This window comes from Giraffa tippelskirchi, chromosome 2 (genome assembly GCF_054371585.1).
Source record: "Giraffa tippelskirchi isolate mGirTip1 chromosome 2, T2T-mGirTip1v1.2.pri, whole genome shotgun sequence".
In the NCBI taxonomy this organism is placed as follows: Eukaryota; Metazoa; Chordata; class Mammalia; order Artiodactyla; family Giraffidae; genus Giraffa; species Giraffa tippelskirchi.
Window position 1 is genome coordinate 187666520 of NC_137276.1, and position 819270 is coordinate 188485789.

Below are 819270 nucleotides of genomic sequence, written 5' to 3' on the forward strand. Positions count from 1 at the left end.
TTTCAGCTTCAACATCAGTCCTTCCAATGAACACCCAGGACTGATCTCTTTAGGATGGACTGGTTGGATCTCCTTGCAGTCCAAGGGACTCTCAAGAGTCTTCTCCAACACCACAGTTCAAAAGCATCAATTTTTCGGTGCTATAAAGGTCTCTATAAAGCAATAGAATATTTAAGGGGCAAAAAGACTTTCCAAGTGAAGAATTCCTTAACTGGGAATGTTCTTCACAGATTGAGAAATATTTGTGTGTTTACTCCAGTGTCTTGTATTTGTTGTTCTACTTGGGCATGCTCACACTTTGCAAAGATCCTAAGAAGAACAATCCAGAGCTGATGCATTAGGAAGGTTAACAATCTGGAGTTGATACTTTAGGGCTTCATTCCCATGGCTCATTTCCCCTTAGTACTACTTACCATCATTATTTGTACATGGTATAACCAGTGTGATCTTCTGGGTACATTCAACTGATTCCAGGTTTAGTTTCAAACTCCTTTCCTCCCTCCCTCCCTTTCTTTTTTCTTTTTACAGAAGATTAAGTGAATTGAGTTTCTCTGGTAGCCAGCTGGTAAAGAATCTGCCTGCAATGTGGGAGACCTAGGTTTGATCCCTGGGTTGGGAAGCTCCCCTGGAGAAGGGAACGGCTACCCACTTCAGTATTCTGGCCTGGAGAATTCCATGCAATGTATAGTCCATGGGGTCGCAAAGAGTGACTTTCACTTTTACTTTTTCAAATGAATTGAAGTAAAAGCTTGATCCAGATGAGCTGACACCATTTCCTTACTTTTTAAAAAAAATATGGATGGATGACTTTATTGAAGAATCAGATGTTTAAAGGGGTTTTTATTCTACACCCACACAGAGTTTAAATTTTTCTGTTTTGGAAAGTCCTCTAGTTATTTCTGTTGTCATTGTTAACCTGCTTCACAGGTTTCTTGGTCTCCCTTTGTTCCGTTTACTCTCTATCCTCCTGTCTTTTTTATTTTGCATTTTTACCTTCATCCCATAGTTTCTGTTGAAATGGGTTTAGCTGTTTCTTTGTTTCCTAGGCTCCTATAAGCCCATATCTTCAGGATGACATCAATCCCTCTAGGAAGCTCTGCAAGGTATTTTCCTAAACAAAAACAGTCTCCTCTTTAAAAGGATTTCTGATGCCAGTTTAAAAATATTATTTCATCCCTCTTATCATCTCCCCAAGGCTTCGATTATGGAACATGGCACCTGACATATGGAAGCAATATGGAAAGTGATACCCTGGTGTACTGAGATGGATTTTAAGGCCAGACTCCATAAAGTCAGTAGAATGAGGCATTTTGTGTGAGTTTTGGAATGACTTATCCTAAATGCACTTCAGTAGATCCAGATTATCTTTCTGATATTATCTGGTGGTGATGTCCTAAAGGAGGTGGGGGAAAGTCCCTGTCTAATCATTTCCTTCTTTTGTATGTTTGGAATTCTTGTAAGTTGGGGAATTTGTTACCAGTTTCTGTAACTGGACTATTTCACTAGTATGCACACTAATTACTAGTATTGTGAGACTGTTTTTCTCAAGAAAACACCTCTTGCAAGTGGTATCTTCCTTGTGGAGGAGCCCTCCTGTATAATCTCACTTCCAGTTTTAGGCATGTGAGGTGTAAGTGCTTTGTAATCCCTTACAAAGAGAACGACTGTTGATCTTAACATCTTTGATGTGCAGGTTTGTGAAAAAATGTTGTAAAAGTTACCTTTATTGAGCGGGTTTTGTCACTACTGGAATGACTTCCACTTTACTTATGGACGTTTCTAAGTATGGTTTCAAATTCAGCTTTATGTTGGGCAGTCTGCTTGGCTACATTCAAGACTCCTCCACACCAGGGGAAGGGCTGTGAAGATTCTTGACATTATGTTCAGTTCAGTTCAGTTCAGTCCAGTCGCTCAGTCGTGTCCGACTCTTTGCAACCCCATGGACTGTAGCACACCAGGCCTCCCTGTCCATCACCAACTCCCGGAGTTTATGCAAACTCACGTCCATTGAGTCGGTGATAACATCCAACCATCTAATCCTCTGTCATCCCCTTCTCCTCCTGTCTTCAGTCTTTCCCAGCATCAGGGTCTTTTCAAATGAGTCAGTTCTTCATATCAGGTGGCCAAAGTATTGGAGTTTCACCTTCAGCATCATTCCTTCCAATGAATATTCAGGACTGATTTCCTTTAGGATTGACTTGTTGGATCTCTTTGCAGAACAAGGGACTCTCAAGAGTCTTCTCCAACACCACAGTCCAAAAGCATCAATTCTTCAGTGCTCAGCTTTCTTTATGGTCCAACTCTCACATGCATACATGACTACTGGAAAAACGATAGCTTTGACTAGGTGGACCTTTGTTGGCAAAGTAATGTCTCTGCTTTTTCATATGCTGTCTAGGTTGGTCATAACTTTTCTTCCAAGGAGCAAGCGTCTTTTTAATTTCATGGCTGCAGTCACCATCTGCAGTGATTTGGGAGCCCAAAAACTAAAATCTCTCACTGTTTGCATTGTTTCACCATCTATTTGCCATGAAGTGATGGGACTAGATGCCATGATCTTAGTTTTCTGAATGTTGAGTTTTAAGCCAAAATTTTTACTGTTCTCTTTCATTTTCATCAAAAGGCTCTTTAGTTCTTCTTCGCTTTCTGCCACAAGGGTGGTGTCATCTGCATATCTGAGGTTATTGATATTTCTTCCGGCAATCTTGACTCCAGCTTTTGCCTCATCCAGCCCAGCGTTTCTCATGATGTACTCTACATATAAGTTAAATAAGCAGGGCGACAATATACAGCCTTGACGTACTCCTTTCCCTATTTGGAACCAGTCTGTTGTTCCATGTCCAGTTCTAACTGTTGCTTCCTGACCTGCATACAGATTTCTCAAGAGACTGGTCAGGTGGTCTGGTATTCCCATCTCTTTAAGAATTTTCCACAGTGTGTTGTGATCCACACAGCCAAAGGCTTTGGCATAGTCAATAAAGCAGAGGTAGATGTTTTTCTGGAACTCTTTTGCTTTTTCAATGATCCAACAGATATTGACAATTTGATCTCTGGTTCCTCTGCCTTTTCTAAATCCAGCTTGAACATCTGGAAGTTCATGGTTCACGAACTGTTGAAGCCTAGCTTTGAGACTTTTGAGCATTACTTTATAAGCATGTGCTGCTGCTGCTGCTAAGTCGCTTCTGTCGTGTCCGACTCTGTGCGAACCCATAGACGGCAGCCCACCAGGCTCCCCTGTCCCTGGGATTCTCCAGGAAGAACACTGGAGTGGGTTGCCATTTCCTTCTCCAATGCATGAAAGTGAGAAGTGAAAGAGAAGTCGCCCAGTCATGTCCGACTCTTAGCGACCCCAAGGACTGCAGCCTACCAAGCTCCTCCATCCATGGGATTTTCCAGGCAAGAGTACTGGAATGGGTTCCCATTGTGAGATGAGTGCAATTGTGTGGTAGTTTGAGCATTCTTTGGCATTGCCATTCTCTGGGATGGGAATGAAAACTGACCTTTTCCAGTCCTGTGGCCACTGCTGAGTTTTCCAAATTTGCTGGCATATTGAGTGCAGCACTTTCACAGCACCATCTTTTAGGATTTGAAATAGCTCAACTGGAATTCCATCACCTCCACTATCTTTATTCATAGTGATGCTTCCTAAGGCCTACTTGACTTCACATTCCAGGATATGTGGCTCTAGCTGAGGGATCATAACATCGTGATTATCTGGGTCGTGAAGATCTTTTTTGTATCGTTCTTCTGTGTATTCTTGCCACCTCTTCTTAATATCTTCTGCTTCTGTTAGGTCCATACCATTTCTGTCCTTTATTGAGCCCATCTTTGCATGAAATGTTCCCTTGGTTCTCTAATTTTCCTGAAGAGATCTCTAGTCTTTCCCATTCTTTTGTTTTCATCTCTTTCTTTGCATTGATCACTGAGAAAGGCTTTCTTATCTCTCCTTGCTATTCTTTGGAACTCTGCATTCAAATGGATATGTCTTTCCTTTTCTCGTTTGCTTTTCCCTTCTCTTCTTTTTACAGCTATTTGTATGGCCTCCTCAGACAAACATTTTGCCTTTTTGCATTTCTTTTCCTTGGGGATGGTCTTGATACCTGTCCCCTGTACAATGTCATGAACCTCCATCCATAGTTCTTCAGTCACTCTATCAGATCTAACCCCTTTAATCTATTTCTCACTTCCACTGTATAATCAGATGTTATGTTGGTGACTGTAAAGAGCCTACCTCTGTCAGGCTGGTCTTTCCTTCCTCTTTTAAACTCCCTTGCATATGGAAGCAGAGCACTGGAGGACCTTGCCCAGTGTGACTGTGGGCTGGTGTTTCTTAAATGATCTTCATGCAGGCTGCTCGTGTGCTCAGTCACTTCAGTCATTTCTGACTCTTTGCAACTCCATGGACTTTAGCCCACCAGGCTCCTCTGTCCGTGGAATTCTCCAGGCAAGAATACTGAAGTGGGTTGCGATTTTCTTTTCCAGGGGATCTTCCTGACCCAGGGATCGAACCCAGGTCTCCCTCATCGTAGGCAGACTCTTTATCATCTCAGCCACCAGGGAATTGTTGTGTTCTGCTCACCCTGCTGGCTTTTGTGGGCAGCACTTATGTGAGGTTCTTCCCAATTACAGTCTATGAGGTGTAATGATGGTGAAGGACTTTCCTTGTGTCATTACAAATGTTAAATTTGTTTTGCCAAGTGGCCCTGGCTAATAAACTCTGCATACAAGACCCTCTCTTAACAATGTTGTCTAGGAAAGTCTTCTCACTTTGCAAAAGTACTCTGTACCCATGTAACCCTAAATTCATGGCACAGAGGAAGAGAAACACAAAACTATAAAGCCTACTAATGATTTACCACATACATCACAGTAATAATAAGTCATAAACCTCAGCGGAATCAGTAGGTACCAGGGTGCTTACCATTTGTCTCACATTTCCTGATTTATTCTTTCAATAATAGTCAGAAAAGCATTTTTGTTGTTGTTCAGTTGTGTCCGTCTCTTTGCTATCCCACAGAGAAAAGCATATAGAAGTCTTTTTGATTATCATTGGCCAAATGTAACAGAGTGTATATAGATATTCCTGCCGGAGTAGATAATTCCTCAGTAAGGACGTGACACAGAAGCACAGCAAATGACATAAAGAATTAGAAAGTTATATGGAGATCTAGACAGATACTGTCTTAGGAAAAGCTTTTTAAAAAAATATTCTCATCACCAAAAAACTCATACACAGTTTATAGAAAAAGAATGGGCTTCAAGAATATCATAAAGAAAGAAGAAATTATTGCTGAGGAAATCAGTGCTGATGGAAAACATATGCTTTCTTGTTTTTGCAGTTTGGGTAGGTTCTGTGCTCTGGGTGCTGCACGTACTGTTTGAACCAGAGGGAAATTGTTGTTCTAAAGTTTATAAGAGTCAGATTTAGTCATGCGCAGGGGTGGGGAGTTGAGGGCTCCTGGAGCCTCACGTCTCTGGAAGATGTGAAAGAACAAGAGATTTTGCCAAGATTGGCTTTGCTTTCAGACTTTCCTTTACCACATTCCAGAGAAGAGAGTGTGTGCTGTTGGAACTGACCCCCTGGCGAGATGTTTAGGATCACATGGTGATGTGTTGTGGGTTAACAGGACTGGCAGTTCATGGACTGCTTTTATTTATATCCCATTCTGGGTTTTTAGGTGGTGTGGAGAGTTTTGGTTCTTTCCGAACACGTTTTATTTGGAGTATAAAATATGAAACTTTTTTCCTGCAATGAATGATAAGTTGAAATACTTTCTCTGATAGCCTGTGCTATTCCGTGACTGTAAGTTAAGCTCATTTGGAAGCTGTCTTATTTCTGTTGTGCCATCAGGACACTGCTCATCAAGTTTTTGTTGAGTAACCAAAAGAAAATTGATATTTTGGTAAGTACTTAGACAACCATATTAAAGGTTAATAAGTCTGAGGTCCTGAAAGATACTTCGGTTTTATCCAGAGGAGAGCTGTGGCACTAAAGGAATCAGAGTTGATACGTATGCAAACATTCTTTTCTGGTAAATAAGCAAGTCTTGTTAGTTTTGACATACCATGGCTGGACTGCATTATTATGCCTCTTGCTACTTTTAGAAATTTCTGGAACAGAAAAGGGGGAAGATGTGCATAAGGGTTTCCATGGGTATGAACTGAACTGTTGGAAAGTAGTTCAGCTGGAAAATGCGGCTGTGGAGTGTGTTCAGGAGAGCTCAGAGAGCCATGGTCTGGACGCCTGGGGAGGGGGCAGTCACATGCTGGGCATCAGGAACTTTTCCAAACTGGATACTGTGCAATTAGAGGACTTTATTCACCCAGAAAATTAAGGTCTACTGAGTGATGTTTCCAGCATAATCGCAAGAATTCTAAAACTTCCAGGACTAAATATTAACTAGACCCTTTCCTGGAGGAATTTCCATACAGATAGAAAAGCAGCTGCAAGCCCGGGTAAGGCCTAGTCCTGGGTGTCTTCATTCAACAAGTGTTTATAGAAAGCCTGCTCTATGCCAGGTGCTGGGCAAGGTGCATGGGGAGCAAATTTAGATGAGCCGTAGTCTGACCTTGAGGCACTCACAGACTAGGTAGGTGATGGATGTGTTTATAACTAATGATGGAAAACTGTGAGAAGTCCTGCACTAAGGGAATGGAGACACAGGAGAGAGAAATTTAAGTGCTGGTTAATAGCGGTAAAGAATTGTTGCTCTGGCCTTACAGGTTACTTAGTTCAACCCAATGTGAGATTCTCACCGCCTCATCCCTGGCAGATCATCTTTTACCGTGTGCTCAAGCTCCCTCCCCCCTCTAAAGGCAGCTCATTGCATTTTCAGACATCTCTGTTTAATTCATTGATGCAGACGAATATGTGAACTCTTATCAGGCATTGTGCTGATTATCTCATTTAATTTGTACCCAGGAGTAGATACTTCAGACATCCGTGTTTTCAGATGAACAACTGAGGCTCACAGAGGTTAAATAGCTTGCCTAAGTCTATACACTCAACAGTGGCTGGAACAAGGTCTTAAATCCACCATCTGACTTCAAAGCTGTCTTTGATCTACCTGATATTCTCATAGATTCCTATTCTTTCACCTGCTGAGAAAAAGAAAAGGGTAAATTCTCTTTCTTGTGACAGTTCTACAAGTATTTCCAGAGACCATGTATGTGCCCCTATGCCCCTCCCCCCACCCCACATCCAACTCTTTTTACCCGGCACCCTAGATTCTTTCAAATATTCCCCCAAAGACAAACTTTTCAGAGCTTCCACCATCCTGGTAACCTCTGCAGGCTCTCCTGTGTGTTGATGACTTTCCTAAAATGGAGTTAACAGCATTACTGTAGCATTCCAGACATAGTCTGTCTACTGTTGAGTAAGATGGGCATTACATCTCCATACCTGAGAAGGATTCATTTGGCTCAGGGTTAGTTTGTTGTCCATAAAATTCATAGGTCTATTTTTCTCTCTCTCTTTTGGCCTTAATTACATTTATTTATAATCATGCCTCATTTTTAGCTTATTTTTTAAAATGTGCTCAGGCTGTGTGATGATTGAAAAGCAATACAGTCAGAAGTATTTCATCTTCACATAGGTAGAAGTTGGACAGGTGTGCTCCAAAGAGGCAGTGGCCAAGCAGTTTGCAAGGAATACTTTGTTTTATTTTCTTGAACTTCAAAATCACTGGGGATGGTGACTGCAGCCATGAAATTAAAAGATGCTTGCTCCTTGAAAGAAAAGCTGTGACCAGCCTAGATAGCATATTAAAAAGCAGAGACATTACTTGCCAACAAAGATCCATCTAGTCAAAGCTATGGTTTTTCCAGTAGTCATGTATGGATGTAAGAGTTGGACCATAAAGAAAGCTGAGCACCAAAGAATTGATGCTTTTGAACTGTGGTGTTGGAGAAGACTCTTGAGAGTCCCTTGGACTGCAAGGAGATCCAACCAGTCCATCCTAAAGGAAATCAGTCCTGAATATTCATTGGAAGAAATGATGCTGAAGCTGAAGCTCCAATACTTTGGCCATCTGATGTGAAGAATTGACTCCTTATAAGAGACCCTGATGCTGGGAAAAACTGAAGACAGGAGGAGAAGGGGATGAGAGAGGATGAGATTGTTGGATGTCATCACTGACTCGATGGACAGGGAAGCCTGGCGTGTTGCAGTCCATGGATGCTGAAGGATTAATGCTTTCAAACTATGGTGCTGGAGAAGACTCTTGAGAATCCCTTAGACAGCAAGGAGATCAAACCGCTCAATCCTAAAGGAAGTCAACCCTGAATATTCATTGGAAGGACTAATGCTGAAGCTGAAGCTCCAATACTTTGGCCCCTGATAAGAGCACAGGAGTGGATAAAGAAGATGTGGTATATATATATACAATGGAATATTAGCCATAAAAATGAATGAAATTGTGCCATTTGCAGAGACATGAATGTATCTGGAGACTGTCATACAAACTGAAGTCAGAGAAAAACAAATATCATATTAATACATATATGTGAAATCTAGAAAAGTAGTATAAATGATTTTATCTGCAAAGAGGAAATAGAGACACAGATGTAGAGACCAAACATAGATACCAAGGTGGAAAGGAGTAGGTGGGATTAATTGGGAGATTTAGATTGGCATGTATACACTGTTTATAATATCTATGAAAGAGATAATTAGTGAACCTACTGTGTAGCACAAGGAGCTCTACTCAATGCTCTGTGGTGACCTAAATGGAAAGGAAATTGAAAAAAGAGGAGATATATGTGAACATATAGCTGATTCACTTGACTGTATAGTAGAAACTAACACAACATTATAAAGCAACTATACTCCAATAAAAAAAATGGAAGCAATATAGTTTATTTTTCCAGTAGAAAGTCACAATGGAAAATGACTGTATTTCATATCAAATGTTATGTTGCATTCACAAGTTATTTAATCAAGAATAGGAAAACCATCTTTATGAACCAGACTTTGATGCTTAGGTTTACTATTTTGAAAAATGACCTCAATAAATTTTTTTAAAGTATTTTTAGAGGGGAGATCTCAATCTGAATTCTGAAAGAACAGCCCTTGTTCATGTGTATCTTTGCATTTCTTTGTTGGAATAATCTGTTCTAGATCAGTGATTCTCAAAATGTAGTTCCTAGACCAGCAGCATTGGTACTGCCTACAAAAGTGTCAGAAATGCGGAGTATCAGATATCCTGCCCTCAGCTTGCAGACCTGCTGAAAAGGAAACTAGGAGAATGGATCACGCACTGTGTGTTTCAACAAGTCCTCCAGATAATCCTGGTGCTCCCTAAGTTGAGAACCACTGATCTATATTGTTTTAAGCTTTGTAGAATTATTCAGTATACCATGTGGCCAAATAGAACAGAATGAGAGAAGTTTCTACTTCCATTGCAATTATTATAAGTGATCAGAGACCTTGGTCCATAGAAGAGATGAGTGACTAGCAACGAGAAACCTCGCTGCTGGGTTTTTTTTCCCCTTCCTCATAAAAGAGTGAATTATTTTCCCTTTCTTCAGAAAATCAAACTAGATTTCCTGGAATGCCTAGAACTTATACTGATGGAACAGTACTTAACTCAATATTTCTGTCAAACTCACTGCCCTCAAATAAAGAGATATACCCAGAGAAAAGACTCCCAAAGATAAGGAGATTCTTAGTCATTAAAGGGCTACATGAAATAGCCTAGTGACTTAAGTCTGTGTAGCTGGATAGAGCTTGGAGAACTTGTATTTCATTGCCCTAAAAGGAATATTCTGTTCAAATAGGTAAGATTTTTCTCTGATCTTAAAAACCTTCAAAGACAAAATCACAATTAATTCTAATCATTTTGTTATTAAATTTGAAGTTAATAGCCATAAATATCAGAAAATGCATTTTTTACATTTCCTATGCAAGTAATGTTAGGAACACATGGCAACTCAAATATTGTCTAAAACCATTTTTCACAAGTTGACAGTTCTGACACATCAGTTGTCAAATTCTGTTGTTCCAAACACTCATAGCTGAGCATTGACTTGGGGACAGATAACTCTCCAGGGACTATGAAAAGGGAGAAGTGACCCTGTCCAAATCAATACAGACCCCTCTCATCCCACCCCAAATCTCTTTAATGTGAGTGGTAGAAAAGAGAAACTCCTTGGAATTGGGTCATTAGCCTGTGCGTGCATGTGTGTGTGTGCGTAAAGCTAGTGGGAATCACTCATAAAGCCTGCACGTATTTGTGACGGGGAGTAAAATGAGTAAAGTGAACTGATTTTATTATTTTACCCACTATCTCCAGACTATTCAACAAACCACTTAAGGAAGTTTGAACTTTTTCAAGATATGTAAATTTTGTTGTATTTTTATAATATTTATTTGTTTGCACAGGGTCTTAATTGTGGCATACTGGCTCTGTTTTTAGTTGCAGCAGGCAGCATCTTTATGTGCGAATTCTTAGTTATGGCATGTGGAATCTAGTTCTTTGCTTGCTTGCATGCGTTCTCAGTCAGGTCTGACTCTGTGACCTCATGGACTGTAGCCTGCCTGGCTCCTCTGCCCATGGAATTTTCCAGGCAAGATACTGGAATGGGTTGCCATTTCCTTCTCCAGGGGATCTTCCTGACCCAGGGATCGAACCTGTGTCTCTTGCCTCTCCTCCATTGGCAGGCAGACTCCTTACCACTGTGCCGCTCAAGAGGCCTTGACCAGGGGTCAAACCCAGGCCCCCTGCATTGGGAGCTTGGAGTCTTAGCCACTGGAACACCAAGGAAGTCCCTTCATATGCACTTTTAACTGAAGAATTAATACTTGTGATTGTGTATACATAAGCTGTAGTCATATGGTAAAGTAACAGTACATTTTATAATAATTGATTAAGATTTATTATTTTTTTTTTCTATCACAGAGCTCCTAAGAACGTTTTTCCCCTTTCCTATTGTTAGTTGCTATGAGTCTTTCAGTAATATAAAATGTAGGATCTGTCTGCTATCTGGGATACTGTCTAGCCAAGCTGACTGTCCTTATTTTGTTAGAAGATTCTTCCTTTTACTGAGTGGAGGCAGTTCTTATACACTATCTCTGTGATAATGGGAGACTATAATTGTGAGAGTTTTATAATGAGTCTGTGGCTCTCTGTGGAGGTAGAGAGAAGAAACTATTATTTCCATTTCATAGCCAAGGGAATATGTATGGACAAAAGCACCACCAGAGAGAGACAAGATTCAAATTGAAAAGACTTTTGATTTCCATACTAAAAGTGGACCAAGGTTTCCAAATCAGTGCCTCCTAAAGACATCACTTTTCTTTGGCTAAATCGAGAGAAAGACAAAATGTTTTCTCTAGACCAGTGCTGTCTGGTAGAAATATAATGTGGGCTATATGTATACTTTTAGATGTTCTAGCAACCACATTGGAAAGGTAAAAAGAAGCAGTGCCATTAATTTTATAATAATGTATTTTACTTAACTGAAGTTTTACAGGATACTATGATTTCACCATGTAATCATTATAAAGAATGAATAGAGTATTTTACATCTTTTTTTTGGAGTACTAAGTTTTCAAAATCAATTCAAACTGGTCACATTTTAGATGGTCAATAGCCACTTGTGGCTGGTGGCTACCGTATTAAACAACACAGCTCTGAATCTTTTTCTACCCTTTGCTGGCTGCTCCAACTCCTTTTCCCTCCCAAAATACAAAACGTATTTGTAGGTGTAAAGTTCCCTGTCCCTGGTAGTGTTTGAGCCGAGGCTGGGTGACTATCACTTGGTGGGAATACTGTGAATAAAGACCATCAGATGGATTTTTGCACAAGAAAAGCCTTAAAATCCTTTGCAACTCCAAAGTTCTTATACTGAGAAATAAGTCATGAAATTATGAGTTTGGAAAGAACTTCCTTCTGTATTAGCCATGCTATTTTCTGCCATTATCTCATGATTTGTCTTTTACCTCTTGTCTACTTTTAATATGAATAAAATCATCATTTGTAGAGTACTAGGTAGTTTATAAACCACTCTCATAAGCACTAATGGCAATTAATATTCTTCACTGATTCAGTAACAGCTTATTGAATCCCTACAATATGTTAGTCTCTGTGCTGGAGTGGAGTGCATTAACCACAGTGGGTTGGGAGCACCTGACCCCTGTGCTCACCGAGTCTTCAAGCTGTCCATACCATTCCTTTTCTTACCATTCCTTATCCCTGGTTTCTGCAATCCCTCTGCTCCTCGTTTGGCTTGAGTCACCAGGAGCCACAAATGTACTGATATGAATATAGTGGTCTGACTTTGTTTTCTGTTATGAGTGTGAATCCATTCCCAAAGGACAGTTTTCAGTGATAAGAAAACTGAAGTTGGATTCTCTGCTTCTCTGATGTGACTGAGGCGTTAGAAATAAGATATCTTTTTTTTCAGCATTAAGGAGTAGAATCTGCTGTCATTTAGCTATATGTCACCTGGAATTGTAATTTACATTGAAAACTGCTTCGCTGGCAGCCAACTGCCAGGCAGACACTTAATCTCCTTTGATTCTCTGCTGTACTTTTTTGTGCCCTCTCCAAAAATTTTGAAAGAATTAAAGCTTCTTCTGAGCCATCAATTATGATGCTCCTACTTTAGAGTAAGTAAAAAATACGGAACCTTCTGGTATCAGAAAAACTAGTGCTTGTCCCAGTAGAAAAAAATGAGGATTTAAGACCAAGGAAAATACTGTATTCTATAAAAAGTATTTTAGGGATTTGGTTAAAATTCTGCCTAGTAAGGCTGAAAATTCTCCATCTCACTCATTGAGTTCTTTAATTGTCCTAAAGTATTTGATAAATTCAGTTTCTAAGTTCTACTATACTAACTTGACTGGAGTGTCTTCTAACAGTTTCATGTTACCACCAGAGAGCAGCAGAGATTTGTAGGTAATTAATGAACACCCTAAATACCAAAAAAAGCAGAAGCTTGGCCACTTGATTTGATCTCATTAATTAAATGACTAGGAGCAAAAAGAAGCAGCTGATTAATAATCAGAACTTTCATTCATTGGCCTGTATTCCCACTCTTCACTTTTTCTTTCTTTGAGGTGTGTTTGTAGGTATGTGATTTTAATAATTTATGACATTGATTGGGGAGAGTTTTTTGACTTTTCTAGAGGCTTTTGGGATACAGATCAAAAGGCAACTCTTGTTCTGCGCTCACACATACATAGACTGAACAATGAATCTGAAGACAGTGAATCCAGAGTTTAAGGAAGTGCCGTGCAGTTCCTCTAGAGCAAGGGTCATCAAACTGCTGCTCACAGGCTAAATCCAGCCCACTGCCTGCTGTTGTAAATAAAGTTTTATTGGGACAGAGTTCAGTTCAGTTCAGTTCAGTCGCTCAGTCGTGTCCGACTCTCTGCGACCCCATGAATTGCAGCACGCCAGGCCTCTCTGTCCATCACCAGCTCCCGGAGTCCACCCAAACCCATGTCCATCGAGTCAGTGATGCCATCCAACCATCTCATCCTCTGTCGTCCCCTTCTCCTCCTGCCCCCAATCCTACCCAGCATTAGGGTCTTTTCCAATGAATCAACTCTTTGCATGAGGTGGCCAAAGTATTGGGGTTTCAGCTTCAACATCAGTCCTTCCAATGAACACCCAGGACTGATCTCCTTTAGGATGGACTGGTTGGATCTCCTTGCAGTCCAAGGGACTCTCAAGAGTCTTCTCCAACACCACAGTTCAAAAGCATCAATTCTTCGGCACTCAGCTTTCTTCACCATCCAACTCTCACATCCATACATGACCACTGGAAAAACCATAGCCTTGACTAGACGGACTTTTGTTGGCAAAGTAATGTCTCTGCTTTTAAATATGTTATCTAGGTTGGCCATAACCTTCCTTCCAAGGACACAAACATAACATTTATTTATATTTTGTCTGTAGTGGCTATCATGCTACAGTGGCAGAGTTGAGTGACCGTAGTAGAACATATGGTCTACAAAGCTTAAATAATTTACTATCTAGCCCTTTACAGAAAAAGTTTGCTGACCTTACTCTTCACCATATTTGTATCTTAAATTAAATTATGGAAAGTATGGGGAAGCTGAAAGAGTCCTGGATCGGGACATTCAACAATTATTTTTCTATTCCTAATGTTGCTACTTGGGTGAGTCCCTCACCATTTCTAGCCCTAGAGTCCCCATCTGTAAGTAGAGGTGGGAGTGGGGAAAGGTTGAACTTGGTAGCATCTAAGATCATTTCCAGATCCAAAATTCTATGATTTCTTGGTTGTCTTTGTTCTGAAATGAGCATAGTATAGAGTGAACAAGTTGTTTTATGGGGGCATCATTTTTCTTGGTGTATGTTTCTCGGGCTCCACTTTTAATCCCATAGGATTTGTCAGATGACCGGGCCACCTTGCATTCCACATTAGGGAAGTCTGGTGTCACACCTAAATATTCTTAGAAATTATGTTAATTTCACTTAAGAGAACAAGGGAAAAGGTAAGGTCAGTGCTTAGATTCCTAATTCTAGCTAAGCAGGACTATAGTTTTCTTTTTTTGAAGTTTCCATTTTTACCACATTCCTTAATTTGCCCTTTTTGACAAGCTCTTCTTTTTTAGAGAAGAGTTTTTAGATGTACTAAACATTAGCTCAACAATGTCCACAATTTTGCCTTTTAATGTCTTGTTGGAATGTATAGCAATCTGAATTAGTATTGACTGCCAAAATTTAAAAGTGAAGAGAAGTATGTGAAGTAAAAATTTAATATTGTAGACAATTTGACTCCACATTTTAGTTTATTATTCTATTTTAGATTGATTTATTGATTCATTAAGTCAACAATATCCATTTAGTGATCTAATTAGTGTTGTAAATACAACAATGATAAAGCAGATAATTAAGTAAAAGATGCTCATGCTCACTGAAAAAAATTGGAAAGCAAAGCAACATGTAAAACAGAACCTAATTTAGTTTAAGTATTGGTACCTATGCATGCTTTTTTCAAAGTGTAAATATTTATGTGGGCTTCCCTGGTGGCTCAGATGGTAGAGAATCTGCCTGTAATACAGGAGACCCGGGCTTGATCCCTGGGTTGGGAAGATCCCCTTGTAGCTAACATGCTTTAATATCAAGCCAATGTTTGTGTTTCCTAATTTATTTACCTTTAAACTTTAGAATGTTTATTAGCAAGATGCCTTGTTAGGCATCTGAAAACCACTGATCAGGTTTTTCTGCACCACATTTCTGATGTCTAGGAGGTTCAACAGTGTGATTGTTTATAAATCTGTTATTGCCTGTATTACCTGAAGGGCCTGTAAGTCTGTGTTAAGATGCTAGTCAGATTCTCTGTCAAAGAGGGAAGGAGTTTACTTTAAAAGGTAGACGTTATCATCTAATCATGTGGTTCTTCATATGTGGAAATGAAGCTGTTGACACTCTTGGCCACTAAGATCCCTGTTGGAACAATTGGCTGGATGAGTCACCTTACAGGAACACTCCCTTCTTATTTATTCCTAGGAGTTAAACTAGTTGAGTTCAGATCTCTGCTCTGCTACTTCCTAACTGGGTAATTTTGGTTGAATCACTTAACTCTCTCTCCTTTGTCCTCATCTATAGAGTAGAAGTAAACCATCCTGCCTATCTTGCAGGGTTGCTGTGAAGACAAAAAGACAAAGTGAGGGTTTAAATAAAAGCATGCTATTAAATCCTAATATCCAACGCAAATACAAGCTCAGGCTGGGGTTAAAATGAAGCCCAGTAGTCAGCGTGTTGCTGTAGCTCATAAGGATGGATAATTGACCTTCATGCCCTCAGACCAATTTAGTCAGTTGGACTAACTAACTTTGCCAGTTGAAGTTTGCATATTCTCTAAATGAACTATCGAGTTCTTTCATTGGTCAAGTCAACAAATACATGTTTGGTATTAACTATGTGTATACCACTGGGCTTGAGTTGTGGAAGATATAAAAACGCTCTCTGCCTATAAGAGCTTACTGTTTAGAAAGCAAGAATATCAATCAAATGTACAGAAAACAGAAGTCACTTTGAGCTTTCAACAAAGAGGTTTATTTGTTTTTTACTTTGAATCAACCATAAACTTTCATGATCTTGTCACATTTGAAGATTCTAGGCCATTTATTATTTTTTAATTAATTTATTTTAATTGGAGGCTAATTACTTTACAATATTGTAGTGGCTTTTGCCGTACATTGACATGAATCAGCCATGAGTGTACATGTGTTCCCCATCTTGAAACCCCCTCCCACCTCCTTCCCCATCCCATCCCTCTGGGTCATCCCAGTGCACCACCCCCGAGCACCCTGTATCATGCATCGAACCTGGACTGGCGATTCATTTCACATATGATAATATACATGTTTCAATGCTATTTTCTCAAATCATCCCACCCTCCCCTTCTTCCACAGAGTCCAAAAGTCTGTTCTTTACATCTGTGTCTCTTTTGCTGCCTCGCATATAGGGTCATCGTTACCATCTTTCTAAATTCCATATATATATGCATTAATATACTGTATTGGTGTTTTTCTTTCTGACTTACTTCACTCTGTATAATAGGCTCCAATTTCATCTACATCATTAGAACTGATTCAAATGCATTCTTAATAGCTGATTAATATTCCATTGTGTATATGTACCACAGCTTTCTTATCCATTCCTCTGGCGATGGACATCTAGGTTACTTTCATGTCCTAGCTATTGTAAACAGTGCTGCAATGAACATTGGGGTATGCGTGTCTCTTTCAATTCTGGTTTCCTCAGTGTGTATGCCCAGCAGTGGGATGCTGAGTCATATGGCAGTTCTATTTCCAGTTTTTTAAGGAATCTCCACACTGTTCTCCATAGTGGCTGTACTAGTTTGCATTCCCACCAACAGTGTAAGAGAATTCTCTTTTCTCTGCACCCTCTCCAGCATTTATTGTTTGTAGACTTTTTTGATAGCAACCATTCTGACTGGCCTGAGATGGTACCTCATTGTGGTTTTGATTTGCATTTCTCTGATAATGAGTGATGTTGAGCATCTTTTCATGTGTTTGTTAGCCATCTGTATGTCTTCTTTGGAGAAATGTCTGTTTAGTTCTTTGTAGGCCATTTATTTGGTAGAATATCTTCCAGTTTGACTTTGCTATTTCCTCTTGATTTGATTCAGGTTACACAGGAGTGATGCTGTGTTCTGAATGCATCCTGTCAGGTAGCACACACTTTTGGTTTGTCGTGTTCATGGATTCATCCTGAATCATGTTTCCTTTAATCACGTTCTTGTAAGTCTATCAGACTTCTCTACCATAAAGCTAATCTTTCCCCCTTTATAGCTACTAAGTATATGATGAGATAGTTTACTTTCAGACTATGTAAATATCCTATTTGTCATCAAAATTTAGTAATTAATCAATCCATTCATATCAGTACAAAATCTTGGTTTCATAATTTGTTGAATAATTATAATATTACTATCATTATTTTGATGTTCAAATTGTCTGTATGTTGGGAGCCCCTCATGCTGGCTTCCTCATCTAATTCTTTCCCTGACATAGCCCTAAAACCAGCCATGTCTCTAAATACCTCTGACTCCTTATAGTGGAGAATGACATATGGAGACACAGACCTGGCTCTAAATGTGCTTATTGCTTTGGGGGTATTGCTACTTTCAGACTCTGACAGAAGGGATTTAATTCAGGGAACTGATTAAACTGGTCATGGAAAATCTAGAGCTAAATAAGGGTCAGTGAGGCAACCCAGAGAATCCACCAACACCCTGGAGAGTCAAGAAGGAGGTGTAGTGTGCTTAGGAGGTCAGGTCATCTGGAAGAAGTGTGAGAAACACTGGAGTGTCCAGAGAAATCCTGAGTCTGGAGGAGGTGCAGCTGCTACAAGCCATGTGAGGAGGAGAGGTTCTCCCTTCCTCCTGTACTCAAATCTATTCTCAGTACCTTGCACTGGCTTGCCCTGGCCAGAATCCACCTGTCCCAGGATCCTGGGAAACAAAGCCTGCACTGTCAGCCCCCTGAGATGGATCTCAAGGGAGCGAAAAGGATAAGGGTGGAACTGAGGGTAAAAGGGCCAAGGCAGGAACAAAAATATATACATCCTTGCATCTTGGCTATTGCCATTTGAACAAAACAGACTGCAGGTGTTTTCATGACTTAAGATGGGTAACATCATCTCTGATGTGGCCGCTTAAGTTGAATGTGCTTCCAAGAAACCTCACCCTGCCTGTTAGAACCCAGACATTGATTGGGTCACATGCTACTGCTAGAGGACAGGTAACAGCACCTCAATGTGTGCTCTGATTCACCCTCCCCTTCCTGTGTCCAGGCAGTCTCTATTTTATGAGAAGGGAGTATTTACGCTCTAAGCTGAGTCACAGAGTCCAGTTCAACTTTTTACTAGAGATGTTTTTATCATGCATGTTTTTGGATGAACCATGTCCCCTCCTAAAATGTGTTGAAATCCTGACACCTGAATATGTGACTTTATTTAGGAATAGGAAATTTGCAGATGATCAAATTAAAATGGTATCAGTAGGATGGGTCCTAATCTAATACAACTGGTGTCCTTATATCCTTATTGGACAGCTAGGAAATCAAACTAGTCAATCCTAAAGGGAACCAACCCTGAATATTCACTGGGAGGACTGATGCTGAAGCTCCAGTACTTGGATCACCTGATGCAAAGAGCCAGCTCATTGGAAAAGACCCTGATGCTGGGAAAGATTAAGCGTAGGAGAAGAAGGGGGAAACAGAGAATGAAATGGTTGAGTGGCATCATCAACTCAATGGACATGCGTTTGAGCAAACTCTGGGAGATGGTGAAGGACAGGGAAGCCTGACATGCTGCAGTCCTTGGGGTCAGTAAGAGTCAGACACGATTGAATGACTGAACAACAATAACAACACAGAGACATAAAAGGAGGATACCGTGTGAACGTTATGGCAGCGATCAGAATGATGCATCTGTAAGCCAAGAAATGCCAACCACCAGAGCAAGCATCAGAGTCCAGGGGAGAGACCTGGAGCAGAGTCCCTCTCACAGTCCTCAGGCAGAACCAACTCTGTCAGCACCTTGGTCTCGGACGTCTAGGCTTCAAAACTGTGAGACAATAACTTTCTGTTGCTTAAGTTACTCAGTTTCTATTACTCAGCTGTGACAGCCCTAGCAAACTAATATACTCTATTAAAAGTGGATGTCAGGTATTCAGTTTGATCAGGTGCTACTTGGTCTCCAGCAGTGGAAAGTGGTGTAATGAAGGGGCTGGAAGGAGTGATGATGTGACCTGAAGACCTGCTCTTTTGTTTTTACCTCTGCCTGGGTACTACTTGGTCAGTATTGAGTTTGTCACTCCCTGTTCCTCCTCTGTATGCCCTGGTGGCAAGCCTGCCTTTGCCCATTGCTGATGATGGCACCGGTGGTAGGTCCAAGTCAACAGCCAGTTTTCTTTGTGATGGTGTTCAGGCCTGGCCTCTGCAGTCAGCTGGTCAAAGGCTGAGAGCAGGGATTCCACAGGTCATTTTACTCTCCTCCTGTGTGAGCAAGCTTGGCCTCTTGCTGTAGGCCTCAGGTTTAGGTAGGTCTGGCTTTGGCTCAGTACTTAGAAGGAGGAGCAAAACCATATGTAAACAATATGTTGCTACCCTCTGTTCATGGGACAATGTTCCTGCACTCTTGAATATAGAAAAAGAAAAAAAAAAATGTTGTCCTGGTTTAATTGGTTTATTTGATTATTTTGTTTATAGAATGTCACCTGCTAAAGCCAAGTAAAAGTCAGGCTTTAGGTGTCAGTTTTTATTGTCCAAATTTCTCACATAGGATTAATTATATATATTTCAGAAGGTTACTCATCAAATACTGGAGACGACACATAACTAAAAGTATGCAGCGTTGTATCGTGTGGCAGACACAGAGAGTTGATCCAGAAATCTCCAGGGAATCTTAATGGAATTTGGACTCAATATTAAATATATTACTGATATATGCTTTGTGTTATTTCATGCTTGTAATTATATGTAATTTGCAATACAATGTTTTGTTGCTGTTAACTCCACAAGTTTTGGCTTATGGGGATTTGAGATGACGTGGAACTTTTATCTCCAAGTACTTAGATGTGAAACATGTCACTGATGTTAGGAAAGGTGATAGGACAAAGGCTTAAGGGTCTTGAACTATGAAATAGGAAGTGAGGCCTAGAGCTTTAAAAAAAAATTTTACTTTCATGACCATTTACGTAAGCCAATTAATAGGCTCCTTGTAATTGATAATGACTATTCCTTGTTATTTTCTCTGTGAAATTAGGAAGTGATTTTCAAATGCTTTCAATCTGTGTATTTATTATTCCAGTGAAAATATTTATCTTTTTCTTTTTGCCTAGAGTATCCTGGAGAAGGAAATGGCAACCCACTCCAATCTTCTTGCCTGGAGAATCCCAGGGACGGAGGAACCTGGTGGGCTGCCGTCTGTGGGGTCACACAGAGTCGGACACGACTGAAGCGACTTAGCAGCAGAGTATCCTAGCCCTTCTTTCTTTCTTGAACCCTCCACACCCTTGTTCTTAGAGACACATGCAGGATGGACAGAAGAGAACACCATAACAGCATCTGCTTTCTGAGTTCACAGGTTTCGTCATCAGGTATGTGTGTGTGTGGATGCACATGCAGTCATGTTTGACTCTTTGTGACCCCATGGACTGTAGCCCACCAGGCTCCTCTGTCCATGGAATTTTCCAGGCAAGAATACTGGAGTGGGTTGCCATTTCCTTCTCCAGAGGAACTTCTCGACCCAGGGATCGAACTGTGTCTCCGGCGTCTCCTGCACTGGCAGGCACGTCCTTTACCAGCTGAGGCACCGGGCAAGCCCCATCATCAGGTGTACGTAGAGCAAAATCAAATGTCCTGGTGCTGTGTCTCTCACACTCTACCTGAACTCCAGGAGGAATACTGAGCCTCAGAGTAAATATGTCGTCTCCTATTGGAGCATCAACTGTACTAAGATGTTTGGGAAATAGAATTTTTATATGAAAACACTCAGGTATCTTATAGAGTAGAATAAGTAATCTACATGACTCAAACCCCTAGTACACAATGGTGCCTGACTGCTTTTTTCAAGATAAAAGCCATAAAATGTGATATATTTAGAGTAGAAATTCTGGATTCATATGAACCACTCAAAGCCTTGCTAAACCTGGGGCAAGATACTTAACCTCTTTGCATCTCAGTTTTCTTCTCTGTAAAATGGGGCTAATAGTCATATGTAACTTACAGAGTAGGTAGAACATTAAAGGTGCTTAGCTTAATGTCTGGCACATAGTAAACACGGAAATTATAGCTGTGCTGCTGCTGTTGGGGCTAAAACTTGATGCTTCTCAATCACTAGGGGTGGATATGCAGCACTGCTCTGGAGAAATTAAGCCCAGTTCTGCCACCTCCTTTTTGGGTCTGGGCATTCATAACACCCTGAGAAATTAGCCCTCAGCACAACTAGGAAGGGACAATTGTTGCTCTTGAATTCAGAGCCAGTGGTGCTTGATGGATGATAGACAGTCTCTGGACAACTGGGAGTTAAATATTATCACAAAAACAGATACTTGGACCAGATGGCTGGGTTGGTCAGTAAGTGGGGCAAGAATGAAGAGTCAAGAGTCTTTAGTTTGATGGTCTACAAATGGTACTGCTTCCCTCCAGAACAGCATAAAGGGCTGAAGTCAAAGGAGTAGATAAGGATAAGAAATATGAGGCGTGGATCCTTCTACTCTCCCCTCCTGTGGCCTTACAGACCTTACTAATGGATTACCACACTTTTTTGAATGGAGCTCAGGTATGACTTGAGAATCCTTCTTAATATGATGCTCCAGGTGGATACCAGTAAGTGATTATCACTTGAGAAGTTTCTTTCCTAGCTCTTGAAAAGTTCTAGGAGTTTTGGACACTATTAGTAAGAAAAGTTAGCAACAGTAGTGGCTTCAGAGACTCATCTGGTTGAATGAGAGGTCTTCCACAGCTTACCATATTTTAATCTATTTTCTCCCAAACAACTCTTTTAATTCAGGATAAAAATCAGTCAGATAAAACTAATGCATCTGGAAGCTGGAATGATAGATACCAGTGTCCTAACTTTCCCACTATATTTGCATTATAGGAAGAGGTTAATAAAAATGAGAGGATGTTATGCTGGAATTCTATCCCATGTGTTTTTTCATTCTGTCTAGTTGGTATTTTCTGTTCTCAGATGGGGAGGGGTATGTACAGGCTAGACCAATGCACAATCACTCTCACAAGTGCCAAGAGAGGCTCGGGGAGGAAAGTTCAGGTCATGGGTAAGAAGGGTAAGGCCATGTCCCCATAGTCCGTGGGTGGAGCATGAGCATGAAATATTTTTACTTTTTGCGCGTTATTTCCACCAGTTTCATTGAATTGAATCTCCCTTCCCTGCCGTGTAGTAAAGAATTTAACTTTGCTTGGAGAAAGATCTGGCCTTTGCCCTTAACTCGTGGGAGGTAATCTCTAAGCCTTTGAAGTATTCAACCTGATAAAAGTGTCTTTGTTTATCTGGGGACCTTGGGAAACACCAGATAGTCTAACCATGTGGTCTGTGGTGGGGAGTTTGGGTCATGTGGTGTCAAATCACTCTCAAGAGGGGCTGGAGGTGGTGAGCCATGTGATCCTGAGTAGACTCTGGATACCAACATTTGGGTGAACTTGCCTGTTGGTAATACTCTTATTAATACTCTTATTAATGGGAAAATTAATGCTGTCCATGAATGCATTGAAAGAGGCAAATGGAAGCTCTGTGTGTGGAACTTTCTGGGACTCTGCCCCATGCATCTCTTCCCTTGGCTTTTTTAATCTGCATTGTTTTACTGTGATGAAACGAAACCATGTGTACAACAGCTTTCAGTGAGTTTGATGTATCCTTCTAGTGAATTATTGAATCTGAATTAGTATTGGTGTCGACTAAAAAAGATGCACAACTTGAGAGTTGCGAGTTAAGTTTTATTTGGGGCAAAATGAGGACTGCAGCCTGAGAGGCAGCACCTCAGATACCTCTGAAGACTGCTCCAAAGAGGTAGTGGGGGAAGTTCAATGTATAAGGTTTTGGTGAATGGGGAGTTCAGTACAATCAAGCACTTACTTTACAAGAGGTTTTCTCTTAGTCACGAGGATCTGATTTTACCATGAACAGATTTAGTGCTTTTCTAGATATGAGGAGATGAAGGTTTGGGAGGCAGGTAAGGTGGTCTGATATTCCCATCTCTTTAAGAATTTTTCAGTTTGTTGCGACCCACACAGTCTAAGGCTTTGACGTAGTCAATAAAGCAGAAGTAGATGTTTTTCTGGAACTCTCTTGCTTTTTCAATGATCCAACAGATATTGACAATTTGATCTCTGGTTCCTCTGCCTTTTCTAAATCCAGCTTGAACATTCAGAAGGTCTCGGTTCACATGCTGTTGAAGCCTCGCTTAGAGAATTTTGAGCATGACTTTGCTAGCATGTGAGATGAGTGCAATTGTGAGTAGTTTGAACATTCTTTAGCATTGCCTTTCTTTGGGATTGGAATGAAAACTGACTTTTGCCAGTACTGTGGCCACTGCTGAGTTTTCCAAATTTGCTGGCATATTGAGTGCAGCACTTTAACAGCATCATCTTTTGGGATTTGAAATAGCTCCACTAGAATTCAATACCTCCACTATCTTTGTTCATAGTGATGCTTCCAAAGACCCACTTGACTTTGTATTCCAGGATGTCTGGCCCCAGGTGAGTAATCACACCATCGTGGTTATGTGGGTCATAAAGATCTTTATTGTATCATTCTTCTGTGTATTCTTGCCACCTCTTCTTAGTATCTTCTGCTTCTGTTAGGTCCATACCATTTCTGTCCTTTATTGTACCCATCTTTGCATAAAATGTTCCCTTGGTATCTCTGATTTTCTTGAAGAGATCTCTAGTCTTTCTCATTCTTTTGTTTTCCTCTATTTCTTTGCATTGATCACCAAGGAAGGCTTTCTTCTCTTTCCTTGCTTTTCTTTGGAACTTTCCATTCTTACCTGCCTCCTGAGAAATCTGTATGCAGGTCAAATGGTTAGAACCAGACATGGAACAATGGACTGGTTCCAAATTGGGAAAGGAGTACATCAAGGCTGTAAATTGTCACCCTGCTTATTTAACTTACATGCAGAGTACATCATGAGAAATGCTGGACTGAATGAAGCACAGGCTGGAATCAAGATAGCTGGGAGAAATATCAATAACCTCAGATATGCAGATGATACCACCCTCGTGGCAGAAAGTGAAGAAGAACTAAAGAGCCTCTTGATGAAAGTGAAAGAGGAGAGTGAAAAAGCTGGCTTAAAACTCAACATTCAAATAACAAACATCATGATATCTGGTCCCAATACTTCATGGCAAATAGATGGGGAAACAATGAAAACAATGAGAGACTTTATTTTGTGGGGCTCAAAAATCACTGCAGATGGTGACTGCAGCCATGAAATTAAAAGACGCTTGCTCCTTGGAAGAGAAGTTATGACCAACCTAGACAGCATATTAAGAAGCAGAGATATTACTTTGCCAACAAAGGTCCATCTAGTCAAAGCTATGGTTTTTCCAGTAGTCATGTATGGATATGAGAGTTGACTATAAAGAAAGCTGAGCACCGAAGAATTGATGCTTTTGAAATGTGGTGTTGGGGAAGACTCTTGAGAGTCCCTTGGACTGCAAGAAGATCCAACCAGTCCATCCTAAAGGAAATCAGTCCTGAATATTCATTGGAAGGACTGATGCTGAAGCTGAAACTCCAATACTTTGGCTACCTGATGTGAAGAACTGACTCATTAGAAAAGACCCTGATGCTGGGAAAGATTGAAGATGGCAGGAGAATGGGACAACAGAGGATGAGATGGTTGGATAACATCACTGACTCAATGGACATGAGTCTGAGTAAGCTCCGGGAGTTGGTGATGGACAGGGAGGCCTGGTATGCTGCATTCCATGGGGTCGCAAAGAGTCAGACACGACTGAGCGACGGAACTGAACTGAGGGATTGGGATCATATAATCTGTACCTAAAAATATCCAGCTGTCTAAAGACCTTTCCCACCAGATTCGCTGGAGGACAGAATGCCTCACTCTGCCCTGAACTCCCTCAGGGGGTGTTGAAGGTCAACAGCTGCAGCAGCACGGGGTTCAATCTTCACAGAAGAAGATGGTAAATACCCTTGTTGCTATTGTTGTTTAGTCATTGGCAAATGCTCTTGGCAAGAGCCAATTTGTAGTTGACATCAGGGATCCATGAACTTGTAATTGGTTCCTGAAGTGACAATAGTCTTGGGGATGCTTGAACTCTGCTGCTGGCATCAGAAGTGAGGGTGCTCTTGGGGCTGTCTCCTAACTGCTCACCCACTAACAGATTCCTTCATGACATGTCGGATAGGTGCATTAACCTCCAGACCCTTTGGTTACTGAGAATCTGTCACATGCAAAGCTCTAATTTTAAAGTTTCCATCTCTTCTGTTACTGGTGGGGTTGTGTCTGGAGGAACTTGCCAGTGGGGTGGGTCTGGGTCTTCTCTTCTAGTCCTGCACCCTTCTCATTTTCATGGTGTGTGGTCTTCTTCTGGGATTCTCCCTCTTCTCCTTCTCATTCTCTGGCTCTCAGGTGGGTTGACACTCGGATGAAAGAGAAGGAAAGGGACAGATATCACACGGTGTAATTTGCCTTTGCCTGTCCAGCTAACTCTGGACCAAGGCTGATGCCTTCTGTGTGGCAAGTGTCAAGATGCTGGTGCCCATGTGGGGAACACGACTGCCTTCTCCCAGAATTTGGTGGGGGTAGGGGAATGCTTACTGCAAAGTGTCTACCTCTTCAACCCCCTTTAGCTGCCCTTGTGCTTGGCTGCCCTCTCCCTGAGGCCAGGGCATTGAGAAGATGGTGCAGGCTGCATTTCTCAGGGTCACTTGAAATCATTATTAGAGTGGCACCGCTCTACCCTACTCTTCACTTCCGTTTGCTACTCTGGAAGGCTTAGGGTAGGTGAGTGGTTGTCAAGTGGTGTCGAGACCACTTTATTCTCTTAAAATTATTGAGGACTCTGAGTGTCTTTTGTTTATGTGAATTAGAGCTCTTAGTATTTACCATGCTAGAAAATGCAACTGAGAAATTGAAAAATATTTATTAATTCATTGGAAAATAACAATGATAAACACATTACATATGAACATAATCAATTGTTTTTAATGAAACAAGCAACTATATTTTCCCAAACAAATATCAGTAAGAAGAGTGGCATTGTTTTCCGTTTTTGCAAATATTTAATGCCTGGCTTAATAGATGATACCTGGATTCTAATATCTCATTCTGCATTCAGTTTTTAATGTAGTGATCTTTTAAAAATTGAGATATACAACAAAAAAATATCTGGCATGACACAGATACACAGGTGGAAAGGGAGGAATATTTTGATAGCATCTTCAGGTAATTGTGAGTAGCCTTCTTTAATACTATATCAAAATTTGAAAGTTATAGTCTCTTAGAGGTTGGTCGCAATGGGGAATTTAAAACCATATCAACAAACTACTCCGTCACATTAAAATCCATTGATGCCTCTTACACATTGAATATTTGTTTACCCATGCATGATTTCATAATATCATACAGTAAATCTTTGAAAAATGTTGGTTCATTTGGTTCAGGTCTTCCAAATGTGGACGTATTTTATTATTCATTATCCAAAATATCACACTGCCAGCCTCATTAGAAAAGTCCTTAAGTATTGGGAAGTTGTCAAGTTCATTGTGGTAGACACAGGTTTTCTTAAATTTTAATTTTCACTTGAGAACTTGATTTTTGGTAGTAAGTACCATAGACTGTTTTCCTAGAAGTGACAGGCTTGTTTTGTTGATTTTGAGAAAGTATCTGCCAAATATCCAAATCTGAATAATCTGAATAATAGTTTGGCTATTATTCAGTCTTTCAAATGAAAATAATGTTTGTGGAAAGCAGAATAATACCCCCCCAAAGATGTCTGTGATTAATCCTTGGAATCTGTGAATATGTTACTTTTGCTGGCCAAAGAGACATTGAAGACGTGATTCAGGTAAGGATTTGAAGATAGAGACACTGTCCTGGATGACGAGGCTGGGCCTAGTGTAACACAAGGATCTTTATAAGTGAAAGAGGGAGGCAGGGGATTGGGAGATGCTATCCTGTTGGTTTTGAATTTAGAGAAAGAAGCCATGAGCTGTAGAATGCAGATAGACTCCACACTGGAAAAAGGGGGGAAGAAAAGAGGGATTTTTTTTCCCCTATAGCTTCTAGAAGGAATTTACTGCTGACACTTTGAGCTCAGTGAGATCTGCATCAGACTACTGACCTACAGAAATGTAAGCTTGTAACTTTGTGTTGTTCTCAGATACCAAGTTCGCAGCATTTTGTTATGGCAGCAATAGAAAATTAATGAAGTACTGCCCGAAAAAAGCAGCTACCTCAGCTCATAACTAAGAGAAGGAAATAACCCACTCCAGTATTCTTGCTTAGAGAATCCCATGGACAGAGGAGCCTGGCAGGCTACAGTCCATGGGGTCTCAAACAGTTGGACATGACTGAGCAACTAAACAAACAACAGCTCACAACTTCACATAACACTTTTCCTGAAGACAACAGGGTCCTTCAGTATGCAGCTGAAGTGCTTTATGTGCATCTCATTTTCTCACAGGATATTAAAAACACTTGTAGCAAGTGATAGGATATAATAAAATGAATAACTTTTACTACTTCATCAAGGACATCTTTGTGGTATCATCTTCTCCCTTCTTACTATGAGTGTTGGAGGTAAAGGATACAGTGATTAAATTTGGTGCCACTGCCTTGATTCTTGCTAAAGAACCAGTGGTTTTACTCTCCATTGCTTTTGCACTATCTGTGCAAAAATCAAAACAGTGAGAAGCCAAGCGATATCTTAGGATTCTTATGAAATGAATTTTGACCTTGTGAACCACCCAAAAATGTTTAGGAGACAGCCAGGGGCCCACAGTGTGAAAACTGCTGAGATAAATCCTCATATTATAAGACATTCACTTTTAGCAATACTGTTCCTCTCAAGGAAGGGTGGTAGAAGCCAAAATACTCTACACAGACTTCTAGAAAATCCCACTCCTTCCCAATAGTCTCTTTATACCTACAAGGAGGAGGGTGGTACTGGATTGGTGGCTGAAAGTAGCAGGATTGGCTGTGGGGAGGGTATTTGTGCCCCAAGGGTACCGAGTATCTTTTTCTTCAAGTTTGAAGTCACTCAATAGTAAGTGCAAATGGCTCCAGATTTTGCACTGGGGCTTAAGTTACAAGTGACAGTTCTGTTTTCAAGAGAATTCCCAGTTCTGCTTTGCTGTTGTTATTGTTCAGTTGCTAAATCATGCCTCAGTCTTTGCGACCCCATGGACTGTAGCACACCAGGCTTCCCTGTCCTTCACCATCTCCTGGAGCTTGCTCAAACTCATGTCCATTGAGTCAGTGATGCCATCCAATCATCTCATCCTCTGTCGTCCCCTTCTCCTCCTGCCTTCAATCTTTTACAACATCAGGGTCTTTTCTAATGAGTCGGCTCTTCACATCAGGTAGCCAGAGTATTAGAGCTTCAGCTTCAGCATCAGTCCTTCCAATGAATATTCAGGATTTATTTCCTTTAGGATTGACTGGTTTCATCTCCTGCAGTCCAAGTTCTGCTTTTAGTATGAGTAAAATATTGTCCCAACACATGTTGTGCTTTAGAAACTGAATACAAATCAGGAAGTAATTTGGAAAAAGCTTTTTTGTAACCCAGTATTACCTCTATTCAGAAGGCCAGATGTGCTCCTGCAGAAAAAGCCAAGGGATACAAATGAAAAGCACTCTCAGCATCCTGAGCTCCTGTGAGAGTAATTGTGGGCCTTTGTTTTAGTTCCTGTATTTGGCCTTCTGAACACAGTGGGTGCCAAGTAAATGTCACTAACTGACTGATGGAAGAACGAGGAGAGAAATTGGAGCTATCTGATGGTGGCAAATTTTTAAGTAGGAAAAGCTGATCCAGCCCACTTGACCCTTCAGGGAGGCAGTAGGTTGTGTACCAATAGTGTAGTTTGTGTCTGGCTCTTGTACTTCTTTGCTGTGTAATTTTTGGACAGTTAACTATTTTTTAAAAATAGTTTTATTTATTTTTGGTTTCACTGGATCTTTGTTGCTGTGCAAGGGCTTTCTCTTATTGCAGAGAGTGGGGGCTACTCTCTAGTTGTGATGCTCAGGCTTCTCTTGTTGCAGAGCTCAGGCTCTGAAGTGTGGGCTCAGTAGTTGTGGCACCCAGGCTTAGTTGCTTCAAGGCGTGTGGAATGTTCCCGGACCAGGAATCGAACCTGTGTCCCCTGCATTGGCCGGCAGTTTCTTTTCCACTGAGATATCAGGGAGGTCCCAGTAGTTAACTAATTTGAATGTTATTTCAATCTCCTGTGAAATGAAGATACTAAAATTATCTGATACTTATTAAGGGAGCCTAGTAAGCTAGTGGTGTATGTTGATGTATATTTGGCAGTGTGCCATTCAAATTTTAATTCTAGTGTAATTTTCACTTCGATGGTTTTCAGGGCGAGTGCAAGGGCAGCCTGACGGTGGGAAGAAGAGCAGAGGAGGCCCAAGGACAATGAAACCTTCCTTATCCCCTGTCAGTCCCCAGATCCTAAGCTGAGACTCTGCTGGTTGTATTTTTTGTGACTCTGGGGCTGGTTTCAATATCTTTTCATAGTGCATTCTGGACACCACTTCCAACAGAATCACCTGGGTTGAGTTAAATATATAGGTTATACCCTCCTTTGGGCAGATCTCTAGTCCTCCCCTCCAGACCCACAGCAACAATCTCTGATGCTGGAGCTGACACATCCCAGGAGATTCTGACACACATTCAGTCTGAGAGTTGCTGTCTTAAACTCTTTGTGAGTCAAGGTCCTCATCTATCATTATCATCTATAGATAATGTCAGGTCTCCTGCATAGCACCAGAAGAATCCATTTCACTTATTTTTTCATGATTTCAGAGCTGTCATACTTTTATATTTTGGTTAAGGATATCAGCTTATTTACTATAAAAATTAAATGTGTAAGTCCATGGTAGAGAGTAAGCAATGAATGGAAATAATGCTTAATTTTGGTAATGATTTTTTAAAGAAATGGAAATATTCTCTATTTTTGCTCTGGCCAGAATGTTCATCTGCTGATGGATTAATTTGAGATGCAAAGCACAAGATTTAACTAACAGAATTGCAAACATGCAGAAAACTCCATCTCATGGCTAGGTCTGTTGGAAAGAGACCTCAGACATCCACGGAGCAGCACAAGTGTGCTTAGGATGGAGAGGAGCACGTAGGTGCCTGCTGACGGCAGACCAGGGACTGTCTGAATGCAGTCGAAGGAAACTGGATCCCAGCACAGGCTTTGCTTCAGCCTGTGGAATCCTTCTTTTCTCATTATCGTCACCAGATGAGAGTTAGGTCTTCCTTGGCACACGAGGCCGGGCTGGACCTTGCACTCACAGAGTGATCAATTTTCCGGAGGTAAATTCCTCTGCTGCCAGAAACAAGGGACAGTTTCCAAAGGACTGCTGCTCTCTCCTCTCCGAAGCCCAGTTTTCCTCGTGTGATGACCATATGTCCTGGATTTTCTTGCCGAGATGCAATTTCATGTAATTTTATTCTTTTCAGTAAAATGATTAAACCTCTAATTAAACCTGACAGATCATTTATAACACTTTAAATATATATTTAGAGATATATTACACAGATAAATTCACAAATCAGAAAAAAAAGGACTCTGGTCATATCAGACTTTCTAGATTTGTTTCAGACATCATGGTCATCTAAAAAGTCAAGCAAAAGCCAAAAATACTCGGTGGTGTGAAAATGGTAGCACCACTTAACAATGAGCATATCAAATGAATACAGGCCAGTCCTGTCTACAAAGACAGCATCAGTTTGTACAAGCATGTATGTCTGTTTTTGGTCGATGTTCCTCTAAAAGTGGTTTTGTTAGCAGAGTACATATTTTACAGCTGTGGAGCCACTCATGGTTAAGGTAATATTGGCAGGTAAATTTAAAAGAAACTGCAAGACATGCCCAGCTACCCTTGGAATCCTTTCCACAGATCTTTCTTTGCTTCCCATCTATTGCTTTCTCCTGCCGGATTAATTTTTTGTGGGCAAGACTTGACCAGCTCTTGTTGGTCTGAGTTCCTTTTATGCTCTTATATCCTGGACATGCCAAGTACTTTTTGTTTCTCCTTTAGATCTGAACTGAACAGTTGATAAAAGTCAAATCATTGGTTCCAGGTTTCAGCTCTAATTCAATTTTAGTTCCTGTCCTTTTTGATGCTCTTAGAACCATTGAATAATTTTCTCTTTTGCTGAATTTTTTTGGTGACTGTGATCTCTGAACCCAAAATTGAAATGTGTGATCTGACAAACGATGTATTTTTCTGATTAATGCATTTATTTTTTGAATATCTTACAAATGGGGACACATTATGTCAGAGTTAGTTATTGGTTTAATGAATCACATTTCTTGTTGCTGTGTGTTGGGTAAGAGGCCCATTCAAGTCTTGGCTTTTATGGGTCTCTGTTGAGGTGCCCCCTTGCCCATCCACATGGCCCTGGGCCCTCTGCTGATGCTGAGCCACACCTGGGGCAGAAATATCTGTGAGGCTGTCCATGGTCTTTTCTGCTGAGTTTTTCCCTTGCTGACCCTATCCAACCCAAGCAGCTCTACCAGGAATCAGAAAGTAAGCTCCCTTTTTCGTTTTCTTCCATCCCAAGGAAAGAATCCTTTTTGAGGATGAGGCTCTGCCTCCAAATTTTTGCCCAAGGTATTGTGGCAAAATCTTCTCACTCTGGAATATAAAACTCAGAGAGGCTCACTCTCTACTGCTGTTTTCTGTGTTGCCGAAAAGCTTCCCTGAGGCAGTCAACTGGCTGGATACTGGGACAACCATATCAGTATTTCAGAAATACTGCACTGAAGTGCTGTGCATGTAAGCTCTCTGCTCATATCCAAATTCCCCTTGTGTCATTTTTCACAAGTGTCTTCCCTGCCTCTGATACATACTATGGAAACTGAGAACAGATCTGTAGTCCTGACTGAGGATTTCCTGAGGAATCCCTTGGCATATAGAGCTTATTTACTGCTGACTGATGTAAACCCTTCCAGATACCATTTTCTTCATTTTGGTCCCTTTGCAGAATTTAAATTTTTGGAAGAAAAATTTAAAAGAAGAGTGTAAACTTTTATAGGTTGAATCATTTCCCTCCCAAATGTATTATATGTGTGCATGTTTAATCACTTTTAATCGACTCTTTGTGACCCTATGGACTGTGTATCCTGCCAGGCTCCTCTATCCATGGGATTCTCCAGGCAAGAATACTGAAGAAGGTTGGCATGCCCACCTCCAGGGGATCTTCCCAACCCAGAAATCGAACCCTTGTCTCTGGTATTGCAAGCAGATTGTAGGTAGATTCTTTACCCACTGAGCCACCTGGGAAGCCCTCCAAAATGTATACTGAAGTTCTAACTCTCAGTACCTCAGAATGTGACCTGATTTGAAGATGGGGCTGTTGCAAATGTAATTAACTGAGGTCAGATGGGAAGAGTGGGCCCCTAATTCAGTATGACTGGTGTCCTTTTAAGAATTTACATCCATGTGATGACAGAGACACAGCGAGAACACCTTATGAAGACAGAGGCTTGGCATGATACATCTGTAAGTCATGCAATGGCAGAGATTTCCAGCCAACCACTAGATGCTAGGAAGAGGCAAGGGAGGAGTCTACCCTACAGGTTTTAGAAGGAACCTGCCCCTGCTGAAGTCTTGTTTTCAACTAGTGGCTTCCAGGACAGTGAGAGAATAAATTTCTGTTGTGTCAAGCTGCCCAGTTTGTGATGCTTTCTTGTGGCAGCCCTAGGAAACAAATATGTAGACCATTGATTTAGAATTTAGATTTTTTTTTTGGAGTTAAAAAAATCAAAGTACAACATACTACGTAAAATACATAAAGTAAAAGTGCACAAAATTTAAATGTATTGTTTAATTGTTTTTAAGTGCATTTCTTTTTTTTCCTTTTTTAAAATTTAAATTGGAGGATAATTACAGTATTTTTGAGTTTTTTATAGTTGCCTTTGAAAAAATTTTTATAGTTGCTTTATAATGTTGTTTCTGTTGTACAGCAAAATGAATCAGCTATTCGTATACACATATCCCCTCTTTTTTGGATTTCCTTCCCATTTAGGTCACCACAGAGCATTGAGTAGAGTTCCCTATGCTATGCAGTACGTTCTCATTAGTCATCTATTTTATACACAGTATCGGCAGCGTGTAAATGTCAGACCCAGTCTCCCAGTTCCTTGTGTGTGTTCTTTTCAATAGTTTCTTCCATATGCCTGTGCAACTGTCAGCCAGACCAATAGATAAAATATCTCCAAGAAGGCTCCCTTGGGCTGCTTCCCACTCAGTTCCAAGAGATGACCACTATTTTGATTTCCTTCCCTATTAGTTCTGCTTATTCTTGAACTTTACATAAACAGACTTATAAATGCATGCTCTTTTGTGTCTAGCTTATTCTGCTTAGCACAATGCCTATGTGATTTGTTCATGTTGATGTGTCTACTGGTGGTTCACTGACTTCAGATTTAACAATAATATAGTTCTCTATACTACTTTGGACAGAAATACACTTCTTAGCTTTACAAGGTTTAGCTGCTTTCATGAATTGATTTAATTTTGTAATACACTGTAATGAACTGGAAATGACTGGAGCTGTCAGCATAGGAAAGTTGCAATAACTCTGATTTTTTTTAAAAAAATTAAATAGACATGTGTTTAACATCTGCCACTTGGTACAATGAAATTAGAAACTATTAATGAATTATGCAAGAAGAAATATGCATGTGAGCTTCATACATCATCAGAATGTCCCATGTGGAAATCTTGCTTAATTCTAGAAAAATTCAGGAGAAAAGCAGAAACATTTGGTTCAGAAAGCATAGTAAATTTCCTTTGACCCAGCCATTACACTTCTAGGAATTTATCTCAAGGAAATTACTAGATGTGTGATAAGCTTAGCTACAAGGATGTGATATTTATTATTGCTAATGGGGAGAGAAGAGAGTGTGAGCAAGAGCGAGGGAACTGGTGGTGGAGAATAAATAAGAATTGGTTAAGTAAATTAAGGCACATGTGCAAGACAAAACCAATTTATTGCTCTGTTCTCATCTTTCCTCAAATTTAGTGCATTTTCACTTAAGGTCAACATGAGCTCTTTTATAGTACTTGGTTAACATATACACTGGAGAAGGAAATGGCAAGCCACTCCAGTATTCTAGAGAATTCTGTGGACAGAGGAGCCTGGTGGTCTGCTGTCCATAGGGTCTCACAGAGTCAGACGACTGAAGCGACCTAGCATGCATGCATGCATTGGAGAAGGAAATGGCAACTCAGTCCTGTATTCTTGCCTGGAGAATCTCAGGGGCGGAGGAGCCTGATGGGCTACTGTCTATGGGGTCACACAGTGTTGAACACAACTGAAGCAACTTAGCAGCAGCAGCAGCAACATATACACACTGCTACTAAGTCACTTCAGTCGTGTCTCACTGAACACTATTATATGTATAAAATGTATATATGTATATACACACTATTATATGTATAAAAAAGATCAACCACGAGGATCTCCTTGTTATGCTCCTATGCTATAGTATAGCACAGGGAACTATACTCAATGACTTGTAATAACCTGTGATGGAAGAGAATCTGAAAAAGAATGTGTGCTGTGTTTAGTCTCTCAGTCGTGTCTGACTCTTTGCAACCCCCATGGACTGCAGCCCCCCAGGCTCCTCAGTCCATGGGGATTCTCCAGGCAAGAATACTGGAGTGGGTTGCCATTTCCTTCTCCAGGGGATCTTCCCAACCCTGGAATCCAACACAGGACTCCCACATTGCAGGTGGTTCTTTACTGTCTGAGCCACCAGTCAAAAAGAATAGATACACGTATATGTATAACTGAATCACTGCTGTATGTGTGTGTGTGTGTCAGTTGCAAAGTCATGTCTGACTCTTTGCAACCCTACAGGCTCCTCTGTCCATGTGATTTTTTTCAGGCAAGAATGCTGGAGTGAGTTGCCACTGTCCTCCTTGGATCTTCCTGACCCAAGAATCGAACCTGAGTCACCTCTGTCTCCTGCATTGCAGGATTCTTTACCTGCTGAACTGTCAGGGAAGCCCCCACTTTTCTGTAAACCTGAAGCTAACATGACATTTTAAGTCAGCTCTACTTCAATTTAAAAAATTACCTACAGGTTTTAAAAGAATATTTAATGATGCAAGCATGTTGCCTGAATATATATTTATGGGTAAAGTTGTTGTTCAGTTGCTCAGTCATATCCAACACTTTGCAACCCCATGGACTGCAGCACCTCAGGTTTCACCATCTCCCAGAGCTTGCTCAAACTCATGTCCATTGAGTCAGTGATGCCATCCAACCATCTCATCCTCTGTCATCCCCTTTTCCTCCTACCTTCAGTCTTTCTCAGCATCAGGGTCTTTTCTAATGAGTCTGCTCTTTGCATCAGGTGGCCAAAATATTCGAGCTTTAGCTTCAGCATGAGCCCTTCCAGTGAATATTCATGACTGATATCCTTTAGGATTGGCTGGTTGGATCTCTTTGCAGCCCAAGGGATTCTCAAGAGTCTTCTCCAACACCACAGTTCAAAAGCATCAATTCTTCAGTACTAAGCCTTCTTTATGGTCCAACTCTCACATCCATGCATGACTACTGGAGAAACCGTAGAGATCATCCTGTGTTTATTGTTTAGTAACAACTTTACCTAAAAGATGCTGCTGCTAAAGTGCTGCACCACCCTGCTTATTTAACTTCTATGCAGAGTACATTATGCAAAATGCCAGGCTGGATGAAGCACAAGCTGGAATCAAGATTGCCAGGAGAAATATCAATAACCTCAGACATGCAGATGACACCACCCCTATGATGGTGGTGTTGACTATTTGGACCTTTTTTGGCAAAATAATATCTCTCCTTTTTAATAAGCTGTCTAGGTTTGTCATAGCTTTTCTTCCAACATGCAAGTATCTTTTAATTTCAAGGCTGCAGTCACCATCTGCAGTGATTCTGGAGCCCCCCAAAATAAAGTCTGCCACTGTTTCCATTGTGTCCCCATCTATTTGCCACGAAGTGATGAGAATGGATGCCATGATCTTTGTTTTTTGAATGTTGAATTTTAAGCCAGCTTTTTCACTCTCCTCTTTCACCTTCATCAAGAGGCTCTTTATTTCCTCTTTGCTTCTGCCATAAGGGTGGTGTCATCTGCATGTCTGAGGTTATTGTTACTTCTCCTGGCAATCTTGATTCCAGCTTGTGCTTCATCCAGCCTGGCATTTTGCATGATGTACTCTGCATAGAAGTTAAATAAGCAGGGTGGTGCAGCACTTTAACAGCAGCATCTTTTAGGTAAAGTTGCTACTAAACAATAAACACAGGATGATCTCATTTTTATAATAACTATGTAAATATAGAACAAAGACTAGGACGGTGAATACTAACATGTAAATTAATAGTGGTTACTTCCAAGTGGTAGGATTATGGGTGATTTAAATTTTCTTCTCTGTTCTTTTGGTTTCCCAAACTTTTTTTTCATAGACACCAATAAATATTTTTTTTCTTACAGTTTTATTGAGATGTAATTGACACAGCACTGTGTAAGTTTAAAACGTACAGCATAATGATTTGGCATAGATGCATCATGAAATGATTATTGCAGTAAGTTTAGCGAACATCCATCATATCATTCAGATATAAAAGTAAAGAAATAGAAACAAATTTTTTTCCTAGTGATGGAATACTTAGGAGTCACTCTCTTAACTTTCATATATAACATACAGCAGTGTTAATTACACTTATCAGCGTTGTACGTTACATCCCTATTGCTTATTTATCTTTTTAAATTTTTAATTAGAAGATACTTACTTAACAATATCATGATGGTTTTTGCCATACATTGACATGAATCGGCCATAGGTGTACATATGTCCCCTCCCTCTTGACTCTCCCGCTCCGCCCACATCCCTCCCCATCCTACCCCTCTAGGCTGTCACAGAGCACTGGCTTTAGGTTCCTTGCATCTTGCGTCATATTTCCACCGGCTATCTGTTTTACATATGGTGATGTATATGTTTCAATGCTATTCTCTCAAATTATCCCACCCTCTCCTTCCCTCACTGTGTCCAAAAGTCTGTTCTTTATGTCTGTCTCTCCTTTGCTGCCCTGCTAATAGGATCATCAGTACCATCTTTATAGAGTCCACATATATGCATTAATATACACTATTTGTCTTTCTCTTTCTGACTGACTTCCCTGTGTATAATAGGCTCTATGTTCATTCAGCTTATTAGAACTAATTCAAATGTATTCAATATTGTTTTTGAAATAGAAAACTATTTCTTAAAAAAAGAAAGGATAGGAATTAAACACCTGTTTTAAGACTGTGATTACTTTGCAATAGATGACTTGATCTGAAAGCACCATTTCTTTTAATTCTTAATTTTATATTGGACTATAGTTGTCCTAGTACAGTATACCTATTTTTTTTTTCAGATTCTTTTCCCATATAGGTTATTACAGACTATTACATAGAAATTTTTCTGCTATACAGTATATCCCTGTTGATTATCTATTCTATATCTAGTAGTGTGTATATGTTAATCCTAAACTCCTGATTTATCCCTCCTCCCAACTGAAAACATGATTTCTAACGAAGCTTTGGCTCATTAGACCATCCATCCAAGGTAATTTTTAACATGACTGACTTCTATTGTATATTACTTCAGACAAGCAAAGCTTAACTTTCCTTTTTTATTACTATGTTTTTTTAATGTCTTCCCAAAATTTCTATGCTTTAATTATAAAAAATGTATATTCAAGTCTAGAGTATCATATGAACCTCTTGAGTGAAAACTACTTTTTATTTTAACTTGATGTAAAGAACTGGGTGGGAAGATCAATCTACATGGTTCACTTGTTGCTCTGACTGCTTCAGGCAAGAGAGGCTATCTCCATGCTGGAACTTGGAACAAGTATACTTAGGTTTGCTTCCTTTGTGGCTCAGCTGGTAAAGAATCTGCCTGCAATGCAGGAGACCTGGGTTCTATCCCTGGGTTGGGAAGACCCTGGAGAAGGGAAAGGCTACCCACTCCAGTATTCTGGCCTGGAGAGTTTCATGGACTACATAGTCCATGGGGTCTCAAAGAGTCAGACACGACTGAGGGACTTTCACTTTCATTTTCATACTTAGGTTTAGGGCTTCCCTGGTAGCTCAGCTGATTGTGTACCTGATGAACAGTGAAGCCAAACAAGCCGAAATATAGAAAAATCCAAGTCTGAAGCAGAGAATGGTTTATCGCAGGGCTATGTAAGGAGATGGGTGGCCCATGCCTTAAAACACCCTGAGCTTCCCAAAGAGTTTTGACAAAGCCTTTTTAAAAAGTCTGGTTAGGGAGTGGGGTTGCAGGATATGTGTTCAGTTGGTACACAATTCTCTGACTGGGTAATAGTGAGGGAACAGGGTGGTGTCACAGGGGTTAACTCTATCAGTCCTTAAGTTCCTAGAACCCTGGGGTATGTGCTCATGGTCATCAAGTAGTTCACACCTTCCATTTGGTGGGGGGTTTCCATATCTGCAAAACAACTCAGGAAATGTGCATCAAATACTGTCATCTATTCAATGTCTTCCCTGGTGGCTCAGATGGTAAAGAGTCTGCCTGCAATGCAAGAGACCTGGGTTCAATTCCTGGGTTGGGAAGATCCCCTGGTGAAGGGATAGGCTGCCCACTCCATATTCTTGGACTTCCCTGGTGGCTCAAATTGTAAAGAATCCTCCGGCAATGCAGGAGACCTGGTTCGATCCCTGGGTTGGGAAGATCCCCTGGAGGAGGACATGACAACCCACTCCAGTATTCTTGCCTGAAAGAACCAAGAATCCCATGAACAGAGGAGCCTGGCGGGCTACAGTCCATGGGGTCGCAAAGAGTTGGACATGACTGAGTCCAACAGTCCTCACAGTCATGTGAGGCAGGATGGCTTGAAGGGGGTAAGCAATTGGAAGACAGATTTCTAAGTATTTCAGCTTTGAATAGTTTAAATCTGGGCACTAGACCATAATTTCAGATTGGGATTGAATACTGAATATAAAGAACTGAAACTACCATGTCCTGGGGAAGCTCTGGGGTCTGGGCCAGAAGCCTGGGGGTAAGGTGTATATGGACAGAGCACCATGCGGGTACCTCTCAGTTTGAAATCTGGGACTGTACCTGTGCACTTTGTCATCTCTAATGCTTCATTTTTTGTATCCTTTAAAAATATTTTGTACCTCTGTCTTGTCTCAGAGATAAAAGCAGATGTCTAGTTTGGTAAGACTATCAACATCTGGTGTTCACTACAGTCTTATGAAATTTATTGGTTTTGTTCTCATCTGTCTTCAAGCTTAGTATATTTCCACTTAAGGTCAACAATTTATTCAAGCTGCAACAGAATAAAAATATTCTTTCTTCAGTCTTTCTCTCATGTCCGTCCGATTACTCAAGACCTCTCTGTCTCTGTCACATACACACACACACGCACATACCCCTAAAGCCAGTCCAATGGAGACCTTAAAAACTCAGATTTGCTATGTCTATCTATGAAAAATTATGCCTTCACTTCTTCCCGTTTAATTTCTTCATCAAACACTACTGTTATTCAGATAGAAACTAAGAAAGCAGAAAACCTTTTTTGCTATTTTATTCCTGATCTGTTTTGTTTCCTGCTGCCTTAAACTTTTCTCCTTCCAGTTGATATGCTGATTCTCATCCGTTTCTTTCTAGAGGTAGTGCCTGTGTATTGGGACTGTACCATGAGACATGGGCACAAGGCTGTGTTATAATGAGCAGCCGGAAGACAAATACACATGCATTTAAATGTGCTTTCATCCAACAGAATTCTTGAGAAGCATGATACGCTTACTGCCTTGGCTGTGTGTGACCAGGAGTCCAAGGATGGCTGACCCTGCTGTTTGATGACTGTGTTTGTCTCTTTTCTGTTGGCATCAGGTTCATTGGCTGGGCTGACAACTGCTAGTGAGCTGGGGACTCGGTCTTAGGGGTCCTTCCTCTGCAGTCCTCTCTTATAAAGTGCTTCTGGCAAAGAATCCTCTATACACTATTGTAAGGCCTTCTTCATGGGTTTTAGTTGTTTAGAATTCAGACAAGAAAATTTGCTTGACCTACTGTAATCCTTTTTTCTGTGAGTTGCATGTTTTTTATGTTTTTACCATTGATGTCTGCTTTTGTAATCTTATCTCTTCTTTTTCCAGTTGATTTTCCAGCAAATGTGACCAAGTTTGTGGTCACTTTCATGATCTACAGTTGCCAGATTTAGCAAATAAAAATACAGTACAGCCAGGTAAATTTGTATTCCAGATAAACAGCAAATAATTTTTAGTATAAGTATATGTCATACAATATTTGAGACATTTGTACTAAAAATAACTGTTTTTAAATACTATATGTTACATATATATACACAAATATTTATAATCTGAAATTCAGATTTGTTTTTTAATTTTTTGGATGTGAACAATTTTTTAAATCTTTTTTTGAATTTGTTACAATATTGCTTCTGTTTTATTTTTTTATTTTTTATTTTTGGCTGCAAGGCATGTGGGATCTTAGTTCCCCACCCAGGGATTAAACCAGTACCCCCTGCACTGGAAGGTGAAGTCTCAACTACTGGATTGCCGGGGAAGTCCCTGAAATTCAGATTTAACTGGATTCTGTAGTTTCTCTGGCAACTCTGCTTCCATCTGTCTATAGAGCCTGTTCCTACTTAATTAACACCTTCTCAAAGAAAAACTCAGGAGAGCAAGCCCAATCAGTTGTTTTGTCCCCTTTCTGATGACAAGTTATTGGTGTAGAAAGGTCAAACTTCAGGTGGAAGTAAGTCTTATGGATTGTCTTTGGAATTTGAAATGTTCTACCTAACCTCTAAGACTTTATGCATGATGCTCTTTATCTCTGGAGTTGCACCTTCCTCATCCCACCTCCCAACACTCTCTCTCTCTCTCTCTCTCTGAGCTCTGGATCTTTCTCTGCTTTGCCTGCCAAGCTCCTACTTATTCTTTTATTAAATAGTTTCTATTCTGAGGCCATTTCTTTCCTCTGAGAACCGTTCCTTGCCTACGCACATATGAAGAATTGCCCATCCTCTAAGAGCTCACAGCATCCCCAACTTCCCCACTAGCCAGTTTGCTCATGGCACTCAGTCTTCAAGGAAAGGGCTGTACCTGTCCAGGTCATTGTTATTCACAACAATGTCTAACTTTTGAATGGATGAATGAATAATTTGGAGGACTAGGGGTGGGGAGGGATAAATAAGTAAACTGAAGCATCTCAATAAAAAATTTCATTGGAGAAAATGAAGACATAAAAGCTTTATTCTGGAAGAATGGTGCACAGCCAGAGGGAAGGGATGATTTTAAATAGAGCAAATGCCTTTTGTCCATATTGTTCTCCAGCTTAGACTCCATGGAGTCATACTTAAGTCCCAAGGTAAGGTTACCCTAAGAAGGAGCCAAAAGAGAAACAGCCCTTCTGCTAGAACCTCCACAGGTGTTGACTGCATCAGGCAGCATCGTCTGGGTAATAGCAGCCACTCCAAGGATAAAGGTGATGATGGTGTAGCTCTCAATTCTCGTGCTCTCCAAGATATGCGCTTTAGCTTTACTGAGTTTGAGCAGGACAGAGGGAAAGGGCAGACATCCATAGCAAATACAAGCATTAGCTCCTGTAGCCCCTGAAAACTCCCAGAATTCTTTGAGCATTATCTTGAGAGGATGAGAGTTTGGGCAGAGTAGATGGAGAACAAAATCAACAATTCCTGTTTATAACATATGGTGACCCTATTTTTACCCCCAGTTGGTGTGGCCTGGAAGACATTGACTGTGTCCATATTTGCTAGCTTCTTTGTTTAGAATACTCATAAATAAAGATGATGGCTAATTCTTCCACAAGCACTCTGCAGGGTCGTTTATTGTTTCTCTCTGCAATTAAATTGCAGGCTCTGAAAAGAGTGGAGAATTTAATGAAACAGAGGAAAATCTGATAAATTGGCCTTGTCCTCCCTTGGAGCAGGGTTATGACCATGTGTCACATATGGCTGTTATTTACTAATATTTTTAGGAGAAGTAATTTGCTTCCTGTAATAGAATAAGACTCTTCGGATAATTATCTATGCTTGCTTCTAGTTAAAATAGGCTATAGTTGCACAAAATAGGAAAATTATGACCCCTTTTCTGGCCTTGAATTTACAGAAAAATGAGTGAATAGAAGACATGATTACATTATCAATACATTCTAATGTCCCTTGAAATGCTATCTTTTTACTGTAATAATGCAATGACAACAATTATAACTTCCTACTGAGACAGTAGCTGGAAGGAGAAACAATGTTGTTTACAACAAAATTTTTTATATTTGCTTTTGACTGTAAGTGAAAAGGAAATAGCTGTAATTGGTGGGCAGAGAGAGTTAAGATACTTATGGTGAGAGGAGTTGGCATCTCACTCTCCTCCCAAATCTATTTGCAAATACGAATTTACATAGAGACTGTGGGCCTTTGGAAAAAAGAGGCTGGAACTCTGACCTGCCCTCCCCAGTGCACACCTCCCCTGCCACCCCGCTCCAGGTTTACTTGACCTGGACTGTATGTCATAGCCTCCTGAAGACTAATCCACTGATCCTAGAAAACCATTCCCAGTCAGTCAAACCAGAATCCCTAGAATGGGCAGGCATCACCTTTTAAATAAAACTTCTCAAGTGATTCTAATGTGCACCCACGTTGAGAACCACTATTCTAAAAGGCACAGAATAATCTGTCGACCTGGAGTGTTGATGATTTACTGTAAAGGCCTAAAGGCCCCGCACCATGGTGGCTGGTGGCTTTTGCGCCCATCAGCTATCTGGCCAGCTCTGTGTGTGTGTGTGTGTGTGTGTGCTGTAGCCACAGACAGAGAAAAGAGGGCCATGCATATCGTAATCATTGACACACAAAGGGGTCAATGCTTTTTTCCCAGTGTCTTGTAAAAGTTTTTTTTTTCTTTTTTTTAATGTTTGGTAAACTATTGAATGAATGTAAATTATGAAAAAAGGAAAAATATGCCAAACCAAGCCTCTCTAATGTATACATGCACATGAGGGTGGGGGAAAGGAGACAGAGGGAGAAAGGGAGAAATTGTGAGAGTCTCTTGAGACTCAGTTTTCCTGGGAATTTGTGCTGACCAAGTATAAAGTAGGAGAAAGGGTAAACTCTCCTTGCTGTGGCAGTTCTACAACTCCAGTGGCTGTGGGCGGCATGTGGTGGGCAGGCCAGTGGGAGAGGGTTAATGAGCTGTGGAGTTCTCTATTGGACTCATGGACACTGATGTGAAATCTTTGCTCAGCTAGTCTTGTGATAAGTGAAAGAGTTATATCACCAGGATCTAGTAGCCATTCCCCTTTGGATTCTGGGATAATTTAGAGGAGACAATGACTTCTTGGCTTGGAGAATCCCTAAGATTTTTTTGATCACGTGGATTCTACTATATGATGTGAGGCAGGCAATATCCTGGCTCAGGTCTGACACAGAGAGGGAAACTTCCATGAAGATTTGATGTCTTGGTAATGTAACTTCTGGAGAAGGAAATGGCAACCCACTCCAATGCTCTTGCCTGGAAAATCCTATGGACAGAGGAGCCTGGTAGGCTACAGTCCGTGGGAGTTGCGAAGAGTCAGACACGACTGAGCGACTTCACTTTCACTTTTCACTTTCACGCATTGGAGAAGGAAATGGCAACCCACTCCAGTGTTCTTGCCTGGAGAATCCCAGGGATGGAGGAGCCTGGTGGGCTGCCGTCTATGGGGTTGCACAGAGTTGGACACGACTGACGTGACTTAGCAGCAGCAGCAGCAATGTAACTTCCCAGTTCTGCTCACTTAGTACCATTATAACTCACATTGTACTAACAAGAGAGGCCAGAGGGGGAAGTGTCTTGTGTGTATCTTGTCCTAACAGCATCTCTAACACTTGGTCCATAACTCCGTTCTAGGTTCTTCCCTGCAGCATGTTAGCTTTGCACTTGAATACCTCAGGTTACCTACATTTTACTAAGAGTTGAGTCAAGGATTCTTACCTGAGACTCCTGAAAATAGGTACAGAAGGAATGCAGCTAACAGAGTTCATCTAAAGTCATTGGTTGAGACCAAAGAAACAAGAAAGGAAAGATAATTTGCAAATATCCATTCAAGGCCATTCCAATAAGAGAAAATATTTCCTTCATGCTTGGATCACAAAGGAAGATTGGAAGATTTTTCTTTTACTATGAATCTTCTTTTTGATCAATATTGAGCTCAGCAGCCTCAGACCTCTGCAACCTAAATGCATCAAAGATCTTCAATATCACTATTACTATAATGCTGTAGAAATTCTAGCTTTGCTATAGTAACTTCTCATAGGTCCCCTTTTTATTTCACAAAGCAATGACAAGGTGACTGTAATAGCGCTGGGGGTGGAAGTTTAGCCTTGAGCAGCACCACAGGGAATGACTTGCTCGCATTCATTCTATTCTAATTGGGCTATATAAGTTCAACCTGTGAGGTATGGAATCTGAGGAGGAGTCTGCAGTAATGTCACTGAGATTTGTTTTTTTTAATTATTTTTAAATTGAAATATAGCTGATTTACAATATTGTGCAAATCTCTGCTGTATAGTATTGATGGTACTACAGCTGTGAGGCCCTTTCTCTATGTTTATCTGATGCTATGCAGTAATTAAATATGGTTTTGTCAAGTGCTTGCTAAATTTAAGGTTATATAGGTGGAGTATAAGAATCTGCATTCATGGAGCTTTCAATTTGTTTAGGGAAACAAGACACAGAACCTTAAGTAGGAGGGGAAGACTGTATATAATACATAGTACAATGAACAGTTAAGAACATAAGTGGATAGGAATAGCTGGAGAAGACTGATTGGAATAAGTAGGACCAAGAGAGGTCCCAGAGGCTAGGAAGGACAAGTGAAAAGGTGAAGAGTATGACATGCTGGGTGAGGGAATAGTTAAAGAAAGATGTTGAGGTGGGAAAGAGGTTGATGAATTTCAGGGACAATGAGAGGACTATTAGCTAGAGTATTCTTCTCGAGGGCTGCTGTAACAAAGTACTACAAATTTGGTGGTTTAAAACAACAGAAATGCCCTGTCTCACAGAGGCTAGATGTTTAAAATCAGGGTGTTACAGAGTGGATTCCCACTCGAGACTTTGAGGGAGAAACCATTCCATGCCTCTCTCCTAGCTCCTGGTGGTTGTCAGCAATCTGGTTCCATGGCTTGTAGGTGCATTATTCCAGTCTCTGCCTCTATCTTAAAATTCCTTCTCGTCTTTGTCTCTGTATCTTAAATTTTCTCTCCTTTTTCTTATAAGGACACCAGTCATTGCATTTAGGGCTCACCCTGAATCCAAAGTAATCTTCTCCAAAGATCGTTAACTTATTTACATCTGTAATGGATGTGAGAGTTGGACAGTGAAGAAAGCTGAGTGCCAAAGAATTGATGCTTTTGAACTGTGGTGTTGGAGAAGACTCTTGAGAGTCCCTTGGACTGCAAGAAGATCCAATCAATCCATCCTAAAGGAGATCAATCCTGGGTGTTCATTGGAAGGACTGATGTTGAAGCTGAAACTCCAATACTTTGGCCACCTCATGCGAAGAGTTGACTCACTGGAAAAGACCCTAATGCTGGGAAGGATTAGGGGCAGGAGGAGAAGGGGACGACAGAGGATGAGATGGTTGGATGATTTCACTGACTCGATGGACATGGGTTTGGGTAAACTCTGGGAGTTGGTGATGGACAGGGAGACCTGGTGTGCTGCGATTCATGGGGTCACAAAGAGTCAGACATGACTGAGTGATTGAACTGAACTGAACTGAATTACATCTGTAAAAACTATTTCCAAATAAGGTCACATTCATGGGTACCAGGGGTTAGGACTTAGACATATCTTTTGGGTGGACACAATCAACCCACTACGGAGAGTAAAGGGATCAGGTTGGAGAGATGGAAGAGGTCTGATTGTGGAGATGGAAGGGGTCTGATTGTGGCAGGTCCTGAATTTTTTTTCTTAATGTTTTAATGGGGATTCCAGTGTAAATATCTTGATTATCAGTCAAAATGGACATGTTTGGGTAAAAGATTGTGGGTGGTCATTTGCATTTAGAACTAAGGACAAATCATGAAGAAGGTACATGTGATGATTAATTTTACGTGTCAACTTGACAATACCACAGGGTGTTCAGATTAAACATTAGTTCTGGATGTGTCTTTGTGGGTGTTTCTGGATGAGATTAGCATTTAAATTGGTGACTCATTAAAGCAGTTTGCCCTTCCCAGTGAGGGTAGACATCATCATTCAATCCATTGAGGATCTGAATATAACAAAAGGTAGAAGAAATAGGAATTCACCTCTTTTTTTTTTTTTTTTTCTGCCTGCTTGCTTGAGCTGGGACATTGATCTTCTGCTCTTAGACTGGAATTTATACCACTGGCTTTCTTGGGTCTTTAGACTGCAGATAGCAGACTATGGACTTTTCAGCCTCCATAATCATGTGAGCTAATTCCTCATAATGACTCTCCTGTTGGTTCTGTTTCTCTCTGGAGAACCTTGACTAATACAGTGCATAAGCCTGGTCTAAGAACTGTAGGTCATTACCAGTGGTGATGTGTGATTTGAGTACATCATGGAGTGATTTTCTCAGATGGGCCTTTAGCTTAACCTTTTTGGACACCTACCAGGGTCTAACCTAACAGGTGTGAGGTGGTATCTCGTTGTGGGTCTGATTTTCATTTCCCTGATGATGAGTGATGCTGAACACCTTTTCATGTACCTGTTGTTTATCTGTATGTCTTCTTTGGAAAAATGTCCATTCATAGCTTCTGTCTATTTTTTAGTCAGATTGACTTTTTTGCTTTTGAGTTGTATGAGTTCTTCATATATTTTGGATAGTATTCCCTTATCAGACATTTGATTTTGAAATATTTCCTCTCATTTGGTAAGTTGCATTTTCATTTTGTTGATGATTTCCTTTGTTGTGCAAAAGCTTTCTGCTCTTTAATGATAGTATTAAACACCAAGATGTCACAATTTATGGACAAACCTTTTTCATGATAATTCTGAACGTATCCCTTTTATTGCTCCAATGTTACAATAATATAAAATTTAATTTTGAGAAGTTGTATGTAGGTTTTGGTGGTACTTGCATGAAAACATTAATTCTTAAAAAATTTTGTTATTTTTATTTTTTCCCAAGAAAATGGCTGTAACATTAAGTGAATCTAAACATTAAAGGGTCCCTGTGAAGCCTCATGCTAAGCCTCAGCTCTAGTGAACTTAAAGTCACATCTCACACATCTTCTAGCTGCTTCTGAAAAGAATGAAGACCCTTTAGTGAGTGAGTTTTGATATTCTCATTGGGTCTCACCATCATACCCTGTCTCCTGACTCCATTAGATCAACCATAGTTTATGTGGTCAGTAGTCTGCGTGTCAAAGTCACTCAGTCTTTTGCGACTCTTTGTGACCCCATGGACTGTAGCCTGCCAGATTCCTATGTCCATGAAATTCTTCAGGCAAGAATACTGGAGTGGGTTGCCATTTCCTTCTCAAGGGGATCTTCCCGATCCAGGGATCAAACCCAGGTCTCCTGCATTGCAGGCAGATTCTTTACCATCTGAGCAATTTATGCAGCAATAAAAAATCCCTACGGTGGCATGTCACTCTTCCAGTTTAGAACAAAAACTCCATCATCATCATTGGTGTGCAGAGTTGAGATGTATTCGTGTTTGTTTACAGTTCTGAAAAGAATGAGGAAACTGGTAGATAACATGCAAATTGGTAATCTGTTTCTCAGTTACTAAGTGTGTACTTTGTGTTCAACATTGTACTAAAAGGAGAGAAACCTTAAATATGATAAAGTCCTCAAGGAGATCACAACACAGTTGGGGATTTAAGATATACACACAAGAACTTTTAGGCAGGAAGCAGCAGGCATCAGATAGGGCATGGAATGGTCTCTCCTGGCTTAACATAGTGCATAGCTGCATGCCTAGGTTTTGGCCAACCTTCTCCACCAACTCTTGACTGCAGGTCCTCCGTGATCCTGAATCTCAGCTAACTGATGAGAAATCTTTTGTCCTTTTTGCTTCCAAAGCACTATACTCCACTGCTGGGTGCTCTGAAAACTGGAGAGGTCATTACTCCATCCACTCAGAATGGCTATTAGTAAGAAGACAACAAATAACAAGTATTGATGAAAATGTGAATAAAAGGGAATCCTTGTGCACTGTTGGCAGGAATGCAAATTGGTGCAGCCAATATGGAAAATGATGTGGATATTGCTCAAAAATTAAAACATGGAACCACAATATGATCCAAGAATTCCACTTCTAGTATTTATCTGAAGGAAATGAAAACACTAACTTGAAAAGATATAGGTATACCCTCATGTTCATTGTAGCATGATGGCTATTTATAATAGCCAAGATATGGAAACAACTTGTATCCATCAATGGATGAATGGATAAAGAAAATGTGATCTATATATTGTTCAGCCATAAATCTACCTGCAATGCAGGAGACCCTGGTTCGATTCCTGGGTCAGAAAATCCACTGGAGAAGGGATAGGCTACCCACTCCAGTATTCTTGGGCTTCCCTTGTAGCTCAGCTGGTAAAAAATCTGCTTGCAATGTGGGAGATCTTGGTTCGATCCCTGGTTTGGGAAGATCCCCTGGAGAAAGGAAAGGCTACCCACTCCAGTATTCTGACCTGGAGAATTCCATGGACTCTATAGTCCATGGAGTCACAAAGAGTCAGACACCACTGAGCGACTTTCACGTTTTTACTTTCAGCCATAAATATGAATGAAATATTGCCATTTGTGATAACAGAAGTGGAACTTGAGGGCATTATGCTAAGTGAAATAAGTCAGACGGAGAAAAACAGCATATAATTTCACTTACATGTGAAATCTAAAAAATAATTCAAAACTGAACTCATAGATACAGAGAACTTACTGGTGGGTGGCAGAAGCAGGAGGTAGAAGGTGTGCAAAATGAATGAAGGTGGTCAAAAGGTACAAACTTCCAGAATAAGTCCCATCAAAGTAATGTCTAGCATGGTGACTATAGTTAATAATACTATATTGTATATTTGAACATTGCTGTGAGGGTAGATCTTAAGTTCTCATCACAAGAAAAAAAGCTTTTGTAATTGTATGTGGTAATAGACATTAATTAGACATTGTGATGATCATTTAGAAATATATACAAATATTGAATCATTATGTTGTATACCTGAAACTAGTATAATGTTATATGTCTGTTACAAGAAAGAAGAAGGAAATGAATAGCTAAAAGTACACTGGAGAAGTATTTTAGCAGAAATGACTACAAGAGTGGTTCATGGTTATTTCTGCCCAATTCCTTTCTTGAGGTAAGGAGAATTTATAAGCTGTGAACTTTGTATGCTCTGCATAAACTGTTATAAAAGTTTCAGATGTGTATTGAATTTAGTTTTTGTTTTTTTTTTCACTACCAAAGAGTCCAAAGGGAGTGGAGAAATTAACCAGAAAGTTTTATTTCAAAAGCAACTTTTATTAATTAAAATGTCATTAGCAGTGGTTCAGTATATAAAGTTAATAATTTCTTTAATATAGCTATTTGTCATTTATAGATCCCCAGCTTTTAACCTGAGTAATCAACTCTGTTTTTCCTTTAGTTCCACATAGTCAGGGTTAGAGGCAAGCATGGATTCTTTTCCTCTCTGACTTGTATTTACACAATAACTCCTTTCAATCTGCTTTATGAGCATTTACACATATGAAAAGAAGTAAAAATATAGTACAGGGGCTCATATTATATATTAACTATGTGAAAAGTCAATTTTCTACTCATCAAAATATTTTCCCTTTTAATTATCAGTTAACCTCTCTTGTTCTTCTTGTACTGTACTCCTGAATTACCTTCCTACCTGCTATAAACTTCTATGAAAATTTTCATAATGTGTTAAGAAAATATTACTCTGGATCCAGATATCCAAAAGCTTTTTTAAAAAGCAATTTATTGTCAAAATTAAAAAAAAATTTTTTGTGCTTCAAAGGACACTACCAAGAAGATAATCCAAAAAGTAAAAAAATATTTGCAAATCATATATCTGATAAGGGTCTTATATCTAAATATAAAGAGCTCTTATACTCAATAAAAAAGAGGCAAAGAATCCAATTAAAAATGGGCAGAGTTCAATAGACATTTCCCCAAAGAAGATATAAGCACGAGGTGCTCAACATTATTAGACATTAGGGAAATGCAAATCAACAGTCACAAGATACCACCAGGATGGAGAGTTTCCCTGATGGCTCAGCAAGTAAAGAATCCACCTGCAATGCAGGAGACATAGGAGATTCAGGTTTGATCCCTGGGTCGGGAAGATCCCCTGGAGGAAGAAATGGCTTCCTACTTCAGTGTTCTTGCCTGGGAAATTCCATACACTGAGGAGCTGGCGGGTTATAGTCCATGGGGTCACAAAGAGTCAGACATGACTGATCACTAGTGCACACCACTAGGATGGATGGTTGTAATAAAAAAAGACAGACAATAGTGTTGGTGCTTATGAGATTGTAAAATGGTGCAGCCATTGGGAAATCAGACTGGCAGTTCCTTGAGTGGTTAAACACGGAGTCTCTATATGAACTAGCATTCCTCTCCTGGGTATATACCCAAGAGAATTGAAAAATGTGGCCACGTAAAACTTGTATACAAATGTTCATAATAGCATTATCCATAGTAGTCAAAAAGTGGAAATAACCCAAATGTCTGTCAACTAATGAGTGGATTGAAGAAATGTAGTATTATGTGTACAATGGAATATTATTGGGTCACGCTATGGAATGGATATTTCTGTCTCCCCTGCTCCACCATTGAAGCCATTACCCCCAATGTGATAATATGAAGAGGTGGAGAATTTGAGAGGTAATTAGGTTCAGATGAACTCATGAGAGTGGGGCCCCATAATAGGATTGGTATCCTCCTCACTTTCTGCCATTAGGATGGTGTCATCTTCTTATGTGAGGTTATTGATATTTCTCCCGGCAATCTTGATTCCAGCTTGTGATTCATTCAGCTCAGCATTTCACATGATGCACCATGCATATAAGTTAAATTACTAGGGTAACAATACAGCCTTGTACTCCATTCCCAATTTTTAACCAGTCAGTTGTTCCATGTGCAGTTCTAAGTGTTGCTTCTTGACTTACGTGTAAGTTTCTCAAGAAACAAGTAAGGTTGTCTGGTCTCTTGTCATCTCTTTAAGAATTTTCCAGTTTGTTGTGATTCACACAGTCAAAGGATTTAGCATTGTAAATGAAGCAGAACATTTTTCTGGAGCTCCTTTGCTTACGGCATGATCCAGTCAGTGTTGGCAATTTTATCTCTGGTTCCTCTGAGTTTTCTAAACCCAGTTTGTACCTCTGGAAGTTCTTGGTTTACATATTACTGAAGCCTGGCTTGAAGGATTTTGAGCATAACCTTGCTAGTAGATACTTGCTACAGGTAGAAAAACCTTGAAAACACTTTATTAAGTGAAAGAAGCCAGACACAAAGCCCACCAAAAAAACAAAAAGGAAAAGAGATGAAGAGAAAAGAAAAAAAGAGCAAAGAGGGAACAAATCCATTAGAATCACCTCAAATCAGCTAATAGAGGTTTAATTGGCTTTGCCAGTCTGCCTCATTTCTGCCATAGGAGAGGGGTTAGAAAATTTGTCTGAGCAGACAGCTGTTTGCACCTGCAGCAAACACTATGTGTCTGCCTCTCATGGGTTGGATCAGTGGCATCTGCTTAAGACATGAACTAGAAAAAAATTTCAGTAAATACAGGCTGAAACTAGTATGGTAATACCTGAATGTTGGAGCATCGCTTTAAAAAAAGATCCAACAGGCTGTCTTCATTCATTTTTTTTTTTTTTAACAAGAAGGAGTCCAAGGAATTAGACTTAATTAAATACACAGTTGGCTCTTGGACAATGTCAGGGTAGGGGTGTGGACCTTCTACTCAGTCAAAAGCATAAGTTATAGTGAGCCCTTCATAGTTCCTTTGTATATGTGGTTCCTCCATATATGTGATTGCATATCTACAAATTCAATCAACTACAGAATGTCTAGAACTGTAGTGTTTACCATTGAAAAAATCCATATATAAGTGGACCTGCACAGTTCAAACCCTTGTTTTTCAAAGGTCAACTGTACTAGCTTCTCAGCTCTAAAAACACTTGCAGCAAAAACCAATTTTCTTTCAGTGTGGTTGGTAGCATTTCCTAATTACTGGAATTCCTTGTCCTGTGAGTAAATAATGGCAAGTGTCATGAGGCCATTTAAAAAAAATTTCTTTTATTGTGATAACATATAACATGAAATTTACATTTTAGCCATTTTAAGTGTTCTAATCAGTGGCATTAAATTCATTCACATTGTTGTGTATGAGGCTCCTTTTTGAAATGTATCTTTTACTTGATCATTTTTTTTCCTTCACAATATAAAAGTGTCACTCAAAATTCTGCACATCCAGTTAAGTGAGGTCAGTATTCTTACTCACTTAAGAGAACTCCGACATCAATAAGATAATGCTGAATTACCTTATCTACTAGTTCCTTAGGTAGGTAAAGTCTAGATTAGCAAATTCTGGATGAAAAAAAGATTTCAGGTTCCAAGGATCTGTCATAACCAACATCAATGGAAAATTCTTTCTTTGAGATTGCCTTGATTCCAGTATACTTTGGCGTCCTCTCTGTGTCATACTTGTTAAATTCTTTTACTAAATCTGGGCAAATATAACTATATACTCCTTTACTTCCATAGCTGTTTCCAGGGATTGCTCTAGAGGAATTCCTACTTCTTGGCCTCTCAGCAATTGCTGAATAAAATACAGTACAGCTTACCTTGTGATTGGAATGTACTTATTTCAGCTGCCAATCACATGTCCTATAGCCATAGAAAGGACAGGAGTGACTCCATCTTAATACCAGTCACTATCAGTTTTCCTACTTATTTTGATGCTCAGGATGTTGTTAGTGCAAGCATAGCCTGCATGCCTCTATATGAGCTGTGAAGTATTCAAACAGTATTTCAGCAGTATATTTTATTTTCAGGAGCATTAAGTGGAGATTTAATCAGAAGAAAGTAAAGACCTTCAAGTTGTACTTTAAGTATTGAGACAATATTTTCTCCATAAACCTTTCCATTAGGTGACAGTCTTAAACTATACCATGGTGGACTGGCCACTTTATGAAGCATGTGGCTTTTTCTTTTACTTCATTCTTTTTCACCACTAATTTTGTTTATTTAGGCTCTCTTTTTTTCTTAGTAAGTCTGGCTGAAGGCTTATCAATGTTGTTTATATTTTCATAGAACCAGTTGTTAGTTTCATTGATTGTTTTTATTATGTGTTTTTGGGGGGTTTTGTTTTATTTATTTCTGCTCTGAACTGTATTTTTTCCTTCCTTCTGTTAAGTTTGGGCTTTTTTCTAAATCTGTCAGATGGAAAGTTAGGTTGTTTATTTTAGATTTTTCTTGTTTCTTGTGGTGGGCCTATATTGCTATAAACCTTCTTCTTAGAACTGCTTTTGCTGTATCCTATAGATTTTGAAAAGTTTAATTTCTATTTTCATTCATCTCAAGGTATTTTTTGATTTCCTCTTTCATTTCTTTGTTGATTCACTTTTGTAGTAACATGTTGTTTAATCTCTACATGTTTGTGGGTTTTTTTTCCATTTTTCTCCCAGTAATTGAGTTCTAGTTTTATACTGTTGTGGTTAGAAATGATATTTAATATAATTTCAATTTTTTAAATTTATCGAGACTTGTTTTGTGGCCACTATGTTATCTATCCTGGAGAAGATTCCATGTGCACTTGAAAAAAGTGTGTATTCTGGGTTTCTGTTTGTTTCATGGCATGTTCTACATTCCTGCTCAGTTACTTTAGTCATGTCTGACTCTCTGTGACCCTATCGATTGTAGCTCTCCAGGCTCCTCTGTCCATGGGATTCTCCAGGCAAGAATACTGGAGTGGGTTGCCATGCTCTCCTCCTGGGATCTTCCCAACCCAAGGATCAAACCCACATCTCTTATGTCTCCTGCATTGGCAGGCAGGTTATTGACCACAAGTGACACTTGGGAAGCTTCAGATATCTATTATGTCTATGTGGTGTAATGTGGCATATAAGGCCACTACTTTCTTATTAATATTCTGTTTAGATGGTCTGTCCATTGATCTAAGTGGTATATTCAATTATTGTATTACTATCAATTTCTTCCTTTATGTCTGCTAATATTTGCTTTATATATTTAGATGCTCTGATATTAAAGGGATTAGACCTGGTGGACAGAGTACCTAAAGAACTATGGACGGAAGTTTGTAACATTGTGCAGGAGGCAGTGACCAAAACTATCCTAAAGAAAAAGAAATGCAAGAAGGCAAAGTGGTTGTCTGAGGAGGCATTACAAATAGCTGAAAAAATAAAGAGAAGCAAAAGGCATGGGAAGAAGGGAAAGATACACCCAACTGAATGCAGAGTTCCAGAGAAAAGCAAGGAGAGATGAGAAGGCCTTCTTAAATGAACAATGCAAAGAAATAGAGGAAAACAATAAAAATGGGAAAGACTAGAGATCTCTTTAAGAAAATTAGAGATATCAAGGGAAAATTTCATGTAAGGATGGGCACCATAAAAGATAGAAACAGTAAGGACCTAACAGAAGCAGAAGAGATTAAGAAGAGATGGCAAGAATACACAGAAGAACTATACAAAAAGTGTCTTGATGACCTGGATAACCATGATGGTGTGGTCACTCATCTACAGCCACATATACTGGAGTGTGAAATCAAGGGGGCCTTAGGAAGCATCACTATGAACAAAGCTAGTGGAAGTGATGGAATTCCAACTGGAATTCCAGCTGAGCTATTTCAAATCCTAAAAGATGATGCTGTTAAAGTGCTGCCCTCAATATGTCAGCAAATTTGGAAAACTCAGCAGTGGCCATAGGACTGGAAGTTTTCATTCCGATCTCAAAGAAGGACAATGCCATAGAATGTTCAAACTGCTGTACAGTTGCACTCATTTCACATGCTAGCAAGGTTATGCTCAAAATCCTTCAAGTTAGGCTTCAGCAGTATATGAACTGAGAACTTCTAGATGTGTAAACTGGGTTTAGAAAAGGCAGAGGAACCAGAGATTAAATTGCCAACATTTGTTGGATCATGGAAAAAAACAAAGGAGTTCCAGAAAAACATCTACTTCTGCTTCATTGACTATGTAAAGACTTTGACTGTGTGGGTCACAGAAAACTGGAAAATTCTTCAAGAGATGGGAATACCAGACCACCTTACCTGTCTCCTGAGAAACCTGTATGTGGGTCAAGAAGCAGTAGTTAGAACTAGACATGGAACAACTGACTGGTTCAAATTGGGAAAGGAGTACAACACGGCTGTGTATTGTTACCCTGCTTATTTAACTTCTATGCAGAGTATGTCATGTGAAACACTGGGCTGGGTGAATCACAAGCTGGAATCAAGATTGCCAGAAGAAATATCAATAACCTCAGATATGCAGATGATACCACTCTAATGACAGAAAGTGAAAAAGAACTAAGGATCTTCTTGATGAGGGTGAAAGAGGAGAGTGAAAAAGCTGGCTTAAAACTCAACATTAAAAAACTAAGATCTTGGCATCTGATCTCATCTCTCCATGGCAAATAGAAAGGGAAAGAGTGGAAGCAGTGATAGATTTTATTTTCCTGGGCTCCAAAATTACTAAGGACAGTGACTGTAGCCATGAAATTAAAAGACCCTTGCTCTATGGCAGGAAAGCTATGACAAACCTAGACAGTGACATCAATTTGCTGACAGAGGTCCATATAGTCAAAGCTATGGTTTTTCCAGTAGTCATGTACAGATGTGAGAGTTGAACTATTAAGAAGACTGAGGGTTGAAGAATTGATGCTTTTGAATTGTGGTGCTGGAGAAGGCTCTTGACTTGGACTGAAGATTCCTTGGACTGCAAGGAGATAAAACCAGTCAATCCTAAAGAAAATCAACCTTGAATGTTCATCGGAAGGACTGATGCTGAAGCTCCAACACTTTGGCCACCTGATGTCAAGAGCCAACTCATTGGAAAGAACCTTAATGCTGGGAAAAATTGAAGGCAGAAGGAGAAGGGGTTGCAGAGGATGAGATGGTTAGATAGCGTCATTGACTCAGTGGACATGAATTTGAGCAAATTCTGGAAGATAGTGGAGGACAGAGGAGCCTAGTGTGCTACAGTCCATGGGGTAGCAAAGAGTTGGACACGACTTAGCGACTAAACAGCAACAACATATGCATATTAAATGCATATATATTTATAAATGCTATATTCTTTTCTTGTATTGACCCTTTAATCATTATATAATTCTCATGTTTGTCTTTTGTACAGAATTTTTTTTTCTGATATGAGTACTGCTATCCCAGCTGTCCTTTCATTTCCATTTGCACTGGTTATGTTTTTTCTATCCCTTTACTGTCAGTCTTCTGTTCTTCCTTAATGAGTTGATGTCTTAATTCCTTGTTCCTCCCAGTTAAAGCTAGTTCTCCTAGCCTTCATTTATACTAAGTGAAAATAATGTTGATACTTTATGGTGTTACTCTTCCAAGGGTATTTACATTTTCTAAATGGAAGGTATAATGGCTTTGTATTGTAAGTGAATAATTATTTTCACAATGAGAAAAGATTTTTCAAAAATAAATAGTTTTTGTTTTGAAATTTTTATCAACATTCAAAGTTTTGAGAAATATTATGCAGTGATTTGATATACATTAGAACTTTAGAGAGAGGATAGACTCTTGGGAGAAAAGAGAAGCTGTCTATTGGTTTACACAGGATGGCATCTAACATTCTTCTTTTCTCTTTGTTTTTTGAAGTGGCAAAAAGTGATTCCTTTTTCACTTTGGGTCTAAAGGATTTGTTGTGTGTTGGTAAGTCTTCCCCTTGCTCATAGAGGAGTTATACTAATAATAACCATAGCCTCATAGTATTAGTGTTTGATTTGATTCTGGGGAGAATTAACCAGGTCCCTTTCCACAATCAAACATCAAGCAATAGCATTTGAAGTAGTTGCCCATCTGTGAGCAAAACTGGCCATAAATTCCATCTATTCCATAGACCACCCACCCAGATAACTCTGGTGGGGCTCTTACATACACAAGGAACCACCGCTAAGAGACATGCACTCAGAATTAGGGAGATCAGGGTCATCAGCTGCTGGCAGGCTTTGACAAAAGCATCAGTTGTTGTTTCCCAGCTATGAGAGTTTGCTTTGTGTCCAGAGCCCACATCAAACACATCTCTGCAATTGAGCAGATTGTCTGCCATAGTGTTTCACTGAAACGTTTTGTTGCACTTCTCTGATGCATATAAATAGGGTGAAAATCCTGCTCTTCTTTTTTCAGAGATTGGAATGTAAAGATTATAAAGGACAGGTGTGGTCATAACAGCAGCTCTTAAAAAAAATTCTATAGCTTAAACCAAATAATTTTCTTCCCTTGAGTAAACTGCCTAGCATTGTAAGTTTCTGAAAAGCCTGTATCACAAGAGCACCAGAAACACCTGAACCCAGATGAATCCTGCCACCAAGTATGTTGAGAGATATAGATCATTATATGTCAGGGACACATATAAAACTGATGTTGGAATTTGGTCTTAAGTTAGTTGTTTGTTTTCTTATTTATTTCCCTGTTATTTATTAATGAGACAGAGTATCTTAATTCTTTCTTCTTCCCAGTTAAAGTTAATTCTTTCTTCTGTTATTTTTAACTGGAAATTGTGACACTTCCTGTTTTGCTTTCAAATGGGAAAATTGGTGAAAATATTTTGTAAACTGTGATGTGTTGTTATTTTTAAAACTTCCATGATTTATAAGGTTTTTAAAATTGTATTTGGCACTATTTACATAAAGGATTTTTTCAGTGCTTATTGACTATGTTTCTGGTAGTATTTCATCCAGAAGATGTCCCTTGTCCAGAGCATATGTCTATAAGAAGCAACTTATTCCTTCTACTTGCATTGCTGTATGCTTTGAAGAATGAGCTCTATAGCTACCAGCAGAAGTTAGAGCTCAATCTGCAATTCAAATAATGCCAAAGGCACTTCTGCTTAGATAATTATATAAAGCCAGATGGGATTAATTAGGGGCACTATATACTCAAAACCAAGGCACCAGTTTTGGCTCCATCCCTGTGGCTCCCTGGCGCCACTATTAATCTCAGAATCTTAGGTAGTGATAGTAGAGTCCAGACTCACCACCATCAGAGAGGTTTGAAGAGAGTCTGAAGAGCCTTGGTTTCTCCCTGCTACTGTTTTTCTACCCACATTTGCAAAGGAGTTGGCTCAGTGGAGGAACAGAGTTGGGGGAAGCCCTGTCCTGAAGGCTGGCAATGTGAAAGGGCCAATTTTTCTGCATGGTGATCAGTTTGGGGTGGCAGCTGCTCCTACAACCAGTTGTGATGCTTTGAGAGTTTTGCCCAGGTTTTTCCCCCAGATTTGTGGGAGGCCTAGTCCTCTGATCCAGCCTGAGGTCTTGAGAGGTGGGACCTGTATGGAATGGGCTGAAGCCAAACCAGGAATCTGGGGCAAGAAGAAATTTATTTTCTTGTTAAAGTCAAGGTTGGCCTGGGATGCAAAGAAATGTCTGAATCCCGCAGTCCAAGCAGCGAGGTGATGTAAAAGGTTAACATGAGAGAATGGGAAAGATGGAATAAGCTAAGCAGACCCCAGAAAGCCCTTATGAAGCAATAATGCATCCATCCCTTCAGTGCCTTTTGGCCTGTAAGGTGACTGATGTGAAAGCAGTGTTCCTTTTCCCTTAGGTTTTCATTGCCTGTAGCTCCTTACATCTGGATCACTGGATCTGGGACCTTGTTGAGCTATGTGAGGACTTAGAAATCCCGTCTTTTCCTTCTCATTCTCACCAGGTGATACTTGATGCACCTATCTGGGGAGTTTTCCTTACATAAAGGTATGAAATTAAAAGACTCTTGCTCCTTAGAAGAAAAGTTATGACCAACCTAGACAGCATATTAAAAAGTAGAGACATTACTTTGCCAACAAAGGTCCATCTAGTCAAGCTATGGTTTTTCCAGTAGTCATGTATGGATGTGAGAGTTGGACTATAAAGAAAGCTGAGCACTGAAGAATTGATGCTTTTGAACTGTGGTATTGGAGAAGACTCTTTGAGAGTCCCTTGGACTGCAAGGAGATCCAACCAGTCCATTCTAAAGGAAATCAGTCCTGAATACTCATTGGAAGGACTGATGCTGAGGCTGAAACTCCAATACTTTGGCCACCTGATGCAAAGAACTGACTCATTTGAAAAGACGCTGATGCTGGGAAAGATTGAAGGTGGGAGGAGAAGGGGACAAGAGAGGATGAGATGGTTGGATGGCATCACTGACTCAATGGACATGAATTTAAGTAAGCTCCGGGAGTTGGTGACGGACAGGGAAGCCTGGCATGCTACAGTCCATGGGGTCGCAGAGAGTCGGACACGACTGAGCGACTGAACTGAACTGAACTGAAAGGACTAGACATCAAGCTTTAGGAGTAGAAAACTCCCATGAAAATATCATACTAGGTTTGTACCTTAAATAATTGTTTCTAAAGACAAATGCACATATACTAGTTCACATGTGCAATCATAATAAATTAGTTAATGAGGTAGAAGAAGTTAATGTAGCTGTAACCCAGTTTGCCCCAAACTACCAAGGGGTGCTCCACTTTGGATGAGGGGAAAGAAGGCAGGTTACCCAACCTAATTGCCTAGATGATGTAATTCTGGACCTCCATCCAGGTAAATAGGCTAATGATCTATGCTAACAGGAATGCTCTTAGCAAGATATCCTTGAAAACTGATATGAAAGCTAGGGTATAAAACAGAGACGTATCATGAATAAAATTTTCCCTTACTGTGTGAGATAACCCCATATATCCTCCATTGGCAAGCTCATCTATCATTCTGGGCCAGAGAGTGAGTGCTCATCATAAGAAGAAAGAGAAACCACCTCAATATCCCCAAATCCTCTCAGCTTTGTCTGAGCCCCTGGATTACCTGACTCTTTTACATGATTATTTGAAACCTGATACTGGGTAAGATCTTGATTTTTGTGAGTCTGACCCTTTGTAATAGCTGAGGCACTAAAAAAAATAGAACAAAGAAAATGGTCCCAAGTACATGTGCCTGTCTTCTAAGATCCACTTTCTACACTTAGCTTTTGTTAATTTTAATTTATGGGGAAGAATAAAAAAGGAAATAAAAGAAAAAATTTAAATCAGATTGTTTAAGTATCCAGTGGATTATTTTTTCTATTTCTTCTTGTGATAAAAAACTTACTATGTTAATTTTAAAAATTTATTTAGTTTTAATTGAAGGATAAGTGCTTTACAATATTGGTTTCCTTTCTGCCATACATCAACATGAATTAGCCATTCTCCTCCCTTTTTAAGAATTTTAAATTTATTTATTTTTAATTGAAGCATAATTGCCTTGCAGAATTGTGTTGGTTTCTGCCAAGCATCAGCATGAATCAGCTATAAGTATACCTCTGTTTCCTCCCTTTTGAACCTCCCTCCCACCTCCCTCCCCATCCCATCTCTCTAGGTTGTTAACAGAGCCCCGGTTTGAGTTCCCTAAGTTATGCAGCAAATTTCCTTTGGCTATCTGTTTTACATATGGTAGTGCGTGTGCTTCTAACCATGTTAATTTTTAAGTGTACAATCCTGTGGCATTAAATACATTCATTCACACTGTTGTGCAACCATCATCACCATCCATTTTCAGAACTTTTTCATCACCTCTGACAGAAACTCTATTGCCATTAAGTAATTACTCCCCAACACTCCTCTCCTGGCATCTGGTAGCTCCTATTCTACGTATTGTCTCCATGAATTTACCTACTCTAGGTACCTCACGTGTGTGGAATCGTATTTGTTCTTTTGTGTCCAACTTATTTCATTCAGCATAATATTTACAAGGTTCATCCATATTATAATATGTATCAGGATTTCATTCCTTTTCTAAAGGTCAGTGATATTCCATTGTACAGATATACCTCACCTTTGTTTATCCATTAACCTGTTGACGGACATTTGGGTTGTTTCCTCATTTTGACTATTGTGAATAATGCTGCTATAAACATTAGTGTTTGAGTATCTGTTTGAGTTCTTTTGGGTATATACCTGGAAGTGGAATTGCTGGATCCTATGGTAATTCTATATTTCACTTTTTGAGGAACTGCCATACTGTTTTCCACAGTGGCTATGCCAACATGGCAAGCAACTTTCTTCATGTGATCTTTCTCTCGTGTCTCTTCGTACTCAGCTTTGACTGTTCATGCAGATGAAGAGGGATTTGACATATTTGGCCATTGTTCTGTTTGTTATTCTGTTCTTTTTGGTATGGTTTACCTTCTAGAAAATTAAAAGATATATTTGTTTAAGGAAAGTGATTCCTATTTCCTAGTATAATGATTATTTGTATTTCAAATACAATATTCAGTAAGTATCACTAAGGAGTTTATATCACTGATTGCTTAAGCCTTCATTGCCTTAAAAGTGCATGCACCATTCTGAATGTCAGAATTGTTTTCTTCATTATTGTTGTTTGTAAAAGCAGTATCTGTTCCTTTTAGATTTTTAGGGCCTGTCTGCCTCTGTTAACTGCTGAAGCCCAAACATTCAGACTTCAGCTGGCACTACAGAGAGGGAAAGCCAGGCTGGGGCCTGTTCTGCCTCGCCGTTGTTGATAAAGCTGTCAGCCAGGTTGTGGGGGCAGAATTGTGGCAAGACTAGTGTTCAGAATTTCTTAAGTTTAGCCAGCTGGCAATGGATGTCATCCAGGAGATGAATATGACACCCTAACTCCTCGTTCCATAAAAATGCACACATACATCATAATATTTCATTTTGATTTTTCTATGATATACTGTGGGCTGCAAAAATCTCTAAGTAACATCAGTTAGGAGAAGCAGAGTACAATATGACATCTGCTTAACTTTTTTCTTTTTTGGTAGAAAATCTGTTAAATTAGGCCTGTCTCTCTGGCACTTGACATGAGTTGCCAGTTTTATAAAATAAATTTGATGGAATCGGAAATAAAAATTTAGAACGCTCACTTGAAAAAGTAGGACCTTGAGTTGAAGTAAAAGTTTCTAAAGACATTGGTGATTTTAAGATTCTAAATTGGTTTGTCAGCTATTCAAAGTACCATTCAAAGTGTGGTCCAAGGACCATCAGCATCACCATCACAGAGATCTTGTTCAAAAGGAAAAACCTCTTAGGCCCCTTCCTGGACCTGCAGGAAGAAGAATCTGCATTTTAACAAGATCCCTAAATGATTTGTAAACACATTAAAATTTGAAAAGCGCTTGTCTAAGAAAGTACAGTTGACCCTGAAACAACACGGGATATTAGAGTTGCTGACCTTCCGCACAGTTGAAAAGCCCCTAAGAGGCGATTCCACCGTATCCATGGTATCCATGGTACCGTATTTGCTATTCAACCAATGGCAGATGGTGTAATATCACAGTTTTTCTATTGAAAAAAATCCAAGTATAAGTAGACCTGCTCAGTTCAAGCTCTGTTGTTCAAAGTTCAAGAAACTGTTTCTACTGAAATTTAGAGGAAGATTTTCTTTATGTCAAGTCACAGACTGTTTAAAATAAGATGTTCCTTCTCCTCTTTCTATGTAATTGAGTAAAAGAATATCCTAAGATGAATTTTAAAATACTCTGTCTTCATTAAGTGACTGTTAATTAAATTTTGGCAGTATCTTAATTAAAATACTATTTCCAAGGCCTTCACAATTTCTCTGTAATATGCTATACGTCAGTTGTAACCATAAAGTGAGTTTTCAGGGATACAATCCATTTTATGTAGGTTGGGGTGGATCATAAATGGATACACCTTTCTGGATTGTAGCCTGATTTCAGCGCTTGCACAGCCTCTGGAGAGCCTTTGAGAGCCTCTCTCTCAGGCTCTCTCTCTCACAGCCTGGAGAGAGACTGAGGAAGATTATGCAACACGTTAATAGCTTATTGTAACATCTTCCTTCTTAACTAGTTTAACAAATATAAAGATTTAGTTGCTTTTATTTAAAAATTTTAGGCTATATTATTTTTTAGGTTTTAATTTTAGATTTCCTTTATTAATTCATTTAAGCACAAAACCTAGTGAATCCTAAAGGAAATCAACCCTGAATATTCATCGGAAGGACTGATACTGAAGCAGAAGCTCCAGTACTTTGGCCACCTGATGCAAAGAGCCAGCTCACTGGAAAAGACCTTGATGCTGGGAAAGATTGAAGGCAGGAGGAAGGGCAACAGAGGATGTGATGATTGGATGGCATCACTGACCTGATGGACTTTGCTGAAACGAGTTTGAGCAAACTCCTGGCAACAGTGATAGACAAGGAAGCCTGGCATACTGCAGTCCACGTGTTTGCAGAGTTGGATGCGACTGAACGACTGAACAATACGGAACAAAATATTTATTAAGAGCTGACAGACTTCCCCCTATTCTAGAGGTGTTAGATTTCAATACAAACCCAATTTGAGTGATATAAAAACTTAGCAAATTCACTGAGAATGAAAAAATGTATTTTATTTCTCATCCTATTACTACTCAATATTGGGTTTTCTATAGAATTGCTGTATGAAACAATCATACATTAAAACACACATATCAAACAAGGTAGTTTTTAACATATCTCTTTTAAATTTGGAATGGGAGTTTGCATTTCACAATATTTAGAATTTTCACCATTAGGTACATGTACATGATTCATTGTGTTTAATATGAAACATGTTTCATTTTTATTCCACAGCTTCAGTAAATAACTCTGACATTAGAACAAAGGTTTAAGTCCACGTGTAAAGTTTGGCAATCCTGGGGCTTGACTTTTCCAACTATTTTTCCCACTAGAAGTGTCTAAGGATGTTGAGTTATTGAAATATCTTTGCTACTTCACCTTGGTAAGTGTCTCCTAGTATGCTTTGCAGAGAGCAATTGCCACGTCTTTGAAAGAGATTATTACCTTATGAGGAAAGTATAGTTCTAATATGTACAGAGTTGCTTTGATGTTTAACTAGGAGATTGAAGATAAAATTGAATACCGTATTCTATCTTTTTTTTGTAGTGATCATCACATTTGTGCAAAATTAAGAAATCTCAGATTATTTCATGTGTTGACAGTACAGTGTTGTGGCCCTGAACATGCACACATACATATGTCCTTTTTAGAAATGAGGTCAATTGTGATGAACATTCTGGTCCCAAATTATTTCAGTGTTTGCTGACACAATTCACACTAGAAAAATCATTTGGCCACCATTACAGTTGTGTGTGAGCTGCTTGTTGTTAAGAAAATATTCAGACATTAAGTTGTTACTGTTTTCAAGATATTTTCATTGTTTTGTGCATTGGACAATCCGAGTTTGATGTGATTACAGTTCTTGTGTTTATAAAAGGGATTGTTCATAAATATTCCCAAGTAGAATACTGTGGTTTTATTAGCTCTCACAACCTTCCTTAATATCTCTTTCCTGGAAAAAGTAAAGCAATCAGACAAGCATAAGTAAATTGCTCAGTTTCATGTTGTTAGACATTATAAGTTAGAAAACAAATTAAGGAGCTTGTAGTTCTTGCTATTTGTAAACTGCTTGGTATTTACAATGTTGAAAGAGCCTGGAATGTAGCTTCTTCTAACATAGCAGCGCTCAGGGTTGAGAGTGTGAGGAGGTCCCAGATATGAGGAGGCATGGAGAAAATCTGTGTCCTAGAACACACCTCGACACTTCCTGTGTCATCTCATTTTATATTTATGAGGATGAAATAAAATTCATAACCTCTTGGGTAATAATGAAATTACTGAGCACAAATTCCTTGTCTCTCCATAGTCTTGTGGTTTGCTGGGGTGGAGGTCATAACGGTGTGACAATGCGTCAAACATGAGCTACCAGTTTTCAAGTGTTGTTCATCTCCATCTTGAGGTTGTTCAGCTCTACCCCTTGGCACATAAATATTGTCACCATGCCAAATTTTTGTATAAACACCCCAAAGTTTACTTTATTGTTCATTTCTCAGCAAAGGCACAGTGTCAGCATGAGACACCTTGAGAATCAACAGGAATTTTTTTGATTGTGTTTAAAAAATGGTTTCATAAGAGGATACACATTTCTGAATATGAATTCCAGAAGTGGAAAAACAACAGTTCTGGAAATCAAACACATAAAGACAGTCAATAAGATATATTAGTATATCTTGTCCCTTTAGGAACACTGCCACTTTCCTCTCAATTCCAACTCTTTAAAGTTAATGTAGTTTAAAAATTGAATTTTGGGAAGGACTAGTTGACATTTGATAATTAAAAATATATATATATATGTGTGTGTGTGTGTGTGTGTTTGTATGTATATATATAAAGTGAAGCAGGAAAAACCCCCAAGAAGGACAATCACATTGCTTTATTTCATGGACTAACAGCTGGGATGTTCATTTACTGTCTTTTGTTAGGCTAATAAAATTTATTCTGAAACAGCCTTCCAAATACCACTATGAAAGCCAAGAATATATAATTTTTTTCTGCTAGAAATCAAATGACTTCTTGCAATAATACTTTATGGAATCTGCTGATTATTTTACCATTTGGGCATAGAGATATAGTCTCAAGAGCTGTAGAAATTCAGCCACACCAAATTAAAATCACCATTCTTATGCTGTGTGGCTGAAAACAACTAACTTTAAATACATCTTCATTTTGTTGTTCACTAAAACCAATGCACAATTATTTAGAAAGTGATCAGATGACAATTATCTGGTGTTTTGCCTGGTTCTGGGTGTTCGTCATTTGCCCATATTAAAAGCAATCAAACAATCAAACTGATTGTTTTTGAGCCCCAATATTCCCCTCATACCTCTTCATTTTTTTCCTAAAAGACTACTGGTGGAATGAAGGGAACATGCCAGGCCAACCATTTATATCATATTAATTAGCCTGTCCAGAGTTTGATGGACGATGAAAATGCTAGATAAATTAAATGTGAAAGAGCTCTCCTTGAGGGTAACATGGAAACTGATACATTAACTTTTATGAATAAAGATATTTAGAATTTTTGTAAGATGAATCTGGTAAGTACAGATCTGGATTTTATTATTTTAATTTGAATTTTCATGATTACGTGTGCAGATAGTCCCAATGAGAGTATCTATCTGTCTTGATATTGTTGATTTTGACATATGTCTTTTTATTAATTAAAACAATAACAATGATAATAGTGAAAACTAATATTTATTTAGTGTGCTTACTATCATAGTAGCCAGTAACTATCATATTTTATGTAAATAAATTGAGTAATATCCTTAAGACATTTACAATAAGGGGGATAACGATGATGGATATTATTATTATCCCCTTAGATGAGCTGAGGAAACTGAGGCAGAGATAGGTTCAGTCATTTTCCCAAGGTTACACAGCTAGTAAGGGATATAGTCAGAATTTAAATCTAGAACCTGTTCCCTTCACCATTATGTAATATAGCTATCCACTCATGGGCAGAGCATGAGGTGTTACCCCTGGCTGGTGTGAGGATTGTCCATTGGCACACTATAGAGATGTACAGTGGGCATTGGCAGGGGCATGCTAATAAGTAAAATAAATTTCCTGCATGATATTTTTGGAATGTAGGTGATAGGAAATCATCAACACGGTCACATGGTGGCCTCAGCTTCCCTTGTCCGTCACACAGGCTGTCAGTTCATGACAGGTGAGTCACAGGTAGGCGCTCTGCAACTCATGGCATGAAAAGAAACTGAATGTGTTAGTCACTCAGTCATGTCTGACTCTTTGTGACCCAATGGACTGTAGCCCTCCAGGCTCCTCTGTCCATGGGATTCTCCAGGCAAGAATAATGGAATTGGTTGCCATTCCCTTCTCTAGGGTATCTTCCCAACCCAGAGATTGAACCCGGGTCTCCTGCATTGCAGGCAGAATCCTTGCCATCTGAGCCACCACTCATGGCATGTGCATAGATAATTCTGGTCCACACTACCCTGGACAGTGCGCTAAAGATAAAGCACATGGACACCATGACACTGTGTCAGCCAGTCTTCCAACGTTTGCTTGGCAAAGTCTCAGGAGGTTAGACCAAAGATTTTGAAATAAAAATTGTGAAAAGAATAGAATTGGTTTTGTCATTAACGATTTTGGCTTAGAGATTCACTTTTCTTTTGCCCACTTAGTAATTATTGGGTAGACTATGATATACATGAATTTAGAAATTTTCAAATTAAGAATGATGACCTTTCATTTAAGAACAATATTACTCCCCCACCCCAAACCTTTTTTCTCCAGTTTGGCCTTCTCAGATTCAATTCAGCAAGTTATTGACCAAGATTCAGTAAAAGTAAAGCTCTGGGAAAATTTCATGGGTATTTTGATAAGGATTGAATTAAATCTTTAAATTTCTTTGATTCCTATGGCCATTTAAAATTATTAATTTTTTCAACCCAAAAGCATGGGATATCTTTTCATTCTAGTTTCTGCTTAAGGTCAGTTAAATATGAATATTTATTTTATGTTTACCAAGTCACATGTTTACATTTCTTTCTTGTCCAAGAAATTTATTAGTTAAGGCAAAATGACTGTTTTAGGCTTAAGTGATTTCATTGTTGAAGTATATAGACTTATTGTTTAAATAAATCAGTAAAATTTCTTTTGCACAACATAAATTACAGAATATTAAGGGTCTGAGATTTTTCACTTTTCAGTTAATGTTGATATCTTCAGTTCTGGGCTTCCTTTGTGGCTCAGCTGGTAAAGAATCTGCCTTCAATATGGGAGACCTGGGTTCGATCCCTGGGTTAGGAAGATCCCATGGAGAAGGGAAAGGCTACCCATTCCAGTAGTCTGGCCTGGAGAATTCATCTTCAATTCATGTCCTATATTATAAGTGGTATATTCTGATTATAGAGCACATGTCATAAAATGGGGTACTACCAGCAATGTCTGGATTTAGGTCTGTTTCATCTAGGAGAGTGAGTGGTCTAGAGTTCTATTTCTACATTCCTGAGAAGTGACCCTTATAGATCAGCTGGAGGAGCTGGTGTCCAAAGATGATCTCCTAGTGAGCTATATTTCCTGGTATGTGTTCATCCTGTATTAGTTTCTTATTACTTATTCAATGGCAAGTTGCCACAGATTTTGTGGCTTAAACAACACAAATTTATTATCTTACATTTCTATAGGTGATAAGCCCAACATGGGTCTCGCTGGGCTGAAATCAAAGTGTCAGCAGGACTGTGCTCCTTTTTGGAGGCTCTAGGGTGGAACCTGTTTTCTTGCCTTTTCCAGCTTCTGGAGGTCACCTTGGCTCATGGCTCTCTTCCTCCATCTGCAGGTAAGCAACGACAGGCCAAGTCCTCCTCCTACTGCCATTTCTCTGGTTCTCTGGAGGTGAGAGAGTTCCTTGAGTTTGGAATACTCACATTTTAGATTCAGCACACCTGAATAATACAGGATAATCTCCTTATGTCAAGGTCCATATCCTTAATCACATCTGCAAAGTCCCTTTTGCCATGTAAGGTAACATATTTACAGGTTCCAGGGATTAGAATATGGACACCCCTGAGGGCCATTTTCCTGCATATCCTAATGACCTTATGTAAACCCCTTCCCTGAATCTTAGCTGTCCTTGGGACTCTGTCTTAAATAGGAATGATGCTCTGTGACTTTTGAGCCCTTAACACTTCTACCTGAGCCTCTTGCAATTCTAGTTCTTGGATACTCCCTGTTGGAACTCAACCACTATGCTGTGAAAAGCTCAAACTGATGGAGATACCATGTGCATATGCTCTGGCTGACAGTCTGAGCTGAGTTCCCCTTGATACCCAGTAACAAATAGCAGGTATGTAAGTGAATCTTCTTAAACATCTAGCTCCGTCAGACCTTCATATGACTTCAGGCCCAGCTCATGTCTGGCTGCAAGGGCATGAGAGATGCCAAGTGACTCTTCCAGCTGAGCCCAGCAACTGACCGAACATTGAGAGAGAATAAAGTATTGTTTAAGGCCACTAGGTTTTGTTTTCAAAACTGCATAACCAGAAAGTCAAGCTGGGATGAGGTTTCCATCCTTTGACAAATCAACTGTGGCCAGGAGTTAAGGTCATTGTATCTGTCAGGTATCTTAACTTCAAAGAGTAGAAATTAAATCTGATTCATTATCTGTCAGGTGTCTTAACTTCAAAGAGTAGAAATTAAATCTGATTCATTTAAGCAGAGGAAACATTTCTCAGCTGCCTGCTTGGAAATTTCTGCAATTTGCTTTGGTTCCTCACTTTGGAATATTTTGACAGTTGTATTCTGATGCTTTTCAGTCTCTACTTCCAACTTAACAGCCCAATTTACAAATGAGATTGGGCGTCTTCTAGAATTGTTAATGCGGATTGGAAAACCAGGCTTGGGGTTATTGACCTAAATAAAGAGGTAAACTGGGACAAGCTCAAAATTGTCAAAAAAGATGAGTTTATTCAGGAATAGCGGGGGGAAATACAATTTGGGACAGGCAAACCATAAAAGCTATAGGTAACATACCTTGGCCTCAAAAATGAGATCCAAAGGGGATGACCTCTGAAGCAAAATGACCCTTGGTATCAGGTGAGGTGCCCACAGCAAGTCCCTCGTGTTATGGTAATGCACTCCTGTGCGTTACCATCTGCTTTTGGTTTGATAAGTCTGTTCTCAGCTTCTAAGCTCCCTTGCTTCCTCTCTCTTTTTTAAAAAACATTATTTATTTGGCTGTGTTGAGTCTTACAGCGCATGGGCTCTTTGTTGCTTTGGCACTTGGGCTTCTCTAGTTGCATCTCGTGGACTCTGGAACTTGTGGGCTTAGTTGCCCCATGGCATGTGGATCTTAGTTCCCTGACCAGGGGTCGAACCTGCATCAGAAAGTAGATTCATAACCACTAGACCACTAGGGAAGTCCCCTTGAACTCCTTTCCTTTGACTTGAGTTTTCTGACTTTACTCAGGATCTGTTTGAAGGCTTTATCCTCTTTGGTGAGTACTCATTTGTTTTCTTATTGAAGTCCACTGGAATTTCAGTATAATTCCTTGGAAATTCTTGAGAGCAGCAATTAAAAACAGTATCAGTGGGTATGAGTGGAGCAAATAAATGTTGTTAGAGCACTTTCACCTCTGTATGAGAGACAAAGACTCCTGTGAGAGGATAAGGCCAGATTGACATTAAGTTACCTCAACTATAAGACAATTTTCGTACAACAAGAGGCACATGGTCATGGATCAGACAACCAGGGCAAAGGCCATCCCCAGGAAGAAAAATCAAGGGAATCTTGGGAAAGGCACACTCTAGAACAAAATACAACTCCCAGCTCTGAAAGCACACCCATCAGGCTATTTAGGAATTTTTCTTTTGCTCTCAGGAAAACCTATGACATGTGGGATCCCACTCAATTAAATGCTCTAAGGGTGGCCGTCCTTCAGGGACCTCAGCCAGGTTTATGTTAAAGAATTGTAGCCTCTCTTCACATGCATTTTGGATTAAATGGCTCAACCTTAGTAAAGATAATTAGAAATTAAAGAGCCGTTATGAGGAATTCTTGATCTTCCCAAACTTGTTTTTCTCCAGACTTAATTAGAAGACTGTGGCAATAGAACTAAACAAACAATGAGATAGGTGTTTTAATTGGTACCTAGAGGCTTCTAAATGTATCCAGGATTTTGAAATTGCCTCTTTGCATAATACTATTTCTGAGTTAACTGAAGCAAATAAACAACTGAAAGGAGATAAAAAATCATTAGAGGTCTCTTCCACAGCACCAGTGAGGTTTCCCTTCCCAACAGCTCCACCTCCTCTGTGTTCATCTTTGCCCTCTTCTGATCGCTTTCCTTTAATCTGAACTTTCCTTCTCTAATGTTGAAGCTTTCCAACTCCCATTAAAAATTAAGTCTTCTGAGGATCCTGCTAAATCATTAATTTCTCAACATTCCATGGACCAAAGCTGAACCTCAAGCTATAATAAAAGATTTTCCTAAGGTAACTGAGGATCCTTGTAGATTTGCAGAAGAATTTAATATTGTATTTCAGACTTAACAACCTGGCTTCTCCAGGTTGCTTGTTGGAAAAGGTTAAACCCAGTATTGGATGAAAACTGCTAACTGGGAAAGCTGCAAACAATCCTTGGAATTCCAAGTAAGTCGGCCAGTGGCCCTTTTATATGACCAAGCACATGGTTTACCCGAAAGGCAGCATCTTGCCATCCCAAGCGCTTTCTCTATACCAGTGGAGTGGAACATAATTCAGACGTGTACTCCAAAGCTTGCCAAATCTGTTTATGATTACTATTGCAGACTCCAAATCACCTTTAAAGAAAGTTTTGGACTTGTTATAGATGTTGAACCCAGCAGGGTGGCCTTTAAGTCAATTTTTTATAAATGGTTTGAACAGGTCTATCTCTGTTAGTCAGGAGAACTTGCATAGAATGGGAAACAGTGCCCACCTCTAATCTTGTCAATCGATCTAATCTGTTAGCCTGCACCCTAGAAGATGATTCCAAAGGAAGGGCAACTAACATTTCCAACTTCAACAAATGGAATCTCCCAAACAAACTCTCCCTACTGGGTTCTCATTGTGAAAGAAGCTGGCCATTGGAAAAAGGACTGCTATAGATCAAAAAGGTCTAGGTGATTACAACTTTTCAAGAGCCAAGAATCAGACTCTTCCCAATGGTGGGACTCAGAGGAAACACAGGGACTGTTGCCCATTCATCATTAAATAGGCTATAGGAAACTGCTCTCTAGATTGCGGGACAAATCCCTTACAACATGTAGCTGCCCTGTCTGTTCGACAACCCTACTACATGAAACAGTCTCTTTCTTGGAGTAGTACATTTATTCAAATAGAGGTGGTCTCAAATAAACTAAAACAAGTCCCTGTTTCTAAGCTGATATCCTTTTGCTTGGCATCTTTGACAGATAATCATTCATTTTTCCTCAGTGAATCATCTCCTGTCCCCTTACTAAGATGAGATTTCCTAGAAAAATATCGTGCTACTGTTTCTTTCTCATGAAAGGAGAAATAACTGTTGAGTTCAAATCCCTTGAATCTCATCCCCAAGAAAATCCAAACCCCTTTTCTCTTATAAGTACTTTACAAACCAGGGAAGGTCAAACTTCAGACTTATCCCCATCATTAGATTTATTGTCCCCTACTTTGTGGGCAAAATCTTCCACAGATATATTCAGAACTCATAGAGTCTCCCCGCCCCCCACCCCATTTAAATCCAAATTCATTTCTTAAAACTTCTGCCCAGAATTGATACCCTGTAAACAAAGAAGTTTTACAGGGCACAAGACCTATCATAGAAGACTAATAAAGTGCAGGAACTTACTATGTCCCTTGCACCAGTCCTTGTAAAATCCCTATTTTACCTGTAAGAAAATCTGATGGTGGAGGATGGAGATTAGTTGAAGATCTCTGAGTGATAAATATTGTTATTCTTCCCCATTCCATTGTTCTTAATTCCCACATGGCATTATTAGCACCCATACCTACTGAAAGCAGATTTTCCACTTTGATATATACAGTGCATTCTTCAGTATTCCAGCGGATAAGGTTAGTCAGTATCCTTTTGCCTTTACTGGGGAAGAAAAACATTATACCTGGACAGTGATGCCCCAGAATTTTACTGAAAAGCCTTCTTACTTTTCAGAAAATTTAAAAGCTGATCTGGATGATATAAAATTTTCTGGAGGCTCCACCTTCCTACAATACATAGAATGATTTATTTTTCTGCTCATTCTCTCAAGATTCCTCATAAGAAGACAGGATTCACTTTTAAAACTCTTAGCCACTCAGGGACACAGGGTCTCAAAGCAAAAATAACAATTTGTTAAAGCTCAGGTTGAACATTTAGGACATTTAATAGAAGGAGGGTTATACCTAGATCCTGATAGGCTTCATATCATCTTGAGCTTCCCAAAACATAAAACTGAAAGTCAGTTTCAGGCTTTTCTTGGGCTAGCTGGTTATTGTCACAGTTGGTTCCAAACCTCTCCTTAATCGCTACTGTATGTCTTATTAAATACCATAAATCTTATCCCATTATTGGGAAAACCAAGATGACCTGGCCTTTAAAACCTTGAAGGAAAGCTTAACAAGTCCACCTGCTCTTGGCTATCCAAACTATTCTTCTTTCCTTTCTGAATACGAAAAAGAGGGAGATGCCCTTGGAGTACTTGCTCTAAAACACAGGGACTGTCACTGACCTCTAGGTCACAAATCCTAGATCCTATTGCCTCAGGTTAATCTCCATGCCACAGGACTGTCCCTGCACTACCCTTCTAGTAAAGGCCATTGAAGAAATAGTCAATGGATCCTCTTTGCCATCTTTCTACCTCATGAGGTCTAAGCTATCTTGGACTCACATGACACTCAACATCTTTCAGTGAGCTATCTCACTTCTTATGAAATTCTCTTGGTAACTGTCCCCGCATCACTCTTGTCCATTTTAACAATCTGAACCCTGCTACCCTTCCTCCTTCTTCCATGGACAAAACTCCTTATGACTGTTTGACTTTGATAGATCACCTAGTAACACCTAGTTACAAGAAACTCCCTTTAACAAATGTTAATTTCCCATGGAATACTTAAAAGATGAAAATGGTAAATACTCAGCTACACATGCAATATCAACTCCTTTTAAAATCATTGAGGCAAAGAACCTTAGCTCTGACAACTTTAGCCCAACACACCAAATTATATTCTTTTACTTGAGCATGTATTCTAGCTGAAGGTAAAACTGCAAATCACTAATACTGATAGTTGACATGCCTTTGGATTAGCCTATGATTTTGGAATATTATGGAAACAAGATTTCCTTACTTCCAGGGGAGACAAAATTAAAAGTGGCCCTTATGTCCCAAACTTACTAAATGCTATACTTCTGCCAGCAGCTCTGGCTATTATATAAAGTTCTTGGATATTCTAAATCTGACTCTCTGGAAAACAAAGGAAATCACCTCACTGACTGTTATTGTTGTTGTTCAGTTGCTCAGTGATGTCCGACTCTTTGATACCCATGGACTGCAACACACCAGGCTTCCCTGTCCTTCATTATCTCCCAGAGTTTGCTCAAACTCATGTCCATTATATTGATGATGCCATCCAACCATCTCATCCTCTGTTGTCCCCTTCTCCTCCTGCCTTCTATCTTTCCCAGCATCAGAATCTTTTCCAATGAGTTGGCTATTCGCAACAGCTGGCCAAAGTATTGGAGCTTTAGCTTTAGCATCAGTCCTTCCAATGAGTAGTCAGGGTTGATTTCCTTTAGGATTTACTGCTTTGATCTCCTTGTGGTCCAAGGGACTCTCAAGAATCTTCTCTAGCACTACAGTTCGAAAGCATCAATTCTTCAGCGGTCAGCCTTCTTTATGGTTCAACTCGCACATCCATACATGACTACTAGATACACCATAGCTTTGACTATACAGACCTTTGCGGGCAAAATGATGTCTCTGTTTTTTAATATGCTCTCTAGGTTTGTCATGGTTTTTCTTCCAAGGAGCAAGCATCTTTTAATTTCATGGATGCAGTCTCCATCCACAGTGATTTTAGAGCCCAAGAAAATAAAGTCTGTCACTGTTTCCATTTTTTCTCCATCTATTTGCCATGAAGTGATGGGACTGGATGCCATGATCTTAATTTTTCAAATGATGAGTTTTAGGCCAGCTTTTTCACTCTCTTCTTTCACTTTCATCAAGAGGCTGTTTAGTTCCTCTTTGCTTTCTGCCACTGGGATGGTATCATCTGCATATCTGAAGTTATTGATATTTCTCCCAGCAATCTTGATTCCAGCTTGTGCTTCATCCAGCCTGGCATTTCTCATGATGTACTCTGCATATAATTAAATAAGTAGGGTGACAATATACAGCCTTGATGTACTCCTTGGCCAATTTGGAACCAGTCTGTTTTTCCATGTCCTATTCTAACTCTTGCTTCTTGACCTGCATACAGATTTCTCAGGAGGCAGGTAAGGTGGTCTGGTATTCCCATCTCTTGAAGAATTTTCCACAGTTTGTTGTGATCCACACAGTCAAAGGCTTTAGCATAGTCCATGAAGCAGAAGTAGATGTTTTTCTGGAATTCCCTTGCTTTTTCTATGATCCAACGAAGGTTGGCAATTTGATCTCTTGTTCCTCTGCCTTTTCTAAACCCAGCTTGTACATCTGGAAGTTCTCAATTCATGTGCTACTGAAGCCTAGAATTTTGAGCATTATTTTGATGCTTTTTAAGGCCCACTAGACTTTGCACTCCAGGATGTCTGCCTCTAGGTGAGTGATCACACCATTATGGTTATCCGGGTCATTAAGATCTTTTTTGTATAGTTCTTCTGTGTATTCTTGCCACCACCTTTTCTTAATATCTTCTGCTTCTGTTAGGTCCATAGCATTTCTATCCTTTATTATGCCCATCTTTGCATGAAATATTCCCTTGGTATCTCTAATTTTCTTGAAGAGCTGTCTAGTCTTTCCCATTCTATTGTTTTACTCTACTTCTTTGCACTGACCACTGAAGAAGGCTTTCTTATCTCTCCTTGCTATTCTTTGGAACTCTGCATTCAGTTGGGTATATCTTTCCTTTTCTCCTTTGCTTTTACCTTCTCTTCTTTTTACAGCTATTTGTAAGGCCTCCTCAGAAAACCATTTTTCCTTTTTGCATTTCTTTTTCTTGGGGATGCTATGAATTATCATTTGTCACCTGATAAATTGATAATTTTATGAATCAGTGTTGGTAAGGTAATCAACATTGCAAACCTGTAAAAAGTACTTATCTTTTTTGTTCCATCTGTCCTGAATTTAACTCAAGGAAATCTGTTTGTACTGTCCCTGCATATTTTAAGTTACCATTTATTGGGCCATTTGTGGTTTGGCAAATGGATTTCATACAGTCACCCCCATCTCATGAATATAATTGTTTTAGTAATGGTTTTCATGTGTTTACATTGAACTGAAGGTTTCCCTGTAAACAACTGACTGCATCTTCTGTAGCTAAAATCCTATTCAAAAAATTATTCCCACTTGGGGAACCACCCCCTCCCAAACTTCCTAGTGATTGAGGAACCCATTTTGCTGATCAAAACTTGGCAAGTCTATGCTGTCTGTAATTCTGCAGCACTTACACTGTGCTTATCATCCTCAGTCCTTAGGATTGATCGAATGCTATAATTTTACAGCTCACTGTAAGCTTTTTGAGAACACATAGTATTAGGTATTTAATAACAGTTGAGCCTGAAGAAGAAATGATTCATTTCAATGGAAAGGTAATTTTCAAGGAGGAGATGATGTTTGGGCTGAATTGTAAAAGATGGGTAAAATTTCAATAATTGAAAAAGATAGGGAAGATAATAAGGGTGTTCTAGTCAAGGGAACAACATAATCAAAGCATGGACCTATTAAATTTCCTAACATGTTAGGATAATGGTGAGTAGCTGAATATAGCACAGCGTAGGTACCCAAAGAGACATGGGAGACTGGGGCTAAGGGAGGTTTCCGGAAGTTTGTGTGGCAATCTGACGTTGAGGCTGAGGAGTTTTCACTTTGGTTCATGAATACAGGGAAGCCCACAGAATGAGGCAGGAGGGCCCATTAAGGAGGGAATGTAAGCATATAAGACAGGTGGCTATTTTAAAGTTGGAGTGGAAAGCAAGAGTCCAAGCTGGGGCTAGTTAGGAATCTTTAGCATCATACCAAGCAAAAGATTAATACTAATAGCTGGATTAGGGCATTGGGATATTCTGGGGAAAGGAGTAGATTGGCAGATGGATGGAGAGGGGGACAAATATCACTGAAGCATAGATGAAGGGCTTTGGCAACCAAATTGGTGTGGGTTGAGGAGAATTCCTTTGACTCCGATAGTTAAGCCTGGGTGACTGTGAGGATGCTAGTGCCATTACTGAGTAAGGGACTCAGAGCAAAATCATGTTTGGTCTGTCTTCAATTTTGCAAATTGAGCTTGAAGTCCAGAGGGCACAACTAAGTGTCAACAGTCATCGGGCAGTTGAAAATTAGAGTCTGGCCCTCTGGAGCGTGATATTATGGACTGAAGCCTGAAATCTCTTCTGGTCTAAATTTGGAGTGATCAGATTATTTTTGAGTGGCAAAATTGCAAACATTACAAAGACTTTCTAAACAAGTAGTAAAATTTTAATGGGACATTATAAGACTCAGTATTTTTCTCTGAGTCTTTTTTGTCATGCCATTTTAGTCCTTTCCTTCTCTTCTTGCTGCTTCTCAAAGACCATTAACCAGGGAAAGAATGCTTTTCTTTCTGAGGCTCATTCCCAATTTGGTGAGGCCAGAGGAACAATATGTTAGGTACAGTTTGAAAAGTTTTGCTCTGTTCTTAAGCTGGATCTAAAGGTTCAGGACCACATATCTCTGAGGTATATGCCTGTCTGTCTAGTGCAGTCTGGGAGGTGTTTACTACTGTCTGATACGTTCGTTATGACTGGTGCCTCTAACCCAGGACAACCACATAGCACCGCATAGTCAACTTCTGACAAAAGTAAAATTTGAACATAAAACCCTGATTTTTAAAACATTCCTGGGCACTGTCCCTTCACTGCAGTCTCTGCCCCGAGTTGATGTCTGTCCTAATCCTGTCTGTTTGGGGGTTTTGCTGTCCATTTTTGTCTTTACTGAATATTTTTTTAATCCATCAGTATATTTAGCTTTCCTGTTTTGTTTTTCAATTGTGGTAAAGTAGATATAAAATGTAATGTAAAATTTACCTTCTTAACTATTTTTAGGGGTACCATTCAGCAGTGGTAAGTACATTCACAGTGCTGTGCAATAATTTCCAGAAATCTTTTCATCTTGCAGAACTGAAATTCTTACCCATTAAACAATAGCTCCCCATTCCCTTCATCCCCTCAAGCCCCTGACAATCTCCTCTATACTTCCTGTCTTTATGAATTTGACACCTCTAGGTACTTCATATAAGTAGAATCATATCTTTTTGTGTTGCTTTCCTAGTTTTGACCCAGGAAACTCCTTTGATCCATCTCTTGGGATATGAACTCATCTTAGGCTTTGTCACTTTGTGTAACCATTGACATGATAAAGGCCTGGACCCCAGAACTCTACTACCATTATACTGGGCCTGTGCTACTCCCCTGAGAGAAAATTCCATGTCATGAGAGAATGTTTCAGCTACAAGTAATTCCTCATATCCAGTCTGCTCTCATCCAATCATGCAACTGAAAGGAATTCAGCATTCAGACCCCTGCTTTAGGGCCAAATGTGTCCCCCACCCCCAGCTCTGCAGTCATATTAAACACTAAAGACAAGAATGCAGGATCCTGTAAACCAAAATAGTCTAAGAATGTCCACTCAAAGAGTTAGAATATAGACAATGGAAAAAAACCACACCAGGAGTTTGGTCTTTATATGGTACTTTTCCTCTGAAGACGTAACACTCTTATCAGATACTATCTTAACATCAAAGCAAGCTGTTCAGAAGACTGCACTCGGACAAATTAAACTCCTCTAATAAATGTCCCAGCGGATGGCCTTATCTGATATGGAACTGAAGCTGTCACCTTGAAAACTTGGAAAGGAGCCTCGGTTGTTGATGCCACTCTTTGGTGTCATAGGAATCTCTTTAAGCCAGTCCTGTGGTGGATCTGGGCCTGTGGGGACTTCAAAGTCATGGCTTCAATAAGAATCTAAAAGGTTAGTATGTTTACCCAGCTCAGACCCATGCTGGGCATGGGAGAGTGTATCTTATTTTTCAAGCTTTCCTGGGCAACCCCTCGTGTCTGACTGGTTCTCCCTCATATCCCCAGCTCTTGTTGCAATGCCTAACACACAGCATGGATTTGGTAAATATTTGCCAAATGATAAAAAAAGAATACATATGAGGTATCCTTCTTTATTTTTCAATCTCCAAATCTTTCATTTCTCAACCTGAAATTTGATCTCCTATTATCATTGACACTTAGGAAATTAGCTTAATGCGCTTAAATAGTATTTTCCAAGGAGATTGAAAAGGTACAAATAGTGTCTGGGACCAGTATCCGCCATCTGAGTAACTTAGGCTATTAGGTCCCTGGGATTTCTTGTGATCTCCCATCAATTAAACAGTTTGTTCCCACTGCTTAATAAGATGTCCTGTTGGAAAAGATGGTGTAAGTATTTTAGCTGTAGGAGAGACAGAAAGAGGGGGAGGGGAGGGGAGGGAAATGTGGCCTCACTTGTCTGTTTTTTCTACTTAATGGAAATACCAGGAACAGGAATTACACTGGGGATGGGTACACACTAGAGTCAAGGACCTGGTTAAGATAGTTAACAATGCCTCTGCAGAGCTAGGACCCAGTTTCACTTCCAACTATGATACTCTCAATACAATACAATCCCCCAAATGTGGGCAAAGCAATTCCCAACCAGGACTTCGAAACTCTGGAGAGAGAAGCAAAAATGTGACCTGGGGATTATGACATCCTGTAACAATGCAGTGAGGTTTTCATGCTTGGAGCAGAGGACAATAATGGAAAGTAGCCTTGGACTTTGAAAGTAGGTCAATTCATAAAAAGTCTTGGAGTCAGGCCTAGAAGTTGAGAGTCAGTGTCAAGATAGTGGGGGCTACTGTAGGTTTGGATGCAGTGTTGCATAGTTCTACTTTCAGTTGACATGATTTCCTTTTCATCACTCTTGGAAGTGTCTGAAATACGGAATAGACTATGGTATAGACACTCATCATAGATTTATGGGGCTTTTCCAATGGTTCAAGTGGTAAAGAATCCACCTGCAATGCAGGAGACGTAGGAGTCACTGGTTCAATCCTTGGGTCAGGAAGATCCCCTGGAGAAGGAAATGGCAACCCACTCCAGTATTCTTGCCTGGAAAATTCCATAGACAGAGGAATCTGGCGGGCTACAGTTCATGCGGTTTCAAAGAGTCAGACACGACTGAGCACACATGTGTGCATAAATTTATACTGATCAATCTAAGTATGACAAAATGAAATTAATTAGTGTTTCAACTAATTAAACACTGAAACTCACAAGGCCACTGTCTTTCTTGAACTGATCTTATATGAGTGATAGGCCTAGTTGATGATATTTAAATACATAAGTTAGGTGGGGGTTTCTTAATACCAAAGGCTGTTTCACTCTCAACCCTTCAGCTGTTTTGTTCTTCAAATGCATGGATCCAGGGGCTTTACTGTCATTGCAGGTAATTGCAAGGCAGTTTTGTTGGGGCCATCCTTACTTATGTTGACTGCTGTGGATCACAGGCCCCCAAGAATGTTTTCTGATCCTTCTATTGACCATATATGGTGAGCCAAGGTCTATCTGTTTCCCTTTTCTTTTTAAATTTTGAATTTTTTTATTTTGTTGAAGTATAGTTGATTTGGGCTTCCTTGGTGGTTCAAATGGTAAAGAATCTCCCTGCAATGTAGGAGATCTGGGTTTGATCCCTGGGTCAGAAAGATCCCCTGAAGTAGAAAATGGTAACCCACTCCAGTATCCTTGCCTGGAGAATTCCATGGACAGAGGAGCCTGGCAGGTTACAGTCCGTATGGTCGCAAAGAGTCAGACACAACTGATCGACTGACTTGTTGACTTTCATAGTTGATCTAAAATGTTGTGTTAATTTCCACTATTTTCCAATCAATGATTTTTTTTTTTAAACTTTGCATTGTGGAAAATTTCAAACACATAGGCTTTTCCTGGGTATTTTCATGTTGGCCTAGCCTCAGCTTTGGTCAGTATTTTGAGTTCCTGATACCTTCATAGGAAGCCTTGGCTAGGTCTCAGAGGCCTCAGATTTATTTTATAGCTACTTGGCACAGGCCTGGTTCCAGACCAGTCGAGATTTATGCCAGTCCTGACAACGAGTATTGAAAAAAAATAGAGGTTCAGCATTGGTGTGCCTCCAAGAGAATTCCTGAAAGATGACTGAAAGAGTGAAATGTTGGTCATACCTCTTTCTTAAGATACTTCTTAGAAGGCTGACTTGGTGTTCAGATTAGATTCCTCAAAGTGAAGTTAATGCCTACATCTACTCTGATACATTTGCAGTTAATTGTCATCCAGCAAAGTAGCTGGGCTTACACTAGGCCTTTCCAAGAAGGAGCTGCTGCTAAGTCGCTTCAGTCGTGTCCGACTCTGTGTGACCCCATAGACGGCAGCCCAACAGGCTCCCCCGTCCCTGGGATTCTCCAGGCAAGAACACTGGAGTGGGTTGCCATTTTCTTCTCCAATGCATGAAAGTGAAAAGTGAAAGTGAAGTTGCTCAGTTGTTTCCAACTCCTAGCGACCCCATGGACTGCAGCCTACCAGGCTCCTCCATCCATGGGATTTTCCAAGCAAGAGTATTGGAGTGGGGTGCCATTGCCTTCTCCGAAGAAGGAGCTAATACAGAGGAAAACAGTGGGAAGGGTGAAGAAGGGTTACAGAGTGTGCTCATGTCCCCTCTGTTTACAGAAGTGGTGTGATGGGGTGGCCGCTTGCCGCACAGGCCTTTCCTGCATTAACTGAAGGACTCAGCTGAGGTTGGAGATGTGAAAGGCACAGCTGGCATCATACACATCCATACCTTTTCCCACCCAGTTTGGAGACAGTGCCGAACCTTTGCTTTTAAGTGCTTCAGCTCCTGCTTCTGAGGAACACAAGTTCCTTTGCTCTTCTCAGAATCATGTTCTTAGTCCAGGCTCTTTGTGCTCTGAGAGCTTAGTCCATAGGAATCAGTGTTACGCTGGTGACATCTTTTTCCCTTTTCATCTTTCTGTAATTTAACCAAATAGAATAGACAGTATCACTTTTGAAGCAACACCAGGATAGCCTGATCTACATTTCAGGGACATGTGATCTAGCTCTCAGCCTCAACTAGACTTCAACTTTTTTCTTCTCTCCTGGTAGCTTTCTATTCCAGGAGACATTAACCATCAATCTGAATCATTTCTTATACCTGTCCTTTAGGAAATGGATTTTTTTTATGTCCTAAACCAGGGTTTCTAAAATAACACCAGCTCTTTCAAAAATAGCTGGGCAGTATGTAAACAAGTATTGGAAAAGACCCTAATGCTGGGTAGGATTGAGGGCAGGAGGAGAAGGGGATGACAGAGGATGAGATGGTTGGATGGCATCACTGACTCGATGGACATGGGCTTGGGTAGACTCCGGGGGTTGGTGATAGACAGAGAGGCCTGGCATGCTGCAATTCATGGGGTCGCAAAGAGTCGGACACGACTGAGCGACTGAACTGAACTGAATGTAAACAAGTACATTCTCTGTCCCCAGCCCAACAAAGTTACTAATTCAAAAGAGCTAGGATGAGACACTCAAGGAAGCTCTTAAGACACTCCAGAGCATCTGAAAACCTGTGCCTTCAAGGGATTTAGAACTTGGCTAAGGTCAGGTTTGTCTTCAAATGGATGATTATGGTTGCAAAACATTTCAAGGAGATGGTGAAGCAGCTCAGAAGTGGGGGATGCCTTGACCTGCTGTCATGGAGTGAGGTGAGTGATATTTACTTGTCAGCTGAGCTCCTCTTACCCAGTCATTCCCCACAGCTGAACATGCTTTCTGCGTTGCTTCATGAAGAATCAGGGAACCATTCTGAGCCCACGTGTTCCTGGCACTGTCGGAGTCATCTCTAAAAGTCCTGACATTGCCAATAACCTTGCTGGCAGAGTATATCAAAGCCAAGAAGCAGGTAAGTAACCTGCCTTCCTGTGCTGGTGAACATATATTTTGATAAAGCTATTGGCATGTTTCAGTTCTGTTCAGTTGCTCAGTCATGTCCAACTCTTTGCGACCCCATGGACTGCAGCACGCCAGGCCTCCTGGTCCATACTCTTGGACTTTACTGAAACCCAAGTCCATCAAGTCAGTGACACCATCCAACCATCTCATTCTCTGTCATCTCCTTCTCCTCCCACCTTCAATCTTTCCCAGTATCAGGGTCTTTTCAAATGAGTTGGTTCTTTGAATCAGGTGACCAAGGTATTGGAGTTTCAGCTTCAGCATCAGTCCTTCCAGTGAATATTCAGGACTGATTTCCTTTAGGATGGACTGGTTGGATCTCCTTGTAGTCCAAGGTACTCTCAAGAGTCTTCTCCAACACCACATTTCAAAAGCATCAGTTCTTCAGTGCTCAGCTTTCTTTATAGTCCAACTCTCACATCCATACATGACTATTGGAAAAACCATAGCTTTGACTAGATGGACCTATGTTGGCAAAATAATGTCTCTGCTCTTTAATATGCTGTGTAGGTTGGTCATAGCTTTTCTTCCAAGGAGCAAGCATCTTTTAATTTGATGGCTGCAGTCACCATCAGCAGTGATTTTGGAGCCCCCCAAAATAAAGTCTGTCACTGTTTCCACTGTTTCCCCATCTATTTGCCATGAAGTGATGGGACAAGTTCGTGATCTGAGCCACAGTCTGCTCCCGGTCTTGTTTTTGCTGACTGTATAGAGCTTCTCCATCTTTGGCTGCAAAGAATAGAATCAATCTGATTTTGGTGTTGACCATCTGGTGATGTCCACGTGTAGAGTCTTCTCTTGTGTTGTTGGAATAGGGTGTTTGCTATTACCAGTGTGTTCTCTTGGCAAGACTCTATTAGCCTTTGCCCCGCTTCATTCTGTACTCCAAGGCCAAATTTGCCTGTTATGCCAGGTGTTTCTTGACTTCCTACTTTTGCATTCCAGTCCCCTATAATGAAAAGGACATCTTTTTTGGGTGTTAGTTCTAGGAGGTCTTGTAGATCTTCATAGAACCGTTCAACTTCAGCTTCTTCAGTGTTACTGGTCGGGGAATAGACTTGGATTACTGTGATATTGAATGGTTTGCCTTGGAAACGAACAGAGATCATTCTATCATTTTTGAGATTGCATCCAAGTACTGCCTTTTGGACTCTTTTGTTGACCATGATGGCTACTCCATTTCTTCTAAGGGATTCTTGCCCACAGTAGTAGATATAGTGGTCATCTGAGTTAAATTCACCCATTCCAGTCCATCTTAGTTCGTTGATTCCTAGAATGTCGATGTTTACTCTTGCCATCTCCTGTTTGACCACTTCCAATATGCCTTGATTCACGAACCTAACATTCCAGGTTCCTATGCAATATTGCTCTTTACAGCATCGGACTTTGCATCTATCACCAGTCACCTCCAGATCATCGAAAGAGCAAGAGAGTCCCAGAAAAACATCTATTTCTGCTTTATTGACTATGCGAAAGCCTTTGACTGTGTGGATCACAAGAAACTGGAAAATTCTGAAAGAGATGGGAATACCAGACCATCTGACCTGTCTCTTGAGAAACCTGTGTGCAGGTCAGGAAGCAACAGTTGGAACTGGACATGGAACAACAGACTGGTTCCAAATAGGAAAAGGAGTACGTCAAGTCTGTATATTGTCACCCTGCTTATTTAACTTATATGCAGAGTACATCATGAGAAATGCTGGGCTGGAAGAAACACAAGCTGGAATCAAGATTGCCGGGAGAAATATCAATAACCTCAGATATGTGGATGACACCACCCTTATGGCAGAAAGTGAAGAAGAACCAAAGAGCCTCTTGATGAAAGTGAAAGAGGAGAGTGAAAAAGTTGGCTTAAAACTCAACGTTCAGAAAACTAAGATCATGGCATCTGGTCCCATCACTTCATGGGAAATAGATGGGGAAACAGTGGAAACAGTGTCAGACTTTTTTGGGGCGGCTCCAAAATCACTGCTGATGGTGATTGCAGCCATGAAATTAAAAGACACTTACTCCTTGGAAGGAAGGTTATGGCCAACCTAGATAGCATATTGAAAAGCAGAGACATTACTTTGCCAACAGAAGTCCGTTTAGTCAAGGCTATGGTTTTTCCAGTGGTCATATATGGATGTGAGAGTTGGACAGTGAAGAAAGCTGAGCGCCGCAAAATTGATGCTTTTGAACTGTGGTGTTGGAGAAGACTCTTGAGAGTCCTTTGGACTGCAAGGAGATCCAATCAATCCATCCTGAAAGAAATCAATCCTGGGTGTTCATTGGAAGGACTGATGTTGAAGCTGAAACTCCAACACTTTGGCCACCTCATGCGAAGAGTTGACTCATTGGAAAAGACCCTAATGCTGGGTAGGATTGGGGGCAGAAGGAGAAGGGGACGACAGAGGATGAGATGGTTGGATGGCATCACCAACTCGATGGACATGGGTTTGCGTAGACTCTGGGAGTTGGTGATGGACAGAGAGGCCTGGCGTGCTGCAATTCATGGGGTCGCAAAGAGTCGGACACGACTGAGAGACTGAACTGAACTGAACTGATGGGACCAGATGCCATGATCTTAGTTTTCTGAATGTTCAGGGTTTTTGTAAATTAATTTATTTATTTAAATTGGAGGCTAGTTGCTTTACAATATTGTAGTGGTTTTTGCCATACATTGACATGAATCAGCCATGGGTGTACATGTGTTCCCCATCCTGAACCCCCCACCCACCTCCCTCCGTATCCCATCCTTCAGGGTCTTCCCAGTGCACTGGCCCCAAGTGCCCCGTCTCATGCATCAAACCTGGACTGGTGATCTAGTTCACATATGGCAATATACATGTTTCAATGCTATCTCTCAAATCATCCCACCCTTGCCTTCTCCCACAGAGTCCAAAAGTCTGTTCTTTATATCCATGTCTCTTTTGCTATCTCACATGTAGGGTCATCACTACCATCTTTCTAAATTCCATATATATGCGTTTATATACTGTATTGGTGTTTTTCTTTCTGGCTTACTTCACTCTGTATAATAGGCTCCAGTTTCATCCACCTCATTAGAACTGATTCAAATGCATTCTTTTTAATAGCTGAGTAATATTCCATTGTGTATATGTACCACAGCTTTCTTATCCATTTGTCTGCCGATGGACATCTAGGTTGCTTTCATGTCCTAGCTATTGTAAACAGTGCTGTGATGAACATTGTGGTATGCGTATCTCTTTCAATTCTGGTTTCCTCGGTGTGTATGCCCAGCAGTGGGATTGCTAGGTCGTGTGGCAGTTCTATTTCCAGTTTTTTAAGGAATCTCCACACTGTTTTCCGTAGTAGCTGTACTAGTTTGCATTCCCACTAACAGTGTAAGAGAATTCTCTTTTCTCCTCACCCTCTCTAGCATTTATTGTTTGTAGACTTTTTTGAAAGCAGCCATTCTGACTGGCGTGAGATGGTACCTCATTGTGGTTTTGATTTGCATTTCTCTGATCATGAGTGATGTTGAGCATCTTTTCATGTGTTTGTTAGCCATCTGTATGTCTTCTTTTGAGAATGTCTGTTTACTCCTTTGGCCCATTTTTGATTGGGTCGTTTATTTTTCTGGAAATGAGATGCATGAGCTGCTTGTATATTTTTGAGATTAATTCTTTGTCCGTTGCTTCATTTGCTATTATTTTCTCCCATTCTGAAGGCTGTCTTTTCACCTTGCTTATAGTTTCCTTCACTGTGCAAAAGCTTTTAAGTTTAATTAGATCCTATTTGTTTATTTTTGCTTTTATTTCCATTACTCTGGGAGGTGGGTCATAGAGGATCCTACTGTGATTTATATCATAGAATGTTTTGCCTATGTTTTCCTATAGGAGTTTTATAGTTTCTGGTCTTACGTTTAGATTTTTAATCCATCTTGAATTTATTTTTGTGTATGGTGTTAGCAAGTGTTCTAGTTTCATTCTTTTACAAGTAGCTGACCAGTTTTCTCAGCACCACTTGTTAAAGAGGTTGTCCTTTCTCCATTGTATATTCTTGCCTCCTTTGTCAAAGATAAGATGTCCATAGGTGTGTGGACTTATCTCTGGGCTTTCTATTTTGTTCCATTGATCTATATTTCGTCTTTGTGCCACTACCATACTGTCTTGATGACTGTAGCTTTGTAGTATAGTTTGAAGTCAGGCAGGTTGATTCCTCCAGTTCCGTACTTCTTTCTCAAGATTGCTTTGGTTATTTGAGGTTTTTTTGTATTTCCATACAAATTGTGAAATTATTTGTTCTAGTTCTCTGAAAAGTATCGTTGGTAGCTTGGTAGGGATTGCATTGAATCTATAGATTGCTTTGGGTAGTATACTGATTTTCACTATATTGATTCTTCTGATCCATGAACATGGTACATTTCTCCATCTATTTGTGTCATCTTTGATTTCTTTCATCAGTGTTTTATAATTATCTATATATAGGTCTTTTGTTTCTTTAGGTAGATTTATTCCTTGGTATTTTATTCTCTTCACTGCAATGGTGAGTTTTAAACTAACTTTTTCACTCTCCTCTTTCACTTTCATCAAGAGGCTCTTTAGTTCTTCTTTACTTTCTGCCATAAGGGTAGTGTCATCTGCATAAATGAGGTTATTGATGTATCTCCCAGCAATCTTGAATCCAGCTTGTGCTTCATCCAGTCCAGCATTTCTCATGATGTACTCTGTGTATAAGTTAAATAAGCAGAGTGACAATATACAGCCTTGATGTACTCCTTTCCCTATTTGGAACCAGTCTGTTGTTCCATGTCTAGTTCTAACTGTTGCTTCCTGACCTGCATACAGATTTCTCAGGAGGCAGATCAGGTGGTCTGGTATTACCATCTCTTCCAGAATTTTCCACAGTTTGTTGTGATCCACAGAGTTAAAGGCTTTGGCATGGTCAATAAAGCAGAAGTGGATGCTTTTCTGGAACTCTCTTGCTTTTTTGATGATCCAACAGATTGGCAATTTGATCTCTGGTTCCTCTACCTTTTCTAAATCCAGCTTGAACGTCTAGAAGTTCATGGTTCACATACTGTTCGAGCCTGGCTTGGAGAATTTTGAGCATTACTCTGCTAGTGTGTGAGATGAGTGCAATTGTGCAGTAGTTCGAGCATTCTTTGGCATTGCCTTTCTTTGGGATGGGAATGAAAACTGACATTTTCCAGTCCCGTGGCCACTGCTGAGTTTTCCAAATTTGCTCGCATATTGAGTGCAGCACTTTCACAGCATCATATTTTAGTATTTGGAATAGCTCAACTGGAATTCCATCACCTCCACTAGCTTTATTCATGTGATGCTTCCTAAGGCCCACTTGACTTCACATTCCAGGATGTCTGGCTCTAGGTGAGTGATCACACCATCGTGATTATCTGGGTCATGAAGATCTTTTTGTACAGTTCTTCTGTGTATTCTTGCCACCTCTTCTTAATATTTTCTGCTTCTGTTAGGTCCATACCATTTCTGTCCTTTACTGAGCCCATCTTTGCATGAAATGTTCCCTTGGTATCTCTAATTTTCTTGAAGAGCTCTCTAGTCTTTCCCATTCTATTGTTTTCCTCTATTTTTTATGTTGATCACTGAGTATTTATGTTGATCACCGAGTAAGGCTTTCTTTTCTCTCCTTGCTGTTCTTTGGAACTCTGCATTCAAATGGGTATATCTTTCCTTTTCTCCTTTGCCTTTCACTTCTCTTCTTTTTGCAGCTCTCTGTAAGGCCTCCTCAGACAACCATTTTGCCTTTTTGCATTTCTTTTTCTTGGAGATGGTCTTGATCCCTGTCTCCTGTACAATGTCATGAACTTCCATCCATAGTTCATAAGGCACTCTATCAGATCTAGTCCTTTAAATCTATTTGTCACTTCCATTGTATAATCATAAGGGATTTGATTTAGGTCATACCTGAATGGTCTAGTGGTGTTCCTTACTTTCTTCAATATGAGTATTAATTTGATAATAAGAAGTTCATGATGTGAGCCGCAGTCAGCTCCTGGTCTTGTTTTTGCTGACTATATAGAGCTTTTCCATCTTTGGCTGCAAAGAATATAATCAATCTGATTTCAGTATTGACCATCTCGTGATGTCCATGTGTAGAGTCTTCTCTTGTATTGTTGGAAGAGGATGTTTCCGATGACCAGTGCATTCCCTTGGCAAAACTCTGTTAGTCTTTGCCCTGCTTCATTCTGTACTGCAAGGCCAAATTTGCCCGTTACTCCAGGTATTTCTTGACTTTCTACTTTTGCATTCTTAATAGAGTGTAATTAACTATTCAAACTCCATTTCACTCATTAAGACTTCAAAATTGTTTTTTGAACGGTAGAGAGATTTCTGGAGTTTTTGCTTGCCTTGAGCTTTGTTTGGGTTTTGTTTTAATAAAAGACTCCAGGAGGCAGCTATTCTAGAAGGAAATCTGTGTCGTAGGAGTTAATTCATATTTGCTTAAAATGAATTCTGTTCAGGCAATTAGATTTAAAATATGACCATAAATTTAAGAATAATCTTTTAACATCACAAGGAGCTGCTGTTTACTTAAAACTGTCAGATGTGAAGGGTATGATTTAGAATATGAAAAAATAAAACTCATTAGTATGGATAATTTAGGAAGGACTCATGCCAGACGCATAGTAGGTGCTCATAAATGATTATTGTTGAAGGAGGAGTGGGGTTTGAAGGATGAATTGAGTAACTGTTAACTGAGAAACAGCTTTTTGTTTAGTGAGAATAACAGTTAATGTTTATGATGTAAAATATTTCCTGATAGTGTTTATGCAATAAATAATGTGTGTTTATTAGCTGACCTGTTTTTAAACACTTTATATTTTGTTTTGTTTTGGTAATTGATTACAATAAACAGTATTGTTGACTGGGCAGCAGCTGTGGTTTTATTACCCAAAAGGATGCTTCGTTTAGATTGCTATCTTGTGTAGTGTCCACTGGTGCTGTTTGTGGATGACAAATACAAGCAATTCCTCTTTTAATGAGTTGGAAAGTATTATGAGTTTGAGGCTGAAGGTTCTGAGCTGTTGATTAGGCAAATTAAGCTGTTGGACTTCTTTCTAACTGTTCTGTGTGGATGGCTGATTTTCCACAGGCTGATTTTCAACAGAGATTCTGGAAGCCATGAAACTCTTGTATTTAAAAATAATAACAAATCCCTCTAATTTAAATAAACCAGTGCCCAGAGGAATGTGGTTTTAGGAAGCCAAAATGACAGACTTATCATAAATTAACTGTAGCTGTCTTTCTATAAAACTTGATAATTTCAACACAGCGAATTCTGAATGAAACAATGTTTTCTACTCACTTGAAAAAAAAACAGCAGTGTGTTCATGAGAGGAAATAGAGCTGAACATAACATTACTTCGGCTAAGCCAGAGAAGTACATATTGTCATTGAGAGGTTCTGGGACCTCTTTAGGAGGTCCTAAGAGGAGTGTGAGCAGACTGCCCCAGACTGGGCTATGACGAGGGCAGTGTTGGATCTCACAGGGCTTCTGTGCTTCTATATACCTTTGAGGACAACCTGACCTCCAGATATCCATTCTCTTAGGCTGATTTTATTGAGGTCTCAAGAACTGAGGTGCTGCCACACTCTTGTCGTGTTGCAAACCAGTTGTGGACCAAGGGAAGAAAAATAGGAGTTAGAATGAGCCCATGTGAACAAGGTGTTCTTCATTGCGCATGGGAGAAGGACACCTACAATGTGAAGGGACTAGGGAAGGGATGGGCACATGCTCTTTTAGGCTATAGTTATTATGTCGATGGATTTTTCATGTGTTGAATACCCCTTCTATTCCTGGAATAAGTTCAATATGGTCATAATGTGTCATTGTTTTCATTCATTGATGGACTCTCTTTGATAATATTTAATTTAGAAGATTGCATAAAATGGGTCAAAAATAAGTTTTTCTAAAGGAACTATGTTAGAACCTCTTTGTCACTTTTCTATGTAAACATGTAAATGTTTGAAGTTCTGCTTGCACTGGCTCTCCTTCCTACCGCCACTGGTGAAATCTCATCTCTGCCTCAAGGCTTATCTCAGGGCCATTTCATCTGTAAAGCCTTTTCTTTGTCTTGGCCCCTATTGTGTAAAAACACTTCTTATGCCAAAACTTCACAATGTGTTTTAGTGTCAAAGCATGATTTTCAAAAACTTATCATGGCACTTCTGTAAGACAGAGTGAGCACTTGTCAAAGATTTACTGAACTCATGAATGAGAGGACTGGCAGGATGATAAGCTGGTCCAATAAATTCTTTGTTTGATGAACAGAAAATTGTATAGTTTATTGGGCATGCCATGCTAAAATCAATTGGCTAAGTAGAGACAAACTAGTTCATATCCTCAAGGGCAATAAAATCATAATATTTGAGTTTTTGTTTTCTATTGAGCAGAAATGATTTGCCTCTCTTCTGGGCAAAAGTTAAGAAGTTTTTACATAATCTTGTAGAATCGTATTAAATAGCAAGTCAGAGAAAGGTATATTCTCCCAAAGAAAGAAAGAATCCTTAAGTGGGTCTGTTAGAGGATGTTCAAGGATGACATTGAAAAGATGTGCAGGCTTCCTTTTGCCAAATTTTTATGTTTTGGATTTTTTTTTTCTTAAAAGTAGTAAATTCTGCAGAAAATACGATCTACTTTGTGTTTAATTTATTTGCACATCTGACCCACACAGGCATAGTGAAGTGGAAAGCACATGGGTTTTGAATATCTCACACAACCTAAGGTTCAGCCTTGATTCCCCAAGCTCAACCCTTATTCATAAATGGCTTGTGCTGCTGGAGGAGGGGTCTGGGACAATAAAAATGGACAGAGGGCTTGGGAGCATCAGGTGAAAGGACACGTGAAACATCTCATTCTCACATGGTAACAACTCAGCATGATCACATTTCACCAGCATAGGGATACAAAGGGGAGTAAGGACACCAGTAAGCCCACTTTCTGTTTGTTCCTCCAAATGCTTATGTAGCACTTTCCACACCCTTGATAAGAAGGGACCCTCTCCCTTAATATTTCTGGGTTTCCCCAGAGGAATGCCCATTTGACCATAGATCAACATGACAGTCAGTCACCCAAACCTATTCTCCTTCTGGGCCTTGGGCTTCTCCCTTAGCAGTGTTTGCACTCCTGGTGTTCTCTGAAATCCCCCCAGGGAAGTGGAGAATGTCGAAAAATGGAGACACCGAGGGAAATTTCTTCTGAGGCCCTAAAGCCAAGAAACTATGTTTGCCACCACTTCCAGCTGCCTGTTCCCCTTTCTGCCCATAATTGAGGATCTTTTTAAAAAACTTTTATTTATTTTTAATTGGAGGATAATTACTTTACAATATTGTGTTGGTTTCTGCCATACATCACCTTGAATCAGCCATGGCTATACATGTCTCCTCTCTCTTGAGCCTTCTTCCCACCTCCCGTCCCATTCCGCCCCTCTCCATAACTGAGTATCTTAACAGGAGAGATACATCTGACAAACTGAATGTGGGCAGACTTCATTTACTCAAGGATAGTAAATGAGGGTTCGCATACATGTGAGCTCCTGCTTTAGGGTAAAGAAGATTTTAGACAACTGTTGTTCAGTGTTAACTGATGCCAGTTGTTTTAGGATAAAGATTTTCAAAAGGAATCTTTCTGGCCCTTAGGAAACAACGCAAACTAGCTGGTATAGGTACACACTAGCGGGTCAAATAATTATGCAGAACCCAAGAAACTGAGCAAAATGCTATAGGATGTAAACCCAGCCCAATGCATTTGACTTGAGGCTTTCTGCAGCAATTAGTGGAGAAGGCAATGGCAACCCACTCCAGTATTCTTGCCTGGAAAATCCCATGGACGGAGGAGACTGGTGGGCTGCAGTCCATGGGGTCGCTAAGAATCGGACACGACTGAAGTGACTTAGCGGCAGCAGCAATTAGGGATCACATTTCTTAACCAACAGGACAATGCTGAAATTGAAGGGTGTGTTTTTCACCACAGAGAGAAATTGAATAAAGTTTATTACTGAGTGTGAAGATGTTTGTGTGCTTATGTACAGAATGTTTAGGAGTTCATGCTGAAATCTCCTGTCTCCCTGGACAGGTTTTTGTTGCTGTTTTTGCTTGGCAAATATATCAACTTGGAAAAATAACTCAAGAGTTCTGGTTGTGCCAGCGTGAATGTGTGCCAAATGTCTTGTCTGATCCTGTAAGTCCTTTACATCTGTCTTCAAACATACAAATACAAAGCTTCTTTAGCGAATTCATCACTACATTGCACTCTCTCACTATAGAGAGCAGAAGATTTAAAATCACAGTGATTAACTGTAAAGTTATAGAAACGAAAAGATGTTGATGTGTGAGAGGTTTCTAGGGTACAGGGGGACTCATAATGGTAGCTTTTGAAATTATTTTTAACCAGAAACCAGATCTGTCCCAAAAGAAGATGTATCTTTTTTAAAATTTTATTTTATTTTTAATTGGAGGATAATTACTTTACAATATTGTAATGGTTTCTGCCATACAGCAATTTGAATCAGTTATAGGTATACCTATGTTCCCTCCCTCTTAACCCTTCCTCCCAACTCCCTCCCTATCCCACCCCTCTAGGTTGTCACAGAGCACTTGCTTTGGGTTCCCTGAATCATACAGCAAATTCCCACTGGCAAGCTATTTCACATATAGTAATGTATATGTTTCAATACTACTTTCTCAAGTCATCCCACCCTCTGCCTCCCCCATTGTGACCCTAAGTCTGTTTTTCATGTCTGTGTCTCCTTTGCTGCCCTGCAAATAGGATCATCAGTTCCATCTTTCTAGATTCTACATATGTGTGTTAGTATACTGTATTTATCTTTCTCTTTCTGACTTATTTCACTCTGTATAATAGGCTCTAAGTCCATCCAACTCATTAGAACTGATTCAAAGGTGTTCCCTTTTATAGCTGAGTAATATTCCATTGTGTATATGTACCACAATTTCTTTTATCCATTCATTTTTTGATGGACATCTAGTTTGCTTCCAAGTCCTAGCTGTTGTAAATAGTGTTGCAGTGAACACTGGGGTACATGTGTCTTTTAAAATTATGGTTTCCTGAGGGTATACTCCAAGTAGTGGGATGGCTGGGTCATATGATAGTTTATTCTTTGTTTTTAAAGGATTCTCCATATTGTTCTCTTTGGTGGCTGTATCAATTTGCAAGAGGGTTCCCTTTTCTCTGCACCCTCTCCAGCTGGATTCCTTTTATTTCTTTTTCGTCTCTGATTGTTGTGGCTAGGATTTCCAAAGCTACGTTGCATAATAGTGGTGAGAGTGGGCACCCTTGTCTCGTTCCTGATTTTAGAGGAAATGCTTTCAATTTTTCAGTGTTGAGTATATTTGCTGTGGGTTTGTCTGAGGTATGTTGCTTCTTGGGCTTCCCTGGTGTTTCAGATGGTAAGGCATCTGCCTGCAATGCAGGAGACCCTGGTTCAATCCCTGTGTTGGGAAGATCCCCTGGAGAAGGAAATGGCAACCCACTTCAGTACTGTTGCCTGGAAAATCCCATGGATGGAGGAGCCTGGTAGGCTATAGTCCACATGGTCGCAAAGAGTCGGACTCGACTGAGTGACTTCACTTCACATGTTGCTTCTATACCTACTTTCTGGAGACTTTTTAAAATCATAAATGGGTGTTCAATTTTGTCAAAAGGTTTCCCTGCATCTACTGAGATGATCATATGGTTAGGAGGGTGTATCTTTACTTTTAGAATTATTGAGTAAGACTGTTTAGATTAAAGACTGCATATCTTTGATGAGAGGATAACTCATTACTTTTTTAAAGGCCTTCTGTGCCACAGATTTGCTGCTGAGGAATAAATACATCCATTTTGTTTTATGACAAAAGATTATGTAACTGGAAAGCTTAAAAAAAATATAGGCTCTTGGCCTCACTTCAAGTGAATTGGATTAGAATGTCTGGGGAAGGTCCTGCTCTTCCTGTATCAAATGTTTTAAAAGCCCTTCAGGTGATTTTAATGTGTAGCAAGGGTAGAGAATTATTGCCCTACACCAACTACACCATGAATGACTCTCTGTTTACTTCATTGTTTTGGAAGTAATGAGGATGTTATGTTGCCAGCTCTTTATCACAGCATCTCATGATTGTGCAACCCAGACACTAGTCCTTTATCAGAGGTGAGTAGGAGCAAAACACCCAGCCAGGTCCACATGCAGAATTCTGATGACTATTCAATCCTCTGCTTCAAGTGATATTCTGACATGGTCAGATTCTACCTGGTGATAGAGAAGATCTAGTTTATTTGTCCCTGAGTCTCTTTCGTAAGAATGCCCCCTAATGGGCATTTGTTTATGGTAACTTTGGCTGCAAAGAAAAAAATTTCTACAGTCAAATCTCTCTTTCTGTGTGTATGTGACTTGCTTTAAGTTTCATTTTTTCCTGTCATAATTTTTTTCCTTGATTTTTTTTTTATGGTTACTGGGAAAATGAGATTTTCATTTCAGGATCTGTGTTATGAAATGCTGATGACTATACTTTCTGGCATGTGATCTGATTAAAATGCTGGTTGGACAACCTATTTTGGCTAGCTGACCAAACCATATTTTAAAAAGTTAAACATTTTAGATTCTAAAATCCATATATTCTGTCTAACTTTTCAAATTATTTAAATAGTGATACCCTCCCTTAGTGGCTTAGATGGTAAAAAATTTGCCTGCAATGCAGGAGACCTGGGTTTGATCCCTGGGTCAGGAAGATCCCCTGGAGAGGGAGTGACTACCCATTCTAGTATTCTTTCCTGCAGAATTCTATGGACAGAGGAGCCCGGAAGGCTAGCATGGGGTCATAAAGAGTCAGACCTGACTGAGCGACTAACATTTTCACTACTTTTCATTCTCCAAGTTCATGTAACACAGCAAATCTGTTTCTTACCAAACTGGGTGTGAGAGGAGGAATAAGATATTATGAGTCTCCACTGAAGAATAGCTCATAATCTCTCAGAGTGGATTTTTTAAAAAATTAATTTTTTTTTACCTGTACCTGTGTTAGTTGCTCAATTGTGTCCGACTCTTTGCGACCCCATGTACATAACCCATCAGGCTCCTATGCCAATGGAATTCTCCAGGCAAGAATACTGGAGTGGGTTGCCATTCCTTTCTCCAGGGGATCTTCTGGGCCCAGGGATTGAATCCAGGTCTCATGCATTGCAGGAAGACTCCTTACCATCTGACTCCCCAGGGAAGCCCATTTATTTTTTAATTGAAGGATAATTGCTTTACAGTATCACATTGGTTTCTACCAAACATCAATATGAATCAGCTATAGGTTTACTCATGTCTCCTCCCACCCCTCTCTCCATCCCACCCCTCTAGATTGTTACCGAGCCCTGGTTTGATTTCCCTGAGTCATACAGCAAATTCCCATTGGCTATGTATATTACATATGGTAAGGTATGTTTCCATGTTTCCAGAGTGTTTTGTTTTTTTTTTTTGTATGATTAGATGACTGAATGGGGGCATTCCTGATGAATCAGCAGTAAATAACCCGCTTGTAGTGCAGGAGACATCAAAGACACAGGTTCGATCCCTGGGTTGGGAAGATCCCCTGGAGGAGGGCATGGCAAACCACTCCAGTGTCCTTGCCTGGGAAATCCCATGGACAGAGGAGCCTGGTGGGCTACAGTCCATGGAATTGCAGAGTCGGACACAACTGAGCAACTTAGCACACATGCATGCCCATGACTGTTGAGACTAAATTTACTGCCAGATAAGAGTGAATATTGACCTATGTATTAGTTTCTTCTCACTGCTGTGACCAAGTACCATAACCCTGATAGCTTAAAGCAACACAATTTATTCTCTTACAGTTCTGGAGGCTCAGAAGCTGAAATGTTTCACTGTGCTGAAATCAAGGCGTCAGCAGGGCCACTCCCCCTCTGCACGTTCTACGTGAGAATCTGTCTCCTTGTCTTTTCCAGCTTCTGGAGCAGCCTTTCTTGCATCCCTTGTTGCTTGGCCTCTTCCTCCATTAGCAGAGCCTTCAGGAGCATAACATTTTAACTTCACGTGTCTCCTTGCTTTCTAGTTCTGGTGTGTGAGGAGTCCTTCATCTCCCTCTTTTAGGATTACCTGTAATTGCATTTAGGAGACACCTGGATAGTTCAGGTTAATCTCCTCCAGACCCTTAAATTAATCACATCTATGAAAACCCTTCTGCCCTGGAAGGTAATATTCACAGGTTTCAGGGATGTTGTTCAGTTGCTCAGTCATGTCTGACTCTTTGCCACCCCATGGACTGCAGCACATCAGGCTTCCCTGTTCTTCACTATCTCCTGGAGTTTGCTCAAACTCATTTACATTGAGTCAATGATGCCATCCAACCATCTCCTCTTCTCCTCATGCCCTCGATCTTTCCCAGAATCAGGGAAGAGAGTGTGGATATCTTTTGAGGAACCAGTTTTCAGCCTACCACAACCTATAGATGACTCTTTGGAAATTTAAAATGAAAATGAAAAAGAAACTTGTAAACATCATAGATGTCATTGAATCCTAGTTCTGTAAACAAAGTTTAAATTCAACACAGTACTCCTGTTTTAATTGTGCCAACTGCCTTGCTTTTTCTTTTCCCATTTTGTTCTTAACCATCTGCAGTTTGGCTTCTGCTCCATGCTGCTGATACAGTGCTTTCAAAAGTTTGTTGGTGACTCTCGAGCTTAATATTGGAGCATCTCTCTTTGGTTTTCATCTTCCTCATTCTCTTTGACACACTCAGCAGAGACCACTTATTAATAAATATAACTCTCTCTTATTTGAATGCCCACAACCCTCACTCATATACTGGCTCTTCTTCTTCCATCGTAATCATTGCAACTAGTCCTTCTCTCTCCTTTGATGTGTTTTATGTTCCTAACCCACAGTATTCTTTGAGGTTCTGCGCGTAGCTCTCTCGTGTCTTCTCAGACCCCAGAGGCTTCATGTGCTCTTGGGTTTAGCTGCTGTGTTGATGAGACTCACAAGTACTTACCTTTAAACCTGAATTCTAACTCTTAACTCTATGCCTGTGACAGCCATCTATTTGCTGCCCTCTTACAGGTCATGGACATATAGATAGATACCCTGTCATCTCTAATCCAGCATTTATAAAAACAAAATTTATCTCTCTCTTACACTCCTAATTGCTTTTCTTTTTATTTCCGAACAGGTCAATAACACTACCAATATGCTAGATATTTTGGTATCTTAGTCCTCACAACTAGACATTGTTATATCTTTTTGATTCTTAGTGAAAATAGTTTTTGGTTTTGTGTTTTTCCCCCATGTAGTCGAGAGCAGTGCTACTCAAAGTGTGGTCCTGGACCAACATTATCATCACCTGAAAGCCTGTTAGAAATGCAGAGCCTCAGTCCTATCCCAGACCTTTTGAATTACAGTCTGTATTTTAACTGTGGTTTAGCAAGCTCTCCAGCTGAGTCTAATGATTAGTGGTGTCAGTAATGGCAGTGACCACTGGGCCAGAGTCGAGTGCAGACAGGCATTGCACCAGGCTTAGATTCATGCCCACAGCTTCTTAATAGGTGAGTCTCCCAGTTTCCAGTCAAATATTTTATGGAGAGTTATTTTCTTTTTTAATTCCTATTCTCTTTGTCAACCTTATTTCATAGTTTACGGTGTTATGTATTTCATATGTTTGGACTATCTGGAAACTGGCTGGGAGGACATTCTCAAGGGGAACAGACGTCTAGAGTTAACTAATGCGTTTCCTGGTTTCATTCCTGTTCTTAAAAAAAATGTTTATGTATTTGGCTGCGCCAGGTCTTAGTTGCCGCATGCGGGATCTAGTTCTCTGACTAGGGATTGATCCCAGGCCCCCTGCACTGGGAGTCTTAACCACTGAACTACTAGCAAAGTCCCTTCTTTCCTGTTTTGAGTGACAGGCTGTGGCAGTTTTTTTCCCCTTTTCTTTCTTTCTTTTTTTTTAATGCTCCCAGCTAATGGGACTTACCTCCTTCCATAGAAAACTTCAAAATACAATTCTTGTTCCAGCTAAGAAAGTTGGTGATGGGAAGAATAGGAGAGGGAGAGGGAGAGAACAGCCACAAAAACTACATGTGGATTGCAAATATGAGGAGGCATTTTAGCATGGAATGAATTGCTGAGATTTGTCATGTTATTAGTCTTTTTTTTTTTTTTTTTTTTTAGGAAACCAAAATTTCTAAGCCTTGTAAGCTCCTCCTAGTTTTCTTCATGTGGCTAGAATTCATGGCGGTGGTTTATATGAAATAATATCCTTTACTATTTTTCCACATTAGTTAAGGTCAAGAACAAAAGGAGGAGGTCCTTTTTTTAGATGATTGGCATTGGGAAAGAATTTGGAGAGAAGGGAGAAAATCTTCAAATAACTTAATTACACACTTGGTATCTGCCGCATCACTCCTGACATATTGATTTAACTAAACTTTAGTATTCCACGAACAGCTGTTACTTAAAAAGAAAAAGAAACATTTGTCAGTGTTGAGATATATATTGGAAACAGTACAATGATTACAGAATATACAAGTCGTGTTGCTCACAGATTAATATGAGAGACAGACTAGTAAATGGACACTTATAATACCACTAACATCCATGTAAATGGCCCAAGCCCTCTCTGCTTTTCAGACATCAGAAAAACTCTTAACTCTGACCCACAGGGTTGAGAGGTATAGCAGTGTAAAGACTGTCCTGTGAGTGGCACGTCATCTCTGTCGCAACAGCAAGGCAATAGAGCAGGAACATGAGAAAAGCGCAGTCAAAGGTCTGTGAGATGGGTTTCAGTTACAAACTGTATTGACTTATGGTGGAAGAGAAGAAAAATAGGAGCAGGGCTCTTACCAATTCATGCCTATATAATTCCCTGTAATTGAAAGTTAAATTTAATTGTTTTAGCAGTGTATCCTAGATAAAGAAGTTGAAATGATGCTCAACTTATTCATTTATGTAATAATTAAAGAGTCTGTCTAAACCAAGAAAAAATTGTTGAAGGATATGGAGAGGTGGCTTACATGTTTGGTCGTTTTAGGTTCAAAAGCTATTTAAACTTGTGAATTTTCTTAGAGATTTCTTGATAAACTGATCATTTGTTCTTTTTCAAGAGGGTAGAGAGGGTAGTAAGTTGCGATTGTGCTAATCTTGTGTCCGACTCTTTGTGACCCCGTGGACTGTAGCCTGCCAGGCTCCTCTGTACATGGCATTTCCCAGGCAAGAATGCTAGAGTGGATTGCCATTTTCTTCTCTAGTAGATCTTCCTGACCCAGGGATTGAAACCATGTCTCTTATGTCTCCTGCATTAGCACGCGGGTTCTTTACCACTGGTGGCTCAGAGGTTAAAGCGTCTGCCTCCAATGCGGGAGACCTGGGTTCGATCCCTGGGTAGGGAAGATCCCCTGGAGAAGGAAATGGCAAACCACTCCAGTATTCTTGCCTGGAGAATCCCATGGACGGAGGAGCCTGGCAGGCTACAGTCCACGGGGTCGCAAAGAGTCGGACACGACTGAGCGACTTTCCTTTCCTTTCCTTTCTTTACCACTAGCACCACCTGGGAAGCCCAGTAAGTTAATAAGAGCCACAGAAAATCATTTATTCAGAGGTTCCATTCCTTAATGAATAAAAGTATTGATTTCACATTGTCTAACAACAAATAAGAATTTTCTAGTTTGCCATCTAGACATTATAAAACCATTGAGAGCTATAAGGAAACAAAGTTGAAGACCTATGATCTAAAGAGAGTACTAAATGCTCTTTAAATAGTGCAAAACTATTTTTTTCCCTTCCTTCCCTTCCTCCCTCTTGATTGTGAAAGTGGAGAAGCAAGGATCATCCTTTAAAAATATCTGAAAAATATAACTTGGTTAAGCACTATTCTACCTTAAATCTTTCTTGGCCACTTATAGGAAAATATGATATGGAAGTAACTTATCTCACATTTTGGCACTAATGCACTTAATCCAAGTAATAGGAATGAGGCTCCATTTTAAAAATTATTTCATGCATATACATTAGCAGAATCATATTTCAAGTGTATCTCCCATTGATTTTACTTACTATATTTATAAATCAAACTGCAACATTTATAGAAGATTGCTGAATATACGGAGCACAATATTAGGCACAGTGGACATGATTGGAGAATGGTCTTTCTCATAAATTCATAATGTTTTTGAGAAATCTAAACTGATGTGCAAAACCATAGAGAACATGCATTGCTACCTGAAAATAGAAACATTAGATGGGCATTCTACTAAATAAGTAGAAAAATGGACAAAGCTATGCTCAATTGTGAAGGCTTGAGAGTCAAGTCCTTTGCCAGTTTGCTCTGCTGAGTATCTACCAACTCTGTACAGGTTGCTAGAGTTCCAGACTGATGTTTATAGAAAGTTGTGTTTATGTGACATTTAGGAACCATGGGCATGAATCTCTTTGAAGTTCATTGTAAGCAGCATAAATCAAATAAAATTTTGTAACAAATTGTGGCAACTCTCAACTTCTGCTGGGACATTTTAAAGGCCCCACTTTTTTTTTTTTTTTTGGCTTCATGTAGAACCTTTGGAAATCAGAGGATGGTAAGTGTTAGGGTATTGTTTCTTGCTTTCAACTCTATTTAATCTCATCCTCAACCCCACTTCATATCAATAGTCTGTTTTGTCATATCCTCTTAGAATTTTTTTCAAGTACATTAATCTTTGAAAAATGACTTTTTGCTAATGTAGTGTTTTATAACCTCTTTAAATTTTGTCCTATTGTGATAAACCTTGTGTCCTTCAACATTATTTGAAATTTTAAAGTAAAATACTGTGAAAGACACTGTTAATAATGAAACATTCTTGCACATTTCTACATTTCCCAGTCTCTGCAGTTAGGGTGAGACCAATGTGACTCCTTTAGGTCACACACACACACACACAAATGGTATCTTGGTCAGGGCAGTTAATGAACAATGTGCCTTCCCCACCTCTTTCTGTCTTTTATCTGTGTAATTGGAAGTGAAGAAATCCAAGATGCTAGAGTTGCATGATTGAAGAGCTAGAGCCGTGAGTCTCTGCTTGCTCAGCTGATGTGTGCTGGATTGATATATTAATAAATAAAAAATAAACCCTTATTGTTCAACCACTTGGATTTCAGGATTTATTTGCTACTGAATCATAACCAAGAATTACTAAAATAGTACCAATATCCTAAATAAAATGTGAATCAGAGAAGTAGGATAAAAGACCATTTCATATGCCTGTTTCTCAACCACTGGTTGGGGTTTGGATTCAAAATCAGCAAGTTTCTTTTCTGGAATTGAGCTGCTGGAGTTGCTTGTAAAGTGGGCCAAAGAACTAAACAGACACTTCTCCAAAGAAGACATACAGATGGCTAACAAACACATGAAAAGATGCTCAACATCACTTATTATCAGAGAAATGCAAATCAAAACCACAATGAGGTACAGTTTCACGCCCATCAGAATGGCTGCTATCCAAAAGACTGCAAGCAATAAATGCTGGAGAGGGTGTGGAGAAAAGGGAACCCTCTTACACTGTTGGTGGGAATGCAAACTAGTACAGCCACTATGGAGAACAGTGTGGAGTTTCCTCAAAAAACTGGAAATAGAACTGCCATATGACCCAGCAATCCCACTGCTGGGCATACACACTGAGGAAACCAGAATTGAAAGAGACACATGTACCCCAGTGTTCATCGCAGCACTCTTTATAATAGCCAGGACATGGAAGCAACCTAGATGTCCATCGGCAGACAAATGGATAAGAAATCTGTGGTACATATACACAATGGAATATTACACAGCCATTAAAAACAATACATTCAAATCAGTTCTAATGAGGTGGATGAAACTGGAGCCTATTATACAGAGTGAAGTAAGCCAGAAAGGAAAACACCAATACAGTATACTAACTCATATATATGGTATTTAGTTAATCGGTAAAGATAACCCTGTATGTGAGACAGCAAAAGAGACACAGATAAATAGAACAGTATTTTGGACTCTATGGGAGAGGGCGAGGGCAGGATGATATGGGAGAATGGCATTGAAGCATGTAAATTGTCATATGTGAAACAAATCGCCAGTCCAGGTTTGATGCATAATACAGGGTGCTCAGGGCTGGAGCACTGGGATGACCCGGAGGGATGGGATGGGGAGGGAGGGGGGAGAGGGGTTCTGGAAGGGGAACACATGTACACCCATGGTGGATTCATGTCAATGTATGGCAAAACAAATACAATATTGTAAAGTTAAAAAAAGGATAAATAAACTAATTAAAAAAAATCAGTAAGTTTCTAAGCAACACTTCAGGGCTGCTTCTGACTAATGAAGTATTTTCTGCCTGGTGATAAAGACTTAAACTGCCTAAGGAAGCTAGTCCCTATTTATTTTTTAAAATATATTGGGGACCATATTATTGATGGCCAAAATGATTTGTTGTTAAAAAAAATAACTACTGGTTTAAATGACTGAAAGTTATTCTTTCCAAAGCTTTGCTTTTTATAATTTTTTCCTGGTTTTAAAAACAACATGGGCTTATTGAGGGAGAAAAATTTTAAGAAATACAAAAGATAAATTTAAAAAGTCATTCCAATCCCTCATAATCTTATACACGTATAAACAAATGCTAGTATTCAGTTCAGTTCAGTCACTCAATCGTGTCCGACTCTTTGTGACCCCATGGACTGCAGCATGCCTGGCTTCCCTGTCCATCACCAGCTCCTGGAATTTGCTCAAACTCATGCCCATCGAGTCGGTGATGACATCCAACCATCTCATTTTCTGTCATCCCCTTCTCTTCCCACCTTCAATCTTTCCCAGCAGCAGGGTCTTTTCCAGTGAGTTGGTTCTTCGCATCAGGTGGCCAAAGTATTGGAGTTTCAGCTTCAACATCAGTCCTTCCAATGAATATTCAGGACTGATTTCCTTTAGGATGGACTGGTTGGATCTCCTTGCAGTCCAAGGGACTCCCAAGAGTCGTCTCCAACATCACAGTTCAAAAGCATCAATTCTTCAGTGCTCAGCTTTCTTTATAGTCCAACTCTCACATCCATACATGACCACTGGAAAAACCATAGCTTTGACTAGACAGACCTTTGTTGGCAAAGTGATGTCTCTGCTTTTTAATATGCTGTCTAGGTTGGTCATAGCTTTTCTTTCAAGGAGCATGGCTGAAGTCACCATCTGCAGTGATTTTGAGCCCCCCAAAATAAAGGCTGTCACTGTTTCCATTGTTTCCCCATCTATTTGCCATGAAGTGATGGGACCGGATGCCACGATCTTAGTTTTCTGAATGTGGAGTTTTAAGCCAACTTTTTCACTCTCCTCTTTCACTTTCATCAAGAGGCTCTTTAGTTCTTCTTCACTTTCTGCCATAAGGATGGTGGTATCTGCATATCTGAGGTTATTGATCTATCTCCCGCAATCTTGATTCCAGCATGTGCTTCATCCAGCCTGGCATTTCTCATGATGTACTCTACATATAAGTTAAATAATCAGGATGACAATATACAGCCTTGACGTACTCCTTTCCTGATTTGAAACCAGTCTGTGTTCCATGTCCAGTTCTAACTGTTGCTTCCTGACCTGCATACAGGTTACTCAGGAGGCAGGTCAGGTGGTCTGGTATTCCCATCTCTTTAAGAATTTCCCAGAGTTTGTTGTGATCCACACAGTCAAAGGCTTTGGCGTAGTCAATAAAGCAAAAGTAGATATTTTGAATGGTAGTATTACTGGGTAATATTTCCTTCCAATCTTTTTACTTTGTGTATATAAGTAAATAGTTTTCTTCTGAAGACTTGAGGTATTATATTAGCTCCTCTTGGTTTTTCATTTAATTATGTCATTAACTCTTCGTAAACTCTTCTCCATGTTATTTATATACTTTTTGTAAATATTGTTTTATTTGTTTTTCATTTTAACCAAAATAGATTTCCTCCTGATTAAGACTTTGTGGTAACTTTCTCCATTTATTTGTAGGATTCATCTTGATAGCCACATGGAACTTCTGAGAAAAATATGTAGAATTAAGACTATGTGTGTGTGTGTGTACGTATAAGTACACACATTTATACACCAAATAGATTTTCTAACAGTTCTAGCTACCATCCATTTTTAAAAAGTTGACTTTTATTTTAGGTATAGAGTAATTTGAAAAGCAGTCACTGTTTCAACTCAAGAAAACATATTTTGAACATCAACTTATGCAGGGTACCGTAAATTAAAGATACAAAGATGATCATTCCTGCCCTGGGAGAGCATACACGCTAGATTAATTCTTAAATAAATAGATCTTGAGTACATGTCTAGTAGGTTTGAGAAAATACCAGACACTGACACTTGGATAAATTACACAAGATGCACCTATCTGAGTGATAGAGGCAAAGTTAGTAGACTTAAGTTACTTAGCAGAAATCCACAACATTTTCCCCAAAAGGCACAGATCTTTCTGTCCCATGGCAGGAAGCACCTGTGAGCACAGAGTTGCAGATGGTGATGTCTGAATGTCTGAGGGTGTATTATACTTTCTGGGAGCCTCACTCCTACCCTTGTGTTCCAGCCTTCTTTGTAACGTTGAATTAGGCTAGAGACTGTCTTACTTGGCAAGGCCAGCTTCATGGGTGTGTGGTAAGTACAGTGAGTTGCATGAGACCTATACTCAGAATGGGACTTTGCACTTGGGATTTAATGCTCTAAAGGCATCATCTTAAAATTCTTAATAATTTATTTGGAATTTGTGTTTTACAAGTAATGTCTGACAGGATGATGAAACACACACTGGGGACTTTGAGCTTTGGCTCATGTGAAGTCCCATCTTCTGGCAGCTTTCTGCCTCCCAGGGTTGGGTTCTCTGCTAGGGGTTCCCCTGATGTTGCCTTCCATCCCTGTTAGGGGTCTGGGCTTGGAAAAGGTCAATTTTGGGCACTTGTGACCACCTAGTCAGAGGGAAAGGACCGAGGCATTCATGATACCCTGCAAGTGTGTTTGTGTCCAAGGGAGAGTAACATGCAATGGCAAAATAAAAACAACAAAAATCCACCATGACAGGTCAAATTGAGAGACAGCAGAAGGAAAGAAAACGTTTTTATCCTGTTTTCTGAACAAGTGGCCCTGAATTTTCATTTTGCACTGATCCCTACAAATAGTGTTTCTGGCTCTGCAGCTTGGCCAGGGGTAGGTCATGAGTTTTGGAGTTACAGAGCATTTGATTGCCAGACTAAAAGTTTATTTAAGTTGTAACAGACACTTCACTCTGGTTTCATCTTCAAATGCACCTTTCCTTCAAAGTTTAGATTGTAACTTGAGACCTTTACCATAGTAAGCATTCTTTTCATGCTAACTCCATGATGCTCATGATTGCATGCCTGCTCTCTGGAGATCCAAGGTGAATGCTGCACAAAGTTTCTTATAAAAATAAGCAAAATGAGAATATTTCCAGTTTTTTTTTTCATAGCAGTGCTGTCTGATGTAATTCCCAAAGGCTACATCACTGGGTTTGAAAGAAAATTGGTTTTAAGCTTTTTATGATTGCATGAATTTTTTTCTCTCCAATGGTATGCTTTTGGGGCTGATCACAGTAGATAAGTAAGATTTAGAATAGACTTGGCAGAATGGTTTTTTAAAATGTGCTATTGGAAGGTTGTTGCTGACCCGTGAAAAGACACCAGGATTCTTGGCCTCTGGAGGAAAAGAATTCAATCCGGGGCCAGTGATGAAGCTTGATCGCTCAGAGCTTTTTGTTACAAAGTTTATTAAAATATAAAAGAGATAGAGAAAGCTTCTGACACAGATATCAGAAAGGGGCAGAAAGAGTGCCCCCCAGGTAGTCTTTAGCTGGATGTTATATAGCTACTAGCAAGTATACAGAAAGGAGATGTCTCAAAACTCAGAGTGGCACCAGGCCCCTCACCCACAACGTGCATTTTGAGATAACACTGGCAGCAGGTGAGTCATCCCAGGCCAGAAAACCATTGACCTGAATCTTGAAGAAAGGCAGGTTTCCAAGTAAATATATAGTTTAATTTACATAGATTAGGAGAACAATGTATGAGTAAAACATACTGGTTTGTTGAGCCCTTATTGGTTCTGAGTCCAACTGACTTGAAGAGAGTCTAGAGTAAATACATAATTTATTAACATAGCTTAAGACAAACATTTCCATAAGAAAAATGCATTGGTTAGCTCAAGAACTGAGAAAAGTTAAGCTCAGGTGGAACCAGGTGTCATCATGGCAACACAGAATTTTAAAAGAAACCTCTTTCTTAATTTGTTCACTTCAGTTCAGTCGCTCAGTCGTGTCCAACTCTTTGTGACCCCATGGACTGCAGCACGCCAGGCCTCCCTGTCCAACACCAACTCCAGGGCCTACTCAAACTCATGTCCATTGTGTCGGAGATACCATCCAACCATCACAACCTCTATCGTCCCCTTCTCCCACCTTCAATCTTTCCCAGCATTAGGGTCTTTTTCAATGAGTCAGTTCTTCACATCAGGTGGCCAAAGTATTGGAGCTTCAGCATCAGTCCTTCCAATGAATATTCAAGACTGATTTCCTTTAGGATGGACTGGCTGGATCTCCTTGCAGTCCAAGGGACTCCCAAGAGTCGTCTCCAACACAACAGTTCAAAAGCATCAGTTCTTCGGCGCTCAGCTTTCTTTATAGGCCAACTCTCACAACCATACATGACTACTGGAAAAACCATAGCTTTGACTAGACACACCTTTGTTGGTAAAGTAATGTCTCTGTTTTTTAATATGCTGTCTAAGTCTGTCATAGCTCTTCTTCCAAGGAGTAAGCGTCTTTTAATTTCATGGCTGCAGTCACCATCTGCAGTGATTTTGGAGCCCCCCAAAATAAAGGCTGTCACAGTTTCCATTGTTTCCCCATCTATTTGCCATGAAGTGATGGGACCAGATGCCAAGATCTTAGTTTTATGAATGTTGAGTTTTAAGCCAACTTTTTCACTCTCCTCTTTCACTTTCATCAAGAGGCTCTTTAGTTCTTCTTCGCTTTCTGCCATAAGGGTGGTGGTATCTGCATATCTGAGGTTATTGATGTATCTCCCGGCAATCTTGATTCCAGCTTATGCTTTATCCAACCTGGCATTTCACATGATGAACTCTGCATATAAGTTAAAGAAGCAGGGTGACAATATACAGCCTTGATGTACTCCTTGCCTGATTTGAAACCAGTCTGTTGTTCCCTGTCCAGTTCTAACTGTTGCTTCTTGATCTGCAAAAAGATTTCTCAGGAGTCAGGTCAGGTGGTCTGATATTCCTATCTCTTGAAGAATTATCCACAGTTTGTTGTGATCCACAGAGTCAAAGGCTTCAGCGTAATCAATAAAGCAAAAGTAGATGTTTTCTGGTACTCTCTTGCTTTTTTGATGATCCAATGGATGTTGGCAATTTGATCTCTGGTTCCTCTGCCTTTTCTAAATCCAGCTTGAACATCTGGAAGTTCATGGTTCACAAACTATTGAAGCCTGGCTTGGAGAATTTTGAGCATGACTTTGCTAGCATGTGAGATGACTGTAATTGTGTAGTAGTTTGAGCATTCTTTAGCATTGCTTTTCTTTGGGATGGGAATGAAAACTGACCTTTTCCAGTCCTGTGGCCACTGCTGCATTTTCCAGATTTGCTGGCATATTGAGTGCAGCACTTTCACGGCATCATCTTTTAGGATTTGAAATAGCTTAGCTGGAATTCTGTCACTTCCACCAGCTTTGTTCGTAGTGATGCTTTCTAAGGCCCACTTGACTTCACATTCCAGGATGTCTGGCTCTAGCTGAGTGATCACACTATCATGGTTATCTGCATCATGAAGATCTTTTTTGAATAGTTCTTCTGTGTATTCTTACTACCTCTTAATATTTTCTGCTTCTGTTAGGTCCATACCATTTCTGTCCTTAATTGTGCTCATCTTTGCATGAAATGCTCCCTTTGTATCTCTGATTTTCTTGAAATGATCTCTAGTCTTTCCCATTGTATTGTTTTCCTCTATTTCTTTGCATTGATTGCTGAGTAAGGCTTTCTTTTCTCTCCTTGCTATTCTTTGGAACTCTGCATTCAAATAGATACATCTTTCCTTTTCTCCTTTGCCTTTAGCTTCTCTTCTTTTCTTAGCTATTTGTAAGGCTTCCTCAGACAACCATTTTGCCTTTTTGCATTTTTTTTTCTTGGAGGTGATCTTGATCCCTGTCTCCTGTACAATGTCATGAACCTCTGTCCATAGTTCATCAGGCACTGTGTCTATCAGATCTAATCCCTTGAGTCTATTTGTCACTTCCACTGTATAATCGTAAGGGATTTGATTTGGGTCATACCTGAATGGTCTAGTGTTTTTCCCTACTTTCTTCAATTTAAGTCTGAATTTGGCAATAAGAAGTTCATGATCTGAGCCACAGTCAGCTACTGGTCTTGTTTTTGCTGACTGTATAGAGCTTCTCTATCTTTAGGTTTTCCCTGATAGTTCAGTTGGTAAAGAATCCACCTGCAATGCAGGAGGCCCTGGTTCAATTCCTGGGTGGGAAGATCCCCTGGAGAAGGGATAGGCTACCCACTCCAGTATTCTTGGGCTCCCCTTGTGACTCAGCTGGTAAAGAATCTGCCTGCAATGTGGGAGACCTGGGTTCGATTCCTGGGTTGGGAAGATCCCTTGGAGAAGGGAAAGGCTATGCACTCCAGTATTCTGGTCTGGAGAATTCCATGGAGTGTACAGTCCATGGGGTCACAAAGAGTCGGACATGACTGAGCAACTTTCACTTTCTCCATCTTTGGCTGCAAAGAATATAATCAATCTGATTTCGGTGTTGACCATCTGGTGATGTCCATTGTAGAGTCTTCTCTTGTGTTGTTGGAAGAGGGTGTTTGTTATGACTAGTGTGTTCTCTTGCAAAAACCCTGTTAGCCTTTGATCTACTTCATTTTGTAGTCCAAGTCCAAATTTGCCTGTTACTCCAGGTATCTCTTGAGTTCCTACTTTTGCATTGCAGTCCCCTATAATGAAGATGACATCTTTTTGGGGTGTTAATTCTAGAAGGTCTTGTAGGTCTTCATAGAACTGTTCAATTTCAGCTTCTTCAGCATTACTGTTTGGGGCATAGACTTGGATTACTGTGGTATTGAATGGTTTTCCTTGGAAACAAACAGAGATCATTCTGTTGTTTTTGAGATTACATCCAAGTACTGCATTTTGGACTTTTGTATTGACTATGATGGCTACTCCATTTCTTCTAAGGGATTCTTGCCCACAGTAGTAGGTATAATGGTCATCTGAGTAGACAAGGGGAAAAAAAATCTAATGTTTGTTACCTCCTGCCACTTAAGAGAGAGAGTAAAAATGTCTGACACTTGCAGCCTATTTCCTCCATTTGGAGACCCTTGGCCTTCCTGTTATCCTCTCACTATTTTGCACTTAAAATCATAAATAGCAGTGCTTTTTGAACTGTGTTGTGAGATAGCCAGTTACAAATAGCAAGGAAAGCCATGGATCAGCTTTCAATTTCCATGAGTTGAAATTGATTCATGACTTGTGAATGCCAGTGGCATCTTTGTATTTTTCAATCTTTTTTTTTTCACAATCACATGTAATTTGTTGATAAGTCAAGTAGATAAAAAAAATTGATACAGATATCAAGGTGAATAACCAGTAGAGACTATGCATTCTTCACAAACGTGAATGAAACACAAAATAATCATATACTAGAGTTTAGAAAAAGTATGTCAATTGACCTCAGATATTCAATAAAAGAAAAATCACATTCTCTGACCACAATACAAATGAATTTCACAAGTCCCAACTTTAAATCACTAGAACAGATCCCCATTCAGGATATCATATACTTGTTCATTCAATGTCCACTCGGCGTAATCACTTGAATGATAAATACACATCTCATACACAGCCTGGCTAAAAGCAAACACCTAATTTCCCCACCATAGCTACTCCATTCATAGGTTTCCCCATCTTCAGGTTCTTAGACCAAAAGACTTAGAGTCATTCTTGCCTCCTCTTTCTCTTAAACCCACATTCAATGTGTGAGGAAACCCTGAGGACTCTACTTTTTAAAAATATATTTCAGATAAGACTAGTTATCATTGCCTACACTGCAACTGCCCTTAGTGTAAGCCACCATCTTCTATCACATCACCTTCTAACTGGTCTACCCTGGTCCCAATGTGGTCTATTTTTGACACCATAGCCAACATGATCCTTTATATGGCAGGTTGAATCCTGTCACCACTTGTCAAAGCCACTTCATTTAAAAGAAAAGGGATTTTCCTGATTGTCCAGTAGTTCAGAATCTGCTTTCCAGTGCAGGATTTGATCCCTGCTCGGGGAACTGAGATCCCACATGCCATGGGGCAGCTAAGCCCATGTGCCCCAACTAGAGAGCCTGTGCTGCTCAACTAGAGAGACTGCACCCCGCAACTAAAAAGCCTATAACTGATGGATTCGGTGTTTATAATTATGGACATATTTTAGTGAAATTTTTCATTCCTTGAAACCCATTAAACTATGGCACTTCTCTATATTATTCCTCCTACACTTTCACCAGGGATGCTCTAAATTTAACTGGGATGCTTCAAAAATTCTTTTTTGTTTCCCTCTTCAAACTTTTGTTGATATCAGTTTAATTCTTACATTTATGTAAATGCCTCTCAAATTCATATTTTACTGAAAATTTTTTCCAGACACTTATTTAACTGCTTAATATATTCTTATTGCATCTCCCAGTGTCCTTATCTTCTTCCCTCAAGTCAGTTGCTAATTTCCTGTCTTGGTTTTCTGCTTCTGTGATGTCACTTCCGCAATTACTTGGGCTCAGACAGGTTTCACTCCCTTCTTCTTCACCATCAATCCAATGAGATGTGAAGCTCCCAATAACCACTTTTAAGTAAACTACTTCAAGTACATGGCACCAGAGCAATTCTTTTTTCCTATTTCAAGTGGTTGCCCTACAGTTTGAAATATACAACTAGTCCAAGTCCACTCAAATAACACTACAGAACTTAATGGATGATGTATTTTATAATAATGAAATAATGCCAATTTCTTCATTCTGTCCTTTGTGTCATTGCTATCTCTCATTTCACTTGTCTATAAGCAAACATGCAATATACACATTAACACACATGATTGAATACATTGTTACTGTTATTCTGAGAAAACTAATCTGTTTAATCAACTGAGAATAAGACAAGTAAGAGTTTTTATTTTACCTTCACTTCTTCTCTGATGCTCTTCTTTTCTTCCTTTTTCTTCTCTCTGGAGAAATTTTTTATTAAATGTTTCTTCTAAGGAGACAACACATCCCCTCAATTTTGTTTGTATGAGGAAGTCTTTATTTTTCCTTCAGTTTTGAAGGATAGTTTCACAGAGTACAGAATTCTAGGTTTTTGGTTCTTTTCTCTCAATGCTTAAAACATTTCACTCTGCTCCTTTCTTGCTAGCATGGATTCTGAGGAAAAGTCAGATGTAATTCTTATCTTTTTTTCTGCTACAGGTAAGGTGTTTTTCCCTCTGATTTCTTTTAGGATTTTTCATTTATCTTTGATTTTCTATCATTTGAATATGATATGCCTAGGTATCATTTTTTGGCATTTATCCTGCTTGGAGTCCTCTGATCTTCCTATATCTGGATTTGATATCTGACATTAATTTGGGGGAAATTCTCACTTAATTCTGTTTAAAATATTTCTTCTATTCCTTTCTTTCTTCTCCTTCTGATATTACCATTATATACATGTTATACTTTTTGTAGTTGTCCCAAAGTCCTTGAGTATTGTTTTTTTTCAGTCTTCCTTTTCTTTTTAATATTGGAAGTTTCTATTGAGATATCCTCAAGCTCAGAGATTCTTTCTTCAGCCATGTTCAGTTCACTGCTGCTGCTGCTAAGTCGCTTCAGTCGTGTCCGACTCTGTGCGACCCCATAGATGGCAGCCCACCAGGCTTCCCCGTCCCGTATACACCCATTAACGGCAATCTTCATTTCAGTTACAGTGTTCTTGATCTCTTGCATTTCCTTTTGTTTTTTCCCTTAGAATTTTCATCTCTCTACTTAAATTGACCATCTGATCTTGCATGCTGTTGACTTTATCTATTAAGGCCTTGTATTGGTGGGCCTGTAGCTGGTGTATTAAGAATGTGCAGATTATGACCTGCTGAATAAGGAGGCACAAACCACCCACATGGGGTTGGCAGGTAGCTCCCTCATCATCTGGGCTCCCACTCTGGGCAAGTGAAAACTGTAGGGACATTTTGATTGAAAGTGTAGTTTTGGTATACTCATATAAAGGGAGTAAAGTCACAAGATTTATTACTTACAAATCCCAGAAATGAGGGAGTCGATCTGTGCAATGAGCTGGGGGAAGTGTGATCCTCCATTCAGGGTCACAGGTAAGCAAGAGATAGAAGGAAGCTCCTGTTACTTATAAGGTGATTGGGGCTGAGGTCACTAATTTTTGCGGGCTCCACTCTAAGTAGCTATTTTAAAAGGTGCCCCAGAAAAAGCAAAGTAGGAACTTGTGTGGCAGGAATCCTGAGCTCAGGTCCTTGTCTAATGTCCAGACTCTGAGTGTGAGCATAGTTGTTATTCTGTCAAATGGCTACACGGCAACTCAAAACAACTGTTTTCTCATAGCAAGCTTATAACATAGTAACCATGGTTGTTTTAAGTTTCTGGTTTGATAACACTAGCATCTCTACCATGTCTGCTTCGAATGCTCTGTCCCTTCTGACTCTTTCTTGGTGTTCTAGTATGTCTTGTAATTTTTAATAGTTGCAGATACATGTACTAGATGAAAGGAACTGTTGTAAACAGGCCTTTAGTAACACGGTGACAAGGTACCCTAAAGGGAGAAGCATTCTGTAGCCCTATGGTTAGGTCTCAGTCTTTTAGTGAGTGTATCCCTCTGGACTGTGAACTTCACAAACACTTCTGTCTTCTTTTCCCTCATCCTAAGTGAAACAGTTTGACTTGGGTGGTCTGCAGAAGGCTATTTCCCTTTCCCTGCATGGAAGGCTACAAAGGGCTGGAGCTGTGTATTTCCTTTCCTCCAGGTCAGCTGAACTGTGATAAAGCTCTAGTGGGTTTAGGCTCTGGTCAAATAGTTTCCCCTGAGGGCAAACCTTTAAGAAGAACAATGTGTTCTGGTGTCTTTCAGACTGGTTTGTTTCCCTGATCCTTGCTGGAAGCATAAGGGGATTTCTCCCTGATATTTACTGTAAGAATCTGGTTGATATCTTAGAGATAAAAGCCATAAAAGAATGACTGAGACTTTCCTATGACTAGGTTTTCCTGAAGTTTTTTTTTCACTGTCAGATGGTTTCACTCTGAGCCTTCAAAAATTCATCAGTTACCTCCCTGATTTTTCTACCATAGCACTGGTTCCTGTAGAAATTTCACCTTGTGAGTTGAACCATAAGTTGTGACTATTTGAATTCACTTGTCAATCTCTCCAGTTTTGGGGGCACCAATTTGCCTCATGACTTTACTTCTTTTGTACATCTAAGAAAAATTTTTAATACTTCAATTTGTTCTACTTTTTGTTTATTGTTAGGATAGAGTGGTGACTTCTAAACTCCTGTGTTGCACCAGAAACCAGAAGTCTTGAATTCTGTTTTCTTATACTCTACCAATTACTTCATATTATTTCCCATTTCAGTTTGCCACATATTTAACTGTGACTTTTTGAAGAGATGGAGCTTTGAGATTCTTATCCTCCACTATTTTTTAAAATCGAGCTTTAACTCACACGTCATAAAATTTAACCTTTTAAAGTATGCAATTAAGTTGCTTTTAGTACAAGACATTCACAAAGTTGTGCAACCATTACCACTATCTAATTTCAGAATAATTTATTATCCTAAATAAGAAACTTGTTTAGCACTTTAGCTAAAACTGTTTAGCAATCATTCCACATTCCTCTCTACCCCAGATGCTGGCAACCATTAATTTATTTTCCATCTTTGAATTTGTCTATTTTGAACATTTCATGTAAATGGAATCATAACACTTTTTGAACTTTTGTGTCTGATTTCTTTGACTTAGCATAATGGTTTCATCCATGTTGTGACATGTTCATCCATAGTATAGCATATCAGTATTTCATTCCTTTATGTAGCTAAATAATATTCCATTCTATGGATATATTATATTTACTTATTCATTAGTTGATGGAAATTTAGATTATTTCCACTTTTTGGATACTATGAATATTGTTGCTGTGAATATTTGTATGAATTCTGGTGTGAACTTAGGTTTTAATTTCTCTTGGGAATGAAATTGCTGAGTCAAGTGATAACTCTGTGTTAAACTTTTGAGTAATTGTAACTGTTTCCAAAGCAGCTGTATCATTTTACATCGTTTTTATGAGGGTTCTGATTTCTCTACACTGTCACTAATACTTATCTTTGTTATTATTTCTCTTTTTAATTGCAGTCATCCTAGTTGGTGTGAAGTGATATCTCATGGTGGTTTTGACTGGCATTTTGCTAATGACTAATGACACTGCGTATCTTTTTGTGCACTTCTTGGACATTTGTATACCCTCTTTGGAGACACACCTGTTCAGTTTCTTTGTGTATTTTTTAATATGTTGTCTTAAGGATAAGTTACTAAGAATTTTTTTAAAAAATATTCTGAATTCTAGACTCTTATCAAATGTGTGATTTCCTATCCTATGGATTGTCTTTTCACCATCTTGATAGTGTCTTTTGAAACACAAAGTTTCTAATTTTAATGAAGTCCAATTTATCTATTTTTTTTCTTGCAGTGCTTGTGCTTTTGGTGTTGTATCATGAAATCATTTTCTAATCTAAGGTCACAGAAATTAAACCTATTTTCATCCAAGAATTGTATAGCTTTACCTCTTAGGTCTTTGATTCATTTTGAGTTAATTTTTGTATATTGTGTAAGATAAGATGTCCAACTTCATTCTTTCACATGTGAGGACATACTTGTCACACTGGATGGGCTTTGGGCTTCCCTGTTAGCTCAGATGATAAAGAGTTCACCTGCAATGCAGGAGACCTGAGTTTGATGACTTGGTTGGAAAGATCTCCTGGAGAAAGAAATGGCTACTCTCTCCAGTATTCTTGTCTGGAAAATGCCGGGGACAGAGGAGGCTGGTGGGCTATAGTCCATAGGGTTGCAAAGAGTCGGACCTGACTGACTGACTAACAGGCTTTATGAGATTTGAAGAAGATAAAACATGTTTGTGAGTGGGGTCTTCCAGGGCATGAGCAGATAAGTCAAATAATAGTGTTCTGGGGAAGAGGCACCCCAAAGAGTGGCTGCTGGTTTTCACCATGATCATGGGTTACTGCTTTTTAAGCATACTGCAAAGCTAAGGGATGAGAATTGGGCAAATTAAAATGCCACAAAACTCACTGTATTTACTGAGATTTGGTCACTTGTTTTGAACAAATGCTCCCTGGATTGCTACAAGCCTTTGGTTCATTTCCAGATTTCTAAAAAAGTTGATTTTGGCAAATTTTACCAGTGTTCTCATTGCTTTTATGAAGGAGAGGCTTTTCAGATGTCCTTATTCTTCCATTTTCACTGATGTCACCCCTGCACTATTATTTCTTTATCACATTATCACTACTTTCTGATCCCTCAGTCATATTTACTATTTTACTGAGTCCCTGCCCCTCACCCCACTTGGAGATAGAAACCTGTGTCCTCCTTAGCCAGTCTTTTGATATTCTTGATATTCTCCCTGGGCCTAAAGCATGGCTTTTGTCCTGAAAATTCTGGATTAGATTCACTGTTTTCTAGATACAGTGTCTTGTTCTGTCTTGCTTTGAATTTTTTCTGGAAAACATTTGTAAGTGATTTCTTAAGAAAGTCATACATGAAAAGCAATATTTATTCATTCTTGCATTTGTGAAATGTCTTGTTCTTGTCTTCACTCTTGATTGATAGTTTGACTAGGTATTGAATTTTAGGTTTAAAACTTTTCCCCAAATATTTGAGAGCTTTGGTCCTTTGTGTTTCTGTCTGTTATCTATTGCCACAACAGTGATGCATAACAAAATACCTTAAATGTGAAAGAGGCTCTGTCGCGTCTAACTCTTTGCAACCCCATGAACTGTGCAGTCCGTGAAATTCTCCGGGCCAGAATACTGGAGTGGGTAGCCTTTCCCTTCTCCAGGGGATCTTCCCAACCCAAGGGTCAAACCCAGGTATCCCGCATCACAGGCAGATTCTTTACCAGCTGAGCCACCAGGGAAGCCCAAGAATACTGGAATGGGTAGCCTTTCCCTTCTCCAGGGGATCTTCCCAACCCAGGAATCAAACCAGGGTCTCCTGCATTGCAGGTGGTTTTTTTACCAGCTGAGCTACCAGGGAAGCCGCTTTAAATGTAGAAGCTCAAATAAATCCAACCATTTAAAAAAAATCTATTTATTTTTAATTGATTGATAATTGCTTTACAATACGGCAGAAATCAAACCAACCGTTTATTATTGCTCCCAATTTTATGAATTGTCTGGGCAGTTATTTTAGTGTCAATTGGGACACTTACAAGTCTGTGATCTCCTGAAAACAGCTATATGACTGCTGATTTTAAATGGAATCACATATTTGGGAATTGGCTAGTTGTAGGTTGGGCTAGGATGACTTCATCTGGAGTGACTGAGCTGCTTTCCATATCACTCTTTTATTTTCCTTCCAAGTTATCCTAATATGTTCTCATGATAGTGGCAGGGATCCAAGAGAAAGACCGAACATATGCAAACTCCTTTCACATCTCTTTTGCTAAAACTCACAGGTCAATGTAAGCCATTTGGTTAAGCTAAGAGTTAGATGAGAGAAGACTACAAATTTATGAGGCAAAAAGTTTGTTACAGTGAGATTATTATTTTGAGCCAGTAATGCACTTAATTTATGACAGCATTCTAGCTTCCAATGTGGCTGATAAGAAGTTTGGTGTCAGTATTATTCTTGTTCTTTTGTTTTTGTTTAGCATTTACTCTATCCTTGACCTAAAATTTCAGAACAGTGCATCAACGCATATTTAAAAAATATTATTAAGAAATAATTTTAATGTATACTTGGTGGGTCCTTTCAATCATAAGATTTACCTCTAACTCTGAAATTATCCCCTTTGATAACTTTTTCTCTCACTGTTTTTTTTGTTTGTTTGTTTTGGTTTTTTTTGTTTTTTCTTTATAAATTTATTTATTTTAGTTGGGGGCTAATTACTTTACAATATTGTAATAGTTTTTGCCATACATTGACATGAATCAGCCATGGGTTTACATGTGTTCCCCTTCCTGGACCCCCCACCCACCTCCCTCCCCATCCCATCCCTCTGGGTCATCCCATTGCCCCGGCCCTGAGCCCTTGTCTCATGCATCGAACATGGAATGGTGTTCTGTTTCACATATGATAATATACATGTTTCAATGCTATTCTCCCAGAACGTCCCACCCTCACCTTCTCCCTCAGAGTCCATAAAATTGTTCTATGCATCTGTGTCTCTTATTCTGTCTCGCATATAGGGTTATCGTTACCATCTTTCAAATTCCATATATATGCATTAGTATACTGTATTGGTGTTTTTCTTTCTGGCTTACTTCACTCTGTATAATGGGCTCCAGTTTCATCCATCTCAGTAGAACCGATTCAAATGTATTTTTTTTAATGGCTAAGTAATATTCCATTGTGTATATGTACCACAGCTTCCTTATCCATTCGTCTGACAATGGACATCTAGGTTGCTTCCATGTCCTGGCTATTGTAAACAGTGCTGTGATGAACATTGGGGTACACGCGTCTCTTTCAATTCTGGTTTCCTCGGTGTATATGCCCAGCAGTGGGATTGCTGGGTCATATGGCAGTTCTATTGCCAGTTTTTTAAGGAATCTCCACACTGTTCTCCATAGTGGCTGTACTAGTTTGCATTCCCACCAACAGTGTAAGAGGCTTTCCTTTTCTCCACACCCTCTCCAGCATTTATTGCTTGTAGACTTTTGGATAGCAGCCATTCTGGCTGGTGTGAAATGATACCTCATTGTGGTTTTGATTTGCATTTTTCTAATAATGAGTGATGTTGAACATCTTTTCATGTGTTTGTTAGCCATCTGTATGTCTTCTTTGGAGAAATGTCTGTTTAGTTCTTTGGCCCATTTTTTGATTGGGTCGTTTATTTTTCTGGAATTCAGCTGCAGAAGTTGCTTGTATATTTTTGAGATTAATTGTTTGTCTGTTGCTTCATTTGCTATTATTTTCTCCCATTCTGAAGGCTGTCTTTTCACCTTGCTTATAGTTTCTTTTGTTGTGCAAAAGCTTTTAATTTTAATTAGGTCCCACTTGTTTATTTTTGCTTTTATTTCCAATATTCTGGGAGGTGGGTCATGGAGGATCCTGCTGTGATTTATGTCGGAGAGTGTTTTGCCTATGTTTTCCTCTAGGAGTTTTATAGTTTCTGGTCTTACGTTTAGATCTTTAATCCATTTTGAGTTTATTTTTGTGTACGGTGTTAGGAAGTGTTCTAGTTTCATTCTTTTACAAGTGGTTGACCAGTTTTCCCAGCACCACTTGTTAAAGAGATTGTCTTTTCTCCATTGTATATTCTTGCCTCCTTTGTCGAAGATAAGGTGTCCATATGTGCGTGGGTTTATCTCTGGGCTTTCTGTTTTGTTCCATTGATCTATATTTCTATCTTTGTGCCAGTACCATACTGTCTTGATGACTGTGGCTTTGTAGTAGAGCCTGAAGTCAGGCAGGTTGATTCCTCCAGTTCCATTCTTCTTCCTCAAGATTGCTTTGGCTATTCGAGGTTTCTTATATTTCCATACAAATTGTGAGATGATTTGTTCTAGTTCTGTGAAAAATACCATTGGTAGCTTGATAGGGATTGCATTGAATCCATAGATTGCTTTGGGTAGTATACTCATTTTCACTATATTAATTCTTCCAATCCATGAACACGGTATATTTCTCCATCTGTTTGTGTCCTCTTTGATTTCTTTCATCAGTGTTTTATAGTTTTCTATATATAAGTCTTTTGTTTCTTTAGGTAGATATATTCCTAAGTATTTTATTCTTTTTGTTGCAATGGTGAATGGTATTGTTTCCTTAATTTCTCTTTCTGTTTTCTCATTATTGGAGTATAGGAATGCAAGGGATTTCTGTGTGTTAATTTTATATCCTGCAACTTTACTATATTCATTGATCAACTCTAGTAATTTTCTAGTAGAGTCTTTAGGGTTTTCTATGTAGAGGATCATGTCATCTGCAAACAGTGACTCTCACTGTTTTCTTTTCAATCCTTGAAGTTCCTGTTAATTGAATTTCCTGGATTGGTTCTGTGTGTCTCTTGACTTTGATATAGTCCGTGTTTTGGTCTTCTTGTTCTGGGAGATTACTAAAATTTTGTTTTCCAGTCGTTATACCAAATATTTATCCTGGCTATTAAAAAATTCCTTAAAGTTCTTTCTTATTTTCTTCCCTTTTCATTACTTTCTGTTTTAGTGTTATGGATATAATTTCTAACTCTGAGTAAATTATAAATTTTTTTTGTCTTAAATGCTTTTTTCTTCTATACCTTGAATTGTTTCCACTAAGATCTCGAAATTGTTAGTTTTTGTTTTTTCCCTTTTGGGGGGTAGGGAGTCTTTCTCTTTTATAATGTTGGTTCTCTTCATATATATACCTGATAGTCCTTGGTTTTCCATTTAAGTTCATGATTAAAGTATAGTATAACTTGCATGGGCCTCCTTTTTTATTTTATATATAGCTTTATTTTTTAGTTAAATATCTTTTCTGAACGGACATTCTTACTGAGTCTATGTGGAGTGAGTAATTTTCGATACCTGTCTTGCTTTAATATCAGCGATAGAGTAAGGATAGTGCTGGAGGATGAAATGATGTGCTTGTCCTCAGTCATTTCTGAATCTTTTGTGACCCCATGGACTGTAACCTGCCAGGCTTCTCTGTCCATGGGATTTCCCAGCAAGGATACTGGAGTGGGTTTCCATTTCCATCTCCAGGAGGTCTTTCTGACCCAGGGATCAAACTGGTGTCTGTTGTGTCTCCTGCATTAGCAGGCAGATTCTTTACCACTGTGCCACCTGGGGAGCATTTATAACCATAGTCTCCCTATGGAGGATGGAATAACCCCTACTCAAGTGCACAGGAAACTTTATCTTTTCTGCCGCACACTGTTTTGTATATTTAAGTCTTCCTGTCTCTTAGATCTCTAACTAGGTTAAAGGGTAGCAACTCTATTATATACATAAGTTTACCTCCCCAAATTCTACTTTGCATGAAACAATTGTGTAATTAAATTGATTAATTAACTTGTTCCCAGAAGACTTTAATACTTAAGCAAGTTTCCTTTTCTTGCTGGAAAATGTTAACTGATCTGATTTGGTTTAAGAATAAAAAAATCTCACTTCTAGTTTTACTCTAAACTGTTTTTCTTACTAGAATCCCTTAATTGGTTTAGGTAGTTCCCATTCCAGTAACTAAATTTATTTTGCAACTTCAGATTTTCCTAGGATTTCCCATAGAGTCAGAGATATCTGTTTAATAATCTGGGAAAATTTTTGAAGTAGAAGTGCATGAACATCTACTGAAATTCTCATTCACAGTGCTTAGAAATTAAACTTTATCAATTACAAAATTGTTTCAAGGTGGCGCTAGTGGTAAAGAACCCACCTGCCAAAGCAGGAAACATAGACACTGTGGGTTTGATCCCTGGGTTGGAAGGGCATGGCAGCTCACTCCAGTATTCTTCTCTGGAGAATCCCATGGAAAGAGGATTACAGTCCATAGGGTTGCACAGAGTCAGACACGACTGAGGCGACTTAGCACACATCCCTGAAAATCTTCAAAATCAGTGTTTTCTAAGTTTTTATTGTTTCTCTTTGTTTGTAAAGTTTATTTTGGAGAATTTCCATAATAAAAATGTAGGGACTATTATCATTAACTCATATATCCATCATCCTGAATTATCAGCAGTTCCCAATTTCATTTCATCTACTCCCTGCTACTTTTTTTCTCCTGGAGTCATTTTAAAGCAAATTTTCGTCATCATTTAATTTCACCTGTATTTTTTCCTTCATAATTACTATGCCATTTTCGAACCAAAGAAAATTTAAATTTCTTCAGTTCAGTCACTCAGTCATGTCCGACTCTTTGCGACCCCATGAACCGCAGCACGCCAGGCCTCCCTGGCCATCACCAACTCCCGGAGTCCACCGAAATCCATATCCATCGAGTCGATGATCCCATCCAACCATCTCATCCTCTGTCGTCCCCTTCTCCTCCTGCCCTCAATCTTTCCCAGCATCAGGGACTTTTCAAATGAGTCAGCTCCTCGCATCAGGTGGCCAAAGTATTGGAGTTTCAGCTTCAACATCAGTCCTTCCAATGAACACCCAGGACTGATCTCCTTTAGGATGGACTGGTTGGATCTCCTTGCAGTCCAAGGGACTCTCAAGAGTCTTCTCCAACACCACAGTTCAAAAGCATCAATTCTTCGGCTCTCAGCCTTCTTTATAGTCCAACTCTCACATCCATACATGACCACTGGAAAAACTATAGCCTTGACTAGATGGACCTTTGTTGGCAAACTGATGTCTCTGCTTTTTAATATGTTGTTTAGGTTGGTCATAACTTTCTTTCCAAGGAGTAAGCGTCTTTTAATTTCATGGCTGCAGTCACCATCTGCAGTGGTTTTGGAGCCCAGAAAAATAAGTCAGCCACTGTTTCCACTGTTTCCCCATCTATCTGCCGTGAAGTGATGGGACCAGATACCATGATCTTAGTTTTCTGAATGTTGAGCTTTAAGCCAACTTTTTCACTCTCCTCTTTCATTTTCATCAGGAGGCTCTTTAGTTCTTCTTCGCTTTCTGCCATAAGGGTGATGTCATCTGCGTATCTGAGGTTATTGATCATCTAATACTACATAGTTGAATTTTCCTTATATCTCAAATATATATATATATTTTAGAATGAAGATTAAAACAGGACACATTCACTACATTTGTTTATTATATGTAAGTTCCTATCTGGGGCTTTTCCTGGTGGCTCAGATTGTAGAGTCTGCCTGCAATGCAGGAGACCTGGGTTTAATCCCAGGGTCAGGAAGATCCCCTGGGGAAGTGAATGGCTACCCACTCCAGTATTCTTGCCTGGAGAATTCCACAGACAGAGGAGCCTGACAGGCTACAGTCTATGGGTTCTCAAAGAGTTGGACATGATTGAGTGACTAATACTTTCCTGTCAGAGTTCTTTCTCCTTATTTTTTTTTCTTATCAGTGTTATATTAAGGCATTGGTTCTCAGTTTGTGTGAGAGCCTCAGGACTCTTTTACACGCTTAAAAATTATGGGGGACTCCAAAGAGCCTTAATTTATGTGAATTATTTATTAATTTAATTTGTTTTTAATTTATTGAGCTAATATTTAGCAATTAAAACACAAAACAAATTTAAAACATTTATCAATTAAGTATTTTAAATGAATTCTTTTCATTGAAAATAATAATAGTAAACCCATTGCATGTTAATATAAATAAAATAGTTTTATGAAAACATTTTCCAAAACAAAACAGATTTAATGAGAACTATAGCACTGTTTTATATTTCTGCTAATCTCTAATGTTTGGCTTACCAGAGGGCTGCTAGATTCCATATATGCTTCTGCATTCAAACTACTGCATTATGTTGTTTTGATTGAAGAAATATATATGACTATATATATGAAGAGGTATGTGTATATATGTATGAAGAAAATCTAGCTTTCATATGAAGTCCTGTAGCTTTTGAAGAACTCCACAGAACTCTTGTCAAACAAGAAAAGTGCGAAAAGCAAATACTATCTTAGTGTTATTTTAAAAATAATTTTAACGTGACAGATCACAGAAGCAGGTCTCAGGGACATTGGGTGGGCTTCCACTACTTACACTGAGACACTATGGCTCCCCCATAACATAGAAATAATTGTCTTACTCTAGGCCATCTAATAGCTCCAGGACTAAGGTGTTTGGGAAGAAGAGCAGGATAGAAGAGAGATCTTGAAACTTGTATGTGTATCATATGAGAGAGTAAGTAAAAGTATTGACCTTGGGAACAATGGTTCTCACTGTAAGAAAAAGAGGCAGATATAGAATTGGGAAGGTGAGTCAGAATCTTGTGTTTTAATGAATTTGAATTGGAAATATAAGTATGAACTAATCAATATGAATCTGTAACGTTTAAAAATATAGTTCTTGATTCATCCATCTCATTAGAGCTGACTGAAATGTGTTCGTTTTTTATAGCTGAGTAATATTCCACTGTATATATGTACCACAATTTCTGTATCCATTCATCTGTTGATGGACATCTAAGTTGCGTCCTTGTCCAAGCTATTGTAAAAATTGCTGCAATGAACTTGGGGTACAGGTGTCTCAACCCAGTGGTCTGTGACAACCTAGAGGGGTGGCATGAGGAGGGAGAAGGGAAGGGGGTTCAGGAGAGAGAGGACATACGTATACCTATGGCTGATTCATGTTGATGTATGGTAGAAACCAACAGAATATATTAAGACAATTATCCTCCAATAAAAAAATTATAAAAATATAGTTTCTAATTCTATTCAGTAGAAGGCTACAGAAGAAATAGCACCATAGTAACAGTGAGTTTACTTGGTGCCCAGATCTTGTCTACTGAATTCCTGCTTTGGAGAAATGTCTGATTACAGTCCTGGGAAAGGAGGCACAGGTGAGCCTTGAATACTTTGTGATACCAGCAGGCTGAGGTGTGTACAGTGACAGGTCAGAGCCCCAAAGGATAGGGACGCTGCCTGGATGGTCTTCCGCTGGACTTATACTGTCTGTTTTACTATTACTTAGTTATTTTACATTTGTACATGTATATTACATGTGTATCAAGTCCTTGCATATATGACTCTTTACACAACTATAAAAGTGAAACATTTTCAAATAAGCAAGTAATATAAAATCAAATATAATTTAATGATGTATTTTCATATGCATATTTTGCTGAAACAAAATTACCTCTTGTTAGGTATAGTATATTTACTTTCTGTGTTTGAGCTTCAGTTCTACAAATGCAGAGAATGCCTGCTTATATAAGTATTTTGAATGGCATTAGTAATTTCAAAGCTTTTTAAACTGTTCACCATAATCAGTTCACTCTTCTCCAAAACTTGACCAATGAACAATCCTAGATGCCATTGCCAATAATATATCACTTTAAAACTTCCATGTTTATTCAAGACAAGATTGCTGCTGCTGCTGCTAAGTCACTTCAGTTGTGTCTGACTCTGTGCGACCCCACAGAAGGCAGCCCACCAGGCTCTGCTGTCCCTGGGATTCTCCAGGCAAGAACACTGAAGTGGGTTGCCATTTCCTTCTCCATTGCATGAAAGTGAAAAGTGAAAGTGAAGTCACTCAGTCATGTCCGACCCTTAGCAACCCCATGGACTGCAACCTACCAGGCTCCTCCGTCCATGGGATTCTCCAGGCAAGAGTACTGGAGTGGGTTGCCATTGCCTTCTTCACAAGACAAGATTATCAATGTTCTATTATTGAATTCTATATTACAGTGGCACCTAATCAAATTACCTGAGAAGGAAAATATCTGAAGTTCTCAATTTCTGCACATGTGGAAAATAGTAATATTTTAAACACTAGCCTGCTCTCAAACCGATGTCAATCTGCAAATTCTGAAAGTGATTCAGTTCAGTCAGTTCAGTCACTCAGTCATGTCCGACTCTTTGTGACCCCATGAACCACAGCATGCCAGGCCTCCCTATCCATCACCAACTCCTGGAGCTTACCCAAACTCATATCCATCGAGTCGGTGATGCCATCCAACCATCTCATCTTCTGTCGTCCCCTTCTCCTCCTGCCTTCAATCTTTCCCAGCATCAGGGTCTTTTCAAATGAGTCAGCTCTTTGCATCAGGTAGCCAAAATATTGGAGCTTCAGCTTCAACATCAGTCCTTCCAATGTACACCCAGGATTCATCTTCTTTAGGATGGACTGGTTGGATCTCCTTGCAGTCCAAGGGACTCTCAAGAGTCTTCTCCAACACCTCAGTTCAAAAGCATCAATTCTTCGGCACTCAGCTTTCTTTTATAGCTCAGGTTTCCCTATTCCTTCTCTTAATTCCTAGGTAAAAAATTTGAACTGTTGCACACTTTTATCTGACCTTTGCTGGATATGAATACATTTAGATCTTGTTGTTCAGTCGCTAAGTTACCCCGTGAACTGCAACAGGTTTCTCTGTCTTTCACTATCTGGAGTTTGCTCAAATTCATATCCGTTGTGTCAGTGATGCCATCTGACCATCTCATACTCTGTCTTCCTCTTCTCCTCCAGCCCTGAATCTTTCTCAGCATCAGGATGTTTTCCAATGAGTCAGTTCTTCACATCAGGTGGCCAAAGTAGTGGAGCTTCAGCATCAGTCCTTCCAATGAATATTCAGGGTTGATTTCCTTTAGGATTGACTGGTTTGATCTCCTTGCAGTTCAAGGCACTCTCAGGAGTTTTCTCCAGCACCACTATTAGAAAGCATTCTTCAGCCCTCAGCCTTCTTTATAGTCCAAGTCTCACATTTGTGCATGACTACTGGAAAAACCATAGCTTTGACTATGTGGACCTTTGTCGGCAAAGTGATATCTCTGCTTTTTAATATACTGTCTAGGTTTGTCTTGGGGCAAACCCCAAGAAGACAGGGATTACAGCAGTTTTATATCTTTACTTGTATTAATCTGTACATTTTTTTTCCAGGGACCAGTGAATTTTAATTTCGTGGTTGCAGTCATAATCTGCAGTGATTTTTGGAGCCCAAGAAAAGAAAATCTATCACTGTTTCCACTTTCCCCCCATTTATTTGCCATGAAGTGATGAGACTGCATGCCACGATCTTCATTTTTCTGAATGTTGAGTTTCAAGCCAGCTTCTTCTCTCTTCTCTTTCACCCTCATCAAGAGGCTCTTTAGTTCTTCTTCCCTTTCTGTCATTAGAGTGGTATAATGTGCGTATATGAGATTGTTGATGTTTTTCTCATCAGTCTTCATTCCAGCTTGTGATTCATCCAGCCTGGTATTTAGCACCATGTAGTCTGCATATAAGTTAAATAGACAGGGTGACAATATACAGCTTTGCTGTACTCCTTTCCCAATTTGGAACCAGTCAGTTGTTCCATGTCCAGTTCTAACTGTTGCTTCTTGACCCACATACAGGTTTCTCAGGAGACAAGTAAGGTGGTCTGGTATTCCCATCTCTTTAAGAATTTTCCACTGCTTGTTGTGACCCACACAGTCAAAGGAAATGGCAACCCACTCCAGTGCTCTTGCCTGGAAAGTCCCAGGGACGGAGGAGCCTGGCGGGCTGCAGTCCATGGGAAGACTTGGACATGACTGAGCGACTTCACTTTTTACACTTTCATGCGTTGGAGAAGGAAATGGCAACCCGCTCCAGTATTCTTGCCTGGAGAATCCCAGGGACAGCAGAGCCTGGTGGGCTGCCGTCTATGGCGTCGCAGAGTCGGACATGACTGAAGTGACTTAGCAGCAGCACACAGTCAAAAGCTTTAGTGTAGTCAATGAAGAAGACTTCTGGAATTCTCTCGCTTTTTATGATCCAAAGGATGTTGGCAAATTGATCTTTGATTCCTCTGCCTTGCCTAAATCCAGCTTGTATCTCTGGAAGTTCTTGGTTCACGTACTGTTGAAGCCTAACTTGAAGGGTTTTGAGCATAACCTTGCTAGCATGTGAAATGAGTGTAGTTGTGTGGTAGTTTGATTCTTCGGCATTGCCCTTCTTTGGGATTGAAATGAAAAGTGACCTTTTCCAGTACTGTGGCCCCTGCAGAGTTTTCTAAATTTTCTGGCATATTGAGTCCAGCACTTTAACAGCATCATCTTTTAGGATTTGAAATAGCTCAGATGGAATTCCATCACCTCCACTGGCTTTGTTCCTAGTAATGCTTCCTAAGGCCCACTTGATTTCACACTCTAGAATGTCTGGCTCTAGTGAATGACTACATCATCATGGTTATCTGGGTCATTAAGACTTTTTTATATAGTTTTTCTGTGTATTCTTCTGCTTCTGTTAGATCCTTGCCATTTCTGTCTTTTATCGTGCCCATCCTTGCATCAAATATTCCCTTGGTATCTCCATTTTTTTCAAAGAGATCTCTAGTCTTTCCCATCCTATTGTTTTCCTCTATTTCTTTGCATTGTTCACTTACGAGGGCTTTCTTATCTCCTCTTGCTATTCTCTGGAACTCTGCATTCAGTTGGTTATATCCTTCTCTCTTTCCCTTGCCTTTTGCTTGCTTGTCTTTTATTTTTCTCAACTATTTGTAAGGCCTCTTCAGGCAACCACTTTGCCTTCTTGCATTTCTTTTTCTTTGGGGTAGCTTTGGTCACTGCCTCCTGTACAATGTTACAAACCTCCATCCGAAGTTCTTCAGGCACATTGTCTACCAGATCTAATCCCTTGAATCTATTTGTCACTTCCACTCTATAATCATAAGGGATTTGATTTAGGTAATACCTGAATGGCCTAGTGGATTAAGTCCATGTTTATGCTGTTTCTCATAATTTGTGACAATTAAATTAATACATTTCTTCACCAGACGATGTTGTTTTTATATCAAATTTGCTTCAGTTTTAATACCTTAAACTGAAGTCTGTTTCTATGAAAGACATGCCTTTCAACTATAGCTTCTCTTGGTAAGAGGAAAATTTTCTTTATAATTGGTAAAATTACTTCAACAACAGTACAGAACACTTAGTTTGACATTAGGTGTTACCAACTGATAGTAGTTAGCCATACTTATCCCTACATACAAAGTTACTTTCTGTTCCTTTAGGTGGTCCTTGGTGCTCCCATGATCATCATTGTTGTGGAGGCAGAATTCAGCTTTGAAGTGGCTTTCTTGGTGATGCAGAATATATTTACATGATTTTCAAAATTGTGAATTGAAAAAAAAAGCTTAAAAACATTCCCATAGCACTTATAAACTGCCCATAATATCCTCTACCTACCCTCTCCCCAGAGAAAAATAAGACTTTTAGAAACACCCAAATAATGTGGGTTTGGGATGATGTTTGGGAAAGGTGTTAATTAGACCTGTTTTCTCATGGGCATAATCCAGACCTCCAATTAAATTTGATAGAAGCACTTCCAATTGACATTGATTCACTAACTTTCTGTATTTGCTGCTGTTTTTTCCCCCTCTTAAAGGCTGTTCTAATACTGATAGCATACTGAGCCTATTCAAAGAAGCTTAGGCTACTTTCTAGCGCAACCATATACTGCTACCACCAATTAAATTGCTTGCTCTAAAATCTTTTTATTCCAATTTTAGTATTTAATTATACACTCTAATATATGTTTACTCTATTTTAATTATATAATCTAATTATACGCTATATACATCAAAGAAACAAATATTTGAAGGAGAATTATTTTTATGAAAACTAGGATAAAGGCTTTGGATGTTGATAAAAACATGGCACTGTGCTTGCTGCCTAATTAGCTGTGAATGAAAGAATTGATTTTGGAAGGAAGGATCAAACTAATCTAGAAAGCATTTTCACTGAAACTCCTTCACAAGGGACCCTGTGTTCTTTCCTGCTCTGAGATTAATTGAGAATTTGAATATAATATTGCAATAATTCCTTATATCTTAAGATTGGTAAATACATGTATATTTTCATGTTTTAGTTAAAATGCTTAAGGTAATAATCAATATTTGATTGTTCCCATCAACCAACTTTTCTTTAACCAGCCATATACTGGTCCTGAGTATAACATATAGTCCCATTACCTAAATCTTCAGTCCTAGCTGGAAAATAAACACAGATGCTTGTTACTCTATTTTCTCAGATAAACTGTCATAAGGAAGCCTGATGTGTCTTAGTGGTTGCTTTTTTTTCCTTGAAGAAAATAGCATGTATCTATTTGGTCCCTGAGATGGGAAAGAAAGAAGTTAGAAATTAGAAAAGACTACTGTGGTTATCCAAAAATGTTATATATGTCATTGTTCTTTACTTACAGTAGGTGAACAGGAAAGATTTGATTGGTTCCAAATGAATTGAGCCAACATATTTGTTTTAAAATCTCAAAATGTTTAGGAATTCTTCATAACTCTTTTTCAGGCTGGTTTTGAATATTTGTATTTCTGTCTTCTCATGTTTTCTGATTTGTGCTGAAGTGACCTGTCTGAACAGGGAATAATCTTGTTATGTGCTTATGGCTGAAAAGAGATGAAAGCTGCTCTTGAGTGAGGACTTGGACTTGAAAAGAATGACTGTGTGATGTATACAATTCCATAAGCCCACTTGTCTCTTCCCTAGGCCTGTGCCATTTTGACTAACAGCCATATAATTATTTGAAGATTATGGCTTGTTCACTTAAGTAACAGAAAGGTTTGCAGACTTATAACTAGACATTTTAATAATTCTAAAGCAATACTGGAGAGATTTTATCTCTGAAAAATAAATACTCGTCATGTGAAAATGCAAGGTACTTTTCCCTCATGTTGGAAATCAGTGGAGTTTCTCAACTCTAATTTGCTTTTCCTAGGCTATAATATCACAGTTTTGAGAATTTCCAATAAGCTGGATTATAGCACAGCTGCAGAGTTTGGAAATCAGCTGCCTAAATGGGTTGGGTCTTGTCATGATTATTTGAAAGGATACTTGTGCTTATTGACAAAATGAAGAGTTTAATCAAGGATAACACTTTTATTCTCTCTCCCTTCTCTATATGCTGTCTAATATTTTTAAATGACTTCTCTGATAATTACAAAGTCTTGGTTAATGTTAAAATAAAAATATTTTAATACTTAGTCAGACAAGTTGACTTTTTCCCCTTTCTCTCCACCATTCCTCCCATGAGAGTGGTGGAGCAGCTACGAATCTATCTTTTTGCCATCAACATAATTATTTTGCTGAGTGTATTTTCTGGTAAGCCCATGCTCACCTTTGAAAAGAGACTGAGTTAGAATTTTCTTTAAACCCCCTTTGTGTAATGTAATTTTTTATAAAAATAGACTTTCTGTTTTAGAGCAGTTTTAGATTCACAGCAAAATTGAGTGGGAAGTACAAGAGTTCCCATTTAACTTGTTCCCCTACACAAGCACTTTTTCCCCCAGTATCAATGTCCTGCGCCAGATGACTGCATTTGTTACAACCCATGAACCTATATCAACAAAAAATTAGCACCCAACTTCCATAGTCTTGGTGCTGTACATTCTATGGGTTTGGAAATTGTATAACATCACGTACCCATCATTACAGTATCATACAGTATAGTTTCACTACTAAAAATCCTAAAAACACTCTGTGCTCCATCTGGTCATCCCTCCATCCCCCTTCTTCCCAGCAACCACTGATCTTTTAACTGTCTCTGCAGTCTGTCTTTTCCAGAATGGCATATAGTTGGAATCATACAGTATGTATCCTTTTCAGATTGGCTTCTTTTTTAAAAAATTTGTTTTAATTGGAGGATACCTACTTTACAGTATTGTGATGGTTTTTGCCATACATCAGTATGAATCGCCCATAGGCATACATGTGTCTCCTCCACCCTGACCCCCCTCCTCACCCCATTCCTCCAGGTTGTTCCAATGCACTGGCTTTGGGTTTCCTGCTGCATACATCAAAATCCCACTGGCTATCAATTTTACTTATGGTAATGTACATGTTTCAGTGCTATTCTCTCAAATCAGCCCACCCTCTCCTTGTTCTACTGAGTCCAAAAGTCTGTTCTTTATGTTTGTGTCTACTTTGCTGCCCTGCACATAGGTTCATCGGTACCCATCTTTCTAGATTCCATATATATGCATTAATATACAATATTTGTCTTTTTCGGATTTACTTGTATAACAGGCTCTGGGTTCATCCATCTTGTTAGAACTGACTCAAATGCATTTCTTTTTATAGCTGAGTAATATTCCATTGTGTATATGTACCACAACTTCCTTATCCATTCATCTGCCCATGGACATCTTGGTTGCTTCCATGTTCTAGCTGTTGTAAATAGTGCTGCAGTAAACACTGGGGTACATGTGTCTTTTTTCAGTACTGTTTTCCTCAGGGTATACGCCCAGTAGTGGGATTACTGGGTATATGGTAGTTTTATTCTTAGTTTTTTTTTAAGGAATCTCCATTTTATTCTCCTTAGTGATTGTATCAGTTTGCATTCCCACCAGCAGTGTAGGAGGCTTCCCTTTTCTCCACACCCTCTCCAGCATTTATTTTTTGTAGCCTTTTTGATGATGGTCATTCAGATTGGCTTCTTTTACTTAGTAATAGGCATTTGTTTCCTCCATGTCTTTATGTAACTTGATCGCTCTATTCTGTTTTAGTGCTGTATAATAGTCTGTTGTCTGGATGTGCCTCAGTTTATTTATCCATTCACCTACTGAAGGACATGTTGGTTGCTTCCAAGTGTGGGCAAAAATGAATGAGGTAGCTATACTCATTTGTGTGCAGGCTTTTAATCTAGATATAAATTTTTAACTCCTATGGATAAATACTAAGGAGTGAGATTGCTGGATTATATAGTAAAAAAAAGTGTTTAATTTATAAGAATCTGTTGTCTTCCAGTTGTTCCAGCTGGATTTAGAAAAGGCAGATGAACCAGAGATCAAATTGCCAACACCCGCTGGATCATTGAAAAAGTGAGAAAGTTCCAGAAAAAGATCTACTTCTGTTTTATTGACTATGCCAAAGCCTTTGACTCTGTGGATCACAACAAACTAGAAAATTCTGAAAGAAATGGGAATACCAGACCACCTAACCTGTCTCTTGAGAAACCTGTATGCAAGTCAGGAAGCAACAGTTAGAACTGGACATGGAGCAACAGACTGGTTCCAAATAGGAAAAGGAGTACGTCAAGGCTGTATGTTGTTACCCTGCTTATTTAACTTATATGAAGAGTACATCATGAGAAATGCCGGACTGGATGAAGCCCAAGCTGGAATCAAGATTGCTGGGAGAAATATCAATAAACTTAGATATGTAGATGCCACCATGGCAGAAAGCAAAGAATAACTAAAGAACCTCTTGATGAAAGTGAAAGAAGAGAGTGAAAAAGTTAGCTTAAAACTCAACATTCAGAAGACTAAGATCATGGCATCCAGTCCCATTACTTCATGGCAAATAGATGGGGAAACAATGGAAACAGTTACAGACGTTATTTTTGAGGGTTCCAAAATCACTGAAGATGGTGACTGCAGCCATGAAATTAAAAAACACTTGCTCCTTGGAAGAAAAATTTTGACCAACCTGGACAGCACATTAAAAAGCAGAGACATTACGTTGCCAACAAAGGTCCATCTAGTCAAAGCTATGGTTTTTCCAGTAGTCATGTATGGATGTGAGAGTTGCACTATAAAGAAAGTTGAGCGCTGAAGAATTGATGCTTTTGAACTGTGGTGTTGGAAAAGACTCTTGAGAGTCCCTTGGACAGCAAGGAGATTCAACCAGTCCATTCTGAAGGAAATCAGTCCTGAATATTCATTGGAAGGACTGATGCTGAAGTTGAAACTGCAATACTTTGGCCACCTGAAGTGAAGAATGACTCATTTGAAAAGACCCAGATGCTGGGAAAGATTGAAGGTGGGGGAAGAAGGGGACGACAGAGGATGAGATGGTTGGATGGCATCTCCAACTCAATGGACTTTGTAAGCTCCAGGAGTTGGTGATGGGTAGGGAAGCCTGGTGTGCTGCAGTCCATGGGGTTGCAAAGAGTTGGATACAACTGAGCGACTGAACTGAACTGAACTGAACTGTTGTCTTTCAAAGTGGCTGTAGCAGTTTATATTCCCTCCAGCAATGAGTGAGAGTTAGTAATTAGAAATATTTTTAAGTATATTTATTTTAAATTTTATAACAAACTTATAAGATGGGATATTCAGTTCAGTCACTCAGTCGTGTCCGACTCTTTGTGACCCCATGAATCGCAGCATGCCAGGCCTCCCTGTCCATCACCAAATCCCAGAGTTTACCCAAATTCATGTCCATCGAGTCGGTGATGCCATCCAGCCATCTCATCCTCTGTCTTCCCCTTCTCCTTCTGCCCCTAATCCTTCCCAGCATCAGGGTCTTTTCCAATGAGTTAACTCTTCACATGAGGTGGCCAAAGTATTGGAGTTTCAGCTTCAACATCAGTCCTTCCAATGAACACCCAGGAGTGATCTCCTTTAGGATGGACTGGTTGCATCTCCTTGCTGTCCAAGGGACTCTCAAGAGTCTTCTCCAACACCACACTTCAAAAGCACCAATTCTTTGGCCCTCAGCTTTCTTCACCATCCAACTCTCACATCCATACATGACTACTGGAAAACCATAGCCTTGACTAGATGGACCTTTGTTGGCAAAGTAACGTCTCTGCTTTTTAATATGCTATCTAGGTTGGTCATAACTTTCCTTCCAAGGAGTAAGTGTCTTTTAATTTCATGGCTACAATCACCATCTGCAGTGATTTTGGAGCCCCCAAAATAAAGTCAGCCATGGTTTCCACTGTTTCCCCATCCATTTCCCATGAAGTAATGGGACCAGATGCCATGATCTTAGTTTTCTGAATGTTGAGCTTTAAGCCAACTTTTTCACTCTCCTCTTTCACTTTCATCAAGAGGCTTCTTAGTTTCTCTTCACTTTCTGCCATAAGGGTGGTGTCATCTGCATATCTGAGGTTATTGATATTTCTCCCAGCAATCTTGATTCCAGCTTGGGCTTCCTCCAGCCCAGCATTTCTCATGATGTACTCTGCATATAGGTTAAATAAGCAGGGTGACAATATACAGCCTTGATGTATTCCTTTCCTATTTGGAACCAGTCTTTTGTTTCATGTCCAGTTCTAACTGTTGCTGACCTGCAAACAGGTTTCTCAAGAGGCAGGTCAGGTGGTCTGGTATTCCCATCTCTTTCAGAATTTTCCACAGTTTATTGTGATCCATACAGTCAAAGGCTTTGGCATACAATAAAGCAGAAATAGATGTTTTTCTGGAACTCTCCTGCTTTTTTGATGATCCAGCAAATGTTGGCAATTTGATATCTGGTTCCTCTACATTTTCTAAATCCAGCTTGAACATCTGGAAGTTCACGGTTCATGTATTGCTGAAGCCTGGTTTAGAGAATTTTGAGCATTACTTTACTAGCGTGTGCGATGAGTGCAATTGTGCATTAGTTTGAGCATTCTTTGGCATTGCCTTTCTTTGGGACGGAATGAATATGACATTTTCCAGTCCTGTGGCCACTACTGAGTTTTACAAGTTTGCTGACATATTGAGTGCAGCTCTTTCACAGCATCATCTTTCAGATTTGAAATAGCTCAACTGTAATTCCATCACCTCCACTAGCTTTGCTCATTGTGATGCTTTCTAAGGCCCACTTGACTTCTCATTCCAGGATGTCTGGCTCTAGATGAGTGATTACACCATCATGATTATCTGGATCATGAAGATCTTTTTTGTATAGTTCTTCTGTGTATTCTTGCCACCTTTTCTTAATATCTTCTGCTTCTGTTAGGTCCATACCATTTCTGTCCTTTATCAAGCCCATCTTTGCATGAAATGTTCCCTTAATATCTCTAATTTTCTTGAAGAGATCTCTAGGAATCAGCAAACTAAAATGGACTGGAATGGGTGAATTTAACTCAGATGACAATTATATCTACTACTGTGGGCAGTAGTCCCTTAGAAGATATGGAGTAGCCATCAGGGTCAACAAAAGAGTCCAAAATGCAGAACTTGGATGCAATCTCAAAAATGACAGAACGATCTCTGTTCATTTCCAAGGCAAACCATTCAATATCACAGTTCCAAGCCTATGTCCCGACCAGTAATGCTGAAGAAGCTGAAGTTGAACAGTTCTATGTAGACCTACAAGACCTTTTAGAACTAACACCCAAAAAAGATGTCCTTTTCACTATAGAGGACTGGAATGCAAAAGTAGGAAGTCAAGAAACACCTGGCATAACAGGCAAATTTGGCCTTGGAGTACAGAATGAAGCAGGGCAAAGGCTGATAGAGTTCTGCCAAGAGAACGCAGTGGTCATAGCAAACACCCTCTTCCAACAACACAAGAGAAGACTCTACACATGGACATCACCAGATGGTCAACACCGAAATCAGATTGATTATATTCTTTGCAGCCAAAGATGGAGAAGCTCTATACAGTCAGCAAAAAAAAGACCGGGAGCTGACTGTGGCTCAGGTCATGAACTCCTTATTGCCAAATTCAGACTTAAATTGAAGAAAGTAGGGAAAACCACTAGACCATTCAGGTATGACCTAAATCAAATCCCTTATGATTATACAGTGGAAGTGAGAAATAGATTTAAGGGACTAGATCTGATAGACACAGTGCCTGATGATCTATGGATGGAGGTTCGTGACACTGTACAGGAGACAGGGATCAAGACCATCCCCATGGAAAAGAAATGCAAAAAAGCAAAATGGCTGTCTGAGGAAGCCTTACAAATAGCTGGGAAAAGAAGAGAAGTGAAAAGCAAAGGAGAAAAGGAAAGATATTCCCATTTGAATGCAGAGTTCCAAAGAATAGCAAGGAGAGATAAGATAGATGGATATTAATGAGGTTAATATGCAAAAGTGATCAGGCTCAAGGAAACTGACTATTCTGAGGCTAAGAAACTACCCTGTAGTCTATTCTGGTTCTAGTTTACATCACTTCTTTTGTGCGTGATTCCACTAAATATAAGCCATGAGGGACACATAAAGTATCTATAAATCCATTAAATTGAAGAATTTTAAAAAATGATCTTGAAATATTATAATCAGACATCTCATACACTGCTCTATATATGTTGAAATTGAGGACTAGTTTGCTTAAGTGATGCGATCATGGTGACACAGCTAATTAGTGATAGAGTCAGTTTTGTCCAAGGTCTCTTGACCTTGGATTGTAGCACTGGTAAAATTGATCTCAGATATTGCTTATAAGATGTCTTGCTGCATTATATTGGCTTTTATTTTTTTAAAGTTTTGTTCAATTGGAATTTTTAAAGTTTTGCTCTAAATGGTCATATATATTATTAGATTTAAAGGTAAATCCATATCTGAATAACTTGGAAAACTTGAGCATTTTAAAGTGAGAACTCACACAGAAAGGTGTATGGGTCATAAAAGCAAAGAGATTTTATTCTAATTGCCAAAATAGATTGTTTCATTTACTTAGAACTCCTCCAGTATGCTGCTGCTGCTAAGTCGCTTCAGTCGTGTCTGACTCTGTGTGACCCCACAGACAGCAGCCCACCAGGCTCCGCCATCCCTGGGATTCTCCAGGCAAGAACACTGGAGTGGGTTGCCATTTCCTTCTCCAATGCATGAAAGTGAAAAGTGAAAGTGAAGTCGCTCAGTCGTGTCCGACTCTTAGCTAGTGCTTAATTTACAACCAAACTTGTCTTCTTACTATGGCTTTTCTGCTCCTCTCTGCTCCTCACATTGAAGTTCACCCAGTATTTATTGGTCATCGACTTTGTGCCGTGTGAGTCAAAGTATATGGCACAGTGTGTATGTACTCAGCCCTTATGGCAACCTGGCACAATGGATATTAAACTCATAGGAAATAATATGGCTTCCTTTCTGTTCTTAACTATTATTCCATGAATGTTTTCCTTCTTGCTAATGGTTCAGTAGTTTCTTACCTTAATTTTCAATACTTTCTTATTTTAGTTTTCATTATTTTTTTACTTTAATTTTCATGATTTATATACTCATCTAAATATGACATCATTTTCCTCCCATAAAATGTGTCTTACCGTGATTGAGCCCTTGGTTTACTGAACTTCAGAAAGACATCTATTTCTTTCACAACTCTTAGGTTTTAGCTCTGTGTTCTCCAAGCCAGCACACTTCTACTGCATAGCATTTGATCAGCACATTAAGGTTATGAATACATTATGGAAAAGAACTTTAGTAATGATGATTTTAAGCATTACTTAAAAGTAACTTGCAGATAAAACTAAAAATAAAATGATTATTATGATATATTAAAGAATCATAAGAAAAATGATGAATTTCTTTCAAGAGCGTGAACTAGAAAAGAAAGTTTAGTGCTTATACCCACTCTATTCTCAAACCCAATGAGTTTAGTTCCCCTCTAGACTGAGTACTCAGAGAAGGCGATGGCACCCCACTCCAGTACTCTTGCCTGGAAAATCCCATGGACGGAGGGGCCTGGTAGGCTGCAGTCCATGGGGTCGCGAAGAGTCGGACATGACTGAGCGACTTCACTTTCACTTTTCACTCTCATGCATTGGAGAAGGAAATGGCAACCCACTCCAGTGTTCTTGCCTGGAGAATCCCAGGGATGGCGGAGCCTGGTGGGCTGCCGTCTATGGGGTCGCACAGAGTCAGACACGACTGAAGTGACTTAGCAGCAGTCGCAGCAGACTGAGTACTAGTTAGGAGGCAAGCAGTAGTGCTGGAAGCTCCTATCTTTTTTAACCTCAGCTCCTTCATTGATGGCTTTTTTGTATTCTCACATCAGCAGTCACGAGGAATTTTAATTTAAGGGGAAACAGAATCTGTGACCCACTTTTAAACAATTGAGACTGATTAACCTTTGTTCAAATTCATCTAATTTGAAATAAACAGCCTGGAAATAAGTTCTCAGACATTTTTTACTAGGAAGTAGAGAAAATGACGGAGAAGGCAATGGCACCCCACTCCAGTACTCTTGCCTGGAGAATCCCAGGGACAGGGAAGCCTGGTGGGGTGCCGTCTATGGGGTCGCACAGAGTCAGACACAACTGAAGCGACTTAGCAACAGCAGCAATAGCAGAGAAAGTGATCCTGTAAATACAGAAAGTGAGAAGAGATGTTGACCATGTCCATGCTGGTGTGAACTGGGGGAAGAGTTTCATTTTAAAACGTTCTCTTGGCTCATATCCCCATCTCACCTGGTTTCAGCAATGGATTATTTTTGCATGTGAAAGAAACCAAATAGAATCTTGACAAGTGTCTATATTTTACATATGTTTAACTTCACAAGGAAAATACTTGTCTCTTCTTCATGGAAATTGAAGCTCTATTTTGCCTCCTTCTCCAAACCAAGGCCAGTCAGTCAGAGTGTTAAATACAAGATCCCTGGACAGAACTGATCTGAGAGGATCTTTAACCTAACCCCCCAAATGCCTGAAATCTTACTGGGCATGGCATGAGAGTGTGTGGCATTCTTAGCAATGTTCTGGTTTGCATAGTTTGGGGCCATAGCGGTATGTAGAGAGTCCTAGATCAGGAGTCAGGAGGCTTGACTGTGTTATCAGCTAGGTGAATGGTTTGAGCAAGCGTTTTAACCTCTGTGTGCCTTAGTGTCTGTTGAAGAATAGAAGAGAGAAGGGGAACATGTCTTTCCTGAGGCAAAAACTCAGTATGAGCAAAATGTGTTTAAGTCATATATTTCTATAAACACTCAAGGAGAATTAGGACATTAATCTTGAAAAGGTTGGCTTTGGTGATGATGTTATGAATTTCCATGGCAATGCAAACATACTAAGCTTTATCTTTAAAAATTATTGTTTCTATAAACTGAATGCCTTTACAGAAAAAACAATTATACATTTTGATCATAGGCCATATGGTACTTATAATTATTTGATAAATCTCTAAACTTTTGTAGTTGTTTATTTAATACTTGCATTCTTAGTCGCTCAGTTGTGTCCGACTCTGCAACTTCATGAGTGTAACCCAGCAGGCTCCTCTGTCCATGGGGATTCTCCAGGCAAGAATACTGGAGTGGGTAGCCATTCCCTTCTCCAGGGAATCGTCCTGACCCAGAGATCAGACCCAGGTCTCTTGCATTGCAGGCAGATTTTTTAACTGTCTGAACCACTAGGGAAGCACATATTTGCAGACGCTTTACCATCTGAGCCACCAGGGAAGTAGTATTTAGTGCTTACCAAATATCAAATTAATCTATTCAATAGTTAGCATTTTATATCACTAATGTGATGGCTTTTTAGTTAGCCAAGATTAGTTTCAGTTTGGAACCAAGAACTCAGACTGTTGTATATTGACTTCTCCTTCTTCTTTTGCTTTAACTTATTTATTCTAACTTTCATGGAATGAATGTCACTTAACTGAGCCTTTTTAAGGCTTTTCTTCACAAATATTTCAAACTGTAGCTTGTTTTAAATCTACTTGAAACTGATTATCAAAGACTTTTGAAGTTTAACTCAATAATGTATAATTATTGGCAGTCTGTTGATAAAGGTACCAATAGTAGATTGATTTAATCTATTAGAGGGAAAGATGCAATTTATATAAGAGAAAGTGCCAAAGAAGAAAAAATATGGATCCCTCAGAAACAACCATTTTTTTCTTGGGCAAGATGTGGACAAGTTGATAGGGAGCAAAGAGATCTTTCTTTTCAGTTGCTCATGGATTCTCCAGAAGACCTTGAATGTTTCCCTCTAATAAGTTGCTCTGCATCCTGTCTATTAGTGCTCTTCATTAGCATCTCCTTCTTGGTTTTGCTAGGTGTGCAGATATTTTATTGAGCTTTTTTTACATCTATGTTCATAAGAAATGTTGGCCTGCAATTTTCTTTTCTTGGAGTGTCTTCACTGGTTTTGGTATCAGGGTAGTGCAGGCCTTTTGAACTGAATTCAGAAGTGTAAAACCTACGTATATTATTTTATAGTTCTGTAGGTCAGAATCTGAAATGAGTCTGCAATTCTATGTTCCTTTCTGTAAGCTCTGGAGGGGATGGGGGCTGGATTCATTTCTTTGTCCTTCCCAGGTTCTAGAGGTTGCTGCATTCTTTGGCTTAAGGCTACATCACTTTGGCCTCTGCTTCTATCATTTACAGAAGCAGAGCTTCCCTTGTGGCTCAGCTGGTAATGAATCTGCCTGCAATGAGGGAGACCTGGGTTCGATCCCTGGGTTGGGAAGATCCCCTGGAGAAGGGAAAGGCTACCCACTCCAGTATTCTGACCTGGAGAATTCCATGGAATGTAGTGGGGTTGCAAAGAAGTGGATATGACTGAGGGACTTTCACTTTTCCTTCATCGTATCTCTTTCTCTGACTCTGACACTCCTGCCTTCCTCTTATAAAGACCCTTGTGATTACACTGGGTTCACCCAGAAAATCCAAAGTAACCTTTTCATCTGAATATCTTTGACTTAATTATATCTGCAAAGTCTCTTTTGTCACATCGTGATATATTCACAGGTTTTGCAATTTACATTAAGGATATCTTTGAGAAGTTTCATTATTCTGTGTGTGTTAACAACACATGACATGATCCATGGTAGATCCAAGGAGCTACAGTTTATATAATGTGCCTAATTACCCAGGAGAGTAAAACAAAAGCTAATACTATTTTGACATGTCAGTAATTGGCAATTATGCCTTTTATGATGAATAGTTCTCAGGCCTATTGACAAAATATAAGTAGACTTTATAATACAGTTCCAAGGGGACCCATCAATGAGATCCTAATGTGCTTTTACTTTTTCAATGGAGATTCATTTATTCACATGTATATATATTTATTGGTTAATAATTAGAATTAACAAACTGTGTGTCAGGTCATGCTGTCATAGAGAATTACAATACAAGGTAGAAAATAAGTATGGATGAAGTTATTACCTTTGGTGATTGATGTGATTACAGATAGCAGTGCTAGAAATGAGGGATGTAGAGAGCTTGATGAGAGTGTAAATTGAGCTCCTCATCTGGTAGGTTTCAGAAGTCATAGAGATAAATGACCAAAATTTCTTGGAAAATAACAGGTTTACCTGTAGGCATCAGTGTTCTAGGCAATTATACCATGAGAAAATCAGCTGTAAAAACTGTTCCTCATTATTCTATCCACAAAGGGTATGTTCCATTGACAACTGTTGTTATGAGTAAATTTTTCTTGGTTTTCAATAGTCTTGTGGTGCCATTTTTAGACAATGGTCTTATGATCACAAGGAAAGGAAGAATTGCTATCACTTCAGTGAGCAACAGGTGTCTAGTGAGAGGATAGATGTAAAGTTGAAACTCTCATGTTCTCAGGTTACTGCCTCACTGATGCTAGTCACTGCCTCAACACCCCATTAAAAAACAGATACTCAGTTTGTGTTATGCCTACTTGGACTGTGCAAGAAGTTGTGGGCTTCCTGAGGCAAAGATTTCCTATGGAGTTTCACTACATTGAAAGCAGTTGTTGTCCAGCACCAGGGCACCTTCCTTAATGCCCGGGTGCTTTTGAACCTGACCAGTGCTTCTGAAGGATGTAGGCTACTCAGTACCTATTCTCTTTTATCTTATGATATTAAAATTGTCCTTGGGGGTCAAAGAATGGCATTTAACTCTGGTGTAATACAGCATATTACTTGCACATTTGTATATAAGTTCTTAAGTTCTGATTGTTACTTGGAATCCTGACTATCTCCATGGTCATGTCTTAATAAACTGTGCTGATATCATACTTCTTTAAGAGCTGTTTTTCTCAGGGTGCATCTATGACTTTATTCTGCTCATTGGGCTATAGTTCTTGAAGCTTTTTTCCCAGACTTCTGTCCTGAGACATCAATTACAGGATTATAGATTTGGTGAAACTTACCCAGGAAGTGTGACCATTTTAGAATCTATCTTAAGCAAATTTTCAGGATTATTACACGTATGGTAGATAACTTTCAGACTACTGGTTTGAAGAGATGGATGATAGATTACTAACCAGAAAGTTCCCATAAGAATCTAAGCTTGTGTATCCTGTGCTTCCTCATGAAGATTACATTTTGTGGGGAAACAGACTTTATATTCCCAAAAGTGGTTGCTGCACTGATCCTAGATGTTATTTACTTCCATATATTTTGTTTTCAAATGTTTGTTTTTATCTCTTTACTCTCTGCAGTCGCATAGAGGATTTTGATTTATATTATTCCAGAATAGATTTTTTTAAATTGAGGAAGTACTGTTAAGGCAAATCTAGGTTTCATTAAGCCTAATAACCCAGTTTTATTATAGACTATTTTACTTTTTGAGGAAAATATGGCTTCTTTATTCTTTATTTATAGTGGTACTCATAGATATATATCTCCATGAAGCTAAAACAAATAGCAATTCCATAGAGTCTAAAAGTTTCTTAAAAAAGGAGTCATTTAAGGTTTTGTAAACTTTTATACAAGTTACTTGCTATTGGATAAACATTCTAAGGGAGTATTTTTCTTAGATTATTTTGAGTTCTAACATGCTGCTTTCTGGAAATCCCTGGAGCTTATGAATTTGACATATCAGACCAAGTTATTAAGAAATTTAAAGTAGATTTACCAGCCTCAATAAGTGGGAAAGTTAAGGAATTTCTCATGCATAATGACAAACAATTTGATTGTATTCTCTATAGTTTTGACTTTCTTACAATAAAATAACTAACAAATGCAATTATAACCACAATCTTATTTAGAGTAAATACAAAGAGTTAGTTGCTAGCACCCTGTGCTTTTTCAAACTAATTATTGCTCCCACAGTTTTATTAAGGTTGACAAAGTTGTGTATATTTAAACTGTATAACATGACAATTTGAAATACATGTACATTGTGAAATGACTAACACAATCAAATTAACACATTTATCACCTCATGGTTATTTTCTTTCTTTTAATTTTAATTTTTAAAATTTATTTTTATTGAGGTAGTATTGAGTTATGACATTATATGCTTCATGTGTTCAACATTACATTTATACACCTTCCAAACATGCTCACCACCAAAAATTTAATTTCTACCATCACCAGTTAGTTCCTATTACTCTCTTCTTTGTGTGTTTATTTTTTATTGTTTGTTACTTTTTTTATATTCCACATATGAGTGAAATTATAAAGTATTTGAACTATCTGAAAGAGAAATCAGTATAACAACTCCATTAATATTAGCATCAAAAAGAATAAAATACTAAGGAATAAGTTTAACCAAGGAGGTGAAAGATCTGTACTCTGAAAACTATAAAACAGTGATAAAAAGAATTAAGGCACAAATAAATGGAAAGATGTTTCATGTTTATGAACGAGAAGTTTTGTTATTGTTAAAATGTACCTACTACCTAAAGCAATATTCAGATTCAATGCAATCTCTATCAGAATTTCAAAGGCATTTTTCACAGAAATAGAAAAAACAATTTTAAAATTCACATGGAACCAAAAAAGACCCTAATCGTCAAAGTACTCTTGATAAAGAAGAACAAAGCTGGAGGCATCATGCTTCCTGATTTAAAATTCTACTACAAAGCTATAGTAATAAAAAAAGAAAGTGTGGTATTGGCATAAAATGGACACATAGACCAATGGAAATGAATAGAGAGCCCAGAAATAAGAGAGAGTTGGACCATAAAGAAGGCCGAGCACCGAAGTATTGATGTTTTCAAACTGTGGTGATGGAGAAGACTCTTGAGAGTCCCTGGATTGCAAGATCAATCCTAAAGGAAATCCACCCTGAATATTCATTGGAAGGACTCATGCTGAAGCTGAAGCTCCAATACTTTGGCCACCTGATGAGAAGAGCCAACTCACTAGAAAAAGACCCAGATGCTGGGGCAGATAGAAGGCAGAAGGAGAAAGGGGTGACAGAGGATGAGATAGTTGGATGGCATCATGGATTCAATGGACATGACTTTGAGCAAACTCCAGGAAATGGTGAAGGACAGGGAAGCCTGGCATGCTGCAGTCCTTGGGGTTGCAAAGAGTCGGACACAAAGAGTCGGATTGTTCACAAAGTGAACAATCTTTGACAAGGCTGCTAAGGACACAAAATGAGGAAAAGAAAGTCTCTTCAATAAATGGCACTGGGAAAACTAGACAACTGTCTCATACCGTACACAAAAATTAACTAAAAATGAATTAAAGACTTTAAATGTAAGACCTGAAACCATATAACTCCTAGAAGAAAACATAGGAATAAAGCTTCCTGACACTGGTTTTGACAAAAGTTTTTCAGATATGACACCAAAAGCACAGGCAACAAAATAAACAAGTCAGACTACCTCGAACTAAAAAGCTCCTGCCCAGTAAAAGGAACAGAGTTGGAATGGGTGAAAATATTTGCAAATCAGATATCTGATAAGGGATAAATTTCCCAAATATATAAGGAATCATACAACTCAATCACTTCCAAATAATCCAATTAAGAAATGATCAAAGGACTTGAGTATACATTTTTCCAAAGAAGACATATAAATGGACAATAGGTGCATGAAGAGGTGTTCACTATCACTAGTTATCAGGGAAATGCAAATCAAAACCACAATGAGATATCACTTTATACATGTTAGGATGCCTATAATAATAAAGTTATCAAAAGTAGGTGAAGATGTGGGGAAAAGGGACCCTTATACACTGTTGTGGGATTTTAAATTGGCACAACCACTATGGAAAACATTATGGGAAACTACTACTGCAAAACCAGCTGTCAAATTGAAACCTTTGGAGTAAATGGTATCTGGGTTCCTTCTAGCTGTGAAAAAAAGATATAATCAATAAATTATACTCACCATTCCATTGCTCTGTTCTCATTGGATCAACATAGAGTTTTTAAAGTTTATTTACTTATTTATTTGGCTGCCCTGGATCTTTGTCGCTGCACACAGGCTTTCTCTAGTTGCAGCAAGTGGGGGCTACTCTGTAGTTGCGGTGCACAGGCTTCTCATTGTGGTGGCTTCTTGATTCTTTAAAAAATGTTTAAAAAATTGCCATATTGTAAAGTAATTAGCCCCCAACTAAAATAAATAAATTTATAAAAAAAAAAAAATTGCCATATTATCCAGCAATCTCATTTCTGAATGAGACAAAATCAGAATCTCAAAGAGATATCTGTATCTCCATGTTCACTGTAGCACTTTTCTCAGTAACCATGACATTGTAACAACCTAAGTGTCCACTGATGAATGAATGGATAAATAAACTGTGATGTTGATATCTATATCTATGTCTGTATATCTTTTGCTTTGATACAACATACAATAAACACTTGCCACTTTAAAGATTATTTTTTCTTTCAAATAAAAGTATATGGTTACATCCAGTTTGATTACTAGTACTGTCTCCTGGTTCTTACTTTCTAACCCTGCAATGTTAAATAAAAAGAGATTCTTGTATTGAACTTTAGAAGACAAGTATTTATGTCCCAGTAAGATTGAGAAGCAATATTCTGTTCTATCAACTAGGTTTTAGACCCTAATGACATTAAGAACAATGATTCCTTTTGGTAGTGGTTTGTTGCTTGGTTTTAACACATTGCTTAGGATACTTATCTGTACCAGGGTAAAGGAGTGATGGTGGAGAGTCTGTCAGTTAAAATCATACAGGAAATTAAGTGAATAATTTTTACAATTTGGAAGATACTTGTTTTATATAAATGTGAGAAATTGCAGCAGATAGTCTAAATCTTTAGTAAGTAAAAGTCTGATCTTTTATATGATGTTTTTTGTCATTTAATATTGATAATGAACTAAACCAAAACATTGCAGACCAAAGAAACTACTACTGCAAAACCAGCTGTCAAATTGAAACCTTTGGAGTAAACGATATCTGGGTTCCTTCTAGCTGTGAAAAAAAGATATAATCAATAAATTATACTCACCATTCCATTGCTCTGTTCTCATTGGATCAACATAGAGTTTTTAAACTTTATTTACTTATTTATTTGGCTGCCCTGGATCTTCTTTTTTTTTTTTTTTTATAAATTTATTTATTTTAGTTGGGGGCTAATTACTTTACAATATTGTAATAGTTTTTGCCATACATTGACATGAATCAGCCATGGGTTTACATGTGTTCCCCTTCCTGGACCCCCCACCCACCTCCCTCCCCATCTCATCCCTCTGGGTCATCCCATTGCCCGGCCCTGAGCCCTTGTCTCATGCATCGAACACGGAATGCTGTTCTGTTTCACATATGATAATATACATGTTTCAATGCTATTCTCCCAGAACGTCCCACCCTCACCTTCTCCCTCAGAGTCCATAAAATTGTTCTATGCATCTGTGTCTCTTATTCTGTCTCGCATATAGGGTTATCGTTACCATCTTTCAAATTCCATATATATGCATTAGTATACTGTATTGTTGTTTTTCTTTCTGGCTTACTTCACTCTGTATAATGGGCTCCAGTTTCATCCATCTCAGTAGAACCGATTCAAATGTATTTTTTTTAATGGCTGAGTAATATTCCATTGTGTATATGTACCACAGCTTCCTTATCCATTCGTCTGCTGATGGACATCTAGGTTGCTTCCATGTCCTGGCTATTGTAAACAGTGCTGCGATGAACATTGGGGTACACGTGTCTCTTTCAATTCTGGTTTCCTCAGTGTATATGCCCAGCAGTGGGATTGCTGGGTCATATGGCAGTTCTATTCCCAGTTTTTTAAGGAATCTCCACACTGTTCTCCATAGTGGCTGTACTAGTTTGCATTCCCACCAACAGTGTAAGAGGCTTCCCTTTTCTCCACACCCTCTCCAGCATTTATTGCTTGTAGACTTTTGGATAGCAGCCATTCTGACTGGTGTGAAATGATACCTCATTGTGGTTTTGATTTGCATTTCTCTAATAATGAGTGATGTTGAGCATCTTTTCATGTGTTTGTTAGCCATCTGTATGTCTTCTTTGGAGAAATGTCTGTTTAGTTCTTTGGCCCATTTTTTGATTGGGTCGTTTATTTTTCTGGAATTCAGCTGCAGGAGTTGCTTGTATATTTTTGAGATTAATTGTTTGTCTGTTGCTTCGTTTGCTATTATTTTCTCCCATTCTGAAGGCTGTCTTTTCACCTTGCTTATAGTTTCCTTTGTTGTGCAAAAGCTTTTAATTTTAATTAGGTCCCATTTGTTTATTTTTGCTTTTATTTCCAATATTCTGGGAGGTGGGTCATGGAGGATCCTGCTGTGATTTATGTCGGAGAGTGTTTTGCCTATGTTTTCCTCTAGGAGTTTTATAGTTTCTGGTCTTACGTTTAGATCTTTAATCCATTTTGAGTTTATTTTTGTGTATGGTGTTAGGAAGTGTTCTAGACAGTATGGTACTGGCACAAAGATAGAAATATAGATCAATGGAACAAAATAGAAAGCCCAGAGATAAACCCACGCACATATGGACACCTTATCTTCGACAAAGGAGGCAAGAATATACAATGGAGAAAAGACAATCTCTTTAACAAGTGGTGCTGGGAAAACTGGTCAACCACTTGTAAAAGAATGAAACTAGAACACTTCCTAACACCGTGCCCTGGATCTTTGTCGCTGCACACAGGCTTTCTCTAGTTGCAGCGAGTGGGGGCTACTCCGTAGTTGCGGTGCACAGGCTTCTCATTGTGGTGGCTTCTTTTGTTGTGGAGCACAGGTTGTAGGTAAGCGGGCTTCAGTAGTTGCAGTACACGGGCCCAGTAGTTGTGATGCATGGGCTTAGTTGCCTCAGGGCATGTAGAATATTCCCAGACCAGGCATCAAAACTGTGTCCTCTGCATTGCAGGTGGATTCTTTACCTCTGGACTGCCAGAGAAGTCCAACATAGTCTTTGAATAAGATACCAAGGCATGTTATATAGATAATTTGGTTATGTTTTTTATACCACAGAGACGTAGTTTTGAATTTTAATTTAGTAGAATGTTGCTGATAAATGACTCTAGATTTTTGCCTAAGTGATGCTAATGGAAGTAATGGGGTTCTTTTTGTTAGAATATTTAATATCATTGTCAGAATGGGTACTAATCTGAGTATAAAGTTGTACTTTTAAATAAACTATCGTATCAAGTCAGGGGTCAGGTTGTCAGCCGTCCCAGATCTACCTGATAAAATTATCTAGAAAGCACAGTGACTTTTGTTCTAGGATTTTTGGTTAAAGAAAACTTAATATATAACTCTTAATCATAGGGATTTTAACTCTTTGGGGAAAGTTTGTAATAAAACTGTAACTGCAGGAAAAAGTAAATTAGAATTTTTGCATCCAAAAATAGAATGAAAGATTTTTTTTTTTTGAGATATCTGGCATTAGTGTTTGACTCTTGTATTGGACTCTCTAATTGAAATAAGTTATAGAAATTGTATAGCATAGTAAAAGAATATAAAAAGAAACAGCAGGGATTCTTGGTTAATTCATAGTCTTTACTTTTAGATGGACTGTTGTTCAGTCACTAAGTTGTGTTCGACTCTTTGTGACCACATGGACTGCAGCACACCAGGCTTCCCTGTCTTCCACTGTCCCCTGGAGTTTGCTCAAACTCATGTCCATTGAGTCGGTGATGCCATCCAAGTATCTCATATCTCATCCTCTGCTGCCCTCTTCTCCTTTTGCCTTCAATCTTTGGAAGATACTTTTCAGTGAATCCCTGAAACATCTGAGCAGAGCCCAGGGCTGTGCCTGGATTAGTGCATGAGGCAAAGTTTTGAGTCTTGACAGATTTATTTGAGTATCAGTCATTCTAAAAGACTAGTCAGAGATTGAGTTCCAGATTCTTTCTGGAGAGTATTAAGAAATATAGGGGAAAACCTAGAGTACTGAATATGGGAGGAAGGCAGGTGGCATGGGAGACCTAGAGAGGGCTCAGGCATACTTCAAGTAGTTTCTGCTTACTTTATAAAGTGGTAGACTTTGTTTTAGGTGACTTCCCTGTCTGATAAATCTACTCACAGGTAACATTATGGCAGCTCAGAACTGATACTCACAGAAGGAGAAACTGGTCAGAGGTCTGAGCAGCGATGGAGGACTCAAAGTACGCTAGACATGGCTCTTGGGCCTGCAAAGGAAACTCTTCTGGGACTAGATCACTCAGCTTTGCTGGCCCGGCTTGTTCAATTTGGAGTTGCTGGAGCCAAGTTGGAGGCATAGATGCGGAGGTGTTCTTAAGGACAGAAGCAGCAGTGTCCTGGGAGCAGCTCCAGCACTAGGGGTGGGGGCTGGGGGAGGGGCTGTGTGTCCTCCTGGCTGGTCTGTGCTGGACTCTGGTTGTGACCACACCTGCAGAGCTTTCCTTTGCCTCTGCCTGTTCCGAATCTGATTTTTCCAGTCTCCCCCCAAATGTGAGATGCTAAGATCCTTTAGCATCATTTTTCTTTTCAGCTTACGTCAGATAGATTAGGTTTCAATTCTTTGCAACTGACTGCATAATACACAAGGGAATCACAGAAACTTCTCCCATTCAGTCCCTGAAGAAGAGAACTTGATGGTATTTAGAAAGTTGGAAATTAAATTGAGCTTTTTAAACTACAGAACCTTTTAAGGAGAAGTACCACTCTGGGGGGTGGGGAGGGGGAGGGAAGGGGAGAACATTGTTCTATGTGAAAACTCAAGAGATCCTAGAAGGGCAAAAAGCAAAGGAATCTGACTGCATAAGATTGCTTGACAGCTTCTCTTTTCTTAGGAAGCCATTGCTGTCTTCTCTTCTAGGCTTCCATTCTTGCTTCTCCAGTGTTCTGTTATAACCTCTGGTCCTAAGGTGACGCCTGGTAAAGAGTAGTTGTTGCAGGATTTAGAATCATTTTTTTTTTTTATGGTTCTGCAATTTCTTGACTCTTGGAAATAATTAACCAAAATAATTTAAGCAATAATGTATCTTTGCTTTGTTTCTTCCTGAATGCTGTGAAATTTCTCCCGAATTGGAAAATAGACTGCTATTTCTTGTGGTATCTTTAAGGAATCCCTTCATGTATCTTTTGCTTTGCAGAGAACTCTTTTCTACTGCAGACTTGTTCTTGTGGTTTTATTTTTGAGTGATTAAGTTGGGATAGGGAAACTTTTTGAAAGATTTACTTGTGAGTTTAGAACTGTAGGAGAGTCCTAGAGGAAAATAAAGCTTAGAAACTTGAGTGAAAAATGGTAAGACTTTGTTTGTTTTGTCCAGAGAGAGAGAGAGAGATCTTCATGGCGTCATAATTCTAACCCAGAGCACTTGCCCTTGATTTTGGAGGCCAGCTGGCTGATCTCTAAACATCACAGCCTAAGACAGCCTTATAATCAAAGAGAGAAATAACTGAGAAACACATTGGAAAGCCCCTAGTCTCTGTTTATGCTTGATCCTTTGCCCACCTGGTAATAAGAAAGACCTTTTACATTCTTTCCACAGTATTTGGTTTGGTCCTCTGAATGCTAACGTTCATCCTTTGGCCATACACATAATAGATAAATCTGGGAGCATAAAGAAGTTTGTAGAGGATGAGTCCAATATTTTAAACAGCCCAGTTCTTTGCTTTTAGGTAGTGACACTAAGCTATCATCCTGGGTGGGCAAGGGTGGATGGTGGTTGGCAGTTACTTCACTGATGCTATACTCCTCAGAGCAGCAAAAACATGTGACTCTTTTTCAGCTTCGCATGAATTATATTGAAGTTTGAAGCATGGAGTTAAATAATAGCTGAAATAAATATTAAGTAAAACAACTTGCTTCCTGTTTTCTTAAGATTATCTGAAATGGTCAGTTTTACATTCCAGCTACTTAGCTCAGGATATGTGCCCACTCTGAAATTTTGGACTTGGTAATGAACCATATTTTCTGAGACTAAGAAGACATATGAATTAGAAGGTCTTGAAATGTTAAATATGATGGAAAATAGGCTTACAGGTTAATATGAAAGAAATTTAAACCATATAGAGTAAATCTGCATCAAAATTAGAGATTCTCAACCTTGGGTGCACATTGGAACCACATGGGGACCTTTAAGAATCATTGACCCTTGGACCCCAACCCTAGTCTGACTTATCTGGTCTTTAGGTGTCTCCAAACTGTCAGGATTTTAAAAGCTGTAAAACTGTTTGATAGGCTGAAAAATATTAAAATCTATTGACTTTATCCAAGTGCTTTAGAGAGTCAAGTTAATAACAGATCAAATATGGTCATCAGGTGGTAAGAAGCAGTACGGGGTCTAACTCTGCTTCTTCTCTTGAATTTAATTATGGATTGCATACTTTGTTTCATGTCTATCTCACTTTCTAGACTGTATATTTTCTGAGTACAGGGAACATCCCTGTGTTATTCACTATTGTGCATACCCAAATCTCAATGGCTCTATACAGTGTTGAGCATGTGGTTGGCCCTCAGATATTGTAAAATAAATAAATACCTATATATAAGCTCTGGCTTATAAAGACTTGAAGAAGCATCAGATCATGTCGATGTGATGCCAAATTTCCCTCTATGGGTATAAACTGCTTTTAATTCTTTCAGTTCAAAGCTTTAATTCTCTAACCACTAAACTCCCCTGTAAGAAAACTTGCTAAACTATTGATTTTTCACATTTCAGTGTCCAGTTATGGATAAAAACTCTATGAGGGCAAGGACTTTGCCTTGTTCATTGGACTGTCTTCTATGCTCCCAATAATAAAATCTCAAATATTTGTGAAAAATAATGAAGTATGTATTGGTGTTTTTTAAACTGCCTTCCATAGGGATCAGGGCTCTTAGATGTACCCCAAGGTTTGGAGATGGGAGTGGTATATAAAGGAGAGAGGTTAGGCAATTGGGGCTAACCTCTGTTCCATGTTAACTGCAACTAGAGCAAGCCTTGTACTTCTTGGGGCTCCTTCTTTTATTTTTAAAAGTTTGAGTCACTAACTTGTTCTATTTCAGAAGAACATTTCCATAAAAAAATTAGTCCTTGTAAGTTTATTTTAAAGACCGAAATAAACATTTTAACTTTATACAATTCAATACATATACATCAGTTCAGTCGCTCAGTCATGTCCGACTCTTTGCAACCCCACGGACTGCAGCATGCCAGGCTTCCCTAGCAAATACACATACATAAAAGTGCACAAAACATATGTATTTATAACACAGAGAAAATACTCACATAAACACCAAGGTCAAGAAGTAGAAGGTGGCTGACATCTCAGAGCCTCTTTCCTCTCCTTCTCAAACACTGCCTCCTCCCCCACAAAAGAAACCACTAGCTTGAATTCTAACCCTCTGGTTTTGCTTCCTTTTTAAAAAATATTACTAAATGAAAAAAAAAAACCCCATGCTGTATATATCCTTTTGTGTATGCTTGTTTTTTCCTCTGTATTGTTTTTGAAATGACTCCATATGCTTTTATTTGACTCATTGTCAGTGCTGTGTATCATCCTACTGTAATGAATATAGCAGTTTATCCATTCTATTACTAACTGCTGATCATTTGGGTTGTTTCTAATTTTGATTACTATAAATAATGTTGCTACAGTGAATATCTCAAACCTATTTTTGTTGTACATGTGTACATATTTCTGTTGGGTTCCACTAGGAGTGGAATTGCTTATTATAGGATGTGGATGGGTATATAAATATATGGCTTTATATATTTTTATATATGCCAAAAAATTTTCCAAAGTGATTATTTGAATTTAAATTTTCACCAGCAATGTATGAGTATTCTTTTCCCATTATTCCCCCCACCACCTTTTTTTTTTTTTAAATACCAATACTTGGTATTTTCATTCTCTTTAATTTTAACCATCCTGTTGGATGTATAGTGATAGCTCATTATGGTTTTAATTTTCATTTTCTCGGTTACTACAAAGTACTCTATTTCAATCACCTCTTTGTGGGCATGACTTTCTTCTTTCCTATTTTACTATTGGGTTGTCTCTTTCCTGGTTTGTATAAGTTAATTGCATATTTTGGGTATAACCCCTTTATTAATTATTTGTATTACAAATATCTGTTCTCATCTGCAGCTTGCTTTTTCATTCTCTTAGTGGTGTCTCAGTGAATGGAACATTTTAGGTTTAATGTTGCCTAGTTGATCAATTTTTTCTTTAATGGTTAAGTGTTTTTGTTGTTGTGTGTGTTCTGTTTTATTCATCTTTCCACTGCTGAGATCATAAAGATACTCTTTATTATATTCTAGAGCAACATCGCCCAATCAGTTCAGTTCAGTTCAGCTGCTCAGTCGTGTCCGACTCTTTGCGACCCCATGGATCGCAGCACGCCAGGCCTCTCTGTCCATCACCAACTCCCGGAGTCTACCCAAACCCATGTTCATCAAGTCGGTGATGCCATCCAACCATCTCATCCTCTGTCGTCCCCTTCTCCTCCCACCCTCAATCCTACCCAGCATCAGGGTCTTTTCCAATGAGTCAACACTTCGCATGAGGTGGCCAAAGTATTGGAGTTTCCGCTTCAACATCAGTCCTTCCAATGAACACCCAGGATTGATCTCTTTTAGGATGGATTGATTGGATCTCCTTGCAGTCCAAGGGACTCTCAAGAGTCTTCTCCAACACCACAGTTCAAAAGCATCAATTCTTCAGCACTCAGCTTTCTTCACAGTCCAACTCTCACATCCATACATGACTACTGGAAAAACCATAGCCTTGACTAGATGGACCTTTGTTGCAAAGTAATGTCTCTGCTTTTTAATATGCTATCTAGGTTGGTCATAACTTTCCTCCTAAGGAGCAAGCATCTTTTAATTCCATGGCTACAATCACCATCTGCAGTGATTTTGGAGCCCCCAAAATAAAGTCTGGCACTGTTTTCACTGTTTCCCCATCTATTTCCCATGAAGTGATGGGACCAGATGCCATGATCCTAGTTTTCTGAATGTTGAGCTTTAAGCCAACTTTTTCACTCTCCTCTTTCACTTTCATCAAGAGGAGTTTTAGTTCCTCTTCACTTTCTGCTATAAGGGTGGTGTCATCTGCATATCTGAGATTATTGATATTTCTCCTGGCAATCTTGATTCCAGCTTGTGTTTCTTCCAGCCCAGCATTTCTCATGATGTACTCTGCATATAAGTTAAATAAGCAGGGTGACAATATACAGCCTTGACGTACTCCTTTTCCTATTTGAAACCAGTCTGTTGTTCCACGTCCGGTTCTAACCGTTGCTTCCTGATCTGCATACAGGTTTCTCAAGAGGCAGGTCAGGTGGTCTGGTATTCCCATCTCTTTCAGAATTTTCCACAGTTTATTGTGATCCACACAGTCAAAGGCTTTGGCATAGTCAATAAAGCAGAAATAGATGTTTTTCTGGAACTCTCTTGCTTTTTTGATGATCCAGCGGATGTTGGCAATTTGATCTCTGGTTCTTCTATCTTTTCTAAAACAGCTAGAATATCTGGAAGCTCACGGTTCATGTATTGCTGAAGCCTGGCTTTGAGAATTTTGAGCATTATGTTACTAGCGTGTGAGATGAGTGCAATTGTGTGGTAGTTCGAGCATTCTTTGGCATTGCCTTTCTTTGGGATTGGAACGAAAACTGAGCTTTTCCAGTCCTGTGGCCACTGCTGAGTTTTCCAAATTTGCTGGCATAATGAGTGCAGCACTTTCACAGCATCATCTTTCAGGATTTGAAATAGCTCAACTGGAATTCCATCACCTCCACTAGCTTTGTTCGTAGTGATGCTTTCTAAGGCCCACTTGACTTCACATTCCCGGATGTCTGACTCGAGGTGAGTGATCACACCATTGTGATTATCTGGGTCACGAAGATCTTTTTTATACAGTTCTTCTGTGTATTCTTGCCACCTCTTCTTAATATCTTCTTCTTCTGTAAGGTCCATACCATTTCTGTTCTTCATTGAGCCCATCTTTGCATGAAATGTTTCCTTGGTATCTCTAATTTTCTTGAAGAGATCTCTCGTCTTTCCCATTCTGTTGTTTTCCTCTATTTCTTTGCATTGATCGCTGAGGAAGGCTTTCTGATCTCTCCTTGCTATTCTTTGGAACTCTGTCTTTCCTTTTTTCCTTTGCTTTTCACTTCTCTTCTTTTCCCAGCTATTTGTAAGGCCTCCTCAGACAGCCATTTTGCTTTTTTGCATTTCTTTTCCATGGGGATGGTCTTGATCCCTGTCTCCTGTACAGTATCACAAACCTCCGCCTATAGTTCATCAGGCACTCCGTCTATCAGATCAAGTCCCTTAAATCTATTTCTCACTTCCACTGTATAATCATAAGGGATTTGATTTAGGTCATATCTGAATGGTCTAGTGGCTTTCCCTACTTTCTTCAATTAAAGTCTGAATTTGGCAATAAGCAGTTCATGATCTGAGACACAGCCCGCTCCTGGCCTTGTTTTTGCTGGCTGTATAGAGCTTCTCCATCTTTGGCTGCAAAGAATATAATCAGTCTGATTTCCGTGTTGACCATCTGGTGATGTCCATGTGTAGAGTCTTCTCTTGTGTTGTTGGAAGAGGGTGATTGCCATGACCAGTGCATTCCCTTGGCAAAGCTCTCTTAGCCTTTGCCCTGCTTCATTCTGTACTCCAAGGCCAAATTTGCCTGATACTCCAGGTATTTCTTGACTTCCTACTTTTGCATTCCAGTCCCCTATAATGAAAAGACATCTTTTTTGGGTGTTAGTTCTAAACGGTCTTATAGGTCTTCATAGATATGACTGAAATCATATCTTCTTTCATTTCCTTTCACAAGTTTTTGGCAATAACTAGTTTTGATGTGTTTATACAATTTAAGAAAGGTCAATACTTGTTTACTTTAAATATTTTTTTCTGATCATATGCTTATTGTGAAAAATGTCAAAGCATAAAGAAATAGTAAATCCTATAATCCTGCCACCCATGGAAAAAACACACATTTATTACTTTGAGATATGTCTAACTAGTCTTTTCCATACACGTACATTAAAAAATAGTATGCATTGTAAAATATTTTATTTTTCCAGCTTTATTGAAATATAATTGATATATAGCATTGTACAAATTTAAGGTATATGATATTTTGACTTGGTACATTTATATTTTGAAAAATTACCATTGTAGTGTTAGCTGACAACTCCATAATGTCCCATAACTACCATTTCTTTTTCTGGTCAAAACATTTGATCTATTCTCTTAACAACTTTCAGGTACATAGTACAATATCGTCAACTATAGTCACCATGCTGTGAAATAGATTCCAAGAACTTATTTATCTTGTAAATGAATGTTTGTACCCTTTGATTAACATCTCTCCCTTCCTCCATTCCCTTAATCCTGGCAACCACCATTCTACTTTCTGGTTCAATGAGTTAAACTATTTTAGAAGCCACATAAAATGAGATCATGTAATGTTTGTCTTTCTATGTCTGACTTATTTCACTTAGCACAGTGTCTTTCCAAGTTCATCCATGCTGTCACAAACATCAAAATTTTTTTCTTCCTTTTTATGTCTGGGAAATATTCCATTTTATACATATACTACATTTTCTTTACCCATATCTGTCTATGGGCCCTTCATTGTTGCCATAGGTTGATTTTTGTGATAATGCTACAAAGAACTTGGGAGTGCAGATATCTCTTTGATACACTGGTTTTATTTTATTTGGACATATACCCAGGAGTAGGATTGATGAGTCATATGGACATTCTCTTTTTATTTGTTGAGGAAGCTCTACTAGTTTTTGTAACGGCTACATCAATTTACATTCTCAACAACAGTATATAATACTTCTTTTCTCCTACCTCACTGGCACTTGTTATCGCTTGTCTTTTTGATAATAGCCATTCTAACAGGTGTGAGGTGGTATTTCATTGTGGTTTTGATTTACACTTCCCCAATTGTGAGTGATGTTGGGTACCTTTTCATGTACTTGATGGCTACCTGGATGTCTTCTTTGGAGAAATGCCTATTCATTTCTTCTACCTATTTTAATCAGATTATTATTATATTTTGCTATTGAGTTGTATGAATTCTGTATATATTTTAGATATTAGCTCCTTATCAGATGTCTGATTTGCAAATATTTTCTTCTGTTTAATAGGTTGCCTTTTCATTTTGCTGATGGATTTCTTTGGTTACCAGAAGCTTTTTAGTTTGATGTAGTCTTGTTTATTTTGCTTTTGTTGCCTTGTGCTTTTAGTGTCATATAATAAAATCACAGCCAAGATTAACATCATGGAGATTTCCCCCCATGTTTTCTTCCAGTGTTTTTTGATTTAGGTCTTAAAATTAAGTCTTTACTCTGTTTTTTGAGTTAATTTTTGTAAATGGTGTAAGATATGGGTTCAGTTTCATTGTTTTGTTTGTGTGGATATTTAGTTTTCCCAACACCATTTATTGAAGACATTAGCCTTTCCCCATTGTGTATTCTTGGCACACTTGTTGAAGAGTAGTTGACTGTACATGTGTGAATTTATTCTGGTCTCTGTATTCTGTTACACTGTTTTATGTGTCTGTTTTTAATGTCAATACCATAACATTTTGATTACTGTAGCTTTGTAATATAGTTTGAAATCAGACACATAATATCTCAATTTTTTTTTCTCCTCAAAATTGCTTTGGTTAGTTTGGGTCTTCAGTTGTTCCATAGAAATTTTAGAATTTTCCTATTCCTGTGAAAAGCCCCATTGGAATATTGATAGAGACTGCATTGAATCTGTAGATTGATTTGTATAGTATGGACATTTCAAACAATATTAATCCTTATAATACATAAACTTGGGATATTCTTCTATTTATTTGTGTATTCTTTAATTTCTTTCATCAATCTTTTATGGTTTACACTGTACTGATCTTTCACCTACTTGGTTAAATTTATTCCTAAGTATTTTATTCTTTTTTGATACTATTGTAAATGTTTTTCTTCTAATTAAATTCTTTTTCAGACATTTCTTTGTTAGTATTTAGAGGTGTGTGGGTGTGCTCAGTGGCTCAGTAGTGTCTGATTTCCTGTGACCATATGGACTGTAACCTGCCAGGCTCCTCTGTCCATGAAATTCTCCAGGCAAGAATACTAGAGTGGGTTGCCATTTCCTACTTCAGTTAATTTTCATGTTGACCGTGTGCCCTGCAATTTTATTGAATTAGTCTATTAGTTCTAACAGGTTTTTTTTTTTTGATGGAGTCTAATAGATTTTTCTACATATTAGGTTGTCATTTGCAGAGAGAGACAATTTCACTTCTTCCTTTCTAATTTGGATGCTTTTAATTTCTTTTCCTTGCCTAACTGGTCAGGCTAGGACTTCCAGTATGGTGCTGAATAGAAGTGATGAGAGTGGGCACCCTTGTTTTTTTCCTGATCTTAGGAAAAAGCAAAACAAACCCACGAAACACTGCATATCAAAACTTATGGAATGATGCACATGCAGCAAAAGCAGTCTAAAAGGGAAGCTTATAGCAATAAATACCTACATTAAGGGAAAAGTAATATCCCAAATAAGCAACTTACCACCTCAAGGAGCTAGAAAAAGAACAACAAACTATGATTAAGTGAGAGTCATCCTTGGGATGTAAGGATAATTCAACATACATAAATCAATAAACATGATACACCTCATTAACAGAATTAAGGATAAAAATCATATGATCAATCTTAATAGATGCAGAAAAGGCATTTTATAAAATTCAGCATCCTTTTATGATTAAAAACTCTAATCAAATTAGGTAAAGAAAAGGATACCTTAACCTAATAAAGGCCCTATATGACAAGGCCACAACTGACATCATACTGAATTGTGAAAAGAACAAATTCTTTAGTTTCATGTTGTTGTTGCTCAGTTATGTCCGACTAGGCTTCCCTGTCCTTCACCATCTCCTGGAGCTTGCTCAAACATGCCCATTGAGTTGGTGATGTCATCCAACCATCTTGTCCTCCATCATCCCCTTCTCTTCCTATCTTCAATCTTTCCCAGCATCAGGGTCTTTTCTAAAGAGTTGGCTCTTGGCATCAGGTGGTAAAAGTATTGTAGCTTCAGCTTCAGCATGAGTCCTTCCAATGAATATTCAGGATTAATTCCTTTAGGATTGACTGGTTTGATCTCCTGGTAGTCCAAAGGACTCTCTAGAGTCTTCTCGAACATGTGTTAGATATATTTGTCAGTTATATTTTTTTTTTGTAATTTCATTGCTTTCTCTTTTTATCTATCTTTGTTCTTTAAATAAATTTATATTTTTAATCTAGTTGTAATTTATAATTGAATGTTTTATTCATCTATTCTCTTCATGATTATTTTTACTAAAAGCAGTTTTATATGCTATAACCTATAGTTTTGTCCTATAGGTCACTGAATTTTATTTTGCCCGACTAATCTTTTGTTGCATATTTGAGTTTTATAATGGATATTTTAAGTTAATGGGAAATTTTAAAACATAACTTTCTTCATTGTTGTATCTCAACTGAAAAGCAAGGATATTCGCTAATTCTTCCCGCCCCCCTCCACCTCTGCCGATCTTGGTGGGTCATGAATTCCAACTTCTGTCTCTGTAGCGCTGATGAACTAGTGAAATCTTGGCTTTAGGCTTTAGTGGCTCTGCTGTATTTTTTGCTTGGTTTCTCAAGTCTCTGCTTGGGAAAGGCTTAGGAATTGGCAAATGGCTCAAGGGCGAATTACTGCCTCATTTTGGGCAATCCTCTTTGTTTTTCCTTCCTCCCTGTCATGCTTTGGCCTCTTTGGTCTATCCTCCCTGACCTGATGGAACTGCTCCAAGCTCCAGTCTACCACTTCGTGTTTAGGAATGATGGTCCAAATCACCAACACCTCTGAGGGAAAAACCAGTCATCAATGTGTGTTCAGTGCGGTCTGCCCCTCTTTTCTTTGGAACCTTTGCTCCTCAACTGCTGATTGTCTTGGTTGCTTTCTGATGCCTTCACTGGTGCTTTCAAACATTTTAAACATCTTTTATTCATCTTTCATAATTGTTTTTGGCAAGAGAATTGGTAATGAGAATACAAGATTTTCCCCTTCTTAAAATGGTCAATTCCTTTAAAATTTTAATCTTGGCTTTTATTTTAGTTGATTCTATTTTATGCTCATCCCTTGACTTACATTTGAAAAAGTCTTGTTTTCTTTAATTTATTAAAAAACACAAAGTGGATAGTTTCTAAAAATATCTTCAGTTAAAAAAATTTTTTTTACTGTTAATCAGTTTCTTACTATAAATCATTTTATGTGTATACCCGGTATCCCTAAAGGACTTTCTTGATGGTATTAATATTGCATTACCCAGTCTTGAGAGAGAAGAAATATGCCTCAGTTCTGGGTTTTAAAAGAAAAAACAAAAAACAATTCTTGTAAGTCCCCTGTACTGTTCACTTGGGTGTGGAGTAAATCTCATATCTTAAACTGAAGGGGATTGTTTTTATTGGATATCTACTAGGCTGATTTCAAAGGTCAGTGAATCATTGGTTTAGAATGATTCTGCTAGCTTTGCTCTTGTCTTTCAACTGAATTCACTGACTCAGAAGGGACTTTATTCCTGAATCATTAGAGAACCACCAGGGTAGCATTTGAGAAGTAACAATCCCAAGTGCATTGGCTTCCTTGACTCTTCCGTTATTTCACCCTTGACTTTTAAACACCTCTCATCAAAGATGCAGTATACCTCCCACTTATTAGCTCCAGTTACCTTGGGTACAGAGAGTTATATAAAATGAGAGTTTTAGAAAGATAATGCCTTAAAAGTCAATCTCGTATTGTACACGAGTGGATGCCAAGTGTGGGATAAGGAAAAGAGCAGAACTTTTATGTCACACAATCTTGGTTACTCCAATCCTCAAGCTTCTTAACAGTGAAAAGGTCATTTAAATTGTTCTCATTGTAAAACTGGTATGATAATGTACCCTCCTCAAAGGATTATTGTAAGGACAAACAACACAATCTGTACACTCTTGGGACAATTTAGAAAGTGCTCCAAATTCTAGCTATTATTATTACTTTTATTATTATTCTAATGATAATCATTAGTAACTTCATTTTGGGTACCAGACTCCTTTGTGAAATATGTATTTTGTATATTAAGCAAGGTTTTGTAACATTTCTAATTTGGTGCAATGGGGAAAGGGGTCAAGGGGAACTAGGGTGTGGCAATGAAAAAAGAAGTCTCATGGGATGTTCCTTAAGCTAATCTTTGCAACATCAGTGATCCAGCCCAGTCATTTGGGGGATGGGTCTTCTACATCAGAGCCCCAGCAAAGCCCTGTTACAGTTATCTGTGCTATTTTCCCCAACATTTTGTTTTTGCTGCCATTTCTAGACCTCATTTTACTATGAAGGCCTGCACAAGCTGACTTCAATTTAACATTCCAGTCAGAACTCCTGCCTCAGAGACTAAGTTACAACCACACAGAGCAACTGTGGTATTCTCTGAACATGGTAACACTTTTCCTCTTCCATGCGTTTTTTCAAGCCATTTACCAGCCTGATGAGCTTCGATTGTGCTTTTTCATTTGTTATTGTCAACACTAATTCTTAAATGCTTCCTCCTTCATGATTCAGCATAAGCATCTTCTCCTTTGCCATCCTCCTCCTTCTTCTTCCTCTTCTTTTTCTTTTTTAGTGGGCTGTGCAGACTAAGACAGATGTAATATTTGATGTTATCACCTGCAAATACTTGAGAAGGCTTTCTGTTCTCTTTTTAGATTTATATAACATGTCTGTGTTAATTTTTTATTATATAATTTCAGATGTGTTGTACATGTGTATTAGTTGCTCAGTTGTGTCCGACTGTTTGCAATCCAATAAACTGTAGCCCACGGGTTCCTCTGTCTATGGAATTCTCCAGGCAAGAATACCGGAGTGGGTTACCATTTCCTTCTCCAGGGTATCTTCCTAACCCAGGGATCAAACCCAGATCTCCTGTACTGCAGGCAGATTCTTTACTGTCTGAGACACCTGGAAAGCCCGAGATTCAGGTATACAATATATTAATAGTAATTTAATATTTTATTAGATTATACTGCATTTGAAATTATTATAAAATATAAAGCCTTCCCAGGTGACTCAGATGGTAAAGAATCTGCCTGCAATGCAGGAGAGCCAAGTTTGATCCCTGGGTTGGGAAAAATGCCCTAGAGAAAGGAATGGCAATCCACTCCAGTATTCTCACCTGGAGAATTCCATGGACAGAGGAGCCTGGCTGGTTACAGTCCATGGGGTTGCAAAGAGTCAGGTATGACTGAGCGACTAACACTTTAACTTTCATAAAATGAAAACTATATTCCTTGTGTTGTACAATATATACCTATAGCTTATTTATTTTATACACTGTAGTTTTACTTCTTAATCCTCCATCCCTATTTCGCTCTCTCCCCTTTCTTCTCCCTACAGGTAACCTCAGTTTGTTCTCTAAATCTGTGAGTCTGTCCTATTATATTCATTTGGTTGTTTCATAGATTCCACATAGAAGTGATAATATTGAGTATTTGTCTTTCTCTGTCTGACTGTTTCACTAAGCATAATACCCTCCAGGTCCGTCCATATTGTTGGAAATGGCAAACATTCATTCTTTTTAAAGAATGAGTAATATTTCAGTGTACATATATAGTACATCTTCTTTATGCATCTGTTGATGGACACTTGGATTGCTTCCATATTTTGGCTATTGTTAATAATGCTTCTATGAACATGGATGCATGTATCTTTTCATATTAACATTTTCATTTTTTTGGATATGTATACAGGAGTGGAATCTCTGGATCATATGATAGTTCTAGTTTTAGCTTTTTGAGGAACCTCTACATTGTTTTCTATAGTGGCTCTATCTTCTTTACCAGGAACTCTTCCCTTACTCCTCATAGCTTCTATAATATTTTATTCTGTCTAGTGGAAACTTGTACTTGCTATTATTCAGCTTCCAGGCTATAAATTTCTTTTTTAAAATTTTTATTATTAAAAAAAATTTTTATTGGAGTATGTTGATTTACATTGTTGAGTTACTTTCTGCTGTACAGCAAAGTGAATCAGTTATACATATATATATATATATATCCACTCTTTTTTAGATTCTTTTTCCATTATAAAAATTAAGCAGAGTTCTTGAACTGTTTCTTGTTTTACTTTGTATTTTATGACAATGAGGTATAATTTTTTTTAACTTTGTAGGCATTCAATAAAGGCCATTAAAAGCAGAACTCAAACAGGGAGCTCAACCCAATGTTCTATGACAACTTAGAGGTGTGGGACGGGGTGGGAAATGGGAGGGGGGTTCAGAAGGGAGGAGACATAATGTATGCCTGTGGCTGATTCTCGTTGCTGTCTGACAGAGACCAGCACAGTATTGTAAAGCAATTATACTCCAATTAAAAGCAAAAGAGGACAGTTTAAGAGACCTCTGAAAGAGAGAAAATTTAAAAAAAAACCCAGAACTCAAGTGTTTATTTAATGATAATGTTTTCCATTTAGGTGCCACTGGTGAACTAGAAAAACACTAGGCAAACTAGAAATAACTATCCTCAAAATCTATTAGTTATGATTTTGCTTGCATGTATGGTTAACTGTGAGTAGATGGTTGTTAAACTCATGTTGCCTTAGTTTCTGTGGTCCCAACTGTAATTACTGAGTCAGAGAAGGACCCTGTTATTAATTATAAGATTGAGTAGTTCGCATTGCACAGAATGCCTCCTAATTTCCTTCCTGGGGTCAAAAGGCTATTACTAGACTTTTTTGCCCTGATTCCAGAGTCCTAAAAGAAAGTTTTCATTCTCTTACTTTCAGAATTAACACTTCTTTTATTCACGATCTTGGTTAATGATTTTACTCAGTTTCCCAAGTCAGAAACCTATGTTCCCTCCACTCTCTTTTTCCCTTTATTCTGCTTTTAATCCCTGCCTAAATCTCAGTTTATTTAAGTTTAAAAATAAAATGCAGTTCTTACTTCTATTTTTTATAAATTATTATCTTTTCCTTGGAAAGAGTAGAGACCTGTTGCCTACTCATGTCCCTTGTCCTAATCTCTTTCCCACTCGAGACTGTTTTTAAAATATTTGAGTATTTAAGCAATGCCAATTAAAAAAAAATGATATACCATCTCTGCTATTTGAATATCTGTTAGAATCAGATGACTGAATTATGGACTTGAAACTCCTTAACTTTTACCTAACTTATCTTCTCAACCTCATCTCCTACTCCTCTCTGTGCAGCTCAGTTCCAGGAACACACTTGATCCTTTAGGGCTCCCTTGGGCTCTTTTGCTTACTGTTCTCTGTCCTTCTTTGCTATCAAGTTCCTATTCACTCGTCAAGATATAACAAAATATTGATCCCCAGGTAAGAAATTGCTCTCTCTATGGGGTTTCTCAGCCCTTTGTTAATGTACCTCCAGTAGTTACTGCCCTGGGTGGTATTACTGACCAGGGTTCTCAGACTTTTTAATCAATAGAAGTTGATAAGAGGCCAAAGGAGAAATTCAGGCAAGGCTGCTAAGGACTAGTTGTTCTCCTGGGCGCCTCCTGTTCTAAATCGTGACAATACTTGGTGGAGAGGCTTGTATATTGATTTGAGCAGATCTGCCATTAGTAATGTTCTGGAGCACAGTCTTAATTTATAACTTTCCATTTCCTTATCTTCTTTTCCTTTCTTTCTAACCACCCACTCATTCTGATTTAATGAACTCTATCTCAGAATGAAACATTAGAGGTTCACAGATTTAGACATGTGACCTTGGACACATAAGAGGTTCTCGCTACACATAGTCCACACAAAAGGCCTTTAATTAGACATGTGAAATGTATTAGTCACATGCTCTTGAGAAAACGAAAAAAAAAGGACCCATCCCAGGCCCAGATGTGCCCTTGGAAAGTATCGGGCCAACAACAGAGAAGGAGGGGGTGAGGGTTTCAGCCATGATTACTCCCATCTGTTGTTATTTAAAACAAAACCAAAAAAAGTTTCTCAAATGAACACTAGACATGGGAAAAATTATAAGAAGCTGATATCAGAGTTGGATTAAATATGTAGAATTAATAGCTTAATAGCCCTGAATTTTGAGATGGAATATTAGATTTCAAATTTTGTGAAAGTCTCGACTGCTTTTTGTTTCTTTTCTTCTTTGACTTTTCTTGAGTTTGATACTTCTGTGATGAGTCTAGAACATATCAAATACTATAGCAAATAAATTCACTCTATTTAACTTGGCTAGATCAGAATTTTTTCATACAAACTTTTGGACACTTACTACAATGACCCAATCAGGTATGGAGTGATACCAATTTTCCTTATGAATTTAAGGATCAGAGAATAACTGTAAGTGGCGGGGAGCTCAGCTGAAAGCATATTGATTTAACTTTACTAATTTAATAAGCCACCATTTTAACAAAGAGAGACATGTTACAATGCACAATAGATTTTATGTTATTAGCTTATTAGTCTTATTAGCTTATTAGTCTTACCTTTTGTGGACAACAGAGTTTATGGTAGTATGGATCCTCCATGACTGTTAGTATTATTAAACAAGTGAATGAACCAACTGAAGTCTCATAGATATGTTCATGATATGCTAATGTATGGAAATTATGAATGCCTGAGGTGCCAAGAATATTTTCATTCTTTGATTTAAAATTTTAATTTGTTGCTGTCCATTATAATTTGAGATCCAACTGTAAATTCATATGTCCTAAGAAGATAGTTTTATCTGTGTTTAACCTTGCTAATGTATTTTCATTCAAGGCAGTCGATGAAGTGTTTTATTTGTTTTACAAAACTGGAAAAAAGCATTAAGCTTAAAAGCAAATAATTCTCCTGAGATACTTTAAACTGCGATTAAATGTGGAATCTTTGAATACTTTTTAAATGTGGAAAATAAAGGATGTAGTATTAAAATAGCAACTAAATATTGCTTTTTTCTTCATGCAATCACATTTTAAAAAACACACCTAATACAATATGTTGCTTTCACTACTATTTCCACCAAAGAGTCAAATTGAGAGGCTTCATTCATTATAGCTATAGATAATCACAGTAAAGAGAAAAGCTATTTCATCAAGTTATGGGAAATGTGAACAATTTCAAGTGAATTAGTGGGCTCTTTCTAAAGCTGTTTTATAGGAAGAATCAGGATCGTAACTTAACCACTGAAAAAATTTTGTTTTTGTTTGTTTTTCCTTCCTATTGTGAATCTTAGGGAAATGTGACACAGGTTGGTTTTAACATGTTCAAATGTGTGCCTAGTGGATGTCTTAATCCAGGAGATAAATGTTTGTATTTCTGGGGATAAAAACTTAACACACCTGGCACCCACATAGTATGCTGATTGGATCAGTAAATGAACCAATGATTGCAGTATTTCCTGCTCTGGGGGACCAAAATACCTTTCCAAATGTCATTTTAGAGATGTTTTTAAAGTTTGACAAACTGAACTAACATGAAATGTGCCTCTTCCAGCACTCAACCATAGAATATTTGGGAAAACTTGGAAGCAAAAGCAAATTTTAAATAAATAGCTTTTATTTTTTAAAAAAAGGACATCCTCAGGGAACAAAATGAAAACACCTTCAAATGAGAGAAATAAGCAAGGCTAAACCAGAATGGTTCATGGGTGTACCCTGACTTTGTTTTATTATTGTTTAGTCTCTAAATCATGTCCAACTCTTTTGCAACTCCTTGGACTATAGCCCACCAGGCTCCTCTGTCCATGGGATTTCCCAGGCAAGAATCCTGGAGCGGGTTGCCATTTCCTTCTCCAGGGGATCTTCCTGACCCAAGGATCAAACCCACGTCTCCTGCATTGGGAGGCAGATTCTTTACTGCTGAGCTACAAGGGAAGTCCCATATCCTGCCTAGATGAACTTCTATGACTGGGGTTTGACATGGGAGCTACAGCAAGCTTTAGGTCTATAGGCACTATACGCAGAAGGAGCTAGAACTGGGTTGCCCATATAAAGAAAGGAGTCTGAGATGACTGTGTTGTCTCTAAACCTGCTTCTAGAAAAACAGGCTAGGAGACTTAGAACAAGAATGACTACTGTGGACACTGGACAGAAAGTATCATCCTGGAGAACTCAATGCATCAAGTCCATTTTGGGAATTCACCATGGCATAAGAATGAAGAGACAATAAACAACAAAGTCCTACTGCGTAGCACAGGGAACTCTTCAATATCCTGTAATAAACCATAATAGAAAAGAATATGAAAAAGAATAAATATATATATAACTGAATTACTTTTCTGTACAGCAGAAATTGACACAGTATTATAAATCAACTATGTTATTCAGTTGGTACGTTGTATCCAACTCTTTGGGACTACATGGACTGCAGCACCTCAGGCTTCCCTGTCCTTCACTATCTCTCTGAGTTTGCTCAAACTCATGTCCATTGAGTTGGTGATGCCATCTAACCATCTCATCCTCTGTCGTACCCTTCTCCTCCTGCCTTCAATCTTTCCCAGCATCAGAGTCTTTTCTAATGAATCAGCTCTTTGCATCAAGTGGCCAAAGTGTTGGAGCTTCAGCTTTAGCATCAGTCCTTCCAATGAATATTCAGGATTGATTTCCTTTAGGATTTATTTATTTATTTATCTGTTTTTTTACTTTACAATATTGTATTGGTTTTGCCATACATTGACATGAATCTGCCATGGGTGTACATGTGTTCCCCTTCCAGAACCCCCCTCCCACATCCCTCCCCATCCCATCCCTCTGGGTTATCCCAGTGCACCAGCCCTGAGCACCCTGTATCATGCATCAAACCTGGACTGGCAATTCATGTCACGTATGATAATTTACATGCTTCAATGCCATTCTCCTATATCATCCCACCCTTGCCCTCTCCCATAGAGTCCAAAATACTGTTCTATACATCCATGTCTCTTTTGCTGTCTTGCATGCAGGGTTATCTTTATTGATTTACTAAATTCCATATATATGTGTTAGTATACTGTATTGGTGTTTTTCTTTCTGGCTTACTTCACCCTGTATAATAAGCTCCAGTTTCATCCACCTCATTAGAACTGATTCAAATGTATTCTTTTTAATGGCTGAGTTATATTCCATTGTACCACAGCTTCCTTATCCATTCGTCTGATGATGGACATCTGGGTTGCTTCCATGTCCTGGCTATTATAAACAGTGCTGTGATGAACATTGGGGTATGCGTGTCTCTTTCAATTCTGGTTTCCTCGATGTGTATGCCCAGCAGTGGGATTGCTGGGTCATATGGCAGGTCTATTTCCAGTTTTTTGAGGAATCTCCACACTGTTCTCCATAGTGGCTGTACTAGTTTGCATTCCAACCAACAGTGTAGGAGGGTTCCCTTTTCTCCACACCCTCTCCAGCATTTATTGCTTGTAGTCTTTTGGATAGCAGCCATTCTGACTGGCGTGAAATGGTACCTCATTGTGGTTTTGATTTGCATTTCTCTGATAATGAGTGATGTTGAGCATCTTTTCATGTGTTTGTTAGCCATCTGTATGTCTTCTTTGGAGAAATGTCTGTTTAATTTTTTGGCCCACTTTTTGATTGGGTCGTTTCTTTTTCTGGAATTCAGCTGCAGGTGTTGATTGTATATTTTTGAGATTAATTGTTTGTCCATTGCTTCGTTTGCTATTATTTTCTCCCATTCCGAGGGCTGTCTTTTCACCTTGCTTATAGTTTCCTTTGTTGTGCAGAAGCTTTTAATTTTAATTACGTCCCATTTGTTTATTTTTGCTTTTATTTCCAATATTCTGGGAGGTGGGTCATAGAGGATCCTGCTGTGGTTTATGTTGGAGAGTGTTTTGCCTATGTTTTCCTCTAGGAGTTTTATAGTTTCTGGTCTTACGTTTAGATCTTTAATCCATTTTGAGTTTATTTTTGTGTATGGTGTTAGCAAGTGTTCTAGTTTCATTCTTTTACAAGTGGTTGACCAGTTTTCCCAGCACCACTTGTTAAAGAGATTGTCTTTTCTCCATTGTAGATTCTTGCCTCCTTTGTCAAAGATGAGGTGTCCATAGGTGTGTGGATTTATCTCTGGGCTTTCTATTTTGTTCCATTGATCTATATTTCTATCTTTGTGCCAGTACCATACTGTCTTGATGACTGTGGCTTTGTAGTAGAGCCTGAAGTCAGGCAGGTTGATTCCTCCAGTTCCATTCTTCTTTCTCAAGATTGCTTTGGCTATTTGAGATTTTTTTGTATTTCCATACAAATTGTGAAATTATTTGTTCTAGTTCTCTGAAAAATACCATTGGTAGCTTGATAGGGATTGCACTGAATCTATAGATTGCTTTAGGTAGTACACTCATTTTCACTATATTGATTCTTCCGATACATGAACACACTATATTTCTCCATCTATTTGTGTCCTCTTTGATTTCTTTCACCAGTGTTTTATAGTTTTCTATATATAGGTCTTTTGTTTCTTTAGGTAGATATATTCCTAAGTATTTTATTCTTTTTGTTGTGATGGTGAATGGAATTGATTAACTAGTTTGATCTCCTTGCAGTCCAAGTGACTCTCAAGAGTTCTGTAACACCACAGTTCAAAAGCATCAGTTTTTTGACACTCAGCCTTCTTTATGGCCCAGCTCTCACATCCATACATCACTACTGGAAAAACCATAGCTTTGAGTATACAGACCTTTGTTAGCAAAGTGATGTCTCTGCTTTTTAATACACTGTCTAGTTTTGTCATTACTTTTCTTCCAAGGAGCAAGTGTCTTTTAATTTCATGGATGCAGTCACTGTCTGCAGTGATTTTGGAGCCCAAGAAAGTGAAATCTGACCCTATTTCCACTTTTTCCCCATCTATTTGCCATCAAGTGATGGGACTGGATGCCATGATGTTAGTTTTTCTGAATGCTGAGTTTTAAGCCAGCTTTTTCACTCCCCTCTTTCACCTTCATCAAGAGGCTCTTTAGTTCCTCTTCACTTTAGGCCATTAAAGTGGTAAAGTGGTATCATCTCCATATCTGATGTTGTTGATATTTCTCCTGGGAATCTTTATTCCAGCTTGTGAATCATAGAGTCTAGCATTTTGTATGATTTGCTCTGCATATAAGTTAAATGAATAGAGTGACAGTATACAGCCTTGAAGTACTCCTTTCCCAATTTTGAACCAGTCCATTATTCCATATCCAGTTCTAACTGTTGATTCTTGTCCTGCAAACAGGCTTCTCAGGAGGTAGGTAAGGTTGTCTGGTATTCCCATCTCTTCAAGAATAAATCAAGCATACTTCAATAAAACAAATTTTTTAAAGCAGAATGAAGAGACAGTATTCAAAAAAAAAAAAAAGAAAGACAGTATTCACATCCATTTTCCTTTCTTCTCTGGAAAGGATCAGGAATTAGAATGGTATTGCATTTCTTACCAGTAGCCCTGGATCTAGAGAACAGCAGAAGGCTTGTTTGAAAGTTCAAGGGAAAAGATTGACCCTTGGAATTCTATGCCTGTACATGTGTCAAGTATCAGGATAAAATAGAAAAACCTCTAACAGTCAAGCTCTCAAATAAAATGAAAAAAAAAAAAAATGAGAAGCCCAAACACTCAGGGAAAGGAGAATCTCATAGGAGAGAAAGAAAAGGAATTCCCAAGGCAGTAACAAAAGGATTTTTCCAAGGGTTAGGTCTTCCTAAAGAGAAAACAGTCTAGTTTGGGCTAAGAGAACACAGGAATCCTGGTGGACTTTTTCCAGGAAAAACAAAATTCAGTGGACAGATCATCCAGTGTGTTGAGGGGAGTTTTATGGCTCTCATGGAATATTGGGTCTAAACTGGTAATTGACACAAGAAAACTAAAGGAGAAAAAAAAGTCACTTATTAACTCAAGTATTAACGTCCTTGAAAAAGAGTCATACAGGGAATGTGTTTCATTAAATCTTTAAGGAGTGAAGGACATCTAACTTGTACTGTCTCACAGAATGGAAAGAGAAACTGTCCCAGCTGCTTTTAAGGGTATTATATTTTTGATACCTGTAGTAGACAGAATAATCATCTCCCAAAGATATCCTAATCACAGAACCTGTGAATATGTGACATTACATGGCAATGGGCAATTATAGTAGCAGATGAAATGAAGGTTGCAAATCTGCTGAGTTCAAAATAGATTTCAAGAATTGTCCAGGTGGACCCTGTAGAATCACAAAGGTCCTGAAAAGTGGAAGAAGTCAGAAAAGAAGGTTAGAGTACTGTAATACAAGAAAGGCTCAACCAGAGATCACTAGCTTTGAAAATGGAAGAGGACCATGAGCCCAAGTATGTGGAAGGCCTCTAGAAGCTGAAAAAGGCAAGGAGCCTCCAGAAAGGAGTGCCACCCTGCTGATCCTTTGATTTGAGCCCATTGAGACCTGTTTTGGATTTTTTATCTCCAGAACTATATGAGTTAATGAATGTACATTATTTTAAGCCTCTAAATTTATTTGTTATTAAATAAATTTATTTAAACAAATAAATTTATTTGTGGTTATTTGTTACAACAGCAATAGGAAATAAATACAATGCCCAAACTGTGATATTTTACAGTGCAAAAAGTATACAGACCAATTTCATTTATGAGCATGAATATTAACATACTAAATGAAGTACTAGCCAAAAATCCATCCAGCAGTATATGTTAGGGTTTCTCCAAGAACATTCAGATAACTCTATTTCAGCATGTATTTATATAAGATATTAACAGATGAAAGCGAATGTGTAAAATATATATTGCGTAAAAATTAAATATATATAGCTTATATCTGTAACATAAAGATAGTATAAGCTATATATTATCTGAGGTGATATAGAAAAATCATTTGTGATGAATCAATACCTATCCATGACATAATCTTAGAAAACTAAAAATGATTGGAAACATCCTTATCATTCCTGTCATCTGAATCAAATGTCATGTGAATGTAAGTGGAGAAATGTTAGAAATGTTCTCTTTAATTTAATATGAAAAGGATAAGGATCCCTGTCACTGCTTCTTGTCAAAGAAATGCAATGGGGGCTGTAACAATTGGAAAGAAAAAGGCAAACTTTTATCATTTGTAACAATGTGAGTATATGCATAGAAAATCCAGTGGAAATGAACTATGAAACTGAATATTTCAGGATAGTGGCTAAATTAAAAAAATAGGATTCCTAGATTAGTAACGACCAATTTGAAAATATAAAAACCTCCATTTTCTAGAATACCTAGCAATTAAGCAACCCAAAGATGTAAAAGAAATCTTACAAAAGAAATCTTTAAATGTAAAAGCAAACTTGAATAAGTTGGGAGCTGAACCATGTAGATACATGGAAGGACTTGCTATGGTGAAAATACTTCTTCTCTCCTGAATTGACTTATAAAGTCAGTGCAATCCACTCAAAATTCCAGTAGAATTTTTCATGTAATGAGAAAATTAGCTTCTAAAACTCAAATGGAAGAAATGGTCAACTCCAAGGAACACTGTTCATTTTATTTTGAGGAGAAGTCTACTTTATCAGCACAGACAACAAAAAAATCAAGAACTTTTAAAGAAAAGCATGGTGCTTTTCTAGCACACTGCTAGATAGCATGACTATGGAACCGTGATTTGAACTGGTGCAGGGATGTACCATGGAGCAGAGGAGAGAGCCTAGAAAAGACCCATGTATATACACAACCCTTGGGATAGAGGTGGTGTTCAAATCATTTGGGAAAGAATAGACTCTTCGGTAGATGGAGATGCCAGTTGGCTCTCCATATGGAAAATTATAAACTTGGATCTCTGTCTCAAATTGCATACCAGAATGTAAAAAAAGAAACTTTAAAACATTTAGAAGTAAACATGAAGAATATCTTTGTGAACTCGGGGTAGTGAAGAATTTCTTAAAGAGATAAATACCATAAGTCATAAAATGAAAGACAGATAATCTGTCTGAATTAAAACTAATACCTTTGACAAAACATGTTACAAACACATTTGAAAGTCAAGTAATAGATGGGAAGAAGAGATATACAACATAAATAGCAAAACATTAGGGGTCAGAATACTGTATATGGTAAAATATAAGGCAATGTTTATTTCCCAAAAATGATTGCTCAGAAAAGAGGACTTATCAGAATCTTTCAAGTTTCTGAAATGTGTGAGCAAACTAAAACCACCCAGTCAGTGCTACTTGAGCATGTTTGCAGAAGACCCAGGTTGACATTGGTCAAACAATAAAACAAGCAAACAAAAGGATATCAAGAAGGTTAATGCAGATTATTTATTCCTGGAATGTGACCTCAACTTGCAAATATATTGCCATATATTGTTTTTATATTCATAAATGTAGTAAAAATATAAAAGCTTGGACTGGAAGGGATAGATGCCGTGTTCCTATCAGTGGCTGCCTCAGGGTAGGAAGGGAGGGGGAACTGGACTGGGAGAATGTCTGTAGAATAAAAGAGTACAAAGTCTGGTTGTGGAAAATAAACCTTGTAAAGATTTTTTCCACTGAATAATTTTAACTATAAAAAAAGCTTCAAAGATTATTTTTAAAATATTAAGATCAGTTAGTTTTTCAATGGGAAATTTAACTGAGACACATTCAAGTTAGGATAATTCAAAAAGGATAATAAATCAAAAGGCTAATTATAAAGGTGTGGAGGGGTGTAGGGAAGTATAAGGATCCCAGGGCTGGCAGGCTCAGAACTCTGACCACTCCTAGGTCTGCAGGGGTAACACAAGGGAAAGCAGAGGTCTGTGTATGTGGAAGGATAGAGTCAAGAAGAAGCAGGGTGCTTGAGAGGAGCAATGACCTTCTGTCCAGTGATGCAGCCAAACTAAGGCAGTCTCTCAGAGAGGGAGCCAGAGGAGTAAGTGCTCCAACCTCACTCTCTTCCTGGCTTCTCTTCCACGGCCAAGCCTCCCATCGGTGGTCTCCAGCAGGAAGCCGAGAATAAGGGATCCAGGGCATGTGGCCCCCACAGGTGAGTTTTCCAGGGCAGAAAGCAGGGTGGAAAAGGAAGTGGATTGGAAGGGCCAAATGATAATAACTGGCACAAGAAGCAACATAGTACATGATCATATTGTGAAAATCATGAATAGTAAGTGGTATTTGGTAGTTCGGAGCAAAGTCTTGAGGGTGCATTAAACACAGTTTTATAATGATTCATATTATAGAATAACATTTATATAAATCAACCCCAAAGCTAGGCCATATATTGTTTTCATATTCATAAATGTAGTAAAAGTATAAAAGCTTGGACTGGAAGGGATAGATGCCATGTTCCTCTCTGTGGCTGCCTCAGGGTAGGAGGGGAGGCGAACTGGATTGGGAGAATGTCTGTAGAATAAAAGAGTACAAAGTCTGGGCCTGAAATACCTGAATATTTGTTCGTCTACACTTGATTAGATTTAGATTCAGTTCCCTTTGTGTCCTGAAAGAATCTGAATACATTTCCAAGAATCTCAACTACAGTCAACAAGTTCTACTACTTGGAAGCCAATGTAAATTTTTTGTTTTTGTGCTTAGTCGCTCATTTGTGTCCCGATTCTTTGCGATCCCATGAACTGTAGCCTGCCAGGCCCCTCTGTCCATGGGGATGGGATTCTCCAGGCAAGAATACTGGAGTGGGGTGGCTTCTTTACCACCTGAGCCACCAGGGAAACCCTTTTTGTTTCTAGTGTTGTAATTTTCAGGCCAAGTTATAAAATTATTGATTAGTGCAATTGTAACCATTTTCTACAGTTTATCTCTTCACTAGCCTATCGTTCAGTAGGAGGACTTTTATTTTTTGTAATTAAAAATATTATCATTTATTTGGTTGTGTCAAATCTTAGTTGTGGCACACTGGATCTTTCGTTGTGACACACGGGCTTCTCTTTAGTGGTGGCACTCAGGCTTACTTGCTCTGTGGCATGTGGGACCTTAGTTCCCTGATCAAGGGTAGAACATGCATCCCCTGTATTGGAAGGCCGGATTCTTAATTACTGGACCACCAGGGAAGTCCCAGTAGGAAGACTCTTAAATGGAAGAAATTGATCTCACCTCAGGAAATAGTGGGAAGGCAAATGCAATTATGCAAATGGCCACTCGAAGAGCAGATTGTTTAAAACTGGTGAGTTGCCTTTTTACTAGTTTAAGAGGTGACATGCTCCTAAGATGGAAATAGTGTATGACAAGTGGATGAAAGACATGAACAACTTTCCAGTTCACGCTGTCAATTGTATTGTGACATCGTTTTTTAAATTAAATATTTAACTTGTTTGTCTTCAAATATAATTATCACCCATAAGCAGAAACTGAGCAAATTGATTTTAAAATGTCCACCACTGTTCATTCTGTGGGCTGCTCATTCTTGTCTCAGCTCCACATATACTTGTTTCCATCTGTTAAACTGAACTACAGTGTTCTCTCCTAGATCAGCTGGTTCTCCGAGACCTCAGCTTGAATTGAATCTTTCCATCTCTCCTTCTCCTTTATAATTGCCTGGAGCACCCACCATGTATGAATTTCTCATGCCCTACTCCACATCTTTTTAGATAGTTTTACTTTCTTATAAAGCTTTTACAAGTGAACCCCACCATCATTTCCCCCCTATTTGAATCCTTCCTGATCTCCTCCCATATAAGCTCCTGTTGTAATTGCATTGGATATAGTCTATTTATACATACTGCCTTTTCTGCATTAACTACCAAAAATTGTGGCAACTGACCAGGAATGCCTTACATTATCATAGGGACAGAATTAGTAAACCCTCTTCACTAATAGCCAACCAATTTCTATCTTCATTTCTTACTTCTCCTCTGAGGTGCTGCCTATTCAGCAGACCATATGGATGTCTCTAAGCACCTCAAACTTAACATGTTGAAGACCAACCCGATAATGTCCCCCCAGACCTGCTCATCCCACTGTGTTTTCTGTTTAGTCAACAGCACCCTCTTCCAACAGGGGCTACAAGTTGTGCTGTCATCCTTGAGACAGATCTTTCCTTATTTCTCACATCCAATCTTCTTTCAGGATACCTCAATGTTGTTTTCTGTACATCCCATAAATCTGTTTGAATTTAAGCCATGTCCATCGTTGGTCATCTGGACCATTGCAATAGACAGTTTACTCACCTCTCCGTGCTTTCTCTTTTCATCCTTTGGCATCTTCTATATACTGTTGATCCCTATTTTTTTTTTTTTCAGATTTCTCTTCCCTTGCCACTTCCTTAGAGAAGTTTTTCCTGACCTTCCTGAATTGGTCAGCTCCTTCTGTTATTAATTATCAGAGCACTCAGTCCTTCTTAGCACATAGCACATAGTTTTAATATTATATTAATTTGATTCAAGTGTTTTTCCCACTAAACCTGCACTGTTCATTACAGCAGCAACTAGCCATAAATGGCTATTTTAATTTCAAGTATAATTAAATGAAATTTAAAATTCAGTTTCCTAGTCACCTAGATATATTTCAGGTGCTCAAGAGCCACTACTTTGGGCACTGATAGCCATCATGTTGGACAATGCTGGGTAAAGAATATTTCCATCACTGCAGGAAGTTTGGTAAGATAGCACACACCAGGCTGGAAGCTCTTCAAGGGCAGACTCTGGTTCTTTTCTAGTCTTTCCTGTTGTTAAACTTTCTGTCTTTTCATTGCATTCCAAGGGCCTAGCAACATGTCTGGCCCACAGAAGGCTGTCCAAAACTGTTGTTAAGCAAATGAAAAAATGAGTTAATGAATGAGCACCTCAGAGCCTTGTGGGGATAAAGCGGAGCAGTCCAGAATGTCCCAAATTGTGACACTTTTCTCTGAGCCTGATATTTGTGAACCATTAATTTCCGAGGTCTCAGCACATCATGCTGTTCTCTTGTTCCCTCAGTGACATGCCTGCACAAAACTTTGTTTGGCTGTCTCAAAGCTAGACTTGGCAAAACTCGGTCTGGAGATCCTTCATGAACATTTTGTAAGAGAAGACTCTTTATGGAAATTAAGAAGTCCCCGGATGAGGCTGTGTATGTGCTAGCAGATGTTGATCAGTTTGATGCAGTGAATAATTGTCATGTCTTGGATGTGTTCTTTGGTCTAAAGGAATATGGCAAACGATGTGATGGATCGTGTTTCTCTCTTTATTTTAGTTTAATTTTGCTTTCAGTGGAGAGTTAGTGAAGTACAGAATAGTCTAAAAAAACAGTAAGAAGGGACTCTGGTTTCAGAAACGCATGTTAAAAGCTGGAAACATCACAAAGGTTTCTAGTGCTTTAACTGAGAGAGAAACAAATTATGATCCATGGGCCAAATCTATCATAGTGCCTGTTTTCGTGAATAAAGATTTATTGAAACGAAACCACACGCATTCATTTACTCACCCATTGCTGCTTTACCCTACAATGGCACAGTTGAGTAGTTGGGACAGAGACTGTGCAGCCTACAAAGTCTACAAAAAATATTTTCTACCTGGCCGTTTACAGAAAAAATTTGCCTGCCTCTGCTTTATTTATTTATTTATTTATTAAGATTTATCTCTATTTATTTGTCTGTTTTTGGCTGTGCTGGGTCTTTGTTGCTGTGGGTGGGCTTTCTCCAGTGGTGAGTGGGAGCTACTCTCTGTTGCAGTATGTGGCCTTCTCATCTTGGTGGCTTCTCTTGTTGTGGAGCACGAGCTCTAGGCTCGCAGGCTTAAGCAGCTGTGGCACATGGGCTTAGTTGTCCCACGGCATGTGGAATCCTCCCAGACCAGGGATCAAAACCATGCTCCCTGCATTGGCAGGTGGATTCCTAACCACTGGATCACCAGGGAAGCCTGCCTGCTTTAACTGCTACAGGATCAAATGTTACTTGGTTTGTTTGAGCACAGCTGATAAAACGGTTATTCTGGTCAGTTGCTTTACTTACTGACCACCCTCTTTCCCCCTGCCCCTAATGCCAGGGAAGCCCATCTTTTAGAGGCAGCTGGGTGAGATTCAGGCCATAGAGCCTAATTATGGACAATAGGATTGAGGTAAAATGCCCTTTGGTGGCTCAGATCATAAAGAATCTGCCTGCACACTGTTTACAATAGCTAGGACATGGAAGCAATCTAGATGTCCACTGGCACACGAATGGATAAGAAAGTTGTGGTACATATACACAATGGAATATTACTCAGCTATAAAAAAGAACACATTTGAGTCAGTTCTAATGAGGTGGATGAAACTGGAGCCTATTATACAGAGTGAAGTAAGTCAAAAAGAAAAATACCAATACAGGATATTAATGCATATATATATATGTATATATATATATATATATATATATATATGTATATATACATATATGTCAACAAAGGTCCATCTAGTCAAAGCTGTGATTTTTTCAGTAGTCATGTATGGATGTGAGAGTTGAACTATAAAGAAAGCTGAGCACCAAAGAATTGATGCTTTTGAACTGTGGTGTTGGAGAAGACTCTTGAGAGTCCCTGGGACTGCAAGAAGATTCAACCAGTCTATTGTAAAGAAAATCAGTCCTGAATATTCACTGGAAGGACTGATGCTGAAATTGAAACTCCAACACTTTGGCCACCTGATGCGAAGAACTGACTCCTTGGAAGAGACCCTGATGCTGGGAAAGATTAAAGGTGGGAGGAGAACGGGACAACAGAGGATGAGATGGTTGGATGGCATCACCGACTCAATGGACATGAGTTTGAGTAAACTTCAGGAGTTGGTGATGGACAGGGAGGCCTGGCGTGCTGCAGTACATGGGGTCACAAAGTGTCAGACACGACTGAGCAACTGAACTGAGCTGATGGAATTTAGAAAGATGGTAATAACGACCCCATATGCAAGACAGCAAAAGAGACACAGATGTAAAGAACAGACTTTTGGACTCTGTGGGAGAAGGCGAGGGTGGAATGATTTGAGAAAATAGCATTAAAACATATATTAACATATGTGAAATAGATGACAAGTCCAAGTTTGATGCATGAAACAGGGCACTCAAAGCCAGTGCACTGGGACAACCCAGAGGGATGAGATGGGGAGGGAGGTGGAGGGGAGGTTTGGGATGGGGGGACACATATACATCTGTGGCTGATTCATGTCAATGGATTGCAAAAGCCACCACAATATTGTAAAGTATTTAGCCTCCAATTAAAATAAATAAATTAAAAAGACATAGAAACAAAGGAAAAAAAAAGAATCTGCCTTCAATGCAGGAGACCCATGTTCAGTCCCTGGGTCAAGAGGATTCCCTGGAGAAGGGAATGGCAGTCCACTCCAGTATTCTTGCCTAGAGAATTCCGTGGACAGGGGAACCTGGCGGGCTGCAGTCTATGGGGTCCCAAAGAGTTGGATGTGGCTGAGTGGCTAACACTTCACTTCAAAATACTGTTTGCCATGCTGTGTGCATTGAGGACCTTCAGGTGTTCATGCCAGAAAAGAGGAAGGTTGGCCTGAGAAGAGAGAGCAGGCCAGGAAACATGTACAGACCAGAGATGAAGCCAGAGAACCAAGAGGGAAATGAGGGGCTCTGGAGGTGAGGCTGTGAAAGAACGTAGGGCCTCAAAGACACACGGACTCTGCACATACAGAAGGCCTTTAGATCAGGGGAATTGTTGAAAAACTGAACCTGACAGCTATGCCCATAGAGGGAGAAATAAGGCAGCACAACTCTATGGAGCTTCCAGGGAAACCTGGTCAGGAGGCAAGTGGTAATAAAGAGGTTGGATGTGAACTAAAACTGAGGGTCAACAGGGTTAGATGGAAGCAGAATCTCCTAGAGAGAGGGTGGCAGAGAGAGCAGAAGAGCCGCTGGCTGGAGGCTCCCAGACTTGATGTGCTCTCCAAAAGAGGTTCTGTGTAAAGTCAGTGAGTAACATTGGCAGGTGTGAAAGAGACAATGAGGTTTAAATTTTTAAAAGTTTTCCAAGTGTATGTGTGTGTTTAATATTTAGGGGCCCACAAAAAATACAAATGACAGGCCACGTAGCATAAACTCGGCAGCCAGGCTGTTTATGTTTAGGTTTTTGGCTCGGCCATGTCCTAGCTGTGTGACTTTGGGGAAGTTACTTAACCTCTCTGTGTCCTGGTCTGCTCACCTATAAAATGAAGATACTACTGCTACTACTTCTTAAGGTTGTTTTGAGGATGAAATAAGCTTACATTTGTGAAGTGCTCGCAACTGTGCCTGAGGCACAATGCGTGCTACAGAAGTTTAGTTAATACTAGTGGCCTGTTTCTTTCCCTTTGAGTTGGCCTGGCTGGAAAAACTAGACACAGACATTGGATATGACTTTAAAATGTCAGTTCATATAGAAACCTGTCTCCATTTGACTATGTAAATGCTTTGAAGAATTTGTGTCCTTTAACTAGGTGGCTTTTTGTGTCATGGGTGTGTATCCGTGTTTAAAAATTGCTTTTGTCCTTTGAACAGACTGTAAAATAGAGTGTCTGTGTAAAAGTGTTATTTCATTATTCCCAATTCCTGCCTTGCAAAAATACATAATACTGAGCAGAAAAGGAAGTGAAGGACTGTTGAAAGTGAGGAAACATGACTTAGGCAGGGGTGTTTGTTTTAAATCATAGTAAAATACATATAACATAAACATTGTCATCTTCACCATTTTAATACTACAATCCTGTAGTTATAAATACATTCACATTCATTGCCTCTATATGAGATGATGGATATTCACTAAACTTGCTGTGATAATCATTTCATGATGTATGTAAATGAAATCATTATGCTGTACAGCCTTAAACTTACACAATGTGGTATGTCAGTTATACCTCAATAAAACTGGAAGGAAAGAAAAGATCTGTTCTAAGCAAAAGAAATTGGTGAAAGCAATATTAATAATATATATGGCTTAACTCAGTATATCCAAAATATTGTCATTTTAACATGTAATAGATATAAACAGTTATTTATACAGTAGTTTGTATCCTTCTTTTTGTGTTATGGCTTTGTAATCCAGAATGCATTTTTCACTTATAACACATCTCAATTTGAATGCTATATTTTCATCAGAAATCATTGATCTGAAATTTGATTTAATAAAATGTATAGTTGAAAATGTGTGTTGCAGTCCATGGGGTCACAAAGAGTCTGACACAACTGAGCTACTGAACAACAACAAATAGTTGAAAAAGTAGATTCACATACCCAGTTTCTTCCAGACATGCTTAAAATTGTCTGGTAATTGAATCAAGTATCAACCTTAAATTTTAGTTAAAATTAGATTGAAAAGCCAGTTGCTACTCATAACCCAAGTCTAGTCATGAGCAAGTATCCAAACGACATTTTACAAAATACTTGACCAGCATTCTTCAAAACTGCCAAGGCCATCAAAAACAAGGAAAATCTGAGAAACTGTTACAGACCAAAGGAGGCTGGGGAGACTTAGCATTTCAGCGTAATGCAGTGTCCTTTTTTGGATCCTGCAACAGGAAAAGGGCATTCAAGGAAAAACTGGAAAAATGTGGATAAAGTCTAAAGTCTGGAGTTTAGTTAATGGTATTATACCAACGTCAATGTCTTAGTTTTGACAAATATAGTGATTATATTTGGCTTCCCAAGTGGTGCAGCAATAAAAGAATCTGCCAGCCAATGCAGGAGATATGGAGTTGATCCCTGAGTCAGGAAGATCCCCTGGGGAAGGGAATGGCAACCCACTCCAGTATTCTTGCCTGGAAAATTCCATGGACCGAGGAGCCTGGAAAGCTATAATCCATGGGGTAGTCGAGTCAGACACAACTGAGCACGCACACAGTGATTATGTAGGTTATATATATATATATATAGTGATTATATAGGTTAACAGTAGGGGAACTCTCTATATCATGATTTCAAGTTTTCTGTAAATATAAAGTTATTACAAAATAGAAAACTTTAAAGTTAAATACTTAAATACATTCAGGTCGTTGTACAACCAAACTCCAAAACTCTTTATATCTTGCAGAACTGGAACTCTACACTCATAGTTCAGTTCAGTTCAGTTCAAGTCACTCAGTCATGTCTGACTCTTTGCGACCCCATGAACCACAGCACACCAGGCCTCCCAGTCCATCACCAACTCCCGGAGTCCACCCAAACCCATGTCCATCGAGTCGGTGATGCCATCTAACCATCTCATCCTCCGTCGTCCCCTTCTCCTCCTGCCCCCAATCCTTCCCAGCATCGGGGTCTTTTCCAATGAGTCAGCTCTTTGCATGAGGTGGCCAAAGTATTGGAGTTTCAGCTTCAACATCAGTCCTTCCAATGAACACCCAGGACTGATCTCCTTTAGGATGGACTTGTTCGATCTCCTTGCAGTCTAAGGGACTCTCAAGAGTCTTCTCCAACACCACAGTTCAAAAGCATCAATTTTTCAGCACTCAGCTTTCTTTATAGTCCAACTCTCACATCCATACATAACCACTGGAAAAACCATAGCCTTGACTAGACGGATCTTTGTTGGCAAAGTAACGTCTCTGCTTTTTAATACACTCTCTAGGTTGGTCATAACTTTCCTTCCAAGGAGTAAGTGTCTTTTAATTTCATTGCTGCAATCACCATCTGCAGTGATTTTGGAAAATAAAGAAAAATAAAGTCAGCCACTGTTTCCCCATCTACTTGCCATGAAGTGATGGGACTGGATGCCATGATCTTAGTTTTCTGAATGTTGAGCTTTAAGCCAACTTTTTCACTCTCCTCTTTCACTTTCATCAAGAGGCTCTTTAGTTCTTCTTCACTTTCTTCCGTAAGGGTGGTGTCATCTACATATCTGAGGTTATTGATATTTCTTCCAGCAATCTTGATTCCAGCTTGTGCTTCCTCCAGCCCATAACAACTCTCCATTCTCTCCTTCCTCATCATCCTTGGCAACCACCATTCTATTGTACTTTCTTTTGCAGAGTTTCACTCCTCCAGATAGGAGCCTGGCAGGCTATAGTCCACGGGGCCACAAGAGTCAGACATGACTTGGCAACTAAACCACCACCACAGATACCTCATTCAAGTGTAATCATACAGTGTTTGTCTTATTGTGACTGGCTTATCTCTACACAATATCCTGAAGTTTCATCCATGTTGCAGCATGTGTCATGTCAGAATCACCTTTTTGTTTAAGGCTGAAAATATTCCATTGTATGTTTATACCCCATTTCATTTACCCATCCATCAGGTGATGGACGCTGAGTTGCTTCTTTCTTTAGCTGTTGTGAATATGCTGCTATAAACATGAGTGTGCAACAGGCAAATGGCTCTATGAAAGTCTATGATTTGGCTCCCTGATCTCCTTGTTCCTGGGAATATTAAGATAAGCTTGAGCTCTGAACCAAGTAGACCTGGGTTACAAGCCCGTTTTACCCCTTACCAGCTGTGCACTTTGGGATGAGTTTTTAATACTTAAGTCCTGTGATCTTGTTTAGTTCTCTGCGATGAAAGAACAGGGATACTTAAATGCAAAGTTGTTTTAGGAGTTAAATAAGACCTTGCACAATGTTGGATACATTGTAAGAATTCAATAAATTCATTTCTCCCTTGCCCTTCAAATGTACCATCTCTTCTTCCGTGATCATCTCTGTCTATCTCCTTCCTTTATTCTTGCTTTATTACCAGGAGAAACACAAGATTATTCATGAAGCCTGAGGTTGGATTATTCTAACATTAAACAAAAAATTTCCCCCAGAGTTCCAATAAGGTTGGTCGAAACTTGTTTAACTAAACAAATATTGCTCAGAGAGTCAGGGTTCTTTGAAAGGGCATTGCCATATCCAAGATGACTTATGAGCCAGTCTTTAACTTGCCTTTTTAAAGCAGGAAATAGTATTTTTTTTTTCAAAAGCAGTTTCAGATATTTGAATTCAGTTCAACACAAACTTTGAGGGAGTGCCAGTTTTGACCCACATATGTTCTGTGATACCTTACTCAATTAGGCCCACTTGCTTACCCTTAATCTGGTAAAGAAAACAGGACCTTTACTTGTTTGTGTTGGCTGCAAATATTTGATTTCGTTTCCCTTTGGGAGTGACATTGAGATAAACACCTCTTTGTGGTACATTCAAAGAATATCATAGTATAGTGCCTATACCAGTAACGGTCTGTTTATTTAAGCTCAGTTCACTGGTATAAACATTACTTTAAAATATCAGCAAAAATATATCTCTAAATATTTGGAAAAGCATACAGAGAGAATTTGTGATTTTAGATCTTGGCAAAAACCTATAAAGAAATAAGGTGCCAGATTTGTTTTATTGGAAAAATTAAGTTTAACTATTATTTTGTTTTGAGAGAAAAAAACAAGAGTGACTTGAACTTTGGGGAAGAAAAATAACATAAAGTAAAAGGAATTTTGGTAGAGGTGACATAAAAATGGGACAGGTAGAAATGATGCTTGTTCTTAAAATTCCACATGTCAAAGAGTGCAAAACAGCATTTCAGTATCATGATTCAGTCTGACGTTAGCTGGTACTGAAATGAATAGATATAAATGAGTTTATTTTCAAGTTCTGACAAATACTACATCAGAAAATAGAGTTATATTTATAAAATGTTTTGCTTTTGCAAAAACAACCCTCCTCCCCCAAATACAGGTCATGGTTATCACTGGAAATTCTTTTCCATTGTGTGTGAATATTTAGTGTACATGAGTGCAGAGCAAACTGGGGAACCCAAGAATTGTGCAGATCCTTGAGGGTTTCAGTGTCCTCTACTGAGAGAGAGGATTTCAGTCTTACTCTTAGGTTAGGAATGAAAACAGGGCAAAGTAAGTAACAGATCATCCCCAATTCACCGAGTTGTGTGTAGTGTTGAAACAAGAGGATGTTGCAGAGTCATTGAGTGTGTAGTCTCTGGAGCAGAGTCCATCACCTTGACTTAGTGGACTTTGAAACCAGGGAGTAGTTGAGGGTGTTTATCCCAGTCCTCTGATGCCGATTTTCAGAAGCCACGTTGCCAAGCGTTGGAGGTGAGACCACTAGCAGAGCACTGGCAGCACTGCAATCCCTTTGTTGTAAGGAAGTTCCAAGTATTAGATCTATACGTGTGTAGGTCCCAGACAGGATTAGAAAGTCATGCATGTGTCCCGCCAGGCTCCTCTGTCCATGGGATTCTCCAGGCAAGAATACTGGAGTGGGTTGCCATGCCCTCCTCCAGGGGATCTTCCTGACCCAGGGGTTGAAACTGGGACTCTTAAGTCACCGTGATTAAATGAAGGGACTATTACAAAGTCATTGTCCCTTCATTTACTCAAAATAAATGTTTTGAATGATTATTGTTTGCTGAGTATCATCTAAGACCTGGTTTCCAGAGATAAGTAAAGACATAATTCTTGTCCTCAAGAAACTCACCTCAGGATGATTTGCCTGTACAATGGTATGTACAATGTGTTCTCATTATTTATTTTTGCTGATGTTCAGTCACTAAGTTGTGTCCAACTCTTTGGACTATAGCCTACCAGGCTCCTCTGTCCATGGAATTTTTCAGGCAAAGTACTGAAGTGGTTTGCCATTTCCTCCTCCAGGGGATCTTCCCAACCCAGAGATCAAACCTACGTCTTGTCTCCTGCTTTGGCAGGTGGAGTCTTTACCTCTGAGCCACTATGGGCTTCCCTTCTTATTATTTATAGATAGAAACCAAAGTCAAAAGACCCACAGTTACTATGAAGTGGAAATTGAGGGGAGGATAAGGAGAAGTTCAAGTTAGTGTGGGCTGTACCATGAAGAGTGAGTCAGGATGAAGCACAGGGTAGTGAGGAGTTAGTGGAACCCCAAGGAGGAGACTTAGGAATGAAAGAGGAGGGTGTCAGTGAAGCCAGAGGAGGTCCCCAGGACAGAGCTTATAGTTAGTCTCAAGGATACAGAGTGTAACTAATCATATGGTATTGAGACAATCACACCTGTGAGAACTGAACAGAACCTGATCTGTCATCTAAGCAACTTACTCTTCTTTCAGCTCAACCAAGTGGAGCTAGAGGGGTGGCCTGATGTGCTTTAGTTAAAAACAGCAATGAAGAATGAAGCACTTTTTCTTGGTTGCAGAAATACACTTAAAACATCCATATTGTATAGAATTAAAGATAGTCCATATGCTGGTGGCCTCAGAGATCTTTCCAAGATCACGTTGTGCTAAATCCATCCCATGCTTTTCAGAGATCTTTTCTGAATGATCTCCTGAGCATTTGACTCTGGTCACTTTTTCCTATTTGAAACTTCAGGCTCCTTTGGTGACACTGATTTTTCTCCTCTTCTGGCCAGTCTTTCTCAGTCTCCTTTCCAGGTTCTCTTATTTGCTAATCTTCTACGTCCTGCTTCCTGGGGTTCTGTCCGTCCTTTCTGCTCTTACAATTGCCACGCTCTTACTGAGCAATTGAGTCTACTTTCTGTCTGGAATTTGATAATTTCTAAACATACTTCTTAAGCTAAGTTCTGCCTCCTGGATTCCAGGCCCTGATTCCTATAACCTTCTACACACGTCTACTTGAATGCTCTTTATTAGCCTCAAACTCATTCATTAAACATAAAACTGAAAGTATCCTCACAAATTTGATCCTTGTGTTGGGAAGATCCCCTGGAGAAAGGAATGGCCACCCTTCTCCAGTATTCTTGCCTGGAAAAACCCAGGGGCAGAGGAGCTACAATCTATGGGGTTGCAAAAGAGTCATATGACTTAGCGACTAAATAACAACTCTGACCAAAAAGGTTCATATTGCTAGGTGCTTGTTAGAAATGCAGAATCTAGGCCCCACCTCTGACCTAATGAAGCAACATATGCTTTCTAACAATATTCCCAGGGTATTTCTGTGCACATTTAAATTTGTGAAGCCCTGGGCTGTAAGACTTAGAGCAATGACTCTCAGGGGTGGGAGAGGAGGGGAACAGTTTTGTCTCTGAAGACACATTTGACAATATCTGGTGGAATTTGGTGGTTGCTACTGGTATTTCATGGATAGAGGCCAAGGCTGCTGCCAAACAACCTACAAGGCATGGGACAGTCTCCTAGAACAAAGAATTACCTAGCCCCAAATGTCAGAGGTTGAAAGACCTTGACATGGAGAAGAAAGTTTTTCCCAATTCCATATATGCATTGCTGGTTGCAAAAATGTTAAAAACCCACTAAATTCTGAGTAGGTATTTCTTCTGGGAAGAAAAGGAGGAGAGCGAGGTTAGGGAACATACATGTAATATCTTACCTAAAATAAGCTACAATTATAAGGCTAAATAGCTTTGCCAAATTATACCAATTAGCTAAACCTCTAGTAGTTTAAAGAAGCATAGGAATAGATAGCAAAAACTGAGACTGAAAGATTAAAAAATAAAAATGTGTTTTTGGAAGGGATAATGATCAAATAAACTCAGTGCCTTATGTAAGTGTGGGTGGGTACATAAACAATTTTTGGTTTTGGCCAATTCACAAAGACCTGCCTTGATTCTGTCTGCTATCAGAGAAGTGTTGAAAACATTGTCTCCTCTCACTTCCTGGATATGCCCTACTTTCATGGTGCCATGTAAACAAGCAAACTGGCACTTTCAAGGGGAGCTGTAATATGAAGACCGCATGTGATGGAAATTTTGTGTTCCCTTGCTAATCCGTTCCTTTTCTACCTGACCTTAACATGTTTTAGTTTGTCATGACTTAATCCTCTTAACACTTCATGTTTTTTTCCCTAAGCAACTGCCTCCATTTTCACATTCTAATCTCAAGTTTAGAGAGCTCTAGACCTCAAACAGCCAACTGCTCATTCAACATCCCACTGGAAGTCCTATGGACAATTCACTACTATGCTTAATTGCTCAGTCTTGTACGACTCTTTGCCATCCCATGCACTGTAGCCCACCAGGCTCCTCTGTCCATGGGGATTCTCCAGGCAAGAATATTGAAGTGGTTGCCGTGCCCTCCTCCGTGAGATCTTCCCAACCCAGAGATTGAACCCAGGACTCCTGCATTGCAAGTGGATTCTTTACCACCTGAGCCACCAGGGAAGCCCAAGAATACTGGAGTGGGTGGCCTATCCCTTCTCCAGGGGATCTTCCTGACCCAGGAATTGAACCAGGATCTCCTGCATTGCAGGTGGATTCTTTACCAGCTGAGGAGGGGAAATTCAGTGTCCAAGTCTAATTCATTCTCTTTCCACCCACCTCCCCCAAACATACTCCTTCTGTGTCTGGATACACAGGATACAGTAACACCATCCAGCCAACAGCCTGTATAGAAACCTGGGAGTCATTTTTGACATCTCCCTCTCCCTTATCCTTCACATCCAGTCTAGCTCTAAGTTCTATTGATTCTCCTTTACAAATATATCTCAAATATATTGGCATTTTTACAACTTTGTTACTACTCTTGTTTTGTCCTGGCCTTTGCACCCTCACCTGTCTTCTTACATATTACAGCACCCATTCCCTCTACTCCCTCATCCACATTTGATCAACTTCCACCAACTAAGCCATTTTCCATTCAATATCTGAGTGATCTCTTCAGAATGCAAATCTGCACGTATCACCTCTGGGGAAAACATTTTCTTAGTTCCCCATTGCTGTTGGTGTCCATCCTGGAATCCTCCACAAGTTCTATGGGACCTGGTCTATTTCCACCTTGGAAGCTTCATCTCATTGCAGTCATCATCTCTTTTCACTCTTCTCTAATCCAGCTTCCAACTACATTGCCACCCTTTCCACTCCTCAAATGCATCAAGCTCTTTCCCAGTTCATAGCTTTGTCACATTCTGCTCCCTTTGCTGTTAAACTGACCCCAGCCACCACTTCCCAGTTCCTCCACCTAAGGGATGCCTATTCTTTCTTTAGTTCTCAGCTCAAATATTACTTTCTTAGGAAACCACCTTAGAAGAGATTATTCCTAATACTCAACTCTGTAGTTGTTGATAGCATTTAACCAGAAAGTAGTTAAATACTTAATTGCATAATTGTCTGCTTGCCCCACTAGACTGTAAATGCCATAAGCACAGGGTAGTTCTTGCTGTTCTCTGCTGCGTTCCCGGGACTAACCCTGTGCACCCCAAGCAGTGCCTGAGTGAAAGGCTGGGCTTCCAGAGTGGCTACAGAGAAGGAGCTATAAGATACTACACAACAGTTGGAATTCAGTTATTTGTATTATTTCAGAAAACTAGGCTGGGATAATAGTTTCAAATGTTTTAAAACCTTATGTGAAATTAAATAGGTAGCTATGATCTCATTCTGTGTTTGAGTGTTTTCCTAAGCTTGAAAAGTGATCAAATCCCAGTACAGGTTAGATAATCTTCATTTTAGAGGATGTAGACTTTGTGCTTGAGAACACCTCTTTAGAGCACTTTCTAGGATGACCCCTCAAATAATCCTTAGTCAAATAGTATTAACTGTAGGCTGATGGGTCAGGAGAAGAGAAAGAACTAATGTTTCCCATGAATGGTGTGAATGTCTTGTCTTTAGTATCAAAAGAGAGTGGATTTTAAATTTAGATCTGCATCAGAATTTTAGTTCTTTCACTTAAATGTTGGCTAAATTTTTTAACTGCCTTGTACTTTAGTTTCTTCATTTATGCAATGAACGTATCACTTTTATGTGAACCTTTATGATACCATAAATTTATCGAGGTAACATTTATTAAGCTGTTATCATAGTGCTGGCTCCTAGTAGAGATTTAGTGAATTCTGGCTCTTATCATGTTTATTTCTATCTGTGTACATATAGTTCAGTTATCCTTGAATTGGGATCCAGAGCTCTAGATAATTGAAATCAGAGTTTTGACACATAAAATCCTCTCCTTCCTAGAGCTTTCTCTAAGAAACTATTTTGATAGACCAAATGAAAGATTATATGATCATAGTACACATTAGAGGAGAAGGCAATGGCACCCCACTCCAGTACTCTTGCCTGGAAAATCCCATGGACCGAGGAGCCTGGTAGGCTGCAGTCCATGGGGTCGCGAAGAGTCGGACACGACTGAGCGACTTCACTTTCACTTTTCACTTTCATGCACTGGAGAAGGAAATGGCAACCCACTCCAGTGTTCTTGCCTGGAGAATCCCAGGGACGGCGGAGCCTGGTGGGCTGCCATCTATGGGGTCGCACAGAGTCGGACACAACTGAAGCAACTTAGCAGCAGCAGCAGTGCACATTAGTCAAAGTGCCTTTATGCATTTGGACAAAACCTAAGCAGTGCGAAGAGAAGAAATCTCATACGTATAATAGAATGCTGGCAATATACTGCTGCACGGTAAGAAGGGAATGAAGCAAAGCCCATCCTGCCAGGGCCAGATGCCATTCAGTCATGACTTTCCTAGAATGTGGTAGTAGATGTGTTCTGAAGAGCAGCTGAAAGGACCAACATGTATCCTCCTGTGTTAGAGTGATTCATCCAGGCCTCAGTTCATTTGTCTCATAAAAGTTTGAGTGCTTGGGATATGTTAGGCATTGTGCCAGCAGCACCCCTCCAACAGTAAACAAGACGCAGCTCTGCTCTGGTGAAAAGTGGGGAGGAAGGGGAGGAAGAGGTAATAAGCTAATATAGATGGTGATAAGAGGATAGAGAGAGTGTGTGTTTTTGTGTTGGGGGTGTGTGGTCTTTTATACAAGGTGGTCTGCAAAAGCCTCTAAAAGACAGATTTGAGCAGAGCCCTGAATGTACAGAGGAAGCAAATCTTGTGGGTCCCCAAGGAAATGGGTTTCCAATCAGAGGTATCAGCAGGCAAGAAGGTGCAGAGCAGCAGGCCTGGTGAATCTGAAGAATGGCGAGGGAGCTGGTGCAGTAGGAGCAGGGCAGGGGAGAGGCAGAGAGATCAGAGAGGTGGTGGGGGCCAATATGCCTTTCTCAGATTTTGCCTTTGAATCTTAGACGGATGGGAAGCCACAGGGACATTTGAGCATGATCTTCTTTGTGTTTTAACAGAGTGGCTCTGGCTACTGTAGGAGAATAGACTCTCAAGGGACCTGGGCGGAATCAGAATGATTAGGCGGCTGTTACCAAAGTTAGATGAGGAATGTGTTCCCTCAGTACTAGCTGTTATGTTAATATAGTACACCTCTGTATGACAATCATTCAGGAAAAAAGCATCCTTTCTGCTATCTACTGACTACCACATTAAATCTACCCTATTTTTCTTTGCTTATTCTCTTATTTCCCTCCATCTACTACATCTCAAATGTAAATACTTAAACTAGAGTACTAACAGTGAGGTTGGTAAAAAATAGTTGAATTTTGAAAAGACTTCAAAGGTAGAGCTAATTGGATTTGCTCATGGACTAATGGTTGGATGGCATCACTGACTCAACGGACATGAGTCTGAGCAAACTTCAGGAGATAGTGAGGGACAGGGAAGCCTGGCGTGCCACAGTCCATGGGGTCGCAAAGAGTTGGGCATGACTTGGAGACTGAACAACAACAACAATGAAACAAAGAGCCGCCAAGGATAAGCCTAAGCAACTAAAAGGGTAGAAGACATGGGAAAAACTAAGAGGCAGATGCAGGGGGGTAGTCAAGGTCTTCTTCATTTGCTAAGAAGATTCTATTCCAACTCAGTATCTGGAAGGAATACTATTTTAGGCATATCAGCCATCATCTTCCTAGGGTTCAGTTGACTGCTGAAGGCTGGACTCCATATATACCAGATAATTGACTGGCATGAAAGTCATTCTATAAGGGGAGTTTGGAGGAGTGTAAAACAAAATTTGCACCTATTTGGCTGCTTAGCCAAGGGCTAGCCCTGTTTATGAAAACATTCCTGACTATCTCCCTAGAGGTCAAAGCTGGAGTAACAGCTGTAGGTGATTCCCAACTTGGAAGAGGTTGCAGTAGTCATTAAGGCTCAAAAAAATAAATCTTGAACTTTTCCAAGTTTTAGTTAGTAAAAGCATAGAGCTGGAAGAGGAAGAACTCAAAGAAGGTCATAGTTGGAAGGAACCTTGGAGTCCAAATCAAGACTCAGAGAAACACACGACTCAGCGAAGTTATAAAGCTACTGCAGAGATGTGAAGAGTAGTTTAGATAGAACTAGAACCTGGATCTCTGTCTCCCAGGGCAATGCTTTTCTGGTAGTACTAGGCTGAAGGGAAATGACAATCTCAGGTATGCAGTGACTCAAAGCAAACTGTCTTACACTCTTGGAAGGCTAGAGCTTATGAAACCTTCACTACACACTACTTTTAATCCATATTCATGGGTCCCATGACTTTACCATAAGAAGAAAACTGGACATTGGATGAGTTTCTTGGTCTAACAAGTAAAGAATAGCAATAACAGTCCTTGCTTTCCTCTGCGGATAAAATAGTACTTTCATATTCATGTAAAATTTCACATTCAGGAAATGATAGATTGTAGGTATAACGGTTGGAAAAAGACAGTGGTGTAATGAATGATGTTACTACCAGGAGTGTGGGGAAAATTTAAATTTATCTAGGACAACTACTGTAAAAATAAATTTGTAGTATTTCAATTTCTTTGCCTTATGAAACTGGCTTAGTCGCTAAATTGTGTTCAACTCTTTGCAACCCCATGAACTGTAGCCCGCCAGGCTCCTCTGTCCATGGGATTTCCCAGGCATGAATACTAGAGTGGATTGCCATTTCCTTCTCCAGGGGATCTTCCTGACACAGGGATCAAAACTGTCTCTTGCACTGGCAGGCAGATTCTTTACCACTGAGCCACCAGGGAAGCCCAACAGGCAAAATGAGTTGATTTGAATTCCAGCCATCTTTTTCAGAGCATTGAAGAAGGTGCCATGAAGTGGTAAAAGATTCAAAGTATACTGCTGGAGAGGGAAGAGATGTGATACATGTAGTCAGCCCCTGAAATATTAAAATTTGATTGCTTATTTCCACTGAGATGTTTTGAAAACCTGGTGGAAGTTTGTGAACAGGTCCACAGTGGGGTCAAGATGATTTCTAATTATTAGAGTTAGCACACCCACATGCCAACAATAGCTATTGCTCACACAAACTGCAGTCATGGCCATAGCTTCAATGTATGTATGTATGTATGTGTCTGCGAAATCAAGTAGAATGGGACAGCCCAGGCTTTTGGTGAAAGTTTGTCATTGTTTTAGTTGTTATTCAAGCATGATATTTAACCTGATTTCCAAGTTCATTGAATCTAGACCTTACTAAGATTTAGGTACTCACCCCATTCTATACTGGTTGATTGATATATGATGATTCTTTTTTTTTTTAAGGGGAAAATTGTTTTCCCAACTCCAGAATTCTTATGCTGATGTGTTCTAAAATGGAATATTTCTTTGATTTCACCTTGATTCATTGCCCTGAAGTCTTCTGTCTTTGGTTTCTGAGATACTGATCCCTAAGGATTTAGGAAGAATATATCCTTCTTCTTTGGAAGTCAAATGCTCCATCTCTGATAATTAAAGACACTGAGATATTTTTCTAGGAAGTGATGTGATGCTTTATTTTCCTCCTCCATCTGGCACCATCAATGGGGAGAGTTCAATGAGTTGCATAAAACAACTTAGCAGTTAAAATTTTAGTAATTTTCTTCCTTGTTAAATCTAGTTATACTTCATTTTTTTCTCTTTTCAGATGTTTTTACTGTGTTAATTAATCTAGCTCCTACCTTCTGTCTGAGAGTATACCCCCACCATAAGCATAGCACATTTTTCCTAACATTTCAATTTAATTCTGAGATTTGGAGGGGTGGTACTGAGATTTTACATTCCTAAAGATTTTGTAATCTACTGATGGAGGCACAATCACTGAGTCCTGCCTTCCTGCATTCCTATGGGTATATAATAGACCAAATAGGAAAAAAAAATCACTTCGATTTTTATGAAATGAAGACTGGAAAATTCTTAGTATGTGGCAGGCTGAGGCCTGGCTTCCAGTTCATTATTCTGGGCTTTTGGGTTTCTTCAGCGGACAAGTGTGAGAAGGACATTACCGTATTCTCTCAACCTCAACAACCTGTCTCCCAGATGAAGGATGCTCTGTTCCCAAATTCTAGCTGAACTACTTGTTGTTATTTGGCTCTGTTCATTTGACCTTGCTCCTTCTATCCCTTTCTCTCATGCTTTAACAGTTACATGCATTTGGTTGGGAATGAACACAATATGGATATGAAAATCATCCCCTCCATATGTAAGTGGGTGACCTGCACTACTTACTCAATCATAAAATGATTTCTTTTAATGTAGTTTTAAAATTTTCTGTATTCTAAGATCAACAGTTAGTAACCATGATGTTCAACAATTGATAAAAGCTAATATCAGTACTTTAAAAAAACTTTTTGGCTACACTGCATGGCATATGGAATCTTAGTTCCCCAACCAAGGATGGAAACTGTGCCCCCTGCAGTGGAACCATGGAGTCTTAACCACTGGACTGCCAGGGAGGTCCCCAAATATCAGTATTTTAAATTGCAATGTTCATTTCAGCAGTGTTTTCTGTTACTGATGAGGACTAAGTTTCTGGGGGAAAAAAAAAAGGCCACACCAGGAGCACACCTCTAAGATCCATAGACTGGGTGATTTCATAAATGAAATTGATCTGTGCCATACAACATGGCTCCAGGTATAGAACTTGATAAGACTGAGGGATAATCTGATAGCTGAAGCCAACCTCTGTCTCCAGATTGTACCATATCAAATCTGTGTCCATGGAAAAGCAGAGGGGAGAAGTTGCCTAGTCCAGTTATTCATCTGAAAGCAGCCTCCGTGTCAGCTCTGTAGATGGCAGTTGCCTAGGACCTGTTCCCCTTGGTCAAGTAGGTTGTTTGATGCTTAACCTAATTCCCTATCTGCACTCAATTGCAGGGAAGCTTTAGATCGTCATTCCACTAAACTCTCTGTAGGCCCTTTAATCATTATAGTCTTCTTGCCATGATGTTTGTATGGTCTCCTCAGCTCAGCTCAGGGGTGTTGGTGTCCAGAAACAGTGAACTCTGCTACCCAGACTCACACAGGACTGGCTTTCATTCCCAGAAAGTGGTGTGATTTCAGCACCCATGCAGATACACATGCATAAATGAAGAGATTGACTTTGCCTCATAGTTCTTTCACTCACCTAAGGGAATTTGGTGGAAAAGAACTATTATACTTGGAAAAAGAAGATAAAATTTCAATTAGAATGATTCTTGATGAAGGAATCTGAAGAGGATTGAGACCCTTGTGCTGAGCTAACTGATGACACATCTTTCCCTGTCCTGGAGATCCCCTCTCCCCAGCCTTCAAGGGGATTTATCTGCATTTCATTGTCAGGACAAGCATGCTGACCCAAGGTAGGTCTCCAAATTCTCCTGTTTTGATTGTGAGAATGTGAAAATTTTTTTTGCTCTTCATGACTTGCTTCTTTCTCATTTCCACCCGATGTTGTAAAAAGATCTCAAATTTGTTTCAAACACAATACAGTAGTGATTTGTATAAATATCTAAAGAAGCAACCTAATCTTATTGGTCTATAGTCTCCACACCAGGTATTATTTTTGTTGCAGTGTTGTTTAGTTGCTAAGTTGTATCCAACTCTTCTGCAACCCCAAGAATTATAGCTAGGCAGGCTCCTCTGTGCATGGGATTTCCCAGGCAAGGATACTGGAGTGGGTTGCCACTTCTCCAGAGGATCTTCCTGACCCAGGGATCCGAACCTGAGTCTCCTGCATTGGCAGGTGAATTCTTTATCACTGAGCCACCAGGGAAGCCCAGACCAGGTATTAGCTGGTGAGTATTTCAGGTGAGCCTGTTTGCTGTTATTGGTGGAAGCCATCTCATCTTTGGGCTTCACAGTGGCTCAGTGGTAGAGAATCCGCCTGCCAATTCAGGAAACATAGGCTTGATCCCTGGGTCAGGAATATCCCCTGGAGAAGGAAATGGCACCCCACTCCAGTCTTCTTGCCTGGGAAATCCCATGCGGAGAGGAGCCTAGCAGGCTGCAGTCATAGGGTCACGAAGAATTGGATGAGACTGAGCACAAGCGTGAGAATCTCGTCTTCAGCTGATTAACTTTGAGTCTGCACAAGTGTTTTCTGCTAGGCGTAAGTTCCCTGACTTCTCTGTCCGAGCTTTCCCTACATCAATGGTTTTTGCATTAAAATATTTATTATACAACACTCTATGTGTACAAAAGAATATGTAACATATATAAGTTCTGAAGCAAAATAATAATAAACATTTGTGAATGCAAATTTAGAACCAGAAGATTATGTTCCATACACGTGCATCCTTTCCCTTGCCTCCAATAAGTGGTAACCACTATCCTAAAGTTTATGCTTATTCATCCCATCCTTCTTTCTCCTCCACTTTTTGAGGCAGTTTTTGTATGTATGTAACCCTAAAAATATTTTGCTGAATTTTGTCATTTGAGCTTTATTAAAATGCTATCGTTCTGAATATAGTCTTTTTCAACTTGCTTTTGTCCTTCAATTTTGTAATTCCTGGGTTTCCCTTGTGGCTCAGTTGGTAAAGAATTCACCTGCAATGTGGGAGACCTGGGTTCAATCCCCGTGTTGGAAAGATCCCCTGGAGCAAGGAAAGGCTACCCACTCCAGTATTCTCTCCTAGAGAATTCCATGGACTGTATAGTCCATAGGGTGGCAAAGAGTTGGACATTTCTGAGCAACTTTCACTTTTGTAATTCCTCAGTGCTGTTATGTGTAATTATGAAGAGAAGTGAAGTGAAAGTCGCTCAGTTGTGTCTGACTCTTTTTGACCCCATGGACTGTAGCCTGCCAGGCTCCTCTGCTCATGGAATTCTTTAGGCAAGAATAATGGAGTGGGTAGCCATTCCCTTCTCCAGGGGATCTTCCTGACCCAGGGATCAAACCTGGGTCTCTTGCATCGCAGGCAGATTCTTTACCATCTGAGCCACAAGCAAAGCCCTATGTGATTAGAGTTAATTTGTATTCCCTGCTCTATAATATTCCTTTGTGAGACTATATAGAAGTGTATTTCCTATTGATGAATTTTTGGACTGTTCCATTTTTAAAAATTATAAGCCTAGCTACCACAAACATACAAACATTCTTATACATGCCTTTGGAGGTGAATGTGAAATTACTAGATCACAGTATATGGTAATGTTAAACTTCAGAAGATAATGTCCTTTTGTTTTCTAAAGTGACTGTGGAGTTTCCATATCCATCAGTATATATGTAGTGATTCCATTTCATCCATATTCTTGCCAATAACTTGTATTGCCAAGCTTTGAAAATTTTCCTAATCTAATAGGTATAAAATGCCATTTTATGAGTAACCAAAAAATACAAATTAAGATGCAAAGAGTAAGATGCATGAATTATTAATATTAATTATTAATTAAGATGCATTAGTCATTCGTGTATTGACTATTTCTCTTTTCTCTTTGTGAATTAAATGTGCAAGTCTATTGCCCATTTTTTAATGAGTTGTTTGTCTTTTCCTTACTGATACATGAGAGTTTTCATATCATTTTGCTACTTAGCTTCATCATTTGTATGTGTTGCAGTTAACAGCTTCTAGTTTGTGATTTGCCTTTTTATTTTATTTACTCACTTTTGGTGAATAGAAGTTCTTAATTTTAACATGGGTGAATTTATTAATCTTTTTTTCATGACTACTTCTTTTTATGTCTTAATATGACCTCCCATACCCTTCTAATACGGGAGGTTACAAAGATATTCTCCCATATTTTCTAAAAGTCTTAAAATTTTGCCACATATTATGATGTTTTTAATCCATTAGGACTTGATTTTTGTGTGTGATATGAGGTGAGAGATCCAAATTTATTTTGTTTCTCTACAGAGGAGCATTTCTCCCAATACTGTTTATTAAGTAGTTCTTCCCTTTCCCAAATGGTCTACAAAGTAACAAACAATTTCAAATATCTGTGTTTGTGTATGTCTCTCTCAGGACTCTTTCTTCCATTTTGAAAAGATGTTTAAAAACCAACAAACAAAATCTCTTGTTATGAACTGATATTGAATGTTATCAAGTTTTTTTTCCCCTGTAAATTGAGATCATATGATTTTGGCCCAATAATCTGTTAATCGGACTTGGCTTCTATCACCAGCCAGGCTTCAGCAATATGTGAACTGTGAACTTCTAGATGCTCAAGCTGGTTTTAGAAAAGGCAGAGGAACGAGAGATCAAGTTGCCAACATCCTCTGCATCATTGAAAAAGCAAGAGAGTTCCAGAAAAACATCTATTTCTGCTTTATTGACTATGCCAAAGCCTTTGACTGTGTGGATCACAATAAACTGTGGAAAATTCTGAAAGAGATGGGAATACCAGACCATCTGACCTGTCTCTTGAGAAACCTGTATGCAGGTCAGGAAGCAACAGTTAGAACAGGATATGGAACAACAGACTGGTTCCAAATAGGCAAAGGAGTACATCAAGGCTGTATATTGTCACCCTGCTTATTTAACTTATATGCAGAGTACATCATGAGAAATGCTGGGCTGGAAGAAACACAAGCTGGAATCAAGATTGCTGGGAGAAATATCAATAACCTCAGATATGCAGATGACACCACCCTTATGGCAGAAAGTGAAGAAGAACTAAAGAGCCTCTTGATGAAAGTGAAAGAGGAGAGTGAAAAAGTTGGCTTAAAGCTCAACGTTCAGAAAACTAAGATCATGGCATCTGGTCCCATCACTTCATGGGAAATAGATGGGGAAACAGGGGAAACAGTGTCAGACTTTATTTTTTTGGGCTCCCAAATCACTGCAGATGGTGATTGCAGCCATGAAATTAAAAGACGCTTACTCCTTGGAAGGAAGGTTATGACCAACCTAGATAGCATATTGAAAAGCAGAGACATTACTTTGCCAACAAAGGTCTGTCTAGTCAAGGCTATGGTTTTTCCAGTGGTCATGTATGGATGTGAGAGTTGGACGGTGAAGAAAGCTGAGTGCTGAAGAATTGATGCTTTTGAACTGTGGTGTTGGAGAAGACTCTTGAGAGTCCCTTGGACTGCAAGGAGATGCAACCAGTCCATCCTAAAGGAGATCAGTCCTGGGTATACATTGGAAGGACTGATGTTGAAGCTGAAACTCCAATACTTTGGCCACCTCATGCAAAGAGTTGACTCATTGGAAAAGACCCTACTGCTGGGAAGGATTGAGGGCAGGAGGAGAAGGGGAGGACAGAGGATGAGATGGTTAGATGGCATCACTGACTCGATGGACATGGGTTTGGGTAAACTCTGGGAGTTGGTGATGGACAGGGAGGCCTGGCGTGCTGCGATTCATGGGGTCACGAAGAGTCGGACACGACTGAGCGACTGAACTGAACTGAACTGAACTGAATCTGTTAATCTGGTAAACACATTTATATACTCTATTAAACCACCCTTGAATTCCTAGGATAATCCCAACTTAGTCATGATGTTATTTATATGTGTTTTTTTTTTTTTTAACTGCCAGGTTTAGCTTGCTAATATTTTGTTTATAATGTCTGCATCTGTGCTTCTGGGTAAATTTGTAATCTTTTTTTGTGTGGGGGATGGAGGGGCATCCTTTTCAGGTTTTGGCGTCAGTTATGTATTTGCCTCAGAATGCATTGGGGAATGTTTCTCTTATTTTCTTCTCTGGAAGTGCTAGAGATGATGTTCTTTGGAAGTTTCATAGAATTCACCTTAAAAAAAATTTTTTTTTTGACTAGAAAAGACTTTAACCTACTAGTTGAATTTCTTTGATGGTTATAGTATGTTTAGGCTTTGTATAATACTGTGAATTAGTGTACTTTTGTTAATTTATTGTTTTTTTCCTAGGAAAAGTTTGCCTTTAGGATCTCTGGCTTAATATGGAATCACATTCAGTTCCCCAGCCTTGTTATTACTCCAGGTTCTTATCTTGTATTTTCACAGCTACATCCCCCATGGGAAACATTTTTTAAAATAATTTTCACAAAGTCACTAGTTGGGTCAGCATTGTCCTTGCAGATCACACTGCTGAGACAAGCATTTGCTCTCAGGACAATCTCTCTTAGATTTTGCAAACCTTAACTCTCTTAGTTTCTTGCACACATTATTTTTCAGAGATATCTGGGAAGATCCTGATTTTTGGTTTGCCTGATTTCTGGATGTCCCCATTACAGGAGTAGCACACTCCCTACATTACCCATCCAGGGAAAATATGTCCGACATAGACAGCCAGGGAAACTCATTTCCCTCTCCTGTGCTCCCATGCTTCCCTAAGTATAAATATCTTATGATGTATGAAGCAGGGTGTGGTATGTATGTGCATATGGATACTCAGTGGTTATGAGGAACTGGTTTCTATAAACACATTAATTGGTGTTTATTATATGAAAAGAATTTATGCATTGAATTAGCATTTTGTGTACATAAAATATGTCTTTGTTGTTCAGCTGCTGCACATGTCAACAGTAGCCATAAAGGGAAACTCACACAGGCATTTCAAGTGTCACATATCTATCACAGCTTCTGCCTGATTTTCATTTTATTATTGTTGTTGTTCAGTTGCCCAGTTGTGTCCATGGGATCTGACTCTTTGTGACCCCGTGGCCTGCAGCACTCCAGGCCTCCCTGTCCCTCATCATGTCCCGGAGTTTCCCTGCAATCTGCTAAAGTTAAAGGAAGATTCATAAAACAAGTTCATGTTGTTGAGGAGCTAGATGAGACTGCCATAGACTTGATTGATTAGCTTTTTTCCTCATAATAGTCATTTGCCTCACTGATCCTAACCACCTCTTCTTACGAATTAGAATCTGCCTGCATCAAAAGGCATGACAGACTCTTTTTAGAAAATGCTGAGTAAAGACTTCTAGGGAGGAATTTTCTTACCCCACTCCACCTCTACCATCATCAACTACTCCTTCCAAGGCCTGAATTCCTCTTTTTAGTGCTATATCCCCAACAAAGCTCATTCTTGCTTTCCAGAGAAGACTAGATGGCCATTCAGTTATCCTGCATCTAAGTCTTCGGTCCTAAAACAGAAATACCATGCCAGTTGAGAAAAATATTTTCTTTCCTGTGTACAAGGCATAATTGTACACGACATATTCTGCAGTCTTAGGAGCAGGAGAACAGTAGGGGTGTTTTACAGCAGGAGTCAGCAATTTTTTTCTGTAAAAAGCCAGATAGAAAATATTTGAGTTTGTGGGTCAGATGGCCTTTGTTGCAACTATTTATCTCTGTTGCAAAAGCAGCCATAGACGAGATGACCATACATGAACAAATAGGTATGACCATGTGCCAGTACAATTTTGTTAATAAAGATAGGCAATGGGCCAGATTTGACTCATGGGCATAGTTTGCAACCCTATTTTGGAGACACTCTCTTAAAGGAACTTTTCTCAGGTTTTGTTTTTGTTTTTTTGCCATCATTCATTTATCTAAAGCAGAGTTTCTCAACAAAGGCACTATTGACATTTGAGGCTGGTTAATTCTTTGAAGTAAGGAGTTTTATGTATTTCAGGGTGTTTAGCAACATCTCTGGTCTCTATCCAGTACATACCAGTAGCATCCCATGAGTTTAGGTAACCAGCAATGTCTCCAGACATAGTCAAATGTCCCCAGGGGCCAAACTGCTCTCAGTAGAGAATCACTGTTAAAGTGATAAGGATGACGTCACAGTTGGGAGATGTCAATTGTTCAGTTGTTTGAACATAGAACAAAGGAGAGAATGTCAGGGTTTGAGGCCAAGAGGTAGTCAAGGCATAGATCATTCAGGGCCGTTGAGACTTCTTTTCGAAGGCAACTGGATACTATCTAAGGGTTTTATGAGGAGAGATGTGGTAGAATGTTTAATTTTATGTTTTAGAATGGTCATTTTTTTATTTTTGATTGTCCTGGGTCTTCATTGCTGAGTGGGATTTTCTCCAGTTGTGGCGAGTGGGGGCTCTTCTCTAGTTGCAGTGTGCAGGCTTCTCATTGCAAAGGCTTCTCTTGTTGTGGCGCATGGGCTCTAGAGCACAGGTTCAATAGTTGTGGCACATAGACTTAGTTGCTCCACAGCATGTGGGATATTCCTAGATCAGGGATTGAACCTGTGTTTCCTGCATTGGCAGGCAGATTCTTTGGCACTGAGCCACCAGGGAAGCCCTAGAATTGTCATTCTTACATCAGAGAAGAAAATGGATCAGGCAGAACAAGACTAGGGGCAGGGAGGTCAATAAGAAAACTTAGCTCCTGACATTTTGACTGGTACCTCTCGAAAAATGTTTCTCTGATTCCTGGGGATTATCAAATCCTCATAGACTTTATTTAATACTGAGGAAATATACAAGACCCATTAGTGCCATAGAGTCAATCTGTAATTTATTAAAGATGTACCTGGTCTTAAGATCAAGCTAAGTTATTTTTAGAACATTTATTTCCTTCTTGCTAGGAGAATTATCTTCGAAACAAAACCAATAAGGAATCTTTTCAGCTGTAACTATAGAGTCAGAGCAAGGATGCTAACTTATGGGATCATTATGGGTTGTGCTCAACAAGTTGTTGTAGCCAAATGATTAGGCCAACTCCATTTTAGGGATAAAGGATTGACTCGCAATTTGGAAGGAACCTGAAAGTCCAAAGTTCAGTGCATTCATTTACAACGTCATCTTCAGTTAGCTATGTTACGTCTACTTAAATAACTCTGACTGTGACTTGCCTCCCAAGAAAGCTCATGATATTTTGTGGTCTATAATTGATAGATTGCTCTTTTGTTTCTTTTTTATTTCCACAAGATATTTATTTCCACTGGATATTTGTTTCCAAAGACCTGGAATAGTTGTATTGAGAGAATGCCCTCTTCCCTGGGACAGTCTTAGGAATGCAAATTCTCATCTTCAGACTTTCCTTTGTTACATTGTGCCCTTAATTCCAGTTACTCTCATGATTGTGATAGCCACATATATTTATCAAAGGCTCAGATGGTAAAGAATCAGCCTGCAATGCAAGAGACCTGGGTTTGATCCCTGGGTAGAGAAGGTCCCCTGGAGAAGAGAATGGCAACCAACCCCACTATTCTTGCCTGGGAAATCCCATGGACAAAGGAGCTTGGCAGGCTTCAGTCCAAAGGGTCGCAAAGAATTGGATATGACAGAGCAATGAGCACTTCACTTCCCTCCACAAGGAGCTCACAGTTCCACTGGAGATGGGGGAGAGGATTCAGACATTAAAAGAAGTACAACTGATACAATTCATATAATATGATACATCCTTCATCAGTATAGAGGGAGGAACATGAGCACCACATGAACCAACTTATTGTGCAAAACTGAACTTTGAAGCAAATGATCTAATGAGGCTTTTTAATAACAAGAAGTATCCTTTGGCTCTTTTAGTCCTCTTTTTGGCTGACATTGAATTCCAACTGTATTCTCACTCAACTCCCTCTTTATTCCAACTACTTCTTAATAGCTATTCTCTTTGGCTAAGTTTATCTCTTATTGGCCAGAGTTCAAATCTGACAAAATGTACAAGTTCCTGAGAAGCTCAAGGTGTTTCATACAGGAGAGGTAACCGTCCTAACCATTAGCCACTACCAGAGAGACATCATTTTCCTGATAACTTAAATTCATGAAAACCCCTAAGTGGGGACCTCAGGGCCAAATAATTTCAGAATATACTGTTCCTATGCTAACAAACTAGGAGAAAAGCTTGAAAATTAAACAATAGCCTTGGTTGCACGTAATAGTTGAATTCCTTCTGTAAGTGATGAACGTCAGGCCCACCAGTCCCCATCACCCATAATGTGATAATTCAGTGAAGTAACAGAAACAACCTCCTTTAGCGATGCATTCATGTACATTTGCTTAAGCTCTGCTGTGTATCTTCCAGTAAAAACAGTGAATGAAGTTCTATAAACTGGAAGACAGATAAGTGTTGTTAGGGTTTTTTGTTTGTTTCTTTTCTCTCACCATCTGCCACATGCTTTGCTGCTAGTGTAATTTTTTGGATAAAATTCAGTAAATTTGGTAAACTTATAGAGATCAAGGTGAGAGCTTTTTCTTTGAAACTGCCGTATTTTTTCAGTAGTATAGAACCATTGTAACCAGTGTATAATAGAGGCATCTCTTTGCCTATAGTGGCACAGAACTATAACATTTAGTTTCATTATCTTAAGTTCTTTAGTTTTTGAAGTCTGAAAGAAGGTGTTTTTCTTGACCTTAATGAAACAGAAGGCAAAGTATACACTGGAAAAATCAGTTAGTTTTGTGCATATAAATACACTCTTCACCTCTGCACTGAAAAATAGTATTTGTTGCACTAAGAAAAAAACACCTGATAGTTTTTCCTAGTAATAATTCCAGGAAAAGCAAAAAACTTGTTAAAACACTTAATCCTTCTTTTCTGTGTGACTCATGGTTTCCTTTTAGCTCCTGACAAACATAAGTATCTTTGTATCTGTGCATTAGCTTGTGTAAGTCTTCATCTCCTTCTGTCACACCAAGATAGACCCTTAGACCATAGGGACCCTTCTAAGAGAATTCTAAGAGAATTCTAAGGAGAATGCATACACTTAAACTCCACACCTGCTAGTCCCCCATAATTTCCAAAAGGGTTTCTTACTCAGTTTTACACTGAGAGCCTTTGTGAAGGAGTCCAGAGTATTTTTGCATTTCCTGCTCCATCGGCAGCTCAGAGCCAAAAGTATAGCCCCAGCTTATTCCAAGATCTTTTATAAGCAAAGAATCATATGCTCTGCAGTCATTCTTAGCTAAAGATATCTCAGGTTTCATGCTTTGGGATAAGAAAAGAAAGTACACAGTCTCCTGACACTTCAGGTCCACGTGATACATATTTTGGAATGTTCATTTATTTTTTCACCTGGATTGTGATTTCCTGAACCCTAAATTGGGATGCCACATTAAAATGCACAAATCTTGATTTGATAAATGACATGTTACTGTAGTTGCAAGTATATATAAAACAAGTTACAAGCTAAAGGGTACAGCCCTGGCTTCTATTGCCTGTGCTATTTGTTATCTTGATGCAGCCCTCACCCGGGCTTCCAAGATGTCATCCTGATATTTTTTCTTTCCCTTTATCAAAGTGTGTTATGAAGAAAGTACTAGTTGTCCACTCAAACTGACTAAAAGTAGCTAAAAACCTGCCTTTCCCAAGTAAACTCACATTTAAACAAGACCTCAATCTAAATGCCTCTGTTTGCCAGTAGGTTGAAAAGATGACAGGGCTTTCCACTCAGGCAATGGTCTAACTCTGATCCTAATTATAGTTTTTATGGTCATCACTGGGCCACATTAAACTTATTTTCCCCTTTTGACTCCATCCTTCCTTTTATTCAAGGAATCGAAGGGGACAAAAATAATCTAAGGGAAGTTATTCTCTATTACTCTCAAAGCTTCCCTTGTAGCTCAGCTGGTAAAGAATCTGTCTGCAATGCAGGGGACATGGGTTCGATTCCTGGGTCAAGAAGATCCCCTGGAAAAGGAAATGGCAACCCACTCCAGTATTCTTGCCTGGAGAATCCCATAGACAGAGGAGCCTGGCAGGCTACAGTCCATGGGGTCGCAAGAGTCGGACATGACTTAGAGACTAAACCACCATCACCATAATTCTTGATTACTCCCAAAGCCATAAGTTACTTAAATATATCACATACCTATTATGCAAAATGAATATGCAAAAATGAATCAGTTCAGTCACTTAGTCATCTCCGACTCTTTGCGACCCCCTGGACTGCAGCACACCAGGCTTCCTTGTCCATCACCAACTCCTGGAATTTGCTCAAACTCATGTCCATTGAGTTGGCAATGCCATCCAACCATCTCATCCTCTGTCATCCCCTTCTCCTCCTGTCTTCAATCTCTCCCAGTATCAGGGTCTTTTCCAAGGAGTCAGTTCTTCCCATCAGGTGGCCAAAGTATTGGAGTTTCAGCTTCAGCATCAGTCCTTCCAGTGAATATTCAGGATTGATTTTCCTTAGGATTGACTGGTTTGATCTCCTTGCAGTCCAAGGGATTCTCAAGAGTCTTCTCCAACACCACAGTTCAAAAGCATCAATTTTTCAGCACTCGGCTTTCCTTATCTTCCAACTCTCACATCCATACATGATATTGGAAAAACCATATCTTTGACTAGACGGATCTTTGTCTGCAATGTCTCTGCTTTTTAATATGCTGTCTAGGTTGGTCATAGCTTTTCTTCCAAGGAGCAAGCATCTTTTAATTTCATGGCTGCAGTCACCATCTACAGTGACTTTGGAGTCCAAGAAAATAAAGTCTCTCACTGTTTCCCCATCTATTTGCCATGAAATATTGGGACCGGACGCCATGATCTTCATTTTTTGAATGTTGAGTTTTAAGCGGCTTTTTCACTCTCCTCTTTCACTTTCATCAAGAGCTCTTTAGTTCCTCTTCACTTTCTGCCATAACTGTGGTGTCATCTGCATATCTGAGGTTATTGATATTTCTCCTGGCAATCTTGATTCCAGCTTGTGCCTCATCCAGGCTGGCATTTCGCATGATGTACTCTGCATATAAATTAAATAAGCAGGGTGACAATGTATAGCCTTGATAGTACTTCAAAGGAGTACCCTTTGCCAATTTGCAACCAGTCTGTTGTTCTATGTCCATTTCTAACTTTGCTTCTTGACCTGCATACAGAGGCAAAATTGAATAACATTTACTTAAAAGATAAACTGAAAACAAGTAGCAGGTATTCAGTGCCAGTAGGTAGAACAGCCAGCAAGAGTCAGGTTGGGGGAGAAAACAGCAGGTAGGACTGCAGGATCTATAGGATTTTTATTGGATTCCAGGTGGCAGAGACCAGGAAATGGGCCACAATTTAGAAAACAGCTGCAGTGGTCCAGGAGTGAGGGGAGGCTTCACACACACACTCCAGAAGTTCCTATACAGGGAGAACAGTGCCTTGTCCATCTCTGTGCTCTTTTTCCATATGATATTTGAAAGTTGGGAACCACTCCTATTTCTCTGCATTTGTATTGTGGGTGACGTAGCATAACAAAGTTCTGTCTTTGTTCAAGAGATAATGATTCAGGGTCTGCAAAGGAATGGATGCTGGGCTTTTCCGGAATGACCACCATCAGCTGCTCTGTTCTGAATGAAGCCTGCTTAGGTACCACCCTTCAGCGCAGTGTCTGAAGTGGATTACTCTCACCTAAACCATGGGGCAGAACAGACTCACTGATTGTGCCTCAGCCTATGTGACTGATACAGACACCATTACCGGCTGGTGTTTGTCTTTTATCTTGCGTTGAGTGCGTGAACTCCACTACATTTTGTGATATGGCCTATATGTTGTGAATAACTCACCAGGGCGAAAAGAGTGTGGACCTTGATTATTTACTGGGTTTGCATCTAGCCCTCATGAATCCATCTACTGCTACCAGGTATTTATTGGTATAGTTAAGAATGAGAAAAAAAATATTTCTAGAACATTTTGTCATTTTGTTAGTCTATTGGTCTGCTATAACCAAATACCAAAGACTAGGTAGCTTCTCAACAACAGGAATTTATTTCTCACAGGGCTGGAGGCTGGAAGTCTGAGATCCAGGTGCCAGCATGGTTGGGTGAGGGCTTTCTTCTGGGTCATAGACTTGTTGTTTCCTCATGTGGAGGAAGGTGATCGGGCTCTCTCCAGAACATCTTTAATAACGATACTCATTTCATTTTTGAGGGCTCCACTCTCATGGCTTAAGCATCTTCCAAAGGCTTTCATCTCCTAATACCATTCTCTTTGGAGGTTAGGGTTTCAAAATATGAATTCAGACCACAGTATTCATTGCACAAGCAGTGCTTGCTTATCACAGATATGGAAAAATAGAAGAAAAATATCACCATGCTTTTACCATGTAGAGACAACTGGTTGGGATTTATATCCTTCCAGTCTTTTTATTCTATGCATATTTTGAAGATTATTGTATCCGTATAGTACACAACACTTTATAAACTGCATTTTTCTCCTCTTAGCATTTCAGATTTCTCATGTAGCCAATGCCATGTGGTTTTTAGTGATTAAATTGTTTGCTGATTAGACTGTACCTCAATGTATATAATCAACCTGCTTTTTTTTTATACCTTACGTTGTTTGGTACTGTTGTAAACCTTTACATTGTCCTAAAGATGTTTAGATGATGTTTGTGTTTCCCAATGTGAATGATTAAGTCAAAGGATATGAACACTTTTACGCTCTGATAGCTATTGGTAGAGAAGCATTAAGAACTACTTCTTCATTTAAATGAGTTGATTTCTTTGATTTAGGTGAAACCCAGTGACAAGGACATGGGAGAGGCCACCCATTCAAGAAGGGAAGAGTAATCCAGGAGAGAGATCTTAACATAGCTCATCCATTCACAATGCTAGGTTTATGCTTTGTTTCCTCAGGTAGAATCAACAAGTAATGGGTTTGAAAACAGCTCAACTAAAACTCCATGTTTATTTTCACTGCTTTGTTTTTTAACTGTTTTAACTTCTCCAGGCTAAAGTATTTATATTTAACATTCATATATTCCTTATGTTCTTTGAATCATATTGTCATAGTGATTTTCTTTTTCTTTTTTAATTTTTATTTTACACTGGAGCATAGTCGATTAACAATGATGTGTTAGTTTCAGGTGTACAGCAAATGATTCAGTTATACATACACATGTATCCATTCCTTTTCAAATTCTTTTCCCCTTTAGGTGATCACAAAATATTGAGCAGCATTCCCTGTGCTCTGTTGCAAGTCTTTGTTGGTTATTTGTTTTGAATACAGTGGTGTATATTTGTCAATCCCAAGCTACTAGAGTGATTTCAGAGAAACTTGACTTCTTTGGGAAAATTTCACAAAGACATTCACATTGTAATTCCACAATCTGTGAATATGTTTGGGAACATGGAATTAAGGCTACAGATGGAAGTTTGCATCTAAGTTTGATTAAGTTTAAGTTTTAAGATTAATCTTAATTAAGATTAAGTTTGCTAGTCAACTGATCTCAAAATAGGGATGTTACAAAACTACAATGAGGTCCCACTTTACATCAGTCAGAATGGCCATCATTAAAAAGTCTATAGATAATAAATGCTGGAGAGGGTGTGAAGAAAAGGGAACCCTCTTACACTGTTGATGGGAGGGTAAATTCATGCAACCACTATGGAAGACAGTATGGATGTCCCTCAAAAAGCTAGAAATAGAGTTGCCATATGTTTCAGAAATCCCACTCCTGGGTATGTATACAGGCAAAACTATAATTTGAAAAGATACATGCATCCCAATGTTCATAGCAGCAGTATTTACAATAGGCAATACATGAAAACAACTTAAATGTCCATTGAGAGATGACTAGATAAAGAAAATGTGGAATATATATATAATGGAATATTACTCAGCTATAAAAATGAAACAACGCCATTTACAGCACATGGCTGGACCTAGAGATTATCATACTAAGCAAAGTAAATCAGGAAAAGAAAGACAAATACCATATGATATCACATATGTGGAATCTAAAATATACAAATTAACATATCTATAAAAAAGAAACAGACTCATAGACTGATAGAGAACAGATTTGTGGTTGCCAAGGTGGGAGAGAGGGAAAGATTGGGAGTTTGGGAATAGCAGATGCAAACTATCCTGTATAGGATGAATAAACAACAAGGACCTAATGTGTAGTGCAAGGAACTATAATCAATATCCTGTGATAAGTCATAATGGAAAAGAATATGAAAAAGAGCATGTACATGTACAACTGAATCACTTTACAGCAGAAATTAACACATTGTAAATCAACTATGCTTCAATCAAATTTAAAAAATAGGAATATTTTTCTTAATTATGAGCTTCCCTTGTGGCTCAGCTGGTAAAGAATCTGCCTGCAATGCGGGAGACCTGGGTTCGATGCCTGGGTTGGGAAAATCCCCTGGAGAAGGGAAAGGCTACCCACTCCAGTACTCTGGCCTGGAGAATTCCATGGACTGTATAGTCCATGGGATCGCAAAGAGTTGGACACAACTGAGTGACTTTCACTTGTTCTTAATTATCCAGGTAGGCCCAAGATAATCGCAAAAGTACTTAAAAGTAGAAGAGGGAGACTAAGAAAAGTTAGAGAAAGAAATGTGGTGAGGGAGGTAAGGTCAGAGAGATGTTATGTCGTTGACTGAAGATGGAAGAAGGGGGTGGAGAGCCAAGGTATGCAAGCTTTGGAAGCTGGAAAATGGAAGGAAACGGATTCTTTCCTGGAACTTCCAGAAAAGCGTTCAGCCCTGTCAACACTTTGATTTTAGTCCAATGACACTCATGTCAGACTTCTAAACTCCAGAACTCCAAAATACTAGATTTGTGTTGTTTTAGCCACTAAGCTTGTGACAAAGGAACATAGTTTAACTCTATGTAAAAATGAAAACTAATTGGTTTCATTTTCTATGGTTCTAACTAGAGTTAAACTATGTTTCTTTGCCACCGAGTTTTCTGTTTTACATTATTTTCATTTCACCATCCACTTGTTGATTGATCAAATTGCCATTATGAGGAAGTAAAAGTTCTTATTTTGCTAGAGCCTGAGACCTTGCTTGTCAAGATGTGTTTCAATAGGCGAATGGTTAAATTAACTACGCTTTATGCAAACAGTGGAATATTATTCAGTGTTAAAAAATAAATGAACTATCAAGCTATGAGGACTCACAGATGAAACTTATGTGCATATTACTAAGTGAAAAAAAACTCCTGAAGAGGCTATCTACTATATGATTCCAATGGCACCCCACTCCAATACTCTTGCCTAGGAAAATCCCACGGACGGAGGAGCCTGGTAGGCTACAGTCCATGGGGTCGCTGAGAGTCGGACACGACTGAGCGACTTCACTTTCACTTTTCCCTTTCATGCACTGGAGAAGGAAATGACAACCCACTCCAGTATTCTTGCCTGGAGAATCCCAGGGATGGCGGAGCCTGGTGGGCTGCCGTCTATGGGGTCGCACAGAGTCGGACACGACTGAAGCGACTTAGCAGCAGCAGCAGCATATGATGTTATGGAAAAGGCAAAACTATAGAAATGATAAAAAGGTCAGTGATTTTTGTAACTCCCACTTGCTGTTTAAGACTGACCAGAATGAAGTCCCTTTAGGAAGCCTTTCTTGCATCCAGCAGGATAGGTAGCAATAGATGCCCTCATAGGACTTCTGCACGTTCTTACGTTCACCACTATTCATAAGACTAAGCGTATTATTTAGTAACCACTGGATTGCTTTCTTTCATTCCTCTAGGGCAGGGAATGGTCTCTTCTCTGTGGTCCCATAGAGTATCTGGCATACATTGGGCTTTTCATAAATATTAATCAAATAAATGAAACACATTAGTCTACACAATTTATTGTTAGGGTGATTTCTCTTTTTAAATTGCAAAGGATCTATATTTTATTTGTAATTATAGCTGAAGATTTCTCATTAAGACTTTTTAAGAGCAGTTTTAAAAATTATATATGTGTATATATATATGCATATTTGTTCTTTTTCATTATAGATATTACAAGATTGAGTATAGTTCCCTGTGCTATTATAGTAGGTTCCTTGTTGTTTATATATTTTTTATATAGTAGTATGTACATTTTAATACCAAACTCCTAATTTATCTTTTCCTCTGCCACTTCTATTCCCCTTGGTAACCATGTTTGTTTCCTATGTCTATGAGTCAATTTCTGTTTTGTAAATAAGCTCATTTGTATCATTTTATAGGTTCCATATTTAAGTGATATCATACGATATCTGTCTCTCTATGACTTACTTCACTCAGTATGATAATCTCTAGGTCCATCCATGTTGCTGCAAATGGCATTCTTTCATTCTTTCTATGGCTGAGTAGTATTCCACTGCATGTATATGCTTCATCTTCTTCATCTATTCTTCTGTCAATGGGTGTTTATGTTGCTTCCATATCTTGACTGTTGTAAATAGTGCTTCAGTGAACAATGAGGTGCGTGTATCCTTTCAAATCATGCTTTGGTCCACATATATGTCCAGGAGTGGCATTGCTGGCTCATCTGGTAATTGTATTTTTAGTTTTTTAAGGACCCTCCACACTATTCTCCCTAGTGGATGCCCCAACTTACATTCCCACCAACAGTGTAAGAGTTTCCTTTTTCTCCAGGAGCAGTCTTAAATGGGGGGGGGGGAGTCAGATTTCCCATATATCCCTGCCCCTATACATGCATAGGGTCCCCTATTATCAACATCCTCCACCAGAGTGGTACGTCTGTTATAACTGAAGAATGTACTTTGATACATCGTAATCACCAAAGTCTGTAGTGTACATTAGGGTTCACTCTTGGTGTTGTACATTTTATGGACTTAGTCATATGTATAATGACTTAACCATCCATCATTATGATATCAAACAGCATTTTCACTGCCCTAAAAATCCTCCATGCTCCACCTATCCCACAGAACTGATTTTATTTTTACTGTCTCCATAGTTTTGCCTTTTCTAGAATGCCATATAGTTGAAGTTACACAGTAGGTAGCCTTTTCAGATTGGTTTCTTTGACATCAGTTCAGTTCAGTCACTCAGTCATGTCCGACTGTTTGTGACCCTATAGACTGCAGCACGCCAGGCCTCCCTGTCCATCACCAACTCTTGGAGTTTACCCAAACTCATGTCCATTGAGTCAGTGATGCCATCCAGCCATCTCAACCTCTGTCGTCCCCTTCTCCTCCTGCCCTCAGTCTTTCCTAGCATCAGAGTCTTTTCAAATGAGTCAGCCCTTTGCATCATGTGGCCAAAGGATTGGAGTTTCAGCTTCAACATCAGTCCTTCCAATGAACACCCAGGACTGATCTCCTTTAGGATGGACTGGTTGGATCTCCTTGCAGTCCAAGGGACTCTCAAGAGTCTTCTCCAGCACCACAGTTCAAAACCATCAATTCTTTGGCATTCAACCTTCTTTATGGATAATATGGTAAGATTATAATTAGTTTTGTAAGAAATCACCATACTATTTTCCAAAATATCTGTACCATTTTGCATTACCACCAGCAATGAATGAAAGTTCCTTTTGCTTCATATCTTACCAGCATTTCATGGTGTAAGTGTTTTGGATTTTGACCATTCTGATAGATATGTAGAGGTATCTTGTCAGTGTTTTAATTTGCATTTCCCTGACAATATTGCATATGATTTGGCCATCTTTTCACATGCTTATTTGCTATCTGTATATCTTTTTTGGTCAGGTGTCTGTCTGTTAAGATCTTTGGGCTATTTTTAAAAATCAGATTCTTTTCTTAAGTTTTAAGAGTTCTTTGTATGTTTGGGGTAATATTCCTTTATCAGGTGTGTCTTTGATAAATATTTTCTCCCAGTCTATGATTTGTCTTTTCGTTCTCTTGGCAATGTCTTTCACAGAGCAGAAGAGTTTTAATTTTAATGAAGTTGAGCTTATTACTTCTTCCTTTTATGAATGATGCCTTTGATGTTGTATCTGAAAAGTCATCACTGTACCCAAGTCAACTAGATTTACTCTTATGTTATCTTCTAGGAGTTTTGTGAGAAGGCAATGGCACCCCACTCCAGTAGTCTTGCCTGGAAAATCCCATGGACGGAGGAGCCTGGTAGGCTGCAGTCCATGGGGTTGCTAAGAGTCAGACACGAGTGAGCGACTTCACTTTCACTTTTCATTTTCATGCACTGGAGAAGGAAATGGCAGCCCACTCCAGTGTTCTTGCCTGGAGAATCCCAGGGACGGGGGAGCCTGGTGGGCTGCCATCTATGGGGTCGCACAGAGTCGGACACGACTGAAGTGACTTAGCAGCAGCAGGAGTTTTGTAGTGTTGTGTTTTGCAGTTTGGTCATTGATCCATTTTGAATTAATTTTTGTGATGGCTGTGTGTCTAGATTCATTTTTTCACTTGTTGCTGGTAAGTATCCAGTTGTTCCAGCATTATTTATTGCACAGATTATTTTTTCTTCATTTTATTGCCTTTGCTTCTTTGTCAAAGATCAGTTGTCTATATTTGTGTGGGTCTATTTCTGGGTCATCCTGTTTTATTGATCTATTTATCTACCCTTTTGCCAATTCCAATTAATTACTGAAGCTTCCTATTAAGTCTTAGGCCAAGTAGCATCACTCCTCCAACCTTGTTTTACTGTGTTGGCTATTTTGAGTCTTTTACTTCTCCATAGACTATGTAGATCCAATTTGTCATATCCATAAAACAATTTGATGTGATTTTGATTGGGGTTGCATTGAATCTATAGATCAACTTAGGAAAGACTGACATCTTGACAACATCAGTTCTTCCTATTGTAAACATGGAATATCTCTCCACTTATTTAGTTCTTTGATTTTGTTCATCACAATTTCATAGTTTTCTTCATGCAGATCTTATACATATTTTGTTAGATTTACACCAAAATATTTCTATTTTGGGAGTAAATTGTATTGTGTTTTTAATTTCAAATTCCACTTATTTGTTGTTGATATACAGAAAAGTGCTTGACTTTTGTATATTAACCTTGTATCCTGCAACCTTGATATAATTGCTTAGTAGCCACAGGAATTTTGGGGAATTCTTAGAGATTTTCTATACAGATGATCATGGCATCTGTGAGTGAAGACAGATAGGTCTGATGTTTCCTTCCCAATATGTATATCTTTTATTTCCTTTTCTTCTTGTATTTTTAAAAATTTATTTTTATTGGAGTATAGTTGCTGTAATATGTTGTGTTAGTTTCTACTGTACAGTAAAGTGAAGCAGACATATGTATATATATTCCCTCTTCTTTGGATTTCATTCCCATTTAGGTCACCAAAGAGTATTGAGCTATACAATAGGTTCTCATTGGTTATCTATTTTATACATTGCATTAATAGTGTATATATGTAAATCCCAATCTCCCAATTCATTCCCCCCCTTCCCCGCCTTGATGTCCATATGTTTGTTCTCTACGTCTGTGTCTGTATTTCTGCCTTACAAGTAAAATCATCTATACCATTTTTCTAGATTCCACATGTATGCATTAATATACCATATTTGTTTTTCTCTTTCTGACTTACTTCACTCTCTAGACAGTCTCTAGGTTGATCCTCACCTCTATGAATGACCCAACTCCATTTCTTTTTATGGCTGAGTAATATTTTATTGTATATATGTACCACATCTTTATCTTATTGTACTGATTAGAACTTCTAATATTATACTAAAAAGGAATAGTAGAGAGGACATCTTTGTTTGTACCTGATTTTAGTGGGAAAGCTTTGAGTTTCTCAGCATTAAGAATGATGTGATCAGTGGGGAGTTTTGTAGATATTCTTTATCAAGTTGAAGAACTTCCCATCTATTTGTAATATACTGTGAATTTTATACCACGAAGGATGTTGGATTTTTGTTAAATGCTTTTTCTGCCTCTGTTGATATGATCATGTGATTTTTAAAAATTTATTGATGTGATGGATTACATTAGTTGACTTTCAAATATTGCACCAGCTTTGTATCCCTAGAATAAATCCTACTTGGTTATGGTGTATTACTAGAATTATTTTTTATACATTGTTGGATTTGATTTGCCAGTTCTGTGTTGAGGATTTTGCATCTACATAATTAGAAAGATTGGCCTGTAGCTTTTTTTTTTAATGTATTTGTCTGGTTTTAGTATTAGGGTAATGTTGGCATCATAGAAGGAGTTATAGAATGAGTTAGGAAGTATTCCCTCTGCAAGATTATAGAGAATTGGTTTAACTTCTTTTTTAAAATATTTGTTAAAATTTACTGGTGAACTCATCTTGGTCTCAAGCTTTCTGTTTTGAGAGGCTATTTATGACTGATTCAATTTCTTTAATAGGTATAGGCTTATTCATATTAATTTATTTCTTCTTATGTGAATTTTGGCAAATTCTGTATCTCAAGGAAATGGTCCATTTTACTTAGGTTATCAAATGTATAGACATAGAGTTCTTTTGAAGCATTCCTTGACTGTCCTTTTAATATCCATAGGGTTGAGTTATGTTCTTTACCTAAGAAGGACAAATCTGGATGCAAGAGAAAAACTCTAGATGGTTGGAGTCTGGTTTATGGCATTTTAGATTCTAGCCTGGTGACCAGATTTGCCTGAGAGGGTTGATTGATACAGCACACCCTTTGCTGGCAAATGAGTTGAGTCATTTGGAATGAGAAATCCCAGTCTTCTCTGAATAATTCAGAGCTCTATCAGCATCATCTCACGTGATTGGCATTCTCTAACCCAATTTAATATCTTCTCTGAGGAGTGGTGCTGGGAATAAGGCATTTCACAAATCAAAGGCCACCAATTTTCTGTTCAGGCAGTGACAGTTAATATTACATAGAGCAAGAAGTTGCTGCATTTCATCCCATGAACTCTCTGTCAGCCTGTCCCTGTTGCTTTCTCCATGTATTTTAATTTTGATCCTTGTTACTGGAATTAATGTCAGATGTTTGCAGTGAATCATATAATTTCAGGGAAGGCAATCTCTTTCACTTCAGCAAGGAGAAGCAGGGGAAAATATTATGTTCTCAGCTTTTGTCTGGAATAGTAATTGAGAATAAATTCCCTGAAGGATTCTAGTCTCTTCTTGCAGTAGACTTGAGATCCTGCTTAGTAATGAGTGTGTGGTCTGCGGCCTCAAGGAAACTGATTTCACCATGTCAAATGGGATCATGAAAAGCTGAAGCTTAGAAAGTTTGTTCTGGTCCACAAGTGGCCTTGAATTGGAGATAACTTAACCACATGGGTGGTTCCCTGTTTCTACTCTGTTCTTTTAAGTTCTGTGTTGAGGCTAGAGGAAGAATAAGAAACTGAAAGCAGGCAACACGGAATGGATAGTTAGATGATGGTTAGATTGAAAGGAGAAGGGGATGCGAACATAGGTTCTCTGTAGATTCTCACATCCATAAGGATTATCGTAGGCTTGGATTACACTCAAGTCCTTAGGATGATTGTAGTTTCAGTTTCCTGTATACCTTTCTATCTTCCTCCTACTTCTCTTAAAAGCCCAGTATTCCTGTTTTCCATTCTCCAATAAGTTCTGAATGTCCTCATGAATTCTAAGGCATAATGGTTCTTAATATACTAGCTCACAATATTACCATTCTAAGGGATATTTGCATCTTTTTTGATCTAGAAATTATTTCCGTTAGAAGTTATCATAAGATATTGACTATAGTTCCCTATGCTATACAGTAAACCTTTGTTGCCTATTGCATATATGTTTTTAATTATAAATCTAGTATTCTGTTCATACTAAGTCAGACAAATGGAATCAAAATGTCATAATTTTTTTGTTAGGCAAAAAGTCATAAGTTTTCTAAAATATATATTATACGCAAATATATGTATATAAAAGCTTTCCTACTATACTTCATAAAGGCTTGAGAGAGAACATCAAAAAAATAAGAGATGGAAAAATTGGAGAATATAAACCAAATGAAATGGGAGCACTGAATATGAAATAGAAAAAGTGAAACAAAGTAGATAAAAGTAAAAGATCATAATATAGTCCAGTTGTTTTGAAACATGACTGCTCATTAGAAACATATCTGGAACTCTGGAGAAAAGCAATACCTGAGCATTTGTATTTTTCAAAAAATTTCAAGATAATTATGATATGCATCTGGATTTTAAAAAGTGATTACAGGTTTTTCTATTGGATCCTAGTTTTGGTGATATAGAGTTCTATTATTTTTCTTTTGACCAATCATGATACAATGGTATTAAGTGAGTAATAGTTACATAATCACAATAGTAAAATATGTTTATTAATTTTCACAATCAATAGCCAGACAAAAAATAAAATACAATTACAATTGCAAGCCATAATGGTACATGAGTAATTAACAATATAAAATAATTACATGCAATTGGGGGCGAGGTTAAGCAGAGTGATGTAGTAAGTGGCAGTGCATACATGCACATGTTTTCATCCACCCAGTCTATGTTTTTTGGTTGGGGCATTTAATCCATTTACATTTAAGGTGATTATTAATATGTATGATCCTATTACTGTTTTCTTAATTGTTTGGGGTTTATTTTCTGTAGGTCTTTTCCTTCTTTTGTCTTTCCTGCCTAGAGCAGTTCCTTTAGCATTTGTTGTAAAGCTGATTTGGTAATGCTGTATTCTCTTAACTTTGCTTGTCTGGAAAGCTTTTGATTTCTCCATCAAATCTGAAGGAGAGTCTCGCTGGGTAGAGTATTCTTGGTTGTAGGTTCTTCTCTTTCATCACTTTAAATGTATCTTGCTATCCCTTTCTGGCTTGTAGAGTTTCTGTTGAGAAATCAGCTGATAGTTTGATGGGAGTTCCCTTGTATGTTATTTGTCATTTTTCCCTTGTTGCTTTTAATATTTTCTCTCTGTCTTTAATTTTTGTCAGTTTGATTACTATGTGTTTTGGTGTGTTTCTCCTTGGGTTTATTCTGCCTGGGACTTTCTGTGCTTCTTGGACTTGGTTGACTATTTCTTTTCCTGTGTTTGGGAAGTTTTCAGCTATTACCTGGAGAAGGCAATGGCACCCTACTCCAGTACTCTTGCCTGGAAAATCCCATGGATGGAGGAGCCTGGTAGGCTGCAGTCCATGGGGTTGCTAGGAGTCGTACACGACTGAGCGACTTCACTTTCACTTTTCACTTTCATGCATTGGAGAAGGAAATGGCAACCCACTCCAGTGTTCTTGCCTGGAGAATCCCAGGACAGCGGAGCCTGGTGGGCTGTCGTCTATGGGGTCGCACAGAGTCGGACACGACTGAAGCGACTTAGCAGCAGCAGCAGCAGCTATTACCTCTTTAAATATTTCTCAGATCCTTCCTTTCTTTTCCTTCTGGAACCCTTATAATGCAAATATTCATGCATTTAATGTTGTCCAGTCTCTTAGGCTGTCTTCATTTCTTTTCATTCTTTTTCTATATTCTGTTCTGTGGCAGTGATTTTCACCATTCCTGTCCTCCAGGTCATTTATCCATTCTTCTCCCTCAGTTATTCTGCTCTTGATTCCATCTAGTTTATTATTCATGTCTGTTTGTTCTTTAGTTCTTCTTGGTAAACATTTCTTGCATCTTCTCAATTTTTGCCTCTGTTCTTTTTCTGAGGCCCTGGATCATCTTCACTATCATTATTTTGAATTCTTTTTCTGGAAGGTTGCCTATCTCCACTTCATTTAGTTATTTTTCTAGGGTTTTATCTTGTCCCTTTATCTGGGACATAACTTTCTGCTTTCTCATTGTGATTAACTTTCTGTAATACAGCTTTTGTTTTAGCTACTGTAAGACTGTGCTCCTTCTTGCTTCTTCTGTCTGCCCTCTGATGAATGAGGCTAAGAGGTCTGTGTAAGCTTTTTGATGGGACGGACTGGCATGAAAAAAACTGAGTCTTGCTCTGGTGGACAGGGCCTTGCTCACTAAAGCTTTAATCCAGTTACCTGCTGATGGGTGGGGTTGCACTCCCTCCCTGGTAGTTGTTTGGCCTGAGGCAACTCAGCCCTGGGGTCTGTGGGGTCTATGGTAGGGTTAATGGTGAACTCCAAGAGGGTTTATGCCAAGGGGGACCTTCTAGTGCCCCCGTCCCTGTGGTGGGCCGCTGCTGACCCACACTTCCTCAGGAGGCCATCCAGCACTAGCAGGTAGTTTTGGTTCAGTCTCCTGTGGGATTTCTGCTCCTCTCCTCTTGATGTGCACAAAATGTTTGTGCCCTCCAAGACTGGAGTCTCTGTTTCCCTCCGTCCTCTGGAAGGCCATCATCAAATCCCACTCACCCTCAAGGCCAGATTCCCTGGCGATTCTCAGTCCCATTGTTGGATCCCTAGGCTGGGAAGCCGGACATGGGGTTCAGAAGGTTCACAACAGTGGGAGAACTTCTTTGGTATTATTGTTCTTCAGTTTGTGGGTCACCCACCCGGTGGGTATGGGATTTAACTTTATTGTGATTGTGCCCCTCCTACTGTCTCACTGCAGCTTCTTCTTTGTCTTTGGACATGGCATATCTTTTTTTGGTGGGTTCCAGTATCCTCCTGTCAATGGCTGTTCAATAGCTAGTTGCAATTTTGGTGTTCTAGCAGGAGGAGATGACCACATGTCCTTCAACTCCTCCATCTTGAACTTGAACTGGATATTTGCATTTTTATCAACCAGAAGAATTTTCTAAAATTTAATTTTGGATATAAGATAGTGATTCAGAGAAGAAATTTTGTGTTTTAAAGCCCTCTGGAGATTGTGATACACACTAAAGTTTTTAAACCACTGAGCTACACTATTGACTTGGGCAAGTCTCTTAAATTGTTTGACTTATGCCTTCTCCATCTCAAACCCTAATTTTGTTGTTAGTGGGGATCAGGCTATGAAAATAGTTGTTAATGAGGATCACACTGTGAAAATATATGGCTTTGGAAACAGTTAAAAAGTTGACTATTCTCAGGGGAAGGCTAGAGGAAAATCTAGATCATCTGGATTTTTTTTTTCTGATTGGGTTTTGTAAGTGGTGATAAGAGGGACACCACCTGTTCTACAAAACACTAAGTGGAAAAAAAATTTTTTTTAAAGTGTTGAACATTCAGTAAACAATGACTGCTATTTAACAAAATCACCATCACTACCAGTAACATCATTATCATCTTTACCTGATCATCATTATCATCAGTCTAGTTAGATAGTTAGACAGCTGTTAGGTTACCTTTCATGGTTCTACTCTGGACAACATTTTCCTGTTAGTTTCTGACTTGAATTACAACAGAAATCCTACTTATATAGTATTCACTCAATGATATCAGAATATTTTTAAAATAATCTTCAATAAATATAAAAGGATTTAAGTCATTTAAAATACTTTTATCAGCCACTATGAAATTAAATTGCAATTAATGACAGAAAGATTCCTGGAAATCCTCCCCTCTCCCCCCAACCTCCCCCCACCCCACCCCAGATATTGGAAACAGTCTTCTAAATAAACCATGAGCAAAGGAGAAACCAAAAGGGGAATTAGAAATATTTCTAACTGAATGAAAATGAAAGTGCAACATCTAAATTTTGGTTGAGCAGGGGTAGAAAAAAAAAGACAAAATCAATAAAAGAATGAGAGAGGCAAAATTATTGCAGATTTTACAGATATTAAAAGGATAATAAGAGAATTATGAACAACTTAACATCAGCACATTTGACCACTTAAATAAAAGATCAAATTCCTCAAAAGACCGAGCTGACAAATTCACTCAAGAAGAAATAGATAATCTGTGTATCTATTAAATACTGAATTTTTCATGAAACAGACAAAACAAAAAACCCCAAACTAAAAAACTGGAACCTTCCCATAGAGAAAATTCTAGGCCTAGATGGCCTCAAAGGCAAATTACTTGATTTTAAGACTTATTTTAAAGGTGTAGTATTCAATAAAATGTGTTATCAGCATTAAGAAAGGATGAATAAAGCCGTGGAACAGAATAAGGATTCCAAAATAAACATGTATAAATTTGAAAAATTGATTTTTGATGAAGATGTAAGAACAATTCTGTAGAAAAATAATAATCTTTTTAACAAATGGCACCATAGCAAATGATGCTAAAAAAGTTGTGCCCGCAATGAATCCTGATTATTTTAAGCTACCTGTGGAAATGGTTTTCCTTGCTAATATTTGATTTAGGAGTAGTCATGTGACCAGCTTTGGTCAAAGAGACATCTGGGAAAATCCACTAGGGGACTTCTAGGAAAAACTTCCCCACTTTTGACGCTTAAGTTTTCTCTTCTTCCTCTAAACAGGCACTCGCTAATATGATAGCCACTAGGCATAGGTGGATATTTAAAATTAAATTAAATTAAAATTAAGTGAAATTAAAAATTCAGTTCCTTAGTCACACTAGTTACATGTCAAGCACTCATTGTTCACCTGGGCTAGTGGTTGCCATGTGGGACAGTGTAGACAGAGAGTGTTTCCATCATTGCAGAAAGTTCTATTGGATAATGCTGTGCCTGGATATTTTCAGTTTGGATTTGATGCTGAAACAGTGGAAGCCATCTGAAAAACACTGAAAGGGGGTAGGGATTACAAGTAAAAATGGAGATAACCTGAGGTTTTGAAAGGTTCAGTTCAGTTCAGTCGCTCAGTCGTGTCTGACTCTTTGCAACCCCATGAACTGCAGCATGTCGGGCCTCCCTGTCTATTACCAGCTCCTGGAGCTTGCCCAAACTCCATAGCTTTTCTTCCAAGGAACAAGCATCTTTTAATTTCATGGCTGCAGTCACCATCTGCAGTGATTTTGGAGCCCCAAAAAATAAAGTCAGGCTGTTTCTATTGTTTCCCCATCTACTTGCCATGAAGTATTGGGACCAGATGCCATGATCTTAGTTTTTTGAATGTTGAGTTTTTAAGCCAACTTTTTCACTCTCCTCTTTCACCTTCATTAAGAGGCTCTTTAGTTCCTCTTCACTTTCTGCCATAAAGGTGGCATCATGTGCATATCTGATGTTATTGATATTTCTCCCGGCAATCTTGATTCCAGCTTGTGCTTCATCTAGCCCATGATGTACTCTGCATATAAGTTAAATAAGCAGGGTGACAATATATGACCCTGACGTACTCCTTTCCCAATTTGGAACTAGTCCGTTGTTCCATGTCCGGTTCTAACTGTTTCTTTTTGATCTGCATACAGGTTTCTCAGGAACCAAATTAAGGTGGTCTGGTATTACCATATATTTAAGAATTTTCCACAGTTTGTTGCGATCCACACAGTCAAAAGCTTTAGTGTAGTCAATGAAGCAGAAGTAGATTTTTTTTCTGGAATCCTCTTGCTTTTTCCATGATCCAATGGATGTTGACAATTTAATCTCTGGTTCCTCTGCCTTTTCTAAATCCAGCTTGAACATCTGGAAGTTCTTGGTTCATGTACTGTTGAAGCCTAGCTTGGAGAATTTTCAGCATTACTTTGCTAGCTTGTGAAATGAGTGCAATTGTGCAGTATTCTGAACATTCTTTGGCATTGGAATGAAAACTAACCTTTTCCAGTCCTGTGACCACTGCTGAGCTTTCCAAATTTGCTGGCATATTGAGTGCAGCACTTTCACAGCATCATCTTTTAGGATTTGAAATAGCTCAACTGGAATTCCATCACCTCCACTAGCTTTGTTCATACTAATGCTTCCTAAGGCCCACTTGGCTTCATATTCCAGGATGCCTGGCTCTAGGTGAGTGATCACACCATTGTGGTTATCTGGGTCATGAAGATCTTTTTTGTACAGGTCTTCTGTGTACTCTTGCCACCGCTTCTTAATATCTTCTGCTTCTGTTAGGTCCATACCGTTTTTGTCCTTTATTGTGCCCATCTTTGCCTGAAATGTTCCCTTGGTATCTCTAATTTTCATGAAGAGATCTCCAGTCTTTCCCATTCTATTGTTTTCCTCTGTTTCTTTGCATCGATCACTGAGGAAGGCTTTCTTATCTCTCTTTCCTATTCTTTGGAACTCTGCATTTAGATGGGTAAATCTTTCCTTTAGGTAAATGCCAATTAAAATACAAATGAAATTCTATTATACACCTGTTAGGCTAAAATTAAAAATTCTGACATGCAAATGTTGGCAAAGATATGGATAAACTGGAACCCTCATACACTGTTGATGTGATTATAAAATTAAATGTCTACTTTGGAAAATAGCTAGATAGTTCTGAAAAATTTAAATGAACACCTGCCATCTGATCTAGCTATTCTACTCCTAGGTATTTATCCAAGAGAAATGAAATCATGTATCCATACAAAGACATGTTCATAGCAGCAATATCTGTAAAAGCCAAAATTGGTAGTAGTACAAATGTCCATCAACAGGTGAATGGGTAAGCAAATGTGGTATATGCATTCAATAGACTACTACTCAGCAATAAAAAGGGGTGAATTATTGATGTATTTATAACATGGGTGAATCTCATTATACTTATGCTGAGTGAAAGTCATCAAAATACATACTGCGTGATTCCATGTATGTTAAACTTTAGAAACTGCGATCTAAAGTATTATAGTGGAAAGCAGATCAGTGGTTACGAGTGACTGGGTGAGAAGTGTGGAGAGAAAGGAGTGTGGGATTGAAAAGGACCACAAGAATTCTCCTAAAGGTCATGGATATGTTCTTTATCTTGACTGTGGTGAGGGCTCCCAGATGAAAACATTTGTTGAAATTCATCAAATTGGAGTAGGCTGGGGCTGGGGTTCAGAACATTGTGGCTGCAGGAACTGAGGTGGCTGCTCTGTTGCCTGAAATCTAAGCTTCTTTTGTGGCAGGCTTACACCAGGACCTGTCTATCCCAGAGCTAGAAGGAAGCTGTGGTGTAGAGTGGGTGGAGTTGAGGTAATCTCTATGGGAGATGAACTGCTGTGTACTCCTAAGAAGGTTGACAGTGGACCCACCCAGACCACACCCCAGGCACACTAGACTCTCTGTGTAGTTAGAAGAGTCCTCTCCTGGGGTCTGTCTTCTCAATAATCAATGCACGCAAATAGAAGCGGAAGAAGTGGAAGCAGTGTCAGATTTTATTTTTGGGGACTCCAGAATCACTGCAGGTGGTGACTGCAGCCATGGAATTAAAAGATGCTTGCTCCTTGGAAGGAAAGCTATGACAAACCTAAACAGCATATTAAAAAGCAGACATCACTTTGCCAACAGAGGTCCATATAGTCAAAGTTATGGTTTTATCGGTAGTCGTGTATGGATCTGATAGTTGGACCGTAAAGAAGGCTGAGCACCAAAGGATTGATGCTTTTGAACTGTGGTGCTGGAGAAGACTCTTGAGAATCCCTTGGACTGCAAGGAATTCAAACCAGTCAATCCTAAAGGAAATCAATCCTGAATATTCACTGGAAGGACTGATGCTAAAACTCCAATACTTTGGCCACCTGATGTGAAGAGGTCTTTTCATTGGAAAAATTCCTGATGCTGGGAAAGAATGAAGGCAAAAGGAGAAGAGGGCAGTAGTGGATGAGATGGTTAGATAGTATCACTGACTCAACAGATATGAATTTGTGCAAACTCCGAAAGATGATGAAGGACAGGAAAGCCTTGTGTGTTGCAGTCCACGGGGCTGCAAAGAGTCATACGTGACTTAATGACTGAACAACAACAAGCCACCCTATGCTTTTGTGGCACTGCCAGTGTGTGTGCTAACTGTGGCCTCTACAGCTCTACCCAGAGCACATCCTAGGTGTCCCCGTCTGTCTCATACAGCTAGACTGAATCTCTGCCCATAGCTCATTCCAAGATGTGCTGTGTAGTGAGCAGGGCAGGTCTGTTTGTCCCTCTGGATTGGGAAGTATGGTGAGGCCATAGATGCCAGTGCAAGGTTCTCTCTACCCTGATTGTCAGCAAAACAGTGCACACATGATCCTTGAGAGTAGAATCTAGGCTTCTCCAGCCCTGTTGTCTGTCTTGGTGGGTTTTCCAGTCAGCAGGTGGGCATATCTTTCCACACAGGACCCAAGGACTGGGATACCCAGATGGAGGCTCAACCTGCTTGCTCCCCAGGGTGAGGGCCCACCCTTGCAGACCTTCTCCTCCTTACAGAGCTTTCCCAGGGGTGCAGGTCCCAACCCAATGCCTTTTTCTCTGTCCTACCTGGTTACATGGAGATCTCTCTTGCAGCTTTGGTTGTGCAAGAGTTTTTCTGCCAATTTTTAGTTGGTTTTCCATGAGAATTGTTCCACACATCAGTGGATTTTTGATGTGTTGTGGGGGAGGTAAACTCCATGTCCTCCTACTCCACCATCTTGATTCACCTCCTCAGGTGTATTTTTCTAATTGGATTTAGAATGTGTCCTTCTCTTTAGAATACTCTTCTTTATTCCAGTGGTAGCTTTCGCCAAAAGGACCCACAGATGCCTATTCTAGAAGGGAGATGTGCCCTCAAATTGGCTTCAGAGGGTTTCTGTTTTTCATTTCCTTATTTCTGTTTATTCTCTCATTAGGACATCATTCCACAATGTAATTCTCAACCTCTATTTTTCAATATCTTTAAGCATTTAATTAACTCTGCTTGCAACCTGGTTGTCACACCCCAAAAAAAGTTGGGAATTGTCCCAAGAAATAGCATTTCCATTAAGTAATAAATTAAAAAGATCTAGACTCTGTTATTTAGGAGACTATGATCATGGCTGTCTCATCTCAGCCTTTATTTAATACACATAAGGCCTCCCATATACCACATGCAATGAAGTCTATAAGTCAGCCTGCTGGCAAAAGCTCCAATCTAGGGTATGTTCCCAGGACCACCGTGCTACTTGCCCTACCTCCTAACATTCCTCATACTCTTGACCTCCCCAAGAGCATGATTACCTACCAGGACATGATAATCTATCTACTTTCTGGTGGGACATGCCTCTGGCACTTCCTCCTGTTCAGAGTCCCTTTTCTGGTTTACTGACTTATATTTCCCACTCAGCACGTGACTCCCTCAAGTGGGAGATATTTCCTTCACTTGCACAATCCCAGCTCTGTACTCAGCACTTCCACAAAGAAAGCAGAATTTAGGCAAAATAGGGAAGACAAACTTCACAACTCAGAGGTGTACAGTTTAGGTAGGTCTTAAAGAACCATGTTTCCAGCTTAATAGAAAGAAAGAACTCTTTACAGTCTTTAATAAATGCAAGTTGCTAATTTCTTCAGAGTTATGAAGCCAAAAGTCTAGAGTTAAAATTTAGACAGATTGAAGAATGATCTGCAAATATCACTTGGCCATTGAAAGGCAGTTCTTCCCTGTGATATAAAAAACATTATAGCAAAGAACTTCATGCTCTGGTCAAATGTACCCCCACTGGAGCAGGATACTCCTCCAATTGAATCATGAGTCTCATTCAGTACAGTAATTACAGAAACATTGTCTGGGCTGAAACCATGGAACACTGGGTTTCCTGTTTCAAATATGATCAAGTAAAAATTATTTGTATTAGCATCTCCTAGAAGTCTACAGCATGTCTTTACATTTTATTAGTTGTAGATCTATACACCTTTAAAGATCTCCTAGCCTTGAGTATTATATATGGAAGACTCAAAAGTGTGAATGGATGGGTAAAATGACCTCACAGATTTTATGTGCAAGATTTGAAAGATTGATGAGTTCTAGTGGAAGTCTCATTTGAAGTAATGGAATTAATGTTGAACACTTAAAAAGCCAAACATAAAAATGCCTGAAAACTACCACACTTGTTTAGAGTAGTGTTCTGGCCATCCTACAGCCTTTTACTTACTTTCCCAAGAAGAAAATATAAATGAAGAACTGATGCTATACAATCATTGTACCAGAATTCCATCAAGGCCCACTGTTGTGTAGAAAAGGAAAGCAGAGAACACATTCCCAGATTCCCACTTCACCTATTTTGACACACCTTTTTCTTTTTACATAACTCCTGTGTGTGGAGTTTGTTTATTACCTCACCTTGTGCCAGAAAAAAATGAAAACAACTTACAAAACCACGTAAATATTCTGACTAAAATAAGCAAGTAAAAAGGGTGTGTATAAAAAAATAAAGCCAAGGATGATGCCAAAATATGAGCACTGCAAAGACCTATGTATACTTATATGGGTGGGGGACACATTTGGCTCTGGTTAACAGTCTACACAAAAAGAGAACAATGTCACAAAATAAATGCAGCTGCTCAGGAAAAAACTGCATTTTCTTGACATAAAGAATACAAGCTTTTCCCCAGGGTTTTTCTGAAGAGGGTGCTATCTGATTTAATAAGCCATGTCGGCAGCACTCTTACTATGCACAATAGTTTTATGGCTGATTCTTACTGTGAACCTGACTGAAGGTGATGGCACTATAGCAAAGATTACCTAATAAAATATGGAGTGAGTCAATGCTCAAGTCAAGACTTGGGAAGGGTTGGGATCTTACTGTAGGTGCAAGCTAACATACACAGTTCACAAAGGCTGGTAGAAGACACAAGGATGCTGGGTCAAAGACAAAGGACAACTTATTTCCTCCTAGCAATAATCGTAGACTGAATATCAGCATGTGCGCTCATTCTAGGAGCCCCAGCTCCCACAGGGCCATACAGGGAGATACAGGCATAACCTATGCATGCCAGGTTGTTTTACAAGAAAGGAATCCCAAGCTTCAGGAAACTGAGTCTTTGATGATAGCCAATGAGCATATAGTCCTTTTGCCCCAGAGGGTAACATTACCTTTATCCTATGGGTCAGTAAACAAACTTCTCTCTTCCAGAGCTCTTTGCTATACCAACGTCATTGGAAAGATGAGCCTATTGAAAAGTCTAGAGCACAGGGAAACGGTGCCTCTGCTCATAGGACATCCAGAAATGTGAGGGACTCTTGGAGAAGTACCCCCAACAACTGTATACTACATTCCAAGTCATAGTCTAACTTTCTCAGGCTTGATGCCTCTAAACTAAAGAGAAACTGATGGATTTTGCTTAGTTGGATCGTTATGCATCTTAACACGTGGCATTCTTATCAGGTTCTAGACATTGAGTACAATGCTAAACAAAATAGGTATGATCTCCTGTCTTTGTAGAACAGAGAGAAAATACAAACATAGTTTATGTGGTTTTCCAGAAGTTCTTCCTAAATGTCTGTCAAGGATTTCTTGGTGATAAACTATTTTTTAGAGCATTTTTAGGTTCACTGTAAAACTGAGCACAAGGTACTTGGATTTCCCAGATACCAACACCCAGCTTCTACACATGCAGAAACATACCACAGACCTCTGGCCTACCCATTACCAACATCCCCCCTCAGAATTTGTTACCGTTTGTTATAACTGATGAACCTCCAATAACATATTGTTCTCATTCAGAGCTCATATTTTACAGTATGGTTCATTCTTGGTGTTGTATACTCTTACAGGCTTTGAATAAATATGTAAAACAAAAATTTTCACAGGTATTGGTGATAATTGATAGTCCACATCTCACAAATAATAGATCTTCACATTTCTATATTTCCAGAAAAATACAGACACAAGGGCTCATGACACCTGGGAGACCTAATGAGTGTGTACAAATTATTCAACATTCATCATCTCCAATCTACCCACGGGCAGAAGGTAATTTTTCCTTAAAAAGTCGTCTTACATGAATAGAGAGGCAGATGTAGAGAACAAACTTGTGGACACAGCAGGGGAAGGAGAGGGTGGGACAAACAGAGAGAGTAACATTGAAACACATGTTACCATATGTAAAACAGCTAGTGGGAAGTTGTGGGGCTTCCCTGGTGGCTCAATGGTAAAGAATCCGCCTGCCAATGCAGGAGACTTGGGTTCAATCCTGGTTCGGGAAGGAAACGTCAACTAACTCCAGTGTTCTACCCTGGAAATCTCATGGACAGAGGAGCCTAGTGGGCTACAATCCATGGGGTCGAAAAAGAGTCGGACATGACTTAGCGACTAAACAACAACAAAAGTGGAAAGTTGCTGTTTAACACAGGGAGCTCAACCTGGTGCTCAGTGACAACCTAGAGGGGTGGGAAAGGCTGGGGGTGGGAGGGAGGTTCAGGAGTGAGGGAACATATGTATACTTAGGGCTAATTCACATTGTTGTATGGCAGAAACCAACACAACATTGTAATTATTCTTCAATTCAAAAAAAAGTAGCCTTAAATCCTCCAGTGGTTATATGACCACAGCCCTCATATTTTTCTCCTTGAGCATGACACTTGCAATCCTTCTGGAGTATTTGTTTACCTCATGTTTGGGTTGGGACTCTGACACGACGGAAAACTTTTTGTTTGTTGAAAAGGTAAAATGGCTTCTCTGACACGGCTGGTTTCTTCAGGACCTGCCTCCTCCCAGACTTGAGGAGAGCTCTGTACTTTCTGTGTCTTCACTGAATGTTCCTTGTCCTACTTGGTATAGTCATGCTACCAACTTTTTCTGACAAAATACTGATCGGAGACTGACCTTTGTTTAATTAGCCCCCAGTCAGTTCCAATCTGCAAATAACAATGGCTAATGTAGACCTGATTTAGCCTGCAGGCCAAGCAGATGCTGATGCTTGAATTCCATTACCTAACCCTCCAGGCCCGCCCCTTACAATGTTTTGAAGATCCAGCCTTTACAATATTTCTGCTCTTTTTCACCCCCCTCAAAAAAACCTGTCATTTCTTGCTAGTACAGTGGCCTCCCTGGCTTAACCCGATGGCAATGGATATAGAAGCAGAGTCAGCAATGCCAACTGGATGAATGTCTAAACTGGGGTTTGAGAGGGCTGCCTATTCAAGTAAAAAATTAGAGACGAAAAAGACTTGTTAAATAATCCAATCCCCCCTCCCCCTGTAGCCGGTGCCAGAGCATTCCTGTGCTGAAAGCTTAGCCCAGGCCAGCTCTAAATGATTTTAACAATGTGCCTTCTCATGCTTTATTTGGAAGATGGGGCTGTCTCTTCAATTTTTCTTTTTTCTTTCAGTAAGTGTTTTGACTAGAATTTCAATGGACCACCATTATTCCATTTTCCTTTTACTGTTTTGGTCTAGCTACAGCAAACTTGTGAAATAAGCTATTTTCAAAGGGTTGATATGAATGTACTGACAACATTTGAAGTACTTTACTAACCTGGTCACTCCAGCAATGCCTATATTTAGGGTCATGAGATGTAGAGGGAGAGGACATACCTGGGCTTTGGAGGTCGATGAACCTGGGTTAGAACCAGGGTTCTGCTTATCGGGGGATGTACTGTTGTCATTATTTTTGTTGTTTTCATTGATTATCATTTATTAAATACTTCCTGTGAACCAGGCACTGTGGTATACATGGTCCAAAAGTCCCGCTAGCAAACTTGTGAAATTGTTACTGTCATCTCCAATTTTTAATTTAATGTTTAATAATGAAGAATGGAAGCTCTGGGGTTAAATTATCTGTTTAAAATGCCAGCTCTGGGACTTTTTCAGTGGTCCAGTGGTTAAGATGCTGTGCTTCCACTGCAGAGACTGCAGGTTCAATCCCTGCTCAGGGAACTAAGATCCCCCATGCCACATGGCCAAGAAGTAAAATAAATAAATAGGGCCACGATTTAAAAAATAAAATGAAATGGCAGTTTTATTGCTTGGGTGACCTTGGGCCTTTCACTTAACCTCTCTAAGTCCAGTTTCTCTGTCTGTAAAATGGTGGTGGGTAATGGTGGTGCCTGTCTCCTGGATTATTTTGAGGAATAAATATAAGTAAATGTGAATTGATCAGATAAGTGCCGGGCACAGAGCAAGCCCATTAATGTAACCAATGTTGATGAGAAATTAAGATGGAGAAATTTGTTCGAAGGCACATATCATCCAAGTTTATACCCAGTCAGTTCCACTCCAAAGCCCATCCAAATTATTAACCATTAGAATACATGGATTTGGTCAGGATTCTTAACCTCCCTGGGGCTCAGTTTTTCTCATAGGTGAAATATAACCAGGATAATATAAGCTCTTTTGTGTAATCAGGGTAAGGATTAAAATGCAATAATGTAGGTAAAGACACTATTACAGAGTCTGCCCCAGAGCTGGGGATCAACTAATGATAGTGATTCCTCTGTATCTCTATATCTATAGACTAACCATATGTATATATCTGTGTATATATCTAGGTATGCCCGTGTGTGTTATGAATACCTGTGTAACCAATGACTTTCTCTTAAAAGTTTCTCATGATATTGGAACTTCAAAGTGGTTCAGATTGAATTTTTGAAAGTTTACTTTCATTTGAAAGAAGAATTGGGGCTTCCCTGATGGCTCATATGGTAAAAAAAAATCTGCCTGCAATGCAGGAGACCTGGGTTTGATCCTTGGGTTGGGAAGATCCCCCGGAGAAGGGAATGGCTACTCACTCCAGTATTCTTGCCTGGAGTATCCCATGGACAGAGGAGCCTGTTGGGCTATAGTCTCTGGGGTCACAAAGAGCAGGACACAGCTGAACAATTAAGACTCTTCTCTCTACACTAGATAATTAAAAACAGTTTTTTTCCTAATACAGTTATATTTTATATTTTTAACATTCCAATGGTTTTAAGGATATCTTTTTTGGATATTTAAAAAGGTTATCACATGTTTCAAAATTCCCCAAATACTTTTTCTTTCACAAATATATATTGACCATAATTCCAAGTTTTATATCATAGAGGGAAGAGAAGAGACAGACAGTTACAACCTAGCAGGAAATGTGATGATATGTTTTTTGCTGTTATGCCTTTTTCTCTCTCTTTTTTTTTTTTTTTAGTGTGTGTGTGGGAAAGGGTGTGATGTCATTTTGTCTCCACCCCCTGTGAGTAAGCCCACGGCACAGCTAAGTGCAGCCGCCCGCCTCTGTCACCAGGAGACAGTCCACTTAAATGCAGCTCCAGGGTTGCGGGACCCCCACCAGAATCACTACCCGTGTGAGGTGGCAAATGCAACATGCTCTCCAGCTTGGGGTGTCTACTTCTCTGTGGAAGTATTGCACTAGCCCTGGGAAATGCACAGAAATTGCCAAAAGGCAAGTAGCTCTGATGTTTTGTGTTTTCAGAATGATGTTTGAGATACTAGCTGTTAAATGTTGAGATTAAATGTGATCTGCTTTGCCAGATGGGGGGATTTGAGTTCTTCTCGGAGAGTCACAATTCAAATGTGTAGAGAGTAGCTTAAACTTTTGCTTTTCTTTCCCCCCCTTCTGCTATGTACTTTTCAGTTGCATCTCTTTACTGCAAAAAATGCAAACCAACTTCTTTCTGGGTTAAGCTGTGTTCACAGTAGCTTGAATGGTATAGTTTCCAATTACAGTACTTGTATATTGAATGTATTGTATAGATGGATATTGTAGTCTGTTGAAAAGACTCGTTTGGTGTTTTTATCCCTCTGCTCAAAGACTAAACCAGTGCTAGCTGAATGTTTGAAAGAAGCTAGTTGGAAACCTAGAATCATTTTGTGTAAACCTCACACATACCTGTTAGCTTGGAGGCTGAAGGATTCTAGGCAGGGCACACCAATGAAGGACGGTCACGAGCTACGGTGTAGACACTTTTTCTCTGGTGGAGTTTGGAATAGGGTTTGATCTGTTGGACATGACATCCCCCCTTTCCCTGGCTAAATTTTTCTCATTTTAGTGTTGGTATTCTGTTTACAAATGTCATCAGAAGGAAAGGAAAATGTCTTAAATAGACCCTAAAAATCACCTCTTGAGCCCATCACCACCAAAAGCAAAGGTTGCCCGTCTCCTGTCTTTGAATATGAATGTTGCTTTTTTTTGTTGTTGTTCCTTTGCCGAGGCACTTCTCTAAGCCAGCTCCAAGTCTGTGAAAACTTTTTATGGTTGCAGACTGCTGTAGTCAGCAGGGTTAGGAAAAACAGGCTGGAATTTATCATACAGTTATGATGGAAAATATCAGAGACAATGCAGCCACGGGCTTGTCAAAACCCTGCTGTGCTCAGAGTCAGAAAGAAAGGTTGTTCAGGTCAGAATATCCAAGGATCCTGCTAGGTCCTCCCTCTGGCTGGTTTGTTCCAAGATCATCTTGTCCCAAGTAAAAACCATTCTCTCTTCAGTGTGTTAAGTGAAACCTGAATCCAGAGTGTGAAGGCTGAAGGGTTTGGCTAGTTGATATTTCACATGATGATGTAAAAAGCAATAAAAAAGCCCGAGTAAACCTTCTTGACTCGAAGATAATTCTGCAAAATAAATAAATAAATAAAAGAATTAAGATGAAAATATACACTATTAGATATTTTTCTTCTATCAAGTATTTTCTTGATCATTGGAAAAGTGTTTAAATAAGTCAATCAGGAGCCTCAAGCATTCAGAATTAATTATTCCTACTACTAAGATAGTTAACAAGGACTCACCATCTGAGAAAAGTCTGGAGATTTTCTCAGGCTTAATACCTACAGATGGTTTTATTTTACCTTATATTTACTGTGTAGGGGTGATAACCATAATTTTGTGACTGCAGACTTTTGCAAATTCCAAATGCTTTAATTATCATGTTGCGATCACTAGATACAAATCTTTTGACACAATCTTCCTTTATTTGTTATGGTAAAAAGGAAATTGTTAAAAATAGCCACAAGATAAATGTCTTGTCCATTGTACTTTAATCTGAAGTATTTTCATCCAGATTTCTTTCGTAATTAAAAAAAAAAATCCATAAACTCAGTAGTTTGAAAAAACTATCAAATTAATACAAAATAAATGGCAAGTCTCCTTGTCACTAATGCTACATTTTGTCTTTATCACCGAAGCTGTTGAGGGTCTTTCTTTTAGAGGAAGTCACCTCTCTCAAACTGCCTTCCCGGAATAGGAATATTGTCCTCAGAAGGGGTTTAGGGCAGGCATCTGCTCCCCATCAGTAACATGGGGACCATTCATGCTTTTTCTGTTCTGGAGGAATCACAGCAGATTTTAGAACTTGACAGGTTCTGAAAATTTCTCAGTGAAGAAAACTGTCCCACTTTTTCAGTTGATTGTTTCCCAAACTCATTTGACTAAGAATCTTTTTTCTAGTGGAATAGATATCTTGCCAGGGGCTTAACTTTCACATTTGAGGAAGAACTGAACTAAATAAGAAAAAAGATAAGTTTTTTTTTTCTTTTCTTTTTGCCTTCCTATTTTAAAGTTAATTAAATATCATTTGTCATTTATGAAGGGGATAGAATTTTGAAGCTAGAAAAGATGATAGTGATCACCTAGGCTAGGGTTCCCAGATCTTTGGATTCATGGACCTGTAAAAATAAATATATATTTTAAATATCAGAGTTTTATTGTAGAGGGCATACTTGTAGAGGGCTAGCCATTTTTAACAGATTTATAAAACATGATTTTATACAAATAAGCCCATTGTTTTTATTTTTTTCATTTCACTACAGACTGATGAAAGCTTCATCATGGGCCAATAATTGGGAACCACTGACCAGTATAACCATTTTATAAATGAAGATACCCAAAGGCAGGGAGATTTAGTAGCTTTCCCACATTGATAGCAGAAACAGAACTGGATCGCAGGTTCCTGACTGAAAATCTATGTTTGGCTCTGTTTTGATCCAGATTTTAGGAGCTATATTCTGCAATGTAAATGTGAATGTTGTCCTTCCCTTGAATAAGAGGGTTTCTTATAAAGATTTAAAACATTATCTTAATCTTCACGTGTGTAGAACATGTCTTTTGGGTATGTGTGGGGGGGGCATATAGTTGATAAATATAGCTGGCTATTTATAGGGAAAAGAAATTATTTTTTAAATAAGAGAGCACTTGTTACATGTCTTATGCCTATTTGCATACATAACCACATACTTTGTTATAGAAAATAAGATACTGGAAGAATCTTTCTTACCTTTTGAAAACTTAGAATAAAGTTGGAGACTATTATTAATGGAGTAGGAAAATGGCAACCCACTCCAGTATTCTTGCCTGGAAAATTCTATGGGCAGAGGAGCCTGGCAGGCTATAGTCCATGGGGTTGCAAAAAGTAGGACACAGCTGAGCATACATACATACATACATAATTAGCAGACCTCTTCTCCTCTCTACCCCTTGATGACTATGTTCTTTGGAAAATCATTTATTTACCTTTGCTAAGCATGTCTTATTATCTGTAAAATGGGATTGATGATAACTATCTTATAGTATTTTAGGAATCAATGAGCTAAGAGTTGCAAAACTTTCAGTAAAGGGTCTGACATATAACAGACATTCAAAAAAATGTCTATTTGGTTGCATAAAAGTAGATCAATACTGAAAAAAATATGCACACCAAATAATATGTGATCTGTGTCCAAAGTGACACACATCTGGAAGGGTAGCAAATGTTCTTGGCAAAAGATGGGGCAAAGGAGTTGTGTTGCTCCTCAGGACAATGAGAGAAGGACTCTACTGTTTTCCAGCCTGGACTTCCTCAACCCAATGTTTGATTATCAAGTTCAAACACTGCTTTTCTCTGTGGAAAGCTGTACCTTCACCTTAGGATCAACTTTTCTGTGGGGACTGGGGAAGCCTCACATAACCTCCAGGAAATATCCTCCTGAACTTGTTTTTTAGGAGGAGGTTTAGACCATAACACCCAGGCCCTGAAGAAGAATTCCCACATTGTTTGACACCCTTGAAAGCCCCTGTGTTGCAGATACTTCTAGGATTCTTTATTCTTGGCACCATAGAACTTATTTTTCCCCTCTGGCATACAGGCAAAAATAAAAACCATGGAGAACAATATGCAGTGACGGGAGCCAAGAAAAGCTTATAATGGGACATGCGAGGCTTGACATACCTCTCTGCAGAAACTCCTATGTTTGGAAGATTGCAATCAGTCAGAAGGCAAAGACTACTATTTCTAGCTAACTTGAAAAGTGTGAGGAAAACTAGAGAGGAACATTTCAGATACACATGTGATCAGATGGTCCAAGGGTGTGAGGCCATGACTTGGGTGTGACTCTTGGCTCTTGCAAAGGGAAGAGGCAGCTCTTGGTCTCAGGTTCTTACCTGACAAGGTAGAAATCTCTGACTCCAAGGTGAAAAAAAATCAGGGCAGATGATGATAATAATAACTCTCACAGCTATCAACAACTCATCTCTGTTGTTATAGATAACATTATTTGGCTAAGTTTTTTTAATGTAGAAAACTAACTAAAAGCTTGATGTTTCCCTATAAAGCAGGTATTTTATTACTCTCAGTTTACAGAGCATAAAATTTTGCCTCAGAGTGTTTGCCCAAAGTCACTTGGCAAGCAAGTGGCAAACTGTGTCTTTAATTTCTATGTAACATCAGCTCCCTGTTCTACACAAAGATATGTTCATTTGTTCAAGTAACAAACTGTATTCCATGTATACGCAAAGCATTGAGGTGGGAAGACAGGGCTTGATACCTGTCTTCCTGATCAGTTGATGGAGAAGACAGGGATGTAAAGGAATAATTACACTACAGAGAGAGCATCTTCTGATTTGGCTGAAGCACAAAGAAACTTGAGAACAACCAGGAAGGACCCAGTCCAGACTGTAGGGGCCAAACATTATGAGAGGATAAGGCATCCAAGTAAAAGGCTGGAAGATAACATATGCTGGGGCAAGGAGGAGAGTAGTGGAGGGGTAGCTGCATGGCCAGAGCCTCAGCCACCCCCAGTGGCCACAACTCAGCCGGTATTAATACTCAGAGGGGAACCCAAGACTGAGTTGACTTAGGACACGACTGTGTTTTCCTTCCCTCTGTCTGTCTTGACTGCCCAAGATCAATTACAAAGCAGAAGTAGCAGGTTGTCTTGGGAGAAGAGGGTCTCACGTCTTACTCTAAATTTTCCCAACAACTCACTTGAGGTAACAGCTCTCACTCTCCAAGGAGCCCTCCCAACCTCACTTTGACAAAACAAGAATGTGTCACTCCAATGACTCAGTCCATTTCTGCAGAGGGTCCTTGATACTTGTAAGGACCCAGGGAGGGTCTTTTTCATCTTAGAACAGGGAATATGGGAGGAGAATAATGTGGGTAGGTAAGGAATTCTGGTGGATGGATTCTGCTTTTATCAGAGTAGTATACATTTATGTATTGGTGAGACTCTATTACAGAGTACATTGGGAAAATATAGTTCTACTGCTAGAAGAAAACAAGTTTGAAAAACACAGGGGGATTATTTTAGCATCTTCTACAACTCTGAAGTTTTTTCACAGTTGTATTGATTTGCTTGTCTAGTCAAGCACTGCGTACTAGGTAAAACAGATTGAGATCCAGCCCCTGTGATAAAAGAAACTTGTATTTAGAACGTAAAAATTGATCAAGTGTAATTTTTCTTTGATGGTAAGTGTATCATATTGAGAATCCAATGCTTAAAAATTAGGTTCCTCTCTGCTTCAGGGCTTCCCAGGTGATGCAGTGGTATGGAATCTGCCTGCCAATGCAGGATATGTGGGATCAATCCCTGAGTTGGGAAGATCCCCTGGAGGAGGAAATGGCAACCCACTCGTGTATCCTTGCTGGAGAATCCATCCCATGGACAGAGGAGCTGGGCGGGCTACAGTCCATTGGGTCCCAAAGAGTCGGACACAACTGAGCACACATGCTATGCATGCTGCTAATTACACACTCACTAGTTTGGTTTTATAGACTGCTCTATCAGGCTATAAAATACTAACTGTTAAGGAATTTTAGTCTCTGTCTCTCAAAAGTTAATGAGGTACAGGGTAGCACTTGAGAATAGACAGATTCATTAATAGCTGTATTATAGAAAAGACAGTTAAATGCTTTTAAAGTTTAATGTGAGTTGACAGAATAGTTGTCTAAGACAAAAGTGAGGTGTCTAATGAAAGGAGGGCCATTAAGAAATGTGACGAACTATTCTGCGTTGCCATCCTTAGAAAGACTTCCCTTTTGTCTGATTTGCTGAGTGTGATTTATAAAAGCAAGTATAAAAGAAAGGGAGAATATTGAAAGCAAACAGATGAATTTAATAAAAGTGATCTAAAAATAAATGTAAAATTTAAAAATTAACAGGATAATCTAATGAGATATTACTAGAATAGTAAAAAAAACAAGTATCAGCCAAAGAAAGAGCATGCTAAAACAAAAAAACAATGATTTAAATACATATTCTATTACAATCCCATTTAAAGAATATGATAACAACCGTGTTACTATGTATCAGGCATGCTGTTTAATGCTAAGTGTTTATATACACAATCTCATTTTATCCTCACACCTATGAAATATATTATCCCCATTTCACAGATTAGGAACTAAACCCAAAGAGAATGTTAGTTATTGATTATTGCACAATAAATTACTACAAACTGAGCAGCTTAAAACATGACACATTTAAAACAATTTTTATTTTTTTATTTACTTATGGCTGTGTTGGGTCTTCATTGCTGCATGGGCTTTTCTCTAGGTGTGGGGAGCAAGGGTTACTCTCAAGTTGCAGTGGGTGGGATTCTCATTGCAATGGCTTCTCTTGTTACAGAGCATGGGCTCTAGGGCACGTGGGCCTCAGTAGCTGCTGAACGTGGGCTCAGTAATTGTGGCTCCTAAGCTTCAGAGCCCAGGCTTAGTAGCTCAGCCACATATGGGATCTTCCCAGACCCGAGATTGAAGCCGTGTCTCCTGCATTGGCAGGCTGATTCTTTACCACTGAACCACCAGGAAAGCCCCCATCACACACTTTTTGTTTCACAGACTCTGTGGATTAGGAGTCTGAGTCTGGCTTAGCTGGATCGTCCCTTCAAAGTCTTTCACACAGGACTGCAACAAAGGTGTCAGCCAAGCTCAGGTCTCATCTAAAGGCTCAACTGCAAAAGGATCAACTTTCAAGTTCTTGTGGCTATTGGTAGAATTCAGTTTCTGAGGATCATTGGTTTGAGGACCTCATTTCCATACTGGCTGTTAGCCGCAGGTTACCTCTGACCTTTGCCACATGGGCTTCTCTGTAACGGCTGTTGCTTCATTAAGGTGTACAATCCCAGATGTGTCCACAGGCAGGATGTAGATTACAATCCTATGTGATCATGGAGGTAGCAGCCCATCACCTTTGCTATATTCTATTGGATAGAGGCAGCTTCCTGGTGCTGTCACACAAGATGATTACACAGTAACAGGAGATGGAAATTATTGGGGGTTACCTTAGAGTCTGCCCATCACAAAATAGCCAACGACTGCTTGAAGTCACACAGCTAGTAAATGATACAGTGGAACAATGAATATGCTCTGCTTAGTGGCTCAGTTGTGTCTGACTCTTTATGACCCCGTGGACTATAGTCCACCAGGCTCCTCTGCCGATGGGGATTCTCCAGGCAAGAATACTGGAGTGGGTTGCCATGCCCTCCTCCAGGGGATCTTCCCAACCCAGGGATAGAACCAAGATCGTCTGCATTGCAGGCAGATTCTTTACCAGCTGAGCTACCAGGGAAGCCAATGAATACAGGAAATCTAACTGCAGAAAATAACACTGGTTTGAGCATTAACACCCCATCTACTTTTCACAGAGTTCAGCCTTTAGTGGCAAATGCCCAGCAGGCAAACTGCCCATTTGTCTGCCTCCATGCTTGGAGTTGTAGGGAATCTTTGAGAACTGAGATAAATATCTTACTAGTCAAAGACTCAAGGTAACTATTCAGCACCCAATGTGGACCATGTTTTCTATATACAAGAGACCAGTCAATGCCTAGATTCCTCAAGTGTGGCCAGTCCCATGAAGAGCAGTATGCAAAGTAAATGTCCCCCAAATAGAAGCTTTGCTTTCCTTATAAGACTCAGATGCCATTGTCTCTTAAAAAGAGAAAACATAAGACAAAATGAAAATTTTCTTTGACATAATGTACAGATATTCAGCAATTAACATTTATGAAGTTGATACAGTCTCCATAAAATGTACTTCTGAAATATCACTGAGTGGCTTTTCTAGTAAATGGAGGAGTTGTTATAAGGTCGAATGAAACTTTTGTTTGGAGGATGAAAGTATACTCTGGCAGTGGATGAGATGGAGACAACTGGATAAACTAAAAGAGCTTCTTTCAGATCCTTTTTGGTATGAATAAAACAATTCTTCCATATGTGCTAGGAAACAAAACACAAAATGTAGGTTATGCAACAAAATATATTCTTAGCACGGCACCCAGAACTATGTAGAATGTTAATACTAGAATACCCCATCGAGTATTTTCCATAGTCCGCAGTCTCTTCTTGTGTTGAGATGGTCCCAAAGTCCTGGGAGGTACATGATAAGATGGGTAAACTTCAAGGTCTCAGGCTACTTTATAAGAGTTCTGTGGACAGCAGGACTGAGTCAGGACTTACTCCACTGCTCATAATTTTAGTTTAGAACCCGCCAAGAACCTTCCACAGTGAGATTTTGATGTTGTATTGTAGTTTCCCTGATCTAACAAAAGCCTGACTTACATTCTCAGTGATTTGGATAGACATTTGGGAGCCATACAGCTAGCCTGAGATTTTTGGATCTCCTCTGTATAATAAGCTATGAAATCAGCTAATGTCCCTCCTTGAAGAATTCTGAAAAGGAGGTGGGAGATGTGATGCCCTCACAGAAGTTTCTTATTGTTCTCCAATCAAGGACTATACATCTAAAGCCCATACACTAGAAAATCAGACCAAATCACCCACTCCAAGCATCTTTTGGTCGATTAGAGTTAACTGAAGGGAAAAATGAGGTCCAATTTAAGCTTCACCTATGATACAGAAACTCAGTATTTTCTTTTAAAATATATCTAGCTATTAGTATAAATATGATGGCATCTATCTTTAGCAGTTGTAAACTTGCATATTAGACTAACTGAAGGTTTTCAAAAATATCAGTATTATTCTGCTCCCCTACTCAATTATGATTTAATTGGCATGGGATGGGAGAGAGAGAAAAAAATTCTTCAGGTGATTTTAATGAAGCCAGAGTTGAGGACTACTGCTACAGGTTTTGAAAATCTGTATGTGTGAGTGATAAATCTTTCTGGGTGAGTGCAGAATAAAATTTAAAAGTTGTAAGTGAATTATTTTGTTATTTACGTTGTAACTCGAACTTAAAGGTGATTTTTATCTTATGCTACTTTGTTCCTGGATTTTGAAGCATTATTTGGAAAAATTTTAAAACTTCCTTTTCAGACCAAATAAGGAAATGTTTAAAATTAAGGTTAACATTTGTTTTCGGTGTTAGATCATAAGTTCAAATGTCTACTTTTACAAAATCTCAGGGGCTAGATCTGAGAAGCTATGGTTGATTACATTTTTCAGGACTGGACTTACATTTGTTTATTCTGTCATTCAGTTAACTTTAAAAAAATCATCACATTAGGATTATTGGCATATACACACAGTGGAATACTACTCAGCCATACAAAGGATGAAATTTTGCCATGGACCAGCTTAGAGGACATTATACTAGGTGAAATAAGTCAGACAAAGACAAACACTAGATAATATCACTTATGTGTAGAATCTGAAAAATACACCAAACTAGTGAATATCACAAAAAAGAAGCAGACTTACAAACACAGAGAACAGACTATTTACCATTAGGAAGAGGGGGAGGAGCATATTTAAATATATAAGTGAATTTTTTTTTTAAATTACATTTTAAAAAGGAAACAAAAAACAATTATCATATTAGGATTATAAGAATGATTTAGAAATTTCTTGCCTTCAGGAGTTTAAAATTAGTTCTAATTGAAACTAATATAAGTTGGCCACACAAAGGTAATTTTCTTTTATATGAACCTGTTAGTGTCTTAATTCTTTATCCTGACACAACAGCCAAACTTGCAGAAGTTAAGCTCTCCCACTGTGTTGCCATGTACTTGCTTTAAGTGATATATATGCACATAAAGAAGAAAAATGAATTCATATAATATATTAAGGATGACAAAGTACCCTATGATTCTAGTCAATGCAAAATATGAGTTAAGAAAACATTCAGTAAACTTCCTCTATGCAAAAGGTCTGGGTTACGTGAATTGCCTTTGGATATTGTTCCTTGAATTTTGCATGTAACCATGGGCTTCCCTGGTGGCTCAGACAGTAAAGAATCTACCTGCAATGCAGAAGACCCGGGTTTGATCTCTGGGATGGGAAGATCCTCTGGAGAAGGGAATAGTTACCCACTTCAGAGGAGCCTGGATGGCTGCAGTCCATGGCGTCAGACATGACTGAGCCACTAAAACTTCTACTTTTCATATACATTCCAGCTCATCTTCTTCCTGCTTTATGTTAAGGATAATTTATGAGCACATAGGATGACTTATAATCTGAAACACAAGTGTGTTACTCTGTGTTTCTAATAAAATGAGAGATCTCTCTGAGTGGAGAATGAACCCCTGCTAGCATGAAGCAGGGGGTACATCGCTTCCGACAAGATGCCAAAGTGGAATTTCAGATTCCCTTCCTCCTTAAATGACATCCTTTGATTTTTTTTTCCAATCTGTTAGCAGATAAGAAAACATTATGGTTTTCCAAGGGTCCTGCTGAGAGTCTGCTGTGCACACGTGTGTGGGTGTGCAAGCCCTAACAGGCCTTTCTTCTCTGAGAGCAGCAGATTCTGTCATTGAAGGAGGGGATTGGGGTGCCTGCCAAAGTCGTGCTGGCAGAGAGCTCTGGAATCCAGTCCTGTTACAGATATGCCGGCAAGGGATTCAGGAAAGAGTTTCCTTCTCCTTTCATTTTCCCAGATGGAGTTAAAGCATCTCGAGCCAGTAAGTTTGGGGTCAGGTATCAGATGATCTGAAGAACGGCCCCTCCCTTCCTCTCCTGGCTCGTTCTCTTCAAATACCCAACGATCCTGCTATCACAGAGTGATTTTCTAATTACTCATATTCTTACTAGAATTAGGAGGAGAGCAACCCCGGCCATGTTCTGCCTTTGAAGTTTACCCTAAACTGTAGCTTCATTAGAAACTGGGAGGATTAATATTGGGAAATAGTGATAGGGTCTAGTGGGAAAAATCCAGGAGTCACTGTGGGCCTGGTGAGTGACCTGACCTCTCTGAACATCAGAGCGGCTTCTCTGAAAAAAGGGAATAATAAAAATAACAGTTCTCTTTTTAGCTTCCACTACTAAATACTACGAGGGTGACTTTAATGGATTTTTTTGAATATTTATTCTTTATTGGAATGTAATTGCTTTACAATATTGTGTTAGTTTTTGCTGTACAACATCGTGAATCAGCCCAATGTATACATATATCCCCTCCCTCTTGAGACCCCTCCCACTACCCCATCCCACTCCTCTCGGTTGTCACAGAGTACTGAGCTGAGTTCCCTGTGCTGTAGTTTCCTGCTAGCTAGCTATTTTACACAGGGTAGTGTGTATATATCAATGCTACTTTCTCAATTCGTCTCTCCCTCTCCCTCTGAGTCCACAGTCTGTTCTCTACATCTGTACCGCTATTCCTGCCCTGCAAATAGGTTCATCAGTACCATTTTTACAGATTTTTGGTAGTAATTTTCTTAAGTAAGAGGGAATGTGGATGGCCAGCCACAATTTTGGAAACTCTTCACCTGCCCTGGCAGCCAGAGAAAGATCTAGATGCTCTCTTCTCCTGGACATTTCTTGAAAGTAGCCTGAGCTGAAAGAAGGCTTTGTTGCTGGAGGTCAGAGCCTCGTGTGTCCGCCTGTCAGGTATCAGCCTCACAGTCACGCTGGGCCTGCGGACCAGAGTCATGGCACTGTGGATTTTTAAAATACAATTCTTGCCATCAGCAGCTCCCGTTCTCTTGTTCAGCTCTCCCACAGCGGGGTAGAAGCTTTCACTCAGAAATTTACCTTTTATTGTGAAAGATTTGGGAGCACGGATCATGGTCTCTGGTCATTTTTCCCCTCCATGTACGCTTGGGATGTGTGGTTCTGTGTAATTTGACTTTCCTGTGAACACCTGGTCTGTCTGGTTGATTCTTAGGCATGGGTTGGTCTGATGTGGTGACTGATCAGTCCCCTCAAGAGACTCTCTTTTTTTTACCCTCCCCTCCCTGTTTTTGTTCCTAATCTTCCTTTCCATTCAGCCTCCTTCTCCCTCTGTTCCCTTTGGAATTTCCTCCTTTCCTCTTTCCCCTTCTCTCAACACCAGAAGAATCCTCAGAACATTCTCCTGGCTTCCACCCCCACCTTCTGCCACTGGCCGCTTTGGCCCTAGTCCTTACCTCACAGCTGACTCTTCTGTTGGAATTCAGCAGGAATCATCCCTTTGGAAGACAGTGCACACTTTTTTTTTTTTCAAGGCAGGAATAGGTGCTTTTGTGTCATACTAAATGTTCCACTTTATTGCAAAATATCATGGTTTCCTGCTCATTTATCTTGGCATCAGCAAACTTGCAAAAAGCACAAATTTACATTAATTTGATAACCTCTGTGCATGTCAGATTGGACAGACCATATCGTGTCTTAACACCATGTGCGTGTGTGCTAAGTTGCTTCAATCGTATTCAACTCTTTGTGACCCCCACGGACTGTAGCCCGCTAGGATCCTCTGTCCATGGGCTTCTCCAGGCAAGAACACTGCAGTGGGTTGCCATGGCCTTCTGCAGAGGATCTTCCTGACCCAGGGATTGAAACCAGGGTTCTTTACCACTAGCTCCTCCTGGGAAGCCCATATTAACACCATAGTTCATTCTTAAGTGGTTTTATTTATTTATTGACTGTGCTGGGTCTTTGTTGCTGTGTGGGCTTTTCTCTAGTTGCAGCAAGCAGGGGCTACTCTCCAGTTGCAATGACCAGGCTTCTCATTGGGTTGGCTTATCTTATGGCTGAGCATGGACTCTAGGGCATGCAGGCTTCAGTAGCTGTGGCTCTTGGGCTCTAGAACACAGTCTCGATAGTTGTGGCACACGGGCTTAGTTGCTCTGCAGCATATGAGATATTCCCAGCCCAGGGATCAAACTCATGTCTCCAGCACTGGCAGGCAGATTCTTTACCACCGAGCCACCAGGGAAGCCCTTAAATGGTTTTGATTATGGTATAAGTTAGTATGTCCCTTTACATGTGGCAATAACATATGCTTGATAAATGCTAGATATCATAGTGTTATTTTTTAAGGTAACTTTTTTTATTTGTTCCTGGATTTTTGTTCCAGGATAGCTGTTGGTATCTGATATTTTCAAGAACTTTGCATAGAACTTTGCCTTTTCCAGTGGGTTGAGTTTGATCTTCAGTTCAAATGCCATGTTTCTCTTCATTTGACTGGTAGCCAGTATTGCCATGAAACTGAGTTTCTGTGTCAACTGTTCCCGTGAAATAGGATCCTCTAATTGACAACTGGACTACAGTTGTGGCATTTCATATCATTTCAACATACCAGTCTCCCTCTTTGATCTCTATTTCTCTGTTTCTACTTTTCTTTGTTGTACTTAACAGATGACTTCCAAATTTTCATATCACTCTTTATAGCCCTCCTATTTTCTGCTTTCATGTCTTCTTCAATGTTCCCATCCTTGTACTTAGAAGACCTTCCATTATCTTTGCCATAGAAACTTTATATTCTCTTGGCTTTTAGACTTTTTTGGCCATGATCCACAGTAATAATGATCCACAATATAAAATTAGGTGTTGGTGCTTACACATGTATGTGCCATGCTACACTGTTGTGCCTGTTCTCCTTGTAAAACAAATCAAAAATAAATATGAAATAAGATGAAAGTCCTAGAATGTATTAAATTTGGTGTGATTCACCATTGATTTTTGATTGATTGACATATTGGTATGTATGGTTTATGGTTTTGCTCTTATGCAGAACAACCTAGTTGCAAAACTCTTTATCGACAGCATTTCACTGTTTTTACTATCCTGTTTGGGTAACAGTAACTCAAACTTAAAATGCTGATTTTACAACTGAATCACCAGAATAACTAATAAAAATATCCTTGAATCACTTAAAAAAGTAACAATATTTCATAGTCTAGTCAAAATTCTTTCTCCACATACTCTTGGCAAGAAATCCCACTTTCAAAATTTTTCACCAATGTGTCAGCACTTTCTCAAAAACTTTCAGGTGCCTTTCTTAGCTGTTTACGAAGAAGACCATTTAGTTTTAGAAGACCCTAAACTTGTCAGGTGAATTGCATTGTATAACACTTGCTCTTAATCATCCATTCAATCCAAGCATCTGTTTTCACTTATGTCAGAAAATTAAGACAACAAGTATTTACCGTAGTGTTTTCCAGAGTCATCATAACCCACGGCTCACATATCATCTGTAAGGTTTTTGTGGTATCCCAGAAACATCCATTTCAAACATTCCTTTTCATGGCCAGAGGTTCACAGGCCACAAAGGAACCACAGATATTAACATGAAGTAAACTTCCTGTAAGTTATGTTATCAAATAATTTCAATGGAATTCAGGGATAAGCATTTAGTGGAGTCAAGATCCTTTTAGGGATGTCTCTTTCTAGGGACTTTGTGATTATTTTTTTAATTAAACATTTTTTATTGTATTATTTTTGTCTGTGGTGGGTCTTCGTTGCTGCACTTGGGCCTTCTCTAGTTGTGGGGCACGGGTTTCTCACTGTGGGGGCTTCTCCTGCTGCAGAGCACAGGCTCTAGGTGCTCAGGCTCACTAGCTGTGGCCTCCGGGCTCTAAAGCAACAGCTCTAGAGCGCAGGCTTAGTTGCTCCACAGCATGTGGGATATTCCCAGACCGGGGATTAAGTCTGTGTCCCCTGCATTGGCAGATGGAGTCTTAATCTCTGGACTGCCAGGGAAGTCTGGGACTTTCTTATTTTGTGAGAGTGTTTGTTTCTTTAAGGAAGGGAGAAAGAGGTACCACAATTTATCTGCTTTTATCTAAAGTCTCTCCCACCTATCCTTCTTTCTTATGGTACTTGCTTCCTATATCCACTCACAAGGCCTGGTTGTGGAAGATGATTAGGTAGGAATAGGAAAAGAAGCCTCTAAGTTTTGTTTCATTGAGTTACAGCTGTTTGACACACCTGGAGATGATCATTCTCAAACTATATTGAGGAGCTAGGAATCACTGAGTACAGTGGTCCTTACGTTTGAGCAAGCATCAGAATCATCTTGCTAAAGCTCAGCATGCTGGGCCCATCCTGAGTTTCTAATTCTAGACCTGAGGTCGACTGGTCCAGAGAACTTGCACTTCTCACAAGCTCCCAAGTGATTTCGGTGCTATTGTTCCTGGGGCCACGTTTTGCAAACCACTGACTCAGTGAATCTGTTAAGTATGCAGAGTTCTACCTCCCCATCCCCACCCCTTGTTCCCTCCACCCTCACTATAGTCATCCCAAATTCCAATTTAGTAACCTGATAATCTGTATATTAAATACTATCACTGATGAGTCCAATGAGATTAACTGTGTAGGGAGAAATAGTACTGATTGGTTTATATAACTAGTACCAAGCACTGGGGCACTAATTCAAAGAAAGTAGTTAAGAGGAAATTGGCTACCTTCCTATAATTTTATAAATTTGAAAAACCTGTGCTTTTTATTTGTTCAGCATATAAGCGATTCTGAGTTATAACTACCTAACCTCATAAGAGATTCTGTGTTATAACTACCTAACCCAACTGTTCCCATATGATACATGACTGTACAAAATGTTTAGCTTGAGACAGTGAGAGCTCTAGTTATTGTGATGAAATTCTGTTTGCCTTTATGCTTAGAAACCATTCTTTGCATAGCTAGCTGGAGCATGAGCAGCATTCACCATTAATTAAACTTGTTTAGTGGTGAGCAGTGTTTAAATCTGGGACTGGAAAGTTTGGGTGACATTATGAGATATTAGTGAGAGTCAGTCTGTTTGTGTAAATGTATGTTAAAGTTGATGCCTAATATTAGCCTGAAGCATCTGTTAAGTGTAACCCAAAATCAAAAAGCCCACTATAATGTATGAACAGTTTACTTTACCAGGTCAATTAAGAAAAAGACAATTGTGAAACTAAAGGTGAATTTGATTCTTCATGTAAAATTCCTCTGTTATTCTGACTTACATAAACTGTTAACTTGCCAGCCTTTCAGTCAGTATTGGGCATCAGCCTTTTGTTGAACATGAGCTGTGACATTTATATTTGGCAGCCAGCTGAAAACATTGTGTACATAGCTTGCAAGTTAGAGTTCTTTTTCTTAGCTCCAGGAGTCCTTAAAAGTCTTCAAGTTGTACATACAGTAGCCCACTTGTGGATTTGGACATTTTAGAGGGAGAGGTATTAGTTTTTAAATATTGAGATTCAAAAAAATTTCTAAGAGCCAGTGAAAGTTCAGAACCATCTGTCTAGACAGATGCCTTTCACTGAGTTAGATTTAGGGTGCATCAAGTGAGTGGCTGGAAGGATCACCACTATATTGATAAAACATGCAAAAAGGTCTTTGAGATAGTCCATGAAAAATTTCAAATTTCATAACTAAAGATGTTAACATACAATTTATTTTATGTAATTGATTTTGATATGTTGTTGTCCAGTCACTAGGTCATGTCTGACTCTGCCACCCCATGAACTGCAGCACGCCAGGCTTCCCTGTCCTTCACCATCTCCCAGAGCTTGCTCAAACTCATGTCCATTGAGTCGATAATGCCATTCAACCATCTCATCCTCTATCATTTCCTTCTCTTGTCCTCAATCTTTCCCAGCATCAGGGTCATTTCCAATGAGTCAGCTCTTCGCATCAGGTGACCAAAGTATTGGAGCTTCCGCTTCAGCATCAATCCTTCCAATGAATATTCAGGGTTGATTTCCTTTAGGATTGACTGGTTTGATATGGTACAAAAAAATTTAAACATAAAAGTATAGGATCCAAGATGACCTTTACCTTCTGTATTTGCCCCTTATAGAATCCCCTCACACATGGAATCCTTGCTGGCCTGTGTATCCATAGAGTACAGAAGTGAAATCAGCATGTGTGACTTCTGAGGCTAGGTCATGAAAGACATTGTCTTTCACATCTAGCTCTTTATCTGGATCTCCAAATCTGGAGAAAGCCAGGAACCATGTCATGAGAACACTTGAGCAGTCCTCTGAAAAGGCCCACATGGTGAGGGACTGAGGAACTCTGCCCATAGCCAGCACAAACTTGCTAGCCATATGAGTGAGCCAACTCGGAAGTACATCCTCCAACCTCAGTCAAGCCTTCAGATGACTACTGCATGTGTGTGCTAAGTCATTTCAGTCATGTCCAACTCTGTGTGACCCTATGTACTGTAGCTAGCCAGGCTCCTCAGTCTGTGGGATGCTCCAGGCAAGAATACTGGAGTGGGTTGCATGCCCTCCTCCAGGGGATCTTCCTGACCAAGGGATAGAACTCGCAGCCCTAGCCAATATCATGACTGCAACCTCATAAGAGATTCTGAGTTGTAACTACCTAGCCCAGCTGTTCCCAAGTTCCTTCCTGATTCACAATAGCATCCCTTCCAAATGCTACTGTTGTTTAAGCCACAAAACTTCGGGTTAATTTATTATGCTGCTGCTGCTGCTAAGTCGCTTCAGTCGTGTCCGACTCTGTGCGACCCCATAGACGGCAGCCCGCCAGGCTCCCCCGTCCCTGGGATTCTCCAGGCAAGAATACTGGAGTGGGTTGCCATTTCCTTCCCCAGTGCATGAAAGGGAAAAGTGAAAGTGAAGTCGCTCAGTCATGTCTGACTCCTAGTGACCCCATGGGTCTGCAGCCTACCAGGCTCTTCCACCCATGGGATTTTCCAGGCAAGAGTACTGGAGTGGGGTGCCATTGCCTTCTCCAATTTATTATGCAATAATAGGTAATTAATAAAGGGAGTGTATTTGCTGCCTTTTTCATTATACTATTCAAGTAGAATTAAAAATAGAATGAGAAATACAGTCTTTATTGGCATATGACTTGGAAATGATAGTCTTGCCTATAAGCAAAAGATAAGTGGAAATAAATTATGAAAGAGAATTTTTGGATTAATTACCTTTCCAGGACCACAAAAAGCTGGCATAACTGCTGATCAAAGAGTAATTGGAAAAATATGTGAACAAATAACCTTTTAAAGTAATCATAGAAAATGTTTGGTAGTTTAGAATGGCTTAAGGACTACATTTTCTAAGGCCTTGATGGATGCCCTTGTCATTCGTTCCAGAGGACTGATTTCAGGACTGGCCTTAGGCCAAGGGTGGGTCCGTATTGGTCCTGCTATCATTTCAGAGAGTCAACCTGTATCCAAGACAGCTTAAGGAGAACCAGATCCAAGATCCACTCTGTATTAACCTATTAGGTTGGCCAAAAATTTCATTTGGGTTTTTCCATAAGATGGTATGGAAAAACTCAAATGAACTTTTTGGCCAACTCAATATATCCCTAAATTCCCCCGAGGAGCAAATGGGCCTCCTGGGACAAACCTGGATCAGGCCAAGCTCTCATTTCCTTACCTTTGATTTCATGCTGAAGTTTATGCTGTGGCATTCTTGATGTAATTATATCTTCAGATTAGGCCTTTGTGAAATTTCTTAACTCATACAGAAAAAAAATCATTTTATAAACACCTAATGTATAATAGGTGGAATAAAGATATAAAGAGAAAAATGGTTGTAGTTGTTGAATTTGTATTTTAGCAAAAGAAACAGATGAAATAAACAGGATAATACAATGTAATAAAGGCCGTAACAGAGGAATAAATACAGCTGCATTGGGGCATAGAGAAAAAGGGGATTCATTTTGCTTGGAAGAATTAGAGAGGCTTTGAACAGGTTCTTCTCTGCCATTTGAAATTTTTTTATGGCATTCCAAGAAGTGTTAATTTAAAAAAAAATACTTCATGTGGGGAATTTCTTTACATGGGCTATCTGTGGAGTATGAGCAAATTTTTCTAACCCCAAACCAGAATGCATGGTAAATATAAAGATATTTTTGAAGAAACAGATGGTATAGTCACGAACTAGGACAATCCCAGAATATTCAAGATGTTCTAACTATATTTTATCTACAGTGTACTTCATTAATGGCTGCTGTTAGGACTTTAAGGTGAATGCATTTGCTCCCTTGAAAAATACCATTGTTTATAAAATGATTACAAAGAAAAATTGCTGGCACTTGTTGCCAGTTACTAAGACCTTATTAGCAAAGCATGTAACAAAAACACAAAATTGCGTAGGCAGTTTCCATCCAGTTGGCTAATTCCTTGGCCAGTCAATATCTGGGTTACTTGGGTTACTTGGATGATACAGGTCACAAGGGACAGACTCATCCCCTGGTCCCAGAGCAAACTCCTTTCTAGATCCAGAGTCTTCTTCTAATATGTATCACCATTCAGGGAATCACAAGGTCCCATGTGATCTGCTTTCGTGCAGATTCAAGGCACCATGGACTTGACCTTCCCAGAGCATTCATCATAGCTGCCAAGGAAGGGCTGTTTTAGCAGTAAAAACAGCTCATTTCCTATAACTCCTTTATCCATTCTCAATTAACATATCTAATTAAGCAAGAAAAATATTCAGATTTTTGAAGCAAGTTCTATTTGTGGAGGATCCTGTGGGCAAAGAAAAAAGTCAAGAAAAGGCAAAAAACTGAGTTAGATCTGAAATCATCATCCAAACAGGCAGCGTCTACTAGAAAAATCATAACTGTGACTTCTATCAACCACTTCAGAATCCTTGTCCCAATTTGTCTATGAAGTGTGGGACCCCTTCATCTTTACCAGCCCTTCTCCTCCAAGGAAGCTGTGGGGCTCCCTCCTTAAGTGAGTTTGCTTCTCAGACTTAATCATTACAAGTGGGAATGTATTGATTCTAGGTTCAATTTTATCTTGTTTGCAAAAGTTTTGTTTTATTTCAGTTTAATAAAATAAGGAAGTAACTTCCAATGATGAAAGGCCTTTATCTACATTCAAATGTAAACATTTTTGACTTTCTAAATATCCTTATTTCTCTTTTTCCTTAGGCAATGTAATGGCACCAATGTTCTTTAGGAAACTTCCTATACTGTTATTAATATGCCTAGTTATTAAATAATCTTTAGATCAATACATTAAAAGTGACTAACTTATCAAACAGGAGAAATTTTTTGTCCAGACTGCAAACAAAATGCCTGTCATGTCTTACAGAGATTGGGTCTCAAACCACATTTAGGACAGGTTTGACGTTCCAGAGTACCCCTCTCTTGGGATACCTGTTATTCCACTCTGCACCCTAAAGTTAAATGTTATTGATTTTAACATTGTGTTGCATGTGGTAGTTTTCTATAGTTATAGCTTAATTTAGAGAAAAGCAGCAAATGAATTTTTTTACCTTTCTAAGTTTTAAACACAATGTTGTTTTTGTTGTTGTTTAGTTGCTAAGTCATGTCTGACTCTTTGCCACCCCATGGACTGTAGCCTGCCAGACCCCTCTGTCCTTGGGGTTTCCCAGGCAAGCATACTTAAGTGGGTAACCATTTCCTACTCCAGGGAAATTCCCAACTCCAAGGGATATTCCTAACCCAGGGATTGAACCTGCATCTCCTGCTTTGGCAGGTGTATTCTTTATCCCTGAGCCACCTGGGAAACCCTTAAACACACCATAAAAAGATGTCATTTCTGTCTCCTGTTTGTCTACCCCATTGTTTCACCCAATCCTAGAAATATTTTGTCAGTTTTAATAAAGATATAAAATATTTCCATTACCCCATAAAATTCTTTGTAGTCACTACCTTCCCCTAACCCCCAGTTCCTGGTAACCACTGATATGATACCTATAGTTTTGCCCTTTCCAAACTGTCCTATAACAGAAGCATATATTATGTGGCCTTTTTTGGTCTGGCATTTTTCATAATACTTTATGATATATCCATGTTGCTGCTGGTATTAGTAGTTTATTCTTTTTACTAGTAGGACAGTATTCTATTATATGGCTGGACCACAATTTGTTGACACACTTTCCAGTTGATGGACATTTAGGTTGTTTTTAGTTTGGGACAGTTATGAATGAAAGTGCCCTATTTACAGGGCTTTGTGTAAACTCAAGAGCCTTTTGAGTGGGCTCAAAAGGAATGAAAATGTATGTTCACACAAACCCCTGTAAGTATGGCAGCTAGTGAGGGGTGATGGAATTCCAGCTGAGCTATTTCAAATCCTGAAAGATGATGCTGGGAAAGTGCTGCACTCAATATGCCAGCAAATCTGGAAAACTCAGCAGTGGCTACAGGACTGGAAAAGGTAAGTTTTCATTGCAATCCCAAAGAAAGGCAATGCCAAAGAATACTCCAACTACTGCACAGTTGCACTCATCTCACATGCTAGTAAAGTAATGCTCAAAATTCTCCAAGGCAGGCTTCAGCAATACGTGAACCGTGAGCTTCCAGATGTTCAAGCTGGTTTTAGAAAAGGCAGAGGAACCAGAGATCAAATTGCCAACATCCTCTGGATCATCGAAAAAGCAAGAGAGTTCCAGAAAAACATCTATTTCTGCTTTATTGACTATGCCAAAGCCTTTGACTGTGTGGATCACCACAAACTGGAAAATTCTGAAAGAGATGGGAATACCAGACCATCTGACCTATCTCTTGAGAAACCTGTATGCAGGTCAGGAAGCAACAGTTAGAATTGGACATGGGACAACAGACTGGTTCCAAATAGGAAAAGGAGAACGTCAAGGGTGTATATTGTCACGCTGCTTATTTAACTTATATTGCAGAGTACATCATGAGAAACGCTGGGCTGGAAGAAGCACAAGCTGGAATCAAGATTGCTGGGAGAAATATCAATAACCTCAGATATGCAGATGACACCACCCTTGTGAGAGAAAGTGAAGAACTACAGAGCCTCTTGATGAAAGTGAAAGAGGAGAGTGAAAAAGTTGGCTTAAAGCTCAACATTCAGAAAACTAAGATCATGGCATCTGGTCCCATCACTTCATGGCAAGTAGATGGGGGAACAGTGGAAACAATGTCAGACTTTATTTTTGGGGGCTCCAAAATCACTGCAGATGGTGATTGCAGCCATGGAATTAAAAGATGCTTACTCCTTAGGAGGAAAGTTATGACCAACCTAGATAGCATATTAAAAAGCAGAGACATTACTTTGCAACAAAGGTCCGTCTAGTCAAGGCTATGGTTTTTCCAGTAGTCATGTATGGATGTGAGAGTTGGACTGTGAAGAAAGCTGAGTGCCGAAGAATTGATGCTTTTGAACTGTGGTGTTGGAAAAGACTCTTGAGAGTCCCTTGGACTGCAAGGAGATCCAACCAGTCCATCCTAAAGGAAATCAGTCCTGGGTGTTCATTGGAAGGACTGATGTTGAAGCTGAAACTCCAATACTTTGGCCACCTCATGCGAAGGGTTGACTCATTGGAAAAGACCCTAATGCTGGGTAGGATTGTGGGCAGGAGGAGAAGGGGACGACAGAGGATGAGATGGCTGGATGGCATCGCTGACTCGATGGACATGAGTTTGGGTAAACTCCGGGAGTTGGTGATGGACAGGGAGGCCTGGCGTGCTGCGATTTATGGGGTCGCAAAGAGTCGGACAAGACTGAGCAATTGAACTGAACTGAAGTATATATTTCACCTTAAAAACGCCAAACTGTTCTTAAAGTGTCTACGTTTTCAGTTACTCCACATACTTGCTGTTACATGATATTATCAGGTTTTGTTTTTAATTTTAGCTGTATACTAGGAATGGGACAGATAAGTTTTGAATCCATACCTTTACACCTTGGAGATTGACCCACACTTGATAGGTATCGTTCTTTAAAAAAATATGAGATCAATTTTCTTAGAAACCACTGTCTTTTCTAAAAGGTAAATTAGTTTATGGAAATTCATAGTAATTTCTTATAAGATAAAATTTGGAAATAGGCTACATTTGTCTGGTACATATTCAATAAGTCTTATCTCTCTCCTTTCCTCTATCTTGTATTCAAGAGTCATCATAGCCCAACCATTAAAATTATACAATCTAAATTGAATTGTCACATAGGATTTCTTTTTCTTTTTTGTTCTTTCAGCTTTGAGTCTCAGTGTAAGCCTGATTTCACACTTGAAAAGACACACCTTGGGGAGTTTTTTTGTTTGCTATAGTTTTTTAAAAACATTTATTTTATGATGGAGTTTAGTTGATTTGCAATGTTGTGTTACTTTCAGGTATATAGCAAAGTGATTCAGTTATACATATACATATGCCTATTCTTTTTAAAAAGACACTTTGAATGACAGTCCTCTCGATAGGAAAATGCTAAGTAAATCTATGCATCTCATGTAATGAAGAAATGAGATCTCTTCTCTGTGTTCATAACCAAGGTATAATTGGAGAAAGGAGGCATAAGGCAGACAGTCACTGGACTTGAAAGCAAAACACCTCAGTTTTAGTCTTTACTCTTTTCCCAATAGGATGGGTGACACTGAGGTAAATTAGTCCCGTTGGGTCTTAGTTTTCTCACCTAAAAACAGAGAGCATATTACCATCAATTTTCATCACTTGTAGTAGTAACATTCTACAAAGTTGCTGCAAATACCAAATTAACAAACACCAACCAAATCATTATTTCTAGAAGAAACACAGGGTTAGTTTCTTGCAAGTCTCTGGTCACATTTTGTTAATCAATCACTACATAATTTTGCTGTTTCTATGTTTCTGTTTAAAGACACCATATTTAATCTATGCTGTTGATTTATTTAACACCAAATCTACAGCCAACAGCACCATAGTTCATGCCTCCTGAACGGAGCTGATCTAACACACATATATTTCCTTCATAAGGTACAACACAGCCTTCTTGTGCTTGTACGATAAACAGCACTTCAGCACTACACTTGGGGGCCATTTTAAACAGTGAAATCACCTCCAAAAAAAGCACAAAAATGGGAAAAGTGTAGCACTAAATAGACTGTGCACAGTGCACTTGTTTACAGTCTGAGAGCTGAAATGAGGAAGTGGATTGTTACCCTATTTCACCTCAACCAGGGAAATGCACATTGGAGGACTCACAATTTTTGCCACTTTGTGCACGTCCACAAATGACTGTGAAAGTGCTGTGATTATCGATTTTGGAATTAGAGAGTAGGTTAATTTACAAATACAAATTCTGCTAATAATGAGGATTGGTTGACTGCATTTGCTACATGGATCGTGTGTGTTGTTTATGTGAATGGACATGACGATGTTTTTATTATTGCTTAGCATGGGTGTTTTCTCTAGCCAGGGGCTAAGAAATCTAACATTAGGAAAAAAACGAAATCTCAATACTTAAATATCTCACTCAAATACTATAAGTAGATTAGGGAATCCAGACAGCTGAATGGAACCGTTTATTTACCTTAAAAAAAAATACGTGTTACTCTATGAAGATAACATCCTGTTGAAGAGTCTTGACTGGCAAAAACAATAGCTGCATTGTTAGATTTCTTTAACGTGGGTGAGGGCTTGTTGGAACCTGACTTCTTTTATGAACACTTGCAGCTGTCTTGTAGGCTCCTTTATAAATGAAGTTGTCATTCATCACTTCTATTCTTGGCCCAGAGAGTAGTTATCACATCTCAAAGGTGCTTTATAAACATTTGCAATCATCAGTTTATTTGTAGACTCCTTTCAGTACAGATAGATTTTTTTTACATAAAAATTTGATTTTGCTTACTTTAATTTCTATAGTATAAGTTTCATTTTCTAAAATATAATACAGATGTTTTAATGGCAATGTTACCTTTATTAAATCAAGGCAACTCTGATACATCAATGCCTTGAGCTAATCAGGTTGCAGATATGATCTCATGGGAAGAATCTAATGCTTCTGGGAAGGATGAAATTCTATTCCTTGTTACCTTTTTTTCTGCCCCCTTTTTGGAAGGCACACCCTTCTCAGCCCACATTTCTTTGATTCTTTCACTGACAAAGTGCAAATTGATTTGACTGGCAAGAACCCTCACACCTCCTTTCTGTTTTAATTTTCATTAAAAAAAAATCCATTTTTAATGACCTCATTCTTGATCCATTCAGGTTTTTTTTTTGTTTGTTTGTTTTTTAAAGAAACCAGTGGTTTTGCTGGGACAAAGAAAGACAGATACCTTGATAAGTAGGTGAATGGAATTCAACTTCCACCAACATCTGTTAAACATCTATCAAGCTCTTGCAGGTTATTTTCATTTCTATAGTGTGATTCAATCTTAGGTAAGGTGTTTTTTATAATTCAGGCAGAGGGGAAATCTAGAATGTGTGGTAGGTATAAACATGAAAGTGGAAGCACATTTTATCCATGGGGTCCTCCCACATTCTCAGGGTTGTCCTCCCTGCAGCCCAGTAGCTGAAGACTTCTAATGCTTCACTCCAGACTTGCCTTCTCCTTGTAATTATCCAGATTTCCCCATAACTATTCCTTGTCAAAATCTTCCTGGTCAGTGCCCCATAACCTACTCTTTGAAAATAATCTGATAGTCTCATGCATTGTCAAGTGTTAATGGCTGATGATAGCTAAATGTCTTGTTTCTCTGAGACATCAGCATTTTATCTGAATATGCTTATACAAAGAAAATCTTAATGCAAAACAGTCAGGTCTATTTTCTCGAACAGGAAGATTTCAACCAAGTAGGTTTGGAGGAGAATTCATTTATTCAAGCATGAGAGTCCTCCTTGTGTCTCTCAAATCATGTCCAAAAAAGTGACTACCTATTCTGTTTACATGTTCAATGGGTCCTGGAAAAGTGATAAAGTAATGTCTTCACTGCAAAAAGTCCTGACTGTAAGATTCATGTTTACAGGGGACTTTGCAAGGCATGTTGGGAGAAGTTTGTATATTTAACCCAGAAAATGGTCTCAACAGCTTCCAATATTTCTTGAAGCAGTTATAATGACCAAAAAAGCAATTTCAAGAGCTCTTAGCTTGATAAATTCCTTGGAGTAACTCAGTTTAAGTGACAACTTAAAGAAAAAACTCTTGGCACGGGGCATGTGACGGGAATACCTGTGGTGGGCCACTCTCCAGTCATTACATTTGATTCTGAGATGGAGCCACAGCCTCTGTGGTCCACCTTTGCCCACTTGTGCTTCTTCTACATCCCTCATGCTTACGGGGAGGGAGAACAACCATGTGGGCATGGAGGAAAGCTTTCAGCACAAACTGAAGAGCTGCCCTTCTCAGGACACAGTTGCAAGAGGCAGAAGTAACAAGCCAAGAGCTCTTGGGCTTTCAGCCCTGATAAGGCGGAGACAGGAAGGGCAAGAATAGCACCTGGATGGCACAGAGGAGAGGCTGGGTCAGGTGAGAGTCTGGGGTCTCTCTCTGGAGAGAGTAAGAACAATTGCATTCAACACATGTTGCTGGACTCCAAGTTGTTAGGTTCTTAGGAATATTTGAGAAGGGAAAGTGAAAGTCGCTCAATTGTGTCCGACTCTTTGTGACCCCATGGCCTATATTGTCCATGGAATTCTCCAGGCCAGAATACTGGAGTGGGTAGCCTTTCCCTTCTCCAGGGGATCTTCCCAACCCAGAAATTGAACCCAGGTCTCCCACATTGCAGGTGGATTCGTTACCAGCTGAGCCACAGGGAAGCCCAAGAAGACTGGAGTGGGTAGCCTATGCTTTCTCCAGGGAATCTTCGCAACCCAGGAATTGAACCAGGGTCTCCTGCATTGCAGGCAGATTCTTTACCAACTGAGCTATCAGGGAAGCGAATACGACTCAAATCCCAGTTTGGGTGCATGTGTCTGTAAATGTGACAACACACGGCAACTGGATACCTGGGAGGCGGGCCTCATTTGCTTGGTCATCTTTTTTAGTGTGCTCACTTTGGGAGGAAGTGTAGCAACATCCTGGGCTTCCCAGTGGCTCTTGGTAAAGAATCTGCCTGCAATGCAGAAGACACAGGTTCAATCCCTAGGTCAGGAAGATTCCTGGAGGAGGGCATGGCAACCCACTCCAGTATTCTTGCCTGGAGAATTCCATGGGCAGAGGAGCCTTGCAGGCTACAGTCCATGGAGTCACCAAGAGTTGGACATGACTGAAGCGACTGAGCATGCACAGAGCAACTTCCCAGATGTCCAACTGGACACAGTATTTTGACAGAAGAAAAATCATGTTTCAAAGGTAAATTGATGCTTCTGATTTTGTCACTATTATTATAAAATAAGATGCCTAATTTCTGCTTCAAATCAATAGGATTTCATTTTAAAATATACTTATCAATTTCCTTCTATAGTTCAATACCACAGGAGAATGGGTATGGATAAAAATACCTTTTGCCTTTTTTATCACACACATCTGAACAGTTACCAAGGCTGTCAGGCATCCAGGCATGTAAGGGAATTATGGCTGCACCAAGACTTTAGGGGGATGGCCAAGATTCAGTTAGATCTGTATTTGTGTTTGTGGGAATCCATAGGAGCACTCTGTTGAAAGAAATGCTGTAACTCCTTATGTAATATGAATTGTGTAAGTAAAGATCATTTAATAATGATTTCCTGTAAAGGACAGACAGAAAAGCAAATCTGTGTCATTAAGAAGATTTTTAAAAATATTCTTTTTCTGAAAAATAAGAATGGAATTTCCTAGAATACTGGAGTGGGTTGCTATCCCCTTCTCCAGGGGATCTTCCCAACCCAGGGATTGAACCAGCATTTCTTGTGTCTCCTACAATGGCAGGTGGATTCTTTACCATTGGCACCACCTGGGAAGCCCCCTTCCTATAAAGAAATCATAGCTTTTTATTTGAGATCAACCTTACATGAGCAGGAAGAAAAGAAGCACAGAATGTGTTTTTCTTTAAATCTTAAAAAAAAAAACCCTTTCCTCTGCTGAATTATTGAGGATTTCCTCTGACTCTTGGCAGATGCATTACAAAACTGAGTTAACACCCTCAGATGTGGACTCTTCCTACCCCACCCTGACTCTATTCCAGCAAACTCCATTCTTATTTTTCAAAAAGGCATATTTTTTTAACCTTCTTGATGACACAAATTTGCTTTTCTGTTCTAAGCTATGCCTGGAGATTTGAAGATACTACAGTTTCTCTACTTGTCTTTTCAAAGGCACAGTTTGGAGACAAGATGCTGGTCTGAGTGCGACATTTATTCAATATGTGCTTAATGGAAAACTTTTTCAAGCTCATGATAAAACTCAGAGTCAAGGACCTAGTGCTGGCCATGTTTACTGGATGTATGCATCTGTTGAGCTCTTGGCTCTCTCTCTTTCTTCACTGGCAGCGTGGGGTTTGTGGAATGGGACTTATTGGTAGATAGGAGGGTCTCAATTCTGGTATTGCCACTAGTTAGCACTAGAGCTCTACAACAGTCATCTCACCTCCCTTGGCCTCAGTTACCTCTGCTTTAAATTGAAGAGCATGTTCTACAACCTCTAAACTACTTTCTGTCTCTGAGATCCAGGGTGGTGCCCTCTGGAAGTAAGAACACGTTGGGAATTGCCTTTGTAGCTGACTGAGGTTGCGTGTGTCGAAGGCTTGGCTCTCACTCAGATCTGTGATTTTCTTGCTTCATAGTTTGCATCACTTAGATCGTGTCTGTGCCACCCCGCCCTTTGTGTCAAACACTGGACCGGAATAAAATGAGGCAACGGTGACCCTGTGGGTGAACTGAAAATAAATAGCTCACTCCTCCTCTGGGTTTGGAAAAGCTCAACAAATCTCAAGGGGAATTATCTACGAATCCACGTCTGCAGGAGAGACCCACATTCAGAGGATAATCTGTGTTTGATTTAGGACTGCAAATTATATTTAAGATCTGTGAAATGTATACTTCTTAACAGGATTCTAAGATTTGAAGCTGTGGAGTGTACTATTAGAATCATAGGCTGGAAGTAACTTCAATCATATCCAGAATCTGAGTCACATTTGGCCAGATTGTTCTATAGAGTGCCCCAAGGTCACCATCCTTGCCTGTGTCCTTCAACACTACAGAGCCCTATTTTGATGCCAGTTTCAACCACCTGATAACTAGCCTCTTCCTAATCTCATTTGCTGGAGTCCAGCTCCAGCAGGTCCAGGGGTTCCCTCAGGATGGACGGCGTCGGCGATGTGAATGAGAAGACACAGTGAGTCTCGGTGTTTCCAAGTGTCTCCCACCTTTATTATTTTTAAGACAGCTTTTATATTTTTAGTGGTACATAGAAACAAATGTATAGAGTCATATCAAATCAGCTTAATGGATCAACAGTGTTGACCTTTACCGACATCGTTTGCATATCTTAGTTCATTTTGTTTACATCATCTTCTGGCCTGGGGGCCTGCCAACATCTTGTGACTCTCCTATTGATAAAGGTTGATCAGTCAGAACACTTTTGTATCAGGCACAGCAGGAAAGAATTCGTCAATAGAAAGTTTCAAGGTAAAACCTGTTTTCGGTAATTTACTCTACGCCTTGAGCTTAACAGAAAAGAATGTGGTCCCATAAAGTCATAGAACAGCAAGCTGAAGGTCAGCTCTAAGTAAGAATCTTCAGTTAAATCAACAATTGTCTCACTATTTGTATTACAGCTAAACTTCTATTTATATAAATCTTCAACTATTATGCTTTTATTATATAGGCTAAATAAGTTAAGAGTAAAAACATAGCGAGTAAATATAGACTAAGCAACAGTTTCACAAAGCAACATTTCCTATATTTCCCAACAAGCCCTTTTTCCTGCGAAGGGTTTTGTGCCCACAGGGGCCTTTCGTGTGGAGGCTCTCAATGCTGTTTTATTATTAAGGAACAGTCATGCACATTAGCTCCAAAGGCACAGGTACATTTATCAAACAAACCAATATGTTAGCAAAAGGAATTTAGATCAGCATACTCTATATCCCAGATAATTTTATTTAGGGTGCTACCGTTCAGGGGCCTTGTTGATTTGAGGTTTCAGAATGATCTATTTTAGAAGGAAATCGGGAAAGGCCTTTTGCTTAAGTCATAGAAAATAAGAAGAGGTTTTTTATAGTAAACATCAGAAAGACAGATATCTTCAAGGTGAGTGCTGAGGCAGCCTTCCGAGAATCCCTGAGGCCTGAGAAGCCGTGCTCAATCATTCCTCTTTCCCATGACTCTGTCATGGGTGGGATCTCGTGGGCTGGCTCCTGGCACTCATTTATCTTGATAGATTTCAAAAAGCTACATATTACTAACCTAGATCAGTTCAGTCCAGTCACTCAGTTGTGTCTGACTCTTCGCAACCCCAAAGGCTCTCAACCTAGATAGCTGCAGTTTTGGGGTTTTTTTGTAAATGTATATGAATGTATACTTTTAGGAAGACCAGGTTGAACTGAAAACTATTGACTAACTGCAAATTAAAATTTGAGACATTTTTATTCATAGATTAATATAATAAAAATTAAACGTCAAGCTAGTTGCAATCATTCTACCTCTTGAAGTGTGTTTGCATGGATTGAAATCAGAAAATTGCATAGAAACATGGGTACATCACCACAAGACTGGAATTAGTTACTTTTATTGCATATTTTCAGGATAAATTGTCCTTTGTTATATTGGTGCTCCAAAAGATTGAGAGACCCAACATATGAGGCAGCATTCATTTCAAATAATATTTGATTTTAGTTCAGTTCAGTCGCTCAGTCGTGTCCGACTCTTTGTGACCCCATGAATTGCAGCACGCCAGGCCTCTCTGTCCATCACCAACCCCGGGAGTCCACCCAAACCAATGTCCATCGAGTCGGTGATGCCATCCAACCATCTCATCCTATGTCGTCCCCTTCTCCTCCTGCCCCCAATCCTACCCAGCATTAGGGTCTTTCCAAATGAGTCAACACTTCGCATGAGGTGGCCAAAGTATTGGAGTTTCAGCTTCAACATTAGTCCTTCCAATCAACACCCAGGATTGATCTCCTTTAGGATGGATTGATTGGATCTCCTTACAGTCCAAGGGACTCTCAAGAGTCTTCTCCAACACCACAGTTCAAAAGCATCAACTCTGCGGCGCTCAGCTTTCTTCACCGTCCAACTCTCACATCCATACATGACCACTGGAAAAACCATAGCCTTGACTAGACGGACTTTTGTTGCCAGAGTAATGTCTCTGCTTTTAAATATGCTATCTAGGTTGGTCATAACCTTCCTTCCAAGGAGTAAGCGTCTTTTAATTTCATGGCTGCAAGGACCATCAGCAGTGATTTTGGAGCCCCAAAAAATAAAGTCTGACACTGTTTCCACTGTTTCCCCATCTATTTCCCATGAAGTGATGGGACCAGATGCCATGATCTTAGTTTTCTGAACGTTGAGCTTGAAGCCAACTTTTTCACTCTCCTCTTTCACTTTAATCAAGAGGCTCTTTAGTTCCTCTTCACTTTCTGCCATAAGGGTGGTGTCATCTGCATATCTGAGGTTATTGATATTTCTTCCAGCAATCTTGATTCCAGCTGTGTTTCTTCCAGCCCAGCGTTTCTCATGATGTACTCTGCATATAAGTTAAATAAGCAGCGTGACGATATACACCCTTGACATTCTCCTTTTCCTATTTGGAACCAGTCTGTTGTTCCATGTCCAGTTCTAACTGTTGCTTCCTGACCTGCACACAGGTTTCTCAAGAGATAGGTCAGACGGTCTGGTATTCCCATCTCTTTCAGAATTTTCCACAGTTTATTGTGATCCACACAGTCAAAGGCTTTGGCATAGTCAATAAAGCAGAAATAGATGTTTTTCTGGAACTCTCTTGCTTTTTCGATGATCCAGCGGATATTGGCAATTTGATCTCTGGTTCCTCTGCCTTTTCTAAAACCAGCTTGAACATCTGGAAGCTCACGGTTCACGTATTGCTGAAGCCTGCCTTGGAGAATTTTGAGCATTACTTTACTAGCATGTGAGATGAGTGCAATTGTGCGGTAGTTTGAGCATTCTTTGGCATTGTCTTTCTTTGGGCTTGGAACGAAAACTGCCCTTTTCCTGTCCTGTAGCCACTGCTGAGTTTTCCAGATTTGCTGGCATATCGAGTGCAGCACTTTCACAGCATCATCTTTCAGGATTTGAAATAGCTCAACTGGAATTCCATCACCTCCACTAGCTTTGTTCGTAGTGATGCTTTCTAAGGCCCACTTGACTTCACATTCCAGGATGTTTGGCTCTAGGTGAGTGATCACACCATCGTGATTATTTGGGTCGTGAAGATCTTTTTTGTACAGTTCTTCTGTGTATTCTTGCCACCTCTTCTTAATATCTTCTGCTTCTGTTAGATCCATACCATTTCTGTCCTTTATCGAGCCTATCTTTGCATGAAATGTTCCTTTGGTATCTCTAATTTTCTTGAAGAAATCTCTAGTCTGTCCCAATCTGTTGTTTTCCTCTATTTCTTTGCACTGATCACTGAGGAAGGCTTTCTTATCTCTCCTTGCTATTCTTTGGAACTCTGCATTCAGATGGGAATATCTTTCCTTTTCTCCTTTGCTTTGCACTTCTCTTCTCTTCCCAGCTATCTGTAAGACCTCCTCAGACAGCCATTTTGCTTTTTTGCATTTCTTTTCCATGGGGATGGTCTTGATCCCTGTCTCCTGTACAATGTCACGAACCTCTGTCCATCAGGCACTCTGTCTGTCAGATATAGTCCCTTAAATCTATTTGTCACTTCCAGTGTATAATGATAAAGGATTTGATTTAGGTCATACTTGAATGGTCTAGTTGTTTTGCCTATTTTCTTCAATTTGAGTCTGAATTTGGCAATAAGGAGTTCATGATCTGATCCACAGTCCACTCCCGGTCTTGTTTTTGCTGATTGTACAGAGCTTCTCCATCTTTGGCTGCAAAGAATATAATCAGTCTGATTTCGGTGTTGACCATCTGGTGATGTCCACGTGTAGAGTCTTCTCTTGTGTTGTTGGAAGAGGGTGTTTGCTATTATCAGTGCATTCTCTTGGCAAAACTCTATTAGCCTTTGCCCTGCTTCATCCTGTACCCCAAGGCGAAATTTGCCTGTTACGCCAGGTGTTTCTTGACTTCTTACTTTTGCATTCCAGTCCCCTATAATGAAAAGGACATCTTTTTTGGGTGTTAGTTCTAGAAGGTATTGTAGGTCTTCATTCTAATACAATAAAAACTTGATCTGTCCCTAGAAATTGATAGATGCCTAATGGGATTTACCTTCAGAGTTTCGAACCAAAAATCCTAGAAGGTATACAGTTCAAGCTTTTCTTTTTACAGATAATAACATTGAGGTTTGGGAATATTATACCAATTAACCATGATAACACTGCTAGTCAAGACAAAACTAGGTCTGCTAAAGTAACTTTCTGATACCTGAATAACCTTCAGTGTTAAAAGAAAAAAAGAAAAGAGAAGCTTGCAAATTTTAGAGACTTAAAATTTATTGCACATGGAACAGCATTGAGTTCCTTAACGTAAGATTCTGTGCTCATAATGGTGGCAGGTGGGGGCAACAGGAAGGCAGAGAAACAGAGCATGTGGTCTTCTGGGGAAATAACCATAGATACAAAGCCACCAAGCCTGACACTAAAAATAACAGCTAATGTCTTGAAAGAAAAAGAACAACCAGTTCTCAGACCAGTCATTTCAGTATGTGAGAAATCAAGGGAGGTATATTTGAGTCTTTATGTTTATAAAATTCCTATTGCTTAATCTGTACTATGATTTCATAGGTTTAACTAAGTAAGAAACTGTATTTAACAAGCCATCTCACTTTTCATTTGAAGCCCAACTTTGTGATAATGAAGAATCTGCTTAAGTTTTTGTTATTCCTTCGCGTCTGCCTGCAATGCGGGAGACCTGGGTTCAATACCTGGGTCAGGAAGAACCCCTGGAGAAGGAAACGGCAACCCACTGCAGTACTCTTGCCTAGAAAATTCCATGGATGGAGGAGCCTGGTAGGCTATAGTCCATGGGGTCACAAAGAGTCGGACATGACTGAGCAACTTCACTTTCACTCATTGGAGAAGGAAATGGCAACCCACTCCAGTATTCTTGCCTGGAGAATCCCAGGGACGGGGGAGCCTGGCGGGCTGCCGTCTATGGGGTCGCACAGAATCGGACACGACTGAAACGACTTAGCAGCAGCAGCAGAGCAACTTCACTTTCACTTCACTTTCATTACTAATATTTTACTTTTGAGTGGGAGTCAGCAAACTTTTTTAGTAAAAGACCAGATAGGAAATGCTTCAGACTTTGTGAGCCATACAATACTTGTTAAATTCAACTCTGCTATTTTTACAAAAACAGGTGGCAGATTGGATTTGGCCCATGAGCCACAGTTCACCCTTTAGAGCATGAATTTAAGAGATAACATTGTCCTCACCTGCTTCATTTCACCCGAGAGAGGTTGGCAAAAGTTAGGCCTATGGATAAAGGTCTTACCCAGTTTTCTAGATGATCAGGTTTGAGAGACTGGGATTATTGACAGAAGATCTCTTGCCTACATAGTCCACACATGAAATCATTGTACTCTATTTGTGATATAACAGCTGTGCCAATGGAAACAATGAGAGTTGTAAGTCCAATGTGACCACTGAAGGTTGGAGAACAGAAGCATACTCAGGATGGTGAAGTTGATCGTGCTTTCATGTCGCTTTTTGGGGATTAAATTAAGAAGAAAACTAAGCTAGCCACACAACTAAACCTGCTGCATGGCCTTCTTCTTGCCCATCTTTGGCCTTGGGCAAAGTCCTTCCTTACATGACAGATGCATGGATTTATGTTTCAGACACCTCTACAGTAATGGTAGCATTTATCACTTGTAAAGATGATTTAGAACAAGAAATTGAGCATGTTGAGGACACAGACTTTATTTTATTTCCAGCTGTGATATTTTGGTAAAATAACTAGACCAGTCTGGATCTCTGTTGCCCTCATTTGTTAGGTCCACCACTGACATGCCGTGACTCCACTCCCTAGAGCACCCAGAATAATGCCTAGTGCACAGAAGTTACTCAATAAATTATGATGCATGAACTCAGTCCTTTCCTCAAAGAGTAAAGATGTCCCATGTTTTCATGTCATTACTATAGCAAGTCTACTAGGATGTACTTTGGCCTAGCAATAATTGACCATTTTGAAAAACACTTGCTAAAACTGAACAGTTGTATTTCTTTCATGAACCCTGCTATTAAAAGAAACTGGAGGGCTTAGTTGTTGAGCTACTCATATTCTGTCACCATAACCAATAAGGTTTCTGAATTTTCTTAGGCCTCAAAGCAGAAGAGATTGGTAGAATTTGAGAAAGAACTTGAAATGAATTAGGATCAAGGATCCTTAAAGTTGATTTATCTTAGATATCTGAAGTTTGGCTTTATATTCATATTGAAAAGGGTTGGCTTGTGTGTGGAAGAGAAGGTGAGCATGAGAGACAAGCTATGAATGACCAGTGAGAAGTCTTCACACCCCAGGTTATCTGTTATCCCTGCACTCTCACTATTATAAGTTAGATAATGTGAATTGATTTCCCTTACTGATAGAATACGGGCTTTCCTGGTGGCTCAGATAGTGAAGAGTCTGTCTGCAATGCAGGGGATGTGGGTTTGATCCCTAGGTTGGGAAGATCCTTTGGAGAAGACAATGGCACCCTACTCAAGTATTCTTGCCTGGAGAATTCCAAAGACAGAGGAGCTTAGAAGGCTACAGTTCATGGGGATGCAAAGAGTTGGGCATGACTGAACAACTAACAGGCAACATGTGAGTGTGTGCACATGTGTGCACGTGCATACACACACACACACACACACACACACACACACTGAAACAAACATTTACCATGAGAATAGAAATCCTTTATTTCTTTATCAGTCTTTCCACCTAACCAGGAATTGGCTCTTTAGATCTTTTCTAGTTGACAATTAGCCAGACAGAGCTTTAAGGAAGGGAGGCCTCTACCCATGAGGGTAGAGAAGCTGACAGAAACCAGGATTTGGCATAAATGTGCTAAAACTGGAGGCAAGAAGATGCTGAAATTTTTGTCTACAGATAGTCTCAATTCAGTTCAGTTGCTCAGTTGTGTCCGACTCTTTGCGACCCCATGAATTGCAGCATGCCAGGCCTCCCTGTCCATCCATCACCAACTCCCGGAGTCTACCCAAACCCATGTCCATTGAGTTGGTGATGCCATCAAACCATCTCATCCTTTGTCGTCCCCTTCTCCTCGTGCCCCCAATCTTTCCCAGCATCAGGGTCTTATCCAGTGAGTCAACTCTTCGCATGAGGTGGCCAAAATATTGGAGTTTCACCTTCAACACCAGTCCTTCCAATGAACACCCAGGACTGATCTCCTTTAGGATGGACTGGTTGTATCTCCTTGAAGTCCAAGGGACTCTCAAGAGTCTTCTCCAACACCACGGTTCAAAAGCATCAATTCTTTGGCGCTCAGCTTTCTTCACCGTCCAACTCTCACATCCATACATGACTACTGGAAAAGCCATAGCCTTGACTAGATGGACCTTTGTTGGCAAAGTAATGTCTCTGCTTTTCAATATGCTATCTAGGTTGGTCATAACCTTCCTTCCAAGGAGTAAGTGTCTTTTAATTTCATGGCTGCAATCACCATCAGCAGTGATTTTGGAGCCCCCAAAAATAAAGTCTGACACTATTTGCACTGTTTCCCCATCTATTTCCCATGAAGTGATGGGACCAGATGCCATGATCTTAGTTTTCTGAATGTTGAGCTTTAAGCCAACTTTTTCACTCTCCTCTTTCACTTTCATCAAGAGGCTCTTTAGTTCTTCTTCACCTTCTGCCATAAGGATGGTGTCATCTGCATATCTGAGGTTATTGATATTTCTCCCAGCAATCTTGATTCCAGCTTGTGCTTCATCCAGCCCAGCGTTTCTCATGATGTACTCTGCATATAAGTTAAATAAGCAGAGTTACAATATACAGCCTTGACGTACTCCTTCTCCTATTTGGAACCAGTCTGTTGTTCCATGTCCAGTTCTAACTGTTGCTTCCTGACCTGCATACAGGTTTCTCAAGAGACAGGTCAGATGGTCTGGTATTCTCATCTCTTTCAGAATTTTCCACAGTTTATTGTGATCCACACAGTCAAAGGCTTTGGCATAGTCAATAAAGCAGAAATAGTTGTTTTTCTGAAACTCTCTTGCTTTTTCGATGATCCAGTGGATGTTGGCAATTTAATCTCTAGTTCCTCTGCCTTTTCTAAAACCAGCTTGAACATCTGGAAGTTCGTGGTTCATGTATTGCTGAAGCCTGGCTTGGAGAATTTTCAGCATTAATTTACTAGCGTGTGAGATGAGTGCAATTGTGTGGTAGTTTGAGCATTCTTTGGCATTGCCTTTCTTTGGGATTGGAATGAAAACTGCCCTTTTCCAGTCCTGTAGCCACTGCTGAGTTTCCCAGATTTGCTGGCATATTGAGTGCAGCACTTTCACAGCATCATCTTTCAGGATTTGAAATAGCTCAACTGGAATTCCATCACCTCCACTAGCTTTGTTCGTAGTGATGCTTTCTAAGGCCCACTTGACTTCACATTCCAGGATGCCTGGCTCTAGGTGAGTGATCACACCATCGTGATCATCTGGGTCATGAAGATCTTTTTTGTACAGTTCTTCTGTGTATTCTTGCCACCTCTTCTTAATATCTTCTGCTTCTGTTAGGTCCATACCATTTCTGTCCTTTATCGAGCCTATCTTTACATGAAATGTTTCCTTTGTATCTCTAGTTTTCTTGAAGAGATCTCTAGTCTTTCCCATTCTGTTGTTTTCCTCTATTTCTTCGCATTGATCGCTGAGGAAGGCTTTCTTATCTCTCCTTGCTATTCTTTGGAACTCTGCATTCAGATGGGAATATCTTTCCTTTTCTCCTTTGCTTTGCACTTCTCTTCTCTTCCTAGCTATCTTTAAGGCCTCCTCAGACAGCCATTTTGCTTTTTTGCATTTCTTTTCCATGGGGATGGTCTTGATCCCTGTCTCCTGTACAATGTCACGAACCTCTGTCCATAGTTCATCAGGCACTCTGTCTATCAGATCTAGTCCCTTAAATCTATTTCTCACTTCCACTGTATAATCATAAGGGATTTGATTTAGGTCATACCTGGATGGTCTAGTGGTTTTCCCTACTTGCTTCAATTTGAGTCTGAATTTGGCAATAAGGAGTTCATGATCTGATCCACAGTCTGCTCCTGGTCTTTTTTTCGCTGACTGTATAGAGCTTCTCCATCTTTGGCTGCAAGAATATAATCAATATGATTTTGGTGTTGACCATCTGGTGATGTCCATGTGTAGAGTCTTGTGTTGTTGGAAGAGGGTGTTTGTTATTACCAGTGAGTTCTCTTGGCAAACTATTAACCTTTGCCCTGCTTCATTCTGTACTCCAAGGCCAAATTTGCCTGTTATGCCAGGTGTTTCCTGACTTCCTACTTTTGCATTCCAGTCCCCTATAATGAAAAGGACATCTTTTTTGGGTATTAGTTTTAATAGGTCTTGTACGTCTTCATAGAACCATTCAAGTTCAGCTTCTTCAGCATTATTGGTTGGGGCATAGACTTGGATTACCATGATATTGAATGGTTTGCCTTGGAAACGAACAGAGATCATTCTTTCGTTTTTGATTGCATCCAAGTACTGCATTGTGGACTCTTTTGTTGAACATGATGGCTACTCCATTTCTTCTAAGGGATTCCTGCCCACAGTAGTAGATATAATGGTCATCTGAGTTAAATTCACCCATTCAGTCCATTTTAGTTTGCTGATTCCTAGAATGTCGACATTCACTCTTGCCATCTCCTATTTGACCACTTTCAGTTTGCCTTGATTCATGGACCTAACATTCCAGGTTCCTATGCAATACTGCTCTTTACAGCATCAGACTGCTGAAGCCTAGCTTGAATGATTTTGACCATAACCTTGTTAACATGTGAAATGATGTACTATACTGTAGGTTTAAAATTCTTTGGCCTTGCTCGTCTTTGGGATTGGAATGAAAACTGACCTTTCCTGTCCTGTGGCCACTGCTCAGTGAATATCTAGATTCATTTTTTGCCTCTGGATGTCCAGGTGTTCCAGCACTATTTGTTGAAAAGACTATTTTCCTCCATTGTATTGCCTTTGTTTCTTTGTCAAAGATCAGTTGACTTTACATGGGTCTATTTCTGGGTTCTCTATTCTGTTAGATTGATCTATTTGTCTGTTCTTTTGCTAGTACCATACTCACTTGATTACTGTAGCTTCTTAGTAAGTCTTAAAGTTGGGTAGCATTAATCTTACAAGATTGTTCTAGTTTAATCTTGTGTTGACTATTTTGGGTCTTTTGTTTCTCCATGTAAACTTTAGAATTGGTTTGTCAATATCTAAAAATAACTTGCTGTAATTTATATTTGGATCACATTGAATCTATAAATAAAGTTTGGAAGAACTGACATCTTGCCAATCTTGAGTCTTCCTCTCCGTGAACATGGATATCTCTCCTTTTATTTAGTTCTCTGATTTTATTCTTCAGAATTTTCTCATTTTTCTCATAATATACATATCATGTTAATTTATATACAAGTATTTCAATTTGCAGTTGCCAACGTAAATTATATTGTGTTTTTAAATATCACTTGTTCATTGCTTGTCTATAGGAAAGTGATTGACTTTTGCATATTAATCTTGTATCCTGCAAACTTGTTATAATTGCTTATTAGTTCTAGGAATGGTTTAGTTGATCCTTTCAGGTTTTATACCTTGACAATTATGTCATCTGCAAAGAAAGACAGTTTTATGTCTTCCTTCCCAATATGTATGCTTTTTATTTTATTTTATTTTATTTTTTGTCTTACTATATTAGCTAGGACTTCCAATATAGTGTTGAAAAGGAGTGGTGATGGGGGCCATCCTTGTCTTGTTCCTGATGTTAGTGGGGAAACTTCAAGTTTCTCACCATTAAATATGACATGAGCTGTATGTATTTTCATAGGTATTCTTTATAAAAGTTGAGGAAGTTTGTTGTTTTCTAATTTATTGAGTTTTTTAAAAATAGTAAGTGACAATCCCTCTTTTAATTGGTTAATTTAGACTATTGATGTTCAAATACTTTTTATATAGTTGGAGTTTTATCAACTGTTACTTTTTTCTGCTTCTTGCTCTTTCTCCTGGTCCCAAGTTGTCTTGAACTCTTTTCCTGCCTTTTGTAGTTGTAATTGAGTTGTAATTGTAATTTATGTGATTCCATTTTCTCTCCTTTCTTAGCATATTATTTATGCTTTTTTTACAAAATGGTTACCCTGGAGTTTGAAATATACATTTACAACTGATCTGAGCCCTGAGAGAGACCATGTCTTACTCCTCTTCTATTTCTTTTTAATATAGGTAATTTCTATCTCTAGGATTGACTCTGTGATTCAAAATTAGAAATTCAAATGTGACAGTGGGCACTGGGGGTGAGGAATATTTCATTTGGTAGAGCCTTTAAATGCCTTAAATTGGGTCCCAGATGATCCCTCCTTTGCTTCCTCGTACAAGTCGCTCAGTCGTGTCTGACTCTTTGCGACCCCATGGACTATACAGTACATGAAATTCTCCCTTCTCTCTGGAGTGGGTAGACTTTCCCTTCTCCAGGGGATCTTCCCAACCCAGGGATCAAACCCAGGTCTCCCATATTGCAGATGGATTCTTTACCAGCTGAGCCAGCAGGGAAGCCCTTTACTTCCTTATTACATTGAATAGTTGGTGCTAGAGCTGCATTTGTTAAGCCTTTCTGTTAATAAGACTGCCTTTTAGTGGACTGATGAAAAGACACTATACTAGTTTTCCATTGCTGCCATAACAAGTTACCAGAAACTTATTAGTGTAAAAGAAGGCAAATTTATTATCTTATAGCTCTGTAGGTCAGAAGTCTGGGTGGGCATATGTGGCTTCTCTGTTCCAGGTGTCAGGCGACATTAAGGTATTGGCTGAGGTGGGCTTGTTAGCTGAAGGCTCTGAGGGAGAATTTACTTCCAGGCTCATTCAGGCACTTGATGGAATTAAGTTCCATGTGGAAGCAGGACCGAGATCCATGTTTCCTCGCTGGATGTTGACTGAGTCTCTCTCAGCTTCTGGAGGACATCCATGCTTCATGTCATGTGACTCCCTTTTGTCATCTTCAAAACCATGGATTGAATCCTTCACATGCTTTGAATCTCTCTGACTTCTCCTTCTGCTTCATCTGTCCTGCTTCCAGCCAGAGAAAGTCCTCTGCTTTAAAGAGGTCATGTGATTAGATTGGGCCAACCCAGATAATCCATGACAATCTCTTTACTTTATGATCTGTAACCTTAATCACACCTGCAAAATTCCTTTTACCATTTAATATAGCATATCTTTTTTTCCTACTATATGTAATACGTCTTTTATGTCCTACTTTCCTCCCAGTTTTTGTCTTTGTCTTTGTCTTTGTTTTCAGCAATTTGATGACAATATATCCAGCTGTTTGTATTTATTCTCTTTGGTGGTTTCTGAGTTTCTTGGATTTATGGTCAATCATCCTTGATTTAGAAAAAATTAAACTGTTATTCTCTCCAAATATTTCTTCTGTTCAATTTTCTCTCCTTTTGAGTTTCCAACTGCAAGTATATTGAACTGGTTTGTATTGCACCCCTTAGATTCTCTAGATTCTCTTTTTAAAAATGTCACTTCTTTTTATTTTTGTAATATCATATTTTTCATTTCTGAAATTTCAGTTTGATTCATTCTTACTGTTTCCTCTCTCTCCTGAAATTATCATGTATCATACAAACTGCCTGACTTTTCTACTGCAGCCTTAAACATATTTATTATAGTTATAAATTCCATCATAGCTCCAATATCTGTGCCATATCAAAGTCTGGTTCTATGGATTGCTTTGTCTCTTAACAGTTTCTTTTTTAAAAACTCAACATCTCTGTAGGACAGTACAGACTGAAGAAAATAGTTTTTATGCCTAAAAATTAGCATATGTTTATTTTTTTAAGCCTTTAGGCTGAGAAAATTGCATCATGAGTTGAGCTGCATTTGTATTTCATTGTTGTCATGGTTACTGCAATGCACCACAGACTTCCAATTTCTCTTGCATTACCTTGTAAAGTGAGACTGATTTTTCAGAGGATATTTCTATTGTCTTCCCTTTGAGCCTACACCTCAGAGAAGGTTTCTCTCGATGCTCTTGATGCTCTCTTAGCATTAAACTGGTGGTGGTGTTTGTTCAATTCAATTCAGTTCAGTCACTCAGTTGTGTTGGACTCTTTGTGACCCCTTGGATTGCAGCACACTAGGCTTCCCTTGTCCTTCACCAACTCCTGGAGCTTGCTCAAAATTATGTTTGTTGAGTCGGTGATGCCGTCCAACAATCTTATCCCCTGTTGTGCCCTTCTCCTCCCACCTTCAATCTTTCCCAGCATCAAGGTCTTTTCCAATGAGTCAGTTCTTCACATCAGGTGGCCAAAGTATTGGAGTTTCAGCTTCAGCATCAGTCCTTCCAATGAATACTCAGGACCCATATCCTTTAGGATTGACTAGTTTGATTTCCTTGCAGTCCAAGGGACTCTTAAGAGTCTTCTCCAACATCACAGTTCAATTGGCTGAATCCCTTTACTGTCTACCTTAAACTATCACAACATTGTTAATTGGTTATATTCCAAAATAAAACAAAAAGTTTTAAAAAGAGAGAGAAAAAAAAAGCATCAATTCTTCAATGATCAGCTTTCTTTATAGTCCAACTCTCACATCCATAAATGACTACTGGAAAAATTATAGCTTTGACTAGACGGACCTTTGTTGGCAAAGTAATGTTCTGCTCTTTAATATGCTGTCCAGATTGGTCATAGCTTTACTTCCAAGGAGCAAGCATCTTTTAATTTCATGGCTGCAGTCACCATCTGCAGTGATTTTGGAGCCCAAGACAATAAAGTCAGGCTATTTCTATTGTTTCCCCATCTTCTTGACATGAAGTGATGGGACTGGATGCCATGACCTTAGGTTTCTGAATGTTGAATTTTAAGCCAACTTTTTCACTCTCCTCTTTCACTTTCATCAAGAGGCTCTGTAGTTCTTTGCTTTTGGCCATAAGGGTGGTGTCATCTGCATAACTGAGGTTCTTGTTATTTCTCCCACAATCTTGATTCCAGCGTGTGCTTCATCTAGCCTGGCATTTCTCATGATGTATTCTGCATATAAGTTAAATAAGCAGGGCGGCAATATACAGCCTTGACGTACTCCTTTCCCAATTTGGAACCAGTGTGTTTTTCCATATCTGGTTCTGTTGCTTCTTGACCTGCATACAGATTTCTCAGGAGGCAGATCAGGTGGTCTGGTATTCCCATCTCTTTCAGAATTTTCCACAGTTTGTTGTGATCCACACAGTCAAAGGCTTTGACATAGTCAATAAAGCAAAAGTCGATGTTTTTCTGGAACTTTCTTGCTTTTTCAGTGATATTCAGCACTTATTGGACAGTTGCTAGGAGGCTTAGGCAGGTTCCCTCTGTTGCTCTGATCTAGCCTTAGACTTAGGAAGGCACTGTGCCCCGGGTCTTAAGAATGAGGTCTGCCCCTCCCCTACCCAGGGATGAAGTATGTTTTTCTATTCCCTTCTCCCAGCTGCAGTGGCTTTTCACCTGTGCTCTAGGGCATCAAGCTCATCTTCCCTTCACCCCGAGGAAGTCAGGCTTGTGTTCCACAGGAAAGATAGAAGAGAATGACCTGGATGGTACTTTATGACTTTCTCTCAGTGACTGCTCTAACACTCCTCCTGACCCCCTACTCCCATCCCGGTCTTGCACAACAAAGGAGGTTTATTCAGGACCCTCTCACTACTTTCAATCTTTCCTGTAAGCAACCATGAAAGCCATGGAGAAGAGCCCACAAGTGGTTGCAAATTCTCCTTGTATCTGCAACTCCCAAGGGTTTTATAGTCTCTCTCTCTCTCTCTCTCTCTCTCTCTTTTTTTTTAAACTCAAGGGTTCTCTATTCTCTTGATAGCCCAGAGTAGGCCTTTAAGAATTCATTACAACTTTTAACCAAATTCTTCTTACTAGTTTCTGTGGCATCCAGTGACATTTCTCCTTGGATATGCTTGTCTTTTCTTAGATTTCACATTTCCTTACAACCTCAGCTCTTTGATTATTTTTTTGTGCCGTGTTTTGTGCTTAGTTGCTCAGTCATGTCCGACTCTTTGTGACTCCATGGACTGTAGTCCACTAGGCTCCTCTGTTCATGGGGATTCTCCAGGCAAGAATACTTGAGTGAGTTGCCACACCCTTCTCCAGGGACTCTTCCCAACCCAGAGATTGAACCCGTGTCTCCCACATTGCAGGCGGATTCCTGGTCTGAGCACCAGGGAAGCCCAAGCCTGCAAATTTGAGGATTGGGGATACTTTTTTGGTAGTCATAAGGATGGAAACAATATTTTGTACAGCTTTCTACATCCTAAGTGCGAGTCAGTGTTTTAGACAAGTTTTGAAACACTTCTATAATATGTTTCTATTTTAAAAATATAGATATGCATGCCCTTTTCAGGCTTCCCTGGTGGTTCAGACGATAATGTAGCTGCTATGTGAGAGACACGGGTTCAGTCCCTGAATTGGGAAGATCCCCTGTTAAAGGGAATGACTATCCACTCCAGTATTCTTGCCTGGACAATTCCATGGACAAAGGAGCCTGGCAGACTACAGTCTACTGGGCTTCCCTTGTAGCTCAGCTGGTAAAGAATCCAACTGCAATGCAGGAGACTCCAGTTTGATTTCTGGGTCGGGAAGATGCCCTGGAGGAGGGCATGGCAACACACTCTGGTATTCTTGCCTGTAGAATCCCCATGGACAGAGGAGCCTGGCAGGCTACAGTCCATGGGGTTGCAGAGCGACTGAGCGACTAAGCACATAATCTTTTAATTAGTTTTCCCAATTAAGTACATTAGAGAACATTTGTCATATGGCAGAATTATCCTGAATAAAAATACTGAATTTCTTGTCCCTCTGGTGAAGTATATCCTCAAAGTGTACATTCTTTCTAATGGAGTGAGTCTGCAAAGAAAATGCTAGTGCCAACTGTTGCTTTGTTCCTTTCTCTCACTCATATGATCTTATCCTTATTCTCTGTTTTATTTCTTTATTTCTGTTTGTAGTACCAGCCACATGTTTCTCAGTTTGGACTATTTTTGTGAGATATTCCACAAAAAATAATATGCAGTTATTCTGAGTCCCAGCACAATCTCCCTTTACCATGAGCTGAGCTATGAGCAGTGAGGACCAGGATCACAGTTAAGGTTTAAATCTCCTTTGGCAAATAACTAACCATCTCTGGCTTCAGTTTCTTCATCTGTCTGGTTTTCCTCCTTTCTCACTGGCTGCTCCTTAGTCTCCTTTGCTGATTCATCCTCACTTTACCAATCTCTTAAATTGGAACATCCCAAGACTGAGTCTTGAATCTCTTTTCTATCTTCTCATTCCCCTGGTTATCACATCTAATCTAGTGACTTTGAATACTATCTAAATACTAATAAGTGGAAAATTTACATCTCCATTCCTTACCCTGTGCTCCACTTCAGATCCATTTATTCAAGTCTCTACTCAATGTCTCCACTTTATTTTTAATAGACATGGAGCTTTCAGCACATCTAAAACCAAGCTCTTGAGTCCATTCTTCTGCAACTTACTTCCCTACTGCTGCTGCTGCTGCTGCTAAGTCGCTTCAGTCCTGTCCAACTCTGTGCGACCCCATAGACGGCAGCCCAACAGGCTCCGCCGTTCTTGGGATTCTCCAGGCAAGAACAGAGGAGTGGGTTGCCATTTCCTTCTCCAATGCATGAAAGTGAAAAGTGAAAGTGAAGTCGCTCAGTTGTGTCCGACTCTTCGCGACCCCATGGACTGCAGCCTACCAGGCTCCTCTGTCCATGGGATTTTCCAGGCAAGAGTACTGGAGTAGGTTGCCATTGCCTTCTCCGTACTTCCCTACAGTCTTTCTCAACTCATTTAAGGAAAACTCCATCTTTCCATTCACTCAGGTTGAAAAAAATAGAGACTTTTAAAAAATTTATTTATTTTTTTGTTGAAGGATAATTACTTTACAGAATTTTGTTGTTTTCTGTTAAACCTCAATATGAATCAGCTATAGGTATACACATATCCCCTCCCTTCTGAACCTCCCTCCCATCTCCGTTCCCATCCCATCCCTCTAGGTTGATACAGAGCCCCTGTTTGAGTTTCCTGAGACTACAGCAAATTCCCGCTGGCTCTCAATTTTACATATGGTAATGTAAGTTTCCACGCTACTCTTCCCATACATCTCACTCTCCCCTCCCCTCTCCCCATGTCCATAAGTCTATTCTCTGTCTGTTTCTCTATTGCTGCCCTAAATGAATTCTTCAGAACCATTTTTCTAGATTCCATATATATGCAGTATAATATGATATTTATCTTTTTCTTTCTGACTTACTTCACTCTGTATAATAGGTTCTAGATTTATCCACCTCATTAGAACTGACTCAAATGTGTTCATTTTTTATGACTGAGTAATATTCCTTTGTATATATGTACCACAACTTCTTTATCCATTCATCTGTCGATGGACATCTAGGTTGCTTCCATGTTCTAGCTATTGTAAACAGTGCTGCAGTGAACAATGGGATACATGTGTCTTTTTTTCAGTTTTGGTTTCCTCCAGGTATATGCCTAGGAATGGGATTGCTGGGTCATATGGTGGTTTTATTCATAGTTTTTGAAGGAATCTCCATACTGTCTTCCATAGTGGCTGTATCAATTTACATTCCCACCAACAGTGCAAGAGTGTTCCCTTTTCTCCACACTCTTTCCAGAATTTATTGTTTTAGACTTTTTGATGATGGCCATTCTGACTGGTGCAAGATGATATCTCATTGTAGTTTTGATTTGCATTTCTCTAATAATGAGCGAGAGGATAAGATGGTTGGATGGCATCACCAACTCAATGGACATGAGTTCGAGTCAACTCCGGGAGTTGTTGATGGACAGGGAGGCCTGGCATGCTGCAGTCCATGGGGTCTCAAAGAGTCGGACATGACTGAGTGACTGAACTGAACTGAATAATGAACGATGTTGAACATCTTTTCATGTGTTTGTTAGCCATCTGTATGCCTTCTTTGAGGAAATGTCTGTTTAGGTCTTTTTCCCACTTTTGGATTGGGTTGTTTGTTTTTCTGGTATTGAGTTGTATGAGCTGCTTGTATGTTTTGGAAATTAATCCTTTGTCAGCTGTTTCATTGGCTATTATTTCCTCCCATTCTGAGGGTTGTCTTTCCACCTTGCTTATCGTTTCCTTTGCTGTGCAAAAGCTTTCAAGTTTAATCAGGTCCCACTTGTTTACTTTTGTTTTTATTTTCATTTCTGTAGGAGGTGGGTCATAGAGGATCTTGTTTTGATTTATGTCATCGAGTGTTCTGCCTCTGTTTTCCTCTAAGAGTTTTATAGTTTCTGGTCTTACATTTAGGTCTTTAATCCATTTTGGGTTAATCTTTGTGTATGGTGTTAGGAAGTGTTCTAATTTCATTCTTTTACATGCAGCTGTCCAGTTTTCTGAGCACCATTTATTGAAGAGGCTGTCTTTGCCCCATTGTGTATTCTTGCCTCCTTTGTCAAAAATAAGGTACCCATAGGTGCTTGGGTTTATTTCTGGGCATTCTATCTTGTTCCACTGGTCTATATTGCTCTTTTTTTTTGCCAGTACCATACTGTCTTGATGGCTGTAGCTTTGTAGTATATTTTGAAGTCAGGAAGGTTGATTTCTCCAGCTCCATTCTTCTTTCTCAAGACTGCTTTGGCTATTCGGGGTCTTTTGTGTTTCCATATGAATTGTGAGATTTTTTGTTCTAGTTCTGTGAAAAATGTCATTGGTAATTTGTGGGGATCACACTAAATCTATAGATTGCATTTGGTAGTATACTCATTTTCACAATATTGATTCTTCCTACCCAGGAACGTGGAATATCTCTCCATCTGTTTATGTCATCTTTGATTTCTTTCATTAATGTCTTATAATTTTCTGTGTACAGTTGTTTGTCTCCTTAGGTAAGTTCATCCCTATATGTTTAATTCTTTTTGTTGCAATGGTGAATGGGATTGATTCCTTAATTTCTCTTTCTGATTTTTCATTGTTAGTATATAGAAATGCAAGTGATTTCTGTGTATTGATTTTGTATCCTGCAACTTTGCTAAATTCACTGATTAGCTCTAGTAATTTTCTGATACTATCTTTAGGGTGTTCTATGTACAGTATCATGTCATCTGCAAACAGTGAGAGCTTTACTTCTTCTTTTATGATCTGGATTCCTTTTATTTCTTTTTCTTCTCTGATTGTTGTAGCTAGGACTTCCAGAACTATGTTGAATAATAGTGGTGAAAGTGGACACCTTTGTCTTGTTCCTGATCTTAGGGGGAATGCTTTCAGTTTTTCACCATTGAGAATAATGTTTCCTATGGGCTTATCATATATGGCCTTTACTATGTTAAGGTAGGTTCTTTCTATGCCCATTTTTTGAAGAGTTTTAATTATAAATGGGTGCTGAATTTTGTCAAAGGCTTTTTCTGCATCTATTGAGATGATGATATGGTTTTTATCTTTCAATTTGTTAATAAGATGTATCACATTGATTGATTTCCATATATTGAAGAATCCTTGCATTTCTGGAATAAACCCAACTTGATCATGGTGTATGAGCCTTTTGATGTGTTGCTGAATTCTATTTGCTAAAATTTTGTTGAGGATTTTTGAATCTATATTCATCAATGATATTGGCCTGTAGTTTTCTTTTTTTGTGTTGTCTTTGTCTGGTTTTGGTATCAGGGTGATGGTGGCCTTCTAGAGTGAGTTTGGAAGTGTTCCTTCCTCTGCAATTTTTTGAAAGAGTTTGAGAAGGATAGGCATTAGCTTTTCTCTAAATGTTTGATAGAATTCTCCTGTGAAGCCATATGGTCCTGGGCTTTTGTTTTTTGGAAGGTTTTTGATCACAGTTTCAATTTCAGTGCTTGTAATCGGGTTGTTCATAATTTCTATTTCTTACTGGTTCAGTCTTGGAAGATTGAACTTTTCTAAGAATCTGTCTATTTATTCCAGGTTATCCATTTTATTGCCATATAGTTGTTCATAATAGTCTCTTATAATCTTTTTATTTATGCATTGTCTGTTGTAATCTTTCCTTTTTCATTTCTAATTTTGTTGATTTGATTCTTCTCTCTTGTTTTCTTGATGAGTCTGGCTAAAGGTTTGTCAATTTTGTTTATCTTCTCAAAGAACCAGCTTTTAGTTTTATTAATCTTTACATTGTTTGTTCGTTTCTTTTTCATTTTTTTCTGCTTGGATCTTTATGATTTCTTTCCTACTAATTTTGGGTTTTTTTGTTCTTTGAAAAAGAAGTTGTTTTAGGGGTAAAGTTAGGTTGTCTATTCAATGTTTTTCTTGTTTCTTGAGGTAGGATTGTATTGCTATAAACTTCCCTCTTAGAACTGCTTTTGCTGCATCCCATAGGTTTTGAATTGTGGTTTCATTGTCATTTGTTTCTAGAAATTTTTTGATTTCTCTTTTGATTTCTTCAGTAACCTGTTGGTTGTTTAGAAATGTGTTGTTTAATCTCCATGTGTTTGTGTTTCTTACAGTTTTTTTTCTTGTAATTGATATCTAGTCTCATAGTGTTGTTTTTGTATCCATTCAGCCAGGCTGTGTCTTTTGGTTGGAGTATTTAATCCGTTTACATTTAAAGTAATTATTGATATATATGTTCCTATTGCCATTTTCTTAACTGTTTTGCGTTGATTTGGTAGACCTTTTTTCTTCTCTTGTATTTCTTGACTGTAAAAGTCCCTTTAACATTTGTTGTAAAGCTGGTTTGGTGGTACTGAATTCTCTTAATTTTTGCTTGTCTGAAAAGCATTTGATTTCCCCATAAATCTTGAATGAGATCCTTGCTGGGTACAGTAATCTTGGTTGTATATTTTTCCCTTTCAGTACTTTAAATGTATCCTGTCATCTTCTTATCGCCATGGTAGCCACACACATCTTCCTTTCTCTCGGCCTTTGCTCTTGATGTGATGTTCTTCAGCCTGTGATGTTCTTCCCTCAGATATCTGAATGACTCACCTTCTCTTTTTCTTCAAGTCTTTATCCTTAAACAAAGCCCTCTCTGTTCTGAGTGTATTTCCTCCCCACCCTGAGCCTTCCTAACTGCCTCCCTGATTTGCTTTCTCTCATAGTGTCCATCTCCATCTATACTAGTCAGGATGGGCTAGATTATGCCTCAACAACAACAACAACACAAAAACACCCAAATCTCAATGACCTTAAAGTGACAAAAATATACCTCTGGCTCAATTTCATGTCCACTGATAATGGCCATGGCCTCTGTTCTTTGCAGTCATCCAAGGCCCAGACCCCACCTGGTTAACTGCTTCCCTGCAGCAAGGGAAGAATGGTGGAGGGTCTGGCACTAGCATTTCAACGTGTTGACCTAGAAGTGGCAAACAGTCCCCTTTGCCCACAATTTGTTGTGTGTGTTAATCACTAAGTTGTGTCCAACTCTGTGACTCCATGGACTGTAGCCTGCCAGGATCTTCTGCCCATGGAATTCTCCAGGCCAGAATACTGGAGTGGGTAGCCATTCCCTTCCCCAGGGGATCATCCTGACCCAGGGATTGAACCCGGGTCTCCCACATTGCAGGCAGATTCTTTGCCATCTGAGTCACCAGGGAAGCCCTAGTGGCTTTCTCATCAACAGCTAATTTCAAAGATATGGAAATTTCAAAGATATTTGAAATGACTAACTTCAAAGTTATGGAAACATATACTCTCTTCTTGTGCTCAGGGACAGGAACTTGTTTCTTTCTTGGGCCCTATTTGTTGTTTTCCTGGGCAGACAGCAAGACCTTTGAGTTAGAAATGTACACCAGGGATGTTCAACATCACACCTGCCATCTCTTTCTGCCTGACGACACACATGTTGATTGCTCTCTCTGTGGTTACAGAGGCTTTTGCTGAGTTTATGAGGGGAGACAGGTCCTGGTTTCCCTGCCCAGCCCTTTGCCAGACAAGCTCTATGATTCTGCAGGAAAAAAATAATAAAACCCACCAGAGTTAAAAATTGAAAGAAATTACAAATATATTTTGCTTTTGCCTGAGGCTTGGTGGAAATTCTGATAATAATGAGGGCTGCTTATAGGTGTTTCCACGTGTGCTTCTGTGTCTTATGGGTTTATGTGACACTTTATCTACAACTTTAATTAGGGCCCGGAATTGTGGAGGGTTCACCATCCCTTGAATACTAATGCAGATTAATATCTTGCCTCCTTTAAAAGGATAACATTTTCATGCTAAATTAGTGCAGATTATCTACTCAAGGCCATCTATATATAATATAAAGGACTGCGGAGCTGTTTAGAGCTTTTTTGGTCTCATGTCACATGTTATTGATGGGAGTGGCTGACAACGTAACCATGGTTCCTTACCAGTGTCAGTTTATTGCTACTCCGTTTATTTCATTGCAAAGTTTCATGTTTCAATATAACACTGAAGGACAGAGGAAAGGAATAAGAGAGAGAAATTCTCAGGAAATGATCATTCTAAAAATAAATGCCATGAAGGGAATTTAGGGAGAGCACGCAAGTGAAAATGATCCTTAAGTTGATTGAAAGTGATTCTGTGACTGATGGCCAGCCAGTTAAATTCTATCCAAAGGGCAATTCCAAGATTTCATGAATCCCAGCCTTCTTCAGCTTTTTTATGATTTTGCCAAATATCAGACCTGTTGCCTTTTTGACCTGAGGTTAATGCTTCCTGTTTGTGTTGCTGATTCCAAGTTTTGGTTTATTATGCCACATTTGAAAGTAACAGTTTTTCAAGTAATCACTTCATTATTTTTAAAATACAAGTATCTCACATATATCTGTAAATGCAATGTTTGAGAGGAAAATATTCTGATGAAAACCAGAAATTCAGTGACTAGGATTGCTGTGTCTGGCCCTTTGTTAGGCAGATTAGTGTTTTAGAGAGAAGAGGTTTCTTGGTTCATCCTAAGAACAAATCTACAGTCTGGTTCCAGTGTATCTGTCCAGTGTCATGTGAGAGAGAGAGAACCAGCACAGTTACTTTAAGGTCTCTTCCAACTCTGAGATTCCAAGTACCTCTGTGCAGGAAATTTCCATTTCAGTGAACTGGCCTATTTGCTTTCCATAACTGTATGCAGGGTTTAGAGTTCGACATAACAGTCTCCTACCATTTTCTGACTGAAATACTCTTCCAAGTCTTGCCTGTTATTTGACTCTTATTTTCAAGGCTCTGCTAAGGTCCCACTTGCCCCACAAGCCTTTCCCTGGGGAGGAATCTCTATATCCTCTAACTTCAATAATGGAAAACATTGTTTAATATACCAGTATTCTCTCCAACTATCTGGTAACTTCCATAGGGCAAAAATAGTATTACTTCCTTTGAGAAGTGTTCCTGAAAGTATCTTCCTTTCATGCCTCAAGAACTCCTTTTCTTCCTTTGTAGATGTTAATTCTCTGGGTATAGCCCTTACCATGTGGTGTTAAGAATTAAAACCTAGTGGTCAATTAACATAGAGCTAACACCTAGAGGTGAATTATGACATTAGCCTTATTTTGACCTGTATGTTGTGAACATTCAGGAGTCATCTACTTTTCTGGTGCTAGAGGTGGAAGGGGGAAGAGGTAACACAACATAACATGACACAGCAGCAGATTTAAATGATTATTAACCTGGAAATATTAAGGGGGATAGATTGGAGATGTGATAACTTTGGTGATTATAAAAATGAGGGAGAGTGAATGATCTCTTCAGGTTAAATCTATGGTTTAGACCCAGAAGACACAATGGCCCCATTCCCTGAAGAGGGATGAAGCCACCTTATCTGGGGCTATGGGAGAACTGTATTTGAAGCGTGGGGAAAAAAATGACATCAGGAGGATGCAGGGTGAGGTTGTGGAAAGAGAAATGGAAAGAGAAGAACAGAGAGAAGAAAAGTTAGAGGAAGTAAGCAGCTTAGGGGAACTAAGTAAGGTTTTCTGGAAGCAAAAGGAGAGGTAGTATGGAAAATTTATCTAGATTGTATATAAAAGAAACTAACAATTCAAGGTTGAGGTGTTCTTGTCTTTATATCCCCAGTGCGTGGTATATAGCATCCTGTTCATGAGAAACTCCCTAAAAATAATTATTATTTTTTTAATGAATTGAACTGGAAGGGGGCAATTTTGACCAAAATTTAAAGAACTAGTTTGTAGATGAAGATAAAAATGCCTTCCCTCCCCCCAGAAATCACCGTGCCAATAGGAAGAACTGGGATTTTATTCGGTAGCATACAAAGGGGGTGAATGAGAAACAATAAGCCATGATCTTACTGAAAAGGGTTAGGAAAAGGTGAAATGGAATTGCTGGGAAACACTGATTCACTTGCAACCCATTTCAAGTGATTTAAATGATATCAAACCATAATTTATATGTGGTTTGCCCTTGGGAGTCTCTTCCATTTAATAAAAGTATTGGGTGATGAAACAACCTATACTGAAGTGAGCAAGGTTAAGTATGGTGAGAAAAGAGGGAAAGTCACTTTTTCCCACAAGCTAAGCTTTTCAGAAGAGAACCACTGCTCCAAAACCCCAGCAAGACAGTGAAGCCCAGCCATAGGCATCTTTATATTTGAATTTCTCCATGTTTGATGCCAGTTTTATAGCAAGGGATAAAAGATGACTGCAAGGGTGACCCAGGTGCCTGAAACTGTGGCCAAAGTAGGCAAGGCAGAGATTAAATTGGTTTTTGAGGAAGACTGTGATGGTTGGGATTTTGCGTCATCAATGACAGTGTCAGTGCTTCAAAAAGTTGGGAAGACTGGACCTGAATATGCAGAACTAGGGGTGTAGATTTCAGAGTAAGCTAAGTATTTAGTAGTTATCAGCTAAGTTATTGTTGCATCCTGAGTGTAAAAGAGTTCCCTGAAAGAGTTAAAGACTGAATCTTAATGAATAGCCAAGCTGTGAGGGCCAGAAGAGGAGGCAAAGTAAGGGAGAAACATGGAGAAGTGTTCTTAGAAAAAACTTCTAGGATACCATTGAGTTAAGGACTAAAACCAAGGTGGGTGTGGGTGCATGTGTGGATGCACATGTGAAAATGCATGCATTAAGGTGGTCAGAGATGTTAAATGCTATGGAGAAATTATGGAGAATGGGCCCTTAAAACAAACGTGTGAAGCATGGAATTCTCCAATCTGCACCAAACTTGTCTCAGACATTCTAGAACCATTAAAGCCATTGAAATTGTTCTAATGGTAGTGTGGAAGATAATAGATTTTCAGTAGCTCTCCCCTGAACAGTAGATGAATGTTAAGAATTAGTCTACTACTGCTCATTAGTGGGTACCGAGGTATAATATTGCTAAGTAGATGGAATTGAGTATGCTGGGCCTAACATTATGGCTCCTGGCCATGCTGTCCCAGCTCCATAAAGCTGGCCATCATGTTTCCATGAACGACTAGGATGAGATACCTGGAATGGGATAAACACCATGGAAATTAAGTACGTGCATTTTTTGATGTTTGGAAACTCCTCTTAGAAAACTCCACACTCAGAAGAAAGGTTTCCGTTTGTGTATGATATCAAATGGTGTCAGATGCTTATGGTCATATATTAATTGTAAGTTAAAGAGTAGGTGGGAAGGCTTTTGAACAAGAGATTTTATTAGCACATGTCTTATACAATGTCTTGTAGGATAGATTATCCTAGGCATCACATCTACCCATCCTTACTATTCCTTGGCTTGAAATTCCCTTCTTTCTGTTCTCTGGAAAAGCCCTTTTTGACATTCAAGACCCAACTCAGATGCTTCTTATATGCCATTCTTGACCGAATCATTTCTAATTAGCCACTATTCTTTTGAATTACCTCAGCTTGTAGCTTGCTCCTTTATATAGAATTTATTATGTGTTTTGAGTAATAACTCTTACACTTCTGTACCCTCTAATATAATCCATTTTCTTTGAAGAGACTTACTTGTTTACCTGAGTATTAACTTCTACTTAATAAAAATGTAGTATGTGTTTGTTCAATCATTTAAAAACTGTTCACTGAATATTTTCTCTGTGCCAGGGGCATTGTCCTTGTGTAGCTTCCAATCACATATAAGCTGTACCTTCATTTATAGAATGAATATCTGGTGGAAATGCAGGGAACTTTAAAAATTCAAAGTACACCCAAATGGAAAGAATCCATTAATAAGGTCTTATTGATAACAACAAAATATCACTGAGCTGTACTGTTTAGAAGCTGCTTTCCAAAACTATTTCATTTAATCCTACCAGAAACTCTTAGAGGGTAGCTATGTATGACTAATCCTAATTTAGATGGAAGAATGTGACAGTCAGACTTTAAGTTAATTATTCATATAACAAGGGCAATTGTGGATTTAACTTAGGACTTGAATACAGGTTTTCTGGCTCCAAACCTCATATCTTCCCACCATTCATCCCTAATGCACCACACCTTATAGTATAGGCAGAGAGTCTCAAGGACGTGAGAATATTAGCATTTACATGGCCAAAAATGTTAGCAACAGTCTCACAAACAATATGAGTTTATCCATTTCTCATATGAATTCCATACGATAGCTCTCAAATGTAATGAAAAATTAGGCTCAAACTAACTGTACAAACTTTAAAAGATCAAGTCCTTATCTCTAAAATGGATACCAAATTTCACCAAAATAAAGTCAATTGTGAAATTGTTGAGATGATTGTTAAACTCTGTTAACTCACTGAGGTGTTATGGAATCAGTTTATCTACTATCAAAAATTACTGTGATATTGAATAGTTTGCCTTGGAAATGAACAGAGATCATTCTGTCATTTTTGAGATTGCATCCAAGTACTGCATTTCAGACTCTATTGTTGACTATGAGGGCTACTCCATTTCTTCTTGTTCCTTGGAAGAAAAGCTATGACCAACCTAGACAGCATGTTAAAAAGCAGAGACATTACTCTACCAACAAAGGTCCATATAGTCAAAGCTACGGTTTTTCCAGCAGTCATGTATGGATGTGCGAGTTGGACCATAAAGAAAGCTGAGCACCAAAGAATTGATGCTTTTGAACTGTGGTGTTGGAGAAGACTCTTGAGAGTCCCTTAGATTGCAAGGAGATCCAACCAGTCAATCCTATATATTCAGTCCTGAATATTCATTGGTAGGACTGATGCTGAAGCTGAAACTCCCATACTTTGGCCACCTGATGCGAAGAGCTGACTCATTTGAAAAAACCCTGATGCTGGGAAGCACTGAAGGTGGGAGGAAGAGGGGATGACAGAGGATGAGATGGTTGGATGGCATCACCGGCTTGACGGACATGAGTTTGAATAAGCTCCAGGAGTTGGTAATGAACAGGGAAGCCTGGCATGCTGCAGTCCATGGGGTTGCAAAGAGCTGGACACAACTGAGTGACTGAACTGACTATCAAAGAAACGTCTCCATGAGTTAGCTAAAAGATACTGCAGTCATTAAAAATGAAGATACAGATATTTATGTTAAAGAAAGTACACCTTATAAAATAGTACTTAAAACAGACTCCTCTTTTTGTGTAGTATGTATATCAAACCAGTCAATCCTAAAGGAAACCAACCCTGAATATTCATTGAAAGGACTGTTGGTGAAGCTGAAGCTCCAATACTTTGGCCACCTGATATGAAGAGCCAACCCATTGGAAATGACCCTGATGCTGGGAAACATTGAAGGCAAAAGAAGAAAGGCATGGCAGAGAATGAGATGGTATGCCATCTCATCCAAAAGAAGAAAGGTATGGCAGAGAATCGCATAACTGACTCAATAGACATGAATTTGAGCAGACTCCAGGAGATAGTGGAGGACAGAGAAGACTTTCGTGCTGCAATCCATAGGGTAGCAGAGTCAGACATGAATTAGCAATTGAACAACAACAGCAACATGTATATCATGCCCAGGAAAAAGTATCCAGAAAGACATTTCTTTACTATAGACTCCTTTGCATATTAGATAATGAATAATTTTTAAAATAAATTTTATCTCTTTTGCAACACTTTTGCAAAATTTTCATTTTTTAATTGAAATAAAGGTATATTATTTGTATTATTTTTAGTTAAAAAGTTAATGCAGGGACTGTTAGGGTGGGGTGGAAAGAAAGATGAAAATGTGCCAGGAAGGGGAATAGGAAATGTGCTAGCAGGCTGGGCGGAAAATGCAATACAAGAGTAGTTTGGGGAAGACAGAATTGTAGGACATTGTCAGCTTAACTCTCTATCTGTCCCTGTCAAGAGTCCATTGGTGTATTTTCATTTAGATTTTGGAAGGCATGGCAATACACTCCAGTATTCATCACTGGAGCATCCCCAAGGACAGAGGAGCCTGGCAGGCTATAGTCCATGGGGTCTCAAAGAGTGGGACATGACTGAGCAACTACACAGAGCACAATGCAAAAAATAAAATTAATAGCAATTGATTTTATTGACTTTTTTTTCAAGAAATAAGCCTTTATTTCCTTTTTTCACAATTAAACCTGGCTGAATTGATTGCCATAACACATCTGATGTTCACAGAAGGACCTGTATTAATTGAATTTTATCAATCTGTAATCCATTTGTAAAATATCTTTTGTATTTTTTTTAATTAAAAGACAGCATACTTTTTTATTACCAAATCTTGCTGCTTTTTGCTAACGTCATGTGAAGCAAGGTTTTTACCATGTGGATACATTTTAAAACTATACATTTATATTTTGTATTATTCATTTCTCAGAAAACTTGTGCATACATGTAGCTTAGTAGAAGAAAATAGTTTAGTTTGCCTTTAATACACTTATAGATCTTTTAAGGTGTCCTACAGGGGCCTTACTTACCCTTTGAAGCTTCATTGCATCTCCTTGCCCAATCACGTCCCAGTCATGCAGACGTTCTTTAGGGGATGTGTGTGTGTGCGTGTGTGCGTGTGTGCGTGTGCACATGCTCAGTCGTGTCCAACACTTTGCGACTCCATGGACTGTAGCCCACCAGGCTCCTCTGTCCATGGAATTCTCCAGGCAAGAATACTGGAGTGGATTTCCATGTCCTCTTCCAGGGGATCTTCCTGACCCAGGGATCGAACCCATGTCTCTTTCATCTCCTGCATTGGGAGGCAGATTCTTTACCATTTAAGCCACCTGGAAAGACCCTTAAATGCACCAATTACTTCCCTCAGCACCTTTGCTCCTGCTCTTCTGGCTGCCTGAGAATGCCATTCTGCCCTGGGTCCTCACCCACATGCATTCACACCCTGACTGATTGCTCCCCATCCTTTGAACTTGTTGCCTCCTCAGGCCATAACAGTCATGGAGTTATGGAAGGCGTGGGCACCTCAGCAGTGAACCTAGATGTTTCGTCTAGTCTTCCTTTGTGTCTGTTTCCTGCTAGCAATAAGCTACCTGGCTCTGTATTCTTTATCTTTTTTCTCAGCCTCATAGCTTCTGTTACTTAACAGTTTACTATCCCAACTTCAACTTACTTTGGTCCCTTTTTATATCTCCTCACCTCCTTTCTTCCCTTACAACTTTGATTCACCCCACACCGGGGAATGGCGTGACCAGTAGGAATTTTTATACATCTTCAGTATCTAAGGAAAAAATTTTCCATGAATAGTGCTTGGAATACTCAAAGGACAATCTCATTTCTTTATTTTATAGTTTAGAATTTGGAATAGGTAGAGGACAATTCATCAGTTCAACAGCTCCTAAATTCTAAATACAAAAAAAAGAAAAATACCTCTAATTTTGTCTCAAAGAGTTGTGAGGAAGGCTTCCTTCTTAATTCTTCAAATTTTGAGTTAAGAAGACATTTTTCCTCCCTCCAAGCAGTTCATTCAGGTAGATGTTCCTAACACTTTATAAATGTTATAAAATTCTGTTTTAAGAACCTAGTCTTAAGCTTGAGTTAAATTCACCATGCAGGCTGAGAAATTTTAATAGTGTTAGACAAGTAGGCAATGAACCAAGCTATTTTGGCTTTCTTTTCCTCACCTAGAAAAGTTCAAATGCTACATTAGTCACAAAATATCTGAGAAGTTAATAATGAGATACATACACATGAGAAATTTCAATATCCTCAATATCGAAAAATATTTTAGGCATTCAAAAATGTTTAATTCTGTTTGAATTTTAATTCATTGAAAAAGAAACAAAGACAAATATTATTAAAATAGCAGTAAGTCCCAAGTCTCTATAGATAGCTATTTGTTTTGTTTACACAGAAGAACCCAACTGAATCATTTGGCTCACAAGGCCAAAGTTTGTATCAAATTTGAGTTTAATTTAAGGTATGCTGTGTTGTGCTTAGTCGCTCAATCGTGTGTGACTCTTTGGGACCCCATGGACTGCAGCCTACCAGGCTCCTCTGTCCATGGGGATTCTCCAGGCAAGAATACTGGAGTGGTTTTCCATGCCCTCCTCCAGGGGATCTTCCCAACCCAGAGTTCAAACCCAGGTCCCCCTCATTGCAGGCAGATTCTCTACTATGTGAACCACCAAGGAAGACCAAGAATACTGGAGTGGGTAGCCTATCCCTTCTCCAGGGAAAACTCTCTATCCAGGAATTGAACTGGGGTCTTCTGCATTGCAGGTGGATTCTTTACCAGCTGAGCTACCTGGGAATCCACAATTTCAGGTGTAAGTAATAGTCAAGTTAACCTCTCCAGAACTGGCTCATTCTCTGGTGAACAAGTATTCCATAATTAGTATAGTTTAAAATATTCTGCAACCTGAAATGACTGGAGATTGAGTAGAAAACATAGTAATTTATCCTGTATCATAATCATTGCTAGGAATGTCAACGATCACTTTATTGTTTCGCAGAAAGCTCATTTTTGCATTATGGATAAATTGGAGTTCAGAAACTCAGTCATGTCTGACTCTTTGTGACCCCATGGACTGCAGCACACCAGGCTTCCCTGTCAATCACCAACTCCCGGAGCCTAATCAAACTCATGTCCATAGTGTCAGTGATGCCATCCAACCATATCATCCTCAGTTGTCCCCTTTTCCTCCCGTCTTCAATCTTTCCCAGCATCAGGGTTTTTCCAGTGAGTCAGTTCTTCACATCAGGTGGCCAAAGTATTGGAGTTTCAGCTTCAGCATCATTCCTTCCAAAGAATATTCAGGACTGATTTCTTTTAGAATTGACTGATTGGATCTCCTTGCAGTCCAAGGGACTCTCAAGAGTCTTCTCCAACACCACAGTTCAAAAGCATCAATTCTTCGGCACTCAGCTTTCTTTATAGTCCAAATCTCACATCTATACATGACTATTGGCAAAGCCATAGCTTTGACTATATGGACCTTTGTTGGTAAAGTAATGTCTCTGCTTTTTAATACGCTGTCTAGCAGATGTCCTTTTCATTATAGGGGACTGGAATGCAAAAGTAGGAAGTCAGGAAACACCTGGAGTAACAGGCAAATTTGGCCTTGGAGTACAGAATGAAGCAGGGCAAAGGCTAATAGAGTTTTGCCAAGAGAATGCACTGGTCATAGCAAACACTCTTTTCCAACAACACAAGAGAAGACTTTACACATGGACATCACCAGATGGTCAACACCAAAATCATATTGATTATATTCTTGCAGCCAAAGATGGAGAAGCTCTATACAGTCAGCAAAAACAAGACCAGGAGTGGACTGTGGCTCAGATCATGAACTCCTTATTGCCAAATTCAGACTTAAATTGAAGAAAGTAGGGAAAACCACTAAACCATTCAAGTATGACCTAAATTATATCCCTAATGATTATATAGTGGAAGTGAGAAATAGATTTAAGGGACTAGATCTGATAGACAGAATGCCTGATGAACTATAGACAGAGGTTCATGACATAGTACAGGAGACAGGGATCAAGACAATCCCCATGGAAAAGAAATGCAAAAAGCAAAAAGGCGGTCTGAGGAGGCCTTTCAAATAGCTGTAAAAAGAGGAGAAGCGAAAAGCAAAGGAGAAAAGGAAAGATATTCCCATTTGAATGCAGAGTTCCAAAGAATAGCAAGGAGAGATAAGAAAGCCTTCTTCAGCGATCAGTGCAAAGAAATAGAGGAAAACAACAGAATGGGAAAGACTAGAGATCTCTTCAACAAAATTAGAGATACCAAGGGAACATTTCATGCAAAGATGGGCTCAATAAAGGACAGAAATGGTATGAACCTAACAGAAGCAGAAGATATTAAGAAGAGGTGGCAAGAATACACAGAAGACCTGTACAAAAAAAAATCTTCACAACTCAGATAATCACGATGGTGTGATCACTCATCTAGAGCCAGACATCCTGGAATGTGAAGTCAAATGGGCCTTAGAAAGCATCACTACGAACAAAGCTAGTGGAGGTGATGGAATTCCAGTTGAGCTATTTCAAATCCTGAAAGATGATGCTGTGAAAGTGCTGCACTCAATATGCCAGCAAATCTGGGAAACTCAGCAGTGGCCACAGGACTGGAAAAGGGCAGTTTCCATTCCAATCCCAAAGAAAGGCAATGCCAAAGAATGCTCAAACTACCACACAATTGCACTCATCTCACACGCTAGTAAAGTAATGCTGAAAATTCTCAAAGCCAGGCTTCAGCAATACGTGAACCGTGAACTTCCAGAAGTTCAAACTGGTTTTAGAAAAGACAGAGGAACCAGAGATCAAATTGCCAACATATGCTGGATCATGGAAAAAGCAAGAGAGTTCCAGACAAACATCTATTTCTACTTTGTTGACTATGCCAAAGCCTTTGACTGTGTGGATCACAATAAACTGTGGAAAATTCTGAAAGAGATGGGAATACCAGACCATCTGACCTATCTCTTGAGAAACCTGTGTGCAGGTCAGGAAGCAACAGTTAGAACTGGACATGGAACAACAGACTGGTTCCAAATAGGAAAAGGAGTACATCAAGGCTGTATGTTGTCACCCTGCTTATTTAACTTATATGCAGAGTACATCGTGAGAAACGCTGGGCTGGATGAAGCACAAGCTGGAATCAAGATTGAAGGGAGAAATATCAATAACCTCAGATATGCAGATGACACCACCCTTATGGCAGAAAGCGAAGAAGATTAAAGAGTCTCTTGATGAAAGTGAAAGAAGAGAGTGAAAAAGTTGGCTTAAAGCTCAACATTCAGAAAACTAAGATCATGGCATTTGGTCCCATCACTTCATGGGAAATAGGTGGGGAAACAGTGGAAACAGTGTCAGACTTTATTTCTGGGGGCTCCAAAATCACTGCAGATGGTGATTGCAGCCATGAAATTAAAAGACGCTTACCCCTTGGAAGGAAGGTTATGATCAACCTAGATAGCATATTTAAAAGCAGAGATATTACTTTGCCAACAAAGGTCTGTCTAGCCAAGGCTACGGTTTTTCCTGTGGTCATGTATGGATGTTAGAGTTGAACTCAAGAAAGCTGAGTGCTGAAGAATTGATGCTTTTGAACTGTGGTGTTGGAAAAGACTCTTATAGTCCCTTTGACTGCAAGAAGATCCAACCAGTCCATCCTAAAGGAGATCAGTCCTGGGTGTTCATTGGAAGGACTGATGTTGAAGCTGAAACTCCAATACTTTGGCCACCTCATGTGAAGAGTTGACTCATTGGAAAAGACCCTGATGCTGGGAAGGATTGGAGGCAGGAGGAGAAGGAGATGACAGAGGATGAAATGGCTGGATGGCATCACCGACTCGATGGACATAGGTTTGGGTAAACTCTAGGAGTTGTTGATGGACAGGGAGGCCTGGCGTGCTGCGTTTCATAGGGTCGCAAAGAGTCGGACACAACTGAGTGACTGAACTGAAACTCAACTGAACTAGTTTGGTCATAGCTCTTCTTCCCAGAAGCAAGTGTCTTTTAATTTCATGGCTGAAGTCACCATCTGCAGTGATTTTAGAGCCCCCCAAAAGAAAGTCTCTCTTTGTTTCCAGTGTTTCCCATCTATTTGCCATGAACTGATGTGACCGTATGCCATGATCTTAGTTTTCTGAATGTTGAGTTTTAGCCAACTTTTTCACTCTCCTCTTTCACTTTTATCAAGAGGCTCTTTTGTTCTTCGCTTTCTGCCAAAAGGGTGGTGTCATCTGTGTATCTGATGTTATTGATATTTCTCCCAGCTATCTTGATTCCAGCTTGTGCTTCATCCAGTCCAGCATTTCGCATTATGTACTCTGCATATAAGTCAAATAAGCAGGGTGACAATATACAGCCTTGATGTACTCCTTTCCCAATTTGGAACCAGTCTGTTGTTCCATGTCCAGTTCTGACTATTGCTTCTTGACCTGCAATTCAGATTTCTCAGGAGGCAGGTCAGGTGGTCTGATATTCCCATCTCTTGAAGTATTTTCCACAGTTTGTTGTGATCTACACAGTCAAAGGCTTTAGCATAGTCAATAAGGCAAAAGTAGATATTTTTCTGGAACTCTCTTGCTCTTTTTATAACCCAACGGATGTTGGCAATTTGATCTCTGGTTCCTCTGCCTTTTCTAAGTCCAAGTTGAACATCTGGAAGTTCTCGGTTCATGTACTGTTGAAGCGTTTCTTGGAGAATTTTGAGAATTACTTTGCTAGCGTGTGAGATGAGTGCAATTGTGCGGTAGTTTGAACATTCTTTGGCATTGTCTTTCTTTGGAACTCAAATGAAAACTGCCTTTTTCCAGTCCTGTGGCCACTGCTGAGTTTTCCAAATTTGCTGGATAATAGTATTTGGAGTTACTATTTTTTAAGCTAATTATTGTAACAAAATGAGTGGTCTTCACTAATGACTAAATAAGAATCTCAGGATATAAAATTATTACTTTTATTCTTGTAGTTCAGTTGGTAAAGAATCCGCCAGCAATGCAGGAGAACTGCTTTTGATTCCTGGGTTGGAAAGATCCCCTGGAGAAGGAAATGGCAACCCACTCCAATATTTTTGCCTGGAGAATTCCATGGACAGAGGAGCCTGGTGGGCTACAGTCCATGGTGTCTCAACAAGTTTGACAAAGCTTAGTGACTAAACCACCACCAATGTATATTTAGTGTTAGTGACAAAACAGTATAGCTCATTTTCTGGATGTTTTCAGTTTGGCATTGTCCTCAAGTAAGAGTAATATTAATAATCTTGAAAATTAATATAATAATGAAAAAGAAGCAGACTCACAGATATAGAGAATAAACTGGTAGTTACCAGTGGGGAGGGGAATGCAAGGAAAGGCAATATGGGGTAGGGGATTAAGAGGTACAAATTACAATGTATAAAATAAGCTACAAGAATGTTTTGTACAGTACAGGAAATATAGCCAATATCTTATGATAATTATAAATGGAGTATAACTTAAAAATTGTGGATCATTATATTGTTCACATATAACATATAATATTTTATATCAACTGTACTTCAATTAAAAGAAAGCTGAAAAAAAAGAAAAAGTTTGGCAGTTTCTTAAATAGTTAAAGATCAAGTTACGATATTACCCAGCTATTTTACTCCTAGGTATTCTCCCAAGAAAAATAAAAACATATGTCCATACAAGGACTTGTAGCATTATTCAGAATGGCAGCATTATTCATAATAATCAAAACTGGAAACCATCCAAATATTCATCAACTGAAGAAATGAATAAATGCGATCCATAAAATGAAATTCCATCCAACAATTAAAAGGAAAGAACCAGTGATACAACACGGATGGCTGAATCTCACAAACATTATGCTGAGTGAAAGAAGCCAGACACCAAAAATCACATTTATATTCAATTACCAGAAAAGCAGAAAGCAGATCAACTGATTGCCTGGAGCAAAGGGAGGAAGCAGGAATTGACTACAAATGAATACAGGAAAATATTTTAGAGGGATGAAAATGTTCTCAGGCTTGATTGTGATAGATTCATTAAATTCCAGAAGTTTAAATATAAGTTTATAAACTGTGTTCTTATACTAGGTGAATTTCATGGTGTGTGATTATGCCTCACAAAAGCAGTTAAAAATTATATATGTTGTTTACATACATTCTTTGCAGATGCCTATGAAAATATTTATTCTCTTTTTAAAATTTGAGGTACAATTTTGGAGTTGTGAAAAGGAAATATTATCTGGAAATTATTAGGATAGCATTTTTATAAATTAGTTTATTTTCTCATTTATGTTCCTGTATTTTAATAGGAAGATGGTATCTTGTCTGGATGAGGTGTTAGAAATATCCTTGAATGTGAGATTGAGAATGGATTTGGAATTTTCCAATTCATTCTACCGTGGAGAAAAATGAGCCTTAGAGAAGAAGGTAACCTAGGTCAAATAGGCTGAAAGGCAAAGTTGATGCCAGAACCCCTTCAGTTTCTTCTACAACATATTAAAATGTGATGCCCCACTATGGTATTGTCAGTAAATTGGCCTTCCTAGAGTCTGATGACTCACTGTGCCTTAGTACATGGTACCACTGACCACACTCACATGATTTAGTCTTTTTCCTCTAGTCTATAGAAGACTTTTGATGCTGTGAGACCTGAAAATAAGCAGCAGTATATGATCAGCATTGGGTATTTATTCAGTTCAGTTCAGCTCAGTTGCTCAGTTGTGTCCACCTCTTTGTGACCCCATGGACTGCGGCACACTTCCTGTCCATCACCAGCTCCTGGAGATTGTGCAAACTCATGTCCATTGAGTCACTGGTGCCATCCAACCATCTCATCCTCTGTCATCCCCTTCTCCTCTTGCCTTCAGTCTTCCCAGCATTACGGTCTTTTCTAATGAATCAGTTCTCATCAGGTGGCCAAAGTATTGGAGCTTCAGCTTCAGCACAACAGTCCTTTCAATGAAAACTCAGGACTGATCTTCTTTAGGATTGACTGGTTGGATCTACTTGCAGTCCAAGGGACTCTCAAGAGTCTTCTCCAACACCACAGTTCAAAAGCATCAATTCTTCAGCGCTCAGCTTTCTTTATAGTCCAACTCTCACATCCATACATGACTGCTGGAAAAACCATAGCTTTGACTAGACAGACCTTTGTTGGCAAATGGTCATTGGAGAAGGCACTGGCACCCCACTCTAGTTCTCTTGCCTGGAGAATCCCATGGATGGAGGAGCCTGGTAGGCTGCAGTCCATGGGGTCGCTAAGAGTTGGGACACGACTGAGCGACTTCACTTTCACTTTCCACTTTCATGCATTGGAGAAGGCAATGGCAACCCACTCCGGTGTTCTTGCCTGGAGAATCCCAGGGACAGGGGAGCCTGGTGGGCTGCTGTCTGTGGGGTCGCACAGAGTCAGACATGGCTGGAGCGACTTAGCAGTGGTAGCAGTACGTTGGTCATAGCTTTCTTTCCAAGGAACAAGCATCATTTAATTTCATGGTTGTAGTCACCATATGCAGTAACATTTCATAAAGATTCTAAATGTCTAAACAGAGATGGAGGGTGAAACCATTTCTTCCAAGTCCACCTTATGTTTTTATTTGTGATATTTTGCATAAATCAATGAATGCCAGAAATACTTAAGAAAGTTTTGTTACTGCTTTCTGGTATTTTATGAGATGACAAAATTTTAACTTTCATGAAAACTATTTCTTATTTGCTCCCTCAAGCAATGTTTTAACTAGAGCTATATAATCTTGTGTGTGCAGTATTTCTTATAACACTGGTAGAATTATGCATTTTTTGCTTTGTCCTATAAAGAAGCACTTTGATTCCATTATTCTTCTCCTTAGTCGGTAGAATTCACTCTGTGCTCATATTGGAGTTATTGAGAAACAAAAAGAATAAGAAATGTTGGTCCTTTTGGAAAAATAGACCAAATAGAATGATATTAATTAGAATGACAGGTTTTCTATTTTTTTCTATTTTTTGGTACTCAATTATTTTGAGATTGTCAGGACAAGCACTCAGTTTTTCCTTATGACACATGTTTTAATTTATCTAGTTTCTTCTAGGTGAAAATACCCCTTAGACATAAGAAAGCCAATATTGCCAAAAGTGGCTCACTTCGCCTGGTGCTCTATACACTCCAATGAATTCTCCAGGCCAGAATACTGAAGTGGGTAGCCTTTCCCTTCTCCAGGGGATCTTCCCAACCCAGGGATCAAACCCAGTTCTCCCACATTGCAGGCAGATTCTTTACCAACTGAGCCACAAGGGAAGCCCAAGGATACTGGAGTGGCTAGCCTATCCCTTCTCCAGCAGATCTTCCCGACCTGGGAATTGAACTGGAGTCTCCTCCTGCATTGCAGGCATATTCTTTACCAACTGAGCTATCAGGGAAGCCCTAAGTCATATGATTGGGTGCCTGTTGTAAATAGGGGAATTTATAGTTTTTTTAATCTGGTAAATAGCATAATAGAAATATCTGGAAATAAAAAATATATATACATATACAAAGTTACCCTTGTTCTCAGACAAAATTGTATTACAATATAACCAACTTTTAAAAAAATCAGTATATCAAGAGAGGTTCATACTTTGTGAAGACACTAGAAGATATAAAAATATTGATTTTAATAATTATCTGAATACTACTCAGTGGAAATAACAGCAACAAAAATCACTGATGCATGAAACAAAACTGATAAATCTCCAAAATATTTAATTGAGTGTAACAAGCCTTAAATGAAAGAGTACATATTGTATGATTCTATTTAACTGAAGTCTAGAATAGGCAGAACTAATCTATGGAGTAAAAATCGAAACAATAATTGTTTCTAGGCAGATGGGGTGGAAATCGGCTGACAAGGGATATGAAGAAACTTTCTGGGTTGAAGAATATTCTAAATCTCAATACAGGTTTGGCATATATATATATATGATGGCATTTGGAAAGAAATCTTATACACAGTTTAGATTTATGTATTTCATTTGCATGTAAATTTTATCTCAAAAGAAAAATATAAATCTCAAATTGTAGTTAATGATATGTATATTGAAGTGTTTAGGAGGAAGAATATTGAAGTGATGCTTACTTTGAAATTCATTGAAAAGTTAGATGGATTGATGGATGAAAGTATGGAGAGATGGAAAAACATGTGGTAAAACAAGTACACTTGGACTTTGATCATTGACTCTTTGTGGTGGCTCTGTGGATGTGCACTGCACAATTCTTACAGTTTTTCTTATGTTTGAAATTTTTATCATAGAAGCAAAGATGAGTTAACATTTTAAGTCTCTAAATATTGGTAAAATTTAAAGACATGTAATTGATGTTTTTTCTTAACATTTAAAAGTAGTTTACCTTTTGTATATTAGAAATTATAATCCCAGAAAACTATACTTTGAAGAGTTTTCTCAAAGACCAAAATATACATGCAATTCTCATGACAGGAAATTTAACGTTGTGGGTGAGGTCCTTTTTCCTCCATACTGCACTGCATATCTGCTATCTCTTTCAAAAGACATTGAGCCCATTAACTTTAATTTTGATGTGTAGAATTTGCAAAGAATAATGAATGGTAAAGGAAATGGCAACCCACTCCCGTGTTCTTGCCTGGGAAAACCCGTGGACAGAGGAGCCTGGCAGGCTAGAGTCCATGGAGTTGCAAGAGTCGGACAAGACTAGAGACTAAACAACAACATAAACAATGGTTCTCAAACTTGAGTATGCATCAGAATTACCCAAACAGCTTGTTTAGATATGGGGTACTGCCCTGCTCCTAAGTTTCTGATTCAAGAGGTGTGCAATGGAGTCTGAGAATTCATACTCAGAACAAGTTCCCTGGTGATACTGATGCTCTAATTGAGGGGCCCCTCTTAAAGAACCCTGCCATAAAGCCTATCCTTTTTTCCATCAGACGACCTATTGTTATCACTCGCAATTTTAAATAGCAAGAAAATCACCTCCAGATTTTCATGAAAATCAAGCAGAGAAAGAACAAAAAGTAAGGAATGAGTTTTGTTAAGTCCCTTGACCTGTTCAATTTCTTTTTTTTTTAACATGTATTAAAAATAATGATTAAGATTCTACCAGTTGTTTAAAGCAGTACAGAAAACATATTACAAAATGGGTTTTGAGATTTACTTTCTTACTTGCATTTGGCATATCCTCATGGCATGAAAGATCCATATAGTCAAACCATGGTTTTTCCAGTAGTCATGTACAGATGTGAGAGCTGGACCATAAAGACGACTGAGCACTAAAGAATTGATGCTTTCAGATTGTGGTACTGGAGAAGACTCTTGAGAGTCCCTTGGACTACAAGGAGATGAAACTTGTCAATCCTCAAGGAAATCAGTCCTGAATATACATTGGAAGGACTCATGCTGAAGCAAAAGCTGCAACGCTTTGACTACTTGATGCTAAGAACCAATTCATTGGAAAAGCCCCTGATGCAGGAAAAGATTGAAGGCAAGAGAAGCGGATGACATAGGATGAGACAGTTAGATAGCATCACCAACTCAATGGATATGAGTTTGAGCAAATTCTAGGAGATAATGAAGGACAGAGGAGCCTGGTATGCTGCAGTCCATGGGGTCACAGAGAGTCAGTCACGACTTAGTAACTAAACAACAACATGGCATAAAAACTATTTTTGTAACTAGTTTAACAAAACTAAAGGAACACTTCTGTTATATATCCTCTCGGTCCACCCCTTCCAGTGTATCTAGAGCCACTGTACTATAGCTGCATTGAACAAATTGTTCTAATCATACTGTACTGAAATAGTTAATTTATTCATGTGCCTAATTTACTAGAAAGCACAATTTTTGTGATCAGACAAGTCATGTTTGAATTGGTGTCACTAGTGCCTATAACCTTGTCATAAGTGAATGGATAAAATGAAAAGCAGATGAGCAAAAATACTTATTTCCCCAGATTCCTCAAAGCAAATATTGATTTTATTTAGAATTTGTAGTTGTTTGAAATGAACCGTGTCACTGCCGCCCTTCCCTTATAGAAAATACATGGCCATTGATTGCTTATAGTTGCTACTCCCATCCACTCCCTGAAAAAAAGAAAACTCAGCATGCTTCAGACTTTAAAGAATAATTTTGGGAGACTTAGATCAAGAGATTGTGTGCAAGTGACAACTGTGTATGTCTCAGGATAAGATTTCTCCTTAAGTATGAGAGGTTCTTGAATTAGATGGTAGTCTATGAAAAGTAATTTTCCTGCTGGGTTATTGGTTGGGTTACAAAGTAGGTAATGAAATTTTTGCTCCTTTGGTAAAACTATTAGCCCTGCCAAGTGGTGCTGAAATGTCAACATTGGCAAGTTCAGTCTGTCTCATTTAGTCATCCAAAGTCACCAGACGGTGAAGTATTGGCCTGAGGAATCAGTGCACTGGGAATTCTGACCAAGGTGGAAACTGTAGTTGTTTTAGCTGAAATGGAAATCACTTACACAGACAGCTGGGCAAACAGACACAAAGTGCCCCATTAGGAAGAAAACATTTTCCCCTTCAGATTTTTGGCAAAATGGCATTTCTTTCTGAATTGAATAGTAAACATCCTCTGTATACTTGATGACCGTGCTGCTGCTAAGTCGCTTCAGTCGTGTCTGACTCTGTGCGACCCCATAGACGGCAGCCCACCAGGCTCCACCGTCCCTGGGATTCTCCAGGCAAGAATACTGGAGTGGGTTGCCGTTTCCTTCTCCAGTGCATGAAACGGAAAAGTGAAAGTGAAGTCGCTCAGTCGTGTCCGACTCTTAGCAACCCCATGAACTGTAGGCTACCAGGCTCCTCCGTCCATGGGATTTTCCAGGCAAGAGTACTGGAGTGGGTTTGATGACCGTAATGCCTAATAAAAAGTTAACTAGCTTACACCTGGGGGGGGTGTTAGCTGTCTGGGAATCCTTTGAGAATGGCTTATCAGAGGAGCTTTCCAAGTGAGCTGGACTTTTTATTTCCTGAACTCGGAGGGCACCTCTTGCCTGGGGGCACATGTCCTCCAGCCAGCAGCCTCACCCCAGCGCACAGGAGAGCAAACAGGCTGCTCTCCTAGAGATGGAGCCGAGATCATGGGATGCTCTGCTGCAGGTTTCTTGCTAACACTGATCCTGTACGTGCAAAGTCAAATCGTGAGTTTGTCTAAAGCCCCTCTGTCCCTGGCTTTGACAGCTGTCCATGTGGCTTATGGGACTTTAACCACAATTTATTTCCTGTACTTTTAAAAAAATCCCATTTTTCCTTAGATTTATAAAAATCTTGCTTTATATATACATATAAACCAGGATTTTTTTGGATGTTTTCTTATATATTCTTATACTTTTTATATATTTTATTTTTTATTGAAATACAGTTGACACATAACATTATATAACTTACAGGTGTACAATATAGTTATTCACAGCTTTCAAAGGTTATACTCCATTTATAGTTATTATACAATATTTGCTATATGCCCTGTGTTATACAATATGTCCTTGTGGCTTATTTTATATCTAATGGTTTGTACCTCTCAATTCTGTACCCATCTATTGCCCCTCCCTGCTTTCCTCCCCTCACTTGTAACCACTAATTTGTTTCCTATATCTGTGAGTCTACTGCTCTTTTGTTATATTCACTAGTTTGTTGAACTTTTAAGATTTCACATATAAGTGATATCATCTAGTATTTGTCTTTCTGACTTATTATTTAACTTAGCATAATGCACTCTGACTCTATCTATACTTCTGCAAATAGCATTATTTCATTCTTTTTTATGTCTGAGTAATATTCCAATGTGCTACATCTTTAACCATCCATCTATTGATGGACACAGGGTGCTTCCATATGTATTTTTTCTTATATTGTAAAAAACACAAGAAGGAATGCCTTCTGTTCATCTCTAAAGCTGTGTGCTATTAATTTATTGTGCTTCCCTGGTGGTTCAGAAATAATCCACTTATCAATACAGGAGACACAGGTTCGATCCCTTGGTCAGGAAGATCTGCTAGAGAAGGAATTGGTGACCTAGTCTGGTATCCTTGCCTGAGAAATCTCAGGGACAGAGGTGCCTGGTGGGCTACAGTCCATGGGGCCACAAAAAGTCAGACACAACTTAGAGACTAAACAATATTAGTTCATCATTTCCTAAATGCCCAGAATCTCTTTTCCTCTAGTGTTCTCATTTAGATCCCTGATGAATCATCTGAATTATACATATTTGGTGAACTAATTTCATTTGTAAATTAGGGAACACAATGTTCATAGTGTTCGTAGCTGAGTCCCTGTCCTCCTTACACCAGGTAACCCACTACTCAAAGCCCTTCAGAAGGCAGGGAAGATAGAAACCAAAGGCATGAAGTAAAAAGACTGAGGTGGGTGAGAGCAGCTTGATGCAAATGGGAAGAGATTAGAGAACTTCAACCTGTTACCCTTATCAAATTGCCCATTTTTGTAAATCACAATTATTTTTGCACGACCTTTGTGAATGTGGCTGCTATGAACGTGAAAGTGTTAGTCGCTCAGTCATGTCCAGCTCTTTGTGACCCTGCCAGACTCCTCTGTCTATGGAATTCTCCAGTGAGAATACTGGAGTGGGGAGCCATTTCCTTCTCCAGGGGATCTTCCAGACCCAGGGACTGATATAGGGACATAAATAATGATGATTTGAATGGTGCCATTTAGACTTTTGCAAAGCACAACTTAGACAACTGTCAATGGCATCCCTGTTTCTGGAAAACATGCTGTAGAGCCACTCTGTGTTTACTGCACACTAGCTGTTGGCAAGTTCTCAAAAAGTCTTTATTGGGCCTTGTTAAAGAGTTGGGAAGGGAGGAATAGAAAATCTGTGGGATTTTGAGGAAGAATTCCAATGTGGAGATCCAGAGACCCAGGGCACCATGAGATATATAGGGTTAATAGTAGAAAGATAAGAATCTGAAAATTTAAAAGGATTTGTCTAGTATTATTCTGTGAGTGCTTTTAATTATAATTCTGCATATACACACCACTACCACCACCATCATCACCAAAGCAATTTAATTCCTTCTACCTATCTTGCCTGGCATGCCATCATGCACTGCAGAATAAGCCTGGGTTTTCCTGATCTCCATAGCCACCTTGCACAGACTTTTTTTTTTTCTGATGTAAGGTTTTTTAAGTGTGTTGCTATTACAGTACTTGTAGAAATAGTTTTTAAAGTACCCAATATTATTTGAATAATGTACGTGTGTTCAGTCACGTTTGACTCTTTGCAACCCAATGGACTGTAGCCCACCAGGCTCCTCTGTGCATGGAATTTTCCAGGCAAGAATTCTGGAGTGGAGTGCCATTTCCTACTCAAGGGGATCTTCCTGACCCAGGGACCGAACCCTGGTCTCCTGCATTGCTGTCAGATTCTTTACCACTGCGCCACTTGGGAAGTCCATTTGATTAATAGTAACATTAATCTTCATTATCCTTAAAACATTTAACTGAAGTTGCCATGCTTTTCTTGCCAACATTTCTAGTCAGATCACTGGCTTTCAGATGGTTGTTGTTATTGGTAAGAAAAAGGCAGGTTATACACTACAGACTACTCATTTCTACGAAAGATCAGAAACAACTGAAGACAACTAATTGCCTTGGCTACTCCTTTTACCTTGTGGCTATCACAGGAAAATTAATGTAATTCCATATGGTTTTTTTTCTTCTTCTAACATCTTTCCTTGGATCATGGTACCAAGATAGAGTCATTTGAGCACCATTGTTATGTGATACCTTTTTCACTACCTAAGAATTAAAGCAAATATTCAATTATTGGGCTTCCCCAGTGACTTCAGACAGTAAAAAGTCTACCTGCAATGCGGGAGACCTGGGTTTGATCCCTGGGTCAGGAAGATCCCCTGGAGAAGAGAATGGCTACTCACTCCAGTATTCTTGCCTGGAGAATTCCATGGACAGAGGAGCCTGGTGGGCCATAGACCATGGGGTCACAAAGAGTTACGACACCAAGTCCTATGTTAAAATTATGGTTTGTATAAGTTAGCACTGTAGTTCAATTAAACACAAATTATGCCATCAGCTATGACTTGGGGGGAATCTTTTGAATGTGTTATCAGATGGTAACTTGTCCTGTTTAATACATAAACTTGAGATGTAACATCTTGATAGCTCCTTAATTAGCTGCTCTGACCATAAAGGCATTGGAATGTTTCACTTGCAAGCTAACTAAGCAGAACATTGAATACATCTGAAACTTTTAATTTTCAGTTCTTGGAACATAGCAATGCCTGAAAAGGACTTGCTGATTTTATATATGTACCATTTGTTGAATGGTGAATAATTATATTAAGCATGATTAAAAGTACTTTCATCAGTGCTGTAAATGGCAAGATGCTTGAAGGACCTCTCGTCAAGAGAGTCTGTATAAGGTGGTTACAGAGGTGAGGAAGATTTGGCTCACTCTACACTGACATAATGGTAGGCCAGAGAGATTCAACCATCTTGAAATGCTGTTCTATTGCTCAGTCATATCCTATTGTATGGATAAGCTATAACTTGTTTATCCATTCAACTGGTGATGGACATTTGGGTTGTTTCCATGTTGGTGTTGCTTTGAATATCTGCACACAAGCCTTTGCATAAACTTATATTTTCATTCCTCCTGGTAAATACCTAGGAATGAAATGGATGGGTTATTTGGTAACAAACCAAGAGCTTTCACAAGCAGTGAAACTTTATGAAATATTTAATGTTCACACTCGGAATGTTGCTCAGACAGTTCCAGTTGCTCCAAACTCTGTGTAACACTTGTAATGCGCAGTCTTCATTTTTGCCATTTTTATGTATGTGGTATATCACTGTGGTTTTAATTTGCATTTCCCTGAAGATTAAGTGTGTTGACCAGGAGTTGGTAAACTATGACCAAGGGGTCAAATCCAGCCAACTGTCTATTTTTTTACACATACAATTTAATTGGAACACAAGTATGTCTATTTGTTTCCATAACATCCATAGGTGCTCTAGTAGTACAATGGTAGAGTTGAATAGCTGCAGTAGAGAATATCTAGCCTGCAAAGCCTAAAATGTTTACTGTTTGGCCTGTTTCTGAAAACATCAGACAACCCTGATGTTACCTTTTCATGTGCTTGTTGGTTATCATATATCTCTTTTAGTGGGGGATGTATTCAAACCTTCTGCCATTTATTCTTAAATGCTCTGCTTTCTTATTGAGTAGAAAGAATTCTTCTAAATATTCTGGATACAAGTCCTTTATTAGGTAAATGTGTTGCAAATATTTTCTGCCAATCTGCAGTTAGCTTTTTATTTTTCTTGTTAGTCCTTTTAAAGTTTAAAACTAATATTTGGCCAAGTCCATTTTATCAGCTTTTTAAATCTATATGTCATATCTGAACTGATGAGAATTGACTTAGTGATTTTGATGTCTTAGAAAATTTGACTTTGTACAACAAAGTAAGTGACTGAGCAAGTATACAGGTTGGCGGTGCCAATAGAATGTGTGCAAAGAAAGAACATTCTGTGAGTAAGATATACGGATTATTCTTTTAATCCTGAAACAATTGAGTCATTATTTTGTTGACATCATTACTATAGCTATTCTTTTACTTAATATCTTGCAGAAATAAATTCTAATCTGATTGTTCCCAAACTTGTTATTTAGTGCTTTACAACATTGAGAGCTGGAGGCTGTGGCATTTATTGCTAATACACTAACAGATACTTTTTAGATGAGAAGATAACTTTCGTATTTTGAAGTTTTTCTCTTGAAATGATTTTATCAACTTGACCAATTTCATCTAAACAATTTATACCACATTCTAAAATATTTTTGAAAGTGTTAAGATAACGTGAAGAGAGAATAGACCTGAAAGAATTCCTCCTACTGAATAGGTTGTGATGGTAACTCCTTTCTAACTGATCAGTGACTGGATGTCCATGGTACTTTAGTTGGCTTACCTAAGCATGTTATGTTTGGGCTATGTTTCTTTACAGAGTTTTATTGAAATTGGCCACAGTTTAGTTCAGTCGCTCAGTTGTATCCAACTCTTTGAAACCCCATGTACAGCAGCATGCCAGATTTCCCTGTCCATCACCAACTCCTGGAGCCTACTCAAACTCATGTCCATCGCATGGGTTATGTCATCCAACCATCTCATCCTCAGTCGTCCCCTTCTCCTCCTGCCTTCAATCTTTCCCAGCATCAGGGTCTTTTCCAATGACCTTTGCATCAGGTGGCCAAAGTATTGGAGTTTCAGCTTCAGCATCAGTCCTTCCAATGAATATTCAGGACTGATTTCCTTGAGGATTGACTGGTTTGATTTCCTTGCAGTCCAAGGGACTCTCAAGAGTCGTCTCCAACACCACATTTCAAAAGTATCAATTCTTTGGTGCTCAGCTTTCTTTCTTTATAGTCATACTCTCACATCCATACGTGACTATTGGCAAAACCATAGTTTGACTATATGGACTTTTGTTGGTAAAGTAATGACTCTACTTTTTAATATGCTGTCTAGTTTGGTCATAGCTTTTCTTCCAAAGAGCAAGCGTCATTTAATTTTATGGCTGCAGTCACCATCTGCAGTGATTTTGGAGCCCCCCAAAATAAAGTCTCTCACTGTTTCCATTGTTTCCCCGTCTATTTGCCATAGAGTGATGGGACTGTATGCCATAATCTTAGTTTTCTGAATGTTGAGTTTTAAGTCAACTATTCACTCTCCTCTTTCACTTTCATCAAGAGGCTCTGTAGTTCTTCACTTTCTTTCATAAGGGTGGTGTCATCTGCATATCTGAGGTTACTGATATTTCTCCCAGCAATCTTGATTTCAGCTTGTGCTTCATCCAGCCTGGCATTTCACATGATGTACTCTGCATATAAGTTAAATAAACAGGGTGACTGTATACAGCCTTGATGTACTTCTTTCCCGATTTGGAACCAGTCTATTGTTCCATGTCCAGTTCTAACTGTTGCTTCTTGACCTGCATACAGATTTCTAGGAGTCAGGTTAGGTGGTCTGGTATTCCCGTCTCTTTCAGAATTCTCCACAGTTTGTTGTGATCCACACAGTCAACACTTTGGCACAGTCAATAAAGCAAAGTAGATGTCTTTCTGGAACTCTCTTGCTTTTTCGATATATACATATGTTGGCAATTTAACCTCTGGTTCCTCTGCCTTTTCTAAATCCAGCCTTGAACATCTGGAAGTTCACGGATCACATACTGTTGAAGCCTGGCTTGGAGAATTTTGAGCATTACTTTACTAGCGTGTGAGATGAGTGCAACTGTGTGGTAGTTTAAACATTCTTTGGCATTGCCTTTCTTTGGGATTGGAATGAAAACTGACCTTTTCCGGTCCTATGGCTGCTGTTGAGTTTTCCAGATTTGCTGGCATATTGAGTGCAGCACTTTCATAGCAGCATCTTTTAGGATTTAAAATAGCTCAACTGGAATTCCATCACCTCCCCTAGCTTTGTTTGTAGTGATGCTTCCTAAGGCCCACTTGACTTCACATTCCAGATGTCTGGCTCTAGGTGAGTAATCACACCATCATGATTATCTAGGTCATGAAGATCTGTTTTGAATAGTTCTTCTGTGTATTCTTGCCACCTCTTCTTAATATCTTCTGCTTCTGTTAGGTCCATACCATTTCTGTCCTTTATTGAGCCCATCTTTGCATGAAATGTTCCCTTGGTATCTCTAATTTTGTTGAAGAGATCTCTAGTCTTTCCCATTCTGTTGTTTTCCTCTATTTCTTTGCATTGATCACTGAGGAAAGCTTTCTTATCTCTCCTTGCTAATCTTTGGAACTCTGCATTCAAATGGATATATTTTTCCTTTTCTCCTTTGCCTTTAGCTTCTCTTCTTTTCTCAGCTATTTGTAAGGCCTCCTCAGACAACCATTTTGCCTTTTTGCATTTCTTTTTCTTGGGGATGGTTTTGATCACTGCCTCCTGTACAATGTCAGGAACCTCAGTCCATATTCACCAGACACTCTGTCTATCAGATCTAGTCCCTTAAATCTATTTCTCACATCCACTGTATAATTGTAAGGGATTTGATTTAGGACATACCTGAATGATCTAGCAGTTTTCCCTAGTTTCTTCAATTTAAGTCTGAATTTTGCAATAAGAAGTTCATGATCTGAGCCACAGTCAGCTCCTAGTCTTGTTTTTGCTGACTGTATAGAGCTTCTCCATCTTTGGCTGCAAAGAATATAATCAGTCTGATTTCGGTATTGACCATCTGGTGATGTCCATGTGCGTAAACTGGCCACAGCCACTCAGAATTCTGGGATCAACATTGAATGTCTGCTCAGCACCTGTGCCTACAGCAAGAGCAGCCCGTCTCCTCTGGTTGATACAGAGGGTTCTATGAACTTGTAGGGCTCTATCTTTTGTCTGATTTTTTCATTTCACTACCTTCCTTCCTGTTTTTAATGTCACAGGGCATGCATATCTTTTAAAAACTAAAAGGGAATTAATTCTAATTTTGTTTTGAAAGGCATTCTTTTTCTTTTAGAATTTCACAACCCCATTTGGAATACTTAGAGATACCCTAGGGTGTTGTAGAGGATTAGAAACAGCTGTCACAGATCCAAAGTTCTACTTTGCCAACATGCAATCTTTTTCTTTTCCAGCCAGTCTAGTATTGCTTTCCTGAAATGCTCACATTCTCCATTTTATCTCACTCTTAATTAGCATATGTTTTGTTTCTCATTTAAGATGCAATAAAATGTTCTTCCAGTACTCATTTCTCTGTATTCCTGGGCTTTCCTGGGCAATGTATATGCCACTTATGAATGTTTTCCTAGTTAAGCTTGTATCATGTTGTACTTTTTTTTATTACCTCTATTTAAATCATTCACCTGAGCTCTTCATGCTAACTGTTGAAAGATAAAACTTATTACATGACTAGCGTTCCAGACTTTTAAGCCAGAATTACTCAGAGTGAAGATAAATTTATCAAAGGTTAAAAATTATTATAGGATGTGCTGAGAATTACCCTAAAATACTGGGGAAATTTTTTAAGCATGTAAACTCTAATATTAGTCCAAACATTCATTTGAAGGGACACTTGAGAAACTTATTCAGATGAAAAGGACAAAATATTGCTTAACCATTTTGTTGAGCTCTGAAAGGGTCAATGGGGTCATAACTGAGTGAGAAAATGGGGTGTTTGGAGAATCCATGCTGGGTGACAATGTGAGCATAGCTGTAGGGCCAGGGTCTTATATGCATTGAAAAATATGAGAAGATTTATACTAGCCAAAGACAAATGAGAGATTTTGAGAAGTAACAGATAATAATGACCTACTCAATTCTACTCAATACACTGTAATGATGTATATGGAAAAAGAATCTAAAAAGAGTGTACATATCTATATGCATAATTGATTCACTTTGCTGTATACTTGAAACTAACACAACATTGTAAACCAACTATACTTAAATAAAAAAAAATTTTTTTAAAGAGAGTATTCATATGTAGCAAGATAATGAAGGGATTTGAGTTCCTAGTTCCTGTAAGGAACCAGGAAGAGAGTCTCAAAATATGAAGTTTGTGGTGCTGTTTTCAGAATAGATTTATTTGTGTGCTTTTTTCTCTCTCAGGAGCTTTAAAAGTTTAGCTCTAGAGCATAGTATGAGTTGGAATTTTGGAGAAAGTAGGTTAGATAAATGCCAATTAACTTAAAAAGTTACATGATGTTGATGTATTTATTGACATGAATTATTAGCAAAAGGGAGAAAGACTGGAGTTATGAAAATGCTGGGCAGAGGAAGCAATAACATTTCCACTTTTGTTAGTAATTCTGTTTACAGCCTTCTTTTTTCTCATTTGGGGCAGCCATCCTTCCCACTTCCCAAGGGGAGGAATAACATGGTACATCTGTGAGCAAAGGTGATGATGTTGTGACTCTTGGCTCTTAGCCCAACAAGAGTGCAGCCAAAGTACATAAAGATTCCTAATCGCTTCTAACAAGGTGTTGGAAACAGGCCAGCTGTTTTCTTGATTTATCATGAGACATGATAACCTTACAAGGTAGCAGAATATGTGCTTGATTTAGATTTGTTCCATTCCACTGAGCAAGATGGATAACGGTAGAGTTCATCTAGGCATATGACTAAGATGGGGAAAATTGGCTTGGCCAAAATCTGTGTTATACATGTGAGATTATCTATCTATCTATATCACCTTATCAAAATCTTGTGAAATTAGGACGAAACATTAGCAGTTAGCATCAATTTGAACATTACAGTATGGGGATTAGCTACTCTGTACTCAAATTGAGTCATGACAAAATTCTCAGCAAAAATGAGAGCATGGAAGCATACATTATTATATGTAAAATAGATAGCCATTGGGAATTTGCTGTATGACTCAGGGAACTCAAACTGGGGCTCTGTAATGACCTAGAGGGGTGGGATGGGAACGGAGGTGGGAGGGCAGTTCAAGAGGGAGGGGACATAGGTATACCTATGGTTGATTCATGTTGATATTTGGCAGAAACCAACACAATACTGTAAAGCAATTTTCCTTCAATTAAAACTAAATTAAAAAAGAAAAAAAACTGAGAGCAGAAAATCCAGCCTAGTGAGAACCTAAGATGCGGTTTTGAGCCTGCACTTGACCAGCTGAGTGACAGAGGTGTGGCCATCCTTCACTTGTGCAGTAAGAGAACTGGATGCGGTGAGCTGGGGATGAGCCTTCCTCAGACTTTTGGATAAGCCACTCAGTGTCTCTGGGTTTCAATTTTGCTGCAAATGTAGGAATAGCAATCAGAGAACCAAGAAATTATAGAAATTTTATCAAATTTTGGTGAAGTGCAAAGTACTATACACATGCCTGAATATAGTAGTACCAGCTTCTGAAGTAAGAGTGGTTCCCACAGCCTGGTCTCCAAGATGGGGCTGTTTTTATTTCTTCAAAGGCCTGGTGGAAGGCTTCTGTGTGGCTATATTGAGGTGGCCCAGGATGATTTTTGAGTGGAGTAATGTAAATTTAGTGTGATGGATTCAGGAAATCCATGGTATTTAGAGTGCTGACTGGTATACATACGAGTCTTTGATTAATGAGAAATGGACTGTGAGTTATTAGGTAAGTAAATACAGTCTTCCCAATAGGTAAAGTATTTAAAAAATGTAAAATCCCAATAAAGTAATGAAAGAAAATAATTGAGGTCCACAATCTCTTATCTAAAACTCTCAGAGTCCAGACATACTTTGGAAATCAGAAAAATCTTTGGATTTTGGAATTGTACTAGGATGCCTAGACCATGTATTAAGTAACCTCTTCAGTGGGGTCTTGATCAGCACCCTTTAATTAAGCACATTTAATTATAGGATTAAAATTTCTACAATTAGAATCTAGAAAAATAGTACAGATGAACTTATTTGCAAAGCAGAAGCAGAGACACAGATGTGGAAAACAAACATATGGTTGCCAAGAGGGAAAGGGAGGGTGTGATGAATTGGGAGATTGGAATTGATGTATACACACTACTATATATAAAATAGGTTACTAATGAGAACCTACTGTATAGCACAAGGAACTCTACTGAATGCTCTGAGGTGACCTATGTGGCGAGGGAATCTAAAAAGAGTGGGTATGTTTGTGTATAACTGATTCACATTGTGGTACAGCAGAAACTAATGCATGGTTGTAAAACAACAATGTTTGTTTTACATCACACTGACTGTACAGTGAGATTAAAGAAGGACTATGTGGGTTCATAACAGTTCAGATTGAGTTTTGTTGCCAAATTCATTTGACATGAACTTACAAAAACCTAACAAAGCCTTTCTTTGGATTTCTAAACTGTGGCTAAAGGGTGTTGGATGGACCTGATTAAGTAACCAATTATTGACCAATTACCGTGTGTGAGCTTTAAGATAGTGCCATTTGCACTAACCTTTGTCAGCAATCTGTCCAAGTAGACATCATTATCCATTATCTATAATTTACAAATCAGGAAACAAGACAAGCACAGGTTAGTGATCAGCCAGAGGCACCATGGTCAGTATGTGGCAGAAGTGGTTTGAACCCAGCTTCTTCTGGCCCCAAAGACAAAAAACAGTGCTGTTTCCTTACTGTTTGGTCAAGACTTTTGGATAGTATGACTGTCTGTCCCTGTTGCTTCATAGTTAAAAATAATAATAATACTGCCTTGAAAATACAGGGTTTCTCTCCTTACTCTGCAGTCTCTCTAGGGAAGTTCATCCAGTGATCATTTATAAACTAATGACAATCAGATGCATCTGGGCCCCCTTTCTGAGCATCACTCTTAGTCACCTTACAGTTGGACATTTCCATGTAGTTGTCTCACTGACCCAGCAATCTCCAAACAGAACTAATCATCTTTTCTCTCTACCCTGCTCCTTTTAGAAAATTTATTCCACCATCTCAGTTGCTCCTAAACCAAAACTTATGCACCTCCCTCCCTTTCCAACTCTATTAATCACTAAGTCCTATGGGGTTATGGCTGGAGACCAGCACTGAGAGGGCTGGGGGTTTCAAAGTGTGGTAATTCAATTTACCAATAAGAAATTTCAGATCCTTTTTACCAGACAGTACTTGGTATTCTGGTGGTGGTGGTTTAGTCAGTCGTGTATGACTATTGCAGCCCCATGGACTGTAGCCCGCCAGGTTCCTCTGTCCATAGGATTCTCCAGGCAAGAATACTGGAGGGGGTTGCCATTTACTCTCCAGGGGATTCTTCCCAACCCAAGGATCGAACCCTGGTCTCCTGCGTTGCAGGCAGATTCTTTACCGACTGAGCCACCAGGGAAGCCTACTTTGTATTCTAGACTGCTTTATATGTTATTGTCTGTTTATTTTGGTCTCAAAATTACCTGTATTTTAGCTATTTAGGTGGATGCACTGTCATCCTTAGCAGCTAGATATCACGCTTTCCAGTAACAAGGCCTCTCGCCGCTAACCTTTGCTCCAAATTTGTCTTGGGATGCTAAAGAGGTAAAGTAACAGCCACCAATATTTTCATTCCCATCTCTAGGTAAAAGGCCAAACCTGAAGGTCCACATCAATACCACAAGTGACTCCATCCTCTTGAAGTTCCTGCGTCCAAGTCCTAATGTAAAACTGGAAGGTTTTCTCCTGGGATATGGCAGTAACTTATCACCAAACCAGTACTTCCCTCTTCCTGCCGAAGGGAAATATACTGAGGCCATAGTCGGTAAGATGTTTGGGTTTCAGGCATAGGAAGAAGAGGTAACAGGTAATGAGTGTTACATGATACATAAATCCTGAAGCATAATTTTTTTTCTATTTCCTCAGCTGAACCTAATGCCATAAGTATAAAACATCAAAATTCTTGTAACCCATAGCACAATTCTTTACATCAAAAAGTATGTAATACTGCAGAAATAATCATTGCCATTATACCTACAATTCCTGACCATATAACTAAGCTTGCATAGGGAAAAAATAGTTATTTTACTGGGCTTAAATCTCTGTAACATAGCTTGTTTATGTGGATTAATTTCCCTTCCTTCTGTGTCTTTACTCTCTTCTGGTAGAAAATATCAACTTCAGCTTTCTGGGTGTCTCTGCATGACAAGCTACCTTTAAAAAGAAAAGACAAAGCATTAATGTTACATTAAACTTTTTAGAGTATTTCAGACAAAAGATTAAAGCTTGTGTTTGTGTTATAAAATTTTACATCTTTAAAAATATTTTAATCACATTAAATGTAATTTGAGGATGTGAGCACTGTCAAGCCTTCTCCAGAAATATTATTTTCAAATAAAATATATTTTATTTGCAAAAATTTTAAAGGATAATTTTTTTTTTTAAAAAAAGGAATCCTCAACTTAGAATGCTGTCAAAGTCTTCCCGAACAGACTAAGATTAGGTTTGTATTTTGCTCTACTGCTACTGCTGCTGCTGCTGCTGCTAATTCGCTTCAGTTGTGTCCGACTCTGTGCGACCCCATAGACGGCAGCCCACCAGGCTCCCCTGTCCCTGGGATTCTCCAGGCAAGAACACTGGAGTGGGTTGTCATAAACTTTGAAGTTGAATCCTGTAACATGAACTACTATATACTAGATCTAATATTTGTGCATATATGCAGCAAAGTTAAAGATGAATCAATTTTGCCCTACAGCTCTTTCTCATAGAGAGGTTCTCATAGATAAGTCTCTCTTGTACTTTAAAATTAGGCAAAAGAGTAACATTATTAGTTATAAATGCGTAGGCTAAATTTTACACAAGATAAGCATGTTAAAAGCAAACACATCAGTTTGTTACCCCGCCCCCCCACCAAATTTGAGAATTAGGCACTTTGACAAATGTAAAAACATGAACCTTGATCATATAGTTCAGTTCAGTTCAGTCACTCAGTCGTGTCTGACTCTTTGCGACCCCATGAATTGCAGCACGCCAGGCCTCTCTGTCCATCACCAACTCCCGGAGTCTACCTAAACCCATGTCCATCAAGTCAGTGATGCCATCCAACCATCTCATTCGCTGTCGTCCCCTTCTCCTCCTGCCCCCAATCCTACCCAGCATTAGGGTCTTTTCCAATGAGTCAACTCTTCGCATGAGGTGGCCAAAGTATTATATAAACCATAAGGAATTTGAAAATTTGTAAATATTCCTTCAATGTATCCACTCTTTACTACTAATATAAAAAGTGCCTAGGAGCTATACCTGTACCCCTATACAAACAGAAACAGATATACTGTCCCTTTATTTACTGAGCATTACAACTAACATTTTATTTATGATAATTTTTATCTTTGATTATATAGATTGAAAATTTGGTTAATAATAAACATCCTTTCCTTAGGAGGCAGAAGGCATCCTATCTTAAAGTGACAGAAGTCAGATTGCTAATGAAAAATATATGTAGAAAACTATAAAGAAAATTTCTGGCACAAATATATCAAGCTTTTATTTATTCAGTAATGAGGGATGGTCAAGTGGAATAGGTACCCTTTTATTTGTTTCAACTCTTAAAACTTCTTATTATGAAAAAATTCAAACATATAAGAAGAAAGAAACCTATAATGACTCTTGTGTATAATCTTGCAACTTGAATATTGTCACTCTTTTGCTCATCTCTTTCCATGTATTCTTCATATTTCCTCCTATGGGTATTTTAAAGCATAGCTAGATATTATATTTGTATAGTCTTTAAGCACTTCAGTATGCATCTCTAACAGATAAAAATATTTTAATAATGTCTTACTTTTATCATATTATAACAATAATCCCATTATATTGTTTTATGCCTAGTCCCTATTTAAATTTCTCTGGTCAGTCTTTAAAAATGCCCTCTTTGAGCTGTTTCATTTTTGAATCAGGACCCTATATGGTCTACATGTTAGGTTTGACTGTTACCATATCATAAGTCTCTTTTATTGTATAACAGTCCTCTCTCCCTTCTCTCTTTAAATGTCATTGATTTGCTGGAGAAATTTGATTATATATTCTAGTCCACATTCTGTATTTACCTGGCTGCTTCCATGTATTTTTGAATTGGTTCCTCTATCCTGATATTTCCTGTGAAAGCTATTTTGATTTGGAGGCTATATTAGATTTGGGTTAAGCATTTTCAGGAAAGAATACTTTATAGGCAGTATTATTTCCTAACAACTCACAAAAGAGGTATATAATGGCTGGTGTCGTACTTAGTAATGTTAATACTGTTTGCTATGTTTAGGTGACCTCAACCTGACCCTGCCATTATAAAATTCATCATCAAATTTTCACTTCATGGTTTTTAGCATCTACTGATGGTCACTGCCCAGATCCATTATTTTATACGGAGGTTGTAAAATGGCAATTTTTACATTTTAGAAAGAATCTATCATTCCTTTTGCATTTTTAAACTGAAATTCTATATTAAAGAAGAATTTTCTTTTATTTACTTTTTCATTTTCCTTATACAGTGTTTAGGAAATACAGGATAAATTCTCATTGCAATAAATTGATGCTTGGAAATCTGCAGTGGTAACCAATGATATTGTTGTCTATTTTATAATCAGTAAGAATGCATTGGTTATTTTTATTGATTTTTAAGATATTTAATGATTTTTAATCATTATATCACTTATCCATCCCTTACAATTATTCTCACTGCCATTTAAATATGGTTGACTGTTTAACCTTGGTTCACTATTAAACTGTGAACTTTTAAAGTCAAAGTTTATGTCTTTTTCTTTGGTTATTCATACTAGAATGACCTACATTGAGTAGACAGGCAATAAATATTTGTGGTGCTGAAATCTGAACAGAGTCAAGTCTGTGTCGAATATTTAGGCTGGAGGAGGCTATGAGAGACTGTCTAGTCTAGGCTCTTGTCATCAGGCTAGTATATAACTAAGCCATCCAGGTATATAAAACATCACTGTGTATCTTAAAGATCTTTAAGCACAGTGATTCCCAAACTTCTCCTGGAAGGCTATTCTAAGCAGCACAGTGATTCCCAAACTTCTCCTGCAAGGCTATTCTAAGCAGCAGTTTTAAAACTCTTAATTTATCCTTTAGATCTATATGTTCTTTTTGTTTATTTCCTTTCTCTTCTAGTATGCTGGTGGAAGATGAAAAACATTCTTCTTAGATATTTACTTTTCCATCTTTCTTTATGCCAAGGAATCTGTGTGCTTCTATTTTTATTACTTCGAAACAGACTTGCATTTCCAAATTAAATGATTTCTTAAATTGATTATCTGATTTCTTAAATTGATTATAGTCTTTTTTTTAATGATTATGGTTGTGTTAGTGGCTCATAAATGGCTAAGCATCTGCATATTAGTTTTGAACTGCCACTATAACAAATTACCACAAACTTGGGTGGCTTAAAACATCACAAATTAATTACCTTACATTTATGTAAGGTACATCTACCTGGGAGTAGTGATTTCTGATGTGAAGCACTGTTAGGAAACTCTTTAGAGATTTTTTTTTGTCTCTTTCTACAGATGGCAAATGAATTCTTTCCCAATCTAGTAGTAGTAGTGTAGTGTTAGTCATGTCCAACTCTTTGTGACCCCATGGATGTAACCTGCCAGGCTCCTCTGTCCATGGAATTCTCCAGGCAAGAATACTGGAGTGGGTTACCATTCCCTTCTCCAGGGGATCTTCTCAACCCAGGGATCGAACCTGGGTCTCCTGCATTACAAGCAGATTCTTGACCCTCTGAGTCACCAGGGAAGCCTTGTCCCACCCTAAGTTTTGCTAATTCCTCGAAGCCCTGCAATTGGCGGAAGAGGTTGCTGGCACCATCTGCCAAGTCAATGGTGGATTCATGCATTTTGTGGACAGTTAAGGAACATCTGGGCTTCCCAAGTGGCACTAGTGGTAAAGAACCCACTTGCCAAAGCAGGAGATGTAAGAGACTTGGGTTTGATCCCTGGGTTGGGAAGATCCCCTGGGGGAGGACATGGCACCCCACTCCAGTATTCTTGCCTGGAGAATCCCATGGACAGAGGAGCCTGGTGGGCTACAGTCCATGGGGTTGCAAAGAGTCAGACATGACTGAGCACGTGCACAGTTCTGTATGTGAGAAGCCCAATGTGGGTCTCTCTTGGCTAAAGTCAAGTTTGTGGCGAGGGCTGCATTCCCTTCTGGAGGCTCTGAAGGGAAAATCTGTTTCTGTTTTTGCAATTTCTAGAGGGGCCCACATTCCTTTTCTACCTTTAAATCTAAAAATATGATACAAATGAATATATAAACAAAACAGAAACAGACCCACAGATACAGAGAACAAACTAGTGGTTTGTTCCCTATTAGTGGTTACCAATAGGGAAAGGGAATGGGGAAGGGGCAAGGAATTAGGAGATACAAACTGCTATGTATAAAATAGAAAAACAACAATTATATATTATACAGCAAGGGAAGTATAACCATTATTTTATAATAACTTTTAATGGTGTATAACCTTTAAAAATACTGAATCACTGTGCTGTACACTTGAAACTAATATAATATTCTAAATCTACTACAATTTTAAAAATCCAGCAACATTGGGTCAAGCATTGCTCACACCACATTGCTCTGATCTCTTCGGCCTCCTTCCACTTTTAAGGATTCTTATGATTATATTGAGCCCACCTGGATAATCTAGGCTACTCTCCATATTTTAAATGGATCTACGTTCTTCATTGTACCTGCAACCCTAATTCTCCTTTATCATGTAACCTAAGATATTCACAGGTTCTGGAGAGGAGGATGTGAGCAATCCTGGAGAGCCATTCTTCTCCATGGCACAAACTGTATGCTTGAAATTTGTGTCTCTATTCCCTTTCTGCTACCAGTTTAGAGTATGATCATTCTCAATTCTGTTCATCTGTAAAACAGTAATGAAGTCTATTCTTCACAGATGTGCTGTGGGTGTGTTAGTAAATTCATGATCATAAAGAGATGAGTTGAAATCCCTTGGATGCAAGTTGCACGAGCAAAGAATTTTTATTTTTTTTGTGTTAGAAAAGCACCACTTACATCCCCTCTTCTTACTTTATTCTGTAAAAGGATAGTAGTATTTCTTCAGTTGCACCAAACTATACCCAAACATTGTAACTTACTTTTGTTTTCAAAACAAATATTACATGCCATTTTGTCTGCCCCATTCCACTTCTTGAAGTGTTTAAGATCCCACCACTGAAATGACAAAATGGTTGATTATTCAGAAATATTGAAGTTAATATTTAATGATATGTGGACTAAATAATCACCTTTAAGCATTTCTACCTTTATTTTAATATGTATCTAGTATTGACAGAGGTATTTTCAAAGTCATGTTCTGGTCTTGTATGTAAAACTTAAAAACATAAAAAATATTCCCTTTTGCTATTTATGAAATTTCTGTAAAGCTTTTACTTTTGTAGAATCTTCTAAGATTTTTGTAGACTAATTGGAGCAGAATAAAAAGGGGTATTTTCCCAGATGAATATTAATAACTATTACTGGCTTTGAGTCTTGCAATGATGTGATAAAACATGATTCTCATATAATAGCTCTGAGGTTCCCATATCCTTTTTTCCCACATCATCAATGCTCTCATTCTGGCTTGCATATCCAGTTTTCACTTTGTTACTTTTGTGTTCAGCTGTTGATAATCTTGCAAATGTCCAAAAATGTAAAAATGAGAATTTTTTGACGTTGAATCTTTATAGACTCATACTTTATGATGTTCTCTTGACCTCTGACAATACGTTAATCAGTGTCACCTGGCAAAGAAAAAGTTACATTCCATCAATCTTGTAGAGCAGGTTAAGGAGTTATTTTAGTATCCTTACTGCAAAAACTAAAAAGCTTAAATTGGAAAAAAAAAATCACATATTTATTACTACTAGGAATTCTGATTAAAGGATTTCTTTCAACTAGGTGTTAGGACTCCAAAGGGATTTGAGGGCAAATTTCTTAACCCCCCCATTCTCACAGCTGTTAATCCTTACATTAACTGCCCTAAAGAGAACGAGATTTTCATGCTCAGACTCACAGTCTTGCCTGTAGCCCCTCAGAGTGATTCCTGCGCCAGAGTGGATGCGCTGAGACGCTCTGCCTTGGAAGGAGCCTGCACCAAAATGCTAACATTTGCATTTAAGAAAAGATCCTCCTCTGCCTGAAGAGGCAGCATGATGTGGGGGAAGAAGAGGTATGTTTTCAGTGAGACAGACCTGGGTTCAAGCTCAACCCAGTTACTTACTATGGAGTAGTTCTGGGTAAGCCACTTAACTTGTCTCAGTCAGTTCATTTTTTTCATCTATAAAATACGTTATGAATACTTAAGAATTGTTGTGAAGATTATAAATTATTTAAGTAAGACTAACATAAAGAGGAGGTATGTTTTATAATTGTTTATAATTGTCGGTTGCTGTTATAACAAACTGAGTAGTCTTGGATAATTTACCTAACCTTTCTGAGTTTTGTGTAAGATCTCTGGGGTAGACTGCTTTAGCAGACTGTCAGTGACTTAAAAGAAGTAACCATACTCATCTGTTTAACTGCAGCTAAGTGTTTCCTTGGAAGGGATAAATCCCCAAACAGACTAAGAAATACAATAGGCAGCAAAATCTAAGACTCTGACACAGAACACTTGGAGCACACATGACTGTCTTCCATAGTCAGGTCATCTTTTAGTCATTACTGGGGGGGGGGGGGGTTCCTATTCAGTGACTTTGAGGAGAGTCTCCAGGTAACTCAATGGTTTCACAGCTGTGGCCTCTTAAGGAGAAGGTGAATCCTCACAAGATACAGTTGAAAGGATTTGGTATTCCAAGATTTCAACTTTATAATCTGTCTTACTCTAAGAAAGCAATTTTAAGCAGGAAAGTAGAAAGAATTTTGACCCGTCTTACTAAATATAGATCAAATTAAGAGCCTAACCCTGTTTCATTTACTTTAACTGATGGTAGTTTTATCTTAAGTTCAGGTCAAAATTTAATCATCAGTTCCTTATTTTGATATTTCTTTCTTGCTTTTGTTTAAATTTTTGAATAAAATTTATTTACAGTGGTTCAGATATGAATATCAACTATATGTTTATAAGTGTAAATTTATATTCCTATAGATATTAACATCCCTTACAAGTTTTACCCTTAATTTTTACATTTGTATAGAAAGCAAGAGCAAATGCACAATTTTCTGTCATCATTTCAACCCTTAGAACTTCAGTTGTTTTTTCTCTCTGTATAAAAATATTTACATGTGGTATATTCATTTTTATGGAAGTGGGATGAAATACAAAATAATAGAGATTGCTACTATTCATTATATGGAAGGATGAATACTACCTAATGACAAAAAAGAAGTGAATATTTATTGTGGAAAGTGCCACCAGAAAGTTGATGGTGGATTCACAGAAGAAAAATAGCTAGAGGTTGAAAATAACTGAAGGAACTATTTAAGGACTTAATTAAGCTGAACAATAGCTAGCGAAAGGAGCAAGGTAAACTAACAAGAGGAAAAGATACACTGTCTGTCATTGAAATCAGCTCAGTTCCTATCTTCTCTGGCAGAATCCTTACAGAATAAGCAAGAAACTTGAGCAGAGAGCATGGAATAGCAACAGCAGTGAATACAGGATAGTCCCAAAATGCAGATGAGGGATATGATAGCTGTGGAGGAGTAGGTAGTGGTATTAGTCTCCTTTTACACATAAGGCAACTTCACCTCTAAGAGTGTCAAGTAAACTTCCAAATACGTCAAAGCTGGTAAATAGCACCAGTGTTTGAACTCAGTCTGGTTTGAGAACCTGAGCTCTGAAGCACTGTAATTTTATCTGTTGTTCTACAGTGGAAAGTCTACATGAGCCCCTGATTTGTTTCTTCTATAATGCCCTTTATTTATTAGAATGTTCTTTAAACAGTAAGGGCATCCCTGGTGGCTCAGACAGTAAAGAATCTGCCTGCAATGCAGGAGATGGGGGGTTGATCCCTGAGGCAGGAAGATTCCCTGTAGAAGGAAATGGCAACCCACTCCGGTATTCTTGTCTGGAGAATTCCATGGACATGGAGAGGAACCTGGCAATCTACAGTGCATGCTGCCACAAAGAGTCGGACACGACTGAGCGACTTCACTTTCACTTTTCCCTTTCATGCACTGGAGAAGGAAATGGCAACCCACTCCAGTGTTCTTGCCTGGAGAATCCCAGGGACGGCGGAGCCTGGTGGGCTGCCGTCTATGGGGTCGCACAGAGTCGGACACGACTGAAGCGACTTAGCAGCAGCAGCAGCAGCAGCTAACACTGTAAACAGTAAGCAGAAAGGTCCTGTATCATGGAAGGAGCCATTAGACCCTTAAGGCTCATTAAGATTTAAATGAGTTAAAATCTGTGAAGTAGTTGCTATGTCCACAAAACTTGTTCTTTTCTACCCATTCCACCGCCACCATCACCATTTTTCTTTATTGTGAGTTATGCATCTGTGAAGCCCTACTGCCTCTACTCTCCACAAGGCCATAACTGCCCAAGGAAGTCAATATTTTTGTCTCTCTCTGTGAATATCCTAGAGGCTAAGCATTTTCTTTGACCGTCATTCTTAATAAACTGCTATTTGTTTTTATTCTTGGGAGTCTTGTCTATTCCCAGACTCTTACCAAATAGAAAATTCTGAAGAGGTAAGGACACTGGAAGCCTCAGATTGCTTTTTCACATCCAATGTGGTCATAATTTAGAAGCACAGTGAATGAATGAATGGGTGAGGGGAAAGGGAAAGACCCAGGAATCTGAAATAGCTGTGGGTCGCATTTAGATGGATTTTTCTCTTTTGTTTAAACTGTTTTCAAATGTCATCTAATTCTCATCTTTCTCTGGAAATGACTTTTACCATTGGGAAGTATTTGGCTTTAAATCGCCAAGATTAACCCAGATTTTTCATTAAAACAATAGGAATCTCAGAATCACTTGATTTTCCTCCAAGGTGCAAAATTTAGCAGAACTTGAGTAAGCTTCAAAGGGGAATTTTTTAAAGAGGTTGGCCTAGTGGGTACCAATTTCTTAATAAATTGTATGCCACCGCCAAAATAATTCACCATGAGTTCATACCAGAAAAGCCTTATTTGATAATAGATGCCCATTTCACCTGTTTTGATAAAGATAACATCTTTTCAAGGTTCTGTTTTTTCTATTGGATTCAGTGTTTCCATGGTCTTCCTGGCATCACCAAACCATAGATAAACTCTCTCCAAATTTATCTTTCCTTGGAAATAAAATAAAAGAAACTCAATATTCCAATATAAAGCACAATTTTTTTCCAGTGTATTGCATAATGCACTGAGACCAAAATCTAACTTTTACTTAGTTTATTCTTAATTATATCTAGAAGTGTCCTGCAAAATAGCTTATGGCCCTTTGGCATGAGTCAAAGATATGCACTGTCCCTGATTTATTGCAAAAGGCTTATTGATGAGAAGTGGATTTAATTAGAAAGACAGCTGCTAATAGGGTAAATTAGCAGGGTATCTGGAACTGATACAAGATAATATTTAGACTTCATAATTTTTCCTAAATTTCCATAGTTTCCATTATAATTTCCATCTCAAACCAAAGACTACCATCAAATCCTAATTTCCTAACTACTCCTGTTATTTCCTTAACATTTTACTTTCCCAGGACACAACACTCTCTGTCACATACCTGTCTTGTCTGAGGCGCTATGCTGTAAATACTAGGATTTAGTCACATTCAGGTCTAGGTTGTTCCATTTTCATTATTTTGCTTCTGTTTCCACTAGTCATATTTTAGCAGCAAACTAGTGAATTGCTCAAGGTGAGAGCTGACTCTCAGCATCCCCCCTGTACTCCACGATCAGGGTCAGTAGATCCGTGGGTGTAACAGCTGACTGTCTAGAGTCTGCTGGGAGTTTGCTGGGCAAGTCTCCCAGTCAACACAGTAAACTCTCTTTGCCTAGGGTAGAAATCTCTAGGAGAAAAAAGAAGTTATTCAACTGGCTTACAGTGTTGACTCTACCCTATTTCTCAGACCAGGTTATGGCTTACATCTGCTGTTGTGGCTTAATTATTAATAGTGCTCCCGTTTCTTTCAAAAGTGTCCCAGTTTAGTTGAAAAGTTATAGCTTAATACACATGTGGGTGAAAGCCTTGAATTCATAGCATCATCCCCCAGTCTTTCATTGCCTGATTCCAAGCTAATAGTTTAGCCTTTTCTCTCCCACTGGGGATGCTCCTCAAGAAGATACGCCCCCAGGCTGGCATTCATTTCATTTATAAGGCTGAGTGCACAGTAGCTGCTCACCAAAGGCTGGATTGGAAGTTCTCACCAACTCATGAGCTTATACTTTCATGTCGTTGGGGAGCTACAACGTGTTGGGCCAAGGGCTTTACAGAAAGGGTCATTGACTCCTCACCGCAGCCCCTTGATGCAGGTACTATTAGCATCCTCTTCACAATGAAGAGTAAATCCCTAAGAAGTGAAGAAAGCTCTATGTGGCAGGCTGGCTCCAGAGCCCCTGCATTTGACTACCATGCCATACTGCCTTCCCCCACGGCATTTAAGTATTCTGTGACCTTTGAACTCTGTGTACAAACTCATCTCCTCGGAATTATTCCTGACCCCTCACCCCCACATGGTGATGCTGACTGGAGCATTTGAAAAGAAAGGAGACACCTTGCTGATTTGATGGCCCTGGCTCCCATTTGATAGTGAACATGACTTAGCTTTGTTATTTGAAAGGACAACATCCAAATAAAGTTGCGATTATTCAGTCATATTTCCTGTAGAGATTATATTAGCGAAGGGATGAATTCACTGGAAAATGTGTGTGTGCGTGTGTGCAGGCTCTCCATCAGGGGCACGTCCTTGCCAAACATTAAATGAGTTCACAGACAACACCCTACACTAAATCTGTCTGTGGGGTGCACGTATAAAGCACAGGCAAGGAAAAAACTGTTGGCGGTAAAGTCAGCATGTTAATGTCTAACAGGTCTCTAAACTAGGAAAGGATGAATGCTGGCTGTGGTGGCAAATGGTACGAGAAATGGTTTAAGTATTTGTTTCCAGTGTCAGGGTGAGAATTTGTCAGAGCTTGCAAGTGAGGCAGGGTTAGCTTGGGACAGGGGCTGAATGAGCAGCTCCAGACTGAAAGCTGTGACAGCAGGAAATGCAGGACTGCCTGGTCCATCCAGGCTGTGGTGGGAATTGGGGCTGGAGGGGGAGGGTATACCTGGCTTTCCGGGCATGTGACCAGTGGATGCAGAAGAGCCCTGCATTGAAGTTTAGTGCTTTGCTGTCGTGGAAATTTTAGTAGGTTTACCTTTCGTTTTATTTTGTCAGTCAGGTGGGATGGGACGATGGAATGTGTGCTGAAGGCTTGGTGCCTGGGCTTTTCTCTTGGCCTCCCACTCCTTCCCCTAATTTGGTTCTCGGCTGCCTGGTCCTCCTGCAGCCCTGCCTCTTCCCAACTTCACTTAGCAACTACTGCTGCCTCCACCTTCTTCAGGCACTTGGGTGTGGGTGTGGGGCCTGGTGGACACCCTCTTTTGGTGACATCTGGCAGGACAGGGTGGCAACAGTCCTGGCTGGCAGTGCCATGGTGCATCAGCAGGTGCTTTCACTTCTGTCAGCTTCTTTCCCACCCCCATTCAGGTACATGTTCTGTCCTAGGACTGAGGTCACAGTCCCTTGGGGTCTGTGGGATCTGATGGCAGCCCTTTAGGAAAGGGAGATTGGCTCTCTTGCCCTGGGGACTGAGGTGGGGGGAAGTAAGGTGCTCTGATGCCGTGGCTACCTCTGGTTGGAAAGGATCCCAGGCAGTTAGGGGAGGTCAGGGTCTGCACTCCTTTGCAAAGCAACATTAAATAACCAATAAATACCATGACAGGTCGAGGCAGAGTCTATGAAAGAAAGGAAATGTTTTATATTTTGGTGTGTTTAATGTCTTTAACAGGGAGTCCTACCTTTTGATTTTGCATTGAATGGGGCCATAAAGTGTACAGTCAACACTGGGCAAAGTGTGTATTTTCAATAGCTTTGCCTCCCCAAACTCGCGGGAAAACTCTCAGAAAAATTTTCCGGGAATGTCTTCCATGTTGAAGTGTGTCTTTGAAATGCTCCTGTTTGGAAAAAGGGTGCATCTTTACATCCAGACAAAAAACTGAAGAGTGAGGGAGCATGGTGGAGCCTTTGGGGTCCACATTTCAGTGTTTAGGAAAAGCTCTCTTTCTCCGTCAAACCTCTTCCTTCCACCTACTCCTTCTCCACATCTCTCTTCCCATCAAAGCTGATCTGTCTTGTTTAGAGGCTTCACTCTGCAGCACAGAGATGAGGGACTGCTGCTATCATTTCTGAACAATTCCTCTTGTAACACACGTGTCAACATGAGCTGCCAGCTCCCTTCTATGATCTTTGACCGAACACTATAGAATCCCACCAGCGGTGGATGTTTCTAGTCGTTTTGCCTTGGCAGTTGCTCTGTGCTCTAGAGTGGCTGAGCCTTTTATGGATCACTTAACCATCACCATTGTGCCCCCTGCTTGGGTGCCAAGGCCCTCAGACTGCCTCTTCAGGGCCGAAAGAAGCCAGAACTGCCTCAGAGACCCGAGGCACAGCAGAATGTTTGGTCAAAATGGGTATTGGTTCATTTTCCAACTGATTCCCAACATTTAACAGGAGTAATGACTGAATAGTAATTAGTAGAATTTGTTTTAAAATTTGGCTTAGATTGTTTTTCAGGTGAAATAAAGATAAGGTTTATTATTACACACAAAACCATATGCTTTTTATAGCAAACAACTTCAAAGGAAAAAAGTCAGTTCTACAGATAGCTTCATCAAAGACAAATTCAGCAATTGAAGTTTACCAGCTTTTCAAAAGATGATTTGCTTTTGCTGATAGCTGTTCCCCAGACTTATAATTGCTTTTCCTTTCTTCCCCCAAAGCAGAAACTTCCATGCTTACTCTAGCCCCAGACAATAAAGGGGTAGAGAAATAGATTCACTCATTTGCTCAGAAAATGTTTGCTGTGCAATTGCTATGTTTCCAGGTACAGAAATGAACAAAGTATAAACTGAGTCTGTACCAGATCCCATGTGATCCTCAGCCCATGTCTTCTTAGAGAGGCTTTGTGGCAGTGGTGGTTTAGTCGCTGTCGTGTCTGACTCTTAACAGAGGCTTAGAAATACTCTAAAAGATGGACGACTTCTATCTGTGATGATTCATATTTCTATAGATGTTCATTTTTATGGGCTTCTCTGGTGGCTTCGATAGTAAAGAATGTGCCTGCAATGCAGGAGACACAGGTTCAATTCCTGGCTTGAGAAGATCCCCTGGAGAAGGGAATGGCAACCCACTCCAGTATTCTTGCCTGGGAAATCCCATGGACAGAGGTCCATGGGGTCCCAAAGAGTCGAACACAACTGAGCAACTAACACACACAAGGGCAAAGTGCTAGTAATCTTAGTGATTTATTAAAAATAGCTAAACTTCTGTGTTCATAATCTCAGTAAGCATAGTAAATTTAAAGCAGTACTGACATTATTTATAACTAGTGTCTTCTATGTAGATTTCTGGTTTCCATGAGGCTTTGCAAAGCTGTGACTTAGCATGTACCCGAGAAGACACCATGTTAAGTTGCTTCAGTCATGTCCGACTCTTTGCGACCCCATGGAATGTAGCCTGCCAGGCTCCTCTGTCCATGGGATTCTCTAGGGGAGAATACTGCAGTGGGTTGCCATTTCCTTCTCCAGGGGATCTTCCTGACCCTGGGATCAAACCTGAGTTTCTTTTGTCTCCTGCAGAATTTCCCCAATGTTCCAGAAAAAAATGTCCCATTAGTGTTTTTCCAGAAGGGACACTGAACTTCCTGAAACAACATCAGTGATATTCCTGAGTTGGTCAAGACTATTAATGGCCACTGCTATAGCTTGTTACCATATAATTACTTTAGGTTTACTTAATAATCACGAATGTGTTTTGTGGCCAGCTTCGTTCATACTACTCTTTGGAAGGATACATCTGTTACATCAGTGATATTTGAGCTTCTCATTTTCTAGTATCCAGGCTTCAGGATGGATATGGACTTTGGCTCACATGCAAATCATTTGTACCCCATTGCTGAAAGCAGTGTGCTGCTGTGGTGTCAATTTGCTATTGTTGTTTTGTCCCAGGAATGTGAGAATGGGTGAGGATAGAAGCAAGGTTAGTTACAGAACTGAAATTTACAACTGCTGATAGTGGCCTTATAAGCGCTGAGTAGACAAGTAGCATTTACTATCTTTTTGCCCTCTACCCCCTTACCAGACTACACCTCTTTTTCATTGAGACTGCCCTCTTCTAGCCCCGCTTCAAGGACCAATAGGTGAGGGAACAGTGTCTTCAGCACTAAGGCAGCTGAGACAGAACTACAGTGTCAGGCCCCCCCTGAAGCTCAGTTTGCTTCCTCCCAGCGTGAGCACACTTAAGATTGGTTTGTTTCAGATCTGCCTAGTGCTTGAGTGGAACTTTCTGCCTGAACTTAAAACACAGGGAGGCTTTTCAAGGGCATTTTTCAAATAGACATTACTCAATGTTGATGAAAGAAGGCATGGGAGCTGTCTGCCAAATGTTAAAAGCTAAAGGGAATACTTAAATTTGGGTTGTACCCACGCAGGTCAGATTACAGCTAAGTGTGGCATGTAGATGCTTGCAGATGTGGAGAAAAACTGATAATATTTCTTTATGAAGAGTTCCATGACTGTAGATTTTTTTCCCCCAGGTTTTGTGGATGATGTTATTCTTAATAGGAGTCTTAGGGTGTGCCACATTGATTTCTTATAAAATAGTTACTTTATTTCATCAAATTCTAAATTACTTTTAACCATAAATGATAGCACTATTTTATATAAGTTTAATAAAGAATGAAGCTGCTGATTAATGACACTGCTTTTGCATCCCTTGAGGCTTATGAAGGAGCTTCCTTTTACCCAGGATACATAAATGTTACATGATTTACTTTTTGTAAAAAGAGATGATTTTGTTTTTTAATAAAGTCTTTGTTCAGTTCCAGTTCAGTCGCTCAGTCATGTCTGACTCTTTGCGACCCCATGAATCGCAGCACGCCGGGCCTCCCTGTCCATCACCAACTCCCGGAGTCTACCCAAACCCATGCGCATCAAGTCGGTGATGCCATCCAGCCATCCATCGTCTGTCGTCCCCTTCTCCTCCTGCCCCCAATCCTTCCCAGCATTAGGGTCTTTTCCAATGAGTCAACTCTTCGCATGAGGTCTTTTTTAGAATAGCTTTAAATTTAAGAAAAGTTACAAATGTAATAGAATTTCTGTGTACTTGACATCCAGTTTCTCCTATTCTTCACATATTGTATTAGCATGGTGCATTTGTCACAACTAATCAACCAATATTGATACGTTATTAGCATAAGTCCGCACGTGATCTGATCACCTTTGTTTTAACCGAAGATCTTGCTCTGTTCCAAGGTCCCCTGCAGGGTATCATACTACATCTAGTCATGTCTCCCATAGGCTCAGTCTCCCAGGCTTTCCTTGGTTTTGATGACCTTAATGGTTTGCAGGAGTTGTGGTTAGATGTTTTGTAGAATATCTTTCAATTTAGTTTCGTCTAATGTTTTTTCTCATGTTTAGACTGGGTCTTGGGGGAGAAAGATCTATTATTAAAAAAAAAAAATTAAAAGGAAAATAAGCAAGAGAAAAGTTAAATTCCTGCTAAATGTTCTTCACCTTGGGAGTCCAGCTCTTCTGCCTCACCCTTCAACTCAGAGTTATCTGTAGCCTGGTTTTTCCACCACAGGACTCCATGCCAGCGTCAATAGTGATAAGATTGTGTTGTTGTTGTTGTTTTTTTAAATAAATTTATTTATTTTAGTTGGGGGCTAATTACTTTACAATATTGTAATAGTTTTTGCCATACATTGACATGAATCAGCCATGGGTTTACATGTGTTTTGTAAACACTTCTCCCCTGACTTTCCTTGTGAATTACTGACCCTCTTCTGCCATTTTGGAAGCTGTCACTTTCTTGACTTTCCTGGAAGGTGTCAGACAGTGACAGCAAGGACCCAACTGTCCCTGGTCAATGTCCCATGCCACTGACTGTAAAATGCATTTGAGAGATTTTTAAAAGCAGAGGAGTGGAGGAGAGGATTATGTCTTAGAATGAATGAAATACAGTATTCTGAACTTTTAATATGCCTGCAAAACCTGTTGTGTATTGAATATGATGAAATTGCCATTTGGGGTTCAGACATGACTATGTTGCTCTTACGTCTCCAAATCAAATTTAAACCGGTCAGCTCCCACCTGCTAGATTAGGAAGAAATGGAATTTATTTTCCTCAGGACTCTATTGCTGCTCCCACAGTTTTCAGAGTCCCAGGGAGCTGGTACAGTCCCACTGGTGGCCCATCCATCACCCACATGCCATGTGGCTTCATTCCATCCATGGCCCCCTGCTGGGGCTGCTCTCCTACTGGCATGTCAGGCGTCTGCTGGCCAAAACCCCCACATGGGCGGGCACAGCTGCTCAGAGGAGACCCCTCTGTGAACAGGCCTCTGGCTCGGTGCCTTGGATACTCCTTGGTGGGTTTCCAGGGCAGCAGCTCAAGGGTCTCATTCTCCAGGCAGAAGCATCCCTAAGACTCCATCTCCCTCAGGGGAGCAAGAGAAGATTTCAGCCTTCACTGGGGATGCAGAGGAAGTTGTCTCTTTCCATCTCTGGGGATGAGATGAGGATTAAACCTCAGTGTTCTTTTTAAACCTCCAAATCACATTAGAAACAAACTGCCTCTCTGATTTGCTAATCAAAAATTAAGTTAATGACAAAAGGTATTTATGGACTGTCTCTAACAGCCTCAGAGTTACTTGGAAATTCATTTTGATCTTGAAACTTCTCTCTGGGCCTTGAAGAATGCCTGAGATGATGTCTACCTTCCCTGAATGGGTCCAAAGGGATCCAGATCTTTAAAGCACAGTAGTGACAGCAACATGGTCCTAGCCCTTTCCTGCCAGAGTAAAGCCTGCTTGCCCTCCATGGATCAGGACTCTTACAGGATGCTTGCAAGCCAGCTGCCACTAGCTTAGAGAGAAGGTGGTTCTCTGTACCTTATGATTTCAGGGACAGAGGAAAGGAGTTAGTAAGGGCACTGGGCTGAAAGATTCCCCCTATTGGTTGTCGACGCCCTGTGTATATTTAGTAGAGGACATACATGGGTCTTTTATGTAATTAAAATAGAACAGGTCATGAGTGGGGGTACTGTGTTAATATGAATTCACTCATGCTAAGCTGTAAATAGTTGCTTTGTGATCCTCTCTAAGAACAAATGGAAATAAGATTGATGAGGACAAGCATATTGGCTAAAGACACTTTGAAGTGGGACATGGACATAGAAGTTTGTGTCTGGGGTCTTCATGAGCGAGTTTGTTCTAACTCACAATTCTTGTAAGGTTGGTTTTAGGTGTAAATATGCCAGTAGTCCTTCTAATCCGCTGACTTCTTTTATATATTCCTACATCACTAGAGTAAAAGAACATGAAATATAGTTGGTTACATCATTCTTCGTTTATTTACCTAACCCATGTCTCAGGTACTCAGTAAAAATACTGAAGCAGGTTATAATAAAATCATGGTGTAATACTTAAAAATATTTAGTAATAAAAGGTACAATAATGAGGGTTGAATATTCTGATAAAGCTCAGGAGAGCTAATCAACAGAAATGTATGTTTAGGGTCCTGCATATTTAAAAAATGTGGTTCAGATATTTTATTGTAATATATTTTATCATATTGAAGAGGTATTCCATTGAATCCATATTAATCAAGAATTGATGTCAAATTTTGTCAAATGTCTTTTCAGCACTTGTGGAAATTGATGCTTTTTTTCTCTTTACATTACATTTCTGGAATAAACTACACTTGGTTGTAACATATTATTGCATTATATGCTGCCAGCTTCAGCTTGTCAACATATTTTATGGGATTTTTTTGCACTGATATTTGTGAGCAAGTATTGTTAAAGAAAAACTATTCAGTGACACTTGTTAAAGATGTTAAGGAAGACTTTATTGACAGGGGAAGGGGCTCTCGTGATAGGAGTAGGGACCACCACAGTGGGGTCTTGTAGTGAGGGAGAGAGGTTGGAGTCAACTCCAAATATAACAAGGGCAGCATAGGAATTCTAGCTACGGAGCTTCCCAGGTGGGACTAGTGGTAAAGAACCTGCCTGCCAATGCAGGAGATGTAAAGAGACCTAGATTCGATCCCTGGGTCAGGAAGATCCCCTGGAAGAGGGCATGGCAATTCACTCCAGTATTATTGCCTGAAAAATTCCATGGACAGAAGGAACCTGGGGGGCTACAGTCTATCGGATAACAAAGAGTCAGACACAACTGAAGCAACTTAGTGTGTACACATTCTAGCTACTAAGCGGAGTGGGAGGAAATGGACGGAAAGTTACTAAAAGGAAGCATGAGCAGTCAGGAAGGATTCTGGCTCAACTGACCTACCAGGGTTCTTGATGAAGGCAGCCCAGGGTGACCAGATATCATCTATAAGATGGTGGAGGATGAGGAATTTGGATACCAAGTGTGATCAAGCATGGAAGATGGGACAGCCATTCTGGCTAAACTATCTCAGGATTCCTGCTCAAATTGGACAATGTAGAAATGAACGCAGAAGCCCAAAAGTCAGAGCCTAGTGGAGCAAGAGCTCACAAGAGCCTGATTAGAGTTTGGTCGAGCAAGAGAATGCTTGCCAGGATAGTGTGTAGTTTTATTTTTTGTGGAATTTTTGCATTTTAAAACTTTCACTTGTTTTAAAAAATTAGTTTTGAACTTCTTCCTTTTAAAATATGTTCTCAGGACTCTGTGGACACAAAATTCACCTTTAAAGAAATCATCATCATGATTTGTTTTTGTTTAGTCGCTAAGTTGTGTCTGACTCTTTTGTGACCCCATGGACTATAGCACGCCAGACGTCTCTGACCATGGAATTTTCCAGGCAAGAATACTGGAGTGGTTGCCATTTCCTTCTCCAGGGGATCGTCCCAGACCAGGGGTCGAACCTGTGTCTCCTGCATTGGCAGGCAGATTCTTTGCCACTGAGCCACCTGGAAAGCCCACCATCATCATAATAGCTAACATTAAATTAGGACTTTGTGTGCATAAACATAACTAAAAACCTTATGAACCCAGGTACTATGATTTTTCCCATTTTGCACATGATGAACTGGGTACACTGATGTTAAATATTTTTCTTTGTGCTAGCAACTAGCTGAGCAGGATTTGATTGCAGACTCCAGGGTCCGTGCTGTTATGCTCAAAAATTTAGTTTGTCATGAAACCAAATTGTTTACCAAAAAAACAAACACAGGGGTAAATACACTATTTTGTTCAGGTCCATTACCTGATTTCCTTTAGGATCATCCTGGTCTATTTTATGTTTCTTTTGTGGAAACTTGCATGACAGGGAAAAACTCAACTACAACAGCATTCTAAAGCAGTGTGGCTTGCAGTGCAGATGTCCCCAAATAAAAATGTGAGAATTAGGATGTTTTAAGTAGAGTGATTATGGAAGGGGTATTTGCATTACCAAAAAATCTAGGACTTTATAAAAGATTTCAATAATAGATTTCCTTAAACAGGAAGCTGTCCTTATCCTCTACCACAAGGCATTCAAAATATGAAGCAAATTAGGTTTAATTAGTCTGCAGCATGGTGTAGGCTTAAAAATCATCAGGAACGGAAAGTTTGTCAAATTAACTGCATTCTATACAAATTAAAATATCTTAATAATGTGTATTCTCTAAATAAGGAAGTAGTTGATTTGGGGCATGTGTTGCCAAAATTTGTGATCAGGGTACGGTGTATGTATTTCCAGACTGCTGCAGATCCATAAAGAACTTCATAGTGCAGAACAGAAATAGAAATCTTGTTTTCCAGTTGTTCTGTTTTTCCATGTCTGTGTTCCCAACTGAGTGCAAAGACTGCTGAAATACATGGATTTGGAAGTTTCTTATGAGCAGCGAGAGCCAGGCTATGCACCCAAGTCCCAACATCTGTTCCAGTTTGTAATTGGCTGTGACAGCCTATGCTTTATGCAGAACTACTGTGATCATAACCAAAATTACTTTTAAATTGCTCATGTAACCATATGGCTTCTCTGCGTGTTGTTTTTCTAGTATTTCAGTTATTTTTTTAAAACGACGAAGGCATAGTTGAATTAACATGTATCCAGAAAGGAAATTAAAGGGTAACTCTAACAGACTCTGCCACATTGAGAACAATTTAAGAAAAATGGGATTTAGCTTTTTTTTCCTAGAAGTGAGTTCAGAGACTTATTAAAAGGAAATTTTGTGGACAAAGTTAAGAGAGCTACATAATTTGCAGGGCCAAGTACAAAATAAAAATACAGAGTCCATGGTTCAAAAATCAGAAAAAAATATCATTAAAGGTACTAAAATATAAAGTTTTTTTCTTTCCTTCCACAGTTTCCACTTGTTATGGTGCTATTTTATTTGCTATTTCAGGTCATTTAAGTCAAAAAAAATTAAGGGTTTAAATTATTAGCCTTTCTTTGTATAATGCAAAGCTAGTCTTAAAGGCAGATATAAAAGCCTTTAGGCTTCTCAGGTGATGTTAGTGATAAGGAACCCATCTGCCAATTCAAAAGTCATAAGAGACACAAGTTCAATCCCTGGGTCAGGAAGGTCCCCTGGAGGAGGGCATGGCAACCCACTGCAATATTCTTGCCTGGAGAATCCCATGGACAGAGGAGCCTGGCAGGCTACAGTCCATGGGGTCACAAAGAGTCAGACATGACTGAAGTGACCTAGCGTTCACGCATGTGAGAACTTTTAGCTCCTAAGCAGAATCACTGAAGTGACACAATATGTATTTTGTAGTTCCTATATGCATGTGTACTTTATTCTTGCCACACTAGTGGAAATGCACAGAGCTCAACTTTTGATACATGATCATTTTACTAATACTCTCTGCCTTCCACTTACTGCTGAGTGAAGGAGAACTGAGAAGAGGAAGCAGAGGTTTCTCTAGCTTTCCCTTTCCCTCTGTGTTGTAACTTTCATTGTCAGTGTCTTGTTAATACAGGGAAGCAACATGAATAAGTAAGCACATGGTAGGATTCTTTGGTCATTTTTGTTTCTTAAAATGTCATTCCCTTCTTTCTGTATTTGAAGCAAGTTCTGATTCAAATGGACTGTGTAACCTCACAAGGCTGTGAGTGTCCCTTCCACAGTCCCTTACTGAGTCGTAGATGTAGTACGCTTACCTTATTTGGCCTTTGACTCTCAATGGACTCCCACATGTCATGGGCCCTTTGGAATGCTAATGGTCACCTAGAATGCTCTATGTGGATAGAAAGAAGTGCAGACAGGCATTAATGTTTCGTCTTCTCTGCTCATGCTCCATTATCCAATTGGATGACTTAAAAAAGATGAATTCAAAGCTAAAAGTATTAAGAATTTCAAGATGGTGAAAGCAGGATTTTAAACCAAGCATGGGACCCTTCTGAGCTGGGCTCCCTATGTGACTGTACATGTTGCCCACAAGGCTAACCCAGCCCCAGTGACCTCATCTACAAACTGGGATGAGAATGGTACTTGTTCAGTTAGCATTGCCATGAGGAGTACTTAAATTATGAATATAACAGCACATAAAAAGTATTCAATCCTCAGTAGTTTCTTAATACTCATATTGTGCACTATGGACCATAGCCTGCCAGGCTCCTCTGTTCATGGGTTTCTCCAGGCAAGAATACTGGAGTAGGTTGCCATGCCCTCCTCCAGGGGATCTTCCTGACCCAGGGATCAAACCCACGTCTCTTGTGTCTCCTGCATTGGCAGGTGGGTTCTTTACCACTAGTGGGCCTGGGAAGACCACTTATATTGCTGTATGTCACAAATAAAAATCAGGAAGTGGTTATTATATTCCTACTAGAAACCTTGACTTAGGTTGAGCTTTCTTTATATAAGTTCCACTAAGCAAGATATGCTTTCAAACACATCTGAAACCCTGCTTTATCTGTGAATGCTTGTTTATCTGTGTTGCAGTCTTTAGGCACCAATGTGATCAATGAGCAAAGCTCTGAGGTCAGTTCAAGAGGTTATCTGGTTAACCTATTTGCAGTGGTAATTACTGCAGCAGGTTATAGCAAATAAAGCCATGTGAGGTGTCCAGGAAAAGGACAAAGTCTTGAGTTATTGAATGTGATTGAATGCCAGGTTGTCTCTGGCTGAAAATGAGGTCATCCCCATAAAGTCTTGGGCAGAGAAGGCCTCTGTTCCAAACACATGGGGAGGAGATATTTGAATGAAAACAAACCAAGACATGAGCTCTGTCTGAGCAAGTAGGAGTGAACTGTGATTGACGATAGCATCCAGATAAAGTCAGTGTAGAATGCATTCCAGGATCCAAAGTTACTGAAGAACTATTGTAGATAATACCCATCAATCAATCAATTAATCCAATAGAGCTGCTTATAAAATGCTATTTTTTTTACGCCCAAAGTGTATTTGGCTTATGTATACACTGTATAAACCAACCATTCATCTTGGAAACATTAATTTAAAAAATTATTTGATAAATTTTCAGCCCTTGATTGAGTTAGCACTTATTTATTGTCTAAATATCATTTTACTTCAAACCTAATTATTTTTTTACTGTCCACATTTTTCAGTGTTTAAAAAAAATTTGTTCAAATGTAGTTGATTTACAATGTTGTGTTTAATTTCTGCTGTACAGCAAAGTGACTCAGTTATACATATACTTTTTCATATTCTTTTCCATTATGGTTTATCATAGGATATTGAATATAGTTCCCTGTACTATCTGGTAGGACCCTTTTGTTACCGTTCAATAAGTTTCAACAAATACACCTGTGTAACCTAAAATTATCATGTTACCAGCCCACAAATTTCCTGCAACGAAACCTAAATATTTTAAAGAGATTCTCTATTTTCCATCAGTATATTTATGTGGAAATTATACCAACTTAAATTGTGACTTTGTTTTAAAATTTTTCATGAAAATGATTGGATGTGATAACAGGTTGAAAAATTATACAAACAGGACAAAAAAATAGGTAGGATATTATGGAGAATATTCAGATACCTAGGAAATGATCAGTTTCAGATCATTAAACAGTTGAGACTCATGTGTCCTGTGCAAGTATGATTTTCCTTCTCTGATTTTGAAGCACCATTCTGATCCTCTGTGAGGAGTAGGATTACAGATGAGACATGATCTGATTTAAAAAAAAAAAAAAGATCTTTGCAGAGAAAAGGACTATCGAAAATGTGGCATGAAATCTGTGTCCCTAGCAAGATTCTTTTAAGACTTATCCCCCATTCCTGTCCATGAGGTTTTGAAAATCTGGATTTAATTTTCACTTTAAAAACTTAATGGCCTGAACTATCATAAGAAGTATGAACTTTCCGAATGCCTGAGCCCTCTCACCCGCCGGTTCTGTGGTTACAATGACTAAGGCTGGGGAAGACTGAGTCAGGAATGGCTGTGCTGTCATGAAGTCTGCTTGTTCACAAAGAATCTTACTGATAAATAATGTTACCTTTTCCAGATGCCGAGCCTAAATATCTGATCGTCGTACGGCCGGCTCCTCCCCCCAGTCAAAAGAAGTCATGCTCAGGTATTTTTGTTGATTCATTATTATTGTTAACTTTAAACCACGCCTTTTCATCTCTTTTCCACCCATGGAGACCACGTGTCTTGGGGATGCCTTAGGAAGGTGGATTAGAAGATGTATGATGCCCAGCAGTCCCCTGAAAACAGATAACCCTGCTTGGGAAGTAGCATAGCCTGGTTGGGAGAGGCTCCTTGGGTCTTATCCGCTCCATCACATACAAATAGCAAGGGGTTGAGGCAAATTACTGAACCTCTCTATGCCTCTGTTCTCCTGCATGGTAGGGTCTGGGCAAGGATGAGATGACTTCATGGCTACATAGGACAGACCTGGCCCAGAGTAAGCACCTATTTAGAGTTTAGCTCCTGTTGGCTCCCTCTATGTTGCAATATGTGAACTAAAGCCTGCTCTTGTGTCTTTCATATTTTTAGGGCAAAATGTGAGATCTAAACTTTGCTGAAGGAAACTTGACATTTCAAAAACATAACTCACTCACATGTGTGTTAAATGAGTTGGGACTTGGATTTTATTTATGCCTCCAAACCACTTGTATTTAGTTAGATACAGAAAATAAGACTTCTTTCATAAAACAGCAGTGTGACACCCATCTTCCCAGGGCTAGGAAGATGTAAAACAGGCAACTAGAAACCATGTGTATAAAAAAGTTGAAATATTTCTATATGACTAAGGAAGACATTGTCCCAATTTCACTGCTAAAATTTCTTTTCAGATCAAATAAGCAAGCCCTTGCTATTAGGAAGGGCTAATAAAGCTATGAATATGCTTTTAATATCTTATGTCACATCTTCCTAGTCTGTAGATTAGATCATGGTGCTTTTCTTTTTCATGTTCTAATGTGAACTGTTCTCAAAATAATTATTCCCTAATCATATTTGCCTTTTATGCTACACTGGATGCCTCACAGAAAGAAAGATCTCTCTTAAAGGGATACGCGTTGGGGGAATATACAGATATTGAGCAAATTGGGCCCTTGGCCGCTATGTAGTCTGTCTCCTCAGTGTATCAGCCATGCCTGGTCACCAAAAACTGGTTGCCGCAATCCTCTCCGCTCGAGGCTTCTGTTGGTTTCCTCTTTTTTTTTTAAGAGAAGCAATAAATGGTTAATTATTTTGAGAACTACAGATCTTTTTACTTGACCTCTTATGATATCCCAAAGCACAAGAGAAATTTCAATCAGTACTTAAAACTTACTAGTGATCATTGTCCAAGAAGCTTTCCATACACTTGCAAAGAAAAGTACTCCAGTGTTTGAAGACTCTATTTCAAAATATTTAACAATAAAGCCAGAAAACATGAGTATGGTTCTGTGGGATTCTGGCTTCATAGCCACTGAACTTTTTCTTAATATGGTGATAAAACAAATATGCAAAAATAAGTAAAAAAAGTCAAGAGAGTGATTATACCTTAATAGCAGTTTATAACTTCATTTCATTTGGGTGCTTCTGTGACACTGGCCTTAGATTATTTTTCGCTATGTGATGACCAACTCAGGAAATAGTTTCATCCTGATCAGGCTATAATACCCCACTTTTCCTTTCAGGCAATGGATATAATTTTTGTTTTTGTAATCTGCGTTGAAGAGTGATGTAATGAGTAATGGATTAGCTTCCATTAATTTTATATTTGTATCTGCCACATAATTTAAAAATGATTAAATAATTAAAATTGAAGATCCAAACAGTGAACTTAGTCATATAAACTTTAGATTCCTTGAGGAAAGAAAAATGTAGTTTTTCTAAATGGCATTACCTTCATACGTTGTGAGCTAAACCAGTGATGTAGTAAAAAGAAAACTAGATTACAATTCAGGAGACCTGGATTTGAGTCTTAACTTTGCTCTTATTGTGACCTTGGACAACCTTGAGACTACTCCAGGCCTTATTTTTCATCTATAAAATGAGACAATTATATTACATGAGTGAAAATCAACTCAGGGATAGAAAAAACAACTTATCAGAATCACATTATCTCAGATTCTAACCTGCCCTCTTTGGGGGCCAGACCTGAACCCTTTGAATCATAGTCAGATAAGGTACTATTATAGGTAAACTGGAAAAATTTATAGAGAAGTATAATTACATGTTTGCAATCAACTAAATAATAACCATCCTTGAAAATTATTTAAGATATCTTTAAAAAATTCATCTATGTCACAGGTAACAAGTACCACCACTTGGAGGTAACTTACCACCACTAGATTATGTATATTCTGGTCTCAGAGGGCTTTTCTGCCAGAATAACAATTAATACAACTCAAATCTAACAGAAGTAACAGGCACTCCTCCTTTTCACTGTCCTCCCATTCCTAAAGTTTCAAATATTTTTGAAAAAGCAAATATCTGCCCCCCACATATACTTGAAGAGAATCTAGAGTGGTTTATCAGAATCACCCTTGGCATTGCCCAAATCCAATTAGTCTTGTCGGGATAACTGCTTCCTATATTATTCCTACTCTTCCAGCAACATTAAGGATGTGTGCACTCTGTTTCAATACTTACTGTTTAAAAAAAAAAAGAGAAAGGTCATTGAAATGCTCTGACAAGAGATTTTACACTTCCAAATAGTTAAAAAAAAAAAGGATATAGCCTTCAACCTAGATGGTAAGTTTTCTAAGATGTTATTTCATACTAATTTACAGTTTCAGGGAAAAAATAAGCATACATTTTATCTTGTCTGTAAAAGAAAAGTAAGTGTATATATACCTATATGTGTATGTGTGTTTGTTTATTTCACTGGTAATAGCTAAGACCTCCATGTTCATCCTTGACCCACAAGAAAATAAAAACTAGGAATGGATATGGTTTATATACACAGACGCATACATGTAAATCTCAAAAGAGTATTTCATTTGATTCTTGCTTAAATTCATGAGCAAAGAATTATTAATATTTGTACACTATATAAAAAGAAAAGGAACTTAATGCTTTCACATTCTTCATCATCTTGCTAAATTATCTTTGTATATTTTACCCAAATCATGAAAATATGCTAAATACAAGAATTAACCTGTCTGTTCCCTTTGTAGGTAAAAAACGATCTCGCAAACCTCTCCAGCTGGTGGTTGGCACTCTGTCACCAAGCTCAGTCTTCCTGTCCTGGGGCTTCCTCATCAACCCTCACCATGATTGGACGTTGCCAAGTCAGTGTCCCAATGACAGGTAATTCACCATTATGGAAAATTTTATTTTTCATCTGAAAATTGACACTTGCTCTCAATGGTATCTGCACATGCTTTAGAAGGATGTGTAAGTATCAGGGGCATCAGTATCTGCAGATCAGCTATTTGCTGGAGGGTCTGTTCTAGGTTTGAGGAGAATGAAGACACACTCATCAGAGCCCCTATCCTTCAAGAATTACCATCTACCTGAATAGAAAACACAAGCACATATTTTTTTCTTTCCAAAGGAAAAAACCGAAGGAAAAATAAGCCAAAGAGTAAGTGGGGTTATCAGTGGTAAGGATAATAAAAACTCAGAGGATAAGATTGAAAGCAATTAGCAGAGACTGTTAAAAGTTGCAACATTTGATACTTGGTTCGAAACAGATGGATCTTTGGTCTGCCAATTGATGAAGTGCTAAAAACACTAGTTCTCTCACTTTGGTCCCTAAACCAAGCAGCATCAGCACCAGCATCATTTGGGAACTTATCAAAAATGGAAATTCTCAGATCTCCAGACTTACTGAATCAGAAACTTCAAGGGTGGGGCCAAGTAATTTGTGTTTTAACAAGCCCTCCAGTAGATTCTGGTCCCCACCTAAGTTTAGGAATTACTGGCTTAAAAAACTGGAGAGAGGGACACATGGAGAAATGTAGGTCAAGGAAAAGCACCTTTGGAAATGAAGCCACCATTGTCTTTGGTAGAACAAAATAAGAAAAACCTAAGTTTATTTTTAAATCACTGCCATTTATCCATCCAACACATAGAGTTGGCATTGTCTATATATTGGGCACTGTACTAAATGCTGAACCATGATTCTAAACTGGGTATAAGGTGATATTTGCTTGTCATAAATATTCACTACAGTAGCTTCAAAATTCAAAACTTTGCATCTGACAATCAAAGTTTTCAAGTTTCAACCAAAAGTAACATTTATTTTGAAGGGTATTTTATTTTGAATACTCAAAGTGACTAAGATTTTTTAAATTTGTTTCATCCCTTCTTTAAAATAAAAAACTTCATTATTAAAATAAAATTTAAATCCAGTAAAATGCACAGATCTCACATGTACAGTTTAGTCAGTTACAGAAAAAGTGTATAACCATGTACTGTACAATACATTAAAAATTTTTCTTTCATCACCCTAGAAAGTACTAGAGAGTTGGTCTGCTCTAAAACTCCATGTAAACAAAATCATAACTACGTTCTCTTTTTGTGTCTATCTTATTTATTCAGCATGTTTTTTGAGATTCATTCATGACATTGTAAGTAACAATAGTTCATTCCTTTTTTATTTCTGAATATTATTCCATTATGTGAGTATTTCAGAATTTTTTTAATCCATTTTTCTTGCTGGTAGACACCTGACTTGTGTCTTGCTTTTGGTTTTTTTGAAGATAAATTTTATAAACATTTTTGTATAAGATTCTTGTAGACATACCTTTTAATTTATCTTAGATAAATACCTCTGGAGAAGGAAACAGCAACCCACTCAAGTATCCTTGCCTCGAGAATCCCATGGACAGAGGAGCCTGGTGGGCTACAACCCATGGGGTTGCAAAGAGTCGGACGTGACTAAGTGACTAATACTACACTACTAACACTAGATAAATACCTAAAAGTAGAATTGCTATGTCACAGGGAAGATGTATATTTTTTTGGCCTGATTTTCCATTTAAATTCCCACAGGAAGTGTATGAGAGTTCTGGTTGCTCCACATCCTCACCAGCATTTCATGTTGTCAACATTTTTAAATTTAGATATCCTACTGTAGTTATATTTCATTGCCATTTTAATATGTGTTTTTCCCTTGTACTAAATATATTGAAAACTTTTTAATATACTTTTTGGCCAAATGCCTATTTTTTTAATGTTACTTTATTTCTTTTTATTTGTCTAAATTGGACAGAAAATAAAGAGCTTTAAAATGTTTAAGTTCTCAAAACTACCATTCATATGACTTTGATTAGGAAATCTAGACTAAGAAAGAAAGAAATTTTCTTTCACATGCCCATAGTTCTGAAGGAAGAAGTTCTTTGAAAAAAGCACGTAGAAGATAATGCCAAAGCTAAAGTTTTTGAAAAATAATTTCGAACTGTTTCGAAGAATCTGAAATATTCCTTATTTTACCCATTGCTAAACCTGAAACTTAACTTTGTTCGGAAATGGACTCCTAAAAGAACTTACTTTCTTGAGGTAACTTCAGTTTCTGATGAGTTGGTACAGGGTGCTAATGCTGAGAAAACAAACATCTGTGGGTCAGCTTCTTTTTTCCTTTTCCTTTTTTTAGTCTCTTATTAAGAAAGAAGGAAAAAAAAGAAGGATTGGGCAAGAAGAAAAGAAGAAGGGAAGAAAGATCTGATACTCTTGTAATAAAACATAGCTGATTTTAATGGTTACTCAACTTGCTTGATAAATCCATGAGGTTCAGTAAATTGCCAATTCCTAGAGCAGGATGTAATATGACTTCCTCCCTTGCCTCAAGCCTCCCTGTCTTCAATTTCACTTGGTTCTCCTGACCCCTCCACAAAACAACTTATCTGATGATTGATTCTAATTGACACATGTTGTCATGGTATGACAGCAAAAGTCGATAATAAATATGGAGAAGATAGAGGAACAGATACCCCATGGAGCTAGAATTTTTATCCAAAGTAGTTGACTTGAAGGCCCCAAGCTATTCAGATCACATGTGCACCTCACCCTCTCATTTCCTCACCCATGCACCCTGGTTCTGGTCTTCTTATCAAACAGGTAGAGTCATGCCCATCAAATCACAATATTTAAAATAAATAATTCTGCCTAGAATGAAGTTTTGTAAAAGATTCAGTAGTGACATGTCAAGATGCTTGCCAACTTTCAAACCTGAGTGGGAGGATCAAAGTATCCTTGACAGAAATAGGGAACGGTTAGGACATGACTAAGAATTAAGAGGAAAGAATTAAATGTAATGACAAAAAGAAGCATTTGGAGTACTTGTGAATTTTATTTACCCATGCCTCCTTTCTCCCTAGTTAGAACAGTTAATAAAGAGTTGACATTTTAAAGTCTTTGTAACTATTTGAGAAAAAATAATAGTCCTTATTTAAAAGCTCTGGAATTACTATACAATTATAAACACCCAAATAAATCCACCAGAACAACTCAGTTAGTGTAATTAGAAGCAGACTTGGAGAAATCCACCCTCATATGATTATGTAGATTTTTTTTTTTTTTTTAGACTTTAGACTAGTCCAGTAGGTTAAAATAAGCAATAATAGTTATAGGGAATGATTCCTTCTTGAAAATTAGATTAAGACGGGTCAAGTTTTCCTTCAAGAGTATATTCTGACAAAGCCATTGGAACTTGAATTCCCTCAGCTTGCTATAGGAACATCAACTGGTGTCATTTTAATCCACTAACTCTAATATTTGGCACCATGTGTAAAGTCTCTTGAGTTTTTAGAAACAATCATTTCACATTGATTTGTGTCACTTCATTTATCCTATGCAAGGGCAAATAATTTATCGGAAATTTTTTTTATTATACTTTGATTTTTGACTTCACATATCAAAGCTCTAGTATAATGAGTTTCCAATGAGAAAATCCCTGTTTTTTGTTTTATTTATTTTAAGCTCGGAAATATTAATGCAATGTCACTTTATTCTTGGTGGTATGTTTCCACTCCTATTCCCATTGGGTCCATTTGGTTCTCCCATATTTTTAGAGCCTTTTCTGAGTTCACATTCATTGGAAAGTAGATATGCTTAATTTATATGTTTTATTCTTAATGGGCTTTGAAAGGAAGAATCCACACATTTGTCCTTAATATATCTGAGGTCAAAAGAAAGCTTTCCAGTTGGCCCAGATGAGAAGTTAAAACCACAATTTATTTCACCATTAATAGCATATTTTTTCCTTCCCATGTTTCCAGCTTGTTAAAGTGTTTGAGATTGCCTTAGTTCTCACTCCTTTGCCAATTTGTTAAAGCTTTATGATTTGTTTAGAAATAATTTTCACATTTTCTAATGCTTTCACATTGTACTTACTTGCTCTTAATATAGAATGAAGGTCCTCCTTGTTGGCTGGTTCAGAGCTGACTCTTGCTTCTTTTTTCTTTATCCCAAGTTGTTAAGTGAATATTTTTGAGGTCTAAGAATTCTCACTTGATTGAGCCCAGTGCCTCATTACCCATTCATCTTGCCATGTAAATTTTAAGCTCAGTGAGGAGTGGGACCATAGGTATCATAACCATCATTGTTTTCCCAGTACCCAAGCCAGCATTGGGTGCATATTAGGCCTTCAGTAAAATATATGCTGAATGAATAAATAGTGAAATGTCAGCATTTTCACTTTTATGCCTTACTGTTACTTCAAAATTAGGACAAAATTGAATTCATACTTTGCTCGTGAAATATCACTTCTCTTGTCTTTTTATTTTCTGAAGTACCATAATTCTTTTACTCTCCCTAATATGAAACTCCATAAATTTAAAAATTCTTCATTTCCTATAGGTATTGGGGCTCTGAGTTACACTTGTTTTGCCTTTGAGAAATACCCACATTAGTATCTTTATCTTCTACTTTTCCATTTCTATTTCCATGTCAACAATTTCAGTCTAGGCACCTTACCGTGAATCCTGGGAATAGCATCTTGGCTACTGACTCTGACTCTCTTCATGTCCCAGTCCATCCTGGTTTCTGCAATACTGAAGAAAATTTAGGCAGTCTGCCATTGGCTCACTTTTTCTTCATCCTAGACTTACCCTTACGTCTCTTCTGTTCTTACCACGGAGCATGTTTCTGCCTTCAGACAGTGCTTATCATTCTGTTCCTTCCATATTCTTTGCTCTTCTGCATTTTCCTCTTCACTGATATTTGTGCCCTGCCTCTTGCTTATAAACATGCTCAAGATTTCCCTACCCCTAAACAACATATTTTCTGTTGACCCTGTTATAGCTTCCAGGCTACTTTTCAGTCTCTCTTCTTAATTCCAGAATTTCTCAGATTAATATGCTCTCATATTCTTGATTCCTTGACCACATTCACAGTCTTTATTCCTTTTCACTGGCTCCCACCCTCTTTCTGTTCCACTGAAACTTCTCTTGGTGATCATCAGTGATTAATTAATTGCTAGATCCCATAGATTCTTTTCTCAGTTCTTATTCTTTTAAATCTCTCTGTGGAAGTTTTGGCCATCCTCCCATTCTTGAACTCTTTCTTCCTTTGAAATTTTATTTAGATTATACTCTTGCTCCCTTTCTCTTCTCTTTTGCTTACTTGTTATCCTGGCTCTCAAATATGGAATAGAGATCTATCCTTGGATATCTCACCTATGTATCCTCCTTATCTCAGCTGTAAGCCATGTCTTTAATTATCATGTCTACATAGAACAGTGATACTCAAACTTTGATATACTTGCAAATCATGTGGTTCAGTTCAGCTCAGTCGCTCAGTCATGTCCAACTCTGTGACCCCATGGACGGCGGCACACCAGGCTTCCTTGTCCCTTCCCTTTCACCAACCCCCAGAGCTTGCTCAAACTCATGTCCATCAAGTCAGTGATGCCATCCAACCTCATCTCATCCTCTGTCGTCACTTTCTCCTCCCACCTTTAATTTTTCCCAGCATCAGGGTCTTTTCCAGTGAGTTGGTTCTTCATATCAGGTGGCCAAAGTATTGGAGTTTCAGCTTCAGCATCAGTCCTTCCAATGAATATTCAGGACTGATTTCCTTTAGGATTGACTGGTTGGATCTCCTTGCAGTCCAAGGGACTCTCAAGAGCCTTCTCCAACACCATAGTTCAAAAACATCAATTCTTCAGCCCTCAGCTTTCTTTATAGTCCAACTCTCACATCCATACAAGACTACTGGAAAAACCATAGCTTTGACTATATGACCTTAGTCGGCAAAGTCATATCTCTTGCTTTTTAATATGCTGTCTAGGTTGGTCATAGCTTTTCTTCCAAGGAGCAAGCATCTTTTAATTTCATGGCTGCAGTCACTATCTGCAGTGATTTTGGAGCCCCCCAAAATAAAGTCTGTCACTGTTTCCATTGTTTCCCCACCTATTTGCCATGAAGTGATGGGACCAGATGCCATGATCTTAGTCTTTTGAATATTGAGTTTTAAGCCAACGTTTTCACTCTCCTCTTTCACTTTCATCAAGAGGCTCTTTAGTTCTTTGCTAAGAGTGGTTTCATCTGCATATCTGAGGTTATTGATATTTCTCCCAGCTATCTTGATTCTAGCTTGTGCTTCATCCAGCCCAGCATTTAGCATGATGTACTCTGCATATAAGTTAAATAAGCAGGGTGACAATATACAGCCTTGACATACTCAATCATGTGGAAGATATTGTTAAAATGCAGATTCTGATTCCATAGACCTGAGGAAGAGCCTGAGATTGTTCATTTTCAAAAGCTCCCAGGACTCTCTGATGTTGCTATTCTACAAGGAATAGTACGAGTGGTGTAAGGATGTAAATGACCTCCAATCTGAACCTCTGATCTTGGCCCAGTTTTAAGGATGTTTTTTCATTGTCCATTGAATATTTTCATTAGGATGACCAGGTAACAGTATTCAGCACCTCAAACTCAAACTAAATTAATGTTGTCTATACTACTAAAAAAAAAATCTCCTCTTCTATCACTTTAACTTCCCTCTTCTTAAGTTCGAAAATTGAGTTTTGAATTTTATTTATACTTTCCTTGGTACCCATATCCTATAAGAAGTCTAATCTCATCAATTATTTTGTAGAAATATAACTTTGATCTGTTTCTTTCCCCTATTATATTTCTTCCATGATTCACTCCTTTGTTATCTCCTCTGCTGCTGCTAAGTCACTCAGTCGTGTCCAATTCTTTGTGACCCCATGGACTGTAGCCCACCAGGCTTCTTTGTCTATGGGATTCTCCTGCATTGGCAGGCAGATTCTTTACCACTAGTGCCACCTAGGAAGCCCAGTTATCTCATCGGGATTATAGCAAGTTGAAATTCCTCCCTCCAATTTTTCTCTAATTCTTCCACTGCTGATAAATCGAGCTTCCTTCATTACTGCTCAACTCTATTTACCTGTCGAAGAATCTCCCCCAGGTTGCCACTACCTGGTTAAAGAAAAAAAATCACAAAATTTCTCTAAGAATCTGTCTCAAGGAATCTGTGAGTCATTCTCCTGACATGAGGCTTAGATTTGATCTTGTCCTTTCCATGAATCTGGGTAGGATGTCATACTTTCAGTTTATAAGTTCAGGCTGCAGAGTGCCATACCCAACCACCCTCAGATGCTCTGCTTTTCATCCTGCCTCCTTTAGTCGTATTCAGATGTACATCTACTGCCCTCCCTATTCTGTGAGCCATATTTGAATTTATGCCTGGTGTCATATTTGTCTCCCATCACACACACAACGTAGAATCACACTTTACAGAGGTAATTCTCAACAAATGTACAAGTGAATAGGCAAGTGGAATGTCCAAAACTAGCTTTAAAAATCATCTAGCTAGTCCCTTCAGTCCCTGAACTTTCTCTGAAATCTGTAAAATGGGAGTAATAATAGTAATATCTCATAGATATGCCAGAATTAAATGCGATGACACATGTAACATATGTGGAGTGGGCCAGGGGAGGCACAGGCTGTGGGCAGGAGTCAGAGATGAAGGTCCTTGTCCACATAGAGGGTGGACTGTCCAGACATCAAGGGCGAGGACCTCAGAGAGATGAGGTTGCAAGCAGACCAAGGTGGGGGGCAGTGGGAGGGACAGGAACACAACTCTTAGAAAGATGCTCTCTGTTGGGCCACACCACAACCTACCCTAGAAGGCATGAATAGAATCAGGTAAAAATTCTTGCATAAGAGTTTGCAAAAAATGAGACTGAATTTGCTGCTAATCTTCTTGTGGTTTTTTTTTTTTTTTAGTTACCTTATATTATGTGATAATTGCCACTTCAGGTAAACTGTTCCATTTTAGATAGCACTAAAATCACTAGAGACGTCTTTCTTTTGTTGAACTTACATCAGGCAGCAGCAAGTGATAAAGAGATTTTGGAAATGGTTTCCAGTTTGAAAATTATTCCAAGAGTCCAGAGATAGTAAGAACCTGTACTAGGCCTGTAAGTGCTATTCAGAAGTAGAGACAAGATAAGTATGAGAGGTATCACTCAGGGAAACATAACTGGACTTGAAAACAGAGTGGACATTGGGAAGAAGGAACGTGAAGACAACAGGAATAGGAGCACATTTGAGAATGATGAGTAGATTTTAAGGAAGTTGTGAAGCTCACAAATGCTTAAATCATTGGATTTGATCATGACGTTTTACTACACTAACAGGTCAGACACAAGATTGCAAAGAGATTTGGGCATTATGAGCAGTAAGAGAACAGAAAAAAATAGATTACTTTGGAGAAATTTGTGTTAAAAGGTAATGACAGGAATAAGAGGTAAATATTAGTTTTAGTCTAGCTTTGATATAATGGAAAATAGTTGAACAACTTTTTGACTCAGAGAAAGTCTCTAAGAATCAGGAGAAAGGTTGCAGAGTGGATGGAATAATAAAACAGAATAAAATTACCAAGACAGTTATTTTTAGAAGGGAGAACCCTAAAATAGGAGAGGGATAAAGAGAGAGTGAAGGAGGAGAGAGAGATTTTGAAAGAAAGAGGGTGAGGGAAGATTTTATATCAGCAGTCACAGCCTAAGACTGGGAGTAAGGATATTGACAATGGGGCATCAGGACGTGTCCTTTGGTGTGAAGAGAAAGAAAAAAAAGATGATGTGTTGAATAGATGTTGTAGGAAATATAGTGATTAATCACATAGAAATAAAAGAATTGCTAAAAAAAAAAAAAAGTATAGAAAGTCCCAAAATGACCAAACATGTGCATCAATCCAGGCTGGTTTGTAAAAGGACTAGACTTACTTTGACATTATTCAATTTCTCCACTTAGTAGAACTCAGTGCCAGTTACATCATAAACTTTATTTATGATATTTCTACCTCTGGCGTTTCTAGCCTGAGTTCTGTCTCTGAATTTCATTAGAATAGAATGTTTTATTTGTAGCTAGAATAAAATCTTAGAAAGGATTCAATGATTGTCTAATCCAACCCCCATTTTTCAAAGTAGAAAATTGATGTGTAAGTGGGCAAAGAGACTCTCCTGAGGGCATGCTACTATTTTGCAGCTGAAAGAGATCCAAGCCAAGCCACTATCTGTCTTCTCCATTTCATTTGGAGGAATTTTGATATTTTTTAAGTTATAACAATGACTATTGTCAGTTTTGGACTCTTGGGGAGATCCAAGCACAGAATATTGCCAGCTGAATCAAACACCACCCTCAACAGTTCCTAGCCACTTAATTGGGATGTGAGATGTCCTTGTTTCTAATGTCCAGTTGCTGGTCAGGCTTTCCAGAGGTCTGCTCTGATGACATTCACTGGCTGCTACCTCTATCTTTAATAGACTTGTTGCCTCTCTAACCACTTGTGCCCAAATTTGATTAACCACAGAAAGAAAGTGCAGTCAACTTTTGATCCTGGATATCCTCAGACAATAATGCGAAGTCTCTGATTATATGGAAGCCTTAAGTAATGCTAAAAGAACTTCTGATTCCTTTTAATTCTCTCCCATTTGGATTCATTTTACCTTCTCTTTGCGTCTCCTTTTGCAAACCCTGCAATAGAAAGATAGTCCAATGTAGTACACATGGTGTTGGTTTATGGGCCAGGAAACAACCCTTTTCCTGGCTCTGCCACTCATTCTCAGGCTTTAGACACTTCCCAGCCTCTCTCTTTCTTCTATAATAATTCTTGATCTGCTAATTTCAGAATTTATTGTACAGAAACACGGAAATAAATTTAAAAATATCTGTAAGCCCTCTGCAAATGTACCATATAGACATTTCTTGAACTTTCCTTCCATTACACTGACTCTATGAGAATGCTGAGATCTGGTAAGTGAAGCCTTATGCAATGATATATTACAAAATACAACAATAGATATAATGGCTTAAATCAGTATTTTTTGGTGATTGAGTCATTGGCCATTTAGAGCAACTATATTCTAATTATAGAATGACCCCATGAGTACCAAAGTATCCATTCTGTTTGTTTTGCTGCATCAATTTATTTCTCTCCCTCAGTTCTTGTCTCATTGTAACGAAGATTTGGAATGACAGACTACAGCTCAAACAGGCAGGATTTCTTAGCTCCTGTCTCATCGAAGCAGGGATTCGAAACAATAGACTGGTTACAGCTCAAGCAGACAGATATTTCATTAAATAGACAGCAGACAGTACATTCCCAAGACATGAGAGTGAGTTGACCCTGAAGGAGTGGCCATGATCCCACTTGGCTTCCCTTTTTTACTCCCTCTCTTCTCCACTTGGTTCTGCTCTGTGCAAAATGCAAATGGGCATACACTCAAGGCCAATCAGGGAAGGGGGCATGTCTGGGCACATGCAAAATGGGGCTGTCACATATTCATCTACAGGAGAGTTTTGATTGGCAGTTGCAAGTTACATAACAGCAGGCTCTATTGCGCATGTCTTTCCCATAATTCTTGCCACCTCTTCTTAATACCTTCTGCGGCTGTTAGGTCCATACCATTTCTGTCCTTTATCGAGCCCATCTTTGCAGGAAATGTTCCCTTGGTATCTCTAATTTTCTTGAAGAGATCTCTAGTTTTTCCCAATCTGTTGTTTTCCTCTATTGCTTTGCATTGATCGCTGAGGAAAGCTTTCTTATCTCTGCTTGCTATTCTTTGGAACTCTGCATTCAAATGGGAATATCTTTCCTTTTCTCCTTTGCTTTGCACTTCTCTTCTCTTCCCAGCTATTCGGAAGGCCTCCTCAGTCAGCCGTTTTGCTTTTTTACATTTCTTTTCCATGGGGATTGTCTTGATCCCTGTCTCCTGTACAATGTCACAAACCTCTGTCCATAGTTCATCAGGCACTCTGTCTATCAGATCTAGTCCCTTAAATCTATCTGTCACTTCCACTGTATAATCATAAGGGATTTGATTTAGGTCATACCTGAATGGTCTAGTGGTTTTCCCTACTTTCTTCAATTTAAGTCTGAATTTGGCAATAAGGAGTTCATGATCTGAGCCACAGTCTGCTCCCAGTCTTGTTTTTGCTGACTGTATAGAGCTTCTCCATCTTTGGCTGCAAAGAATATAATCAATCTGATTTCTGTGTTGACTATCTGGTGATGTCCATGTGTAGAGTCTTCTCTTGTGTTGTTGGAAGAGGGTGTTTGTTATGACCAGTGCGTTCTCTTGGCAAAACTCTATTAGCCTTTGCCCTGCTTCATTCTGTACTCCAAGGCCAAATTTGCCTGTTATGCCAGGTGTTTCCTGACTTCCTACTTTTGCATTCCAGTCTCCTATAATGAAAAGGACATCTTTTTTGGGTGTTAGTTCTAAAAGTTCTTGTAGGTCTTCATAGAACCGTTCAAGTTCGGCTTCTTCAGCGTTACTGGTCAGGGCATAGACTTGGATTACCGTGATATTGAATGGTTTGCCTTGGAAAAGAACAGAGATCATTCTGTCGTTTTTGAGACTGCATCCAAGTCCTGCATTTCAGACTCTTTTGTTGACCATGATGGCAACTCCATTTCTTCTAAGGGATTCCTGCCCACAGTAGTAGATATAATGGTCATCTGAGTTAAATTCACCCGTTCCAGTCCATCTTAGTTTGCTGATTCCTAGAATGTCGACGTTCACTCTTGCCATCTCCTGTTTGACCACTTCCAATTTGCCTTGATTCATGGACCTAACATTCCAGGTTCCTATGCAATATTGCTCTTTACAGCATCGGACTTTGCTTCTATCACCAGTCACATCCACAGCTGGGTATAGTTTTTGCTTTGGCTCCATCCCATCATTCTTTCTGGAGTTATTTCTCCACTGATCTCCAGTAGCACATTGGGCACCTACCGACCTGGGGAGTTCATCTTTCAGTATCCTATCTTTTTGCCTTTTTATACTGTTCATGGGGTTCTCAAGGCAAAAATACTGAAGTGGTTTGCCATGCCCTTCTCCAGTGGACCACATTCTGTTAGACCTCTCCACCATGACCCATCCGTCTTGGGTGGCCCCACACGGCATGGCTGAGTTTCACTGAGATAGACAAAGCTGTGGTCCATGTGATCAGATTAGCTAGTTTTCTGTAGTTATAGTTTCAGTGTGTCTGCAAGGAGATCCAACCAGTCCATCCTAAGGGAGATCAGTCCTGGGTGTTCATTGGAAGGACTGATGTTGAAGCTGAAACTCCAATACTTTGGCCACCTCATGCAAAGTGTTGACTCACTGGAAAAGACTCTAATGCTGGGAAGGATTGGGGGCAGGAGGAGAAGGGGATGACAGAGGATGAGATGGTTGGATGGCATCACTAACTCGATGGACATGGGTTTGAGTAAACTCTGAGAGTAGGTGATGGACAGGGAGGCCTGGCGTGCTGTGATGCATGGGGTCACAAAGAGTCGGACATGACTGAACGACTGAACTGAACTGAACTGAACTTCCCATAATTCAATCTGTTATCATCAGATGTCTGTATGTATAGAATATTTATGAACCCCTGATGGGCTCCTGGCTGCCTAAGGTTACTTCAGGACACAGCTGTGCATCAAGGGGGCATGTGCCAGAGTTGGAGAAGCCCCTGTGGTTAATTTGTATCCACTGTGTGCTGTAGGGTGCATCTGCAGGAATTGGAAAAGTCTCTGTGGTTATTTTTGTAGCATATCTCTGAGCTCTCCCGGGTGTGTCTGGGGTGGGGTTTAGAGATCAGCTTGCATCCTTTTTTGCCAGGACACAGCTGGTTGTTCATGCCTAACTTCCTGCCTAACAGTTCCATGACATATATGGAGTACCTACTCTGTGCTAGGTTGTGCAGTATTTTTATCATAAGGCCTATATTTTGCTTTAAAATCAAGAAAATATGCTTCACCACTGTATAGCTAAGTACCCTTGTTTATGATCTTTTAAAATTTAGAACTTGCCTATATTATACAGTTACCAATTAAGCCAGTATTGGTGAGGGAACCTAACTGAAGCCAAGAAGAAGGCCTAGCTGCCTGCACTTTTATTTTTTCTGCCAAACTTGGTACAAGAGAGGTTATTTAGAATGCTTTGTGATCAAAATAGAAAAAAAAAATGTACAGGCTAGGTTTTTTTTTTTTAACATAATCTTAGAATATTTCTGTCTGATTTTATTCCTAGGAAGAGGATATAAAATCAAATTTACTGGGAACCCTGGAATCCCCAGATTACCTTTGGTAATTCTGTAAGCATTGCCCTCCACCTCCACCAGATCATGCAAGCAGCTGAGAAATGTGTCCAAACTAGAGATGCAAAGCTGTGGAGGCCCATCTGCTCTAATTTTAGTTTTCTCTGCACTTCTCTGAAGTCCTGTAATAGCAGGGGGAAAAAAAGCAACAGAATTTCCATATGACATACTTGTCAACAAATATGTTTCATAAATTGCTGTTGATGGTTCAACTCACAGGACGCAGAGGACTAGTATTCTATAGCATTTGTTCCCAGTAGCAGTTAGTGTTTTGGCTGGAACTGCCTCCTCCACTTGTTCTGTCTTCTTGACTTTGGAATGGGGTATGGAGTCCAGAGAGCTGCTTTTACTAGGGAGAAGCAAGCTAGTGAATGATTTCAAGCATCTCAGTAGTTTTTAACTAATAGGAAAGCAAACTGAATGTACAGATACACCCCCTCTGCGTACTTACAAAACTATACCCCCCTTGCTGACATCATGGGTGTGCAACCCATACAGTTACAGAGGTTCCCCACTTAGAAGGACCCATACTTGGTTTAATGCTCTGTTGTCACTGTCTTAAAACTCTTAATAATTCTTGAATAAGGGGCCCCATGTTTTCATTTTGCAATGAGCTCCACAAATTATGTAGATAGTCCTGGCCCTTATTTCTAGATATTCTGGGTAATTTTTTTTTTCATATTAAGAACTTGTGTCTGGTGCTTAGAGGGGATACAATAAACAATTTTAGCCTGGGTAAATAAGGGACTTTAGGGCTTTAAATAAAAGCAATTGACGTAAATCTTAGTCCATTTAATTTTGTGGGATGAGGAGTAGGGGAAAGATACTAAATTTTTGAGAGAGAATTGAAAACATGCATCATTTTGTATTTTCTTTTTCATAATCTGCTCATAAAACCTATTGGTATTGATACATGTAGCCCTTCTCATTGCTGTGTCCAAGAGCAATATACCCCCTGTCCTGATCTGTCCAGCCTCCCCACTTAGGGAGGCTGTTCAGATCAGAGCCAGAGGAGCTTTTCCTTCTTTTCTGTTTTTGCCACTGCTGCTGGTAAACATCACTGGCTAGATGACACTGGGCTGGCAAATAGATGGGGAAACAGTGGAAACAGTGGCTGACTTTATTTTTCTGGGCTCCAAAATCACTTCAGATGGTGATTGCAGCCATGAAATTAAAAGATGCTTACTCTTTGGAAGGAAAGTTATGACCAACCTAGACAGCATATTAAAAAGCAGAGACATTACTTTGCCAACAAAGGTCCGTCTAGTCATGGCTATGGTTTTTCCAGTGGTAGTGTATGGGTGTGAGAGTTGGACTGTAGAGAAAGCTGAGCACCAAAGAATTGATGCTTTTGAACTGTGGTGTTGGAGAAGACTCTTGAGAGTCCCTTGGACTGCAAGGAGATCCAACCAGTCCATCCTAAAGGAGATCAGTCCTGGGTGTTCATTGGAAGGACTGATGTTGAAGCTAAAACTCTAATATTTTGGCCACCTGATGCAAAGAGCTGACTCATTTGAAAAGACCCTGATGCTGGGAAAGATTGAGGGCAGGAGGAGAAGGGGACAACAGAGGATGAGATGGCTGGATGGCATCACCGACTCGATGGACATGGGTTTGGGTAAACTCCGGGAGTTGGTGATGGACAGGAAGGCCTGGCGTGCTGCGATTCATGGGGTCACAAAGAGTTGGACATGACTGAGCGACTGAACTGAACTGAATTGAACTGAAGTGATCTTTCTGAAACATTGTTTTCACATGGGATTAATGATTCCTACCACTTAAGATGTTTTTGTGACAACTAAATGTATCGCCTGTTGCGTCATTAAATGAGATAATATATGCAAAGCCTACTATGTGATAAAGATGCGAAAAAAAAAAAAAAACCAGTGGTGAGGATTATCATCACTTTGCCGTACATGTTTCTGAATATTATGAAGCCCAAAGCAAATATGTAACAGTGATCTTGAATTTGCATAGTTTGGTCTTTCTCACTATGTTCTTTGCTTGACTGTTGGTGTTGATTTTTTTTTTTTTTAATAATGAGAAAATTTTACCCCTGAAATGCAGTCCTGGATGCATTAGAGTCTGAGGTTCCTCTTTTACAAAACTGAACTCAATTACCTTTAACATACCTCCATGGGATTAAAAGGCTAAACCCATCCAGTTATAAAGCCATAATATTAAATATTTATAAAAATATGTCTGTATTCTTTTCTATTCATTTAGAAAAAGATGAATGCTTAGTGTTCTCAAACTTTCACTTTGCAAAGTAGCAAATAATAGAACTGTGTGTGCTATGTGCTAAGTTGCTTCAGTCTTCTCCGACTCTGTGACCCTATGGACTGGAGCCTGTCAGGCTCCTCTGTCCATTTGATTCTTCAGGCAAGAATACTGGAGTGGGTTGCCATTTCCTTCTCCAAATAGAACTGAGAGAGCTGGAATTCTGTCAGACCATGATTATGCTCCTTCCTAGTCCCTGAACTCACTATTAGAAACTAAAAGCTCAAGCATACATTGAGCAATTCTTCTCATGCTCTTTGCAAATTAAAAATCTTAACAGGAGCCAGTATTAAATTTTAAGAGTCCATGGGGGTCTGTGATATATTAAGAAACTTGAAATACATTCTGAATCTCCCTGTGGTTTTACAGCATATTTTGGTTATTTGACAGATACTACACAATTCGCTATAGAGAAAAGGATAAGGAAAAGAAATGGATTTTTCAACTCTGTCCAGCCACTGAAACAATTGTGGAAAATCTAAAGCCTGACACGGTTTATGAATTCGGAGTGAAAGACAATGTAGAAGGTGGAATTTGGAGTAAGATTTTTAATCACAAGACTATTGTTGGAAGTAAGTACTGCAACTTTTGAGCAAGCTTTCTGTACTATTTTTTCCTAATTATAAATTTTTATCTTATTAGTTGTGCAATATGAGCTAATTCTCATTTTCTGTATTAATGAAAATATAAAAGTAAACAAGTTGAGCATTAATAACTCAGTATCTACTCTAGTAGTGAGTGTTTCTTTGAAAAATGTTTAACATTTGACAGTAATAAATCATTCAAAATTTATTTGGCCATTGGTCTTGTTTTAAATCAATCTCTGAACAGTAACTGAGCCAAAAAACAATACCGTGTATGAATATTCAGTGAAACAGCTGGGCCAGTGGAAATGAACATGCAAAGACTTTATGGGGCCTGAGGCTTGTTTCCTATCAACCTTTGTTTCAAACATCATTAGGATCAGTGTTGAAATGATAAATAAAATAATATGCCCATGTTACAGCAGTAGTTGTAGTTGTCTTCATAATGACTAGTAAGAATTGATTTAGGATAAAGAAGAATGAAATGAATGTCATTTTCTTTTTGTTTTTGTCAGGTAAAAGCAAAGTAAATGGGAAAATCCAAAGTACCTATGACCAAGTCCACTCTGTGGTATGTACCACGTTATTTTCAAGCACGGTCTGTTAAAAATGTCTGTATTATACTTTTGGAGAAGGAAATGGCAACCCACTCCAGTGTTCTTGCCTGGAGAATCCCAGGGATGGGGGAGCCTGGTGGGCTGCCATCTATGGGTTGCACAGAGTCGGACACGACTGAAGCAACTTAGCAGCAGTATTATACTTTTATTTAAATAAGGAATTGGTCCTTTTATGAAATACTGAAACTGGATTACCTGCCTAGCTATCGAGTATTGGTATGTGACATTTTAGGAATTAGTTTCTTTCTCAGAAAATGGAGGTAGAAGTGTGAGACCAAATTATCTCTAATTTGTTTCAGTTCAGTCGCTCAGTCATGTCCGACTCTTTGCAACCCCATGAATCGTAGCATGCCAGGCCTCCCTGTCCCAAAGCTCTAAAATTCTGATATTCAACATAGTTAACCTAGTATTTCAGTATTCCATTTATTTTGAGGTTATTCTTATTATCTTCTGTCCCGTGGGTTGTTTTCCACCATAAAATGTTTCAAGAGTGAATTAGTAGATGCTCTCCTTACCCTGCCATTGTTCAAATCGTCTATTTTCTAACATTTCCTACTTAAAAGAGCCAACCCTTTTCAAAATGAAGAAGCAACTGGTTTGGTCTGTAACCAGACCAAACCCATGCCCAGCCTCTGTTCAGCGCAGTCAGTGTCTGTATATTTCATGTGCCTGCCATTTTCCCGTCTAGAATCCTGTTCGCATTTCTGATTTCTTCCTTAAAGTAGACATGTAGATACTTAGACCAGGAATTAGTAGTTTAGATTTTTAACAATTTTTAACCTTTCTAATATGTCTGGTCAATTTTTTTTTTTTTTTACCAATTTGCAGTCTTGCTGACAATGGATCAGAGCTATCTTGATGTAGTACCCTGATTCTCAACATTATGTATTTCCATCACTAAATTTTTGGCTAGTGTAATAAGGTAAAATGGTTTGTAAATTTCTATTTCTGATTGCTGATGAAGCAGCACTTAGTTCACTTATTTATTAGTCATTTGTATTTTCCATTTAATGATCTTTAGTTTCAGTTCTTTGTTTATTGGGCATCTTGTGGGTTTTTTATTGAATCGTTTAAAGACACTAAAGAACAAAGACTTTGTGATATCATCTAGAAACATTATTGTCACATTTGTTATCAATTTTGTTTTGGGAATTTGTGAAATAGGCAAGTCTTAATTTGCTGAATGAAGTTATTTGTCTTTCCATTGTCATATCTTCAATTGCCTGATATTTTAGTAAGTTCTTCCTTATCCAGAGATCAGATAAATCTCTTTTTTTTTTTTTTTTTAGTTTTAGTGGTTTGATTTTGTAATAATTTAAACTATGTGGGTTTTATCTTGCTGTCTTACATGCAGTAAGGTCCTGCATTGTTGAGGTTATGTACTTTTCCCAAATACTTAACTAATCAGCTTAGTACCAAGTATTGAATTCTGCCATTCAAGGGACCATTGCTAACGTTCCTTCCCTGGTGGCTCAATGGTAAAAAATCCACCTGCAATGCAGGAGACCCAGGTTCAATCCCTGGCTTGGGAAGATCCCCTGGAGAAGGGAATGGCAAACCACTCCAGTATTCTCGCCTGGGAAATCCCATGGACAGAGGAGCCTGGTGGGCTACAGTCCATGGGGTCAGAAAGAGTTGGATAAGACTGAGCGACTAACTCTTTCACTTCACTTCAAGGTCCCTTTGGCTTTCAAATCCAGTCACAAGGAATAGAGCCGCTCTTCCATTTCTCTTCTAGAACAATCCTCACTGTTGTGAATGGTTTCCTAGGAAGCACATCTTATCTCCCACCCTCTTGGCTGTCGTGCTTTAGCTTACATGTGACTCAGTGTTGTTTCTTTCATTCCTTCTTCAAAGCAATCATATCCCAATAATTTGTGTTTCTTTTGGCAAAATATTTCATTTAGGGTTAGTTACTCAGCAGGATTGGGAAAGATGATTGACATTTTATTCCCAAGAAATTTTATATCTTTTCCACATCATAAATAGCCATGACAAGAAGGTCCAGGAAGAAATTTCCTGCATCTATGACACAGAGCCAGATATTTGATCACTTCAAGCTGTGAGGCGGAGTACCCCCAACTCTAGCCAGCTCTAATGAGCTGTGGTTTGAAACTCTTGGGTATTTCCAAAGGAAAACCCAAACTAATTAAAAAGATATTTTAAGGATTCTCTGTGAGGCTTTCTTCATTGTTACAGTCTGGATAGCAGAAAAAATGTTTCACAAACTTCCCTCTGTGCCTTTGGGTAGCTCTGGAACATGGGAAAGTTGTAAAAGAACCACTTGGGATAGCCTTTGACCATCTCTTGTGACCACTTAGAATTGATTCTGAAAGTTGATTTGATACTTTATAGAGGTATATATTTTGGGGCTCCCCAGGTGGCACTAGTGGTGAAGAACCTGCCTGCCAGTGCAGAAGACGTAAGAGAGGAGGGTTCAGTCCTGGGTCGGGAAGATCCTCTGCAGGAGGGCATGACAAACCACTCCATATTCTTGCCTGGAGAATCCCATGGACAGAGCAGCCTGGAGGGGTGTAGTCCATAGGGTAGGAGAAAGTAGGCAGTATTTCAAGAGATATGAAATTGATCCCAGAGTTTTAAGACATGTTGAAAAATGTTTTTCTTCATATATGCATGCTTACACCTGAAACTTAAGCACAGCAAAAACTTCTTCACACCTTCTAAAAAGAGATTGGTAATAGAAAAAACAATTTGAACTTGAGGCTATCTGTTTTAACAGATAAGTAATATTCAGATTAAAATTTGAATATTAAATGCAGCCCCATCTTAACTTCTGCCCTTCCAGCTGTGCCCTGTGGCTTGTAGGCTCTTAGATCTCCAACCAGAGATTGAACCTGGGGCCATGCAGCGGAAGCACCATGCCCTAACTACTGTACCACCAGGGAACTCCCAAATACAGCCCCACCTTAAACATCTTGTTACATTATATACTGTAACTCATGTATCTAAGCATGTGTTCTGCAAGCAACTCTCAGTACATTTGTGCCAGAGGACACTTCGTAGGGGTCTCTTCTAATTGGTTAGTGCTTTTGTTATACTGCTTGTTAAATACTTTCAGTATCACCCCTGCCTCCATCTCTAGAAAAATGAGAGGAAAGATGTGTGCATAAACAAAGCCCTGATTCTTCCTATGTAAGTTGTATTACTTGAGATCTATGTACAAAAAACAGATGATAATTGGGCTATTTTCTTCATATTGGGAAGCAAGAACCCTGTTTTTATCAAGGTTAAATCTAATGTCTACTATCTGTCTTTTTTTAAAAAATTTTATTGGATTATTGTTGGTTTACAATGCTGTGCTATTAATAGTTTCAGGTGTACAGCAAAGTGATTCAGTTATACATATATACTCATTCATTCTTTTTCAGATTCTTTTCTCATGTAAGTTATTACAGAATATTGAATAGAGTTCCCCGTGCTATACAGTAGGACCTTGGTTATCTATATTATATACAATAGTTTGTGTGTGTTAATCCCAAGCTCCTGATTTACCCCTCCCCCTTGTGTTTCCTCTTTGGTAACTATAAGATTTTTTTTTCCATATCTGTAAGACTGTTTTGTAAATAAGTTCATTAAGCTTTATTATATAAAAAATATAAAGGAATGATGGCTAACTTTAATATATTATTAAATAAGTTTTAAAAAACTTAGTCATCTGACTAGTTCACTAACCAAACAATAAATTTCTGAAGTATATAGCATTTATTAACAGATGTTTTAAAGTTTAAGTTTAATTACTGAATTAATCCAAATCTCCTGAGAATCAAAATTCCCCTAAAATAGACATCTATTTTCACCCTTCCATTTTTTCCATTAGAGGTCCACCTGTCTTTTAAAAAGGCCATGTCTATCATTGGCAAAAAGAGAGGTAGTATCAATTTTTAAACTGTAACAGTTAGCAGATGAGTTAATAAGGAGAAATACAGTCTGATCTCTCCCCTACACATCCGAAGACTGTGTGCAGTGAATACATAGATATCCTTCCATTCTTAGCAGTCATTGACCTAAGCAGAAACTTAAAAACTTTATATCTGCACCACCAATATCACCAAAGGTGGATATCTGATTCCTCCCTAGCTGACCAGAAATACAACAATTATCACAAAAAGGATGTTAGATTCACCTTTAGTCAGCTGTTAGATTGAATCAGTATCTTTCATAACTTTCATCAGGACATCATAAAAATGAATTGAAACCAGGATGTAACAGGCCCAAATTCTTCTCATGTGGTTTAGATCTTGAGTCATTGAAATTTGATTTTGAACAACCCTTAGCCACTCCCCGGTGCCTACTGAAAAAGTTAAATCAACAGTGGATATGCCGATGTCACAAAAATACCAAATGGACAAACCTGTAAAGAGTAACTTACAAAGAATAGCATCCTGGTGTTATCATTACTTTTCTTAAATTTAATTTTTAAAAAATAATATCAGGGGAAAGGTAGTGCAATGCAGAGTGAATCTAAAGTCCCCCACAGTGTATGGTTACTGCTGCTGTGGTCATTGCTAGATTTGAGTGGGTTTTCCCTAACCAGGACTGAAAAGGAACCTGGGTGGACCATCAGGGACATTGCCTTTTACCACCTCAGCATCCTCTTTCTGTTGAATCTCACCAACTGGATACTCAGATACAATGTCCCCTGAAAAGTGGTAAAAGTGAATTTCCTTAGGGCTTTCCTGGTGTCTCAGATGGTAAAGAATCGGCCTGCAATGCAAGAGATCCACGTTCATTCCTGGGTTGGGAAAAGCCCCTGGGGAAGGGAATGTCAACCCACTCCAGTATTCTTGCCAGGAAAATTCAAGGAGCCTGGCAGGCCGCAGTCCATGGGGTTGCAAAGAGTTAGACATGACTGAGCGCACACACATGAAGTACAGTAAGCCAGACAAATACCATCTGATATGGCTTATATGTGAAATCTAAAAAAAAATGATACAAATGAAGTGATACACAAAACAGAAATAGACCTACAGACATAGAACACAAATTTATGGTTACCAAAGAGGAAAGGAGAGGGGAGAGATAAATTAGAGTTTGCCATTAACATATATGTGCCACTATACAAAACAGATAACCAACAAGAACCTGTCTAGCTCAGGGAAATATATCAATAATTCCTATTCCTCTTGCACAGGAAATATATTATATATGGTAATATATAATAATCTACAAAGAAAAAGAACCTGAAAAAGAATATATATATGTGTGTGTTTATATATATATTCTTATAGATATAATGTGAATCACTTTACTGTACACCTGAAATTAACACAACAGCACTGTAAAATTAACTATATTTCAATTTAAAAAAAAACCTTCTTATAGAGAGGGAGTTAGTACTTGCTCATTAGTCTTGGTGCATCTTCAGATTGCTAATTAGGCAAGAGAATAATTATAAGGTCTAGAAAGAATTGGATTCTGCAACTAAATGATTTCCTTATTTTCTGGCAGCACAGTTATAGGCTTGTCATCATCTTAATAGAGGACTAGTCTGTACTCAGATAAGAACCCGAACAGAAACTGTGTTCCATTATGTCAAGAATGAAATATTTTCTATCTCTTTTTGTCAAAAACTGCCTTGAAATAAATCATCCAAAGCAAAGGAAATACAAATTGGGATAATGACATCAACACAGCAACACATAGGTGTTTCTGCTATAATGTGATGTGTCCCTGAACACTTCACACTCTACAAAACATAAACGGCAAGACTCATGGGGCAAAAAGAGGACCAGCCATTCAAAAATCTTTGGAACTGTAGCCACAACTCTATCAAAAACAATTAGTAGCACCTGGAACGATACTGTGGCTCCCCTGGCAAACATCTCCCATGGAACTGGAGTTTGCCGCGGCAAGGATTTAAATGCTCAGGAATGATAGAGACTATGGATGGCAACCCTTTCACTGAAGCAGGACAGGTGGAGGTAAGGTGGACACACCAAGACAGGGTCATGGGCCTGGGGAAGAAGGGGCCTGTGGGCAAGTGCACTTATTTAATTTTCTTATGATAAAGCCAAGAGGTTCTCTGCCAGTATGACATCAAAGTTGAACTGTTTTTTTTTCTTTCCTACTGATGGCTATACTTGTATTCTTGCTGTTCCTCTCCCCTTGCTTGGGCAAAGTTGTGTATAAATTATATTTACATCATTCCTCTGTTGACCAATAGTGTATAAGCCATGCACTACAGAAGCTTAACAGACTGCTGGTTATAATAGCTTTTCCTAGTTATAAATGTAATTCACCCCTGTAAGGAACTTGGAAAATATAGAAAGGTACATAAAATAAAATATCAGATTATAAGAAATGACTACCGTCTAAAAAATGACTATGATATATTTCCTTTTGGTCTTTTGTCTATACACATATTGTTATACAATTAGGTTATAATATAAATATAAATTTGTATCCTTTACATTTATACTATACATACTTCCCACTTTGTTAAATGTCAGAAATTTTAACCATAATTTATTTAACAAAACCTCTGCTTTGGAATGATGAGATTATTTCACATTGTGGTAATAAACACTCTTACACAAAATGATGACTCTAACTTCTACTACTTCCTTAGGCTAGATTGCTAAGTAGGAAGTTACTGGATGTCTTAGTTCATCAGGGCTGCTATAACAAAAATACCACAGATTAGATGGATGGCTTAAACAATAAATTATTTCTCACAGTTAGGGGCCTGGGAAGTCACTGTTAAGGCACTGGCAGATTTAATGTCCGGGGAGAGCTCACTTCTGGCTCGCAACTATCTCACATGGCAGAAGGGTGGAGGGAGTTCTCTGGGTTCTCTTTCATAACAGCACTAATCCCATTCATCAGGGCTCCACCCACATGAGTTATTTACTTCCAAAGGCCCCACCTCCAAATGCCATCACACTGGGGATTAAGTTTCAACCTACAAATTTGCAGGGCCATGCAGGATTCGGCCTACAGCACTGGGTCCAAGTACAATGTAAGAAATACAGATGCTTCTTTTTGAAATAGTTAGTTAAGAGTAAACTTTTATTTTCTGTGTTTTTTAAATGTAAGGACTTTAATACAAGAAGAAAAATAGCCAACGGTAAGTGTGGTATTGTGGCCCTTCTTTGCTATGGGCATATTGTTTATATGGGAGCATGTTAACAAATCTTTTTTGCTCACAACTTTAAACACCTGTGTGGTTAAGTATCTCATTCACTACATCGTGGATTGTCAGCAGGTCTAGTACCAGGAATATCTATACCATGCATCCAGGTTAAACCAAGCTTCAAAAAATCAATGTCATGCTTACTTACCCCTTTACCTCAGTCTAATTCTGCTCTGTATATTTCCTGCTGTTCTTTCATCCTGTTCCATGCCTCTCTCTTGGCTGTCTTATCCTTGGCTCACTATCCCCAATGAGGACTCCTCACTGTAAGGTTAACACTGAATGTGCCCCTAGTTCAAGTCGCTCTCTCCGTGACATCCAAACTTACGTGGGACATCTGAGGGAATTTGTAAGAAGGGAGAAGTCACAGTCCTCTGAGACCTGCCCTTCCAATTTTGAGGTCCTCTGGGCATAAATACATACACAATTGTTAACACTACAGGCTTTGGAAGTAGAAATGCCTGGATCTGAGTCCCATCTCTTCCTTCCTGGGCAAGGAAGAGCTTAGCATCAGGAGTTCACAGTCGTTGTGTGTCTGAAGCAGCAGTGGGACACCCTGTAACGATGGTAGGGTTGGTTGATTGGTTTTTTAAATTTGTTTATTTGTTTAATTGGAAGATAATTACTTTACAATGTGGTGATGTTTTTTGCCATACATCAGCATGAATTGGCCGCAGGTATACCTGTGTCTCCCCCATCCTGAACCCCCACCCCATCCCTCTGGGTTGTCCCAGAGCACTGGCTTTGGATGCCCTGCTTTATGCATGGAACCTGCTCTGGTCATCCACTTTACATATGATAATATACATGTTTCAATGCTATTCTGATTGGTTTTAAAAGAATATGTAGCTTAAAAGCCTTTTTTGAGAAGGAATATAAAGACAGAATTTGACTGGTTCACTGGTTCAAATTAAGTGAAAATATACTAGAATTCAATCCAGAGGACTTCACTTCTTTCCACTGCAGTTTCTAAGTAAACTAAACTAACGGGAATTTTGAAGGAACTGCTTCTGTCCAATCTTTGGACATTTTTGGGAAAAAACAAGTGAATGCAATAAAACAGAGGCAGATATATGTACTAAAGATCTTTCCAGCAACCGTTAAACCAGTGTCATGGAGAGCTTCATGGAAGGCAAGAAAGAACTACTTCCCATTTTTAAATTATTTTTTAAGTTAACCATAACTCAAAAGCTGTATCTCTTCCTCTCTTTTCAGCCAGCATATGTCCCAAGAAAGCTAATCCCAGTAACAATCATCAAGCAAGGTAATTTGCATGTCTGCTCTGGATATATGCTTAGAACTATTTTAATATGCTTTTTAAACTGAGATAATTAAACATAGCACATATTTTTAAAAAATATTTATGCTTATTTTTTTTGAAAAATAATTGCCCTAGTAAATTAGAAGTTAAACAGATAATTTTGACTCTACAAATAGACCAAGTCTTGGCAAGGAATATTGGTTGGACATCTGGAGAAAGAACAACCCTAACAAGTATTAAATTTTAAAAAACCAATTAAATATATGTGGCTTTCTTCAGGATTAAGATCATTTAGATGTAGGAAGTCATTAATAGGATATTTTGGATTAATGAAATGATGACTATGATTTAGAGCTCACTTTAAGGACTGTAAAGAAATCCAGGTTTCAAGAGTTATGTCTTATTTCAGCATCTAGTCATTTTGTTTTGACTTTCAGTTTTTCAAGTTATTTAAAAGACTCAATTATTTCCAGAAAGTTTTGTGGTGGAAGAGATTGGGCACTTAAAATACTAATTCATTTTAAGAAAACACAGTGCCTCAAGTGTATTTTCAAAATGAGGTCAGTTAGTATTGGACTTATCCATAGAGTCTCTGCTTTAAGGATATATATTCTCTGATTCATTTTATTTACTCAGTGTGTCATTGCCTCATTTTGTGCAAGTTATTTAACTTGGGTAGGCTGCAGGGAGTGGAGCTGAGAAAGGAAATTTTAAGCTAATTAGAATGGAGCACCTTCTCTACTTAAAGGCATAGGTGTTAGGATGTGCCTTCTAGCCCTTTCTTTGGTTGTGTAGCCAGCCCAGTGAGTTCCTTTCTGTTAATTAAAAAAGGATCAGATTTCTCCAGTGCAGATGGCTTTACTTATTAGCTTCATTCTGCTTCTTGACTGTATTTTTTTTTCCATTCACACTATTATCTTTTGGTCTTTCAACAGTGATTCAGAATGTTACACACAGGGCCTCAACTAAATCTCCAGATAAGACTCCCTATGGAGGAACAATACTGGGTGAGTCTGTCTTGAAATCTACACCTACATTAAGCAAATCAGGCTCTTGTTTTGATAACAAGGCTGTTATAGAATTTTGCACTGTGTGTAGGTTTGTTAAATCGATGTTGGTTCATTTCCTTTCATTGTTTAGCATCCTGGCTTGTGTCCATTCCAGGCTAGGATCCAGTGGTGTTAGGGAAACAACTCTAGCCTGTACCTATTGGCTTCCCTCCTACCTGCCTACCTGTTGCTGTTGTGAGAGAGTCTTTGTCATATTGAATAACTCTTTTAAAAGTTATTATTAGTAACGGTGAGTTTAATCTTAAGGAGCCATTCTACAATTTTTGAGTCTGTGGATTAAGTCACAATATTTTGGTTGTTCAGTTCTGAATATGAAAAAAGATTATGTTTAAAATTTACTTTCATATTTTTTTCCCAGATTTTTAAAGTTTGGGTTGAAATTGACTAAGCAAAAGAAGCTCTAAGTGTCATGGTTCCAATGCTCTGAGCTTTGTTTCAGGATGCATTTTCTCTTATTACATCTGTTTTCTTGCAGTCCACCTTGTTATCCCAGGCCTTAATGAAACCACCGTAAAACTTCCCACTTCCATAATGTTCGAGATTTCAGAGGCAATCAAGACACAGTTAGGTAAGAGGCCAAGATTTATATGTGAACTTTGCAGTGACAATACCAGCACTGATATTTCTAGGATGTCCAAGGGATCTAGCAAATGAGCTCTTTGGAGATCTCGAAGGGAAAAGTAAGGGACAAGCATGTGCATGTGGATGGGAATAAAAGACTACAACTGCTGTGGAAAATGGTATGTGCATTCCTCAAAAAATGAAAAATAAAATTACCATGAAAGAAAGTGAAAGTGTTGCTTGCTCAGTTGTGTCTGACTCTTTGAGACCCCATGGACAGTAACCCACTAGGCTTCTCTGTCCATAGAATTCTCCAGGCAAGAATAGTGGAGTGGCTAGTCATTCCCTTCTCCAGGGGATCTTTCTGATCCAGGGATCGAACGTGAACCTGGGTCTCCCACATTGCAGGTTTTACCATCTGGGCATCAAGGATCAAACTACCTGACCCAGCAATTTCACTTCTGGTTATACAACCAAAAGGATTGGGAGCAGTCTTAAAGAGATATTTGTACATTCATATTCACAGCAGCATTATTCACAATAGCTAAAATGTGGAAACCACTCAAGTGTACATCAACAGATGAATGTATAAGCAAAATGTGGTGTGTATATGTATGTATGTGTGTGTGTATATATACACACACATATACACCATGGGTAATTATTCAGTCTTACAAGGGAAGGAAATTCTGACATTTACTATAGCATAAATGTTCCTTGAGAACATGATGCTAAGTGATAAGAAGTCACAAAAGACAAAAGACTGTTACTCCGCTTATTTGAGATACCTAGAGTAGACAGATTCATAGAGACAGAGAGTAGAATGGTGGCTTTCAGAGACTGGAGGAGGAGAAGAATGAGGAATTAATGTTTAATGGTGCAGAGTTTCAGTGTTACAAGATAAGGAGAGTTCTGGACATGGATGGTGGTGATGGTTGTACAATATTGCAAATGTATTTAATACTGTTGAACTGTATACTTGAAAAATGGTTAAGATTTTTGTTATGTATCTTTTACCATAATAAAAAAATTGGAAAAAGAAGTAAAGAGTAGACAGGATGGAGTGTTGGAGGTATTCAAATAAATTACATTCTATAGGGAAATAGTTATTTTATATTTTTGAAAGAAGAGTGAATATTGATCAAATTATTCAAAATATACACATTTATATAGTAAATTATACTTATCATACTGTACTATCAAGGGACCGCTAGATATTTTCAGTGGGAACTGAGGTAAGTCAGGTTGGTTTGAATTATTATTTACTTGAGATTGATACTGTTTCCTACTTCTAGAAAGAACCTGAGGGTTTCCCAGGTGGCACTATTGGTAAAGAACCTGCCTGTCAATGCAGGAGATGTAAAAGATGCAGGTTCGATCCCTGGGTCGGGAAGATCCCCTGGTTAAGGGCATGGCAGCTCACTCCAACGTATTTGCCTGGAGAATCCCAGGGGCAGAGGAGCCCCATAGGTGGGCTACAGTCCATAGGATTGCAAAGAGTTGGACAAAACTCATACGACTTAACACACACACACACATATAGAGAAAACCTGATATGATTTTAGTGTTTAAAAAACATAAAACAACAATTTGGGGGAAAAAAAGCAAAACTCCTTTAAAGGGCACCCAGGAAATAATTAGAGCGGCCAGTGGGCTAAGCTAGTTGCTGCATTTGAGTATCACATTGGTCTGAATTCTCTCTATAGCAAAGGATCTCAACCCTGATGAAACATGAGAAGCTCTGATGGATTTGTTACACTGCTGGAACTCACCATACTTCATCAAGGTTGAGATCCTCTGCTATAGAGAGAATTCAGACCAATGATTCAGTTGTTTCTGGGGTGACACCTGAGAATTTGCATTTCTGCCTAGTACTCAGGTGATACTGATGCTGCTCGTCTGGAAACCACAATTTGAGAACCTCTAAAGTCTCTGGAAAATGTGTTTCTGGTAAATGTCCTGGGCCACTGATAAATATGGAGGAAGATGGCATGCTGTAGTAGAAATTGAATAAGACTTTAAAATGTAGAATATTCTCCTTGAACTAGCTAAGAACTTTAGCACTTGTTATAATTGAATCTTCACGTATTACGAGTTTGAAGCAGGTCCAAGCCCCTGTTTAGCAACGTTTCTTCAGCAAATATTTAGTCAAGATTATTCGGTGCCAGAACTACAAGTGGCAGTGGAGGAGACATGATGGTAATTTACACAGATGTGGTACCTACACATGCAGGGACCTCAGACTTAATTTCTCCTCCCTCACTAGAGGTTTGACCTATTCACTTGTTTGATGTGAGGCAATCAGACTGTAACAGTTTTAAAAGGCAGACTCTTAAGTTCTCCTTAGCTATAATTTGAGAATTTCCTGGCAGAAAGAGGATCAAAGCCTTAAGTGAGTAGAGAGGATTAATCAGAGGACTATTACTCTTATAATTTTAGAAAATTTTTCAGAATTGATGCATCACCATTTTATTAAGATGTAAATATATTTGCCAATAGATGTTTGTGATTTTGTGCAGTCCTTACATTTTTACTGTAAAAATATTCATATCTGTTAGTCTTATGGTGAGTTACTTACAAGACTGTAGATGAGTGATTCTAGGCTTCCTTTCTTTAATTTGTACATCAGACTTGATCACCTCCTGATTAGCTATAAAACCTGAAACTCAACTCCACATCCTCTGAATGCTGTGCTAAAGCCAGGAGGATTCCAAAATAAATTCCTTCAGTGACCCTGTGTTTAGAACCAGAGCTCAGGACTCTTGCACTCACCAGTTCTCTGCCCAGAGCCTATGTACTTAGTTCCGTGCCTAGGAAAGATTTGTTTAGAAGGAAAAGAAAAGGAAGGAGCTGACTGATTTCTTACTGATTCAGCCCCTAATCTGTTCATCAAAATACGAAAATCAGGATTTGTGAAGGAGACTGAAAATGAACAGAATTTTTTCCCAGACTACTGCTGTCATTTTTGAACTGGGAGATGTTTTAGTTCTTAGTTTTGATAATATCTATCTCCTAATTTTTTTTGTTTTGTTTTTGCAAATTTCCACCTGCTACCTTAATATCAATTCAATCTTCTGTTTCCTCTAATTTAGAGAATTAAACATTTGATTTTTTGGCTTGCTTTGTTGTTTGCTTTTTTTATTCTGATACAAATTCACCAAAGCTTCAGGATTAAGTGTGATTTTAGTGGAGAAAATTCTATGCAAATAGAAAATGCCTTTTAAAACTTATTTATAGGGAAACACCTATCTTTAATGCATGGCAAAATTTTGACACATTTAAGAGACTGATAGGCAATATGTTTGAAAATGTCCAGTAAATCCATCAAATGTACCATCTTAGACTATGTTCACAAATAACATTTTAGATTTACTGTTTTTTATGAAGAGTGAGCATAAACATTTCTTTATACCAATGAGAGAGAAATAAACTTTCCTGAAGTTATTTATCACTGTCATTCAGAAAAGTCATACTGTGTGAGGGGCAAATCCTAAAAGTACTATCCTCATTCCAGCAGATCCCAACATGGGACATCAAGAAATTAATAGCTTTTGTTCTGAGAATACATGATGTGAATAATGAGAGAAATAAAAACTAGTGACATACATACTTCCCAGGGACATAAAAATGGTTTGCCAAAGCAAAGACTTAGCTTGCCAAGAATGGAAGGAAAAGACTCTGTTGAAAAAAGATACAGAAGAATCAGAGAGGAAAAGGAATTTCCTGGGTTTTAGGCCATGCTCTCATGGCATTTTTACTCTGCTGTTGCCAAGACTGGTTGTACATGCATAGTGTGGGTGAATACTCTTGGCTTGATAGGAGTCATAAAGAGTCTCCATTCAAGTATCTTTCCCTTCAACCAATCTCTCTTATGTCTGAAGTCCCATATTTAGAAATACAGTATTCCTAGGTGGTGCAGTGGGTAAAGAATCTACCTGCCAATGCAGTAGATGCAAGAGATGTGGGTTTGTTCCCTGGGTTTGGAAGATCCCCTGGAGGAGGAAATGGCAACTCACTCTGGTATTCTTGCCTGGAAAATTCCATGGACAGAGGAGCCTGGCGGGCTACAGTCTATGGAGTAGCAAAGAGTAGGGGATGACTGAGTACATGCACACATGCCTCTGTAAGGAATTAGTGATGTGCAGAGAATACAAATACCTCTGGGGAAGGTAGTTAACCATTTTTCTTCATTAACAGTCTAATTTTAGTTTCATGTAATTGCCCTGTAAGGGCATGCATAAAGAGCTAAAACAAAGCAGTTCAGAGCATTGCCTGAAAATCTAGGATCTGGAGGTTAAAATAAATATTTTTTTTTAATAAATAAATACGTAGTCCTAGTTAGCTAAGGAATCACCAAGGGCGTAGGATATTATATAAGAAGGAAAGGACTAGCAAAAATCATCCTGAAGGAGAAGATGACAATGAAAAAGAACATTGAAGATAAATTTTATAATCTTACATTTAAAAAAACCCTTCCTTTGTTACATGCTGAAAATAACAAAACCAGAGTTCATCAATGTTTGGACTCAAGAGGGAGGGGGGATATATGTGTAATTATAGCTGATTTGCATCATTGTACAGCAGAAAACACAACATTGTAAAGCAATTTTCCTTCAATTAAAAAATAAATTTAAAAAGTTGTAATCTGAAGGGTTTTTCCTGTGCCAACAATCACAGTGGTTCTAAATCAAAGTTCTGACTACAAGAGAAACAGAAAAGAAATGTTGATGAGATTTAGAAATCTAAAAAGGATTTATCATAAAATTATGCTGAATCTGTTCAGTTTTCTAGTTATTCCAGAAAAAGTCCCTTCTTGTTATGCCCTGCTACATTAATTGAACAATGGTATTAAACATTTCTGTTGTATAAACATGTTGTTCAGCTTCACGTGCACAGAAATAGAGAATGCACACTTGACGGATAGCAAAGGTGAGGACACTAGCACTCGTGATGCCTGTTTCTAGCAGTTTAAATCACTCCTGAAAATCATCAACTCTAGGAATCTATTGCATGCTTCCATGATACAGACTTAAAATTGATTTGCTTCCATGGTCTTTGTGAAAGGGATGACTTTATAATTGTCTTTAAGATCATCAAAAAATAAGTATTTTGTGCTCATGTTAACTGAAAAGAAGAAAATGATCTTTACGTCAGTGATGTAAACTGCAGGAGAAGTTACAAAATTTGCATCCTTAAAGAACTTTGAGAGAACAGATTAGATCAGTAGTTTTCAATAGAGGGAGATTTTATCTCCCCCTCCCCTTCTTCCCCCTCTGGGATATTTGGCAGTGTCTAGAGACATTTTGGGCTTCCCTGTGTATTAGCTGGTAAAGCGTCTGCCTGCAATGTGGGAGACCCAGGTTCGATCCCTGGATCAGGAAGATCCCCTGGAGAAGGAAATGGCAACCCACTCCAGTACTGTTGCCTGAAAAACTCCATGGACTGTCGCCTGAGGAGCATGGTAGGCGACAGTCCATGGAGTCGCAAAGGGTCGGACACGACTGAGCGAATTCACTTTCAGAGACATTTTTGGGCTTCCCGGGTAGCTCAGATAGAAAAGAATCCTCCTGCAGTGCAGGAGACCCTGGTTCGATTCCTGGGTCAGAAAATTCCCCTGGAGAAGGGGTGGACTACCCACTCCAGTATTCTTGGGCTTCCCTGGTGGCACAGATGGTAAAGAATATACCTGCAATGCAGGAGACCTGGGTTCAATCCCTGGGTTGATTTGGGAAGATTCCTTGGAGGAGGGCATGGTACCCAACTCCAGTATTCGTTGCCTAGAGAATCCCCATGGATAGAGGAGCCTGGTGGGTTACAGTCCTTGGGGTTGCAAAGAGTCAGACACTGAGTGGCTAAGCACAGTAGAGACATTTTGGTTGTCACGGCTGTGGAATCCAGTGCATAAAGCCCAGAAATACTGTTGAATACCCTACATTTCACATGAAAGGCCCCCATAATAAAAAAAAAAAAAAAGAAAGAAAATATACAGTCACAAATGTCAGTAGTGCCAAAGTTGAGAAACCCAAGGAGTTCCTTATAGCCTTAAGACTTAAAATCCCATCGTATTATAATCAGTTCAAGGTGACATGATCAGCATATCTCAAAGAAAAATGAATTCTTTAATGCTACTAGACTTTCAAAATATTGTAAGTAGGTCATTGATTCAGTGTGCCAAATAGATGAATCAAGTTAATCCTAGATGCATTTTTTGAAATGGAGAATATCTTAATCTTTGGGCAACTCTGGCACAGAAATGTACTTTCGTTGAAGAAGAATACCTGAATTTTAGAAGTTTCCTGAATAGTTGTCAAAAGATAAAAAAACACAGATTTCATTTTTTTACAATGAATTGCCACACAGACCCAAAGAAAAGATCTATGTTAATATGTGGCTCAAATAAATAACCGTTTGTAATTTTTTAACCACAAATATCTTCATATATCTTAGTTTCCTATGTACATTATTCATGTTTTTCTAAAACTTTATTGCCATAACCTATTACATTCTTACCATAAATAATAATGGATAATTTTTTTCATTGATTTTTTTTTAAAAATTAGGAGTAATTGAATATAAAATTCCAGGGAGCATCTTGCTATACAACCTATGCCTTCAAGAAACTCTGTTTATGAATCAGAATGACTTGAGAGCTAGCCAAGTACTGGGTTGTCATTTTTTTCCTTCCTTCTAGTGCCAACTTAGATCTTAAAGTATTACCTAGGGTTAATGAGAAGGAATTCTGAAGACTGTCACTACTAATACTAATCCCTGGTAGAAATGCACAGTAATTGTATTGACTGCTTGGTGGGAAGGGATATGAGCAGAATAGACTTGAAATCGTCTGTTGGTTGATTGTTTTGAAGGAATTATATTTGGACACTGTTATGAGGATGTGAGGTAAATTGTTTGTTCTCTGATGTTTTAGCTAAGAATGAAACCTTGGCATTGCCTGCTGAATCTAAAACACCAGAGGTAGAAAAAATTCCAGCACTGCCCATAACAGGTAAGGAGATCCCTATGTTTATTAACTTTGAGAAAATACATAATGTATTTTTTCAAATATTAAGTGATTGATAAGCCTGTATTTTTTTTTCAGTGAAGAGCCAGTAGGAAGTTCATTTTGATCATAAGCACACAACAATAGGAGACTCTGGGTCTCTAATGTTAGGGGAAGCAACAGATGCAAAATGAACAATGGAATTATATAACTGATCTGTAACAATAGAACCTGCATTATTCACTCCAGGTGAAAATTGTTACCTCAACATTCTGAAATATTTTTACACTAAGATGTAATACCATGGGTTTTGATGCTTTCCATTTATAAAAAGACGTGAGAGCATTTTTCTGTTCTTCACTTTCACACGTGATTGGTTTAAAAAAATACCATTATCCCTACTTTGGTATCTATGAAAGTACCCTGGAATAATTTAGTAAATGGCTCTTGAAGATTAACAACCTTCATGAAGAAACTACAAAATAGTTCATTAAAAAAATCCTTTAAAGAATAAATTCAATTTGCATTTTCCCCAGTTTATCAACCATTACTAACAAATATTCAGCATTTTTTCTGTGAACAAACTGCCCAAGTCCAGCCCATCAGGGACACATTATCCTCTGAATTACAGAGTCTTTGCCAGAGCAATACCACCTCATTCAGGACTCTGTGAAACAAATACCTAGCAAGGATTTCCCTAAAACTTCATTTAGCAAAGTAACTCCAATCTGAAGTGAGTTTTTTAATCCATAAATTTGCTGTATATTGAAAAATCAGTGATATTTACCTTGTACTAAACTCTGACTCATAACTTGTACAGAGAAGATAAAGATTGGTGGGGAAATAAAATGACCTGATTTCTATAAACCTATTCAAGTAGAAATATTTCTGACAGAATAAGAAGTATTTGGTCCTGACTGAAGGTGGGAGATGGACCTTCCATCCCCTCCCTACCTTCATAGAAACTGGAGGAAAGGTATAATCTGATGCTGGAGTAATCTATTTGAATGAAATTCCTAGGTAGTTTTCTGACTTCAGTCTAGTTGGTAAATACCAAAAAAAGGATAGGCATGACCCAGTGGAGATTCTATCGACTTTTCCCAATTATACCTCTTCTCTTGGCATAGTATATGATGAAGGCGTCTATAGATTTCTTAGTTCTCTGCCAAAACTTCCTCGGGACTTTCCACTTCAGAAATGCTTAGACAAACTTTGTAATTTATTATTCACTGTTATTGTGTTTATTTCATATCCTTACCCTACAAAATTCTGGAATTGTGTAGCTCACATTTCATGCCAGATTTCAGTGATCCTGGTTCTTATTTCTCAAAAGCTATTTACCTGAGGGTCATCTTTACCTTTGATCTAGCACTTGAAATAACTCTGTGGCTGAGCACTTGAATCCTTATAATTTCAACCCACTTCTAAGCTTTGCATGTTCACTGCAGTTTGGAAAAGAGAATTCTTATAATGTAATAGTTCTAAATAAATCTTTTTGCCCTGGGTCATTCTTTTAGCTGCCCATTTATTAACTCATTTAATAAATATTTATCATGTGCTTGCTTACTATTCTCCAGGGTTTGTGCTAAGTTCTGGAGATAAAGAGAAAAAAAGGCACACAAGAAATTATGAATAATCTGATAAGTGCTTCCATGAGGGTCAATTCCATGTGCTTTTTAAAATACCTGGAGAGTGGACAAACCCAGAAGGGAATGGTTGGAAGGAGGTGTCAGTTCAGACACTGGGCCAAGCCAGGGAGCCCTTACCATAATTAACTTGAAAAGAATTGGTCTGTATACATGTCAGTTCTAATTCTAAGGGGCAACAACAGTACCTTATGGTCCTGAGTTGTTTCATTTTATCTTAATTTGTAAAGTCGTCTTTTTTCCCTTCCAGTGACTCCTGAATCAGTTCCAAGAACCACTAAGCCCACTGTGTCTAGTGCATTAGACATTTCAGAAACAACACTGGGTAATTCTAAGAATGTTTTTTTTGTCTTTAAAAACAAAAACCACCCCAACCCTCATAGAAAAATAACCTCAATGCCTTGGCTTCCCATCCTCCCCACTTTGTTTCCTCCCTTACAGGCAGTAGTTCATCTTCCTATTTCTTGGATCAGTTCCCTTAAAGAGTTAACAACATGCCTTGATCCTGGTGACTGATATTTTAGGCAACTCTGGATGTTAGATGCTAACTGCACACCCTTTTTACCAGCCTCTTGGGAGGCATAGAAAACCAGAATGCCAGCCCTCTAATCTACAAAGCTTGGAGGGGTGAGAGTCGTGACTGTGTCTATGCTTCCCATTTCAGTTGGCTTTTCCTAGGCTTATGTGTAGTAAACTTAAGGAGACTACTCAAAAATGTAATGCTTTTTACTAAGAATTTCATGTCATGCAAGTTAGCTGTTTATTGGCCTGAGAGAATCTACGTTGCTTTATTCTCTTCTCCTAAAAAAAATTTTAAAAAGGAGCAGCATGTACATATGTTGTTCTGTCTTTGTGATGTTGATCTTCCATGTCACACCATGGTCATTCAAAGGTAGACCTTCAAATTAATACAGTTGTGTAAAAACTTTCCAGGGGAAGCCAACTATTTCCATGAAAGGTATCAGCTGCCCAATGTACCCTCCTTTACGAATATGCCTCACACGATACGGTTAAGTCACAATGGCAAATCCTGACTCAGGGTGTTTCTAACTGAATTCTTCTTTATTGCAGTTCTCAGGGGAAGGACCCCCGAAACATCGCAAACTATTTTAATACCTAGGTTTGAATTGCCACTGAGCACTCTAGGTAAAAATTATTAAACACTACAGCTTATTATTTCCTTGGAAATTTTATGCATGCCTGAAAGAAACCCTTAGGCTAACTCATTCAAATTTATCTCCTCATAGAAAAGAAGGGACACATGGCTTATAGAATAATAAATGCCTGAATGCCAAGCCCTTAGATGCTATAAATTCTTTATTTTATAATTTAGGATACTAACTACTCATTCTCTATATAAATCCTTTGGTTGTTTTCCTTGGGGGTAGTAATATTTTGATATTATGTTTGACTCTTTTAATTCAAAATCATTGTGTCACTGAATAAATTATTTTCTGTGTTTTTCCAAAATAGCTTTTTACTCAACTGTTTCTCTTGAAAGAGACGATATATATATGATATTTCTATAGACTGCTTCTTAGAATTCTTATAATTTGAATGTGATATCCAGGAAGTTGTTGGGGAAACTAAAGTATAAAGACATGTAATTACTGCAATTCTGTTTTTAAAAGCTATTGGAGGAACATTGTCTAGTTCAGATGTGCTTGATTTGAATTTAAACAAAATATATCTGAGAGCACATATATGTATAGCTGAAAAAGTTAGAACACTAGTTTAATAAAGGTGAGAAGAAGAACCCAAACTCCTTAAATTTAATGGCTTAGTTATAAAAAATAGAAAAAAGCAGCTGTCTTATATCATCCATCATTGCAACACAGGATTAAAAATATGTACTACTAACAGTCCCTTACCTTTCCTGAGTAATCTGCATTTTTGTGTTTGTTTTTTGTTTCTGCAAGCTTGAGATTTTAAAAACCTTTTCTCTTACTTGCTCTTCAAGTCATAACATCTCTTGTGTATTTTGTTGCAGCTCCGAAAAGGCTTCCAGAATTTCCTCAGGCAAAAACACCTTTCCCTTTTGAGAAACTTGGGGGCACCTTGGGTAATAACAGTACCTTAAATCTGGTGTTAAGTTGTGGGTAGTGACTGCTTAATTCTGTAGGACACGTTTACTGGATCCTAGGAAATGGCAACCCACTCCAGTATTCTTGCCTGGAGAATCCCAGGGATGGGGGAGCCTGGTGGCTGCCGTCTATGGGGTCGCACAGAGTCGGACACGACTGAAGTGACTTAGCAGCAGCAGCTGTGCAAACCTCAATGAGCTGATGATTTCAGTCTGATTCAGCCAAACAAGTGGTTGACTTGATTTAAAACATTTTTTTCTCCGATTGAGTTTTCTACAAATTCAGTAACAATTATTAGTCTGTTAATTCTAGAGAGCCAGTTTTGTTAGTTTTCTGTCCTCAGAAACATTAAAAGTATGACACCAAACTCTGGTCTCCGTCAGTCCCTATTCAAATGCTCTCTGAGTGAGTATAGTGTATTGATTGCTTCTTGGTATATAATGATGTTTAGTTGGATCAGTGTGTGTTTTTTATTTCAGGCTACTGGTAGCCATTTAACGACACGAGTAATCTATTTCTGTCTATCCTCTCAAAAAAAAAAAAATTCTCAGTGTTTCCATTTCTTTTTTTGCTATAGCTTCAAGTGAAAAGCCAGGGATTGTGCCTACAAGTAAAATATCTGAAGATTCCAAAATTCTACCACCTCAAACTGGTAATTACATTCTTTAAAAAAAAAAAAATAGATTGGAGCAACAGTATTGAATAACTTCTCTTATTTTTATTTCTATAGGTTCTTTAATTGATTATCCATATATTTGTAGTAAATTGTAAAACTATAATCTATTCTTGGTACTTTGATTAATTTCATTTTTCTCAACACAAAAGCAAAATGTTTTTGCATTTGTTCTAAAGATCAGTGTGTTAATGTCTGGATATACAGTTAGAAGTCTGGCTAGAAGATGAACTGCAAGTTGGCTCATTGAATTTCTAGAGACCTCTTTTGTGACATGAGAACAGTAACAAAAATAAGCTCTATAGTAGTCTTATTTAACAATAGGAATTTAATATTTCCCTTGCAGGTAGATATTTGCTTCTTTTTTCAATAAAATATACAGTGAACATTTGAGAGTTTACTACATGCAAGATATTATCACTGAGTCCTAAAATCTGTAAACATTGTAACTTAGAGGAGAGACTACAGGTCTTAGCACTAATACTGGACCTTAGTTCCAGTTCTGGCTTTACTACCAACCACATATTTTGGCTATTTTTCTCTACTTTTCTGGATCTTAGTTCGCTCTTTTGTAAACTATAGCAATCGGCTTTTTTCTCCTGAGAATTCTTGTGTTCTAAGACTAAAACTGAGGGAAATAGCTTTCCTTTTCAAAAAATAGATTTTTTTTTCTCAGAAAGTTTTTACCTTTACATCTTTTCTTTGATGTCTAGCAGTCAACCAAAGAAATTATTTAGCATGTGAGAATTGTAAGAAAACCTCACAAACCACTTTGTGTGATTACTTCCATGATTTTTGTTTCATTTATTTTTAATTTTGTGAACCTTCTAGTTGTGATTCTTTTAGCACATATAACTAGCATGTAATGTAGTTATACATTCATGTAATGACGTTAAACACACCACCATTCTGTGATATTCTTCAGAAAGGAGATCAGAGTATGACTGGTTTGTGAAAGGATGATCATGGGCTTATGGACACATAGATCTTAGTCAAATTACCTTTCTCTGGTGAGCGTAATGGATTCAGATCTTAGCAAAAGATACAAAGATGGCATCAAATGAACTAAGTGTGTCTGTTACAATCTCCCCTGGTTTTCTCAAGTGGGGAAACATCTGTAAGTTGGCTGTGGTTGTCAGCCAATCTAGAGAAGCCTTAAATTGGGTCTTTCTAAGCCTTACTTTCCCATATCCCTGCCCTTAAAATTCTACTGCAATTACTAATTATTGGTGCAAGACTACCTTCAGAACCTGGGTCACTTGAGTATAAAATCAGGTGGAGTTTCATACTCCACCATGGCACTGACTGTGGAACAAGGCTCATCTGTGGGCGTGTGTGCTGGTTTATCTGCTCCATTATGGCAGAGCTTACCTGACACCCCTCCAACCCCTCATCCTATGCAAGCATCTACCAAGAACTGTTAGGGCCCACTGAACTAAAATACCACTTAGGTCTCTTTTATCTCAACTTTTAGGTTATAAACATAGGGACATAGATTTTCCTGGACTTCTCTTGACCAGCCTCTAGATTTTTTGGTGTCTATGATTATTTAAAAGCAAACTGACCAAAACCTCCAGGAAACCCCTTCTGTGATTTTAATACCTAGTATATGAATTATATATAAGCCTGAATTGAAGTGAGCTTTGGGGAATAGGGAGAATATGCTGGGAGGTGAAGATTGTGAAGTCACAAAGAGGATACAGATAGATGAGACTGGAAATCCCAGTAAAAAAAAGGTTCCTTTAATTCTGGTTTTTCCCTGATGGACTATGAATAGAAGCTAAAGCAGCAGGAAGCAGTTTATTATTCAGCTGCCTCGCTCCTGCCAGCTCCACCTTAGGATGCCAGAGAACTTTCAAAAACCAGCAACTGGCAGCCGTGTCTAGATGAAGTGCGGGAGCTTGTCAGGGGCTGTAAGAGTTCAGTAGATATGGTTGCAGGCATAAGAATCAGCCGCAGAAACTCCCTAGTCTGCCCTTGGAATATTGAATTGTTATGTCTGGGCTGCTTGGTATGATGTTTGGACAGGCAGCATTGGCATCACCAGGGAACTTGTTAGAAAGGCTGAGTCTTGGGCTCTACTTCAAATCTCATGAATCAAGATCTGTTTAACAAGATCTCCAGGTGATTTGTATGAGCATTAAAGTTGAAGAAGCACTACCTTTTCACTGTAGTCTGTAATATTTCACATGGTGCAGATAAGAAGCATCAAATGTGGTCAGGACAGTGGGCCAGAGAAATCAATGTAAAGTTGATTTCTCAAAGTGGGTAATTAAGTATTTCTTGTTTCTGTTAAGGCTTTTAATGCTTACATCTACCTCTTGTTTAAGTGTTCTGTGGCATCTTCCTAACATGTTCAATTTCAGATTATAATATGTGTTATTTGTGATTTAAAAAGTTGATATATTCATACAATCCTTTCATTCATTTCAGCCTTTGTTTCTTGATTGATTTTGTGAATTTATACATGCACTAAGTTTCTATTTCCTGTTTAGTTTCAACATATATGATTATTGTATTTTCCAGTTACTCACATGGCTTCCTAATGCAATTAGTTGAGAATTAAGAAGAAAGAGTCAGAGATAGTACTTGAATGCTGGTCCATAAAAACATTTGTCTTGTTTTCAGTTGTTACATCTTTTGAAGAAATTATATATTTCAGCTGGTATTAATCATACTATTACAGTGAAATGAACACATTTTGTTTTCTATGTTGAAATACAATGCATCTGTATTTACTCTGTCAGTTACCTTCAGCTATATTTGAACAAAGTTAAGTTCATTTACTTATTGTAACAATGAGATTGTAGACCATGAGGAACTGTGGATCTCTTAGTAAGAGGATGTTGGGAAGGATGTCATGGGATTTCGTAGTCTTGTGTTAGGTAATTCTGGGGAGGGATTAAGAAAGTGAAGCTTTGCTCTGAATTGGATGTTGTCTGAAAATGGGAAGAATCTGTGATAGAAAATTTTAATAATTCTTAGTTAGAAGGCAAGAAAAGAGGAGTGAGACTATAGTTGTGATTGATAAAGATATTAGCCAGGATATGAGGACAGTAATTTTTGTGTTCTGGTATTTGTGTTCCACACAGTTACAGAATGGTCTTGTTTTTGCCTTGGTCCATCTTGGTCACCAGGTAAACTTGTCTGATATTGGTGTTCTCAACTGTGGATGTCCAGTAGGCAAACACCACAGCTAAGCTCTGAGTGCCTGGCCAGCACTTGGATGCCAGAGCTGCTTGTCTCTTCATCAACCATTAAACATTTATCAATACTGTTTGTGAAATTCACTTTGCTTCAGAATTTGCTAGATTTGTTTTCCACATTTACTTTATACTCTGTATCAAATGGTCCAAATGCATGCTCTCATAAAGATTTCTATATTACTTTTGGCTATAAAAACCTATATGGAAATTCTAACTTGCATGTTGAATATTGAAATCATTTCAATAGTTGATGGCAAGAGTGGGACAGGGTATTTGGAATTTGGAATGTCCTAGGAAATCTGAGAAGTGCAGTCATCAAACATATTCTTCCCCACTTTTAGCCTATTGGCCCCAATGCTTCATTAGCACAGCATTTTGTGGTCTCACTATTTGGAATTTTATTTTGTTTAAACCTCCTCTAAAGTATTTTTAAGTAGGGTTGATTGATTTTGACTTCTTTGGCAAATCCAACTTTTCTTAAAGTACAGAAAGGAAATTATTAGAGATCTACTCTTTCACTATACGCCAAAATGTAAACTCATGTATAAGTTCTGTATTATAAAAAAGTTGGCCACATTTTAGAAATACTTAAGTGCTTGTAACAGTCATTTAGAAAAGTCAGTCTCTCTGATGATGCAATAGAATTGGTCTTATGTTCTATTGGAAAGTGGCCAGTTGACTATGATTTCTATTACTATAGAGTGAGTTCTGGAAAAGCTCTCAGTACCTTTACCTCTTGATGAGTTGTGCATCTGCATGCATCTGTACATGCTTGTTGGATACTTCTTCACTGAAAAAATATAATTTTGTATTTGCATAGCAGTTTTATGTTAAGAGATTCAAAGGATTGTACATATACCATCATATCAATCTTCCAGAAGTCCCTGGAAGCAAAGGGAGTTTTGTTCAGTTGCTCAATCGTGTCTGACTCTTTGCAACCACATGGACTGCAGCACGCCAGGCTTCCCTGTCCTTCACCATCTCCTAGAGCTCGCTCAAACTCATGTCCACTGAGTCGGTGATGCCATCCAACCATCTTGTCCTCTGTTGTCCCCTTCTCCTCCTGCCTTCAATCTTTCCCAGCATCAAGGTCTTTTCCAGTGAGTCAGCTCTTTCTATCAGGTGGCCAAAGTAGTGGAGCTTCAGCTTCAGCATCAGTCCTTCCAGTGAATATTTAGGACTGATTTCCTTTAGGATGGACTGGCTGGATCTCCTTGCAGTCCAAGGGACTTTCAAGAGTCTTCTCCAATGCCACAGTTCAAAAACATTAATTCTTCAGCACTTAGCCATCTTTATGATCCAACTTCACCATTTTCTTTTCTTGTACTTTTCTTTCATTTTCTTTGCATTTTATTGAAGCATAGTTAATTTGCACCGTTGTGTTGGTTTCAAGTGTACAGCAAAGTGATTCAATTATACATACATATTCAGTTATATGTATGTAATATATATTCTTTTTCAGATTCTTTTCCATTATAGGTTACTGTAAGATACTGAGTGTAGCTCCCTGTGCTATACAGTAGACCCTTGTTGTTTACCTATTTTGTATACAGTAGTGTGTATCTGTTAATCCTAAACTCCCAATTTAATTAATAAAAAGAAAAGAAACAAGAGAGAATAGAAGTATACCAAATGATTCTTGCATCTTCATTTCACTTGTGTAAAAACGTCTAAGGAGAATCAGTTCAGTCGCTCGGTCGTGTTCGACTCTTTGTGGACACACGTCTAAGGAGAATAGACCTGGACATATACAGCGTACTTTGAAGAGATCCTGCAACCCCACGGAAATGGCCTGATGTCCTATTAACCCCATGGCACTTATGGTAGATATCACATGACCACACTGATCGGGTTGAGTGGGAAGCCTGAATCATAGTATTAACTGGGCTACCAGCCCCTGCCTAGGGCAGAGAGTAAAATGACACCATGACCGATGCAATATGTTTTCCATGGGCATCAGAAGTGGGAGAGATAGATAGATAGATACACAGACAGACAGACAGATAGATAGATATCTTATCCTACAGATGGAGCAGATGCATGATTTCTAAAGCCCTTATATGGTTGGAGAAGGAGGATGGAAGTCAATATTTTGTTTCTGGCTTGCTAATGATCTCAGTGTTAAGCCTCCTTAATTTATTTGGTCATCCCCTTAAAAGACCATCATTTAGGACCAGGAGGGATTTGAAACCTTAATCAAATAAAGAAAATGGCTTTTTTTATATAACCCAAGATGATCCAATGTGTTTATTTGCATCCTTAGAAAATTCTCCTGCCTGTTCTTCCCCCAACATGTCCAGACAAACTGACTTTTCCCTTTAACTGTTCTGTAACTTATTACTAAGATGACAGTTCCTTCTGGCCTAATTATTTCCCCTTGAGCAATAAACAATTATCTTTAGAGACTTCCCTTGACAGAACTGAGGATAGTCTACCTCAGTCTTCATTAGAATCCACTTTGGGAACTCCCTTTAGGAGTTTACTACTATTTTCAGTGTTTTGTTCTTTCAGTACATTATAGAGCTTTAGTAAATTGCTGTATGCAGTTGAGTTCTAAAAATTATTGAAAGACTTGAAAGCTGAAGTGATCAGCATGTTTGAGGAGTGGTATACTGGTTGGGAAGTTTGGGCCACAGGTGGTTTGCTCACAGTGGTTGAGGAGAGGCTGAACTCTACTTTTGGATCTTATTGTCTGCCTGTGAGGTGTTGATTAGCGTAAATCTTGCCCACCCAACTGGATTAAACTCTAGAGAAGAGAAAACATAGAAATAAATGCTGGTGTTGATGCTTTGTGATCAGGAAAATAAAATTTAAGTGTAGTGAATGGTTTATAGATTTACAGTGGCCTCTTAGAGATTTACAGCCAGAGCCATTGGTTTGGCTTCATGAGCATTTTCTTGTAGGCAATATTTTCACAAATTTCAAGGCCAACTAGAAAGGTATTTTATTTTTCCAAGAAATGTAAGAGAGCTTTATGTCCTTATTTAAATGGTACTCAGAACTCTGCATGTGGTGTTTATAAATGCTTTTCTCATCCAGCTATGTATTGCTGGCCTGTTGTATTTTCCCCTCGTGTCTTCATATAGATGTTTAGGGTTCTATTCCCATGGCAGGGTATGACCACACAAACATATGAAAGGTAATTGTATAGTAGAGGAAGAGATTTGTGTGCACACGTATGTATGCTCTAAAAATAAAGAATCTCTTCATTTATTCTCGTGTATCCTTACTAAAAGCATAAACTACCCAATTGTTAAACTCATTGCTGTTTGTTCACAGTAATGGAAATCTTGCAGATTAATTTCAATGAGTCTCCCTGTGTACAAGGCTCATGTAAAGAGTGTAACAAGCACAGTTTCTGTCCTAATGAGGTCGTGAAGTTTTTCATATACGAATTTATGTTTAAAAAGAAGTCTTTATATGTATACAATGGCATAGCACTCAGTCATAAAAAGAATGGAATAATGCCATTTGTGACAACATAGATGGATCTGGAGATTATCATACTAAGTGAAGTAGATCAGACAGAGAAAGACAAATATCATATGATATCCTTATATATGGACTATAAAAAATGATACAAATGAATTTATTTACAAAACATAAATAGACTCACAGAGATCAAAAAGAAACCAATGGTTACCAAAGGAGAAAGAAGGTGAGCCCATGCTAAATAGAATGAGAAATATGCAGAATTTGACCACTAACAAATGTCTTCACTCCAGTGAATCTCAATTTTAATATCTAGAAAATGGAGTTACTACCCCACTGACTATAACATGGGGTTAATGTCTACCTCACCTATTTCTCAAGGATATTAAGAGAGTTAAACAAGCTGATATCTGAGAAAGTGCTGTCAAACTATAAAGTACTATGCAAACTGTAAAGTACTATCCAGACATCATGATGGCAACTTTTACTAAATAGAAAAACTAAGCTGTAGTTTTTGTGCAAATTACTTCAGTACGACTGTTCTTCTTTGGAAATGTCTCCTAAAATTGCCATCTAACTTCATTTATTTATGTACTCTTTGAAGTTATGTGATTTAGAGCTGGCACTGCTTCATTGTAAACAAATAGCACTAAGTTTACATCACTCTAAGGGCCAGTCCTTCAGTTCAGAGCAAGAAGGACTAGAGGCCAGTCTTTTAGTGACTGCTTCAATCTTACTGACAAGACCAGTAGCCCACGGCCCAAGCTCTAGCACCTACATCAATTGTCCTCCTTCAGCCAGCATTAAAATATGTCATGAAGTCTTTTAAAATTAATCACAATTAACATCTTCTCTTTTGTTTTACCTTTTCTTTTAAAAGCCACTTACGATGTTTTCTCAAGCCCTGCAGCATCAGATGAGCCTGAAATATCAGAGCCCCACACAGGTACACCCAGCCTCTCAATTCTTTTTTTTTTTGGATGCCAGATATTCTGACAATTTTTGCAGAGTGAAAAAGTATACTCTCTAGAGCTCCACAGGAGAAACGTGGCAGTCTCTGTCAGGGAGATGAATTCTGCCCACTTCCCTCACTGAGTGATTATGTCTCCACGTCCTCCAGTAAATAAACTCTCCATATGTGGGACATGCAGAAAGATTAGGTTGCCTCTCAGGTGCACTAAACAATAGTCTAGTGCTCTAGTGATCAGAATCATTCTGAAAAGGTTTTAGAATTAGGAGTTTACTCTGGAGTAGTGGTTCTCCAGTAGGGGGTGATTTCGCTTTTTTCCCTGCTGAGGAAATATTCAGCCATGGCTAGAGGTATTTTTGTTTGTCACCAATGGGGAAGGTGTTACTGACATCTAGTGGGTAGAGTCCACGGATGCTGCTAAACCCCTGCAATGTACAGGAAAATCCCCACAATAAAGAATTATCCAACCCTAAAGGTCAATAGTGCCACGGTGATAAATCCTGCTCTAGGGCAATCACGTCACTCATTTGTCTACAGAAGTTCAGTTGGGTCTAACTTTGGCATTCACTTACTGCTCTACCTATAGTGAGTTTAACTCAATCTGATGGTTTCTTTTAGCAAGTGTTTTATTATACATTTACTAAGTTAGGTACTGCAGGAAATTCAAAGTAAATAACACAGGTCTCTGCCACACAAAGACATATGTCTGGTATTTTGGGGTGTGTGTGTAGCCATATATGGGCACCATGATAAATACAGGCAAATAATTTTAAACAGCAGCAGAAATTTTTAAAAGATGAAACAGAATGTTACGAGCAGATTCAGCTTGCAGTTAAGAAACAGGGGAAATAACCAGAAAAAACAGTTGAAAACAGTTGAATGTATGAAACACCATTTTATCATGGTTTCTAATGTTTGAAGTGTGTATGTTTTTAAACATGAGCTCATCTTCAACTCCTAATGAATCACTAGTTTTAAAATGTTGGTCAGCAATCTCTCAAGTGTTCTTGATATTTTTCCCCATTTGAAGCATAATTTATTACTCAGGAATTTGTGTTTTATTCCTGGGGACTTCTACTGCTTTTATAAATGTTGACATTTATTCCAACAGCAACAAGTGATCCACTTCTGGACTCTGTCCCACCTAAAACTTCTAGAACTCTTGAACAGCCAAGGGCAACACTGGGTAATGTTTTTAACAGAAAAATTCTACTTTGTTTTCCATCAAAAGAAAATCCATGTGAATGCCTTTCTTCCAAATGACCATTTCATTCCATCACATCTAATTATTTATTTCTTTCCTTTTTCTGAATATAATATATATTTTTCCCTATAATGCAGGCATCTTATGTTCCATTTGAGGCTCTCTGTTTCTCTCTCTCATTTTTGAACTGTAATGAATGATATTTTTTCCATCCTTAAAGTAATGAAAAGCTTTGAAAATTGCATGGACATCTTCATCATCATTTCATCCCATTTCATATGTTTGTGGCCTGTATCACCTCTCTTCCATGTGCTCAGTTTGCCTGGAGTCAGCTACTGAACAATTTCATCCTGATCTTTTCCCCACTTTAAATTATCATTTCATCCAGTAGCTTTCCAAGACAACGTGCATTTTTCATCCTTCATCATGTCCTTTTAGCATGTGCTTTGTATCACCATCTAAAAGCATGTTGAAGCTCTTAAAATACCTCATTTTAACTGGAATTGCTTGGTGGGATGGGGTGTTTGTGTTTTCAGCTCCAAGTGAAACACCATTTATTTCTCAAAAACTGGAAATCTTTACCAGTCCTGAAATGCAGCCTACAACACCTGGTAATTAATGACCTCTGTATAGTTATGTACTTTGAAAGAACAGATAAAGAGACAAAAAGCAGAAGTCATGCTGGCCTTCTCAGAATATTTTCAGTAGTAAACATTTCCCTTCATTCTCTACGATGAAACTCTTCAAAAAACTGGGTTATCTGTCATTCTTAGTTTTGTGATAATCCTTGAAGAATTTCCATAATCTTGGTATCTATTTTTTAATTGAGGTAAAATTAATATATAACATTATGTTTGTTTCAGGTGTATGATGTAACAGTTCTGTCTTTGCATAGTTTATTTTGAAGGATGACTCCCTTTCTATAGTTCTTTCAAATTTACCAACCAGAAAATAGCAGCAAAATTATAGATGATAATTATTTTAAAATATGTTCCCTTCAATTAGCATATTAGATACTGCTTGATCAGACTATTTTTCTCAAAATAGTCTAAGGAGCACCAAGTGGGCTCTACAATCCTGGATATGATGAAGAAAGATGAGTAAAAGAGAGTAAAATAGCTTTCAGTCTATAATAGAAAATTACCGAAATAATGAAGTTCGTTAACTCCTGGTGACGTTAGTAGTGAGCTGTAGAATTAAAGAGTTCTGAATGTTCCATTCTCTAAATCTCAAATATCTGTGCTTTTCCCATGCTGTTGGATAAATCATCTTTTGAGTAATTAACTGTACCTTGTGTTCTTAAATCCTTCAAGGTCCTCCCTTCCCAGTACACTTAACTGAAAAATGTATCTTCTCATACAGACATTTAATTTCTTTTGGTTCAATCAGTACTTACTTACTGAACACCTATGCTGGGCATTCTAGGGATACAAAGAAATAGAAAGCAGTTCTTGCCCTCAAGAAGTTTGTAAGTTTACAGTTACAATCTCATTGACCCCTGGGAAATATCATTTACCAGAGCTATATTAAATCTTCTTTCAGCTCCCCTGCAAACTACATCTGTCCCTTCTACACCTAAACGACGCCTCAGGCCCAAAACACCAAGAACTAAACCTGGTAAATAACTGTCTATTTAATCTTTCAGGATATTTAATTCCAAGTAGATAATGTCCATGTACTCATTATAAAGAGAAACGATTCTGTAGATTAAAGATACTCTATAAAATATGGAATTAACTGAAGATGAATAATTAATGTAAATATAACAAAAATCAAACATTTTCAGAAAGATTTTACTGAAAATTATGTGAATGATATTCTTTTTTCTGGGAAACAATCTTTTTGAATCAAAATAATACATAGAGTTTTTTTTTTAGGTACTTCAAGTCTTAGACTGAAAAAGAGGAGTCTACTGCCCACCTTTTTCTACCCCTGAGACCCATTCTCCAATTCTTTAATATGTTTCTTTTGTATTTAACTCCACATTTCTAAGTAATAATGCTTTTGCTGCTATTTCTTTTTAGATCAGTTTTAGTGAATGATGTTTTTACATGTGAATTTTGATATAAACATGGAAACAGTCATATATAGTGATTTATACTGTCACAGTGATACATAATGTCATTTATTTTCCTGGCAGGCATTTATATTTAAGTGTTTATCAGGCTGACAGTTCCCATATTTGTTGCCTACTATGTTTTCAGTTTTGCACTAGGGCAATGGCTAAGGTGCAGAGAATGTGACTCGGGCTATCTAATTGCTCATAATCTTAAAAAGATAATACATCATGAATGATGAGAGCAACATAGATGATATGACCTGCTTGTAAGACTCTATTAGAGTAGAAGCTCAGAAAAGCAGAGTAAGAGTTGAGGATATAAATACTAGAATATGTGCCGGGTGTAGGCAGAGGAAAAGGAAACGGGAACAGCATATATTATAGCACAGAGTTGGAGGTGGAGGTAATTTATCAATCTGGAGGTGCTAGTCTTCATTGTTAAAGGGTACACTCAGACTCATGCTCAATAACCGGGCTTTGATTATTCCATTGCTTATTCCAGTTTTTTTTAATAGCCTATACTATTATGACTGAATTTTAAAATTCTTTCCCCAAACTTTTACTCACTGCATACTTTGTAAACACTGACTAGATATGACAGGATTTTAAAAGGGTCATTCAGTTTCTCTTTGGAGGATTTTTTTTTATTGTTTCTAGAATATGTTAATATTTTTTTTTCCTTTCCATCACCAGAAAGAACCACAAGTCCTGGAACAATTACATCTAAATTTTCTAAAAGCCCTGAACCTAGACGGACAACAATGGGTAATGATATGTCCTTAGTATATGTGTTAGTTCATTTCACCACGGGAAGTCCAGTATGCCAGCTTTCATGTAATGTCTCAATCACTGTTCTAACTGGATCATTTCAACAGTACTCAATATCTCATAGAGTACATCAACTCCGTGACTTTCATAGTTTTGGACAGCTGGCACTGTGGTTGGTGGATGTGAACTCAGCATTTGTACCTTGGAAAGCTGTTAAATCACTGATGCTTTTCCATCTTCTACGCAATCATTGTTTTTAAAGTTGTGTCTTATATACACTTCTCCATTTTAGGAGGTAAGGCTCTCAAGTTCAATTTCAAACTTCATTTAGAAAAACAGCTTTCTGTTATGGTGTTAGTAACATTTCTTTATGCCACAGATCACAACATTATACATATCAGTAAATATTACTTTTTAAACATTTCTTTTTTCGAGCGCTTAGAAACTTAGACATGGCTGAGAAATGTGAAATGAGGTGCAAAATCATTATGCTAATTTTCATTTTTTAATCCTGGGTTAAAATCACTGTCATACTTTGTATAGTAATGGTGACTGATGGCAATGCCTTTTTTCTAGAAATGCTTGTTCAAAAAGATGAAAATTTATTAGTATATTTTTATTAAATACTGCTCTGTGAAATATTATTTTTTTAAAAGCTTATTTCTAATGAAATATTTCCAAAATCATCCAAGATGATGGGTTTATAGCACTTGAAGTCTAGGCTTTCCTTTTGTAGTTTCAGACACTGAAATGTCTAAATACTGATTTGATGATTATTTTGTTTCTTTATTTTTCCAGCTCCCAGTAAAACACAATTTATTTCTTTGAAACCTAAAATCCCTCTCAGTCCAGAAGTTACAGACAGCAAGCCTGGTAATTACCCTGAGCTTTGTTTTGATATTTCAAATGTAGGGTTGAAAAATTGTTTTATGCCACTCTTTGGAGCAAAACCTTCTGATTCACACTTTGGTATTTGATTCATCTTTCCATGAAAAGAGCAAAAATGTGATGAAATGATGTCATTAGAGCCAGCTCCTCTGATATTATTATAGCTTCTCTTTGAGCTGTGTCGTGTTTCATTATGTGCATGGCCATCACAGAGAAAGCACAGAAAGAAAGTAGTAGGAATGATTGAGAACTTCTTTGTCTAGGACTGTGAAATAGTTTCCAATACCAAAGTTGCTTGGAGTTCAGATCAGCAGCCTTTCAGCTGAGAAGTGGAGAAGTCTTTCCATCCCCTCAGAACTCTGCCTTGTTGGGGCCTTCTCAGTTCTCAGGGTGCGTGACTAGTAAGGGTTATAGTCTCCTAATGTTCCATGACTTCTTTCTAAACTGGGGCTGTTTTCTGAACACTGACTTTTGTTTACTTCTCAGGAGACATTAATTTGCTGAAGAAAAGTAGGTGTTTTGTTTTTTGTTGTTTTTTTGGCAGCGAGGGGTTATTCTATGTATATAACTAAAAACAGATAATTTCTTGCATAAGGATTGCAGGACATGTTAAATAATTAAATTTTTGTTTTTCTCTATCTATACAGAATCTATACAACAGTCTGAAATTTTGATTCATGAGATTATATAAGGGGAACTTTGTCACAACTCATTATTGTCATAAAAAAATTTAATGCCTTAGCTTTGGGAAGATGGAGAAGGCAATGGCACCCCACTCCAGTCCTCTTTTGCCTGGAAAATCCCACAGACGGAGGAGCCTGGCAGGCTTCAGTCCATGGGGTCGCTGAGAGTCGGACACGACTGAGCGACTTCACTTTCACTTTTCACTTTCATGCATTGGAGAAGGAAATGGCAACCCACTCCAGTGTTCTTGCCTGGAGAATCCCAGGGATGGGGAGCCTGGTGGGCTGCTGTCCATGGGGTCGCACAGAGTTGGAAATGACTGAAGTGACTTAGCAGCAGCAGCAGCAGCTTTGGGAAGAATATATTTCTCACTGTAATATGGATTTTTCATTAATGTGTGTTTACAGAGTAGGATTATTAAAGCAAAAGATTGCTTAAGTGGGCATGATTTGTCTTTTTGCAAAGACATGCTGCTACTGCTGCTGCTGCTAAGTCACTTCAGTCGTGTCCGACTCTGTGTGACCCCATAGACGGCAACCCACCAGGCTCCACCGTCCCTGGGATTCTCCAGGCAAGAATACTCGAGTGGGTTGCCAATTCCTTCTAAGACATGGGTAAGGAAGAAAAATGGAACTGCTCAGAAAGAGAATTCTCATGACTCCTTTAAAAGAGGCAGAGAGATTTCCAGGTGTTGTAGGCATCAGAAGGAAAGAAATTAGGGATTAGGCAAAGGGAGTATGGTTGATGCCATGACCATGAGTGAGGTTTCCAAGTCAGAGAAATTGAATGAAGTACTCTTACTAAAAGAGGTTGTTAGGAGAAAGAAGCATAGCTAATAAACTCAAGAGCTCTAGTGGTTTAACTCAAAGAACTCTGACAGCTGAGAGAAGGGTTTCCTGTACGTTTATTTAAAAATTATGCCAAGAGGACTTTAGAATAAGGTAGTAACTTACATTTAGGCTGTAATTTGAATAGGGTCCTCTCACCAGGCAGACTGAGAAATATTACATTTTGTTTGGGTCACCAACTTTAAATATTTCTCTAATTATCTCTGTTGTTAAAAGATAATATTTGAAAACATCAAAAAAATGTCTCCAAATGTTAATTATCATTTTCTCATGATAAGTTATATTATCAGTGTTAGTGGTTTCCGGAAATAAAAACGTTTCTGAGAGGAAATTCATTAATTCAAATTAGGGTGGGAGAGTGTTCTTATCACCCTAACATATTTGAACAAAAATATTTCTTAATTTGACATTTCCTTTTAAAAATGTGAGAAATTATTTGGAAGGTAGCAGGCTTATATTGCTTTGATTTCTACCTTCTAATCACCTAAGAATATTCACTCTTTTCCCCTAACAGCAAGTATCATTACTTCATAATCTGTGCCTAAACTTAAGCCAGCTCAAGTTGACTTTGAGTGGCCTGAGGCGACACAGAGTAATGACTAATTCTCCATAAACCATTGTTTGGGTGTTAGTTTTTTTAAATGTATTCATTTGATGGCAACCACCATTATAGCTCTGTTAAAGATTTCTTTTGTAGCCAAGGTTCAGGAGAGCAAACAAACCACCAAAAGCTTTTTGATTTGAGCCACTCCTTGACTTTCCCAGTCCTCTCCTCACACTTGTATTTTTCCTTTTTCACTTTCCATGAAGGCTGCTTTTCCTTTGGCTTTCCTTTATGGTTAAGCTAATGAGTAAAAACCCACATTGGTTTTGGCTTGCAAGCCAAATCCAACGCTTTCTTAAAAATCTCAGCCATCTACTATGTCCCAGTTTGTCTGCCTCATCCAATAAGAATTCTTTCCTTCATAGTTAATCATTAAGATTGTAATGACATTTGGCTCTTCAAGCTTTTAAAGATGTGAAGAAAGGGAAAGACCTCCAATCATGGGTGTTTATTGTACTCATTTCTGACATGGCGGATGGAACGTAAATGGTACTCTAGCTGCAAATCCATCAGCAACGTTTTGTTTGTTTCATGCTGAGCTGATTGGTGTGGTAATTTGCATGTCACTCAGCTTTTTTATGGAACATTTTTGTATCTTTATCCATAACACATTAAGGCTGAGATAGAGGAAATCTTATCAGAAGATAGATTTCTTAATAACCACTCACTATAATATTTTCTTATGCAGGTGAATTGGAAACTTAGTTGATGGTATGCCATACCTATTTGGCCTCAGTCTCAGGAGCTGAAAAATGCTGACTTTTCTTTATAAAATTAAAACAGCAGCATTCTTTCATCTTTGTGAAATCTAAAGATGCTAAAAGCAGCAAATCTTACTTTTTCATACTTTTAGAAGGCAACTTTGTAGAAATTAAAACATTAATTATAACCTTGAAGTTTCAAGAGAATTTTTGGTTTTTGCTATTTTCAGATGTGGATGTTTTTGTGATATTTATCATACTTGATTACTGATATTTACTATTTATTTTCCCTTTTTCCTGTAGAATCTGCAGCATTCAACTGCCACTGCCCCCTCCACACACATACTGTTTACTTTGCTTAGTGTACTTCTATCTGATACATTTCTACAGCTTTGCCATTCATCTGTTATATTCTACTTATGACAAGTTCATGAGAAATCAGAATTCTTTTTTTGGCCACAGACATTCTGATGAATGATGCTACATTTCAGTAACACCTTGTGCTATTATGCCTTGCTTTCAGATAAATGAATATTCTCTACCCAAATTGTTTATTATTATATTTTCCTTTTTAGTCACTGAAACATCACTACTTGCTTCTGCCAAACTTCCCACACCCCGTAGTCCAGAAGTATCAGAGATAATTCCTGGTTAATGTAATTTAAGAAATATCTAAGTACACAGTGATTTAAGTTCTGTTAAGTTGGTCAGTAGGGACTAGATTCATTAATTTCTTTCTGTAAGGAAAAAAATGTCAAAGAATCTTTGTTTTCTACTTCAAAAATTGATTTCCTTTTTATTTTCTTCTTGAAAGAAACGAACTCTTTTTGTTCTATAGAATAGGAAAGCTGTTGGATCATCTTCTTAAAAAAATCAAAAAACAAATAGTCTTTGTACCAAACTATATTCAGCATTTCAGTTCAGTTCAGTCGCTTAGTTGTGTCTGACTCTTTGCCACCCCATGGACTGCAGCACACCAGGCCTCCCTGTCCATCACCAACTCCCAGAGCTTACTCAAACTCATGTCCATCGAGTCGGTGATGCCATCCAACCACCTCATCCTTTGTCATCCCCTTCTCCTCCCGCCTTCAATCTTTCCCAGCATCAGGGTCTTTCCAAATGAGTCATTTCTTTGCATCAGGTGGCCAAAGTTTTGGAGTTTCAGCTTCAGCATCAGTCGTTCCAATGAATATTCAGGTCTGATCTCCTTTAGGATGGACTGGTTGGATCTCCTTGCAGTCCCAGGAACTCTCAAGAGTCTTCTCCAACACCACAGTTCAAAAGCATCATTTCTTCAGTGCTCAGCTTTCTTTATACTCAGCATTTACGTACTGCCAGTCTGAATGGCTTTGAAGAGTTTATCTGTCAGAATATTTAGATAATATTATTAATGAATTTATTCAACATTTCATGAAATGTGGAGACTGCTTTCTAACTTCTGCTGATTTGCTAATTTAAATGGAATAAGTTTCATGTGTAAATCAATTTGTTCACCAGCAATAAGTAGTAGTAAATATGATGAATACCATATGAACACCTGTGGCCATTTTTAGACTACAAGTTCAATTCCTGTTTGTTTGCTTTTTTGTGTGTGAACCAATATCAGCTCCAGTCAGGCTGAAAATGATCCAAAACTAACAGAGCTCAGACCTGTCAGGTCTGATGGATCTGTTGCCATTTCCCATCTGACTGTCCTGAAGAAAATAAAACAGCAGATGAATGACCTCTGCAAGGCTACACTGACCTCCTTTTAAAGTAATATCTCCTCGGGCACTAGGAGCTGTATTGGGGAAAATAGCTAAAGATCAACAACAAAAATTAGAATTCTCAATTCTTTCTTCTGTTGTAGTTTGTGTAGAGGCTGTGGGGTGATGGAGTTTTATTTTGTAAGCCAATAGAACCTGATGGCTTTCCACTGAGAGGACACTTGTTATGGTAAAGGACCTTTCATTTCTACCTTAGATGGTGCTGTCAGCATATCCCTTGATAATACTTGCTTTTATTGCAGCCCCAGAACCTGAGATTCTCCTACCATCACAGCTGCCAATAGGTAATGAAGTTTCCTCTAGTGAGTGAAAAAGAATTCACTTACTTTCACACTTACTATGTTCAAGTTCATCCTTAGCTTTGGATTTTTTAAAAAATTATTTCTTCATTGTCCTTCAGATCTTGCTTTCAGCTGTGTCTGCCAGAAGATAAGCTCTCTGCTGCCTTGACTAAGCAGAAGCTCTGAGACAGCCATACTGATTTTGATTTGCCACATTCCTTTTTGTCCCTTCTTATATCTGAGGACTGTGTCCTGAGCTTGTTTTAACCTGGTTATTCCCCACAGAGGACCATGGCTTCCCCAGGACATATTTATGCTTTCATTTTTAGAGGTGGTTTTTTTTTTGCTTTCAAAACTCTAACATTTGTAGATTTTCTTTAAAAGCATTATGGTCTTTTCAGCTCTCAATATCCCGATATTTCACTAGGAAATTTATTAAATAAGAGAAAGAGAAAAACTCACCCCTAATCTTTATAGCTTGTTTCTTCAAGAGAGCAAAACTGTTCTGCTGGTGCCATCTTACCCAATTACCCACATTTTCCTTCATAATATGAGCTGTTGGTTACTTTATTGCATTCACATCTTCCAAATGAGAGTCATGCTTTTTTTTTTTCCACTCCTCTTTCCAAACTTAAATGACCAGCTGCATTTTTGTTCATTTTGTCTAAAAACACAGTAATCTATTTACATAAAAAAGCAATTTCTTATATGAATAAAAGTTTCACCATTAATGTTTGCTCAACTTAGTACTTAAAAATTAAGCATTTTTCATATTTTAATAAAGTTCATCATTTTTCCTTTGATTTTGATTCCTTCTTGGTCATTTTTCATGCTGTCTTAGAACCTGGAACGCTGGAAACTAAATCTTCAACAACAACATTAGGTAATGCAGTGAGTGACCTACCTTTGTTTCCTCTCTTCCTGACTGCTGGCATCTTTATTAAACAGGCTCCCAGCAATGGATTTGTTCATTAATGTTCATTTGTGTGTGAGAGTTCCCTATTCTTTTTGGGGGAAATTTTAATTCTTGTAGTTCAAAAACTATATCTTGTCCTTAAAAACTTGCCTAACTTGAAATAATTTCTGAATTCAAATCCATTTTACACATGTTACTGATTTGCAGATTTTTAAATGCTAAGTGAAAAAGTTTTGTTTTGAATCTTAGGCCAAATAAGTTTTAGTTTTTATCCCTAGCAGCTTCTATTAATAAAACTAACTTTTCTCATATTCCTGTTGAACATAATATATCTTCGAAAATTTTATGAGACTGTCTTCTCCAAGCTGTATAAAGTTCTTAGTTTTTCAAGTCAAAATAGAAAAATAGAGAGCTCTCTTGAAGAGTTATTTATTAATATTTGGCAAAAAAAAAAAAAAGAAATCCCACAACTCCATTTTTCAAGACCTCATTCAACTGGGTAAATAATGAAAAACAGAAGGATACATGTCTGCAATAAATCAGAGGGCTTAAATATGCTTCTAAGATGCACATAGTATTGATGGTCAGTTTGTAGGGTCACTGTTCATAAATTAACCAGCTGATTTTCTTTCTTCAGCTCCACCAAAGACCAAACGGCCAGGTCGTCGTCCCCGCCCTAAAACCACACCTAGTGCAGATGTGCCCAAGTCCAAACCTGGTAAATGTGCCATTCAGAGTTCCAGTTAACACAAAAAATGGAATACGGTGGTTTCTGACATAGTAGCTACCTACCACCTAAATGGAGAAGGAAATGACAGGCTATCCCAGTATTCTTGCCTGGAGAATTCCACAGACAGAGGAGCCTGGCAGGCTATATAGTCCACGGAATATAGTCCAGGCTATAAAGTCCATGGGGTCGCAGAGTCAGACATGACTGAGCAACTGTCATTCACTCACCACCTAACTAGCTGGGCTGCAGGAATCAGTATAGTTTATTTTTGTATTTAAGCATCTGTGCTTTCTACATTCACATTTTATGAATACATTTATATTTTTATTTGTAGTTATTTGTAGTTTTTATTGAGTATACAGAGCAATAAGTTGGGCTTCTAAGTGGATCATTAAAGTAGGGCACCAGAAAAATATATGAGATGTATATTCATGGCAGATGAGGTGTGGGAAAGCAATAGGGAGAAGAGGGGCAAATGGGAGAAATAGAAAGGAAAATTACACTCAGAAAAAGTACACAGTTTAAGTAAAAATGGAAGAGTCATGTTTCCTCGAGATGCTGCTTCTTGACATAATTAGTATTTTTGGTTTTTTGCCTCTGTAGCTCTGGAACCTGCAACGGTACCTCCGGAACCCTTGGTGCCCACCATTGGTAATTTTGCTCTCCTCCAATTCCTTTCCTGGGTTGTAACTTTTGCTTTTCCTGCTCTCCACCCAGGCATGACTGAAGTTCTACACTGTGTCACAGCTGTGTTCCATGCATTCCCTCCCCTTTCCTATCTCTGGGTCTGAAGAGCCTGAAGATAGGAGACTTCTGAAAGAATTCTGTGTGCTTTTTCAGGGAAGGTCTGTGGTTTTGGTCACAACTTCCTGGTTTTCCACAAACCCTCTGTCCTTCCATCACGTGTCCTTGTGTTGAGAAAACCATCTACTCTTTCTCAGGGACTTCTGTGCTCATTCTGGACTTGACAAATGGCAATGTTTTATTCCAGTGTTGTGATTACCATTTCATTGCTTTATTCGTTCAACTTGTAAGACTTTATCCCTTTCAGAAAGCTGCATGAAATAATGGCTTTTTCAGCTTTTCTATTTCTTTGAAGAATTGTTTTGAGTATGATTTGGTAACCAAAGGCACATGCATTGTTCTTGGTCTCAGGTCCAAGATAAAAGTAGTATAGTCTTTGTAACTTGAGAATATTAGAAGTCTCAAGTTGATTTTACTGTTTTCAGTCCTAATGTTGTTTGATTATAATTATTATAATTCTCAGCATTCACAATAAATTTGTCACTGACTTACTTTAGCAAATTCCAGAAATAAATAGCCATGTAACACTGTGTATAATTTTAAGTATTTATGGATTATTTTCCTGGTTTCCTACTAAGCAAGTTTCAAATTTCTACCCTACTGTTTTTACACTGAAAAAAAAACTATCAATTAAGATACATAACTATTATACTTGTCATTTTAAAAATTACTTATACAAAAAAAGTAATTGTAGTTCTCCTTACTTTTGCTGAAAGACATATTTTGGTTTCAGAAGAATCAGTAAGAATGGACACATTTCTCACCCTTTCCACCCCAGGAATTAATTTTGTTATATAGTCACTAAGTTTATATAATTTCTTTGCTCGAGCATGTGTCCTTAATTATGACAGTTACAGTCATAAGCATTATGCTAATTTTTAATACCTTTCTCTTAAGCATCAAAATGACCCAAAATGCCTAAAACTACACGTAGACCAGATGTACCTCAGGTAATCCCTACTTCCAGTACCTTGATCTATCATTAGGAAAACAGTGTGTAAGTAACACTGATCACATTCACAGCTCTGCCATGACTCTAATTATAGCCCTTTTTTCTTCAGATTCAAAACCAGCAAAGCAATTGCTTTCTAAACCCACAGCAAAACCAGATACGCCACCACCTACATCCGGTAAACACAATTTCCAATGCTTTGACTTAAGATGCTTTTTCTTTGGGGATGTTGCTGAGAATGCTTACAATTTGTCATGTTGTAAAGCATAGAGACCTAAATACCATGATTTCTTTGTTCATTCTTCTCAAAGTAGCCACACAGATGTGGCTACTTTGTTCATTTCATATGTTAAATGAACAAATCAATGTTTGGGAAATTAGTAAATTTTATAACGGATTGTCTGGGCTTCCATGGTGACTCAGTGGTAAAGAATCCACTTGCCAAGCAAGAGACTTGGGTTCCATCCCTGGGTTGGGAAGATCCCCTGGAAAAGGAAATGGCAACCCACTCCAGTATTCTTGCCTGGGAAATCCTCTGGACAGAGGAGCCTGGCAGTCTACAGTCTATGAGTTTGCAAAAGAATAGGACTCTATGACTTAGTGACTAAACAACAGACAAAATTTTACATATGATTATCTAACAGATCCCATTTTTCTTAAAGCACTTTCAGGCTTTGTTTTCTCAGTTTGTGTTTGTAGTGAAAGCTTGTTTTTCTTTATGTGGAACATTTTCAAGAGTGGTTTCAGCAGCAACCACTAGGGAGGCTGATCTTGTGTTCTTCCTTTACAGTCACATGGAGATCGACTTTCTCTAAAATACCTTACATTTTAAATGGTACCTATTAATTGATTTTCTACCAAATAAAAAGATACTATATAACAGTTCTGAAAATTCAATTGTTTTTCAATTGAAGTTTTCTCCTAAGATTCCAGTTAGTAGAAAATTCTAATTTACTAAGAGAACATCTCCCATAATAAATAAGTCTATCAAGAAGGCAACTTATATCAACTTAGAATAAACCAGTTTCTCTATCCTATGAATTAAGCATCAGTGAGAACCTAAAAGTCTAGCCTTCCTTACTTTTGTTACTTATACCTGTTTATTTTTTTATGGTGCAGTTTTTGAGCCTGTTACATCTGAGACCAAAGCGCTGTCCACAAGCATAGGTAATGATGGATGTCTTCCCTTTTGGTCATTGTTTCTCTGAACTCACCCCTCTCATCTCTGTCACTATCTGTAGTGTCTTGTGTAAACAGTGGTCATTCATCCACATTTTCATTCATTCCCTAAAACTGTTTGCTATTTTCAACAGGAACCTTTTTCATATCATTAGGTATTCTTACATCTACAGCTCAGCTTGTTACTCCTGAATGTGAATCGTTCTTTGATCACTTTCAGAGATAGATTGCTTGCAGCACTTGATGTTGGCAAGAGTCACAGATGCTCTCTCTGTGCATCCTTCAAACCAGGACATTGTTGAAATCTCTGCTTTTGTATGTGTATAATTTATGATGTGGGAGAGAAGTAATGAAAAAGCTGCTTGGGGCTTGAAAAAGAATACGTAATCATCTCTGTGTTGCAGAAGTCCTTTCTTTTGTGATTTCACACTGTTCCATTGTAACTGGACCTTTCTCTTGATAATTTCATCTTGTGGTGTTGAATTCCAAACAAAACAGGGATTTTCCTTTTTTGTTTGAGGGCAGTCAGCTTTGAATATTGTTTTGCGTTGTAGTCCTCCCCTTCCTTCACCTCTGGATACCACCGTGCTTTCTGTTAGTTCAGAAGATGTTTTCAGATGTGGCTTAAGATTACTCTATGCTGTGTTACAGAGAGTTGGTGATAAGATATTTTTAATTTTATATTTAATTTTCTGGACTTAATTAAAAATAGAGACACTAATTTAAAACCAAGGAGTCATAAATCTAAATTTTGTTTCGATGCATAATTCAATCATTACAGAATATTATAGAATTATAGGAATCCTGTTTATTCAGATAAAAAGTTTAGATTACTTTTCAGACTTTTTTCTTAATCATCTCTGTTCCTCACTTGAATAGTTATCTCCCAAGTATCCATTTGAAATAAAAGAATAAATAAGGACAAGTTGCAAGAAAGAGTATCACCTTTATTGTGGAGAAAAGGCATAAGCTTATCTTTTGCCTGTGTGTCACAAATATCCAATAAACAGACTGATTAAGAACGTTTTTAAAAATTCTCACTGCTGCCACTATTTCTCAAAAAAAAAATTTAGTAAAGGTGGTGAAAACTGTCAAATACTAACACAAGTTTTCATAATGATTTTTAAGAGTAATTTAAAAATACGTAATTTAATTTAAAAATAAGTAATTTAAAAATTTTGTATCAGACAAAAGATTTTTTGGAGCCAAGTTTCCAGTATAGCTGTAATCATATAATTAAACCCCCCATGAAAAAACACTTTTCATTGGCCTCATAGAGAAACAAGTGCAAGGGGGTACAGCTATTTGTGAGATAAATGGGTACCAGAGTACAGCTAGTTATTACAGAAAAAATACTGTTTTTCATAAATTCTTTTTCAATATTAAAAGATTAAAAGGATTTATTTTCAAGATAATTTTCTTTCTTTTCCCATATTTCTTAAATCTCCATTGTTTATTGAATTGCTTTTGGTCAGTTCCTGCCACAGAGATTGAACCTGTAACTCTGAGAACTGAGTCTCCTCGGACAACATTAGGTAATGATCTTTTGTGTCTTTTAAGCAAGAACATTTTCTGCTCATTGTCCACTCTATTCCATTATCATCTTGATCAAAGGGTTTTCTCTTTTACAAGATTCTTTTATCATCCCTTTTTGTCACTCAACTCCATTCTTCATTTTGAATGTATTGAAGATGTTTAAAATAGGTCACTTGGTTAGAATATAAGCTGGTATGAAGCTAGTGCAAAATATCTATCACCCATATTATCCAGCTTTCCTAAAACTTTACAGAGCCTATGGTTCTGCTGGATTCCAAATACAGTTAGGAGTCTCTTCCCTATAAACATGGCTTCCCAGGTGGCTCAATGGTAAAGAATTTGCCTACCAAGGCAGGAGATGCAGGATACACGGGTTTGATCCCTGGGTCGGGAAGATCCCCTGGAGAAGGAAATGGCACCCACTCCAATATTCTTGCCTGGAGAATTCCATGGACAGAGGAGCCTGGCAGGCTTCAGTCCATGGTGTCACAAAGAATCGAACATGACTGAGCATGCATGCCTTATAAATATCAGATATAATTCTATGGCCAGCAACAGAAAGATGTTTTATGATATCATATATATGCCTAAACCAAGTAATTTCTAAGTATAATCCAAATTAATTTCTAGACCAACTAATTTCTAAATATAACACAAAGCAGGAGAGTCTGGGCCCCTCTCTAATGTGGTACAGAATGTTATACTTCTGATTTCCCTTGGATCAGGGTCCTTTTTGAAAATTTGGTACCAGCAATAATAGTAAATTAAATAATTAAAATAAGGTTATATGTTCTTTCTCAAAAGAACTGTCAGCAGACACGCCCACAAATTTTTTTGCATGTAGATGAAAAAGTTTCAAACCAGAGAGACAAATTTCTCAAGACTCAAGAAAATCTAGCACAATTTTAGAAAACCTACAGCCATGAATAATCCTTTTTCTCTGAAGTCACAAGACAGCATTAACCAGTTTCTTTTCTTCAGCTCCAAAAACATCACAAAGAGCAAGAACACGCCGTCCACGTCCACGTCCCAAACATAAAACCACGCCAAGACCCGAGACACCTCAGACCAAACTAGGTAAATATGTGGTTCCTGGTGCCTATGGACCCCTGTTAGTTGTGATACTGTGATAGGAGTGTAATTACTCGCTGCCTAGTAACCCTGTGATCCTTCAGGATGGTGCCCAAGTTACAAATGCTCTAGTCAGGATGAGTGACTTCCTCATGCTTCTTAGGACCTTCTTGGTACCTTGTATTTTATTTGCTTCTCTCACCATTCGATTACATTTTCTCTTTCACTCTGGCTCAGCAAAAACTTACCTAATTGAGTATCTAACCTATTTAGTCCAGTTATTCTCTTATTTGATGAATCACCACATTAGCATTGTGAGGCATAGTTTAGAAAAAAACAAACGACTTGGCTTCATTGAGTGCGGATGCTGCTCTTGTGTGAAATTGTTCATAAATGGATAGAAAGGAATATGGGCAAAGCAACTTACTTACTGAGTTTTACCAACTGTTAGACACATAGTTTATTCTTAGAGAAGTGAAAGATCCATGGGCTGATGAGTGTAACATGGACCTTGAAATGTGTATAGTTTGTAGATTTGTTGGAGGAATGAGGAGGAATACCATAAACAGAAGAAAGAAGATACCATATGTGTGGGTGACAGCAGAAAGATAGGACTTAAAGGAGAACTTGATTGTGAGAAAGGAGGAAAACAATGTTTACTTGGCTGGTGCTCAGAAATTGTGGACAGCGATGCTACTTTTTAGTGGGTCCATGAAGAGGCCCTTGAATGCCTGACTTCAGTGACTAGATTTGAGCTATGTAACTGCAGGATACTCTCCTATCCTCCCTGGGTCAGAGAGATGCATTGACATGTTTCTCAGACTGAATGACCTTTTGTGTCTTGCTCTTTTATAGGCCTTTGTTTGGACAGAGGTCTTGGCCTTTTTCCAAAGTGGACTCTCAATAAAAAAGAGCCTTGCCTATTTTGGTTATTCATTACCAATATATCAACAATTGTATCTATCATGACATAGATTCTAATTGTTTGTTTTCCAATATATAGTGTTTAAAATTATACTTTCACATTATTTTCCCATAATTGTTAACCATAATGTTATTAGATACCTAAAGATTTCTCTAAGCAGAGTCTTCTACTGTATTGTAAGGTACTATAAAAGCAACACTTGTAGGTAACTATATGGAGATTTCATAACATCATGTATCTTTGTACCCTCACCTCAGAACTTTAAAAATTTTGCTTTCTGGCAGTAGAACCAATGCTACCCTGGTAAATTTCATTTTCAAGAGAGCTTGGTGACTTTTCTTATGCGTTTAACATTTCTTTTTTTATTATTATTTTGATCATTTCTTGCTACAGACTTTGAACCTATTACTCCTGGGACATCTTTAGGTAATGATCCTTTATACCCTTTACGATGTGTTTTCTTTACTCATTTTCAGACTTATCTGTGGTGCTATAGAGATGATGATGTCATAATTTGTTGTCATCCTATTGCTGTATTCATCTTACAGTACAAAAGGCCTTCTTTCTAACATTAATGTGTGTAAACTTTAAGACAGCTATTGACTCCATCTCCCAGATTGTAATTGCATCATATCAATCTGAGTCTCTGTTTACACTGTGCTGTTTGTTAGAACTGGGGTCCAAATGTGATTTTCCATGTATCCTTTATTTAGACCACCAACAGAGTGTCAATTATTATACCATGAAGTTTCTTTAAGCATTTTACTTTCTATAGTTCAAGAGTTACATGACTTTTGTTTTATTTTATTAATGCTTCATCTAATTTTGTGTCATTATTCTAGTAAATTATCAAGTGGAAAACTTGCCCAAACCTAATTGTTTTAAATTATAAGAGGATAGTACAGGATGGTGTGAACTTCTTACATACCATCACAGTTAAGCATGATTTCTCATTAGAGATGGTTTCAAGGAAATGATAATTCCTCATCTTCATTTCTTAAACATAACTGTAATATAATTTTTAATCTCTAGAGAATTCTCAGTTATAAAAGAAAACCTGTTAATCTGTTAAAGGAGAAAATTTCAAACTAAAATAACAAAGTTGTCTCCACTCAAAGAAACTCTGGTAAATTTTAGAAAGCATAGAGCCTGGTTATATCATTCTATTCAGAGTTAATGGAGCCATCAGCACTATATTAATCCTAGATTTTCTTCCTTCAGTTCCAACAACAACAACAAAAAGACCCCGTGGTCCACGTCGCAAACCTAAAACCACGCCCCATCCAGAAGTACCTCAGACTAAACTGGGTAAATATGTGATTTCTGGTTTAAGGAGTCCAAACATTCCATCCCAGTTGGAACCCTGAATTCTGTGCACATAATTGGTACATGTCTTACATATCTCTTAAGAGTGGAAGCTACTCTTATTATTAATCCCTTCCACATCCCTGTAACTGTATTAGCAACTGCGAGACACATCAGAAGTAGTAATTCTGTATTATTTCCCAATTATTTTGTAAACGAAAGCTGTTTGTATATATGTAAACAAAAGCTGTTCCTGCATAAAAAGATAGAAAATAACATAAGGCAGTGTGTATACAAATGTAAAATAATTTCTCAAATAGTACAAATGCTGTATGCTGGAAATGTAAATACTTGGAACAGAATGAGATCCAGGATAATTAGGGGAAACATCAGAACAGAATTTGGATGAGTGGAAGGCTGAGAAGACAAAGGCTGAAAACAGGAAATGTACTGAATGAAGCTGGTGACCAGATAGAAGATGACTTATTCATACATTCCCTTGACTATACCCATAGAATGAACTAAAGGGGACTAGGGTGTCTACTCAAGAGCTTAAATTTGATCCAATGGGCTTCAGTGATCCCTATTTCTACACAGGACCATGCCTTTTCTGTTCTTAGAACTGAAGATACCTAATTTAATATGATATCACAAGCTGAAAGGTTGTTCCTTTGTTTATTAAATGCCACTGTTTTCATTAAGGACTTAGTCTCTTAGGGGGTATGTCTCAGTTTCTTTCTGGCTGTCTGTTCTGTGTGCGTTGGACAGACCCAGGTGTGACCCCCTACTCCACACTGCCTCCACCTCTCACCTCCCACCCCTATAATTCCTGCCTTTTATGTTAACTTTCTGTGTAATCCATCCTTTCCCTCCCTCTCCCCCCTTCAAAGCATTATTTTTACTGGTAAGATGAACTTTCTGACATTTCATGCATTCACAAAAATCTCTTTGATTTCTTTTATTACTTTTGATCAGTTCCTGCCACAATCCCTGAACAAGTCAGTCTTAGGACCGAAGCTCCAGGAACAACAGTAGGTAATGATCCACTATGTCCATCAGCATCTGCTTCTGCTCATTTGAAACCCATTTCATCACCGTCATAACCTCAGCTTCTCCTGCTTCACAAGACTCCTCTCATTCTCTATTGTCGTTCAATTATTTCTCAATATATTGGAGTCTTAAAACAACTCATTTGTTACTGAGACAGTCAAGTATTAACTTAGCTTAGTATGTATATATGCTTAAGGCAATGGGTTTGAATTTGTAGCATCTCATCCCCATGTAACCTTTTAATCACATTCTGTATTACTGAGTTTCAAACACAATCGGTGGGGTTGCAAGCGGGGTATCTCTTCTTGATCCAAGCGAGTACATTGTCACAACTGTTATGGTGTGATGTAATTCTTGCCCAGATCTAAATTTTTACATTTTTATGACCTGTGTGATTTTATGTTGTCATTTTAGGCAATGGTATGGTCTTTTTTTCAGTAAGGAGTGATATAGAAAATATGCCCAAGGCCAGTAAATTGAAATTATGTGTCCCATTGTTAGTATAAAGTCACCCTATCCCTCTCCCACCATCACCATAATACAGTAGGTTTTGGGAACTTTTTTTCATTTAGAAATCACTTTTGAGGATCTCCTTGATATATCAACTAATGTTTCTATGTGATTTTTTTTCATAATAATAATTGATAAATAGAGGCAATAATCAAAATAGTGAAAAATATTTCAAAGTCAAAAGAAAAATGTCGTGAAACTCAAGAAATTATAGCAAGTATAATCCTATCCACAGCTTCTGGAACTCAAACCACTCTATTAACCTGAAGTTTTCTTCCTTTAGCTCCCAAAGTACTTCAGAGAATTCATCCCCATCCCAAATCTAAAACCACACAGAGTCCTGAAGCACCTCAGGACTCAGGTAAATGTGTAGATCCTGGTTGAGGAATCCTGGAGCCCATCCCTGTGGAGTCTAGAGAAAGTGAAGGGGCAAGTCGGGATCAGCAGCCGCTTTCACCCCAGAGTAGGCAAGCAGAGCATAGCTGGATGGGTCTTAGGTGGTAGCTGAATCCCTTCCTCTTTGTGAATTAGAATCTTCTCTCTAAATGTCTGTTTCATTGACTTATCATTCGATGCTATTCATCCTTTATATATTGAATGTGTGTAGTGGACTGAAACACCTGTGCAACAAACATATACTTGGACAAATAGATTATTTCTTGGTAACTGTCTAGCTTGTATGATTTATAGTACACATCCAGGCAGGAGTTGGTAGTATTTTCTATAAAAAACAACTTATTAAATACTGGGGGCTTTGTGGTCCCACTAGTCTCTGATATCTATTTTCCTTTTTCTTACAACCACTTAAAAATGGAAACGGGCTGTATGAAAGCAACCTATGGGCAAGATTTGGCCTATGGGCCATAGTTTGTCAACGTGTAATTTAAAGAAACAATCAGAGTGGACCAGAGTAGTTAAGAAGGACTTGAGCATTCAAACTGTTACAGAGTTGGATGACTAGGGAGCAGGGAACGAAGAAGTTCAGAAAGGCAGGATGTGTAGAGACCAGTGAGAGGAGACAGAGGCTTCTAAGTGCTGATCAGAACATTATACTGAAGCTGCTGTTATACTAAATGGGCTCATAGGGCCAGCTGAAAGGATTTTTCACTGCTGGACTTTGGAGTTTGAGTTTCATGTAAGAATCATCAGTATGGGAGGCTTTCCCCAGGCACATGACAAAGGATACAGCTAAACCACAGACTGAATGGCTGCCCTTTATCTTCTCTTTTAAGTACTCCAGTTGGGCAAAGCTTGTGGTTTCTTTCCAAAGATCAGTTTTAGCAAGATGGGTACAGTCTACTTTGGCACCTAGACTAGGATCATCACAGAATGAGAAATTTCACAGGCACTTTTCAGGGACAGTTATCTGATTACAAAGACAATCCTTCCTGAGTGGTAAACTGGTACCTGAGTGCTGGGAAAGATTGAAGGCAGGAGAAGAAGGGGCAACAGAGGATGAGAGGTTGGATGGCATCACCGACTCGATAGACATGAGTTTGAGCAAGCCGTGGGAGTTGGTGATGGACACAGGGAAGCCTGGCGTGCTGCAGTCCATGGGATCGCAAAGAGTCGGACTCAACAGAACGACTGAACTGAACTGAGTGCAGATAAATCATATCCCTCTGAGACTGTATAAATGCTTAACATTTCTTTTTTATTGTTATTTTTGGTCAGTTCCTGCTATAGTCTTTGAACCAGTTACTCCTATAAAAGAGACTCCGAAGACAGCATTCGGTAACGCCACTTTCTGACCTTTAGCAAGAGCTTTCCCTACTCATTGTCAAACTTCTGCTCATTCCACTCTGTTGCCATTTAGTTACATTCTTTATATTGTGAGAAAAACATGCATAAAGCAAGTTACCTCTGGTTCTAAAGAGAGCCATGACTGGATCTAGTTTGGGATATCTTCCTATCCTGTAACATATTTAAATTTTTTTTCATGCCAGTGTATGTTTTTAGCTCAACCAGAGTTCTTTGTTAAGGTAAATTTCATGTATTTATTAGAGTGCCTGATCCTGATCTATGCTAACCAGGCTGTGATACGGAAGTTCCTTTATACATCCTTTGTACACCTGCCTTTTTTATCTGCCTGTTTTGTTGTTGTTGTTATTGTTTTAACATTTGTGTGATATGTTTGTAGTGAATTTTCTACCAGGTAACGTGATCAAGGCTAATAAGTTTAAATAGTAAGCCTCATCCTTAAGTTGAATCTGACTCCCCCTTACTCTCCACCATAGTTTAGAAATGACTCAATCTTTTTAATGCAGTCTAGGAGAATGTGATAAAACTACATATCTTGACTATCTGAATTATTACTTTCATTTATGTATCAGCTTTTCCCCCAAAGTATCATCAATAACAAAGGAAGATATAATCACATGGTCAGGGCAAAATTTTCACCCTAGACAGATCCATTTCTTGAAACTGAAGAAAAACTATCAAGCTTTGGAAAACTTGAAGGGTTTTTCAAAAACCTGTGATTTTCAGAAGCATAAGCTTTAAAGTAACAAGTTTATCTTTTTCTACTTCCCCAAACATCCCAATAGACACGTCATTCACAATACAAACTTAAAACTACTTCATGTCCAGATGCAGTGGAGGTTATACCAGACAAAAGTAAAACAAAAGGGTTCTTGACTTAAGGAGTGTGGTAGCCTGCCACTGGTTGAAAATGGAAACCTATTTACCTCCTAGTGAGGAAACTATGAAGAGTCCATGTGCCTTCAGAGCTGGCAAGGAGTTCTTGTTTGGAAGGTACACAATCTTCTCTCCAAGTCTGGGTAGTAAGAGACAGGTTTGCTTCTCAGTCTGCAGGCTAGTTGAGCACAAACATTTTTCCTATGTGAACATCCAAGAGAATGAGAACAGTGCAGAGTATTTTTGCAAATTCAAGATTTTTCTTAGGTACACAAACATTAAGTATAGATTTGTTATAGCGACGCTTTTTTAACGGGCAGTGTGTAATACAAAATGGGTACTTTGGATCTATAGTTCTTCCTTAGTTGTTGGTGGAGGGAACCCAAATTCTTTCATCTCATACTTGCATGGCAGATCTTTAAAAAGTTAAAAATCAATGTGGGCTTCAGTAGAGCAGAGAAGGAGTTTGGGTCTTGCTGTCACATTAGAATTGGCACAAGTGGGTAAGTGAGAGTGAACAAAGATGAAAAAAAGGATATACATAGAGGCAACCAGAGGGAGCAGAGATCCTGCTTTTTCTATGTGACAAATAAAGCATTTTGTGGGGGGATGATGCACTTGAATGACACCATGCGAGGTTGGCTAAGACTAGTATTATTCTTAATGAGCATCATGATATCTCTTCTTCCCACACTTGGATAGTTTTCCCTGTGCTGAGAGTGGACAGGTGCTTTACTGGATCCATGGACTAAGCGGCTGCCCCTTATCTAGTCTTCTTCTTTGGACAGAAGTCACAAGATCTTTCCAGAACTGAGTTCTCAGCAATATTATCAGTGCCATTTTGGGCTATTTGTGTAATGGTTGCTTGGTTATTTAGGAACTTTTTCTGCAACCATAATTTGATAACATAGTAGACAGTTTCTTTATTCAGCATCCACAAAAGTACATGTTAGTTTTTCACATGTTTTTGAGGATTGTTAGAAACATATTTACTAAATACCTAAGAATGTCCTAAAGTCTACCAGAGCAGATGGAGATAATTAGAAGCAGATAATTACTAATTACAAGAACTGTTTCCCTCTTGTGCTGCTAAACAGAGACCAAAGGTAATGGCTATCTCATGAGATGAAGAAGTCCCTAACTACAGTTTGGTCAAGTATGAGCACAACAATTGATTTCCCCTTTCTGTTAGTCTGATGGGGCTGCCATAACACAATTCCACAGACTGGGTGGCTTAGACAACAGCTCTTGAGGCTGGAAGTCTAAGGTCAAGGTATCAGCGGGTTTAATATGTCCTGGAGCCTTTCTCCTTGGCTTGTGTCTTCATACGGCCTTCTCTGTGTGTGAAAGCTTCCCTGTGTCTCTCCCTCTTCTTATAAGGACAGCAGTCCTACTGGCTTCTGGTCCCATTCTTACGACCTCATTTAAGCTTAACTGCATCTTTAAAGGCCCTAGCTCCATACATAGTCACACTGGGATTTAGGACCTCAACATATGAATTTCCAGGGGATACAATTCAGTCCATAACACCCTTCATTCAGAAATTTTAAAAAGTATTCTAGAGGTAGTATTACGCTGACAAGATTCATTTTGACATGAATGTTGTAGCTATTCATACTTTATTTAAAAAAAACAACAAACCTCTCTTTTGTTTATTACTTCAGTTCCTGTTACAGACCTTGAACCTGTTACTTTTACAACTGAGACATCTGGCAGCACACTAGGTAATGACTCTGCGCCGCTCTCCTAGGCCTTTCATTGCTCCTCGTGCAGTCCATTCAGTCTCCATCCCCATCATGGGCTTTTCTTCTTTCACAAAAAGACATCATCATCCTCTACTGCAATTCAATCACTTCCTTCATCTGAAGAGTGCTGAAGCCTCTTTAAAAAAGTGTCCTGTTGTTTTTATGAGAGCAAGCATGAGCTCAGTTCAAAAAGATTTACCTGCCATGTGGTGCATTTGAAATGATCACATGGACTTGTGCTTTGTTGAACGGTGTTCTGTGTTAAAGCTGAGGTGAAAACAAATTTGGATCTCTTTTTTCTCCAAGCTGATGAGCAATAACAACTACTCTTAAGTTCCTTTGCACATCTTCTACATGTCTAGATTTTTTTTAAAAAAACTATTTGCATGGTATGTTTGCTTCTTTGTTGATGTTTTAAGTAATGCTGTGTTTTATTACCAATTTGACAAGTAGGAAGTTTTCCAAATCTGAAATTTTAATTGTAAATCTTTTCCTGAGTGTGACCCTAACCTCCCCTTCCCTTGTACCAGAATTGAGTCTTCCTTCTCATTTTTCCCTCAGAGAGGGACTACTGTGAGTATCTGATTACAAGTGCTAATTTTCATGCCTGGAATAAGTAATTGACCCTCAATGATGCGTTGGCATAAAAAGAGTGAACATTTTAGACTACAGTTTCATAGAACTTTTAAAAATCTAACAGGTTTTGGAAAAACCTCTCCTCAGTAACCAGAGCCATAAGATTTAGAATAACATAAGTCTTTTCTTTCTTTAGCTACTACCAAAGCACCACAAAGACCTCGTCGTCCACGTCCCAGACCTAAAACCACACGAGGCCCTCAAGTACCTCAGACCAAACTGGGTAAATGTGCAATTTGTTGGTTTAAGGGTGAGCCCTGTCCCAGTGGGGACCCAAAACTCTTACTCTTTCTAAGTATGAGGTTATGAGACAGCATTAGTAATATCTCCTCTACCAAGTGTCAAGGAGAACATGACTGTGTAAGATATAGTTGGTGCCAGAATACCTAATTCTTTCTATGTGAGAGTCATCTTTGATATATATATTTAGTAAGTTTTTTACTATAAAATTCCACTCAGATCTTAAAGGTAAAACTTCTTTAGCAGAGCCAATATATTCCATTCAAGTAAATAAACAAATTGAAAGTAGCTTGCAAATTCCTGGGTCACTATTAGCAACTGTGGGTGATATGCCACCTGTGGGAGACTTATTTTACTTCTAAAACAGTAAAGTTGAGCATATGTTTTCATGAGACAAAGGAAAAAATCAAGGTAGACAGGACTTGGCCCTTGAGGTTTGGGCTCACTATGGGAATTGTGTATGTGGAGGGAAACATGAAGCAAGACAGAAGGACCAGGCATGTGCTGGTGGTGGCAGAGGTGGGGTGGGGAGTTGCCTAGAACAGACTGTCCTACTTCTTCACAGTCAAAACATGGCTACTGATGATGCTACATTAGGATGGAGCCATCCAGTCAATTGAAAGAGGATTTTGAGAACTTGATTCGGAGCTTAGATTTGAAAGATGTCAACAGTCTTTGATTTCCATTTTTTCCGGGCTTAGGCCAGAAAGATGCTCTACTGAATATTACAGACTGAGTGACCACTTTATCCTGCTCTTTTATGTATCATGATTTGAACAGAGATCTCTGACTCTTTCCATAGCTGAGCTCTTGGCAGGACCAACACCATCCACTTCCACGATTAATTTTTATATCTACTTCAAATGTATACACTATTATATCCATGTTAACCTAAATGTAGTACGTGCTCCTTTTCAGCTTCCATTGAAGAAAAGGTTGATCAGATTACTTTAAAGACAGTTTTTTTTTCTCATTGTATACTAGGTAAATGCCTGAAAATATTTTCCAGTGCAGAGTTTTCCATATTGGTTAGAATCCATTAATTAAAACCTAGGAGAATTTCATGTTGACTCAAGATAGTTCAAGGCTAAGCCTAAGACTGACCATAACTATCACTTGGCCAAAGAACAGTCATCTGCTCTTTCTCTGTTATTTTTTGTTTGTTTGTGGAAGGAATGATACACAAGCAAATCTTGTTGGGGTGCAAATGTTCTAACTTTTAATACTTTTAAATCTCTTTGCTTTACTATATTATTTTTTGGTCAGTTCCTGCTACAACCCTTGAACCTGTCACTCATAGAATGGAGGCCCCTGGAACAACATTAGGTAATGATACACTGTATTTTCAACAAGCCTTATCCTGCTTATTGTTGGACTCAGAGTTGCATCTTGCTCCATGTGACGGTAGTTTTATTCTTTGTGGCCATTTATCTACATTCTTCTTAAAATTATGAAAACTCTTAAATTATCAGTTGTTTTTAATAGAATTAGCCATAGGTGAGCCTACTTTAAGATATTTGCTGGGTAACTTGTTTGAAATTGTGTCATTCTGTGTTTTGTTCAAGCGGTGCTTGTGGTAAAAACTGATTTTCAAACACATCACAGACCTGTTTCTTGTCTAGACAGATAAAGCCATCAACAACTACACTCACAGGGCCAAGAGGATCCATTCTTTGCACATCTACATTTCTACCCTTTTTCTATTTGCATAGTATTTTTTTTTTCTATTTAGGTAGTAATGTGTTCTTATTTTAATAGTTACATAGAACATGTACCAGAGATTGAAAGATTAAATTATAAACCTCACATTTAGTTTGACTGTCCTTCATTATCTATTAAAATTTAGCAACAGTTCTTAACCTATTTGTTGCCCAACCACAATGCTCTATGAGAATTTGATTATAATTACTAATCTTTATTTCTTATATTAAAATTGATTTTTGTCTTCAAAAAATCTTCTATGATAAAAGAAGATACAAAAGGAATTTATGTATGTGACAAAAATCTCCAACTAAAAAGGTAAATATCTAATAAGATGTAGAAAATCTAGAGTCATGTTTTTGCTTCCCATAGGTTCCAGAACCCTGGGTAATGTTGCTATGTAATAACCCAAGAATTTCTTCCTTCAGCTTCTAAAACATCACAACAGACAATTCATCCACATCCCAGACCAAAAACCACACCAAGTGCTGAAGCACCTGAGTCCAAACCAGGTAAAAGTTTTCCTGGCTTAGAGTTCCAACAACCTAACCCAACAGGGTGATGAGTAATCACAGTTGTTGGGAGTAACCGGTATGCTCCCGGAGAGTAAAGATACAACTCATATTGAGTTGCAGTTCCTACTGAAGAGTTGGCGAGAAAAGCACAGTGGGGGGAGATTTGAAGGGCAGCTGAATGCCTCATACTTCCTCTGTAAAAATCTCTGTTGCTGTATACTTTATTAACTTCCACCTATCTTTTGAAAATAAACTTCTCTAGAAAAATTAGGCATATTCAGTTCAAATTGATAAACACTAAGTGCCTTCAGTAGCCTCCAAAGGTGCTGTTGTATCAGAAGTGGAAGATGTGTTTTAGTCCTAAAACCTGCAAGACAGTTAAGAACAAAAGCCTTTCCTTGGTAAATAAAATAGAAGATGGCAATATACACATCTATGAAAATATAAGATTGATATTTGGATGCTATCAACAAGATGTGCTAGGTACATAAATCTTTGGGGCAGGGAGAGATAAATTTAGAAAGAATGAAGCCTTACTTATTTGACTAAGTATGAACATATGCCAGATTTCTGATTTATATTCACTCAAAACTTTGATATAGCTCCATTTACTCTGGAATCTAGTATTACTACTAGGTTACTGCTTAAAGTCTAGAGAGCTTATTGTTTTAGTGATTTAAAGAAATTTGAGGCTTGAAACTTCTAATCCAATTCTGAGAATATAAAGAAATACTATGATACTATGTCATCATAAAAAAACAGGAAATTAATATGTGATGCAATATTATTAACTAAAGTACAGATTTTGTTCCAGTTTCACAAAATTTTATGCTAGTGTCCAGTATTTGTTTTCATACTTTATTCAACTTTCCCCATTGTATTTAGTTGCATTGAGCAGCTTCAGCTGCATGCAACAAATTCTGATAAATTCTCTTTTCCTTTTTATTCTGTTAAAATTGTTTTCTATTTTTCCTTGTCATGGCTTCTTAGATACAGCCATCATTTTTAAGTGGACATTTAATTTCCAAATAGTTGGAGTTTTTAAAAATATGTTTGATATAAATTTCTCATTTTGATATTAATTTCTTATTTAAATGCATTCTTCTCTGCAAAAAAAATAGAAAGTGATGATACTCATTGCCTTGAGCTTATCATATATTGATATATATGTATATACATTAGCAATTATTATATGTATATATTATGAAAGAAAGAAAGTGAAGTCACTCGGCCGTGTCTGACTCTTTGCAACCCCATGGACTGTAGCCCACCAAGCTCCTCCATCCATGGGATTTTCCAGGCAAGAGTACTGGACTGGGTTCCCATTTCCTTCATCAGGGGATCTTCCCGACCCAGGGATTGAACCCAGGTCTCCCACATAATATGCATATATTATAAATAATTTAAAAAAATATATATATAGTCAATGTTATAAAGTTTTTCATGTCAGTTTCTACCATTTATATTATCCATATTATATTTGTTTATATATATTATATATTATCTATAAATATTTGTTTTCTTACTGTTCTTTTTATTATGAAAATAACAAATATAGGAAAAAATGCATGAATCTTATCCATTTACTAATGATTATAAAAGTTATATGTACAATTTAATAAATAATTAAAATATAAAAAGTAAAAACAAGAGGTAACCTTTGAAAAAAGGAGGTAACCTAAGAAAACATTCATTAGAGAGGAAAAAAGAGAACAGCAGAATGGAGGGTCAAAGACAAGAAAGTAAAAAGGTACATGATGGGAAAATTCAAATGTCTATAATTACCAAGTGTATATTGTAAACGAGCAGAAAAGGACTAAAAATGAGATAGTATAGAGGAGTAGAGACTGGGGCAAACAAGAAAATTCCTTCCTCATCCACACAGTTCAACTATGACTTAGTTTTGCTAATTATTGCCATGCAGACTATTTCTAAAGCTTCCAATTTTTTTAGGGTGTTTCCAAAGTTTTAGTTTTTTCAGTAAAACATTCCAATTTTCAAACACCAAATAGGTCAGGCAAAGCACTTTTACTCATCAGATTTAGACTGTGCGCTGTTGATGTGTAACTATCTCATTCTTGTTACAAATGAAATTTAGGGACTTGTGATTGTGGAAAACAGCAATTACACTGTGAGCTGAAGGTTGAAATCTGATTGTGGGGGACTTCATATTAAAAGCCTTAACTATTTTCCTCTGCAGTTTACAGAGAGGTTAATAAAAGATTTATGTGGATTGAAAAATTATATAAAAATTTATTTTAGTTATTCCAAAATTTACCCTGGTTTTGAAAGTTTCCAAGCAGTTACTCTTTCTTCTCTATTGGACAAAGAAAAAGATTTTCTCAGTATTGCTGATTTTGTGGGATAACATGATAGTTCAGGAGCATTGACAGTGAAAGCTGGAATGTGCCCAAAATAAAGAAAGAAAGTGGAGCCTTGAAATAATCATGGGGCATAGATGTGTAGAAAGATGGAAAAGAATAAAATCAGAAAGAGTGGATATAAGTAGAGACCAACCAAAGGAGAAAGTCTAACTGTAATACAATACAAAGGGTATCTAATTTCAAGGTGGTACTCAAAGCTTTTCTAGATCTTGATTTGTCCACATCGGACTCCCAAGGTGGAGATCTTTAGGCACCTGGTGAAGCCATTGAGATTTGATCAAGTATTTATCAACAAGTTCCTCTTTGTTCATGAAGACATGCTCTTTCTTTGCTTAATATGGAGAGATACCCAATCTAATTCATCATGCTGAGGCCTCTGTCTCTTTCCAAAGATAGGTCCTTACCAATACCCAAACATCCTACTTTGGCTTATTAATTTAGAATCAGATGATAAAAGGAGGAATAAGGGAATAGGTACCTGACTTAGGTATGGCCAATTTTTAGGAAATCAATTGTTTACTCTTCTAGTTTAAGAGTTTTAAAAACTTGCAATGTTATACTAGTAAGATCCTTTTTGCAGTAAATGTTTTAAGTTTTCTTTTATTTAAAACAATCATTTGGTTTATTTTTAATACTTTTGGTCAGTTCCTACTGCAGACTTTGAACCTGTTACATTCAGAACTGATGCTTGGGTAACAACAAAAGGTAATAACACATGATCCTCAGTAAGTGCTTTTGCTTCTTATTGTTAAACTCATTCCATCAACATCACAGCTACAGGTTCTTTTGCTTCATAAAGCTATATCATCATCCTCTATTATCACTCCATCATATTCTTCATCCTAAAAGTACAGAAGACTCTGACTCTTAAAACAAGTTATCCCTTGTTTCTAAGAGAGCTATGCATGAACCTAACTCAGATCAATTGTTATACATGTAACCATCTGAAATTGTTCTTGCCATTGCATATGTTTTTTAACCAATGTTTTGTTAAAGTTGAGTTTAAAAAACAATTCTTGTAACCCTAAGAAAAGTTAGAAAAGGGGGTTCTTTGTGGATCTAAAGGTCTTTTTTTTTTTAGCTGTCTATATGATATTTGTTCTTTAACTGAAAAGTTAATGACATGATCTTATTTTAGTAAAGCATCGAAGAGTTTGTACCATCACCACCACCATATTTTAGCAATGGTTCTTGTCCTTTTTAATTCAAAAGAGAGTTCTTTGAATGATTCTTCTTTTTAAATGAATAACTTACTTTCATATATGACTTATTCCCAGTAAACTTCCACATGTAAAAAAAAAATACTATTATAATAAGGGTGAAAGCTTCAAATTAAAAAGTTTAAAAGACGCACTTCCTAAAATATGAGGAAATCTAGTAAGTTTTAGGAAATCTGGAGATGTGTGTTCTGCTACCCATAGCTGCTGAACTATGAACTCTGAAGTAACTGAAGATTTTCTTTCTTCAGCTCCTAAAACATCAAAACGGACCCGTCGTCCGCGTCCTAAACTTAAAACTACAACTCCTGAGGCACCTCAAATCAAACCGGGTAAATGTGGGTTTCTCATTAAAGGACTGAGTCCTTGCAGCTCTGGAGAGTCTGGGACTGATCCAGTAGTGGAAGGGGTAGCCCATGTGGGCCCTGTGTGGTTAAAGGCATGAAATGACCTGCTGCTGCTTCCCCCTGTTGAGTTAGCAAAGGAAAATGTGATGGGGGCCATGGGAGGGACTCGTGCGATAGCTGAATTCTCTGTGCCTTCTACATAAGGATGTACTCTTTTATGTACTATGTACTTTATTTGCATTTTCTTATTCCATTCCATTCTTCACTTAAAGACAAAATGTCTTAAACCAATCATTTTTATTTCAAGAAACAAACATGAAGTAACCTACCTGTCCACACAGCCCATCAACAGTTGTGAGGATATCAGAGAAGGCAGCGACTTCTTACTTCTTAGTCTGGAGTAGAGTCAAATTCAGAACCTGCCTCAGTGTGAAACATTAAAAGATCAAACCTAGGCAGTATGTCTGTGCAAACAGTTCTTTTATGCAGGGGTTCTAAACATCTCTCAGCTGAAAGAGAGAAAAGTCTGTGAAGGACGGAAGTAAGAAGTCTTAAAATCATGGAGACTGACAGTCAAAAAGAAAGGTGAAGAGACCAACCAGCAAGCACAGACTTCTGAGTGAAGGGAGGTTCTGCTTCTCAGTGGTAATGAAGAGTGCTATGTTTGGAAGGGTCCATAAGAGCAGTTGAAGAAAGTCCTTGAAAGTATGACTCAGAAATTTGGATCTGACCCTAGAAGTATCAGCGGTCTCTCCTGCAATGGTCTCTTCCCCCATAGGGTACAGCATTTTTGTGATTAGAACAGACCATGTTAAGTGCTCTACTGGGCATCACACACTATTTGTTCTTATATCCTGATTTATTGAGTGCTTTTGACTCAAACAAGGTCTCAGCCTACTTCCAAATAGGTGTTCTCAACAAGATCTGTATGCTTCACTTGCTTAATTCTTTTCCATGTCTATAAACACAAAATCTACTTATTGTATACATGCTTATATAGACATGCTATTTTCTTCCGATTTTATTGAGAGAAAATTGACATACAGCACTGTCTAAATTTAAGGCATACAGCATAATGATTTGACTTGCATGTGTCATGAAATGATTCCCACAGTAGCTTTAGTTGTTTAGTTTAATCCATCACCTCATATAGATGAATGAAAGCAGTAGAAAAATATTTTTCCTTGTGATGAGAACTTAGACATATTGTTTTCTTAAAGCTTCCACAGAAAAGTCAACAGTTGTCAGAACAGTTACATAAGTGTATATTTGGTAAAATGTTTAGATAATTTTCCTAGATCAGTGTTCTACAATGATTGGAATTAGGTACTTAGATACCTAGGAGAAACTCATGTTGACTTTATGAAGATATTTACCAGATTGTGTGTGCTATGACTGTCTCATAAAAGAATATCTACCTGGTTTTAGGTGACCAAATCATTAAATAACAAGTATGTGATTTCAAAAAAATTTTCAAATTGTTATGTACCTACTGAAGCAATATTATATTGGTAAGATTTAATTTGCTGACTTTTCACAAGTGTTTGTTTCATTGTTTTTGACTAGTTCCTACTACAGATCTTGAACCTGGTACTCTTAGAACTGAAGCTCCAGAAATCGTGGGTAATGAGCATGTGTGTCCTTCAAATGGTGCTCTTCCTGTTCATTGTCATACCATTATAGCCACAGGTTCTCCTGTATCTTAAAACCATTTCTAACCCCTCTGTTGTCATTCTATTACAATCTTTATCTTGCTGAGCTCTATGTCATCTATGTTAGCTCTTGAATCTAAGAGAGCTGTGTATATACTAATTTCAGGATGTCAGACTGCTGTGTATCTACTTAACGTTGTCATGTGATCATGTACATTTGCTTAAACATTGTTGACCATTAAGCTTTCTTTCGGACATGAATTCCCATTTATCTCTTATTCTTCTCACTTGCTTTTTCCTCATCAATTGTAGAAATGCCATGTTTTTTATTGTTTTACTTTTTATTGGATTAGGATCTATGTGATTGTACTGGTGAATCTATTGTTTCAAGAAATAATGCTTTTCGATAATGGTCAAATTTTTGAATGTGCCTAAATCTTAAAAGTTTAAATGATGGGCTTTTATGATAGAATAGGCTTATTCTTTCTCCTTCTTTAACAGGATTTAAGAGTTTCTTGTCTTTTACTGAATGAAGAACCACTTTGAAATTTTGATGAGCATGCCCCATTTTTTACATTGATCCTTACACTTTTGAACATGTGAATTCATTATTATACCCATGATTATTGAAATAGTGGACAAAATAGTAGACATTTATATGTTAACTTGTATAGAAGTGTAAATAGACTAATAAATGCTTTTTCCAGTAGTTAGAAAAGTCTAACATGTTTATATTCATAAACGTGTATAAAGCTGATCTAGCAAAGTCTTCCATACTAGCAAGGGTCAGATAACCAAACATCTAGAACTTCTTGTTGACCACAGTGATATTGAACAAAGTGCATAACCTGTCTTATGAGGTTAATGGATATTTGGCCATAATTTGGTCAGATCTGCAAAGAACAAGTATGTGTCTCTTTTCTCTCTGTCCTGAAGCTTAAAAGTTAGCTTCTGAAATTAGTCTTCAAGTACATTTTTAAAATCTCTTTGGTTTATTTTATTGTTTTTGGCTAGTTCTTCCTACAGTCATTGAACCTGTCACTCGTACGACCAAGGCTCCAGAAACAACATTAGGTAATGATATTCTGTGTCCCACAACATTTTTTTCCTGCTCATTATCAACTCATTCTATCATTATCATCCTCATCATCATCACATTATCAATAGCTTCTTAAGACTATCTTGTCATCCTCTGCTGTTCTGCAACTTGATTCTTCTTCTTAATGAGAGTATTGAAGACTAAAAGAAGTTGCCTACTGTTTTAAAAGATATGCATGGGATTAGGTCAGAGTATTTTTCTACTATGTAATCTTAACTGAATTTGTATCATGTACTACTTTTGTCTAAATGGGGCTCATTTTTAAAGCTGAGCTTCAAATGCAGTCAGGAATGTCTGTATCTTCTCTAGATGAACTAAAACATAACAATGTGTAGTTCCATGGCTTGGGGGAATATTTAAATTTCTTACTGTGAACTACCTATGGTTTGATGACAGTCCTTAACTTTCATAAAGTTAGAGATTTATAAGACTCTTCACTTCTTGACTTAATTTTACATGTAAGTTTTACCTCAAGACTCTTTGTGATAAAATAATGACCAAATAGGCAAAAATATTTGAATCTTAAAAATATATGCCTTACATTTCGAGGAAACGTATTTTAGACTATCTAGAACCTTATTTCCAATACCACCTTCACTAGAATAATAATAATCCAATAATAATCCAATATTTCTTCCTTCAGCTTATAAAACAACACGAGTTCATCGTCCACGTCCCAGACCTAAAACCACATCAAGCTCTGAAGCACCTCAGACCAAATTGGGTAAATGTGTTATTCCATGGTTTGAGGGGTAAACCCTAGCATTCTGTCCATGTGGGGTCCCAAAGCAGTGCCTTTGATGGAAAATAACAGACTTCATGTTCCCTAAGAGTTGAGGCATTGAAGTATGGTTAGCAGCTGCTTCTTGGATGAAGTTATTGGTCACTTTTATTTGTAGCAATGCTGACATAGTTACTCATGGTACATCTACAGTTAAACACACATGATCTATTATAGTACACAACCACAGGTTTTTTTCCAACTTCCAAGAAATGCAACAAATTCCTTTCACATATTTTTAACATATATTGCCTAAACAGATTTTCCAATGCAAGCTTCCATATTAGAATCAGAAAATCAAACACCTAGGCCAGTCTCATGTTGACTATATTAAGATTCATAGCAGAGTTCAAAGGTTGTACCTACTTTCTGCGATGAATTGCTTCTAGCCTCAGAGACTATTTGCTTTCTGTGAATTTACAGAAGTTAAAAAAAAGTTCTCATTTAAAACTAATGTTTTGAAAGAAAAATTAAGACTTTCTATGTGTGGGTTTAAACTTTCTTATGTTCCCCTTGTTGCTTTTGGTTAGTTTCTGCTACAAGATTTGAACCTGTTGTTCATAGCTCTGAAGCTCCAGAAGCAACATTAGGTAATGACTTTTGTGACCTCATTAAAAACCCACCCCATCACTATCATGGCCAGAGTTGCTCCTGCTTCCTTTGACTGTTGTTGTAATTCTGTTTCATGCTTCATCTTATAAGTAGTCAGGATTCTTAATTCAAGGGCTACCTGTTATTTGTAACAGATGTCCCTGGATCCAGGTGAGGAAATCTATCTGCCATGAAATCCCCTTTAGCATTTCATTATGTGATTCAGTGAAGAGTCTGAAGTCCAAATTGTTCCCCTTCTATTTGGTATGCAGATCTATAAAATGGTGATAATTAAGTGCCATGAAATTTCTCTGAACCACTCTCTAAGATTTTTTGTGATATTCTCATTATTCTCTTCCTATTTCAAGGAATGATTTCCCTATTACATTATTTTTAAAAGGTTGCTTCTTGGAAGAGTCAGTTCTAGTGAATGTAATTTACAGGCTTACCCATCATTAATGAACTTGACTATTCCTTATTCTCCACCACAGTTTAACATTGATACTTAATCATTTTAAGTAGGAATCTCTCTGAGTATCTAATTATACATAGTAATATCTATATCTTTAACAAAATTTGTTATTGATCTCTGAAAGATCCTCAGTGATAAGGAACAAATTGGACAGTAAAGTGAAATTTTCAAACTAAGGCAGTAAAACCAAGAATATCTAATATTTTAGAAAACATTTGTCCACATTCAATGTTGATGGTTTTTAGACCTACAAATAAATACAATAGCAACTCAACATTTTCTTCCTTTAGTTTCAAAACATGGGGCAGGGGGGAACATCCTTCTTACAAACTTTAAACTTCTCAAAGCTCCACAGTTGAAACCAAGAAAATCTATGGATTTTGGTTCAAGAAGTCCTTCCAGCCCATTGCAGTTGGGTCCCAAGAGTGACAGTGATATAGCTTGCTAACTTGCATTTCCCAACTCTGTGCCATCTAAGAGAGAAGGTAGCATTTCTACAATTGCACATTGACCAGAATGCTCATGGTTGGAGGAGATCTATATGGTAGCCAAATGCATAAGAATTGTTTCTGACAAAAGATGCATCTTATTCAATTCTCTTAGCATTCTATTTCATTAATTTCTTTTAAAAATAGCATTGCTTCTTTGTCTTAGTTAAACAACCATTTCCTTGCCCTCTGTGGTCCCAGCACCATGTTAGTAGTTGAGCAGAGTGGGGTGTGGAACAGAGATAGAGATAAAAAAGTAAGGGCATGTTTTACCTCTTAAAGTACAATATAATTGTGAAGAATTGAGTCTTGAATTTTTCTTAGATGAAAGATAATTTGCTTATACAAAAGCAGCTTGTTTGATTAAAAATATAGAAAGAAAACATTTAAAGGAATCAAGGTTCTATGCAGTCTTACAGGGAATAGCTGAGCTTTGAAATAACTAGGACTTAAATTGGTGGTTGGAATGGTGAGAATAAGAAAATAAAACATTTTGACTCATATTGATGGTACCTGAGGGGGTGGTCAAACTGGGACATAGAATAAAATGCTCCTAGATGATATTGAATATTTTGTTAATAATACTGTCTTGAAATCAGCTGTAAGAAATTCTTAGAAAGCCCTTGTGGAAATAGAGATTCAGATACAATAGTCTTTAAGACACTCACTTTTTCAAACAGGCTCTCGCTTTTTCTAGAAGGATAATTAACATCAGGGATCAGTAAATCAGTGATTTTTTTAATTTTATGTGAAGAGTTAGATAGTGAATATTTTAGGCTTTGGGGACCATTCAGTCTCTATTATAACTTCTCAATTCTGCTGTTGTAGCTTGAAGCCATTGAAGTTTTGTTGAAACACAGCCATACGAACAAACTAAGATGATTCAAGGCATATTTGTATATCACTTACATCTTGGCCTTGAGTCATTTTAGTTTGTACGTGTGGCTGTGTTTCAACAAAACTTTATTTGAATTTCATACCGTTTTTTTTAATAAATTTATTTATTTTAGTTGGGGGCTAATTACTTTACAATATTGTAATAGTTTTTGCCATACATTGACATGAATCAGCCATGGGTTTACGTGTGTTCCCCTTCCTGGACCCCTCACCCACCTCCCTCCCCATCCCATCCCTCTGGGTCATCCCATTGCCCCGGTCCTGAGCATTTGTCTCATGCATCGAACATGGAATGGTGTTCTGTTTCACATGTCATAGATACTCTTCTTTTAATTTTTTCAATCATTTAAAAATGCAAAAATCACTTAGTTCACAGGTCCGGAAGAGGGCTGGATTGGGGGGGGCATAATTTGCCAATCTCTGGTTTAAATAATGCAAACTCTGCGTGCCTATTCATAACACTGTGATTCTGGAGGTCTTTGTATTGCTACCTTTGTCTAAATTCTGTGACATAAATTATCCATAATTAGTTTGACAACTTAGACCCTCTTCTTTCAGCTCCCACTGAACTGCAAACTCTTATTTTGAAGCCAGTGACATCACCAAGCCTAGAAATGACACAAAGTCAACCTGGTAAATAGATTATTAATCTGTCTGGATACACCATTGAGCTTTAGGGAACACACCCCAAGTATTGTATTTCCAAACATTGAAAAATGCAAAAGAATATGCGTTTAACAACTCTATATATGGTATATGCTCTTTCCATGATTGCAAATAAGTTTAAATTAGTAATACATTATTTTCATATTAATTGTTATTCAACTGTATAGAAATACTTACCTTCATTTCATTGGGTTTACTCTGTATCAGAGAATAATCACATATCTGATTAAGTAGTCAACAAAACCACTTAGAAGAACTGATTCTATTCTTTACCTTTATTTTTCACTAAGTTACAAACTTGTGATTCTCTTTAGTAGTAAGCTAAATTTGTGTTCTGCTATGTGAAAAGAATGTTCATTCAGTTGTGACCATTAAGAAAGAAGAAAGTTCTCACTTCAGTGAAGATAACAAAATTTCACCTTACACAGTATGAACCTAAACATTATTGCCCTTCAAAATTAAAAACAAATTTTTAAGATTATGCTTATTAATGCTGTTGCAACCCTCTGACATTTATTTGGAAACACCAGATTTTTATTTTTTCCTAATGAGATTATAATTTCTTTTCATCCCCTTTGTATATCTCTTAATTAGCTAAATGGCATTTTGATGCTTATGTTGATGGAACAAGGTATGGTAGTTAATGATAACCTACAGTACTTATAAAATTATGAATTCAGTTATTAAGGTTTCCTTTAGTGTTAATAGTACTATTGTCATTACAGTAACAGCTCACATTGAGTACTTTAAAGGACAAGGCACATGTCTAAATACTTTGTGTGAATTTATTCAATGCTTGCAACAAGTCATCCTTGATAAATTGTACCATTTTGTGTTTTTTGCTAGTTTCTGAAGTCCTGGAATCGCTTACATTTAGCACTGAGTCATCAAAGGAAGCTATAGGTAATAATGTTCCCCAACGGGAAGTCAGGTATATGTGCTTTTCCATCACATTGCGGAAGTCATCTTGGGATGTCCTCCTGCTTTGTAACATTTCATGGCTTCTCACATCTTGCCTGTGCTCATCCAGTGAATCTTGACAATTAAATATTATATACAGCACATTGTGCTAGTGCCTGCTGTGTTGCTATGCAAGTTTCACCATTTCCTTACTTAGTTCCCTCTCACTCTGAATGCAAAATTTCATTTTTTAATATTCTGAGCACTCTTTTAATGCAAATATGCACATCCTATTTTTCGTTTTCATGTTCTTTTTAGGATTCATCCTCATGCTTTCAAAGAACTCACTCTATGTCTTTTTCTCACTGGAATCCTTAAACAAAAATATGTAAGGAAATGAAGTTATCAGCTTTGCTCCAGGTGGAAATTGCTGTAGATCCTGCTAGTTCATGGGTGCGCGTGTGTGTTCCACAATGCACACTGCCTTCATTTCTGCCCTCTTAAATTGTAGTCATCTTCATATTCTACCTAAATGTTATTTATTTGCACAAATCTATCTCCTTAGGATAATTAACCTCTATTTTCAAATTAAACAGTGTTCCATTACAGTGGGTACTATGGGCTGCCCACCGCTAAACCACCATTCGGTTTCTTTTCTAGCACCAACTGAAATAGATTATGTCTATTCCACCGCCAAAGCACCACTCAGGCCAGAGGAGCCAGAGACAGAAGGTGGTAAAGGTTTTCATGCTTTGATTCTTTTATTCAGAATATTTTAATTAGTATCTATTACTTTTCATAGAATATGAAAGTCCAGGCTGGGGTACTTGTTCTACAGTTCAATAGCTTTGAAGAGCCATAGCTTCTACAATCCTTGAATTCCTAAAATTAAAATGATAGTTGACTCTCTGAATACAGAAATAAATTTCAGTTTCTTTGTGGTATCTATGCATTGAGGCATAATAACACTTGACAGTTAATTACAGTTAAAACATAAATCTTAGTTGGAGGTTTAGGATTATAGAATAAGACATCCCTCTCAGATCGCTTTTTTCTTATCCTAAACCATTGTCCTATCTGTAAAAATGTGATGCAGATTCCCAAGAGAATGAGGTTGATATTCAAGAAAGAAATACTTGACTGCAGCTTAACATCTTACAGTTTTTAAAATTGTTCTCCTTTGTTTTGATACAGTTGTGGAATCTATTACACATGTGTCTGAACCACCTGAGACCACGCTAGGTAATGATGCACCCCGGCAGCTTTTGTCCTCATTGTCACCATCACCAGAAAACCCAGGTTCTCCTTCATTGTGAATCCATGTTGCAACATCATTCTTCCTCATCACAGTTAATTTTCTTTCTAGATGCTTCTCTTCATAACCATTGTCCAAAAAAGTGTCTTCTCTCATTCAGCTTTGTATCTAGATTTTGGCCTCTTGCTATTTCAGTCACCGAAACTGTCAAATCTAAAGCATCTTTTTCCTAAGGTTGAACATTCTGCCAGTTTGGTATTATGTTGAATAAATATTTCAGATAATATATTTTTGTACGATGATCCACTTATACCTTCTGCCCTAGCAACACACTTTTCATTAGCAGTCATTTCATCACATTGATTTTCTTGTTTGATTTTTTTCTTTGTTAAACAAAATTCAATGCTGCTGAATGGCTTATGCTTTAACAGTTTTTATTACTTTGTTTTATGGTTATTCTTGAATATATCTTTCTAGCATTATTAGGGGAGGTACTAGTGCGGAGTGATGATTTAAAAATTAAGGATATTGCTTACCTTGAAAGTATTTTATAACCTGGCATCTCTAAGCAGTTTTTAAATTAAATACATTGTTAAGAAGTAGGAGTGGTATTTACTGCAATTTTCTTTTTTTCTGTAAAATCTGCTTGTTACCATCCTTTCCGTACTAAAGGTAATGAAACACTATAGTAACCCTGGGTACGTTCCTTCAATTACTGTTGAAACATCACCGCTGCCTCCCCAAACTGTAATTCTACCCAGCCCAGATGAGCATCAGACCACACTGGGTAAATGTATTGTTTTGTATTTCATGTAGAAGGTGAATGTTCACAGAACTTGAAAGAACAGGAAGATGATAGTTGGCCACTATGACTAGCTGTTGGAAGCCATAATTGCTGCTCCCAGTCTTTGATGGGTGATCCTACCTTTCTGATGCCCCATTCCTCTTTCTATCCATAAATCTGTAGCCAGTCCCATAGCGGTGTTGTGAATATCATTTAGGATTAACTGAAACACACCTCTCAGCTACTCCGCAAGTCTTTCATATAGGAAATAGTAATATATCTGGGGAAGAACATTTATATTCTATTTTGAAACATAAATATCCCAATTTTAAATGCTGTATCACCTTACTACTTTCTTCTGCTCCTTCCTGTGGCAGCTTGGTCACTTCACTGGATACAAATAAGAGAAACTGAAATCACACCAGTTACTTGGCAAGTCATAAGGGTTTCCTTGGTGGAATTTGAAATGTAGGAAAACAAAGCATCAATGCAGATAACTAAATGTACTTCTTCTTACAAGGAAAAAAGTCTTTCAGTGTCTACAGGTGCTCTCAGAACAGCAGTTTATCATATATAAGCTCGAACTTGTATTTTGATGGCCATGAAACTATTTTATATGGCTCTATTTCCAAAGGAGATATGGATATTAATTTTATTCATTGTCCTCAGAATACCCCCATTAAACTTTGCCTATTAAACTCTACAGTTTAATTTTACCAAAATTCCACACTGACTGGATTAACTGGATCTGTGTCTATTATCTCTAACGTTTTCAAGTTTTTTTAATAGCTGTGGTTATTAATATGATTGAAATATTTAATTGCAGATACTACCAGTGATACCAATCTCATTCTGAATTATTTTTTATAAAATTGCTTCATAACACACCTTTACCTACAGATGGTCTCTTATACCGCAAGGATGCAAATAACCTATCAGTATGAACCTCAGCAAGCAAAGCAATTCAGAGTCACGATATCACAAGACTAAGAAAACCATACAAGTATAGAATTGTAGGGTTGGAAGGGTTCTTAAAAATCCTTTTACTTTTGATGAAGAACCCGAGGTTGTAGACCAAGTGATCAGCAAAGTGAGCTCTTAATCTCTGGCTCCTAAACCAGTATAATCTCCAACATATCTTGTTCCTCTTTCTACAGGCAAGAAGATTCCACTGAAACCATTGCATGCTTTGCATATTTTAATGATCAGGAAGCAGCCTCTACGGACTCAACTTCTTTTATCTAATAGCTCTTATTTTCAGCAAGCTTTTCTTAAGGGTCTGAAACGCCATGACCTTGGAAACCATCTGTTTCTTCTTGTTTCTCTTTATCTCAGACACACTTAATCCAACCAAACAGGTGTTTCCACAAGCTGTGACCTTGCATTTGATCATTATTTTCCTCCAGCAGGATAAACCTTTAATTTTTTTAGCGAAGAAATTGACTTTTACACTGAATGTCCTAGAACTCTTTTGAGAATTGCCCAGCAAAAGGATAACTTCCTTCAATAATGTATCCTTTCAATTTCTGTTCAATTTTTCCTCCCCAATATGGCCCATAAAAATTATGTTTTGTTTAACAAGATTAATTTTTTCCATAATTTTCTTATTAAGACATATTCACCTTCTAGGTATATTTGGACTGTAACGTGCTTTTTATTTAGAAGAAATTGTGTCTCTTTGTACTTAAAATATTATACTGGGATATTCTGATAATGCGATGTGAACTTATAATAAGGATGAATTATTTTATTATGAAATTTATTTTTAGCCTATTTAATAGGTATTTGAAGAAGATAATCCTAAAATTTCAACAGTTTCACTTGCCAGCTGAATATCTTAGATATTAGTTAATGTGCCTTCTTGTTTTGTTTTCTATGATAATAAAAAAATTATCTTCTTATATTCTATTGCTCCTTGCCAGCTTTAATTATGTTAATTGCTGTATATTTAGGTCTTCAGTCACTCAACAAATGCCTTTGAACTCCTAGAAGTTTAGGTACTGTTATTCTTGAGAAGCTCAAGAGCTCCGAACCTGTATCCTTTCTTTTAGCTTCCAAGCAGATATCACGAACTCCTCCCAAACCAAAAACATCTCCACGTCCAAGAATCCCACAAACACAATCAGGTAAATGTTTATTTTATATTCTGGCCTTAAAAGTTTGATGTTTGCGGAGTTACTTTGTTGAATTATAGCAAGTTAGGTTTTTAACCCTTATAAAACAAGTCTTCCTTTGAAACCTAATAAATATTTATATTTAGACTTTATCAAAAAGTATAGTATTAAAGTGGCTTATTCCAAAAAGCTTCCCTACTCTTATGTTATTTGAGAAGGGAATAGAGAAATATGGAATTTCTTTAAAAAAATAGCCTGCCTACTTCCTTTTGCTTCTCCTAGTTTGAGAAACCCTTCCATGGTCCTTGAATGTCCTTCACCCACCAGTCTCCTAATTATTTTTTGGCCTTTCAGTCAATTTTATTTAACATTAGTTCATGAAGATTTTTAATATGTATCTTCTCCTATAAAATATTTACATAATATTTCTTTGGTTGTTTTGCTATGAGTTTTTGGAAAGGAGCTAAACAAGAGTCATTATAAACTATTTTTTTTAACAGTAAGGAAGTTCTTACGTGAATGATTAACCCTGATTTCGCAACCAAGCTCTTGTTCATTTCCTCTGACTGTCTTGGCAGATCTCCATTTCAGGCTACCATAAACCTGACATACCTCAAAGAAAGCTCATATTTCCCTCCTTTTGGTTTCTCATTTATATCAGTTGCAGATTCTCAGCATTTTACATCAATTTTTGTTCTTATTCTCATCCAGCCTCTGGACCCCATCAGTTTTTCCAGACATTTCCAGCATTGACGCCTGCTCTAAGCATATACCCAGTCATGCCTAGTCTGCTGTCATTAGTCCTCCTGTCACTCTTCCCTCCTAATTTAAAATTGTGTCACCCCTTGATCCTTAAGTGGCTGATTAACTAGTTCATTTCATCAGTTAGTCACTCAACAAATACTTATTGCATGCTCACATGCTGACTAAGTGCCAGGCAATGTGCTACACACTGGGAATGTGAAACAAAATTTCGGCCTTCTGTGGTCAAGGTAGTTACAGTCAAGGCCAATCATCTATATTCAAATTTGTTTATACATGGCCCATTTCCAAAAAGTATATGAAGTGCACCTATCCAGTGTACTGGAAAGGAACCCTAACTATCACCAATGATCTGGGGAAAGAAAAATGTTAGCAGCATCAAAATTATGTTTGATCCAGGTAATAGCTCTGAATTACCACCACAGATTCTTTAATCACATCTCAGTATCCCTACTGAAAGGAAAAAAAAAAAAAAGAACTGTTAGATTTGGGAATGATCTTGAATACCTGAGAGATATTAACATTTTCGATTATATTTTTGAGAGAAATTTTGCCCATTATTTTTTCTTTAAAGGAAAACTCCTTAAAAGAAAGTCCTGAGTACCACATCTAGCTAATGATTTTCAATCTGCTTTAATGTATTTTAAAATGTGTTTTTATTTAATTAGTAAAACTTTGCTAAAAAATAATATGAGTGTGATACATAAGTATATGAAGGTATCAAAGCAACAATCATCTGAAAGAATAAGAAATTTAAAAATAACAGGAAATAAATTTGAAATATTAATATATAACAAATGCTGGGAAAAATAATTGGAATTAGTGAATAAGTAAAAATAAATAGAATAAGAATTTTAAAAGCAAGTATATTAAATTTGTGGATAGGAAACTAAAATCTAATCTTAAGAAATCAACAGATAAAGTCATGAAAGGAAGCTCTCAACCTTTTATGTGAATATAAAGAATATGCAGAGTACATCATGAGAAACGCCAGGCTGGAGGAAGCACAAGCTGGAATCAAGATTGCCGGGAGAAACATCAATAACCTCAGATATGCAGATGACACCACCCTTATGGCAGAAAGTGAAGAAGAACTAAAGAGCCTCTTGATGAAAGTGAAAGAGGAGAATGAAAAATTTGGCTTAAAGCTCAACTTTCAGAAAACTAAGATCATGGCATCCAGTCCCATCACTTCATGGCAAATAGTTGGGGAAACAGTGGCTGACTTTATTTTGGGGGGCTCCAAAATCACTACAGATGGTGATTGCAGCCATGAAATTAAAAGATGTTTACTCCTTGGAAGGTAAGTTATGACCAACCTAGACAGTATATTAAAAAGCAGAGACATTATTTTGCCAACAAAGGTCCGTCTAGTCTAGGCTATGGTTTTTCCAGTGGTCATGTATGGATGTGAGAGTTGGACGCTAAAGAAAGCTGAGTGCCAAAGAATTGATGCTTTTGAATTGTGGTGTTGGAGAAAACTCTTGAGAGTCCCTTGTATTCCAAGGAGATCCAACCAGTCCATCCTAAAGGAGATCAGTCCTGGGTGTTCATTGGAAGGCTGATGTTGAAGCTGAATCTCCAATACTTTGGCCACCTGATGTGAAGAGCTGACTCATTGGAAAAGACCCTCATGCTGGGAAAGATTGAAGGCAGGAGGAGAAGGGGACGACAGAGGATGAGATGGTTGGATGGCATCATTGACTTGATGGACATGGGTTTGGGTAAACTCTGGGAGTTGGTGATGGACAGGGAGGCCTGGCATGCTGCGGTTCATGGGGTCACAAAGAGTTGGACACGACTGAGTGACTGAACTGAACTAAATGAAAGAATATAATAAATGTAGCAGAAAAGGGAGAAATGGAAAGAAACAAGAAAGCATAAAACAATGAATGTTGGAAAGTAAGCGAAGAGATGAAAAATTAGATGTGTTGGAAGTTAAAACATTGAGACTGTAAGGCCCTGGTTAGCTACATTATAAAAAGTAAAGGAGATAAGAACTAAGAAGGAAGACATTCATAATTTTATCTTTTTGAGCTGTACTCTGTACTTACAAAAATCGATATAGTAAATCAGGACCTTACTCTAGTTTCCGATTATGACACTTTAAGTTTCAACCTTGCTTGATTTTGGTCAGGGTGGCCTAATATAAGGGGATGATTTGGAAAATTGTTCATTCTATGTATTCCTCTTAAAAGTGGGTGAAATTAGGATCTCTCTTATCCAGGAGAATATGAGCTTTACTTAATAGATCCCAGCAGTACCCTAGGTTTTTATAGTCTTTCAAGGATGTTTCATATGTAGATATGTGTATCACTCAATAGTTCAAAGACAAATGTTTAAACTATCATAGTACTTCCCCCCTTACATCTGGCTAGCTGTTGCAAAAGGCCATTTGAATGGGAGAATGTTCTGTTCATATGTGCAACACCAAATGGAAATTATTACTGTTGGGCTATAAAGCCATCATCCAACAGAGCATGTACAACCTAAAGAGCAATGCAGTTGTTTATCTATCACTGTTTTCAGAATGAAATTCTGTAATTGGGCATGCTGCCTTATTTATACTTAAATTATGTTGATAAATTAGATAGCAAAATTTAAATTTACTCTGTTTGCCATTTGAGGACATAGTGGGATCAAAAATTTGGAAGAAATCATCAAGAATATTTTATCATTAAATATAGGTTTAATTTTTAGATTCCTATGTTCATAAGTAATAGTGAACAATCCTGTTATTAATAATTTTATATCTAGAAATCTTATAACCATCAAAGTTGCTCCTAATTTTTGAGGGGGCAAACAATGTGAAAAGCAAAATATACTCAGATCTTTCAATGTCAAATTTGTAAAGTTTCTCCAAAAGTGGAAAGAAATGTTTATAGGAATGTATATTTCACATCATTTTGACATTCACACTTAATTCTCACAGTCACCCTTTGAGTTAGGACAGGTTTATTATGTCTACCTAAAAAATGAGGAGCAAGTTAAAAATGTGACCTGCAGAGCTGGGATATAGGAAACCCAAGAGTTGGGACCTAGCGATCATGTCTGGACCTTGGGATTCAGTTCAAGTCTTGGCTCTGATGCTTAATGACCATGTGACCCCAGGCAATAGTATCCAACCTTGCTTCAAAGTCAAGCTGATCATTCCTTCCTCTCAGCATTATGGTGAGAATCAAAGGGCATAATCTTTATGGAAGCATTTTTGAAGTTGTAAAATGAACTATATAAATAAAGTAGGCCTTTCTTCCCCCACTTCCCCCAGGACTAAAACAAAACAAAACAAAAATCTATTACATTAGCACCTTGTTACTCCAAAGGAACAGCTGTGGAAAGACATTTTGACTTTGTAAACATGTCATTTAAAGGTTTATTTAGAGCCTAAGAATTGCCGGAGGCACAGAATGTGAGCCCAACCATTCCGATCGTTTGCCCATTCTCTTTCTGCTGTTGCTGACCTGACTTTAAATTGCTTTCATACATGCTTTTTGCGGTCCCACTTTGACTTTACTGAACTCATTCTTCACAGAAAGGCACGAGGATTTGTTTAAGAAGTCAAGCAAACATCCAGAGAAGAAGAATACTCTTAATTTAATTGCTATCTCTTCTGAAAGATTTCCAAAATTTCTTCATCCTACCCTTATGCTTAGTCAAATTTTGCTGTTTCTCAGATTTCATTTTTCTTAAAGTATTTGAAATTCTAGCTGATTGACTAGACCTCAAGGTTTATTTTTCCATATAACTCCTATTTCAATACTTTTTTTAAAGCAATAATCGGGTTTATGCTTTGTCAGATCTTATGTGCTAAGCATGACTGGGAGATGCTGAAACCAAATGACTCATGGTCCAAGCTCTCTCTTTCAGCTCCTAAGGTATTCCAGCATGTTACTCTGAAGCCAATGACGTCACCAAGTCCAGAAGTGTCCTATACGCCACCTGGTAAATGCTTTACTTCATGTTTAAGTCAAATGCATTCTACTGTCACATTCTGCTGCAATGCAACATGAGGAAGGATGGATATGAGGTCCATATTTCATTTATGTTCTGATACCATGTTGTGTCATGCATGATATAATCATTTCAAAGTGTTCATAAGAGTTACATATGTGCTCCGTTATTTATGTAAACATTGATATAATCCAAAGGCAGAGAATTATGCCAAGGGTAGAAGACTTCTCTTTTTTTCTGACTTATAAAAAATAGCCTAGAATTAAGGGTAGAATGCTTCTTTCTTTTCTGACTTCTAAAATATAACCTACTAATGTTAACTATGCGATGCTCATGTTTCACCAAAATAAGATAAAGATTTGGGATTTTTTTCCACAAAAATGATAAAATGATGTTTTGCAAATGGAGGACATTGTATTTAGCCATTTTCTTGGGTTCAGAAATTTTACACTATTCAACACTGAGGATTTTTTTTACTTTGTTTGAGGTTTTTTGTTGTCTGTTTTTAATTCTACTTTCCCAGTTCATGGAGCAGTTGCTTAAGAAATCTGTTTCACACACACATTAAATGATTTCTTTAGCTACAGATCTATTTATTGTCTATCATTTGAGAAGGCTTTTTGCCTGTTTAGGGGGGAATTATCTTGCATTTGTCAAGATATTTGACAAGAAGAGAAGTCAAGTTGGGGACTTCAAGGACCCAGACATTTCTCTAGATCCTCAAGTGATCATAAGAAGCCGCTGTTAGCTTCACTAAGTAGTTCATTGTTGGTTCACTAATAAGCCAAGCCAAAGTTTTAGCCAGAGTATCTGAGAAATACTACAGGTTTTGCCCCTTAAAAAAAAAAAAAGTTGAATTATTATAAATTCTTAGGTGGTCCTAGAAGCTTATAGAGCATTCCTAGAACCAAAGTTTTCTGAGCTGTAGCTTGGACTGATGGCATTTTAGAGGCAAGTGAATTCACTTGCTATCATGATTTTCTGGTTATGTAAGTGGAGAATGTTTCTGCAGCCGTGAGACGATTAGGTGGCTGCAGGTGGTGATAGTCCACAAAGAGACTTTTTGCCCTGAAGTCCAGGATGTAAATTTGTACTGCTAAAAGCAAAAGTCATATTATAAACACATTATATGTTTTAATAAACATATTGTATGTTTATTATAAACATATTATAAAAAAGCTTATCTTCCCACTGGCAAAAGGTCAACTTCTTGTTTTCAACTGTGGAAAAAATATGTTAACAGAGATGGAGTCATTAGAGATAACGACAGTAAATGTGAGTGATTTTATTACTTTTCCTCTTCATTAGAAAAAGTAATACTATTGGTTCTGATATGACATAATCTCATTAAAGTAATATATCTAATAGTTAAACTTTTCTTCTTTTTAAATATCTAATATTTACCTTACTTTGATCAATGCCTTATTTTTCACAGACACTCTAACTCATAAGTTTGAGCCTTGGAACAGCAGCACAAACGCTCCCGGTGGAGCCTTCATTAGGCTTATTTTATTGACTCTCCAGTTCCAAGCGTCTCTAAACCTGAGTGTGAATTGTGTCTCTAAACCTGGTGTTGGTCCTGCCATTGTGTCCATCAGGGGACACATGTTACTCCATGGGTGTGATGCTACAGGAGGAAACATATGGCAATCATTACTACTTTTCAGTTTTCTCCCAAGTGTTTAAACAGACTGGATTCAAACAGTTTGGGGGTTGTATCTAGTCTCAGGTTTGCTTCCTAATGAGCCCATGACTTTGTTTACTGGCTCCTCAGAAAATAGGGTAAGTTACATCTAAACGTAATGTGTGCTGGTATATCCTAGAGAGACAGATGCTCTGTAAAAATGTAAAATGTGGTACTGAAATCGGGACATAGTTATGTTTTAACATGATGTTTGTCTCAGTTTATTCTAAGTGATGTCAGAAGTGACAACATTGAATTTTTAGACTTGTATCAAATAAGTCAGTCTCGGATTCTCTGTACAGCTCTTCTATCCCATAGATGCCTAAGCATAACACAGCTTTCATCCAGTTAGACCTTTGGAGAATATCCAGTCACTCAGTCAAATTAACTACAGTATTTAATGAGGAATTTAGACACACTGAGCCCACACAGCATCTCCAGAGCCAGAACAGTACTGGCTTTTCTTTTGATCTGCCTTGGAGAAACGCTTTCAAATTCAGGGCAGAGGACTTGCTCTGATGCCTTCTTTATAGATTTGTTTCTGTACCAAGGGCTATCTTAGCTAAGTGGCAACTTCTGTCACCACAGAAATATTTGGATAGACTTCAGTCATTGGAAGCAAGCCAGGCAGAAAAAAAATCTAGATTTCAGCAAGCTATCCAACCCTGCAAATGCTCTAAACTGCTCTCTTTGGCAGATTCTAATTTGCAGCATTTTTGCAGTTAGGAAAGAAGGGATGAAAGCTAAAATGTCTTTTGGAGATGGAATTGCTAGAATGTGGACAATGACTGAATAGTGTCATGGAGAGAAGGAGGACACTGTGATTTCCAGCTTAGGCAGGTGGCGGTGGTTTAGTCGCTAAGTCGTGTCTGACTCTTGGCAACCCGTGTAATGTAGACTGCCAGGCTCCTCTGTCCATGGGGATTCTCCTGGCAAGATTACTGGAGTGGGTTGCCATTTCCTTCTCCAGCGGATCTTCCCCACCCAGGAATCAAACCTGGGTCTCCTGCATTGCAGATGGATTCTTAACCAACTGATCTACCAGGGAAGCTAGCTTTCACAGGTGGTAGATGCCAATACCATTAACTAAGGCAGGGAACACAGAGGGAGGAATAAGGTGCTAGGTTTGGAAGGCCAGTTGGATTGGTGGTTGAAATGAATTTTTGGCTTTCTAAACAGAAGTCAGTATTTAGGATGTAGATTTGGGAGCCATGTGTCTATGTGTCTACTATGTACAGAAGGTTCTTAAATTTTGAGGGAATGATATCATCCAGGAGAAGGTACAGACTGAGAAAATAAGAGATCAAAGATCAAAGTCTTAGAGGACATGGTTTCATTTAAATAGTGGATAGAGGAAGGAGAAGCCAGCAGAAGTTTCTGTCAAATGATCAGAGAGTACCAGGAAAAAGGAACTCAGGAGGCCAGGCAGGGAAGGATGGCCATGAGTAACAGCGAGTAGGAGGAAGTCAGAAGAGCCGCTGGACTTGACAGTGCAGGTCTAGAAGCCTGCACCGGAAACCTGTGGGCCAGTGCTTCAGAATTCAGCAATTTGCAGACTTTGGAAAAGTTACCATAGATTACATATTCATAAGTCTGCAGTGAGAAGTATGAGCAGTCACACTACTCAGGATAAATAAAAACTGTAAATTGACTTAGATCAGTTCTAGTCAGGTTTTGCTGTCAAAGAGACTAAGCAAAAAAATAAAAAAATAAAACCTTTTTGGTCTTTAGAACATTTTGATATTCAGAACTATGGATGAGGCCTCATGGATCCATGGGTGCAGGAGATCAGTGAAATGGAAGGCCATCTACAGTGGATGGAGAAGGTGCAGTTAAGAAACCAGGAAGCAGAGGCAGAGTTCTTAGTTGAGGGGAATGAGAGCAGGAAAGGGATTGTGTGAAGGGGAAGCCATGTCAAGGAACTTGTTATTAATTTTAGGATGTTGGAACGTTTGAGTTATTTTATGGGTGGGGAGGGAATAATTCATAGATAAATGAAAATATGGATTAATGGAGAAAAATAGAAGATAATAGAAATGATAGAAAGTGAAAGGTCCCAGAGGAGACACAAGGGAAGGGGACACAAGAGCACAAGTGAAGCTCTGAAAGCGGTCTCTGAGAGGGCAGGAAACCTGCTGCCTCCCAGACTGTGCCTCCGGCTGCAAGGTTAGAATAAAGGAAGTGGGAATCTGGACAGAAGGAGGTGTGTGGTCTGTGTGTATTACTTATCTATGAGAATACCTTTGTAGGCTGTTGCAAGGGTAAACCTTACTGAAGATTTCTTAGTGCACCATCTCTATCAGAGATCGACACCTTCATTCTCCCATCTATTCTGGCAGAACACTCTGGCATGTTCATTCACATTTGTCCATATTAGACACTTCCACTCACAGTTGTCTTCTGGTAGTTGAATTTTTCTTTGAAGAGATGCCCTTCATTCAAAAAGGTAGCTAATATATATAACTGGTAAGTTAATTTGTTTGTTAATATCAATGATAATTTGGCTAATATAAATGGGTCTACAATATAATAATGGTAAATATTTTAATAAGGAAATCAAAACTGTCTTCTCAGTTAAATTGTCATGATTTACACTCATAAGTTTCCCCCAGCATGGAAGATTCAGGTTTTTAGAATCATGTTCTTATTCAATTTAATACACAGCAGAATGCCACATACGGAAAAAGAAAAAAGCTGCCATTGACCAAATAAGAGAATGATTCACATCCCTTTCCTGTGAATATTTCTAGTTCTTTCCTTTCCACTGATTTCACCTGCTTTAGAACGTCTGGTATGGCAGTTATTAAATCATCACTTCATGGTTAAAAAGTGCCAGTGGCAGCAGCAGGAATCCACATTATGCCGGTCTGAATTCCTCAGGAAACTAAGGCAGGCAGCAGGTAATGTGTTTACAATATGGTGGATTTATTGGTAGCACATTTCTTCTCAGCTTTTCCCTTCCTTAATCCCACCTCCTCTCTATGCAGTCTAGCACTGGAACCAATTAGGATGTTTATAAACTACAGGCTGCTTTGTATGGCCACGACCTTCTCAGAGCCACATCAAAGTGCCTTCTCCTTCACCCTACAGATAAACAGTTAGTTTGATTTATGGCTGGAAGTTCTTCATGTTTTACTACTTGAATCTTTAAAAAGACTACATAGCAGTGGTGAAATGTTCACCATTATGATGGGTTTTCTCTAACTTTATCCCCCACTAATCTTTTTTGAAGTTAACCTTTTTAAAACAAACAAAAATCCACATTTCAAGTTCTCCTGGTCGTTATCATTTAGCTCATAGAAGTTCTAATAGAGTCACATCTCTTTCCAATGGACCAAATTCCACAACTGTGATTTCACTGGTACTTACTCAGTGGCCTAGACTAAGAACAGATGTGACATTCACATTAAATGTAATTTCCAAAAGCCATAAAAGAAAATGAATGTCCATTTCATATGATCTTTTTTCTGCACGAATGGTAAAGTTGTGCTTGTCCACCTTGTGGTGCAAAAGTTTTTCCTTCATCTTTCTCAGAGGGAGAATTCTAGCCTGAATTCTATTTTTTTTTCCCTCCAGCACCATATAAGATGCAAGAAAGTTACACTGCATACCTAAGGGTATTTATGAATTTAGTGTGGTCGGAAAACTTTTCAGTGAGTGAGTAGGGTTGACAAGGACTTCCTTGTGGGGAAACTGAGTCAAAGAAATACATTATATTGCTCCTGAAAGGAGATTTGCCAAAGAAATCTGGTATTAACAATAGGCAAGTCAACCTGATATTTTTCCCAATGAGAGCAATTCCCAGCCTACCATTTTATTTTTCCAAAGTAGAACTGGACACAGGTATTAAAAATATACCACAGAACTGAATATGAGTAGGCTTGTAGTTTAGCATACATAGCTTGTAGTTGAGCTTTCCTGGTGGCTCAGAGGGTAAAGCATCTGCTTGCAATGCGGGAGACCTGGGTTTGATCCCTGGGTCAGGAAGACCCCCTGGAGAAGGAAATGGCAACCCACTCCAGTACTCTTGCATGGAAAATCCCATGGACAGAGAAGCCTGGTAGGCTACAGTCTGTAGGGTCGCAAAGAGTCGGACACGACTGAGGGACTTCACTTTAGCATACATTTGTCTCCCTTGTTTTCATGCTGGGAGGCCCTAATACTTATTATACTAGAAGCCACATCACTAAGAATGCCGAAAACGGCAAAATTTATCTAACATTTACTACTTAACAAGCACTCTCATCAACTTTACATGTGGTGTCTTCTAGCGAGTGGCTGATTCCTTTTGCTCTATTTTTCTCCCCATAACTATTATGCCTTTTAGAATAGCTTTGTTCTCTTTTTAGATCCTCAAGAGTTTTGCTTTTCTTGCCATTTCCCCTAATTTTCAGCCCATTTCTTTAAAATAATGTTTCCATTTCTGTTGGTGGAATTTTAGCAGGAATATCAAATGGCAGCTAACCACTTCAGACAAAAGCTGACTTCTTATTTTGAAGATAACTTAGGGAGATAATCGTCTTATGCTTAACTAAATTAGTTTTTTCTTCCTTTTTTTTCCCCTCAGTGGAATCTTCAAAATGAACCATGACCAACTTTGTTTTACTGCCACTAGAACCTTCCCTACACACTGACATTTTTCCATTTTGGAAAGACAGTCCTTTTCTTGCCTTAGTGTTTTAGCCACTGTGAAAATATCTTTACTTCATTCATGCTTCCCAGGGTTTTATGTCTGTGGGTTGAGTTTCACTGCAGGTATGGCATTTAGAATGCACAGTGTTTTATAATCTTTTTCTTTCAGTTCCAAGAGATGTGCTCCTTCCCCATAAGCCAGACTCCGAAGTCTCTCAGAGTGAACCTGGTAAATGAACTGTTTTATTCTCCCAGTTAGGAAGTATATTTTTCAAAAAATGTTCTTGAAGCAAATATATTTTTGTAATGAGGGTGATATGTAGAAGAAGCTCAGAGAAAATTTTAGATAGAAAATGTGTATATTTCTTTAGAGGAAGACTTAATCATAAAATCTGCTTGACTTATTTTCCCCATGAGGGAATAGAGTATAATTAGTTTATTTTCCCTGAAAGTGTTTTTATTGAATAGGAAATCATGCTACAGTTGTAAGATATCATTATTAACTCAGTCAACCATGTTCACCTTTTTTCAGGATGTAAATATAGCTACATCCAAATGTGGGTGTACTGTTAAATTAAAAATATGGGTGCCTACCCAAATTTTCCTCATAGTGACACTGAATGAAAACTTTAAACTTTTAGCTAAACTAAGTTCCCTGGGTGTCACCTGATATATAGAATTTTCTTATATTTATTCTGATTCTCTAAGAGAATGTTTAAATGTTAAGATGCATTGTAGAGACACAGAAACTAGGTTTACTCCACCAGGTAGTAATTTTCATAAATATATTTCTTTGGTTTGCTTTTGGCCTAGTTCTGCAACCTGTTACCTTTAGAATCCATCTGCCAGAGACAACTCTAGGTAATGGTTTTTCCATTTGACCCACTCTAATTATTTTCCTGGCTGCCATCAAGATTGCAGGTCTTTCTCAAACAATCACATTGAAACATCCTCCCTTCTCAATCCTCTTCATTGTTTCATTATTATTTTTACCCTTTTCAGACTAGAAAGGCAGTGGTTTCACTGTTGTAAAGGTTTGCTCTGAAGACCAACTTAAGACAGCTCATTACCACGTTCATCCTCACCTACCTCATTTATCTGTGTTCAAAATGATCCCACCTTACACCTGTCCATATAATTAACATTTCTGCCAGCTTAATGGTTCTCAGCTGTGGCCTTAACAACACATTAGCATGCTGTGGAAGGCTCTGACAAGTAATTATTATATAGATCAAAATACTAAAATTTGCCACTGGTTTATTTTTAAAAATAAATTTGAACGGACTCCAGATGGTTGCTACAGTGATGATATCCTCTCCTCTGGGTGATCCTGTGTGCTCTCTTGGAGGGGAGAGACACAGCTGACAGACCTAGAACCATGTCTACACCATACCCATCTTAACCAGGCATGGTCATGGAGCGTGTCAAGCACTGAATGTTGTTTATTATCTATCCTGGTGGGGGAAAAAAACAGTTAAGAACCATTATTCTGATATTCCACAGGTTCCATGCACACTTAACTTTCTTTTCCATGACCCACTTAATGTTTTCCTTTTTGTATTTCAAGTAACAGAATCTCATGTAAAATTATTTTGGCTGGTTGCTGGCTTTTGAATCTAAAGATTGACAACCTTGGTACTTACTTGTCTTTTCAGCTCCTTTAGAGACACGAGGCAGCCCCTTCATTCCTATGATTTCACCAAGTACTGGTCAAGAGGAACTACAAACCACTCTTGGTAAATTTTGCTTTGATATTCAGTCCAATGAGGACTTAACATTTTAGGAATTGCCTTTAAAGTAGCCATATGTATGTTGTGTTTATGGTATTCCAAACAATAGAGGGTCTCTTTTTATCATTGTAAAAGATATCCATTTCACTTGATTCTTTTACATTAACTGTGTATTTGTCCTTCTAATATTTATGCTGATTTCCAACACAAGATGAGAATGTTTTAAAACATCTTAACAAAATTTCAGTTACTTTTTTGGAAAAAGAATCTTCCCGATATATGTATAATTATGGCTGGTTTGCATTGTTGTATGGCAGAAACCAACACAACCTTGTAAAGCAATCTCCCTCCAATTTAAAGAATAAATTAAAAAAAAAACTTCCCAGTGTATATCAATGCTATACTTTCTTGTTGCTTTTTCCATATTTGAAACTGCATTTGGGAAGAAAAATTTTTGAAATCTGAATATCTTATAGTGTTAAGTGCAATGCTAAGCAAGGGAATCCCAAAATACAACTGCTTTAAAGGTAAGTCCTTACCTTGGAGAGATTGCCATCTAATACAAAGACAGGATTTAGCAATAACTGTGCTTGCTCTGTGCTACCCAGTGTTCTACACATATTTTTTAATTTAAGACACATTACAAGTTTGTGGTGTAGATTCTGTTGTCCCATTTTACAGATTATAAAATTGAGGCATAGAAAGATTTTTAAAACTCTGGCCAAGCTGTATAGCTAACATCAGAGCCAAACTGGAACCCACATTCTCAGTTGTCAGAGCTCCTGGAATTCACTCTCATATTATACATTACAATGAGATCATAGAGAAATGAGCGGCACACTGAACAAGCAAACTACCTAGGGGTATCAGGGAAGGCTTCACAGAGGAAGTGACGTGTATGCTAGGTCTTCCAGTTGGAATGAGAGTTAAAGGTATGAAGGGCTCTTCAGTTTAAAGAGAGATGGGGAAGAGGCACATACAGAGAATGGTAGCCAGACTCATCTGATGAACATGTGGGTGGCCTGGAGAAACACGGGTGGATGGATGAGTCAGGAAGACTGGTTGGGATGAGCTGGCCATGCTTTCGAGTTCAGCATCAATGTCTTCACTGTGTGGGAAACCCTAGTTTGCCTGCGACTTGGCTGAATGTGAACAGGAAAGCAAGAATTCCCAGCTTGTGTTTGTTGGTTCCTCTGCCCTGTCCTCACTACATCCCACATGGCTATGTTTAAATCAGTGGCTTTACTTTCCTCCCTTCATCCCCTTTCAGGTAAACCCATTCTTTGTGTGTGAAATAAAGTTACTGATTCCATTTTAAAAGGAATCCTTTTTGAAGGAAAATACTTAAAACTGAATGAGTGAATATAACCTAATTACCAAATATTCATCTATTATAGCACAGGCCCTCAAAGTCAGCATTACCCATGAGAGGAAGTCAAAAGTACTTATCAAGAACCACTGCTGAATATGTTAATTATCTAAATTCCACTCCTGGGTTTTTTGCTTTTTTTTTTTTTTTTAACTATATCTTAGTTTATTGGGCCCAGAGAAGGCAATGGCACCCCACTCCAGTACTGTTGCCTGGAGAATCCCATGGACGGAGGAGCCTGGTAGGCTGCAGACCATGGGGTCGTGAAGAGTTGGACACGACCGAGTGACTTCACTTTCAATTTTCACTTTCATGCATTGGAGAAGGAAATGGCAACCCACTCCAGCGTTCTTGCCTGGAGAATCCCAGGGACGGGGGGAGCCTGGTGGGCTGCCGTCTGTGGGATCGCGCAGAGTTGGACATGACTGAAGTGACTTAGCAGCAGCAGCAGCAGCAGTTCATTGGGCCAACTATCACAATTATCTATGAGCAGAATCTAGATTATAAGACAGGCAGAAAATAAGATGACAGCATATTATTTTCACCAAATATTTCCTTGGATCCAGTATGTGGCAAAGTGAACAGTATAATTTGCTCTGTCAGTATGATGTTGTAATTATTTCAAGATAATATAGGGGTGTTTATTTTGTTAGGAGTAATGTGTCAATAAACTTTGATTTTCATGTGAGATAAATAGAATATTTATTCTTACGTGGTGTAAATGCACATTATTTTCTATGATCTGTTTTTTCCAGCTCACCTAAATAACTTGTGAAGCTCGTGAAATAGAGGGAAACGTGAAGGCAATGATATACAAGACAGGAGGCATATCCAAGTGTATAGCCATGTCCAATATCATTAAACAGTGATCCTGAATTGAAAGCTTTTGGAGATCCTTATAATAATCATTAACATTATAGTCCAAGGAGACAGTAAATATAATAAATCAGAGTTATTAAAATGTACCAGTAACTTTAAAATAAGATGATCACTAGGCATAGTTATCAATGCAATGGACCCTTTTATCATTGCATGGGGAAGAAAAGAGGGTGGGGGTTTTTGTTGTTGGTTTTTTTTTTTCACTTGTTCATTAATGATATTTATTTAAAGCCATTCATCTTACTGTGTTTTTCCCCGGCAGAAACAGACCAGTCTACCCAAGAACTCTTCACAAAGAAGGTTCCACGAACGACTGAATTGGCAAAGACAACTCAGGGTAAAGCTATTTCCCTACCTCTGGATAGTAGCTTTTCCTTCTTTGTTTAAACAGGAAGAAAATTTTCCTTTTAGAAAGAGAATTTTCATCACAGTGAGTTAGTTTAAATTTTTTCACTTCATAGGTACAGGACATCAGCCAAGTAATAATATTTATATGATTACCAGTTGAATGTAGGAAAGACAGTCTCTTTAGTTAGAGCTTTGCTTTTGAATGCTAATGTTCTTTGCAGTTGATGATAATGACTAAAAATGTAAGCTCTTGTTGTCTTTTCCTCGCCTTACCTTCTTTCGCCTCATTTTCCAGATCTGATAAATAACAATCTGTTACCTTCCTCCTTCTCCTCCTACTTTCTCTACCTCTTTTCCTCTTTGTCCTATCTCCAAAACTTGATGAACTCTTTGATATTGCAGCCTGAGAAAGGAAACTAGTAACAAGAAAATCATTTTAAATGATGAAATAATATTAAAACATCCAGGAAGGTTTGGTCTGGGATTTCCTTATATTGTTTCTTCTTGCTGCTTTTTGGGAAGTCAACTCACCTACACAAAGCTTTTTCTCACATCTTCTGCTCTCAGACATCTTTCCTTTTTATATACTTTTTCTAACTTGGATTGTAACCAGTTGCAGATTTCCAGTATTTTCATGTTTTCTTTTCTTTTCCTTTTTTTTCCTCTTAATAGCCCTCTTTTGCCCATTTCTACCTCTAGCATGTGGAAGGAAGCCCCCCAAAATGAGAGCAAATAAATTTTAAAGAGCTGCAAGACAAATTTATTTTACTCAATTGTCAGTTATATTGGAGGGAGGGATTGGTAAAAAAAAAAACATAGCAATAAGAGGAAATGATAATAAAAGAAATCTACTTTTAAGGGATATATTTTATAATAAGTAGAGCAGCACTTATTCTAAATGAATATGACTGAGAATACTCACTATGGTATAGGGCAGTTCTTGTAACTTTTCTAAGTCTTTTGAATTTGTTTCATTTTTATAATGGCTTAAATGTTAATTTTATTATTTACTTTATTACCTTTCTGTTTATTAACTTTTATTTATTTAAAAAATATGCACAGAAGTAAGGAGCCTAGTATAATAGCAGTCTTCCCACATCCTCATTATCAGTTTCAGACATTAACAGTAGATGTTCAATCCTGTTGCTGGAAGAGGCAATGCCAACCCACTCTTGCCTGGAGAATCCCAGGGACGGGGGAGCCTGGTGGGCTGCCGTCTATGGGGTCTCACAGAGTCGGACATGATTGAAGTGACTTAGCAGCAGCAGCAATCCTATTGCATCCATATCCCATCCTGATCTTTATATGTTTATTTTTTAATGTTTTTGCAAACCTCTTTAATGTCTGGCTTAATAGAAGATAGCTAGATTCTCATAATCAAACACACTGATGTTTTTACAGCAAAATATGTATTGACAATAAGCAGGATAAATATTCTTCAGGTTGTATTGCCAAATGAGAAAAAGATTTCAGCTTTTAGAGCCTTGTAAATTTCAGAATTGAGAATAAAAGATAACAGGCATGTTCTTTTCTTGTTTTTGCTTCCTCTTACTTTAAGGGAAATATCAATATTTTTATCAAATTGCTTCTAGAACTTGGCTTTATAGATGGATTTCACAGTTGATTGGATGTATATTCAAGATCTGATACCATTCTATGAATTATCTTAACATATTTATATTACATACTGCACTTTAATCATTTTCTTATGTTCTGAGGATCCTTAGCCTAACCTATGCGGCTCTGGGATCCACACTTTTCTAGAACTTGTGCCAAGGCCCTTTAAAGGGGGCTTGCCAGGAGTGCATTTCCAACCTGGCCCAGGCCAGTAACCCTGCTTGGGGGTATAGGGTAAGCTTTAGTAACAGCACCCTCCTGTATGTCCTAGATCATCCTTCGATTCACCCCTCATAAACGCGTGCCTGAGCATTGTGGACGAGGAGGTTGATCCATTGTATTGTTTTTGGCGTGTTGTGTTTCTAACAGTAGGCATTAGATGTACAGGACGGCACACAGCAACTTGAGAGATGCTGTGAATTGTTCCTCTTGATCTTCACACTCCACCCATTTGTGTACCAGTACCTTGTGGCTTTTTGGTCTCCAGGCCCTCAGCAGTGAGGCCCCAGTGCTCCAAAGAAACTTAATGCCTAAACCCTACAGCATGAATGTGCTAGTAGGATCTCCAGCACCATCCCTCTCTACCATTGTTGCTTCTTTGTCTGCTGAGACAATTTCCTGCAGCTCTATTTGAAACCCTGACATATTCAAGCTTCTCTCCTTTACTCCTCTTATCTCAACCCACAGTAGAAATCCATTGGCCAGAGCCATCCAGGGGGCTTTTTTTTTTAATCCTTACTTTATTTGGCTGTGCTGGGTCTTAGTTGTGGCATGTGGGATCTAGTTTCTGGACCAGGGATAGAACCTGGGCCCCCTGCATTGGGATCACAAAATCCTAGCCACTGGACCACCAGGGAAGTCCCTCTGGGGGCATTTTGATTATTTATTTCAGCCCCCTGCTCTTTATGCCACCCAGAGAAATTTGTACCCTTCTTTCCCTCTCCCAATACTGGGCAAAACAAAGGTCCTTAAAGGTATTTGTCCTATAATCCCTGTTTGTCTATTTTTTTATGTTATCTTTGTCAAATATTTTTAGTATTCTTTTTAAACAATTTTATAAAACTCTTTAGATATGAAGCTATCTTTTAAAATTATTTTTATTATCAAAAATATTTTTATTAAAAATAAAATTATTTTTATTATTATTTTATTACCAAAAGCTATGTGGAGATGATATTTACAATATTACATCCTCACAATGTGTCTTCATCATTCTTTCTTTTTAATTTAAAATTGAAACCCTCAGCAGTTTTCTCAAGGCCCTGTATTATCTGGTGATGAGATATGTAATTCACAGCCTAAACTTGTTATATTTCAACTCCTTTATGAAAAGTTCTTTCAAAATATAAGTAAAGACTACAGAAAAAGAAAAAAACAAATTCTGATCCTGTGGCTTAGAAATAATGAATGCAGTACTGATTATTTCTGTGTTCTGCTCAAAGTTTCTTTTCTAAGTTTTAAAATTTATATATATTCTAGAATGATGCTAATAGAGCCATGATTCTTTATATTTCTTAAAGCAAAGACAATCTAACATTGAAGAAATTAACAAGAGAGCTGAAGTATGTTCAACTGACAGGGAATCCTACCACTCTCAAAGAAAATTGAAGAAAAACATTTGCAAGTCATCACCACATATTTTAGGGTGTGTGAGAACTGATTTTTCTGTTAATAACATCAGTTCCTCTATTCACTCTAGCTATTACATGTTGAAAGTCCCATGTTAAACCTACAGAGAATTTCAGGACATGTCTGCTGTTTTTGGCCTGAAGTTTGGCAAAATTCTGCTCATCAGTCTTCATATTGGAAGTTTATAAATGAGCTACATTATAATCTGTTTTGCAGGTATATTTTTTTAAATGTGGTAGGCAAGGCATTTGCTGATTTATGGTTACATAAATACCCACTCAAGATGTGAACAAAATCACCAAAACAGTGTAATCTACTTACAAAGTTTGCACAAAAATTTTTTCCACTCTTAGCTAAAGCATTACCAAGAAAGTTAGTGGTAGGAGGCAATGTGGCGTGTTGACGGGGGCAGAGGAGGGAAGATAAGGATAGACACATTCCAGGATGGATGCACACTTTACAAGCTTATAGAGGAGCTTCCCTGGTGGTTCAGTGGTTAAGATTCCACCCTTCCACTGCAGGGAACTAGTGTTCAATCCCTGGTTGAGGAACAAAGATCCTGCATGCTATGTGGCCAAAAATATAAAGAAAGAAGAAAGAAAGAAAAGCACACATTTACAGAGTACTGGTTTGTGTCAGAAATGGAAATAAAAAACATAATCTTTGTTTTAATAAAAAGGAAAGGAAAAAAGCTTAGGGAGCAAACATATTTCGGCTGAGTTTCTCATGAATCTGCCTGCTTACAATGGTTACTCATTTTTTAAATGTATTTGACAAGTCATCATTAATGGTTCTCACTGTGTCAGCCCTGGATAACAGGAGCAGAAAGTAACAAGGTGACATGTTGGTCCCTGCGATGTCTGAGTACTTGATCTTTTCTCACCCTCCCTTGATGAGCAGGACCCCAGAGGTCATTTTCGTTCATCCCTAAAACTTTACTGGAAAAGGAAGTAGCAACCCACTCCAGTATTCTTGCCTGGAGAATTCCATAGACAGAGGAGCCTGGCAGGCTATAGTCTCAGTTCAGTTACTCAGTTGTGTCCGACTCTTTGTGAACCCATCGACTGCAGCACGCCAGGCCTCCATGTCCATCACCAGCTCCCGGAGTTTATTCAAACTCATGTCCATCCAGTCAGTGATGCCATCCAAACATCTCATATTCTGTTATCCCCTTCTCTTCCCACCTTCAATCTTTCCCAGCATCAGGGTCTTTGCCAATGACTCAGTTCTTCGCATCAGGTGGCCAAAGTATTGCAGGTTCAGCTTCAGCATCAGTCCTTCCAATGAGTATTCAGGACCGATTTCCTTTAGGATGGACTGGTTGGATCTCCTTGCAGTCCAAGGGACTCTCAAGAGTCTTCTCCAACACCTCAGTTTAAAAGCATCAATTCTTCGGCACTCAGCTTTCTTTAGACTCCACCTCTCACATCCATACACGACTACTGGAAAAATTATAGCTTTGACTAGACAGACATTTGTTGGCAAAGTAATGTCTCTGCTTTTAAATATGCTATCTAGTTTGGTCATAGTTTTTCTTTCAAGGAGCAAGCGTCTTTTAATTTCATGGCTAGAGTCACCATCAGCAGTGATTTTGGAGCCCAAAAAAATAAAGTCTGTCACTGTTTCCTTTTATTTCCCATCTATTTGCCATGAAGTGATGGGACTGGATGTCATGATCTTAGTTTTCTGAATTTTGAGTTTTAAGCCAATTTTTTTCACTCTCCTCTATCACTTTCATCAAGAGGCTCTTTAGTTCTTCTTCGTTTTCTGCCACAAGGGTGGTGTCACCTGCATATCTGAGATTATTGATATTTCTCCCGGCAATCTTGATTCTAGATTGTGCTTCATCCGGCCCAGCATTTCTCATGATGTACTCTGCACATAAGTTAAATAAGCAGGGTGACAGTATACAGCCTTGACGTACTCCTTTCCTGATTTGGAACCAGTCTGTTGTTCCATGTCCAGTTCTAACTGTTGCTTCTTGACCTGCATACAGATTTCTCAGGAGGCAGGTAAAGTGGTCTGATATTCCCAACTCTTGAAGAATTTCCAACAGTTTATTGTGATCCACACAGTCAAAGGCTTTGGTGTAGCATATAAAGCAGAAGTAGATGTTTTTCTGGAACTCTCTTGCTTTTTCGATGATCCAACAGATGTTGGAAATTTGATCTCTGGTTCCTCTGCCTTTTCTAAATCCAGCTTGAACATCTGGAAGTTCACAGTTCACACACTATTGAAGCCTGGCTTGGAAGATTTTGAGTATTACTTTGCTAGCGTGTGAGATGAGTGCAATTGTGCGGTAGTTTGAGCATTCTCTGGCATTGCCTTTCTTTGAGATTGGAATGAAAACTGACCTTTTCCAGTCCTATGGCCACTGCTGAGTTTTCCAAATTTGCTGGCATATTGAGGCAGCACTTTCACACCATCATCTTTTAGGATTTGAAATAGCTCTACTGGGATTCTATCACCTCCACTAGCTTTGTTCATAGTGATGCTTCCTAAGGCCCACTTGACTTCACATTCCAGAATGTCTGGCTCTAGGTGAGTGATCACACCATTATGATTATCTGGGTCATGAAGATCTTTTTTGTATAGTTCTTCTGTGTATTCTTGCCACCTCTTCTTAATATCTTCTGCTTCTGTTAGGTCCATACCACTTCTGTCCTTTATTGTACCCATCTTTCCATGAAATATTCCCTTGGTATCTCTAATTTTCTTGAAGAGATCTCTAGTCTTTCCCATTCTATTGTTTTCCTCTATTTCTTTGCATTGATCACTGAGCAAGGCTCTCTTATCTCTCCTTGCTATTCTTTGGAACTCTGCATTCAAATGGGTATATCTTTCCTTTTCTCCTTTGCCTTTAGCTTCTCTTCTTTTCCCAGCTATTTGTAAGGCCTCCTTGGACAACGATTTTGCCTTTTTGCATTTCTTTTTCTTGGGGATGGTTTTGATCACTGCCTCCTGTACAATGTCACGAACCTCCATCCACAGTTCTTCAAACACTCTATCAGAGCTAGTCCCTTGAATCTATTTCTCACTTCCACTGTATAATCATAAGGGATTGGATTTAAGTCACACCTGAATGATCTAGTGGTTTTCCCTACTTTCTTCAATTTAAGTCTGAATTTCCTAGTAAGGAGTTCATGATCCGAGCCACAGTCAGCTCCTGGTCTTGTTTCTGCTGACTGTATAGAGCTTCTCCTTCTTTGGCTGCAAAGAATATAATCAGTCTGATTTTGGTGTTGACCATCTGCTGATGTCCATGTGCAGAGTCTTCTCCTGTGTTGTTGGAAAAGGGTGTTTGCTATGACCAGTGAGTTCTCTTGGCAAAACTCTATTAGCCTTTGCCCTGCTTCACTCTGTACTCCAAGGCCAAATTTGCCTTTTACTCCAGCTATTTCTTGACTTCCTACTTTTGCATTCCAATCCCCTATAATGGAAAGGACATCTTTTTTTGGTGTTAGTTCTAGCAGGTCTTATAGGTCTTCATAGAACCATTCAACTTCAGCTTCTTCAGCACTACTGGTTGGGGCATAGACTTGGATTACTGTGATACTGAATGATTTGCCTTGGAAACAAACAGAGATCATTCTGTTGTTTTTGATATTGCATCCAAGTACTGCATTTTGGACTCTTTTGGTGACTAGGATGTCTACTCCATTTCTTCTAGGGGGTTCTTGCCCACAGTACTAGATATAATGATCATCTGAGTTAAATTCACCCATCCCAGTCTATTTTAGCTCACTGATTCCTAAAATGTCACTGTTCACTCTTGTCATCTCCTTTTGACCACTTCCAATTTACCTTGATTCATGGATCTAACATTCCAGGTTCCTATGCAATATTTTCTTTATAGCATCAGACTTTACTTCCATCACCAATCACATCCACAACTGGGTGGTGGTGTTGCTTTGGCTCCATTTCTTCATTCTTTTTGGAGTTATTTCTCCACTGTTTTCCCGTAGCATATTGGGCATCTTCCAACCTGTGGAGTTCATCTTTCGGTGTCCTGTCTTTTTGCCTTTTCATGCAGCCTATGGGGTCGCAAAGAGTCAGACATGACTGAGTAACTAACACACAAAGATTTAATGAATGGCACTAAGTGAGTATTTATTCACTTCGGGGTTCATGAGCTAAGACAATTAGATAGAGACCACATGTTTCTACTCTTCTTACATACCTAAAAATATTTTTCTTTTTGCCATTATGATTACTTGTCTTTTTTGGCAAAATATTGTTCCACAATGACTCCCTGGTTGAGAAATGTGAATAGACAGATGGGTTGATGGACAGATGGACAGACACATGGATGGATGAAGGGGTAAATGATTGACTTATATGTTTACCATATTAAGCAACCATGTGGTGAAATAAATGCCCTTGAAAACATGGACTAATTGGTGACTAATCCTTAACACATGTTACCTAAGGCCTACCTTACTTTGACTATGCGCATCTTTAATTTCCAGTCATGAATATTTTCACTTGCTTTATTTTCCTTTAGCGGGATTTCCTGGTGGTTCAGACAGTAAAGAATCTGCCTGCAATGCAGGAGACCCAGATTCCATCCCTGGGTCAGGAATATCCCCTGAAGAAGGAAATGGCCACCTACTCCAGTATTTGCCTGGAGAATTCCATGGACAGAGGAGCCTGGCGGACTGTAGTCCATGGGGTCACAAAGAGTGGGACACGACTGAGCAACTAAACATGCATTTTCCTTTAGCATCAATGCTCTAATGCATACTTGAGGATTTAAAAATGTTCTTTATGCTTCCATGCAAAGCGTGTAAGTTGTTGGCCTGTAGAGTACTGAATCTCCATTTTGGGGCTTGGATGCATTGGTTATTAAATCTGATTTTTTCTCTGTTTCAGCACCACACAGATTGTATACTACTACTATGAGGCCCAGAACACCTGACAAACCACACATCAGACCTGGTAAGTTGTTTCTCTTTTTGATGATCTGAATAATCAACACACCTACGAAGATATGCTTCCCTGTTCAGATGGGAAAGAGTCTGCCTGCAATGTAGGAGACCAGGATTTGATCCCTGGGTCGCGAAGATCTGCTGGAGGAGGAAATGGCAACCTACTCCAGTAGTCTTACCTGGAAAATCCCATGGATGGAGGAACCTGTAAGGCTACAGTCCATGGGGTTGCAAAGAGTCAGACATGACTGAGTGACTAACACTTAACTGAAAAAAAGAAGATATAAAATGTATTGAGGAATTCCCTGGTGTCCAGTGGTTAGGACTCCAAGTTTCCACTGCAAGGGGTGCAGACTTGATACCTGATTAAGGCACTAGGATCCTGCATGCTGTGCAGCATGACCAAAAAAAGAATGTATTGAAACAGCCAAATGACCACATGAGGGCTATATATCCTGAAACTGAAATAAGTTACATACAGAATTCTGATCCTTGTGGGTAAGTGGAGAGGTAATCATGAATCCCTGGAAGTGACAAGACTTGACTGAAATTTTTTAAGGATAAGCAGATTCAGAGACCACTATGGAAATTTAACAATATAAAATCATCTTGAAAATAGTATTTTTGCCTAAATCACACATACCCTCTCTCCCTCCTTCAGTTTTCCATGGCAATTATAGCGATAACATTAGCAATAGCTATGATGTATTTTGTTTCAAATGTTATCTTTTAAGGAAAGATGATCTCTTCCAGTATGAAAGGCTCTTGTTCTGCAAGAATACTTTTACCTGGGTTGGGAAGGTCCCCTGGAGAAGGGAAAGGCTACCCACTCCAGTATTCTGGCCTGGAGAATTCCATGGTCTGTAGTCCATGGGGCACAAAGAGTCAGACACGTTGAGCGACTTTCACTTCATATAAAAACAAGCAAACACACATTTTACAGGTTGTATACATCAAAAGTAAAATGATAGTTAAACTGGAAAAAAACTTTTCTTTTTTGGCCACTCTGCAGTCTTGCAGAATCTTAGTTTCCCAACCAGGGATGGAACCCAGGCCCCAGCAATGAAAGTGCTGAGCCCTAACCACTGGACCGTCAGGGAGTTCCCAGAAAATGCTTTAAAATGACCAAAGTCGTCAAAAGATCTTGGCTCTCTCTCACTGAACCTTGTTAGGCAAAGTTAACTTGGGGGTTAATCTGATCCATGTAAATACTCCTAGTCTAACATGCAAGTTGGACCAGAGACTCTGATGTTTTCTGTCCTTTTTCTCGTCTGTGATTCTAAGAAGTTTTAAAGTTCTAAGTGTCAAAAATGGGTAATAAGCTACCATCCCTGATGAACATCTCTCAGGGCACATGGAAGAAATAGCAAACACATATGTATCTTTTGGTTTATGGAGGAACCCAGTTTTTTTAGTAATCCTGCAACTCCTAAAGGTAACAGGTGCAGAAATCTTTGTAAAAAAAAAAAAAAAAGTACACCTCCATGTGACTTTTGTATCATGATAACTGGTGAGAACTTAATGTGTGGTTGGTTATATTAAACCTTTCTACAAAATAAGGAAACAGTAATGTCTAATGATGAGTGGGTGCTTACCATGTGTCCTATGAGGCTAGGTTGAGGAAGCTAAGGCTTACAGAGGGCTAGAATGTGGAGTCGAAGGCAAGCAGTCTGGCTCCAGAACTCACTCTCTTAATTGCAATATACTTAGTGCTTTTCCTTAAAAACTCGCTAAATGGAGAATAAGACAGATGACTTCAGTGTTTTGGTAATATTATGACTCTCAACAGAGCAGGAGAGAAATTTCAAAAGTTTTATCGTATCATGTGTTTAATGAGACTTACACCAGCATTATGAAGGAGGATGTGTACCTAGAGACTCTTCCAAAAGGACCACCAACTTACGTGTTAGGAATTAAGGCCTTAATAATAAATACACACCAAATTTTGGGTTTTCATCGGGCATATGTAGTCTTGATCCTTCTTCAGTCCCAGTTTAGAATGTGAAAGTAGTGAAAGTTTAGTCACTCAGTTGTGTCCGACTCTTTGCAACCACATGGACTGTAGTTACCATTTGCCTCTGTCCATGGGATTCTCCAGGCAAGAATACTGGAGTGGCTCGCTATTTCCTTCTCCAGGGGTTCTTCCCAACTCAGGGATCAAACCCAGGTCTCCTGCATTGCAGGCAGATTCTTTACTGTCTGAGTCACTAGGGAAGCCCATTTTGAAATGTATCTAGTGCTTTTAAAGGAAGCAAGCTATTTCCCACTTAGACCAGGTCACCTCAGAGTATATACTCAGGTCTCAAATTCAAGTCTATGATTTTCATACCAAAATTGTGATTTCTATAGTGTGAACATTAGTTTTTGGTAAGTCATCATTTTTGTTGCCAGTTAAATGAGTTCCAATTCTCTGGGAAGCTTTATTTTCCTTGACTGCAAATGTTCAACTAAAAAAAAATGTCTCAACTGTTTATTTCCCACTTTATTATAGTTTTCAATAAGACAACTACAAGACCTAGTAGACCCAGACCCAGTGGGACACCCAGAGGGAATGGAATAGGAGCAGGTAATGATCACAAATTTATTTCCTTTTGATCCTATCAAACTCTAAATGTTTTCATCCAATGTTTTTAATTTTGTTAAATTCACATTTCAATTTCTTTTTTACTAGTTTTGGAAGTTAGTATAACTAGTTTGGGAAGTTCATAGAACTGAAAATTGTAAATCATTCCAAAATCAAAATTTCAAATGTCCCTGTAAACATTAAAAAATAGTTTTCTACTTTTCTCACCCCAGTCCACTAAATCAACTACAATATATAGTCTTAATTCTTAAAAATATCCTGATTAAGTATGCTATCCAAAAGTCTACAAGCAATAAATGCTGGAGAGGGTGTGGAGAAAAGGGAACCCTCTTACACTGTTGGTGGGAATGCAAACTAGTACAGCCACTATGGAGAACAGTGTGGAGATTCCTTAAAAAACTGGCAATAGAACTGCCATATGACCCAGCAATCCCACTGCTGGGCATACACACCGAGGAAACCAGAATTGAAAGAGACGCGTGTACCCCAATGTTCATCGCAGCACTGTTTATAATAGCCAGGACATGGAAGCAACCTAGATGTCCATCAGCAGATGAATGGATAAGGGAGCTGTGGTACATATACACAATGGAATATTACTCAGCCATTAAGAAAAATACATTTGAATCGGTTCTATTGAGATGGATGAAACTGGAGCCCATTATACAGAGTGAAGTAAGCCAGAAAGAAAAACACCAATACAGTATACTAACGCATATATATGGAATTTGAAAGATGGTAACGATAACCCTATATGCGAGACAGAATAAGAGACACAGATGCATAGAACAGTCTTATGGACACTGAGGGAGAAGGTGAGGGTGGGACGTTCTGGGAGAATAGCATTGAAACATGTATATTATCATATGTGAAACAGAACACCATTCCATGCTCGATGCATGAGGCAAATGCTCAGGGCCGGGGCAATGGGATGACCCAGAGGGATGGGATGGGGAGGGAGGTGGGTGGGAGGTCCAGGAAGGGGAACACATGTAAACCCATGGCTGATTCATGTCAATGTATGGCAAAAACTATTACAATATTGTAAAGTTATTAGCCCCCAACTAAAATAAATAAATAAATTTATTAAAAAAAAAAACTTACAATATTGTAAAGTAATTAGCCCCCAACTAAAATAAATAAATTTATTAAAAAAAATATCCTGATTCAGTATGAATTAAAATATCAAAATAGCTTTTTCCCTAATTTCAAAATTAGGGAAAACTTCAAATTTCCATATATAGGTTTGTCTTTGAGACAATTATCAACTGGTTTTCAAGTTTATAATTTCATAAGTGCCATTATAATATTTTTAAAAGATCCACATCTGTTAGCAACCTGGAATATGATATTTAAATGATAAGAGCAATTAGCAAATGATCACCCTGGTTACAAATCATGTTTCCAAATCATTCAGTTTGATTAAATGATATTACCCTGCTCCAGTCTCATCTATGGGACATCATATAGATAACTAGGACAAATAACTGATAAAAGTTCACTCAACTCACTAAGTGGATAAATGGTAGTTATTAAATGCCTTAATTTGGGATTGCACTGTTCACTTGAAATATTTTTTAAATAGTGAAGATCTTGTGCCTGCTTATGTAAATATGCATAAACATTATAGTTTGTTTAATGCATATGTATGTGTATATATAATCAATCCATAATTCATTGTTCCTTAATGAGAAATATGTGAATACTATCTGAAGACACGTATTCAGTCTAAAAATGATTTAGATTTTTTTTTTTTAGTATGTGTTTTTGTACTAGGTTATTACAATGTCTGAGGTTCTAGGAATTCACTTTCCTTCAATTAATGAGACAGATACTATAAATTCCTGATTCATGAAAAGCAAGAAAGCATTCCAATATTTATTTGTGCTCAGCTGTTCGTTTTATTCTTCCCAAGTGGGACTAGGCAGTGCATAGTGTCTCAGATTGACGTAAACAGTCTGGCTGTGAACAGAGCCACCTTCTGAATATTCAAAATAATTCCCCAGAGTTTGTCTAAGTAAAAACAGAAGAAAGCATTTATGTCAGCAGAGCAAATGAAAGAACAAGCAGCTATGATGAAACTTGAAAGCCATTAACCTTCAGTATAATCAAGCAGCGATTCTCACTGCTGCTGTTGCTGCTAAGTTGCTTCAGTCGTGTCCGACTCTGTGTGACCCCATAGACGGCAGCCCACCAGGCTCCCCTGTCCCTGGGATTCTCCAGGCAAGAACACTGGAGTGGGTTTCCATTTCCTTCTCCAATGCATGAAAGTGAAAAGTGAAAGTGAAGTCACTCAGTCGTGTCCCACCCTTAGCACCCCCATGGACTACAGACTACCAGGCTCCTCCATCCATGGGATTTTCCAGGCAAGAGTACTGGAGTGGGTTGCCATTGCCTTCTCTGAGTGATTCTCACTAGGAAAATGCTAATTGTTTTCTGGGGAGAAAACAGGGCATGATTATGCTTTAGTTTATCAGTGGTATAAAAATTTTTTCAGAGCTACTTGTGATGCAGATCGACATCTGTTACCCTCTTGTGTAGATAAAGTCAGCTTTGTAATAACTCACCTAACTTAGCTTTGAAAGGATAACCTTTTACCAGGACTTCTTCAGTTTAATTAGTTGGCTGCTGATAGAAATAGGTTGGTGGGCACAGATAAACAAAGCTGAGCCTGCTGTTTCCCCTTTCCTTGCTCCACTAACATCCCCAATCAAAATGTGTTGCACATGTTCTATGTTCTAATGTCTCTCTATTGGGATCCCCCTCAGGGAAGAAATTGCTGCCCACCTGCAAGGAGTAAGGTCAGCAGACAGCATCCCATTGTCAGCTCCTTGAGGGTCAGCCTCAGCTGAGGAGAGCCTTGATTGGAGATATGGGTGGTACATCTCTTTGTCATATAGCAACCAAATGATATTTACCTCAGGAAAGGATGTTAGTCTTAACATTCAAACAAATTGGTATAATTTCCACTTCAGTATCCTTGCCTTGAGAACCCCATGAACAGTAAGAAAAGGCAAAAAGAGAGGACACTGAAAGATGAACTCCACAGGTCAGCAGGTGCCCAATATGCTGCTGGAGATCGGTGGAGAAATAACTCCAGAAAGAATGAAGGGATGGAGCCAAAGCAAAAACAACACCCAGTTGTGGATGTGACTGGTGATGGAAGTCAAGTCTGATGTATAAAGAACAATATTGCATAGGACCTAAATTCATGTTAGGTCCATGAATCAAGGCAACAGGAGGTGGCAAGAGTGAACATCGACATTTTAGGAATCAGCGAACTAAAATGGAATGGGATGGGTGAATTTAACTCAGATGATCATTATATCTAGTACTGTGGGCAAGAATCCCTTAGAAGAAATGGAGTAGACATCCTAGTCACCAAAAGAGTCCAAAATGCAGTACATGGATGCAATATCAAAAATGACAGAATGATCTCTGTCCGTTTCCAAGGCAAAGCATTCAATATCATGGTAATCCAAGTCTATGCCCCAACCAGTAGTGCTGAAGAAGCTGAAGTTGAATGGTTCTATGAAGACCTAAAAGACCTCTTAGAACTAACACCAAAAAAAGATGTCCTTTTCATTACAGGGGACTGGAATGCAAAAGTAGGAAGTCAAGAAATAGCTGGAGTAAAAGGCAAATTTGGCCTTGGAGTACAGAGTGAAGCAGGGCAAAGGCTAATAGAGTTTTGCCAAGAGAACTCACTGGTCATAGCAAACACCCTTTTCCAACAACACAGGAGAAGACTCTGCACATGGACATCAGCAGATGGTCAACACCAAAATCAGACTGATTATATTCTTTGCAGCCAAAGAAGGAGAAGCTCTATACAGTCAGCAGAAACAAGACCAGGAGCTGACGGTGGCTCGGATCATGAACTCCTTACTAGGAAATTCAGACTTAAATTGAAGAAAGTAGGGAAAACCACTAGACCATTCAGGTATGACCTAAATCCAATCCCTTACAATTATACAATGGAAGTGAGAAATAGATTCAAGGGACTAGCTCTGATAGAGTGTTTGAAGAACTGTGGATGGAGGTTCGTGATATTGTACAGGAAGCAGGGATTAAGACATCCCCAAGAAAAAGAAATGCAAAAAGGCAAAATGGTTGTCTGAGTAGGCCTTACAAATAGCTGTGAAAAGAAGAGAAGCAGAAAAAAGAGAAAAGGAAAGATATACCCATTTGAATGCAGAGTTCCAAAGAATAGCAAGGAAAAATAAGAAAGCCTTGCTCGGTGATCAATGCAAGGAAATAGAGGAAAACAATAGAATGGGAAAGACTAGAGATCTCTTCAAGAAAATTAGAGATACCAAGGGAATATTTCATGGAAAGATGGGTACAATAAAGGACAGAAGTGGTATGGACCTAACAGAAACAGAAGATATTAAGAAGAGGTGGCAAGAATACACAGAACTATACAAAGAAGATCTTCGCGACCCAGATAACCACGATGGTGTGATTGCTCACCTAGAGCCAGACATCCTGGAATGCGAAGTCAAGTGGGTCTTAGGAAGCATCACTATGAACAAAACTAGGGGAGGTGATAGAATTTCAGTTGAGCTATTTCAAATCCTCAAAGATGATGGTGTGAAAGTGCTGCACTCAATATGCCAGCAAATTTGGGAAACTCAGCAGTGGCCACAGGACTGGAAAAGGTCAGTTTTCATTCCAATCTCAAAGAAAGGCAATGCCAGAGAATGCTCAAACTACTGCACAATTGCACTCATCTCACACTCTAACAAAGTGATGCTCAAAATTCTCCAAGCCAGGCTTGAACAGTATGTGAACCATGAACTTCCAGATGTTCAAGCTGGATTTAGAAAAGGCAGAAGGACCAGAGATCAAATTACCAACATCCATTAGATCATTGAAAAAGCAAGAGAGTTCCAGAAAAACATCTACTTCTGCTCTATTGACTATGCCAAAGCCTTTGACTGTATGTATCACAACAAACCGTGGAAAATTCTTAAAGAGATGGGAATACCAGACCACCTCATTTGCCTCTTGAGAAACCTGTATGCAGGTCAGGAAGCAACAGTTAGAACTGGACATGGAACAACAGACTGGTTCCAAATCAGGAAAGGAGTACGTCAAGCCTGTATATTGTCACCCTGCTTATTTAACTTATATGCAGAGTACATCATGAGAAAAGCTGGGTTGGAAGAAGCACAAGCTGGAATCAAGATTTCTGGGAGAAATATCAATAAACTCAGATATTCTGATGACACCAACCTTATGGCAGAAAGTGGAGAAGAACTACAGAGCCTCTTGATGAAAGTGAAATAGGAGAGTGAAAAAGTTGGCTTAAAACTTAACATTCAGAAAACTAAGATCATGGCATCTGGTCCCATCACTTCATGGGAAATAGATGGGGAAACAGTGGGTGACTTTATTTTTGGGGGGCTCCAAAATCACTGCAGATGGTGACTGCAGCCATGAAATTAAAAGACGCTTACTCCTTGGAAGGAAAGTTATGACCAACCTAGACAGCATATTTCAAAGCAAAGACATTACTTTGTCAACAAAGGTCCATCTAGTCAAGGCTATAGTTTTTCCAGTGGTCATGTATGGATGTGAGAGTTGGACTATAAAGAAAGCTGAGCGCCGAAGAATTGATGCTTTTGAAAAGTGGTGTTGGAGAAGACTCTTGAGAGTCCCTTGGACTGCAAGGAGATCCAACCAGTCCATCCTAAAGGAAATCAGTCCTGGGTGTTCACTGGAAGGACTGATGCTGAAGCTGAAATTCCAATACTTTGGCCACCTGATGCGATGAGCTGACTCATTTGAGAAGACCCTGATGCTGGGAAAGATTGAAGGCAGGAGGAGAAGGGGATGACAGAGGATGAGATGGCTGAATGGCATCAATGGACATGAGTTTGAGTAAATTCCAGAAGTTGGTGATGGACAGGGAGGCCTGGCATGCTGCAGTCCATGTGTTTGCAAATAGTCAGACACCACTGAGCAACTGTACTGAACCACATTAACAGAACAAAGGGGAAAAAATCATATGATCATCTCAATAAATAAAAAAAAATCAGCCATGAGACAATATTCAATCCATTCATGATGAAAACTCTCAGAAAACTAAAAATAGAGGGAATTTTCCCCCCTCTGATAAAGGGCATCTGAGAAAAACCTACAGCTAACATCTCATTTCCCAGTCTGAATATTTTTCTTGTAACATCAAGAATATAAGTAGGGATTGCTGCTTTTACCGCTTCCATTGAAAATGGAAGTGGAGTGTTAAGCCAGTACAGTAAGACCAGAAAGAAAGTAAATGAAATACAAATAACAGATGACATTACATAGCATATTATGAAAGGAATTTTAACAGCTTTCAAATTATTTGCCTGGGGAATAATGTTTTGAGAAATGGGTGAGAAAAAGAAGTTTTTAAGTCTGTTCTCTTCAGGTTATAGACAAGAGTCTGCCTTACTTTGTGCATGGTTTTGATCTGACTTGTTTATAGAAATGCAGATATTCACATCAGATTTCTTTTCTTCTCTGACCCAGTCCTATTGTCTCATTCACACTCACTTATAGCCTCAATTGCGTATTAATGAGAGCAACATTTTTGTGTTAACTGATTTTTCATCCAACGTTGACATCATGCCTAGAATATGTATGATTCTTATCTACCTCACATATATTTTACTATAATTTTTCTTGCTGAAATTTTCAGTACATATATTTTCCATTTTAAAAAATCAGCTGATAAAATGATGTGTTTAGGATTTATCATATTCTTCATAGTCTTAGGCATAAAAATATTTACTGTTCATCCTTTGGAAAGCTAAAACAGAAAAATTCTAAGGCCTTAAAACTATGGACCTTTGATTCTTTAGGTCTCTATACAAATCTTGCAATGACTCCATAAACCCCCAGCAATCTTTAAACTATCTTGAGCCAAGTTTCTTAATTCATAACATCATTATAGATATTTACCCTGCTTTATGCTCATTTCACATGTATATGTATAATATTTCTCCACCTTAAAGTTAGAAAGTAGCCTTCAGAGAATGAATTTTAGGTAGGTCATTTTTCCAGCAATCTGCTTTTTCAGGATTTCCAGAGATACGTCTCAGCTTAATTGATATGTTCAACATGCTTATAACCAACTTGAGATGCAAAAGCATGCCTAGACCAGGGGATTGCACAAAGTACAAATGTGTGTGTTAAGTCATGTCCGACTCTTTGCAGCCCCATGGACTGTGACCTGCCAGGCTCCTCTGTCCATGGGATTTCCCAGGCAAGAATACTAGAGTGGATTGCCATTTCCTTCTCCGGGGAATCTTCCTGATCTGGGAATCAAACCTGTAACTCTTGGGTTTCCTGCATTGGGAGGCAGATTCTTTACTACTGAACCACCAGGGAAGCCTTTTACCACCCAGTCACCAGGGAGACCCACAAAGTACAATCCCACAGACCAGATCCAGTTCACTGCCTTTTTTTGTAAACAAGGTTTTGTAGAAACTTTCACAGTACAGTGGCAGAACTGAATAGTTGTGACAGAGACAGTATGGCCCACAGAGCTGAAAATATTTACCCTCTGACCTTTGACAGAAAAAAATCACCCATCCTTTGCCAGACAATCTCTACCTTTCTCACCGTAGAAGAAAGCTGCTGAGTTGTGCAATTGTTCTTTCATTCAACTAACATTTCTTGAAGGCCCACATGTGCCAGGCAAAGTATAGTTTGGAAACCCCCTTGGCACATGTGGTTTGGCAGATATGTTAATACCTGAATCCCAGACTGCTTTCTCTGCTCCGTTCTCTCCTAATGAGGAATCCACACTTCAACTGGACCCACATGGAGTGTGCTTGACAACCAGAACCCAGATGCCTCCCAAGTGAGGAATGTGTTTGTCTGAGCTGCAGCTAAATCTTCCAGTCTGCTGGCTCTTCACCCCTGACCTTGCAGCCAGGTGCTGAGATCTTGAGACGTGGGTGAGGAGACCAATCATCCATAAACACCACTCCTTTTTGGTCACGAGGAACAGTCTCGATTACATTCGGAAATCAATTCCCAGTGTGCTGTGTTTGTTTGCAAAGTTTCTGTTACCATGGTTAAAAATACCAAAATCATTACTTCATTTCTGACAGTATATTGCTAAGGGATGAACTATGTAAATCAAGTGGTTTTTGGAGACTTTCCATATGACAATTGGGGGCTTACATTGAAGTTCAAGTCTTGGTGCTTTCGGAGCCAATGGTGCCCTTGAGAAAATAGTGGATTAATCCTGCATGAGGGAGAAAGAATTCACATTGCAGCCTGAGCCAGACTGGCTAATCAGATGTCAGTTCCTGAGGATTCTTTCTCTGCACTGTCTCTTACTGGCTTCCTCCTTTGCCCTCCCATTGCCTCTCTGCTTGCTTTGGCCTTTATTGGCTCTCCTCAATTCAGGGCCACAGAAGTTCACTGGCCTCCAGGTCCTGTGCTCACGTGCTACTGGCTGACATGCAAACCACAGCCAGGTGGAGCCAAGTCCAGAACTGGACTTCAATCTCCTGTCCCCAGTTCAATGCTTTTTCTCTGAGTCCCACAGCCGCCTCCTGCAGGGCTCTTCCCAGCATTCTCATCCACTGCTGGCTTTTCTTTGTTTCTGAAGGCTGGACAAAATCCAGTTTAGCCACTGACACTACTGACTTGGGTACTTAACCTACAAGGATCATAATAGTATGATGCTTCCATCTCTACGTATACAGAAAATGACAGAAAATGTCTGATTTCTCCCTTAATTAGAAAAGAGGCCAGGGATGTTTCCATTTTTTCTCTTATTCATAAAGTAATCCTGCAGAGTTTTAGACTCTCTCTCAGTTCTTCGTTTCACCAGCCCGTGACTTGGTGGATCTGTACATGCATGGTTGGAAAACCATGTCATACTTGCATTTCTCTCTGATTCCCACATATCAGTGGCATGACTGCATGGCACCTGCTTGCCAGCCATGGTTGTTTAGCCCTCACCCAGTGGTGGCACTTCAGACATACGAAATACAGAGTATAGGACCTGAGAACTAAAGTCAGGTAGAGTCATTGTGAGGCAAAAGAGAAGCATAAAAAAAAAAAAATCCATCCAAGTAAATTTGAAGATTTAATTGGCTTTATTGGGCTTCCCAGGTGGTGCTAGTGGTAAAGAACCTGCCTGCCAATGCCAGAGATGTTAAGAGACCAGGGTTCAATCCCTGGGTGGGGAAGATCCCCTGGAGGAGGGCAAGGCAACCCACTCCAGTATTCTTGCTTGGAGAATTCCCTGGACAGAGGAGCCTGGTGGGTTACAGTCCATAGGGTCACAAAGAGTTGAACACGATGGAAACGACTTATTACAGCATGCATTCAGCAATTTATGAATCAAGCAGCATCCTATGTAGTGACTAGAATGGCACTTCAAAGACTTGTGTGAAAGGGAAGCTTTATTTTTTTATTAGAGGACAGTTGCTTTACAATTTGTGTTTCTACTGTAAAACAAAGTGTACGTGTTTGTACACGTGTGCATGTGTGTATATATATGTGAGTGTACATATGTGGGTGTCTATATATATGTATATATATATCGCCTCCCTCTTGGACCTCCCTCTCACCCCTCATCCCACCCTTCTAGGTCATCACAGAGCACTGAGCTGAGCTCCCTGTGCTGTATAGCAGCTTCCTACTAGCTGTCTATTTTATACAAGTAGGAAGCTGCTATACTATTGCCTGGAAAATCCCATGGACAGAGGAGCTTGGTAGGCTACAGTCCATGGGGTCACTAAGAGCTGGAAACGACTGAGCAACTTCACTTTCACTTTTTTCTTTCATGCACTGGAGAAGGAAATGGCAACCCACTCCAGTATGCTTGCCTGGAGAATCCCAGGGACGGGGGAGCCTGGTGGGCTGCCGTTTATGGGGTTGCACAGAGTCGGACACAACTAAAGCGACTTAGCAACAGTGTTTGTATGTCAATCCTACTCTCTCAATTTGTCCCAGCCTCCCCTTCCCCTGCTGTAACCACCTGTACAGGAACAAGTGTAGGGCAAGGGATCTATTAACCAAAGAAAATACTACGTTGAAGTCAGGACACCTTTTTAGGTAGAAGGGATTTGCGTGGGTTTTACCATTGTAGATCACCTCTTCTTCTGGAGGATGAAGAAGGTTCCTGTGACAGATTACCTCACAGGGGCTGACCAGAAATTTCCAGACTGGTTGATTGAGATTACATTTCTGGGGAAGGTCAAAACTGCAGTTAAGTCAGGTTTTAAGTCTAGGCTTGGTAGCATGGGCTTTAGCACCAGTGATGCCACTTTCAGCCTTCTCTTTATCGGAAGAAAGATCATGACAGAAGAAGGCACCCTGTACTATCCCAATTAGTGCTCAAGAAATGGGCTTGGGAGCTGGACATACATGGGCGTGAATGCCTTCACTTTAACTGTGAGTCCCTGGACAAGTACTTAATCTCCTCTTGCCTTGGGTTTCCTCCTCTGTGAGACCCCAGGGGTATCTCCCACCCAGAAGGGGGTGTATGGATCAAATCATATCTTGAATATCTAAGGTGCTTGTGCAGTATTGGATGAACATACTTTGTTTTTCTAAGGGTGGAAAGATTTGGAAAAAGACTGTGAAGAAGGGTCTACTGAAGGCACACATAGCCTGCTAGCGTGCCAGAGGATATAATCTGATTTTACCTTCGAAAAATAGTGGTAAATCAGATATCAGCAAACCAGGGTATCCTGGTGACACAAATGAATTGCATTCCCCTAAGCCACACACAGAGTAACCACCCAAGTGAGTCATTTCTCACTCACATTGCCACTCAGAGGAGGGCACAGGAAGAAGACCCATGAGCTATTGGTTCTCACAGTGCCTGTGGGATGAGCCACAACATAGTCATTGATTGCAGAAACATTTTATTCCTACCACAGATAAAACAGCATTTGATCCCTGGCTCCATACAAACATTCACCATGATTTTATATATTATCTCTTATTCAAACAGCAGAGGGTATGGAATTGCAATATTAGGTTTCATAAATTAATTTTACTCATAATTATTATTATAGTTAATAATAATGTTAGTAATATATTAATGAGTTTCTTGGGTAGCTCAGATGCTAAAGACTCTGCCTGCAATGTGGGAGACCTGGGTTCGATCCCTGGGCTGATTAATTTTCATTATAATACAATCATGATTAATAATTTCATAAATTAATGTGAAAATGTCATCTAATTTTTGACAAGCAAGGCTTCTGTTGTATACTTAATATCTCTGCCTACATATTACATGAGGCTGAGTGTGTAATGTCCCTACAGAGTCCTGGAACAGCACTCGAAACAGGGCTGTGACTGTGTTTGTTCTTGTTAATGTACTAGCTAGTATATTGATTCAATGTTTATTCTTATTTTTAGTACATATTATAGTGAGCACACATACACATATCCTCAGAGTATGGGTTCATTTCTTAGGATGAGCCATTGTGTGTGTGTGTGTGTGTGTGTGTGTGTGTGTGTGTGTGTGTGTGTGTGTGTGTGTGTGCACATGCGCATGCGTGCATGCACCCTCAGTCATATCCACCTCTTTGCAACCCCATGGACTATAGCCCACAAGGCTCCTCTGTCCATAGTATTTTCCAGGCAAGAATATTGGAGTGGGTTGCCATTTCCTTCTCTAGGGGATCTTCCTGACCCAGGGATCGAACCCATGTCTCTTGTGTCTCCTGCACTGGCAAGCAGGTTCTTTTTTTTTTTTTTTTTTTTTGGCAAGCAGGTTCTTTACCGCTACACCACCTGGGAAGTTCAGGATGAGCCACTATATTTAAGATAATATTCACTCTTGAGATTCTAAATGTCTGTTACTATTGATTCCTTAATGGAGACTGCCAGCCATGTCAGGGAAGACTATTTCATAATGTAAAAGAATAATAATTTTTAAAATACAGGACAAAAAGTAAATTGGTTCCCTCTACCCTTAGGATCGCTACCCAAAATCCTAGCATGGGTATTTAGGTGAATGACTTAGTAATAACCAACAGATTATGTTTGAGAGACTTAGGAGATAAAATAGCATGCAGGGTAATTTTCAGATCAGTTTCTTCTAAACAGCAATTTGGAGTTCAAGGCCTGCCCAGGCCTAATTTAAAAAGAGAACAGATCCAGTCTGTGGCCTAACCAGCCTGCTAACCAAGGCTTCTCAAAAAATATTTTAAAGTCAATTCATTAGGTACAAACCCAAACATGTTGGAATTATAAGGGTTTTTATTGGGGTAGAGGAGTTAGAGAAAAATATTTTTAAAAACCACAGAATTTATGCATGATATTGGCAAAAAAATAGTCAATCACTGTAGATGAAATCCTTCTGGCAAGACAATACCACCCAGGCAGGCAGTGCAGGGTGGGCAGCATAGAAAATTAATACAAAGCCACAATCAAAAAATCAAACACTAAATCTTCAGAGGGAAAAATCACAACCGATGAATACAGTAGGGCTTTAGATATTTTTTTCTGTATGCAGACAGGAGAAGTCAACCAAAATGTCTAGGCACAAAAACACCAGTATCCTTGTTCTTAAAAAAAATGCACATTATCACTGACAATTCTATGAAGTTTCTGTGAAGAATGTTTATTGCATTTTAGCTCTCTATTTATTCTGTCATTATCTCTGCTCACAGGGGTCAAGCAAGTCCCACTGCCATCTGGTGCTGGTAGAAATGTATCAATCGATTCTTCTCACCCTACAAAAAAACCAGGTAAGGAATAAGAGGCTGACTCCCTCACTCAGTTCTGCTCTGAAACTTGTAGCTGCAAGTTATATGTGCTGCTTCAAAACAAGTAGCACGTTCACAAATGAAAAATGCTTTATGCACAAACTGAATATTAATAAGAACCTCTAATGAGGAACTGATTTAATAATTACTTCACATAATGTCCCGAGGGGCCACAGTGGATCAAATGCTGAAAAGTAACTGTGGATTCTAGTTTTCATCATATACAAGTTTTCCTCTTCTGTAGTTTATTATAATATTCTTTTGGCAGAAATGATTTATGTTTCTACTTTGAGACTGTTCTGTACATAATAGGCCAAAATTATCAAGTGGTAATATCTTTGCATTGAATAAGAGCTCTATGCTTTGTAGCAGGATGCTGTGAAACCCACTCTAATGTACTAATGTCTGGATGAGACATCTCTATTCTATCATCACGACTCACTCATCCCTACCCCCAGCATATGCACACTCATGCACACACATGCACAATTCCTAGTATCCCAGGAAGTACTTAAAGCCACAGGGCATTTTCTTGGATTGTCAATTTTGCTTCAAGATTATTAAACCAATATATTATGCAAAGAAAGAGATGAATTTTTAAGCTTATAACACAAGACTTCAAAGAAAATTTGGGTTAAGGTGGACTGCTTCAGGTAACTTTAGCCTTGTCAGTCTTTGTGCAGATTATAAAAAGATTTCTCTCCTCTCTGCCCTTCAGGCAAACCATTTAGAAAAATGTGCCTTTCCTCTGGGTTGGCGTCCTTACATGAAGGTGCGTGGGTGGGTGAGAGAGCAGAGTGGGTGTAAAATTTTGCCTCCCTCTTACAGCTCCCGGGCCAGGTGCCCTTGTGTGGTGACTCTGATCTGCATGGGCACAGGCTTATTGCTTCTGCCATTAGGGCTACTTTGTTGTAATCATTTGAAAAGTTCTAAAAGTGTTGGTTTAATTATAATTACGAAAAGCCTTTGACTGTGTGGATCACAATAAACTCTGGAAAATTCTGAAAGAGATGGGAATACCAGACCACCTGACCTGTCTCTTGAGAAACCTGTATGCAGGTCAGGAAGCAACGGTTAGAACTGGACATGGAACAACAGACTGGTTCCAAATAGGAAAAGGAGTACGTCAAGGCTGTATATTGTCACCCTGCTTATTTAACTTATATGCAGAGTACATCATGAGAAACGCTGGGCTGGAGGAAGCACAAGCTGGAATCAAGATTGCCGGGAGAAACATCAATAACCTCAGATATGCAGATGACACTACCCTTATGGCAGAAAGCGAAGAATAACTGAAGAGCCTCTTGATGAAAGGGAAAGAGGAGAGTGAAAAAGTTGGCTTAAAGCTCAACATTCAGAAAACTAAGATCATGGCATCTGGTTCCATCACTTCATGGGAAATAGATGGGGAAACAGTGGAAACAGTGGGTGACTTTATTTTTGGGGGCTCCAAAATCACTGCAGATGGTGACTGCAGCCATGAAATTAAAAGACGCTTACTCCTTGGAAGAAAAGTTATGACCAACCTAGACAGCATATTTAAAAGCAGAGACATTACTTTGCCAACAAAGGTCCATCTAGTCAAGGCTATGGTTTTTCCAGTAGTCAGGTATGGATGTGAGAGTCGGACGGTGAAGAAAGCTGAGTGCCGAAGAATTGATGTTTTGAACTGTGGTGTTGAAGAAGACTCTTGAGAGTCCCTTGGACTGCAAGAAGATCCACCCAGTCCTTCCTAAAGGAGATCAGTCCTGGGTGTTCATTGGAAGGACTGATGTTGAAGCTGAAACTCCAATACTTTGGCCACCTCATGCGAAGAGTTGACTCATTGGAAAAGATCCTAATGCTGGGAAGGATTGGGGGCAGGAGGAGAAGGGGATGACAGAGGATCAGATGGCTGATGGCATCACCGACTCGATGAGCATGGGTTTGGGTGGACTCCGGGAGTTGGTGATGGACAGGGAGCCCTGGCGTGCTGCGGTTCATGGAATCTGAAAGAGTTGGACATGACTGAGTGACTGAACTGAACTGAACTGACTGAATATAGTTGAAGGATGGAGTGGAACACCTACTAAAGGAGAAATTATATGCTTTAACAACTCAAAGCTAAAATGGTGTAAGAATTGTAGTCTGCAAAGCAAAGGCAATTGGAGACAATGAAACTGAGAAATGCTACTGTTGAATTTATATGAGAAGCAAAAGATGTTAAATTCTGTGCATTTGTACAGCCTTTCAAAGGGCAGGTTTACTGATATATTTTTATCCATGATTAGATAATATTTTCCCCATTAACTCATGTGCTTTATTATCCCTGGGTACATTACAAGCACTAATTTAGAATAACATCAGAAAGTATTACTCACAGGCTCTTTTCTGTAGAATCTATTCTCTGTTATCCAACTGCTACTTGTCAAATATTGTATTTTTTTAAAAACCTGTGATTTTGTAGAGTGAATCCTTATGACCACTTTATCTGTAATATTATCTCTTAGCCATAACCCCAGGTACTCATCGCCCACCCTTGCCACCCAGACCCATGCCCCCACGAAGAAAGCCTTTACCACCCAACAATGTCACCGGAAAGCCAGGAAGTGCAGGTATGTCAGTCACATAATTTCCTTATCCCTCCTTGATTTCAGTTTTACTGGTCAACCACCAGCCCTTCTTGGTGTGCTAGCTCGAGCAACAGACAGCCCTTGGCACGTGTGACGTGTGGCTGTGTTGGCCCCAAAGACCAGACACTGTCAGTTACAACTTTAAGGACTCTTGTCCTGATTCTGGGTGGGTGGGGTGACAGCCACCATCCTCGTCCATCTAGGTCAGTTTGCTTCTTAGATGCTGGGTGCTTGGTGCTGAGATGGAAGCTGTCACAAGCTCTCCAACAAATGGATTATTTTGGACAAGATATGTTGTGCTGCCAACTCACCAGGGGTAATGGAAAACGTCCTCCACTTAACATTCTGTCTCTTGAGATAAAATCCTTTACATCTCCTTGATAGCTCCCCTGTCCACCAGCCTTCATGCTGACCTCAGTATTATGGTTCCAGGGGAAAGACTGGAGACTGGAATATTCAGGGTGACTGAGCAGGTCTAGTCTATGCAACAAGGCAGACTGCCTCTCACCTCTAGACTGCGGCATCTGTTGTCTTCTTCCCATAGAATGACCTCTCCCAGTCACCTGGGACACTCGTACTTCATCCTTGTCTTAAAGAAGCCTCCTATAGCTCCCCAAAGTAGACTTAACACTGTTTCTCTGCCCTATTTGTCCTTGAAACCTACCTCTGTTAGAGAAAATCTCTGTTTTATACCTACTTGTTCATGTCCTTGTCTTCCCCTACTAGATCATGAGCTCTGTGATGACAGATGACACTTCCTCTGAATTCCCAGAACCAAATCCAGTCCCTACTGAGTGAATCCAGTAATCATTGAGTGAATATATGAGTGAAATTAAAAATCAGTGAGCCCAGTTCAGAGCAAAGCTTCATCTCACTCCTCTTAAAGGCTGTTCCACTGGACCTGCCAGCAGATCACACCATGTTCTCCATCTTTTCCCCCTCTTCCCTCAGGTCTATCTCCTAAATATTCTGTAGTGGGAATCAGGATAACACTGTTAAGTACAACTGTGGAAGATGAAACTGACAAGGATTTATGAGAATGGGCATGGGTGTCACTCTTTTCACAGGATGAAAGGGATGTGATGGAGAAGCTTCCATGATGTACTAGGGGACAGCGGCCTCTGGGTTTTTTTCCCATCAGCTAAAGGAGGAATCAGCCTATCATCCATGCTGGTAGTGCCTGCCTGAGTCAAGGTCTAGGGACATGGTCCCAGTGAGGAGACCAGGTTTTCTTCATTAATTGTAACCTGGGGCAGCTGAGACTTGAGCTTCTATAGCTTTCAGTTCAGACTGAAAGTGATGCTCCAGGGTCCTCCATGGAAGAGCTAGAGCAACCTCCCTCCACAGAGCTCTCCTGCGAGGCTGTGTGTCTTCAGCTGCAGCTCCATGGCCCTGATTCCTGCCATGTAAAACCTTGTTCACTCCCATCAATAAGTGTAGCTTTGGTATAACCCATCCAGCCTGTGGGATGGTATAAACACATCCCACTTCCAAGATTAACTCTGGTGCCCTCTCCACCCTTTGCTTTCCATCTCTAATTCAAAAGAAATGTCTACATTGAGGAAAGAAAGTGAAGGTGTTAGTTGCTCATTTGTGTCCTACTCTTTGCAATCCCATGGACTATAGCCGGCCAGGGTCCTCTGTCCATGGAATTCTCCAGGCAAGAATACTGGAGTGGGTTGCCATTCCCTTCTCCAGGGGATCTTCCTGACCCAGGAACTGAACCCAGGTCTCCCACATTGCAGGCAGATTCTTTACAATCTGAGCCACCATGGAAGCCCTACACTGAGGAGCCAAACACAAATGAGATCAGTTGTACACATCTGGCCTGATGACCATCACAGAAAGTGCATATGGAATTCAAGAAATTCAGTGTTCTGGGAGTTCTCTGAAAACATGCCTTCTCACACATGTGCTTCTTAGCACAGTCTTAGGTTCCCACAAGGCATCTCTACCTGTCCCCCATCTCCAGATCTACTGAGGCCTCTCAGTCCTGCTCTCCTTGCAAGGATGAAAATACCATCCCAGCATTTCCTGCTGGCTCTACCCACTCAAAAAAGCTCAAAAGATGCTGCTGGCAGCAGTGCAGCATCTCATGGTTTTCACTCATCCTCTCACTGGGGCCCACTCCCACCAGGACCAGGAGCCCATCATCCATGATTCCATGCTGAGCCACAGTCCTTACATCAGTCCTTACTCTTTGACTCTCTATCATCTGAGAACAATCCCTTTTCCCATGAAGACTATAAAAGCTAATCTAGCTTCCACTCTATGACAGAATGTAGCTCAGATGGTAGAGAATCTGCCTGCAATGTAGGAGACCTGGGTTCAATCCCTGGGTCAGGAAGATCCCCTGGAGTAGGGAATGGCTGCCCACTCCAATATTCTTGCCTGGAGAATCCCTTGGACAGAGGAGTGGTGGGCTACAGCCCATAGAGTCACAGAGAGTTGGACACAACTGAGCAACTAACACTACTACTAGCCTCCACTCTATTCTACCCATATTTGCATAGACCTTGGGATGGATCCTATTTGGGAGACCTACATGTGTTTTTAGAGCAGAGGAGACATTGTTGAATTCAGCATCTCAGAGTAACACTGGTCTGGCCACTAGGCCAGAATCACAGTCATTACCTTATAAACCTTTTTCTTCTTCCCCCTGCCATCTCCCATGCCTATCATTTAATCTATAGTCTGGCCACTCCATCCTTTTGACATCTTTCATGTAAAACCCCTTCCATCCAGTCTCACTGCTTCTTACATAGTTCTCCTCTGTCCTTGCCTACACAACTGCTTTAGTTCTTGATTTCTCTGTCTGCCACCAGCCTTGCAGCCTAACTGTTCACTCTCTCCTTATCTGATCATGTTACTTCCCTAGTGAAAAATTTTTAATGGGCCCTTGTCATCTAAAAATAATATCTAAATCTATGGTATGTAAGGCCCTCCATGAACTGCCCTTCCCTGCCTGGCCCCTACTCTGCTCTCATTGCGTCCTGGCACTCTTGGCTCTCATGCCTTCAAATTCAATGTGCCACATGACTTTATGCTTCCCTGACTGTGTTCTTCCTATAAACTACACCTGGAATACAGCTCTCATGCCTACCTACTGAACACTTTTCCTCTTTATTGGCACACCCTCTAGGAAAGCATTCCTAACTTCCCCCTAGAACCCATCATCTTTCCCCATAGACTTGTCCTCTCTGAGACCTTGTCTTATGCTTTCACAATATTTGTAAATGCTTCAGGATAATTTGGCTCACACGTATCTCCCAATAAATCAAGGACACCAGGTCTTATTTTCTCTCTAATCCTGGCATATAGTGCCAAGTCACATGGTAAGTGCTTAATAAATATTTGTTGAATAGGTAAATGGGGAACTCGGCAAGGCTCCCTACAAAACTTGACTCCTTTGGCTCTGCATTATAGGAATAATTTCATCAGGCCGAGTAACTTCCCCACCCTTGAGGGCAACACTCAAACCTACGGAAGCCCCCTTGGAGAGAATGGAGACAGATAAAAAGCAACCAACAGTTCCTGCCTCAGGAGAAGATTTTGGTGAGTATGTCAGTCAAGTCCCGCAGGATGCTTAGCCACAAAGTACCAGAGGATTTCAAATTAGGGAGAAAAGAGTCCTAGCTCTGGATCAATACATTTTACTCAATTTTATGATTGATAGGGACATTTTAATTTAAAATTACACTTATTTCTAGTGACTTACTGTGGAATGTGCTCCTTTCCTTTGCAGACATAGAAGGAAGTACCAAGATCTTTAATAAAGTCTTCCTCAAAAGATCTATATTACTCAGTGCTTATTCCTAAATCACATGTCATTCCTAATCACACATAACTTAATGTATGAATGTGTATTAGCTACTTGGTTGTAATCTTTGGTGGTGGTGGTTTGGTCACTAAGTTGTGTCTGACTCTTGCGACCCCATGGACTGTAGCCTTCCAGGCTCATCTGTCCATGGGATTCTCCAGTCAAGAATACTGGAGTTGGTTGCCATTTCCTTCTCCAGGAGATCTTCCTGACCTTGGAATCGAACCCTGGGTCTCCTACATTGTAGGCAGATTCGTTACCAGCTGACCTACAAGGGAAGCCCGGTTGTAATCTTTAAATCATTTATTACTCTGCAGAACACCTGTAGCAGGATACAGTTAAAAGCCTTGAAATGTGAATAATATGGATTATAATAATATGGAAATAAAAGTTGCAAGCAATTAACCAGGAGACATTATAAATATTTATAGCCTTTACTAATTTTTCATTGTGTCATCCATCCTCAGATAATATGACTGACTTTAGCTCAAGTCCAACAAGAGAAACCGATCCTCTTGGGAAGCCCAGATTCAAAGGTATGTATGATCGGCTCCAAATCTTACTTTTAAGAAAGCTATCTTTGGTGGGTATATTAGTCAACTGTTGCTGTGTAGTAACTACAAAATCTTAGTGGCATATTCTTTTTTTAATGTTTATTTTTTTACTTATTTATTTTTGGCTGTGTTGGGTATTCTTTGCTGCACGAGCTTTTCTCTAGTTGCAGCAAGCAGAGGCTACTCTTTAGTTGCAGTGAAAGAGCTTCTCATTGCAGTGGCTTCACTTGTTGCAGAGCATGGGCTCTAAAGGCACACAGGCTTCAGTGGTTGTGGCTCCTGGGCTCTAGCGCACAGGCTCAGTAGTTGTGGTGCATGAGCTTAGTTGCCCCGTGGCATGTGGTATCTTCCTGGATCAGGGTTTGAATCCGTGTCCCCTACATTAGCAGGCAGATTCTTTACCACTAAGCCATTGGGGAAGCCTAGTAGCATACCCTAAAAAGGATTTATTTCTCATGTGTCTACAGGTCACATGGAGGTCAGCTGATTTAGGATGTGCTTAGCTGGGTGATTCTATTTCTAGCAGCAGGTACAGCTGGGTCTCTTATGGGTTTAGGCTAAGGTCTGCTCCACATCTGTTCATTTTGGTACCCAAGATGAAAGACTAACAGTGACCCAGGAGAAGCCATTCTCCTAACAATACAAAGTAAAGAGAGAAGGAGTCCAGATATACAACAACATTTCAACCTCCTTGTGTTATACCTGCCAATATTCAATGGCAAAAGAAAGTCACAGAGCTAAGCTCAAATCAAAGATAGGGGAAATATACTCTTTCCATGAATACAGAGAATATTTTTGAACAGTAATCTAATCTACCAAAGTAAAAGACATTATATGATACACACCAGTGTTTCCTTCTGTGATCTGTTTTCCTGAAGTATAAAATTTAATAAATTTTAATATATGTATATATTCATGCAACCATCATCACAATCAAGATAATGAGTACATGCAACACCTCAAAAAGTTTCATCTTGTACCTTTACAATCCCTCCTCTTCACTTCTCCCACCTAACCTCTAGTCTCAAGGTAACTATATTATAGATTGTTGCTGTTGTTTTTCAGTCACCAAGTCATGTCCAGCTCTTTGAGACCCCATGGACTACAGCATGCCAGGCTTCCCTGTCCTTCACTGTCTCTTGGAGTTTGCTCAAACTCATGTCCATCGAGTCAGTGATGCCATCCAACCGTCTCATCCTCTGTTGTCCCCTTCTCCTCCTGCTCTCAATCTTTCCCAGCGTCAGGGTATTTTCCAGTGAGTTGGCTTTTCACATCAGGTGACCAAAATATTAGAGCTTCAGCATCAGCCCTTCTAATGAATATTCAGGGTTGATTTCCTTTAGGATTGACTCGTTTGATCTCCTTGCTGTCCAAGGAACTCTCAAAATTCTTCTCCAGCACCGTAATTTGAAAGCATCAGTTCTTTGGCCCTCAGCCTTCTTTATAGCCAATTCTCACATCCATACATGATTATTGGAAAAACCATAGCTTTAACTAGATGGACCTTTGTCAGCAAAGTAATGTCTCTGCTTTTTAATATGCTGTCTAGGTTTGTCATAACTTTTCTTCTAAGAAGCAAGCATCTGTTAATTTCATGGCTATAATCACTGTCTGCAGTGATTTTGGAGCCCAAGAAAAGAAAATCTGTCACTGTTTCCACTTTTCCCCTATCCATTTGCCACGAAGTGGTGGGGTACCCAAAGTCATGATCTTAGTTTTTTGAATGTTGAGTTTTAAGCCAGCTTTTTCACTCTCCTCTTTCACTTTCATCAAGAGGTTCTTTAGTTTCTCTTCGCTTTTTGCCATTAGAGTGGTATCATCTGTATGTCTGAGGTTGTTGATATTTCTTCCAGCAGTCTTGATGCCACCTTGTGATTCATCCAGCCTGACATTTCCCATAATGTGCTCTGCATGTGAGTTAAATAACAGAGGGACAATATATGGCCTTGATGTATTGTTTTCCCAATTTTGAACCATTCTATTGTTCCATGTCCAGTTCTAACTGTTGCTTCTTGACCTGCATACAGATTTCTCAGGAGGCAGGTAAGGTGGTTTGGTATTCCCATCTCGAAGAATTCTCCACAGTTTGTTGTGATCCACACAGTCAAACGTTTTGGTGATCAATGAAGCAGAAGTAGATATTTTTCTAGAATTTTCTTGCTTTTTCTGTGATCCAATGGATGATGGCAATTTGATCACTTGTTCCTCTTCCTTTTCTAAACCCAACTTATACATCTGGAAGTTCTTGGTTCACCTACTGTTGAAATCTAGTTTGAAGGATTTTGAGAATTACCTAGCTAGCATGTGAAATGAGCACAGTTGTATGGTAGTCTGAAAATTCTTCAGCATTGCCTTTCTTTGCGATTGAAATGAAAACTGACCTTTTCCAGTCCTGTGGCCACTGCTGAGTTTTCCAGATTTGCTGTCATATTATGTGCAGCACTTTAACTGCATCATCTTTATAGACTAGTATACATTTTTGGAATTTCACATAATAGAAAATAATATATTATGAACTTCCTTTCCGATTTCTTTTACTTACCATAACTATTTGGTGATGCATCCATGTTGGTATATGTATCAACAGTCTATTCCTTTTTATTGCTTATGAGTATTCTATTGCATAGATATATAATAATTTATTAAAACTTTATGACATTTGGGTTGTTTCCAGCATTTTTACATTACCAGTAAAGTATGCTATTCTATGACCATTCATGTACAAGTCTTTGTGTAGACATATACTTTCATTCTTTTTGGACTAATTGCTAGAAGGGGAATGGCTAGATCATATGTAAGTGTATATTTAACATTTTAAGGAACTGCCAAACTGTTTTTCACACCAGTTGTACTATTTTGCCTTTCTGTCAGCAGTGTATGATGTGTCCAATTCCTCCACATCTTTTCCAACATTTAGTATGGTCAGCCTTTTTAATTTAAACTCTTTTAAAAAGTATGTAGTAGTATCTGTGATTTTAATTTTGCATATCCCTAATGACTAAGGATGCTGAACATCTTTTCATGTCCTTATTTGCCATATGTATATCTTTTTTGATATGTCTCTTAACATTTTTTCTGTATTTTTATTGTGTTGCTTATTTTCTTATTGTTGAGTTTGAAGAGTCTTTATATTTTCTGGGTTGAAGATCTTTTTCAGGTGCATGTTTCACAAACATTTTCTCCCTGTGCGGCTTCTTCTTTAATTTTAATGAAGCTTGGTTTATTGATTTGGTTTTTTATAGATTGCATCTTTGGTGTTACATTTAAGAAATCATTGACTAACCAGAGATCACAAAGAGCTCCTCTGTTTCCTTCTAGAAATTTCTCCTCAGTTTCCTTGTAGAAGGTTTCTACTTTTACATTTAAGTCTATGATCCATTTTGAGTCAAACTGTGTATATGATACAAGATATGAATACAAGTTTATTTTCTTAAGGATATCAAATTGTTCCACCATATTTGTTGAAAAATTATTGTTCCTCCACTGAAGTTTAATTTGTACCTTTGTCAAAAATCGATTGTCCAGATATACATGGAACTATTTAGGTGTTCTCTAGTTGTTCCATTGATCTATTTAGCTACCTTTCCATCAATACTGCAGTGTCTGGATCACTATGGTTTTATGATAAGTGCTGCAATCAAGTTGGGTTAGTTCTCCAACATTGTTTTTATTTCTCTAAAGTTGTTTTGGTGGTTCTAGGTCCTTTTGTATTCCTAGCTAAATTTTAGGATGAATTTATCAATGTCTAAAGAAAAATAGCCTGCTCATATTTTTATTAGAATTTCATTGAATCTGCAAGTCAATTAGAAAGCATTAGCAGCTGTACACTATTGTCCTCCTACTTATGAACATGGTATATCTCACTATTTATTTAGGTATTATTCATTTCTCTCACCAATGATTTTTAGTTTCAGTTAAATAAAACATAAAAGTAGCATTTTAAGTTTCAGTTTCCTATTGTTCATTGCTAATATATAGAAAAACAACTGATTTTTTTTGTACAGTGATTTTATATTCTACAATCTTGCAAAACTCTGTAGATTTTTTTGTAGATATGCTGGGTTTTCTATATACAGAACTATGTCATCTAAGAGGAAGGTTTTACTTCTTCCTTTCCAGCTTGAGTACCTTTTTTCTTGCTTTTCTATCCTGGCTAGAACCTCTAGAAAAACACTGAATTGAAAGTGAGGATTGATATCTTTTTCTTATTCCTTATCTTATAGCAAAACCATTTAGTCTTTCACCATTAAGTATGTTGTTACCTGTGGTTTTTTCATAGATGTCCTTATTGGGTTGAGAAAGTTCTCTTCTATTCCTGCTCCAGTGAAAATTGTTATCAAAAATGAATGCTAGATTATGTCTAATGATTTTTCTGGCTTTATTGAGATAATTATAAGGTTTTTCTTTTTTTTTTTTTTTTTAGTGTGTTAATATGATAAAGTAATTGCTCTTGAATTGTAGACTAACTTTGCATTCCAGGGACAAATTCCCGTTGGTTATAGTGTATTCTCATTTTAATATATCACTGATTTAATTCCCTAAAATTTTGTATAGAATAGTATTCAGTGAGGGATATTGGGCTATTATTTTCTTTTCTTGTAAAATCTAGTCAAGTTTTAGTGTCAAAATAATACTGAACTTTTCAGTTTTCTGAAAGGGTTTAGAACTAGTATTGCTTCTTCCCTAAATATTTGGCAGTATTCACCAATAAAGTCATCTGAACCTCACATTCTCTTTGTGAGAAGTGTTTTACTTGTAATTCATTTTAATTGGAGAAGGAAATGGCAACCCATGCCAGTACTCTTGCCTGGAAAATTCCATGGATGGAGAAGCCTAGTAGGCTACATTCCATGGGGTTGCAAGGAGTCAGACACAAATGAGCGACTTAACTTTCTTTTCTTTAGTAGTTATAGGACTATTCAGTATACTTTCTTCCATAGTGAGCTTTCATAATTTTTGTCTTTCAAGTTATTGGTCTGTATCATCTAAGTTGTCAAATTTATTTCATTTTCTTTTGTTTTGATATCTGAATAATCTGTAATGATGTCACCTCTCTCTTTCCTGTTATTGATAATATGTGCCTTTTTTCTCTTTCGCCTAATCAGCCACACTGTTGGTTTATCAGTTCTTTCGATCTTCTAAAAAGTTCAATTTGGGGTTTCATTTATTTGGTATAATTTTTCTGTTTTCCATTTCATTTATTTTTACTTTGATCTTTATTATTTCCTTTTTCTGCTTATTTTGAGTTTAATTTGTTCTTCTAATTTCTTAAGGTTCAAGATGATTTGAGACCTCTCTTCTTTTTAAATATGAAATTCAGTACTACAGCATTTTCCCTAGGTATTATTTAAGCAGCATCTAAAAATGTTTGATATACTGTGTATTCAGTTTTACCCTATTCAAAATACTTTTAAATTGCCTTTTGCTTTCTTCTTTGGCCTATAGAAGTAGGTTACTTAATTTCCAAATATTTCAAGATTTTCAAGAGATCATTCTGTTACTGATTTTTATTAATAACTCCATTGTTGTGATATACTCTGTATTTCCTGAGTCATTTTAAATTTATTGAGACTTTTTTATGGCCCAGAATATAGTATATCTTGTTGTGTATGTTTTGTGTATACTTAAAAAGAATGTGTATCTTCCTAGTCTTAAGTGGAATATTGTATTAGTTTGCTAGGGCTGCCAAAACAAAATACTATAGACTTTGGCTTAAGCAACCTCAATTTATTCTTTCACAGTTCTGAAGGCTAGAAGCCTTATTTCAAGGTATTATCAGGTTTGATTTCTCATATTGGAAGTTAAATCTTCAATATAGGAATTTTAGGAAAACATAATTCAGTCCATAACAAGGGTTCTATAAAAATGTCAATTAAGTCAGTTTGTTTGGTTATATTGTACAATTCTTTTATATCCTTTGTGATTTTCTATCAACTTGTTCTATCAGTTAATGAGAGAATACCAACATCTCTAGCTCTAATTGTAGATTTATTTCTACTTTCTTCTTCTGTCATTTATTTATTTTATTTTTTTTCTCCAGGTATACTAAAGGTCTGTATTCAGGTATAGACCTCAATTACTTAGGATTGTAATAAACTAATGAATTGATTCTTTATCATTATAAAGTGACCTTTTTTGTTTATGGTAATATTCTTTGATGATATGGTTAGGTTTAAATCTATTATCATCTTGTTATTGTTTTTTATTTGTTCCATCTATTCTTTTTTCCCTCTTTCCTTCTTTTTCAGCCTTCTTTTGGACTGCATATTTTTATGATTCCATTTTATCTTTTTTGTTGTCCTCTTAGCTATAACTTTGTTTTGTTATTTTAGTGAATAATTTGGGGTTCATAGAATGTGTCCTTAACTTCACAGTCTACCTTCAAGTGATATTCCACAACTTCATAAACAGTTGAATGTGAAGTATAAGAACTTCATATTAGTATAGCAGCTTTTCTTTCCTGGCTGTTGGGCTATTACTTTACTTTTGCATGTTATATAGATCACACTAAATTGTGATTATTTTTGTTTAAACAATAAACTTTTAGAGAGAATTAAATAATAAGATAAATATTATGTATATTTACCTATATAGTTACCATTTCCAGTGCTCATCATTCCTTTGTGTGTAGCCATATTTCCATCTGGCATCATTTTCCTTCTGCCTAGAGGACTTCTGTGAATCTTCGTTCTAGGTTGGGTGTGCTAGTCATGAATTCTTTCAGCTTTTGTATGTCTAAAAAATATTTCGCTTGTTTATTTTTAAGATGTTTTCACTAGTTATAGAATTCTAGATGATAAGTTTTTTTCTTTTGTTTTGGTTTTTGTTCCTTAATATATAAGAGCATCTCTCTGTTGCCCTCTCACTTGCTTTCTTTACAATGAGAAATCTGCCACGATCCTTTTTTGTTGTCCTAACGTGTCTTTTCTTCTCTGCTCTATTTGAAGATCTCTAGAAATTTAATTTGGGTCTTTTTTTATATCTTCCATTTCTTAACTTTTTGACCATGTGAATTATAGTGATAATAACTGTTTTATTGTCCTTGTTTGATGATTCTAACATCTATGCAAATTCCAGTTTGACTCCAAATGATTTATTTTTCTCATTATTGGTAATATGTTCCTATAAGGAATTTATCCAGTTGGGTGCTGTATATGTTTGTTATTCCTAAAATATTGTTGGATTTTATTCTGGGGTGCAATTAAATAACTTAAAACCACTTGATCTTTCTGAGCCTGGCTTTTAAGGTTTATTGGTAGGACCATAACTATATTTTAATGTAAGGTAAATCATTCCCCACTACTGAACCAAGATCCTTTTGAGTACTCTTTCCTATACCTCATAAATTATGCAGTTTAAACCAAATTACTTTTGGATATTAATATAAGCTAAACCTATTTAGAAGATTAAATCAATAATATCATCCTTATCATGTATCCCAAAGATAGGATTCTGGATTTTCACAAATTCAAACCATCCACATCATTGCTTTCATCCATCTGCTTATAGTATTAGATCAAATATCCTCAAACAGATTGTTTTACTTATGAGTTCTCCTCCACCTTTTTTACAAGCTCAAAAAACCAAAATGTTTAATGTCCTCTCTCTCTTAGGTCCTCATGTGCGGTATATCCAAAAGCCTGACAACAGCCCCTGCTCCATCACTGACTCTGTCAAGAGATTCCCCAAAGAGGAGGCCACAGAAGGGAATGCCACCAGCCCACCACAAAACCCACCTACCAACCTCACTGTGGTCACTGTGGAAGGGTGTCCCTCCTTTGTCATCTTGGACTGGGATAAGCCACTCAATGACACTGTCACTGGTAAGAGCATGGCATGCGGACTGTTGCTACGGTGGGAAACATTGATAAGATGATGCTTTGGGAATGTGGTACCTTAAGTCAGACTGTGACTCTGGGTAATGTATCTCAGAAACAGCAAGTCCCTGCAGAGTTCTGCTGTCTCTGTGGCAGATGATTTTCAAAAGTGTCATAAGATGGGGAAGATGATCTTTGTCCTGGTTATGGTCTCTCTGTTAACCTAGCAGATCTCTTTAAGTCATGTATCTTCTTTCTCCTCTCAGAACTTTTTCTCAATGTGAAGGTATATCTAGTCTTTCCATTACCAGAAAATTACAAATAACATATGAGAAGTTGCCACTGCTAATAGTATTTAAACCAATTTTCCTTTCAACATCCCAATTTCTAGATTGACCTGGAACTTTGAAGCAGGCTAATCATTATTTCAGTCATTTTATGAGAATTCTTTTTCTTTAAATTTATTTTTAATTGGAAGATAATGACTTTACAATGTTGTGTTGATTTCTGCCATATATCAGCATGAATCAGCCACAGGTATGGTTTTTAAAAATTCTATTCCTGGTCAATTTTCTGCTCATCTCAGGGAATTTTGATTCTGCTACTCCTCATGAAAATGATAATGAAAAATAAGAAACTCAGCCATTAAAAAAAAATACATTTGAATCAGTTCTACTGAGATGGATGAAACTGGAGCCCATTATACAGAGTGAAGTAAGCCAGAAAGAAAAACAACAATACAGTATACTAATGCATATATATGGAATTTGAAAGATGGTAACGATAACCCTATATGCGAGACAGAATAAGAGACACAGATGCAAAGAACAATTTTATGGACTCTGAGGGAGAAGGTGAGGGTGGGACGTTCTGGGAGAATAGCATTGAAACATGTATATTATCATATGTGAAACAGAACACCATTCCATGTTCAATGCATGAGACAAGGGCTCAGGGCCGGGGCAATGGGATGACCCAGAGGGATGGGATGGGGAGGGAGGTGGGTGGGGGGTCCAGGAAGGGGAACACATGTAAACCCATGGCTGATTCATGTCAATGTATGGCAAAAACTATTACAATATTGTAAAGTAATTAGCCCCCAACTAAAATAAATAAATTTATAAAAAAAAAAAAAAAAAGAAACTCTGAGTCACTCTTTGAATTTGTTATGTGGGATTTTAATTTTCCATAGTGAACAAGAGAGTCAGACTAGAGAGAAGAGGGGGAGGGTGGGATGACTAACCACCCAAGTCAGCTAGAGGATGAAGCAAATAGTGTGAGTACTTGCATGTCCTGCTGCCACAGGCCCAAGGTGGGCAGATGGAACAGAGGGGCCCCCTGAGGGGCTGTTGGGGGGAGTAGAGAGCAGTACACAGGGTAATGTGAGGAGTAGGGTGATTCAGAAGCTGCCAAAAAGTTTCCTTTGAATAAAGGAGAAAACAGCAGCTATTTCTCCTCAGACAAAACCACTTAATCTGGGCAGCTTCCAGTGTAAGCAGCTTGTTGTTGTTCGGTCACTAAGTCATGTCCAGCTCTTTACAACCCCGTGGTCTACAGCACACCAGGCTTCCCTGTCCTTCACGTCTCCCGGAGTTTGCTCAAACTCAGCAGCTTATCTTTGCTTAACTGGCCTTTTTTTAAAAAAATAAAACATATTTTGTGAATTTCCTTTCTCATGCAGTTTTGACTAGTCTTCTTTACTTGGGATTATGCCAGTAGGTACTATCATCTCAATATCTAAAAATCAAGCATTGATTATCTACATGTATTAAAAGGTTTAAAATTCTCAATCCATGTGCAGTCCTAATAAGGAGTTCCTGTAATAGTCTGAGACTCAGTTCTCACAAGACCAAATGATTTATAAAAATTTCACTTCCCTTAAAGATATAGAACATCAAATTGGTATTGGTTAATCTAATATGTCTAATAATCTAATACACATTCACTTGGGTATGATTTAGCTTTTGAAAACAGCAGGATTTTCTTTTCTGTATTTTCCTTTTATCATGTAGCTTTTTAAAATGATATAAATCTGTAATCTCAAAGTATCATAAATAGGATATACTTTATCTAACCAATTAGTTTAACATTATTATTAATATTATTAAATGTTAATGAGATGTTGAGATCTTTCACTAGATACTGGACTTATGATAACAATTTTCATGGAAAAGGATCACATCTATAATAATAATATTTTATACATAGAAATAAGTCAGTATTTAGTCATTATTTACTTAGTTTATGTTTAAACATTGAACCATATGCCCTGATGATCTATTTTTTTCCATTAAATACCACTTGATTTCAAATATAATCTTTTATAAACCAGTAGCTCAGATAATACAGGGATTAATTCTCTCTAATTCTATCATTAGAAATGGTTTTCCAGGAAAGGATTAAGAAAGATAGCAAAAGAGAGGGACCATATTCTTCATTTCCCTAGTTGACTTCTGTCAGTAATCTTTCTTCTGATAGGCATGTATTCACCTCTAGTAAATACATCCAAATTCTGATGCTTCTCCATGACCCTTCTACACTAAAGTAGAAATAGGTACACCATAGAGATTGGCCATAGCCTAGATCCTTGGACAACTTAAAGTTAAGTTAGTTATAAGTTGTCATTTTGTGATATGTCAAGAGCATGCGGACATAGATTTAAATCCCAGACCAGGTGTGTTCCAGATAATGCAACTTGAATCTATAATTAGCCTCTTTGAACTTCTAGTTTTTTATTTGTAATAATAATAATTCTCATTGTTATCAATTTGTTGTGAGTGTAAAACTTAACAGAGAATTCATGCAGCATAAATTAGAAGCTGTTAAATTAACATTTGTCGGCAGCAGCAACAGTAGGACTGGGAGCAATAGTATCACCATTATTATTTTCATGCTGCACTGACCAGACTATGATGTTCCCTATATTCATAATAAACGATTATCTTCTAAGTGAATTATCTCATAAGGGGGTTAAAACCCTCTGAGGGGGGTGAAAGAGACCATGTATTCAGTGTCAGTTCTTCGTAGATTTTCTTATATCCTTACTCTTACAGAAACTATTTTTTAAATCCCCTATCTTAAAATAAGAAATATGGACACACACTTTTTTTTTGGTGGTGGTAGAGTTTTAGAATGTTGGTGCATTTATGAAAAAGCTATTATCACTTTAAAAAATTAAAAAGGAAAGATACATACATTCTAAAACAAGAATTCTGAGAATTCTAAAACAAGAATTCTGAAAAAAATTCTAAATATCTTTTTAATTATGAAGGGAACTTCTAGATCCATTTTGAAAACTCCAAAGTTTAAGGACTAAAGTCATATTAAATTAACATTTAAACATTAGGAATGACCCAAACAAAGATGTTTTTTGAAGGTGACTGCTTTCGTGGATAAACCAACTGGAATGTCATATAAACTGCTCTTTCAATGACTTATCAGCACTTGAATCTTTCAAACTGGAATCTTTCAAATTTTCAAGTTTTAAGATACAACTCAGGGATAATAAAGAATAATAAAAGACATAATAATAATAGGTACCACCTGTTGAGCAAAATACTATTAAGCACTTTTCATATGTTCCTACTTTAATCCCTATGAGCAACACTATGAAGAGACACTATGGACATTTTACAGATGGGAAAACTGAGACTGAGATACAGGCAAGTGGCTTGGTCTGTTTCTTTCCAGTAAGTCATGCAGTTTCCTTTTTTTTTTTTTAATCTGTTTTACTTCCATTCTAATTACTCCCTTCTTTTTCTAGTAAATGCCCCTTTATGGCTGAGGGAAAAGTATAATTTGAATATCTGAATTCAGGATGCTCCCTCTCCCTCTCTTTCCATGCTCTGTTAGAATAGAAAGTCAACTGAGACATAGATTGGGAGCAGAGAGTCTGAGGAAGACATACTAAATATCAGCCATTAATCTTTTGTTTTATTTTTTTTTAATAAATTTATTAATTTTAGTTGGGGGCTAATTAATTTACAATATTGTAGTGGTTTTTGCCATACATTGACATGAATCAGCCATGGGTTTACACATGTTCCCCATCGTGAAACCCCCTCCCACCTCCCTCCCCATCCCATCCCTCTGGGTCATCCCACTGCCCCAGCCCTGAGCATTTGTCTCATGCATCGAACCTGAAATGGTGTTCTGTTTCACATATGATAATATATATGTTTCAATGCTATTCTCTCAGAACGTCCCACCCTCACCTTCTCCCTCAGAGTCCATAAGACTGTTTATGCATCTGTGTCTCTTATTCTATCTCACATATAGGGTTATCGTCACCATCTTTCAAATTCCATATATATGCGTTAGTATACTGTATTGGTGTTTTTCTTTCTGGCTTACTTCACTCTGTATAATGGGCTCCAGTTTCATCCATCTCAATAGAACCGATTCAAATGTATTTTTCTTAATGGCTGAGTAATATTCCATTGTGTATATGTACCACAGCTCCCTTATCCATTCATCTGCTGATGGACATCTAGGTTGCTTCCATGTCCTGGCTATTATAAACAGTGCTGCGATGAACATTGGGGTACACGCGTCTCTTTCAATTCTGGTTTCCTCGGTGTGTATGACCAGCAGTGGGATTGCTGGGTCATATGGCAGTTCTATTGCCAGTTTTTTAAGGAATCTCCACACTGTTCTCCATAGTGGCTGTACTAGTTTGCATTCCCACCAACAGTGTAAGAGGGTTCCCTTTTCTCCACACCCTCTCCAGCATTTATTGCTTGTAGACTTTTGGATAGCAGCCATTCTGATTGGCGTGAAATGGTACCTCATTGTGGTTTTGATTTGCATTTCTCTAATAATGAGTGATGTTGAGCATCTTTCCATGTGTTTGTTAGCCATCTGTATGTCTTCTTTGGAAAAATGTCTGTTTAGTTCTTTGGCCCATTTTTTGATTGGGTCATTTATTTTTCTGGAATTCAGCTGCAGGAGTTGCTTGTATATTTTTGAGATTAATTGTCTGTTGCTTCGTTTGCTATTATTTTCTCCCATTCTGAAGGCTGTCTTTTCACCTTGCTTATGGTTTCCTTTGTTGTGCAAAAGCTTTTAATTTTAATTATGTCCCATTTGTTTATTTTTGCTTTTATTTCCAATATTCTGAGAGGTGGGTCATAGAGGATCCTGCTGTGATTTATGTTGGAGAGTGTTTTGCCTATGTTTTCCTCTAGGAGTTTTATAGTTTCTGGTCTTACATTTAGATCTTTAATCCATTTTGAGTTTATTTTTGTGTATGGTGTTAGGAAGTGTTCTAGTTTCATTCTTTTACAAGTGGTTGACCAGTTTTCCCAGCACCACTTGTTAAAGAGATTGTCTTTTCTCCATTGTATATTCTTGCCTCCTTTGTCAAAGATCAGGTGTCCATAGGTGCATGGATTTATCTCTGGGCTTTCTATTTTGTTCCATTGATCTATATTTCTATCTTTGTGCCAGTACCATACTGTCTTGATGACTGTGGCTTTGTAGCAGAGCCTGAAGTCAGGCAGGTTGTTTCCAAAACTGAACCAGGAAGAAATAGAAGATCTTAACAGACCCATCACAAGCACAGAAATCAAAACTGTAATCAGAAATCTTCAAGCCACTAGTCTTTTAAAAGCTGCATTCATGTGTCCAGATACAATGGCCATTGCCTTCTAGTCTAATTTAAAATTTTCAAAAGGATGGTTATAGGAAATTATTCTGAAAAGGTGGCCCTCCATCTTGGATGTTTTTAATTTACCGTTAAATTAAAAGTGGTGATTATAAGTCTCCAGGAGTTATTCTATAATTTCAGCTTTATTTCCAGTATTATCTCCTACCTTTGGTCTCAGCGCTAACAGCTTAAGTCCCAGTAACTCACAACCTTCCCACTTTCCCTGAAGCCCACCATTTGTGTATTTCTTCATATTGACAGAACTGTTTTTGAGTGGGCTTTTGTGGTTGTTTGTTGTTTTTTGTTTGATTTTTGTAATCCTCTTCGTGATCTCATCACATGTATTAAACTAAATCCCAACTGACAGCAGGGAAAACAAATTAGTAAATCATATTCTCTTCTTCTGAAAGTCTTTCTCTTTTGATTAGCACTGTAAGTTCATAGAAAGCTATCCTTTAGGTAAGTTTATACAGATCTCTATGCAGACTTTAAGGGCAAAGTTTCATTTTGTTTTGTTTTAATTCAAGGATAATTATCAAGGGGACATATATAAGCAGTATGTACAAGACTTACGTAACTTACATAAGAAGTACATACCAAAATCTTGTAATTCTGTAGTTCAAAATAATTGACTCTGGGAAAATATAGTTCATTATTTGGTTAAATGTTATTTGCTGCTATGGTTTTAACTGTTTACTTGCAGCAGTACCATGTCATCAGTGACCATTTCCCAGCTATGTTATAAAGCCATATGAGCAGGAAATGTGCTTCTGCTGAAGCACCACTCCTCATAGAATGTTTCTTACAAAACTACACTGGATTTTCCAGCAATGGGAGATGATCTGACTTACATATCAAAATGATAGGTTACCCATATACAGTGCTACTACAGGAATGTCATCACTTTACACAGTTACCAGGCGGCCTTTCCTGCTCTGGTAGAGAGAAAACAAAAATGGTCAATGAGCAACTCCCCAAATGCTTTGGGACCTTCACCATCAACTGATAATCTCCACCTAGAAGTTGCTAACGTGTATGATCAATAGGTCTCAGACCTGCAATCTCAGTTGCTCACTTGTATGAAAGTGGCTTTTTAGGCTGTTAGCTTCAAGAACATTCAGTTTGCCAGAGCATAAAGATAAGTGTCTGTTGGCCTTTTTGCTTTTCAGAATATGAAGTTATATCCAGAGAAAATGGGTCATTCAGTGGGAAGAACAAGTCCATTCAAACAACAAATCAAACCTTCTCCACAGTAGAAAATCTAAAACCAGACACAAGGTAAGCCACCAGTGCTATTACAGGTGAATTCTGAGAGTGTAAAAATCATAACAAAGGAGTGAAATGACATCATCCTTCTCCATCTGAAGGGAGGGTCTAGTTTGCATTTCATTCTTTGGCTTTTTGTACACAGCACTAGAGACTCCTCGAGTCATAGTTTGCAAATATGCAAACTATTTGGTGGGGATACAAGAACTGACAAGTTGGTCTTGTAAGTTAACATTAGAGCTGGGGACACTGAGAGGTAGAAGGCCATTAATATCAAACATTGATATTAAACACCAAAGTTTAGAGGAGGAAAAGTCTACAGACCAAAGAAAACTGGAGTGTGGATGGTATAAATGATTTTAAGCACAGAAAGTTGGCTGGCGTACTGGAAGAGGAGGGCAGGGAAGCAAAAGCCACGTGACAAATGTAGATAAACATTTGTAAGAGTTAATGCTTAAAATAGTTACAGACTAGTCCCAGACACAGCATTCCTTTGCTTTGGGGTCTTTTTATTATAGACCACTGAGAATAGATTTTGTTTAAATGGACATGTTAATTGTCCAATAATAACTTTTCTTGGCATCCCTTATTACACATTGATACCAGGTTGTTTATCTTGCTGTATAGTTTTGTGATTCCTTTTTAAATCTAAAATATGTAATAATTTATCAGTTTATTCTATTGTTGCAAGAAAATTAAGAGCCTTAGACATTTCTAAAAATGTAGTAGGGGAGGGGGTTTTGGTTTTGTGTTTGTTTTACATGGCCAAATCATCAAATGTATTACTCAAGCAGACTCTCAAATGGTTATAGCCAAATACTGCCTTAATAAAGGCAAAGTGCTAAATTCACTTCTGGACTAAATTTCCCTCTGTGGAAAATCAACTTCTTCCCTCAAACTCCAAAACACCATTTGATAAACTGTCCCTGCTTTCCATATAAAACAACAACAAAAAAGAAATCATGACATCTTAAGTTATAGTACACCAGGCAAACACAGGTGAATTTTTCAGATTGAGGAGTTTTTCAGGAATGAATATTTCATAACCTGATGAAGATCCTCCATGTTGAAAAAGATCAGTGAAGGTGAAACCTGAAACTTCAGCATCAGAGATTTTTTTTTTTGGTCCTATTTTATTTCTCGTATCTCTCATTGTCATCTGACTGAATTGAATTGGGTGTTAGTGTGACACCAGAAGAGCCTGTTTGGCTCTGACAGCAGGGAGACTCCTGATCTTTTCAGGGGAAAAGGAAGCATCTAATTCATTAGCGATGTTCTGCTGTATATAAACTATAGTCCTATACTGCAAGAGTAACTTCTTTCCACAAGTGTGGGGTTTTTTCCCTTAAAGTTCACTATTTTGATTCATAATATGGAAAATTGTGCAAATGTTAATTTTCTTAAAGAGATTAGGTTGGCCAAAATTAGCATGTATCTCAGTAAAAGCCCATTTGATGATCTTGGTTCTGCTTCCTTAGCCAGATTAACAGGGAGAAGGCCTATATTTACCATAATGCATTTTAAGGAAAAGAGTAAAGGTCATTTAATTTGGACTCTTTAATAGGTGGACTTGGGCATCCAATTTCTAAGTGTTCATTGTGTTCTGTTTCTGAATCAGGCTATTCTCAGGTTTCACAGCGCACCTATTAGCTCATGATCAGAGGTAGAACACAGTTATGCCAGGGACATTTGGAACATAACTTGTTTGTAAAAGGTTTGCGTCTGCATTCAGCTAACATTTACCTGGTGCCACTGATGTGGTCAGCCCTGTGCTTGGAATTGTGCCTACAAACAAGAGTAAACATCCGGCCTGCCTTTGAGGAGTTCCGGGCTAGTGGGGCAGATCGCTAGTGACCAATTATTGTACACAGAGTGGTGAGAGTCCAGGTAGAAGTCTGCACTAGAGGTGGTGGGAGCCCAAAGTGGGTGGCATGTCACAAAGTCTGGGGAATTAAAGGAAAGACAAAACTTCTTGGAGAAGGTGACACCTAGGTGGAGGGGTGATGAGTAGGCAGAAGCCAGTCAAGTGACTATGGTAAGAGAAAGAAGGTCAGAGAGAATAGCGCGTGTCGGCACAGTGGCCGGAAATGGTGTGGTTGTGCGTAGTGAAAAACAGGCTGTTTTCACCACTGTGAGGGGCAAAAAGTGGAGAGAAGTATAAGCAAAGAGAAGCAGAAGCCAAGTTAGGGGAGCCTTCCATGCCAGATCTTGGCTCAGATGGTAAAGAATCTGCCTGGAATGTGGGAGATCCAGGTTCAATCCCTGGATCTGGAAGATCCTCTGGAGAAGGGAATGGCAACTCATTCCAGTATTCTTGCCTGGAGAATTCCATGGCCAGAGGAGCCTGGCAGGCTACAGTCCATGAGATCGCAAAGAGTTGCACATGACTGAGTGACTTAACATCTTCACTTTTCTATGTCAGATCAGGGAATGTGGTCAAGTGATGGGGACACCTTGAAGCATGGTAACTGGGGAATAACTTGCTCTTTCATTTTAGCTTGCATTCTGACTTTTCTTTACTTACAATAATCAATTTTGATACTAAAGCTACTTGTAATGAGTAGTTGGTAGAACACATCTAATTAAAAGAACTTTTTGTTAATTTCTTGCGTGAGTACCATTGTGACATCTGATTGAATTGGTCAAATGGGGACATAAGAGAAAAGTGCTTTAGGGCTGAACTGGATTTCACTCTGGAATCACAGGACCTGTCAAGTCATGAAGTTCATGTCCAGTTTCCAGTTATAATTGTTGTAGGACTCGTGCTGCTTGTTCTTGGAGTTTGCCTTAGACTCAGATACAACCACTCACCTTTGTCCCACTGTTGTGTGTGTCTTGCTTGTCTCTCCTGTCCACCATCAATATGCTTTCTAAGGAGGACCCCTGCGACCTCCATGTGCACAACTTAGGTAAAATACAAGTAGCCCTCAAAGTTACTACTGATAGTGAGGCTACAGCAGGCATAACAAAAATTGCAAGCTCCCCAACTTGGGCTTGTTGGCTCTTTTGTTACAAACTTTTTTCATACTGTCTTACATTGTAAAGGCAAGGTTCCTTATCACTGTATCTTCTCTGCCCCAGTCATGACCCAAGATTAATGCAAATAAGAGGCTCCCTGTAAAAGAAAGAGGAAGTATGTACAGGATGCAGTTAATAGGTGGTTTTTATTAGCTATAAAGAATGACTTTAATCACATTTCATCCCTTGGGGAAAATTTTGAGTCAAAATATACAGTAAATTCTCCACATAGGCAACTCTGAATGATAGCTGTTAAAATTCCTCCACGAGCATCTGGAATTCCCTATTTGAAAAGCTGGAAGATAATAACTTCTGAAAGAATATCTAGAGCTTTGTTCCTATTCTAGGAGACACATGTAAAGAACTGATTTTGAGTCACCTTTTCCATCATTTATCCTGACTAAAAAACAGGAGCTCTAAAAACAGGTCATAATTACCGCCTAATTGTTAAACAGTGACATGGGTGGGGTAAAGGTTGGTGTTAGAACATTTAACCTGCATAATCAAGGCAGAGAAAAAAGATCTACAGAGCCTTTGAGGTTAAAAATTCTAAATGTTCACACACTATTCTAGAACCAAAAAGGTAAGTCAATGATGCTACCTTCTCCCGCCTGTTTTCAATGATGTAGCCAGGTTGTTATTTACTCTGGAGAAGCTTGAAAAATAACCCACAGTAAGAGACCTCAATCCTGGCATTAAAGTGGAATAGCGGTGGTAATGTCTTATAAACTGTAAATCTGATAGAACAAAGCAGGCATGCCGAATGGCCATTACGACTGTATCCATCAGCAGCTACCCTGCCACTGGTAGAGTTCAGCGGCTCACCCAGCGTGAGGTGTTTCTGTCTTTCGAACGTAGAGCTGCTCGGCTGCCTTGGGGAACCTGGTGCAGTTCCCAAGGCAGCACAGTGAAGACAGGCCCAGCCTTGCTGATGGCTGCTTGCAGCTGGTATGACAGATGTACACAGGGCAGAGGGGCTGCTTGTGGGGAGCCAGAAATGTTTAAGTCAAGTGACGGGATCTGTTAACAGAAGTGAATAGCTAGGGCACAACTCCAGCTCTTTCTCTGGAGGATCCCCTTCTTTCACCCTCCACCCCTAAAATACAAAGACAATGTAGAGATGTTAGTGTCCACTGAAACAGTACCCATCTGGCCCACTCTCCAATACTTATTTTCCCCTTATTTTTTTCCCCATGAAACTTCATTGTGTGCCTCTTCTTGAACTAAAAGTATTAAGAAGAGCCTTTCCTGTCTGTAGCCAACTACTTTGTTTGCAAAGACCACTATGATTATGTTTAGTTCCATGAACAGAAGAAATGATAAAGTATGTGACTTAAAAAATAAGTGTTGTACCACTGCTTAAAGGGACAAGAACTGTGGGCTAACTGACCTTAAAGTCTCTCCCAGATCTAAAATAACATAATCTTAATGCTATCTGAAACCATCACAGAATAAAAGGGAAATCTGGAACTGAAAATAAAACCAAAACCTGGGTCTGTCTTACAGTTAGTAGGTTTGTCCTGATAAACCATTTTTGCTTTGAATCTATGTCTGTGGTCTGCAATTTCTTTTCAGACAAGTTATTTTCAGCACACATTTTTGGTAACCCATTGATGGGCCGGGTTCTTCCTGATGAGCTAGTTGGGGAATGTGGATTTACACACAATCACTGTCCACTTACAGAGCCCTTGTATCTCAGTCTTCTCTTTGTATAAGCCCATGTCTCTCCCTGCTTGGCTAAGAAACTGAAGAATTCTCTGTGTGTGCCAGACATACATGTGGTCCAACAATTTCCTATGGAAAATGCACTCTGTCTGGTAATTAAGATAAATCAAGTTTACTTAACTGGCTCAAGCACTTCTGCTGTCGTCTGTGGCTTGGGAGGATCCTGGAGAATAGTTCTTCCTCCAAGATTAAAACCTACCAAAGTTTCCTGTAGCTGACAGCAAAGATAGTTTGGGGCTGTTATATGACTTAAATCTTGGCATTAAAAATAAACTGGAATAGAGGCAGCAACTTCTTGTAAACTGTAAATCTGATAGAACAAAGCAGGCATGTGGAATGACCATTATGACCTTATTCATCAGGTTTTTGTGAAATTCTAGTCTCTGCAGTCTGTATTAACTTTTCAGTATCTCTTCTCATTGGCTTTATAGAAAGGAATAAAATAAGCTGCCAGAGCATCAGGCTTTTTTTTTTTTTTTTTTAGTTTTACTGTAGGTCTGAGCAGCAGCAGAACAATTGCTTCCTCATTAAAGAAAGAAGAAATTGAGTTGATTGCTCGGGTTTGCAACAGCAAAGAGCATGGAACTCCACTAGTCTATAAAGAGAGCAATTCTTTTCACATCACTGCATTATTTTTATTACTTTGCACTTCAAATTCCTTAGTATCCAGGGGGAGGGTGCAAGATACTCGTAGCAACACTTCAGTATTAGAGAGCAACCCAGATCTGAAATGTGTGTGTCCCCCTACAGAAATGCGAGATAAAAGAAATGTCCTTAAGGACCTACTGTGCAGCTGGTTAATGACCCCTGCCTGATACCTGCTCCACTCTCTTCTGTCAGATTTAGGCTTATTTCATCCTTGCAGTATCCCCGCAGCTCTGCCCTTTGTTTCTCAGCTGTATTCCCAGGCAGCAGAATGCCTGCACGTGGCAGGTATCCAGAAATCCTTTCCACAATCCTGCAGTCCTTGAAGAACTGGTGGGTTTGATCACCCTTTCCCCATTCCACTGCCCTTACTCTTTTTTCCTAACCCCCCTCTTTCCTTTCTTCTGACTGAAATCCAACCTGAATGGGGCCTAGATATTTCAAAATGACACTAGGGGTCAAATCAGCTAACAAAACATTTCAAACCAGCAAAGAGCTACCGGGTGGCCTTTCTATATAAAAAGTGGTTGCTTGAGGTTTATGAGCTTTTGTTAAGTTTACCAAATAGTGAAAATTATAATTCAGCTCTGTGTTACGGGTAAAAATAGGGGAAAACCATTATAGAGAGGAGCAACGGAAGAAAAGGCAGGGAGATGACAGAAAGATGTGTCTGCCCTAACCCGACCTGGAGGTTAGCCTCAGGCTGGATCCCGAAGGGTGGAGCTTCCTCATCTCTGACAGTTTTGCCTGTAAACCACAGATGCCCTTCTTATCACCTTTACAAACACAAGTTTGTGGACATAGTTCTGCCTTGAGAGTTCTGTGGTAGGGTTTCTCAAATTCCCCAAGAATAGAAGCACCTTTTAAAAAAATTCTTTAGGGATGTAAATATAATATTAGAGAATATTTATAATGACTTACTATGTGCTTGGTACTTTAAATTTACATGCATCATTTCATTTAAGCCTCTTAAGAAACTCACAGATACTTTTATACACTTAGGAGGTTATAATTACTGTATTTAATAGTATCCTCACAAATTCCATTATGCTCATTTTTATATATGAGGCTCAGAGAGGTTAAGTTACTTACCTTGAGGTTACACATTAGTGCAGCTGTGAACCCAAGTCTTTCTGGCCCCTAAACTCATGACCTTCACCACAGTGCCATGCTGCCTCCTGATGGGCAACTGGGAAGATGGTTTTTGTTTGAATCCATAACTGGGAAAAATCAGATATGGCTTCTGCCAGGGGTGTTATTCATTTGGCTTGTCCTCCATGAGGCCCAAAATCTTGACTGCAGTTGTCACCTAGACTGTACTCCACTTAGATACTCATTTTGATGAAGCAGGACTTAGAAATACCTTTTCAAATTTAATTTTCATTTTTGTCAGAAGCAGATGTACTTGGTTTTAAAACTCAAATACTACAAAGCAGTTCATTCCTATTCCTAACTTCTATTTGCCAGAAGCAACCATTTTCAATAATTTTGTTCATTTTTCAACTTTTTTAAGGTATTATAATTGATAAAATTGTAAGATATCTAAAGTATACAACATGATGATTTGATATACATATACATTATGAAAGGATTCCCCTGAATTAGTTAATATATCTATTACCTCATATATTTACTATTTTTTTACAACTGGTAAGAACATTTAAATTATAGTCTTTTGGCAAACTTCAATTATACAATACAGTATTTGAACTATCATTATACTTTTGACCCTCAGATCCTATTCATCTTATAACTGGTTTGAACCCTTTTACCAACATTTCCCCAGACTCTACACTTACTTTTCTACTCTATTTCTATAAGTCTAACATTTTTTTTTCAAGATCCACATATAAGTGATACCGCGCATGATTTGTCTTTCTCACATGGCTTATTTCATGTAGCATAATGCCCTCCAGGTTCATTCATGTTGTTGCAAATGACAGGATTTACTTATTTTTAATGGCTGAATGATATTCCATTGTGTGCGTGTAGGTGTGTGTATACACATACATACATACAGTTCACCCTTGAACAGCATGAGTTTGAACTGCGAAGGTCCACTTATACATGGATTTTTTTCAACAAATACAGTACTTGTATTTTCACTTTACAAATCTTTAAAGTTTGTTTGATTAGAGATCACAGTATGTGGAACCAAAAGAATTAGGGTTTGAGTCCTGATTCTATGCAAACTGTTTCAGTTTTCTGCCCTTGGGTGAATCATTTATCAATTCCTTCATTTTTGAGGCAGAGATACCAATAACTCAGATTTTTACCTGATTGGGGGCTTGGCACCTGTAATCCCTCACACTGTTCAAGGGCTAGCTGTGTGTGTATATCTCACAATTTCCTTATCCATTCTTCTATCAATGGACACTTGTTTCTGCACCTTGACTAGAGTGAATAATGCTACTGTTAACATGGGAGTACAGATATATTTCGGAGAAGGCAATGGCACCCCACTCCAGTACTCTTGCCTGGAAAATCCCATGGACGGAGGAGCCTGGTAGACTACAGTCCATGGGGTCGCTAAGAGTCGGACACAACTGAGCGACTTCACTTTCACTTTTCCCTTTCATGCACTGGAGAAGGAAATGGCAATCCACTCCAGTATTCTTGCCTGGAGAATCCCAGGGATGGTGGCGCCTGTTGGGCTGCCATCTATGGGGTCGCACAGAGTTGGACACGACTGAAGCGACTTAGCAGCAGCAGTAGCACAGATATATTTTTAAGATAATGATTTCATTTCCTTGGAAATACACTCAGTGGTGAGATTACTGGATTATTCAGTTCAGTTCAGTTCAGTTCAGTTCAGTCTCTCAGTCGTGTCCAACTCTTTGTGACCCCATAGACTACAGCACATCAGGCTTCCCTGTCCATCACCAACTCCCGGAGCCTACTCAAACTCATGTCCATCACATCGGTGATGCCATCCAACCATCTCATCCTCTGTCATCCCCTTCTCCTCCTGCCTTCAATCTTTCCCAGCAATAAAGTCATTTCCAATTAGTCGGTTCTTCGCATCAGGTGGCCAAAGTATTGGAGTTTCACTTTGAGCATCAGTCCTTCCAATGAATATTCAGAACTGATTTACTTTAGGATTGACTGATTCGATCTACTTGCAGTCCAAGGAACTCTCAAGAGTCTTCTCCAACACCACAGTTCAAAAGCATCAATTCTTCAGCATTAAGCTTTCTTTATAGTCCAACTCTCACATCCATACATGACTACTGGAAAAACCATAGCCTTGACTAGATGGACCTTTGTTGGCAATGTTTCTGCTTTTTAATATGCTGTCTAGGTTGGTCATAGTTTTTCTTCCAAGGAGCAAGCATCTTTTAATTGCATGGCTGTGGTCACTATCTGCAGTGATTTTGAAGTCCAAAAACAATAGTCTCTCACTATTTCCATTGTTTCCCCATCTATTTGCCATGAAGTGATGGGACCAGATGCCATCATATTCATTTTTTGAATGTTGAGTTTTAAGCCAACTTTTTCACTCTCCTCTTTCACTTCATCAAGAGGCTCTTTAGTACTTCTTTGCTTTCTGCCATACGGGTGGTATCATCTGTGTATCTGAGGTTATTGATATTTATCCCAACAATCTTGATTCCAGCTTGTGCTTCATCCAGCCTGGCATTTTGCATGATGTACTCTGCATACAAGTTAAATAAGCAAGGTGACAATATACAGCCTTGACATATTCCTTGCCCAGTTTGGAACCAGTCTGTTGTTCCATGTCTGGTTCTAACTGTTGCTTCTTGACCTGCATACAGATTTCTCAGGAGGCAGGTAAGGTGGTCTGGTATTCTCGTTGCTTGAAGAATTTACTACAGTTTGTTGTGATCTACAGAGTCAAAGGCTTTTGGATAATCAATAAAGCAGATGTTTTTCTGGAACTCTTTTGCTTTTTCAATGATCCAACAGATGTTGGCATTTGATCTCTGGCCCCTCTGCCTTTTCTAAATCCAGCTTGAACATCTGGAAGTTCACAGTTCACGTACTGTTGAAGCCTGGCTTGGAAAATTTTGAGCATTACTTTGCGATCGTGTGAGATGAGTGCAATTGTGTGGTAGATTGAACATTCTTTGGCATTGCTTTTCTTTGGGATTGGAATAAAAACTGACTTTTCCAGTCCTGTGGCCACTGCTGAGTTTTCCAAAGTTGCTGGCATATTGAGTGCAGCACTTTAACACCATCCTTTTTAGGATTTGAAATAGCTCAACAGAAATCTATCATCTCCACTAGTTTTGTTCATAGTGATTCTTCCTAAGGCCCACTTGACTTCACATTCCAGGATGTCTGGTTCTACGTGAGTGATTATCTGAGTCACGAAGATCTTTTTTTGTATAGTTCTTCTGTGTATTCTTGCCACCTCTTCTTAATATCTTCTGCTTCTTTTAGGTCCGTCATTTCTGTGCTTTACTGAACCCATCTTTGCATGAAATGTTCCCTTGGTATCTCTAATTTTCTTGAAGAGATCTCTAGTCTTTCCCATTCTATTGTTTTCCTCTATTTCTTTGCACTGATCACTAGGAAGGCTTTCTTATCTCTCCTTGCTATTCTTTGGAACTCTGCATTCAAATGGGTGTATCTTTCCTTTTCTGCTTTGCCTTCCACTTCTCTTCTTTTCACAGCTATTGGTAAGGCCTCTTCAGACAACCATTTTGCCTTTTTGCATTTCTTTTTCTTGGGGATGGTCTTGATCACTGCCTCCTGTACAGTGTCACAAACCTCTGTCCATAGTTCTCCAGGCACTCTATCAGATCCAATTCCTTGAATCTATTTCTCACTTCCATTGTATAATTGTAAGTGATTTGATTTAGGTCATACCTGAATGGTCTAGCAGTTTCCCCTGCTTTCTTCAATTTAAGTCTGAATTTTGCAACAAGGAGTTCATGATTTGAGCCACAGTCAGCTCCCGTCTTGTTTTTGCTGACTGTATAGAACTTCTCCATCTTTGGCTGCAAAGAATATAATAAATCATATGGTACTTCTATTTTTCATTTCTTGAGGAACCTCCATACTGTTCTCCAGAATGACTGTACCAGTTTACATTCCCACCAGTAGTGCACAAGGATTCCCTTTACTCCATATCCTCACCAGCTTTTGCTATTTCTTGTCTTTTAGATGATAGACATCCTAACAGGTGTGAGGTAACATCTCATTGGGGTTTTGATTTGCATTTCTCTGATGAATAATGATGTCTTTAGCATTCTTTCATGTGCCTATTGGCTATTTGTATATCTTCTTTTGAAAGGGGTCTTTTCAGGTCCTTTGCACATTTTTCCCTTGGGTCATTGACTTTTTTGCTGTTGAGTTGTGTGAGTTTCTTATGTATTTTGGATATTAACCACTTATCAGATGTATGATTTGCATATATTTTCTTCCATTCCATAGGTTGCCTTTTCATTTGTTGATGGTTCCCTTTGCTGTACAGATTTTCAGTTTGATGTAGTCTCACTTGTTTATTTTTGCTTTTGTTGCTTTTGGTGTCAGATCCAAAAATTATTACCAAGACTAACATAAAGGAGCTTTTTGTTGCTCTCAATCACCTAGTTGTGTCTGACTCTTTGCAACCCCATGGACTGCAGCACGCCAGGCCTCCCTGTACCTCACCATCTCCCAAAGTTTGCCCAAGTTCATGTTCATTGCATCGGTGATGCTGTCCAGCCATTTCATCCTCTGATGCCCTCTTCTCCTTCTGCCTTCGATCTTTCCCAGCATCAGGGACTTTTCCAAGGAGTCAGGGGTACACATCAGATGACTAAAATACTAGAGCTTCAGCTTCAGCGTCAGTCCTTCCAGTGAATATTCAGGATTGCTCTCCCTGAAGATTGACTGGTTTGATCTCCTTGATGTCCAAGGGTCTTTCAGGAGTCTTCTCCAGCACCACAGTTCGAAGGCATCAATTCTTTGGTGTTCTGCCTTCTTTATGGTTCAGCTCTCACAACCATAAGTGACCACTAGGAAGACCATAGCCTTGACTATACAGACCTTTGTCAGCAGAGTAATGTCTCTGCTTTTCAACACACTGTCTAGGTTTGTCATCACTTTCCTGCCAAGAAGCAATTGTCTTCTGATTTCATGGCTGCAATCACCGTCCACAGTGATTTTGGAGCCCAAGAGGAGGAAATCTGTCACTGCTTCCACCCTTTCCCCTTCTATTTGCCATGCAGTAATGGGGCCGGATGCCATGATCTTAGATTTTTAATATTTATTCCTGAGTCAAATCTTTCACCCCCCTCCTTCACCCTTATTGAGGCACTTTAGTTCCTCTTCACTTTCTGCCATTAGAGTGGTATCATCTGCAAAATGAGGTTGTTGCTATTTCTCCCACCTATCTTGATTCCAACTTGTACAACTTGTAACTCATCCAGCCTGGCATCTCTCACGATGTGCTCAGCATGTAGGTTAAACAAAAAGGGTGACAGCAGCCAGCCGTGTCATACTCCTTTGTCGATCTTGAACCAATCAGTTGTTCCATACAGGGTTCTAACTGTTGCTTCTTGACCTGCAAACAGGTTTCTAAGGAGACAGGTAAGATGGTCTGGTACTCCCATCTCTGTAAGAGCTTTCCACAGTTTGTCACGATCCACGTGGTCAAAAGCTTTAGCCTAGTTGAAGAAACAGAGATAGATGTTTTTTTCTGAAATGTCCTTGCTTTCTCTATAATCCAGCAAATGTTGGCAATTTGATCTCTAGTTCCTCTTCTTTTTCTATATCCAGCTTGGACTTCTGGAAGTTTTTGGTTTGCATAATGCTGAAGCCTAGCATGCAAGATTTTAAGCATGACCTTACCAGCATGGGAGATGAGTGCAATTGTCCAATGGTTAGCATATTCTTTGGTACTACCCTTCTTGGGAACTGGGATGAGGATTAACCTTTTCCAGTCCTGTGGCCACTGCTGGGTCTTTCAGATTCGCTTATATAATGAGTGAAAAACTTTGACGGCATCCTCCTTTAGGGATTTGAATAGTTTTGAGGAGTTTTATGATTTCAGGTTTTGTGTTCAAGTCTTTAAACTATTTTGAGCTGACTTTTATGTATGGTATAAAATAAGGGATGTAGAATATCTTTCATTTTATTGGTATCTTCTTCAATATCTTTCATCAGTGTCTTAAAGTTTTCAGTGTACAGATCTTTCATCTCCTTAGATAAAATTATTCCTAAATATTTTATTATTTTTGAGGCTATGGTAAATATTGAGGCTAAATTGTTTGTAAATTGTTTCCTTAATTTCTCTCTCTGATAATTTTTGGTATATAGACAATCCAACAGATTTCTATATATTAATACAGGATCCTACAACTTTACCAAATGTATTAGTTCTAGCAGCTTTTTTGGTTGAGTGTTTAGGGTTTTCTACATATAATATCATGTCATCATCTGCAAATAGAAAAAAATTTACTTCTTCCTTTCCAATTTGGGTATTTTTTATTTCCTTCTCTTAACTGATAGCTCTACCCAGGACTTTCAGTGCTATGTTGAATAAAAGTGGTGAGAATAGGGATTCTTGTCTTGTTCCTGAGAGAGGAAAAGCTTTGAGCATTTCATCATTAAGTATGATGTTAGCTGTGGGCTTATCATACAAGCCTTTATTATCTTGAGGTATGTTCCCTGTATACCAAGTTTGTTGAGAGTTTTTATCAAGAAAGAATGTTGAATTTTGTCAAATGCTTTTTCTGCATCTATTGAGGCCATATAAATCATATAGTTTATTATATCCCTCTTTTTGTTAATATGGTATATCACATTGATTTGTGAATGTTGAACCTTCTTTGCATTCTTGGAATGAATCCCACTAGATCATGTTTATGATCATTCTAATGTATTGATGAACTTGAGTTTGCTAATATTTTGTTGAGGATTTTTGCATCTGTTTCATCAAGAATATTGGATTATAATTTTCTTTTCTTGTAGTGTCCTTGTCTGGCAGGGTAATGCTGGCCTCATAAAATGAGTTTGGGAGTTTCCCTCTCCCCTTCAATTTATTGGAAAAGTTTGAGAAAGACTGGTGTTAATTATTGAATCCACCAGTAAAAACATCTGGTCCTGGGCTCTTGTTTCTTGGGAAGTTTTTGGTTACTGACTCAATCTCCTTCCTAGTAATTAGTCTACTCAAATGATCTATTCTTTCATGCTTTAGTCTTGATAGGTTTTATGTTTCTAAGAATTTATATATTTCCTCTAGGTTATTCTATTTGTGGGTGTATAATTGTTAATAATTGTCCATTGATCTCCTACAATCCCTTGTATTTCTGTAGCACCAGTTTTAATGTCTCCTCTTATTTCTGATTTCCTGATTTTACTTGAGCTCTCCCTTTTTTTCTGTTCCTCTAGCTAAAGGTTTGTCAGTTCTGTGTATCTGGTTGAAAAGTCAGCTCTTAGTTTTACTGATCTTTTGTATGTTTTTCTGGTCCCTATTTCTTTACTTCTGCTCTGCTCTTTCTTATCTCCTTCCTTCTACTAGCTTTGGGCTTAGCTTGTTCTTTTTCTTGTTCCTTGAGGTGTAAAGTTAGGTTGTTTATTTGATATCTTTTTTTCTTAATATAGGTATTTGTTTAATTTATTTACTATAAATTTCCCTCATAGAATTGCTTTTGAGACATTCCATAGATATTGTTATGTTGTCTTTCCATTTTCCTTTGGCTCAAGATATATTTTGATTGCTCTCGAGTTTTTTCTTTGACTCATTGGTTTTTCATTCATATGTTTGTTGTTTAATCTGTGAATTTTCCAATTTCTTCTTTTAAATTGAATTATATTTTCTTATCATTCTGGTTAGAAAATATACTGTATATGATACTAATTTTCTTAAATTTATTAATACTTGTCTTGCATCGTAACATTTGACCTATCTTGAAGAATTAAAGAATTTGGTCCATTTACATTTACAGTAATTATTGTTAGATGTGGACATACCATTGCTATTTTGTTTTGTAATTCTTTTGTTCCTTTCTTCATCTCTCCTTCTCTTCCTTTGTGATCTGATGACTCTCTGTAGTGCTATGCTGTGATTCTATTCTTTTTGTGTATATATCTATTACTGGTTATTACTTTGTAGTTACCATGAGATTTACATAAAATATCATGTCTATTTCACATAAAGTCTATTTAAGTTAATGACAACTTCAAACACACACCAGCTCTATGTTTTTATACTCTTCCCTCCACGTTTTGTTTTTATGTCATAATTTACATTTTTACACTGTATATCCATTAATAAATTATTGCAATTATAATTATTGTAGTATTTTTGTTTGTTTTTTAACTCTCACATTAGAGTTATAAGTGGTTTACCCTCCACAATTTTAACATCAGAGTACTCTAAATGTAACTGCATGTTTACTTTTACCATTGAGTTTTATACTTTTATGTTTCCCTGTTACTAATTAGCATCCTTCCATTTCTATTTGAAGAACTCTCTTTAACATTCTTGTAAGGCTGATGTAGTGGTGATGAACTGTTTTGGCCTTTGTTTGTCTGGCAAACTCTATTTCCCTTCAATTCTGAAGACAAACTTCACTGATTTTTTTTTTTTTCAATTCAGCACTTTTGACTGTATCGTGCTGCTCCCTTCTGGCCTGAAAGTTTTTGCTGAAAAATCTGCTGATATTGTTACGGGACCTCCGTTATACACAACAAGTTGCTTTTCCCCTGCTACTTTTAAGATTCTTTCCTTATTTTTAACTTTTGAAAATTTAATCATCATTAATGCAGGTCTATTAAAGTTAACTTTGGGATGGAGCTCTTTGGATTCCATTGGAACTCTCTAGCTTTCCTGGGTCTGAATGTTTCTTTACTCTGGTTAGGAAAGTTTTCAGCTGTTATTTCTTTGAATAAGCTTTCTGCCCCTTTTCTTTCCCTCTCCCCACGCCCCTCTGGGACTCATATAATGCATATACTGGTCCATTTGGTGATGTCCCATACATCCCTTAAGCTCTCTTTTTTGGTGCTCCTCTGATTGGATGAACTTCCTCCTCACATCCACTCGCCCTTTCTTCCCCTTGATCCACTCTGCTGTTGAACTCCTCTGATGAAGTTTTCAGGTCAAGTGTTTAACTCGTAACTTTGTGTTTTCCAGTTCAGCGCTTTTAAATATTTTCTGTTACTTTGTTCTCCTGACCTTGGTAGGCATATTAATGACTATTACTCTGAACTCTTTATTAGGTGTTTGCTTTCTAGACATTAGATAAAACAGCCACCTCTCCCAGCCATGATAGAATGGTCTCAGGTAGGAAATAAACCTTTTGAAGCAGCCCAGCCTGAGCTCCTACTTGTTTCTCAAACCTCTGAGATTGTCCAAGCAACTTTCTTTATCTTTAGTGGCTCATAGTATTTGGGGGTGTGCCAAAACTCATTAGTGTCCCAAAAGGGAGAATCACAGTCAGCATCTAGATGCAGGCTGATTATGAGCTGAACACTAGGTAGCAGTTGGGAAATTAAGTAGTTAAGCCCTTTCTAGGGAAACACTAGGAGCCGGCTGTTTTTTGCCTGCTGAACCCAGGATATAGTTGGGGCGGGGAGTGGGGTGGGACAAGGAAGTGTGCTCTGTGTGCATTAAAAACTGGTTCTTTGTTTGCTAGCCCTGTGTATTTGGGAACACAAATTGCTTCTCAGAGCAGGCAATATGGAGACCTATCCCTTGGGCAGTAGCTGTGAAAGCTGAGACTCAGCCATTTGTACAAGTCCCTTCCAGGGAAATACTAGTGATTTACTTTTATTGTTGGAGCAGGCTGGAGGGAGAAGGCAGGGAAGGTGTCTGCCAACTTCCCTGTCTCTGGAGAAGATCACAGCCAGTCTCTAAATAAGTGCTAAAACTAGAAGCCTCACCCTCAGGTGTCAGCTTTTAAAGTATGCAGTTAAACCCCTTTCAGGGAAAAATAGGAAGATGGGCATTTTTGCCTGCTCCCTCTGTGCTGAGCCCTGGGGGACTAGCTAGTTAAAAATTGCTTCTTTGCCACAGTCCTGTGGGACTCATGAATGCAAGGCCCCATTGGCTATCAGAGTCAGATGATCCAAGGATTCATCCCTTTGGATAGAAGCTATAAACTTCGGGCACCAACATGTTACAACCTCCTTGCAGGGAGATACCAGCAACTTTCCAATGGCTTCCCTGGTCTCCAGGGAGGATCATAGCCCCCAGATACTTGCTAAATTAAAATCCTGGCCCTAAAAGAAAAAAAAAATCCTGGCCCTCAGGCATTGTCTTTTAACACTGGCAGAAAAATAAGTGATTTTGCCCTTTTGCTCTCCACTAGGGGCATAGCCATGGTGACTGCTCATGCATTGCTCATGCAAATAAGAACAGCTTATTTGCTGTATCCTTATGGTTTTCATAAACACAAGTCGTGTTGGCTTTCAGAGCCAGGTGCTTAGGGGACCCATCCCTCTGGTGAGAGTCTTAAAAGTTGGGATGTTAGATGTGGGTTATAAACTCTTTGCTCCTCAGGAAGGAGTTGGGAGTTCCCTCTTGATTATATGGTGCTGTGTCAGGGGTGGGATTTATGGCTTGCTATCCATCTTGATACGGGTATTCTCTCATTTCCCCAATGTAGAGGAGTTGCTCAGCTACTTTCTGGATCTCTTTCAGAGGGAACTGCTCTATGTGCAGATGTACATTCAATATGTCTGTGGGAGGAGGAGAGCTCGGGGCCTCCTATTACATCTTAGTACACCATCTCTCATTTTCAATTATTTTAGGTGTTTCTTCTGTTAATTAAATCCTTATGTCTAGATTATTTCTCCAAATGGTCAAATATTCGAGTCACCTGTTTGTTACATGTGTTTGTTCATGGCAACATCTCCTGGGACCCCTCACCATCATCTTTTGTCTCTCTCCTGTGTTGAGGATAATTCCTATATCCATGTCTTCTTTGTTTACTCCCTTGCTTTCTGGCATTTCTTGAGAAACACACTTTCAAGAGAGGTTATAGAAGATATTTTTGGGTCTTTATGTGTCTGAAAATATCCGTGCTTTACTCTGACACTGTTTAGCTAAACATAGATTGTAGGATAACATGAACCTTGAAAGTATTGTTACATTGTTTTTTAACTTCTGGAGTTGCTGTCACATGTCATTCTGATTCTGGATTCTTTGAATGTGACCAATTTTCTTTTCAGAAACATTTAAGATCTAGTCTTTATCCTAGTACTCTAAAATTTCGCAATTTCTATGCATTAGTCTTTTTTTTTCTTATTCCTTGGCAAGTATTAGACCTTTTAAACCTAGAAACCCATGTCTTTCAGTTCTGGGAAATTACTTAAAAACTTGTAGGGTAATTTCCTACCTTCCTGTTCCCCTCCTCTCTCTTCTAGAATCTACTAGTTTTGTATTCCCTGAAATAATCTGCTTGTTCCCATATTTTCTCATATTTTTCATCTTTTTTCTCTAATATTTGTTTATCTTCCAAATATTCTATTTTAAATTTTATTCTGTACTTTTTACTTCAAATAACTTTCTTCTCCATGCATTTTTGCATAGCTAAAATGCTATGGTTATTTCCTATGTGTAATCAATATTTTCTCTAAGATATTACTTTTAAAAAAATGTTTATTGAAGGATAATTGCTTTACAGAATTTTGTTTTCTGTCAAACCTCAACATGAATCAGCCATAGTATACATATATCCCCCTCCCTTTTGAACCTCCCTTCCATCTCCAGCCCCATCCCACCCCTCTAGATTGATACTCAGCCCCAGTTTGAGTTTCCTGAGCCATACAGCAAATTCCCCTTGGCTATCTATTTTACATATTGTAATGTAAGTTTCCACGTTACTCTTTCCATACATCTCACCCTCTCCCCATGTCCATAAGTCTATTCTCTATGTAAGACATTACTCTTATACCTCAGTGTCATAAATCTCATGACAAACTGTGCTTCTTGAGGAAAATCTTGCCTTTTAAAATATACCATTTTTATATTTTGTTTAATCGGCCAAAAATATGTGCCTTTTAGTTCCCATGCTATTAATTAAACTTAGTTTAAAATTATTTCTTTAAAACTTGTCAAGTATCATAAAATGGTGGCCAAAAAAACCCCCAAAAGTAGCTTATCAATATTTGTGGCCATACTACAAATATAGCTGAAGTGTAAATAACTGTGAAATAAAAAAGACACAGAAATAATTTCATCAGACTTGGCCAAAGCAAAGAGATTTTTGGCAATGGCCTAGAATGTGGAATGCATTGCCCACTTGAATCAAAGTCTAGATGCCTGTGATTTCTTTTTTCCATTTTCAGTTCACCATAGTGGGATGATTTTTTCTTTTTTATAAGTTCATGAGGCCTCTGAGCTAGAATTTAATCTGTGGAAAATATTCTATGCCAAAGCACCTGATGTATGTGCAATTTATTTAAATGAGTGAGATGGGTGGCTTTATATCAGCAGTCTCTTATGCAAAGGATAATGGCTCTTTGTACCAGCTGATTAGTTTACAAAAATTCTTTCAAGTGCAGTCTCTCACTATAAAAACTCTGCATATTTTAATTCCCATATCACAAAGTTTGGAAGTTTAGAAAAACAAAGACAATAAGAGTACAATGGTTAAGAGCCTGATTGTTCTTAACTGATAAATAGGATTAACACTTATTTCTTGGGGTTTGTGTGTATTATATTACTTTTTATATGTAGTGTACTTTTTGAGTACATAGGAAGCACTCAAAAAGTGGTTGACATTGTAATACTAGAATCTGTCTTCCTAATAGATTGCAGGAGTGTTTTAATGCAATGCCTCAGTAGCCAAAAATCTGACTGCTTGAGCCCCAGAAAGTTTTCCTGTTATTGCTCACTTGGTTATCCTCTGTACCAAACTGAGAGCTGTCATCCTTCTGTTTTTCATTTTTTTTATAAATTTTTGTGTGTGTTCTGCACTTAGTCAATTATAAACTTTTCAAAAAGGGGAATTATCTCCCAAAGTCTTTCAAAATTTTGAAACTCACAATTCTGTTGACTCAAGCTGGTTTTTACATTTGATACTACTTTCTTACCAAGTCTGCTACTAAAAGGAACTCTTAGTTTCAGGCAAACAGCAAATAGCTTTACTGTGAATTTAAAAGGATTTGCTCTGCTTGAGTATTCTATGGGTGAAATTTGTCAAATATTGCCTAGCAATTTAGTGCATAATTCTTAAGGACAGAAATCAAACACAATTTTAACTATGGGTTAAAACAATGGGTTGGGGATATGGGTTTGTTTTGTCTTTTGTTTTTTAGCATAAAGGGTTAAGGACCTGGTGGTCCATATGAATCTGGTTTATAGAGGGAGAAGGGGGTGTCTTTATGCCCAGGCTTATCCTGAGGTGACACTGCCATGCCATTACTCAGGATATATCATGACTTCGCATGATCCACATAAGATGCGAGTTCCAGGTGATATAATCAGCAACTTCCTGCAACATAGTATTTTCATATGCATCTGTTCCCATAGTTTATATAGTTCTCATATGTCAGTGGCCACAGGATTCACCTCAGAAACTTATTATAAATACATCTCTCTGGAAGCCCTCAAAAATTGATTCAGTAGCTACAATGGAGCAAAAAATCTGCATTTTAAATAAACTTTCTCCATTACAACTCTATCATGTGATTCTCACATAGGTAGTTCAAAACCCATGGTGAGGAACACTGACTAAGTCTAAGGCAACAACCAAAGTTGGGATTTTTGCAGTTCTTTGCTCCCAGGAAGTAGCTAATCGTTTGAAGGAAACAGACTCATTACTGGAATTAGCCTGGGTCGGCCGAATACTGCTTTCCTGCATGTTTATTAACAACCTGCTCAGCTATTTCTATTCTGTTAATTTGGAGATTTTAAAAGACAACAGTCTTTTTTTTATTAACCCCTTTCTTTTAGAAAACAGACAAGCTGTCTGAACAGTAAAGAAATTTTTCTTTTCCTGAAGCTGCTTCTAGAACATAAGTCCATTCAACATCATGATGATTTCAAAACAGAATTGGGAGGAACATTAAGTATGACCAGATGTTGTTTCCTACTTCTGAAGAATGTTGTTCTCTTTTTCTCCCCCTTCAGCTATGAATTCCAGGTGAAACCCAAAAACCCACTTGGTGAAGGGCCACCCAGCAACACAGTGGCATTCAGTACTGAATCAGGTAATTACATCAGCCGGAATTCCCAACAAGGATATAAAGGGTCACAGTGTTTGCATAGCTTGTCTGAAACTAGCTAAACGAGGTCAAGTATTTGATTTCAAAAACCTATCTATTTGAAAAATCAAACCAATGAAGGTACCTTTAAAGAAGCAACACCTGGGTTTTTCCTCATTTATTTTCATGTCAGAAAAATGCTAGGCTTATCAGTGTAAGAGAGAGGAAGTATGAGGTCAGTCTATACTCAATAGTGAATGAATGCTCCTCTCTATGCCTAGAATCAGAATGTCAGACTTAGTGAGCCAGTTGTATCCAGAAAGGGAATTCATGTGATAAGCTTTTTATGATGAACAGCTGTGAAATTTTCTGATCTGGCCTAAGTTCCAGTTCCTTAATGAGATACATCTGCACAACTGCAGTTCATGGCATCCTGGTGATTTTGTCACTAGATTTTTTATGAAGCTAAAAAGAGGAAGATTTGAAAATGGAAGTAAAATCTGGTATAGCAAAAGAGACTCCTAACTACTTAAACAACATATAAAAGACATAGCTAAGCTTCTCCAATGCAGAACCATCCCCAAAACAAAACTCACAATTTTCAAGTTTGGACATTAGTAAGCGTATGTTGTCCAAGACTCAGTAACATCTGTTAAGCACCCATCTTCAATGCCTTGTCACGGGGATACTGGGACTTAACCTAATAAACTCTGACTCTGTTTGCTATTTCTCCTCAGCTGACCCAAGAGTGAGCGAGCCAGTTTCTGGTAAGTACCTACCTCAAGAACACAACTGCATGCTTTTCTACAGTGATTCAACTAAATGGGAATGGTAGAATTTTAGTCATGATTTCACTTTAGTCCATTTAGTTATCTTCAATTAGCTGTGAATGCTTACCTATAATGTTCAGTAACACTGACAGCCTGTGATGTTTCAGGAACAAGTTGAGTATTCTGAAACCTGTTCATTCATATAACAGACCAGCTCAAATCATTTGTTTTAAGATATAGCACCCTCATTTCCACTTTTGTTTGTGACTTTAGTTTATTTTCACTGCTGTGTTATATTCCACTGTGTAGGGTTAGGGTTATTCATTCTTTTATTTTTTTATTGAAGGATAATTGCTTTACAGAATTTTGTTGTTTTCTGTCAAACTCATCTCCACTTTTAATAACAAGTCACATTAAAGCAACTGTTTACACTGTGTATCTCAGAAAAAGAAACCTAATTTTGTTCCTAAAGTGATGCTATGTTGAGCACTGCAGAAACTAATCAACTTCGACACATACTGCTCCACGATTTACCTCACTGTTGACAGAAAATTAATGGGGGGCTTACGTGTTTAAACGCCTGTATTTTTTCATTCCAATATTTAGCACTGGAGAAAACCAGGTATCAGCAGGTTGACAATGAACTTTGCAAACTGCTTGTTAAAAGCTTTTAAGATAGCTCTTCAGGACCCAAAGTTAGATACTAAACTCAAACCATGTGCTTTCTTTATGCAGCAGGAAGAGATGCCATATGGACCGAAAGACCCTTTAACTCAGACTCTTACTCAGAATGTAAGGGCAAACAGTATGTCAAAAGGACATGGTATAAGAAGTTTGTAGGGGTGCAGCTGTGCAACTCTCTCAGATACAAGATTTACCTGAGTGACTCCCTCACAGGTAAGAACAGGAAATGCTCTGTAGCATTCTGTAACTTAGCCTTTTCTATGGACTCTGCCAGACACGACAGAAATACAGGTTTTCTCTTTGAGCAAGGTGTTATTGGAATTTTAGGATCTGAGAAATGCTGTAAGAAGGTAAATAATGAAAATGCAATTTGAAACAATGCCATCATGGCAAAGTTGAATGTAGAGAAACTAGTAACATCCAAGTTCAATTATGTTACAGCCAACCCAGAATGAAAAGCTTACTGGTAGTAAAATGAGTGTATCTAACAATAATCATGGAAGGAGTATGACCTATTTAAGATTTTAAGTCTGTCAGAGACAAGAGCAAGGTTAAGACAATCAGCCAGAAGGGCTATAATCCCTTACTCCAGACTCAGTGGGTTCTTTTCTCATCTATATTCATACAGTAAAAATTTTAAACCCCAACATAGAAAGGTAGACATTTGTTCCATCATTTAACAAATAGTATCTGTTTTGTTCTGACGTTGCTGGGGACAAAGCAGGACTGTTCCTAACCCCCCTTTTGTAAGCCTGTGAATCCCCTGGCTACATATTAACACATGACTTTTACAAAGTCATTTTCTTGGCATTCCCAACCATTTGTTCCTGCTCTTTGAAGCTTACAATATAGTGGGGAGAGACAGGAAATATGTAAATAAGAATTTCATATAGCACTTTGAAGGAAAAAAGAGGGATGAAAGAAAATGGTGGAATGGAATGAAAGCTCCTTTAGTTAAAATGTTTAGGAAAAGCTTTCCTCAAAAGGAGCACTTGTGCTGAGAAGAGAACTGAGAAGGAACCAAGAAAGACCAAGGGATAGAGCAGCAGAGGTAGAGGGAAGGTAACATGAAGACCTGTAGCAGAAATGCCTCTCCAATTTACTAGCATGGCTGAGGCTCAGTACAGGGAAAATCAGGCAGGCATGCAATCATGTGGAGCTTGGAAACCGGGTAAGGACTCTGGGTTTTATTCTGAGTGTAACAAAAGACTGCTGGAGAGATTGATGGAGGCAGGTAACATTATCTGAGCTGCATATTTAAAAGATGACTAATCTGTGAGAGAAGGAGGAGAGGAAGAATAGGGTAAGGCAAGAGTAAAAGCAATGATGCAGCTGGGAGATTCTATCATTCCATTAAAGAACACTGTGACTTGAACTAGAATGAACAGGTGGGGAAGTATAAGAACATGGAAGACGGATTATTTGAAACAATTTATTTCAGAGTTGTCCCAAATCAAAGAAATACCTCATGATCCTTTTAATTTCTAGGAAAATTTTATAACATAGGCGATCAGAGAGGCCATGGGGAAGATCACTGCCAGTTCGTGGACTCATTTTTAGATGGACGCACGGGACAGCAACTCTCTTCTGACCAGTTACCCACCAAAGAAGGTAGGTTTTCTGAGCTTGCTCAAAAGCAAGAGGCTTTTACAAATGAACCCAAAAAACATTCAGGCTGAGCAAAAAGTTAAAATGTCAGCTGCTCAGTCATGTCTGACTCTCTGCGACCCCATGGACTGTAGTCCACCAAGCTCCTCTGTCCATGGGATTCTCCAAGCAAGAATACTAGAGTGGGTTGTCATTTCCTCCTTTAGGGGATCGTCCGGACCCAGGGATCAAACCCAGGTCTCCTGCATTGGCAGGTGGATTCTTTCCTGTCCAAGCCACCAGGGAAGCCCTCAGGCTGAGCAAAGCAATCACTTTAAAAATCATTCTGTAGTCTTCCTACTCTACCTGCCAAGGAAAAAAAGACTGTCTGTCTACATAAGACCTTAACATGAAGACTTTAATAGATGTTTCTCAACTTTCATCCCATTCCTTAACTCTGTTGCTTAGAGCCAATACATACACATACATTCTACTTTAAGAAAACCTGAATTTGCAAAAGCAGCTATTGAAAGAAACTTTAAGCATTTCCCAAACTTAAATCATTCATGTACTACCTTTATAATTTGTCATACTCAGCACACAGGCAGGTTTTAATTCCTTCCTAAAAAAAATTAAAGAAAGCTTTACTACTATCATGGAGAAGGACATGGCAACCCACTCCAGTATTCTTGCCTGGAGAATCCCATGGACAGAGGAATCTGGAGGGCTACAGTCCATGGGGTTGCAAAGAGTCGGACACAACTGAGCAACTCACACTTTGACTTTCCTACTATCATAAAAGGAAAAATATTACTTGTCTCATAAATAATTATATAAATACACAATTAAAATAGAAGAATTATGCTGAGAAGTGACTAACCACTGCACCTTTCTAAAGACACTTTAGCACCAAGCTGTGTAATGAGGACTGAAAAGACTGAAAATCAATCTTTGTCCAGGTAGGGTAGGAGAGGGTAAATTATATATCCATTATTACTCAGGAGCTACCAAGAGAGACTTGTTAAATACTTAAAATCATTTGGTCTTTTTAGCTACATATTTTGGTCACTGGCATTAAAAACAGCAACCATAGTAAAAGATGACTGAATAAGATCTGTGAACTCATTAACAGAAAATTGAAACTATAGCCACACAGGAACTAGACAGAAAATATAAGTTCTATTTCCATAACATTTTACATTCTCAGCAAAATTTTAAATCATTTAGTGTAGGGTCCTTGGAGGATGATTTCACCAAAGTTTAATTCTTAGACATTTAGCAATCTTAGAACTACCCCCTTTTGTTTCCTAACATTTTAGCACAACACACCTCTACCCAGGTCACTTCTTCAGACTACCTCTAGGCTATAATGTGCAGAAAGTACACTTTTACGTAGAATAGTATGTACTGAACTTGGTCAATGACACTCAAATAAACATAAAACCCTTCCAACTCCTGTCCCTTTTCATTTCAGCCTTCTGTCTCAATATCAATAGTACTAACCCATCCTAAGTGTCCCTATGTTTAGCCCACCATTACCACCTCAGGAAAGACACTGGGGCCTCTGTTGCTATCCACTGTCTAAAACACTCTGCTTCACCTAGAGTAACCTTCAAGCATTCAATGGCACCCTTCAATCTATGAGGACAAAAATATAACACAGCAGCTATTAATTTTAATTATTTCCCTCTTAGGCTATTTCAGAGCAGTTCGTCAGGAACCAGTCCAATTTGGAGAAATCGGTGGTCACACTCAAATCAATTATGTCCAGTGGTATGAATGTGGGACCACGATTCCTGGAAAATGGTAGATGCTGCAGTCACATTCAAAAGTGCCTTCTGTTTCATCGTTTCAAAAAATAATTGGAAACAGTACGGTATTTGTCACATGCATTTAAAGCTCTTTTGTTTACTATGTATAAAAGTTTAAAATCTAATAGCAATATTAGATGTTTATTAGAAAGATTGCTAAGAATATTTATCAGGTTTTACAAAGTCATTTTAAGAAAGCAAGATATTGATATTAACAGAATAACATTTTTGGGGAAGCTGGCTCCCTATTCATGGTATTTTAAGAGATCATTTGTATATTATTTATCACACTGTTGTAATGATGTTCTGAGATACTTTTATAACAAAATTAACATCAAAAAACTAATATACTTTAAAAAAATTTACATTTATTGTGTATTCTTCACTGTTAATTCTGTAAGTCTCTACTTGGCTTAACTTATTAGATCAAATTATCGTCAGCATATTATATCTGGGAGAAAAGGTCCTAATATCCACATGTTTATTTAAACTTCAACTTTTTAGCAATAGCTGAGTAACTTTTGAAGCATTTAAACAGCCATTCATGCTAATATACATTTCATTAATTATCTACAAGTTATTGCAAAGGTTGTTTGAATCAGTAAATTTCAGTTGAAAATGGAATTGAGAATTTGATATATCATTTCAAAAATACGTATTTTGTTCTTTCTCTACCCATAAATATGCTACAATGTCTGAAAGTTCTTTGTCAAACTATCCCTTTAAGCAGTTGTGTTTGTACTGTTTTTAATTCTAATCATCAAGCTGTATCCGAAGACTGTAGTGAAGTCTAAGCACAAAAGGATAATCTATGATGAGAGGCCTACCATTTTATGATATTTACTCGATTTTTACACAGATCTGTAGGGAATGAATGTATCAGAGGCTGTTTTCTTAATTCTAACAACCTGTAATGAAAATCTGACTTATTTTTATTTAAAACAGTAGTATTCGCCTTCACTGGGGAGGAAGACAGCAATGCTGCATTGGTGCCCTCATTCTTAAAGGACCTTTCTGTGCTTACCTTTCAACATGCTTCAGTTTTATCAATACTTCATTTTATATTTTTCAAAACAGTATAAACTCTACAATAAAGAGATGTAGTTTTTTTTAAGGCTGAGTTCTTCATTTCTGAATGGTTGATTTCTATAAGGAAAATCGCAGGTTGTTTAGGATCTACCAAGCCCCCTTGCATCTTTTAATATTGTACTACTGTGTTTATATATAATGCTAATCTTGATCTATTTTAAAGTTTCATCGTTTAAAACCAAAATCAGGACAAAAGGCAACAGCACTGTGCTTCTCTGAATAGAAAGGCCTAAGATGATAAAATGTCTGTATTTCAAGACCAAAACATCAATAAGGATTTTTCTCATATATATACACACATATATAGAATATCAAAGACTAAGTTACAAGACCACTAATGGATTCAATCATCTTTATTAACCTATCAATGTTACATTTTATACATAATAGCTAGTCTTCTCAAAGGGATCTACTTTAGTACATCGCGTTAATAATAAAAAGCCAAGAGGGCTGAATTTCAACCTAGCATTTTAATATCCTCGGGACAAGGCAAGCTAGAAAATCAATCACTTTGCACACATGTAAGAGTAGTGTTCCAAAATAAGTAGGAAGCTGCTATACTTTTAAGCAGGGGAGGAAAAAAAAAACTTCCATTTTGGTCTTTTTTCTTCCAGCAAATTATACTGTCAATTAACAGCAATAATGGTATCATAAAAAAATGCTCTGCTTTTTAAATTCCTGAACTTCAATACAAATTAAAACAGTAGTATTGGAGTCTTTTGGGAGGCAAACAGCTAGCAGCTACATTCATCAGTGTAACTGAGCCTCTTTATCGATAACCTGGTCCAGGCTGGGTATAGCCCTGACCAAAGGGAGGACGGCTACGTGCATATGGGTTAGGCCCACTTGGAAGAGGGGTCATAGTACTTCCAGGAGGTGGGGTGAAACCTGGTCTTGGCTGGTAGGCCCCGGGTTGGCTTGGAGCCATTCCTGGTTGTGAGGCAGGGGCCACAGTGTAATTAGTGGGCTGAGAAGTTTGGGTAGTGTACGTTTGTGGAGGGTAACTGCTCGCCTGATACTGCTGTGGAGGTTGAGCAGGCAGCTGCTGAGGCTGACCAGAAAAGGCAGGTGCTGGTGCCTGGGAAGTTGGTTGCTGGCCATATCCTGGGAACTGCTGAGGTTGTTGGGGTCCAGTCTGCTGACTATAGCCTGCTGAAAAGGCAAAACATACACCTCTTACTTTTTCTTTTGGTGAACATTTTCTAGAGAATTAGTCTTACTGTTACGGACCAAAAAAAGAAAAATGAGAAATTTAACAAACTTAATCCTAAGTATTTATGTAGCAAGTAGAGTAGTGGATTTTATATTTCAAGACCATATAGTAACAAAGAAGCATTTTCTAGACAATTTTGTAAACCCTCTAAAATGAAAACCACTATATATATTTTTCTTCTACTTCAATTCCTTCTAGACTGTATAATCCCTGAGAGTAAACTCCTGTTCTAGCATAACTCCCAGTATAGAGTATATGCTCAAATGATAAATGTGGGAATTAATGCAAAAGCTAGTCATTAACCTGGTTTTGAGGGGCCTGTTTAATAACAGTACCAAATAAAAACACAATGTAGAGAATGAAGGTTTTTAAATGAAACAGTGCTGCTACAAATACAACTTACTATGTTAGTGAGATGCCTTTTAGGCTTATTCATCCTATAAAAATTAAAACATTTAAGAATAAACATTAAGTGCCCATTTTCACAATCCTTAAAACCTTTTTAGATTTGGTATCATGGTTTTGCTTTTACAATAGCAGCAACAACATAACAGAAAGCATATCATACTGCCCCACAAAAATGAACATCTATATTCATTAGTTACTAGGATGTAAAGCTTTTTTAAAAGAAAAGGTCTGCTTCACTAAAAACTTTTATCTCTACCATGAAACACACCTGCAGCTACTTGCAATGAAACCTCTCCATTGACTGGAATCCTGTCAGCATTAAATACCAGATACATAAGAAAATTATTAAAATATGTACAACCCTGCATTAAAAAAAAATAAAAAGGATTCAATGAACTGAGTGTATTCTGAACTCACCTTGAACCTGGGTTCAAAATTTACTCATGAAAGAAAGCTTTTGACATAGTCCATGAATAAAACTGGAAAAGGTCACAGAGGAAAACTGCCAAACCAGCAGAGTGCCAAAGATAGTCCAATGTTACCACCACCACTAACAGTCTCCAAGCAGAGTATTTAGGTGACTATTTCCATATCTCCCAATTTCAAGTTAATAGGACTAGCAGGATCAGAAATACAAAGATAATACTTTGAAAAGAACTAAACTTACTCAGTGAGGATCCTAACTAAAATCTTTAAGAGCAAGCTTAATTTTTAACAAGTAAATCAAATACCTAATGCATTTTACTCACGGCAGCACCTAAATACCAAACTAAACTCATGAAAAAACATTGATGTCATACAATTTCTCCTATCCTCTACATAAAACATAAAAAATTTTTTTACTCTTTTTAGAGAAACAGAAGGTTTTACACTGAAAATGTCTATTCAATTTAAGATTGTGAGCAAAAAAAAAAAGCCGTGTTTTCATCCTGCCAATTGATATCTAAACTGGCTTTTCAACAGACTCTGGGGACAACTAAATCTTTATTTTTTTAAGAGAGAGGATAATGCCTAAGAGCCTAAGTTGCTGTTTCATTAGCAATCTACTGCCTTTGACCTTAGTATAAAATACCTCTGTATATATAAACTCTTCCTTCCACCACCATCCCTTCCCTTGAAAAACAAAATAACTTTGGTGAAAATCACCATAAATGGCAAAAAATGGAAACTGTGTGGTTGTCTGAATAAAGTAAAATTAAAGGACAAAAAGTCACGTGGTCTACAAAGCCTAAAATATTTACTATCTCGTTTTTTATGGCAGAAAAGTCTGCCAAGCTCTGGTTGGGGCTGATAGAGTGCAGAATGGTGTAGGGAAGTCATTAACTGCAAAGTCAAGTGTACCGGGTTCTGGTCTAGCTCCCCCACTAAATGGCTGCTTGTCTTTCAATGCATCACAACTCTTTGGACCCTAGTTGCCTCATTTATAAAACGAGTGGGTAAGACAAGATCAGTGGTTCCCAATTTTCACTACACTTTAGAATGACCTGCAAAACGTTTAAGATATTAATGCCTGAATCCCACGCTCGACCAAATAAAACAAGATCTCTGGGAGTAGAGCTCAGGCACCTGTGAGTTTCAATAAACACCTCTCCAGGTGATTCTGGAGCATGGTGAAGATGGAAATTGCCTGGATTAGACAATAGAGTGAAAAAAACTTATTATTTCTACAAATTGCCAATGTATAATTTGTAACAGATTTTCTCTAAAAGACTGCATTCTGAAAATAATCTTCCTCCAATATTATAGTCCAAGTTTAAATTCATTCCACCTAGTTTACATAAAAACTAGCAGCTACAGGTTAAGTATCTCTACAGCAAATCCAATCCAAATAAAAATTGCTCTTTGTGTTAAAATATGTCGAACTACAATGGTAGAATTTTATGGTCTAATTCAGGAAGTCAGCAAATGTTTTTCTGTAAAGGACCAGATAATAAATATTCTAGGCTTTGGGGACCACATGGTCTCTGAAACTTTTAACTAAAGGGGTGGCATTTTCACAATGAGTTTCAAGTAGATTAGAAAAATAAAAAATAACAGAGCGATGTATTTAAGAATAGTTGTGCCCTGTCATTTTCTATTGAAGAACATGATTTTAGACTTTTTTGAGTGGGAGTTCCTTTGGCTCACTGGCCACAGTCTACTATGTGTAGCTTTAATCTCAGACTTTTCAATGATACCTAAGTTAATATTTATATTAAATGAGAACATGTACAAACCTCCTTTTAAACTAATGCTCTAAAGTTATGCCTGGCTTCCAATGATGGTTCCTACTAGCTGTGATGTACTGACCCAAGGTAAGTTGCTTAATCTTTCTGTACCTGAAACAGGGACTGATAATGAGGCTAACTTCCCCCCATGTATTTACTGTATGTTCATAGCTCATTTTTGTATTGTAATCTAATTTTTTAAAACTACAGTTGAAATTGATACTTAAACATTTGACTATAAAACAAGAGTTGAACATAAATTCTCATATAACAAAGGTAAAAATTACCCAAATTATAATTATTTGAATTATAATATTCAAAGCTATACTGAGAGGTTTTTATGTTCTTAGTTGTCTGAATTACATTTCACACAATTCTACTTTTATGGACTGTTTTTAGTATTCCTACATACTTCTGGGAGATTTAAAAACCTACATAGCTTAATTTGGTTCTTATTTAATAAGATCACCTCTCTTTACATATGAGGGAACTGTTAAAAAGGGTTTTTTCCAGGTACTAGAGTACGCTGGGATAATGTGTTACATAAAAAAGAGGAAAAAAGTAGTGCATTTTTGTAGCTCTGCATCACCAAGCAGGTAAGTTGATCACATGAGTAGGAGATAACTTTGTATTAAAAACTTTTTTATACTACAGGTTATTACTGAATCATCTACTATGACTGTGTTTTACCTGCCCATTGGAACTGAAATGGTGATTTACAGTAAAATTTCTATGTAAAATATTTATAAATAAATGATACAAATGTTCCCCCCCCCCCAAAAAAATAAATACTTAATACTTACTATAACAAATCAAGGAATCAGGAGGAAGGAATTTTAAGGTTTCATGAATATAGACACAGCTCTCTCTGGGCACCTGCTCACCTGAATACTGAATACCGTACTGCTGCGGCGCCTGGGGGGGCGCCTGTGGCTGCTGAGTGCCATAGCCGGGCTGCTGCGAGTACTGCTGGTACATCTGACCTGGAGATGAGACGGGGCAAAGAAGCAGGTTTAATTCGGCAGAAGAGAAACATCTTTAAGGCACCTTTACTTCTCGCCCCATTCACACACATAAACACACAGAGAACTAAGACACAGAATGTGTTTGTTCCTCTTTAACTGTCTATGAAAAAGAGAACAAAGAACAATTTAACAAATGTGGCAACTCTGCTGTGGATTAACTGTGGAGAACTCTTAACTGACATCAAATAACAAGTGGTTACTTCAGAAACTCCAGAAAAACAAAGGTTTTCAAACTCAACTGCCAAAAGATATGCCAAAAGATATGTACTACCAAAGTTCAGTAAAAATCAATAAAGAAAAATGTGAAAAAAGGGACATACACAATGAATAGCTGTTGTGATTTCCAAACATGTAAGGATTTACTGGTTCACATCTTTATCCTCTCTACCACTTTACAGTTGTTCCAATGGTGGACTTAGCTAGATCTAATGCCTAGAGCAGCAATAAAACTTGCTGTAATATCTAACTAGCACCTAAATTTTTAAAAAACCTAGCTAGTATTTAAATCTTTAAAACAACTTTGTGTTGCTGATACTTTAAAAATATTCAAATTACCTGCTGTTAATCAAAAGACTACAGGTAAATAGTATACTTTCAGCAGAAAAAGATAGTGACTTAAAGTCAATGCATTATCTAGTGCCATTCAAACTGAGGTGCAGGAAATAGCTAGTTCTCACAGGCTGAAATCTCAAGATGGAACCCACTTTACTGGACTGGGTGTTCAGTCTTATGTACTGCAGCACAAAATACGTTATGCTCCTATTGACAGCTAGCTTATTTCCTAGCAAGTAGTGGTATGCTTTCATGATAGGAATAAAACTGAAAGGGTAGCACTGACAGATATACACTACCATGTGTAAAGCAGCTAGTGGGAAGCTGCTGTAAAACACAGGGAGCTCAGTTCAGTGCTCTGTGATGACCTAGAGGGCTGGGATGAGCAGGGGGGAGGTGGAGGCTTAAAAGGGAGGGGGATATACATATGCTTATAGCTGATTTACACAGTCGTACAACAGAAACTAATACAGCATTGTAAAGCAATTATCCTCCAATTAAAAATTTTTCAAAAGAAGAAAAGTTTGCTTACTTTTAAGCTATTAATCCTCTTCCCAAATACAAAAACTGACAAAAAGTTTGTTAAACACTTTCTTAACACTGCAAGATTTATAGACAACATAAAAAATACTACAGAAGTTAACCACCTTTTAGAAGATACTGCCTTAATCCTAAATTGTATCTCAAAACTAAATTTTGGAACAGAAGTGAAAGGATCTGATACAGAAATATGATAAAAGGGGGAAATACATGTAGCATTTGACAATGGGTTCTAATTCTTGGAAAATAGAAGGAGTAACTCTACAATACAAAAATGAGCAAAGAACATGCAATGAATATATGAAGGGAAAAAAGTCAACCTCATTAGCAGTCCCTATTTCAGGTACAAAAAAGAATAAGCAACTTACCTGGGGGGTCTATGCATCATAGCTAGTAAGAACCATCACCAAAACCCAGGCGTAACTCTAGATTGCTATTTAAGGAGTTTTATACACATTATCTCATTTAATACAAATATTAACTTAGGTATCATCAAAAAGTCTGAGATTAAAGCTCCATGTAGTAGACTGCTGCCAAGGAGCCCAAGAAACTCCCAACTCAAAATTTTAAGTCAAATCATTTTCCTCAATAAAAAAGGACAGGTACTACAACTCTTCTTGAAGCAAGTGCTCCATTTTTTTCTTAATTTGCTTCAAACTCCTTGTGAAAATGCCACCCCTGGGATTAAACACTATCTCAACAAAGTATTTCTCTTAAACACACTTCCTTCAAGTCCAAAATGGGACTCTCATTCTCTGTCACAGTATTCTGAAAATTAAGAAGTCTGTGTTCAGTTGTAAACGAGGAGGAACAACTTGACCTAATTGAAGGAGAGAGCTACAGGATATAGTAAGTGAAAAAGCAAGGTGCCAACATAGTTCACAGTAAGCTATGATTTGAGGGAAAAAAATATATATATAAGCTATGTTTTGTGCATTGTATTTTCAGAATCAATGGTAGAAAAAAGTAAAAGCAATAAAACATATTACCTAGGAGAAAGAGAATAGGATGAAGCAAAGAATAATGGTGAGGCTTCTGGGACTATACTTGTGACACAGATTGGTAGTCAGCCTCTGTGATGACCCTCAATGACTCCTGCACAGGTATATTATAAGATAATGGGTTGGTATCCTCGTATTTTTAGAAATTAGAAAGATTAACTCCACAATACAAAAAATTAGCAAACAACTAGCAATAAGTACATGTGTATTCATTCTCATGTGCAGTCCCCTCACAGTGATTTGGGCTGACCTATATACCATTAGTACCTGGCATGCTGAAGTCCATGGGGTCACAAAGAGTCGGACACGACTGGGCGACAGAACAACATATACCATTAGAATATAAGAAATGACGTTGACATTTCTGAGGACAAGTTGTGAAAGACAGCCATCTCCTTTTACTCAGTCTTGACCACTGGCTCTGGTGGAAGTTCCCATGTCATGAAGTCACCCAGGCAGCCCATGAAATCCATTTGGTGAGGAAATGAAGTCTCTTGCCAACAATCGCATGAAGGAGTCATCTTAAGATATGAATTCTTCAGTTCAAATTAAGCTTCAGATGACTGTAACCTCACAAGAAACCCTTAACCAAAACCTTCAAGCTAAGCTTCTCCCAGATTCTTGATTCTGAAACTGTGAGATAATAATTTTTTGCCACTTTAAGTATCTATGTTTTAGCATAAACTGTTACACAGCACGTTCACATAGTTTTGACTTTAGAAACATGTAGGGTTGACAGCTATTAAAAAAACAAGACTTAAGACACCTAATTAAATGAAAAAAGTGAACCTTGGGAGACTCTTAATTTGAAAAAGCCCCCAAACATAACAAAGTAACTATGAGACAACTACAGAAATTCAAATATGGTATGTGCTAACATTAAGAATCACTTAATCACTTAAACCATAATGAAAAAGAATATATACATGTATAACTGAGTGACTTTGCTGTACAGCAGAAATACAACATTGTAAATCAACCATACTTCAACAAAATATTTTAAAAAGAATCATAATATTGTTAGGTAAATAATGACATGGTGGTGACATTAAAAAGAAAAGATTATCATTTAGACATGCATACTGAAATAGCTGAGTGAAAAGCTGGGGGGGATGCAGGACAAGAAAGATGGAATGTTAAAATATTAAGCTGCATGATAGAAACATGAAGAGTTATCTTTACTTTTATGTTTCAAAACATACAAATTTTATAATTTAAATAATAAAAGCTACTTTTCCATTATATTGTCTTATGATTTTACAGATTTCAATTATATCTGTCATCTTTTTGCTTGTCAAACAGCAATACTTCCTAGTGTTCATTGACTTTTAAGTGCTCTTCTCTGTATCCTCACCACTTTATTGTGTTTTTGGCAACTACTCAAGTCACATCGTTTTCCAGTAACAGAAGCACTTGCTTTGTTGAAAAAGGATAATACTGTCCATTTTGTTTCTTCTCATGATGCTTAACATTTTGTTGATTCTTTTAAATGAACAATATATTAAGACTTAAATCCTTAGGAAAAAAATTTACAAATCCATGATCCCTCTTCTGGAATTTAAATAACTCAGAATTATTTATTTTAGATTATTATTTCATATTCTAAGAGATTTCTATGTTAATTATTAATAATAGATTTGTACTTCTGTTGATTATTCTGCTCAAAGCATAACCAGCAGCTGATCTAACTAAATGGTGATACCAGGAACTCATATATTTGGCATATATCAAAAGGTATTCATTAAAGTAGCCAGTCTTAACCATGATATGCTATACGTGTTGTGAAGTGTTTCAAATCAGTCACACTCCAGATTTCCAATATGTAGTATGAAAACCAGAATGTAAAACATTACTTCTTAATAATGATTACATGCTGATACACTGGATATACTAGATTAAATAAAATATATAAGAAAAATTAATTTTACCATTAAAAAATATTTTTAAATGCAGATTATAGAAAATTTTAAATCACATATAGCTTCCACAGTATTTCTTTTGGACACCAATGATGTAGAGATTCACCTCTAAAATGCTAATCTATTGACTGATGTCACATTAGTAACTATACAATTTTTTCTACTGTAAGTTTTAATGCACACTAAAAAGTAACAGCTTTAAAAAGGCATACAATTAATGCCACGATATGGTGTCAATCTGACGCCTCTGGAAAAGGGAACTTGGTTGCTGGGTGTCAGAAGTGGGAGACAGCATTTTCCAATTTCCACTGTATATCCTTTTATATTTTAAAATTTTACCTATTTGAAAATAAACTTTCAAAGGGGTTAAGATAAACCCTTGAAAGAATAATTTGAGATATTATTAGCAGATCCTTAAATCCCTTTCCTTTATAAGTGACCAGTAAACATTATTTGGTACAATTACCCTTCTAACTCCCATCCTACAACAGTATACATGGCTTAAAATGGGGTTGCTTTTTTTTTTTTTTAAGATATTAGTTCACCTGATACAGCCATTTAACTCCCATCATATCCAAACTTTGCTTTCCCCTGTTTCAGACACATCTGCTTCAATTCTAGCTGGGTCCAGTTCTGGCAGCTGCACTTTGGTACAAAAGAAAGACTAGGACTAAAGTTGGTTGAGAAGAGGCTTCAACAGTAAGAAAATTCTTCCCAAACTACTCATTTCTCAGCAAAACGCCACCTGCTGGTCCCTATTACTACCATTCATCCAATTCATCCAACGGGACAAATCTAAAAGAACCCAGAATAATTAGGACTATATTACAAAAGTGCCCCTTCATTTAAGGCTGTTTTGGGAGATTTATTTAACTTGACTGATAAACTTAGTCACTTGCTTCTGGTGCTGAAAATACATCCTATCACACTACCTGACCCCTTTATACAGATACAGCACCACCTGGTGACTTTTAAAGTAAAATATGGGGCCTTAAAAGACCTAACATGCACATATAGGCAATTCAAAGAAAGACTACCTGAACATCTAGAAGGAACCCTAAATCAGTAAGCCTGAGGGCATGTTCTGCAGCGCTCCAAGGGTTTCAGTGAGACACTTCAGTGCCTGCTGTTCTGAGCTTGCAATCTCCTTCAACAACAGCAACGACCCCTTACTTGTTTAACGACTGAGCTTTTTTTTTTACACTCTGTGTCATTTAGGACTAAAGACATTCTCTGAAAACCACTGATTCAGTCCACTTTTTACAATTTACAGTGTGGGAGAATATCAAAACCCGGAGAGATTAAACTGCTCATCTGAGGATATGACATTTAGAGAGGAAAAGTCTGATTTAAAATACACTGCTTTTTCTATAAAAGACTTATTGCTAACTGCACAAAAATACAAAGGGCTATTTATCTTTCAAAAAAAACTAAAGTTATGCTTTACCTTTGTTTTTTAAATCTTTTTAAATTACAAAAATAATACACAGTTGCAAGAGGGGAAGGGAGAAGGAAATAAAATAGAACTTAAAAATTATGTCTTATACTTTTTTAGGTTTTTTTTTCTTTTCAATATTCAGAAGCATACCTGACATTGTTCTATTCAGTTTTTTAACCCGAAAGCATACTACGTCAGTATGTCAAAAATAGACAATTGTGTTCACAGCATGAATGAACATGTAAGCTTTTCACCATTACCAAAAATGTCATAATAAACACTTCTGCACATGTGCTCTAAGCTCTATTTTACCTTCACTCTGACCTGCTTGAGTCTGAGCTCCTGTATATGGTGGCTGCTGTGGCTGAACTCCTGGTGGGTGAGCTGCGGAGGAGGAGGAAGCAATGCTGTCCGGCGTTCCTGACCGGTCTTCTGCAGGAGCACTGGGAGGCCCTGGGTGGTCATGAAAAGTCAGCTCAGTTTCTAATGTAAGATCTGTCCCCAACAAGCTCAATTAGTAAGTCTGGTTAAGAGACTAAAAGTAAAGTACTACAGAATAAGCATAACCCAAAGACAGCCTTCTAAACTGATGTGTGTATATATACTTTTCTTCCTTTACTCCAACCTCACAAGAATCCAAAGCTAAGACTGGAAATCCTTCCCTATAGAGTTGAGTGCTACATTCCTGAGTCTTAAACTCACCTCTGCGCTACAAAATATCCACTTCTGATATACAATATATTTTTAGATCAACCAAAAGTATCATTTCATCCTTCAATGGGTCTCCACTGCCCATAAATGAAGTTCAACCCTCTAGTTTGATCTTCAAGGCTCCAAACATTTCCCACAAGTCCTCTTCTCATAGGCTCCTATTCATTACCCCAAGTGATCATTAATTGCCATTCCCTCCACAGTTCCAGTTTTAGGTATCTAAAACATTCCTTAAACAGTCTTCCACACTTCTAGTGAGGCTTCTTCACTCATAAATACTTCTCTCCACTTGTGAACTGCTATCGAGTATACTTCTGTTAAGACTTGACCAACTTCCACTCTGCATTTCTAAACAGAAAAGTCTTCCCTCTTAGACTAGGAGGTTCTTTTGGTCAGGCACCTTTCTGATTCTGTCTCACAAAGTCTACCTCTTAATATATACATGGAACCACTCAAAATTCTTTTAAAATAATGAACAAGGAAGTAAATGGAGAGAATCTGCTATAGTTCTAATACTATAATGAGCAAAAAAGACATTCTGAAGACATAAATTTGCTTCTTTAAGTTCTTTTTGTTTGTACAATACAGAATAGTATGATTAGAAGCACTGGTTTTGGAGCCAGTCTGCCTAGGTTCAAATCCCAGTGCTGCCACTTAGTAGCTCTGTAAATCCAGGCTTGCTACTTGATCTCTCTCTGTGCTTCAGTTTCCTCATCTGTAACAAAAGCAATACTAATTCCTACTTCATAAGGTTACATAAGGATTATGAGTTAATAAGAGCTTATAGCAAGTCCTTATAAAAGTAATTTTATGGGGAGGGGCAAGAGGCATAGGGGAATTAAGAGGTCGAAACTACTATATATACAATAAGTAAGCTATAAGAATATATTATATATCACAGAAAATATAGCCAATATTTTATAATAACTACAAATGAAACATAACCTTTAAAAATTGTAAATCACTATGTTGAACATCTGAAACTTTATATAATATTGTAGCATCAGCTATACCTCAACAAAAATATATAAATAAACATTAAAATATTATTAAAATATATTAAATATATCAATATGGCTAATATAAAATACATTTTAAATGAAAATTTTAAAGTGATTATATAACAAGAACTTACAAAAGTGATTACCACTTAAAAAGCTCTACATAAGTACTTGTTAATAGTAGCAGACTAATTTCTCTGAAGCCAAACCTCTATCCTTTGCACTGGTCTATCCCCAAACTTACTAGCACTCTATTAGGCATACAGTTGGAAGCTGACAGTTCAGGTATTCATGAGAACCTAAACTAGGATAATGGTAATGGTAATGCAAGAGAAACTGATGAGTGCCACAGTAAAATGTATGATCACTCCTGTGCACCACCATTTCACAGATATTTATCAACATGTAGACAAATACATACACACACATCCCTAAGAAGTGTAACAGATAACACAAAGATACTATGTTATTATTCTAAAAAAATATTACTTCAATTCCTCTTTTCTCCCCTGCATGTAAGCTATTAATGTTGCTTATCCTATCATTGATACTTTATTCCTCCTTCCCATGTCTACATTCACTACTGCTCTGAGTTTTTCACATCATAACCCAAGTAACTACAAAGTATCCTGGCATTTTCTATGTGTATGGTTTTTCCTACTTCAATTCAACATACAAAGCTACCAGAAAAATGGTCTTCAAATACAATATGAATCATAGTAATCATATTATTCTGGTCTATCAGTTCAGCTCAGTTCAGTCACCCAGTCGTGTCTGACTCTCTGTAACCCCATGGATCATGGAAAAAGCAAGATAGTTCCAGAAAAACATCTATTTCTGCTTTATTGACTATGCCAAAGCCTTTAACTGTGTGGATCACAATAAACTGTGGAAAATTCTGAAAGAGATGGGAATTCTGGTCTATACTATATTCTTAATTAAACTTTTAAGCCTAATCTCATATATAACTATTTACTCCCTCTACCTGGCATATCTTGAAGTCTTAAATATTAAGAAGCTGTAATATTAACTTGTGTTTCAGTTAATCTACAAAAGTTTCTGTTTTTCAGATAGACCACTTATCTGATGTCTTCTTTTGCCAACAACATACATGATATACAAGTATTTGTCTTTTCCAGAATGTTATACAATTCTCTTTGATAAATAACCCCATAAAAGTCTCAAAGAAAAAGAAAATTAATAAAAAATCCTTATCTTTCCAGTTACTGATAATGACAAAGTAAACTATCAGGTGAAACCTCCCAAAAATAACAATTTAAAACCCTGGTCAAAAAAGAAGAAAACAACTACTTGAAATTATTGGAAGTCAGCCAAATGTTGGCAAACACCAGGAAAGAGTTTACCCTCAATGGAATTACAATGGGTAAGAACAGCAAACCATGATCTCTGCAGCATCAACTGCAGAAAACCAGTGTTAACTTCATGGTTGGCTACATAGCTAGAAATCTGAGGAAAACCCATTGAGGAAGGAATGAGAAGAAATGAGATCTAAAATCTGAATATAAGCTCCAAAGCCCCAGCTGACCATAGAATTAGGTGGGAAGAGGGTGACACCAAGAGGGTACAGAATAAAAAGCAGCATCTAGAGCTGAAAGGACTGAGCAGAGCTGTCAGCTGCTTCACTTTGGGTGAAACAAGGAGTAGTGTGAGTAAATATTAGAGCAACAATAACAAAAAATCCTCACAAGAATCTAAAACAAAAATACCTTAATAAATTGAAGAGAAATAGAATCTTAACCACCTAAGGGCTTCCTTGGTGTCTCAGATGGTAAAGATCTACCTGCAATGCAGGAGACCCAGGTTTGATCCCTGGGTCAGCAAGAGCCCCTGGAGAAGAGAATGGCTACCCAGTTCACTATTCTTGCCTGGGGAATTCCATGGACAGAGGAGCCTGGTGGGTTCGCAAAGAGTGAGATACAACTGAGCGATTAATACTAACACAATATTAATGAATGAAAAGGTAAGGAATCTTAACAGAAAAAAAATTTAAACTATAAAAACAACCAAATGGAAATTCTAGAGCTGAAAGCACAATAAATGAAACGGGAAATTCACTAGAAAGGTTTAACAGCAGATTGGCAATGGAAGGAAAAACACTAGTGAACTTGAAGAGAGATCAACAGGAATCATTCAACCAGAAGAACACAGAGAAAAAAGAGTGAAGAAAAAGGAAGCTCAGAAACCCATGGGATAATATCAAGCTCTCCAATGGATGTGTAATGGGAATCCCAAAAGAGAAAAAGCAGAAAAAATGTTGAAGAAATGATGCCCAAAATATACGAAGAAAGCACAGTAAAGACACTGTTTTTAAGGTTAAAAACATTCAAATAAAAGCACTTTCTACACTAAACTGTCCAGAACTATACATTTAAAATTACATTTCCCTAATTTAAGATCAGAAGAGAGACTAAGCCATCAAACATAATTTAAGTCCAGCAAGAAATCTGAAATAAGATTATAAAATGATTCATGTTTTTTAAAAAATAAACCCTCTGAATTCTACTTTTGATAAAATTTACTTGAACCAATCAGAGGTTATTCATTAAAGAGGAGTGTTCTACTGACTGGGAGAGGGCATGAGAAAGCTTTGCAGGGAGCTGGAAATCATCTGCATCTTGATCTTGTTGGTGTTTTACATAGGTGTATACATGTGTAAACACATACTAAAATGAACCCTTAAGATCTGAGCACTTCACCATTTGCAAGTTATCTTCTATTAAAGAAGGGGAAGAAAGGAAGGAGAGGGAGAATAAAGGATGCGAGGAAGGCACTAACTTACCTGAAACCTGATCATCTGTTAAGCCAAACGCTGACATGACATTTTTATTGATTTCATCTTGGTTTTTTAAAGGATCAAAAGCTGACATACTTGCTGCCATAACCTGAGTAGACTGTTTACCAGAAGAATCAGCAGCAGCAGGCTTTTCTTCCCTACCATCCACAGTATCTATAAAAGAAATAAGCAAAAACTTGTTTCTATTTTATCTATACTCAATAAGGCCTAAAAAATACATGATAGCAAAATATATATGTGCATAAAGCCTGGAATGGTGAGGGTATCTCTGATTACAGGATTATAATCTTCCTTTCTTCTTTGTTCCTATTTATACTTTTTTTGTAAAATTGGGGGCGAGGTCAAAAAGAAATGCAAGATAAGTAATGGCTCTTATAAAAAATTACATCTATGCACTTCCCTAAGAATTATCAGATGAGGAAAAAAAATACAAGCACCTTTACACAGAGAAACATTTTACCCTTCTTTTTGGAGTTCTGTGACATATATCCTAGTATCAGACACACATTGTGCACTAACACTTTATTTTCTAAAAGGATAAAAAGTTTTTTAACTAAAGATATGATTATCAACTTTTATGCTTTAGTCCTACTTATCTATTGGTACATGGAAACCTCAAGCCAACACATATTTTAATTTACTATGTCTTCCTTTAAAATACTTATTACAGATAAAAGATATATGTCTGAAATTTGCTCAAAATAACATGGGAGGTGTGGAAATGTGAGTACAGATGGCATGATACTGTGAGCTGGTAACTGGTGAAGTTGTGAGGGTTCATGAGATTCATTATACTATCATGCCTACTTTTGTATATATTAAAATTTTTCCATAATAAAATATTTTGAAAAGTAGAATTTTAAACATTATGAGCAGGAAAAATTTTAAACCACACACTTTTCTTCTAAGGATACTAAGGTTCTAAACATGCATTTATACTATTACCTTGTGAAAAAAGAGATTCAAGAATAACGTACATTTTGTAAACAGAAACTTGTAATATTAAAAAAGATTACAAACAAAATACTTAAGGCCAACACATTAAAAAAATATTACAAACAAAACAAACTAAACAAATAAACAAAAAGAAAACTGCTAACCATTTACTGAAGTAACTGATGTTATCAATTCCTTTCTGTTAACAACCAAGTAAATGAGCATTAGATCATCTCTGTGATCACGACCAAAACTGATCTTGTGAAAAAATGTTATGAACCAAGTAGACTATAAGCACACATGGGCTTGCAGCTCTTTTATTCTTATCATTCCTCTAGTTACATTAGTATCTCCTAAATCTAGGGAGGAAAACTTTTATAAGTACTCCTTCAAAATGTCTGCCAGTCATCCATCTTCCTCACCAGCTTCCCTCCTTCAATTCCAAGACCATATCCCAAGAGCATATCACACCAATTTTAGGATTATTTCCCTTCACACTGCTACCTTTCACCACCTATGCATCCTTCCACTTATGGCAAACTAAATTCATCAGGAAACACAATATATATCCACTAGCCTACTACGTGCTCCAGTAGCTACTGCAGAGATACTGCAACAGGTCAATCTAGTATTTAAAGTGACCTACACATCATCTGTCTCACAGAGGAAAGCAACTGTCCAACAAGTCCACTACAGAGGTAGAGCGCTGAAGGACATAGGTAGCTACATGTTTTGGGTGAGGGCAAGCCATAGGACTCACAGCTGACTGGTAGTTTTTTCTGGTGAACTAGACTTTCTGATATTTCTGAAAGTTTCTGATGCAGCTTATTTTATGTTTCTGGGGTTTTTTTTCCCCCTTGAGAAGATAATTAAATCAGAATATGTTCTAAGCTTAGAAGCTTAGAAAACTTCATAAAAGGAAGGTGGGTCAAGAGTTAAGCAATCTTTCTAAGTATAGGAGAGGAAACAAAAAATAAGCTGCAACTGTCTATAAAAATAAAACACAGAATGTAATATTCAGTTCATTAGGCAACTCAGGACACAATGTCTAGAAGAAACAATATATGATATAATTTCCAACATACAGAGGAGAAACCAATTTTTAACATCTCTTTCATTAACACAGGTGAGAGGTGAACAATAAAACATATGAACACATGGAAATAAACTCATAAAGAAAAGCAGTACGTGGCAAGCTGTAATGAACAGAAAGGCTGTTTCACCAAAACCAAAAAGCTTATAAATCTAGAGGTAATTTCTACACAGTACTGGCTCTACTTATTGAAGTTTGATCTAAGTTTCATAATACTCTACAGATGCTTCAAGCCCCTAAAATTACATGCAAGTGTTGTTATATCGACATTTATGATTTCTTCTGGGAAAATGGTCAAAGTTTTGATTTTTGTGTGGAGATACAGGTCAAGAAAAGGCAATATGCTTTAACCTGAATACAAAGGCTTTAAACAGGCTGGAAAGATCTCATTGTATCTCAGCAAACCTTTTTAATATGTTCTGAAATCAAGAGGTGGAACTAGAAATTACTAATCAATCACCAAATATTTATCAGGTCATCTACCATTAACACAATTCCATACAGCTGGAGGAAGCAGGAAATGATTGGGAAAAGCATCTTTATTTAAACTATAACTATAAATTAAACTCCAAAATTTAGAGTATTTCAGAATCTAAAGATTGCAAGAGATTATACAATGCTACTTTTCCACAAGCCCTTTACAGCCCGTTAATTCAGAATCTATAAAACACTATTTCACTATATAGACAGTTTTACACCTGTGAAACTTACATGCAAACACAAAAGTGATTTTTAAAAAGTGTATATTTTTAAAGTGCAACATCTAAGAATATTACAAGTTGAGAAGGCAAGTTTTTTAAAATCTACTTTCAAGCCATATTTAAATTTCAGTCTACATTTAACATTTGGTCCCCAAACTACTTTCAGTTCCAAATTTTTCATAACGCAATATAAATAGTATGTCATATTTATTATAACATAAATAGTACGTCATCTGTAAACTGGGAAAAAATTACTTTTTTTTGCATATTATGAACACTGTGCTTAAGATAAACATTACAACATTTGAATGCACTAATCTAAAATTACTTTTACTTGAAACTACTTCATATATCACATAAAACTCAATAAATGATTTCCATACCTAAGGTTCATTAATTAACTATAACACTGAAAAGGGTTCAAGAGTCAAAGGGATTTGAAAACTGACCTATGTCATAACCCAGGAGTCTAAGACTACCTGTAAAACAATCACCCAGAGAGCACTTGAACAACGGGATTCCCGGCCCTGCCCTCCAGGAGGTCTGTGATGAGATCCAGGAATTGGTATAATAAAATCTCTCTGTAATCTTGATCAACAAGGTTCCCCGGGTAGCTCAAACAGTAAAGAATCTGCTTGTAATGTGGGAGACCTGGGTTCGATCCCTGGGTCAGGAAGATCCCCTGGAGAAGGGCATGGCAACCCAGTCCAGTATTCTTGCCTGGAGAACTCCATGGACAAAGGAGACTGGTGAAAACAACCTGAACTTTAAATGTGCTCCCCTGCCACACACGCATTACCAGAGGACAGAAGCCAATTTCTGTCCGAACACTAGCTAACCATTCGGCTACTTAGACACAGGGATGACCCCTAGGAAGCCAGACTTAAAAAGTAAGGGTCCATGGGGTCACAAAGAGTCAGACAAAATGAGTGACTAACACAACAACAATCTTGATGAACAGGCAGGTTTGGGAAAACAGATATTGAATACAAGCACAGACATAGAAATAAGAAAGGGTGACAACGGAGGTGCCATTTTACTCCTGCTGAAGAATTTTTTTTTAAATCTGCAAAAAGTCATAAGAAGGATAAATCAGAATAAAATGACTTCATGGTCTACCGTTTTCAGGAATGTTGGAGGACGGGCCTGGTTCTCCAGGTGGTTCCAAGCTATCCAGTAAGCGATTCACTTTATTTCGAAGTTCTATCAGTTCTCGACGAAGGTATTTCACCTGACTTGATTCAAGGGGTCTTGGTTGGCCATTAACTGGAATAAAAGGATTCATTTTCTTAAACCTAGGAAATATTGCTGAATAAATATATCAGTAGAATTATATGTAACAAGGAAAAATCAAAATAACTTCTTTAAAAAGTTGAATTCAAACAAGATACCTATTGATATCATTCAAATAACTTTTTAAGGAAAGGATTTTCATTGCTAATTTATTTTTGGAAGAAGTAAATATTCATCAGTCTTTGCTGATGACCTATGGCTTATGACCTATAAGCCAAAAAAAAAAAAATTCACTAAAAGAATTCAACTACAGTGAAATAAAGTAAAATTACAGAAAGCTTTAATATATTTTAATAGAAATTATGTACTTTCAAAAGCTCATTTTACTTCACACAATTCTTTTATAGCCTTGAAATAATACAATAAACACATTATTAAAGGCATAATATGACTGTAGGTCTGTTATTCTTCTTGCCTACTTCTGACCCCCCCAAAAATTAGCTACCTAAAATAAGTGCCCTAAATAAAAAGTAACCTTTTAAAAATACGCAGAATTTACAAATTCACATCACCACTGTCCTTCAAAGTAGTTACTTTAAAAGAAGCACACAAGCCAGAAAAAGTCAGAGATTATTCAATAATCATTGGTCTTTTTTTTTTTTAAGGGTAACACTACCTCATTTAATTACCCGTTTTATCCAATGACTTTCAGCTAACTGAAAAAAAAAAGGATCCCTTCTTCCAGCAACAAAGACTGTCATCACTGAGATTATTAATTTAAAAAAAAAAGTGACACAAGGTTCTGAATGCAAACCTCAAAGTAAGAGTTCAAAAATTAAACTAAAATTTTTTATGCATTTTATATACTGACAATTTGTGTGTGTGTGTGTGTGTGTGTGTGTGTGTGTGTGTGTGTGTGTATCTTACACATTTACAAATTTCTAAGGCATCAAATTAGAAAAGGACATCTACTTGAAAATAAAGGTTCAGGGAGATTTTTTTGTAGGATATGTTTCAAACATCAAACCAATAAAAGCTTCTAAAAGCTAATCCACCAGTATTTTACATACTACCTATATATTTATGAGAAAGTTCAATATAATTTCCTATCTGTATCAATTATTGGCTTTTACTGGGTATTACTGTTTTTTCTTTAATAGCGGAAAAGAAGAAAAGCAGTTCCTGAAAGCCAAGAACTGGCCCTGTACTTTAAGACAGGCTTTTGTGTTGCTCTAAGCTGGCATGGTATTCACATGTAGGTTATTGAACATAAACAATTTCAGAACACACCAACAGTACATCAACTGCATCTCGATAAATTTTTTTTTAAAGCAAATAAAGACCACCACCAACTATCACTAAAGATCACTCTGGGACTGATGTAGCTCAAGACAAAAAAGAAAGCCAGTCCATAATCATGTGAGAACTCAGACACAAGAACATTGACCAGACCACAAAAATGATCAAACATCCCTGGCTAATTATGAGTCACGCTATTTTACCAATTGCAAGCTTTAGCTTCAATTCACTCCCATATCTTTTGGATAAGATTTAGTAAGATAAATCATTGGACTACCCCCACTTCCTGACAACAGTCAATCTAGAGCAAAGCCCCATTCCTTCAGCCTTATGCAAAACCATCTAACACAAGCTCAAGCCCTACGAAACATCCTTTCTAACACATTTTACTGACATTCTATTTTTCTCCAAGGTGCTCAATCTCCTTCACAGTAATGTATTAATATTTGAGGCTAAATTCCCTTTAATTCCTAATATTGCTTACTTGTGCCTTTTTTTAAAAAATAAAAAGTAAACTTAATAGAGGTTTGCTAGTTATATATCTTCGAAATTGCTGATCCCATCAATTCCCCCAACTTCTAGTTCATTTCTGCTTTTTATTATTTTCTTTTTTATAAGTTATCTGGACTTACACTATCCTTTTTGTATTTAGCTTTAGCATACTTGAAAAATTTTGTCATGTTAAAGTCATCACTAATTAGAAATCTAATTCCTAATATGATTTCTTCTATGGTATGTTACTTAAAAGCATATTTTTATCTGCAAAAATATGGGAGTGTGGGTCATCTTTTTTGCCCAATAGTTTCTAATGAAACCAGAGAAAATGATCTCTAATATATTCCTTCTCTGATATTTACTGAGACTCACTGGAAAACCTAGTAGATTGTCAACTTTTATAAATGTCCAAATGCACTAAAGCAAAACTGAATCCTGTCCTGTTTGCTAGATGCACACGATCAAGCCTGTATCTGTATGCTTAAACTTTGAGGCTGCCTGATTTATCAGTTTTGGAGAGAAGAATATTAACAGTTCTCTTATGATTACAATTTTTTCCTTTTTCTGTCATTTTTTCTCGAGGAAAAATCTAAGGCTATGATGTATAAGTGTTCCGAATTTACATCTTCCCAGAGAATTATTTTTAATCATGATGAAGTGACTATTACTAATAAAATTTTCACTTAATGATTAGTCAATCCTGTTAATACTACCAACTAGCTTTGAGTTTGCTTATATACAAACTTTTCTAGCCTTTTACTCTCAAACTCTGCATAGTAATCTTTTGGTATGTCTCTTATAATCAGTTCAGTTCAGTTCAGTCGCTCAGTCGTGTCCGACTCTCTGCGACCCCATGAATTGCAGCACGCCAGGCCTCCCTGTCCATCACCAACTCCCGGAGTCTACCCAAACCCATGTTCATCGAGTCGGTGATGCCATCCAACCATCTCATCTTCTGTCGTCCCCTTCTCCTCCCGCCCCCAATCCTACCCAGCATTAGGGTCTTTTCCAATGAGTCAACCCTTCGCATGAGGTGGCCAAAGTATTGGAGCTTCAGCTTCAACATCAGACCTTCCAATGAACACCCAGGATTGATCTCTTTTAGGATGGATTGATTGGATCTCCTTGCAGTCCAAGGGACTCTCAAGAGTCTTCTCCAACACCACAGTTCAAAAGCATCAATTCTGCGGCGCTCAGCTTTCTTCACCGTCCAACTCTCACATCCATACATGACCACTGGAAAAACCATAGCCTTGACTAGACGGACTTTTGTTGGCAAAGTAATGTCTCTGCTTTTAAACATGCTATCTAGGTTGGCCATAACCTTCCTTCCGAGGAGTAAGCGTCTTTTAATTTCATGGCTGCAGTCACCATCAGCAGTGATTCTGGAGCCCAAAAAAGTAAAGTCTGACACTGTTTCCACTGTTTCCCCATCTATTTCCCATGGAGTGATGGGACCAGATGCCATGATCTTAGTTTTCTGAACGTTGAGCTTTAAGCCAACTTTTTCACTCTCCTCCTTCACCTTCATCAAGAGGCTCTTTAGTTCTTCACTTTCTGCCATAAGGGTGGTGTCATCCGCATATCTGAGGTTATTGATATTTCTCCCGGCAATCTTGACTCCAGCTTGTGTTTCTTCCAGGCCAGCGTTTCTCATGATGTACTCTGCATATAAGTTAAATAAGCAGGGTGACAATATACAACCTTGGCGTACTCCTTTTCCTATTTGGAACCAGTCTGTTGTTCCATGTCCAGTTCTACCTGTTGCTTCCTGACCTGCATACAGTTTTCTCAAGAGACAGGTCAGATGGTCTGGTATTCCCATCTCTTTCAGAATTTTCCACAGTTTATTGTGATCCACACAGTCAAAGGCTTTGGCATAGTCAATAAAGCAGAAATAGATGTTTTTCTGGAACTCTCTTGCTTTTTCGATGATCCAGCGGATATTGGCAATTTGATCTCTGGTTCCTCTGCCTTTTCTAAAACCAGCTTGAACATCTGGAAGTTCACGGTTCACGTATTGCTGAAGCCTGGCTTGGAGAATTTTGAGCATTACTTTACTAGCATGTGAGATGAGTGCAATTGTGAGGTAGTTTGAGCATTCTTTGGCATTGCCTTTCTTTGGGATTGGAACGAAAACTGACCTTCTCCAGTCCTGTGGCCACTGCTGAGTTTTCCAAATTTGCTGGCATATCGAGTGCAGCACTTTCACAGCATCACCTCTGAGGATTTGAAATAGCTCAACTGGAATTCCATCACCTCCACTAGCTTTGTTTGTAGTGATGCTTTCTAAGGCCCACTTGACTTCCCATTCCAGGATGTCTGGCTCTAGGTGAGTGATCACACCATCGTGATTATGTGGGTCGTGAAGATCTTTTTTGTACAGTTCTTCTGTGTATTCTTGCCACCTCTTCTTAATATCTTCTGCTTCTGTTAGGTCCATACCATTTCTGTCCTTTATCGAGCCTATCTTTGCATGAAATGTTCCTTTGGTATCTCTAATTTTCTTGAAGAGGTCTCTAATCTTTCCCAATCTGTTGTTTTCCTCTATTTGTTTGCACTGATCGCTGAGGAAGGCTTTCTTATCTCTCCTTGCTATTCTTTGCAACTCTGCATTCAGATGAGAATATCTTTCCTTTTCTCCTTTGCTTTTCGCTTCTCTTCTCTTCCCAGCTATCTGTAAGGCCTCCTCAGACAGCCATTTTGCTTTTTTGCATTTCTTTTCCATGGGGATTTTCTTTATCTCTGTCTCCTGTACAATATCACAAACCTCTGTCCATAGTTCATCAGGCACTCTGTCTATCAGGTCTAGTCCCTTAAATCTATTTGTCACTTCCACTGTATACTCATAAGGGATTTGATCTAGGTCATACCTGAATGGTCTAGTGGTTTTCCCTACTTTCTTCAATTTAAGTCTGAATTTGGCAATAAGCAGTTCATGATCTGAGCCACAGTCTGCTCCTGGTCTTGTTTTTGCTGACTGTATAGAGCTTCTCCATCTCTTATAATCAGCATGTAACAAAATTCTGTTTAATCAATATAAGAGTCTGTCTTTTAACTTTGTTTGTCTGTTTACCTGTACTGTGGCTAGTATTTTGTGCTACTTTCTATTTACTAAATTTTCTGTTTCTTTTCCTCATTCCTCACCATTTAGCTAACCAAGTACCCTTTGTTTCCTTCTTTTCCCTTTACCAGCTATTTCCAGTCTTTCAATAATCACACTTACATTTTAGAAATGCATACTTCAATTTAAAAAACCTAATTACTATCTTCCTCCCAAATAATCCAAGTCTTTAACAATATTTTAATTCCTATCATCCTCTCCGTTCTTATATATAATTATTTCTCAGTATTTTGTCCCATCTTGTTTCTATATTCCTACAGCTATTATTTTTAAATAATCAGTGCTCATTTAAATTTATACACGCTAGCCAGTTTATTTACTCACAACTTCTTGCATCTTTCACCATTTTTCTGGACTCAATTTCATTCTTTCTGACTAACCATTTAAAAAAATTCTTTTAACAAGGATCCAAGACTGGTAAATCCTTAGTCAATGTTTGAAAATGATTGTATTTTCCCTTATTCCTTAAGTTTAACAGACCAAAGAATGCTACTTTTCGATCTATCTTTTTCTGAAGAGTGGAAGATGTTATTCTACTGTCATCTATTTTCTATTATTAGTATGAAGAAGTCTATTAACAGTCTGATAAATTTGTAGGTGATCAGTCTAATTCACACAGACTACTTTGAAGATTATCTCTCTGTCTTATATATTCTCCAGTTTCATGACAATACATCCAATGGAGATTTATTTTTACTTACCCTGCCCAGGATTCACTGTGCCTCCTGTAATTGAGGGTACCTATAATGTATATAATTCTGAAAAATTCTTCATTCGTTTCTTCTTCATATATTTCCACTCCCCTAATCTCTCCCTGTTTAGAGTCTTAATGGAAATAGGCTGCTGCTGCTGTTGCTGCTAAGTTGCTTCAGTCGTGCCCGACTCGGTGCGATCCCATAGACGGCAGCCCACCAGGCTCCTCTGTCCCTGGGCTTCTCCAGCCAAGAATACTGGAGTGGGTTGCCATTTCCTTCTCCAATGCATGCATGCATGCTAAGTCACTTCAGTCATGTCCGACTCCATGCGACCCTATGGAAAGCAGCCCACCAAGCTCCTCCATCCACAGGATTCTCTAGGCAAGAATACTGGAGTGGGTTGCCATTTCCTTCCCCAGGAAATAGGCTAGACTTTCTCAAATTCTCTCTCATTATTCTCCAACCCTGTGCTTTTGTGCTCTGTTCTGTCATTTCTTTAGACTACCTTCCAGTTTACTAAATCCCTCGTCAGCTGTGACTTATCTGTTGTTCTCTCCACTTAGTATTTAATGTCAATGATTATATTTTTCATTTCCAAAAGTTATCTTAAGTTCTTTTTTGAGGGATTTGTTTTTTGACATATAGTTGATTTACAATGTTAAGTTTCAGGTGTGCAGCAAAATGATTCAGTTATACACACACATACACACACATATGTGTGTGTATTCCTTTTTCAGATTCTTTTCCATTATAGGTTATTACAAGATATTGAATATAATTCCCTATACTAAACAATAGATTCTTGCTGTTTATCTACCTTAAGTTTTTTTTAATGTTTTCCCATAATGCCTAGTTCTTATATTCTTATTTCTTCTTTTAGATCTAATAACAATACATATTTTATTAACAATTCTCCTAAGTTCTTAGAAATCTAATTCCACTATTAGCTGTACCTACTGTTTCTTGTTTACATGGATGTTTCATGTGTCCTACAGTTTTGAACTCTAAGTTCATCAACAGGATTTTATCTGTGAGAAGCCTATGTTATTTGGATTGAGAACATATACCCTCCAGAGAAGATTTTTGCCTTTGTTTCTTGCACTTTTCATGGTGGTATCCGGGTCTGGGAGTTCCCAAAGGACCATGATTATAAATCCTTAAGAGAGCCTTCACAAACCCCTGACAGCTCAGGATATATAACAGTTTCCTTTATCAAGTTTCTTGACTTTTCCTCTACCAATGAAGAGAGATTTTTCTTCTACAATCTGCTTTTTGAGAGTATAGCCATTGAAGGTCTAGGACCCAAGACCTATACCATGTAGACACCAAGTGACAAGTCCTTAGATTATGCAGACTAAAACCTTCAGCATCACTACCAAAAGCATCCCAAGCCTCAGCTTTTGGTACTTCAGGCCCTGGTTTTAATTTCAATTATATTTTGGTCCCTGACATCTTCCTCACATTCCTGAGCAAGCTCAGGTGTGTAATTCAAAAAATATATTCAGTATTGTTTATCCAGTACATTCTCAGTGTTTCTGAGATGGAAGATTTTCAGTTTACCTAATGCTTGATAGCTGGCCAATAGTGATTAGGTATTTTAAGACTCAATATTGTAAAGAGATACCTTTTATTTTTTAAAAAAATTTAGTAGTTTTTGTTATTAGCATTTTAAAGTGATTCATATTCACCCTTCTTAGATGGAGATGAAATAAATACAAATTAAATCAACTGGTCATTGATCCTATTTCATGGAACTGTGTGAGTCAGTGCTACATAATTTTTAAAAATGCTAACCAAAACATCCAGGAAAAAAGTCCACATTTTTTTCCACATAATCATGCTACTACTTTAACTTTGCAATCATTTCTATCTTTTCCCTTAAGTGTTCTGCCTTGCAAATCTGTCATGATCTGTAAGAAAATAAAATCTATATGATTAAATTTAGTCTTATGTTTATTTTTGTTTTTTAATCAGAACTATCTCAGATCTGAAATACTCCTTAAAAAATAATGTCTAAAAAAAGTATCAGTTCAGTCACTTAGTCATGTCCGACTCTTTGCGACCCCATGGACTGCAGCACACCAAGTCTCCCTGTCCATCACCAACTCCTGGAGCTTGCTTAAACTCATGTAAGTATCAGTCCTATACATTAAACCCTGAGAATAAATAAAAACATACTACATTAGAAAACAATTATATATTCTTAAAGAAATAAATTAAATTGCAGTTTTAACCCTGAAATTATTTTCAATCCTGGAAACATTTACATAAGTTGCATACATTACTATTTAGGGTAACAGCAGATGGGTTATTTAAAATATGTTTACTTTCTATTAATCTTCAAAGAATATAGTTAAGCCTCAAAATTTATAAATTCTGATTTAGCAGAAAATATTATCACTTAATTTTGAAACTTTAAAAGGAAAAAAGCTAAAAAGTATTTCATAAAAATACAAAGAAGAGTAAATATATTAGAAAGTTTAGCACTTACCAAATAATGTCAGTTTCAGTATCCTACTACACTGAATTGCAAAGGAAAGGTCAGAACTATCAAAAATTGTTATAAGATCTCCATCTGTAACAAATAAAAATTTCAGATTTGCATCAGTAGTAAGCTAGGATATATATCAATTAAAATGCAAAATGTGGATCACAGAGCATAGAGAATCTTCTATAAAACCTTTAAGCATAAAGGATCTAGGGAAGATGTATTTATCCAAAAAGATACAAAATAAATTTTGTTTCTTTCAGGGCAAGATATTTATCTTATTCTCATAAGAAGAGCCAACACAGAGCTAAGATTAATGTAATTTTTTACTAATCACGTGGAGGAAATTACAATTTAGACTGAAATCTTTTCTATTCTAAAATATTAAAATATATTTACAGAAATCAAGGTAATAATAATTCTCAAGGTTCAAATTTTAATTCTAAGCACAGTAAAACACCACTGACACAAATGGAGGGAAAGCCATATATAACAGTAACTAAAAAGGTTGCAAAATTTTTTTTCTGCAAAATTGTTCTAATAAATGGGTAGATAATTGAGTCTTTCAGGTCCCCAATCATCTCAACACTAAGATGAAAACCATCCATTCTCCTCAGGAAAAATACTCATGTACACAAGATTCTGAAATCCCCTAGATCCCAAGGATAAAGACTACTATAATCAGCGTATCAATTGCCTGCTCAAAAGCTTTCAAAGGGCTAGGAAAAAAAAGGCTAGAGAAAGAACAGAAGAGAAGCCATTGCAAGGCATCCTCACAGACACAGCTGGGGGAGCGGGGTTGTCATGGGGAGGCTGAGAGGCTGCTCCAGCTGTGCTCTGTACACCAATTTTAACACTGATTAGGCCCGTTATTTTGGATAAAGATGGCAATAAAAGCCATAACTGAAAGTTTTATCATCTCTTTACAGCAGACCAGTGTTTTATTGTTTTTTTTTTTTTACAACACACACATCTATTGCTCAACTTTAGGGATTCTACTCATAAACATACTTTTAAGTACATACGTAAAAGAAGGAAACTTTCTATAACTGGTTTTTTCTTTTCTGATTTCCCCAACAGAAATAGAGTTATCTATGACATCAGGAATTCTTTACCTAAGTCAGCTCTCTAAACTAGTGCCCAATACAGTCTATGGAACACAAATCTGTATACTTTAAAAAAACACGATGAAAAACAAATTCAATGTGATAACCAGATGCAGAAGACAGTTTCAACAACAAGGATACCCTAAGCTAGGGAGTTACAGACTGCAATCAATGGATAAATTTTGGCTTAAAGAATTCAAACTAAGGATAGCTTTTGTATTTTTAAAAGGTTCTAGAAAAAAGGTTAGCAAGGCCTTATAGGACCCACAATTCTAAAATATTATGTGATCCTTTAAAGAAGGAGTTGGCTGACCCTTCCATAAACAAAAATGAGTTAAGAGAAAGGCAGTAAAATAGTAAAGTCAGTTTAAGATATGCCAATTCTGAGGTGAGAGCAAATCATCTCAGGTTTTGTTGTTCAGTCACTAAGCCGTGTCCAACTCTTTATAACTCCATGGACTGCAGTACACCAGTCCTCCCTGTCCCCCACTATCTCCTGGAGTTTGCCCAAGTCCATTGCCAGCTTTGAGGTAAGAGCAAATCATCTCAGGTAAAACCATTAAAAACTTGAGTTGTAAAGTCAAACAAACAAAAAAAGAACAAACTGATCACATTTATGTACACATTTGGAAGTCAAATGGGATCATCAATGTATTGTAAATAGATGAGGTTACTAGGGAAGAGAATAATAAGAAGAAAACTCTCTCCTTTTTTGTTCCTTAACATGGATGACCCTCAAAAACTAGTTTTGGGTAACATTAGATGAAGGGGCTTCCCCTGTGACTCAGCTGGTAAAGAACCTGCCTGCCAAAGCAGGAGACACAAGAGATCTGAGTTTGATTCCTGGGTCAGGAAGATCCCCTGGAGGAGGGCATAACTATCCACTCCAGTATTCTTACCTGGAGAATTCCATAAACAGAGGAGCCTGGCAGGCTACAGTCCATGGGGTTGCAAAGAGTCAGACACGACTGAGCACCTAACACTTTCACTTTTCAACATTGTATGAAATATTGAAAAAATGAAAGGCATATTATACCTCTAGTAAATAATTGGCTTAGTTGACCATCAGTGATTTATACTCCTCTTCCACAGGGTTGGAAAGTGGCTATCCAACCGGGGACAGTCCCAACCCACTAACATCTCAACACACTCACGTGACTGGGGTCTGGTCAATGTGATGTGGGCTGAAATGATATACACCACCCCAAGGCCTAGAGAGTATAATCTCCCGTGTGATCCTCTACACTCCATCTTCATGCATCTGCTTGCTGAATGCCGATGCTCAAGGGGAGCTTGTAAGCCATGTATTGAAGGTATCTGAGCTTCTGTCAACCTGGGCCCCTGAATGATTTCTTGAGTGTTAAACCACCGAGATTTTAAGATTTTTATTCTAACAGCTGACATTACTTTCAACTAACACACAGAGAGAAACAAAGAAGCTATTAGAGATAAGAAAACTGAGACAGCACAGTGTCAGAGAAATAAGAGTATTTATAAAACGATGCTGTGGATAGCAGTGCCAAGTGTTGAGATCAAGATGAAAATTCAGCAGTAATAAAGATACTGGTAACCACCTAAAGCCCAATTTCACTGGAGATGTTAACAAAGATGACAGGTTAAAAGAAAAAGAAATAAAGAGTCTACTGCGGCAGGTGTGAAACCCTGCGGACCGAACAGCAGAGAACAAACTGTAAATGTGCAAATAATGACTCTGATTACATTTCCATTATCAAGGCCAATTGTTTTTAAGAGATTTTGCCCTGATTATAGCAATAATAAACAAATACTTTATGTTTCAGAAAAAAAATTAAAAAGTCTACTAATACAATTACACTATGTCGTTGATGATATATTTGTCTGGTAAAATCCATCTCCATAAAAAGTTTTGTAGTCAAATTAGCCTGGGAACACTGCATAAACTGAGAAAGTACATTAGCATATTACGTGCTCTGAAAATTCCTGCAAAAAAACAGTTTTTCCATACTTAGCTGACCACGAATCCTTTCTCATTCAAAACGTACTAACATCCCTTTCACTGTGGGAAATATGAGTGAAACTGGTTTTAAAGCAAAAAGGAAGCCAGAATTGTACAGGCATAAAAGAAAAACAAATGGCTTGTAAAAATGTGTGACAGTATCCTATCACTTAAAACCCCCTTCTAATAATAAATCACTTGGCAAATTTTTAACTTATAAGTATAACTAACTACATGGGCATTCCCTTAAGTTAAAGAAAGTGGTACTCAAATACCATAGGAGGAAACAGAATTTTTATTCGGAGTTCAATGAAAAATGGGTAAAAGAACACATGTAATACTTAGACTTTTAAAAACTTGAGAAACACTCTTACCTTCATCTTTATATTTTATTGTAACTTCATCATTACTCAGAAGTTTTCCTCTGAAGACTCGCTGCATCATTAGCACTAATTCATCATAAGTAATATCTTCATTATGAATGGGAATTCGTCGAATATCCTCCCCAAGTTGAGCTTTGATGATTAGCTTCCCACTCAGATCCAACTGCCCATTCATGGTGGACTCCAGGATGTTCTATATATGTAACTCTAGAGAAAAACTGACAAAATGGTCTTGATGATTAAATAGCTATAAAACATATTTTAAAAGCTAAAACGCAAAGCTACTATTAGAATCTAAGAAATTCTCAGTTTCAAAGGAAATTCACTGTTCCGATGTTACCATATTTATGGTAAAATGGTCTGGAACTGGTTTTATTATGTGCATAAGAAAATAAGTTTTATTATTTTATGTCTGTTATTATTTTACCCATATATTTAACTGCTCATCTGATTTAGATTTCTTACTTAACACGTCTAGAACAAAATCCTGATCTTCCCCTCAAAATGTGCTTCTCTTGTAGTTTTCTCCATTCTCTATTAATGACAATTCTCCTAAGATATTCAAGATAAACAAACAAAAAATTAGTTCCTCTCTTTCCCGCACACCTTACATATACCAAATTGCCAATGAATCTAGTTGCCACAACTTGCAAAATATCTGTAGAGTCCAACCCTTCACCTCTATCAACTTAATCAAAGCCACCATCATCTCTTGCCTGATTACTGCAAAAGACTCCTAACTGCTTTTTCACTTTTGTTTGCTTAACAAAGGTACCCTCAACACATCAGAGTTATCCTGTTAAATAAAATCTAGTATAACTACTTTAAAATCTTCCAATAGATTCTCATCTCACTCTTGATAAAAGCCAGAACTACAAGGTCATGATCTAACCTCATTTCCCACCTCTCTCCCTGGCCACTCTGCTACACTCAGACTTTACATTCTCCTTAAGACTTGGCACTTGCTGCTTCCTTAACCTTGAGCCCTTTTCACACCCCTCACATGATTTAGATCTCTGATCAAATGTTAACTTCTCAGAGGTTTTTCCTGGCCATCTAATTTAAAATGGCTTTACTGTCACTTTCTTATTCAGCTTCATTTTCTGCAAAGCACTAATCACTACCAAACATTAAAAAAGTATTAATTTTTATTCTTTTCCACTAGAAAATAGGGAAATAAATGGTTTTGTTCACTGTTATTTCTGGAGCCTAGAACAATGCCTAGCACAGTTAATTATTCTACAGTCATTAAAGGAAGGACAATCATTAAATACTAGCTTCCAAACCCTACCAGCCTGTGTATATTAAATGCTAACCCTGAAGAGGAAAGTATGTGTGAACACTAAAACAGTCTCAAATTTTTCTCGCTAAAATAAGAAAGACCTCATGAGCATTTTCTCCAATTTTCCTATTTTCAGAACTTGAGGACAAAGAACAAATCAGTGACATCCTCCTGAGTTTTCTAACAAGACTGTCCACTATTGTTTCTCCATCTTCTGTAATGCTCCCATCCCCAAACCAGAGTATGTGTGATTAGATAGCACCCTTAAAAATAAGACAGTGTCAGAGAACTAAATACTAACTTGCTATTGAATTCTGCCTTCTTGGGTTTTATTTTAATCTTAGGTTATTCAGCGTGCTTCTCCTATAATGACTTTGCAATCCTAAATTCAAAATAATGCCTGCGGTCTCTAGTAATTTATACCATTATTGTATAATAACAGAAAATACACTTTTGCTTAATATGTTAATATCTCTTCTTCTCAAGGCCTATCTCTTCTTTCCAAGACCAAGATGTTCATGAACACATTATTTGTAACCACAGAGCATTTCCTACTGGTCACATTGGTTTCAAAACTATGTTTTTCTACTAGCAGCATTCTGCTTTCTTCTCTTAAATGTGTTATTTTATTAACATATTTAGTTTTCCTAGTTCTCTACATCTGCTTCTTTGTGTGTGTGTGAAAACACTCTACCTGGCCCCCAACACACCAACACTTCAAATATTTGAAGAAAGTGTTCATGAATCCTAATTCATTTAATCAATAGTATACATAAACGCCCTAGTATCCTCATATAAATGCCACATGTCCTTCCAATTAAGTACTTATCAAATGATTGTCTCTAGACTCCTTTGCCACCCTCTGAACAAATTAATTTTATGAATGAATCTTTAATGCCCATCTTAAAATGGTGCATTAAACACAGAATCTAACACTCTAAGGTCAGTTAAGAACAGAGTGGACTATGTTCTACCATCCAGATGCTACGCTTGTCTTAACATAAAAAGAGAATACAGTCAGTGTTTTATTTGCCAATTCTGACGATGGACTTTTCCTGAAGACTTTGATTAACTGAAACCTCCATACAACCCCTTCACCTGTGAGCCAAACCAGCCCTCTTCATTTGGCAAACACTTAAATACCTACTGCGTGCCAAGTTCTGAAGTACAATTACTTCAGTAAGATGGTAAGATTTTGCTTTGTTTGCCTTGCAGCCTGAGAGTAATAAAGAACTTCAGCAAATCAATCTATGTAATCTTCTCTTCCCTACAGGATGTGTAAACCGTCAATAATGTACTTGAAGGACCAGGGCTTAGCTTCAGCAGGACAGTACTACCTATTCTCAGTAGCTTCTAGAATAGCACCTGACACACAGTAAGTAAAGACTTTTAATACTTTTTGTTCCCTAAACAAAACATGAATGACAAGTGATAAAGTTCAGATAGAGAAATTAAGAGAAGGCAGTATTATCAGGTCAGTTCCTAAGTCAAGCCTCCACACTAGCTAGAGGTGACTCCCTACAACGGACATAACCCTAATTAGAGACATTTCCAACAATGAATATAATTGGCATAATCCTTTTGATCATAAAGGAATTGTTGCCCAGTTCCAATGAATCTGAAAATATGAGCCTCTTTTTAAATACTTGACACTTGCCATGTTTGCCTGCAAATTCACTTACTGGCTAGTGCTTCCCTTGGAGTGTCAACTATCTGAGGCCAGGAATCAGGTCTTCTTTCCTAAGGCTGTCTCCATTTTGTGCAGTCATCTCCATAAGGCATGGTATAAAACAAGTCATCACAAAAACAAAAGCACCACGAAATTTTCCTTTCCAGGGAAAATCCTATCCCCCAATTTTTTATGTAACAGTAGAATCCAAGTCCTCTTTATCTCTAGCCTCAATCACAAAGTAGAGACTGCTATGAACTACTAGTTCCCAGGGCTGCTGGTGACATCCTCACAGCTTTTTCTGCTTCCTATTTCTCCTTTCATCGTGTCTTTGCCCTACTCCCTCTGAAGTCCAGAAATGACTCGGCCACTAACTTGTGAAATCTTCCAACAGGAACCCTGTTCTCAGAACTGGAAAGTAAAGGGACATGCCCAAGGAAACATATAAAAAGCCTGCCTCTTTGAACGAGGATCCAGGTTCAGTGACCAAACCTCCACCAGCCCGGTGGTGAGGGCCCTGTTCAATGAATTTGCTTAGGCAACTCCAGAGGGTAGAAATTTTCTTTAAGAAACCCTAAGCAAAACCAACCCTCGAGTACTCTAAAGAATGCAAGGAGCCTCGAATCCTGCCTGACCAGAGCCAGCGATGATGGTAAAGATTTCTCCCACTAGCTGTGTGACCTCAGGCAAATACTTCTCCAAGTCTCACTTTCGTCAACTGCAAAATGGGAATATCTAAATTTGGAAGAATCCTTGTGACCATTAAATGAGACTGTGAATCTGAACTACTTAGCACATTGCCTAGCAAAGTAAACTCTTGAAAAGTTAGTTGTCATCACCACTACTAGACTGGGTTTGGCCTCCAGACGGCGCTTGATGCAACACTAACACAGTCAAGGAACAAGGCTTCCCCAGGTGACCCCCAATCAACTAATTCCCATAGGCGCCATTCTCCCCACTTCTCACCCTTCCATGCCCCTCTGAGGGTTAGGCACTGGACCATCCCAGATCTCCAAAAGTCCCTCTCCGCTCCCTCTGGCTGTCCGACTCCTTGGTGCCAGGCGGGATCAACACAAGTGCCCTTGCTGGCACAAACACGTCCTAAAGCCCCCCATAGGTCCGCCTCGTTGCCACGGTGGCCAGTGGCACTCCCCCACCCATCCCCTCCCCCGCCGTGGCCTCTCCTCAAGGCGAGGCCCGGCCCGGCCTCAGTCCTCGGCCTCCAGCGCCTTCCCACGACCCCTCCGACCCCACCCGCCCCACGCTCGCCGGTTCGAAAGAGGCCCTCGAAGCGTTTCCACGTCTCCCGGCCCGCCCGGACCGAGAAATCGGCCGCGCCCCCGTCTCCAGCGGCCATACCGTTTTCCCGAGGCCGCCACTGCCGCCCCTCCGCGGGTCTCCGCTGATCCGACCCGTGCGAGGCCGCCACCGTCGGGCTCTGGGGCGTTGGGGGAAGGCTGCGGTCACAGCCCACTCAGTTGCCCTCCGGGGCTGCCGCACCTCGCTGGCAGACTCGCGCGGGCCCCGGCCAATCGCACGGACCCACCAAGCCTAGCGAGAGCTCGGCCCAGTACGTGGCAGGTGGGGAACGAAGAGGGGCGGGAATAAGAAGAAAATCTGTCCTTTCGCTCCGCCTCTGAGCGAGCGGACCGATCCAGGGCGCATGCGCAACGTCGGTGGGGCGGGGACTAACGACGCCGAGGTCTGCAGGGGTCTGAGTCTTTGCTTTCTCACTGGATGACTGGATAAGTGTAGGAAGTGCACGCAAAACGGATGCACGCATGCGCGGGGCGTGACCAGGCACTTCCGGTTTTCCTGAACAGTAGGATTTCCCGTTTTTCGCCAGTGGGCGGGACGTAACCTGGTTTTCTGGACTCTGAGAGCCAAGAGTAGGCGTTTGTCCAAGTTCGTGTTTTTTTGTTCTTTTGTAGCCATTGTAGTTCTCCTAGTCCTATCTCGAAAAGACTAACCTTTTCCCCGCCTTCCTTCTACAAACTCATTCATTTATTATTGGGCGCCTACGCTTTGTCAGCACTGTGCGGGGAATGGGAATGAATCAGTTTGTGAACAAGGAGTTCCCAACAGCGCTTACGAGACAGGACAGATTTTATGGGTGTGTAAAAGGTAAAGGCTAGGAAATTAAGACTGATTAAGGATCCCAGAGCCATTTCGGAAATAAGATATTTGAGCGTGCCTTACATACTCTTTCCATTTATCTAAAGCATTTGTTTTGAATATGCGTGTTTCTATAAGAAGTATGCTGGCTTTAGACTGAAGCCTGAAATTTGGGAGGAGGAGGGAATAGGTGATGGAATCTGGGCATGGGGAGGGGAGTGCTATTTTAAAAGTTGCTGGAAACTTTTGCTTTCTAAGATAAAGACTCAGCAAAAATCAATTTGAACTTACTTGGTCCTCAGTTGTTCACCAGATAGATAAAGTGAATTTAAGGTGAGAAGTTACGTACTTTTAGTAAAGAGTGACATTTTCGCAGTTGTAAGTCTGAAAAATTATGTTTGAGAGTGAAATACATGATTTTAGAATTCTTGCCTCTGAAATGTATTTTCCAACATTCTATGTATTATTCTTTGAGCAATTGCTTGGCAGCATTTGGGGAGCAAAAGACTGTAGTAAGAATGAAAAAAGTTCCAGATTTTCTCCGAAGACTTGTTCTTCATAGCTTGTAATTTAGAACTGAGTGATGCAGATTTGGGGAAACTAACTTCTGTTGGTAATAGTATTCTGATGTCTTTGAGATGGTTTGAGATTGGATTAAACCACACAAATACAGACAGAGATAACACCACTATCAATATACCTAAAGAGAAGTCAGAGTCTGGGGAAGAGGATAAGGAGATGAACCTTAGCCTGGCATGAGGGGAACGCATTTCCTCCCTCTAGGCTCCTGAGCAAACAGCTTGCCATTGAGAAGAAATAAATTGATCCCTGCTACACTGGGGCCAGCTGGAAGCTGGTAAGAAAGGCACCCGTACATTTGCCTTCAGAGGGACTAGGGCTTGTGGACTCTGAAAGCAGCTTAAAATTCTTTATGTTGTAATTCCCTTGTGCTTCATCCTGAAGCAATCAGTGAAGACTTGTTTAATGTTAAACCTGTCACTGACTCATTTGAAAAGACCCTGATGCTGGGAAATATTGAAGGCGGGAGGAAGAGGGGCCGACAGAGGATGAGATGGTTGGATGGCATGACTGACTCAGTGGGCATGAGTTTGAGTAAACTCCAGGAGTTGGTGATGGACAGGGAGGCCTGGCGTGCTGCAGTCCATGGGGTCACAGAGAGTTGGACACGACTGAGCGACTGAACTGACTGACTAACTGACTGTCCCTAGGTACTACTGAGGAAACTGAGAGATATGGTAATGATGATTCCTCTGGTCAAAGCAGAAGCAAGAGCTGCCTGGGGCAAGAAGTGAGACATCAGATTAGTAAAGCATCATTTGGAAGCCAGATCAGAGGCTAAAGTGACCTGAGACAAGAAAGACTTCCTGCCACATTAAAGGATTTCCCCAGGATTCTCCAGAAATACACATTTTGAAATTTTCAATGAAGAACTTTGTAAAAGATTTTGCTTCTTGCTATGCAGTGGGATGTAGGCTTACAATACTGTTATTGGGCATGAAATCAAGGATATTTAGGTTTAGTAATATGTTATATGAGAGCATGAAATTATCCTGAGTTTGTCAAATTTCCCCCTTTAGGTTATAGACACCTTTATAACCAAAACCATATCCTGCCCATTTTCTTGTTTAAATTACTAAACTGTTCACAAAAACATCAGCGACCTTTTGTGTTCCTGATCCTATATAAAAATTACTTTTAAAAAATTAATTTAAGAGCCTCATGAACAGCTGGAGCTCAACACCCAACCCAAAGGTAAGAACATTACCCATAAATCATATTTCCCTTTCTGCTCCTCTCTCATGTGGCATTCAGTGAATATCTGTTGAGTCAGTGAAATAGTTATTGCTCTTCTGTAATGTGCCACAATTGCTGATGATACAGGTCTCTTTACTTAGGCTCCCAATAAATGCTGGTGATAATTGGACACAGAACAATAGACTGAATTGAGCCACTTACCACTCTTACCAAGAACATGCTTTCTCCTACTCTATGTGTAGACACTGATTTTAGTTATGCTGCCTTTCATTAGAGAAACCAGAAAAGCTAAGTTATACACTTGCCACTTCCTAAGCACTTAGGGTCACATTTATTGGAATAAGCATCAAACAAACCACCAGGAAGATTGTTCTAGAAACTCCATAAGCACACCTTTAAAGTGCTGTTAGTTAAAAATACCATCTATTTTGGTGTGTGTGGCATTTCGAAAAGTACTGACAGAATAAATTGAACTTCATGATCACCTGGTCCTCTGCCCCATGTTCAGGTGAATTTGGTTTGAAATGAACACATAGAATAACCCTGAATCAGAAATGTGAAAGGTGGAAGCATGTGAAAAAAGGAGAAACAGTATGAGGAAAGACCTTTAGCTTAGCCTATAGCAAGGAGAGAAGTGAGAACTCTACATTTGAAGGTTACTCCCCAAGTTTCACAGATATCTGAAGAAGGGTTACAGCTGTACTGTGGTTTTGAGAAATGTAGTCAACTCACTTACCTACCACCTGATCAATACACAGAAGAACTGTACAAAAAAGATCTTCATGACCCAGATAATCACGATGGTGTGATCACTCACCTAGAGCCAGACATCCTGGAATGTGAAGTCAAGTGGGCCTTAGGAAGCATCACTGCGAACAAAGCTAGTATAGGTGATGGAATTCCAGTTGAGCTATTTCAAATCCTAAAAGATGATGCTGTGAAAGTGCTGTATTCAATATGTCAGCAAATCTGGAAAACTCAGCAGTGGCCACAGGACTGGAGAAGGTCAGTTTTCATTCCAATCCCAAAGAAAGGCAATGCCAAAGAATGCTCAAACTACCGCACAATTGCACTCATCTCACACGCTAGCAAAGTAATGCTCAAAATTCTCAAAACCAGGCTTCAGCAATGCGTGAACCGGGAACTTCCAGATGTTCAAGCTGGTTTTAGAAAAGGCAGAAGAACCAGAGATCAAATTGCCAACATCCGCTGAATCATTGAAAAAGCAAGAGAGTTCCACAAAAACATCTATTTCTGCTTTATTGACTATGCCAAAGCCTTTGACTGTGTGGATCACAATAAACTGTGGAAAATTCTGAAAGAGATGGGAATACCAGACCATCTGACCTGTCTCTTGAGAAACCTGTATGCAGGTCAGGAAGCAACAGTTAGAACGGGACATGGAACAACAGGCTGGTTCCAAATAGGAAAAGGAGTACGTCAAGGTTGTATATTGTCACCCTGCTTATTTAACTTATATGCAGAGTACATCATGAGAAACGCTGGGCTGGAAGAAGCACAAGCTGGAATCAAGATTGCCAGGAGGAATATCAATAACCTCAGATATGCAGATAACACCACCCTTATGGCACAAAGTGAAGAACTAAAGAGCCTCTTGGTGAAAGTGAAAGAGGAGAGTGAAAAAGTTGGCTTAAAGCTCAACATTCAGAAAACTAAGATTATGGCATCCGGTCCCATCACTTCATGGCAGATAGATGGGGAAACAGTGGCTGACTTTATTTTTCTGGGCTCCAAAATCACTGCAGATGGTGATTGCAGCAATGAAATTAAAAGATGCTTACTCCTTGGAAGGAAAATTATGACCAACCTAGACAGCATATTAAAAAGCAGAGACATTACTTTGCCAACAAAGGTCCATCTAGTCAAGGCTATGATTTTTCCAGTGGTCATGTATGGATGTGAGAGTTGGACGGTGAAGGAAGCTGAGCGCCACAGAATTGATGCTTTTGAACTGTGGTGTTGGAGAAGACTCTTGAGAGTCCCTTGGACTGCAAGGAGATCAGTCCTGGGTATTCATTGGAAGGACTGATGTTGAACCTGAAACTCCAATACTTTGGCCACCTGATGTGAAGAGCTGACTCATTTGAAAAGACCCTGATGCTGGGAAAGATTGAGGGCAGGAGGAGAAGGGGACGACAGAGGATGAGATGGCTGGATGGCATCACCGACTCGATGGACATGGGTTTGGGTAAACTCCGGCAGGTGGTGATGAACAGGGAGGCCTGGCATGCTGCAGTTCATGGGGTCGCAAAGAGTCGGACACGACTGAGTGACTGGACTGAACTGAACTGAACTGATCTTTTTCTCCATAAGTCAGTGTGGCTCACATTCTCCCAATAGAAAAGAAAAAATCCTAAGGGTGAAAAGGAAGCTTCTTTGACTGATAGGAAGTGGGACAAAGATTAGGAGCCTTGTAAACAAGTTGGATGAAACATCTGTTTCATCATGTTCTCTTTTAGTAGTTAGTGTAAATCATTTTGAAAATTTCAGTCATCTCAGCTACCCTCAGAGGAACCAAAGAAATGACGTAAGTTCCTTCCAGGGTAAGAATTTCATAAGAGAAGTTAGATCCCTTCCTGAGAGTCAGCTCTGTGTGGCAGCAGTTGGCTAAATAAGAGAACTCCAAACAGAAGGGGAAACTCATGAGGACCAGATAGGGTCCGGTTGGTCAGGTGAGCCTCCCTACCACTGGCCAAACATAAAGATCTATTTGTGTAAACAAAGAAAGCTGCTACCCCATGTAGAAATAATAAAGGAGAAAATGATATTCTTACTGTATACCTCTGAGTTAGTCGTTCTTAGCAAAATACTTAGTCTGTCCTACCAGCTGCACATCCATTGAGACCCCCAAAATATTTTTGCCCTACCATGAGGGCTCTATGTCCACCTCTCTTTAGAGAAACTGCTCCTTGAAAGCTGTTCTGTATAGATGAAAGGGCTGGGACTTTGGCTCTATCTGGCATGCTCTATTTTCTTTTTCAAAGGAATATACTCATGTAATATGTAGGTGAAAAAATAATTTTAAAATAATTTCATCCTGTATTTAGAGTCACAAAATTCTAGAGCTGGTACAGAGTTTAGAAGTTACCTACTAGTAATAATAATGTTAATTGCTCAGTCATGTCCAACTCTTTGCAACCCCATGGACTGTAGCCCACCAAGCTCCTCTGTCCGTGGAATTCTCCAGGCAAGAATACCAGGATGGGTAGCCATTCCCTTTCTCCAGGGGATCTTCTTGACCCAGGGATCAAATCTGTGTCTCCTGAACTGCAGGGGGATTCTTTGCCATCTGAGCCACCAGTCCTGCCCATTACAAAGGTAGAGCCTAGGCTTATGCCCAGAGAGGCAAATGTCTTGCTTTAAGTCACATAACTTGTAGCTGAGACCACAACTGCCAGTCCAGAATGCTGCCCTAGTCTGCTATTACTTGGTAGGTACCATGGCAGAAAAATCAATTTTTTTGTCATTGCAAAGGTCCAGAAGGTCTCAATATGTCATGGTTTCATAGCAGATTATATCAAAGTTCAGCAAATTATCAATGTAATACTTCCACGTGTAAGGAAACTCTACTGGAAGAAGATAAGAATTGGACTATAGTTCCCTGGGAAATACAACTTTTAAGAGATAACAGCATAAGATCATACCACTCTGCTCTGCGTTTATTTTTTTCTTCTTTGTTAAAATAAAGGGCTAACATATCAAGCAATGGGATCTTTCAGAAACATGGTCAACCGCTTGCGACAAGAATTTAACGACCTTTTTCCCCTTTTTGAAACAATTCAAAAATCAGGACTTTAAATACTAATTCCCATATATTGCTACTGAGAGTATAAAATGGCAAAACTACTTTGAAAAACTGGCAGTTTCCTGCATAGTTAAATATACACTTACTCTGTGACTTAGTGTTACACTATACTAGATATTTCAAGAGAAAACATATCTACACAAAGACTTATAGAAGAATGGTTGTATCAGTTTTATTCATGGTTTTCAAAACCTAGAAATGACTAAATGTCCCTCAACTAGTGAATACATAAACAAAATGTGATCTATCCAAACTGAATTTTACTCAGCAATAAAAAGCAAGCCACTGATATATATATAACATGGATCAATCTCAAAGACCCTCTGCTGAATGAAAGAAGCCAGACTCAAAAGAGGATATGGCCCTACTTACACGGCATTCTGGAACAGGCAAAACTAACGCATGGTGGTAGAAAGCAGACAAGTGGTTGCCTGGAGCTGGGAAGGGTGAAGTCAGGTTTAACTGGGGCAGAGTAGGTTACAGGGTGAAGGAAATGTTCTTAATCTTGTTTCACAGGTGTACACATTTGTTAAAACTCATCTAATTATACACTTAAAATGGGTACATTTTATTGCATGTAAATTATATGGCAATGAAGTTAATTTAAAAAAATTTTTTAAAAAGCAAAACAAAATTAACTCCAATAACCAACATTAAGGAAAACCACTTCTATATTTTTTAAAAACCAAACAAAAATAGTCTTCAGTGACCTACTTGCGAGATTGAAGATTCCTATGGTGCACTTTGTATTGTATAACTTTTGTATTTTATGCACGTGTGCTAAGTTGTTTCTGTCATGTCTGACTCTGCAACGACATGGACTGCAGCCCTCCAGGCTCCTCTGTCCATGGAATTCTCAAGGCAAGAATACTGGAGTGGGTAGCCATTCACTTCTCCAGGGATCTTCCCAACCCAGGGATTGAACTCAGGTCTCCTGCCCTTTTCATAGCAAAAATATAAGCTCACCAGACATGTTCCTTTGGTACTGATCTTATCCTTCTCTTCTTACTTATTGCTTTTATTATTTTCTCTTCCTCCTGATTTTCTTACTCTATTTTCATCAGCTTTTGTATTTTTTTCAAATACACATTTTAATGTAAGTGAAGTAATACAGATGATGCATGTGTAACATTTGAATCTCCCTGAGGTTTTTGTGTGTGTTAACAAATAGTTGCTAACCTTCTCCAAGATTTAGTGTTTTATTTTAAGAAAGGGTAGATAGATGCAAAAAGAAAGCATGTTGGAGAGGAAAAAATAACTTTGTCATGGAACTCCACCCAGCTGTTACACGATATAATGAAGGGTGAGAGATGGCCTGTGTCTGTAATACATGATTCCTTTGGCCATGGTTGTCATATTTATACCCCTGTTATTCATTTTAGAAGTTTTTGCATAATCCCTAACCTATTCCTTAATACAAAATCATTCCTTAATTTAAAATACTCTCCCTGCATGAAGACATTTAAACTCAAGAAATGCTAAATGCTCCTATAAATCTTTTGGATATTTTGAATCGAATGCAGAGTGAGCATTTTATTATCTTATAAAGAGAGGAAACAAACTGGGGGAAAAGACTATCACTAAATGTAATAGTTAAAGGGCTAATAGCCATAATAGAAAAGAATTCATACAAATTTATGAGAAAAAATAACAGTTCAATTGATAAATGGACTACATACACATATGAATAATTTTAAAAATAGAACACCACCAAAGTAAACAGTATACAAAAAACTGTTTATGGTACTCCATAATGTTAGTCACATTTTTGTCAAGATAATAGTATATATAAGGAACTTAAATGTTCATCCCTTTGACATGTTTATCATCATCCTGAGAATTTATTTTCAGGAAATAATTTAAAATAAAGGAAAAAATATATATACCAGTTTATTAATCATATGTCACTATAATATTAAAGGTTGAAATGATCTAGACTTCATGGCGCTAGTGGTAAAGAACCTGCCTGCCAACTCAGGAGATGTAAGAGATGCAGGTTCGATCCCTGGGTTGGGAAGATCCCCAGGATGAGGAAATGGCAACCCACTCCAGTATCCTTGCCTGGAGAATCCCAAGGACATAGCAGCCTGGTGGGCTATGGTCCAAAGGGTCGGACGTGACTGAAACAATGTAGCACACAGACATTAAATAACAGAACAACTTGGTAACTTATGCTATATTATACAATTATTACAAGAAGTGGGGAACTGTAACTAAAACTCAGAATAAATTTCATTTGCTATAATTATAGCTGTTTCAATTCTTATGTATTCACACAAAGAGTAGAAGGGAACATTAAAAAAAACAGACATTATTGATAGGTCAGGGAATTACTGATTTTGCTTTTTTGAAAAAGATAATTTATAAAGATCTTCTAAAATTGCCATAATATGGTTAGCACAAGGTTTTTAAAAATGTAAACAGGAAGCTTCTTCCTCTCTTAGTAACTGGCCGCTCCCCCTCTAGCCCTATGTTTCCTGCCCCTGGGGATGGAACCAATCCTGGTGGCTCTACTTGGATCTCATCTGAGGAGCCAGGTCCTGAAGATCCCAGGATCACAGTAAGGGGATCCCACAGGGCTAGAGAGCTCCAGTGGTTGACTGGCTGGTATGATACAGTCAGCACTTCTGGCCCAGGTTTTCCAAGCATTGGCCAAGAATGCCAAGCTCTTCTGAAGGGGGCAATGACAGTGGGCTTGAGAATGATCTCCTTTTGTTGGTAACGGGGAAAAAAAAAAAAAGAGGCAACATGAACTTCAAAATGGAAAGGGTAACAGAAAAAACAATTCAGACTGACGAACAGTAATCTCTGAATTGTTAAGACCCAGGAAAGGAAACCCCAAAATCAGGATGGTTGTTCCCCTCAAGTTGGATCACTAAACTAAAAAAAGATTCCCAACCAGTGCATGAGGTAAAAAATCAATAGAATTATTTCCAAGAGGTAGAAATTCAGGGAAAGTAGGGGAACATCAATGTTCGCCTGACTTAGCCTCCACAACATGCACAGTACATGGTGCTTTCGCACATATGGTAGAGCCTTTCCAGGAATGGTATATGGAATTTCCATTTGCTGCACCTCCCAAAATGTTGGAAAAAGTACAAAGAAAACTAAAACCACCAAGGGAACACATGTTTCACCCTCAGGCTAAATGTCGCTCTTTGGTGATTTTTTTTCCACATTTAAAGTGGCCTCCACTTAAGGTTTATTTTCATCTGAATATAAACTCCAGGACATTGAGTAGGTCAACCACATCTTGTAATTTTCCCAAAGTCCGGCCCCTATCTAGGGATGTCACTATGACACCACTAAAAACACTGACCTCAGAGAATTGCTTTACTTGTTCTCTTCCTTTTACATTTTCCATTATCCTGTAAGGTCTCAATTATACTACAGATGGAGTAGGCTCTTGGCTCACCTAGAAATCCAACAGTCATTTACAACCATTTCTATAAAACACACATGTTCTTTGAGGCGTGGTGAGAATGGTATGCCACAGCTTACTTGACATTTGTTAGTCCCTTAGCTCAGTGCACTCACAGCAGGTGCCTCGTTTATGACAAAACAGAACACAGCATTTCAAAGACTCTATCTCCAAAGTCCAGTGGGAGTGCTCTCCAACCCAGTGGAGGTCATTTTTTATTTAGGAAGCCATTCATAATTCAAGTGTTTGAAACCTCATGAGCAGCTGGATCTTTTAAAAGTCATAAGGGGTGATACTGACTAACTTTTCATTTTTTGAGCCTCACTGTCATTTCATCAATAAAAGGGTAGATGTATCAAGAACTGGAAGGAAATATTCAGAGGCTTTAGCAACCAGCTCATTTTTCTATGTCTCACTTCCCAATTCTCATGGAGTCAATTCCTCTGGGCACAAAATATGCTTTTTGTTTTAACAGGAAAACAAAAACAAAAACACTTTCCAGAGGTTAAATAAATGCAAAGTTCTTGACCGGAAATAAAAGTATAAGCACATACAAATTTAAAATATTCACAGATCAGAAGTATGATACATACAAGCAACTCGTAGTGTTCACCAGAAATCATTTTGTTCTGGGGGGTAAATTTTTCTCTTCATGTCCTTTTTGGTAAATTGTAAAATAATTTGTTTTAGGTTCTGTATTTTTATCAAACTTTGTCACACAGACTTTATGATGTAGGGAGCAATGATAATCAAATTATCTTGAAAGCTGAGTCTTCACTCCATTGGGGTAAGATTCTATTGAATAATAGAAAAACTACCAAGTCCACCATTCCTGATGATAATAAACAACGAGTTTTATCTAAATCTTAACTTTAAGCAAAATATACTGAGGGAGCTTTTATGAGAAGACTGGATAATAAAGAAAGGAAATAGAAAAAGTGAGCTGAATAAATAGAGGGCCACAAAAGGTAACAGTTTTACTATCTAAATGCTTGGGTTTACTTGATCACTCTCAGACATCTCCTCGGTAAGTGTAGATGGCTCCAGCAGCCTAAAACGTTCATTTAGGGCTGGAAGTGACCTGATCATGTTATACATCCTCACATGCAGCCTCAGTGGCTTTGACGGCAGCACCTTCACTCTCCCAGCGGTGGACGACAAAGACTTCAATACTTCGGAAGCTTTACTCTGGAAGATTTTTGTTCTCACAGTGTAGAGGATAAAAATTTGCAATCCCTGGCAGACAGAATAAAAGTTTAGTATTAGTAAGTATTGAGACACAGAATCAGGGAAAAAATTGTATTTCACCCTGCCACCCCACCCTTCTTTGTGGCCGAGAACCTGAGTTTACCAGTCAGCAACTGCTACATACTTTTTTTCTATGAAGGTTGAGGCAATGTTCTTCTCATATTTGAAGAGCTGTATGTAAGTAGTAGACTTAAGAGACCTGAGTTCAGGTCCCCATTTGCCACATGTTGGCTGTGCAAAGGACAGGCTTGTTTTCCTCCTGACACCAACCAATTCTGACACCAACTGGGTGTCCTACAGTTCAATTCTGACACTAACTACTCAGAGTCCATGTCAGACCCTACAGGCAAAGGGCTCAGTCCCACACGACTGCCCTCATAATGGTGCCAGTCATGGTATCAGGTCCCCAGGCGATCCACTCTTCTGTTCGACTTGACTACTGCCTCCCCACTTCAGGTTGGATAATTTGCTAGAAGGACTCACAGAACTCACAACAGAGCTTTACTTACTATTACCTGTTTATTATAAAGGACACAAGTCAGGAACAACCAGTCGGAAGAGATTACAGGGCAAGAGCATGAGGCTTCCATGGTCTCTCTGAGTGTGTCACCCTCCCAGCACTTCAATCTGTTCACCAACTTGCAGGATCTCCAAACCCCTTCATTTCAGTCCAGTCCAGTCGCTCAGTCGTGTCCGACTCTCTGCGACCCCATGAATTGCAGCACACCAGGCCTCTCTGTCCATCACCAACTCCCGGAGTCTACCCAAACCCATGTTCATCGAGTCGGTGATGCCATCCAACCATCTCATCCTCTGTCGTCCCCTTCTCTTCCCGCCCCCAATCCTACCCAGCATTAGGGTCTTTTCCAATGAGTCAACCCTTCGCATGAGGTGGCCAAAGTATTGGAGCTTCAGCTTCAACATCAGACCTTCCAATGAACACCCAGGATTGATCTCTTTTAGGATGGATTGATTGGATCTCCTTGCAGTCCAAGGGACTCTCAAGAGTCTTCTCCAACACCACAGTTCAAAAGCATCAATTCTGCGGCGCTCAGCTTTCTTCACCGTCCAACTCTCACATCCATACATGACCACTGGAAAAACCATAGCCTTGACTAGACGGACTTTTGTTGGCAAAGTAATGTCTCTGCTTTTAAACATGCTATCTAGGTTGGCCATAACCTTCCTTCCGAGGAGTAAGCGTCTTTTAATTTCATGGCTGCAGTCACCATCAGCAGTGATTCTGGAGCCCAAAAAAGTAAAGTCTGACACTGTTTCCACTGTTTCCCCATCTATTTCCCATGGAGTGATGGGACCAGATGCCATAATCTTAGTTTTCTGAACGTTGAGCTTTAAGCCAACATTTTCACTCTCCTCCTTCACCTTCATCAAGAGGCTCTTTAGTTCTTCTTCTGCCATAAGGGTGGTGTCATCTGCATATCTAAGGTTATTGATATTTCTCCCGGCAATCTTGATTCCAGCTTGTGTTTCTTCCAGCCCAGCGTTTCTCATGATGTACTCTGCATATAAGTTAAATAAGCAGGGTGACAATATACAGCCTTGACGTACTCCTTTTCCTGTTTGGAACCAGTCTGTTGTTCCATGTCCAGTTCTAACTGTTGCTTCCTGACCTGCATACAGGTTTCTCAAGAGACAGGTCAGATGGTCTGGTATTCCCATCTCTTTCAGAATTTTCCACAGTTTATTGTGATCCACACAGTCAAAGGCTTTGGCATAGTCAATAAAACAGAAATAGATGTTTTTCTGGAACTCTCTTGCTTTTTCGATGATCCAGCGGATATTGGCAATTTGATCTCTGGTTCCTCTGCCTTTTCTAAAACCAGCTTGAACATCTGGAAGTTCACGGTTCACGTATTGCTGAAGCCTGGCTTGGAGAATTTTGAGCATTACTTTGCTAGCGTGTGAGATGAGTGCAATTGTGCGGTAGTTTGAGCATTCTTTGCCATTCCCTTTCTTTGGGATTGGAACGAAAACTGACCTTTTCCAGCCCTGTGGCCACTGCTGAGTTTTCCAAATTTGCTGGCATATCGAGTGCAGCACTTTCACAGCATCACCTTTGAGGATTTGAAATAGCTCAACTGGAATTCCATCACCTCCACTAGCTTTGTTCATAGTGATGCTTTCTAAGGCCCACTTGACTTCCCATTCCAGGATGTCTGGCTCTAGGTGAGTGATCACACCATCGTGATTATCTGGGTCGTGAAGATCTTTTTTGTACAGTTCTTCTGTGTATTCTTGCCATCTCTTCTTAATATCTTCTGCTTCTGTTAGGTCCATACCATTTCTGTCCTTTATCGAGCCTATCTTTGCATGAAATGTTCCTTTGGTATCTCTAATTTTCTTGAAGAGGTCTCTAGTCTTTCCCAATCTGTTGTTTTCCTCTATTTGTTTGCACTGATCGCTGAGGAAGGCTTTCTTATCTCTCCTTGCTATTCTTTGGAACTCTCCATCCAGATGGGAATATCTTTCCTTTTCTCCTTTGCTTTTCGCTTCTCTTCTCTTCCCAGCTATCTGTAAGGCCTCCTCAGACAGCCATTTTGCTTTTTTGCATTTCTTTTCCATGGGGATTTTCTTGATCCCTGTCTCCTGTACAATGTCACGAACCTCTGTCCATAGTTCATCAGGCACTCTGTCTATCAGGTCTAGTCCCTTAAATCTATTTGTCACTTCCACTGTATACTCATAAGGGATTTGATCTAGGTCATACCTGAATGGTCTAGTGGTTTTCCCTACTTTCTTCAATTTAAGTCTGAATTTGGCAATAAGCAGTTCATGATCTGAGCCACAGTCTGCTCCTGGTCTTGTTTTTGCTGACTGTATAGAGCTTCTCCATCTTTGGCTGCAAAGAATATAATCAATCTGATTTTGGTGTTGACCATCTGGTGATGTCCACGTGTAGAGTCTTCTCTTGTGTTGTTGGAATAGGGTGTTTGCTATTACCAGTGCGTTCTCGTGGCAAAACTCTATTAGCCTTTGCCCTGCTTCATTCTGTACTCCAAGGCCAAACTTGCCTGTTACGCCAGGTGTTTCTTGACTTCCTACTTTTGCATTCCAGTCCCCTATAATGAAAAGGACATCTTTTTTGGGTGTTAGTTCTTGAAGGTCTTGTAGGTCTTCATAGAACCGTTCAACTTCAGCTTCTTCGGCGTTACTGGTCGGGGCATAGACTTGGATTACCGTGATATTGAATGGTTTGCCTTGGAAACGAACAGAGATCATTCTGTCGTTTTTGAGATTGCATCCAAGTACTGCATTTTGGACTCTTTTGTTGACCATGATGGCTACTCCATTTCTTCTAAGGGATTCTTGCCCACAGTAGTAGATATAATGGTCATCTGAGTTAAATTCACCCATTCCAGTCCATCTTAGTTCGCTGATTCCTAGAATGTCAACGTTCACTCTTGCCATCTCCTGTTTGACCACTTCCAGTTTGCCTTGATTCATGGACCTAACATTCCAGGTTCCTATGCAATATTGCTCTTTACAGCATCGGACTTTGCGTCTATCACCAGTCACATCCACAGTTGGGTATCGTTTTTGCTTTGGCTCCATCCCATCATTCTTTCTGAAGTTATTTCTCCACTGATCTCCATTAGCATATTGGGCACCTACTGACTTGGGGAGTTCATCTTTCAGTGTTCTATCCTTTTGCCTTTTCATACTGTTCATGGGGTTCTCAAGGCAAGAATACTGAAGTGGTTTGCCATGCCCTTCTCCAGTGGACCACAATCTGTCAGACCTCTCCACCATGACCCATCCGTCTTGGGTGGCCCCATACGGCATGGCTTAGTTTCATTGAGATAGACAAGGCTGTGGTCCGTGTACCCCTTCATTTAGGGGTTTTTATAAAGGTTTCATTACACAGATGTGATCAATTAAATCATTAACTGTTGGTGAATGACTCAATATCCAACCCTTCTCCCATCCCTGGAGGTTGGGGAGTGGGCTGGAACCCCTTCATTTAGGGGTTTTTATAAAGGTTTCAATACACAGATGTGATCAATTAAATCATTAACTGTTGGTGAATGACTCAATATCCAACCCTTCTCCCATCCCTGGAGGTTGAGGAGTGGGCTGGAAGTTCCAACTTCTAATCAAGCCTTGGTCTTTCTGGTGACCAGCTTCAATCCTGAAGCTATCTGGGGACCTCAGCCACTTTTCATCTTATTAGCATGCAGAAAACACTCATCACTCAGGGAGTCCAAAGATTAAAGGACCTGTGTGCCAGGAACTGAAGACAAGGACCAAATATTAATTTTAGTATACCACAGTAACTTTGTTCTTTTTTTAATGTCTGTAATCTTCAGTTTCCTAACATGGGTAGATTGACCATGAAGAATTAGGGAATCTTCTTACAGTTCTAATATTCTATGATTCTACATTTCTTGGATTTTTGGTAAAATAACTAGAAATTTGGTACATTTAAGGACAAAAAATATTTAAGCCACTTCTATTCACTGCTTTTCTATACTTCACATAAGAAGACCAGATATGCACAAGGAGTTAAAATCACAGAAGACTGAACACTATTTCCTATACATTTTCAAAATGTATAGAACCACTTTTTGCATTCTTATTAATATCAGGCACATGCTTTTCATTCAATATTCATCATTTAATCCTTCTCATTTAGTCCTAATATCCTATAAAATAAGGTTTATTACCCTATGTTACAGATAAGGAAACTACAGTTTAGCTAAATTAAGTAACTTGCCTAAAATTAACACAACCAGTAATCAGTAGAATCTGGAACTAAACTATATGTTTGGCTCCAAAACTCCAGTATCTGATACACTACTCTGCCTCTTGCTTGTAATATAAAGGTCATATAAAGTACATTATAGCATCTAAAAGACCCCTGATAATTCCTCATTAATATCCTTTGTGGAAAAATAAATAACATCCATAGTTGAGTTGAGAGTATTGTACCAATGTTCATTTCTTGATTTTAACAATGTTATACAAGATATTAGCATTGGGAAAAGCTGGGCAAAGAGTATAGGGGAACTCTGTACTGTCTTTGCAATTTCTTGTGTAAGACTATTTCAAAATATAAAAGCTATTTTAAAAAATCTATGGATGTCTCCCAGATTGATATATACTAGGCCCCAAGCCTTAAAAAGATTATTTCTAGAATCATATCATATGAATACCATTACAGGAGACTTCTGGTGCTATGGTTAGATAATTCCGAGAGTTTGACTAATAGTATCAATACATATTGGCAAGGGATACACTAGATCTCTGGCCAAAAGCAGGAAGATTAACTTGATTGTTACCCAATGGGTGGTATCTACGCCCCTGAAGGCCTTGATGACATGAGGATGTTTTCAACAGGACATGGATTTCTGGAGGACTAAAGTGGCCACTGGTCATCCTGATTATTCAAGGGAGAGAAATTTGCTCTGGAGACATGAAGACCTGGCCCCTGGAAAAGCATCATTTTTGTGCAGTACATGATTTCACCTGGATTTTCCAGAATTCACACTCTAAGGTAAAGATAAGGCTGGATAGAATTTCTGGTTGTACAATAATTAGGAAAAGACCTAGACCATGAAGAATTCATAAAGACACCATCCTGCAGGATTCTGTGCTCCCTAAAATGCCAAAGATGTTATCTGAAAAGACAAAATGTATGGGTCAAACTAATTCTCACTAGCACAAAGATCAAACTGTACATTTTAAGTAATACTTGTAACACTCAGTAAAATATTTATTAGAATTACAGATTATTCTAAACCTAGAAGCAGCCTTCCAGGTGAACTAAGCTAGTTGTTCCTACTCCTTAGTATCCATAACAATCACTTGGGGCCCTTGTTTAGCACGAAGATTTCTAGCTCTTACCTTGCAGGTTCTGACTGAGTAGGTAAGGGGTGAGGCTCAGGAATCAGCATTCTAACACATCGTGTAAATTCTGATGTAGGCAATATTCAGGCCCACTTTGTAAAATACTGTGTTAATGTCAACAGCCCCACTTCATTCTATATTTTACATTCTATATTTTACATAAGGAAACTACAGTTTAGCTAAATTAAGTAACTTGCCTAAAATTAACACAACCAGTAATCAGTAGAATCTGGAACTAAACTATATGTTTGGCTCCAAAACTCCAGTATCTGATACACTACTCTGCCTCTTGCTTGTAATATAAAGGTCATATAAAGTACATTATAGCATCTAAAAGACCCCTGATAATTCCTCATTAATATCCTTTGTGGAAAAATAAATAACATCCATAGTTGAGTTGAGAGTATTGTACCAATGTTCATTTCTTGATTTTAACAATGTTATACAACCTTTCACTCAGAAAGGTTGTGTAACTTTCCTAAAATCATATAAATCATTAATTGTAAAGGGGGAAGATAGCTTAAATCTCCTTCTAGTTCAATGCTCTTACCAAATGACCACCTTCAATTTTACCATAAAGTATTAACATTTCGTAATGAGTCTCCATTTTATAATATGTCTCTTCTGTGCATGGAGGAGAAGATATCCTTGCCTAGACCTTCTTTTAGATTCTTTTCTAAATTCCCGGTCACTTTAGGTGACAATTCCATGATTCGACTGGCAATCCCAGACTAAGCTTACACTACTTATTGTTCTTCTGGGGAGTTTCCTTCAGGTGTTGCAACCAGTAAAGGTCTGCCTTATAGCCATTCAAATTTGGTGGCAGGCACACATCTACTGTTTTTTGTTTTTTTTTATTGAAGGCTAATTGCTTTAGAGAATTTTGTTGTTTTCTGTCAAACCTCAACATGAATCAGCCATAGGTATACATATATCCCCTCCCTTTTGAAACATCTATTGTTTAATGGAATTATTCTCAAAAAATGCCTGAGAGGACTGCCTGGGATAGAGAGCGACATCCTACAAACATTAAATGTGGTGGCAGCAATTCAGACAGCCAAGCAGCTCCCCAATACTGCACACAGCTCCCCACATTTGAAGTTTATAAGTAAATAATCTATGTGGATTGTATCAATGTCACTTTACTGGGTTTTATTATATATATTATAGTCATATAAGATGCTATCACTAGAAGAGCTGGGTAAAGGCTACATAGGAACTCTCTGTACTATTTTTATAACTTCTTATGAGTTCAAAATTATTTCAAAAAATATTCTATGGGGTGATATAAGAGTGAGAAGAACAAAAAAATTCTCACCTGTCTCAGTTTTTTTTCCACAACATAAAATCTCAGTAAAGTCTATGCAATTTAAATGAAAAAAAAAAAGATTATTGCCAAGAATTAAATGCCAAGCTAATCTGGAATCCATGTGCCATGGTACCTAAAGAAAAATTATCAGCTAGAAAAGTCCTCATTAGTATTTAGTAACTATCCATTAAACAATTACTCCAAAAACATACTATCATTAATGAGAAATTCATTAAAATTAAAAAGTCAAAATAACATGACATTCCAATATAGAAGGACTGGCAAAAGGCATTGGCGGTAATGTAAGCTGATGCAGCCACTGTGGTACACAATATGGAGGTTCCTCAAAAAAACTAAATATAGAATGACCATATGATCAAGCAGTTTCACTCCTGAGCATATAGCCAAAGAAGACAAAAACAATAATTCAAAAACATACATGCATCCGAATGTTCATTAACAACATTTACAATAGCCAAGATATGGAAACAACCTAAAAAGAAGAGTACTTTAATTATACTGAAGTATAAATTCACTCTGCCAGCTCAGAAAAGATGAAACTCCATGTACTGATGGAAAGCCCTTGTGATATATTTCATCAGAGCAAAAGGCAATGTTCACTATAGGAAGAGGCACAGAATAAGAAGCACAGAGAGAAATTCCTGATCTTAAGGTAAGTCTTTCAATAATGCCTCCTTGTTTTATTTTAAACTTTTGACATTCCCCCTATATAATACATGGGCTTCCTGGTGGCTCAGTGGTAAAGACTGCACCTGCTAATGCAGGAGATGCAGATTCAATTGCTGGGGTAGGAAGATCCCCTGGAGAAGGAAACAGCAACCTGCTCCAGTTCCAATATTCTTACCTGGGAAATCCCATGGACAGAGTAACCTGGCAGGCTACAGTCCATAGGGTAACAAAAGAGTCAGACACAACTTAGGAGCTAAACAACAATAATATATAATACACAAATATGAATGAATAAGAACACAAATGTTCTGAAGTCAAACAAAATTTTTATCTTCAGTTACCATTTGGATTCATTTATATGACTATTTTTTCGTGATGAAAATCAGAAGGTGACCATAATTCTTAATCTAAATGTTGAGCCTCTCACAGTGGATACTCCCAAAATGTTTCCAAAGAAGGAAAGAATATAAATTTTCAATTCAGATATTTTAAACAACTATGAATGAAATTTTTTAAAAGATTTATTATTTTAAATATATTCTTGAGATAAGACTCAAGAATAAGAGCATCTTCAGTCCTACATGTGACATCCTACATATGTCACAAAAACAACTTCATAAGGTTCTGTTCCTATCAAAGCAGTTATTTCCAATTATTCTTCAATAAAGTTTTTTAAAAGTTAATAATCATAAAATTTCAAAAAAGAGAGAAAGAAAAAATTCAGCCAACCCCACAGGGGTCCAGGCTCCAGGGACCAGTGCAACACTGACCATACTAACCATGGTGAGGCTCCTTGGACCTGCTGCATGGGAGAGAAGGAAAGGAGGTACTCACAAGGCTAGCTGCTTGGCAGAACCTCTTCTGCTTGGAGAAGGACTAACATGGTCCAACTCTATTGCAATTATATTCCATGAACTCCAGCTCAGGAAAGGATGTAGTAGATAAGTCATAAAAACATTTTTATTCCCCTTTCCTCAAAGTGTATTAAAAATAGAGTCACTAAAGTTAACTAAGCAGTGACCTTCAGAGAGTTTTAAGATAAAAAAAGTTTGATCCAGGGTGGTATCATCTCTGCCACTGCATGGTCTGCTACCTTCAGACTAATCCATACCATACCTGAGTTGTGTTGAAAAGACAGAATATGTAGCTGAAGATGACCCTGATGTCATCATTATCAGTTAGCATTAAGTATGCCAGAATCCAGGTAATTCCAAAGACGACTGCAACAGATAATGTGCTAAGAATCTTCTTTAGGGATGAAACCTTCTTTGTGCTAAATAAGAGAAAGCAAGAAAGAAAACAGGGTTCAATTCAGGTTCTTATTTTTTAATATCATTGTTAACCTCCTATTGAAAATACATGATCAGCTCCACATATACACTGTTCATTAAACAACATTATGCTTCAGGTAGAAAAACCTATGTCACCCTGGATAAAATATATGTATATGAAGAGAAAGAAAGAGAGAGAAAGGAAGGAAGGGAAGGAAAGAAGGAAAAAGTGATATCTGCTTAAAAGCTCAAGCATAAACACTTCCTTAAATACAGGCAAATTTCACAAAGAATCAACCTTTCCTTGGAATGAAATTTGATTTTAGTGATTATCACTACTGGATCAGTAATTCCTTTTTCGGGGATCTGGGACCTTTGCATGCTATAGGTTGATAAGCCTTTAAAGTGTAGACCTTCCTGTCAGGCTGTCTCTATTCCTGGTATCTGAGCTGGGCCTTATGACTTACTTTGATCAGTGAGACATCAGCATTTGTTCCCCAAACGGAGGCTTGAAAGCATTCTGCTCATCAGAGCATGCCTTTTCTTATTGCTCTTTGAAACCCTGAGCGTACTATATTAAGAAACCTGGACTGGTTTAATGGACAGTGAGATCACACGGAGCAGACATAAGCTTCCCTAACTAAGTAGTTCCCACTTAATACCAATCAATTACCAACATCAGCATAAAAGTGACTCATCCTAGATTATCCACCAGCATTCAAACTGGCCAAGACCAAAACAACCACCTGACCAACACTCACACATAAGACAAATAATAAACATTTGTCATTCTAAACTGTTAAATTTGGGGGTAATTTGTTATATAGCAAAACTTAACTGATACATAGAAGATAATTTGTTAAAAATTAAATTGTAACCCACTCTTCATTGTAATAAGTCAATTTAAGAACCATGGGCTGCCAGTCAAAATTTTGCAATGAATTTGTTTGATGGCTATGGCCTAAATGATACTGATCTATATAAAGGAAATTTAAGAATTCACAATTAGGCTAACAAGACTTTAACAAAGTTTTCTTCACTGCTAAAAAACAGGTTTGAATGAGTATAAGTGATAGTCTTTTCCCCACAGTTCCCCTCAATATAGGCTATCATCCATATAGGAAATATGATAATTACTCCTGACTAGGAAAGTACACATTTAAGATTACATTCATACTAATTATGATTGTTTTTCACCCATCTGTTTGTACAAAATAGACCTATTTAGTGACCAACAAAGTTCACAGATATACTTGCAGTAAGTCTGCTTGGATTAAGCAGTCTTATAGAATTAAGCCTGAATTCATAGCTTCATTAGCACTGTGTTCTAACCAGTTCATGCTGTAGGATATGGAAGTGGGAGGACGGTATGTGTTTAATAGTTTCTGTTCTTTGTCTCTCCAATCAAAGCTCTTTTTGTATATCAGTGATGACAATGAAAATGCTTATTGAGGTCATAAAGGTTACAGAGAGGAATAATTACTTCACAGGCTGTAATAAACCAGAGAGTGCACACCCTATCTGCAGGGAATGTGGGCCCAATCTTGCCAGATGTTCTAATTTTTTTCAAGAGAAAATATAATTTTGAAGTGAAATCTCTCAATTTTTATGTTTGCAATTAATTTTCAAAAATTTAAAGTCATTATGTGATTCAGGCAACACATGTAAAATATACAGTTACTAGTTTGTGAAATGAAAATACAGTCACTGGCATCTCTTCACAACCCTCTCATATTTTTAATTATTCAAATCTGATTTCATGAATATTTGGGACTGGAAGATAAAATTTTTTCCTTGATGCCTTTGGGTTTAAGTTTTCAGTTAGGCTTATATAGCACAAAAGTAACTTAAGTAATGCAGTAGACTCACATTATAGTATTGATGTTGGAAGATGAAATGATCCACTTTCTGAAACAAAGTGTAAGAAAAAATCTGTCCTGCAAACCACATATTCTTGCATTTTCCTGGAGTCTGAAAACTCTTCCAGGAGCAGTGAATGTATTACTGTGCTATATTATGTACTACATGAACCATGCCTGCCAACTTCTCATTCACTGGGGATCTTACCTTGTTAGATTCTGATTATTCTTCCACAGTACTTTGACTACAATGATAATAAATATAACAATGTTGCTGATGAGGATAAGGGTCACAGGTATAATGAATGACCACAGCAATGGACTTGCTATCAAACCACTGCTTCCTTGAGTTGCCAGCCAGCAGCTGTGGAGAGAAAAGAAATGATTTCGGCAAACTAAGAAAGGTATACATACTCTTCTCTATGCTGTTCACACTACTGACATTCACTCGACTGAAAGACCTGCTAAAAGTCAGTATCCCTCTGCCTTATATATATTAGAGATGATTTTCAAGAATTCAACTGACTAGAAAAATGAACTGCATTGATTCTGCCAAATTTCTCTGAGACTGTATGGTCTAGTGGAAAGAAAGTGGACTTCTGAGTCAGGCAGTCCTAAATTCAAATGTCCCTCTCTGTCACTTACAAGTTGTTTGATGTTAGGTAAATTATTATTTTATTTTATATTTGAATATGTAACACACTCAGATGGCTCAAAATTTTAAAGGTATAAATTATCATAGAGAGACAAGACCCTTCCTACAACTATGCCTGGTCACTTAGTTTTTATCTCTGGTGGTATTCACTGTTTCTTGTGTATTCTTCTAGAGTTAGGCTATGCATACACTGGCAAAAGTATACATTTTCCTGATTCTGAAGCAAATGATAACATATGATATTTCTAACTTTACTTAAAAACATATCTTGGAGATTATTCCATATCAGAATATAAAGATTATCCTCATGATTTTTCACAGCTGCATATTATTCCATTATTTCATTATACCATAAATTATTTAAACTGTCTCATTAATAGACATTTTTTAAAGTTTAAGGATTAAAATTATTTGATTAGTTCTTTAACCTTATTGCATCTTTTTATATATATATATTTTTTTTTTTTTTTTTTGACTGTGCTGACTGTGCTGGGTCTTGGTTGCTGTGTGGGGTTTTCTCTAGTTACAGAGAGAAGGGGCTACTCTGCAGTTGCAATATGTGGGCTTCTCATTGTGGTGGATTCTCCTGTTGCAGAGCACATACTCCAGGCACTCAGGCTTAAGTAGTTGCAGCACATGGACTCAGTAGTTGCTGCTCCCAGGCTCTGGAGCACAGGCTCTACAGTTGCGGTGCATAGGCTTAGTTGCTCTGCAGTATGTGGGATTTTCCAGACAAGGGATTGAACCCATGTCTCCTGCACTGGGAGGCAGATTCTTTACCACTGAGTCACCAGGGAAGCTCTCATTGCATCTGTTTTTGTCTTTTTGTTATTGTTAGTGGCAGTTTTGGTGGCATATTTTTCCTAATTTATGAAATACAGTAATCATCTCCTGGCATTGTTATAAGAATAAATTCATTCATTTAATAAGTATTTATAGAGTACATGCTATGTGCCACATTGTTCTAGATACCAAGATATTAACAGTGAATGAAATACCAAAATTCTTTTCTTTAGTGAAGTTATTCTGGTACAGGAAAAATAAATAAAACTAATACATTAATAAAACACATACTATATATCAGATGTTAACAAGTGCTGTGGAGAAAAATAAAACAGGTAGTGAGGATAGTTACTAACATGTATATGTGTGTCTGTGTGTGTTGCATAGGGGAATTGGGAAGGAAGAGTTTCATTTTAAATAGAGTGATCAGGAAAACTCTTATGGAAAAAAAATATTTGAGTAAAAATCTGAAGTAGATGAAGGGAAAGGATGTTTTCGGCAAAGGGAACAGCAAGTACAAAGGCTCTGAGCTGAGAGCTTAAGGAACAGCTAAGAGGCCAGTGTGGCCAGAATACAGTATGTAAGTAGATGGGATTAGTAAAAAGACACAAATTATGCCTGGGCTTTATAGGTGACTGAATGTACTCTTGGCGAGAAAGAGAAACTTGACATGATCTGTCTTTAGTTTTTAAAGTATTATTTTAGATGCAGGGATAACAGAAGAGCACATCCAAAAGGAGGAAGTTGGCTAGGAGTCTACTGCAACAGTCTGGTGACCTAGACCCAGGAAGAGGAGATGCTGAGAAGTAGTCTGATTCCAGATACGTTTAAAAGTAAAGCAAAAGGATTTATTGATAGGTTAGATAGGAGATACAGGAGAGTTACAAGTGACTCCAAAGTTTTTGGCTTGAGTACCTGGAAGATGAAGTTACCACCAACTGAGCAGGTGAAGATGATGGATGGGAAGAGCAAGTTTGGGAGGGAAAACCAGGAGATGCACCATCCACTTCGCCCAGTCATGGGAAAGTGTCAGGAAGACAATGGGGTATTAATGAAGTAATGTGAGAAGCCCTGGCATATATTAGGCAATCAATTAATTTATGTTTTCTGCAGGTAAAACACCATTATTATACATGCTAAAGTATTTCTAAGTGGTTTTGCACTGGGATGTTGCTACAATTTAAATTATTAGAAATTATTTGTTTTTTGGTTTACTTTCATTTTATTAATTTTTATTGAAGTAAGTTTATTATTTTTTATCCTTTTTTGGGGGGTATAGCTGCTTTACACAGAGAAGGAAATGGCAACCCACTCCAGTATTCCTGCCTGGAGAATCCCAGGGACAGAGGAGCCTGGTGGGCTGCCGTCTATGGGGTCGCACAGAGTCGGACACGACTGAAGTGACTTAGCAGCAGCAGCAGCAGCTGCTTTACAATGTTGTGTTGGTTCACTTACAATGAAGTGAACCAGCTAAATGTTTATATCTTCCCTTCCCTCTTGGACCTCCCTCTTGGACCTCCCTCCCACTCCCCATCCCACCCATCTAGGTTAGAAATCATATTTCTAAGAATGTCTTAAAAGGAAATTGTGATGATATTCAGATCTCTGTTATGAATTTTAAAAGTGAAAAGGAGTGCTTACAATCCATTAGTAGATAGATTAGGTCCAGCCTTAAGTAAAATGGTGAGAAAGAGCAAAATTTATCTTCAGGGTTTTTGGCTTTCCTGTCCTTTCATCTGTAACCAAAAGACAACTCCCCCTGCCATTCCTCAACCTCACAATCCCCTACACAGAAGAAATACGAGGGCACTTGGCTAAGAATTTAATAAAATCCTACTGAGAAGTACTTCAAAATCTCAAGATACTTCTTTGGTGACTAAGCAAGTGGCCATCAAAGTTTTAAATTAAGAAGATGGACAGATTTCTGACCCAGGCAGCCTAGAGAAACACAGTTTAAATGAGGACGGCAGGATAGAGAAGAAAATGAACATCCAGCTCTATTGGATAAAGACAGAGTTGCGAGTTATGAAACAAGACAAAGATTTATCTTTATCTCTTTGAGTCTTGAGTTGTTTAAACTTTGGATAACACAGTTTCTAAGAATTACTATTTGTATTTTTGTCATGTGCATGTATGAATACAAATATCTATAAGGTCCTCAGCTACCTCACACAGATTGGGAGACCTGGACGGGGAACAGGCTTGGATGTCCGTGGCCGTGAAGAGGTATGCGTGAGGAAGAGGCACCTCCTTCCCTCACCCATCTTCTGTGTTTCTTGGAGAGATAGTCATTACAGATTTGTTCTCATGAGCCTCTCTTTAGTTATTCTGAATCTAATAACTCAGATTTTGAGACTGCTGAGAAGACAGATGGATTCTACATGGAGACTAATCCTTGTAGGAATGGGATTTCTAGAATTAAGATTTGAGAGTCACAAGCTCAAAGTTGAATCTGATGAACAGCTATGAACCTGAGGTCTGAAGAGCATTATAGGTGAACCTCAGGTGAAGCATTTAACTCCTTGGTGATTTTGTCATGAAACATGAAGAAAGATAGCTGTAGCAGATAGAGCATAGCTCCCAGAAAATTTTCCCTCAAGCATTATAATTTCCCAGTGGTTACTATAATCTTTCAGGAAAGTCTGAAACAGCCTATATGGTGGGACAGAGATCTGGGGGATAGAGCATTAAACAGGAGTATGGCCTGTCCTGCAGTCACCCCTTAGTTGGGTCCTGGCAGAAGTAGCAGTACATCAAGGGAACTGGGGTAGGGGTTTCAGACATGACTGGTAGAACTGGGAGCCATGGTTGGGGGACAGGGAGTATGGTATATTGAGAAGCAATTTCTGGGAGCATAACTCAAGAAAACCCAAAAAAGTCCTTCCTCTTTCTAAATATATCCTGAAGAAATGTGAACCTTGATGCGTGTGTACAGCATGGAAAGGGGAGAATAAGGGTCCAAGATGAAGCTAATATTCATGTTACACATCGTTTCCTTTCTTCCCAACTCTTATTTTCAGTTGCCAGTGTCTTGCCTAACATCTAACACTGTACTCAGGAAAGAATCTGCTCTCAGTTCTTTACTGCTCAGTGTGAATAAATTTAAGACAGCAGGCCTCTTTCTACCAAAGACTTCTATAGGCATGGGTCTAACCCTGTGGCTCAGTTAGGGTAGGAAATTAATAATAATGCAATTTGAGGTGAATTACCTTTCCCATGAGATATGTGCATCTTACTCTTGATCTTCAGTTGTGGAATTAAAATTTTAAAACCCATCAAAAGATATTTAATCTCAATTAAACAGAAAAAAATAGTGCCTGGAGCATGTGGCTGCTAAAGTCAAGCCAGGCAGTTAGCTCCCTATTTTACACTTGGTCATGGTCAGCCCTACAAATAGGTGAGCGCCCTGACACCACAGCCTTCCTTTGTGTATACTTGCACATTTCCGAGAGTTCTGTTCTGATCTGAGTTGGTCTGAGAATTAAAGCAGAATCCAAGGATAAGAATGGTTGCATTTATAAAATAAGAAGGGAAAATAAATTAAAAAGCAGTTAGCATTTGGCAGCAGAAATACACATAGAGTTCAGCCCAGCTTTCTTCTCAATCTCCTCATACAAATACCGTCTCCTCAAGCAAATACCATGCATTCAGGTACTCCCATTGCTTTTTTTCCCCAAACTTTAAACTTTTTATGTTGTGTTGGAGTACAGTCGATTAACAATGTTGTGGTAGTTTCAGGTGAATAGCAAAGGGACTCAGCCATACATATACATGGATCCATTCTCCCCCAAACTCCCCTCCCATCCAGCCTGGCACATAACATTGAGCAGAGTTGCATGTGCAATATAATAGGTCCCTGTTGGTTATCTGTTTTAAATATAGCAATGTGTACACGCAGGTACTCCCATTATTGACAGTTAATTATTCATGCTGGAGTCACAGAGAGAATTTATGTGTGATAAATCATCATGAACTATTCATTATAATCGTATCAACACAGAATTGGTTCAAAAGCATGGAGAGTGCTCAAGTTATAAAATGTTTTCACACTTGCTTGATCCCTCACAGTAACCCCAGAGCAGGTACTACTATTATTGTTACTCCCATTTTCTAGATAAGAAACTAAGATAAGGGGTTACTAAGGATCACACTTCTTGTTTCCTGTGATTTTCAGAGGTAATGAAAGAAGACAAATTTAATATTAAAAAGTTCACATTTATAAATTTAGAAGGAAGGTAATTACTTGCTTTGTAAATGGATTTATCATAGGAAATTTTCTTGTCATCACATTTAAAATATAATGTGCTCTTTGAGAATTTGAAATACACAGTTATAATATGACAGTTATAGAGTGAGATGCATATTACAAGGACCTTTGGACTCAATGTCATTGAATAATTACACTCTTAGTTACACTAAAAAAAAAAAAACGGGCATTTAAAAAATAAAAACTTACATTTCTTCTTGCCGGTAGTCTAACTCCCACTGTGAATTATTTCCATTCTGAGAACAAATAATTCCCACTGTCACAGCTACCACTATAGCTGGGACTCCTATGTGATAAAGAGAATCGCAGAATAAATAATTTACCCAAGCCTGGGATTAATTATAAAGACTATGAATGAATTATACATCTGACCTTTTTCAGGATATATTGTTATTTCTACTATAGACAATGTACTAAGTGATCTACAGATGCAGGTCAACAGTGGACATAGTTTTTCAGTGTTTTATTTTCCCTTTCATTGTTGGCTATGTGTACCAATCCTATACCACTTCCAATCTTTTTGTAACTGTTAACACAATGTCCACTCTTAAATGGCTCAAATCCTCTTTCATTTGAATAAATTTAAATTTAGATAACACTAAAACAACTCTCCTTTGCAGGAACCCATTAAATTTTTCAAATGATTTTTCTTAAAAGAGTCCTTGCTTATTTTACTTATATGCAGAGTACATCATGAGAAATGCTGAGCTGGAAGAAACACAAGCTGGAATCAAGATTGCTGGGAGAAATATCAATAACTTCAGGTATGCAGATGACACCACCCTTATGGCAGAAAGTGAAGAAGAACTAAAGAGCCTCTTGATGAAACTGAAAGAGGAGAGTGAAAAAGTTGGCTTAAAGCTCAACATTCAGAAAACTAAGATCATGGCATCTGGCCCCATCACTTCATGGCAAATGGATTGGGAAACAGTGGAAACAGTGGCTGACTTGATTTTTCTGGGCTCCAAAACCATTGCGGATGGTGCTTGCAGCCATGAAATTAAAAGATGCTTACTCCTTGGAAGGAAAGTTATGACCAACCTAGACAGAATATTAAAAAGCAAAGACATTACTTTGTCAACAAAGGTCTGTCTAGTCAAGACTATGGTTTTTCCAGTGGTCATGTATGGATGTGAGAGTTGGACTATAAAGAAAGCTGAGCACCAAAGAATTGATGCTTTTGAACTGTGGTGTTGGAGAAGACTCTTGAGAGTTCCTTGGACTGCAAGGAGATCCAACCAGTCCATCCTAAAGGAGATCAGTCCTGGGTGTTCATTGGAAGGACTGATTTTGAAAATGAAACTCCAGTACTTCGGCCACCTGATGCAAAGAGCTGACTCATTTGAAAAGACCCTGATGCTGAGAAAGATTGAGGGCAGGAGGAGAAGGGGATGGCAGAGGATGAGATGGCTGGATGGCATCACAAACTCAATGGACATGGATTTGGGTGGACTCTGGGAGTTGGTGATGGACAGGGAGGCCTGGCATGCTGTGGTTCATGGGATCGCAAAGAGCTGGACACGACTGAGCGACTGAACTGAACTGACTGTCTTGAAGTATTTTTTTTAAAGTAGCCAGGAGGTTGATTACATGTGGTCTAAATCTCAAGTCTAATTAACAGAGATGTTAAAAGAAATGAACATTTTGAAGTTAGCTCGTGATGTGTTTAGGATAGCTGCCTTGATCATATCTGCCTTCTTCACAGAAGACACTCCTTCACTAGACAGAAGGCACTGTTAGTGATTGCTGGATTTTCCATCTCTCCTATCTGAAGACCTTGTACTACTAGGTCTTCAATAGGTGTTTATTTAAATTAAATGATTTCACAAAAATTAAATTTCTGAGAAAGTAGAGAAGCAAACACTTACCCCATCCAATTAAAGAGTTAAAAAGGATGAAATGCTGAGGCAGAGGTTTCATGGTCCTAATTAGAAGGAAACAGAGCTGGGCAGCACTGAGCCCCATCCAGACAAAGGTCGCTAACCCAAAATAGTGCAGTAAGATAGCAATTGCAGTGCACTTGGGATTCGAGATGACAACAGTGTCTTGTCTGAGCATTTCATTATTACTCAAGCCAGTATTATTGGTGTCACTATTACTTGTCTTTATGTTCTTATTGGAGTTTTCAATTCCAAACACGAAGAAGAGGTTGAAGATCAACATTGATGCACACAGACTAACCAACACCCAGGTTACTGAGGTTTTTCTGACTTTCCTGAAAATAAAAAATATAATTAAATAAACAAAACAGCTACAAAAAAGAAACCCTAGTGAAATCGTGAGGTAACAAAAGGATATTATTACACATGTAAACCTAGCTCATAGCCCAGTTGGACCAGCTGGTAGACAGACCTTCCCAACTACATCAGAGAAACATTCTCTCCTCATCTGATTCCCACAAAGAAGTGAGTTCAAGAAAACAGGTTGATACCTCCTTTCTTGAAACTGTGTTCTAATCAAAGGTGATAGCTGTTCTCCAGAAATGCCCTTTTGTGAACTCTATTTCCAAGAATTTTCAGGCCCTGTGTATCCCCCTCCAAGTGACCTGATACAACTAAAGGAATGCAGCAGATGGCCTGGCAGCCAGAACCAAATTATCCATCAGATAAAGTGGTGCTTAGTCCACAATATGTTTGTATTTCTATGGTCCACAACAAGGTCTTCTAATGTAAAACAGAGCGTCTAATGTAAAAGAGGGCTTCCCTGGTGGCTCAGACAGTAAAGAATCTGCAGTGCAGAAGACCTGTGTTCGATCCCTGGGTTGGGAAGATCTCCTGGAGGAGGGCATGGCAACCCACTCCAGTATTCTTGCCTGGTGTATCCCCATGGACAGAGGAGCCTGGCGGGCTGCAGTCCATGGGGCTGCAGAGAGTCAGATACAACTGAGCAACTAAACACAATGTAAAACATGCCTGAGGACTATTCTTTCATCTGAAGATATAATTTGAGGGTGTAAAACCAAGTACTCTTCAAAACTCATGACATATCATAGTTCTTTGTATATTATGGTACGAAAGTGAAAGTGTTAGTCGCTCTGTTGTATCCGACTCTTTGTGACCCCAGAGACTGTAGCCAGCTAGGCTCCTCTGTCCATGGAATTCTCCAGGCAAGAATACTGGTGTGGGTTGCCATTCCCTTCTCCAGGGAATCTTCCCCACCCAGGAATCAAACCCAGGTCTCTGGCACTGCAGGCAGATTCTTTACCGTCTGAGCCACCAGGGGAGCCTACAGTCCTGTATTAAAAAAAGTTATAAAATTTCCACTCACTACCATCCAGACCTTTCTGTGTTTTTCAGACTACAAGGCCTCTTGAAATAACTATTTCCCCTATTAATGTGCTTAAAGTTCTAACACCTTCAAGTACTTCTCTATTTCTAATGTCTCAGAATCTGATGAACAAATCTGTTTGCCAATTATATTAATATATGCTTTATGATTTTGCAACATTGATGACAATTAGAAGGAGTGAGATTTTAGGCAAACAAATTAATTATGCAGCTACCACAACTTATTCAGATGGGATCAAATAAATGTTGTAGTGTCTTTTCAGATGAAAGCATAGACAGAAGAGCTTTCACTTTATGTGACAGACTTGTAATTATATGGCATGTAATTTTCCTTCAAGGCACTTACCACAATTTATAATTATATATTTATTTCTGTATATATGTGTTTAATGTCTGTCTTCTCCCCAAAATGTAAATTCCAAGGGAGATGATCTGTCTTGTTCATAGTTTTATATTTACCTCCTCACATGTTGCTTAGAGCCTCACACTGTAGGACAAAGGTGACTAAAGAGACACAATTGAGGGGGATGGGAAACAGCTAAAATGGACATTACTGGAACAACTGGAGAAATGTGAATATGGATATTAACATGATAACATTATATTAATGTTAAATTCTTGAGTTAAATTTTCTGAGGATAATAATATTATGTAGGAGTGCCCTTGTACATACATGCTTGAAGAATTTAGAGATGATGGTCATGATATTCACAACTTACTTTCAAAATTTCAGGAAAAAACAGAACAAGAGAGAAAACAAAATATTAATAACTGGTGAATCCAAGTGAAGGGTATATGGGTGTTCAGTATTCTCTTTCAACTTTTCTGTAGACTTTTATTAATTTTTTTTTAATCAAACTTCAGGGAAAAAAAATGTTTAAGTAGCAATACCTTTAGAACAAAAAACCCCCTGAATCTACACATCTGAGAAAACAGTTGTGAAGGAATTTATCAGGGAGAAATAATTCTGAAAAAAAGAAGCATTGTGAGACATCTTGAGTTTGAGAAGAAACCAGGTGGGAATGCACAATCGACCCATTTATTCCACAGATACCCATGGGCCAGGTACTGTGCTCAGCCCTGGATGGACTTATAAAAACAAGACAAGAGAAAACAGCCACAACAAAAGCAAAGGAGGTCACATCCACATCAATTTTCATGTTTAATGGGAAAACAGTAGACCAATAAGCTAATAAATGAACATGCTTACATTTACAAATTGTTACCAATGTAGCATGTGACAAAAAATAACAAGTGCTGTGCAAAATTGGATCTTGAGTGAGGAGGTCAAGGTAGAAAGAAATATGTGTTTATGCTTATTTTTAAAATTAGTTTTTTTAAAAAAAAACTATGTATTTAAAAATCTTTTAAAACATTTCACCATTTGAACACTTAATATAGTTTAAAATTTACTTTTATCCTCAAAAACTTGCTAATTAGCAATGTTTCTTTTGCAAATGCAAATTGGTAGTTATGCTTCTATTCAATACTAAGGAACTATGGCATTAATGAGCTAGTGTTGTTATTTAGTCGTATCTGACTCTTTTGTGACCCCATCGACTGGAGCCCACCAGACTCCTCTGTCCATGAAATTTCCCAGGCAAGAATAGTTGCATGGTTGCCATTTCCTTCTCCAGGGGATCTTCCTTACCCAGGGATCAAATCTATGTCTCCTGCTTGGCAGGTGGATTCTATACCACTGAGCCACCAGGAAAGCCCATTAATGAGCTATAGGACCACATTAATTTTACATGATAAACATGGTATATAATTTTACTTCAAGTCACATAACATATCTTGTAGTTATATATTTACTTATGAGTATTTCTTAGCCTCTCCAGGGCTGAGTATCCTATAAAATGAGCATGATGAGCTAAATCTCATTTCCTTTCTAGTTCCAAGAGGCTGTATTCTAACGGAAATATGCTGAGAGGAAATAATATGAGGGTAACAATTTCTCTCATGAGATGAGCCTGCTTCCCTTCTTACCTGGTGCCGATCTGAAATATAATTGTGAGAGCCAGACCAGCAATGGACAGTGCACATCCAAATGTGGAAAATACATCTAGTGATTCAGGATATTTATATTCCTTTTTGAAACTCTGGAAAATAAGTTAAGACTCATTATTTTAAAATAGCTACTCTGAAATATTTACAAAAGTCAACATCACAAAGAGTTACATTGGTTAAAACAGTCAAATATATTGGTCAAAATATCCAGATATGTCTTTTTATATAAAGGTGTATTTTAAAAGGAAATAAATCAACCCCTTCATCTCTAAGCAGTATTCATGAAATAGTGGCTTGAGAACAGTTATCTAATTCAGTGGGGGAAGACATAAATACTATTCTTTAATGTCTAAAATCAAAGTTGTTTGTGTTATCTAAATTGGCTAGAGTTGTTTTATTTACCTGTTACATTATTTGTATGCACAACTGTAATCCAAGGGGAAACCTGCATATCTAAGCTCATATACTAAAAATAAAGTTGCAGAAATATTTTTCTGGATATGAAAAGATAGTCACAAGATCCTGTTCATTTTTGCTTTTGGAAAGGGGGACCTAACCGTTGCGAAATATATCTATATCTACCCCAGTATTTTAGTATATAGTCTCAGAAAAGTATGTTCCATATAAGTATGTACTCTTAGAAATGTGGAGAGGTAATAATGGTGGTCACTGGGTGAATAGAGACATATGTACAGAATTATTTTTGCCTGCCTATACTTTTTAATTTTTCAAATTGTTATTATTAGAAAAGCTGTATATGCTTATTTATAAAACATGAAAGTTAAATACAGAGATATAATTTTAAAACACCCAAGTTCCTCTTTAGTGCTATTACCCCACATCATACCCTGCCATCTCTTTTCCAGAGGTGATCTTATTTTTATTTTTGGCTCTGCCAGGTGGCTTGTGGTGTCTTAGTTCCCCAACCAGGGATCAAACCCATGCCCTCTGCAGTGGAAAAGCACACCCTAACAACTGGACCACCAGGGAATTCCCCAGAGGTGACCTTTTTTAACTTGTTTACAAATATTATCTACATCTCTTGCACAAATATACAGGGGTTTGTTAACATAATCAGATTATTTTCAAATTGCTATTTTAATGTTTAAATATCATAAACATTTTTCCATATCAGTGTATTTCTGCTTAGTAAGTAGACTTTCACTCTATATGCATTGAGTATGTATAGCTTTAGTAGGAAAAAAATAAAAAAAATAAACTTCATTTTAAAAAAATCATAAGGGCTTTCCTGGTGGCTCAGTGGTAAAGAATCTGCTTACCAATGCAAGGGACACAGGTTCGATCCCTGATCTGGGAAGATCCCACATGCCATGGAGCAACTTGGGTTATCCACCAACTATGAAGCCAAAGTACCACGACTACTGAAACCCTCGCACCCTAGAGCCTGTGCTCTTCAACAAGAGAAGCCACCACAATGAAAAGCCTGTGTAGAGAAAAGCCCATGCAGCAACAAAGACCCAGCATAGCTAAAAATAAATAAATATAAACAAAATTATGTTAAAAAATAAAAAAATTATAAGACAAAAATGTCACATTACTTCCTATGTGTAGTATACTAAGTAGATGACAAAGAATCATAGAATATATAGATCTTTAGATCTTAGAAATCATCTATTCACTCAAAGTCTATCTGCTCTTAAACTTTACCTATTAATACAATTCTAATCACCTTTTTAAACATTTTGCAACTCAAAAGTAATGATAAATATTAATATGTGGGCATTGAGGCAGATTCAGATATTAGTAAGAACAGTTGAAAGTCTGACCTCAAAACAGGAGGAAAAAAACTATGAAAGTATAACTTGTATCATTTAATATGTAAAGCAATATGAGTTTTACACAGCTATTCAGTAATACTAATGATCTTAAGATATCAAAAACGTTAAAATTTTATCTTTACTATTTTCTGATTGAGAAAGCAGATCTCTCTATAATGCAAGTTATAAAATAATCAAAATCAATTTTAAATATTTGGTAATTAAAATAAGAAAATGATAATTACTTCAAACATATTTTAAAAGCAAGACTCTATAATTTGATATTCTATGCTATACCAGTATGTTCTGATCCCCGTTGGATTCCCAAATATGGGTATTTCTTAGCTACCAGAAAATTAAAACATCCACTTCTTTGGAAGATTTATAGTGTTAAGAGCCTCTTAATAAGGGGAAGACATTCTACATCCCTCCCCATTCCACTGTAGTATAAAAACATTCCATCTAGAATAAAAAATAAATATTTTTCCTTTTGCCAGAATAATAGGTTTCTAGAAATGCAATAACGAAGCTCCTCTTCCTAAAAAGGTCAGTTCAAGAACTCTCAAGAGGTGTATAAACACCTGCATACCAGAGCTGTTCCCAGTTACTCATACAGGGTAGCACCAGAGTGAAAAGAACACATACAGAAACTATGGGACAAGTTGAATTAGAAAGCTCTTCTTCTTATACCTTCTGGCATATACACTTAGTAACTTAGATGAATATAATGGAAAAAGCTCTGGGTAACTTATTCAAACTGCCCACCCACAGCTATATACATACTGAACCATCTTTACCACTCAGCTATACAGCCTTACCTCTGGCTGGAGCAACTTCATGCTTCAGACATGCAAGTTAGTTGAATGGAGTCTGTCAGCTCCTCTTTTGCACATGGGCTCCCTTCTCATTATTAAATACACAGTACTGAATTCATCTATCTTGAGACTATTTTGCAAAAAGCTCTATTCTAATTGCCTTTACCAGTACTTCTTTTTTTCATTCTCTAACTTCATTCCTTGTTTTCCTATTTAATCTAAGTCGAGTTGAATGTCTATGTAAACTAATCCCCAAATTATCTCCAATCAGCACATATCACAATTGTGTATAAGTAAAACTCTTGTCCAGAAAGAGATTACCATGTAAACCCTTACCATCAATACGGCAAAGTTAGTAGTATGGTTGCAGTGGCAGCGTAGAAATCCATCAGTGACCCCCTCTTTGTGACAGCCATGTGTGTCCCAATCCTTCATGGAAAAATTCCAATAGACGCAGGCATAGGAATGAAGCTGGAATTCTGTTTGGTTGTACTGTGAATTAATAAGACAATGGCAACTGATCTTTTCAAAGTGCTTAATTGTATGGAAAAAATCAAACAGGCTAAGATAAGCTTGAAGTGAAAGTTTTAGCCACTCAGTCATGTCTGACTCTTTGAGACCCAATCGACTATATAGCCCACTAGACTCCTCTGTCTGTGGGATTTCCCAGGCAAGAACACTGGAGTGGGTTGCTATTCCCTTCTCCAGGAGATCTTCCCAAGCCAGGGATTGAACTCAGGTCTCCTGCACTGCAAGCAGATTCTTTACCATCTCAGCTACCCATATGAGAAATCAATCGTATGATTATGTATGATATGTACTGATACAAAGCATAGCATCTTTATTACAGATTAAGGAGAAGAAAGAGGATATAAAATTCAAAGTAGTTAATTTTGCACTTAGCTAGTGTGATAAAAATATGGATGGGGGAGAAGTTAAAGTCAGTCCTGTCATACAAACTTTCAAAGAGATGTTCTGTGGATTTCTTTTGCCCAAACTGTCCCTGCTTTTGTAATCAAGAGTGGGTGGAATTATTTCTGTTAATGGGAAAACTCACCCTTGGACTGAAGACCATTTCAACAGAAGCACTCTGATCTTCCACGTTTTCATTTGTTTTGCTTGAGACGATTTTTTGACTAAAGTCTGATTTAGTTATAAAAGTTTTTGATTGGAAAAGCTTGTTGTTTTGATACACTACAAAGCCACATGCCTTGACATTAGCTGTGAGGGGAGAAAAAGACACTAAAATCAATAAGGGAACCCTAGGGTAAGTAAGAAAGTCCCATGCCATCACTGAACTGCATGATTGCTTAACACTCGAGTGAAATACAGAAAATAATGGTCTGCTGGCTGCCTTTATTTGACTGCAGCATCTAATTAACACATACAACATATGATTAGCCATTCCACCCACATTAATTTTTTTCCTAAGATTCCTTATGTTCTAAATGGAAACCATAATTTCTGCCTAATCCACCTAAAAAAAAAACACTAAAAGGATCCCATGTATAAAGTAAACATTCTTGCTTTCTATGCAGTGAGACAGTAAACACAATGTACAGGTAGCTCAAGACCATGTTGCTTCCCCCACTGACAGTCATTGAATAAGAAACAGCAGAGAGTGATCATCAGGACAGCAGAGCCTAAAGCACTGCTCTGGGAGGTCTGGATCCTATTCAGAAGGACTGAGCAGTTTTTAGCAAGTTTATTAAATCACAGAGCCAGCAGCTCAAGTTGTGCATATCAGGGATTCTTTCAATGGAGTAAATACTTTCCATCAGCTCTTGAACTACTGGTCTCCGCTACTTCAAGACAATCACAGGCTTTTTCCCAAGGCTGGAAGATGACAGGGACACATTCCTTCAGGACACTGGAAAAAGTGGTCAGCTGTTTCTCAGAGACCCTACAAGAGCATGGCTGCAACAGGGGGTTCTGCAGTGAGGCTGCTGGCCATGGCAATGGTCAAACAGAACCACCTTTGAAATGCCTCCTGACACTTCATAGAACTCTTGGCCATATTTAAAACAACGGAAGCAACAACAGTGAATATACATTTTAGCTGAATAAATTCCCTAAACTCTGCTATCTTTTACAAGTGAAAAGCTTGCATGTATTTGTGTGTGTGTGTGTATGTGTCTCTGTGCGTATATACATACACACATATATATTATATACATTATAAGTACAAAGAAAACTAAAATAGTGGTGGTTGGACCAGCATAATCAGTCTTGTGCTTTGAGAGATAGGTAGGCAAGGCCCTGACAGCCCCCAACACATCCTCCACAGCCCCCACTTTGCTCTGTCCTCTTCTGGTAAATAAAGACATTGGCTTCTGAAGAGCTTTCACATCACATTGAGCCTGCCAAATTGTTCCTTCTTTGTCACACTAAGTGACAAAGTTAACCCTAAAAATGTAGTATAGCTGTTTTTTAATCTTATTTTTATAAAAGAATGACATGCTTGATGTAAAATCCAAATCCATATAAGTATATACATTTAAAAAATGAAATTTTCTACTCACCCCTCTCCTCATTCCTACAGTATTCTGGTTGTTTATTAGAAAATCATCTTTTCATTTAGATAATTAGATTCACTAGAATAAATTACACTTACTATTATCTTATAATTTTAAAAGAATCTCCATATTTCTAGATATAATCCTCCTTAATGTTTATTTATATTTTCTCTCTCTTTTCTTAATCAAATTTATCAGAAGCTTGCATATATTTCATTAGTCTTTCATGGAATCAATATTTTATTTTGTTGACCCATCTAACATTTGTTAATTATGTCCCATTTTTATTAATTTATGCCATTTTATTAATTCCTTTTTTTTAGATTTCCTAGCAATTTATTCTACTTTTTATGCCTCTTTAGGTGAATGATTTTTTTTTCAACAATTTCTCTTATTATCTAATAGATTTATTAAAGGAGATACACTTTCCTTTAATTACATCTTTGCCCACATTCCACAGGGTTTCATCTATGAAGTTCTCATTGCTATTAATTTTCAAGTAATCTGTAATCTGCCCTTTAATTTCCTTCCTAACAATGGTATTTTTAAATTTCTAATTGGATAAAATTTTGGCTATTCTTAATGGTACATTTCTAGTTTCATTGCTTTGTGGTCAGGAACTATGTCCTGTATAGCTTTATTTTTAATTAATTTATTTTTAATTGAAGGATAATTGCTTTACAATATTGTGTTGGTTTCTGCCATACATCAACATGAATCAGCCATAGGTAAAATGTGTAAGTTTTTCTATTTGGACTAATAGTTTTTGAAGCACTCCATAGATATTTGAAAAAAAATTTTATTATCTATTTTCTGTCTATAAAACTACATACACACACAAATGTATATAAAGGTCAAGTTTATTAACTATTTTTTGTCTACTTGATCTTCAGTTTCTGCAGTAACTTTATATTTCTCCCTATAACACAAGGTTGTTGATGTGACCCTGTATTTCCAATAATTTTTGCTTATATACTTCAATCTTGAAGTCTTTTTAAAAAACTTAATATAAAAACATGTTCCTTTCAGTCCAATCTGAGTCTTTGACTCTAGACAGTGTTACTTCAACTCATTTGACTATAATGATAGTTTATATGAAATCAAAAATTAGATCTACCTTTCAACAAACATAAACACAAATTCTAGGTTCATTAAAGACCTAAATGTAAACATAAACACTAAAAATTTTCAGAAGACAATGTAGAAGACTATAATTGTGACTTTAGTAGAGTAATGAATTTAAATACCAGTTATAGAAAAAAAGATTGATACCTTGGACTGCATTATAAAGTAAAATTTGAGTATTACAAATGTCATGAAAAGCCAAGTAAAAGATAGCTACAGACTGGAGAGAAGATATTTGCAATTTATATAACCAATAAAGAATTGGTTAGCCAATTAGAAATATATCACCAATGAGAATTATGAATTTAGTCTTTCTAAAATATGCACTTTTTGGCACTGGATTTTTCATTTGGGGAGAAAATAAAAGTAAATGTGTGCATTCAGTCTGCTTTATTGTAGTCAAATTGTCAATTTTAGACTTTGAATAGTACAGGCATGGCAAGTTAGACACGAGAATTTCTAAAAGGTTATATGCAAGACGATAAGGAGCTCATGATGGGCACCATACTAGGAGATAACCTAAAATTAGTACTGCTATATGATGACTGTGTCAATTACATAAAGAATCCCAAGGACAAGTCAATAGGATGAATTTAAGCCTGTGAGTACCAGTCCACTAGTAAACATGGGCAAAGTTTATGACTGAGTACTTTTTAAGTGTATTTTTAAGTATAAAACTGAGCCATTTGGCTACATTTTTGGTGGAAAACAGATTGTGTTCATAAGCCAGAGCATTTCAATTCTGTCACCCTCCAAGTGTTTTTGAAAAGAAAGAGAGGGGGGAAAAAATCATCTCTGTGGCCTAGAATAATAGACTTGAGATTACCAGAATTTGTCAGAGCTCAAACATACTCACACGCAAATTATTCAGTATTAAGTAAACATAATTTCTTGCTCAATGGATTTTAAATTAATTCCATGAATTTGAGTGCATTTTTCAAGCAACGTAATTTGAGACCTACTTTTCGAGGTGTTGAGCAAGATCTGAAGTTCAGCCTGTTCGTTGAGATTCAGTTTGTCTACGTCTACATTTACAAATGCGGAACCAGAAATCAGAGAATTGCTAGTTCCTATGAGAAGGAAAAAAAGCAGAATTTTATAAAAGTCTACACTTTCATGAATAGAGCATTATTGGTAGCAGAATATTCTCTGCTATTACAAGAACATAAAACAAACAACTTACCTTTCAGTACAGTGAAGAGAACACCTGTAGACCCCTCATTGCCTCCTGAAGAGAAATTAACTGACTGTATTGCTATATTAGGTTCTACCACTGACTGGTTGCCCAAAGACAGGGAATAAGTCTCCATTTGCTCAATAAGCCTGCATAGAATAAAATGTAACAACACACTATTATTGAGATTTGTTATAAAATCAGTTGTGTGTGTCCCACATTCCAGTAGAAAGGAATGCCCACAGAACTCAAGCAATCACAATATTGGCACAATCCTGTAAAAATATTGATTTTTTTTTTAAATCAGAGTCTTACTTTGTTACATGTACTTTCTTCTTCTTTTTTTAACTGATTCATGTTGATGTATGGCAGAAACCAGCACAATATTGTAAAGCAACTATCCTTCAATTAAAAATAAATTAAAAAATAAAGTTATACAGGACATGGTTCCTGACCACGATGCAATGAAACTACAAATGTACCATTAAGAATAGCCAAAATTTTTCTGGTAAACTCTCCCCACTGTAGGGTACCTTGGACATAGATGCCAGAAAGCTAGAATTCAAGAAGGACAGATTTCCCAATAGAAAGTCTTTGTTATGTTGGTCTTCTCATAAAAGGACGGCACTGCCACGCCCTCTTATTGACCAGTTACGTGATTCTTGTTTCTCCAGGGTTGCGACTCAATATCCACTTATTTAACTCTCTCCTCTCACCCAAAGCCCTCGGATTTCAAAACGTTGAAGTGTTGAGTCCTGAGGTGACAGTTCACAGGGAATTGTGGAAGAGCAGAACACTGAGCTCATTGCCTCAGCTATTAACTAAGCACTGAAGCTTTTCACAATGCTTGTTTCTACTCTGGATAAGTTCAAAGACAGATTGGATGGACAGTGGGAGGGAGTGGGGGGAATCTGTAAGTTCGGTGTTCTCCAAAGATAAATTGGCTTAGACGGTCAAGAATCTGCCTGCAATGTGGGAGCCCGGGTTCAACCCCTGTGTCTGAAAGATCCCCTAAAATAGGAAATGGCAACCTGCTCCAGTTTTCTTGCCTGGAGAATCCCATGGACAGGGGAGCCTGGTGGGCTACAGTCCATGGGGTCACAAAGAGCTAGACATGACTGAGTGACTTTGACTTTCAAAGATAAGTCATAAGATTGTTTCTTTTTCCTGTTTCCCATAAAAATATTTGCATTCTTTCTGTTCCTGACAAAACAAAATGTCTATGTCTAAGACAACTGTTCAATCTAATTTTCCCAGAAATGAAAGAATTTCATTAAAATGTAATTATTCTTCATTCTAAAACTTTATTCCTGCCATTAATATATCTTTGCCCTTCCCCAAGTGACATTAAAAAAAGAAAATTTTAAATAATTAAAGAAATTTCGTAAAGAGAATGTAGTAACCATTCATAAGGAAACAGTCAAGTAAAGTCACTATTTCAAAAGTTTTCCTTTCATAATACTATTTTCTGTAATTTTCAGCAATTCACACTATGTATTTCCCACTTAATGAATAACAATGAAACCTCAGAGCTGCTTTCAACAGGAGGAACACCTAACAAAGCTCCAATCTGCTAGGAACATAATTCATTCAACCAACAGTATCTGTTGAGCATCCACTAAAAGCTCAGTACCTGTGAAACACTGGGGATACTAAGGGAAGCTTCTTCAGGCATTGAAGGCTAACAGGGAAAATGTGCTAGATGAGTGGGAGTGTTTGCCATTTTCAAGGGTTGCTCTAGCCATGGCCACGTGTAAGGCGTTTATTCCTCACATATTATTCTTTCCTCCTCTTGTCATTATGATCGGATGATAGGTGGGTGCCGGTCAGGAGACTGGCCATCAACCTGGTACCAATGACGAGAAGAAGCAATCAGATCCCCTTTCACTCAGGAATCTTCCATTAGTGCAGCAATTATATCAGAAAAGCCTGGCTTTAACAGGGCCCAGAGAAGTCATTATGGCTGGCCCTCCTTATCTCAAGTTTCGCATCCGTGGTTGGTTGAATCTGCCAATGTGGAGCCTCCCGCTGATACAAAGAGCCAACTACACCATTTTATATAAGGGATTTGGGCATCTGGGAATTCTGGTATCTGTGGGGAGCAGGCAAGGTAAGAGAGAGGGTGGTCCTGGAACCAACCTCCCATGTATATTGGGGAAAGACAGCATATCATTGTAAGGATAAACACAAATTTAAAATGAGAGGCTTAATTCTTCCTGTTGAAAATAAGAGAAGATATTTCCCTCCCCTGGGAATGAAAGAAAGGAAAAGTCAGAGTGAGATGCACCACAAAAGCTGGTGTCTATCAGGAGAATTTGCACTCTGGTCTCAGGTCAGTGGAAGAGTTGCCTCGAGGAACAATCTCCTTCCAAGGGAGAGAGGAGAGAGAGTACCTCTGCTGGCAGGTCACCAAGATTTTTCTCCTGAGGAGAGCTAAAGGGTTGGGGACCTGATCTTTGGTCTGGAAGCTGAAGACGAAAGTCTTATCTACATGAATAAAGACCTGAGTCCACAGCAGTTTATGCAAAAGATCACCTGGGAGAGGGTAAACTGATAGCCCATCATCAGAAAAATAAGTAGACTAGAAATTCAGAATGGGAGGAAGGAGGGTCTGAGTGTGGTTATATCAATTCATATTTCAACACGTCCTATATTTAAATGTTTCATTTATTCCTTTACATACCTTCTTTGATGCCATTTGGAATTTACACATAAATCACACAGCCTTTTTTTTTCCTTCCATGCCAGAAGACAATAAAAATCTTAACTATTTATTGTTGGGACAGTGTTTTCATCTGTCTCATGACCTGTGACTTTCTCAGCCAAATCCCACAATGGCTCTTTCCTCAGCCTTCTCACCAAAACCATCCACTCTTCCCCTTTGCCTCCAGCAAGACTGCAAACACAGAGCCTCCAGCTCTGAAGGGAGTTCACTGAACATAGACTCTGGATCTCATGGCTGCAACCTTCTCCAACTTCAAAAAAAATGGGAGCATCTACACTGCCAGTGAGAAGGATCGAGACTCCTAGTGAAATCTGAAGTCATGAAATATACCAGTTCAATTGTTTACACCTCTACCACCATCTCTCAGAAGTATAATCTTGTGAATGTTCTGTTTCCTGCTTTTGTACTTTTTCCACTTTGGAGACTCAACACTAAAGAGGTACTGGTCATAATTATTAGAGAACTGAGAACTACTTATAGGAAATAATAGGTCATGCAAACAAAGATTGTGTACAAGAATGTTGATTGCTTAAAATATCAAAAGACCTGAAGCTATCTAAATGCTCAGCAGCAGAGAACTGCTTAAATAACAGTTCATATTATGCAGTAATCTAAAATATGATGTATATGCATAGGTATTTATATTAAGAAGATGTTTATAAGGTATTATAAAGTGACAAAAACAAGTTCTAAATTTGAAAAATATGTAGTAGGGACCTCCCTGGTGGTCCAGTGGTCATGATTTCACTTTCCAATTCAGGAATGTGGGTTCAATTCCTGGTCGGGAAGCTAAGATCCCACATGCCATGTGGCCAAAAACCAAAACATAAAACAGAAACAATACTGTAACAAATTCAACAAAAGACTTTGAAAAACAGTCCACATCAAAAAATCTTAAAAGAAAAAAACAGTATGTAGTAGGATATACACACACAGAGGAAAAAATCTTGACAAATATATACCAACAGGTTAAGGTGAGCTGATATTTAAATTTTCACTTCTCTACATAGTTTCTTTTTCTATAATGAGCATGCATATTTAATTAAATTTTTAGAGTTAAGAAAACTGTATAGAAGATAAAAACACATTGAATCCTAGTGAGAGACCTCTATGAATAAAGTACACAAGTTTTAGTATAAATGCACAACCAGAAGTAATCTGTGACATAGGAATCCAAAAGAGAGAAAGCAGGCAGAGTTGGATCCTCTTTTTTTTCAGTGTAGCCTTGGGAAAGCTAAAGAAAGCTTAATCAAACTACACTAGGATCTTGGGGAGAGCTAAACTAGGGTGGGGTTGGGGGTGCAGGGGAGCTAGAAATGTGTCCTGCAAAGCTATGCTGTTATTTGCAGTTCTGTGCACTGAGAAAGGAGCTGGAAGAATTATGCACACAGTGGTTCCTGAGCCATGCCAAATTAAGGCTGGGAAAACAAGTCCTAATCTGAATCATCCCAGTTACTCTACATCCCAGGCCACGGCCACCCCTGCAATGAGGAGTTAGAAAGCTACAGCTTTAGTCTGCACTCCAGAAAATTAGCAATTTAATTTAGTGTATCCACGAGAGAAATAAAGACACCTCTGTTAATGCTGTAACCTAGGAAAGTAAGCAGCACTGCATTAAGTTTTCCTTCCAAACTGGAATTGTGCTTACGTTGCAAAGGTATCATCATTATCAGCAGCAGTAGCAGCTCTTTGAAAAACATCTTCACTAGCATCTAGAAGTTGACTCACTGTTGTCACAGCAACTTTTTTCGCCTGCCAGGAAGAAGGCATTGATTATCACAGAAGACACATTGCACACCATCATCATCATTATAGTTACCATGAATTATTACAGTATCAGGTGGCACCACTGGTATGATAATCTAGAGATATTTTTCAAAACTAAAATTTTGGTTTTTAATCTACCTAAGAAGGCAGAGAGAATAAAGGCAAGGCACAGTGAAAATATAAACTGAGATAATTAGGAGGCTTAGGTCTCTGAACCTGACCTCATAGCAACCTCCACCCTCACCCCCAAGAGCACAAAAGCAGGTGCTTGGATACAGAAGCAGAAACAAAATAAGAGTACAGGGCTCTTTAAAACATTACAGTCCATAATACTTAATATAAGACCTTAATTATACTTACTCTAACTGTTAGTAACTATTAGGCTTAGTAAAATTATTTCCGGCTTTCTTAAAATTAAAAACTCAGAAGTATGTCAGACACAATGTCTCCACACCTGATTACATTTTAACTGCCTTCTTTATGGATACTGACACCATTCTGTCTTTATGGGCTGGCTAATCCTGTCATAAATTCTACGTTTGGTGGCCATTCTATTTCTTTCAATTCCATATTTATTAACTTGCAATTTGAATCCTACTTTCTTTCCAAAGGACCTAGGATAACAAAAAACATTTTTTTAAAATAAACTATTTAAAAAGAATAGAATAAAACTGATGTTTTCAGGCCATGCTGATATCCAACTAGCAGATACTGGGTCTTTCCATATTGGTGGTTTATAAACCCTGTAGGCTAGTACCTAAACTGTGCCAACTGGTGAATGCTGCCTGCAGTTCTCATTTTCAGGTACCAGAGTTTAACAGGTTATGATATCAGAAATGTAAACTAGGCTCAATTTTTTGGAAAACCAAGACTAAAATTCGAATATGCTCAACAGCAAGGGATCACAGTTTAAAACAGCATGATCCAAAGTGAGTTTCTCGGAACTCTAGTTATTTGGAATTGAATAGAGGTGAGAGGTCAAATACGATTGACAAACATATTAATAAAGTGAAATAGACTTGTTCATTCCAGGACTTTCCAGAAGATTTAACATGATAAGCATTTGTGACTATCCCAAAAGAGAATATTTGGACAAGAAGCCCTTTTTTATCGATATTCCTTTGAACATCTCTCAGAAAGAGTGCCCTGCAAAATGGTTTTGAGCAACTTAAACCCTGCCCAAGTCCATACCTTGTAGTAAGGAGTAGAGTTTGAGATGTCTTTCTTTGTTCCCCTCCCTTTTTTAAAAACCATATGAGTTTTACCTCAGATGAAGCATTTCTGGATGTGTTAAAAATCTGTCCGACCACTCTAGTAGCAGACATGATGTTCTCAGGAGTTAATTTACTGGCATTTGATGTTAAAATCTGGGCTTCGTTAGAAATATTTTGAGACTGTGTTGAGATATTGACAATCTGTTAAAAGAAAAAAAAAGCCCTAACTTTATATCTGAACACTTTGCAAGCAACACAGTTGAATAAGCTGGAACTGAATTGACTTCCAACCTCATGAACATCCCATCCACTCCATTTTTCATTTTTCATTTGCTTTTTCCCTTGCATAAAGGACACAGTACATTTAGGCCAGCCCTTACTATTTCCCAGCCCTTACTATTAATACTTGCCAGGATTAATTAACTATGCCAGATCAGGCTCCTCAAGGCATAACCCATGGACCAATGGTGGTTCACGGATTGCTACAGGGTCCATAGGGAGATAAAAACAGAAACTGAAAGTGGTCAGAAACATAACAATTCTACGCTGTTGAATCTAATAATTTGTAAAATGGATTTTTATCCTATAAGCCTTTTTTGTTTTACTTTTCCTAGTAATTCATTAGTATTTTACAAAATTATAGCCTTCAATGGGCTGGAAATTTTTTAAGCTGGCTTTGCAGCACATAGAGTCAGGGAAGTTAGGAAACCTCTCCAGGTACCAGCGAACCTCCAGGCTCTAGGTTGTGAGGCTAAACATATTAATCCGTATTATCTTTACTGGAGCCAGTGTTAATACGTGTGTCTGTGTGGCTTAGTTTTCACTAGATGGCAGCATCGTTGCAAAAATCAAACCAAGGTCACAGACTACTCTAATGGAAGAGTCAGAAACAATGTCCAGTCAGTAGAAATAAGGTTCTTATTCAATGGCCAGGTCTCTGCTATGTGTTAGGTATTTAACTAGATGTTTTATAGGTGTTATCACATTTAATATGCAAAACAATATTGCGAGTTGAGCACCCTCATTCCTGTTTAAAGGCTTGGAGAGGTTATGGAGCCCACCCAAAGTTCATGCAGCTTACAAATGACAGAAATGACCATCAAAAACTGGCTTATCAGACTCCAGCACATGAAGCCTTCCCCCCAGTTTGTGTGAAAGTGCAAGTGTTAGTCCCTCAGTCCTGTCTGACTCTGTGTGACCCCAGGGACTGTAGCCCACCAGGCTCCTCTGTCCATGGGATTCTCCAGGCAAGACTACTGGAGTGAGTTGCCATTCCATTCTCCAAGGGATCTTCCCAACCCAGGGATCAAACCTGGGTCTTCTGCATTGCAGGCAGATTCCTTACTGTCTGAGCCACACAACCTGTGTGGTTGGCAGCCATCTCCACACTCTACCCTCATCCTCACCCACTCCCTTGCCCAGCTGAGATTAGGGAGCCAGTGTGGTACAGTGTGGACTTTAAAGACCGGCTCCATCACTTTTTGGCTGTGGTTCACTGAGCAAAATAGGACACTCTCAGAGACAGTTTCTTCATCTGTATAATGAGCACATCAATGCTGATCTATATAGTTGCTTCTAAAATTAAAATAACACATACAAAATGTTCAGCACAGTATTTAGCATGCAGTTAGTACTCAATAACATGTAAGTGTGATTAGCTAGAATAATCTATAATATGAGAATGAAAATATAACTCACAGAGGTTGTATGTGTGTTAGTCGCTCAGTCATGTCCGACTCTTTGCAACCCCATGGACTGTAGCCCACCAGGCTTCTCTGCCCATGGAATTCTCCAGGCAAGAATACTGGTGTGGATTGCCATTCCCTTCTCCAGAGGAACTTCCCAACCCAGGGATCGAACCCTAGTCTCCTACATCGCAGGCAGGTTCTTTACCATTTGAGCCATAGGTTATGTAAGGACTAAATGAGATAAGACATGAGATAACATGCCTAGTGCCAAGAGGAACACATGAAAATAAATTTCTTCTTCCTCCCCTTGCTCGACCCCAGGTATTAACAATTCCTTGCATTTGCATTTGAGTATATCCTTAGTCAAAATGATCTAATTTGCATTAAAGAATAGTTAATTGTATTTCCCACTTCACCTGCTCATGGATACAGCCCTGAGACCAGCATCAGGTTCTGCACTTCCTGTTTCAAAGGGATTTTGATCATAGTTTGTTTCTCTTTATTCTGATCCAAGAGACCATAAAATACCTTCCTTTTGGTATCAAATGTTAGGTATCTATTTTCAGTCAAAACTTCAGTGGTCAAACATATGAGGCCATTTAAAAAATAGTTAAGGACTTGGGGAATGTCATGTACACACTGCTTTTTAAAATGGATTATCAACAAGGACCTATTGTATAGCACATGGAACTCTGCTCAATGTTATGTGCCAGCCTGGATGGTAACGGGGTTTGGGGGAGAATGGATACATGTATATGTATGGCTGAGTCCCTTCACAGTTGACCTGAAACTACCAAGACATTGTTAATTGGCTATACCCCAATACAAAATGCTTTTGGTGCTAAAAAATAAAATTTTATTTAAAAATGTACAATACCAAAACTAAAGTGAGAAAAGACATATTTTCATTTTCTTTATAATATATATCAAATGTAAAATGCAGCTATTTAAAATACTGAAATAGTTCTAAAAAATAAAATATGTTATAAATTATCATTTGCTGACCTTTGCCAAACCAACATGTCCAACTGTCTGTTTTCACAAATGAATATCAACTTTAAAATATAAGGATGGTTTTAGTTACTAGTCTTTGCTATTTCCAGTCTGAGAGTTTTGAAAGCATTGGTTTGGCATCAAGTATCTGAAGAACAAAGAGTATGTACAGTCTGAACTTTTTTCCCATTGCCCATCTTATGGAACATATAGCCTACCTGCTTTTCCAGGGTTTCCAGATTTTGATTACAATTTCCTATCGTCACATTTTGTAATTTTATCTCTCCATTTTCATTAAGACTGCACTGCCGAATTGCCAATGGATTGCCCGCTTTAATAAAAAGAAGCAGCAGGGAGGGATAAATTATGATTATGGGATTAACAAGTATATACTCCCATATGTAAAATAGATTTAAAAAAACACAAGTTTATTGTTTAGCACTGAAACTATATTCAATGTCTTGTAATAACCTACAATGGAAAAGAAACAAACAAAAAAGAATACACACACACATATTCTTAGTCGCTCAGTTGTGTTTGACTCTTTGCGACCCCCATGGACTGCAGCATGCAAGGCTCCTCTTGCCCATGGGGATTCTCCAGGCAAGAATACTGGAGTGGGTTGCCATGCCCTCCTCCGGGAGATCTTCCCAACCCAGGGACTGAACCCAGTTCTCCTTCATTGCAGACGGATTCTTTACCATCTGAGCCACCACAGAAGCCCCTCTCCCCACATATATATATCTGAATCACTTTGCTATATATCTGAAACTAACACAATATTGTTAATCAACTATACTTCAGTTTTAAAGAAAAGAAGAAATAAAGAGTACTTGGAAAAATGGAAGCAACCACCTGCTCCAGTACACATAACCCCTTCACAATATGATTTTACTGCTCCTCCCATCAAGAAATGAAGTCTGTTCCTCCATTTCCTGAATCTTGTTTTGACCAACAAAATGTGGTAGAAATAACATTGTTTGATTTCCAAAACCTAGATCATCAGGAAGACATGAACTTTAGGTCTTCACCCTCCTGGAACGCTGTCCTGAGACCATCATATAAGGAAGCAGGTCTAATTTACTGGAGGGTGAAAGGCCATGTGGAAGAGACCTGAAGACCTCCAGCCAAGAGGCAGCACCAAAGCCTCATGTGAGTAAGATCATCTTAAACCTTTCAGCACAATCCGGCTGCCACAGTCAACCCACAGGACTATGAGGAGCTTGTATCTTTATTGTTGTCAGCCAGTAAGTTTGGGATAGTTTGATACACAGCAAGGGAAAAGTGAATCAGACAGTCACTGCATGAATATTTCAGGCAGATACCACTTGTCTAGATTTTTAAATCTGGAATTCAAAAGGTCAACTATTTTCTTCCTTTGAAGTCTGCAAGGAAGGTTTGCCTTCCAAAAACAAGGGACATAAGGGCATTGAATTGGATCTGACAGAGAATAGTAGTCTGAGAGACCAGAAACAATGTGAAAAATTCCTCCTAGAGATTGAATTATATGGGCTTCCCTGATAGCTCAGTTGGTAATGAATCCGCCTGCAATGCAGGAGACTCCGGTTCGATTCCTGGGTTGGGAAGATCCGCTGGAGAAGGGATAGGCTACCCACTACAGTATTCTGGCCTGGAGAATTCCATGGACTGTATAGATACTGAATCCTATAGTGATCTTTCCTTCTTTACCCAAATCTGGGTAACACATGAAAGGCAAAGAGTTCTACAGTTTTTGCAGCATCTACAGAGTATGTTACTGGCTCTCAATAAATCATCAGGTTTATTTCCTAGGATTATCACCTGAGCCTCGGCATCTCAATGTCCTCCACTGGCTAGTATTTAAGAGGCTATAAATAGATAAAATCACGACCAGTTGTCATTAGTGGGACAGTTGATCAGTAGGTGAACTCTTCTCAGGACAGCTTTGGGTAGCTGCTTAAGGGGCAACAACTAGAAACACAAAAACTAGAGGCTGCTCCTACAACACTTAAAGCAGAAGGTTAAATTCACTCTTATATGATCACTCCACTTCTACTCTATGGCATAATGAAAATTTTAAACATTTGTGTAGGATGTTATTTTTTATGTGGCCGTAGTTCAAATGCATCTTTTCCTCTATATTACTTACAAGTATAAACCTATCCACTCAAAATCATTAAAAGTATTTTGGTTATTTGCAATATAAAGCCAAATTAATTAGAAGTAATTACTAATATAATACTAAAAGCAAATTTACCAATAGTTGACATCTATATCGTTTTTTAAAATTTATTTATTTTTAATTGAAGGATAATTGCTTTACAATATTTTGTCGGTTTCTGCCATACATCAGCATGAATCAGCCATAGGTATACATATGTCCCCTCCCTCTTGAACCTCCCTTCCTAGAAATCTATATCTTTAAATTATTTTATGGGCTCAATCTGAAATTCAAAGATAAGTGTAACAAACATTTTCATACTAATTACTAAAAAAAGAAAAATACATAGTCAAGTGAAAGGTGGTGATTCTCTTGTTCCAAAAATGTAATATATTTCAAGCAATTGTGATATCCCTTGATGGGTATATAACTGATATTTTTACTCTTCCCAATTCAATAGCACAGTTATTTTTGTAGCCACACCTCTTTTGTAAATTATAATGAAATATTTAAGACATAAAAAACATAAAAATTAAGACAGAATGTATCTATTGACATATCATTGGAAGTAAGTAACAATATAGTTGAAGCTCTTCTTTTACCTCTGAGCTCTTATCAAGAAGCTAGAAGGAACTATGTAAAGAACAGAATAATGAATACTTGAGAAAGTGTGATATATGTGGGCAGAGGCAATTTAGAGTCAGCAAATGGAATGCTGGTCTCAATAATCTCTTAGAATAAAGCAAAGAAAGGCATCAGAAGGAGCAGTACATGTAATTTATATAGTGCTTCAAAGAGTACTTGACACACATAGAAATAAATATCTAAATAAAATGTGAAAATTTTCTCAGGTTCATTATTGGCAGAAGTTCAATCAAACACTTGCATAAACAGGCTAGAGTTAGTTACTGAGATATCTGGTTCTGCAGGAAGTGAATGATGACTCACAGGAAGGTGTGAGAGGGAGGAGGACTGGTGAGATGAAAATCAATGCAAACTAAGAGCTGTTAAAACATCTAGGGAAATCACATGGCATAATGGGCTCTAAGCTGTCAGGAAAGGAGTCCATGAATTTAAAGGTCTGCTTTTAGAAGATATTACCTAATCTGGCATTAAAATCACATATGTCATCAAAATCCTGGATATCATCAGAAAGCATATTAGAAACAGAAAATATCATTTGCTCATTTATTCTTGAAAAGTCTTTGTGCAAAATCATTGTCACACTTCAGGAAAGGTATGCTGAAGCTAGACAATGTTCCAAGATGAAAACCTAAAATGTTCAAACAGGTGAAGGACTACTAACTGGACAGACTCAACTGCGTTTCTACATAGAAAGATGAAGTCTCAAAGTAGATATGGTGTAAATCCACAGTCTAGCTAATCTTTAAAGTTGAGATAAGTTATGTAACTGAGAGGACAGATCTCAACTTGGTCAAACTCCAGGAGGTGGAGGGGGCATCAAGAATAAATCAATTGAAGAAAAATTAAAAGGAATTTACTACTGATCTATATTTTAGTTTTTAGGAAAATCGGAATTATGTGAGTTAACACCTAAAACTCTGCACACTGGCATCATGAAAGGGAGCCAATTCTTTCAACGAAATCTTCCCTTATGCCTCTTTCAGGGATCTAAAACTAGTTGGAAAGATGATAGGTATGATTCCGCATAGCAATTCATATGCCTAGACAAAGGAGATGCTTGGGAAAGCACATACCATTTAGAGTGTTCTTGTCACATGTTTGCAAGGAAGATCCATATCTTCCCACAGGAATTCTGTTAAAAGTAAAACTCCCATAGGTACTGTTTTCACAGAAATTAACTATAATGGAAAGAAAAAATATTTTTCAATCATAAATTCATCATTATCAAAAATTTTTCATTATTAATTTTCATAATTTTTCCTTCTGATTTTCAAACCAGATTAAAGCCAAAGTTCAAAACCTATAGAGTGTAATTTTAAGGGTAACAGAAGACTTATAGGCTTCACTGACCAGCCAGCAACTACATATTTTCTTATCTGCTTAAATTACTACCATTACAGTAACTAGTACATTATATAACAGGTTCAGTTAAAATGTGCACAATATATAACTCAGTATAGGTAGGATGTGATCACTAACACATCAGAAAGAATAGTGTATTACATTAGTTGGAATCTTGAAAATCAAAGATATAGGGTCTACAGTGGCAAAGGGATCAAGGGTGGAGGTTAAAGCAAACAGCCAAAGGCATGGGTTTTTGTGGGGGTACCCTGGCTGTTCGAATGTTGGAAATTATAGGAGTGAGTTTCTAAGGCTCTGAATCCTAAGTAGGCAGCGTGAAGTGTGTAGAGTGTTGGGAAGCACACTGCAGATCAAGAAGTGCTTTTAACTTTGATTCTGAGATACCATTGAGTGAAGTCAAGCCACTGATTTAATAACATCTCTCCAAGAGAAAGGTAGAAAAAACAAAAACTTCACCTAAGTAGATATTTGGACAAATAGATGCATCTTGACTTCAGAAAAGTTAAATATATTAGAATTATGATATTTGAAATGGTGTAACATGGCATATTACCATTTGAAAGGACCTGGGAAAACCATATTACCCATTGCCCTATAGTAGACACTGCAGTCAGATAGAAAAGCAACCATTAGTTTTACAGAGAAACTTGACAGTTGGAAAAGAAAGGCATTGTACTGAACATACAGGTAAATAGCATAAGAAAACTCAGTTTTTACTCTTCAGCCAATAAACACATCTTAAATTTGTGATCATTATGCCCATTGTTACTATAGCCATTAACAGGAGCTTCGAGAAGCTTTGCTGCTGTCCTTAGAAACATAAGATTCACCTAAATCTCACACCCTAGTATTTTCCCAAGTAACTTACTGATTGTACATCTCAGTCCTTTCCACTCTTCTGGACAAATGCATCTGCCATTTTCCCAGGTTCCACCATTCTTGCAGAACTCTATAGGGGTGCTTGATGTAGGGGTAACTGCTCCTAAAGAAACAATAAATAACAGAATAGTATATGAACTGGTTGATTCATTTCTTTTTGGGGGTCTGTGGCCTTTGATTTCTATATGTAAAATCACTATTTTTGAAGACCATTGCTGAAAAATATTCTTTGTAATATGATCAAAAAAACACATACACTGAGAATTTACACAGGATATACAATGCTTACTAGATGCTATGGATACCAAAAAAAAATGTATTCCAAAGATACAACACCCTGTCCAAGGAGATTTGAATCTACTAAAGGAAAAAGGAGATTATGTCAATAGACTAGGTAGATATAGTCGAACCATGTCAATGCAGACTTACAAGTGCTATAAGAACTCAGAAGAGAGATGAAGACAGAGGCAGACCATCCAGGAAAGACTGGTAACTATTCCAGAGAAGAGGGGATGTTAGCATCAGGTTTTAAGACTAAATCTAGAAAAGTCAGATAAAATGTAGGCAGGATACAAAGAGCAAAAAATTCAAAAACATGGAAAGTTCTGATGTGTCCAAGTACAGAAAAGCCTAACACATCAGGAGTATTGGTTCTTTGTGGATCAACAGCAGAACATAAGTTGCACTGTGAGCGGCTTTATAGACCAAGCCGAAAAGATTTAATCCTGCAGGAGCCTAGGGGAGGTCTTAAAACAAGGGAGTAACATCATAAGGAATGTTTTTTAGGAAGACACCTCAAGCAGTATGGGAAGTGACTGAGGCTGGGAGGCAAAGGAGACCAGCTAAATGAGAACCTGATCTAAAACAGTGGCTCTAAGGAAGTTAGGGATCAATCAACTCAGGAACACTCCTGAGACAAGATTTGGATCTAGTGACCGGTTATTTTGAGCTGGGGACACTGGGACTCTAAACCAAAAGACAGAGTGGATGGTGAACAAATTAACCAAGCTTAAGAATACAGGAGGCAGAGTTCTGGTCCAATAATGATGGAGTAGATGGTACCATATTAATCATCCCACAGGTGACAGTTTAAAACTCTGGACAAGAATTTTAAAATAACTAATTGAGGACATTGGACAGCAATAAAAAGCAGAGAGAAACTGAAGTCTATCGCAAGTTTATACAGTTCCCCTGCTAAGGGCACTACCCAGTCTGTATAGCAGGAGCGGCTGAAACGCCAGCAGAAAGCTACAATCTTAATGGGTGAAAGTATGAAGATCTGGGGTTACAACACAACTGGAAATTGAAGGGAGATAGCCCAGAAAGGAAGGAGCTATAGAGAAGGGAGACTCAAAGTCTGGCTGTAAATTCCCCTCAAATCTGAAAGAAAACATATATTTTAAAAAATAAACAGAGTTTCTAGAACATGTGGGAAAATATCAAGAAGTCTAACCTATAAGCAAATACAGTCCTAGAAAGGGCGATGAGAAGGAATAGAGCAGATAAATATCTGAAGGAATAATGGTCGAAACTTCTTAAACTTGATCCAAGAAATTCAGTAAAGCCACAAGCAAAATAAACACGGGGGAAACCACATTTAGACACATCATGGTAAAACTGCTAAAACTCAAAAATAAGGAGAAAATCCTGAAAGCAACCAACTACCAGTCCAGACAGTTTTACTGCTGAGTTAGGGTAGCAATAATACCCATCTTATATAAACTCTTTTGGAAAATAGAGAAAGGGAAAAACTTCCCAAATGATATTATAAAGCCAGGATAACCCTGATACCAAAATCTGACAAGAACATCGTAAGGAAAGAAAAATTACAGACCAATAAACTTCATTTATACAGATGCCAAAACCTTTTTGAAAGAGTAGCAAATCAAATCCAGCAGTAAATAAAGGGGACAATCCATCATGACAAAGTGAGATTTATACCAGGAATCCAAAGTTGATTTAATGGTAGAAAATCAATTATTTAATTCACTATGTGATAGAACAGAGGGGGAAGACCATATAGTCATTTCAATAACCATAAATTCAAAAATCATTTCAATAAAGGGGGCAAAAAACACCTGACATATTTTTTCAAACTCTCAGCAAATAAGGAATAAAAGGGAACTTCTTCAAACTGATAAAAAATCATCTATAAAGAACCTACCTCTAACATCATACTTAATAGTGTAATATTAGATGCTTTTTGGACTTTTTGGGTGGACCAATGGTAAAGAATCCGCCTGGCAATGCAGGAGATGAGGGTTTGATTCCTGGGTCAGGAAGATCCTTTGGAGTAGGAAATAACAATCCACTCCAGTATTCTTGCCTGGAAAATTCCCTGGACAGAAGAGCCTGGAGGGCTACAGTCCATAGGGTCACAACATGACATAACTGAGCATGCACGCACATTGAATACTTTCACCCCTAAGATTGACAGAAAATAGTTTAATATAACTGCTATAACCACTTTTATTCAACATTGTGTTGAAGATGCTGACCAGTGATATGAGTATGAAAAAGAAATAAAAACCATAAAGAAAGGGAGAAGTAGAACTATCTTCTGTTGCAGATGACATCATCAAAGACATACAAAATCCTAAGGTGTCTCAAAAAAAACACTACTAGAATAATAAGTAAATTTAGCAAGGATTCATGATAAAAAAATAAATGAAGTTATATTTATTTCCACATGCTAGCATTAAATAATTGGAAAATAAAATTATTAAGTCATTTTCATTCAAATTAGCTTAAGTTCAGTTCAGTTCAGTTCAGTAACTCAGTCGTGTCCGACTCTTTGCAACCCCATGAATTGCAGCACACCAGGCTTCCCTGTCCATCACCAACCCCCGAAGTCTACCCAAACCCATGCCCATCGAGTCGGTGATGCCATCCAGCCATCTCATCCTCTGTCATCCCATTCTCCTCCTGCCCCCAATCCTTCCTAGCATTAGGGTCTTTTCAAATTAGCTTAAAACTCTCAAAATTTTTGGAAATAAATTTAACAAAATGTGTGCAAGACATCATTACTGAAAGAAATTTTAAAGGGTCTAAATAAGGGGCTTCCCTGGTGTCTTAATAGTAAATAATCTGTCTGTCAATGTAGGAGACATGGGTTCCACCCCTGGTCTGGGAAGATCCCACATGCTATGGAACAACTAAGCCAATGGGCCACAACTACTGAACCCACACTCTAGAGACTATGCTCAGCAACAAGAGAAGCCACCACAATGAGAAGCCCATGCATCACAACTAGAAGGTAGCCCCAGCTCACTGCAACTACAGAAAAGCTCATGCAACAACAAAGACCCAGAAAAGCCAAGAAACAAATAAATAAAATTGTATTTTAAAAATATCTAAATAAGTGGAAATATATACCATGTATGTATGAAATACTCATAGTTGTTCAAGAGTCTATTGTCCTCAAATTGATAAAGCCAAAATCTAAAACAAAAGAACTTTTTTGTAGAAATTGACAAACAGATCTCAAATGTTATGGAGGGCTTCCCTGGTGGTCCAATAGTTAAGACTCTGTACTCCCAATGCAGGGGGCCTGGGTTTGATCCCTGGTCAGAGAACTTAGATCCCACATGTAGCAACTAAGATCCAGTTCAGTTAAGTTCAGTTCAGTTGCTCAGTCGTGTCTGACTCTTTGCGACCCCATGAATCACAGCACGCCAGGCCTCCCTGTCCATCACCAACTCCTGGAGTCCACCCAAACCCATGTCCATCAAGTTGGTGATGCCATCTCACCATCTCATCTTCTGTCATCCCCTTCTCCTCCTGCCCTCAATCTTTCCCATCATCAGGGTCTTTTCCGATGAGTCAGCTCTTCGCATCAGGTGGCCAAAGTATTGGAGTTTCAGCTTCAACATCAGTCCTTCCAATGAACACCCAGGACTGATCTCCTTTAGGATGGACTGGTTGGATCTCCTTGCAATCCAAGGGTCTCTCAAGAGTCTTCTCCAACACCACAGTTCAAAAGCATCAATTCTTCAGCGCTTAGCTTTCTTTATAGTCTAACTCTCACATCCATACATGATCAGTGAAAAAACCACAGCCTTGACAAATGGACCTTTATTGGCAAAGTAATGTCTCTGCTTTTTAATATGCTGTCTAGGTTGGTCATAACTTTCCTTCCAAGGAGTAAGCGTCTTTTAATTTCATGGCTGCAATCACCATCTGCAGTGATTTTGGAGCCCAGAAAAATAAAGTCTGACACTGTTTCCCCATCTATCTGCCATGAAGTGATGGGACTGGATGCCATGATCTTAGTTTTCTGAATGTTGAGCTGCAAGCCAACTTTTCACTCTCCTCTTTCACTTTCATCAAGAGGCTCTTTACTTCTTCTTCACTTTCTGCCATAAGGGTGGTGTCATCTGCATATCTGAGGTTATTGATATTCCTCCTGGAAATCTTGATTCCAGCTTGTGCTTCCTCCAGCCCAGCATTTCTCATGATGTACTCTGCATATAAGTTAAATAAGCAGGGTGACAATATACAGCCTTGACGTACTCCTTTTCCTATGTGGAACCAGTCTGTTGTTCCATGTCCAGTTGTAACTGTTGCTTCCTGACCTGCACACAGGTTTCTCAAGAGCCAGGTCAGTTGGTCTGGTATTCCCATCTCTTTCAGGATTTTCCACAGTTTATTGTGATCCACACAGTCAAAGGCTTTGGCATAGTCAATAAAGCAGAAATAGATGTTTTTCTGGTACTCTCTTGCTTTTTTGATGATCCAGCGGATGTTGGCAATTTGATCCCTGGTTCCTCTGCCTTTTCTATAACCAGCTTGAACATCTGGAAGTTCATGGTTGCTGAAGCCGGGTTGGAGAATTTTAAGCATTACTTTACTAGCGTGTGAGATGAGTGCAATTGTGCGGTAGTTTGAGCATTCTTTGGCTCAAACTACCGCACAATTGCACTCATCCAGTGCAGTCAAATAAATTTTTTTTAATATTATGGAAATGTAAAAGACCTGGGAAAGCCAAAATAAACAGGGAACTCTACTCAATACTCTGTAATGCCTATTTGGGAAAAGAATCTTTAAAAAAAAAAAGTGGATATTTGTATATAACTGATTCACTTGGTTGTATATCTGAAAGTAACACAACACTGTAAATCAACTAAACTCCAAAAAAAAAAAAAAACCTTAAACAACAAAAACAAAGAATTGGATCAATGACATTACTAATTTTATGACTTACTATACAGCTATAGCAATCAAAACATTATGAGATCATCATAAAAACAGCCAAACACACCATTGAAATAGAATAAACAGTTTAGAAATAGATAAAATATATATAGTCTGTTGATTCTTCAAAAAGATTCCAAGGCAATTCGATTGGAAAAGGAAAAACTCTTCAACAAATAGTGCTAGACTAACTGTATAATATACCACGCTCAAAACACAGTGTCAGGGCTCCCCTGGTGGCTTGGTGGTAAAGAATTCGCCAGCCAATGCAGGAGACACAAGTTCCATCCCTAGCCAGGAAGATCCCACATGCTGCAGAGCAACTAAGCCCGTGCACCACAACTGCTGAGCTTGTTTTCTTGAGCCAGGGAGGCACAACTATTGAAGCCTGCGAGCTCTAGAACCTGTGCTCTACAATGAGAGAAGCTACCACAATGTGAAGCCCATGCACCACAACTAGAGAGCAGCCCCAGCTCGCTGCAACTAGAGAAAAGCCTGAACAGCAATGAAGATCCAGCACAGCTGAAAATAAATATAAATTAATATAAAAAAAAAAAACCACAATGAGATGGACCTAAGACACAAAAGCTAAAACTACAAAGCTTCACTGAGAAAACAGGAGATGAATATCTTTACAACTTTAGGACAAAGATTTTTATTTAAAGAGGACATAAAAAGCACTAAACATAAAAGAAAAAAAATATTGATAAACTGTACTTAAAGCAAAATACTGCTCATCAAAACACACCATTAAGATAATAAAAATAGAAGCTATAGACTGGGAGAAAATATTTGCAGTACTTCTCTGTCAAAGAAAGTGTTGCTATAACTATAAATTAGGACTGTAAATTGTAGACAGTACACATTATTAGTAACACAAACAACCCACTTTTTTAAATAGGTAAAAGGCTTGAATACATACTTCATAAAAGAAGATATACGGAAGGGCACTAATCACATGAAAGTGATCAGCATATTAGTCATCAGAGAAATGCAAGTTAAAACCGCAATGAAATATCATCTCACACCTGACTAGAATGGCTAAAATTACAAAAGGATGATGCCAAATGTTGTTAAGGATGTGAAACAACTGGAACTCTAGCAAACTGCTGCTAAGAATTCCAAATGGTATGACCATTTTGGAAAGCTGTTTGGTACTAACATAAAGTTAAATAAAGATACACATACATATGATGAGAAATTCCATGCCCACATAAATATGCAAAATAAATGGAAATATATGTTCACAAAGAGACTAGAATGTTTCTAATACCTGCAGTAAATGCAATCAATCGTATGCCACCTTTAGGACTGAAGCACTCACTCCTCCAGCTTTGAGTAAGTAAGTAAGTAAGTGTTAGTCACTCAGTCATGCCCAACTCTTTGCAACCCCATGGACTGCAGCCCACCAGGCTCCTCTGTCCATGAGATTTTCCAGGCAAGGATACCGGAGTGGGTTGCCATTTCCTTCTCTAGGTGATCTTCCCAACCTAGGGATCGAACCCAGGTCTCCTGCACCGCAGGCAGATTCTTTACTCACTGAGCTACCCCCAGCTTTGAGGGATGTTGGCAACTAAGAAAACAGCTGAATCCTTTTCTAGGAATTGCCCTCAACTGAAGATAATCAGCTCATACAAGAGCCTTGTGACACACGCCATGACTAGTCAATGATAGGGAATAAAGTCTCATTCCCCAGCCTCAGTGCCTCAAAGAAAGTATTTTCCAAAGACAGCTGTACTACATATTCCATCTCATTCACTCTTCTCGTAGTGATGACACTTCTCCATCGAGCAGGTTTATGGTCTCTTCTTGGATCCAGTGGAATTTTGTATCTGTCTTGACTAATACAGTGGGAGAAATGTGCTGTGTGACTTCCAGGTGGGATCATAAAAGGTGGTTTGGCTTCCACCTAGCTCCTTCTCACTCACAGGGAGATGCTTTAGAAGACTTGAGCCTACAGGAGACATGTAAGAAGCCTGGCTACTCTGCAGCCTCCATGCTGGAGATATCAAGCGGGGAACTATACAGAGACAGGGAAGCTGGAGGAGCTTCAGCTTTTTCAACTTTCTAAGTCTTCCCAGTCTAGGCACTGCACATGGGTGAAGAAGCATTTAGGTGACCCCAGCTCCAGCCACCATCTGAGGGCAACTTTATGAGACATCCTAATCCAGAACTACATAGGCAGGCTGCTTCCAAATTCTGAATTCTGACAGATAATAAATAATTGTGGTTTTAAGCCACTAGGTTTCAGGGTGATTTCTTCTGCAGCAAGAAAACTAATACACAGAGTGCAACTCTGAAGGGCCAGCCCAACTTCAGCTGTGTTGCAGTTCAATTTCTCCTTTCATCCAATCCTGCCTGTCATTCCCCATGAGTACTGATCCCTACAAAACCTGTTGAAATTTTTAATATAGTAAAACTAAACCCTTCAATTCAGAATTTGTTTTCCAGGGAACCCAATCTCAGAAGTTTGCAGGTTTTTAAAAATTTTTTTATTTTTTGGCCACACTGTGACTTGTAGGATTTTAGTTGCCTCACCAAGGATCAACCCAAGCCCCCATGCAGTCCTAACCACCAGACTGCTAGGGAAATCACTCAGAAGTTTTATTTATTGTAGTCAAAAGGAAAAAAAAAAAAAAGGAAACCACCATCAACAGCAGACTGAATAAATGAATTGTAGTATATCCATACAATAGACTATTAATTGTTTAGTAATAAAAAGATACACAACATCAATGAACCTTAAAAACATGTTAACGAAAGTATTCAGACATAAAAGAGTAAATCTTATATGGTTCTTTTTATGAAGTTCAAGGATAACAACTAATCTACGGTGATAAAATCAGAACAGTGTTTGCTTAAAGGGTGGGAAGTAGGGATGGGAAGACTGACTGGCAAGGAACACCTACAGCTACCATAAATAGTAAACACAGCCTCACATAAAACCTCACACTAAAGGCACCTAAATTTCTTTTACCTAATACATCATTTCTGATTCTCAGCTAAAAATTACAGGGCATGCTGATAGGCAAAAAACGACTGAAGGGACAAGTCAACCATCAGAACCAGATTTGTAGATAGCAGAGATTCTGGAATTACCAGACCAGGAATTAAAGATAATTATGATTAATAAACTAAGAGCTTTAACGAAAAAAATGAACATTCTTTAAGAACAAGGAAGTAATATAAGCAGATAAATGGAAACTCTAAGCAAGAATCGAAAAGAAATGCTGTAATCAAAAAACATTAACAGAAATGAAGAATTCCTTTGCTGGGTTCATCAGTAGACTGATAAGAATCAGTGAGCTTGAAGAATTCAGTAGAAGCTTCCCAAACTAAAAAGAGAAAAAAACAGTGAAAAATAGAATATCTAAGAACTGTGGGACAAAAGGTATAACATATACATAGTGGGAATAGGAGAAGGAGTGGTGATGGTTTAGTCACCAAGTCATGTCTGACTTTGCAACCCCACGTACTGTAGCCTGCCAGGTTGCTCTATTCATGGGATTCTCCAGGCAAGAATGCTGGAGTGGGTTGCCATTTCCTTCTCCAGGGGAATCTTCCCAACCCAACAATCAAACCCGGGTCTCCTGCATTGCAAACAGATTCTTTACCGACTGAGCTACGAGGGAAGCCCAGCAGAAGGAGAGGAAAGGGCAAAAAGAGCTGAAAAGACATTTTAAGTTTTGATGGCTGAGAATATTCCAAAATAAATGACAGACACCAAATCACAGAATCAGCAATCTCAGAGTCAGAGAACACACTAACTCAGATAAAAATTAAAAATAAAACAAACCCCTACACTTAGCCACCTCCTATTCAAACAGCAAAAAGTCAAAGACAAAAAGATCATTTCAGAAGAAGTCAAAAGGGAGAAAAATACCTATAAAGAAACAAGTATAAAAATTATCCTGGAACTCTCCTCAGAAATCATGCAAGCAAAAAAGAGTAGAGTTAAATATTTAGTGCTGAATGAAAACAACAAAGAATTCTGCATCAAAAACATTATCCTTTAAAACAAAAGTAGAAAGACATTATCAGACAGAAAAATTTAGTTTGTCACCGGAAGACTTGCCTTGCAAGAAATGTTAAAGGAAATTTATTTAGAAAGAAGGAAATGATACAGGTCAGAAACTCAGATCTACATAAGAAGAGAATTAGAGAAGGAATAAATGAAGGTAAAATAAATCTTTCAGTTTTTTTAATTCTTAATCGATCTGATAACAGTTTGTTCAAAATAATAATAATAATGATACATGAGATGATTAAAGCTTATGGATAAATGAAATGAATGACAAGAAATGTTATAAAAGAAAGGGAATGAGGAATTGGGAAGATCTGCTATAAGGTGCTGGCATTACCCATGGGACTACATATTACTACTAGAAAGTGAATTTAGATTAATCATAAATGTATATTGCAAACTTTAGGATGCTCCTAGGCATTCACCCAAATAAGTGAAAACTTGCCCCCACACAAAAAGCTGCATCTGAACATTTATAACAGTGGTATATATAATCACCTAAAGCTGGAAGCAAACTAGATGACCTTCATGAATAGATTAAAAAAAAAACACCTGTAGTATATCCATACAATGGCATATTATTCAGCCATAAAAAGAAATGATCTATGAAGCCCACAAAAGATATGGAGGAATCTTAAATATATTTAGCTAAGTGAAAGGAGCCAGTCTACATACAGTATGATTCCAAATATATCATTCTGGAAAAGGCAAAACTATAGAGACAGTAAAGAAATCAGGGGTTGGGGAAGGGAGGGAAAGATGAATAGGTGAAGTGAACTGGATTTTCAGGGCAGTGAACTATTCTGTATGATCCTGTAACAGTGACTAAATTATGTATTTATCAAAATTATTTATGTATTTATCAAAATTATGTATTTGTCAAAATCCATACAACACTACAACAGGAAGAGTGAACCATAATGTAACCTATATATTAATAATCGTGTATCAACATTGGCTTGTCCACTGTAACAAAAGCAACAGTGTAAGATATTAATAAGGGAAACTATAGAGGGGGAGGGGTGATGAGAGAGAGAGACAGTAAATGGGAATTCTCTGTACTTTCTGCTTAATTTTTCTGTAAACCTAAAACTGCCCTAAAAATAAAGTCAATTAGGTTTTTTTTTAAAGATATGGATTCTGATCTCAAACAGCTTACAATCTAGCAAGAGAAATTTAACTGTAACTGTTGTGTGACAAACTTCTCTGTGTAACCAAGGAAATGTGAAAATCTTTCTAAATTATAAAATATTTAAAATATGCAAGGTACAGAAAATAACAAGACATCTTTAACTACCATATCCTGGTTTAAAAGAGTAACTTTCTCTCAGATTTGCTTCAGACATTAGGGCTTTCCTGATAGCTCAGTTGGTAAAGAATCCACCTGCAATGCAGGAGACCCTGGTTCGATTCCTGGGTCTGGAAGATCCCCTGGAGAAGGGATAGGCTACCCACTCCAGTATTCTTGGGCTTCCCTGTGGCTCAGCTGGTAAAGAATCTGCCTGCAATGTAGGAGGCCTGGGTTTGATCTCTGGGTTGGGAAGATCCCCTGGAGAAGGGAAAGGCTACCCACTCCAGTATTCTGGCCCAGACAATTCCATGGACTGTGTATGAGCAAAGACACTTTACAGAAAGAGCTGAAACTCTTTGAATTCCTTTATATTAATATTTCTTCACCCCCATGTACACATAACACTATTCTGAAATTATCCTCCCTGTCACAGTTTATATTATAAATATATCTAAGATAGTATGTAGCATTTACATGTAGTTTCTTAATTAAAAAAAAAAACTAATAACTTTTAATGGTTATAGTTCGATTTTGGTTTTGTCTCTTTCTTCTGGAGTAAATTTTGGTCATTTACATTTCTTTAAGAAAACTTCCACTTGACCAAAGTATCCTACCAAAATAGGATAAAGTTTTCCACGGTATTTGCTTATGAGTTTCCTCACTAGTTCCTGTGTGTTTTTTTTAAATCATTGTCTTATTTTAATATATATTTTAATAGGCAATGTTTCAGAGTTGAAATATAAAAATAACACTTATCCCCATCCACAAATATACACAAGTAATAATTTCTAGTCATTTTTTCCAATCTTTCTTTTCAAAATGATAGGCAAATATGAATCTATAGTCTTATTTTTTCCCCCATTTTCTGTAGCTTGCTCTTAAACTTAATGAATGTCAAAAATCTTTTCATGTGGTTCAGAGAATTTCCACATCTTCCTTTACAGCTGCATTATATTCCATTATCTGATTGTGCCCTAATTTACTTAACCCCTTATCAATGACACTTTTGTTGTTTCCAGTTGTTGCTTCAAAATTGCATTCTATACATTTTACTTTGCCCGTTGTACAAATTCATTTGTAGAATAAATTTCCAGACATGAAATTTCTGAGCCAAAGAGTACACATTCGCATCTTGACAGTTATTACCCTTGCCACAGGTATGGTACTAATTTGTATTTTCGACAGCAACACAACCCTATGCGAGGTCTGGGACAAGGTACAATGAAGACCTACCTACCATTTATACAAAAGTAAAAGGAAAACTCATTCTAATGCCATGATAAACATACCTTCATAAGGACCTGAAAATCCAGGTCTGAATTTAGAAACCGCGTGTTCTTCAGAGCCCCACCTCAGAAGGCCAGTGGCTGGCAGCTGCCCCTTCTTGCCTCATGTCCCTCCTGCCTCACATTCAGGGGGCCTTGCGCTCACACAGGCAGACACTCCAGGCCACACCGGCAACCTCTTCTCACACCGCACTGTGAACAGCCTCCCCTCACAGTCAGGGAAGCTGGAGCAGCACAGTTGGCCCCAGAGTGAATGACGAGAAAGGGAGGCACAGTCCCAGACGCGGGGCAGGGTTTCTGAGAACCCGGAAGCTGACGGGGCGCGCAAGCGTTAGAACTGGTCTTAAGGAATCTCACGGGAAATATATCTTTTTTTTTTTTAATTATTATAATTTTTAAATTCATCTTTCCCGAAAACTAGCTTCTGGTTTTGTTGATCTCAGCTCTTGTTTCTTTGATTCCCATTCTATTAACTTGTTCTTATTTTCATTACTGCCAAACATGGTTTTAGAATTTACTCTTTTTTTAACTTCTAAAGTGAGAATGCTTATTATTTCACCATCTTGATTTTTAATATATACCTAAAGCTATGTCATTCTAGCTGTATTTTTATTTTATTGGAATATAATTGCTTTACAATGTTGTTTCTGCTGTAGAACAATGTGAATCAGCTGTATATATACATACATTCCCCTCCATTTTGAGGCTCCCTTCCATCCCTCCCCATCCTATCCCTCTAGGTCACCACAGAGCACCAAGCCCAGCTCCGAGCTCCCTGTGTTATACAGCAGCTTCCCACTAGCTATTTTACACATGGTAGTATATATGTCAATGCTACTCTCTCAATTTGTCCCATCCTCTCCTACATCTTCTGTGTCTTCATCAATCCAGTTCAGTTCAGTTGCTCAGTCGTGTCCGACTCTTTGTGACCCCATGAACCGTAGCACGCCAGGCCTCCCTGTCCATCACCAACTCCCGGAGTCTATCCAAACTCATGTCCACTGAGTCGATGGTGCCATCCAACCATCTCATCCTCTGTCGTCCCCTTCTCCTCCTGCCCTCAATCTTTCCCAGCATCAGTGTCTTTTGAAATGAGTCAACTCTTCGCATGAGGTAGCCAAAATATTGGAGTTTCAGCTTCAACATCAGCCCTTCCAATGAACACCCAGGACTGATTTCCTTTAGGATGGACTGGCTGGATCTCCTTGCAGTCCAAGGGACTCTCAAGAGTCTTCTCCAACACCACAGTTCAAAAGCATCAATTCTTCAGTGCTCAGCTTTCTTTATAGTCCAACTCTCACATCCATACATGACTACTGGAAAAACCATAGCCTTCACTAGACGGACCTTTGTTGGCAAAGTAATGTCTCTGCTTTTTAATATGCTGTCCAGTTTGGTCATAACTTTCTTTCCAAGGAGTAAGGGTCTTTTAATTTGTGTTCAATAGTCTCCCTCTCTATTCTCGCCCTGTTAACAGGTTTATCTATATCATCTTTCTAGATTGCTCACATATTAATTAATATTTAATGTTTGATTCTAACTATATTTTTAGCTGTGCACACAGTTGTTTTATAGAGTGCCTCCACTGAACTTTTGAGTTATTTTGTAATTTTCATTTGATTTCTTCTTTGAATTATTTAAAATAGTTTTTTCAACATTTATTTGAATTTTCTTGGTTAGTTTGTACGTTACCTTCTAATTGTATTGCATTGCAGTCACAGAACATAATCTATAAAATTGATTCTTTGGTACTCAGTAAGACTTTCTTCTGAAAATAATAAATTGACATTTTTTTTTTCTGGCAATTCAAATATGTAAAATCTACTGTCCAATTTGTTAGATATAGTTTTCAAATTTATGAACCTCTATTGATTTTCTCTGCTTGATCTATCAGTTTCTAACAGGAAAATATTACTTTCAACCAACCCAATTGTAAATTTATCTGAATAAGCTTGCCTGTTTTATATATTATGAGTCTGTGTTATTTGATATAGGAACAGGGTTGGCCTTCCCAGGTGGCTCAGCAATAAAGAATCCACCTGCAATGCAGGAGACGTAGGTTTGACCCCTGGTCCAGGGAAGTCCCATATACTACCAGGCAACTAAGCCCATATGTCACAATTATTGAAATTGTGCTCTAGAGCCCAGGACCCATAACTACTGAGTCCAAGTGCTGTGTCTACTGAAACCTGCGTGCCCTAGAGCCTGTGCTCCACAAGAAGAGAAGCCACTGCACTGAGAAACCCAAGCGCTGCAACTAGAGAAAAGCCCACCCAGCAATGAAGACCCTGCACAGCCAAAAATAAATAAAATTATTAAATAAAAAAGAATACTACTTAATAGTAGTATTTTTCTTTTATAATTTTCTTTTCTAACTCCAGTGAGATAATAATATTTCCTTATATTCTTTTAAATTGTAATAAGTAATACTTCCAGAAATTCTAGCCCTATTTTTAATACCTTTATTGCACATCATGGAAAATTAAATACTGGACATATGTGACACTCACATTTCATGCTGCTTGAAAAAGTAGCAAAAAATACTTAAAATTCCAAACGGAAAATATGAACTCAATTTCCTCTCCTAAACTAGACAAAATTAGAATCTATTTTGAAAAGTCTAGTTTGATTAAGTGGGGGGATAAAAATATCTTTTATTAGTCAAAGGAATTCCATCAAGAAACTCTAGTGTCTAGCTCAGAGTCTTTAGGGATTTAAAAATCCAGGGATCTGCCATTTGTCCCAGACCAGGAATTTGAAATATTTGGGTGAAGATAAAGTTTATTCTTAAATGAGAGGACAATGTTTATGAAAGCTGACTCCACAGTGGGAAAAAAAACTAAAAAACTTAAATAATATACAAAAAGTATAGCCTTTAAGGTGAAATTTGTTTAACATTAACTACTTGGTTACATATTCCAATAAACTAGTTAAATGATTGAATAAAAATTTCCTCTATGGTCTAATGAAGTATAAATACTGAAAAACAAGTGCAGGGAGATATGGCAGTTCTTAAAACCGTTTCTGTTTCTATTTTGATCTAGTTAGTTGAAATTTATGATTAAACTCACTGCAGCTCCAGCTTGATAAGCTGAGTTTCAATCCAAAGGTCCAAACTAGATCAAGGGCATCTATTCAAGGTACGTATCAGGGAGTGGAGAAAACTGCACTAAATTATCTAAAAATACATACCTGAAAAATTTGAGTGCCTACAGTGTACAAGATATCATCTTTAACTTGTAAATGTATTAACTAATCCTCATAACAGCCCTATAAGGTGGAGTTTATATGTTTATGATATTTATAATATAATTAATAGGAGAATGGAGGTAGAGAAATGTTGAAACTTGCTCCAGGTTACTTAGTAATAACCAGGCACTCTGGCTGCACAACGTTTTTCCCCCTGCTCATGTAATTTTTCCACAACTAATATGTACACACTCTTAGTCACCACCTTATACAACAGATGTTCTTCAATAATATGTGTCTTCAAAAACCCATGGGTGGGGTTAAATTCAGAACTCAAAAATCAAGGGAAAATTCACTAAACCAAGGTTCTGGTCTCTTAATTTTAAAAAGTGACTCGTAAAATGGGATCAGCAATTTAAACATCACTAATCCTGATGTTAAAATAATTCATGCCCATCAGCCAATTACATAAGAAAATTTCTTCCTCAAAAAATCCCCTCCTTTTCATAGGGATTATTTTCTTGACTTAAAAAGTGATTATATGAGGAAGCAAGAAGGGAGATTGGAAAAGGAGCAGAACAGAGGTGTTCAACAGCAGGATTAAAACTAGATGAAAGTATAGCTGCCTAAAACCCAATTTCCTCCACACTGAAAACACTTCTCTGGACTTTTTTTTTAAACCCCCAAATGCAGTCTGTCCTCTACAAATAGTCACATGAGTTTGATTCATGATCAAGTTTGCCTCTTGAGCAAATATGTACTTGAGTGAAATGAAAGCCAGGGCTTTCCAGGTAGCTCAGTGGTAAAGAATCCACCTGCCAAGCAGGAGACTCAGTTTAATCCCAGGGCTGGGAACATCCTCTAGAGAAGGAAATGGCTAACTACTCCAGTATTCTTCCCTGGGGAATTCCATGGACAGAGGAGCCTGGCAGTTTACAGTCCATGTGGTCGCAAAAGAGTTGGACATGACTTAGCAACTAAACAACAACAGCAAAATGAAAGCCAACTATCTTTAACATGGATATTAAAAAAAAAAAAAAGAACAACTGCCTCAAAGATACTTGTTAGAATTAAATGAGAGAAAGTATGTGAAGTTTTTAGCAAACTACAGTAAAAAAATTTAACTGTAAGTTTATAATAGTCAAATACATACATTTAAGTTCACTCTATAACCAAGCAACAGCAACTCCGAATTGAAATTTACTTACAGCAGAATTTAAATTTTTTTCTACTTTTTCACACAGAGGCCATTACTTTTTCATGAAAAATAAAAATGAGAGAGACATAATTGCTTAAACATTATATTAAACATAACCATGGAAACATATTCTGTTTATATTGAAAATAAATTTTGAATGTGATAAAATTAATTTACCCTAAATTGTATGTATATGTTTATTTTTTCTAGGTTAGACATTCATAGTTTTCATCACTTTCTCAGAGATATCCAAGACGTTCCCCTTAAAAAAATATGTTTAAAAACAATTCACCTTGGGATTTCCCTGGTTGTCCAGTGGTTAAGAATCCACCTTTCAATGCAGCATACATTGGTTCAATCCCTGGCCAGGCAAGTAAGATCCCACACGCTGCAGGGTAACTAAGCCTTTACATCACAATGGCGATCCAGTGCAGCCAAAAATTTAAAATAACAAAAACAACAATTCGTCTCTATACCCAGTAAAGGGACTAAAGTGAGAGCATTCAATACTTCCATGAGATGGAATGGGACAGGATAGAAAGAGGTGGCGGAGGAGTGGAAAGGAGTGAAGTGGAGGAACCAGAACTTTCTAACTAAGGCAATGTCCAAATATCGTGTACAAGGCAAAACAGTAACAGCAAACAGTACCAATTTTCAATCTTTCTCTTTAGATGATAACCCCCTTCTTTTCCGCTGGGTTTACCCAAAACTGAGGAATGTCCCTTACATAAAAAGCCACCTTAAAAAAAAAAATCTGCTAGAGCAAGGAAATGTTTGTCTTTTCTGAAGAGCTGGTATGCTTTTATTGTTAAACATGCTGCTGCCGCTAAGTCATTTCAGTCGTGTCCGACTCTGTGCGACCCCAGAGATGGCAGCCCACCAGGCTCCCTCGTCCTTGGAATTCTCCAGGCAAGAACACTGGAGTGGGTTGCCATTTCCTTCTCCAATGCATGAAAGTGAAAAGTGAAAGTGAAGTCGCTCAGTCGTGTCCGACTCTTCGCGACCCCATGGACTGCAACCTACCAGGCTCTTCCGTCCATGGGATTTTCCAGGCAAGAGTACTGGAGTGGGGTGCCATTGCCTTCTCCATGCTAAACATGGGTTCTCTGTTATTATGTTACTTGGACATATGTTACTTATTATTATTATTATTATTACTTATTATTATGCATTTTTGGTCTTAGTTCTCAGGAAACACAGGGATATGTTTTGTATTTATTTTTAGCAACTCGTTTGATTTTCATTTACTTTCTATCCCCAGTCTTGTCCTCTTCCTTGTAGTGTTTTTGTACTTTGGTCCTTGTTTTAATGGTTCTATTGTAGCGGTGGTCTTTATAAGTTACCACAAATTTCCCTTTTAAAGTAGATATCTTATAAAGGAAGAAAAGAAGGGAAGGAGGAAGGAAGGGAGGCAGCTCTTAATAGTATATCCTTTAGATAAGGTCTTATAAATTTAGTAGCCTTAATAGGGTAACACCTGTAGTTCATATTTTTTTAAAAACCTCAAATTATTTTACAAACCTTAAACAAACAAAAACAAATTTTCATCAGGTTTAAATTTTACTGTTTTTTGTTCTGATAAATTTTCTCTTGCTTGTTCTCTAAACCCTACCAATACTGTGTTCTCTAAATATGGTCTTTGGGGGAGAAACACCAAATCTATTTTCAGCTATCACTCCATAAGCAGCCAACATTCATGACTCCTTTTGCTCTCAAAAGTGGATCTTTGCAGGTATGCCCTGTGTTCGTGCTGGGTCCCCCAACCTTCTCCCTGAAATCTTCTGTCCTCACCCACCGTTTCATCAGAAACTATCTCTGTCTCTATATCTCTTTTTAAATAAAAGGGAATGCTCAGAACATCCAGCTTTGAATCCCTTTATGGAAAGGGACAAGCATTAGGATTATGGAAAGTCTCTGTTATGAGGTTATAGGGCTTTCCTTTAACATCATTCTTTGCCTTAACACTGCTGCCCTTTACCTCCCTTTCTCAGGGTCAGCTCTACCATGTACCAGGTAACTAACAAATATCTATTGACTAAACAGGAAAATTGTTTCCTAAATGACCTTAATTTTTAAGTAGCTTTCAACACCTGAAAAGTGGGAACTTTGTGTGAAAAACATGGTCATTTTATTTACAGTCCTAGTGAGAACACTCCTAAACTTTCTTCTTGAAATGAACTTTCATTCTGCATATGTTTAATTATGTGTGTATGTGTGTGTCCAAAGCTATTTTTCTTCCTTGAAAGAAAATGAAAGTGAAAAGCCACTCAGTCATGTCTGACTCTTTGCAACCCCATGGACTGTAGCCACCAGGCTCTTCTGTCCAGTGAATTCTCCAGGAAATTCTACTGGAGTGGGTAGCTGTTCCCTTCTCTAGGAGATCTTCCCAGGGATCGAACCCAGGTCACCTGCATTGCAGGCAGATTCTTTACCAGCTGAGCTAGCAGGGAATTCCATTTTCCTTCCTTGGATTTAGCTTAACAAACCTAAACGTGCTACTAATGATCTTAATTATTACTCTGCTATTCATTTAATTGGGTGTTAAAGGACCATGAAGAGGCCAATTCAACTGTGTTGTTCATTGCCTCGCGCATTTACACAAACACACATGCACTCACATATTCATGTATATACAACCGTATGGTAGCCATAAATTGACCCTTGTCTTTTATATTTCATAAATGGCAGGCAGCCTCAGCCTAGACATGGCACTTTCTAGTACTGGTATGTCAGGTGGCAGCACAGAGGCTCAATGCCTTCTCTTGCTCTAAGTTAAAAACAGCAGGACAACATTACCTCTCTGGATCCTGACCACAAGCCTCCAGATGCCCAGTCCCAAAACAACGGCAGTCAGCAGCCCACACACGACGGCCACCAGCACCCTGAGGTTACATGCGTGTCTGGAAGCCATGGGGAATCCAAACCACAAACCAACGTCTGGATGAAAGACAACTTGCTTCTTTTCTTCTTCAGCCAAGAACTTTAATAAAAAACTCTTCTAAAAAACCACAATTCTTTCTCTCAGGGTTCTGTCAGTCAGATATCCTCAATTTTTTTTAGGCAGGAAGCAGTTCGAATCACCTAATAAAAGGAACACAGTCTGCTTGCTATTTCCTCATCCTTCACCGAATGGGATCATGCAAAAAATGATTGGTGTTATGAGGAAGAAAGATAACTCAGGGCAATAAAGGAGAAAGGGAGGGGATAGCTAATAGAGTCAAAGTGCAAATGTCCTGACAAGCAAAAAGTAGGGAAGGGAAAAAAAAGAAACAGAAAAGTCAGGAAGGCAGTGGACCTGGAGGGTCACCTATACCTTAGCTTTTGCTTTTTGTTAGGAGCCTCTAGCAGAAGTTGGAGAAGGCAATAGCAACCCACTCCAGTACTCTTGCCTGAAAACTCCCATGGACGGAGGAGCCTGGTAGGCTGCAGTCCATGGGGTCACTAAGGGTCAGACACGACTGAGCGACTTCACTTTCACTTTTCACTTTCATGCATTGGAGAAGGAAATGGCAACCCACTCCAGTGTTCTTGCCTGGAGAATCCCAGGGACGGCGGAGTCTGGTGGGCTACCGTCTATAGGGTCGCACAGAGTCGGACACAACTGAAGCGACTTGGCAGCAGCAGCAGAAGTAGAACCACAAACTGGACTCAAGATTGCCAGGAGAAATACCAACAACCTCAGATAGGCAGATGATACCACTCTAATAGCAGAAAGTGAAGAGAAACTAAAGAGCCTCTTGATGAAGGTGAAAGAGGCGAGTGAAAAAGCTAACTTGAAGCTCAATATTCAAAAAACTAAAATCATGGCATCTGGTCCCATCACTTCATCACAAATCAGTTCAGTTCAGTTCAGTCGCTCAGCTCAGTTGTGTCCGACTCTTTGTGACCCCATGGACTACAGCACACCAGACTTCCCTGTCTATCACCGACTCCCAGAGCTTACTCAAACTCATGTCCATTGAGTCAGTGATGCCATCCAACCACCTCATCTTCTGTCATCCCCTTTTCCTTCCACCTTCAATCTTTCCCAGCATCAGGGTCTTTTCCAATGAGTCAGCTCTTCGTATCAGGTGGCCAAAGTATTGAAGTTTTAGCTTTAGCATCGATCCTTCCAATGAATATTCAGGACTGATTTCCCTTAGGATGGACTGGTTGGATCTCTGTGCTGTCCAAGGGACTCTCAAAAGTCTTCTCCAACACCACAGTTCAGAAGCATCAGTTCTTCAGCACTCAGCTTTCTTTATAGTCCAGCTCTCACATCCATACATGACTAATGGAAAAACCATAGCTTTGACTAGACAGACCTTTGTTGGCAAAGTAATGTCTCTGCTTTTTAATATGCTGTCTAGTTTGGTCATAACTTTTCTTCCAAGGAGTAAGCATCTCTTAATTTTATGGCTGCAGGCACCATCTGCAGTGATTTTGGAGCCCAGAAATAAAGTCTGTCACTGTTTCCATTGTTTACCATCTATTTGCCATGAAGTGATGGGACCGGATGCCATGATCTTAGTTTTCTGAATGTTGAGTTTTAAGCCAACTTTTTCATTCTTCTCTTTCACTTTCATCAAGAGGCTCTTTAGTTCTCCTTCACTTTCTGCCATAAGGGTGGTGTCATCTGCATATCTGAGGTTATTGATGTTTCTCCTGGCAATCTTGATTCCAGTTTGTGCTTCATCCAGTGCAGCATTTCTCAAGATGTACTCTGCATATAAGTTAAATAAAAGCAGGGTGACAAAATACAACCTTGACATACTCCTTTCCCAATTTGGAACCAGTGGGTTGTTCCATGTCCAGTTCTAACTGTTGCTTCTTGACCTGCATAAAGATTTCTCAGGAGGAAGGTGATGGCAAATAGAAGGGGGAAAAGTGGAAACAATATCAGATTTTATTCTTTTGGGTTCCAAAATCACTGCAGATGGTGACTGCAGCCATGAAATTAAAAGATGCTTGCTCCTTGGAAGGAAAGCTATGACAAACCTAGAAAGTGCATTAAAAAGCATAGATACCATTTGCCAGCAAAGGTCCGTATAGTAAAAGCTACGGTTTTTCCAGTAGTCATGTACAGATGTGAGAGTTTTTCCATAAAGAAGGCTGAGTGCTGGAGAATTGATGCTTTTGAATTGTGGTACTGGAGAAGACTTTCGAGAGTCCCTTGGACTGCAAGAAGATCAAACCAGTCAATCCTAAAGGAAATCAACCTTGAATATTCATTGGAAAGACTGATGCTGAAGCTAAAACTCCAGTACCTTGGCCACCTGATGTGAAGAGTTGACTCATTGGAAAAGATCCCGATGCTGGGAAAGATTGAAGGCAAAAGGAGAAAAGGGGGTGGCAGAGAATGAAATGGTTAGATAACATCATCAACTCAATGGACATCAATTTCAGCAAGCTCTGGGAGATAGTGGAGGAAAGAGGAGCCTGATGTGCTGCAATCCATAGTGTCAAAAACAGTCAGACGTGACTTAAAGACTGAACAACAACAACAAAAGCAAAGGTAGAGCAGCAGGCTCTCCAGGCTGTTTAGAGATCAAACAGTGATGCCCACACATGACTCCAGTGCTTGTGATTCTTTAAGGAGCCCACACTTTTGACAGTGACAGTTGGTGAGTGGGCATTACTGGCACAGTGTGAATTTTGAAAAGCACTGAAGCCCAGCCTTACAACCCATCTGCTATGGGCTGAATTGTATTCCTCTAAAAATTCATATATGAAGTACTAAACTCCAGTACCCCACAACGTGACCGTCATTGGAGATAGGGTCATTACAGCAGTGATCAAGTCAAAGTGAGGTCATCAGAGTATCCCTAATCCAATCTGACTGGTGTCCTTATAGGAAGAGGAAATTTGGACACAAGTATGCTTTGAGAGAAGAAGATATAAAGGGAGAAAATGGCCATCTATAAGTCAAAGAAAGAGGATGGGCACAGAACCTTCTTTCCCAGCCCTCAGAAGGAACCAATGCTGCTAATGCCTTTAATTTGACCTTTTAGTCTCCAGAACTACGAAACAAATGATTTCTGTTGTTTAGTCACAGCAGCTCGAGCAAATGAATCCACCATCTGAGTCACGGTCAGCTGGTGTCTCTGCTGCTGTTACTCTGACCCTCTCCTGCCCACGGACCCATCTTCCCTACCCTTCTCCATCCTCAACTGAAAGAATGAATGAATGCATATCCACCTCTGCGATTATAGTGGATTGCAATTAGAGTTCTGTTCCTGGTAGAGTAGGAGAGGGTTTGCAGAAGAGCACATATTTAAGCTGACTTTATCAACCCTCACACAACTATGTATTTTCCTTATTCTCTGCAACACTCACTTCATCAAACTGAAGCTTGGATGGGCAAACCTATGGCTGATTCATGTTGATGTTTGGTAGAAACCAACACAGTGTTGTTGTTGTTCAGTCGCCCAGTCATGTCCAACTCTGTAACCCCATGGACTGCAGCATGCCAGTCCTCCCCGTCCCTCATCACCTCCAGAAGTTTGCCCAAGTTCATGTCCATTGCATCGGTGATGCCGTCCAGCAATCTCATCCTCTGATATCCTTTTCTCTGTCTGCCCTCAATCTTTCCCAGCATCAGGAATTTTTCCAATGAGTTGGTTGTTCGCATCAGGTGACCAAAATACTGGAGCTTCAGCTTCAGCCTCAGTTCTTCCAATGAGTATTCAGAGTTGATTTCCCTTAATATTGACTGGTTTGATCTCCCAGCTGTCCAGGGACTCTCAGGAGTCTTCTCCAGCACCACAATTCAAAGGCATCAATTCTCTGGCTTTCTGCCTTCTTTATGGTCCAGCTCTCACAACCATTCATGACCACTGAGAAGGCCACAGCCTTGACTATATGAACATTTGTAAGCAGAGTAATGTTTCTGCTTTTCAACACACTGTCTAGGTTTGTCATAGCTTTCCTGCCAAGAAGCGATCATCTTCTGATTTCATGACTGCAGTCACCATCTGCAATGATTTTAGAGCCCAAAGAGGAGGAAATCTGTCACTACTTCCACATTTTCCCCTTCTATTTGCCATGAAGTAATGGGGCTGGATGCCATGATCTTAGTTTTTTTAATATTTAGTTTCAAGCCAGCTTTTTCACTCTCCTCCTTCACCCTCATCAAGAGGCTCTTTAGTTTCTCTTTGCTTTCTGCCATTAGAGTGGTACCACCTGCATACCTGAGGTTGTTGATGTTTCTCCTGCCTATCTTGATTCCAGCTTGTAATATCCAGCCCAACATTTTTCATGATGTGCTCAGCGGATAGGTTACATTAACAGGGTGACAGCAGACAGCCCTGTCGTTCTCCTTTCTCAATCCTGAACCAATCAATTGTTCCACACAGCGTTCTAACTATTGCTTCTTATGTTTATTGTGTTCTAACCAACACAATACCGTAAAGCAGTTACTCTTCAATTAAAAATAAATACATTTTTTAAAAAACATGAAAAAAGGGAAGCTTAGTGTAGGGGACACACAGGCACATAGTAACCTTTACCTCACCCAGGAGTTTCAGAAAAACATACTAGTATATCCCCAAATGAAAGAACATAGGGGTGAAGCTGCAGAAGCACAAAATAAAAGAAGTTGAATCCATTATTTCATTTACTGTGAATAGATTAAAAACTAGCTGTTTCTAATATGTCCACATTTACCTGCACAGAAAATGTCTGGGAATGTACATTAAAAAATTACTTGAGAATCTGAGGGATCTGATGAGAAACAATTTTTAATTTAAAATCCCTTTTATGGTTTAAAGTTTTCATCATATTCGTTTATTATTTTTTCAACTATTATAATAATAAATATATCTATTATTTCTTCAATAATAAAGGGAATAATTTTCAATAAATAAGAAATGTAAGAAAAAGAATACCAAGCATGGTGCTATGCACTTTACATATTTTATCTAATTTATAAATATGTACAACAATCTCATGGAACAAATACTTTTGCCCACTGCATGAATGAAGAAATGGGACTTGGGCAGGTACTACTCTGAACAGGAGCTCTGTGATTAAGGACATGGGTGACATTGAGTTACACAAAGGTAACAGCTTTCTTCAATTCTAGGATTTCTCAGAGTCTATAAAATGCTCACATCAGTTCAGTTCAGATGCTGAATCGTGTCCAACTCTTTGCGACCCCATGGACTGTAGCACACCAGGCCTCCCTGTCCATCACCAACTCCCAGAGTCTACCCAAACTCATGTCCATTGAGTTGGTGATGCCATCCAACCGTCTCATCCTCTGTCGTCCCCTTCTTTGCCTGCCCTCAATCTTTCCCAGAATCAGGGTCTTTTCAATGAGTCAGCTCTTTACATCAGGTGGCCAAAGTATTGGAGTTTCACCTTTAATATCAGTCCTTCCAATGAACACTCAGGACTGATCACCTTTAGGATGGACTGTTTGGATCTCCTTTCAGTTCAAGGGACTCTCAAGAGTCTTCTCCAACACCACAGTTCAAAAGCATCAATTCTTCTGCACTCAGCTTTCTTTATAGTCCAACTCTCACATCCATACATGACCACTGGAAAAAACATAGCCTTGATTAGATGAAACTTTGTTGGCAAACTAATATCTCTGCTTTTTAATATGCTGTCTAGGTTGGTCATAACTTTCCTTCCAAGGAGTAAGCGTCTTTTAATTTCATGGCTGCAGTCACCATCTGCAGTGATTCTGGAGCCCAGAAAAATAAAGTCAGCCACTGTTTCCACTGTTTCCCCATCTATTTTCTATGAAGTGATGGGACCGGATGCCATGATCTTAGTTTTCTGAATGTTAAGTTTTAAGTCAACTTTTTCACTCTCCTCTTTCACTTTCGTCAAAAGGCTCTTTAGTTCTCCTTCACTTTCTGCCATAAGGGTCATGTCATCTGCATATCTGCTGCTGCTGCTGCTGCTGCTAAGTCGCTTCAGTCGTGTCCGACTCTGTGCGACCCCATGGACTGTAGCCTACCAGGCTCCTCCATCCATGGGATTTTCCAGGCAAGAGTACTGGAGTGGGGTGCCATTGCCTTCTCCGCTGCATATCTGAGGTTATTGATATTTCTCCCGGCAATCTTGATTCCAGCTTGTGCTTCTTCCAGCCCACCATTTCTCATGATGTACTCTGCATATAAGTTAAATAAGCAGGGTGACAATATACAGCCTTGATGTACACCTTCTCCTATTTGGAACCAGTCTGTTGTTCCATGTCCAGTTCTAACTGTTGCTTCCTGACCTGCATACAGGTTTCTCAAGAAGCAGGTCAGGTGGTCCAGTATTCCTATCTCTTGAAGAAATCCCTAGGCACAGAAATTTACATGTTGACATTTCCATAAGAGCATTTATTTCTATTGGTTATTGACAAATATTAATATAAAAAGTCATTAATTTATACCATACTAAGGTGACAAAGAAGGAAAGGAAAAGAACTACACAGGGATTGATTCGTTCATTCATTGTATTCACGCAGACTTTACTCTAGGTTCTGGGGATAAAGTAGTAAACAAGAGAGGCAGGGTCCCTGCTCTCACACAGCTGACGGAGAGACCTGGATTTGTACTGACTTTGTCTCTGTTTGCTCTGTGACTAGGGACAAGCTACATTAGCTTCTGAATCTCTGTTTCTTCACACCTTTTTTTTTAAAATAAATTTTTCTCTTTATGTTTTAAAATTTATTTATTTACTTTTGGCTGTGCTGGATCTTCATTTCTGCATGCAGGCTTTCTCTCAATGCAGCCAGCAGGGGCTACTCTCCAGTTGTGATGCATGGGTTTCTCTTTGCATGGCTTCTATTGCTGCTGAGCACAGGCTCTAGACACAGGGGCTTCAGTAGTTGCAGCACATGGGCTCAGTAGTTGTGGCTGTGGGCCCTAGAGCATGAGCTCAGTACTTGTGGCACACGGGGCCACATTTTAAACAGCCTACTTGAGGCCTTTCCTTCCTGAAAATTTCTGTCCTAAAGTCATGGGGATATAAGAGGACCAGTAGCCCAGGGCAGGTGTTATAATTCAACTGAATAAGGAGGGGATTTACAACGGGGGAGGGCAAAGGATGGGGAGAGCCTGGCATGAGATGTCAGACCCCAAACAGCATGAATAAGGCATCCATGTGATGGGGAGAGGCAGCCTGGCATGAGGTATCAGAAGTAGGTGAGGAAGGTGTCCAGGTGAGAGACAGTCCCATGTGGGAAATTAAAGCTAGAACAGAGAGAGGAGAGCAGTCCTTCAGAGACCAAGAGGGTTCAGGAAGACATCTTCATGGTGGGCTGATTGATGTGGGAACTCAGACCCATGGTTAGTGAGAAGGGTATCTATGCTGAGTGGCAGCCTAGAATAGGGAGTCAGACCCCAAGCAAGAAGAAAAGGGTGTCCACACATGGGTGGAAGTGGGGATGAAAATCAAAGGTTGGTTACATACAGGATGATCAAACTGGTGAATGTTTAAGAATAATCAGAGCCAATTTCCTTACTCTAGAAGAGAGTTACAACAATGCAAAGGAAGAAAACTTGAATTCCATGAGAATTTCAAAACAAGTAATCAGAAATATGGAGGAAAAAAACAAAATTGCTTGCAATCAATTCTGAAAGAAGCAATATGCTCCAAGGAAAGTAGATGTCAGACAAACGCATAAACGCAGTCATGAACTTCTCATCCAAAAGCTGAAAACTTGTGACTACAACTAAGGCAAGTATTTCAAAGAAAGTATATGATGTTCTCTTTACATTCTCAGTTGTTTCCAACTCTTTGTAACCCCATGGACTGTAGTTCACCAGGTTCCTCTGTCTGTCTATGGAATTTTCCAGGCAAGAATGGTATTCCTTATTTCTAATACTTGAACTAAATAATTTCCATTGTGTCTTAAACAGAACTATAGCACTGAATTTGAATTGGATTGTATGTCAATACAAACTCATGATTTTTAATATATATTTTAATAATATGTTTCAATATATATTTAATAAATATATTTATATATAAATAACAGAATTAAACATAGATGTAAAGTCTGTTATGCACAAAAATGTGTATATTGCACATTTATGATATATATCACACATTTACATACATATATTCTCTAGCTCCAGCCACTCATGGGGCCTAGAAACAGTTATATCCCATTAGCAATAGGCACACCTAAAGCCCAGGTCCTGATTTCTAAACACAGTTTTCCACTAAAAGGAATACAGCTCCTTGGGAAAATGGATAATTCCAAGACTGGGGCAGGAAAAGTCCAAGATGAGCCTAGAATATCTTAGGCCAGAAAGAAAAAAGGTGTGCAAGGAATGATGGGTGCATATTAAATGGATACAAACTCCAGCATGAAGAGACTCCCCATTACCAAACTGGGGATAATTTGAGCATCAAAATGAATGATATTTATAACATATTATAATCCATTAAATAAAATAGGAAATCTACTGAATCTGAAACTCCAGGTGGGGCCCAGCAATCTGTGTTTTGACTTGTTCTCCAACTTGATGCTCACAGATATTTGGTAATCACTGTTTAGGGTGATTCTCCCAAACAGGGAATCAAAGTGCGGTAAACTAGCAAATGGAGCCTATATTTTTGTCACATGTAAAACTACCATTCTGTTTTATCTTATTCATTTATTCAACTAGATTTTTAATGAGTTGATATCCAGAAGTGGCAAGCAGTTCTGAAATCCCTTTTATTTCCTTACCATCTGGACTGTGACCTCAACGAAGAGTTAAGTACATAGAAACCTGTTTACCTTACCTCCCATGGCATTGATGACAAGAGCTAATCTCAACTTCCCCACCTGTTTTAACTTAGAGCTGAGCTTCTGAATTGTAAAATCTCCCAGTGGCATTAGCTACCCCTTAATTAGTGAAGTCTGAGCTATTGCTAACAGAGAAACCTTGAAATCACCTGTTTGTATATCTATGCAACCCTACCATCCTCTGTTTCTAACTGGTGGTCAATGGAGGACAGGGAAAAAAGGTAACAACAAAACCTTTTCTGGGCCAAGAGAAAGTTATCCAGTCACTCCTCTTGTTTCCTTTGTGCTTTCCTGTTTTTCCTTGCTCTGTCTTTATTCATCAGGTGCCTCCTAGGCTCCCCAGAACAAGGTGTCCCAGATAGGATCTCAAGGGCTGATCGCTTCATAGAGGGAACTACTTTGCTTAACGACTAGTAGAAGTTTGTTGCTTATGAGGCTAAAATGTATGTGGAAGATGCTGTACTCTGATTAACGTAACTCTGAGCTAACCTCTTTGTGCCCCAGAAGATGCAAGAAAAGTCACCCTTGAACTCTTTTTAGTTTTAAATTCACTTCTTCATCTTGCTCCACACAACCTCAATTTCTCCATCTATTCTGACCTGTTCCTTTTAAATTTCTTTCCTGTTTTCTCCTCTTTTATTTCTTCTCTTTTTCATCCCCTATGTGTGAGCTGATGCAGGTGTGTGGTCAAGATTCAAAGCAGAGAGAAATGGTCTACTATGGGTTATGTTAAGAAACAGTGTGGGAAAATAGTGTGGGAATAATTTTATTCTTTTCCTTCTAGAAACTCTGATTCAAGTGAAAGGCAAATCCAAAATTTATAGCAACTAGACAAGAGCTTCAGCCAGATAACACTAGTCCCATGTAAATGCTAGTCCTCAAAAATAATAGTTTGAATAGTATAAAGTCTTAAGCTTAGCTGAGGCAAGATGAGTTAATATTTTTAATGTCCTGTGTCAAATAGTACTATAATTTATACCTTAACAATATTCTAGATCCTAAATCTCGCCATTAGTATAATTATTTTACAGAAATCATTGGCACAAACATCAGTTGTCCGTTGTTGTGTAACTGGACATTCCAAAGTTTAGCGATTTAAAACACAACCATCATTTACTTGCTCGTAATCAGGTAATTTGGGCAGGACTCAGCAGCGGTGGCTTTGCTCCACATGATCATGCAGCCAAGTCATCTGAAAGTTTCATAGGACCTTCAAGCATCCAAGTTGACCTTTCTCACATGTCTGGGGTCTCAGCTGAAATAACCTGAAAGGCCAACTGCCCGGGCCTCTGTCTACCTCGTGGTCTGTTCTGCTCCAGGGCCTCCTCCTTGAAGATTTCCCAACAGAATAGCCTTGTCTCCTTCACATTCAGGCTGGGTTCGAAGACAGCAACAGGGTAAATTGCAAGGCCTCATAAAGTGTAAGACCATAATTTACCACATATGCTCTTACCACATTCTGTTAGTCAGAGAAAATCATAAAGCCTGTCCAGATTCAATGTTGGAGGGAGCCACAAAAAGGCAAGAATACAAGGAGACAGAATTCCCTGGTGACTATAAAAGTTTCCTTTTATGTGTGAACAAAGCTAGGTCTTGGCACCCTCTTGTTGGTCAAACATTATTCTAGATATTTCTGTGAAGGTATTTTTAGATGAGATTAATGCTTTCATCTGTCAACTTTGAGTAAAGTGGATTACCTTCATCCAAGTAGTTGAAGACCTCAATGAAAAACAGTGACTTCCACTGAAGAGAGAATTCTGCCATCAGACCACCTTTGAACTCAAACTGCATCATCATCTCTTTCAAGGTGGCCTTTCCAGCCTGCATTCTTAAAATCTTAGGAACTCAACCTGCAGATTTTGGGCTTGACAACCTTCATAATGAGTCAGTCTTTTAAAATATATAAATTATATATATACACACATGTGCACACATAAACACATATATATGGATAAATTAGGAGACTGGGATTAAAATATATACACTATTATATATAAAATAGACAACTGACAAGGACCTACTATGTAGCACAGGAATATATACTCAATATCTTGTAATAAACTATTATTAAAGACAATGTAAGAAAAGAATGTATCTATTTATATATGTATACTGAATCACTTTGCTGTATACCTGATACTAACACAACATTGTAAATAACTATATTTCAATAAAAATTTATTTAATTATACACACATATATATTATTGGTTCTGCTTCTGGGGAACTTTGGCTAATACAGAAGCATCTTGCAACAAACACCATGAATTTTCAGGATAGGGACTGTAATCCCCAGATAGCTTAATAATAGTGCATGGTACTCAAGGAGTCTGTGATCTAGTTAGACAATAGGCATATAAAAAATTAGAGAATACCAAAGGTAATAATGCAGAAGTTACTTGCTGATAAATGATTTACTCTACAAGTGTAAACTCCACATACCTGAGGAATGTTGAACAAAAAGACTGGTTAAAGAAACCTGCCAACCTGAATGAGGCCATAAAAAAAAAGCATAAATGTATAACCAAGCCAACTTGTCAGCAGTTTTCCCAATAAAGACAATGTATTTTATGGCTGGTAATAAAACGTAGATCATGTTTTCATGTCTGGGATTGCTGTATAACCTTTAGCATGCCATTTCCCAGCTCAAATGCATGTCTTATTTTGAAGTCTAAAATATTAAACTTAAAACTAATGTTAGAGTACTGGATGTATTAGTTTTCTATGGCTGCTGTAACAAAGTACCACAAATGGAGTGGCTTAACAGAAATTTGTTGTCTCACAGGTCAGGTAGCTTAGAAGTCCAAGATCAACTTATTGGTGGGGTGATGCTCCCTCTGTCTGAATGTGCTGGGAAAGAATCCATCCCAACCCTCTCTCCTTGTTTCTGGTGATTTGGTAGCATCTTCGGCAGTCCTTGACTTATGGATTTATCACCTCGGTCCATGCCTTCCTGTTCACATGGGATTCTCCCTATGTGTGTATCTTCGTCCAAATTCCTTTCTATATGGACATCAGTCTATTGGGATTGGGGGTCGCCCTACTCCAGTATGACCTCATCTTAACTAATTACATCAACAACTGTATTTCCAAATAAGGTCACATTCTGAGGTGTGGAGGTTAGGACTTCAACATATGAACTTGGAGAGATACAATTCAACCCATCATAATGGGTTAGAGTACTAATAAACTAAAATCTAAGATACTTTTAAATAACTCAAACTCTTCTAACAATGCTTGTGGTCTGACTTGTTAATTTGGTAAAGGAAGACCTCTTTTCAGATGTGAAAAATGATCTTTTGGCTTATGAGTTGTGTTTCCATGCTTTGCCACTAGAGGGAAGCATCATTGCTATTTTTTTTCTGCTGCTAAGTACTCACCATTCATTCACAGCGGGGGACAGATCAGATAAGAAGTAAATGTAGACACATTTCTCCAAAGGGTTAGGAGTAGGGAAGGTTATTAGCTGGGAAGAATAGGGTCTTCTGGTCGTCTCTGTATTGGTGATTCCTCTCCTGGATTTTTGCTATGGACTGAATGTTTGTGTACCCTCAAAATTCATGTGTTGAAACTAATCCCAGTGTGATGGTATTTGGCGGTGAAGCCTTTGGGAGGCAATTAGGTCATCAGGGTGGAGCCTTCATGATGTGATTAACGCCCTTATAAGAAAGAGACTGGAGAGAGAGGATCTCTCTCTCCCACCAGGAAGTGGGTCATTTCCAGACACCAGATCTGCTGGTACCACGATCTTGGACTTCCCAGACTCCAGAATCATGAGAAATAAACACTTGTTGTTTAAGTTACCCAGTTTATGGTGCTCTATAATAGCAACCCAAACTAAGATAATTCTGACCAGAATCAAATCACCAGCCATATTAGAACAGAAGCCAAAGTCTCTTCCCCTGAATGGACTTTTGTGTGGAAAGCAAGGCTGGGGGACAACGGGTCTTAAGAATGAAGCAGGTCCCTTGAAGAAGGAACTGAGCCATTCACTGTGCAGTCATGAAGCCTGTTCAGTGGACAGAGCCCTCTCTCCTGGGGTCAGGAGATTTAAATCCCATCATGGGCTTGGCCACTAATTGACAGCACAATCTTAGACAAACCACTAAATCTGGTCTCAGAATCTTCACCCACAGACAACCTTTGGGGACCTGTTTCCTTTAAACCATATTTTCGTTTGATTTTTCTCTCTCCTTCCTACTCTTCTAGCTCACCTTTCAATGCTACCGATTGAGAAACATTCCTTAGGTGCTACAATAGGGACCAAAAAAAAAAAAAGAGTGTGACTACCTTTAGGGAATTACAACATAGTAAAAAGAAAGCATTTTGGTTCAGAGATAATTAGAGGACTGAACAGCCTATGATCCTGTACTGCTCTGGGCTCCATAGTGAAGGAATTTATAAACAGAAAAGGGTGGTATAAAGCAGCAGAAAAGAAAAGCTCTGAACTGGGCCTTAAAGAATCCCCAGAAGTTAAGCTGCAAAGAGGAGGAGAGAATAGGCAGCAGTTGATACAACATAGACATGGAAATTAAAACAAACAAGTTTTAGGGGTCCTCAACCCCTGTTACCAGTCTATGGTCTGTTAGGAACCAGGCAGCACAGCAAGGCTTCATCTGTATTATAGCTACTCCTCATCACTCACATTACCACCTGAGCTGAGGAAAACAAGCTCAGGGCTCCCTATGATTTTGCATTTATGGTGAGCTGCATAATTATTTCATTATATATCACAACATAATAATAACAGAAATAAAGTGCACAATAAATGTAATGGCTTGAGTCATCCCCAAACCAACTCCCATTCCCTTGGGCCCTTGGAAAAACTGTGTTCCACAAAACCAGTCCCTGGTGCCAAAAAATGTTGGGGACCACTGCTATAAGGGTTGTGTCAGACAATATGAAGTTCTACAACTACGTACTGAAATAGACTCAAACTGATTTTATTTTATTTAGGTGCAATTTTAGGCTATTTAAAATTGATCTGAGAGGCCAAGGGAACCTGAGTCAGTTTCTGTGCAGATGAGAGAATTGTTCCAGCTTAAATTGCTAAGCCCCTTGGTTGCTTGGCTGAGCTTATTTCTGTGTTTTAGAGCCTATATGTATTTTGGCTTCACACACAAATTATTAGGTGGGGATTATATTGGGCTCCATCCCATAGTTTCTTACTAAAAATCTTTAATTCTCCCTTTTGGACATTTGAAAACAGGCAGAACAACTCAAGTTCATGAGAGGAACCAGGTAAGAGATTCCTCCATTTTAACCTTTTGCATTAATCATACCAATTCCTCCCAAAATTTATACAAGCACTGAACAGAGAAGGGTTGTTCTTGCTTAAAAGTATTAAAAGCTAAGAAATACTGACATCCAAGCTTAGAGCTGCTGGATTATCATTAAAAGAGGGTGACCTAGAATTCATTAGAATATCAACCTTAACACCTGTTAAAAAAAAAAATGAGTAGTCTCATCAGATAGGAAACATATGGGTTAAAAAGTGCAGGATTACATCAAGTTCAGAAATTTTTACACTTAGGAAGAAATACAGTTAATATCTTAAGAGCTAAAGAATAAGGAAATCTTGTCAAAAAACATGACAGTCTGGGGGGTGGGAGTGGTTGCAGGTTTTCATGAGTAGGCAGAAAAGACAGATAATTTTAAGTATGACTCCAGTTGGGCAAGTGCCTTCCCAGTGCTGCGCAAGTCTTGGAGACAGCCTGTGTGAAAGGCTTGATGTAAGGATTGTAAATAACAGGATTCAGCACGTGCCATTAGGGTCACTGTCAAGAATCCTGCCCCATTCAGGGCAGGATTGATCAGGTTTGATCCCTGGTTGGGGAGCTAAGATCTCACATGCCTCACAGCCAAAAACCCAAAACATAAAACAGAAGCAATATTGTACCAAATTCAATAAATACTTAAAAATTGGTCCACATCCAAAAAAAAATCTTAAAAAAAAATAAAAAGAATCCCATCTCATTCAGCATCTGGATCCTTTATCTCAACAAGCAGACTAGATGTTCCTGGTATCATCTGTCATAAACAAATCATCTCCTTAACAGTAAGTCTATTTTAACATGGAAAGAGTCAAGCTAAGTACAGAATGGAGAAGAATCATAATGTTGATATTTGTGCCTTAAGGAACTGTGCATGTGCAGCATTTTAGGTATTTATAATTTTATAAATAATTTTATCCATGCAGATTAGTCTAAGTGTAATTCATAAGTGTGCAACTGACCAACAAATTTACGCTTTTGAGTTTCGGTCACAGTCTCATTAAGTTTATACAGAATTGGAATATTTAAGAAAACAAGTTTCACCACATTAATAAGCTTAACAAATTAGATTTGTAGTCATAACAACTTGAGGATATTTGTTGGTTAATTGAAGTGCTGAAAAATATAAAAATATTTAATTCATAAATACAGTGAAGAAGTTTAAAGGGAAATCTAAGTAAGTTTAAAATTGTGCCGCAAACATTAAAGTCTTCTTAAAACTGAGTGTTAAAATTTTCTAGACTTAAAAATAGAATAATAATATTTATAAAATAAACTTAAAGGTATAAGAATGGCTTATCTTTTTTCATTTTTATTGGTTTGGTCCAGGAATCCAATCACTATTCTCTGTACATCTCTTGAAGCACCTCTCCAGACTTAAAGCAAACATCTCCCTTTATTGCCATTTATTTAGGAGAAGTTCTTTTTTATTATTTCATGCATGTCTTCTATTCTCTCAGTCTTCTCCATCTGGAAACCACATTAGATCGAATATACAATTTCTGGGTTTATTCTCCATGTACTTGAACTTCTCTTTCATGCTTTTAAATCTATTGACTCCTTGTACTGGGAGAACTTGTCATTTCTCAGCTTTTATTTTGGCTGCTCGTGCAGTCTCCCACGACTCTTGCATCACCTTCTTAATCCACATCCAAGATATGATCACTACAACCTTAACTAATGAGCCCTGAGTGACATGATGAGGAGGACACCAAGATGGTCATAACTTGACTTCCTACTTCAACAATGAGCTGGCAGTTGGTGCCATGCGAGGCTGCAGTTTCTTAAGAAAAGGCAGTTACAGGTCATAAAAATAGCTGAGGAGTTATTACCACATCCACAGCCATGTTGATATTGCACTGAGTTATTTAAAGAGTCTCTTTCCCTTGGTAATGGCATGTCAAGCACGGGATACCTATGAAGGGGTTTGGCAAAAGCTCAGGCATTGAGACTGGTTTTTTGGAAGAGTCAAGATAAAATACAAACAAAAGTAAGTGAGGATGCTCTTCTTTTACCCCTTCTTTGGTGAAGGCTCCATAAAATTATAATAATGGTGTTTAATTTATTGCTCATTGCAGGGACTAGAGGCAGATATTTCCAAACTATGAACTTAGACCTGAACTAGAAGTTTCTCCTCTGAGAACTCACCTGTGTTCTCTTTGTGCAGAAACTGTAGGAATGGACATTTTTGCTCTCTCATAAAGACTGGTAGAATAGTTATACTTACAATTTTCAAAATTTCAGCCTTAATCTCATTCATGATAATTATTCTAGAGTTCCTGCTCCAGCCATTTTCATGCAACTGCAGTTTCCAGCTTACTCTTTTGAAATAAAAATTTGCCAAAATCATAGAAACTTGCTGGGCTAGGGGAAAAAACCCAAGATATAAGACACACGTGGGGCAGAATGCCATGACCATCTGGGGACCACAGTGTGTGAGCATTTCATATGCCAGAAATGTACTAGGGTCTATTCCATTGGTCAAGATAAACCTTTAGGCACCCACATCGGCTTTTTGTTATTATTATTATTCTTTTCATTCTTTTTCTTCCTTCCTTCCTTCCTTTCTCTCTTTTCTTGCTCTTAGTTGCAGTATTCAGGATCATTGTGGCATGCAGGATCTTCATTTGCAGCATGTGAACTCCTAGTTGTGACATGCGGGATCTAGTTCCCTGACCAGGGATTGAACCCAGGCCCTGTGCATTGGGAGCATGGCATCTTAGCCACTGGACCACCAAAGAAGTCCCCAGCTCTTTTCAGCCCTTACATAAAAAAAAAGAAATATATCTAGTTCTTTGACCTAAAGAATCCACTCACCTCCTCCTTTAGTGTCATGTGATAAGACCAGACTGAGGTGGCTTTCAAGATTTGTCAGTACTTCTGGAATGCCAGGGAGCTTTGGGTTGTAATTGCCCATGTGTCACCTCTAGCTATCTGCTAGACTGCCTCTTTTCCTTCATATTCAGGTTAACCATCATGGACTCCTGCAGTGCTCCTTATCTTCTCTGTCACAGCACAGACTGGCCTTTCTGACTAATACGTACTAAATTAGCTTTGATTTTGTCTGAGAGCCTCTAGATTCATAAAATATGCCAGCTGGAAACGGACTCATCCAATTCAATTCCCTAACTTCAGAGAGTTATGGTAACTGTTAAAACCCTACAGGTTGGTGAATGGTAAAGCTAGAATGGGAAAGGATTTCTGACTCTCCACTGGGGGCGCTACTTAGTCTACCGATGAGGGAGGGGCACTGACTGTTTACCCATGTATTCCTTAAAAGGCTTCTCCTTGTTTTAACCCTTCAGTTATTTCAGCAGAGGGGATGGCGTGGTGGCCATACAAAGCCATGTGATGATTTTTTTTTCTCTGTGGATAACATCCTAACTCTCCTTTCCTAGATTTTCATGGCTTTTTCACCGTGTGCCCTTCTGTAACCGTGGATCAGCCCTTTGCTCTAAGACAGTGTGCCACAGGATGACTTCCGGCTTGCTTTTCCAGGGGAGAACACAGGTGCTACAGAAAGAGATGTCTCACGAAAAGGAATTTTGGTGTCACACAGCTTCTTCTTCATAACATAAAGGTGGGGTACAGTTGAATAACAAAAACAAATATCTAAGGTGTTTGAACCAAGGTCCATGCATTCATTTATTTCTCAAGGTAGCAAGAAGATAAAACAAGTGAAATTCCATCTATAATGAGTTACAAATGATAGTAAGCCCAGGAACCTTCAGCATATATATCTCTAAGGCAAATAAAACAAATATTTTTCAGAATGTGGGCATCACACTTTAGCTAACTTGGAGAGAGCCACTCCAAGCCCTCAATACCATGACACCAAGAATCATTCTCAATCGATTGTTTTCCAAACAAAAGGTGAAAAGGCAAAACTGTGACTAATAATAATAGAAGAAGAAAAATTTCATCCAGAAAGACTGGATGTCTATCAAAGTCACATCTCTTCTTCCGATTCTTGTTCTCGTTCAGCATTTTTCAGGAGTCCAACTTCTGAGGGGCAGAACCTCGTAAATCGAGATTTAACCAACCTGAAGAGAATGAAAATCATCTCGTATCATGCTGTTTAAAAGTAAACCCCCAAATTATCTGTATCTATAATACAACAAACTCCAAGTTATCTGTGCAAATGGAAGAGGTACCCCCCAAAAGAAAATCACTTTTATTTGTCTTTGGAGCTACCTGCGAACATTTTATGGATTAAAGCTGCATATAAGCAAACACAATAAAGCTCTAATATGTAACGATTGTTTGCATCATATTCAAAATTTATAACTTCAATAATTTCTAAAGCAAACAAGAGAATCTTTGGACTGAAGTAAGCCCAGACAAAAGAGCTCAGCTGTGTGTTAAAGAAGCCCGCTCTAAGAAGGAAGCACACAAAGGCATCTCCTTCCCCACGTCGAGCCCCATGTCAAGTCTGGGCAGTACTGCAGCCCTTACTGTGTCTTCAGAGAGCTGCTTCTATGCTGGCCCCAGGCTGCTCTATTGCATGTGATGGTCCTGGATGCATTCAGAAGTTGAAAGAAGCGACCTCTATTCTTGAACTATTTTCATAGATTAAGAGAATCTGTAGGTGTGGGCGGGAAATTATCATTTTGGCATTGGAAGATAAGAAACTTCTTGGTGGCAGAAACTCAGCAGGTTCTTGACTTCTCTGATGTAATAAAAACTAGGTAAAGCTTTTCCTGTGCAGGATTATTTGTGAAGACATTTGGCTGTGACTATGTCAATAAAACATAGCTAACTTTCAGAAATACACAATATGGAAACAAACTGATAAATAAAATCATTCTCACTTTTTGAAAAAATGTCACTAGCCTATCTGTATCTATACACTTGTTTTCTGCCTTGCTTCTCCCAGAGAAGGTCTGGCCCACCCCTCTCAATATACCTAGTTTTTACTTGTGCTCTGGATCTCACTAGAGTATGAACTTCCTAACAGCAGAGACTTCATCTTATTTACTGCCCTAAATCTTGTCAGAGTCTAGAACAATGTCTGGTACACAATAATGCCTCACCACATATTTAATGATTTAGTGGGCTTGTGGAACAATCTTCCAGGAGTTTATATCACTCATCTTGTTGTGGTTGTTCAGTCACTCAGTCGTGTCAGAGTCTTTGGGACCCCATGCACTGCAGCACGCCAGGCTTCCCTGTCCTTCACTATCTCCAGAGTTTGCTCAAACTCAGTCCATTAAGTCGATGATGCCATCCAGCCATCTCATCCTCTGCCACCCACTTCTCCTCCTGCCCTCAATCTTTCCCAGCATCAAGGTCTTTCCCAATGAAAGGCTAAAATTTCTAACTAAGGTGACAACTGGGACAGTGCGTCATTTTTAAACCCACACAGTCACCTCCATATTGCAAAACCTGAATATGTGCTAAATGAAAGGAATTAATTAGTTACTTCATTTATTAGATTTATTCCTGATGACTCCTCGAAAATAAAACAAAGAACTGTCTACTTATTACCAACTAATTGTTAACACAGAATCTAAGGACTCCTCCTGTTTCCCACATCTGCTCTCTGAGTTTATCTGTTGCTGTTGTTGTTCAGTCATAAGTCGTATCCAACTCTTTGCAACTCCATGAACTTCAGCACGCCAGGCTCCCTTGTCCTTCACTATGTTGGGGAGTTTGCTCAAACTCATATCCATTGAGTTGGTGGTGCCATCCAATCATCTCATTCTCTGTCACCCCCTTCTCCTCCTGCGCTTAATCTTTCCCAGCATCAGGGTCTTTTCCAATGAATCAGCTCTTCATATCAAGTGGCCAGTGTGTTGGAGTTTCAGCTTCAACATCAGTCCTTCCAATGAATATTCAGGACTGATCTCCTTTAGGATTGACTCGTTGGATGTCCTTGCAGTCCAAGGGACTCTCAAGAGTCTTTTCCAACACCACAGTTCAAAAGCATCAATTCTTAGGCATTCAGCTTCCTTTATGGACCATCTCTCACATCCATATATGACTACTGCAAAAACCAGAGCTTTGACTATACAGACCTTTGTTGGCAAAGTTATGTCTCTGCTTTTTAATATGCTGTCTAGGTTGGTCATAGCTTTTCTTCCAAGGAGTAAGCATCTTTTAATTTCATGGCTGCAGTCACCATCCACAGTGATTTTGGAACTCAAGAAAGTAAAATCTGCCACTTTTTCCATTTTTTCCCCATCTATTTGCCATGAAGTGATGGGACCGGTAGCCATGACTTTAGGGTTTTGAATGTTAAGTTTTAAGCCAGCTTTTTTGCTCTCCTCTTTAACCTTCATCAAAAGGCTCTTCAGTTCCTCTTCATTTTCTGCCATTAGGATGGTATCAGATTGAGGGATAGAGTAATAAAAGGAAGTGCAAATAATTGCTAGTTCCTGGAATCATGGAAGTCCAGGAAACTAAGGTCAGGGTGTGTCTGGGCTTTTGTTCCCACATGTTCTCTTCAGTTAATACAAGAGCAGAGATGAGACTCTGGGTATGCTCCCAGAGTCGATCTGGAAATCAGACTTTCAAAAGGCAAACTACAATCTGACATGAATTTGGTCATTTCTATTTTGTTCTTCAATATGGCTCACAAGAATCATTTCCTTGAAGACCAACCTGAAAATGGGTAATACTTCTCTGTCCATCCAGAGGGGCTTTTGAAATAGTTCTGTACCACAGTGGTGTTTATATATGAAATACAATAAAGATTTCATAAAGATAGGTCTGTCCTATGAGCTGTCATGAGAACAGCAGGCATGGGACTAGATGAAGCAATCCTTAAATCATTATTCTGGAAAGCTGAGAAGCACAGCTTCATTTTTCAGAGGTTTTGGAGGTAGGAGTTTCATAACCCAGTTTTGTTTCCATGGTGATCTTTGTGCTCTGTCAAATAAATTCTGATAGAATGTCCTCAAAACCCATCAGCTGTGACTGAGTTATAATCCACTTCACAGTCAAACCCTGATGAAGAGATTTTCAAAACTCTTCCTGACTACAGGAACTACATATGACCTCACTGAAAGTTAGTGTTTATTCTTCGTGATATTCATTAAGCTACTGCTTAACATTATATAAAAATATATTAGAACACAGGTTCTTGGCCTTATATTTCAAGAGCAATATGAGAGTGAAACTTAAAAGCATATAAAACATGATTTCCAAGCAAATGAACACTATTTGAGTAGTTCTGAAACAGATCTGTTAAAACAGAAATAAGTGTCTATTGAGGACCTACATAACTTTGACAGTATGACAAAAGCTGTGAGAGATATGAAAAAGGTCTTTTCCTGCAGGTGAACAATCTAGTTAGCAGATAAGACTAACATGCTGCTGCTGCTGCTAAGTTGCTTCAGTCGTGTCTGACTCTGTGCGACCCCATAGACGGCAGCCTACCAGGCTCCCCCGTCCCTGGGATTCTCCAGGCAAGAACACTGAGCAAATAGTAAATATCACAAAACAGATCACAGCTGTTAAAATGTGTATTAGAGACTAAAGTACTGTAAAACTCATAAAGGGAGATAAGCAAAGACTAAAACAATCACATAAGTTTTCATAGGAGAGATGAGCATTTAATTGGGATATGCCAGGTAGAGGTAACTATGTGGTCAATAAGTTAAAGGTGCTGGGTAAGGAGAGGCAATTGAAACAGTAATCATGGAGTTTCTGGTTTCTAGAAAAATATAGGTGGATAAGAGATTCATTAGTGGTCTGAAGGTTTTTGAAACAGGAAGAGACAATAGTCTTCTTTTGGCTCTGGATGGGAGCTGACATGGGGTAGAGAGATTGCTTGAATGCCGGCTTTATTCTTGGAGGCTGCCCAGCCCCTAAGGAGATGAGGCCCAGAAGTCAGCCTAAAACAACAGAGGAAGAAGTCAAGTTTCACTCAATGACAGAGTGAGCCTTAACCACCAGCGCATACACATGCTTTGAGGGAACTGAATAGGACTAATAGAAATCATTCAGTGAGAAGGTAGAATTTCCCAGCACCCATGGCACTTAGACCTCTGTACTATGCTGTGCTTAGTTGCTCAGTTGTGTCTGACTCTTTGAGACCCTATGGACTGTAGCCTACCAGTCTCCTCTGCCCATGGGGATTTTCCCGGCAAGAATACTGGAGTCGGTTGCCATGCCCCTCTCCAGGAGATCTTCCCAACGCAGGGATCGAACCCATGTCTCCCTCATTGCAGGCGGATTCTTTACCATGTTAGCCACCAAGGAAGCCAACTTAGACCTCAAGTAGGAGGTAACTACAGATCAAGGTAGGCTGACCCAAAATATACGAGAGACATAATGGGAGCTAGACCAGGAAAAGACTTCCTCACCCAGAGACACAATACCAAAGCTCTTTAGCAGTGAAGCTCAAAGAAGCACAGAGCAGGAGAGATAACCTGGGGAAATGTCTAGAGAAAGGACTAGAAAGCTAGTTCAGGAAGAGTCTGAGACCCCTCTGGTCTAGAATCAGCTACTGTAATTTAGGGATTTAGAAAACATGCTAGATGTGTACTATCCAATATGGTATCACTATGCATATATGAATATTTAAATTAATTAAAATTAATGTGGCACTAGGCACATGTCCACCTGCAATGCAAGAGACCTGGGTTTGATCCCTGGGTTGGGAAGATCACCTGGAGAAGGGCATGGCAACCCATTCCAATGTTCTTGCCTGGAGATTCCCCATGGACAGAGGAGCCTGGCAGGCTACAATCCATGCAAAGAGTTGGACATGACTGAGCAACTAAGCCCAGCACAGGCACATGTCAAGTGCTCAATAATCACACACAGCTCATGTCTATATGATGACCATAGATATAGAACAATTCAATCAATGCTCAACTCTGAAGGATTGGAGCCTGTATGATTTAATAGTTGGAATCAGCCAGGCCAACTGTGGTTTGGCATTAGCTACCATGCTAATAGAAATAATAATGAACCATACTCACTTCTTTCATTCCTACAATCCTTCAAGCTTCAGTTTAATTCTCAATTGTGAGGAGGCCTCCTGTGTGTTCCAATAGTGCTTTATTCTTACACTATTTCCATTTATCATACTATATTTAAACTGTCTCTCTCTCCCCATAGGGTCTATACCTTACACACTTTTTGATACAGAAGAAGAAGGAGAACAAGAACAAGAGGAACAGAATGAGACACAGATGCATAGAACAATTTTATGGACTCTGAGGGAGAAGGTGAGGGTGGGACGTTCTGAGAGAATAGCATTGAAACATGTATATTATCATATGTGAAACAGAACACCATTCCATGTTGAATGCATGAGACAAAGGCTCAGGGCCGGGGCAATGGGATGACCCAGAGGGATGGGATGGGGAGGGAGGTGGGTGGGGGGTCCAGGAAGGGGAACACATGTAAACCCATGGCTGATTCATGTCAATATATGGCAAAAACTATTACAATATTGTAAAGTAATTATCCCCCAACTAAAATAAATAAATTTATAAAAAAAATAAAAAAATAAAAAATAAAAAAAAGAACAAGAGGAATAATAACAAGAACAAGAGTGAGTGGGGGAGGTGGTTCAAGATAGCAGCCTAAGAAGGTGCTGAATTCACCTCCTCCCATGGACACAGCAAATCTACAGCTACATAAAGAACAATTCCCTATTAAAAAAAAAAGAAGAAGACCTGAAAACTAGCCAAACAGCTCCTCTACAACAAAGGACAAGGTCCACAATTAGATGGGTAAAAGAGGCAGAGACATGGTTCCACCAAAGACCCCACCCCCAGTGTGAAGAATCACAATCAAAGAGGACTCACAGATACAGAGCTTATTCCTGAGGAGCAAGAATTTGTACCCTATATCAGACACCCTAACCCTTGGGATTTGCATTGGTGAGATGAGCCCCAAAACATCTGGCATTGAAAGACCAACAGGGCTGATGTCAAGAAGAACCAAAGGGGTGTAAGGAATGGAGATTCCACTCTTAATGGGCTTGCATGCAGACTCACCCACCTGGCCACACAACATAAAAGCCACAGTTTGAAAAGTGTCTAGACCATACATGAATGGAATTCATTTCCTAACCTTAGAGCATCTACTAGCAGGGAAGAAATCTGTTAGAATTCTCTCCAGGAATGGAAGCACTGGTGGGTACCATTTTTGCTTTCTTCCCCCTAGCAGCCACCATTTTTGCACTCTTTTTCTAACTTGCTAGCACCAGTGTTAGAAACCAAAGGAGAAATTTAAAAATACCCAGAGATAAGTGTAAATGGAAATACAACATACCAAAATCTAGACAGCAAAAGCAGTTCTAAGATGGAAGTTTATTTATAGCAACACAAGTCTACCTTAAGAAATAAGAAAAATTTCAAATAAACAGCCTAAATTTTACATCTAAGGAAACTAGAAAAAAAGAGCAAAGAAAGCCCAAAGTTATTATGAGGAAGGAAATAACAAAGATCAGAGCAGAAATAAATGAAATAGAGACTAAAAAAGCAATAGAAAAGATCAATGAAACAAACCCCTGGTTCTTTGAAAAGATAAAATTGACAAACTTTTATCCTTACTCCCTAAGAAAAAAAGAGAAAGCTTAAATAAATAAAATCAGAAATATAAGAGGAAAAATTGCAACTGATACCAAAAAAGGTACAAAAGATTAAGAAAGTATTATGAACTATTAAATACCAACAGATTGAATAACCTGGAAGTAATGAATAAATTCCTAGGAACATACATCTTCCAAGACTGAATTATCATGAAATAAAATATCTGAATCAATTACTAGGAAAAAGACTGAAATAGTAATCTCAAACAAAAAACTCTCAATGAAGAAAAATCCAAGGCCAGGTGGTTTCACTGGTAAACAGTACAGATACTAAAAAAAATATTTAAATACCTATCCTTCTCAAACTCTTTCAAAGAATGTAAGAGAAGAGAATGCTCCCAAACTCATTTCACAAGGCCGACATTACCCTGATGCCAAAATCAGACAAAGATATCACACAGGAAAATAAAATTATAGGCTAATATCACTGATGAACATAGGTGCTAAAATCTTCAACAAAATATTAGCAAACTGAATTTAAGAATACATGAAAAGGATCATGTACCCTGATCAAGTGGGATTTATTCCAAGGATGCAAGGATGGTTCAATATCCACAAATCAATAATATGATACATCACATTAACAAAAAGAATAATTAAAATCATATGATTATCTCAATAGATGCATTTATGATAAAAAAAAGAAACTCTCAACAAGTGGGTATAAAGAGAACATACCTTAACCCAATAAAGGCCATATATGACATGCTCACAGGTAACATCACACTCAGTGATGAAATCATGAAGGTTTTTTCCTTTAAATCAGGACCAAGACAATGATGCTTACTCTCGCCACTTTCAGTCAAAACAGCATTGTAAGTCAGAGCATTTAGGCAAGAGGAAAAAAAGCATCCAAATTGAAAAGGAAGAAGTAAAACTGTTACGATTTGCAGATGACATGATACTATATATATATATGGTCTTGTCGGTCTTCAGACATCCTGGAATGTGAAGTCAAGTGGGCCTTAGAAAACATCATTACAAACAAAGCTAGTGGAGGTGATGGAATTCCAGTTGAGCTATTTCAAATCCTGAAAGGTGATGCTGTGAAAGTGCTGCACTCAATATGCCAGCAAATCTGGAAAACTCAGCAGTGGCTACAGGACTGGAAAAGGTCAGTTTTCATTCCAATCCCAAAGAAAGGCAATGCCAAAGAATGCTCAAACTACCGCACAATTGAACTCATCTCACACGCTAGTAAGGTAATGCTCAAAATTCTCCAAGTCAGGCTTCAGCAATATGTGAACCATGAACTTCCAGATGTTCAAACTGGATTTAGAAAAGGCAGAGAAACCAGAGATCAAATTGCCAACATCCGATGGATCACCAAAAAAGCAAGAGAGTACCAGAAAAACATCTATTTCTGCTTTATTGACTATGCCAAAGCCTTTGACTGTGTGGATCACAATAAGCTGTGGAAAATTCTGAAAGAGATGGGAATACCAGACCACCTGACCTGCCTCTTGAGAAACCTGTATGCAGGTCAGGAAGCAACAGTTAGAAATGGACACGGAAACACAGACTGGTTCCAAATAGGAAAAGGAGTATGTTAAGGCTATATATTGTCACCCTGCTTATTTAACTTATATACAGAGTACATCATGAGAAACACTGGGCTGGAAGAAGCACAAGCTGGAATCAAGATTGCCGGGAGAAATATCAATAACCTCAGATATGCAGATGACACCACCCTTATAGCAGAAAGTGAAGAGGAATTAAAAAGCTTCTTGATGAAAGTGAAAGAGGAGAGTGAAAAAGTTGGTTTACAGCTCAACATTCAGAAAACTAAGATCATGGCATCTGGTCCCATCACTTCATGGGAAATAGATGTGGAAACAGTGGCTTACTTTATTTTGGGGGGCTCCAAAATCACTGCTGATGGTGATTGCAGCCATGAAATTAAAAAACGCTTACTCCTTGGAAGGAAAGTTATGACCAACCTAGATAGCATATTAAAAAGCAGAGACATTACTTTGCCAACAAAGATCTGTCTAGTCAAGACTATGGTTTTTCCAGTAGTCATGTGTGGATGTGAGAGTTGGACAGTGAAGAAAGCTGAGTGCTGAAGAATTGATGCTTTTGAACTGTGGTGTTGGAGAAGACTCTTGAGAGTCCCTTGGACTGCAAGGAGATCCAACCAGTCCATCCTAAAGGAGATCAGTCCTGGATGTACATGGAAGGACTGATGTTGAAGCTGAAACTCCAATACTTTGGCCACCTCATGTGAAGAGTTGACTCACTGGAAAAGACCCTGGTGCTGGGAGGGATTGGGGGCAGGAGGTGAAGGGGACGACAGAGGATGAGATGGCTGGATGGCATCACCAACTCGATGGACATGGGTTTGGGTAAACTCCGGCAGGTGGTAATGGACAGGGAGGCCTGGCGTGCTGCGATTCATGGGGTTGCAAAGAGTCGGACACGACTAAGCGACTGAACTAAATATATATATATACATATGTGACTTCCCTTGTAGCTCAGTTGGTAAAGAATCTGCCTGCAATGCAGGAGACCTGAGTTCAATTCCTGGGCGTGATGATCCCCTGGCGAAGGAAATGGCAGTTTCCCACTCCAGTATTCTTGCCTAGAGAATCCCCATGGACAGAGGAGCCTGACAGGCTACAGTCTATGGTGTTGCAAGAGTTGGACACAACTTAGAGACTAAATCACCATATATATAGGTTATGTATTTAGGGTTATGTAAAACCCTAAATACTCCACCAAAAAAACAGTTAGAACCAATAAATTCAGTAAAGTTGCAGGGCAAAAAATTAGTATGCAAACTCATATTTTTATACACTAACAATGAACTATCAGAAAGAAAAATTAATAAAAAAATCCCATTTAAAATGGCATCATAAAGAATAAAATACATGTGAACAAATTTAACTAAGGAAATGAAAGATCTACACACTGAAAACTATAAGATACTGATGAAAGTAATTGAAGAAGACACAAATACGTGGAAAGATATTCCATGCTTATGGATTGAAAGAATATCATTAGAATGTCCATATTACCCAAAACAATCTACAGATCCAGTGCAATCCCTACCAAATTACCAAAGGTATTTTTCATAGAAATAGAACAAACAGTCCTAAAATTTGTATGGAATCACAAAAGATCCTGAATAGCCTTAGCACTCTTGCAAAGGAGAACAAGGCTGTAGGCATCATGCTTTCTGATTTCAGACTAAACTACAAAGCTGTAAAATCAAAACAGTATGATATTGGCATAAAAAGATCAACAGCACAGAATAGATAGCCTAAAAATAAACCCACACATAATATGGGCAGTCAATTTACAATAAAGAAGGCACAAATACAAAGTAGGGAAAGGCCAGTCTCTTCAAAAATAGTTCTGGGAAAATTGGATAGCCACATGCAAAAGAATGAAACTGGACCACTATCTTACATCATACACAAAAATTAGCTCAAATGAGATATTTATATGTTTATATTTATAATATTTTGTGTTTATATGTATGTAATAGAATATTACTCAGCCATAAAAAAGAATGGACTGGACCTTAAGGGTATTATGCTAAGTGAAATAAGACACAGAGGAAGAAAAATATCATATGATTTTAGTTATCTGTGAGATTTAAAAAGCAAATGAACAAACAAAACACATAGATACAGGGAACAGACTGGTGGTTCCCAGAATGTGTAGAGGTAGGCATAAATAGATGCAGGCTATCAGGAGGTACAAACTTCCCAGTTATAAAATAAATAAGTCTTATAGTTTTCAAAGTATAGGTCTTTTGTCTCCTTAGGTAGGTTTATTCCTAGGTATTTTATTCTTCTTAATGAGATGGTAAATGGGGTTGTTTCTTGAATTTCTCTTTCTGATCTTTCATTGTTAGTGTATAGAAATGCAACAGATTTATGTGTACTAAATTTGTGACCAGCAACTTGACCAAATTCATTGTTGAGCTCCAGTAGTTTTCTTTAGGATTTTCTATGTATAGCATCTTTAGGATTTTCTGTGTATAGTATCATGTCATCTGCAAACAATGACAGTTTCATGTCTTCTTTTTCCAATTCAGATTCTGTTTGTTTTTCTTCTCTGATTGCCATCGCTAGGACTTCCAAAACTATGTTGAATAGAAGTGGCAAGAGTGGGCGTCCTTGTCTTGTTCCTGATCTTAGAGGAAATGCCTGTACCCTTTCACTGTTTAGTATAATGTCAGCTGTAGATTTGTCATATATGACCTTTGAGGTATGTACTCAAATTATGTTGAGACATGTACTCAAATTATGTTGAGGTATGTACTCTCTATGTCCACTTTCTGAAGAGATTTTTTTTTATCATAAATAGGTGTTGAATTCTGTCAAAAGATTTTTCTGCATCTTGAAATGATCATGTCACACCAGTCAGAATGCCCATCATCAAAAAAATACACAAACAATAAATGCTGGAGAGGGTGTTGAGAGAAGGGAACCCTCCCTTCTCTCAACTGTCAGTGGGAATGTGAATTGGTGCAGCCACTATGGAGAACAGTATGAAGGTTCCTTAAGAAGCTAAAAATAGAGCTACCATATGATTCTACAATCCCACTCTTGAGCATATACCCAGAGAAAAACAGGGTCCAAAAGGATACACGTACCTCAGTGTTCACTGCAGCACTATTTATAACAACCAAGACATTTAGGAAGCAACCTAAAAGTCCATAGACAGAAGAATGGATAAAAAAGTTGTGGGTACATATATATAAAGGAATATTACTCAACCATGCAAAAGAATGAAATAATGCCTTGTGCAGCATCATGAATGAACCTAGAGACTGTCATACTGAGTGAAGTAAGTCAGAGAAAGCAATATCATATGATATTGCTTATAAGTAGAATCTGAAAAGAAATGATATAAATGAACTAATTTACAAAACAGACACAAACTCATAGACTTAGAGAAGGAACTTATGGTTATAGGGGGAGGAAAGGGGGATATTTAGAGAGTTTGGGGTTGACATGTACACACTATTATATTTAAAATGGATAACCAACAAAGACCTACTATATAGCACAGGGAACTCTGCTCAATTTTCTATAACAACCTAATGGGGAAAAGAATTTGAAAAAGAATAGATACATGTATATGTAGAACTGAATCACCTTGTTATACACCTGAGACTAACACAACCTTGTTAACCAACTGTACTCCAATATAAAATGAAAAGTTGAAACATGAAAATAAAAGAAATAAGTCATGGGAATGTTATAGATAGCATGGTGACTATAATCAATAATACTATATTGTAGATTTGAAAGTTGCTAAGGAAATAAATCTCATCACAAGAAAAAAGTGTTTGTAAATTTGTATGGTGACAAATGGTATAACTAGACTTATTGTGGTTGTCATTTTGCAATGTATATAAAAGTTGAATCATTATGTTGAACACCTGAAACTTGTATAATGTTGTGTGCCAATTGTGCTGTATTTAGTTGCTCATCGTGTTCAACTCTTTGGGACTCCATGGACTGTAGCCCATCAGGCTCCTCTGTCCATGGGGATTCTCCAGACAAGAATACTGGAGTGGGTTGCCATGCCCTCCTCCAGGGGATCCTCCCAATCCAGGGGTTGAGCCCAGGTATCCCACATTGCAGGCGGATTCTTTACCATCTAAGCCACCAGGGAATCCCCAAGAAATACTGGAGGAGGTAGTCTATGCCTTCTCCAGGGGATCTTCCTGACCTAGGAATCGAACCAGGGTATCCTGCATTGAAGGTGGATTCTTTCCCGGCTGAGCTACCAGGGAAGATCCATGTCAACTGTACTTCAATTTAAAAAGAAATCTATCACAGGAACCAGAAAAAAAAAGAACAAACACAAGAAAAAGAAGAATCTTCATTGAGTTCTTTTTTATGTTGTAAGCAGTTTAAATACATGATTTTCAGTTAGGTCTCCATTTTTTAAACAACAAAACTGATATTTAAGGTGATTAAATAATTAACCCTAAGTCATAGAGCTGACAAGCAGCAGAGCTAGAATAAGGGTTCTTAGCAATCTGTATATTGCTCCTTATACATCATGAAACATTGTATCAAAGTCCTTATAAAAACATGGGTCATTTAACTGAATCTTACTGTTAGAAGTATTGCAGTAAGTGTCAAATTAATCAGATACTCAAACTTAATGGAAGACATACATGTTTGTCAAGCATGACCACAAGCTTGGGAAATTCCATAACTGAGGTATACATGGGCAAATGGAGGGGGCTCACTGCAGGTATGGGGAGGACCATGTGGAAAAGAAAACAGCATGTACAAAGACATGGAGGCACAGAAGAGTGTGTTGAAGGGTGATGCATAGGTTAGGAGCACAGCAGAGGCACTTTTTAGCTATTCCAACTTTAAGCCAGCATTTATTCTTTTTATTGGAAATGTCTGTGCTTATAGATAATTTTCTGCTGTATTACCCTGTTTTGTGGAATGCTAAGGAGTGAAATACCTCTTTGAACTTAAATTTCAGTACTGTTGAGTCTTGATGATCATATATCACAAAATAGAACTTCCACCAAAAAAAAGCACTAACTTACCAGGTGACAAAGGCATAAATTGCTCCAACGATGGTAAGGGCTGTTGCATAATGCCAACAAAAGCATATGGAGATAAACATAACATTGTCATGATCCGTTAAATCCCATGCAGGACCTCCACTGGGAGGATAAAGGACAAACCCAATCTGTAATTTAAAACAAGAGCACACATTAAGAAGTATCAGCCATATTCCCAAAGATGGTGCAGTTCAAAATGTTTCGTTTCAAGATTAATGGTAACATAACTCTCATTATCTGAGGTGCTACAGATAAGAAACTCTACCTGTTTTACTAAAATGGACAATATCTACTAGTTAATACTTTTGGAAAAATGTTAAGGATATTTATAGATCAATTTTCATAATATGAATAGTAGTCATCTCTGGAGATTGGTGGACTTTCAGAGAATATGTTAGGATTCTAAGTTGCTCAGCTTCACTAAATTATTTCAAAATCAGAGTTTTAAAAAACAGGTTTTAAAATAAACAAAGCCCGTGGGTAACATTATATTCATACTGAAAGCTTGTCTCCTAAGACCAGGAACAAGACAGGGGTTTCTTATTTTACCGATTCTACTTAACACTGTACTAGAAATTCTAACCAGTGCAATTAGTCAAGAAAAATTAATAAAGCACATCCACATTGTAAAGGAAGAAGTAAAACTATCTATATTCACAAATGACATGATCTTATATATATATAATTATAAAGAATCCACAAAAAAAACTATCAGAGCTAATAAATAAATTTAGCACACTTGTAGGATACAAAATCAACACACAAAAGATGCAATGAACAATCCAGAAAAATTAAGTTAGGAAAACAATTCCACTAATAATAGCATTAAGAAGAATAAAATACTTAGGAATAAATTTAAGCAAGGACGCTCAAGATTTGTATCTTGCAAACTATAAAACATTGTTGAAAGAGATCAAAGAAGATCTAAATAAATGCAGTGTAGCTAGGGGTCGCAAGAGTCAGACACAACTTAGCGAATAAACCACCATTACACCATATGTAAAAATAAACTCAAAATGAATCAAAAACCTAAATATGAGAACTAAAATCATAATTCTTTGAAGAAAGCACAAGGAAAAAGCTTCATGTCCTGGGATTTGGTACTGATTTCTTAGACATGACACCAAGACACATCAAAATTTAAAACTTATGTACATCAAAGGACAGTATCAAGAAAATGAAAAGACAACCCTTAGCATAGGAGGAAGCTTTGCAAATTATATATCTGATAAGGAATTGATATCTAGAATATATTAAGAACTCCTAAATCGCAACAAAAAGCCGAACAAAATTTTAATGGGCAAAGGACTTGAAGACTCATTTCCCCAAAGAAGGTGTTTAAATGCTCAATAAGCTCAAGAAAAAATTATAAACATCATTAGTTATTAGAGAAATGCAAATCAAAACCACTATGAAATACCACTTCACACCCCCTAGAATGGTATTAATAATAGTAAGTACAAGTGTAGGTAAGGATATGGAGAAATTGGAATCCTTACATGTTGCTATTGAGAATGTAAAATGATACATGTATGTGTGCTCAGTCTTGTCTGACCCTTTGTGACCCCATAGACTGTAGCCCTCCAGGCTCCTCTCTCCATGGAATTTTCCAGGCAAGAATACTGGAATGGGTTGCCATTTCCTACTCCAGAGGATCTTTCCAACCCAGGGACCAAACCCATGTCTCTTGCATCTCCTGCATTGGCAGGCAGATTCTTTACCACCGTACCACCTGGGAAGCCCATAAAATTATACAGCCATGTAGAAAACAATTTGACAGTTTCTCAAAAAGTTAAATGTAGAATATCATTCTAGATACTATATTTACCCAAAATAATTGAAAACAGGTATCCAAACATCTACACAAATGTTCAAAGCAGCATCATTCATAAGGGCCACAGTTGAAAACATTCCAATTGTCCATCAACTGATAATGAATAAGCAAAATGTGGTATTTCCATACCACAGAATATTATTCAGCCATAAAAATGACATTAATTTATAATGCAACATGGATGAACCTTGAAAACATTATGTTAGAGAAAGAAGATAGACATAAAAGGTAATATATTGTATGGTTCTGTTTGTATGAAATAACCAGGATAGGTAAACCATAGAGAAACAAAGCAAATTAGTGGTAACCAGGGACTAGAAGGAAAATAAAAGGGAATGACTGATTAATGGATCTGGGGTTTCCTTTCAGGGTGATGAAAATGTTTTAGAACTAAATAGAGGTGAGAGTTACACAACATTGTGAATGTACTAAATGTTGCTGAATTATACACTTTAAAAAGCATAAAATGTTGCCAGAGGGGAGAGGGTTCCCGGGATGAGAGAATTGGTGAGGGAGATTAAGAGGTACAAATTTCCAATCACAGAACAAATGAGTTCCCAGCATGAAATGTACACTGTTGGAAATATAGTCAACAATTATTAATATCTTTGTGTAGTGGAGATACTAGATCCAGATACTAGATAGATATTAGACCTGAGGGATCATGTTGAAATGTATAGAAATATCAAATTACTATGTTGGGCATGAGGAACTAACATAATGCTCTAGGTCAGTTACACTTCAGAAACAAACTCATAGAAAAAGAGATTAGATTTGTGGTTACCAGAGGTGGGAGATGGGGGAAGGGGAATTGGATGAAGGCAGCCAATGGGTACAAACTTCCAGTTATAAGATAAATAAGTGATATAATGTACAATGTGATCAATATAATTAACACTGCAGTATGTTATGGGGTCGCACAGAGTCGGACACGACTGAAGCGACTTAGCAGCAGCAGCAGCATGTTATGGAAGTTAAGAGAGTAAATCCTGAGATTTCTTATCACAGGAAACAATTTTTTTCAATATCTTTCATTTTGTTTCTACATGAGATAATGGATATTCATTTAACTTATTTTGGTAATCATTTCATTATGTAAATGAAATCATTGTGCTGTACATCATAAACTCATACAGTGCTGTATGTCAATTATTCTTTAATAAAACTGAAAAAGCAAGGAAGGAAGAGAGGGAGGGAGGAATTTAATTCTGTTATGTGAATTTTACTCCTATAAGAAAAGTTAGATAAATAGATGATAGCTACATAGATAGAGGAACAGATGTCAGGTTTGAGATCTAAATGAAATACAAAACCAAGATAATTACATGGATAATTGTACAAAACTCTACCATATATTAGCTAACTATGTGTCAGTTACTGCGCTTAGGAGGTTTCTCTACTATGGCCCTTCAATAATGTATTATTATCCCAAGTTAATGTATTGTTATCCTCATTAACCAGATTGAAAAATTTGGGTGGTTTAGTAATTTGCTCCTGATCATAAATCTAATAAATGTAATCTTATTGGGGGGGAAAAAAAGCACTTTAGTTTATAATATTGAGTGAAACCATTTCTGTTGGAAATTTCCAGTAATGTGAATAAATTAGGGAAAAGTAAGAGTTGTGCCTTAATCACATGTTCCTGTTTCCCATTTGAAAGGATTCCCTTTAGGGAATTCCCTGGTGGTCCAGCAGCTAAGACTTTGTGCTCCCAATGCAGGGGGTCTGGGTTCTATCCCTGGCCACAGAACTAGATCTCATGTGTCACAGCTAAGAGTTTGCATGCTGAAACTCAAGATCCTGAATGCCCAACAAAGATCAAAGATCCTGTGTGCTGCAACTAAGATCCAGCACAGCCAAATAGATAAATATTTTAAAAAATAAAGGATTTCCTTTAGTTGGAAGGGGACTTCCCTGGTGGCTCAGATGGTAAAGCGTTTGCCTACAATGCGGGAGACCTGGGTTCAATCCCTGGGTCGGGAAGATCTCCTGGAGAAGGAAATGGCAACCCACTCCAGTACTCTTGCCTGGAAAATCCCATGGACAGAGGAGCCTGGTAGGCTACAGTCCAAGGGGTCGCAAAGAGTCGGACACGACTAAGCGACTTCACTTTCACTTTCACTTAGTTGGAAGGAGAACTGCCATTGGTACTCCCTGGAAGATGTACCGCCGTGTGTCAGGCACTGTAACGTCATTTCATACTAATTCTCATCCTCACAACCACCCCAAGAAGAGGGTGTCATCATCCCCATATCACAGAGGGTAGAACTGCAGCTCAGAGACTTCAGTCACGTCCCCAGTATTACAACATGGCTGAGTGACTACCAGGGTTCCAAACCAGGAGGGTCTGCCTCCAGAACTCCAAGTGCTCCTTCTTCTACCCAACACGCTCTTTCATCATTTAGCCTTTCTCCATGGGCAACGTGAAGGACAGTGGCTTGGACACCAGGATCCATGAGAGTCATCTCAGCAGTTTGATACAGTTTGAACAATCAGTACTGAGATAGTAGTTGGTCCCATGAAGACATGGTACTGTTTCACCCTTAAAACACAGATTATAGACTGGCAGATCCTGAGCCACATCTATATCACAGATGTGCTTTGCCTGCCCTGCACATTTTTAAAAATAATTTGAATTAATTTACAATGCTTGAAAAATTAGGGAACTTCACTCAGAAGTCCACAGTCTCAGCTTACTTCTAAAAATAGAAATATCTGGCCACACCAGACCTGTGTTTCAAAGCATGAACAGCAACCTGTGTTCTCCATTGATTCATCATTCAGGTTGGTAGCTGCCTGACCAAGTGGAGCAGTCCAGAGGCCTTCATTTTTACACTGGTGCTATGCATTTTATTTATTAACCAATGTCACAGTCATAAATTTTTCTAAAATATCAAAGCTGAAATAAGCTGGATAGTCTATAATAACTCCTACCTGCCCTTCTCTACATCCCAGGAGACAGACTCCTTTTGTTGTGTCTGTTTTACAGATAAGCAAACTAGGTAAGGTGCGAACCTGCCTCTGGTCTCCAAACAGTCACAAAGGCACTTGCATCATTGCTGCTGTGCCACACCCACCAAGAACTGGGGGCTCTGTATGAGGACAGGGCTCCTTTATAAAGGGCTGAGTAATTAACACCACTGGCAAAAGATAGATCAGTTATCAGATTGGAGATCTGAGCCTACAGTATCCATAAACTCCAGGAGGAGAATGCCACCCACCTGGTTTGCCTGCTGTTTGGACATATCTGTGTTTTGTAATACCCCTTTATATACTTCAAGAAAAGCTCACAGTGGAAACCAAAGTGACCAGAGCCCAGGTCCCTGAAGACCCTGAAAGAGAGACTTTCTAGCTCCTCTGTGCTCACTGTTTGGAAATGACAATAAGCAAACTCAAACCACGTAGTCAATTCTCAGTTTAAGGGGCCCAGCCATTTCAACTAGGGTGTCAGAACTGCTTCTCATGTTCTCCTCTCACATCAATACTTGGAGGTTGACAGAGAAATCTGTGTCAAGAAAAGGCCTTTTGGGAGGTTGAGTTTAATGACCTAGCTAGTTTAAGGACTAGCTCTCCAGTTCCCACCCATCAGTCTCACTTGTGTTCCTTCAATGCCATTCATACCACTCACCTACCCCTGCCTGGGGAGTGATCAACTCCAGCTCCCAGAGGGAAGACTTAGCAGTTGTTGTGGGTTAAATCATTCCTTCTAAAAGGGCATGTTGAAGTCCTAACCCCTGATACCTGTGAATGTGACCTCATTTGGAAATAAGGTCTTTGTAGATGACATCCAGATGAGGTCATATGGGATCAGAATTGGCCCTAAATCCAGTGATGAGTGGGGCTTCCCTGATAGCTCAGTTGGTAAAGAATCCGCCTGCAATGCAGGAGACCCTGGTTTGATTCCTGGGTTGGGAAGATCTGTTGGAGAAGGGATAGGCTACCCACTCCAGTATTCTTGGGCTTCCCTGTGGCTCAGCTGGTAAAGAATTCACCTGCAATGTGGGAGACCTAGGTTCGATCCCTGGGTTGGGAAGAAGGCTGCCCACTCCAGGATTCTGGCCTAGAGAATTCCATGAACTGTATAGTCCATGGGGTCGCAAAGAGTTGGACACAACTGAGTGACTTTCACTTTCACTTTCCAGTGATGAGTGCCTTTATAAGAGGTCCATGTAAAGACACAGGTACACAGAAATATACAGGTGTGACTCTGGAGGCAGAGATTGGAATTATGCTACCAAAAGGCCAAGGAAAGTCAAGGATTGCTGGCAACTGACAAATTCTCCCTTAAGGCCCCCAAGAAAGAACCAACCTGCTGACAACTTGATTTTTAGTTCTATCTCTCAGAACAGTGAAGCCTTTCTGCTTGTCAGAATTTGTTATTGCAGCCCTTGTACACTAATACAGGAGCTAAGGCTGAAATAAGCAGAGTATCACCTGTCCTAAAACTCAAACCTGGACACACTGGTGACTCTCACGTATCTTTCAAACTCCAACTAAAGTTCACCTTCTCCTAGAAGATTTCTCAACCCTCTTCCTATGGAATTAATAGCATCTCCTCAAGGCAGAGGCATTTTCAGGTTGGAACATTTCATTCAAGCAACAATCTCATAAGATATCATTACTATTTTTTAGTTGAGGAATCTTAAGCACACAGAACAGTTAGTCTATGGCATGTGATTAATATGGTAGATCCAGAATTCTGATCTGGGTCCGCCTGACCCAGAGGCTCACAGACTTCTCCCTTCATGCCACAGTCACAACTGTTTTCTGGAATTTCCAAAATAAAATCCCTCCCAGGTGTGTCCTCCTCTTTCCTTGATTCTCTCTGGACTGTGGTTCTCACACTGGGAATGACAAAGTGCAAAAGTGAGCTTTAGAAATCCTCATCCACACACAGACTCAGAAAACATGATTCACGGAATAAACGTGCCTGAGAGATTTTTTTAATCTTTTCTAAATTGCCTTTGATTAGGCTTTTGAGAAAAATATATTTGGCTGTAATGTGGTTCAAGAAAGAAGCCATTTTGATAGGTGGGGAGGGGAATTCCCTCCAGGTTTGTCTATTACTTAATCATTTATATATGAGCTATTTTACAAAATGGCCACTGTGGGCATTTTCCTCATCCTGTTCACCTCTCCATATTTATGGTTCCAAGAATCCAGGTGTACCTTTTCTCTAATCTGTCCATATTGTTTATTAATCACGTATGGAGAAGTAGCAAGAGAAAAAATATGCTGAAAAGCAAATCACAATGTAATAGTATTAGGCTGAGATAGAGTTTGGGGCATAAACATTCATAGTAACAAAACATGGAAGTAAAATAAATTCACCTAAGCCCCTGAAACATTTTTGTTTCAGAGGAAACTATCAGGGAGGGGGCAGGGGAGGAGACATACTATTGTTAAACCTGCCTTTCCTGACAGTGTGTATGTTTGCATTGGTATCAAATGTTCATTTTCCTTTAAGTCCCAAACGTTATTTAATCTGGCCACCTTGTAAAGAAAGATACTAATCTAGGCATAATGACAGATGGAAAGTTTTTAAATGATCTCAGAGTTATGCCCAAAGATTCTAACCTCATATCTCTTTCTTAGAAAAGCTCTTGGAGAAATATGAAAATATTATTCCTCTGCCAGAAAGAATGATATTAAGCCAACCTATGGTCAGTTATGAAAGCTCACAGCTTCCTCCTTCAGATATTTAATCAAACATTAATGATTAAAGAAACACTAAATAGTTTCATTCATTCTGAGCTTATCTTTATTATTCCTTTTTTCAACTCTGGGTTTTCCCCCTTTTCCCTTACTTTCTAACTTCTTTATTTGCATATTTAGCTCTTTCAAAACTTGATTTAGTAAATATATGGAGAATCTTCAACCCAACAAAGATGGAATATACTATCTTTTCAAATACATGGAACATTTACAACCAGTGACATTGGGCTACATTCCAAAGGCAGTCTCAACATATTTCAAAGGGAACACATACAAAGCAATAGAATTGCAAATAAATAATAAAAAAGAAAGAATATGTTGGGGAAACTGAAAAGTATGCTCCTAAATAACTCATAAATTAAAGAGGAAAGCACATAGAAAATGCAACATTCAAAATTTCCCAACAGTGAAAGCTACCATACATGAAATCTCACAGGAGGTAGCTATAGCAGTATATAGAAAAGGAATTCTATAGAAAGGTGTAGGGCTTCCCAGGCAGCTCATCAATAAAGAATCCACCTTTTGTGCAAATTCTGGGCTCAATTCCTGGGTTGGGAAGGTCTCCTGGAGGAGGGCATGGCAACCCAGTACTCTTGCCTGGAGAATCCCATGGACTGAGGAGCCTGGCAGGTTATAGTCCATAGGGTCACAAAGAATCAGACATGACTAAAGCAACTGAGCACGCGTGCAGTCCTAGATGTATTATATGTAAAAATAAGAAAATTAAATATAAGTGAACATTCAACTCAAAAAACCTAGAGAGAAGGAGAATACAAGCTCATGACATTAAAGAAAAAACTGAAAATAAGGAGAAATTGACAAATCTATAACTAATATAAAATTTTAACAGACCTCTATCAGAAAGTGACGGAGAAGGCAATGGCAACCCACTCCAGTACTCTTGCCTGGAGAATCCCATGGACGGAGAAGCCTGGTAGGCTACAGTCCATGGGGTCTCAAAGAGTTGGACACAACTGAGCGACTTCACTTTCACTTTTCACTTTCATGTATTGGAGAAGAAAATGGCAACCCACTCCAGTGTTCTTGCCTGGAGAATCCCAAGGACGGCGGAGCCTGGTGGACTGCCGTCTATGGGGTCGCACAGAGTCAGACACGACTGAAGCGACTTAGCAGCAGCAGCAGCAGAAAGTAAAAGATCAACTGAATGGAAAGTGACTAGAAATAGGGACTACATAAACATATAATTAAAAAGAGTTCCAAGAGCCTGACTTTATCTCACACTGAAAGGAATTTTTAATTTCCTTTTAGTTTCCCTGGAGCCAAAAGACCACCCATCATAGACCTGGAGTCCATTGGCCTGCAGTCCATATCTTCTCCAACTATGCATTTCTATTCTGTATGGCCCACAGGTGGTTTGCCCTAGTTTGTGTTGTTTAATTGCAAGTACATATTTTCTACCCTCTTACTTTCATTTATTTTTCTCTTTTTTAATATCTTTTTAATTTCATAGGTATTTTTGATAGTTTATGTATCATTGTTATATGTTTGAATCCGAGGAGATATGCTGAAGCATAAACCCACTTGTCATCTTGGTCAGAAGTTATCACTGTTGAACTTTTTTTAATTTATTTTTAGTTTTCATCAGCAAGACATCAATACATGCACAATATATAGTAAAATATTCCCATCAAGAGATACAGAATGCATAATTATGTTTTACATGCCATTCTATTTAGCTTCCCAACAGATGATAAATAATCTCATAATACAACTTCTGTATACCAGTTGGTTAAATTCACCGATTATAGATTTTATCACATGATAAGTTATTTGTTACTTTTTCTATATGATTTTTCCTTCAAAACAACCCTTGAACCTAGCTCTTTACTCGCCACTGCTCCAAAAGCCTTTCTACTCCCCTACAAGCTTAAATATCACATCTTTCCTAACTCTCATTTTGTCCATGATGCTTCTCTTCCCCTTGCCCACCAGGGCATTGTTATCACTCTTCAGTTCAGTTCAGTTATGTTCAGTCGCTCAGTCGTGTCCGACTCTTTGTGACCCCATGAATTGCAGCAGGCCAGGCCTCCCTGTCCATCACCAACTCCCGGAGTCTACCCAAACCCATGTGCATCGAGTCAGTGATGGCATCCAACCATCTCATCCTCTGTCGTCCCCTTCTCCTCCCGCTCCCAATCCTACCCAGCATTAGGGTCTTTTTCAATGAATCAACTCTTCGCATGAGGTGCCCAAAGGATTGGAGTTTCAGTTTCAACATCAGTCCTTCCAATGAACACCCAGGACTGATCTCCTTTAGGATGGACTGGTTGGATCTTCCTGCAGTCCAAGGGACTCTCAAGAGTCTTCTCCAACACCACAGTTCAAAAGCATCAATTCTGTGGTGCTCAGCTTTCTTCACCATCCAACTCACACATCCATACATGACCACTGGAAAAACCATAGCCTTGACTAGATGGACCTTTGTTGGCAAACTAATGTCTCTACTTTTAAATATGCTATCTAGGTTGGCCATAACCTTCCTTCCAAAGAGTAAGCGTCTTTTAATTTCATGGCTGCAATCACCATCTGCAGTGATTTTGGAGCCCAAAAAATAAAGTCTGACACTGTTTCTATTGTTTCCCCATTTATTTCTCATGAAGTGATGGGACCAGATGCCATGATCTTAGTTTTCTGAATGTTGAGCTTTAAGCCAACTTTTTCACTCTCCTCTTTCACTTTCATCAAGAGGCTTTTTAGTTCTTCTTCACTTTCTGCCATAAGGGTGGTGTCATCTGCATATCTGAGGTTATTGATATTTCTCCCGGCAATCTTGATTCCAGCTTGTGTTTCTTCCAGCCCAGCGTTTCTCATGATGTACTCTGCATATAAGTTAATAAGCAGGGTGACAATATACAGCCTTGACATACTCCTTTTCCTCTTTGGAACCAGTCTGTTGTTCCATGTCCAGTTCTAACTGTTGCTTCCTGACCTGCATACAGGTTTCTCAAGAGACAGGTCAGATGGTCTGGTATTCCCATCTCTTTCAGAACTTTCTACAGTTTATTGTGATCCACACAGTCAAAGGCTTTGGCATAGTCAATAAAGTAGAAACAGATGTTTTTCTGGAACTCTCTTGCTCTTTCCCTGATCCAGCAGATATTGGCAATTTGATCGCTGGTTCCTCTGGCTTTTCTAAAACCAGCTTGAAGATCTGGAAGTTCATGGTTCACGTATTGCTAAAGCCTGGCTTGGAGAATTTTGAGCATTACTTTACTAGCATGTGAGATGAGTGCAATTGTGCGGTAGTTTGAGCATTCTTTGGCATTCCCTTTCTTTGGGATTGGAACAAAAACTGACCCTTTCCAGTCCTGTAGCCACTGCTGAGTTTTCCAAATTTGCTGGCATATCAAGGGCAGCACTTTCACAGCATCATCTTTCAGGATTTGAAATAGCTCAACTGGAATTCCATCACCTTCACTAGCTTTGTTCGTAGTGATGCTTTCTAAGGCCCACTTGACTTCACATTCCAGGATGTCTGGCTCTAGGTGAGTGATCACACCATCGTGATTATCTGGGTCGTGAAGATCTTTTTTGTACAGTTCTTCTGTGTAATCTTGCCACCTCTTCTTAATATCTTCTGCTTCTGTTAGGTCCATACCATTTCTGCCTTTTATCGAGCCCATCTTTGCATGAAATGTTCCTTTCGTATCTCTAAGTTTCTTGAAGAGATTGCTAGTCTTTCCCAATCTGTTTTTTTCCTCTATTTCTTTGCATTGATTGCTGAGGAAGGCTTTCTGATCTCTCCTTGCTATTCTTTGGAACTCTCCATCCAGATGGGAATATCTTTCCTTTTCTCCTTTGCTTTTCGCTTCTCTTCTCTTCCCAGCTATCTGTAAGGCCTCCTCAGACAGCCATTTTGCTTTTTTGCATTTCTTTTCCATGGGGATTGTCTTGATCCCTGTCTCCTGTACAATGTCACGAACCTCTGTCCATAGTTCATCAGGCACTCTGTCTATCAGATCTAGTCCCTTAAATCTATTTGTCACTTCTACTGTATACTCATAAGGGATTTGATCTAGGTCATACCTGAATGGACTAGTGGTTTTCCCTACTTTCTTCAATTTAAGTCTGAATTTGGCAAGAAGCAGTTCATGATCCAAGCCACAGTCTGCTCCTGGTCTTGTTTTTGCTGACTGTATAGAGCTTCTCCATCTTTGGCTGCAAAGAATATAATCAGTCTGATTTCAGTGTTGACCATCTGGTGATGTCCACGTGTAGAGTCTTCTCTTATGTTGTCAGAATAGGGTGTTTGCTAGTACAAGTGCGTTCTCTTGGCAAAAATATGTTAGCCTTTGCCCTGCTTCATCCTGTACTCCAAGGCCAAATTTGCCTGTTACGCCAGGTGTTTCTTGACTTCCTACTTTTGCATTCCAGTCCCCTATAATGAAAAGGACATCTTTTTGGGGTGTTAGTTCTAGAAGGTGTTGTAGGTCTTCATAGAAACATTCAACTTCAGCTCCTTCAGTGTTGCTGGTCGGGGCATAGACTTGGATTGCTGTGATATTGAATGGTTTGCCTTGGAAATGAACAGAGATCATTCTATGGTTTTTGAGATTGCATTCATGTACTGCCTTTCGGACTCTTTTGTTGACCATGATGGCTACTCCATTTCTTCTAAGGGATTCTTGCCCACAGTTGTACATATAATGGTCATCTGAGTTAAATTCACCCATTCCAGTCCATCTTAGTTCACTGATTCCTAGAACGTGAACATTCACTCTTGCCATCTCCTGTTTGACCACTTCCAATTTGCGTTGATTCATGGACCTAACATTCCAGGTTCCTATGCAATACTGCTCTTTACAGCATCAGACTTTGCGTCTATCATCAGTCACCTCCACAGCTCTTCACTGAAATGCAAATCCCTGGAAGAACCTCATGTCCCCATATCCCATATCCTTGAACTTTAGTGACTAAAAATCTCCTTTAACAAATCTTCTGACATTAAAGCACATTCACCTTTCATCCCAGACTATATATGTATATTGGATTATGATTTATCAGTCTCTATAAAATAGTGGTCCCCATTCTTTTTGGCAACAGGGACTAAATTCGTGGAAGACAATTTTTCCATGAACCAGGGTGGAAGAAGTTTCAGTTCAGTTCAGTTCAAGTGCATTATATTTATGTGTACTTCACGTTTTTTCATATTATATCAACTCCACCACAGATCAGACATTAGATCCCAGAAGTTGGGGACCCCTGCTATATAGTATACATTCACTGATAGGAATACATGTTTTCAATAACACTCCAAGGTTAGGGAGTCAACAGTAAAATGGAAAGTGCCTGGGAATTGGAGTGAGACAGACTCATGTTTAGAACCTAGCTCCATTACTGTGTGATCCTGGGAAAGTAATTTGCTCTCTCTGAGTCTTCTTTATCAGTCAACTGGGGATGATAATATCTAACTTCCAAGTTGTCATGAGGACAAAATGAAACACAAGGATGAAATGAGAATGAAATAATGTGTATGTAAAAGTCGTGTCCAGTGGCCAGCACATACTTATTCCTCAATACATAATTCCCTCCCTTTCCTGCCTTCCATATGTTTCTCAAGCTTATTACTTATTAGTCTTTAAGTGGCTTGTGATCACTCACCTAGAGCCAGACATCATGGAATTTGAAGTCAAGTGGCCTTAGAAAGCGTCACTACGAACAAAGCTAGTGGAGGTGATGGAATTCCAGTTGAGCTATTTCAAATCCTGAAAGATGATGCTGTGAAAGTGCTGCACTCAATATGCCAGCAAATCTGGAAAACTCAGCAGTGGCCATAGGACCGGAAAAGGTCAGTTTTCATTCCAATCCCAAAGAAAGGCAATGCCAAAGAATGCTCAAACTACCGCACAATGGCACTCATCTCACACGCTAGTAAAGTAATGCTCAAAATTCTCCAAGCCGCACTTCAGAAATACGTGCACCGTGAACTTCCAGATCTTCAAGCTGGTTTTAGAAAAGGCAGAGGAACCAGAGATCAAATTGCCAATATCCGCTGGATCATCGAAAAGGCAAGAGAGTTCCACGAAAACATCTATTTCTGCTTTATTGACTATGCCAAAGCCTTTGACTGTGTGGATCACAATAAGCTGTGGAAAATTCTGAAAGAGATGGGAATACCAGACCATCTGACCTGTCTCTTGAGAAACCTGTATGCAGGTCAGGAAGCAACAGTTAGAACTGGACATGGAACAACAGACTGGTTCCAAATAGGAAAAGGAGTATGTCAAGGCTGTATATTGTTACCCTGCTTATTTAACTTATATGCAGAGTACATCATGAAAAACGCTGGGCTGGAAGAAGCACAAGCTGGAATCAAGATTGCTGGGAGAAATATCAATAACCTCAGATATGCAGATGACACCACCCTTATGGCAGAAAGTGAAGAAGAACTAAAGAGCCTCTTGATGAAAGTGAAAGAGGAGAGTGAAAAAGTTGGCTTAAAGCTCAACATTCAGAAAACTAAGATCATGGCATCTGGTCCCATCACTTCATGGGAAATAGATGGGGAAACAGTAGAAACAGTGTCAGACTTTATTTTTCTGGGCTCCAAAATCACTGCTGATGGTGATTGCAGCCATGAAATTAAAAGACGCTTACTCTTTGGAAGGAAGGTTATGGCCAACCTAGATAGCATATTTAAAAGCAGAGACATTACTTTGCCAACAAAGGTCCGTCTAGTCAAGGTTATGGTTTTTCCAGTGGTCATGTATGGATGTGAGAGTTGGACGGTGAAGAAAGCTGAGCACCGAAGAATTGATGCTTTTGAACTGTGGTGTTGGAGAAGACTCTTGAGAGTTTCTTGGACTGCAAGAAGATCCAACCAGTCCATCCTAAAGGAGATCAGTCCTGGGTGTTCATTGGAAGGACTGATGTTGAGCTGAAACTCCAATACTTTGGCCACCTCATGTGAACAGTTGACTCATTGGAAAAGACCCTGGTGCTGGGAAGGATTGGGGGCAGGTGGAGAAGGGGACAACAGAGGATGAGATGGTTGGATGGCATCACTGACTAGATGGACATGGGTTTGGGTAAACCCAGGAAGTTGGTGATGGACAGGGAGGCCTGGCCTGCTGCAGCTCATGGGGTCGCAAATAGTTGGACATGACCGTGCGACTGAACTGAACTGAACTGAACTGAACTGAACATCAGGAACTGCTTCCAGCTAAGCACCAGCTCAGAGTTCCTAAAAATGGATATTCAGGTGCATGATGAAGGTGTACATCTCCCACCTCCTTCCCTGCTGCTCTGTCACTATTCCCATCAGGGTCACTGAGCCCTTCAATTAAGCATCACCTCTCAAAGGCTCACGTTTTCACTGCCAGCAGAATATCAGAAGGAAGTCTCTGGGTTTCAGAGCACAACTCCTACAATCAAAGAGAGATGGTCATCAGTGCAGACACCGGGCACATTGACTGGAGGCCCCAACTCACCTGCCAGAACCAGCTTCCCTGAAGTAGGAAAAGGCTTGTCCGCAGAAGTTCCACAGTTATATTGCTCTGTGTGAAGAGCTCCATGAAGGCAATAAGGCCTATTGAAAAGATGACCAAGACCAGAAGCTTGTGCACAAAGATGTCCAGCATTTCCCGGCCATGAATATGATTGTAGAAAACAAAAGCTGTCAGAGGCAAAAAAAATTGTTTGTCTTTTTCAGTGAAACTATCTACTGTTTCCCTCAATACACAACTTTCATAAACACACACATTTATTTGTCCAAAATATCAGATGCCCACTGCTTCCTACAATATTGGAAACCGCTAGCATTTGGGGGACTTCCCAGGTGGCACAGTGGTAAAGAATCCACCTGCCTATGCAGGAGGTGCAGGAAATCTGGATTCAATCCTTGGGTCTGGAAGATTACCTGGAGTAGGAAATGGCAACCTACTCCAGTATTCTTGCCTGGAAAATCTCATGGACAAAGGAGCCTGGTGGGCTACAGTTCATGGGGTGGCAAAAGAGTTGGACATGACTGAGCACACAGCATTTTTGGAGTGATCACTACCTCTTTAGGATGGAATTTTTGAAATTTTCTTTCCCCTTCCCCAGCCTTTATTCTCTTCTCTAATACATCATGACATTTTCTATAACTATATTTCAAAGCCATCTTTTATGCAAAAATAAGAATAATAAGCATGAAGGGAACAGTGAAACAGGTGTTAAGGTGAACAGACAGATGAATGAGGCAAACCCTCACCTTAAGAAACTCAGTCCACTGAAGGCAGTAAATATACACACAAGTTATAAAGTGGAATTTGATGGGTATGATAAGATTCTCTGGAAGCTCCCAAGAAGTAGTAACTATATTTTTTAATCCCATGGACAGAGATGCTGGCTTCAGTTTCATCCTTTTCATTTAGATAAGGGGGAAAAGATGTTCATTGAAAATATGGTAACATCCTGAGATAAAGAGAATCATGGCATCATGGCTGGTGCCCAACCAAAGCTCTTACCTTTGGATGTGGGAGGCAAAGTGGACATTAGGAAAGACTACCTCTTGATAATGGGGAGGTTTTTCTAGTTCTACAATCAATCTATCCCTTACATATAAAATAAATGAAAACAAATCATTAAATACTTGTTTTCAGTGTTTCTGTACAGAGCAACAGGGAGGCTAACGGAACAAAGAATGTTAGGACTTCATTTTTATGTGACCGGATATTTTGGACCCTGCTTATCATGTAATTGGAGAAGGAAATGGCACCCCACTCCAGTATTCTTGCCTGGAGAATCCTGTGGATGGAAGAGCCTGGTGGGCTGTTGTCCATGGGGTCGCACAGAGTCGGACACGACTGAAGCAAATTAGCATGCATGCATGCGTATCATGTAATGGTGGAGTTTCACTATATCAATATTAAAAAGGCTACTTTGTAGATTTGGAAGCTACTCTACTGTGAGTGGTCTCCTCATTTGAGGATATTTATGCTTCACTATTCTGCTCAGCTTTATAAGTCAAAAATGGAAATAATGATCATCTCTTGGATAAATCAGAGATAAACCATGGCTGTCATTGTTGTTAATTTGTTGCTAAGCCGTAACAGACAATTTCTGCAACCCCCCTGGCTGTAGCCCACTAGGCTCCTCTGTCCATGGAATTCTCCAGGCAAGAATACTGGAGTAGGTATTTCTTTCAGACAAGTGTGAAATGTGAATAAAACACATTGAATGGCTGGGCTTGTCCAGTTGTACTAAATGAGTCAGTGTGTGTGTATTAGTATTCAGTCACGTCCACCTCTTTGTCACCCCATGGACTATAGCCCACCAGCCTCCTCTGTCCATTGAATTCTACAGGCAAGGATACTGGAGTGGTAGCCATTTTTTTCTCCAGGGGATCTTCCTGACCCAGGGATCAAACCCAGGTCTCTTGCATTGCAGGCAGATTCTTTACCAACTGAGCCACGAGGAAAGCCGAAATGAGTCAGTAGGGAAGGAAAATCTTTGGCACCCTGTTGAGGACATCTCAGTAGCTCACCATGGCCCAAACCAAACAGATGACCTTATGGGCTAAGGCTATACCAGGACACAAAAGAAATATTATTGTAAAGGGCTAGACAAATGTCCAAGAATAATGAAAGGTATATGAAAATACTCATACTTACCCTCCACAAATAAGGCATTTGATAACATTAACTTGCTAAAGGAGGCAGGAAGTGACATGATGGTAGAAGATAAGATGTTTGTCACACCCATCATCCCAAAGAAGAAGTACATGGTAAAATGCTGCCAGCTCAGGAGTTGGACCCATTGGCCTTCTTTGTAGTCATACAAGGTCAGGTGTGGTCCTCCAGGAATAAACTGTTCTCCAAGGATGCCTGCAGAGGGATATATCACACTTTAAGCCATCTTTCCACAATTTTACTGAAAAAGGAAGATGCAGAAGGACCAGCCTACTTCTTAGCCCAATATATTGTCTTTTTATGGCACTGATTCTTCTTTCTGGTCTGTTACCTAACAGCTGAGCACTGGTTCTTTAGGCTGGTTTTGAAGCTTCAAAGATTGGTTTGGATAATCACTCTTAGTCAAAGATAGTGAGTTTCATCAAACAGCTATTTCAGATCTTCAAAGCTAATGGTCTTAGTTCCACAGAGTTCCCTGATCAGTTCCTCTGATGACCTTAGTTCCTACTTTAATCTAATGACTAGACGAATCCTGAGTAATTTTAGATTTAGATTTGTGAGATTAACCCTATAGCATCTGATTACTTCTTTTTACACAGTACATCTTTGGGTAGTGAGTTGTGCTTGGTTCAGGATTAAAATGCTAGAGTTCAGCTTCTCCCCAGTTAAGGATAACTGAGAAAGCACACACAGATATAGCATACAGTCTAGCCAGTTACACAAATTCTGAAAAACTTTTTTGAAAATGTGGCTTCATTTATTAATCTATAGAATTTGGCAAAGAAATTCCTCTCTTTGAAAAATAGTTGATCCACAGTTGGATGACCATCGCAAAGACCTCTCATCATGAACAAAGCATGAAGAAATCTAAAGGAAAATTAGGATGTTTTGCCTTCAGTAAAGGAAAGGCTGAAGTGGAACTCTAAAAACACAGAACATTTTTACAGAATCATAGAACCAATGGAAAGTCCTTACAATCATCTGGCCCAACCTCCCTCTCTAATTTAGTAACCATACAAAAAGGATGAGCGCAGAAGATGAGGTTTTCTTCAGCATGAACCCTGTGGGTAGCCTATCAGCAATAATTTATTACTGATACTTTCCCATAATCACTTGATTATCTTCGTGACATTTTGAAAAATGGTTTTGGATAGAGTTAACTCTTTCAGGCCTCAGAATAACTGACATAAAATTATCTTAAAGGCTCCAACTAAATCTAAAAAGGAAATTCACCTTGAGTGGACAGGCAAGTTAATTGCTATAACTAACTCATAAGGAATAGCCCTTTGTATAATATGAAGTATAAGTTCTAATAAATTATACCAGATAGAAATTACAATTAGAATAGGTATTCAGGTATTTTTAATAAAATATTTATTTTAGCAATTTTTTAGTTTGATATTGAATTTTCTCTTTGCATGTGAAAATACCCCAAAAAGCAAACAGAACACAGAAAAGGGTCACTCACCAGTTAAAGCCATTGCAACTACTACGATTCCTTCCAACATTTCAATTCGACGGAATAATGCTTTGGAATCAAGGTAAGAAGTCCGTTTCTGCTTTTTGAAGGCATATTTCAGAATGCACTTTATAGTCCACCAAATCCCCAAGATAAAAAAGAAGGATCCAGGGAGAGCATGGCCTTTGAAATTCCCCATAACTACCAAAATAAGAACATAGAGAAGATGAAGATGTTTCATTTCTAAAACTTGGCCAAAACATGACTTATTCCTATATATTATCTTCTGATGATGGTAGATATACTGCTAAGTCAGAGGATCCAGTATAACTGTCGACAGACATAGACCAATTACAAGATCAACAATACCATCAAGTAGAAAGATAGACATTCGTTGAACACTTAATCTTGTTCTAGGCACTGTGTCTACTGGTTTACATGTGATCTCTAACCTAATTTTCACAATATACCCACGAATCAGGGGTTAAATCACATTTTCAATTGGGATACAGGTGTAGAGAAGTGAAATTACTTATCCAAACCTCATAATTATTAAAAAAAAAACTTTCACTGTTTTTAACAAGGAGCTCAAAAGATCTCTTAAAAATGATAGCATGTACTCAGCCAACAAATTTTAATCATATTTGAAAGACAGTAATAGGAAAGTTCTATCTTTATGTTTAAAACTCGAAGTGATATGAAATTGCCTACAAAAATTTTTAAGGAGGTAATTTCAGAGTATCAAACATCAAGAGTGTGGAAGAGACCATTAGTGCTCATCAAATATCTGTGTACTCTTCCACACACTTTACCCAGCCTCTTCTCCATTTTAATCAGAACCATGTTTCTAGTTCTGTCCAGCAGATTGTGGCATTTGTCACTTTCATGCTAAGTCAGTTAAGAGCTTATGTGAGTCCTTTAACTTGTTTTTCCCCTGCCTTGGCAACCTAGGCATGGCATATCTACAACATAGAAGACGGTCAACCAGATTGCATCAGATTTTTGCAGGAAACAACCCTTTATTGAGTTAAGTCATTAAAAGTTGACATTTAACAGCTTAATCCAGCAGATTCAGAGGGATATCAAGCCAAATCAAGTTGTAAATTCTGTAAACATAACTGCTACATGATCGAGCAATAAAAAACAGAAATATCCTCCTTTTTTGGTCAGCACTACAGAATACCAGGCTTGGATTGAATTGCTACATGATCAAGCAACAAAAAACAGAAATACTCTTTTTTTTTTTGGTCTTGGCCAAATATGTCTTGAATCCAGTCTTACAGAAAATCAGTCTTGAATTATATGAGTTTTTAATCACGTGAGCAGTCTTTTGTTCAAAGCTATTGTACCTTCTGCAGAATAACAAAGAGAGAACTCAGAATCATCCCTCTGGATCTGACAGTAGGTCAGTGCAGAAGAACTCGTGAAAGGAGGATTTCAGGATTCCCCCCAGCCCAGCAGGGCTGGGTGCTGGACCTCTTGGTTTGGGACAGATCCCTTTGAGTTATTTCCACACCCTCCTGACAGAACTGTGAAGTTTCAAAGATGAACTATGAAGCTGACTAAAACACTAAAAGTCTCTTAAATCTCCAGCTTAGATCCCAGATGGACATTTCGGCAGCCATTGAATCATCCATACCGTCCTAGAGACTCTACCTCAGTGTACCACATAGTGCAAAGTGCAGCTTCTTATCCAGACTCTGACTCTAATGAGTAGCATGGTCTGGATGAGGTCCCTTAAGCTCGCTGAGCCTTGGTCCTTAATTAATAAAGAAGGAGGTGGCCTACCTGACACCTGGAGTTCCTTCCTGCCCTAACAGATTCGCTGATTCATTATCCTAACCACCATCTTTATCACAGTGTTATGGAGTCCTCTTACTTGTCATAGCTTAGGCAACCAGAAGAGACTAAAAAATACTTCTACATGGGATTGAAAAGTACACCTACACTGCAAATTTTTTTAACTTTTCTGGAAAAGTATCTGATGTATTCTAAAGCAATCTTAAAGATTTTACATTCCTTGGTACAGGGAATGCGCTTCTAGGAATTTATCCTAAATATCTAACTGGAAATAGAGGCACCAAATTAGAAACAATATACATGTCTAAAATTAGGAGATAAGGGATATATTTAGTTAAAATAAATAAACGGGATTTTTTAAAAACTGAGGAAGATCTGAAGATCTAGAAAATTAGATCTGAATCCAAACTTTACCATTTACCCACTCCATGTCTTTGGGAAAGTTATTTACCCCTTCAGGGCCTCAGATTCCTCTTCTGTGGTGATCATGGGGCTCATGTGCTCAGTCGTTTTCAACTTTCTGCAACCCCCTGAACTGTAGCCTGCCAGGCTCCTCTGTCCATGGAATCCTCCAGGCAAAAATACTGGAGTGGGTTGTCATTTCCTTCTCCAGGGGATCCTTCTGACCCAGGGATTGAACTCTCATCTCTTGCGTCTTCTGCATTGGAGGCAAATTCCTTACCACTGAGCGACCTGGGAAGCTCCCCTCTTGTGTTAAATAAGACAAAGTTTCTAACTGATAAAGTTAAAGTGAGATATTTCAAAGCAAACAACCCACAGGATTATTAAACAAGCTCCTGCTATTCTCAACTCATATCAAACTATGAAAGTAAAACAAAAGTAAAACCAGATGAGAAATTCTACTTGGATACCAACTGCAGCAAAGCAAGAAGCACCTATGCAATTCACCTAGCAATCATTCATGTACGGCCTATAACATTGCTCCTGCTGCTGTCTTAGAGGGTTACTAGAATTTTCTGTGGTTATTTAACTCCTTGACTGCAATTAAAGAATAAGCCGCAAGTAGACTGAAAGCAGGAACCAATCTACTCTTCCATTCCCCACTGGACCTATGAAGTTCTAAGTTAACAAGAGTAAATAAACCCTTCTTATAACACAGGATCACATATTTATTCAACACTTCCACTGAACTAATCATCTTATTTATACTACCCACTACCAGAAAATATTTTCTCCAGTTACCACCACTCATCCACTTCAGTTCAGTTCAGTTCAGCCACTCAGTCATGTCCAACTCTTTGAGACCCCATGAACCACAGCACACCAAGCCTCCCTGTCCATCACCAACTCCCAGAATCTACCCAAACCCATGTCCATTGAGTCGGTGATGCCATCCAGCCATCTCATCCTCTGTCATCCCCTTCTCCTCCTGCCCCCAATTACTCAAGCCCCAAAATATGAAAGTCATCCTAGAGTCCATCTATGTCCCTGAAAACTAATTGGTTATTGATACTTAATACCTCTGCTTTCTTTGTCAGCCCTCTCCTGCTTCAAACTTGGTTGACTTCCCCAGCCTCTTGAATTTTATCTACTTGGAAAATCCTCCCTGATGGACAGACAGGAAAGAATCACTCTTATACCTTCTCAGAGTACTCAGTTCTTACTTTAATGAACTCTTTGTGTGATTAGTTACTGGAAATGTGCCTTCTCCGTTAACCTGTATGTTCATTACTATATTGTGAGAGCTTGTAAAGCAGGTAATTGAGGCCTCTCAGAGGTTATGAGCCTGGGTCATCCATTTTTTCTCTTTTTTTTAGGTTCCTGGTATATGGGGGATAAAAAAGAAGGAAGTTCCAAACCAGAGTTACCAAAATTGTGGTTGCTTTTAAATATTCAGGTTTGCCTAATAAATACTTTGAGTACACACATAAAATATTTTGTGTATTTTAGAAATAGCATGGAAATATCTGAATTGTAAAGCTCTAAGACAAATCAACCTCCATGACCAGCTAACAGAGTCTTGTACCCTCAAAGGCGGAACAAACCAGTATATCTCAGAACAGTCCCTGGGATGTGATAGGGAGGCAATGGGAATAGTTGAAAGATTTTGAGATGATCGAAGTGGGATAAGAAATGACTTCTTTTCCTATGTCAGTTATAGAACTTCTGTATCATTAGCCTTTTAATCTGAAACATTCTGATGGTTCCAATCTTTCTGTTTAAAAGAGCCAAACAAAATGAAGTCAAAACAGGCTTGCTATAATTGCCTGGTTAAGGGACCCAGCAGACCCAGTTGCTCCTAGAAACAAAAATGGCACTCGCTTAATTTCACTCCATTGTGGAGACAGAAAACTCACTCAGAACCTCAAACATCACTCTAGTCAACTTCTAGAACACCACCACCTGTATATCTGTCTTTTGTTCCCTGTTTTACTATTGCCTACAAGTGCAATTGCTGGTAAAAACCTAGTAATCCAGAGTTTAATTAGATCTCAATCCAAAAGCCGACATGTTGCCCTTGAAAGGATAACACAGGGCTCTCCTCCACAAGGCAGAGCACACCCGCCAGACAGCCAGCAGAAACCTGGGAGAAATCACCAGGCTAGCAAACCAGAAGGTCCTTCCTCAGCATCCTCCCTGCTTGATTGCACCACCTATAAAGGTTCAGGCAGCCCTAAAGTGGTAAGCTTCAAGATTCAATCACTGGTTTCGAGCTTCCAGTCATCCTAAAAATTTATACCCTTCCCCATCCAGAAAAAACCCTCTGCTCCTAATGACACCAAACATCATCCCCTAAGCTAAGACAAGAAACAATGCCTGAAACCCCCATTAACTGTATTTTTCTGACCAACCCCTGACATACACAAACACTCACCACCCAAAAGGGAAATATTTTAAAACTCTCACATTTGTGGGTAATATTGGGCAAATCTCAAGTGCAAAATCAGGTGTTAGGTGTTCATTCCCATTAACCAAAGCCACTTAAACAATGACCAGGCCTGTGTACGAAAAGAGGAAAGAACTCAAAACAGCTGCAAGAAACACATTCTAAAATTTACTTATTGTATTCTAAACCAAATATAAATGAATACCATGGAGAAAAACTTAAACTAAAAATTCATCTTCAGCCACCACCAAACTTTAAGTAAAAATTCATCTTGAGCTATGACCAAAATAAAATATTACTAAATCTTATTTAGTGATTCATATCAAGACATTTATAAATCCAACACAATAAACCAATTTGAGCTATTTCTTGAGCTCACTTTATCATTTGCCTTCATTCTCAAAGCAACGTGTATATAAGCATACGTAGCTTTAATTTTTTTTTGATTCTCCATCATTTCATATCAGTTCTTTCTCTCCCAAATTTCAACTGTTTTGAAAGACTTTTTTAGTTAAATTATCCTTACCTTCACACTTTCCTCAGTGTCAACTCCCATGCAATTCTCTTCTCTCGGAATAGAATTTACACTGGTCCCAGTCTCGAGAAGGCAAAGCAGACACTGACTGGCTTAAATCTAAAACTGTCCCCTCTTCCTCCTTGGAGACTAAACCAATGTGCTCATATCCTTCCAGCTTGAACTTGAGCAGATAAGGCTTCAGAATATGTCACAATGCCTGCATAAATGTAGGTCTAAGGACCACACCCGTTTGAACACTCTACCTCCAGTCCAAACGTTGTGCCATAGAGTATTTCCTAATGAGACTCACCTTGACACCCCACCCACATGACCACAGTTATGTCCCGCCTGCTGTGAAAACCAGAGCCAGGGGAACATGTCTGATCTTTGGACTCTCTCTTCCATGCCATCAAGATGGACAGGCGACAAAAGGAAAGGCCATGGAAGCAGTGACATAATAAAGCCTGATTTTAAGTCTGATAAAGACAAACCAGCTTCTAACATACAGTGCCACAAGCAAGAGATTGGCACAGTTGCTTAAGTTGGGAGTCACAGCCAAATCAAAGTTATAGGAATAAGAAAGTTCAGTTCAGTTCAGTCCCTCAGTTATGTCCAACTCTTTGTGACCCCATAGACTGCAGCACACCAGGCCTCCCTGTTCATCACCAACTCCCGGAGTTTACCCAAACTCAAACAGTGGAAACAGTGTCAGACTTTATTTTTTTGGACTCCAAAATCACTGCAGATGGTGATTGTAGGCATGAAATTAAAAGACGCTTACTCCTTGGAAGGAAAGTTATGTCCAACCTAGATAGCATATTTAAAAGCAGAGACATTACTTTGCCAACAAAGGTCCGTCTAGTCAAGGCTATGGTTTTTCCAGTGGTCATGTATGGATGTGAGAGTTGGACGGTGAAGAAAGCTGAGCGTCGAAGAATTGATGCTTTTGAACTGTGGTGTTGGAGAAGACTCTTGAGAGTCCCTTGGACTGCAAGGAGATCCAACCAGTCCATCCTAAAGGAGATCAGTCCTGGGTGTTCATTGGAAGGACTGATGTTGAAGCTGAAACTCCAATACTTTGGCCACCTCACGCGAAGAGTTGACTTATTGGAAAAGACCCTAATACTGGGAAGGATTAGAGGCAGGAGGAGAAGGGGATGACAGAGGATGAGATGGCTGGATGGCATCACCGACTCGATGCACACGAGTTTGGGTAAACTCCGGGAGTTGGTGACGGACAGGGAGGCCTGGCGTGCTGCAATTCATGGGGTCACAGAGTCGGACGCGACTGAGCGACTGAACTGAACTGATATCCATTGAGTTAGTGATGCCATCCAACCATCTCATCCTTTGTCATCCCCTTCTCTTCCCTCCTTCAATCTTTCCCAGCATCAGGGTCTTTTCAAATGAGTCAGCTCTTCGCATCCAGTGGCCCAAGTATTGGAGTTTCAGTTTCAACGTCAGTCCTTCAAATGAATATTCAGGACTGATTTCCTTTAGGATGGACTGGTTTGATCTCCTTGCAGTCCAACGGACTCTCAAAAGTCTTCTCCAACACCACAATTCAAAATAAGAGAAGATGATGGGAAAACATTTAAGTAGGTCAACAGTGAAGGTCACTTGCCCTCACAGAATACACTAACTGAGAGATAGGTGAATAAATAAGCTAGAATAAATTACTCTAAACCAATATGAGGCTTGCACAAAGTAAAATGTGAACAAGAAAGAAGCAACAGTCTGACTCTAACCTGGAGAGCCAGCAGCTGCTACCCTATCTGCATTCAAGTCTTATTTCCTCCTTCAGTGTAAACTTTTGCTGAGCAAGGGCATGTCCCCTAGAATGCTTCACACCTAGTTAGCACTCAATAAATAGCCAATGAATGATGAGCTCCTGCCTGGGACGCCACCTCCCTGAAACACTGGCCTTGGTGGCAAACAAGATCAGAAAGAGTCAGAGTGCCTAATTAAATGCAGACTGGGCTCACTTCAGATCTACTTAAGTAATCAGCAGGGAGAAGCCCAGAAGTCTGCATTTTTAAGAAGTACTCACCACTTGATCTTTAGGTACTCTTGAGTTTTGAGGACCAAAGGCTTAGAGTATGTGAGGGACAAGAAAGGTGGCACTAAGACATTCAGATGTAAATGTGGCCTCCCCATCACCATTCCCCAGAGGTATCTGTCTTCCATCAGTATCTAAGTCCTGATGTGTTTGCTCATATCAGGCTTCATATTAGGCAATGGTGTGTGGCTCAATATCTGCTCTCGAGACCAGATGATAATCTGGCTCTGTCAGATGACAATAACCATTCTAGAGTGCTGCTATTCTATTTATTTTACTCTATTTTATCATGCATTATTAAGACATCATTTTACTTTTATCTTTTTTATACCCCTGGTTCTTATTCCCATATCCTTTGCAATGTTCAGATAGCTAAAACCATCGATGTTACATGGATCATTCTTAATCAAACATCCAGAATCACAAACACAACACTCACCCCGAAACTGTGACAGGAAAAGGCAATCCAAAGACTTACATCTTGAAAAACAAAACTGACAAATAGAAAGTAAGAATAAATGCCACGTTGCATTACGTGCCTGTAGCCAACTCTTCAAATGCAGAAGCCTAGATTGTTTCTGTTAGTAGTGTTGCACCTGAGACGGGTAGGAAGCTAGCATGTACTATAAGTGCTAATAACTTTTCATGTATCTGCTTATTCTCTCTTTGAGAAAACCCAAGGAAATATTCTTTCCACCACAGTTCAGTTCAGTTCAGTCGCTCAGTCGTGTCCGACTCTTTGTGACCCATGGACTGCAGCACACCAGGCCTCCCTGTCCCTCACCAACTCCCAGAGTTTACTCAAACTCATGTCCATTGAGTCGGTGATGCCAGCTATCCATTTTATCCTCTGTCATACCCTTCTTTCCAACACAGGTATGTCTTTCCACCACAGGTATGAGGAAACTGAGACTCCAAGAGATTTACTAACCAACACTATGGCACAGAGTTATTAAAGACCAGAGCCACGATTCCAAGTTCTTTATATGTCTGATTCCAAATCCCATTCTGTCCCCCTAGATCAGGACAAAGACTAGAAAAGTTTTTTGAATAGTCCCATCAGACAGTCTTCATCAAGTATATTTGCATAGGTTAAACATGGAAGGGAAAAGAATCCTCCCTCTAGGATTATCAATAACTGAGTTGTCTGCATAAGTGTAGGAGGTGAAGCTTTGAACGTAGCCACAATATTTATTTACCACTATTGTAGTCAAGGGTGCGCAAGCATGGGCGGCTGCGACTACACACAAGCGTGGCCAAGAGGAGGTACCCCACATCTGAGGACAGGGGCGGCAGAAGAGAGGAGCTGCCCCACATTCAACGTAAGGAGCAGCGGCTGTGCTTTGCTGGAGCAGCTGTGAAGAGATACCCAACATCCAAGGTAAGAGAAACCCAAGTAAGATGGTAGGCACTGAGAGAGGGCATCAGAGGGCAGACAGACTGAAACCACAACCACAGACAACTAGCCAGTCTGATTACATGGACCACAGCCGTGTATAACTCAATGAAACTAAGCCATGCCATTTGGGGCCATCCAAAATGGACAGGTCATGGTGGAGAGGTCTGACAGAACGTGGTCCACTGGAGAAGGGAATGGCAAACCACTTCAGTATTCTTGCCTTGAGAACCCCATGAACAGTATGAAAAGGAAAAAGGACACTGAAAGATGAACTCCCCGGGTCGGAGGGGCCCAATATGCTACTAGAGATCAGTGGAGAAATAACTCCAGAAAGAAGGAAGGGATGGAACCAAAGCAAAAACAACACCCACTTGTGGATGGGACTGGTGATAGAAGCAAGGTTCAATGCTGTAAAGAGCAATATTGCATAGGAACCTGGACTGTTACGTCCATGAATCAAGGCAAATTTGAAGTCGTCAAACAGGACATGACAAAAGTGAACATCGACACTCTAGGAAACAGCGAAATAATATGGACTGGAATGGGTGAATTTAACTCAGATGACCATGTGGGCAGGAATCCCTCAGAAGAAATGGAGTAGCCATCATGGTCAACAAAAGAGTCCAGAATGCAATACCTAGATGCAATCTCAAAACGACAGAATGATCTCAGTTTGTTTCCAAGGCAAACCATTCAATATCACAGTAATCCAAGTCTATGCCCCAACCAGTAACACTGAAGAAGGTGAGGTTGAATGGTTCTATTAAGGCCTACAATATCTTCTAGAACTAACACCCCAAAAGATGTCCTTTTCATTATAGGGGACTGGAATGCAAAACTAGGAAGTAAAGAAACACCTGGAGTAACAGGCAAATTTGGCCTTGGAGTACAGAATGAAGCAGGGCAAAGGCTAATAGAGTTTTGCCAAGAGAATGCACTGGTCATAGCAAACACCCTCTTCCAACAACACAAGAGAAGACTCTACACATGGATGTCACCAGATGGTCAGCACTGTAATCAGATTGATTGTATCCTTTGCAGCCAAAGATGGAGAAGCTCAATACAGTCAGCAAAAACAAGACTGGAAGCTGACTGTGACTCACATCATGAACTGCTTATTGCCAAATTCAGACTTAAATTGAAGAAAGTGGGGAAAACCACTAGGCCATTCAGGTATGACCTAAATCAAATCCCTTATGATTATAGAGTGGAAGTGAGAAATAGATTTAAGGGACTAGATCTGATAGACAGAGTGCTTGATGAACTATGGATGGAGGTTCGTGACATTGTACAGGAGAAGGGATCAAGATCATCCCAGTGGAAAAGAAATGCAAAAAAGCAAAATGGCTGTCTGAGGAGGCCATACAAATAGCTGTGAAAAGAAGAGAAGCGAAAAGCAAAGGAAAAAAGGAAAGATATTCCCATTTGAATGCAGAGTTCCAAAGAATAGCAAGGAGAGATAAGAAAGCCTTCCTCAGCTATCAATGCAAAGAAATAGAGCAAAACAACAGAATGGGAAAAACTAGAGATCGCTTCAAGAAACTTAGAGATACCAAGGGAACATTTCATGCAAAGAAGGGCTCAATATAGGACAGAAAAGGTATGGACCTAACAGAAGCAGAAGATATTAAGAAGAGGTGGCAAGAATACACAGAAGAACTGTACAAAAAAGATCTTCATGACCCAGATAATCACGATGGTGTGATCACTCACCTAGAGCCAGACATCCTGGAATGTGAAGTCAAGGAGGCCTTAGAAAGCATCACTACGAACAAAGCTAGTGGAGGTGATGGAATTCCAGTTGAGCTATTTCAAATCCTGAAAGATGATGCTGTTAAAGTGTTGCACTCAATATGCCAGCAAATTTGGAAAACTCAGCACTGGCCACAGGATGGGAGAAGGTCAATTGTCATTCCAATCCCAAAGAAAAGCAATGCCAGAGAATGCTCAAACTTCCGCACAATTGCACTCATCTCCCACGCTAGTAAGGTAATGCTCAAAATTCTCCAAGCCAGGCTTCAGCAATACGTGAACCGTGAACTTCCAGATCTTCAAGCTGGTTTTCAAAAAGGCAGAGGAACCAGAGATCAAATTGACAACATCCGCTGGATCATCGGAAAAGCAAGAGAGTTCCAGAAAAACATCTGTTTCTGCTTTATTGACTATGCCAAAGCCTTTGACTGTGTGGATCACAAGAAACTGTAGGAAATTCTGAAAGAGATGGGAATACCAGACCACCTGACCTGTCTCTTGAGAAACCTGTATGCAGGTCAGGAAGCAACAGTTAGAACTGGACATGGAACAACAGATGGGTTCTAAATAGGAAAAGGAGTAGGTCAAGGCTGTATAGTGTCACTGTGCTTATTTAACTTCTATGTGGAGTACATCATGAGAAGCGCTGGTTTGGAAGAAGCAAACGCTGGAATCAAGATTGCCGGGAGAAATATCAATAACCTCAGACATGAGATGACACCACCCTTATGGCAGAAAGTGAAGAAGAACTAAAGAGCCTCTTGATGAAAGTGAAAGAGGAGAGTGAAAAAGTTGGCTTAAAGCTCAACATTCAGAAAACTAAGATCATGGTATCTGATCCCATCATTCATAGGAAATAGATGGGGAAACGGTGGAAAGAGTGAGAGACTTTATTTTTTGCGGCTCCAAAATCACTACAGAAGGTGAATGCAGGCATGAAATTAAAAGACGCTACTCCTTGGAAGGAAAGGTATGACCAACCTAGACAGTATATTAAAAAGCAGAGACATTACTTTGCCAACAAAGGTCTGCTAGTCAAGGCTACGGTTTTTACAGTAGTCATGTATGAATGTGAGAGTTAGACTGTGAAGAAAGCTGAGCGTCGAAGAATTGATGCTTTTGAACTGTGGTGTTGGAGAAGACTCTTGAGAGTCCCTTGGACTGCAAGGAGATCCAACCAGTCCATCCTAAAGGAGATCAGTCCTGGGTGTTCATTGGAAGGACTGATGTTGAAGCTGAAACTCCAATCCTTTAGCCACCTCATGCAAAGTGTGGACTCATTGGAAAAGACCCTGATGCTGGGAAGGATTAGGGGCAGGAGGAGAAGGGGACGACAGAGGATGAGATGGCTGGATGGCATCAGTGACTGGATGGACATGAGTTTGGGTAAACTCCGGGAGTTGGTGATGGACAGGGAGGCCCAGCAGGCTGCAATTCATGGGGTCACAATGAGTTGTACACGACTGAGCGACTGAAATGTACTGAACTGAACTGATTGTAGTCAAAGTCAGAATGCACAGGGCTGCCAACAAAAAAGAAAACCAGGCTGAGTAGTGTGCGACATCATTTGACAAAGGTCTAGACACTGAGATGAGTATCAGTGATGTGGTAAGAATCCAAAGCAGTCATCTGTAGTTCCAGGCTTCATTCAGTTCACTTCAGTCGCTCAGTCATGTCCAACTCTTTGCAACCAATGAACCGCAGCATGCCAGGCCTCCCTGTCCATCACCAACTCCAAAAGTTTACCCAAACTCATGTCCATTGAGTCGGTGATGCCATCCAACCATCTCATCCTCTGTTGTCCCCTTCTCCTCCTGCCCTCAATCTTTCCGAGCATCCAGGTCTTTCCAAATGAGCAAGCTTTTCGCATGAGGTGGCCAAAGTATTGGAGCTTCAGCTTCAAAATCATTCTTTCCAATGAACACCCAGGGTTGATCTCCTTTAGGATGGACTGGTTAGATCTCTTTGCAGTCCAAGGGACTGTCAAGAGGCTTCTCCAACATCAAAGTTCAAAAGCATCAATTCTTCGATGATCAGCTTTCTATAGAGGCCAAATCTCGCATCCATTCATGACTACTGAAAAAACCATAGCCTTGACTAGACAGACAGTTGTTGGCAAAGTAATGTCTCTGCTTTTTAATATGTTGTCTAGGTTGGGTCATAACTTTTCTTCCAAGGAGTAAGCATCATTTAATTTCATGGCTGCAATCACCATCTGCAGGAATTTTGGAGCCCCCCAAAGTAATGTCAGGCACTGTTTCCACTGTTTTCCCATCTATTTGCCATGAAGTGATGGGGCCGGATACCATGATCTTAGTTTTCTGAATGTTGAGCTTTAAGCCAACTTTTTCACTCTCCTCTTTCACTTTCATCAAAAGGATCTTTAGTTCTTCTTCACTTTCTGCCATAAGGGTGGTGTCATCTGCATACCTAAGTTTATTGATATTTCTCCCAGCATCTTGATTCCAGCTTGTGCTTCATCCAGCCCAGCGCTTCTCAAGATGTAATCTGCATATAAGTTAAAAAAGCACAGTGACAATATACAGCCTTGACCTACTCCTTTTCCTATTTGGAACCAGTCTGTTGTTCCATGTCCAGTTCTAACTGTTGCTTCCTGACCTGCATACAGGTTTCTCAAGAGACAGGTCAGGTGGTCTGGTATTCCCATCTCTTTCAGAATTTCCTACAGTTTCTTGTGATCCACACAGTCAAAGGCTTTGGCATAGTCAATAAAGCAGAAACAGATGTTTTTCTGGAACTCTCTTGCTTTTCCGATGATCCAGCAGATGTTGTCAATTTGATCTCTGGTTCCTCTGCCTTTTTGAAAACCAGCTTGAAGATCTGGAAGTTCACGGTTCACGTATTGCTGAAGCCTGGCTTGGAGAATTTTGAGCATTACCTTACTAGCGTGGGAGATGAGTGCAATTGTGTGGAAGTTTGAGCATTCTTTGGCATTGCTGTTCTTTGGGATTGGAATGAAAACTGACCTTCTCCCATCCTGTGGCCAGTGCTGAGTTTTCCAAATTTGCTGGCATATTGAGTGCAACACTTTAACAGCATCATCTTTCAGGATTTGAAATAGCTCAACTGGAATTCCATCACCTCCACTAGCTTTGTTCGTAGTGATGCTTTCTAAGGTCTACTTGACTTCACATTCCAGGATGTCTGGCTCTAGGTGAGTGATCACACCATCGTGATTATCTGGGTCATGAAGATCTTTTTTGTACAGTTCTTCTGTATGTTCTTGCCACCTCTTCTTAATATCTTCTTCTGTTAGGTCCATACCATTTCTCTCCTTTATTGAGCCCTTCTTTGCATGAAATGTTCCCTTGGTATCTCTAAGTTTCTTGAAGAAATCTCTAGTCTTTTCCATTTTGTTGTTTTCCTCTATTTCTTTGCATTGATAGCTGAGGAAGGCTTTCTTATCTCTCCTTGGTATTCTTTGGAACTCTGCATTCAAATGGGAATATCTTTTCTTTTCTCCTTTGCTTTTCGCTTCTCTTCTTTTCACAGCTATTTTTAAGGCCTCCTCAGACAGCCATTTTGCTTTTTGCATTTCTTTTCCATGGGGATGGTCTTGATCCCTGTCTCCTGTACAGTGTCACGAACCTCCATCCATAGTTAATCAGGCATTCTGTCTGTTAGATCTAGTCCCTTAAATCTATTTCTCACTTCCACTGTAGAATCATAAGGGATGTGATTTAGGTCATACCTGAATGGCCTAGCGTTTTTCTCCACTTTCTTCAATTTAAGTCTGAATTTGACCATTAGGAGTTCATGATGTGAGCCACAGTCAGCTCCCATTCTTGTTTTTGCTGACTGTATAGAGCTTCTCCATCTTTGGCTGCAAAGAATATAATCAATCTGATTACAGTGCTGACCATCTGGTGACGTCCATGTGTAGAGTCTTCTCTTGTGTTGTTGGAAGATGGTGTTTGCTATGGCCAGTGCATTCTCTTGGCAAAACTCTATTAGCCTTTGCCCTGCTTCATTCTGTACTCCAAGGCCAAATTTGCCTGTTACTCTAGGTGTTTCTTGACTTCCTGCTTTGCATTCCAGTCCCCTATAACGCAAAGGATGTCTTCTTTGGGCATTAGCTGTAAAAGGTCTTGCGGGTCTTCATAGAACTGTTCGACTTCAGCTTCTTCGGCGTTACTGGTTGGGGCATAGACTTGGATTACCGTAATGTTGAATGGTTTGCCTTGGAAACGAACAGAGATCATTCTGTCGTTTTTGAGATTGCATCCAAGTACTGCACTTTGGACTCTTGTTGACTATGATGGCTACTCCGTTTCTTCTAAGGGTTTTCTGCCCACAGTAGTAGATATAATGGTCATCTGAGTTAACTTCACCCATTTCAGTCCATCTTAGTTCACTGATTCCTAGAATGTCGACGTTCATTCTTGCTACCTCTTGTTTGACCACTTCCAATTTGCCTTGATTCATGGACCTAACAGTCCAGGTTCCTATGCAATATTGCTCTTTACAGCATCGGACCTTGCTTCTATCACCAGTTACATCCACAAGTGGGTGTTGTTTTTGCTTTGGTTCCATCCCTTCATTCTTTCTGGAGTTATTTCTCCACTGATCTCCAGTAGCATATTGGGCACCTACCCAGGCTTCATGCTGCTTCACAACTCACATCAATGGAAAAATGTCAAAAATACTTTGTCAAAAATCATAAAATTACACACTTAAAATTAAGGGTTAAATTTTATTGTATGTAAATTATACTTCACTAAAGCTAATTGAAAAGGGAGAATGAACACTTCTTCACTTCCTTCTGTCCTGGCACCCTGGAACCTGATTTTGATGGATAGAGCCTTAGCAACTATTTTAGATAATAAGGCCGATGTTAAAGAGACAGAGCAGTGAATCTGAAAGAAATTTAATCTGTACAACTTTGCTAGGATCCATCCCACTCCTGAATACTCCATTTTCATGAATATTTTATGAAATATGGAAATGAAATCTATCATGTATAAAAGCCAAAAATATTTAAATCTATTTTGTCCAGCAACAGTAACCTTAAAAACTATGTTTAATATAATAGCTAACATTTATTGATAGCTTTCTGTATACCAGTCTCCATTCAAGTAAGTGCTTTCTTTGCATTTTAACTTATTTAACCTTCATAAGAAACCTCTGAAGTAGATACCAGTGGATACTCTTGTGACTCTGATTTTGTAGACAAAGAACTTGAGGCAAAGTTAGAACTAAGATGTCCACAGTCACACAGGTGATAAGGAACAGTACTGGGCTTCATATCCAACCCTTGGTCTATACTACCTTTACCACAATGTACCATAAATACCATTAAAGAATACATGACCGAGAAGACCTTGGCAATAAATGTAACTGACAAAGGCTGAGCAGCCAGAATGTAATTTTTAACCAGGAATCAGTTAAAATGAAAAAAAAAAATTCTGTTCCCCTATACCCTTCTACCATGGGCAAGAATAAGAAGAGACAATTTAACACAAGGTAAAACCTTAATGACTGATAATCATATGAAAAGATGTTCAGTATCACTAGAAATCAAAGAAAACTAAATTTAAAGTAGAGCTATATTTTCACCTATTACTTTGTCAAAATTAAAAAGATCTATTACATCAAGTGTTGGGGAGAGTGTGAGGAAATTGGAATGCTTATACACTGCCAGAAGTGTAAATGAGATTGCTGGCCACAGTCCAGCACTTCCATTTGTACTAAGTACCCTAAAAATTCATAGACTAGACATGTTCCCTTGAATATAAAAAAAAATATTGCTGCATTGGTAGTAGTAACATGAAATTAGAAATAATCTGAATATCCATCAATAGAGAAATGGAAAAATAACATGAAGCAACATATACATAGAATACTAGAGTTAAAAAAGACTTTTTTAAAGATAAATGGACTAGATCTATATTTAGTAACATGGATAGATTTTTAAAGCATTAGGTTGAATCAAAATTGCAAGTTGCAAAACACAATTATTGTTTGATGCAACTTACATATTGTTCTTAAACATTTGAAACATAATACCACTCACTGCTCACTCACATATATGAATACAAAAATATAAAGGCAAGGATAGGCACTAGTAACAGTGGTTTCCTTTGGGGAGAGTGAAGGAGACTAGAACTGTGGGATGTCACGGGTTGCTTCATCTGTAATACGCTCTTTTATTTAAAAGAAAGAAAAACTTCAAGCAAATAATACAAAATGTCAGCTTTGCATGGTCGGAAGACTAGAGTATGCCATATTACCTTGTGCACTTTCATTATTTTTTTTAATTAATAGACATTATTTTTTAGAAACACTTTAGGCTTATAATAAATTAAGCAAAAATTACGAAGTTCCATGTTTTCCCTCCCCAACCCTCACAGTTTCCTAATTAAAAACATCATGCATTAATGTGGTACCTTTGTTACAACTGAGGAATCAATCATGATACATTGTTATTAACTGAAGTGCATAATTTACATTAGGGTTCACTCTTTGTGTTTTACAGGTCCTTGGGTTTCACAAATGCACCATGTCATATATCCATCAGTACAGTACCATACAGAATATCCCGGGAGCAGACTGTGGCTCAGATCATGAACTGCTTATTGCCAAATTCAGACTTAAATTGAAGAAAGTAGGGAAAACCACTAGTCCATTCAGGTATGACCTAGATCAAATCCCTTATGAGTATACAGTAGAAGTGACAAATAGATTTAAGGGACTAGATCTGGTAGACAGAGTGCCTGATGAACTATGGACAGAGGTTCGTGACATTGTACAGGAGACAGGGATCAAGACAATCCCCATGGAAAAGAAATGCAAAAAAGCAAAATGGCTGTCTGAGGAGGCCTTACAGATAGCTGGGAAGAGAAGAGAAGTGAAAAGCAAAGGAGAAAAGGAAAGATATTCCCATCTGAATGCAGAGTTCCAAAGAATAGCAAGGAGAGATAAGAAAGCCTTCCTCAGCGATCAGTGCAAAGAAATAGAGGAAAACAACAGATTGGGAAGAACTAGAGATCTCTTCAAGAAACTTAGAGATAGATACCAAGGGAACATTTCATGCAAAGATGGGCTCGATAAAGGACAGAAATGGTATGGACCTAACAGAAGCAGAAGATATAAGAAGAGGTGGCAAGAACACACAGAAAACTGTACAAAAAAGATCTTCACGACCCAGATAATCATGATGGTGTGATCACTCACCTAAAGCCAGACATCCTGGAATGTGAAGTCAAGTGGGCCTTAGAAAGCATCACTACAAACAAAGCTAATGGAGGTGATGGAATTCCAGTTGAGCTATTTCAAATCCTGAAAGATGATGCTGTTAAAGTGTTGCACTCAATATGCCAGCAAATTTGGAAAACTCAGCAGTGGCCACAGGACTGGAAATGGTCAGTTTCCGTTCCAATCCCAAAGAAAGGTAATGCGAAAGAATGCTCAAACTACCGCACAATTGCACTCATCTCACATGCTAGTAAAGTAATGCTCAAAATTCTCCAAGCCAGGCTTCAGCAATACGTGAACCATGAACTTCCAGATCTTCAAGCTGGTTTTCGAAAAGGCAGAGGAACCAGAGATCAAATTGACAACATCTGCTGGATCATCGAAAAATCAAGAGAGTTCCAGAAAAACATCTATTTCTGCTTTATTGACTATGCCAAAGCCTTTGACTGTGTGGATCACAATAAACTGTAGAAAGTTCTGAAAGAGATGGGAATACCAGACCATCTGACCTGTCTCTTGAGAAACCTGTATGCAGGTCAGGAAGCAACAGTTAGAACTGGACATGGAACAACAGACTGGTTCCAAATAGGAAAAGGAGTACGTCAAGGCTGTATATTGTCACCCTGCTTATTTAACTTATATGCAACGTACATCATGAGAAACGCTGAGCTGGAAGAAACACAAGCTGGAATCAAGATTGCCATGAGAAATATCAATAACCTCAGACATGCAGATGACACCACCCTTATAGTAGAAAGTGTAGAAGAACTAAAGAGCCTCTTGATGAAAGTGAAAGAGGAGAGTGAAAAAGTTGGCTTAAAGCTCAACATTCAGAAAACTAAGATCATGGCATCTGGTCCCATCACTTCATGGGAAATAGATGGGGAAACAGTGCAAACAGTGTCAGACTTTTGTTTTTTGGGGCTCCAAAATCACTGCAGATGGTGATTGCAGCCATGAAATTAAAAGACGCTTACTTCTTGGAAGGACGGTTATGACCAACCTAGAGAGCATATTTAAAAGCAGAGACATTACTTTGCCAACAAAAGTCCATCTAGTCAAGGCTATGGTTTTTCCAGTGGTCATGTATGGATATGAGAGTTGGACGGTGAAGAAAGCTGAGCACCACAGAATTGATGCCTTTGAACTGTGGTGTTGGAGAAGACTCTTGAGAGTCCCTTGGACTGCAAGGAGATCAGTCCTGGGTGTTTGTTCATTGGAAGGACTGATGTTGCAGCTGAAACTCCAATACTTTGGCCACCTCATGCGAAGAGTTGTCTCATTGGAAAAGACCCTAATGCTGGAAGGATTGGGGGCAGGAGGAGAAGGGGACGACAGAGGATGAGATGGCTGGATGGCATCACCGACTCGATGGACATGGGTTTGGGTAAACTCCAGGAGTTGGTGATGGACAGGGAGGCCTAGCGTGCTGCGATTCATGGGGTTGCAAAGAGTCGGACATGACTGAGCAACTGAACTGAACTGAACTGATTCATCCCTTCCTTCCTGCCCCTGAGACCCTGGCAACAACTAGTCTTTTTTTTTTTTTTTTGTACTATTTCGATTGTTTTGTCTTTTCTATAATGTCATATAACTGGAATCATACAACATGTAGCCTTTTCAGAATGAACCCTTTCTCTTAGCAACAGGCAATTAAATTTCCTCTGTGTCTTTTTGTGTCTTGATAGTTCATTTCTTTTTAGTGCTGAATAATATTCCTGTAGGTCAAGAAGCAACATTTAGAACCAGATATGGAAAATGGACTGGTTCAAAATTGGGAAAGGAGTATGTCAAGGCTGTACACTGTCACCCTGCCTATTTAACTTCTATGTAGTGTATATCATGCAAAATGCCAGGCTGGATGAATCACAAGCTGGAATCAAGATTTCAAGGAGAAATATCAACAACCTGAGATATGCAGATGATACACCACCTTAATGGCAGAAAGAAAATAGGAACTAAAGAGCCTCTTGATGAAGGTAAAAGAGGAGAGTGAAAAAGCTGGCTTAAAACTCAACATTCAAAAAACTAAGATCATGGCATCTAGTCCCGCCACTTCATGGCAAATAGATGGGAAAACAATGGAAACAGTGACAGACTTAATTTTCTTGGGTTCCAAAATCACTGTGGATGGTGATTGCAGTCATGAAGTTAAAAAACGTTTGTTCCATGGAAGAAATGCTATGACAAACCTAGACAGCATATTAAAAAGCAAAGACATCACTTTGCCAACAAAGGTCTATATAGTCAAACCTATGGTTTTTTCAGTAGTCATGTATGGATGTGAGAGTTGGTCCAGAAGGAAGCTGAGCACCAAAGAAATGATGCTTTCAAATTGTGGTGCTGGAGAAGACTCTTGAGAGTCCCTTGGACTGCAAGGAGATTCAACCAGTCCATCCTAAGGGAAATCAGTCCTGAATATTCATTGGAAGGACTGATGCTGAAGCTTAAACTCCAATACTTTGGCCACTTGATATGAAGAGCTGACTCATTGGAAAAGACCCTGATGCTGGGGAAGATCGAAGGCAGGAGGAGAAGGGGATGACAGAAGATGAGATGGTTGGATGGCATCACCAACTCAATGCACATGAATTTGAGTGAACTCCGGGATATGGTGAAGGACAGGGAAGCCTGACATGCTGCAGTTCATGGGGTTGCAAAGAGTCGGATATGACTTAGTGACTGAACAAAAACAACAATATTCCATTGTATGACTGTTTCACTGTTTCTTGTTTTTGTTTTTTAACCCATTCCCCTATTGAAGGACATCTTGGTTGCTTCCAGTTTAGGGTGCTTATATTATACAGTTGCTATAAACATTTATGTGCAGGTTTTTGTATGGACATCAGTTTCCAACTCATTCGAGTAAATATCCAGGAGCACAACCCTGAATCACATGGTATGAGTATGATTTGTTTTGCAAGAAGCTATCAAATTGTCTTCTAAAATAGCTGTATCATTTTACATCTCCAGGAACAAATGACAAAGAATTGCTCCATATCTATCCTCTCTAGCATTTGATGTTGTCAGTGTTCTGGATTTCAGCCATTCTAATAGGTGTACAATAGTACCTTATTGTTGTTTTCATTTGTGTATCAATGAAGACATAATTTGTCATCTGTATATTTTCTTTAATGAAGTGTCTGCTCAGATCTTTTGCTTACTTTTTAACTGGGTTATTTGTTTTCTTACTGCTGACTTTTAAGAGTTCTTTGTATATCTGGATTTCTCTCCTTTATCAGACACATGAATTGCAAGTATTTCCTCCCAATTTGTGACTTGTTTTTTCATTCTCTTAAAAGTATCTTTCACAAATTGAAAGTTTTAAGTTATAGTGTAACATACGTTTTTTCTTTCATGGATTGAACTGGCACCCCACTCCAGTACTCTTGCCTGGAAAATCCCATGGACGGAGGAGCCTGGTGGGCTGCAGTCCATGGGGTCACTAAGAGTCGGACACGACTGAGCGACTTCACTTTCACTTTTCACTTTCATGCATTGGGGAAGGAAATGGCAACCCACTCCAGTGTTCTTGCCTGGAGAATCCCAGGGGTGGGAGAGCCTGGTGGGCTGCTGTCTATGGGGTCGCACAGAGTCGGACACAACTGAAGCGACTTAGCAGCAGCAGCAGCAGCACTTGATGTTGTAGCTAAAAACTCATCATATCCAAGGTCATCTTGATCTTCTGTTATATTCTAGAAGTTTTACAGCTTTGTTTTTACATTTAGGTCTCTGATACATTCTGAATTAATTTTTGTGAAAAAATATAAGGACTATGCATAGATCTTTGTTTTTTGTGAATGTGGGTGGGTATACAGTTGTTCCAGCAGTTGTTCCAGCACCACAAAGATTATTCTCTCTGTGCACAGAATTTCAAAGATCACTTGACTATGTATTTGAGTCTGTTTATGGGCTGTCTATTATGTCTCATCTGTGTGTCTTTTCATTAACCAGTAGTACACTGTCTTGATAACTGTAGCTTTAAACTATTTCTTGAAATCGGGTAGAGTCAGTCCTCTGATTTTGTTCTTCAAGATTGTGTTGGTTATGTTGGATTTTTTGCCTTTCTATACAATGTTTAAAATTAGTTTGTCAATATCCACAAAAAAGTTTCTGGGATTTTAAGTGGTATTGCATACATAGATCAATACAACACTGAATCTAAGAACTGACAACATTGGTTCATTTCATCCATAAACATAGAATATCTTTCCATTTATGTAGATTTTTTTTATTTCTTTCATTAGAGGTTTATAGTTTTCCTCATATAAATCTTGTACATATTTTCTTAAACTTGTATTTCTTTTCTTTTTTTGGTGCTAAGGTAAATAGTGTCATGCGTTTCTTTTAATTAATCATTTTAATTGGAGAATAATTACTTTACAATATTGTGATGGCTTTTGCCATACATCAACATGAATTGGCCACAGGTATACATGTGTTCCCCCGCCATCCTGAACACCCCTCCCACCTCCCTCCTTACCCTATCCCTCTGGGTTGTCCCAGAGCACCGGCTTTGGGTGCCCTGGTTCATGCACCAAATTTGCACTGGTGATCTATTTTACATATGATAATATACATGTTTCAGTGGTATTCTCTCAAATCATCCCACCCTCACCTTCCTCTGCTGAGTTGAAAAGTCTGTTCTTTACATCTGTGTCTCCTTTGCTGCCCTGCATATAGGATCATTGATACCGGCTTTCTAAATTCCATATACATGCTTTAATATACAGTATTTGTCATTCTCTTTCCGACTTATTTCACTCTGTATAATAGGCTCCAGGTTCATCCACCTCATTAGAACTGACTCAAATGCATTCCTTTTTATAGCTGAGTAATATCCCATTGTGTATATGTACCACAACTTCCCTATCCATTCATCTGCCGATGGACATCTAGGTTGATTCTATGTCCTAGCTATTGTAAATAGTGCTGCAATGAGCATTGGGGTACATGTGTCTCTTTCAATTTTGGTTTCCTTGGGGTGTATGCCCAGCAGTGGGATTGCTGGGTCTATTCTATGCCCAGTTTTTTAAGGAATCTCCACACTGTTCTCCATAGTCATTGTACCAGTTTGCAGTTCAACCAACAGTGTAAGAGGGTTCTCCTTTCTCCATACCCTCTAGCATTTATTGTTTGTAGGCTTTTTGATGATGGCAATTCTGACCAGTATGAGATGATACCTCTTTGTGGTTTTGATTTCCGTTTCTCTAATAATGAGTAATGTTGAGCATCTTTTCTGGTGCTTATTAGCCATCTGTATGTCTTCTTGGGAGAAATGTCTGTTTAGATCTTTGGCCCAGTTTTTGACTGGGTTGGTCAATCAACCCAATTTGATTGGATTGTTCATTTTTCTGGTATTGAGCTGCATAAGCTGCTTGTTTTATTTTGGAGATTAATTCTTTATCAGTTGTTTCATTTGCTATTATTTTCTCCCATTCTGAAGGCTGTCTTTTCATGTTGCTTACAGTTTCCTTTGCAGTACAAAAGTTTTTAAGTTTAATTAGGTCCAATTTGTTTATTTTTGTTTTTATTTCCATTACTCTGAGAGATGAGTCATAGAGGATCTTGCTGTGATTTATGACAGAGAATGTTTCAAACTCCAACTGTTCATTGCTGGTATATAGGAGAGCAGTTGACTTCTATATATTAACCTTATATCTTGCAACCATAATCACTTACTAGTTTCAGGAATTTTTGGTTGTTGTTGATTCTCTGGGATTTTCTACATAGACAATCATATCATCTGCTAAACAGTTTTATTTCTTCCTTCCCAACCTGTGCACTTTGTATTTTCTAATCTGTACATTTTGTATTCCTTTTCTTATATTATTGCATTAGCTAGAACTTCCAGTATGATGTTGAAAACTGGTGGTAAAAGGGGACAACCTTGCCTTGTTCCCAATCTTAGGGAAAAAGCATCCAGTCTTTCACCATTAAATATGATGTTAACTATAGGTTTTGTGTAGATATTCTGTATCAAATTAAGGAAGTTTCCCCTTCTATATCTATGTTGCTACTTTTCAGATTTAAAACAGAAAAAAACCTAAGACAGTCTTTGTTGTTGTTATTGTTGTTCAGTCACTCAGTCATGTCCGACTCTTTGCGACCCCATGAATGCGACCCTGCAGCATGCCAGGCTTCCCTGTCCTTCACCATCTCCTGGAGCTTATTCAAACTCATAGCCATTGAGTCAGAGATGCCATCCAACCATCTCATCCTCAGTCATCTCCTCCTCCCACCTTCAACCTTTCCCAGCATCAGGGTCTTTTCTAATGAGTCAGCTCTTTGAATCAGGTAGCCAAAGTATTGGAGCTTCAGCTTCAGCATCAGTCCTTCCAATGAATATTCAGGACTGATTTCCTTCAGGATTGACTGGTTTGATCTCCTTTCAGTCCAAGGAACTCTCGAAAGTCTTTTCCAACACCACAGTTCAAAAGCATCGATTCTTCGGTGCTCAGCCTTCTCTATGGTCCAACTCTCACATCCATACACGACTATTGGCAAAAGCATAGCTTTGACTATATGAACCTTTGTCAGCAAAGAAATGGCAAAGTAAGATGGTCTTTAGAACTAGAAAATAGAGAACCTTAAGTGCCAGGTTAAGAAGTTTGAATTTTATTCCATGGACAATAAGAAGCAACTGAATGTTTCAAGTGAAAAGAAAAGGATGTGACAGAGATACACATCAGACCCCTTAAACTCTTCCACAATACAAGAATCTAATTTCTATTTACAGATGTCCAACAAACTCCTCCAACTTCCTTCAATACCCCATTCTGGTGGCATTCAAATCTCATGCTCTGTTAGCCCTGCCTCATAGCCAGCTTGAATCCCTTAGAGGTCTCAGGGAAGATGCAGAATATTCATCAGTCTTGAAAAACTGCTTCCACACAAACCTGACTTGCAAACTCAGTATTCCCTACCCACTCCCTGCCCAGAAAAGAAAGTTACGTCACTCTGGTTCAGAGCAGAGACACAGGCAACCCATGGCCCAAACTCACTTACCAAGCAATGTACAGTCAAAATACAGTGACCACACCTGAATCAACAGTGTTGACACAGTCATTTGCATCACACCTTCTAAAGAAGGAGTTGCTATTGTCAAGAGCTCTATTCATAAGGATATCTAGATGCCTGTTTACAGAGAACACCCTGTAACCCAGTTCTATCCACTGGGGACATGAGGTCAAACCAGAATCCTCATTTTAGCCAGATCCCCATGTGACTTATATACACATTAAAAACTAGAAACATTGGTCTGGTCTAGGGCAGAATTTCCCTACAGTGGCACTATTGACATTCCATGCCAAATTATTTGTTTATTGGTTCTCCTGTGATTACCAGAATGTTCAGCAACTTCCCTGGCCTCTACCTACTAGATTCTGACAGCAGTTTTCCCCTAACTGTGAAAATCAAAGATATCTACAGATATTGATAAATGTCCCCTGAGGGGCTAACTCATAGACTCTTTCCAAGTAAAAAGCACTGGTTTAGAAGACTCCTGGTTCAAACCCCTTATCATAAAAAAGATGTTTTTTTTTTCTTTTTCTTGAGAAAAAGATAAATGAAACAAGTTTAGCTGTTAACTACTGTATCAAAATATGTTCAAACAAGATTATGTGCACCTTTTTCAGAAAGATAAAGTACATGTTATTGCATCTAACAGAACAAAACATCATTTTGAAAGATAAGACTTGCAAAATTCCCATGACATTTCATATAAAAATTTTTGAAGTGCACTGTTTCATATTACTATTGAAGACAAAGGAGGACTTGGCATTAAATATGACATACATGAGGTCCAAGGACCTATCCTTTTATATCATCACTGCAAATACATTTGCCCTAGATACCATCATAAAAAGTCTATCTAGAACATCTCCCCATTTTGAAAAAGATCATCTACAAGGCTAATGATCTGTGTCCACACTTAAATAGTGTGTGTGGTGACAAAGTAGGGGAAGTCATGTTCAAAGTCAGTTTATGAGAAAACAAATAAATTGCAGAAGAAGAAGCTGATATCTGAACATTGTACAGTTTTGCTGGCATAGAGGAAGAAAAGGTTGCATAATAATTCTTTGGTCTCTTAGTCTCTTGGATTTAGGAAATTTAGGTCTCATATTTATTCTAATTAATTTTTTCACAGATACCATCTAGGAAATAATGGCTCCTGATTTGGATGAGTGTCTATGGCAAATAGAGAAACAAGACAATTTCAGCTATTGATAAACTAGCTCAGGGTATCCTAGCAGAAAGCAAAGAAGAACTAAAGAGCTTCTTGATGAAAGTGAAAGAGAAGAGTGAAAAAGTTGGCTTAAAACTCAACATTTAGAAAACGAAGATCATGGCATCTTGTCCCATCACCTCATGGCAAATAGATGGGGAAACAGTGGAAACAGTGACAGATTTTACATTTTGGGGGCTCCAAAATCACTGCAGATGGTGATTGCAGTCATGAAATTAAAAAACGCTTGCTCCTTGAAAGAAAAGCTATGACCAACCTAGACAGCATATTAAAAAGCAGAGACATTACTTTGTCAGCAAAGGTCCGTCTAGTCAAAGGTATGGTTTTTCCAGTAGTCATGTATGGATGTGACAGTTGGACTATAAAGAAAGCTGAGCACTGAAGAATTGATGCTTCTGAACCGTGGTGTTGGAGAAGACTCTTGGAAGTCCCTTGGACTGCAAGGAGACACAACCAGTCAATCCTAAAGGAAATCAGTCCTGAATATTCATTGGAAGGATTTATGCTGAAGCTGAAGCTCCAATACTTTGGCCACCTGATGCAAAGAACTGATTCATTGGAAAAGACCCTGATGCTTGGAAAGATTGAAGGCAGGAGAAGAAGGGGATGACAGAGGATGAGATGGTTGGATGGCATCACCAACTCAATGGACATGAGTTTGAGTAAACTCTGGGAGTTGGTGATGGACAGAGAGGCCTGGCGTGCTGCAGTCCATGGGGTCACAAAGAATTGGACACAACTGAGCAACAGAATTGAACTGAACTGATCCTGAGGGGAGGGTGGGGACATTGGTTCTGCTTGGAAGTGCTGAGCTGGGCTGAGCTGAGTTGAAGGAGCGAGGCCAAGGCAGGGGAAATATCTATGCAGTGGATGAAACCATTGGCCCAATACTACCCTCAAATACATATGGTCTTATTGATTCCATTACACAGAAGGGACAGCTAGGCTTAGAGACATTTGCCGCTTGCTTGAATGTCTATAGTCAGTAAGTGGTAGAGGGCAGAAAAGGAAGCCAAATCTCCCAAGTACTAGTGGACAGTGTTTTTTCTGTTAATACAACACCAAGTACCCTTGTTTTAGTTTCTTGTTGCTGCTCTAACAAATCGCCATAAATTTCAACAAAAGATTCAATATCTTACAGCTCTGGAGCTCAGAAGTCAGAAATGAGTCGCACTCAAATCTCAGCTTCTCTCTCTGACGCTGCTCCCCATTCTTCTGTTGCTACGTGTCCTTTTTCTTTCTCTGATCATCCTGCCTCCCTCTTATAAGGACCCTTATGTTTACATTGGGCTGGCCCAGATAATCCAGAGTATAATCTCCTTATCCCAGATCCTTAACTTAATCAAAGCTTCAAAATCCATTTTACCATGTGAAGGAAAGCAGAATACGTCACCCCGAAGAATGGCTCTTTGACATAAAAATTATTTTTGAGCTGAAGGCTATTAAGAATGCAGGGTAAGCTCTCTCTACCTCTCCTTTTCTACCTAAACGCAGAACACACATTCTCCTTTCACTGGAGACAGTCTTACCAGCCCAGAGATGGCCCCAGAGGAATCTGCAAACAAACATTAGCCACTAGTTCCCTGCCATATATTTTTCTCCCAGTTTGCTGCCCTCGGAAGCCTAAACTTCCTTTCTTTGTCCTGTCATTTCTCTCCACAGTTATTGTTCTTTTTTGAAGATGTTGTAGAAACTGTAGTTCTAAGCCACTTAGAAAAGTGAAAACTGACTTTTCACTGAGGTTTCTCCCATGTGCTATGCACTGCATGAGTTAATAAACTGTTTTCCTCTTGTTGATCTTTTTGTTACAGAGTCCGAGCTGAAAACCTAAGATGAGTAAAGTTGTGTCTACCCTACTTCCTGACAACTCACAGGGAACAGGTTGCGATGTCCCACTCTCTCCGGATCCTGCAGATGGAATCCTGGAACAAAAAGCCAGAGAAAGGTAAGAATTGTTGCCCAAGTCAGCTCTCTCAGGTCTCTGCAATTCCTGAGCAAGAAAGGAAGGTAAAATTTTCCCTTATCCCTTCCTCTCCAAATGTTTTTCCAGAGAATTATTTGTAAATTTTAGTTATTTAAACTGTGACTCTCGATTTGGTTTTCCGGATACCAACAGCCTCTGCGGCTTCCCAGGTGGCATGGTGGTAAAGAATCTGCCTGCCAGTGCAGGAGACACAGGAGATGAGGATTCAGTCCTTAGGTCAGGAAGATCCCCTGGAGAAGAAATAGGCTACCAACCCCAGTATTCTTGTCTGGAGAATGCCATGGACAGAGGAGTCCAGTGGGCTACAGTCCATGGGGCTGCAACGAGTCAAACATGACTGAGCAACTGAGCGCGCGCGCACGCACACACACACACACACACACACACACACACTCACACACTCACACAGAGCCTCTCAGGAATAGTCATTAGTTTCCTTGTCTCTGTCTTTTGTGGTGTTTCATAAGGAGGCCATAAAGGACCTTTGTCATCTCTCCCTTATTTGTATTATTTGCACTGGGAAATTTTTCAACATAATCCCTTGGGTACCATGCAGATTAGTGGGTCTGTGATTTAAGGTATCTCACTCTGTGAGAAACCAGAGCTTCTTCACTCCATGTAACAACAAAGGTCTTTACTTTCTTAGACAATCTTTTTTTTTTTTTTATAAATTTATTTATTTTAGTTGGGGGCTAATTACTTTACAATATTGTAATAGTTTTTGCCATACATTGACATGAATCAGCCATGGGTTTACATGTGTTCCCCTTCCTGGACCCCCCACCCACCTCCCTCCCCATCCCATCCCTCTGGGTCATCCCATTGCCCCGGCCCTGAGCCCTTGTCTCATGCATTGAACATGGAATGGTGTTCTGTTTCACATATGATAATATACATGTTTCAATGCTATTCTCCCAGAACGTCCCACCCTCACCTTCTCCCTCAGAGTCCATAAAATTGTTCTATGCATCTGTGTCTCTTATTCTGTCTCGCATATAGGGTTATTGTTACCATCTTTCAAATTCCATATATATGCATTAGTATACTGTATTGTTGTTTTTCTTTCTGGCTTACTTCACTCTGTATAATGGGCTCCAGTTTCATCCATCTCAGTAGAACCGATTCAAATGTATTTTTTTTAATGGCTGAGTAATATTCCATTGTGTATATGTACCACAGCTTCCTTATCCATTCGTCTGCTGATGGACATCTAGGTTGTTTCCATGTCCTGGCTATTGTAAACAGTGCTGCGATGAACATCGGGGTACATGTGTCTCTTTCAATTCTGGTTTCCTCGGTGTATATGCCCAGCAGTGGGATTGCTGGGTCATATGGCAGTTCTATTCCCAGTTTTTTAAGGAATCTCCACACTGTTCTCCATAGTGGCTGTACTAGTTTGCATTCCCACCAACAGTGTAAGAGGGTTCCCTTTTCTCCACACCCTCTCCAGCATTTATTGCTTGTAGACTTTTGGATAGCAGCCATTCTGACTGGTGTGAAATGATACCTCATTGTGGTTTTGATTTGCATTTCTCTAATAATGAGTGATGTTGAGCATCTTTTCATGTGTTTGTTAGCCATCTGTATGTCTTCTTTGGAGAAATGTCTGTTTAGTTCTTTGGCCCATTTTTTGATTGGGTCGTTTATTTTTCTGGAATTCAGCTGCAGGAGTTGCTTGTATATTTTTGAGATTAATTGTTTGTCTGTTGCTTCATTTGCTATTATTTTCTCCCATTCTGAAGGCTGTCCTTTCACCTTGCTTATAGTTTCCTTTGTTGTGCAAAAGCTTTTAATTTTAATTAGGTCCAATTTGTTTATTTTTGCTTTTATTTCCAATATTCTGGGAGGTGGGTCATGGAGGATCCTGCTGTGATTTATGTCGGAGAGTGTTTTGCCTATGTTTTCCTCTAGGAGTTTTATAGTTTCTGGTCTTACATTTAGATCTTTAATCCATTTTGAGTTTATTTTTGTGCATGGTGTTAGGAAGTGTTCTAGTTTCATTCTTTTACAAGTGGTTGACCACTTTTCCCAGCACCACTTGTTAAAGAGATTGTCTTTTCTCCATTGCATATTCTTGCCTCCTTTGTCGAAGATAAGGTGTCCATATGTGCGTGGGTTTATCTCTGGGCTTTCTATTTTGTTCCATTGATCTATATTTCTATCTTTGTGCCAGTACCATACTGTCTTAGACAATCTTTGAGGGAAACTTTGGATTTCAAGGGGAACTGCATCTTCTGTCAGAGAAGGTGATGGCATCCCACTCCAGTATTCTTGCCTGGAAAATTCCATGGATGGAGAAGCCTGGTAGGCTACGGTCCATGGGGTCGCTAAGAGTCAGACACGACTGAGCGACTTCACTTTCACTTTTCCCTTTCATGCATTGGAGAAGGAAATGGCAACCCACTCCAGTGTTCTTGCCTGGGGAATCCCAGGGACGGCGGAGCCTGGTGGGCTGCCATCTATGGGGTCGCGCAGAGTCGGACACGACTGAAGCAACTTAGCAGCAGCATCTTCTGTACAATCTTTGGGGATGATTCTTGTGTCCATGTTTAAGCTATAAAAGGTGCATCAGTTTCAAGTCATGCAAAGGCTTATTTGTTTAGTTACAGTCACATTAAAATAGGTATACCTTTAAAGATTTGAGCTTTTATCTTTAAAAAGATATTTGAGAGATCTCTCATTCTAAATAAATGGCCTACTGTTACCTAGAAACTAGGCCCCAAGAACACACAACAAGATTGTTTTATTGTCCCTTACTCTGTAACCAGACCTCCTCAGCTCCTGATCTTTCCATATATTGGGGCCCACCACAAAACATAAATAAATAAAACTCACAGCCTATACTACACTTAAGAAATAAATAAGAGACACAGATGCATAGAACAGTCTTATGGACTCTGAGGGAGAAGGTGAGGGTGGGACGTTCTGAGAGAATAGCATTGAAACAGGTATATTATCATATGTGAAACAGAACACCATTCCAGGTTTGATGCATGAGACAAATGCTCAGGGCTGGGGCAATGGGATGACCCAGAGGGATGGGATGGGGAGGGAGGTGGGACGGGGGTTCAGGATGGGGAACACATGTAAACCCATGGCTGATTCACATCAATGTATGGCAAAACCCACTACAATATTGTAAAGTAATTAGCCCCCAACTAGAATAAATAAATTTATTTAAAAAAAAGAAAATTCTTAAATAGTAATTGCTTTAAATTTCTCATAATAAATAAACAGGCTCCTGAATTTCTTCTTTAAAAAAAGTTTCTAATGACTTGGTTTCTGGTGATGTAAATTTTACCACATCTCTAAAAGATAAACATCAGAGGAGTTAACTAGAACACTACCTACAACCACCTGAGACTGGGTGGAAAAAAAGAGGAGAGACTTTTTTTTAAACAAATAGCTATGAAAGGTCCCTTGTTCAAAATCTATCCACAGTCTCTATGAGACTATCTGTCAAGAGCAAATTTTAAAACCTTGAAAGTTTTCTCCACAAATATTGGTAAAAATCTTTAGCCATCTAAGCAAATAACCTTAACTTGTTCCATCTGCCAGAAATGCAATTTGAATTCAACATTCTTTTATAAAGTGGTCAGTTTTATATTCCATAACTGTTTTTATTCCATAAATGGCTAAAATTTTTAAATGAAAGGTATAAGCTCTTTGTTTGCATCTGCGTGTATATTTATGTATGTCTGGGCATGTGTTATGTATATGTGGTATTTTTGTACCTTTGTATAGTATTGCCAAAAATAACATGTGAAAGAGCTTAATAAGGACGTGTATAAATTAAAATGTTCCTCAAGTGCTCAGAAATATAGAAACTAACCAAAATGCTTTTCAAGTTCATATGACTGGGTTAATCTTCAGTAAATAAAAGCTAGTTTAAGTTTTTAAATTTAATAAAACAAGAATTTCTTCAGAAATTTCAACATTAAATTTAATGCATATATACAGTTTTTCTACTTGGACTTAATAGTCAAACAAGCATATGTTATCTCTAATAGCTATTTAAGATTATAAAATTACAAATCAAATCTAAGAAAAATATACAAAAAATTGATTAATGTATATCAAGCACAACAGCAAAAAAAAGAAAAAAAGCTATGTATTTAATTTTTTAAGTGCTTTGCTTCTATGATTATTAAGAATAAGTTAATTAAATAAAAATAGGGGGGATAAGAGTTTATAAATTAACTTCTCAACAATGATTATGTTTTACTTAAAAACAGCTTCCAAAATCTTCTTGGTGAAATATGCCTTAAAGTTATTCTATGTTAAATGATAGATAGTCATTAACTATCTAGATTATTTCCAGAAGATACAATACTGAAACATTATTGCTAAACACAAGTTCACTTTTAGCTTCTTATGTTCAGTTCAGTCGCTCAGTTGTGTCTGACTCTTTGTGACTCCATGAATTGCAGCACGCCAGGCCTCTCTGTCCATCACCAACTCCCGGAGTCCACCCAAACCCATGTCCATCGAGTCAGTTATGCCATCCAACCATCTCATCCTCTGTCATCCCCTTCTCCTTCCGCCCTCAATCCTACCCAGCATTAGGGTCTTTTCCAATGAGTCAACCCTTCACATGAGGTGGCCAAAGTATTGGAGTTTCAGCTTCAACATCAGACCTTCCAATGAACACCCAGGATTGATCTCTTTTAGGATGGATTGATTGGATCTCCTTGCAGTCCAAGGGACTCTCAAGAGTCTTCTCCAACACCACAGTTCAAAAGCATCAATTCTTCGGTGCTCAGCTTTCTTCACCGTCCAACTCTCACATCCATACATGACCACTGGAAAAACCATAGCCTTGACTAGACGGACCTTTGTTGGCAAAGTAATGTCTCTACTTTTAAATATGCTATCTAGGTTGGCCATAACCTTCCTTCCAAGGAGTAAGCGTCTTTTAATTTCATGGCTGCAATCACCATCAGCAGTGATTTTGGAGCCCAAAAAAATAAAGTCTGACACTGTTTGCACTGTTTCCCCATCTATTTCCCATGAAGTGATGGGACCAGATACCATGATCTTAGTTTTCTGAACATTGAGCTTTAAGCCAACTTTTTAACTCTCCTCTTTCACTTTCATCAAGAGGCTCTTTTGTGCTTCTTCACTTTCTGCCATAAGGGTGGTGTCATCCGCATATCTGAGGTTATTGATATTTCTCCCGGCAATCTTGATTCCAGCTTGTGTTTCTTCCAGCCCAGCATTTCTCATGATGTACTCTGTATATAAGTTAATAAGCAGGGTGACAATATACAGCCTTGACGTACTCCTTTTCCTATTTGGAACCAGTCTGTTGTTCCATGTCCAGTTCTAACTGTTGCTTCCTGACCTGCATACAGGTTTCTCAAGAGACAGGTCAGATGGTCTGGTATTCCCATCTCTTTCAGAATTTTCCACAGTTTATTGTGATCCACACAGTCAAAGGCTTTGGCATAGTCAAGAAAGCAGAAATAGATGCTTTTGTGGAACTCTCTTGCTTTTTCGATGATCTAGCGGATATTGGCAATATGATCTCTGGTTCCTCTGCCTTTTTGAAAACCAGCTTGAAGATCTGGAAGTTCATGGTTCACGTATTGCTGAAGCCTGGCTTGGAGAATTTTGAGCATTACTTTACTAGCATGTGAGATGAGTGCAATTGTGCAGTAGTTTGAGCATTCTTTGGCATTCCCTTTCTTTGGGATTGGAACGAAGACTGACCATTTCCAGTCCTGTGGCCACTGCTGAGTTTTCCAAATTTGCTGGCATATCAAGTGCAGCACTTTCACAGCATCACCTTTGAGGATTTGAAATAGCTCAACTGGAATTCCATCACCTCCACTAGCTTTGTTTGTAGTGATGCTTTCTAAGGCCCACTTGACTTCACATTCCAGGATGTTTGGCTCTAGGTGAGTGATCACACCATCGTGATTATCTGGGTCGTGAAGATCTTTTTTGTACAGTTCTTCTGTGTATACTTGCCACCTCTTCTTAATATCTTCTGCTTCTGTTAGGTCCCTACCATTTCTGTCCTTTATCGAGCCTATATTTGCATGAAATGTTCCTTTGGTATCTCTAATTTTCTTGAAGAGATCTCTAGTCTTTCCCAATCTGTTGTTTTCCTTTATTTCTTTGCACTGATCGCTGAGGAAGGCTTTCTTATCTCTCCTTGCTATTCTTTGGAACTCTGCATTCAAATGGGAATATCTTTCCTTTTCTCCTTTGCTTTTCGCTTCTCGTCTCTTCCCAGCTATCTGTAAGGCCTCCTCAGACAGCTATTTTGCTTTTTTGCATTTCTTTTCCATGGGGATTTTCTTGATCCCTGTCTCCTGTACAATGTCACGAGGGACAAAGGTCATTTGGGTCTATTAATAACATGTTTTTCTTGCCATGTTAAAATTTGTACTATGAATAAAAGGCATATGCATCTAGAAATTATGAAATGGTTAATTTATAATTTGCCAATCTATAAAAAAATGTTGGTATGTGACAGTTCACAGTTGTCTGCTTCTTAATTCTCACTGAAAACTAGGATTACTAGGGATTAAAATTTTTAACAATATATGTAATTAAAATTACTAATATAATAAGAAAAAAACTGTATGTAAAGTATATAAGGAAAGTAAGATATACTTTTGGTAAGAAAAGATATGAGGTATGAAGATGCTTTTCTGTTAAGGGAAATGGGGAGTAATTTTCTCCTGGTTTAGAGGTTTTTTAAAAGTTGCTTCAGAATAATAAAGGAGAGAGGGGGAAAAAAAATAAAGGACAAAAACTAAACAGATTTAGAAAGCAGGGAATAGAGAAAAAATCTTGTGTAGTCAAGATGGCTCAAATTGAATAAATTTACCATGAGAGATTTTTTTTTAACAAGGGATTTTAAAATAAGCTTTAATATCAAAAGCGAGCGTATGTAATACTAAAATTTATTTTCCTTTCTCTGTTAAAAGAACTAAGTCTTTTCAGACTACTGATCTGCTCTTGATAAGAGATTATAAAAGATTCTGGATTTTTTTTAACCTTTTAAGAAATCTTCCTATAAAACCAAGATTTTTTTAAATTTATTTTTTATTGAAGGATAATTGCTTTACAGAATTTTGTTGTTTTCTGTCAAACCTCAACATGAATCAGCCATAGGTATACATATATCCTCTCTCTTTCGGACTTCCCTCCCATCTCCCTCCCCAATTCCACCCCTCTAGGTTGATACAGTCAAACTAGTTCCTGTTTGAGTTTCCTGAGCCACACAGCAAATTCCCTTTGCCTATCTATTTTACATATGGTAATGTAAGTTTCCATGTTACTCTTTCCAAACATCTCACCCTCTCTTACTCTCTCCCCATGTACATAAGTCTATTCGTTATATCTGTAAAACCAAGATTTTATGTCATCAAAATATTACCTGTGCTTCCTGTTGTCTTTATCAGGTGTTCAATTAATTAAGAAAAAGAGTCTTAATATTAAGTGAGCTAAGTTTTGCTTTTTTTTCCTCAGGACATGTAACTTTCTGTATTTGCCTTTGAAATCTTTTTCTTGTCACTTTGGATAAATGGATAATATATTATTTCACAGTGATCTGTGATCCTAGTAAATCAAGTGTTTCAAGCTTTCGACATTTTTTACAAACTTTTCAAAACCAAATTCTAAATGAAATCTTTTGATTTGGAACTAACTTTGAGATTTTCCAGGAGTATTCTGGAAAATCTCAAAGGATTTGTTCTCTCAAAAGAGAAATGTTAAATTAATTAAGCTTACTTGATATGTTAAATTACATGGGAATAAGAAGGATTCCCTGGTGACTCAAACACGGTAGAGTCGGCCTGTAAAGCAAGAGACCCGGGTTCAATCCCTGGGTCGGGAAGATTCCCTGGAAAAGGAAATGGCAACCCACTCCAGTATTCTTGTCTGGAAAATCCCATGAATGGAGGAGCCTGGAAGGCTACAGTCTGTGGGGTCGCAAAGAGTCAGACACAACTGAGCATCTTCACTTCTACTTCTAAGAAGTGATGCTAAATCATCTTTAGGTTATATTCGTATGGGTGTGTTAGTATTGTAAGTAGTCCAGAAATCATATAAAAACTGACATGTCCTACTATGATGTTTATAGTCATAATTCCAGCTATCATCTTAAAATGTTGTATGTCACAGATAGCCTAATTTCCTTGTCAATTAAATTATAATGAATTCTCATCAGACTTTTAACCATGGCCATGAATAAGTCTTTTGGAATTCACAGAAAGTTATCATTTTATTCTGATGCTGTCTTGAAAGCTTAATTTCTAGAACTGTAATGGAGAAACTGATTGATTTATAAAACTATTAACCTATGATCAAGCAGAACAAGAATTAATTACATAGGACTAAATGAACTGATGAGGATGATTATAATTTTTTATGATTTTTTCTTTGAAACATTACCAGTTCATTAATGCTTTGTTTTTCCAAATTTAAGGAAAACTTTTTCTCTTTTCTATCAAGCTATTCATAATTTACAGCAATTCGGTAAATTATATCTTTGTAAACAGAATTTTCTCTCTACCTGATCCATCAAGAATTCAGAAACTTATTATTGAGTATTCTTATTTTCATGGCACTATATAGTTATTTGTGTAAACTCAGTGAGAATCTGCTTTCCTTATAAAAGAACACTGTGGGCAATACTGATTATATTACCAAGACTTTGACTGGAATGTGTATTTGAGAATGACGTACATAGACTCAGACATGACCAGACAATTTTAAGAAACTAAGATTGGCTTTATGGATCCAATAAAGCCTCCCTTCAAAAAATTACCAGGTATCTTATTTATGGGGTCCCCAGCCTAACCAATGAGAATGGAAAATCATTTCCTAGCAGATCCAGAACCTCATGGCATTTGAGATCTCAAGAAGAGAAGAATGCACCTAAATCTATAGGACTTGGAAGTGAGTTCTTGGCTTGGCTTCCAGAATAATCTCATACTCTATCAAAAATTCTAGCAAAGCAGACTTAGAAGAGCTTACGTGATCAACCTGTATTCTTGCTGCATTTATGTAAATAATCAGACCAAGTTGAATGAAATTAGATTTATTTGGCAAACCAATTAGTTTTATTATGACTCTCTTTGGTAAAAATGGAGGTGACTATAGAGAGAAAAATGTTGTTTCAATGAAAAACTATAACACACCTTTGTGGAATATTAGATCCTAGCCCTGTTCACTGTCACTGAGGTTTTGTTATTTACCTGTGAACTAGAGTAGATCCCAAATTCTTTCATTTCCAACATTATCTGGTCACAACTCTCCAAATTAGCATTTCCAGCTTTTCTCCCTCCCTTCGGACTTGTCAGTTCAGTTCAGTTCAGTCACTCAGTCGTGTCCGACTCTTTGCGACCCCATGAATCGCAGCATGCCAGGCCTCTCTGTCCATCACCAACTCCCGGAGTCTAACCAAACCCATGTCCATCGAGTCAGTGATGCCATCCAACCATCTCATCCTCTGTCGTCCCCTTCTCCTCCTGCCCCCAATCCTTCCCAGCATTAGGGTCTTTTCCAATGAGTCAACTCTTCGCATGAGGTGGCCAAAGTATTGGAGTTTCAGCTTCAACATCAGTCCTTCCAATGAACACCCAGGATTGATCTCCTTTAGGATGGATTGATTGGATCTCCTTGCAGTCCAAGGGACTCTCAAGAGTCTTCTCCAACACCACAGTTCAAAAGCATCAATTCTTCGGTGCTCAGCTTTCTTCACTGTCCAACTCTCACATCCATACATGATCACTGGAAAAACCATAGCCTTGACTAGACAGACCTTTGTTGGCAAAGTAATGTCTCTGCTTTTAAAAATATGCTATCTAGGTTGGCTATAACCTTCCTTCTAAGGAGTAAGTGTCTTTTAATTTCATGACTGCAATCACCATCAGCTGTGATTTTGGAGCCCCAAAAAATAAAGTCTGACACTGTTTCCACTGTTTCTGACTTGTAATTACTAAGAAATAAAACCGCCCTTTTCCCAAAACCACTGAAGCTGAACAACTTGATATAAACAGAAATATCACCAACCACAGTTCAGGTATGGACAACCTTCATGCCTGCTGCTGTATAGGTCACTCAGAAGGTTCACTGGAACACATCTGATGACATCCTCAGAGACATTCAAACTGCAAAACATACTTTGAGCTCAGTATCTCAAAATCTATTCAGCTGACGGTCATCTGGATTCAGATGGTTTTATAGTCTACTCAGAAACTTGTTTTATAGTCAACTCCAATCCTTAAACATCCTTTTCCTTTGGCTTCTATAGAAATACCTCTTACTAAATCCCTGATTGCTCGGACCACTTAATTTAGATGGAAACTACCCACAACACCACCTTCTGAAATGGGACACAACTGTTGAACTGAACTGACCTATTCCCAAATTAAGAGAATGATTCAATAAAATACGAAACAATGTTCTTAAATCCATTCTTTTCTGCTTGTTCTTTTCTATATTCTTCTCCCCATTGGCTGATCTCTTACCTCACAACTTCTAACCCAACTCAGCTTTTAATATGTGACACTTTCTAAAACTAAAGTTTCAAATTGGGAACTAAAGGAAATCAGAATAAGTCATCCCAAAATATGCCTCTTGGAAATAAAAACAATTTTGAGCTGAAGGCAGTAGCAAGTGGAAGAAAAGCTCTCTCTACCCACCTCCTTTCTGTCTAGAGGCAGGATGTAAGTTTTTCTTTAACTGGAGACAGATTCTTATCAGCCTTAAGGTGGTAAACAAGTTGCCATTAGTTTCCTCCCCTATGTTTATCTACCCTAGTACACTGCCCTTGAAAACCTAAACTGCTTTCCTCTGTCTTATCATTTCTCTATAAATTTATTGTTTTTTGTTGAAGATGCTCTATATCCACAATTCTAAGCTGCCACTCCGAGTTATTTTTCAATGAAGTTTCTTTCACATGATATCTGCTACATGCATTGTTTTTTGCTTTTGTTTTTAAGGACTGTTATTTTTTCCTCCTGTTAATCTTTTTGTTAAAAAAACACCACCTGAAAACCTAAAATGGATAGAGGTCCAGTTTTTGCCTTCCTGATTCATGTAGAGCAATTCGTTCTCTTTCTAGAGATTAGAATTTAGCCATCTTAGGGCTTCCCTGATAGCTCAGTTGGTAAAGAATTCCGCCTGCAATGCAGGACACCCTGGTTAAATTCCTGGGTCAGGAAGATCTGCTGGAGAAGGGATAGGCTACCCACTCCAGTATTCTTGGACTTCCCTGGTGGTTCAGCTGGTAAAGAATCTGCCCACAATGCAGGAGACCTGGGTTTGATCCCTGTGTTGAGAAGATCCCCTGGAGAAGGGAAAGGCTACCCACTCCAGTATTCTGACCTGGAGAATTCCCATGGACTGTGTAGTCCATGGGGTCACAAAGAGTCAGACATGGCTGAGCGACTTTCACATACCCTCTTAGGTATATCAGTCAGATAGAGAGCCTCTGACAGTCATAAAAATAAAAACTTAAAAAATCTCCAACAGACGGTGGGGAGAGAACAGGAGTAGAAGTATTACAACAGAAATGGAAACTAGGTTTTTCTGCTACCAAGCAAGGGAAATGAAGGAATGAGTAAATGGCTATAGAAATCCCGAGAAGAAGCCTGTAAGAGTTAAGCAATCCCAGTTTTTAGTATGACTGTTTCTAATCTTTGGTGCACATAACTAGACTTGTCCTTCACAAAGTTAATTCCTTAGTCACTCTCTGACTCGAGGCATCCTGCATCTGCATTCTTTCCCTCACACACTCTTGTAACAGTCTTCAGAAAGAAAGTCACAGGCCGATAATCTTGAGGATGACCAAACCCAGTGTTGTAGCTGTTATGGAACTTTCCAGAAGAATGCAAGGCAGTCACTGCCTTGATCCTTACCACATACCTCTGAAGAAGACACCTGACTATAACACCTCTGCCTATTTCGCGGGGCGGCGGGGGAGGGGGGAGACAGTTGAGGTGCTAGCCTGTGTTTCCTCTTTGCCGGGCAAAGGAATAAAACCACCCTTTCTTTCTCCTCCATGGCTCAATATTTCTGTTCAGCATCAGTTCAGAGAGCCAAGATTTTGGCAGCAGAAGAAGGCTCGTTAGACTCTCAGTTTCTGTCATTGAAGAAAACTCAAGGGCTTCGTGATGTGTACTTCTCAATCCTGGCTGCACCAGAGAATCATCTGAAGAGCTCATAAAAAATAGCTAATGCCTGGATCTCAATTCCAAGAGATTCTACTTCAAGTCTGCTTATATATATACATCTCCTGTCTCTGCCCCTATTTTTTTGGAGTACTTTCTCAGAGGTACTAAGAGGTTGTTTTCCAGGCTATAGCCTCAGTAAGACCCTGAATAAAACTCAGACTCACAACTCTCATGTTATACAGTTTTAAACTCTCCAGATGGTTTTTGTTAACTCTCTAGATGATTCTCATTAGCTAGAGGTGAAACCGCTAAGCCCTTCTCTTATGCCTGGTATCTGAGCTCCATCAGCCTCGCTGACTGCTACACTAAATGAAGGAAGGGAAGGAAAAGAGGGGCTGACCATGGGTCCTGTCATGTGCCAACACATAATACATTTTGCATATACCAGTTAATTTAATCTTCATAATTATCATTCCCATTTTAAAGATAACGATAAAGAGAGAAATTTCATAAGGATTACAACATCAGTCACAATAAGGTTGCAACAGAACCAAGATTCAATCCCAAGCCTATATCCAAAGAGGACAAAGGAGAAATAATATTTTTTGAGTACCCACCAATCTAGGGGCTCTATAGAATCCTCCCAATTCCATGAAGCATTATTTTCCTCCATTTTAAATACATTTGATGAGTCAGTGACTTGAAAGGCTAACTAACTTGTCCAGGACAAACAGCTTGTAAACAACAAAACTTGGATGTTGATTCAAGTCTGTTCACTTCTAAAGCCCCCTCCTCTATCCCATCCTTCTCTGTGCCCTTCTCTGTGCCTCAAAAGCTAATTCTAACCACCGTAACAAGAGTCATGAACATTTATTAAGTGCTGACTTTGTATCAAAAATGGTACTCATAGCTTTGTATGTGTTATCCAAGGAAAATTCAAGTAAAATGATTACAACAGAAAAAATAGTTTTCAGTATATGAGGTACAGGCCAGTAGCATCTCTTGCAACAATATTCTCAGATAACTCATCAGCACAGTGAAGTTGGATAAGACTGCTTCAGATGGGCTTTGGTTTTGCTTCTTATCTTTTCAAAGAGTTGTTCTCGTAATACACAGTCTGGTCTAAGGTTCTCCATTTACCAGATTCCACAGGCCCCAGTGAAAGATACACAAGGAGGCAGCTGCTTCCATTCTGTGGTTGAAAATGATGTTAGAAAAAAAAAAATACAATGTTAAAATAACTTCTTCCCAGTATGGCCATTTTTCTTTGAGTGTTTCAGGGTATTGGTGTCTAGGTACACACTGTTATCTCCCAATACCCACAGCAAGAGGTCACTCCTTAATAAGACAAATTATACTGGAGGTGGGATTAGCTAATAGCCCTAGGAAAGCCAGAATGGGATAAAGCACTGTTTCTCAAACTGTCTGTAATGTGCAGACATTTTAAAAGGAAATAAATTCCTTTCAAGCCAGCATGTTGACAAATTGTTTCTTAAATATTAATAGTAAAATATATATATTTGGACAACTGTGAAAATAAAACCAATTTATAAATTAAATATAAGCAAACACTACAAAACCAACACAAATCAAACTAATGCAAATCAAAGAGACAATTATTTCTTTTAAAATAAGTGGCCTTTCACAGCTACAGCACATATTCTTTTTGGTCCAGAGATGTATATTATTGTGTTCCCCCAAACTGACTCATATCTCTATTCAAACTAAAATCCACTGTTAGGTTGCCTGGCATTTTAAGCCCACCTTCTTTATTCATCAACCCTTAATAATTAAATCAGCACTATACCCCCATATGATGACCCAAAATACAAAAATGTCAGCTTCAGCACTGAGGTCACTGGCTGAACTCTAAGAAGACACTCATCCAGGTAATGTAGAATATGCTTATATATTTCTCGGTAACTGCTGACATGAAAATGCAGTTAGATTACCATAATAGAAACTTTGCAGACCCCCTTCCTCACCCTCCAGGAACATATCAGCACACTCCTAGCAGTCTATCGACAGCAACTTCAGAAACACTAGGATAAAGAATTAGGAAGAACTATACCCAAATTCAACTCTCACCTCCATACATGACTACTGAAAAAACCATAGCTTTGACTAGATAGAACTTTGCTGGCAAAGTAATGTCTCTGCTTTTTAATATGCTGTCTTGGCTGGTCATAACATTTCTTCCAAGGAGCAAGTGTCTTTTAATTTCATGGCTGCAGTCACCATCTGCAGTGATTTTGAAGCCCCAAAAAGAAGTCTGTCACTGTTTCCATTGTTTCCCCATCTATTTGCCATGAAGTGATGGGACCAGATGCCATGATCTTAGTTTTCTGAATGCTGCGTTTTAAGCCAACTGTTTTCACTCTCCCCTTTCAGTTTCATCAAGAGGTTCTTTAAGTTCTTCTTCGCTTTCTGCCATAAGTGTGGTGTCATCTGCATATAAAGAAATATAAAGAAAGCTGAGCACCGAAGAATTGATGCTTTTGAACTATCGTGTTGGGAGAAGACTCTTGAGAGTCCCTTGGACAGCAAAGAGATCCAACCAGTCCGTCCTAAAGGAAGTCAGTCCTGAATATTCATGGGAAGGATTGATGCTGAAGCTGAAACTCCAATACTTTGGCCACCTGATGCGAAGAGCTGGCTCATTTGTAAAGACCCTGATGCTGGGAATGACTGAAGGCGGGAGGAGAAGAGGATGACAGAGGATGAGATGGTTGGATGGCATCACCGACTCAATAGACATGAGTTTGAGTAAGCTCCAGGAGTTGGCGATGGACAGGGAAGCTTGGAGTACTGCAGTCCATGGGGTCGCAAATAGTCAGACACGACTGCGTGACTGAACTGAACTATACCCAAATAGTTCATGAGAGGAAATTCCTCTTTATATAAATGTTTTAGCTAATAAATGCAGAGGAAATGATAGACTTTGGAATTTTACAAGCCAGGATGAACTAATAAATTCAGGCAGTGATAAACAAAGATGATTGGCATCCAAGAAAGACAGCCCAACAAAATGTGCCTGAGGTATTCTTGCCAAAAAAAGTGAACCTAGGTGTGATCCAGCCTCGCTATGAAATTCGTAACTTACAGCAAATATAGGGGCAGAGGATCTTGTTAAGCAACATCATATGGATGCAACCAGTAAAACCAAATGTTGCAAAATTCCACAGGACAAACTAGCTTCTTCAACAAATAAATTGCAAGAAAAACAAACAGAAGCAAAGAGAGAACTTGTGTACTAACAGAGACTTCTGAGTCTTATCTATAACAGCAATGTATAAACTTTATTTAGATGCTAATTCACACAAAGATAGTTCAACTTTTAATTTTATAGGGGTGATAATAGTATTATATTTAGGGTTTTTTCTTAATTTTTATTTTTAAAAGATATATATGAATATATTATTGACCAAATAATGTGATGACTTGTTAGTTTAGATGATTAGTTTCCAAATTGTGATGGTTAATTTTGTATGTCAAATTGCCTAAGCTCAGGCTACTTCGTTTTTTGTCAAACACCAGTCTAGATGTTGCTGTCAAGGTATTTTTCAGATATGATCAACATTTAAATCAGCAGACATGGAGAAAAGCAGATTATCCTCCATAGGGCAGGGGGGAAAGACAGGGGAGAAAGGCAGGGGGGAAAGGCAGGGGGGCAGGGGGCAGGGAGGGGGTTTACTCAGTCAGTTGAGGGCCTCAAGAGAAAAGACTGAGGTTCTCCAAGAAAGAAGCAATTCCGCTTCCAGATTTCCTTCCCAACAGAAACTGCAACGTCAACTCTTCCCTGGTTCTTTAGAATGTTGGCCTATGCTACAGATTTCAGATTTGCCAGTTTCACAATCTCAAGAATCAATTCCTTAAAACCAATCAGTCTCTTTCCCTTTCTCCATGTAGTCAAACACACACATATATCCTTTTAGTTCTTTTTCTCTGAAGAATTCCAATACCAAAATTATCTGGAAGAAACGAGAAATGAATAAGGGAATAGATAAAACAAAATTGGCTGTAATTCAACAATTACTAAATTGTTGCTAGTTGACATATTAGACTACTGTCTCTATTTTTGCGTCTTCACACATTCTACTTAAAAAATTGGGAAAGCTAAAAAGAAACAAAAAACCAAGACAAAAAAAATGCAAGACTTGTTTTGCTTTTGTTTTTTGCAGAGATCAAATCGCCAATATCTGCTGGATCATCGAAAAATCAAGAGAGTTCCAGAAAAACATCTATTTCTGCTTTATTGACTATGCCAAAGCCTTTGACTGTGTGGATCACAATAAACTGTAGAAAGTTCTGAAAGAGATGGGAATACCAGACCATCTGACCTGTCTCTTGAGAAACCTGTATGCAGGTCAGGAAGCAACAGTTAGAACTGGACATGGAACAACAGACTGGTTCCAAATAGGAAAAGGAGTATGTCAAGGCTGTATATTGTCACCCTGCTTATTTAACTTATATGCAGAGTACATCATGAGAAACGCTGGGCTGGATGAAGCACAAGCTGGAATCAAGATTGCCGGGAGAAATATCAATAACCTCAGATATGCAGATGACACCACCCTTATGGCAGAAAGTGAAGAAGAAGTAAAGAGCCTCTTGATGAAAGTGAAAGAGGAGAGTTAAAAAGTTGGCTTAAACCTCAATGTTCAGAAAACTAAGATCATGGCATCTGGTCCCATCACTTCATGGGAAATAGATGGGGAAACAGTGCAAACAGTGTCAGACTTTATTTTTTGGGCTCCAGAATCACTGCTGATGGTGATTGCAGCCATGAAATTAAAAGACGCTTACTCCTTGGAAGGAAGGTTATGACCAACCTAGAGAGCATATTTAAAAGTAGAGACATTACTTTGCCAACAAAAGTCCGTCTAGTCAAGGCTATGGTTTTTCCAGTGGTCATGTATGGATGTGAGAGTTGGACGGTGAAGAAAGCTGAGCACCGAAGAATTGATGCTTTTGAACTGTGGTGTTGGAGAAGACTCTTGAGAGTCCCTTGGACTGCAAGGAGATCCAATCAATCCATCCTAAAAGAGATCAATCCTGGGTGTTCATTGGAAGGACTGATGTTGAAGCTGAAACTCCAATACTTTGGCCACCTCATGCGAAGGGCTGACTCATTGGAAAAGACCCTAATGCTGGGTAGGATTGGGGGCGGGAGGAGAAGGGGACGACAGAGGATGAGATGGTTGTATGGCATCACCGACTCGATGGACATGGGTTTGGGTAGACTCTGGGAGTTGGTGATGGACAGAAAGGCCTGGTGTGCTGCAATTCATGTGGTCGCAAAGAGTCGGACACGACTGAGCAACTGAACTGACTGAACTGACTGATGTTCCATGGGAAATGCTCTGACTCCTGTACAGGAAAATGAGCAGTCAGAGTGAGTTGAAGTCTCCTGCCCTCCTGCCTCCTTCCCGTCCCCCAGTTTTACACTTAAAACTATTATTTCAGGGGGAAAAAAAAATCATCCATCTTTGCTTCTGCCCCCATCTCATAGAAGCTGACCAGGTATGCAAGTGCATGAAAAAAACCTCAAGGTAAATGAGCATTAACAAAGGGAATATAGAAGAATGAGCAGCTGCTGCTTGGGCTGCCTGGGTGTGAGCTGGGTCATGTGTCTGTGAAGAGTAAGGTCCCTGAGAAAACCATACACGAGCCTTCCTTTGCCAGAAATCTGAAAGGTCCCAAGAAAACATCAGTCACCAGTGTTGACAGCTTTACAAGTTTGTCACCCAGGTTTTTAGTCCCTACCCTTCAGCCCTTGGGTAGGTCTACTTGCCATATTTATCAACAACAGCAACAAAATATAGGATACCAGTAAATTTAGAATTCCAGATGAGCAATTTTTTGGCCTAAATATATCCCATATATTGCATGTATTACATGAAATTCAAATTTTGCTGGGTATCCTGTGTTTCACCCAGCAACTTATGAAGGTATTTCCACGGAGTAAAGAACATCGCAGCAGCTCAGTGTGGAGATTTCTCAAGTAATACTCATGAAGCTAGTGAAGAAACTGTCAGTGAAGTGCCACATGAAAATAAGAAGGAAAAAAAGCAAGAATATTTCTCTCTCCCTAAGAATGAAATCCATTAGCATGTTTCTCTGAGTAAGAGATCTCAGTTGACTTGGCTGTGACTTCTGAGTATATCCACATGACTATTTAAACATCCTATGCTTTTCTGAATTACACCCTGGCTATTTCTTAATCAAAAGTGTCCCTGTTTCATCCATCTCAATGGGATGACCCAGAGGGATGGGATGGGGAGGGAGTTGGGAGGGGGGTCCAGGAAGGGGAACACATGTAAACCCATGGCTGATTCATGTCAATGTATGGCAAAAACTACTACAATATTGTAAAGTAATTAGCCCCCAACTAAAATAAATAAATTTATTTAAAAAAAAAAAACTAAAAAAAAAAGTGTCCCTGTGCCTCATTTATACAGTAGCTCCATAAACGAGTTGTTGAAAACTTAACTTTTTTATTAGCTTTCATGTACTCTCACTTTATAAATACTTATGTTGCACTAATTCTGGAAAAGATACCCTCTCTTGCTGACAATCTGCTACATACTACATCTTTCAAAAAGATAAATGAAAAGGAAAATGAAGTCTCTTGTTCAGTGATTCCTCATGTGTGTGTGTGTGTGTGTATCCTTTTCAACCAACTCCTTTGGATCTACTTGGACACATGAGAGGACTTCAGGGGCTCCACACTGGATGGTCTCTTGAAGTCCATCCAGCTTCTTGACACTACTGTTCAATGTCCCCATCCCGTGTTTCCAGCCCACATCACAGCTGCACAGAAGTCAGACTACAGCCCATCACCACTTAAAAAGAGGCTGCTAACTGGCACTAGGGATACAGAAAGAAAGGAGACTCCACTGTTAATCAGCAAATACATGGCTTACCACTCATTTAAACAATATGCATGGATTAAGGACTTCCTATGGAGTAGGCACCTGCAAAATCTTACCCTCCCATCCCTTAGGGGTACAAACTACAATTAGGTTCCTGGTATTAGTAAGAGGAAACTAAGACTTAGAAAAGACAAAGCTTATTGGAAGGGTCCTCACAGCAAGTTAAATGGCAGAGCTGGGATTTGAACCTCATCTCGCTGACTCTGAAACCCATGCTCTTAATAATATGTTCCTGACCTTCCACGGAGACAATGAAACTCAGTGTGTGAAGGACAAAGAGGACTCCAGCATGCCTGGCCCAGAGGGCGAGGTGGGGCAGGAGTGGGAATTATGGAAGCTGGCTAGAGGTGAGGCTTCAAAGCTTACTTGAGGCCAGCTGCGCATCCTGCTGCAGGCCCTGCTTCTCTGGGCGCTGTCATTTGGCAGACAAGGAAAGGTAAAGGGTGAAAAGAGAGACAGAGGTGCCCACAGCTCCGGGCATGCTGCTCCTCTACCAGCATCTGGAAGCTAGTAAAAGCTTTGAAGCAGGGAAATTGCATAGTCTAAATGGTATTTCAGGGTGATTAATTTGGTAGCAATGCACAGAAAATATTAAAGGGAGCAAGAGGCTGGAGGCGAGGAAACTGGTTAAGAGGCTATTGCAGACGCTCATTTCCAAGATGAGTCTGACTCAGAACAGGGCAGTGGAACAGGGGTAAAAGAGCCGAAGTGAGTGTTCCCCGCCAAAGGAAGAACTGACAGGCTCTGGGGACTTGCAAAGCTGCAGCTGCAGGTCAATGATGGTCTGAGGCTGGGAGAGACAGAGGAGGAAAGACACTTCCAGAGCCAGTAGATGTCCCAGCCCTGAATCCTGAGGTCTGTCTCCTCTCCAGACCACAAGCTCAAAGGAGTCATGGAGCCTCCCTGCGTCTGGCAGCCCCACAGCTTTTCCCCATTGCCAACCACATGCTGGGGGTTTGGTAGACTCAGTAAATATTGACTGGCAATCTGTTTCCTCTGGCTGGAATGCTGTGTTCCCACCTTTGCCTGGAAATGCCATGGAGGAATGCCTTCCTGGAGGCCCAGCTCAAATACCTCTCCCTCAGAGAGGCCTCCGGTCAATCTAAATTAGATCCTGCAGTTTTCCTCCCAGAGAAACTTCTCTTTACATACTTCTTACAATACGTAATTTTACATTTGTTGCTTTTTTGTTTATTTTTTTATTTCCTGTTGTTGCTTTTGCTGTCAGTGGCAGTTTTCTACTTCCCCCCTAGGCATAAGCACTGCAAAGTCAGTTTGTCTTTTCATCACTGAGTCCCCAAAAGCCCACAAAATGCTATCCCATAGGAATAAAATGTAATTTTAAATTGCAAGTAGCTGCATTTTTTAAAAGTAAGAAGAAACTGGTGAAATTAATTTTGATAACATTTTTATTTAAGCACACATATCTAAAATGTTATCATTTAAACATATGATCTATAGAAAAAATTATTAATGAGATTAGCTAACATTTCCTTTTTTGCATTAAGTTTTCAACTCACTGCATATCTCAGTTGGAATTAGCCAAGCATTCTCTAAACACGTGTGGCTAGTGGCTGCTATAATGGACAATATAGATCCTTGCAGGATGCTTTACATGTACTACTTTCTTAGTACAAAGTTAATTCATGAATAAAAGGAGGGTGGGAAGGGTAGAAAGATGGAGAAAAGCAAGAGAGAAAAAGACAGGGAAGAGAAACTAACCTTTGCTGGGTATTTACTTTCACCTATCAATAAATTATGCGATTTAATTCTCATATCATCCCTGGTGAGATAGGTTGAGAACAGTCTTTATAAATGAGGACACTAACTCTGCCCACATCACATTCTCTTTTGAGCAAAAGAAACAAGATTCAGAACCAGTTTCCCTTACCCAGCTGTGCTGTGTTACTCGCACAAGCCATACCTAACAAGTCTAAACAGGCCCCACTGCTGTCTACAGCCCACTCTCTCCCTGCAGGTAAGACATCCCAGGGCTCCTATAAGGTATTATCTTGAATCTCACATACTCTCTCATTTCAAAAGTATAGTCTAACCATTGCAGGCTACTGTGGGAGTGTCTCCTTTATCCTCCAGACATATTTCAGAGGAATTCTTATCCCATTGCAGCTGTTAATTGTTGTTGTTATTCAGCCTCTCAGTTGTGTCCAACTCTTTGTGACCCCATGGACTGCAGCATGCCAGGCTTCCCTGTCCTTCACCATCTCCCAGAGCTTGCTCAAACTCATGTCCAATATACAGCCTTGACATAATGCTTTCCCAATTTGGAACCAGTCCGTTGTTCCATGTCCGGTTCTAACTGTTGCTTCTTGACCTGCATACAGGTTTCTCAGGAGGCAGGTAAGGTGGTTTTGTATTCCTACCTCTTGAAGAATTTTCCAGTTTGTTTTGATCTACACAGTCAAAGGTTTCAGCAGTCAATGAAGCAGAAGTAGATGTTTTTCTGGAATTCTCTTGCTTTCTCTATGATCAAACAGATATTGGCAATTTGATCTCTGGAAATATTTCCTACAGACATGTTTCAGAGGAATTCTTATCCCATTGCAGCTGTTCATTAGGATTCTGCTATGACCAAACAACATGATGGCATTTAAAGTTCTCCAAATACTCCAAACTCCCTAACATGCCTCCTTACCTCTATAGAGTTTTTCTGCTGCCTGGAACCCTTCCTTCCTTCAGCCAATAATACACATCCTGCATGATTCAGTTCAAGAAAAAGAGGAGGCTATTACAATATTGTAAAGTAATTAGCCCCCAACTAAAATAAATAAAAAATAAAAATAAAAATAAAAAAAAATAAAAAAAAGAAAGAAAAAGAGGAGGAAAAAAGAAAAAAAAAAACAAAAAAAACCACCTCACCAGTCATCTCATCTCAACCAAGGAATCTCCCTGATTTACTTTGCAAGTGTGAGGAACCCTATTCTGTGTTCTCAAGACACTCTCACAGAGTTTTTCCTGAATGCCATCATTACATATCTAGGATCTCCCTCACTAAACTGTGAGCTTCTGAAAAGCAAGAACTGTCTCTTATCTTTACATCCTCATTGCCCAGCATTTATTGAATGGGTTGTTAAGTAAATAAATGATGGATGGACTGTTGAGCATGCTTATAACCTTGTTTGAGTATAAGAAGCAATACCTGGTACCACATAATCTTAAAAGAGGACTAGAGTTCTCTTGCAACATCAGCATCCCAACACCAGCTGTCAGGGTATGTGTTACAGTGATAGGAGCAGACAGCCTCCACAGAGGACACAGTGATGCCCTCAACCATTTCATAAGAAGTAATGTTTTAAGCCAGCAGTCTCTAACCTTTTTGGCACCAGGGACCAGTTTCGTGGAAGACAACTTTTCCATGAACCACAGTGGGATGGGAATGGTTTGGGGATGATTCAAACACATTACATTTATTGTGCTCCTATGAGAATCTAGGAAATTCTATCTTAGGTGGCTCAGATGGTAAAGAATTTGCCTGCAATGCAGGAGACTGGGTTCAAACCCTGGGTCAGGAAGATCCCCTGGAGAAGGGAATAGCAACCCACTCCAGTATTCTTGTCTGGAGAATTCCATGGACATAGGAGCCTGAGGGGAGGGGGGCTACAGTCTATCGGGTCACAAAGAGTTAGACAAAACTGAGCAACTAACACACATGAGAATCGAATGCTGCCACCAATCTGACAGGAAGCAGAGCTCAGGCAGTAATGCAAGCAATGGGGAATGACTGTACATACAGATGAAGCTTCACTCACTCACCCACCACTCACCTCCTGCTATGAAGCCTGTTTCCTACCAGGCTAGGGACCAGGGACCCCTGTTCTAAGCTATGCAGAAGATTTAGAAAAGCTGGGACTAGCCGTTATGTTAGCCCCATGTTCAGGTCACTTCAGATGCTCAGTTGTGTCCAACTCTTAGCTACCCCATGGACCACAGCACACAAGGCCTTCCTGTCCATCACCAACTCCTGGAGTTTATGCAAACTCATCTCCATGGAGTCCGTGAGGCCAACCAACCATCTCATCCTCTGTCGTCCCCTTCTCCTCCTGCCTTCAATCCTTCCCAGCATCAGGGTCTTTTCAAATGAGTCAGCTCTTCACATCAGGTGACCAAAGTATTGGAGTTTCAGCTTCAACATCAGTCCTTCCAATGAACACCCAGGACTGATCTCCTTTAGGATGGGCTGGTTGGATCTCCTTGCAGTCCAAGGGACTCTCAAGAGTCTTCTACAACATCATAGTTCAAAAGCATCAATTCTTCGGTGCTCAACTTTGTTTATAGTCCAACTCTCACATCCATATGTGACTACCGGAAAAACCACAGCCTTGACGAATCGGACCTTTGCTGGCAAAGTAATGTCTCTGCTTTTTAATATGCTCTCTAGGTTGGTCATAACTTTCCTTCCAAGCAGTAAGCGTCTTTTAATTTCATGCCTGCAATCACCATCAGCAGTGGTTTTGGAGCCCCCCAAAATAAAGTTAGCCACTGTTTCCACTGTTTCCCCATCTATTTGCCATGAAGTGATGGGACTGGATGCCATGATCTTAGTTTTCTGAATGTTGAGCTTTAAGCCAACTTTTTCACTCTCCTCTTTCACTTTCATCAAGAAGCTCTTTAGTTCTTCACTTTCTGCCCTAAGGGTGGTGTCATCTGCATATCTGAGGTTATTGATATTTCTCATGGCAATCTTGATTCCAGCTTGTGCTTCATCCAGCCCAGCGTTTCTCATGATGTACTCTGCATATAAGTTAAATAAGCAGGGTGACAATATACAGCCTTGACGTACTCCTTTGCCAATTTTGAACCATCCCATTTTTCCATGTCTGGTTCTAACTGTTGCTCCTTCACCTGCATACAGATTTCTCAGGAGGCAGGTAAATTCCAACACATGTTCGCAATTTGATCTCTGGTTCCTCTGCCTTTTCTAAATCCAGCTTGAACATTTGGAAGTTCACAGTTCACATACTTTGAGGTCTGGCTTGGAGAATTTTAAGCATAACTTTGCTAGCATGTGAGATGAGTGCAGTTATGTGGTAGTTTGAACATTCTTTGGCGTTGCCTTTCTTTGGGACGGAATGAAAACTGACCTTTTCCAGTCCTGTGGCCACTGCTGAGTTTTCCAAATTGCTGGCATATTGAGTGCAGCACTTTAACACTGATAGATGTTAGGACACTGAAAGATGAACTCCCCAGGGCCGTAGGTGCCCAATATGCTACCGGAGATCAGTGGAGAAATAACTCCAGAAAGAATGAAGAAACATAGCCAAAGCAACACCACCACCCTGTTGTGGATGTGACTGGTGGTGGAAGTAAACTCAAATGCTGTAAATAACAATATTTCATAGGAACCTGGAATGTTAGGTCCATGAATCACGGTAAATTGGTTAAACAGGAGATGGCAAGAGTGAACATTGACATTTTAGGAATCAGTAAACTAAGATGGACTCAAATGGGTGAATTTAACTCAGATGACCATTGTATCTACTACTGTGGGCAAGAGTCCCTTAGAGGAAATGAAGTAGCCATCATAGTCAACAAAAGAGTCTGAAATGCAGTACTTGGATACAATCTCAAAACAACAGAATTATCTCTGTTCGTTTCCAAGGCAAACCATTCAATATCACAGTAATCCAAGTCCATGCCCCAACCACTCATGGTGAATAAGCTGAAGTTGAATGGTTCTATGAAGACCTACAAAACCTTCTAGAACTAACACCCAAAAAAGATGTCTATCTCATTACAGGGGACTGGAATGCAAAAATAGGAAATCAAGAGATACCTGGAGTAACAGGCAAATTTGGCCTTGGAGTACAAAATGAAGCAGGGCAAAGGCTAACCGAGTTTTGCAAAGAGAACACACTGGTCATAGCAAACACCCTCTTCCAACAACACAAGAGAAAACTCTACACATGGACATCACCAGATGGTCAATATTAAAACCAGGTGGATCATATTCTTTGCAGCTGAAGACGGAGAAACTCTATACAGTCAGCAAAAACAACACAGGGAGCTGACCGTGGCTCAGATCATAAACTCCTTATTGCCAAATTCAGACTTAAATTGAAGAAAGTAGGGAAAACCACTGGACCATTCAGGTATGATCTAAATCAAATCCCTTACCATTATAAAGTGAAAGTGACAAGTAGATTCAGGGGATTATATCTGATTGACAGAGTGCTTGAAGAACTATGGACAGAGGTTTGTGACATTGCACAGGAAGCAGTGATCAAGACCATACCCAAGAAAAGAAATCCAAAAAGGCAAAATGGCTGTCTGAGGAGACTTTACAAATAGCTGAGAAAAGAAGAGAAGCTACAGGCAAAGGAGAAAAGGAAAGCTATACCTATCTGAATGCAAAGTTCCAAAGACCATCAAGGAGAGATAAGAAAGCCTTCCTCAGTGATCAATGCAAAGAAATAGAAGAAAACAATAAAATGGAAAAGACTAGAGATCACTTTAAGAAAATTACAGATACCAAGGGAACATTTCAGGTAAAGATGAGCAAAATGAAAGACAGACATGGTATGGATCTAACAGAAGCTGAAGATATTAAGAAGAGGTGGCAACAATACACAGAACTACTACATGAAAAAGATCTTCATGACCCAGATAGCCACGATGGTGTGATCACTCACCTAGAACCAGACATCCTGGAGTGTGAATTCAAGTGGGCCTTAGAAAGCATCACTACAAACAAAGCTAGTGGTTGTGATGGAATTCCAGTGGAACTACTTCAAAACCTAAAAGATGATGCTGTTAAAGTGCTGCACTCAATATGCCAGAAAATTTGGAAGATGGAACACTAGGGTATTACACTATTAAAAAGAATTAAACAACAATAGCGCACAAGAGTAAGGCCCATGTTCTCAGCAAAGGCACATTCCTGAAAAGCAAACAAATCAAGGTGAATGACAATTTATCCCCCAAATAGCCCAATTTTCCTCATCCTGAGAAGCAGGTCAGAGTCCAGGGCAGCCTACAACCACTGTATGGCACTCATCCCCTTGCCTCCAGCATAGAGAAATTAGTCTTAGGAATCAGAAACTTTCATGGAATTTCTCATGCAAACTATCATTATAGCATCATGAACCAGCCAGGAAGTGAGGGGGAAGAGGGCTTCATTATCAGGAAGCTGGTGGCTCAGTGGTAACGAATCCACCTGCCAATGCAGAAGATGCGTGTTCGATCCCTGGGTCAGGAAGATCCCTAGAGAAGGGAATGACTACCCACTCCAGTATTCTTGCCTGGAAAATTCCAGGGACAGAGAAGCCTGGTGGGCTACAGTCCATGGGAACACAAAGAGTTGGACATGACTGAGCAACTGAGCATGCAGACACAGGTCATTACCCCATGCCCAACATTTACTCACCAGGCACTGTTTGCCTTTGCTTTTTTTTTTTTTTATTGCTCTGTTTGTGGGATCTCACTTTCCAGATTAGGGATGAACCCAGGCCACAGCAGTGAAAGCACAGGGTCCTAACCACTAGGCCACCAGGGAGCTCCCTACCTTGGTCTTCTTGTGGGCAGATCTGAACTCAGGATTGGACACTGCTGGGCAGGTATCTAACCAGAGAAACACAATGCTCCCTGAGAGAGGACTAGAGGTGTTAGCAAAGCGTGGCTTCTAATGAACTCCTACTGAACCAGAAACAATAAATAATCGACAACAAACACCTCTCCCCTCATTACTAGGCTGATCAGAAATACTCTTCATAGTCAGGGTAAACTGGCTTGGAGGTATCCTGGAGCCAGGGTGCAGGAGCCAAATGTGGCAAGGAGGCTCTGGTCACCTCCCACAGGTGTCAGAGCAGTCCCACCTGTCAGAGTGGTTCTGGCTGCCATCGCTCTACTGTGGCCTGAGTGGGCAGGAGAAGGCCAGACCCAGCTGGTACAGAGCGATAAGAGTCAATAGCCCCAGGGATCTGTGTGTACGTGCTGAAGTGAACGTGGCACTATAACAGCCCTAGCCAAGAAGTAACTAAGTAAATAAATGTATAACATAGAGGTTCATTTTAAAAAAAGAGAGAGAGAGAGAATCAGCAGCTGACATCTGAGATTCAAACAAACCCTGCCAAGGTGGGGGTGATGTCAAATAGAGGAAGTTAAAGCTAATCCCCATCACATCCATTTTCAACAAGATGGGTGGACTTTGATGGCATTATGCTAACTCAGAGAGACAAAGATCAATACTGTATGATCTCAGTACAATATAAAAAATCACAAACCCATAGAAAATGGAGAACAGATTGGTGATTGCCACAGGCTGGTGGGAGAGGAGGGATAAAATGAATAAAAGTGGTCAAAAGGTACAAATTTCCAGCTACAAGATAAATAAAGGGACGTATTATTCTGCATGGTGACTGTAGTTACTAATACAATAGTGTCTATTTGAAAGTTACATAGAGAGTGGGTCTTAAAAGTTCTCATCCTACCCCAAAAAATATGTAACTGTGTGTGATGATGGATCTGTTAACTAATCTTTTTGTGGTAATCATTTCTCAATATATATGGGTTGGCCAAAAAGTTTACTCAGAATAGCTTATGGAAAAAACTGAACAAACTTTGGTCAACCCAATACATATATCAAATCATTATCTTGTACACCTAAAATGAATACTGTGGTTGTTACTGTAGTTGCTGTTTAGTTGCTAAGTCATGTCTGATTCCTGCAACTCATAGACTGTAGCCTGCCAGACTTCTCTGTCCATGGGATTTCCCAGGCAAGAATACTGGAGCAGGTTGTCATTTCCTTCTCCAGGGGATCTTCCTGACCCAGGGATCAAAACCCTGTCACCTACATTGCAGGAGAATTCTTTATCACTGAGCCACTGGAGAAGCCCCAAACCAATACATTGTTATATGTCAATTTTATCTCAATAAAAAAGAAAGGAAAACAAAACAAACAAGCAAATTTAAAAGTGGGCAAAAGGGCTTCCCTGGTGGCTCAGTGGTAAAGAATCTGCCTGTCAATACAGGACACATGGATTCAATCCCTGGCCCAGGAATATCCCATATGCTGTGGAGTAACTAAGCCCATGCACCACAACTATTAAGTCAAAGATTTGGAGCCCAGAAGCCACAACTACTGAGCCCATGTGTGCTGTAACTGGCGAAGCCTAGACAAACTAGAAGCCATGCTCCCAACAACAGAAGCCACCAAAATGAGAAGCCTGCACACCACAACTAGGGAAAGCTGGTGCAACAGTGAAGACCCAGCATAGCCAAAATAAATAAATAAGTGAAATTATGTTTTTTAAAAAGTGAGCAAAAGACCTGAACAGACACCTCACCAAAGAAGACATACAGATGGCACATAAGCATATGAAAAGGAGCTCAATACCACGCCATTAGGGAATGATAAATTAAAACAACATTGAGGTACCACTACACATCTATTAGTATGGCCAGTCTCTGTGACACTGACATCAAAGGCTGGTGATGACATGGAGTAACAGGAACTCCTGATCATTGCTGATGGGAAAGCAATATGGTACAGATACTTTGGAAGACCATCTGGCAGCTTTTAAAAAAATTAGTCATATTCTTACCATATGATCCAGCATCAGGTTCCATGGTATTTACCCAAACAAGCTGAAAGCCTGTCTACACAAAAATCTGCACGTGGATATTTAGAACAGCTTTATTCATAATTGTCAAAACTGGGAAACAATAAAGATGTCCTTCAGTAGGTAAATGGATAATTAAGTGTAACACATCCATACACTGGGGGCTTCCCAAGTGACTCACAGGGTAAAGAATTTGCCTGCAATGCAGGAGACGCAGGAGACAGATGTGGGCTCTATCCCTGGGTCAGTAAGATGACCTAGAGGAGGGCATGGCCACCCAAATCCAGTATTCTTGCCTGGAGAATCCCATGGAGAGAGGAGCCTGGCGGGCTACAGCCCAATAGGGTCTGAAAGAGTCAGAGACAACCGAAGTGACTGAGCATGCACAGATGCATCCATACAATGGAAAACTATTCAGTGATAAAAAGAATGAACTGCTGCTGCTGCTGCTAAGTCGCTTCAGTTGTGTCCAACTCTGTGTGACCCCATAGATGGCAGCCCACCAGGCTCTGCCGTCCCTGGGATTCTCCAGGCAAGAACACTGGAGTAGGTTGCCATTTCCTTCTCCAATGCAGGAAAGTGAAAAGTGAAAGTGAAGTCGCTCAGTCGTGTCTGACTCTTCGCGACCCATGGACTGCAGCCTACCAGGCTCCTCCATCCATGGGATTTCCCAGGCAAGAGTACTGGAGTGGGGTGCCATCAACTTCTCTGTTGCTTACTACATGATTACAATTATGTGACATTCTAGAAAACCATAGAGATAGTAATAAGATCAGTGGTTACTAGGGGTAAGAAAGGTAGGAAGGTGGAACAGCAGAGCACCAAAGATGTTTAGGGCAATGAAATTATTGCATGTGATTCTATAATGGTAGACACATGTCATCATACATTTGCCGAAAGGCATAGAACGTATACCACCAAAAGTGAACCACAGTGCAAACTAAGGACTTTGAGTAATAATAATGTGTTAATGTAGGTTTGTCAAAATGTACCTCACCAGAGTGAGATGTCAATAGTGGAGAGGGCTGTGCATGTTTTGACGGAGGGGATCTATGGGAACCCACTGTACTTTCTGTTCAATTTTGCTGTGAACTTAAAACTTCTCTAAAAAATAAAATCTATTTTTCAAAAAGGCACTGCAGATAGATGCCCAAGATAAGCATGTGTGCTTAGTTACCCAGTCATGTCCAACTCTTTGCAACCACATGGACTCTAGCCCACCAGGCTGCTCTGTACACAGGATTCTCCAGGCAAGAATAGTGGAGTAGGCTATTGTGCCCTCCTCCTGACCCAGGGGATCTTCCTGACCCAGGGGTTTAACCCGGGTCTCCTGCACTGTAGGTAGATTCTTTACCATCTGAGCCACCAGGGAAGCCACATTCCCCAGGTATTTGTTTAATCACTCAGTCGTGTGCAACTCTTTGTGACCCCATGCACTGTAGCCCACCAAGCTCCTCTGTCAGTGGGGATTCTTCAGGCAGGAATACTGGAATGGGTTGCCATGCCCTCCTCCAGGGAATCTTCCCAATCCAACCAAGGGATTAAACTCAGGTCACCCACATTGCAGGCAGATTCTTTACCGTCTGAGCCACCAGGGAAGCCCAAGGTATAAGAGCACATAAACAACAGAGCAGACAGCATAATTTTCCAGAACCCATCAGGGCTCCACCAATTTGTCCTGTGTGGCATCTTCTAGCACCCTAACATGGTCCTAAAGGAAAACCAAAAAATCATATTCTGTGCTCCCAAATCACTCTTGATTTCATGAGCCAAAAGTTGTGAATCCTCACTGAAGCAACAGGAAAGAAGTGGAGGAGTCAGGAGATATTCTTGTTTACTGGGAATTGAGTCCAGTACCCTGCAGGGGAGCTCTCCTGGTACCGCAACAAAAGCCAACTATGGCCCTAGCCAGGAAAGAAGTTTCCCTCAAACACCTGCCAAATTTCACAGTCATTTTTGAAATGCAGGTCAGCCTCTGCAAGCTGAGAGGAATCTTCATACCCCCAAAGGGCAAGAGCCACAGCTGACAAGCTACCAATATGTACCGATTTTTTTTTCTTCTTTCAACACCATGTCCTTCACTCTTGTGCTCTCCTCTGAAATCCCTCTAGTTTATCCCAAATGTAAGAGTTCTATTTGCTCTTCTCTGCAACGATAATAAGACAGATGCAAAAACAGTTATTCCTGTGGCCTCACCAAGAAGCAATGAGAGCAAGCTCCAACCTGCCCCCCGCCCAACAGTCATGATCCGAATGCATCCTCCTCAAAGGGCCTGTATCATGCAGTGTGTGCAGCCATGCCTGCCCCCCCACCCCCACCCGCAGGACCAGGCAAGTGGCCACATTTCTACCACCAGACATGAAGGGAAGTAATAAGAAGCTCTGTACCCCAATAGAGGTTCCTTATTTGTGGGAACATCCTATCTTGCTGGCTTGTCAGCCCAGTCCAAAAGAATTGAAAGTTGCTTACAGAGATTAATGGAGTTGGCAAAATAAAATAAAGAAAATCACAAAAATGGGAAGTTGAGGGGCTTAGTTCTTCTGGATTGGGAGTGAGGAAGACTGGTAGCAATTTAATGGTCTCTAACTTCATTTCTCCCTACTACAACCTGTCCCTTCTTTACTGATCTTACCTGATTCTAGCTCTCTTGTCAAAGTCATCAAAGACCCCAAATTGCTACATTCAATAGCCAATTCTGTCCTCAGCTTACTTGAGCCACTAGCAGAAATTCAAAGAGTGGATCAGGGCCTTCTGCTGGAAAACACTCTTCCCCTGTTTTTCCTCCTCACTGGTTGCTCCTTCTTTTCTGCTTTCTCCTATCTCACAGGTCCTTAAAATTAGCAAGTCCACAGGTTCAGTTTTTAGAACTCTTTTCCGCCTGCCCTCAGTACTGCGGGATCTCACTCTGCCTCACAGCGTTAAATGCTACATCACCACTCCTAGGTTTTTGTCTTGAGCCCAGCCTTCACTGCTTACCTCCAGACTCCCATATCCAGCTTCCCACTCAGCGTCTCCACTCAGATGTCTGAAGTGAAAAAGTGAAGTCGCTCAGTCGTATCCGACTCTTTGCGACCCCATGGACTGTAGCCTAAGAGGTTCCTCCATCCATGGCATTTTCCAGGCAAGAGTACTGGAGTGGGTTGCCATTTCCTTCTGCAGGGGATCTTCATGACCCAGGGATCGAACCTGGGTCTCCCAATTGCAAGCAGATGCTTTTACCATCTGAGCCACCAGGGAAGCTCAGATGTCTGACATACACTTCAAATCCCAAACCATCCAAAACAGATCTCCTAACATCCCAAACCACATCTGCTCTAGTTTTCCCCACTCAATGACAACTTCATCCTTCTGGTTACTCGCCCCCACCACAGTTAAAGATGATGTAGAGTCATCCTTAACTCCTCTCTTTCTCTCACTACTCACATCTAACCCACTAGAAAATTCTGTTGGCTCTATCTCCAAAATATTCCCCAGGGCTGTCCACTCTTCACTGCACCCCTGTAAACACTTTTGTACAGGTCTGGGTTATTACAATGGTCTAACTGGACTCTGCTTTCACCTCTATATTTTTCTCAACATAGGAGCCAGTGTTACTCTATTGAAGTATAAGTTGGGCCCAAGTTTTCACAAGAAACTTCATAGCCCCAAGTGATTCAGCCCCTGTCACTCCTCCAGCCTCTTCTCATCCTCTCCTCCACCAGCCACACTGGCCTCCCTGTTTCTCCTTGCACACCAGGCTTGCCTCAACCTTACAGCCTTTGCACTTGCTGCTTCTCCTGCTTGAAATGCTCTTCCCCTTATCTGCCCTAAGCCTTTGCTCAAAAACTTTCTCAAGGAGTCCTTCCCTGATCATCCTATTGAAAACTACTAAGTGCCTCAAACCCCATCCCCTTTTCTTATTTTACTTTCCCGTAATAATTCCCATCTAAAATACTACAGACTTCCCTGGCTATTTTGTTGATTGTGTTGCCCCTCACTTGAACAAAAGCTTCATGGATGCAGGATTATTTTTTCTATTTTTCTTTTCTGCTTAATCTCTGGCTCTAGAACTGTACTTGGCATATAATGATTTAGTACATAAGTGTTAGATGTGAATGTGAATGAAAAGTTCTTGCTCTTTTACACTTAAGATTACTATAGAAATGGTGAACTAATTTTTGACTGTGTCAAACCAATTCTCCCTTCATAGTCATTCATCATCCTTGGTCTGAGTAGCACCTTGGACTTGAGGCAGAAGGGTTAAGGAATAAGAAACAAAACAAAGCCTTGTTTTAAAGCCTTAAAACAAAGCCTTCATATCTTAATTAATGCTGAAAATTTGCCAACAGAATAAAAAAATCAATAGACCATAACCTGACAAGTTTCTGTCAGTTTTACACACATACACACATCCAGTTGCACACCAAAAGCAACTAGTAGGAAAACACAATATTAAAACTTACTACACTTTTACCTTTACCCACACTCCCCACAGTTCATGAGTATTGAAGATGTGCTGTTCAGTAGCTGACAATCCTGGCAGATGCTGCTTTAATGCTCAAGAGAGACAAGCATCTTTTACCAGCATCAACCTTGCAACAGCTCCAAAGAAATCCTTTTTCTTCCTCCCACTCACACATTTCTCCCTGGGCATGGCATACATTGCCAGTGGCCTCCACCCCCATTCAACCTACAGAAACCTGGCCCATAACACCCTGTAATTAATGTCATCAGACAAGCGAGACTGAGTGTCCCTCCACTATGCATGCTCTCTGCTTAGCAGAAGACACTGTCCTTTGTAATCAGGGAGGCACTCCCCAGCCGCTGTCAGCAGGTGCTTCTCCAGGTCCTGAGAAAGACTTACAGCCTTTTATGCCCACTCTCACCAAGTCTGCCTCCTGACTAATCATTTCTATGAAACTTCTCAACTGTCCAGCTTAGGTAGCCAGTGTGTAAGCACGGGAAAAGTGGAGGCTTCCACAGGGATAAGGCCCACCCATGACCCTGCTTTTCTTTCCTGGGCCAATCCACTAAGCCAGGCTACTCACACCCATTCCCACCCAAGAGGAACAGATAAAAGCTGCAGGGTACACCCCTCACCTGTGCACAGCCTATGAAGATTAAGAAAACTCAGGAAAGAATATTCACAATCATTGCTGCTGGTTTCAGTACTTGGACCCAGTATCCAATAAGAATATTTCTTAGATCTTGTTAAAAAATATGCCATTTATGTGTAAAATGCACCCATGAGATTGAGGTTGTGATATCTAAGAACCATAAAACAAAGTAAACCAAGGAGATGTAGAAAATCCTTCTTTTCCAAGTACGGAAGTGCCACATGTTGCCCAGACCTGAATCATTCTTTTAATTAGAGGTTATAAGTCAGCATGGAAATGCTTCTAGAAAGGGAAAAGAGATCTCTGAGAATCTCCTCTTAAAGGAGGTTAAATATGCCATCAATTAAGATCAAAGAATGGGTAGCAATTTCATTAGGTGTTTATCTGGATACATAAACTTGGAGGAAGGTGATCAAACAGGTTCTTGATTTTATTTTCTCCCTCTTGTGACACCTGAGTGACCCTGGAAGAATGAGGCAGAAACAGCTAATAGATTTGTATGGCCAAGAACAAAGTGAAAATGTGGGGTCTCATGTTTATAAATTGTTGGGATGTTCACAACAGTGACAGTATAGCATTAAACCAAGAATGAAGCTCTCTCATCTAAAACTGGACCCTGTACAACTATACACATTGCACAACCATGAAGCTGGCTCTGAAGATAAAGAATTTCTCTTCTGGTTGTTGAACAACCTGCATGGAAACTACAGTGGAAAGAGATGTTCTGGGCATCATTCAACCTAGGCAGAGTGCCTGGAAACCTCCATGTCCCTATGAAGTGTCACTCCATGCTGGTATCACTTGGAGAGAAGAGTAATTCCTGCCATCTGATAAAATCCTCAACTGGACTCACAAACATGGCTGTTTCCTTAGAGACTAGAAAGCTTTCTTCTCCTGAGACTAAATAGACATTTCTCCAAAGAAGACATACAATGGCCAAGAGGCACAGGAAACCATACTTAACTATTAGATACTCAATTATTAGAGAAATACCAATCAAAACTAAAATGAAGTACCACCTCACACTGGTCAGAATATCCATCATTCAAAAGTTTATAAAATAACAAATGCTAGAGAGGATGTGGAGAAAAGGGAACTCTCCTACATTGTTGATGGGAATGTAAATTGGTGCAGCCACTATGGATAATAGTATGGAGGTTACTTAAAAATCTAAAAACAAGTTGCCATATGATCCTGCAATCCCACTCCTGGGCAATATCCAGAGAAAACTATAATGCAAAAGGACACATGCACCCCAATGTTCACAGCAGCATCATTTATAATAGCCAAGACATGGAAACAACCTAAATGTCCACCAACAAATGAATGGATAAAGATGTGCTATATATACACCACGGAATACTAGTGTAGTATTAGTCATTCAGTCATATCCAACTCTTTGCAACCCAGGGATCTTCCCAACCCAGGGATCAAACCTGGGTCTCCTGCATTGCAAGAAGATTCTTTACCACCTGAACCACCAGGGAAGCCCCAGGTGGAATACTACTACTCAGCCATAAAAAAAGAATGAAATAATGCCATCTGCAGCAACATGGGTGGATGTAGAGACTATCATACTAAATGATATAAGTCAGAAAGAGGAAGACAAGTACCATATGATATTATTTATTGTAGAATCTAAAATATGACACAAATGAACTTCTTTACAAAACAGAAATAGACTCACAGACATAGAAAACAAACTTATGGTTACCAAAAGGGAAAGGGAAGGGAGAGCTAAATTAGGAATTTGGGATTAGCAGATACAAAGTATTATATATTAACATAAAACAAACAAGGTCCTATGTATAGGTGTGTGTGTATTTATATACACACACAGACAAAACTGTGTATGTGCATAAATATATATATATATATACACACACACATAACTGAATCATTTTGCTATACACTAGAAACTAACACAACATTGTAAATCAACTATACTTCAATTTTTTAAAAACTTTCTGCCCCAGTAATTGGTATTTACTTACTTAAGATTGACTGGGCCCCAATTAACCTAACCAACTGGATTGATCTGAAAGAGCAATCTTTCAGGGTGGACCCAGTAAGAGATTTGAGTGCCTGGAGGCAGAAGATTTCCTAATTTTGGTTAAAGAGGAGATCTCTTTACCCTAACAAGTTGGAAGAGACTTCTTTGGTCATCAGCCATCAGCCCTTGGAAATGGTTAGATTTTATACGAATTAGTTACAAAAAATATGACTCAACTGTATAGCTGTTGTTGTTGCTTAGTTGCTAAATCACGTCCGACTCTTTTGTGACCCCAAGAACTGTAGCCTGACGGGCTCCTCTGTCCGTGGGATTTCCCAGGCAAGAATTCTGGAGTGGGTTGCCATTTCCTTCTCCAGGGAGATCTTCCTGACCCAGGGATTGAACTACATTGCAGGTGAATTCTTTACTACTGAGCCACTTGGGAAGCCCAACCATATGGCTAAGGGAAGTGAATTAGTCTTCAAGAAGATTTCCAACAAATGTTTTAGCTTGGCTCTGTTGTTTCTTTTTTCTCTCTCTGTGTTTTTGCTAACTCTCCCTCTTCATGTTGTTCAGGCTCTCAGTTGGAATAGCCAGCAGGCCCTCCCTTTTCCATCCACCATCACCCCCTCAATCAATATTCACTCATCCTGTGACCAAATGGCCCTCTAATACATTAATTTCAGAAACATGGTTAATGATGAGATGGACTAGAGGTGAAGGTGAGCCTAACAGAAGGCCAGTGGAGAAGCTCATTTAAACCAAAGTCTTTCTGCAAAGGAGACCACTGCCTTCTCCAATCACTAGTCTAATGGCTCGTTCTGTAAGAGTAAGATACTCAGTGATGTAACCTAACTTGCTAATCATTTCTCCAATGACTTAAAACACCAAAAAAATATTCATTCACCTTTATTCTTGCTTTCTTATTCAACATAGACTCAGAATTTCCCCTGATGAATTGCTTCTCAAATCATACCCACAGGAAAAAGAGAAAAGGATGAGTTTCGGTTTGAGGATGATAAAGAAGAAGATACTTCTCAATATCATTTGTTAACTAAAAGATGGAAAAAATAAAGGGATGAGGTGACAAAAAATGAAGGAGAGATGATATTCTTGCAGATTGTCCTGAAATTGTACTTTTCAGGCCGAAGTTCCCTTATTAACAATACTCTATCCCCAAGTCTGGCCATGTGCTTTATGATTAAGCAGTATCAGTGAAGGATGTGCACCAAAAGGAAAATTCAGAGGCTTCACTGTGCTCAGTGTGAGAGTAAACACTGTTTTCCATAAAACATAGAACCACTGTGCTCTAAGTACAGGAGCAAGTGTTTAACACAACAACCCCAATCTTTTCAGAAAAACTAATTTCATCCCAGTGTCAGCATACCTCAAAATCCAAACATCCACTCAGTTGACCTTTCTCTGTTTTTAACTTTTCAAAAATATCTTTCAAGAAAGGAAAACAATTCGGCCCTCTTAATTTATAAAAAAAAAAATCTTGAATTCAGACCTAGAGACACATACAGACAGAAAGTGAGAGGATGGAGACAGATATTCCATACAAATGGAAATCAAAAGAAAGTCAGAGTGACAATTTGCATATGAGACAAAGTAGACCTTAAAATAAAGAATATTCTAAGAGATAAAGAAAGACACTACATAATGATAAGGGGATCAATCCAAGAAGAAGACATAACAGTTGTCAATATTTATGCACCCAACATAGAAGCATATCAATACATAAGGCAAACAGTAATAGGCATAAAAGGGGAAACTGATAGTAACACAATTATAGTAGGGGACTTTAACACCTCACTTACACCAAAAGACAGATCATCAAAACAGAAAATTAATAAGGAAACACAAGCCTTAAACAATGCATTAGATCATACGGACCTAATTGATATCTTCAGGACATTCCAACCAGATGCAGAAGAATACACTTCTTTCTCAAGTGCACACGGGACATTCTTCAGGATAGACCACATCTTGGGTCACAAATCAAGCCTCAGTAAATTTAAGAAAAATTGAAATCATATCAAGCATCTTTTATAACCACAACACTATGAGACCAGATATGAATTACAAGAAATTAAACAATATATTTCTAAATAACAAACAGATTACTGAAGAAATAAAAAAGGAAATCAACAAATTCCTAGAACTGACAACAAAAATGTGATGACCCAAAACCTATAGGATGCAGCAAAAGCAGTTCTAATAGGGAAGTTTAGAGCAATGCATTCCTACCTCAAGAAACAAGAAAAACAACAAATAGACAACCTAACTTTACACTTAAAATAACTGGAAAAAGAAGAACAAAAATAGCCCCAAAGTTAGTAGAAGGAAAGATAGCTCAAAGATCAGAGCAGAAAGAAATGAAAAAGAAATAAAGGAATCAATAGTAAAGATTAATAAAATTAAAAGCTGGTTCTTTGAGAATATAAACAAAATTGACAAACCATTAGCCAGACTTGTCAAGAAAAAAAGGGAGAAGAATCAAATCAACAAAATTAGGAATGAAAAAGGAAAGGTTACAACAGAAAACACAGAAATTCAAAGGATCATAAGAGACTATTATGAGCAACTATATGCCAATAAAATGCACAACTTGGAAGAAATGGACAGATTCTTAGAAAAGTTTAACCTTCTGAGACTGAACCAGAAAGAAATAGAAACTATGAACAAACCAATTGCTATCAAAATCTCCCCAAAACACAAAAGCCCAGGGCCAGATGGCTTCACAGGTGAATTCTATCAAACATTTAGAGAAGAACTAATCCCTATCCTTCTGAAACTCTTTCCAAAAATTCCAGAGGAAGTAACACTTTCAAATTCATTCTACAAAGCCACCATCATCCTGATACCAAAACCACACAATGATATCACAAAAAAAGAAAATTGCAGGCCAATATCACTGATGAACACAGATGTAAAAATCCTCAACAAAATTCTAGCAAAGGAAATTCAACAATACATTAAAAAGATAATGCACCATGATCAAGTCAGGTTTATCCCTGGCAATGCAAGGATTTTTCAATATACACAAATCAATCAATGTGATACTCTATATTAACAAATTAAAAGATGAAAACTTTGTAATAATCTCAAGAGATGCAGAAAAAGCTTTTGCCATAATTTAGCACCCATTTGTGATAAAAGCTCTTCAAAAAATGGGCATAGAAGGAACCTACCTGTACATAATAAAGGTGATATACAACAAACCCACAGCAAATATTATTCTCAACAGTGAAAAACTGAAAGCATTCCTTCTAAGATCAGGAACTAGACAAGAGTGCCCACTCTCACCACTATTATTCAACATAGTTTTGGAAGTCCTAGTTATGGGAATCAGAGAAGAAAAAGAAATAAAAAAAGAATCCAGATTAGAAAAGAAGAAGTAAAATTCTCACTGTTTGCAGATGACATGATACTATATGTAGAAAACCCTAAAGATATTATCACAAAATTACTAGAGCTAATCAATGAATTTAGTAAAGTTGCAGGATATAAAATCAATACATAAAAATCATTTGCATTACTATACACTAGAAAGAGAAATTAAGGAATCAATCCTATTTACCATCACAACAAAAAGAATAAAATACCAAGGAATAAACCTATCTAAGGAGACAAAAGAGCTGCATACAGAAAACTGTAAGACACTGATGAAAGAAATCAAGGATGACATAAACAGATGGAGAGATAGTCTATGCTCCTAGGTTGGAAGAATCAATACTGTGAAAATAACTATACTACCAAATGTAATCTACAGATTCAATGTATCCCTATCAAGTTGCCAATGGCATTTTTCAAAGAACTAGAACAAAAAATTTCACAATTGGTATAGAAATACAAAAGACCCCAAATAGCAAATCAATCTTGAGAAAAAAGAATGCAGCTGGAGGAATCAACCTCCCTGACTTCAGACTATATTACAAAGCTACAGTCATCAAGACCGTATGGTACTGGCACAAAATCAGAAATATAGACCAATGGAACAAGATAAAAAGCCCAGAGATAAACCCACACACCTATGGGCACCTTATCTTTGACAAAGGAGGCAAGAATTTGAATGGGGAAAAGAGTCATTTCAATAAATGGTGCTGGGAGAATTGGAAGGCTATGTATGAAAGAATGAAACTAGAATACTTCCTAAAACCATACACAAAGATAAACTCAAAATGGATTAAAGACCTAAATGTAAGACCAGAAACTATAAAACTCTTAGAGGAATACATAGGGAGAACACTGTATGACATAAATCACAGCAAGATTCTCTATGACCCACCTCCCAGAGTAATGGAAATAAAAACAAAAATAAACAAGTGGGACCTAATTAAACTTAAACACTTTTGCACAGAAAAGGAAACTATAAACAGGTGGAAAGACAACCCTCATAATGGGAGAAAATAATAGTAAATGAAACAACTGACAAAGGATTAATTTCCAAAATATACAAGCAGCTCATAAAAGTCAACACCAGAAAAGCAAATAACCCAATTAAAAAGTGGGCAAAAAACCTAAGCAGACATTTCTCTAAAGAAGACATACAGATGGTTAAAAACCATATGAAAAGATGCTCAACATCACTTATTATTAGAGAAATGCAAATCAAAACTACAATGAGATATCACCTCATACTGGTCAGAATGACCATCATCAAAAAATCCACAAACAATAAATGCTGGAGAGACTGCAGAGAAAAGGAAACCCTCTTGCACTATTGGTGGGAATGCAATAGCTACTATGGAAGACAGTATGGAGATTCCTCAAAAAACTGGGAGTAGAATTACCATATGACCCAATAATTCCACTATTAGAATACTGGAGTGGGTTGCCGTTTCCTCCTCTGGGGGATCTTTCCAACCCAGGGATCCAACCTGTGTCTCCGGCAGATCCTGCATTGCAGGCAGATTCTTTACCACTGAGCCACCTGGGAAGCCTTAGGCATATACCCTGAGAAAACCAAAGTTGAAAAAGGCACATGTACTCCAGTGTTCACTGCAGCACTATATACAATAGTTAGGACATGGAAGCAACCTAGATGTCCATCGACAGATGCAGGGATAAAGAAACTGTGGTATATATATATATATATATATACACACACAATGGAATATTAGTCAACTATAAAAAGGAACACATCTGAGTCAGTTCTAATGAGGTGGATGAACCTAGAGCCTATTATACAGAGTGAAGTAAGTCATAAAGAGAAAAACAAATATTGTATATTAAAGCATATATATGGAATCTAGAAAGATGGTAGCAAGGAACCTATTTGCAGGGCAGCAGTGGGGATGCAAACATAGAGAAGAGACTTACGAACACAGGTGGAGGTTAGAGAGGAAGGTGAAGGTGGGAGGAATGGAGAGAATAACATGGAAACATATGCACTACCATATGTAAAATAGACACCTAATGGGAATTTGCTGTATGACTCAGGAACTCAAACTGGGGCTTTGTAACAACCTAGAGGGGTGGAAAGGGGTCGGAGGTAGGAGGGAGGTTCAAGAGGAAGCGGACATATTTATACCTATGGCAGACTCATTTTGAAATACAGCAGAGGCCAACACAATATTGTGAAGCAACTATGCTTCAATTAAAAATAAATAAATTTATTATTTTTAATCTTGAAGGACTTCTAGAGTGGCATGAAAATTTGATTTCCAATTCCCAAAATAATATTCACAGAAAACAGGAGGAGAAGAATCCCACCTTAGCCTCTGCTGAATCCTGTGCAGTTTCTGGGTAAATGAGGTCCTGGAGAAAGCTACCAACAGAAGGGCAATTGTGGGTTTAGGCAGAAGAGCATGAGAGTAGAGGGCAGAGACAAAAGTGGGAGATGGAAGCAGGACTGAGACTGAAGCAACTCAAAGGCTCCTGCTTGCTTCAGGGGTTTCCCATTGTCAAGCAGATTCTCATCTCAGGGCAATCAGAATGTAACTGCTCATCAGGGCACACTACTTTGACCCACTCACTCTACCCTTTCTTACTCATTATCACTCAAGCAGAAATAAACAAAAATAATGCCAAAAGCAGAAAGATTAAGGGCCTAACAGAAGCAGAAGAGATTAAGAAGAGGTGGCAAGAATACACAGAATTGTACAAAAAAAGCTCTTTATGATCCGGATAACCACGATGGTGTAGTTACTCACCTAGAGCCGGATATCCTGGACTGTGAAGTCAAGAGGGCCTTGGGAAGAATTGTTACTAAGAAAGGTAGTAGAGGTGACTGAATTCCAGCTGAGTTATTTCAAATCCTAAAAGGATGCTGTTAAAGTGCTGTACTCAATATGTCAACAAATTTGGAAAACTCAGAAATGGCCACAGGACTGTAAAATGTCGGTTTTCATTCCAATTCCAAAGAAGGGCAGTGCCAAAGAAAGCTCAAATACCATACAACTGCGCTCATTTCACATGCTAGCAAGGTTATTTTCAAAATCTTTCAAGCCAAGCTTCAGCAGTACATGAACTGAGAGCTTCCAGATGTACAAGCTGGGTTTCAAAGAGGCAGAGGAATCAGATATCAAACTGCCAGCATTCACTGGATCATGCAGAAAGCAACGGAATTCCAGAAAAACATCTACTTCTGCTTCATTGACTACACTAAAGCCTTTGACTGTGTGGACAACAAACTAAAGAAAATTCTTCAAGAGATGGGAGTACCAGACCACCTTTCCTGTCTCCTGAGAAACCTGTATGTAGGTCAAGAAGCAACAGTTAGAACTAGACATGGAACAACAGAGTGGTTCAAAACTGGGAAAGGAGTATGTCAAGGCTGTATATTGTCACCCTGCATGTTTAACTTAAATGCAGAATACATCACGTGAAATGCTGAGCTGGATGAATCACAAGCTGGAATAATGATTGCTGGGAGAAATATCAACAATCTCAAAGATGCAGATGATACCAGTCTAATGGCAGAAAGTGAAGAGGAATTAAAGAGCTCCTTGATAAGGGTGAAACAGGAGAGTGTAAAAGCTGGCTTCAAACTCAACATTAGAAAAACTAAGCAGCTTCTAATGTGAAAGGTTACATTTTATGCATATTAAAAACAACAGAGCACTTCCAGTTGTGCGGCTTTCCTGGGCATCTTTCCTTCAAGCATACTTTAGAAATTCAGATCACATTCCTGTGGAGGCCATCTTCAACACACGGCCTCTAGGTTCACCATAGAGGCAAAAGAGAGGTGGTAGAGAAAGCTTAACTGGTTTAAACCAATCAGATGGCCCTATCTATACACAAGACAAATAGAAAATACAGTTGTGTGATCTGAAAGAAAAAAAAAAACAAAACTAAGATCATGGCATCTGGTCCCATCACTTCATGGCAAATAGAAGAGGGGAAAGTGGAAGCACTGGCAGATTTTCTTTTCTTGATCTCCAAAATCATCACTGATGGTGACCGCAGCCATGCAATTAAAAGGCACTTGCTCCTTGGAAGGAAAGTTATAACAAACCTAGATAGCATATTAAAAAGCAGAGACATCACTTTGCTGACAAAGGTCCTTACAGTCAAATTTATGGTTTTTCTAGTAGTCATGTATGGATGTTGGTCCATAAAGAAGGTTGAGCACTGAAGAATTGATGTTTTCAAATTGTGGTGCTGGAGAAGACTCTTGGGAGTCCCTTAGACTGCAAGGAGATCAGACCAGTAAAACCTAAAGAAAATCAACCCTGAATATTCATTGGAAGGTCTGATGCTGAAGCTGAAGCTCCAATATGTCGGCCACCTGATGTGAAGAGTCAACTCATTGGAAAAGACCGTGATCCTGGGAAAGATTGAAGGCAGGAGAAGGGGGACCACAGAGGATGAGATGGTGAGACAGAATCACTGACTCAATGGACATGAACCAAACTCAATGGACAGCAAACTCCAAGACATAGTAACAGAGGAGCCTGGTGTGTTGCAGTCCATGGAGTCACAAATAGTCTGAACAACAACAACAATATGCCAAAAAGCAAAACCAGTTACACCTACCACAATTAACAACCGTTAGACTGTATCAAGCTCTTCTGTGCATTTCTCTCCAGAAACCACAATCTTTGTCCTTGACTATACCTTCCAAACAGGCAGAAGTTTCCAGACATGCGCAGGAAGAGAGGAGATGGTCCTAAGCTCATCAAGTGAAGACAGAAAGCCTCACCCATGCTCTCCTCATCTCTCTCACTGGAAAACACCCAAGAGGAACAGATCCTCCTCCAACCAATGCTGATTGAAAGGAAATGAAAGTGACAGCTTTTTCCATCCACCATCTAACGCTGCTGTTATTATTATCATTATTAAATACTGCAAGTGAACTGTTTCTGCCACAAGAACCATCATAGAGACCTTGAGAATACTGACCAGTATGCATATTTGTATTCCTGCTACAGTAACCCAATCCACAGTCCAGCCAACACTAGGAATAAAGGTAAGGTTTTGGAAGACTTCTGATCAAGAGCCTCCTTTTCTGGTGAAGACGTGATCTTAAGACCTCTGCTTTAAAAGACAAACTGGCTTCCAATTTGTTCAAAGACTGACCCTTTAGTCCCAATCCTTCAAAGAAAGTAACATTTTCATCAAATGATAGTAGTGCTATCTTGTTATTATCTTCAAGTAAGAGCTTTCTTACTTTCTTACAAATTGATCTTGGACACAACGTTTTAAGAAACATACACTTTTCCACCATCCAAGAGACTTATAAGAAGAAAAGTCACCTATCTGCTCAGGTAGAATGGGAGAGGATGGCAAGGTGCTTGGCACCAGCCAAACTGAAAAACACTTGTTTCTTCAAGTAGCAAAGCATTAAAGAAAAGATACCCAGATGACAGGGTGTCAGACTGAACTTCCAGGCAGCAATGACCAAATTAAAAATTATCTAATCTCAGAGGAGAAGAGACAGCCCAAGCTCTAAGTGTGCAGGTCAGTTATGGACCCCCAGAGCATTAAGCTCATGCATGATCCCAGAGTAATCTCTCTAACCCAACCTCAAACTGCTAGTAGCAAAGTCAAGGTATGACTCTTCAGCTTCAGTCCTAACACAACACTGGTACACTCCTGTTGAATTTCAGAGGCTTCTGGTTTTAGACCCTGGCTGAACTCACCCCTTATACCTGTCAGCAGATCTTGGACTCCCTGGTTTGGCCCTTACTGCTCTCTAAGGCGTTTGATTCCAAGTCACCCATCAGCCTTAGAGAATCAGCCTCACTTCACCATCCATTCGTTGCTCCCAGCTCCAATGCTTGCAGTAGATACATGCTGCACTGACTGAGCTTACCTTCCCATAAGCCAGTGTGGAAGCTGGAGTTACCAAACACAGGAAACATATTTAAAAATAATAGACATGAAAGAGGAACTGCTGTCTCAGAAGCCAAGATAAATATCAACCCACACCATGGTTTGGCAGAGTACGGCATGTTATGTACAAAACGTTACACTGAAAGACTCAACTGTTTGACTTCATAATGGTACAAAAATGTGTGTGGAAATACACCTCTAGGTCAGTCAAGGACAGTGTATTTCATTTTAAATGCAACTGCTTTACTATTTTGGGGTGCCAGACATTGTGAATTTTGCCTTTTTGGGCACTGGATACTTTTTCATATTTCTAAATATTCTTGAGGTCTGTTCTGGGATGAGTAGGTGACCTGGGAGCAGTCTGATCCTCTCAGTTCAGTTCAGTTTAGTCGCTCAGTCGTGTCCGACTCTTTGCGACCCCATGAATTGCAGCACACCAGGCCTCTCTGTCCATCACCAACTCCCGGAGTCTACCCAAACCCATGTCCATCGAGTCGGTGATGCCATCCAACCATCTCATCCTCTGTTGTCCCCTTCGTCTCCTGCCCCCAATCCTACCTAGCATTAGGGTCTTTTCCAATGAGTCAACTCTTCGCATGAGGTGGCCAAAGTATTGGAGTTTCAGCTTCAACATCAGTCCTTCCAATGAACACCCAGGACTGATCTCTTTTAGGATGGATTGATTGGATCTCCTTGCAGTCCAAGGGACTCTCAAGAGTCTTCTCCAACATGGCAATGCCAAAGAATGCTCAAACTACTGCACAATTGCACTCATCTCACATGCTAGTAAAGTAATGCTCAAAATTCTCAAAACCAGGCTTCAGCAATACATGAACCGTGAACTTCCAGATGTTCAAGCTGGTTTTAGAAAAGGCAGAGGAACCAGAGATCAAATTGCCAATATCCGCTGGATCGTCGAAAAAGCAAGAGAGTTCCAGAAAAACATCTATTTCTGTTTTATTGACTATGTCAAAGCCTTTGACTGTGTGGATCACAATAAACTGTGGAAAATTCTGAAAGAGATGGGAATACCAGACCATCTGACCTGTCTCTTGAGAAACCTGTATGCAGGTCAGGAAGCAACAGTTAGAACTGGACAGGGAACAACAGACTGGTTCCAAATAGAGAAAGGAGTACGTCAAGGCTGTATATTGTCACCCTGCTTATTTAACTTATATGCAGAGTACATCATGAGAAACGCTGGGCTGGAAGAAACACAAGCTGGAATCAAGATTGCTGGAAGAAATATCAATAACCTCAGATATGCAGATGACACCACCCTTATGGCAGAAAGTGAAGAGGAACTAAAAAGCCTCTTGATGAAAGTGAAAGAGGAGAGTGAACAAGTTGGCTTAAAGCTCAACATTCAGAAAACTAATATCATGGCATCTGGTCCCATCACTTCATGGGAAATAGATGGGGAAACAGTGCAAACAGTGTCAGACTTTATTTTTTGGGCTCCAAAATCACTGCTGATGGTGATTGCAGCCATGAAATTAAAAGACGCTTACTCCTTGGAAGGAAGGTTATGGCCAACCTAGATAGCATATTTAAAAGCAGAGACACTACTTTGCCAACAAAAATCCGTCTAGTCAAGGCTATGGTTTTTCCAGTGGTCATGTATGGATGTGAGAGTTGGTCAGTGAAGAAAGCTGAGTGCCGCAGAATTGATGCTTTTGAACTGTGGTATCACTTTTTAATGATCTGTTAGGCATGTTGGGAGCAGTGATCAGTGTAGGGCTAACTATTCCCCATTACTGAGGCCAGACCTTCTTGACTGTTCTGCCCAATACTCGTGAATTATGAGTATTCCAATCTGGTTGGAGGGAACAAGCAGTATTCCTAGACTTCTGTGACTGCAGGGCACTGCTCTCCACCCTCTCCCTCATCTTTGCACCCCTCCCACCACCCTCTAGCCTCTTGTAGTTGACTCACTTACTCTTATGAACATGTGAGGGGCCTTCCCGCATGTCTCCAGAGACCCCTCTCTGTGCAGCTCTCTTGGTTCTAGAGCTCAGTCCTGTGAAATCTGGCCACCTTGGTTCCCTGGGCTCTTAGCACCACCTCCTCAACTCAAGGAGAATGAGTTCCACCTGGGGCTCAGCCTGGACCCTCTCCCCGGGATCAGCTGGAGCAGTTGGAGTGTTCACCTCTTTGTAATTTCCCAGAGATCACTGCCTGATGACCAGTGTTTCAAAACCCATATACTGCTTCATATATTTTATCTGATATTTTTGATTATTTCAGGATAAGAATAAATCTGTCCCTGTTACTCTATCTTGGGCAAACAACAGAACTTCTTTCAAATTCAGTCAACTTAGCACTCAACACCAATATTATTACACAGAAAAGATACCACTTTAATCTGGGTTTTTCAAAATGAGGATCTTGAGCCACCAACCCAAGAATCTCCTAGAATGCTTGATAAAGGACACATTCCTACTTCACATCCTCAGATCTATTGAATATACTTTTTTTTTTCCACCACTAAAGGGATTCCCAGGTGGCTCAGTGATAAAGAATCCGCCTGCAAATGCAGAAGATGCAAGAGACGTGGGTTCAATCCATGGGTTGAGAAGATCCCCTGGAGTAGGAAATGGCAACCCATTCCAATATTCTTGCCTGGAAAATTCCATAGACAGAAGAGCCTGGTGGGCTATAGTCCATGGGTCACAAAGAGTTGGACACGACTGAGCATGAGCAGGCACACACACATAAAAAAAATTGAGAATTGTTTTCATTACCATGCAAATTCATTAACAAAAGACAATAAAATCCTCCTCTGAAAGTTGGAAATCATTGAATAGGTAATGGGTTTAAAAGGCAAGGAGAATACTGGAAGTCCAGCCTGAAATGATGTTGACCCTCCAATACCTCTTCCAGCTATATAAGCATGCTTTGTATAACCCATGTCTCTCCATGGCCACATGAGTGATTTTAGAGCTGCTTCCTTCTCATTCATTGCAACAGTAGTGCTCCATTTGGAAACTGAAAAGCAATGGTGAGATGGGGAAAGACTCATGACTGTCTCCACACAGACAGCCTCTGGATGGTAAGTGCCCAGGCCAAAGCCAAAGCTTTTTCCAAGAAGGCATGTTTCCTCTCAACTCATGCTCTCCACCAATGAATTCTCATCAACAACCACACTATCAATCTTTTATTTTCTAATCTCAAGAGCAATTGGAATGACCCCTGTACCATCCTGACTCACACCAGTCCCATTTCTGGGGAAGGAAACAAACAGCCTAAAAGGCTTGTATAAGGTGTAAATACAATCTGGACATCATGAGGCCAAGTTTATCAGAGGAGAAGTAGGTTGCATTATTCGAGCAGTGTGTGAGTGTTAGTCACTCAGTCATGTCCAACTCTTTGAGACCCCATAGACTGTAGCCTGCCAGATTCCTCTGTCCATGAAATTCTCCAGGCAAAAATACTGGAGTGGGTTGCCATTCCCTTCTCCAAGGGATCTTCCCAACTCAAGGATCGAACCTTCGTCTCCTAAATTGCAGGCAGATTCTTTGCCATCTGAGCTACCAGGGAAGCCCTATTTGAGCAGAGTGGCTCACAGATCTTCTCTGGGACTTGGTATTGGCCATCTCACTCATTTTGCAACTAGTGGCAAAGTTATTGCTACTGGAGAACATGAGACAAGCACCAGTACAAGCCTGAGCTTGTAGATGAAAGAACAAAACAAGTATCTCACACTTCAAATCATTATGTGTCCTCTACCTGAACCTACTTTTTTATCCAAAGTCTGACTACGTTTCATTAGTATTGGCAAAAGAGGGGTCAAAGTAGAGATGGGTAGATGAAGGCAGAGCCAGATTACCTTTCAGGCCACGGTGAATATCAAAAAGTGGCAACCAACAACAGGTGCTTCACTCCTGAGGAAAATATTACACGTGGCATAAAGCATTCAGACACTGCAAGGAGGTTATCCTGCGTTTAAATCCTGATTTCACCACTGTGTGACCTTGGAAGAGTTACTTAACCTCTCTGGGCCTCAGTTATCTCATCTCTAAAATAATAATAGCTTCTACCCCATAAGGCATCCATGAAGGTAAAACAAGAAGAACCCTGAGAAGAGCTGACACCTTATAAATGGTCACTCACTTAGCCATTAGTTGTTTGTGCATCTTTTTGTGAAGAAAGAGCTTTAAAGTGTGATCACGGTCACATAACCTCTCTCCTCCATAAAACACAATACAGGCCATGAAGCCCCCTTACATACAGGACTTCATGAATCCTCTCTTAGAAGTAGAGGGAGAAAGCCCTGATTTTCTGATGAGGAATAGGAAGCTTAGTGTCCATATGGGGTTTTCCCACTTGCCCCAGGAGGATGACCTCATTCATCTGCATTGATTCATTCTTCTGCTCCCTGCAGTGGAGACAACTTGTCTGAAAAGTCACACAAGCAACAAGGAAAAAACCAGATCACCCTGCTCTCCCAGTTTGTCTTCGTGCCCTTGGTGCACACAAACTGAGGGCAGAGCAGGAGGAGGAGAAGCGACACCAGAGATGGAGATGCTGGGCTGTCAGTTCTCCTTCCTGCTGGCTTACAGGTAAAGAGCTTCTAGGTCCCTGACCCCAATATCCCCCATTCTTTCTCAACAAAACCTTCTCTCTCCTCCTTATTACTCCCTCTTCCTCAGGCCTTTGTCCTCAAGGTTCAGCTACCACATGATTTTGGTATGAGCATTTTCCACAATTTTTCCTTCTGCATTAACATTTTTTGATGTTATTAAATTTTCATTATTTATTTAATACACAGTGTCCCTAAATCTGTCCTAAATGTGCTCCTTACTACATGCCTCTCTCTATGCTGGCTTTTCCTCTTTTCCTGTAACAGCTGTTGACAATCATTAGTCTGAATTATTTCTGGCTTATAGAGAGAGGAAGCGAGATTCAAATAACTGGAAAACAACTCTCTGATCTAAAGGAAGACTTTATATTTGAGTCTTCAAATATAAAGGACACATCAAAAGAAAACAACCTGTTAAAAATAATTTTTTAAGTCCATACCTAGACATATCAAAGTGAAATTCAGAACTTTATACTTTGTTCATTTAAAGTGTGAGGATAGTAATTTAATACAGGGCTACCTGGAAATGAGGGATGTCATTTGAATTTTATGCGAGTAGTTGCTGTTTAGTTGCTATGACATGTCCTACTCTTTTGGGACCCCATGGACTATAGCCCATCAGGCTTCTCTGTCCATGAGATTTTCAGGCAAGAATACTGGAGTGGGTTGCCATTTCCTTCTACAGGGGATCTTTCCCATCCAGGGATTGAACCCACATCTCCTGTCGCTTCTGCATTGGCAGGCAGATTCTATACCACTGAGCCACAAGGGAAGCCCTCATGGGGTTAAAGCCTCAAGCCTAAAAATACCTTCACTAAATATCTAGAATAATGTCTGACTAAATGTCTGGATACTGTAGCCTAGACAAATTGACACAAAAAATTAACTTAGCAGATGGAAATAAACCAAATGTCCATCAACATTTGTTTTGGATAAATAAAATGTGATAATATATATACAAAGAAAAATTATTAAGCTTTAAAAAGAAATCAAATTATGACACTATAATCTGGGTGAACCTTGAAGACATATGTTAGGTGAAACAACCCAGTCATAAAAAGACAAATATTGTATAGTTTCACTCATACGAGATACCTAGAGTAGTCAGATGCATGAGAAAGAATATAGAATGGTTGTTGCCAGAGGCTGAGAGGACAGGGGAAGATAATAGAGAGTTATTGTTTAATGAGGACAGAGTTTTGATTTGATGAAAAAGTTCTGGAGATGCACAGTGGTGATGGTTGCATAAAAATGTGAATGTACCTAACATCACTGAACTATACACTTAGAAATGGTTACAAAGCCAAATTTTATGTTATGCTTTTTACCACAGTAAAAAATGAACTGCTTACATGTATAGGCTTTAGTATGATGCAGATAGCATGCTAATTGTTTTCTACTTATTTTCTCATTTAGTGGCTTTGATATCCCCATTTGATAGATAATAAAACCTCCAAGGCAAAGTGACTTGCTTAAGGTACACTAGTAAGAAGCGGGTATCAGGTTGAAACCCTCAGGCTGACTCCAAAGTCTATGTGCTCAGTCAGTGTGCTAGACTGAAAAGAGTGACTACATTAAGTTAATAAGATAAAAAGAAAATTAAACTGTTTTTCAAGAAATATTTTAAAGTTGATTCACTGTATTAAAAATTTTCAGATTGAATTCCCAAAATTCAAATCCAGACTGGGTATGATTAATAACAGGACACCTCAAATAGTCCTACATTGACCTTCACCATGAGAAGTTCTTATCCCAAAACCACCGTGTCTCTAGAAATAAGAAAAAAAAACAAGGATTCACAAGTAATAGGAATAGAAAGTGTACCTGGCATCTGCCCCATTCTTCCACAAGCCTTGGAACATTTCATTGTTTCTCTGTTTTTTAAAATAAAACTACTGTGGTTCTATTTATATTTTTTAATTATATTCATGTTTAGATCTACACCCATGAGCAGACTCTTGGAGAAGGACTGGAAGGATACAGGCCAAACTACTAACAAAATTACCTCTGGAAAAACCAGTAGAAAGGGAAGAAGGCAGGTAAATAAAGGGGAAATCATTACTTTTGATGATTGTATACTCTGTTTCAGTTTTTTAAAGGCAACAATGATTCACCTGATATTACTGAAAGTCTACCATAAGTCCAAGGTCTATGGTAGTTCTGTTCAATGAAGATGAAAAGACAGATGATTATTTGTAATGAGCTCCATCTAAAAAACAAGTAAAACATCTCCAGATGAGATGGTTGAATGGCATCTGCTGCAGTCCATGGGGTAGCAAAGAGTCAGACACAACTCAGCAACTGAACAACAACAAAACATCACCTGTCTGCACATGCAACACATCCATACACAAGACTCATGTTGATATTCTGGCCACTCCTGGGAAATTGTACCAACTCCACTCCTCCAAATGGTCCCCCCACCTCCAGTGATCCTCCTTCCATGGACTTCTTGACCACCGTTGTTATAAACAAAAAAAGCAGCTCTCATATATTATACCCAAGGCAGCACAGACTAGTGGTTAAGGCTTGGACTATAGGGGATGCAAGAAGAATAAAAGAATCATCCAAGGGAAGAGGGCCCTTAGAGATCTTTTTACAGTTGATGGCACAGAGAAGGCCATAATGGCTCAAAGTCTGCCCAAGGTCACGCAGGTGGTCCACAGCAGCATCAGGGCCAGACCTGGGTTCTCTCTGACACAGCTCAATGCTTCTCAAGGAAGAGACAGCAGAGATCTCCAAACTGACTCTCCACTGAGGTAAATATTACAGGTCTTATCTTCTTCAACAATTGTACATCATAAGGTTATAAATATTACCATGTGAATGCTTGACTCTATTAGCAACATGAAAAAGGGCTTTCCAGCACACACTGTGCGTGTAGGGGGTTGGGGACGGGTGCAACAATCACAACCATGTCAAAGACTTTAGAGTGCAGCCTGCATCTGAAACGTAACCCGAGTAATAATCCAGTATGCCAAACCACTTCAGCAGAGCTCCACGACAGCCACCACAAGAGTGATTCCAAGAGTGGGACCCAGACTCACTCGGAAGTCCTTCAAGGCCCTGAAGGGGGTGGGCTGGGGTCACTGAAGCAGTGGAACGGATGGGGAGGGTGTGCTGGGCAAGGGGTAGAAACTGGACTCCAGAGATGGATCATTCCAGAGACACCTCCAACTATACAACTGCTGCCAGTTGAGCTTGCCACTTTCTACCAATCTTACCTTCCAAGCCTCTCCTTCCCCACAGGCTCTCCCCACCACCCTCTCCTACCCCCTCCCCCTTTCCATCGTTCCATCTACTAACTTCTCATGAATTATCCTTGTCACAACAAAATGTCCTGAGGATAGATTCACACTTTCTAGCCTCAATGCTTTTGTCCATGCTTTCTTTTCCTCCTAGAATGCCTGCCACCTTCTGTTCTAGGATCCCTTTCCCCTCAACCAAAGCTGTTTGTCAAAATCTTTCCCAGAAATGCCAACCCTCCTATAAAACCATCCTATAATAAGTTCTCTTTCCCAGAACCTTCTGGATCTTTCTAAGGTGCTTGATAAATTCTACCTCACTCTCCTCTCCAGACTCTCTCTCCCTTACAGCCATACACAAGGCCCCATTAACAACTGATCTGCATTCAGTAAACCCTAGGTGCTAGTGTAGAGGTCAGAACGGTGGCTGGGAAAACAAGTGCAACAGGGGAAGCTGAGAAGGGAGCCGGTGACAGGTAATATTATCTCCACATACAGAGGATGGAACTGAGGCAAGATGGGCTGAGTAACTTGCTCAAGATCAAACAGGAGAGTTTTGAATTGAACCAGGCCAGCTGGCTCTTTATACTGATCCCTGCAACACTGTTCCTTCTAAATCTCCAGCCCTGAAAACCACTTCAACTCTTCCACTCACAGTGTGCAATGCTTTTCTGAATCAAAAACGCACTTGCAATTAAGGCATCTACTGCTTTCTAAGTCAGAAATTAAAGATAAATTCTGGCCACAAATGCCACAATAGTAAATAATATCTGATAGAGCCTCAAATCCAAAACATTGCTTAAACAGAGACAATTATAGATGTTCAAGATGGAATGAGCCTCAGGCCATTCACCTAGCTGAATATTTGCCAACATTTCCATTTCTAAATCCTGAAATAAATATCAGAATTATGTGAAAGCACAAAGATCTAACAATCACTCTGAATATTATTTTGATGTAATTATGGGATCAATACATAACATTGATGTTATTTACTGATGTACATAGGGATATACATAACGAAATGTCATAATATAACATTATTGATGTACATAGTGGATATACATTATTGATGTACATAGTGGTACATAGTGCGATTAATATATAACACTATTGGTGTACATAGTGAATGTACAACATGTCTAAACACACGTTTAATTTTTTTTAATGATCAAGGAAGAATTTGTGCCTACCACTATGAGCAGGAGAATACAGAAAATACATTGAGCTTCATTCACACGTAAGTGAAACAGTAACTACCTATAACAATTCAGGATTTAAATAATTTAATATTAAACATCTTATTAAAGAAAGTAAAAGTTTCGTTAGTTGTGAATAACCCAGATAAATTTTCAATCCTCTACCAAAACAGGGTGTAGAGGATGGATCAAAATACCGGCTCTACGAATGTATACACTGTTATCACAGAAAGAAAACAGAAAAATAAAGTTATCGATAGTTCAACTTTGAAGTTAGAAGAGGCTTTTAATAGGAAAGCAGTTAAATTTTTGTTCCCAGGAAATTTTTAGAAATAGCATACAGATGACCCCAAAACTAAATTAAAGTGTTATCACAGAAGTAAAGGAAACGAAGTCTGTGCAGTTTGTGGCAGTTTGTGGTATTCTCTCCCTGATGAAGAGAGGGCTAGTGAGAACAGGAGAAGACGCAGGGTAGAGATCACAGAGCGATAAATAGGATATCCAACACGTATCCAAAACTTACCCAACTCGGTCTTACTCAATACTAGTTTTCCCACTTTGCCAGTTTTAAATCAGACAGCGGCTGGGCTTTTGTTGTTGCTGTTTCTGTCCTTTGGATCCCAGAGTCCCAAGAACGTTAAACAAGTAGGATGGGATCTGGCCCCCTCTCGCATTAGAGGGGGAAAGTTTTAAACTTGGATTCCAGGTTGCTTCATTGGGAAAATGAATAATAATAAGTGGCTGCAAGGAGAGAACGTGGGAGACGTGCTCAGCTGACGTCGGCCCGAGAAGGGGCAGTACAGTTCCCCAGCGCAGCTGTCCAGATGTGTCTCATCTGATTCCCCCGCGGGGCATGAGTCTAGGCGGCCGCCGCTAGCAGAACCTCCAGCTCATTGGTCTCCGGGGCTCTTCGCTTGCCGCCTATTGGCGGGTCAGCCCGCCACTCCGCGGGCCTCAAGCCCCGCCCCGCCCCCCGGGCTTGCTCGCTGCATCCTCGAGAAGAACCTGGAAGTGCAGCGCGGGTGCTGATGTGGCACTCGGCGGCCGCTGCGGGCCCGCGAGGGGCCCGGGCCGAGAGGGGTTTTCCGCACCAGGGCTAGTCCCGGCCCTGCTTCCTTTTACTCCCACCCTTTCAGGTGGTTAGGCTGGTTTCTTTAAACAGTGTGATTTCAGCCCGTTCTTGGGATGAAATTATAGGCGCCCCCTGTGCTGACTTAAATCCCCAACATTTCCGAGTGGAAGGGACTGGGGCTCCGAAATGTCCACGCCCCCAAAGGGCCTCAAACCACGTCTCAGAACTTCACTCTCCCCTCTTGATCCAGGGAGCAAAAAATGAAATTCAAGAGCCTTTTTCATGGGGACAGTATTCTTTTGTTGGAGGAAAAAAAACTTAATGAACCCTTCACTGAAGTCCTCATTAACTAGAGAAGTTGTTCTTTCTGCAGAAAAGCCCAGGGTTGATTATGGGAGAGAGTTGGAAGACTTGGTTAGTTTCAGCTGGGTGATGGTAGTTGTAGGAAAATGAGAAACGTTTGTTTTGGTCTGTGAGACCAACAGCAAAACGATGCTTTGATCCTGGGTAAACTGTTGAAAGATTGATTAGTTGGAGGGAGTGTCTGCAAACCAATCACCTTTACAATTTGAGGATGTTGACAGAAATGTGAGCTCATTGAACCATTAAGATGGGCCACACACCATGAACTGTGCCAGGTCTTCACTAAATTGCTTTACCTGCATTATCATGTTTAATTCTTACAGCCACCCTATGAAGTAGATATTAAAATTATCTCCACTTTCAGATGAGGTTACCAAGACACAGACCAGGCAGTCTATTGTAGCACACCACCAAGGTTTCCAATATGTGTTCACATCATGCATACATAAATTTTCAGGCCATTTGCCACGAGTAGGTGGGTCAGAGTTTATTATTGTGAATGCCTCTGCCTTCTGATATCCAAAGCTTTCACTTTGTAGATGATGTATTCTTGGTTGGTCTATTTGTTACCTATTGCTGTGTAACAGATTACCACAAATTTGGTAGCTTGAAACACCACACATTTACTCTTGCAGTTTTTAAAGCTCAGAAGTTGAGGCATGGCTAAACTGGATCCTCTGCTCAGCTTCTCACAAGGCTGCCCTCACAGTGTCTGTCAAGATACACCCTCATCTGGAGGCTCGAGGAGGGAAGAATCTACTTCCAGGCTCTCTCGGGTTGTTGGCAGGCTTCATTTCTTTGTGGCTGTAGCTCTGCATCCCCTATTTCTTTCTAGATGTCAGCTAGCAGCTGCCCTTGCCTCCTAGAGACTAGTCTCAATCTCTTAAAGTTCCTGGATGCCAGGAGGTGGAGAGCCTGGGGTCCTCCTTAGGGTCTGTCTGCCACAATGGACTAGTCAGACACCTCAAGTCTTTATAGCCCTGATTTCCATGTTATCTCACCTCTGCAAGCCCTCCAAAAATTCAGGGCCCCATTCACCAAGGAAAAAAAATACACGAGTAGATTCACAATACTCAATCACTCTAGCAGTCAAGAAAGCTCATGAAGGAAGCTTGGCTCTTGAAATTCATCATGAGTAAGCCAGAAAGAAAAACACCAATACAGTATACTAATGCACATATATGGAATTTGAAAGATGGTAACGATGACCCTATATGTGAGACAGAATAAGAGACACAGATGCATAGAACAGTCTTATGGACTCTGAGGGAGAAGGTGAGGGTGGGACGATCTGAGAAAATAGCATTGAAACATGTATATTATCATATGTGAAACAGAACACCATTCCAGGTTCGATGTATGAGACAAATGCTCATGGCTGGGGCATTGGGATGACCCAGAGGGATGGGATGGGGAGGGCGATGGGAGGGGGGTTCAGGATAGGGAACACATGTAAACCCATGGCTGATTCATATCAATGTATGGCAAAAACCACTACAATATTGTAAAGTAATTAGCCCCCAACTAAAATAAATAAATTAATAATAAAAAAAGAAATTCATCACGAGTTTGGCTTTCTGGAACATTTGTAATCTGATAATGCTGCTGCTGCTAAGTCGCTTCAGTCGTGTCCGACTCTGTGCGACCCCATAGACGGCAGCCCACCAGGCTCTGCTGTCCCTGGGATTCTCCAGGCAAGAACACTGGAGTGGGTTGCCATTTCCTTCTCCAGTGCATGAAAGTGAAAAGTGAAAGTGAAGCCGCTCAGTCGTGTCCGACTCTTAGCGACCCCATGGACTGCAGCCATCAGGCTCCTCCGTCCATGGGATTTTCCAGGCAAGAGTACTGGAGTGGGGTGCCAAATCTGATAATGGCACACCTTTAATTCAAAAGCTATTCAACAATGGCCTGATAGTCAAGGTATATGATCAACCTTCTACACTCATTACCATCAAAAAGCATCTGATATTGTTGACCACTGACATGGCTTCCTCAAAAATCTACTAAAAAGAAAAAAAAAAAAAGACTTCCAGGGAGGAAGATGGAGTAGATAGAATTTTCCCTGTTTCTCTTGCTTGTACAAGCACAAACCCTGACTTTACATATAAACAAATATAAAAAAGACTTCGAAGGGTTGAAAGAAGAAGGCAGAGAGGCTTAGAATCTAGGGACCAAAGGAATGCCATGATCCTGAGTTCCTTGATCCAGACTCGGAGCCCAGCAAAAGGCTGCTGTCTTCTGTATTTAGCCAAAGAACCAGGAAGGAGGAGCCTAGAAAGACAAGATAAGTTTAGACAATAATGGCTATGCTCTAGCCAAACACCCCAGACAAAACTGTGGCTTCCCCCACATCCACATCAGCAAAGGCCAACTGGGTCCTAGACTTCCACCTTTAGCAGGCTATAATAAGGTAAAAACTAAGGGCTAGTTCTTTGAAAAGATCAATATAATGAACAACTGTAGCATGACTGACAAAAAAAGTAAAGAGAGAAGACATCAATTATCAATGTCAGGAACAAAACTGGGGATCTCACCATAGACCTTGCAGACATCAGAAAGAAATAAGGAAACATTCCCAACAACTCTACACACATAAAATTTGACTTAATTAAAATGAACCAGATCCTTGAAAAACACAAATTCCCACAACTCACTCAATATGAAATAATTTGAATAGCTCTGTAACTAATTAAGAAAATTGAATTCACATTCAAATACTCCCAAAGAAGAAATCAGGCCCAGAAGTTTTCACTGAAAAGCTCTACCAAATGTTTAAGGAAGAATTAACACCAAATCTACATAATGTCTTTAAGAAAATAGGAAAGAACCCTTTCCAACTGACTTTGGAAAGACAGAATTTCTCTGATGCAAAGCCAAAGAAACAAAGCATAAAAAAAGAAAACAACAGACCAATCAATACCCCTAATGAATATAGATGCAAAAATATTAGCAAATAAAACTAAGCAATATATAAAAATTATTATACACCATTAGCAAGTTGGATTTTTTCCCCAGGGATGCAGGGCTTATCTAATTGAAAATCAGCCAATATGATCCATGACATTCATAGACTAAAGAAAAATTACACAAATGTATCAGTTGATGTGTGGATCACAACAAACTGTGAAAAATTCTTGAAGAGATGGGAATACCAGACCACCTGACCTGCCTCTTCAGAAATCTGTATGCAGGTCAGGAAGCAACAGTTAGAACTGGACGTGGAACAATGGACTAGTTCCAAATTGAGAAAGGAGTATGTAAAGGCTGTATGTTGTCACCTATAACCTATATGCAGAGTAACCTATATGCAGAGTACATCATGAGAAATGCCAGGCTGGATGAAGCACAAGCTGAAATCAAGATTGTGGGGGAAATATCAATAACCTCAGATATGCAGATGACACCACCCTTATGGCAGAAAGGGAAGAAGAACTAAAGAGCCTCTTGATGAAAATGAAAGAGGAGAGTGAAAAGCTGGCTTAAAACTCAACATTCAGAAAACTAAGATCATGGCATTGGGTCCCATCACTTCATGGCAAATAGATGGGGAAACAATGCAAACAGTGGCGGACTTTATTTTCTTGGGCTCCAAAATCACTGCAAATGGTGACTGCAGCCATGAAATTAAAAGACACCTATTCCTTGGAGGAAAAGCTATGACCAACCTGGACAGCATATTAAAAAGCAGAGACATTACTTTGTCAGCAAAAGTTCATGTAGTCAAAGCTTTGGTTTTTCCAGTAGTCATGTATGAATGTGAGAGTTGGACCATAAAGAAAGCTAGCTGCTGCTACTGCTGCTGCTAAGTCACTTCAGTCGTGGCCGATTCTGTACGACCCCATAGACGGCAGCCCACGAGGCTCCCTCGTCCCTGGGATTCTCCAGGCAAGAATACTGGAGTGGGTTGCCATTTCCTTCTCCAATGCATGAAGTGAAAAGTGAAAGTGAAGTCGCTCAGTCGTGTCTGACCCTTAGTGACCCCCTGGACAGCAGCCCACCAGGCTCCTCCGTCCATGGGATTTTCCAGGCAAGAGTACCGGAGTGGGTTGCTAGTGCCTTCTCCGAAAGAAAGCTAAGCACTGAAAAATTGATGCTTTTGAACTGTGGTGTTGGAGAAGACTCTTGAGAGTCCCTTGGACTGCAAGGAGATTCAACCAGTCCATCCTAAAGGAAATCAGTCCTGAATATTCATTGGAAGGACTGATGCTGAAACTGAAACTCCAATAATTTGGCCACCTGATGCGAAGAACTGATTCATTGGAAAAGACCCTGATGCTGGGAAAGGTTGAGGGCAGGAGGAGAAGGGGACAACAGAGGATGAGATGGTTGGATGGCATCACCGACTCAATGGACATGAGTTTGAGTAAACTCTGGGAGTTGGTGATGGACAGGGAGGCCTGGCAAGCTGCAGTCCATGGGGTTACAAAGAGTCAGACATGACTGAGTAACTGAGCTGAACTGATCAGTCGATGTAGAATAAGCACATTCAACAAAATTCAGCATCAAAAAAATGCTCAGAAAAATAGAAAAGAAGAGGAGAACGTGCACAAGAACACATACAAAAAACTCATAGCTAACATTATACTTGGCTTCCCAGGTGGCTCTGTGGTAAAGAATCTACCTGTAATGCAGGAGATGTGAGTTCAATCCCTGGGTCGGGAAGATCCCCTGGAAAAGGAAATGGCAACCCACTCCAGTATTCTTTCTTGCCTGGAAAAATCCGATGGACAGAAGAGCATGGTGGGCTACAGTCCATGTAGTCTCAAAGAGTCAGCCACAACTGAGTACACACAACATTATACTTAATGTGGAAAACCAGATGCTTTTCTTACATAGTTGGTGATTCTATTTATATAACAACCTTGAAATGACAAAATTATGGAAATGGAAAACAGAATAATGATTGCCTGGGGTTAAGGAGGTGGTGGGGTGGAAGGGAAATGAGTGTGACTATAAATGGGCAAAGTAGAAGATCCTTGTGATGTTGGAAGAGTTTTGTAGTTTGACTATATGCATGGCCTGTTGTTGGGATATTGTACTATAATCGTGCAAAATGTTACAATTGGAGGAAACTGGGTAAAGAGTACATGAAATCTTTGGAATTCCCTGGTGGTCCAGTAGCTAAGCTTCTGCGCTTCCAATACAGAGAGCCCGGGTTCGATCCTTGGTCAGGGAACTGGATCCCATATGCCGAAACTAAAGATCCCGCATGCTGGAAAAAACAAACAAACAAAAAAAGATCCCACATGCTGTAACTAAGACCAAGAGCAGCCAAATGAATGAACTTAAAAAAAAAAAAAAAAAGAATACTTGAGGTCTCTCTGTATTATTTCTTTCAGCAGTATATACATCTATAATTATCTCAAAATAAAAATTTTAACTAAAAAAAAGATTTCTGACTATCTCCCTCACATCCTCCTGGTTTACACAACTTATTAAGCAGTCTGGTCACCGAATACAGCTCTGTCCAGAGAGGATCTCCTATCAGCCACTTACTTTCAGGGTAATGTTCTGGATGAAAGAAGTGGAGGGTTACACAGAAATTTTCTGAAAATTTGGAATTCTGGGTTGACTATTCTTGGGCATGATGTTACATCCTTTTTCTTCACAGCACCACTAGGCCAGATAGACTGGTATACCTTCAAGGTGACATCCTGGCCCAAAGAGGACCTAGAGGATTCAAACCTAATTCCAGTTCAGCCACCTGCATTCTCATGCTGGATGACATGGTCCTAGGTCATAAGAATAATGGATGTTTGACTGTGTACACTGCCCATTGAGTTCTCCTCTAATAGCCCATGCATGCCCAGGGACATTAAGAATCTCTGTAAGTTTTAGAAAAACTGGGCTTGTCCCTCTTGCACCCTACTCACTAGATAAAAGATGTGGGTGTGAATAGGATATGATTAGAAAAGTTCAGTTCAGTCGCTCAGTTGTGTCCGACTCTTTGCAACCCCATGAATCGCAGCACGCCAGGCCTCCCTGTCCATCACCAACTCCCAGAGTTCACCCAAACCCATGTCCATCAAGTCAATGATGCCATCCAACCATTTCATCCTCTGTCATCTCCTTCTCCTCCTGCCCCCAATCCTTCCCAGCATTAGGGTCTTTTCCAATGAGTCAACTCTTCGCATGAGGTGGCCAAAGTATTGGAGTTTCAGCTTCAGCATCAGTCCTTCCAATGAACACTCAGGACTGATCTCCTTTAGGATGGACTGGTTGGATCTCCTTGCAGTCCAAGGGACTCTCAAGAGTCTTCTCCAACACCACAGTTCAAAAACATCAATTCTTCGGTGCTCAGCTTTCTTCACCGTCCAACTCTCACATCCATACATGACCACTGGAAAAACCATAGCCTTGACTAGACGGACCTTTGTTGGCAAAGTAATGTCTTTGCTTTTAAATATGCTATCTAGATTGGTCATAACCTTCCTTCCAAGGAGTAAGCATCTTTTAATTTCATGGCTGCAATTACCATCAGCAGTGATTTTGGAGCCCAAAAAAATAAAGTCTGACACTATTTGCACTGTTTCCCCATCTATTTCCCATGAAGTGATGGGACCAGATGCCATGATCTTAGTTTTCTGAATGTTGAGCTTTAAGCCAACTTTTTCACTCTCCTCTTTCACTTTCATCAAGAGGCTCTTTAGTTCTTCTTCACTTTCTGCCATAAGGGTGATGTCATCTGCATATCTGAGGTTATTGACATTTCTCCTGCCAATCTTGATTCCAGCTTGTGTTTCTTCCAGCCCAGCGTTTCTCATGATATACTCTGCATATAAGTTAAATAAGCAGGGTAACAATATACAGCCTTGACGTACTCCTCATTCATTTTTCACAATTGCCCTGGAGACTTTTTCCCTGAGGAAAAGGCATAGATGAAACCATCCCAAACTACTGTGATCATCTTACGTGACACTGTGGGTCTGTCATTCCCTGCCAGACAGGTCTGACCACAATCTGATACCCATTCTCCTTAACCTTACCAAAAAGTCTCCTGGAAACAGCAAGAGATGACTCCAATTCCAATATTTCCCCCACAGAACACCTGTCAATACCTCTGAATGTTCCCTTCACTCTTATTCTCAGTCATTCATGGGATGGAAAAGCTGCCACTCAGCAAGTGGCATGAACAAACAGGACAGATTGGACGGACTACTCTCAGGTAGTCTTCTCAAAAAAGGATTAGCCTGAACCCTAAGGCTTGCCAATTAGCCAAGAAGCCACACTGGAAGCACTGTCGATCTCTGCTCCTCCACCCTCCTCTGGACAGTTCCAAGAGTTGGCAGCAACCCTGGTCCAAGGACACTGCATGTATCCCCAACATTGTACTTCTTGAAGTAGAAGCCAGGCATTAACTTGCCTCTATTTCCAAAACACAGTGACTTGCATCTTAGGAATGTACATAAGAGATCTACAAGTGCTTAACCAAACATCACCATGTTCCTCATAGACTACATACATCTCTCAAAAACAAGACTACCTTTGTTACTTGGAGAAATTTCCTCTAGGGATAAGTGACTCATTAATTTTTCCCCTACAATGGGAGTTACTCAATTAAAAAAGATGGTGCAAGATTTACCCTTTTACTTTAGATGAAATGATGATTGACTCCACTTGATCCTCAGTCATTCAAGTAAGCTTCAAATCAGTGGTCAGGAATACAGACGGCCAATAGACACATGAAAAGATGCTCAACATCACTTATTATTAGAGGAACACAAATCAAAACTAGAAAGAGATAACACCTTGTATAGGTCGGAATGTTCATCACAAAAAGTCTAGAAATAATAAATGCTGGAGATGGTGTGGAGAAAAGGCAACTCTTTTTACACTACCTGTGGGAATGTGAATTTGTGCAGCCACTATGGAAAACAAGGAAATTCCCTACAGGTTTAGTGGTTAGGATTTGGGCTTTCACTGCTGGGGTCCAGGTTTGATCTCTGGTTGGGGAACTACAATCCCATAAGCTACAAGGGGCAGCCAAAACAACAAACCAAAAAAAAAAACAAAAGAACTAAACAAATAGAAAACAGTATCAGTTCAGTTCAGTCGCTCAGTCGTGTCTGACATTTTGCAACCCCAGGGACTGAAGCATGCTAGGCTTCCCTGTCCATAACCAACTCCGAAAACTTGCTCAAACTCATGTTCATCGAGTCAGTGATGGCTCCAACCATCACATCCTCTGTCGTCCCCTTCTCCACCTGCTTTCAATCTTGCCCAGCATCAGGGTCTTTTCCAATGAGACAGTTCTTCGCATCAGGTGACCAAAGTATTGGAGCTTCAGCTTCAGCATCAGTCCTTCCAGTGAATATTCAGGACCGATTTCCTTGAGGACTGACTGGTTTGATCTCCTTGCAGTCCAAGGGACTCTCAAGAGTCTTCTACAACACCACAGCTCAGAAGCAAAAATTCTTCGGCACTCAGCTTTCTTCATGGTCCAACTCTCACATCCATACATGACCACTGGAAAAACAAAAGCTTTGACTAGATGGACCCTTGTTGGCAAAGTACTGTCTCTGCATTTTAATATGATGTCTAGGTTAGTCATAGCTTTTCTTCCAATGAGCAAGTGTCTTCTAATTCCATGGCTGCAGTCACCATCTGCAGTGATTTTGGAGCCCAAGAAAATAAAGTCCGCCACTGTTGCCATTGTTTCCCCATCTACTTGCCATGAAGTGATGGGACTGAACGCCATGATCTTAGTTTTCTGAATGTTGAGCTTTAAGCCAGCTTTTCACTCTCCTCTTTCACTTTCACCAAGAGGCTCTTTAGTTCTTCTTCCCTTTCTGCCATAAGGGTGATGTCATCTGCATATCTGAGGTTATTGATATTTCCCCCACAATCTTGATTTCAGCTTGTGCTTCATCCAGCCTGGCATTTCTCATGATGTACTCTGCATATAAGTTAAGTAAGCAGGGTGACAACATACAGCCTTTACATATTCCTTTCTCAATTTGGAACGAGTCCATTGTTCCATGTCCAGTTCTAACTGTTGCTTCTTGACCTGCATACAAGTTTCTCTGGAGGCAGGTAAGTGGTCTGGTAGTTCCATCTCTTGAAGAATTTTCCACAGTTTGTTGTAATCCACACAGTCAAAGGCTTTAGCATAGTCAATTTGAAGCAGTGAAAGTGGCTCAGTCATGTCTGACTGTTTGCAACCCCGTGGACTATGCAGTCCATGGAATTCTCCAGGCAATAATACTGGAGTGGGTATCCATTCCCTTCTCCAGGAGATCTTCCCAACCCAGGGATCGAACCCAGGTCTCCCACATTGCAGGTGGATTCTTTACCATCTGAGCCAACAGGGAAGCATTGAAGCAGAAGTAGATGTTTTTCTGGAATTCTCTTGTTTTTTCTATGATCCAACAGATGTTGGCAGTTTTATCTCTGTTTCTTCAGCCTTTTCTAAATTCAGCTTGAACATCTGGAAGTTTTCGGTTCTCATAATGTTGAAGCCTGGCTTGGAGAATTTTGAGCATTACTTTCCTAAGTGTGTGGCATGACTGCAATTGTGTGGTAGTTTGAATGTTCTTTGGCATTACCTTTCTTTGAGATTGAAATGAAAACTGACCTTTTCCAGTCCTGTGGCCACTGCTCAGTTTTCCAAATTTGCTGGCTTATTGAGTGCAGCACTTTCACAGCATCATCTTTTAGGATTTGCAATAGCTCAGCTGGAATTCCATCACTTCCATTAGCTTTGTTTGTAGCGACACTTCTTAAGGCCCACTTGACTTCACATTCCAGGATGTCTGGCTGTAGGTAAATGATCACACTATCATGGTTATCTGGGTCATGAAGATCTTTTTTGTATCATTATTCTGTGTATTTCTGTGTATTCTTACCACTTCTTCTTAATATTTTCTGTTTCTGTTAGATCCATACCGTTTCTGTCCTTTATTTGCCCATCTTTGCATGAAATTTCCCTTGGTATCTCTAATTTTCTTGAAAAGATCTCCAGTCTTTCCCATTCTATTGTTTTCCTCTATTTCTTTGCATTGATCACTGAGGAAGGCTTTCTTATCTCTCCTTGCTATTCTTTGGAACTCTGCATTCAGATGGGTATATCTTTCCTTTTCTCCTTTGCCTTTTCTTCTCTTCTTTTCCCATTTGTAAGGCCTCTTCAGACAACCATTTTTCCTTTTTACATTTCTTTTTCTTGAGGATGGTCTTGATCACTGCCTCCTGTACAATGCTATGAACCTCCACCCATAGTTCTTCAGGCACTCTATCAGATCTATTTCTTTGAATCTATTTGTCACTTCCACTTTGTAATCATAAGGGATTTAATTTAGGTCATACCTAAATGGTCTGATGGTTTTCCCTCCTTTCTTAAGTCTGAATTTTGCAGTAAGGAGCTTATGAGCTGAGCTACAGTCAGCTCTTGGTCTTGTTTTTGCTGACTGTATAGAGCTTCTCCATCTTCAACTGCAGAGAATGTAATCCATCTGATTTCAGTATTGACCATCTGGTGATGTCCATGTGTAGAGTCTTCTCTTATGTTGTTGGAAGAGGGTGTTCGCTATGACCAGTGTGTTCTCTTGGAAAAACTCTGTTAGCCTTTGCCCTGTTTCATTTTGTACTCCAAGACCAAACTTCCCTGTTACTCTAGGTATCTCTTGACTTCCTACTTTGCATTCCAGTCCCCTATGATGAAAAGGATATTTTCTTCTGATGTTAGTTCTAGAATGTCTTGTAGGTCTTCATAGAACTGTTCAATAAGAACCCAGCAGAGCCATAAATAAGTAAATAATGATAGTGATAGTATTAGTTTCTCAATTGTGTCCAACTCTTTGTGATCCCATGGACTGTAGCCCACCACGCTCCTCTGTCCATGGAATTCTGTAGGCAAAAACACTGGACTGGGTAGCCATGCTCTTCTCCAGGGGATTCTCCCAACCCAGGAATTGTACCTGGGTCTCCTGCATCACAGGCAGATTCTTTACCGTCTCAGCCACCAGGGAAGACAAAAAATAAATAAATAAATATAAATATATATATATATATCATATATATATGAGTGTACAGGTGGGACATTGACCTTAGAAGTGGAGTGGCTTTATGTACATGTTCTGAGATGTCACCCCATGTGTAAGCTAACTAGTTAGTTGGCCACAGTGCTGTGAATAATGACAAAGACTTAAGACTCTTAGGTCAAAGACAAAGGACAGTTTATTACTCACAGTAATAATGGCAGCCACATATTATTAATAGCATTTGAGCTGGTTCCCAGAACCCCAAATTCTGCAGGATGACAGCTAGTTGATGTCTGAACATGCAGTGGGTTCCTGAGCTTAGAAAATCCCAATTTTTTTTTTTTTTTTTTAGAAAATCCCAATATTTTATCAGGAGTTATAAGAAAACTTTTCCCATCTGTACCATGGAAGAAGATATTATCTTTATTATTGAACAGAATGCACTCTACTCTGGAAGGAGACATTATATATATTTTCTGAAGTTGTTTCCTCTATGAACATTCAGATTGTCTGGGACATCTCGTCATAAAACATGAAGAAACCTGAGACATACCTGGAGAATTGCCTCCCCAAAGAATCTGTTCCTTGTTTCAATGCCATCTTCACTTAGAGCATATTTTCTCAAGAGTGTGCCACTCCATCAACTAGTCTATATAAAATGACTAATAGGGGCTGGGACCAAGTCCATTCAGTTTATCTTGGCATCTCACTAAGGCTGAAATTGGACAGGACTCCAAGCAGCAAGACAAGCTAACCTGCAGTACTGACCTCAGATTCTCCAGCCTCCCACACAGTGTCCTGGATTCAACCAGCTAAACAACTCCCTTAAACTATCAAGGTCTGCCTTCAAAAATCAAGTGAATTTCTCTAAGTTTCTGTGTTGACCTTTACACTGGGTATAAGGCATCACTCTACATTCTGCAGGAAGTATGTTTGATTGTACAGACTCTGCCTTGGCCTGTAAGGAGACAGTCTTTCATCCCTAACAATCCTGATCACTGACTTTTTCTTATTCATATTTCTCCATTTTTAAAAATTTTATTGAAGCATAGTTGATTTTCAGTGAATATATTTTTTCCATTCCATGTCCACAGGATATTAAATAGGACCTTGTTGTTCTTTTCATCCTATGTATAATAGTTTACAACTCCTAATCCCAAACTCCCTATCCTTCTCTCTCCCAGCTCTCCTCCCCATGTCAGCAACCACAAAGTCTGTTCTCTATATCTGTGAGTCTCTTTTTTGTTTCATAGCTATGTTCATTTGTATCATATTTTACATTCCACATATAAGTGACATCATATGGTATTTGTCTCTCCCCTTCTGACTTACTTCACTTAGTATGATAATCTCTAGGTCCATCTGTGCATGTGTGCTAAGTCACTTCAGTCATGTCTGACTTTGTGAGACCTGATGGATTGCAGCCTGCCAGGCTCCTCTGTCCATGGGATTCTCTAGGCAAGGATACTGGAGTGGGTTGCCAAGCCCTCCTTCAGAGGATCTTTCAGACCCAGGGATCCAACCCACATCTCTTAGATCTCCTGCATTTGGCAGGCAGGTTCTTTACCACTAGCCCCACCTATGTAGCTGCAAATGACATTATTATTTTTAATGGTTGAGTAATAGTCTGTTGTAAATATGTACCACATCTTTATCCATTCATCTGTTGATGGGCTTTTAAGTTGTTTCCATGTCTTAGACATTGTAAATAGTGCTGGTCTGAACATAAGGAGGCCTGTACCTTTTCAAATTATAGTTTTGTCTGGATATATGTTTAGGAATGCAATTGCTGGATCATGTAGTAGCTCTATTTTTGTTTTTTTGAGGATGTCCATACCTTTTTCTTTTCATATTATTCATGGGGTTCTCAAGGCAAGAATACCGAAGTGGTTTGCCATTCCCTTCTCCAGTGGACCACGTTTTTTCAGAACTCTCCATCATGACCCATCTGTCTTGGGTGGCCCTTCATGGCATAGCTCATAGTTTCATTGAGTTAGACAAGCCTGTGATCCATGTGATCAGTTTGGTTAGTTTTCTGTGATTGTGGTTTTCACTCTGTCTGCCCTCTGATGGATAAGGCTAAGAGGCTGGTGGAAGTTTCCTAATGGAAGGGACTGGCTGTGGGGAATCTGAGTCTGCTCTGATGGGTGGGGCCATGCTCAGTAAATCTTTAATCCAATTTTCTGCTTATGGGTGTGGCTGTGTTCCCTCCCTGTAGTTTAGCCTCAGGTGGTAATGGCGACCTCTTTCAAAGGACTTATGCTAGCATGTCCCGAAGCTCCCAGGACTGTTGAGGTCAGTGCTTCTGACCCCAGGGCAGGCCACTGTCAACCCACGCCTCTGGCAGAAACTCCTAGAGACTCACAGGCAAATCTGGCTCAGTCTCTTGTGGGGTCACTGCTCCTTTCTCCTGGGTCCTGGTGCACACAAGGTTTTGTTTGTGCCCTCCAAGAGTCTGTTTCCCCAGTCCTGTGGAAGTTCTGTGATCATATCCCATTGGGCTTCAAAGTAAAATTCCCTGGGAGTTCTCAGTTCCTTTTGCCAGACCCCCAGGTTGAGGAATCTGTTGTGGGCCTTAGAATTTCGCAACAGTGTGAGAACTTCTTTGATGACAGTGCTACATTCAATATGCCAGTATATTTGGAAAACTCAGCAGTGGCCACAGGACTGGAAAATGTCAGTTTCATTCCAATCCCAAAGAAAGGTAATGCCAAAGAATGTTCAAACTATTGCACAATTGCACTCATCTCACACACTAGTAAAGTAATGCTCAAAATTCTCCAAGCTAGGCTTCAACAGTCCGTGAACTGAGAACTTACAGATGTTCAAGCTGGATTTAGAAATGGCAGAGGAACCAGAGATCAAACTACCAACATCTGTTGGATCATAGAAAAAGCAAGAGAATTCCAGAAAAACATTTACTTCTGCTTCATTGACTACACTAAAGCCTTTGACTGTGTGGATCACAACTGTGAACTGTCTGAACTGGGTCTTCATTGCTACACATGGGCTTTCTGTAGTTGCAACAAGCAGGGGCTACTCTTTAGTTGTGGTGTGCAGGCTTCTCATTGTGGTGGCTTCCCTCTTGCTGTGGAGCACAGGCTCCAGGGTGTGTTGTCTCAGTAGTTGTGGCACATGGGCTTAGCTGCCCCTTGTCATGTGGAATCTTCCCATCCCAGACCAGGGATCAAACCCATGTCCTCTGCTTTTTAACCACTGGACCACCAAGGAAGTCCTGCACTCTCATATACTTAAAGCTTATCATTGCTTTTCAGGAGTCAAGCATTAAAGTAGCATCTCCTACTATCAACTCCAGCCTACAGTAGATGACCACCACTTCTCAAAGACCCACCCTCTTACTAGTGCAATTCTTATTACCTTAGTGAATAGAGTATCCTCTGGCTCCTCTTGGATAACATGATCAAGGGTTGTGTTCTCTGATCTCATTTAATAAATCCACTTTAATATCTCTGATCCCTTCTGCAGTGCTCTGCCAAGGCAGTTCTGGTATTTCCATCTCTTTTGTTATAAATCTTTATCATGTCCTGGCTTTAAGGAGTCATTCCAGTGGCTACTAAGACAGACTCCATGTATCCTTTCCAGGTCATTCAATTTTGAGTCACAGGAGTTCCCATGTAAATAAACTTTCCCTAACGAGTACCCCCATGTACTCCAAAGCTCACACATATTCTCCTGGTTCCTGATGGTTAATATAGCTGGGTCTTGCAACTCTTTGGGGAGGCAGGGTATTTCATCTTGGTGACAGAAGCATATTTCTCTCCTAAGCTGTTTGTGTATAAGCAGTGAGGTATAGTTGTGCAAATCCTCAGAAGGCTGAACATCACTCTGTGAAGCAGCTACCTCAGGAAGTCTTTCATAGTTTTGGGCAAATAGAGATGATTTTACTCTAACAAAGAAAAGGCAACTGTTTCTTCCAACTCCAAGAGTTTAGTGAAATCTGGGAGGTCCAGGTTCTGGGAACTATCTACCCAAATACTTCCACTGGAGGTCTGAGTCCCATTTCTTGGTCAAGGCTCTGACTTTAGCATAGGAGACACGTCAAGACTACTTTGCAGCTCTGCAGTTTTCAATCAAATGTTGGGTTTGATTTTTATCACCATCTCCTGACCCCTGCAAGTGATGAAGATCTCTATAAACACTGCCCTTGAGGCCCCCTAGTTTTCATAGCTTGGATTGAATTTCTTCTTGGCTGAACTGAGCCTGTCACTCTTTATAAGGTTTTTGAGGCAATTAACAAAAGTCATCTTTTCTCCTAATACTGTTCAAGTTCTGACCCTATTGCATATTCCACTGCTTCCTCTTCCACTTATACCTCATTCTGATGCATAAAAGAGGAGACTCTAAGTATCATGATGTGACAGTGTGGCCAGAGAACCTGCCCTTTTTCCACAGCAATGGAATCCTTGCTGTCATCTCAACAGTAAGTGATCTGATTTTAGAGCTTCATCCCAACTATTGGTTTTTCACTGTTTCCAGTAACATGTCTTTAGTTTGTGTCCCTCTCCACCCAACCAGGACAAAAAAATTTGAGCCTGGGTAAGAACTCAAATGTAGGTAGTTCACTCAGTGGACAGAATGTGTGTGTGCAGGTGTGTAAAATATCACTATTATATGTGGCAATATTTTATATTATAATATATGGTAATATTTAATCAAAGTTCATTTCCTAATGTTGATGATTATACCATGGTTATATAGAGGTATGTCATAATTTTTATATACACACTGAATTACTGAAGGGTAATCGGGCATCATGTCTGCAACTTACCCTCAAATGGATTCAAAATAATACCAATATGTAAATTACCTATAGATTTAGAGAGAAATTTATGCCTACATACACATACATATCTATTTACATATATTTAAAGCCTCCAGTTTCAACCCAACAAAACAGGGCTTATTCAATGGCCTCTCCTCCATTTTTCTATATTTATACCTCTTTTCTCAACAGTGGAAATTTGACTCCCATTAACCTCAATATATTTACTGCTGACTCAGTTCCCCTGAATGTAACCAATCTTCCAGTTGCACCAAACTGAATTCTTAGCTCGAAAACATGTTTACACACACACACACACACATCGCTACACATCCTTATACATGCATGCGAAACAGCTACAATGGGTCTAACCTTCAGCCCCAAGGAAGGGAAAAAGGAAGGAGAGGGAGGAAGAAAAAAGAAAATAAGGAAAGAGGAGGGGGCTTCCTTGGTGGTCCAGTAGTTGAGACTTCACCTTCCAACTCAGGGGCTACAGGTTCAATCCCTGGTTGAGGAGCTAAGATTTCACATACCTTGTGGCCTAAAAACCAAAACACAAAGCAGAAGTAATACCGTAACAAATTCAATAAAGATTTTAAAAAGGGTTCACATCAAAAAAAAAAAAACTTTAAAAAAAGAAAAAGGAGAGAGGACAAAGAGAAAAGAAAGAAAAAAGGCTAGCTAGTGGTTTTTTGGCTAAATTATTTATCCATAATGGAACACGGGAAAGAAGGATGAAAGAAAGAGAGGGAGAAAGGGAACAAGGGAGGAAAGAAGATTATGATGTACTATATACATTCTTGAAGGATTTAAGGCATCTTCCAAAAATAAATACAAAAAATGCATAGAAAGACTGGGGAAAAAATTACCAAAATATTAATCACATTTATGTCTAGGTAGCTGTGTTTGGGGTGATTTTTTTATCTGCTTCTTGTCTTTCAATGTTTCAACAATCAACATGTTATATATTACACTTAAAATAATTATATTTTAAAATAAAATAGTAGAATAGGTCAATGGAACAGAATAGAAATTAGAGAAATAGATTCACACGTATGTTTAACTGATGCTTGGCAAAGGTGCAAGAAAATTCAATGGACAAAACGAAGGGTAGAGTTTTCAACAAAATGTTGGAACAATTGTTTGCTCCAACTGAAATATGTGCCAAATTTTTTTTAACTCACCTCTGTCTATACTTCACAACATATACAAATGTTAACTCAAAATTGATCATAAATCTAAATGTAAAACTTAAAATTGTAAAATGTCTAGAATACACAGGAGAAAATCTTTTGTGACACTTGGTTCGGTAAAAATTTCTCAAATACTCCAAAATCACAATCTATAAAATAAAAACTAGTTTTAAAGCTGGACTTCAAAATTAAGAACTTCTGCTCTTTGAAAAACATATTAACAGAATGAAAAGACAATATACTGGGAAAGAACACTTGCAAATCACATATATGATAAGGACTTTTGTCTGGAATATATATGGATATCCTAAAGGAGATCAGTCCTAGGTGTTCATTGGAAGGACTGATGTTGAAGCTGAAACTCCAATACTTTGGCCACCTCATGCGAAGAGTTGACTCATTGGAAAAGACCTTAATGCTGGGACGGATTGGGGGCAGGAGGAGAAGGGGATGACAGAGGATGAGATGGTTGGATGGCATCACTGACTCGATGGACAAGGGTTTGGGTAAACTCCGGGAGTTGGTGATGGACAGGGAGGCCTGGCGTGCTGCAGTCCTTGGGGTCTCAAAGAGTCGTACACGACTGAGCAACTGAACTGAACTGAAAACAGGAAACAACCCAATTGTCCATCAAGGTGAACGATTAAACAGACTGTGGTACATCTATGTAATGAAATACTACTCAGCAATAATTAACACAGATGAACCCAAAATAATTGCACAGAGTGCAAGAAATCAGACCAAAAAAAATCATTCTGTATGATTTCATTAGTACTTGTGTTTAGAAAACATGAGTTAATCTATAGTGACAGAAAGTAGAATAGAGGTTGTCTGGGATAGGGTGAGGTTACGGGAAGGAGAAAAGTGGGGTTCTTACAAAGGGGCATGAATGTATACATATGTCAAAATTTATCTAACTGGTAAATTTATGTTATGAATACTTAACAATAATAAAGTGAAAAACATATCAAATTCTACACTTTAAATATGAGCACTTTATGGGCAACTGTATGCTTTAAATAGTTTACTAAACACCAATTATATCTTAATTAAGCTGTTTTACAATGGTGTTTTTAAATGAAACAAAGCTGTAAGAAAATCATCATGCAAAAATATTTTATCCCACAATTATTATTTCTTAAGGATAGGTTCCTATAAGGAAATTTACTAGGTCAGACAGTAATAATAGTTTGATCATTCTTGTGACACGCTTTCAAGAAAAACTGAACAATTTTTTACTTTTAATATGGTATCTTGCTCTCCCCAAACTCTGAGAATTAATTTTTCTTAATATTTGCAATTCTGAGTTTTAAATGGCTTCTTCTTTTCATTTACATGTCGACTACTATGGATGCCAAAATTTAAACAGAGAATTTGCAACCTAGAGAGGTTTAAGTGAAGGCATTTAGGGTGACTCAGTCTCTGAGGAATGACAGATGACACAGAAAGTTCACCTGAGGAACCCCATGGGTTGGACCATGGGGCAGAGAAAGGCATGAGTGCTCTCTTCAAGGAACTGTAGCTGTATCCTTCAGGAGAGGGACGAGACCTATGCTGCAAGGGAACAGAGGGAAAGAAAAAGACCAAGTTTCTTGTGGATGGAACTCTGTCAACAGGAAGACTGTAGCTCAGGATGAGAAAGGACCTTTTTTGCAGGAGAGAGGTGCCAGACTAAAAAGAACATCAACCATGAGAACTTTAACACAATGAAACTGGCTGCCTTTCCAGCCCTGACAAACATCAAGAAAAGACTAGCGTAAGAAGATGTGGTAAGTGCACATACAATGGAATATTAGTCATAAAAAAGAAATATTGCCACTTGCAGCAACATGAACATGACCTAGAGAATATAATGCTTAGTGAAACATCAGACTGAAAAAGACAAAAGCCCGGCGTGCTGCAGTCCACAGGGTCGCAAAGGGTCAGACGCGACTGAGTGGCTGAACTGAACTGATATGATATCACTGATGTGTGGAATCAAAAAATAACAAAAGAATATATATATACAAAACAGAAGCAGACTCATAGACACAGAAAATAAACTTATGGTTACCAAAGAAGGGGGTGGAGGAACAAAGTAGGGGTATGGGATTAATAGATACAAACGATTGTACATCAAATAGATAAGCAACAGGGATTTACTGCATAGCACCAGGAGCTGCATTCACTGTCTTGTAATAACATATAATGGAAAAGAATCTGAAAAAAATACTGATCACTATGCTGTATATTTGAAACTAACACAACATTGTGTATCAACTATACATGAAAGGAAGGAAGAATAAAGAAAAAGGAAAGTAAGGAGGAGGCAAGTAGAAGGAGGGAAGGAAGGAGAGGAGGGAGGGAGGCAGGGAGGCTGGAAGGCACCTTGAAGACTCATTGCAGAGGGAATTCTTGCCTCAAGTAGGAATTTGGATGAGACAGTCTTGAATCAGATGACCTTCACCCCGCCCCTTGTTTTACTGAGATATATTTACATACATCACTGAGTTCCAGGCATACAGCATAAAGTGAAGTCGCTCAGTCATGACCGACTCTTTGAGACCCCATGGACTGTAGCCTATCAGGCTCCTCCATCCATGGGATTTTCCAGGCATGAGTACTGGAGTAGGTTGCCATTTCCTTCTCCAGAAGATCTTCCAGACCCAGGATCTGAACCTAGGTCTCCCACATTGTAGGCAGACACTTTACCATCTGAGCCACCAGGGAAGTCCAGCATAAAGTTTGACTTAAATATATTGTGAAATGATTACCCACAATAAGATTAGTTAACATCCATCATCTCATATAGATCCAATCAAAAGAAATGGGGAAAAAACAGGGGTCAGGGGGAGAAAGTTCTCCTTATGATGAAAGCTTTAGGATTTACCCTTAATAGCTATCATATATAACATACAGCAGTGACCCTTATAGTTGTATGTCATGTTGTATATTACATCCCTAGAAATTATTTATCAGATGAGCTTTCAGTTCAGTTCAGTTCAGTCACTCAGTAATGTATGACTCTTTGCAACACCATGGGCTGCAGCATGCCAGGCCTCCCTGGCCATCACCAGTTTCCAGAGTTTACTCTAACTCATGTTCATTGAGTCAGTGATGTCATCCAGCCATCTCATCCTCTGTCATCCCCTCTCTCACCCTCAATTTTCCCAGCATCAGTGTCTTTTCCAATGAGTCAGTTCTTCACATCAAGTGGCCAAAGCATTGGAGTTTCAGCTTCAACATCAGTCCTTCCAATGAACACCCAGGACTGATCTCCTTTAGGATGGACTGGTTGGATCTCCTTGCAGTCCAAAGGGACTCTCAAGAGTCTTCTCCAACACCACACTTCAAAAGCGTCAATTCTTCAGCACTCAGCTTTCTTTATAGTCCAGCTGTCACATACATACATGACTATTGGAAAAGCCATAGCTTTGACTAGATGGACCTTTGTTGACAAAATAATGTCTCTGCTTTTTAATATGCGATCTAGTTTGGTCATAACTTTTCTTCCAAGGAGCAAGTGCCTTTTAATTTCATGGCTCCAATCACCATCTGCAGTGATTTTGGAGCCCCAAAAAATAGTCAGCCACTGTTTCCACTGATTCCCCATCTATTTGCCATGAATTGATGGGACCAGATGCCATGATCTTAGTTTTCTGAATGTTGAGCTTTAAGCCAACTTTTTCACTCTCCTCTTTCGCTTTCATCAAGAGGCTCTTTAGTTCTTCTTCACTTTCTGCCATAAGGGTGGTGTCATCTCATGTCTGAGGTTATTGATATTTCTCCTGGAAATCTTGATGCCAGCTTGTGCTTCATCCAGCCTGGCATTTCGCATGATGTACTCTACATGTAAGTTAAATAAGCATGGTGATAATATACAGTCTTGACGTACTCCTTTCTCTATTTGGAACCAGTCTGTTGTTCCATGTCCAGTTCTAACTGTTGCTTCCCGATCTGCATACAGATTTCTCAGGAGGCAGGTCAGGTTGTCTAGTATTTCCATCTTTTTAAGGGTTTTCCAGTTTGTTGCGGTCCACACAGTCAAAGGCTTTGGCATAGTCAATAAAGCAGAAATAGATGTTTTTCGGGAACTCTCTTGCTTTTTTGATGATCCAACAGATGTTGGCAATTTGATCTCTGGTTCCTCTGCCTTTTCTAAAACCAGCTTGAACATCTGGAAGCTCATGTTTCACGTACTGTTGAAGCCTGACTTGGAGAATTTTGAGCATTACTTTACTAGTGTGTGAGATGAGTGCAATTGTGTGGTAGTTTGAGCATTCTTTGGCATTGCCTTTCTTTGGGATTGGAACGAAAACTGACCTTTTCCAGTCCTGTGGCCACTGCTGAGTTTTCCAAATTTGCTGGCATATTGAGTGCAACACTTTTACAGCATCATCTTTTAGGTTTTGAAAGAGCTCAACTGGAATTCCATCACCTCTACTAGCTTTGTTTGTAGTGATGTTTCCTAAGGCCCACTTGACTTCACATTCCAGGATGCCTGGCTCCAGGTGATTGATCATACCATTGTGATTTTCTGGGTTGTGAAGATCTTTTTTGTACAGTTCTTCTGTGTATTGTTGCCACCTCTTCTTTATATCTTCTGCTTCTGTTAGGTCCATATCACTTCTGTCCTTTATTGTGCCTATCTTTGCATGAAATGTTCCCTTGATATCTCTAATTTTCTTGAAGAGATCTCTAGTCTTTCCCATTCTATTGTTTCCCTCTATTTCTTTGCGTTGATCCTTGAGGAAGGCTTTCTTATCTCTCCTTGCTCTTAGAAGTCCTCATATTTTGTTTTTCTCATTCCTCTTTCTTAACATTTTTTTTTCCTCCTGTTCCTGCACTTGCCAGGAAGTGGTGACACCATTATCATATTATGTTTACAAATTGAGAGGTGAAAAAAAATAGCCACTTGTTTATAAGAATGTAATGAAAAACCTTTAAACACACAATAGCTAGTCACAGGTGATAGATGTACTTCAGAGACAAGAAAAGAGAGTCTTGGGAAAGTACTTGGTTGGCTCCTTGCTCAGGTTAAAATAGTTTGTGACCAGTACCTTATTGCTACACTTTAATGAATGGCTAACCGGGGCCCATTGCAAATGGAAAATCTAAAAAAAGAGATATAATAATCATTATGAAGATTTCATTCATTTACATTTATCCCTCCACCAAAACACTTGAAGGTGATTTACACAATAGCAATGAAATCATCTGCTGTAAAGAAAGATGTATAGGACACAGAACACTGAGAATGGAGGAGAAGAGAGGGAAGGAGGCAAGAAGAGTTTGAAATAATATCTACGTCACCAAAGTTTGAAAACCAGCTACATGGGGTGTTTCATGCGATGCTAAAAAGTTTTGATTTAATTCTATATGTAATGAGCTTGCTTAGGTCTTCAAGCTAGAGAGAGACACAATCTTATTTTAAAATCAGTTATCTCTGAGGAAGTGATGCATAGATTTTTGTCTACTATTTATCTTCCTCACTGGAATGTGAACTCCTGGAAGACAGAGGTATTTATCTGTATTTCTGCTCACTGTAGTACCCCTGGGCTTCCCTTGTGGCTCAGCTGGTAAAGAAACCGCCTGCAATGTGGGAGACCTAAGTTCGATCCCTGGGTTGGGAAGATCCCCTGGAGAAGGAAAAGGCTACCCACTCCAGTATTCTAGTAGTACCCCTAACACAGAACAGGAAGTCAAAAATCTCTGTGTTGACTGAACAAGCAAATCCTGGAAATCAGTAAAAAACAACAACAACAACAACAACAACAAAGGGAATGACTCAGAGATCATGAGTCAAGGAGTGGTTCTGCTTTGCTCTGGGGTACAAATCACTTAAGAATTGCTGCGTACACACCCATGCACAAGCTGGGGAGAAGAAGCTGGCTAAAATCAAGGCATTTCACAGTTTGCTATTGCTTTTTGGTTTGCTTGCTTTTTAATTGAGACGTAAGTCAAGGCTGTATATTGTCACCCTGCTTATTTAACTTATGTGCATCATGAGAAACGCTGGGCTAGAGGAAGCACAAGCTGGAATCAAGATTGCTAGGAGAAATATCAATAACCTCAGATATGCAGATGACACCACCCTTATAGCAGAAAGTGAAGAAGAACTAGAGAGCTTCTTGATGAAAGTGAAAGAGGACAGAGAGAAAGTTGGCTTAAAGCTCAACATTCAGAAAACTAAGATCATGGCATCCAGTCCCATCACTTTGTGGCAAATAGATGAGGAAACAGTGGAAACGGTGGCTGACTTTATTTTTTGGGGCTCCAAAATCACTGCAGATGGTGATTGGAGCCATGGAATTAAAAGACGCTTACTCCTTGGAAGGAAAGCTATGACCAACCTAGAGAGCATATTAAAAAGCAGAGACATTACTTTGCCAACAAAGGTCTGTCTAGTCAAGGCTATGGTTTTTCCAGTAGTCATGTATGGATGTGAGAGTTGGACTATAAAGAAAGCTGAGCGCTGAAGAATTGATGCTTTTGAACTGTGGTGTTGGAGAAGACTCTTGAGAGTCCCTTGGACTGCAAGGAGATCCAACCAGTCCATCCTAAAGGAGATCAGTCCTGGGTGTTCATTGGAAGGACTGATGTTGAAACTGAAACTCCAATACTTTGGCCACCTGAGGCGAAGAGCTAACTCATTTGAAGAGACTCTGATGCTGGGGAAGATTGAGGGCAGGAGGAGAAGAGGACAACAGAGGATGAGATGGTTGGATGGCATCACCGACTCAATGAACATGGGTTTGGGTGGACTCCGGGAGTTGGTGATGGACAGGGAGGCTTGGCGTGCTGCGGTTCATGGGATCACAAAGAGTCGGACATGACTGAGCAACTGAACTGAACTGAATTGACCTATAGCATTATATTCATTTCAGGTGCACAATATAATGATTCCTGAGTGCTGTTGCTTAGTCACTCAGTCATGTCCAACTCTTTGCGACCCATGGACTGCAGCCCACCAGGCTCCTCTGTCCATGGGGATTCTCTAGGCAAGAATGTTGGAGTCGATGGCCATGCCCTCTTCCAGGGGATCTTCCTGACCAGGGATCGAACCCAGGTCTCCCACATTGCAGGCGAATTCTTTACCATCTGAGCCACCAGGGAAGCTCATGGTGATTCCCATCTGTATACACTGCAAAATGATCACTACAATGTCCAATTAATGTATATCCATGGTGGATTCATGTCAATGTATGGCAAAACAAATACAATATTGTAAAGTTAAAAAATAGATAAATAAACTAATTAAAAAAAATCCACTGTTACAAAATTCTTTCCTTGTGATGACAACTTTTAAGATCTACTCTCTTAGCAACTTTTATTTAAACAATATAGCATTGTTAACTGTAGTCACTATGCTGCACATTATATCCCCAGGACTTATTTATTTTATAGCCGGAAGTTGGTACTTTTTGACTATCTTCACCCATTTCAAGCACTGCCTACCCATACCCTCTCGCCACCTCAGGCAACCACCACTCTGTTCTCTTTTTGTTTGTTGTTTTCTCTTTTTTTTTTCTTTTGAGGTATAGTTGACATATAACATATTCGTTTCAGGTGTACAGCATAATGATTTGATATTTGTATTTACTGTGAAATGATCACCACATTAAGTCATTAACATCCATCACCATTCATGGTTTCAGAATTTTTCTTATGATGAGAACGTTTAAGATCTATTCTCTTAGCAACTTTCAAATATGCAATAAAATATTGTTTAGTATAGTCACCATGCTGTACATTACATCCCCATGGCTTATATTTTTTATAGTTGGAGATTTGTACCTTTTGACTGTCTTCACCCATTTCACACCCCCTCATTCTCTCCATACCTCCCACCCCCTATCTCTGGCCGTCACCAGTTTGTTCTCTGTTATCAATGAGCTTGTTTTGGTTTTGATTTTTAAGATTCCACATATAAGTGAGATCATACAGTATTTGTCATTCTCTGTTTGACTTATCTCACTTAGCACAATGCTCTCAAGGTCCAACTAAGTTGTCGTGAATGGCAAGGTTTCATATAAATATACCACATCTTTATCTATTCATCCATCAGTAGAGATTTGTATTGTTTCCATGTCTTAGCTGTTGTAAGTAATACTGCAATGAACATGGGAGTGCAATGTGTTTTTGAGCTACTGTTTCGCTTCCTTCATACCAATACCCAGAAGTGGAATTGCTGGATTATATGGTAGCTTTATTTTTAATTTTTTGAGGAAACTCCATATCCTTGTCCACAGTGGCTGCACCATTCACCATTGTTTTTCCCTCACATTTCCATAATCAGATGGGGTGAACTGTGCTCAGTCAGCTACTATAACTCGCTCCAAAGTTAGCAGGATTTCAGTCAAAACAGAGTTATATAATCCCAGGTTACAACAGAATGTTAAAAACTCCAAAGACAAAGAAAATTAGCATTTATAATCCCCCCCTTTGCTAGTTTAAAATCTCCCATTGTGTAAATGTAAATCATCTGCACAAGTTATTTTATGCCTTCTTCCTCTTTTTGTGCCCCATGGAGAAAACCAGTTCATCATTCTCCCTCATGTGTACCTTTAAATACATTAATAAGTCATAAAAATCATCCAGTGTTTAATTAGATTAATCCAACCTCCAAAAGTTTTGATAAGAAATGCTGCAGTTCTCTTCTTTCTGTCTAAAGTAGTGATTTTGTCACTGTCCAACAGGGAGGTTTCTCTGTGTCCAGCATTACCGTCCGAATGTCAGCTCAGGTCTGCCCCCTAGAGCAGAGTAACCAGTGTGCCTTCATAGTAATGTTCAACTGTATTCATTTCATATGTCTGACACTGGCCTTTTCCAGAGGACAAGTGAAGTTTCTCAGTCATGTCCGACTCTTTGTGACCCCATGGACTGTAGCTCACCAGGCTCCTCCATCCATGGAATTTTCTAGGCAAGAGTACTGGAGTGGGTTGCCATTTCCTTCTCCAGGGGATCTTCCAAACCCAGGGGTTGAACCTGGGTCTCCTGCATTGCAGGCAGATACTTTACCCTCTGAGCCACCAGGGAATCCCTTCCAGAGGACAGCCACTTTCTATTTTATATGCTTCTGCATTAATTGAAAATGTGTCAGATGTTTTTGTTTCCCTGGTGGCTCAGTCTGTAAAGAATCCATCTGCAATGCTGGAGACCTGGGTTCAATCCCTGGGTTGGGAAGATCCCCAGGGGGAGGGCATGGCAACCCTCTCTAGTATTCTTGCCTGGAGAATCCCCATGGACAGAGGAGCCTGGCATGAGGCAGTCCGTGGGGTCACAAAGAGTGGGACACGACTAAGTGATTAAGCACAGGAAAGCACAGATGTTTTTATAAATTAAAATTTTTCCACCAGGGGCAGAATATTATTTACGAACACAATTTTTTATTTCAAGAGAATAATATATAGCAATGTCTTACCTAAAATAGGCAGAATTAGTTCAAGTTATAGAAACCTAGTTGTTCAAAGTTACATTCTCAATCTATATATTTTGCCTCATTGATATGTGATAAGCACCTATGGGTTCTGGAAATGCAAAGATGATTAAGATATGGTTCCTACTATTAAGAGCTCACTGCCTAGATGGGAAGACAGACAGGTAAGTAAATCATTACATGGTAAAACTGACATGATTTATACTAAAGCACTGAAAAGAATATGAATGGGCAGAGGTATTTTTATTTGGAGAGAGAAGGGTAGGAGGGAGAGAGAGAAGAAGAAAAGAAGGGAACAAGGAAGGGAGAAAAGGAAGAACCAGGTATAATAAACTTCAAAATGTTGTAACTAGTGTTAGGCCAGTTAATCCAAAATAACACCATGGATTAGTTAAATTCTAATTTTTTATTTATTAATCCCTTCCTTTTAGATTTCTTTGCATTTATTTTTTTATGTCTTTTTAGCTGAATGATTATTTTTAAAAATTCCTTTTATTATCTAATAAATTTATTAAAAGATATACATTTTCCTTTAAATATCTTTGTCCACATTCCATAGGCTGTTCTCACTGCTATTAATCTTCAAGTAATCTGTAATCTACCCTTTAATTTCCTTTCTAACAATGGTATTTTAAAATTTCTAACTGGACAAAATTTGGGCTATTCTTTAATGATACATTTATAGTTTTATTGCATTGTGGTCAAGAACTATGTCCTATGTAACTTTCAGAAAACATATAAGTTTTTCTATGTGGCCTAACAGTCAGTTTTTGAAGCACTCCATAGATACTTGAAGATAATTTTCTAATATCTATTTTCTACACATACACACAAATGTATATAAAGTTGAAGTTTATTAGCTTTTGTTTGTCTACCTAACCCTTGATTTCTGAGATAGTTGCATTAGATTTCTCCCTATAATATGGGTTTGGTCAATGTGGCCCTGTATTTCCAATAATTTTTGCTTATACATTTCAATGGTGTCTTTTTAAGGAAACAAATAATTAAAATATAAATAAACTTGAAGGCTTTTTAAAATTCAATATAAAAACTTGTCCCTTTCAGTCTAATCTGAGTCTTTGACTCTAGACAGTGTTATTTTTAGCACATTTGACTGTATTGATAATTTATGTGGAATCAAAAATTAGATCCCTATCTTTTACCAAACATAACCATAAATTCTAGTGCACTGAAAACCTAACTCTAAACACAAACACTAAAAATACTCAGAAGAAAATATAGGAGACTATCATTGTGACTTTGGTAAAGCAATGAATTTTTTTAAGTACCAGTTACAGAAAAACAAATGATACACTGAATGTATCACTGAAATTTTAGTATGACAAAAGACATGAAAAACTAAGTAAAAGATAACTATAGACTGGAGGGAAGATATTTGCAAATTATATAACCAATAAAGAATTCATTTGCCAATTAGAATTATATAAGCAATGAGAATTATGAATTTAGCCTTTCTAAAATGCAATGAGAATTATGAATTTAGTCTTTATAAAATAGGTACTTTATGGCACTGAATTTTTTTATTTGGGAAGAGAATAAAAGGAAATTTGTGTGTTTGGTTTGCTTATTGTAGTTGAATTTAATAGTTGATTTTTTTTTTAGACTTTGAAAAGTACAACCATTTCAAGTTAGACACAAGAATTTCTAAAGAGCTGTATGCAAGATGACAAGAAGCTCATGATGGGTACCATACTACTGGAGATAACTGAAAATTGGTACTGCTAGATGATGGCTGTGTCAGCTACATAAAATATCCCAAGGACAGGTCTATCAGATGAATTTAAGCCTGTGAGTGCCATTCCACCAATAAATACATGCAAAGTTAGTGACTGAATATTTTTAAATGTATTTTTAAGTATAAAACTGAACCCCTACCTACATTTTTGCTGGAAAACATATTTGTGTCCATGGCCGGGGCATTTCAATTTTGCTCCCCTCCAAAGTGTTTTTAAAAGAAAGAGAGGAAAAGCAAGCAAGAAAGAAGGAAATCATCTCTGTGGTCTAGAGTAGCAGAGTTAAGATTACCATAATTTGTCAGAGCTCAAACATAAATTACTCACTATAAAACTAAGTAAACATTATTTCTTGCTCAATGGATTTTAAGCTATTAATTCCATGAATTTGAGTATATTTTTTCAAGTAACATAATTTGAGCCCTACGTTTTGAGGCATCGAGTCAGATCTGAAGTTCAGCCTGTTTGTTCAGATTCAGTTTGCCCACGTTCACACGGGTAAAACCAGAAACCAGGGAATCCCTAGTTCCTATGAGAAGGGAAAAGAAACAGAATTTTATAAAAATCTAGACTTGCATGAGTAGAACATTATTGGTAGCAGAATGCTCTCTACTATTACAAGAACATGAAATAAACAGCTCACCTTTCAGCACAATGAAAAGAACACCTGTAGACCCACAGTATTTTCTGAAGAGAAATTAGCAGACTATATTGCTATTCTAGGTTCTACCACTGACTTGTTGCCCAAAGACAAGGAATATCTCCATTTTCTCAATAAGACTGCATAGAATAAAACATAACAACATACTATTGTGGAGACTTGTCATAAAATCAGTTGTGTGTGTCCCACATTCCGGAAGAAAGGAATGACCCCTGAACTCAGGCAATCACAACAATATTGGCACAATTCCATAACAATATTTTAATTTTTACCAGAGTCTTTGTTATATGCACTGTTTTAAAAAGTTCTGGTGGACTCTCCCCACTGAACGGTAGCTTGAACATAGATGCCAGAAAGCTGGAATTCAAGAATGGCCGATTTCCCAGTTGAAGCAGTCTTTGTTATGTTGGTATTCTCATAAAAGGAGGGCACTGCCACTCCCCATTGGCCAGGCACATGATTCTTGTCTCTCCAGTACTGAGATTTAATTTTCACTTTTTCAACTCTATCCTCTCACCCAAACCCCTCAGGTTCCAAACTGTGTCTTTTAAGTGTCGACTCCTGAGGCGACAGTTCATGGGGAATTATGGAGGAGCAGAACTCTGGGCTCGTTGCCTTCACTAATAACTAAACACTACAGGTTTTCACAGTTTTCCTTTCTACTTTGGATAAGTTCAAAGACAGATTAGGTGGAAGGTGTGAGGGAGTGGGGGGAATCTGTTAATTTGGTGTTCTAAGATAAGGTATAAGACTGTTTCTTTTTCCTCTTTCCAAAAAAAAACATATTTGTACTCTTTCTGTACTTGACAAAAAAATGTCTATAACTAAGATAACTGGTTCAATCTAGTTTTCCCAGAAATGAAAGAATTTCATTTGAAAGAACAAAATTATTCTTTATTCTAAATCTTTATTTCAGCTTCCAATTCAAGATGACAGAGTAGAAAGATATGTGCTCATCTCCTCCTGCAAGAGCACCAAAATTGCAACTATCTGTTGAACATACATTGACAGGAGGACACTGGAACCCACCACAAAAAGATACCACATGTCCAAAGACAAAGAAGAAGCTGCAGCAAGATGGTAGGAGGGGCTCGTTAATGATAAAATCAAATCCCATACCCACCAGATGGGTGACCCACAAACTGGAGAATAGTAATAATACCAAACAAGTTCTCCCATTGTTGTGAATGCTCTGAACTCCACATCAGGCTTCCCAGCCTGGGGATCTGACAAAGGGACTGAGAATCCCCAGGAAATCTGGCCTTGAAGGCCAGTGGGATTTGATTGCAAGACCTCCACAGGACTGGGAGAAACAGAGACTCCAGTCTTGGAGGGCACAGACAAAATCTTGCACAGAGAAAAGTAACAGTGACTCTACAGGAGACTGATCCAAAACTATCTGCCAATGTTAGAGGATCTCCTGTAGAGGCATGGGTCAGCATGGGCTTATCACAGGAACAGAGACACTGGCATTAGCAGTCCTGGAAGGTCCCCCTTGGCATAAGCCCCCTTGGAAGTTACCATTAACCTTACCATAGAGCCAGTAGACCCCAGGGTGGGTCATCTCAGACCAAACTACCAGGGAGGGAGCGCAATTCCACTTATTAGCAAATAACTGTATTAAAGCTTTACTGAGCAAGGCCCTGTCCACCAGAGCAAGAACCAGTTTTTCCCATCCCATCAGAATGCCGGTCCCTCCCATCAGAAAACTTACACAAGCCTCTTACCCTCCTTTATCAGAGGGCAGACAGAAGAAGCAAGAAGAACCATGGTCCCACAGAGGCTAAAACAAAAACCACATCACAGAAAGCTAATTAGGATGAAAAAGCAGAAAGTTATATTGCAGATGAAGGGAAAAGATAAAATCCCAGAAAAATAACTAAATGAAGTGGAGATAGGCAGCCTTCCAGAAAGAATTCAGAATAATCATAATAAAGATGATCCAGGATCCTGGGAAAACAATGGAGAAGATGCAAGAAATGTTTACCAAAGACCTGGAAGAACTAAAGAACAAACAAAGAGAGATAAAATAATACACTAGACAGAATCAATAGCAGAATAACTGAGGCGGAAGAATGGATAAACACCTTGAAAGAAAGAATGGTAGAAATCACTACAGAAGAATGGAATATAGAAAAAAGAATGAAAAAAAAATGAAGAGAGTCTAAGAGACCTCTGGGACAACATTAAATGCACCAACATTCACATTATAGGGGTCTCAGGAGAAGAGAGAGAGAAAGGACCTGAGAAAATATTTGAAGAGATAGTAGCTGAAAACTTTGCGAACACTGGAAAGGAAATAGTCAACCAAGTCCAGGAAGTACAGAGAGTCCCAAGTAGGATAAACCCAAGGAGGTATACACCAAAACACATAGTAATCAAACTGACAAAAATTAAAGATAAAGATAAAATATTAAAAACAACAAGTGAAAATGATGAATAACATACAAGGGAGATGATTTCTCAACAGAAACTCTACAAGCCAGGAAGGAATGGCATGATATATTTAAAGTGATGAAAGGGAAGAAACTACAACCAAGAACACTCTACCAAGCAAGACTCTCATTCAGATTTGATGGAGAAAACAAAAGCTTTGCAGACAAACAAAAGTTAAGAGAAATTTCACACCACCAAACCAGCTTTACAACAAATGCTAAAAGAACTTCTCTAGGCAGGAAACATAAGAGAAGGAAGATAAACTCAAAACAATTAAGAAAATGGTAACAGGATCCTGTATATTGATAATTACTTTAAATGTTAATGGATTAAGTGCACCAACCAAAAGAAATAGACTGAGTGGGTGGGTGAAAACATGTGCTTGTTTGCACTGGTAAATGGAAACTTACCCCATCACTCTGCTTAACCCCCCAAATTGTATGCAATTACTTTTTAGCATTAGGTTAATCACATTCCCATTATGGCTTGCAATTGTAATTTTATTTTTGTCTGGCTATTGATTGTGAAAACTAATAAACGTCTTTGACTATTGTGATTATGCAACTTTTATTCACTTAATACCATTGTATCATGATTGGTCAACAGAAAAATAATAGAACTCTGTATCACCAAAATTACGATTTAATAGAAAAACCTGAAATCGCTTTTTAAAATCCAGATGCATATCAGAGTTATCGTGGAATTTTCTGAAAAATACAAATGTCCAAGTGTTTCTTTTTATTCTCCAGAGCTCCATGTTTAAAATGAGCAGCCATGTTTAAAAACAACTGGACTATATGATAATCTTTTACTTTTATCTAGTTTGTTTCGCTTTTTCTATTTCATATTCAGAGTTCCCATTTCATTTAGTTTTATTTTCCAATTTCTCCATCTCTTCTTTTTTTTTTTTGATGTTCTTTCTCAAACCTTTATCAAGTGTAGTAGAAAAGCGTTTGTATGTGTGTATATATAACATGTATAATATATATATTTTAGAAAGCTTATGAATTTTTGCCTAACTAAAAAGTGTATAACATTTTGATTCCACCTGTTTGACTTAGTATGAATAGAATGCTAGATTTCTCATTTAAAAAAATAGATATGCAACAAGCAACAAAGGTTTATTGTATAGCACAGGGAACTATAGTCATATCTTATAATAACCTATAATGGAAAATAATTTCAAAAATAATATATGCATGTATGTACAACTGAACCACCTTGCTATGCACCTGAAACACTGTAAGTCAACTAGTCTTCAATAAATCATGTATGTTAAGAAAAAAGCTAATCTTTATTCCTACCATTAATATATCTTTTCCCTTCCTCAAGTAAGATTAAAAAAGAAATTTTTTAATAATTAAAGAAACTTCATAAAGAGAATGTGATAATCATTCATATGGAAACACTCAAGTAGATGCTACTATTTCAAAAGTTTTCCTTTCATAATACCATTTTCTGTAATTTTCAGCAACTCACACTATGCATTTCTCACTTAACAAGTAACAATCGTACTCCAGAGCTATTTTCAACAACAGGAATACCTGACAAAACTTCAGTCTGCTAAGAACATAATTCACGTATTCATTCAACTAACAGTATCTGTTGAGCACCCACTAAAATCTCAGTACCTGTGAAACACTGGGGATACTAAGGGGAGCTCCTTCGGGCATTTGAAGGCTAACAAGAAAAATGTGCTAGATCCATGGTGGTGTTTGCTGCTTTTGAAGAGTTGCTCTAGCCACAGCCACTTGCAAGGCCTTTATTCTTCCCATATTATTCTATCCTCCTCTTGTCATTACTGATCGGATGATAGATCACTGTCAGTCAGAAGACTGGCTATCAACCTGGTACAAATGACTAGAAGAAGCAATCAGATTCTTTCGCTCAGGAATCTTCCACTCAGTGCAGCAGTTACATCAGAAAAGCCTTGCTTTAACAGGAACCAGAGAGGTCATGGGCTTCCCTGGTGGCTCAGACAGTAAAGAATCTGCCTGCAACATGGAAGACCTGGGTTCGATCCCTGAGTTGGGAAGATCCCTTAGAGAAAGACATGGCAACCCACTCCAGTATTCTTGCCTGGAGAATCCCACGGACAGAGGAGCCTGGTGGACTATAGTCCATGAAGTCTCAAAGAGTTGGACATGACTGAGCGGCTAAGCATAGCACACAGGGAGAGGTCATTACAGCTGGTGCTCCATATCCCAGCTTCCCATTCGTGGTTGGTTGACTCTGCCAATGTGGAGCCTCCCGCAGATACAGAGAGCCAACTACACCATTTTATATAAGGGACTTGGGCATCGGGGAAGTCTGATATCTGTGGGGAGCTGGTGAGGTAAGAGAGAGGGTGGTCCTAGAACCAATCCTACATGGATACTGGGGGAAGACTATATCATTGTAAGGACAAATACAAATTAAAAATGAGAGGCTTAGTTCTTCCTGTTGAAAACAAGGGAAGAGATTTCCCTCCTCTCCTTTTTGTGTGAGCATTTACATTAGAAAACTTTTAGGCACTTTCTCTTCTGTTTGAAACGCAAATAAATATTTGTGAAAACTAGATTGGCATTTTATCAGGTTTATGACCTAGGAATGTCAAGGACCTGGGAACCATTTCCTTGACATGGAAACACCGAGAGAGCTAGCATCCCATCTCCCAGCTTCTGTAGGAAACTAGGAGCTTAACTTTGGTGGGTGGGCACCTTGATCCAAGTTGCAAAACTACCTCCTTTCATACAAGTATGAGAGATTTGTTTTTCTTCTAGATAAAGTCAATTAGCTAACACAAATGGTCACCTCAATTACCTGGTTAACTTAGGACAAACTGTGTGTGACAAATAGTGCCATCAAGTTCTCTTAATTGAGGACTATTATTATCTATCTGAAATCATGTATATAATGGGTTGTATCTGCTTAGCTACATAAAGAGGTCAGATTCCTTTCTGCTTCAGTCTTAGGGGTTTGCCTGGAATATTCATTACATTCTGGTTTAATGCCTATGCAATAGTTGAAGTGTTTTTTTTCCCTCCTACTTTTGTGGAGAGGACTTCTTGGTGAAGTAAACTGAGAATGAAAGAAGGGAAAAGTCAGAGTGAGATGCACCATGAAGGCTGGTGTCTATCAGGAGAATTTGCACCCTGGTCTCAGTTCAGTGAAAGAGTTGCCTCAAGTAACAGTCTCCTCCTTCCAAGGGGAGAGGAGACAAGAGAGATCACCTCTGCTGGCAGCTCACTAAGATTTTTCTCCTGAGGAAAGCTACGGGGTTGGTGACCTGATCTTAGGGCTGGAGGCTGAAGACGAAAATCTTGTCTACATGAATAAAGACCTGAGCCCACAAATGTTTCTGCAGAAGATCACCTGGGAGAGGGTAAACTGATAATCCATCATTAGAAAAATAAGTCGACTAGAAATTCAGAGTGGGAGGAAGAGGAACTGAGTGTGGTTATACCATTTCATATTTGAACGTGTCCTATATTTAAATGTTTTGTTTATCCTCTACACACCATCTTTGATGTCATTTGGACTTTACACATAAATCACACAGATTTGTTTTTTCTCCATGCCTTAAGCCAGTAAAACTCCTAACTGTTTATCGTTGGGACAGTGTTTTCATCTGTCTCATGATCTGTGACTTTCTCAGCTGAATCCCGCAGTAGCTCTTTCCTCAGCCTTCTCATCAAAAACATCCACTCTTCCCCTTTGCCTCCAGCAAGACAGCAAACACAGAGCCTCCAGCTCTGAAGGAAGTTCACTGAACATAGACTTTGGATCTCATGGGTGCTTCCTTCTCCAACTTCAAGAAAAATGGGAGGATCCACACACCCAGTGAGAAAGATCCAGACTCCTAGCGAAATCTGAAGTCATGAAATATACCAGTTCAATTGTTTACAAACTCTATCACCATCTCTCAGAAGTAAATCTTGTGAGTTCTGCTTCATGCCTTTGTGCTTTTTCTAGTTTGAGAACTCAACACTAAATAGGTACTTATAATAAATTAGAGAACTGAGAACTACTTCTAAGAAATAATAGGTCATGCAAACAAAGATTATGTACAAGAATGTCAACTGCTCAAAAGTTAAGAGACCTGAAACCATCTAAATGTCCAGCACCAGAGAACTGCTTAATAGTTCACTCATATTATGCAGTAATCTATAATTTATGATATAGATGCATAGGTATTTATATTAAAAAGATGGTTATAAGGTATTATTAAGTAACAAAAACAAGCCCTAAATTTAAAAAATATGTACTAGGGACCTCCCTGGTTGTCCAGTGGTTAAGACTTCACCTTCCAATGCAGGGGGTGTGGATTCACTTCCTGGTCAGGGAGCTAAGATACCATGTGGCTTCTGTTCAAAAAACCAAAACAATACAGAAGCAATACTGTAACCAATTCATTGAAAGACTTCAAAATTAGCCCACATCAGAAAAGACATCTTAAAAAGAGTATGTAGCAAGCTGCACACACATAGAGGAAAAAAAATCTTGAAGAATATATATCAATGGGTTAATAAAGATGACACAATTTTAAAATTTTTGATCTTCTATACACTTTCTTATTTTTCTATAATGAGCATGCATATTTAGTTAAATTTTGAAAGAGTTAAGAAAACTATATAGAAGATAAAAACACAATGAATCCTTGTGAGAGATGTCCATGAATGAAGCACATGAGTTTTAGTATAACTGCACAACCAGAAGTAATCTGTGACATAAGAATCAAAAAGAGAGAGAGCAGGCAGAGTTGGATCCTGTTTTTTTTTTCAGTGTAGCCTTGGGTAAGCTTAATCAAACTACACTAGGATCTTGGGGGAAGAGCTGAATTAGGCTGGGGTGGAGGTGCAGGGGAGCTAGAAATGTGTCTTGCAAAGCTATGCTGTTATTTACAGCTCTGTGCACTGAGAAAGGAGCTGGAAGAATTATGCGCGCAGTGGTTCCAGGGACATGCTAAACTAAGGCTGGGAAGTGAAAGTCGCTCAGTCGTGTCTGACTCTGCGACCCCATGGACTGTATAGTCCATGGAAGTCTCTAGGCCAGAATACTGGAGCGGGTAGCCTTTCCCTTCTTCAGGGGATCTTCCCAACCCAGGGATCGAAGCCAGGTTTCCCGCATTGCAGGCGATTCTTTACCAGCTGAGCCACAAGCAAAGCCTGGGAAAACAAGTCTTAATCTGAATCATCCCAGTTACTCTATCTCCCAGGCCATGAACACCCCTAGAACCAAGAGTTAACATTTACCACTCTATTAACTGAGATCAGGTGGAAAGCTATGGCTTTAATCTGCACTCCAGAGGCATCAGTCATTTAGTGCATCCGTGAGAGAAATAAAAATACCTCTGTTAATGCTTTAATTTAACAGAGATCAAATTGCCAACATCCGCTGGATCATCAAAAAAAACAAGAGAGTTCCAGAAAAAACATCTATTTCTGCTTTATTGACTATGCCAAAGCCTTTGACTGCGTGGATCACAATAAACTATGGAAAATTCTGAAAGAGATGGGAATACCAGACCACCTGACCTGCCTCTTGAGAAACCTGCATGCAGGTCAGGAAGCAACAGTTAGAACTGGACATGGAACAACAGACTGGTTCCACATAGGAAAAGGAGTACGTCAAGGCTGTATATTGTCACCTTGCTTATTTAACTTCTATGCAGAGTACATCATGAGAAACGCTGGGCTGGAGGAAGCACAAGCTGGAATCAAGATTGCTGGGAGAAATATCAATAACCTCAGATATGCAGATGACACTACCCTTATGGCAGGCAGAAAGTGAAGAAGAACTAAAGAGCCTCTTGATGAAAGTGAAAGAGGAGAGTGAAAAAGTTGGCTTAAAGCTCAACATTCAGAAAACTAAGATCATAGCGTCCGGTTCCATTACTTCATGGCAAATAGATGGGGAAACAGTGGAAACAGTGGCTGACTTTATTTTTCTGGGCTCAAAAATCACTGCTGATGGTGACTGCAGCTATGAAATTAAAAGACACTTGCTCCTTGGAAGAAAAGCAATGACCAACCTAGACAGTACATAAAAAGGCAGAGACAAACTCCTAGAGGAAAACATAGGCAAAATACTCTCTGATGTAAATCATAGCAGGATCCTCTATGACCCACCTCCCAGAGTAATGGAAATGAAAGCCAAAATAAACAAATGGGACCTAATTAAACTTAAAAGCTTTTGCACAATGAAGGAAACTATAAGCAAGGTGAAAAGACAGCCTTCAGAATGGGAGAAAATAATAGCAAATGAAGCAACTGACAAAGAACTAATCTCAAAAATATACAAACAACTCCTGCAGCTCAATTCCAGAAAAATAAAAGACTCAATCAAAAAGTGGGCCAAGGAACTAAACAGACATTTCTCCAAAGAAGACATATAGATGACTAACAAGCACATGAAAAGATGCTTAACATCCCTTATTATCAGAGAAATGCAAATCAAAACCACAATGAGGTACCATCTCACGCTGGTCAGAATGGCTGCTATCAAAGTCTACAAACAATAAATGCTGGAGAGGGTGCAGAGAAAAGGGAACCCTCTTACACCGTTGGTGGGAATGCAAACTTGTACAGCCACTGTGGAGAACAGTGTGACGATTCCTTAAAAAACTGGAAATAGAACTGCCATATGACCTAACAATCCCACTGCTGGGCATACACACCAAGGAAACCAGAACTGAAAGAGACACGTGCACCCCAGTGTTCATCGCAGCACTATTTACAATAGCCAGGACATGGAAGCAACCAAGATCTCCATCGGCAGACAAATGGATAAGAAAGCTTTGGTACATATACACAATGGAATATTACTCAGATATTAAAAAGAATGCATTTGAATCAGTTCTAATGAGGCGGATGAAACTGGAGCCTATTATACAGAGCAAACTAAGTCAGAAAGAAAAACACCAATACAGTATATTAACGCATATATATGGAACTTAGAAAGATGGTAACGATGACCCTATATGCGAGACAGCAAAAGAGACACAGATGTAAAGAACAGACTTTTGGACTCTGTGGGAGAAGGCGAGGGTGGGATGATTTGAGAGAATAGCATTGAAACACGTATGTTATCATATGTGAAATAGATTGCCAGTCCAGGTTCGACGCATGAGACAGGGTGCTCAGGGCTGGTGCACTGGGATGACCCTGAGGGATGGGATGGGGAGGGAGGTGGGAGGGAGGGTCAGGATGGGGAACACATGTACACACGTGGCTGAAAAAATAAATAAATAAATAAAAGGCAGAGACATTACTTTGCTAACAAAGTTCTGTCTAGACCATTTCATGTTCGATGCATGAGACAAATGCTCAGGGCTGGGGCAATGGGATGACCCAGAGGGATGGGATGGGGAGGGAGGTGGGAGGGGGGTCCAGGAAGGGGAACACATGTAAACCCATGGCTGATTCATGTCAACGTATGGCAAAATCTACTACAATATTGTAAAGTAATTAGCCCCCAACTAAAATAAATAAATTTATTAAAAAAAAAAAAACTATGGTTTTTCCAGTAGTCATGTATGGATGTGAGAGGTGGACTATAAAGAAAGCTGAGCACCGAAGAATTGATGCTTTTGAACTGTGGTGTTGGAGAAGACTCTTGAGAGTCCCTTGGGTAGCAAGGAGATCCAACCAGTCCATCCTAAAGGAAATCAGTCCTGAATATTCATTGGAAGGACTGATGTTGAAGCTGAAACTCCAATACTTTGGTCACGTGATGTGAAGAACTGTCTCACTGGAAAAAACCCTGATGCTGGGCAAGATTGAAGGCAGGAGGAGAAGGGGACAACAGAGGATGAGATGGTTGGATGGCATCACCAACTCAATGGACATGAATCTGAGTAAACTCTGGGAGTTGGTGATGGACAGGGAAGCCTGGCATGCTACAGTCCATGGGGTCTCAAAGAGTTGGACATGACTGAGCGACTGAACTGATTTGAACTGAACTAACACTGAAGGTAGGATAAATTAAGCGTCTATAGCCTGGGGTTTCATTTACATGTGGTGACTTTTCTTTTCCTACTCACATCCCTGAACAGATGCTAGTTTTTCAGTGCTTCTCTGGGATAGTGCAAAGAACTTTTCTAACCTTCTAATGGTTGAGGCAAATTTTTAAGGCTTTAGGATAATCCCTGTGGCTTAGGTCCCACTTTCCCACTTGACACAGGATGGAAGACATGCTTCCAGTGCCCATGTGTACATTGAACGACTACCCCCAGCCTCTAGAGCTTATGCCAGTGCCTCATCATTATGGTACTGACTTTTCTCTCTGTTTCTGCCACCTGGAATTTCCCTTCAAAAAAGAAAGTCTGCTATTTATTTCAGTTATTTTTATATTTTATTTATAATTTCTATGTGTTTGTAAGTACGAAGGGTGCCTATCTGTGTCTATTCTTTTTGCCATTAATCAAGAGTCATTAGAGTCATTCCTTTTACTTAATGACTATTTTGACTCCCATTAGAGAAGGGCTGTTGATTATATCTTCAGTTGCTATCACAATGCCAGATACATAGAAAGTACCCCAAAATTTTTGCTCACTGACTCCTTTGCCATTTACCTTTTTGTTGAGGATATCAAACTGAGCTATCTACTCTTGGATCATAATCACATTTTAACTCCTTGTGCTCCCCAGTTCAAGACCTTATCCTCTGAAATATTTAAATTACCCACAAAATATAGCAAAAGTAGTATTTGTATTTTTAAGCCTCTCTGTTTTAAGTAAAGAGAGTCAGATCCAGAAAGACTGAATGATTTGTTTTTATCCTATAACTAGAGTTTTAGAGTTATTGACTTGTAAAAGTGGCATTAGCTCTTCACTGGCCCAACTTCCTCATCCTATGTAGTGAGTATATTCTCCATTAAAAATAACTCTTTCTAGTTCAATAATTGGTTGGTAGCTGAGTAGGGGCTATAATTCAGATCTCATTATTAGCAACCAAGTCCTTCTGGTCCCTCCTCACAATGCCTGACTTTACCACAGGGATAACAGGAAAAGTGGGCATCAGCCTCATTTTACTTGAGAATCCATACATTGGAACATACTTAATAATACTATTTTTCTTTTATAACTTCAGTGTGATAATAATAAATATTAATCGTATTTAATACTTACAATAGCCAGGACATGGAATCAACCTAGATGTCCCCTGACAGATAAATGGATAAAGAAGTTCTGGTACATATATACAATGGAATATTACTCAGCCATAAAAAGGATTGAATTTGAGTTAGTTGTAATGAGGTGGATGAATGTAGAGCCTGTTAAACAAAGTAAGTCAGAGAGAGAAAAACAAATACTATATATTAATACATACACTGGGCTTCCCTGGTGGCTCAGATGGTAAAGAGTCCACCTGCAATGCAGGAGACCCAGGTTCAGTCACTGGGTTGGGATGATCGACTGGAGAAGGGAATGGCTACCCACTCTAGTATTCTTGCCTGTAGAATTCCATGGACAGAGGAGCCTGGCAGGCTACAGTCCATGGGCCTCATAGAGTCAGACATGACTGAGTGACTAATACTTTCACTTTCACTTCATGGAATCCAGGAAAATAGTACTGATGGACCTACTTACAGACAAGAAATGAAGGTGCAGACATGGAGGACACTGGTGGACACAGTCGAGGAAGGAGAGGGTAAGACAAGAAAGTAGCATTGACATAGTTCAGTTCAGTCGCTCAGTTGTGTCCAACTCTTTACAACCCCATGGACTGCAGCAAGCCAGGCTTCCCTGTCCATCACCAACTCCTGGAGTTTACTCAGATTCATGTCCATCAAGTTGGTGATGCCCTCCAACCATCTCATCCTTTGTCATCCCCTTCTCCTTGCACCTTCAATCTTCCCCAGCATCAGGGTCTTTTCAATGAGTCAGTTCTGTGCGTCAGGTGGCCAAAATACTGGAGTTTCAGCTTCAGCATCAGTCCTTCTAATGAATATTCAGGACTGATTTCCTTGAGAATTGACTCGTTTGATCTCCTTGCTGTCCAAGGGACTTTCAAGAGTCTTCTCCAACACCACAGTTCAAAAGCATCAATTCTTCGGTGCTCAGCTTTATTTACAGTCCAGTTCTCACATCCATACATGACTACTGGAAAAAACATAACATTGACTAGATGGACCTTTGTTGGTAAAGTAATATCTCTGCTTTTTAATATTCTGTCTAGGCCAGTCATAGTTTTTCTTCCAAGGAGCAAGCGTCTTTTAATTTCATGGCTGCAATCACCATCTGCAGTGATTTTAGAGCCCCAGAAAATAAAGTCTCTCACTGTTTCCACTGTTTCCCCATCTATTTGCCATGAAGTGATGGGACTGGATGCCATGATATCAGTTTTTTGAATGTTGAGTTTTAAGTCAGCTTTTTCACTCTCCTCTTTCACTTTCATCAAGAGGCTCTTTAGTACTTCTTCACTTTTTGCCATAAGGGTGGTGTCATCTGCATACCTGAGGTTATTGATATTTCTCCAGGCAAACTTGTAGCATTGACATACTATACACTATCATATATTCATAAATATATACTAGTGGAAAGCTAGTATAACACAGGGAGCCCAGTCTGGCACTCTGTGATGACCTAGAGGGATGAAATGGAGGCTCAGAGGGAGGCTTAAGAGGAAGAGTATATATCTATGTACATAAATAGATATAATTTATATTTTTATTTTAGAGGGACAGAGAGGCCTGGCATGCTGCAGTCCATGGGGTCACAGAGTAGGACACAACTCAGCAACTAAACAACAACAAAATAAAATTATGACTGATTTGTGTTGATGTACTGCTGAGACAACCACAACATTGTAAAGCAATTATCCTCCAATTAAAAAAATTCTTCCTGGGAATCTGAGAGAAGTGATGAAAAACATTTTTAATTTTTCATCCCTTTTATGTTTTCATCTTATATTTTTATTATTTTTTCAAGTATTATAATAATAAATATATCTATTATCTCTTCAATAATAAAGGGAATCATTTTCAATAAACAAAAAAACTTAAGAAAAAGAATACCACCCAGGGTGCTAGGCACTTTACATATTTTATCTCATTTATAAATATGTACAATTATCCCGTGGAATAGATACTTTTGCCCATTGCATGAATGAAGAAGTGAGACTTGAGCAGGTACTACTCTGAACAGGAGCTCAGTGGTTAAGGATGCCTGGGTGAGCTTTCTTCAATTCTAGGATTTCTCAGAGCCTTTGTATGCTCACATACCTTGTGAATTATTATCAAGTTCCCAGCATTATTTGACCACAGAATCCTCTTCTTGAGAAGAACCTTTCAGAGGTAGCATTCTTATGAGTATGCTTTGGAAGCACTGCCCCATATGAACATCTGCAGAATGCTCTTAGTTGAGCAGTGTGACCGTAGGTGCTGGTCATGGGCAAGTCTTTGCCATGTAGCTAAGAGCATTCATCTCATGTAGAGCTCCAGGTATTTTGAAGGGGTTGTACCTTGGTGACTGAAAACCAGCTTTGGTGGTGCTCAGACATTTTCTGTTCCACACATGATAGAAGTGCTGGAATCCTGGGATCTTATATTAGCCATAGCTTTTTAGTGTCTCCATCTTCATCTATAGGCCAGATATCCCCCTAGGCACTCGAGAAATTCAGAGAATGGAAGAAATCCCTAGGCACAGAAATTTAGATGTTGACATTTATATAAGAGAATGAATTTCTATTGGTTATAGACAAATATTAATATATAAAGTCATTAATCTATGCACACATATACTAAGATGACAAAGAAGCAATGGAAAAGAACTACACAGGGGATGATTCACTCATTCATTCATTGTATTCATGGAGACTTCACTCTAGGTGCTGGAGACAAAGCAATGAACAAGAGAGGCAGGGTTCCTGCTCTCACACAGCTGACACTCAGGGAGACCTGGATTTGTACTGACTTTGTCTCAATTTGATCTGTGACCAGGGACAAGCCGCATAAACTTCTGAATCTCTGTTTCTTCACATTTTAAGCAACCTATTTGATGCCTTTCCTTCATGAAAATTTCAGCCATAAAATCATAGTTGAGGAAGAACAAGGTAGGTATCTGTGATGGGGGTATAGAGGAGCAGTAGTGTAGCGCACGGAGAAGGCAATGGCACCCCACTCCAGTACTCTTGCCTGGAAAATCCCATGGATGGAGGAGCTTGGTAGGCTGCAGTCCCTGGGGTCGCTAGGAGTCGGACACTACTGAGTGACTTCACTTTCACTTTTCACTTTCATGCATTAGAGAAGGAAATGGCAACCCACTCCAGTGTTCTTGCCTGGAGAATCCCAGGGACGAGGGAGCCTGGTGGGCTGCCGTCTATGGGGTCGCACAGAGTCGGACACGACTGAAGCGACTTAGCAGCAGCAGCAGTCTAGCGCAAGTGTCAGAATTCAACAGGATGAGGAGGGGATTCACAATGGGGGAGGGCAAAGGACGGGGAAAGCCTGGCATGAGATGTTAACCCCTAAGCAGGGTGAATAAGTCATCCACATGATGGGGAGAGGAGCTGGCATGAGGTATCCGAAGCAGGTGTGAAGAAGGTGTCCAGGTGGTAGACAGTCCCATATGGGAAATCAAAGTCAGAACAGAGGAGGACAGTGCTTTAGAGACCAAAACGGGTGAGAAAACCATCTTCATGATGAGCTGATTGATGTGGGAACTCAGAGTCATGGTTAGTGAGAAGGGTATCCACATGGAGTGGCAGCCTAGAATAGGGAGTCAGACCCAAGCAAGAAGAAAAGGGTGTCCACACATGGGTGGAAGTGGGAAGTGAAGTCACTCAGTCGTTTCCAACTCTTTGCAACCCCATGGACTGTAGCACCAGGCTTCTCCGTCCATGGGATTGTCCAGGCAAGAGTACTGGAGTGGGTTGCCATTTCCTTCTCCAGGGGATCTTCCTGACCCACAGAATGAACCCGCGTCTCCCACATTGCAAGCAGATGTTTTTACCCTCTGAACCACGAGGGAAGCTATCGGGTGGAGGTGGGGGTGAAGATCAAAGTTTGGTTACACAGAGGATCATCAAACAGGTGAATGTTTAAGAATAATCAGAGCCAATTTCCTTACTCTAGGAGAAGAGAGTTACAAAAATGCAAAGGAAGAAAACTTACATTCCATGAGAATTTCAAAACAAGTAATCAGCAACATGGAGAAAGAAACAAAGCTACATGCAATCAATTTTAAAGGAAGCAATATCCTCCAGGGAAAGTGGCAGTCAGACAAATGCATAAGTGCAGCAATGAACTTCTCGTCCAAAAGCTGAAAACTTGTGACTTGCTGTGATACAACAAAGACAAATATTTTGAAGACATATTATAACAAAGACAAATATTACTTTTTATTTCTAGTGCTTGAATGAAATAATTTCCATTGCGCCTTAATAAAAGTCATGTATGGATGTGAGAGTTGGACCATAAAAAGTCTGAGCACCAAAGTACTGATGCTTTTGAACTATGGTGCTAGAGAAGACTCTTGAGAATCCCTTAAACAGCAACAGATCAAGCCAGTCAATACTACAGAAAAGCAAACCTGAATATTCATTGGAAGGATTGATGCTAAAGCTGAAGTCCCAATACTTTGGCCACCTGATGCAAAGAGTCAACTCATTTTAAAAGACCCTGATGCTGGGAGAGATTGAAGGCATGAGAAGGGGGTGACAGAGGATGAGATGGTTGGATGGCACCGTTGACTTAATGGACATGAGTTTGAGCAAACTCTGGGAGATAGTGAAGGACAGGGAAACCTGGTGTACTGCAGTCCATGGGATCACAAACAGTTGGACACAACTGAGTAACTGAACAACAAACTGTAGTGTTGAATTGGAATTGGATGTATGTGTCAATATAAACTCATGGTTTTTCATATATTTTGATATACTTTTCATCATATATTTCAACATATATTTAATAAATATATTTTATATATAAATAATATAGAAGTAAGCATAGATGCAAGTGTGTTAAGTACAAAAATGTATATACTGCACATTTGTGATATATATCACACAGATATTCTCTAGCTCCAGCCACCCATAGGGCCTGGAAGCAATTACACCCCATTAGCAATAAGCACACCAATGCCCAGGTTCTGACTTCTAAAAAACAATCTTCCACTAAAAGGAATATGGCTCCTTTAGGAAATGGCTAATTCCAAGACTGGGGCAGGGAAAATCCAAGACGAGCCTAGAATATCTTAGACTAGAAAGCAAAAAAGTGTGCAAGGAATGATAGGTACATATTAAATGGACACAGACTCCAGCATGAAGTGACTCTCCACTACCAAATGGGAGACAATTTGAGCATCAAAATAAATGAGGTTTACAACATATTATAATTCATTAAATAAAATAGGACATCTACTGAATCTGAAATGGGGCCCAGCAATATGTGTTTTAAATTGTCCTCCAACTCTATGCCCACAGATGTTTGGTAACCACTGTTCAAGGTGATACTCCCAAAGGAAGTGATCAAGTTTGTAGTAAACGAGCAAATGGCAAAAGATTAAATGGCTTTTTCAATAATAGGACATTCCTTTGTTAACGCTTATGGGAAATCTCATAGCTTTAAAGATTGCCAGATGTTCAGATAAGTATGCTAAAATTCATAAGTAGACTATATTTTTTGTCACATGAAAAACTACCATTCTGTTTTATCTTATTCATTTATTCAACTAGATTTTTAATGGGTTTATACCCAGAAGTGTCACGCAGTTCTTAAATCCCTTTTATCTTCCTACCATCTGGACTGTGACCTAACAAAGGGTTAAGTACATAGAAACCTGCTTACCTTACCTCCCACGACATTGATGAGGAAGGCCAATCTCAACTTCCCCCACCTGTCATAACTTAGAGATGAGTCCAGGGTGTTCATTGGAAGGACTGATGTTGAAGCTGAAACTCCAATACTTTGGCCACCTGATGCGAAGAGCTGACTCATTTGAAAAGATCCTGATGCTGGGAAAGATTGAAGGCAGGAGGAGAAAGGGACAACAGAGGATGAGATGGTTGAATGGCATCACTGACTCAATGGACATGAGTTTGGGTAAACTCCGGGAGTTGGTGATGGACAGGGAGGCCTGGCGTGCTGTGGTTCATGGGGTCGCAAAGAATCAGACACGACTGAGCGACTGAACTGAACTGAACTGAGCCTCTGAGTTTCTCTATTGGAAAATATCCCAGTGGCATTATCTACCCCTTAATTAGTGAAAAGTCTGAACTATTGCCTACAGAGTAGCCTTGAACTCACCTGTTTATATTTCTGTTCAACCCTACCATCCTGTTTCTACCTGGTCAATGGAGGACAGGAAGAAAGATATCAAAAAAACCTTTTCTGGGCCAAGAGGAAGTTACCAAGTTGCTGACCTTGCTTTCTTTGTGCTTTTCCGCTTTCCCATGCTCTGTCTTTATTCATCAGGTGCCTCCTATGCTCCCCACAGAAAGGTGTTCCAGACAGTATTTCAAGGGCTGATTTCTTCACAGATGGAAGTACCTTGCTTAATACTAGTAGTAGCTTGTTGCCTAAGAAACTCCAACGTATGTGGAAGATGCTGCACTCCGATTAATGCATGTTCAGTCATTTCTGACTCTGCGATCCCGTGGACTGTAGCCCACTAGGCTCCCCTGTCCATGGGGTTCTCCAGGCAAGAATACTGGAGTGGGTAGCCATTCCCTTCTCCAGGGGATCTTCCTATCCCAGGGATTCAACTTGTGTCTCCTGCATCTCCAGCATTGCAGGTGGATTCTTTACCACTGAGCCACTGGGGAAGCTTGGTTAATGTAACCCTGAGCTAACCTCTTCATGTCCCAGAAGATGAAAGAAAAGGCACCCTCAATTTTTTTTTTTTTAGTTTTAAATGTACTTCTGCATCTTGCTCCAGAGAATCTCAATTTCTCTCTCCATGTATTCCAACATGTTCCTATTCAATTTCTTTCCTGTTTTCTCCTCTTTTGTTTCTTCTCTTTTTCATCCTTCATTTCAGCTGATAGGCACAGATATGTGGTCAAGACTGAAAGCAGAGAGAAATGGTCCACTATGGGTTAGGTTAAGAAACATAATGTGGGATAATAGTGTGTGGGAATGGTTTTATTCTTTTCCTTCTAGAAACCCAGCTCCAGGTGAAAGGCGTATCCAGAATTTATAGCAAATAGACATGAGCTTTAGCCAAGAAACACTAGTCCCATATAAATGCTAGTCCTCCTGAAAATATTAATATGAAGTCTTAAGCTTAGCTGAGCTAAGTTGATATTTTCAATGTCCTGTGTCAAGAAACTCTATGATTTATACCTTAACAAGATAATATTCTAGATCCTAAGTCTCTGCATTAGTATAATTATTTTACAGAAATCATTGGCATAAATGTCAACTATCTATTGCTGTATAACTGGCATAAATGTCAACTATCTATTGCTGTATAACTGGCTACTCCAAAGTTTAGTGATTTAAACCACAACCATCATTTATCTGCTCATAATCAAGTAATTTGGGCAGGACTCAGCAGCGGTGGCTTTGCTCCACATGATCATATAGCCGAATCATCTGGAAGTTTCACAGGAGATTCAAGGATCCAAGATGACCTTTCTCACATGTCTGGGATCTCAGCTGAGATGACCAAAAAGGCCAACTGCCCAGGCCTCTCTCTACTTCGTGGTCTGTTCTGCTCCAGGGCCTCCTCCATGAAGATTTCCCAACAGAATAGCCTTGTTTCCTTCACATTCAGGCTGGGTTTCAAGACAACAACAGGGTAAGCTGCAAGACCTCCTAACGTGTAAGACCATAATTTGCCACATATGCTCTTACCACATTTCATTAGTGAAACAAAATTGTAAGGCCTGTCCAGATTCAGTGTTGGAGGAAACCACAAAAACACATGAAATCAAGTAAGCAGGATCCCTAATGGCTATGAAGTTTCATTTTATGTGTCAGCTAAGCTAGGCCCTGATTCCTTCTTATTAGTCACACTTCATTCCAGATGTTTCTGTGAATGTGTTTTTTAGATAAGATTAATGGTTTCATCTGTAGACTTTGAATAAAATGGATTACCCTCATCCAAGCAGTTGAAGACCTTAATAGAAAAACACTGACTTCCACCTAACAGGAATTCTGCAGCAGACTGCCTTTGAACTCAAACTGCAGCATCAAATCTTTCCAGTCTGCCTTCTTAAAAGCTTAGGAAGACACTGCAGATTTTGCACTTGACAACCTCCACAATGAGGCAGTTCTTTAAAATACATAAACTGTATATATATACATATATATATATGCACATATATATGGGATAAATTAGGAGTTTGTGATTAAAATATATACAATATTGTATATAAAATAGATAACCAACAAGGACCTTAAAAATAGCACAGGGAACTACATTCAATATCATGATATATGTACTGAATCACTTTGCTGTATACCTGAAACTAACAAAACATTATAAATCAACTAAATTTCAAACTAAACAAAAATTTAATAAAATATATCATATATATGTATGTGCTAAGTCGTTTCAGTCATGTCTGACTCTTTGTGACCCCATGCACTGTAGCCCACAGGGTCCTCTGTCCATGGGATTCTCCAGGCAAGAATACTGGAGGGAGTGGGCTACTGTGCCATTCTCCAGGGGATCTTTCCAACACAGGGATGGAACCTGAGTTTCCTGAGGCTCTTGCAGGCTGAGCCACAGGGAAAACTCATATATATGTGTGTATATATATCTTACAGGTTATGTATCTGGAAAACCTTGGTTAATACAAGAGCATCTTGCGATGAACAACATGCATTTTCCAGAAAAGGACTGTAATTCCCAGAAAGCTTAATACTAGTGTATGATACTCAAGGAGTTTGTGATCTAGTTAGAGAACAGGCATATAAAAATTTAGAGAATGCCAAAGGTAATAATGCAGAAGTTACTTGTTGATAAATGACTTACTCTCCAAGTATAAACTCTACCTACCTGAGGAATGTTGAGCAGAAAAACCAGTTAAGGAAACTTGCCAACCTGAGTAAGGCCATAAAAAAAGCATAAATGTATAACCAAGCCACTTGTCAGCAGTTTTCCCAATAAGGACAACATATTTTATGGCTGGTAATAAAACATCGGAGAGATCATATTTTCATGTCTGGCATTGCCATATAACCTTCAGTATGCCATTTCTCAGCTCAAATGCGTATCTTATTTTGAAGTCTAGAACATTAAACTTAAAACTGATGTTAGAGTAGTGAAAGTATTAGTTTTCTTTGGCTGCTGTAACAAAGTAACACAAATAGAGTGGCTTGGAAAACTCAGCAGTGGCCACAGGACTGGAAAAGGTCAGTTTTCATTCCAATCCCAAAGAAAGGCAATGCCAAAGAATGCTCAAACTATTGCACAGTTGCACTCATCTCACACGCTAGTAAAGTAATGCTTAAAGTTCTCCAAGCCAGGCTTCAGCAATACGTGAACCGTGAACTTCCAGATGTTCAAGCTGGTTTTAGAAAAGGCGGAGGAACCAGAGATCAAATTGCCAACATCCGATGGATCATTGAAAAGCAAGAGAGTACCAGAAAAACATCTATTTCTGCTTTATTGACTATGCCAAAGCCTTTGACTGTGTGGATCACAATATTTGTTCTTTGTGTTTGATCTTTGTTAATTTGATTGATATGTGTCTTGGGGTGTTTCGCCTTGGGTTTATCCTGTTTGGAACTCTCTGGGTTTCTTGGACTTCTGTGACTATTTCTTTCCTCATTTTAGGGAAATTTTCAACTATTATCTCCTCGAGTATTTTTTCATGGCCTTTCCTTTTATCTTCTTCTTCTGGGACTCCTATGATTCGAATGTTGGGGCGTTTCATATTGTCCCAGAGGTCCCTGAGGTTTTCCTCATTTCTTTTGATTCTTTTTTCTTTTTTCCTCTCTGCTTCGTTTATTTCCATCATTCTATCTTCTACCTCACTTATCCTATCTTCTGCCTCCGTTATTCTACTGTTGGTTCCCTCCAGAGTGTCTTTTATCTCCTTTATTTCATTATTCATTCTATATTGACTCCTTTTTATTTCTTCTAAGTCCTTGATAAACATTTCTTGCATCTTCTCGATCCTTGTCTCCAGGCTATTTATCTGTAACTCCATTTTGCTTTCAAGATTTTGGATCATTTTTATTATCATTATTCTAAATTCTTTTTCAGATAGATTCCCTATCTCCTCCTCTTTTGTTTGGTTTTGTGGGCATTTCTCATTTTCCTTTACTTGCTGAGTATTTCTCTGCCTTTTCATCTTGTTTAGATTGCTGTGTTAGGCGTGGCCTTTCTGTATTCTGGTAGTATGAAGTTCCTCTTTATTGTGGAGGTTCCTCACTGTGAGTGGGGCTGGACAGGTGGCTTGTCAAGGCTTCCTGGTTGGGGGAGCTTGTGTCGGTGTTCTGGTGGGTGGAGCTGGATTTCTGCTCTCTAGAGTGCAATGGAGTGACCAGTATTAATTTTTGAGATGTCTATGGATTTGGTGTGCCTCTGGGCAGCCTGTATATTGATGCTCAGGGCTATGTTCCTGCGTTGCTGGAGAATTTGCGTGGTATGTCTTGCTCTGGAACTTATTGGCTCTTGGGTGGAGCTTGGTTTCAGTGTATATGTGGAGGCTATTGGATGGTCTCTTATTAATTAATGTTTCCCCTGGCTTTCAGTCTTATTCTTGCAGTAGCCTCAAGACTTCTCCATCCATACAGCATCAATAATAAAATTTTTTGATTAATGGTGAAAAGATTCTCCACAGTGAGGGATACCCAGAAAGGTTCACTGAGTTACATGGAGAGATGAGGTGGGGGGGGGGGGGTTGAGGTGACCAGGAGGGGAAGAGGGGAATTCAAATGTGGAGAGAGCAATCTAGCCAGTAAGCACTTCCCTCTGTGCTTTCCACAGTCTGGAACCCTCAGAGTCGTTCACAGAGATACATAGAGAGGGGGGAGGAAGGTAATAGAGGTGAGCATGAGTAGAAAGGGAGGAATCAAGAGGGGAGAGAGAGATCTGGGCAGTATCCTGTTCCTGAAGTGTTCTCCGGTACCCAGAACACCCTCAGAGATTCACAGAATTGGGTTGAGAAGAGAAGGAGAAGGGTGGGAGATAGAGGTTCCCTGGGGGAGAAGAAAGAGCATCAATAGGGGGAGAGAGTAATCAGGCCAGTGATCACACTCCTGAGTAAAAATGGGTCCTAAAGATTGGGTTCTTAAATGTACAAAATTGATATCAAATATGTAAAACAAAGATTAAAAATCTAGAGTAGAGGTTAGACTCTTATAAAACTTACAATATAAAAAAAAAAGGAAACAGTGTAAAAAGAAAAAAAACAGTAAAACAGTAAAAAAAGAAAACACAAAAGGTATAAGATATATGTATGCAGTTTGCTTCAAAAATAGGGTTGTTTGTTTTTTTTTTTTGCAAGTTAATAGTGGGTTATGAAAATGAAAGTTAAAGGTGTAATAGAGGACTTGAAGAAAAAGGAAAGAAGAGAAAAAAAATTCAAAAAAAAAAAAATAATAATAGTAAAAAAATATATATCCCGGACTTTCTCTGGAGCTATTGTGAGCAGTGTGGGGTCTGTTCAGTTTCAGATAGATCCTTGTTCCTGCTTATACTTTTCAAGATCTATAGGTCCCTTTCAATGCAGTCGGTATTAACTACAGGGATTTTAATCTGTTGGCCTGTCACTTCCAAGGCGCTTCCCTCTGTTTATTTGGCTTCTGTTTGGAGGTCTCTTCAGTATCTAATTTCCGCCCTGCAACAAAGGGGTGGAGGTGGTCTCTTTAGGTTCGCTTGTTCAATCGTGCTGTGGGGAGGAAGGAACACTGCAAACCTGGCGTGTGTGTGGTGAGCTCGCAGTGTCTCGGCCGCACTGGGTTCGCCCCCGCTCACGGCGTGTGTGCTTTCCCCGTCTACCCTGCTCAGGCTTCAGGTTACTCGGCCGGGGAGTGGGCCCTGAGATGCGTGCACTTCCCAGGTCTAAGCCGCTCAGGTTCAGGCTCCCGGTTACTCCACAAAGGCGCAGACTCGGTTTCGCCCGCGGCTTGTGCCGTTCCGGTCGGAGCTGCTCAGGCGGCCAGGAGTTTGGCGAGCGCACTCTCCCCTGCTGGGGCGGTACGGCTTATCACCTCCCCGTCCCCGCCTCGGTTTACGGGCGCGCCCGGCTCCAGTGTGCTTTGTGTCGGTTCTGGGGAGCTGGTCTCTGGCTGCGACCCTCCCGGCGGCTGTCGACCCTCCGGGATCTCAGGCAGTCTTTGCTTAGAAACTGGGAGCCTGTTTGCAGTTTGGTAGGGGGTGCCCTCTCTGGGGCCGAGTTTGCCCCTTTCCGGCTCTGGCGGGCCCTGCCTGCCTGCTGTGTCCGGCGGGGGATGGGGCGGTCCGCAGCCGGCTAGCCTTTCTCTGGTATCGCTCAGTCCTTTGTTCTGTGAGCGGGCCGGCAGTGCCTTAGAGTTGGGCTTTTCGTGGGATAGTTCTCTCTCTCTGGCTGTCCCGCAGTTTAGGTTACTATCTCACGTTAGCTCCCTCAGATTGCCCTCAGGGCACTCGGGCCCGGTCCTTACCCTAGGCAGTGCCGCCCGCTCCTCTCCGTTCAGCCCCCACTTGCTGGTAGCGGATGCAAGCGTCTGGGGTTCTTTGCTGGGAGTTGCTTTAGGCACGTAATCTGTGGGTTTTATTTACTTTTTCTCCCAGTTACGTTGCCCTCCGAGATAAGAAATCTTCCCCCACACCCGCCGGTGAGAGGGTTTCCTGGTGCTTGGAAATTTCTCCTCATTTACGACTCCCTCCCCGGGACGGGTCTCCATCCCTAACTCTTTTGTCTCTCTTTTTATCTTTTATAATTTCTCCTACCTCTTTTGAAGATAATGCGCTGTCTTTGTGGATGCCTGACGTCCTCTGCCAGCCTTCAGAAGTAGTTTTGTGAAGTTTGCTCAGCGTTCAGATGTTCTTTTGATAAATTTGTGGAGGAGAGAGTGGTCTCCCCGTCCTATTACTCTGCCATCTTAGCCCCGCCTCTGTGGATCACAATAAACTGTGGAAAATCCTGAAAGAGATGGGAATACCAGACCACCTGACCTGCCTCTTGAGAAACCTGCATGCAGGTCAGGAAGCAACAGTTAGAACTGGACATGGAACAACAGACTGGTTCCAAATAGGAAAAGGAGTACATCAAGGTTGTATATTGTCACCCTGCTTATTTAACTTCTATGCAGAGTACATCATGAGAAACGCTGGGCTGGAGGAAGCACAAGCTGGAATCAAGATTGCCGGGAGAAATATCAATAACCTCAGATATGCAGATGACACCACCCTTATGGCAGAAAGTGAAGAAGAACTAAAGAGCCACTTGATGAAAGTGAAAGTGGAAAGTGAAAAAGTTGGCTTAAACTTAACATTCAGAAAACTAAGATCATGGCATCCGGTCCCATCACCTCATGGCAAATAGATTGGGAAACAGTGCAAACAGTGTTAGACTTTATTTTTCTGGGCTCCAAGATCTCTGCAGATGGTGACTGCAGCCATGAAATTAAAAGACGCTTACTCCTTGGAAGGAAAATTATGATCAGCCTAGACAGCATATTAAAAAGCAGAGACATTACTTGGCCAACAAAGATCAGTCTAGTCAAGGCTATGGTTTTTCCAGTGGTCATGTATGAATGTGAGAGTTGGACTATAAAGAAAGCTGAGCGCCAAAAAATTGATGCTTTTGAACTGTGGTGTTGGAGAAGACTCTTGAGAGTTCCTTGGGCTGCAAGGAGATCCAACCAGTCCATCCTAAAGGAGATCAGTCCCGGGTGTTCATTGGAAGGACTGATGTTGAAGCTGAAACTCCAATACTTTGGCCACCTCATGCGAAGAGTTGACTCATTGGAAAAGACCCTGATGCTGGGAAGGATTGGGGGCAGGAGGAGAAGGGGATGACAGAGGATGAGATGGCTGGACGACATCATTGACTCGATGGACATGGGTTCGGGTGGACTCCGGGGGTTGGTGATGGAGAGGGAGGCCTGGCGTGCTGCGGTTCATGGGGTTGCAAAGAGTCAGACACAACTGAGCAACTGAACTGAACTGAACTGAACAGAAATTTATTGTCTCACAGTTGGGGTAGCTTAGAAATCCAAGATCAGCTTGTTGGTGGGGTCATGCTCCTTCCCTCTGAAGATGCTGGGAAAGAATCTGTTTCAACTCTCTCTGTTTGTTTCTGGTGGTTTGCTGACATCTTTGGCACTCCGGTCTGTTCCTTCCTGTTCACATATTCTCCCTATGTGTGTATATTCATCCAAATTCCTTTTTATATGGGCATCAGTCTATTGGGATTTGGGGTCACCCTACTCCAGTATGACCTCATCTTAACTAAGCTAATTACATCTACAACAACTGTATTTCCAAATAAGTTCACGTTCTGAGGTGTTGGAGGTTTGGACTTCAACATATGAACCTGAGGAGATACAACTCAACCCATCACAATGTGTTAGGGTCCTGATAAATTAAAATATAAGATATTTTTAAATAACCCAAACTCTTCTTCTAACAATGGTTGTGGTTTGACATGTTACTTTGGTAAATGAAGCCTTCTTTTCAGATGTCAAACATGGTATTTTGGCTTATGAGTTGTGTTTCCATGCTTTACCACTAGAGGGTAGCATCATTGCTATTTTTTTTCTGCTGCTAAGTACTCACCATTCATCCATAATGGGGACACATCAGATATGAAGTGACTGTAGATACATTTCTCCAAGGGGTGAGGAGTAGGGAAAGTATCAGCTGCGAAGAATAGTGTCTTGGCCATTGCTGTCCTGGTGATTCCTCTCCTGGATTTTTGCTATGGACTGAATGTTTGTGTACCTTCAAAATTCATGTGTTGAAACTCTAATCCCAGTGTAATGGTATTTGGCCCTGAGGCCTTTGGGAGAAAATTAGGTCGTCAGGGTGGCGCCCTCGTGATGGGATTAACGCCCTTATAAGAAAGAGACTGGAGAGAGAGGACCTGCATCTCCCACCGGAAAATGGGCCTCTGGAGAGAGAGGATCTGTCTCTCCCACCAGGAAGTGGGCCTTTAACAGACACCAGATCTGCTGGCAGCATGGTCTTGGACTTCCCAGACTCCAGAATTGTCAGAAACAAACACTTATTGTTTAAGCTACCCAGTTTATGGTCTTCTATTACAGCAGCCCAAACTAACATAATTCTGACCAGAATCAAATCACCAGACATATTAGAACAGAAGCCAAAGTCTCTTCCTCTGAATGGACATTTGTGTGGAAAGCAGGGCTGGGGGACAACGGATCTTAAGAATGAAGCAGGTCCCTTGAAGAAGGAACTGAGCCATTTACTGTGCAGTTATGAAGCCTGTTCAGTGGACAGAGCCCTCTTTCCTGGGGTCAGGAGATTTAAATCCCATCATGGGCTTGGCCACTAATTGACAGCACAATCTTAGACAAATCACTAAATCTGGTCTCAGAATCTTCACCCATAGACAACTTTTAGGGCCCTGTTTTCTTTAAAGTATATTTTCCTTTGATTCTTCTCTCTCACTCCTACTCCTCTGGCTCCCCTTTCAATGCTCCAGGTTGAGAAGGATTCCTTAGGTGCTACAGTAGAGACGAAAAAAGTGTGACTGCCTTTAGGGAATTACAACTTAGCAAAAAGACAGCATTTCATTGCAGAGGTAATTAGGGGATTGAACAGCCTATGATCCTGTGCTGCTCTGGGCTCCATATTGTAGGAATTTATAAACAGCAAAGGGTGGTAGGAAGCAGCAGGAAAGAAGAGCTTTGAACTGGACCTTAAAGAATCTCCTGAAGTTAAGCTGCAAAGAGGAGGAGGGAAGAAAGGGCAATTCGTATGATACAGACACAGAAATACACATGTTTTAAAATAAACAAATTTTAGGAAATAGGAACAAGTCATATTTCTGGAACAGGGGTTGTATTAGACAATATGAGAGTATAACTACATATTGAAGTACATTCAAAGTTGTTTTATTTTATTCGGGTGTAATGTTAGTCAATTTAGAATTGATCTGAGAGGCCAAGGGAACTGAAGTCAGTTTCTAAGCACATGAGAGAATTGTTTCAACTTAAATTGCTTAGCCCTTTGATTACTTGGCTGAGTTTTTCTGTGTTTTATCACCTAAATTTTGGCTTCAGATTCAAATTATAAGTGGGACTTATATTGGGCTCCACCTCATGGCTTCTTACTAAAAACATTTAATTCTCCCTTTTGGACATTTGAAAACGGGCAGAACAGCTCAGGTTCATGAGAGGAACCAGATAGGAGGCACTTTTTTGCCTCCATTTTAACCTTTTGTATTAGTCGTATCAATTCCTCCCACAATTCATGCAAGCACTGAACAGAGAGGTGTTGTCCTGGCTTTAAAGGATTAAAGGCTGAAAAACTGACATCCAAGCTCAGAGCTGCTGAATCGTTGTTAAAAGAGAGTGACCTAGAATTCATTAGAATATCATCTTAATATCTGCAGAAAATGAGTAGTCTCATCAGATAGGAAATGGTCAGGGGGGTGAGGGGGAGTGGAGGATTCTATCAAGTTCAGAAATTCTACTTAGAAGGAAACACAACTAATATCTTAAGAGCTAAAGAATAATGAAATCCCATCAAGTGACATGCATGGCAGCCCGGGCAAGGGTTGCAGATTTTCATGAGTAGGCAGAAAAGACAGATAATTTTAAGTATGACTCCAGCAGGGGAAGCCTCCTTCCATGTGCTATGCAAGACTGGGAGACAGCCTGTGTGGAGGGTCTGATGTAGTGACTGTAAATAACAGGATTCATTCCTAACTGTGTTCATTCATAAAGTGCTTTTAGGGTCACTGTCAAGAATCCTATCCTGTTCAGTATCTGGGCCCAAAATCTCAACAAGCAGACTAGATGTTCCCTGGCATTGTCTGTTGTAAACAATTCATCTCCTTACCAGTAAGTTTATTTTAACATGGGAAGACTCCAGCTAAGTACAGAAATGTTTAAGAGCATCAGACAACAAATGCTGATATTTGTGCATTAAGGAATTGTACATGTGTAGCATTTTAAGTATTTATAATCCTACAAATAATTTTATATATGCAGATTAGTCTTGTAAGTTCAGTTTATAAGTGTGCAATTGACCAACAAATTTATGCTTGTGAGTTTCAGTTGCAATCTCACTGTTTATACAGTATTGGAATATTTTTAAAAGTTTAAATAATACCACATTAAAAAGTTTAATAAATTAAACTTTTAATAACAACTTGAGAAGATCTGTTGATTAATTGAAGTACTCAAGAATCTGAAAAATATTTAATTCATAAACACGGTGAGGAAATCTAAAGGGCAATCTTATTATCTAAGTTTAAAATTGTGCCCCAAACACTAAAGTTTCCTTAAAATTGAATGCTTCAATTTGCTAGACTTAAAAATAAAATAATAATATTCATATATTGAACTTAAATTTATAAGAATGGCTTATATTTTTCATTTTTACTTGTATGAATCAGAAACCCAATCACTGTATTCTCTACACAGCTCTTGAAGCACCTCTCCAAGCTTAAAGCAAACATCTCCTTTTATTGCTATTTATTTAGGGGAAATTCTTGTCTATTATTTCATGCATGTCCTCTATTCTTTCAATCTTCTCCATCTGGAATTCAGATTAAATAGAATATAGAATTTCTGGATCTATTCTCCATGTATACAAATGTTTCTTTCATGCTTGGTAATCTATTAATTCCTGGCACTGGGGATACCTTGTCATTTCTCAGCTTTTATTTTCACTGCCCCTGTAGTCCTCAGTGACTCTTGCATCACCTTCTTAGTCCACATCTGAGACACAATCACTACAACCTTTACTAATGAGCCCTGAGTTACATGATGAGGAGGACACCAAGATGGTCATAACACGACCTCCCGCTTCAACAGTGACCTGGCAGTTGGTGCCATGTGAGGATGCAGTTTCCTAAGCAACGGTGGTAAGAGACCACAGAATTCACGGAAGAAGTATTAGAGACCACAGAAATAGTTGAGGAGGTATTACCATAGCCATAGCCATGTTGATATTGTGCTGAGTTATTTAAAGAATCTCTTTCCCTTGGTTATGGCATGTCAAGCATGGGTTAACCCTGAAGAGGCCTGGTAAAAGCTCAGGACTTGAGACTGGTTTTTGGAAGGGTTGAGATAAAATACAAACAAAAGTGAGGGAGGATGTTCTCCCTCTACTCCTTCCTTGGTGAAGGTTCCATAAAATTATATTAATTATATTTAGTTTATTGCTCATTTCATGGACTAGAGGCAGGTAACCCCAAACTATGGACTTAGACCTGAACAGGAAGTTTCTCCTCTGAGAACTCACTGGGTTGCAACTCACTTGTGTTCTCTCTGTGAAGAAACTGCAGGAATAGACATTTCTGCTATCTTATCAAGACTGCTAGTGTATTTACACTTACAGTTTTCAAAACTCCAGCCTTAATCTCATTCATGCTAATTATCGTAGAGTTCCTACTCAGGCCTAGGTACCAGCAATGCCATTTTGACATAACTGCAGTTGAAAGCTCACTTGTTTGAAATACAAATTGCCAAAAATCATAGAAACTTGCCCTAAGATATAGGATACATATGGAGCAGAATGTCGTGATCACCTGGGAACCACAGCGTGTGGGCATTTCATATGCCAGAAATGTACTAGGGTCTATTGCATTGTTCAAGATAAACCTTTAGGCACCCTCATCAGCTCTTTTCAGCCATTACATAAAAAAAGAAATGTGTCCAGTTCTTTGGCCTAAAAAATCCACTCACATCCCTCTTCACTGTCATGTGAAAATACCAGACTAGGGCAGCTTTCTGGATTAGTCACTGCTTCTGGAACACCAGGGAGCTTCTGGTTTAAATTGTGTACATGTCACCTCCAGCTACCCAGTTTTTTTCTGGTTGTTGTTTAATCACTAAGTTGTGTCCAACTCTTTTGCAATCCCATGAACTGTAGCCCGCCAGTCTCCTCTACCAGCTAGACTGCCTCTTTCCCTTCATATTCAAGTCAACCATCCATGGACTCCTACAGTACTCCTTATCTTTTCTGTCACAGCAGAGACTGGCCTTTCTGATGAATCTGTACTAAATTAGCTTCAATTTTGTCTCAGAGATTCTATATTCATAAAATGTGACAGCCAGAAATTGATCCATTCAATTGAATTCCCTACCTTCAGAGAGAAG

The 819270-nt window shown here is 38.9% G+C and overlaps 4 protein-coding genes, 3 long non-coding RNA genes and 1 pseudogene across 30 annotated transcripts; 4 read left to right on the plus strand and 4 right to left on the minus strand.

The window, feature by feature from the left end:
• Positions 1 to 52731: 52731 nt before the first annotated feature.
• LOC145538372 (actin-related protein 3 pseudogene) lies at positions 52732 to 53233 on the minus strand (annotated as a pseudogene).
• A 1292-nt stretch (positions 53234 to 54525) lies between these two features.
• LOC145539062 (uncharacterized) lies at positions 54526 to 60491 on the plus strand. The gene is made up of 2 exons (XR_014077550.1): positions 54526 to 57149; positions 59040 to 60491. It is a non-coding gene; the product is annotated as an uncharacterized LOC145539062 (long non-coding RNA).
• A 171987-nt stretch (positions 60492 to 232478) lies between these two features.
• Positions 232479 to 519177, plus strand: ABI3BP (ABI family member 3 binding protein). Of its 8 annotated transcripts, XM_081572436.1 has the most exons (65): positions 232479 to 232639; positions 315202 to 315381; positions 339210 to 339278; positions 342319 to 342451; positions 358384 to 358565; positions 359093 to 359148; positions 367563 to 367611; positions 368544 to 368615; positions 369154 to 369246; positions 376165 to 376242; positions 378133 to 378207; positions 378954 to 379028; positions 379873 to 379944; positions 380544 to 380618; positions 388158 to 388223; positions 389359 to 389433; positions 389988 to 390062; positions 390994 to 391068; positions 392204 to 392275; positions 393077 to 393151; positions 398012 to 398053; positions 398892 to 398933; positions 399604 to 399684; positions 400300 to 400347; positions 401562 to 401630; positions 402572 to 402619; positions 404107 to 404166; positions 405149 to 405244; positions 406557 to 406589; positions 407385 to 407471; positions 408444 to 408503; positions 410703 to 410762; positions 413330 to 413389; positions 414183 to 414269; positions 415553 to 415612; positions 416416 to 416499; positions 419532 to 419591; positions 420355 to 420435; positions 422017 to 422073; positions 423117 to 423176; positions 423845 to 423925; positions 424513 to 424572; positions 426989 to 427063; positions 427943 to 427999; positions 428657 to 428728; positions 429191 to 429238; positions 432087 to 432161; positions 436779 to 436853; positions 443348 to 443407; positions 443992 to 444039; positions 444834 to 444914; positions 447419 to 447493; positions 455623 to 455688; positions 458170 to 458244; positions 470907 to 470984; positions 473492 to 473596; positions 477041 to 477169; positions 477902 to 477970; positions 485602 to 485811; positions 492622 to 492730; positions 513138 to 513217; positions 513949 to 513978; positions 514717 to 514878; positions 516154 to 516276; positions 517947 to 519177. In XM_081572436.1, exons 1-65 carry the CDS (start codon positions 232561 to 232563, stop codon positions 518060 to 518062), a joined length of 5160 nt encoding a protein of 1719 aa, XP_081428562.1. In that variant the 5' UTR covers positions 232479 to 232560; the 3' UTR covers positions 518063 to 519177. The 8 variants fall into 8 exon arrangements, with proteins under 8 accessions (XP_081428562.1, XP_081428563.1, XP_081428564.1 ...); XM_081572437.1 differs by lacking the exons at positions 389988 to 390062; positions 424513 to 424572; XM_081572438.1 differs by lacking the exons at positions 378133 to 378207; positions 378954 to 379028; positions 379873 to 379944; ... (1 more) ...; positions 398012 to 398053; positions 398892 to 398933.
• Positions 519178 to 519490: 313 nt separating this feature from the next.
• TFG (trafficking from ER to golgi regulator) lies at positions 519491 to 553976 on the minus strand. Of its 4 annotated transcripts, none has more exons than XM_081572449.1 (8): positions 553821 to 553976; positions 549502 to 549728; positions 546050 to 546133; positions 537832 to 537978; positions 533968 to 534135; positions 529780 to 529908; positions 523865 to 523963; positions 519491 to 520304 (listed from the first exon to the last, which is right to left on the minus strand). In XM_081572449.1, the coding sequence occupies exons 2-8, from the start codon at positions 549683 to 549685 to the stop codon at positions 519922 to 519924; spliced, it is 1194 nt and encodes a 397-aa protein (XP_081428575.1). In that variant the 5' UTR covers positions 549686 to 549728; positions 553821 to 553976; the 3' UTR covers positions 519491 to 519921. The 4 variants fall into 4 exon arrangements, with proteins under 4 accessions (XP_081428575.1, XP_081428574.1, XP_081428573.1 ...); XM_081572448.1 differs by having other exon boundaries at positions 519491 to 520301; positions 529768 to 529908; XM_081572447.1 differs by having other exon boundaries at positions 529768 to 529908.
• A 245-nt stretch (positions 553977 to 554221) lies between these two features.
• Positions 554222 to 573433, plus strand: LOC145539072 (uncharacterized). The gene is made up of 3 exons (XR_014077556.1): positions 554222 to 554366; positions 570206 to 570362; positions 572569 to 573433. It is a non-coding gene; the product is annotated as an uncharacterized LOC145539072 (long non-coding RNA).
• On the minus strand, positions 564552 to 637431 carry ADGRG7 (adhesion G protein-coupled receptor G7). Of its 3 annotated transcripts, none has more exons than XM_081572444.1 (16): positions 637265 to 637431; positions 607657 to 607770; positions 606500 to 606604; positions 602860 to 602972; positions 600012 to 600161; positions 598628 to 598731; positions 594264 to 594403; positions 594043 to 594150; positions 590497 to 590660; positions 589776 to 589931; positions 586826 to 586938; positions 583418 to 583764; positions 581739 to 581835; positions 576053 to 576208; positions 573831 to 573987; positions 564552 to 564835 (listed from the first exon to the last, which is right to left on the minus strand). In XM_081572444.1, exons 1-16 carry the CDS (start codon positions 637392 to 637394, stop codon positions 564584 to 564586), a joined length of 2406 nt encoding a protein of 801 aa, XP_081428570.1. In that variant the 5' UTR covers positions 637395 to 637431; the 3' UTR covers positions 564552 to 564583. The 3 variants fall into 3 exon arrangements, with proteins under 3 accessions (XP_081428570.1, XP_081428571.1, XP_081428572.1); XM_081572445.1 differs by lacking the exon at positions 637265 to 637431 and adding an exon at positions 626645 to 626759; XM_081572446.1 differs by lacking the exon at positions 637265 to 637431 and adding an exon at positions 624141 to 624215.
• Positions 637432 to 644454: 7023 nt separating this feature from the next.
• TMEM45A (transmembrane protein 45A) lies at positions 644455 to 759286 on the minus strand. Of its 12 annotated transcripts, none has more exons than XM_081572459.1 (7): positions 758977 to 759286; positions 704295 to 704344; positions 676594 to 676785; positions 675108 to 675320; positions 672945 to 673129; positions 657927 to 658072; positions 644455 to 644882 (listed from the first exon to the last, which is right to left on the minus strand). In XM_081572459.1, exons 3-7 carry the CDS (start codon positions 676781 to 676783, stop codon positions 644789 to 644791), a joined length of 828 nt encoding a protein of 275 aa, XP_081428585.1. In that variant the 5' UTR covers positions 676784 to 676785; positions 704295 to 704344; positions 758977 to 759286; the 3' UTR covers positions 644455 to 644788. The 12 variants fall into 12 exon arrangements, with proteins under 12 accessions (XP_081428585.1, XP_081428583.1, XP_081428588.1 ...); XM_081572457.1 differs by lacking the exons at positions 704295 to 704344; positions 758977 to 759286 and adding exons at positions 681759 to 681966; positions 749235 to 749395; XM_081572462.1 differs by lacking the exon at positions 758977 to 759286 and adding an exon at positions 749235 to 749395.
• Positions 647750 to 656692, plus strand: LOC145539071 (uncharacterized). Its single transcript, XR_014077555.1, has 3 exons — positions 647750 to 647848; positions 649909 to 650018; positions 655437 to 656692. It is a non-coding gene; the product is annotated as an uncharacterized LOC145539071 (long non-coding RNA).
• Positions 759287 to 819270: the final 59984 nt, after the last annotated feature.

Coding starts and splice junctions, on each gene's coding strand:
- ABI3BP (XM_081572436.1), top strand. CDS start 232,561: ATGCTCTCCAGCTTGGGGTGTCTACTTCTCTGTGGAAGTATTGCACTA. Junction 400,348..401,561: donor ACCCTTGGTGCCCACCATTG/GTAATTTTGCTC, acceptor TTTTTTCTTCAG/ATTCAAAACCAGCAAAGCAA. Junction 415,613..416,415: donor GGCCCCTGGAACAACATTAG/GTAATGATACAC, acceptor TTCTTCCTTCAG/CTTCTAAAACATCACAACAG.
- TFG (XM_081572447.1), bottom strand. CDS start 549,685: ATGAATGGGCAGTTGGATCTGAGTGGGAAGCTAATCATCAAAGCTCAA. Junction 534,136..537,831: donor CTCCAACATTCCTGAAAACG/GTAGACCATGAA, acceptor TTTCTTTTATAG/ATACTGTGGATGGTAGGGAA. Junction 520,305..523,864: donor GTACGGTATTCAGTATTCAG/GTGAGCAGGTGC, acceptor TTGCCTTTTCAG/CAGGCTATAGTCAGCAGACT.
- ADGRG7 (XM_081572444.1), bottom strand. CDS start 637,394: ATGCAGGCTGGAAAGGCCACCTTGAAAGAGATGATGATGCAGTTTGAG. Junction 590,661..594,042: donor CTTGCTCAACACCTCGAAAA/GTAGGTCTCAAA, acceptor CTCCCCTCACAG/CTAATGTCAAGGCATGTGGC. Junction 576,209..581,738: donor GACTACCGGCAAGAAGAAAT/GTAAGTTTTTAT, acceptor TTCTCTCCACAG/CTGCTGGCTGGCAACTCAAG.
- TMEM45A (XM_081572452.1), bottom strand. CDS start 676,783: ATGGGGAATTTCAAAGGCCATGCTCTCCCTGGATCCTTCTTTTTTATC. Junction 675,321..676,593: donor AGTTGCAATGGCTTTAACTG/GTGAGTGACCCT, acceptor ATCCCTCTGCAG/GCATCCTTGGAGAACAGTTT. Junction 673,130..675,107: donor AAATGCCTTATTTGTGGAGG/GTAAGTATGAGT, acceptor TGCCTCTGACAG/CTTTTGTTTTCTACAATCAT.